Source organism: Panthera tigris, chromosome A2, assembly GCF_018350195.1.
Source record: "Panthera tigris isolate Pti1 chromosome A2, P.tigris_Pti1_mat1.1, whole genome shotgun sequence".
Classification (NCBI taxonomy): Eukaryota; Metazoa; Chordata; class Mammalia; order Carnivora; family Felidae; genus Panthera; species Panthera tigris.
In genome coordinates, this window is record NC_056661.1 from 19,551,994 (window position 1) to 20,665,710 (window position 1,113,717).

General features: G+C 42.4%; 21 protein-coding genes, 3 long non-coding RNA genes, 2 other non-coding genes and 4 pseudogenes across 72 annotated transcripts; 14 read left to right on the plus strand and 16 right to left on the minus strand.

The window, feature by feature from the left end:
* The first annotated feature begins 6,669 nt into the window (after positions 1-6,669).
* Positions 6,670-586,566, plus strand: DOCK3 (dedicator of cytokinesis 3). 5 transcript variants are annotated; one of them, XM_042979031.1, is made up of 54 exons: positions 6,670-6,733; positions 95,892-95,975; positions 140,979-141,019; positions 179,773-179,828; positions 221,227-221,323; positions 358,958-359,106; positions 369,647-369,731; positions 387,462-387,503; positions 388,152-388,306; positions 449,863-449,944; positions 454,915-454,975; positions 456,261-456,408; positions 459,819-459,923; positions 471,407-471,495; positions 476,857-476,982; positions 488,686-488,810; positions 490,309-490,471; positions 491,009-491,115; positions 491,681-491,852; positions 492,225-492,322; positions 495,108-495,191; positions 496,277-496,377; positions 498,703-498,784; positions 502,973-503,143; positions 507,469-507,661; positions 510,749-510,876; positions 513,509-513,613; positions 515,590-515,688; positions 526,039-526,133; positions 527,892-527,967; positions 528,493-528,593; positions 528,859-528,917; positions 531,364-531,512; positions 544,502-544,587; positions 547,341-547,436; positions 551,759-551,819; positions 552,326-552,419; positions 554,315-554,463; positions 560,306-560,392; positions 561,779-561,883; positions 565,748-565,889; positions 566,923-567,089; positions 567,233-567,319; positions 567,798-567,977; positions 568,612-568,695; positions 568,818-568,934; positions 570,882-571,003; positions 572,278-572,416; positions 572,939-573,086; positions 576,855-576,973; positions 578,136-578,223; positions 582,000-582,122; positions 582,650-582,732; positions 583,513-586,566. In XM_042979031.1, exons 1-54 carry the CDS (start codon positions 6,697-6,699, stop codon positions 584,020-584,022), a joined length of 6,252 nt encoding a protein of 2,083 aa, XP_042834965.1. In that variant the 5' UTR covers positions 6,670-6,696; the 3' UTR covers positions 584,023-586,566. The 5 variants fall into 5 exon arrangements, with proteins under 5 accessions (XP_042834965.1, XP_042834968.1, XP_042834967.1 ...); XM_042979034.1 differs by lacking the exons at positions 6,670-6,733; positions 95,892-95,975; positions 140,979-141,019 and adding exons at positions 144,792-144,879; positions 144,967-145,045; XM_042979032.1 differs by lacking the exons at positions 6,670-6,733; positions 95,892-95,975; positions 140,979-141,019 and adding exons at positions 144,840-144,879; positions 178,186-178,227.
* LOC102960743 lies at positions 52,920-55,070 on the minus strand (annotated as a pseudogene).
* On the minus strand, positions 233,578-233,662 carry TRNAR-UCG. The gene has a single exon. It is a non-coding gene; the product is annotated as a tRNA-Arg (tRNA).
* MANF (mesencephalic astrocyte derived neurotrophic factor) lies at positions 584,974-591,394 on the plus strand. The gene is made up of 6 exons (XM_042977067.1): positions 584,974-585,070; positions 587,070-587,464; positions 587,545-587,779; positions 588,522-588,649; positions 589,639-589,780; positions 590,968-591,394. Exons 1-6 carry the CDS (start codon positions 584,974-584,976, stop codon positions 591,150-591,152), a joined length of 1,182 nt encoding a protein of 393 aa, XP_042833001.1. The 3' UTR covers positions 591,153-591,394.
* A 2,247-nt stretch (positions 591,395-593,641) lies between these two features.
* RBM15B (RNA binding motif protein 15B) lies at positions 593,642-596,753 on the plus strand. Its single transcript, XM_007081996.2, has one exon. It carries the CDS (start codon positions 593,736-593,738, stop codon positions 596,433-596,435), a length of 2,700 nt encoding a protein of 899 aa, XP_007082058.2. The 5' UTR covers positions 593,642-593,735; the 3' UTR covers positions 596,436-596,753.
* A 1,490-nt stretch (positions 596,754-598,243) lies between these two features.
* DCAF1 (DDB1 and CUL4 associated factor 1) lies at positions 598,244-687,785 on the minus strand. Of its 14 annotated transcripts, none has more exons than XR_006214804.1 (27): positions 687,593-687,766; positions 670,392-670,509; positions 665,429-665,505; positions 663,250-663,323; positions 660,487-660,600; positions 650,421-650,558; positions 648,355-648,867; positions 647,935-648,036; positions 644,342-644,500; positions 642,398-642,577; positions 641,573-641,782; positions 640,728-640,897; positions 636,786-636,910; positions 634,371-635,634; positions 633,301-633,499; positions 631,798-631,880; positions 631,146-631,230; positions 627,952-628,185; positions 626,974-627,067; positions 626,344-626,448; positions 626,062-626,135; positions 625,427-625,528; positions 611,042-611,050; positions 605,487-605,739; positions 601,145-601,237; positions 600,159-600,235; positions 598,245-598,907 (listed from the first exon to the last, which is right to left on the minus strand). XR_006214804.1 is itself a non-coding variant. In XM_042979036.1 (25 exons), exons 2-25 carry the CDS (start codon positions 670,499-670,501, stop codon positions 601,179-601,181), a joined length of 4,530 nt encoding a protein of 1,509 aa, XP_042834970.1. In that variant the 5' UTR covers positions 670,502-670,509; positions 687,593-687,766; the 3' UTR covers positions 600,276-601,178. The 14 variants fall into 14 exon arrangements, 9 of the variants coding, with proteins under 9 accessions (XP_042834970.1, XP_007082044.1, XP_007082043.1 ...); XR_006214803.1 differs by having other exon boundaries at positions 598,247-598,626; positions 600,159-600,212; XR_006214802.1 differs by having other exon boundaries at positions 598,247-598,626.
* Positions 686,875-694,121, plus strand: LOC122236659. Its single transcript, XR_006214808.1, has 3 exons — positions 686,875-687,052; positions 693,634-693,783; positions 693,974-694,121. It is a non-coding gene; the product is annotated as an uncharacterized LOC122236659 (long non-coding RNA).
* Positions 694,122-707,662: 13,541 nt separating this feature from the next.
* Positions 707,663-825,525, plus strand: RAD54L2 (RAD54 like 2). Of its 8 annotated transcripts, XM_042979046.1 has the most exons (24): positions 709,414-709,601; positions 711,860-712,004; positions 751,442-751,516; positions 756,156-756,348; positions 791,915-792,116; positions 793,101-793,240; positions 794,030-794,146; positions 794,468-794,694; positions 796,959-797,141; positions 797,267-797,400; positions 798,841-799,037; positions 800,415-800,757; positions 801,444-801,621; positions 802,870-803,121; positions 803,349-803,467; positions 804,801-804,919; positions 807,793-807,892; positions 808,645-808,850; positions 809,256-809,428; positions 810,169-810,365; positions 813,390-813,589; positions 814,665-814,754; positions 822,031-822,123; positions 824,019-825,525. In XM_042979046.1, exons 4-24 carry the CDS (start codon positions 756,210-756,212, stop codon positions 825,011-825,013), a joined length of 4,404 nt encoding a protein of 1,467 aa, XP_042834980.1. In that variant the 5' UTR covers positions 709,414-709,601; positions 711,860-712,004; positions 751,442-751,516; positions 756,156-756,209; the 3' UTR covers positions 825,014-825,525. The 8 variants fall into 8 exon arrangements, with proteins under 8 accessions (XP_042834983.1, XP_042834980.1, XP_042834976.1 ...); XM_042979042.1 differs by lacking the exon at positions 751,442-751,516; XM_042979045.1 differs by lacking the exon at positions 751,442-751,516 and having other exon boundaries at positions 711,943-712,004.
* On the minus strand, positions 779,377-779,897 carry LOC102954454 (annotated as a pseudogene).
* LOC102954735 lies at positions 785,761-786,050 on the minus strand (annotated as a pseudogene).
* LOC102957210 lies at positions 795,855-796,793 on the minus strand (annotated as a pseudogene).
* Positions 825,526-829,810: 4,285 nt separating the features above from the next.
* Positions 829,811-832,319, minus strand: LOC122236660. Its single transcript, XR_006214809.1, has 3 exons — positions 832,229-832,319; positions 831,947-832,067; positions 829,811-830,974 (listed from the first exon to the last, which is right to left on the minus strand). It is a non-coding gene; the product is annotated as an uncharacterized LOC122236660 (long non-coding RNA).
* On the plus strand, positions 832,057-862,898 carry TEX264 (testis expressed 264, ER-phagy receptor). Of its 2 annotated transcripts, XM_007081973.3 has the most exons (6): positions 832,057-832,246; positions 833,433-833,508; positions 836,014-836,306; positions 845,328-845,549; positions 858,698-858,866; positions 862,304-862,898. In XM_007081973.3, the coding sequence occupies exons 3-6, from the start codon at positions 836,049-836,051 to the stop codon at positions 862,594-862,596; spliced, it is 942 nt and encodes a 313-aa protein (XP_007082035.1). In that variant the 5' UTR covers positions 832,057-832,246; positions 833,433-833,508; positions 836,014-836,048; the 3' UTR covers positions 862,597-862,898. The 2 variants fall into 2 exon arrangements, with proteins under 2 accessions (XP_007082035.1, XP_007082037.1); XM_007081975.3 differs by lacking the exons at positions 832,057-832,246; positions 836,014-836,306 and adding an exon at positions 832,810-832,942.
* Positions 862,899-865,698: 2,800 nt separating this feature from the next.
* Positions 865,699-876,792, plus strand: GRM2 (glutamate metabotropic receptor 2). 3 transcript variants are annotated; one of them, XM_042979050.1, is made up of 6 exons: positions 865,699-868,077; positions 869,631-869,738; positions 870,452-871,289; positions 872,809-873,884; positions 875,770-875,950; positions 876,180-876,792. In XM_042979050.1, the coding sequence occupies exons 1-6, from the start codon at positions 867,628-867,630 to the stop codon at positions 876,251-876,253; spliced, it is 2,727 nt and encodes a 908-aa protein (XP_042834984.1). In that variant the 5' UTR covers positions 865,699-867,627; the 3' UTR covers positions 876,254-876,792. The 3 variants fall into 3 exon arrangements, with proteins under 3 accessions (XP_042834984.1, XP_007082033.1, XP_042834985.1); XM_042979051.1 differs by lacking the exon at positions 865,699-868,077 and adding an exon at positions 868,116-869,268; XM_007081971.3 differs by lacking the exon at positions 869,631-869,738.
* Positions 876,793-901,297: 24,505 nt separating this feature from the next.
* LOC102952243 (IQ domain-containing protein F5-like) lies at positions 901,298-932,856 on the plus strand. The gene is made up of 5 exons (XM_042979052.1): positions 901,298-901,361; positions 902,260-902,333; positions 905,226-905,309; positions 931,212-931,334; positions 932,407-932,856. Exons 1-5 carry the CDS (start codon positions 901,313-901,315, stop codon positions 932,839-932,841), a joined length of 765 nt encoding a protein of 254 aa, XP_042834986.1. The 5' UTR covers positions 901,298-901,312; the 3' UTR covers positions 932,842-932,856.
* IQCF6 (IQ motif containing F6) lies at positions 903,900-904,638 on the minus strand. The gene is made up of 2 exons (XM_007081966.2): positions 904,537-904,638; positions 903,900-904,325 (listed from the first exon to the last, which is right to left on the minus strand). The coding sequence occupies exons 1-2, from the start codon at positions 904,549-904,551 to the stop codon at positions 903,957-903,959; spliced, it is 384 nt and encodes a 127-aa protein (XP_007082028.1). The 5' UTR covers positions 904,552-904,638; the 3' UTR covers positions 903,900-903,956.
* On the minus strand, positions 909,494-925,969 carry LOC122236661. The gene is made up of 3 exons (XR_006214814.1): positions 925,538-925,969; positions 919,455-919,531; positions 909,494-909,664 (listed from the first exon to the last, which is right to left on the minus strand). It is a non-coding gene; the product is annotated as an uncharacterized LOC122236661 (long non-coding RNA).
* A 9,935-nt stretch (positions 932,857-942,791) lies between the features above and the next one.
* LOC102951373 (IQ domain-containing protein F3) lies at positions 942,792-960,634 on the plus strand. 6 transcript variants are annotated; one of them, XR_006214812.1, is made up of 6 exons: positions 942,792-942,927; positions 943,301-943,345; positions 948,177-948,284; positions 956,568-956,789; positions 957,162-957,245; positions 959,585-960,634. XR_006214812.1 is itself a non-coding variant. In XM_007081964.2 (3 exons), exons 1-3 carry the CDS (start codon positions 942,880-942,882, stop codon positions 944,484-944,486), a joined length of 459 nt encoding a protein of 152 aa, XP_007082026.1. In that variant the 5' UTR covers positions 942,793-942,879; the 3' UTR covers positions 944,487-944,541. The 6 variants fall into 6 exon arrangements, 2 of the variants coding, with proteins under 2 accessions (XP_007082026.1, XP_042834987.1); XR_006214810.1 differs by lacking the exons at positions 942,792-942,927; positions 943,301-943,345 and adding an exon at positions 958,006-958,447; XR_006214813.1 differs by lacking the exons at positions 948,177-948,284; positions 956,568-956,789; positions 957,162-957,245; positions 959,585-960,634 and adding exons at positions 943,810-943,928; positions 944,091-944,182.
* Positions 960,635-970,560: 9,926 nt separating this feature from the next.
* On the minus strand, positions 970,561-972,508 carry LOC102950577 (IQ domain-containing protein F5). The gene is made up of 2 exons (XM_007081961.2): positions 972,410-972,508; positions 970,561-971,012 (listed from the first exon to the last, which is right to left on the minus strand). The coding sequence occupies exons 1-2, from the start codon at positions 972,411-972,413 to the stop codon at positions 970,573-970,575; spliced, it is 444 nt and encodes a 147-aa protein (XP_007082023.1). The 5' UTR covers positions 972,414-972,508; the 3' UTR covers positions 970,561-970,572.
* Positions 972,509-982,856: 10,348 nt separating this feature from the next.
* Positions 982,857-984,662, minus strand: LOC102950888 (IQ domain-containing protein F1). 2 transcript variants are annotated; one of them, XM_007081962.3, is made up of 4 exons: positions 984,564-984,662; positions 984,275-984,385; positions 984,078-984,140; positions 982,857-983,313 (listed from the first exon to the last, which is right to left on the minus strand). In XM_007081962.3, the coding sequence occupies exons 1-4, from the start codon at positions 984,564-984,566 to the stop codon at positions 982,867-982,869; spliced, it is 624 nt and encodes a 207-aa protein (XP_007082024.1). In that variant the 5' UTR covers positions 984,567-984,662; the 3' UTR covers positions 982,857-982,866. The 2 variants fall into 2 exon arrangements, with proteins under 2 accessions (XP_007082024.1, XP_007082025.1); XM_007081963.3 differs by lacking the exon at positions 984,275-984,385 and having other exon boundaries at positions 984,564-984,642.
* Positions 984,663-987,910: 3,248 nt separating this feature from the next.
* LOC122236772 lies at positions 987,911-988,019 on the plus strand. The gene has a single exon (XR_006215024.1). It is a non-coding gene; the product is annotated as a U6 spliceosomal RNA (small nuclear RNA).
* A 7,347-nt stretch (positions 988,020-995,366) lies between these two features.
* Positions 995,367-1,012,826, minus strand: RRP9 (ribosomal RNA processing 9, U3 small nucleolar RNA binding protein). Of its 5 annotated transcripts, none has more exons than XM_042979060.1 (16): positions 1,012,444-1,012,826; positions 1,002,449-1,002,531; positions 1,002,182-1,002,248; positions 999,752-999,861; positions 999,319-999,386; positions 999,196-999,237; positions 998,831-998,957; positions 997,874-997,998; positions 997,699-997,791; positions 997,269-997,369; positions 997,055-997,189; positions 996,916-996,978; positions 996,620-996,765; positions 996,458-996,537; positions 995,647-995,720; positions 995,367-995,533 (listed from the first exon to the last, which is right to left on the minus strand). In XM_042979060.1, the coding sequence occupies exons 2-16, from the start codon at positions 1,002,480-1,002,482 to the stop codon at positions 995,440-995,442; spliced, it is 1,359 nt and encodes a 452-aa protein (XP_042834994.1). In that variant the 5' UTR covers positions 1,002,483-1,002,531; positions 1,012,444-1,012,826; the 3' UTR covers positions 995,367-995,439. The 5 variants fall into 5 exon arrangements, with proteins under 5 accessions (XP_042834994.1, XP_042834996.1, XP_042834993.1 ...); XM_042979062.1 differs by lacking the exon at positions 1,012,444-1,012,826 and adding an exon at positions 1,002,920-1,002,936; XM_042979059.1 differs by lacking the exon at positions 1,012,444-1,012,826 and adding an exon at positions 1,002,818-1,002,908.
* On the plus strand, positions 1,003,235-1,010,025 carry PARP3 (poly(ADP-ribose) polymerase family member 3). 4 transcript variants are annotated; one of them, XM_042979054.1, is made up of 11 exons: positions 1,003,235-1,003,401; positions 1,004,498-1,004,687; positions 1,005,335-1,005,460; positions 1,005,677-1,005,865; positions 1,006,077-1,006,209; positions 1,006,299-1,006,525; positions 1,006,773-1,006,919; positions 1,007,127-1,007,213; positions 1,007,470-1,007,647; positions 1,008,852-1,009,007; positions 1,009,463-1,010,025. In XM_042979054.1, exons 1-11 carry the CDS (start codon positions 1,003,292-1,003,294, stop codon positions 1,009,630-1,009,632), a joined length of 1,713 nt encoding a protein of 570 aa, XP_042834988.1. In that variant the 5' UTR covers positions 1,003,235-1,003,291; the 3' UTR covers positions 1,009,633-1,010,025. The 4 variants fall into 4 exon arrangements, with proteins under 4 accessions (XP_042834988.1, XP_042834991.1, XP_042834989.1 ...); XM_042979055.1 differs by having other exon boundaries at positions 1,003,366-1,003,401; positions 1,004,446-1,004,687; XM_042979056.1 differs by lacking the exon at positions 1,003,235-1,003,401 and adding an exon at positions 1,003,427-1,003,811.
* A 2,249-nt stretch (positions 1,012,827-1,015,075) lies between the features above and the next one.
* On the plus strand, positions 1,015,076-1,016,167 carry GPR62 (G protein-coupled receptor 62). Its single transcript, XM_042977348.1, has one exon. The coding sequence runs from the start codon at positions 1,015,076-1,015,078 to the stop codon at positions 1,016,165-1,016,167; it is 1,092 nt and encodes a 363-aa protein (XP_042833282.1).
* A 731-nt stretch (positions 1,016,168-1,016,898) lies between these two features.
* PCBP4 (poly(rC) binding protein 4) lies at positions 1,016,899-1,026,979 on the minus strand. 5 transcript variants are annotated; one of them, XM_042979067.1, is made up of 15 exons: positions 1,026,806-1,026,979; positions 1,023,197-1,023,285; positions 1,020,600-1,020,741; positions 1,020,432-1,020,455; positions 1,020,290-1,020,322; positions 1,019,948-1,020,064; positions 1,019,595-1,019,726; positions 1,019,306-1,019,434; positions 1,018,985-1,019,059; positions 1,018,776-1,018,820; positions 1,018,636-1,018,699; positions 1,018,460-1,018,512; positions 1,018,201-1,018,370; positions 1,017,452-1,017,781; positions 1,016,899-1,017,086 (listed from the first exon to the last, which is right to left on the minus strand). In XM_042979067.1, exons 3-14 carry the CDS (start codon positions 1,020,678-1,020,680, stop codon positions 1,017,493-1,017,495), a joined length of 1,212 nt encoding a protein of 403 aa, XP_042835001.1. In that variant the 5' UTR covers positions 1,020,681-1,020,741; positions 1,023,197-1,023,285; positions 1,026,806-1,026,979; the 3' UTR covers positions 1,016,899-1,017,086; positions 1,017,452-1,017,492. The 5 variants fall into 5 exon arrangements, with proteins under 5 accessions (XP_042835001.1, XP_042835002.1, XP_042834999.1 ...); XM_042979068.1 differs by having other exon boundaries at positions 1,016,899-1,017,584; XM_042979065.1 differs by having other exon boundaries at positions 1,016,899-1,017,781.
* Positions 1,026,980-1,028,018: 1,039 nt separating this feature from the next.
* ABHD14B (abhydrolase domain containing 14B) lies at positions 1,028,019-1,032,804 on the minus strand. 2 transcript variants are annotated; one of them, XM_042979071.1, is made up of 4 exons: positions 1,032,539-1,032,804; positions 1,030,932-1,031,167; positions 1,029,492-1,029,733; positions 1,028,019-1,029,107 (listed from the first exon to the last, which is right to left on the minus strand). In XM_042979071.1, exons 2-4 carry the CDS (start codon positions 1,031,140-1,031,142, stop codon positions 1,028,928-1,028,930), a joined length of 633 nt encoding a protein of 210 aa, XP_042835005.1. In that variant the 5' UTR covers positions 1,031,143-1,031,167; positions 1,032,539-1,032,804; the 3' UTR covers positions 1,028,019-1,028,927. The 2 variants fall into 2 exon arrangements, with proteins under 2 accessions (XP_042835005.1, XP_042835004.1); XM_042979070.1 differs by lacking the exon at positions 1,032,539-1,032,804 and adding an exon at positions 1,032,080-1,032,293.
* Positions 1,032,805-1,033,200: 396 nt separating this feature from the next.
* Positions 1,033,201-1,038,079, plus strand: ABHD14A (abhydrolase domain containing 14A). Its single transcript, XM_007081950.3, has 5 exons — positions 1,033,201-1,033,331; positions 1,035,658-1,035,869; positions 1,036,046-1,036,161; positions 1,037,285-1,037,520; positions 1,037,727-1,038,079. The coding sequence occupies exons 1-5, from the start codon at positions 1,033,248-1,033,250 to the stop codon at positions 1,037,907-1,037,909; spliced, it is 831 nt and encodes a 276-aa protein (XP_007082012.2). The 5' UTR covers positions 1,033,201-1,033,247; the 3' UTR covers positions 1,037,910-1,038,079.
* A 1,453-nt stretch (positions 1,038,080-1,039,532) lies between these two features.
* ACY1 (aminoacylase 1) lies at positions 1,039,533-1,046,380 on the plus strand. 2 transcript variants are annotated; one of them, XM_007081955.2, is made up of 15 exons: positions 1,039,533-1,039,719; positions 1,040,228-1,040,339; positions 1,041,037-1,041,101; positions 1,041,173-1,041,277; positions 1,041,624-1,041,718; positions 1,042,007-1,042,083; positions 1,042,175-1,042,264; positions 1,042,364-1,042,420; positions 1,042,760-1,042,833; positions 1,042,919-1,042,968; positions 1,043,064-1,043,208; positions 1,043,310-1,043,378; positions 1,044,009-1,044,088; positions 1,044,222-1,044,282; positions 1,044,364-1,046,380. In XM_007081955.2, the coding sequence occupies exons 2-15, from the start codon at positions 1,040,246-1,040,248 to the stop codon at positions 1,044,526-1,044,528; spliced, it is 1,227 nt and encodes a 408-aa protein (XP_007082017.1). In that variant the 5' UTR covers positions 1,039,533-1,039,719; positions 1,040,228-1,040,245; the 3' UTR covers positions 1,044,529-1,046,380. The 2 variants fall into 2 exon arrangements, with proteins under 2 accessions (XP_007082017.1, XP_007082016.1); XM_007081954.3 differs by having other exon boundaries at positions 1,039,641-1,039,833.
* A 408-nt stretch (positions 1,046,381-1,046,788) lies between these two features.
* RPL29 (ribosomal protein L29) lies at positions 1,046,789-1,049,259 on the minus strand. The gene is made up of 4 exons (XM_007081944.3): positions 1,049,197-1,049,259; positions 1,048,731-1,048,775; positions 1,048,340-1,048,404; positions 1,046,789-1,047,291 (listed from the first exon to the last, which is right to left on the minus strand). Exons 2-4 carry the CDS (start codon positions 1,048,765-1,048,767, stop codon positions 1,046,908-1,046,910), a joined length of 486 nt encoding a protein of 161 aa, XP_007082006.2. The 5' UTR covers positions 1,048,768-1,048,775; positions 1,049,197-1,049,259; the 3' UTR covers positions 1,046,789-1,046,907.
* Positions 1,049,260-1,094,043: 44,784 nt separating this feature from the next.
* Positions 1,094,044-1,101,373, minus strand: DUSP7 (dual specificity phosphatase 7). Its single transcript, XM_042979072.1, has 3 exons — positions 1,100,804-1,101,373; positions 1,098,886-1,099,320; positions 1,094,044-1,096,146 (listed from the first exon to the last, which is right to left on the minus strand). The coding sequence occupies exons 1-3, from the start codon at positions 1,101,318-1,101,320 to the stop codon at positions 1,095,839-1,095,841; spliced, it is 1,260 nt and encodes a 419-aa protein (XP_042835006.1). The 5' UTR covers positions 1,101,321-1,101,373; the 3' UTR covers positions 1,094,044-1,095,838.
* Between the last annotated feature and the right edge of the window lie 12,344 nt (positions 1,101,374-1,113,717).

Consider the following 1,113,717-nt stretch of genomic DNA (forward strand, 5'->3'; position numbering starts at 1 on the left):
GGAAGGATTGGCTTGACCAGGAGAGAAGGAAGCCCAGCGTGGTCCTGGGTGAAGAGTAGTTCTCCATAGCCTCTGTTGGGTGATCCAAGAGTTGGGGAGTGTGCCTTTGAGCCCAGCACTTAAGGGGATGGGCCTTTGCCTTGGTTGTTCTCCCAATAAGACCAGGATCTCCTTGAGGAGCCTGATCTTAGGGCTTGGTCTTACTCATGTCTCTCATCTCTGCTTCTGATCCAAGGCCTGGTAATTGTTGGTACTCCCAATATCATGGGACCCAGCAAGGCCCCAGAATCTGGCCTGCTTCCCACACCAGCCACATCTCTCCCCATTCTCCTCTTGCTTGCACTTATCACATCCTGGTCACATTTGCCTTTCCATTCCTCAGATAAATCAAGCTCCTTCTTCACCAGACCTCCCTCCCTAAATGCTGCTCTCTCTGCCTAGAACACTTGCCTTCTTTACTTGGCTGATTTGTCTGCATTGTCAGTTTCCAGTTTAAACACCACTTCCTCCAGGAAGTCTTCCCTGATTTACCAAACTAGGTTAGGCCCCTTGGCAGATGCTCCCTTTGTACACTGTACTCTTCTGTCCTAGTACTTATGTCTCTAATTAGAGATTCACTTGTGTGAATAATTGATTCACTTCTTCTACTCCCCAACAAGATGGCAAACTCTGTAATGGAAAAACTATCAACAACTTCTGTTCTGGACCTGGTCCATAACAGGTATTCAATAAATATTTGGTGAGTGATTAAGATTTTCCACACCTCAAGGTGAAAAGTATAAGGAACTGGTGGGAATGAAGGTTCCCTTTCTAGCTCTGGCCACATAGCAATTCAGAGATAAAGTAGGTGGTGCTACACCAAACAAACAGGCTTTGTTTTGCACTTAACTCAAGTGAATTAATGAAGACATTGCAATTGGTTGCTTTTTATGTGTAGAGAAATTACCTCTGTCCTGATTTGCAATATCTATGCTATTTTGGGCTGTTTTTCTCTTTTGGGCCTATTTATATTGGAGCAATAATTTCACCATTTGGCTACGCAGAGGCCCAATTAATATTACAAATATGGTCCCATAAAATTCACTTCTTGACATTAGAACGTTTTGTTGCTAATTACTCTCCAAGGTTTTTAATTTCAATTCCTCCTTGGTGACTGAGTGTAGAAATTCAAGGGCACAGTTATTTCCCCCGAAGGGAAAGGAGAACTAAGTAATGCCAAGTTTCTATCTACTTGCCCTTCCTTCCTGTGGGGTATTTGTTTTTCATGCCTTCTCCTCCCCTTTTCCTGGCCAGAAACAAACAACAAACAAACAAAACCCATTTTGGAACAATGATATACATTTCTGGGAAAATAAAAACACTCATTTGCTAATGTATTCATTCAAGCAATATTTACTGAGCACCTACTGTGTGTCAAATCCTGTGTGCTAGGCATTAAGAACACCAAAAATAATATAGCATGGCACTGTCTTGGGGTAGCTCGAAGTCTTGAGTGGGCAGGGAGTCCTGAAGAGCCTGTGACATATCTGGGGGTACTTCTCACGGTAGAGCTTGATAGACACAGCCCATCCACGAGCACCACATCAGTCCCAGTGGTTGAAATCAGGGAGGTTTTGGGCATTTTTCATTTGAAAATCTTGGTTAATCACAGGGAATCTGCATTTTAATAATATTTTGAATGGGTTGATAAAATAGGAACAGATGGTTAAAGTTTGTCATTTTAGGGAAAATAATGAAATATTGCACTGCTTAATCTGTCTTTTTCACACTCTTCCCTATCCCTTCCCCACCGCGAACATATTCAGATGTAGAAAAATTTAAAGCAAAATACTAATAATATCGTCTTAGTCACTTAGGTCTCTTTCCTGAAAGGACCCCAACTTTGTCAGCCAGTTCTGTGTTAACCTACTCTGTTAGCCCTTTACTCCAATGTTGCCTCCTGAGAGGAGAGTTCCAAAATGGTGTTGCGTTGGGGTGTTGCTTTTGGGGATGCTTGTGCATCTCTCTGCCATGAAGAAAACTAGCTTTGTAGATGCTCTATTAACCAGAGTAGACTCACTCCTAGAGGATCCCAGTGGGGCAGAGATGAGTTGGGAAACAAATGTTTCTGAGCCTCCTATCCACCTGCCCCTGGGCTGTTTATGTGCATAAGTCCTAGTTGCAAGCACTGCCTGATCAAGAGAGGGCAGAGCTAAGTCTACCATCACCTGTACTTTGCTTAGATTTGCCACCATCATCTGTACTCTGCTTAAATTTGCCTCTATTACCACTGCATTTCTCTGAAAATTTCCCACCATTCTGCTTGGACAGAGTATCCGATGAGATCAAACATGAGAGAAGGAAGCGAATGCTGCTCTTGCACCATGGCCAGAAACTCTTGGGAGACTGAGCATCGTGTACCACTTGCCTACTGCTCACCGACTTCAGTAGCAAGAGCCTGCAGGATGCTCCTGGATAAACATCATCTTTGTGGCCACACATTGTTTTATGAGCTGAGTCATCAGACTGGCTGGCTCCTTAAATACTGCTATCTGATTCTCCAGGCAACAGAAAAAAAAGGGGAGAAGATGTGAAGTGTAGCTCATTGAGCTTTGTAGAAGAGTGCCAGTCTCGTTGTCCGAAAGTGATGGGGGGATTTATCATTATGATGTTTGCTTGTGTTAAAAAATTGATTAACTTAAGTTCTATTTAAGTGAAAAAGATGATGCTGTCTGCATTTCTTGTATGTTATATACACAATGTTTGGTTATGGGCTATTTTTAATAGCCACCAATCTTGAACAACTTCCTGTTGAAGACTTGATTCCTTCTTTAGTCAGCAAGTTGCAATTTATCATCTGAGGTAATGAGTTCAATCCAAAAGTAATAGTGACATGTTAAGTCAAACTGTTTGCACACTTGTTTCTTAAATAGCAAACCATGTTTATATTTTACATAGCTACTCAATAAGATGTCTCAATGAATTTTTTAAATTTAATTTTCTTAAATGTTTATTTATTATCGAGAGACAGAGAGACAGAGCATGAGCATGAGCATGGGAGGGGCAGAGAGAAGGGGAGACACAGAATCTGAAGCAGGCTCTAGGCTCTGAGCTGTCAGAACAGCCTGACACGGGGCTCGAATGCACAAATCGCGAGATCATGACCTAAGCCGAAGTCGACGCTCAACTGACCATCCAGGCGCCCTGATTTTGTTTTTAATTTTAGAGATAGCGACAGAGAGAGAGAGAGAGAGAGAGAGAGAGAGAGAGCGCAAGGGAGAGGGACAGAGAGAGAGAGAGAGAGAGAGAGAGGGAGAGAGAATCTTAAGCAGTCTCCATGTTCAGCCTAGAGCCCAACACAGGGCTCGATCCCATGACCCTGGAATCACGACCTAGGCCGAAATTAAGAGTCAGATGCTCAACCAGCTGAGCCACCCAGGTGTCCCATCAATGAATTTTTAATTAAAGCCTATATCAAGGAAATTTACTCTTTTTAACTCAAGTTTCTCAATTGGGAGATTTGTGACTTGCTGAAATAAATTTCTCAGTTTTCTTTTCCAACCTACTGCATTATGATCTCAGGTAACATACAGGTAGACCATTCACCCAAGAGTATATGTTGAATTCCTGTTTGATGGTAGGCATTATGATAGTCTCTGTGTGGGGTAAAAATAAACAGAGCAATCTTTGCCACTTAAAAAGGAAACAGATGTTTGTCAATGTGCAAGGCAGACCCATCTGATCTCTTGGAGGAAAGTGGGGTGAGTAGGTGCTACAGGAAAGGCCCTCGTGGGAGAGCAAAATCTCCTTTTGCCAAGGGCTGTTGGGAAGTTTAAGGGAAGAACAGCCCTTGGAGGGTGAGGAGGATCCATGAGTTTCAAGAGAGGAGAATACATGGGTTGAGTGATACTGTATGCAAAGGCCCAGCCAGAGCCAGGGAAGAGTAGCTGCTTGTATCTAGAGTTGGGACACCCCTGGGGACTTCTGGGAGAGCAGTTTCTGGAGGTGACAGGGTCAGAAAACAGATCATCTGAGAGTCAAATGAATTGCATTAAAATAAAGGGATTTGGAGTGGTTGATTATTCTTCACAGTCATCTAGAGGAGGAAGAAAGAAGGAATGGAAGCTGAGGGTACCAACAGGGCAGATGTTGTTGGTACCACAGAAGGAGCCTATGGAACAGAACTGGATGAAAATGGAGGGCAGAGAGCAACAATGGGGCGGGGATCCTAAGAAGGAGCAGGCAGTGAAGCTGGGTGGTGGTGAAAACATAAAGAAGTGGATGGAGAAGAGGGGAAGGCAGGGTGCCAAGGGTCCTGATTTTCAGAGGCAAGTTGAAGGTTGGCTCACATGTTGGGAGGGGTGTGTGTGTGTGGGGGGGGGGTGCAGTGAGAGTGGACTGACAGTATGAAGAAGGGCTCAGAACAGATGCTGTGGGTATATGAGAGCAGGCGTATATCTCTGCTGAAGCCTGATTCTCCATGATGTGCTCTTTTGCTTCAAGAAAACAATCTAAATTTAGTACAAAGAGCAAGACTGTAGGAGTCTGAGATTTATCAGATGCCCCCTTCTCACCTTGGCCCGTTTTCTTTTCCCTTTACCAGTTGGGATTAATGCATTCCCATCCCTGAGCTGAGGTGTGCAGTTGTTGATTGGGAGTATCTTTGTCTGGGGAAGCTGTCATCTAAGATGAATCCAGACTGGGAACAAGAGAGTAAACTTTGGGAAAACCAGTCATTGGGCTCTGAGACTGTGATCATGTACATCAGCCAATGGAGTGGAACTAGGAGATGAAATAAGAGCTTTAAGTTTGTTCGTTCAGAAGGTCTGTATAACTTGGCCCACTTGCTAGATAGCTCCCTTTTTGGGAATGTGGGCTTCATTACACGGTGACATTCCAGGGTGGTCATTGGGCAGGGGTCTTCTGGGAACAGTTAGCTACATAAATAAAGATAACTCCTTTATTATGTTCTTGGACTCCCCCAGCCCCTCAGTGTATGTAGCTCTTGAGAAACTCAATCATTTACAGAATATTTTCCTAGTACAGGAGTGTGCAGCCTTCATTGGTGGGAGGAGTGAGTCTATAGGTCAGGATTTGGGGATCTGTGGCAATAATCCAGGTGAGTTTAGTCAGGCCTGGAATGAGTAATCATAAAGGGCATTATGAAGAAAGAACCAATAAGATCTGTTGATTACCAAGATATTGTACTAGTCTTGCTTCCTACTCAACAGGTGCGCATCAGGTGTTAGGTAGGTGCTGAGAGTGACTTTAGCCTGGAGCTTGCCTTTTGGGAGCAGTCTTAATGGGAAAAATAAGGCACAAATGCACACAGCTGGAATCCTAGGCAAAAGAAGGGGAGGATCCAGTCTACTAGCTGCAGGATCTGGGAAGCTTTCCTGGAAGTGATGCACTGATCTGGGCTTGGAAGAGTGTTCAAGGATGTTCAGTCAAGTGAGGAGTGACACCAGGGTTTTGTCTGGTGACAGATGCTGGTGACAGAGATGGATAAATATGCTGGGATTAGGGCTGGGACCACAATGTGATCCAGGTGCAGGTTAAAGAAGTCCTGCAGTTGCCAGGATTATCCTGATCTTTGGAGAATGGTTGACCTAGGGTCACAAGGTGATATTTGCAGAAGTAAGAGGGAACAGATTTTGGGGGGAGGAAACAAAGGAGGAAAGTTTTGGGACTGAGCCAAAAGTCCGAATAGCCTATAAGGCAGAGACCTAGGAGGAGCAGAGGCGGTGCCCAGCGCAGGATCCCAGATCCTAACAAGGAAGGGTTTCCTTACTAAGAAGGCTACTCTGATTGTTCACACTCCAAGAATTTACCGCATAGGACAACTCAGCGAAACAAGAACCAAGGAGGCGGTAGGGCTTCGGCCTAGAAGGCATCCCAGAGACGAAGAGCGAGGGGCAACAGTGCCCCACCTTGTTCTCCCGCGGCGACCCCACCTTTCGGGTCCGGCGATACGCAGGGTGGCTCCCAGGACCTTTCCGGGATGGGCAGTGTCCACACTGTGGGCGACACTGGGATGGGTCTGAAAACGGTATCCTTCCCTCCTCCCTTCTCGATCCTCCCTCTCGGACAGAGTCCCGCGGCAATCTCGCTGTGCCAGGCAGGAAGCACCGGACGCGCAAGCCTCTAGCGGCCTAGGGCCTCCCACCTGTCCAGCCCGCCTCTACCATCACTTGCTACCGCCGAGGGCGGGGGTCCACGGAGGAGCTAGGTCTGACCCCCGCGGGGCCGTCCAATCGCCTCTCGCGGATTTCCCTCCGCTGGCGCGCGACGGCGGCGCGTGAGCTCGCGCGCGGGCTCGGGGGGCGCGAGCCCGGGCAGCGCGAGCCCCCGCGCGCCGGGAGTGGCGCATGCGCGGCCGTCCTGCGAGCCCGCTGAGGCGAGCCGAACCGCGGCGGCGCCGGGAGCAGAACAGCGGAGCTGTGAGGGACCGAGCGGCGGCGCGGGAGCAGCGGCGACGGACAGGTGGAGAGACCTCGCCCGCGCCTCCCGGGACTGCTGGGCCGCTCGCGGGAGCCTCGCGGTTCGGACGTGGCGGCAGCGGCATCCCGGACGGCCTGTGAGGGATGCGCCGCCCACTACCCCGCGCCGCCTGACCGCCCCCGCTTCGGCTTGCGGTGCGCCACAGCCGGGCCCGCGGCCGTCCCCGCCGCGCTGTCGCCCGGCCGCCGCGCCCGCGGGGCCGCGCCCGGCCTGGCCATGTGGACCCCCACGGAGGAGGAGAAATACGGCGTAGGTAGGTGAGGCTCCGGCCTGGCCACAGCAGGGGTCCCAGGGACGCGCCCTTGCTCTGGGCCCCGTAGCGGCCCCGCCTCGATTCGCGCCCGCGCGCTCCCGCCCCTGCCCGCAGGCTGCGCGGCCTCGGCGCGGGGCGGGCGCGGCGGGGGCGGCGGGGGCGGCGGGGCGTGTGGCGCTGGGGTGGGAGCGGGCCTCCGGCAGTGGGGAGGGCGGCAGGGGGCGCTGGCGGTGCGGCCTCGGCAGGTGCGGCGGGCCGGAGGGGCGGGCACGGTGGGCTGGGCCCCTGTGGCAGTGTGAGGTTTCTGGTGTGGGGTACAGGGCAGTTTTACCCAAGAAGCCAAATCCTGAGAGTCTTGTTTTCTCCGCACCCAATCTCAGTTTTAGCGAGTTTCCGCACCTGAGTTGCTGAGCCCGATGACTGTTTATTTTTTGGACTGGAACCTTTCAAATGGATAAAAAACGTTGACATCATTTTTCCAGCTCAAAATTTTGTAGACATTTGACTGCAAGTGTTTGGTCTGTTTTAATTTGTTCTGCATTCAGTATTAGAAATAATTACTTCACACTGGGAAGTGTTTTTGGACATGTCTCAATGTTACGTTTAGTGTGTGTATATAGTACGGTGTCGTTAAAAACAAAAACACCCAACAAACCTGCTTTCAGGTGAGACTGTTATTCATCTTAGAATCCTCTTTTTATCTTACAAGTGTTAAACTCCAGAAGCTAAATGATTCTTGTAACATTAAACTTCTTTAAAAAGAATGAATATTCAGTAATACAAAGGGTTGAATGTTAGTTTTCCTTTTAATAATGCTAGTGTTTTGTGGCAATAACATGATAGAGCTCAGCCACAATGCATTATTGTAAGTCCTGTGCCATCTTATTGGGTTAAAAACAGATTTAAAAGGTTGAGTGTACAGGTTCCCCTACCTCCCAACTTGTAATGGAAAACTATGGATGGGGAAATCTCTCTAAACATAGATTTTTATTTCTCATGTTTTTTTTCACCTCAGCTCAATCAAGATTTAACTCACAGTTCACTACGAAATAACTTAAAAAAATTTTAATAAGAAATTTATTGTCAAATTGGTTTCCATACAACACCCAGTGCTCATCCCAACAGGTGCCCTCCTCAAATGCCTATCACCCACCCTCCCCTCCTTCCCACCCCCCATCAACTCTCAGTTTATTCTCAGTTTTTAAGAGTCTCTTATGGGAGCGAAATAACTTTTTAAACTGGCAGTAGTAACAAACATTTAGGAATACAATCAGGCAAGTTATGTGAAAATTGAATTTATTGAAATTTAAGGACCTGCAGAGAGATCTTCTATGTTGGTATAAAATCCTGTTTTGAAAGGTAACTTTCCAAAGTTTTTAATTAGCTGTGCTACAATGGCATGATAGTATGCTAGCATGGAAGCGATAAAAGAAGCCCTATTGCTTGAGTCTCTGTTGAGAAGGAATTGGGAAATGATGCAAAGAGCCAGGATTTGCCTCTGGGGACATTTTACCTTTTCTCTTAGTTCTCTAAATACTATATATATATATATATATATATATATATATATGTATGTATTTTCCATGAAATGAAGAGTTGATGGTTTATCTTCTCCATAACTTGCTTTCAGAACTGCTGAACTAGGATAACAAATAATTGATGTGAAAGTGGCACCTAAGTGATAATTCCTTCTGGGAAAGAATCCTTGAGTAGGAGAGTTAGCAGATTTCTGAGTCCTGGCTTCTCTTTACTGGTGTGGTGGGCAAGTTAATATCATTTTCTTAATGTGTAAATTGGGGATAATATTTACCTACAGGGTTGTGAAAATCAAATGAAAGCATACCAGATGCTTAATAAATGTTAATTTCTTCTTTTCCCTGTAGTACTCAGAGTAATAATAATACCAGGTATTTCCTCTGATGTGTTAGTTCTTAGAAGGACACAGTGCAGGGTAATCAAGATAGGCATATGTGAATCTCCAGGCACTAGGATTTGGTGTGTGATTTAATCAGGAAGATGGAATGAAATTCTTGCATTCTTAGGACTGTGGGTTTATCTTTAGAAAAATGGTTATTTCCCGTGGAGAGGACACAGCATTGGGCACAGGGAAGGACCTAAATGCTTTGTAAATGAGAGATGTTGTTATTCTGAAGATATTAGCAGTTGTGATTTAGCGTACTTTAGATGCTTTTCCTGCCAAACAAGGCATCTCTTTTCCTACTTTCTCTCACAGCTTTGTTCTACTGTCCCTTCCTCAGTTATGGTCTGAAAGTTCTTGTAGAAATTGTTCAAAACTCAGGGTACATCTCTTTCCGTAAGCACGTTAGGACTCTTAGGCTTTTTATTTAGTAAAATCCGGTTCAGCCTATAAAGTAGCTTAAATGTTATACTTACAATAAGAAAAATAGTCAATCAAAAATAGTGTGTTAGCTGCATTATTTAATTGCTAGTTTGAAAATCTATTATCATTATTCCTAGGAGGTAGTATTTTGAGTGTCAGCTTTGATTTTTATGACCAACTTGGAGCATAGGTTTCTATCTCTGCTTGCTTTGCCAATCCATAATCCTTACAGCAAGGAGGGAAAACTTGTACCTACTCCCTACCAATTTGGAGAAACTGCTTGGATGTTAGTGAGGGAAAAAGTCCCCTGTTGCAGCATTGCAAAGGATTTTTTTTCCATTGCAGCTATTCATCTGTATTTGACATTGGTAAGGTGTTTGAGATTCTGTAGAAACATTTTACTTTAGCTTTTTTTTTTTTTTTTTAATACAGGAATTCTATACAGGTTACAACATTTTCAAATTATTTGATTTATTCACCTAGAACTAGGTGATAAATGAGCTTCTATTCATTGTAATATTCTGTGGTTGACTTTAGAGGAAGGGGAGAAAACTGTTCTTTTTTGAGGTTTAGTCTTGGGTCAGTCACCATGTTGCTGGGGATTCTTACTTAATGTTATACCATATAGAGTCCCAGAGCAGTTCTAATGTTATCTTCATCATACAGATGAAGAAACTGGATCTCAGAGGTGGTTAGTCCTTTTTTGTCCTTCAACAATTGAATATTCTCTTTATTTTTCTTCTTGGCAATGGGCAATATTTTGTGATACGTTTGGCTTTTTTGCTATCCTTCTTTAGTATTAAAGTGGCTGTTTTTTACTGAACCCGTTAGCCATGTTTTGACTCTTTATGTCTCTTTCCCTCTGAGATTCTGTTTTCCTTTCTGTTGCCATGAATGCTTAGAAAGCCCTGTATCTTTCCATTCTTTACTTTACATTTCCAAGAAGCTTCCTCTTCTAAAATGCATTAGGTGAGAACAGTCCACCTATTTTTGTGAAATAGTTGTCTTTTCCCATATTGATGGCACCCAAACTACCCAATATAGAAACCAAAGATCAAGAAAATACTTTTCTCATCCTCTGACAGCAGCAGCAGCAAACACTGATAACAAAACAAGAATGTTTATAATTAACTTCTAAAATAGAATAGCAGCAAAAGTTTGAATACATATGTACTAGTTTGTCATCTTAGGGCTGGAAGCTTGCCTCAGGTCATTATCTTGTTTATTCTGCTGTCATAAGGTAATTTTTTTTTAATAACTCAGGGCATTTGTTGTTTATTTCCTAATCCACACTTAGTAAATAAACCATGACAGTTTTTCCTCATCACCAACCAGAATACCTGATATTTTAGTTTTGTAATGTTATATTTATTTTTATCTTGTATAAAAAGTAATTCATATTTTCTGCCTTACTTTTACCAGATTTCCTTTTGCTTGATTTTTCCCAGATAGAACAAAAAAACACTTTTAAAAAAAAGCCCTGGGTCCTTAAAAGAAATTTACCTTGTAAAGATCCTGTGGTGCAGAGGCATCTGAAGGCGGAGAAGGAATAGGTTGATGAAACCAGATTGGAAAGAACCAGTGATCACAAAATTTCACTAAATCTGTTGGTAAATAGGCTAAAATAGGCTACAGTTCAGTGAAATAGTGCAAAGGCAGTGGGCTTTTTAGTTACTTGTTCCATGAGGGAATCCCAGTGTTTGAAACCTCTGTAAGGGCTCCATACCTCTCAGAGGTAAAGGCATCTACTAGGGATAGAGAATATATCATATACCCAGGACTTTATTTTGTTTTAAAAAATGAGGATGTGCTTGATGTTTTATGATTGGGGTTTAGTGTTTACAGGGAGCTTCCACATTATGATTCTACTTGAGCCTTACACCATAATATGTCCTCTTCCCTCTTTTTGAAACAGGTGGGAAAGAAACTTTAGCTGAGAGGAGTTAGGGACTGATCTAGGGAATTTAAGTCAGTTAGTGCTGAGTTGAGATTTGAACGTAGAACTTTGGGAGTCTAAGCCACAGCTTCTTTTATTACATCATGTTGCTTCTGAAAGGACTTTGTCAGTAGCGTATATCTGTGGCTCAAAAGATAAGGCATTCTTGTGGTGCCTGAGTGGCTCAGTCAGTTAAGTGTCTGACTTTGGCTCAGGTCATGATCTCACAGTTTGTGGGTTGGAGCCCATGTCGGGCTCTGTGCTGACAGCTCAGAGCCTGGAGCCTGCTTCAGATTCTGTGTCTCCCTCTCTCTGCCCCTCCCCTGCTTGCGCGCGCGCTCTCTCTCTCTCTCAAAAATAAATAAACATTAAAAAAAAAGACTACATAGTATTTATTGTTCTGCTTCTAATTGTAAAGATTTGCATTGGTAATGAATACACATTTAGGACATGACAAGTCAGAAGCACGTTTTTAAAGAGCTCTGAAGGATATGTTCGCTTTTTTAAAGACACTATTAGCTGAGAGGAAAGAAGTTGAGTTTGGCAAATATTTATTGAGTGCCTTTTCAAACCAAGAGGTCTTTTTTTTTTTTTTAATTTTTTTAACGTTTATTTAAAAAACTTTTTTTTAATGTTTATTTATTTTTGAGACAGAGAGAGACACAGCATGAGCAGGGAAGGGGCAGAGAGAGAGGGAGACACGGAATGTGATGCAGGCTCCAGGCTCTGAACTGTCAGCACAGAGCCCGACGCGGGGCTCAAACTCACGAACTGTGAGATTGTGACCTGAGCCGAAGTTGGACGCTTAACCGACTGAGCCACCCAGGTGCCCCTAACGTTTATTTATTTTTTAGAGAAAGACAGAGTATGAATAGGGGAGGGTCAGAAAGAGAGGGAGACACAGAATCTGAAACAGGCTCCAGGCTCTGAGCTGTCAGCACAGAGCCCGATGTGGGCCTCGAACTCACAGACCGCGAGATCATGACCTGAGCTGAAGTCGGACACTTAACCGACTGAGCCACGCAGCTGCCCCAACATTTAAAAAATACATTTTTTTAAATGTTTTATTTATTTTTGAGAGAGACAGAGTGCAAGCAGGGGAGGGGCAGAGAGAGAGGGAGACACAGAATTGGAAGTAGGCTCCAGGCTCCGAGCTGTCAGCATAGAGCCTGATGTGGGGCTTGAACTCACAGACCATGAGATCATGACGTGAGCTGAAGTTGGATGCTTAACCGACTGAGCCACCCAGGTGCCCTACCACTTAATAGAAAAGTCACTATGCAACAATATTCTGTAGTCTATTCAAATATTACAGTTCATTTTATCATGCAGTGTTAAGGGGCGCCTGTGTGGCTCAGTCGGTTGAGTGTCGGACTTCGGCTCAGGTCATGATCTTGCGGTTGATGAGTTCGAGCCCTGCCTCGGGCTCTGTGCTGACAGCTCAGAGCATGGAGCCTGCTTCAGATTCTGTGTCTCCTCTTTCTCAGCTGCTCCCCTGCTCATGCTCTGTCTCTCTCTGTCGCAAAAATAAGTAAACATTAAACAAAAATTATCATGCAGTGTTAAAAGAGAATGTGCTTTAGAAACATTAAACTAAATTGTAAACATGACACCTTTTTCTGTTTAGCAATTTTAGACATATTTGGAAACGTAACAGTCTCAAGATAATGGTCATTGAAGTTAGAGGTTGAAAGTACTTTATATATATTCATATCATATTTTTACATTGGTGCTAATTTTTATTTTTAATAGTTTGTATTTTGAATCTTTCTTTTGAAATCTGTGTCTTTATTCTTGATGATAAGAATGATCTGAAATTATTCCCAGTGTGTAAGCATTATTGGATATGCTATATTAGGGTTTTAATTCTAACATTATGCTTTTACTCTAATGAACAAACCTGTTTATGATTTTGCTCTCGACTCTTGCATAACCCCTTTTGACACATTTTGTATGGAAAAGCAAGATTTTTTTTTCACATAAAGCCTCAAGGAACTTAAAAAAGTCTTCAAAAATACATTGCCATATTATTTTAGCTGTGGTCCAGGTACTTGCAGTTGATTTGCTATATCACACAGTAGGATACTCTAGTAGAAATAATTACTATGTTGGGAAATGTCATTCAGAAGCTTCCTGTTTTCCTACTTTTCTGCAGTGGAATAAAATCTCAGCCTCCTGCTTCCATCTGTTTCTCCTTCTCTCTTCGAAACTCATTCATGAGCTCTTACTCACTGGTGAGTGAGAACCAAAACTGATGGAAGAATTAGTGTATGATGAATGCAGAACTTTGTATTATAGACTTAGTAACATACCTCAGATAGATGTGCATTTGGCCTTTATTCAGATTCATCTAGTGAAAAGCCCTAACCACTTTTCGGGACAGCCCTATTTTATTGTTTCGAGAGCTGTAATTCGAACATTCTTCCTTACTGAATAGACTCCCTATAATTTCTTAGAAGTCTGTGTTCTGTGCCTATATTTAAATAACTTGCCTCATAGCCCTTCAGTAGTTTATAACATTTTAGAATTGTAAGGCATTTTAGAGATACGTGGGTTTCAGGCTCTAGAACTAAGTAAGTCTAGTTGGAATAGCTGACATTCATTAAGTGTTTACCACATGCCTAGCACTTTCATGTTATGGCTCAAATTTGCTTTTCAGCCTCATCTGCTGACCTACTGGTACTTTATAATTTAGTGGAACTGAACTTTCACCAAGTCTTTCAATCTCGACTTAATTACACTAGTGCTGTCATGTGCCGGGACTATTTGTCACCCATTAAGTACTTGTTATTTACTGCATCATGTCTCATTCATATTATTCCTTTTATGTGGGGTCTTTTACCTCCTCCATCTCTCAGAGTTTTTCCTGCCTAGCTAGGCTCCTTTCATATATTGTTATCTTTGTAAATCTTTTTAGACCCTTGACCCTCTCTTTCTCCAATTAGATAGATTTTGTTCTTTTAAGTTCATAAAACTTTGTACTTTATAGTGGTATATTTATTTTGTCCTCTTCCACTAGACTAATGTGTTTCCAATTTTTTACTATGCCCTACAATAAGAAGTACATTTAAAGTTGCTATCTCTGGGGTGCCTGGGTGGCTGTAGGTTTGGCTAAGTATTTCAGTTCAGGTAATGATCTCGCTGCTCGTGGGTTTGAGCCCCACATCGGGCTCTGTGCTGACAGCTTTGAGTCTGGAGCCTGCTTTGGATTCTGTCTCCCTCTCTGTCCCCGCACTTATGCTCTCTCTCTCTCAAAAATAAATAAACATTAAAAACAAAATTGCTATCTCTTGTGTGTGTATCTACACATACATAGACTTGTATACACATATATGAAAAAGTTAAAAGTTTTATGATATAGTACTGTGTACTTTGTACAGTGTACTCTGATATTTTCTGTTAAGTGAGAAGTATTGGTGGCAGCTCACTCAATGGATCTTGTGACCCATGGTTAAAAAAAAACACTGCTTTAGGCTATAAACTCTTAAAAGTAGGGATTGTGCCAAATTTATCTTTGTATTCTTGGCAGATATAACTCAGTGCCAGGCATGTAGAAGGTTTTAAAGCTTGATTTTTGGACTTTTGAGCTACCATCTCACACTAATTACTCATACTGAAGTTATAGCAATTAAAACCTAGATTTTATTTTACATGAACTGAAGTCAAGTCTCTTCCATCCTGAACTTGTACAATTGGTAATAAATATAAATGTAAAATTATTAGTTTTATTTAAAAAAGATTTTATATTTATTTCCATTACATTTCATCAAAGGGGAGCATATTTGATTTACCCCTATTGGTCCTAAGTTGGTAGGGGGCTAAACGTATTTGGCTCAGCAGTACAGCCTGTCAGGTCTTTTTGAAGTTTGAATTTTCAATGTCACATATTATTTTTTCTTTGAACCTTTATCTACCCAATTGACAAATTTGTTTTCTTTTTCCAAGTGGTTGGTAAAAGGGTTGAACAGAATCAGAAAAAAATGTTATCTAGTGGGAAATGTCTAGTTTATAGACAAATATATTTTGCTATTTTGAACACAAATAATCTGAATGACTTATTGACATTTTATGAAATTGCCAGCTGTGCCACTTTTGTGAACCTATTCGTGTTTGGGATTAGGGTGGGCTCATAGCCAGATTGTGGTTCATAACCAAGGGGGAAAGATGTTGCTAAAGAGGTCTGTGTGGCCTTATATTTAAGTGTGGAGAACAAAGAAATTATAGCACTAGAAAGATGTTAAGTCCATTTTCATCTTCTGTATGAAATTTCATGTACATTTCATGTACAGGAGGAAGGGTGGCCCCAAACTTTTCTTGAGTTTTGTTTTTGATATTCTCTTCACATTCGCTATACTCTAGATATGCTGGACAACTCATCCTTTTTCCAGACAGGTTTATAACTGTCCTACCTTTGTCACTTTGCTTAGATTCTTATACTATGACAGGAATGCAATGATTACCTTTCTCTGCCTGGGAAATGGCAACTTAAAAAGCTCAAATGTCATCCCTTTGATGCCTTCCCAGCTCTGCCGGATATAAATAAGCACTGTTGCTTGCTCCTACAGCAGTTGGTACCAACCTTTGGTATGGCACTTATCCCTTTAGATGCTTAATTACATCTCTTTACCTTGGGGAATTAAGCTTCTCTAGGACAAGGGACTTTATCTTCATGTTTGTAACCCCAGGACCTAGCAAATAGTGAGTGATCAATAAATGCTTAATTAGGATTCCAATCTAGTGAAGAATTTTATTTTGCTTTGTTAATCCTTATAGTATTTTATTTTTTTCCCAGTAAAAACTTTTAGTTTTATTAAATAATAGTTAAGAAAATCTATGCCAAATGGAGCTATGTTTTAAGTAGTGCTATGTTTTAAGTCAAATGCTATGAATCATTACCTTTCACTGATCAAGTGACCTTCAAGGTGTTTTACCTCTACAGAACCCTTCTCCTTAGTTCTATAAACTCACAGTATGTCCAGGATTGTTTATATAAAACTAAACCTTAATGAAAAATAGTTTCTTTCCTCTCTTAATATTCTTTTTTAAAAAATAATTTACATCCAAATTAGTTAGCGTATAGTGCAACAATGATTTCAGGAGTAGATTCCTTAGTGCCCCTTACCTATTTAGCCCATCCCCCTTCCCACAACCCCTCCAGTAACCCTCAGTTTGTTCTCCATATTTATGAGTCTCTTATGTTTTGTCCCCCTCCCTGTTTTTATATTATTTTTGTTTCCCTTCCCTTATGTTCATCTGTTTTGTCTCTTGAAGACCTCATATGAGTGAAATCATATGATATTTGTCTTTCTCTGACTGACTAATTTCACTTAGCATAATACCCTCCAATTCCATCCACATAGTTGAAAATGGCAAGATTTCATTCTTTTTGATTGCCGAGTAATACTCCATTGTATGTATGTATGTATGTGTATGTATGTGTATATATATATATATGTATGTATATATGTATATATATGTATATATGTATATACACACACACACACACACACACACACACACCACATCTTCTTTATCCATTCATCCGTCGATGGACATTGGGCTCTTTCCATACTTTGGCTGTTGTTGATAGTGCTGCTATAAACATTGGGGTGCATGTGTCCTTTCAAAACAGCACACCTGTATCCCTTGGGTAAACACCTGGTAGTGCAATTGCTGGGTCATAGGGTAGTTCTATTTTTAGTTTTTTGAGGAACCTCCATACTGTTTTCCAGAGTGTCTGCACCAGCTTGCATTCCCAATCCTGATAGTACTTTTTTTTATTTTTTTATTTTTATTTTTTAATTTTTTTCAATATATGAAATTTATTGTCAAATTGGTTTCCGTACAACACCCAGTGCTCATCCCAAAAGGTGCCCTCCTCAATACCCATCACCCACCCTCCCCTCCCTCCCACCCCCTATCAACCCTCAGTTTGTTCTCAGTTTTTAAGAGTCTCTTATGCTTTGGCTCTCTCTCCCACTCTAACCTCTTTTTTTTCTTTTTTTTTTTTTCCTTCCCCTCCCCCATAGGTTTCTGTTAAGTTTCTCAGGATCCACATAAGAGTGAAACCATATGGTATCTGTCTTTCTCTGTATGGCTTAATTCACTTAGCATCACACTCTCCAGTTCCATCCACGTTGCTACAAAGGGCCATATTTCATTCTTTCTCACTGCCATGTAGCACTCCATTGTGTATATAAACCACAATTTCTTTATCCATTCATCAGTTGATGGACATTTAGGCTCTTTCCATAATTTGGCTATTGTTGAGAGTGCTGCTATAAACATTGGGGTACAAGTGCCCCTATGCATCCTGATAGTATTTTAATTTTTTTTTTTAACGTTTATTTATTTTTGAGACAGAGAGAGACAGAGCATGAACGGGGGAGGGGCAGAGAGAGAGGGAGACACAGAATTGGAAGCAGGCTCCAGGCTCTGAGCCATCAGCCCAGAGCCTGATGCGGGGCTAGAACTCACGGACCGCGAGATCGTGACCTGAGCCGAAGTCGGACACCTAACCGACCGAGCCACCCAGGCGCCCCGTCCTGATAGTATTTTAAAAGTCAAGCTCTAAATCTGATAATATTTAGTTGTTAGAATTTTGTGCCATCATGAATACACTTTTTTCCCCTCTTATCCTTTCTATTTCTTGACCCTTTAGGAAGGTTTACTGCTGAGTTCAAATGACTGACTTTGGGTGGCAGCCTTAGAATTCCAGTATGAATCCATTTCACCTAGAATTTCACAGTTATCACAACAATGATTCAGAAGTCTTGTAGCAGGTAATTGGGTGTACTTTGAAATTACCCCAACAATTCTTCTTTCATTTGACACCTTTGGGGAAGCTGTGTTTTGGATGAGTGACTTTTCTAGAGAACTCAAGGTTAAACCTTTAAAAGCACCAAGAAAAGATTTTGTCTTTTTGTTGTTGTTGTTGTTGGAATTTTTTTCTGAAATGTAATGTATTCTTCCCTGTATTGTGAATTCAGTATGTGGAATACATTTAAGCTTTCTCTTTTTCTGTGTAATAATTTTCCTTTTGAGTACATTATATATGTATGTTCATTAGAGAAATGTCAGTAAATATAGAAAAATACACACAAAAAGAAAATAAGGATGATATCTTACTTTTGGTACCCACACATAATCCCTCTCAACATATTAGTGTATCTTTCTAGTCTTTTTCTATAAACACATTTAAGTAGACATTTTTAAATAAATTTAAGGCCATACTGTATATATTGTCCTATAATCTTTTATTTTAAATGTATTATACTATGAACCTTTTCTTATGTCTGGCATGTTCATTGTTTTAATGACTGCTGTTCCATAATATGGATATACTATAATTTACCTAGCCTCCTACTTCTAAACAGTTGGTTGCTTGAAACTAACTATTGCCAGGACAGTGAGGGTTCTTATTTCTCTGTACCCTTGTCACCTTAGGACATTATTTCCTCCACAGATTTGCGTTTTTCAAAAATTCAAAATTGATACATGCTTGAAAGGAATAAATCTTTAAGCATTGCAAAAATAAAGTGTTCCCTATTGCCAGTTCAACTTCTTGGGCATCAGTTATTTAACTGAACTTTCTGACTATTTGATATTATTAATAGAAACAAATGATTATGATGCTAATGCAGTGATACTTGTTTACTTCCTCACTGAAATCCCTAATTCTACTTAGTGATTCTCTTGTTTGCTCCTTTTCTCATCTGATTGTGATGCTCTTAGGGAATTTGGGGTGATATGTGGGACTCTGACTCACTATCAATGACTTGAAATATGTATTTAATTTTTTTTGTATCTCTGTACATTCCTTTTCTTGGTAGATACTTTGAGTATTATCCTTTTCTTTTTCTTACTGGTTAGCCACTCATTGCTGTTCTGTTTCTGTCCCCAGCTATACACTTGCAAGCTAGAACTGAATTGAACTTGTTCAAGGGAAATTGGGTAATCAACTGTGTGAAGAACTAAAGTGGCTTCTCTCTTTTTTGGAGTGAGAGTCAGTGCCTTTATGATAGATTCAGTCCTGCTGAAAGAACTTTCTGACTCATGGTCAAGATGGGGCTCTATAGGAAGGCTCATCTTTGGAACAGAGGCAGTGCTGTGAGAGTGACAGACCTGATGCATATTTGGTCTGTGCAGAGGGCACTTTCCCTGTGAATGGCTGTTATAGACATGACATGACCTGGTAGTGCTGCAACCATTTTGTTGTCATGAGGAGAGCCAGGAAGGAGGGGTTTTGTTTTACTTTTAGGTCTGGGAAAGGGATTAAAAAGCATTATGGTTTGAGGGAAAGAACCTTTGGAAAATAAAATCTTTTGATACATTTAAACATTGAAATATTAAACAATTTTTAAATGTTTATTTTTATTATTTTTTAATATGAAATTTATTGTCAAATTGGTTTCCATACAACACCCAGTGCTCATCCCAACAGGTGTCCTCCTCAATGCCCATCACCCATCCCCCCCCTCCCTCCCACCCCCTATCAACCCTCAGTTTATTCTTAGTTTTTAAGAGTCTCTTATGGTTTATTTATTTTTGAGAGAGAGAGAGAGAAAGACAGCATGAGCAGGGGAGGGCGGAGAGGGAGGAAGACAAAGAATCCAGAACAGGCTCCAGGCTCTGAGCTGTTTGCACAGAGCCTGATGTGGGGCTCTGTACCATGAGATCATAACCTGAGTCGAAGTTGGATGCTCAATGGACTGAGCCACCCAGGCGCATATTGAACATATTGAAATATTTAAGCTCTAATGAGACAGTGGTATATGACTATAAGTAATGATACTGTGTTTGTCCCACAGAGCACTCATTGTTTTTATTGATTTGCTTTCTCAGATGCTGTAGCAGGTTTCTGTGTTAGTAATGATCTATTTTTTTTTATTTTTATTTTTTAAATTTTTTTAAACTTTTATTTATTTTTGAGACAGAGAGAGACAGAGCATGAATGGGGGAGGGGCAGAGAGAGAGGGAAACACAGAATCGGAAGCAGGCTCCGGGCTCTGAGCCATCAGCCCAGAGCCCGACGCGGGGCTCGAACTCATGGACCGCGAGATCGTGACCTGAGCTGAAGTCGGCTGCTTAACCGACTGAGCCACCCAGGCGCCCCAGTAATGATCTATTTTAATTGGTCAATTCTTCACCTCAATATTTAAAAATTATTTTTATTATGGTAAAATACATTTTACTCATTTTAAGTGTACAATTCAGTGTCATTAAATACATATAAGTTGTTGTATAATCATCACTATTCTTTATTTCCAGAACTTTTTGATCATCTCAAACAGAAAGTCTATACCTCTTCCTACATCTCTTGGAAAACTTTATTTTACTTTGTGTCTCCATGAATTGGACTATTCCAGAAACTTTATATAAATAGAATCATACAGTATTTGTCCTTTTGTTCCTGGCTTATGTTACTTATAGCATAAGGTTTTCAAGGTTCATTTGTGTTGTAGCATATTTCAGAATTTCATTTCTTTTTATGACTGAATAATATTCCATTTTATGTGTATATATGACTTTTTTTATCCATTCATCTGTTGATGTACAATTGGGTTGTTTCCATCTTTTGGCTCTTGTGAATAAAGCTGCTGTATGAACACTGGTGTGTAAGAACACTTAGTGTGCAGGAAGAGTCCTTTTCTTTTTTTTAATATTTGTTTTTGATAGCGAGAGAGAGAGTGCACACATGCATCTGCACAAATTGGGGAGGGGCAGGGAGAGAGGGAGGGAGACAGAGGATCTGAAGCAGGCTCTGCGCTGACAGCAGAGAGCCAGATGTGGGACTCAAACTCATGAACTGCTAGATCATGACTTGAGCTGAAGTTGGATGCTTAACCCAGGTGCCCCTTGAATCCTTATTTTCAATTCCCTTGGGTATGTACCTAGGCTTGGAATTGCTGGATCAAATAGTAATTCCATGTTTAACTTTTTGAGAAATTGCCAAACTGTTTTCCACACCAGCTATGCCATTTTACATTACTAGCAGCAGTGTGTGAGGGTTCCACATCTCTACCAACATTTCTTTTTTAAAAAAAATTTATTTATTTAAATTCAAGTCTGTTAACATACAGTGTAGTATTGGTTTCAAGAGTAGAACCCAGTGATTCATCACTTACATATAATACCCAGTGCTCATCTCAACAAGTGTCCTCCCTAATGTCCATCACCCACCTAGCCCATCCCCCCATCCAGCTCCCTTCCAGCAACCCTCAGTTTGTTCTCTGTGGTTAAGAGTCTCTTACGGTTTGCTTCCCTCTCTCTTTTTCTTTTTTATCTTTTTTTTTCCTTCCCTTCCCCTATGTTCATCTGTTCTGTTTCTTAAATTCCACATATGAGTGAAATTATAATTTGTCTTTCTCTGACTTATTTTGCTTAGCATACTACACTCTGGTTCCATCAACATTGTTTCAAATGGCAGGGTTTCATTCTTTTTGATTGCTGAATAGTATCCCATTGTATATATATATACCACGTCTTCCTTTTTTTTAAATTTTATTTTTAATTAAAAATTTTTAAATATTTTTATTTATTTTTGAGAGAGAGACAGAATGCAAGTAGGTTAGGGGCAGAGAGAGAGGGAGACACAGAATCTGAAGCAGGTTCCAGGCTCTGAGCTGTCAGCACAGAGCCTGATGCGGGGCTTGAACCCACGAACCGTGAGATCATGACCTGAGCTGAAAAGTCAGGCGCTCAACCGACTGAGCCACCCAGGCGCCCCTATTTTTTAAAATTTACATCCAAATTAGTTAGCATATAATGCGACAATGATTTCAGGAGTAGATTCCTTAGTGCCCCTTACCCATTTAGCCCATCCCCCTTCCACAACCCCTCCAGCAACCCTCAGTGTTCTCCATATTTATGAGTCTCTTCTGTTTTGTCCTCCTCCCTATTTTTATATTATTTTTGTTTCCCTTTCCTTATGTTCATCTGTTTTGTCTCTTAAAGTTCTCATATGAGTGAAGTCATATGATTTTTGTCTTTCTCTGACTAATTTCACTTAGCATAATACCCTCCAATTCCATCGATGTAGTTGCAAATGGCAAGATTTCATTCTTTTTGATTGCCGAGTAATACTCCATTGTGTGTGTGTGTGTGTGTGTGTGTGTGTGTGTGTGTGTGTGTGTGTATACACACACAACACATTTTCTTTATCCATTCATCCATCAATGGACATTTGGGCTCTTTCCATACTTTGGCTATTGTTGATAGTGCCGCTATAAACATGGGGGTGTGTGTGTCCCTTCGAAACAGCACACCTGTCTCCTGTACCACGTCTTCTGTATCCATTCATCAGTCAATGGACATCTGAATTCTTTCCATAATTGGGCTATTGTTGATAGTGCTGCTGTAAACATTGGGGTGCCTGTGTCCCTTCGAGTCAGCATTTTTGTATACTTTAGATAAATCTATTTTTTATTTTTTGAGGAACCTCCATACTGTTTTCTAGAGCAGCTACACCAGTTTGCATTCCCACCAACAGTGCAAAAGTGTTCCTTTTTCTCTGCATCCTTGCCAATATCTGTTGTTTCCTGAGTTGTTAATTTTAGCCATTCTGACAGGTGTGAGGTGGTATCTCATTGTGGTTTTGATGTGTATTTCCCTGACGATGAGTGATGTTGAGAATCTTTTAATGTGTCTGTTAGCCATCTGGATGTCTTCTTTGGAAAAGTATTCATGTCTTCTGCCATTTCTTGACTACATTATTTGTTTTCTTGGGTGTTGAGTTTGATAATTTCTTTATAGATTTTGGATACTAACCCATTATCTGATATCTAATTTGTAAGTATCTTCTCCCATTCTGTAAGCTGCCTTTGAGTTTTGTGGATTGTTCCTTTGTTGTGCAGAAGTTTTATCTTGATGAGGTCCCAGTAGTTCATTTTTGCTTTTATTTCCCTTGCCTCCAGAGACACGTTTAGTAAGAAGTTGCTGTGGCCAAGGTCAAAGAGGTTGTTGCCTGTTTTCTCCTCTAGGATTTTGATGGTGTCCTGTCTCACATTTAGGTCTTTCATCCATTTTGAGTTTATTTTTGTGAATGGTGTAAGAAAGTGGTCTAGTTTCATTTTTCTGCATGTTGCTGTCCAGTTTTCCCAGCATCATTTGCTGAAAAGACTGTCTTTTTTTCCATTGGATACTCTTTTTCTGCTTTGTTGAAGATTAGTTGGCCATACAATTGTGGGTCTATTTCTCTATTCTGTTCTGTTGACCTGTGTGTCTGTTTTTGTGCCAGTACTATACTGTCTTGATGATTACAGCTTTGTAATACAGCTTGAAGTCCAGAGTTGTGATGCCTCTAGCTTTGCTTTTCTTTTTCAGCATTGTGTTGGCTTTTTGGGGTCTTTTCTGGTTCCTACAAATTTTAGGATTGTTTGTTCTAGCTCTGTGAAGAATGCTGGTGTTATTTTGATAGGAATTGCATTGAATTCATAGATTACTTTGTGTGGTATAGATATTTTATTTTTTTTAATTAAAAAAATTTTTTTAACGTTTATTTATTTTTGAGACAGAGAGAGACAGAGCATGAACGGGGGAGGGTCAGAGAGAGGGAGACACAGAATCTGAAACAGGTTCCAGGCTCTGAGCTGTCAGCACAGAGCCCGACGCGGGGCTCGAACTCACGGACCGCAAGATCATGACCTGAGCCGAAGTTGGACGCTCAACCGACTGAGCCACCCAGGCACCCCAGTATAGATATTTTAACAATATTCTTCCAATCCATGAGCATGGAATGTTTTTCCATTTCTTTGTGTCTTCTTCAGTTTCTTTTATAAGCTTTCTGTAGTTTTCAGCATGCAGATCTTTAACCTCTTTTCACCAACATTTCTTACTTTTTTCATTTTTTGATAATAGCCATCTTAATGACTATGAAGTGGTATCTCATGGTGGTTTTGATTTGCATTTCCCTAATGATTAGTGATGTCGAGCATCTTTTCATGTGCTTATTGGCCATCTGTAGATGTTCTTTGGAGAAATATTCCACTGTATATATATGTCACATTTTGCTTATTCATTCTTTGTGTTTGGACATTTGGGTTGTTCATACCTTTTGGCTATTGCAAATAATGCTGTGGTGAACATTTGGCATATGAGTATCTGACTCCCTATTTCCAAATCTTTAGGGTATATACCTAGAAGTAGAATTCTTTATCATATGGTAATTCTGTGTTTAGTTTTTTGAGGAACCACTATACTGTTTTTCATATCGCCTGCACAATTTTACATTCCCACCACCCATGTTACATTCCCACCATCCATGTGCAAGGATTCCCAATTTCTCTACGCCCTTTGCCAGTACATGTTACTTTCTGTTCTTAAAAAACATATTTTTATTACAGCTATCCAGATGGGTGTGGAATGGGATCTCATTGTGGTTTTGATTTGCATTTCCCTAATAATAATGATGTTGAACTTCTTTTTATGTGATTATTGGCCATTTATAGGTTTTCTTTGGAGAAATGTCTATTCAAGTACCTAGCCCATTTTTTTTCTTTTCCAAATTTTTATTTAAATACAGCTAGGTAACATACAATGTAATATTAGTTTCAGGTGTAGAATTTAGTAACTTATCACTTACATACAACACCCAGCGCTCATCACAAGTGCCCTCCTTAATGCCCATCATCTATTTAACCTATCCCTCCTCTTCCCACCTCTCCTCCAGTAACCCTCAGTTTGTTCTGTATAGTTAAGAGTTCTGTTTCCTGGTTTGCCTCTCTTTTTTTCCCTCTATGTTCATGTGTTTTGTTTCTTAAATTCCACATATGAGTGAAATTGTATGGTATTTCTCTGACTTATTTTGCTTAGCATAGTACTCTATAGCTCCATCCATGTCATTGCAAATGACAAATTTCATTCTTTTTTTTATTTCTTTGCCTGTTTTTAAATAGATCTTTTGTTGTTGTTGTGCTTCTTTTTATATTCTGGATATTAACCCTTTATCAGATACATGGTTTGCAAATTTTTTTCTGATTTCATGGTTTGCCTTTTCACTCTTTTATACTGTCCTTTGATAGTATAAGTCCTTTGATACACATAAGTTTTTGTTTTTGTTTTTTTTTTTAAATTTTTTAATGTTTATTTTTGACAGAGGGAGAGGGAGAGAGAGACAGAGCATGAGCAGGGGAGGGGCAGAGAAAGAGGGAGACACAGCATCTGAAGCAGGCTCCAGGCTCCGACCTGTCAGCACAGAGCCCAACGACGCTCGAACTCACAGACTGTGAGATCATGACTTGAGCTGAAGTCGGACGCCCAATGAACTGAGCCACCCAGGTGCCCCGATACACATAAGCTTTTAATTTTGACAAAGTCTAATTTATCTGTTTTCTTTTGCTGCCTGTACTTTTGGTGTCATAGCCAAAAAAAAAAAAAAAAAAAAATCATGACCAAATTCATCATGAAGCTTTTCTTCTGAGAGTTTTATAGTTTTAGCGTTTACATGTAGATCTTTGATCCATTTTGAGTTAATTTTTGTATATGGTGTAATGTAGGGTTCCAGCTTCATATTTTGGCATGTGGATATCCAGTATCCCAGCACCACTTGTTGAAGAGTCCTTCCCCATTGAATGGACTTTTAGCATCTTTGTTTGAAAATCACTTGACTGTATATGTGAATCTCTGCTTCTTTTTTTTTTTTTAATTTTTTTATACATTTATTCATTTTTGAGAGACAGAGACAGACAGAGCACAAGTGGGGGAGGGGCAGAGAGAGAGGGAGACACAGAATCTGAAGCAGGCTCCAGGCTCCGAGCTGTCAGCACAGAGCCTGACAGAGGACTCGACTCACAGACTGTGAGATCATGACCCGAGCTGAAGTGGGACGCCCAACTGGACTGAGCCACCCAGGCCCCCATGTGAGTGTTTACTTCTGAGCTCTGTTCAAGTATTTATCTGTCTTTATGCTCGTACCACATTGTTTGGATTACTGTAGTTGTGCAGTAGGTTTTGAAATCAGGAATTGAGTTCTCCAACTTTGTTTTTTCTCAAGATTGTTTTGGTTATTTGGGGTCCCTCAAGATTCTGTGTGAACTTTAGGATGAAATTTTCTGATTTTGCAGAAAATGTCATTGGAATTTTGATAGAGATTGCATTGAATCTGTAGATTGCTTTGAGTAGTGTCATCTTAACAATATTCTTCCAATGAATGACCATCGATGTCTTCACATTTATTTTGGTTGTTTTTGTTTTCATATTGTTCATTGTTAGTACATGGAAATACAACTGATTTTTGCATGTCAGTTTTATATCCTGCAATTTCTGATGAACTTCTGAGTTTATCTATTAACTCTGATTTTTTTGGGGAGAGGTATAGATTCTATAAGGTTTTCTACACATAAGACCATATCATCTGCAAAGAGAGATAATTTTAGTTTTTCTTTTCTAATTTGGATGCCTTTTGTTTCTTTTTCTTGCCTAATTGTTGTTGTTGGGACTTCTAGCATTATGTGGAATAAGTGAAAGCAGGCATCTTTGTCTTGTTCCTGATCTTAGGGGCAAGAAAAGCTTTCAGTATTCATCTTTGAGTATGATGCTAGTTGTGGATTTTTCTTATTGGTTATTTTTTCTTTAGCTTTATATTAATTTTCCATTTCACTTAGTCCAAACTATTACTTGTTAGTGGCCTTGCTTTGCATGTTTGTATCTATAAAAGTATGTATCATGTGAATCTGGGCATTTAATCTCTTCCTTCTTCTCAGAATTCATGTTTCATTTTGCTGGTAGTTCTGTGTCCTTCCTCAGTCCCGATTCATTCTTTCTTACCATATTAGTTAATATTTAAGGTGAATATACTAAGAACATTTATATAATTTTAAAGAATAATTTATTTTTTAAATTTTTATTTATTTTTTAAAGAATAATTTAAATCTACACAAGTTAACATGTGGTTATTGTTGGAAAACTAGATGGTAGAGATGAATAAAACACAATTTATTTGGCCCTAATCTTACTACTCAGAGATATTTATATTATGGTTCCCCCTAGATTCCTCTAATCACATGAAAATAATTTGACAGTTGAATTTGAAGATAAGCTATTTAAATCTTCTTGAGTCAGCACATAAGAGTAGTTCTCACATGTACTTTCACTTAGGGATATTCTAGCTAATTCTTCACTCCATAGAGACTATGTAGTTTAAATCCCAGTGTTGAGAGAAAGGAACTCATGCAATTGTAATGGTTGGAGATTGGTGGAAGCATTTGAAACAGATTTAATATGAAGATATAAGTGGATAGAAATTGTTGAAGAATAATTCATCCCCAAAATGTAGAATTTGAAATGATTTTAGTTATGATTTGGGGGTGGAAGATAAAGATGGTACTGAGATTAACATGATACAAAGATTGGCAAGATAGTATCAGCTTTAGTTGTTATATTGAGCCTTTGGTATTAAGAGGGAAAGTTTCTTGGCAAGAGTAGAAGAGGAAGAAGTTTTTTTTTTTTTTTTTGAGGTAATGAAAAACATAGGTAGTAACATGAAATTAAAAGTATAAGTCTAACTGGCAAGTCAAGATACCTCATTGAATTTTTTTTTTAATTGATTCAGTATACATTTGTAGAAGATTTGGTACCTAGGCTCTGTGGAACAATGAAGGAAGAAGGCACAGGTCTATCTAAAAACCTTTAATCTGGAGGATTGTGAAAATTAGATTTGGGAAGTTATATTTTATGAAGGTAATAGTTGAAACAATGCCAGTAGACAGGAGTTTTTAGCTAAGAATTATATATTCATGGAATTTTGGGTCTGGAAGAGACCACAATGATGTAGCTCAGTCTTTATGTTTTTGTGATGGAATCAGCAAAGTCAGAGATGTATAGTGACTTGCTCGTGGTCACCCACTTTGGCTGGCTATTTAGGTCTTGAATTCAGATCCTGATTCCCTTTACAGGGTTTTTCTCCTGTATCACTCAATCTTGGGAAAAACAAAAAAAACCCACATGAGAAGATAGGAATCAGCCTAGAAATATTTATCAGATGCCTGCAATGTGGCATCAAATATTCCTGCTCTTGAGGAATTTATTCAAAGGATTCTTTTAATTATAGTAGAAGTCCATCTCAAATTGAAGCAGAAGGGAGAATGTATTGGTTTATGGAACCAAAAAAGACATGAATGAATCTGGCCTCAGGATAGACTGGGATCAGGGCCTCAAGACATCAGAACCTCTCTGTCTCCCTCTTATATTTAGCATATGTCTATGTGTTAGATTCTTTTTTTGAGGTTATTAACTTTAAATTTACTCCTTTAATTATTGAGAAACATAGCTCCTGGAAGCTCTGGGGTTACATCTTTACAGTGCATGATGGAATAAGAAAGAGTTATTTCCTGTTGGAAAGACTTCAGGGAATGAATGTTATGGCCCAGTCTACTTCACATGCCAACCTTTGGTTGAAGGGGGTCTGACTGACAGTCCCAGTGAATGACATAGAGTGGGGAAACTTTTGTAAAGGGTGAGGATTAGGAATGCTGGGCACACAGAACAGGAAGAAGACTACCGGACACACATACACATCATGCACACACAAAACCATAGTAAATGTCAAATGTAGAAGTAGAATGTGCCACAGGAGTTCAGAGTCTGGGGACACCAGGAAATATTCCCAAGGGTGAAATAACTGAGTCTTGATGAGTGAATAGGATTTTTGTAAGCGAAGAGGAAGCATGAAGGGAGATTCAGCCAGTAGGAAACAGTGAGATAGGACCTAGAGACTTGTGCAGGGTGTTTTTGGAGAACTATGAATAGACCCAACTCCTGTGACATTGGAGAAGATTGGGAAGATGCGTTTGGTTGATAGTGTGAAGGGCCTTGAATGCCAAGTTAAGGAGTTTGACCCTTATTCTGTGGCAGTGGGGAGCCATTGAAACATTTTGATCAAGGGAAAAGATATTTTGGGAAGGTAATCGGAGGAGCAGAAGAGTGATTTTAGATCAGAAAAACTAGATAAAAGAATAATGGAATTTATTTCCAGAGGAACTAAGCAATACTGTTCCTAACATAGAAAACCTATAATAATTGTGAACAAATCACTTAACTACTTCCTGTTTGCCTCGTCAGTAAAATAAATATATTCATCTTTCCTTACTTGAGATCAGAGTTTATATATAATTTTAGTAAGAAAATATTGTGTGGTAGTAGGCATTATTGCTTTATAAATGACTTTATTAACTTTGATACGTATGAGAGAGTGTTCTTCTCTATGGTATTTGGAGATTGTAAGTTGGAAATAGATTATTTGTTGAGGAAATGACAGTTATGTTTTATTAGTTCATAAAGTAAATGGAATTAATACCTTGGGCTTGATTTTCTTCTAGAATATTTCAATTCGTTAAATGACAGAAACAAGTCCTGAAATTAAACTTTAGTGTGATGTGTTAATATTCTTTTTTCATTTTAGTCTTACAATTTTTTTATTACTGAGAATTCTCAAAACTGCCTTTGTAACTGGGATTTTTGACACCTGTACCCTTTAAAACAGTACTAGAACTGCTGTGTACACTGTTTGTGCTCTGGGGGTCTCGAATTCTTGGAGACAATGCTCTTTCAAATCTTCTGTCTGCATCTCTCACTAGTAATTCATGGTCTCTGTGGCCAGGATGGGAGACAGACCCACTTGCTGTCCTTTTTTGTCTATCCTCCATGCCTCTACCCTTAGCTTCCCCCTTTCCCACTCTGAAGGCGTTTCTTTGAAATCTTTGTACTTCTCCTGACTCACCAGGCATTACATGCTCACCTTCCCACCTCATAATTGAAACTCATTTGGGACTCTGAATAGCTAGTTTATCTCTTACATTAAGGCATTTTCACCCCCTTTAAAATTTCTCTTTGCCCAAAGTGTGTTTGAAAAACATTTTAAAAAGGTAGCCTCTAACTTAAAGTGCTTTATCTAGAAGTGGAAAAAGATTATCCAGTATCTCTAATTTATAAGCAGCTGGTTTTTAAAGTTGAGGCTCAGAATTTTGTTCTGAGGACTAGTGTTTGTATTAAAAGGTTTGGCAATGATGTTTTTTTTTAAATTTCACATAGAGGAAAGTAAGATTTACTATTCTGTGATATTTTTGTATTACTAGAATTATACTGAAAAGAGTACAACTTTAGAGACACTACGGAATGCTTATGTAGGTTCAGTATGCTTATACGTGGCATAAGCAAATACAATGTACTTAATTCAGAAGAATACTTATGGATTTAAAAAAGTTATGGAAGTAATGCTTGTGAGAGCCTCCTTTTAACTCATACCCCTACACCTTCCTCCCAGATGTATCCCTGTTTCCCCCCTCAGGTAACTACTGTTGGTGTTTCAGACTCTTTCTATGTGTAGATAAAAATGTACAGATGTACATATTTTTTCACAGTAAGCACTGGAATAATAATTTTAAACACATAGCATTTAGTTTGTACTAGGCACTATTGTTAAGTACTTTACATTTATTAACTCTTTTTTTATGTTTATTTATTTCTGAGACAGAGAGAGACAGAGCATGAACAGGGGAGGGTCAGAGAGAGGGAGACACAGAATCTGAAGCAGTCTCCAGGCTCCGAGCTGTCGGCACAGAGCCTGACGCGGGGCTCGAACTCACAGACTGGGAAATCATGACCTGAGCCGGCATCGGGTGCTTAACCGACTGAGCCACCCAGGCGCCCCAACATTTATTAACTCTTTAAATCCTCACTGTAATTCCATGAAGTATATATTATTATTAGCCCTGTTTTTAAAGATGAGGAAACTGAGACACAGGAAGGCTAAGCACCTTGCTCAAGGTTATACAACTGGTAAGTGGTAGAGCTAAGAGTCAAACCCAGGCATTCTGGTTTTGGAGTCTGCTTCTTAGTAGGAACATGCCTATGTCTCTGTGGCCACTAAGTCAGAACAAACCTACTTTTGTCCCAGATCATTGACTTAAGGAAACAAATCTTGGTTTTGTTTTTAAAACCTTTTAGGTAAAAGTTTATTATGTATCATTTGTGTTTTATAGCTGTCATCTTTCCTCTATTCTCATGGTGCTTTTTTGAGGGGGAAAAGGGGTAAATGTCAAATTCCATTTTGAGAATCTGTTTAATGTTATGGACCATCTCTCTTCAGGAACATCCACATATGCAAAAATAAAGGTTTACTAGACATATCGGAGTATTTATGGACTTTAAGCTCATCTTTGGGCTAAGCTGAAGAACCTCTACTTTAAACATTTCATTTGTCTTTTCTCTCCATTGTATATACATTGCTTTTAGCCTGCCCTTTATGTTACTAATTTACTTCTTTATAGGGTTGTTTCTAATTCTTTTTGTTTCTTTCTACTTACTTTTTTGCTATTTTTCTTCTTATTTTAGTATCATTATGTACTCATGGATTTTTATTTATTCCATATGATATAATTAGTAATTTTGACTGTAATTCTCAAATTGTTTTAATGATTTTTTAAATGTTTGTTTATTTTTGAGAGAGTGCAAGTGGGGAAGGGGGAGAGAAGGGGGATAGAGGATCCAAAAGCAGGTTTAGCCCTGGTAGCAGTGAGCCCAGTGTGGGGAGTTGAACTCACAAACTGCGAGATCATGGCCTGAGCCGAAGTTGGGCACTCAACTGACTGAACCACCCAGGTGCCCCAAATTGTTCTAGTGCTTTTATTTTTTTTAATTTTATTTTTTATTTTTTCTTATTTATTTATTTATTTATAATATGAAATTTATTGTCAAATTGGTTTCCATACAACACCTAGTGCTCATCCCAACAGGTGCCCTCCTCAGAACTCCTCACCCACCCTCCCCTCCCTCCCACCCCCATCAACCCTCAGTTTGTTCTCAGTTTTTAAGAGTCTCTTATGTTTTGGTTCCCTCCCTCTCTAACCTTTTTTTTTTTCCTTCCCCTCTCCCATGGTCTTCAGTTAAGTTTCTCAGGATCCACATAAGAGTGAAAACATATGGTATCTGTCTTTCTCTGTATGGCTTATTTCACTTAGCATAACAATCTCCAGTTCCATCCACATTGCTACAAAAGGCCATATTTCATTCTTTCTCATTGCCAAGTAGTATTCCATTGTATATATAAACCACAACTTCTTTATAGAAAGGGATTATTTTAAAAAACAATCTGTGACTATAACTTTTGGTAGGACTTCATCTGCCTCTAGAAGTGTATGTATCTGAGGTTGAGGATTTTGAGGTGAAGAGTTAAGATTTATGATTTACTTTTGTATTCTTTGGGAAACTTCTGAAATTTTAGAGAATAAATGTGTTGTTTTAGTGAAATTAAATTATAATATGGGTAACGGAAATAAGAAATGAGTTATAGAGCTTATTTTGCGTTTATACAGAAATTCACTTTCAGTTCATGAAAAACTTGTTGAGGGGCACCTGGGTGATTCATTTAGTTGGGTGTCCAACTTTGGCTCAGGTCATGATCTTGTGGTTCGTGAATTTAAGCCCCATATCGAGCTCGCTGCTGTCAGCTCAGAGCTCGCTTCAGACCCTCTGTTCCCCTCTCTCTGCCCCTCCCCTGCCTGCTGCACTCTCTCAAAAATAAATAAAACATTTAACAAAATTAAAAAAAAACTTGTTGAGAACTTATTTTGTGTTAGGATGAGTTCCTCTTCTTCAAGAATTCATGGTCACATTTAGCATGTTAAGTACAGTAATTCTGGTATGTCTTATATATTGTGGGTGATACAAGAAAAGTGTTACTATCTTTACTCTGATAAATAATATTCTTTTAATTTTTTAATTATTTTTTTACTTTTAGAGAAAGAAAGTGTGCATGCATGTGAGGGCAGAGGGGCAGAGGAAGAGGAGAGAGAGAATCTTAAGCAGGCTCCATGCCCAGGACAGGGCCCAATATTGGGCATGATCTCATGACTCTGAGATCATGACCTGAGCCGAAATCAAGAGTTGGACATTTAACTGACTGAGCCATCCAGGTACCCTGATAAATAATATTCTTTATTTCAATATGTATTTTGAGCTCCAGATACAGAAATTCCAGTATTTATTAGGTATCTACATTTGGGTATCTCACCAGCACATCAGCTACTTGTCTAGATGACTTATGATCCTCCACAGTCTCTTTCAGCCTGTTCTTGTTTTAGTACTTTTTTGCCTCAATAAATGATACCATTCATATGAAGCTAGAATTTTGCCAGTCCATATTCAGTTAGTCACCAAGTATTAAGGATTCTAAACATCTCTGGGGGTAAGGGTAGCAGGCCACCATTATCTTTTTGGATTGCTGGATCAGTGTTTTTGATTGGCCTACCTGCACTCAATTTTGGTATTCTTCTCTACTCCCTTCTCTACACTGTAGCTGCCTGAGTGATTTCACTAAAAACAAATCAGATCTTTTACTCATTTGCTTAAACCCTTTTTGTTGCTTCTCTTAGAGTAACATCCGGATTACTCAAAATGATTTAACAGCCCCTTGGACTTTTGGCTCCTGCTTACCTCTCTAGCTTCATTCTTTGTCACCAAGTCATTAATCTGCTATATCAAACTTTTAAGTTGCTTAAAATGTTGCGTGTTCTTTCTAGACTCTGGATCTTGGAGATTTGACCCTGGTTTATTTCTCTTAACTAGATAACTGCAAGTCTCACTCTCTCCAACTGTATTCAACCAATCTAACATTTGTTAGTTCTTTTTTTTTTTTTTTTTTTTTTTTTTTTGATTTTATAGAATTTAGATTTATTTTTTTTTTTAATTTTTTTTTTTAATATATGAAATTTACTGTCAAATTGGTTTCCATACAACACCCAGTGCTCATCCCAAAAGGTGCCCTCCTCAATACCCATCACCCACCCTGCCCTCCCTCCCACCCTGCCCTCCCTCCCACCCCCCATCAACCCTCAGTTTGTTCTCAGTTTTTAACAGTCTCTAATGCTTTGGCTCTCTCCCACTCTAACCTCTTTTTTTTTTTTTTTTTTCCTTCCCCTCCCCCATGGGTTTCTGTTATGTTTCTCAGGATCCACATAAGAATGAAACCATATGGTATCTGTCTTTCTCTGTATGGCTTATTTCACTTAGCATCACACTCTCCAGTTCCATCCATGTTGCTACAAAAGGCCATATTTCATTTTTTCTCATTGCCACGTAGTATTCCATTGTGTATATAAACCACAATTTCTTTATCCATTCATCAGTTGATGGACATTTAGGCTCTTTCCATAATTTGGCTATTGTTGAGAGTGCCGCTATAAACATTGGGGTACAGGTGCCCCTATGCATCAGTACTCCTGTATCCCTTGGATAAATTCCTAGCAGTGCTATTGCTGGGTCATAGGGTAGGTCTATTTTTAATTTTCTGAGGAACCTCCATACTGTTTTCCAGAGCGGCTGCACCAATTTGCATTCCCACCAACAGTGCAAGAGGGTTCCTGTTTCTCCACATTTGTTAGTTCTTAAGAAAGTTATGCTTTCTCCTGCTTCTTTGCTCTTTGTGCATGCTGTTCTAACACTTATTTTTTTTCCACCCATTTTTGTCTTATATTCATCCTTCAGTTTTCAGCTTAAGTTTCAAGGAGGCCTTCCTTGTCCCTAGACCAGGTTCAGTTCCTCTGCTCAATGCACACATTGTACTTTTTATGTACTTTAACATAGCTCTCAATACATTGTATAGGGATTGCTTGTTTTTTCTTCTCCACTAAAGTGTGAGCTCTGAAAGGGTGGCAGTGAGGTATTTATTTTTTTACTACTGTATCCTCTGCACCTGGCATCTTGCCAGACATATGGAAAATGCTTAGTGTATGTATTGAATGTTGACCAGTGAGTGACATAATTAACTTTGCTTGGGTAGGTTAGGGAATATTTCAAAGAGAAGGAAACGCATGGGTTGAGGCTGAAAAATGAATAGAACTTTTCAGGAGGTTGGAGAGAGAGTGATGAGAGAAAGGGCATTTTGGAGAACATCATTTACAAAGGAGTAAAGGTATAAAAAAGCATGAAGCATAAGGGACCTGATTGCTCATAGTTCCAACCAGGTCAGGTACAAATTTGAGGAATTGTTGAAAGATGAAGAGATCAAGTCATAGAAGGCCTGATACGCCATATTCATCTGTTGGTATTGGGAATCATTCATGTTAAGGAGGGAATTTTATCATCTGCTAAACTCTTACTGTGTCATGGGATTTTTCTTAAAATATATTATCTCATTTAATGCTTACAACAATCTTCTTTCTGACAACTGAATTTCATCTGGGCTGACTGAAGGCTGCTATCTTATATATCCTGATATATTTGGTGTTTATAATTCTATCCTAAGCAGAATCATATTCTTGGAAGTCAGGTTTTATGTATTATGCTTCTCTGTATCCCACAGAAAATTTAGGTCAGTGTTGTTATAGTTTTATCTCTTCCTCCAGTTTTGGTATAGTCTTATCAGTGCTTCTTTTAAAATGCCTCTCAGTTGAGCACAGCATACCAGATGTAATGTGATCATTTATTTCACAGTAGACTAGAGCTTTTATTGTCCGTGTTCCGTGCCCTGAGAGCTTTGTTGATGAAATTGACAACGACATTGACATTTTTTCTGGGGTAGCCATTTTGTATTGTTTGTTTGTGTTAAGTCACCAAATCTAACCAAGCTTTTCACATGAAGTACTTTTTTTTTTTTTTTTTTTTTTTAACGTAAGCTCTACATCCAACATGGTGCTTGAATTCCAGACCCCGAGATCAAGAGTTTCATGCTGTATCGACTGAGCCAGCCAGGCATCCTGAAGTACTTTTAAGAACTTTTGTATTTGTTTAAGTGATGTTTTGGAGCATACTTAGGGATTTCCATCTTTCTTCCTTTTAGGGATTTCCATCTTTATTCCTATTAAACTTCATTCTGTTGGTTTTAGCCTTGAATTCTGACTTATTTATCTATTTGGATATCTATCTATCTATATCTACACACACACATGTTTATGTATTTATTTTGAGAGAGAGAGAAAAAGAGCAAGAGCAAGCAAGCATGCTCATGTCCACTAGCAGGGGGAGGGGCAGAGAGAGAGGGTAGAGAGAATCCCAAGCAGTCTCCCCTGTCAGCACAGAGCTGGATGTGGGGCTCGAACCCATGAACTGTGAGATCATGACCTGAGCCAAAATCAAGAGTCAGATGCTCAACTGACTGAGCCACCTAAGCACCCCAGATATTTTTTAACTCATATATTTAAATAGCTAATAGATGGCTTAAAAATCTCAATATATAAAGGGCTATACAATATTGTGGTTTCCCACCCAGTCCTTCACTCTTTCCACAGTTGTTCTTTATGTATTCTCTCAGAGTTTCTATATGCATATACAGTATAACCAAATATTAATGTGTATTCTTATTTTGAAATATTTTTGTGCACATAAAATGCATGTTATACTTACTATACTTTGTGTTTAGCACTCTTCCCTCCTATCCCAACTTAGTGTTTCTTGGAGATATTTCCAAATAGTCCATAGAGAGCTTTCTTATTTTTAAAAATGTTTATTTATTTTGAAAGAGAGTGGGCAGGCAGCATCGAGAGAGAAGAAGAGAGAGAGTCCCAAGCAGGCTCTGCGTTGTCAGTGTGAAGCCTGCCACAGAACTTGATCTCAGGACTGTGAGATCATGACCTGAGCCAAGATCAAGAGTCAGATGCTTAACCCACTGATCCACCCAGGTACCCTGAGAGCGAGCTTGCTTGCTTCCTTGCTTCCTTGCTTCCTTGCTTCCTTGCTTCCTTGCTTCCTTGCTTCCTTGCTTCCTTGCTTCCTTGCTTCCTTCCTTCCTTGCTTCCTTCCTTCCTTCCCTCCTTCCTTTCCTTTCCCTTCCTTCCTTCCTTCCTTCCTTCCTTCCTTCCTTCCTTCCTTCTCTTTTAACTTTTTTTAATGTTTATTTAAGAAAAAATTTTTTAATGTTTATTTTTGAGAGAGAGAGAACGAGCACGTGCGCACGCACACATGAGTGGGGGAGGGGCAGAGAGGGAGGGAGACCCAGAATTCGAAGCAGGCTCCAGGCTCTAAGCTGTCAGCATAGAGCCCCACGTGGGGCCCGAACTCACGGACTGTGAGATCATGACCTGAGCCAAAGTCGGATGCTCAACCGACTGAGCCACCCAGGCGCCCCTAATGTTTATTTTTGAGAGAGAGAGAGAGAGAGAGAGAGAACGAGTGAGCACAGGTGAAGGGCAGAGAGAAAGAGGAAGATACAGAATCTGAAGCAGGCTTCAGGCTCTAAGCTGTCAGCAGCACAGAGCCTGACACAGGGCTCGAACCCATGAACCATGAGTTCATGACCTGAGCCAAAGTCAGACGTTTAACCAGCCAAGCCACCCAGGTGTCCCTCTTTTTTTTTTTTTTTTTTTTTAATGTATGGCATCTTTTTCTTTCTTTTTTTTTTTTTTTAAGTTTATTTTTGAGAGAGAGAGAGAGAGTGCATGAATGTGCAAGTTGGGGAGGGGTAGAGAGAGAGGGAGAGAGAGAGGATCCCAAGCAGGTTCTGCACTATCTATGCAGAGCCTGATGTGGGGCTCAAACTCATGAAGTGTGAGATCATGACCTGAACAGAAATCAAGAGTCAACTGAGCTACTAGGGTGCCCCAAAGCTTTTGTATTTTTAAAATGTGCAGGGTATTCTAGTTTATGGATGTGCCATAATCCATTAATCAGTCCTTTATTAACGGATATTTGAACTATTTACATTTTTCACTAATCTGTGTTATAGGGATTGACCTTGAATGTACTTGTCAACCTTCATTTACACTTGTGCAAGTGTATCTGTAGGATAAGATCATAAATGTTAGAGATGTTAAGTCTGTGGGTAAATGCATTTGCCTTTCAGTGGTGGTTAACATTTTTTTCTATATAGATCTTGCATTATTTTCTAAGTTTGTTCCTATTTATCCTTTTGTTTGCTGTTGTAAATGAGATCTTTTCTATTGTATTTCTATTGAGTGTATGTGTTTATTTATATTTGTGTATGTATACACATATGGACACAATGTTACTCTTATTTTCATTTTATTGTTTTAGTTTATTTTGTTGGTTTTCTGAGTATGTAAAATCACTTACAGAATAGATTTTCTTGTTTTCCCACACCAAATTTTATTTTATTTTTTATTTATTTTTTTAAATTTGGGGGAGAGAGAGAGAGAGAGAGAGAGAGAGAGGGAGGGAGGGAGGAAGGAACAGAGAGAGAGGGAGAGAAAGAATCCCAGGCAGGCTCCACGCTTTTCACGCAGAGTGCAACGTATTTTATCCATATTTCTGCTTTATTAAATTTATTTAATGTTTATTGTCAGTTCTTTTTGTGAAGTTTTCTCAGAATTTCATCCTCTGATACTTTCCTCAGCAAAGAATCATGGACAAGAATTTTTGGTTGTTTAGAACACATTTGTAACTTTTATACTTTAACTTTGTACTTTAAGGACACCTTGGTGGCATAAAACATACTTTGCCTACACTTTATTTCCTTTAGTTTCTTTCTTTCTTTCTTTCTTTCTTTCTTTCTTTCTTTCTTTCTTTCTTTTTCTTTCTTTCTTTCTTTCTCTCTCTCTCTCTGTCTCATTTTCTTTCTCTCTTTCTCTTTTTCTTTCTTTTCTTTCTTTCTTTCTTTCTTTCTTTCTTTCTTTCTTTCTTTCTTTCTTTCTTTCTTTCTTTCTTCTGTGTAGTGGTGATTTTATTGGTATAGAATACATTTCCAAGGATGGAATGTCAGGTTCAAAGACTCTATGTATTTTTAATTTAATAGATGTTGTTACATGACTCTTCAAAAAGGCCATAACAATTTACATTTCTAGCACAATGTATAGAAGTGCTCATTTCTTGCATCCCAGCCAGCAATAAATATTATCTGTCCTTTGAATTTTTTTTTCTTGTTTAAAAACTGGGAAGTGATTTCTCACTGCTATTTCAATTTGCATTTTCCTAATTAATTTGCATTTGGATTTGATCTTGTTTTTGTTGGATACTTGCATTTGTATTCTATGTGCATGCATGTATTGATGCTTTTTCTCCCACTTTTTCTTTTGGGCCTTTTGTTCCACTCTTGCCAATATTTAAGAGCTCTAGATACATTAGAATATTATTTCTTTGTCTTTCATTAGCATTACAATTGTTTTTTAAACTGTCATTTCTCTATTAACTTTGTTTATGCCATTTGTTACAGCTATTCATATATAGTCAATACGATTTCTCACTGTCTCCAGAATATATGTGTAACCGCCTAAATTTATTTTTTTCCACACTTTTATTATTTATTTATTTTTAAATTTACATCCAAGTTAGCATATAGTGCAACAATGATTTCAGGAGTAGATTCCTTAATTTCCCTTACCCACTTAGCCCATCTCCCTTCCCACAACCCCTCCAGTAACCCTCTGTTTGTTCTCCATATTTAAAAGTCTCTTATGTTTTGTCCCCCTCCCTGTTTTTATATTATTTTTGCTTGCCTTCCCTTATGTTCATCTGTTTTGTATCTTAAAGTCCTCATATGAGTGAAGTCATATGATATTTGTTTTTCTCTGACTGACTAATTTTGCTTAGCATAATAGCCTCTAGTTCCATCCATGTAGGTGCAAATGGCAAGATTTCATTCTTTTTGATTGCTGAGTAGTACTTTTGCTATTGTTGATAGTGCTGCTATAAACATTGGGGTGCATGTGCCCCTTCGAAACAGCATACCTATATCTCTTAGATAAATACCTAGTAGTGCAATTGCTGGGTTGTAGGGTAGTTCTATTTTTAATATTTTGAGGAACCTCCATACTGTATTCCAGAGTGGCTGCATCAGTTTGCATTCTCACCAGCAGTGCCAAAGAGATCCTCTTTCTCCACATCCTCGCCAACATCTATTGTTGCCTGAGTTGTTAATGTTAGCCATTCTGACAGGTGTGAGGTGGTATCTTATTGTTGTTTTTTTTAATATGAAGTTTATTGTCAAATTGGTTTCTATACAACACCCAGTGCTCATCCCAACAGGTGCCCTCCTCAGTACCCATCACTCACCCCCCCCTTCCTCCCACCCTCCATCAACCCTCAGTTTGTTCTCAGTTTTTAAGAGTCTCTTATGGTTTGGCTCCCTCCCTCTTTAACTTTTTTTTTCCTTCCCCTCCCCCATGGTCTTCTGTTAAGTTTCTCAGGATCCACATAAGATGTTTATAGCAGCACTTTGAACAATAGCCAAATTATGGAAAGAGCCTAAATGTCCATCAACTGATGAATGGATAAAGAAATTGTGGCTTATATACACAATGGAATACTGTGTGGCAATGAGAAAGAATGAAATCTGGCCATTTGTAGCAACGTGGATGGAACTGGAGAGTGTTATGCTAAGTGAAATAAGTCATACAGAGAAAGACAGATACCATATGTTTTCATTGTGGTTTTGATTTGTATTTCCCTGATGATGAGTGATGTTGAGCATTTTTTCATGTGTTGATTAGCCATCTGGATGTCTTCTTTGGAGAAATGTCTATTCATGTCTTCTGCCGGTTTCTTCACTGGATTATTTTGTTTTTCGGGTGTGGAGTTTGGTGAGTCCTTTATAGATTTTGGATACTAGCCCTTTGTCCGATATGTCATTTGCAAATATCTTTTCCCATTTTGTCGGTTGCCTTTTCATTTTGTTGATTGTTTCCTTTGAAGTGCAGCAGCTTTTTATCTTGATGAGGTCCCAATAGTTCATTTTTGCTTTTAATTCCCTTGCCTTTGGAGATGTGTCAAGTAAGAAATTGCTGTGGCTGAGGTCAGAGAGGTTTTTTCTTGCTTTCTCCTCTAGTGTTTTAATGGTTTCCTGTCTCACAGTCAGGTTCTTTATCCATTTTGAGTTTATTTTTGTGAATGGTGTAAGAAAGTGGTCTAGTTTCATTCTTCTGAATGTTGTTTTCCAGTTCTCCCAGCATCATTTGTTAAAGAGACTGTTTTTTTCTTTTTAAAGTTTTTGAAGTCCAGTAAAATTTCTAAGCTACATCTTACTCTGAGCATTCTGTAGTACTGTTTCTTGGCACAAAGTGTGTGTTTCAATATTTATCTTAAAAATCTTTATTGGGGCACCTGGGTGGCTCAGTCGGTTAAGCATCTGACTCTTGATTTTGGCTCAGGTCATGATCTCACAGTTCGTGCGTTCTAGCCCCACTGTCTGTGCTGACAGTGCAGAGCCTGCCCTGAGATTCTCTCCCTCTTTCCCTCTCTGCCCCTCCTCTGCTCTCTCTCTCTCCAATCAATCTTTTTCACACACCCCCCCCCCCACAGGAAAACTTTCCCAAATTATACCTTTATAATTATATTCCTAAATTACATCTTTGTTTTGTGTTTGTTTAGTTATTTCAGTTAGGCATATATTGGATTCCTTTTGCTGTTTCTCTAGCTGTACTTTTCCCTTTAATTCTATTTCATATTTGTGGGTTGATGTTTTTAATCAGTTTTAGAAAGATGTCAAGCGTTACCTTTTGAATATTATTTACTATTTTTCCCTCTCTTTTAATGGATACTAGTTGTCAGTTTCTTAGGCCTTTTGAATAAGTTCCACATGTCTATTATATACTTCTTGTTTCTTCCCCATTCTTTTCCTCTCTGTTTCAGTTTAGGTATTTTCTGTTGATCTCTCTTCAGTTTAATTCTGTGTTCCGGTGTGTTCAATCTTTTTTGTTGTTAAGGTTTAATTTTATTTTTGAGAGAGAGAGAAAGAGAGAGCATGAGCAAGCTAGCTGGGGAGGGGCAGAGAGAGAGGGAGACACAGAATCTGAATCAGGCTCCAGGCTCTGAGCTGTCAGCACAGAGCCCAGTGTGGGGCTTGAACTCACAAACCATGAGACCATGACCTGAGCCGAAGTCAGATGCTTAAGTGGCTGAGCCACCCAGGCACCCCCTGTGTTCAATCTTCTTATAAACTCCTGTTGAGTGATTTATTTCAGTTATAGAATTTTTCATTGTTAAGAAATCATATTTGATTAGTTTTTATAGATTCTAGTCCTCGTTGAATATCTGAAACATTATTTATTTTATATATTTTTTTCTGAATTTTATTTTTATTTAAAAAATTTTTAATGTTTATTTTTGATAGACACAGAGCACGAATGGGGGAGGGGCAGAGAGGGGGAGACACAGAATCATAAGCAGGCTCTAGGCTCTGAGCTGTCAGGCCATGAGATCATGGCCTGAGCAGAAGTCAGTCGCTTAACTGACTGAGCCACCCAGGCACCCCTGAATTTTCTTTAAAAAAAAAAGTTTATTTTTGAGAAAGTACGAGAATGCACAAGCAGGAGAGGGGCAGTGAAAGAGGGGGACAGAAGATCTGAAGCGAGTTCTGTGCTGACAGCAGAGAGCCTGATGTGGCGCTTGAACTCACGAACCATGAGATCGTGACCTGAGCCAAAGTCAGATACTTACCCCACTGAGCCACCCAGGGGCCCCTCTTAATTTTCTTTAACCTACTAATCATAGTTTTAAAAAAAATCCTATTTGGTTAGTCCAATATTTGGATCATCTGTGAATCTTCTATTATCTAGTTTTTCCTCTTGATTATTGGTTATATTTTTTGTCCCACTGCATGTCTAGTAAGTTTTTATTGTATGATGGACATTGCATATAAAAGAATAGTACAGACTCCAGATATAATCTTCTACTGGAGAGTGTTTCTGTCAGTCCAGTCAGGGATTTCAGTAGTTAGATCTGTGTTGCAGTTCTAGTAAGAGTTGGGTCTAGCTCCCTCTTATTATGGTAAAACCTTCCTGAGCTTTTTTATTTGAGAGACTGGTAGATCATGGTCTTTGTGAGTCCTAAAATGCTGTAGAAGTTTAATTTATGTCATTGAGAGGTTTTTGTCTTAGCACACCACTAAATTTGGCAAATTCCTTTGGGTAAGACTGGTTTTCTGTTTGAAGCCTGTCCTTTCCTTTGGCAAGTGTTTATTTCTAAAACACTGTGAAACTTCAGGAAATTTCATTCTCCCATAAAGACATTTCAGCACTTCTTTGTAATTCTCTATATATCTCCAGAATTTAGCAGATCCTGTGGGGTCATGTGTTTGAGCCCTATCAAATTTCCAATTTATTACACCAGTCCCTTGTAACTACTAAATGCTTTGCTGGTTTCTTTTTGTTTTGTTTCAATAGCAACTCTTTGTCTGGAACAAACCCAAACTTCAACCTATATACATAATTGGCACATGCTCTGAGGGAAGAAAAACAGCTGGCATTTGTCCTCTTACCTTGGACTGTTTCTCTCTTCTTTGGAATTTTAGGTCATCTGGTGTTTGTTGTTTCCACAGTTTTCTAATGCCTTTGGAAATATGGTATTTGTGATTTATTTAGCTTTTTCTAATTGTTATCATGGGAATGTTAGCCTGCTGTTACTACACATTAACTGTATTGCAATTGACATTTTGTGTTCACTTTTTAATTTCTATCCTCTACCTTTTACTATGCATTCTGTAATTCTGTGGTGCTTATTTTTTCTTGTGCCTCTTCTAATTTTGTCTTCATTTCTGTTACTTTTTTTTCTTTTCTCTTTTCTTGAGCTGTGTAAATTTTTGTCTCATTTTTTTCTGTTGTCCTAACATCTCTTTCTTGAGTTCTTGTACTTATGCTTTGTGGTCCTTTTTCCTAGAGGCTTTATTATGTTTTTTAATGGTGAAATGCTTGATCACAACTTTTATCTTCTCCAGTGTAAAGTGATGGATATTCCTTGTCTGTTGATAAATTTTGCTGCTCTTGTCCACTATTTTTCATTTCGTATTTTAATGGCAATGCTATTCTGGTTGTTTTTTAAACACACCTTTATTGAGGTATAATTCACACACAATAAATTGTATATGTTTAGAGTGTGCCATGTGATACATTTTGATATATGTATGTATAATATTTAACTGTTAATATATATGTATTATGTTTCTAATTATAATATATATTTATAATTATGTTTCTAATTGTGATATTATATTTATAATTATAAACTCATCACCACAGTCATGCTAATGAACATATCAGTTACTCTCAAAAGTTAGCTAGTTCCTTTTGTAATCCCTCTCTCTTGTCTTTCTCTCACCCATTCTTAGGCAACCCTGCTCTACTCTGTGTCATTATAGATTAATTTGCATTTCTAGAATTGTATATAAATGGAATCAAAAGCATGCATTTAACTTTTGGTATGACTTTTTTTGGTAAGTTTATTTATTTATTTTGAGAGAGAGAGAGAGAGAGAGTGTGTGTGTGCAGGAGGGGGAGAGAGAGAGAGGGAGAGAATCCCAAGCACCCTCTTCACTGTCAGCATAGAGCCTGATCAATGGCTTGAACTCATGAAATGGGAGATCATGACGTGAGCCAAAATCAAGAGCCATACACGTAACTGACCGAGCCACCCAGGTGCCCTGGTCTGACTTTTTTTACTCAGAATAATTATTTTGGGATTCATTCATGTTGCATATCTCAATAGTTTTTTTCCTTTTTATAACTGAGTAGTACTGTTAAACATTAAATTACAGAGAGACACAAATATTTTCTAAGACCAAATAGACCCATAACTGGCTGCTTTTATCCCAGGGGAATGGTGGGAGGAGGTGAGAAACTGTCGCATATAGGATAGAAGTCAACTGAACTTTCAGAGAACTTTTGAGGATCAGAATCTTGAAGACCTCCAGTCACAGAGCAAGTTTGCACTCACCTGCTAGTCATTTTCCACTGTGTCTTCACTTAGTTTGGGGTGGGAGTGTGCCAGAGGCTGAGAAAAGGGCAGGGGGACTGTGAGGAAACCCCCAAGATTCATGGAGTCTTTACCAAGTGAATGGAAGTGATGTGCCAGTGGTTGGGAATAGGGCATGAAAGGTGAGAGAGATCTCCCTGAGATAAATGAGCACTTCATCGGGAGCATAGCATCAGCTGCTGAAAACTGGGAGAAGGCAGGTGGGCACAAAGTGATTTCCCAAGATATAAAAACCAAGGTGCCTAAGAGGCTGGTAGCTTGGCTGTAAATCAGAGAGAGAGAGGCTGAATGAGATCGAGATCTTCTGTGGCATATGAAGCAGAGACATTTCTTGTGGTTCAGCTGGGCTGGAAAGTCATAGACCTTAAAAATCTTGCTGGTGCTCAAATCTCTAATCTTGCCGAAGAAAAAGTTATGATTCTCTATCCAAACATTTGTGAAACAGTGGTGAGCTAAATTAAAATAGTTGAAATAAATCAAAGGTGAAATAAAGCCAGACCCAGCTTAAGTACCCAGATTGACTCAGTCTCCTAGCCTAGTGGCTCCTATTGTTGTCTGGCATACAATAAAAAATTGTGAGACATGCAATGAAAGAAGATAAAAATGACTCATAATCAAAAGACAAAATAGTCAATAGAAGCAGCCTCATAGATGACCTAGATGTTGGCATTAACAGAGAGGGACTTTAAAGTAACTGTGATAAGTATGCTTTTCATACGTGTATGAAGAGGTGAAGAATTTCAGCAGGGAAGTGGAAACTGTAAAAGAATGAGCCACACAGGAATTTTAGAACCAAAAAGTTCAGGATCAGAAATGAAGAATTCATTTGATGGGCTTAGCTGCAGGACAGGACATAGCAATAGAAAGAATAAGGCAACTGATGGTGCCTTAGAAGTTATCCATGCTAAACTAAAGAAAAAGATGGATGATAATAAAACTGAACAAGTTTTGAGATCTGTAGGATACAGTCAAATTAACATACGGGTGCTTGGAATCCCAAAAGGAGACTAGACAGAAAATGGAATACAAAATAATTGAGAAAATAATGGCTGAGAATTTTCTAGTATTAATGAAAGATACCAGTGCACAGATCCAAAAAGTTCACAGAAACCCAAATAAGATTACCTAGGTAAATTACATTCAAAGAAAATCTTAAGAGATAAAAGGCACCTTAGTGGAGAAACAACAGGAATAAGTAATAATGTCTCAGAGTTTATAGCATGTGTAGAGGCAAAATATGACAATAGGAACACAAATGATAGGAAAATAGAGATACTGAAATCAGTTTTTACATTGTTTCTGAGGTATTAAAATATTAGGGAAAGACTATAGTAAATTAAGGATGCATATCATAGTCTCTAAAGTACCAAAAATACCAAATAGTGTACCTAAAACAGTAGAAGAAACAAGTGAAATTGTAAAATATGTTCAACTAACCAGAAACAAGGGACATGAAGTCACCAGTAATAACAGAGTAGGGAGGTTTAAAGATTCACCCGTCTACTGAAGCAACAATTAAGCTGGTAAAAACTGTTATTATGAACTTGTTTTGAGCTCTGGAATCTAACAAAAACTATAAAACCAGGTGAATGCTTAATGAAGAAAGAGGCTTATAATTTTTGGTAAAAGGGTATTGTGGTCCTTTTACTTACCCACCTGCTATCCCCTACATTACCCAGCTGGTAACAGCTGTGGGAGCAACAGCCCATGTACCTGGTATGGGTTTCTAGTGCCAGAGTGGGGCAATATGGATTTTATTCTGAAAGAATTGGGGTTGTGTACTTTGACCTGTCTAGTAGTGCCATGAGTGATTAGCTCAAGGTCTTACATTTGTTTTGACCCCTTCAGAACTCTCTCAGGCTGGAGTAGCCTTCTTGGACATTGTTCATTTAAATCACTTAAAGGCATATGCTACCTGCAGCCACCTGGGGCAAAGGACAACAGATGGGACAAGCAGCAGAGACACTGAAAAGCCTAGGAAGGGATAGGGGGTGAAGGAGATAACATGGGGAACTATTAGGCTTTACACAGTGTTTGCCAGGGAATCAAAAGTCTATGTGTATGCCAAGGGCTAGCCACATGCTCAAAAAGACCTGAACTTGCACTTCTGGCTTATTTTTAGGCTCTATGTATGCAGAAATGAAGGTTAGGGCAGAATTGTAAATGGCCTGGCTAAGCATTGAAGGAGTGCCCTAATTCAGGCCAGTCTGCATAGACCAGGAGAGTACTTTTCCTCACCTCCTCATTTTGGCTCCAGGTCTTTAAGAAAATCTCTGTCAGATCTCAGGCTGAGCACTAAGCCAGTGAACAGAGACTTCAGTGGTCACATACCACAAAAAATACACTTTTACAAAGCTAGTTTAGGAAAGTCACTAAACAAACAATTATAACCCACAACAAGCAGAAACAACAAACTCTGGGGAGTGAGAAGAATCAAAATTGTCAGTTAGTCTAGTTTCCAAGAAAAAAAGATTATGAGACATGCAAAGAAACAAAATCTGTAGCCCATTTATAGAAAAAAAGAACAGAAACTGTGCCTGAGGATGCCTGGACACTGAACTTACTACACACGACTTTTTATCAGCTGCCTTAAATATACTCACAGAGCTAAAGGAAATCATGGGCATAGAACTAAGAAGTCCAGGAGAATGATTACCGACAGAAAACGAAGAACAGAGGAACAAAGAACAAATGGGACCAAAAAAGCCAAGATTATAGACTTAAACCATATAAATAATTATGTTAATTTTTAAATAGACTAAATTATCCATTTAAAAGACCAACATTATCAGACTGGATAAAAAAAGCAGTACATAACAATACACTGTTAACAGGAAATATACTTTAAAGATGAAGATATAGATAATAACTAAAATAGGTTAGAAAAAGATGCTGTACAAACATGCATAAGAAAGCTGGTTTTGCTGTATTACTATGAGACAGAGTAGACTTCAGGGAATACTACCAGAGACAAAGAACAGTTAATAATGATAAAAGTTTCAATTTACTGAAGATTTAAAAATCTTAAATGTGTATATACCAATTAATAGAGGTTTAGCACACGTGAAACAACAGTTGACAGAACTAAAGGGAGAAATAGATGTATCTATAATAATTGGAGATTTATCTTTTAGTAAATGATAGATGAAGCAGACAAAATGTCAGTTAGATTTTGGAAGAGTTAAACTACACTACCAACCAAAACTTGACACAATTGAAATTTTAGATGACTGTACCCAACAGAGGACACAATTTTTTTTTAAATGAAGGTATGTGTGTATGTATGTATGTATGTATGTATTTATTTTTAAAGTAAATAAACAGGACACAATTTTTTTAAATGAAGGTATTTATTTTGTTTTGAAGTTTATTTATTTACTTCATTTTATTTTTTAAATATAATTTATTGTCAAGTTAGCTAACATACAGTGTATATACAGTGTGCTCTTGGCTTTGGGAGTAGATTCCCATGATTCGTTACTTACATACAGCACCCAGTGCTCATCCCAACAAGTGCCCTCTTTAAATTGCATATGTTATCACCAAGATAGACCATATGCTAACCCAAAAAACGTATCTTAAAAAAATTTCTTTTTTATTTTAGAAAGCGAGTGTGAACAGGGGATAGGGGGAGAGTGAATCTTAAGCAGGCTGCACGCTGAGTGTGGATCCCAGTGTGAGGCTTGAACCCATGACCCTGGGACCATGATCTAAGCTGAAATCAAGATCAGTTGCTCAACTGACTGAGCCACCCAGGTGCCACCAAAAAACATATCTTAATAAATTTTCGAGGATTGAAATAATAGAGTGTGTTCTCCCAACTAGAATAAAATTAACTTAGAGATCAATGATAAGATAATCAGGAAACCCTCACATATTTGGAAATATTTCTAAATAACTCATCAGTCAATTATAAAAAAAAACCACAAAGGAAATTAGAAAATGTTTTGAATTGAATAATGAAAACATACTATCAAAATTTGTGGATGCAATAAATATTGCAATGCTAGAGGAAATTTTATAGTTTAATTTTTTTATTTACTGAAAAAAATTTTTTAATGAGCTTGTTACTTTGGAGTGATTTTGGGTTTACAGAGAAGTTGCAGAGGTGGTGCAGAGGGATCCTGTACCCCTCATGCAGTTTCTCCTGATGCCAGCCTCTAAGGTTTCCATGTTGCTTTTGTCCAAACCATGAAAACAGTATTGGTCCATTGATGGAAGGCTCTTTCCCCTGGGCATTACTCTCAGGCCTATTCTACCCAGGCCGTACCTCACACATAGCAATTCTGAGCCTGCTCTAGGCTGTGAGAGTGTCTCTGTGAGACTCATTCAAGGTCTATCTGACATAAGGTGAGGTTCTGGACTTTCAGGGGGAATTGCGCAGGGGTGACTGCTCTTCTTGTCACATCATGGGAAGTTTTATTTTTTTTATTTTTTATTTTTTTTAATATGAAATTTATTGTCAAATTGGTTTCCATACAATACCCAGTGCTCATCCCAACAGGTGCCCTCTTCAGTGTCCATCATCCACTTTCATAGTGGGGAAGTTTTAAATGCTTATATTGGAAAGAAAGAAAGATTTTTTCTTTACAAGTTTTTATTTAAATTCTAATTAGGTAAAATACAGTGTAGTATTAGTTTTAGGTGTCGAATTCAGTGATTCATCACCTACATACAGCACCCAGTGCTCATCACAACAAGTGCCCTCCTTAATAGCCATCACCTATTTAACACATTCCCACTCACCTCCCCTCTAGCAAGTATCAGTTCTCTATAGTTAAAAGTCTGTGGGTGCCTGGGTGTCTCAGTTGGTTAAGTGTCTGACTCTTGATTTTGGCTCAGGGAATGATCTCATGATTCATGGGATTGAGCCCCATGTTGGGCTCTACACTGACAGGGAGGAGCCTGCTTGGGATTCTCTCTCTCTCTCCTCCTCTCTCTGCCCCTCCCCTGCTCATGTTCACTTTCTCTCTCTCTCTCTCTCTCTCTCTCTCTCAAAATAAATAAACTTAAGATAGTCTGTTTCTTGATTTGCCTCTTCTCCCCCCCATGTTCATTTGTTTTGTTTCTTAAATTCCACATGAGTAAAATCATATGGTAATTGTCTTTCTGTGACTTATTTCACTTAGCATAATACTCTCTAGCTCCATCCACATTGTTGAAAATGGCAATATTTAATTTTTTTAAGTTTATTTATTTGTTTTGAGAGAGAGAGAGAGAGGGTGTGTGAATTTTGCAAGTGGGGAGTGGCAGATGGTGAGGGAGAGAGAGAATCCCAAGCAGGCTCTGCACTGTCAGCATGGAACCTGATGGGCTCAAATCCATGAACTGCAAGCTCATGACCTGAGCTGAAATCAAGAGTTGGATGCTTAACTGACCGAGCCACCCAAGCACTCCAAGATTTAATTCTTTTTTATGGCTGAGTAATATTCCATTGTATAGATATACCACATTTTCTTTATTCATTTATCAGTCGATGGAGATTTAGGCACTTTCCATAATTTGGATGTTGCTGCTGTAAACATTGGAGTGCACATATCCCTTTGAATGAGTATTTTTGTATCCTTTGGGTAAATAGTAGTGTAATTGCTGGATCGTAGGATAGTTCTATTTTTAACTTTTTGAGGACCCTCCATACTGTTTTCCAGAGTGGTTGGAAGGCAAGAAAGATTTAAAGTGAATAATCCAAGGTACCTACTGGAGAAAATAGAAAAACAATAGCAAATTAAAATAGAATGAAATAAAAAAATCAGAGCAGAAATCAATTAAGTAGAAAATGGATGGAGACTAGAGAAAACTAGTAAAACTAAAAGTGATTTTTTAAAAGGATTAATAAAAATGATAAGTTCTTAGTAAGACTAAATTAAATAAAACATTCATAATGAGAGAACATTAGAGAATATTATGAATCATTTTACTTAAATTCTTGAGAGGCACATTTGAACAAAATTGACACAGGAAGAAATAGAGTGATACTAAATTAAATAAATTCAGTTTCTAATAAAATAATTTTCTCACAAAGAAGACTCAAGTCCCAAATGGTTTCATGTGTGAATTCTGTGAAACATGCTTTTCAAAAGCAAAAGAGGGTGAAACATTTCCTAACTCATTATGAAGCCAGTGTAACTTTTATCTAAAACCCTAATAAGATTAAAAGAAAATTATAGACCAATATCCTTTATGATTATAGATGTAAAAACTCTTGATATAAGCAAATAATTTATATAGATTTATACAATGTATATATTTTATATAATGCTGGATTTACCAATCTAATAAAAGGCACATATGAAGAACCCACATCTAACATTATGCTTAATAATGAAACATAGAATGTTTCCCTTCAAACTTCAGGAACAAAATAAGAACATCTGCCTTTATAAGTTTTTTTTAAATTTTTTAATGTTTATTTATTTTTGAGAGAGAGAGAGAGAGAGACAGAGCGTGAGTAGGGGAGGAGCAGAGCAAGAGGGAGACACAGAATCCAACAGGCTCTGAGCTGTCAGCACAGAGCCCAATGTGGGGCGCGAACCCACGAACTGTGAGATCATGACCTGAGCCAAGTTGGATGCTCAACCAACTGAGCCACCCAGGCGCCCCTGTAAGTTTTATTTGACATTGCTTTGGGAGCTTTGTTCCATAAATCAAGAAAAGAAGTACAAGCATACCTTGGAGATACTGCCGGTTTGGTTTCCAGACCACTGCAATAAACTGAATATCACAATAAAGTGAGTCAAATGAATTGTTTGGTTTCCTAGTGCATATAGAAGTTATGTTTGCACTATAGTGTATTAAGTGTGTAGTAAAATTATGTGTATTAAACAGTGGACATCCCTTAAGTCAGAGAAAGACAAATACTGTATGATTTTACTTGTATGTGGAATTTAAGAAACAAACGAGCAAAGGAAAAAAAGAGAGAGGCAAAGCAAGAAACAGATTCTTAACTAGAGAGGACAAACTACCAGAGGGGAGGTAGTTGGGGGGATGGGTTAAATAGGTGATGGGGATTATGGAGTGCACTTGTGTGATGACCACTGGGTGTCATATGGAGGTATTGAACCACTATATTGTACACCTGAAACTACTATTACACTATATGTTAACTGGAATTGTAGTAAAAACTTAAAAAAATAAAAAGCATTTAGAGTCTCCCTCCAAAAATTAAAAGATACTGTATTGCTAAAAAAATGCTAACTATCATCTGAGCTTTCAGCAAATTATAATATTTTTGCTGGTGGAGGGTCTTGATGTTGACAGCTGCTGACTGATTAGAGTGGTGGCTGCTGAAGGTTGGGTGTCTGTGGCAATTTCTTTAAATAAGATAACAGTGAAGTTTGCTGCATTGACTCTTCTTTTTACAAATGAATTTTCTCTGTAGTATGGGATGCCGTTTGATAGCATTTTACCCACAGTAGAACTTCTTCCAGAATTGTAGTCAGTGTCTTAAATCCTGCTGCTTCTTTATCAATGAAGTTGATGTAATATTCTAAATCCTTTGTTGTCATTTCACCAGTCTTCACAGCATTGTCACTAGGAGAGGATTCCACCTCAAGAAACCAATTTGTTTATCCATAAGAAGCAATTCCAGTGTTAAAGTTTTATCATGAGGGGTGCCTAGGTGGCTCAGTCGGTTGAGTATCAAACTTTGGCTCAGGTCATGATTTCATGGTTCGTGGGTTCGAGCCCTGCGTTGGGCTCTGTGCTGACAGCTCGGAGCCTAAAACCTGCTTTGGATTTTGTGTCTCCCTCTCTCTCTCTACCCCTCCCCCACTCATGCTCTCTCTCTCAAAAATAAATAAACATTAAAAAAAAAGTTTTATCATGAAATTGCAGCAATTCGATCACAGGTTCAGACTCTACTACTAATTTTGGCTCTCTTGCTATTTCCATCACATCTGTGGTTACTTTGTCCACAGAAGTCTTGAATCCTTCGAGGTCATCAATGATGGTTAGAATCAGCTGCTTTCAAACTCCTGTTCATATGGATATTTTGACCTCTTCCTGTGAATCACGAAAGTTCTTAATGACATCTAGAATTATGAATTCTTTCCAGAACTTTTTCAATTTACTTTGTCCAGATAAAGGAACCACTATCTATGGAAGCTGTAACCTTACAAAATTCTTTTTTTTTTTTTTTGCCTCAAAAAGTGACGCTTATTCAAATAAAAAAAGAAAAAAATGGCAAGATGTCCATCCCTTGGTTCCCTTCCCTCCCCTCTCCTGCTCCTCTTAAGCCCCCCATGGACTGAACCCTCAGTAGGGCTAGGTAGCAGGACAGTTCCTTAGATGAGTTCAGGAACATTGAGGGGCATCTCCTCAATGGAGGTGTTGTGGAGGGTTTCCCTATATTGAAGAATCCTCTTGTCTTTTTCTGTCACTATGTCAATAGCCACACCATTATGGCCAAATTGTCCACCAGGACTGATTCTGTCAATATAATTTTCCCTGTTGGTGGGAAGGTCATACTTGATGACTAAAGAAACCTGTGGCACATCAATGCCTCTGGCCAGCAAATCAGTAGTAATCAATACTCTGCTAAGAGCCAGAGTGAACTCCTTCATGATAACATCTCATTTAACATCGCATTCCATATCTCTGTGCATAGCAGACATGGTGGGGTCTTTGGTGTACATCTTTTCAATGAGTCAATAAACCTTTCTTAGGGTGTTGATGAGTATGACTGCCTGCATGATGGTCAGGGTTTCATACAAGTTACACAATGTGTCCAGCTTCCACTCCTCTCCTTCCACATTGAAGTAGAACCAGTGGATACCCTTCAGGGTCAACTCCTCCTTTTTGAACAGAATCTGATTGGGGTCCCTCATGAACTTCTTGGTCACCTCAAGCATGTTGGAAGGCATTGTAGCTGACAGCAAAACCACCAGGGTGTTGCTGTTGAGCTTTTGGAATATGTCATAGATCTGGTCCTTGAATCCGCGGCTTAACATTTCATCAGCTGGATGGAACTAGAGGGTATTATACTAAGGAAGTTAGTCAAAGACAAATACCACATGACTTCACTCATATGAGGACTTAGACACAGAACAGATGAACATAAGGGAAGAGAAACAAAAATAATATAAAAACAGGGAGGGGGACAAGACATAAGAGACTCTTCAATATGGAGAACAAACAGAGGGTTACTAGAGGAGTTGTGGGAGGGGGGATGGGCTAAATGGGTAAGGGGTATTAAGGAATCTACTCCTGAAATCATTGTTGCACTATATGCTAACTAACTTGGATGTAAATTAAAAAAATAAAAAAAAACATTTCATCAACTTGTCCAGTACAAACTACTTGATGTATTTGGGAGACAGGTGTTTCTGGTTAAGCATATCAAACACATGACCTGGGGTACCCATGATGTTATGGGGATCTTCCATCTGCAGCTTCTGCACTTCAGAATGTACATTGGTCCCCCCCAATGCAGGCATGGCAGGGGGCACCCATGTAATATCCTAATACAATGACTACCTTCTGTATCTGCTGAGCTAACTCTCTAGTCGGTGCCAGGACCGAAGCCTGTGTAGTCTTTAGATTCAATTCCATCTAGTTGCAGAATCAATGTGGCAAAAGTGGCTGTTTTCCTAGTCCCAGATTGGGCTTGAGCAATCATATCATAACCCTGATACAAGGAAGAATGCCTTGTTGCTGGATGAAAGAAGGCTTCTCAAAAACATAGGCATAGATGCCAGAGAAGGGACTCACAGAGGTTCATGTCATTACAGCTGTCAACTTATTTCAGTTACTCTTGATGATACCTTCAGGTGCTACCCATCAGGCCATTGTCTCTGGATCAGGAATCCTGACCTCAGAGACATGATCCTTAGAAACTAGACAAAATATATTTCTTAAATAAAAATACTGACAGTTGAAATTATTCCATGAACCATGGGATAAAATGGATGGTTAGCAGGCATGAAAGCAATATTAATCTTGCAGGATATCTCCATCAGAGGTTTTGGGTGATCAGCTGCATTGTCAATGAGAATAATATTTTGAAAGGAGACTCTTTTTCCTGAGTGGTAGGTATTAACAGTGGCCCTCAAATATTAGTAAACCATGTTGTAAACAGATGTGCTGTCTTTTAGGCTTTACAATTCCACTTATAGAGCACAGGAAGAGTAGATTTAGCATAATTCTTAAGGGCCCTAGAATTTTCAGAATGGTAGGTGAGCATTGGCTTTCACCTTAAAGTCATCAGCTGCATTAGCCCCTAACAGGAGAGTAGCCTATCCTTTGAAACTTTTAAGCCAGGCATTGACTTCTCTCTAGCTTTCTAATGAAAGTCCTAGATAGCATCTTCTTCCAATATAAGGCTGTTTTGTCTACATAGAAAATCTGTTGTTTAGTGTAGCCACCTTCATTAATTATCTTAGCTAGATCTTCTGGATAACTTCCTGCAGCTTCTATGTCAGTACTTGCTGCTTCATCTTGTACTTATTAGGGAGATGGATGTCTTCTTTCCTTAAACCTCATAAACCAATGTCTGCTAGCTTCAAACTTTTCTTCTTCAGTGCCCTCATCCCTCCCAGTCCTTTGTAGAATTGGATTAATTTGGGGGCTTAAAGGAATGTTGTGGCTGGTTTGATCTTTTATCCAGCATATGTCATCCATATCAGCAATAAGACTGTTTTGCTTTCTCATAATTTGTGGGTTCACTGAAGTAGCACTTTCAATTTCCTTCCAAAACATTTCCTTTGCATTCACAACTTGGCTAAGTGTTTGGTGCCAGAGGCCTAGCTTTTGGCCTATTGGCTTTCGACATGCCTTCTTCACTAAGCTTAATTATTTATAGCTTTTGATTTAAAGTGAGAGACTTGACTTTTCCTTTCAGTTGAATACTTAGGGGCCATTGGAGGGCTATTAATTGGCCTAATTTCAATATTTTTGTGTTTTGGAATAGGGAGGTCTGAGGAGAGGGAGAGAGACAGGGGAATGGCTGGTTGGTAGAGCAGTCAGAACACACACAATATTTACTGGAGGAGTTAAGATGGCAGAGGATAGGGAGACCCTGAGCTTGCCTTGTCCCTTGAACACAACTAGATAAATGTCAAATTACTTTTTTAAATGTTTATTTATTTTTGAGAGAGAGAGAGAGGGAGTGTGAGTGGGAGAGGGGCAGAGAGAGAGAGGGAGACACAGAATCTGAAGCAGGCTCCAGGCTCTGAGCTGTCAGCACAGAGCCTGACACGGGACTTGAACCCATGAACTGTGAGATCATGACCTGAGCTGAAGTCAGATGCTTAACTGACAGAGCCACCCAGGTGCCCCAATATCAAATTATTCTGAACACCCAAGAAATCGATCTGAGGACTGAGAGAACAAAACTGCACATCTGCAAGTAGGAAAACAACCCCCTTGTGGAGGTAGGAGCTTTGGAGAGTTGATTTGGTGGGCACTGTGGAGGCGAGGGAGCCCTGATCACGGGAAGAGGAGTGAGTGAGTGAGAGACGAAGAATGAAAACAGAGTGACATCATGTGCAGGGGATTTCACAAGAAAACTCTTCCCCCAAACCATTGACTGGGAAAAGAAGAGGAGCTAAGCACTGTAAGCTTTTATAAGTGGCAGAGCACAAAGTGTGAAGTTGGAGGTCTGTGCCATTGCCAGGGTCTCTCCTGGCAGACTTGGTGGTGCTCCAGTGGAGAAGGAGGGCAGAAACCAAGGAGTAGGTAGCATGGTCTGAGGATCCCCTGGGTTGCATGGGGAGAAACAATTCCCCTTCTTGGTGTAGATTTGGGAGAGGTGGCATGACTTCTCTGCGTACAAAAGACCCTGCAGATGCCATTGAGCTGCCCCATTCACCAGCAGAGAAACAGGGCCTCCAGCTGAGGGCAGCAAGCCTTGGTGCTGGCTTTCTGTTGCACTTTACCATAAACTCTAAGCTGCTATGCACTTGTGTGATCATTTTCTGGGACAAACCAGCAATTGGCTACAATGCAATAAGACTCTCCCTTAGAAGATCAGCGCAGGTCTGTGTCATCGGGTCTCTGAAATTTGGAGTTTTGAAACCCAGCTACACCTGAGCTAAAACATGGGATGCTGTGCCACCTGGCAGACAGACAACTTGGACACACACCAGGTGAAGGCAGGGATCTGACAGAAGCTGGGGACACAGGAGGGTTGATTGTTTTGCTCTTCTGTGAGGGCTTCCTGCGTAGTGGCAGGCAGGAGCTCCTGTCTTAAGATGAGAGAGCGGGGAAACTCCCATTTTCTCTCCCATTCATGAGCCCTGACCCATGTCAATGAGTAAAACAGTGCCAGCAAGTAGAGGCTGGAGCCACTTACATCAAGTCCCGCCCCCCTGCATCCTGCAGGTGCATCTCCACTAGGACAAGACCTCCTGAGAATCAGTGCAGCAGGCCCCATTCCCAGAAGACCAGCACAAACCCCTGGCTTGTACCAAGTCTACTGATCATTGAGTGCTGCAAAGGTTTGGCTGTAGGGGAAACAGGATCTAGTGTCCCTTGGGTTTTTTTTTAATGTTTATTCTTAAGAGAGACAGAGCATGAGTGGGGGAGGGTCAGAGAGAGAGACACACACACACACACAGAATCTGAAGCAGGATCTAGGCTCCAAGTTGTCAGCACAGAGCCCCACGGGGGCTTGAACTCACGGACTGCAAGATCATGACCTGAGCTGAAGTCAGATGCTCAACCAGCTGAGCTGCCCAGGCGCTCCTGGGTTTTTTTCTTTTTAATGGGATACAGGAAAAGCATTTTTTATTTTTAATGTATTTATTATTATTTTATTTATTTGATCTAGCTTCTTTTCATAAGCAGACCCAAATACACCTACGATCTAATTTTGCTTTTAACAAGCAGACCAAAACACACAAAAGAACTAGCTTCCCTTTTCATTTCATTTGTTTGGTAGTTTTTGGTTCTCTTCTTAATATAGCCATTACTCTCAGGAGCAGGAATAAAACAGGCTTTACTAACAAAAAAACAGTGACCTTGATAATTTGACAAGATGGAAGAATTCACCTCAAAAGAAGGAATGGGAAGAAGTAACGGCTAGGGATTTAGTCAATGCAGAGGTAAGTAAGATGCTTGAACTAGAATTTAAAACAGTTAAAAGGATACTAAGTGGACTTGAGGAAAGCATAGAAGACACTAGAGAATCCCTTACTGCAGAGATAAAAGAAATAAAAACTGGTCAGGCTGAAATTAAAAATGCTATAACCAAAATGCAAACTAGAATGGATGCCATGACAATGAGGATGAATGAAGCAGAGAATGAGTCAGTGATATAGAAGATAGAATTATAGAAAATAATGAAGCTGAAAAGAAGAGGGAAGCAAAGGTATTGGGTCATGAATGTAGACTTAGGGAACTCAGCGACTCCTTAAAGTGTAGTAACATTCATATCATAGGAGTCCCAGAAGATGAAGAGACAGAAAAAGGGACAGAAGGTTTATATGAGCAAATTATAGCTGAAAACTTCCCCAGTCTGGAAAGGACACAGACATCAAATTCCAAGAAGCACAGAGAGCTCCCATTAAATATAATAAAAGCCAGCCATTACCAAGACATATCATAGTCAAATACACAAAATACATAGACAAGGAAGGAATTCTGAAAGTAGCAAGGGAAAGGAAAGCCCTTCACCTGTAAGGGAAAACAGATAAGGTTCTCAGTATATCTGTTCCAGAAATTTGGCAGGCCAGAAGGGAGTGGCAGGATATATTCAACATGCTGAATGGGAAACATATGTATCCAAGACTACTTTATCTAGCAAGACTGTCATTCAGAATAGAAGGAGAGATAAAGAGTTTACCAAACAAAAACTAAAAGAGTTCATCATGACCACTAAACCAGCATTGTAAGAAATATATATATATTAAAAAATTTTTTTTAATGTTTATTTTTGACAGAGAGGCAGAGCATGAGTGGGGGAGGGGCAGAGAGAGAGCGAGACACAGAATCCAAAGCAGGCTCCAGGCTCTGAGCTGTCAGCACAGAGCCTGATGCAGGGCTTGAACTCACAGACTGCAAGATCATGACCTGAGCCGAAGTCGGATGCTCAACTGACTGAGCCACCGAGGCGCCCCAGAAATATATATATATTTTAAATGTTTATTTATTTCCTTTGAGAGAGGGGCAGGGCAGAGAGAGAGGGGGTGACAGAGAATCCCAAGCAGCCTCTGTGCTGCCAGAACAGAGCCTGATGGGCCCAAACCCCCAAACTGTGAGATCATGACCTGAGCTGAAACCAAAAGTCAGACACTTAACTGACTGAGCCACCCAGATACCCCTATTAAAGGGACTCTTTGGGGGGGAAAAAGACCAAAAGCAACAAAGACTAAAAAGGAACAGAACATCACCAGAAATACCAACTTTACAGGTAATACAATGGCACTAAATTCATATCTGTGAATAATTACTCTGAATGTATATGGACTAAATGGCTCCAATCAAAAGACGTAAGATCTCAGAGTGGATGGAAGAGAAAAGCCACAAGATACATGTATATGCTGCCTACAAGAGACTAATTTTGGATCTAAGTCACCTGCAGATTGAAAGTGAGAGGGTGGATGGGGCACCTGCTCAGTCGGTTGAGTGTCCGATTTTGGCTCAGGTCATGATCTCACAGTTTGTGGGTTCAAGCCCCACGACGGGCTCTGTGCTGATAGCTCAGAGCCTGGAGCCTGCTTCGGATTCTGTGTCTCCTTCTCTGTCTGCCCCCCCACTTGTGCTTTATCTCACTCTCAAAAAAACTGTAATAATAAAAAAAATTAAAAAAATTAAAAAAGTAAGGTTATGGAGAACCATCTATCATGCTAATGGACATCAGAAGAAAGTCAGAGTAGCCATACTTAGACAAACTAGATTTTAAACCTAAGGTTGTAACAAGAGATTAAGAGGGCATTGTATCATAATTAAGGAGTTTCTCTATCAAGAAGATCTAACAGTTGTAAATATATGCCCCCCAACTTGAAGATATATAAATCAGTTAATCACAAATGTAAAGAAACTTATTGATAATAATACCATAATAGTAGGGGACTTTAACACCCCACTTAGAGCAATGGACAGATCATCTAAGCAGAAAATCAACAAGAAAACAATGGCTTTGAATGACACACTGGACTGAATGGACTTAACAGATATATTCAGAACATTTCATCCTAAAGCAGCCAAATACACATTCTTTTCGAGTGTACACAGAACATTCTCTAGAATATATCATATACTGGGTCACAGATCAGCCCTCAACAGGAACAAAAAGATGGAGATTATACCATGTATATTTTCAGACCATGACGGTATGAAACTTGAAGTCAACCACAAGAAAAAATTTGGAAAGACCACAAATAACATGGAGGTTAAAGAACATCCTACTAAAGAATGAATGAGTTAACAAGGAAATTAAAGAAAATATAAAAAGTACATGGAAGCAAATGAAAATGAAAACATGGCAGTCCGAAACCTTTGGGATGCAGCAAAGGCAGTCCTAAGAGGGAAGTATATTGCAATACAGGCCTACCTCAAGAAGCAATAAAAGTCTCAAATACATAAAATAACCTTATACCTAAAGGAGCTAGAAAAGGAATGGTGGCGAATAAGGCCTTAAGCCAGCAGAGGAAGGGAAATAATAAAGATTAGAGCAGAAATAATGTAGAAACAAAAAAAATCAGTAGAACAGATAAATGAAACTAAGAGCTGGTTCTTCAAAAGAATTAATACAATTGATAAACCCCTAGCTGGACTTATCAAAAAGAGAAAGGACCCAAATAAGTAAAATTATGAATGAAAGAGGAGAGATCACAACCAGCACCACAGAAATACAAACAATTATAAGAGAATATTATGAAAGATTATATGTGAACAAACTGGCTGATCTGGAAGAAGTGGACAAATTCCTAGAAATCTACAAACTAACAAAACTGAAACAGGAAGAAATAGAATATTTGAGCAGACCCATAATTAGCAAAGAAATTGAATCAGTAATCAAAAATCTCTTGACAGGGGCACCTGGGTGTCTGATTCAGCTAAGTATCTGCTTCTTGACTTCAGCTCTGGTCAATATCTTAGGGTTCATAAGATCAAGCCCTGCATTGAGTTCCATGTTGACAGCACAGAGCCTGCTTCAGATTCCCTCTCTCCCTCTCTGTCTCTGACCCTTCCCCTGCTCGCTCTCTCCATCTCTCTCTTAAATAAACATTAAAAAAAAAATCTAAGAAACAAATGTCAAGGGCCAGATCGCTTCCCAGGGGAATTCTACCCGACATTTAAATAAGAGGGGCGCCTGGGTGGCTCAGTCGGTTAAGCATCCGACTTCGGCTCAGGTCATGATCTTGTGGTCCGTGAGTTGGAGCCCCGCGTCGGGCTCTGGGCTGATGGCTCAGAGCCTGGAGCCTGCTTCCGATTCTGTGTCTCCCTCTCTCTCTGCCCCTCCCCCGTTCATGCTCTGTCTCTCTCTGTCCCAAAAATAAATAAACGTTAAATAAGAGTTAATACCTATTCTTCTCAAGTTGTCCTAAAAAATAGAAATGGAAGGAAAACTTCCAAACTCATTCTACAAGGTCATCATTACCTTGGTTCCAAAACCAGACATACCTCACTAAAAAGGAGAATTACAGGCCAGTATGCCTGATGAACACGGATGTAAAAATTCTCAACAAGATACCAGCAAATTGAATCCAACAGTACATTGGAAGAGTTATTCACCACGATTAAGTAGGATTTATTCCTAGGCTGCAGGGGTGGTTCATTATCTGCGTATCCGTCAATGTGATATACACATTAATAAAAGAAAGGATAACCATATGATTTTGTCATTAGATGCAGAAAAGACATTTGACAAAACACATCATCTATTCTTGCTAAAAACCTCACATACCTCAACATCATGAAGGCCATATATGAAAAACCCACAGCTAATACCATCCTCAGTGGGGAAAATCTGAGAGCTTTTCCTCTGCAGTTAGGAACAAGACAGGGATGTCCATTTTTGCCATTACTATTTAACATAGTACTAGAAGTCTTAGCCTCAGCAATCAGACAACAAAAAGAAATAAAATGCATCCAAATAAGCAAAGACAAACTTTCACTATTTGCAGATGACATGTATGTAGAAAACCTGAAAGACTCTACCAAAAAATTGCTAGAATAGATGAATTCAGCAAAGTCACAGAATATAAAGTCAATGTACAGAAATCGATTGCATTCCTATACACCAATAATGAAGCCGCAGAAAAAGGAATCAAGGAATTGGTCCCATTGCAATTGTACCAAAAACAATTAGATACCTAGGAATAAACCTAACGAAAGAGGTAAAAGGTCTGTATTCTGAAAACTATAGAACACTTATGAAAGAAATTGAAGAGGGCACAAAGAAATGCATTCCATGCTTATAGATTGGAAGAACAAACATTGTTAAAATGTCTTTCTACCCAAAACAGTCTACACATTTAATGCAACCCCCATCAACATACCAACAGCATATTTCACAGAGCAAGAACAAACAATCTAAAATGTGTATTAAACCACAAAAGACCCTGAATAGCCAAAGCAATCCTGAAAAAGAAAAACAAAACTGGAGGCATCATGATTCCAGATTTCAAGCTATACTTTATAGCTGTAATCATCAAGACAGTATGGTACTGGCACCAAAACAGACACATAGGATTAATGTAACAGAATAGAATACCCAGAAATGGACCCACAACCATATGGTCAACTAATCTTTGACAAAGCAGGAAAGAATATCCAATGGAAAAAAGACTTTTCAACAAATGGTGCTGGGAACATTGGACAGCCACATGGCAGAAGAATGAAACTGGACCACTTTCTTACAGCATACACAAAAATAAATTCAAAATGGATGAAAGACTTAAATGTGATACAGGAAGCCATCAAAATCCTAGAGGAGAACAGAGTCAGCAACCTCTTTGACCTGGCTGGAGCAACTTCTTACTAGACACATTGCCAGAGGCAAGGGAAACAAAAGCAAACGTGAACTGTTGGGACTTAATCAGGAAAAAATTTTGGGGTGCCTGGGTGGCTCAGTTAGTTGAGCCTCTGACTTCAGTTCAGGTCATGATATCACAGTTTGTGAGTTCAAGCCCTTCATCAGGCTCACTGCTGTCAGCACAGAGCCAATTCAGATCCTCTGCCCCGCCCCATTCCTCCTCCACTTGTGCTCTCTTTCTCAAAAATAAATAAAAAAAGATAAAAAGCTTCTGCCCAGTGAAAGAAACAATCAGCAAAACTAAAGGGCAGCCTAGAGAATGGGAGAAGATATTTGCAAATGATATATCTGATAAAGGATTAGTATCCAAAATTTATAAAGAACTTATTAAACTCAACACCTAAAAAACAAATAGTTCTGTTAAGAAATGGGCAGGAGGCATGAACAGACACTTTTCCAAAGAAGACATCCAAATGGCTAACAGACACATGAAAAGATGGTCAACATCACTCATCATTAGGGAAATACAAATGCAAACCATGATGAGATACCACCTCACACCTGTCAAAATGGCTAAAATGACCAACACAAGAAACAACAGGTGTTGGTGAGGATGTGTAGAAAGAGGAACACTCTTGCATTGTTGGTGGGAATGTAACCTGGTACAGCCACTCTGGAGAACAGTATGGAGCTTCCTCAGAAAGTTAAAAATAGGACTGTCCTATGCCCTAGTAATTGCATTACTAGGTATTTACCCAAAGGGTTAAAAAATACAGATTCATAGGGGTACATGGACCGTAATGTTTATAGGAGCATTATCAACAAAAGCCAAACTGTGGAAAGAGCCCAAGTGTCTATTGACTGATGAATGGATGAAGATGTGGTGTATCAATACAATGGAATATTACTCAGCCATCAGAAAGAATGAAATCTTTTCCATGTCACCACTTGTGACAACATGGATGCAGCTGGAGTGTATTATGCTAATCAAAATAAGTCAGACAAATACCGTATGATTTCAGTCATATGTGGAATTTAAGAAACAAAACAAATGAACACATGGGAGGGGGCAAAAAGAGGGAGCAAACTATAAGAGACTCTTAACAATAGAGAACAAACTAAGGGTTGATGTGGGAGATGGGTGTGAGGTAGGCTAGATGGGTGATGGGTATTAAGGAGCACTTGTTATGATACTCACTGGGTGTTGTATGTAAGTAATGAATCTCTGAATTCTCCTCCTGAAACTCATATTTCACTGTATGTTAACTAAGTAGAACTTAAATAAAAATTAAAGAAAAAGAATACGTACATTTATTGATGAAGTTTACCTGTCTTATATGGTCACGGTTCATTGCACCCAATATAGTTACAATAGTAATATTAAAGATCACTGGCCACAGATCAACATAACAAATAAAATAATGATGAAAAAGTTTAAAATATTGCAAGAATTACCAAGATGTGACAAAGAGACATGAACTGAGCTAATACTGTTGGCAAAATGACAGTAATAGACTTTGCTCAAGGCAGGGTTGTAACAGACTTTCAGTTTGTAAAAAATGCAAAATCTGTGACGCACAATAAAGCAAAAGTGCAATAAAATGAGGTATGCCTGTAGCAAACTTGAATATTGGAATTAAAGAAAGAAAACCCTTAAACTTGTAGCTGACCATGATTATGTACACTGTAAAGAATCTAAAAAGAAATTACTGGAATTAATTATGTAGTTGGCAAGGTCTCAGAACAAAGCCAATGTATGTAAAATCAGTTGCTTATTTTTGTTTTTCTAATGAGCAATTTGTGCAATGAAAGAACATGCTTTACAATAACATCAGAAACATTGAATACCTAGGGATAAATACAACGAAATTTGTAGGATATGTAGGAGCTCTAATTTGAAAATAACAAAACATTGTTGAGAAATTAAAGATGTAGATAAGTTGAGAGATAACATGTTCATTGGTTGGAGGACTTATTATTATTATCCCAGTCAATATCCTACCAGACTTTATTCTGCAGAATTTGAGAAGCTAAAATTTATATAGCCACAACAGTTTTTAAAAAGAGTAGTGTTGGAGAGTGTATGCAGTCTGATTTCCATACTACTTTTGAAGGTACAGTGAGCAAGGTAGTATGGTTATTGGTGCAAAGATAGACATTTAGATTAGTGGAACAGAACAGAGTCCATATATACATAACTGACTATGTACATATTGATTTATTTATGTGTTACATGGACTCCTGGATGTGGGGATTTTTGACAAAGAGACTATGTAATTGAGTGAATAATGAATGAACAATCTTTTAATCAAATGGTGCTAGAAGACCTTGATACTCATACGGAAAAATGAATCTTTTTTTTTTTTTTTTTTTTTTTTTTGAGAAAAGCCAAAGCTATTTATTGTGAGCTTGCTATAGTAAGGGAGACAGCCACCGTCCCTTGTGTTTTGGTGGGGACTCAAAGGCAGGCAGAGGAGTGGGAAAGCTTTATAAAATGCACAAAGTGGGGGCTTCAGGAGTGCTTGATTGGAAGTTGTCGGCATGGGGAAGCTGTAGATGGTCTAACTAGAAACAGGACATCCTAGGTGATTGGTCAGGGTGCATATGTGGCTTTCTCTGGTTGGTCCTACGTTGGAAGCAGGGACAAAAATTAGGGAAGCTGTCAGTTATTAATCAAGTCCTGGCCATTTTAGGCTGATTGTTACAGTAGTTATTGTTTAGCTTCCTGCAGTGTCACTGGAGATTGCCATCTTGTTCCCCTTAAGTCTGATTTATAGCAGGCTGGCTTCCTGGGTTGTTTGTTGTAGATAAGAGGTTGGTTTCCTGGACAGGTTGCTGCAGGTTGCAGGTCAAAGTTTTATTTTCATACAATGGTCTGGCCATTGACCATTTGTATATTCAGTCTGTCATATCCCATTCCATAATCTGGGTGACTCCATCAGTTAAGCATCTGACTCCTGATATCAGCTCAGGTCTTGATCTCATGGTTGTGAGTTCAAGCCCCACATTGGGCTTCACACCTAGCACGAACCCCAACCTGATGTTCAGTTGCTCTGTATCTAGCACCTTGGGGATTCCATTCCATGTATATTCCCAGCTCCTGCAGGAATATATTAGTTGGATTCTGCGTCTCCTTTGGTGTGTAGTCCCTCTCTTCCATTGGTAGGCTCAGGACATCCTCAGATGGGCTATGCTGGGGCTTGACCCCTGTGATGGTCTGGCTTCAAGTACTAGGGAGAGGTCTTATCTACAGTGGAGGTCACTCTCGTCCCAGCGTTAGGCCCGAGGGAGGTGGAGGACGCGGAGACCGGGAGGGTAAGGACACCGAGGCGCTAAGCTTCCAACGGCGTGGACTGCGGCTCCTCACGCCTGCCTCGGAAAAATGAATCTTGATCTCTGCTCCACAGCATATACAAAAACTAATTTGAAATGGTTCATAGACTGAAAAATCCTCTTTTTTTTTGCATTTATGAATCTATTTTAGAAGTCTTTTCTTTTGATATAAAGCATGTAGTTGGGTCTTGCTATGCATGTCAAACTGAAAATGTCTTTTAATGGATGAATAAAGCCCATTGACATTTATAAATATGACTTAATTTTGGTGTTGACCCTGCCACATTTTAAAAAATAATTGATATATGAATTATACTTGTTATATTTTTTATAGTGTGATGTTCTCTACATGTTTCTGTGCCTTTGTTTTAATCTTTTAGGTATTTAGCAACACTTCTGTTTTTATCCAAGTAATACTTTTTTTCAAATGCCCTTAATGTCCTGTTTTAGGGTTTTTTTTTTCTTTTTTTACTATTTTTGCTGTTTAGTTTGCCACTTTCCTGTGTTATCCTTTGACTCTTACCTTTATACAATAAACAGTAAGCTAATTTCACTTTTCTTCTTCCTTCTCTTCCTTCCTTTAATATTTAGTTGCATTGTTTGTATGTTGTCAAAACATACAAAATTTATATATTATTTTAATCCTCACTTCTGCCTCTTTTATTAGATCTATAATTAAATATATCAAATTCACAGTAATTTCCCTTGTAGTTCTTTCTCCAGTCATCTCTTGTTTGGATGAGTCTCATTCTTCAGTAGTTTGTTCAAGAAAGGGAAATGGGTGTAGAATTTCTGGATTATTTAATGCCCAACACCTAAAAAAATGTCTTGGTACTTGAAGGACAGCTTGGTTTGATAGACAATTCTTTTTAAAAAAAATGTTTTTAAACATTTATTTACTATTGAGAGACAGAGTATGAGCATGGGAGAGGTAGAGAGATGGGGAGACACAGAATACGAATCAGGCTCCAGGCTCCAAGCCGTCAGCGCAGAGCCAGACACAGGGCTCGAACTCACAAACTGCGAGATCATGACCTGAGCCAAAGTTGGACGCTTAACCGACTGAGCCACCCAGGCGCCCCAGTTTGATAGACAGTTCTTGATTCATACATTACTTCCTATGGTTTCTTGAAAATGCTGCTTTATTGTTACCTTGTTTTTGAGATTTCTGATATCAGTGTAGTTTTCTTGTTTTCCTGATTTTTTGATGCCTTCAGGGATTTTTTTTTTCTTTAAAGTTTATTAGCTTTTCTAGGGCATGTCTCAAAGTTTTTCATTATGGGTCAATTTCCCAAGTGCCTAATGGATGATTTCAATATGTAGGTTCAGGTTTTCTTTTGTTTTAAGAAACCTTTTTCAAATTACAGTTTTAATTATTAGGCACATTCCAGTGTTTTGCTTTTAGCTTTTAGGAATTCCATTTAAACTTTAAGTTTAAAATACTCACTTGTCTTCCATTTCAACTACTTTCACTTTCACTCCTTTATCTCATTCATATTCTCATTTCCTTTTTTTTCTTCAATACACAGTATGAAGTTTTCATTCAAATCTGATCTTCATTTCTGATATGATTTTGACTTTCTCTTCTATTTTCACTGGATTTTTTTTTTTTTAAATCAACTTGTTTCTTTCCTTATTGTTTTCTGGTCCATTTTTAAAGAACGTTTTGTTTTATTTATTTCTGACAGAGAGATGGGGGGAGCAGAGAGAGGGAGAGAGGATCCCAAGCAGGCTCTGCTGTCAGAGTGAAGCCTGATGTGGGGCTCAAACTCACAAACCATGAGATCATGACCTGAGCTGAAACCAAGAGTTGGATGCTTAACTGACTGAGCCACCCAGGCACCTCCATTTCTGGTCTATTTTTGTTTTTATTTTTCAAACTTATAACTCAAGGTTTTTTTTTAATCCTCATATACTTAGATGCTACAAGTGTGTAGTTGGGAGTCACAGTTTTCTTCTACTCCATAGTTAATTTTTTGGTGGGTTGGTGAGGGGGGAACTTAGGACTTTTATTAGTTGAAGTGTTTTCAGCTTTACTTTTCTTTTTCCTCATAGTAATTTCATATAGATGAAGAATGTTTCTTCATCATTTCATGAGCACAGCTGGTTTTTGGCATGGTTTATAAGATTCCTGGTTCAGAAGTGATGTTTTCTGTTGTAGCAAAGTATAATCTCTTTACTGGTTCTCTTTTGAATGAGTGTTGGTGGTGAAGGTTATGTGTCTTTTGACTTTACTTTCTTTGTTTTTTTTTTTTTTTTTAATTTCTTTTTTCAGGATCCTAAATTTCCCTCTTTTTTGTCCCTTCATTTTACCATTTAAGAAGATTGCCTTTCCCGGCACCTGGGTGGCTTAGTTAGGCGTCTGACTTTTGCTCAAGTCATGATCTTATGGGTTTCTGGGTTCGAGGGCTCTGAGCAGACAGCTCAGAGCCTTGAACCTGCTTTGGATTCTGTGTCTCCTTCTCTCTCTGCTCCTCCTCTGCTCCTGCTCTGTCTCTCTCTCTCTCAAAAATAAATAAGATATTAAAAAAAAAGATTGCCTCTCCATTATCCCCTGAATAAATCCCTTCCTAAGACAGTTTTTTTTAAGTTCCATAGCCACTTTTAAGCACTTTCTCTAAGTTTACACTGATCTACTAGAGTTCTTTTTTCAGTAGTTTTCCCCTTGGAATGGATTTTCTCTTTTTGGGGCTAATTTTTGTTCAGTCTTATTTCATCCATTTTCCTCTCTTTTTTTTCATTGCGGTACACCCCAACCACCCATTTGATCTCTACAAAGGGTTGGAGTGAGAATTCTGAAAACATTTCTGCTGGAAATTGGTATTTATTCTACTTATAGGTAATTTGAAGTTTTTAGTATTTTGTATTTTTTAGTTGTGTTGACAATGTGGAATTTTTGTGATTTTACTTCTTTTTCTTTGTGGTCTGTAGAGTTGAGGAGGATTTGTTGTGATTAGGATTTATGTAACTGCCATTACCCCAGTAGTCAAAGATGGAAGCTAATGACAGTCTTGAAGGTTTTATAAATCTCAAAATTGTGTAAGCAGCAGTAATTATTAGGTAGTTGCTAGTGTTATGTAGCAAATTTTTAATAATTATTAAAGCATCCAGGTTGCAGTGGTATTCAGTTGGTTATCCTTCTGCATTGTTTTCATTTGAAGACTTACTGCCCTGACTACATGCTGTTCATTTCACAGTATGCCTTATAACTCTCCTTTGTAATGGGATCCTATTCTTGTCTTTCCCAAATGATATCATAAAGTATTTTCAAATCATATATCTAATAAGAGGGTAATATCTAAAATACGTAGAGCACTCATACAGGTCAATAAAAAAAATCTGATTTAAAAATGGGCAGAGGAACTGAATGGACATTTTCCAAAGAAGATCTACAAATGACCAAGAGGTACATGAAAAGATACTCAAAATCACTAATTATCAGAGAAATGAAAATCAAAACTACAGTGAAATATCACCTCATATCTGTTAGAATGGTCATCCTCAGGGGCCCTTGGCTGGTACAGTCAGTAGAGAGTGTGACTCTTGATCTTGTGGTTGTGAGTTCAGGCCCCATGTTGGGTAGAGACTACTTAAAAATAAAATCCTTAAAAAATAATAAAATCTTAAGCAGAAGGAATGGTTATCATCAAAAAGGCAAGAGATGTGTTGATGAGGATGTGGGGAAAAGGGAACTCTGGTGCACTGTTAGTGGGAGTGTAAATTGGTGCATTTACTATGGATAATAGTATGGAGGTTCTTCCAAAAATTGAAAATAGAACTACCATGTGATCCAGCAATTCCACTTATAGGTATATACATAAAGGAAAGGAAGAGATAACTTCATCTCCAAGTTCATTACAGCATTATTTACAATAGCCAAGAAATGGATACATCCTAAGGGTCCATTGACAAATGAATGGATAAAAAAAGTGGTGTACCTTGGAATATTATTCAGCCGTAAAAAGAAGGAAATCTTGCCATTTGTAACACAGGTGGACCTTGAGAGCATTATGCTAAGTGAAATAAATCAGGCAGATAAAGAAAAATACTTTATGATATCTAAAACCTCAAATTCATAGGAATAGAACACATTGGAGGTTGCTAGAGACAGGGGATGGAGAATGGGGAAAATGGGTGAAGATGGTGAAAAGGTACAAACTTCTTTTTATAAGAAAAATAAGTTCTGGGGATGTAATGGACCATATGGTGACTATAGTTAACAATACTGTGTTTTACATTTGAAAGTTGCTAAGAGTAAGTCTTAAAAGTTGTCACCATGAGAAAAAAACTTTGTAACTGTGTGAGGTGATGAATATTAATTGAACTTATTGTGGTAATCATTTTGAAATATATATATATATGTATTTTTTTCAATATATGAAATTTATTGTCAAATTGGTTTCCATACAACACCCACTGCTCATCCCAAAAGGTGCCCTCCTCAATACCCATCACCCACCCTCCCTTCCCTCCCACCCCCCATCAACCCTCAGTTTGTTCTCAGTTTTTAAGAGTCTCTTATGCTTTGGCTCTCTCCCACTCTAACCTCTTTTTTTTTTTTTTCCTTCCCCTCCCCCATGGGTTTCTGTTAAGTATCTCAGGATCCACATAAGAGTGAAAACATATGGTATCTGTCTTTCTCTGTATGGCTTAATTCACTTAGCATCACACTCTCCAGTTCCATCCACGTTGCTACAAAGGGCCATATTTCGTTCTTTCTCATTGCCATGTAGTACTCCATTGTGTTTGAAATATATATTAAATCATTAAGTTGTACACCTTAAATTAGTACAGTTATAGTTGTATCTCAGTAAAACTAGAAAAAAAGAGATTAGAAAAGCTAAAATGCAGTTCTGTGAAATATTGACATAAGCAAGGCAGAAAAGGAGAAACAGAAGAACAAAAACCAGGGGCGATAAATAGAAAAATAACTAAATAACAATCACAAACCCAGTTATATAAAATATCATGTTAAATGTTAGTGCACTAAATATTTCAGTTAAAAGGAGGGCTTAATTTAAAAAAAAAAACAAGACCCAACTATATATATGAAACTACCTATAAATGAAATTCATTTTATTTATTTATTTATTTATTTATTTATTTATTTATTTAAAATATATATTTATTTATTTTGAGAGAGAGTGTGCACACATGAGGGAGGGGCAGAGAGAAAAGGAGAAAGAGAATCTCAAACAGGTTCCACACTGTCAGCACAGAGCCCAACATGGGGCTTAACCTCATGAACTGTGAGATTGTGACCTGATCCAAAATCAAGAGTGGGATGCTTACTGACTGAACCACCCAGGCACCCCAAAACTCACTTTAAGTATAAATATATAAGTGGTCTGAAAGCAAATGAATGGCAAAAGATACATCATGATAGCAGGAGGTATAAGGAGATGGAGTGGGTATATTAATACCATAGAAATGATTTAAGGTTAACAGAAATAATGAGGAACATTTCATAATAATTAAGAGTCAATCCATCAGTTTCTCCTTTCAGTTACAGTTGACATAAAACTAAAAATCAGTAAATCAGTAAAAGCAAAGATCTGAACATTACCAACTTACCTTGACATTGATATATATAGGATACTACACTCAACAACACAAATGCAGATTCAAATGCACAGATTCAAATTATGTTTACTAGGATATATCCTATTTTGGGTTTTAAAACAATATGTAATAAATTCAGAAAGATTGAAATCACAGAGTATGTTCTCTGAAAACAGAATTAAGTTAGACATCAGTAACAGCTGTGAAAATCTCAAAAATTTGGAAATTAAAACATTTCTCAATAATACTGTGATCCAGGATAAAATCATGGGGTGCCTGGGTTGCTTAGTTGGCTAAAGGTCCGACTCTTGATTTTGGCTTAGGTCATGATATCACAGTTTGTGGGATTGAGCCCCTCATTGGGCTCTGTGCTGGCAGCACGGAGCCTGCTTGGGATTCTCTCTCTGCCCGTCCCCACACTCCCCTCCCACCCCCCCCCCCCCCCGTCAGACTGTCTCTCTCTCTTTCTCAAAAATAAATATACATTAAAAAGGATGAAATACCAAGTGAAATATGGGAATATTTGGAACTGAATAATGATTAATACAACATATCAAAATTTGTGGGTTGCAGCCAAAGCCATACTTAGTGGGTAACATGTAGCTTTAAATGCTTGTATCAGCAAACGAGAGATCTAAAATCAATGATGTACAAAATAAAAATCAGTGATCTGAGTTCCCATCTTAGGTAATTAGAAAAAGGAAAAGCATATTAAGTCCAATTTAAGTAAAAGTAAAGAAGAAGGATAGCATAAATCAGTAAAATGAAAATAGAAAAACAATACAAGAAATCAATGGAAATGAAAGCTTGTCTATTGAAAAGAGAAAGTCACTAAGCTTACAGACTGATAGAAAAAAGAGTGGAGACGCCAATTACCAATATGAAGAAGAAAAGAGTGTACCACTACAGATCCTACAGATATTAAAAGGATAATAAGGGAATATTACACATTTTATGCTTATGAATTTTGCACCTAAGGTGAAGTGGAAGATTCTTTGAAATATACAAATAACAAAAGTTATTCAAAGAGTAATAGGAAACTATAATAGCCATATATCCACTAAAGAAATAGAATTTGTAATTAAAAACTGTTCCACAAAAAAACTCCAGGCCCAGATGGCTTTACTGACAAATTATATAAAACATTTTAGGTAGAAATGATACTAATCCTAAACAAATTGTTTCAGAAAAGAGAGGAGACAACAGTTCCCAATTTATTATTATTGGAACTGATATTAACTAATACCAAAATCAGACAAACATATTACAAGACAACTGCAGACCAAAATTCATCATAAACATTGGCACACAAATCTTTTTTTAAAATATTTATTTATTTATTTACATCCAAGTTAATTAGCATGTAGTGCAACAATGATTTCAGGAGTAGATTCCAGTGATTCATCCCCTATGTATAACACCCAGTGCTCATCCCAACAAGTGTCTTCCTTAATGTCCCTTAACCCATTTAGCCCATCTCTCCTCCCACGGGATATCCCCTCCAGGGACCCTCTGTTTGTTCTCCTTATTTAAGAGTCTCTTATGTTTTGTCTCCCTGTTTTTATGGCACAAAAATCTTTAATACAGTTTTAGTAAATTAAGTACAAAGGTATATAAAAATGATAATACATCATGAACAATTAGGGTTTATCAAGAGAATGTGAAGGTTGGTTTAATATTAGAAAATCATTCAGTTTAATTTGCTGTCTTAATAGGATAAATAAGAAAAATCATATAATTTTCATAAATGCAAAAAAGTATTTGACAAAATTAAACATTCATGACAAGAACTCTCAGTAAACTGAGAATAAAAATGGCTTTGCAGCCTCATTAAGGGGCATTTACAAAAATTCTATAGCTAACGTAACTCTGTTGTGACTAGTTCAGTGCTTTTCACTAAGATCATGATGTGTAAAAGTCTAAAGCTGACGTCATAAATAATGATGAAACGATACATTTTTTTCCTCTTAAGATTAGAAACAAGGCAAGGCTGTCCATTCTCGCTTTTTCTATTCAGTATTGTATGGTGGTACTAGTTATTGCAATACAACAGTAAAACACACACATACACACACACACATTGTAAAGATTGGAAAGGAAAAGCTAAAACTCTTTTACTTTTTACTTTTTATTATTTTTTTAAAAAGTATTTATTTTGAGAGAGAGAGAGAGAGAGACCTGCGAGTGTGAGATGGGGGAGGGGCAGAGAGAGAGGAGAGAGAATCCCATGCAGGCTCTGTGCTGTGAGTGTGGGAGCCCGATATGTGGCTTGATCTCACAAACCCTGAAATCATGACCTGAGCTGAAATCAAGAGTTGGACACTTAACCAACTGAGCCACCCAAGCACTCCTAAAACTCTTTTGTTCATTTTTTATTTTTATTTTTCTAAAATTCTTTTAAATGCACACATGATTATGTATGTAGAATTCCCTAAGGAATCTAGGGAAAAAAGCTGTTAGAACTAATAATTGAATTTAGTAAGGTCACAGGCTGTAAAGTCAGTATACAAAGCCAATAATATTTTTATGTTAGCAGTGGGCAATTATAAATGGAATTATAAAACAGCTTCTTTTGCTAAAGAGACTGTCTTTTTTCCATTGTATACTTTTTCCTGCTTTGTCAAAGATTAGTTGGCCATACATTTGTGGGTCCAATTCTGGGTTCTCTATTCTATTCCATTAGTCTGTCTGTTTTTGTGCCAATACCATACTGTCTTGACATATTGGATAAAGGGCTAGTATACAAAACCTATAAAGAACTCACCAAACTCCACACCTGAAAAACAAATAATCCAGTGAAGAAATGGGCAGAAGACATGAATAGACACTTTTCCAAAGAAGACATCCAGATGGCCAACAGACACATGAAATGAGGCTCAATGTCACTCATCATCAGGGAAATACAAATCAAAGCCACAGAGAGATACCACCTTACACCGGTCAGAGTGGCTAAAGTGAACAAACAGATCAGGAAACTATAGATACTGGAGAGGATGTGGAGAAATGGGAACCTTCTTGCACTGCTGGTGGGAATGCAAACTGGTGCAGCCGCTCTGGAAAACAGTGTCGAGGTTCCTCAAAAAGTTAAAAATAGAACTACCCCATGACCCAGCAATAGCACTGCTAGGAATTTACCCAAGAGATACAGGAGTGCTGATGCATAGGGGCACTTGGACCCCAATGTTTATAGCAGCACTTTCAACAATAGCCAAATTATGGAAAGAGCCTAAATGTACATCAACTGACGAATGGATAAAGAAGATATGGTTTATATATATAATGGAATACTACTTGGCAATGAGAAAGAATGAAATCCTGCCATTTGCAGCAACGTGGATGGAACTGGAAGGTATTATGCTTAGTGAAATAAGTCATACAGAGAAAGACAGATACCATATGTTTTCACTCACATGTGAATCTTGAGAAATGTAACACAAGACTGTGGGGGAGGGGAAGGGGAAAAAAAGTTACAGAGAGGGAGGGAGGCAAACCATAAGAGACTCTTAAGGACTAAGAACAAACTGAGGGTAGATGAGGAGTGGGGGAGGGGAAAGTGTGTGATGGGCAGGAAGGAGGGCACCTGTTGGGATGAGCACTGGGTGTTGTATGGAAACCAATTTGACAATAAATTATATTTTAAAAAAACACTTCTTTTATGATAGCATTAAAAAATACTTAGGAAAAACAGGGTGCCTGGGTGGCTCAGTCAGTTAAGCGTCCCGACTTCGGCTCAGGTCATGATCTCATAGCTCATGAGTGCAAACCCCGTGTCAGGCTCTGTGATGATGGCTCGGAGCCTGGAGCCTGCTTCAGATTCTGTGTCTCCCTCTCTCTCTCTTCCCCTCCCCCACTCACACTCTATCTCCCTCTCTCTCTCAAAAATAATTAAACATTAAAAAAAATAAAAATAATACTTAGGAACAAAATAGGGAATGATTTGCAAGACCTGCAAAGTGAAAACTACAAAATATTGCAAAGTGATATTAAAGGAAACTTTAATATATGCAGAGACAAATTATGTTTATTGGAAGTTTCAGTGTTGTTAAGATGGCAGTTCTTTTCAAACTGACGTATGGATTCATTACGAAGTCAAAGCTTAGGAGACTTTTTCTTGAATAAGTTGAGAAGCTGATTTTAAAATTTATATGGAAAGACACCATACAATAATAAAAACAATCTTGAAAAGGAAGAATAATACTATATGATACACAATATCTGATTTTTTTCCTTTTTCTTTTTTTCTTTATTTTTTTTTAAAGTAGTCTCCACGCTGACCATGGAGTCCATCACGGGGCTCAAACTCACAACTCTCAGATCAAGACCCAAGCTGAAATTGAGTTGTACACTCAACCAACTGAACCAACCAGGCACCCCTTACAATACCTGATTTTAAGACGGGGTGATGGGCATTGAGGAGGGCACTTGTTGGGAGGAGCACTGGGTGTTGTATGTAAGTGATGAATCATGGGAAGCTACCCCCAAATCCAAGAGCACACTGTATACACCGTGTTAGCTAACTTGACAATAAGTTATATATTTATATACTTACATCAGGCTACTGTAATTAAGACAATGTAGTATTGTAGAACTATTGACATAGAGATCAATGAAATTAGATAGAATCCAGAAGTAGACCCATACTTATATGTTCAACTGATTTTGACAAATGAGCTAAGTCAATTCAGTGGGGGAATGGATGGTCTTTTCAAGAAAGGGTATAGGGGGGCGCCTGGGTGGCTCAGTCGGTTGAGCGTCCGACTTCAGCTCAGGTCACGATCTCGCGGTCCGTGAGTTTGAGCCCCGCGTCAGGCTCTGGGCTGATGGCTCAGAGCCTGGAGCCTGCTTCTGATTCTGTGTCTCCCTCTCTCTCTGCCCCTCCCCCGTTCATGCTCTGTCTCTCTCTGTCTCAAAAATAAATAAATGTTAAAAAAAAATTAAAAAAAAAAAAGGGTATAGGAACAGTCGGATTTCTGTATGAAAAGTAACCTCAACCTTTTTCTTAAGGCAAAATAACTTGAGATGTGTCACAAACTTAAGAGTCAAAACTATTAAATTTCTGGAGGAAAATGAAGAAGAATATCTTTGTGACTTTACGTTAGAGATTTCCTAAATAGGACGCAAAAGGCATAAAGTATGAAAGGAAAAATTTTGATGACTTGCACTGAATCAAAATTAAAAATTTTCCTTTGCAAAGGACACAGTGAAGAAAGCAAAAAGGCATCTGCAGTCCTGGAGAAATTATTTGCAGAACATTTGTATGGCAGATGATTTGTAATCTCAAAACCCAGTAATAACAAGAAAAGAATGGGCAAAAGGTTTGAACAGTCTTTACAAAAGAAAACATAACCAATGGTCAATGAACTGAGCCATTGGTTCAGATGTGTCCACATCTGCATCACCCAGTGGTCATTTTGGCATTGGGTGAATAGACAAAGTGTGGTGTGTCTATAGAATAAAGTACTACTTAACAATTAAAAGGAATGAACTGTTGATACATGCAACAATTTGAGTGAGTTTCAGGGGGGTTATGCTGAATGAAATAAGTCCATCAAAATGGTTACATAGTGTAAGACTTTATTTTTATGGCATTCTCCAAAAGACAAAACTATAATGATAGAAGACAGATCAGCAGTTGCCCTGAGTAGAGATGAGGGAAGGTGTGACTTGAAAGAGATAGTATAAGGGAGTTTCTTTTGGGGTAAATGGAACTGTTCTGAATATGGTTTGTGGTTATAGTAGCACAAATCTATGGATGTGCTGATTCCTAGAACTATATACCAAAAGAAAAAGTTTCACCTTATAATTTTAAAAATAAAAAGTTAAGTCTAAGATTCATCAGTATTTTGTGTAGCTCTAGTATATTGTACTTCATTAATCCATTCTTCTGTCAGTTCATATTTTTTTTTCCTTCTCTTTTGTTACTAGGGGCAGTGCTGCTATGAACCTTCTTGTGTTGCCTCCTGGCATACATGTATTTTTCTTTAGGGTATGTGATTAGGAAAGGAATTGCTGAATTGTGGCATGTGCAAGTTCCAATCTGAGAAGATAATGCCAAATTGTTTTCCAAAGTGCTCTCAGTTTACATTTTTTTCCTACAGCCTATAAACTTTTTGCATGTCTGAGAATATCTTTGTTTTTAAAAATTTTTTTTCTTAAAAACTGAGAATAAACTGAGGGTTGATGGGGAATGGGAGGGAAGGGAGGGTAGGTGATGGGCATTGAGGAGGGCACCTGTTGGGAGGAGCACTGGGTGTTGTATGGAAACCAATTTGACAATAAATTTCATATTAAAAATTTTTTAAAAAATATTTATATTTCAGAAGAGAGAGAGAGGGGGGCAGTACGCAAGTGGGGGAGGGGCAGAGAGAGACAGAGACAGAACTGGAAGCAGGCTCCAGGCTCTGAGCTGTCAGTACAGAGCCTGACACGGGGCTTGAACCCATGAGCCATGAAATTATGACCTGAGCCAAAGTCAGACACTCAACCACATGGGCCCTCCCAGGTGCCCATGAAGATGTCTTCATTTTATCCTAACTCTTACCAATAGTGTAGATATAGAATGCTAAGTTAGAAATTATTTTCCTTCACCATATTTAAGGCAAGTGTCTATTGTTTTCTGGCTTGCAGTGTTAGAAGTCTGTGACTCCTGATCTTTTAGGTACAATCTGTTTTTCCTATTTGGAAGCTTATTAATAGAATCATAATTCTCCCAGAGTTCTGGGATTTCACAATACGTTCACACATTTCACAGTTATGTTCTTTGGGTTGGGTTTATTTTTGTCCAATATATTGGGTCCTTGGGGCCCCTTTTTATTAACTCTAAATAGATAGCATGATGCATGAAATAAGTCAGAGAAAGGTAAATACCAGATGATTTCTTCACTCATATGGAATTTAAGAAACAAAACAGATGAACAGAGGGGAATGGGGGAAAAAAAAGAGGGAGGCAAATCACAAGAGACTCCTAACTGTAGAGAACAAAATGAAGGTTGCTTGAGGGAGGTCGGCCAGGGATGGGCTAAATGAGTGATGGGGATTAAGGAGGTCATTTGTGATGAGAACACTGAGTGTTATACATAAGTGATAAATCATTAAATTCTGCTCCTGAAACCAATATTGCAATATATGTTAACTAGAATTTAAATACAAATTTGAAACATAAATGGATAGCATGAGAATGCCTGAAGGGTAAAAAGTGTTGGATACTAGAATTTGGAGAGCACAGTGTTAGAAAGGGGCTGGAGTTTTTTCTGTGTATGTTCACATAATTGTATTTTTTGTACTCATTGCTACTCCTAAGATGTGCCTGGTGTCGCCCAATCTAGAATAAAAATGCATTTACTTTTATGGAAAATAAACTTCCAGCCATTTTCCTGAGTGGAGGAAAGGGGATACACTGAGATAATGGATTGGAGGAGGTAAATCTAATGTTCTAAATGCTGCCTAGAAATTTTATATCAATCTTTTCTTATTTTAGCATCTCCCTTGAACTCCTTCCTCCCTACCTCCTTCCCGCCACTTCCAGAGTTACCCGTTACTGCCAGTTCTTGAGCTTAAGAATTTTGAGGTGTAAATTGGGTTGGTTCTTTTTACTATTGGTACGGGTTTGGTTTTCTCAGACTGGTCCATCTGTTTTTCAGCTTTTAAAATTACTTAAGTTTTGTTTCCTTTCCCATTTCTTCATCGTATGGGTTACAGGATTAAAAATAAATTTTTTTCTTAACTGTGGTTTTAGTTAGATTTTAGGAGGGAGTGAAATTAGATGTATTTGGCTAGCTTCCTTTACACTTTAAATTTAAAAATTTTATGGTTTCAGTGTTTGGTGGAGCAGGGAAAATGATGATTTTTAAACTTTTACATCCTAACACACCTGGTAAATCATCAAGAAATTACTTCTCATGTATTAGGATACTTGGAGTATAGGGTCTGAAGAAGTTTTTCCTACAAAGAACCAGAAGTTCTGTTTTCTTGAATGCTTGGCCCAGGAACTTAAGATTGAGTGCTGTATGCTTGCAAGGTTTTTAGAAATCTGTGGCTATTTTTCCATGGATGTCAGTAAACTTAGGTGCATGTTTCTCAGAGTGGCCACAGCTTTCATCAATTCTCAGGCAGGTTTCATCAATTCTCAGGCAAGTTAGGTTTTAAAGTGAAGTGATATACAGGTTTTATCCTATTTTCTATCCTAGGTAAAGTTTGGATCCACCCTTTGAATCCCAGCATTTTGTCAGTGTTGGCCTTTTATTCAGGCAGTTATAACGACGGACTGTTTCCAAATCACAATAGAAAATTTTAGGGTGTTTTTTCTACCTTGAATAAAATATCACTTTCTTTTTATTACCTGTTTTCAGTTTATCTGCTGTGTCTAATGAGCCTGGTTTGTATTTCTAGGTTTATGATTTTGCATCAGTAGTCTTAAAACGTTGATATTTCAGGTCTCAGTGTATGGTTGCTAGTAGGATTTTTTTAAATCAGTTTTTGAAAATCATCTTTTTGTATTTCTAGGCAGAAACAATTCCCTATAATTATGCTACTGCATAATGACAATTTTCCAGCTAAATAAACAGCATGTTGAGATTGTGTGCTATGGTTATTGTACTAACTTTTGGAGTCATGTTCTTCAACTTGAGTTTTTTAGAGTTTTATTTAGATTTAGGTGTACTTTAAAATATCTCTAGTCCAGTACTTTTCATCTCTTGTAGTTTTTTGTATTATCTTGCTGTCTTGTTTTCTCATTGACCTATAGTGGGGAATGGTTTAATTGTCCTTCAGGCAGGACAGGTATATACCAGTGTATTGCACTAAATTATGTTTTTGTTAGGTGAAGTCAGTCTACCAACGTGTCTTTCCCTTCTTAATTGTTTTTATTTTATTTTTAGACTAGCTGTCATTTTGTGACTATATATTTTGCATTGTCCTGCAGTATCTTCCTTCAAACATTTCTACTTAAAAAAAATTGAACTACCCATTCTTTAGCACTTCATTTTATTTTTCACTTTAGCATGCACTTGACCATCTGACATACCATATATTTTTGATTTTTTTTTTACAACCTGTTTATTTCCAGAATGTTTAAGCTTCACAGGCACAAGGGTTTTTATATCTTTTGTTGACTGCTGTGTCTTCAGAGCCTATAATAGTGCCTGACATATGATAAATACTTGTTGAATGGACTTCTACCCATTCATATGCTTCTCTTTTTCAAAAGAAGTATAAAGAGACAGGTTTTGATTAGGACACAGTCCTAGATTTGAATCCTAATTTGACTTCTTACTAGTTTTGTGACCCTGTTCACTAATTGAACAATTTGTTACCTTTTTCCTTCTCTATGAGACTTGGCAACTAAATTTGGATTTAAAGTGAGCCATCCCAGTTCACCTTGACTGCTTTTAAAAAAAAAAAACATTACTGGGGCGCCTGGGTGGCTCAGTCGGTTAAGCGGCCGACTTCGGCTCAGGTCATGATCTCGCGGTCCGTGAGTTTGAGCCCCGCGTCGGGCTCTGTGCTGACCGCTCAGAGCCTGGAGCCTGTTTCCAATTCTATGTCTCCCTCTCTCTCTGCCCCTCCCCTGTTCATGCCCTGTCTCTCTCTGTCTCAAAAATAAATAAACGTTAAAAAAAATTAAAAAAAAAATTACCGAATTATAATTGAGATACAATAAGTTGCACCTACGTAAAGTGTCCAATTTGGGGGACACCTGGATGGCTCAGTAGGTTGTGTCTGACTTCAGCTCAAGTCATGATCTAATGGTTCATGAGTTTGAGCCCTGCATTGGGCTCTGTGCTGACAGCTCAGAGCCTGGAGCCTGCTTTAGATTCTGTGTCTCCCTCCTTTCTCTTTGCCCCTCCCCTGCTCATGCCTGGAGCCTACTTTGGATTCTGTGTTTCTTTCTCTCTCTGCCCTCCCCCACTGTACTCTGTTTCTGTCTCTTTCTCTCAAAAAGAAATAAACATTAAAAAAGTAAACTGTACAATTTGGTAAATTTTGACATATGTATTCACCCTTGAATCCATCACTATAATCACTCCCAAAAGTTTCCTTAATCCCACCCTTTTATCCTTTATCCTTTCTTTCCCTTCTTGTCCCTTTCCTTATCTTCAAACAACTCCTGATGTGCTTTTTGTCACTGTACATTAGTTTGCATTTTCTAAAATTTTATATAAATTAGTCATACTGCATGTACTCTTCTTTTGCCTGGTTCTTTTCCTTTAGCCTAATTATTTTGAGATTTATCTATGCTTTGTTTATCTATTGCATGTATCAATATTTCATTCCTTGCTGAATAGTATTCTCTTGTATAGACATGCCACAGTTGTTTATTCATTTGTTGATGGGTATGTGGGTTGTTTCCATTTTTTTGCTAATTACACATAAAGCTTCAATGAGCACCCATGTATATAGGTCTTGGAATGGTTGTCTTTTTCTTTTCCTCTTGGGGAAATAAATACCTGGGAGAGGAATGGCTGGATTATGTGGTATGTGGTTTAACTTCTTTTAGAAACTGCCACACTTTTTCCCAAAATGATAGTGCTGTTTTATAATCCCAGTATATGAGAATTCCAATTTTTTCACATCCTTGCCAACATTTGGTATGGTCAGTCTTTTTAATTAAAGCTAACGATCTGTAGGTATGTAACAATATCTCATTGTGGCTTTAAGTTTGCATTTACCTAGTGACTAATGATGTTGAGCATCCTTTTATGTGCCATCTGTTTACTTTCTTTGGAGTGAATGTACAAATCTTTTTGCCCGTTTAAAAATTAGGCTTTTTTCATATCGTTGGGGTTTTTTAGTTCTCGTTGTTTTTGAAATTTTGGAATCATTTATTTCAGTCATGCTTTCCATGATCTTAAAATTTCATGCCCCATATCTCAGTTTTTCTTTTTATCATAATAGCTTTTAAAAATTGTGATCAACTATACATAACATAAAATTTACCATTTTAACCATTTTTGAGTGCATTCACAATGTTGTGTAACCATTACCATTATCTATTTCCAGATCTTTTCATTATCCCAAACAAAAACCTCTAAACTTAGGCCTCCTGGGTGTCTCAGTCGGTTAAGCATTGAACTCTTGTGCTCAGCTGAGGTCTGGATCTCAGGTTGATGAATTCAAGCCCTGCATTGGGCTTCATGAACATGTGAGCCTACTTAAACAAACAAACAAACAAACAAATCACACACACAAAAACACCCTTCTAAACTCGCTAAACAGTAACTCCTCATTCTGTCCTCCCCCTGGTCTAGATATTTTATATAACTGGAATCATGTAACCCTTGTCCTTTGTGTTTGGCTTATATCACTTAGCATAATGTTTTCAAGGCTCATCCACTTGTATCATGCATTAGAACTTAATTACTTTTTATTGTTGACAGTATTTTTTTTTTTTTTTGGCTGACAGTATTTCTGTGTGTGTGTGTGTGTGTGTGTGTGTGTGTGTGTGTGTGTGTGTGTGATGTCTATGTGACATTTACTAATTTGTTGAAGGACACTTAGATTGTTTCCATTTTTTGGCTATTGTGATTAATGCTGCTGTGAAAATTGATGCATATGACTGAGTCCCTGTTTTTAGTTCTTTTTGGTATACACGTAGGAGTGGAATTCTTGGATCATATGGTTGTTCTATGTTTAACTTTTTGAGGAACCACCAAACTGTTTTTCATAGCACCTGCACCATTTTACATTTTCACCAGCAATGTACAAGTGTTCCAATTTCTCCACATCCTTGCCAACACTATTTTCTGTTTTTAAAGAGAAAACAGTAGCCATCCTAGTGGGTGTAAAGTAGGTTTCATTTGCATTTTTCTAATGACTAGTGAAATTGGACACCTTTTCATGTGCTTATTACAGCTATTTGTGAAATGTCTATTAAATCCTTTGCCTGTTTTTGAGTTGGATATATTATTTATTTTTATTTCTGTTAAGTTGTAGGACTTTTTATATATTCTGTACATTAAAGACATGGTTGTCTTTACATGTTTAGAGATATTTTCTCCCATTCTGTGGACTGTCTTTTCACTCTGTTAATAGTGTACCTTGATGGACAAAAGCTTTTAATTTTGATGAAGTCCAATTTATTTTCTTTTGTTGTGCTTTTGGTGTCCTATCTGAGAAACCATTGTCAAATCTAATGTCATGAATTTGCCCATTTTCTTCTGTGAATTTGATAGCTTTAACTCTTATATTTCAGTCTTTGATCCATTTTGAGTTAATTTTTGTATGTGTGTAAGGTTAAGATCTAACTTCATTTTTTTGCATGTGGATATTCAGTTTTCCCGGCACCCATTTCCCAAAGTCTTTTTTCCCCCATTTGATGGTCTTGGCACTCTTGTTAAAATCTGTTGACTATATGTGTCAGGATTCATTTCTGGCTTTTAATTATATTCCAGTGAATCTATGTGGCTGTCTTTATGCCAGTACCATATTGGCTGTTTTCTTTTTTTTTTTTTTTTTTATGTTTTTTTATTTTTAAGAAATCTCTACACCCAACGTGGGGCTTGCACTCACCACCCCGAGATTAAGAGTCATATGCTCTTCTGACTGAGCCAGCCAGGTACCTCCCATATTGTTTTGATCAGTGTAGTAGTAAGTTTTGAAACTAGAATGTGTGAGTCATACAACTTTGTTCTTTTTTTTTGTTTTTTATTAGAGAGAGAGCATGCACGGGAGCAGGGAAGGGGGCAGAGAGAGAAAGAATCCTAAGCAGACTCAGTGCTCAGCATGGATCCCAATGAGGGACTTGATACCATGATCCTGGGATCACAACCTAAACTGAAATCAAGAGTTGGAACTCAACCAACTGAGCCACCCAGGCGCCCCAAACTTTGTTCTTTTTTTTTTTTAAATTTTTTAATGTTTATCTTTGAGAGAGAGACAGAGCGTGAGCAGGGGAGGGGCAGAGAGAGACGGAGACACAGAATTCTAAGGAAGCTCCAGGCTCCGAGCTGTCAGCACACAGCCTGATGCGGGGCTCGAACTCACACATCATGAGATCATGACCTGAGCCAAAGTTGGACGCCCAACCTATTGCTTCACTCAGGCGCCCCACTTTGTTCTTTTTTAAGATTATTTTGGCTACGTGGAGTTTCTTGAGATTTCCTATGAATTTTAGGGTGGGTTTTTCTATTTCTGCAAAAAATACTCTTGGGATTTTGATAGGAATTGCATTGGATCTGTAGATAGCTTTGGGTGGTATTGTCATCTTAACAGTATTAATTCTGTCAATCATGAACATGGGATATGTTTCCACTTATGTAGATTTTTAATTTCTTTCAGCATTGCTTTGTAGTTTTCACCATACCAAGTCCCATGCGTCTTTGGTTAAATTTATTTCTAAGTGTTTTATTCTTTTTTGATGCTATTGTAAATGGAATTGGGTTACAACCAAGGCAAGTATCTGCACTGGTACGTCAGGGATATATCCAAAGTGTGTAACACTGAATTTTTGGTGGACAAGACTCACACTGCCTGCTCTGGCACCAGGCAGTTACTCCAGGAAAGCCGGTTGCTATTCCCATTGCTGGTAGGGGCTGACGAATGGATTGGGATAGCTGATTTGCATATTGTTCTGCCCAGGATCATCAACATCTCCCTTCATCCCTTCATAGTGAGCACTCCTCTATAAGTGTCCAGTTAGGTTCCAGCATTCCAAGATAGTTGATTCTTGTCATTTTTTCCAGTTCACAGGTTCTTTCAGTGGAGGGACCAACTTGTAGAGCTCTCACTCTGCTGTTGTGTGTGACATCACTCTTATTTTTGGATTTTAAGAGTTTTTAAAAATGTATTTAGGACACAAGTCCTTCATCAGATATATGATTTGTAAAGGTTTTCTTCTAGTCTGAGTCTTGTCTTTTCATTCTCTGAACAGTGTCTTTCAAGGAGCAAAAGTTTTAAATTTTGGTGATATGCAGTTTATCAATTTGTCCTTTTATGGATTATGCTTGTCAAAGAAATGTTTGCCTAGCCTGAGGTCACAATGATTTTCTCTGACATTGTCTTCTGGAAGTTTTATAGTTTTAGGTTTATATTTGGGTCTATTATCCATTTCATCCACTTCAAGTTGTTGTTGTTGTTGTTGTTTTAATATGGTACAAGGTATGGACATAAGCTCTTTTTTTTTTTTTTTTTTTTTTTGTATAGATATCCAGTTGTTCTGGCACCATTTGTTGAACAGGCTATCCTTTTGACACTTCAGTTTCTTTGTGTCTTTTAAAAAAATTAGCTGTCTGTATATGTGTGGGTTTATTTCTGGAATCTTTATTTTGTTCCACTGATCTGTTAGTCTGTCTTTACATTAATACCATGATGTTTTGATTTTTGTAGCTTTATAATAATTATTGAAATCAGGTAGTCTTATTTTTTGAGAGACAGTGCACATGCACGTGTCCATGCATGAGCAGGGGAAGGGCCGAGAGAGAGGTAGAGGGAGAATCCCAAGCAGGCTCCATGCTGCTTTCAGCACAGAGCCCACCCTGGGGCTTGATCTCATGAACCACGAGACCATGACCTGAGCCAGCATCAAGAGTCAGATGCTTAACCGATGGAGTCACTCAGGTACTGATGAAATCAGGTGGTCTTAATCTTCTATTTTCTTTTTTAAAGTGTTTTGGCTGTTCTGTCTTTCATTTCTATATAATTTAAAAAATCAGTTTGTCAGTTTCTACAGAAAACTGGGATTTTGATTGAGATTGCACTGAATCTGTAGGTCAACTTGGAGAATATTGCCATTTTAACTGTATGAAGTCTTTCAACTAATAAACAGGGCATATCTATCCATTTATTTGGGTCTTCTATAATTTGTCTCAGGAATATTTTTCTGTGTACAGATTTTTTCCACTTATTTTTGCCCTGTTTACACCTATGTATTGCATATTTTGATGTTATTTTAAATGATAATATTTTTCAAAATCTCCTTTTATGTTTTCTGCTATTATACAGAAATGTGATTGATTTTTGTGTAGTGATCTTGTAATAAGTAAGTGTACTAAACTCACTTACTAGTTCTAGTTACTTATTTGGTAAATTCCATTTGATTTTCTGTCATCTGGATAATAGATAATAGATAATCCTGTCATCTACAAATAGAGTTTTACTTCCTTCTGTTCTAATTTTGATGATGCTTTTTATTTCTTTTTATTTCCTGACTGGGTAGGGTCTTCAATACAATCTTAAAGGTGGTGAGAGTGGGCATATTTTCTTTTTTCTGATCTTAGAGAGAAAGGATTCAGTCTTATAAAGTTGACTTCTGAAAATTAAACTAGTGGATGTCAGTAACCACTGTGGGGGAAAACCAAGAGGTTATGTAGGTTGCCAAAGAGTGTGAAATGTTCTCTGTAGAGAGCAAAGACTGCAGTGTGGTCATAACTGGGGAAGGAATGAATAAAGGGCATGGACAGTCAAGAGAGTGGAAAAGAGAGTTCCAGAGAGCCAGATGTTGGTAGTATTTGTGTGCTCTTCAGAGAAGAGAGACATGAGTTTTTTTTTTGTTTGTTTGTTTGTTTGTTTTTTTTTTTAACAAAGTACAGTTTCTGGAGGATAGTGCTTTACGGTGGGATAAGGTTGGTACTTTTAGGCTTTGTATGACTTGTATGAAATATCTCCTTTAAACTCTTCACCCCCTTTTACAATGGTTTTTTGCTTACCAAACTGCCTTCTAATACACTTGTGTATTCTCCTACCAGTAGTATTGCCTTGAAAAAGGGACATCAGTGTCTTGGATGATGGGAAAGAAAGTTCTACATTAAAAAAGTTAATTATTTAGTAGATTAATTATTTGGGGAGATTAATTATGAGGTGACTACTGTCAGTCAGATGAACTCTCTTGGAATGCCTTCTCATTTGTTGTAAGAAGTAATGCTGTCTTTTAGTTCACTTAGAAGACTGTCATTTTGATTCCTCTTGCTGATAACTAACTTCCCTCTCCTCTTCCTCCCTCTTTTCCCCTCCCCTTCCTCCCCTCCTTTCACCTCCCTTCCCCTCCCCTCCCCTTCCTTCTTAAGATTAAATGTGTTAATATGTGTGATATGCCTAGGAAAGTTCTGGAAATGGGAGTAGGCCTTCATCAGTTTAGTCTGTTTCTGTCAACATTCATCTCTTTCCTATAGCCTTTATAGGTATAGCTTTAAATAGCCTTCCTTTACTCCAAATATTTAATTAACATCTTATTCTGTTTCCACAGCCTAGCACAATTTAACATTTAATGTTTGCATAGCTGTAGATGATATTCTTTTTGTCACTTATGTTGGAAGTACATTTCTAGTATGGTATGGCACAAGGGAGTGGGAATAGGGAAGGAAAGATTATATTTAGGGCAAAGGGAAGTTGAAAGAAAAGTAAAAGCTATGGTTTTCTTCTCTACCTGGCCTTTTAAATAGTTTCAGGCAGTTTTCTTATTAGTACCTGTGTTTATCTGGTTTAAAGGCCTAGTGGCTTATTGAGGATAGATATTTTCATGAATCAATTTACAGTCAGTATCTCTTTCCAAACTTATTTTTATACCTATTTTTCTCAGTCCTGTTAGTGCACATCATGTTTGACTACCTCTATGGATTAAGCATGGCTCATAGAAAAATTCCATTGTAGGTGCTCCTTATCACTCAGTAACTATTCTAAAAAGGAAGGAAGGGAAGTATCTCTAGAAGCAAATTACAGTTACATTGTTATATTTACTTTCTAGTGAGACATTAAATAAAAACTTGGGCCCTTTCTGTAAATTTAATCATTACAGATGCACTGAGGTGGCATTTAAATATATATATATATATATATATATATATATATATTTTTTTTTTTTTTTTTTTTTTTTTTTTTTTTTTTTTAGAGACTAGCTCCATAGTTAATACTCTTCTTTCCATCTCTGTTTTCAATTTATTATACACACTAGATTTTTTCCAGTGTCCTACTAGCCCTTAAGGAATATATAGTCTACTTTTTCTTTTGTATTGCAATGTTTCACTTGCTTTGCATGAGGTAGTGCTAAAGTAATGGCTAATTACCAGTTGTGAAAGAGGTGTGGGTTACTTTGGCATTATTCATGGCCAATTTTTGTGTGCCTTAAGTCAGATTTTCTTTGCTATCCGTGTTCTCCCAGGGTGTGCTGCTCTCTCAATCCAGCTCAAGGAACGCAAATTAACTTCATTATGGGCCCAAACAAAACTTAGTTAAGAGGACAAATCTGTTCTAAGAAATCATGTATTACCAAGCCAAACAAATTATTTTTGTTTGAAGCACATATTTTTCTTTTTATTTTCATTGGTATGGATAATACAGAAATGACTATTGTTGGGATTGTTTCTCATTTAATCTAATAATTATCCTGGCGTTAACAAATAGCAATGCAATAATGCTTCAAATGCAAACTATTTTGTATTTTTTTGACCTAGAAATAAGAAAAATAATCATAAAATATGTAAGAGACTGAAAATATTTTTGTGGGTTTCTTAAGCAGTACTAAGGTGATAATGTGGTACACAGTCTGTATTAAAACTATTAAAAATTTTTTAATTGTTTATTTATTTTTGAGTCAGACATTTAACCAAATGAGCCACCCGAGTACCCCTTAAATTGTCTCTTAACATTAATGTTCCCTATGATTAGAATCAGTCGCAAATCTTCATCTGTCAATGCTGATCTGTAATGAGATTTTATGTTTTTCATCTTTAAAAAAATTTTATTTTGAGAGAGAGAGCACGAGTGGGGATGGGCAGAGAAGAGGGAGAGAGAGAATCTCAAGGGGCTCAATGCTGTCAGCACAGATCCCAAAGCACGGCTTGAACTCACAGTGAGATCATGACCTGAGCTGAAATCGAGTGTTGGATGTTTAATGACTGAGCCACCCAGACGCCCCTCTGTTTTTCATCTTTATAAATACTTTTTAAGACAGATAGATATTACTAAATACTGATGTCAGCCTGTAGGCACATATTTAATTTGAGAATATTCATTATTTGGAAGGCATTTATGGAATTTATTAGCATCTTCTCTTGTTATCTGCCTTTTAGCCTGTCATTACATTTGAGATTAAAGTATTTCCAACCAATAGTTAGGTGGAAGTTCCTCAGTTGCACCATTATATGGGTTTTGAAATACGAAAATTTCCTTTGCAGTTGCATTGAAGTTTAAAAAAAAAACTGCAGGAACTGTATTTTGAGCACAAAAATGTGTACGATCCAAATTTGGGTTAGAATGGAGATACTGTTCCTTTTTTTTAACTTTTGAAAGGATGAGGAGTTTATAAAGCAGCTTAACATTAGTTGTGATTCACATTGGCATCAAAATATCTTTAATGTAGTTATGTTTCACAAATAAGTGTGATTTTAATTGGATTCACTAATAAACATTATCAAGACTGGAAGCAAAAATTAATTTCCAAAGCCATTTATTATTTGATAATAGTGGATGAAGGAAGTTCTCATTCAGAAAAATTGCAGTCACAGCTTGAAATACAATAAAACTGCAATAAAACCTGACCACTACTAAGCCATCTTGCTGCTGGATACTTTAGCAAGTCAGTATACTTCCCTTATGTTTCTTATAAAAATTCACAGAGGTGAAGATGATCAAGTCCATGTGAGCAAATGAAGTTCATTGTTGGCTAATGGCAGACTAACACATGAGAGTCATATAATTTCTGTAGAGTACTTGCTGATGATCATACAATGAATAACCACAGGTTTTAAACATCTTACATTTTTATAAGCTTTGGAAATTGGTCTAATTAAGTTATTTTCAGCTCATGTATATATTTACTACCATTAATTATAACACATCTTAGTAGCTTCCACTTCAGATGGTACCGAGTTAATGTCTCAACTTGTTCAGTCACTTCAGACTTGGAATTGACTTCTTGAATATAACCGAGCAGTATCAGTAATACATGTTGACTTATTAAGAGTCAAGGAAAGCCACTTGCATTTCTTTGCCTTTTAAAAAAAGTATATCATTCGGTGGTTTTAATGTATTTAAAAAGTTGTGTAATCATCATCACTGTCTGATTCCAGAAAATTTTCATCTCCATAAAGAATCCCTGTATCCAATGACAGTCACTCCACATTCCTCTCTCCCCTCCAAGGATATGGAATTTACTAATCTGCTCTCTGTATCCATGGATATGCCTATTCTGGACATTTCATTTGAATGGAATCCTACAATATGTAGCCTTTTGTGTCTGGCTTCTTTAATTTAGCATAAGTTTTCAAAGCTCATCATGATAGTAGCATGTATCAGTACTTCGTTCTTTTTATGGATGATACTATTCCATTGAATGGATATACTGCATTTTGTTTATACCTTTATCCATTTGATGGATATATGGATTGTTTCTACTTTTTGACTATTACAATTGTGTTGTAAACCTTTGTGTCTAACTTTTTGTGTGAGCATATGTTTTCAAGTTTTCTTGGGGTGTATATGTAGGAGTGGAAATACTGGATCATATAATAATTACACATTTAACTTTTTGAGGAAGTGCCAAACTGTTTTCTACACCAGCTGTACCATTTTATATTCCTACCAGCAATACATCCCTACATTTTTTAAATGTTTATTTATTTGAGAGAGAGAGGGAGAGAGAAAGAAGAGAAGAGAAGAGAGAGAGGAGGAGGGGCCGAGAGAGAAGGAGACCCAGAATCTGAAGCACAGAGCTGTCAGCACAGAGCCTGATGGGGGGCTTGAACTCATGAATGTAGAGATCATGACTTGAACTGAAGTCAGACACTTAACTGACTGAGTCACCCAGGATCCCCAGCATCCCTACATTTTTATTGTCAAACTTTTTTTTTAATTTGCTTTTTTAAAAAAAATTATTTTTAAAATTTATATCCAAGTTAGTTAGCATGTAGTGCAACAGTGATTTCAGGAATAGATTCTTTAATGCCCATTACCCATTTAGCCTATCCCCCTCTCCCACATCCCCACCAGCAACTCTCTGTTCTCCATATTTAAGAGTCTCTTAAGGACTGAGAACAAACCAAGGGTAGATGGGGGTGGGGGAGAGGGGAAAGTGGGTGATGGGCAGGGAGAAGGGCACTTGTTGGGATGAGCACTGGGTGTTGTATGGAAACCAATTTGACAATAAGTTATATTAAAAAAAAAAGAGTCTCTTATGTTTTTGTCCCCCTCCCTATTTTTATATTATTTTTGCTTCCCTTCCTTTATGTTCATCTGTTTTGTGTCTTAAAGTCCTCATATGAGTGAAGTCATATGATATTTGTCTTTCTCTGACTAATTTCGCTTAGCATAATACCCTCTAGTTCCATCCATGTAGCTGCAGATGGCAGGATTTCATCCTTTTTGATTGCTGAGTAATACTCCATTGTGTGTGTGTGTGTGTGTGTGTGTATGTATATGTATATGTATATGTATATGTATATGTATATGTATACATACACACACACACACACACACACACACACACACCCCGTATCTTCTTTACCCATTTACCTATCCATGGGTATTTGGGCTCTTTCCATACTTTGGCTATTGTTGATAATGCTGCTATAAACATCGGGGTGCATATGCCCCTTCGAAACAGCATACCCATATCCCTTGGATAAATACCTAGTAGTGTAATTGCTGGGTCGTAGCGTAGTTCTATTTTTAATTTTTTGAGGAACCTCCATACTGTTTTCCAGAGTGGCTGCACCAGTTTGCATTCCCACCAGCAGTGCCAAAGAGATCCTCTTTCTCCACATCCACACCAACACCTGTTGTTGCCTAAGTTGTTAATGTTAACCATTGTGACAGGTGTGAGGTGGTATCTCATTGCGGTTTTGACGATGAGTGATGTTGACAATTTTTTCATGTGTCGGTTGGCCATCTGGAGGTCTTCTTTGGAGAAGTGTCTATTTATGTCTTTTGCCCATTTCTTCACTGGATTATTTGTTTTTTGGGTGTTGAGTCTGATGAGTTCTTTATAGATTTTGGATACTAACCCTTTATCTGATATGTCGTTTGCAAATATCTTCTCCCATTCTGTTGGTTGCCCTTTAGTTTTGCTGATTGTTTCCTTCACTGTGTAGAAGCTTTTTATTTTGATGAGATCCCAAAAGTTCATTTTTGCTTTTGTTTTCCCTTGCCTCCGGAGATGTGTTGAGTAAGAAGTTGCTGTGGCCAAGCTCAAAGAGGTTTTTGCCTGCTTTCTCCTCAGGGATTTTGATGGTTTCCTGTCTTACATTTAGGTTTTTCATCCGTTTTGAGCTTATTTTTGTGTATGATGTAAGAAAGTGGTCCAGGTTCATTTTCCTGCATGTCGCTGTCCAGTTTTCTCAGCACCACTTCCTGAAGAGACTGTCTTTATTCCATTGGATATTTTTCCCTGCTTTGTCAAAGAGTAGTTGGCCGTATGTTTGTGGGTCCATTTCTGTTTTTTTTTATTCTATTCAATTGATATGAGTGTCTGTTTCTTTGCTAGTACCATACTGTCTTGATGATTACAGCTTTGTAATACAGCTTGAAGTCTGGGATTGTGATGCCTCCAGCTTCGGTTTTCTTTTCAAGATTGCTTTCGTTATTCAGGATATTTTCTGGTTCCATACAAATTTTAGGATTGTTTGTTCTAGCTCTGTGAAGAATGCTGGTGTTATTTTGATAGGGATTGCATTGAGTATATGTAGATTGCTTTGGGTAGTAGCGACACTTTAACAATGTTTGTTCTTCTAATCCATGAGCATGGAATATTTTTCCATTTGCTTTGTGTCTTCTTCAGTTTCTTTCATATGCTTTTTATAGTTTTCAGTGTATATTTTATCTATTCTTATCTTGATGAATAGTTGGGTTGTTTCCAGTTTTGGGCTATTGTGAATAAAGTTGCTGTGAACATTCTTGTGGAAGTTATTTGTTTTGAGTCACTCTGGTGAGGGGTTTATCAATTTTTCTGCATCTTCTTTTTTTTTTTTTTTACTGAAGTATAGTTGATGCACATTGTTACATTAATTTTAGGTGAACAACATAGTGATTCAACAACTCTATAGGTTATGCTATTCTCATCACAAGTATAGTTACCATCTGTCACCATATAACATTATTATAGTAGCATTGATTAACATTCCCTATACGGTACCTTTCATCCCTGTGACGTTCATTCCATAAGTGAAACCTGTACCTTCCACTCTCCACCCATTTGCCCATTTCTTCAAATGCTGCCCCTCTGGCAACTACAAGTTAGTTCTGTGTATTAATGGGTCTTTTTCTGTGTTTTTTTGGTCTGTTTTGTTTTTAGATTCCACACATAAGTGAAATAATATGGTATTTTTCTTTTTCTTTCTAACTTACCTCACTTAGCATAATACCCTCTATGTCCATCCATATTGCTGTGAATGGCAAGGTTTCTTTCTTTTTTGTGAGTAATATTCCACTGTGTATATACACACATATATATATGTATACCACATCTTCTTTATTCATCTACTTATAGACACTTAGGTTGCTTCCATATCTTGACTATTGTAAATAATGCTACAATAAACATAGGGCTGTTTATATCTTTTTGAATTCGTGTTCTCATTTTCTTTGGGTAAATACTTAATAGTGGAATTACCAGGTCATATGGCATTTCTGTTTTTAATTTTTTGAGGAGCCTCCATACTGTTTTCTGCAGTGTTTGTACCAATTTACATTCCCATCATGAGTGTTCCCTTTTCTCCACATTCTCACCAACACTTACTACTTTTTGTCTTTTTGATACTAGCGATTCAAAGAACTTACTTTATTTTTATTTTTTGTGAGCAAAATGTAGCTCTTTTTTGAATTCAGGAATAGAATTTAATGATTCATCACTTACATATAATACCCAGTGTTCACCATAACAAGTGCCCTCCTTAATAGCCATCACCCATTTAGCCCATCTCCCTCTGTCAACCCTTAGTTTTCTATCATGAAGAGTCTTTTGTAGTTTCATTCCCTCCCTCTCTTTTTTCCTCCTTCCCATATCTTCATCGGTTTTGTTTCCTAAATTCCCACATATGATTGAAATCGTATGGTTTTTGTTTTTCTCTGACTTGTTTCGCTAGACATAATACACTTTAGCTCCATCCACATCATTGCAAATGGCAAGATTTCATTCTTTTTGATGGCCGGGTAATATTTCCCACATCTTCTCTATCCATGTCGTTGCAAATAGCAAGATTTCATTTTTTATGGTTGAGTAATATTCCTGTTTGTGTGTGTGTGTGTGTGTGTGTGTGTGTGTGTGTGTGTGTGTGTATGTATTACATCTTCTTTATTCATCTGTGGATGGACAGTTGGGTTGCTTCCATATCTTGGCTATTGTAAATTATGATGCAATAAATATGGGATTCTGATTGGTATGACATATTTTTTCTGTTGTACATTTGCTTTTTATTTCATTAATTTCTGTTTATATTTTTATTATGAGTACTTTGTTTCTCAAAGTATATTCATATTTATTTGGTGATTCTGTTTTTCTCAATGTTTATTTTTGAGAGAGAGAGACAGAGCGCAAGTGGGGCAGGGGTAGAGAGAGAGGGAGACACAGAATCCGAAGCAGGCTTCAGGCTCTGAACTATCAGCACAGAGCAGGGCTTGAACTCATGAACTGTGAGATCATGACTTGAGCCAAAGTCAGATACTTAACTGACTGAGCCACCCAGGTGTCCCTATTTAGTTATTCTCTGTAAAACTATCTGTTTTGGGGTGTCTGGGTGACTCAGTTAAGCATCTGACTCTTGATTTCATTCAGCTCAGGTTATGACCTCACAGTTGTGGGATCGAACCCCGTGTTGTGGTCGTGGGATCCACACCCAGTGTGGAGCCTGCTTGAGATTCTCTCTCTCCCTCTCCTCCTACTCCTCCCCTGTGCATACATGTGCTCTCTCTTTCTCAAAAAAAAAAAAGCCTGTTATATTCGATCAGAAGCCTCCAGTGTTTATTTCTTCTTAAGTAATTGAAGTATATTTGCCCCAGAAGGACAGGTGAATGTAAGTCATGCTGATGGAGAGAGACACTCTGATTACAGAAGCATTTTCACACACATACACACACCACTGAGGAACAGTAATTTTGCTAAAATATATTTTGGTATTCTGAGCTACTTAATATTACTGCTCAAAATACAGATTAAGTTGAAAGGGGCTTAGAAATTTGAAAGATGAATTAGTGAAGAAGGGAGAGTATATATTTAAGAAAAGTTAGGGCTTAATTTCAGTGACATTGACCTTGTCTCAGTATTTAAAAATGCTAACAGATGGGGTACCTGGGTGACTCAGACTTTAGCTCAGGTCATGATCTTGCAGTTCGTGAGTTTGAGCCCTACATCGAGTCCCATATTGGGCTCTCTGCTGTCAGTGTGGAGCCTGCTTCAGATCTTTTGTCTCCCTCTCTCTGCCCCTCCCCTGCTCACGTGCATTCTCTCTGGTTCTCTCAAAAATAAATAAACATTAAAAAATCTTTAAAATGCTAATTGATGTATTTGCCTTTGTTTTTCTAGTGATATGCAGCTTTCGAGGATCTGTCCCTCAAGGGTTGGTCTTAGAAATAGGAGAAACGGTCCAGATTTTTGAAAAATGTGAAGGTAAGTATGGATGTATACAGCACACAAATAGTGATACTTTTGGGTAGCATGATATATATTTATTTTGTGGTAATAGATTATCAGCAATCGTTTTGAAACCATAACCAACCACATTATGGTACATTGGGTAGCGTTAGATATATTTATTTTGTGGTAATAGATTATCAGCAATCGTTTTGAAACCATAACCAACCACATTATGGTACATTGTTATAAAATCCTTCCTGATCTATTTTTATCATAAAGGTATGAGCTATTTTGGCTCTAATAGCAACAATTAAATAACTAATTGTTAGCTCTCAGAATGTAATTTTTACATATTATGTCAAATGATTAATTTTGATTTTACAATCAAATAGATAATTTTCTACCCATACTTAGCTGCATTTGAATAGAATTGAATTGTAATTAGTTCATTTGTGTGTTTCTGTTTGATTGGCTGGACGTGATGATCAGTTATAATTAAAACAAGGCAGTAAATATGTGCTCAAATGAAGTTTGGCTTGACTATTAGCCTCTTCTGTGACATATGTGAGTATTTCTGCTGTAACATTTATGTATTATTGAAAATGTGACATTTTTCAAAATCATGTACTCCTATCAACAAGATATATGGTAAAAATAAAGTTAGGGAGAAATCACACAAAATCAGAGTATTGACAGAAACAAAATCGTTACCATGGATAAGGATCTGGGCAGCCTATGCTGGCAGTTCAGCAGGACTAGAAGCCATCTCAAATTATATAACAGAATGGAAATGTTCCTATGTGGGCATGGAGACGATGCACATGAAAATGGAGTTCTGATTCAGTTGCCTGCTGTTAAGATGGATATGGAAGTAAGTGTAACTCAGGAATCATGTAAATTTGAGAGTGCACTTTTCTGGAAAGGGAGCTCTAGTGCAGCACTCATTTAAAATTTTCTTAAAACAGAAATATAAATTAGTACCCCTCACGATAAAAACTCTTAGCAAAATAATAGAAGAAAATTTTCTTAAAAATTTTTTTTTTAATGTTTATTATTTTTGAGAGAGAGAGAGCGAGAGAGTGAGTGAGCAGGTGTGGGGCAGAGAGACACAGGGACAGAATCTAAAGCAGGCTCCAGGCTCTGAGCTGTTAGCATAGAGCTTGACGTGGGGCTCGAACCCACGAACCGTGAGATCATAATCTGAGCCAAAGTCAAGATACTTAACTGACTGAGCTACCCAGGCCCCCCTAGAAGGGAATTTTCTTAATCTGGTAAAAGATACCTACTAAAAAGCCATAGCAAATATCATTCGGTTGTAAAGTATTGAAAGATTTCCCACTGAGATCTAAAAATAAGATAAGGAGACTTGCTATCATCATGTCATTTGAACATTGTATTGGCAGTACTAGCTAGTGTGGTAATAAGTACTAACTAGTGTGGTAATAAGAAAAATAAAATACATAAAGAATGGAAAGGTAAAATTGAAACTATCATTTGTATATGATATAATTGTGTATCCAGTAGATTCTATAAAAAAACTATAGGAATAAATAAGGGAACTTAAAAATATTATGGCTACAGTATCAATATTTTAAATATATATTATTTTCTATGTATTTGCAATTAGAAACTAGAAGATGAATTAAAGAAACAATACTATTTATATAGTATCACAAACAGTAAATGCCTAAAAGTAAATCTAATAAAAAATGATGAGCACTGGGTGTTGTATGGAAACCAATTTGACAATAAATTATATTTAATATAAAAAATAAAAAAATGAAGGATCTACATTAAAGACTATAAAATATTATTGATAAAAATTATTTTTATTTTTATTTTTATTTTTATTTTTTTTATTTATTTATTTTTTAATATATGAAATTTACTGTCAAATTGGTTTCCATACAACACCCAGTGCTCATCCCAAAAGGTGCCCTCCTCAATACCCATCACCCACTCTCCCCTCCCTCCCACCCCCCATCAACCCTCAGTTTGTTCTCAGTTTTTCAGAGTCTCTTATGCTTTGGCTCTCTCCTACTCTAACCTCTTTTTTTTAAAATTTTTTTCCTTCCCCTCCCCCATGGGTTTCTGTTAAGTTTCTCAGGATCCACATAAGAGTGAAACCATATGGTATCTGTCTTTCTCTGTATGGCTTATTTCACTTAGCATCACACTCTCCAGTGCCATCCACGTTGCTACAAAGGGCCATATTTCATTCTTTCTCATGGCCACATAGTACTCCATTGTGTATATAAACCACAATTTCTTTATCCATTCATCAGTTGATGGACATTTAGGCTCTTTCCATAATTTGGCTATTGTTGAGAGTGTTGCTATAAACATTGGGGTACAAGTGCCCCTATGCATCAGTACTCCTGTATCCCTTGGTTAAATTCCTAACAGTGCTATTGCTGGGTCATAGGGTAGGTCTATTTTTAATTTTTTGAGGAACCTCCACGCTGTTTTCCAGAGTGGCTGCACCAATTTGCATTCCCACCAACAGTGCAAGAGGGTTCCCATTTCTCCACATCCTCTCCAGCATCTATAGTCTCCTGATTTGTTCATTTTGGCCACTCTGACTGGCGTGAGGTGATACCTGAGTGTGGTTTTGATTTGTATTTCCATGATGAAGAGCAACGTTGAGCATCTTTTCATGTGCCTGTTGGCCATCCGGATGTCTTCTTTAGAGAAGTGTCTATTCATGTTTTCTGCCCATTTCTTCACTGGGTTGTTTTTCGGGTGTGGAGTTTGGTGAGCTCTTTATAGATTTTGTATACTAGTCCTTTGTCTGATATGTCATTTGCAGATACCTTTTCCCATTCCATTGGTTGCCTTTTAGTTTTGTTGGTTGTTTCCTTTGCTGTGCAGAAGACTTTTATCTTCATAAGGTCCCAGTAGTTCATTTTTGCTTTTAATTCCCTTACCTTTGAAGCTGATTCTAACATTTATATGAAAATGCAGAAGGTTACAAATAGCCAAGATAATCATGAAGAAGGCAATAAACTGGAAATTTTATACTACCGGATATCAAGTTTTATTATAAATGAAGACATTGTGGTTTTGGGGTAAAGACAGAATAATGAAACAGAATAGGGAGTCCAGAGACAGACTATCATGTATATTGTCCAGTGATATATGAAAAAGGTGATAATTGCAGCACATTGGGGGAAATGATGTCCTTTACTAGAGGTGATACTGGGCCACCTGGAATAAAAAAATGATAGCCTATTCAATAAATGGTATCGTGTCAATATTGAAAGCAATGAATCTTGATCTCTACCTCATACCATTTGCGCTATATACAATTCCAGATGGAAGGTAGACCTAAATATGAAATGCAAAACCATAATGTACTTTGAAGAAAGTAGAGGCAAATATTCTTCTTGGCCTTTGGGTAGACAGACAATGATTTTTGATAAGGATCGAAAAGCACTAAGCATAAAGGAAAAGATTGGTAAGTTGTACTTTATTCAAATGAAGATCTGTTGTTCAGAAGACATCATTAAGGAGAGAAAAAAGGCAGGTTAGAGAGTGAGAGAGATGTTTGACAAGACTTGTATTTGAGTATATAAGGAACTACTACAAATCAAAATTAAGACATTCCAATAGAAAAATGAGCAGAAGGCTTGACTAGGCTTGGCTCTTCACAAAAGATACTCCAGTTCATAAACATATGGAAAGGTGTTTAATTTAAGTCAGCAGGTAAATACAAATTAAAACCACAGTGAGATACAACAGTACAGCCACTGGAATGACTAAAATCTAAAACACTGGCAATACCAAGTGCTGGTAAGGGTATAAAACAACTGTTAACTTTCATACACTGCTGGTGGGAGAGGAAAAGGGATAACCAGTTTGGAAAAGTATTTGGCACTATTTACTAAAGTTGAATCAACACATACTGATGATGTAGCAAATCTCTTTGTAGGTGTATATCCAAGAGCAAAATACATGTATAAGATGTTAGTAATTGCTTTATTCATAATTGCTGCAAAGTAGGAAAAAACCATATGTTCATCAACAGTAGAATGAGTAAATAAATTGTGGTATATTGCTTCCAATGAATGTGATACGGAACGGAAAATGATATATTGTTACTACATAGAACAATACGGATGAATATCACAGATACATTCTTGACAGAAGTCAGATGTAAAAGTTTATGTTATGGTTCTGTGCTCATAAAGTACAGAACCAGGTAAAACCAATAGCTGGTGATATTTGTCAGAATAGTGGTTAGAAAACCACTCCTATCTCGCTTCTTTTTCTGAGAGTATATCTATGATATTGTTGTGTGTAGTAACAATCCATTTTCCTTTCTGTATCACATTCAACTTAAGGGTGTGTGTATGTGTCAAATGACTGGAAGAGACAGGAGTGACATTTGGGATGCTGATAACATTTTACTTATCTGAGTGGTGGACATACAGTTGTATATTCTTTGAAAGTTTACTTAGTTGTAGACTAATGATTTGTACACTTATGAATGTTACATATCAATAAAAAATTTACTTTAAAAAATAAAAGGACTTGGAAAAAATTTTTATAAAAGTTAAAAAATGTAACAACATGGAGGCATCTAAAAAAATGTGCTGAACGAAAGAGCCAGATATGAAAGTTCACATTCTATATGATTCCACTTATATGAACCTCAAGAACAAGGAACACTACAAATCTGTGGTGATAGAAGACAGAATAGTGATTTCCTGGGAGAGTATTGACTGGAAAGAGGCATGAAGGAACTTTCAGGGTGATTGAAAATTTCTGTCTTGATGAAATATGGGTTACATGGGTGTTACATTTGCCAAAGCTTATAGAATGGTACATTCACAATGTGCATTTCACTGTGTGTAAATTATGCATCAATGAAATGGATTTTTGCAAAAAAGGACAAAAGTCAAATTACAGACTGGAAAAACTTTTTTGGTGATGTAACTGGCAAAGATAAATAGAATATAAAAGAACTCATAAACCAGTGAAAACAAATAACAGATGAGTAGAAAAATGAAGAAAAATATGACCAGGGATTTCACAGCAGTCTTGTCAGCAGTCAAGGAATAGCAAGTTACAATCAGGATGATGAACAATTCCATACTCATTAGAAGACTAAAATGTCTCATATATTGAGTTGTTGGCACAGTTGTTTCAGTGGGCATGCTTATACACTGGGGATATCTTGTGATGGTATATGTGCATATCCTGTGATTTAGCAGTTTAACTTCTAAGTTTATACCTCAAAGAAGTGTTTTTAAGGTAGCCTAATAAAATCATAAGTGGGTTACAAATTCTATTTAGTGCTCACTATCAGCATTAATAAAAAGTAGATTAAAGTGTCGAGTATATTGCTGTATCAGTTATTATCCAATTACAGTAATAATTTGAATAGGGAATATTTAATATAAATGTTAACTAGTAAAAAGTGGCTATTTACTGAAAGGGGTAAAAAACATTCAAAGGGATATAGAAATAACAAAAGCAGGAGTCAGCAACTACCTCAGCAACTGAGGTAGAACCAGTAAGCAAGAAACTAAGAATTTAAAAGAATACTCCCTTGCCTCAAGGCAAAGATTCAGATCCTTTTGGAAAGGTCATGGCTGTCATAGGAACAAGTAGCCTGTCAATGGGGAAGAAACTTTCCAGAGGGCATGGATTGGAACTCATCTATAGGAATAATCTGCTGGGTAGCAGAAAAACTTACGGAATGACATGAGTGAGCCAGAGCTGTCCATAGGTGTAGCTCCTCAGACTTGCCAGAGCCTAAGAGCCATAGCTTGTCTGTGGAGGTGACTGAGGTAAGCACCACTGGGCCTCCAACATGCCAGTTACCTGGCTAGGCTGCTTACAATAAAACAACAGTGCACCAGAACCAGGAAGGGAAGCTCTCCTTTCTGCTCTGGCCTTGCATTGTCCCATTAGTACCCTCTATTGACAAAGCCTAATGCTGGACGTTTTGACAAAGAAGAAATGGTGATATGTCTATATTAGTCTGGGTTTTCCAGAGAAACAGAACCAGTGGGAGATATGTGTATATTATATTATACACACATACATATGTGTGTATATATATATGTGTGTGTTGTATATATATGTATACATATACATATATATATACATATACATGTATGTACATATATACATATACACATATACATACATATACACATATATACATATACCCATGTACATATATATGTATATATATTACAAGGAATTGGTTTGCATGGTAATGGAGGTTAACAAGTCTCAGCATCTTTAATTGGCAAGCTAGAGAACCAAGAGAACCAATGTTCTAGTCATAGTCAGAAGGCCTGAGAACCAGGAGAACTGATGGTGTTAAGTTCCAGTCTGATTCCAAGCCTGAATGCAGAAGACCAGAGTCCTAGCTTGAAAACAGGCAGAGAAAGTGAAATCTCTCTTACTCCATCTATTTTTTTGTATTCAGGCCTTCAGTAAATTGGATGAGGCCTGCCCACATTGGGGAAGACAATATGCTTTACTCAGTTTGCTAATAAAAAATGTCACAGTATGATCCAGAAATGCTCTTACAGACACACCCAGAATAATATTTAACCAAGTATCTGGGCACTCGGGTGGCCCAGATAGTTGATACATAGGATTAAACATCATAGGGTTCACTTCCAGGATTAAAAAGCAGGTTAGAGAAAGGTAGATTTGGTGCAGGGGTAGTCAGTTGGTATCTGGCTCAATTGCATGTAACATCATTAAATTTTTTTTCCTTGAGATTTGCTTCAATTTTATGTGTATGGGATTGTGGTATAAAATATATTTCTAAATCTGGGCCATGGTAAAAAATATTTGAATGTATTGATCTGGAGAAACTTCTATATATGTTCACATAAAGACACCTACAGCATTGTGTGTAGTAGTAAAAAATAGATAACATCCTAAATGTCTACCAACAAGAGAAGGTTAGAGAAATAAATTACGGGATATAACATACCTTTTGGGATGAGCACTGGGTGTTGTATGGAAACCAATTTGACAGTAAATTTCATATATTAAAAAAAAAAAACATACATCATGGTGATTATAGTTAATAATACTGTATTATATACTTGAAAGTTGCTAAGAGTAGATCTCAAATGTCACCATAAAAAAGAAATGGTAATTATGTGACTTGATGGAAGTGTCAGCTTGCTTTTATAGTTGTAATAATTTTGCAGTATGTAAGTGTATCAAATCAACATGTTGTATACCTTAAATTTACACAATGCTGTATGTCAATTATAGCTCAATAAAGCTGGAAAAATTTTAAAAATAAAAGCAATAAAATAAATTAATAAAACAACATGAAAAATAACACACTTATATTTCTTTTTCTTATTTTTTTCTATTTTATTCTTATGTATTCACTCTGTAGTGGAACATAAGACTTTAGTTCAGTTATTCTTTCCTATCCCAAAGATATATAAACATGCTTCTTACATTCTTCCAATATACTTATCATCCTTGTTAAATTAGTATTTTTTTATTACTGTAATTAATTCATGGCTGATCTATATAGCATATTGTCATTATATCTTGTATTACCGTTTCGTTCATCTAGAATTAATATTTGACATATATATTTAAAAATATATATTTATATATTTTATATATACATGTATCACCTTTGCTTTACCCATTCATCTACTGATGGACACTTACGTTGTTTCTGTGTTTTGACTATTGTGAATAATTCTGCAGTGAACTTGGGAATACAGGTATCTAGTTTTAAGTTTTTCAGCAACTTCCATACTGTTTTCCTTAGTGGCTGTACCAATTTACATTCCCATCAACAGTGCACAAGGGTTCCTTTTTCTCTACACCCTTGTGAGCATTTGTTATCTCTTGTCTTTTTGATGGTACCCATCCTAAGAGGTGTGAGGTGATATCTCTTTGTGGTTTTGATTTGGAATTTTGATTTAGAAATTGTTTTGTGATAGCAGTCAGGGGACCTCAGACTATTACTTGATTTTGGTTGTTAGTTAATGTTATTTTCCCTGTCATAAATAATATCAGAATCTAATTGTTTGAAGAGCCAATTCAGGTGGGTACTCTGTCTTCATCACATCCCCTCTAAGCAAGAATTACATTTAAATTCACTTGCTGGGCTCATGCTTGTAAATGAAAGTACGTAAAAAAAAAATCTCTAGTTTCATTATCGAGACAGTGTTTGTTGCTTATAACATATGCTTTATGCTTGAAGATTCATGCCAATTATCCAGATTGTGTCTGTTTCCTGATTTGTTGTCTGTATAGCTCTCTGAAGACATCTTATTCATGCCCTGTTTTATTATCTAGATTCACGATCCATAGCCTGATTTGACTTTGAGTCTCCTGCTGTAGATTTCTCACTCAGTTCCAGTTTCCAGTTTACCTTGAACATTTCTATCCCCTTCCTCATTATCTTAGTCTGATTTGCCTTAGGTGCCTATTCCTGTGCTGTCCTTAGCCCTAAAATTGATGCTTGCTTTTCTTTTCCCTTTTTTAAAAAGTTTATTTATTTATTTTGAGAGAGAAAAAGAGAGTGTAATTGGGGAGGGTAGAGAGAGAAGGAGACAGAGAGAATCCCAAGCAGGCTCTGCATTGTCAGTGCAGAGTGCAATGTGGGGCTAGAACTACTGAACCAAAACAAACTGTGACCTGAGTTGAAATCAAGAGTTGGTTAGGTTTATTCGTAGGAATTTTATGGTTCTTGGTACAGTTGTGAATGGGATAAATTTCTTTATTTCTCTTTCTGTTGCTTCATTATTAGTGTATAAAAATGCAACCTATTTCTGTATATTAATTTTGTACCCTGCAACTTTGGTGAATTCACGTATCAGTTCTAGCAGACTTTTGGTGGAATATGTCGGGTTTTCCATGTAAAGTATCATGTTGTCTGTGAAAAGTGAAAGTTTGACTTCATCTTTGACAGTTTTGATGCCTTTTGTTATATTTTGTTGTCTGATTGCTGATGCTAGGACTTACAATACTATGTTAAATAACAGTGGTGAGAGTGGACATCCCTGTCGTGTTCCTGATCTCAGGGGGAAAGCTGTCAGTTATTCCCCATTGAGGATATTAGCTGTGGGCCTTTCATAAATGGCCTCTATGATGTTTAAGTATGTTCCTTCTATCCTGACTTCCTTGAGGGTTTTCATCAAGACAGGATGCTGTATTTTGTCAAATGCTTTCTCTGCATGTATTGACAGGACCATATGGTTCTTATCTTTTATTTAAAAGATCTGTATGCTGAAAACTGTAGAAAGCTTATGAAGGAAATTGAAGAAGATACAAAGAAATGGAAAAACATTCCATGCTCATGGATTGGAAGAATAAATATTGTTAAAATGTCAATACTACCCAAAGCAATTTACACACTCAATGTAATACCAAGCAAAATTGCACCAGCATTCTTCTCAAAGCTAGACCAAACAATCCTAAAATTCGTATGGAACCACAAAAGACCCCGAATAGCCAAAGTAATACTGAAGAAGAAAACCAAAATGGGAGTGATCACAATTCCATACTTTAGCCTCTACTACAAAGCTGTAATCATCAAGACAGTATGGTATGGGCACTAAAACAGACACATAGACCAATGAAATAGAATAGAGATCCCAGAATTGGACCCACAAATGTATGGCCAACTAAACTTTGACAAAACAGGAAAGAGTATCCAGTGGAAAAAAGACAGTCTCTTTTTTTCATTTATTATTTATTATTTATTTATTTTTAATATGAAATTTATTGTCCAGTTGGTTTCCATACAACACCCAGTCCTCATCCCAAAAGGTGCCCTCCTCAATACCCATCACCCACCTCTCCTCCCTCCCACCCCCCATCAACCCTCAGTTCTCAGTTTTTAAGGGTCTCTTATGCTTTGGCTCTCTCCCTCTCTAACCTCTTTTTTTTTTTTCTTCCCCTCCCCCATGGTCTTCTGTTAAGTTTCTCAGGATCCACATAAGAGTGAAAACGTATGGTATCTGAAAAGACAGTCTCTTTAACAAATGGTGCTGGGAGAGCTGGACAGCAACATGCAGAAGAATGAAACTAGACCACTTTCTTACACCATACACAAAAATAAACTCAAAATAGATGAAGGACCTGAATGTGAGACAAGAAACCATCAAAACCCTAGAGGAGAAAGCAGGAAAAAACCTCTTTGACTTCAGTGCAGCAATTTCTTACTCAACACATCTCCAAAGGGAAGGGAATTAAAAGCAAAAATGAACTATTGGGACCTCATGAAGATAAAACGCTTCTGCACTGCAAAGGAAACAATCAACAAAACGGAAAGGCAACCGATGGAATGGGAAAAGATATTTGCAAATGACATACCGAACAAAGGGCTAGTATCTAAAATCTATAAAGAACTCACCAAACTTCACACCCGAAAAACAAATAATCCAGTGAAGAAACGAGCAGAAGACATGAATAGACACTTTTCCAGAGAAGACATCCAGATGGCCAACAGGCATGAAAAGATGCTTAACATCACTCATTATCAGGGAAATACAAATCAAAACTACAATGAGATGTCACCTCACGCCAGTCAGAGCGGCTAAAATGAACAAATTAGGAAACTATAAATGCTGGCGAGGATGTGGAGAAATGGGAGCCTTCTTACATTGTTGCTGGGAATGCAAATTGATGCAGCCTCTCTGGAAAACAGTGTAGAGGTTCCTCAAAAAATTAAAAATAGAACTACCCCATGACCCAGCAATAACACTGCTAGGAATTTATCCAAAAGATACAGGAGTGTTGATGTACCCCAATGTTTATAGCAGCACTTTCAACAATAGCCAAAATATGGAAAGAGCCTAAATGTCCATCAACTGACGAATGGATAAAGAAGATGTGGTTTATATATACAATGGAATACTACTTGGCAATGAGAAAGAATGAAATCCTGCCATTTGCAGCAACATGGATGGAACTGGAGGGTATTATGCTAAGTGAAATAAGTCAGGCAGAGAAAGGCAGATACCATATGTTTTCATTTATATGTGGATCTTGAGAAACTTAAGACCATGGGTGAGGGGAAGGGGGAAAAAAAGTTACAGAGAGGGAGGGAGGCAAACCATAAGAGACTCTTAAGGACTGAGAATAAACTGAGTGTTGATGGGGGTAGGGGAGAGGGAAAGTGGGTGATGGGCAGGAAAGAGGGCAGCTGTTGGGATGAGCACTGGGTGTTGTATGGAAACCAATTTGACAATAAATTATATTAAAAAAAAAAGAGTTGGACACTTAACTGAGCCACCAGGTGCCTCAATGCAGGCTTTTCTGTAAGAACATTTCCACTCTCAAGCTGAATAGTGTAAATCTGATATTTTCTTGAATTATATTATAGGTATAATATAGGTATATATTATGTTATATTACATTATATTAATTCATATGTATATAATTATATATTATAAGTATATAATATATAAGTATAATACATTGTATTATATACTTGAAAGTTGATATACTTACATACTGAAAAATTATAACAACCATAACAGCAAGCTGACACTTCCATCAAGTCACATAATTATAATTTCTTTTTTACCATGGCATTTGAGATATACTCTTAGCAACTTTTAAGTTATATATAATATAATACAGGTATATAATATATATAGATATAATATATATATAACCTAGCTTCAGCAATCAGACAATACAAAGAAATAAAAGTCATCCAAATCAGCAAGAAGGAAGTCAAACTTTGACTCTTCTCAGATGACATGATACTTTATATGGAAAATCCAAAAGATTCCACCAAAAAACTGCTAGAACTGATCCATGAATTCATCAAAATTGCAGGATATAAAATCAGTGCATAGAAATCGGTTGCATTTCTATACACCATTAATGAAACAAAGAAAGAGAAATCAAGGAATCAATCCCATTTACGGTTGCACCAAAAACCATAAAATACCTAGGAATAAACCTAACCAAAGAGGTGAAAAATCTGTACAGTGAAAACCATAGAAAGCTTATAAAAGAAATTGAAGAAGACACATAAAAGTGGAAAAATATTCCATGCTCATGGATTGGAAGAACAAACACTGTTAAAATGTCAATATTACCCAAAGCAATCTACATATTCAATGCAATCTCTGTCAAAATAATACCTGCATTTTTCACAGAGCTAGAACAAACAATCCTAAAATTTGTATGGAACCAGGAAAGACCCCGAATAGCCAAAGCAATCTTGAAAAAGAAAACTGAATGGCACAAAAACAGGCACTCAGATCAATGGAACAGAATAGAAAGCCCAGAAATGGGCCCACAAACATACGGCCAACTACTCTTTGACAAAGCAGGGAAAAATATCCAATGGAATAAAGACAGTCTCTTCAGGAAGTGGTGCTGAGAAAACTGGACAGCGACATGCAGGAAAATGAACCTGGACCACTTTCTTACATCATACACAAAAATAAGCTCAAAACGGATGAAAAACCTAAATGTAAGACAGGAAACCATCAAAATCCCTGAGGAGAAAGCAGGCAAAAACCTCTTTGAGCTTGGCCACAGCAACTTCTTACTCAACACATCTCCGGAGGCAAGGGAAAACAAAAGCAAAAATGAACTTTTGGGATCTCATCAAAATAAAAAGCTTCTACACAGTGAAGGAAACAATCAGCAAAACTAAAGGGCAACCAACAGAATGGGAGAAGATATTTGCAAACGACATATCAGATAAAGGGTTAGTATCCAAAATCTATAAAGAACTCATCAGACTCAACACCCAAAAAACAAATAATCCAGTGAAGAAATGGGCAAAAGACATAAATAGACACTTCTCCAAAGAAGACCTCCAGATGGCCAACCGACACATGAAAAAATTGTCAACATCACTCATCGTCAAAACCGCAATGAGATACCACCTCACACCTGTCACAATGGTTAACATTAACAACTTAGGCAACAACAGGTGTTGGTGTGGATGTGGAGAAAGAGGATCTCTTTGGCACTGCTGGTGGGAATGCAAACTGGTGCAGCCACTCTGGAAAACAGTATGGAGGTTCCTCAAAAAATTAAAAATAGAACTACCCTACGACCCAGCAATTACACTACTAGGTATTTATCCAAGGGATACGGGTATGCTGTTTCGAAGGGGCATATGCACCCCGATGTTTATAGCAGCATTATCAACAATAGCCAAAGTATGGAAAGAGCCCAAATGTCCATCGATGGATGAATGGATAAAGAAGATGTGGTGTATATATACAATGGAATATTACTCGGCAATCAAAAAGAATGAAATCTTGCCATTTGTAGCTGCATGGATGGAACTAGCGGGTATTATGCTAACTGAAATTAGAGAAAGACAAATATCATATGACTTCACTCCTATGAGGACTTTAAGATACAAAACAGAACGTAAGAGAAGGGAAGCAAAAATAATATAAAAATAGGGAGGGGGACAAAACATAGGAGACTCTTAAATACAGAGAACAGAGGGTTACTGGAGGGGTTGTGGGAGGGGAGATGGGCTAAATGGGTAAGGGGCACCAAGGAATCTACTCCTGAAATCATTATTGCACTATATGATAACTAACTTGAATGTAAAAAAAATAATAATAAATTAAAAAAATATGTGCATTTCCAAAAAGAAAGTCTTATGGGTGAGAGACTTATACAAAGAAAGCGACAATCATTCAGGGCTTATCAAAAAGAGTTTATGATGAGCAAATGTTTGGGAAATCAATAAAACAACATCTTAGTGTGTATCTTCCTGTAAGTGAAGGTGCTTTAAATTAAGTGTTATTAAATAATGTGTATATATAAGAAATGATAGTGAATATTGATGATTGATACATTAAAATTAGAATGACTATTAAGAGTTTATTTCTGAATTTTATCATTTGTTTAATTTGAAATAGCATTATAAAAAGGACTGCAAGAAAAAATATTCAACAAGATTTAAATAACTACTTTTAGTAACTATTTGAGATCATTGATTTTTATGGAACACAGAAAACAGTAAGATAGGAAAGAGAAAAATGTCATCCAAAATTTTGAAACTAAAAGTGTACAAAAGAAAAAAAAGTCCTCAGTCTACGAAAACAAGAACTACAAACAAATCTTGATCTCTTCATACTGGGTTTGTTTTTCATAGTGAAATGTGTACATCAGTCCTGAAACTATTTTGGGTGTGTGTCATCTGATTGAATAACTGAGAAGGGAGCTGCAGACAAGGGAGATCATTGTAGGCTTAGAACCAAATTGGAGGTATCAGTATAAACTCATCATTTCTAATATAAATATAGTAGTTTGTCTCCAAATCTGGCTACTATCAACTTCTTCTCTCCCTGTACATGCACACCAGTCTGCCTAAAAGAGGTGGTATCATTGTCTCCACCTGTTTGAATCCGAGCTTGTCTGTGTCTACTTTTACCAGTAGAATATTCAGGAAAGGACATTGGGCAACTTTGAGAACTCTGCCTGCAAGAGCAAAGGCAGTTCTGCTTTCCCTCTCATACTCGTGGGATACCTCCTCTCAGAATCTACCCATCATGCCGTGTAAGCCTAACCTACATGGAGAAGACACCTGGAAGTGCTCCAGTTGAAAGTCTTGGCTGAGCTTTCAACTGATGGCCAGCAGCAACTGCCATGTCTTGGATGTCAATTCCAGTCAAACCTCTAGACAACTCCATCCATGGCCACCATTTAACTACAACTGCTTAAAAGCCGCAGGTGAGAACTGCCTCGCTGAGCCCAGTCATAAATGCGAGAGACGTTAATAAGCTGTTGTTTCAAGTCATTATGGCTTGGGGTGCTTTGTTATGCAGCAACAGACAGACAAAAACTACTGAAAGACCTTGAGGGGGGAAAAAAACCACTCCCGAAGCAATGATCTTAATGCCCAGATCAGAGTTCAAATTTTTCTAAATACCATTCCTCATTAAGAGGAACCAATTTTTTGTTTGCTTTAGAAATGGATGATTCTGGGGGCACCTGGATGGCTCAGTCCATTAGGCGTCTGATTCTTAATCTTGGCTCAGGTCACAATCTCATGGTTCATGAGACCGAGCCCTGAGTTGAACTCTGCACTGACAGCACAGAGCCTGCTTGGGATTCTGTCTCTGCCCCTCTTCTGCTTGTGTTCACAGGCTCTCTGTCTCCCTCTCTCTCTAAAATAAAAAAATAAATAAAACATTCAAAAAAACCCCACAAAAACTGAAGCTGGAGGCATCACAGTCCCAGACTTTAAGATGTATTACAAAGTTGTAATCATTAAGACAATATGGTACTGGCACAAAACAGACACTCAGGTCAATGGAACAGAATAGAGAACCCAGAAATGGACCCACAAACGTATGGCCAGCTAATCTTTGAAAAAGCAGAAAGATATACCAGTGGAAAAAAAAGACAAAGTATGGTGTTGGGAAAACTGGACAGTGACATGCAGAAGAATGAACTTGGCCCACTTTCTTACACCATACACAAAAATACTCTCAAAATGGATGAAAGATTAAACATAAGACAGGAAGCCATCAAAATCCTCGAGGAGAAGCAGGCAAAACATCTTTGACCTTGGCTGCAGCAACTTCTTACTCAACATGTGTCTGGAGGCAAGGGAAAGGGAAGCCAAAATGAACTGCTGGCACCTCATCAAGATAAAAACCTTCTGCATGGTGAAGGAAACAATCAACAAAAGTAAAAGGCAACTGATGGAATGGGAGAAGATATTTGCAAATGACATATCAGATAAAGGGTTAGTATCCTAAATCTATAAGGAACTTACCAAAGTCAACACCCAAGAAACAAATAATACAGTGAAGAAATGGGCAGAAGACATGGATAGACACTTTTCCAAAGAAGACATCCAGATGACTAACAAACACATGAAAAGATGCTCAACGTTACTCATCATCAGGGAAATACAAGTCAAAACCATAATGAGATAGTACTTCACACCTATCAGAATGGCTAAAATGAGCATATCAGGAGACTATAGATGTTGGCAAGGATGTGGAGAAACGGAAACCCTTTTGCACTGCTGGTGGGAATGCAAACTGGTGTGGCTACTCTGGAGAACAGATGGAAGTTCCTCAGAAAATAAAAAGCAAAACTACCCTATGACCTGCAGCTGTACTGCTAGGGTATTTATCCAAAGGATACAAAAATGTGGATTTGAAGGGACACATGCACCCCAATGTTTATAGCAGCACTATCAACAATAGCCAAATTATGGAAAGAGCCCAATGTCTACAGACTGTGAATGGATAAAGAAGATGTGGTGTACACACAATGGAATACTACTTGGCATTCAAAAAGAATAAAACCTTGCCATTTGCAACACCATAGGTAGAACTGGAATGTATTATGCTAAGTGAAATAAATGAGTCAGATAAAGACAAATACATGATTTCACTCATATGTGGAATTTGAGAAACACAACAGATGAACATAGGGGAAGGGAAGGAAAAATAAGATAAAAACAGAAAGGGAGGCAAACCATAAGAGACTCTTAACTACAAAGAATAAACTGAGGGTTGTTGGAGGGGAGGCAGGTGGGGGGATGGGCTAAATGGATAATGGGTACTAAGGAGGGCGCTTGTTGGGATGAGCATGGGGTGTTAATTGTAAGTGGTGAATCACTAAATTCTACTCCTGAAACCATTATTATACTATATGTTAACTAACTTGGTTTTAAGTAAAACTTAAAAAAGTATATATTTAATAACAAGTTTCTCTTTTAAAGTAGTGTGAAAAATACAAACTAGTTGAAAAATTAGTTTAAAAAATAATATTTTATCCTAAGGGATCTAAGTAATATAAAAACTTCTTAATTATGTTAGTTTTTCTGTGATTAGGATACATCCAAATATATATATTAAAATTTTTTTTTTAAATCTTTAGTTTTTAGAGAGAGAGAGCATGAGCTGGGGAGGGGCAGAGAGAGAGAGGGAGACATAATCTGAAGCAAGCTCTAGGCTCTGAGCTGACAGCACAGAGCCCAACATGGGGCTCGAACTCACGAACAGTGAGATCATGACCTGAGCCAAAGTTAGAGGCTTAACTGACTGAGCCACCCAGGTGCCCCAGAATGAATCTAAATATTGCCATAATTATTTTGTTTACAGAGGGAGGAAAGGAATTCAGTTCTCATGTTGCTCAAGGTGAATCTGTCAGTGAGTGAGTCGGCAAGGTCAGCCAGGTGAAGTCATCTAGAAATCTCCTGATATCTTTTCTAATTTTTGATTTATGCATATTCCAACCAATACGACTATTTTGTGCCAGCTTTCAATTTGTTTAAATTTGGTTTTCCTTTTCTTATCTTGTCTCTCTATAATATTCAGACTAAGAATCAATATCCGTATCAGTGCACTAGTTTTAACTTTCTGATACAGCTGTAGAAAGAAGATATTTCATTATAACTTACATTGTTGAAAAGTTATATAATACCTTCCAAGGTTGGGTACCTGCCTTATTAGTGTAGTTAGTGTACTACTGTACTTTGTTGGATAAACATTCCTGCCAATTTTTAGTGGCATTTTATTTAATTTTTTATTTTTTAAAAAAATGTTAATGCTTATTTTTGACACACACACGCACGCGCACACACACACACACACACACAGACACAGAGTCGCAAGCACACTCCAAGCTCTGAGCTGTCAGCACAGAACCCATCGTGGGGCTTGAACTCGTGGACTGAGAAATCATGACCTGAGTTGAAGTTGGACACTTAACCGACTGACCCAACCAGATGCCTGTTTAATGGCATTTTAAAGACTTAAATTTTAATGAGATTTTATGGATAGGAAAAATGTACATCTTTCTGATAAGAAAAAAAAATTTCCCTTTTAATGATAGTGATTTTATTTTTGTTCATTTTAGGAAATGATTTATGAATGAAAATTGTTACAGATATTCAGATGACTTAGTGTACATTAAGATAGTTCTGAACACATAACCATGTTTTAAATGCCTTTGGCAGATTTTTCATTATGTTTGCAACTTAAGTTAATGTTTAAAATTGATAAGAAGGGAGCCTGGGTGACTCAGTCAGTTGAGTGTTCAACTTCAGCTCAGGTCTTGATCTCATGGTTTGTGAGTTCAAGCCCCACATCAGGCTCTCTGCTGTCAGCACGGAGCCTGCTTTGAATCCTCTGTCCCCTTCACTCTCTGCCCCTCCCCTGTTCATGGGCGCGCTCTCTCAAAAATAAATAAACCTTAAAAAAATAAAAGTAAGAGTTTCATAATAATCATTTGCTCTCTACCTACCATATTTTGGCAATAGGTAGATATTATACATTCATTTTTTTTCAGTTAATGCTCAAAATGACCTTTGAAACATTACTACTTCCATGTTTAGATGATGAAACTTAAGCTTAAGGTGAAGGGAACATAGGTGGTATGTGGCAGACAAGAGGATTCTGCTTGTCTGCTCTGAGTAAGCTATTTGGAATTCATTGAGACTCTAGTTTTGGAAAAACTATTTCTTGAGATCCATTTAAAGTTTTTTTATTGTTTATTTTTGAGAGAGAGAGAGAGAGCGAGCGCGCGTGTGAGCATGAGCGGGGGAAGGGCAGAGAAAGACAGGGACAGAGGATCTAAAGCGGGCTCTGTGCTGACAGCAACAAGCTTGTTATGGGGCTCGAACTCAGGAGCTGTGAGAACATGACCTGAGCTGAAGTTAGATGCTCAACTGACTGAGTCACCCAGGTGCCCCTGGAGGTCCATTTCTAAAGTTTATTGGGTTTTGTGGAGCTTGGTGTTTCTCCAAATAGGTTACTTAAAAAGTGAACAAATGAACACTTAACAGATGTATTTATGAGATTTTCTATTTTTGGACATTTGAGCAATAGGGTTTTAAATTAATGGTTTTCTGGTCACTGGGAAGGTTTTCATTCATGGAGTATTTTATGAGAGTTTGTTAAGTTAATAATATACTTTGGACTATAGAAAGAAGACTCAAAGTTTGAAGTTTAAAGTCTTTAAAGATTTTTTTTTTGAATGTCTAGTTTTGAGAGAGAGAGAGAGAGAGAGAGAGACAGACAGAGTGCAAGCAGGGGAGGGGCAGAGAGAGAGGGAGACACAGAACATGAAGCAGATTCCAGACTCTAAGCTGTCAGCACAGAGCCCGATGTGGGGCTCAAACTCATGACCATGAGATCATGACCTGAGCCAAAGTTGGACGTTTAACTGACTGAGCCACCCAGGTGCCCTGAAGTTTAAATAGATATGTGTTTGTCTCCCTTGGATCTGTGGTGGGCAGAGGAGGATTGTAAATTTTTTTGTAATTTTATGTATATACTTGAAATCAAATTTGTCAGAGTTTCAGAGTGATGCTGATAATCTAAGTCTCATGTGATCTTTGACAAGTGAATGGCCCAGGCATTTCAAACTTTTGTTTCTCTTCTCTTTGTATTCTCATTTCCTACATATTCACTGCTATTTCCTAGTGTGCCTTCATCAGGATACACCATTGGTTTTGTGGAGAGGATACATGAAACAGATCTTGGGAGATCAGAGTTCTGTTTCTAGTTCTGTTGTGGATGATTTATGACAGCATGACCTTGTGGTGCCTCAGGTTCCCCTCTATAATATATGCAAGATAGCTATTTTTTTAATGGAAATTTTAGCTACATAGGTGAAGTTTGAGCTTTTGGAGGAAAATTACAGTTTATTTTAAGAAATTGCTCACAATTTTTTCTATCACAGTTTGGGTGCTACTACTAGGACTGAAAAAGATTATGCATCTTTGTATCAGATCTTTATTCTTTTTTGTGTCAGGTCTTTATTCTTTTTAATTGTATTTTTATTACTAAATACGACCATGAATTTACAAACACTTTAGTAACAATTTATTATGGCATATATATCTGGATGAATCTTATGCTTAGAGAAGGCACGTTGGTAGATTATATAAGGATTCTAGTAATATTGAGCTTTTTTCAAAAAATATTTGGAATGCCCCTCAAAGTAACCTTACAAACTCTAAAATGTTGAAAATTTGCTACTGTGTTGAAAATAATGGAACTTTTAAGTTACAATGGAGTATTGAATATTTGTACTTGATTTTGCTTCTTTCTGAAACACTACAGAATGAAAGTATAGGGATTTAAAAAATGCAGTACACCCACTAGGACAAGCAAAGTTGGCAAGGCATTGGAAGAGTGGAAACTATGACTTAACACACCCGAGATAGCTGAATCCCAAGCATGTAGTAGGAATAGCTGGGAACCAACCTTATTTACACTGCAGATCCTTAAAAGGCATAGGAATTAGAGCAGCAGGTCCTTTTAGAAATGGGGATGAAATCATACAGGTCTTCTCCCTTATTTCATCTCCTTTGGTGACAGCTCTCCCTCATACTGATAAAAATTTTGAGGTTTTTTTTGATAGAGGATAGAGCATCTGTGGATTGGGAGACTTCCTGCACAGTTCCAAAGGAAATAGGCTTTGTATTTAAAATGGGATTAAGTGACAGCATTCATGCTGAATATTGAATATAGAAACTTCTAGCCTTCATTTCCCACTTGGCTCTCAAAATCCTGGAAGCCAGACCTTTACCTTCCAAAACAGGAGATTAGAAGACTCTTTTGGGACAGTCTAAATAGGGCAAGATGAGGGACTTAAAGATGTTGATTGTGCCAGTTATTGACTTACTGTCTGAGTTCTGAACCTGCCCTTCTTAACCCTTTTTTATGATACTAGAGCTGGAGACTCAGCAAACCACATTTCTTCTCTGCCAGCTGAATCTTTATTAGGTTCTGCCAATAAGAAGGCACTGTAGGGAGACTACTAGGCTGGAGGATGAAGGGCTTGGTTCTTCCTGTTTTTATTTTATCCCTGTAGCAAACTGCTCTGCAGGCAGTTGGTCCCTATAGTATTCTCTATGGCAAGCAGTGGTCTTGGTTCTGATGAGTGGCCTCCAGCAATTCTCACTGTAGCAGTTTCTGCAGTAGCCTACCATTTCATCAGAGATCAGTATCTTAGCTTTTTGGGACCCCTTCTGTAAGTTACTAAGCTTTTTTTCTTGTTTACTTTTAACTTAGCCTTAAAGGTGGCAATATCTTTTCATAGTTGCTACCTTGGTTATATCTTAGAGTTCATTTTTACATTTTAATCATTCACTATCTTTTACCTATTTAATGATTTAAAAATTTTTTTAATGTTTGTTTATGTTTTGAGAGAGAGAGAGAGAGAGAGAGTGAGTAGGGGAGGAGCAGAAAGAGAGGGAGACACAGAATTGGAAGCAGGCTCCAAGCTCTGAGCTGTCAGCACAGAGCCTGATGTGGGGCTTGAACCCACGGACCTCAAGATCATGACCTGAGCCAAAGTCGGACACTTAACTGAGCCATCCAGTGCCCCAATGATTTTTTTAATATTAAATCTTCCTGTTTGAAAGATTGGTTTTTGTGTTCTGACTAGACCCCAGTTGATACCCTGATGTCAGGGTTTTCACAACAAATGGTAGTCCCATCTCCATATAGTGAATCATAAGGTCAGCAAGATTCACCCATGCATTTAGAGTTTCCAGTTAGCTTTTTATTTCCTTTCTTTTGAATATGAACAGGCAATTAATGCTACAAGATATTTGAGGATGCCTCTAATATGAAAGATGGCTCTCTTCCTGTCCCCCCCCCCCAAAAAAAAGAAAAAGAAAAAGAAACTCCTGGGAAAGAGTCTACATAGGGTGAAGAAAACTTAAAAAAAACACAAATAAAACTTCCGAATAATGTCCTCAGAGATAAAGGAAGATATTGCATCCATGAAACTAGAATAGTATACTATTAAAAAGGCAAATTAGACAACAGCAAAGAGCTCTTGGAAATTAAAAACATAACAAGAATGAAAAACCTCAGTAGAAGGATTTGAAGATAAAGTTGAGGAAATTCCCCAGAAAGTAGAGCAAAAATACAAGTCATAGAAGGTTAGAAAATATAAGACAATTCAAGGTCAGCTTCAAGAGGTACATCATTTGTGGAGATTCAGTAACTTAGAGGAAAGAAACTGAAGGATAGAAATAAGCTATGAAATAATTCAGGAAAAATTTCCAGAATGTAAGGACATGGGTTTCCATACTAAAAGGATGCAGCAAGTACCTAACACAAATGAATGAAAATAGACCCATCTCATTGTGAAATTTTAGAATATTGGGACTAAGAAGATTCAGCCAGCATTCAAAGATAGAAATGTACGTACCATACAAAAGATTGGACTTTAACTATGGAAGACAGTGGAGTGGTGTCTTCAAAACATTGACGGAAAATGATTTATAACCAAGAATTTTATAACCCGACCAAACTATGAATTGAATATGAGAATTTTACTAAATATATTTTCTGACATGTGAAGTTTCAGTTGTCCTCCCATATAACTTTACTCAAAAAGCTATGAAGGGATGTGTTTCTGTAGAACAAAGCAATAAGTTAAGGAATAGAAAGATGTGGGATTCAAGAATCAGGAGAACCCAGCACAGGAGAGAATCTTGAACACCAGTTCTCATCATAACAAGTGCCCTCCTTAATAACCATCACCCATCCAGCCCTTCCCCTACTCACCTCCCTTTGTCAACCCTCAGTTTGTTCTCTGTTGTTAAGAGTCTATTGTAGTTTGTTTCCCTCTCTTCTCTTCCCCCCATCCCATATGTTCATCTGTTTTGTTTCTTAAATTCCACATGAGTGAAATCATGTGGTATTTGTCTTTCTCTGATTGACTTATTCCACTTAGCATAATACTCTCTGACTCCATCCACATCATTGCACATGACAAAATTTCATTCCTTTTGATGGCTAATACTCCATTGTAGAGATTTATCGCATATATCTTCTTTATCCATTCATCAGTTGATGGACATTTGGGCTCTTTCCATAGTTTGGCTATTGTTGATAATGCTGCCAAAAACATCAGGGTGCATGGACTCCTTTGAGTCTATATTTTTGTATCCTTTGGATAAATATCTAATACTGCAATTGCTGGATCATAGGGTAGTTCTGTTTCCTTCCTTCCTTCCTTCCTTCCTTCCTTCCTTCCTTCCTTCCTTCCTTCCTTCCTTCCTTCTTTCCTTCCTTCCTTCCTTCCATACTTATTTATTTTTGAGAGAGAGGGAGAGTGTGAGTGGGGGAGGGGCAGAGAGAGAAGGAGACAGAGGATCCAAAGAGGGCTCTGTGCTGAAAGCAGAGAGCCTGATGTGGGGTCCCAAACTCTGAGATCGTGATCTGAGCTGAAGTTGGACACTTAACTGACTGAGCCACCCAGGTGCCCTTATATATTATATCTGAAGACAGAATGACCAGTTCAGTTTGCCCTAGAATTTTATGTGTACTTGACTTATATAGACAAATTCCTACTCTACTCCATACTCTGCTGCCTGTATAGCTGAGAATATTCATTCTGCCACTGTAAGTCTGTGGATAGAGGGCAAGGAATAGTCTGAAGAGTTTTTGTGAAGAAAAGGGGCATCTAGAGGGGAAATAGATGGGTAGAAGGGAGGCAACTTTTGGAGATGTGGCAGTGAAGAGCTGTCTAGTAGTGCAGAAGCTTTAGAATTAGCTCTGTTGTAACTTAGAGTTTTTCTCTGCAAAAATGTAATTTGAAGTCCATAGTATCCTCCTACACTTAGTAATGCTGAAGGCATAAATTTTATGTGGCTTTATTAGCCGTTTTTTTTTAAATATATCTTTTTGGAGGTCGTGTGGAGAGATTTGATGCCTGCTGTTATTCTGGTGCCAAGTAGAAATCACCTATTCCTTTAACTTTTATGTGTTTTTTTTTGTTTTTTTGTTTTTTTGTTTTTTTTTGAGAGAGAGGGCACCAGTGAGTGAGGGGCAGAGAGAGAATCCCAACAGGGATGGGGGAGGGGGCAGAGAGAGAGAAATAGCATATAATGGGGCTTTATTTTTATTTATTCTGACAATCTGGATTATTTAGTCTATATGCAGGTGATTTAATTATTTTTTTAATTAGGTTTAAGGCTGTCACCTTGGTCTTTGTGCCTTATTTTATTACTTGATTTATCATTTTTTGCATGCCTTAAATTAACTTAGCATTTTTATTGTTCTATTATTTTTCTCTATTAACTTGTTGGTTTTGAAATATTTTATTTGTAGGTGGTTATCCTAGAGTTTAAAACATGCATTATTGATTTATTAGAGTCTACCTTCAATGTGTACTTTTACTACTTCCAGCAACACATGAACTTTGCAGTGATTTCATTGCATTTACCCTCTCTTGCCTTTTGTTACCACTGTTGTCATATATGTTGCTTCTATCCATATTCATTTGTTTGTTCACATTTTTAGCCTTTCTAGTGCTTTTCCTTTCTCATTTTTCATGGTTCTACCTAGGATCATTTTCTTTTTACCACAAGTACTCCTTTTAGTAGTATTTCTTTTAGTTCAGGTTTGCTGCACATTCATTCAGCTTCTGTTTATGTGAATCTGCTTTTAATTTGTCGTCATTTTTGAAAGATGTTTCCCCTGGGTATAGAATTCAAGGTTCATGAAGATGTTCTTATAACATTTTAAAGATTTTACTATCAATTTTTGATTTCCATAGTTTCTGTTGAAAAGTTACTGTGTGTGTTTTATTGTTCCCTTAAAGGTAATGTGGTTCTTATCAGCTCTTTAGCTTCCTGGCTGCTGTTTTCTGCTGGGCTTCTTGGAGCCTTTCCCTGCATCCCAGTTAAGGAATTGGGCAATCCCAAGAGTGGAAATTTTATTGGTAGCTCTCAATGTTAACCTTTTCCTCTTTATATCAGTGGAATGGTCATTTTTGCTGGCATGCTTTTATGGAAAAAGTCAGGTGAATGAAGATCTCACTTTAATGTTCTCTTTTCTAAAGGATTATAGTACCTCAAGTCTTATCTGTGATAGTTGCTATCTCTTGCTTTTCACAGTTGTTTCATGTATTCATTCAGGCTTATATTTGTCCAATATAAATGGTTTGTCAGGGCTAAAACCAAAATTTTGTAAATGTATTTTATATATTTTTGAATTCTACAAGAGTTTTAAAAACATCTTAATCAATGGCAGTATTATTGAAATTTATGGCTCTCCAGAGTGACTAATAAAGGGAAGAAAAACTCATTTGAAAGTAAAGGATGTCAGTTTTTTAAAAAAAGTTTATCTATTTCGAGAGACAGTGAGAGGGAGAGAGAGAACCCCAAGCAAGCTCTGCCCTGTCAGCGCAGAGCCTGATGTGGGGCTCGAACTCAAGAACCATGAGATCATGACGTGAACTGAGACAGAGTCAGACGCTTAACCAACCGAGCCACCCAGGTGCACCAAAAGATCTTAGTTTTATTTTTATTTATTTACTTATTTTTTTCAGTATAGAATTTTTTTTTTCATTATATGAAGTTTATTGTCAAATTGGTTTCCATACAACACCCAGTGCTCATCCCAAAAGGTGCCCTCCTCAATACCCATCACCCACCCTCCCCTCCCTCCCACTCCCCATCAACCCTCAGTTTGTTCTCAGTTTTTCAGAGTCTCTTATGCTTTGGCTCTCTTCCACTCTAACCTCTTTTTTTTTTTCCTTCCCCTCCCCCATGGGCTTCTGTTAAGTTTCTCAGGATCCACATAAGAGTGAAACCATATGGTATCTGTCTTTCTCAGTATGGCTTATTTCACTTAGCATCACACTCTACAGTTCCATCCATGTTGCTACAAAGGGCCATATTTCATTCTTTCTCATTGCCATGTAGTACTCCATTGTGTATATAAACCACAATTTCTTTATCCATTCATCAGTTGATGGACATTTAGGCTCTTTCCATAATTTGGCTATTGTTGAGAGTGCTGCTATAAACATTGGGGTACAAGTGCCCCTATGCATCAGTACTCCTGTGTCCCTTGGGTAAATTCCTAGCAGTGCTATTGCTGGGTCATAGGGTAGGTCTATTTTTATTTTTTTGAGGAACCTCCACACTGTTTTCCAGAGTGGCTGCACCAATTTGCATTCCCACCGACAGTGCAAGAGGGTTCCCGTTTCTCCACATCCTCTCCAGCATCTATAGTCTCCTGATTTGTTCATTTTGGCCACTCTGACTGGCGTGAGGTGATATCTGAGTGTGGTTTTGATTTGTATTTCCCTGATGAGGAGCGACATTGAGCAAAAAGATCTTAGTTTTAAATGTGCCACTGATTTGTCACCCATTGTTATCTTTTATACTTAGTGCTGATAAATGAAGATTTAAAATAGCATGAAGTTAGTGCAAATAAGTACACTAGATCATTTGTTGACAGTTTTCAGTGAAAATAATGGAAAGATCATTTTTTATTATGAATATAATTTATTGTCAAATTGGCTTACATACAACACTCTGCTCATCCCAACAAGTGCCCTCCTCAATGCCCATCACCCATTTTCCCTCTCCCCCACCCCCTTGTCCACCCTCAGTTTGTTCTCTGTATTTAATAGTCTCTTGTGATTTGCCTCCCTCCTTCTCTGTTTGTGCCTCTTTTTTCCCCCTTCCCTTCCCCCATGGTCTTCTGTTAAGTTTCTCAAGATCCACATATGAGTGAAAACATAAGATATCTTTCCTTCTCTGACTGACTTATTTCACTTAGCATAATACCCTCCAGTTCCATCCATGTTGCTGCAAATGGCATGACTTCATTCTTTCTCATTGCCAAGTAGTATTCCATTGTATATATAAACCACATTTTCCTTATCCATTCGTCAGTTGATGGACATTTAGGCTCTTTCCATAATTTGGCTATTGTTGAAACCACTGCTGTAAACATTGGGGTACATGTGCCCCTTTTCATCAGCACTCCTGTATCCTTTGGGTAAATTCCTAGTAGTGCTATTGCTGGGTCATGGGGTAGTTCTATTTTTAATTTTTTGAGGAACCTCCACACTGTTTTCCAGAGTGGGTGCAGCAGTTTGCATTCCCACCAGCAGTGCCAAAGATATCCTCTTTCTCACATCCTTGCCAGCATTTGTAGTTTCCTGATTTGCTCATTTTAGCGACTCTGGCCAGTGTGAGGTGGTATCTCAGTGTAGCTTTGATTTGTATTTTCCTGATGATGAGTATCGTTGAGCATCTTCTCATGTGTCTGTTGGCCATCTGGATATCTTCTTTGGAAAAGCATCTATTCATGTCTTCTGCCCATTTCTTTACTGGATTATTTGTTTTTTGGGTGTTGACTTTGGTAAGTTCTTTATAGACTTTGGATACTGGCCCTTTATCCAATATGTCATTTGCAAATATCTTTTCCCATTCCGTTGGTTGCCTTTTAGTTTTGTTGATTGTTTCCCTAGCAGTGCAGAAGCTTTTTATCTTGATGAGGTCCCAGTAGTTCAATTTTGCTTTTAATTCCCTTGCCTTTGGAGATGTGTTGAATAAGAAATTGTTGCAGCTGAGGTCAAAGAAGTTTTTGCCTGCTTTCTCCTCTAGGATTTTGATGGTTTCCTGTCTCACATTTGTGTCTGGAAAGATTATTTTGAATGTAGACCTTTTGAATAAATTTCCACATTTTGAGGTTGAATTCTCTGTATAAATTTATGCAAGTGGTTGGCACTTTGTTTCTTGCCTGTTAGTTATATAATTGGAAAAAGAATATAGAATTGTGTGAGCTGTGCATATTTTTTTTGATGTACCAAAGGAAAAAATCAGTATTTTTAGATAATTATAGATTTTGGTTTTGGTCCTTGATTTTATAGTTGGTCATTTAAATTATTTCTAAAGTAGATCTACATGGAAGTCTGCCTTTCAAAATGAACCATGATTTTTTATTAAACTATTTTTAATCATGACATGGAGTAGAAGAGAAGTTTTGGCTTGTCTCTACTTCTGTGCCACTACTATCCCAGGATGGCGGGTGGGGATAAATAAATTTCCATTTATTTCCTTTTGTCGATGAAGACTATATTACACCTTTGAAATAAAAAGTTTGAAACTTCTTGTTGAAGGGTACTTTTTGCTGAACTGCATTTGGTGCTTTTGATCTGACTTGCTTGTTTTGTACCCAGAATCTTTGTAAAGAACTGCTGTTTGTTGACCATCACATGGCCTGATCTATACAGAGGCTTCATTCTTTTGGGTTAACATTGTTGACACTGTTCTGCAGCCTCTCTGTCAGTAGCCATTGTAGTGGTACTGTTGGCTCTTTTTGATATTATAACCTCACTTACATTGGGTGACTGGGAAGGACAATTCACAGCCTAAATAATAATGCATATTTAGCAAAGCAGTAAAGTCAACAGTGTTTGAGATTATAAATGTGAAAACACCTAGCACAGAGCATAGCATAGGGACAGGTGACCACTATATTTTTTTTAAAGGGAAAGTTTTCCCTGTCATTTTATTTATTTATTTATTTATCTAAAAAGTAAACTCTACCCCCAATGTGGGGCTTGCACTCACAACCCTGAGATCAAGAGTTGGAAAAAATATATATATAAAAGGGAATGAAAAAAAAAAGTTGGATGCTTTAAGGACTGAGCCAACCTGTGCTCTGACTACTACTTTTTGTCTATATGTTTAAGTAATTGTAGCTTTCAGATGAATATATAGAGATATATATTTATATATATATATAAAATAATATATATGTTAAATAAATAATTAAATATATATTTATATATATTCACACACAAGACTCAGAATATTTTTCTTTTTTAAAAATGTTTATTTGGGGCGCCTGGGTGGCTCAGTTGGTTAAGCATCCGACTCCAGCTCAGGTCATTATCTCGCAGTTCGTGAGTTCGAGCCCCATGTCGGGCTCTGGTGCTGACAGCTCAGAGCCTGGAGCCTGCTTCAGATTCTGTGTCCCCCTTTCTCTCTGCCCCACCCCTGCTTGTGCTCTGTCTCTCTGTGTCTTTCAAAAATGAATAAACGTAAAAAAAATTAAAAAAAAAATAAAAATGTTTATTTATTTCTGAGAGAGAGAGAGCACGTGAGCACATGTGCAGGGAGGAGCAGAGAGAGGGGGAAACAGAGAATACCAAGCAGGCTCTGTGCTGTCAGCACAGAGCCCAATGCAGGGATTGAACTCATGAACCATGAGATCATGACCTGAGCTGAAATCAAGAGTTGGACACTTAACCAACTGAGCCATGCAGGCACCCCCAGAATATTTTTCTAAATAGACTTTTCTATTAATTAATTGGTATTTCCCTTTTTACTTATTGCTTTTCTAACCTGATGGGATTAAATTTTTAAAAAGTTTCTTTTAAAAAAATCGGAGTTTAAGTGACTTTTTTTTTTAATATACACAAAGGGTGTTTAACATGACTAATCATGGAAGATGTAATCCAAAGTTGACAAATGTTAATTTTTGCACCTATCTCATTTCCTTTTTTTTTTATGTTTATTTTTGAGAGAAGAGAGAGAGAGAGAGACAGACAGACAGAGTGTGAGTGGGGGCTCGAACGCACAAACCACAAGACCTGAGCTGAAGTCGGACGCTTAACTGACTGAGCCACCTAGGCACCCTTCTCATTTCCTTTTTTTTTTTTTTTTAATGTTTATTTATTTCTGAGACAGAGACAGAGCATGAGTGGGGTAGGGGCAGAGAGAGAGGGAGACACAGAATCAGAAGCAGGCTCCAGGCTCTGAGCTGTCAGCACAGAGCTCGATGCGGGGCTCGAACTCACAAACCGTGAGATCATGATCTGAGCTGAAGTCGGTTGCTCAACCGACTGAGCTACCCAGGCACCCCTCTCGTTTCCTTTTTTAAAAATTATTTAAATTTCTTTATTTAAATTAAAGTTAGTTAACATACAGTATAGTATTGGTTTCAGGAGTAGAACCCGTCACTTAAACACCCAGTGCTCATTCCAACCAGTGCCCCCCTTAATGCCCATCACCCATTTAGCCCTTCCCTCCATCCACCTCCCCTCCAACAACCCTCAGTTTCTCTTCTGTATTTAAGAGTTTCTTATGGTTTGCCTCCCTCTCTGTTTTTATCTTATTTTTCCTTCCCTTCCCTTATGTTTATCTGTTGTGTTTCTTAAATTCCACATATGAGTGAAATCACATGATATTTGTTTTAACTCACTTATTTCTCTTAGCATAATACACTGTAGTTCTATCCGTATTGTTGCAAATGGCAAGATTTCATTTTTTGATTGCCGAGTAGTATTCCATTATATGTATATACCACATCTTCTTTATCCACTCATCAGTCAATGGACATCTGGGCTCTTTTTATAATTTGGCTATTGTTGATAGTGCTGCTAAAAACAACAGGGTGCATATGCATTTTTTGTAACCTTTGGATAAATAGTAGTGCAACTGATGGATGTTAGGTTAGTTCTATTTTTAATTTTTTTGAGGAGCCTCCATACTGTTCTCCATAGTGGCTATACCAGTTAGCATTCCCACCAACAGTGCAAAAGAGTTCCCCTTTCTCTACATCCTCACCTACTTATATCTGTTGTTTCCTGAATTGTTAATTTTAGCCATTCTGACACACCTATCTCATTTCATTCACATAGTAAGTACTTAGCACTTATTAGCAATAAGGACTCATACACAGTACTGTGCTTCTTCTCTACTTCTGTGACAATTATCTAGTATTCTCAGTTTCTTCTCTTTGTACAGTAATTACCTTTAAACAGTATAATGCTTTCCTGAGTTCTGTTGTCTTTGAATGTATAGTGAATCCTTAGCTGTCTTTCTAAAATTTATAATTTGCTTCTTGCTCTTCAGTCTAATGTGGTTATATTTAAAAAAAAAATCAATTTTCTATATTTTTTTTCATCTCCTTTGTGGACCAATTGCTTAAGTAGACTACACTTTGAATACCTTTTAAATTCTAAAATCCCTAGTGATTTCAGTATGAAATAGGATGTAGCACTACATTTCTGCTAGAAATTTAGTTTCATTTGTTACCTTAATTTTTAATCACATTTTACAAAATGATATTGACATGACATTGGTATCATGGTATGGTATTTTTAATGTAAAAGTTTAGGTATACATTATTAAATTTTCTAATTTCACTAGTATATAATTTTATAATTTATTTTACATGATTTTCCATTTTTAGTAAATATAGTGATGTTTAAGTTGATGAAATGTACATATGTCACTTTTTCAGTGATCTATACTAGGATTATGATATCTGGGTGAAAGAAGTTTACAGGTTGGGACTGTTTCTATATCAAATGAGGCCAAGTTTGGAGGAATGTGAACTCCATAAGCAAATAATTTTTTTAGATATTTGTGCCACAGTGTCACTACAAGCTTTCATCAGGTTACTAAAATCAAATCTGATTTTTCAGTGTCCGCTTAATATCCTAGAGTCTTTCGTTTTAGTGTTATTTTTCCACTTTACTTTTCTATTGTTTGTCATTTTCCATCTTGTGGACCTTTATAAGTAAGTTTTTTTTTTTAAATATGAGATTATGATTTGCATTGATTTTTTTAAGTGGGATTATAGCCTGCATTTTATTTTGTTTACTTGTTGTTAGTTCTTTTCCTGTCTCTTTCCAGCAGAGAACTTTTCTCAGTAGTGACTCTTATTTCTTGTGTTGATGAGGTTGATATAAAGACTTTTTAAAATATAATTTATTGTCAGATTGGCTTACATACAACACCCAGTGCTCATCCCAACAAGTGCCGTGCCTCACCCCCCTGTCCATCCTCAGTTTGTTCTCTGTATTAAGAGTCTCTTGTGATTTATCTCTCTCCCTCTCTGTTTGTAACTATTTTTTTCCCCTTCCCTTCCCCCATGGTCTTCTGTTAAGTTTCTCAAGATCCACATATGAGTGAAAGCATATGATATCTGTCTTTCTCTGACTGACTTATTTCACTTAGCATAATACCCTCCAGTTCCATCCATGTTGCTGCAAATGGCATGATTTCATTCTTTCTCATTGCCAAGTAGTATTTCATTGAATATATAAACCACATCTTCTTTATCCATTCATCAGTTGATGGACATTTAGGCTCTTTCCATAATTTGGCTATTGTGATATAAAGACTTTTTGTAAATCTAGCTTAAGGAAACCTAGTTTGGCTTTTCATGGAAAACTACACATACACCTAGTAATAAATTATATATTAAAACTATGTAATAAACTATATAGACAAAGAAAATAAGCCTTTTCTCTTAGGCCAGTCTATGTTTTAGGATATTAAATCAAAAGAGACGTTTTGGTTTATTTTAGCTCTCATATTCCTAAAGTACTATCTTCATCTGGTGGGTTTGGGTAGAAGTCTTAGTTTAAGTCACAAACAGGACGGCCATTAGATGGAAAGCTCTAGATAGTACTTTGTATGAATGTGAATTATGAGTGAAAGTTGAAACAGAGTTATAAGCATGAGAGATTCACTGGTGGCTTTAAAAAAAAAGTTTATTTGGGGGGGAGGGGCAAAGAGAGACAGGGGGAGACAGAGAATCCTAGGCAGACTCCACACTGGCAGTGCAGAGCCCGATTCAGGGCTCAAACTCATGAACCCTGAGATCAGGACCTGAGCCGAAGTTGGATGCTTAAACAACTGAGCCACAAACGCGCCCCTCGCTGGTGGCTTTTTAACAATAAATAAATTGTGATTAAAGTCATATTTGTTAGGCAAGTAGTTTAGATTCTATCAGTGATCACTAATTACGGACAGATTATATGGTAAAAAAAAAATTCTTATTTTGCTGGAAGAGTTATTCACTTTCCATGGGTGTGGAGGCTCTTTATACTCGTTTACTCTGATTTTGTGTTCAGTGATTGTACTTTCTGTTGCAAGTAGTAAATCTTCTCTGTAAGAGTGTATCAACCTTTGCTGGTAAGAAGGGAAGATACAGATGTTAGCTCGTGCGCTAATTTGACCTTTGTTAATTGGGTAAGAGTATTTTTTCTTTTAATTTACATCCCAACTTTTCCAAAAATGATTTACGAGAGCTGTTTAGGAGTTCGTAGTTTTGGTCCCCTAATGTTTCTTAGAATGAGTAGCATTAAGAAACTTCAGGCTGCAGTTATTTTATTTCAGAAGCCTAGTCTCCCCCATAAAGTCTCCACTTGATAGTACTTAGCAAACAGAGTTTTTTAGTGTATGTTATTTCTCTGTCACACCCTGCCCCCACCCCACAACTGAATTACTACAGTGTGTCAGCCATTGTGCAAGGCACTTTACATGTATCAGTGCTAATTTTATCAACAAACTTGCCAGGTAGGTATTATCACCCCTTATATTACAGATTCACTCTTTCTTGTATTTCCCAAATATTTGAGTACCTAATGGAGGTGTGAAGCACACACTTCTATCTCTTGGAGCTCAGCTGTAAAAGAATGAAATGAAGTCCCTGTTCTCATTGAGAAGAATAAAGAAGGATAAAATAGGAAGAAGGAAATAGACTATGTGCATTGGGGTGGGGTGGGAGGCTTCTGCTATGTATTTATATAGGATAATCATAGAAGGTCTTTCTGAGAAGATAACATTTGGAAGGGGGAATATGTGGAAGTGAGGAAGCAATCCTATGGTTTTCTTTTCTTTTTTTTTAATTTTTTTAAACGTTTTATTTATTTTTGAGACAGAGACACAGCATGAATGGGGGAGGGGCAGAGAGAGAGGGAGACACAGAATCGGAAGCAGGCTCCAGGCTCTGAGCCATCAGCCCAGAGCCCGACGCGGGGCTCGAACTCGCGGACCGCGAGATCGTGACCTGAGCTGAAGTCGGACGCTTAACCGACTGAGCCACCCAGGCGCCCCAATCCTATGGTTTTCTGAGAGAAGAGCAGTCTAGGCATACATGCAAAAAGTATAAAGGACTGAAGTGTGAGAGCTTGCTTAGTGAGTTGAAGGAATTGCAGGGAGACTGGTGTGACTGTAGTAGAGAGGTTGGTTGGGAAGGAGCAGAGAGAGTAGTGGGAAATGAGGTCAGCAGAGGCTGTAGTAAGGACTTTGGATTTTACTTTGAGATGGGATGACATTAGACAGTTTGACAGAGGAATAACATGCTCAAGGAGTTGTACTTTACTTTTGGAATTTGAAGACAGTACTCAAACTTTTCCTAGTAGTTCTTGCATTGTAAAGTTTCATCACCAGACATTTGGGTAAAGTGAAGAATTCTGTGTTTTTCACAACAGTCCTGTGAATAACATGTCCCTACCTTAGAAGTTAGAGAGTTGCAACCAGTTACTGAGGAAAGGAAGATCTGGGGTTTCTGAAGGCAATACTTGTTTAGCATTTCTTTAAATTCAATCATGATATTATGACTTAAGTCAAAGATATACATGATAATTGATTCTCTGAAAGCAGCAGTCTTTGTAGTAAATTATAATATTGAATGTTGTAATAATGCCTTCCTTTCTTCATTCAATATTCCATAAAAACTTAAACCTGAAAGTGTTAGAGTGTAAAAATATGTCTGAATCTTAAGTTCCTAATAGTGATCAAGCCATCAGACATTGACTTAAGATGGGAAAGACTCTGATATACTCTTCACTTAAATACATATGATGACAGTGAGATTGATGAGGAGTCAGGCAATATGACCAAGGGGGTTTTACTTTGTGTCTCAGCATTGTGAAATCTTGGTAGTCAAAGATAAATGAGGAAAATGAAAGGAAGGATTATAGCTAGATTGTCCAGGGTTCTTGTAGTAGAAAAACAGACATTTAAAATATGCTTTATTGTGTTAGCTAATTAAAAACATCTCTTTCCTGTTGATTCTTAATGGTTTTAGAAATATTTGAGTTGTTTTCTTTTTGATTCTTTATCTGAGAAGTTATGAACTTTTTTGTTCTATATGTAAAAGACAAAACGATTGAGTTCTCTTTCTTCTCTCTTTTCTTTCTTCTTATGCTTTCTTCACTCTCTTCAGTTCTAAATCTTGTATAGAATGGGCACATTTACCAAAATTTGTAGCAGTGTTTTGGTTTTAAGAAAAGGTGATGCCTGAAATTCATTGAGCACAGTTCTCATGACCCTCACAATGGTAGCATCCCATGGAGGTGATAATGTATTTTTGAAGTTGCTTAGTATTCAGCAAAACTGGTCTAAGTCTTACTCTCTTCTTTCCTTGCCACCTCCCAATGAGAAGCAAGAGTTTGTATTGCAGTATAATATATATATATATTTAATTAATAAGGAAACCACTTTTGATAAGCAATATTTTGAGGATTTACTGGATGAGAAATCATTGACCTTTGTAAACATGTTACCTGATCAAGTGTTTACTTGAAGTCTTGAGGTGGTGCTTTATCCTAATTATTCTCTCATTGTCATTTTATAAAAACCTTAAAAAAGTGACATATAGTCATGTGCACCAAAACATCTGTGTAATTATATTGAAGCATTTGGATTCTGTAACTCCTTAATAGTTTTTCTTTGAGTCGTACAAGGGAGATGTTAACATGAATGGCATTGCAGTCAGATAAAAAATGACCTGTCATAAGATTTAACAAGGTAGCCTCAAGAATTTGTGAAATATGAGGAAGTATGGAAGGATGACCAGTACTTTGATACTGTGTGTAATATATTAAAGGCAACAGAGCATTCCTGTAAAAGTCTCCTAGTGCATATGTATAGAAAATTCTCTAAGGATATAATTCTCAACCTTTTCAGACCTAGTACTAGCCTGCCTTTTTATCCCTTTATAATAGGTTTATTGAGATAGAATTCACATACCATAAAATTCACGCTTTAAAAATGTACAGTTCACAGGGCACCTGGTGGCCTAGTTGGTTGAGCATCTGACTGTGGATTTTGGCTCAGGCCATGAGCCAGGGTTGTGGGATTGAGCCCTGAGTTGGGCTCCATGCTGGGCATGGAGCCTGCTTAAGATTCATTCTCTCTCTCTCTCTCTCTCTCTCTCTCGCTCTCGCTCTCGCTCTCGCTCTCGCTCTCTCTCTCCCCCTCCAGCTCTCTCCCCGACTTGTGATCTCTTTGCGTCTAAAATAAAATTTAAAAAAATGTACGGTTCACTGTTTTCATGGTACAGAATTGTGCAGCTATCACCACTGACTAATTTTAGAATAGTTTTATCACTTGAGAAAGAAACCCCATTTCCATTAGCAGATACTCCCCCACCCCTTGGCAACCACTAATCTACTTTGTGGATTAGCCTATTCTGGACATTTCATATAAATGTAATTATTCAATTTGTGTGTTCATGGTTCATCTATGTTGAAGCATGTGTCAGAACTTGATTGCTTTTTATGGTTAAGTAGTAATGCGTTGTATGCGTATGCCATATTTTATTTATCCATTCATCAGTTGACAGACATTTGGGTTATTTTTACCTTTTGTCTGTTGTGAATACTGCTGCTGTGAACACTTGTGTGCAGATAGTTGTTTGAATACCCATTTAAAATTTATTTGAGTATATACTTAAGAGTGGAATTGTCAGGTCATATGGTAGTTCTGTCTTAAACATTGTGAGGAACTAACAAACTGTTTTATTTCTTTCTTTATTATTTTTTTAACCAATAATAATATTCCTATTTATTTATCTACCAAAGGAATTGCTACATTGTATGGTAGTTCTTATTTTGATTTTTTTTAAATATGAAATTTATTGTCAAATTGGTTTCCATACAACACCCAGTGCTCATCCCCAAACTGTTTTCTTTAAAAAACTTTTTTTTTAACATTTATTTTTAAGAGACAGAGCATGAGCAGGGGAGGGGCAGAGAGAGAAAGAGACACAGAATCTGAAGCAGGCTCCAGGCTCTGAGCTGTCAGCACAGAACCCAACATGGGGCTTGAACCCATGAACTGTGAGATCATGACCTGAGCTAAAGTCAGACACTTAACTGACTGAGCCACCCGATGCCCCTGGCAAACTGTTTTCTAAAGTGTCTGCACCATTTTATAACCTATCAGTAATGTTTGAATGTTCCAATATCTCCATATCTTTGTCAATACTTGTTATTGTCTGTGTTTGTTATTGTAGCCAGTTTATTGGGAGAGAAATGGTATCTCACTATGGTTTTGATTTGTATTTCTTTAATAACTAATGATGTTGAACTTCTTTTGATTTTTTTATTAGTCATTTGTGTGTCTTCTTTGGAGAAATGTTTATTTAAATCCTTTTGCCTGTTGCAAAAAATGATTTATCTTTTCATTTTTAAAAAAGTGTTTATCTTGAGAGAGAAATAGAGAGTGAGCAGGGAGGGGCAGAGAGAGAGAGAGGGAGAGAGAATCCGAAGGAGGCTCCAGGTGACAGTGTAGAGCCTGATGTGGGATCCGAATTCATGAACTGTGAGATCATGGCCTAAGCCGAAATCAAGAGTCGGACACTTAACCAACTGAGCCATGCAGGCGCCCCTATCTTTTTATTTAGTTGCAAGAGTTCTTTGTATATTCTGGATACTGGTCTTTTATTAGGTATATGATATACAAATATTTTTGCCCATTCTGTGGATTGTATTTTTTTAATGTCCTTTGGGGAATAAAACTTTTAATTTTGATGTAGCTGAATTCATTTATTTTTTTTTTCTGTTGCTTGTGCATTAAACCAGTGTTTAACACAAGGTCATGAAGATTTTCATCTGTATTTTCTTCTAAGAATCTTTGAATTTGGAAAGCATAAATATTTTTAATGTCTTCTCTGGCAACTCAGACCCCCCTTGCCAATTTCTAGAAATTTCTCTAAAATGCAGTAATATCCCCATTTCAGTGGTAGTGTTTAAGGGATAATATACAGAAGTAGAATTTCAGTGTCATACAGTATGCATATAACAAATACTACATTGTTTTTGAAAGCGAGGACCATTTATTATCACCCTCGCTAGCAGGATCTGATTTCTCTACATGCTCTTGCCAATATCTGCTTTTGTTAGAATTTAAAATAAAGTGTTAACCAATGTGGTAGATGTGAAATGTTATCCTGGTGTATGTGAGTGTGTGTGTGTGTGTGTGTATGTATATGTATTTATTTTAGTCAGGTTATTGTGGTATAACTTATGTGCAACAAATGTCACCCTTTTGGAGTACTTGTCTATGAATTTTGATAAATGTATAACCCTATAACCATCACCACAGTTAAGATACAGAATATTTTTGTCACCCCCATATGTAATATCAGGCTCCCTGTAGGCAACCTCCCTTCCAATGCCCTTCCCCCCAGCCCTGGCAGCCCTGATGTATTTTCTGGTCCTCTAGTTTTGTGTTTTCTAGAATGTTATATAACTGGAATCATATATTACATAGCCTGTTGTGCCTGGCTTTTTTTTCACTTAGCATAATGCATTCAAAATTCATTCATGTTGATCTGTGGCTTGCTTTTTCTGAGTAGTATTTCATTGTATAGATTCAAGCCACATTTTATTTATCCATATAGCAGTTGATAGATATTTGAATTGCTTTATTTTTGAAGATTATGAATAAAGTTGTTTTAAACATTGTATATATATTTTAGTATGGACTTTTTTTTTCATATTGGTGGGATTGGTGGGTCATATAGTAAGTGCATTAAAAAATAGACTTTATTTTTTAGTGTAGTTTTAGGCTACCAACAAAACTGAGAAGAAAGTACTGAGAATTCCCATATACCCTCTGCTCTTACACATGCACAGCCTCTCACACTATCAACATCCACACCAGAGTGGTGTACATTTGTTACAATCAATGAGCCTACATCAACACATTATTATCACCCCAAATACATAGTTTACATCAGGGTTCACTCTTAGTCTTCATTCTGTTGGTTTGGATAAATGTATAAAATGACATGTACCCACCCTTATAGTATCACACAGAATAGTTTCACTGGCCTAAAAATTCTCTCCACCTATTTATCTATCCCTCCTTCCCTCCAACCCTTGACAACCACTGATCTTTTTACTGTTTCCATGGTTTTGCTTTTTACAGGATGTCATGTAGTTGGACTCATATAGTATGTGAATTTTTCAGATTTCCTTTTCTCATTTAGTAGTATGCATTTAAAGTTCTTCCATTTCTTTTTGTGGTTTGATAGCCCATTTCTTTTTATTGCTGAATAATATACCAGTGTCTGGATGTACCACAGTTTATTTATCCATTCACTTACTGAATGATAACTTGGTTGCTTCCAGCTGTTATAAACATTTGGTGCAGGTTTTTTTTGTGGACATAAATGTTCAACTCATTTGAGTAAATACCTTGGAGTCAGACTGATGAATCATATGGTAAGAGTGTATTTAGTTTTGCTAAGAAACTGCCACACTGCCTTACAAAATGGCTTTACCATTTTGGATTCCTACTGGCAATGAATGAGAGTTCCTATTGCTCCACATCCTTATCAGCATGTGGTGGTGTCAGTGATTTGGATTTTGGCCATTAATAATATGTATGTGTAGTATCTCATTTTAATTTATAATTCTCAAATCACATATAATGTTGAACATCTTTTCATATGCTTTTTTGATACCTGTAGATCTTCTTTGGGGAGGTGTCTGTTCAGGTCTTTTGAACATTTTTTTTTAATATGAAATTTTTTGGCAAATTGGTTTCCATACAATACCCAGTGCTCATACCAACAGGTGCCCTCCTCAGTTCCCATCACCCACTTTCCCCTCCTTCCCACCCCTTATCAACCCTCAGTTTATTCTCAGTTTTTAAGAGTCTCTTATGGTTTGGCTCCTTCCCTCTCTGTAACTTTCTTTCCCCCTCCCCTCCCCCCTGGTCTTCTGTTAAGTTTCTCAGGATCCACATAAGAGTGAAAACATATGGTATCTGTCTTTTTCTGTATGACTTATTTCACTTAGCATAACACTCTCCAGTTCCATCCACGTTGCTACAAAAGGCCATATTTCATTCTTTCTCATTGCTACATAGTACTCCATTGTATATATAAACCACAGCTTCTTTATCCATTCATCAGTTGATGGGCATTTAGGCTCTTTCCATAATTTGGCTGTTGTTGAAAGTGCTACTATAAACATTGGGGTCCAAGTGCCCCTATGCATCAGCACTCCTGTATCCCTTGGGTAAATTCCTAGCAGTGCTATTGCTGGGTCATAGGGTAGGTCTATTTTTAATTTTTTGAGGAACCTCCATGCTGTTTTCCAGAGCAGCTGCCCCAGTTTGCATTCCCACCAGCAGTGCAAGAGGGTTCCTGTTTCTCCACATCCTCACCAGCATCTATAGTCTCCTGATTTGCTCATTTTAGCCACTCTGACTGGCGTGAAGTGATATCTGAGTGTGGTTTTGATTTGTATTTCCCTGATGAGGAGTGACATTGAGCATCTTTTCCTGTGCCTGTTGGCCATCTGGATGTCTTCTTTGGAAAAATGTCTATTCATGTCTTCTGCCCATTTCTTCATCCATTTTGAGTTTATTTTTGTTAATGGTGTAAGAAAGTGGTCTAGTTTCATTCTTCTGCATGTTGCTGTCCAGTTCTCCCTGCACCATCTTTTGAACATTTAAAAACAAATTATTTATTAATTTTGAGGGGGGGGGGAGAGAGAGAGAGAGAGAGAGAAAGAGAGAGAGAGAGAGAGAGAGAGAGAGAGAGAGAGAGAGAGAGAGAATCCCAAGCAGGCTCCACGCTGTCAGCACAGAGCCTGACGTGGGACTCGATCTCACAAACCATGAGATCATGACCTGAGCCAAAATCAAGAGCCAGAGGCTTAACTGACTGAGCTACCCAGGCACTTCTGCCCATTTTGTAATTGAGTGTTTTTTGTTAAGTTTTAAGAATTTTTTGAATATTTTAGTAACAGATTTATATCTGATATGTCTTTTATAAATATTTTCTCCTGGCCTGTGGCTTGTCTTCAAATTTCCTTGAGAGTGTTTTTGTAGAGCAATAGTTTCATTTTAATGAAGTCTAGCTTGATTCTTTCTTTCATGGATCATGCATTGGGTGTAGAATCCAAAAGGTCGTTGGCATACACAGGTAATTTAGATTTTCTCTTATGTTATCCAGAAAACTCTAGAGTTTTTAAATTTTATTTTGAGAGAGAGAGAGAGGGAGCACGCGTGAGAATCTCAAGCAGGCTCCACATTCAGCACAGAGCCTGACATGGGACTCTGGGACTCCATTCCACAACCATGAGATCATGACCTGAGCCAAAATCAAAAGTTGGACACTCAAATACTGAGCCCCCTAGGGTGCCCCTCTGGAGTTTTAAAGATTGTACTTTACATTTAGATCTTTGATCCGTTTTGATTTAATTTTTGCGAAGGGTGTAAGGTCTGTGTCTAAATTCATTTTTTTATGATGATGTCCAGTTGTCCCAGCACTCTTTGTTGAAAAGACTACCTTTTCTCCATTGTATCACCTTTGTTCCTTTGTCAAAGATCAGTTGATTATATTTATGTGGGTGTACTTTTGTGCTCTCTGTTCTGTTGATCTGTTTGTTCTTTCTCTAATACTGAACTGTCTTGATTACTGTAGCTTTATAATAGTTTTGAAGTCAGGTAGTGTCGGCTTCCATCTTTTTAACTCTCCTTACGTTAGATTATGTTACATGTTACCTATTCCAAGTATGTTACCTTTTCATATAAACTTTGGAATCAGTTTGTCAATATCCAAAAACAATTTGCTGAGATGTTTACTGGCAGTAGGTTGTCTTATCATGCACAGAAGTTTTAAGTTTTGATGTAGTCCGGTTTATCTATTTTTACTTTGTTGCTTGTGCTTTTGGTGTAATATCCAAGAAATAATTTTCAAGTTTATATCATGAAGATTTTAACTGTTTTTTAAGAGTCTTTTTAACTCTTAGAAGAGCAAAAGCTTAAAACTTTTATGAGGATTACATTATTAATTCTTTTATAGAGTATGCTTAAGAAATCTTTGTCTAACCCAAGGTCACAAAAATGTTCTCCTGTTGTACCAGTTTTACACTTTTACATCTAACTATATGATACATTTTGAGGTAATTTTGTTTATAGTACAAGGTATGGGTAGCAGATTTTTTTTGTTTTATTTTTTTTTTCCTTTGGTATACTTATGTCCAATTATTTCACCACCATTTGTTTAAAAAAAACTTATTTCTCCATTGAAGTACTTTTGCACCTTTGTTGGAAATCAATTGTTCATTTATGTGTGCACTTACTTCTGGGTTTTCCAGTGTATTTCATTGATCTGTGTATCTGTTCTTTAGCCAGTACCATACTATATTTATTAAGGTAGGTTTATCTTAAGTCTTGAAATTAGGCAGCATGAGTCATTCACATTTTTTATACCTTTTCAAAATTATTTTGGCTATGCTAGTGGTCAGTTGCCTAAATTTTAGAAATAATAGCTGTAAAAATTTTTGCTGGGATTTTGATTGGCATTGCATTGAATCTACAGACCAATTTAGGGTTAATTGGCACCTTAACAAAACTGAGTTTTACAATTCATAAACATGGTAAACCTCTTAATTTATTTTGGTCTTCTTGATTTCCCGTTTTGTCCTTTTCAGGGCTGTTAGTTTTCTGATTTCCATCACTAATATAGGGTTTTGGTTTTCTTTTTTTTTTTTTTTTTCAGTATATGAAATTTATTGTCAAATTGGTTTCCATACAACACCCAGTGCTCATCCAAAAAGGTGCCCTCTTCAATACCCATCACCCACCCTCCCCACCCTCCCACCCCCCATCAACCCTCAGTAGGGGTTTTGGTTTTCAAGCCTAACACAAGGCTGCAGGGAGGATATGGGATAGGGGAATTTTAAAAAGTCTTTGTTCTTACCAAGATTCAAGTTTCTTGAATAAATACTGTTTGGATTATTTCAAGTAAACTGTTAGATATGCGAATTCAACAAAGTCACAGGATATAAAATCAGTGTACAGAAATCAGTTGCAATTCTATACACTAATAATGAAGCAGCAGAAAGAGAAATCAAGGAATTGATCCCATTTACATTTGCACTAAAAACTGTGAGATACCTAGGAATAAACCTAACCAAAGAGGTAAAAGATCTGTATGCTGAAAACTGTAGAAAGCCTATGAAAGAAATTGAAGATGACACAAAGAAATGGAATAACATTCCATGCTCATGGTTTGGAAGAACAAATATTTTTAAAATGTCTGTACTACCCAAAGCAATCTATACATTTAATGCAGTCCCTATCCAGGATAACACCAGCATTCTTCATAGAGCTAGAACAAACAATCCTAAAGTTTGTATGGAACCAGAAAAGACCCTGGATAGCCAATGTAACGTTGAAAAAGAAAACCAAAGCTGGAGGTATCACAATTCTGGACTTTAAACTGTATTTCAAAGCTGTAGTCATCAAGACAGTATGGTATTGGTACAAACACATACATATAAATCAATGGAATAGAATAGAGAACCCAGAAATGGACATACAAACAAATGGCCAACTAATCTTTGACAAAGCAGGAAAGAGTATCCAATGGCGGGGGATGAAGACAGTCTCTTCAGCAAATGGTGTTGGAAAAACTGAAAAGTGACATGCAGAAGAATGAAACTGGACCCCTTTCTTACACCATACACAAAAATAAATTCAAAATGGATGAAAGACCTAAATGTGAGATGGGAAACCATCAAAATCCTAGAGGAGAAAACAGGCAGCAACCTCTTTGACCTCAGCTGCAGCAACTTCTTACTAGATATTTCTCCAGCGGCAAGGGAAATAAAAGCAAAAATGAACTATTGGGACCTCATCAATATAAACCTTCTGAACAGCGAAGGTAACAGTCAACAAAACTAAATGTTTACTTCCAGAGTTCTATACAATTTGAATTTGAAAGTTTTTGCCAGGATTCTAACTGCTTTTATTGAGGAGAGGCTTTTTGGAGATCCTTACTCTGCCATTCTTGCTGATACCATTCTCTGTTCTGTTTCTTAAGATATTATAACAAGTATTAATAAATGAAGATATTGAAACTCTCAAGGTATAAATTGAGTTTCCCGAATTTATTATCTCAGCTAAACTAAACATAAACAAGGATATTTCTTCTTTTATTGTTTGTCAAGATTTCAGGAAAGTTGATTACTTTCCTCATAGCTTTGTTGTGAGATTTAAAGGTTAATACATGGAACAATCTCTCAATTACAGTACATGGAATTAAGAACAATAAACTCTCACTTATTATTAGCTATTATCAATAATTTCTTTTCCTTCATCTTCCTCCTTTAGATACCACTCATTGGAGATCCCCCCCACCTTTTTTTTTGATGCAAAGCTGAGTTTTACTATTGCTTTTCAAGTCATTGGTTTTATACAGTACAAGAGAGAATTCATCACCTCTTGTCCAGTTCAAAAGGGCAATGGCATTGGTATATACAAGAAGAAAAGACTTGAACATTTTCTGCAATGATAGCTCAAAGCCTATGGAGAAATCATTCTCAAAAAGTTTTATTTGTATGTGAGATTTATCAATATGCTTAGTTCTCTAAAAAAAGTTTTCATAAGTGCTTTTGATGTCTTTCAATTGTTATTTTTAAAGGACATAAAATTATATGATCTGCTTTTTCCTCTGTCCCTGTATAATCATTCAGTTTCCATTTACTAGAAAATATTTTATAAGAGTACAATATTTGGGATAGCAAAGAGGGAAGGACGTTGATTTTTTGAGATTATAGATATCAAATACTGTTATTCTGAAGGCAAAGATAACTAATAAATATGAGTAGGAAATGAATATATATTACTAAAAAGAGACTGTTTATTAGGATCTAAATTGAAAGGATATTTCCCCAAGGAAATCAAAGAAACTCTATGCAGGCTTAGAAGCAAAAATCTTCAGAAAACATCTGCTTTTAAATAATGGAGATTTTCCTTTTTAAACCCAAGAAGAAAAACTATAACAAAACTCTAAAATAATAGATTAGAATTGAGAAAATTTGGTAATATTTCCTTTCTCTGAAAATTGTTTTTACTGTGTAATGGAAACTTTCATTATTATTGCTGTGTATTGCTGTGTATGAATGCTGAGAGGGAATAAATGAAGCACAGACGTCAACATCAGCATCTAGAAAACCAAGAAATGTTCATAGAGTTGAAGTACAGGTCCTTTGAGGTCTTTTAAAATTTTTTGTGTTTTATTCAGTTGAAAGTTTTGCCTTTTGAAGAAAATTGGAAATGTGTTTATTGTAAGACTGTTCCTTTTAGAGTAAACTACTCCTAATAAATCCACCATACTTGTACCTATCTTGGCAAGTTTTGCGTTAATTTTTTCCCTAAAAATTCTCATATGGTGTGTCTTATAGGAAATGACAACAATATGATGTTAATTTCCTTTGTATGCTTTGTTTTAGGTTGGTACAGAGGAGTTTCAACAAAGAAGCCAAATGTAAAGGTATGATAAGTTCATTGTTACTTTTTCTAATATGGGAACCTAACTAGTATGTTTGTTGGATATAAAAACAATTCTTACCTGCGCATCTTTTAATCTTTTACAGTAGGCGCACTCATCCTTTCCTTTATAGAACTATATCAGACGCTGCTGTGTGTCAGCAGTATTAAAATGTTTCTTTCTTTTTTAATGTTTATTTATTTATTTATGAGAGAGTGAGAGAGTGCGCATGCAAGCTGGGGAGGGACAGAGAGAGGGAGACAGAGAATCCCAAGCAGGCTCTGCACTGTCAGCACAGAGCCTGATGTGGGGCTCGAACCCACAAACCATGAGATCATGACCTGAGCTGAAATCGAGAGTCGGATGTTTAACCGACTGAGCCACTCAGGTGCCTTAAAATGTTTTATTATTTTTTTAAAAATTTTTTTAAACATTTTATTTATTTTTGAGACAGAGAAAGACAGAGCATGAACAGGGGAGGGTCAGCGAGAGGGAGACACAGAATCTGAAACAGGCTCCAGGCTCTGAGCTGTCAGCACAGAGCCCGACGCGGGGCTCAAACTCACGGACAGCGAGATCATGACCTGAGCCGAAGTCAGCCACTTAACCAACTGAGCCACCCAGGCGCCCCTTATTTTTTTTTAAAGGACAGAAAATGCATGTATGATCATAGCTGCAAAGTTTATTTTGAAAAAGCCCATTAGGACACGTAATATTTTTTTCCTTCAAAAAGTAGAGACTTTTTGTAGAGATTTGACAAAAAGTAAAGACTTATTCATAGTCCTAGTCCTGTGGATCCATGGGATTTAGATAAGTTTATTTCTAAAATACAAAATAGAAAAAACTTTCAAATAATGTTCAATTAGATGTCTTTGTTGATGATGATATTCTTGTTAAAATATAAATTTAAACAAGACTTCTTATGAATAGATTTTATGTATTTATTCTGTTTCCAGTTAATATTAATTTGATCAAACAAAATATATTTTAGTTGGCAGTTATAATACATTTAGGAACATTGTTCTTCAGGAATGCATTTGCAAAAACTGCTTTCTCCTCACTCTTTCATATCATTAATATTAGAAGCTTTTATATATTTCTGTAGCTTAATGTTTAACGTATTTTGCTATTTTTTTGTACAGATAAATAATCAAAATGATCATATACTATTTTTATTAAGAAGGAAAATTGTTCAGAGTTCTAATCATCAACTTCTCCAGTAAGATCATTCATTTTATTAGTTTTTATTAGTTTTTAATGATTATAAGAAGACAGTATCTTCAAATTTTAATTCCTTGCAGCCAGGGCATCTTACCCTTGGCACTGTTCACATTTTGGGCCAGATAATTCTTCATTGTGGGGGGCGGTCTTGTGCATTATAATATACTTGGCAGCATATATGACTCCTACTCACTAAATGTCAGCAACATTTCCCCCCTTGAAGTTGTGGCAGTGAAAAATGTAGACATTGCCAAAGTCCCTTCTCTACCACTACTCATCAGTAATGCTTTTGTGAAAATAATTTCTGTATTTTATGTATTTGTCTTGATTTAAAATTACCAAAAATTTAGAATTTGACTAGATGAGAAATATCATAAATTATTGGAAAGTTGTAATTTGTGGTATTATATACTTTTTATTTATTATAGGTAATATTTGTGACCTTGGCCACCCCATCACCTTGTTTCCAATACTAGTGTTTGAGGATCATTGTGGAGATGATAGTCATTCAAATTATAGTATGTTTGTAATTAAAACAACAATTGATGAACAGTGTATGGCTTTGAAACCTTGTTGAGTGAGACATGAACTATGACACCCTTAAAATATCTACTACTGTATAACAAAGTGTATCAAAATTTAGTGGATTAATTTAATCACCATTTTAACTCTCATTATTTTGTACCTTGACTGGGGCCACCTGGACACTTAGTTATATGGCTATAATCATCTGGAGGATCAGCTGGCTGTGGTGTCCAAGAGGGTCTATTCACATGTCTGGCATCCTGACAAGGATGGCTGGAAGGCTCTCCTCAGCCAGATCACTGATGTAGCTAGACTTTCCATATAGTCTCAAGGCTTCTCCATATGACTTCTCTAGCAGATAATCAGAATTCTGTTTTAGAGTTAAGGAAAGGTGCTCAGAATCTCATACCTATTTTCTAAATTTCCTGCAACAAAGGTGTTTAGAGACTGTAGGAGAGACTACCTTGTGATTAATCTTAGGAATGATTTCATAAGCCAATCAAAATGAAGAAACCAAATTAAACTAATCTTAAGCATTAGAGCTCATTTTTTGTCTGATCAGACTCTCTTAATGTCTTTATTTTTGACTAATGACTTCTGAAATTGTGTGTTTTGGTAATACCAACTTCATTCTAGCGTCTTAGATTATTGTAGCATTTATTAATAAAATAACTGTATGCCTTTGAGTAGCGTGTGTTTGTATTCTTAAACTTTAAAAATTTAACAACTGGAAATAAAGATAGAGAAAACCATTTCATGGGGCAATGATATTTTGTGGAACCATGGTGAAAATTCTTTATTATTTGTAAAATATAATCATTTAATGATTCTACACACTTAAAGTGATAAAAATGCATTTCTATATATCTTTTATATATATAATTCTGTTTAATTATATATATAATTTTATTTTATATTAATTATATATATATAATTAATATAATCACAATAAGTAAAAATTTCAGTAGGTTTTTTATAGCTGTTCGTGTTTAAAGAAAATTAAAAGGTGACTTATTAATATGTCTTGAGTTGCGTTTGACTTATAATAAAACTCATAATAGCCTGAATAAAATAATATCTGAACTAGATAGCAAATATAGCATTCAGAAGTATTAATAAGTGGTAAAACATTTCTTTCTATAAAACAGTTTATAAAACTCTCAAAGCTTAATTGTTTTGTTCTTCATGAATACTTTGTAGTAAGATACTACATTCTTAAAGAAAAACTGGGATGAGGAGCACCTGTGTGGCTCAGTGGATTAGGCGTCTGACTCTTGATTTCAGCCAGGTCATGATCTCATGGTTCATGAGATCGAGCCCTGTGTCGGACACTGTGCTGACAGTGCAGAGCCTCCTTGGGATTCTCTCTTTCTTTCTCTCTGCCCCTCCCCTGCTTGTGCATGCTTGCATGTTGTGCGTGTGTATACTCTCTCTCAAAAATAAATAAACATTAAAAAAAGGAAAATAAAAACTGGGATGATTATAAAATATGCTTTAAGTTACATATTTTTGTGACTATATATTGAAGTTTTACATTTTAAGAGGATACTATGTAGGAAAAATAAACTACTAAATTTTATGCCCAGTGATCTTAAGAATGATAGGTTTTGTCTTTTGCATTTTTTGAAGGCTTTATTTTTGCATCATACACTCCAGGGTAAAACTTATTTAGGCTTTATAATTTTAGAAATCAAAAGTTTTTGAGACATAATATCTTTTGGTGAAATGTCATGTTACATAATTGTTAGGCTTGCCAAAATATTAGCTTTCTTAAGAGCATACATAAAGAATTAAAAAATAAGAGAGTTAGATAAAATTAAGAAAAGGACAACAGATATTTGATAATTTTGTGTTTTTAAATAAAATATATGCTCATGAGGAAAAGAATGAAATTCTAGAAAGTTTATATTTCCCATTTTGTAATTAGCTTTTATGTAATAACTGTCAACTAGATACATAGAATTCTGCCAGATAGCCACAAGGCCTTATAGAATGTTTTACATCATAAAAGCAGAGGTATAGAGGCATGAAATTGCAAGGCATGTTCAAGGAATGTTAGATACTCCAAACTGGCAAGGGCATAGTACAGAAAAATGATGGATGCCAAAGCAGGAAAGGTAGGTTGGATCTATATTTGAAGACTCTTATATGCCAGAGAATATAAGGAATGCTAAAGAATTTGGATTTTGTCTCTCTGGCAACAGGGAATCTGCCATTTAACAGAGGAGTGTATCTACCATTGCTACACAGCATAATTATAAAATGGAGTTTATTGGAGAAACAGTAAGCACCTGTTAAAGATACATATTGAAGTATTTATGCATGAATTCTAAAATTCTCTCTAACGTACTGCATTAGGTAAAAATGTGTATGTGGGGATTAATGAATCAAGATTGACAAAATGTTGGTATTTATCAAAGCTGAGTGATGTGTTCATGTAGGTTCATTATGTTATTCTGTCTAATTTTGTGTGTATTTGACATAGGGATACCATTATTACTTCATAGAATTGTTATGAGGAATCAGTGAACTTATGTGAAGCTCCTAACAAAGTGCTTATTAGCACATGATAACAGTGCAATAAATGTTTGCTTCTGTTGCTATAACAACTACTGCTATGGTAGTATAGGGCTGCAAATGAGACTTTAGAGACTTGAGATCACCTTAGAGGACAAAAAAGAGGAACTAGCACAGAGAGACTGAGAAATGGAGGTTATAATTGGCTAAGGAGAAGGAAGTGTGTTTTTTGTTTTTTAGAACATGGTGATTAATGATTTCAAGTACTGTGGAGTAGTGTAGTAGAATGTACTGAGTAGGGGGTATTGTGTTTTGCAATTAGAAGGCCATTGGCGATTTTTAAGAGACTCCCTTTATGTGGATCCTGAGAAACTTAACAGAAGACCATGGGGGAGGGGAAGAGAAAAAAAAATAGAGGTTAGAGAGAGAGGGAGCCAAAACATAAGAGACTCTTAAAAACTGAGAACAAACTGAGGGTTGATGGGGGGTGGGAGATGGGTACTGAGGAGGGCACCTGTTGGGATGAGCACTGGGTGTTGTATGGAAACCAATTTGACAATAAATTTCATATTAAAAATAAAAAGAGAATCCCATTTAATAGGATTGATAGTAGCAGAGAGCCAGTGTCTAGTGAGTAGGTAATGGGTGAAAGGAAGGAAGTAGATGTAGATTCTAGGGAGTATAAGGTTGTTGGTTTGGGGAGTGGATAAGTCTGATGAACATTTTGCATTTGATTTATGTAAAATTCTGGAAAATGCTGATAATTTATAATGCCTTAAACCAGTTTAGTGGCTGCCTACTAATAATGTTGAAAAGAGGAATGGATTACAGAAAAGATAAGAGAAAACTTTTGGGGATGATGCAAATTTCTTTATTTTAATTGTGTCCATGGTTTCACTGTATATGTACTATATGCCCAAAGCATCAAATTCTACACATGTGTGCAGTTTATGGTATATCAGCAGTGTGTCATATATCAGCTATACCTCAATAAAGTTGTTTAAAAAAACCATTAAATGGTTTTTTACATCAAACCCTGAAGATGTGATTTCACATTCACTCTGAGAGTTATCATTTCAGTTTCTCAATTTACTTCTACCTGTGGTGGTTAATTTTGATACAGACTTGGTCAAATATGAAGTAATCCTGAGAACTTATCTGATGTTATTTTTAAATGAAGGGAAACTGTAGTTGTCATCAGTAAGAGTTCTAACTGAAAACCTTTTTAAAATGACTTTTATTGTTGTTACTCAGCATTGGAATTTTGTGTATGTGATCTGGAATTTATCTAACAGCCGCATGTTAAGTATACTCCATCAATGGGCCTTAATTATTAGTGTGTTTGTATTGTTGTAGGTGGGGAGAAAGTGGTAGAAGTTGAAAAGAATGAAGGCTAGGTGGTATTTTGTGCAAGGCTTACTTGTGTTTGGAAGTCCTCAAGACCACCCTTAAGTTTGAAGATTTGCTATGAAGACCCACCGGATTCATTATATAGTTGCTCTCAAAAGCTATGAATTACTTTTTGTATTCTATGAGGAATCTGCAAAGGGAAAAAGATGCATGCAGTAAAGTCTGGAGAAATCAGCTACAGGGTTCCAAGAGTCCTTTCCCAGTGGAGTCACACAGGACAAACCTAATTCCCCCAACAACACTGTAACAACACATGTGAAATGCTGCCAACCAGAGAAGCTTGTTTGAGACCTGGTGCCCAGAGTTTTTATTGTCACTGGTGATATAGGCACCTTCTACTTAGTACATAACAAAATTCCGCACTCCCAGAAGGAAAGCACGTATTTAGCGTAAACCATATTGTTTGTGCCAAATAGTTTAGGCACAGTGAGCAATTCTTACCAGTTAATGGTGAGAACTCGCCACAAATTTAAGTTTAAATATGAGAGTTTCAGTTGGTCCATGTTTCAGCAACAGTTTTCATTTTTAGTCTTTTAAATTTTAGCCATTCTAATGAATGGGCCAGCAGTATCTTGTTCTGATTTTAATTTTTATTTATCTGATGACTCAAGAGGTTAAAAATTTTTTCAAATGTTTATTGACCTGTTGCCTCATTTTTCTGTGTAGTATCTGTTTATGTCTTTCACTTACATTTTACTGGGTCTTTTTTTTTAATAGAGTTATATGAATTCTTTATTCTGAATACAAGTCCTTGTAAATATTTCTTCTAGTTTGTGGCTTGCCTTTTTTTTTTTTAAGCTTATTTATTTTGAGAGAGAGAGAGAGCACGCGAGCACACAGGGGTGGGGTAGAGAGAGAGAGAGAGAGAAAGAGAGCTGGAACTCTGGAACCATGAGATCATGACCTGAGCTGAAATACTTAACTGTCTGAGCCACCCAGGTGCACCTGGCCTTTTTATTTTCTTACTGTTGTGTTCTGAAGAGTAGATTTTAATTTTGAGGAAGCTAATTTGTCATTTAAGTTTATTTTTGTTTTGGTAGAGCTAATGTTCTGTCTTTAGTATCTTTGTCAAATTCATTTTCTGTCAGTTGGGTTAGTTGTATTTTGTAGGAAATTTGTCAAAAATACTTTTGATTTTTTTGTTATAGTTATTCAAGCTATTTATTGTTTTTTTCATTTTTTTAAATGTTTTTGTTTATTTTTGAGACAGAGAGAGACAGAGCATGAGCAGGGGAGGGGCAGAGAGAGAGGGAGGCACAGAATCTAAAGCAGGCTCCAGGCTCTGAGCTGTTAGCACAGAGCCTGACGCGCGGGGCTCGAACTCACAGAGTGTGAGATCATGACCTGAGCTGAAGTCAGATGCTCAACCGACTGAGCCACCCAGGTGCCCCAGTTATTTTTTAATGTCTGTAAGATATTCAGTGGTAATCCCTCCTTCATTCCAGATTTTAGAAATTTGTGCCCTCTCTTTTTCTTGATCAAATCTACATAGATTTTTGTTGTTTTGTTGATCTTTTGAAAAAAATTAACAACTTTTGACTTCAAACATTTTTTGGTCGATTATTTCAAAGATCTCTGCTTTCTATTATCCTAGTCATTTTATTTACTTTCGGAGTACTCACTTTTATTTTTAAAAGGTGTTTTTGGAAGTGCCTGGGTGGCTCAGTTGGTTGAGCATGCAACTTCAACTCAGGTCATGATCTTAGGGTTCATTAGTTTGAGCCCTATGTTGGGCTCTGTGCTGACAGCTCAGAGCCTGGAGCCTCTTCAGATTCTGTGTCTCCCTCTCTTTCTGCCCCTCTCCTGCTTGCACACACATACACAAACACACACACACACACACACACACACACACACACACACACACACTCTGTCTGTCTCTCTCTCAAAAATAAATAAAAATAAATTAAAAACATTAAAAAAATAAAATAATAAAATTTTGCCCTTTCCAATGATGTGGATAGAGCAATTATGCTAAGCAAAAATAAGTCAGTCAGAGAAAGACAAATACCATATGATTTCACTCACATGTGGAATTTAAGAAACAAAACAGATGGACACAGATGGGGAAAAACAGTAAGAGAGGCAAACCAGAAAACAGACTCAACTATAGAGAACAAACTGAAGGTTGCTGGAGGGGAGAGGGGCAAGGGGATTGGTTAAGTAGGTGATGGGTATTAAGGAGGGCACTTGTGATGAGTACTGGGTGTTGTATGTAAGTGATGAATCACTAAATTCTACATCTGAAACTTATATTACACTGTATGTTAGCTAACTGGAATTTAAATTGAAAAAAAATTTTAAATGTTTTATTTATTTATTAAAAAAAAATTTTTTTTTCAACGTTTTTTATTTATTTTTGGGACAGAGAGAGACAGAGCATGAACGGGGGAGGGGCAGAGAGAGAGGGAGACACAGAATCGGAAACAGGCTCCAGGCTCCGGGCCATCAGCCCAGAGCCTGACGCGGGGCTCGAACTCACGGACCGCGAGATTGTGACCTGGCTGAAGTCGGACGCTTAACCGACGGCGCCACCCAGGCGCCCCTGTTTTATTTATTTTTGAGAGTGAGAGTGCAAGCAGGGAGGGACAGAGAGACAGGGGAGCAGAAGATCAGAAGTGGGCTCTGCGCTGACAACAGCAACCTGATGTGGGGCTCGAACTCACGAACTGTGAGATCATGATCTGAGCCTACATCAGATGTTCAACCAATTGAGCCACTCAGGCACCCCAATTAACTGGAATTTAAATAAAAACTTACACTGTTATATATTATCTCACAGTTTTTTGTTTTTTGTTTTTTTTAACTGCTGTTTAATTTTTTAGGCTTTCCCTCAACTATGTTCCTTTATTTGCGTGGTTTTAATACTAGGTCTTCAAGTGTGCTGCTCTTTCTTCCACAGTATTTAATCTTCCATTAAATACCTTGAATGAAGTTTTCACTTAGATGTGTTTTTCAGCTCTATTATTTCCATTTTGTTCCATTTTGTATATTTATTCCACTTTCATTATGTTCATGGTTTCTTTTAAATTCTTGAGGAAACTTTAATAGTTATTTTTAACTTCCTTTCTGCTAGTTACCATTGTATATCATTTTTGGTTTATTTTTATTGATTACTTTTTCTTCTGATTATGGTTTATATTTTCTCATACCTAGTAATTTTTTGTGTTTTCTTTTCTAGAATTTTGAAGTTGTGTTATTGAATTTATTGATCTGAATTTTGTCATCTTCTTTTAAAGAAAGTTTAATTCTTTTCTTTTTTTAAGTAGGCTCCATGTCCATGTGGGGCTTGAACTCATGGACCCTGAGACCAAGAGTTGCATGTTCTACCAACTGAACCAGCTAGGCATCCCAGAAGTTTAATTCATTTTTGCAGGCAATTAATTCACTTGTAATTCAGCTTGATCCTTAAGGTTTGTTACAGTATGTCTACAGTAGCCTTTACTCTAAGATTGTTTGACCTTGCTCTTAACATGCAGTCTTACTGGGTCCTTATTGCAAGACCATGTGTTCACGGAGTTCTTTCATTCTGGTGGGTTAGCATTTGAATGTGTACCAATCTTATGTTTTTTCCAGGAATTGTTTAGTTTACAGATGTCCATTAATTGCTCTTTTCCTACACTTGTATAGTCTCACTCTGTACGATTGCAGCTTAGTTTTCAGGCAAAGACTCAAGGAAATCTCTATGGGGAATCCTGTAATTCTTAGTCTTCATGATTCCCTTCTGTTCTGTCACACAGAATCCAGCTCTTCCACTCTTCTTTACTGATGTGTACAGTGTTTACTAATGTTTACAAATGTTTACAGTGCTTTGCTCTGTGCTGTTCTGTTTTGATCTATAAAGGCCTCTAGACAAAAAGTGTTAGGAAATTGTATGACTCACTTCCTTTGTTTCCCTTCTCCTAGTGATCACACATTACTGTGCTACTGGTTGTCTAGTTTCTGAAAACAGTTGTTTCACATATTTGGTTCAGTTTTCTAGTTGTTTTTGACAGAAGACAGGTCCTGGTTTTCTTTGTTATATGTTATATTTTTGAGATAATTAAGGATTCATATGCAGTTATAATAAATATAAGGAGATCCAAGTCTTCCATTGATAACATCTTATAAAACTGTAGTACAATATCAAAACCAGGACAGTGACATTAATATAATCAAGAGGCAAAACATTTCCATCAGCACAAGGATCTCTCATTTTGCCTTTTTGTAGCAATACCCACTTCCCCTCCACGTCTACTGCCTTGTGTTTTCTGGCAACCAGTAATCTGTTTTCTGTTTTTTAGAATTTCATTATTTAAAAATGTATGTAAGTGGAGCCATACAGTATGGCAACATTTTGGAATTGGGAATTCTCACTCAGCATAACTGTCTGGAAATTTGTCCATATTGTTGCATGTATCATTCCTTGGGGCACCTGGGTGGCTCTGTCAGTTTAGCATCTGAATTTGGCTCAGGTCATGATCTCATGGTTTGTGAGTTCAAGCCCTGCATTGAGCTCTGTACTGACGGTGTGGAGCCTGCCTGGGATTCTCTCTCTTGCTCGCTCTCTCTGTCCCCCTCCTTGTGCTCTCTCTCTTTCAGAATTAACAAATACACTTAAAAAATAGTGCATTCCTTTTTATTTTTGAGTTATATGTTATGGCATGGATATACCATTTGTTTAACCATTCATATTTTGAAGGTTATCCAAGTGTCCAGTTTTTTGCTATTAAAAGAGAACTGTTATAAACATTTATGTACAGGTTTTGTGCTTTCATGAATGAAAGTTTATATTTCCCTGGAGTAAATGCCCAGGCATGCACTTGTTGGTTTATATGGTAGTTGCAGATGTAGTTTTTAAAGAAACGGTCAAACCAATTTCTAGAGAGGTGGTACCATTATACATTTCCACCTGCAGTGTAGGAGAGATCTAGTTTCTTGGCATTCTTACCAACATTTGATTTTGTCACTGTTTTCTATTTAGTCATTCTGATAGGTGTAGTAGTATCTCATTGTAATTTTAATTTGTATTTCCGTAATGGTTACTGATGTTGAACACATGTTTATTTGCCATCTGTATATGATCTTCACACCTTTTACCCATTTTCTAATTGGACTTTCTGTTTTTAACTATTATGTTTTGGAGTTCTCTATATATTCTAGATACTAGTTTTATATCAGATGTGTGGTTAGAAAAATTTTCTCTCCATCTATATGCTCTTGAACAGAGTCTTTCACAGAGGAAGTTTTAAATTTTGGTGGAGTGTGACCTTGAGAGTGTTTCCTCTCATGGATTGTGCATTTGGTGTAAAATCTAAGAGTTCTTTGCCTTCCCTTAGATTTCCTGTGTAGAAGATTTTCTCTTATGTTTTTTCTAAAAGTTACATAGTTTTATCTTTTAAGTCTTTGATCTATTTGAAGTTAATTTTTAGAGCAGGTTTGATAGTGAGGTTGACTTATTCCATCTATACCTGATTTGTTGACACTATCAGGGATATTGTTTTGTGTATGCATGTCCGGTTGCTCCAGCTTCATTTGTTGAAAAGGTTATTTTTCCCCTATTAAATTGCTGTTGTAAAAACAGCAACAGTATATTTGTGTGGGTCTGTTTCTGGTTTCTCCGTTCTATTCCATTGATCTATTTGCCTCTCTGCCAATACTGCAAGTCTTGATTTTTGTAGCTGTCTTGAAATCTGATAGACTGATTTTATTCTCACACTTTATTCTGTTTAAAAATTCTTTTATGTATTATAGTTTCTCTATTTTTCATATAAACTTTAGAAGAATCTTGAGAATATGTAAAAAATCTTGCTAGGATTTTCTAGGGATCATATTAAACATGTGTACTGGTTTGGGGAGAAATGATAGGTTGAGTCTTCAAGTCCGTGCACATAGTCTATCTCTTTGGTTATTCAGTGTTTTTGACATTTTCATATACAAGTTATGTATCTGCTTTGTTAGATTACACCTGAGTATATCCTATTTTTGAGTGATTATAAATGGTATTGTATTTTAAATTTCAGTGTGCTCAGGTTCATTGCTAGTATCTAGAAATACATTTGATTTGTGTATGTTTATTTGTGTCCTGTAACCTTTGTTTAACTCTCTTATCAGTTATAGGACTTTTTTTTTTTTTAACTTCCTTGGGATTTTCTATATAGATAATCATGTCATTTGTAAGCAGAGTCATTTTTATCTCTTCATTTCTGAACTGGATGCCTTTTATTTCCTTTTTAAAATTAGTGCTTTATTGGGGCACCTGGATGGCTCAGTCGGTTAAGCATCCGACTTCGGCTCAGGTCATGATCTCATGGTTTGTGAGTTTGAGCCCCAGGTCAGTCTCTGTGCTGACAGCTCAGAGCCTGGAGCCTGCTTTGGATTCTGTGTCTCCCTCTCTTTGCCCCTCCCCTGCTTGTGCTCTGTCTCTCTGTCTCTCAAAAATAAATAAACATTAAAAAAATTTAAAATTAGTGCCTTATTTCACTGGCTAGAATTTCCAACACTATGGTGAATATGAATGGTGTCCTTATCTTAGGGGGAAAATATTCATTCTTTCACCATTAAGTATAATGCTTCTTTGTAAGTGCTTTTCATCAAATTAGGAAGTTCTCCTCTATTCCTAGTATTAATTTTACTTAATATTTTTTCAGCTTTATTGAGATATAATTGATAAATAAAGTTGTATATGTCTAATGTGTACAACATGATGACTTGATATATGTATACTTTGTGAAATGATTTACACAGTTAATTGATTAACACATCTGTCACTTCACATAATAATTTTTTTTTGCTGGTAGAAATGCATAAGATCTATTCTTATAGCAAATTTCTAGTACACAACCCACTTTTATTAGTCATAGTCAATATGTAATACATTAGATCCTCAGAGCTTTTCATCAGCTTATATAAGTTTATTATTCAGCTTATAGCAGAAAGGTTGTACCCTTTGACCAGCATGTTCACAATTTCCCCACTTCCTAGCCCCTGGTAGCAACCATTCTACTCTCTGTATGAGTTCAATATTTACTTATTTATTTGTAAAACATATACTATTTGTCTTTCTATGTCTGGCTATTTTCATTTAACATAATGTTGCAAATGGCAGAATTTCCTTCTTTCCTTTGGCGGAATAATATTCCATTGTGTGTATGTGTGTGTGTATCCCATCATCTATCTGCTTATCCATTGGTAGACACTTAGGTTGTTTCCATATCTCGGCTATTGTGAATAATGCTATAATGAATATGGGAGTGCAGCTGTCTCTTTGAGACATGATTTATAGTTAAGGTTATATCTTGCCATAGCCAGAGGTGGAATTCCTTGATCATATGTTGGTTCTATATTTAATTTTTTGAGGAACCTAAATAGTGTTTTACATAATGGCCAGAGCAGTTTACATACCACCAACAGTGTATGGGATTTCCTTTTTCCACACTCTCACTGAGACTTGTTATTTTTTTTTTTTTTTTTTTTTGATAATAGCCATTCTAACAAATGTTAGGTGATATCTCATTTTGGTTTTGGTTTGTATTTCCTTGCTGATTAGTGATGTTGAACACTTTTTCTTATACCTTTTGGCTGTTTGTATGTCTTTGGAGAAATGTGTATTCAATTCCTTTGTCCATTTTTAAGTCAGTCAGATTACTTGTATTCTGCTTCTGAGTTGTAGGAGTTATAGGAGTTATCAGATTTATGGTTTGCAGATATTTTTGTTTCAGTATGTTTGTTGCCTTTTCATTTTGTTGAGTTTTCCTTTATTGTGCAGAGGCTTTTTGGTTTGATGTAATCCTAATTGTCTGTTTTAGGCTTTTTGTTGCCTGTGCTTTTGGTGTCATATCCAAAAAAGTCATTGTGAAGACCAATGTCAGGGAGCATTTTCCTTGTATTTTCTTCTAGGATTTTTATGGTTTTGGGTCTTATATTTAAATCTTTAATCTGTTCTCAGTTGATTTTTGAGTATGATGTGTAAGGGTGTATTTTTATTCTTTTGCATGTTTATATCCAGTTTTCCTATACAATTAATTGAAGGGAACTATCATTTCCTCATTGTGTATGCTCAGCACCTTAGTCATAAATTAATTGGTTGTATATGTATGGATTTATTTTTGAGCTCTCTATTCTGTTCCTTAGATTTATGTGTCTGTTTTTATGCTAGTGCCTTACTCTTTTGATTACCATAGCTTTTTAATATAGTTTGAAGTCAGGAAGTGTGATGCCTCCAGCTTTGCTCTTCTTGCTCAGGATTGCTTTAGCTCATTGGGGTCTACTGTGGTTCCAGATTGGTTTTAGTATGGTTTCTTCTGTTTTTGTGAAAAGTGCCGTGGGAATTTTGGAAGAAATTGCATTGAATCTGTAGATGGTTTTGTGTAGTGTGGCCATTTTAACAGTAGTAATTCTTCTAATCCATGAACATGGGATATTTTTTAATTTTTTGTGTCTTCTTCATTTTCTTTCATCTATGTCTTAACAGTTTTCAGTGTACAGATCTTTCACCTGCTTGGTTATATTTAACCCTAAATATTTTATTCTTTTCGATGCTATCGTAAGAGGATTTTCTTAATTTTTCTGTCTGATAGCTCATTTTGGTTTAGGAAATGCAGCTTATTTTTTGTATGTTAATTTTTTATCTTGAAACTTTAACAGCTTTATCAGTTCTGAAAGTTTTTTGGTGGAGGCTTTATGGTTTTCTATATATAAGATCATGTCATAGGCAAAACAGAGACAATTTTAACTTCTTCCTTTCCAATATGGTTGTCTTCATTTATTCTCTTGCCTAGTTGCTCTGGCTAGGACTTCTGTGTTGAACAGAAGTGGTGAAAGTAGGCATCCTTGCCTTCTAACTGATTGTAGAGGTAAAGCTTTCATCAAATATGTTTTCTGTGAGCTTGTCATATGTGGCCTTTATTATGGCAAAGTATATTCTATCTATACCTCTCCATCTATACCTGAGAGTTTTTATCATAATAGGCTATTGAATTTTGTCAAATTCTTTTTCTGCATTTATTGAGATCATATTTTTATCCTTCATTCTGTTAATGTGTGTATCACTTATTGATTTTCGTATGTTGAACTATCCTTGCATTTGATGGATAAGTCCCACTTAATAACAGTATATGATTCTTTTAATGCGCTATTTTTAAATAAAATTTTAATGTCTATTTATTTTTGAGACAGAGACAGTGCACGCAGGGCAGGGGCAGAGAGAGGGGGAGAGAGGATCCAAAGCAGGCTCTGAGCTGACAGCTGTGAGCCCAGTGTGGGGCTTGAACCTATGAACTGCAAGATCATGACTTGAGCCAAAGTTGGATGCTCAACCGACTGAGCCATCCAGGTGCCCCTTTAATGTGCTGTTGAATTTGGCTTGCTAGTATTTTGTTGAGAATATTTTTGTGTCTGCATTCATCAGGATATTGGCCTTTAATTTTCTTGTTTTGTTAAGTCAGCATTACCTTGATACATGACAAAGATGTCTGGCTTTGGTATCAACATAATGCAGACTTTGTAAAATGAGCTTTGAGGTGTTACTTCCTCTTCAGTTTTTTGGAAGACCCTGAGAAAGATTTGTATTGATTTTTCTTTAAATCTTTGGTAGAATTCATCAGTTAAACCATCTGTTACTGGACTTGTCTTTGTTCAGAGGTTTGAAACACCTGATTTAATCTTCTTAGTCATAATTGGTTTGTTCAGATTTTCTTTTTTTTAATGTTTATCTTATTTTTGAGAGAGAAAGAGAGCATGAGCAGAGGAGGGGCAGAGAGGAGGGACACAGAGGATCCGAAGCAGGCTCTGCTCTTACAGCAGAGAGCCTGATCTGGTGCTTGAACTCACAGACCGTGAGATCATGACGTGAGCCAAAATCAAGAGTTGGACCCTTAACCAACTGAGCCACCCAGGTGCCCCTGTTCAGATTTTCTATTTATGATTCAATCTTGTCAGGGTATATGTTTCTAGCAATCTGTCCATTTCTTTTAGGTTAACCAGTTTGTTGGTGTATAATGGTTCATAGTAATCTCTTATAATCCTTGTATTTTTATGGTATCAGTTGTAGTGTCTCCTCTTTCATTTAAAAAAAAAACAACTATTTTTTTCCAGAATGGCTGCACCAGTTTGCATTCCCACCAATAGTGCAAGAAGGTTCCCATTTCTTCACATCCTCTCCAGCATCTGTAGTCTCCTGATTTGTTCATTTTAGCCACTCTGACTGGCATGAGGTGGTATCTCACTGTGGTTTTGATTGGTATTTCCCTGATGAAGAGTGATGTTGAGCATCTTTTCATATGCCTGTTGGCCATCTGGATGTCTTCTTTAGAGAAGTATCTATTCATGTTTTTTGCCCATTTCTTCACTGGATTATTTGTTTTTCGGGTGTGGGGTTTGGTAAGTTCTTTATAGATGTTGGATACTAGCCCTTTGTCTGATATGTCATTTGCAAATATAACATTGTGGAGGTTCCTCAAAAAATTAAAAACAGATCTACCCTATGACCCAGCAATAGCACTGCTAGGAATTTACCCAAGGGATACAGGAATGCTGATGCATAGGGGCACTTGTACCCCAATGTTTATAGCAGCACTCTCAACAATAGCCAAATTATGGAAAGAGCCTAAATGTCCATCAACTGATGAATGGGTAAAGAAATTGTGGTTTATATATATAATGGAATACTACTTGGCAATGAGACAGAATGAAATATGGCCTTTTGTAGCAACATGGATGGAACTGGAGAGTGTTATGCTAAGTGAAAGAGAAAGACAGATACCATATCTTTTCACTCTTATGTGGATCCTGAGAAACTTACCAGAAGACCATGGGGCAGGGGAAGGAAAAAAAAGGTTAGAGAGGGTGGGAGCCAACCCATAAGAGACTCTTAAAAACTGAGAATAAACTGAGGGTTGATGGGGGGTGGGAGGGAGACAAGGGTGGGTGATGGGCATTGAGGAGAGCACCTGTTGGGATGAGCACTGGGTGTTGTATGGAAACCAATTTGACAATAAATTTCATATTAAAAAAATAAAAAATAAAAAAAACCAAAAAATAAAAACTATTTAACTTCAAGTTAGGTAATACACAGTGTTGTATTGGTTTCAGGAGTAGAACCCACTGACTCATCACTTAACGTATAACACCCAGTGCTCATCCCAACAAGTGCCCTCCTTAATGCCTATCACCCATTTAACCCAAGCTCCCTGCCCACCTCCCCTCCAGTAACCCTCAGTTTGTTGTGTATATTTAGGAGTCTCTTATGGTTTGCCTCCCTCTCTGTTTTTATCTTATTTTTCTTTCCCTTCTCCTATGTTCATCTGTTTTTGTTTCTTATACTCCACACATGAAGTGAAATTAATATTACGTTTGTCTTTCTCTGACTTATTTCGCTTAGCATAATACACTCTAGTTCCATCCATGTTGTCGCAAATGGCAAGATTTCATTCTTTTTGATTGCCAAGTAGTATTCCATTGTGTATATATATATTGTGTATGTGTATATATATATATATATATGTATATGTATATATGTGTGTGTATATATATATATATGCCACATACATACCATATCTTCTTAATCCATTCATCATTCAGTGGACATTTGGGCTCTTTTTATAACTTGGCTATTGTTGATAGTGCTGCTGTTAACATTGGGAGGCATGTTCCCTTTTAAATCAGCATTTTTGTATCCTTTGGATAAATACCTAGTAGTGCAATTGCTGGGTTGTAGGATAGCTCTATTTTTTATTTTTTGAGGAATTTCCATACTGTATTCCAAAGTGGCATCCTTGCCAACATCTGTTGTTTCCTGAGTTGTTAATTTTAGCTATTCTGATAGATGTGAGGTGGTATCTCATTGTGGTTTTGATTTGTATTTCCCTGATGATGAGTGATATTGAGCATCTTTTCATGTGTCTGTTAGCCAACTGGATGTCTTCTTTGGAAAAGTGTCTATTCATGTCTTCTGCCCATTTCTTCACTGGATTATTTGTTTATTCTCTTTCATTTTTGATTTTATATATTTGATTCTTTCTCTTATTTTCTATGTTAGTCTGGCTAAAGGTTTTTCAATTTTTTTTTTATCTTTTCAAACAACTAGATCTTAATTTCACTGATGTTTACTAGGCTCTATTTTATTAATTTTGTCTCTAATTATTATATAAACTTCCTTTTCCTAATTTTGGGCTTACTTCATTATTTTTAAAAAATATTTGTTTATTTATGTTGAGAGAGAGAGTGCACATGCATGTGCAAGCTGAGAGAGAGGCAGGGAGAGAGGGAGAGAAGAATCTCAAGCAGGCTCCATGCTGTCAGCTCAGAGCCCGGGCAGGGCTAGATCTCACTAACCATGAGATCAGGACCTGAGCCAAAATCAAGAGTTGGATAGTTAATGACCCAGTCACCCAGGTGCCCCCTAAGTCATTATTTTTATAGTTCCTTGAGGTATAAAGTTAGGTTGCTCTTTGACTTTATTTCCTTATTTTAGGCATTTATCACTATAAACCTTCATCTTAGAGCTGCTTTTTCTGTATCCTATGAGTTTTGGTATGTTGTGCTTCCATTTCTATTTGTTTCAGTTATTTTTTGACTTCTCTTTTGATTTCTTCTTTGGCCAATTTGCTGTTCAGGAGTGTGTTGTTTAATTTCCACATATTTGTGAATTCTTGCTATCAATTTCTAGTTTCATACCATTGTGGTTAGAAAAGATAATTGGTATGCTTTTAGTCTTCTTGAGTTGAAGACTTCTTTAAAAAAATTTTTTTTTAACATTTATTTATTCTTGAGAGACAGAGTGCAAGCGGGGGAGGGGCAGAGAGAGGGGGAGACACAGAATCTGAAACAGGCTCCAGGCTCTGAGTTGTTAGCACAGAGCCTGACATGGGGCCCGAGCCCACGAACTGTGAGATCATGGCCTGAGCTGAAGTCAGACGCTTAACCGACTGAGCCATCCAGGCACCCTGAGTTAAAGACTTATTTTGTGGCCTAGCGTGTTCTCTACCCTGAGACTAGTCTGTGTGTGTTTGAGAAGAGTGCGTATTATGCTGCTGTTAAATTGAATATTCTTTATATGTCTGTTAGTTCCATTTGTTTAAAGTGTAATTTAAGTCTAATAATTTCTTACTAATACTCTGGATCTATCCTTTGTTGAAAGAGGGTATTGATATTCCTTACTTTTTTTGGTAGTGTTGTCTGCTCTCCCTTCAGATCTGTTAGTATTTAATATATTTAGGTGTTCTGTTTTTTTGGGGTGTATACATATTTGCAATTGTTTTATCCTCAGGATGAATTAACCCCGTTGTCATTATATAATCAACTTCTTTGACTCTTGTTTGTGACTTGAAATCTAATTTGTCTGACATAAGTAGAGCTAACTCTGCTTTCTTTTGGTTTACATCTGCATGGACTATATTTTTTTAATTTCCTTTGAGCCTTTGTTTATCCTTAAAGTGAGTTTCTTATAGGCAACATGTGATTGGGTTATATTTTTAGTCCATTCAGCAACTATATGCCTTTTAATTGGAGAACTTAACCTATTTAAATTTAATTATTAGTAGGTTAAGGACTTAATAATGTTATCTTGTTAATTGTTTTCTGGCTCTTTTAGTTCGCTTGTCTTTCCTTTTTCTCTTCATTTGCGAATTGGTGATTTTTCATCATGGTATGGTTTGATTACCTTTTCTTTACCTTTTGAATATCTGTTGTAGGGTTTTTTTCAGCAGTTTATTTTATTTATTTTATTTTTTATTTTAAAAAATTTTTTAACGTTTATTTATTTTTGAGACAGAGAGAGACAGAGCATGAACTGGGTAGGGGCAGAGAGAGAGGGAAACACAGAATCGGAAGCAGGCTCCAGGCTCTGAGCCATCAGCCCAGAGCCTGACGCGGGGCTCGAACTCACGGACCGCGAGATCGTGACCTGAGTCGAAGTCGGACGCTTAACCGACTGAGCCACCCAGGCGCCCCAGTTTCTTTTATTTTTTAAAAACAAAACAATTTCCAATTGTTCATGGCTAGTATATAGAAATACAGTTTATTTTAGCATATGGATCTTATATCTTGCAACCTTGCTAAACACATTTAGTTCTATTATTTTGGGGCAGGAAGATTCTGTTGGGTTTTTCCCACAGATATTATGTCATTATGACTAATGAAAATTTTACTTCTTCCTTTCCAATCTGGATGCCTTTAATTACTTTTCTTACCTTTTTGTACTAGCTAGAATGTTGTAGGTTTTTCTTTGTGGTTGCAATGGGGCTTATATGAAACACCTTTCAACAGTCTGTTTTATGCTGATATTTTGGACTTCAATCTTATATACAAATTGTACCCTTTCACTCCTACCCACATTTTATATTTTTCATGTTGCAGTTTACATTTTCATATATTATGTATTCTTTAACAAATTACTGTAGCTGTAGTTATTTTTAATACTTTTATTTTTTACTCCGTACTAGAGTTAATTGATTAATATGCCACTATATAACAGTTCTAGAGAATTCTGAATTTATAAACTTACCTTTACCAGTGTGTTTTATATTTTTATGTGTTTTATGTTACTGATTTGTTAGTGTCCTTTCATTTTTGCGTGAAGAACTTCTTTCAACATTTCTTATAAGGCAGATTTAGTTGTGATGAGCCCTCTCAGTTTTTGTTTGTCTTGGGAAATCTTTCTCTGTCCTTTATTTTTGAAGGACATCTTTGCCAGGTAAAGTATTCTTAGCTGGCAATTTTTTTCTTTCAGTACTTTGAATGTATCATCCTACTCTCTTCTGGCCTGCAAGGTTTCTGCTGAATTCTGCTGATAGCCTTATGAGGGTTACCTTGTAAGTTACAAACTTTTTTTTTCCTCTTGCTGCTTTTGAAATTCTCTTTGTCTTTGATTTTAGTCAGTTTTATTACAATGTGTCTTTGAATTGATCTTTTTGGGTTGGATATTTTTGGGAGACTTAGCTTCATGAACTTGGATATTCAGATCTTTCCCAGATTTGGGGACTTCTCAGCCATTATTTCTTTGAATCAGATTTCTGTTCCTTTTTTCCCCTTTCTCCTTCTGGAACTGAAATAATGCATGGATTGTTTCCCTTGATGGCATCCTATAATTCACATAGACTTTCTTTACTCTTTTTCATTCTTTTTTCTTTGTTCTCTTCTGGCTAGATAATTTCAGACTTCCTATCTTTAATCTCGCTCATTCTTTCTTCTGCTGATGTAGTCTGCTTTTGGCACTTTCTTTTACATTTTTCATTTAATTTATTGTAATCTTCTGCTCCAAAATTGTTTTCTTTTTGTGATTTCTGTGTATCTGTTGAACTTCTCATTTTGTTTGTGTATTGTTTTCCTGATTTTGTTTAATGGTCTTTCTGAAGTGTTTTCTTGTAAGTCCCTGAGCTTTTTATTTTATTTTATTAAAAAAATTCTTTTTTAACATTTATTTAATTTTGAGAGACAGAGAGAGGCAGAATATGAGCAGGGGAGGGGCAGAGAGAGAGGGAGACACAGAATTGGAAGCAGGCTGCAGGCTCTGAGCTGTCAGCACAGAGCCCGACGCGGGGCCCGAATTCACAAATCGTGAGATCCTGACCTGAGCTGAAGTCGGACGCTCAACCGACTGAGCCACCCAGGCGCCCCAGTCTCTGAGCTTTTTAAAAACAACTACTTTGAATTATTTGTTGGGCAAATTGCATATCTGCTTTTTTGGGCTTGGTTACTAGAAAAAATGTGTTCCTTTGGTGTATCATGGTTCTTTTATTTTTCATGTTCCTTGAAGTCTTGCATTTCTTTTTTTTGCGTTTGAAGAAGCAGTCACTTCCTCCATTTTTACTCACTGTCTTTGGTAGAGAAATACCTTTTGTCATCCTGGATGGGTATTCTGAAGCTATCTTAGACCTTTCCTTTGAAGGTACCTGCTCCACACTGCATACTCCTTTTTGGAATGGATTTCTCAAGATTGTGTGCATTCTCTCAATCCTGTAAAATCAGGCCAGTTGCTAACAGTCTCTTGTTTGCTTTACCTAAGGTGGTGCTGAATGTTCAAGTTTCTGTGCTTTTTCCAAGTCCTAAGGAGTTGGGTGACTTTCTGCATGTGTTCAGAAACCATCTACAAAGGGTTACATTTGTTGTTGCCCTTGGTGGTACACACAAGGAGCTGGCCATGGAGTTGGGGAGTTGGGAGGTACACAGCATGTTGAAGGTGCCATTGCACCAGTTGGGAAGGTTTACAGGTGAGGTGTCCCCATTGGCTCATGGATAGACTTCCTGATGGAGCCTGTAAAGTGATTAGTAGGATCCTTTTATGTCTTTTGGGAGTCCTGACTGCTCTCCTAGCCCCTCCTTGTCCTACAGTTGTGTAGTACACCTCAGTATTCTGGATAGGGTGAGAAAAAAATGAGCCTCTTCAGCAGCATCCCACAAAGTTGAGGAAGCCAGGTGCTCACTCAGATGCTCTCATATTCCCCCATGGGAGAAATCACAGATCTAGAAGTTCTGTCTTGGCAGTGATCTGGGCTGCCTCGTGAGGGATGATGCAGGTAAAGTGAAATTGTTCTTCTTACCCTCTTCAGTGCATCTAGTCTCAGATTTGCTTTTTTTCTCCAACAGTGTGCTAGAACTTCTGAACTTCCACAAGGTCATTCTTGTCTGTGGTTGATTATTAAAAGTAGTTTATTGGTGGGAAAATGATAGAGAACTCCTTCTCCATTTTGCTTATGGTACTTCTCTGATGTTTTTTGCTTTTTTTCCTGAGAGTTTTCTTTTTGTCATGAATTGGTGTTGAAGTTTGTCATATGTTTTTTATGCATTAATATTATTATGTGGTTTTTTTTATTAGATTTAATTTGGTAGATTACATTGATTGGTTTTTGAATATTGAAAATAACTTGCATCTCTAAAATAAACCTCATGGTGCATAACTCTTCTTATATATTGGATGTTCTATTTGATAACATTTTGTTAAGAATTTTTATATCTATATTCATGAGGGATATGAGGCTATAGTTTTCTTATAGTATCTTTGATTTTGGTATCAGAGTAATACTGGTTTCATAAAATGAATTGCAAAATGTTTTTATTTTTCTCTTTTGTGATTGTGTAGAAGTAGTGTTTGCTCTTCAATCATTTAATAGAATGAAGCAGTGAAGCCATCTAGGTCTGAAGATTTTTTTCTTAGGAGTTTTAAAATATGAATTCAGTTTCCTTAATAGTTATAGGTCTAGTCAAGCTAGTCAAATTATGTTAACCCTTGAATAACATGGGTTTGAACTGCCTGGGTCCACTTCTATGTGAATTTTTGAAAAATACAATACAGTACTGTAAATTTGTTTCCTCTTCCTTCTGATTTCCTTAATAATATTTTTCTCTAGCTTACTTTATTGTAAGAATACAGTCTATAATATAACATACAATATATGTGTTAATTGACTGTTCATATTGTCAGTAAGGCTTCTGATCAACAGTAGGCTAATAATAGTTTTTGAGAGGTCATCGTTATATACTGGGTTTTGACTGTGTGGGGGATTGGTGCTCCAACCCTGTGTTATTCAATGACTAACTGTATATATATATATTTTATATTGATTGAGTTATGGTAGTTTGTATTTTAAAAGGAATTGATCCATTTCATGTATGTCATCTATTTATGTATGTAGAGTTTTTGAAGTATTCCTCTATTATCCTTTTAATGTATGTGTAATATCCCATTTCATTCCTGATATTGATAACTTGTGTCTTATATGTTTTTTTCTTTGTTAGTCTTGGTAGAAATTAATTATGGGGCGCCTGGGTGGCTCAGTTGGTTAAGCATCCAACTTCAGCTCGGGTCATGATCTCACAGTTTGTGGGTTCGAGCCAGCTGTTCTGACAGCTCAGAGCCTGGAGCTTGCTTCGGATTCTGTGTCTGCCTCTCTCTGTCCCTCCCCTGCTCGCACTCTGTCTTTCTCTCAAAAATAAATGCTAAAAAATAAATAAATTAGTTCTGTTGATCTTTCCAAAGACCAGCTTTATATCTCCTCGATTTTTCTATTGTTTTTCTGTTTAAATTTTGTTGATTTTTACTCTCTTGTTCTTTTTGCTCACTTTCGTTTTATTTTGCTCTTTTCCTTCTAATTTCTTTTTTTTTTTCATTTTTATTTATTTTAGGGAGAGAGCGTGAATGGGGGAGAGGGGCAGAAAAAGAGAGAGAGAATCCTAGGCAGGCTCAGTGCTCAGTATGGAGCCCAACGTGGGGCTCGATCCCACAATTCTGAGATCATGACTTGAGCCAATCAGGAGTAGGATGCTCAATCTCCTAAGCCACTGAGGTACCTGTCCTTCTAATTTCTTGAGGAGAGAGCTTAGATTATTGATTTGCAATTTTCCTTTTTATTTTAATTTTTGAAAAAATTTTTAAAAATTTTATTTACTTATTTTTTTTAAGTAGGCTCTGTGGTTAACATGGGGCTTGAACTCAAGCCTGAGATCAAGGGTCTCATGCTCTACTGACTGAGCTGGCCAGGCACCCCATGCATTTTCCTTTTTTTTTTTTAATGTTTATTTTGCACAAGAGAGGAAGTGTATGCATGCATGCATGGGGGAGGGACAGAGAAAGAGGGGGAGAGAGAATCTGACAGCACAGAGCCCAAAGTGGGGTCCAATCCCACGAACGAGCTGAAATCAAGAGTTGGATGTGTAAATGACTGAGCCACCCAGGAGCCCCTCCTTTTTTAAAAAAAATTTAATGTTTTATTTAGTTTTGAGAGAGACAGAGAGACAAAATATGAGTGGGAGGAGGGGCAGAGAGAGAGGAGACACAGAATCCGCAGCTAATGACACAGAATTGAAAGTCATGAACCACGAGATCATGCCCTGAGCCAATATATACATTTGTATTTCTCTAACTTATTTCACTTAGCATAATGCACTCTAGCTCCATCCATGTCATTGCAAATGGCAATATTTCAGTTTTTTATGACTAATATTCTATTACACACACACACACACACACAAGCACACACACACATACCACAGCTTTATTCATTCATCAGTTGATAGACTTTTGGGCTCTTTACATAATTTGGCTATTTTTGGTAATGTTGCTGTCAATACTGGGGTGCACGTGACACTTTGAATCAGTAGTTTTGTATCCTTTGGGTAAATCCCTAGTAGTGCAATTGCTGGGTCATAGAGTAGTTCTATTTTTAACTTTTTGAGGAACCTCCATACTGTTTTCCAGAGTGGCAGCACCAGTTTGCATTCCCACCAACAGTGTAAGAGGGTTCACCTTTCTCCACATCCTCACTGACATTTGTTGTTTCCTGAGTTGTTAATTTTAGTCATTCTGACTCCTGTGGAATTTAGTAAACAGATGAACATGGGGAAGGGGAAAAAAAGAGAGGGAGGCAAACCATGAGAGACTCTTAACTATAGAGACCAAACTGAGGGTTGTTGGAGGGGAGGTGGGCAAGGAATGGGCTAAATGGGTGATGGGTTTTAAGGAGGACACTTATGATGAGCCTGAAGTTTCTCCTGAAACCAGTATTACATTACATGTTAACTAATTAAGATGTAAATAAAAAGTTGAAACAAACAACAAAATAATAATATATGCATTTAATGCCAATAAATTTCCTTTCAGCATTTCTCTACCTGTGTCCCAAAAGTTTGATATATTATATTGTCATTTTAATTCAGTTCAGTGTAATTTTTATTTGCTCTGAAAAGTTCTCTTTGATGTGTATGGACTATTTAAATGTTTATTTATTTTGAGAGAGAGAGAAAGGGGTAGAGAGAGAGAATCCCAAGCACACTCTGCACTCTCAGCACAGAGCCCAACTCAGGGCTTTATCTCATGAACTGTGAGATCATTACCAGAGCCAAAATCAAGAATCAGATGCTCAATGAACTGAGCCACCCACGTGCCCCTGATGCATGGATTATTTAGAAAAATTTTTTTTATATCTAAGCATTTGAAGATTTTTTTGTTATTCTTCTGTTATTTATTTCCAGTTTGATTTTATTGTGGTTGAAGGAAACATTCTGTGTATGATTTTGATTGTTTTAAATTTGTGACATTTGTGTTTTTGCCCATCATATATCTTAGTATGAGTCATATGTGCACTTGAAAAGAATGTGTATCTGCTTTTGTTGAGTGGATTATTCTGTGAATGCCACTAGATCCTATTGGTCAGTGGTAGTGTTGAGTTCTTTATCATTGCTCTTTTTCTGTTTAGTTCTGTAGGTCTCTGACTATAATTGTAGAGTTGTCTATTTTTATTTCTGTCAGTTTTGCTTCACACATTGTGTAGCTCTGTTATTTAGTGCATATACATTTATGATTGCTGTGTTTTCTTGGTAATTGACTTTGTATCATTATATAATGTTCCATTTTTGTGTCAGAAGAAAGAAAATTATTCTGGCATCTACTTTAATATTAATTATTGCTTTTTTTCATTAACTTTTGCATGTTTTTTTCATGCTTATATTTCTAATTTGCCTAGGATGTTGTATTTATAGTTACATTTGTAGTTAGTTTTTTGTAAACAACATATTATTAGGTCATGTTTTATAATTTCTCTGGCTGTGTGTCTTTTAACTAATTTATTGAGATTATCTACATTTAATGCCATTATTGATTTGTTATTAAGTCTTCCATTTTATTTTTTGATTAAAAAAATTTTTTTTAATGTTTATATATTTTTGAGAGAGAGGCAGAGTGTGAGGAGGGGAGGGCAGAGAGAGAGAAGGAGACACAGAACTCAAAGCAGGCTCCAGGCTCTGTGCTGTCAGCACAGAGCCTAACACGGGGCTCAAACTCATGAACTGTGAGATCATAACCTGAGCTGAAGTTGGACACTTAACTAACTGAGCCATCCAGGGGCCCCTTTATTTTTTTTATTTCTATTTTTCTTTTCTCTGCTTTCTTTTTCCTCCTCCTTGTGGGTTACTTGAACATTAAAATTTTTTAAAATGTTTTTATTTATTTTTGAGAGAGACAGAGAGAATGGGGGGTGGGGAGGACAGAGAGAGAGGGAGACAGAGAATCTGAAGCAGCTTCAGGCTCTGAGCTGTCTGCACAAAGCCTGATGCAGATTGAACCCATGAACCATGAGATCATGACCTGAGCCGAAGCCAAATGATTAACCGACTGAGCCACCCTGGCACCCCAGAGCATTTTTTGAGAATTCCATTTTAATGTATCTGTAGTGTTTTTGAGTATATGTCTTTGTAGATCTTTTTAGTGGTTATTCCTAGGTATTATATTGTAAATGAGGAACTCATTACAGTGTATTGGAATTGCCATTTTTCTGGTTGTGTGAATTGTAGAAAACTTGTCTCTCTTTATATTTGTTTACTTTTCTCTTTACAAGTGTGCCAAATATTTTTTCTCCTACATGAACCACAACAGATACTGTTATAATTTTTAATTTTTCAAACCATCATACATAATCTTAAAAATTCAAGAGGATGAAAGTCAATCATATTTCCACACGTTTTTGTTTACCTTCTTTTTTCTTTCTCCCTGATGTTTCAAGATTATTTTGTTTTACCATTTTTCTTATGTTTAGAGAACTTTCTTTTCTTTTAGGATAGATCTGCTGGTAACAAATTCTTTTAGTTTTCTTTCATCTGAAAATCTCCTGACTTCTCTTTCATTCCCAAAGAATATTTCCAGGGGGTATAGGATTCTAAGTTAACAGTTATTTTTTTTTTAATTTATAACATTTATTTATTATTGAGAGACAGAGAGAGACAGAGCATGAACATGGGAGGGGCAGAGAGAGGAGGAGACACACAATCCAAAGCAGGCTCCAGGCTCTGAGCTGTTAGCGCAGAGCCTGACTCAGGACTTGAACTCACAAACCGCTAGATCATGACCTGACCTGAAGTTGGACACCCAACCGACTGAGCCACCCAGCCACCCCAATAGTTATTTTCTTTCAGCAGTGAGAACTTTTTGCCACTTCCTTGTGTTCCTTATGTTTTATTAATAAAAATTTAAAAATATTTGGTATTATAAAATTTAAAATTTTAGTTATATTATAAAATTTAAAAAATAGTGGTAAGATTCACATTAGACAGTATCTTCCGTGTTGACATTTAGTACATTCATAGTGTTTTACAGCCATTACCACTATCTAATTCCAAAATCTTCTTGTCACCCCAAATATGAACCCTTATACCAATTCCCCTTTCCCCCCAGCCCTTGACAACTACTCTCTTTGTGGGTTTGCCTATTCTGGATACTTTCGTGGCCTTTTGTGTGTGACTTCTGTTACTCAGTATAATGTTTTCAAGATTATTTGTTGATGTGACATATATTTGTACTTAATTGCTTTTATGTCCGAGTAACATTCCATTTTATGACTATACCACAGTATGTTTGTCTGCTTATCAGTTGATGGAGATTTGAATTGTTTCCATGTTTGGCTACTGTGAGTAGTGATGCTCATCCTCTCTCATTTTAGTGAAAAATTCACTGTCATTTGAATTTTTTTTCCACTTGAGGTTAGGTATTGTTTCTCTCTTGCTACTTTTTTTTCTTCTTTTCTTTTCTTTTCTTTTGCCAATAGTATTCAGAAATGTAACTATGTTATGTCTTGGTATGTGTTTCTTTTGGTTTATTCTGTTTGGGGTTTGGTCAGCTTCTTCAATATGGAGGTTTTGTCTTTTGCTAAATTTGGGAAGTTTTCTGTCATTTTAAAAAATTTTAAGTTTTATTAGACTTTATATTTTAGAACAGTTTTAGGTTTACAGAAAAATTGTACAGAAAGTACATGGAGCCCTCCTTCCTCTTTCAGCTTCTCCTCTTATTCACATTCTGCATTAGTGTGGTACATTTATTACATTTAATGAACCAGTATTTATACACTCCTAATATTATTTATAGTTTACATCAAGGTTCACTCTTTGTGTTTTATGGTTTTGACAAATGCATAATGTCATGTATCTATCATTACAGTCTCATAAGAATAGTTTCATTGCCCTAAAAATACCCATCTATTCATCCCTTTTCTTATCCTCCAGGACTTTTGGCAACCACTGATCTTTTTACTGCCTCTATAATTTGCCTCTTAAAGAATGTTACTTAGTCAGGATCATATAGACTGTAGACTTTTCAGATTGACTTCTTTCGCTGTGCAATATGCAGTTAAGATTCCTCCATGTCTTTTGATGGCTTGATAGGTCATTTATTTTTTATTTTTTTAAAGGTGTTATTTTTTTTAAGTGGTCTCCACACCCACATGGAGCTTGAACCCACAGCCCTGAGATCAAGAGTTACACACTTCACTGACTGAGCCAGCCAAGCACCCCAGTAGCTCATTTCTTTGTATTGCTGAATAATATTCTATTGTCTGGATAGAGTATAGGTTGTTTCTTCATTCACCTATTGAAGGATACCTTGATTGCTTCCAAGTTTGGGCATTTACAAATTAAGCAGCCATAAACATTTGTGTACAGGTTTTTGTGTGGACATAAGTTTTCAACTCACTGGGTAATTACCAATGCATGCAGTTGTTAGATTGTATGGTAAGAGTATATTAATTTTATAAGAAACTTCCAGACTGTCTTCCAACGTGGCTGTACCATTTTGCATTCTCACCAGCAATGGGTGAGAGTTCTTATTGCTTCATATTGTCACTAGGATTTGTTCTGTTCGTGTACATTCTAAGACTTGCCTTTTTTCTTTCTTCTCTCCTCCTAGGACCTGATAATAAGAATGTTAGATTCTGTTTTGTTTTTGCCATAGTCATACAGGTCCCTGAGTCTCTTTTTTTTTTTTTTTTGTTTTTTGTTTTTAAGTCTGTTTTCTCTTTATTGTTTAGTGTCCAAACACTCTATAATAAAAAGTTGCGGGGTTTTCCACACCAACAACCAATTCTACAGATGTCTGGATACCCGCTGGGTGTCCAAAATTCAGTCCATTTCTGACACTAACTCTGGGTCAGATCCCACATGTTAAGTGCTCAGTCCCACAAGACCATCTTCACTTCAGATGCCAATCTCAAGTCCTAGACTTCTCTACTTCTGATCAACTAGTATAAATTGAGGGTTCCTATGATCCCCTTCTCATGTTTGATTATTTGCTAGAACAGCTCACAGAACTCAGGAAGACAACTTAATTACTATTATCAGTTTATTATAAAGGATCCAACTTAGGAACAGCCAAATAGAAAAGATGCTTACGGCAAGGTTTGTAGACTGGGACATGGAGCTTCTATGTCCTTCTTGACATGCCAACCTCATAGTAACTTGATGTGTTCATTAGCCTGGAAGCTCTCCAAACCCTATTGTTTGTTTTTATCAGAATTCCATTATGAAGGCATGATGTATGTCATCACTGGCCCTTGGTGATTAACTCAGTCTCCAGCTCCTCTTCCCTCCCTGTGGGTTGGAGAGTGGAGTTGAAAGTACCGATCCTCTAATTGCATGATTCCTCTGGCATCTCCCATTCTGAAGCTATCTGGGGGCCCACCAAGGGTCACCTCATTAGTATAATCCCCAATAGGGTTGAAAGGGACTCATCATGAATAACAAAAGATGCTTCTATCCTTCAAAGAGTTTTAGAAACTTTTGTGTTAGGGACTGGAGATGAAGAAATATATATTTCTTATTACATCATAATATCACATTCCAACTGTTACTTCAAATTTTTCTGACTATGGCTCACTGCTTCTTTCCCATGCCTCCTCCATTCTACTGTTTAGACCATTCAACATTTTTTCTTTGTTGAGATGTTTTTGTTTCTTTGCTGAGACTCTTTGGTTTTTTTCTTCCCATTGGTTTCATGCATATTTGTAATTGCTCACTGAAACATTTTTATGATGGCTCCTTTAAAATATTTTCAGATAGTTCTAATATCTTTGTTTTCTTTGTGTTGGCATGTATTGCTTTTTTTTTCCCATTCAATTTCAGATCTTCCTGGTTCTTGGTATGGACCTGGAACTTTGGACATTATGTTATGAGATATTGCTTCTTATTTAAGCCTTTTGTTTTATTTGGCTTTCCTTGACAATGCTGCTGTAGGAGAAGGAGAGGGTTTGCCTCATTATTGCCAAGTGGGGGCTGAGGGCCATGTTACCCACTCAGCCTCCATTGACACTGAAGGGTGCACACTCCTGTTATTGTTGATTAGGTGTAGGAATTGTACCTTCCTAGTAGTCTTCCACTGATTATTTAGTGGCTGGAAAGCATTGGTAGTGCCTTCTGTTCCCCATGTGGTCTCTGATGACACCAGGAGGAGGGTGGTAGTCTTGTTACTGCTTAGCAGTGGTGAAAGCCCCCACTCTGTCTTAGGCCTCTTTGGACACCACAGTGGAATGATGGAGGAGTCTCATTAATGCTGATTAGGGGCAGAAGTTCAGGTGGGCTCCACTGCCACTGAGTGGTGGGGGCTTGTTATTGCCCACTTGGGTAGAAAGTCTTGACTCCTAACTTGGCCTTCTCAGACACTATTCCATTGCAAGGTCCAGATGTGTTATTACAGCCCAATAAAGGTAGAAGTCCATTCTTTCCAGTTGACCTTCCTTGTGTGGGTGGGAGTTGGGCCACAGCTTTTTTGGGGGAGAGGGTTGATGTTTGGAAGCAATGTAGTAGTTATTATTGAAAAGTTTTCTTTGTTGACATGCTGACTCTTTCCTGGTTCTTAAGGCTAGAGAGAACATTCTTTTTTTTGTCTGTGCCTATTGGTGTTTCTAGGTTTCTAGCTTTATCAGATTCAAATAGCAGATGTATAAGGTAAAAGAAAATCTAGGGAATTCACCACTGTATTCTTTCTTGCATCCCAAGGTCCCTAGTTGGTCCACCTTTCCCCTCTACTTTTCAGACTCTTCTTATTTTTACAAGATGTATTTATGTCTAGAGTTTTTTATATATGATATATATCATATGCTTTGTATATGTTATACATGTTGTATGTGTGAAATATCTATATACTTACATATATATTACATATATGTCTCTGTTATATTTATAATGCCCAGAGTTTTTCATTGTACTTAGGAGGAATGGTGAAAACTATGTCTTATTCATCTTCCTGGAAGCACATGCTAATCCTGTATCTTTTTAACTTTTTACTATTCTTCCTTTATAGATAATGGGCTGTCATCATTTAGTTTTGGTTACATGAAGTTACGTGTTTTATCCGTTTTAAGTCCATATTTTCCTGTATTAGGATTTCCTTTTGGTATAGGTTATCTTTTATTACGGGCTGAAATATAAAATGCATTACTGGTAGACTTGATGTCAGCATCATGGTGCTATAAGATGTCCCTAGTTTTTGTCCTCACCCTCAACAACAAATATTCTGTACCCATCCCCTGTCATATATGACAGGGGACCCAGAGAAGTCTCACCCAACTGTGCATTGAGTAATATACAGACCTCAGTCAGCTGTGTACCGTGAGGTGACTGTGTTGTCATCTGGGAGCTTCTGAAGGCCCTTGGGTTCTTCAGACGCTTGGTTACCCTTGGGTAACCATTGGATGAGGAAACCTTTGTCGATGTATAGGTTTCTATAGGTGAAGACCCAGCACTCTTTTGGAGCAGAAAATAAGAGTTTGACATTGGAGTGGGTAATAGGAATAATTTCACTTTACCTGCGTCAACTTTACCAAAAGGTAGCAATAGATAAAGACCAAAGGAGATCTTTTTAGACCCATGATTTCTCCCTGAGGGCAAGAGAGAGCATGAAAGTGAGCATCCAGCTTTTCCAGCTTTGTAGATGCTGCCAGAGAGGCTCATTTCTGTCTTGCCATATTCAGAGTCCTAAATTGGGAGTTCCATGATTGAGAGGTGGAAAGAGTTTGGGAAAGTGGCACATAGAATTTTTGGGTGGCATTAAATAGACGCAGAGCCTACTGTGCAGCAGACTCTATCAAGAAGCCCACCCATTAACTGCTGGGAAAGCCCCCCACTGCCAGATTCCTCATAGGCCCATAGACATCCTCAGTGCTTTGTGTGCCTCACCTACACACACACCCCCACACTGTAGCTGGCTTACTGTGCATACTCTTTAAGGTGGTGGCAAGAGCCAGCTTTGGAAGACTGCTCATGAGTATATACAGAAAGCACACAGAATCTGTAGTCCAGAGACCACAAACTTGAGCTTTAGTGCCACTCTTGGGAAAACATGAGAGAGACTGTCAGCACTCAACCTGGTGCATTATAGGATCAATAAAGGCATACGTGCTGAAGAATTCTGTCACAAAAGTGAGCAAGAAGCTTGGAGCAGGTTCGTGGAAGGTCTGAGAATTTTGCAGAATCTCTAGGAGGGACAGTGGAAGGTATTTCTACCCTGATGGGAATTAGTAAAGACTGGAGGGGGTGACTGCTACTTCAAATGTGAACACCATAACACAAAACTCCCAAGAAACATGAAAAACCAAGGAAATAAACACCACGAAAGGATCATAAAAAATTTTCCGGTAACTGAATCCAAAGACATGGAGATGTACAATTTTTCTGATAAAGAATTCAAAAAGCTGTATTAAGGAAATTTGATGAGCTAAAGAAAACCCAGAGAGACAATTCATTGAAATCAGGAAAACAGTACATTAACAAAATGAAAAATTTATCAAAGAATTAGAAATAATGAAAAAGAACCAAACAGAAATTCTGGGGTTGAAGTATTCAATGAATGAAATGGTAAAAAAATGCAGTAGAGCACATCAACAGCAGGCTTGGTGAAGCAGAAGAAAAAAATAAGTGAAATTAAAGATAGGAACTTTAAAATTATCCAGTCAGAGAAGAAGTGACTAGAAAAGAAGAAAAAAAAATGAGGAAGAGTGAAGAAAGCCTTTATGATCATTGACAGCTATCAGTAGGACCAATTTGTGAATCATTGAAGTTCTAAAAGGAGAAGAAGAAGAAGAGAGCAGAAAGCATATTAATGGCTGAGAACTTCCCAAATCTAGGGAGAAATTTGGACATCCAAGTTCATGAAGTTAATAGGCCACCAGATAAACTGAACGTGAAGAAATCCCCTCTAAGAGACATTATAATAAAACTGTCAAAGTTACAGACAAGGAGAGATCTTAAAAGCAGCAAGAGAAACAAAGTTTGTAACTTACAAAGTACTCCCACCCCTGATTAGGCTGTCAGTGGATTTCTCAGCAGAAATATTACAGGCCAAATGTCCATCAACTGATGAATAGATAAAGAAATTGTGGTTTATATACACAATGGAATACTACGTGGCAATGAGAAAAAATGAGATATGGCCTTTTGTAGCAACGTGGATGGAACTGGAGAGTGTGATGCTAAGTGAAATAAGCCATACAGAGAAAGACAGATACCATATGGTTTCACTCTTATGTGGATCCTGAGAAATTTAACAGAAACCCATGGGGGAGGGGAAGGAAAAAAAAAAAAAAGAAGTTAGAGTGGGAGAGAGCCAAAGCATAAGAGACTGTTAAAAACTGAGAACAAACTGAGGGTTGATGGGGGGTGGGAGGGAGGGGAGGGTGGGTGATGGGTATTGAGGAGGGCACCTTTTGGGATGAGCACTGGGTGTTGTATGGAAACCAATTTGACAATAAATTTCATATATTAATAAAAAAAATAAAATAAAAAAAAGAAAGAAATATTACAGGCCAGAAGAGAGAGAGATAATTATTCCAAGTGGTGAAAGAAAAAAGAACCGCACCAACCAAGAATACTTTACCTAGCAGAGCTGTCCTTCAGAAATTAAGGAGAGATATAAACTTCCCAGCTAAACAAAAGCTGAGGGAATTTATCATCACTAGACCTGCCTTACAAGCAATGCTGAAAGGAGTTCTTCAAGCTGAAATGAAAGGACCCTAATTAGTAACATGAAAAAATGAAAATATAAAACTCTGGTAAAGGTAAGTATATACTCAAATTCAAAATACTCTAATACTATAATATGGTGATATATTAGCTCTAGTGTTAAAAGATGAGAGTGTTTAAAAAACTATAGCTATAATAATTCAAAGTATAGGTAAATTGTGACATCGAAAACAGTAAAAGCAGGGGAGAGTAAAAGAGTAGAGTTTTTGTATATGATCAAAATTAAGTTGTTACTGGCTTAAAATAGACTGTTACAAGTTGTGTTACATAAATACCATGATAACCACAAAGCAAAAACCTATAGTAGAATCACAGAAGATACAGGTATGGGAATCAAAGCATACCACCATGGAAAATCATCAGTTCATAAAGGAAGGCAGCCAAGAGATGAAAAAAGGAACAAGGCAGCTGTAGAACAACTGGAAACAACAAGATGGTAATTCTTTACCTATCAAAAATTACTCAAAATGTGAATGAATTGAATTCCCTAATCAACAGGCCTGAAGTAGCTAGAATGATTAAAAGACAAGGCCCCATTAATTACATACCACCTTTAAGAGACTTACTTCACCTTTAGGGACATACATAAGTTGAAAGTAAAGGGATAGGAAATGATACTTTGTGCAAGTGGAAACCAGAAGAGAGCATAGGTAGTTATACATACTCCAGGTAAAATAGACTTTAAGATAAAAATTGTTGACTAGAGACCAAGAAGGTCATTGTATAATGATAAAGGAATCAGCTCATCAGGAAGATTATAGCAATCATATCTATAGGTGCATCAAAACTAATATATTAGTATGTAATAAATATATTAAACAGATACAGATTTGAAGGGAAAATTAGATGATAATACAATAGTAAAAGGACACTTCATTATTTCTGTTTCAGCAATAGATTATCCAGACGAAATCAACAAGGAAACACTTGACTTGAACTGAACTTTAGACCAAATGTATCTCACAGACATAGATACAACACTTCATCCACCAGCATCAGGATATACATTCTTCTCAATTGAAGATGGAACATTCTTCAGAGTAGATCATATGATAGGCCACATAACAAGACTTAGCAAATTTCAGAAGATTGAAATTATACTATGTATCTTTTCAGACCACAATGGTATAAAAGTAGAAATCAATAATGGGAAGAAAACTGGAAAATTCACAAATATGTGCAAATTAAACAATACAGTTCTGAACAAGCAGTGGGTCAGAAAATCAAAAAGGAAATTAAAAAATATCTTGTAACAAATGAAAATGGAAATAGCATACCAAAGCCTATGGCTTGCTCCAGTGTTAAGAGACAATTTTATAATAATCAATGCCTTACAATAAGAAAAAAGAAAATGTCAAATAACCCAACTTTACACCTCAGTGAACTAGAAAAAGAACCAACTATGCTCAAATTCAGCAGATGGAAGGAAATAAAGATCAGAGTGGGAAAAGTGAAATAGAGACCAGAAAACTATAAAAGGATTAACAGGGGCGCCTGTGTGGCTCAGTCGGTTGGGCGTCTCACTTTGGCTCAGGTCATGATCTCGCAGTCTGTGAGTTCGAGCCCCACATCGGGCTCTGGGCTGATGGCTCAGAGCCTGGAGCCTGCTTCGGATTCTGTGTCTCCCTCTCTCTCTGCCACTCCCCTGCTCACACTCTGTCTCTGTCTCTCTCAAAAATAAATAAATACTAAAAAAAAAAAGGATTAACAAAACTGAGAGCTGTCTTTTTTTTTTTTTTTAAAGATAAACAAAATTGACAAACGCTTAGATTAAAGGGAAAAAAAGGAAAGACTCAAAATGAGACATAAAATAGGAAGCATTAAAAATGATACCACAGAAGGGTGGCTTAGTTGGTTAAACATCCGACTCTTGAATTTTGGTTCAGGTCATGATTGCATGTTCCTGAAATAGAGACCCACGTGGGGCTCTGCACTGGGTGTGGAGCCTGCCTAACATTTTCTCTTGGGGTGCCTGGGTGGCTTAGTTGGTTGAGTGTCTGACTTTGGCTCAGGTCATGATCTTGCAGTTCGTGGTTTGAGCTTCGATTCAGGCTTTGTACTGACAGCTCCAAGCCTGGAGCCGGCTTTGGATTCTGTGTCTCCCTCTCAGCCTCTCCCCTGCTCACACTCTCACCTCTTTCTCTCTCTGTCTCAAAAATAAAACATTAAAAAAAAATTCTCTCTCCCTTGGGGCACTTGGGTGGCTCAGTCATTTGGGCCACTTCGGCTCAGGTCATGATCTTGCAGGTTCATTAGTTCGAGTCCTGCATTAGGCTTGCTACTGTTGGCCTGTCAGCGCAGAAGCTGCTTTAGATCCTCTCTCTGCCCCTCCCCCGCTTGTGCGCTCCCCCAAATAAATAAATATTTTAAAAACCTTAAAGATTCTCTCTCCCCCTCTACCCCTCTGCCCTCCCTTGCTTGCCCTCTCTCTCTCACCAAAAAAAACAAACAAACAAACAAACAAAAAAAACCCCACAGAAATACAAGGGATTATAAGAGAATGCCATGAACAATTATTTGCCAACAAATTGGATAATATAGAGGAAATGGATGAATTCCTAGAAACATGTAACCTACTAAGGATAAATCAGGAAAAAATAAAAAAAAATATTAATGATCCAGTAATGAGTAAGGAGATTGCATCAGCAATCAAATTCTTCCAACAAAGAAAGTTCAGGACCTGATGACTTTATTGGTGAATTCTACCAAACTTTAAAAAATTAATACCATTTCTTCTCTAACTCTTCCAGAAAATTGAAGAGGAGGAAACACTTCCAGGCTCAGTTCATGAGGCCAGTAATACCCTTATACCCAAGCCAGATAAGAATGCTAAATGAAAGAAAACCAAAGACAGTATCCCTGATGAATACAGATGCAAAAATTCTCAAAAAATTTTAACAATCCAAATTTAATAGTACATTTAAAGGTTTATATGCCACGATAAAATGGGATTTATCCAAGGAATGAAAGGATGGTTCAACATTATCAAACTAATTAATGTGATACACCTCATTGATAGAATGAAAGATAAAAATCATGTAATCATTTCAGTAGGTGCAGAAAAACCATTTTGACAAAATACAAAATCCTTTCATGAATAGAATTCTCAGAAAAGGGGGTTTAGAAGGAACATATCTCAACATAAAAAAGGCCGTCATATGACAAACCCACAGCTAATGTCATACTCAGTGGTAAACGGGTTTGAAATGAAAGTTTTTCCTCTAAGATGAGAAACAAGACAAGAATCCTCATTTTCACCACTCCTGTTCAACATAGTACTGGAAGTCCTAGCCAGAACAGTCAGGTGAGAAAAGGAAACAGAAGGCATCTAAATCAGAAAGGAAGAAGTAAAATTGTATTTGTTTGCAAATGATTTGATATATGTAGAAAATCCTAAAGACTCCACCAAAAACCTGTTGAAACTAATCAGCAAATTCAGTAAAATTGCAGGATATAAAATTAACACACAGAATTTAGTTGTGTTTCTTACTCTCTAACAATGAAATATTTGAAAAAGAAATACAGCCAACAGTGCTATTCAAAATAGGATTGAAAACAAGCAGATGGTTAGGAATAAATTTAACCAAGGAGGTGAAATATCTGTATACTGAAAACTATAAAATGAATTACTGTAGTCTAGTTGCTGATGGCCTTGTGTGGTATAGATTTATTTTTGGTAGTGATGTGGGCCAAAGAGTATATATAAAAGAATTGAGACCATTTGTGTTGTATTTGAAGGGTTTCATACATCAGGGAAAAATAACGAAACACTGATTGCAAAACTTAATTTTTTTTAAAACAATACATCTTTTTGTACCTTAGGAATTGAAATCAAATGATGGCAAATATCAAAATGGAAACTATTTAGAAAGAGTAAAAAGAAATATTTATGGAAACTTCCAAATTGGTTCATTCTGGTGAATATAAATGTTTGTCAGAGTCTGAGAATTGTTTCTCTAGCTCAGAGCTGGGTAATGTATAAGTTGTTGGTTAGGGGATAGTTTTGTAGATACATGCCAAGCTTTGTATATAAGTCTATATCCTGAGAGTGATTAGGTGGAATATTTCCAATCTGTAACTTAAAATAATCTTTTTGGTTGTTGCTTAAGATCACAGTTTTCACCTGAAGATAGACTCTGAGTGCAAATGACAATGAAATTCCTATCTAATGTGTATAGTTTGTGCAATTTTGCATTCTTAATATGCAAAGTGGTTGCTATGTTAAGAGCTCTACTGTATTGTTGATTTCCATGCTGAAATCTGGCTGCTATTTTAGTATATATGTGATGTTAATCAGAAATTGCTTTTTCTAATGGGAAATCTTTTCTCTTTTACAGGGTATCTTTCCTGTAAATTATATTCACTTGAAAAAGGCAATTGTCAGTAATAGGGGGTGAGTAGTTGGCCTTACTAAATTTATTCATAATTTTTATAGATTGTGGAGGAAGGCTTTTTTTCATTTTGGTTTGTAGTATAAAATATGCTATTAACATGTTTTCCTGCCAAAAATAAGTTTGCTTTATCATATATAATGTAATATGTAATTCTGAGAATATAATTATTTCTTAAAATACTGACAACTTTAATATCTTTTCTTCTGTACCTGAAAGGTAACCTGGGTTGTGAATTTTCTAAAAACATAATGCATGCAGTATGTTTTTAATAATTTATTTATTACTTTGAGAATAGGTTCTGATAGGATAACAAGTACAATCTCTGAATAGAAGAGAGCAAGATGTAAATACATCAAAGTGTTAACATTTGTTGTTTTTGCACATTCACATTGTGAGTGACTTAGAAATTCTTTACTGTCGTGCTCTAATTTTAAAAATAATAAATATGTGTTATTATAAAATTGTGATTTTATTTTCCAGAATTTATCATTCTAAAATATAAAATTTAAGGTACTATATAAGTGTGATAGCTTTTGGTACTAGAAATAATGCTTTTGAACAGAGGTTGAGTAAGCATCAGAGTTTAGTGAGGGCTTAATCAGGAAACAAGAACTTATGAGTCGCTTTACAAGGTAGAATTTAATATGGGTTATTGTTTACATACATGTTTGAAAATGAAAAAAAAGAGGAAATACTGATGTAACCAAAAATAATAACTTCAGAAAGAAGTCTATACTCTGTAGGCTGGGGATACAAAAGATAATGGGCTGGGGATACTAGAACTCAGGATCTGGGAAGATGGGTCTTGAGATACCGGAGCTCAAACATCTGAGGAGTAAGAACATCACATGGCTGTTGCTGGTATATATGAAGAAGGGCAGTGAGGCTGTTTCTGGGAATGCCAATAACAACTGGAGGCTGGGACCTATTTTCTCTGGTTGGGAACTGTGTATAGGAACAGCAAGAAACACTTCTTCTTGTCTCCTTTTCCCCAGTATCTTTCAGGTGCCCCCAGTAGACAGAGGAGCTTGTGAGGCAAAGTTGGCAAATCCCAGCCTCAGAGTCAGTGCCTAGAAGGGTGGATTTAGAGATGAGAGGTATTATTAGGTGACTGGTATGCATTCTAAGATAAAATTTGTTATTGAGGAATAGTAAGCCTGTAAGAAGATTCTGATATGAATGCATGATCAGCATACCTTTTTTTTCTTCTTCTTCTTCTTTTATAAAATATCAAAGACAAACAGATATAGAGAAAGGAAACTTGAAAATCCTCTTTTAGTGAAAGTTTGCAACAAATAGTCTATCTCAAATTTATAGGAAAGACTGCCAAAAGCATCAAGACTGTATAGAAGTTGTGTGGAAAAAGGAAGAGAGAGTGTCTAGACCTGGACCAGGAAGGCATATATTTCTGAAAGTACTAATAATGTGAATAATAATTTCCGAATGTGAATAGCTCACCTCAAAATGCAAAATATAATGCAAAAATACAAAATTCAAAAATAATGCCCCTGATTTATAACACTTAGTTCGGTAATAAGACTGATAAGAGCTGAAATTGGCAGAAACTGCATGGAAGTGAGATGAGACAAGGAGATAGAATGTTTAGGGATCTAGAAATAGAGTACCTCAGAAAATGCTAGCAAAATAATACACTTCCTGATTGATAACCAGGGACTCATCTTAAATCCAAGAGCAATGTTCCCTGTTTATAATAGTTGTAAAGGAAATTGAGGACCACTTTGTTAGCAGAAAAATCTCTACCTCGATTCAGTTTGTTTCTGGAAGGCAAAGGAGATATGGCTTAAAGAATTATACAGAGCAGCCATATTTGGTTTTTGTTTTTTTTTTTAATGTGTAAGAGAATTGGTTTGATTTCTTTTTTTTTAAATTTTTTTATTATGAAATTTATTGTCAAATTGTTTTCCATACAACACCCAGTGCTCATCCCAACAGGTGCCCTCAATACCCATCACCCATCCACCCCTTCCTCCCACCCCCCGTAAACCCTCAGTTTGTTCTCAGTTTTTAGGAGTCAGAGCAGCCATATTTGTTGGAAGCACACTTTCTCTAAGGAAGCAGGGAAATCGGTTTTTTGATGTAAATTTTAGAAAGCTACGTAGAATCAATTCAGTAGGCAAACCTCCCACAGTTTGGTGGTCCTAAATAATATTTCTGAAATCTGAAGAAAGTATTAAAAAAATTGTCTTTAGGTGCTGAAGAGCAATCAATGTAGGGAGGATCTTTTTTCCCCCAAGTTTTTATTTAAATTCCAGTTAGTTAACATATAGTGTAATATTAGTTGCAGGTGTAGAATGTAGTGATTCATCACAAGTGCCCTCCTTAATCCCCGTCACCTATTTGACCCCTCCCCGCATCCACCTCCCCTCAGGTAACCATCAGTTAATTCTCTATAGTTAAGTATCTGTTTCTTGGTCTCTTTCTGTCAGTCTCTCTCTTTCTCTCTTTATAATGTATGGAGGATCTTGGGGAATTTTGATCCTTGAAGGAAGGGATTCATAAAGGAAGAGTTCATGTTTATTTTGGCTTTTTTTCCACAGAGAATTTTTCAGTTTGCTGTTAACTGGTGGAGCAGATTCCAAACAGAAAGTGGTAGTCTTTCAGGGATGAGGAAACAGGCTGGCGTTTGGAACTCTCAGGGAGATTGGAAAGTAAGAGGTTAAAACCTGGAGAGAAGAGAACCTCAGAGAATTAGGGTCTTAATCTGTTTGCAAATTCCCCTTAAGTAATTGAGTTAGTTCTAGCTTCTTTTGAGCTATGTAAGAGTTGAGGAATCTTAGAGAGTACAGCTAGCAAACTGAATAGACTTCACCAGCCACTTAATATTGGTGAAAAAAATATTAGAGTTCAAGGACTGGCAAGTTATAGGGGCCTTGGTAAAGTATTTTGGACTTTCTGTTGAGATTGCTAAAGGAACATACCCTGTAAATAAGGGCTATGCCCTTGGATAAAGGACCAAACTAAAGATATATAGGGCAAAAGTGAAATAGTCTAGCCATAACAAAGCGTAAACATCTGAAAACAAGGGATGTTAGAAGAATACTGTCATTCAGAAATAGCCAGTATAATATGTTAATGTGATTTCCCATTTTTTTTATACGTGGTATTTTTACTCTGTTCCCTGTTATGAGTTAATTCTCCTTTATCATTTTTTCTCCCCCACTCTTATAAATATTACATTGATGATATATCTCTTTTTGGTATCCTTTTTCTTCCTTAATTTCTATGGCTATTCTTGTTCCATTCTTCCTCTTGGGCCTCCCTTCATCATTCTTCTCTGACTCCTATTCCAAGCCCTTAATCCATGAGCTTTATCTCTACTCTAATCATTTATGTGCAAAATGTGCCTTTTTTGTTCAGGTAGAGTAAGGTAGACAGTTTGACTACAGTGTGTGAAGGTGATGTCAGTAAAAGGAGATGAGTCCAGAGTGGCAGCAAAGGAATAAATATTGTAGGGCCTTGTAGGCTATGTCAGGGATGTTATCTTTTATTGAATGATCCTGGAAGTCACTAAAAACTTTCAGAAAGAGAAGGGACATATTTTTATTTAATTTTAAAAGTGTTATTCTGGGCTGCTTTGTTGAAACTAGAACTATAGTGGGAAAAGGTCAGAAGCAAGGAGACTTGGTAGAATACTATAGAGGTCCATGGAAGACAGAATGATAGCTTGGATTCACATGTTCCCTGGTGTGATGAGAAGTGGTAAGGTGCCATATATTTTGAAGTTAGAGCTGACAGTATTTGTTGAGCATGTAGAGTAGACAAAAAAGGAATTGAAGATAACTTCAGGGTTTTTTGTCTTAATAACCCTGGAGATGTGGTTGCCATTCACAGAAATGTGGAAGCTTGGGAAGGGATATATTTTGGGGAGGAAATCAAAGGATTCAATTTTGGACATGTTAAGTTTAAAATGACTCTTAGACTCAAGTGGAGATATTAGGTAAGCAGTTGACTATGAATGTGGAGTTCTGAGGAGAGTTTGGCACTTCAAACATAGATTTGGAAGTCATCAGCATTCAAATGGTATTTAAAACTACGGGCTGGATGAGAACAGTAAAGGAATTTCTGTAGATGGAGAAGTGAGGTGAAGACAGAATACTGGGGAACTGTAATGTTTAAAGATAAAGTGAAGAAGAGAATCAGAAGAATCTAAAAAGTTGTGCCCAGTGAGGTACGTAGAGAAATGAAACAGTAGTGTCTTGGAGACCAAGCAAAGAAAGTATTTAGAGGATGGACTAATCAAATATGTCTGGTGTTGTTGAGTAAGATTGAAGATCTAGTTAGGAGTGGTTGGGGTAGACTAGTAAGAATGAAAACCCAATAAGAAGAAATTTGAGAGAGAATGAAAGAAGAGGAGGTAGAATACAGGAAAGACTCATGGGCCAAAGACTTAAGACTCTTATAACCATAACTGAAGGGCAGATGGCAACATAATTTGGTTTTGGGATAATTCTTCTATGTAATCCTTTTTAAAAAATCACCAGACTCTTCTTACCTAATTTTTTATTTTGAAAAATTTCAAATCTATACACAGATTACAAGAATAATATAAATAACACCTATATCCTTTCCCCTGAATTTAGTAGTTACGAGCATTTTGCCATATTAAGCTCACGTTCTCTCCCCAGCCTTGCTTTTAACATGAGAGTAAGTTTTAGACATTCTAATACTTTACTGTTAAATATTTGAGTATATGTCTTCTAAGAAAAAGGACATTCTTTAACATGATCACAATATAATTATTATACTCAAGAAATTTACCATTGATACTAGTACTATAATATATCTAGTTCATATTCAAATATCCCTAATTTTCCCAAGAATGTCCTTTATAGCTGTTTTTGTTTGATTGCTTTTTTTGGTGGGGGTATGGTCTAGGAGTCAAAAAATTAAGTACTGTCAGGCTTTCAGTTATGAGATGAATAAGTCATGGGGGAAAAAGGTACAGCATAAAGAATATAGTCAATGCTTTTGTAATAGTGTTGTTTGGTGACAGATGATAGCTACACTTGTGGTGAGCATAGTGTAATACATAGAGAAATTGAATCACTATGTAGTTCACCTGAAACTAATGTAACATTCTGTGTCAACTATACTGAAATGAAAAAAAAAATTAAATCTTCATAACTGGTGTATAGAAATGAGACAGATTTTTGTATATTCATTTTGTATCCTGAGATTTTACTGAATTTGTGTATCAGTTCCAGCAGTTTTTTGGTGGTGTCTTTTGAGTTTTCTTTTTTTTTTTTATTTTTTTTTATTTTTTAATATATGAAATTTACTGTCAAATTGGTTTCCATACAACACCCAGTGCTCATCCCAAAAGGTGCCCTCCTCAATACCCATCACCCACCCTGCCCTCCCTCCCACCCCCCATCAACCCTCAGTTTGTTCTCAGTTTTTAACAGTCTCTTATGCTTTGGCTCTCTCCCACTCTAACCTCTTTTTTTTTTTTTTTTCTTTTCTTTCCTTCCCCTCCCCCATGGGTTTCTGTTATGTTTCTCAGGATCCACATAAGAGTGAAACCATATGGTATCTGTCTTTCTCTGTATGGCTTATTTCACTTAGCATCACACTCTCCAGTTCCATCCATGTTGCTACAAAAGGCCATATTTCATTTTTTCTCATTGCCACGTAGTATTCCATTGTGTATATAAACCACAATTTCTTTATCCATTCATCAGTTGATGGACATTTAGGCTCTTTCCATAATTTGGCTATTGTTGAGAGTGCTGCTATAAACATTGGGGTACAGGTGCCCCTATGCATCAGTACTCCTGTATCCCTTGGATAAATTCCTAGCAGTGCTATTGCTGGGTCATAGGGTAGGTCTATTTTTAATTTTCTGAGGAACCTCCACACTGCTTTCCAGAGCGGCTGCACCAATTTGCATTCCCACCAACAGTGCAAGAGGGTTCCTGTTTCTCCACATCCTCTCCAGCATCTATAGTCTCCTGATTTCTTCATTTTGGCCACTCTGACTGGCGTGAGGTGGTATCTGAGTGTGGTTTTGATTTGTATTTCCCTGATAAGGAGCGACGTTGAGCATCTTTTCATGTGCCTGTTGGCCATCCGGATGTCTTCTTTAGAGAAGTGTCTATTCATGTTTTCTGCCCATTTCTTCACTGGGTTATTTGTTTTTCGGGTGTGGAGTTTGATGAGCTCTTTATAGATTTTGGATACTAGCCCTTTGTCCGATGTGTCATTTGCAAATATCTTTTCCCATTCCGTTGGTTGCCTTTTAGTTTTGTTGGTTGTTTCCTTTGCTGTGCAGAAGCTTTTTATCTTCATAAGGTCCCAGTAATTCACTTTTGCTTTTAATTCCCTTGCCTTTGGGGATGTGCCGAGTAAGAGATTGCTACGGCTGAGGTCAGAGAGGTCTTTTCCTGCTTTCTCCTCTAAGGTTTTGATGGTTTCCTGTCTCACATTCAGGTCCTTTATCCATTTTGAGTTTATTTTTGTGAATGGTGTGAGAAAGTGGTCTAGTTTCAACCTTCTGCATGTTGCTGTCCAATTCTCCCAGCACCAGTTGTTAAAGAGACTGTCTTTTTTCCATTGGATGTTCTTTCCTGCTTTGTCAAAGATGAGTTGGCCATACGTTTGTGGGTCTAGTTCTGGGGTTTCTATTCTATTCCATTGGTCTATGTGTCTGTTTTTGTGCCAATACCATGCTGTCTTGATGATGACAGCTTTGTAGTAGAGGCTAAAGTCTGGGATTGTGATGCCTCCTGCTTTGGTCTTCTTCTTCAAAATTACTTTGGCTATTCGGGGCCTTTTGTGGTTCCATATGAATTTTAGGATTGCTTGTTCTAGTTTCGAGAAGAATGCTGGTGCAATTTTGATTGGGATTGCATTGAATGTGTAGATAGCTTTGGGTAGTATTGACATTTTGACAATATTTATTCTTCCAATCCATGAGCATGGAATGTCTTTCCATTTCTTTATATCTTCTTCAATTACCTGCATAAGCTTTCTATAGTTTTCAGCATACAGATCTTTTACATCTTTGGTTAGATTTATTCCTAGGTATTTTATGCTTCTTGGTGCAATTGTGAATGGGATCAGTTTCTTCATTTGTCTTTCTGTTGCTTCATTGTTAGTGTATAAGAATGCAACTGATTTCTGCACATTGATTTTGTATCCTGCAACTTTGCTGAATTCATGTATCAGTTCTAGCAGACTTTTGGTGGAGTCTATCGGATTTTCCATGTATAATATCATGTCATCTGCAAAAAGCGAAAGCTTGACTTCATCTTTGCCAATTTTGATGCCTTTGATTTCCTTTTGTTGTCTGATTGCTGATGCTAGAACTTCCAGCACTATATTGAACAACAGCGGTGACAGTGGGCATCCCTGTCGTGTTCCTGATCTCAGGGAAAAAGCTCTCAGTTTTTCCCCCGTTGAGGATGATGTTAGCTGTGGGCTTTTCATAAATGGCCTTTATGATCTTTAAGTATGTTCCTTCTATCCCGACTTTCTCAAGGGTTTTTATTAAGAAAGGGTGCTGAATTTTGTCAAAGGCCTTTTCTGCATCGATTGACAGGATCATATGGTTCTTCTCTTTTTTTTTGTTAATGTGATGTATCACGTTGATCGATTTGCGAATGTTGAACCAGCCCTGCATCCCAGGAATGAATCCCACTTGATCATGGTGAATAATTCTTTTTATATGCTGTTGAATTCGATTTGCTAGTATCTTATTGAGAATTTTTGCATCCATATTCATCAGGGATATTGGCCTGTAGTTCTTTTTTTTTACTGGGTCTCTGTCTGGTTTAGGGATCAAAGTAATACTGGCTTCATAGAATGGGTCTGGAAGTTTTCCTTCCCTTTCTATTTCTTGGAAAAGCTTGAGAAGGATAGGTATTATCTCTGCTTCAAGTAAACTATTTTTCAAGTAAACTAAAGTTTGGTTAGTAATCAGTAAAACCGACAACTCCTAAAACTACAGAAGTTGGCTATTCCTAATTTAAATCATGCCACTAACTTCCCACAACTTAAAATAAAAAATATTTACAAGTGTTTCATAATGTAATGGTGTTATATGAATGTGCCAAAGTGTCTCTTGTATACTGGACCCTGTATTATTTACCTCTTCACAGCAAGAGAGCACCATTAGCTCACAGCCCACCAGTGCCAAAATTTTACATCCAACTGCTTCTAATATAACCCAAATAAGCATATTTTTAGCCATTTAGAGCCTGTCATTTTACATTAATAAAGCTGCACTCAATAACTGCTAGCCACAGTTTAGACCCACCCTGGGCTATAAAAGATCATAAGCCGCTGCTATTCTATGGTGATCTTTGACTCAGAGATTTCCCATCATGCAGCTAAGTAACATAATCTAGATACACAAGTCCCTTCTCTCCCAGGGGTTCCTGTGCCCTCTTCCTGTTATAGGTATGGCCCTGCGCTGCCAGGAGGTCTCCAGCTGTTAGGGACTTACCTTTACAACCTGTCAAAGTTCTGCCTAAATAAAGCTCATAGTATGTTCCTTCCATCTTGTAGCCATATCTTTTTTCTTATCAGCCCTAAAATCTTCAAATTTACTACAAATTTACTATCTTCAAATATACAAATGTATATTTTTTTTCAGTGAAACTTTACAAAAACTGGTGGATCATTTTAAGAATGAGAAAACCCAGATGTGAAGAAAAACTTTAAAAGCTAACTGAAAACTATGTAAATTTTAAAAGTCCCCACAAGAAAATTTCCATAGCCTATTCAAGTAATTTCATTCCCTGTCAACCAAATAAAAAACAAAAACAAAAGCACTTCAGCAAAAATTGTACAAGTTTTCCAAGAAGCAGATGATATATCCTAAGAAGCATTGAGAGCACAGGGTCATCTTTTCCACAGGTATGGCAGGATACAATGAAGAAGGCACATGATAGAAACACAATGCACGTTCACTGATTGAGGCCTTTGTTCTCAGCTACTATTTACTAAGGTAGAGCCCCAAGCCCTGGTCTTGCTAATCATATCATGAGCTGGGAGGACCTGCAGGAGAAATATGATTGTTTTAATCCACAACACCACCTACGTAGTATTGCAATCTAAAATGCTTACACTGAGTCTAACCAGGAAAAAAACATTTATTTATTTGTTTGTTTATTTATTTATTTAATATGAAATTTATTGTCAAATTGGTTTCTATACAACAACCAGTGCTCATCCCAACACGTGCCCTCCTCAATGCCCATCACCCACTTAGGAAAAAACATTTAGGCAAATACAAACTGAGGGACATTTTGCAAAACAACTGACCTGGGCATTTCTATGGTGCTCTTTGACCCAGAGATTTTATGTAAACATCATAAAAGGAAAAAAGAACACACTTATCAAAAATAGAAAGGACCCAAATAAATAAATCACATGTGAGAGAGGAGAAATCACAACCAACACCAGAGAAATACAAACAATTATGAGAATATTATGAAAAATTATATGTCAACAAACCAGAAAATCTGGAAGAAATGGATATAAAATCCTAGAAACGTATAAACTACCAAAACTGAAACAAGAAGAAATAGAAAACTTGAACAGATTGATATCTAGAAAAAAAAACTGAATCAGTAATCAAACATCTCCAAACAAACAAAAGTCCAGGGCCAGATGACTTCACAGAGGGATTCTACCAAACATTTAAAGACGAGTTAATACCTATTCCTCTCAAACTGTTCCAAAAAATACAAATGGAAGGAAAACTCCCAAACTCATTCCATGAGGCCAGCATTACCAATTCCAAACCAGATAAAGGCAACACTGAAAAAGAGACTTTTTGCAACAAAATATTAGCAAACTGAATCCAACAGTACATTAAAAGAACCATTCACCATGATCAAGTGGGATTTACTCCTGGTTTGCCAGGGTGGTTCAATATTCGCAAATCAAGCAACTTGATACAAATTGAGCATGATACACTGAGCATGGAGTCTGAAGATTCTCTCCATCTCTATCTCCCTCCTTCCCCCCCCCTCTCCCTCCCTCTTTCTCTCTCCCTCTGTCCCTCTCCCCTGCTAATGTTCTCTAACATAACATAACATAACATAACATAACATAACATAACATAACATGAAATAAAACAGATAAGAACCATATGATCCTCTCGAGATGCAGAAAAAGCACTTGACAAAGTACAACATCCATTCATGATAAAGACCCTCAACAAAGTAGGTTTAGCGGGAACATATCTCAACATAATAAAGGCCATATATGAAAAACCCACAGCTAATATCATGTTCAATGGGGAAAAACTGAAAGCTTTTCCTCTAGGGTCAGGAACAAGACAGGGATGTCCATTCTCACCACTGTTATTTAACACAGTACTGGAAGTCCTAGCCTCAGAAATCAGACAACAAAAAGAAATAATAGGCATCCAAATTGGCAAAGAAGTCAAACTTTCACTATGTATAGATGACATGATACTCTATATAGAAAACTCAAGAGCAGAAGGGAGTCTCCGGAGTCAAGTGCAGACGAGAGGCCCACGGAAGAGGGTAGGAAGGGCGGCGAGGCGGTGCGCGCTCCACGGACTGGCGGGAGGGAGCCGGGGCGGAGGGGCGGCTCGCCGGCCAAGCGGAGCCCCCGAGTCTGGCTGGCAAAAGTGGAGGGGCCGGACAGACTGTGTTCCGACAGCAAGCGCGACTTAGCGTCTGGGAGGTCATAAGTTAACAGCTCTGCGCGGAAAGCGGGAAGGCTGGAGGACAAAGGGAGGGAGAGCTGCTGAGCCCCCGGACGGCAGAGCTCAGCTTGGCGGGGAACAAAGGCGCCAGCGCCATCTCCCCCGCCCATCCCCCAGCCAAAATCCCAAAGGGAACCAGTTCCTGCCAGGGAACTTGCTCGCTCCGCGCAAACACCCAACTCTGTGCTTCTGCGGAGCCAAACCTCCGGCAGCGGATCTGACTCCCTCCCGCTGCCACAGGGCTCCTCCTGAAGTGGATCACCTAAGGAGAAGCGAGCTAAGCCTGCCCCTCCAGCCCCCGTGCACCTTGCCTACCCACCCCAGCTAATACGCCAGATCCCCAGCAACACAAGCCTGGCAGTGTGCAAGTAGCCCAGACGGGACACGCCACCCCACAGTGAATCCCGCCCCTAGGAGAGGGGAAGAGAAGGCACACACCAGTTTGACTGTGGCCCCAGCAGTGGGCTGGGGGCAGACATCGGGTTGGACTGCGGCCCCGCCCACTAACTCCAGTTATACACCACAGCACAGGGGAAGTGCACTGCAGGTCCCCACCACGCCAGGGACTCTCCAAAATGACCAAACGGAAGAATTCCCCTCAGAAGAATCTCCAGGAAATAACAACAGCTAATGAACTGATCAAAAAGGATTTAAATAATATAACAGAAAGTGAATTTAGAATAATAGTCATAAAATTAATCGCTGGGCTTGAAAACAGTATACAGGACAGCAGAGAATCTCTTGCCATAAAGATCGAGGGACTAAGGAACAGTCACGAGGAGTTGAAAAACGCTTTAAACGAAATGCAAAACAAAATGGAAACCACAATGGCTCAGCTTGAAGAGGCAGAGGAGAGAATAGGTGAACTAGAAGATAAAGTTATGGAGAAAGAGGAAGCTGAAAGAAAGAGAGATAAAAAAAATCCAGGAGTATGAGGGGAAAATTAGAGAACTAAGTGATACACTAAAAAAAAATAATATACGCATAATTGGTATCCCAGAGGAGGAAGAGAGAGGGAAAGGTGCTGAAGGGGTACTTGAACAAATTATAGCTGAGAACTTCCCTGAACTGGGGAAGGAAAAAGGCATTGAAATCCAAGAGGCACAGAGAACTCCCTTCAGACGTAACTTGAATCAATCTTCTGCACGACATATCATAGTGAAACTGGCAAAATACAAGGATAAAGAGAAAATTCTGAAAGCAGCAAGGGATAAACGTGCCCTCACATATAAAGGGAGACCTATAAGACTCGTGACTGATCTCTCTTTTGAAACTTGGCAGGCCAGAAAGGCATGGCACGATATCTGCAGTGTGCTAAACAGAAAAAATATGCAGCCGAGAATCCTTTATCCAGCAAGTCTGTCATTTAGAATAGAAGGAGAGATAAAGGTCTTCCCAAACAAACAAAAACTGAAGGAATTTGTCACCACGAAACCAGCCCTACAAGAGATCCTAAGGGGGATCCTGTGAGACAAAGTACCAGAGACATCACTACAAACATAAAACATACAGACATCACAATGACTCTAAACCCATATCTTTCTATAATAACACTGAATGTAAATGGATTAAATGCACCAACTAAAAGACATAGGGTATCAGAATGGATAAAAAAACAAGACCCATCTATTTGCTGTCTACAAGAGACTCATTTTAGATCTGAGGACACCTTTAGATTGAGAGTGAGGGGATGGAGAACTATTTATCATGCTCCTGGAAGCCAAAAGAAAGCTGGAGTAGCCATACTTATATCAGACAAACTAGACTTTAAATTAAAGGCTGTAACAAGAGATGAAGAAGGGCATTATATAATAATCACAGGGTCTATCCACCAGGAAGAGCTAACTATTATAAATGTCTATGCGCCAAATACCCGAGCCCCCAGATATATAAAACAATTACTCATAAACATAAGCAACCTTATTGATAAGAATGTGGTCATTGCAGGGGACTTTAACACCCCACTTACAGAAATGGATAGATCATCTAGACACACAGTCAATAAAGAAACAAGGGCCCTGAATGATACATTGGATCAGATGAACTTGACAGATATATTTAGAACTCTGCATCCCAAAGCAACAGAATATACTTTCTTCTCGAGTGCACATGGAACATTCTCCAAGATAGATCATATACTGGGTCACAAAACAGCCCTTCATAAGTTTACAAGAATTGAAATTATACCATGCATACTTTCAGACCACAATGCTATGAAGCTTGAAATCAACCACAGGAAAAAGTCTGGAAAACCTCCAAAAGCATGGAGGTTAAAGAACACCCTACTAACGAATGAGTGGGTCAACCAGGCAATTAGAGAAGAAATTAAAATATATATGGAAACAAACAAAAATGAAAATACAACAATCCAAACGCTTTGGGATGCAGCGAAGGCAGTCCTGAGAGGAAAATACATTGCAATCCAGGCCTATCTCAAGAAACAAGAAAAATCCCAAATACAAAACCTAACAGCACACCTAAAGGAAATAGAAGCAGAACAGCAAAGGCAGCCTAAACCCAGCAGAAGAAGAGAAATAATAAAGATCAGAGCAGAAATAAACAATATAGAATCTAAAAAAACTGTAGAGCAGATCAACGAAACCAAGAGTTGGTTTTTTGAAAAAATAAACAAAATTGACAAACCTCTAGCCAGGCTTCTCAAAAAGAAAAGGGAGATGACCCAAATAGATAAAATCATGAATGAAAATGGAATGATTACAACCAATCCCTCAGAGATACAAACAATTATCAGGGAATACTATGAAAAATTATATGCCAGCAAATTGGACAACCTGGAAGAAATGGACAAATTTCTAAACACCCACACTCTTCCAAAACTCAATCAGGAGGAAATAGAAAGCTTGAACACACCCATAACCAGCGAAGAAATTGAATCGGTTATCAAAAATCTCCCAACAAATAAGAGTCCAGGACCAGATGGCTTCCCAGGGGAGTTCTACCAGACATTTAAAGCAGAGATAAAACCTATCCTTCTCAAGCTATTCCAAGAAATAGAAAGGGAAGGAAAACTTCCAGACTCATTCTATGAAGCCAGTATTACTTTGATTCCTAAACCAGACAGAGACCCAGTAAAAAAAGAGAACTACAGGCCAATATCCCTGATGAATATGGATGCAAAAAATTCTTAATAAGATACTAGCAAATCGAATTCAACAGCATATAAAAAGAATTATTCACCATGATCAAGTGGGATTCATTCCTGGGATGCAGGGCTGGTTCAACATTCGCAAATCGATCAACGTGATACATCACATTAACAAAAAAAAAGAGAAGAACCATATGATCCTGTCAATCGATGCAGAAAAGGCCTTTGACAAAATCCAGCACCCTTTCTTAATAAAAACCCTTGAGAAAGTCGGGATAGAAGGAACATACTTAAAGATCATAAAGGCCATTTATGAAAAGCCCACAGCTAACATCATCCTCAACGGGGAAAAACTGAGAGCTTTTTCCCTGAGATCAGGAACACGACAGGGATGCCCACTGTCACCGCTGTTGTTCAATATAGTGCTGGAAGTTCTAGCATCAGCAATCAGACAACAAAAGGAAATCAAAGGCATCAAAATTGGCAAAGATGAAGTCAAGCTTTCGCTTTTTGCAGATGACATGATATTATACATGGAAAATCCGATAGACTCCACCAAAAGTCTGCTAGAACTGATACATGAATTCAGCAAAGTTGCAGGATACAAAATCAATGTGCAGAAATCAGTTGCATTCTTATACACTAACAATGAAGCAACAGAAAGACAAATGAAGAAACTGATCCCATTCACAATTGCACCAAGAAGCATAAAATACCTAGGAATAAATCTAACCAAAGATGTAAAAGATCTGTATGCTGAAAACTATAGAAAGCTTATGCAGGTAATTGAAGAAGATATAAAGAAATGGAAAGACATTCCATGCTCATGGATTGGAAGAATAAATATTGTCAAAATGTCAATACTACCCAAAGCTATCTACACATTCAATGCAATCCCAATCAAAATTGCACCAGCATTCTTCTCGAAACTAGAACAAGCAATCCTAAAATTCATATGGAACCACAAAAGGCCCCGAATAGCCAAAGTAATTTTGAAGAAGAAGACCAAAGCAGGAGGCATCAAAATCCCAGACTTTAGCCTCTACTACAAAGCTGTCATCATCAAGACAGCATGGTATTGGCACAAAAACAGACACATAGACCAATGGAATAGAATAGAAACCCCAGAACTAGACCCACAAACGTATGGCCAACTCATCTTTGACAAAGCAGGAAAGAACATCCAATGGAAAAAAGACAGTCTCTTTAACAACTGGTGCTGGGAGAATTGGACAGCAACATGCAGAAGGTTGAAACTAGACCACTTTCTCACACCATTCACAAAAATAAACTCAAAATGGATAAAGGACCTGAATGTGAGACAGGAAACCATCAAAACCTTAGAGGAGAAAGCAGGAAAAGACCTCTCTGACCTCAGCCGTAGCAATCTCTTACTCGGCACATCCCCAAAGGCAAGGGAATTAAAAGCAAAAGTGAATTACTGGGACCTTATGAAGATAAAAAGCTTCTGCACAGCAAAGGAAACAACCGACAAAACTAAAAGGCAACCAACGGAATGGGAAAAGATATTTGCAAATGACACATCGGACAAAGGGCTAGTATCCAAAATCTATAAAGAGCTCATCAAACTCCACACCCGAAAAACAAATAACCCAGTGAAGAAATGGGCAGAAAACATGAATAGACACTTCTCTAAAGAAGACATCCGGATGGCCAACAGGCACATGAAAAGATGCTCAACGTCGCTCCTTATCAGGGAAATACAAATCAAAACCACACTCAGATATCACCTCACGCCAGTCAGAGTGGCCAAAATGAAGAAATCAGGAGACTATAGATGCTGGAGAGGATGTGGAGAAACGGGAACCCTCTTGCACTGTTGGTGGGAATGCAAATTGGTGCAGTCGCTCTGGAAAGCAGTGTGGAGGTTCCTCAGAAAATTAAAAATAGACCTACCCTATGACCCAGCAATAGCACTGCTAGGAATTTACCCAAGGGATACAGGAGTGCTGATGCATAGGGGCACTTGTACCCCAATGTTTATAGCAGCACTCTCAACAATAGCCAAATTATGGAAAGAGCCTACATGTCCATCAACTGATGAATGGATAAAGAAATTGTGGTTTATATACACAATGGAATACTACGTGGCAATGAGAAAAAATGAAATATGGCCTTTTGTAGCAACGTGGATGGAACTGGAGAGTGTGATGCTAAGTGAAATAAGCCATACAGAGAAAGACAGATACCATATGGTTTCACTCTTATGTGGATCCTGAGAAACTTAACAGAAACCCATGGGCGAGGGGAAGGAAAAAAAAAAAAAAAAGGTTAGAGTGGGAGAGAGCCAAAGCATAAGAGACTGTTAAAAACTGAGAAGAAACTGAGGGTTGTTGGGGGTTGGGAGGGAGGGCAGGGTGGGTGATGGGTATTGAGGAGGGCACCTTTTGGGATGAGCACTGGGTGTTGTATGGAAACCAATTTGACAGTAAATTTCATATATTAAAAAAAAATAAAAAAAATAAAAAAATAAAATGTTCTCAAAAAAAAAAAAAAAAAGAAAAATAGTTTACTTGAAAAGAAGGTTATAAATTTGACCCTAGATTCCTAAATTTATTTTAGGAGGGATGCACAAGGTATTACAGGTAGGCGAATGACATACTCCTCTTATGTTCTGTTTAAGGGATTATTCATGTTCATATTATTTTTTGGATTTGCCTCTTTACTCTGGTTTAATGAGTGTGGTTTCAAAGTGGGTTGAGTGTGTGTGGGAGATTGCACATAGGAAAATACATGTGTGCTGTAAGGAACACATGAGAACAGCATCAATTTAAGTACTAATGTATAACATTTCTTTTCTCTGGAACTTTTATTTTTGTTTGTATAGTTACTGAAATAACTTCTGTCTTCATTAGAGATGAACATCAGAACTGATTTTTAAAGAAATTCCTTTTTGCAGTATTTTTTCTAAATGTTCCATTTTCCCTCTTTACTAGATAATTTTCATCAGCTTACAACTTCTTGAACTCATTACTTTGTTTTCTCACAGCAAAATTTCTCAAGAGTTGGCTATGCAACAGTGCTTATTGAATATGAATAAGTAGTCTTTTGGTATATTATGTTCATTATTACTTCTTTATATTTTTGATTTTTAAAAACACATATAATTCTGTAACAAAACTTATTTATACTACTAGAGAAAACAGGCAAAGCCTAGTAACTTGCTGATGGGAAAACTGCAACTTCTATGTGAATGTTTCCTAAATACTTAAGGTAGAGAGAAATGTATGTGTATACACACACTCTAAGGCTGTATTAAATTCTGAGTTGAAATTCATACTCTCTTTGCTCAGAATAAGATAATTAAGTCCCTATTTAAGTATTTGTTTTGTTAGTAACATTTTACCTTAAAAATATTCAGGAGTATGTAAGTTAGTTTAATGTTTGAGACATGCTTCAGTTTGAACAGATGGTTTTTCACCATTTAAGAAAGAATGTGGTTGAACAAGAGGGTATTATTCTAAGCGAAATTAGTCAGTCTGAGGAAGACAAATATATGAGTTCACTCATATGAGGACTTTAAGAGACAAAATATGAACATAAGAGAAGGAAAGCAAAAATAATTTAAAAACAGGGAGGAGGACAAAACCTAAGAGACTGTTAAATATGGAGAACAAACAGAGGGTTACTGGAGGGGTTGTGGGAGGGGGATGGGCTAAATGGGTAAGAGGCATTAAGGAATCTAGTCCTGAAATCATTGTTGTACTATGTGATAACTAGCTTGAATGTAAATTAAAAAAATAAACTAAAAAAAAAAAAAAAAAAGAAAGAATGTGGTTGATAAGAGTCACACATTCACCATGACTAAGCCATGCCAGTGCATTGGATATAATGTGTTTTGGTTTCTGCAAAGCATATGACAACCTCATTTAATATCCCTATGGATATATAGGCAAGATGCTAACAAAGTTAATTTATAGATTGTTGGACATCTGTCAAAGAATGTTTATCACTTCTTTCTTTGTGCCAGTGTTCTATTGTACTTAGATTATTCTTACCTGTGTGTCTTCATCTTTAGCTCAGTGCCTGACGTGTAGCAGACACTTAGTAAACATGATGGGTAAATGAGTAAGTTAGAGACTTTAACAATTTGATAACTAATATAGTAGTTTTCTGATGGCAAGCCATAGGACATACCTCTTATCCATAGTCATACTTAAAAAAGACTAGATAACCTAGAAATACAAATTAAAACAATTTTCCTTACGTTATTGGAAGGATCTAAGGTAGCTCACAGAAGGAAAGGAAAAGCTAGTGTCCCAGTTTTCAGAAAGGAGAGAAGCTAGAATGGTTCACTAAATCTGGAATGTAGAACTTACTTAATGTACAGTCTCTTCTGGGTGCCACTCTTGCAGTTTTATACTGTTTTCCATCCATCTGTTACTCTTTCTGAGACTCACATTAACAAGAGAGTGGCACTTATACACTAATAATGAAGCAACAGAAAGACAAAGAAACTGATCCCATTCACAATTGCACCAAGAAGCATAAAATACCTAGGAATAAATCTAACCAAAGATGTAAAAGATCTATATGTTGAAAACTATGGAAAGCTTATGAAGGAATTTGAAAAGCATATAAAGAAATGGAAAAACATTCCGTGCTCATGGGTTGGAAGAATAAATATTTTCAAAATGTCATTACTACCCAGGCTATCTACACACAATGAAATCCCAATCAAAATTGCACCAGCATTCTTCTTGAAGCTAGAACAAGCAAACCTAAAATTCATATGGAGCCACAAAAGGCCCCGAATAGCCAAAGTAATTTTGAAGAAGAAGACCAAAGCAGGAGGCATCATAATCCCAGACTTTAGCCTCTACTACAAAGCTGTCATCATCAAGACAGCATGGTATTGGCACAAAAACAGACACATAGACCAATGGAATAGAATAGAAACCCCAGAACTAGACCCACAAACGTATGGCCAACTCATCTTTGACAAAGCAAGAAAGAATATCCAATGGAAAAAAGACAGTCTCTTTAACAAATGGTGCTGGGAGAACTGGACAGCAACATGCAGAAGGTTGAAACTAGACCACTTTCTCACACCATTCACAAAAATAAACTCAAAATGGATAAAGGACCTGAATGTGAGACAGGGAACCATCAAAACCCTAGAGGAGAAAACAGGAAAAGACCTCTCTGACCTCAGCCACAGCAATTTCTTACTTGACACATCCCCAAAGGCAAGGGAATTAAAAGCAAAAATGAACTACTGGGAACTCATGAAGATAAAAAGCTTCTGCAGAGCAAAGGAAACAATCAACAAAACTAAAAGGCAATGAACGGTATGGGAAAAGATATTTGCAAATGACATATCGGACAAAGGGCTAGTATCCAAAATCTATAAAGAGCTCACCAAACTCCACACCCAAAACACAAATAACCCAGTGAAGAAATGGGCAGAAAACATGAATAGACACTTCTCTAAAGAAGACATCCAGATGGCCAAGAGGCACATGAAAAGATGCTCAACGTCGCTCCTTATCAGGGAAATACAAATCAAAACCACACTCAGATATCACCTCACGCCAGTCAGAGTGGCCAAAATGAAGAAATCAGGAGACTATAGATGCTGGAGAGGATGTGGAGAAACGGGAACCCTCTTGCACTGTTGGTGGGAATGCAAATTGGTGCAGCCACTCTGGAAAACAGTGTGGAGGGTTCCTCAGAAAATTAAAAATAGACCTACCCTATGACCCAGCAATAGCACTGCTAGGAATTTACCCAAGGGATACAGGAGTACTGATGCCTAGGGGCACTTGCCCAATGTATGTAGCAGCACTCTCAACAATAGCCAAATTACGGAAAGAGCCTAAATGCCCATCAACTGATGAATGGATAAAGAAACTGTGGTTTATATACACAATGGAGTACAACGTGGCAATGAGAAAGAATGAAATATGGCCCTTTGTAGCAACGTGGATGGAACTGGAGAGTGTGATGCTAAGTGAAATAAGCCATACAGAGAAAGACAGATGCCATGTGTTTTCACTCTTATGTGGATCCTGAGAAACTTAACAGGAACCCATTGCGGAGGGGAAGGAAAAAAAAGAGGTTAGAGTGGGACAGAAGCAAAGCATAAGAGACTCTTAAAAACTGAGAACAGAGACCGGCAGAAGATGGCGGAGTAGGAGGTCCCTGGGCTCACTGCGCGTCCTGCTGATCACTTAGATTCCACTTACAACTGCCTAAATAACCCAGGAAACCAGCAGAAGACTAGCAGAATGGAGTCTCCGGAGCCAAGCTCAGACAGAGAGGCCCACAAGAGGGTAGGAAGGGCGGAGAGGCGGTGCGTGCTGCACAGACTGGCGGGAGGGAGCCGGGCGGAGGGGCAGCCTGCCGGCCAAGCAGAGCCCCGAGTCTGACTTGCAAAAGTGGAGGGGCTGATGGAGTGTGTTCCGAAAGCAAGAGGGACTTAGCATCTGGGAGGTCATAAGTTAACAGCTCTGCTTGGAAAGCGGGAAGGCTGGAGGACAAAGGGAGGGAGAGTTGCTGAGCCCCGGGATGACAGAGTTCAGTTTGGAGGGGAACAAAGGTGCTAGCTAGCGCCATCTCCCTCGCCCATCCCCCAGCCAAAATCCCAAAGGGAACTTGCTTGCTCCACGCAAACACCCAATGCTGTGCTTCTGCGGAGCCATCCCTCCGGCAGCGGGTCTGACTCCCTCCCGCTGCCACAGGGCCCCTCCTGAAGTGGATCACCTAAGGAGAAGCGAGCTAAGCCTGCCCCTCCTGCCCTTGTGTACCTTGCCTACCCACCCCAGCTAATACACCAGATCTCCAGCACCACAAGCCTGGCAGTGTGCAAGTAGCCCAGAAGGGCCACGCCACCCCACAGTGAATCCCGCCCCTAGCAGAGGGGAAGAGAAGGCACACACCAGTCTGACTGTGGCCCCAGTGGTGGGCTGGGGACAGACATCCGGTCTGACCACGGCCCCGCCCACCAACTCCTGTTATACACCACAGCACAGGGGTGTGCCCTGCAGGTCCGCACCACTCCAGGACTATCCAGAATGACCAAACGGAAGAATTCCCCTCAGAAGAATCTCCAGGAAATAACAACAGCTAATGAACTGATCAAATAGGATTTAAATAATATAACAGAAAGTGAATTTAGAATAATAGTCATAAAATTAATCGCTGGGCTTGAAAACAGTATAGAGGACAGCAGAGAATCTCTCGCTACAGAGATCAAGGGACTAAGGAACAGTCAGGAGGAGATGAAAAACGCTTTAAACGACATGCAAAATAAAATGGAAACGACCACGGCTCGGCTTGAAGAGGCAGAGGAGAGAATAGGTGAACTAGAAGATAAAATTATGGAAAAAGAGGAAGCTGAGAAAAAGAGAGATAAAAGAGTCCAGGAGTATGAGGGGAAAATTAGAGAACTAAGTGATACACTAAAAAGAAATAATATACACATAATTGGTATCCCAGAGGAGGAAGAGAGAGGGAAAGGTGCTGAAGGTGTACTTGAAGAAATAATAGCTGAGAACTTCCCTGAACTGGGGAAGGAAAAAGGCACTGAAGTCCAAGAGGCACAGAGAACTCCCTTCAGACGTAACTTGAATCGATCTTCTGCATGACATATCATAGTGAAACTGGCAAAATACAAGGATAAAGAGAAAATTCTGAAAGCAGCAAGGGATAAACGTGCCCTCACATATAAAGGGAGACCTATAAGACTCGTGACTGATCTCTCTTTTGAAACTTGGCAGGCCAGAAAGGATTGGCACGAGATCTTCAATGTGTTGAACAGAAAAAATATGCAGCCGAGAATCCTTTATCCAGCAAGTCTGTCATTTAGAATAGAAGGACAGATAAAGGTCTTCCCAAACAAACAAAAACTGAAGGAATTTGTCACCACTAAACCAGCCCTACAAGAGATCCTAAGGGGGATCCTGTGAGACAAAGTACCAGAGACATCGCTACAAGCATAAAACATACAGACATCACAATGACTCTAAACCCGTACCTTTTTATAATAACACTGAATGTAAATGGAATAAATGCACCAACCAAAAGACATAGGGTATCAGAATGGATAAAAAAACAAGACCCATCTATTTGCTGTCTACAAGAGACTCATTTTAGACCTGAGGACACCTTTAGATTGAGAGTGAGGGGATGGAGAACTATTTATCATGCTACTGGAAGCCAAAAGAAAGCTGGACTAGCCATACTTATATCACACAAACTAGACTTTAAAGGCTGTAACAAGAGATGAAGAAGGGCATTATAATAATTATTACAGGGTCTATCCATCAGGAAGAGCTAACAGTTATAAATGTCTATGCACCGAATACGGGAGCCACCAAATATATAAAACAATTACTCATAAACATAAGCAACCTTATTGATAAGAATGTGGTAATTGCAGGGGACTTTAACACCCCACTTACAGAAATGGATAGATCATCTAGACACACGGTCAATAAAGAAACAAGGGCCCTGAATGATACATTGGATCAGATGGACTTGACAGATATGTTTAGAACTCTGCATCCCAGAGTAACAGAATATACTTTCTTCTCAAATGCACATGGAACATTCTCCAAGATAGATCATATAGTGGGTCACAAAACAGCCCTTCATAAGTATACAAGAATTGAAATTATACCATGCATACTTTCAGACCACAATGCTATGAAGCTTGAAATCAACCACAGAAAAAGTCTGGAAAACCTCCAAAAGCGTGGAGGTTAAAGAACACCCTACCTTGAGGGGAAGGAAAAAAAAAAAAAAAAGAGAGGGTAGAGTGGGAGAGAGCCAAAGCATAAGAGACTGTTAAGAACTGAGAACAAACTGAGGGTTGATGGGTGGTGGGAGGGAGGGGAGGGTGGGTGATGGGTATTGAGGAGGGCACCTTTTGGGATGAGCACTGGGTGTTGTACGGAAACCAATTTGACAATAAATTTTATATATTAAAAAAAAAAAAAAAGAACACCCTACCTAAGAATGAGTGGGTCAACCAGGCAATTAGAGAAGAAATCAAAAAATATATGGAAACAAACGAAAATGAAAATACAACAATCCAAACGCTTTGGGATGCAGCGAAGGCAGTCCTGAGAGGAAAATACATTGCAATCCAGGCCTATCTCAAGAAACAAGAAAAATCCCAAATACAAAATCTAACAGCACACCTAAAGGAAATAGAAGCAGAACAGCAAAGGCAGCCTAAACCCAGCAGAAGAAGAGAAATAATAAAGATCAGAGCAGAAATAAACGATATAGAATCTAAAAAAACTGTAGAGCAGATCAACGAAACCAAGAGTTGGTTTTTTGAAAAAAATAAACAAAATTGACAAATCTCTAGCCAGGCTTCTCAAAAAGAAAAGGGAGATGACCCAAATAGATAAAATCATGAATGAAAATGGAATTATTACAACCAATCCCTCAGAGATACAAACAATTATCAGGGAATACTATGAAAAATTATATGCCAACAAACTGGACAACCTGGAAGAAATGGACAAATTCCTAAACACCCACACTCTTCCAAAACTCAATCAGGAGGAAATAGAAAGCTTGAACAGACCCATAACCAGCGAAGAAATTGAATCGGTTATCAAAAATCTCCCAACAAATAAGAGTCCAGGACCAGATGGCTTCCCAGGGGAGTTCTACCAGATGTTTAAAGCAGAGATAATACCTATCCTTCTCAAGCTTTTCCAAGAAATAGAAAAGGAAGGAAAACTTTCAGACTCATTCTATGAAGCCAGTATTACTTTCATTCCTAAACCAGACAGAGACCCAGTAAAAAAAGAGAACTACAGGCCAATATCCCTGATGAATATGGATGCAAAAATTCTCAATAAGATACTAGCAAATCGAATTCAACAGCATATAAAAAGAATTATTCACCATGATCAAGTGGGATTCATTCCTGGGATGCAGGGCTGGTTCAACATTCTCAAATCAATCAACGGGATACATCACATTAATAAAAGAAAAGATAAGAACCATATGATCCTGTCAATCAATGCAGAAAAGGCCTTTGACAAAATTCAGCACCCTTTCTTAATAAAAACCCTCGAGAAAGTCGGGATAGAAGGAACATACTTAAAGATCATAAAAGCCATTTATGAAAAGCCCACAGCTAACATCATCCTCAACGGGGAAAAACTGAGAGCCTTTTCCCTGAGATCAGGAACACGACAGGGATGCCCACTCTCAACGCTGTTGTTTAACATAGTGTTGGAAGTTCTAGCATCAGCAATCAGACAACAAAAGGAAATCAAAGGCATCAAAATTGGCAAAGATGAAGTCAAGCTTTCACTTTTTGCAGATGACATGATACTATACATGGAAAATCCGACAGACTCCACCAAAAGTCTGCTAGAACTGATACATGAATTCCGCAAAGTTGCAGGATACAAAATCAATGTACAGAAATCAGTTGCATTCTTATACACTAACAATGAAGCAACAGAAAGACAAATAAAGAAACTGATCCCATTCACAATTGCACCAAGAAGCATAAAATACCTAGGAATAAATCTAACCAAAGATGTAACAGATCTGTATGCTGAAAACTATAGAAAGCTTATGCAGGTAATTGAAGAAGATATAAAGAAATGGAAAGACATTCCGTGCTCATGGATTGGAAGAATAAATATTGTCAAAATGTCAATACTACCCAAAGCTATCTACACATTCAATGCAATCCCAATCAAAATTGCACCAGCATTCTTCTCGAAACTAGAACAAGCAATCCTAAAATTCATATGGAACCACAAAAGGCCCCGAATAGCCAAAGTAATTTTGAAGAAGAAGACCAAAGCAGGAGGCATCACAATCCCAGACTTTAGCCTCTACTACAAAGCTGTAATCATCAAGACAGCATGGTATTGGCACAAAAACAGACACATAGACCAGTGGAATAGAATAGAAACCCCAGAACTAGACCCACAAACGTATGGCCAACTCATCTTTGACAAAGCAAGAAAGAATATCCAATGGAAAAAAGACAGTCTCTTTAACAACTGGTGCTAGGAGAATTGGACAGCAACATGCAGAAGGTTGAAACTAGACCACTTTCTCACACCATTCACAAAAATAAACTCAAAATGGATAAAGGACCTGAATGTGAGACAGGAAACCATCAAAACCCTAGAGGAGAAAGCAGGAAAAGACCTCTCTGACCTCAGCCACAGCAATTTCTTACTTGACACATCCCCAAAGGCAAGGGAACTAAAAGCAAAAATGAATTACTGGGACTTTATGAAGATAAAAAGCTTCTGCAGAGCAAAGGAAACAACCAACAAAATTAAAAGGCAATGAATGGAATGGGAAAAGATATTTGCAAATGACATATCGGACAAAGGAGTAGTATCCAAAATCTATAAAGAGCTCACCAAACTCCACACCCGAAAAACAAATAACCCAGTGAAGAAATGGGCAGAAAACATGAATAGACACTTCTCTAAAGAAGACATTCGGATGGCCAACAGGCACATGAAAAGGTGCTCAACATCACTCCTCATCAGGGAAATACAAATCAAAACCACACTCAGATATCACCTCACGCCAGTCAGAGTGGCCAAAATGAACAAATCAGGAGACTATTTGTGCCCATGGATGGTGTGTTTGCAAGCCTTTACATATGGCTCACAATTCTGCGGAAGTACAGATAATCTCTGTAGGATCAGGAGAAGACAAACAACTTGAGCATTTCAGGGTTTTTCCCAGGGATCACCTGGCCTGGCTTTGTGAGATCAAGAGAAGGCATCTTTAGGAATTCTCACTAAATCAGGAGTAAGAGATGTGGAGCAGGAGCATGCATAGAAAAGGTCTGAGAGAGCTTCATAATTTATTCTTGCACTGACTAGTAAAGGCATTTGTCTCCTGAAGTCCTTCAGCAAAGACTAGAGAAGATAAGTTCTTTGAATAAAAGACAGAAATGCAAAACTTCAAGGAATAAGAAAAATTAAGGAAATATTACACCACCAAAGAAACACATTAGTTTTCAATTTACTATCCTGAAAGAAATGGAGATCTATAAATTGCTTGAAAGGGAATTTAACATAATTATTTTCTTTTTTTTCCTAAAAGAAAAAGAAAAAAAGAACATAATTATGTTAAAGGAAGCTCAGCAGCTACTATAGAGCATAGATGGATAATGAAATTAGGAAAAGAACAGATGAACAAAAAAGGAAGTTCTACAAAGAGATAGAACTGAAAAAATAAAAGAACCAAATTCTGGAGCTGAAGAATACAGTAAACAAAATGAAAACTGTAATTGATAGTGTTAATAACAGACTTGGTCAAACAGAAGAAAAAATCTGTGAACCCAACAATAAGTCACTTGAAAATATCTAGCCAGAAGAGAGAAAAAAAAAAAAAAAGAAAAAGAAGGAATGAAAAGGAATGAACACAGTCTACAGGGTTTATGGAATCATCCTCTTGAACTAGTAAATGCCTTGTGGTAGTCCCAGAAGGAGAGGAGAGAGAGTTAGGGTAGAAAACTAATTTAGAGTAATGGCTAAAAACTTCCCAAACCTGGGGAGAGATATGGACATCCAGGTTCATGAAGCTCAAAGCTCTCTAAACAGTTCAACCTAAAGAAGACTTCTTCAAGATGTGTTATATCAAACTGTTAAAAGTTAAAAACAAAGAGAAAAATTTGAAAGTAGCAACATAAAGAGAGTAGTTGCATAGAAGGGAAACTCCATAAAGCTATCAGCAGTTTCACAGCAGAAGCCTAACAAGCCAGGAGAAAATGAGATGATGTATTTATAGTGCTGAAAGAAAAAAAAAAAACCTGCCAACCAAGAATACTTTATCTGTCGAAGTTATCTTTCATATATGAAGGAGAAATAAAGACTTTTCCCAGAAAGATAAAACCTGAGGGAGTTAATCTGCACTAGATACATTTTATAAGCAATGCTGCAGGGTGTTTTTGGAGCTGAAAAGGGTATTAGTTAATGTGAAAACATATGAAGGTGTAAAACACATTGGTAAAGTATATAGTCAATACTGTAATGGTGTGTAAACTACCTTTAACTCTAGTATAAAGGTGAAAAGACAAAGTATTACAAATAATGATAGCCAAAACACCAACATTATTTTTCATAGAACTAGAACAAATAATACGGAAATTTTTATGGAACCCTGAATAGGCCAAAGCAGTCTTAAGAAAGAAGAACAAAGCTGAAGGTATCATAATTCCAGACTTCAAGATATATACTACAAAGCTGTAGAAATCAAAGCAATATGGTACCAGCACAAAAATAGATATAAATGATCAATGGAACAGAAGAGTCCAGAAATAAACTTATGCTTATATTGTCAGTTAATCTATGCCAAAGAGGCAAGAATATACAATGGGGGAAAAGACAATCTCTTCAATAAGTGATGCTGGGAAAACTGGACAGCTACATGCAGAAGAATGAAACTAGACCACTTTGTTACCCCATATACAAAAATAAAATAAAAATGGATTGAAGACCTAAATATAAGACCTGAAACCATGAAACTCCTAGAAGAGAAAATAGGCAGTAATTTCTCTGACATCAGCTGTAGCAACATTTTTCTAGCTATGTCTCCTAAGGCGAAGGAAAGAAAAGCAAACATAAATTATTGGGACTACATCAATATAAAAAGATTTTGCACAGCAAAGGAAACCATCAACAAAAACAAAAAGGTAACCTACTGAATGGGAGAAGATATTTGCAAATTATCTAATAAGGGGTTATTCAAAATGTATAAAGAATTGATACAACTCAACACCAAAAAACTAAATAATCTCATTAAAAATTGGTAGAAGATTAATTGACCATATAGTTTGAGTTTTCTATTCTGTTCTATTGATCTGTGTGTCTGTTTTTGTGCTAATAGCAAAGTATTTTGATCACTACAGCTTTGTAATATAACTGGAAGTCTGGAATTGTGCTGCCTCTAGCTTTGCTTTGCTTTTTAAAAGTTGCTTTGGCTATTCAGGGTCTTTTGTGGTTCCATACAAATTTTATAATTGTTTGTTCTAGCTCTGTGAAAAATGCTGTTGGTATTTTGATATGGATTACATTAAAAGTGTAGATAGCTTTGGGCAGTGTAGACATTTTAACAATATTTGTTCTTTCAGTCCATGAGCATGGAGTGTCTTTCCATTTCTTTGTGCCCTCTTCAGTTTCTTTCAATAATGTTTTATAGTTTTTAGAGTACAGGCATTTCACTTCTTTGGTTAGGTTTATTGCTAGCTATCTTATGGTTTTTGGTGCAATTGTAAATGGGATCAATTCCTTAATTTCTCTTTCTGCTGTTTCATTATTTGTGTATAGAAATGCAATAAATTTCTGTACGTTGATTTTGTATCCTACAACTTTACTGAACTTGTGTATCAGTTCTAGCAGTGTTTCGTTAGAATCTTTCAGGTTTTCTATATATAGTATGATGTCATCTGCAAATAGTGAAAATTTTACTTCTTCCTTATTGATTTCATTCCCATTATTTCTTTTGGTTGTTTGACTGCTGTGGCTATGGCTTTTTAGTACTATGTTGAATAAAAGTGGTGAGAGTGGACATCTTTGTCTCTTATTCCTGACCTTAGGAGAAAAGCTTTCCATTTTTCCCTGTTGAGGATGATGTTAGCTGTGGTTTTTCATATAAGGCTTTTATTATGTTGAGGTATGTTCCCTCTAAATCTGCTTTGTTGAGGGTTTTTATTATGAATGGATGTTGTTCTTTCTTAAATGCTTTTCTGCATCTATTGAAAGGATCATACAGTTTTTATCCTTTTCTTCGGATATTTTAAAACCTTGGCTACAATTTATGATTATATCCCTCCTTTTACACTATTATTGTTTTGGTCTTTTTTTTTAAATTTATTTTCACATGATTAGACCCTTCTTAAGTGTGTTTTGATTTAGCAAAGAATTTACATCGCCAGTCCTCCCTATTAGCTCTTGTTGTTTTCTATTTCATGAATATGTTTAAAATTTTTATAAGTAATATTTTCTAATTTCTAATTTTTTGGACCTCTGGTTTTTAAAAAACTTAAACAGGGGCACCTCTGTGGCTCAGTTGGCTGTGTCCAACTTTGGATCAGGTTGTGATCTCACAGTTCATGAGTTCGAGGCCTGCGTTCAGCTCTGGTTACAGCTTGGAGCCTGGAGCCTGTTTTGAATTCTGTGTCTCCCTTTCTCTCTGCCCCTTCCCTGCTCGCTCTCTCTCTCTCTCTCTCTCTCTCTCTCAAAAATAAATAAACATTTAAAAAAGTAAAAATAAAATTATACAATTTTTAAAACTTTGTCAGTCTGGACACTCTGTGAATTATATTTAGTCTTTTCTAATTCTAGAATTGAAGAGTATGGAATTCCCTCTTTGTCATACTTCAGCTATATTATACAAGGTATTATAGTTAGTATGTGTTTCCAAATTGATAATCTCTAGAATATTCTCCTTTAGCTTCATAAAGTTTATATTTTGCTCTTCTGTAATTTGTGGACTGTAGTATAAGTTAAATCTCATCACCACACCCTTTAAAAATGGTCAGAAAGGAACAAGGAAGATAAGAATGAAGTAAAAATTTATAAATATATATGATAGAGGAAGGAACAATACGTAGTAGATGATATAGACATGTTTCTCTACCTAGTTGCAGGTATTAATTTTCATTAACGAACTCCTTTTTTTACTACCCATTTTATGATGTTTTTTCTTTAGCACCTCAGCTATGGTATTTGAGCCTTTGGTGATTCAGTATGATAAGGGATGATATAGTTTTTTCGTTAACATTTACCACAGAGTATGACAATATTAGGATGTTCCTTGTGGATCCCTTTGGTTCCATCTGTGTGTCTCCCCACTTCTGTTATATAGCAGTAAACCTGTTTCTTCTTGAGGACTGGCAAAAATTAAACACAACAGCCAATACCAAAACCGCCTCTTTTTTCCCACTTGTGTGCCCAGTGGCAGGAAGTATTTAAAACTGAAACAGCCTCATGGTAATCTCACATTCGGTGTAATTGAATCATGTTCTCATCTGGTATATTCATATTTCACTTGGATTCTATATCAGTGGAGTAAAAAATCCTCAAGAGATTGGAACCTAAAATTTTGCAAGTGAGTCATTATGTTTGAGAGTGAGAAGTGTCCCTTCCATTACTACTTCTTTCTTGACCCATGTTCTGTCTTTGGGAAAAACATAGCTATATTGGTTCCTGGTTCAGAGCATTTATCACATCATGTGGATAGTGCCCCAGTCTTTAAAAAGATAGCATGGTGAATTATTTTAGAGTCCTCTCTGTTGTTCTGTACAGTCCAGTGTTCTGGGTGATGAAGTAATTAGTAATGTCAGTTAATCCTGTGGGCACCAGTCTATTATTCTACTTCTTTTGGTTTCATGTGGGGTCCTTGCACATATTTCAGTTTTACCCACATTAACATGATGGCAAATAAAATATTGAGTAGTCTACTGAAGGTCATGTTTCCAGAGTTAAAGGAGGCAGAGGAAGTAAGTCCAAATCCCATCCCTTTTATGGTGAATGGAGTCCAGTGTAGTACACTTGCCAAATTGTGTTGGCTAATCCACTTGGAGGATGATACTATATCAGAGTCTCAGCGTTACCCACTGCTACTAGCCAGTTCTCATTCAACACTTGTACCAGATCAGCCTTGATGAGGGAAAGCCCATGGAGTTAAGCTTATTAATAGCTGTAATGCCTTTTACCACATTCATTGTGGGATATCTGGGGAAGGAAACAGACTGAATTAATGGGACACTTGGAGGAGTGTTGGAACATTGGCTTCCTTTGCAAGATAACTCTTTAAGTCTTAAGGAAGTCTTTAAGGAAGGCAAGGACACCCTCATGAGTAGAGAAGGAGGGCCTTTTTCTACTGCAAAGTGAAGTATATTAAGGGTGGAACTTGGGCTCTTTTAAGTTGTCCCATGTCATACTTTTATTTCTACCATGCTTTCTAATCAGTAGCCTGCCTTTTATCTTCGTATTTATGGGAAGACATAAATTCAACTGACCTTGTAATTCAGCAAACATCAGGATCAAAACTAGAGTTTGGTTTTTGGTTTTGAGCCCTGAAAGTGAAAGAGAAGATTAATCTAAGTGAACTCTTACACAGAACATCAATAAAGTGAGCATTCAGCTTTTTGTAGCCCTGGTTTTCTGACCACAGATGATCCTTCCAATTAGATATTACAGAGTATATTAAATTGTCTCATCTATCCATTCTACATTTGCTAGATTTATTGAACTCTTAGTTTATTTAAAAACATTTTTAATAATTTTATTCAATTATTTTTATTTTTTATATTTTAGTTAATATAGAGTGCAGTATTGGTTTCAGAAGTAGAATTCAGTGATTTATCACTTACATACAACACCCAGTGCTCATTACAAGTGCCTTAATACCCATCACCCATTTAGCCCATCTCCCATCCACCTCCCTCCATTAGCCCTCAGTTTGTTCTCTATTAAGAGTCTCTTGTGGTTTGTTTCCCTTTCTTCTCCCTCCCCCTTCCCATGTTCATCTGTTTTGTTTCTCAACATTCCACATATGAATGAAATCATACTATATTTGTCTTTCTCTGACTTATTTTGCTTAGTCTAATAATTCTAGCTCCATCCATATTGTTGCAAATGGCCAGCTTTCATTTTTTTGATGGATGAGTAATATTCCATAATACACACACACACACACACACACACACACACACACACCCCACATCTTCTTTATCCATTCATCAGTTGATGGACATTTGCACTCTCTCCATAGTTTGACTATTGTTAGTACTGCTATAAACATTGGGATGCACGTACCCCTTAGAATCTGTATTCTTTTTTAAAAATATTTTTAATGTTTATTTTTGAGAGACAGAGAGCGAGCAGGGGAGAGGCAGAGAGAGACACACACACAGACTCTGAAGCAGGCTCCAGGCTTTGAGCTTGTCAGCACAGAGCCTGACATGGGGCTCATGAATCATGGCCTCATGAATCATGAGATCATGACCTGAGCCGAAGTTGGATGCTTAACCAACTGAGCCACTCAGGCACCCCATCAAATCTGTATTCTTTTACCATTTGGGTAAATTCCTAATAGTGCAATTGCTGGATTATAGAGAGTTCTATTTTTAGTTTTTTGAGGAACCTCCATACTGTTTCCAGAGTGGCTGTACCAGTTTGCATTCCTACCAACAGTGCAAGAGAGTTTCCCTTTCTCCACATCCTTGCCAACACCTGTCTCCTGTGTTGTTAATTTTAGCCATTCTGACAGGTGTGAGGTATCTCATTGTGGTTTTGATTTGTATTTCCCTGATGATGAGTGATGTTGAGCATCTTTTTATGTGCCTGTTAGGCATCTGGATGTCTTCTTTGGAAAAATGTCTATTCATGTCTTCTGCCCATTTCTTAATGGGATTGTTTGTTTTCTGGGTGTTGAGCTTCGTAAATTCTTTATAGATTTTGGATAGAGTTAAAGGGAGAATCAGTAGGTCAGCAGTACCCAGAAAGTTTCTTCCTTTTGATTATGTAGTCCAAATTACCCTTTTATACTTGTCTTTTTTTTTTTGTCTTTGACCTCATTGTTGGTCTATTTAACAAACTGCTTTCTTGTTTTTTTTTTTTAAGTTTTAATTATTTATTTATTTATTTATAGAGGGCACAGTGAGGGAGGGGCAGAGAGAGAGAGAGAGAGAGAGAGAGAGAGAGAGAAAGAGAGAGAGAAGAGAGAGAGGGAATCCCAGGAGGGGCAGAGAGAGAGAGAGAAGTGAGGCTTACCTGAATTGGGCTCATGTTTACCTGAAATGGGACTCAAGCTCACCTGATGTGGGGATCGAGCTCATCTGATGTGGGTCTTGAATTCATGAACCATGAGATCATGACCTGAGCCGAAGTCAGATGCTTAACAACTGAGCCACCCAGGCACCCTTAACAAACTGTTTTGAAACTCAACCTCAGACTTACTGTGCTTGTAGCTGTATGGATTTCTATTGCATGTGTTCTAGGAACCTTGGCATTACCATCACCACAGCTGATTGGGGATTTGGGGGCTTGAAATGGATAGATGAGAGAGGCGATAGGAAGGGAATCAATAATGGTGCGCATGTAAGAAATACTGGAAGAATTATTGACAGCTGCCAAAGAACAATAATTTGAGCATCTCAAGGGCTCTGGGGTAGACTTCTGCATTGTGCAGTATTAGACAACTTAGAGAAGAACACGCTTATGTCCTAACTTATCACAGCATGACATGAAATGAAAAGTATAGACTTTCTCTGATTATGCTTTCTTGCTCATCTTACTTCATTGCCTTCTAACTGCTCTCCCCCCTTCTATCCATGGTCTCCTACAGTTTATTCTCAACATAGCTGCCAGAGTTATGTGAAAAAAATCATTTTATACTTGTGTTTAAAATCTTCCAATGGCAGGGTGCCTGGGTGGCTCATGAACATCCAACTCTTGATTTCAGCTCAGGTCATGATCTCATGGTTCATGGGATCGAGACCCGTGTCAGGCTTCACGCTGACAGCATGTGGCTTGCTTGGGATTCTTTCTCCTTCTCTCTGTGCCCTCCCTACCTCCCACCCCCCACTACTTGTTCACCCCTGCTCACTCACTCGCTCTCTCTCTCTCTCAAAATAAACTTAAAAAGAAATAAAATCTTCCAATGACTTTTATTTCATTCAGAGTAAAAACCAAGTTCTTATAAAGGCTTACAAAGTTATATGACCTGGCTTTGCTCCTTCTACTCTCCCTATTTCTGAGTCTACTTCAGGTACAGTGACTTCCTTACTTTTATTCGAACATATCAGGGATGCTCCTGCCTTAAGGTTTTTGTTCATGCTGTTTCCTATGCTTGGAGTACTGTCCCTGGCTAAAACTCTGTTACTTCCTTCAGGCCTTTTCTCAAATCTCAGTGAGACACATCCTCACTACCATATTTAATTCTGCCTCCTCATTCCCCTCACCAACTTAAAACTGAATGCTCCCACAGGACTGCTGCCTCTTTAAACTGTCACTGGGGGGTGCCTGGGTGGCTCAGTTGGTTGAGCGTCCGACTTTGGCTCAGGTCATGATCTCACAGTTCATGGGTTTGAGCTCCACATCAGGCTGTGAGCTGACCTCTTGCTCAGAGCCTGGATCCTGCTTCAGATTCTGCGTCTCCTTCTCTCTCTGCCCCTCCCCTGCTCACGCTTTGTCTCACTCTGTTTCTCAAAAATAAATAAATGTAAACTGACTGTTGCTGCCACCAAATTGATTTCTTTCTATTCTCTTCTTCTTTGGGTAATTGGTTTTCGTTTCTAAGTCTGTGGTAGGTTGAGTTCAGGTTATGAGCCTGTACTATAATAATAGAAAGGCTGAGAAATCAAGTGTCTATTATCTTCTGGTTGTATAGTGGAAGGCAACTCTGTCTCTACATTTGGGGTTTAATCACAGTTTTTCTGCAACACTGCTGTTCTTTTCTGCTGGGAATCCTGTTATGAGTAGGTTGGAATTCTTTCACTTATCTCTCATGTCTCTTGAGTACTCGTTCATACCTTGGGTTACTTTTTTGCTTTGACCTACATTCTAGAGTGATTTCTTCACTACTCCCTTGCTACTAATTTTCTTTTGAATTCTGTCCAGCATGTATCCTTTCTGTTGAGATTTTCCCCCCCTACTGCTAATGTTTTTTGACATTTAAAAAATTGTGATAAAATATTCATAACATACAATTTAGCATTTTAACTATGTTTAAGAGTGCAATCCAGTGGCATTAAGCATATTCACAATGTTGTGCAACCTTCTTGAGTATTCAACTCTAGAATTTTTCATCATCCCAAACAGAGACTCTTTATTTCTTAAACAGGTAACTCCCATTCCCACTTCCTCCAGCCCCTGGGAACCTCTCTTCTTTCTATCTCTATGAATTCTCCTGTTCTAGGTTCCTCATATAAATAGAATCACACAATATTTGTCCTTTTGTGCCTGGCTTATTTTACTTAGCATAGTGTTTTTGAAGCTCATGCATGTTGTAGCATGTATCAAAATTTCATTTATTTTAAATGTTGAATAATATTCCCTTATATATACGTATTGCATTTTATTATTCTATTCAACCATCACTGGACATTTTCTTCATATACTTTTCATTTGTAAAATTCCGAGTTGGTTCTTTTGCACATTCATTAGCTCTTGTTTTATTTGTTTTTGCTTGTGTTGCTTCTTTTTCTTTTTTAAATGGAAGTTAACTAATTTCTGTAAACATTATAAAAATTTTTTTATTACATTTATTTATTTTTGAGAGAGTGAGACAGAGCGCAGGTGGGGGATGGGCAGAGAGAGGAGACACAGAATCCAAAGAAGTCTCCAGGCTCTGAGCTGCCATCACAGAACCTGACACAGGGCTCGAATCCATGAACCATGAGATCATGACTTGAGCCGAAGTCAGACACTCAGCCGACTGAGTCACCCAGGCATCCCTCTCTAAACATTATAAACATATAAAAATGTTTATCAGACTTTTATAAAAATCTGAGGAGATTTTGAATATTATTTTTAAACCTTGACCATTATATTTTTCATGTTTTAGAATTTTGGTTTTTAGAAGTGAGAGATTTTGTTTTTCCCCTCCTTCTCTCCCTCTGAGCACATCTGTATAGTGCTTATGCAGTTACCTCTACTTGCTCCCAAGGCCCAATGTAGACCCAAGTTATACAATAACATTTTAAATCTCTTTCCCCATAGTTATATTTGGGCTATGGCAGATCATGACCCTAGGCTGAGGGGAGGAGGGAACTGCTTTAGGCCCAATCTATTTAGTTCTAGAACCTTTAAAAGCCATAGTTCCAAGTGAGGTTCAGTAGCAGTTTTTTCTGCTTGGCCTGTGCAATAGTATGTTTGTAATAATACTCTATCTGAATTTTAGGAATTTTTAGGATATTGATTTTGTGTTTATAATCTAAGAAAAATGAATCTGTTTTAGTTTAAAAGGCGAAAGATTTATACGATTTGAAGAGAAATCAGAGTATGAATCTGTTTTAGTTTAAACTTGATTAGTATAAATTGAAGTGAGTCCAAAGCCTTAGAAATTTCAAATAGGAATGTAAATTTCCCATAGATGTTCCTGGTTAAAATAGCTGAGGATGTAATATATGAAACTTTCCATTTTATTCCATACATTATTTCTGTATTAATCTTATTAAAACACAGCACTCTTTTTTTTTAATTTTTTAATGTTTATTTATTTTTGACACAGAGAGAGACAGAGCATGAGCAGGGGAGGGGCAGAGAGAGAGGGAGACACAGAATCCGAAGCAGGCTCCAGGCTCTGAGCTGTCAGCACAGAGCCTGATGCAGGGCTCGAACTTACAGAGTGACAGATCATGACCTGAGCCGAAGTCAGACGCTCAACTAACTGAGCCACCCAGGCACCCCAAACACTCTTTTTAAAACATTTTTTAATTTAAATTCTAGTTAATTAACATACAGTACAATATTGGTTTCAGGAGTAGAATTCAGTGATTCATCAATTACATATAACACCCAGTGCTCATCATAACAAGTATCCTCCTTAATACCTATCACCCATTTAGCCCATCCCCCACCTCCCTCCCTCTATCAACCCTCAGTTGGTTGTCTGTCTTTAAGAGTCTCTTATGGTTTATTTCCCTCCCCCTTTTTTAGAAAATATATTTTCTATTTTTTAGAGAGAGAGTGCAAGTGGGGGAGGAGGGGGGAGAGAGAGAGAGAGAGAGAAGAGAGGAGAATCTCAAGCAGGTTCCATGCTCATTGTGGAGCTCTATGTGGGGCTCGAGCCCACACCCTGGGATCATGGCCTGAGATGAAATCAAGAGTCAGATGCTCTGGATAAAGGGCTAGTATAAAATCTATAAAGAACTCACCAAACTCCACACCCGAAAAACAAATAATCCGGTGAAGAAATGCGCAGAAGACATGAGTAGACACTTTTCCAAAGACATTCAGATGGCCAACAGACACATGAAAAGATGCTCAATGTCACTCCTCATCAGGGAAATACAAATCAAAACCCACTGAGATACCACTTCATGCCAGTTAGAGATGCTAAAATGAACAAATCCGGAGACTATAGATGCTGGCGAGGATGTGGAGAAACGGGAACCCTCTTGCACTGCTGGTGGGAATAAAAACTGGTACAGCCACTCTGGAAAACAGTGTGGAGGTTCCTCAAAAAATTAAAAATAGATCTACCCTATGACCCAGCAATAGCGCTACTAGGAATTTACCCAAGGGATACAGGAGTGCTGATGCATAGGGGCACTTGGACCCCAATGTTTATAGCAGCACTTTCAACAATAGCCAAATTATGGAAAGAGCCTAAATGTCCATCAACTGACGAATGGATAAAGAAGATGTGGTTTATATATACAATGGAATACTACTTGGCATGAGAAAGAATGAAATCCTTCCATTTGCAGCAACGTGGATGGAACTGGAGGGTATTATGCTAAGTGAAATAAGTCAGGCAGAGAAAGATAGATACCATATGTTTTCACTCATATGTGGATCTTGAGGAACTTAATAGAAGACCATGGGGGAGGGGAAGGAGAAAAAAAGTTACAGAGAGGGAAGGAGGCAAACCATAAGAGACTCTTAAGGACTGAGAACAAACTGAGGTTGATGGGGGAGGGGAGAGGGGAAAGTGAGTGATGGGCAGGAAGGAGGGCAGCTGTTGGGATGAGCACTGGGTATTGTATGGAAACCAATTTGACAATAAATTATATTTAGAAAAAAAAGAAAACAAAAAAAATAATAAAATTCTTTACTTGCCAAAAAAAAAAAAAAAAAGTCAGATGCTCAACCAACTGACCCACCCAGGCGCCTCTGTTTCCCTCTCTCTTTTAAAACACAACACTCTTATAACATCCCCTGTGTCTGTTTTCATAGGGTCAGGTTTAAATCTCTTAGCCTTGCCCTGATAATACCTTCTGTCTTTTCAGTTACCTGTGTGTCCCCAGCATGAATCCTCTTTAATATGTTTTGCTCATTATTTTCTCTGTACCTTTTTTATAGCTTATTACAGCCTACAGGGTCCTCTCTCTGCCTCCTTGCTTTTCAAACCTAACCTTCCTTTGGGAACCTCACTTCCTTCATGTAGCTTTATCGTCAGTTTACAGTGAACATTTTCCTTCAGAACTGCACAAAAACTTAAAGTTGATGTCACACAGCATCTATTTGTGCTTTATATTTAAATTTTGTTATTAAGATTGTGATCTCCCTGATTGTTTCTATAAATCTCCTGATTATCTCTGTAGCACTCTTAAAAACATGGAATATAAAAATAATTTCAGAAATTAATGTTTATATGCAGTTATCCAGTAGTTTGAAGAAATAAAGGATGTCTTCTCTTTGAATTCAGTTTTTTGTAGTAAGTCATTAAGACTTCTTTTTCAGATCTGTCATTTGTCACTGGCTTACTCTCCTTCATCTGAGAAGTTCAGTATGACTTATTTTTAAAAGTTAAACTAAATTAAACCATTTATTTAAACTGTTGTAGTAGTACCTGAAATAATTGGTAAAGTTGAGTTTTGGAGTCACTACCTTGGATGCTAGTGACACAAGGAAAAAAAATATATCCCATTTTACTCTTAAGCCTTTGATGAAAGTTTTTATCTATCTATCTATCTATCTATCTATCTATCTATCTATCCATATCTAAATTCTAGTTAGTTAACATACTGTTTAGTATTGGTTTCAGGAGTAGAACCCAGTGATTCATCAGTTACCTAGAACACCCAGTGCTCATCCCAACAAGTGCCCTTCTTCATGCTCTTTATCCATTTAGCCCATCCCCAACCCATGCCCCCTCTAGCAACCCTCCAGTTTGCTTTCTGTATTTAAGAGTCTGTATGGTTTGCCTCTCTCTCTGTTTTTATCTTATTTTTCCTTCCCTTCCCCTGTGTTCTTTTGTTTCTTAAATTCCATATATGAGTGAAATCGTATGATATTTGTCTTTGTCTGACTTACTTCACTTAGCATAGCACACTCTAGTTCCATCTGTGTTGTTGCAAATGGCAAGATTTCATTCTTTTTGATTGCCGAGTAGTATTCTATTGTACATATATACCACATCTTCTTTATCCATTCATCAGTCGACATTTGGCCTCTTTCCATCATTTGGCTATTGTTGGTAGTACTGCTATAAACATTGGGGTGCATGGGCCCCTTTGAATTAGCATTTTCATATCATGTGGATAAATACCTGGTAGTGCAATTGCTGGATCATAGGGTAGCTTTATTTTTAATTTTTTTGTTTTTAATTTTTATTGTTATTTTAATTGTTATTTTATATTGTTTTTAATTAAATAAATATTTAATTAAATATTTAATTAAAATTGTTATTTTAATTGTTTTATTTTTAATTTTGTTTGTTTTGAGAGAGAGAGCGAGCAAGCGCCTGTGTGTGCACGTGCACACTGGAGAGCGGGGGAGGGGCAGAGAGAGAGAGAATCAGAGGATCCAAAGTGGACTCAGTGCCGACAGCAAAGAGCCTGATGTGGGGCTTGAGCTCACAAACCATGAGATCATGACCTGAGCTGATGTCGGACACTTAACTGACTGAGCCACCCAGGTGTCCCACTATTTTTAATTTTTTGAGGAACCTCCATACTGTTTTCCAGAGTGGCTGCACCAGTTTGCAACCTCACCAATAGTGCAAAAGTGTTCCCCTTTCTCCGCTTCCTTGCCAAGATCTGTTGTTTCCTGAGTTGTTAATTTTTGGAAGTTTTTATTTTAATCAGCTTATAAATTTGATGAATGTGGATAGTTCTCTGGCATCATTCCAAGAAGATTCTTTTTATCTGTTGGACTGAAGCACACAAAATAAAACAATAAAGCCATAAAACACCATCAAGTAACATATATTCATTGATACTCAATATTAATGTACTGAGTTATCTTTGAACACCGTGGTGGTTTGTCAACCTATCATACTGTATAAAGACATAATACATAATGATAATAGTTTGTATAATATTTTGCTATTTCCAGGTGGTTGAATAGATTAATAAATCAGAATTATAGATTCTAATCACCTCAGCATATCAGTATATAAAATTTTTATACCAGAAAATATTTCATTATCCCTCACAATTGGCATAGACATTATAAAAATATTACCAAGTTATGCCCCTACTTTGAACAACCTTTCAGTAACTTTTCAGTCGTTTTACTTGAGTTAAGATCTGGAACATTTAGTATCATTTGAAAAGGCCCTGTCAGAGCTGGCTTCAGCATTACTGGCTTTTTTAAAGTTCTTGTTTATGTGAAATTCTTTCTAATTTTGGTGGCTTCTTGTATACTGTTTCCTCTGCAAGTGACACCATACCTGGTTTTCTCCCTCTCCACACACTTTTCCTGTCATGGCCTTTTTGCATCTTTTGGGCCATTCTACTTCTTCAGAGAAGATTTCACTGATCCTTTCTTTTTAAATCATGTCTCCCAGCTAAAATCTCTGATTGTACACTTTAATTTCCTTCTTAGATTCATCACTGTTCATTTATGTATGTTGTGATTATTTGTCTGTTAATTCCCTATCCAGAACAAGAGCTCTCTGAAGATAGGAACCCTGTCCACTTTTGTTCACTGATAAATCCTTGGCAGTTAGCACAGGGAATGGCACCACAGTTGATGCTGCTTACGAGGTAGGCTGAGGGAAACCCAGTACCTTTCTGACCCTTACCAGGATCAGAATTCCTCTACCAGACCCAGAATTCCTCTACTGACACAGTTTTCTAAGAAAATAGAATACCAGTATAATGAAGGGTTTATAAAATGTTTTAGAAATCAGTGTGTGGGTCCCCTTCCCCTCATTTCCATCAGATCTTTGCATTACTGTTAAGTGTTAAAGGGCACAAATAACTTAAAAAATTAATTTAAGCAAAACTTGGGCAGTATATGGTCTTTCTTTAAAGAAAAAGGCTTAAAAACGGTCTTTAAAAAAATTCTGTTTTAGGGGCTCCTGAGTGGTTCAGTCGGTTAAGTGTCTGACTTCGACTCAGGTCATGATCTCGTGGTTCATGGGTTCCAGCCCTGCTTTGGGCTCTGTGCTGACAGTTCGGAGCCTGGAGTCATCTTTGGATTCTGTGTCTCCCTCTGTCTCTGCCCCTCCCTCCTCGCCCTATGTCTCTCTGAAAAATAAACATTTAAAAATTATTTTAAAAATATTTTATTTTGTATTTATTTTTTTTCTTTTTTGTGTATTTTTATTGAAATTCTAGTTAACATACAGTATAATACTAGCTTCAGGTGTACAGTATAGTGGCTCAACACTTCAGTACAACACCCTGTACTCATCACAAGTGCCCTCTTTATTTCTTTTTTCTTAAAAAAGTCTGTTTTAAAGGCAGTATTTCTAAAAGTAAAATTGAGGACTTATATAGCAAAACCCAGGTATTTTTACATTAATTCAGTCCATTTACATTGTTGCATCATATTACTGCAAAAGAGTCTTTAATCAGTTGGATGTACCTCTCCTTTATATTTGCATGAATTTAAAATTTGAATTACACACATTAAAAATGTCAATAGATAGCATTCTGGTATTTTATCAAAGATAATGTGGCTGTTTGTTGTGGCTCTGGTTGTAGGCAGTATGAAACTGTGGTTCCACTTGAAGATTCTATTGTGACTGAGGTTACAGCAACTCTACAAGAATGGGCCAGTCTGTGGAAACAACTCTATGTGGTAAGTAGTTGATAACTAGCTTACTAGATCATTAAAATTCCATTATACCAAGTGAAAACATTTATCTTACCTATGCCAATTATAAATTTTTAGATTTCTGAATATTTGCAACTTTTCAATGTATGTTCCTAATATTAACTGAGACATAGTACACTGAATGTTGTTCAGTCTGAGGAGAATACATTATTTGTATGCCTGCAGTCCCTCCACCCTATCCCAGTCAATGGAATTTAAGTTCCTTAACACCAGAGATTTTAACTGTCTTACTCACTGCTGTAGCTCCAGAAGCTTTCATAAAATAGGTATTTACTGAATGAATGAGCAAACTTAAGAGTTGCACTGTGAGCCTAATGGTGGGTAAAGGCCAAGAAGTTGTATCCACAGTTTCTTATAGCTAGTAAGCTGATAGGATATGTCATATATGACATGCTTTGCTAAGCCCGTAATTAATAGAAAGATTAGTAAAAACCCAGCCCATATCCTCTGTAAACAGAAGTAGAGAGTGATAGGACACACAAAATCAAGGCTAAACATGAGTGACAAGGTTTGGGTTCAAACAAGATGGAATAAACACATTCTGTATATTCTTCTTAGTAATTGCAACAAAAATCCTGGACAAAACCCATAAATCACCTGCCAGAAAACTCTGAAAGTAAAGGAAGAGAAGGTGGAGTGATTAGGGACCTTTGGACTCAAGGATTGAGTGAGTTCCCTGATTGTTGTTTTTTCTTGCCTCCCATATACTTTGGCCTGGGATCTAGAGAAGCCCACAACGTGGATATACTGTTGGGTGCACACAAAAAGCATCAAAGAAAGCCTTTTTTTTTAAGCCAAAGGATGGCACAGCAAGACAGAAACCTTTTAATCTATCCTTTCTATTCTCCAGACAAACATTGCAATAAAAGCTGCACCCTCATACCCACCCAAATAGGCATTGCAGTAGTGGAACTACTCCATGTCATACACACACTCTTACCCCCATGTGCAGTAACACATGTTTCTCTCCAGTGGAGCCTTAGGTCAAACACTGACTTCTACCCCTCCCCACTATAGTAATGAGGCAGTGCCTCTTTTCATTGGAGTCTGTGGGAAGATTCTGACTTTCACTTCACCACCATTTGCAAGGTGGCACCTTTCTACAGCAGAGCCTGTGGGTGGGACTCTGGATTTCACAACTACCCAGTGTTAACATAGTGATGCCCTTATTTTGCAGAGTTCTGTGGGCAAAACTATGACTTCCTTCTATGCTCTAAAGTAAGGAAGCAGCCTCCATCCACAGAGGAGCCTGTGGTTGGAACTCTTGATTTCCATTTCCCTTATAAGAATAAGTGGGTCCCTTCCCAGCTGAGCCTATAGGCAAGACTGACTTTAACCTCCCCATTATGAGATAGTGCCGCACTCTAGTACACTGTGTAAACAGTCCTCTATTTTTCATCCTTGTCCTGCTGAAATGAGGCAGTGCTTCTCACCACCCAAATCCATGCAGAGTGTAAGTGAAGTAGAGTTCTGCTATCTAGGTAACACACAAATGGGGAAAACCAGAAGAGCACTGGAAAGACTTCATGTGCGAAATTGACATATGAATCACAGACCACAAAAGTGAGCCTAGAATTGCATTCTGAATCTAAGCAGATTGACCACCTACTAAAATAGAAGTTTTAAACAGGAATCTGAATGTCATAGTACAATACTTAAAATGTCCAGTGTACAGACTAAATTTATTTGTCATGTAAAATATCAGGAAAACTTTAAGAAGAAAAGATAACAGATGCCAACTTTGAAATTACAAAGACATTGGAATCATCAACAAGGGTTTTAAAACTGCTTTTGTAAAATTGCTCCAGCAAGCAATTAGAGACACTCTTGTTTTTTTTTTTTTTTAATTTGCATCTTTATTTACTTACATTATTTTATTTATTATATAATTTATTGTCAAGTTAGCTAACATACAGTGTATACAATGTGCTCATGGCTTTGGGAGTAGATTCCCATGATTCACCACTTACATACAACATCCAGTGCTCATCCCAGCAAGTGCCCTCCTCAATGCCCATCACCTGTTTTACCCGCCTTCCCACCCCCTTCCACCCTCAGTTTGTTCTCTGTATTTAAAAGTCTGGGTGGCCCAGTTGGTTAAGTGTCTGACTTCGGCTCAGGTCATGATCTTGTGGTACATGAATTTGAGCCCCATTTGGGCTCTGTGCTGACAGCTCAGAGCCTGGAGCCTGCTTCAGATTCTGTGTCTTTCTCTCTCTCTGCCCCTCCCCTGCTCATGCTTTGTTTCTCTCCCTCTCTCATAAATAAAAACATACACGAAAATTTTAAAAAATAAAAATAAAGGTCTCTTATAGTTTGCCTCCCTCTCTGTTTGTAACTTTTTTTTTTCTTTCCCTTACCCCATGGTCTTCTATTAAATTTCTCAAATTCCACATATGAGTGAAAACATGATATCTTTCTCTGACTGACTTATTTCACTTAGCATAATACCCTCCAGTTCTGTCCACGTTGTTGCAAATGGCAAGATTTCATTCTTTTTCATTGCCGAATAGTATTCCATTGTGTGTGTGTGTGTGTGTGTGTGTGTGTGTGTGTGTGTATACACATATACTGTATACACTATATATATATATATATATATATATATATATATATACACACACACATGCACACATGTATATGCACACACAGTATATATAGACACACTATATATATACACATACTGTATATACACACTACACACACACACACACACACACACACATCTTTTTTTTTTTTTTTTTTTTTTTTTACACCACTTCTTCTTTATCCATTCATCATTTGATGGGCAGTGGGCATTTGGGCTCTTTCCATAATTTGGCTATTGTTGATAATGCTGCTATTAACATTAGGGTACATGTACCCCTATGAATCATCACTCCTGTATCCTTTGGATAAATTCCTAATAGTGCTATTGCTGGGTCGTAGGGTAATTGTATCTTTAATTTTTTGAGGAACCTCCACACTGTTTTCGAGTTGCTGCACCAGTTTGCATTCCCACCAGCAGTGCAAAGGGGTTCCCCTTTTTCCACACCCTCGCCAACACCTGTTATTTCCTGAGTTGCTAATTTTAGCCACTCTGACTGGTGTGAGGTGGTATCTCAATGTAGTTTTGATTTGTATTTCCCTGATGATGAGCGATGTTGAGCATCTTTTCATGTGTCTGTTAGCCATTGGGATGAAGAGACACTCTTGAAACAAATGAAAACACTCTTGAAACTGCAGCAAGGAAATAGAAAACTTAAAGAATCAAATGAAAATTTTAGAACTAAAAAATAGACTAATAAAAATTTAAAAATTACTAGGTAAATTCAATAGCAGAATGGAAAGAACAGAGGAAGGAATTAGTGAGCTTAATGATGGATCAAAAGAAATTATCCAATCTGAATAATGGAGAGAAACTAAATGGAAAAGTAAACTTAGCTTCAGAGACCTGTGGGACAATAACAAAAGATATAACATTTAAGTCATCAGAGGACTAGACAGAAAGGACAGAATGTGGAGTTAAAAAAAAATTGAAGAAATAATGGCTTAAGTCTTCCCAAATTTGGCAAAAGATGTAAGCCAAGAAGCCAAGTAAACTCTAAACAGGATAAACCTAAAGAAATCCATGCACAATCACATTGTAGTTGAATTTCTGAAAATTAAGGCAGAAGAAGCAAATCTTTGTATATATGTATATGTATATTTTAAAAAATTTTTTATGTATTTTAAAATTCCAATATAATTAATATACAGTGTTAGATTAGTTTCAGGTGTGCAATTTTGTAATTCAACAATTCTGTACATTACTCAGTACTCATCATGATAAGTGTACTCTTAATCCCTCCCCTTCACCTATTTGACCCATCCCCCCACCCGCCAAAGAAAAAGTTTTAAAAGGAAAACAACACATTACCATTAGGGAAATGACAATTTGAATGACAGCAAATTTGTCATCAGAAACTATGGAAGACACAAGGGAGTGGCCCAACATTTTTCAAGTGCTGAAAGAAAAAAAACCTGATGTTACCCCAGATTTGTGTATCCAGGAAAAATATATTTCAGGAATAAAGGAGAAATAAACACATTTTTAGATGAAGGAACCCTAAGAAAATTTGTTGCCGTTGGGTTGGTTCTAAAATAGTAGCTATAATGGATGTTTATCAGATACAAAGTAAGAGATAATGTAAGGACACTTGGAATGTAGGAATGAAGAAATCAATAGAAGGGGTAAATTCTGTTAGGTTTTTAAAGTAGTCTTTGAGGAGACGAAGCAGAAATTATAACACTGATATGGATTTCAGTGTATGTAGAGGTTTATATTTAAGAAAGTTGTATCTAAAATGGTGATGGAAAGGGACATAAACTGTGGTATCTGCATTCTATTTCAAGTAGTAAGATGTTGATACTGGTAGATTATAATACATTATGCATATATGTTATAATCTCTAGAGGAATCATTAAAACTGTTACACAAAGCAATATAATAAAAATGCTATCAATAAACCAAAATGGAATACTAAAATGTTCAAATAACCTATAAGAAATTAAGAAAGGGAAAACAGAGGAAGGTGAAACAGAGGGAACAAAAAAATAAATACTAAAATGGTGGATTTAAATCCTAATATATGAATAATAAAAAGATGAACATTGGCAGAGTTGATAAAAAAGACTTGACTGTGTGCTGTAAGAAACTCCATATATAATGACATAGGAGGTGAAAAGTTAGAAAAATACATACCATTCAAACATTAATAAAAAAAAGCTTGAATGGCTATAGTAAGAAAGTATTATATTAATTATGAATTATTTCTTCCTTAAATATAAATAAAAATAAATAAAATGAATTATATTACTATTAATTAAAGTTGATATCAGAATAAAGAAAAGGGATATTACAGAGTGGTAAAAAGATCAATTTACCAAGAAGATGTAACAATCTTAAATATGCATGCACCAAAAAACAGCTGCAAAATAAATGAAATAAAACCTGAAAGGACTGAATAGAGAAAATGGAGAAATCATTTATTATATTTGGAGATTTATGACCCTTTCCCCTAGTAATCGATATAACCGCTTGACAAAAGTCCCGAAGGATAGTGAAGAACTGAACAATGCCATCAACCATTGGGACCTAATTGAAAGTTTTAGACTGTTCCATCCGATAAAATTGGAATACAGATTGTTTTCAAGCATATGTGGAACATTCACCAAGATTGACAATATCTTGGGTCATAGAACAACTCAACAAATGTTCAGTAATTCATGTCATACAAAGGATAATCTGACATTAATGGAAGCAAAATAGAAATCAGGACCAGACAACAGGAAAATATTGAAGCACTTAGAAATTAACACACTGTTAAATAATCCATGGATCAAAGAGGAAGTCTCAAGAAATAAAAAATATGTTTAAATGAATATAAATGAAAATATAATGTATTATCTGGAAAACAGTGTGGAGGTTCCTCAAAAAATTAGAAATAGAACTACCCTATGACCCAGCAATAGCACTAATAGGAGTTTACCCAAGAGATACAGGAGTGCTGATGCATAGGGTCACGTTACCCCAGTGTTTATAGCAGCGCTTTCAACAATAGCCAAATAATGGAAAGAGCCTAAATGTCCACCAACTGATGAATGGATAAAGAAGATGTGGTGTATATATACAATGGAATACTACTTGGCAATGAGAAAGAATGAACTCCTACCATTTGCAGCAACGTGGATGGAACTGGAAGGTATTATGCTGAGTGAAATAAGTCAGTCAGAGAAGGACAGATACCATATGTTTTCACTCATATGTGGATCTTGAGAAACTTAACAGAAGACCATGGGGGAAGGTAAGGGGAAAAAAATAGATACAAACAGAGAGGGAGGGAGGCGAACCACAAGAAAGTCTTAAATACAGAGAACAAACTGAGGGTGGATGAGGGGTGGAGGAGAGGGAAAATGGGTGATGGGCATTGAGGAGGGCACTTGGGATGAGCACTAGGTATTGTATGTAAACCAATTTGACAATAAATTATATTCATAAAAAATATAATGTATTAAAATGTGTGGAATGCAGTTGAAGCAGTGCTGAGAGGGACATTTATAGCATTAAGTGCATATAATTAAAAAAAACATGGTATCAAATCAATAACTACTTCAAGAATCTAATAAAAGAAGATAAACCCAAGCAAGCAGAATGAAAGAAAAAATAAAGAGCAGGGATCAATGAAATTAAAAATAGAAAAACAAGAGAAAAATCAATCAAACCAAAAGCCAGTTTTTAAAATATCAATAAAATTAATAGACATCTACCAAGACTTACAAAGAAAACAACTGAAATAATAATTACCAATATATTTGGACTAAAGAAAGAGATATCACTGTAGATTCCATAGACATTAAATTGACAATAAGAAAATGTTATAAACAACTTCATAACATGTAAGTGAGAATCTAGATGAATCAAACAAATCCTTGAAAATCACAAGTTGCCAAAATTCACCCAAGGTAAAATAGGTAATCTGATTATGCTACAGGTATTAAAGTAATTGAATTTATGAAAATCCTTCCCAAAAAGAAATGTCTAGGCACAGATAGTTCCACTGGTGAATTCTACCAACAGTCTAAAGAAGAAAAGACAGCAAAATGATTCAGAAAAAGCATTTGAGGAAATCCAACACTCTTATGATAAAAATGCTCAGCAAACTCTGAATAAAGGGAACTTTTTCACCCTGAGAAAGGGCATTCATAAAAACCTACAGCAAATATCATACTTAATTGTGAAAGTCTGCTTTTGGGAACAAGGTGAGGAAGTCTGCTTTTAACAGTTTTATTCCACATAGTACTAGAAGACTAGAAGATTTAACCAGTGCAGTAAGGCAAGAGCATCCTATTCAAGGCCCAGATCTACCCCCACTACCACCCAAATACAAGATATGCTAAGAAACTGAAGCATGTTTGGTTAGCATTAGATCAGTTTAATAAAGTATGTGCAACACTTGTCTACTAAAAACTATATAAAACATTACTGAAAGAAATTAAAGAAGACCTAAATAAATGGAGCAAGAAGTCATGCTTGTGGGGTGGAAAACTAAATTTTGTTAAGATATCCATTAATTTCAAAATGAATTTTTGCATCAACACAGTAACAAACAAAATTTCAGTGGGCACTTTTGTATAGAAATTGATTACGTTGATTCTGCAATATATAAGGAAATATAAATACCTGGGATGTCCAAAGCAAACTTGAGGAAGAACTAAGTTGGAGCATGTGATTTTTTTTTGTGTATGTGATTTCAAGACTTACTATGAAGTACAGTAATCAAGACAAAAGGTATTGACAAAAGGATAGGCATATACATCGATGGAATAGATAGAGATAATAATTGACCACACAAATATGGTCAATTAACTTTTTCACTTATATATTTTAAATAAAGATTGTATATAATTTAAGGTGTACAACATGATGATTCAATATATATGTAATTGGTGAAATGAGTGCTAGAGGCAACCTAATAAGCATGTCACCTTTTCCTCACATAGTTACCATTCCTTGTGTGTGATGAGTGCCCTTGAAATGTACTCTCTTAGCATATTTTTAGTAATCAATACAGTATTATAGAGTATAGCCCTCATGCCTGTATATTAGGTCTGTGGCTTATTCATCCTCTGTAATTGGAACTTTGTACTCTTTGACCAACATCTCTGTTCTCTGCTTCTGTAATTTATACTTTTTTAGATTCTGTATATGTTATTTAAAATATATATATATGCGTGTGTGTGTGTGTGTGTGTGTAGTATAATATGTATGTAATCCTAAATGGTATACATTTGTTTCAGTGTTTATATGGTTAGAATTACTCTGTACATATTTTTCTACAACTTCCTTTTATCCCTCAGTAGTATGTTCTCACATTTATTCATGTTGTATTAGTAGTTGTTCATTTCATGGTTATATAGTATTCCATGTGCTTATGCCCTATTTATCCATTCCACTCTTGGTTGACATTAAGGTTAATTCCTTTTTTTTTTTTTTTTTTTTTTGCCCATGTTCAAGAGTGAGACTGGTCTATAATTTTCCTTTCTCCAGTGTCCTTGGTCTGGTTTAGGTATCAAGGTTATACTAACCTCATAAAATGAATTGGAGAGTTTTCTCTTTTTTAATTTTCCTATAAAAACTTATATAAGATTGTGATTACCTGTTCCTTTATTTTTTTTAATGTTTATTTTTGAGAGAGAGTGAGCACAAGTGGGGGAGGGGCAGAGAAAGAGGGAGACACAGAAACTGAAGCAGCCTCCAGGCTCTGAGCTGTCAGCACAGAGCCCAACGTGGGTCTCACACTTACGGGCTGTGAGAACATAACCTGGGCCTAAGTTGGACGCTCAACTGACTAAGCCACCCAGGAGCCCCTGTGATTACCTGTTCCTTGAATAGCTGATAGAACTAACCTTTAAACTAGGATAGTATTTTCTTCATTAAATGATACTTTAAATTACGGATTCTATTTCTTTATTGCTTTTGGAATCATTCATGATTTGTTTGTTTTTTTTAAGAGAGAGAGGGGATGGGGAAGGGCAGAGGCATAAAAAGAATCCCAAGCAGACTCTTTGCCTAGAGCAGAACCCCAGATGGGGCTTAATCTCACAACCCTGAGATCATGACCTCAGCAGAAACCAGAAGTCGGATGCTTAACTGACTGAGCTACCCAGGTGCCCCCATTCAGGATTTTTCTTGTCAATTTTGAGAATTTCTTTGTTTTAGGAATTTTTCTATTTCATGTTTTTAATGGTAAAGACATAAATTGCCTTCTGCAATAGTTAATTCCTGTTTTCACTCCTAATATTCTTTATTTGTGCCACCTTATTCATCTCACTTTGACTTGCCAGAGATTTGTCTATTTTAGTAACCTTTTCAGGTAATATCTTTCGGCTTTGCTAACCGTAAGTTATGGTCTCATTTTCTATTTATTTAATTTGTGTTCTTGTTTTTATTTCCTTCTACATTTTTTGTGGGCTTACCCAGTTTTTCTTTTTCCAACTTATATATAGTTGGAAACCTAGCTCATATGTTTTTTTATTTTTATTTTTTTTTATTTTAGAAAGAGAGAAAGCACGAGCGGGGGAGAGGGACAGAGGAAGAGAGAATCTTAAGCTGGCTCCACGCTTGGCAAAACCTGACATGGGACTCAGTCTCATGATTATGAGATCATGACCTGAGCTGAACTCAGGGGTCAGATGCTTAACCAACTGAGGCACCCAGGCGCCCCAGCTCATTTGTTTTTAATTCTTTCTTTAGGTATGTCTAGTGTGCTATGTAACGAGCCATGAGTTCATTGATTACATTTGTTCCAGAAACTCTTTGGTTATTTTTTTTAGTATTTATTTTAATTCCAGTTAGCATACAGTGTTATATTAGTTTCAGGTGAATTACTATAATATAGTAATTCAACATGTCTATAAAACCCTGCGCACATCATGACAAGTGCACTCCTTAATCTCTGTCATCTGTTTCACCCATCCCCCTCACTGCCTCCCCTCTGGTAACCATCAGTTAGTTCTCTATAATTAAGAGTCTGATGGCTAAAATCAGCAACACAGGAACAACAGGTGTTGGTGATGACGTGGAGAAAACGGAATACTTGTGCACTGTTGGTGAGAATGCAAACTGGTGTAGCCACTCTGGAAAGCAGTATGGACATTCCTCAAAAAGTTAAAAATAGAATTACATATGATCCAGCAATTGCAGTACTGGGTATTTACCCAAAGAATACAAAAACACTAATCAAAAGGGATACATGGCACCCCGATGTTTATAGCAACATTATTTACAGTAGCCAAGATATGGAATCAGCCCAAATGTCTACTGATTGAATGGATAAAGAAGATGTGGTTAGATATAGGACAGAATTACTCAGCCATAAAAATAATGAAATCTTGCTGTTTGCAATGACATGGATGGAGCTAAAGAGAATAGTGCTAAGCAGAATAAATCAGAGAAAGACAAATACAATATGATTTTCCTCATGTGGAATTTAAGAAACAAAAACAAACCAGCAAAGGAAAAAAATAAGAGACAAAGAATTCTTTAGGTATTTTTTTTAAGTCTGCCTGGTTAGTTTTTACAGCCTTTTCTTCCTGTTATGTACTGTACTCATTTATTTCTTTAAACATAGATATCCATAATATTTTGTATATGATCATTTCAGTGTTCAATTTTTGTACTGATTCAGTTGTCTTTTTTAAATTAAATTTATTTTATTTCATTTTTAAATGTTTATTTTTGAGAGAGAGAACGAACTAATGGGACAGGAGCAGAGAGCGAGAGGGAGACAGAAGATCTGAGGTGGGCTCTGCATTGACAGCAGAGAGTCTGATGTGGGGCTGGAACTCAGGAACAGTGAGACCATGACTTGAGCCAAAGTTGGTCACTTACCTGACTGAGCCACCCAGGCCCCCCTGATTCAGTTGTCTTTTTGTTTGCTGACTCTTGTGTATATTTCCTTGTTTTAATCCTGTTTTTGGTGGTTTTGTTTTTGTTTTGCAGCTGATGTTCTTTGGAACTATAACTCTAGGAATTCTTTAAAGCTAGGGTAAAAGCATTTCTCAGAGAAAATTTACATTTGTTTTTGCCAGGTTCTTGGGGTATTGCCTGTCTTAGAAACATGTTGAAGTTTATATTGAGGTATTTGATAGGAATTGCATTAAATGGGTAGATTGCTTTGGGTAATATAGACATTTTAACAATATTTCTTCTTCTAATACATGAGCATGGAATGCTTTCCATTTTTTGGTGTCATTTTCAGTTTCTTTCATTAGTGTTTTATAGTTTTCAGTGTTCAGATCTTTTACCTCTTTGGTTAGGTTTATTCCTAGGTATTTATGGTTTTTGGTTTGCTGTAGTGATCGAGATAGTATGACACTGGAACAAAAACAGATACATAGATCAGTGGAACAGAGTAGAAAACCTAGAAGGAACCCACAACTATACAGTCAGTTAATCTTTGACAAAGCAGGAAAAAATATACAGTAAAATAAAGTCTCTTCAACAAATGGTGTTGGGAGAACTGGACAGCAACATGCAAAAGAGTTAATCTGGACCACTTTCTTACACCATACACAAAAATAAATTCAAAATGGATGAAAGAACTAAATGTGAGACGGGAAACTATCAAAATCCTAGAGGAGAACACAGGCAGTAACTTCTTTGACATTGACCATAACAACTTCTTTCTAGATATGTTTCCTGAGGCAATAGGAACAAAAGCAAAAATAAACTTGGGACTTTATCAAAATAAAAAGCTTCTGCATAGCAAGGGAAATATGCAACAAAACTAAAAGGCAACCTACAGAATGGGAGAAGATACTTGCAAATGACATATCTGATGAAGGGTTAGTATCCAAAATGCATAATGAATTTATAAAAGTGAAGACCCAGAAAACAAATAATCCAGTTAAAAAATGGACAGCAGACATGAGTAGGCATTTTTCCAGTCAAGACACACAGATGGTCAACAGACACATGAAAAGATGCTCAGTACCACTGGTCATCAGGGAAATGCAAATCAAAACTACAGTGAGATATCACCTCACACCAGTCAGAATGGCTAATATTAAGAACATAAGAGACAACAGGTGTTGGTGAGGACGCAGAGAAAGGGGAACCCTCATGCACTGTTGGTGGGAATGCACACTGGTATAGTCAATCTGGAAAAAAGTATAGAGGTTTCTCAGAAAGTTAAAAATAGAACTACCCTATGATCCACCAATAGCAGTACAAAGTATTTACCAAAGGAATACAAAAATACAGTTTCAGAGGGGTACATGCATCCTGATGTTTGTAGCATCTTTATCAACAATAGCCAAGATATGGAAGCAGCCCAAGTATCCATTAATTGATGAATGGATAAAGAAGATGTGTATATATACAATGGAAAATTACACAGCCATCAAAAAGAATGAAATCTTGCCATTTGCAAGGATACGGATGGAGTAGAGAGTATAATGCTAAGCAAAATAAGTTAGAGAAAAACAAATATGGTATGATTTCACTCATGTGGAATTTAAGAAACAAATTATCATAGGGGAAAAATGAGAGAGGCAAATCAAGAAACAGACTTTTTTTTTTAACGTTTTTATTTATTTTTGAGACAGAGAGAGACACAGCATGAATGGGGGAGGGGCAGAGAGAGAGGGAGACACAGAATCGGAAGCAGGCTCCAGGCTCTGAGCCATCAGCCCAGAGCCCGACGCGGGGCTCGAACCCGCGGACCGCGAGATCGTGACCTGAGCCGAAGTCAGACGCTTAACCGACTGAGCCACCCAGGCGCCCCAAGAAACAGACTCTTAACTATAGAGAACAAACTGATGGTTACCAGAGGGCTGGTGGATAGGAGGATGGGTGAAATAGGTGATGGGGATTAAAGAGTGCACTTGTTGTGATGAGCGTCAGGTGTTGTATAGAAGTGTTGAATCACTATATTGTACACCAGAATCTAATATTACACTGTACATTAAATAACTGGAATTTAAACAAAAACTTAAATTTAGATTGAGGTTTCTTAGGCTGCAACAGTAGAATGAATTCTCTCCTCAGACCCATGGGAGTGCTCATTTGCAGTTATTGTTCCTTTTTGTGACTCATTTCCATCCACAGTCAAGGCTGAGATGGATATGTAGTCCTGTTTCTCTCTGTGATAGGTGGGATTTATTACCTCTGAGTTCATCTCACTGAGGGCATCTGCCTTCTAGAATCCTAGCCTTCTGAGATTTGATTCCACCTCCTGCCTAGCTCTGGCCTAAGATATTTAACTAAAACCCATGGATTAGTGGGTATCCCCAGGGTAAGTGCAGGTGTGATGACAAATTCTCCTTATTTTGATGTAATAGTAGTTTCTGGCTTTACTTTCTTATGCACCCAGCCATATATTAGATATTTTGCTTTCATTTTGCTGTTATCTATTATTTACAGATTTTATGTTATATGAAGGGGTTATCTCTATCTGATTTGTGATAGTTCTACATTTTAAAGTAAGTGTTCTATGCTCCTGAAACCTTCTGTTTCTTTTTTAAAACAGCTTTCTCTAAGAGTCCCTTTCTCTTAAAAACTGACCATTATTTATTGATGGTCTGTATGGACTCAACACTGTTTATACATTTATAACCATTTTCTACTCATAGCAGCATTGTGAGATAGCATTAACATTCTCACTTTTTACTCTGTTAAGTCGCACAGATAGGAAGTTACTTAAGGTGACTTGGTAACACGCTACCTCCCTCTTTCTTCCCCTCAGATTTTATTGGACAGGAGTTTATGGGTAAACAAATTTGAGTTATCCTTTTTGCCTCAACCTTGTCTCTAGCCAAGTCCCAGAAAGATTCACCAAATGTTTACATTGTAAAAGTAATCCTCATTACTTCTCCATATTTGACTTCATGCGAGTTCACAAATAAAAAACCAGTATCTTCTTCCAATATGGATTCTTTATGGACTGCATAATGGCTTTTTATTTAAACTCATTTCTGGCCAGTATTCAGAGTAAAAGTAATGCTGAAATATTGATCCACTGGTGAGCATTTGGTCCTGATCTATGTCGGTAGAACAATGGATGTAAAAAAAGCTTATTTTTAAAAAATGTATATTTATTTATTTTGAGAGAGAGAGTGCCCATAAACAAGGGAGGGGCAGAGAGAGAGGGAGAGAAAGAATCCTAAGCAGGCTGTGCGCTGTCAGCTCAGAGCCCAACTTGGGGCATGAATTCACCAACTGTGAGATCATGACCTGGGCCAAGATCAAGAGTTGGACCCTTAATTGACTGAGTTACTCAGGTGTCCCCCCCCCCCACGTTTTTTAAAAGTTTATTTATTTTGAGAGAGAGAGAGCAAGTGGGGTAGGGACAGAGAGAGAGAGAGAGAGAGAGAGAGAGAGAGAGAATCCTGAACAGGCTCTGTGCTGCCAGCACAGAGCCTGACCCTGGGCTTAATCTCACAAACCGTGAGATCATGACCCCAGCTAAAATCAAGAGTTGGATGCTTAACCAACAGAGCCACCCAAGCAGACCCTAAAAGATTATTTAAAGATGTACTATTTTGTTTAATCTGCCGTGAGAGTTTTCCTTCATTCATATTAGTATCACTAAAGCTGTTTTGGATTGTCAGATAATTCTCTAATAGTAGTAAGCCATAATTTTAATAAGAATGTTTTAAGCTGTTGTCATGTGTAAAACAAGCTTGAGAAAGAACACTGTTTATGAAAACTATGAAGAGTTATACAGTTCTAACATAAGACTGAAAACTGAAACCTAGGATCTCACTACTGCTTTGATGCTGTAACACTTGATTCCATCATGCTTACTCTAGGATGCCATTATGAACTGTGGCAGTTATATTACAGCGTTCATTTCTAACATTCTGTAAAAATGAAGTTTCTGTGAGAAGGGGCATCCTCCTGTTTAAAGGTAGTTTGGGCTGAGTTATGAGGCTTCTTTAAAGCACACTTTCAATAGAAATACACTTAATGTTTCAGGCAAACAATGACAGATTGGCTGGGAAGCTTGAGTTCTCTCAGAGGCAACCCAGAGGGGTTGCATGTCCTCTTCTGTGCAGAGCAATTGGGTGAGCAAATTATACCCAAGGACATACATTCAATGAGATATAACCATCTCTGAGGCTTACTTTGTAAATTTGAGTTATGACAGCAGCATATTTAAAGAGCTTAAAATATTATAACACTTTCCTAATTCCTGGGAGCTCCTGTTTTTATCTAACAGGAGCTGAAAGTGATTATTTCAGGTATGAGATGTTCTAAAGCTGTGGATCAAAAACATGCAGGAACACAGCATTTTTAGAGCTGGCTCAAAGAGTATAAATCTTTGTTTCTTCCCCAAAAGACTAAATTGGGGGCTAAGAAAGTCTGTTATTATTGTTCATAGAAAAGAGTATTTCCAAGAAAGCAGATGTCTGCCTTTCTCAAAATTCTCTCCTAGAGAAGGACCCTTTTTTTTTTTTTTTTAGAAACCTGCTTTAGAAGCTGCATATATTTTCATGCTGTTATCCTTACTACCAGCTCTAAATGATGAGTCTGATGTATGTGTGCTATTAGCTTCTCTGTGCCCTCTGAGGATGATGACACTTGTGCTGCAAATTATCATTTCAAATCAGTGTTTACTCATTCGTGGGACTTCACCCACAGCTGAGCCTGCCTTGACTGTGATTCTGAGTTTTTAGTAAGGACAGCTGCTTATTTCCTATGCACTACTTTTTTTTAAGCTCATCAGTTCATCAGCCACTGTTGTATTTTGTTCAGAACTTTTTATTTTTTTAAAGCAGAACATGATCATATTTCAATACACAACTTCTGTACAACCAAAAAGTAAGACATCACCGTAAAATGTTGGTAAGAAAATAGGGTATTTCATTTGCAGTGTATGGCAAATGGTTAACATCCTTAGACATAAATCTCCTAGAAACCAGTTACAAAGACACTAATATTTAAAAACAACAAGTTGCCTTTTATGGAAGATGTTTTAGGTAAATATATGAGAATAGGAAAAAATCCGTGATTGGAGAGCAACTCCAATTTAAAAATAAGAAATTTTAGTACCTGCACACTAACTTTTTGAAGATTGTATTGGTGTGTACAGATATTTTAAGAATCACACATTGTCAAAGGAAGATTCCCTGATTCTTCAGTATAACCTCTTGTATAATTAGATTCTTTATCTTTACCTTGTGAGTCACAGAGTTAGGCTTAATTCATTTTGGCTATATTTATGATATGAAATTGAATAAAAACAAGTAGCCTAGTATTAATTTTGTGAAATACAGGTTGAATTTTGTTATGAGTTATACTGGCATATATTTGGTTGGTATGTTGCAGCTTCAGTGCTTGGCATCCATTTTTCCAGTTTATCTTTACTACATTCAAGAAGTTAGGCTGGGAAGATTGCTTTTGTTTTATAGATAAGGCAACTGAGAATTAGAGAATTAAGAGCATCACAACCAAGCTGAAGGAGATAGATTTTGCCTAGATGAGTAGGCAAAATGGAACTAGAATCTAGGTCTCCTTGACTTCAAGTTTTCCATGGTAAGAGATTTAGACTCAGTTAAACTGAATAAATTCACAGTACTTGTTAACCATGAATTGTAAAGATTTTAAAATGAAAAAGTTGGTATTTTGTATTAGTCAAATTTTTATTGTAATATCTGAGTAATGCTAATAAGTGGACAAATTATAATATTGTACTAGGCCTTTTCATTAATATTTGTATATTTGTTTCAAATGTTTAAAATTTTAGGAAAATTTTGATCCATAATACTGCAAATAAATAGCTATTGTTTAAATATGGAAAGAGAACCTTTCTGCCAACAGAAAAGAAAGTATTTTTAGCTAGGTATTGACACTGAAATTAAATTGGCTTCAAATTTAAACTTAATATAAAATAACTTTCTTTTAAAAACTGACATTTAATGAGCATTAGGTTTCATTTCTTATTACTCCTTTAGCCTTTGTAATCTAAATTACCTAGATGGCATTTCAAATCTTGGATGGTTTTAGGACTGCCTTTCTCTGAGAATAACACTGTTAATCTGTCAGAACCAAATGCTGGAATACTTTTCCATTCGGTGTTACTAAAAATAGAGCACCAATTTTTTTCTGTTTTTTGTTTTTGTTTTTGTTTTTGTTTTTGTTTTTGTTTTGGTCTCCTCATTCTGAGAACTTCCATAGCAACACATTGTTAAAGTAGAACAGTGTATTTCAGGGAGGAATTTTTTTTTTTAAAGACAAATAGCACTTCTGTTTACTAAATCTGTGGTACTCAGGGTAAATATTTTAAGGAATGCTTACATTATTGAACACATGACAGAATTTCAGATTACACCAGATGGATACTTTCAAGTTTTCATCCAGAAACCTTCTGATAACATGACAGATTGTTTGTATTATTCCCTAAGTATCTTTATTAAATTTTAAATATTTGTATTAAAACATGCAACTGAGAAATATGTGAGAATAATTCTAGTTCTCTTCATTTGTTTTTTGACTTCACTAGGTAAATTTAGAAGAAAGGATTTCTAAATGACTTATTACCTAAAGCCAAAATTTTCACTCCATAATTTCCTCACTTTATTCTCCTTTTATCTCTTTGAAAGCTTATTTGCAACTTAATTTTTTTTTGTTTTTGTTTTTATTTTATGGCCTCTCAGTTGTGGTTGGTTTTTTGTTTGTTTGTTTTGTTTTGTTTTTGTTTGTTTGTTTTTCCTGGAGATTTCTCTTCTGCTTCTCCTACCTTGCAGGCATCACATTTTCTCACCTGTAGCAATTCTTCCTTTGATACAACTTTCAGCTTCTCCTCTTTCTGTCTAGTCCCACTGCTGTCATTTGAAAACTCATCCTCTCTGGTAAGATTTAGTTTGTTTCCTCCTCTAAACTATTCATATCACTTTTATGTTATTCCTCTGCTTATAAGGTCTCGACTTAGGTTGTCTTCTGTGGGAAGAATAGCAACACATTCATTCTCCTATATACACTGCCTCTGCTCACTCAGGCTTGTGGTTTCACGAGAATGATGATTCTCAAGGTGTGATGAGCCAGATCACTTCACTAAACAGCGTCTCTTTATTTCCAACTGCCTATTGGCTTATTAGTCATATCTACCCAGATGTGTACTACACGTGGCTCAAGCCCAGCATGTCCATTCTAGGCTCTTTGCTCTCTCATCTTTTTTGTGTCCTCAGGCTCTTGTGAGGATCAGCTATGATAATACTTATGTAAATGTAAATTTTGGATAATCATTATTCAGGATACACTTGTGGAAGGGTATGTGATTAATGGTGGGCAGTGCTGAGCATCACACAAGTTTTACATATTCTTAATCAGAGGAAAACAATAATGCATTTATTCAGTTGTCCATTCAACAAATATTGAATATTCAATAGTTTTCAATGTATTGTTCAATGTTCAATACATTACAGTGTGCCCCACCTTGCTGCTGGGATTTAGCAGTTAATAGAAAAGATAATGTCCCTGCCCTTTCAGAACTCACTTTCTAGAGTGGGAAACAGATAATGAACAAACAAGAAATGTATTTAATATATTCTGAGATTCAGGGTGTTTTATATTTTTGATTTATATCAGAAATTTGGAAGCATCTTTTAAAATACATTTTTGTAATTTACATATTTTAAAGGTCATCCATTTTATGTGTATAGTTAGGTGATTTTTAGTAAATTTACAGAGTAGTGCAAACATCACCACATCCACCTTTAAAATATTTCCATTACTCCAAAACGGTCCCTCATGTTCATTTGCAATCAATTCACACTCCCACAAAGGCCCAAGTGACCATTTATCTGCCTTCATTCTCTGTAGATTTGCCTTTTCTGGGCATTTCATTTAAATGGAATCACGTGATATGTGGTCTTTTTATATCTGGCTTCTTTTACTTAGTATAATGTTTTTGAGATTTATCCATGTTGTAGCATGCATCAGTAGTTCATTCCTTTTTATCCTGAATTGTATCCCATTCTATGCATATGCATTTTGTTTATTCATAGTTGGTGAACATTTGGATTGTTTGTGTTTTTTGGTTACTATGAATAATCCTGCTATGACCATTTGTGTACAAATCTTTGTGTGGACGTGGACATGTTTTCATTTGGGGTGGGGGTAGATACAGAAGAGTAGAATTTCTGGGTCACAGGGTAAATTTATGTTTAACTTTTTAAGAAACTGCCAACTTTCCCACAGTATCCGTACCATTTTCCATTATTACCAGCAGTCTGTGATGGTTTCATTTTCTCTATATTTCTAGCAACACTTGTTATCATCTGCCTTTTTTATCGTAGCTATTTTGGTGGGTGAGAAATGGTATCTTAGTTTAGGAATTTTTTACTGTTTTAAAAATTTGAATATAGTTGACACAATATTACATTAGTTTCAGGTGCACAACATAGTGATTCTGCTTCTCAATATATTATGCTATGCTCACCACAAGTGTAGCTACCATCTGTTAACATACAATGCTATTACACTACCATTGACTATATTCCCTATGCTGTACCTTTTATTTCTGTGAGTTATTTATTTCATAAGTGGAAATCTATAGCTCCTACTCCCCCTACCCCATTTTGCCCATCCTCTCACTGCCCCTCCCCTCTAACAACATCAGTTTGTTCTCTGTATTTATAGATTGGTTCTGCTCTTTATTATTTTGGTTTTTTAGATTCTACATATAAGTGGAATTATTTTGTATTTGTATTTCTCTAATTTCACATAATACCCTCTAGATCCATCTGAGTTTTTGCAAGTCGCATATCTTACAGTTTTGATTTATATTTCGTTAGTGGCTGATGTTTGACATCTTTTCATATGCTTATCCATTCATGTATCTTCTTTGGTAAAATGGTCATTCACATCTTTAGCTTAGTTTTTTTTAATGTTTATTTTTTTTAAAATATAATTTATCATCAAATTGGCTAACATACAGTGTGTAAAGTGTACTCTTGGCTTTTGGGGTAGATTCCTGTGGTTCATTGCTTACATACAACACCCAGTATTCATCCCAACAAGTGCCCTCCTCAATGCCCATCACCCATTTTTCCCTCCCCCCACCCCCATCCTCCCTCAGTTTTTATTGGGTTTGCCATCTTATTGATTTGAAAAAGTTCTTTGTAAGGCATTCAGATTGGTAAGGAAGAAGTAAAACTGTCACCATTTGTAGGTAGTCTGATACTAACCATAGAAGTTATTATTAGAAGTAATACTATTATTAGAAGTAATACTATTAACTATTATTAGACGTAATACATGAATTCAGAAAAGTTGCAGGATGCAAGATTAACATACAGAAATCTGTTGCAATTCTATATACAAATAACAAAGTAGCAGAAAGAAAAATTAAGAAAACAATTTCATTTACAGTTGCACTAAAAAGAGTAAAATACCTAGATATTAACTTAAGGAAATGAAAGACTGGTACTCTAAAAACTATAAAACACTGATGAAAAGAATTGAAAACAACACAAACAAATGGAAAGATATTCCATGCTCATGGATTGGGATATTTAATATTGTTCAAATGTCTGTGCCACCCAAAACCATCTACAGATTTTCTTTCTTTCTTTCTTTCTTTCTTTCTTTCTTTCTTTCTTTCTTTCTTTCTTTTCTTTTCTTTTCTTTTCTTTCTTTCTTTCTTTCTTTCTTTCTTTCTTTCTTTCTTTCTTATTATTTTTTAATATATAATTTATTGTCAAATTGGTTTCCATACAACACCCAGTGCTCATCCCAACAGGTGCCCTCCTCTTCAGTGCCCATCACCCACTTTCCCCTCCCCCACCCCCCATCAACCCTGTTTGTTCTCAGTATTTAAGAGTCTCTTATGGTTTGCCTCCTTCCCTCTCTGTAACTTTTTTCCCCCTTCCCCTCCCCCATGGTCTTCTGTTAAGTTTCTCAGGATTCACATAAGAGTGAAAACATATGGTATCTTTCTCTGTATGATTTATTTCACTTAGCATAACACTCTCCAGTTCTATCCACATTGCTACAAAAGGCCATATTTCATTCTTTCTCATTGCCAAGTAGTATTCCATTGTATATATAAACCACATCTTTATCCATGCGTAAGTTGATGGACATTTAGGCTCTTTACATAATTTGGCTAAACAATCTACAGATTCAGTGCAGTTCCTATCAAAATACCAATAGGATTTTTCACAGAACTAGAACAAATAATTGTGAAATTTGTATGGAACCACAAAAGACCCCAGAATAGCAAAAGCAATCTTTAGAAAGAGGAACAAAGTTGGACATAGGAAAATTTCAGATTTTAAGATGTACTACAAAGCTATAGTAATCAGAACAGTATCATACTGGCACAAAATAGATCAATGGAACAGAATAGAGAGTCCAGAAATAAACTTATGCTTATATGGACAATTACTCTATGACAAAGGAAGTAAGAATATACAATGGAGGGGCACCTGGGTGGCTCAGTTGGTTAAGCACCTGACTCTTGGTTTTGGCTCAGGTCATGATCTCATGGTTTGTGAGTTCAAACCCCACATTGGGCTCTGCTCTGACAGCATGGAGCCTGCCTAGGATTCTCTCTCTCTCTCCCTCTCTCTCTCTGCCCCTCCTCTGCTTTCTCTGTCTCTCAAAATAAATAAACTTTAAAAAAAATTTAAAAAAAAGAATATACAATGGAGAAGACAGCCCTTCAATTAATGATGTGGGGAAAACGAGGCAGCTACATGCAAAAAAATGAAACTGGACTACTTTTTTTACACCATACACAAAAAATAAAATAAGAATGGATCAAAGACCTAATGTGAAACCTGAAGCCATAAAGCTTGTAGAGTAAAACATAGACAGTAATTTCTTTGGCATTGGCCTCAGCAACATTTTTCTAGATGTCTCATGAGGCAAGGGAAACAAAAGCAAAAGTAAACTGTCAGGATTATATCAAAATAAAAAGCATATGCACAGCAAAGGAAACAATCAGCAAAATAAAAAGGCAACCTTCTGAATAAGAGAAGATATCTGCAAATGTTATATTCAATAAGGGGTTAATATCCAAAATATATAGAGAACTTAAACAACTCAATATCAAAAAAACAATGTAATCAAAACGAACAAAGGACTTGAATAGACATTTTTCTTTTTTTTTTTTTATTTTTTATTTATTTATTTTTTATTTTTTAATATATGAAATTTACTGTCAAATTGGTTTCCATACAACACCCAGTGCTCATCCCAAAAGGTGCCCTCCTCAATACCCATCACCCACCCTGCCCTCCCTCCCACCCCCCATCAACCCTCAGTTTGTTCTCAGTCTTTAACAGTCTCTTATGCTTTGGCTCTCTCCCACTCTAACCTCTTTTTTTTTTTTTTTCCTTCCCCTCCCCCATGGATTTCTGTTACGTTTCTCAGGATCCACATAAGAGTGAAACCATATGGTATCTGTCTTTCTCTGTATGGCTTATTTCACTTAGCATAACACTCTCCAGTTCCATCCATGTTGCTACAAAAGGCCATATTTCATTTTTTCTCATTGCCATGTAGTATTCCATTGTGTATATAAACCACAATTTCTTTATCCATTCATCAGTTGATGGACATTTAGGCTCTTTCCATAATTTGGCTATTGTTGAGAGTGTTGCTATAAACATTGGGGTCCAAGTGCCCCTATGCATCAGTACTCCTGTATCCCTTGGATAAATTCCTAGCAGTGCTATTGCTGGGTCATAGGGTAGGTCTATTTTTAATTTTCTGAGGAACCTCCACACTGCTTTCCAGAGCGGCTGCACCAATTTGCATTCCCACCAACAGTGCAAGAGGGTTCCTGTTTCTCCACATCCTCTCCAGCATCTATAGTCTCCTGATTTCTTCATTTTGGCCACTCTGACTGGCGTGAGGTGGTATCTGAGTGTGGTTTTGATTTGTATTTCCCTGATAAGGAGCGACGTTGAACATCTTTTCATGTGCCTGTTGGCCATCCGGATGTCTTCTTTAGAGAAGTGTCTATTCATGTTTTCTGCCCATTTCTTCACTGGGTTATTTGTTTTTCGGGTGTGGAGTTTGATGAGCTCTTTATAGATTTTGGATACTAGCCCTTTGTCCGATGTGTCATTTGCAAATATCTTTTCCCATTCCGTTGGTTGCCTTTTAGTTTTGTTGGTTGTTTCCTTTGCTGTGCAGAAGCCTTTTATCTTCATAAGGTCCCAGTAATTCACTTTTGCTTTTAATTCCCTTGCCTTTGGGGATGTGCCGAGTAAGAGATTGCTACGGCTGAGGTCAGAGAGGTCTTTTCCTGCTTTCTCCTCTAAGGTTTTGATGGTTTCCTGTCTCACATTCAGGTCCTTTATCCATTTTGAGTTTATTTTTGTGAATGGTGTGAGAAAGTGGTCTAGTTTCAACCTTTTGCATGTTGCTGTCCAGTTCTCCCAGCACCATTTGTTAAAGAGACTGTCTTTTTTCCATTGGATGTTCTTTCCTGCTTTGTCAAAGATGAGTTGGCCATACGTTTGTGGGTCTAGTTCTGGGGTTTCTATTCTATTCCATGGTCTATGTGTCTGTTTTTGTGCCAATACCATGCTGTCTTGATGATGACAGCTTTGTAGTAGAGGCTAAAGTCTGGGATTTTGATGCCTCCTGCTTTGGTCTTCTTCTTCAAAATTACTTTGGCTATTCGGGGCCTTTTGTGGTTCCATATGAATTTTAGGATTGCTTGTTCTAGTTTCGAGAAGAATGCTGGTGCAATTTTGATTGGGATTGCATTGAATGTGTAGATAGCTTTGGGTAGTATTGACATTTTGACAATATTTATTCTTCCAATCCATGAGCACGGAATGTCTTTCCATTTCTTTATATCTTCTTCAATTACCTGCATAAGCTTTCTATAGTTTTCAGCATACAGATCTTTTACATCTTTGGTTAGATTTATTCCTAGGTATTTTATGCTTCTTGGTGCAATTGTGAATGGGATCAGTTTCTTCATTTGTCTTTCTGTTGCTTCATTGTTAGTGTATAAGAATGCAACTGATTTCTGCACATTGATTTTGTATCCTGCAACTTTGCTGAATTCATGTATCAGTTCTAGCAGACTTTTGGTGGAGTCTATTGGATTTTCCATGTATAATATCATGTCATCTGCAAAAAGCGAAAGCTTGACTTCATCTTTGCCAATTTTGATGCCTTTGATTTCCTTTTGTTGTCTGATTGCTGATGCTAGAACTTCCAACACTATGTTAAACAACAGCGGTGAGAGTGGGCATCCCTGTCGTGTTCCTGATCTCAGGGAAAAAGCTCTCAGTTTTTCCCCGTTGAGGATGATGTTAGGTGTGGGCTTTTCATAAATGGCTTTTATGATGTTTAAGTATGTTCCTTCTATCCCGACTTTCTCAAGGGTTTTTATTAAGAAAGGGTGCTGGATTTTGTCAAAGGCCTTTTCTGCATCGATTGACAGGATCATATGGTTCTTCTCTTTTTTTTTGTTAATGTGATGTATCACGTTGATTGATTTGCGAATGTTGAACCAGCCCTGCATCCCAGGAATGAATCCCACTTGATCATGGTGAATAATTCTTTTTATATGCTGTTGAATTCGATTTGCTAGTATCTTATTGAGAATTTTTGCATCCATATTCATCAGGGATATTGGCCTGTAGTTCTCTTTTTTTACTGGGTCTCTGTCTGGTTTAGGAATCAGAGTAATACTGGCTTCATAGAATGAGTCTGGACGTTTTCCTTCCCTTTATATTTCTTGGAATAGCTTGAGAAGGATAGGTATTATCTCTGCTTTAAACATCTGGTAGAACTCCCCTGGGAAGCTATCTGGTCCTGGACTCTTATTTGTTGGGAGATTTTTGATAACCGATTCAATTTCTTCACTGGTTATGGGTCTGTTCAAGCTTTCTATTTCCTCCTGATTGAGTTTTGGAAGAGTGTGGGTGTTTAGGAATTTGTCCATTTCTTCCAGGTTGTCCAATTTGTTGGCATATAATTTTTCATAGTATTCCCTGATAATTGTTTGTATCTCTGAGGGATTGGTTGTAATAATTCCATTTTCATTCATGATTTTATCTATTTGGGTCCTCTCCCTTTTCTTTTTGAGAAGCCTGGCTAGAAGTTTCTCAATTTTGTTTATTTTTTCAAAAAACCAACTCTTGGTTTCGTTGATCTGCTCTACAGTTTTTTTAGATTCTATATTGTTTATTTCTGCTCTGATCTTTATTATTTCTCTTCTTCTGCTGGGTTTAGGCTGCCTTTGCTGTTCTGCTTCTTTTTCCTTTAGGTGTGCTGTTAGATTTTGTATTTGGGATTTTTCTTGTTTCTTGAGATAGGCCTGGATTGCAATGTATTTTCCTCTCAGGACTGCCTTCGCTGCGTCCCAAAGCGTTTGGATTGTTGTATTTTCATTTTCATTTGTTTCCATATATTTTTTGATTTCTTCTCTAATTGCCTGGTTGACCCACTCATTCGTTAGTAGGGTGTTCTTTAACCTCCCTGCTTTTGGAGGTTTTCCAGACTTTTTCCTGTGGTTGATTTCAAGCTTCATAGCATTGTGGTCTGAAAGTATGCATGGTATAATTTCAATTCTTGTAAACTTATGAAGGGCTGTTTTGTGACCCAGTATATGATCTATCTTGGAGAATGTTCCATGTGCACTCGAGAAGAAAGTATATTCTGTTTCTTTGGGATGCAGAGTTCTAAATATATCTGTCAAGTCCATCTGATCCAATGTATCATTCAGGGCCCTTGTTTCTTTATTGACCGTGTGTCTAGATGATCTATCCATTTCTGTAAGTGGGGTGTTAAAGTCCCCTGCAATTACCACATTCTTATCAATGAGGTTGCTTATGTTTATGAGTAATTGTTTTATATATCTGGGGGCTCGGGTATTTGGCGCATAGACATTTATAATTGTTAGCTCTTCCTGATGGATAGACCCTGTAATTATTATATAATGCCCTTCTTCATCTCTTGTTACAGCCTTTAATTTAAAGTCTAGTTTGTGTGATATAAGTATGGCTAGTCCAGCTTTCTTTTGGCTTCCAGTAGCATGATAAATAGTTCTCCATCCCCTCACTCTCAATCTAAAGGTGTCCTCAGGTCTAAAATGAGTCTCTTGTAGACAGCAAATAGATGGGTCTTGTTTTTTATCCATTCTGATACCCTATGTCTTTTGGTTGGCGCATTTAATCCATTTACATTCAGTGTTATTATAGAAAGATACGGGTTTAGAGTCATTGTGATGTCTGTATGTTTTATGCTTGTAGTGATGTCTCTGGTACTTTGTCTCACAGGATCCCCCTTAGGATCTCTTGTAGGGCTGGTTTCGTGGTGACAAATTCCTTCAGTTTTTGTTTGTTTGGGAAGACCTTTATCTCTCCTTCTATTCTAAATGACAGACTTGCTGGAATAAAGGATTCTCGGCTGCATATTTTTTCTGTTTAGCACACTGAAGATATCGTGCCAATCCTTTCTGGCCTGCCAAGTTTCAAAAGAGAGATCAGTCACGAGTCTTATAGGTCTCCCTTTATATGTGAGGGCATGTTTATCCCTTGCTGCTTTCAGAATTTTCTCTTTATCCTTGTATTTTGCCAGTTTCACTATGATATGTTGTGCAGAAGATTGATTCAAGTTACGTCTGAAGGGAATTCTCTGTGCGTCTTGGATTTCAGTGCCTTTTTCCTTCCCCAGTTCAGGGAAGTTCTCAGCTATAATTTCTTCAAGTACCCCTTCAGCACCTTTCCCTCTCTCTTCCTCCTCTGGGATACCAATTATGCGTATATTATTTCTTTTTAGTGTATCACTTAGTTCTCTAATTTTCCCCTCATACTCCTGGATTTTTTTTATCTCTCTTTCTCTCAGCTTCCTCTTTTTCCATAACTTTATCTTCTAGTTCACCTATTCTCTCCTCTGCCTCTTCAATGCGAGCTGTCGTCGTTTCCATTTTGTTTTGCATTTCGTTTAAAGCGCTTTTCAGCTCCTTGTGACTGTTCCTTAGTCCCTTGATCTCTGTAGCAAGAGATTCTCTGCTGTCCTCTATACTGTTTTCAAGCCCAGCGATTAATTTTATGACTATTATTCTAAATTCACTTTCTGTTATATTATTTAAATCCTTTTTGTTCAGTTCATTAGCTGTTGTTATTTCCTGGAGATTCTTCTGAGGGGAATTCTTCCGTTTGGTCATTTTGGGTGGTCCCTGGAGTGGTGAGGACCTGCAGGGCACTTCCCCTGTGCTGTGGTGTGTAACTCGAGTTGGTGGGCGGGGCCACAGTCTGATCTGATGTCTGCTCCCAGCCCACCGCTGGGGCCACAGTCAGACTGGTGTGTGCCTTCTCTTCCCCTCTCCTAGGGGCGGGATTCACTTTGGGTTGGCGTGGCCCGTCTGGGCTACTTGCACACTGCCAGGCTTGTGGTGCTGGGGATCTGGCATATTAGCTGGGGTGGGTAGGCAAGGTGCACGGGGGCAGGAGGGGCAGGCTTAGCTCGCTTCTCCTTAGGTGATCCACTTCAGGAGGGGCCCTGTGGCAGCGGGAGGGAGTCAGATCCGCTGCCGGAGGTTTGGCTCCGCAGAAGCACAGAGTTGGGTGTTTGCGCGGAGCGAGCAAGTTCCCCGCAGGAACTGGTTCCTTTTGGGATTTTGCCTGGGGGATGGGCGGGGGAGATGGCGCTGGCGAGCGCCTTTGTTCCCCACCAAACTGAGCTCTGTTGTCAGGGGGCTCAGCAGCTCTCCCTCCCTTTGTCCTCCAGCCTTCCCGCTTTCTGAGCAGAGCTGTTAACTTATGACCTCCCAGACACTAAGTCGCGCTTGCTGTCGGAACACAGTCCGTCACGCCCCTCTGCTTTTGCCAGCCAGACTCGGGGACTCTGCTTGGCCTGCGAGCCGCCCCTCTGCCCCGGCTCCCTCCCGCCAGTCCGTGGAGCGCACACCGCCTTGCCACCCTTCCTACCCTCTTCCGTGGGCCTCTGGTCTGCGCTTGGCTCCGGAGACTCCGTTCTGCTAATCCTCTGGCGGTTTTCTGGATTATTTAGGCAGGTGTAGGTGGAATCTAAGTGATCAGCAGGACGCGCGGTGAGCCCAGCGTCCTCCTACACCGCCATCTTCCCTTCTCTCCCTAAATAAACTTTAAAAAAGAATATGCAGTCAACAAAATCTGGATCGTGGGAAACTGTAAATAAGATGAATAAGGTCCTTAGATAGATTTTAAGGAAATGAAGGGACTGTGATGGAGTAAGAATCTATAGGTTAGGAGAGACTTAAAAGACATCAAAGTTTTTTAGATGGGCAAGATTAAACTATAATGTCTATGAATATACACATGGGTGTTAAAACTAGAAAAAAACATGGGGCGCCTCGGTGGCTTAGTCGGTTGAGCGTCCGACTTCGGCTCAGGTCACGATCTCGCGGTCCGTGTGTTCAAGCCCCGCGTCCAGCTCTGTGCTGACAGCTCAGAGCCTGCAGCCTGTTTCAGATTCTGTGTCTCCCTCTCTCTCTGCCCCTCCCCTGTTCATGCTCTGTCTCTCTCTGTCTCAAAAATAAATAAATGTTAAAAAAATTTTTTTTTTTAAAAACTAGAAAAAAACATAAAGGAACTGATTACTATAAATGTTAGAATAACAAATAGTTTTGGTGGGAGAAATAAAGGCTGTGGTTGGGTGAATGTCGGGGTGGTAGCATAGTTCTGCTTCTTGACCTGGGAGGTGTTCACCTTATAATAATTCATTAAGTCATACATTTGATTTGTGTGGTTTTCTGTATTTGTGTTTTAGTTTAGAATAAAAATGTTTTTTAAAAACTTATAAGAACAGCTGAAAACAGAGTGGATATAGCCAAAGAATAAATTAGAAATCTGCAAATTAATATCAAGGAAAATCACTTGCAACATCCAACAAAAATACATAAAAAATTATGAGAGAATTATTTGAAAATACAGAGGACATTCAGGGGATCCAATATCTGCTTAGTATGAAATAAAATTGAAAATAGCTAGAAATAATAGAAAAGCTAATTCCTGTGCTGTATACTATAGACTAAAAGGCCCCCCCTGAATGTCAAAGTAACTATATCTGTCCATCCATTCATCCATCCACATCCATCTGTAAACATAAATGTAGACACACATATCTACATATACATATAAGTGTACAGGTCTTAAATATACATATAGATAATATCACATTGTGTGTGTGTATATATACGTATATATGTATATATATGTGTGTATATACCTATATACACTTATATATGCATGTATATACGTGTATATATATGTGTGTGTATATATATATATATATATACATGTATTTATGCGTATATACGTATAGTTTTGTTTTTAAGTTTATTTCTAAATGTTTATTTTAGGAGAGAGAGTGTGCATGCGTGTGGGGGAGGGGCAGAGAGAGGGAGAGAGAGAATCTCAAGCAGGCTCTATGCTGTCAGCACAGCACAGAGCCTGTTGTGGAGCTCAACCTCATGAACTGTGAGATCATAACCTGAGTTGAAATCAAGAATCAGACACTTAACCAACTGAACCAGCTAGGTGCCACAGTTTATTTATTTATTATGAGGGAGGGAGGGAGGGAGAGAGAGAGAGAGAGAAAGAGAGAATATCACAAGCAAGTTGTGCCCTGTCAGTGTAGAGCCTGACACTGGGCTTGATCCTATGAACTACAAGATCATGACCTCAGGTGAATCGAGAGTTGGACACTTAACTGACTGAGCCATCAGGTACCCACATTATATAGATTTTTATGACACTTACTTTTTTTCACTTTTGTACTCCTAAATTGTCATAATATTTACTTACCTGGTTATTTTAAAAATCTTAAGTATAAACTTGTGTTTTCTCAATCACTAAAATTTCAAACTGAATGTATAAGTTCTGTGTCATCATATGGAACATGTTAATATATTGGACATATGCTCTTAACTTTTAATTACTATTAATAGCCCTTAGTGAACATTTTGTATACTAATTTTTAAAAAAATTTTTGATGTTTATTTTTGAGAGAGAGACAGAGTACAAGCAGGGGAAGGGCAGAGAGAACAGGAGACACAGAATCTGAAGCAGGCTCCAGGCTCTGAGCTGTCAGCACAGAGCCTGATGAGGGGATCAAACCCACAGACCGCAAGATCATGACCTGAGCCAAAGTTGGACGCTCAACTGCTGAGCCATCCAGGTGCCCCTTGTATACTAATTTTTAGCTATATCTTCAGTTGTCCTTTTAAGTAGATTTGTTGAAGAGGAATTTTTGCTTTTCAACAAAAATTTTTTCATTTATACTCTTACCAGTATATTAGATGATCTGGTTATCATCCCACATCCCCACTGATATTAAATATTAATATTTTTTGTTTTCCATTTAATAGATGAAAAGGTCTCTGATGATTTTAACAGGGGCATCATTGAATTACTTTTACTTGGTTCTAATTGTATAGCTTATCACATTCATAGACTTTTGAGAGGATGTATTTATTTGTTGCATACATTGTATTTATTACCCATTTAAAATGACAACTCTGCTTATAGTCAGTTTAACAAATATATATTAAATACCTACTGTGATTTGCCAGGCATTGTACTTGGCACCAGAACATATAAAAATGATTAAGACAGGTTACTGAACCCAGAAACCTCTATAATACTTAAGGTAAGCCTTTTCCCACTATGAATGTATTTTCAGAGGCTTTGAAAAACAGAATATTTTAAATTTATTTAGTAAACCAGGAATGTATTGTTTCCATAACATACCCATCTGTTCCTCTTCTAATGTTTTTTGTTAATCTTTTTTTAATAACATTTTTTATACTATGCCAGTGTGGCATGTTTTAATCCTCTTTGCAGTCTATCTTATGCTTACCTTTACTAAATATCTACATATATTTGTTTTTACTCCTCACTTTCCAAATATTTGGACTCTGAACCTTGAGCATACTTACTTGAATAGCATTAGTCTGAATCAGTCTGTCATATTCAACCAATATTCACTGAGACCCTACCATATGTGCAGACCTTCCCTATATTAGGACCTGGGAATAAAAAGATAAATGGCCTATGATCTTTACCCTAAAGAGTGGTGAAAGAAATAGATGAATAAATTGATTAAAAAAAAACTATGCAAGTTGAAAACTATGTCCACACAGAAACCTGTACATGGGTGTTTATAGAAACTTGGAAGCAACGAATGTGTCCTTCAATAGCTGAATAGGTTAATGAACTGTGGTACAGCTTGTGGTAAGCATAACATAATGTATGGACTTGTCAAATCACTTTATTGTACACCTGAAATTAACATTGTATTGTCAACTATACTCAAAAAAATTTTAATGAAAATAATATGTATTAATACTGAAAAATCTTCAGTAGGCCAAAATAAAAATGTAGAATCCTAAACAAACAAACTGTGGTACAGACAATGGAATATTACTCAGTACTAATAAGAAATTGACTATCAAGCCATGAAAAGACCAGGAAGAGCTGTAAGTGCATATTACTAAAGTAGTGAGAAAAGCTAATATGAAAACACTATATACTGAGTGATTCCAACTATATGACATTATACAAAAGGGCAATGTATGGAGACAGTAAAAAGATCAACAGTTGTTAGTGGTTTGGGGAGAGGGAGAGATGAATAGGCAGAGCACAGAGGATTTTAGGACAGTGAAACTATGATACTATCATGATGGATACATGTCGCTATACATTTATCCAAATCCCTAAAACATAAAAAACCAAGAATGAACCCTTATTTAAACTATGGCTTTGAATGATAATGATGTGTAAATGTAGGACCATCAGTTGTAACAAATGTATCACTCTGGTGGGGGCTTTGATAATGGGGGAGGCTATGCATGTGTGGAGGAAGGAAATATATGGGAAATCTCTGCACTTTCTTCTTAATTTTGCTGTGAAGCTAAAACTGTTATTAAAAAGTCTTTGTTTAAAAAACTATGTAAGTACAGACTTAACAATCTAGTGTAAAACCCAAATATTATGTCCTTTAATTCCTTCTTATCATAAACCCCTTTAATCCTCATGTTTGATTTAGTCTGTGATATGTATCTCAAGAATGATTACGTATTCAACTGTGAAGATGAGTGTGGCTACTGTAGATGCCACGCTCAGTATGCAAATGTGGGGTGCCTGGGTAGCTAGCTCAGTCAGTTAAGCGTCTGACTTTGGCTCAAGTCATGATCTCACAGTTCATTAGTTTGAGCCCTTCGTCCAGCTCTCTGTTGTCAGCACAAAGCTTGTTTCAGATCCTCTGTCTCCCTCTCTCTCTTTCCCTCCTCCTACTGTGTGTGTGCTCTTTCACAAAAATAAACATTAAAAAATATATATGCAAATATGACTAATTCACACACACACACACACACACACACACACACACACACACACACACACACCCTACTCTGTCCTCACCCAGTTGCACAATGACATGATCATAGTACAGTCTTTCTTAGGCTGGTTCTCATTGTTACTAGAAAATCTTTTGGGATTTCAAAATGAACCTATTAACAGTTTGCATTGCTTTCCCAAATGTTTTGAATATCATATTCTTTTGGGTTTTCTCTCTTGAGATTATGCTAGATCTGTTTTTTCTGCCTTACATCTGGCATGTTTTATATTTTAAAAGACTAGCATTAAAAATATTTATGAGAAGCATATTAAATTACATAGCATAAAAACAGTATACATTTACGTTGAACTCTGTATGTCATCAATCTAAGCTCAGGCTTATATCTTTACAAGAAAGGGTCTGATGGAAGGATCCTAAAGTTGTTCAAGCATGGTTCTTTGCTTTGTGGGAAAAAGTATCATTTATAGGAATAACACACTGTGGGATCCTAAAGTGCTGGAGCCTGGAAACTCATTGCTTAGCAACCACATACTAACTCTGTCTATTCTTCAGGCAACATTCTCTAATTTTCAATCTATTCTTTTTCTTTTATTTTCTTTTTTGAGTATAGTTGACACACAATGTTATATTAGTTTAAGGTGTACAACATAGTGATTGAACAACTCTACCTATACCTTATGCTGTGCTCACCCCAAGTGTAGCTACCATCTGTCACCATATAAGGCTTTTACAGTACCATATATTCCATATGCAGTGCCATTTATTTCCATGACTTATTCATTCTATAACTGGAGGCGTGTTGTATCTCCCATTCCCCATCACCTATTTTGCCTCTCCCCCCCAGCCTGCTTCCCTCTGGCAACCATCAGTTTGTTTTCTGTATTTATAGGTCTGATTCTGCTTTTTGTTTATTCTCCAGTCCACTTCGAATGGTGTTTGGTGTTTCATCTTTTTCAGCTATAGACATTTTAATGTTTTAGCAAAGACTGCTTCTTTTCTTTGTGATTACTTCCCATAAGGACCATATGTCAGGGATGTATGCATTCTTAATTGCTTTTGTTTCCTTACAGTCTCTTTATCACAATGCTGATTTTCTGCTATTGAACACACATTGGTGGGATTGATATATTCATAAGAAGTGTTTTCTCTTTACATTGATTAATATTCAGAAATTGTATTTATAAAAATACATAAATTTATTATCTTGATCTTTTAAAATTTAGTTTAATGTATTAATAAAGGTAAATAGTTATCTTTTTAAATTACCATGTATTAATTATTTGCCTAATTTAATTTAATCATTACAACCATTGGTGAGGAGATATAATTATTATTCCATTTTATATAGGAGGTTACTGAGGCATAAATGTTAGATAACCTGTTAAAGGTCACCTTTGATCACTAACACTTTAGTGGCTTATGACAGGTACTTAAAATTTTTTTTTTGTTACTGAAATATGGTTGACGTACAATGCTACATTAGTTTCAGGTCTACCACATGGTGACTTGATAGTTCTATACATTACATAGTGCTCACCACAGTAAGTGTAGTTACCATCTGTCACCATGCAACATTTTTACATTATTAATTATTTTCCCTCTGCTATACTTTTCATCCCTTATTTATTTTATAACTGGAAGTTTGTACGTCTTGATCCTCTTCACCTTTTTTACTCATCCCCTCTCCCACTTCTTCCCCTCTGGCAACTACTAGTTTGTTCTCTGTATGACTTTGTTTCTGTTTTTTGTTTGATTGTTTTGTTTTTCAGATTTCATATATAAGTGAAATCAGATGGTATTTTTCTTTTACTCACTTCACTTAGTGTAATATACTCTAGTTGTATCTGTATTGTCACACATGGCAAGATCTCATTGTTTCTTATGGCTAAGTAATAATACACTTTGTGTATGTGTGTGTGTGTGTATGTATGTATGCATGTGTGTATATATACACATATGTATATATACACCACATATTCTTTATCTATCGATGGACACTAGCATTCATTCCATAACTTGGCTATTTGTGAATAATGCTGCAATAAATGTAGGGTGTGTATATCTTTTAGATGAAGTATTTACATTTCCTTTGGGTAAATATCTCGTAGTGGAATTATTAGGTCATGTGGTATTTCTACTTTTAATTTTTTGAGGAACCTCCATACTATTTTCTATAGTGACTATACCAGTTTACATTTCCACCATTATTACATGAGGGTTCCCTTTTCTCCACATCCTTGCCAATGCTTATTATTCCTTTTGTCTTTCTGATACTAGCCATTCTGACAGGTATACATTGTGGGTTTTTTATTGTAGTTTCAAGTTTTTATTTAAATTCTAGTTAGTTAACATACATTGTAATATTAGTTTCAGGTTTACAATTCAGTGATTCATCACCTATATACAATATCCAGTGCTCATCACAGCATGTGTCCTCCTTAACATTCATCACCCATTTAACCCATTACCCTGCCCACCTCCCCTCCAGCAATCCTCAGTTTTGTTCTCTATACTTCAGAGTCTGTTTTATGGTTTGCCTCTCTCTTTTCTTCCCCCCTGTGTTCATCTGTTTTGTTTCTTAAATTTCACCTGTGTGAAGTCATATGGTATTTGTCTTGCTCTGACTTATTTTACTTAGTGTAATACTCTCTAGCTCCATCTACATCATTGCAAATGGCAAGGTTTTATTCTTTTTGATGGCTGAGTAATATTCCATTGTATCTATCTATCTATCTATAGTTATATATATATATGTGTATATATATATACTGTATCTTTATCAATTCATCAATATGTGAACATTTGGGTTCTTTGCATAATTTGGATATTGTTGATAATGGTTCTATAAACATCAAGGTGCATGTGCCCCTTCAAATCCATATTTTTGTATCCTCTGGGTAAACGCCTAGTAGTACAATTGCTGGATCATAGAGTAGATATATATATATATATATATATATATATATATATATATATATATATATTTTAACTTTTTGAAGAATTTCCATACTGTTTTCCAGAGTGGCCACTCCAGTTTGTATTCCCACCAGCAGTGTAAGAGCATTCCCCTTTCTCCACATCCTCGCTAACATCTGTTGTTTCTTGTGTTGTTAATTTTGGCTGTTAACCAGTCATTCTGACAGGTGTGAGGTGGTATTTCATTGTGGTTTTGATTTGTATTTCCCTGATGATGAGTGATGCTGAGCATCTTTTCATGTGTCTGTTAACCATCTGGATGTCTTTAGAAAAATGTCTATTCATTTCTTCTGCCCATTTTTAAACTGGATTATTTGGTTTTTTGGGTGTTGGGTTTGCTAAGTTTTTTTTATAGATTTTGAATACTAACCTTTTATCACATATATCATTTGCAGACATCTTCTCCCATTCTGTAGGTTGCCTTTTAGTTTTGTTGATTGTTTCCTTTGCTGTGCAGAAGCTTTTTATTTTGATGAGGTCCTAATAGTTCATTTTTGCTTTTGTTTCCTTTGCCTCAGGAGATGTATCTAGAAAGAAGTTGCTACAGCCAATGTCAAATAGGTTACTGCCTGTGTTCTCCTGTAGGATTTGGATGGTTTCCTGTCTGACATTTAGGTTTTTCATTCATTTTTAATTTTTTTATGTGTGTATGGTGTGAGAAAGTGGTCCAATTTCATTGTGGTTTTGATTGGCATTTCCCTGATGTTTAGTGATGTTGAAGAACAGCTTTTCATGTGTTCTTTGGCTATCTGTATGTCCATTTAGGTCCTCTGCCCCTTTTAATCAGATTATTTGTTTTTATGGTGTTGAGTGAGTTTGAAATTTTTGCATACAACCCACAGTTAGAAGTACATTTTATATTGCAACCCAATACACACATATAAATAAATGTATGTGTGTGTCTACCAAAATGTATGCAGACACAGCCAAAGATACACTGAAACAAGTAAGTATAAAGTAATAAATCAAATATAAAGTAATGAAACAATACTTATTCTATAGAGTGTACTCTATTATGTCCTTATTTCTGGTTTAATTAATTTTTATTATTTATTTATTTATTTATTTATTTATTTATTTATTTATTTATTTTTCTGTTTTATTCTAAAGCAGTTCCTGATCCCAACCCTCTAGATTTTTATGACTTATTAATAGGATGCAATCCACAGTGTAAAGGGTACTGGTTTAGAAAGTACTATTAATTATATTATTTAATTTCAGTAAAAACCTTTGACAGGTAAAAAGAAACATGGCTTTGGAGGAAAAATATTTCCTTAAGGCCACATAGCAAATACATTATGAATCCAACATTTATAACTTTGCCTAAGTCCCACCCATGTTCTTATTTTTCTTCCTTTCTACCCACTATCTCCAGCTGAAGGAGAAATCATTTTAAGGGAAAATAACAAGCTATTGTATTGTGGCTTATTTGTGCAAGAATACACCAGGAAAATACTTAGTCTTACATTTAAAATTAATTTTCATGGGGAGCTTGGGTGGCTCAGTCAGTTGAGCATCTGACTCTTGATTTTGGCTCAGGTCATGGCCTCACAGTCATGGGATTGAGCCCCATGTTGGGCTCTATACTGAGAGTGGAGCCTGCTTGGGATTCTCTCTCTCCCTCTCTCTCAAAAGAAATAAACATTACAAAAATTAATTTTCATGATGTTTAAGGTTAAATAGAAGAAATACATTAATTTAAAGCTTGCCGTCCAATTTGCTTTTCTAAGTAAGTGAACTGAAGTCTTAATGTTTCAAAAGTGAGTTTTACAAAGTGATTTTTATTATCTTGCTGCTATAGGAGTAACCTCATTCATTTAATAGACTTAACTCGCATAGTCAGAAACTAAAAAAGAATAATTTTTATAGGCTTATTATGTTAACTAGAATTTTGTGTTTAGGTGAGATATACTATTGTTATTCATACTCATGACCCTCAAAGTAATGACATTTATTGACAGTTTACCCATAGATTCTTTTTCATGGACATTTTATAAATTGAAGTTTTCATTGTGTCTCTGTGTAACCATCTAATACTGGAAATCAGATATTTAGAATATAAACAATAAAATCATACACATCACTGATAAGAATATATAATTTACTCTGGATGTTTATGTGACCATATTTTATTCAATGAGAAAGAAAAATGACAATTTAAAGAAAAGTGGGAATGAAGATTAAAAGCAACTTTTATAAATGGGATTAATTTTAGTGTCATCTGAAAGTTTTCTGTTGTATTTCTATTTGTAACTAATAAGCACACTATAAGTCTTATCCAATACCTGAGCACCTACTCTGCAGATAATTTACATTCAGTCCCTGCCTTCAGGAAGCCCACATTCTTACTAGAGAGATCAGTACACAGATAATAGTGTTGTGTGATAAAAGCTGTGAAAGAGGTCTGAGGTAAGGACTCTGGGAAATACAGGTGGGGGGAATTTTATTGTGTCTTGAGTTGATAAAAAAGGATACCCAAAGAAGTTTTCTAGATAGTTTTATCTATGAACTATCTCATAGATAATTAGAATTCTGACTAGTAGAGAAAACAGGAAATTTTCCAAGCAGAAGGAACATGAGGATGCGAAAGTACATGGATATTCAGAAGATTATAGATGGTTTTATGTAGCATAATTTTTGATATATGAAAGGAAAACAAAGTTTATCATACTATTTAGGTTTTCTATTTGTCTGGAATAGACTTTTTCAGTTACTATTGTAAGTAGTGTTCGTTTATTTTTTTTCTTTTTAAATGTGTATTTAAATTGTAGTTAACGTACAGTGCAGTATTGGTTTCAGGAATAGAATTCAGTGATTAATCATTTACAACACCCTGTGCTCATCATAGCTAGTGCCCTCCTTAATACCCATCGCCCATCTATCCCGTCCCCTACCTCCCTCCCTCCATCAACCCTCAGTTCTCTATCATTAAGAGTCTCTAACGGTTTGTTTCCCTCTCTTTTTTCCCCCTCCCATATGTTCATCTGTTTTGTTTCTTAAACTCCATATATGAGTGAAATCATATAGTATTTGTCTTTCTCTGACTGACTTATTTCACTTAGCATTATACTCTCTAGCTCCATCCACATTGTTGCAAATGACAAGATTTCATTCTTTTTGATGGCTGAGTAATATTCCACTGAACAAGAACCCAGGAAAATCTAAAGTGGTCAGGCTGCAAAAAGATTGGGCCTTTGGTTTTGGTTTGGACCTAAAATGGTTCTGGGAACTCCATTGGCTTAAAATTTTTTTTAATGCTTTTTTTTTTTTTTTTTTTTTGAGACAGAGAAACAGAGCATGAGCAGGGGAGGGGCAGAGAGAGGGAGGCACAGAATCCAAAGCAGGCTCCAGGCTCTGAGCTGTCAGCACAGTGCCTGACATGGGGCTCGAACTCACGGATTGCAAGATCATGACCTGAGCTGAAGTCGGACGCTTAACCGACTGAGCCACCCAGGCGCCCCTGGGAACTGCATTGGCTTTGAATGTTGGAGTTCCTCAAGACTCAGTCCTATGCCCCCTTTTCTTCTCCTCACTACTTTCTTCCTAGGTCATACCCACAGCTTCAGTATCTATCTACCAGTGTCTACCAGAAATTTATCTCTGGCCTTGACTTCTCTTCTGACATTTAGACCCATATATCCAACTGCCTTCTTGCCACCGCTAAATTTAATAACCATGGCTGTTTTACAGTCTGTCTGATAATTCTAGTAACTCAAGTCTGTTTCTGATGTTTGGTGTTCTACTACTGATTTTACCCTGGTACCCTATGTTTGGATATCTGGCTATGTTGCTCATTTTTTTGAAATTGAATTTTTAGAGGTACTTTGAAGGGTAAGGTAGAAGAGCCTTCCTCTGCAGAGAATTTGCGTTTACTTCTGCTAGATCTAGGAATACTAGTCTGGAACCACTTTTAACAGAAATAAAATTGAGATGTTTTTGGACTACACCAGGATGCACATTGAATATAAAATTCACAGAAAGGCACTGCAGTAGTGATTATAATCTTTAGGGAAAGGTTCCCTACTCCATCTTCTTTAGCAGTAGACCATCTCCTTAGTCCTGTGGAATGATATGGCTTCTTCTAATTTCTTTATATCCAGAGTGTAGCCTTTTGAGGTTTTAGTTTAATGTGGGAGTACCTCCCATTAGGTTCTTCACTTGGGTGAGTTCTCACATGTGTCTTCCTAGCCTGAATAGACTGTCAAAGCTGTGGTTTTGCCTAGATTAACAATTGTCCTTCAGGGAGACACAGTTTCTTAGCTTCTTTCTTTGAGTTTTTACTTTCTTTCAAAATTAGGCTTAATAATTCTTTATCATAATATTGGCTCTTTGATGCTTTTAAGAAACGGGATTTCTGAAGTATTTTATGTAGTAATTTTAGATATTTTTAGAAAGAAGATTTAAATAACCCAGCCTAGAATAACTGGAATTGGAAACCTTCCTACTTATCATCTCTCTGAGATTGTCTCAAGGCACCTCAAACCTGGCACTTCCAAAATAACACTCCCAGCCTCCTCTGTTCTTCTACGTTGGTCTTTCTCCATTGTTTATCAGCCTATCTGTGCATATGAAAAATCCATATGAACTCATCATCTAGTTTTCCATTTTCTTGCTACTAAATATCTTTTTAATCTTTCCACCTCCATCGGTTGCATTCTGATCCATCATTTCTCACCAGTTAAACTGTAGTAGAATGTACACCTCCGTTTTTAGGGTCTTGTATTTTGGTTTTCATAGTATAGCCAAAATTACCCTTTAAAAATTCATGTAAATAAAACAAAACAAAACTTCTAATACATGAAAAAGATTGGTAGTTACTAGAGGGGGGAGGGACATTGGGAGAGGGTGAAATGGGTGAAGGTGGTCCAGAGGTACAAACTTCCAGTTATAACATAAGTAAACTATGGGGATGTACAGCATGGTGACTATAGTCAATAATACTGTATTGCACACTTGAAAGTTGCTAACAGGGTAAATCTTAAAAGTTCTCATCACAAGAAAAAAATTTTTGTAACTTTGTGTGGTGACAGATGGTAACTAGACTTACTGTGGTGATCATTTTACAATGTATACAAATACTGAATCATTGTGTTGTATACCTGAAACTAACATAATGTTATATATCAGTTATACTTCAGTTAAAAAATTGATTTGATCATGAAATTGCCCTGCTTAAAATCCTTTATTAGTTTACCATAATTTTCAGAACAGACACCCAAATCTTTATTGTTGTTGATCAGGCCTTATAGGGTCTGATCTGTGCTGCCCCTAGCCACAAGGTCTTGATGGAAGGTCTGTGTAATATATGACTAGAAGAAGCTATCAGTCCCAGGTTATGAAGTTGCTTTTTATTTTTTAAGGCTGTGGAAGCCACCAAAGTTTTTTTAAGCAATGGAAGGGTATAATAATATCTGCTTTTACAGCACTGATGATGGAGTGGAGTGGCAAGGCTGAGGAATCTGTGAAGGTTAGAAATACTATAAGCCTGGGCCAGAAGAATGGCAGAGGTTGCATACAAGAAAAACTTTAAAGTGGAATTAGTGAGATCCAGCAACTTGCTGTGTGTGGTTGATAAGTCAAAGAAAATTATAGGAAGATATTTCACATGTAAATTTATCAAACAGTCACTATATATTGGACACTGTTATAAACACTTTAGTATATTCTCTTTTATTCCTCACAGTCACCCTGTGACATAGGTATTATTAATATCTTCAGCTTTTCAGTAAATTCTGACATGGAGAGATTAACTACTTTTCCCATTTGGCACAGCTGTTGAGCAATTGAGATGTTTCAAACCAGGCAGTGTGATTTCAAACCTGTGCTATTTCTCACCTGAGAAATACAGTGGACACCTGAGAAATACAGTTGTGTTGGCTAAAACACAAAACATAAGAAGGGGAGCAGACTTTGAGGAACTGGTGTATATATGTCTGAAAATGAGGAAGAAAGGAAAAATAGATTAGTTTGTTTCTGGACATTGAGGAGAAGATCTCTGTAAACATTTGAAAATGTGGGAGTGGATTTTCAGAGGGAGAGTGGAATTGGAGAATGAGGTTGTACAGTCATTAGTGATGTTTAGAGCCACAGAGGGTCCCAAAATTATCTAAGGAAAAAGTGTGATCTCATAGAGATACTGTAGCTTTTAATACCTTCTTCACTTCACATACTCATAACACCTTTGAAGAGCACTTAGCACAGTACTTGAAGCATTCTGAGAGATTAATAAATGTTACCTGTTATTAGTGTGTAGCATATAAAAGTATGGGAAGCAACAAAAACTTTGACATTTGTGTAATTTACTTAAATTGATTTATGATGGTATCTTAGGCATGTTGTGAAAGATCAGGCTTTCCATAGAATATAAATGCCTCTGTATTCCTGAAACAGCAAAAAGGGTTTGGACTGTTATCTTTAGGATTATTTTTTATATAGCATTCTGTATTGATGTACACAACTGTTTCTGTCACTTGTTAACATTCTCAGTAGAACGACTATGCTCCCTCAGGGATTAAATTAGTCAGTTGATTTAAATGGCCTCTGACATCTGTGATAAAGAACCTAAGTTATAACTTTTTGACAGGGGAATGACTGATGTTATTTTTTGTTTTAAACAGATTCAGGTATGGAATTTTTTTTGACAGTTTAATGAGCACCACCTATAAAGTTTATTTAATATTTAATGAAGAGGCACAGTTCTTAGCATTTATGCTCTGAAATGTTACTTGTGTTCTGAATTCCTGCTCATCGTTCACATGGCTTTGTTCAGTTTAACATGTGCTGAAAAGGTGGAGATCAGGTTACTTAAGAAACTACCAAAGAACCTAAAGTATGGAGTCTGTGATTAGGGGATGTGGAAGGCGTATTTTTAAGGACTTGGTGAAGCAAATAGGATTGCTGAACCATCTATGACTGAAGCAACATCAGGAAACTATTAGGTCTACAGCAAAAAATAATTTGTGATCGGCCATTATTTCTTGAGCTCCTCCTCTTCTGTAGTCTGTGTTTTGCAGTTGGTGAAAAGGGACAGGGTAGAGTATAGAGAATGCACTTAAGTATAAAATATGGCCCTAGACTTCCAGATACTTACAGGCCTTGGGAGAAATAAAGGTTCACACAGGAGAGGTGATAAAGGGCAATTAAAAAAAAATTCTACCTACTCCCTAATGCAGTGAGTACTAGGTCTTGAAAGTTGGAGGTAAATGAGGACAGTTCAGGAAGGATGGTCAAGAAAAGAAAGTAAATTTAAAAGATAGGATCACTGCAGGGTAGGAACATAATAGGAGGAAGTGTTCCAACCTAGATAAATTGGGCAGAATCTCAGAATGTCAGGCATTGGTCTTAGGAATAAGACCAATATGGTGCATCAGTTTAATTAGTCATTGTTCTCTCACTAATTCTCTCATTGTTCTCTCCTGTTTGCATGAATATATGCAGGATGTTGAGACCACACCTAATATCCATTAACAACAATAGTTAGTTTTAGATATCAGTGCCAGTGTAGGTATCTTTGTAAGGAATTTATTTTAATAACATTGCTAAAGTTACCAGAAATGTATTAAGAAACCAAAATTTCTTATAACTCAATGAAGGCAGTTTTGTAGAAGTCAGGTTTGAGAAGTGGGCATATAAAAATATCAGCCTGAAACTTAGTTTAAACATTGTTGACTACACATATATGTAGCCATCCTGATTCTAAACAGTTAAAAAGTGGGGGAGATACTATAGCTTTTAATACCACCTTCACTTGGAGGTACAATTTCTTCTTTACATTCTCAAGAGAGCTCTGTGTTTTCTGGCCTTTGACAATTGTATCATTATGCCTTTTCTTCTTTGAGAACAAGTAGGCTCTAATAGACACAAGGCTGGTTACCTAGTTGACCAGGAGCTGCACCTAAGACTTTCAGACAACTAACAGGCAAACATATCCTGAAGGAGGTGCACTCTGGCTGGCATCTGTGTAACCCCCAGGGACCTTCAGCTGATTTTTGTCACGCTCATATTTGTATACACAGACTCAACAAACAAACATTAATGCCCACAAATGTTAGTTTGCTTCACTTTTCCACTTTTTGCCATTGTCTTAGTCTATAAATGAAAGAGTTATTTGCCTATTTTTTCTGCATCACAGTGGTTACCTTTTCTGAAACAAACAAACACAGCTCCATGTCTTAAGTATTGTATAGCAGAATGATTTTAAAGTTCCTGGACGAATTTTGGCCAGAACCAAAAGAAGTACTAAATAACAGCTATTTATGGTATTTTTCTGAATGCCAGTAGCAAGATTTTTATATGGGTATTTCATTTAAAAAACAAGTACAACTACCAGTAAATATATGAAAACATGCCCAAACATACTTACAAGTAAATACAAACTAAGAAGAGATACAAACTTTCACTTATCAGACTGCCAAAACTAAAAAGATTGACAATACCCAGTGTTTGATATTGATGTAGATATAGCCATTTTGGAGTAAAATTTGACAATATCTATCAATCTGTTAAATGTTAAATGTGCACACCATTCTACAAAGTGGGTCCACTTCTAAGATTATGGCACAGATATGCCTTCCCTGGATCACTAAGACACAAGAAAGTCTGTGGTACCATCATTGCTAACTGTAGAAGATAGGAACAACCAAAAAGTCTTCAGCATGGACTCATTAAAAGAATTGTGTTGTATTCATTCATTTGATAAAGTTAAAAAAAAAAAACCTCATATGCCCTCTCAGGAAGTTTTCCTCCTAGTCTTTTTTTTTTTTTTTTAATCTGTAATTCCGTTTTCCTCCTCATTCTCTAAGGCATAGATAATTTTTCAGTAAGCCCCATTATTTCTATCTTTATATCTTGAGTTTCTCAATTTCTCTCCATCTCTACTTTTTTTTCTCACTGATTTGATTCTTTGTTTTTAATGTTTCAAGTTTTTACTTAAATTCTAGTTAACATATAGTGTAATATTAGTTTCAAGAGTAGAATTTAGTGATTCATCACTAACATATAGCACTCAGTTTCATCACAATAAGTGCCCTCTTTTTTAAATTAGTTAACTTAAATTCAAGGTAGTTATAGTATTGTATAGAATTGGTTTCCAGGGTAGAACTCAGTGATTCATTGCTTAAGTAAAACACCCAAGCGCTCATCCCAAGTGCCCTCCTTAATGCCCATCGCCCATTTAGCTCAGCCCCCCTACCCAACCTCCTCTCCAGTAACCCTCAGTTTGTTCTCTGTATTTGAGAGTCTCTTATGGTTTGCCTCCCTCATGTTTTTATCTTATTTTTCCTTCCCTTCCCATATGTTCTTCTGTTGTGTTTCTTAAAATCCACATATGAGTGAAATCATATGATATTTGTCTCTGACTGACTTATCTCACTTAGCATAACACACTCTAGTTGCATCCATGTTGTAGCAAATTTTTGATAGCCAAGTGGCCTTCCATTGTATATATATACCACATCTTTATCCATTCATCAGTTGATGGACATTTGGGCTCTTTCCATAATTTGGCTATTGTTGGTAGTACTACTATGAACGTTGGGGTGTATGTGCCCTCTTTAAATCAGCATTTTTGTATCCTTTGGATAAATACCTAGTAGTGCAATGGCTATATCATAGGGTAGTTCTATTTTTAATTTTTTAAGGAACCTCCATACTGTTTTCCACAGTGGCTGCACCAGTTTGCATTCCCACAGACAGCGCAAAAGGGTTCTCTTTCCACATCCTTGCCAACACCTGTTGTTCCTGAGTTGTTTATTTTAGCCATTCTGACAGTGTGAAGTGGTATCTCATTGTGGTTTTGATTTATATTTCCCTGATAACGAGTGATGTTGAGCATCATTTCATACGTCTGTTTGCTATCTGGGTGTCTTCTTTGGAAAAGTGTCTGTTCATGTCTTCTGCCCATTTCTTCACTGGATTATTTGTTTTTTTGGGTATTGAGTTTGCTAAGTTCTTTATAGATTTTGGATACTAATCCTTTATCCAATATGTCATTTGCAAACATCTTCTCCAATTCTGTAGGCTGTCTTTTAGTTTTGTTGATTGTTTCCTTTGCTGTGCACAAGCTTTTTATCTTGATGAGGTCCCAATAGTTCATTTTTGCTTCTCTTTCTCTTGTCTCCAGAGACATGTTTAGTAAGAAGTTGCTGTGGCTGAGGTCAAAGAGGTTGTTGCATATTTTATCCTCTAGTATTCAGATGGTTTTCTGTCTCACATTTAGGTCTTTAATCCATTTTGGATTTATTTTTGTGTATGGTGTAAGAAAGGGGGCTTATATCATTCTGTATGTTTCTGTCCAGTTTTCCCAGCATGATTTGCTGAAGAGACTGTCTTTTCCCCATTCAATACTCTTTCCTGCTTTGTCAAAGGTTGGTTGGCCATTCATTTGTGGGTTCTCTATTATATTTCATTGATTTACGTGTCTGTGTTTGTGCCAGTATCATACTATCTTGATGATTATAGCTTTGTTAATATAGCTTGAAGTCCAGAATTGTGATGCCTCCAGCTTGGGTTTTCTTGTTCAACATTACTTTGGCTATTCAGGATTTTCTCTGGTTCCATACAAATTTTACGATTGTTTGTTCTAGCTCTGTGAAGAGTGCTGGTGTTTTTTAAAATTTTATTTATTTATTTTAACAGAGAGAGAAAAAGAGAGAGAGAGAGGGAGGGAGGAGGGGCAGAGAGAGGGTAGAGAGAGAATCCCAAGCAGGCTCTTTACTGCCAGTGAACTCACAAACTGTGAGATCATGTCCTGAACTGAGATCAAGAGTTGGACACTTAAGCAACCAACTGAGCCACCCAGGTGCCTCAGATGCTGTGTTATTTTGATAGAGATTGCATTGAATGTGTAAATTGCTTTGGGTAGTAAAGACATTTTAGCAATATGTGTTCTTCTAATCCATGGCCATGGAATGTTTTTTCATTTCTTTATGTCCTCTTCAATTTCTTTCATAAGTTTTCTAGCTTTCAGTGTATAGATCTTTTACTTCTTTGGTTAGGTTTATTCCTAAGTATATTATGGTTTTTGGTGCAATTGTAAATGGGGATTGATTCCTTGATTTCTCTTTCTGCTGCTTCCCTTTTAGTATATAGAAATGCAACCAATTTCTGTATATTGACTTTATATCCTGCACCTTTGCTGAATGCACCTATCAGTTCTAGAAATTTTGTTGGTTTTGTTTTGTTTTTTAAACTCAGGGAACTAATCATCATGCTTTACTTAGATCTTGAGGCCCCTGGTCTACCTTTAAAATTTTTTTAAATTTAATTTTGATTTTTTTAATGTTTGTTTATTTTTGAGAGAGAGTGCATGATCAGAGGAGGGGCAGAGAGAGAGGGGACAGAGGATCTGAAGTGGGCTCTGTACTGACAGCAATGATCCCAATGCGGGACTTGAACTCACAAACCATGAGATCATGACCTGAGCCAAAGTTGGGTGCTCAACAGACTGAGCCACCCAGGTGCCCCAGTTCTAGCAGTTTTTGGTGGAATCTTTCAGCTTTTCTATGTAGAGTATCATGTCATCTGCAAAGAGGGAAAGTTTGACTTCTTTGCCAGTTTGAATGCCTTTTCTTTCTTTTTGTTGTCTGATTGCTGAGGCTAGGACTTCAAGTACTATGTTGAACAGCAGTGGTGAGAGTGGACATCCCTATCATGTTCCTGATCTGAGGGAGAAAGCTTTTAGTTTTTCCCCACTGAGGATGATGTTAGCTGTGGGTCTTTCATAATGGCCTTTTTGATGTTGAGATATGTTCATCTATTCCTACTTTCTTGAGGGTTTTTATCAAGAAAGGATGCTGTATTTTTTCCACGCTTTTTTTGTATCTATTGAGAGGATCATACAATTCTTATCTTTTCCTTTATTAATGTGATGTATCATGTTGATTGATTGCAAATATTGAACCAGCCCTGCAGCCCAGGAATAAATCCCACCTTATCATGGTGAATAATTTTTTTAAAATATTTTTTAAATGTTTATTTATTTTTGAGAGACAGAACGTGAGTGGGGGAGGAGCAGAGAGAGAGAGGGAGACACAGAATCCAAAGCAGGCTCCATCCAGGCTCTGAGCTGTCAGCATAGAGCCCGATGCGGGGCCCGAACTCATGAACCGTGAGATCATGACCTGAGCCAGGTCAGATGCTTAACCAGCTGAGGCACCCAGGCATCCCAGTAATTCTTCTAATATACTGTTGGATTTGATTTGCTAGGATCTTGTTGAGAATTTTTGCATCCAGGTTCATCAGGGATATTGGCATGTAATTCTCCTTTTTAGTGGGATCTTTATCTGGTTTTGGAATCAAGGTAATGCTGGCTTCATAGGATGAGTTTGGAAGCTTTAATTCCATTTCTATTTTTTGGAAAAGTTTGAGATGAATGGTTATTAATTCTTTAAATGTCTGATAGAATTACCCAAGGAAGTCATTGGCCCAACACTCTTGATTATTGGGAGATTTTGATAAATGATTCAATTTCTTTGCTAGTTATTGGCCTGTCCAAATTTTCTGTTTCTTCCTGTTTCAGTTTTGGTAGTGTGTGAGTTTCTAGGTATTTGTCCATGTCTTTCATATTGCCCAGTTCGTTGGCGTATAATTTTCATAGTATTCTCCTATAATTGTTTGTATTTTTGTGGTGTTGGTTGTGATCTCTCCCATTTGTGATTTTATCTATTTTGGTCCTCTCTCTTCTTTTTGATGAGTCTGGCTAGGGGGCTATCAATTTTGTTTATTCTTTCAAAAAAACCAGCACTTAGTTTCATTGATCTGTTCTACTGGTTTTTTGTTTGTTTGTTTCTGTATCATTTATTTCTGCCCTAATCTTTATTATTTTCCTTATTCTGCTGGCTTTAGGCTTTATTTGTTGCTCCTTTTCTAGCTCCTTGAGGTGTAAGGTTTAGTTGTGTACTTGGGACCCTTCTTACTTTTTGAAGTAAGGACTTTTTGAGCTTAGGACTGACTTTGCTGCATCCCAAAGGGTTTGTACTGTCATGTTTTCATTTTCATTTGCTTCCATGTATTTTTTTCCTAATTTCCTAGCTAACCCATTCATTCTTCACTAGGATGGTCTTTAACCTCCATATATTTGAGGGCTTTCCAAATTTTTTTCTTGGGGTTTATTTCAAGTTTCATAGCATTGTGATCTGAAAATATGCCTGGTATGATCTTGATCTTTTTGCACCTTTAGGATTGGTCGATTTGTGACCCAGTGTGTGATCTATTCTAGAGAATGTTCCATGTGATGTGCACTCGAGAAGAATGTGTATTCTGCTACTTCAGGATGAAATGTTCTGAATATATCTGTTAAGTCCATCTGATCCAGTGTGTCATTTAAAGCTATTGTTTCCATGTTGATTTTCTGCTTAGATGATCTGCTCATTGCAGTCAGTTGGGTATTAAAGTCTCCTATTATTATGGTACTATTATCAGTGAGTTTCTTTATATTTGTGATTGATTTATATATCTGGCTTCTTTCAAGTTGGGGGCATAAATGCTTACAGTTGTTAGATCTTATTGGTGGATAGACCCCTTAATTATGATAGGATGCTCTTCATCATCTCTTGTTACAGGCTTTGTTTTATTTTTTTATTTTTGTCTTTAAATTTAATTTAATTTTTTTAAATTTACATCCAAATTAGTTAGCATATATGATTTCATAGTGCATCAGTGATTTCAGGAGTAGATTCCTTAGTGCCCCTTACCCATTTAGCCCATCCCCCCTCCCACAACCACTCCAGTAACCCTGTTTGTTCTCCGTATTTAAGAGTCTCTTAGGTTTTGTCCCTCTGCCTGTTTTTATATTATTTTTGTTTCCCTTCCCTTATGTTCATCTGTTTTGTCTCTTAAAGTCCTCATATGAGTGAAGTCATATGATATTTGTCTTTCTCTGACTGATTTCGCTTAGCATAATACCCTCTAGTTCCATCCACATAGTTGCAAATGGCAAGATTTCTTTCTTTTTGATTGCCGAGTAATATTCCATTGTATATATATACCACATCTTCTTTATCCATTCATCCACCGATGGATATTTGGGCTCTTTCCATACTTTGGCTATTGTTGACAGTGCTGATATATACATTGGGGTGCCTATGTCCCTTCGAAACAGCACACCTGTATCCCTTGGATAAATGCCTGGTAGTGCAATTGCTGGGTCGTAGGGTAGTTCTATTTTTAATTTTTTGAGGAACCTCCATACTGTTTTCCAGAGTGGCTGCACCAGTTTACATTCCCACAAGTAATGCCAAAGAGATGCTCTTTCTCCATATCCACACCAACGTCTGTTGTCTGAGTTGTTAATGTTAGCCATTCTGAGAGGTGTGAAGTGGTATCTCATTGCGTTTTTGATTTGTATTTCCCTGATGATGAGGGATGTTGAGCATTTTTTCATGTGTCGGTTGGCCATCTAGATGTCTTCTTTGAAGAAGTGTCTATTCATGTCTTTTGCACATTTCTTCACTGGATTATTTGTTTTTGGGTGTTGAGTTTAATAAGTTCTTTATAGATTTTGGATACTAACCCTTTATCTGATATGTCATCTGCAAATATCTTCTCACATTCTGTCGGTTGCCTTTTAGTTTTGATGATGGTTTCCTTTGCTGTGCAGAAGCTTTTTCTTTTGATGAGGTCCCAATAGTTCATTTTTGCTTTTGTTTCCCTTGCCTCCGGAGATGTGTTGAGTAAGAAGTTGCTGTGGCCAAGATCAAAGAGGTTTTTGCCTGATTTCTCCTTGAGGATTTTGGTGGCTTCCTGTCTTACATTGAGGTCTTTAATCCATTTTGAGTTTATTTTTGTGTATGGTGTATGAAAGTGGTCCAGTTCATTCTTCTACATGTCACTGTCCAGTTTTCCCAGCAGCACTTGCTGAAGAGACTGTCTTTATTCCATTGGATAGTCTTTCCTGCTTTGTCAGAGATGAGTTGGCCATATGTTTGTGGGTCCATTTCTGGGTTCTCTATTCTGTTCCATTGATCTGAGTGTCTGTTCTTGTACCAGTACCATACTGTCTTGATGATTAGAGCTTTGTAGTATAGCTTGAAGTCCAGGTTGTGATGCCTCCTGCTTTGGTTTTCTTTTTCAAGATTGCTTTGGCTATTTGGGGTCTTTTCTGGTTCCATACAAATTTTAGGATTGTTTGTTCTAGCTCTGTGAAGAATGCTGGTGTTATTTTGATAGGAATTGCACTGAATATGTAGATTGCTTTGGGTAGTATCGACATTTTAACAATATTTGTTCTTCCTATCCAGGAGCATGGAATCTTTTTCCATTTTTTTATGTCGTCTTCAATTTCTTTCATAAGCTTTCTATAGTTTTCAGTGTATAGACTTTTCTCCTCTTTGGTTAGATTTATTCCTAGGTATTTTATGGTTTTTTGTGCAACTATAAATGGGATCGATTCCTTGATTTCTCTTTATGTTGCTTCATTGTTGGTGTATAGGAATGCAACCGATTTCTGTGCATTGATTTTATATCCTGCAACTTTGCTGAATTCATGAATCAGTTCTAGCAGTTTTTTGGTGGAATCATTTGGGTTTCCTATATAGAGTGTCATGTCATCTGTGAAGAGTGAAAGTTTGACCTCCTCCTGGCTGATTTGGATGCCTTTTATTTCTTTTTGTTGTCTGATTACAGAGGCTAAGACTTTCAATACTATGTTGAATAACAGTGGTGAGAGTGGACATCTCTGTCTCGTTCCCGACCTTAGGGGGAAAGCTCTCAGTTTTTCCCCATTGAGGATGATATTAGTGTTGGGTCACTCATATATGGCTTTTATGATCTTGAGGTACGATTCTTCTATCCCTACTTTCTTGAGGGTTTTTTGTCAAGAAAGGATGCTGTATTTTGTCAAATTCTTTCTCTGCATCTATTGAGAGGATCTTATGGTTCTTGTCCTTTCTTTTATTGATGTGATGAATCATGTTAATTGTTTTGCAAATATGGAACCATCCCTGCATCCCAGGTATAAATCCCACTTGGTCGTGGTGAATAACTTTTTTAATGTATTGTTGGATCCGGTTGGCTCATACTTTGTTGAGGATTTTTGCATCCATGTTCATCAGGGAAATTGGTCTATAGTTCTCCTTTTTAGTGGGGTCTCTGTTTTGGAACCAAGGTAATGGTGGCCTCATAGAAAGAATTTGGAAGTTTTCCTTCCATTTCTATGTTTTGGAACAGCTTCAAGAGAATAGGTGTTAACTCTTCCTTAAATGTTTGGTACAGTTCCCCTGGAAAGCCATCTAGCCCTGGACTCTTGTTTCTTGGGAGATTTTTGATTACTAATTTGATTTTTTTACTGGCTATGGGTCTTTTCAAATTTTCTATTTCTTCCTGTTTCAGTTTTGGTAGTGCATATGTTTCTAGGAATTTGTCCATTTCTTCTATATTGCCCATTTTATTGGCGTATAATTTCTCATAATATTCTCTTATTACTGTTTTTATTTCTGCTGTGTTGGTTGTGTTCTCTCCTCTTTCATTCTTGATTTTATTTATTTGGGTCCTTTCCTTTTTCTTTTTTATCAAGCTGGCTAGTGGTTTATCAATTTTGTTAATTCTTTCAAAGAACCAGCTTCTGGTTTCATTGATCTGTTCTACTCTTTTTTTGGTTTCGATAGCATTAATTTCTGTTCCAATCTTTATTATTTCCTGTCTTCTACTGGTTTGTAGTTATATTTTGTTCTTTTTCCAGCTCTTTAAGGTATAAGGTTATGTTGTGTATCTGAGATCTTTCTTCCTTCTTTAGGAAGGCCTGGATTGCTATATACTTCGGTTTTATGAACACCTTTGCTGCATCCCAGGGGTTTTGGGTTGTGGTGTTTTCATTTTCATTGGCTTCCATACACTTTTTAATTTCCTCTTTAACTTCTTGGTTGACCTATTCATTCTTTAGTAGGATGTACTTTAGTCTCCAAGTATTTGTTACCTTTCCAAATTTTTTCTTGTGGTTGATTTCGAGTTTCATAGCGTTGCGATCTGAAAATACGTGTGGTATGATCTTGATCTTTTTGTACTTACTGAGGGCTGATTTGTGTCCAAGTATGTGGTCTGTTCTGGAGAACGTTCCATGTGCACTGGAGAAGAATGTATATTCCTCTGCTTTAGGTTGAAATATTCTGGATATATCTGTTAAGTCCATCTGGTCCAATGTGTCATTCAAAGCCATTGTTTCCATGTTGATTTTTGATTAGATGATCTGTCCATTGCTGTGAGTGGGAGGTTGAAGTCTCCTACTATTATGGTATTACTATCAATGAGTTTCTTTATGTTTGTGATTAATTGATTTATATATTTGGGTTTTCACACATTTGGTGCATAAATATTTACAGATTTTAGGTCTTCTTGGTGGATAATCCCCTTAATTATGATATAATGCCCTTCTTCATCTCTTGACACAGTCTTTATTTTAAAGTCTAGATTGTCTGATACAAGTATGGCTACTCCGGCTTTCTTTTGTTGACCATTAGCATGATGGTTCTCCATCCCCTTACTTTAATCTGAAGGTGTCTTTAGGTCTAAAGTGGGTCTCTTGTAAACAGCATATAGATGGATCTGTTTTTCTTATCCATTCTGTTACCCTATGTCTTTTGATTGGAGCATTTAATCTATTGACATTTAGAGTGAGTACTGAAAGATACAAATTTATTGCCACTATATTGTTTGTAGAGTTGGAGTTTCTGGTGGTATTCTCTGGTCCTTTCTAATCTTTGTTGCTTTTGGTATGTATGTATGTATGTATGTATGTATGTATGTATGTATCTATTTATGTATTTATATTTTCATCTTTTCTCCCCTCAGAGAGTGCCCCTCAAAATTTCTTGCAGGGCTGGTTTAGTGGTCACAAACTCCTTTAATTTTTGTTTGTCTGGGAAACTTTTAATCTCTTCTTCTATTTTGGATGACAGCCTTGCTGGATAAAGAATTCTTGGCTGCATATTTTTCTGATTCAGCACATTGAATATATCCTGCCACTCCTTTCTGGCCTGCCAAGTTTCTGTGGATAGGTCTGCTGCAAACCTGATCTGTCTTCCCTTGTAGGTTAAGGACTTTTTTTTTCACTTGCTGCTTTAATGATTCTTTCTTTGCCTGAGTATTTTGTGAATTTGACTATGATATGCCTTGTTGATGGTCGGTTTTTGTTGAATCTAATGGGAGTCCTCTGTGCTTCCTGGATTTTGATGTCTGTGTCTTTCCCCAGGTTAGGAAAGTTTCTGTTATGATTTGCTCACATAACCCTTCTACCCCTTTTTCTCTCTGTTCCTCTTCTGGGACCCCTATGATTCTGATGTTGTTCCTTTTTAATGAGTCACTGATTTTTTCTAATTCTTAAATCGTGCTCTTTTGCCTTAGTCTCCCTCTTTTTTTCTGCTTCATTATTCTCCATAAGTTTGTCCCCTATATCGCTGATTCTCTGCTGTGCCTCATCCATCCTTGCCACCACGGCATCCATTAGAGATTGCAGCTCAGTTATAGCATTTTTTACTTCATCCTGACTAGCTTTTACTTCTTTTATCTCTGCAGAAAGGGATTCTAATCTATTTTCGACCCCAGCTAGTGTTCTTATTATCGTGATTCTAAATTCTGGTTCAGACATCTTGCTTGTATCTGTGTTGGTTAAGTCCCTGGCTGTTATTTCTTCCTGCTCTTTCTTTTGGGGTGAATTCCTTCGTTTCATCATTTTGAAGGGAGAAAAGGAATTAACAAGGTAGAAAAAAAGATTAAAAAAACTAAAATTAAAAAATATTAAAATTAAAAAATTAAAAACAAACACACACACACACACACAAAATTGAATAAATGATGCTAGATCCTAGGTATGTTTTGGTCTGGGTGTTGAAAATGGCTTGATAGATTAGAGGAAAAGGGGGGGGTGGAAAGAAAATTGTTTGAAAATTTGAAAAAATGAATACACTGAAGTAGACTAAAATGAAATGATGGAAGTAAAATAGAATTTGAAAAAAATTACAGAAAAGTAAAAAATATATAGAAAAATTAAAGAAAAATATTTTTAATAAAAATTGAAAATAAAAATGAATTTTTTCTTTTTTTATTCAAGAAAAAGAAAAATGAAAAAGAAAGAAAATTGAATAGTTGGACTGGCTAACAGACTGAAATACAACTGAAATTACTTCGTTTTTCCCTAGAAGTCAAACTATGAAGCACTCTATAGTCCATAAATTAAGTAGGCAGTGAGACTTGTGGTTTTGAAGAGCGATGTTGGCCCAGTTGGGCAGGGCTTAGTGTAACGGCTCCATTCTCCACTAGATGGCGCTGCTAGCCTACTGGGGTGGATTGTTGTGGCACTTGTAGGTGCATATGCGTGGGCGCAGTGAAAACGGCATCACCCAGTTACCCAGTCTCTAGGATCGGAACTCTGTTCTCCCTGATCAGCAGTTGGCTCACCCATCCTTTGTCTTTGACTTCTGTCCACTCCCCACTTCCACACTGTCTGTAACCAAGCCCCAGGCAGCACCTCCCTCCCGAGTTTTGTCTCAGATGCAGCTTCCTTACCCAGCCCCCTACTTCTGAGGGACTGTGGCTTTGACCCCCTCCGCCTCTCTGCGGAGGGTCTCACCAAGCAATGACTGGGTGCCGGCCACACTAAGGAATGCTTGTGGGACCATGCTGCTTCTGCTGCCTAGAGACTGTGGCCAGGTGCCAGCCCTGCCCCAGAAAAAGTTCACGAAATGGTAGCAGCAGCGCTTCAGGGATTATGGAAAATCACAGCACACATCTGGTACCGGGCTTCACCCCCAATGACCTTGGTCCAACACCAGCTAATGTGGCTGTTCTCTGGGGTCTGCTGGACCTAGGTGGCCTCACAGCCTCTACCAAATGTCCTTCCTGAAGTAGAACCACTTCTCCCCATGTGGCCTGAGAACCTCCTGGACCCCACTCTGCTCCTAGGAATTCGCCCTTCCCACCAGAGCACCAGCAGGTATTGAGCTGTTCATTTTCAGACTGTGCCCCCCCCTGTTTACAGTCTTAATGGAATTTAAACCCTCTCCTTTCTCCTTTCTCCCTTTTTCGTTCAATCCCTGTGGGCTGTTCCAATTTTCCACTTTCTCTCCAGCTGCTTTTGGGGAGGGGTGCTTTTCCCATATTCTCCCCTTCCCCCGACTCCGTCCTCTCTCTGCATGCAAAAGCTGCTCCCTGCCGTCCACAGCTTCTCTCTCCCCAAGTTCACCTCTCCACGCTGCGTGCCTGCTGAATTCTGTGGTTCAGGTTGTACAGATTGTTGTGTTAATCTTCAGATCAGTTTTCTAGGTGTGCAGGATGGTTTAATGTTGGTCTGGCTACATTTCATGGACGCGAGACACACAAAAAACTTCCATGCTGTTCCGCCATCTTGGCTTCTCCCAGTCTTTGTTTTAAAATGTAGTTTGTCTGGTCCAACTTTCTTTTGACATCCATTAGCATGATAGATGGTTCTCCATACCCTCACTTTCTTTTTTTTTTTAATGTTTTTATTTATTTTTGAGAGACAGAGCATGAGCTGGGGAGGGGCAGAAAGAGAGGAAGACACAGAATTCGAAGCAGGCTCCAGGCTCAGAGCTGTCTGCACAGAGCCCGACAGGGGGCTCAAACTCATGAGCTACGAGATCATGACCTGGGCTGAAGTTGGACGCTCAACTGACTAAGCTCCATCCATCTCCTCACTTTCAATCTTCAGGTATCCTTGGGTCTAAAATGAGTCTCTTATAGGCAGCATATAGATGGATCTTGTTTTTTTTAAATCCATTCTGACACCGTGTCTTTTGATTGGGACATTTAGTCCATTTACATTCAGAGTGATTATTGAAAGATATGGATTTAACGCCATTGTGTTATCTATACATTTCTTGTTTGTGGTGATGTTTTGGTCCTTTGTAGTCTTTTCTGCCTTTCATCACAGAGTCCTCCTTAGGATCTCATGCAGGGCTGGTTTACTGGTCTTGGCCCTGTAAATAATCAGTTGCTAGGCACAGAGGGGCAGGGTTTGGTGTAAGTGGGTCCTGCCTCTACTGGGGCTGCTGTGTTGCTCTCTGAAGTTCCACTGTGTTGGTGTTGGGTGGGGGGGAATGGCACCACCCCAATCTCTCATCCCTAGACAGAGGATCTCAACCCCTCAATCCCTTTGTTGAGGCAGCCCTCACAGAACAGCGAGGGCAGTCAGCTTGCCTGTACCACAACTCTCCTGTGTTTTTTCTTTGGCATGCAGCTGAGATTCAAAACCCAAAGTCTTAAAGGACCTGGTACCACATGGATCTGCTTTTCTCCTCTGGAGTAGAGCCTCTCCACCCTGCTGATAGAAGGCCTTTGGCTGGCACCTGCAAGATCTTTTGTTCTTGGGGAGGCAATAAACCATCTTCCAAAAGTAGTCCAGGAAGACTGTTCTCTCCCAGTGCATCCTGGAGATCTCTTTACCACTCTATGCATTCCAAGGCCAGCTCCCTCCTCCCCCAGGAGCACACACCACACCTCCACTCCAGAGGAAGTTGGGCACTTCCAAAACCTCAAGAGTTTGAGCTCCAAAACCTGTTTTCAAAAAAGAACTGGGACATTCAATACTTCTTTTTCCCCAGTCCATGGTCCAGAGAGGTTTTCCTCTTGTGCTAACTCGATGCCACTCTTTCTCAACCCCTCTTTTTTTCCTCTCCATTTTGTCTCTCTTTGGAAAGGGTTCCCCCTCTGTGGCACCAGCAGTTTTCTCTCCTTCAGTTCACTTTCACACACGTCACACCTGCCAAGCAGTCTCCCTCCAACTGTGGAGATCCTTCTGCCACTTTGCAGATTGATTTTCTTGTTATTCCAAGTAACCTGACCTCAATACAGCTGTGTTTGAGGGGCAAGGAAAGCCTAGGGTCCCCTACTTCTCCACCATCTTAAATCTTCCCTCAACCAAGTGCCCTCCTTAATCCCATCAACCATGTAACCTATGCCCCTGCTCACCTCCCCTCCAGGAACCCTCAGTTTGTTTTCTGTAGTTAAGAGTCTCTCTTATGGTTTACTTCTCTCTTTCTCTTTTTTTCCCTATATTCATCTGTTTTGTTTCTTAAATTCTACATATGAGTGAAATCATATAGTATTGGTCTTTCTGTGATATGGGTGGAGCTGGAATGTATTATGCTTGCTGATTTGATTTGGGGCGGGGGGAGAAACTGTGTAACACTGGCCTAAATTTTAAAAGAGGAGAAAGGAGGAAGTGGGATGCATGTGGCATTTTATTTTATTTTCCTTTTGTTCATCTCTCCATACAACAAGAACCATATCTCTTTAAAATGCATTGTGTCTCTTCACTGATCAGCTTTTCAGTGCTTCCCATTTCATTTAGGATAAATATCAACCCCTGGCCATGATCCCTGCCTGTAATCTCTATTTCCCTGTCCCATTTGCCAAAGCACCAAACTGTTTCCCGCCTGGGATCTTTGTTCTTGCTTGTTCTTCTGCTTGCAGTGTTCATCCCCTGACTCTTCACTTTATGATTCTTCCTTATTCTTTGGTATCTGCTTAAATGGTGCTTCCTCTGAGAGGCTTTCCCTAGTGGTTTGAAGAACTATTTGTTATTTGTTATCATTCTACTATGTGGATTACTTTCAATGACATTTTCTGTTTATAATTAAGCTTTCATTGTTTCCTCCACTAATCTATAAATTTTTTGAAGATGAGCACTTCTTTTATCTTTGTATATTGCCTGACAGTGCACCTATATATACACGTTTGTTCACTTTCCTAATAAAGATTCATTAGGCCTAACCTAAAAATATAGAGTATCTATTAAATAAATGAAAGAATGTATATCTGTTGAAGTTAAAATCAGCATATGCTAAATAAAAATAAACAAGTTGTAGGGCAGTGTATATAAGGAAATATGTTAGTTCTATTTTAGTATAATGTTAGGAAAAAAGATACTCATATGGTGATGTACATATATAGACAAAAGTCTGAATATATATTTTTATACACACACACACACACACACACACACACACATCGAACCATTAGCGTGGTTACTGTGGAAGTAGGACAGGGAGTGGGGTTGGGAGAGGTACACACAGAAAGTAGAGAACTTTGAATTTAATTTTACATTGTGTTTTAATAAGAATGTATTGTTTTTATAACTAAAAAAGGTAGTAAATAGGAGTGCCTGGATGGCTCAGTCAGTCAAGCGTCCAACTCTTCATTTTGGCACATGGATTGTGAGTTCGTGCCCCACATTGGGCTCGGTGCTGACAGTGTGGAGCCTGCTTGGGATTCCCTCTCCCTCTCTCTCTCCCCTTGCTCCACTTGTTCTTGCTCTCTCAAAATAAATACACTTTTAAAAAGTAGTAAACAAATGAGAGACTAGAAAGAAACAAACTAAAATGGTAACAGTGAACTCCCTCATCTTAGAAATGGGGCCCAAGAAGGACCAAATTCCTCCTGATTTCCCAGCCCTTGCGTTGGTAGATGCTTCGGTGCTACACTGGTTGCATTGAATGCACTGCCCCAACTCACTCCTTTTGAAGATTGAAAAGTAACTAGCTGAGTATAAGGCTGGGTTAGAGTTGTTTTGTAGTTATTTACTGAATAAAATTAGAATTCCTGTTAGTGGCCAATGCCAACAGGAAAAAAATCATTTGATAAAAACAATTTGCTCAAAGTAAAACAAACTGGAGATACATTTTTTTATTTTTCTGTTGAACATATTGCTGCTTTCTTCATTGTAATTGGAGGGATCTAATTTTATGAAGTTGAGATCCTATGTTAAAAACTTTTTGAAATGAATGATAATGTTAACACTTTTTGAATGCTTGCTGTATTAAAGACATTGTTATCAAGTTTTCATAGCCGCATTGAAGAAAATGGTATTATCTACATTTTATAGATGAGGAAACTGAGATTTAAGGAGGGAACAAAAATTGTCCCATATCACAAAGCTAATAAGTGGAAGAGATAGGTTTAACTGTGGTTTTTTTTAGTCCTCATCCCTCGGGCATATATCTGATGTACCCCAGACGTTTGGCTCCTAATTATACTTCTCTTAAAATCATTGGAGAGCTTTAAAAAAGACTTACACCCAGGCTCCACACCAAGCATTTGAATCAAAATCTCTGGAGATGGCATCCAGAAATTTTTAAAGAAAAAAACAATAACAAACCCTGAGGTGATTCTGATGTAGTGAGGGCTATCCCAGATCATTGGAGCTGACATTGGTAGTTTGCATGTGAGGGGGCACCATTCATTTAGCTGGAGGTGGGGAGACAACAAAGGGAAAATAAATCTCTCATACCTAAGCATAGGCACCTGATATTCCAAAGGCCATGCTCTAAATACTTTTTTCCTGGAATCTTCTTACATATAATGGTTAAAGTATACAGTATCATTAGCATATCAATGTCTTTTAACTTCTTCAAGATCTGAAAGTTTAGTTCCTCTAGGTCTAATTATTTCTGTGGGAAAATGTCCAGAGTCTAATAAACAGTGTAAAGATTAACAAACATTATGACTTATTTATTTATTTATTTATTTATTTATTTATTTATTTATTCCCTCCAGGTTTTTATTTAAATTCCATCTAGTTAATGTATGGAGTAATATTAGTTTCATATCAGATTTAGTGATTCATCACTTACAAACAGAATAGAAAACCTAGAAATGAACCCACAATTATATGGACAATTCATTTATGACAAAGCAGGAAAGAACATCCAGTGGAAAAGATAGTCTTTTCAACAAATGGTGTTGGAAAAGCTGGACCACTTTCTTGTCCCATACACAAAAATAAACCCTAAGTGGATGAAAGACCTAAATGGGAGATAGGAGACCTTTAAAATCCTGGAGGGGAACACAGGCAGAAACCTCTTCAACATGGTCCATAGCAAATTTTTATTAGATCTGTCTCCTGAAGCAAGGGAAACAAAAACAAATAAACTATTGGGAGTTCATCAAAATAAAAAGCTTCTGCACAGCGAAGGAAACAAAACTAAAAGGCATCCTGTGGAATGGGAGAAGATATTTGCAAATGACATATCTGACAACTGGTTAATATCCAAAGTATATAAAGAATTTATAAAACTAAACATCACGACTTCTTTGGTAAGGGATTACTAAAATTTAATACACAAAACAATAAATTAGAAGTTAGTTTAAAAATATTTATTTTAGGGACACCTGGGTGGCTTAGTCAGTTAAGTGTCTTAAGTCTTGATTTCAGCTCACATATGATCTCATGGTTCCTGGGATTGAGCCCCACGTCAGGCTCTGTGCTGACAGTGTGGAGTCTGTTTAGGATTGTCTCTCTTACTCTGTTTCTCTCTGGCCCTACCCCACTCACACTCTCTCATTTTCTGAAAATAAACGTTTAAAAAATATTTATTTTATAAACAAAAAACTATCATTCAGATACAAAGTAGATTTAAATGCTACTCCTGGAGTTTGATTAAATAGACTATAGAATTTTTTTTCTTTTTGAACATTCTTTTGGTTAATTTCAGACCTTAAAACAGTCATCCCCAAATATTGGCTTGAAATGTTATCATTAATCTGTACTTTAAATAGTGTTCATCTAATTTTTATTGAATTTTAAGTTCATACAACCAACACTAAGGTCTCTTTAAGAATTAAAAAATACAAGTTAAAATTGCAGCTTATTGTGGTATAGCATTTATTGCTACCAATTAATCAAAATTACTGAAGAATTTTTATGTTGAAAACACCACAGAACAATATTCCCTAATTCATGTTTAGCAGAAAATGACAACTTACATTGAAAATCTGTGTTCAATTTCAGTTAAATGTAAGTATAGGTAACAGTTGTTGGTTAACTTGTCATTTTTTCAATTCAGTATGAAATTTCAAGAGAGTTGTCAAAGGCCTGTATTATTTTTAAAAATTATTTTGTAAATTGGGATAGAATTCATATATTACCAAGTCACCCTTTTATTTATTGTATTTATTTTATTTTTTAATTTTTAAGTTCTTATTATTTTTTTAAATTGTTCTATTAGTTTCAGGTGTACAGTATAGTGATTCAGCTACACATTACTCAGTGTCCATCACAATAGGTATACTCTTAATCCCCTTTTCCTATTTCACTTATTCCCCTTCCCTATCTCTCCTCTGATAACCATCAATCAGTCTGTTATCTATATTTGAATCTGTATTTTGGTTTCTCTCTCTTTTTTTTGTTGTTTATTGGTTTTGCTTCTTAAATTCCATATATGTGTGAAATCATATGGTATTTGTCTTTCTCTGATTGGCTTATTTCACTTAGTATTATACCCTCTAGATCCATCCATGTCATTGCAAATGGCAAGATCTCATTGTTTTTTATGGATAAGTAATATTCCATTGTGTGTGTGTGTGTGTGTGTGTGTGTGTGTGTGTGTGTGTACAGTGTGTGTGTATCCCATATCTCTGTTATCCAATTATCTGTCATTGGACATGGGTTGCTTCCATAATTTGGCTTTAATTTTAAATAATGCTGCAATAAACATAGAGGTGCATATGTCTTTTTGTGTTTTTTTCTTTACAATTACTTTTTTTCTTTTTTAGAGAGCGAGAGAGAGAGAGAGAGAGAGCAGGGGAAGGGCAGAAGGAGAAGGAGAGAGAGAATCTTAAGAAGGTTCCATGCCCAGCATAGAGCCCACCACAGGGCTCAATCTCACAACTGTGAGATCATGACCTTAGCTGAAATCAAGAGTCAGATGCTTAACTGACTAAGCCACTCAGGCACCCCATCATTTTAAATTAGTGTTTTCATATTTGGGGGGTAAATACCCAGTAGTGTAATTACTGGATCGTGTGGTAATTCTATTTTTAGCTTTTTGAGGAACCTCCATACTGTTGTTCACAATGGCTGCACCACTTTGCATTCCTATCCCTAGTGCACTAGGGTTCATTTTTCTCCACATCCTCAAAAATACTTGTTGTTATAGTAGTTTCAGGTGTACAGTATAGTAATTCAGCAGTTCCATTACATCAGTCACCCTGTGCCCATTATGACAAGTGCACTCCTTAATCTCCATAACCTATTTTATCCATCTCCCACTGGTAACCATCCACTTCCCTCCCCTCTGGTAACCATCAGTATGTTCTCTATAATTAAGAGTCTTTTTAAAAAAAAATTTTTAATGTTTATTTATTTTTGAGAGAGAGAGAGAGAGAGAGAGAGGCAGAGAGAGAGGGAGATACAGAATCAGAAGCAGGCTCCAGGCTCTGAGCTGTCAGCATGGAGCCCGACGTGTGGCTCGAGCTCACGGACTGTGAGATCATGACCTGAGCTGAAGTCAGGTGCTCAATTGATTGAGCCACCCAGGCTCCCCTAAGAGTCTTTTTTTTTTTTTTTTTTTTTTTAAGGAGAGATAGAGAGTGCAGGAGGGGCAGAGAGAGAGGGAGAGATAGAGAATTCCAAGCAGATTCCACATTGTCAGTGCAGAGCCCAGTGTGGGGCTTGAACTAATGAACTGTGAGATCATGACCTGAGCTGAAACCAAGAGTGGACGGACACTTAACTGACTGAGCCACCCAGGTGCCCCAAGAGTCTGTTTCTTGATTTGTGTGTCTCTTAGTTTTTCCTTTTCCTTGTTTGTTTTGTTTCTTAAATTCTGCGTAAGTGAAATAATAATCGTATTTGTCTTTCTCTGACTTATTTCACTTAGCAGTATACTCTCTAGCTCCATCCATATCATTGCAAATAGCAAGATTTCATTCTTTTTTATGAATGAATAATATTCCATTGTATATCTATGCCACATATTCTTTACCCATTCATCAATCAGTGGATACTTGGGCTACTTCCAAATCTTGGCTATTGTAAATAATGCTGTTATAAACACTAGGGTGCATGTATCCCTTTGAATTAGTGTTTTTGTATTCTTTGGTTAAGTACCCAGTAGTGCAATTTCTGGATCATAAGGTAATTCTATTTTTAACTTTTTGAGGATCCTCTATACTGTCTTCCACAGTGACCGCACCAGTTTGCATTCAGTGCAAGAGGGTTCCCCTTTCTTCACATCCTCACCAACATGTTATTGTGTTGTTGATTTTAGCCATTCTGACAGGTGTGAGGTGATTGTCATTTTGATTTGCATTTTCCTGATGGGAAGTGATGTTGAGCATCTTTTCATGCGTCTGTTAGCCATCTGTATGTCTTTTTGGAGAAATGTCTGTTTATGTCTTCTGCCCATTTTTAATTGGATTATTTGAGGGTTTTTTTGGTGTTGAGTTGTGTAAGTTATTTATGTATTTTGATCACTAACCTTTTATTGAAGTTGTCATTTGCAAATATCTTCTCCCATTCAGTAGGTTGTATTTTAGTTTTGTTGATTGTTTCATTTGCTATGCAGAAGCTTTTTATTTTGATATAGTCCCACTGATTTATTTTTGCTTATCTCCCTTGCCTCAGGAGACATCTTTAAAAATGTTGTTATGGCTGAGGTCATAGAAATTACTTCTTGTGTTCTCTTCTCAGATTTTATGGGTCTCACATTTAGGACTTTAAATTTATTTCGAGTTTATTTTTGTGTATGGTGTGAGAAAGTGGTCCCGTTTCATTCTTTTGCATGTTGACCAGTTTTCCCAACACCATTTGTTGAAGAGACTGTCTTTTTCTCATGGCGTATTCTTGCCTCCTTTGTGATATTGACCATATAAGCATAAATTTATTTCTGGCCTATGTGTTCTGTTCCATTGATCCATGTGTCTGTTTTTATATGAGTACCATACTGTTTTGATTACTACAGCTTTCTCGTATATCTTGAAATCTGGGATTGTGATACGTCCAGTTTGTTCTTCTTTTTCAAGATTGCTTTGGATATTCGATGTCTTTTGGACCTACATACATTTTAGGATTATTTATTCTAGTTCTGTGAAAAATGCTGTTGGAATTTTGATAGGGATTGCATTAAATCTGTAGATTGCTTTGGGATTGCTTATGGACATTCCAACAATATTTACTCTTCTAATCCATGAACACGGAATATCTTTCCTTTTTTGTGTGTCATCTTCAGTTTCTTTCATCAGTGTTTTATAGTTTTCATAGTACAGGTTTTCACCTCCTTGGTTAAGTTTATTCTTAGGTATTTTGTTATTTTTGGTGTAATTAAAATTGGAATTGTTTTCTTAATTTCTCTTTTTGCTACTCCATTATTAGTGTATAGAAATGCAATGGATTTCTATACATTGATTTTGTGTTCTGTGACCTTACTGAATTCATTTATCAGTTTTAGGTTTTTTTGGTGGAATCTTTAGAAGTTTCCATTTATAGTATCGTGTTATCTATAAATAGTGAAGGTTTTACTTCTTCCTTACCAACTTGGATGCCTTTTATTTCTTTTTGTTTATTTCTTGATTGCTGTGGCTAGGATTTCCAGTACAATGTTGAATAAAAGTAGTGAGAGTGGACATTTTCATTTTGTGCCTGATCTTAGGGGAAAAGCTCTCAGTTTTTCCCCATTGAATGTGAGGTTAACTGTGGGGTTTTCATATAAGGTCTTAATTATGTTGAGGTGTGTTCTCTCTAAACCTACTTTGTTGAGGCTTTAATAATGAATTGTTGCACTTTGTGAAATGCGTTTTTGCATCTGTTGAAATGATCATAGGGTTTTTATCCTTAAACTCTGGTGTCTGACATTGATTGAGTTGTGAATATTGAACCACCCTTGCATCCCGGGAATATATCCCATTTGATCACGGTGAATGATTTCTTTTTTTTTTTTTCAATATATGAAATTTATTGTCAAATTGGTTTCCATACAACACGCAGTGCTCATCCCAAAAGGTGCCCTCCTCAATACCCATCACCCACCCTCCCCTCCCTCCCACCCCTCATCAACCCTCTGTTTGTTCTCAGTTTTTAAGAGTCTCTTATGCTTTGGCTCTCTCCCACTCTAACCTCTTTTTTTTTTAATTTTTTTTCCTTCCCCTCCCCCATGGGTTTCTGTTAAGTTTCTCAGGATCCACATAAGAGTGAAACCATATGGTATCTGTCTTTCTCTGTATGGCTTATTTCACTTAGCATCACACTCTCCAGTGCCATCCACGTTGCTACAAAGGGCCATATTTCATTCTTTCTCATTGCCCTGTAGTACTCCATTGTGTATATAAACCACAATTTCTTTGTCCATTCATCAGTTGATGGACATTTAGGCTCTTTCCATAATTTGACTATTGTTGAGAGTGCTGCTATAAACATTGGGGTACAAGTGCCTCTATGTATCAGTACTCCTGTATCCTTTGGGTAAATTCCTAGCAGTGCTATCGCTGGGTCATAGGGTAGGTCTATTTTTAATTTTTGAAGGAACCTCCACACTGTTTTCCAGAGTGGCTGCACCAATTTGCATTCCCACCAACAGTGCAAGAGGGTTCCCGTTTCTCCACATCCTCTCCAGGATCTATAGTCTCCTGATTTCTTCATTTTGGCCACTCTGACTGGCGTGAGGTGATATCTGAGTGTGGTTTTGATTTGTATTTCCCTGATAAGGAGCGACGTTGAGCATCTTTTCATGTGCCTGTTGGCCATCCGGATGTCTTCTCTAGAGAAGTGTCTATGTTTTCTGCCCATTTCTTCACTGGGTTATTTGTTTTTCGGGTGTGGAGTTTGGTGAGCTCTTTACAGATTTTGGATACTACTCCTTTGTCCGATATGTCATTTGCAAATATCTTTTCCCATTCCGTTGGTTGCCTTTTAGTTTTGTTGGTTCTTTCCTTTGCTGTGCAGAAGCTTTTCATCTTCATAAGGTCCCATAATTCATTTTTGCTTTTAGTTCCCTTGCCTTTGAGGATGTGTTGAGTAAGAGATTACTATGGCTGAGGTCAGAGAGGTCTTTTCCTGCTTTCTCCTCTAGGGTTTTGATGGTTTCCTGTCTCACATTCAGGTCCTTTATCCATTTTGAGTTTATTTTTGTGAATGGTGTGAGAAAGTGGTCTAGTTTCAACCTTCTGCATGTTGCTGTCCAGTTCTCCCAGCACCAGTTGTTAAAGAGACTGTCTTTTTTCCATTGGATGTTCTTTCCTGCTTTGTCAAAGATGAGTTGGCCATACGTTAGTGGGTCTAGTTCTGGGGTTTCTATTCTATTCCATTGGTCTGTGTGTCTGTTTTTGTGCCAATACCATGCTGTCTTGATGATTACAGCTTTGTAGTAGAGGCTAAAGTCTGGGATTGTGATGCCTCCTGCTTTGGTCTTCTTGTTCAAAATTACTTTGGCTATTCGGGGCCTTTTGTGGTTCCATATGAATTTTAGGATTGCTTGTTCTAATTTCGAGAAGAATGCTGGTACAATTTTGATTGGGATTGCATTGAATGTGTAGATAGCTTTGGGTAGTATTGACATTTTGACAATATTTATTCTTCTAATCCATGAGCAGTGAATGTCTTTCCATTTCTTTATATCTTCTTCAGTTACCTTCATAAGCTTTCTATAGTTTTCAGCATACAGATCTGTTACATCTTTGGTTAGGTTTATTCCTGGGTATTTTATGCTTCTTGGTGCAATTGTGAATGGGATCAGTTTCTTAATTTGTCTTTCTGTTGCTTCATTATTAGTGTATAAGAATGCAACTGACTTCTGTACATTGATTTTGTATCCTGCAACTTTGCTGAATTCATGTATCAGTTCTAGCAGACTTTTGGTGGAGTCTGTCGGATTTTCCATGTATAGTATCATGTCATCTGCAAAAAGTGAAAGCTTGACTTCATCTTTGCCAATTTTGATGCCTTTGATTTCCTTTTGTTGTCTGATTGCTGATGCTAGAACTTCCAACACTATGTTAAACAACAGCGGTGAGAGTGGGCATCCCTGTCATGTTCCTGATCTCAGGGAAAAAGCTCTCAGTTTTTCCCCATTGAGGATGATGTTAGCTGTGGGCTTTTCATAAATGGTTTTTATGGTGTTTAAGTATGTTCCTTCTATCCCGACTTTCTCAAGGGTTTTTATTAAGAAAGGGTGCTGGATTTTGTCAAAGGCCTTTTCTGCATCGATTGACAGGATCATATGGTTCTTCTCTTTTCTTTTATTAATGTGATGTATCCCGTTGATTGATTTGCGAATGTTGAACCAGCCCTGCATCCCAGGAATGAATCCCACTTGATCATGATGAATAATTCTTTTTATAAGCTGTTGAATTCGATTTGCTAGTATCTTATTGAGAATTTTTGCATCCATATTCATCAGGGATATTGGCCTGTAGTTCTCTTTTTTTACTGGGTCTCTGTCTGGTTTAGGAATCAAAGTAATGCTGGCTTCATAGAATGAGTCTGGAAGTTTTCCTTCCCTTTCTATTTCTTGGAATAGCTTGAGAAAGATAGGTATTATCTCTGCTTTAAACGTCTGGTAGAACTGCCCTGGGAAGCCATCTGGTCCTGGACTCTTATTTGTTGGGAGATTTTTGATAACTGATTCAATTTCTTCGCTGGTTATGGGTGTGTTCAAGCTTTCTATTTCCTCCTGATTGAGTTTTGGAAGAGTGTGGGTGTTTAGGAATTTGTCCATTTCTTCCAGGTTGTCCAGTTTGTTGGCATATAATTTTTCATAGTATTCCCTGATAATTGTTTGTATCTCTGAGGGATTGGTTGTAATAATTCCATTTTCATTCATGATTTTATCTATTTGGGTCATCTCCCTTTTCTTTTTGAGAAGCCTGGCTAGAGGTTTGTCAATTTTGTTTATTTTTTTTCAAAAAACCAACTCTTGGTTTCGTTGATCTGCTCTACAGTTTTTTTAGATTCTATATTGTTTATTTCTGCTCTGATCTTTATTATTTCTCTTCTTCTGCTGGGTTTAGGCTGCCTTTGCTGTTCTGCTTCTATTTCCTTTAGGTGTGCTGTTAGATTTTGTATTTGGGATTTTTCTTGTTTCTTGAGATAGGCCTGGATTGCAATGTATTTTCCTCTCAGGACTGCCTTCGCTGCATCCCAAAGCATTTGGATTATTGTATTTTCATTTTTGTTTGTTTCCATATATTTTTTGATTTCTTCTCTAATTGCCTGGTTGACCCACTCATTCTTTAGTAGGGTGTTCTTTAACCTCCATGCTTTTGGAGGTTTTCCAGACTTTTTCTGTGGTTGATTTCAAGCTTCATTGCATTGTGGTCTGAAAGTATGCATGGTATAATTTCAATTCTTGTATACTTATGAAGGGCTGTTTTGTGACCCAGTATATGATCTATCTTGGAGAATGTTCCATGCGCACTCTAGAAGAAAGTATATTCTGTTGCTCTGGGATGCAGAGTTCTAAATATATCTGTCAAGTCCATCTGATCCAATGTATCATTCAGGGCCCTTGTTTCTTTATTGACCATGTGTCTAGATGATCTATCCATTTCTGTAAGTGGAGTGTTAAAGTCCCCTGCAATTACCACATTCTTATCAATAAGGTTGCTTATGTTTATGAGTAATTGTTTTATATATTTGGGGGCTCCCGTATTCGTCGCATAGACATTTATAACTGTTAGCTCTTCCTGATGGATAGACCCTGTAATTATTATATAATGCCCTTCTTCATCTCTTGTTACAGCCTTTAATTTAAAGTCTAGTTTGTCTGATATAAGTATGGCTAGTCCAGCTTTCTTTTGGCTTCCAGTAGCATGATAAATAGTTCTCCATCCCCTCACTCTCAATCTAAAGGTGTCCTCAGGTCTAAAATGAGTCTCTTGTAGACAGCAAATAGATGGGTCTTGTTTTTTTATCCATTCTGATACCCTGTGTCTTTTGGTTGACGCATTTAATCCATTTACATCCAGTGTTATTATAGAAAGATACGGGTTTAGAGTCATTGTGATGTCTGTATGTTTTATGCTTGTAGTGATGTCTCTGGTACTTTGTCTCACAGGATCCCCCTTAGGATCTCTTGTAGGGCTGGTTTCGTGGTGACAAATTCCTTCAGTTTTTGTTTGTTTGGGAAGACCTTTATCTCTCCTTCTATTCTAAATGACAGACTTGCTGGAATAAAGGATTCTCGGCTGCATATTTTTTCTGTTTAGCACACTGAAGATATCGTGCCAATCCTTTCTGGCCTGCCAAGTTTCAAAAGAGAGATCAGTCACGAGTCTTATAGGTCTCCCTTTATATGTGAGGTCACGTTTATCCCTTGCTGCTTTCAGAATTTTCTCTTTATCCTTGTATTTTGCCAGTTTCACTATGATATGTCATGCAGAAGATCGATTCAAGTTACATCTGAAGGGAGTTCTCTGTGCCTGTTGGATTTCAATGCCTTTTTCCTTCCCCAGTTCAGGGAAGTTCTCAGCTATTATTTCTTCAAGTACTCCTTCAGCACCTTTCCCTCTCTCTTCCTCCTCTGGGATACCAATTATGCGTATATTATTTCTTTTTAGTGTATCACTTAGTTCTCTAATTTTCCCCTCATACTCCTGGATTCTTTTATCTCTCTTTTTCTCAGCTTCCTCTTTTTCCATAACTTTATCTTCTAGTTCACCTATTCTCTCCTCTGCCTCTTCAATCCAAGCCGTGGTCGTTTCCATTTTATTTTGCATGTCGTTTAAAGCGTTTTTCAGCTCCTGCTGACTCTTCCTTAGTCCCTTGATCTCTGTGGCAAGAGATTCTCTGCTGTCCTGTATACTGTTTTCAAGCCCAGCGATTAATTTTATGACTATTATTCTAAATTCACTTTCTGTTATATTATTTAAATCCTTTTTGATCAGTTCATTAGCTGTTTTTATTTCCTGGAGATTCTTTTGAGGGGAATTCTTCCGTTTGGTCATTTTGGATAGTCCTGGAGTGGTGCGGACCTGCAGGGCACTTCCCCTGTGCTGTGGTGTATAACAGGAGTTGGTGGGCGGGGCCGCAGTCAGACCTGATGTCTGCCCCCAGCCCACCGCTGGGGCCACAGTCAGACTGGTGTGTGCCTTCTCTTCCCCTCTGCTAGGGGCGGGATTCACTGTGGGGTGGCGTGGCCCGTCGGAGCTACTTGCACACTGCCAGGCTTGTGGTGCTGGGGATCTGGCGTATCAGCTGGGGTGGGTAGGCAAGGTGCACAGGGGCAGGAGGGGCAGGCTTAGCTCGCTTCTCCTTAGGGGATCCACTTCAGGAGGGGCCCTGTGGCAGCGGGAGGGAGTTAGACCCGGTGCAGAGGGATGGCTCCGCAGAAGCACAGCGTTGGGTGTTTGCGTGGAGCAAGCAAGTTCCCTGGCAGGTACCGGTTCCCTTTGGGATTTTGGCTGGGGGATGGGCGAGGGAGATGGCGCTGGCTAGCGCCTTTGTTCCCCACCAAACTGAGCTCTGTCATTCCGGGGCTCAGCAACTCTCCCTCCCTTTGTCCTCCAGCCTTCCCGCTTTCCAAGCAGAGCTGTTAACTTATGACCTCCCAGATACTAAGTCCCTCTTGCTTTTGGAACACACTCCATCTGGCCCCTCTGCTTTTGCAAGCCAGACTCGGGGGCTCTGCTTGGCCGGCAGGCTGCCCCTCCGCCCTGGCTCCCTCCCGCCAGTCCGTGCAGCGCGCACCGCCTCTCCGCCCTTCCTACCCTCTTCCGTGGGCCTCTCGTCTGAGCTTGGCTCTGGAGACTCTGTTCTGCTAGTCTTCTGGCGGTTTTCTGGGCTATTTAGGCAGGTGTAGGTGGAATCTAAGTGATCAGCAGGACGCGCGGTGAGCCCAGCGTCCTCCTATGCCGCCATCTTCTGACAATCTCTGAATGATTTCTTTTAAGTTCATTTATTTCTTTAACTAAACTCTACACCCAACATGGGACTTCAGCTCATGACCCTGAGATCAAGAGTTGCATGTTCCTTTGACTGAACTAGCCAGGCACCCCGGTATATGATTTTTTTAATGTATTGTTGGATTCAGTTTGGTAAATCTTTATGAAAGATTTTTCCATCTGTGTTCATCAGAGATATCATCCTGTACTTTTTTTTTTTTTTTTTTTTTTTTTTTTTTGTAGCGTCTTTATCTGGTTGTGGTGTCAGGCTAATGCTGGCCTCACAGAATGAATCTGGAAGCTTGCCTACCTCTTTTTTTTGCGGGGGGGGGGGGGAAGTAGTTTAAGAGTAAGCATTAACTCTTCTTTAAATGTTTGGCACAATCACCTATGAAGCTATGTGGTCCTGGACTTTTGTTTGTTGGACATGTTTTGATTACTGATTCAATTTCATTGCTGGTAAGTGGTCTTTTCAAATTTTCTATTTCTTCTTGATTCAGTTTGGGAGGTTATATGTTTGTAGGAATTTATCCCTTTCTTCTAGATTGTTCAATTTGTTTACATGTAATTTTTGTAATATTGTCTTATAATCCTTTGTATTTCTCTGGTGTTGATTCTTATTTCTCGAACTCTTTTATTTCTGATTTTGAGTTCTCTCTCTCTTTCTCTCTCTCTCTCTCTCTCTCTCTTTCTCTTTGATGAGTCTAGCTAAAGGTTTATAAATTTTGTTGATATTTTAAAAGAACCAGCTCCTGAGTTCATTGATCTGTTTTCTTTTTTTTTTTAAGTTTATTTCATTTATTTCTGCTCTCATCTTTAGTATTTCCTTCCTTCTACTGGTTTTGGGTTTTATTTGTTTTTCTTTTTCTAGCTCCTTTAGGTATAAGATTAGATTGTTTACTTGAGATTTTTCTTCTTGAGGTAAGCCTGTATTGCTATAAATTTCCCTATTAGAACAGATTTTGCTGCATCCTAAAGATTTTGAACTGTAGTGTTTTCATTTTCATTTGTTATCTTGTATTTTTTATTTCCTATTTTATTTCTTGGTTAACCTATTATTTAGTAGCATGTTATTTAACCTCCATGTATTTGTAGTTTTTCCAGATTTTTTCTTGTGGTTGATTTCTAGTTTTATAGCATTGGAAAGAATGCATGGTATGATGTCAGTCTTTTTTAATTTGTTTAGACTTATTTTGTGGCCGAATATGTGATCTTTACTGGAGAATATGCCATGTGTAGTTGAAAGACTGTGTATTCCACTGTTTTAGGATGGAATGTTTTGAATGTATCTGCTGGTCCAACGTGTCATTCAAGCTAACTGTTCCTTGTTGATTTCTGTTTCAGTAATCCATTCGTATAAGTGGGGTGCTAAAGTCCCCTCCTATTATTGTATTAGTATCAATTATTTCCTTTATGTTTGTTATTAGCTGTTTTATTACTTGAGGGCTCCCATGCTGTGTGCATAAATATCTACAATTGTTGTATCTTCTTGTGGATTATTCCCTGTGTGATTATTTAGTGTCCTTCTTTGTTTCTTCTTACAATATTTGCTTTAAAGTCTGTTTTGTCTGATATGAGTATTGCTACCTTAGCTTTCTTTTTACTTCATTTGCTTGATAAATGTTTTTCCATCCTTTCATTTTCAGTCTGCATGTGTCTTTAGGTCTAAAATGAATCTCTTGTAGGCAGCATATAGATAGGTCTTGCTTTTTTATCCATTCCATCACACTATATTTTTTTGAGTGTTTAGATCATTTACATTCAAAGTAATTATTGATAGGTATATATTTATTACCATTTTATTACTTATTTTATGCTTGTTTTTGTAATTTTTCTCTGTTCCTTTCTTCTCTTGCTTTCTTTTCATGTTTTGTTGGCTTTCTTTAGTGATATACTTGGATTCTTTTTTCTTATATCTATTACCAGTTATTGATTTTTGGTTACCATTAGGCTTATATATGACATCTTATGCATATAGTAGTCTATATTATGTTGATAATTGCTTAAATTTGAACCCATTCTAAAAGCACTAAAATTTTACTCCTCTCCCTCCCATGTTTTAGGTGTATGGTGGCATACTTTACATCCTGGTATTTTGTGAATCCCTTGACTGATTTTTATAGGTACACTTAATTTTATTGGTTTTATTTATTTATTTTTTTTATGAATGTATATATTTTTTAATTTTAATTCCAGTTGGTTAACAGAGAATTATATTAGTTCCAGACGTACAATATAGTGATTCAACAATTCCACATATCACCCTGTCCTAACTATGAGAAGTACATTCCTTAATATCCATCATCTATTTTACACATTCCACAACCCACCCCCCCTCTGGTAACGATCAGTTTGTTCTCTATAGTTAAGAGTCTGTTTCTTGATTTGTCTCTCTCTCTCTTTTATTCCCTTTGCTCATTTGTTTTGTTTCTTAAATTCCACATGTGAGTGAAATCATATGGTATTTGTCTTTCTCTGACTGCCTTATTTCACTTAGCATTGTTCTAACTCCATCCATGTTGTTGCAAATGGCAAGATTTCATTTTTTCTTTTGTGGCTGAATAATAATCCATTATGTATATATATCACATCTTCTTTATCCATTTATCTATAGATGGACACTTGGGCTGCTTTTTTGTCTTAGCTATTGTAGATAATGTTGTTATAAACATCAGAGTGCATGAAATAGTGATTTTGTATTCCTTGGGTAAATACCCATTAGTTAAATTGCTGGATCATTGGGTAGTTCTGTTTTTAACTTTTTAAGGAATCTCTATACTATTGTCCACATTAGCTGCACCAGTTTGTTTTCCCGCCAACAGTGCATGAGGGTTTCTTTTTCTCCACATCCTCACCAACACCTGTTATTTCTTTTTTTTTAATTTTTTTTTAATTTTTTTATTTTTTAATATATGAAATTTACTGTCAAATTGGTTTCCATACAACACCCAGTGCTCATCCCAAAAGGTGCCCTCCTCAATACCCATCACCCACCCTGCCCTCCCTCCCACCCCCCATCAACCCTCAGTTTGTTCTCAGTTTTTAACAGTCTCTTATGCTTTGGCTCTCTCCCACTCTAACCTCTTTTTTTTTTTTTTTTTCCTTCCCCTCCCCCATGGGTTTCTGTTATGTTTCTCAGGATCCACATAAGAGTGAAACCATATGGTATCTGTCTTTCTCTGTATGGCTTATTTCACTTAGCATCACACTCTCCAGTTCCATCCATGTTGCTACAAAAGGCCATATTTCATTCTTTCTCATTGCCACGTAGTATTCCATTGTGTATATAAACCACAATTTCTTTATCCATTCATCAGTTGATGGACATTTAGGCTCTTTCCATAATTTGGCTATTGTTGAGAGTGCCGCTATAAACATTGGGGTACAGGTGCCCCTATGCATCAATACTCCTGTATCCCTTGGATAAATTCCTAGCAGTGCTATTGCTGGGTCATAGGGTAGGTCTATTTTTAATTTTCTGAGGAACCTCCACACTGTTTTCCAGAGCGGCTGCACCAATTTGCATTCCCACCAACAGTGCAAGAGGGTTCCTGTTTCTCCACATCCTCTCCAGCATCTATAGTCTCCTGATTTCTTCATTTTGGCCACTCTGACTGGCGTGAGGTGGTATCTGAGTGTGGTTTTGATTTGTATTTCCCTGATAAGGAGCGACGTTGAACATCTTTTCATGTGCCTGTTGGCCATCCGGATGTCTTCTTTAGAGAAGTGTCTATTCATGTTTTCTGCCCATTTCTTCACTGGGTTATTTGTTTTTCGGGTGTGGAGTTTGATGAGCTCTTTATAGATTTTGGATACTAGCCCTTTGTCCGATGTGTCATTTGCAAATATCTTTTCCCATTCCGTTGGTTGCCTTTTAGTTTTGTTGGTTGTTTCCTTTGCTGTGCAGAAGCTTTTTATCTTCATAAGGTCCCAGTAATTCACTTTTCTTTTAATTCCCTTGCCTTTGGGGATGTGCCGAGTAAGAGATTGCTACGGCTGAGGTCAGAGAGGTCTTTTCCTGCTTTCTCCTCTAAGGTTTTGATGGTTTCCTGTCTCACATTCAGGTCCTTTATCCATTTTGAGTTTATTTTTGTGAATGGTGTGAGAAAGTGGTCTAGTTTCAGCCTTCTGCATGTTGCTGTCCAGTTCTCCCAGCACCATTTGTTAAAGAGACTGTCTTTTTTCCATTGGATGTTCTTTCCTGCTTTGTCAAAGATGAGTTGGCCATACGTTTGTGGGTCTAGTTCTGGGGTTTCTATTCTATTCCATTGGTCTATGTGTCTGTTTTTATGCCAATACCATGCTGTCTTGATGATGACAGCTTTGTAGTAGAGGCTAAAGTCTGGGATTGTGATGCCTCCTGCTTTGGTCTTCTTCTTCAAAATTACTTTGGCTATTCGGGGCCTTTTGTGGTTCCATATGAATTTTAGGATTGCTTGTTCTAGTTTCGAGAAGAATGCTGGTGCAATTTTGATTGGGATTGCATTGAATGTGTAGATAGCTTTGGGTAGTATTGACATTTTGACAATATTTATTCTTCCAATCCATGAGCAGGGAATGTCTTTCCATTTCTTTATATCTTCTTCAATTACCTGCATAAGCTTTCTATAGTTTTCAGCATACAGATCTTTTACATCTTTGGTTAGATTTATTCCTAGATATTTTATGCTTCTTGGTGCAATTGTGAATGGGATCAGTTTCTTCATTTGTCTTTCTGTTGCTTCATTGTTAGTGTATAAGAATGCAACTGATTTCTGCACATTGATTTTGTATCCTGCAACTTTGCTGAATTCATGTATCAGTTCTAGCAGACTTTTGGTGGAGTCTATCGGATTTTCCATGTATAATATCATGTCATCTGCAAAAAGCGAAAGCTTGACTTCATCTTTGCCAATTTTGATGCCTTTGATTTCCTTTTGTTGTCTGATTGTTGATGCTAGAACTTCCAGCACTATATTAAACAACAGCGGTGACAGTGGGCATCCCTGTCGTGTTCCTGATCTCAGGGAAAAAGCTCTCAGTTTTTCCCCGTTGAGGATGATGTTAGCTGTGGGCTTTTCATAAATGGCCTTTATGATCTTTAAGTATGTTCCTTCTATCCCGACTTTCTCAAGGGTTTTTATTAAGAAAGGGTGCTGGATTTTGTCAAAGGCCTTTTCTGCATCGATTGACAGGATCATATGGTTCTTCTCTTTTTTTTTTTGTTAATGTGATGTATCACGTTGATCGATTTGCGAATGTTGAACCAGCCCTGCATCCCAGGAATGAATCCCACTTGATCATGGTGAATAATTCTTTTTATATGCTGTTGAATTCGATTTGCTAGTATCTTATTAAGAATTTTTGCATCCATATTCATCAGGGATATTGGCCTGTAGTTCTCTTTTTTTACTGGGTCTCTGTCTGGTTTAGGAATCAAAGTAATACTGGCTTCATAGAATGAGTCTGGAAGTTTTCCTTCCCTTTCTATTTCTTGGAATAGCTTGAGAAGGATAGGTATTATCTCTGCTTTAAATGTCTGGTAGAACTCCCCTGGGAAGCCATCTGGTCCTGGACTCTTATTTGTTGGGAGATTTTTGATAACCGATTCAATTTCTTCGCTGGTTATGGGTGTGTTCAAGCTTTCTATTTCCTCCTGATTGAGTTTTGGAAGAGTGTGGGTGTTTAGAAATTTGTCCATTTCTTCCAGGTTGTCCAATTTGCTGGCATATAATTTTTCATAGTATTCCCTGATAATTGTTTGTATCTCTGAGGGATTGGTTGTAATAATTCCATTTTCATTCATGATTTTATCTATTTGGGTCATCTCCCTTTTCTTTTTGAGAAGCCTGGCTAGAGGTTTGTCAATTTTGTTTATTTTTTTTCAAAAAACCAACTCTTGGTTTCGTTGATCTGCTCTACAGTTTTTTTAGATTCTATATTGTTTATTTCTGCTCTGATCTTTATTATTTCTCTTCTTCTGCTGGGTTTAGGCTGCCTTTGCTGTTCTGCTTCTATTTCCTTTAGGTGTGCTGTTAGATTTTGTATTTGGGATTTTTCTTGTTTCTTGAGATAGGCCTGGATTGCAATGTATTTTCCTCTCAGGACTGCCTTCGCTGCATCCCAAAGCGTTTGGATTGTTGTATTTTCATTTTCGTTTGTTTCCATATATATTTTAATTTCTTCTCTAATTGCCTGGTTGACCCACTCATTCGTTAGTAGGGTGTTCTTTAACCTCCATGCTTTTGGAGGTTTTCCAGACTTTTTCCTGTGGTTGATTTCAAGCTTCATAGCATTGTGGTCTGAAAGTATGCATGGTATAATTTCAATTCTTGTAAACTTATGAAGGGCTGTTTTGTGACCCAGTATATGATCTATCTTGGAGAATGTTCCATGTGCACTCGAGAAGAAAGTATATTCTGTTGCTTTGGGATGCAGAGTTCTAAATATATCTGTCAAGTCCATCTGATCCAATGTATCATTCAGGGCCCTTGTTACTTTATTTACCGTGTGTCTAGATGATCTATCCATTGTTGTAAGTGGGGTGTTAAAGTCCCCTGCAATGACCACATTCTTATCAATAAGGTTGCTTATGTTTATGAGTAATTGTTTTATATATCTGGGGGCTCGGGTATTTGGCGCATAGACATTTATAATAGTTAGCTCTTCCTGGTGGATAGACCCTGTGATTATTATATAATGCCCTTCTTCATCTCTTGTTACAGCTTTTAATTTAAAGTCTAGTTTGTCTGATATAAGTATGGCTACTCCAGCTTTCTTTTGGCTTCCAGTAGCATGATAAATAGTTCTCCATCCCCTCACTCTCAATCTAAAGGTGTCCTCAGATCTAAGATGAGTCTCTTGTAGACAGCAAATAGATGGGTCTTGTTTTTTTATCCATTCTGATACCCTATGTCTTTTAGTTGGCGCATTTAATCCATTTACATTCAGTGTTATTATAGAAAGATATGGGTTTAGAGTCATTGTGATGTCTGTATGTTTTATGCTTGTAGCGATGTCTCTGGTACTTTGTCTCACAGGATCCCCCTTAGGATCTCTTGTAGGGCTGGTTTCGTGGTGACAAATTCCTTCAGTTTTTGTTTGTTTGGGAAGACCTTTATCTCTCCTTCTATTCTAAATGACAGACTTGCTGGATAAAGGATTCTCGGCCGCATATTTTTTCTGTTCAACACATTGTAGATCTCCTGCCAATCCTTTCTGGCCTGCCAAGTTTCAAAGGAGAGATCAGTCACGAGTCTTATAGGTCTCCCTTTATATGTGAGGGCACGTTTATCCCTTGCTGCTTTCAGAATTTTTTCTTTATCCTTGTATTTTGCCAGTTTCACTATGATATGTCGTGCAGAAGATCGATTCAAGTTACGTCTGAAGGGAGTTCTCTGTGCCTCTTGGATTTCAGTGCCTTTTTCCTTCCCCAGTTCAGGGAAGTTCTCAGCTATAATTTGTTCAAGTACCCCTTCAGCACCTTTCCCTCTCTCTTCCTCCTCTGGGATACCAATTATGCGTATATTATTTCTTTTTAGTGTATCACTTAGTTCTCTAATTTTCCCCTCATACTCCTGGATTTTTTTATCTCTCTTTCTTTCAGCTTCCTCTTTCTCCATAACTTTATCTTCTAGTTCACCTATTCTCTCCTCTGCCTCTTCAAGCCGAGCTATCGTGGTTTCCATTTTGTTTTGCATTTCGTTTAAAGCGTTTTTCAACTCCCTGTGACTGTTCCTTAGTCCCTCGATCTTTGTGGCAAGAGATTCTCTGCTGTCCTGTATACTGTTTTCAAGCCCAGCGATTAATTTTATGACTATTATTCTAAATTCACTTTCTGTTATATTATTTAAATCCTTTTTGTTCAGTTCATTAGCTGTTGTTATTTCCTGGAGATTCTTCTGAGGGGAATTCTTCCGTTTGGTCATTTTGGAGAGTCCCTTGCATGGTGAGGACCTGCAGTGCACTTCCCCTGTGCTGTGGTGTATAACTGGAGTTAGTGGGCGGGGCCGCAGTCCGACCCGATGTCTGCCCCCAGCCCACTGCTGGGGCCACAGTCAAACTGGTGTGTGCCTTCTCTTCCCCTCTCCTAGGGGCGGGATTCACTGTGGGGTGGCGTGTCCCGTCTGGGCTACTTGCACACTGCCAGGCTTGTGTTGCTGGGGATCTGGCGTATTAGCTGGGGTGGGTAGGCAAGGTGCACGGGGGCTGGAGGGGCAGGCTTAGCTCGCTTCTCCTTAGGTGATCCACTTCAGGAGGAGCCCTGTGGCAGCGGGAGGGAGTCAGATCCGCTGCCGGAGGTTTGGCTCCGCAGAAGCACAGAGTTGGGTGTTTGCGCGGAGCGAGCAAGTTCCCTGGCAGGAACTGGTTCCCTTTGGGATTTTGGCTGGGGGATGGGCGGGGGAGATGGCGCTGGTGCCTTTGTTCCCCGCCAAGCTGAGCTCTGCCGTCCGGGGGCTCAGCAGCTCTCCCTCCCTTTGTCCTCCAGCCTTCCCGCTTTCCGAGCAGAGCTGTTAACTTATGACCTCCCAGACGCTAAGTCGCGCTTGCTGTCGGAACACAGTCTGTCCGGCCCCTCCGCTTTTGCCAGCCAGACTCAGGGGCTCTGCTTGGCCGGCGAGCCGCCCCTCCGCCCCGGCTCCCTCCCGCCAGTCCGTGGAGCGCGCACCGCCTCGCCGCCCTTCCTACCCTCTTCCGTGGGCCTCTAGTCTGCGCTTGACTCCGGAGACTCCCTTCTGCTAATCCTCTGGCGGTTTTCTGGGTTCTTTAGGCAGGTGTAGGTGGAATCTAAGTGATCGGCAGGACGCGCTGTGAGCCCCGCGTCCTCCTACGCCGCCATCTTCCGGAACTCCTCCTTATTGGTTTTAAAGTCACTCTTTTGATGTATACAATACAGTGGCTTTTAGTGTATTCACAAAGTTACACAGCTATCATCACTAATACCAGACTATTTCATTACCCCCAAAAGAAATCTGGAACCGTATAATATTTGACTTTTTGTGTCTGGCTTCTTCTGCTTTGCATGTTTTTAAAGTTCATTCATACTCTGGCATGTATCAGTACTTAATTCCTTTTTATGGCCAAATAATATTCCATTGTATGGATATACCACATTTGGTTTATCTATTTAACTGTTGATATTCTTTGGATTATTTCCACTTTTTGACTAATATGAATAATGCTATCAACTTTCATGTACAAGATTTTTCATGGACATATATATTCCTTTCTTTTGGTTATATACCTAGGAATGGAACTTCTGGGTCATATGGCAACTCTGTGTTCAACATTTTGAGGAATTACAAAACTGTTTTCCAAAGTAGCTACACCATTTTACATTCCCACCAGCAGAATATGAGATTCTGATTTCTCCACATATTCTTTTCAGTTTGTGGCATAGCCATTGCAGTAGAACTCTGCACTGCAGAGTTCCCCCTTTAGGGTGAGGCACTGGGCTGGCTCTATATGGTGGGGACTCATATGGTAGACTCTCAAGGGCTGGAGGTAGTACGTAGCCCTTGCTTTTACTCATGTATTTATATTTATATCAAGGATTTCTCCAAATAGAAACCTATTTAAGTACTGTGCAGTAGACCTCTGACCTCTAAACTTGAAGCACCACAGGGTCATTCCTCCAGCTTCTCCTTATAGTCTAGGTTATATGCAGCTTTGTGGCTTTAAAGACTGACAAGGCACCTGGGTGGCTTAGTTGGTTAGGCGTCAGCTCAGGTCATGATCTCACGGTTTGTGAGTTTGAGCCCCATGTCAGGCTCTGTGCTGACAGCTCAGAGCCTGGAGCCTCCTTCAGAATCTGTGTCTCCCTCTCTCTGCCCCTCCCCTGCTCATGCTCTCTTTTTCTCTCTCAAAGAATAAATAAACACTAAAAAAAATTTTTTAAGACTGATCTTCATACTGATGACTTACAAATTTGTATCTCTAGCCAGACATTTTCCCAGTACTCCAGATCCAGATATCCACTGTCTTTCTTTCTTTTTTTTAAAATATAATTTATTGTCAAATTGGTGTCCATACAACACCCAGTGCTCATCCCAACAAGTGCCTTCCTCCCTGCCCATCACCCACTTTTCCCTCTCCCTCACCCCCCATTTACCCTTAGTTTGTTCTCAGTCCTTAAGAGTCTCTTATGGTTTGCCTCCCTCACTCTCTGTAACCTTTCCTCCCCCCTTTCCCTCCCCCATGGCCTTCTGTTAAGTTTCTCAAGATCCACATGAGTGAAAACATGTGGTATCTGTCTTTCTCTGCCTTTCTAACATCTTTACTTGGATATCTAATAAAAATCTCAAACTCAACATGTTCAAAACAAACCCTTTACACCCTGTCCCCCCACCTTGATCTTCCACATCTTATTAAATGGCAATTTTGTTCTGCTAGTAGCTCAGGTCAAAGCATTAAAGTCCCTTGATTTTTCCAAACTTAAAAAAAATGTATTCTTTGTCATGTGTATTCACTGAAGTTGCTGTTCCTTTAATATGGTTCAACTACAATTTTCAGAGAGATTTCTTTGAATGCTAGTTGCTGAAAAGACCATAAAATAACATGCAAGAAAACCAAAAACCTCTCCTTGTCTTTGCATTTTGGCTCTGTGCTGGGTATTTCTTCAAAATAGTAGCTAGGTTTGCACTGAGCCTAGGAATCAGCCCAAGGTGAAAGGTGAGAGTCTTCTTTGGTCTTGTCTTAGCATGAGTACTTTTGAATGTCATAATTTCAAAAATAATCCTCTGCCAGATTTTTTTTTCAGACCTTAAGTTGTCTATTATATGTCTTGAACCATAATCTTTGGTTCCAGGTGTCTGTAGTGTGTTAGTTCACCTTATACCATTTTCTGACAAAGCCTGGATTTTCAATCTGTATCCATACTAGGCTAAAGAGAGATAAGTGCCTTCCACCAGTCCTTCAAGTATCCATCAGACAAGTTAGAACAGACACACACAATTATTTCTGAGTAAAGTCTGCTCTGCTCCCTTTAGAACCATGGACCAGCATCCCTTACTTGGTACACAGCCTGCTGCTACTTTGATTGCCACTGCTTTAGAATTGTGCCATACTAGAGTCTTGGGCAAGGACAAATAAAAATACTACAAAACTTTCCTGCCATTTTTAAGCTGTGTTTTTCTTGGTTCAACATTCACTTAGTTTCTGTAATCCTTTGACCATTTTCCAGAGTTCTGACAGTATTGGTTCTGACAGGTTTTGCTTGTTTTTCAGTATTTCTATGAAGAAACAAGTGCTTGGAGCTCCCTACTGTGCCATTTTCTAGTGTCACATAATTCATTTCTTTTTATCCTGAGCAGTATTACACTGGATGGATATACCACAAGTTTTCTTCCTATTTGTAAATATTTGGGTTGTTCCCAGCTTTGGTCTCTTCTGAATAAAGCAGTTGTAATGGTTAATTTTATGTGTCAACTTGATTGGGCCATAGGATGCCCAGATATTTCGTCAAACATTCTGTGTGTGTCTGTGAGGATGTTTTGAATGAGGTTAACACTTGATTTTGTAGACTGTGTAAAGCAGATTGCTTTCCCTAATGGGGATGGCCCTCATCTAATCAGTTGAAGGCTTGAGTAGAACAAAAGGCTGATCCTCCCATGAGGGGGAACTCCTCCCACCTGACTGGGACCTTGGTCTTTTCCTGCCTTTCCTGTACCATCAGCTCTCCTAAATCCCAGCTTGCTGACTGTAGATCTTGAGACTTCCTAGACTCCATAATTGTGTGAGCCAATTCTTTATAATAAGTCTCTCTGCATATGTATACACATCCTGTTAGTTCTGTTTCTCTGGAGAACCCTTACTAGTATAGTCATGAACATCATGTACACATATATATGTCTTTTTATTTCTCTTGGGTATATATCTAGGAGTAGAATAACTAGATCATATAGCATAGGGTCTAGAAACATAAAGAGTCGAACTTGTGAGTGTTTGTTTCCAATATAAAATGTTTCAGACATCCAAATTTTCTCCATAGCTGTCCTCAGTGCTTTGAATTTTTCTGTTAACTCGTTTTAAAAAATAGTAACAAAAGAGAAAATGAGAAGAAAATTTCAAATAGATCTTAGTGGCTTTTTACATTGCTTAAAGAGTCACTTATCTGCTTTAGCAGAAAATGATGTATTCAACCTGAGTAATATATTATTATACTTTGTAGTCTGTAGGTTAGTTGGGAATGGGAGCAGGGGCCATGCAGCAAAACATAGAAGACAGGGTCTATTTACAAGTGAAAGTCTAGAATCACTATCTTCCATATTTCCATGTATACTTTTTATTGGTAAAATCTTAAAACATAGACAAATTTATAAGTACAGTTTAATAGAATGATTCACATTTAATAGTTTAATAGAATTAAACACATATTTAATAGAATTAAACACATATTAATAGTTTAATAGAATGATTCACAAGGCTGCAAATGAAAGGCATACATTTACTCTAAGGATTTATGTGTAGTAGGTCTTAATGAACTTTTAAAGTCTTGACTCTACTAGCTGCTAGGGTATTACTAAAAATTAACATGTTTCATGTAAAATTAGGTAATTTACCTAATTAGGTAAAATTACCTTCTAAAAGATCAAGAAAATTTAAATATGTAAATACCTGGTAAAGGTGATTGTGGTAGGTAGCCTCTAAAATGTACTCCCATGATCCTTGCCCTGTCTTTCGGGATTTCTATACTTTTGAAATCTCCACTTGAGTTTGGGCTGGACTTAAATGACTTGCTTCCAATGAATTGAATACAAACAGAAATGATATAAGATATCACTTCTGAGATTAAATTTTAAAAAGACTAAAATGTATATCTTGACTTCTCTCTGACTCTTTTCCTGTCTATCTATCTGTCTCTTTAATCATTTGGGGGATAGCCAGCTGCCATATTTCTTTCTTTCTTTCCTTTTTTTAAAGTTTTTATTTTAATTCCAGTTAGTTAACTGGAATTAACTATAGTTAACATACAGTGTTGTATTAGTTTCAGGTATACAATATAGTAATTCAGCACTTCCATAAATCACCCTGTACTCATCACAAGTGTACTCCTTAATCCCTATAACCTATTGAATCCATCCTCTAACTCCCCCTCACCTCTTGTAACCATCAGATTGTTCTCTATAGTTAAGAGTCTGTTTCTTGCTTTTGTACTTTGCTCTCTCATTTTTTCCCTTTCCTTGTTTGTTTTGCTTTATTTCAAGGCAGACTATGGAGAGGCCCAAGTTAGTAAGTTTGGAAGCAGATTTTACTTCAGCCAGGTCTTGAGATGAGTGAAGCCCAGGTCAATATATTGCTTGTTAACCCTCATGAGAGATGCTGAGCCTGAATCACTCAACTAATCCATTCCCAGATTCCTATTCCATAAAAAGTGAGGTCATGTTTTAAATTTGTAACCAAGTTGTATGGTATTTTGTTAATGCAGCAATAGATAGGTAACTAAAACATCTAACAGATAAAAAAACACTTAAGCCTTCTCTTGCAATGAGTATACTAGAAATTGTGGTTACACTCATGCTTAGTAAAGCAGAATTTTGGAACCAGTAAGAGCCTGAGACATGATTAATCATCTCCAAGATACTATATATTCTTCTTAGTTTATTTTCTTTCTCCTTTCTACAATAATGTAAGCTTCTTGACACAGGAGAATTTTAAAAGTTGTTTTGTGCATTGCTATAACCCCAGTCTGTAAAATAGGTTAAGTATATGCTTCCCCTACCATCCTTCATTAGATGGTCAAAATTTCCATATTCTATGGAAATGTAGAATAGTGATGATCACAGTGACTTGCTTTAAAGATATAGCCTACCTTACGATATCAACAGAGAAAGATGGCAGCGTAGGAGGACGCTGGGCTCACCGCGTCCTGTGGATCACTTAGATTCCACCCACACCTGCCTAAATAACCCAGAAAACCACCAGAAGACTAGCAGAATGGATTCTCTGGAGCCAAGCGTAGACAAGAGGCCCACGGAAGAGGGTAGGAAGGGAGGAGAGGCGATGCGCACTACACGGACTGGCGGGAGGGAGCCAGGGTGGAGGGGCAGCCCGCCGGCAAAGCAGAGCCCCCGAGTCTGGCTTGCAAAAGCGGAGAGGCCAGAAGGAGTGTGCTTGTTCAGACAGCAAGCGGGACTTAACATCTGGAAGGTTATAAGTTAACAGCTCTGCTCGGAGAGCGGGAGGGCTGGAGGAGAATGGGAGGGAGAGTTGTTGAGCCCCGGATGACAGAGCTCAGCCTGGCGGGGAACAAAGGCGCTCGACAGCGCCATCTCCCTCGCCCAGCCCCCAGCCAAAATCCCAAAGGGAACCAGTTCCCATCATGGAACTTGCTTGCACTGTGCAAACACCCAACGCTGTGCTTCTGCGGATCCATCCCTCCGGTGGGTCTGACTCACTCCTGGTGCCGCAGGGCCCTTCCTGAAGCAGATCTCCGAAGGAAAAGCGAGCTGAGCCTGCCCCTCCCAACCCTGTGCACCTTGCTGATCCACCCCAGCTAATACGCCAGATCCCCAGCACCACAAGCCTGGCAGTGTGCAAGTAGCCCAGATGGGGCATGCCACCCCACAGTGAATCCCGCCCCTAGGAGAGGGGAAGAGAAGGTGCACACCCGTCTGACTGTAGACCCAGGGTGGGCTGGGGGCAGACATCAGGTCTGACTGTGGCCCCGCCCACCAATGCAAGTTATTCAAGACAGCACAGGGGAAGTGCCCTGCAGTTCCCCACCACTCCAGGGACTATCCAAAATGACGAAACAGAAGAATTCCCCTCAAAAAACCCTCCAGGAAATAATGACAGCTAACGAACTGATCAAAAACTATTTAAACAATATAACAGAAAGTGAATTTAGAATAATAGTCATAAAATTAATCACTGGGCTTGAAAACACTTATAAAGGAGAGCAGAGAATCTATTGCTACAGAGATCAAAGGATTAAGGAACAGCCAGGAGGAGCTAAAAAATGCTATTAATGAGCTGCAAAATAAAATGTGAGACGACCACAGCTCGGATTGAAGAGGCAGAGGAGAGAATAGGTGAACTAGAAGATAAAATTATGGAAAAAGAAGAAGCTGAGAAAAAGATAAAAAAAATCCAGGAGTATGAGGGGAAAATTAGAGAACTAAGTGATGCACTAAAGAGAAATAATCTACGCATAATTGGTATTCCAGAGGAGGAAGAGAGAGGGAAAGGTGCTGAAGGTGTACTTGAAGAAATAATAGCTGAGAACGTCCCTGATCTGGGGAAGGAAAAAGGCACTGAAATCCAAGAGGCGCAGAGAACTCCCTTCAGACGTAACTTGAATCGATCTTCTGCACGACATATCATAGTGAAACTGGCAAAATACGAGGATAAAGAGAAAATTCTGAAAGCAGCTAGGGATAAACGTGCTCTAACATACAAAGGGAGACCGATAACTCGTGACGGATCTCTCTACTGAAACTTAGCAGGCCAGAAAGGGATGGCAGGAAATCTTCAATGTGATGAACAGAAAAAATATGCAGCCGAGAATCCTCTATCCAGCAAATCTGTCATTTAGAATAGAAGGAGAGACAAAGGTCTTCCCAAACAAACAAAACTGAAGGAATTCATCACCACTAACCAGCCCTACAAGAGATCCTAAGGGGGATCCTGTGAGACAAAGTACCAGAGACATCACTACAAGCATGAAACCTACAGACATCACAATGACTCTAAACCCATATTTTTCTATAATAACACTGAATGGAAATGGACTAAATGCGCCAACCAAAAGACATAGGGTATCAGAATGGATAAAAAAACAAGACCCATCTAATGTTGTCTCATTTTAGAGACTCATTTTAGACCTGAAGACACTTTCAGATTGAAAGTGAGGGGATGGAGAACTATTTATCATGCTATTGGAAGTCAAAAGAAAGCTGGGGTAGCCATACTTATATCAGACAAACTAGACGTTAAATTAAAGGTTGTAACAAGAGATGAAGAAGGGCATTATATAATAATTACAGGGTCTATTCATCAAGAAGAACTAACAATTATAAATGTCTATGTGCCGAATACGGGAGCCCCCAAATATATAAAACAATTACTCACAAACATAAGCAACCTTATTGATAAGAATGTGGTAATTGCAGGGGACTTTAATACCCCACTTACAACAATGGATAGATCATCTAGACACATGGTCAATAAAGAAACAAATAAAGAAACAATGATACATTGGATCATATGGACTTGACAGATATATTTAAAACTCTGCATCCCAAAGCAACAGAATATACTTTCTTCTCAAGTGCACATGCAGCATTCTCCAAGATAGATCACATACTGGGTCGCAAAACAGCCCTTCATAAGTATAAAAGAATTGAGATCATACCATGCATACTTTTGGACCACAATGTGATGAAGCTTGAAATCAACCACAGGAAAAAGTCTGGAAAACCTCCAAAAGCATGGAGGTTAAAGAACACCCTACTAAAGAATGAATGGGTCAACCAGGCAATTAGAGAAGAAATTTAAAAATATATGGAAAGACACGAAAATGAAAATACAACAATCCAAATGCTTTGGGATGCAGCGAAGGCAGTCCTGAAAGGAAAATACATTGCAGTCCAGGCCTATCTCAAGAAACAAGAAAAATCCCAAATACAAAATCTAACAGCACACCTAAAGGAAATAGAAGCAGAACAGCAAAGACACCCCAAACCCAGCAGAAGAAGAGAAATAATAAAGGTCAGAGCAGAAATAAACAATATAGAATCTAAAAAAACTGTAGAGCAGATCAATGAAATCAAGAGTTGGTTTTTTGAAAAAATAAAAAAAACTGATAAACCTCTAGCCAGGCTTCTCAAAAAGAAAAGGGAGATGACCCAAATAGATAAAATCAGGAATGAAAATGGAATTATTACAAACAATCCCTCAGAAATACAAGCAATTATCAGGGAACACTATGAAAAAATATATGCCAACAACTGGACAATCTGTAAGAAATGGACAAATTCCTAAACACCCACACACTTCCAAAACTCAATCAGGAGGAAATAGAAAGCTTGAACAGACCCATAACCAGCGAAGAAATTGAATCAGTTATCAAAAATCTCCCCAAAAATAAGAGTCCAGGACCAGATGGCTTCCCTGGGGAATTCTACCAGACATTTAAAGCAGAGATAATACCTATCCTTCTCAAGCTATTCCAAGAAAAAGAAAGGGAAGGAAAACTTCAGACTCATTCTATGAAGCCAGTATTACTTTGATTCCTAAACCAGACAGAGACCCAGTAAAAAAAGGGAACTGCAGGCCAGTATCCCTGATGAATATGGATGAAAAAACTCTCAATAAGATACTAGCAAATCGAATTCAACAGCTTATAAAAAGAATTATTCACCATGATCAACTGGGATTCATTCCTGGGATGCAGGGCTGGTTCAACATTCGCAAATCAATCAACGTGATACATCACATTAATAAAAGATAAGAACCGTATGATCCTGGCAATCGATGCAGAAAAAGCATTTGACAAAATTCAGCATCCTTTTTTAATAAAAACCCTCTAGAAAGTCGGGATAGAAACATCATAAAAGCCATTTATGAAAAGCCCGCAGCTAATATCATCCTTAATGGGGAAAAACTGAGAGCTTTCCCCCTGAGATCAGGAACATGGCAGGGATGTCCACTCTCACCGCTGTTGTTTAACATAGTGTTGGAAGTGCTAGCATCAGCAATCAGACAACAAAAGGAAATCAAAGGCATCAAAATTGGCAAAGATGAAGTCAATCTTTCTTTCACTTTTTGCAGATGACATGATAATATCCCGATAGACTCCACCAAAAGTCTGCTAGAACTGATACATGAATTCAGCAAAGTTGCAGGATACAAAATCATTGTACAGAAATCAGTTTCATTCTTATACACTAATAATGAAGCAACAGAAAGACAAATAAAGAAACTGATCCCATTCACAACTGCACCAAGAAGCATAAAATACCTAGGAATAAATCTAACCAAAGATGTACAAGATCTGTATGCTGAAAACTATAGAAAGCTTATGAAGGAAATGGAAGAAGATATAAAGCAATGGAAAAACATTCCATGCTCAGAGGTTGGAAGAATAAATATTGTCAAAATGTCAATACTACCCAAAGCTATCTACACATTCAATGCATTCCCAATCAAAATTGCACCAGCATTCTTCTCAAAGCTAGAACAAGCAATCCTAAAATTCATATGGAACCACAAAAGGCCCCGAATAGCCAAAGTAATTTTGAAGAAGAAGACCAAAGCAGGAGGCATCACAATCCCAGACTTTAGCCTCTACTACAAAGCTATAATCCTCAAGACAGCATGGTATTGTCACAAAAACAGACACATAGACCAATGGAATAGCATAGAAACCCCAGAACTAGACCCACAAATGTATGGCCAACTCATCTTTGACAAAGCAGGAAAGAACATCCAATGGAAAAAAGACAGTCTCTTTAACAACTGGTGCTGGGAGAACTGGACAGCAACATACAGAAGAATGAAACTAGACCACTTTCTTACACCATTCACAAAAATAAACTCAAAATGGATAAAGGACCTGAATGTGAGACAGGAAACCATCAAAACCCTAGAGGAGAAAACAGGAAAAGACCTCTCTGATCTCAAAGGCAAGGAAATTAAAAGTGAAAATGAACTATTGGGACCTTATGAAGATAAAAAGCTTCTGCACAGCAAAGAAACAATCAACAAAACTAAAAGGCAACCAACGGAATGGGAAAAGATATTTGCAAGTGACATATCGGACAAAGGGCTAGTATCCACAATCTATAAAGAGCTCACCAAACTCCACACCGGAAAAACAAATAATCCAGTGAAGAAATGGGCACAAAACATGAATAGACACTTCTGTAAAGAAGACATCCAGATGGTCAACAGGCTCATGAAAAGATGCTCAACGTCGCTCCTCATCAGGGAAATACAAATCAAAACCACACTCAGGTATCACCTCACGTCAGTCAGAGTGGCCAAAATGAAGAAATCAGGAGACTATAGATGCTGGAGAGGATGTGGAGAAACGAGAACCCTCTTGCACTGTTGGTGGGAATGCAAACTGGTGCAGCCGCTCTGGAAAACAGTGTGGAGGTTCCTCAGAAAATTAAAAATAGACCTACCCTATTACCCAGCAGTAGCACTGCTAGGAATTTACCCAAGGGATACAGGAGTACTGTTGAATAGGGGCACTTGTACCCCAATGTTTATAGCAGCACTCTCAACAATAGCCAAATTGTGGAAACAGCCTAAATGCCCATCAACTGATGAATGGGTAAAGAAATTGTGGTTTTTATACACAATGGAGTACTACATGGCAATGAGAAAGAAGGAAATATGGCCTTTTGTAGCAACGTGGATGGCACTGGAGAGTGTGATGCTAAGTGAAATAATTCATACAGAGAAAGACAAATACCATATGTTTTCACTCTTATGTGGATCCTGAGAAACTTAACAGAAACCCATGGGGGAGGGGAAGGAAAAAAAAAAAGAGGTTAGAGTGGGAGAGAGCCAAAGCATAAGAGACTCTGAAAAACTGAGAACAAACTGAGGGTTGATTGGGGGTGGGAGGGATGGAGGGGAAGGTGGGTGATGGGTATTGAGGAGGGCACCTTTTGGGATGAGCACTGGGTGTTGTATGGAAGCCAATTTGACAATAAATTTCATATATTGAAAAAAATATATATAGTTTATTGTCAAATTGGCTTCCATACAACACCCAGTGCTCATCCCACAGGTGCCCTCCTCAATAACCATCATCCACTTTCCCCTCCCTCCCACCCCCCATCAACCCTCAATTTGTTCTCGGTATTTAAGAGTCTCTTAATGGTTTGCCTCCTTCCCTCTCTGTAACTTTTTTTTTCCCCCTTGCTCTCCCCCTGGTCTTCTGTCAAGTTTCTCAAGATCCACATATGAGTGAAAGCATATGGTATCTGTCTTTCTCTGCCTGACTTATTTCACTTAGCATAACAGTCTCCAGTTCCATCCATGTTGCTATAAATGGTCAGATTTCATTCTTTCTCATTGCCAAGTAGTATTCCATGTGTATATAAACCACATCTTCTTTATCCATTCGTCAGTTGATGGACATTTTGGCTGTTGCCATAACTTGGTTATTGCTGATAGTACTGCCATAAACATTGGGGTGCATTTGCCCTTCAGATCAACATTTTTTTCTATCCTTTGGATGAATACCTAGTAGTGCAATTGCTGGATTGTAGGGTAGTTCTATTTTTAATTTTTTGAGGAACCTCCATACTGTTTTCCAGAGTGGCTGTACCAATTTGCATTCCCACCAACAATGCAAAAGAGTTCCTTTTTCTCCACATCCTTGCCAATATCTGTTTTTTTCTGAGTAGTTAATTTTAGCCATTCTGACAGGTGTGACATGGTATCATTGTGGTTTTGATTTGTATTTCCATCATTATGAGTGATATTGAGCATCTTTTCATGTGTCTGTTAGCATGTGGATGTCTTCTTTGGAAAAGTGTCTATTCATGTCTTCTGCCCATTTCTTCACTGGATTATTTGTTTTTTGGGTGTTGAGTTTGCTAAGTTCTTTATAGATTTTGAACACTAACCCTTATCTGATATATGTGATTTGCAAATATCTTCTCCCATTCCATCAGTTGCCTTTTATTTTGTTGATTGTTTCTTTGCAATGCAGAAGCTTTTTATCTTGATGAGGTCCCAGTAATTCATTTTTGCTTCTCTTTCCCTTGCCTCTGGAAACATGTCAAGTAAGACGTTGCTGCGGCCGAGGTTAAAGAAGTTGCTACCTATGTTATCTTGTAGGAGTCACATGGTTTCCTGTCTCATGTTTAGGTTTTTCATCCATTTTGAATTTACTTTGTGTATGGTGTAAGACAGTGGTCCAGTTTCATTCTTCTGCATGTCAATGTCCAGTTTTCCCAACACCACTTGCTGAAGAGACTTTCTTACATTGGATGTTCTTTCCTGCTTTGTCAAAGATTAGCTGGCCATACATTTGTGGGTCCACTTCTGGGTTCTCTATTCTAGTACATTGATCTATGTGTCTGTGTTTATGCCACTACCATACTGTCTTGATGACTACAGTTTTGTAATATAGCTTAACGTCCAGAATTATGATGCCTCCAGCTTTCCTTTTCTTTTTCAACATTCCTTTGGCTATTTGGGGTCTTTTGTGGTTCCATACAAATTTTCTGATTGTTTGTTCTATCTCTGTGAAGAATTCTGGTGTTATTTTGATAGGGATTGCATTGAATGTTTAGATTGCTTTGGGTAGTATAGACATTTTAACAATATTTGTTTTTTCCTCCATGAGCATAGAAGCTTTTCCATTTCTTTGAGTCTTCTTCTGTTTCTTTCATAAGCTTTCTAAAGTTTTCAGCATATAGATCTTTTACCTCTTTGGTTAGGTTTATTCCTGGTTATCTTGCGGGTTTTGTTGCAATTGTGAAACCATAAGAGAGCCTTAAATACAGAGAATAAACTGAGGGTTTCTGGGGGGTGGCATGGAGGGATAGGTTAAATGGGTGATGGGCATTAAGGAGGGAATTTTGGGGGGAAGAACACTGTGTTTCATGTCATATGTAAGAGATGAATCACTGGGTTCTACTGAAGCCTAGACTACACTGTATGTTAACTAACTTGAATTTAAATAAGAAAATAAAAATAAAGATACTGCTTACTTAAGTGGAATATATTTTCTACAGTCTGTTTTGAAGCTATATATATTATTCATACACACACACACATTACACTTACAAATGTTTTATTTATTTATTTATTTATTTATTTATTTATTTATCTCAATGTAGATAACATACAGTGTAGTCTTGGCTTCAGGAGTAGAATCTAGTGATTCATCACTTAAATATAACACCCAGTGTTCATCCCAACAAGTGCCCTCCTTAATGCCCATCACCCATTTTCCCTACTCCCAATAACCCTTAGTTTGTTCTCTGTATTTCACAGTCCATTATGTATTTTTAATGTTCCATATTTTATTTGATAATAGTACCTTATTGAGATGGACTTAATCTTATTTTAAAAGTCCTTCATTATTTCATTTAAGAGTGATGAGCTTCTTTTTAGGTCACTGTGTTTCATCTTTCATGTTTCTGCTGAGGTTACAGTCTCAGCCACAGTGTCCTGGTCACCATATTTAAAATTGTAAATGTTTATCTCACACTCCTTCTTTCTTTCTTTCTTTTAATACAAAATTTATTGTCAAATTGGTTTCCATACAACACCCAGTGCTCATCCCAACAGGTGCCTTCCTCAGTACCCCTCACCCACCCTCCCCTTCCTCCCACCCCCCATCAACCCTCAGTTTGTTCTCAGTTTTTAAGAGTCTCTTATGTTTTGGCTCCCTCCCTCTCTAACCTTTTTTTCCTTCCCCTCCCTCATGGTCTTCAGTTAAGTTTCTCAGGATCCACATAAGAGTGAAAACATACGGTGTCTGTCTTTCTCTGTATGACTTATTTCCCTTAGCATCACACTCTCCAGTGCCATCCACGTTGCTACAAAAGGCCATATTTAATTCTTTCTCACTGCCATGTAGTATTCCATTGTATATATAAACCACAATTTCTTTATCCATTTATCAGTTGATGGACATTTAGGCTCTTTCCATAATTTGGCTATTGTTATAAGTGCTGCTATAAACATTGGGGTCCAAGTGCCCCAATGCGTCAGCACTCCTGTATCCCTTGGGTAAATTCCTAGCAGTGCTATTGCTGGGTCATAGGGTAGATGTATTTTTAATTTTTTGAGAAACCTCCACACTGTTTTCCAGAGCAACTGCACCAGTTTGCATTCCCACCAACAGTGCAAGAGGGTTCCTGTTTCTCCACATCCTCGCCAGCATCTATAGTCTCCTGATTTGTTCATTTTGGCCACTCTGACTGGTGTGAGGTGGTATCTGTCACACTCCTTATTTCTTAATCATTCTTTTTCTCTGTAGCATTTATCACCTCTAAGATAATATATATTCTACTTATGTAATATTTTTTCTTCTCTTTCTACTCTAATGGAAGCTTCGTGAGAGGAATTTTTTAAAAAAATTATGTTTTGTGCATTGCTATAACCCCAGTATCTAAAACATGGCACATTGCGAGTCCTCAGTAAATATTTTATGAGTTAATGAATGCCTTTGTTGTCAGAATTTCTTTTTTTATATATAACTTTTTTAATGTTTATTATTTTTGAGAGAGAGAGAGAGAGAGAGAGTGAGCGAGCATGAGTGGAGGAGGGGCAGAGAAAGAGGAAGACATAGAATCTGATGCAGGCTCCAGACTCTGAGCTGTCAACACAAAGCCTGATGTGAGGCTCAAACCCACAGATCTGGAGATCATGACCTGAGCTGAAGTCAGATCCTTAACCAACTGAGCCACCCAGGTGTCTCTATTGTCAGAATTTCTGAGAGAAGCATCTATTTTGAATATGTTAAGTAAATCATATAAAATTGCTGGTATTTGATCAATTTGGATATAATAAAATGGCACTTTCATATTCAGCCTAATAAAAGAGCCGATATTTTGGCTATCCACTTGAAATATCACTAAGAATTTTTTGTAAGCTATTTATGTAGTTTATTTATTGTCAGTAACAGAATTACATGATGATACTGTGTAGAGGCACTCTTGATATGAATATGATTTTGAGATTTTAGGATCTCTATTAATAGAATTCTTCATTATTTATGCCTTTTTTTGTTACTTAAAATTTTTTTTCTCATCTCTTCCACCAGTAACATAAGGAATATATTGAAATTGTAGTAGGTGCATTCTACCTTTTCAACTGCCATTGCTTAGAGACACTGTTGCTAACTGAATCTCAGAGGTATTTCTGACTGATAAATAGTAGACTGGGTCATAATTGCCTTGTCAATACTTGCTGAAGAATGGACATCCAGGAAGTACACTTGACCCTTGAGCAATGTAGGGGCTGGGGGTGTTGACCCCTTGCACAGTGGAAAATCCGTGTATATGAACTTTTGACTCTCTAAAAACTTTACTACTAATAAAGTAGTATTCCTTTATTATTGTTGTTGACTGGAAGCCTTACCAGTAACATAAACAGTTGATTAACTCATATTTTGTATGTTATATGTATTATGTACTGTTTTCTGACAATAAAGTAAACCAGAGAAAAGAAAGAATTACTAAGAATATTATAAGAGAAAATACATTTACTGTACTGTATTTATTGGGGGGAAAATCTGTGTATAAATGGACCCATGCAGTTCAAGTCCATGTTGTTGTCCAAGGGTCAGCTACAGTTGTAGAGTACACTGAGTCTAACAGAAGGCAAAGCTGTCCTCTCCGGTCAGTATTGAGGAAGGGGGCCTGCAGGGTGCTCTTTTTGAGAGGCTTCTGTGATGACAGGCCCAGAGCACTCAAAAAGATGGCTCCTTGCACTTCCGCTGCCATCATCAAAAAGACAAACCAGCTGTCTCTGTGGAACCCAGTCCAGGACCTGCAGTCTTGCTCTACATTTCAGTTTCTTACTTTCAGTATTTTCAAAAGGAAAAAAAAGAAGCCCATGTTCTGACGGGACTTTTACACTGTCTTTAGAGGACAATCTAGGAGAAGAAATATTGGAATTGTAAGAGCATTTTGTTGCAAAAATAGTTCTGATTGGGGATCCTGCAGAAAGTCTAGCTGATTTGATAGCCTTATCTACGTCTCACATTCTTCAGTATGTCATCTACTCATTGTATATGCATTTTGCTGACTGAAGTGTAAAAATATGAAGAATTAAGAGTACTGAATATTCTGTATCTGGATATGTAAAACATAATCATGTGAAAGTCTTACTTCATGGATTAACTCTTTTTCTGCCTTCCTCCCTTAAATGTCTTTAGCCATGTTTTCTTGTCCATCTGTATAATCCCTTTGGGTGTTCTCATACATACCCATTGCATCCACAAACTGTAAATCTCTTTAGCTCCATCCTAGACTTCTGCCATGAATTTGACTCCTATAACCAACTATTCACTGAACTTCTCTACTAAATCCCATAGATATTTCAACTCAACATATTTAAAAATGCTCCTCCAGTACTTCCCAGTACAGTCCCCTTAAACAACTCATGAAGAAACCTGGGAGTCATCATAGGCTCCTCCTTTTTCTTCACCCCTTTGAATGATCCAAGTTTTATCAATTCTTTTTCCTAAATCTATCACCTCACCAGCTATACCTCCACAGACCTTCATCACTTCTTACCTGGACTTCCTACGTGGTTTTACTGTTCAGACTCATTCTCTCTTGCATTCTGCACTTTCATCAACAGTGTATCCAATATTATTCACACTACTTCCAGAATCACTTCCTAAATTGTAAGTATGAGCATATTCTCCCTCCCTTTCTCCCTTCCTCCCTTTCTTTCCTTCTTTCTTTATTTCTTTCCATCCATCCATCCATCCATCCATCATATTATTTCTGATTAAATGCCTCCATTGACTTACTGTCATGTACAGTAATACATGATACAGAATGCAACCAGAATACAACCCAGGCTCTTTAACACGGTATACAAAGCTTTTTGTGATTTAGCTCTCCTTCCCTCTCTAGCTTAATCTCTTCCTATTTTCCCTGCTAATGTTCCTAGAAGGTTCTAGTTCTTCCACACCTCTAGTATCTTCTTCATTCAGTTAATCCCTGCTCCAGCATACCCACTTTTGAGAAGCTTTCCCAGGGTTCAGTGCCCAGCTCCTAAGGCTGCCTCTCTGTAGTATCAGTTAATTTGAGTATATCCTAACTTCTTGTTCATTTGTCTGACCTTTTCACCAACCCTTCTGGACTTTGAGCTTCTTAAAGTCATGGACTGTTTTGTTTTGTTTTGTTTTGTTTTGTTTTGTTTTTCATCTCTATCTACAGTGTTTACCATGGGGTTTGGCACATTGTAGGGGCTTGGTAAATGTTTGACTTAATGGATGGGCATAATGATATCATGAAAGAGTAATTGATAAAGTCACATGAGCTGTCTGCTGAACAGTTTCCTTACCACTACTTGAAGATGATAGTATTGCCTCACAGTGCTGCTGTAATAATTCTGTGCACTAGGGAACTCACTTGAGCTCTGGGTCTTCCCCCTGCTGCATCTAAGCAGTGACCTTGGGTGAGTCATTTAACCTTTCCAGACTTCGAATTCTTCATCTGTCAAGTGGAGGAGAGTACAATATCTGCCTTCCAGGTTTGTGGTGAAGATTACAAGACATGTGTTTTGCAAGAACTTAGCAATGTCTGAAATGTAATAGGAATATATATGTTTTCCTTTTTTCCTTACTTCATGTTCCCTATTATTTAATTGCTAATTTCTTTCTGTATTTCAGCATTTGTTCTTGGGAATGCCAAAATCTTTGTGTCATTTTCAGTCCATGCAAGTACTTAAACTATAGATTCTTTTTAGGAAAGGCATCTCTCCTTTATCTCCAGCTTTTATAGTCCCTCTTGAAATCTTTTTTTCTGCAAGGAAATATTTTACTTTCTCCCCATAAAGCTCATGATTCTTATATACCACTTTGTACCATAGTTATTTCTCTGGGCTTACAGTGTTTGTGTGCTTTTAAAGGCTGGGCCCATTTCCAGACTTACATTCTCCAAATTTAAAAATTTGCATTTATTCTTTTCAGTCATACATTACTTTCATCTAAGCCGTATACGGATAAATTCTAGGATTAGACACACAGTAGAGAGAATTGTTAGTTTTTTTAAAAACATTATTTATTTAAATTCATCTTAGTTAGCATACACTCTAGGATTGGTTTCAGGAGTAGAACCCAATGATTCATCACTTACATATAACACCCAATGCTCTTCCCAACAAGTGCCCTCCTTAGTGCCCATCACCCATTTAGCCCATCTCCCTACTTACCTCCCTTCCAGCAACCCTCAGTTTGTTTTCTGTCTTTAAGAGTCTCTTGTGGTTTGCCTTCCTCTCTGTTTTTATATTATTTTTCCTTCTTTTTACCTGTGTTCACCTGTTGTGTTTCCCAAATTCCACATATGAGTGGAATCGTATGATATTTATCTTTCTGTGCCTTATTTTGCTTAGCATAATATACTCTAGTTACATTCACATTGTTGCAAGACTTCATTCTTCCTGATTGCCAAGTAGTATTCCGTTGTATATATATACCACATCTTCTTTATCTATTCATCAGTTGATGGACATTTGGGCTTTTTCCATAATTTGGCTATTGTTGATAGCACTGCTATAAACATTGGGGTGCATATGCCCCTTCAAATCATCATTTTTGTATCCTTTGGACAAATACCTAGTAGTGCAATTGTTGGATTGTAGGGTAGTTCTATTTTTAATTTTTTGAGGAACCTCCATACTGTTTTCCAGAGTGGCTGTACCAATTTGCATTCCCACCAACAGTGCAAAAGGGTTCTCCGCTTTCCACATCCTCACCAACACCTGTTGTTTCCTGAATTGTTATTTGTAGCCATTCTGACAGGTGTGAGGTGGTATCTCATTGTGGTTTTGACTTGTATTTCCCTGTTGATGAGTGATGTTGAGCATCTTTTCATGTGTCTGTTAGCCATCTGGATGTCTTCTTTGGAAAAGTGTCTATTCGTGTCTTCTGCCCATTTCTTCACTGGATTATTTGGTTTTGGGTATTGAGTTTGCTAAGTTCTTTATAGGTTTTGGATACTAACCCTTTATCCTATATGTCATTTGCAAATACCTTCTCCCATTCCATCAGTTGCCTTTTAGTTTTGTTGATTGTTTCCTTTGCTGTGCAGAACCTCTTTATTTTGATGAGGTCCCAGTAATTCATTTTTGCTTCTTTTTCCCTTGTCTCTGAAAACATGTTAAGTAAGAAGTTGCTGTGGCCGAGGTTAAAGAAGTTGCTACCTATGTTATCTTGTAGGAGTCACATGGTTTCCTGTCTCATGTTTAGGTTTTTCATCCATTTTGAATTTACTTTGTGTATGGTGTAAGACAGTGGTCCAGTTTCATTCTTCTGCATGTCAATGTCCAGTTTTCCCAACACCACTTGCTGAAGAGCCTTTCTTACATTGGATGTTCATTCCTGCTTTGTCAAAGATTAGTTGGCCATATATTTGTTCATCCATTTCTGGGTTCTCTGTCCTGTTCCATTTTTCTGTGTGTCTCTTTTTGTGTCACTACCATACTGCCTTGATGATTACAGGCCAATATCCCTGATGAACCTGGATGCAAAAATTCTCAACAAGATCCTAGCAAATCAAATCCAACAGTACATTAAAAGAACTATTCACCATGATCAGGTGAGATTTATTCCTGGGCACAGGGCTAATTCAATATTCACAAATCAATTAATGTGATATATCACATTAAAAGGAAAGGAAAAGAGGGGCACGTGGGTGGCTCAGTCAGTTAAGTGTCTGATCTCGGCTCAGGTCATGATCTCATGGTTTGTGAGTTTAAGCCCCGCATCGGGCTCTGTGCTGACAGCTCAGAACCTGGAGCCTGCTTCAGATTCTGTGTCTCCCTCTCTCTCTTCTCTGCCCCTACCTTACTCGCTCTCTGTCTTTGTCTCTCTCTCTCTCTCTCTCTTCTCTCTCTTTCTCTCTCTCAAAAATGAATAAACATTAAAAAGAAATTTTAAAGGGGGTGCCTCGGTGGCTCAGTCGGTTGGTTGTCCTACTTCATCTCAGGTCATGATCTCACAGTTTGTGGGTTCAAGCCCTGTGTCAGGCTCTGTGCTGACAGCTCAGAGCTTGGAGCCTGTTTCGGATTCCGTGTCCCCTGTCTCTCTGCCCCTCCCCTGCTTACACTCTGTCTCTGTCTCAAAAATAAACATCAAAAAAATTAAAGAAAAGAAATTTTAAAGGCAAGTATAAGAACCACATGATCCTCTCGATGCAGAAAAAGCATTTGACAAAATACAGCATCCTTTCTTGATAAAAACTCTAAGAAAACAGGGATAGAAGGAACATATCTCAACATCATAAAGGCCATGTATGAAAGACCCACAGCTAATATCATCCTCAGTAGGGAAAAACTGAGAGCTTTCCCTCTAAGGTCGGAAACACGACAGGGATGTCCATTCTCACCACTGTTGTTCAACATGGTACTAGAAGTCCTTGCCTCAGCAATCAGACGACACAAAGAAAGAAAAGACATGCAAACTGGCAAAGAAGTCAAACTTTCACTCTTTGCCGATGACATGATACTCTACCTGGAAAGTCTGAAGGACTCCACCAGAAAAAACTGCTAGAACTGATACGTGAATTCAGCAAAGTTGCAGGGTATAAAATCAACATACAGAAATTGGTTGCATTTCTGTATACAAATAATGAAGCAGCAGAAAGTGAAGTCAAGGAATCTATCCCATTTACAATGGCACCAAAGCCCATAAGATATCTAGGAATAAACTAACCAAAGAGATAAAAGATCTGTATGCTGAAAACTATTGAAAAGCTTATGAAAGAAATTGAAGAAGACTCAAAGAAATGGGAAAAATTTCATGCTCATGGATTGGAAGAATAAATATTGTTAAAATATTGATACTACCCAAAACAATCTACACATTCAATGCAATCCCTACCAAAATAACACCAGCATTCTTCACAGAACTAGAACAAACAATTTTAAAATTTGTTTGAAACCACAAAAGACCCCGAATAGCCAAAGGAATGTTGAAAAAGAAAACCAAAGCTGGAAGCATCAAAATTCCAGACTTTAAGCTGTGTTACAAAGGAAATTGTTAGTTTTTCCAACCTGGTCTTCTGCACTGTGTTCTCTGTCACCTGACACTGTCCTCTTACTGAGCAGAGGACATGCAACATACGTAATTCAGCAATCGATTGACTCTTTTAGGGCATTTGTTTCCTTAACAGTCACACCAACCACTTTCTGACTTTTCCACCAAACTGCTGCTGCTCAGAAGTGAACTTCAAGTTGTCTCCTTGGGAAGAGTGATAAGAGACTCTAACCTGCATCATGTATTTATCAGTCGTGTCATCTAAAAAGAAATTATTTTGTAACTTTATTCCTTTGAGAGATTTGATGATCTATGAATTCAGAAAAATTTTGAAGATGGGGCTATAAATAGGAGAGACAGTAGTCCCTTCTCATGAATATCTTAAATAATCCCAAGAAATGACAGTACTTTAATCTCCCAGTTACCTCTGTTATCCAAGAGTGTCAAAGAAATATAAATAGAATAGAGCCTATAAGAAAGCCTGGATAATGATGATTTGGAATTAAGTTGGGTGGACTGTGAGTTCACAGGTCAATTAACACCTGTTTTTCAGAATTATATAGTACATTTCCATGAAAGTATTAAAGGCTTTTGCAAAATATACATACATTGCAATGTAATTATTGCTAGGTGGAATGGAATTGCTGGCTTATTACCTATTACCTAATTAGACAAATGCCCAACTTTAATAGATACTTCCAAACAGCTTTCTAAATAATTATAGCAATTTACTTTCCTAGCAACAATTTATGACCATTCTGTATCCTTTTTTTCCCATCAGAATTCTTAGCTTTGTCAGTCTCTTTAATTTTAGCAATTCTGTTGAGCATGTATCGGTATTTCATTTGATTTTAATTTGTTTTTTTCCTACTGAAGCTCAACATCTCTTCATAAGATAACTAACTTGACCATTTGGGTATCAGCTTTGTAAAGTTACTGGTTTGTTTTGTTTTGTTTTTTAATTATTTTTTTTCCTGGGACCTGGGTGGCTCAGCCTATTAAGCATCCAACTCTTAATCTCAGCTCAGGTCTTTTAAAATTATTATTATTTGAGAGAGAACGAGTGCAAGAGTGCGGTGAGAGGGTCCGGGGGGGGGGGGGCGGAGAGAGAGAGAGGGAGAGGGAAAGTGAGTGAATCTTAAGCAGGCTCCACACACAATGCGGAACTTGACGTGGGACTCATGACCTGAGCCAAAATCAAGAGTCAGATGCTCAACTGACTGAGCCACCCAGGCTTCCCTCAGCTTAGTCTTGATATCAGAGTCATGAGTTCAAGTCCCCTGTTCCCATACTAGACATGAAGCCTACTTAAAAAAATTTCAGCTAAATTAAAAATGTTTTTATTGGTTTGTAGACATTTTTTTTTATCCTGCATAGGAATCCTTTGTCATACACATTGTTAGAAATATTTTACTCTACTACACTGCCACCTGTATGTTTAATCTCTCAGTGGTATCTTTTAGTGAACTGAAATTCTTCACTTCAGCATAGTCTTATTTATCAGTTTTTTCCTTTATACTTAGCACTTTTTGTGTCCTGTTTAAGAAATTGTTGTCTAACAGAAATTTATGTCTATGTTATAATCTAGAAGCTTTATTGTTTACTTCTCACATTTAAATGTAAGATACATCTGCAGTTGAATTTTGGTCATGGACATATGGGGTCAGTTGGCCAGTTAACCTAGCACTGCATATCAAAAAGAAAGTATTTTTTTTCTCACTATACTGCAGCGTTACCTTTGTCCCAAGTCTAATGAGCATATATGTTTGAGTCTGTTTACAGATTCTATTTTATCCTATTGGTTTATTTTTTTATTCTTGTACCAATACAACATGTCATAATTAATGTGGACTTACAAGTCTCAATATCTGCTAGTATAAATTCTCCAGAGTCTTTAAGATATAAGGAAAATTTTAAAGATTTTCTTGGCTATTGGTGGCCCTTGTATTTGTACCTAAATTTTAAAATGTGCATTTCTTGGGGCACCTGGGTGGCTCAGTCAGTTGAGTGTCCAGCCCTTGATTTCAGTTCAGGTCATGATCTCACAGTTCGTGGGATTGAGCCCTGTGTCAGGCTCTGTGCTGACAACATTGAGCCTGCTTGAGGTTTTCTCTCTCTCCCTCTTGCTGCCCTCCCCCCGCCTCAAAATAAATAAACATTTTAAAAAATAATAAAATGAACATTTCTTAAATTGAAAAAATTGAAGTTTACTCTTTTCCCCCTCATTAAATCCTTTCTGGAATTTTGATTGGGATTGTATTTGAACCTATAGATCATTTCTGGAAGAATTGACATTTTAACAATATTAGGTTTTCCAATCAGTGAACATGGTCTGTACCTCCTTCATTTATATAAATCTTTAATTTTTCTCAGCAGTGTTTTGTACTTTTCACTTTAGTGGTCTTGCTTGTATTTCATTAGCTTTATTCTTAGAAATATGTGTTTATTGTTGCTATTATAAGTTGAAAAAATTTAGCTATTTATTTTCCAGTTGTTTGTTAAACTCCCTGTGTTTATGGTAGATTCACTTTGTATTTAGTGACCTCATTCAAGTTATTACTTGTAATCATTTACTTATAGATTCTTCTGGAAGTTCTGTGCATATATAATAAATCATGTTATTCATGGAAGGTAACAATACGAAACATTTTCTCTTCATGTTAATTTTAGTAATGTACTTAAGTAATGTATTTATACAGATTGGAGTTCTTAGCACCTAGTTGAATCTATGGCTTGATGTTTTTCACTGGCTTTGAAAAACTCTAAGTTCAAATATTGCCTCTGTTCCATACTTGTTCTTGCCCTCTTGGACTCCAGTAACATGTGCTTTAGATATATGCACCATCTAGTTATGTGTGTGCTACTAAAATACATGGTAGCAATATGTATTTTATGTGTATGAAAGACACACTGCATCTGTATTGTGTCTCTTACGTTTATTTTTCATTCTCTCCATGCTAAGCTCAGATATTTTCTACTGATATATCTTCTAAACTTACTAATGATTTCTTTTGCTTTACCTTTTGAGTTCTTAAGAACTTCACCTATGACAGTTTTCAGTTTTAGAATTTTATACTTGATTTTTACGGATTCCAGTTGTGTGGTGAAATTCTGTATCTTCTCACCTGTTTAACTGAATATATCAATTATAGTTAGCATAAGGCTATGTCTCATAATTCTAATATCAGGCATGGATCTCTTTCTTTTGATTGTGTTTCCTTTGGTCATGTTTCTTAGTAAGTCTGATAACTTTTTATTGAATGCTAGATACTGTATATAAAAAACTATAGAGGCTTTCTCCTCTTCTCCAAGAGAAGATTTACCTTATCCCTACCAGGAAGTTCCAGTAGGGTCAGATTATCTGATGAGGCTGTATTATATATAGTCTTGGTAAGGTGTGGTCTACCTCTGATTCACATGCATTTTTTAGGATATTTCCTCTAGTGGTTCCAGTTGAGAGACTAGATTGCTTGGTATGTTCTCTCCTTCTTGTCAAGTCCTCAATCCAGTTTTTGTCTATAAAACTGCTAAACTTGTACTTTTAGCTTGCTTTCTGTTAGTCTTTTTTTTAAGTTTATTTATTTATTTTGAACTCAGGAACCACAAGATCATGACCCAAGCTGAAATCAAGAGCTAGATGCTTAACTGACTGAGCCACCCAGGTGCCCTGTTAGTCTTTTTAACACTGAGGAATAAGCATTTTAAGAATAAGCAAATTGACTGGCTCAGTTGGTCAAGTATCAGATTTCAGCTCAAGCCATGATCTTGTGGTTTATGAGTATAGGCCCGTATCAGGCTCACTGCTATCAGCACAGAGTCTGCTTCAGATCCTCTGTCTCCCTCTCTCTGCCCCTACCCTGCTAGTGCTCTCTCAAAAAAAATTTTTTAAACGAAATAAATAAAAATACATTTAAAAGAACAAAGCCAGAGGTATCATGCTTTTAGACTTAAAACTACACTACAAAGCCATAGTAACAAAAATAGTATGATCCTGGAACAAAAATAGTTAATGGAACAGAATAGAGAGCCCAGAATTAAGTCTTGGCATATACAGTTAATAATACTTAACAACAGAGCCAAGAACACTCAATGGGGAAGGATATTCTTTTCAACAAATGGTACTGAAAACTAGAAACAAACGTAAAAAAATAATGAAATTGGACCCCTGTATTGCACTACTTACAAAAATTAACTTGAAATGAATCAAATATTTAACCATAAAACCTGACACCATTAAACTTCTGGAAGAAATTTTAGGGATGAAGTTCATTGATTTTGGTCTTGGCAGTAATTTTTTGGGCATGACCCCAAAAGCACAAACCATAAATCAACAAAACCAATAAACAAATAAATCAACAAAACCAATCAAATCAACAAATGGGACTACATCAAACTCAAAAGCTTCTTTGCAGTGGAAGAAACAATTGATAAAATGAAAAGACAACCAGTAGAATGGGAGAAAATATTTACAAACCATGTATCAGTTAAGAGTTACTATCCAATATATATGAAGAACTCAATGAACTCAATAACAATAAAACAAACAATCTATTTTAAAAATGGGCAGAAGAACTAAATAGACATTTCTCCAAAGAGGATATCAAAATGACCAATGGATACATGAAAAGATGCTCAACGTCACTGATCATCAGGGAAATGCAAATCAAAACCACAAAGAGCTATTACCTCATAACTGTTAAAATGTTATCAAGAAAACAAAAGACAACAGGTGCTAGTGAAGATGTGGTGAAAAGGGAACTCTTACTCCTTGTTGGTGGGAATATAAATTGGTCCAACCACTATGAAAAACAATACGAAGCTTTTTCAAAAGATTAAACATAGATCTGTCATACTGCCCAGCAGTTGCACTTCTAGGGTATATACCCAAAGAAAATAAAAACAGGATTTCAGTGACATCTGTGAACTCCCATGTTTATTGCAGCATTATTCACAAGTAGCCAAGATATAGCCCCAAAGTCCATCAACAGATAAATAGATAAAAAAATATGTGGGGCATACACACAATGGAATATTATTCAGTCACAAGAAAGGAAGGTTTCCTCTTACTTGTGACATCATGGATGCACTTTGAGCACAATATGCTAAGCAGGGTAAGTCAGACAGAAATATAAATACCATACTATATCATTTATATGTGGAATATAAGAGTTAAACCTGTAAAAAAAAAAAAAAAAAAAGTAAAATGGTGGTTACCAGGGGATGAAGGGCAGGGGTCAGATGAGATCTTGCCATTTGCAATAATATGAATAGACCTAGAGAGTATTATGCTACGTGAAATAAGTCAAACTGAAAAAGACAAATACCACACGATTTAACTCTTATGTGGAATCTAGAAAGCAAAACAAGTGAATAAACAAACAAAAAGCTGAATCAGACCTGTTAATACAGAGAACAAACTGATGGCTACCAGAAGAAAGACGGTTAGGGGGATGGGCAAAATGAGTAAAGAGAGTGGGAGATAGAGGCTTCCAGTCATAGAATGATTAAGTCACAGGAATAACAGACACAGCATAAGAAATACAGGCAGTGATATTGCAATAGCATTGTATGGTGACAGATGGTAGCTACACTTATGGTGAGCCTAACATAACATATAGAGAAGTTGAATCACTATGTTGTACGCCTGAAACTAGTGTAACGTTGTGTGTCAACTATACTCAAATAAAAAATTTTTTCAAGTAAAAAATTTTAAATATATTAGGCAGCCTGTGTATTAGTCTTTTCATGGAATAAATGTTGTATGAGAAAATTTAAAAACATCCCTAGAATGCTAGCTTGTAAAAGATTTACAGAGTAGCATCATACATATAGACCATTAATAAAGTTTTGTTTTTTCTTTTTGTTTCAATCCCTTAATCATTTACCAAAAGAACTGTTTTATACCTTACAAAGTAGTGGTAAGCAAAAAGTGGCAAAAGTACCAGCTCTTAGAAACATCTTGGTAAAGAAATCTGGTTTTCTTTCTTGAAGACAACTTACAGAAAAGGAATGATTCCCCAAGTTGTTGCAACTTATTTTAGCAGCATCAGATGAATCTGTCATACAGGGGTTAAGTTAAATCATTGTCTGCTATGGTCTGAATGTTTATATCCTCCCCAAATTCTTATGTTGAAAACCTAGTGCTTGATGTGATGGTATTAGAAAGTGGGGCCTGTGGGGGATGCTTAGGTAATGAGAGTGGAGCCCTATGAATGGAATTAGTGCTTCTGTAAAAGAGACCCCAGTGAGCTCTCTAGACCCTTCTACCATGTGAAGACACAGTGAGAAGTCCACAGTCAGCAATTCAGAAGAGGGCCTTCACCAGAACCTAACCAAGCTGGCACCCTGACCTTGAATTTCTAGCAGTAAGCAATAGATTTCTATTGTATATAAGCCAGCCAGTCTATCGTGTTTTGTTATAGCAGCCCAAAAGAACTAAGACATTATCTCATCATATAAAAGAACACTGCGTTTTTATTAGTCTTCCTTCTCTTTAACCATTGATGATCTTGTTAAAAGCAATAGTATTGTACCAACTATATTAAGTCAGTCATTTCTAAGACTGAATATACAGAAAGGGAATTGGTCTAGGTAAGTGAGAAGTTAACCATAAGAATGGTAAAAAGAAGTGGGTGTTCTTTTTAACATGGGAAAGAAGAGTAGCTTAGCATAGATCTCTTGAACTTTCATTTCTCTTAACAAATATCGGAGGGGAGCTAAGAAGAGCGTATGTTGATTCGTTGTTATTTATAGAGTATGGTGATAACACGTTTGCGTATTAGTCATGTTCTCCTAGTGTTTGACAATAGCTCTTAATGCAGGAAGAAAAGGATTTTTAAAGAGAATTAAGAGCATTTCCAGTACTGTTTCTTTGCATATGCCATTTCCTTGGATTTGAGCCTTGAAATAGCTTTACCCGGGTGTAATTCCAAAATAGGCTTTTGTTTATTCTCCTTTGAATTTGAGTGTGATACTGCTGATGAATTAAACTTACTTTTTATAGATGATAATAATAATAATATGACATGATTTCTTTTTTCTAAGATGCAAATAGATTGGTTCTGTCCTTAAAACAAGGATCAATACTGACAATAATTAAAAGCTTATTATTATCTTATATTGTTTTTACCTACTAGCATTGTTGTTTAGATGACAGCTTCATGACACTTAATATCATTTCATCTTGCTGAATTCTTGGTCCCAAGGTATTTTAAACTTTCAGCTAAAGGGGAACTCTAAATTTTTACTCATGATCCTTGAACTATGACATAAATCTTCCATAAACTTAATAAATGCTGATCAGAGTCAAAGGTCCCATAAAAAATGTCCCGTAAGGATTAAGAGAAAAGGCTTGAACTGGGGAGGAATTCATTGCATCAGGCAAGTTGGTGACTCTAGGGAATGTCAGTAAAAGGCAATTTAGAGGCTTCAATGCTGAATCTGTCCTGAAAGGCAGTAAAAGAAGGTAAAAATGAGGTTATCATTTCAAAGAACCTTTGAAATAAGAAAACAAGTTTTCCCTCTGAGAGTTAATGACAAAAGCAGTATATGATTGTTCATAGCGTAGTTGCAGTTACCTTACAAAAAGAATACAACCTGCTACACTTTTTAGGAACTAATACTAATTTTATCTAAAGAAAAATTGTCAGCCAGAAGAGTGATTTTTAAATGATAGAAACACAGGGGAAAAAGAAGTATCACAGAGTCAAATGTTAGTACTACCCATCCAGATACTTTTTAGGGAAAAGGGAGTTCTGTTAGGCTGGCCCTACCTCTTCCATTCTGGGGGCATATTTTGTCTGGTAACCTAGGGTGTATATGCAGTGGGTTGGCAAGGTTCTAGGATCCAGGCAGGAGAAAACTGATTTTTTCAGAAGTCAGCTATAAAATGAAGAGGAATTCAAGATTTGAGCCAGAGAAAGGTAAAAGCCAGGCACTGCAGTAGAACTTAACTGTTCAGAATAATCAGAACCACTGGAAATTTCATGAGGCTCAGTCTACAGAAGCACAGAGGCATTTATACAGCAGAGAAAGATCTGGTTTCATTACATTGTGGAGATGCATGCATTAGACCATGAGACTATCCTTTGAATATCCAAATAACACACCCATTTCCAATTGTTAGAGTCCATTTCAGGTATGCAATTATCTGATGTTTTGACTGTTTATGTATGTGTTACTAAGGCCAGTGCCAACATCAGTCTCTCTTACTGTTCCTCATTGTAGAGCAATAACTTAACATATCGTTTTATTATATTTTCTTTTGAACCTCAAGTGAGGGTTGAGATATTCACACTTGCTGGTTTATGGCACACTACTGTCATTAGTCCACTTAGAGCTCTCCCTTGTTTATTTATTTTTGTTTTTCCATTATTCTCTATCTCTACTCCTATTCTCCCACCACCACTACTGTGGGCAATTATCCTAATATATTTAACATATGTTCTTAAATATGTTATTATTCTCCAAAGAGTTTTTATATGTGTGTTTTTAATTTTGCATAAGTTATTAAAATTTGTATTTCCCCAAATAATACAATGTTGCTATGTGTACATCTAAGTTATTATTTCTTGCTGTTGCTCCTAGTTTGCCTCCCAACTTATGATGCTACAGATAGTTCTGTGATAAGCATCCCATAAAAGTTTCCTCAAGAACCTGTTTGAGACTTTCTCTGGGATGTCACTGGGAGTAAGATTGCTGCATTATAAAATATATGCCTATTTTTCCAAATTTATTGAGGTATAATTGGCAAATAAAATTATGTATATTTCAAGCGTATAACACTATGGTTTGATATAGGTATACGTTGGGAAATATTTTACCACAATCAAGTTAATTAACACATCCTTTCCATCACATAGTTACTTTTTTTCCAGTGTGTGTGATAAGAAGGCTTAATATCTACTCTCAGCAAATTTCAAGTATATAATACACAGTACTACCAGCTATAGTCATCATGCTGTACATTAGATCACTATGTATTCATCTTAGTCATCTTATAAGTGAAAGTTTGGACCCTTTGGCCAACATCTCCCAATATCTCCCACCCATCTCACCCCCAGCCACTAGCAACAATTATTCTACATTTTGTTTCTGAGATTGACTTTCTACAATATAATATAGGGGTGCCTGGGTGGCTCAATCAGTTAAGCATCTGACTTCCACTCAGGTCATGATCTCACAGCTCAAGTGCTCTGTGCTGACAGCTTGAGCTGGGAACCTGCTTCAGATTCTGTGTTTTCCTCTCTTTCTGCCCCTCCCCTGCTCACACTCTGTCTCTTTCTTTAAAAAATAAAATAAACATTAAAAACTTAAAAAAATAAATAAAATATAAATAATATAAAATATACTAAGAATTTTATATAAGAACCTTACACTAGAATGTACTACATACAATGATATACAAATTAATGCACACTATGTAAGAACCCTAGCTAAGACCCTTACACCAGAATACATTTAGTTTTCCCCTTCTAATTTTTCTATTATCATTGTACATTTTACTTCTACATATGTTTTTGTTCTGTTTTGTTTTACAGCTTTATTGAGGTATCATTGACAAAATCCTAAGATTTTCAAAGTGTACGAAGTGATCATTGATAATTTTTTAAAAATTAGTATAATTGATAACACAGTGTTACATTAGTTTCAGGTGTAGTTTCATAGTGATTCAACTTCTCTATACATTATGCTGTGCTCATCACAGGTGTAGCTACCATCTGTCACCATACATGCTATTACAATATCATTGACTTTATGCCTTATGCTCTGCTTTTTATTCCCGTGACTTATTTATTCCATAACTAAAAGCCTGTATCTGTCACTCCTTTCACCCATTTTCCACATACCTCCAGCAGCCATTAGTTATCTGTATTTTCAGGTCTGAGTCTGCTTTTTGTTTGATTGTTTATTCATTTGTTTTGCTTTTTGGATTCTACATAGAGTGAAATCATATGGTATTTGTCTTTTTCAGGTTGACTTATTTCACTTAGCATAATACTTTCTGGGTCTGTTCATGTTATTGCAAATGGCAAGATCTCATCTTTTTTATGGCCGCATAATATTCCAGCATGTCTATATGTGTGTGTGTGTGTGTGTGTGTGTGTGTGTGTACACACTACATGTATCTTTTTTATCCATTCATCAGTCAGTGAGCATTGGGGTTGCTTCTATAATTTGGCTATTGTAAATAATGCTACAATAAACACAGGCATGCCTATATCTCTTTGAATTAGTGCTTTCATATTCAGCAATCAACAGAACAAAAAGACAAACAACTGAGCTAAAGAAGATATTTGCAAATTATATCTCTGTGATAAGGGGTTAGTATGCAAAATATATAAAGAACTTACACAACTCAACACCCCAAAACCAAATAATCCAGTTTAAAAATGGACAGCAGACATGAACAGACATTTTTCCAAAGAAGACATACACAGATGGCCAATAGACACATGAAAAGATGATCAATATCACTAATCAGGGAATTGCAAATCAAAATCACAATGATGTATCCCTCACACCTGTCGTAGTGGCTAAAATGAAATAGGCAAGAAACAACAAATGTTGGCAAGGATATAGAGAAAGAGGAAACCTCCTGCATTGTTGGTGAGAATGTAAATTGGTGCAGCCACTGTGGAAAACAGTATGGAGGTTCCTCAAAAAAACTAAAAATAGAAATGCCGTATGATCCAGTAATTTCCTAGCGGGTATTTACTCAAAGAATATGAAAACACTATTTCAAGAAGATAGATAGACCCCTATGTTTATTGCAGCATTATTTACAATAGCCAAATTATAGAAGCAACCCAAGTACTCATTGACTGATGAATGGATAAAGAAGATACAATGGAATATTACTCAGCCATCAAATGAAATCTTGCCATTTGCGACAGCATGGATAAATCTAGAGAGTAGTATTGTAAGTGAAATAACTAATAACTCAGAAAAAGACAAGTACCATATGATTTCACTTATATGTGGAATTTAAGAAACAAATGAACAAAGAAAAAAAGAGACAAACAGACTCTTAAATATAGAGAACAAACTGGTGGTTACCAGATAGGAGGTAGGTGAGGAGATGGTTGAAATACATGAAGGGAATTAAAGGTACACTTATCATGATGAGCACTGAGTAATATAGAGAATCATTGAATCACCATATTGTACACCTGAAACTAATATAACACTTAACTTTAATTATACTAGAAATTAAAAATAAAAAATAAAAGATTTATCAGCAAAGTTTTTATAGTATATTGGTTTTAGTAGTTTACTTTGAGTTCCACATTTATAAGTAAATGCCTAAAGAAATTTTATTAGGGTTGGTCATTATTCTGAAGTCCATTCAACTCTGGGACATGGTCAAAATCATATTAGTGCTAAGAGCCAGACCATGGATAGTTGTAAGTTTACCATATAATTATCCTCTTGTAGGGATCTTTCTAGTGAACTGGATAACCTTGCCCAAGTAGCACATCTTTGCATTACTTATGTGAGTCTTAGTCTGTTGATCCTCATTAAAGAGATGGAGCTGTGCTGATGAAAGGAAATGGAGTTACCTCTTCTGTTCTCTCTACCAGTCTGGAAATTACAAAAAATTGGGAGGCGTTCAGGGTGGCTACATTGAGCAGTGTATGGGGCTAGATATACCTCTTTGTGTGATCTAGAGTAGTGGTTTCCAAACATTTTTATTGTGTATCATAACCATGAAAAGTTTTTCTTTCAACATGCATGTGCGCACACACCCACATATACACTTACCTATAAATCATATACATGTACATGTATGTTTATGTTATTTAAAACATACTATAAAATATATACAACTAAATTTTAAACATCCGAAAGATTAATAATATTAATTTTATGTATTTTAAAACCAATATTCTGTTCAGTAAATATCCTCAATAGTATCATCATTGATATATGAGAATTAGGGAATTATGGTATTAGAAGGTTGTATATAACCATATACACGAAAAAAAATTTTTTTGAGAGACAGAAAGAGACAGAGCATAAGTGGGGGAGGGGCAGAGAGAGAGACACACACAGAATCTGAAGCAGACTCTATGCTCTGAGCTGTCAACACAGAGCCCCATGCAGGGCTCAAACTCACGAACCATGAGATCATGACCTGAGCTAGAGTCAGATGTTTAACCGACTAAGCCACCCAGGTGCCCCTAACCACATACATTTTTAATGAGAATAACTTGATTGGAAATGTTTTATTTTTTTATTAAATTTTTGGTTTTATACTTTGTGAGGCAGCAGTCTGATGGTGGTCCAATGGAGTCAAACCTAGTAGAATTTCATATTAGTAATGTTTAATTGTTTCTCATATTTTTCAAAAAAAATATTATGAATCGCTTCTGTCTACTTTATTCAGTGTAGCACATTCTTCAAAAGTAAAGGTTTATGTCATCAAAGATATAAAACTTCTTCATATAAAAAGTTGTAAGGCAAGCAAAACTAAACAGTACTTTTTGAAGGACACGTACATAGGTAACTAAAATATGAAGGAACAAAAGGATACAAAACAGACTGTGATTACCTGTAGGAGGTTGAAAAAGATTATTATTAGGGATGTGCACATGGTAAGATTCCAGGGCAAAGGCCAGATGTAGTGCCAGGGGTGCCATGGTCATAGTTTGGAAGCACATCTATAAGCCTTGTTGATGTTTGGGAGCCAGACCAGAGCAGAGTGTCTGTTGGAGGGCACAGTTAACACCTGTAATAAGCCCAGAGAGATGTTCTCTTTTTGTTGTTTTTGTTAAAAGGATGAAGCAATCAAAGTCACAGAGTTTAGTAAATTTGCCTAAGGCACCACAGATGGCAAGGTTGAAGTAGAAGACCATGCATTCTTACTCCAGAGCTAGTACTCTTACCCGCTATGGTATATTGTCTGTCTATATATTTTTTTAATGTTTATTTGTTCTTGAGAGAGAGGGAGACAGAGCATGAGCAGGGGAGGGTCAGAGACAGGGAACCACAGAATCCGAAGCAGGCTCCAGGCTCTGAGCTGTCAGCACAGAGCCGGACGCGGAGCTTGAACTCACAAACTGTGAGATCATGACCTGAGCTGAAGTGGTACGCTTAACCAACTGAGCCACCCAGGTGCCCCATATGTCTCTATATTACAGAATCATGAAACTCAAGAGCCAGGGGTCAGTAGTAGGAAGACAGGAGATTGGATAAATTTCACAGATTGTTTTTAATGGTGATAAACTTGAGGGGTAAATGGTAAAAGGTGGGATGGGGGGTTGAAGTAAGTTTGTGTTTTTGTTTAAAGTTTCCAGCTGGTTTGTTTGTTTGTTTGTTTGTTTGTTTCAGTAGGTAAGACAAAGTCATTTAAAAGGACTAGAGCAGACAGGAGTAGGATTTAACACAACACAGTCCCTTTATGCCCTTGGGATTAGGGCCTGGTGTGAAAATACTGTTCGAGATGCATCTCTAGATAACTTGAATGCAAATGTGCACTTTCTGCCATTTCCCTTTCTTTGCTGCAGCAGGGTGACTCATATCCTGAAGGGGCTTGGATGGCAGGGTAGCTGCTATCATTCTTGCACTGTATATACATACTGTCACTGGAGCGTGAAAGCTGTGAATGAACAGATACAATTCTCTACAGCATTCTTCTGCTATGGGATGTGTTTCCTTTCTCATCCACTCTGGGAATGAGATGTATATATTTTTTTTCAATATATGAAATTTATTGTCAAATTGGTTTCCATACAACACCCAGTGCTCATCCCAAAAGGTGCCCTCCTCAATACCCATCACCCACCCCCCCGTCCCTCCCACCCCCCATCAACCCTCAGTTTGTTCTCAGTTTTTCAGAGTCTCTTATGCTTTGGCTCTCTCCCACTCTAACCTCTTTTTTTTTTTCCTTCCCCTCCCCCATGGGTTTCTGTTAAGTTTCTCAGGATCCACATAAGAGTGAAACCATATGGTATCTGTCTTTCTCTGTATGGCTTATTTCACTTAGCATCACACTCTCCAGTGCCATCCACGTTGCTACAAAGGGCCATATTTCGTTCTTTCTCATTGCCATGTAGTACTCCATTGTGTATATAAACCACAATTTCTTTATCCATTCATCAGTTGGTGGACATTTAGGCTCTTTCCATAATTTGGCTATTGTTGAGAGTGCTGCTATAAACATTGGGGTACAAGTGCCCCTATGCATCAGTACTCCTGTATCCCTTGGGTAAATTCCTAGCAGTGCTATTGCTGGGTCATAGGGTAGGTCTATTTTTAATTTTCTGAGGAACCTCCACACTGTTTTCCAGAGCGGCTGCACCAATTTGCATTCCCACCAACAGTGCAAGAGGGTTCCCGTTTCTCCACATCCTCTCCAGCATCTATAGTCTCCTGATTTGTTCATTTTGGCCACTCTGGCGTGAGGTGATATCTGAGTGTGGTTTTGATTTGTATTTCCCTGATATGGGAATGAGATATATAAAAGGTCTAGCTTTTCTGTTGAATCTGACAGGATAATTGCAGGTTTGGCTGGTTTCATTTGTTAATATTTAAAGTAATAAACATCAGTGAAGGCTGGATTGAGACTCAGTTTAACTTTGTGACCCATAGTAATCTGCCTGAGGTAGAGGATGGAGGAGGGCCTTTTATGGTAGGGGTTATTTAATTTCATCTTTAAAAAAATCAGATATATGTATATATGGGTTTTTAAATCATATATTAAAGGCAACTAGGCCTTAAATGAAAAACAATAGTTTTAGGTCCTGTTTCTCCTCATTCTTGAATCCCACTATACACACATTTTACTCAGCACTTTTAGTTATTTCTTCTGATATTTCATATATCTAAAGAATATTCTTTTAATGTATATCTTGATTTTTTTCTATTTTAGGTATAATTTCATGATCTTCTGGTATAGAAAATGAGAATTAAGCTCTGAATGTTCTTCTACATACTTATATACTCTTCCCTCCTCCAGTACTTCCATAATAGTTACATCACCATTTTGTTGTTGTTGAATCAATATGCAGTTGTTACTATGCCCATATAACTATTTTCACATCTATTTTCACACTATTTCACATCTTAATAGTGAATTAAGTTTACATTTCCTTTCTTGTGTAACTTTGTTTTTTTGTGGTTAATACTTGTTTCTCTTTTCATTTGTTTTGTTTCCTCTGTTTTCTGAGTCTTAACCTTCTAGCAGAATTGAAAATCTCCTTTGAATATGCTTAAACACTTTAGATATTTTACCAGTTTTTTTTTCTCAGTGATATTTTGTATGGAACCCTCCAACCTCCTATGTTAATCTGCCCTTAGAATTTTCTTTGCCCCTCTCCTAGGTCCCTCTGTCTTCTGGATTAAATCAGTGTCACCTTAATTATTGGTTTACTTTCTAATTTGATGAATCACTGTCTCCATAGCTTCCTGAGAAAAGTGTGTGGGAGAATTTTTTTTTTTTTTTGAGATTTTACATATTTTAAGTGCCTTTTACCTTAGCTTGATTCATAGTTTGGCTTGGAATAAAATTCTTGGTTACAAATAAACTACAGAAGTTTTAAAGCATTCCTTCATTATTTTCTAGTTTCCAGTGTTGTTGACAAATCTAGTGTCATTCTATTTCCTGACTCTTTGGTTGACAAGTTTTCTTTCTTTCTTTCTTTTTTTTTTCCTTTGACAAGTTGTTTTCCATGAAAGATTTTAGGATCATCTCTTTGTTCCCAGTGCTTTGCAATTTTACAATAGTATGTCTTAACTGGATCTTTTTTCCTTGATTATGATCACTATTCCTGAGTTCTATCATCACAGAAACTCATTTCCTTCAGTCCTGGGGCATTTATTGTATTAGTTTCTTGTTTTAGTTTCTTCCTGTCTGTTTCCATATTTCTCTTTTCCTATAATTCTTTTATTGGAATTGGACATCCCAAAATGATTTGTTAATTTTCTTATGTTTTCCCCCCATTTATTCATTGTATTACTTTTTTTGTTCTATTTTACAACAGAATTCTTCAACTTTCTATTCTATCACTTTTACTGAATTTTGCTTTAAATTACACTGATCTTATTTTTAACTTCCAAAAGTTATTTTGGGCTCTGGATCTTTTTCTCCTTTTCTGTTTTATCCTCTTCTTATTTCATGGGTGTACTATAATCTCTGTGTTCTCTGAAAATACTGATGATTAGTTTTTTGAAATTTTCTTTTACTCCTGGCATTGTTTCTGTTTCTTCTAGTTTCCATTTTTCTGATTGTTTGGTCTCTTTCCTTCATGTTGGGAGCTTTCTTCATTATATGGTGTTCTTTCCTATTGATATTTAAGAATGAGGCATTAAAAGGGTGCCTGGGTGGCTCAGTTGGTTAAGTATATGACTTTGGCTCAGGTCATGATCTCACGGTTCGTGGGTTCAAGCCCCACGTCAGGGTCTGTGCTGACAGCTCGGAGCCTGGAGCCTGCTTTGGATTCTGTGTCTCCCTCTTTCTCTGCCCCTCCCCTACTCATGCTCTGTCTCTCTTTCTCTCTCTCAAAAATAAATAAACACTAAAAAAAAGGATGAGGCATTAAAATGTTGCCAGAACACTCTGTGAATGGAAGTAGTATTTACTAACCAATGGACGTTCTGTAGAGTGATCAGAGAAGGGATGGAGTTTCATGGGAGAAGGGGAGCAACTGTCAGTATTTCTGGGTCTTTTCCCCTGGGCCTAATTTTCCCAGTAAGGAACCTTGCATTTCTTTCCTAGGATGATGTAGTAAACCTGGCTGTCAGCATTTTGGGAGCTCAGTGTGGGAAGGGCACCAGGGATCCCATCATTTACTACCTAATCTTTGACTTAATTTCCCAGTTTTTAATATCATTTGCTCTTTTTGGTGTCTCCATGGTATAGACCTTGTTTTAACCTCTGCAGAGAGTAAACTATCACGTAGAAAAAGGTATCCAGTGGGGAAAGCCTGGATAATGATCTGAAGGTCTTACAGACTTTTTTTTTTTTTTTAGTAGAAAAAAGATAGACTTTGTTTTTTTACTTTGGAAAACTTTTGTTTGTTTTTTAAGTTTTTATTGAAATTCTAGTTAGTTGACATACAGTGTAATATTAGTTTCAAGTGTACAATTTAGTGATTTGACACTTCTAAACAACACTCAGTGCTCAACACACAGCCAACTGCACACCTTAATCCCCATCACCTATTTCACCCATCCCCCCTTTCTCCTCCCCTCTCATAACCATCCGTTTGTTCTCTATAGTTAAGAGTCTTATAGACATTTTTTAATGTTTATTTATTTTTGAGAGAGAGAGAGACACACACACAGAGTGTGAGTCGGGGAGGGGCAGAGAGAGAGGGAGACACAGAATCTCAAGCAGACTCCAGGCTCTGAGCTGTCATCACAGAGCCCAGCACAGGGCTGGAACTCACAAACCACAAGATCATGACCTGAGCTGAAGTCGGATGCATAACTGACTGAGCCACCCAGGCGCCCCAAGTCTTAACAGACTTTTAAAAGACTTTTAACCAATCCTGTTTCCATTCCCTAGGCATGCACTTCAGATCCACCATACACATACGCTTTCAGGGGTTCCTGGTATCTCCAATCCCTGAGTCTTTCTTCACAGACAATAGACTTGATTCTTACTGATTTCCTTCCAACCCTCCCATCCTCCCCACGTGTATTCCCCTCCTTGTCCCCAGGGCTCAGTTTTCAGTCTTTTATTTTCTGCAAGTTAACCTACTTTCCACCTTTTATCTGTAGAATTTGGAGGAAGGGGGAATTGTGCATTGGGAGGATTGGGACTGGTTTCCTATTCATTTCCATATCTGAGAAGAGGTACCTCCAGGAAAGGATTAAATGTTGTCTTTAAGTAGAGGTTTGTTCTATCTTGTGTAGAAGGGCTACCTGTGAGCCTGATAATGCTTTAGCTGTCCACAGCTCCCTGTCAGGTAAGTTCACTCTGTTCAGAATTGTGAATGGGTGCCCTTGATATCAGCAACTGCAGCCTCCATTTTTTTGTATCACTAACATTTTCCTTATCTTTCAGTTGACTTTGCTCCCTTCTTATCAAGATTCTTCTCTGCTCTAGTGAAAGAATATGATCAGCTTATTTAAACTAAAATAGAAAGAATTTTTAAAGTCTTAGCTCTCCTGGAAATACTTGTGTTATAAAATAAGATTGACACTATGAAGGTCCTATTTTGGTTATTATTAAGTCTGTTTGGGTTGGGAGTGGAATGAAGAAGATATCATGGCCCTTCAGAAATGGAGGAATAAATATGTATGCCAGGCAAATAGATTGTATCAGGCGCACCCCCATATTCGTGAATGGTTTAAAAAGAATTTTCACATTGCTGCTTTGCATTTTTATTTCTTGCAAACATGTGCTTGAAAATCACTGTGAAATAGCTTGGATTTAGGTACTGTTTTGTTTCACAGAAATTTCTCTTTTGACCTTAGTTTTGAGCCTTGGCCAACTGTGTCATGGAACAACCTTAAAATACAGTGTAAATTCCTGGGTTTAACAATATTTTTGGCAGAAAAGTCATTAGAATGGCAAGTACTGCAGTTTAGATATTTTTATATTATACTGGGATTAGTTGGGGTGCCAGAGTGGCTCAGTCAGTTAAGCATCCAACTTTGAATCAGGTCATGATCTTGCAGTCTGTGAGTTCGAGCCCTATGTCAGGCTCTGTGCTGACAGTTCAGAGCCTGGAGCCTGCTTCGGATTCTGTGTCTCCCTCCCTCTGACTCTCCCCTGCTCATGCTTGCTCTCTCTCTCTCTCTCTGTCTCTCTCAAAAATGAATAAACATTGAAAAAAAAAGAAAGAAAGTGAAAGAATAAGACACCTACCTATATATAAATAAAAGAATGTTCAAAAAGTAAGAAGTAATGGGACGCCTGGGTGGCTCAGTTGGTGAAGCGTCTGACTCTTGATTTCGCCTTGGGTTAGGATCTCATGGTTTGTGAGATAGAGCCTGCATCCGGCTCCATTCTGACAGCTTGGAGTTGGCTTGGGATACTCTCTATCCATCTTTCTCTGCTCCTCACCCACTCATTCACCATTCACTCTCTGTCTGTCTGTCTCTCTCTCAAAAAATAAAAATAAAAGTAACAAGTCATAGGATAGTTCTGTTTTTTTATTTTATTTTTTATTTTTTATAATTTACATCCAGATTAATTAGCATATAGTGAAATAATGATTTCAGGAGTAGATTCCTTAATAATATAAAAACAGGGAGGGGGACAAAACAGAAGAGACTCATAAATATGGAGAACAAACTGAGGGTAGCTGGAGGGGTTGTGGGAGGGGGATGGGCTAAATGGGTAAGGGGCATTAAGGATAGTTCTATTTTTAATTTTTTGAGGAACCTCCATACTGTTTTCCAGAGTGGCTGTACCAGTTTGCATTCCCACCAGCAGTGCAAGAGGGTTCCCCTCTCTCCACATCCTTTCCAACATCTGTTGTTTCCTGACTTGTTAATTTTAGCCACTCTGATAGGTGTGAGGTGGTACCTCATTGTGGTTGTGATATGTATTTCCCTGATGATGAGTGATGTTGAACATCATTTCATGTGTCTGTCAGCCATCTGCATGTCTTCTTTGGAAAAGTGTCTATTCATGTCTTCTGCCCATTTCTTCACTGGATTGTTTGGTTTTTGGGTGTTGAGTTTGCTAAGTTCTGTATAGATTTTGGATTCTAACCCTTTATCTGGCATGTCATTTGCAAATGTCTTCTCCCATTCTGTAGACTTTTAGTTTTGTGGATTGTTTCCTTTGCTGTGCAGAAGCTTTTTATCTTCATGAGGTCCCAATAGTTCATTTTTGCTTTTATTTCCCTTGATTCTGGAGACATGTGTATTAGGAAGTTGCTGCAGCCAAGGTCAAAGAGGTTGTTTGTTGCCTATTTTCTCCTCTAGGATTTTGACGGTTTCCTGTCTTACATTTACGTCTTTCATCTATTTTGAATTTATTTTTGTGTAAGGTGTAAGAAAGTGGTCCAGTTTCATTCTTCATGTCACTGTGCGGTTTTCCCAACACCATTTGCTGAAGAGACTTTTTTTTTTTCAATTTGATGTTCATTCCTGCTTTGTCGGAGATTAGTTGACCATACATTTGTGGGTACGTTTCTGGGTTCTCTGTTTTGTTCCATTGATTTATGTGTTTATGTTTTTGTTCCATTGATTTATGAATTTATGTTTCTGTGCCAGTATCATACTGTCTTGATGATTACAGCTTTGTAATACAGCTTGAAGTCGGGAATTGTGATGCCTCCAGCTTTCCTTTTCTTTTTCAACATTCCTTTGGCTATTCAGGGTCTTTTGTGGCTCCAAACAAATTTTAGGATTGTTTTTTCTAGCTCTGTGAAGAATGCTGATGTTATTTTGATGGGGATTACATTGAATGTGTACATCGCTTTGGGTAGTATCAACATTTTAACAATATTTATTCTTCCAATCCATGAGCATGGAATTTTTTCCATTTCTTTGAGTCTTCTTCAGTCTCTTTCATAAGCTTTCTGTAGTTTTCAGTATAGATCTTTTACCTCTTTGGTTAGGTTTATTCCTAGGTATCTTATGGTTTTTGGTGCAATTGCAAATGGGATCGATTCCTTGATTTCTCTTTCTGCTACATCATTATTGGTGTATAGAAGTGCAACCAATTTCTGTACATTGATTTTATATGCTGTGACTTTGCTGAATTCATACATGAGTTCTAGCAGTTTTTTGGTGGATTCTTTCAGATTTTCCATGTAGAGCATCATGTCATCTGCAAAGAGTGAAAGTTTGACTTCTTCTTTGCCAATTGCATGCCTTTTCTTTCTTTTTGTTGTCTGATTGCTGAGGCTATGACTTCCAGTACTATGTTGAAGAATAGTGGTGAGAGTAGACATCCATGTTACGTTCCTGACCTTAGGAGGAAAGCTCCGTTTTTCCCCATTGAGGATGATATTAGTTGTAGGCTTTTTATATATGGCCTTTATAAAGTTGAGAAATATTCCTTCTACCCCTATTTTCTTGAGGGTTTTTAATCAAGAAGTGATGCTGTATATTGTCACATGTTTTTTATGCATCTATTGAGAAGATCATGCAGTTATTAATCCTTTCTTTTGTTAATGTGATGTATCATGTTGATTGATTTGCAGATACTGAGCCAGCTCTGCAGCCCAGGAGGAAATCGACTTGAATGTGGTGAATGATTCTTTTATAGTATTGTTGGATTTGATATGGCAGTATCTTGTTGGGAATTTTGGCATCCATGTTGTTCAGGGAAATTGGTCTGTAATTCTCCTTTTTAGTGGGGTCTTTGTCTGATTTTGGAATTAAGGTAATAGTGGCCCCATAGAATGAGTTTGGAAGTTTTCCTTCCATTTCTATTCTTTGGAATAGCTTCAAAAGAGTAGGTATTAACTCCCCATTAAGTGTTTAGTAGAATTCCCCTGGAAAGCCATCCAGCTCTGGACTCTTGTTTCTTTGGGAGATTTTTGATTACTGATTCATTATCTTTACTGGTTGACCCATAACCAGTAAGTAAATTGAATTAGTAATCAAAAATCTGCCAAAAAACAAAAGTCCAGGGCCAGATGGCTTTCCAGGTAAATTGTACCAAACATTTAAGGAAGAGTTAACACCTATTCTCTTGAAGCTGTTCCAAAAAATAGAAATGGAAGGAAAACTTCCAAACTCATTCTATGAAGCCAGCATTACCTTGATTCCAAACCAGACAGAGACCCCACTAAAAAGGAGAACTGTAGACCAATTTCCCTGATGAACATGGATGCAAAAATCCTCAACAAGATATTAGCCAACTGAATCCAACAATACATTAAAAAAATTATTTACCACGACCACATGGGATTTATACCTGGGATGCAGGGCTGGTTCAATATCCACAAAACAATCAATGTGATTCATCACATCAGTAAAAGAAACGACAAGAACCACATGATCCTTTCAGTAGATACAGAGAAAGCATTTGACAAAACACATTATCCTTTCTTGATAAAAGCCATCAAGAAAGTAGGGACAGAAGGAGCATACCTCAAGATCATAGAAGCCATATATGAAAGACCCAACGCTAATATCATCCTCAGTGGGGAAAAACTGAGAGCTTTCCCCCTAAGGTCAGGACTGAGACAGGGATGTCCACTCTCGTCACTGTTATTCAACTAAGTATTGGAAGTCTTAGCCTCTGTAATAAGACAACACAAAGAAATAAAAGGCATCCAGATTGGCCAGGAGCAGGTCAAACTTTCACTTTTCGCAGATGACATGATATTCTATATGGAAAACCCAAAAGATTCCACCAAAAACTGCTAGAATTGATTCATCAATTCAGCAAAGTTGCAGGATATAAAATCAATGCACAGAAATCGGTTGCATTCCTATTCACCAACAATGAAGCGACAGAAAGAGAAATCAAGGAATCGATCCCATTTACAGTTGCACAAAAAAACCCATAAAATGCCCATGAATAAATCTAACCAAAGAGGAGAAAAATCTATACACTGAAAACTATAGAAAGCTTTTTATTTTTTTTTTTTTTTTTTTTTTTTTTTTTTTTTTTTTTTTTTTTTTAACGTTTATTTATTTTTGAGACAGAGAGAGACACAGCATGAACGGGGGAGGGGCAGAGAGAGAGAGGGAGACACAGAATCGGAAGCAAGCTCCAGGCTCTGAGCCATCAGCCCAGAGCCCGACGCGGGGCTCGAACTCGCGGACCGTGAGATCGTGACCTGAGCTGAAGTCGGACGCTTAACCGACTGAGCCACTCAGGCGCCCCAATAGAAAGCTTTTTAAAGAAATTGAAGACGACACAAAGAAATGGAAAAAGATTCCATGCTCCTGGATAGGAAAAACAAATATTGTTAAAATGTCCATACTATCCAAAGCAATCTACATGTTCAATGCAATCCCTATCAAAATAAAACCAGCGTTCTTCACAGAGCTAGAACAAATATTCCTAAAATTTGTACGGAACCAGAAAAGACCCCAAATAGCCAAAGCAATCTTGAAAAAGAAAACCAAAGCAGGAGGCATCACAATCCCAGACTTCAGGCTATACCACAAAGGTGTAAACATCAAGACAGTATGGTGTTGGCACAAGAACAGACACTCAGATCAATGGAACAGAATAGAGAACCCAGAAATGGACCCACACACATATGGCCAACTCATGTCTGACAAAGCAGGAAAGTGGAATAAAGACAGTCTCTTCAGCAGGTGGTGCTGGGAACACTGGACAGCGACATGCAGAAGAATGAACCTGGCCCACTTTCTTACGCCATACACAAAAATAAACTCAAAATGGATGAAAGACCTCAATGTAAGACAGGAAGCCGTCAAAATCCTTGAGGAGAAAGCAGGCAAAAACCTCTTTGACCTTGGCCATAGCAACTTCTTATTCAACATGTCTCTGGAGGCAAGGGAAACAAAAGCAAAAATGAAGTACTGGGACCTCATCAAAATAAAAAGCTTCTGCACAGTGAAGGAAACAATCAGCAAAACTAAAAGGCAACTGACAGAATGGGAGAAGATATTTGCAGATGACATTTCAGATAAAGGGTTAGTATCCAAAATCTCCAAAGAACTTATCAAACTCAACACCCAAAAATAAATAATCCAGTGGAGAAATGGACACAAGACATGAGTAGACCCTTCTTCAGAGAAGACATCCAGATGGCCAACCGACACACGAAAAAAATGCTCAACATCACTCATCATCAGGGAAATACAAACGAAAACCACAATGAGATACCACCTTACACCTGTCAGAATGGCTAACATTAACAACTCAGGCAACAATAGATGTTGGCAAGGATGAGGAGAGAGAGGATCCCTTTTGCACTGCTGCTGGGAATGCAAGCTGGTGCAGTCACTCTGGAAAACAGTATGGAGGTTCCTCAAAAAATTAAAAATAGAACTACCCTATGACCCAGCAATTGCACTACTAGGCATTTATCCAAGGGATACAGGTGTACTGTTTTTTTTTTTTAAGAAAAAAATTTTTAAATTTATTTTTATTATTATTATTTTTAATATGAAATTTACTGTCAAATTGGTTTCCATACAATACCCAGTGCTCATCCCCAATAGGTGCCCTCCTCAATACCCATCACCCACCCTCCCCTCCCTCCCACCCCCCATCAACCTTCAGTTTGTTCTCAGTTTTTAAGAGTCTCTTATGTTTTGGCTCCCTCCCTCTCTAACCTTTTTTTTTTTCCTTCCCCTCCCCCATGGTCTTCTGTTAAGTTTCTCAGGATCCACATAAAAGTGAAAACATATAGTATCTGTCTTTCTCTGTATGACTTATTTCACTTAGCATAACACTCTCCAGTTCCATCCACGTTGCTGCAAAAGGCCGTATTTCATTCTTTCTCACTGCCACATAGTATTCCATTGTGTATATAAACCGCAATTTCTTTACCCATTCATCAGTTGATGGACATTTAGGCTCAGGTGTACTGTTTTGAAGGGACACATGTACCACCATGTTTATAGCAGCGCTATCAATAGCCAAGGTATGGAAAGAGCCCAAATGTCCATCGGTGGATGAATGGATAAAGAAGATGTGGTAATATATACAATGGAGTATTACTCGGTAATCAAAAAGAAATAAATTTTGCCATTTGCAACTATGTGGATGGAACTAGAGGGTATTATCCTAAATGAAATTAGTCAGTCAGTGAAAGACAAATATCATTATGACTTCACTCATATGAGTGCTAAGACACAGAACAGATGAACACAAGGAAAGGGAAGCAAAAATCATATAAAAACAGGGAGGGGGACAAAACCTAAGAGACTCTTAAATATGGAGAACAAACAGGGTTACTGTATGGGTTGTGGGCGGGGGGGGGATGGGCTAAATGGGTAAGGGGCATTAAGGAATCTACTCCTGAAATCATTGTTGCACTATATGCTAACTAACTTGGATGTAAATTAAAAAAAAAAAGAATATTCAATAAAAGTAAAATAAAAATAAAAAGAACATCACCAGAAACATCAACTCTACAGGCAACACAATGGCACTCAGTTCATATCTTTCAATAATCATTCTAAATGTAACTGGACTAAATTCTCCAATCACCTATCCTCTCCCCTCCTTGAAAAGAAAGCTATTTTCTTTTCAGAAAACTTAGTCCTCCCCATTATCCAAGTTTCAGAGCTCGTCCCTTGACACTTCTACTTTTCTTTTTTTTTTTATTTTTAATTTTTTAATATATGAAATTTACTGTCAAATTGGTTTCCATACAACACCCAGTGCTCATCCTAACAGGTGCCATCCTCAATGCCCATCACTGACTTTCCCCTCTCTCCCACCCCCCATCAACCCTCAGTTTGTTCTCAGTTTTTAAGAGTGTCTTATGGTTTGCTTCATTCCCTCTGTGTAACTTTTTATTTTCCCCTTCCCCTTCCCTCTAGTCTTCTGTTAAGTTTCTCGGGACCTACATAAGAGTGAAAAAATAAGGTATCTGTCTTTCTCTGCATGACTTATTTCACTTAGCATAACACTCTCCAGTTCCATCCGTGTTGCAACAAAATTTTTGCAATATTACATTCTTTCTCACTGCCACATAGTATTCCATTGTGTACATAAACCACAATTTCTTTACCCATTCATCAGTTGATGGACATTTAGGCTCTTTCCATAATTTGGCTATTGTTGAAAGTACTGCTATAAACATTGGGGTACAAGTGCCCCTATGCATCAGTACTCCTGTATCCCTTGGGTAAATTCCTAGCAGTGCTACTGCTGGGTCATAGGGTAGGTCTATTTTTAATTTTTTGAGGAACCTCCACACTGTTTTCCAGAGTGGCTGCACCAGTTTGCATTCTCACCAACAGTGCAAGAGAGTTTCTGTTTCTCCACATCCTCTCCAGCATCTATAGTCTCCTGATTTGTTCATTTTGGCCACTCTGACTGGCATGAGGTGATATCTGAGTGTGGTTTTGATTTGTATTTCCCTGATGAGGAGCAATGTTGAGCATCTTTTCATGTGCCTGTTGGCCATCTGGATGTCGTCTTTAGAGAAGTGTCTATTCATGTTTTCTGCCCATTTCTTCACTAGATTATTTGTTTTTTGGGTGTGGAGTTTGGTGAGCTCTTTATAGATTTTGGATACTAGCCCTTTGTCTGATATGTCATTTGCAAATACCTTTTCCCATTGTGTTAGTTACCTTTTAGTTTTGTTGATTATTTCCTTTGCTGTGCAGAAGCTTTTATCTCCGTGAGGTCCCAATAGTTCATTTTTCCTTTTAATTCCCGTGCCTTTGGGGATGTGGCAGGTAAGAAATTGCTGTGGCTGAGGTCAGAGTGGTCTTTTCCTGTTTTCTCGTCTAGAGTTTTGATGGTTTCCTGTCTCACATTCAGGTCCTTCATCCATTTTGAGTTTATTTTTGTGAATGGTGTAAGAAAGTGGTCTAGTTTCATTCTTCTGTATGTTGCTGTCCAGCTCTCCCAGCACCCTTTGTTAAAGAGACTGTCTTTTTTCCATTGGATATTCTTTCCTGCTTTGTCAAAGATTAGTTGGCCATACGTTTGTGGGTCTAGTTCTGGGGTTTCTATTCTATTCCATGGTCTATGTGTCTGTTTTTGTGCCAATACCATGCTGTCTTGATGATTACAGCTTTGTAGTAGAAGCTAAAGTCTGGGATTGTGATGCCTCCTGCTTTGGTCTTCTTCTTCAAAATTACTTTGGCTATTCGGGGCCTTTTGTGGTTCCATATGAATTTTAGGATTGCTTGTTTTAGCTTTGAGAAGAATGCTGGTGCAATTTTGATTGGGATTGCATTGAATGTGTAGATAGCTTTGGGTAGTATTGACATTTTGACAATATTTATTCTTCCAACCCCTGAGCATGGAATGTTTTTCCATTTCTTTATATCTTCTTCCATTTCCTTCATAAGCTTTCTATAGTTTTCAGCATACAGATCTTGTACATCTTTGGTTAGATTTATTCCTAGGTATTTTATGCTTCTTGGTGCAATTGTGAATGGGATCAGTGTCTTTATTTGTCTTTCTGTTGCTTCATTATTAGTGTATAAGAATGCAACTGATTTCTGTACATTGATTTTGTATCCTGCAACTTTGCTGAATTCATGTATCAGTTCTAGCAGACTTTTGGTGGAGTCTATCAGGATATTATCATGTCATCTGCAAAAAGTGAAAGAAAGATTGACTTCATCTTTGCCAATTTTGATGCCTTTGATTTCCTTTTGTTGTCTGATTGCTGATGCTAGCACTTCCAACACTATGTTAAACAACAGTGGTGAGAGTGGGCATCCCTGTCGTGTTCCTGATCTCAGGCGGAAAGCTCTCAGTTTTTCCCCATTAAGGATGATATTAGCTGTGGGCTTTTCATAAATGGCTTTTATGATGTTTAAGTATGTTCCTTCTATCCCGACTTTCTCGAGGGTTTTTATTAAGAAAGGATGCTGAATTTTGTCAAATGCTTTTTCTGCATCGATTGCCAGGATCATACGGTTCTTATCTTTTATTAATGTGATGTATCACGTTGATTGATTTGCGAATGTTGAACCAACCCTGCATCCCAGGAATGAATCCCACTTGATCATGGTGAATAATTCTTTTTATAAGCTGTTGAATTCGATTTGCTAGTATCTTATTGAGAGTTTTTGCATCCATTTTCATCAGGGATATTGGCCTGCAGTTCTCTTTTTTTACTGGGTCTCTGTCTGGTTTAGGAATCAAAGTAATACTGGCTTCTTAGAATCAGTCTGGAAGTTGTCCTTCCCTTTATATTTTTTGGAATAGCTTGAGAAGGATAGGTATTATCTCTGCTTTAAATGTCTGGTAGAATTCCCCAGGGAAGCCATCTGGTCCTGGACTCTTATTTTTGGGGAGATTTTTGATAACTGATTCAATTTCTTCGCTGGTTATGGTTCTGTTCAAGCTTTCTATTTCCTCCTGTTTGAGTTTTGGAAGAGTGTGGGTGTTTAGGAATTTATCCATTTCTTCCAGATTGTCCAGTTGTTGGCATATATTTTTTCATAGTATTCCCTGATAATTGCTTGTATTTCTGAGGGATTGTTTGTAATAATTCCATTTTCATTCCTGATTTTATCTATATGGGTCGTCTCCCTTTTCTTTTTGAGAAGCCTGGCTAGAGGTTTATCAGGTTTTTTTTTTATTTTTTCAAAAAACCAACTCTTGATTTCATTGATCTGCTCTACAGTTTTTTTAGATTCTATATTGTTTATTTCTGCTCTGACCTTTATTATTTCTCTTCTTCTGCTGGGTTTGGGGTGTCTTTGCTGTTCTGCTTCTATTTTCTTTAGGTGTGCTGTTAGATTTTGTATTTGGGATTTTTCTTGTTTCTTGAGATAGGCCTGGATTGCAATGTATTTTCCTTTCAGGACTGCCTTCGCTGCATCCCAAAGCATTTGGATTGTTGTATTTTCATTTTCGTGTCTTTCCATATATTTTTAAATTTCTTCTCTAATTGCCTGGTTGACCCATTCATTCTTTAGTAGGGTGTTCTTTAACCTCCATGCTTTTGGAGGTTTTCCAGACTTTTTCTGTGGTTGATTTCAAGCTTCATCGCATTGTGGTCTGAAAGTATGCATGGTATGATCTCAATTCTTGTATACTTATGAAGGGCTGTTTTATGATGCAGTATGTGATCTATCTTGGAGAATGTTGCATGTGCACTTGAGAAGAAAGTATTTTCTGTTGCTTTGGGATGCAGAGTTTTAAATATATCTGTCAAGTCCATATGATCCAATGTATCATTGTTTCTTTATTTGTTTCTTTATTGACCATGTGTCTAGATGATCTATCCATTGTTGTAAGTGGGGTATTAAAGTCCCCTGCAATTACCACATTCTTATCAATAAGGTTGCTTATGTTTGTGAGTAATTGTTTTATATATTTGGGGGCTCCCGTATTCGGCGCATAGACATTTATAATTGTTAGTTCTTCTTGATGGATAGACCCTGTAATTATTATATAATGCCCTTCTTCATCTCGTGTTACAACCTTTAATTTAAAGTCTAGTTTGTCTGATATAAGTATGGCTACTCCAGCTTTCTTTTGGCTTCCAGTAGCATGATAAATAGTTCTCCATCCCCTCACTTTCAATCTGAAAGTGTCTTCAGGTCTAAAATGAGTCTCTTGTAGACAACATTAGATGGGTCTTGTTTTTTATCCATTATGATACTCTATGTCTTTTGGTTGGCACATTTAGTCCATTTACATTCAGTGTTATTATAGAAAAATATGGGTTTAGAGTCATTGTGATGTCTGTAGGTTTCATGCTTGTAGCGATGTCTCTGGTACTTTGTCTCACAGGATCTCCCTTAGGATTTCTTGTAGGGCTGGTTTAGTGGTGATGAATTCCTTCAGTTTTTGTTTGTTTGGGAAGACCTTTGTCTCTCCTTCTATTCTAAATGACAGATTTGCTGGATAGAGGATTCTCGGCTGCATATTTTTTCTGTTCATCACATTGAAGATTTCCTGCCATCCCTTTCTGGCCTGCCAAGTTTCAGTAGAGAGATCCGTCACGAGTCTTATCAGTCTCCCTTTATATGTTAGAGCACGTTTATCCCTAGCTGCTTTCAGAATTTTCTCTTTATCCTCGTATTTTGCCAGTTTCTCTATGATATGTCGTGCAGAAGATTGATTCAAGTTACGTCTGAAGGGAGTTCTCTGTGCCTCTTGGATTTCAGTGCCTTTTTCCTTCCCTAGATCAGGGAGGTCCTCAGCTATTATTTCTTCAAGTACACCTTCAGCACGTTTCCCTCTCTCTCCCTCCTCTGGAATACCAATTATGCGTAGATTATTTCTCTTTAGTGTATCACTTAGTTCTCTAATTTTCCCCTCATACTCCTGGATTTTTTTATCTCTCTTTTTCTCAGCTTCTTCTTTTTCCATAATTTTATCTTCTAGTTCACCTATTCTCTCCTCTGCCTCTTCAATCCGAACTGTGGTCGTCTCCATTTTATTTTGTAGCTCATTAATAGCATTTTTTAGCTCCTCCTGGCTGTTCCTTAGTCCCTTGATCTCTGTAGCAATAGATTCTCTGCTGTCCTTTTTACTGTTTTCAAGCCCAGCGATTAATTTTATGACTATTATTCTAAATTCACTTTCTGTTATATTGTTTAAATCGTTTTTGATCAATTCGTTAGCTGTCATTATTGCCTGGAGGGTTTTTTGAGGGGAATTCTTCTGTTTCGTCATTTTGGATAGTCCCTGGAGTGGTGCAGATCTGCAGGGCACTTCCTCTGTGCTGTCTTGAATAACTTGCATTGGTGGGCGGGGCCGCAGTCAGACCTGATGTCTGCCCCCAGCCCACCCTGGGTCTACAGTCAGACTGGTGTGCACCTTCTCTTCCCCTCTCCTAGGGGCGGGATTCACTGTGGGGTGGCATGCCCCATCTGGGCTACTTGCACACTGCCTGGCTTGTGGTGCTGGGGATCTGGCGTATTAGCTGGGGTGGATCGGCAAGGTGCACAGGGTTGGGAGGGGCAGGCTCAGCTCGCTTTTCCTTCGGAGATCTGCTTCAGGAGGGGCCCTGTGGCACTGGGATTGAGTCAGACCCGCCGGAGGGGTGGCTCCACAGAAGCACAGCGTTGGGTGTTTGCACGGTGCAAACAAGTTCTGTGATGGGAACTGGTTCCCTTTGGGATTTTGGCTGGGGGATGGGCGAGGGAGATGGCGTTGGCAAGCGCCTTTGTTCCCCGCCATGCTGAGCTCTGTCGTCCGGGGCTCAACAACTCTCCCTCCCGTTCTCCTCCAGCCCTCCCGCTCTCCGAGCAGAGCTGTTAACTTATAACCTTCCAGATGTTAAGTCCCGCTTGCTGTCCGAACACACTCCTTCTGGCCCCTCCGCTTTTGCAAGCCAGACTCTGGGGCTCTGCTTTGCCAGGGGCTTCCCCTCTGCCCTGGCTCCCTCCCGCCAGTCTGTGTAGTGTGCATCGCCTCTCTGCCCTTCCTACCCTCTTCCATGGGCCTCTTGTCTACGCTTGGCTCCAGAAAATCCGTTCTGCTCGTCTTCTGGTGGTTTTCTGGGTTATTTAGGCAGGTGTGGGTGGAATCTAAGTGATCCACAGGACGCGGTGAGCCCAGTGTCCTCCTACGCCGCCGTCTTCCCAACAAAAATTTTAAGAAATTAAAAAAAAATTTTGTTGTTTCTGTGTCCAAGAAAGGGAGAAGAAAGAAAAAACAATGTAAGTATAAACAGAAGCAAAGAAAATGAACAGGCAAACAGGATGAAATCCAAATGAAGCTGCATCCTGTTCCCTTAGAACTTATACTTTGGAGCACACTTTAGTCCGTAGACTAAGCAGGTGGAAGGGATTTGTGCTGGTCTTCTGGGGGATGTGTCTGGAGGGCACAGGAGCATGGAGCTTGGTGTAGTGGCTCTGTTTGCCACTTGGTGGTGCTTCTAGCTCACTGTGGTCTATCCATGAGGTAAAAGTGGCTTCACCCAGCTCTCTAGTCTCTGGCTTGGAAATTTTGTGCCCTCACAGACACACTATCAAGCACCCCTCCTTTATCTCAGGCTTCTGTCTGCTCCCCACCTTTACCCTGTATCCAAGCTGTCTGCCTGCCAGGTGTTACTTCGCTCTAGAGTTTTATCTGAGATGGGGCTGTGTTTCAAAACACAGCACTTCAGAGACCCCTGTGGCTTTGGACCCGTTCTGATTCTCTGGAGGAGGGTTTTGCCAAGCAATGGCAAGTCCTGGCTTGTCCCTGAAAATGTTGTGCAGCAGCAGAGGCTTAGAGTTTATGGTAAATCAGAACACACAACTGGCACCAAGTTTTGCTGTACTCTGGGGTCTTTGTTCCAATATCGGTAAATGTGGCAGCTCTCCATGGTCTGCCAGGACTTTTGCCTGTGGAGAAACCATATGGCCTCTACCAAATGCACTCCAAGCTGGGGAACTGCTTCTCCCTGTGTGGTACACAGACCCCTCAGACCACACTGCCTAATCATGGGAGTTTCCTCTACTTCCTCACCAGAATACCACCAGGCACTGAACTCTGGACCTTTAGATTCTTTGCTCCACTGTTTATAGAATCCTGGTGATGTTAAAACCCTCTCCTTTCTCTTTCTCAATGGTTTTGGGGAACAGATTTCTTGTCTAGTCCCCTGTGTTTTCACTCTTTCTCTCCAGCTTCTTTTGGGGGTAGTGCTTTTCTTGTGTGTTCCAACATGCTGCACTCTCTCCCTTTCTCTTTGTCCTCTCCACAAAAAAGGTTCCCTACCCTCCATGGCTCCGTGGCTTTTCTCTCCTTCAGTTTACCTCTCTGCACTATGTATCTGCCAAGTTCTCTGGCTCAAATTATGCAGATTGTTGCGTTAATCCTCAGATCGATTTCCTAGGTGTTCAAAATGGTTTTATGCTAATATAGCTGCATTTCAGGGGCAAGACAAGCTCAGGGTCTCCATACTACTCTGCCATCTTAACTCGCCCCGCCCTTTAAAAAAATTCTCCTGCATTTATTTTAGCCTTGACAGGAACTAGGGATGATTATGCAGGAAAGCTAAAACTTACCACCAACCTAATTGTACTGTTATTTTAATCTACTGAAGAGCAGGAGTCTCAGTAGAAAAGCATCGTTCAGCCAAAGTGAGACATTCAACTGTCCTGTGGTGTCAAGTGTTCCTAGGTAAATTTTGTACTCTGTGGCCAGTCACTCAAGATTGCTCACTTTGAATGGTGTGTGTTTACTGCCAGCAAACCCAAGAGTGCAGTGTGGTGTCAGAGCAGTGCTAGTGGAGCAGCCTCTAGTGCTAGGAGCTCTGGTCACAGAGCTCATTGGGTTGGCCTGGAGAAAGAAATTAGCATCACATTGATTGTAATCATAGTTCTGCTTTCTGATGATGTGACCCGTTTCATTCTTAGTGCAGAGTTAGCATTCCTGGCTTCATATAATTAGAAACAACTGATTTTGTAGTGGGAGAAAATACTGTACAGTTTTTCCAATTATCTGCATAACAAACGACTCCAAGTCTTAGTGGCTTAAAACAACTGTTTATTATATTTCATTCTTCTCTGGATAGAGTGAGCTCAGTTGGGTGGTTTTCACAGAGGGTTTCTCATGTTGCAGTCAGATTTTGGTAGGGGCTGTAATCTCCTGAAAGTTCTCCTGGGCTAGGGATAGCAACTAAGTTGGCTCACTCACACAGTGGGACTGCTTAATGGAGTGTCTCCTTGTGGCCGTTCCATGCAGCTTGGGCTTTTAACAGCATGACAGCTGGATTCTAAGAGGGAACCTTCCAGAAGGAGCATATATTCCAAGAGACAGGAAGCTGAAGCTGCTGGACAAGTTAAGGACAGCTTCTAGAACTAGCTTTAGCTTCCTGCTGTTGTGTTCAGTTGATCAGAGCAGTCTCAGGGCCTTCCTAGATTCAAAGGTGTGAAGAAACAGACTCTATCTCATACTGGACGCGTGTGAAGGTCACATTTTTGCAGAATAGTATTTGGGATGGGAGTATTGTAGTCATCTTTGGACAGTACGGTCTGTTAGAAACTCTTAATAAATGACTGTTTAATGCCTTAAAGGAGTATATTAGTATATTTTTGCATTGATACTGTATGTGTATGTGTGCATGTATGTGTTGCATAAACACTGTGTGTATGTGTGTATATGTGTGTGCGTAAATATACATGCATACACATACATATATGTGATACATACATACTTACATACATGGTATTTCAGCATCAATATACATTATTACCCTTGGCTTAAAAAACACACACAACCACACTTTTAATTAGTGTTCACAAAACTCAAAATCATCTGACAGTTGAACTCTCTACCTCTTGTCGAGGTTGTGTTACCACTCTCTATGGAACTTTTACAACTTCTTCCCTATTCTGAAATCTCTAACACTCCCTCCCACTCTAGTCACTCTCGGCTGATGACCTTGCTTCTTTTTTTCCTTGAGAATAAAGCACCTGGAGGAAAAATTTCGTTTTCCTGTCACCAAATCTCCCAAATGCCTTTGTCATTATCCGTATTCTATGCTTTTCCTCTGTGACAATATATGGAATATCTAGCCTAAGCAGAGCTTCCCTTCTTGGGGACCCATCTCTTCTTGGCTACTCAAAGACTTAATATCTGCATCATCAAATTTTTTTCTTTTTACTATATCATTCCCTTCAGCATACGAGTATCCTGAAATTTTGTTTCATTGAAAAAAAACCCCTCCCCTGATTGCACAGCATTATTCTACTATCTTATTTCTCTGCTTCCAATTACTGAAAATTCTACAAGAGTTGTCTGTGTTCTGTTCCCATTTTTCTTCTCTCCCATTATTCTTGAATTCACTCCAACAATTTCATCAAAATTGCCCTTATAGGTATCAGTGATGGCCACCACAAACCCAAATGCAGTGCTTAACTCTCAGTCTGTATTTTATTTAACTTCTCAGTCAGTGCATTTGACAAAGTCCTCATTAAAACCCTGTATTCAGTACACTCCTGCTTTTCCTCTCATCTCACTCCTTTCTCCTTCTTTGTTTCCTGTGCTAGATACTCCTCTAGATGACCTCTAAATACTGGAATTCAATGTCAAACCTAGCATGTTAAAATTGAACATTGTTTCCCTCCTCCAGTCATGCTTCCCAGGCCAAGAAAAAGAGAAATCCTTGACTCCACTCATATCCCACATCTGATATATCCACAGATCCTGACAGCTTTAACCTACAAAACATGTCAAAACCCCAGGCCCTAAAAGTTTTACATTATGCTTCTTACCTTTGTCTAGTCAACTGTAATCCTGTGGATTGTTGTAATAAATAGCCTGCTGACTGGAACCCCTGCCTTCCTTTTTGCCTTTTCGTGGTTTATTCTCAGCAGCACTCAGAGTGATGCTTTCAAGCCTTAATCCTATCACATCATTCTCCCTATCTTCAGTGGCATTCCATCTTGCTTGGAATAAAAGCCAAACCCTTTACCAAAGCCCTGCCTGATCTGGTCTCTGGTACTTCTCTGACTGCATCATCACCACTCTCCCCCTTGTTCACTTTGCTGAAGGTACACTGACCTCTCTGTTCTCTCTGAACATGCCAAGTCCACTTCCACATCAAGGCATTTGTTCTTGCTGTTTTTTATGCCTCTAAAACTTCCCCAGTTTTGTTTTCAATTTGTTTTAAATTTGAACTTCCTCAGTTTTCCCAAATGCTGTCACCTTGTTTCATTCAGGTTTCTAGTTAAAGTTCAGCTCCCAAAGAAGCCCACCCTACCTGAAGTATTACCTTCCCCCACTCCCCAGCCAGCCCACCCTTTGCCACCCACTATTTCTATTCTGCTATAATTTTATTTTTAGAACTTATCACTACCATTATTTATTTGTCTGCAGCCTGTCTCTGCTCTCTAGAATGAAGCCACGAGAGTAGGGACTTTTTTTTTATATGAAATTTATTGTCGGGGCGCCTGGGTGGCGCAGTCGGTTAAGCGTCCGACTTCAGCCAGGTCACGATCTCGCGGTCCGTGAGTTCGAGCCCCGCGTCAGGCTCTGGGCTGATGGCTCGGAGCCTGGAGCCTGTTTCCGACTCTGTGTCTCCCTCTCTCTCTGCCCCTCCCCCGTTCATGCTCTGTCTCTCTCTGTCCCAAAAATAAATAAAAAACGTTGGAAAAAAAAAATTAAAAAAAAAAAAAAAAGAAATTTATTGTCAAATTGGTTACCATACAATACCCAGTGCTCATCACAACAGGTGCCCTCCTCAGTGCCCATCACCCACTTTCCCCTCCCTCCCACCCCCCATCAACCCTCAGTTTATTCTCAGTTTTTAAGAGTAGGGTGGGGACTTTTGATCACAACATAGTGATAGCATTCATCAGGTGCTTCATAAGCGTTTGTAATCAAGTGATTGAATAAATGCTTGTGTGTATGTATGCAGTGGATTATTGGGTATGGTTTGATGGGAAAATAATCTAATTTTCTATTTTAAACTTTGGTGGCCCTATTTTATCAAAAATAAATGAATATGCTGGAAGGAGACACCACATTGCCTTTGTTGCTTACCTTAAGATCTCAATATTCTAAATGATATAATTTTCTTAGGCCTTTTTATATGAACTGACAAGAATTTTTAAGTTCATTCTGCCAGCATTGTGTACCATCAAGGTACTTAACTTTTCTTTGTATAAACATTGAGTGAAAAAGGATCTCATGCTATTAGCAATGATGTAGTTAGAGTGCATGATTCCTGAGGTCTTCTATTTAAAAATACTTTGCCTGTGAGGGGCGCCTGAGTGGCTCAGTCAGTTAAGCGTCTGACTTCAGCTCAGGTCATGATCTCATGGTTCATGAGTTAAACCCCCACATTGAGCTCTGTGCTGACAGCTCAGAGCCTGGAGCCTGCTTCAGATTCTGTGTCTCCCTCTCTCACTGCCCCTCCCCTGCTTGCACTCAGTCCCTCTCTCAAAAATAAATAAACATAAAAAAAAATAGTTTCTCTGTGAGATGGATTTTAAAAGTCTAATGCTCCATTAGATGAATTCTAAGTAGCATGAGGTCTTGAACATTTTAATCATAAGATCATTGCCATGAATATTAGCTGATTCTGCTGGTTTGTCATTTACTTTATTATTAATTTTATTTATAGTTAACTTTAATCAAGCTTATTTTGGCAAGTGTCTTTTTAGAGGAAATTCTAGATAGAGGCTTTACTAACCCTATGGTACAGGTTGATCTGACTTTAAAAAGCATTCTTTATAGAAAAGTTACATTCCAAGAGTTTTAATTATCATATAGAATCATGCTTCTCTATAACCGAAAGAGAAACCTAAAAATTTCCAAACCAGGATTGCACTTGTGAGCAAATAAGACTTTAGTTTTTAAATCTATGTTCTTAAGTAAATCTTTTTCATCAAGTATCTACTGTCATGGCATTTACACTTTTTATCTGTTAAAAGCCCTATCATGTCCATAATTAAATTCATTAAGGTGTTTCCATTTAACTCTTACAAAGGTGACATTTTTTATTAAACTGAAAAGAGTTCATATCTTTGACACTAGGGATGCATATTGTTTACAAAAGCTAATTAAAACTAGATGAGGCCTGGAAACCTGGAGTGAATATTACTCCAGAGATTGTGGCTTTTTATTGGAACCTTAGTTCCTTCAAAGTAGGGCAAGTGATTCTCTCTTCCCTTCCCCAACTTGAGTATCCCTCGTAGAGAAACCAGAGATGTTACATACATAGTAACTTCTGACAGGGAAATCAGCTGTAGACTCCTATGAGTCTAACTTTGTGTTCTGATTAAGTTTAGTAACTCTGATTTACTGGAAAATGAATTGTCCAAAATGGAGTAGAGATAAATGGTATTTTGCATGCTCCAGAGGAATTGTATTACTTGTTAGATGTTATCTATATAGAGATGTTTAGACAGTAGGAACTAAGTACTTTGTTTTAAGATTCTTAAATATGCTCCTCTTTACATTGCCTTTTTTAGAGATTCAGAGAAATGAACACTTCATAGTTTAACTATTTCTCTTTCTTTTTCATTCTTTTTCCCTATCCCTTTTTCATGTCACCCAAAACCAAAAATGCCCTTTCAGAAACACAAAGTAGATCTTTTCTACAAGCTACGCCATGTGATGAACGAACTTATTGACCTTCGAAGGCAGCTACTGTCTGGTCACCTCACTCAGGATCAGGTGCGGGAGGTTAAGCGGCATATCACCGTGCGCCTGGACTGGGGTAATGAGTAAGTATGAATATCATTTGGGCATTTCAGTTACTTTATGTTAACTCAGTTCTTAAAGAGTTTGAACCTGATCAAAACTCTCTTTAGTGATTAAAAGACATTATTATATTCCGCACTAAGCTTTGATCATTTTTAAGATGAGTAGTTGTTTCTTTTGGTTTAGCAAAGGGCACTTACTGGCTCTACACACTGAAACTCACACAGTTTTTTATTTTATTTTATTTTTTATTTTTTTAAATTTACATCCAAATTAGTTAGCATATAGTGCAACAATGATTTCAAGAGTAGATTCCTTAGTGCCCCTTACCCATTTAGCCCATCCCCCCTCCCACAACCCCTTCAGTAACCCTCAGTTTGTTCTCCATATATCTCAATTTTTATTTTCACTTCTGGAATATTAAATAATTGGACTGCATTATCCTGTGAGGTCTCTTCCAGCTCAAATTCTTTGATTCTAGATCTCAGTAATCAGAGTACATACACTTCTGTTTCATCTTTTAGTATCTTTATTTTTTCATGTGATTTCTGTCTTTTACATTTTATAGCCATGCAATTTATCTGAGTATGCATATACTCCAAATGGGAACTGTCTACATCTCTACTTCAGAATATTCTTAACTAATTTGTCATTCAAAAATAGTCCTGCATTTATGCAGGAGGTATGGTTATTTGTCATATATAGCATTCTAAGACTTTGGCTTGGGAAGCTAGAGTAGATAGTATTCAAATTTTATTTCTTCCTAGATATAATAATTGATACAATTCTCAAGTGATTTTGTCTCATTATCTTAAAATCAAGTCCATTGAACTTTAAAGTGTCCAGGTTGTTTCCTGGTCATACATATACTTTATGTATGTTTTAGTACAAGTCTTTAGCTCCTCACCCTCTCAAGATGTCATTGAAATGAAAAATAAAAAGAATGGGAGGGGGCCTAGTAATAAATGGAATATATGAACTCATTTCTAGAAGCTTGAATGTAGATAGAGTATTAATGATGAAGGAAGCCCAGTATATGTGGAAGAAACTTTAGCTAATGAAAGAGATGTTCTGTCCAGCAGTTTGCAGAATCATGGAGGAGCATACCTTGGTGCTTAAAAAGGCAGGGGGATTGCTTAAAAGTATATAAAAGGAATAACCCACTGCCATGAGTAGAAAGACTGGCAGCCAGTCGTTTCAGATAAACAAATACAAAGACAGACTTCCTGGGGGAACTGGGCAACAAGAGTGTACTCTGGGACCTTTATTACAAAGCCCTCCATATTGTGTTATGTAAGGGTTTCAAATTGTAATGACCAGATCCCTTCCACTTACCAGAAAGAAACTTTGCTAGTCACCCACCATGTGCAAAAACTCCCCACACTTCTAGTGCTTTTTAAATTGGGATGGACAGGGGCGCCTTGAGGTGGCTTGGTCGGTTAAGCATCCGACTTCGGCTCAGGTCATAATCTCACAGTCCGTGGGTTCGAGCCCCGTGTCAGGCTGTGCTGACAGCTTGGAGCCTGGAGCCTGCTTCAGATTCTGTGTCTCTTTCTCTCTCTGCCCCTCCCCCACTCATGCTCTGTCTTTGTCTCTCAAAAAAATGAATAAACGTTAAAAAAATTTTTTTAATTAAAAAAATAAATATATTGAGATGGACAGTTGAGTATCACCAGGTATTAAAAAAAAAAAGTTAGGGAGGGAGCCAAACCATAAGAGACTCTTAAAAACTGAGAATAAACTGAGGGTTGATGGGGGTGGGAGGGAGGGGAAAGTGCGTGGTGGGCATTGAGGAGGGCACCTGTTGGGATGAGCACTGGGTGTTGTATGGAAGCCAATTTGACAATAAATTTCATATTAAAAAAAAGAAAGAAAAGATTAGATTCATAGTGATATGGTTAAAATAAAAAATAAAAGAAACCAAAAAAAATCCTTCCATAGAGAAGAGAGAAAGACCAGGATAAACAAAATACTTTGCACCATTGGAAGGAAATAACCCGGCCCTCAAGACAACTAGACATTAGTAAAGAACTTAAAAAAAAAATCTCTCAGCACCCTCAGAGAGAGTCAAAATCCATTATGTAAAATAAAGTACTCTGAAAAAGAAATAGAGAATGTGATTTCCCAAATAAAACATTCAAAAAGAGAACAGTAAGATAATTTTATGTTATTTCTGGGAAAATAAAACAAAAAGATGGGAAATGTTTGAAGAAAGAAGAGCAATACAAAGGTTCGGTCCAGGGGGCCTAATATCAGATGCTATAATTTCCAGAAAAAGAACACAGGCAATAAAGAGGAGATCCTAAAGAAATTATAGAAGAGAATTTCCCAGAGCCAAAGAGCCAGGAGTCTTGGATTGGAAGATCCCACCAAATACCTAACATAATGAATGGGGGAAAAGCCCAAAATCCACAGCAAGGCATTGTAAGATATTTCAGTATTCCAGGGATGAAGAGAAGATCCTAAAAGGTTTTCAGGCAGGAAAACAAGTCTTCTTACAAAATAATAAGAATCACACCAACCTCAAAAGTTTTATCAGTAATACCAGATTCTGGGATATAATGAAGTAGTATCTTCACAATTCTGTAGGAAATGGTTTGCCAGCCGGAATTGTATTAACAGCAAAACTATCTAAGTGTAAGGGCCAGCTAAAACCTTTTTAAAGTATTCATGGAAGTGGAAGTTGCCTTTCATGGCTCCTTTCTTAAGAAGGGACTTGACAAGTGAATGTGTTCTTACAAAAGTGGAACAGCACATTAGGAAGGAGGAAACACAAAATCTAATAAAGTCGATCCAACTCAGAGTGGTGCTGTTCTTCCTTAGAAAAGAAAACAAAAAGTACAACCCTAAATTGGCTATTTGTGAACTTTTGAAGTGACAGAGTTCTGTCCTTGTTTGTTTCATTAAATTAAACCCTCTCTTGACTGTCAGTAGGGTTACCTGGCACACACCACAGACTCCTTGTATGATATAATATGGATTCAGGTGTACCATAGATCAGACAGTATTCTCTAAATCTAACTTCAGCAATAAAAATCTTAGCAAAATACTGTATGTTACATATGGCATAGCTACTGATCCTACTTCCTCAGCCACAAACAGTACTGTTATAAAATGGTATTATATTTATTTAATAAATCAAAGGCAGTAATAATTTCAAAAATAATATTACTATGTGCCAAGCAAATTGTAAACTTGAACCAATGACACCAAGTTGTATATAAATCATTATGTTGCAGTTTAGCTGTAATTATACATACCAGTAAATAAAGAAGAGAAATATTCAAGAAGAGAAAGAGAGAAAGACCAGTGAAGGAAACAATCAGCAAAACTAAAAGGCAACTGACAGAATGGGGGAAGATATTTATAAATGACATATCAGATAAAGGGTTAGTATCTAAAATCTATAAAGAACTTATCAAACTCAACACCCAAAAAACAAATAATCCATTGAAGAAATGGGCAAAAGACACTAACTGACACTTCTCCAAAGAACACATCCAGATGGCCAACCGACACATGAAAAAATGCTCAATATCACTCATTGTGGAAATACAAATCAAAACCACAATGAGATACCACATTACACCTGTCAGAAAGGTGAACATTAACAACTCAGGCAACAACAGATGTTGGAGAGGATGTGGAGAAAGAGGATCTCTTTTGCAATGTTGGTGGGAATGCAAGCTGGTGCAGCCACTCTGGAAAGCAGCTACTCTGGAAAACACTCTCAAAAAACTAAAAATAGAACTACCCTATGACCCAGCAATTGCACTATTAAGCATTTATCCATGGGATACAGGTGTGCTGTTTCGAAGGGACACATGCACCCCCATGTTTATAGTAGCACTATCAACAATAGCCAAAGTATGGAAAGAGCCTAAATGTCCATCGATGGATGAATGGATAAAGAAGATGTGGTATATATATACAATGAAGTATTACTCGGCAATCAAAAAGAATGAAATCTTGCCATTTGCAACTACATGGATGGAACTGGAGGGTATTATGCTAAGTGAAGTTAGTCAGAGAAAGACAAAAATCATGACTTCACTATATGAGGACTTTAGGAGACAAAACAAATGAACATAAGGGAAGGGAAACAAAAATAATATAAAAACAGGGAAGGGGACAAAACAGAAGAGACTCATAAATATGGAGAACAAACTGAGGGTTGCTAGAGGGGGTGTGGGAGGGGGGGTTGGCTAAATGGGTAAGGGGCACTAAGGAATCTACTCCTGAAATCATTGTTGTACTATATGCTAACTAATTTAGATGTAAATTTTAAAAAATAAAAAATTAAATTAAAAAAAAAGTTATGTTCTTATATTTTTAGAAACTGAAATATGAAGGGCATAAAACAAAAGTTGTGCTCAAATGAGCTGGCCATTATGTCTGCATAAGTCTGTTCAAAGAGTAAGTCAGTTAATTATATCCTCTCCAAAGGAATTTTAAAATTATTTCTAGTAATGTAATTTTAATGTGTTAATATTTTCAGCACCTTCCATAAAGATGTTACTAGAAGTTTCTTCTCTTTTTTTTTTTTTTTTAAATTTTTTTTTTCAACATTTTTTATTTATTTTTGGGACAGAGAGAGACAGAGCATGAACGGGGGAGGGGCAGAGAGAGAGGGAGACACAGAATCGGAAACAGGCTCCAGGCTCCGAGCCGTCAGCCCAGAGCCTGACGCGGGGCTGGAACTCACGGACCGCGAGATCGTGACCTGGCTGAAGTCGGACGCTTAACCGACTGCGCCACCCAGGCGCCCCAGAAGTTTCTTCTCTTTAATCTCACATTATATAGCATAGCTAAATTAAATTTGTGTTAATCCAGGATTGACACATCTTAACTGATCTTTACCTTAGAAAAACACCTAAGGAATGCTTTATTCATAGAATAATTTATGAGATTTTTGTATTTCTTCTTCAGGTAGAAAGTACAGATTTGAATATAGTCTAAACACTTTATAAGCTGTTGAATTAGGATAATGTTTCTATTGATCATAAATGTCAAATGAAACAATCGGTATCTTTTTATTCCAAAGTCTCAACATTAAGACAAATCACCAATAAATACATAATTTCCAGTTCTTCTCTTGTCTTTATCTTCTTCTGTCATATTCTCTCTACCCCCCCCCTTTTTGTACCTTCTCTCTCAGATTTTTCATGCATCTTAACCCACCCATATCCCATTCTTCCCGCTTAGTTTTTCCCCTCACCAAGGAAATTCCTTTTAGAGGAAGCAGCACAAGCAGAAGCTTGGGTTGTAGTATGCAGAAAATCCTGCCACCCCATCCCTCACCCCAACAAGTTTCCTCTAAGTAGATTTTAGCTAGGACTCGGAAGGTCTTATGACTCAGTACTTTTCCTTTAAGGACATGGTGATATTTTCCAGCTTTAGGACATCTGAAATTAGCAGAAGTTTCCAGTGACTTCTTAGAGTTACTCTGATACAGGGTGTTGTGCCTGTCAATTAGTAACTTGCCATATCCAAGAAATCTGAGATAACAATGTTTAAAGTATTCATGTGTCAAAATCCTTTGAAGTTATGTTCAAATGGCTAAATTTCTCTCTCCCTTCCTCTCTCACTCTCCCTCTCTCTCCCTCTCTCCCTCCCTCTCTCCCCTCAGTCCTCTCTGTGTCTGTCTCTCTGCATCTGTTTTGCTCATCATCATCCCCTGAACTTAGCACAATACCTGCCCTTGGCAGGCACCATGTGAATGTATCTAATACAACAGGTTTGTTTTTATGCCTGGTGACCACTCATTCACCAATCTGTATTTGTTTCCTCTGGATTGATACACTGACACAAAAATCATCCCTCAAACTATTGTGACTAAATTGATTACAGTCACTTATTAGTACTTAACCGTCATGGTTATTAGTAGAAAATAGCAGGTAGAAGTGGGAATACCATAGGCTCAGAGTAAGACAGACATAGTTTGAGACAAGCCCAACTCTGCTGCCTTAATAGTCCACCTAGTTAACCTCTCTGTACTTTAGTTTTCTCAATTTTAAAATGGATCTAATACTGTCTACTTCCCATAGTGCTTAAAGATGATATATATAAAATGCCTATCCCAAGTAAATGTTCAGTAAAGGGTAGCTGTTATTAGTTATGTCATATTATGTTATTGTATAAATATAAATATACTAGGCTTTCATTAGTGTAGTTATTAGCCATATGATCTCTTTACAATAAGTGTTAGAAAAAGCCAGTACATACAGGAAATCCTAGTATCGCTAGTCTTTCTCAACCAATTTTGGGAGAGAACTAAGTTCTGGCGCCTTAACACATCCATTGTATATGATTAATTAACTTCAAATTATTTTCTATGTTCTGTGGTTTAGATGAGGAACCCCAGAAGAAAAAGATACAATAGAAAATAGAATATAAAACATTCTTACACATATATATATATATATATGTATGTATTACATATATATATGTAATATATATACATATATATTAGAATGCACATATATGTGTGTGTGTGTATATATATATATACATATATATATATGTATATATATATATATGTATATATATATATATATATATGATTCAAATAATTTGATACAGAGTTTCAGGGCCTTTAAAGAGCTGCACCTGAAAGAATGTAGGACTAGGAATATCTCTTATTCACTCCTGTGTCCATAAGTTCAGCATGAGGCTAGCACAGAGTAGGTGGTAATAAAGTATTGAACTATTGGAATGAATGAGTGATCAGTGCCAGGTGGCAAGACAAGACTAAATGTTTTTGTGAAGAATGTGCACCTATAGGATTAGACTATTTTTGAAAACTCAGCTCTATACTACATCTGTATATAGATATACATAGATGTATTAATTCTCCTGCTTGTGTCCCTCTGTTCAAGAGTCTCTTTTTCAGATATTGTATCTCTTTGATCACCATCCTTGTAATTTAAGCCATATTTTTGTTAATGATGTCACACGTAATTATGATAATTATAACAGCAGTAATAGTTTGCAGTGCCAGACAGTGTGCTAAATGCTTCCATGGATTGATCTTTACAACAGCCTGTGATAGTAGATAAGATAGTGTGGCCTGGTGGAAGAGCCAAAATGCAAACCAGGCAATCTGACACCAGAGCCCATGCTCCTCAGTATTCTGTTGCACTGCCTCCCCATACTGCAAAGACAGGGAAGAGACTAAATTGACCACTCCCTGCACTTACTGTTCACTATTCTTAGGGTAAACCACTGAGAGAAATAGAAACCTCTTTTCCAGAATAAAATTTGTAGTGAACGAGTGTGGCTTCTCACCATGCAGCATCTCTGCCTTTTTTTCAGTGAGGCCAGTCCTCTGATTTAGCTTTGGAAAACTACTCTTCCTCCTTTGAAGACTATCTCAGTAGAAGGAACTCAGTCTTTGGTTTTTATAAGATCACCCATTAATAATTTTTCTATTGCCTATGATAATGAAATCAAGAAACTAAAAGGAACTGTGCTCTAGTGACAGGGGAGAATCAGTGTGATGAATATGAACATTTGCTTGACTCACAACTGCTGTATTCTCCATACCCAGCACCATTGGTGGGAAATGGTAGGTCCTCAGAGAGTACCTATGGGGTGAGTGGATGGGTGTCTGCATGGATAGTTGAATGGACAAGCAAGCTAAGTGTATCAGAGTGCTAAGACAGAGTGTACATAAATGCCAGTCTCCAGGCATGCCCATTGCTCTGTGTGGTACACAACCACAGAGCACATACACTCAATCCTAGTCCTATTGACTTAGGTCCATTGGAATTTTTTTCTTATGCTGTTGTTTTGAAAACATCTGTTTTGAGTGGAATATGTGCACAGTCTTTTTGTTATTTAATTGTAATATTTAGACTATCATATATTTTGTGAGCACTAATGGTTAAAGAATATGTATAGAATTTTGATTCATTTTTGTATTTAAAATGTTTCAAAAGAAGGACTATAGAAATTTGGGAAATGTTTTTAATGATGAGTTGGATGATTCCACTTCCCTAATGCAAATACTAATGCCATTTAAAAATCTTTCCTCTGTTTTTCTAAATGTATATAAAAGTATTTTAAATACTTTGAGATCATATCTGCAAAATTATCTTTATGGTGTAAATTGCTTTTTATGATAAGAAAGGTAGAAAGGATGTGCTTCAGGTTTCTCTTGCTTTCCATGACACTGCTGCTTTTACATCCCTTAAGTGTTAGAAGCCAGAGACCTGAAATATCAGAGAAATTAAAAATAGCTAATATGAGGTGACTGAATGGAATATTTCCTTGATGTAAGAACACAGGATCCCAGTGGTAGAAAAATTAAATCTCTTATCAACTTAAGTATATTCTATAATCAGATTCAATGGCATGGCTTTACCATTAAACTGTAAGCTATCATAGTTAAAGCCAACAGTGTATTACTACTGATCTCAACATGCAAAACTGAGGATTTTGTTTTTTGCACTTAGTACCAAAAATTATTTCTTCTTTAAAAATTCATGTTTTTCTATTAAGGATAATGTAAGTTATAATATATATAATAGAAAAACTTGAGTTTTTATCTTTTAGTAGAAAAATAGATTTCTTCTTTATTCTTGCGTGCTGAAAAGTACCAATCTAAATTTTGATTCTTAATCATGGTAATCGCTTTAGCCTATACAATTAGTATATTTGCTCCCACCTTTTTCATATAGGTTCTTATTTTTATTTTAGCAATCTTACTGCAACTTCTTTAACCTCTTCATATCTTTTCCTATGAATAGGTTATAAATTATAAAGAAAACAAATCTGCATTTTGGATGTACACATAGTTTTATCTTAGATGAGTGGTGCTTTTATGCACAGAAAGAGTCTACGGAATTAGTTTTTCTAGCATCTTCCTTTAAAAAAATTTTTTTTGATGTTTATTTATTTTTGATGACAGAGCATGAGAAATAGAGGGGCAAAAAGAGAAGGAGACACAGAATCCGAAGCAGGCTCCAGGCTCTGAGCTGTCAGCACAGAGCCCAATGCAGGGTTTGAACACAGGAACTGTGAGACCATGACCTGAGCCACAGTTGGTTGCTTAACCGACTGAGCCACCTAAGTGCCCCTGTTTTGCTAGCATTTTCTAAAAGCAGTTCATCATCCAGTTGAAGAGAAAAAAAATATACTCCTTTCATTGTCTATAGAATACTTTTGCGAGATGCAGTGATTCATAACCCTTGTGCTGTAGTATAGGGTGGTCACAGAGCAGCTCTGAAACCCTAAGAATTATTGACTATCTCCTCAGAAAAAATTCATACATGAATACACACATACTGTTGTAAGCAGTTTTGGGGGCCACAATTCCCTAACTCCATTTGACTCCAGGTTTAGAAAGTAAGAAAGGAGCTAACATTTACTGAATATAAATTATGTTTCATATTTGAACCCAAGATTTCTGGTTCACTGGAGTTATTTTCACTGTTTCATACTAACTGCCAATCAATTGCCAATCACTATCTTTTATTCTTTCCTCCCCAAGTTATACCAGATCTTCTGAATATGGGGATATTTTTTAGGAGTAATACTCCTTGGTTAAGCTTTCATCTAAAGTTTCTTAAGATATTGACTAATGTGTGGTAAAGTCTTTACTATAACCAATGTCATATTAATTAAATTGGAAATGAGATAAAAACTCAACTAGGGGCGCCCAGGTGGCTCAGTCAGTTAAGTGTCGACTTCGGCTCAGGTCATGATCGCATGGTTCATGGGTTCAAGCCCCACATCAGGCTCTGTGCCGACAGCCTATTTCGGATTCTGTGTCTCCCTCTCTCTCTGCCCCTCCCTGCTCATGCTCTATCCCTGTCTGTCTCTCAAAAATGAATAAACATTAAAAAAAATTTTTTTTAACTCTTATTCATTTTTGAGAGACAGAGACAGCTTATGAGCGGATGAGGGGCAGAAAGAGAGGGAAACACAAAATCTGAAGCAGGCTCCAGGCTCCAAGCTGTCAGCACAGAGCCTGACGTGGGGCTCAAACTCACAAACTGTGAGATCATGACCTGAGCAAAGTCGGATGCTTAACCAACTGAGCCACCAAGGCGACCCCCCAAAATTTTTTTAACTCAACTAAAACATACATTCTTTGAGTTTGATATCTTTCAGAGGTGATTTTTATGTGTTTGAATTACAAATCTACTTAGATCCTGAATGATTTTTTCATGCTAATGAAAGTAATGCATGACTAAGCCTTGAGCATACTTGTAGGATTGGTAGGATGAGAAAAATGAACATGACTTATCAATGATCTATAGAAAATACATTCTTAATTCAAACAATCTGTTAGAGACATGGTATTGAATAAATTCATTTTTCCATCAGAAGGGGGAACTACTTGGGGATTAAAACTATCACGGTCTTAAAATCCCCAGCCTCATTTATTTACCTAATGGTGAGCACAGTTAGCTGTTACTGTATAAAGGCATGTCCCTGCTGGGGTAATGTCTCAACCTCTGTACACAAGGTTATGGCAGATAAGAACTTCTGGGCACATAAAAGGAGATGAGTAATTGAAGGACATGGCATGCTGAGTGTGTTCTTTCTCTTTACTAGGCATTTGGGCCTGGACTTGGTGCCTCGAAAGGACTTTGAAGTAGTGGATTCAGACCAGATTAGTGTCTCAGATCTCTATAAAATGGTAAGAAATCTAACACAGGGTAAGCTTGTTCCTACACACTTCATTATTTCTTCTTTGTTTGTTATTCCTAATTACACTATGAAACAGTATTGCTAAAATTGTTCCTTTGTCTTTGTCCCAGTGTATGTAAGGGATCTTCCTTATTCTGACACTACATATCACCATTGCTTTCTAAATGGAAATACTGTGCAAGGCTGTATTGTAATATCCAGGGATCATTTATCTGTTGGTTTTGCTAGTGAATGGAGCTCCTTCAGCCTGCATCCAAAATTTTGTCCCTCACCACCTCTTAAGAAGGGAAGGTAGTTGAAGCTGTAAAGATCCAGTTTATTGGTTAATGTAGTGATTGAACCTGGAAATAATTTAAAGTATAGTAAGAGATAGACGTGATACATCTTTAGCTGTATATTGGCTGTTACTAAAATGTATTGAGTTAATTGATGATGAAGATTACATTTTACAGACTGAATGAGAAGTAACTAGAGGTAAAAAATTTTAAGGTAAAACAAATAAAGATCAGAAGCCTCAGGTGACTATTAAGCTTAAACTAAGGGACTGGGTAAAATATTGCTTTGTGGAGTTATGTATTTGAGTGTTTATTGAAAGAATTACAAGTTTCTATTTAAGGAAAATGTAATTTTTTAGGTAACTTTGAGGGTACAAAGTATGTTGCCTGGTCAAGGACCTTTGGAAATTTTCCTAAGTAATACACAAGTAACATATCAATTGCTAATGTATATTTGCTAGTGTAGGAAAGCATTTGTGTATAGTTGCCCTAACTATGCTCTGTTCAGTATGATGCTGTAAAGCATGAGATTTAGAGATTAAAGATGAACAAGACTTATCCCATCCCTCGAGAATATCACCATCTGGAGTATCGATGTTCTTTACCCTTTCTGGGTCATGGAGATCGGAGAGAATTTCTTCCCAGGACAATGCAAGTATGGTTTTGCATACAAAGTTTTACCCTCAGTTTTAAGTAATTGACAGTTACTTCTGATGTTTTCCCATGAAGTCCATACATGGCCCCCAGGTTGAGAAACTAGTCTAGTGGGATCAAATAGACCACAAACAAACAATTGCCGTATATGTGCTGTATGCCATAAATTTATTAAGATGTTGCTAGAGGGAGTGACTGATTATCTGGGGCTGGGAAAAATCAGTGAAAACTTCCAGTAACTTTGGTAACTTTGGCATGTAAGTATGTGTTAATAATTGGGAGGTAAGTCACAGAAGGAGGCAAGGGTCAGATCATGAAGAGTTTTATAAGCCCCATGTTACACTTTGTCCAGTAGTCTGGTATAGCTATGGGAGTAACGTGATTGGATATGGGTTTCAAATGCTGACTCTGTCTTTAGAGAATGTAAAATGCAGAAGACTGGAATCAGGAAGGAAAGAGACCACAGAAGTGATTCAGGCAATAAATAATGACTAGACAGCAATAAGAATGAAGAAGAAATGCAGTAGAGAATGTAGATGTTAGTAAATAAAAATGATGAATTTTGATCAATTAGATGTGGAAAGTGAAGGGTGATTGAGAGTTTGAGGCTAAGACCTCTCCTTAGAATGGTGGCTTAGAGGATGCTATTTTTGATGAGGATTTTGCATTTTATTCTAAGTGTGACAGAAAGCCTATGAAGGTGTTTGAGCAGAGGAATCACATAATCTGGCTTACATTTTAAAAGGATCCCTCCAGCTGATGTGTGCAGAAGGATCAGAGTGGGGCAAGAATGGAATTAGGGAGCAGTCATTCAAGCAAAATATTTTAATTTTTGGTATTTGGGCCAGAGTTGGAGCAATGAAAGTAGTAAGAAATTGTTGGATTCTGAATGTGTGTTGGAGACAAACCCATTCAGAGTTGGTGATAGATTGATTTGGTATATGTGTGTACAAAAAAGAGGAAGGTCAGAGAAGAATGACTCCTATGTTTTGATCTTCCCAACTTTGACCTTGTAAAAGTGGAATAGGAAATACTGTGGGAGAAGCATGTTTTGGAGTATTGCAGTGGGAATCAATACATTGGTCTGGTTTTTCTTTTCAAGTTTGAGATGACTTTTAGACTGCCAAACTGAGATGCTGAAAGTCTGGTGTTCAGAAGTGAAGCTCAGATATAACAACTTCAGAGTCATCAGAATATTATGTGGTATTACCATTTAAAGATGTTGGATGTGATTACCATTACCTTCCACAAACCTTCATACAGTGAAACCCAGTATTCAGCAGATCCTACACAGCACTTCTGGACAGCCAGACATCAATAAACATTGGAGGAAACCTCGCACATAAAAGTCAGAGACAGAACAAATACATGTGAAAGGAAATTGGAAGAAACAGACAAGTCAATAGAAGAAAATGGTGGTTGCTGTCTGCAAAGAGAAATCCAGAGACAGCCAAGAAACAGAGTGGAACAATCTAAGAAGCAATTGAAGGAGTTCTAGAAAATTACAAATGAGTTAACTGGGATAAACTTGATAAAAATATTAGAAAACAGGATGACACCAATAAAAAATTAGCAATAGGAGAGAAATGTTAGGAAAGTTAGAGGTTTGATCCAAGAGGTCCAATATCCAGATAATGGAGTTAAAGAAGAAAGAACAGAGATAAATAAAATTACTGAAGAAATCATATTAAAAACTTTTCCAGGGTAGTGATATCACCAAGATGGTGGAGTAGAAGATTCCATCCCCTGTCCTCCCATGAAGATCAACATTTAGACAGGCACAAATGAAAGATAGCTCTGGGAGAGCTCAGAAGAAAACCATCACTTAAGAAGCTTCAGCCACACAGTGGAGAAAAAAAACCTCAGAATAACCAGACAAAAAGCATAGGAAGAACACTTTCACTTTGCTACATCATTCCATGCCCCAGGCTGGCACTACTTAGCAACAAGAAGGAACTCCCTAGCCTAAAAGGATTCCCCTCTCCAGGAAAAGGAGAAGAAGATAGGTGACCAGCTTTCCCAGCCCTTCAGGCACTGTATAAAGGATCCTCTTCAATTTTACCCCATCAAGAGACTGGCAAAGCTGAGACATCTAGAGATAGGTAGGAACAAGGAAAAGGACAGGGGCTACCCATATCTGCCATGCGGCAAGAGTGACCATGGTTCCCACTAGCCTGCTGGGTATAGGATCCCAGCAGCCTTCACTTCTGAGGACTTGAACAACCCTTATAGATGCTGCAAACCCCCTCAGCTTTCATCACTGAGGTCCTCATCATGGACCCTAGGAGACTGCTGCACAGAGAACCTCAGCATCTTTCACCTTTGAAGAAACCAGTGGCCAGCAAAGCTGCTACAGAACCCCTGCAAATTTTCTCACCCAAGTTTTTCACCCTGCAGGTATTTGCATTCACAGATGCCAGCCCCCTAAGCACCTCCTGCTCCCTCCCCACCCCTCTCTGGGGCATTAAATATGCAGCAGCTAGCCTAGCCTCTGTGGCTGTGCACATGTAACATGCCAGCCTAGATTCCCATGGCTGAGTTCTGTGGTTGTGCATATGTTCATATGTAGCCCCTGCTGCTGCGTACCTGCTGGCCTGACTTCTGTCATTGACCTTCATTGCCGTGCATGCTCCCATGGTGAACTCCTGTATACACAGGAGTGTATGCCAATAACCAAGGCCCCCACAGCTGCTTATGGGCCCAGATCTGCCCTTGACAGTTGTCCGTGGCCTTCATTGCTGGACACGCCTAAAGCTAACCCCTGAAGCTATGCACCTGCATACTGCCAGGCCAGTCTCTGTCCCAGTCTCCAATGCCTCCTACAGCTATGCGAATCCATGCCAGTAACCAGAGCCCCTGCAGTTGCTAGTGCATGTGCAGTTGGCATCTGCCTCTTGTGCTGGTCCCATTAACTGTGTGTCTTGCAGCTTTCCCCTGACACTTTGCAGGTACCTTGAAGCTGAAGGTATACATACTACTAGCTCTGACCACCACTGCTGCCTGCCCAGGTTCCTAGACACTGGACTTAGAAGAGCCACTGAGGACCCCACCAACCATTGCAGACACTGTAGACCCTCTGCACCTCTCTACGAAATCCCATGGTTGTCGCTATTGTTGACCCATGTGGCCTAAGCCAGTGAGACACACACTCCTGGCCCCAGAATTGCCATATGCCCTACACTTGGCATCCTGCACCACTAGACCCAGAGTCATAGCATTCTCTAGCATGCCTCTACCTATCAGTGAAGATCTTTCCTCACTGAACTCATTCAGTATAGTCTTGAAATGGTGACTGCTCTTCACATACATAGATAACTATTCAAGAGTACAGGAATCACAAAGAATCAGGGAAATGTGACATGAGCAAAGGAACACAGTAAACTTTCAGTGACCCCAAAGAAATGGAGATATACAAATTGCTGACAGATAATTCAAAATAATTGTTCTAAGATGCTCAGAGGGCTTGTAGCTCTCACAAAAAAAAAAAAAATTCAACAAAACTGGGTAAATAATACAAGAACAAAATGAAAAGTTCAACAAAAAGAAAATATAAAAAACAATGAAATAAATTTTGGAGCTGAAGGATACAAAGACTGAAGAATCAATAGAAAGCTTCAATATCAAAATGGACTCCTACAACTATATGGTCAATGAATCTTCAACAAAGCAGGAAAGACTATTCAATGGAAAAAAAACAAGACAGTCTTTTCAACAAATAGTGTTGGGAAAACTGGACAGAAACATGCAGAAGAATGAAACTGGAACACTTTCTTACAACAGACACAAAAATAAATTCAAAATGAAGGACCTAAACAGGAGACAGGAAACCATCAAAATGCTAGATAACACAGGCAGCAACCTCTTCAACCTTGGCCGGAGTAACTTCTTACTAAGAGTAACATCTCATGAAAGGCCAGGGAAACAAAAGCAAACATGACCTATTGGGTCTTTTCTTAAAATGTATTACTTTAAAATTTTGTTATATAATTTTATTTTTTTAAATTTACATCCAAATTAGTTAGCACATAGTGCAACAATGATTTCAGGAGTAGATTTCTTAGTGCCCCTTACCCATTTAGCCCATCCCCTCTCCCACACCCCCTCCAGTAACCCTCAGTTTGTTCTCCATATTCATGAGTCTCTTCTGTTTTGTCCCCCTCCTTGTTTTTATATTATTTTTGTTTCCCTTCCCTTACATTAATCTGTTTTGCCTCTTAAGGTCCTCATATAAGTGAAGTCATATATTTGTCTTTCTCTGACTAATTTCATTATTTTTTAATTTTTTTAACGTTTATTAATTTTTGAGAGAGAGAGACAGAGCATGAGCAGGGAAGGGGCAGAGAGAGGGAGACATAGAATCCGAAGCAGGCTCCGGGCTCTGAGCTGTCAGTATAGAGCCTGACACAGAGCTCTAACTCATGAACTGTGATATCATTACCTGAGCTGAAGTTGGATGCTTAATCGACTGAGCCACCCAGGCACCCCAAACTATTAATCAAGATAAAAAGCTTCTGCACAGTGAAGGAGACAGTCAACAAAACTAAAAGGCAGCCTGCAGAATGGGAGAAGATATTTGCAAACAACATATGTGATAAAAGGTTAGTATCCAAAGTCTGTAAAGAACTTATCCAACTCAACATCCAAAAAAATAATAATAATCCAGTGAAGAAACGGCAGAAGACATGCATAGATACTTTCCAAAGAAGACATCAGATGGCTAACAGACACATGAAAAGATACTTAACATCACATCATCAGGGAAATACAAATCAAAAGCATGATGAGATACCAGCTCACACCTGTCAAAATGGCTAAAATTAACAACACAAGAAACAAAAGGTGTTGGTGAGGATGCAGAGAAAGGGGAACCCTCTTGCACTTGTGGTGGGAATGCAAACTTGTGCAGGCACTCTGGAAAACAATATGGAAGTTCCTCAAGAAACTAAAAATAGAACTACCCTATAATCCAGCAATTACAGTATTAGGAATTTACCCAAAGAATACAAAAATACAGATTCAAAGGGGTACATGCACTCCAGTGTTTATAGCAGTGCTGTCAACAATAGCCAAATTATGGAAAGAGCTCAAATATCCATCGACTGATGAATGGATAAAAAGATGTGGTACATATATACAAGGGAATACTGCTTGGTGATGAAGAAGAATGAAACCTCTCCATTTGCAACAACATGGATGGAACTAGAATGTATTATGCTAAGCAAAACAAGCCAGTCAGAGAAAGACAGATACCGTGACTTCACTCGTGGTATTTAAGAAACAAGATAGATGAACATAGGAGAAAGGAAAGAAAAATGAGATAAAAACAGGGAGGCAAACCATAAAAGACTCTTAACTACAGAGAACAAACAGGGTTGCTGGAGGGGAAGTGGGTAGGGGTTGGGCTAAATGGGCATTAAGGGCACTTGTTGGGAAAGCACCGGGTATTCTATGTAAGTGATGAATCACTGGGTTCTACTCCTGAAACCAGTACTACACTGTATGGTAACTAACTTGAATTTAAATAAATAAATGTAAATATTTTTTAAATGCCAATGGGATTTTTTAGAAATGAAATTCTAAATTTCATATGGAACCACAATAGACCCTGGAGGCATCACACTTCCTGATTTCTTTTTTTTTTAATTTTTTAATGTTTATTCATTTTTGAAAGACAGAGAGACAGAGCACAAGCAAGGGTGGGGCAGAGAGAGAGGGGGGCACAGAATCTGAAGCAGGTTCCAGGCTCTGAGCTGTCAGCAGAGCCCAACGCAGGGCTCAAACTCACGAACCGCGAGATCATGACCTGAGCCAAAGTTGGATGCTCACCCAACTGAGCCACCCAGGCTCTCCTCTGATTTCAAACTACATTATAAATTTATAGTAATCAAAACAGTATGGTACTGGCTTGATGAACAGACCAATGGAGCAGAATTGAGACCCCAGAAATAAACCCACACATATATGGTCAACTAATGTTTGCAAGGGAGCCAATAATATTCAATGAGGGAAGGATAGTCTCTTCAGTAAATGTTGGGGAAACTGGATATTCAAATGCAGAAGAATGAAAATTGTACTTCTATCTTACACTGCTCACAAAAATTAACTCTAAGGACTTAAATGTTAGACCTGAAACTGTAATCTCCTAGAAGAAAACATAAAGCAAAGCTGCTTGACATTGCTGTTGCCAGTGGTTTTTGAATATGACACCAAAAGCACAATAGCAAAAGCAAAAATTAACAAGTGGGACAACATTAAAATAAAAGTTTCTGTGCAGCAAAAGAAACAATTAACAAAATGAAAAGTCAGCCTACAGAAGAGGAGAAAATATTCACAAACCATAAAGGGTTAATATCCAAACTATGTAAGGAACTCCTAAAGCTCAAGAGAAAAAAAACAGTCTGATTTTTTAAATGGGCACAGGATCTGACTTTTTACCAAAGAAGACACAAAAATACATGAAAAGGTGTTCAGTATCATTAACTGTTAGGGAAGCGCAAATCAAAACCACAATGAAATATTACCTCACATCTGTTAGAATGCCTGTCATCAAAAAGACAGGAGGTACTAACTTCCAGTTATAAAATAAATAATTCACCGAGTTGAAAGTAAAGCCTAGGGAATATAGTCAGTAATAACATAATGACATTGAATGGTGACAGATGGTGACTACACTTAACTGTAGTGAGCATTGAGTAATGTATCATATTGTTGAATCAATGTTGTACACCTGAAACTAATATAACACTGTATGTTGATTATATTTTAATAATAAAAAATAAAAGAGAAAAAGAATTTTTTAAAAGATGAGATAAATAGTGGCAAGGATATGTAGCAAAGAGAACTCTCGTGCACCATTGTTGGAAATATAAATTTGTATAGTCACTGTGAAAAGCAGAATGGAGATTCCTCAAAAAATAGAAAATAGAACTGTATGATCCAGCAATTCCACTTTTGGGTATATATCCAAAGAAATTGGAATTCAGATCTCAGAGGATAGCTGTACTTCCTTGTTCATTGAAGCACTATTCACAGTAGCCAAGACATAGAAACACTTAAGTGTCCATTGATGGATGAATGGAGAAATAAAATACAGTATATATACAATAAAATATTAATCACCCATAATAAAGAAGGAAATCCTACCATTTATAGCAAAATTGATGAACCCTGAGAGCATTATACTAAGTGAAATAAATCAGAGAATGACAAATAATACTTTATGATCTCATTTATGTGTGGAATTTTAAAAAGCTGAAATAATAGAAACAAAGAGTAGATTGTTGGTTGCCAGGAGTGGGGAGTAGGGGAAATGAGATATTAGTCAAAGGGTACAAACTTTCAGTTATAAGAGGATTAAATTCTGGGTATCTAATGTAACACATGGTGACAGTCGTTCACTATAGTGTATTGTGTACTTGAAGGTTGTTAAAAGAGTAGATCTTAAATGTTCTCACCATACCAACAACCAAAAAAAGGTAATTATTTTAGGTGAAAGACGTGTTAACTAACCTTATTGTGGTACTTATTTTGCAATATTGTATGTGTATCAAATCATCATGTTGTGCACCTTAGACTTATATAATATGTTAATCATATCTCAGTAAAGCTGGCAAAAAAAAAAAAAAAAAAAAAAAAAACCTTTTCCAGAGCATAGATATGAGTCTCCAGATTGAAAAGTCCTAATAAGTATTTAGCACTTAATTGTGAAATTTCAGCTCACTAAAGTTGAAACCTTCCAGTGAGAAAAATAGGTCACCTACTAAGGATTTGTCCTAAGAATAGCATTTGTCTTCCTAATAGCAACGCTGAAAACTAGAAAATAACGAAACACTGCCTTTAAAATTCTGAGGGAAAATAAAATTTGTCTTAGAATTCTGCATTTACTCTGCTATATTATCAATCAAATGGGAAAGTTGCCCGAAGAAAATTTTGGTCACTCAAAGTATAAAAACAAATGAATAAAAAGTCTCTCTTTTTTAGGAAACTACTAAACAATAAATTATTTCTTTAAAATAAGGGAGTAAACAAAAAGATGCTGTTAGCTTTTATGTGCCATACAGGAAAGGGAATGAAAGGAGAAGTGCAGAGAATTCTCAGGTTACCATCAGAGGAACATTCCAGGATGACAGTTGTGCAATAGGCCTAGACAGTAACTGGTCTAGATGAAAGCAGAGGGGCAGTCAGGAGGAAATGTCTCTAGGAGAAAAATGACTTCATAGAGTATTTGGTAGTTTTATCCATAGCAGTCTACATATTTAATGCAATCCCTATCAAAATACCATCAGCACTTTTCAGAGAGCTAGAGAAAACAATCCTAAGATCTGTATGGAACCACAAAAGACCCCGAATAGTCAAAGCAATCCTGAAAAAGAAAAACAAAGCTGGAGATACCATGATTCTGGATTTGAAACTATATTATAAAGCTGTAGTCATCAAGATAGTATGGGACTGGCACAAACACAGTCAATGGAACAGAATAGAATACCCAAAAATGGACCCACAACTATATAGTCAACTAATCTTCAACAAAACATGAAAGAATATCCAATGGAAGAAAGACAGTCTCTTCAACAGTTGGGAAAACTGGACAGCAACATTCAGAAGAATGATGCTAGACCACTAGCTTAGACCATACACAAAAATAAGTTCAAAATAGATGAAAGACCTAAATGTGAGATAGGAAACCATCAAAACCCTAGAGGAGAAAAAAGTCAGCAACCTGTTTGACCTCAGCCAGAGCAACTTCTTACTAGACACTTTGCCAAAGGCCAGGGAAACAAAAGCAAACATAAACAATTGAGACTTATGATAAAAAGCTTCTGCCAGTAAAGGAAACAATAAACAAAACTAAAATGCAGCCTACATAATGGTAGAAGGTATTTGCAAATGACATATCTGGTAGAGGGTTAGAATCCAAAATCTATAAAGAACTTAGCAAACTCAACTCCCAAAATACAAATAATCCAGTGAAGAAATGGACAGAAGACATGAATAGACACTTTTCCAAAGAAGATATCCATATGGCTAACAGACACATGAAAAGATGCTCAACATCACTCATCAACAGGGAAATACAAGTCAAAACCACAATGAAATACCACCTCACACCTGTAAAAACAGCTAAAATAAGCAGCACAGGAAACAACAGGTGTTGGTGATGTTGTAGAGAGAGGGGAACCCTTTTGCACTGTTGGTGGGAATGCAAACTGGTGCGGCCACTCTGGAAAACAGTATGGAGGTCTCTCAAAAAATTAAAAATAGAACTATCCTGTGATCCAGCATTTGCACTGCTGGGTATTTATCCAAAGGATATAGGTGTACTGTTTTGAAGGGGCACATGCACCCCAATCTTTATGGCAGTGCTATCAACAATAGCCAAGTTATGGAAAGAGCCCATATGGAGTGTCCATTGACTGATGAATGGATGAAAAGATGTGGCATATATTGAATACTACTTGTGATGAAAAATAATGAAATCTTGTCATTTGCAACAACTAGAGGGTATTCGGTTAAGCGAAATAAGTCAGAGAAAGTTATTAAATGGTTTCATTCATATGTGGAATTTGAGAAACACAACAGAACACAGGGGAAGGGAAGGAAAAATAAGATAAAAACAGAAGGAGGTAAACTATAAGAGACTCTTAAAGACAGAGAACAAACTGAGGGTTGCTAGAGGGGAGGTGGGTGGGGGATGGGTTAAATGGGTGATGGGCCTTAAGGAGGGCATTTTTTGGGACAAACGTTGGGTGTCATATATAAGAGATGAATCACTGGGTTCTACTCTTGAAGCTGAGACTATACTGTATATTAACTAACTTGAATTTAAATTTAAAAAAACACACAATGAGATACCACCAAACTCTCTCACTATCGAGAGAGCCCAAATATCCATCAACTGATGAATGATAAAGAAGATGTGGTATAATAATGAAGAAACAGGAAGAGAAATAAAGAAACTGAGCCCATTCACAATTGCACCAAGAACCATAAAATACCTAGGAATAAACCTAACCAAAGATGTAAAAGATCTGTATGCTGAAAACTACAGAAAGCTCATGAAAGAATGGAAGATGATACAAAGAAATGAAAAAACATTCCCTGCTTATGGATTGGAAGAATAAATATTGTTAAAATATCAATACTACCCAAAGCTATCTACACATTCAATGCAATCCCAATCAAAATTATACCAGCATTCTTCTCAAAGCTAGAACAAGCAATCCTAAAATTTGTATGGAACCACAAAAGACCCCTAATAGCCAAAGTAATATTGAAGAAGAAAACCAAAGCGGAAGGCATCAAAATCCCAGACTTTAGCCTCAACTACAAAGCTGTAATCATCAGGACAGTATGATATTGGCACAAAAACAGACACACAGACCAATGGAATAGAATAGAGACCCCAGAATTAAACCCACAAATGTATGGCCAACTAATCTTTGACAAAGCAGGAAAGAATATCCAATGGAAAAAAAGACAGTCTCTTTAACAAATGGTGCTGGGAAAGCTGGACAGCAACATGCAGAAGAATGAAACTAGACCACTTTCTTAAACCATACACAAAAATAAACTCAAAATGGATGAAGGACCTGAATTTGAGACAGGAGACCATCAAAACCCTAGAGGAGAAAGCAGGAAAAAACTTTTCTGACCTCAGCCGCAGCAATTTCTTACTCGGCATATCTCCAAAGGCAAGGGAATTAAAAGCAAAAATGAACTTTTGGGACCTCATGGAAATAAACAGCTTCTGCACTGCAAAGGAAACAATCAACAAAACTAAAAGGCAACCGACGGAATGGGAAAAGATATTTGCAAATGACATATCAGACAAAGGGCTGTATCCAAAATCTATAAAGAACTCACCAAACTCCACACCCGAAAAACAAATAATCCAGTGAAGAAATGGGCAGAAGACATGAATAGACATGGCCAACAGTCACATGAAAAGATGCTCAACGTCGCTCCTCCTCAGGGAAATACAAATCAAAACCACACTCAGATACCACCTCATGCCGGTCAGAGTAGCTAAAATGAACAAATCAGCAAACTATAAATGCTGGCGAGGATGTGGAGAAACAGGAACCCTCTTGCACTGTTGGTGAGAATGCAAACTGGTGCAGTTGCTCTGGAAAACAGTGTGAAGGTTCCTCAAAAAATTAAAAATAGAACTACCCTATGACCTAGCAATAGCACTGCTAGGAATTTACCCAAGGGATACAGGAGTGCTGATGTATAGGGGCACATCTACCCCCATGTTTATAGCACCACTTTCAACAATAGCCAAATTATGGAAAGAGCCTAAATGTCCATCAACTGATGAATGGATAAATATGTGGTTTATATATACAATGGAATACTGCTTGACAATGAGAAAGAATGAAATCTGGCCATTTGCAGCAATGTGGATAGAACTGGAGGGTATTATGCTAAGTGAAATAAGTCATACAGAGAAAGACAGATACCATATGTTTTCACTCGTATGCGGATCCTGAGAAACTTAAAAGAAGACCATGGGGGAGGGGAAGGGGAAAATAAAAAGTTACAGAGAAGAGGGAGACAAACCATAAGAGACTCTTAAAAACTGAGAACAAACTGAGGGTTGATGGGAGGTGGGGGAGAAGGGAAAGTGGGTGATGGGCATTGAGGAAGGTACCTGTTGAGATGAGCGCTGGGTGTTGTATGGAAACCAATTTGACAATAAATTATATTTAGTTTTAAAATAATAAAAAAGAAGATGTGTGTGTATATATATACACACATGCATTCACACACATATGCATACAATGGAATATTACTCAACTTCAAAAAATGACATTTTGCCATTTGCAGTGACATGGATGGAGCTAGAATGTATCATGCTCTAACACAGTAAGTCAGAGAAAAACAAATACCATATGATTTCACGCATGTGGAGTTTAAGAAACAAAACAGATGAACATGGGAAATTGGGGGAGGGAAGAGAGGGAAACAAACTACAAGAGACTCTTAACAATAGAGAACAAACTATGGGTTGATGGAGGGAGGTGGATGGGAGATGAGCTAGATGAGTGATGGGTATTAAGGAGGACACTTGTTGTGATGATCACTCAGTGTTGTATGTAAGTGACGAATCACTGAATTCTGCTCCTGAAACCAATACTGCACTATATTTTAACTAACTAGAATTTAAATATAAACTTGAAAGACAAAGAATATTGTACCATATGGAGGATGTTTTTGAAAGGTATTTTATAAAGCTGTAGAAGAACATAGGAAAAGGCCCTGTAACTTAAATAAAACTAAGATTGCCTTTTTAAGAATTTTTTATTATTTTCAATGTTATTTATTTTTGAGAGAGAGAGCATGAGCAGGGGAGGGGCAGAGAGCAAGGGAGACACAGAATCTGAAGCAGGCTCCAGGCTCTAAGCTGTCAGCACAAAGCCCGACTTGGGGTTCGAACCCACAGACCATGAGATCATAACCTGAGCTTAAGTCAGATGCTCACTGACTGAGCCACCCAGGCGCCCCAAAAACTAAGACTTCTAAAACAAAAGCAACATGTAGAAGAAAGGAAATGTAATTGAAATACACTGTTTGGCTCACCAGTGAACAATATTTAAAAGTTACAGTCACTAACAAGTTTTAACCAAAAATTGGGAGATATTAGGAAGATAGATGAAGGGAAGTGAATATAAACAAATGTGAAAATCCTCACTACCATTATAAGAAGCTAATAAATAAATCTAAAACTTCACAAAAAGAGAGCTTTATAAATGTGACATTTAGAAATACTTGATAAATTTTAGAAAAAAACATAATAAAGAGTTAAAAGTACTTAGGAAATAGTACAGGATGAACAGAGGACTGATAATTTTATTGCAAGACTTTTTTTTTATGTTTGCCAACTTAATAGGCATGATTGTTTCTTATTGTTTTAATTTTCATTTGATTAATAGGGAGGTTGAACATAGTGTTACAAGTCTACTGATTGAATTGCATTTTTTTTTCTGAATTATCAGTGTGTCTCTGGCCCATCCCCCCCCCAACTGGTAGTCTTTCAGCAGTTTATTTTTTTAATATGAAATTTATTGTCAAATTGGTTTCCATACAGCACCCAGTGCTCATCCCAACAGGTGCCCTCCTCAATAACCGTCACCCACCCTCCCCTCCCTCCCACCCCCCATCAACCCTCAGTTTACTCTATTGCAAGACTTTTAAGGCTATTTAACTTTTAAAACTATGTGCTTATATTACTTTTAATACATTTAAATGTTAATTTTAAAATGTTGACTTCTCAAAAAGACCAAAGATTCAAGTCTCTTTTTTTCATTTTATGCTGTCTTTTATCCCATGTATTTGCCTTTAGATAAAAGAACTAGATATTCAGAAGAAAAAAACGATTTTGAAAGTCCATAAATTTATTGAAAACAACTTATTTTTATGTTAAATTGCATATAGTAAATGCACAGCAAGTGTTTTGATTAAATGTTAAATTTATCAAGAAGTTTCAAAGGAATAACCTTTTAAAACCTTTTTCTATTAACATTTAAATCTATTACTGGAAATTACAAAGGCTCCATGTGAAACTTTCTGAATATAATATTCTTTGTCACTCATTTTACAAGAAAACCTTTATGAATAGGATTATACCTTAAGTTTACATTTAGAAATTTTGTTTTTCATTAAAAAGATCAATCCCCTGTGCAAGTGTTTAGTGGTAGTAATTGGTAAAAATCTCTTTATATGCACAGATTTTCTATTCTATATGACAAGAACCAGAAGAATCCCCTAATTCTCCTCAGTTCTTGCTTCTGCATAATAACAAGTCCAAATGCACTTTCAACGACAGAGAACTGGTGCCGCCCAAACTAAAAAGCATTTCAAAGGGCAACAACAAAGTATTTGTGTTAATTTTAATTAGCTATGCCTCTTTGGGGAATGGACACTTGAAGATTATATAAGAGCTTCTAAATTGTGGGGAGATCTAACAAAATACTTACATTATAACCTCCTGTTATGTTGTTATCTTTCCACATTAGCATGTGTTGGGAACTGTATTAGTCTGTTATCTTCTAGTGCTAATTAATGTTTTTATTAGATCAATGTTTGTACTTTCATTTCTGGACTTAAATCAATTGATTAAATTTGCTAGCAATGAAGCATCGTTTTATTAGTGATCTGACTAGATTGGTCTTGTATTTCCTTGTAAGACCCACAATACTTAACACAGTTCCAAATATATATAGCAGGCAATTAATTGTGTTATTCAATTGAATAGAATGTCTGAAGTTGCAGGGTTTTTTCCCCTATTGGTAGACTTTTGTAGACTAAATGAACCAGAGACTTCAAAGGGCTGAAAACGCCTTCTGTATGGGGGAAATTTGCCAGAACAGTAATGTAGTGCATACATTTTTTTAATGAGAAAGGAAAATTTATTCCAAACACAAAGGACACAAAAGCAATTGTAAGAGAATATTTTCTTGAATTATCTGGTAATAAATGAGAAAACTTGGATGAAATAAAAAAGTTTTCCTAGGAAAAGGTAGATTACCAGTATTAACAGAAATACAGATTTAAAAGAAAGAAGTATTAGTATTTGGCTCACCAGATAGACATCTGGCCACCCAAATATTTTTATATATACTCACAGAGGTCTTTGAATATTTTATGTTATTAATTATAAAATATGATGGTAACATTAACAGCAAGCAATTCTATGAGGTTTATAACCAGGAAACAAATTGCTGAATGGTTAGGTAATAACATTTTCAGCGCTAATACGTTAGGTCATATTTTTTTCCAAAATGACTATATATACCCCCACTAGCAATGTCCATACAATTCTTAATTAATTTATATTTTTGATGTACATTTCCCTATGTACTTCAAATATAAAATGATTAAGATAGGGTTTTTTTGCTCTCTGGGAGGGCAAAGTCTAGAGTTAGGTAGCAAACACACAGAAATAATACATTATGGCCCTAATACAGGTGGTGATGGTTCTGAAGAGGGATATTATCAGCTGGCCAGCTGAATGCCACCTAAAGGGGAAGTGGTTTTTCCCTACGGTGCCATGAAAGAGGTTCCAGAATGTCAGTTTTGATGCCTTACCCACGCAACATTTGTTAGACTGGTTTGAAAATTCTCTTCAAATTTGGTGCTTCTAAAATCTAGAATGACATTTGTTATTGTCAAAAGGGAGTTCACCGAAATTAGCTATAAACTCCTGTATATAGTTATAATTGAATATTTGTGTTGAGGATTGGTAGTCATTTTTAGGATTTAATCAGTAACTCCACTTGAGAAGAATCACTTAGTGTAGTCCCTGAATGTAAAATAGAACAATGGAAAGCATTTTAGGCCAATAACCTTCCCAGTGGGATATGGGTCATTAAACCATAGAAAACTTTTTTTTGAAAGCCTGAGTTTTAAAAATGTTTTATTTATTTTGGGAGAGAGAGAACACAAAATGTATGCACATGTGAGTCAGGTGAAGGGCAGAGAGAGGAAGAGAGAGAATCCCAAGCAGGCTCTGCACTGTCAGTGCAGAGCCCAATGCAGGGCTCAGTCTCACTAAGCATGAGATCATGACCTGAGCTGAAATCAAGAGTTGGTTGCTTAATGGACTGAGCCACTCAGGCATCCGGAAAGCCTAATTTTTTAGAAACCTTTTTGTATACATTTTCTTTTATACATATACATTCTATGTGATGATTTCCCCAGCTGTTGGAGGCCTATTTTATTATATTTAATATGCATCATGGGAACATATAGTCCCATCAATGAACATTAATAATCAATAATAAGTTACTAATATAGCTAATAATACACATGAATATTTAATAATTAGCAAATATGGCTAGTAAGATACATTTAAATTAACATTTAATTGTATTCAGTTTTCCAGATGGACACATTTAACCCTAAATTAAAAAAATGAAATCAGTCTACTCAGCAACCATCCTTCCTACCCACGTGGTGTAGAATAGTTCACCAAATGAGTGTTGTCTCCCACTTCTAGGTCCCAAAGAGAGCAAATAGAAACTCTCATTGTTGCGTTTAACAAGACCAGGGACTGAACATACCAGGTTACCATACCAGGTTAATCTGCACAAAACCCTGTGAGGTTGAGTTCAGCACAAAATGTTATCCTCACTTTTATATGAACAAAGACAAATGTGAGTCAAGATTTAAAACCAGGTGGTCTCACTTCTGCACTTAGGTCCCTAACTACTGTTCCATGCAGCTTCCTGTTAGGTAATTTGAGCCTCACAGTAACTGAGAGAAAGACAATAAAAGCTTTTATCTCAGTTTTACAGGTGAGGAAAATGTCTCTTGGAGAGAGTAAGCAATTTATCTGATTTCACAACCCTTTTACATTTAGCTGGGATTGGAATCTGCTTCTTCTAACATCAGCCAGCAGCAAAGGAACAGCATGTTGGGGGTGAGGGGTGCTTCAGGTTAAAGACTACACATCCTCCAGAGTAGAAAGCCTGAATAAGCTGGATCTTGCAGCTCAGGAGGTGGTAGAGGGTGTGGGGCAAACAGCACCAAAGCAAAAATCTACTAGCAAGAGCCCATCACTTGGGTGGTTGGTACTCTGAGCTGGAGAGTCTTGGGTTTGAATCCAGACTTTGCCACCTTCTTGCTGTATGATCTTCAACACATCACTTTCTTACACCAAGCTTTTTATCAGAATTAAATGAGAACATATAAGTAAAAGACTACAGAATGCCTAACATATAGAGGCTGCTGAATAACAGTTACTTTCTTTCCCAGTTGAGTGAATTTTTCTTTTTTTCTTTCCATAGCACTTATCTAGCCGGCAGAGCGTACAGCAAAGCACATCCCAGGTAAGCAGTCTAACTAGGCCTCCCAGTATTTCCCTCAGCTCTTTCTTTTAAGAGATCACAGCATGGGGATGCACCAGCCAGTGATAGCCACCCCTGATGTCTTGATTGTGTGGTGCCTTCAATCTAAATGGCCCTGGTCTCTAAGCAGATTTGCCTGGTCTCCAGGCACTGCCACCAGCAAAGGAACAAATTTACTTAAGCACAATTAAAATAAAGTAGACGGGAGACTAAAATGAATCCATCTGGGAGAAAATAGAAGTGTCATTTAGTATGGTAGCTATTACCATCTAACAATGTAAATCAAGTGCATCAGGGTGACAGTGTCTCCAAAAAATAACTTTGAATTTAGAAGTTTGTGGAGAATTTATAAATTTGTGATCTTGTGGAGACTTTAAGTTCACTCATAAGTTGGAATTACTGTTCCTATATCTCCTCCACTCAGTTTACTTCTCCCAGCTGCATATTTGCCCACTTCAAACCAAGTATATTGACACAGTACTCCCTTACTAGCAGAGAAAACACCTTTTCTCTGTCTTAAATGATCCCCTTTGGTAGTATGAGGAAAGCCAGTCATTAGTTTTCATTTTATTTATGACCAATGCATGAATAACTAAAATTGGAATCACTGTTTTTTGCCTTCCTCATTAGGTAGATACGATGCGCCCACGTCATGGAGAAACCTGTCGGATGCCAGTGCCACATCACTTCTTCCTCAGTCTGAAGAGTTTCACCTACAATACCATTGGAGAAGATACTGATGTCTTCTTTTCCTTATATGATATGAGAGAAGGCAAGCAGATCAGGTAAAAGTTACTAGAGGTTGTGGTGAGGTTGAGATTGTATAAGGATGGTATTGCTTGGGTCATAAGCATCTCTGGCCTTCAGAGAAGATAGATGACAGAGAAAGAAAAACAAGATTAGGTGACCTCTTCTTACTTAGCAGGGAGTTTTGCCTCAAATCCCAGTTTACCTTGAAGTCACGTGTGGCCTCTTTTTTATCCTGTGCCTATTTCCACATGGAAGTTCAACCCCAGTCTTGGCTGTTACCACCTCAGAAAGAGAAGAGGATGCAACTCTTCAGTGCCAGAGAAAACGCATAAGAGAAACATAGAACAAAGCAAGTTCAGCAGAGAGGTCCAGCTCCAGAATACAGTACCCTGGGCCCTGCCTTGCTGCACGTGGGAGAGAGGGTTCACAGTGTAGTAGGCTAATGGTGTCCTGTCTAAGAGCAGCCAAGCCCTCAATGTCATTCCAGCCCTGCAAAGGGGAGAGAGCATCTTCCGGACTGAAGGGAAGGTTGGTCTGACTCCATTGTTCCTCTTTTCCTTGGATTGGAAGAGAGGCCACAGAACAGGTCTGATATGCAGCAGACCATGTATTTGGGGAGAGCAGTGAAGCCTTTAAGCCTGAGCAAGTGCAGCAGTGCTTTCATCATGAAAGGTGGGGAGGAGTCAAGGAGACATTCCAGGCTTCTGTTTCTCTACAGGCCAGCACAGCTCTGATGGGTGAGATGATCTTTATAGCCAACTTAGACTTTTAGGGCATACAGACATTTCTCTGTGGTCATCTTCTAGGTGGGGTGGGGAGAAAGTAAATTTGGGGGTGCTTTTATATTGCTTGGAAACTTCCTGTATTCAAAGTGCTTTAAGGGTTTTTTATTTTTTTTATTTTTTACTTAAAAACTGAAATCATGGTTTCATTTTTCCAATTGCATGTTATATACAAGAAAATTAAAAATGGAAGTTATAACAGTACAAAAGGAAAGCAGTTAGTTTGCATGCTTCCCAGTACCTCTGTTCTTGACAGGCCTTGCCCCGCAAATTAAAACACCTTGCTTCACTTTGGCATAGGGATAAAATGATACATTTACTGATGGGGGCATGTGGAATTTCCTTGTCACCAGTAGCTCCCAGCATGTGTGTCTAGGAAAGCTGTGGCTAAAGGCAGTTGTGGCAGGGATGACAGCTACAGCTGCTGTGCACAGGTAAGACTGTAGGCCAGGGCTATGGAGATGCAGATTCTGGCTGCTCCTGTTTTCCTCCTAGGTCAGAGATTTGTAAACTTATTACTTATTTTTGTATATGGAAGAATCCTTTCTTTCTTTTTTTTAAACGTTTTATTTATTTTTGAGACAGAGAGAGACAGAGCATGAACAGGGGAGGGTCAGAGAGAGGGAGACACAGAATCCGAAACAGGCTCCAGGCTCTGAGCTATCAGCACAGAGCCCAACGCGGGGCTCGAACTCATGGACCACGAGATCATGACCTGAGCCGAAGTCGGCCGCTCAACTGACTGAGCCATCCAGGCGCCCCAAGAATCCTTTCTTTAAGCTAAATTTTATGAGAAAGTTCAATAAATAAAACAGGTAAAATAGAACTACTTCACTGTTGAAGGGAAAGGGGAAATAATAGGAATCTCACTATGCCCCTTACCCCACCCAGTATTCTGTGTGACCACTGAAAGTCCATGAGCTGCAGTTTAAAAACCAGAGCACCCTACTTAATCATCCTTGAGTGCCAGGGATTGTGTCTTCTCTTTCCTTGATGACAGCACCACACACAGTGTCTGTGCTCAGTACATGCTTTCTCGGGCTTACTGCACAGAGAAGATCTAAGCCCAGCAGAGACACCCCAGCTCTGGTCCACGTGAGGTTATTAATGCATCAGTTGTTTTTTCTTTGGGCTTATTATTTGTAATTGAGCCTCAAGAAACAATAAAATATTTTAAAAGAAGAAAAGTGAAAAAATGTTCTTTTTTGTAGAGCTGCTGGAAATGTTTTGGTCTTTTAAAAATCCCTAGACTGAATTAGAGAACTATACCACCTTCCCATTCACATAATAAAACTGTAAGGTCCTTAGTTGAAAATACTACTTCCTTTCTTTAGTTTTAAGAGTAAACTAGTAAGCAGAATTTAAATCTAGATTTAATTGTTAAACGTTCTTTCTTCTCTCCATTAGGATCTGTGTAGTTGTATAAGCCTTCAAAAATTTTAGTTCAGTCCCAACACAGTGTGGAAGTTCCTCAAAAAATTAAAAATAGAACTACCCTATGACCCAGCAATAGCACTGCTAGGAATTTACCCAAAGGATACAGGAGTGCTGATGCATAGGGGCACTTGGACCCCAATGTTTATAGCAGCACTTTGAACAATAGCCAAATTATGGAAAGAGCCTAAATGTCCATCAAATGATGAATGGATAAAAAAAAATGTGAATGGATAAAGAAATTGTGGTTTATATATACAATGGAATACTACTTGGCAATGAGAAAGAATAAAATCTGGCCTTTTGTCACAACGTGGATGGAACTGGAGAGTGTTATGCTAAGTGAAACAAGTCTTACAGAGAAAGACAGATACCATATGTTTTCACTCTTATGTGGATCCTGAGAAACTTAACAGAAGACCATGGGGGAGGGGAAGGGAAAAAAAAATTAGGGAGGGAGCCAAACCATAAAAGATTCTTAGAAACTGAGAATAAACTGAGGGTTAATGGGGGATGGGAGGGAAGGGGAAAGTGGGTGATGGGCATTGAGGAGGGCACCTGTTGGGATGAGCACTGTGTGTTGTATGGAAGTGTATGGAAACCAATTTGACAATAAATTTCATATTAAAAAAATTTTTTAGTTCACTGAGCTGATGATGCCAGCTATGTGTACTTTCATAATAATTAGGTATTAAACTGGTCATATATTACTTCCTTGAATTAGTTATCAGAGATCATGAAAAGTTAGGAATGTGTTAGATCAGGGGCACAGAGTGTTGATACAAAGCAGTCAGTCTGATCAATCAAACAGTGCTAGTCTAGTGTTCAGTATCGCCAGGACACTCTCACCTCTGTGCTGAGGACAGGTTTGAGCCGGGGGAACAGGCTCCAGAGAGGACCAGCTGTTCTTGCACTGTAAGTCTCATTGCCGATCTGACAGACATATCTCGGGAGGCTCCAGTGCATGGCAGACTGCAAACCCACATAGCATATCCTGATAGATGTTGGCTGATGAGTGTTAAACAGTGCAGGAAGGAAGAAGCAGCAGCTGGTAGGACATTAGCAGCTCTGACTGTTTTTGTGACATTTTATCATTCTGAATAAAATTGTAAATATTTAGCCTTGAAATCTAAATCTCTGATTAAGATCTCTCCCCTGAGCTTCAGAGCCTCATTTCCTTTTTCCTACCAGACATCTGCCCTTATATGTTCCTCAGACATTTCTACCTCAGCGTATCTAAACTGAATTCATTTTCTTTCCTCACACATACACTTCTTCCTGTGTTCCTTGAATCAAGTGAAAGGCATTATCATTTGCTCAGAGATCCATGTCAGAAACTTTGGGATCCTTTTAGGCTCCTCTCTCTATATCTGCTTCCTTTCTCATTTAACCACTATATCTTATCAACTTCTGTCTCCCAAATATCAGTGACATCACTCCCCCTATTCCATCCCCCCTGTCACCCCAGAACCTTCACATTTCTCCCCAAATACAATTCCCTGAATCTACTACCTTCCTACCCTGAGTTACTGTCCACAGCACCACCATACTTATTTGTTAATATATATATATATATTTTTTTTCAATATATGAAATTTATTGTCAAATTGGTTTCCATGAAACACCCAGTGATCATCCCAAAAGGTGCCCTCCTCAATACCCATCACCCACCCTCCCCTCCCTCCCACCCCCATCAACCCTCAGTTTGTTCTCAGTTTTTCAGAGTCTCTTATGCTTTGGCTCTCTCCCACTCTAACCTCTTTTTTTTTTTTTTTCCTTCCCCTCCCCCATGGGTTTCTGTTAAGTTTCTCAGGATCCACATAAGAGTGAAAACATATGGTATCTGTCTTTCTCTGTATGGCTTAATTCACTTAGCATCACACTCTCCAGTTCCATCCACGTTGCTACAAAGGACCATATTTCGTTCTTTCTCATTGCCATGTAGTACTCCATTGTGTATATAAACCACAGTTTCTTTATCCATTCATCAGTTGATGGGCATTTAGACTCTTTCCATAATTTGGCTATTGTTGAGAGTGCTGCTATAAACATTGGGGTACAAGTGCCCCTATGCATCAGTACTCCTGTATCCCTTGGGTAAATTCCTAGCAGTGCTACTGCTGGGTCATAGGGTAGGTCTATTTTTAATTTCCTGAGGAACCTCCACACTGTTTTCCAGAGCAGCTGCACCAATTTGCATTCCCACCAACAGTGCAAGAGGGTTCCCGTTTTTCCACATCCTCTCCAGCATCTATAGTCTCCTGATTTGTTCATTTTGGCCACTCTGACTGGCGTGAGGTGATACCTGAGTGTGGTTTTGATTTGTATTTCCCTGATAAGGAGCGACGTTGAGCATCTTTTCATGTGCCTGTTGGCCATCTGGATGTCTTCTTTAGAGAAGTGTCTATTCATGTTTTCTGCCCATTTCTTCACTGGGTTATTTGTTTTTCGGGTGTGGAGTTTGGTGAGCTCTTCACAGATTTTGGATACTAGCCCTTTGTCCAATATGTCATTTGCAAATATCTTTTCCCATTCCGTTGGTTGCCTTTTAGTTTTGTTGGTTGTTTCCTTTGCTGTGCAGATGCTTTTTATCTTCATAAGATCCCAGTAATTCATTTTTGCTTTTAATTCCCTTGCCTTTGGGGATGTGCCGAGTAAGAGATTGCTACGGCTGAGGTCAGAGAGGTCTTTTCCTGCTTTCTCCTCTAAGGTTTTGATGGTTTCCTGTCTCACATTCAGGTCCTTTATCCATTTTGAGTTTATTTTTGTGAATGGTGTGAGAAAGTGGTCTAGTTTCAACCTTCTGCATGTTGCTGTCCAGTTCTCCCAGCACCAGTTGTTAAAGAGACTGTCTTTTTTCCATTGGATGTTCTTTCCTGCTTTGTCAAAGATGAGTTGGCCATACGTTAGTGGGTCTAGTTCTGGGGTTTCTATTCTATTCCATTGGTCTGTGTGTCTGTTTTTGTGCCAATACCATGCTGTCTTGATGATTACAGCTTTGTAGTAGAGGCTAAAGTCTGGGATTGTGATGCCTCCTGCTTTGGTCTTCTTGTTCAAAATTACTTTAGCTATTCAGGGCCTTTTGTGGTTCCATATGAATTTTAGGATTGCTTGTTCTAGTTTCGAGAAGAATGCTGGTACAATTTTGATTGGGATTGCATTGAATGTGTAGATAGCTTTGGGTAGTATTGACATTTTGACAATATTTATTCTTCCAATCCATGATCAGGGAATGTCTTTCCATTTCTTTAAATCTTCTTCAATTACCTGCATAAGCTTTCTATAGTTTTCAGCATACAGATCTGTTACATCTTTGGTTAGGTTTATTCCTAGGTATTTTATGCTTCTTGGTGCAATTGTGAATGGGATCAGTTTCTTTATTTGTCTTTCTGTTGCTTCATTGTTAGTGTATAAGAATGCAACTGACTTCTGTACATTGATTTTGTATCCTGCAACTTTGCTGAATTCATGTATCAGTTCTAGCAGACTTTTGGTGGAGTCTATCGGATTTTCCATGTATAGTATCATGTCATCTGCAAAAAGTGAAAGCTTGACTTCATCTTTGCCAATTTTGATGCCTTTGATTTCCTTTTGTTGTCTGATTGCTGATGCTAGAGCTTCCAACACTATGTTAAACAACAGCGGTGAGAGTGGGCATCCCTGTCGTGTTCCTGATCTCAGGGAAAAAGCTCTCAGTTTTTCCCCATTGAGGATGATGTTAGCTGTGGGCTTTTCATAAATGGCTTTTATGATCTTTAAGTATGTTCCTTCTATCCCGACTTTCTCAAGGGTTTTTATTAAGAAAGGGTGCTGGATTTTGTCAAAGGCCTTTTCTGCATCGATTGACAGGATCATATGGTTCTTCTCTTTTCTTTTATTAATGTGATGTATCACATTGATTGATTTGCGAATGTTGAACCAGCCCTGCATCCCAGGAATGAATCCCACTTGATCATGGTGAATAATTCTTTTTATAAGCTGTTGAATTCGATTTGCTAGTATCTTATTGAGAATTTTTGCATCCATATTCATCAGGGATATTGGCTTGTAGTTCTCTTTTTTTACTGGGTCTCTGTCTGGTTTAGGAATCAAAGTAATACTGGCTTCATAGAATGAGTCTGAAGTTTTCCTTCCCTTTCTATTTTTGGAATAGCTTGAGAAGGGTAGGTATTATCTCTGCTTTAAACGTCTGGTAGAACTGCCCTGGGAAGCCATCTGGTCCTGGACTCTTATTTGTTGGGAGATTTTTGATAACCGATTCAATTTCTTCACTGGTTATGGGTCTGTTCAAGCTTTCTATTTCCTCCTGATTGAGTTTTGGAAGAGTGTGGGTGTTTAGGAATTTGTCCATTTCTTCCAGGTTGTCCAGTTTGTTGGCATATAATTTTTCATAGTATTCCCTGATAATTGTTTGTATCTCTGAGGGATTGGTTGTAATAATTCCATTTTCATTCATGATTTTATCTATTTAGGTCATCTCCCTTTTCTTTTTGAGAAGCCTGGCTAGAGGTTTGTCAATTTTGTTTATTTTTTTTTAAAAACCAACTCTTGGTTTCGTTGATCTGCTCTACAGTTTTTTTAGATTCTATATTGTTTATTTCTGCTCTGATCTTTATTATTTCTCTTCTGCTGGGTTTAGGCTGCCTTTGCTGTTCTGCTTCTATTTCCTTTAGGTGTGCTGTTAGATTTTGTATTTGGGATTTTTCTTGTTTCTTGAGATAGGCCTGGATTGCAATGTATTTTCCTGTCAGGACTGCCTTCGCTGCATCCCAAAGCATTTGGATTGTTGTATTTTCATTTTCGTTTGTTTCCATATATTTTTTTATTTCTTCTATAATTGCCTGGTTGACCCACTCATTCTTTAGTAGGGTGTTCTTTAACCTCCATGCTTTTGGAGGTTTTCCAGACTTTTTCCTGTGGTTGATTTCAAGCTTCATAGCATTCTGGTCTGAAAGTATGCATGGTATAATTTCAATTCTTGTATACTTATGAAGGGCTGTTTTGTGACCCAGTATATGATCTATCTTGGAGAATGTTCCATGCGCACTCTAGAAGAAAGTATATTCTGTTGCTCTGGGATGCAGAGTTCTAAATATATCTGTCAAGTCCATCTGATCCAATGTATCATTCAGGGCCCTTGTTTCTTTATTGACCATGTGTCTAGATGATCTATCCATTTCTGTAAGTGGAGTGTTAAAGTCCCCTGCAATTACCACATTCTTATCAATAAGGTTGCTTATGTTTATGAGTAATTGTTTTATATATTTGGGGGCTCCCGTATTCGTCGCATAGACATTTATAACTGTTAGCTCTTCCTGATGGATAGACCCTGTAATTATTATATAATGCCCTTCTTCATCTCTTGTTACAGCCTTTAATTTAAAGTCTAGTTTGTGTGATATAAGTATGGCTAGTCCAGCTTTCTTTTGGCTTCCAGTAGCATGATAAATAGTTCTCCATCCCCTCACTCTCAATCTAAAGGTGTCCTCAGGTCTAAAATGAGTCTCTTGTAGACAGCAAATAGATGGGTCTTGTTTTTTTATCCATTCTGATACCCTATGTCTCTTGGTTGGCGCATTTAATCCATTTACATTCAGTGTTATTATAGAAAGATACGGGTTTGGAGTCATTGTGATGTCTGTATGTTTTATGCTTGTAGCGATGTCTCTGGTACTTTGTCTCACAGGATCCCCCTTAGGATCTCTTGTAGGGCTGGTTTAGTGGTGACAAATTCCTTCAGTTTTTGTTTGTTTGGGAAGACCTTTATCTCTCCTTCTATTCTAAATGACAGACTTGCTGGATAAAGGATTCTCGGCCGCATATTTTTTCTGTTCAACACATTGTAGATCTCCTGCCAATCCTTTCTGGCCTGCCAAGTTTCAAAAGAGAGATCAGTCACAAGTCTTATAGGTCTCCCTTTATATGTGAGGGCACATTTATCCCTTGCTGCTTTCAGAATTTTCTCTTTATCCTTGTATTTTGCCAGTTTCACTATGATATGTCATGCAGAAGATCGATTCAAGTTACGTCTGAAGGGAGTTCTCTGTGCCTCTTGGATTTCAGTGCCTTTTTCCTTCCCCAGTTCAGGGAAGTTCTCAGCTATAATTTCTTCAAGTACCCCTTCAGCACCTTTCCCTCTCTCTTCCTCCTCTGGGATACCAATTATGCGTATATTATTTCTTTTTAGTGTATCACTTAGTTCTCTAATTTTCCCCTCATACTCCTGGATTTTTTTATCTCTCTTTTTCTCAGCTTCCTCTTTTTCCATAATTTTATCTTCTAGTTCACCTATTCTCTCCTCTGCCTCTTCAATCCGAGCCGTGGTCGTTTCCATTTTATTTTGCATTTCGTTTAAAGCGTTTTTCAGCTCCTCCTGACTGTTCCTTAGTCCCTTGATCTCTGTAGCAAGAGATTCTCTGCTGTCCTCTATACTGTTTTCAAGCCCAGCGATTAATTTTATGACTATTATTCTAAATTCACTTTCTGTTATATTATTTAAATCCTTTTTGATCAGTTCATTAGCTGTTGTTATTTCCTGGAGATTCTTTTGAGGGGAATTCTTCCGTTTGGTCATTTTGGATAGTCCCTGGAGTGGTGCGGACCTGCAGGGCACTTCCCCTGTGCTGTGGTGTATAACTGGAGTAGTTGGGCGGGGCCGCAGTCAGACCTGATGTCTGTCCCCAGCCCACCTCTGGGGCCACAGTCAGACTGGTGTGTGCCTTCTCTTCCCCTCTCCTAGGGGCGGGATTCACTGTGGGGTGGCATGGCCCGTCTGAGCTACTTGCACACTGCCAGGCTTGTGGTGCTGGGGATCTGGCGTATTAGCTGGGGTGGGTAGGCAAGGTGCACAGGGGCAGGAGGGGCAGGCTTAGCTCTCTTCTCCTTAGGTGATCCACTTCAGGAGGGGCCCTGTGGCAGCGGGAGGGAGTCAGACCCGCTGCTGGAGGGGTGGCTCCGCAGAAGCACAGCGTTGGGTGTTTGCAGGGAGCAAGCAAGTTCCCTGGCAGGTACTGGTTCCCTTTGGGATTTTGGCTGGGGGGTGGGCAAGGGAGATGGCGCTGGCTAGCGCCTTTGTTCCCCGCCAAACTGAGCTCTGTCGTCCCGGGGCTCAGCAACTCTCCCTCCCTTTGTCCTCCAGCCTTCCTGCTTTCTGAGCAGAGCTGTTAACTTATGACCTCCCAGATGCTAAGTCCCTCTTGCTTTTGGAACACACTCCATCCGGCCCCTCCGCTTTTGCAAGCCAGACTCGGGGGCTCTGCTTGGCCGGCAGGCTGCCCCTCCGCCCTGGCTCCCTCCCGCCAGTCCGTGCAGCGCGCACCACCTCTCCGCCCTTCCTACCCTCTTCCGTGGGCCTTTCGTCTGTGCTTGGCTCCGGAGACTCCATTCTCCTAGTCTTCTGGTGGTTTTCTGGGTTATTTAGGCAGGTGTAGGTGGAATCTAAGTGATCAGCAGGACGTGGGGTGAGCCCAGCATCCTCCTACACCGCCATCTTCTCCGTGAGCTTAATATATATTTTTAATATTTATTTTTTGAGGGAGAGAGACAGAGCATGAGCATGAGCATGAGCGGCAGAAGGGCAGAGAGAGAGGAAAACACAGAATCAAAAGCAGGCTCCAGGCTCTGAGGTGTCAGCACAAAGCCTGACGTGGGGCTCAAACTCACGGACCAAGAGACCATGACCTGAGCCAAAGTCCGATGCTTATCCAACTGAGCCACCCAGGCACCCCCATATTTATCTTTTAAAAAATGCAAACTGTTCACCTTAGCTCCCACTTAACCTAAAGCTCTTGTTATTTAGTGTGGCATAAAAGGCCCAGCATGATATAATTCTATTTCTTTAGTTTTATTTCCCGCATCCTGATGACTTCAATGTCTTTCCCTAAACATGCCTTGCTCTTTCATGCCTCCCTACCCTTGTTGGCTTGTTAAACTCCTATCTTTTAAAACTCAACTATGTGAAACTCTCCTCAGTATTTATGGGTAGAATAAGGCCCTGGGACTTCATTGTGCCCATGATGACACCCTGTACCTAGCTTTATCCCATTACTAGATATTACATTGTAATTGTACACATGCATGTAGATTTTCCACATTGGAATGGGAGCTTTCTTATGTGTCTTTGTACCATTTCTCCCCAGTGAGTGCTAAGCACAGAATTTTGGATATTGGATCATTAGATAACTATTTATTGAGTGAATGAATGGATAAGTGCATCGTCAAATAAGTACCAATCTGCTGTGAATCAAGAAATTTTTATTTAATTGAACAGTTTATCAAGAATTTACTAAGAATTTCTTTTTTGGGGCCCCTGTAATGACTTCTTGTGATTTATGGGTTAAAAAGGAATGTCATTGACCCTGAAGAGGTCTGTACAGGACATTATAGGATTTCTAAAAAGTGGGAAACATGTTTTCCTGATTTTAAGTCCCAAAGCTGAGTGGTAAAATAGGATTAAAGCATATGTCTTACATGCAGCAAGACTTTTAAGCACACTAAGCAGTCAGGAAAAAACAAACAAAAAATAACCTTTCAGATAGAAGGTTTTACAGAGTCTTTTAAGTTAAAAAAATGGAAGTCCTAAATCATTCGTTGTTTTACGTATTTTTCTAATCAGTCACATTTCAGACCTTGCTTTGTATTTAGGATTAAACTGTATAGTTTGGGAAAGAAATACAATCAGCTTTACAATGTAATACACTGAGAGAAATGGCTTTTCCTGTCACGGTGACCACATCAGCTGTCACCAAGGTTTTGAACTCTATTCAAAGAACTATTTTTAAAGAGATAAAAGAGGGGGCGCCTGGGTGACTCAGTCAGCTAAGTATCCTAGCTCTTGATTTCAGCTCAGGTCATGATCTCACAGTTTGTGGGATCGAGCCCCACATCAGAGGCCACACTGACAGCATGGAGCCTGCTTAAGATTCTCTTCTCTCCTTCTCTCTCTCTCCCCCGAACCGCACTCATGCGCGCTCTCTCTCTCTCTCTCTCTCTCTCAAAATAAATAAATTAACATAAAATAAAACAAAGGGATGCCTGGGTGGCTCAGTCCGTTGAGCATCAGACTTTGGCTCAGGTCATGATGTCACCGTGCATGAGTTTGGGCTTCCTGTGGGGCTTGCTCCTGTCAGTGCAGAGCCTGCTTTGGATCCTCTGTCCACCTCTCTCGGTCCCTTCCCTGCTTGTGCTCTCCCTCTCTCTGAAAAATATATTGACATTTAAAATAAGAAGAAGAAAAAGGAAAAAGAAGTCAGAGAAGAGGAGGATCATTGAAAGACTAAGAAGCCAAAAAGGGCTCTTGGAGAAAATGAAAGTAGTTGAATTAAAGATTAGCCAGAATCTGGATAGGGTACTAATTCATTGTTCAACAGGTATTTATTTAACATCTATTATCCTTTGGGATAGATGAGCAAGAGATAAGCAAGAGAAATATCTGCTTGTCTTTCTGGAGCTTATGCTGTAGTAGAGAGACTAGCTGTCTCTACTAGAGAGATCACCGAACACATGATTAAATGAATAAGTATGTAGTTTGAAAAGTGCAATAGGTGCTATGAAGGAAAGTCATGCAGAATGCTCCGAAACCTCATGTAGACTGGAGTGAGGGGAGGCTCTTATGGCATCCATGCTGAGACTTAAAGTGATGTAAGTCATGTAAATCCTTATGTTTACTCATGTAAACATAAAGAGTGGATAATGTGATCTAGGCAGAAGAAGGCATAGATGCAAGGAAAAAACTTGGTATATACAGAGAATTGAATGGTGGTTGGTATTCCTGGAATGTTTCGAGTAAGAGAAGGAAAGGATATCACAAGAGGGTTGAAGAGATAGTGAGGTACCAGATTATGCAGGGCCTTATAGCCACAAAAGAATTTTGAATTTTATTGTAAGTTTAGGAGAGAAGATATTCAAGCACAGAAAGTACCAAAGGCAAAAGCATGAGTCAGACACCGTAAAGATATCAATGTATGTATGTAGGAAATTAAAAGAGGTTATTAGAGCTAGGAAAAGGTTTGTATTGACAGTAAACTCCAGGTCTTGAACCTGTTTCTTACCCATCTTTGCTCATAGCCCCTTTAACAATGAAAGAATTCAGTAAATGTCTGATCAAAAGATGTGTTAGAGACAAGATTAAATACATCTAGGATAGCCCTGAAAACCCAACACACTAATTTAGATTTGATGGATTAGATAACCCTTATGAATCCTTGAACAGGGGAATAACATGAATGACATGTTGAAGGTGGTGTTTTGAGATTATCACAGTGGTAATATATAGGTTAAACTAGAAAAATAGATAAGTTAGAAGCTGTTGCATACATGAAACGGTAAAGCCCCAGGATAAGGAGGCTAGTAGTAAGATTAAAGAAGATAAAGCATCATGCCCTGTAAGGTGTGGACCCAGCTGATCACCTCTATACCCTGATTTCCTATCATTCCCCACTTGATCACTCTACAATGGCCTCCTGAAAATATAACACATTTCTACTTTAGGCACTTTCTTTACATCTGTTTCCTGGATGTCTTCATGGTGCTTGCATCCTCCCCTTCTTCAGGTTTTGTTTTTTGGGTTTGTTTTTGGTTTTTTTGCAGTCACAAAAATTTTTTTCATTTTATTTTAATATACTTTATTGTCAAATTGGCTTCCATACAACGAATGATACCTTCTTCAGGTTTTTACTCAAGTATCACCCTTTCAGGCTTTTCCTGGCCACATAATCAAATTGAAACCATCATTGCCACCATCTCCCACATATACATGCACATTCTCAGTGTCTCTTCCTTCTTTTGTATTTGTCCCTAGCACTTAACACCCTCTAGCATACTAAATAGTTTATATATTTACCTTTTTTATTGTCTGTGTTCCATCACTGGACTATAAGCACTATGAGAACAGAGATTTTTTTTTAATTCTCTGAACCTATCTGAGAGAGTTTTGGCACATGGTAGGTACTCAGTAATTACTTATTGAATGGATGAATAGTCTACTAATTATAACAATAAACTTAGTTACTCCTTTTATCTCTTTTTCTCTCTATTTATAAAACCTATAACTCAATGATGTGGGTTTTTTTTTTACCTTGGAGACAAGAGTGATGCTATAATTACTGAAGCCAGCTGAGTGAAAGAAGTGATGAGTTCAATTTTGGCTATGTTGAGTTTGAAGTGATAGCTAAACAACCCAGGCCATGTGGTGAGGGCATCTGGGATGCAGGTGAGATGTCACAGATGAAGATGAGAATTTTCATGGGAATAGTTTCTGCATGCAGAAACAAGGCTATCTGAAAATGTAAGAACATATGTAAAGAGCAAAGGACAAAACACAGGGAATATTTCAGTCATTAAGAAAACATTTTATATATACCTAACACACACAATGTACTACTGTCAAGTAATTTAGGAATTCATTTAAGATTGGGGAATAAGTGCCAATAAAAGAGAAGAAACAGTTGAACACAGCTGGAAGCATTATACTACTTGATTTCAAAATATATTACAAAGCTACAGTAATCAAGACAGTATGATCCTGGCATAAAAACAGACATAATGACCAATGGAATAGCCAGAAATAAACTTACACATATATTATCAACTGATCTTTGTAAGGGTACCAAGAATACACAACTGGGAAAAGGATAGTCTCTTCAATAAATGGTGTTAAGAAAAATGTATATTCACATGTGAAAGAATGAAATTTTTCATACCATTCACAAAAATTAACTCAAAATGGATTAAAGACTTAATACATAAGACATTAAATCTTAAAACTTATATAAGAAGAAGTTCTATAAGACAACAGAGAAACAGCTTATTGACATTAGCTATGGCAGTGATATTTTGGATATGGCACCAAAAACATAAGCTTTGTTGCAAAAATAGACAAGTGGGATTTTATCAGACTAAAAAATTTCATTCTGCACAGCAGAGGAAACAGACAACAAAATGGCAAAGCAACCTATGATATTGGAGAAAATATTTGCAAACCATATATATGATAAAGTGTTAATAATCAAAATATATAAGGAATTCCTACAACTCAGGAGTGAAAAAAACCCAGGTAACCCATTTAAAAAATAGGCAAAGGAACTGAATAGACATTTCTCCAAAGGAGACAAATACATAGATAACAGATGTATGAAAAGATGTTCAACATGACTAATCAGCAGGGAAATGTGAATCAAAATCACAATGAAATATCACCTCACACCTATTAGAATACCTGTCATCAAAAAACAAAAGACAAAAGTGTTGGGAAGGATGTGGAGAAAAGGGAACACTTGTACACACATTAGTGACATAAATTGGTACAGCCAGTATGGAAAACAGTATGGAGGTTCCTCAAAAAATAGAAATTAGAGAAAGATAAATATATGATTTCACTCATATGTGGAATTTAAGAAACACAACAGATGAACATAGGGGAAGGGAAGGAAAAATAAGACAAAATCAGAGAGGGAGGCCGACCATAAGAGACTCTTAATTACAGAGAACAGAGGGGAGGTGGGCGGGGGGGATGGGCACTAAGGAGGGCAGTTGTTGGGATGAGCACTGGGTGTTCTATGTAAGTGATAAATCACTGGGTTCTACTCCTGAAACTAATACTACATTGTATGTTAACTAACTTGAATTTAAATAAATAAATTTAAAATAAAAATAAATAAAAATTTAAAAATAGAAAATAGAACTACTCTATGATCCATCAATCCCACCTTTAGGTGTACAACCAAAGGAATTTAAATTAGGATCTCAAAGAGATAGCTACACTCCCATGTTCATTGCAACATTATTTACTCTAGCAAAGACATTGAAATAACCTAAATGCTCATCAGTGGATGAATGGGTAAAGAAAATGTGGCATATACATGCAGTGTAATATTGTTCAACCTTAACAAAAGAGAGACACCCTCCCATTTGCAACAACATAGATAAACTTGGAAGACATTATATTTTGAAATAAGCCAGACATAGAAGGACAAATATTACATGATACCACTCACATGAGGAATCTAAAATAGTCAAATTCACAGGATCGGGGAGTAAAATGGTGGTTGTCAGAGCCTGGGGGGGAGAGGAAAATGGGGAGGTATTAGAGACAAAGTTCCAGTTACACAAGATAAGTAAGTCCTAGAGCTCTACTGCACAGCATAGTACTTATGCTTAACAATACTGTGTTGTATACTTCAAAAATTTGCTCAAAGGGCAGAATGTTGTGTTCTTATCTCACACTATAAATAAATATTAATAATTAATAGAGTGGGAAGAAACTTCTGGAGGTGATGGATATGTTTATAGCATAGATTGTGATGATAGTTTCACAGGTATATACTTAACTACAAACTCATTCAGTTGTATACATTAAATATACACAGATTGTCATATGCCAATCATACCTCAATAAAGTGATTAAAGAAAAAAGAAATGTGGGGAGATGTGAATTTTCCTAGCAAGTGTTGCACCTAATAAGAATTTAAGACTTCCTAAAGTGTATATATAATACATAACTGGCATGACAGACATTATGCAGCTTTGTTTCACTTATGCTCTGAAACAGAAGTTTCTGACATAACCAATGATCTCATTACAGGAAAATAAAATTTTCTTCTGAAGGAAAAAAAAACAGAAGGAATTACCTTACTCCCTTCTTTTTAAGATGGCATTTTCACTTCCTACATTCTGCATAGTTTAGCCATTTATTATGTTCATCACTTACTGTCTGTTTCCTTATTTTGTCTTTTTAAATAAAAGCTCCTTCTGGGCAGGGATGTATTTATTTTGTTTACTGAGTTACCCAAGTGCCTGAAACAGTGCTTGCCACCTAATAAGTGTTCGGTAAATATTTGTGAATAAATGATTGTTAACTATCCAGAATGTAGCAAAGAGATATAAGGTGATTAAAAATATGAAAGAAGTATGGGACATGGAGAACAGAATGAGAAAGAATAATAAACACCTAACTAGAATCACAGGAAAACAGAAAAGAGCAAAAGTTTTCATCATTGATGAAAACACAAAAGATTGCTTATTTGCTTTGCTCTCACAAGATTCTTCCTTGGGAGCAGGATACTCTGACAGTTGTCAGAGGGTGGAGAATCCAAGATTGTTAAAAAGAATTTGTCCTCTTCTACACCACCTCACTCTATAGTAAATGGTGAATAATAGAACATCCAAGTTGGTGAACAGATGAACATAAGGGAAGAGAAACAAAAATAATATAAAAACAGGGAGGGAGACAAAACATAAGAGACTCATAAATATGGAGAACAAACAGAGGGTTACTGTAGGGGGTGTGGGAGGGGGGATGGTCTAAATGGGTAAGGGGCACTAAGGAATCTACTCCTGAAACCATTGTTGCACTATATGCTAACTAATTTGGTTGTAAATTAAAAAATAATAAAATTAAATTAAAAAAAATAAAAGAACATCCAAGTTGGGCCAAAGTGGTTTGCTTTTAACAGATAAGTATAAATTGGGAAAAGACATGAAGCTCACTGATGATTTATAGTGTCTTGATTGAAGGTTTCACCACCAAAGACTTTGGACTATTTGACTTTTAAAGCACTGTTGCAGGACACCTGGTTGGCTCAGTCAATTAAGTGTCCGACTCCTGATCTTGGCTCAGGTCATGATCTCACAGTTTGTGGGATTGAGACTCCCTCCATCGGGCTCTGTGCTGACACCACTGAGCCTGCTTGGGATTCTCTCTCTCTGTCCCTCCCACCCCTTCTCAAAACAAATAACTTAAAAAAAAACACTGTTGCACAGATAACAATTAAAATTTAAGAAAGTTGTTCACAAAGAAACCCTTAGATTCCCTAATCCAATATAGATTCAGATGTGACTTTGTTTTGGAATATAGTTTATTCTCAAGTTAGCTAACATACAGTATATACCGTATGCTCTTGGCTTCTGGAATAGATTCCCATGATTCACTTACATACAATACCCAGTGGTCATCCCAACAAGTGGCCTCCTCAATGCCCATCACCCATTTTCCCCTCCCTCTCCAACCCCCATCAGCCCTCAGTTTGTTCTCTGTATTTAAGAGTCTCTTATGGATTGCCTCCCTCTGTTTATAACTGTTTTTCCCCTTCCCTTCCCCCATGGTCTTCTGTTAAGTTACTCAAATATCACATATGAGTGGAAACATATTATATCTGTCTTTCTCTGACTGACTTATTTCACTTAGCATAATACCTCTAGTTCTATCCACATTGTTGCAAATGGCAAGATTTCATCTTTTTCATTGGCAAGTAGTGTTCCATCGTATATATAAACCACATCTTCATTATCCATTCATCAGTTCATGAACAGTTGGGCTCTTTCCATAATTTGGCTATTGTTGATAGCACTGCTATAAACATTGGGGTACATGTGCCCCTATGAATCAGCACTCCTGTATCCTTTGGATAAATTTCTATTAGTGCTATTGCTGGGTCATAGGGTAATTCTATTTTTAATTTTTTGAGGAACCTCCACACTTTTTTCCAGAGTGGCTGGACCAGTTTGCATTCCTACCAACAGTGCAAGTGTTCCTCACCAACATCTGTTGTTTCCTGAGTTGTTAACTGCTTTAAATGAGGTCAAAGACTGCCATTTACAGAGCACATCAAATTACTCTTATGGAAGAGCCATGGTGCAGCTGTTCCTTTGTCTGCTTCCACATGCTGGCCTTTGTGAATAGCTGCCCACAGACTGTAAGAGTGTTTGTCAGCAGGTGGATGCTTTCCTGTGCCCCTCAATTTTGCTGAGTACCTCCTCCGTGTTTACACACCAACTATTAACAAACCAGGTCATTAGAAAGTCCCCCTCACCTCCAAAAAAGAAAAACAAATGAATTACATTTTAAGTTTAGGATGCTAGAATAAGAAACACAAAGTAAACTTAAAACATACAGAAGAAAATAACAGAACCTAAAGAAAGGGTCAATAAAATAAAAACTGATTATCTGAAAAAAGAAACAAAAAATAGACATACCTGCTTTGGAAAAATGCCTGTTCAGGTCCTCTGCCCATTTTTAGATTGGATTACATTTTCTGGTGTTGATTTCTATTCTTTATATATTTTGGATACCAACCCCTTATCAGATATATCATTTGCAAATATCTTCTCCCATTCTGTAGGTTATCTTTTTGTTTTGTTGATGGTTTCCTTTGCTGTTCAAGAGCTTTTTATTTTGGTGTAGCCCCAGTAGTTTAGTTTGGTTTGGTTTCTCTTGCCTGAGGAGACGGATCTAGAGAAAAATGTTTCTGTGGCTGATGTGAAAGAAAGTAATGCCTATGTTTTCTTCTAAGAATTTTGTGGTTTGTTGATATGGAACTCTTGGTGGAAATGCAAATTGATGCAGCCACTGTGGAAAACAGTATGGAAGTTCCTCAAAAAATTAAAAATACAATTATCAGGTAATTCTACTCCTGGATATTTACCCAAAGTAAATGAAAACACTAATTTGAAAAGATATATGCATCCCTATGTTTATTGCAGCATTTGCAATAGCCAAGATAGGGAAATAGCCCAAGTGTTCATCAGTAGATGAATGGATAAAGAAGATGTGCTATCAATGGAATATTACTCAGACATTAAAAAGAATTAAATCTTGCCATTTGCAATCACATGGGTGGACCTAGAGGGTATAATGCTAAGTGAAAAAAGTCAGAGAAAGACAAATATCACATAATTTCACTCATATGTGGAATTTAAGGAATAAAACAAATAAAAAAAGTTAAAAAACCAGACTCTTTTTTTCCTTTCTCTTTATTTATTTTTTTTTAATTTACATCCAAGTTAGTATATAGTGCAACAATGATTTCAGGAGTAGATTCCTTAATTCCCTTTACCCATTTAGCCCACCGCCTCTCCCACACACCCCCCAGTAACCCTCTGTTCTCCATATTTATGAGTCTCTTAGGTTTTGTCCCCCTCCCTGTTTTTATATTATTTTTGCTTCCCTTCCCTTATGTTCATCTGTTTTGTATCTTAAGGTCCTCATCTGAGTGAAGTCATATGATATTTGTCTTTCTCTTACTAATTTCGCTTGGCATAATACCCTCTAGTTCCATCCACATAGTTGCAAATGGCAAGATTTCATTCTTTCTGACTGCCGAGTAATACTCCATTGTATATACATACCACATCTTCTTTATCCATTCATCCATTGATGGACATTTGGGCTCTTTCCATACTTTGGATATTGTTGATAGTGCTGCTGTAAACATGGGGGAGCATGTGCCCCTTTGAAACAGCATACCTGTATCCCTTGGGTAAATGCATAGTAGTGCAATTGCTGGGTCGTAAGGTAGTTCTATTTTTAATTGTTTGAGGAACCTCCATACTCTTTTCCAGAGTGGCTGCACCAGTTTGCATTCCCACCAGCAGTGCCAAAGAGATCCTCTTTCTTCACATCCTCACCAACATCTGTTGTTGCCTGAGTTGTTAATGTTAGCCATTCTGACAGGTGTGAGGTTGTATCTCATTGTGGTTTTGATTTGTATTTCCCTGATGATGAGTGATGTTGAGCATTTTTTCATGTGTCAGTTGGCCATCTGGATGTCTTCTTTGGAGAAGTGTCTATTCATGTCTTTTGCCCATTTTTTCACTGGATTATTTGTTTTTAGGTGTTGAGTTTGATAAGTTCTTTATAGATTTTGGATCCTAACCTTTTATCTGATATTTCATTTGCAAATATCTTCTCCCATTCTGTCAGTGGCCTTTTAGTTTTGTTGATTGTTTCTTTTGCTGTGCAGAAGCTTTGTCTTTTGTTGAGGTCCCAGTAGTTCATTTTTGCCTTTGTTTCCCTTGCCTCCGGAGACGTGTTGAGTAAGAAATAGCTGCAGGCAAGATCAAAGAGGTTTTTGCCTGCTTTCTCCTCAAGGATTTTGATGGCTTCCTGTCTCACATTGAGGTCTTTCATCCATTTTGAGTTTATTTTTGTGTACGGTGTAAGAAAGTGGGCCAGGTTCATTTTTCTGCATGTCACTGTCCAGATTTCCCAGCACTGCTTACTGAAGAGTCTGTCTTTATTCCATTGGATATTTTTTCCTGCTTTGTCTAAGATTAGTTGGCCATACGTTTGTGGGTCCATTTCTGGGTTCTCTGTTCTGTTCCATTAATCTGGGTGTCTGTTCTTGTGCCAGTACCATACTGTCTTGATGATTACAGCTTTGTAATACAGTTTGATGTCTGGGATTGTGATGCCTCCAGCTTTGGAAAAAAACAGACTCTTAAATACAGAACAGACTGGTAGTTGCCAGAATGGAGGTGGGTGGAGGGATGGATGAAAGAGATAAAGGGTATTAAGAGTACCATTATCTTAATGAGTACTGAGAAATGTATAGAATTGTCGAATCATCATATTATATACCTGAAACTAGTATAACACTGTATGTTAATTATCTTCAAGTAAAAAAATTTAAATAGATGCAAAAGGTCAGTAGCAAGAATAATCAAGAAAAAAGACACAGATAAACCACACATATTAGAAAGTTATATAGAACATATTTTTAAATTAATAACATAAAATTAACTTAAAAACATTTTTTAATGTTTATTTATTTTTGAGAGAGAGAATACAAGCAGGGGAAGGGCAAAGAGAGAGGAAGACACAGATTCCAAAGCATGCTCCAGGCTCTGAGCTGTCAGCACAGAGCCCCAACACGGGGCTCAAACCCACGAACCATGAGATCATGACCTGAGCTGAAGTCAGATGCTTAACTAACTGAGCCCAGGCACCCCAAAATTAACTGTTTTAAAGTGAACAGTTGAGTGGCATTTACTGCATTTGCAGTGTTGTGCAAACCATCACTTCTGTCTAGTTCCAAAACAGTTTCATACCCCAAAAGGAAGCCCTGAATCTAATAAACAGTTGTTCTTTATTTCCCTCCTCAGCCCACTCCTGCTTACAGCCTCTAGTCTGCATTCCATCTTTGTAGATTTATGTATTCTAAATATTTCATGTAAATGGAATTGTATGTGACCTTTTGCATCTGATTTATTTTAGTTATAATGTATTTAAGGTTCATTCATGTTGTAGCACACATCAGTACTTCATTTCTTTAAATGTCTCATTAATATTCCATTGTATGGACTATGCCACAAATTGTTTATGTGTTCATTTGTTGTTGGGTAGTTGCAGTGTTTCTACCTTTTGGCTGTAGTGAATAGTACTGCTGAGAACACATATGCATATGTATTTGTTTGATTGCCTGCCTTCTATTCTTTTAGGTATTTATCTAGAAGTAGAACTGCTGGGTCTTCTGGGTCATATAGTAATTCTGTGTTTTACATTTGAGGAACTGCCAAATTGTTTTTCACAGAAACCTAACCATTTTACATTCCCACCAGCAATGTGTGAGGGTTCCAATTTCAGCACATCCATGTCAACACTTGTAATTTTCTTTTTTTCTTCTAGCTATCCTACAGGGTGTGAATGTGAATTAGCACCTCATTTTGGTTTGATTTGCATTTTAGTGGTGACTAATGATGTGAGCATTTTTCATGTGTTTGTTCACCATTTGTATATCTTGGAGAAATATGTATTCAAGTCCTTTGCCTATTTTTAATTGGATTATGTGTCCTTTTTTGGAAATTTAAAATATATATATTTTAACTGAATATTTTGTTTTGTTCCAGATTTTTATTTAAATTCCATTTAGTGGGGTACCTGGGTGGTTCAGTCAGTTGAGCGTCCAACTCTTGATTTTGGCTCAGGTCATCATCTCACGGTTGTGAGATCAAGCCCCATGTCAGGCTCCATGCTGAGTGTGGGGCCTGCTTGGGATTCCCTCTCTCCCTCTCTCTCTCTGTCCCTCCCCTACTCATGCTCTTGCTCTCTCTAAAAATAAATAAACATTTAAAAAATTAAATAAAGTTAAGTTAGTTAACATATAGTATAATATTAGTTTCAGGAGTGAGTAGAATTTCATGGTTCATCACTTACATATAACACCCATTGCTCATCCCAACAAGTGCCCTCCTTAATGCCCATCACCCATTTAGCTCATTCCCTACCTACTTCCCCTTCAGCAACCGTCAGTTTGTTCTCTTTGGTTAAGAGTCTTTTATGGTTTGCTTCTCTCTTTTTCCCCCTATGTTCATCTGTTTTGTTTCTTAACTTCCACATGTGAATGAAATCGTATAGTATTTATCTTTCTCTGACTGACTTATTTTACTTAGCATAATACACTCTGGCTCCATCCATATTGTTGCAAATGGCAATATTTCATTCTTTATTATGGCTAATATTCCACTGTGTGTGTGTATACACATATATATACACATACACACACACACACACACACACACACACACACACACCACATCTTCTTTACCCACTCATCAGCCAATGGACATTTGGGCTCTTCCTGTAATTTGGGTTTTGTTAATACTGCTATAAACAATGGAATATTTTAAAAAAAATTTCATTCCAGTGTAGTTAATATACAGTGTTATATTAGTTTCATGTGTACAATATAGTGATTCAACAATTCCATATATCACCTGGTGCTCATTATGACAAGTATATTCCTTAATCCCCATCACCTGTTTCACCCATACCCCCACCCACCTCCCCTCTGGTAACCATCAGTTTGTTCTCTATAGTTAAGAGTCTGTCTCTTGGTTTGTCTGTCTGTCTGTCTGTCTCTCTCTCTCTCTCTCTCTCTCCCTTTGCTCATTGGTTTTGTTTCTTAAATATGGGTGAAATCATATGGTATTTGTCTTTCCTTGACCGACTGACTTCACTTAGCATTATACTGTCTAGTTCCATCCATATTATTGCAAATGGCAAGATTTCATTCTTTTTTATGACTAAATAATATTCCTCTGTGTGTGTGTGTGTGTGTGTGTGTGTGTGTGTGTGTGTGTGTGTTATAGATATCTCACATCTTCTTTATTCATTCATCCATTGATGGACACTTGGGCTGCTTCCATAAATTACTATTATAAATAATGCTGCAATAAGCATAGGGGTGCATGTATCTCTTCAAATTATTGGTTTCTCATTCTCAGGGTAAATACTCAGCAATGAAATTACTGGATTATGGAGTAGTTCTATTTTTAATTTTTTTGAGGAACCTCCATACTGTCTTCCACAGTGGCTATACCAGTTTGTATTCCCACCAACAGTACATGAGGGTTCCTTTTTTTCCACATCCTTACCAACACTTGTCATTTCTTGAGTTTTTATTTTGGCCATTCTGACAGGTTTGAGGTGATATCTCATTGTATGTTTGATTTGCATTTCCTTGATGATAAGTGATGTTGAGCATCTTTTCATGTGTCTGTTAGTCAGCTCTGTGTCTTCTTCAGAGAGGTGTCTGTTCATGTTTTCTGCCCATTTTTTAATTGGATTCTTTGTTCTTTGGGTGTTGGACTGTATAAGTTCTTTATATATTTTGAATACTAACCCTTTGTCAGATATGTAATTTGCAAATATCTTCTCCCATTCAATACATTGCCTTTTAGTTTTGTTGGTCATTTCCTTTGCTTTGTAGAAGCTTTTTATTTTGATGAAATCCCAATAGTTTATTTTTGCTTTTGTTTTCCTTGACTTAAGAGACATATCTAGAAAGATGTTGTTATGGCTAATGTCAGAGAAATCACTGGCTGGGCTCTTTTGTGAGATTTTTATGGTTTCAGGTATCACATTTAGGTCCTTAATCAATTTAGGGTTTATTTTTGTGTATGGTGTAAGAAAGTGCTCCAATTTCATTCTTTTGCATGTGTCCAGCTTTCCTCACACCTTTAGTTGAAGAAACTGTCTTTTTCCCACTGCACATTCTTGCCTTCTTTGTCATAGATTAATTGACCATATAAGTGTAAATTTATTTCTGGTCTCTGTATTCTAGTCCATTGATCCATGTGTCTGTTTATGTACCAATACCATACTGTTGTGGTTACTACAGCTTTGTAATATAACTTGAAGTCTAGAATTGTGATACCTCCAATTCTGTTTTTCTTTTTCAAGATTGCTGTTTGTCTTTTTGTTAAGTTATGAGTTCTTTATAAATTTCCTGGATATTAGACCTTCATCAGATATATGATTTGCAAATTTTTTCTCCCATTCTGTAGGTTGTCTTTTCACTTCCTTGATAATGTCCTTTGATGCACAGCAGTTTTTGGTTTGATGAGGTCCACTTCATCAATTTTTTTCTTTTGTTGCTTGTGCTTTTGGAGTCATAGAACACATTTTTAAAATTACATAGATATACTGTGAACAACTTGATACCAATAAACTTGTGTTCATATGTGTAAGAATGTTATCTTTATAGTAGCAAATATCTTAAAGCAGTCTAAATGTCCATAAGTCAAAAGATAACTAAGTATATAATAGTATAACCTTTGAAAAGACAGCAGTGAAAAGAAGTGAGAGGGGAACTGAATTAGGTTTCAATTGTTGCATGACAAATTTCAACAAATTATAAATTCAAAAAGACCCATTTTTTAGTTCACAATGATGTAGGTTAGAAGTCTGCCATAACATGGCTGGGTTCTCTGCTCAGGGTATCACAAAGCTGAAGTCAAAGTGTCAACTGGGCTATGATCTAGTCTGAAATCTCTAGGGGAAATATGCTTCCAAGGTCATTGGTTGTTGGCAGGATTCACTTCCTTAGAGTTGTAGGATTGAGGTTCCCATTTCCTTGCTGGCTTTCATCAGGGAGCTGCTCTTAGCAGCAAAAGATCACCTGCTTTCCTTGCTATGTAGCCTCCTTCATCTTTAGGTTAGCAGCAGTGCAGTGAATCCTTCCCATGCTTTGAACCTCCGACTTCCTTTTCTGCAACTAGTTGGAGAATTCTGTACTTTTAAAAGATTAATGGTCAGAGAAATGGGAACCCTCTTGCACTGTTGGCGGGAATGCAAACTGGTGCAGCTACTCTGGAAAACAGTGTGGAGGTTCCTCAAAAAATTAAAAATAGAACTACTCTATAACCCAGCAATAGCACTGCTAGGAATTTACCCAAAGGATACAGGAGTGCTGATGCATAGGGGCACTTGGACCCCAATGTTTATAGCAGCACTTTCAACAATAGCCAAATTATGGAAAGAGCCTAAATGTCCATCAACTGACGAATGGATAAAGAAGATATATATACAATGGAATACTATTTGGCAATGAGAAAGAATGAAATCTGGCCATTTGTAGCAATGTGGATGGAACTGGAGAGTATTATGCTAAGTGAAATAAGTCAGGCAGAGAAAGACAGGTACCATATGTTTTCACTCATATGTGGATCCTGAGAAACTCAACAGAAGACCAGGGGGGGAGGGGAAGAGGGGAAAAGAAAGTTACAGAGAGGGAAGGAGGCAAACCATAAGAGACTCTTAAATACTGAGAACAAACTGAGGGTTGATGGGGGATGGGAGGGAGGGGAAAAGTGGGTGATGGGCACTAAGGAGGGCACCTGTTGGGATGAGCACTGGGTGTTGTATGGAAACCAATTTGACAATAAATTTTGTATATATATAAATATGTATACATACGTGTATATATATGTGTGTGTACATATATATACATGTGTGTATACATACACATACATATATGTATGTATATATATATACATATATATACAAAACAATTATTTTTATAGAAGACACACACAAAAAAATAAATAAATAAAAGATTCATGGTACTGGGTCATACCCAGATAATCTCCCTATCTTACGTTCAATTGTATCATATAATATAACCTAATCATGGGAGTAAAAGCCACTATATTTACAGTCACAGGGATTTGCAACCCCAGGATTGAGGGAGAAATTTGGAGGACCATCTTAGAATCAATCTACCTACAGCAGGGATTGCTTCTACATAAACGCATTCTATATATTAAAAAAAACACACACAAATATTGTCCAGTGAAAACAGCAAGTTTACAATCGTAGGTATAGTATGACCTGTATTTGTGGGGAAAACCTATATATGCTATATGCATATAATGCATAATACAATCTTCAGTAATTTTTTAAAAGACTAAAATTTCTAAGAATTCTTGAACTGACTGATATTTAAAGTTTTGGTAGTGATACTTTCTTAAAGTAGCTGGCAATAGTCTTATAACAAACTATAACAAATATTGGCTTTTCTGGGTGAGTAGATAAATAGACCAGAATGTTTCATTTATACTTCTCCCCTTCAAGTAGCCAGCTTCTGATGTCAGTGTGTAACAAACATCTACTTTGCTTTGGAGTGATAATGAGGTAATAGAAGAACAAAGCCTATAAACAGCCAGAATTTAAAATGTCCTTTGTATTTTTTCCTTAATATCATAGATTCCCCTTCTATAGCGAATGCATTACCTTTGTTAAAAAATTATTTTTTCTGTATACACATCTACTAAGATTGTTAACCATTGGGGTGCCTAGGTGGCTCAGTCGGTTAAACATCTGACTCTTGATTTCGGCTCAGGTCATGATCTTAAGGTTTGTGAGATTGAGCCCTGCATCAGACTCTTGAGATAGTGAGGAGTGTGCTTGGGATTCTCACTCTCTCCCTCTGCCTCCTCCCTGCGCATGCATGCTTTCTCTCTCTCTCTCTTAAAATAAGTAAATAAACTTAAAGAAGATTGTTAACCATTATATTAATCTATTTAATAATTACCACATAATTACTTCCTCAAAATAGTACAAATAATTTTCTTTTAGAATAGAATTTGTGTTATAATTTGTATTTGTTCTGTGTGGATTCACTTGTTCTTTCTATTATGTGAATTTTCGTATTCATACAAAAAGTATTATTGTGTAACCAACTTATTTTCTGTGTACCTCTGGTGTGTCTGTTAATATGCCTAGTTCTCTTGCTGACTCTTTACCAATTTAGCCAAGTGCTTTAAAGTATCAGGGTACAAATGATTGATTTCATCACTCAACTGGCTTTCTCCGAGGAGCCTTCTCTTTGCCAGGTTTTTCTGCGAGGCCTTGAGAACACAAAGTTGCCCTCAAAAACTTTATCTTTCTTGATTATCACATGAAAACACTTATGTTAGCTATCTTTTCATGGCTGCTGTGCAGAGTAAGCTAAAATACTTCATTTCTTATTCTTCTGGAGTTTATTGAGCATTCAAAATACCCTTGCGTAGAATTAACTTTTTCTTGAAAATCAGCTGTTTCTGTAGTTGAAGTACAGAACTCTCCTTGAGAGTCCAGCATTCTACCCAAATGAGATAATTTGCCTCTGTGAAAATCTCAGGTGTCCTTGAAAGGAATTTTCCTTTAAAATGATATGTGAGAATTTTGTTTATTAAATCAAACAGTTTTGCTTCCCCCTGCCAAAAAGTTCATGTCTTACAATGCAACTGGAGCATATTGGCAGGAGCTTAGGCAGCCGATGAGGGGCCTGCAGTTCAGTCTTGATCCTTCCACTCAGGGCCCCATGGTATGGTCTAGCCTGCCTTAACTTGCTCTGGAATATAGCCTCCAGCTCACTACCCAACACTGCCCCCAAGGATTTCCTGTGAGTCCCCATAGGAATAAAAGGAACTACCACCCTGGCTCAAGTGACTGTCAGCATCGCCTTCCTTTTCTACTCTGCTCTCTAGTCTGTCATTGTCAATATGCATATCTTCCTTGGAAATTACAGAGGTCTAGAGAAATTAAAAATTAGCTCAGTCTCTGTCTGTGATCATCCATGGGTCTGTGATCTATGGATGGAGAAACCAACACACAGATACTTAAGTGAAACTTCTTATAATCCTATTGTCTTATAAGCTTTTTCATTAATATATTCTTATATAATGCAAAACTGAAAATATAGAATGAATGCAAATATAGTTTAAACCTAAATATATTTCATTCCAGTGGCCAAGCCAATCCAACATACTTTCATATAATGCTTTTCATATATATGCCCAAGGCACAGGTCTTGTTCACAAACATTAGAGTAAAAATCTGCTAAGAGGTAGTCAAAGTGAAACTTTCACTTTAGGTATATACCATTATCTATGATTTAACCTGTGTCTCTTTTCATCTGAGAATAAGATCAGAAGTTGGTCTCTTGTGTATGCCAATAGTTATTATGCTCTGACTCTTGATGTTAGACTAGAGAAAACTTTTTTTTTAATTTTTTTAAAGTTTACTTATTTTTGAGAGAGAGAAAGAGCGAGCACACATGCATGCACAAGCTGGGGAGGGGCAGAGAGAGAGAGGGTGACACAGAATCCAAAGCAGGCTCCAGGCTCTGAGCTGTCAGCACAGAGCCCAATGTGGGGCTCAAACACACAAGCTGTGAGATCATGACCTGAACCGAAGTTGGATGCTTAACTGACTGAGCCACCCAGGCGCCCCTTGAGAAAACTTTTTTAATGTTTATTTATTTTTGAGAGAGAGAAAGTAGAGAGGGGAGGGACAAAGAGAGTGGGAGAGAACCCCAAGTAGGTTCCATGCTGTCGGCACAGAACCTGATGTGGGGTTCAGATCCCACAAACCATGAAATCATAACCTGAGCTGAAATCAAGAGCCAGATGCTCACCTGACTGATACAGTGTCCTATAGAGTTTAGATTAAAACATTAAAAGAAATGGTCAGGTTCCTGAAGAAGATTTTTGTTTACAAGGAATTTGCCTTTTGTCTAGACCATAATGCACAGTACATAGTAGAATAGAATGACTAATGCTTCTGACATAAGTTCAAAAAAAACTTTGGCTGGAGTGGCATCTGGAGAATTAAGGGGTGTAAAAATAGAAATTATAGTAGATTGGTATAGTAATTTATTTATGAATCGGGTGTTTATGTTGCACTTAACTATGTGCCTCCACTGTTACAGGCTCTAGAGATGGCTGTAAATAGAACACACAAAAATTGCTACTCTCCTGAAGCTCACATTCTGGTAGTGAGAATCAGTCCATAAATACAACAAATAAGTAAAGTGTATAGTATATTTGGAGAGAGAAGTCTTATTGAATAGAAAAACTAAACTATAAGGGGGATTTTGCTATCTTGAATAAAGTCAGGATAAGCCATTCCAGAGAAGGTGAATATACTATGGGGCCATCTTCCAGAGAAAAGATCTCTTGTCTACCGTCCTCTCATCATTGGATCTCAAAATGACTCCAAACTAATAAGGTGGAGCCAAGGGATGGAATTATAATCAGCCTTCTCACCCTTGGTCATTTAAGGATAAGTAAACTAGATGGGAGGCCTTTGCCATAATCCAGATGAGAAACAAGGGTGGCTTGGATTTGGGCTGTCTTTTAAAGGTACAGATGTGCTGGTTTCATTTCTGGCATGGTAGAGTGTGCCCCTATCAGGCTGGCTCCTATCAGGCTAACCCCTGTTAACACTGGCTGAAAAACAAAAAACAATCACCTTAAGGTTCTGCGAAATGAACAGAAGCAGGCAGATACTGGAGGGGAGTAAAAACTTGAAGGAAGGGACCAACACAGGGTGAATTTCCTTTTTTGTGGTCTGGTCTGAGTTGTAGTCTCAGAACATTGTAGGGTAGCTAAAACCCCAGTAGAAAGCCTCCACATTTTTAGCCTGAGGAACTAACACATGGAGCCTGGGGCAAGCATGACCAGTGCAGGGAGTCTTGGGGAGGAGAGGGGAGGAGATGGAGAATCCCAAATTCTATATATGGACACTGCCCGTGTCAGCGGGTGATCCTGAAACACAAATAGGCAAGGCAAACTCAAAGAAGCTAGCAACTAAGGCTAAAAGAAAATTGAGATTTGACCTGCCATCAGTCACAGGAGAAACATTAAAGACTAAGCCTAAACAAGTTAATTCCTATTAAAACAAAAATACTAACTAAACCTCTTAAGAAGACTATAAAAGAATCCAGTGTCGTGTTGTATGGAAACCAATTTGACAGTAAATTTCATATATTAAAAAATAAATAAATAAATAAATAAATAAACAAACAAACGAACATTTAAAAAAAAGACAAAAAAAAAAAAAAAGAATCCAGTGTCACAGCATAACAATTATAATGTCCAAAATACAGCCCAAAATTATGTTACATCCAAAGAACCACAAAAATGTAACCTATTCTCAGACAAAAAGGCAACCAACAGAAGCCAATCATGAGAGAACTAAGGTGTTGGGATTGTCAGACAAGGCTTTTAAAGCAGCTCTTATAACATGTTCAATGAGTGAATAAATAGTAAAACTCTCAACAGAAGAATACAAAATACTTCTTTAAATAACCAAATGGAAACGGACCCACAAATGTATGGCCAACTAATCTTCGACAAAGCAGGAAAGAACAGCCAATGGAAAAAGTCTCTTCAACAAATGGTGCTGCAAAAACTGGACAGTGACATGCAGAAGAATGAAACTGGATCATTTTGCTGCACCATGCACAAAAAAAAAAATTCAAAATGGATGAAAGACTTAAATGTAAGACAGGAAACCATCAAATCCTAGAGGAGAAAATAAGCAGCAACCTCTTTGACCTTAGCCAGAGCAACTTCTTACTAGACATATCTCCAGAGGCAAGGGAAGCAAAGACGAAATGAACTATTGGGACCTCATCAAGATAAAAAAGCTTCTGCACAGTGAAGGAAGCAATCAACAAAACTAAAAGGCAACCTACACAATGGTAGAAGATATTTGCAAATGACATATTGGATAAAGGGTTAGTATCCAAAATCTATAAAGAACTTAGCAAATTCAACACCCAGAAACCAAATAATCCAGTGAAGAAATGGACAGAAGACATGAGTAGACACTTTTCCAAAGAAGACATCCAGATGACTAACATACACATGAAAAGTTGCTTGACATCACTCATCATCAGGGAAATACAAATCAAAACCACACTGAGATACCACCTTACACCTGTCAAAATGGCTAAAATAAGCAACTCAGGAAACAACAGATGCTGGCGAGGATGCAGAGAAAGGGGAACCCTTTTGCACTGTTGGTGGGAATGCAAACAGGTGCAGCCACTCTGGAAAACAGTATAGAGGTGCCTCAAAAAATTAAAAATAGAACTATCCTATGGCCCAGAAATTGCACAACTAGAGACTTATCCAAAGGATACAATACTGAGTCGAAGGTACACGTGCACCCCAATGTTTATAGCAGCCAAATTGTGGAAAGAACCCAAATGTCTACCAACTGATGAATGGATAAAGAAGATGTGGTGTGTGTGTAAACACACATACATGCATATATACATACGTAATGGAATATTACTCCACAATCAAGAAGAATGAAATCTTGCATTTGCGACAACGTGGATGGGATGGAACTAGAGTGTATTATGCTAAGCGAAACAAGTCAGAGAAAGATAAATACCCTAAGATTTCACTCATATGTGGAATTTAAGAAACACAACAGATGAACATAGCGGAAGGGAAGGAAAAACAAGATAAAAACAGAGAGGGAGGCAAACCATAAGACTCTTAGAGAACAAACTGAGGGTTTCTGGAGGGAGTTGGGTGGGGGAGAGGGCTAAATGGTTGATGTGCATTTAGGAGGGCACTTGTCGGGATGAGCACTGGGTGTTACATGTAAGTAAATTCTCCTGAAACCAATACTACACTGTATGTTAACTAACTTGAATTCAAATTTTAAAAAAATAACCAAATGGAGATTTTAGAACTGAAAAATATATCTATATTAAGAATATCTGATAAAAAAATACATCTGGATGAGGTTAATTGAACCATGAGATGAGATGAAAATATCTCTGGATGAGGTTAATTGAACCATGAGATGAGAATCAGTGAATATAAAGACCAATATGAATTATCCAGTCTAAAGAGAAAAAAATATTGAAAAAAAAGCAAAATAAACAACAAAACCTTATGGTGACAATTTCAAAAAAGACTCATACTGGAATTTCATAAGGAGACAGGAAGAAGAATGGGTCCAAAAAACATTTGAAGAAATAAAGCAAATAACTTCAACAAATTTTGCGAAAGACATAAATTTACAGATTCAAGAAACCCATCAAACACAAAACAGGATAAATATGACACATCATTGTCTAACTACTTAAAACCAATACAAAGGAAGATCTTAAAAGCAGCTGGTAAAAATGACACATTGCATACAGGGTAACAACAATTCAAGTGATCATGGGCTTTTTATCAGAAACTATAGCGACCAGAAGACAGTAGAAAACATCTTTACAGTGTTGAAGGAAAGAACTTGGAAGTGATGAGAGAAGATGGCAGCATAGGAGGACACTGGGCTTACCGCATCCTACTGATCACTTAGATTCCACCCACATCTGCCTAAATAACCCAGAAAACCACCAGAAGACTAGCAGAACGGACTCTCCTGAGCCAAGCATAGACAAGAGGCCCACGGAAGAGGGTAGGAAGGGCGGAGAGGTGGTGCGTGCTATAGGGACTGGCAGGAGGGAGCTGGGGCAGTGGAGAGGCAGCCCGCCCGGCAAGGCAGAGCCCCAGAGTCTGGTTTGCAAAAGCAGAGGGGTCGGACTGCGTGAGTTCTGACAGCCAGCAGGACTTAACATCTGGAATGTTATAAGTCAACAGCTCTGCTCAGAGAGCGGGAGGGCAAGAGGACACCAGGAGGGAGAGTTGTTGAGTCCCAGAAGACAGAGCTCAGCTCAGCAGGGAACAAAGGCACTGGTCAGCGCCATCTCCCTCACCCATCCCCCAGCCAAAATCCCAAAGGGAACCAGTTTCTGTCACCGAACTTGCTTGCACCGTGAAAACACCCAACGCTGTACTTCTTTGGATCCATCCCTCCAACAGGTCTGCCTGCCTCCCTCCCGGTGCTACAGGGCCCCTCCTGCAGGGGACCGCCAACAACCAAGTGAGCTAAGCCTGCCCCTCCCGCCCCTGTGGACCTTGCAGATCCACCTCGGCTAATACACCAATCCCATAGAAGCACTACCACAAGCCTGGAAGTGTGCAAGTAGCCCAAATGGGCCACACCACTCCACAGTAAGTCCTGCCCCTGGGAGAGGGGAAGATAAGGTACACACCAGTCTGACTGTGGCCCCAGCGGTGGGCTTGGGGCAGACCTCCGGTCTGACTGTGGCCCCGCCCATCAACACAAGTTACTCCAGACAGCACAAGGGAAGTGCCCTGCAGTTCCACACCGCTCCAGGGACTATCCAAAATGATGAAATGGAAGAATTCTCCTCCAAAGAAACTCTAGGAAGTACCAACAGCTAACGAATTGATCAAAAACGATTTAAGCAATATAACGGAACATGAATTTAAAATAATAATCATAAAATTCATCACTGGGCTTGAAAAAGGTATAGAGGACAGCAGAGAATCTATTGCTACAGAGATCAAGGGACTAAGAAACGGTCATGAGGAGCTAAAAAATGCTATAAATGAGTTGCAAAATAAAATGGAGGTGACCACAGCTCGGATTGAGGAGGCAGAGGAGAGAATAGGTGAATTGGAAGATAAAATTATGCAAAAAGAGGAAGCTGAGAAAAAGATTAAAAAAATCCAGGAGTATGTGGGGAGAATTAGAGAACTAAGTGATGCAATGAAACACAACAATATCCGTATAATAGGGATTCCAGAGGAGGAAGAGAGAGAGCAAGGCGCTGAAGGTGTACTTGAACAAATCATACCTGAGAACTTCCCTGATCTGGGGAAGGAAAAAGGCATTGAAATCCAAGAGGCACAGAGAACTCCCTTCAGACATAACTTGAATTGATCTTCTGCACAACATATCAGTGTGAAACTGGCAAAATACAAGGATAAAGAGAAAAATCTGAAAGCAGCTAGGGATAAACACGCTCTAACATATAAAGGGAGACCAATAAGACTAGTGACAGATCTATCTACTGAAACTTGGCAGGCCAGAAAGGAATGGCAGGAAATCTTCATTGTGATGAACATAAAAAATATGCAGCTGAGAATCCTTTATCCAGCAAGTCTGTCGTTTAGAATAGAAGGAGAGATAAAGGTCTTCCCAAACAAACAAACAAACAAACACTGAAGGATTTCATCACCACTAAACCAGCCTTATGAGAGATCCTAAGGGGGATTCTGTGAGTGAAATGTTGCAAGGACCACAAAGTACCAGAGACATCACTACAAGCATGAAACCTATAGACATCACAATGACTCTAAACCCAATCTTTCTATAATAACACTGAATGTAAATGGACTAAATGCTCCAACCAAAAGACATAGGGTATCAGAATGGATAGAAAAACAAGACCCATCTATTTGCTGTCTACAAGAGACTCATTTTAGACCTGAGGACACCTTCAGATTGAAAGTGAGGGGATGGAGAACTATCTATCATGCTACTGGAAGTCAAAAGAAAGCTGAAGTAGCCATACTTATATCAGACAAACTAGACTTTAAATTAAAGGCTGTAACAAGAGATGAAGAAGGGCATTATATAATAATTACAGGGTCTATCCATCAGGAAGAGTTAACAATTATAAATGTCTATATGCCAAATATGGGAGCCCCCAAATATATAAAACAATCACAAATATAACCAATATTATTGATAAGAATGTGGTAATTGCAAGGGAATTTAACACTCCACTTACAGAAATGGATAGATCATCTAGACACAGGATCAATAAAGAAACAAATAAAGAAACAATGATACATTGGATCAGATGGACTTGACAGATATATCTAGAACGCTGCATCCCAAAGCAACAGAATATACTTTCTTCTCCAGTGCACATGCAACATTCTCCAAGATAGATCAGATACTGGGTCACAAATCAGCCCTTCATAAGTATACAAGAATTGAGATCATACCATGCATACTTTCAGACCACAATGCTATGAAACTTGAAATCAGCCACAGGAAAAAGTCTGGAAAACCTCCAAAAGCATGGAGGCTAAAGAACACCGTACTAAAGAATGAATAGGTCAACCAGGCAGTTAGAGAAGAAATATAAAAATATATGGAAACAAACGAAAATGAAAATACAACAATCCAAATGCTTTGGGATGCAGCGAAGGCAGTCCTGAGAGGAAAATACATTGCAATCCAGGCCTATCTCAAGAAACAAGAAAAATCCCAAATACAAAATCTAACAGCACACCTAAAGAAAATAGAAGCAGAACAGCAAAGACACCCCAAACCCAGCAGAAGAAGAGAAATAATAAAGGTCAGAGTAGAAATAAACAATATAGAATCTAAAAAAAACTGTAGAGCAGATCAATGAAACCAAGAGTTGTTTTTTTTGAAAAAATAAACAAAATTGATAAACCTCTAGCCAGGCTTCTTAAAAAGAAGAGGGAGAGGACCCAAAAGGATAAAATCATGAATGAAATGGAATTATTACAACCAATCCTCAGAGATACAAGCAATTATCAGGGAATACTATGAAAAATTATATGCCAACAAACTGGACAACCTGGAAGAAATGGATAAATTCCTAAACACCCACACTCTTCCAAAACTCAAACAGGAAGAAATAGAAAACTTGAACATACCCATAACCAGTGAAGAAATTGAATCAGTTATCAAAAATCTCCCCAAAAATAAGAGTCCAGGACCAGATGGCTTCCCTGGGGAATTCTACCAGACATTTAAAGCAGAGATAATACCTATCCTTTTCAAGCTATTCCAAAAAATAGAAAGGGAAGGAAAACTTCCAGATTCATTCTAAGAAGCCAGCATTACTTTGATTCCTAAACCAGAGATCCAGCAAAAAAAGAGAACTGCAGGCCAATATCCCTGATGCATATGGATGCAAAAACTCTCAATAAGATACTAGCAAGTCGAATTCAACAGCATATAAAAAGAATTATACACCATGATCAAGTGGGATTCATTCCTGGGCTGCAGGGCTGGTTCAACATTCACAAATCAATCAATGTGATACATCACATTAATAAAAGAAAAGGTAAGAACCGTATGATCCTGGCAATCGATGCAGAAAAAGCATTTGACAAAGTTCAGCATCGTTTCTTAATAAAAACCCTAGAGAAAGTCGGGATAGAAGGAACATACTTAAACATCATAAAAGCCATTTATGAAAAGCCCACAGCTAATATCATCCTCAATGGGGAAAAACTGAGAGCTTTCTCCCTGAGATCAGGAACATGACAGGGATGTCCACTCTCACCGCTGTTGTTTAACATAGTGTTGGAAGTGCTAGCATCAGCAATTAGACAACAAAAGGAAATTAAAGGCATCAAAAATGGCAAAGATGAAGTCAAGCTTTCACTTTTGCAGATGAAATGATATTATACATGGAAAACCTGATAGACTCTACCAGAAGTCTGCTAGAACTGATACATGAATTCAGCAAAGTCGCAGGATACAAAATCAATGTACAGAAATCAGTTGCATTCTTATACACTAACAATGAAGCAACAGACAAATAAAGACACTGATCCCATTCACAATTGCACCAAGAAGCATAAAATACCTAGGAATAAACCTAACCAAAGATGTAAAAGATCTGTCTGCTGGAAACTATAGAAAGCTTATGAAGGAAATGGAAGAAGATATAAAGAAATGGAAAAACATTCCATGCTCATGGATTGGAAGAATAAATATTGTTAAAATGTCAATACTACCCAAAGCTATCTATAAATTCAATGCAATCCCAATCAAAATTGCACCAGCATTCTTCTCGAAGCTAGAACAAGCAATCCTAAAATTTGTTTGGAACCACAAAAGACCCTGAATAGCCAAAGTAATTTTGAAGAAGACCAAAGCAGTAGGCATCAAAATCCCAGACTTCAACCTCTACTACAAAGCTGTAATCATCAAGACAGCATGGTATTGACACAAAAACAGACGCGTAGACCAATGGAATAGAATAGAAACCCCAGAATTAGACCCACCAAAGTATGGCCAACTAATCTTTGACAAAGCAGGAAAGAATATCCAATGGAAAAAAGTCTCTTTAACAAATGGTGCTGGGAGAGCTGGACAGCAACATGCAGAAGAATGAAACTAGACCACTTTCTTACACCATTCACAAAAATAAACTCAAAATGGATGAAGGCCCTGAATGTGAGACAGGAAACCACCAAAACCCTAGAGGAAAAAGCAGGAAAAAACTTCTCTGACCTCAGCCGCAGCAATTTCTTACTTGACACATCTCGAAAGGCAAGGGAATTAAAAGCAAAAATGAATGATTGGGACCTCATGAAGATAAAAAGCTTCAGCACTGCAAAGGAAACAGTCAACAAAACTAAAAGGCAACCAACGAAATGGGAAAAGATATTTGCAAATGACATATCAGACAAAGGGCTATTATCTAAATTCTATAAGGAACTCACCAAACTCCACACCCGAAAAGCAAATAATCCAATGAATAAATGGGCAGAAAACATGAATAGACACTTCTCTAAAGAAGACATCCGGATGACCAACAGGCACATGAAAGATGCTCAACGTCACTCCTCCTCAGGGAAATAGAAATCAAAACCACACTCAGATATCACCTCACGCCAGTCAGAGTGGCTAAAATGAACAAATCAGGAGACTATAGATGCTGGCAAGGATGTGGAGAAACGGGAACCCTCTTGCACTAGTGGTGGGAATGCAAACTGGTGCATCCGCTCTGGAAAACAGCATGGAGGTTCCTCAAAAAATTAAAAATAGACCTACCCTATGACTCAGCAATAGCACTGCTAGGAATTTACCCAAGGGATACAGGAGTGCTGATGCATAGGGGCACTTGGACCCCAGTGTTTATAGCAACACTTTCAACAATAGCCAAATTATGGAAAGAGCCTAAATGTCCATCAACTGATGAATGGATAAAGAAATTGTGGTTTATATATACAATGGAATATTACTTGGCAATGAGAAAGAATGAAATATGGCCTTTTGTCACAACATGGATGGAACTGGAGGGTGTTATGCTAAGTGAAATAAGTCATACAGAGAAAGACAGATACCATATGTTTTCACTCCTATGTGGATCCTGAGAAACTTAACAGAAGACCATGGGGGAGGGAAGAAAAAAAAAGAGATTAGAGAGGGAGGGAGGCAAAACATAAGAGACTCTTAAAAACTGAGAACAAACTGAGGGTTGATGGGGGATGGAGGGAGGGGAGGGTGGGTGATGGGTATTGACGAGGGCACCTGCTGGGATGAACACTGAGTGTTGTATGGAAACCAATTTGACAATTTTATTAAAAAATACAATAATAAAAATAAATTAAAAAATAAAAAAGTGTTGAAGGCCACACACAGAATTATATATCTGGTGAAAAAAATCTTTCAAGAATAAAGATGAAATGAAGATATTTTCAAATAAAAGAAAAGTAAGAGAATATGTCACCAGTAGAATTGTATATCAAAATATGCTAACTGCAGCTAACTGGTTCTCCAGGCTCAAAGAAAGAATTAGAGGGAAACCCAGATTTTCAGGAATGATTGAAGAGCACTGGAAATGGTAAATATATGGGTAAATATAAAAGTCGATATACAGATGCTAATTCCTCCCTCACTTCTTTTTTAGAGGATTATATGTGCAAACAAAAATGTTACAGAGCCTGCAGTGAACTGGTAACATTTATTAAATGAACTAATGACTTGTTTTAAACTCTGAAGATGGACTTCCAGCATCAAGTCTACAGTTGCAAAAATGACTTTGTGTAGAATCTAGATTAATTCAAATAAAGGCATTCTCTCCTTTGCCCCATTTCTACTCCTGCCTCAAGGCCAAAGCTACAGGTAGAGTGATTCAGGCAGGTTAGCCACTCCCACTCCTATCCCAGCATGTACTTGGCTGCACACCTTGGACTGCTCATTCCCACCAGTTGCTAGTCAATGGAAGACGGTTCTCACAGGATCCACTGTTCCATCCTGGTCCAGCAGATCATTTAAATAGCTGCTGTAGTCTTCTCAAATACAGCTACTGCAGATCACAATCTTTAGAGCCAGTAGAAAGCCAGTAGAAAGTGCCAGAGATTTCAGGGCCCAGGTTGGGATATCCATTGATCACCACTAAGGTCTTTGTTAAAGGGAAAAAAAAAATGACTGACACATTCGTTAAAGACAGTAGGGCAGACTTTCTTCAGGATATTGTGATGGGTTTAAGGATCACCGCAATAGGATTTTGTTGTAGAGGAGAGAGATTGGCTCAACTACGATTACATCAAGGAAAAGTGGGAATTTATGACCAAAGAGCAGGGTTGGGAGTCAGTGGATAGAAAAATCACATTGGGACACAATGACAACCACTGAATTTGAAGATCATCTAGGGAGGTTTTAAATGATGTGGGGTTTTTTTTTTTTTTTAACTTTATTTTTTATTTTTTAAAATTTACATCCAAATTGGTTAGTATATAGTGAAGCAATGATTTCAGTAGATTCCTTAATGCCCCTTACCCATTTAGCCCATCTGCCCTCCCATAATCCCTCCAGCAACCCTCAGTTTGTTCTCCATATTTATGAGTCTCTTTTGTTTTGTCCCCCTCCCTGTTTTCATATTATTTCTGTTTCCCTTCCCTTATGTTCATCTGTTTTGTCTCTTAAAGTCCTCATATGAGTGAAGTCATATGATTTTTGTCTTTCTCTGACTAATTTCACTTAGCATAATACCCTCCAGTTCCATCCACGTAGTTGCAAATGGCAAGATTTCATTCTTTTTGATTGCTGAGTAATACCCCGTTGTATATATATACCACATCTTCTTTATCCATTCATCCATTGATGGACATTTGGGCTCTTTCCCTACTTTGGCTATTGTTGATAGTGCTGCTATAAACATGGGGATGCATGTGTCCCTTCGAAACAGCACTCATGTATCCCATGGATAAATGCCTAGTAGTGCAATTGCTGGGTCGTCGGGTAGTTCTATTTTTAGTTTTTTGAGGAACCTCCATACTGTTTTCCAGAGTGGCTGCACCAGCTTGCATTCCCACCAACATTGCAAAAGAGATCCTCTTTCTCCACATCCTCGCCAACATCTGTTGTTGCCTGAGTTGTTAATGTTAGCCATTCTGACAGGTGTCAGGTAGTATCTCATTGTGGTTTTGATTTGTATTTCCCTGATGATGAGTGATGTTGAGCATTTTTTCATGTGTCGGTTGGCCATCTGGATGTCTTCTCTGAAGAAGTGTTTATCCATGTCTTGTGCACATTTCTTCACTGGATTATGTGTTTTTTGGGTGTTGAGTTTGATAAGTTCTTTGTAGATTTTGGATACTAACCCTTTATCTGATATGTCCTTTGCAAATGTCTTTTCCCATTCTGTCGGTTGCCTTTTAGTTTTGCTGATTGTTTCCTTTGCTGTGCAGAAGCTTTTTGTTTTGATGAGGTCCCAGTACTTCATTTTTGCTTTTGTTTCCCTTGCCTCCGGAGACGTGTTGAGTAAGAAATTGCTGCAGGCAAGATCAAAGAGGTTTTTGCCTGCTTTCTCCTCGAGGATTTTGACGGCTTCCTGTCTTACATTGAGGTCTTTCATCCATTTTGAGTTTATTTTTGTGTATGGTGTAAGAAAGTGGGCCAGGTTCATTCTTCTGCATGTCGCTGTCCAGTGTTCCCAGCACCACCTGCTGAAGAGACTGTCTTTATTCCATTGGATAGTCTTTCCTGCTTTGTCAAAGATGAGTTGGCCATACATTTGTGGGTCCATTTCTGGGTTCTCTATTCTGTTCCATTGATCTGAGTGTCTGTTCTTGTGCCAGTTCCATACTGTCTTGATGATTACAGCTTTGTAGTATAGCTTGAAGTCTGGGATTGTGATGCCTCCTGCTTTGGTTTTCTTTTTCAAGATTGCTTTGGCTATTTGGGGTCTTTTCTGGTTCCATACAAATTTTAGGATTGTTTGTTCTAGCTCTGTGAAGAATGCTGGTGTTATTTTGTTAGGGATCGTGTTGAATATGTAGATTGCTTTGGGTAGTATCGACATTTTAACAATATTTGTTCTTCCTATCCAGGAGCATGGAATCTTTTTCCATTTCTTTGTGTCGTCTTCAATTTCTTTCATCAGCTTTCTAAAGTTTTCAGTGTATAGATTTTTCACCTCTTTGGTTAGATTTATTCCTAGGTATTTTATGGTTTTTTGTGCAACTGTAAATGGGATCGATTCCTTGATTTCTCTTTCTGTCGCTTCATTGTTGGTGTATAGGAATGCAACCGATTTCTGTGCATTAATTTTATATCCTGCAACTTTGCTGAATTCATGAATCAGTTCTAGCAGGTTTTTTTTGGTGGAATCTTTTGGGTTTTCCATATAGAGTATCATGTCATCTGAGAAGAGTGAAAGTTTAACCTGCTCCTGGCCTATTTAGATGCCTTTTATTTCTTTGTGTTGTCTGATTGCAGAGGCTAAGGCTTCCAATACTTAGTTGAATAACAGTGGTGAGAGTGGACATCCCTGTCTCAGTCCTGACCTTAGGGGGAAAGCTCTCAGTTTTTCCCCATTGAGGATGATATTAGCATTGGGTTGCACATATATGGCTTTTATGATCTCGAGGTATGATCTTTCTATCCCTACTTTCTTGAGGGTTTTTATCAAGAAAGGATGCTGTATTTTGTCAGATGCTTTCTCTGCATCTATTGAGATCATATGGTTCTTGTCCTTTCTTTTATTGATGTGATGAATCACGTTAATTGTTTTGCAGATATTGAACCAGCCTGAATCCCAGATATAAATCCCACTTGGTCGTGGTGAATAATTTTGTTAATGTACTGTTGGATCCAGTTGGGTAATATCTTGTTGAGGATTTTTGCATCCATGTTCATCAGGGAAATTGGTCTATAGGTCTTCTTTTTAGTGGGGTCTCTGTCTGGTTTTGGAATCAGGGTAATGCTGGCTTCATAGAAAGAGTTTGGAAGTTTTCCTTCCATTTCTATTTTTTGGAAGAGCTTCAAGAGAATAGGTGTTAACTCTTCCTTAAATGTTTGGTAGAATTCCCCTGGACACCCATCTCACCCTGGACTCTTGTTTTTTGGCAGATTTTTTATTACTAATTCTATTTCCTTACTGGTTATGGGTCTGTTCAAATTTTCTATTTCTTCCTGTTTCAGTTTTGGTAGTGTATATGTTTCTACAAATTTGTCCATTTCTTCCAGATTGCCCATTTTGTTGGCATATAATTGCTCATAATATTCTCTTATTATTGTTTTAATTTCTGTTGTGTTGGTTGTGATTTCTCCTCTTTCATTCTTGATTTTACTGATTTGGGACCTTTCCTTTTTCTTCTTGATCAGACTGGCTAGTGGTTTATCAATTTTGTTAATTCTTTCAAAGAACCATCTTCTGGTTTCATTGATCTGTTTTACTGTTTTTTTGGTTTCAATAGCATTAATTTCTGCTCTAATCTTTATTATTTCCTGTCTTCTGCTGGTTTTCGGTTTTATTTGCTGTTCTTTTTCCAGCTCCTTAAGGTGTAAGGTTAGGTTGTGTATCTGAGATCTTTCTTCCTTCTTTAGGAAGGCCTGGATTGCCAAATACTTTCCTCTTATGACCGCCTTTGCTGCGTCCCAGAGGTTTTGGGTTGTGGTGCTATCATTAAATGATGTGTTTTAACTATTGGATAAGAAGAAACTAACTCACAATTGAGGAGTGAATGGTCAGTGCAGAAACGTAGAGGCAGGGATGAGGAAGACGTTTGATAGAAAAGAGTAGCAGAGCTGAGGGGACTTTTAGAAGGGAACATGAAGATAGAAGAGATAGTGTGATGGGGCATGGTCCCACAGGGACTGGGGAGAAGGGATGGAAATGCCTGGAATCACAAATAAGTTGGATTAGGCTCTGATAAATTTTGAAGACAACCATATCCAGTGATTTTTATTTTCTAATGAGGCTTAGGGAGAAATATTAATGTTTGGATCAGTCTCTGTGGGAAAGGAGGGATAGAAAGGGACAGGAGTGAACACTCCTTGAGTGCATGTGATGTGTCAAGCCCTATGCCAGGAGCTTTATAGTGTCACCTAATTCAGTCCCTACATCCACTCTAAATGTGAACACTTTGCTAGTATCCAGTCCAGGATTCAAGTCCTGGTCTGCCCCCTACTTTATTTCCATTACACCATACTGCCACAGGGATTCATAAGAGAATAGCCAAGCAGATTTCAGGATAACCATAAGATAGAAATAAGAAACTTTTAAGGAGACCTAATGGTCATCGTCATGGATTCCAGCAGCCAAGGGGTCTGTACTTGGTGACTACTCACTGTACCTTCTAAAAACAATAGACAGATTTCTCTATCAGCAATCCCCTGAGGTACAGATTCTTGATGCCAGAATGTCATATCACCGGAAGCACATCAGGAGCCGTTTAAGAGAAAAGCTGAGGAAAAAAACTTACTGAGATCAAAATAAAACATTTATCTGCTTCAGAAACCCTGAAATGTAAGTTGTTTTACTTCTTGGTTTGCCTTGAATTTTTGCACTGAAACATCTTTTTACTTCCATTAAGAAATTTGTGGGTTATATATTTAGGCTTAAACTGATAAGGCTGAGTACCCTATGGATAGCTTCAGAATAACAGTTAGCTTAGTTTATCCTAATTAGTTAAAGGCATTTGTGTAGGCTAAAAGCAAAAGAAGTGTGGCTATGGAGGAAATGGAGGAATCATCTTGCAGGCAGCGTCCCACTGCCCAGAAGAGCATCCTGGCATCTAACCTGGGCTTACAAGATGTATGGATGAATGAAGACGCAGAAGTAAGCCAGGGAGAAGGAGTACAGAACCCTTTGGTACTCTATTCTCAGAAGATCGCATGTGCACACAGACAATATGCATATCCCCTTTACATCCTGCTTCTGAAGGTACACGGAGCTTGTGAAAGCTGTCTGATCCCAAGTTCTGAAGACTCCCCTTTAAGGCCTAAACAGCCCACTCTGGGAATGGTCCCTGTGCTATCTTAGTACCCATGCTTTGGCATCCACCTCATTCCACCTGTCTGCTCTGGCTGCACACTCTATTTCTGACCAGGGTGTGGTCAGCCATGACCAGTCTGTGGCTTTATCCTACTTCCCCTGAGGATAATTCAACCTACCCATGGTTCATTCCTAATCCCAGTTCTGCCTGAGATGCTCCAGCCTCATCCCTATAAGTCAGGACTCATCAGGATTCCCGAGCTTAACCTCTAAGGTTTGTCCTTGCCCTTGTCTTAAACTCTCTGAACTCACACTCCTGACAGTAGACCCTACCTACTTTATCATGGTTATTGCTGCCAAATAAGCTAAGACTACTTAACTCCTCTGTGCTTTCATTTCCTCAACTATAAAATAGTAGTGTCTTGCCTTTTCTGCACCATCATAGTATGTGTGGTTGACTGTTCCTTGCTGTATCTTCTCACAAGAATTTCAGGATCAAGAGATTCCTGGCCAAGAAACCAAAGCAGAATCATCACATTCCCCAGTGGATATGGATGAAAACTGGTAATAAAATCAGGTACAACTCCAAGAGGAGACATTGCAGAACCACCAAGCTGGGTCTATAAGGAATCACATATGAGGTGGTACACATATTTATGCTGCATGAAGTCCACTTGCTCATATCATATACTATGTAAACATCACCACTACTTGAACAATGGACATGTTTTATTAGAAGATGATTTTTCTCTGTTACTATGCTTCTGCACCAGTAGTTTGGTTCAGTAATAAATATGGGAGACCTTTTGTTTGAAAAAAATAGTAGTGTCTCCCTAATTACAGTGCCTAGAACAAGGCCCTGGAAGATAGTAAATCTCAGTAAATATTCACAATTACCATCTTTATTGTACATGTTTAAGTTTTGCTCTTGAGTCCAAACATCTGTGTTCTTTATATGCTTTAGTTGGGCTTGTGAAAGATGGTAAGGGCAAATAAAGGTCAGTTCCCCTGCAAAGATTCTTCCCACTACAGAGGCTCTGCTTTTGCTAGGCTACCAGGCAGCCTTCCCTGGGACCTCAAGTTAGCAAGATTCTCTATCAGCTTTGCCTGGGTGACAGGACAGCAGAGAGATTCCATGGAGCTAAGATGTCATCAGAGCCCTGTGGTGGCAGCAGCACACTTATAATATTCATTTATTGCTATGAAGCTCTTGAGAGCCTTTAAAGCAGGAAAAAGCTATGTATGTACAGATTGGAGCCTTCTGGGGGGGAACTACCCCTTTATTTCCCATTTTGCTCACAGCTACCTTGGTATTTTAATTGTGCTGTCCTTATAAGCACAAAGTCACTAGAATTCAAGAAGATTTTAAGTGGTAAAGTTTATTTTTATTTAGTAAGTCTCTATGAACTGTAAGCCTCTATGCTTGATTCTTTGAGGGTTGCAGAGATGTAGGCAATTACTGTCCCTGCTACTTTATAGACAAGAACACTGGACTTAAAAGATGTGTTAGAGATCCCTAGGATAATCCCTAGTGGTCACTCATTAGGAGGACTTTTGGGATTCAGCATACAGCTGTATTCATAGCTGAGATTTATTACAGTGACATACTAAGAATACACTGCTGGATCATAAGGGAGAAGTACACAGGCAGAGCCTGGAGGAATCCATGTGCAGGCCTGTTTATGCTTTCTCCCTCACATGGAGTGATCACACAGAGCACACTCTTCCAGCAGTGAAGATGTAGTAATATCTGAGTGTTTTGGCCCCAGGAAGCCCATTAGAGACCCAGCACCCAATGTTTATAGGTGGCTGTCATATAGGCACCCTCTCCTTACCATGTATAAAATTCCCAGAACGGAAGCAGAAGTTCAGCATAAACTGTATTGCTCACGAAAACAGTCTAGGCTAGTGAGCCACCCTTAACTGTTAGGAACTCTTCAAGAACCAAAGGCCAGCCTTGCGAGCATACCTTTCTAAGGATAGCAGTTTCAGCCTTGCTATGTTAACTCTTCTGCACTGAGAAGGTGTCACATATGTACACACCAGATCTAATGCTAGCCTGTCAGAATTGCTGCCCTAAATAGGGGAGAAACAGGTCCCTTCTGACTAATAGGGCCATAGAAGGCTTCATGCCACCGCATGTTTGAGCTGGGCCTCAAAAGATAGGTAGGAATTGAGCAGCAGAGAGAAATGGTGAGATAAGTTGCAGTGAGCAAAGAATACTTTTAGGGAAAGGCAAGCAGGCCCATCTGACATGAATCAAGGTATGTTGAGACTTAGAGACATAGCTATTTTCAAATTGGTTTATTTCTTTTTCTTTTTTTTCAAATTTATTATTTTGAGAGGAAGAGAGAACACACAGGTGCGCACAGGGAAGGGACAGAGAGAGAGGGAGAGAGAAGAGAATACCAAGCAGGCTCCACACTATCAGTGCAGAGCTGGATGTGGGGCTCGATCTCACAAACCTTGAGATCATGACCTGGGCCAAGATCAAGAGTCAGACACTTGGGGCGCCTAGGTGGCTCAGTCGGTTAAGCGTCCAACTTCAGCTCAAGTCATAGTCTCACAGTTCGTGGGTTCAAGACCCGTGTCAGGCTATGTGCTGACAGCTCAGATCCTGCAGCCTGCTTCAGATTCTGTGTCTCCCTCTCTCTCTCTGCCTTTCACCCACTCACACTCTGTCTCTCTCGTTCAAAAATAAGTAAACATTAAAAATAAAAAAGAGTCGGACACTTAACCAGCTAAGCCACCTGGGCACCCTGGTTTGTTTATTTTTGCTCCATATTTTGCTCAATATTATCAAGAAAGACAATCGGAATGAGTACAGGCTTTGGAGAATCCAGACTTAAGTTGAAATTTTGTCTCTATACCTTGTTAGCAATGTTACTATAATGTTTTTAAAATAATATCACTAATTTTCCCACATTAAGGGAGAATAAAAAAAGAATTTGACATAGTTACAGTGAAAATTGTTCCTATATTTTAAACTTCTTTTTGAGGAACTTCCATGCTGTTTTCCAGAGCGGCTGCACCAGTTTGCATTCCCACCAACAGTGCAAGAGGGTTTCTGTTTCTCCACATCCTTGCCAGCATCTATAGTCTCCTGATTTGTTCATTTTAGCCACTCTGACTGGCGTGAGGTGATATCTGAGTGTGGTTTTGATTTCTACTTCCCTGAGGAGTGACGTTGAGCATCTTTTCATGTGCCTGTTGGCCATCTGGATGTCTTCTTTAGAGAAGTGTCTATTCATGTTTTCTGCCCATTTCTTCACTGGATTATTTGCTTTTCAGGTGTGGAGTTTGGTGAGTTCTTTATAGATTTTGGATACTAGCCCTTTGTCTGATATGTCATTTGCAAATATCTTTTCCCATTCCGTAAGTTGCCTTTTAGTTTTGTTGGTTGTTTCCTTTGCTGTGCAGAAGCTTTTTATCTTCATAAGGTCCCAGTAATTCACTTTTGCTTTTAATTCCCTTGCCTTTGGGGATGTGCCGAGTAAGAGATTGCTACGGCTGAGGTCAGAGAGGTCTTTTCCTGCTTTCTCCTCTAAGGTTTTGATGGTTTCCTCTCTCACATTCAGGTCCTTTATCCATTTTGAGTTTATTTTTGTGAATGGTGTGAGAAAGTGGTCTAGTTTCAACCTTCTGCATGTTGCTGTCCAGTTCTCCCAGCACCAGTTGTTAAAGAGACTGTCTTTTTTCCACTGGATGTTCTTTCCTGCTTTGTCAAAGATGAGTTGGCCATACGTTTGTGGGTCTAGTTCTGGGGTTTCTATTCTATTCCATTGGTCTATGTGTCTGTTTTTATGCCAATACCATGCTGTCTTGATGATGACAGCTTTGTAGTAGAGGCTAAAGTCTGGGATTGTGATGCCTCCTGCTTTGGTCTTCTTCTTCAAAATTAGTTTGGCTATTCGGGGCCTTTGTGGTTCCATATGAATTTTAGGATTGCTTGTTCTAGTTTCGAGAAGAACGCTGGTGCAATTTTGATTGGGATTGCATTGAATGTGTAGATAGCTTTGGGTAGTATTGACATTTTGACAATATTTATTCTTCCAATCCATGATCAGGGAATGTCTTTCCATTTCTTTAAATCTTCTTCAATTACCTGCATAAGCTTTCTATAGTTTTCAACATACAGATCTTTTACATCTTTGGTTAGATTTATTCCTAGGTATTTTATGCTTCTTGGTGCAATTGTGAATGGGATCAGTTTCTTCATTTGTCTTTCTGTTGCTTCATTGTTAGTGTATAAGAATGCAACTGACTTCTGTACATTGATTTTGTATCCTGCAACTTTGCTGAATTCATGTATCAGTTCTAGCAGACTTTTGGTGGAGTCTATCGGATTTTCCATGTATAATATCATGTCATCTGCAAAAAGCGAAAGCTTGACTTCATCTTTGCCAATTTTGATGCCTTTGATTTCCTTTTGTTGTCTGATTGCTGATGCTAGAACTTCCAGCACTATGTTAAACAACAGCGGTGAGAGTGGGCATCCCTGTCGTGTTCCTGATCTTAGGGAAAAGGCTCTCAGTTTTTCCCCGTTGAGGATGATGTTAGCTGTGGGCTTTTCATAAATGGCTTTTATGATCTTTAAGTATGTTCCTTCTATCCTGACTTTCTCAAGGGTTTTTATTAAGAAAGGGTACTGGATTTTGTCAAAGGCCTTTTCTGCATCGATTGACAGGATCATATGGTTCTTCTCTTTTCTTTTTTTTTTTTTTTTTTTAATGTGATGTATCACATTGATTGATTTGCGAATGTTGAACCAGCCCTGCATCCCAGGAATGAATCCCACTTGATCATGGTGAATAATTCTTTTTATAAGCTGTTGATTTCGATTTGCTAGTATCTTATTGAGAATTTTTGCATCCATATTCATCAGGGATATTGGCCTGTAGTTCTTTTTTTTTTACTGGGTCTCTGTCTGGTTTAGGAATCAAAGTAATACTGAATTCATAGAATGAGTCTGGAAGTTTTCCTTCCCTTTCTATTTCTTGGAATAGCTTGAGAAGGATAGGTATTATCTCTGCTTTAAACGTCTGGTAGAACTCCCCTGGGAAGCCATCTGGTCCTGGACTCTTATTTGTTGGGAGATTTTTGATAACCGATTCAATTTCTTCGCTGGTTATGGGTCTGTTCAAGCTTTCTATTTCCTCCTGATTGAGTTTTGGAAGAGTGTGGGTGTTTAGGAATTTATCCATTTCTTCCAGGTTGTCCAGTTTGTTGGCATATAATTTTTCATAGTATTTCCTGATAATTGTTTGTATCTCTGAGGGATTGGTTGTAATAATTCCATTTTCATTCATGATTTTATCTATTTGGGCCATCTCCCTTTTCTTTTTGAGAAGCCTGGCTAGAGGTTTGTCAATTTTGTTTATTTTTTCAAAAAACCAACTCTTGGTTTCGTTGATCTGCTCTACAGTTTTTTTAGATTCTATATTGTTTATTTCTGCTCTGATCTTTATTATTTCTCTTCTTCTGCTGGGTTTAGGCTGCCTTTGCTGTTCTGCTTCTATTTCCTTTAGGTGTGCTGTTAGATTTTGTATTTGGGATTTTTCTTGTTTCTTGAGATAGGCCTGGATTGCAATGTATTTTCCTCTCAGGACTGCCTTCGCTGCATCCCAAAGCGTTTGTATTGTTGTATTTTCATTTTCGTTTGTTTCCATATATTTTTTAATTTCTTCTCTAATTGCCTGGTTGACCCACTCACTCGTTAGTGGTGTTCTTTAACCTCCATGCTTTTGGAGGTTTTCCAGACGTTTTCCTGTGGTTGATTTCAAGCTCCATAGCATTGTGGTCTGAAAGTATGCATGGTATAATTTCAATTCTTGTATACTTATGAAGGGCTGTTTTGTGACCCAGTATCTGATCTATCTTGGAGAATGTTCCATGTGCACTCGAGAAGAAAGTATATTCTGTTGCTTTGGGATGCAGAGTTCTAAATATATCTGTCAAGTCCATCTGATCCAATGTATCATTCAGGGCCCTTGTTTCTTTATTGACCGTGTGTCTAGATGATCTATCCATTTCTGTAAGTGGGGTGTTAAAGTCCCCTGCAATTACCACATTCTTATCAATAAGGTTGCTTATGTTTATGAGTAATTGTTTTATATATTTGGGGGCTCCCGTATTCGTCGCATAGACATTTATAACTGTTAGCTCTTCCTGATGGATAGACCCTGTAATTATTATATAATGCCCTTCTTCATCTCTTGTTACAGCCTTTAATTTAAAGTCTAGTTTGTGTGATATAAGTATGGCTAGTCCAGCTTTCTTTTGGCTTCCAGTAGCATGATAAATAGTTCTCCATCCCCTCACTCTTAATCTAAAGGTGTCCTCAGGTCTAAAATGAGTCTCTTGTAGACAGCAAATAGATGGGTCTTGTTTTTTTATCCATTCTGATACCCTGTGTCTTTTGGTTGGCGCATTTAATCCATTTACATTCAGTGTTATTATAGAAAGATACGGGTTTGGAGTCATTGTGATGTCTGTATGTTTTATGCTTGTAGCGATGTCTCTGGTACTTTGTCTCACAGGATCCCTCTTAGGATCTCTTGTAGGGCTGGTTTAGTGGTGACAAATTCCTTCAGTTTTTGTTTGCTTGGGAAGACCTTTATCTCTCCTTCTATTCTAAATGACAGACTTGCTGGATAAAGGATTCTCGGCTGCATATTTTTTCTGTTTAGCACACTGAAGATATCGTGCCAATCCTTTCTGGCCTGCTAAGTTTCAAAAGAGAGATCAGTCACGAGTCTTATAGGTCTCCCTTTATATGTGAGGGCACGTTTATCCCTTGCTGCTTTCAGAATTTTCTCTTTATCCTTGTATTTTGCCAGTTTCACTATGATATGTCATGCAGAAGATCGATTCAAGTTACGTCTGAAGGGAGTTCTCTGTGCCTCTTGGATTTCAGTGCCTTTTTCCTTCCCCAGTTCAGGGAAGTTCTCAGCTATAATTTCTTCAAGTACCCCTTCAGCACCTTTCCCTCTCTCTTCCTCCTCTGGGATACCAATTATGCGTATATTATTTCTTTTTAGTGTATCACTTAGTTCTCTAATTTTCCCCTCATACTCCTGGATTTTTTTATCTCTCTTTTTCTCAGCTTCCTCTTTTTCCATAACTTTATCTTCTAGTTCACCTATTCTCTCCTCTGCCTCTTCAATCCGAGCCGTGGTCGTTTCCATTTTGTTTTGCATTTCGTTTAAAGCGCTTTTCAGCTCCTCCTGACTGTTCCTTAGTCCCTTGATCTCTGTGGCAAGAGATTCTCTGCTGTCCTCTATACTGTTTTCAAGCCCAGCGATTAATTTTATGACTATTATTCTAAATTCACTTTCTGTTATATTATTTAAATCCTTTTTGATCAGTTCATTAGCTGTTGTTATTTCCTGGAGATTCTTTTGAGGGGAATTCTTCCGTTTGGTCATTTTGGATAGTTCCTGGAGTGGTGAGTACCTGCAGGGCACTTCCCTTGTGCTGTGGTGTATAACTGGAGTTGGTGGGCGGGGCCACAGTCCGACCTGATGTCTGCCCCCAGCCCACCTCTGGGGCCATAGTCAGACTGGTGTGTGCCTTCTCTTCCCCTCTGCTAGGGGCGGGATTCACTGTGGGGTGGCGTGGCCCGTCTGGGCTACTTGCACACTGCCAGGCTTGTGGTGCTGGGGATCTGGCGTATTAGCTGGGGTGGGTAGGCAAGGTGCACGGGGGCAGGAGGGGCAGGCTTAGCTCGCTTCTCCTTAGGTGATCCACTTCAGGAGGGGCCCTGTGGCAGCGGGAGGGAGTCAGATCTGCTGCCAGAGGTTTGGCTCCGCGGAAGCACAGAGTTGGGTGTTTGCGCAGAGCGAGCAAGTTACCTGGCAGGAACTGGTTCTCTTTGGGATTTTGGCTGGGGGATGGGCGGGGGAGATGGCGCTGGCGAGCGCCTTTGGAGCTCTGCCGTCAGGGGGCTCAGCAGCTCTCCCCCCCTTTGTCCTTCAGCCTTCCCGCTCTGAGCAGAGCTGTTAACTTATGACCTCCCAGACGCTAAGTCGCGCTTGCTGTCAGAACACAGTCCGTTAGGCCCCTCCGCTTTTGCCTGCCAGACTCGGGGGCTCTGCTTGGCCGGCAAGCCGCCCCTCTGCCCCGGCTCCCTCCTACCAGTCCCTGGAGCGCGCACCGCCTCACCGCCCTTCCTACCCTCTCCCGTGTGCCTCTGGTCTGCGCTTGGCTCTGGAGACTCCATTCTGCTAATCCTCTGGCGGTTTTCTGGGTTATTTAGGCAGGTGTAGGTGGAATCTAAGTGATCAGCAGGACGCCCGGTGAGCCCAGTGTCCTCCTACGCCGCCATCTTCCCTCCGACCTCTAGAATTTTTAAATACTTTAAAATTTTTAGTACTTAGGAAATCTTTATTGGCTCTTGTTTCTTGAGATTATTCCTGGGCTTTCTCAGTCTTATTCTTTAAAAGCTTAGAAAATGTCGAGTAAAATATCTGACAGATTTAAGTATTCATTTGACTTTCAAGTTGACTCAGTCTTCTAGCTTCCACTCAAAAAACAATCAGGATTCTCCTGTGTGTATTTATTTTGGTTCCTATAAGCTCTGCTCTTCCCATCAGGATTCCCTCTTGACATATAATATGTTAAACAGAAAAACTTTACCTCATTGAAACACAGAAATAGCAGCAGAAATAGTGACACAAACAAGTTAATAAGTATAAATAATGTATATTCTGGTATCCATAGAGGACTCATGTCGTTACAATAGGCCAAATCTGTAAGAGTGTGTGTGTGTGTGTGTGTGTGTGTGTGTGTGTTGTATAGCAGACCATGAAAAAACATGGGCAAATGGTATTTTTCTTACATCTGTGAATATATATTCTTCCTACTCTATATCATGCCAAACAGAGAAAAACATGTGCAGTGAGTAAAGGAATGAAACTTAAAAGGACATAAATGTTCACATTCTGAACAAAGAACTGGAAAGCACAGAACAAAAGATTATCAATGTAAATGAGGGTAACGAGGGAGGAGGGGAACAAGATCAGAAAGATAACTCTTTCCATTGAAAATTTGGAGTACTCCTGCCAGGTTCCCGTTCATCGCATGAAGCAATGTATGAGAAGATGCTGATTAACTCTAAAGTGTAGTATACATGTTGATAATTGCTCTCATCCTGTTCAAAACCTTGGTGTGTGTTTGTTTCATTTCCATTTTGCTGTGTAGAAATTCCAAAACGTAACTGTGAGGACTGGAAAGCCTTATGCACTGAATTCCTGGAGAGAGGGATGTTTGTTCAAAGTTTGTTTTGCTTGCCATCAGATCCTACTAGTGAAAGAGTGAATTTTTGAGGCTATCCTTTTCTAGTTAGTAGAATATGCATTAAGAAATCATGATTAGATTATGTTGAGTATGATCTTTCATAAAAGACAGTCATTTTTCTATATTCCTGCCAAGACAGTGTTTTTACATGAAGCCTTAGAGAGCAAGCACACCTGAGCATTTAAGTCTTTCCCGTTTGCATAGTAAATAAATTGGAAAACATTATAATAAATAAATAAGAAAACATTAGGTCATGTTATCAGTGATTTGCTCTTAAATGCTTTATTTTTCTATGGTAATGCTTGACCACATATTTAAGTACAGTAAGATAAATTACAAGGTAGCATTTTTTCTATATACTTGAGGAAAGAGTTCTTAGCCAAACTGTTTTTTTTTTTTTTTTTCAGCTCTCACTCATTTACTAGTTTCTTTCAGAACTACTAGGTCTGGGTTACTCTTGGGAAGTTACAAAGGACCTATCTATGAAGGGTGCATTTGTCTATACCAGACAAAAGAACTGTTCCTGAACTCAGAGAAGCAGCCACTGCTCTAACATTGCTTATTTGGCATCAAGGGCTAGCATGATTACTTTTCTCTGACACTCCAGACTGCTTGACCTTCAGCTGAGAAATATAAAAGTGTGGCACTTCTTTAGGCCCCATAGATTAGCAAAACACATAAGAGTCAGAGTCGGTCTTCTTGCCTCCCAACTTCCCCACACGTATGTACACCTTTCTTCGGAGTATTATGACTTGAATGTTGGAGACGGCAAAGATGAACTGATTTAGCATTGTGCTGTCCTGTCAGCGGGGCCTCACCCTCACTGCACCCCCATTTATTCATCTACGTGCTCTTTATTGTTAGCATTGAGAGCCCGATCCTGGCATGCGAGCATAAATCATTAGAGTGAAAACAACTGTAGCTTCCCACATAACTGATCCTTAAGTTACCATTTAGTTCCAATTTCACGAGAAGTATGTTATTTCTAAAGACCCTTTAGGGGCTGCACAATTAGAAAAATGCTATTATAAATGGTCAAGAATATGTGATAACACGTTTACTCATGTGTCTCTTTTGCTTTTAGAGAAAATGAAAAGAATCTGTTTCCTGGGATTGTTTGTCATTTAAGTCTCTACTTGTTCCAAATCAGGCAAACCATGGTTCCCATCACCTCTCAGTCTCCTGGATGTGAATGCCATAAACTTCAAATAGACTAGGTGTCACCAGCAGAGCTGGAATGAGAGTTTGGCATAAATTTTCTAATCAAAAGGGTCAGGTGCCCCATGTGGGTAATAGGGATTATGGGGCTAGCTGGATTTTCTTCATGTAGCACCTCTGGGAGCCTAATCAAACAGATGCAGATTAGAATTGCAACTTGACCATTCTCTCTCTACTTTCTGATCTCAAGCTAGGAATTTTATCCCTCTGACTGTTTCTTCAGAGATGAAATACCAATTATGAGGATTAAACACAAGAAAAAAGACAAGAAAAGAAACACTTTAAACAATGTCTGGTATATAAAAGATGCTCATTAGCTGCCGTTGCTGCTGCGACAGCAAGTGATAAGGACCTGGGGCTGCATCTTCCACCCATCTCTTTTCCCTGAACTTTAGACTTGGGCTTTTTATCGGCCTGTTTTTGGTTCATCTACATATCCCACAGAGACTTCAAATTCAGCGTACACATCTGAACTTTATATCTTCCCTGGTTGACTACCAGATGCAATCAACTGCTACATGTGGTCAGCTTATATCTCACATCCATTCTCTGTCTTCTGTTCCCAAAAAGCATCATAGCTTGATGGGGCTGCTCCAATTATCCTGCGAGTATTTTCTATATTACCAACTTGCCTTCAACACTGTGGCCCTAGTGATCATTCTAAAGATTTAAGAGATCAACATTATTTCTCATAGTTGAACTTTCCTGTCCTCTATAAGGCCCATAATGAGGTTTTCCAAACTTGGTAATCCTAACAACTGAGACTTTAAAAAAAAAATACAAATTCTTGGATTCTCTCCAGAAGTCCTCTTTGAGTCCTTTCCTCTGGAGATTCTGATCCAGAAGACCTGGGATGGAGTCCAGGAATCTTCATTTTAATAAACTGCCAGTTATTCCTGATGATAGCCAAGTTTGGAGAACCCCCACATGTAAGTCCACACTGTGGATTTGTCCACTGTGTTACATAGCACTTTGATCACTCCCCACCTTTCCAGTGCCCTCCTAATTCATGCTTGGAGCCTTCCCACCATCAAGTTGCCTCAGACCTCTGAGAGTCTGCGTTTGAAGCACTCTCCTGAAATCTCCTTCTCTTCATCTCTAACTACCCCTTACCAAAGCTGAAAGCCTGGCAATATTGCAAGAATCCTTTACGGTATCTCCTTTGGGCAGCCTACCCTAATCCCAGTAGAACTTGTCAGCAGTCCCTGTCTGAGTAACTATAGCATTTTCACATTGTGTTGTAATTTTGGCTTTATGTGGATCTCCGAGTAGACTCAAAGCCTTGAGGATAGGGAAGGACCATTTCATTTCTCTATTCCCAGTATCCAACTCAGTTTCTGAAATATCCTAGAGGTTTATGAATGCTTGTTGAAAGAATGAAAAGGAGAGAAGAAGGCTGGAAAGAATCCTTGAGTTGTACTAGTAATTATAAAATATTCTTTGGAGCCCTGAAGTATCTCAGGGACAAGTAGTGATTGGTTAGCAAAGAGGCCTAAGTAGGGAGGACTCCTCCCTCTGTTCCGCTTCCCCCCACCTCTGATTCAACCAAAGTAGTTCTCTTTATAAATCTTTCGTATATTGAACAGTGTAAGGTTTCATTGTAAAGAGAAAAGCTGATGCTAAAATATTTGAAAACCACAGTAGTGATTTGCCGCTGTGAAACCACTTTATACGCATTTCTGTTGTTGTGCTTCAGAATGCAGTGGGGAAACTTGAAGAACTTGAGAAATGAGCCAAGTGACCTAAATTGGAAAATGAATCTATGAGGAAATACTAGAGGTTTTTTAATCTGTTGGAATGTACTGTGTAGTACCACCTTGGGGCTACTTGTCCATTTTTAAGCACCTGGGAGGTTATCATGAGAAAGATGCTAAGTATTTGCCATCCATCTCCACAGAGGACCAAATGGGAAACATGAAGATTAGTTGAAAGAGTTGAGAGAATTCCTCTGAATTTATTTGAGGAGCATGCTTATATTTCCAAAACAGAGTCTTCAGGAAACACTCTCCCTAAATATCAGAGACCGTTTCTGCTTCAGCATAGACTGGTACATCATTGGCAGTCACCGAACATTTGCTTTGAGGGATGCATAAATTACCACCCATAGAGATGTGTATGCATGTGTGAATTAGAATTTTCATAAAATCAAGTGATGTTAAAATTAAGACACTAGTAGACTTGTCACAGATTCAAATTATGGAATTCATTTGTAGCAACTTGCTCAATAATGTGAAGTTATGAAATTAATGTAACTTCATATACTATTCATGCATAGCTCATCATAAAGACAACTAAATGCAGAGAAGCTCTCTTATAATGTTGCTTATTAAACAGTAAGAATTTAACACCATCTCTTTTTTTCTTTTGAAAGAATTGGAGTTTTCTCACCCATATTTAAGGGAAAAACTGATATTTTGCTCTCTTATAGAAGATGTTTGTAAAACCTCAAGAATAAATTTTACTCTTTTGGCCACAGTTCCTTTCATACCTTTGGGAAATCTGTAGCTCCGGTTGGCAAATAGATTTGATCAGCATTTATCAAACTTTGTACAGATTCCCTTGCCTTACACAAAAGCAGCTTGTGGGGTCAAATGTCACCTGTCCCACTTGGTATTTAAAACATACAACATTTTAAGCCTCTGAGAAGTCCTAGAGGATAGAAACCTGTTTAACTGTATTTAATTCAGAATTTCCCACTTTTTTGACCACTTCAGGAAACATTGGACAGATATTTGCCTTCAGATACTTTGAATGTTAATAGAAAGCATCATTTGGAAATCTTGCCATTCACAACTACGTGGATGGAACTAGAGGGTATTAGGCTAAGTGAAATTAGTCAGAGAAAGACAAATATCATATGACTTCACTCATTTGAGGACTTAAAGATACAAAGCAGATGAACATAAGGGAAGGGAAGCAAAAATATAAAAACAGGGAGGGGACAAAGACAGAAGAGACTCTTAAATATGGAGAACAAACAGAGGGTTACTGGAGGGGTTGTTGGGGGAGGGGTTGGGGGGCTAAATGGGTAAGGGGCATTAAGGAATCTACTCCTGAAATCATTGTTGCACTGTATGCTAACTAACTTTGATGTAAATTTAAAAAGTAAATTAAATAAAAAATTTTTAAAAAAGAAAGCATCATTTGTTTATCATACCCGAGAAGCTAGCAAAACGGGAAACAATTAGATGTATTCCCAAAGCTCCATGAAATGAAAAAAACAGTTCTTTTTTTCACAAATTGTGAAGAAGGCTAGGTGAAACCAGAAGCATGAAGGGCTCTAGGAAATTTGAAGGTCATGTGGGCACTATAAGAACTCGGGCCTCCTCTCACTGTTGAGGAGAAAGATAAGTTCTTGGATTCTGATAGGACCAGCAACCCTGCCACTCAGGAATTTGTTTTATATACCCTTTTATCTTTGGACCAGAGCTTGATGTAGCCTCTCCAAACGACACACCTCTCTGTGGGTATCTAGCAGCTCCAAACAGCAACCTCCCTGATAGACGTCTGCCCTTGAGAGATTCACAGAGATTGGTAGTGTGAGAGTATAGCCGTTGCAGGTGTTCCTTCAAAGATGCAGAAGTGATGATACGTTCTCTTGAAAAGACATAAACTTCCTAAAAATACATTTATACTCCTGTATCAAGTTAAGAGCTAACTGGGTGGTTGTTAAATGCATTATACACATGTTAGGATAGATCAACTACAATAACAGGAAAATGTTACTTTGATGTGCTTGTTTCCCGTTTCTCTGATAAGCTTCAACTTTCCATTACTAAAACTACAAACTTATTTGTATCTACACCTATTGTTTCCTCCTGCATTCTTTCCTTGATTCTCTCAGTTCTTCTAGGACGTGGGAACCTTTTTTTCCTTTGCCAATTATTTTCTGTCTTTCCTCTGTCTTCAGTATCTCATCTTCTTCTAACATTGTCCTAATATAAGTTATCTTGGGTGCCTGGGTGGCTCAGTCAGTTAAACATCTGACTTTAGCTCAGGTCATGATCTCACAGCTCATGAGTTTGAGCCCTGTGTCGGGCTCTGTGCTAACAGCTCAGTACCTGGAGCCTGCTTCGGATTTTGTGTCTCCCTCTCTCTCTCTACCCCTCCCCTGCTTGTGCTCTGACTCCCTCTCCTTCAAAATAAATAAACATTAAAAAACAATTTAAAAAAAAGAAGTAAGTGTCCTTTGGTGCATCCCATCTTTTTTTGAAGTCAGGTTGTTGAACTGTAATTTGCATGTAGTAAAATTCACTCTTTTTAATACATCCTTTGGTGAGTTTTGACAAATTTATAGCTGTGAGACCACCACCATATTCAAGAAGTAGAACCTTTCATCACCCCAGAAATTTCCCTCATGCACCTTTGCAGTCAATCCCTGCCCTCCTTCCTCAACCCTGGCAACTCCTGATCTGGTTTCCATCCTTACAGTTTTGCCTATTCTAGATTATAAGTGAAGGTATACAGTATATGGTCTTTTGTGATTGATTGGCTTCTTTCACTTAGCATACATTTTTGAGATTCATCCATATTATTATATATCTCAGTAGTTCTTATTGCGAAGTAATATATATTTTTATTAATATAAAATTATATATTTTATTAATAAATAAAAATATTTATATATTTTATATAATATAATATATATAATCCACCATTGTGTGGATATTCCATTATATGGATTGTCCAATCATTTCCTTTTGGACATTTGGGTTCTTTACAGTTTCTATTAGGAATAAAGCTGCTACAAATATTCACTTTTGGTCTTTGTGTGGACATAAGTTTTCATTTCTGCTGAGTAAATACCTAAAAGTAGAATTGTTGGGTATGTAATATGTTTAACTTTATAAGAAACTCTCAGACTATTTTCTAAAGTGGCTGTACCAGTTTGTATTTCCCTCAACAGTTTATGAGAGGTCTAGTTGCTCTACATTCTCACCAGTCCTTGGTATATCTAATCTTTAGTTTTAGCCATTCTAATAGGTGTATAGTGGTACCTCACTGTGCTTTTAATGTTCATTTCTATAATGATTAATGTTTTCTTAAGCTTATTTGCTATCCCTGTATGTTCTTTGGTGAAGATCTGTTCAGATATTTTGTTCATTTTTAAATTGAGTTATTACTTATAAAGAACTCTCAGAACTCAATTAGTGTGTTCTCCATACAGTCCTTTCTTAGATGAGTGTTTGTAAATATTTTCTCTCAGTCTATAGCTTGTCTTTTCACTTTCTTAAGAGTGTCTTTCTAAGAGAAGATGGTTTTAATTTTGATAAAGTACAGTTTATCATTTTGTTGTGATTCATGATATTTTCTTAATAATCTGAGATCACAAATATTTTTCTTTAATGCTAAATATAGAAATAATAAATGTGAGTAAAATATAAAAATGTACTTGTCTTCATTTTTGTCCTGTGTTTTCTTCTTACAGTTTTATAGTTTTAGCTCCTATATTTAGGTCTATGATCCATTCAAGTTAATTGCCTTGTAGGCAAGGATCACGGTTTAGTTTTTTTCATATGGATTGTTAAGCACGATTTGTTGAAATTACTATGCTCCTTTGCTGAATTTTGGTGCCTTTATTGATAATTGTGTGTGTGTGTGTGTGTGTGTGTGTGTGTGTACACATGTTAATAAAGACCTCCCTCAACCCAACATGCCCATTCAGCTATAAATTCATCACTTCCACCTTTTCATAGTTTTTCACTGAAGAGTAGTCTAGACTCACTGTTTCTGCCTTCTCACTTCTTACTTCTCACACTGGGCTCTTTCTCTACCATTCCACTAAAACAGTTATTGCAAGAATCACACTAGTCTCTTTTCTGAACTATCAGGGACACTCTTGTGCTTCTCTCATTTGATTCTCAGTGGCCTTTGACCTCAATGATCCCTCCCTCCTCTTTTGGACATTTTCTTCCCTTGACTGACATAACATCCCACCATCCTCCTTATTTTTGTTGTTTTTCTGTTTGTCCCCATGTGTCTACTTTGCTAGCTGTATTTCTCTTGCCTGCTTCCTAAATATCAATGTCCCTCAGGATTCCAACCAAAGCCGTTTTTTTTTTTTTTCTTCTCCTTCTGTGTACATCTTCTCCTTATTCCCATCCAATCCCCTGGCTGAAAAAAAATCTCAAGTTTACATCTGGCCCAAATAATTTCTCAGCTTCATTTCTGCATATTTAATTGTCTACCAGGACCACAAGCTCTATGAAAAAAAGTACCTTGTATGCATCTTGTTCCCATTTGTATTCCCATGTTTAGCACACAGAATTTAACAACTTTGTTGACTAAATGAACAGATGAATACATGAACAAAGTAAGCAACCTATGAAGTTGATATTAATTCTAGTACAATATTTTAATATTTACCTTTTTACTGATACCACATGTATGTAGTGAGTACATGACTGTGGGCACAGGAGAAATAAATTACTTTTAGAATCACATACTTAGTCTTTGCCATGGCTCAGTTTTCCTGTTGCAGTTGGTGGGGAGCCTTGGGATGAAGAGGTGGGAAACTGAGCCTGGGCAGGAGCAGGCTACAGTGAGAGAGTGAAGAGACACCTCTCCAGATGTCACAAACACTCTGTCTCAGGTTTTTTAATCCAGTAATTTCCTTCAGGAATTAAGGAATAACTGTGTTGTTTGGGGAATAAAATATTTTAATGACCCCATTAAATTCTGATGGTAACTTTAGTTATAATACATTATTTCTCTTTGACTTTTTGCCCAAATTTTTGTTAAGTCCCTATAACATTTTTTTTAGTACTAAAATTATTCTTAAGAGTTTTATAGGAAGACGTAAACTGGGTAACGTAGGTTCTTTTGGCTCTAGTATGATGAACATTTTTATGATCCATGGTTCAATCAGAGAATGTGTGTGTTTGTTATGGGCTTAGCATTATGACTGGAGCTTTGGGTGTATTTGGAAAAAAATACTAGATACTATCTTCATTTTGCCCCTCAGGGAGCACACACCTTTAGGGAGAGAAGAGCCACAACCAGCAAATAAACAACAGCTGTTAGGTAGTTTATAGTGTCCAGTGCATGCTGCTTGGCAAGAAGAATAGTGTCCTGCCATTAGACATGTACTTTTGGCCTTGCCTGTCACTATGAGCTGTTCTGAAAGTGTTTAGGGTTTCTCTATAAATGCCCTTTTTATTTGTTTTGGAGCATGTGGTCCCTTACATTTCTCTGTCTCTCTCTCCTACATTTCAGTGAGCGGTTTCTGGTGAGACTGAACAAGAATGGTGGGCCAAGGAACCCAGAGAAGATAGAACGAATGTGTGCCCTTTTTACAGTATGTGCAAATTCTCTTTCCCTTCACTGCTGTTGACTCTAGCCAGGGGCCTCCTGTGTGGATATTGTCACCCTGGAAACAAGCATTTATTCTTCTCCACACACTGGGGAGAATAGGACTTGATTTATGTTTCTATCAGGTTTTAATGAAAAATATTTAAAGAAAACTGAAATCAGCCACAATTTTTAATTGAACTTTTTGTTAAAGAAATATAATCAAATACATTTTACTAGTGTAGATTCTATAAGCTATTTAATAGAATAGACAAAACCTTAGAGAAGTCTTTCTTACTTTTATTATTTAAGGCCACTGGGAATTTCTCTGATGTAGAAGTATAGTTTCTCTAAAGGCATCCACCAGATTTATAGCTTTGCAGTTTTTTAGTGAGTGCAGAGTGCATAGAAAGAGAGACAAACTAAGTAGTTCATCTCTCTCACATACCAAATGGAGGGTCTTTTCCTGCTATTATCTATACTTTCATTTTTTCCAAATAACCATGCTGTCATTGATGGTCTCTAAGACCATAGGCATCAGCTCAGAGAAGTCTTATTAATCTGCTTATGGAAAGTGCTCAGTCTCACAATACCACATTGCCTTATGAATTCTTCAGGTTGATTCCGATATACTAAATATTTTTTATTTAGTTAAAAAACTAAGTGTTCAGCTTTGTTTATTTCAGTTAATTTATTTGCTAAAGGAAAAAACAAGACTATGTTACAATTTTAAACCAGTTTTGACTCTCACGGATTCTTTAATCTGCTTCAGTGATACTGAGATACATTAAGACCCATTAATGAAAGGAGGTGTGATAGTCTCACAGTGCCATTGCCCTTATGTATGGTGCATGGTTGATAGGTGACAGTCAGGTAGCTCAGAGCTTACATTGTGCCTCTTAGACACAAGTGGGACTTATCTAAGGATCCGATATGTGACTTTCTCTGAAAGATAAAATTGGATTTGTTTACCTGGCTTTTTTGTTCATTTACCACAACTTTATCTTTCAAAATCTCAATGTTACTGCAGAATCAGAAGCCACTTTCATGGGGATAGCTTCTAGTGAAAATGCTCCAGATATACAGAAAGATTTATAAGACTAGTAAAGATAAAGTGATTTTTTTAATCCATCTTTGAATCTCCTAAACCTTAGGAGATAATACGGGAAGAAAGAGCAGATAAAGCAGACCTATGAAGGCAGTTAAGGGAGGTGCAGTGGTTTAGTCTGGGAAAATAAACACTGTTTCTTCAGTAGGAAAGAACAAGGGAAAAAGTACAAGTTGTAGTTCATTGGATTTAGGTTAGAATATTGGGGGAGAGCTTCTGAAGTGAGAGTGTCTAAACACTGAGATGATCCTCTGGGGCCATTTTTCCGAAACAGTTAGTAAGAAATGAGACACACATCTGTCTAGAATGCCTCCGTGACTATAGGAGGTCTTTCTGGATCCTGGCTCTCTGATATTATTTGGTTAAAGCAGCAAAAGAAATAATTGATTCCTTGTTCTTTGGCATCAGAGCTTTGTGCATGTGCTATCCTTGAATATCATGAGTGCAGTCCTTGTCTCTTGAAAAATGAACTTAATTATGATGATGTTTCAATGTAATTACAGTAAATCAAAAATTTCATTTCGCAGCATTTTAATTATCTATATTGGCCCAGAGGCCTAAGCTGTACTCTGACTTTATAAATCAAAGATGCACATAACATTCATGATGTGCTCTTATTCTGCCACAATGGGAAGACACAAGGCTGCTAAAAATACCACTCCTATACTTCCCTTTGCACTATAGCCCTGGATTTTTTTAAGATCCCAAGAAGTGATTTGAGAAATTTTTACAAAGCACATGAAATTTTTGAACAAGATCATCTTAGCCAGAATTTTCATGTTTAACTTTAAGTTATATGAAGTAATAATTTTGGTGGAACCTATTTTCTCACTTAAGACTTGAGTTCCTCCAGTGGGCTAAAGGAATTTTAAAGATTGGCATATGTGCTACAAAGTTTGAGAGTAAATGCACAAAAATGCAGCCAAAGCTGTGGTCGATGCCAGCCTGTTAGCTTACCTCAACATCAAGAAGAGAGAACCATACAAACTGCAGTTTTGCAGGATTACATAAGCAGACTTCAGAGCCACATTACAGACCAGCACATTACTCATGGTTCAACCCTGTTCTCTGTAAAACCTGTGTTTTTTTTCTGACCTTGTTAGATTTCAGAGCTTCCTGTCCGGGAAGAATTTTATCAAGAAGGAGGTGTTTCATATTTATGTGAATGTCTAATACTGTGAGGATTTTGCTAACTTTCATGATAAACAGTGGCTATGAGTGTATGAGTGTGTGAGAACATGTCTGTGAATTTACTCATTATTCAATACCCAGTGATTCACACAAAGTGCCTGGCAAATACTAGGGCCTCCATAATGATTTGTTACATAAGTAAATGAATATGTTTATTTTTTATTATATTTGAGGGACCAACTCAGAAAATGAACTTGTGCTGTTTTCCCTGCTTTCATTGGCATTAGATTTTCTACATTTATTTATGCTCTTCTGCTTCTTCTGTAGCATAAGTATGAATACACTGGCTTTGTTTTATATTTGTAAATCCCATTATCTCTACAGAAAAAGGGCAGTTCAGGCACAGGAAAGTGAGTTGACTTTTCCATGTTTCAAATGGAACATCATTAACTGAGTCTAAGATGCTGAACCCCGAGTAGGATTGGAGTGTATATGCTCCAATGAGTAAATCTAAATTCTTATTCTGCTCACCAGATGAATGGTGGGAATCTCTCCTCCCATCTTGGTTTTACAGGACTTGTAAGTATTTTAACCTGGATAGTCATACTTGGTACTTAGTCTTAATGACTGTATGTTTACTAACTCTGTGTTAACTGTGTTTAACCATACACTTATGTTTAATGTGATAGCTTTCACATTGAAATTTGACATTGAAATTATGTGGGACTGACAATAATTTTACTTAAAATGTTTTTTTTTACTGAATATTACCATTACGTACTTATTCACTTCAAATAAATACCACACAGAGTTCTGGGAACCATGTACAACATGGTCAGAAAGGGCCCCTACTTGGAACTACTTGGACAATACCATAAACTGTATTTAAGTTTTCTTTCTTCCACATACTAAGAGCCAATAGAGAGGTCCTGTGCTCATGTGTACAGCTGATCTGATTATTGTTTGATCATCTTTGGTAACTGGCTTGAATTCTGAGATGTAGGGATTAGTAATTAAACTGGTTATTTGATAGTTTGGATTAACACAGTCCAAGCTATGTAGAAGGAACCATTTCATTTTGAAATGTGTCAAACATTTCTATATCTTTCAGTAAATAGATATATTTCAGTCCCCCCAAAAAAACACATATAAGTGGTAATCTGTTTTTTAATTTTTATTTGTTATTTAGTAGCCATTTTTAATGTGTCAAAATACAGTGATATTTTGAGGATGTCGTTTTAAATTACATTTCTAAATTAAAGAAATTGGTGAAATGGAACCTGAACCATACTTTTTCAATATCAAAAGACATCTTTCATGTAAAAATATTTCTTAGTGTTTCCAGAGATACCAACTCATGTTAAATTATTTTGTAATCTGTTTCATTACAAGCACGTTTCATTATTCCATCAAGAATTTGGTGAAACATCATAACCATCTAGAATCTAAAACTTTCAATTTCACCCTTGCACATTACTTTTTAATGTCTCCTTTCCTTTGGTATGTTTTGGCCCACTCCATAGGGTAGAGCTGGGACTGCGGGGAGGCAAGCAAAGCCCAGGACCCTGAGAGTGAGACCTCCTTATTAAACTTTGCACCTTAGATGCCTTGCTTGCCTCACCCTGGTCCTAACCCTGCAACAAGGTATAAAAATAAAGCAAACATGGAGACTCTGGATCTCAAAGCTCATTCGAAATTATAACTGTCACTTGATTGTCCCTTTCCTGGATTTACTAAAAAGAGAAAAGCAAAGGTGACCAATCAGAAGATGAAAGATAGGAAGGAAAGGAAACGAAGGGACCTTTTCTTTAGAAGCAAAAGGGAAATCTTGGAAACCTGTCCCATTAAGGACAGAGGTTATTCCATCAATCATTATGAATTCACAACAGTATTTCAGAGTGAGCAGTGGTTGTTGACCTGGAGAAAAGTCTGAAACAGAGTATATATTAAAGAGTGTGTTATTACTTTAAGTACAATTGAAGTATAAATACATAATCATGATTTTTATAATAAAAATAATGATAATTTTTATTTCAAAATGTGTTCTTAGCATAAATAACTTAATGTATAAAATCATTTTCATAACTCTAATTTTATAAGTTCCTGACTGGATCAGATTTGTTTACTTATAGGAAGCCCTTAGAATTTTCCAGATAAGATTATTTTCAGCATTATACTTCAGTATGGATGATGCATATCTGAAGTTAGAAATGGACATCCAATTATTGAGGTTTCATTAAGGCTAAATTAGTCTCTTCGCAAGGGAACATATCTACTGTATAATAATCATTGTGGACAACAGAACAAACATAAAATTAGTAAAGAATAAACTTAGAATTTTAGTCATTAATAAGCTGATTGGTGTTTTCCCATTTTTTTCCTGCATTGAACGCTCCTTTTGTTATAAAATATTTTCATGTGATATTAGAATAAACATGGATAAGGCAATATCAAGATGATTTATAATGTGAAAACTCTTGTAGATATTTGTTGGGTGTTCTCAATAAAAGCTGGAAAAATATTATCAATAAGATAAACTCCCAGAGGCATATAAGATATTCAAACTTTCACTGCAGGAATCTTATAAACACTAAACCTCTATGTGCTTTAGTCCCTCTCCCCATCTATAACATTTGCTAAAAGCAACAAAGGCAAATGATTATGAGGTTCAAAATGAATTTTTATTATTTTCTGTGTATTTATTGCCTTAATTTACTTGTTTTCTTTTCTTTCCTTAGGATCTGAGCAGCAAAGATATGAAGAGAGATTTATATATAGTTGCGCATGTGATACGAATAGGTACTGTCGACCTTATCCGTTCACATGACTAAGACCAGTCCACCTTGGGATAAGTATCTACTATGTTTGAGCTCTATCATCTCCCTAGCTCTTACCTACAATGTCAGGTCTCACGATGAGCATCTAGCTTGTATTGGAACTCTACCTTAGGCTCAGCTGCTCTGGTAGCTATGAATTTGACATAAATGAAAGTATTTTTTCACTTAAAATCTTCTGCTCCCTACTTGGTTTTGGACCCAAGCTCTTTATTTCAAGGGGTCTGATTTTTCATATTCTTTCTATCACAATGCCCTGCCTTTGTACCAGCTTTCCATTTCAGAGATCTTATAGCGAGTTGCAGGCTTGCCAACTTAACTGGTGGTGAATGGCCTTTGTTGGATTTTGTATCCAAAAGTATGTATCTGTGCTATTTTACAGTAAATTACTGTCCTTGCTGCAGTAGATGTATAGTATATCACTTTTACCACACCCAAGATGAAAACAGTGATTTTTGCTACTGTTCCATGGTTGATTTGCTCAGCTTTATTTCAGGCGTATGACATAATTTGGAGGGTATGACTAACCAAGTCTTCCTTGATTGGTTTGGGTTCTGGCATATCTTGTACATTTTTGTCAAAGAATATTTTTTAATCCTTTGCCAACAAAACACCTATTTTGCTATACTTTTGGGTTCTGTTTTGCTGTACTTCATAAGCATTTGCTGAGGTTCCAGTTTGATTTTTGCAAGTCCTCTTGCCACTATAGGCACAGCCTTGGTAGGCAGGAGACGCAAGCTCCTATTCACTTTCTGAGACTACTTTGGCTCCAGCCGTGGTTCAGGAGCAGCTGGAAGAATAACATGTGGTTGTTTGGTTGGAAGAATAACACATTGTTACTATCTTTGCATACATAGTTTTTACCTGGCAGCTAAAACATTAAACTTTGTATCCTTAATATGCCTAAGAAGTTTAAGTCTGTTAACACACTGGTTTTTCTAAGAAATTTGTAAAACCACTGTTTCATTCTAATATTATTAATAAATGGACGGTTGGTATTAAGGTAGATAATAAGTATGATCAATTGAATGTGGTGCAAGGGAAGAGCCCTGGCCAAAGGCCTGTTTGGCATTCCTCCACATACAGATTCTGCATCCTCCGATGGCTCCCTTCAATCCTAAATTAGTCTTCCAATTTAGCGTATCTCTAAGCTAGCACCTATATTTCTGGCATCCTTGGATGACAATCAGGTGATACTGGAAAGGAGCATGGAGTTCTCAGTGTGACTGGTGTTTCCTGCTGTGCTCCAGGCCGGATGCTCCTGAATGACTCAAAGAAAGGCCCTGCTCACCTGCACTACCGGCGACCATATGGCTGTGCAGTCCTAAGCATCCTGGATGTTCTACAGTCGCTCACAGAATTAAAGGAAGAAAAGGACTTTGTTCTTAAGGTTTACACGTAAGTAATAGACATCAAAAATATTAATGATTTGCAACATAAGGCATCCCTTGAGAGCAGCAGCGTTCAAGCTTTGTGGGACACAAAACCACCAGAGTATGTAGGATAGGGAGTTTTTTGAAAATACAGAGATTTTGATCTAAGGTTTGGGGTGGGGCTCAGGAAGCTATATTCTTAGTAAGTTTCCCATGTGATCCTAAAGCAGCTAAATTTGGAAAATTCTATCCTAAGCTAGAAGTCTGGCAGTATAATCTTCTAAACTGCCTCTTCTATTTAGGATTAACCAACATTATTACATATTTATAGAAAAGCTAATAATGCAATTTCTTATGTGTTTTGGATGTAAGAGTCATCTTTGTCTAATACTTGCCCCCTAGCTATTGTAACTGAGGTAGGTACCAATGCAGATTGCTTCAAAGAATGATCACGAGTCAAATTGCCTGTCTTTAAATAAGAAAAACAAGTTTTTCTGAGGAGCTGTGGCTTCACTCTTCACATCTGGGACCACAGATCCATAAGTCACACCCAGTTAGCCCTGGCATTATTTTTAGTGTTCAACAGCCAATGAATCTGCCTTATAGAAGCAGTGCATCCTCCTCCTGATTCTTGTTAAGCAATAGAAAAAAACAAATGAAGAAAAGAAACACGGAATTGAGGCATATCATCAGTCTTTTCAGGTAGAGACTTAGGAATGAATAGTAGTGCTGAAAACATGATCAGTGGAGAGTTTAGTGAGTTTTCAAAGCAAGTGTATTTCTAACTATGAGAATTAAAAAAAAAACAAAACAATTATCTGTGCTCTATGGTTTTAACCCAATACTGTTTTCCCAAATAAAATCTAATACTATCAATCACCATGTTAATATATCTTCACCATAATATTGTATGGATATTTTTCTGTATTATCTGTTATGATTCAGGCATAAAATGAACTTACTTCACAATTACACTTAATTTGGGCCTTTATAAAATCAACCACACTTTTACTGATTTTAAAATAAAAGTACAGACCCCCTTATTACATATTTTGCCATAAGTACTATTCTGTTCAGAGTTCTGTACTTTATGGGATGAGGATCTTCCTTTGGAATAGTAACCTAAAAAGGAAATTTTGGTGGGTTTTCTCTTCCTTTCATGCATCAGTCACAGACTTGCTCCATATACCAAGTCTCTTCATCGATAGCTGGTGGGAACTGCTTCTTGAAACACCTTCCTCCCTTTGAAAAGGACTAAACAGGAATCCAAAATCATCATCATTATCTTTTACTCCACTCTATCCTCCCCAAGGGCAAGGAGTTTATAGATAGCACTCCTGAATTGCATCTCTTTGCATGTATCAGCTGTTCCTTGCTTCAGTGCGAATTCTCATTGTGGATAGGGGCTTGCACAGCATCTCTCTTGAAATCACGCTGTCAGGCTTAATTGGCCTAATTGCTTCTAAAACAACAGAAGATGGTTACCAAAAAAGTTTTTTGAAGGATAATAGAGTCAAAATGTAGGATAATTTTTCCATTTGAAAATATTAAGACTGTCAGACAGACTTCCCAAATGCATGTTTGTGAAATTGATTTTGTGCACAGTATGGAATTCCTCTAGGATTAGTGCTTTAAATCCACATCAACACAGTGAATCCAGCTCTCAGAAGAAGCAATGTTTTCCAATGAGTTTCATGAGACAGCTCTGTTAAATTAAATTGGAAACTTTAAGGGCTTACTAATTGCTATTGATAGTGTTTTAGCCTTTGTTAGGAAAGGATTTTGCAAGGATTAAAAAAAACCTTGCATAATTTTAATCAATGAATTGGCAAAGTATCTCATTAGTTGTTGACATTCTCATCATTTCTTTCATTATTCAGAGTCAGCCTCAACCAGCGAAGATTGAAGCTCCCATATGTTTCTTGCTATCACCATTGTTCTGGCTTTATAGATGTTGTTTAATGTCATGTGTGTGTGGTAAAGGCCTCACATCCTTTTAAGAAAATCTCAACAAGAAGACAAGACGTGAAAACCAGGTTGCTTCCTAGTGTGCCAGAAGCCTTAAAAGTCACAAATGAATAACAACTATATGCAGTTCAGTCTGATATAGATGTCATATGTTTCCTCTTGGCCAGAGGGACTGGGGTCACAGGCAGGCACAGGGCATGTTGAACCTGGAGCCTAGGACACAAAAGGAGAAGAGTGCTAATAAGCTAAAGCCAACACTGGGGTGAAGTCAGGGTGCCGTAAATGATGCATGTGACCAAATACATGATGCTTCTGAATGTGCAGTGACCAATTCAAATTCACAATGAGACAGTTTAAATAAACATGTTTAGGTCAACCTTAATGAAATAAAAAAAACAACTAGAATATTAAATCTATTATGTTATATTTTAAATGATATTTTATATTAAATGTGTAGTACCCATTACATAATCACGTTATATAAAATTGAGAAGTATTGCTTTTTCCCCACTCTCACGTGGTATAAGAAAATTTTATTCAAATTCTTCATATGCAACCATGCCATCAGGTTTTTATCAACATTAGAGCCACTTTCTATGTCATTTGACATGGTTTTCCAAGGCACATTCTTTCACTTCAATCAGGTTGGTTTTGATTTATCACTCTTTGAATCCTTGATGATGCTTTCACCAAAAGTTCATCTTGAGACTCAATTACATTTTTGCTGAACACTTGGACACTTTATGTTTCTGTGTCTTCATTTGTCCTGTAGGCCCTTGTATGTGACCTTAATGATACTGCTATTTACTATGCTGCTTTTAAGGTGAGTTCTACAATAACGTCCAGGTCTTCAATTTGGAAGTCATACCCAAGAATTATTACTAAATCTGTGTAATTTTGCTATTTAAAAAAAATGTTTTAACCGATTGTGTCAGATAAGCTTTATGAGCATCTAAAACTTGCATTGATTGAGATAATTTCAAGCTAATGTCACTTACCCTAAACAGTGCTCTGACATTTGAAATAAAGGGATTCAGAGAATGCCCCATAACATGAAAGGATTTGTGAGGATGGAAATGTGAGGTGGCAACCTTTTCTCTTTTGTGATGACTGGAAGGGACCCTCTCCTTGTATTTGAGATAGACACAGACATTTCCTCTGAACACTGCCTTTGGTGTCTTTGTTTCATAGCCACCTTATCCACGTAACTGCCTCAAGTTAAGAGTACTTGTTTAGGAGCCATTCTTAAATAGACACCCATTTGTAGATGGGTAAAGGGCCATTGGGCCATCCTTATTTTGGTACAGGCCAAAAAAAAAAAATCGCAAGTCTTTATGTATAACAACATTAAATGAAAATACTGCTTCTCACTTGCAAGTCACTTAAAGCAGTAGCTCATATTTCTCCCTCTCCTAACTCAGTTCTTCCCAATTTTCTGTGAATCATCTCCTTCCCAATTTTCCACAGATCATCATCTACCCAGGACTGTTACCTGCTGTGTCTGTTGTCAGTGTATGAGCATCTATACCAAATGTCTGCTCAGGCCATACAAAGAAGACCTAAATCCAGAAGGTCTGTGCCTATGGAACTGCTCTGTTTTGACTTGCAGTGCCTACTATCTCTAGCCTCAGAGTCCAGTGGATTTGTTTGTGTGTTAGTGCTGCTGCAAAACAGAACTCATTAAATATAAGTGAGAGTAAAGAAAGTCAGCTCAGGATTACTCACTCCTGTTCATGTAGAGGTGAGAAAGCTCATGACTCTAACATATACCTAAGTGTTGGCGCATTGAGGTCCCAAGTATTTTCTGCCACAGGCTTGAAAAACACACATGCATTCTCCCTTCCTTTTCTGTTCTCCAGCGAGTGTGACATTGAAAGAATGATGGCTTTAAGAGTAGACCAACAGAGAACTTCCTTCATATAACAACTTTGGTAGCTGATTTAAAAGTAGCCAGATGGGGGCGCATAGGTGATTCAGTCAGTTGAGCATCTGACTTCAGCTCAGATCATGATCTCACGGGTTCATGAGTTTGAGCCCCGAATTGGGCTCTGTGCTGACAGCTCAAAGCCTGGAGCCTGCTTCAGATTCTGTGTCTCCCTCTGCCTCTGCCCCTTCCCTGCTCATGCTCTGTCTCTCTGTCTCTCATAAATAAATAAATATTTTAAAAAATAAAATAAAATAATAAAAGTAGCTAGTGGTATGTATGATCCCATCTTGATTTTTTTTAAGATAATACTTTCATCTATTAGAAGGTTGGATAGAAGAGAGGATTGGTAGATAGAAGCTGTTAGATATACAGAAATCATCCTAATTCCCTGAACTTCAGTTTCCTCATCTACAAAATTGAAAAAAAAAAAAAAAGAATAAGGTAATATAAGAGACAAAAAAATCCATATGAACTAGTGAATCAAACAGGAAAAACTAGTATATAAATGAGAGGGAATAAGGTATAACCAAGAAATGGGCATGCAGCCTGTCATCTAAAAAGGAGTTTCCTTGGGGCGCCTGGGAGGCTCAGTTGGTTAAACTGCCGACTCCGGCTCAGGTCATGATCTCGCTGTCCGTGAGTTCTAGCCCCGCGTCGGGCTCTGTGCTGACAGCTCAGAGCCTGGAGCCTGTTTCAGATTCTGTGTCTCCCTCTCTCTGACCCTCCCCCGTTCATGCTCTGTCTCTCTCTGTCTCAAAAATAAATAAATGTTAAAAAAAAAAAAATTTTAATAAGTAAATAAAAAGGAGTTTCTTTTATTATTTTTGCTAATGACTCTTGGTTATTGGCAAGTTCCACTTTTACATCTAAACTATAAATCCTATATAATTCCATGCATGATATCTTCATTACTCTATGGAGTCACATAAAATTCAACCTATTTTCAGTAGAAATGCCAGCATACATTTGCTTCATGCTCTGTACTCTTTCAGAGCCCTTCTAGATAATATAATCACACTGAAACTTCATACCAACCCTGTGCACTGAGTGGGGCTTCACTATCTTACAGAGGAAGAGATGGTCAACACCACAGTTGAGTAAGTGACTCAGCGAATTAATGGCATTTCTTCAAAAACAAGAAATGGTAGTGATCATATTTTTTAAATAATTTTTTTAATGTTTATTTATGAGACAGAGCATGAGCAGGGGAGCGACAGAGAGAGGGAGACACAGAATCCGAAGCAGGCTCCAGGCTTTGAGCTGTCAGCACAGAGCCTGATGTGGGAGTTGAACTCATGAACCGTGAGATCATGACCTGAGCCAAAGTTGGATACTTAATCAACTGAGCCACCCAGGCATCCCTGAAGTGATTATATTTTGATTTAAAAATTAATCTTTCATTTAACATATAATAATTCAAAAAACAACAATAACAAAAAATTCTAGGCATAGAAGGCATATCATAAGCTTTACTTGACATGTTATTTTTTTATTTTTTAAAATTTACATCCAAATTAGTTAGCATATAGTGAAACAATGATTTCAGGAGTAGATTCCTTAATACCCCTTACCCATTTAGCCCATCCCCCCTGCCAAAACCCCTCCAGTAACCCTCAGTTTGTTCTCATATTTATGAGTCTCTTTTGTTTTGTCCCCCTCCCTGTTTTCATATTATTTTTGTTTCCCTTCTCTTATGTTCATCTGTTTTGTCTCTTAAAGTCCTCATATGAGTGAAGTCATATGATTTTTGTCTCTCTCTGACTAATTTCACTTAGCATAATACCCTCCAGTTCCATCCACGTAGTTGCAAATGGCAAGATTTCATTCTTTTTGATTGCTGAGTAATACCCCATTGTATATATATACCACATCTTCTTTATTCATTCATCCATTGATGGACATTTGGGCTCTTTCCATACCTTGGCTATTGTTGATAGTGCTGCTATAAAGATGGGGGTGCATGTGTCCCTTCGAAACAGCACTCATGTATCCCATGGATAAATGCCTAGTAGTGCAATTGCTGGGTCGTCGAGTAGTTCTATTTTTAGTTTTTTGAGGAACCTCCATACTGTTTTCCAGAGTGGCTGCACCAGCTTGCATTCCCACCAACATTGCAAAAGAGATCCTCTTTCTCCACATCCTCGCCAACATCTGTTGTTGCCTGAGTTGTTAATTTTAGCCATTCTGAAGGTGTCAGGTAGTATCTCATTGTGGTTTTGATTTGTATTTCCCTGATGATGAGTGATGTTGAGCATTTTTTCATGTGTCGGTTGGCCATCTGGATGTCTTCTCTGAAGAAGTGTTTATTCATGTCTTGTGCACATTTCTTCACTGGATTATGTGTTTTTTGGGTGTTGAGTTTGATAAGTTCTTTGTAGATTTTGGATACTAACCCTTTATCTGATATGTCCTTTGCAAATGTCTTTTCCCATTCTGTCGGTTGCCTTTTAGTTTTGCTGATTGTTTCCTTTGCTGTGCAGAAGCTTTTTATTTTGATGAGGTCCCAGTACTTCATTTTTGCTTGTTTGTTTCCCTTGCCTCTGGAGACGTGTTGAGTAAGAAATTGCTGCAGGCAAGATCAAAGAGGTTTTTGCCTGCTTTCTCCTCGGGGATTTTGACGGCTTCCTGTCTTACATTGAGGTCTTTCATCCATTTTGAGTTTATTTTTGTGTATGGTGTAAGAAAGTGGGCCAGGTTCATTCTTCTGCATGTCGCTGTCCAGTGTTCCCAGCACCACCTGCTGAAGAGACTGTCTTTATTCCATTGGATAGTCTTTCCTGCTTTGTCAAAGATGAGTTGGCCATACATTTGTGGGTCCATTTCTGGGTTCTCTATTCTGTTCCATTGATCTGAGTGTCTGTTCTTGTGCCAGTTCCATACTGTCTTGATGATTACAGCTTTGTAGTATAGCTTGAAGTCTGGGATTGTGATGCCTCCTGCTTTGGTTTTCTTTTTCAAGATTGCTTTGGCTATTTGGGGTCTTTTCTGGTTCCATACAAATTTTAGGATTGTTTGTTCTAGCTCTGTGAAGAATGCTGGTGTTATTTTGTTAGGGATCGTGTTGAATATGTAGATTGCTTTGGGTAGTATCGACATTTTAACAATATTTGTTCTTCCTATCCAGGAGCATGGAATCTTTTTCCATTTCTTTGTGTCGTCTTCAATTTCTTTCATCAGCTTTCTAAAGTTTTCAGTGTATAGATTTTTCACCTCTTTGGTTAGATTTATTCCTAGGTATTTTATGGTTTTTTGTGCAACTGTAAATGGGATCGATTCCTTGATTTCTCTTTCTGTCGCTTCATTGTTGGTGTATAGGAATGCAACCGATTTCTGTGCATTGATTTTATATCCTGCAACTTTGCTGAATTCATGAATCAGTTCTAGCAGTTTTTTGGTGGAATCTTTTGGGTTTTCCATATAGAGTATCATGTCAACTGCGAAGAGTGAAAGTTTAACCTGCTCATGGCCAATTTGGATGCCTTTTATTTCTTTGTGTTGTCTTATTATAGAGGCTAAGACTTCCAATACTATGTTGAATAACAGTGGTGAGAGTGGACATCTCTGTCTTGTTCCTGACCTTAGGGGGAAAGCTCTCAGTTTTTCCCCATTGAGGATGATATTAGAGTTGGGTTGTTCATATATGGCTTTTATGATCTCGAGGTATGATCCTTCTACCCCTACTTTCTTTAGGGTTTTTATCAAGAAAGGATGCTGTATTTTACTTGACATGTTATTTTTAAGTGTCAATTCTTTATGGCCAATATGTAGTTTTTATTGCTGTGGCTTGGGTTATCATATTTCTTATTAACTAGTAATAATAAAGGCACAAATTAGGTTAAAAACTGCATTAATATTTGTGTGAAAATTTGAACATGTCTAACCAGAAGTAAACCTAATAGAAATAAATGCAAAATATATCATCCATCACAAAGATACATGTAAAAACATAGATCATACAGTACAAAAACTGCTATAAAAGAGCATTTAAAAAATCAGAAAGCCTAGAGGAAAGGACAGAAGTCCCATTCATATCAATTATAATAATAAAAATAATTGAGCTGAAAGAAAATCCTATTAGGTAAAAATTTCCAAAGTAAAGTTAAAAACACAGAATCCATATATATGATATTCATGAGATTCACAAAAAAGAGACACAAGAAGTGTAAAAATAAAGCATCTAAGTATAAGAAATACAAACAAATGTCACAATATTGATGATAAATTGTAAGGTGAAAGGTATGAAATGGGTGTGCTATGTCAGGAGTGTCAGGATTGGTAGAAAAAGAACATACACACACACACTATAAAAGTAAATTCAGTTTCATATTTCATCCTCCAAGAATACATGATCTCACTGGAAACAAAGTGGTCTCTCAGGGCAGTCACAGACACAGCACGTGACAGCACCACTTACTCTCTCAGCCCCAGAATCCTCAGCAGAACCAGCCCCAGATTACATGGTCTCTGCAAAGTAGAAGGTTACTACTCTGCTAGTCATTAGATTCAGGGTTCATAGTCCCATTCTGGAGAAATTTGCCCAACAGTCTATATATCTCAGTTTAAAGGAAGTTGACCAAATTCGGCCTTCTTAACTGGTGGAGAAAGGAGAGCCAGCACCCAGGTGTCCTTACCAACATCTCCACCCCCAGTTTGCCAGAATTCCAGAAAGCCCTTTTCTCCCTCCACAGGAATAGAGATTTACTTATACTGATATGTGTTGGAATTTATAGTGAAGATCTAATTGTTGTGACCTTAATGCATATAATAAATATTGACTCAAAATTATTATAGTCAGTTTATTACAAATACAAAGAGAAGATAAAAGTACAATAAAAGCAAGAGAATTTAATATGCATCTTGACATACAGGAAGACAAAAATAAATAAGGATGGAAATAAATATTTAAATCAGGTAAATAAATCTGACTTAGAGAATCTGAATAAGATTGATGTGACAGAAAATAATAGTCAGCATCTTTGAACACTCATCATGGGCCATTGTTACTCCTCTTTTATAGATAAGAAAACAGGGCATAGAGCCATGAGGCAAGTGCTTGAGCAGCCTGGTAAGAGACCATGCTCTTAACCTCTTACTCTCCTACTTCCAGATAAGGTGAGCATAATTTGTCATCTAAATCAGGACATTCTGATAATCAAAAGGAGTGCTGTTGATGCCAGTACAGCAGGTGTAAATGGAGTATCCCAGCTCATCAAGCCATATGGTCCTCCCAGCTCTAAACAAATCTTTTATCCAACGAACAGAATACATCTTTTCCAGTGCCTGTGGAACATTTACAAAAATTATTCATAGAAAAAATTTCCATAAATTCAATAAGGCACAAGCCACACTCTCTGATCACAGTGCAATTAGCATATAATGCATCATATTAGTTATCCAAAAGGGAAAAGCCATATAATCACCCTGATAATCAAAAAAGATATTTGATGAAGGTCAATCTTCATTCCCAATTATTTAATAATTTCAGCTTATTAAAGTCAGAATAAAATGTTGTTTGTTGCAGTTTGAGGAAGTTAGTGGATATCAGTAATTTGGTTCTGAGAGCAAAATGTTAAGCAGCTATAAATAGAAATGGATATATGATGTAGAATAGAATCAAAATTTATAGTGTGTATATGTACATCTCTATCTGTGTGTATGTAAATAGTATAAATAAACATGTCACTTTTATTAGCAAGAAAACTTAAATTTGAGATCATAGTTTATTTAGATCTATGAGCCACACGGACTTTTATATTTGTTTCCCATGGCTACTATAACAGATTACCGCAAGGGTGGTGATGTATAACATAGAAATTTATTCTCACAATCTGGAGGCCACAAATCTGAAATCAAGATGCCAGCAGGACCACACTCCTTCTGGAGGCTCTAGGGGAAAATCTGTTCTTTGCATCTTCTGGGGGCTGTCAGCCTGCCTTGTCTTAGGGCTTCATCACTCTAATTCTGCTTCTGTGATCACATTGCCTCCTCCTCTTCTGTCTGTAATTTCTTCTCATCTCTTAAATCTTCCCCTGCCTTTCTCTAAGGACATTTGTCATTGAGGTTGGACTCACCCAGATCATCCAGGATTATCTACTGATCTCAAGAACCTTAATTTAATTACATCTGCGAAGACCCTTTTTCCAAATAAGGTAACATTCACAGGTCCCAGGGATTAGGATATGGATATACTTTTTAGGTGCCACCATTCAACCCACTACAACTTGTGATTAATGTGAACCCTGAATTAGAAAGACTATTAGAGTCATCATCAATTTGGAGCCTCTGTGGAGGCACAGAGGGATTGTGTGTTTTCTGCAAACAGGTTGGTCCCAAAGGAGGGGAGAGGCAGAACTGAGATGTTCATGCCCAGGTCCTTCTCCTAAAAGCACTGGCCAAAGAAGTCACTCCTTCTCCCAGGAAAGTGACTACAAGGGGCCAAAAAGTGTTACTCGTGGAAGAAGCCCTTCTATCACCTGGAAAGAGAAGTTAAATTAAGTATTCCTATTACAGAGAGAGAGTGTGTGTGTGTGTGCACGCATGCTAATTGTCTTTTTTTTTAAGTCTGTGTTAAAATAAACATACATAAGTTGTAAAATAAGAAATAGTTTAAATTTCTCATAAATAAAAATGTAATTTCTCATGGCCTATGAGTGCACATCCAGAATATATCAAATTGGTTTATTTGTATCAGCTTGGTCTTGGAGATTCTGTTCAATTGGGCCATTTTTATAGAAATATGTGCTGTTTTTCTTCGTTCTTCTGGATACTTCTCTTTTTTTGCACTATAAGTAAGGACTACATAAAACAGTGGTCAGCATTAGTAGTGTTCTTAAATCTGTAGGTTGTTGCCTCTTTTCCAGCTTTTTAGGACTTTCAACCAAATAAAGGCCAAAATAAAGCAGGTCACACCCAATGGGAGAGAATTTTAATATGGAGTAGTTGCACTAAATTAAGTTTTAAACCATAGGCAAGACTAAATAGTTGTAGTAGAGACAAAATGGGAATGCTGACTGACATCAGGGACACAAGTACCCTGAAGCCTGGTATAGGAGTAAGGCTTTCAGGGTTACAGTACTCTGTAGCCTCTTTTTCTCTACACCAGCTTTGGGGACCAGGCAGACCTATGTTTAGACTCCAGCTCATTTCACTCTTCTCAGTAAAATGAACATGGTAATACCAATCTTATAGGATTATGAGAATTAAGTGAAATAAAATATGGGAATATACTCTAACCACTACTTCCCTATAGTAGGCACCCTTCTAAAAATGCAAACTTAAAGGTCTTACAAATAGCCCTTTAAAATTTCTTAAACATTTTTTTGTGTTGCCCCCCTTGGGGAAAGATGAGAAGAAAGTTGGGTGAATAGCCATCATAAACACGGAAATGTAGAAGTTAAAGAGGTGGTGGGAATGCAAGCTGGTGCAGACACTCTGGAAAACGGTATGGAGGTTCCTCAAAAAACTAAAAATAGAACTACCCTATGACCCAGCAATTGCACTACTAGGCATTTATCCACGGGATACAGGTGTGCTGTTTTGAAGGGATACATGCACCCCCATGTTTATAGCAGCACTATCAACAATAGCCAAAGTATGGAAAGAGCCCAAATGTCCATAGATGGATGAATGGATAAAGAAGATGTGGTATATACATACAATGGAGTATTACTCGCCAATCAAAAAGAATGAAATCTTGCCATTTGCAACTACATGGATGGAACTGGAGGGTATTATGCTAAGTGAAATTAGTCAGTCAGAGAAAGACAAAAATCATATGACTTCACTCATATGAGGACTTTAAGAGACAAAACAGATGAACATAAGGGAAGGGAAACAAAAATAATATAAAAACAGGGAGGGGGACAAAACAGAAGAGACTCTCAAATATGGAGAACAAACTGAGGGTTACTGAAGGAGTTGTGGGAGGGCTACAATGGGCTCCCCATTGTAGAGGGATGGGCTAAATCGGTAAGGGGCACTAAGGAATCTACTCCTGAAATCATTGTTGCACTATATGCTAACTAATTTGGATGTTAACTTTAAAAAATAAAAAAAAAAAACAAGTTAAGGAGGTGGTAGGGAAGAGGCAAATGCTACTGTGTGCTCTGGTGCATGAGTGAATGAGAAGAGTATTCTGAACTCTGTTGAACAGAGCCTGCACACCTGCTCCGGTAATTCTGGTGCTCTGGATACTTGGGAATCGCATGTAGAAAACCAAAAACCTCTCGCCTCTCTGTCCTATCCCTTGAGTAAAATCCCTGGACATGTAGTAGTTGAAGTACTATGCTGGTTATCTCCTCTGTGAGGAGAGCAGACTGCTACAGAGGCATTACAGACCTCTTTTCAATCATAATCCCTCATGTGTCTCATAATTGAGGACAAACTACCAACATCAATAATCATGCTCTAAATATTAATTTGATTGGGTATAACATGATGCTTCTATAATCACAACTCATTTGATTACTTAATAAATGTTTATATTTATAATTTTTCCTTACAAAATACCCTAGTGATTGGCTAAAATATGCTGATGACACCACATCCACTTAGTTTTAGATGATTTAAGTAACCCCTTGGCATTTAGGAAAGGGAGACATTTGAAAGATCAGTTAGGAGGTGATTACACTGGTCCAGAAGAGAGATGATAATGGTTAAACCAAGACCATGAAGAGGAGAGATCAATAAGGTAATACACATTGTCAATGTGAAAGTGGTTGACAAAGCAGTATCTCCACTGTACTGCCAAAAACCATTAATATTTTATTGGAGAAATGCTGAAGTTACACCATCTATCAGAGGGAGGGAGTTAATTTTCAAGACTCTTCTTTTGCAGTGAGAGGGGGAGTATGTTATTTATGACAAACTGTAGTCAGATTTCTGTTAAAGAAAGTAACTACTGATCTTGTAAACCTAGAAAGTGACAAAAAAAAGCTGACAGCAAGACAAGTCTTTGAATCCTCACCAGCTGGGCACTCTGATGTACTGACTGGTTGGAAGAGATGAGACAGTGAGCATGTCAGACAGGAAGGGCTGGATGTACTGCTGCCAGCACCTCTCACTTTTGATTTCCAACCGAGTTGCTAAATCACAAGTGCTCATCTTAAAGAACGGTCTCCCTCTTCCTTTGTTTGGAAGGAATTCTGTAAGTAGAAAATTACCCTCACAGCTCTGGACTCTGAGAACCTCATCTCTGATAATTCTTTGCAACATCTCTGAGTAACTGAGGCTTATTTATGCTGACTCAGGAGTCCAAAGAGTAATAAAATTAAACTAATGACTAATTTTCTTTATCTCTGCATGACTTCTATACAAACCCTTTTACTTAGTTGTGTTTCACGTTGCGTGTACTTCACGCTCCTGGACTTTTTCTGTTGTTAAGTCTTTACACTATTTTTTTGTTCCTTACTCTTTGATATCTTTTTTATTATTTGAGTGTAGCTGACACACAACATTACATTAATTTCAGGTGTACAGCATAATTATTCATTTTCTCTATACATTATGCTATGCTCACCACAAAACAAAAACAAAAACAGAAATACCATACCAAATCCAACAATTACACTACTATTTACCCAAAGAAAACAAAAGCACTAATTCAAAAAGATATATGCACCCCTGTGTTTATTGCAGTATTATTTACAATAGCCAAAATGTGGAAGCAACCCAGGTGTGTCCATCAATAGATGAATAAATAAGATATGGTACACACACACACACACACACAAATGGAATATTGTGCAGCTTAAAAAAAAAAAAAGATGAGATCTTGCCATTTGTGACAACATGGATGGACCTAGAGGGCATTGTGTTAGGTAAAATAAGTCAGACTGAAAGTCAAATACCATATGATTTCACATGCTAAAACTCTCACTGGGGTTTCCTATTTAAGTGGCCATGCTGGACTGCACACTTCTGAGTAAGCATGGAAAAATCCTGTAAGTTTTCCTTTGTGCATGGGTCTTACATTTTGGAAGGTCATACCTTCCTATGTAACAGGGAAAGGGGATGCCAAGGCTATAGAGACTCCTGTTGTCACATGGAATTTTCAAGAGATGACCATAATCTCACTTCAGTTGTTTCATTGAGGTGTCTGCATTAGGATGAGGAATCCCTGGTGTCTGTCTGTAAACTACACCAAGTACTTGTGTGGTTGTAGCTGTTTTGGAATTGCCCTTTAGAGAAATTAACAGAGGTGCAGTGTTGTTCCTCTATTCTCTCTTTTGTCCCAATCTTGAAACCCCTAGGAAAGGACTTTATATGTTTAGACGTTTCAACATTTTCTGCTAAGCCTTCCTTCCTCTTGATTATAGAGGATTTCACAGTGGACCAAACTCACTATTCTCCTAAACTTTTCTTCCTCTCTTGGCCTGGCTGAAACAGCAACAAGCAAATATCCACACTGCTCTGAGCTTAATAGGATTTTCCTCTGGAGCCAGTATAAAGACTACTGAATGATGATACAAAGTCAGCGCAAGGCATGGCAGTGGTAATTGTCTAGAGGAACTGTTATTTCCCCTCTCAGGAACTTGCCTCTGGAACCTACTGTGTGTGTGTGTGTGTGTGTGTGTGTGTGTGTGTGTGTGTGTGTGTGTCTGTGTGTGTGGTGTGTAAGAGACTAGAAGAGAAAACTTAGGGGCACCTGGGTTGCACAGTCAGTTAAGCGTCCGACTTCAGCTCAGGTCGTGATCTCACGGTTCGTGCATTCAAGCCCTGCGTCAGGCTCTGTGCTAACAGCTCAGAGCCTGGAGCCTGCTTCAGATCCTCTGTATCCTTCTCTCTCTTCCATCTCCCACTCATTCATATTCATTCTCTCTCTTTCTCTCTCTCTCTCTCTCTCTCTCTCAAAAAAAAAAAAGAGAAAAGCTTGTGATGTAGAAGATTGCTACTTTAGAGAATAGGATATTTTGCCAATTAAAAATATTTGTTGACATTCATTTTAGAGTTTCCACCCTTTACCCAAGTGTGAATCTTCCATGAGCCTTAACAGAAAACATGCCTTGTCTAATTTAGTAAAACAGGAAAGTGAATTTGAAGTTTGCCTTCAAAGTTGGTGTTTCAGTTGGAACATCAGACCAGATGTTTAAAAGCCTTGAGAGCCATAACACCTGTCCTTCTGTTGCAGGTGCAACAACGAGAGTGAGTGGTCCCAGATCCACGAAAATATCATCCGCAAGTCCAGCGCCAAGTATTCTGCTCCCAGTGCCAGCCATGGTAACATAGTTCTCTGGCTAGAAAACTTTGTGTTGCATTTACTGTTCCTGATCATACAGACCTATAGATCATACATTGAATTTGTGTGGATCAGCCGCCATATGTAAAGTTCAATTCCCCACAGACATTTATTCTCCTGCCCAGTCATTTTCTACTATTTCTTTTTGTGGTAATTTGAGACCTTCCCTAATTACTTTCAACCAAAATACATTTTCTGTTCTTTCTATAATGGATTCCATGTGCTTTGATAGGTAACTTAAGTTCTAATTTAAATCAAAAGCAAACAAAAAGGTTTCAGAGTTTGTGACATTGTGAAGTCTGTGTTTTCCTGAATAAAGAATACACACCCCAGCCAAAAATAAAAGACAAATATTAATAATCACTTTTTCTATTCCTGTTCAGTGTTAGCATCACAAAGAAAGTCTGACACTAATGAGAATCAGTGTTTGGTCTGCCAATATCATTCAGGAACTGAAATAGACAATCTTTATTTCACAGCAGCTTTTATCTCCGTTCAATTTCTTTTCCTTTCCCCTCCTTTTCTTTTAAAACTGTTTAATTTCTGTCTAAATCTTGGTGCAATTCCACACATTAGAAAGATTGTGTTTTCTAAATTGAACATTAATTGCTTGATTAAATTAGAAGCACTATTTAAAAGCCTCTGAGCTTTTATATACCCTTGAAGATAGCTATCAAGTTTACATAGAACCATGCTTATTCCGACAGTTTTACCTATCAGTTATTTCATAATATCTTTTACATAACCTTATTTGTTTTTTAACTTTCATAGCCTCATTATAAATACAAGTGGGCCTTACATGACATTCTAAAGCCACTGCGAAGCATGGAAGTTTCCAAAGTTGTTAAGAAGGACTTAATTTTTTTCTTTATCAGGATCAGCACATATTCAACTAGGATGGCCCTCAGAACAACTCCACACCAGAGGCTGCAAAGTTTGAGACCCTCAGATGGGAGAATTTGATTTCTCTAAAACTCTGTAGCACAGGGAGCCTCAGGGTCTCTCTCACAATTTTTAAGTGACTGGTTTTTTTCTATGTATGTGCCTGGATGCCAGGGAACTCCAAGCAGTGCTTGAAAGGGAAGGGAGTCCATATTTCTCACCTAAAACTAGGCTAAAGCAGGAGGCAAATAAAATCTTGCTTTTAAAATATAAAAAAGTTACTGGTTCAGTGGCTGGGTGGCTCAGTAGGTTGAATGTCCTACTCTTGATTTCAGCTCAGGTCATGATCCCAGGGTCATGGGATCGTGCCCCACATCAGGCTCTGCTTAGCATGGAGCCAGCTTAAAATTCTCTCTCCCTCTGCCCCTCTTCCCTGCTCACAGTTTTTAATTATAAAAGAAAAAAAAAGTTACTGGTAATTTGGAAAACTCCCATTCATGTCCATGTTTGTGTTGTACTTCGCTTTATTTACTGTACTTGATTTGTAAACAGTTACCTTTGGATACAAGTTCTTGAGACATGATATGATTAAAACATGAGAACATTTTGGGGAACCTGGGTGGCTCAGTCAGTTAAGTGTCTGACTTAGGCTCAGGTCATGATCCCCCAGTTCATGGGTTCAAGCCCTGCATTGGGTTCTCTGCTGACAGCTCAGAGCCTGGAGCCTACTTCAGATCTGTGTGCCTCTCTCTCTGCCCCTCCCCACTTCTCTCTCTCTCTCTCTCTCTCTCTCTCAAATAAACATTAAAAACTTTTTTTAAAAAAAACATGGAGAACATTTTAGAAGAAAGATGGTAGTAATAATACACTTTTTAAAACAGCTGAAAGAGGGGTGCCTGGGTGGCTCAGTCGGTTAAGCGGCTGACTTCAGCTCAGGTCATGATCTCGCGGTCCCTGAGTTCGAGCCCCGCGTCGGGCTCTGTGCTGACAGCTCAGAGCCTGGAGCCTGTTTCAGATTCTGTGTCTCCCTCTCTCTGACCCTCCCCCGTTCATGCTCTGTCTCTCTCTGTCTCAAAAATAAATAAACGTTAAAAAATTTTTTTTAAAAAATAAATAAAAATTAAAAAAAAAACAGCTGAAAGAGTAGTTTCCCCCATTACCTCACCAGATTAAGATGCTGAATTGTGTCTCATTCCCTAGAGTGAGCAGGGATGGTGCCATCTTCAGTGTCTGTGGTTTTTGTCTGGAACTCACAAACACTGGCCATTCAAACAGTGTTAGAAAGGCACCCCAGACTTCAGATAGCCTTAGTTAGGGTGTCCCAGTTAGAGGTCTCCATGTACTTGTGGAAAATCCAGGAGGAGAAATAGGCTGCTTCTCTTTGAAGTGTGTGTCTGATGGCTTCTAGGCAAGGCTTGACTTGGAAGCTGTTGAGATCTTGGAAATTACCTGTTTCAACTCCTTCATTAAATAAATGAGGAAACTGAAGCTCAATGAAGTGACTTCATGGCTAAAGCAGGGAGCCCTGGTTTCCGTACTCCAGGCCACTGGCTTTCCACTCTGTTGCCAAGCTTCTCAGCCTGGGTTTTCTACTACAGGATTGTAGGGTCTTCATGTCAAAAAATTTCATAGACTACTCAAGGAATAGTTCAGGTCTTTATTAGCCTCCTTAATTAAAGACATGTCATTATAAAAAATTAACTTTGCTATAAACTGTCACCCATCTTTGTTAAACATTGTGGACAGTTAATTGCCTTGGCAGTTCTGTTTCAGAACTCAGTAGTGCTCTCCCTTCGAGTTAAATCATACAAAATTCAGAAGGAATTACTATGTTAGTTTTAGGTGCTGAGACTAAAACTATCATTCATCACTAACTCCCTTAGATTGGCCTCTTAGATATGTAGCCACAGAACTAACTTTTAGTAATTCCAGTAGCATGAAGATCATTAAAAACAAGTGAAAACAAAACAGTTGAGAAATTAATTTTCTATGTATTTTTTAACGACTTATACAGCTTTCTTTATGTTTCTTGGGCTGGGATTAATTTACATTACTAATCCTCACTCATCTCTTCACAGAGATGGGGGTTGAGAGGGACAAGGGCCAGGTTGCTGACCTTCCAGTATTCCACACAAATGTGGGATATTTTTATGGGACAGTCTTAATCTGAGATGAAATTTAGTAAGAAAACAGTTTTCTTGTGTCAGAGATCATTTTAACAGAGAAATTGTAATAGAATTAGTTACTTTCAAGTTCGTTGGCTTGAGAGCCAGGTGATTGGTAGGTAGATGAGCAAGTGTTGCTAAAGGACTGGTTGCATATTGGGTAGGCGAGTGGGTCACTTTTCTGAGTTATTTACAGAGGCTCTTTTGTCCTGAGGACCATGCTTAGCATTATTTGGCATGTGCCTCAATCACTCAGGGCTTCAGAACCAGGAAGAGGACTCACATATTCCAGGATCCCAATTTCTACAAAAGCAGATGAAGTTTTATAGCCTCCATTGGTGACTTCTTTCATCCTTCATGTGCCTTTTCATGTGTTCTCTTGCATAAACTGAAGCCCTTTTCCTCTTGCTTGTCACACTTCAGAGCAGCTATTCAGAATTCCTTTTGGATAGCTCAAAAGCTAGATGTACCTCTCCCAGTGTCTTCAGTCTGCATCCTCACAAGTTGCACTTTGCATCTCTAGGCCAATTTGGTTGCTCAGAAAATGAGATAAAAGGTAGGAAAGGTAGTCAGTGGGCACTTGAATGAATAATCCTTGCCAGTGCCAAATGAGAAGGATGAACCCATTGATTTTCTTTTCCTTTGCCCTCTATCATCTCAGATTCTGGGAATTGTCTGATCCTTAGCTATCTGCTCCAGTTTAGGCTGTCTCCTAGGATGGTGGACCCCTGTTCGCCCAGAGGATAATATCTGATAGCCATGTAAAGATACCACAGATAAATGTGCTGGGGCTGTGGGGGAGGGGTTGTGAGTACCTCACAAGCTTCTCTCTTCTGAAGAGTTTATTGTGATCTGGATTCTGACCTCCAACCTGTCAGGCTCATAAGTTATTTGTAGTTGAGTCCACCAAGTAATTAGGCTATAAAAAAAATAGGGTGTTCCAAACCTAAACACTAACCAGACTAACAACTGGAACACCATATATCTGCTTTCCAGAGCACTGTGATCTCATTGTTAATGATACCTGGGACATCATATGTGCAATCTCAGGGTTCTTGGGGTACATGAATTTGGCCAAAGCAATAAGATCATCTTGAGGTTCTTTCTGAGTTGCAGTGGAACCCTGATGACCCCCCAGCCCAGCTATGAGAGTACATGTTCCTTGTTACTAGGATACTTTGATCTGACAGATAGAGTGCCTGTGACTGTTCTGTGTGACATCTCTCTTTCTCCACTTCTCCATTCCCTCTCTCCTCTCCATTTCCAAACCACTCTTATCCTACAACTCTTGTCACTGTCTCCATTCTAGCCACTACTTTTCTGGTTATCCTAACTATCATAATTCCCAGGTTTTTAGATTGATGAGTTTGCTCCCTGCTGACACATAGATCAGCATCTTCATCATCCTATTAGCAGCTAATCTCATTCACAGAGTCTCAGAATCACTTCCTAACTCTATCTGGGCTTGACCTCCCAGCCTTCTAGCCAGTGGCTACAGTAGTAACCCTCGGGGGCAGGGGAGAGGATGGTTTCCAGGAGATTCTTTGTGCAAAACTCCTAGGGTACATACAAGTAATGAAGTGGAAGCCAGCTCACCTGGGGACACATTACAGGTTCTCCCATGTTCTGAACAAAGCTTTTGGGATCATCTGGAAGATCTGAAGCTTATAGTCTGAAGCAAAGCTCAGTTAGCCCCACAAAACATCCCTTCTTTTCCTTGAAGTGCAGTGGTTCCCTGAAGGGAACGTGATGTCTGCTCTGCTGCTGTCTTTACAAGCCGTTGCAAGGTTGAACCAGCAAGTTGCTTCCCACATTTTAACATACTCCTAGCATAAAACAGCACCTCTTAGCTCATTCATTTTCAGCTGGGGGAACATCCTGGCACAGGGTCTTCTTTGTTTCTAGTCTGCCATTGTTTCTGTAGATTTTTCTGGGTTCCTAAATGTATGGTTTATGTAGTTCAACCCTCCCATTCAGTGAGTGTTTGCTAGGGTCCAGACAGGCCCTGGGCTAGATGCTGAGGAACAGAGAAAAAGGCAACTCAGTCTCCCAGACCTCGGTCTGTATATAATAAACTAGTTCTCTGGGTTGTTGAGGTTATCTTTTCTTAAATAGCTTTCTAGAATGTTTCTTCAGAATAGTATATACTTTCTACATCAAAATTTTTCTCAAGAAAAATGCTAAACTTTGCATATTTTCCTCCTGAAAAAAAATGTGACTCTTTATGTCATTTCTAGTACTACAAAACAGGGTGGAAATGTGGTTCTGAGTAAGAAAATGCTTATGTTTTTGCAGGTCTTATCATCTCTCTGCAGCTTCTCCGTGGAGATATGGAACAGATTAGGAGGGAAAACCCCATGATATTTAATAGGGGATTGGCAATTACAAGAAAATTGGGATTTCCTGATGTCATCATGCCAGGTAGGCTGCACTTCTTGGGACTGGGTTGGGAGAAGGGTTAGAAGGATGGAGTCCAGTGCTTCTCTCATCAGCAGATGGTAAACTGTGCTGTGGAGGAGCCATGCAGCCATTAAAAGCCTCTGTATCCCAAGCCAGGTTGCTGACTACAATCTGGAGTCAGTGGCTCCTTGTTGACATTTTTTCCAGAAGCCTCCACATCATATTCACCAACGTGACATCTGCAACATGACAACCCAGAAGATGGGCTTTGTTGTCTCCTATAGAGACTGGGTGGTAGGAACTGACATGGAACTCTTCTTAGGGGGATGCCTTTTACTTTTTTCTCTTCCATTACATTTCCTAGAAAATTGGCTCACAAGAACTTCCTCTTTAAGGGGAAAAATATACCAAAATATGTGCCTGTAGTATTGATGAATCCAATTCATGTAGGAAAACCAGATGTATTTTAATGTATCAGAAAACAAATGGGGCAAATGGTGTAAGTTAGGCACTAGGAATAGTACTACCTAGACAGTTTCTCAGGAATTGGCTCACTGTTCCCATCTAATGCCCAATGGAGAGCTAGTGCAGAAGGTGGAAATGCATCAACCCTCACGTGTGGTTCTAGCAGTTCAATCCCAGGTTCACATTTCCTAGTCAGGCAGATACAGGCAAAGCATCCAAAGTGGATCAAAACAGGCCATCAGAGCCACAAGGGCCTTAGGGTGTGAGGGAAGGACGGGAGTGACTCATATAGAGGGCAGGTGGTCTGATAAGCAGAGAAGATGTGAACAAAGACAGGGGAATCTGAACAGGCAAATAGCTGGTTTTCTGAATGGATTACAGGAGTAATGGACCTACCCTTTCCATTGAGTTTTAATGATCTGGTAAAAGCTTATTTGCTTCTGTTTGAAAGAGCCAGGGCAGGCCAGACTGAACTGATTGTCACCACTCTAAATATCACCTATTTGGACTTCTTCATGGTGTTCTAAATCCGCTTGTTGGAAATATTTGTCAACACAAACCCAAAGCAGAGTATGGTCTGAGCACAGAGAAGGCCCATGTGATAGATTCCAGCTGCCTTACAACTTCCCACACTATGCCTGGACTTGTTTTCTGTTATCTGCTTCCCCCACTCGTAGACACTGTGAATGCAGAACAAGCTGCTGTGAACAGCCCTCATCTCCTGCTCTGCACACAGAAGGATCTGTGTGGGATCCTAGGCCACTCGATCAATTCCATGTTTATCTTTAAATGCTTGGGAGACTTCATGCTTATGAAGGGCCCACATCTGACTGTTGGAGAACGATGTCCTTCACAGTGTCCTGACACCATTCCACAGCCCTGGTTATCAGGACAAGAAGAGCCCAGGCATAGTCCTGGGTTCTTGACAAAATGTCATAGAAGAAAGAATAAATGGTTACCAAAATTGATCTGGTGATTTTTTTTAAGTTAGATATCCAGGCTCATGAAGTGGAGTCATATATTCTAAGAGATATATTTAAAGTCCTTCCTTTCTTTTAAGAACTTAAGATTTGTACATTTGGACATTTCCTTCCTCTTAGCCTTCACAGTCAGAGAATTAAAACCAAGTGAAGTGAACAGAGACTAAAAAGAAACAAAATTTAGTGAAAAAATTCTTAAGCAAAGTTTGATTTTAAGAATTAGGTTGTCCAACCCTCATCTATGGAAAGAAATCTTTTTGTAGAGCACCCTGCATCTCTTTGCATCATCAACACACAGGTTTGTAAAGGACCTGGGTATGCTAGACATGTCTTGGGAAATCAGCTGCATCAGGCATTGGTGAAGGAAGCTGAGGTTAAGGGAGTTTTCCCTCCCCTAGGCAGCTAAGGGACCATCATAGGATTTGTCTCCACAGGGCTCAGACACTGGGCCATCCTGGGAGGTCCAGGCCAGGCTGCTTCCTGGGTTGTCTGCCTTTGAGCACTAAGTGCCAAAACTGAAAGTAAGGATTGGTTCACAGGCAGGAAGCAGTCCTTTGTGCATAATCTGGCTCCCTCTCTACCCTTCTTCCCCGTGAGGAAAGATTTTTTTTTGCAGATGGGCACTCCCAGGGTTGTGAGCTAACAACTGACTGACAGACCTCTTAATGCACTCCACGATCTCATCAGAGTGGATTTGCCATTCTCAGGCCTGGTGACAGCACTGGCCTGCAGGTTCTGCTGGAGCAACAGTAAAAGTGGTATAGGAATGTTTTACATGCAGTTGCCCTATCTTGGGAAACCATGTAGCCAGAACTCCCTTGGCTTCCTGGCCACCTGTCCACCTGCAGCTGATCCATCTGTCACCTGTAGGAGTGTTGTACCTGGGCTGCAGCAGTCCCTCCATCCTTACAGTGCTGGTGTGACCAAGTTACAAGAAGTTGCAACTTCTTGGCACATGGACATATATATGAGAAATGAACAAGGCAATGAATTATGTAACTGTGAGCATTCTAACACTTAAGTCTGAGAGATTGGAGTAAATGGAAAAATTATAATTACTCATAAACTATGATTCTTATTTTAAAACAGCATTTGATAGAAATTGCCAGGCACTCATTTGGAGAGGTCTTTTTTGTCAGGATGACCCAGATAGGGCTCAAAGCATATTGACAGAGCTTAGAGCTCTGAGTTACAGAGTTCAACCAGGCTCTAGCCACACCAGTATCCAACATACAATTTTGAAAAAGGTCCCTCTGATGATCTCCCATTGCTTTCCAACGGTGTGTACATACACATCACGTGACTACTGTGAACAGGAGATGTGCTACTCTGTGCCACAGCTGAAGTCCTGACTATACAGCTATCCAGCTCTGCTCATGACCCGTGGTAGCGAGCTAGAGGCAAGAGTGCTATTGCTGGTGGTCCCAGAAAAGACACACTCCAACCAAGGAGTTGACATTCTAGACTATAGAAGAACAAATAGATATGGAAATTTAAGCCTAATTTTGAAACTAAGCATTCACAGCCTTTACTGGTTGGTCACCATATTCCTGAGGGCACGTCCTCCTTCTGTCCAAACTCCTTTAGTTCAGTTCAAAAGCTAATAACTTCTTTCCTAGGTTTTTTTTTTTTTTTTCAAGATGAGCAGGAAAGACCAGAGTAGGACAGGTGTTCCAGGTGAACAAGTTAGAGTTAACGTTGTTCCAGTGAAGTAACCAAAATAAAACTTTAAAGAGAACTGCTGGCCAAAAGACTATAAACTGAAAGGAACGATTTAAAATTTTTTGCTCAAGAAGAGGCTGTGCCCTCCTGCAGACCATCCCCAAGCTAGAAGAGCTGGGCCACCACCTCCTAAATCCCTCTGGAGTGCTTAGCTTTCCTGGAAAGCCTATTCCCTGGAGTCAGTAGTACAGAGTTCTGTCACATGGCTCTGTGGGAATTACATTTTAACTTGTTTTCTAAGTCTTGAATTTTTTTAATTTTATTTTTTATTTTTTAAAATTTACATCCAAATTAGTTAGCATATAGTGCAACAATGATTTCAGGAGTAGATTCCTTAGTGCCCCTTACCCACTTAGCCCATCCGCCCTCCCACAACCCCTCCAGTAACCCTCAGTTTGTTCTCCATATTTATGAGTCTCTTCTGTTTTGTCCCCCTCCCTGTTTGTATATTTGTTTCCCTTCGCTTATGTTCATCTGTTTTGTCTCTTAAAGTCCTCATATGAGTGAAGTCATATGATTTTTGTCTTTCTCTGACTAATTTCACTTAGCATAATACCCTCCAGTTCCATTCACATAGTTGCAAATGGCAAGATTTCATTCTTTTTGATTGCCGAGTAATACTCCATTGTATACATATACCACTAGCCAGTTTGATCAAAAAGAAAAAGGACCCAAATAAATAAGAATGAAAGAAGAGAGATCACAACCAACACAGCAGAAATAAAAACAATAAGAGAATATTATGAGCAATTATATGCCAATAAAATGGGCAATAGGGAAGAAATGGACAAATTCCTAGAAACAAATACACTACCAAAACTGAAACAGGAAGAAATAGAAAATTTGAACAGACCCATAACTAGTAAGAAAATCAAATTAATAATCAAAAATGTCCCAAAAAACAAGAGTCCAGATCCAGATGGCTTTCCAGGGGAATTCTACCAAACATTTAAGGAAGAGTTAACACCTATTCTCTTGAAGCTCTTCCAAAAAATAGAAATGGAAGGAAAACTTCCAAACTCTTTCTATGAAGCCAGCATTACCCTGATTCCAAAACCAGACAGAGACCCCACTAAAAAGGAGAACTATAGACCAATTTCCCTGATGAACATGGATGCAAAAATCCTCAACAAGATATTAGCCAACCAGATACAACAATACACTAAAAAAATTATTCACCACGACCAAGTGGGATTTATACCTGGGATGCAGGGCTGTTTCAATATCCACAAAACAATTAACGTGATCCATCACATCAATAAAAGAAAGGACAAGAACCATATGATCCTCTCAATAGATGCAGAGTTTTTTAAGTGGTCTTCTTTCTTGGTAGAAGAAACCTGCTTTTGAGTTAGTGTGCTCTGGCTCAGGGCCAGGTTTTTCCCAAATCAGTGGTTCTCCAGTGTTAGTATGTATCCGAGTCACCTGCAGGGCTTGCAGACACAGAATGTTGGGCCCACCCCCCATGAGTTTCTAATGCAGTAGGATTGGCGTGGGACCCAACAATTTACATTCCTTATAAGCTCTGAGACGATGGTAATATTGCTTGGTTGGGACCCCTTTTGAGAACCATGTCCTAGAGAGGACTCTGCCTTAGGGAGGCTTTGTCCCTCCCTAAGTCAGACCTGGCACAAGTACTGCTCTCTGGGTTTGCTCTGAACTTGCCCATTAGAAGGCAACTCTGCAGGCATGGCATCCTTCTAGGGGACCCTCTGATTCTTGCCCTTGTGCTCAGAAATACACTCTGTCCTTTGCTTTGACTCTTGATAAAAAGTGCATACTTCATCACCGACCTGCAAGTGATGTTTTTTTTTTTCTCTTTTCCTGTTTGTCTTAATTGTTCTTGTCTCTCTCTGTGCTGTCCCCTCATTGTCGCCCCTTTCTTTCTGGTGCAGAGATGAAGATAGTTGGGTGTAAGTTCCTGCTTTTGTGTGTCCTGTCTGCTTTTGCCTGCTTTGTTTCCATCTTCATTTGTTTCATGGAATGTTGGAATACTGGGGTGGGGTATCATGTACATTATTAATCCTTCATCAGCCTCACCCTTTGGGGTAACTGACAAAAAAAGAAGATACTAGCCCAATCTAGAAGACTGTGTATTACTTTAGGTGTTCATTAAGATCTGAAGTAACTAAGAACATAGTGGAATGTTTAGAAAACGTTAAGAAGCCCTAGGTGTATAGCTATGGGGAAAGTTTGTATGAGACACATCAGCTACTTCCATTGAAAGGAAAATGAGTAGTGCTTATCCCGGGCTATACAGAATCAGAAAGGTAGAAAGCTTCTCTTTTCAGCTCTGTTGGACACATCTCACACAAAAGACAAAGGCATGACTTTTGAAAGAAAGCTCTCCTCAGGAAGAGTGATGAAAGTATTTACCACAAGTAGTAGTGGTCAGTCTGACTGTCAAATGAGGCTTTGGCAATATCTAAGGGATGATTTAGGAATGATCACATCTGGTCTGACAACAGGTTGGAAGATCACTACATCCTTGACCCAAGAAAGGAATAACCATATATAAATGATGTCAGACCATGCCCATTCTTGTCTTCCTGTTAGAGCAGGGAACATCACTGACCTTGTAACAGTTGAAACCAGTAGAAGTGTGACACTGAAGACGTGGTTTGAAAATAAAATACTCATGAGTATATTTCTCTTACCCCAGTTCCTTTCCCCAGCAGCAGCTGTTGTTAACCATTTTCTTCTTAATTTTTTTTTAACATTTATTTATTTTTGAGACAGAGAGAGACAGAGCATGAACGGGGGAGGGTCAGAGAGAGGGAGACACAGAATTTGAAATAGGCTCCAGGCTCTGAGCTGTCAGCACAGAGCCTGACGTGGGGCTCGAACTCACGGACCGTGAGATCATGACCTGAGCTGAAGTCGGCCGCTTAACCGACTGAGCCACCCAGGCGCCCCAACCATTTTCTTCTGTAAACATCCAGAGATAGGCTATGCACAAACCATATTTCATTTTTGTTTTTTTCTTTTTGTGCAAATGGTAGAACACTATGCCCATTGTCCTGAGCTAAGAATTATTGGAATTTATTCCGTGTGAAGCATGTGGGACCACCTCTATTTTCTCATTGTTTTTAATGGGTGCATATGGTTCTACTTTCTGGGTGAATGACAATTTGTATAGCCCTTTATTGTGTGTATTTAGATTATTTCCAGTCTTGTGTTACTACAGTGATTCAAAATAAATATCCTTGTATTTAAAAAAAGAAAGAAGGTAAAGAACCTGTCTTTTCTAGATACTCTGAGAATTCCCATAAGAGTCTTTTTTGGCAGGGGGAGAGGTCTCTTCTTTAAAATAATGGGTACCTGGGTGGCTCAGTCGGTTGGGCAACAGACTTCCGCTCAGGTCATGATCTCCCAGTTCATGAGTCGAGCCCCACATTGGGCTCTGTACTGACAGCTCAGAGCCTGGAGCCTGCTTCGGATTCTGTATCTCCCTCTCTCTGCCCCTCCCTGACTCATGCGCTCTCTCTCTCTCTCTCTCTCTCTCTCTGTCTCTCTCTGTCTCTCAGAAATAAATATTAAAAAAAAAAAATAAGGGACACCTGGGTGGCTCAGTTGGGCGTCCGACTTCGGCTAGGGTCATGATCTCACAGTTTGTGGGTTTGAGCCCCACATCAGGCTCTGTGCTGACAGCTTGGAGCCTGGAGCCTGCTTGGGATTCTGTGTCTCCCTCTCCCTCTGCCCCTCCCCCACTCATGCTCTGTCTCTGTCTCTGTCAAAATCATCATAAACAAACATTTAAAAAATAAAATAAGAACTACAACACATTGCAACATTGGTCATATGCCTGAAATTGTCTAAGTTGAATGGTTGTTAATGTCTCCATATCCCCATGATGCTGTCGGAGGACTTCACTCCTATTCTGCCAAAAGATAAAATTGGTGCCATCCTGAGCAGGCTGCTATGTCTGCTGAGAGAGAGGTTAGTTCTAGTTTCACATGATCTTAAGGGAAAGAAAGCACTCTCCCTCCTAATCCTATCTAGAAGTAGACAAGGTGTAAGTAAATAATAGTGTTAAATACTAGTATCCTTGAACCCAAATCTTCCTATATGTGGTATGACTCATTTATACAGAAGGAACATGAATGTAATAAAGAGTCTAAACAAGACTGAGTGCCCAAATCTGTATTGGCTGTCCTGGATTATTTCTCTTGGGATGGAATTCTACATAGGCTAGAGCCATGTGGACCCAAAATTCCTGGTAAGGCTGGAGTAATCTGGCAGGAGATTCTCTTGCTAACAGATGCTCTGGTGCCCAAGCCAGACCTCAGAGGTTCTGAAACCTCTCCAAAGACTGCTGTCAGAAGAGATGTGCAAACACATTGTGAGCTCTGTTTCTCCAGTGTCATACCAGGGTGCAGGTCTTCAGAGGATCACACCTGGCCACTGAGGTGTGCAATTCTCTGTGACTGCTGGATGCAGCTTTGTCACAGTGTTCTCGGCCCCCTAAGATTTCTGGTAGCTGAAGAACACTGTTTCCTTCTAAGACCTCCCACTCCATAAAGACCCCAGAATATTTCAGGCCAATCCCTGACATAAGAAGGTGGCTTCAGGTTCATTACCCTGCTCCTTCCCAGCAGCTGCTTATTTATACTCACAAGAATCTGGATTTTTGATGTGTATTTGCAGTGTAGTAAAGCTGTTCTTGACACATAAACACCCAAGCCAGGTATCAGGAAACTATAGTCCCTGGGCCAAATCCAGCCAGAGGCCTATTTTTGTACCACCTGCCAGCTGAGAGTGTTTTTTCACATTTTAAAAGGGTTGTGAAAGCAAAGAACATGTAACAGAGACCTATGTGACCCAAAAAGCTTAAAATATTTACTATCTGGCTTCTTACAGAAAAAGTTGGCCAACCTCTACCTACTCTTAAGTCCCTAGTTCTCTGGCAAGCAGCTATACCAACAGCTGGCTACTCTCTGAGACTGTGAAAAGAACAAAGTTTATTCCGTGGCCCTCCTATAAGAACAATCTCATGCATTCATCTTTCCATTCAAGAAACTCTGTTGCATGTCAGCTGAGCACTAAACAGAGATAAAAAGGCATTGCTGATGCTTTTAGATGCTCTGCCAACCTTAGGAAGCAGAGCACACCTAACAAAGGGAGGCAGAGTTGCCCTCAATAATACCTACTCCCACATCCCGCAGAAAAACCTCCCACTTCCATACCCCTCTCAGCATTCCTCTGTTCTGCTTAAGGGCTGCCTAGTCCCTAACACCCAGAAAAATTTCAGCAGCAGCTTCCCAGCAAACCCCCATGGTCTGGTTCCCTGGCATTAAACCCTGAAGAACATCAGAATTGCCTTGTGATTTTTGGTTTTGTTTAATGTATGTACACAAGCCTCACCCAATACCAACTGGAATCTCAAGAGGTAGACGCTAGAAATGTTTTAATAAGTTTCCTAGGTGATTAGAATACAGCCACCCACCCAGTGTTCTGTAAACTAACCTCACAAACTACTGCTCAGGCCTTCTCTTTCCCATCCTCGTTGTAATGTGCCTGTCCTCATCCCTCTCCTGGTAATATTTCCTTGCAATTGGCGCTAAAGTTTATAGGAGCCTCCTGGAGACAGTGCCTTAACCCAAACACATGATTCCACTGTAGGCTTTGTGAACATGTAACATGTAATAAGGACAGCTGAAGAGCAGGGAATCTCAGGAGCTATCTGTCAGGCAGGCCTGGGTCGTTAGATCCCAGGAGCCTTTCACATTGGCTGCTTCTTAGGTTTTCTCCTAGTTCCAGGAGAATTAGTGGAGAGCTCTATTTAAATGATCCCCAGAGAGCTTTTGACAAGAAGGCCCCAGCAACATTAACTATCACAGTTCTAGAAATTGAGGCCATAAGTTGCAAAACTGCAACCCATAAAGCGGCCTAATACCTATTCTGCTGAGAATAGTCCTGGTGTAGGCAAGTCTGTTCTCCAAATAAAGAGCAGCAAAAGATCTGATGAAATCAAGCTGCTTCAGTCTGTAACTCAGAGGGTATGTTTACTTGTATTGATAAATTGTCTCAGCAAGATATCACTAAAGGCATTCTATTTAAATAGGAAGTTTTAAAAGAATGAAAGCTGTAGGAATATCTAGCTCAGCCCTTCCATTTGAAATTAGCATGTTGATTTAAAATGCTCCAGAGGAGCTGCCCCAGAAACCATGGGCTCACTCTATATAATCAACACAGACCAAATTCGGTCATTATCAATCTCCAAGATAATACCCACTTTTGTATGAGTATTCTGTATCATATATTGATAGGAAAAGCTCACATGTTTCATTTGAAGGACACATTTATTTATGGTTAACTGTTGTGGAGAGCCACAGAAATTGAAAATGTTTGTACATGCTAGAATATTATTGCTGGTAGCCGGTATCTGCTTTTACAAGTCATGTGGATTACCTTGAGAATAACTTCTAGAGAGTGCTGGTTTAAACCAGAGTAATAGTTAAACAAAGTACCTATTCTGTAGATTAGACGTTAAAATTCTCTAGACTATTCACTTTCTGCCAAATCAGTGTAGAAATTTAATAATTACTTAAATTCCATAGAAGAGCTAATGTGTAAGTAAAAGACTTTTATCAAAAGAAGGCTCTAAGATGTCTGTTTCAATTGTTAAAAATTCAAGGTGTAACCAACTGTGATTTGTCCCATTATAATACCAATTACCTATAGTAAAGGTCCCATTTAATTTTGAATTTTACTTTTAGGAATGATTTTATTCAGCTTCTGCCCTTACAATAGCAAAATGATGGATTTGACTTTCCCTGCCGCTTTCCTTTCCTACCTTACCTGCACACCTGAGTGCTATTTTAATGATATGCTTGAAGGGCCCAAGCAGAGATGTCCAAAGGAGGCAGATTAAAGTCCAGACTCCTGAGAATTCAAAGTAGAGGCTTTTCTCAGCGAGGAGGGAAGTCCATGTGAACTGCAAGAATAGACATCCTCTAGGCTGTCCTGCCTATCCAGCAGTTAGTTGCATTTGTATGTGATTTTCAGAACATAATTTCCTTTCCCTTCATGGTAGCCTCGGGGCTGTTGGGGAACAAGATGTTTTTCACGCATTAGAGAAAGTTCCCTGGGCTGTCAGAGAATAATTAATTGCTTCTCGTTGGCTGTTCTTCCTCACTTAATGCTGAAGTATTTTGAGAACTTCATTATGCAACTAAATAACCATGGCTGCACTTCTGGTATAGTAAGACCACCTGAATAATAGGTCTGGTCATGAAGACCTCCACAGCTCAAGGTATATGCCAGTTCTAGTCTATCATGTTTCATGCATAGGAGATACTAAGACACTTGCATAATCAGAAAGGTAGTCTGTGCAGAAAATGAGCCATCATCATGTATCTGACCAAACCAGAAAGCTTACTTGCTAACCAAAAACAATATCTGTTTATTTCATTGTGATTCCAAGTAATGAATCTTTTCAGATTTTTCAGTTTTGCTAAGAACTGAGGTAGAAAGAATGTTTTGAATTGGCTTACTTTGCAAGTTAATCTTTCCATCACCTCTCAGTTGAGTTCTTCAGGCTGTTAGCACATCTTCACTTTGACCTTACATGTTTTCCTATACCATTTTTTTCCCTTTGAAGATTTTTTTTCCCAGGACTTTACATTGTTGTTGTTGTGGTTGTCATCGTGGTTGTTGTTTTGAAAGTCAAAATACCTTCTTTAGAATGTATGAATAAAATTGGTCATGTTACAAACTTAGAAGCTTAGAGCAGCCCAAATGAGCTCTTCTTACACATGAATAGACAATCCCCTTCCCCTAAAAAAAGGCAGATGTGGTCATTTCTTAGGTCATTTCGGCTTGCAGTTTGGGCTTCACCTGCCCAAGTCTCGAGCAACAGATATTGGCAAAGTGGGCAGAAGTCAGAGAGAAGCAAAGAGCATAACAGATTGTTACCCCAGTGCTTTAGCACCTGTGCTTCTGGAAAGTCATCTGCTCCCAGAGCACTTGCAACACAAAGAAGAAAAAAAATGACAGTCCAGTGACCTGGGTCTGGCATTCCAGCAAGGGATGGGATTTGGAGCTAAGCCTCCAGAAGGAAAAAGTAGTGTATCCTCTAGTCAGACTCAGAAGGGTTGCAAGTTGAAAAAGAAAACCTGTAAAGGAAAAAGGAAACCACTTTTTTTTTTTTTGGAGTGATTAGTAGTTAAGTAGTAGACATAATACAATAAATGTTATTCCTGTTGATTCTAAAAATCTTCCCCCTTTGGAAGGTTTAGATTTCAGCTATTCTCCTGGAAGATAGAGAGACTGAGTAGTCACCTGTAATACAAGAGAAGATTCTCTGCCTCAGCTTTTCCCACCCTGGACAAGCTGTGGTGAACACCTTTAGAAATTAGACTTAGAGAGCACCTGACTAACCAACAGAGTGCTGCCGCACTGATATCAGTAGAATGTCCACCGTTATTAACCAAGCTTGCAATGCTCTGAGCACCCACCTCAACACTGGAGGATCCAAATGCTAGCCTGGTCCTCCGTACAAACGGGGCAGTGTGGCTCCTATGGTCTTGAAGACATGACATTTCTCTCCCCATAGGTGATATCCGCAATGACCTGTACCTAACCTTGGAGAAGGGGGATTTCGAGAGAGGGGGAAAGAGTGTACAAAAGAATATTGAAGTGACCATGTATGTGCTTTACGCAGATGGAGAAATACTGAAGGTAAGACTTGCCAGTCAGTTGGGAAAGGAGGCTAATCCTGTAATAATTTTAATGAGTCTATGGACTTTATTCAGAGACCCATTCATCAAGCAGACTGCACTCACATCACCACATATGCATTCTTCTCTGCCTTTTCTTCAAGGAAACCCTGCAGTATGCTTTGATAATGACTTCCAGTGTCACACAGCCTTTTTAGAAATTCTTCCCAGTCTGACCTCAATCCTTCCTGCTCCAATTTAGACCTATTCCCTCTAGTTGTGTCCTACATGTTACTTTTTCTGCCATTCTGTCTAGCATCAAGCTACCTACTTTTGGCAACTGTTATTAGGTCCCACTCTTTTTGTTCCTTAAGCTAATGAAAGCTAAAAAAAAGTTTCTCTTTGGTCAAGAGTAGGACTTAGGCACTCACTTGCTGGTACCAAGTTATGTGACAAGGAACAGCAGACTCAGGCTGTAAAAGATTATTTCCAGCCAATGCCAGTACAAGGATGCAAGTGTATCTTCTGTCACTCTTCATTCAAAGTGAAGACCTGGAGTGCTGTTTTTCCATTGTCAGTGTGTCAGATTTCCCTCAGTCATGTCATGGTGAAGTCCCTGGCAAGTAACAAGGCATCATTTGCACAGCACTTGACAGAAGGCAAATCACTCTTTTATAGACCTCGCTCCTATATGTTGACAATAGCCTTGTGAGGTAGGCAGAGCAGGAGTGGTCATCCACATTTTACAGAAGTAAATAGGTAAAATTAGTCAAAAATAAATGGAGGATATTGTTTAATTGGTGGTAGAAGCACTGATTTTTGTTTCATTTTTAAAAGCCCATCTCGAAGACTAAGGCGTGTCCATTGTTGGCATGGATAATGCCAAGGTCAGCAGAGCTGTCAGCTGCTCAGACCACCCTTGTGCAGATAGGGAGCTGCTCCTGATTGTATTGCCTGCAACTTCCTGTCTTCCAGGAAGATGGGACTACATCTTCATGGCAATATCTGAAAACAGGAGGTCAAATTAAATCTGGTCTGCCTTGTCTATATCCAAAAACAGTCAGCCAAGGGCAACCTAAAATGCCAGTGCAACATTGGGGTAAGGAAGATTAGAAAACAAGCTCTCTCCACTTTATAAATTAATTCATTTTCTGATCAGGTAAAGTGCCATATACAGTTGACTTCTCCTGTGGAGTTCATTGTTTCCTTTCTTAATGAGGATGAAGAACCTATCTTAGTGGTTCACATACACTGTTCAGCTGCCCTCCAGTTTATTGAGCAGCGTGTGTGGTTACTTTTGCCCCACGGAAAAGAAGGAGCATTGTTGACTGCTGATTCCTTATGCCATCTACACAGTTGTTTCCAAAAGTATTGAGTTTAAGTCAAATGAATTTTCTCATCTTGTAGATTTGGCCTGGTGGGAAAATAAGACTTGCGCAAAGGAGAAAGTGTACTAGTGACAGAGAAATCCAGGGGCTTCCTCCAGCAAGATCACACTTTATTTTGCTTCTCTCTTCCAGGATTGTATAAGCTTGGGTTCAGGAGAGCCAAACAGGAGTTCCTACCACTCCTTTGTCCTCTACCACAGTAATAGTCCTCGCTGGGGAGAAATTATCAAATTGCCCATCCCCATTGACCGCTTCCGGGGCTCCCACCTGCGCTTCGAGTTCAGACATTGTTCCAGTGAGTGAGACTTCTCTCCACATTCCTTGGAAGATATGAATGTTCTATTGTCTCAGAGTTCTTTCCTCAGAAAGAGAATTAAGAGGGTTCTTATTGTTGGGGCAATAAAATGAGTTCTGAATAAATGGGTACTCAGAGATGGGGTGTCAACAGAGGCTGTTCTGTGTACAGTGACTCAAAACCAAAAAAGGTCTGGTACTCATCCTTCTTTGTGTCTGGTCCAGACACTGGATAATTACCAGTGTTATCCTCCTTTGGATGTCTCCTGTGTACATATTAAACTGTTCCTTAAAGAGCCTCTGATTTATCAAGACTAGCAATCTAGTTTCTATTTGGGTCTAGATAGCCTGTGTACCTTGGGATGTAAGTGGAAATTCAGTCTAATACATTTCTCATCATTCCTGCAGTCAGGTATGTACCTAATTAATGAAAGTAAGGGACAAAGAAGTAGAGAATGTAGGTGATAAGCACAAGGGGAATTTCTGTTAAAACGCAAAGTGAAGGGCAAAAACAACTAACACTTAGCTCTGGTTGCAGCAAAGGACAAAGGGGAAAAGAAACTCTTTGGCTTTGCATTCTCACCCCTGATGCGGGATGATGGCACCACTCTCTCAGATGACATCCATGAGCTCTATGTGTACAAGGTATGGAGCCTGTCTGTCTCTCACCTCAACCTTCACACTCCTGAAGCCACTCTCACACATGGTTCTGAGTTAGGTGGCTTTCAGTGGGCAGGCCAAAGGATCCAGGGTAGTGCGCTGGTGGATGACAGCAGGACAGCTGTGGGCAGGCTTTTGTCATGTAACTACAGTGACCTTCCTCCCACAAGTAATGCCAGCAGGCCCTTTGTCCCTCACCTCCCACTCCACAAGTAATGGAAGTCTATTACCAACTCCTCTGTGCCATTAGCTAGTACATTCAGAGACCTGCCATTTGAGATTATGGTTTTGTCAGCTATCACAGCATGGCTGCCACCCAAAGTTGCCTGCACAGCAGATGGAGGCCACCTGCCCCACCATGTTCTCTCTAAAAGGCATGTGAGCCATATGGGGAGTTTCTGAACAGAAAGCACTCTTCTAAGAGGACCTGAGGCCCAAGATCTAGCCTCAGGAAGATGAGAGCAAACATCAACATCGAAAAATCTGTGACCTGAGTTTTCTACATGTCATGGTTCAGGAAACATTCTGTGTTCTCTACTTTTGCCTGCAGTGCGATGAGAATAGCACATTTAACAACCATGCTCTGTACCTGGGCTTGCCCTGCTGCAAAGAGGACTACAATGGCTGCCCTAACATCCCCTCCAGCCTCATCTTCCAGCGCAGCACCAAAGAGTCTTTCTTCATTTCCACACAGCTCTCCTCCACCAAACTCACCCAGAATGGTAGGTGGTGGTACCTGCAGGGTGCTGCGCTCCCTGTCCTCAGTGACTGGTTCCATGTTGCTGATACATGCTAAGGGAAACAGAAGTCAATTGCTTTTTCATGCTACAGTGAGGGCATTCTTTTCATCTGAAGTCGAAGGAACCACTTGGTAATAGCAACCTGTAAGATTTCCCATGGTTTTATTAGCTCCAGAATGCACCTCCAGATTTCACAGATGTGTCTTTGGCCTTGATGTCACCACTAAAGAGTCTGTTGCAATGTTGGCAGCTACTTCTCTTCCCCCAGATTCCACCTGTCCTTGGCAGGGAAAGTCTGGGCTTTGCTTGTCCTTGGCATAGCCAGTGTTCACTACTTTTGGGCTTGCTTTGTAGTGGACCTCCTTGCTCTGCTGAAATGGAAGGCTTTTCCAGACCGGATCATGGACATACTAGGGCGGCTGCGGCATGTCAGTGGAGAAGAAATTGTTAAGGTATGCCTTCCTATAATTCATAGATGCTACCTAAGTAAGAATCTGGGCAGAAGGTCTTACTTCACCTTGATTTCTACCAGTATACCTCTAAGACCATTTCTCAAAATATAATTAGTGAGTAGGACTAGAGTTATTTTTCTTTTTATTTTTTTTCAGTTAGCTTCTTTTTTAAAAGTAAGTATGACATCAGGTTTATTACCTTTTAGAAACTAAGTTATAAACCCTATTTTCTGGCTTTTTTTTCTTCCTAGAAAGTAAAATGATAATTAGAAACATACCCAGTGCTTTGTGCTGCCTCCTCTTCCTTCCTTAGGTCTCTTTTTCATTTTCCTTATCTGTAACCCTTTTACCACGAACCTGGCCTGAAGTCTTTCTGGCCGTACTCACTTGATTATCTAGAAGAACTCTAAATACTCTCCATTAACTTGTAGCTGCTGCTTTTGCCCAGTCTCTCACTTACAGTCCATACCAGAGACCTTTTCCTACTCCCTGCCTCAACTGCTTTCTCTAGATACCTTTGTGACTTTTCCCATCTATGGCCCCGTCAGGCTGACAGCAATACTACAAGTCCCCTGTTGTCTTCTGTAAGGCTTCTCTGCATTGCACAGAGTGTTTGCCCACCTGGCACCTCCTGATGGTGAAAGTGCTGCAGGTGGATTCTGCACAATGGACTGAAGTCTGCTGAGGAAAGTGGAGGTGCTTTTGATGATGAGCAAGAGCAGTGGAATGTAGAATAGACACTAAGTGTCAAGAAGACAACTTGTCATCAGTGAGCATTGCTCTGTCATTATAATTATCAAATCAATTAGCACAGATACCCTATCTGTACTTTAATTTTATAGCTCCATTGACTCAGTAACACACAACATGCTGTCTCCAAATGAGAAACAATTTTAAAGTTTGTATACATCTGTATATTTTTATGAAGTTTTGTCTGAATTTTGTTTAAATCAATTAGAGTATCATAAATTTTAAAAAGAACTCTTAACCAGGCTAATACTAGTTTTTGAAACTTAAGATCAGTTTATTCTCAGGGCATATTTTTCTTCTAAATATATCCAATATTGCACTGTATATTAACTAAAATATAAAAATAAACATATTTAAAATATCAATTAGCAGACAAGGTATTAAGAGAAGTGTATGATTTTTTTTGAGAGAGAGCAAGTGAGCATGAGTGGGAGTGGGGGTAGGGGCAAGGGAAGAGAAAGAATCTTAAGCAGGCTCCACGCCCAGCATGGAGCGCAACACAGGGCTCAATCTCATGACCCTGAGATCAGCACTTAAGTAGAATAAAGAGTAAGACACTTAACCTAGTGAGCCACCCAGGCACCCCAAAGTCTGATCTTTTTGAGGCTGAGTAGTGTTGTATTTCCAGTAAGAGACTATCTTATCAGCATATCTGCTTTTAGCATCAATAATTGATCTCAAACTACCAGAAGAGAGTGTGAAAAGAATGTGCCAGCATTTTTAAATATTATTTTTTACTTTTTATTAGACTATTTCAAATATACACAAAAGTAAAATGGTATAAAGAACCCTACATGTATCTATCACCTAGCACCAGCAGTCATCACCCTATGGCCGATCCTGCCCATCAACGCTGCCATCCAAACCTTCCACCTTAGACTTGTTTTAAAGTAAGTTGTAACTTGGCAGTGAGAAAGAATGAAATCATGCCATTTGCAGCAATATGTGAATAAAACTGGAAGGTATTACGCTGAGTGGAATAAGTCAGTCAGAAAAGGACAGATATCATATGTTTTCACTTATATGTGGATCTTGAGAAACTTAACAGAAGACCATGGGGGAAGGGAAGGAGAGAAAAATAGTTACAAACAGAGAGGGAGGGAGGCAAGCCACAAGAGTCTCTTAAATACAGAGAACAAACTGAGGGTGGATGGGGGGGAGGGGAGAGAGGAATATGGGTGATGGGCATTGAGGAGGGCACCTGTTGGGATGAGCACTGGGTGTTGTATGTAAGTGATGAACCATGGGAATCTACCCCAAAAACCAAGAGCACACTTTACACACTGTATGTTAGCCAATTTGACAATAAATTATATTAAATTTAATAATAAAGAATAAACAAATAAGATAAAATAAACATTGTATCATTCAATTGCCTTTTGACCAACAGAATGTTAGACTTTATTTTGGAAGAAGACTGTCAGTATCCTTGAGTATTATTCTCTCCCTTGGATTTTGTATCTTAGAAAGAAAAAGGCATATGTTAAAAACAAAAAACAAAAACAAAATGGTACTTCTTTTACCCTCATTGACAGACCTCAGCAACAGCTTTCTCCCTTCTCCCAGAATACTGATTTCTAGACCAAAACATGGTTTCTATAGTTAAGACCTAGCCTGCCACACCCTCATTCAAATGTCCTTTAAAGAGTTAGGCCACAATAAAGAGTGAGGGGCTACTAAACTCTTTAGGGTCCCAGGAGAGTGAACTCTTTTTCTCAAAATGAATTTGGCATCAGAATCACTTAGATTGACTTTATTTCGAAATTACAATTCTACATGGATGTCCTGTTTTTTTAAGTGACCGTTCTTTCCATAGAAATTTTGCACTTACCCAAGAGGAAGAGCCTCTCCAAGTATCTCTCAGGGCCCTTAGCTAGGTGGAGGTGGGATCCTAGATTAGTTTAGTTTAAGTGGTGATTTGAGATCTTAGGAGATCTTTGAGTTTGTTTATTGGGAGATGAGTTCATTGGTGTATGGAAGTTTGACCATGTGTTCAAGGTCCTAAGATCTGAGCCGTCTGGTTTTTATGTTGCAGTTTCTGCAGGACATCTTAGATACACTCTTTGTGATTTTGGATGATAATACAGAGAAATATGGCCTGTTGGTGTTTCAGTCTTTGGTAAGTCTCACCCCTCCCGACTTTTCATTTTTATTTATTATTTCTGTCATATGTTTTTAAAAACACAAGGGAGGCAGTTTATTAGAGTGAGTCAGTATAACATCTATGCAGATGTTTCCAATAGAAAAGTGGCTGAGGAGTGTCACCCAAGGAAGACCAACCAACCTACTGACCGGGCAGATCCCTACAGCATCAAATTTGAAGAATTCAGCATGGCCAGGTCTGGGCCTCAGTAGTTTTGATACCTCAGTCTCATCACTGTTGCAGAGTTGCCTAGCCCCTGAAATAGAGACCTACACCAATAAAAGGCTTGGAGACTGGTATAGGAAACCAGATGACCTGTTTTTTCACCTACAAAAATAGGGTATAATGGCCAGGAAGAGAAGAGTCTCATCTGTGATGGTCTGAGCATCACACTCTCTCCCTTTGGGCAGTTGTTTGGGAACCCAAGTCTCTGTAGGTTGCTTAGTGAGAATGGACAGTGATTTGAATGTTCAGTGCATTTTGCTTAATATATCCTGTCCTATAGGAGTGCTGTATATTCAAGAACCATATACTGTAAGTCTACCTGATAGATGAGGAGCAGAAGCGAGAGTTAAAATGGCACTTGCGTAGATTGCCCCTCTGGCTTTTCTTCCTTGCTTTCCTGGCCAGCCAGCCCCATTTCGGAAGGGCACAGCCAGCCTTTCATAGGTTGATCTGGCTCAGAGGACAATCTTTTTTTTTTGTCTCTTTTCCAAATTTTTTGAGACACCTTAGAATTTATGCCACCTTACACAGGTATCGCTTTGCCTTTTCCTAGTCTGTATTGTGTCATCCAGCATTATTATGAAGAGAGAGGCTCAGAGTAACACTAGCACAAACGGATGAGTCCCAAGTCCAGACTGGGTGGCCGGGGGCTGTGGGAATAGAGCAGACAAGACAGAAATACAGGCACAGAATAGAAATCTTACATTCTCTGCCCATGGAAAACACTAGAGAAAATACTGACGGTTTGTCATTTCTTGAAGAAGCAAGAGTTCTGTTTCCTGCTGGGGATAAGTCCAGGGTCTCCAGTGAACTGTAGTACCCTACATCTCCTTCAGGTATTCATCATCAACTTGCTCAGAGACATCAAGTATTTCCACTTCCGGCCTGTAATGGACACATACATCCAGAAGCACTTTGCTGGAGCCCTGGCGTACAAGTAAGTTCCATTTAGCATCATCATTAGGATTTGTGTTTGAATAGAAGGACAGGCTTAAAAAAAGTTCCATGACAACCACCATTCATTCAGCTGACATTTTTTTAACTTCATTTTTTTCTAATTCTGATAAAATACACATAATGTAAAATAATACCATTTAACTAAAAAAAAATTTTTAATGTTTATTTATTTTTGAGAGACATAGAGAGACAGATTGGGAGTGAAGGAGGGGCAGAGAGAAAGGAGACACAGAATCAGAAGCAGGCTCCAGGCTTTGAGCTGTCAACACAGCCTGATGCAGGGCTCAAACCCATGGACCCTGCACAAGATCATCACCAAAGCCGAAGTCAGACAATTAACCAACTGAGCCACCCGGCGCGCCCCCCCCCCCCATTTTAACTATTTTTAAGTGTACAGCTCAGTGGCATTAAGTATGTCCACATTGTTGTACAACCATCACCACCATCTATCTCAAGAACTATTTTCATCTTGCAAAACTGAAATTCTGTACCCCTTAAATAATAACTCCCCATCACCTCCACCGTCCCTTAGCAACCTCCATTGTTATACTTTCTCTTTTAATTTGCTTATTCTAGGAACTTCATGTAAATTGAGTCATACAATATTTATCTTTTTGTGTCTGGTTTATTTCACTTACCATGTCTTCAAGTTCCATCTATGTTGTAACATATGTCAAAATTGCCTTCCTTTTAAAGGCTGAATAATGTTACATTGTATGTATGTACCACATTATGTTTATCCACTCATCCATCAATGAATACTTGGGTTGGTCTCACTTTTTAGTTATTGTGAATAATGCTGCTATGAACATGGGTATACAAATATCTCTTTGAGACTTTGATTTCATTTCTCTTGGGTATATACCCAGAAGTGGGATTGACCACTATACTGTTTTCCACAGCAGTGGCTGCAGCATTTTACATTCCTGCCAGCAGTGTTCAAGGGTTCCAATTTCTCCACATCCTCAAGCAAAGACTTTTTATTTTTTGTTGTGTTTGGAGAGGGATTTTTTTTTTAGAGTCATCATGCTAACTGGTGTGAAGTGGTATCTCATTGTGGTTTCGATTTGCATTTTCCTAATGATTAATGATGCAGAGCATCTCTTCATGTATTTATTGACCATTTGTATATCTTCGTTGGAGAAAAATTTATTCAAGTCCTTTGCCCATTTTTAAAAAATGTTTGTTTGTTTATTTATTTATTTACTTATTTATTTATTTTGAGGGGGATGCACAGAAAGGGAGGGAAAGAGAGAGAATCCAAGCAGGCTCCACGCCCAGGGCAGAGCCCAATGCAGGGCTCAATCTCATGACTGCAAGATCATGACCTAAACCAATTTGAAGAGTCAGAAACTCAACCAACTGAGCCACCCAGGCACCCCTCCTTTGCCCATTTTTTAATCAGGTTGTTTGGTTTTTTAAGTGTTGTTTTTCCAGTTCTATGTTGAGTGGAAGTAGAAAAAGAAGGCATCCTTATTCCTGATCTTAGAGGAACAACTTTCTTTCACTGTTGAGTAGGATATTGGTTGTGGTCTTTCAGCTGACATTTTAAACCATAGTTTACTACACAATTGTCATTCTTTTCCTTCCAAGAACTGGCGGCAAAGCTACTAAAAGTAAGTCTTGCTTTTTCATTGAGAAACATGAGTAGCTAAAAATGGCACCAACAAATAAATGTCAAAGAAATAAAAAACTATTGATAAAAGATATAATATAAATAGTTAACATGGAAAACAGAAATTATCTAAAACCATTAAGGCAATTTAAAATTGCCTCATTTTCTTCTATAGAATTAGCACAATTTTTGAAAATATATATAAAACCAACGGGTGACGAGGCTGTGGAGTCACTGGAACTCTGACACTTTGATATCACTCTGTAGAGCGGGCACTTGCTGTAGAGCGAGCAAGGAGAGGCACATAGGACCGTATACCTTTATCCAGAATCTGCTACTTACTAGTTATTGTTGTATGTTCTGGAGATATAGAAATTTTAGACAAAACAAAATTACAGGTGAAGTCTAGGACTCTGGGAAAACTTTCTTATCAAAGAAAAAATGTGTGTCAGGGAAAGAGAGGAAGAATGATTATAATTGCTAATTAAAATGTGGCAACTCTACAGACAAGGCATGTTGTATGGTCTCAGATGATCTGAAGATTTCACATTTGTAACGGACCCATCACTCAATTCTGCCTCATAAGCAGTATGTTTATTTTTCCTGTGTGGCAAATTCAGGGCTGCAAAAATTTCAAGCTGCATTGCTTTTGAGTTAAAGTGGGGTTTCTGGAACTGTTCTCTTTCCCAGGGAGCTCATTCGCTGTTTGAAGTGGTACATGGACTGCTCAGCAGAACTGATTCGACAGGACCACATTCAGGAAGCCATGAGGGTAATGTACTGAGCTCACTGTACATAAAGGGCCCACCCCTGCTGTTGTTTGTCAGTAATTTCAATGGTTTAGTGTGCAGAACAAGTGTTGACATCCCAGTACACTGGCCTGCTTTCAGGAATGCCTTGGACCACATAATTCCCCATTGTCCACCTTAATTTTGCCCCAGAAGACCTTTATTCCTAACAGTGTTATCTTAAAGCAGGAAGGAGGGATGATGTACATGCAACTCCTGGCCATCCTTCCTGACTGGTTTTGCCAGCAGCATCCATCTCTGCTTCCACTGGCCAAAGCATCATATCTCCTTCTAAACCAATGTTGGTGGCAACATTAATTAGACTTAAGATCTTCCAACTTTTCCTGTCTTCAGTGGTTACTAAACATTGTTTTTTAGAACTGTTTTAAGTAAAAAGAGCTGATTGGATGCACTGTATATGGATACATTAAGAAGATAATCTTAAAACCTTGACCTTTGGAAGAAACCGGAGTCCCCCATGGCAGCACTCCTGCATGGACAGGTTCCGAGATAAGGCAGCCTTTTGCATTTCTGGGCAGCTCCAGTTTTCAGGGGACCATCGTCATTGTGAGTTAACTTCACTTTCTGATAACTTCTTTTCATGGTACTTCTACTGTGGAGACCCACTGAGAGAATGTTGATTTCTCTTTTGCTCAACAGTTCTCAAGATAGCTTTTTAAAGAAAGTTGCCATATCCCTTGGGAACTCACAGCAAGTTCATGCTTTCTCCCTTTCTGCCCCGACATTTTCTTGTTCTTGAGTTATTTTTTTTTTAGTTGCTTTTTAACCACGTCTTTCCCACCCTTTCCAGTTAGTAATAAAAGAAGAGTGGCAACAAAGTAGTTCTGCTTTTTCTCTGTCCTCTTTTAATTTCACATCATTTGCTCTGAGTACCATTGGGCCTGTGATTTTGTTATTCTTGTCCACATGCTAACAGGTGAGACAGGTGCTTCCCTAAACATTACCGGACTGAAGAAGCAAAATAAAATCATAGGTCTGTGTTTCCCCTGCCTCTTCTCCATATGTTCTGTAAAAATCTAAGGCCATAAGTATTATTTCTGTCCTTCTTCATATAATACATGTCTACAAAGCAGTCAGCATCTGTTGTGGATGCCAAGATGCAAAGAAGAATAAGACAGACCTCTTCCTTGCCTTGAAGAACACATCCCCATTGAAGCATGCTCAAACACAGGTGTAGAGCAGAGTTCTGAGTGTGATGTGGGGACAGAGCCTGCATTCTGTTCTTCTTTAAACCCAGTACCTGGCAGCTGCCTCAGACAATATTTGAGGGGATAAAAGTTGAGTGAAATGCAAAAGATTCTATGGGAGTCCCTAAATTAATTGCTCAGGATACTGAGAAAGCATCACAGAAGTTGTTTTCTCCTAACAATCAGTCATTCAGTCATTCCGTCAAGTCAGTGTCACTTGATACCTGCCATGTGTCAGACACCGTAGTAGACGCTGGAGATTCAGCAGGGGCCCAAGCAAAAAAGGCTGTGCTTTCATAGCACTTCCATCCAAGTGGAGGAAAGACAGACAATAAATATACAAATTAAGTGGGGAAAAAAACGTGATAAGTAAGAACTATGAAGGAAATTTACTTCAGATCAAAATTTTAGGGAAAGTTTGTCTGAGGGGGTGACCTCTGGGCTGAAATCGATGTGAAGAGCTGGGGGATGAGCATTCCAGACCGGAAACAGCATGTTTAAAAGCCTGGGTGGGAAACAACTTGAGTTTTCAAGCAACCGAAAAGTAGCTGATGTGACCAAAGCAGGGAATCAATTTCAAACATTAAATTGGATGTGTGAAGTGATAGAAAGGAAGAAGTGCTGGTTCCAAAGAATCTGGCTAGATCAGCTGAGTTGATATCAGGGTTACTTAGGGAGATGCAGAATTCTGGGAGAAGATCAGGTTTGGGTGGAAAGAAAGAAGATATCCATTTGGGGGAGCACTTTTCTGAGGTACTTTCATACTTATTCTTACCACTGCAAACCTGTTTGAATGGCCTCTCATACTAATGCATCCAGTACTAAGGTTTTATCAGGTCATTTCCCCTTCTTCTTCAAGTTTTAGTTGACAAGTCCTCCTGACCAAACCAGTAAATCTCTAATCAGTCCTGTTTTCATCCTTCACAGGATGCGTATGGTCCTGGTCTAGCACCTCTCAGTCTGGTATGATAAAATGTGGGCCAGGAAACCTCTTCTTACTCTTGATTCAATACATCCTGCCACTCATTCGCATCTCTTCCTTTCACTTTCAAAGTCGTGGCCTTTCTAAGAAAGTTTGACCACTAAGGAATATGAAAATAAAGAGTCTTTTGTTTTCTTACTTGGTTATTTTGTTTGTCCCTTGTGAATGACCTGTAGGAGGTATCTTTGACAGGTTTGAGTTTGGTATTTGGCAAGATATTCTAAAAAGACAGCACACTTTTCGCTGGTGAGCTATCTCAGGTCCCCCAGGGAACCATGAAGAGAAAAGAGCAGGCACAATGGATCTTCTTGGTGCTTGAAAGGTTGTAATAACTTTTAGGATCTCTTTTTCTTTCAGGCTTATTAACTTAAGTAGAAATGCAAAGAGTGGCTGCTTCACCCACCATTAAGTGTTTCATTGTCTCCATGAAGTGTTGGGAGCACCCTTGAACTGTGAACAAACTCCATAGGCTCCACCACTCACCTCCTTCCTCACTGGCCCACCCTCTTCTCTTTCCCCAGTTGCATTAGTCAGAGGCAACCGGCCATCACCTGGTCCTTCCCACGCTGGTACTGACCATAAAAATCAAGAGGAGCGGGCAAGGGAAGTCAGGTGGTGATGGATGACTGGAAGGGACTTATTTTTTATCCCTCATGCAGGTTTTCGCAGGGCCATCTTGGACGTTGTTTTATATTTTAAAATTTAATGAAGATACTAAGCTCTCAGGCCCAGGAAATGCAAGCAATTTTTCTGTCTGGTTCTGCCCTTCACTATGAAACTAGTGGATGTTTCAAGCCATTCAATACACTTCTTGTGTTAGCTGTTTCAAACTGGAAAAAGAAAACAGGTCATGAGGTACACATTTTCCCTTTTAAAATTAGAGTATGTAGCACACATCTCCCTGGTTCTTTTCAGACCAGGCATTAAAAGTCTGGAATGGAGGCTGTAGCATTTATGCTGCTGAGGCCATACACTTTAATTTTTTCTAATGCAATCTTCTGGTACAAGGCTTGGAAGACATATTTTTCTAACCTAGCCATTCTACAATGCCTACTGAATTCTATATGGGCTGCAAAACAAAACAAAATGAGGTTTTGTTTTACCAAACCTTTTGATAGATACATAGGTCATGAAAGGTAGCTTGAGAATTGTTTTCTATTTTATATTTCAAGTAACTGAGCTCCATTTGTTTCATCCTTGGATAAGTTTCTCTCCCAATGTCTCTGCCTTCCCAGTGTCTGGGAAATCTGTGGCATTTCTTTGATTAGAAAGCATAGTCTTAGATCTTCAATCTGTTCTCTTAAAAGATAATTACTGTGCTCATAAGCATGGGCCAAGCTGTAAGGACTCCTCAGAATTAGATACTGCTCCCAAAATAAGTTATGGGAGCTTCATCTTCTGCATTGTTCAAAAATTGTCTGTGGGAAGGTGTCTGGGTTTGGAAGAGGATAGAGAGTGGGTGTGTCAGGTCCACCTGGGGCTGTGCAACCTGGGGCAAGTTTTCTCCAGACTTAATGTCCAGTGAGAAGGCTGGCACCATGTCAGACCCCAGCTATATCTCAAAGGTGCAGAAGGCTCCTTAAGGACTTTTCCTTCTTGGAATAAATTTAAGAGAGGTTACATCATTGCTTTTGAAGCCTCTTATTTCCAGACCTGAAAAAAATACAAAGAAACTTCATTTTCTTTGGATCCTATATGGTCTTGAATTCAGCTGTTGTGGTTCCTCAGTCTGTGGTTCCTCAATTCCAGAACCACAAAAACAGTTGTAAATTAATTTGATGATTCCTCAGTAAGAAGACAGCTGCTGCTCAGTGACCAGTTGGACTTTGGAGATAAAATTAAAAAAAAAAAAAGTGCTTGTCTCCACAGTTGAAATTGTTCATCATCTGATTTTGGTATAGAATTTGCTGTTACTTTACCCTTTATTCCCTGCTGTGTTAGCTCTTGGACATCTTTAACACCTCTCCATCCCTTTTACTTAGGCCTTGGAGTACCTTTTCAAGTTCATCGTGCAGTCCAGGATCCTGTACTCCCGAGCCACCTGTGGGATGGAAGAGGAGCAATTCCGGTCCAGCATCCAAGAACTTTTCCAGTCCATCCGGTTTGTGCTCAGTCTGGACAGCAGAAACTCAGAAACACTCCTTTTCACTCAGGTCTGTAAGCTGCAGGGAAATTTTGCTGCTGGATCCTTGTCTGTCTTAATGGCTGGTTTCTTTGTCCTCTGGCTTCTAGAGTTGAAGAAGCCCTGCCAGGCTCCTATGTGTTGGGTAAAGGGTGACTTGAAGGAAATACCTAATAGAACAAAATGCTATTTTTACTTCAAAGTCAGCTATGTCCCAGCTACCAAATATAAGATAGCCCAGTGGCTTTAGGGTGGGGAAGAAGCACAACTTTATTCTCAGAAGGCTCTTTAATTTTTTTTTTTTAATTTTTTTAACTTTGAGAGAGAGCAAGCACAACCAGGGGAGGAGCATGGAGGAGAGACAGAATCCCAAGCAGGCTCCATGCTACCAGCACACAGCCCGATGTGGGCCTCCAGCTCAGAACATTGAGATCATGACCTGAGCTGAGATCAAGAGTCAGACGCTCAACCAGCTGAGCTACCCAGGCACCCCTCAGAAGCCCTCTTTAAACCAAATATATTTAGTTACATACTTTTTGTCATTTATGAACATCTTATTTAAAGGGGATATTTATAACATAATGGAGAATTTTATTTCCTAGTCACTGTTAATTTTTTTTTAACTTTTTAAATAAACTTTAGTACTTATCCGTTCCAGAAGTTAAGAGTGAAATAGGCAGAAATAACTAGAAAACTTTGCTTAAGAATTAAGATTAGGGGCACTTGGGTGGCTCAGTCAGTGAAGCGTCCGACTTCGGTTCAGGTCATGATCTCACAGACTGTGGGTTGGAGCCCCACATCGGGCTCTGCACTGACAGCTCAGAACCTGGAGCCTGTTTTGGATTCTGTGTCTCCCTCTCTCTCTCTGCCCCTCCCCTGCTCACACTCTGTCTTTCTCTCTCTCTCAAAAATAAACTTTAAATTTTTTTTAAAGAATTAAGATAAAATTCTATTAGAAATATCAGTGTGGGAAGGAAATTTGCTTCCTTATATTAGAAATGCCCAGTTAGCACTGTTGGTGGGAATGCAAATTGGTGCAGCCGCTCTGGAAAGCAGTGTGGAGGTTCCTCAGAAAATTAAAAATAGACCTACCCTATGACCCAGCAATAGCACTGCTAGGAATTTATCCAAGGGATACAGGAGTACTGATGCATAGGGGCACTTGTACCCCAATGTTTATAGCGGCACTCTCAACAATAGCCAAATTATGGAAAGAGCCTAAATGTCCATCAACTGATGAATGGATAAAGAAATTGTGGTTTATATACACAATGGAATACTATGTGGCAATGAGAAAGAATGAAATATGGCCTTTTGTAGCAACGTGGATGGAACTGGAGAGTGTGATGCTAAGTGAAATAAGCCATACAGAGAAAGACAGATACCATATGGTTTCACTCTTATGTGGATCCTGAGAAACGTAACAGAAACCCATGGGGGAGGGGAAGGAAAAAAAAAAAAAAGAGGTTAGAGTGGGAGAGAGCCAAAGCATAAGAGACTGTTAAAAACTGAGAACAAACTGAGGGTTGATGGGGGGTGGGAGGGAGGGGAGGGTGGGTGATGGGTATTGAGGAGGGCACCTTTTGGGATGAGCATTGGGTGTTGTATGGAAACCAGTTTGACAGTAAATTTCATATATTAAAAGTAAATAAATAAATAAATAGATAGATAAATAAATAAATAAAAAGAAATGCCCAGTTAGTTAATCTGTTACCTTTTCCAAGTAGCTTCATCCTAGAAAGGATCCAAGATAGTGTTTATTACCCCAGTCACAAGGGGGTTATTTTCTTATACAAATAAATTCAGAATTTTATCTAATAGATTCCATTTCTTTGATTTTTTTGAAGCCAATTATTATTCAAAACCTATCAGCAAAGATCAGACAGCCTCTCTCACATCCATTCATTCAGCTGCTGCCAGGACTGTCATGAGTGCAAATATATGTTTAAATATCTCCTTTAAGATTAGAGTAGTCTGGGGGGGGCGCCTGGGTGGCTCAGTTGGTTAAGCATCCAACTCTTGATTTTGGCTCAGGTCATGATCCTACAGTTCATGAGATCGAGTCCTGAGTTGGGCTCTGTGCTGACAGTGCAGAGCCTGCTTGGGATTCTCTTTCTCCCTCTCTCGACCTCTCCCCTGCTCTCACACTGTCTCTCTCTGGTTCATTCTCTGTCTCTCTCTTTCTCTCTCTCTCTCGAAATAAATGAACATTTAAAAAAAAGATTAGAATAGTCTGCTTTTTTGTTTTCCACTTGACCCTATGTTGCCCCAATGCCAATTGCCTTTAAGCCCCTTGGACCAGAGAACAGGTGAGCAACTGTGAATGAAACTCTTTAAGTGAGGATTCTTCAAGGTCTCCAGGTGCCTCTGTAAGAAAGGCTCATTTGATGGTCTCTCCCCCAGAGTACTCCAAGCAACTCCTCTTCCTCCTTGTGTCTCTCCTCTAGCTCATTGGTTCCTGCCAACAAGGGCCCAGGACACCTACTCTTCCTTTCAGCATACAGAGATATGGGGAGCTCAGAGGTAGCTAGCAGAGCAGGGCAGATATGCTTTCTGAGAACTTGGCAATGCCTTGTACTGCATGGCATACTCCTATCTCATCAGGATAGTTCAGATTTAGTCTCAGCTTAGACCCATGTCAGGATCAGACCTGCTTCTTTGGTGCCAGGCTCATGTTTCATAAGTTTCAGAATTCTCAGCAAGTCTGTGGTTCAGTCAGATTATGTCTTTGCTTCTGACCACTAGGAGATGTTAGGGTGCAAGGATCCTTCTGTTCTGGTGCATAAGTATGGGAAAGCTCACCATTTAAGAGAGCATTTACTATTTGCCTTTGATTATTAAGGACCTGCTTTTCCCCCTTTGTCTTTTGTATCTAACTGCTTATGACAGCATGTTTTTGTGCTTGTTCTAATCATTGCAAAAAAATCTCTGATATCCCAGGAAGTTTTAATCTATAGATAGAATTCATGTAAGTTCTATTCTTGGGCCTGGCCTGAGCAGAATTCATGTAAGTTCAATTCTTGGGCCTGGCCTTAGCATAGACTGTAGAATGACAGACATGTTTCCCCATGGCATATATTTTTACTCACTCTAGGCCTGCTTGATAAAGCAGTCAAGGAAAACAGCCTCCCATTCACTACCTGCCACGCAGAAAAAGTACACTCTCATCTTCTCATCTCAAAGTGACATTTCATTACCCTTTGTGAATTCTAGGTTAATAATGTAAGAGTATTGAGAAGTGGAAAAGCTTTCTTCATGTTGCTTCCATGTAGACAAGAGAGAATGCGGACCAGTATTTATTGAAAGCCAATGATGTGCCAAGCACTCTAACTGGAAACTAACTTAATGCATCTAATTTTTTTCATGCCAATACCAGGAGATAAGTGATATTATCATCTTTATTTTATAGATAAGAAAACTGATATTAGGCAAATAACTCACCCAAGGTGATGCGACAGATAAGTAGTAAAGTTGAGATTTGAACTCATGTCTGTCTAATTCCAAAAGCCATTCTCTTTCTCCTATACTACTCTGCCTGTAAAAGGCTCTTGAACTATTATCAGGTATTCATAAAGAGTCTACCTCATGGGTCTACCACAGCCAAGATCCATGAAGAGAAGTCTCCGAACACACAGACTCCTGCCCATGCCCAAGGCCATCTAGGTTGCTGAACTCTATGCCAACATAATCATCAGTTGTCAAGAATTCATAGCTGACTAAATCCATACAGTCTCCATCCTTTTGGATTTACACTTGAGACTGCCAAGCATCACAGATGAAGGGCATCATTTATAAAGTCTTCAGATTTCATGGTTTCAGATAAATGTGTCCATCCTGGGGGAAATGGTCCAGCTCACAGAGCTGGATTGCTGGCTACAGGGCTGTGAACGGAGTTCAGCTCATGCTGCTTGGTGGTGCCCAGCTCTCTCTGCTATAGTTTCTTTGAGAGGTTCCTGGCTTGAATTTGAGACCAAAATTAGAAAGTCAAGTGTTTGATCATAGAGACAGACAAAAAATTTAAATCCATTTTGTAAACAAAATAGCTATGGCTGTTAAACCGTATTGAGCTGATTTCTTTTTATATTCCCTTCTCTTGCCAGCGAATATGCTGGCAAGTTATGAAAGTTTCAAGTGGCCTGGGCCCCAGCAAATTTTGTTTTGGTTTCCTTTGTACTCTTCCCTGTTTTATGCCCCAAGGGTGCTGTAGGGATGTGTGGAGTCAAAGGCCAGGGAGGAGCTCATGTGAGACAGGGGTGCTACAATGCCATTTCAACCTCTTGTATTATTATTGTCTGAGCATGTGAGAAAGACAGACAACGAACTCTGTGCTAACTGCAGCTTCACTTGCTTCTGCAGGCTGCACTCCTCAATTCCTTCCCAACCATCTTTGATGAGCTGCTGCAAATGTTCACCGTGCAGGAGGTGGCAGAGTTTGTAAGAGGGACTCTGGGGAGCATGCCCAGCACTGTGCACATTGGGCAGTCAATGGATGTGGTGAAGCTGCAGTCCATCGCCAGGACCGTGGATAGCCGCCTGTTTTCTTTCTCAGGTAAATCAAGTTGGGATGAGAATCAGACTCACCTTTCCTCCTTTCCAGGGTGTTGTCAAGTGGTAATCAAAGGATCAGTTTTATCAACCATCATGCAAGAAGCCTGTGGCCCTAAAAATTCAGAGTTTTGGGTAAACTCCATTAGATACTACAGCCAAGATCTAGGCCTACTGTCTCACTCATGATTTATCCCTAGGGACCCACACCCTGGGGCATGCCCATGAGGTGGCTTGTGGAGCAACTTCTAGGCCTACAGGCCTAGCCAGCTTCCCCCACACCCAGCAAGATGGAAAGGAGGGGGAACAAGAGAGAAGGGGATCCCAATGGGGATAAGGATAAGTCAAGGAAATAAGAGAGATCTTGAAAGGGGGCCCTGAGGACCGACTGTGTTTTCTTTGTTCCTTATCTCACCAGTCACATAGATTCCCTTCCTGTCTTTGAAAGACAGAGAGATGGACAGTGAGCCTTCCATACTCCCCAAGAGGTCAAGACAGACTAACAAATGATCAACAGCCCAGATTGCCTTTCAGAAAGAACCTGCACATTCACACCTGAAACCACATTCAAGAGATCATCCTGGCAGTGGTACCAAATATTCAGTGGCCAAATGTTATGATCAATATGAAACTGATCCTTTAAATGGAATGTTACAATCAGAATAAATTTCTAGGGCACAGGAATAAATCTGAAATTCGAGAAAAACAATTATTATTAGAATTTTTATAACTATAATTTTTGGTAATAAAAATTTTTAAGTTGGACTTTTAAAGTATATGAACAGTAATTTCTCAACCAAGTGCTACACATAATTGCAATACTAAATAAATGTTCCCTTTAACTTAACTCTGCCAGTGTAAGGTATTATTCATGGCAAAGCTGCCACCAGGAGTTTCATCTTTTCTCTACCAGTAGCTATTTATGGTAAACACTTCTCTCTTCCTCAGTTCCTAGATTAAAGATTTTATCACTAGTTTGGACACATTAGCACTGAGGCCACTGCACACATTCAAGCTTTGTGCACTGCTTAAAGATGCTTTCTGAATATGTGGGAAGGGGGACATCAGACTGCCCTCACTGACATCCTTTATTTCTAATATTATCGCATGCACTTGCTGCTTCCCATAATCACTTAAGAAAAATTGTTCTTTGGGCAGCCTTGGTGGCTCCGTCAGCTGAGCGTCCAACTTCGGTTCAGGTCATGATCTCACACAGCTCATGAGTTCGAGCCCCATGTCGGGCTCTGTGCTGACAGCTCAGAGTCTGGAGCCTGCTTCAGATTCTGTGTCTCCCTCTCTCTCTCTGCCCCTCACCCACTCGTGCCATGTCACTGTCTCTCAAAAACAAATAAACATTAAAAAAATTTTTTAAAAGAAAGAAAAATTGTTCTTAAACTTTATGTGGCAGTGACACATGTAGTTGGATTTTGAGATGACAAGCCACCCCCAAATTCCTATTTGCATCTCACTTTCACAGAATGCTTCAGTTGCAACATGTTCCTTGAAGCAGCACCTTAAGGTGGTGTCTCTTAAGCAACACTTATATTCTCAGAGCACATCAGTTTGGTCTTTTCAGCTGGTTCCAGTAATAAACTATTTTCTCAGCAGATAGTTATTGGTTGATATAAATCCTGCTATGTTCGTATAATTTTGGACTGCAAAATGTATTATGAACTTCTCTTTTGTCTACACATCCTTTTAAACATAGAATAGCTATCATTCCATTTTATATTCTAACTATTTGACAAGACAACCCCCAAATCTCTTGTATGTCATGTAGTTTGTCTTTGGCTAAAAAACAGATTTTCTTTCTGAATTTTATCTGAAACATGTAACTGTGGTCAAATGTGAACAATAAATCCAAAATGCCCTGGTGTGTTTGTATTACTGACAATCTGACTAAATCCTGCCGGCCAGGTATGAAGGTACCTGTAGAATCACACAGTCACTGACCACATAGGAATGCAGAGCATCACAAACATGTTCACACTTGTATTTCACTTTGTCTTCTCACCACACCTGTGAAGTAAATCCAATTAGCACCTCATTGTACACATAGGAAAAATCAAGCCCATTGGAGGAATCAACCTGCCTAAGGTCTTAGGATGAATTAATAAAAGATCTTGAACTAGGATTCAGCCTTCCTGACAGGGTTCTTTTTTTTTTAAGTTTATTTATTTATTTTGAGAGAGAAAGAGAGTGTGTGAGTATGTGTGTGTGCGTGTGTACATGCACACACTAGTTGGGGAGGGGCAGAGAGAGAGGGAGAGAGAGAATCCCAAGTGGGCTCCTGGCTGTCAGCATAGAGCCTGATATTGGGCTTGATCTCTTGAACTGTGAGATCATGACCTGAGCCGAAACCAAGGGCCAGACACTTAACCAACTGAGCCACCCAGATGCCCCTGTCAGGGTCCTAAATATAGTTGTCTCCTGATAGTGTTGTTCAGTTAACAGGGAGGGGAAAACTTAGGATTGGCAGTAAGGGTTAGCTAATTATCAAAGGCTTATGAGAAGACAAAATCCTGCTACTATTCCATTCATTGCTGTGGGCATGCCAAGCTTGTCCACTAAGCCTAAGGGGAAAAGGAGGTAGGCCTAATGGCTGCCACAAAGTAAATGCTCATGGGGGGAAGGGGGGAGTGCCAGGCCAACTAGTCAGAGCATCATAAAGAGTGACCATTTATAATGCATAGCAGGTCTGCAGGTTCAATCAGTGTAGTTCATAGAACTAGGTATGTCAATTGAATGGAATTTTCAGTGTAAGCTATGCTTTTAATTTGGGATCTAGTCGTTAAAGAGATTTCATTTGGGAGCAATTTCCTAACATTCATCCTGCACAAAATACCATAGATACTGAGGCTTGAAATGAGAAAGAAGGAAAGAGAAATGGAAGGATAATGCTGTGGGATGTTTTATAATGTCCAGGAGGTGGGCTTTTTGGCCCTCATAAGGGAAGGGAGTGGCCTCCATCTTGGCACTGGTTTCAACCCCATTTGCTTTGAGACCAGTTAAGTCTCGCAGTGTCACTGGCTCCCAGAAGTAGCTAGTTCTTCTCTAAAGGGCTTCTTCACCTTTGTGTTTTCTCTCTCAGAATCCCGCCGCATCCTGCTTCCTGTGGTTCTCCATCACATTCACCTTCACCTGAGGCAGCAGAAGGAGCTGCTGATCTGCTCAGGGATTCTTGGCAGCATCTTCTCCATCGTCAAGACCAGCTCTCTGGTAGCGGCCCCGTGCCCACTCCATCTCCCCTCAGCTCTGCCCCAGTCTTGTATTACTTTAACCAGAGGCAGACCAACAAAGATCACTTTGTACACTTCTCAGTCAGAGAAGCTTTCATCAGTGGCAGGAAGGTGCTCAAGTGAGCAGAGGCCTGTGTATGCTGAGCAGGCTTCTCAACACAACACAGTTTTGCTATTTGAAAAAGTTGCATTTCTGAAATGTAGTTCTCTTTAACACCAGAAAGCCGAATCCTGTGCCATGTTCTGTTATTATCAAAAGGTATTAATCCTATGTTCCTGAGAGTGTTCTGAGGATACTAAGGCACAAGCACAGGGAGGCAAGCCCAGGCTGAGAGGCAGCTTGCTCATTCAGACTTTTCTGTCAGCTTCCTGGCAGCTTGATTCCACCCATATGACATTCCATACCATGCCAGATGAGGTCAGGACATAGGAGAGATAATTGTTGCCCACAAGAGTTCTGAGCCTCATGGGATGATAGAGTTGGACTTTAAAGATGAGGTTTCAACTGGTACTGCTTTTGCCTATTTTCTTTCCTCTTTACTTTTTCTTTTAAAAAGAGGTCTATGGTGGGAGGGGAAGGAAGGAAGGAAAGACATGTATCAGGCATGAATAAAGGTAGGAATTTATTTTAATGATATTTATTTTATGTATTTATGGTAATAGGAAAAATGGTTATTTCTTAGAGAAAATTTGTAAACTATAGGAAAGTATAAAGAAAGAAATTAAGAACAAGAATGAGTTTTTTATTACAACATCTTAAGAGGAGATGAGGTTTCTGGAGAATAAAATTACAACTGCATTTAAAATGAAGGCCAGTATTCTAGATGAGTCTTTTTTTTTTTTTGTCAGTTATATCCATATCCAAAATCTTGTCCCATTTTGTGTCTGTCTTTTCATTTTTGCTGCTATTTCTTTTGATAAACAGAATAATTAATTCTAATGCAACAGAATGTATGTCCTTTCATTTATGGTTACTGCTTTCTGTGTATTTTCCTAGAATAAAGTTACATAGATACTCCTCTATAAAAAATAAATAAAATAAAATGAAGGCCAGTAGACAGGTGATAAGAGTGCAAGGTTAGGCTATCCATGTGGAACAGGAGAGGTCCTGAAAAAAAAAGAGTGTGGTTGGTTTGAGTGAGATACAGGGCCTCAATAGGGTGCTTTGGTGTCCAGACTTAAAGTACCATCTGGTGACAGGGCCCTGCTTGGCAGAGTGCCTATGGTGCTTGTAGTGGCCCTATTGTTTGCTCTTGGCTCCAGGCAAGGCTTGGCAGCTCTCCTTCCCACCAGGCCTCAGAGAGGCAACACCAAGCACATAAGGTCTATTAGCAGCCCAAGGCCAGACTTGAGGAAGTGGGAGACTTATTGCTAAATAAAGGAGAGAAACTGAAGGGAAGGATAAAGGGAAGGAAAGGGATGGAGGAGGAATGGAAACAGGTAAAAACCTGAAAGAGATGGTCTGGTTGTATCTGTGGTACTAGAGTCAGGTGCAATTAGTTGCTTACAACTAGTCAGAGAGACATCACAGGTGAGAGTGTTAGCGATCAGTATAGCAGATGATAAAAATGACTTTAGCACCAAGAGTTGCTCCAATTCTTCATGTGGAATGGGTCACAGTATAATTATATTAAATGAATGGATTGGGGTGGAATTTAAGCTCCATGAGCATAAAGATACTATCTTCCTTGTTCACCTTTGTATACTCAGGTTCACAAAAAGTGAGTGGCACATGGTGACTGCTTAATGAATAATGGGTTGGTGGATGGATGGACAGATAGACATTTGTACCAGTAATAATAAAAAGAGGCTGGAGAAGGGGCAGTGAGAATCTCTGTGAGATAAATAAAATTAGGCTACAAGATTTGAGATTCAACATGAGAGGTCTATAGAAGGACAGCACAGACACTTCCTAAATTCAGAGTGTGGTGGCTGAGAAGCAGCCCTTAGTGGGGTCCTGCCATTGTTTTTGTGAGGCTGCCTGAGAAAGACACACTGAGACCAGAGTCCTTCAGGTGGAACAGGAAACATGAGCAAGAATGCTGAGAAGCTCAAAAGAGAGATGTAGACATATCTGAGCGACAGTGGGGCCAGCAAAGCTTGAGATTGCCTAAGGAGAAAGCCCTGAGAAGAAAACATTCCTTTTAAAGACTGAAATACTTTTATGTGCATTCAGGTGTGTGTTAGCAGTTCTGAAGGTGCCACCACCACACCTTGTGGCATGAATACCATTTTCTCAAAGTGTTAGCAGTGTTGTGCTTTCTCCAGACTCTTCTAGGGAAATCAAGGTAAACAGGTACTTCAGGACCTTTGCTTCTGCCTTGTATACTGAAATTAAGGTATCTACCTGAGGTTCAGAACTGTGGGTGTCAAGTGGTGCTGGGTTAGGCGAAGACCTGGCTACCATACCAGGGCAACAGAGACAGGTTTGCCTCACCTTTTCTCAGAGCTGTTGTCCCAGGTCCTTGACATCTCATGCTAGTGAAGCCAAAAGCTCAGTGTTGAGAGTCCAATCAGAAGACCACTCCTGATGCCACACACTTTGTAAGTGCTGCCAGCTGCACGTCAGCCAGGTTGGTGCTAACGGTGTGCTCTCTCACTGCTCGCTCCAGGAGGCAGATGTCATGGAGGAGGTAGAAATGATGGTGGAGAGCCTCCTGGACGTGCTCTTGCAGACTCTGCTCACCATCATGAGCAAATCGCACGCTCAGGAGGCGGTAAGAGGGCAGCGGTGCCCGCAGTGCACAGCCGAGATCACTGTTAGTAACTAACATTCAGGTTTTCTTGCCTTCTTTTCTAACCTGGGGCTCCTCCACACCAACCCCACCTCCCCATAGCACCACCTTCATCTCCACCTCCCTGCATGGTTGTCAGCATGCTGCCTTCTTCCTTTCTCGCATCTGGCTCCTGTCTCCACTCTGAAGGCTCTATGTTTGTAGTCCCAGAAGTCTACTCTAGGGCACATGTGGGGAATGCTCCCTGTCTCGCTTTCCTGCACACTGTCTCTGTTGGCCTTTGCCTTTGTGCCAACTCATTTCCTGTTCTGTAGAGTGGAGCAGAGATGCAGTAAGAGATTGAAGGGGGAAAATGGAGTATTCCTTCTAGTAGCAGGCTCTCCTAAATGATGTGCACAACAGAATAATTTTCTTAGAATTTGGTTGTATCTACAAACTACTATTTTTGTACACAACATTTGTATCTAAATGTCTAGCATCAGGAAAAAATGTGATGAGTTAGAATTGCACTGGCATTACTGGACAATTAGAAGAGAAACAGCCTGGGGAAACGTCTCAGGAGGGACAGAGAGACAGCCCCCACTCCTCCACCCAGAGTGGACTTCTTACCCCTGATGGCAGAACACAATAAACAGGTTGCACGGACTCTTCCGTTTGGCAGGTGAGAGACTGCAGTGGTTTCCTTGAAGCAAATTCTCTGTGGGAGCTAGCCAAACCCCAGTGCGCTAGGGAGGGAAAGGGGGACAGAGAGCAGGCATGTGTTCTGAAGCACTGGGCTTAGAAAGAATGTCCCCTTTGGATCTCCTGTTGAGAGCACTCTCACTATAGGTAAAAAATATGTACCCTGGTGTGTCCTGGTAACCCATCCTTCTGACCAACAACTACACAATGCTTGCTATAGGCCTACCCCTGCTTTATGCACTTTACAAATATTAGCTCAGTTAGCAACACTAAATTACATAGTTTTAATGAAGATGATAATAACTGCATAATTTACTGAGCACTTCCTTTACATACTGGACTTTTTCACTGAAAAGTTTTATGTGCATTCATTCCTCCAATCCTCCTACTAAATCTAGGAATTATAGATTATGCCCATTATTATGCCCATGCTCAGATAAAACTGAGGTTCATATACATGTATATGTTCTACACATATACATTTGTAGAATAATTTCATGTGTCTAGAAATGATTTGAGAGCCAAAAATATTGTTGTCAAATTTCCATGAGTTTAAAAATATTTGGTCAGCTTCCCTATGCCAAAAATTGCCCTAAGATGGTAAAATTCTTGGAGTCCTTAAAACAAGGTCTTCTTCCATGTTATCCAAGTTGCAACTTGAAGGAATCTTAAAGGCTCATTTTTGTATCCATAAATTTTTACTTATCTTAAAGCCCATAATTCACCTTCTCATAAAGGTCAGTTTTGACTCTACTTTCCAGAAAGTTATGTCGAACTACTTTGTTCCATCTTCCTGCTCCAGTAACCACATGTAAGCTCTATGAGGTCCCCAGAAGAATTTTGAAGAAGGGCCATCCCATCTTGGAGCAATATGGGAAGAGCCCACATTCTGCCCAGAGAAGGCCAAGCACCCTGTTCTGAGTAATCCCTTTCAACTTCAGTACAATGGCCTGGAAATATATAGTGACAAAGGATTGTGTAGCCAAAAATTTCCTAGGAAAAAAACCGAGACTTTCTGTCTCACTTTGCAATATTTCTTTGTTATAGGTTAAGGTTTTACCATTAGTCCCATGCTACAGAAGTCTTATTAAAACTCCCAAGCCCTTCAGAAAACTTAGCAGAAAGGAAAACTCATTTTCAGGGCCAGAGTTCTCACCTTCCCTTTCATGATCATTGGGGCCATCTCAGACCCTTCCTTCTCTCCTTGCCCTCTGTGGATTGGGGAAACACAGCTCTTGTGATTAGTTGCACCAAGTGTTTTCTCGGTTGGTCCCCAGGGTGAGTATGTGTCCTGCCTTCTCTCGCTGCTCCGCCAGATGTGTGACACCCATTACCAGCACCTCCTGGACAACTTCCAGAGCAAAGATGAACTCAAGGTAGGCAGCAAACCTACCTCAGAACTGACTTTTCACCCAGGAAAGGAAACATGCAGCTAAGACTGACCAGGGGCTTTCTCCTGCCAGGGGAGCAAGTACAAGTGACCAGCTCTGCCTAGGGTGAAGGGTTCACCAGCCCCACTTTACAGCTGTGAGTGTACGGCTTCCCAAAGCTGAAAGCCAGCAGTGTTCTTACACACCCAGACCTCAGTAACACTGGCAAGTTTTCACTAATAGCAGCCCTGTGACCATGTCCCTATATGAGAGACTGCTCTAGGCCATCGTAGCTGTCAGCAAACCAGAATTCTTCCCTTTCTTATGAACTCAGCACTCATCTTATATTTTGCCCCTGCAAATCAGACTCCACTGTTTAATAACTATATGATAATTAATAATAATAATAATAATAATAATAATGGCAACTTTTCATTAAAATGTATTTCTGGAAGTGACCTGTAGAGAGCAAAAGTGAGCACTGCCCATTGGCTACAGACTCCAGATCTAGAGCACCAGGGCAGATAGGGCAGAGAAATGGGCCATGATCCAGACAAGGGAGCATTCCCAAGCTTCCAGTGGTATCACTGCTGACAAACTACTGGGGCTATGTCTTTGCCTTAGAATGTGCTACTTACTAAGTTCATCCCTTGACGAGCAAACTATTGCAAATTTTAGTTGTATGCTCTGCCTCCATTCAGAACCACAGCATTTGCATTTCATAATAATGCATTATATTGTTTTTCATTTGCATGACCTTTATTAATCATATTGTATCAGTTAATAAGTATTAGACGTCACTTGCTAGTATTTGATCTTGCCTGCCTTTCCACAGACATGGATCTCTGCAGATTGTTATCATTAACTCATTGCCATAAGGTCAGCCTATCTTCTTGGAGGGATGAACTTTGACAGCCTTGAAGTGAGCCAAAAGTTAGCCAGAGCCCAAAGCTCACATCCAAGTCAAGCAGTGCTTGAGCTGGGGTGTGGAGCCTGAAAATCCAGTGTTGGCTGTTCTAGAGCATTTTCATCACATGTGTTATACTAACTGATTTGCATCCAAAAGCTCAGGCTAGCATCATTCTCTTACTTTTTAATTAAATGTTTATTTTTATAACAATATATATACATAAATTTTTTATTTTTAAATTTGTTATTCATTTATTGAAAGCCTGCTGTGTGCAAGCACTATACCCAGAACTTTGTGGGTTTTTAAATTTTTAATTATACAGGGTCTTAAAAGTCAAAACATATTACAAAGCTTATAACATAAAATGGTCGTTCCCTGCCTCAACCTGACCCCATGTCCAATTGCCCCAAAAGCAGCCACTTTGAACTCTTTTGCTGTTCTTCAAGTTTCTACTGCCATTTAAAATTTTAACTGTCAAAAAAAATGATAAATAAAATTTTAACTGTCAGTTATTATCTATTTTCTTCTTCCCATGAAAGATGAGGGTGATTCTTCTGTATCATTCCTCCTCCCCCCCCCACACACATACACATCTTTCCTCTCTTTCTTCCAATATAGGTGGTTACTTTATTCCAATATAGTTTGCATACACTCTTGTTTAAATTGGTAATCAACTCTTCTTTATTACAGCTAGGTAAATACTGTGGTGACCCAACTACTATGCTACTACACTTCCTTTCTTGTAAAACTTTGTTTTTTTCTGGAATTAATTGCTCCTTTTGTTATTTTCATGTTTCTTATTTCCTTTTGGTTTTTAAATCTGGCTAGGCTTTCCTACTACCTCTCTGTAATAAATCTCTCCTTCCAGCATTCCTCAAGGTCAAATCTGTTGGATACTGTCAGGTCACTTTTTTTTTTTCCTGGAAACTTGCCCTGTTTTTATTTGTTTCAGGAAACAAAGTTAGAGACAAAAGTTAGAGACTTTCCTCCTATATGTACAGACTTTTGGATGTCAGTCCTGGGTCTGAAAGTGAAGTGCTCTGGTGCTACTTAGAAGCTGTGTATGTGTGCAAGGCTTGTCTCCAGCAGGCTTCCCTGTAGCTGACTAAAGAGGGTCTGGTCATTTGGTCAGAGCATCCTCTAATTCCTATAGCTACTGGTGTGTTCTCTTGGACTTGTGTATTTCCTGAGAGAGGAATCATTTACCCTTCCTAGGGATGGAGTAGCCTGCCAATATTTTGGGAACCAAATAACACAAAGGGTATGGGGACCTTCCAGTGTAGCAGGTAAACTTTGTATCAGTGCCTATTTTCATTTTGGCATGTCCACCCTCATATGTTGCTGTATCCTTGAGAACAGATCTCAGTAATCAGCTACTCCAGAGAGCAGCCCACAGTCTTCTGACAGGATGGGGAAAGCCTGGTCACCCAGGGACGTGAGATGGCAGAAGCAATCTTAGGGAGACTGTCAATCAATCTTCCTGGTTTTAGCCCTCATATCCCAGTCCCACAGAGGTACCTGGCGATGCCTACAGTTTCTGAGATCCTTGCTTCCTGTTGCTATCACTTCCAAAGGCTCTTGGCTGTCATCTTTCTCAAGTATATTAAGTCAGTCACCATGAAAGCTTTCAAAATTTGTTCACCTCTTCTGATTACTGTGTTCTTATTTCCTGTTTCCTTTGTCTCTGTGGACATACGTATTTCTTAACTATCATTTTAGAGGATTTGAGCTGAAACAGAGATGAGGGAACATATGCAGTCCACCACACCAAATATAGAGTTCTGTACATATGTTCTTTTTTTCATGACAGCATTATTGAGATATAATTTGCATACCATAAAATTTACACTTTTAAACTATACAGTTAAGTGTCCCTGATTATATCCCTCTTAAAAGACATCACAAATTAACAAGATCAAGCTAATAATTTATAACTTTGCACAAAGAAAAGCCCAAGACCAGATGGCTTAATTGGTACATTCTACCAAATTTTTAAGGAAGAATTAATACCAATCCTTCACAAGCTCTTACAAGAAATAGAAGAGGAGGGAACCCAACTCATTTTATGAGGTCAGTATTACCCTACATGGAAACCAAAAACAGACATCACAAGAAAAGAAAACTATAGACCAATATCCCTTATAAATATAAATGCAAAACCTTTAGCAGCATACTAGCAAACAGAATCCAGGAACATATTAAAAGAGGCATACACCATGATCAAGTGGGATTGAACACAGAAATGCAAGGTTGGCTTAATATATGCTAATCAATCAATGTAATACACCATTAAATAGAATAAAGGACCAAAAGAGGATCATCATAATGGGTGTTAAAAAAACACATTTTTTAAAAAAATCCACCAGCCTTTCATGATATAATCATTCAACAAACTAGAAATAGAAGGGAATTTCTTCAGACTGATGAAGGACATCTATGAAAAATCCACAGCTAACATCAGACTTAATAAGAAAAGATTGAATGCTTTCCTCTTAAGGTCAGGAACAAGAGAAAGACATCTGCTCTAACCTCTTATATTCATTATATTGGAGGATCTAACTGGAGCATTTAGGCACAAAAAAGAAATAAAAGTCACCCAGGTGGGAAAGGAAGAAGTAAAACTATGTCCTCAAATGACATGATTTTGTTTACAGAAAATCCTAAGACATCCAAAAAATACTATCAGAAGTAATAAGTTCAGCAAAGGTGCAGGATACACAATTAATATACAAAAATCAATGGTATTTCTTAGCACTAGCAATGAACAATTCAAAAATAAAATTAAGAGACCAGTTCCATTTATAATAGTATAAAAACAAATAAAATAATTAGGAAAATTGATTTTAAAAGACATAAATGAAAAGACACCCCATGTTCATAGATTGGAACACTTAATACTGTTAAGACAGTACTTCACAAAGTGATATACAGGTTTTAATATAAGACCTCTCCAAGTTCGAGCTGCCATTTTGCAGAGGTTGACAGTCTGATCTATAATTCATAGTGGAATGAAAGGGACTCAGAATAGCCAAATGGTCTTGAAAAAGAAAACAAAATTGAAGGATTCATACTTCCCAGTTTCAAAACTTACAAAAAAATAACAGTAATCAGAATTGGTACTAGCATAAAGATAGACATAAAGATCAATGGAATTGGATTGAGAGTCTAACTAAACCTTTGTATTTAGTCATTTGACTTTCAATAATATTGCCAAGATAATTCAAAGAGTAAAGCAGTCATTTCAGCAAATGGTGCTGGGACAATTTGATATCTCTGTGCCAAAAAAAAAAAAAAAACAGTTGTACCTCTACCTCATATCATATTTTAAAAATCAACAGGAAAGGGATCATAGACCTAAATGTAAGAGCTAAACTATAAACTTCTTAGAAGGAAACATAGGAGTGTATCTTTGTGTCCTTCAGTTTAGCAGTGATTTCTTAGTTATGACACCAAAAGCAAGCAACAAAAGAAAAAACAGATGTAGACTTCATCAAAATTAAAAACTTATGTATTTCAAAGTATGCCAACAAGAAAGTGAAACAACCCACAGAATGGAAGAAAATATTGACAAATCATATCTACTAAAGGACTTGCATGTAAAATATATAGAGAACTCTTACAATTCAAGAATAAAAAGGCAACTTGATTTCAAAATGGGCAAAGTATTTGAATAGACATTTCCTCAAAGAAGATACAGATGGCCAACAGGCATATGAAAAGATGCTCAGCGTCACTCCTCATCAGGGAAATACAAATCAAAACCACACTCAGATACCACCTCACTCCAGGCAGAGTGGCCAAAATGAACAAATCAGGAGACTCTAGATGCTGACAAGGATGTGGAGAAACGGGAACCCTCTTGCACTGTTAGTGGGAATGCAAACTGATGCAGCCACTCTGGAAAACAGCGTGGAGTTTCCTCAAAAAATTAAAAATAGAACTACCCTATGACCCAGCAATAGCACTGGTAGGAATTTACCCAAGGGATACAGGAGTGCTGATGCATAGGGGCACTTGGACCCCAATGTTTATAGCAGCACTTTCAACAATAGCCAAATTATGGAAAGAGCCTAAATGTCCATCAACTGATGAATGGATAAAGAAATTGTGGTTTATATACACAATGGAGTACTACGTGGCAATGAGAAAGAATGAAATATGGCCTTTTGTACCAACGTGGATGGAACTGGAGAGTGTTATGCTAAGTGAAATAAGCCATACAGAGGAAGACAGATACCATATGTTTTCACTCTTATGTGGATCCTGAGACTTAACAGAAGACCATGGGGGAGGGGAAGGGGGAAAAAAAGGTTAGAGAAGGAGGGAGCCAAACCATAAGAGACTCTTAAAAACTGAGAATAAACTGAGGGTTGATGGGGGGTGGGAGGGAGAGGACGGTGGGTGATGGGCATTGAGGAGGGCACCTTTTGGGATGAGCACTGGATGTTGTATGGAAACCAATTTGACAATAAATTTCATATTTAAAAAAAAGATACATAAATTGCCAATACACACATGAAAAGATGTTTAACATCATTCATTAGTCATTAGGGAAATGCGAGTCAAAACCACAGTAAGACACCACTTCACATTGAGAGTGGATATAATCAAAAAGACAAATATTAATTCTAGTTTAAATATTTGGTGGAATTCACCAGTGAAGCCATCTGGTCATGCACTTTTCTTAGTGTGAATCTTTTAAATTATTAATTTCATCTCTTCATTTATGATAGGTCTATTCAGATTTTGTTTCATTTTAAATGAATTCTGGTTTTTTGTATCTTTCTAAGAATTTTTCCATTTCATTGAGGTTATATAATTTGTTGGTGTACATTTATTTATGGTAGTACCTTATAATCCTTTTTAGTTCTGTGTCATTGGTAATGGTGTCCCTTCTTTCATTCCTAATTTTAGTAATAGTGTCTTCTTTCTCTCTTTTTTTTCCCTCTTTTTTCTTGGGTTTGTCAATTTTGTTGATCTTTTCAAAGAATCAACTTTCGGTTTCATTTTTTGCTCTGTTCTGTTCTGTTTCACTTATTATTCCCTTCTACTTGCTTTATGTTTAGTTTGCTCTTCTTTCTCTAGTTCCTTAAGGTGTAAGGTGGGTTTTGATTTGAGATCTTAACTCTTTTTATTTTATTTTATTTTATTATTTATTTTTGAGAGGGAAAGAGAGGGAGAGAATGAGCATGAGTGGGGGAGGGGCAGAGAGAGAGGGGGACAGAGGATCTGAAGCAGGCTCTGTGCTGACAGCAGCCAGCCATTGTGGGGCTCAGACTCACAAACTGTGAGATCATGACCTGAGCCAAAGTCAGCTACTCAACCAACTAAGCCACCCAGGCACTCCAAGACCTTATCTCTTTTTAATGTAGGCACTATAGCTATAAGTCATAGCTTCATCCCATAAATTTTGATTTGATGTTTTCATTTTTATTCATCTCAAAGTATTCCTAGTTTCACTTGTGCTTTCTTGTTTAACCCATTGGTTATTTGGGAGTTTATTGTTTAATTCACATATATTTTTTAATTTATTTATTTTGAGAGAGAGAGCAAACACTGAAGCAGGGTGAGGGGCAGAGAGAGAACCCCAAGTAGACTCCACAGTCAGCTCAGAGCCCAGTGTGGGGTTTGAACTCACCAACCCATGAGATTATGACCTGAGTGGAAATCAAGAGATGGATGCTTAACCAACTGAGCCACCCATGCACCCCCTAATACACATGTGTTTTACTTTCCCAAATTTCCTTCTACTATAGATTTCTAACTCCCTTCCATAGTGGTTGAAGAACATGCTTTATATGATTTCATTTCTCTTAAATATATTGAGGCTTTTTTTATGGACTGACATACATTCTGTCCTAGAGAAGAGAATGCATATATCCTTCTATGTGTATCCTGCTATTGTGGGATGGAGTGTCTATGTTATATGTCTATTAGGTCTAATTAGTCTATAGTATTGTTCAAGATTTCTTTTTCCTTGCTGATACTCTATTTAGTTGTGCTATACATTATTGAAAGTGGTATATTGAAGCCTCCAACTACCATTGTTGAATTGTCTATTTTTCCTTTTAATTCTGTCAGATTTTGCTTCATGTGTTCTGGGGTTCTGTTTTAAATGCATATATGTTAATAATTAAGTCTTTAAAACATATTGGCTCTTTAGTTATTATAAAATGGTGGGTTTTTCTGGTCTCTAATGACAGTTTTTGTTAAAGTCTATATTGTTTAATATCAATATAGCCATACCAGCTCTCTTGTGGGTACCATTTTCATTGAGTATATTTCCTATCCTTTTACTGTCAATATATTTATGTCTTTGAATCTAAAGTATGTATCTTGTAGACCACATATAATTGGATAATGTTTATTTGTTATCCATCTTTCCATCTCTGCCTTTTGATTAGAATGTTTCATTCATTTATATTTACTGTAATTACCAATAAGTTAGGATGTACATCTGCCATTTTGCTGTTTGTTTCATATCTGTCTTATATCTTCTTTGTCCCTCTTTTCCTCCATTTATCCCTTGTTTTATGTTAAATAAATATTTTTAGTGTGCCATTTTAATTCCTTCATTGTTTCTTTTAGTATATTTTTAAAGTTATTTTCTTAGTGATTGCCCTGGGAATTACAATTAACATCTTAAAACTATCTACCAATTTCATTTTATAGTATACAAAACCTTGCTCCAATAAAACTCCAGTTCTTTCCCCTTTTTGTGCTGTTACTGTCATATAAATTACATATTTATATATTATAATCTCATCAACATAGTTTTATAAATATTGCTTTATGCAGTTGCCTTGTAAATCAAAAAGGAAAAGAGTAAATGAATTTACATATATACTATCTTCTATATTTATCTATATAGTCACCTTTCCTAGTGCTTTATATTTCTTTATATCAATTAAGTTACTTTTATTTAAGTCTGAGAGACTCCCATTAGTATTTCTTATAGGGCAGGTCTACTAATAAATTCTCACAGTTTTGGGGTTTTTTTTTTTTTACTCTTAAGAATTTTTTTTTTACATTACATTTTTCTTTACATTAAGAATGTCTTAATTTTGTCTTCATTTTTGAATGATAGTCTCGCTAGATTCAGGACTCTTTGTTCATGTTATTTCAGTACTTTGAATATGTCATTCTAATACCTTCTGGCCTCCATCATATCTGCTGGTAAGTTACCTATTATTGAAAATCATTTGCACATGATAAATTATTTTTCTCTTGTCGCTTTCAAGATTCTCTCTTTGTTTTTGGCATTTGGCAGTTTCACTATGATATGTCTGTATATAGATTTCTTTGATCTTATCCTATCTGGAGTTCATTGAGCTGTTTGGATGTGTAATTGGAGTTTTTTCATCAAATTTGGGTTAACCAATATTCCTTCAGAAAGTTCTTCAACATCTCCTCCTCTTTTTCTCTCCTCTTTTTCTGATTCTCCTATTATTTGTATGTTTTTACAATTGGTGGTGTCCCACAGGTCTCATGCTATGTTTGTTTCTCTCCATATTTTTCTTTCTGTTCCTCTGAACAATCTCAGTTGACCTATCTTTTAAATTTGCTGATTCTTTCTTCTGTCAGTTCAAATCTGCTGTTGAGCTTCTCTAGCAAAATTTACATTTTAGGTATGGTACTATTAAACTCTAAAATTTCTACTTAATGCTTTTTAAATAATTTATATCTATTTTATTGATATTCTCTATTTGGTGAGATAATGTCCTTGTACTTTCCTTTAATTCTTTGGCATGGTTTCCTTTAGTTCTTTGAGGGTATTTATAACAGCTGATTTAAAGTCTTTTCTTAGTAAGTTCAGTATTTGAGCTACCTCAGGTAAAGTTTCTCTTGACTTCTTTTTCCTGTGTATGGGTCATACTTTCATGTTTAATTTCACATCTTATAATTTTTTTGTTGAAAACTGGAAAATGTAAATAATGTGGCAACTCTGGAAATCAGATCTCACCCCACCCACCCCACATCCCAGGATTAGTTGTTGTTGCTTTTTTTTGTTTTGTTGTTGTTATTGATATTTGTTTACTTGCTTGTTTAGTGACTTTCCTGGACTAATTCTTTAATGTCTGTATTCTTTGTTGTGTGAAGCCACTGAGGTCTTCATTCAGTTAGCTTAATGGTCGGCTAACACCTAGACAGAGATTTCCTTAAATGCCTTAAGCCAATAAGTCTTTGATACTTTGCTAAGTGTCTGTATGCATGTATTGGGGCTCACCTTCAGTGCTCCAGCAGTTTACATTATTGCCTTAGCCTTCACTTCCTACTTCTCATAGAGCCACAAAGTCAGTCAGGGTGAGAGATTAGGTTTCTTCGGTCTTTCCTTGGAATATGTACAGCCCTAACATGTGTGTGGACTTCCAGATTCCCAGGTATATGTCAGAGATTTTCAAAGTCCCTATACACACACACACACACACACACACACATACACACACACATATATATATATATATATATATATATATATATATATATATATGTATGTATATATGTATATATCTCATTCCCCAGATTTTCTTTTAACTCTTCTGGCAATTTTCTTACGTGTTCTGATATGGCCTCTTCATGCAGCTGGGATGTTAAATCCTTATGGCTGATTTTTTTCCCCAATAAATGCTCCCAAGTAAAAGGCTCTTCTCACTGAGTAAGCTCTGAACCAGATCTAACAAGCTCTCTGAATGGGAATTTCCTAGGTTGCTGCCAGACAGAAAAGTTAACAATTTTCTGAGGATGGCACTTTTGAGGGAGCTCCAAAACCATTTTGTCCCTTCTAGTGAATGCTAAGCTGCTGGTTTTCACTATTACTGTGGTTCTGCAGTTGCTTGTTTTCAAGGATACCATGGAGGTAGGAAGAAGAAGGGGATGGGAATAGGGCAAATTAAAATGCAATGAAGTCCACTGTTCTACTAAGATTCAACCCATTTTTCTTGAATAGCACTCTTTGGATTGTTGTAAGTCCTTGCTTAACCTGTCTTTGCCAGTATTCTCATTGCTTTCATATAGGAGCACATTTTTGGAGGTCTTCATTCTGCCATTCCTAAAGTGCTTCTCCTGTCAATGTGTTCTTAACATCCACGAAAGCAGATTCTTAGCATGAAGTGCCCAAGGGCCAGGACCCAAAGAATGAGACCCACAGACCCAGTTGGATACCGGTTCTGATGGGCTGTAATTTTCCCTATGCTTTGGGATTTAGGTACTAGGCTCAGTGGGTACAGAGCTGCATCTGTTCTACCCAGTTTGGGTCTTCTCCCATCTGGCCTACATCTGACTCTCATGCAGTCCTCTAAAAGAGAAGTAACTCACAAAGGGAATCGGAATCTGACCCACTGATTCCACCCATTCTTATGGTCTAGAGGTCAGGAAAGCCCTGTTGAGGAAATGCATGCTGTAGTAGTAGTGGTGGTATCTCACATCAGATTTTCCTCCTGGATCAGGAATTCCTGCTGAAGATTTTCTGTGTGTTCCGGAACCTGATGAAGATGAGTGTCTTCCCTCGGGACTGGATGGTGATGAGACTTCTCACAAGCAAGTGAGTGTGGAAGCACCAGCATCAACAGAGCTATTCTCAGACTAAGGAGAGAGAGTGTGTGTGAGAGGCAGAGAGAAAGCAAGACAGAGATGATTGCCAAGGCCTTGGGGACAGAGAGAATAGGGTAAATGTGAAAAATGTTTGGAGGCACAATCAGCAGGACTTGACTGTTTACCATAAATTCAAGAAGAAAGCATTGAAGATAGTTCAAAATGGAGTCTTAAGTGCCTGGCAGATGATGCCATGGTTCATATAGAAAAGGAATACAAAGGATGTGAAATAATAATACCCAGAGAAGGTTCCTCCTTGAGGAAGACCTGTTTCATGGACCACTGGCCTTTGTTGCTCTCTAGTTGCAAGCAGTATCCCAAGCCCTCCTCTTCATTTGATTTGTGTTGTCTGCCAGATATTGCTTGCCTCCCACAGCTAATGCTCATTACCCAACCAAGACCTGGCTGTAAGGCTTTGACCACTTCTGAGTCCAGCCACAGAATTCACCCTTAGACTGCCCCCAGTCGCCTGTTCCATTCATATTTCTAGCCTGTACTTCTAATTGGCAAACCAGGAGAGTGATGCAGGTGGTAAGGTGCTAACTCATCTGGTTTCCCTCCACTCAGGAGAAAGCCACTTGGTTTCCACTTTCTAGCCTCCGCCTTCTCCCACTGATTCGCTTTTTATGTTGGCAATACATGTAACATAGTGGCATTATTTATGTTAGATATTCACAAGGTATCAGTACGGTCTTTCCACTTTGTATCTTTTATGGAGCACTTTTTTTCTTTTTTCAAAATTGCAAACATTTTATAGAGAACAGAAAAATGGTTATAAACAAAGTTGCACATGTATTTCCTCAAATCATGGATTTTCCATTTGACTGTCTTTTGTTTCTTTCTCTTAGCTCTACTCAGAGCACTTCATGGTCCTCCTCAGCCCATCCTACAGGAACAACCTCTTCTTTTAAGGCTTTTACCTTTCAAATTTGTTACTTCCTGTGCTGGTGGACTGGTCTCTCTAATGCACTTTTTTTTTTGCCTTGCCTCTCTTCTGCACCAAAGCCAGGATAGTCAGTGTTAGACATACGTTCTTTTGCCTGGCACCTAAGGCCCTCTGTAATCAAACCCTTACCTGCCTGTCTCACTTCATTTCCTCTCTGCTTTAACCTGTGCCCTTGACTCTGGCAAGCCAGGCTCCCATTGCTCCTTGTATTTGCCCAGGCTAAAATTGAGAGTGATATTCTAGACCAAAGGCTGAAAACAAATGACTTATAGATAAAAATAATAGTATATGATAAGAGTATATGATAAAAGGGATTTAATCATTATAAATGCTTATTATCAAGTAAAATAAAATTATTCTCTAAGTTCTCTGGTAGTCATTATATACATTCATTACCCAAAAGTCCTCAAAATACTAGAATCACTCTTTGAACTAGAAGAAATCTTAAAGAACCAACTAACTTCCCCCACCCCTGTTATAGGGAGGGACCCTTGGGCTCAGGCAGAAGTTGTACCAAGGTCAGGTAATGGCAGAGTCAGGCCTAGAACCCACTGATGTTCTATGCTGTCCTGCCAACTATGGAGCATTTCTCCCAGACCAGTTTTCTGTGAGGTTTCTGCCATCTATCCATTTCCCTCATAGTTACATCTTAGATGAGAGCAAGTTGTACTCAAGATATTTACTCATAGGTCATAGATGCTAAGTTGACAGATGCCATTGTTAGTCTTTTAACTCTGCCAATGCCTTGTTCCCTTACTACAGTATTATAGTCACTACTGTCCAGTACCTGTCTTCTGCACTGCACAAGAATTTTACAGAGACAGACTTCGACTTTAAGGTAGGAGCTCCTGAGATCCATTGCTATATTTGTAATAACACTAGAAAGCCAAAAAACAAGCTCGCTGTTTTTGTTCCTGTTTTTGTTTTACTTAAAATTAACAACCATTTTATTTTACTCACAATTTTTCAGGTCAGGAATTTGAAATGGACTTAGCTAGGTGTCAGATGTGTGGCTGGGAGCTGGGGCAGGCTCACTGGGCTTTTGCTTTATTAATATGCTCATAGTATTGACCCACTTCCAAGTTTGATAATGACTAGGATATGACCCAAGAGTCTCCCTTTTGGAGGTACCGGGAACCAGACATCCAGGAGTAGGCTTTCTAGGCCAGAAACAACACTGTTGGTTTTAAGAGGAGTCAAGAAAGAAAAAAAAAAGTTGTTTGCAAAGACATTTATAAAGGAAAAAAACCAAAATCTTAAAATTGTAAAATGAATTCTGTGCTACATCCATATATTTAGAATCTCTCCTTGCAAGGTTAAGGACTTGGGCTGTCACAAGTTTTCTCTTTCTCTGTCTCTCTAGGTGTGGAATTCTTATTTTAGCCTGGCAGTTCTGTTCATAAATCAGCCAAGCCTTCAGCTAGAAATCATCACTTCAGCCAAGAGGAAGAAGATTATAGATAAGTAAGACATATGTTTCTTATTCACCTCCCTACCACACATCCAGATAGGGTTATGTTTCCATGAGCGGTTCCTCAGAAGTCCACAAGATTCTCACTGGGTAGCTTTCCAAAGAGCCAAATGTGAGAGAGTTCAGTTGACAGCCAAATGACGTAGTGCTGGGGGAAGCATTAGAGACAGTGCTGAAGTGCTAGCCTTATTGGGTTTATAGCCCCACCTTCCTGAACTTTCTCCCACTGAAAGCTGGATCCTGTGTTATTATTTCCAGGTATGGGGACATGCGTGTGATGATGGCTTATGAACTGTTCAGCATGTGGCAGAATTTGGGTAGGTCTTTTCTTCCTATTTTTCCCTTCCACATATTGCATAGCCAAATAAAAAGTGATAAGACTAGTAACTTCCCCCAGGTTTTATGGATGTTAATTCAGACCAAAGTGACCTTTACATATCTTTAACGTAACACCTCAGGTGGAAGTTGCCACACATGTACACGGAGCCTTTTTGAGGGAGAGTTAGGCTGAGAAGCAAGACCCCAGTAACACACATGCACGTTCCCTTTTTTGAGAAATAAAGTCCAAAGGAGAAGAGTATGAAGGCTCTAGGAGTTTTTTCCAGCTTAAGAACTGATGCCAGTAAGATCTTCTGTACTCTTCATGTCCCAGTCCAAAAGTGGCAGACTCAGAAACATAGATCTTTTTTTTAATTAAGTTTTTAATTTTAATCCCAATATAGTTAACATACAGTGTTATATTAGTTACAGGTGTACAATATAGTGATTCAGCATTTCTGTACATTACTCAGTGTTCATCATGGTAAGTGCACAGAAGCATAGATCTTGGAAATACTCAGCACATGAGCGAGGGCAGCTATTCATTTCCATAAATATTGAAACATCTTTTGGGTCTCTGGTATTCAGGCCATGCAGATCAGGTTTCTGCCACCAGTTGCACGAAGATTGCATGCAAGAAGGGAATTGCAGCCCCTAGGTGAGATTGATTTTAGCTCCCTTTCCTTCAGCAGCTTCTCTAATACCCAGTGCTTTGGATCTGAAATTGTCAGATTGTTTGGTGGAATCCTTGTATTGCCCTGGTGACTAGGAGAGCCATCCTTTGGTATTATAGGCTTCTGAGTGGCCTCTCAGGATACTAGAGAAGCTGTTACCCTGAAAAGCCATTACCCTTCCTAGCTCTTACTGTTTTCAAATGAGTTCATGCCTCTGAAGCCTTAGGAATGGTAGTCGTAAAATCTCCCAGTCCTCCATTAACCATCTCAGTCACTAACCCTGAAGCAGCAAACAAGGTGGGAGGCATTCCTGCCAGTGAAGATTAGGGCTTCCTTCTGTGAGTGGGGATACATTTCACCAAGCAGGCTTTCCAATTCAGTACTCTTACACCCTGCATCCAGCATAGTCTGGGTATAGATCTTAACCCTGAAGTTGACTCTGAAATTCCCAGGAACACAAGGTACTAATAAACTGTACCAAATACCAAGATTGGAATATGTAGAATCAGCCTCAGGGCTAATATTGGCCCCTTAGATAGGCTTTCACAATAGAAGAAACCAAAAAAGATGCCAAATTTGCCTGGTAAAGCTATTCCTGCCTCTATCTTGTGTGTGTGTGTGTGTGTGTGTGTGTGTGTGTGTGTGTGTGTGTGTTTGCGTGTAAATGGCATTTTCTGGTCCTCAAGAATGGATTTTACTTGGCTATAGCAATCATTACACTGGTCCACAGTTTGTCTCCTTTATAGACTCTGAAGGACTGAAAGTAAAGCTCTGTAAAATGGTTCACTCTGTTCCACCACTGCAAGAAAGAGAAAAGTTCTGTCCCACAGTCCTCAGGACTGGCCCTGGCTTCTGAGAACATGCCCCAGATTGCAGGCCAGTCAAGGAAGCCTGCATCACCCACTTCCCATGGAAAGAATGTTGGGGGATGAGCTGGTCTAGTCTGTGTAGATGCAGTGCTACCATCAGAGTGCAATGTGAAGACAAGGGACAGACATGGGGAGGAGCACAGACAGAGTCCCTGAGCCATTCTGTCCAAGTAGGGCTGCGCAGGAGGCTCCTGCTAACTCAGGAGGAAACCTTTTGGGCAGACATGAGCACAGACTTTGAAGAGGCCCATGAACTTCAGGCCTCTGGTGGCTGGACCAGGGACTATGAAAATCTCATCACTTATTTATTTTTATTTTTTATATTAAATATAATTTATTGTAAAGTTGGTTTCAATGCAACACTCAGTGCTCATCCCAACACGTGCCCTCCTCAATGCCTATCACCCACTTTCCCCTCTCCCCCACCCCCATCAACCCTCAGTTTGTTCTCAGTATTTAAGAAACTCTTAAATGCCTTTGGGCTAGAGGTAGAGACCCCAGGGATAGTGCATTGTGTTTAAGCAGAAATGGATAAATATTCCTTGCTAAATAAATGCTGAACAATATGAAACTGTCATAGGTTACTCAGAAATCCTATTCTGTCTAAAGTAGTGAACTCTGTTCCTTGACCTTGGAATGATTTTCGGTTAGTTTCCCCATAAATTCTTTGGAAAGGCAATTTATGCCTGTTGAACATTTGTTTTAGCTGGGATGGGCCAGTTTTATCTATGAATTCTAAAAAGCCAAGGAAAAGAGTATCTCAGAGAGCCATAGGGGAGAGCTTGCTTTCCTCTCAATGTTTCCAGGGCAGATGAAAGTATCTGCTATGGCCACACTTGGGAAGCTTCTATAGAAGGAGCAAAGAAAGCATAAACTAATATGTATTGGGTTTTGTTGTTCAGGTGAACATAAGATCCACTTTATTCCGGGAATGATTGGTCCTTTTCTGGGTGTGACACTGGTCCCACAGCCAGAAGTACGGAACATCATGATTCCCATCTTTCATGACATGATGGACTGGGAGCAGAGGAAAAATGGCAACTTTAAACAGGTAAGATGACAACTTCTCTCCTCTGAATGGACCCCTTCTGCCCAGGCAGGTTATCCAGATGGCCAGACTATGTTTCTAGTGGGAATGGCTACAGCCCATCTTGGCTTGCCCATCTTGAATCCTGTTCAAGGGTTTTCCCTTAATTGCTGACCAGAATTGATTTGTGGATTCTCTTCATGAAGCTAGAGGTCAGAAAAGAATAATAGGAAAGGAATGAACATGATATAAAGAAATTTTCTGTTCAAGGAGAGAGTGACTGAGACTGTGATCAAGTTTCATTCAGGAGAGGCCCTGGGAGCATAGTACCCTTCCTCTCTGGTGCATGGTCCAGGCATTTCTAGGGCTAGAGCCAAGATCATATGACGTCTCATGGCTCATGGTAGCCCAGAATTTCATAGACTCCTGCACAGAGGGGTGGGTCCAGAAGGTATAAGCCCTTAGCTTCTGACTAAGTCACTTCAGACTGTTCCTCTATGCATATCTTCTGCCACCTCTAAGGCAGAGGAGATGGCCCCTGCCTTTTTATGTGTAGCTCCAAGGAATAGGGCTAGGACCAATAGTGGTCAGTGGTAGGGAAGCTGATTTTAGCTAATAAAAGAAGTAACTTGCTAGCAACAGGAACTGTCCAGTGTAAGCTAGCCTGCTTTGGGAGATGGGGAGTTCTTTGCTGGTGATTCTCAAGCAGAAGCTCCCAGGAGACCTCTAGAAGAAATTTATGTATTGGATTGGAGACTGTACCAGTTTCCCAGTAAGCTCCCTCCTAACCCCGTGACTCTGAGATAACCAGTGGTCTTGTAGTGAGTAGTTGTAACAGTGAGGAACAGACCAGACAGACAATAATTTTTAAATTCTTACTTGTTTATTTGTTTGTTTTTAAGTTTACAAAGAGCAGAATTCATTCTTTGTGATTTAAAGTTCTGTAAATTTTGATAAACACATAGTCATGTAACCACCACCACAATCAAGATTTTTGAAATTCCTAAGAATTCCATCATGCTACCATTTTGTAGTCAAACCTTCCCCCTACCTTTAACCTATGACAGTCTGTTCTCCATCACTGTAGATGTGACTTTTCCCGAATGTCATTTGAATGAAATAATGTAGAATGTAGCCTTTTGAGTCTGACTTCTTTCACTCAGCATAATGCCATCCAGAGGTTCATCCATGTTGTTGCACTTACCAATTTTTCTGTTGCTGAGTGGTATTCCATTGCAGTTATTCACTATTTCAAAGACATTTGCACTATTTCCACTTTTTGTTGGTTATGAATAAAGCTATTAAAAATATTTCTTTACAGGTTTTTGTATGAATATAAACTTTCATTTTTCTTAGGTAAATTTCTAGGAATAGGATTGTTGGCTATTGTAAATGTATGTTTAACTTTATAAGATGCTATCAAATTTTATTCCCAAATGGCTATGCCATTTTTTCTTTTTTTTTAATATAATTTATTGTCAAATTGGCTTACATACAACACCCAGTGCTCATCCCAACAGGTGCCCTCCTTCCTGCCCATCACCCACTTTCCCCTCCTCCACTCCCCATCTACCCTCGGTTTGTTCTCAGTCCTTAAGAGCCTCTTATGGTTTGCCTCCCTCCCTCTCTGTAACTTTTTTTTCCCCTTCCCTTCGCCCATGGTCTTCTGTTAAGTTTCTCAAGATCCACATATGAGTGAATACATATATCTGTCTTTCTCTGATGGACTTATTTCACTTAGCATAATACCTTCCAGTTCCATCCACATTGCTGCAAATTTGAAATCCCAGCAGCATTGTATGAGAGTTTTAGTCCATATGCTCATCAGAATTTGATATCATCTCTTTGTGTGTGTTTTTTAGCCATTCTAATAGATACATAGTTGTATATCTTGGTGGTTTTAATTTCCATTTCTTTAATGATTAATGATGTTGAGCATCTTTTAATGTGTTTCTGTCTTTATATCTTCTTTGGTGAAATGGTTATTCAAAACTTGTATTCATTTTAATTGGGTTATTTGTTTTCCTATTGTTGAGTTTGAGGGTTCTTTATGTATTCTAGATGTAAGTCTTTTGTTGAATATATGATTTACAAATATTTCCTCCCAGTCTTTAGCTTGGCTTCCCACTTACAATAGTGTCTTTCACAGAATGAAAATTTTTAATTCTTATGCAATCCATTTTATCAATGGTTTTCTTCTATAGATCATGCTTTTGAGATCATATCTGAGAAATCTTTGCCCAGGACCATGAAATTTTTTCTCCTGTGTTTCTTCTAGAGGTTTTATAATTTTATATTTAGATCTATTACCTATTTTGAGGTAGGCTTTGTGTAAGATGTGAAGTATGGGTCAAGACTTTTTTTTTCCTTTTCACACATGGAGGTCCAACACCTTTGTTAAGAGAAAAACTATTCTTTGTCAAAAATCAGTTCACTGTATGTGTACAGTTCTCTCCACATGTACATAGTATACAGTTCTCCAGTCTTTCCATTGATCTATGTCTTACCTTTCACCATTCCCACACAGTCTTGATTATGGTAGCTTCATAGTCTTAAAATCAAGCGGTGTGAATTCTCCAAATTTTTTTTTTTCAGTATTGTCTTACCTATTCCAGTTCCTTTTCTTTTAAGTCTCAGAATTAGCATGTCAATATCTGCAGAAATTACTGCTGAGATTTTGGTTGAGATTGCATTATAATCTGTAGATCAAATTGGAAAGAATTGATATCTTAGTAATACTTAATCATACTTCTAGTCCATTAAGGCAATATATCTTTCCATTTTTTAGGTATTCTTTTATTTTTTCATTAATGTTTTATAGTTTCAGCATACAGATTTGTACATGTTGTTAGATTTATATGTTAAGTATTTCCTGGTTTTTGGTGCTATTATAAATTATTCTGATTTTTAAATTTTACTTTCCAGTTGTTTGTTGCTAGTACATAGAAATACAGTTGTTTTGTATATTAATATTATATCCTGCACCCTTGCTAAACTTACTTATTAGCTGTAGAAGGTTTTGGAGATTCCTTGGGATTTTCTATTTAGTTAATCCTATCACTTTCATTTTTTTATGAAATTTCTTGTCAAATTGGTTTCCATACAATACCCAGTGCTCTAATCCTATCACTTTCAAACAGAGACAGTTTTATTTCTTCCTTTCTAATCTGTATGCCCCTTATTTTTTTTTTCTACTTCATTGCACTGGCTAGGACCTCTGGTCTGGTGTTAAATAAGAGTGATGAGAGTGGACATCCTTGCTTTGCTCTTAATCTTCAGGGGAAGTATTTGGTGTTTCACAATTAAGTATGATGCTAGCTAGTTGTAGGTTTTTTATAAATGTTCTTTATCATGGGTAAATAGTATTTAACATAAGAATCCATTTTTGGAGTGTGCAACTCTAATGCCTTCATTTCTTCAGAAAATAATAACTTCAAACAGAAAAGAACTTAATTTTCTTTTTTTTCACAACCTTCTAAATTATGCAAAATGTACAACTGCCTGATGAGAGAACCTAGTTATGGAGAAGCAGATGACATTGCAGAACTGCACCATGGGTCACTGAGTTTGTTAAAAGAGGGTCTAGGCTGTATTCCACCATTACGACTAGTGAATAAAGAAGGATAACTTTGTGGAAGACTAAGTTGGAACTCATTTCTCACACTTTAAGACTCAGCTGTTAAGTTGTGTTCTTTCCCTCATTAAGGCTATCGTGGGGTTCCTGGACAGCTCAGTCAGTTAAGTATCTGACTCTTGATTTCAGCTCAGGTGATGATCTCACAGTGGTCTACTCTTTTCATCCCCACATTTCCATTTCCCACCCTCCTATCCATCCAGTCTAATATGTATTGTATACCCACTTCTGTTGAAGTTGCTCTGTGCAAGAACACCCATAACCTTTGGGGCACCTGGGTGGCTTGGTCAGTTAAGTGTTCCATTCTTGATTTTGGCTCAGGTCATTATTTCACAGTTCGTGAATTCGAGCCCCATGTCGGACTCTGCACTGACAGTGTGGAGCCTGCTTGGGATTTTCTCTCTCTCCCTCTCTCTCTTCCCCTCCCCTGCTCTCTCTCACTCTCAAAGTAAGTAAATAAACATTTTTTTAAATGTTAAGAAAAAAATACCACCCATAACCAAATTACCAAAATTTTTGTCTTGATTACAGTTGTGCTATCCACAGCTTTGGCTCTGTTAACTACTCCCCTACTTCTTCCCACCTACTAAAAATATTTCTTCTAATTATAAAAACAATAGGTATTTAATGTAGAAAAATTAAAATTCAGATAAGCTATAATGAAAAAATTTAATCCATAATCCTACTATTTTAGTAACTTGTGGGGGAGACAGGGTATGTCTTTTTAGACTGTTTTTTCCCCGTACGTAGAGGTTTTTAAGTTAAAAAATTGAATCATTGTGTATATTGGGGTTCAGGGGCCATTGTGTGTATTGACTTTTAATCTCCCCTTTTTAGTAACATGTTTTCATCACCATCTCTTCATGTCAGTTCATGATCCTCTGTCCTGCACTCAGTTTAGAGGCTACACAGTAGTCCATTGCATGGCCTACCCCACAATGTATTTAGTCAGCTCCTAGTTTTAGAAACATAAGTTCATTCCAAATTGTTGTTGTTAATATTGCAAAACACATATCCATTCCTAATTATTCTCTGAGATAAACTTCTCAATTGTAATTCCAGGGTCAAAGAGGCTTCCTTAATTAGGTTCTTTTTTTTTTAATATGAAATTTATTGTCAAATTGGTTTCCATACAATACCCAGTGCTTATCCCAACAGGTGCCCTCCTCAGCACCCCTCACCCACCCTCCCCTCCCTTCCACCCCCCCATCAGCCCTCAGTTTCTTGTTTTTACCAGTCTCTTATGTTTTGGCTCCCTCCCCCTCTAACCTTTTTTTTATCTTTTTCCTTCCCATCCCCCATGGTCTTCTGTTAAGTTTCTCAGGATCCACATAGGAGTGAAAACATATGGTGTCTGTCTTTCTCTGTATGACTTATTTCACTTAGCATAACACTCTCCAGTTCCATCCACATTGCTACAAAAGGCCATATTTCATTCTTTCTCATTGCCACGTAGTACTCCATTGTGTATGTAAACCACAATTTCTTTATCCATTCATCAGTTGATGGACATTTAGGCTCTTTCCATAATTTGGCTATTGTTGAAAGTGCTGCTATAAACATTGGGGTCCAAGTGCCCCTATGCATCAGCACTCCTGTATCCCTTGGGTAAATTCCTACCAGTGCTATTGCTGGGTCATAGGGTAGTTCTATTTTTAATTTCTTGAGGAACCTCCATGCTGTTTTCCAGAGCGGCTGCACCAATTTGCATTCCCACCAACAGTGCAAGCGGGTTCCCGTTTCTCCACATCCTTGCCAGCATCTATAGTCTCCTGATTTGTTCATTTTAGCCACTCTGACAGGCGTGAGGTGGTATCTGAGTGTAGTTTTGATCTGTATTTCCCTGAGGAGGAGTGACATTGAGCATCTTTTCATGTGCCTGTTGGCCATCCGGATGTCTTCTTTAGAGAAGTGTCTATTCATGTTTTCTGCCCATTTCTTCACTGGGTTATTTGTTTTTCGGGTGTGGAGTTTAGTGAGCTCTTTATAGATTTTAGATACTAGCCCTTTGTCCGATATGTCATTTGCAAATATCTTTTCCCATTCCGTTGGTTGCCTTTTAGTTTTGTCGGTTGTTTCCTTTGCTGTGCAGAAGCTTTTCATCTTTATAAGGTCCTAGTAGTTCATTTTTGCTTTTAATTCCCTTGCTTTTGGGGATGTGTCAAGTAAGAAATTGCTATGGCTGAGGTCAGAGAGGTCTTTTCCTGCTTTCTCCTCTAGGGTTTTGATGGTTTCCTCTCTCACATTCAGGTCCTTTATCCATTTTGAGTTTATTTTTGTTAATGGTGTAAGAAAGTGGTCTAGTTTCAATCTTCTGCATGTTGCTGTCCAGTTCTCCCAGCACCATTTGTTAAAGAGACTGTCTTTTTTCCATTGGATGTTCTTTCCTGCTTTGTCAAAGATTAGTTGGCCATACGTTTGTGGGTCTACTTCTGGGGTTTCTATTCTATTCCATTGGTCTATGTGTCTGTTTTTGTGTCAATACCATGTTGTCTTGATGATTACAGCTTTGTCGTAGAGGCTAAAGTCTGGGATTTTGATGCCTCCTGCTTTGGTCTTCTTCTTCAAAATTACTTTGGCTATTCAGGGCCTTTTGTGGTTCCATATGAATTTTAGGATTGCTTGTTCTAGTTTCGAGAAGAATGCTGGTGCAATTTTGATTGGGATTGCATTGAATGTGTAGATAGCTTTGGGTAGTATTGACATTTTGACAATATTTATTCTTCCAATCCATGAGCAAGGAATGTTTTTCCATTTCTTTATATCTTCTTCCATTTCCTTCATAAGCTTTCTGTAGTTTCCAGCAGACAGATCTTTTACATCTTTGCTTAGGTTTATTCCTAGGTATTTTATGCTTCTTGGTGCAATTGTGAATGGGATAAGTTTCTTTATTTGTCTTTCTGTTGCTTCATTGTTAGTGTATAAGAATGCAACTGATTTCTGTACATTGATTTTGTATCCTGCGACTTTGCTGAACTCATGTATCAGTTCTAGCAGACTTCTGGTGGAGTCTATCAGGTTTTCCATGTATAATATCATGTCATTTGCAAAAAGTGAAAGCTTGACTTCATCTTTGCCATTTTTGATGCCTTTGATTTCCTTTTGTTGTCTAATTGCTGATGCTAGCACTTCCAACACTATATTAAACAACAGCGGTGAGAGTGGACATCCCTGTCGTGTTCCTGATCTCAGGGAGAAAGCTCTCAGTTTTTCCCCATTGAGGATGATATTAGCTGTGGGCTTTTCATAAATGGCTTTTATGATGTTTAAGTATGTTCCTTCTATCCCGACTTTCTCGAGGGTTTTTATTAAGAAACGATGCTGAACTTTGTCAAATGCTTTTTCTGCATTGATTGCCAGGATCATACGGTTCTTACCTTTTCTTTTATTAATGTGATGTATCACATTGATTGATTTGCGAATGTTGAACCAGCCCTGCAGCCCAGGAATGAATCCCACTTGATCATGGTGTATAATTCTTTTTATATGCTGTTGAATTTGACTTGCTAGTATCTTATCGAGAGTTTTTGCATCCATATTCATCAGGGATATTGGCCTGCAGTTCTCTTTTTTTGCTGGGTCTCTGGTTTAGGAATCAAAGTAATGCTGGCTTCATAGAATGAGTCTGGAAGTTGTCCTTCCCTTTCTATTTTTTGGAATAGCTTGAAAAGGATAGGTATTATCTCTGCTTTAAATGTCTGGTAGAAAGAATGAAATATGGCCCTTTGTAGCAACATGGATGGAACTGGAGAGTGTTATGCTAAGTGAAATGAGCCATATAGACAAAGACAGATACCATATGGTTTCACTCTTATGTGGATCCTGAGAAACTTAACAGAAACCCATGGGGGAGGGGAAGGAAAAAAAAAAAGAGGTTAGAGTGGAAGAGAGCCAAAGCATAAGGGACTCTAAAACTCTGAGAACAAACTGAGGGTTGACGAGGGGTGGGAGGGAGGGGAGGGTGGGTGATGGGTATTGAGGAGGGCACCTTTTGGGATGAGCACTGGGTGTTGTATGGAAACCAATTTGACAATAAATTTCATATATTGAAAAAAATTTTTTAAATAAAAATCAATAAATAAATAAATGTCTGGTAGAATTCCCCAGGGAAGCCATCTGGTCCTGGACTCTTATTTGTTGGGAGATTTTTGATAACTGATTCAATTTCTTCACTGGATATGGATCTGTTCAAGTTTTCTATTTCTTACTGTTTGAGTTTTGGAAGAGTGTGGGTGCTTAGGAATTTGTCCATTTCTTCCAGGTTGTCCAGTTTGTTGGCATATAATTTTTCATAGTATTCCCTGGTAATTGCTTGTATCTCTGAGGGATTGGTTGTAATAATTCCATTTTCATTCATGATTTTATCCTTTTGGGTTCTCTCCCTTTTCTTTTTGAGAAGCCTGGCTAGAGGTTTATCAATTTTGTTTATTTTTTCAAGAAAACCAACTCTTGGTTTCATTGATCTGCTCTACAGTGTTTTTTAGATTCTATATTGTTTATTTCTGCTCTGACCTTTATTATTTCTCTTCTTCTGCTGGGTTTGGGGTGTCTTCTTCTGCTGGGTTTGTGCTGTTCTGCTTCTGTATCCTTTAGGTGTGCTGTTAGATTTTGTATTTGGGATTTTTCTTGGTTCTTGAGATAGGCCTGGATTGCAATGTATTTTCCTCTCAGGACTACCTTTGCTGCATCCCAAAGCATTTGGATTGTTGTATTTTCATTTTCATTTGTTTCCATATATTGTTAAATTTCTTCTCTAATTGCCTGGTTGACCCCTTCATTCTTTAGTAGGGTCTTCTTTAACCTCCATGCTTTTGGAGGTTTTCCAGACTTTTTCCTGTGGTTGATTTCAAGCTTCATAGCATTGTGGTCTGAAAGTATGCATGGTATGATCTCAATTCTTGTATATTTATGAAGGGCTGATTTGTGACCCAGTATGTGATCTATCTTGGAGAATGTTGCACGTGCACTGGAGAAGAAAGTATATTCTGTTGCTTTGGGATGCAGAGTTCTAAATATATCTGTCAAGTCCATCTGATCCAGTGTATCATTGTTTCTTTATTTGTTTCTTTATTGATCCTGTGTCTAGATGATCTATCCATTGTTGTAGGTGGAGTATTAAAGTCCCCTGCAGTTACCAGATTCTTATCAATAAGGTTGCTTATGTTTGTGATTGTTTTATATATTTGGGGGCTCCCATATTCGGCACATAGACATTTATAATTGTTAGCTCTTCCTGATGGATAGACCCTGTAATTATTATATAATGCCCTTCTTCATCTCTTGTTACAGCCTTTAATTTAAAGTCTAGTTTGTCTGATATAAGTATGGCTACTTCAGCTTTCTTTTGACTTCCAGTAGCATGATAGATAGTTCTCCATCCCCTCACTTTCAATCTGAAGGTGTCCTCAGGTCTAAAATGAGTCTCTTGTAGACAGCAAATAGATGGGTCTTGTTTTTCTATCCATTCTGATACCCTATGTCTTTTGGTTGGAGCATTTAGTCCATTTACATTCAGTGTTATTATGGAAAGATATGGGTTTGGAGTCATTGTGATGTCTGTAGGTTTCATGCTTGTGGTGATGTCTCTGGTACTTTGTGGTCCTTGCAACATTTCACTCACAGAATCCCCCTTAGGATCTCTCATAGGGCTGGTTTAGTGGTGATGAAATCCTTCAGTGTTTGTTTGTTTGGGAAGACCTTTATCTCTCCTTGTATTCTAAATGACAGACTTGCTGGATAAAGGATTCTCAGCCACATATTTTTTTCTGTTCATCACATTGAAGATTTCCTGCCATTCCTTTCTGGCCTGCCAAGTTTCAGTAGATAGGTCTGTGACTAGTCTTATAGGTCTCCCTTTATAAGTTAGAGCTTAATTACGTTCTTACAACCCCACTTCTCACAACTCTGCTGTTCTTTGACGTCTCAGACTGCAGGCTACCCTTTCTGTGTGCCCCACACCAAGCACTGACCATGCTGGCCTGTGTTAGCTGTTGTCCCTGCCTCCTCTACCAGATGATGAGCTAGGTATTGGACACCATGGCTGTTTCTTGTGCATTTTTCCTTAGAACCCAACGTAGTCCCTGAGACATGTTAGATTCATGGAGATGAAAATCAAAGTTAACATTTATTGAGCACTTCTAAGAGCTAGAGCACAGGGACACCAAAGAAGACTGTTAACCACCATTACTGCTTCACAAACAAGGAAATATAAGCTTAGAGAAGTAAATATCTTGCCCTGAAGTAGGCAGCTGGTTGTCACAGGACAAATATTTGTTGAATGTATAATAAGATGTCACTTGTCACTTCAGGAATATTGATTCCATAGAATAAAAGTAATTCTGAAAACCCAAAATTGTCAATATTACCAACTATGACATGATATATATATTTTTTAAATATTTATTTTTGAGAGAGAGAGAAACAGTGTGAGTGGGGAAGGGGCAGAGAGAGAGAGACACACAGAATCTAAAGCAGGCTCCAGGCTCCGAGCTGTCAGCTCAGAGCCCGACATAGGGCTCAAACCTAGGAACCTTGAGATCATGACCTGAGCCAAAGTCGGACACTTAACTTCCTGAGCCACCCAGGTACCCCATGACACGATACATTTGAAGAACTTAGCATTTTATTTGACTTAAAGACATTGGTTTTGCATACATTGATCTGCAGCATTACTTGTTTTGGATTTCTCAGTTTCTCCTAATAACTTCTCCCTTTATCAGCACTATAGAGGGTGATGAATCAATATCCCCATATCCTCCCATCACCAACTCCTCTGCCTAATACAGAAGTTCTAACACTTGAATAGGCATCACAACTGGGAGGGCTTATTGAAACAGATTGCTTCTCCTTTTCCCAAGTTTATGATCCACTGGGAGCCTGAGAATCTTCATTTCTAATGATATCTAATGACTGATACTGCTAGCCCAGGGGCCCATTTTGAGAATTCAAGGGAACTACTGCACCCATGTTTACACAGTCATACCCCCTGCTGCTCCAGGTCCCTTTCCCCTATTTGCCGTGTCCTGGAAAACACAATCTACCTATACCTGCATGTTTGAAGAGAGATCCCTTGTTATAAACAGACCCTTCTTCCCCTGGGAGGCTTGTGGGCCACTGATTGACCCAGTAAGAAGAGACAAGATTTGAACTGAGAATGAGATCCCTTGGCCTCTGGTCCTGGCTCTATCTGACTTTACATGACCCCAGGCAAGTCCCTGCTGAAGTCTCTTCTCCACACAGAGAAAGACATGGCATCAATCCCTAAGGACCCCTGGTCTCAGATTTTCTTTCTCTGAAATGCATATTCAAGCAGCTGACTCATCAGGCCATACATGAATGTACAACAGTTTCTGCGGAGCAGACCACTGTAAACAGAGCCACATTTATTCATCCATTCTCATTTCCTGCTGAAGGGGTTCAGAAACCATAATTGCCTACAATGAATTTTCTAATTCAATTATTTTTTTATAACTTCATTGCTTTGGGACTCTTTGGCCCTATGTGAAGTGAGAAAATGCTTCTGTTATAGCTCATTATTAAAAGCAGCCATGCCTCTTTGTTTATATGAAGTATTTATATAAATAATACCAAAATACCACATTTATTTTTTTAATATGATTTATTGTCAAACTAGCTAACATACAGTATATACAGTGTTCTCTTGGATTCGGGAGTAGATTTCCATGATTCATCACTTACATACAACACCCAGTGCTCATCCCAAGTGCCCTCCTCAATGCCCATCACTCATTTCCCCTACCCCCATCAACCCCTCAGTTTGTTCTCTGTATTTAAGAGTCTCTTATGGTTTGCCTCCCTCCCTCTCTGTTTGTAACTATTTTTTTTCCTTCCCTTCCTCCATGGCCTTCAGTTAAGTTTCTCAAATTCCACATATGATCTGTCTTTGTCTGACTGAGTTTCTCTTATTTCACTTAGCATACTACCCTCCAGTTCCATCCTCGTTGCAAATGGCAAGATTTCATTCTTTTTCATCACTTAGTAGTATTCCATTGTATATATAAACCACATTTTCTTTATCCATTCATCACTTGATGGACATTTGGACTCGTTCCATAATTTGGCTATTGTTGATAGCACTGCTATGAATATTAGGGTGCATGTACCCCTATGAATCAGCACGCTGTTTCCTTTGGATAAATTCCCAGTAGTGTTCTTGCTGGGTCCTAGTGTAATTCTGTTTTCAATTTTTTGAGGAGCCTCCACACTGTTTTCCAGAGTGGCTGCACCAGTTTGCATTCCCACCAACAGTGCAAGAGAGTTACCCTTTTTCCACATCCTCATCAACATCTGTTGTTTCCTGAGTTGTTAATTTTAGCCACTCTTGAGTGGTGTGAGGTGCCACAATACTACATGAAAAATTTTTAATTTTTTCTTTAATGTTTATTACTTTTGAGAGAGAGAGAGAGACAGTGGGAGCAGAGTAGGGACAGAGAGAAGGAGACACAGAATCCAAAGCAGGCTCCAGGCTCTGAGCTGTCAGCAGAGCCTGATGCAGGGCTCAAACTCACGAGCAGTGGGATCATGACCTGAGCCGACGTCAGACACTCAACCAACTGAGCCACCCAGGCGCTCCCAGTACCACATTTTAAAGGCTAATGAGGGGTTTAAAAGACTTTTATCTCACATCACTTATGACTAATTTCTCACCTCAGAGTAAATCCAGTGAGGCTTGTTGGAAGTGCCTGAGCACTGCTGAACACCTTGCAGATCAGTTGGGTAGGAAAAAGTACAGTATTGCTCCTCACGGTTTAAGAATTCAGTAACAAATGCAGGTGCCCCAGTGATGAGGCAGTGGCGAGGCAGCAGCCCCAAGGGCTCTAGGTCCTATGGGGACAAACAGTGGAGCTTTTTATCCTGAAGTAGAATCTCTGAAGGATACACTCATACCTTGCTCAACTCAGAATCATGTCAGTCATTCGAGTAAGGGCTAGCCCTGCTGCAAGCTTCCTTTGTGACTGGCTAACTAGAGGGTAAAGTTCTAACCAAATGTATTTTACTCACACAATTTCTTTTGAGTGTACATTTTTTTAAGAAAGAGAAACACTTGACAAAGACCTCTTTTGTATCCAAAATACTTTTCTTTCCATGGAATCCTTGCCTTTTGACCCTAGACTGGGAAAAGAGTATCTGAGGTGTGTAAGTTCCAACTTTAAACCACTGGAGTGGGGAGCCTTCCTAATCAAGGGGGCAGAGTGGTTTCTTGGTGCTGTAGATGAGGTCCTGCCTTCCCTCGGATTTATTTGGTACAAGGATAAAATCAGGAAGCAGTTCCCAGCCATTCTCACCTGTGGTAGGAGCTAGATTTCCCAATCTTCCTCTGAGGTCAGCTTGGGTTCATGAAGTCTCTGCTTCCCTCTAGGTGGAGGCTGAGCTGATTGACAAGCTGGACAGCATGGTGTCAGAAGGGAAAGGCGACGAGAGTTACAGAGAGCTCTTCGGCCTGCTGTAAGCTGCTTTAGCCCCAAGCACCCCACACTGGGGGAGGGGGTGAAATGGGCTGATGAGGGGTAGGGGTGCAACCCATGCTGGCTGGGCTTCAGAGGGTGAGTATCAGGAGTGACCTAGATTGTTCCTAGTCAATAGGACGGTGGCATTATGGCAGCAAGCTCTCAGGGATTGCCATAGTTGACTAAAGAGGTAGAGACAGGCGGTAACTCTGAGCTCTTAGATTTGCTGATAGGAAAAGGGTCTTTATATGTCTTCATAGCATGCACTGTATCCAGTTGGGCACACAGCCCATGGGGACTCTCTGAGGGCTCAGTGCTGGCATTTCTGAGAGGTAAAAAGTTAAATCCTTGCTTCATAAGATGGTACAATCAACTTGAAAAAACACTACCATGGATCTTGTGACTTTAAAAGTTGTGCCCACTCTCCAGGACAGTTTCCCTGTTTGTGAAACAGGGTGTTTGTACTGAGTGATGTCAGGGATTTTCCCAGGTCTACATTCATAGCTCCTGTCTTTTTTTTTTTAACATTTATTTATTTTTGAGACACAGAGAGACAGAGCATGAACAGGGGAGGGTCAGAAAGAGGGAGACACAGAATCTGAAACAGGCTCCAGGCTCTGAGCTGTCAGCACAGAGCCCGATGCGGGGCTCAAACTCACGGACCGCAAGATCAACCTGAGCCAAAGTCGGACGCTTAACCGACTGAGCCACCCAGGCGCCCCTCATAGCTCCTGTCTTGAAATGTTGGAGGCCAAGAGTCTTTGCCACAGGGCTAAGTCCAAAGGAGGGACTCAGGAGAGCCATGATTCTCCCAGATAGATAGTGATGCTGGACATTTTATCTTCCAAAAAAACAAAATCTTTAGACTTTTATAGCTCTAGAGTCCCCTCCCATCTCACTCATTATTTCCAGCTTTAATATTTTCTTTGTTTTCATGCCATTTTGAAGACAAGCCTATAACATATTTTTCCAATAATAATACTGTACATTTGCTTAGAACTTTACAGTGTACAAATGTGTTGACGTTTCTTACTTAATCCTCACAACACACCTGTGAAGTGAGCAGGGCAGAAATTATCTTCATGACTAAAGGTGGTGAAACTGAGATGAGGAAAGTGTTAGCATGCCCTCAGTTGAATGACCTGTGAAAAGCCAATCTGGGGGGAGGACTCAGATCTTCCAATTTCAAGAAGGGGGAATCTTTCTACTATATCCTACCCACTTTGTTCCTTAATGAGTCACACAAAATGTGAATTTATGAAATTTAAGTAAGTATAATTTGTGTAAATGAATCTAGTATTTTTCTTTTAGCTAAAGATGTTTCTAACTGTGGAAATAATGCAGAGAAATCTCTTCCTAAGTCACTAACAGATGATTTTACTGCAAAGGAAAAAGCACACAAATAACTTGCACTTACTAATTACCTGACCAAATAGTGTTTCATAAACTCTTCTAAATCATGTTTGAGGACTGAAAACTTCCGAGAACCATAAAGCAGCATTTCCCAATTTGTGTTTTGGGGAAGTTGCTGGGGGAAAAAAGTAAGTGGTCAGTTCAGAAAAGATTCAATTAAACAAAATTGAGCAGACCTCTATTACAGGACTTAGCAAAGCCTTTAATAGGCAGAAAGATGTGAAATTATCTCTGACAGGAGTGTGTAGTGACCAGCATTTCCCAGGCTTGTTTGCTCGCAGAACACCTTTCTTGGTCCTCCAGGACAGCAGAGCTCTGGAGAATAGTTTGGGAAATACTGACACAGTGGCTTCATCCACACAGCTCAGAGGCCAGAGCAATGGTGTGCCTTCTCTCTCTAGTAATACAGGTCACATGGGAAACCCTCACTTTCCCAGAAGCCTCAGTTCAGGCCATATACTCTGTGTGGGGAAGACTGTCGCCGTCATGGCAGCATTAACAGCAGCCAGGTTGTGAGTGGGAGTACCCAGTGCTGGGCTTTTAGCTGGGCCTGCCACTCCAGGTGACTTTCATGACTTTTAGGGAGTGAGGGACAGTGTAGAAAGGAATCAGGAATGAGACCTGGACCTGGGCTCATCACTAGAGCAAACAGAAATTCTAGGTCATCATCCTCTAGGAGAGGTCTGTGGGAAGGCAGAGAAGCCAGAGGCTACCCTGAGGTGCCAGGAGCATGGGCTGGCAAATGAGAAAAGGACCTGGGCATTTAGCTCTTGGCTCTGGCAATTTTCACTTGGAAACATCCCCTGACAGTGGAGATGACCAGGTATAACTCCTAGTTTCACTCACTGCCCTTCATACTGGGCCCTCAAGACTAGTCGGAACCTTTTCCTTGGTTTACATGAAAAGTTGAGTTTGTATGTTTGCTGAGGATGCCTCTGAGTGGTGATGGAGGTAGTTGGCCAACTGCAAAGCCAGATCCATCCTCAGTGGGCTCTTATTCATCTGCTGTTTTAGAACAAACCTCACAGCATACACCTAAAGGGCTGGGGCTTTAAAACCCCTTCCTCAGTTCATTGGCATCCTTAGGAACTTATACAGGAAAATGGAAAATATGCTCATCTGTTCCTGCCAGTTCAGTAATCACCTTGTCTTTGCTTTCTGCTGCATGGAGTAGAACCCAGCTGTTTGGGCCCTACCCCAGGTAAGACTGTAGTGTGGTAAGTCTTCTGTCTCCAGATCCATCACAGGCTCCATGGGCTCTGGGACCTCACTTTTGTGCCCAAGGAAGGCTCATAAATTGTATACTGTGTTTGTTTCCCTCCACCCTCCCACTAATAGCCTACTGGAGAAGGTTGAACAGGAAACATGGCGTGAAACCGGCATTTCCTTTGTGACCTCAGTCACCCGCCTCATGGAACGCCTTCTCGACTACAGGTATCTTCTCCGGCACCTACCTATCTGACCTTTTGTCTGATCAGGATACTTGCCTCAGCAAGGACATCCTCTGACCTTAAAATTGAAACCATGTGGCCTTCGGGGGGAGGACTCTTCTGGTTTGGGTGCCATCATCAGTCATTGGGAATCTAGTGATGGCCAAAGAGAGGGAAAGAGTCCTCTCCCAGGGGTAGGCCAGGGCTTCCTAGGATCCCCCCTGATATGTGAGCACATATATCCAGGAGGCATCCCAGGGACACGCAGGTTTCCATCCAGAAAGGTCACAGCTCAGAGCAATGCAGCAAACAACTGTAGGTCCTTTGTGCTGTGTTCCTGAGAGCCATATGACAGATGGGCGGGGAAATATCACCCGGTACAGAAGTGTGACACAGCAGGACTTCCAGTTGGTTTTTCCAGGCACTGGGGATCCTACTTTTCCATGCCTCCATTCTTTGCCTAAATTGTTTTTTTCTGTCCCTTGGTCCTGACCGTGAACAGATTAGAGGAAGCAGCCTGTGAGCTCAGAGATCTTTATGCTATGTTTAGTTTGAGAGTTCATATAAAATTAGTTTTTTCATGAAATCTTGCTTTCTGTCATATCACAGCTTTTGAATTACTCCAGATGGGGCAATGAAGCCACCATTGCAGGCTTCATTATTCTCTTAGCGGAGTTCATGTGGTGGCTAAGGGTACCTTTTAGGAGCCTAGAGGGAGGTGATAGGGAATGAGGAATGACAGAGGAAATCCATCCCCAAGCAATAGTTGTCTTCTCTGTGCTACAAGACATGTAAACGCCAAAGGAGAGCACTTCCAACCCATGCATCAGGAAATGAGGGGGTTTAGGCCACCTCCAGTTGCTGCTGAATAGAAGGTACTCCTATGGCAAGACTTCTGCTTTGCAGAAGACTCAGGTGTCCAGTGTACTATCTGGACATGGAAATGGAATTCCTGAGAAATGGGTTCCCATGTTAGGCATCCCCTCTTCCTGTAGCACAGTTGTGCTTGTGCAAGTTTCAGCCCATTTTTCCTGGGCCTTAAAAGTTGACAAGTGGCCTTTTGGGGATGCCTTTTAGAATAGTGGACTCCTTTGTTCATGCCATATCCCCAGCCTTTTCTGTACCTGCTATCAGACAGGGAAGGGATGCACAAAACTCTATACCTCCCCCACCCTAAAACATTTACTAAAGGTTAAGCTCTATTCACTGTGGCCTACCAGAAAGAGCCTAAATTAATTTCTTAGCCTAGTTCTAGCTGCCTGTTTGATTTTTGTATCTACCTTGTACAAACAACTCAAACTCGTGGCCAAACCCAATTTCATTCTCTTCCATTTCTTGTCTCAATAATGGGTTCATTAATAAACAAAGTTCATGCTCTTTCACATGGCAGCAAAGCCCCTTCATAAACTGGCCTTTGCCTACTCCTCCAGCCCTGTTGCTTGACAGTCCCAGCACCCATGTGCACATGCTAACCTCCTAGTGTTGCTCCCTGTTAACACAAAAGGAAATACCACAATGTTTATCATGGCTCTTATCTGTTAAAAATACACTATGTGCTTTGTGCTTGACAAGCATTATCTCTAATCCCATAAGGAGCTGTGAAGGGTTATCCCTGTTTTTATCAGTGAAGAAACACCAGTGATAGGAAATGCCATTGCTGGGATTTGAACCCACATCTGACTCAAGAGCCATGCCCTATTCTTTCATCCGTGTTGTCTCCACTCACATCCCTTCTCTTCAGGCTTCTCTACATGCTATGTCCTCCCAAGAGTGGCCTTCCTACCAAGCCCCATCAAGGAAGTTTTGCCAGATAAAAGCTTACCTGGATCTCTGTATACACTTCTTTCAAAGCATCAGTCACCTTGCATGATAATCATTTGTCACCTTTCTGACTCATTCAATTGAAGAGAGAAGCCTCTTGAGGGCAGGGACCTTGTCCTTATCTTCCTGGTCCCAAGTGTACAGTATATATTGACCAATTGGAAGACCGTGCAGGAACCAAAGTAGTCTCTTTTACCCCAGTGCAATTTAGTGCAATAAGAACCTACTAAGAAAATAGTTGACAGATACATATACATTGATTAGGCAAATAATTAATAGGTTATACTCCAGAATGATCTGAACCTAGAGTGTGAGACTCTGTTTTAGACTAGCATGAACCTTAAGTACTCAGAGGAGTACCTCTTCAACTTTTGTGTGAATGATACTCTGTGTCAGATATAAGATGCTCACTGGTGGCAACTGTATTTCTCAGGTTAGGAAGCAGAGCCCCGTGGGGTAGGGGGAGTGGTTCTTAGTGCCCTGGAACATACAGGGACAGGGCTAGGGTTGCCAAGCCCTTGGGACTTTAAGTGTAACCTCCACCTGGAAAAGGAACTGGAGGTTATGGAGCCTTCCTTTCTCAGGCCTCTCCAGTTGCACTAAGGGCTGCCTGGGCCCTGGTCTAGGTCACCACAAGCCCAGTGCTCACAACCGGTTGCTTCAGAAGCCTCTTTAGGAGGGTCTTCCCTGTTCGTCCTCCAGAGAAAGAACAGGGGAGAGCAATGGCTACACCCAAGTCAGAGGCTTTAAAAGGTGTCCTCTATGTTGAGTAGCCACACATAAGTGATGCACAGCCACACAGAAGAGAAGAGGCAGCTGTTAGCAGTGCATGGGAGAGGTGGTCATAGAGCACAAAGGTGTAGGGAATGCCCCTGCCATCACAGGGTTGAGGACAATACTTTCCTGTTTAATTGACTTGGCAATGAAGTTCTAGTTATAGCCAAACAGAAGGTAATGCCTGGTAAGTGTTTCAGATGCTTTCTAGAAAAAACAAAACAAACAAAAACAAAAAAAAACATTAAATGCCAAAGTAGCTAGTTGAGACCTCACTACTCTCTATCCGCCAACTTATTGGAGAGACAGATGCTTCCTGCCACTTTCTATGTTGCTTGTAACTAACTAGTTGGCCATCTGGTCCACCTCTTAAAAAGTCACAGCACTTTCCTGTCCCTACTAGCACTAAAAGGTTCTGCAGTAGCCTGTTAAGGACCCCCATGTCTGACTACAGAGGAACCAAATGCCATATGGCAGTTAGGGAACCAAAAAAGGAGGACGACCTTGGTTTCAAATCCCACAGAGCTGCCACTTCTGATAGTAGCCCTCCATAGAAGGGAGGACACTTGGCTTTGCAGAATATCATGAGAGTTGTGTGGATTTTTCAGTATTCCTTTCTTTCAAAGAAGTTATCCCTTTGTGAGCTGGATTGCAGCTGGGAAGGCGGGAATAACTAACTTTGTCACATTATCACCCAGAGGTTCAGTGACTTGGACTAAGGCTCCTGACTCCCAACTGTGATGTTTCTCACTGGGCCCCATGCCTGTTAGTAGAGCAAAGTCAAGATACTCTCTCCACCTGATCTTAGTGGTCCATAAACCCACTTATGCTGCCTTTCCCTAACACACAGCTACACAAGGAACTGTATCTATATGCCAGGGCACTGTAGAGTGCCATAGAAGGAGACACAGCAAACAGATGGAACTCTGGCTGGCTGTGTGTAGAGGAGGCTTCTGGCGAGATTCACCATTCTGGTTCTCCTTCTCCTTTGTCTCCTTGTGCCAAGCCTCTGCTACTTCCAGAGGAGCTTGGTTTTGACCAGTCCTCCTCTCTCCCTAGGGAAGGATCCATTCTCAGTGTTCCTGTTGTTCTGTGTCTCATAGACCAGCCTTGACCCCTCTTACACCCAACCCTGCTCTGATCAGCATGAATGTAACTCAGCCCTGGGTGAAGCTACCCCTAAATCAGAAAGAAACTTTAAACCTGCTGCTTCTACTTAGTACACAGGAAGGAAACCATAGGGAGAAAAGCCAGTAAGATGGTTAACATGGTGGCCATGCCACGGTTGCTGTAACCACAGGGTCTTGAAGCTAGGTCTCTGGAGTGGAGCATATTGGCTTCTGTTGAACGCTGACCTACAAAATGAAACTTTCCCTGTAAGAAAAGCTCTGTGCCTCTCCTTCTGGGGACTTGAGGATTTGACGTTTATCTTTACTGATACACTCTTCTGTGCTGAGGATATTGGTACTACCCTAATGTACCATCTGGGCTCTACAGTCTGCCACCAGAATGAGAGGTTCAGTTGAACAGAGATCTCTGAACCCTAGGAGTGGGTCCAAACCTCAGAGGGAGCTCACTGTATAGCCCCCACCTGTGGAAGCATTTTCTGTTGGAGAGCATCTTAATTTAGGGTTTAGTTATACTAATGCCTCTGTGACACTGCAGTTCTATGCATTGTTCCAGAGCCACCACTTCATGCCATGGGACATTCATCTGTGCTTTCCTTTCCAGGGACTGCATGAAAGGAGAGGAAACAGAGAATAAGAAGATTGGCTGCACTGTTAACCTGATGGTGAGAAGACATGGGCCCCTCCTCCTATCTGCCCAGCGGAATAGCTTCTGGCCTGCACTGTGACAGGCTTGGCCATTCTACTGTGGCTGCAAGCCTAAGGACTTGAGTCAGGATATCAGCTCTGTCCCTAATATCTCAGAGACCTGCACCTCACCAGTCACATTTTCACTTGAGAAAGGAATGTTCTCCTTGGACAGAACTCTACCCTTGGCCTCTTAACAAGGTCCAGTCAACCCTGAAATACCCTAATTCCCAGTCTGCCTTGGCACTCCTCCTCTTTCTCAATATTTGGACTCCCGCAGATCTGCCATTCGTTCCACCATACCTGGGGAGCAGTTGTGCCTTCTGGCTGATCCTTTCTATTGCTGGTGCTGTCTGTGCCCATGGCCTGCCCTCCTCCTGTCCAGTACACCCAGGGCTTTGGCCAGCTGCCTGGAGCTCAGGTATGGCCTCCACAGGTGGAAACCTCTCTCATCTTTATGCGTATTTCCTTTTCTCTCTCACAGAACTTTTACAAATCTGAGATAAACAAAGAAGAGATGTATATCCGCTATATCCATAAGCTTTGTGACATGCATTTGCAGGCTGAAAACTACACAGGTGAGTAGAAGGGGGACCCAACCATGTCTCCCTGTGAGGACAGACTGGACAGGTGTGCACAGCTAGCAGAGAAAGGCTCTGAGCTGGTGCCTGACAGATCTTAGCGGAGTGTTGGGGCTTATGTTGCCCCCTCACTTCATTCTTTCCCTCAAATCCTTTGTCACATATGGCAGAAAGAAAGCAGGCATAAATTCCACTTGTGCCTTCATGCCATGTCCTCTGCTGTCTGAGGCTGTTCTGCTCTCTCCTTGCCTCCTGTCCATCCCCTCTGAGGCCTCAAGGGTAACCTCCAAATTCTCATGCACTAGGTTCAGAGCATCCTGAGCTCACTGTCCCTCTCTAAGAGCAGAGCCTTCTTGACCTTGAAAACCTTCACAGCCAGAGCTACATGAGGCCATAACACTGAAATATCTGCCTAACTTCTGAACTTGCTAGCAGAACTGCTTTGCAGTCTAGGCTCTTCCCCGCAAAATGCACAGCAGCCCCACTTTGATTTTCCAATAGAAAGTATTGAGAGTGTTCATCTGGCTTTCTGACGGACCATATAGGGCCCCTTTCTACAATTTATTACTAAGGCCCTTTCTAATAGAACAAATTTAAAAGCATTTCAGCCTGCCTGTCACACTGTTTACTGAGTACCACTCAGTCAGGAGGGTATGTGCATGCATGTATCTCCTGACTGATCACCTGGTGCCATAGCTTCCCCAAAATAGCCACCTTCTTCACTGTGGTGGCCAGCCACTACATCCTAGCTCTTGAGCCATAGGACTTGAATTTGTGTGACAAACCATGAAATTCAAGCTATTCTTATCCACAAACATTACTAGAATTAGATGGGTTTGTAGAAACACAGAACCCTCCTTCCTTATTTCTAGATGTAAGGGATTGTTTGGCATAGATTCCACCTTTTCTGACCACATAAGTTAACAAGAATTAAATCTGAAATGACTAGATTGAATCTGCCATTCTCTCCATCTACTTCCACCCATGATTGCAGCAAGCCTCTGAGAAGACAATAGACTTTGATAAATTCCATATAATATAGAGGCATTTACTAAATTCCTAGAGGTCTGGGCCATGACTGAGAGGTGGGGTCAGGGATTTGGACAGAAAGAGAGGGTGCTAAGCCTTGTCTCTGGCGGCCTCAGGAATAACATCTGAAAAGGATATGATCAGAAAAGAAAAAAATTTCACCTGGTTTCCTAAATTCCAAAGGGAGCCCTTGAGTGCCTCAGGAGCTTGTTCCCCAGAAATAAAAGACTTCCCATCTGGATCCAGTAAGGAAGCATGTGCATCCCTGGGCAGGAAGGTCCAGTGACCAGAGCACAGGCAGAGAGGCAAGGATAAGGATGAGGAAGAGCCTGGGGAGTGGCTGCAGGCAGGTGTGTTTGGCTAAAACTAGAAGTGGGTCACGGAATAGTTAGAAATGAGATTCTTCACAGTTATTGGTAGCGGACTTGAGTAGGGCCTTGAAGGCCAGACAAAAGCTAGAGCTAATTACCTTACCACTGTTCTGAGTGGTTGGAAAGGAAGCTGTAATACATTGACTAAAAAGGAACCCAAGAATTGTCTCTGACATGTCTGTGTCTCCCAAAGCAAGGTAACTTGTGCACAAATTCTCAGGTAGCTCGGTCATACTTCATCTGGAGCCCAGTATCGATAATTAGGCTATGAGAGGAAGTTGTCTACCAGGATCTTTGACTCCTTAATGCTATGGGCAAAGGTTATTGGCTGGCTGGGCAGCCCCTCTATGTAACCTTTGGTATCCAGTTTCCCTGACCTGGGCTGCACATGCCCTATCCTAGCAGAGTGCTTGGGCTAGTCCCCTGGCACCAGACTCCCCCTGGACCCCTGAGGAGAAGTCCCTGGATCTCCATATTGCCTGTTCCCCACAGAGGCCGCATTCACTCTGCTCCTCTACTGTGAGCTGCTGCAGTGGGAAGAACGGCCACTTCGGGAATTCCTCCACTACCCATCCCAGACAGAGTGGCAGCGGAAAGAGGGACTGTGCCGCAAGATCATCCACTACTTCAACAAAGGCAAGGTAGGTGTCATTAGGCAAGCTGTTCAGCTCTTTGGGTTCTACAATAATGCATGCCATCTAGGCATGCTGCAGAGGGTGGTGTGGGGGCGATAAGTGGGTGGATGTCCACGTATGTGCATCAGCTTTGGAGGCAGCATGATTTTCTCTGGGGAAAAAAATATGTAACAGTTTAATTCTGTGGTTTGGAAACCAATTCCAGATTGAGGGTATGAGACAGCCCCACAGAGCACCCTTGCACGTCTATAAATGCTGATGTTCCTATAGCAGGGGCTTCTGCCCCTCCCCTTACATTTATTAGATTACATAGAGAATTAATGTTGATTTTCTAATCTGCCATAGAACATATGAGCTATAAAAACGAACGGATTTTAACCTTAGTCAAAGGAGGCCTGTCCTGCCTCTTACTAGTACATGTATTTATCTTGGATTTCCCTTCATCACAGCACAGACTAGACTTCTATCATCGGGATTCTTCCCCATCAGGCTTGAATCTGTAGGATTGGCAGGCAGTGTCAGCATTGGTTTAGGCCTCCTTGGTGCTTCCCAGCCATCCTGCTTCTATCTATCTCTCAGCAGGCTCCTTATGGGGCTTTCTGACCACCTACAGTTGGTTGTGGCCCATACACTGAAAAGGCTGGGGTTGTGTGACTTGTTGATGCTGTTTGCTCATTATTCAGCTTTGATCATTGCTTTAAAAACCTGAATTTGGGGTGCCTGGGTGGCTCAGTTGGTTAAGCATCTGACTTCGGTTCAGGTCATGATCTCACAGTTCATGGGTTCATGTCCCACATCAGGCTCTGTACTGACAGCTAGGAGCCTGGAGCCTGGTTTAGATTCTGTGTCTCCCTCTCTCTCTGCCCTTCCCCTGCTCGCACTCTGTCTCTCTCTGTCTCTCAAAAATGAATAAACGTTAAACAATTTTTTTAAAGGCTGAATTTAAGGAGCGCCTGGGTGGTTCAGTTGGTTAAGTGTCCAACTTCAGCTTAGGTCATGATCTCACAGTTCGTGAGTTCAAGCCCCACGTTGGGCTCTGTGCTGACAGCTCAGAGCCTGGAGCTTGCTTCAGATTCTGTGTCTCCCTCTCTCTCTCTGCCCCTTCCCCTCTCATGCTCTGTGTCTCTCTCTCTCCTTCTCATAAATAAACATTTAAAAAATTATTTTATTTTATTTTATTTTACTTTTTAATTTTATTTTTTATTTTTTAAAATTTACATCCAAATTAGTTATCATATAGCGAAACAATGATTTCAGGAATAGATTCCTTAATACCCCTTACCCATTTAGGAAATTGGGTTTTTTTAATGTATTTATTCATCATAAAAAAGAAAGATTTAAACATTAATGGCTTTTGCTCATAAATCAGAAAACATTCATCAGTTTTATATAACATAGGAAACATCTTTGTCAAAAGCATTCACCCATGCAGGAACCTTTCCAGAATCTCAGGAGCTCTTGTGTAACCTAGCCTGGAAAGGGAGCCCATGCTCAGCATTCGGGCAGCCACGTATGACTGATCCATAGTGCCAGCCCAAAGCCTCCTCTTGTTGCTGGTCCAGGGCTGGACTTAAAGCCCCACACCACTATACTTTCAAGGCTGCCTTTCTGGCACCCAGCCCACCTGGAACTGTCATCTACCCACATCCCCAGCAAGCCCTGCCAGCTCAGGAGTGGAATGATCATGGTGTGAGTGTGCATAAGTGCTTTTAGTGTATTAGTTCTCTTTGCTTTCCATGGGCACAGAGTACACAGTGGAGAGTTGTCTTGTTCTGACAGAGCCTACCAGTGGGACATGGGAGCATTAATCGTTCCCCTCTTCACTAAACACTACAGTAGTGTTTAGAAAAGCAGGTTTAAAGCTTAGTATGGATGAAAGAATGAAATGCAAAACCTGCTTGAGTATCATAGATGAACAGATTTGGGGGAAGGACTGGAAGGCTCCGTAGGCCACCTTCTTGAGGATTTCGCACTCATTCTAGTAACCTTGTTTTTTCTGTGAATTTCTGGAGGAGCAAGTTCTGTGCTGAGTGCAGAGCCCTTTCATAAGCTCATCCTCAAAGAGATATTTATCACATTCTTGAGTTAATATAGAGGGTCCAACTTCTGTGTTTCTGTGCCTCAGTACCCCCGTAGAACCAGTGGATAGGGCTAACCAGCTCTTTAAAGCATTCAAGTTATTATTATTATTATCATTATTACTATTACTATTGGCTCCAGAAAAGCAAAATCAGGCTGCTGCAGAAAAAGTGTTCCTGTAGGGTTCTTGGTGTCCAGAGAAAAGCTGCCTTGACAGCAGGAGGAGGGCAAAAAAGAAGACTCTAGGGATGGGCAGGTAAAGGGGTTATAGCCCTCAGCATTCCCAGCACACCCTGCCTCACAAGCCAGGCCCTCTACTTTTCTTCCACACTCTCCCAGCCTCTCTGTTATATGCTTTATACAGATAACCTGACTTCCTTTGGTCCTGTGTTTATTTCCTGAGCACCCAGAAGGACTGAGTCAGAAGTTCAACTCATGGCCATACTCTAACCCTGGGCCATTCTCTTCAGTGATGAGAGCCTGGAGCCTGCCCCAAGCTGGACTGAGTTCCAGTCCACAGAGGGTCAGCACTCCCAGGCCAGACAAGGAGAAAGGAAAGAAGTAAAGTTGAAAAGAAGGAAGGAGAGGCTCAAAAATGAGAGTTGGTCCTCCATCGCAGGGCAGAGGGAGCAGACAGGAAGGAAAGCTAGCAGAGGGCTCTGACACCTGCTTATCTGGCATACAGACCATTAAGACTAGAGCAGCCTTCTCTGTGGGGCTGGGCTTGGGCTCTCCTGACTGAGAGTTGCTATTGCCCACACTCCTCTGAAGAAATGATGAATCCGTTGCTTCTAATATGTTGTGTGTAAACAGAAGTACAGGGGCGCCTGGGTGGCTCAGTCGGTTAAGCGTCCGACTTCGGCTCAGGTCATGATCTTGTGGTCCGTGAGTTCAAGCCCCGCGTCGGGTTCTGTGCTGACTGCTCAGAGCCTGGAGCCTGTTTCAGATTCTGTGTCTCCCTCTCTCTGACCCTCCCCCGTTCATGCTCTCTCTCTGTCTCAAAAAATAAATAAACATTAAAAAAAAAATTAAAAAAAAAAAAAAAGAAGTACAAAGACCACCAGTCTGAGTCCTGGGCCTTTGCCTTCCTTTTCACTTTGATTAGAATGAGCCCTAAGTGAGTGTAGCTTTTGGGTCATCCCTGTCAAAGGGGCCACAAGGATGTGTAAAAGCACCCATCTTGCCAGAGCTGGTAGAAATAATTGGATTTCAGACATTGGTAAGAAGTTTTGGAGTTGGATTTGCCTCCTGCCAGAAGGCACGAAACCAAGAGAAAAAATTTAACCAGGGATGCACTGTACCAGCAACACATTCCTCACCTGTGATCAGAGGCAGCTCTCAAAGCCCCCAGACCCACCAGAGTTCCAGCACAATCCCTTAAGGCTGACAGAATGTCTTAAAACTCTTGGTCCTGGCTCACTCTAAAGATAATTGAGGGTGGGTGGGAGGAGGGCTTGGAGCAGGAGGGCAAATTACACAAATCAGGCAGAGATGCCAGCAAGGCAGATGAACATTAATCCCGGTAGGGAAGAAGACCTGCTTTACTGGGAGCTACAGGCTGCTAACTGGCTGAGTGCCATTAGCCCTACGTGGGGCCCTTATCACCTAAATGAGCAGTTCCCCATGGGGCGCTCTTGGCAAGCTGGCCACAGGTCTGTGCACAGCTCAGCTGCTTAGCCGGCCCCCATGGAGCTGCCTGCCAGGCAGACCCTATTGAGGATCCTTGGCTAAAACCTGCCCAAGTAGCACTTGGAGCCGGAAAGGGAGCTGACATGTGCCCCTCAAAAGGGGTATAATATGGGGGTATAAAATGTTTCCTAGCTCACTGGGGCAGAGGCATTGTATTGGCTCAGGGAGCCAGGGTCTATTTAAAAATTCCCTTTGGTTTGTTTCAATATTTTTAATTGGCCCTGTGGTTTCAATCCATATGACATTAATTCTTTCAAAGGATAGAAATAATCTGCTCTTTTTGAGAAACACAGTCCCAGATGACATAGCGTTGTCCTTCTCCTTGATGCTATTTCAAATAGTATTTTTTAAAAATATAGTTCTTACTATTAAAACATTCATGTTGAAATATGACTAGGTGAAATTATACGATGTCTGAGATTTGCTTCAAAAACTCTGGGGGGCAGTAAGTGGTTGGGGTATGAATGATACAAGACTGGCAATGAGTTGCCAATGACAACTAGTCATTGTTGAGGCTGGGTGATGAGTACCTAGGGGTTCATTCGTCTCTTTTTCTATATGCTTAAAATGTCCTATAATAAAAATTTTTTAATTAGCATTCAGAAGTTGGCAAGAAGAGCCTGGCTGAAATATCAAGTAAACCAGTGATTCCCAGTCTAACAAAAGAAAGCACTATATAAAAAGCAGGGGAAATGGGCAGTACTAGCCCTTAGTGAAGACCCCTTAAGCCCTCCACAGGCACCTGTTATATGGGCCTGTAACTGTAACAGGGGCCACACCACAGAGACAGCCTGGGACCTCACTAGGCAAGGATCATCTGAAACCTTCTTTGAGATTTGAATATTTCTATAAAGGAAGTTGTCAGGCCTACTACTAAGTCCTTAGGTAACCACTTTCTGCTTGGTTTTTTTAATTGTTTCTGAGCTTCAGTGATCTTAATTCAAAACTCATTGTTTCTGGAGTTCCTGTGTGGCACAGTCGGTTAAGCATCTGACTTTGGCTCAGATCATGATTTCATGGTTTGTGGGTTCGGGTCCCACATCGGGCTCTGTGCAGACAGCTCAGAGCCTAGAGCCTGCTTCAGATTCTGTGTCTCCCTTTCTGTCCCTCCCTCACTCACACTCTGTCTCTCTCTTTCCCAATAATAAATAAACATTTAAGAAAAAATTTAAGTCATTGTTTCTGCCCAGGTGTCCATTGACAGATGAATGGATAAAGAAGAGGTGGTATATATATATACAATGGAATATTAGCCATAAAAAAGTGAAATCTTGCCATTTGCGACAACACAGAGTTAGAGAGTATTATGCTAAGCAAAATAAGTCAGAGAAAGACAAATATCATATGATCTCACTCATACGTGGAATTTAAAAAACAAAACAAACAGGCAAAGGGAAAAAGAGAGACAAACCAAGAAACAAACTCTTAACTATAGAGAACAAACGGATGGTACCAGAGGGGAGGTGGGTGGGGAGATGGGTGAAATAGGTGATGGGGATTAAGGAGTGCACTTGCTGTGATGAGCACTGGGTGTTATATGGAAGCATGGAATCACTATATTGTACACCAGAATCTAATATTACATTGTATGTTAACTAACTGGAATTTAAATAAAAGCAAAAGTCATTGCTTCCTTCATTAACTTACTAAATAAATCTTTATTATCTGCTCATGCCTGGCACTGGTCTAGGCTCTGAGGGTAAAGTAAATAAACAGGGTTCCTGCCCTCATGTAGTTTATCATCTATTGAGATTAATATAACAAAAAAGTAAATACCTTTAAAGATAACTTGGGAGTACTGAAACAGACAATGGCTGGGGAAGTTCCTGTCCTTGATGAGGTGGTCAGGAAATGGCCTTTTGGAGATAGAGACATTTGAGGAGAAACCTAAAAGCGACAACCTTGAGCTAGAAAGCCAGAGCACTGTGTGTTGTGCTCCACAGACTCATCTTGAGCAGATGTTCTTTGTGACAGATGAGTTGCAGGGGGCCTTTGGTTGTGCCCTCTAATGTATTTGATGAGTCTAGGCCATTCTGAGGATGTCTGAGGTGCTGAAGCCTTGTTCCTATTTCCAACACAGAGCTGGGAGTTTGGAATCCCACTGTGCAGGGAGCTGGCATGTCAATACGAGAGCCTCTACGATTATCAGAGCCTCAGCTGGATTCGGGTGAGCTTTGTCTCTTCCCCCAACCCAACCCTGACTGGAGGTACTAGCATTGTCCTGGCGTCCGTTTCTGAGTGAGCATTCACTGCAGGTCTAGCCCTTGCTTTAGTGCTGTGGATGTACAGGAGAAGCAGAGGCCAAGGTTCCTACCCTTGAGATATTTGCAGTCTGACTGGGGAACTAAAACACACACCTGACAAATGATTATATGATCCAGACCCCAAGGGCCACTGGTGCTGGGGGAAGGGAGAAGCAGCATATGCAGGATAAGAAGGGGGAGTTCACGGAAGAGATAGCAGCTCACCTTCACAAAGAAGCTTCACCTAAAATGATTTTGCTCAGGGATGTTTCATATGAAAACTTTATAAGATCTTTCCCTGCTTTGGCTTGTGGTCACTTTCAAACACCTTGTTCTTATTCCCTTCTTTGATGCAAAATATTCAAAAATTAAGTGAAATGTCCCATGGACTTTGAAGGTCTCCACCAGATTTTCCTGGCTGCTGGTGCTGGATTCTGAGCCATAACAGCTACAAACTTCAATAGCAAAGAGAAGCCAGCAGTGTCAGCTTACCCTCCTCCTGCACCCTCTGCAGCATGGCCAGCTGTGCCACGTTCCCTGATCCAAATGGATATTTGGATCTTTGTAATAGATGTAGTTCTCTAGAAGTAGCTTCTTGACTGGTCTTTGGAGGCCACTGCTCCTCAGCAAGCTGGCTTGATTTAGTGTGTTACAACTATCTTCCCAGTCAAAATTCAGTGAGTTTTTCTGAATGTGAAGCCAGGTCAGCCAATACTAAGAAACTTACTGATGTTGGTAATGCCAGAAATCATAGATATTGGTTCAACTTTCAAAGTTTAAAATCTCCTAAATTGGAACCAGTACCAGTGTTGCTGGCAACTGAGACTTTTTCACTGTGATTATTAGCATCTTTAGTCCGATGATAGATGAGCAAGAGCAGTGCAGTTAGACTGATGGAAAATGGTGCTGAGAATAGCTGTTTGCCACCAATTAACTAACATGAGCTAGAAGTCATTTGGTGTAATGAGTATCAGTCAAAACCAGAAATCCCTGGGCAAAAAAAAATTCATATTAAACCTGTGCCCCCTGAAAGTTCAGGAAGCCTGGATCTGTATCAGGTTGGGCCCACCCACTGGGTAGGACATTATGAGCACTGGGCTGCTGTCCCCACCCTACCATCAGAGGATGATGGAAGAGGAGGGTTTCCTCTTCCATTATGAGGCAACCTGGGGAGATGCTGACCATGGCTAGGGGCTCACTTCTCACACAGTCTTTCCAAAAGACAGTGTCTACTTGGACCTGGGAGAACTTGCTTTGGACACCAGTAGCAGTCAGGCCAACCTAAAGGCAGCTGCCTTTCTTGTTCACAGAAAATGGAGGCCAGCTACTATGACAACATCATGGAGCAGCAACGCCTGGAGCCTGAGTTCTTTCGAGTTGGCTTCTATGGCAGGAAGTTTCCTTTCTTCCTTCGGGTGAGTCCATTCAGGTAGTCACAAGAACTTATATTTTACACAGTAATTCATTTATAACCTGTTTTTTATCTTTTCCCCTGTTCTACTGAATACTACTTTTTGAAGGACTAACTAGTCAACAAAAAGCTTTTGGTTTTACTTGATTGGACTGGCTCCCAACTTTAGATTTTGTTTTACTCTGCTGTACTATTTTGTAGCTACCTAGAATATACAAGGGTGACTTTCTTACCAAATCAACCAAATTCCTGCAGGAAATGACCAGGGTCTGAGAATGTCCCATAGGTATGTCTAGAAGCCTTCCAATTTATAGTTCCAATGCCTGTAATTCTCCATTGTGACTATTTTTAGCCAAATAGGACACCAGTACAACCCTGACCTAAACAGGATGCTGGCCTGTTGGGTTTTGTCATTTAAGATGGTGGCTCTACACCAGGCTGCACTGTATGCTCTGTGGCCAGGATCGAGAACCTGTTGATTTCAGAGAAGCTTGTGAGCTGTCAAATGGGATCTGGCTATGGAAAGCCTTTTATTGGCAGCCAGTTTTCTATCCCCAGATGGTGAAAGCCATTTCTCCCACCTGGAAGGCTGAGGTGGGATACCAACAGAGAAGGAATGACTGACTATAGACATACTGACACCAGCTGAACAGTTGTGATTCTCTTCTTTATTCCACATAAGCCAGAGGCTCCAGGAAATGTCAGTCTGGGCTTGTAGGCTACAGCCGGTAGGGATTCATCATTCTCAGGAGACCTAAAAGAAGCTGTGCTGATGAAGGGGCCTTGGGCTGCAGTTGGGACCTAACACTAGCTCTGACTGTCCCCAGTCCCAATATCTTACTAATGTTCCATTTTTACAAGTCTCAACCAGCAGCTGGGAAAGTTCATAGAATCCCTTTGATATGTTTGGGATCCTGTCTTATTGGAAAAATTCCTTTCGTCAGTGAGCAATGATGAGCTTGGTATCACATCACAGGTCAGTTGGGCTTAGTGGCTCCTTTAAAAAAAAAAAAAAGCCAGGGGCGCCTGGGTGGCTTGGTTGGTTAAGCGTCCGACTTTGGCTCAGGTCATGATCTCACCATCCGTGAGTTCAAGCCCCGCGTTGGGCTCTGTGCTGACCGCTCAGAGCCTGCAGCCTGTTTCAGATTCTGTGTCTCCCTCTCTCTCTGCCCCTCCCCCGTTCATGCTCTGTCTCTCTCTGTCTCAAAAATAAATAAACGTTAAAAAAATTTTAAAAAAAAGAAAAAAAGAAAAAAGCCAGTCTGCTAGCAAGAGTCCAGGCTAACCACATTTTAGGTGGTAAGGCAGGTCAACTTTCACATTTCCTAGGCAGTAATCATTCTAGGTGAAAAAGAAAATTGACTTCTGCAGGAACTAGTAACACTGACAGGGCTAGCAAGTACACTGCGCCTAATTGTGACCCGCAGGAAGGCTCCAATTCCAGTCCACAGGAATGTTTCTAGCAGCAGAATGTGAATGAGGAGAGGGTCTCCTCAGGAGGACCAGACTTGACTTGTTCACTCTCTAGGGACCATCCACTTCAGGCATCTCAGAAGTGGCATATTTGCTGCCCCCACCAGCAGAGATTATACAAAAGCAATGGAAGTAGAGGTCAGCAGAAGAGAAAGAAGGAATTACACAAGAATAAGAAACCAAAAGCATCTCTATAAAGTCCTTAGACAAACTAATGATTCTGGCCTTGTAACTTCTTTCTCATTTTGTCTTTGCAAAGTATGCTTTATTATTATTTTATTCTCCTTGTTCAGTCCCACAATTTGTATATCATAAACCAGATTGTACTCTAAAACATCATTATTTTGGATACTACAAAATCAGGCCCTTGGTATCCTCATTTCTTTCCCCTTCAAACAGGAGTTCTCCATCGTGGTTTGCCCTGGCTTCCACCACTCATGCTTATGTCACAGGGTATATCAGTGTCTCAGGGTACTCAGAGCTTTCTGACAAGTAAGACCTGGCATAGAACCTGCATCTGAGCCATCCAAATAATGCTTGCAGGTGACAGTCTGAATGTTCAAATGTGGTTTCAGCAGTGCCAGTAAGGGAGGAAGAATAACAATCGGTGGTAGGAAATGTCACCCATCAGTCCATCTCTGTCTCCACACAAGGGGCATTCCCTAGGAGCTGTGTTTCCTGCATGCAGATCTGCCTGGCCTAGCCACATGCTGCCTTCCCTTCCCTCCACTGCTCAGTTCATCTCTGGCAAATGTAGTAAGTCCCAGTAGAGGTAGCTGTTTGCCTGGTAAATGGCAAGGACAAAGTACAAAGCAGCAGCAGCCAGATCTGTCTCATGTGAGGATGCTGGGTATCCTCAACTTGAAACTGACAACCAGCATCAAGGTCAACGCTATGTGCCTTCCTCCTGCTGGGCCTTCCCCAGAAGGCTAGGCTACTCCCTCACCTTCCTTGAACACATAGGCCATCTATTACTTTAGCTCTGTCAGCTTGGTTTCCCTGGACCATCTGCCTCTCTTGCTTTGCAAATGTGATTATCTACTAATCTGCACAGGGACAGGAAAACATCCAGCCTTCCCTTCTTGGGGGAATTTCTGTTTCTCTTTATTTGACCCAGGAACAGATACTGGTGAGGGTTGTACATTTCTGAGTTGATATGAAAAGACCAATTCTTTACAATTATCTTCTTTGTCAGTTCTGCTTATCAAGCAATGGACTTAGAAATGTCTCTTGTCCTTTAACTATTGGTCTGTTCACTGGAGAGGCCAGCCTGCTCCTCCTGACCGTGACTTCCCTTCTGGTATTGTTTTTCCATTCTGATTCATCCAGACATGTAGCCCAGCCTTAGCTGAGTTCTTCTATAGTAAGAGGAGAGGTGAAAAGGGGGCAGAAATTCTGTTCCAAAAGGTGTGAAGTCCTCCAGGACCTGGCCTATAATCATCCCTGTACCAGTAACCATATGGCTGGCCCTGTGGAACTTCTCTCTTTTCCTCTGAAGACATGCCAGGAGGGGCTGCCAGTGCCTGATGCAACTTTGTCAAAGAGGATCTAGTGAGGTAGTTGGGCAGGCAGACATATATCACCAGAGGGCTGGAGAAGTGTTCCATTCACTCATGACCAGCTGTGAGGGAGGCATACCAGGGTTGAGGGGGCCCTGTTATTACTGCAGCCCACTAGAAGAAAAACTGAGACCTAACCCAAACCAAATATGGTATTAACAGGGTTTAAGAAATGTGTAGTTAGGATGATGTCTATTTGTTCTGCTGACATAATTGCAAAGGAATTTACTGCCCATATAGTAAATAATTACTGAATACCTACTGGACACTGAATAATGTTTGGACTGTTTGTTCCCACTAACCAAAGTGGCCCTTCAAAAGCATGCACTTGGTCACCCCCCTGTTAAGATTTATGTGGTGGCACCCCTGGAGATCATTCCTTGCAGGCATCTTCCTCACCCTCCCACCTCTCCACACACAACCTTTTCCTGTACAGGCTGTTGCTGCCCTGGTTGTCACTGTGCCCACATAGAGTACCCTTCCCCACTCCTCCCTCAGAGCTGCCCAGGTGGGCCTTTTAGGACTCTTCTCAGGCATGGCCTTTTCTAAAATCCCACCCTTCACCTCTCAACCCTTCCTGGGTAAGGCGCCCTCCCTCCTTTGCTTCCTGCAACTTGTACCCTGCCTCCCAGCTGCCACATCACAGTGCAAGTCTCCCTTTTTCTGTCCCTCTCCCTTCTGGATCATCATTTCCCTTTGGGCAGAGTCTGAGTGCTATGCCCCATGCCTGTCACAGGGGCTCCTAGGACATGCTTGTGACACAAGTAGCTATTGACACCCATGTGGAGGTGGGGGCTGTGGGCAAGGCATAGAGCATGCTCTCTTGTTTGTGGCAGAACAAAGAATACGTGTGCCGGGGCCATGACTACGAGAGGCTGGAGGCCTTCCAGCAGAGGATGCTCAGCGAGTTCCCACAGGCGGTCGCCATGCAGCACCCCAACCACCCCGACGATGCCATCCTGCAGTGTGATGCCCAGTGTATCTTTCTATGCTTGGCGGGAGAAGGCGGGCTGGGGTCCTGGGAGGTGAGGCCCACCCAGTCAGCTGCCCCTATGCTATGTTGTTGGTCTTACAGGCTAAGTTACCCATAAGTCCTGAACAGAATATGTCCTCATCACTGAACCCACACTTAGCAGGACCCTCATGCAGCCTCGTACAGAAGAAGCATGGCATGCCCTTAGCTGTGGGTGCCTGAAGCAGGGCTTCTGCGGGACCTTCATCCCTCAGGCTGGGCTGCTACCATCACCTAAGTCCCTACCTGGCCCTGTGAAGGACCTGCCTAGGCATCCAGAAGCAGGCACTGTACAGGGTAATTGGGGATCCCACCAGAACTCTTGCCACAGGGATAACTACCATTTCTATCCCCTGCTCCACTCCTGTGTGCATCTGTTATTATCCCTAGTCTTTGTCAGGAGGACTGAGGTACAGCCCTGGGAGTGGGTGTGGAGGGTACGGGGAAGGAGATGGAGAGTGCCTGTGTTTTTAGTGGTACTTGGAAGTGTGGATACAAATACTGGCCTCCCCCTCATCCCCCTCACACAGCTTCCTTGGAGACCTCATGAGAGTCACCACTGTATAAGCTTGTTCCAGGGAGGGAGAACAGGTGGACTCCCATGTTATCTCTCTACAAAGACCCCAAATAGTATTCTTATTAAAAGATTGTTCTGCAGTAAATACAGTTTACCTACATTGGGCAGGCTTAGGCCTTTGCAACTTTCTTGCTCCTGTGGTGTGGCCACCTGCATTCTTCTGACCCCTTTCCCTTCTTTCTTGGCTGTTGACATCTCACCTTGGCTGAGTGCTCAGAAGGCTCAATGCTAGAGCGGGAAGAGGGTGCAGATAGGGAAATCTGATCTAACTGTGCCTGAGTCTGTGCAAGGGTCCTGCTCCTTGCTGCTGCCAGGAGGGAACAGGGGCTATGGGGCTCTTTTCTCCTTTGGGTGATGACAGGGGTCAGTATTCAGATCCATCCCTCGGGCAAGTCTGGGTTTCCCCTTCACTTCCTGCCCAGACTTGCAGATCTATGCGGTGACACCCATTCCAGATTATGTGGACGTCCTGCAAATGGATAGAGTCCCAGATCGCGTCAAGAGCTTCTACCGTGTCAACAATGTGAGGAAGTTCCGGTACGACAGGCCTTTTCACAAAGGCCCCAAGGACAAGGAGAATGAATTCAAGGTGAACAACAGTGGGAAAGTAGGGGCAGTGGGGCCAGGGGCAAGCCCCACTTTCTCAGGATCTTGTCCCTGTCTCATCCCTCAAGCAGGCAGGTGTGGAAGAAATTGCTTAATGGCCTGTCCCTGTCTGTGCCATCCTTACAGAGCCTGTGGATCGAGCGTACCACACTGACCCTCACCCACAGCTTGCCTGGCATCTCTCGGTGGTTCGAAGTGGAGAGGAGGGAACTGGTGAGACACGTTTTGGATGGGGCTGATCTTCACAGCTGCTCCCTCAGCCCTGGCTCTGGGGACCTTTCTCTAAGGACCAAAGACAGAAAGAGAGCTTCGGCCACCTGCCTGGCCTGGACTGCCACAGGCCAGTCCTGTGTCAGAAGCTTTGTACATCTTCTCCCTTTTAATCCTGACAACACCAGGGGAGCAGATATTTTTAATCTCCCAATTTACAAATGTGGAAACTATTCTCTGAGGTTCAGGAAGTCAGAGCTCTCTGACTTCAAAACTGATGTTCTTCACTCTTTACTATACTTCTAAGTGCCAAAAAATCAGAAGAGAACATTTGAAAGGGGTCAGGGAGTCTTAAGTCCACAGGAACAAGGGTGAGAATCAGCATCACTGGCCTTAGATCCCTGTTCTCAGGATCATTATGAAGAAGGGGTTGTCATCATGTCTGGGACAACATTGTGTGCCCTGTGCCCTGTGCCCTCAGGTGGAGGTGAGCCCTCTGGAGAATGCCATCCAAGTGGTTGAGAACAAGAACCAGGAACTACGGGCCCTGATTAGCCAGTATCAACACAGACAGGCACACGGCAACATCAATCTGCTCAGCATGTGCCTGAATGGCGTCATCGATGCCGCTGTCAATGGAGGTGTCGCAAGATACCAAGAGGTGAGCTGGGCCCTGGACCAAACCCACAACAGGCAGCCTTGCTGAGAAGGTGGTTCTCAGGCTCCTCTCCTTGAGGCCCCAGCCTTCTAGGGCAGCCTTCCCAGCTAGCCCTCCCCTAGCTGTGCCTCAGCCGACTGGAGGATGGTCCCGGGCATGAGGCTCACTACCACTCCTCATTTCTGTGGCATGGCTCTCCTATGGGACCGTCTCTTCTTTTTTATTCTCTGAACTCTGACAGATGAGTAATCCATCTGATTAGGGAAGGATGTTAAATGGCCTCCAAGAGGAGCCCTGGAGCCCAGCCCTTCACAAGAAGCAAGTTGTGGGTGGCTAAGAGACTGAGCCCTACACCCTGGCCACCAGCCCTACCTGCCCTACCCAGACCATCAAAGCTCTGTGAGGGACTGGGACCAGTACCCAGGCTTAGATTATTTTACCACCTTCAGTCCTTCTTAGATGCAAAAAAGCACACCTCCGATTGCAGGAGGTCCAAGCAGGCCAGGCTGGAGATGGTGTGTGTACCTGTGAGGAGTCGGGACCTTCCTTTCAAATGGTACCTTAGACTTACACTTCCTGGGTCCCCTCTAAGGGGTAGTCCTGGGAAGTCTTCCTGATTGAGCCTTTCCTTTCTCAGGCCTTCTTTGACAAAGATTATATTGCCAAGCACCCAGGAGATGCAGAGAAGATCACCCAGCTCAAGGAGCTCATGCAGGAGCAGGTATGTCTTACAGGGCTTAGAGGCCAGTGGCCACGAGGGAAAAGCTATGCACCACAGGATGGCTGCAGTTGTCAAGGTCCACTCCCTGACTTGCAGAGTGGCCTTATCTGTCACCCTAATAGGTCCATGTCCTTGGAGTTGGGCTCGCAGTTCATGAGAAGTTTGTGCACCCAGAGATGCGCCCTCTGCATAAGAAGCTAATTGATCAGTTCCAGATGATGCGGGCCAGCCTCTACCATGTAAGCTGATCCCTGTCATGTCCCTGCTGCCATAGAACCAGATGCCATTCCCTGCAGACTGTGCAACAAGCCAAAGGAAAGGGTGGGGGGAATGTGAAGGAAAAGCTGTCCCCACCACAGAGGGGCAAGAGGCAGAGGTGAGTGTTCTATCCAGGGGAAGGATGCCCAGGATCCCCTCACTCACTCCCATCCCTGAGGAGGAGTCAGATTCAAGGGCAAAGAATGTTTTTCAAGGTACTGTGCTGGTGAAGAGAGGTTTTCACATGAGGAAGAAAAGAGCTAAATTATGTGATCCACATGTAGATATCTCTTTGGAGATATTTTTCATCCCAAGAACCTACAGAGGTAAGACATAGCTTGAGCCAGCCCTCTCTCCCCTTCTCCCTCTTTCCCCTCTTTCCCTTGCCATCTTCAAGCCCTCTTGCTCCAGAAGTTCTCCCGACTCTGACCTGGCTCTTGGGCTTCAACAGCAGGGTTGGCCCAAAGACGGATTCACACAAGCAAAAGCAGAGCCTGTATTCCAGGACTAGTTTCCCCTCAGCAGTCTCGCAGGGAATGCTGCCTGGCAGAGAACAGGGCCCAGGTGGTCTTGAAACCCCTGTTTATGTGCCCTCACCCCATTTTCAACAATAAAGCTGACTCCAGGTGTTTCAAGAGAAACCTATCTGCTAAATAGTCTGGCTGCCAGATCTCAAGAGGTGTGAACCTTATTATCTGCGACAAGGAAAATAGAGCTGTTTGGTGTTAGGCAAGGCCATCTCGGACAAGAGGCTCCTCTTCAGGGATGATCACTGGCCCTAGAGAGGCTGGACCACTCAGACTTAGTGGCCTAACCTGTTGGGGTTGACTTGCCTTGTTCTTGATGTTGGTGGCCCCCAGTGCATGTCTCAACCATTCCTGCCCAGTTGTAGATAGCATGGACTCCAAAAAGAGAAAAAGAATCTTCTCTGTAGTTTGAGAAGTGGGCACATTTTTCAGAGGAAAGCCTATAGGGCCTGAAATTTCTCCTTTCTGTAATGATTTTCCCATGGTATTTCAGGGTGAAACATGCAGAGAAAGTGAAAGTCTTTTGTGTTTCTACCTTAAAATTAAAATATCCATTTAGTGAAGAACTTGGGTAGTGTCACTAAATCTAATGGGTATTCTATTACCGCTCATTCTTGGTTAGTCTCTGCTATGTGCGAACTTCCTCATCACCACAAGTGACCCAAGCAGGCTAGAGCCTGACCACTAGAACAGGAGGTGTACTCTGCCATGCAAGGCTGTTGGGTCACTTTAGCAAAGATCACAAAATACTCACCCGCATACATCAAGGTCTCCAGGACACACGTGGAGGTGTCCTCTCCAGTTTACCCTTCTTTTTCATTTCATCGTGTTTTGGGAGAAGGGCATGGAAAACCTGCTGCTTCTTTAGGCCAAGCTCAGAAATATCCCCAGTAGGACTTAGGGCCCACATCAGGATTCTACATCGTTTGTCCCCATAAACTGTGTCACAGGCAACTTAACCCAGGACACTGAGAGTTGGGCCATTTAGCAGTCCAGTAAACCCAACCCCAGTCCTTACGTAAACTGACTGACAGCTGTTAATCAACTCCTCGTCTCCTGCTTCTCAGCTCTTAGTCCACTTATTCTATACCAAGAATGCCTCTTAACACACTCCTGTGAACTCAGAGCAACTTCAGCCTATTCCAGATGTGTTCTCTTAGTAGGATCAACCCAAGGCCTCTCAGCCTCTGGTCTAGACTCCAGTGCAGTTAGGAGAGTGTTTTAGTCATGAAGGGGCCATTGCCTAAAAGAAGTCAGCAATTCAGTTCTGCCAAAAGTATCTGATTTTTTTTCTTTTTACATTCTTCTTTTACATTTTTACCACTAGCCAGCCCTTCCCTCTCACCCCTTAATTACTTATTCATTGTTTACTCTGATGAAGGGACATTCATTTCTCAACAGGAGTTTCCAGGTTTGGACAAGCTAAGTCCTGCATGTTCAGGCACCAGCACCCCACGGGGAAATGTCCTAGCATCCCATAGTCCCATGAGCCCTGAGAGCATCAAGATGACCCACCGGCACAGGTACGGCCTTAGAGCTGGGGAGGGTCCCCTCCATGGAGGTAAGTCTGGATGTCAAAGGTCAGAGCAAGAAAGCTTGAAATAGTAGGTGTGTGTATTCACTCACATACCCTCTGACCCATGCACACATCAAACACACAGCTCCTGCCATAGGACCCATGGTCACATCCAGTCATCCTGGGAGAGAGAGAAGTGTACATGGTACTGTGAGAACATAGAGGAGGGGGCATTTGGGGTAGGTCTTGAAGGGTAAGTAGAAGTTTGTGAGGCAGAAATGGGATGGGGTTAGGAGGGTGATAGAACAAGATCCAGACAAAGAGACTAACGTATGCAGGCATCTCAAGATGTGAACAAGCCAGCCTGGTCAGCCCTACCAGCAGAGTCTTGTGGCTGGAGTGCAGGATTCCAGGGCATGGAAGGGGGCCAGTTCCAGCTCTAAATGGGCCATGTTCATTCAGGCCTTTGGACTTGATCCCAAGGGGAATGAGGATCACCAGTCAGTTTAAGGGAGAGAACGACATGGTGATGTGGAAGCACATCAAGGTGTCCCTACTCTGAACTCAGGAGTCCTGGTCTGTCTGGGCTCAACTGAAGATACTCCAAGCCTCCAGGGCAGGAAGGCCAGATCAGAGGAGGAGCCAGGGAGAGGAGCCCCTTACTTGGGTTTGTTTTCCAATGTAAGTAGTAAGTCAGCACAGAGTGGGCCTCTATAAATAAGAAGGAATGAATGAAAAGGACTGCCTACTATTGATAGAGGAGGGTATTTTGATGAGCCTGTAACCACAGATGTGGAAGGAAGTCAACAGATGGTTCCTAGCCAGCTATTTTGACAGCTTCCTCATACCAGGAAGATACCCCTGGCCTAGGAGCCTAGGAGCAAATCCCAGCAGGGGGTGGCTACTGGCCCAGAGTAACATCGCATAGGAAGGGGACCTGGAATCCTTGACCTGATTGAGCATATCACTTTCATCCCTCCTAACTGAAAAACTACTTATATAATCAGATGGAGTGGCCATAAACCATTTAACTCCAAATAGAGACTTTGCCGGCCTACTATTGGCCCTGCCAGAACAGGGGCCCCTGAGCAGCAGGCAGGGATTCAGGACTGCCCCAGGCCTCAAATGGGTATAAGCATTAACTCTGAAACCCTCTAAACTAGTGTCATCTGAGGCTAGGGGTGACTGTTTCACACACACCCTTACACTGTCCCCCTACCACCTAGCAAGGTTTCTCAGCTCCCCGCCTGACTCCTCCCTATCTCCCACTCTTGTTCGCAGCCCCATGAACTTGATGGGCACAGGTCGCCATTCGTCATCCTCTCTCTCCTCACATGCATCTAGCGAAGCAGGAAACGTGGTGGTTCTGGGTGACAGCTCCATGGGCGAGGCTCCCGAGGATCTATACCACCATATGCAGGTACCAGAGCTGTCCAAGGAGTGTGGGCCAGAGCACCGTACCTGGAGGACTCGCCTCTCTGCTGGCTTATTTGGTCTGAGGGCTCATACCCCTGCCTAGTTCTCTAGTTTCTGAAATCAGAATACCCAGAGCCAGTAAAACTGCCTTCCCTCCGCTCCATCCCATGTCAATAAAGTTCCCAGGCATCATTTTCCAAGAAGGAAGTCTAGCTTCAGTCATGATTGCTCTTAGAGATCCCATGGGAAAGGTCCTCTGCCAAATTGCCTTCCTTCCTGGCATTTCTGATGGCTAAGTCCTGCATCCTATATGGGCACCATCATTAGAATCGACCCAACAGCCCTGCTCCATGGGTGGTGAGGGTAACCTATAGTGCCAGCCACCATCCTGGCCCCCATCAGGACCCAGGGTACCTCATCAGACACTGGGTCTGGGCACCTCATGGCATGAAGAAGCCAACTCTGGGCCAGTCCTACAATCCTGGCCATTCAGACCTCTATCCTGCTGATTTTTCTCCCTTTGCAGCTCGCGTATCCCAACCCCAGGTACCAGGGCTCAATCACCAACGTCTCTGTTCTGTCCTCGTCCCAGGCAAGCCCTTCTTCCTCCAGCCTGAGTTCCACTCACTCAGCACCATCCCAGATGATTACCTCTGCCCCTTCCAGTGCCCGAGGTAAGGAGGGCAGGGCGCTGCTTGCAGAAGGGAGGAGAGGGCCTCATGAGCCCCACTTGTCCTCCTCTCATCTGTGGCTCTGTCTTTGAAAGCGGCCCTGTGACTTAGAGAATGTTCCCCTTTTAGCACTAAGGACTCAAGGGTTCCCAGCTCAGCAGTCTGTCTGGCTTCAGACCCTGCCCTGAGTAGCGGTTATAGCTATGCTACCACCGAGGTGGCTGGCTGTCGCATCTCCACCTCAGTAAGAGGACATGTGGCCCAGGAGAAAGCTCAGTTCTTTTCCATTGAAACATTTGCAAGAATAAAAATCAAAGTTAAGGCAACAATGAGTCTTATCTTGAGGAACTGAGCATGAATGCACAGTATGAAAATTAAATTTGAAGGCTAAACTTAACCCTGGAAAATATTATTCTAAAAAAGAACAGCAACCAAAAAGACCTTGTCAGCTAAGAAAGGCGTAATCAGGAGAGATGGCTCTGTGAAAAGCTATTTACTTTGCCAGTTATTGCCTGATTTCGTATTCATTGGCTCAATATTGTTTTCTGAGCCAGCATCTTTTTCACAATCTGATCCTAGTTCTCAGTGAAATTTGATTCTCTGCCCTTTTAGACAGAAGCATTTGCAGTGGAATGGAAATCAGCTATACTGACTAGGATCTAGTGCTTCTCAGGGTGGCTGTGCAGGATGGCAACAGAAAGGAGTGGTCTGAGCTCACCAGGCGGTCACTGGCTATTGCTTCCAGGCTTGCAGTCTCTCATGAGCTTGCAGTCAGATGTCACCTGAGGCTGGAATCATCTAAAGGTTCAGCTAGGCTGCATATCCAAGATGGCAGCTGGAAGCTCAGCTGGGGCTGTCCACCAGAGTCACTTTGGAGGGTCTTTACTTGTACCTCGGGCTTCTCACAGCATGCAGCTGATTTTTCTCAGAACAGGCATTCTAAGGTACCCAGGCAGAGTTGCAAGGCTTCTTATTACCCAACCTTGGAAACCCATAATGGTCCTTTTGCCACATTCTGTCAACTAGTCAAGTCACTAAGGCCAACCTAGAGACCAAGGTGGGGAATGAGACTGCACCTCATCATGTGAAGAGTGGCATGTGTGTTTTTGAAGGGAAGGCATTGGTGGTTTCCATCTCTGGAGACAAGCTATCACAGGGGCCAAACTCCAGGATAGCATATAGAGAAAGGCTGACAGAAGCCCCTTCCCTTTCTGGAGTAGACATTAAGTACAAAAGTAAACATTCCCAAAGCTGGGAATGGTGATGAGTGCAGAGGCAACTAAGAAGGAGCAGGAATTCATTTCTAGGTTACACCATCCATGCAATCCATGTGCAGGCCTATCTGGAGAAAACTGTAGGCCAGTATGTAGCATACCAGAAGTAGGCCCTGTGAGAGAAGATGGAGAGAGATCTGGAATCACAGAAGAAGACTGCTTTTTCAGATAGATGTGGTAGATGAAGTAGGAGATGCACTGGGGGCATGGAGGGAAGGGAGAAGTCTGCTCTTTTTTCTGGTTGTTACGGGTAAAGGGAAGGCTTTTATGGAGAAGGTGTTCTGGAGAGTCCTTTGCATTGGAGTCCCCTCCCCCACACCCAAGAGTGGTCATGACACCAGTGGCCTACCTCACCAAGCCCATTGACACTCTCTGCTGTGGTCCCTGTTGAAATCTTCCAGAAGGCCTGCAAGGCACAGTCTAAACTCCTGTAAGTAGGCAGCTCCCCCTAATGGTCAAAAGACTGAGTGGAGCTAGGAAACCTGGAGATTCTGATTGATCCTCCTTGAATACCTCATGCTGGGACATAGCCTCCCTTGGGTTTACCAGACTACAACTCAAGCAGTTCAAAAGTCCTGTGACACCAAAGTCCTTGTGGTATATAAATGTTTTAATGAAAAGTAACCATCATTCTCTGCTACCATGGGATTGGCTGCCCAGGGCTGAGGGCAGTGAGAAAAGTGAGGTGGCAGAATTGGAAAACTTGGCAGTAGCACAAAGCACCTCTCTGTTATAGCACAAGAGGGGCCTCCATCACATGGATTCAAATCCTCAGCACAGCATCTGGGGCCTGCAGGCTACTGTCCCTCCATCCTAGCACCCCTGACATGTGTCAGCACATGGAGTATGCAGATGTGGGGTTGGCCTGGTGGGCCAGGCTGTGAGTTCTGTGAGATCAGGGACCACGGCCAGCCTGAGTCAGGCAGTGTGCCATGTTCCAACCACATGCCTGGTGTGGAATGGGTGTTAGGTTGGAGTTTGATGTAACTGGATTGGTGTAAAGGTGCATGTCTCTTTCTGTGCACACTAAGTAAAAGGGTCCTGTCCAGAGCTGTGGCTGGCAGGGCTCAGGGAGCATTCAGTTTCTTGCTGGGAAGGCACTATAGAAATCATTGCAATTAGGAACTCTTTTCCATTTTTCTCTAAACAGCCATTACTGATTTTTATTATACTGACCTCTTCAAGGTATTTAAGGCTCATCTTCTTGGTCTAAAATGAGTACAAGAGGAATGTCGCAGCTTCCTGGGGAAGCTGACTGCAGAGACCTATTTTAGTTGTGCTCTGACAGTGCTTTCATGGCATAGTCAAAGGAAGGCCCCAGGGACCCTGGGTTTCAAGAACACAGAGCCTCCAGAGCTGCAGGTTCACTTCTCAGATGGAGCCCTTGGACTCTCTAGCTTCACTAAGAGCACGCCACAGAGGGGTTTCAACCACTTGAGCCAGCCAGAGGCTGCCCATGGGCTAGTTTCTCATGGACATGCTGGTGTCTGGCACGAGTGGTACACGTCTGGAGGGCCTTCCAAATGATCCATTCCCAAAGAAAGTCAGAAAGCTGTTCTCTCTATTTCTGTGGAAGGTACCCTCAAGGACCATAGGCTGACAGGTTCCTGAAGACCTATAGCTGTGGCCTGCATTGATGGGGACTGGACCACCACATCTGCTGAGGTCTGGCCTCTGTAACAGCCCCTCAGGCCAGAGGATATCACCACAGAAGCCTCACAAAAGAAGAGCAGGAACCAAGTCAACTCAAGAGCCTGGCTTAAAGCCCCACAACTCCCAGACTAGCTCCCATATGACCCCCAAGTTCACTGAAGGGCAAGTCTCAGAGAGAGAAACTCTGGAGAGCCACCTGTATGTAGGGCCCTGGGCCCCCAGCCAGCCTGGCTCTGGAGCTATGGTAGGACAGCAAGGAAAGCAGAGGCCAGGCTCTGGAGGCCTCGAATATGGGAAGGAGAAGCCTTTGGGCAAAGGTGGTAGGGGGTCAGCTGAGAACAGGGCCAGTTGGTATCTGGAGACGGTAAGTGTGGGGAGACACAATGCGTCAAGTAAGAACCATGCCACTATGTTATCTCAGTGTCTCTGTCTCTGTGTGATGGCTCCATTGCAAGCTGGCCTGTGCCCATGGCTGGGCCCCCTGAAAGATCCCAGCATCCAGGTCACCCCATATCCCAAGAGCGCTGGGTGCAGGGGGCCCTTTGGGGCCCAGCTCCTGTCCTCGGTTCTCATGATCTGCCTCTAAGCATCGTGAGGGGGCTCTATCAGTGGGCCTGCATTGCCCCAGTCTGCAGTATGCCCACCTCAGCTGGGACGTCAGGTGTGGCCCCACCACCATCTCACCAGCAGGCTCTGCTTCATTCCTCCTGTGCTTGCTGAGCTCATCCTCACCCCAGCTGCAAGGGGACACCTACCCTGGTTCCCTGGCCCCAAGGATGCTTGCCCGCTGGGCCTTCCATCTGTGGCTTGTCATCTGTGCGTGATTGTTCTCACTTGGTTACAGGCTCTCCCTCTCTGCCAGATAAGTACCGCCACGCCCGGGAAATGATGTTGCTGCTGCCCACACACCGGGACCGCCCAAGCAGTGCCATGTATCCAGCAGCCATCCTGGAGAACGGACAGGTAGTGGACCCAGACTACTGACTGCCCTCTGCTGCAAGTATGGCGGCCTGGGCTGCCCTCATTGCATCTGCTAGGCTTTCTATATTGCCCTGTGTGCCTCCTTCATTCTGCCATAAGACCCTCAGAAGGCTGCTGGGTGCCCACTCTGGACAGGACTGCAGTGGCTCTGAGGATCAGCAATCCAGATGGAGTGGACCTGTAGGAAGAATGCTGGCGGGTTAGAGCCACAATTGCTTGTGTGGCTGTCCTTCTTGCCAACCCATTGCTTGTACAGCTTCCTGGACTCCTTATCCATAAACAGTCTAGCAGAGGAACCTCATTCTTTCTTATCCTGAGAAGGCAGTGGTGGACATGGGTCTGGAGGATGGTCTTCCTCCCTGTGTGTGTGAAGGGCATCCTCACTGAGACAGACTCTGCCTCTTTCATCCATCCATCTATCTGAAGCCCCTCATTGCCTCTTGAGGCTACTCTCTCCACCATTTGCACAGCTCTCTGGATGTCCTACCTGGGGGCCTTGAACAAAGAGCTGTGGGGATTAACTACTTCCTCTGCCCAATCTGCCTGCCCTTCTATCAGAGTCCATGAAAATCACCTCCAAGCAACTGTTACCTAGTCCCAGAGTGCAAGGTGTTTCTCAGCTGTACTTCCTTGTGCCTGGTCAGCCCTGCCAGGTAGAGGGAGCAGGCCTGCTTGGCAGCTGCCCATCAGAACAGTGAGTCCTGTCCGTGACTTTCTAGGCTTGAGTGCTGCCCTTTGCCTTATCCACATTGCTAACTTGGGCCTGTGCAAGGATCTCCAGGAGGCCAAGCCTGCCAGTGCTGAGGGGTAGAGGGGTGCCTCAGTCCTTTCTGCCAATGGGTCTCCCTGTCAGGACAGAGGGATACAGTTAGATACCCTCAGGTGCCTATGTCCTTTTTCTTGGCCATGTACAAGACAGCTTGGAGCCCAGCCAGGCATTGTAGGGAGGTGCCTCCAATGTTGACATGGCAGCACTCAGAGCCAGATAGCGAGGGACAGTCTTCCTATGGCTGAGCATGATCGGTACCACTGCTTTGATTTCCCTGTCTTCTCTTAATATGATCTGGCTCCTGGGCCCATAGCTCTGCCTCCTGAGGTGTAACTGGTTGTTTTCACCATCTTTGATATTTTTCTCCCCCCTCAGCTGCCAAATTTCCAGCGGGCCCTGTTCCAGCAAGTGGTCGGATCCTGCAAACCCTGCAGTGATCCCAATCTGTCTGTGGCTGAAAAAGGTATTGTTCCCCTTTCCAGGTGGCCTTCCCCCATGTCTGTCCCCATCCTGAGTGTCTGACTCTTGTCCCTGAGCACCAACTGGCCAAGGCTGTGCCACACTCCAACACCCAGGCCTGTCTGTGTGTCCAGAGTCCTGACCAACTCCTGTGCTCACTGTTTAACCCATGTCCGGTTTGATGCTAAGTTTGGATCCTGTTAGTTTATGTATCTCTCTCCCAAGGGCCCACCTTCAGAGAGGCCCCAGCTGCTACCTGCCCTGAGCCCACGTTTATGGAAACTCAGGCTGCTGTGTTCAGACTGTTGGGCTTCTCCCAACCAGCTCCAGTATTCAGCAGGCCCGATGGCCCCTTTGGTCACTCTCAACTTGGGCCCTCAGGGACCTTTCCTTATTGCTCAGAATAGGCCTGTGGCTGAGCAAGCTCCTAGAAGAATGGGAAGGACAGACCATGGCAAAGTGAATTTCCCAGAGACAATCCTCTCCAAGGAAGCCCTAGGTACTCTGAGTTGAGTCCTCCTGCAGCCACTCTGGCCAGCAAGTGGCCAGCTGCTGTGAGTCTATCTTATTAGCAGGGATTACAAGCCCATCAACTTGGGCATGAACCCGGGCAGTCCTTAGAACAGGGGATGTTTGGATAGTGGAGTTTTACCCTGTGTCCCGCTGCAGCAAGCTGATGGAAGAACCAGACTTGGACCCTACATGACCCTGGCCCAAAGCCTCACACATGGAGATCTGACTTAATTTTAACACAAAGCAATACCTATATGAGGATTATGCTAGAGCACCTGCCACCCAGAACCTGGCCCCATATCAGCCCCTCTCCCTGTAGTTTCCCCTCCCTCTCCTTCATCTGGTGGAGCTTAGGGCAAATTCAGTCCCCAGGAATACAAGTTGCTGTCCCATCAGAACCTGTACCTCCAAAGCTGTCACCATGTTGTCATTGCACCTCCTCACCAAGTGCTGTCTACTGTCCCCACTGTCATTGTTCCTCCCTTGCTCACCACAGAGGACATGCCTCTGTGTCTTCTTTAAGGAGACCAGACACTGGGTCCACAACCTCAGTGGCTGGTAGGCATAGGTACCAGGTGCTCAACCACAAAGGATATGGAGATTCCCGCCGAAGATGACTTCCTAGCCTCAAGCCTGCACATCCCAAAAACATGCGGCTTACCTGGACCTTGCACCTATTCCCACAAAATAGAGTGCCATTTTGGCCTCAGGGGCCAAAATCCACAGTATCTTTTCTTCTGAGATGTGGGACCATCTGAAAACTAGCCAAGAGCACAGAAGAGCTCAGAGCTCAAGTGGGTGCTGGTGGCCAGACCAGGACCCTATGCCAACCGGACAAAGAAGAACACCAGGCCTCAGACCAGGCTGCAGCAAGAAGCTGGACATGCCCATCCCCAAGTGTGGGAAGGAAAGAGGCTGAGGCCACAGCAAGCATGTCCATGCCACAGTGCCAGTGTTTTGTGGGCAGCAAATAAGACATTTGCCTAGTGGGAACACACAGGCCAGAGTAGTGGCTCCCTAAGTCTCTTCCTGGATCCTCCATGGCAGAAGCTATACATACTTATCACCATTCTCTTGTCATCAGGATCCTGATTCCCACAAGGACTCTGCTTCTCACTTGTCATCTCTCTTTGCCAGGCAGTGACTCTCAGGCCAGTGCTGGACCTCCGTTCACAGAGACAGAGCAAGAAATGGCCAGGCCACAGTAGGGATTGCCCCCTTCTGCCAGGATAAGTCGCTCCATCTTAGACTTTCCACTAGCCCCAGTGCATTTGTGTCACATGGCAGAGGTCCATGGGCCTCATTGCTCACCAACATCAGTCTATAGGGTGAACTAGATGGTTCTGGATCACTGGAGTGGCTCAGGCAGGCACCCTTTGAAAAGCCCTGCAGCCTGCCAGCTTTTTTGCCCCATAGCCTCGCTGCCCACAAGTTCCTGTGGGTTCTTGTGGGTGAACATCTGTGGCCCTGCAGTGAGAGCTTGGGCTGTCAGGACCCCTTTGGGGAAGCTGCCCAGACCCACCTCCAAGCTTCTTAATTCCTGAAATTCGGGGGCTTTTTTTGTTTTTTTTAGAACTTTTCTCTTTGGAGAGAGCAAGTTTCAGTGATGAGGACCCAGAAGCTCATGCCCCATCTTGAGGAGAGTCTGTGTGAGAATGGGCCTATCTTGTTCTTCAGTTGCCTCAGGCTCTCCAAGGAGGCCTTCTGGTGGAATCCACCTGGTGCTCATCACATTCAGAATTCTTTCCTCCCTTTAGGCAACAGCTGAGTGCCTGCCCACCCAATCACTGCCATGCCCTCCCACCAGCCACCTGCCATCAGCTATCCCATGAGACTGAGCAGTCCTTAGAACTGAGGCTGTTCAGGTAGTAGAGTTCTACCTTGTGTTCTACTGCAAGCCCTCGAGTTCCTCACTAATGGGAAGGAAGGAGAAGGGCATAACTATCTTATCCCTGGACCACATGGGCCCAGCCTCTCCTGGCCACATCCTCCTTGAAGGCTGGACCCCAGCTCCTTCCTTTCCAGAACCTCTCTATTCCTTTAGGCGCTAGCATTTCCCGCTCGGTACCTGGCGCTGGAAGAGCACAAACCCCAGCCTCTTCGGGCACACTTGAGTTATAACTGCCTCAGAACAAAGCTGGGGGCTAGGTCTCTGAATTATGAGCTGCTTCCCTGCTGCTGATAGCCCAAAAGGGAGATTATGTTTGCCTAGCTCCATTAGAGAAAAGACACATTTCTTGTCAGTTGTATTTGGTCTCCAGGAGGAGTTGGCCAACAGTATTTATATGTCCCCTGCTGTTCCTGCAGAGTGGCACCCTCTAGCCCAAGATCCAGCCATTCTTCCTTTCCTCTCCTCTCCTGCAAAGTTGCTCACCTCAGCTGTGGCTGGGGGAGGGGTGTGAACGGACCAGTATTCTGGCACTGGCCTCCTTCCTTGGCATAGATGGACACTCTGTTTCCCTTTGTCCAAGGCCCGCTCTACCCTGCATCCATGGCATGTGGATGCCAGGAACTGGGCCTCTCTGCAAGCCTAAAAGCACCCTCATTCCCACAGCCCTCCCTTTTCTTGGGAAGCCACGGGTGGAACCAGACCTGAGCCACAACTCTTGGGCTGTATACTCTTCCCTTCAGCAGGCACACCAGTCCTTGCCTGAAAACCCTTTGTGCATCCCAAATCCAGTCAGTAGGCAGAGAAGCAGTGGGGTGGGAACAGCTTGTATGTTACCAGAGGCCTTTTGGGGGGCAACTCCTGCCCACACCCTGGCTGTGCACTAGCTCTAGGATGGGGCAGTCTGTGCCTCTCGCCCCCTGTGCTCCCTGCTTTTCCTGTTAGGCCAGGGCAGTTGGAGAGCCCTGACTTGGCTCTGGTGAGGAGCTCTGTGGCCTGCATTCTGTCTGCATTCTGTCCCATCAGCCCGTTCCACTCTGCTCTGCTCACTTCTGTTCTCTGTCCTCTTCTGACAAATCCCGGAGGCTGCAGATGTTCACTCCTTGCTGCACTGTCTCTCAGCTTGCCTCACCCTGAGTACTCTTCAGACGTCAGTCCACTCTGCTGCTATCCTCTTAAGCAGCTTCTGTCCCTGGTCACTCTCCCCCATGGGCCACAGTGTCTCACGTGGCCAGTGTTTTTGGGGGGCTGGCATGCCACTCACACATGTGCTGGCTACACAGTGCACACCTGGAGAAGCCATAGGCTGTAAGATGGGCTTCTCCCTGAGGATGGCTCAGAAGTAACCTCCCTTCATGCCATCTGTTTCCACCCTTCAGCAGTGCCAGCAGCCCCCAGCAGCTGGAGCCTGGATAGCGGAGCCCGAGAGGCCCAGCCCTTCCTGTCTGCCCACATGGGGCGCAGCCTGGCCCCCCCAGTGCCTCCCCGAAGCCTGCTGCATGGTAAGAAGACCTCCAGCGGGTCCCCCAGATAGCCCCTGGTTTCAGACTCAACTCAGAGGCGAGGGTAGCAGCCCTCGAGACTAAGAAGATGGGCCATTCTCTGGGCTGACTCAGCCAAGGAAGAAATATCCCCACCACAGGAAGAAGCCTGCTGGGCTTTGGGGTCGTGAGGTTTCCAAGTACAGCAGGTGAGCTCAGGAAGGCCTTCCCAACCAGGGGGGCTGAAGACAATGGAACAGACTGTGCTGGCCGGCTCCTCACCAGCCTGTCGGAGAGCTACAACTGCCTGTGGCCCACCGTTCCATGGGCTTGGCCGTACTTGACCTTCTTGACCTTCTGTGTGGCACAGGTGCCTTTTACTCCAGCAGCCTGTTTTGGAGAACTTCAGTGAAAAGAGAGGTTTTTCTGTGACCTTCAATGCTGAGGGGTGCCCAGGAGACTCTTCCCACAGCTGCGCAGTTGGAAGATGTGCCAGCACACAGCCCAAGAAAGCCCCAGCTAAGGCTCTTGTTCTATTCCCTTTGCAGGTCATTACTCCCTACACTTTGACGCCTTCCACCACCCCCTGGGTGACACCCCCCCGGCCCTGCCTGCCCGGACTCTGCGCAAGGTAATGTATTGAAGCAACAGCCCCACAAGAGTGTGAAAGGAATCTTCTTGTCTGCTCTGGAATCTCCTGGGTCTACGAAAAGAACCACAGCCCTTCCGTGCTCCTCTGTCCCAGAGCAACCAGCCTGGCAGAAGCTGGGGGTGGCCAGAGCCACACTTGTGATGCAGATGACCCATGTGTCCTGCAATCAATGCGATGGGGACAGGGAGGTCAGAGGGTCCTGGGGACAGCAACACATGAGTACCCTGAATGCGCCGGCAAGGGGCAGTGAGGGGCTTGGGGACTCCCTGCTGACACCACTAGGTATCAATGCACTATAGTTCAAGAAGTGAAAAGACATTTCCATGGTAGATCAGAGAGCATTTTACACTAGAGGCCAGTCAAAAGCAAGAAACAGGAGACAGCAAAGCCTTATGAAAACTCAATTTTTCTGCATGTTGGAAAAGACAGTCTCTGTCACAGATTTTAGCAACAGAATGCATTCATCTGGCCTATGTCCCCTGGGGTTCTTCCTGCTCTCTGCACTGGCCTGCCCACCCAGCCCTTCTGTCAGCACCCCAGAGCCACACGGGATATAAATGCCTAGCAGCCAGGCCAGGGCCATTTTTGTCCACAGAAATGTAGCTGATTCTGGGGTTCCACTGGCTTGCTTGGGGGGCAGCTGCTGAAGAAACAAATGTGTATCCAATATGTGCGGGTACTTGGTCCTCTCTTCACCTAGTGGGCCAGCCCACCTGTCTGGAGAAAGGGATTCTAATATGCCCACCCTTTCCTTTGCAGTCTCCTCTCCACCCTATCCCAGCCTCCCCCACAAGCCCCCAGTCAGGTCTGGACGGCAGCAACTCTACACTGTCTGGCAGTGCCAGCAGCGGCGTGTCCTCCCTGAGCGAGAGTAACTTTGGGCACTCCTCAGAGGTCCCACCTCGAACTGACACCATGGACTCCATGCCAAGCCAGGCCTGGAATGCAGATGAAGATCTTGAGCCACCCTACCTCCCTGTCCACTACAGCCTCTCCGAGTCCGCCGTTCTGGACTCCATCAAGGCCCAGCCATGCCGAAGCCACTCAGCACCGGGGTGTGTCATCCCTCAGGACCCCATGGACCCACCTGCGCTGCCACCCAAGCCCTACCACACCCGCCTGCCGGCCCTGGAGCACGATGAAGGCGTGCTGCTACGCGAAGATGCTGACAGGCCTCGGGGCCTGCACCGCAAGGCCTCACTGCCCCCAGGGAGCGCCAAGGAAGAGCAGGCCCGCATGGCCTGGGAACACGGCCGAGGGGAACAGTGAGGGGCAAGGAGGCGGCTGGGACGCCGCCCTCTGTGAGCAGCTTGCCCATCCACTCCAGGTCTGAAAAGCAAGTCCCCTCACCAGGGAGCCAGAGAGGCCTGGCACTCAGGAGAGAACCACCCCGAGTCTACGTTCTACTGCCGTGAACTTGTGTGTTGCCATGTACAGAGGCCGCAGCAGCATGAAGGGTTGTGGCTTCTCTTTTTATTTCATTTTCTACGTTTCCATTCTATGGGTTTTCCTTTCTTTCCTTTGTGCAGTAGATGCTTTCTTCCTCCTGCAGTTCCAGACCACGTGGAGCTATATGGAGATATTGCACAGAGAGAATTGCTTTGCAGCTTTGCAGGGCCCAGGGGTAGGAGCTCCAGGCCCTCCCTCCAGGGCAGAGATGCACAGAAGAATGGAAATTGCACTAGGGACTTCTTCTGTTGCTGTGTGGACAGAAGAACTCATGGTTGTATTCAGGGATCGCAAGGACCACGTGGACTACATGTCACAGGTGGACAAGGGAGCTACAAGCCGTTTTGCACAAATGCCTACCCACCTGCCCACTCTTCCATCCAGGAGTGCGAGACTGAGGGGCTGCTTGAGCCAACCTGCCAGCTCAGGCATGTGACCTGGCCTAACTGCATGCCCAGGGCACACTGCCAAGCTTCCATGGGCCAGCCCTGTCTCTCACTCTACCTTGGATTTTTCCATCGCTTTTATTTGACCATTTGCTCCCTTACATTCTCCATACACCTCATGCCCTGCAGGAGCCCCCTTGATGAATGGATCTGCAAAGGTTATCTCCCACCCTCTGCCCCCGGCGCTTGTGTGGGGGTGTGGAGCCAGAGGCCCTAGCCACCTTCTTCCCCATGGCCCAGGAGGCCAAGTGTTGAGAGACAAGCTGGTATAGAGCGAGGCTGGGGTGTGGCAGGGGCCAGAAATCCTCTTTCAGAAGTGGCCAGAATGCCTGTCATCCAGTTCCTGAATCAGGGATTTTCAGCACTACCTCTGAGCAGTGGGGCTGGCTGCCCAGCCAGGCTTCCAGCCCTGAGGACTCGTGGTAAGGTTCAGCAAGCTTCTAGGTAAAGAGGGTGGGAGGAAGCCCCTCCTTTGGAAGCAGAGAGCCACACAGGTTGAATTATCCTCTCTCAAGTGGCCAAGTGTAGCTCACCGCCCCCCCCCTCCAAGCCCACGGGGACCACCACTCAGGGTTCAGGGTGGGCAGGAGGGCAGTTTCTCCAGCCTTCCCAATCTTTTGGGCAGAGCGCAATGGTATCTTTATAGGAAACTTTTTCAGGTCAGGGCACGGATTTTTCTCTTGGTTTATTATTGGGGGGGGGGGGATAAGGTGGGGTGGTAATAGTATTTTACCAGGGTGCTTCTAAGTTACTTAAAAAAAAGTCTACAAAAATTTTTTTTTTCATTTGCATAAGTTCACAACTTTGATGGTCACAAGGCTGCCTTCTCCTTATTGAGCAGATGTGTTCTCCCCTAGTTCCTCTTCTGGCCAGGCCCTGGGCCCTAGACCTCCATCCTTTCCCCCACAGCCCACCTTTCCAAACAGACAAGGCCAGCCAAGGTGTTCTTTTCTTGTAAACAAATGCCAGCTTATCGAACAGGAAATGCCAGCAAGTAACCAATTGGGTAGATGAAGGGCCACATTACCTTCAGGGCATCTGGGGGTGTCTCTCACCAGGGGTCATTTCTGATAATTATAAGGATAGCTCTAGGTAGAGTGGGTGAGTCATGGCAACCCTGACCTCAGAGGGCAGGCGTAGAGTATGTGGTGTTCACAAGTGTTAGAGAGTGGGGGGCTAGCTCTGGATTTGAATTTTAGGTAGAAGGGCATCTTTAGATTTTAGGGCACTTCTGAACCTCAATCCCTGGACAAGGCAGTCATCACATAAGAACATCGACCTTCTCCACCTTGTAGCACAGGAGGGTAGGGAGGGCAGTGTGGGTTGTGGGTTCGTTTGGCCTTGCTTTTTTATGTAAGGTAAGCTAGGTTTGTCTTCCCTTTCCATTTTCCCTAACTGGATGAAAGGACATAATCCAAATCCTTTTTGTTGGAGAACGGCCAGTCTGAGGGGAAGTGGGAGGCCAGAAATGAGAATCCTCTGAAAAGATTGTGAAATACTGATTTTCATTCTTTCAAGCTTATTTGTAAATACCTATTTGAATGCTGTGTATTTGTACAGGAATTTGAGCAAAAAATGTATAGAGTGTGATGTCCAATTGGTATTCAGCCCTATAAATGTGTTTTTAACCTCTGGCATTCTGTGCTTATTTAAAATAAGAAAACTTCTAACCTTTTTTTTTTGTGTGTGTATTTATGTTTAAAAAAGTGGTTTAAAAATTATCTTATACCTGTACCAGAAAGCAAAGTTAAGAGGAAAAACAATTTGTACTAGTGTCCCAAAAAGTATTTTACTGTATATATTGTGGTAGCATGTTCTAAATCCAACAAGTAATGTGAATTTTAGATGTAAATATCTGCCACTTGATTCTCCCCCTTTCCCCACTCCTTTGACTGCTGTGATGTGAATTAAAGATGAATACCTGATACTGACCCACTGAATTCACTGAATGGGAGCAGCCCAAGTGCCCCTCTCCATCCCTTGTCGCTGGGCTCCAAGCCCTTTAGCCCCATAGAAACCTCTCTGCACGGAGCACGGAGCCAGCCTTTTCCACGCCCTGCCTTCAGACAGACAGCCAAGCCCTGCACTTGGAAGGGAGGGCAGCCAAACAGGAAACCCCCTCGAGTGCTCGTCGGCTGACTCGCGGGCCCCCACCCAGGAGGCGCCCCCGGCAGCCAGGGATCCTGAGGCTCGGTGGGAAAACCGGAGGCGGCGGGCCAGTCCTTTAGCTCCCCGCTGAGGCGGGCCGGCTCGGATCTTACAGCCACAGCACCTAAGGAGGCCAGGCGCTCCCCGAGGCCTAGGACGGCCGCTCGGAGAGGGCCCTTCCAATGAGAAATCCTCCAGCCCAGCTTCTGTCCACCCCGGCCGGCGTCCAGTTAGCTCCTACAAGACGGGTTCCGGCCTGATGCGGACATTCAGACCGGGTCGGCAGGCCTCGCGGGCGCAAGAGCTTCCGCAGACGTTCCCGAAGCCTGGATCCTCCGCCCACGGTATCGTTTGAAAAAAAGAAAAGAACCTCCCGAAACCTGGCCTGCAGCGGTCAGCTCTCCCTGCCTGCCCTTGGGGCCCCGGGGCGGGGAGGGATTTTTCGGGAAGACGTGGGTCCCAGAGCAGGGACTACTCGGGACAAGTCAGGCGCAAAGCTGAAGCCGAACCCCACACCAGTCCTCTGCGCCAGTCCGCGGCGCCCCGCCTCTGTCACAGCTGCTGCCCCTACTCAAGATGGCGGCCCGGATCCCTTCCGCCGCCTTCGCAGCCGCTTCCTGCCGGCCGCCCTGGTTCAATCAGCGGCCGACAACTGTCTAGGGCCAAGGGCGGGCGAAGCTACCAGCCAATAAGAAAGGGCAGCGTGGAGCCGCCCGTCTGGGCTCCCGGGCGCGTGGACCAATGAGAGCGCGGCGTGTGGGAGGGCGCGGGGTCCGCCCGCCAATGGGGAACTACGGCGCGCGGCCGGGACCCGGAGGCAGCTCCTCACGGCGGGCGCGGTTCAGTCCGGCAGCGGCGGCGGCGGCGGCGGTGGCGGCGGCGGTGGAGGAGGAGGAGGATGTGGGCCACGCAGGGGCTGGCGGTGGCGCTGGCTCTGAGCGTGTTGCCGGGCGGCCGGGCTCTGCGGCCAGGCGACTGCGAAGGTGCGGCGGGGCCGGGGTCCGCTCACCGAGGCCGGCCTGGCGGCGGCTCTGAACCCACCCAGACCACCGAACGGCCGAGAGGCCGGGGCTGGAACGGGCGGGGGCGGCGGCCGTCCCAGCGGGGTCCGCCCGAAGAGGGGCGGACGCCGGCCTAGAAAACAGTTCCTGAGCCTAGGAAACTGGTCCAACAAGAAAAAGTTGGAACTAGATCGTGCAGAAAACTTGGCTTGAAATTGAGATAACGCCGGAGTTTCTTTCCTTTCCCATCACGGGGCAGAGGCTCTCCCTGGCCCAGGTCGGGAGTCCCCAGGGCCGGCCATGGGCACCATTCTGGGGCCGGTGGGCCTGCGAAGCCGCACCTCGGGTTCGATGTTGTATTTGGAAATGAGAAGCGTTTGGATTGTTTTTGTCTTCGCCCTCCGGTTTGGCCTCTTCTGAGGTCACAGTGAGTCCATCCCAAGGACACGTGTTCAATCTCGGCTTAAACTTTATGGAAGGAGCAGGGAGGAGCCATGTGTGGGTCACTGGGTGATGCTCGTTCCCCATGTGCCCTAGGTGTACCAAGGGACCCCAGCAACCCGGAGGTGGGTTCTGCCCGCCCGTGGGCACCTGAGAAAACCCGGTGATGGAAAAACTCATCTCTCACCTTGTCTGCTATTTAAATTGATGACGGAGTTCCCTCCTGGTGGATTGGGGTGCACCTTGGTGATTGCTGAGCATCTCCCTTCCCTCTCTTTTCCAGTCTGTATCTCTTATCTGGGAAGATTTTATCAGGACCTCAAAGATCGAGATGTCACATTCTCACCATCCTCTGTTGAAAAAGAGCTTATAAAATTCTGCCGGGAAGCAAGAGGCAAAGAGAATCGGTTGGTGAGTAGCTGGTTACCCTCCTTGGCTGGCCCTGCCCACTTGCCTGTTCAGGAGGTTAACTGTTCTGTTAGTATGCTAGTGTGGGACTCCAGTCTCCAGTGTTTTCATGAATTCTGCAGTTGTGAGGTTTCGTTACCCTGTTAGTATTGAATGAGCATGTACTGGGTGCTGGGCACTGGGAGTATCAGTGGGGAGAAATGACAGGCAAACAAATGACAGCAGTGGGATGAGTGTCCAGCAGAAAATAGACCACGGTGCTCTGGCAGAGAGGGTAGATGCTGATTTAGGCAAAATAGTCAAGAATCTCTCTGAGGAAGAGTTGTCATTGCAAGGCAGGAGGGAAGAGCATCCCAGGAAGAGAGAACAACCATGTGAGTGTTCAGAGGCCACGTGCGAGGACACAAGATAACAAAGTGGGCACAGGGTATGCCAGAGCTGAATTGGGACAAGAGCCCTAATGAAATGATTTTTGTAGCTTTAATTTCCCTGGCAATCACTGGTTTGTCTTTTTTTATTTTTATTTATTTATTTCTTAATTTTTTAAATGTTTTTATTTATTTTTGAAGGAGAGAGAGAGAGAGCATGAGCGGGGGAGGAGCAGAGAGGGAGACACAGAATTGGAAGCAGGCCCCAGGCTCTAAGCTGTCAGCACAGAGCCAGATGCGCGGCTCGAACTCACGAACTGTGAGATCTTGACCTGAGCCGAAGTCAGACGCTTAACCGACTGAGCCACCCAGGCGCCCCTGTGTGTCTTTTTTTTTAAAGGTCTGAATCCTGGCGACTCTTAAACTTATGTGGAGGTTGTCAGCTCTGGGACTGAGCATGTACTAAGAGCCCAGGGTTTACGCTGACTGAATCTGACCGCTGGTACAGAGAGGGCGTGGGGAAAGGGGGTCCTGGCAAAGAGATGTTTTGAGATATCAGTGTTTTGTGGAGGAGAAGGCTTTCAAGGGAAACCTCCTGAAGGTCACTGTCCTTTCTTGCTGCAGTGCTACTACATTGGGGCCACAGATGACGCTGCCACTAAGATCATCAACGAGGTGTCGAAGCCCCTGGCCCACCACATCCCTGTGGAGAAGGTCTGTGAGAAGCTCAAAAAGAAGGACAGCCAAATCTGTGAGCTAAAGTATGGTGAGTGTGGCTAAACCTTATTTAACAAACACGGACCCTCTGAGCTCAGGCATTAGGAGTCGACTTTGTAGCTGGGAGAGGCAGGTGAGAAACGAGAGCCTCGTGAGCTTTATAGCCAGGTAGACTGTGCTAAGTGAGGGGCAGGGTGGATCTGGCCTCATGGGTGGAGGTCTGAATAGGCCTCACTGAGGAGGTGACGTTCAACATACTTTGGAGGCAGGCGGTAGATTAGCCAAGGGGAACAGCTAAGGGAAGAACATTCCAGGCTGAGCAAACAGGCAGTGCAGAGGCAGCCAGAGGCATGGCCGGTAGACAGGGCACAGAGGGCCTTGCAGGTTGGTGAAGATTTGGCTTCAGATCTTTAATCTGAGTCAAGTTGGGAACATGGGATTTTGAGCAGAGAAGGGATGTGGCCTGACCTGTCCTGGCCATAAGCTCTGAAGGCCCAGCAATCTTCCTCATTTTGAAGAGAAATGCTGTGTGTGGACAGGCAGGCCAGGAGTTCCAGCTGCTGCAGCATCTCTCTTGCCGACAGTACTGGTGGGGAAAAGCAGGCCTCAGAAACAGGACCAGGAATAGTTGTCCTCGTCTGTAAAGTTTAAGCAGCACCAGCATGTTTTACTGTGACTTGAGTGTCCAAGGGCCTGTGTTTGTCCACTTGTGTCAAGGATGCCCAGTCTCCTGACTGTGACCTGACAGGCTGTTGGCTCAAGGTCTCTCTGTGGTCACAAGTGGTTGTGGAGAGAGTAAGCTCTTGACCAGGGCCTGTGTTGGGAAATTGGAGCTAGGGGGTCTCTCTGCTCTGTCACCGTGGAGCTGTCATTCTACAGTGACTTGACCTCTACTGTGACTATTTTTCAAGGCACTTGGAGTGGGAACCACATTTCTCCTTTAAGGTTCCTCCTGTAAGAACCATGTAGCCCCCATCCCTGTCCTTGGCAATACTGCATGTCTGGGTGGATGCTGCCAGCATGAGACCAGCCTTCCGGTGAAAGGGCCCAGGCCAGTTCCCCCAGTTCAGGGCATTGGGCACAGACACACACCTGCAGGTGTCTGGAAACGTCTGTCCCCCTCTGACCAGTAGGAGTGCTTGTTTTAACGGATGGGAGGCTGTGCTGGGGTGACCCATGCCAGGACTATGAGGGTCCTTGGCCACTCCCACGAGCTCTCCCTACTCTCTCCTCCAGACAAGCAGATTGACCTGAGCACAGTGGACCTGAAGAAGCTCCGGGTTAAAGAACTCAAGAAGATCCTGGACGACTGGGGGGAGACGTGCAAAGGCTGTGCAGAGAAGTCTGACTACATCCGGAAGATTAATGAACTGATGCCTAAATATGCCCCCAAGGCAGCCGGTTCACGGACTGATTTGTAGTCTGCCCGCCCCCGCTGCACCTGTGGGGAAAGCATTCCACTTGCGTCTTCCCTGCAGCCTTTTTGTAATTTATTTTTTAGGCAGGCTCCTGACAATGTCAGGTGTGAAGCCTGGAGCTCTCCTGCCGATGCTGGCTCTACAGCGCCCCCTGGGGGGTTCACTTTGTTCTGTTGCTGGTTTACTCTAGGACTTCAAAGTGTGTTTGGGAATTTTTTATTAAAGGAAGAACATTTCTAGCTGTCCCTGGAGAATTAAAGTGAATCTGAAATAGGATTTCAGCCCTAACGAAGATCCCAGCAGTTTATGCTTTCCAGTTCACAAGAGTTGTCTGCTATTTTCACATCTGCCCCTTGGCCGCCAGTGCCGGAGATGCCAGGCAGGACACGGGCTGAGGCATGGGGGCTCGTGCAGGACTGGAGGCGAGCCCGGGAGAAGACTGGGTCCCATGCCTCACCCCGAGGTGACTTGGAGTGGAAGTCCCACCTGGGGAGCTGGAGGCCGAACAGCCTCTTGGCAGGGCACAGGGGGTTGAATCTGGTGTGCAAGGGAGGGGCTTATATCAGGGCTGGGTCCGAGCAGGACTGAGGGTATGTTTAGTATGGTTTTCTGGAATGATGACTTCAGTAGCTGCCTGTGTTCAGTACCATCACATTTCTAAAGATGCTCTTGGCCTGGCTTCCTCCACCAAGCACCATCCAGATCTGGCCATCTACTTGGTCATCTGAGTTTGTGGTGTAGGGTCAGTCCCAAGCCTCTGATGCCTAATTGGGGTTTTGTGAGATATGCAGAGGTCAGTTTATACAAAGAGTCAGTGAGAGCTTGCCTTTTGCCTTTGTTTACCCAAGATAAGTCTAAAATAGTTGAGGTCTTGTCCCCAAAGTGTCTCCAGAGTCTGTTTTTTTTAGTTACTTCTGGGGTTGGCTCTTGGGGAACCCAGTTGTCAGCGTAAGCTGTGGCTTGGTGGACACCCCTTTGCTTCTTGGGCCTGCAGAGACCACCTGAAGGGAAAGACCAGTAGTGCTTTTCCAAGAAAGACTTCAGTCTTCCTTTTTTGCAGTTTATAAATTATACAGTTGCTAAATTCAGTTTGCCTACACAGGCCTTGTCACAGCCTGCTGTGGCATCCACTAGTGCAGTGGCCCCACATTTTGCACATCTACAACACCACGTCTAAGAGGAAAGCAAGGTTGAGCCACTTCTCAGGCCAAGACTTCCTTGTTTTGGAGAATGAGCTGTTAGGATCTGACAAGCACAGTGTCCTGATCCCCTTACAGGCACTGAGAAAATCCACAGCTAAAGGCAGAAGCCTTAGGAGATGGATGGCCATGGCCTACAGGCCACACTGAACACAAGAACAGGGAAAACAACAACCTCTCCCACTGTAGGGCTGACCCCCGAGGTTATCTATGAAAGGGTTAACTCGTCCCTTCTGGAAGTGTAGGTCAGTTCTGGCAATGTTACAGGTGTTTTCGTTTAAGCTTTCCCCCTTGCACCTGCCTCAGCTGTTCCAGGAGTGGTTTATTTATGGTTGTGGGAGGAGGAGGAACTGGTAGGCTTTAACCCACCCCACAGTTGCCTTGCTGAAGTTGGGTCAGGTTCTGCAATGCTTCCAACAGCTCTCGGGGGAATGGAGCCATCCTGAGGGAGCTTGGGCGCCTGGGCAGAATTCATTCCACCCACCCCACTGGCCCCACATCTCGCCTGGAGGTGAACAGAAGGGCACTGGTCAGCCAGAGGTAAGCGTGGCAAGCTGTGGTAACTACTGGATTTGGCTTTGTCTTCACCCATGGCTCCGTGGCCCTGTCCTTACAGCCCACTGTCTGCTCAGGTGGCTGCAGCAGAGGGCGGGCCCAGTGGCGCCAAGGAGCCTATTCCCACTTGGTAAACGGCAGGTTTGCTGGCTCGCCTGCCAGGTCTGGCCTTGTGCATTCAGAGCCCATGGCCTCGCGGCCTTTACGGCGATCACTGCATAGGATACCAGAACGCTAAGGATGCCTGTTCTGTGGGCGGTGGGTCCTGGACGGGGCCTATGGAGGTTCTCGGGCCTGTCCATTCCGGACCCTAATCGGGAGACGGCCGTGGTGGGGATTAGGGGGAGGCCACGTAAAGAGCCACTGGGTTAAGACCCGGGAGCCCGGCGCCCACAGACGCTGCCACTCCTACTCCACGCGTCGTGGGACGCCCAGGGCCCGCAGCCCACGGGCGTCAGAGTCAGTGCAAGCCAGCCTGGCTCTCAGGAGGGCCATGATTTCCGCGTAGCCCAGAGCCTTGGCCGCGGGGTGGCGTCAGAGCTCACTTTCAGGCCCACCCGGGGTCATGTGGCATGGAGAGGCGCCGTCCGATGACGTATGCCGGCGCAGCTCTCGCCCCACCCGCCGCCGGGTCACGTGACAGTCCGGCGCAGCCTGATAACGCGACGCCCGGCCCCTGGGCGCTGCTCCCGCCCCGCCCCGCTGCCACCGCCGCGCTGAGTCCTTTTGTCCAAGATGGCGGCGCCGGGGGCGCTGCCTCCTCGGCCGCCGCCGCCGCCGCCGCCTCTGTGAGGGGCCTGTGGGCCGCCCGCCCGCCCGCTGCGCCGGCGCCATGAAGAGGCAGAGCGAGCGAGACTCGAGCCCAAGCGGGCGCGGCTCGTCATCGTCGGCCAAGCGGCCGCGGGAGCGCGAACGGGAGGCGGAGGCGGGCGGGCGGCGGGCAGCGCACAAGGCCTCGGGCGGCGCCAAGCATCCCGTTCCAACGCGGGCCCGCGACAAACCCCGCGGTAGCGGGGGCGGCGGGGGTGGGCATCGCGACGGCCGCGGCGCCGGGGACGCGAATCACCGTGCGAGCAGCGGCCGCTCCTCGGGCTCGGGCGCCGGCGGCGGGGGACGCGGCGGCAAGGCCTCCGGGGACCCAGGCGCTTCAGGTGCTTCGCCCCGCGCGTCTCCGCTGCCGCCGCCTCCGCCACCGCCCGGGACCGAGCCCGCGGGTCCCGGCTCGTCGGCGGCCGCACCTGAGTACAAGACGCTGCTCATCAGCAGCCTGAGCCCTGCGCTGCCCGCCGAGCACCTCGAGGACCGGCTCTTCCATCAGTTCAAGCGCTTCGGTGAGATCAGCCTGCGCCTGTCGCACACGCCAGAGCTGGGCCGCGTGGCCTACGTGAACTTCCGGCACCCGCAGGACGCACGCGAGGCCCGCCAGCACGCCCTGGCCCGCCAGCTGCTGCTCTACGACCGGCCGCTCAAGGTGGAGCCCGTGTACCTGCGCGGCGGCGGCGGCGGTGGCGGCGGCAGTGGTGGCGGCGGTGGGAGCAGCCGGCGAAGCAGCAGCAGCAGCGCTGCCGCCTCCACGCCGCCCCCAGGTCCCCCCGCCCCCGCGGACCCGCTAGGCTACCTGCCACTGCACAGTGGCTACCAATATAAGCAGCGCTCGCTGTCCCCCGTAGCTGCCCCGCCGCTGCGGGAGCCCCGTGCTCGCCACGCCGCCGCAGCCTTTGCCCTGGATGCTGCCGCCGCTGCCGCAGTGGGACTATCCCGGGAGCGGGCCCTGGACTACTACGGGCTTTACGACGATCGCGGGCGTCCCTACGGCTACCCGGCCGTGTGCGAGGAGGACCTGATGCCTGAGGACGACCAGCGCGCCACGCGCAACCTCTTCATTGGGAACCTGGACCACAGCGTGTCTGAGGTGGAGTTGCGGCGGGCCTTCGAGAAGTACGGCATCATCGAGGAGGTGGTCATCAAGAGACCTGCCCGTGGCCAGGGCGGTGCGTATGCCTTCCTCAAGTTCCAGAACCTAGACATGGCCCACAGGGCTAAGGTGGCCATGTCAGGCCGGGTGATTGGCCGCAACCCCATTAAGATAGGCTATGGCAAGGCCAACCCCACCACTCGCCTCTGGGTGGGTGGCCTGGGACCTAACACCTCACTGGCTGCTCTGGCCCGGGAGTTTGATCGCTTTGGGAGCATTCGAACCATTGATCACGTCAAGGGAGATAGCTTTGCTTACATCCAGTATGAGAGCTTGGATGCAGCCCAGGCTGCCTGTGCAAAAATGAGGGGCTTTCCCTTGGGTGGTCCAGACCGAAGGCTGCGTGTGGATTTTGCCAAAGCAGAGGAGACTCGATATCCCCAGCAGTACCAGCCCTCACCCCTCCCCGTGCATTATGAGCTGCTGCCAGATGGATATACCCGGCACCGAAACCTGGATGCTGACCTGCGGGTGCGGGATAGGACCCCCCCACACCTCCTGTACTCAGACCGAGACCGGACCTTTTTGGAAGGGGACTGGACCAGCCCTAGTAAAAGCTCTGACCGGCGAAACAGCTTGGAGGGCTACAGCCGCTCGGTGCGCAGCCGGAGTGGGGAACGCTGGGGAGATGGGGACCGGGGCCTGCCCAAGCCCTGGGAGGAGAGGCGGAAGCGGAGGAGCCTTTCCAGTGACCGCGGGAGGACAACCCACTCCCCTTACGAGGAACGGAGCAGGACCAAGGGTGGTGGGCAGCAGGTGGACCGGGGCTCTGATCGCACTCCTGAGCGCAGCCGTAAGGAGAACCACGCCAGTGATGGGACCAAGGAGTCAAGCAGCAATTCTCTCAGCAACAGCAGACATGGGGCTGAGGAGAGGAGTCACCACCACCACCATGAGGCTCCAGACTCTTCCCACGGGAAGAAGACACGAGAGAGCGAGCGCAATCATCGGACCTCTGAGGCTGAGCCCAAGCCTCTGGAAGAGCCAAAACACGAGACCAAAAAGCTCAAGAATCTTTCTGAGTATGCCCAGACACTGCAGCTGGGTTGGAATGGGCTCCTAGTGTTGAAAAACAGTTGCTTCCCGACATCTATGCACATCCTAGAGGGGGACCAAGGGGTTATCACCGGCCTCCTCAAAGATCACACTTCTGGGAGCAAGCTGACCCAGTTGAAGATCGCCCAGCGCCTGCGACTGGACCAGCCCAAGCTCGATGAGGTCACACGGCGCATCAAGCAGGGGAGCCCCAATGGCTATGCAGTGCTTCTAGCCACCCAGGCAACCCCCAGCGGGCCTGGCACTGAGGGGATGCCCACGGTGGAGCCAGGCCTACAGAGGCGGCTTCTCAGGAACCTGGTCTCCTACTTGAAACAGAAGCAGGCCGCGGGGGTGATCAGCCTGCCGGTGGGTGGTTCCAAGGGCAGAGACAGCACGGGCATGCTCTATGCCTTCCCGCCCTGTGACTTTTCACAGCAGTACCTCCAGTCAGCACTGAGGACATTGGGCAAGCTAGAAGAAGAACACATGGTGATAGTTATAGTAAGAGACACTGCCTAGCCCAGACCTGTTTCCAGCTCCGCATTTGTGTCACAAAAGCAGTCATTTTAAAATCTGATTCCCCACCTCCTACTCCCTTGGTTTGAATTCTCTGCTGGGTTATTTTGGTTCATTTGGTGGGGGAACAGAGTCCTGACCCCTACCAACACTAAGTTCTTAGATTTTTGAGGGTTTTTTTACAGCGATGAGCAAAGGGACTCCTGTCACATTGATTTCTAGTGTACAAGATACTGTCTGCTGTGTTCTGTATTTTTTTATTTTTTGACTAACTGTATGGAAAGTTGTCAGTAAAGCCTTTGTCAGAGGATGGATTTTTAATCCTGTTCAGAGTCTTGGTTTAATCAAGTTTTTCCCCACTGCACACAAATGCGCCATCTTTGCGGCACTGGTGTAGCTCAGAGTTCTGATGGATTGTCCGCTCTCAGTCCCTCAGCTCTTTGGGCTGAGTCAGGACTGTGTTCACGTTTTTAACCTTGCCTGAGAGCAGGTGGGCTTCAATTTGCCTCTGGACCCTACCTTGCCTGCCTGAGCAAAGTCCATGCAAAGGGAAGGGGTGAGCCTAAGGTCTATAACCAGCAGCTGTGGTAGTTTTGGAGTTTTTGTTCTCTTGCCCTAAACGTGCGTGTTCATCCACTTGAGGTGTAGCTGTTGGACAAGGTGCCCGATCTTGAGGTCTTTTTGCGAGCCGGTAGTCTAGCAGTTGTGTGGTCTTGTAGTCATGGGGAAGAACAGTGTAATATTGGTGCCAAGGGGCCTCATTCTCACATATCCACGCAGGCTCCCCCTCTTGTTCAGCCTCGCAGCCTTAATGTGGCAGCCCAGGAATGCTCAGTTGGAGACCGAGCTGCCTCAAACTCCCAGGGACACTAGAGGCCAAATGTCGGAATGGAGGGTGAGAGGAAGCTTCTCTGGGCTAATTCTTGAACTTGACCCAATGTTTGTGAATTTTGGTTCTTCCTTTGGTTATTCGTGGCTGATGTGTCAAAGGAACAGGCCTCTGCCCAGTAACTAGAGCTTTTGTGAGGAACACTGAATCCCCAGACCGAAGAATTTTTGCAGTGCTGCAAGGGAACGTGATGGGTTAGGAAGATGCTCTTAACTGGCTTACCTGTTTCTCAGGTGCAAGGTAAGAGAGAGTGCCTCAGCCTCTTGCCCTGCTGCTGAGGTGGAACCACTGGAAGAAAGGTGCTTCTGTGGGGAATGCGGTCACAGGTACCAAGCTTTGGCTTGTTGGCTTGAATGGCTTTGACTAGCACTGCCCAAGCTAGGGGGCAATGTGGAGGCATCCTTGAGCTGGGAGGGACTCTTTAAAGAATTACTAATGCTGTCATCCCTGGTCTCTAGTGAGGTCATAGGGCAAATGAAGCCAGCACCATTGGAGACCAGGGAGGGAAACCAGTCATACAGCAGTTGTCACCATGTCCCAAAAGGCCCATTGTCAGAGCTGAGGGACAGCAGAAGCCCCAGTAAGAGAAATGAACCCCCCAAAGGCCAGGAACTCTAAGTTCTGTGGGCCATGCCACTCTCCTGGCCTGGCCCATTACCCCAGCTGGGGCAAGGCAACACAGGTGACAGCCGGATGTTTTGAGAGAGTTGTGAAGTGGAGGCTGAGGCTCAGTGTATCCTGCATGGAGAATACATGCTTGTCCACAAGGACAATGAAGGAGGTGGCTTTTAGGGACCTTGGAGATTTAAAATGAACAGGATAAGGTGCCTGGGCAAGTACTGCTCACTGGGCTAAAGCTGGTACTCATGAGAGAACAAGCATGTTCACAACAGAAAACCTTAACAAAGGAGGTGTTAAATGTGTTTATTTGTCTGTACTTGAGCTGTGGTAACACCTGCAGGGTGTCTAAGCAAGTCTATGGGGGGGGGGGGGGGCAGCTGACCACAGCTCCACCATCCTGGGGTAGCTCATAGTGCCAGGAGTGGCCCTTATCTTGTTCAGAGCAAGCGAGGTAGGGGTGACCTGAAGGCACATCACAGGGCTTCCTGCAGATCTTTGAGAAATGCCTGGGTCACACACAGGCCAGAGGTGCCTTGCCCCTTAAGTCCCAAACTTCTTTGGGCTGATCCTTCATAGAGTGGGTGCTCAGAACCCAGAATACTACACCTCCTAGCATTCCCAGATGGAAACCTGGAGAAGACACTTCAACGCTTGACTTGTCCGCTCTTCAGGGATAGGTGTTCTCTGTTCCCAAAAGGAAATACAGAGTTTTAGTAAAGAGCCACGCCTACTGTGTGACCTTCCTCCTCCTCTTCCTTGGACCCTCTTCTCAACCACTTCCTTCCTTTGGCTCTTAAGACACAGCAGGTTCTGTGAACTTCTCTCAGAAAGGCCTTGGCCAGCACTAGTAAGGGTAAGTCAGGTGGCCAAGGCACTGGTTGATTTCAGACTGCCCCAGAGAGAACAATTTAACTGCAGGCATCAAGCACCTCCACCTGGGGGTTCGGGTCCTCTCTGAGGGGTTGCTTTAAAAAAAAAAAAAAAAAAAAAAAACCTGAGGCAAAAAAAAAAAAAAATGTGAAAAGAAGTTTGCCTCCTCATTGGTTTGCTAGTATCGTACAGATTTCTTCCTAAGTGACTCCAATCTTAAGCCCTGGTATAGTAAGAAACAGGGCTGATGTCTCAAGCCTCTCAGGGCGCTTCCCTAAAGGCACGTTGTCAAGTCAACCAGAACTTTGCTTTCCTGCTAGAGGTCCTCATCTCCACCCCAGAGACCCGTAGGCACTCCCAAGAGCTGCTGGCAGAGTTTAGGGACACAGCCAGTGGCTCAGCTGAGTTCCTGACTAGAATATAGCGCTTTTACTACTGGCCTTTTAACCTGCTTTCTTCTGCATCCAGCACCAGCAATCAAGGCTACACCATGGGTCAGGTGTTAGCAACCCATTAAAGCTGAGGCCTCAGCTCTCTAAAGGACCAAGAGCTAGCTACCTGTCTGACACAGGCCCGCGTGTGTGTGTGTGTGTGTGTGTGTGTGTGTGTGACAAATTGTATGGTATTCCAAAGCCCGACAGGGCTCTGCCAGCCCCTGGTGAGTTTTAGCCATGTTGTCTTGCTTCACAACCAAATTTGTCCCCTCTTCTCTTGGCAAAGGGAGAAAAAAGTCTCTAGCCATGTGATACCTACATAATAGAAACCAAGAAGCTATTACTTGAGCGAACTCAAAGGAAGAGACAGGTCTGTTTACTGGGAAGGAAAGCAGGGTGAGGTGGGATCAGTGAAAAGGTCAGAGCATGTGGCACTTCCCTGGCAGTAGCGCAGTTTTAACCAACCGCAGGCTGATTTTGGAGGCCCGAGACTGCATCTGCAAACCCAGGCTGCCCAAGCCCCCGCTGCCCCCAAACCACCAAAAGTGAACAACTCCGGTCTGCTATCACTGTCCCTTGAGGAAACTGGTGACAGTCACCCACCCGACTATAGAGGTGGCCAAAACGTTTTCACTCCTTAGCTTTGCCAGCATGTTTCTCCAAAACTCCCCAGGACCCCTAACTTGCCAGTTCCACCAAACATGTACTGCAGAGCTGCCTTCTTGAGTCAGTCTGGGACAGAGAGATGTGCCCACGGTGGACAATGCCCAAGCCTCTCCTCCACCCCACGTGGTTGGTTCTCGGGCACAGACCGTTACTCCCTCTGGAGCACGGCTGCAGACCAGGTTTAGACACTGTGACTAAGCTACTTTTCTCCCCAGAGTGCTTTATTTGGGCAGAATGTGTTCTCACCGCCATCCTGGACTGCCTCTCCCAGAAGGCGTCTTCTCTACTGGCTGGCTAGAGCTGCAGGGAAAGGGACCATCACACTTTGGTAAAGAGAACAGGGAAAGGCCATGAACAAACAAAGACAGACTTGTAGTTTATTTTGTATTTTTTTTTAAATAAATACACTTTACATTAAAGAAAAAAGGCCTTTGATTTGTAATTTCCACATTGGGGAGAAAGGGAAGAAAAAAATTTTTGAAAAACAATCACAAAGAAAAATAGAGGGAGTGAACTTATATCCTAAGTTCCCTCAACTCCACAAAACCAATATCCACAACGACCTTGCTGCCCCCAAACCATGAAGGTGGGTGAACCTGGGAATTTACTCAGCAAACAAGCAGTGCCTTCCTCCCCACCTCGGGCACGAAGGAAAGCAAATTAACCTGACAGCATATGAGGCAACAAAACAGGTTAAAAAATCATATATTATATTTATAATAAAATACTCTTAATCCTTATCAATTTAAGAAACCACGATTTTCCTTTTCATTTAAATACGTATGTAAAAATGCCTCTGTATTGTTCTTTAGACATCATTTTCTTCCATAGAAAATGAAGTGCAGGGACAAGAGACCTGGTGGATATAAGTTCATACCCTCAGTTATAAATGCCTGTTTTTTTTTTCTTTTTAAGTTTTATAAAAAACTATTTCTTGTTCTTTAAGTAAAGAACGTTATACAAAGAAAATATATTGTGAAATAACCCCAGAGACATGTTTTTTCCCCCCCCTTGAGGAAAGAGCTGTCCATCCTAGGAGAAGGGGGGAAGCAGAATAGGGCCTAAACCCTGTTGTCTTTTTGTGGTTGTTATTGTTTTAGAAGGACCCTCAGATTCCAGTGAGGCTCTCTAAGCCATATTCCTCTGAATGCAGGGCATGCAGTTCCTTAAAAGACAGCCCTGGGAGATGGGGAAGGGAAGGTGTTCTGAATTCATCTGACTCAGTTTCTCGCCTGTCAAGAATGTCTTCCATATGATGATGGTCCCTCATTCATTCAGAGATAAGATGATGTCATCTTCCAAATCAGAGTTGTCAGAGCTGTCCGCTGAAAGGGAAGACGACAGAGAGACTAGGTTATGCACTAGGCTTACAGGAAGCTTTTAGGAAGGAAACACCTACATACACACATTTATGCTTGAGCAGAGTTAACTGCCAGTTTCCAGAAAGAAGAAAACACAACAATTAACTACTTGGAGCTGGCTCTGGAGAATATACTTGTTGGCAACAGTGGCCACCCTGGGGCCTTTTACTCTCGTGCCCTTCAAAGGGCCTGGATGCAATGCTCTCTGCTTTCCAGAGGTGCTTCCTGCTGGGGGGGGGGGGGGAGGGGTTGGCTAAAGGAACAAGGCAAGCCCTGAAGCTTCTGCATAGCTGCAAAGGGGCAGGGCTGAGGGAGTAATGACTGAGCCCTTTGGCCTCGTGTCCTTCAGGGATGGGTGCACAGGCCTGCCTGATCCCCCTAGGACCACTAAAAAGGGAGGCCAAGCCCAAGCAAGAGTGAGATTTCTCTTAAACTCTCAACAACTCTCTTATCAAAGACCTCATAAAGGTAGAGACTGTCAACCTAGGATTCATTCCTCTGTAAGTTCTGAATATAATCAGCAGGGAACAAGCTCCCAGAAAGGTACAGGCCGGCATGCAGCAACACCAGAGGAGGAGTACCTAGAAACTCTAGGTTGGAGACCAGCAGGGAGTAGCTATGACACCGTGGAATGTGGCACCATGTCTCTGGCACAGGAGGAGCACTCCGCTTGACCATCGGCCTTCTCAGGCAGTGAATAGACCACATTAACACCTCTGGAAGGATCCACTGAGGAATGAAACTAGGCAAAAGAACCTTCAAAATGAGGTAGATACACCATTGGCTGATCAAGATCGGAGGGAAACATAGTACCTAGGCTCCTAAGGACTCTAGTACTTGCTGAAGGAAGGTGAGGGAAAAGTCTTGGTGCCCCCTTTGATTACAGTTCAGGAAGCCATGAAACCTTTTTAACAAGGTCTCCAAGGAAGTAGACAGATTGTGAGCGGGAGCCTTGCAAATGCCCACAGGCTGTGGGGTTCCCACATAGAGAGGGACACCAATGGTTCCAAAAAATTCCCCATCAGCCTTTCCCAGATACCTGAGAACTCTCAGGAAAGCTGAGGCAAGAACAATGCATGTTCCCAAACCTTCCTTCATTCACTACAATCTCCTTTACGAAGAAAACTGAAGTGGATAAAGTGAAACCAGCAAACAGACGGCTGTGATACAAGAAAGCCCTGAATGTAAACGAGAGGTAACTGGAAAAGTCAGTGCTTCTGGGCCTACAAGGGCACAAGCACGACCCAACTACTGGTGAGGAGCAGGGATGTCAGGGCAGGAAGATCAGAGAACTAACATCTGAGCTGAACCAAACGGCCTTGTCAGCTTCCCTGCTGCAAGAACTCCAGGAGGAAGCGCCAACAGAAAAAGGTAGGGCCTGCTCTCCACAGCCAAGCACAGCACCGTGTCCCAGCCGTGGCAGACCTCCAGGGAGTCCCCTAGTGCTCCTGTGATGTATGATCCAACAATGCCAGACCGCCTGCCTGACACCTGACCGTCAGCTGTGCAGCTGCTAAGAGCTTAACAACTGTGCCTCACATCTAAGGAGTAAAAATGCAGCTGCACAAGGACTGAGACACAATCTTTAAGCAAATCAGGCACAGGGTCTGAGAGAAGCTTCAGGGCCTGGGCGCAGACTCCATTCTTGGTGGTCAGGTGACAGGACATCTTTCTCTAGCTTCCTTAGCCTCTTCTCACCCTCAACTGTTGAAGAGCCCCAACCCCAGACTCTGGTCAGGACCTCTCCTTCTAAAACGCCCTCTGAGGCAAAGGCAGTCTAGATGTAAAAAATCAGTCCCTGCAGTGTTTAACCTGCTGCCTCTACAACACACAAGCTTTTGGGGAAAGCAGAACTGACTGCAACAGAGAAACACACAAGACTTCAGCGTCAAGGTGTTTTCTCTTCCTAAGGCTGGGGCTCTGCATGTGAAACTGATCACTGGCTCTCTATAGGACCTGGGCCTAGCAAAGTTATGGGGTGGCACAGGGCTGCGGTTTTCAATAGTCTCAATGACTTTCATCACATCCTAAAAGGGCTACTACATGAGCTCAGAACGGTTAAGAGCTAATCTGAGTAGTGTGACACAAAATATCAGCATACCAAGGGTACAGAGAATGCTCCCTCTGCTCTGCTGTAAACTCCGGGAAGGGGCCGGGGGTAGGGGGTTGTTCTCTACAAAACAGACAGCAATGCAGTACATGCTATATCCATGCTGCCTCCATATCACCACTTCAGCTCTGGAGCCCAAGCTGAAATGTCCTCAAGTTGTCAACTATTACAGCATATTCACATCATAAATATTCCCACCAAAATAAAGTAATATTCTCATTGCTAGAAGAATTAAGGTTCTCCAGATTACCTCTTGGGCCTGAAGGAATTTCCTAAAGAGTTAATAAAGGAGGCAGTAATTTTACAGGCCAAAAACAAATTTAGTGGCTTTATATTCAAGAATAAAAAAATGAGTGACCATCTCATGTCAGGAGCACCGCTGCCAGCTGCACTCCTGGCCTGTTACTTGTAATTGAAGGAAACACAACTTGTAGCCCATGTGGCACTATTCACAGATGACAAAAAGTTCACTAAAAATTGTCCTTTTACTCCCATCAATACTGTCATGTGTCCATGACCCTTAGTCCCTCTTACCTGGCTCTCTGACCATGGCTAGGGACAAGGCAAGTCCTCCTCCACTGAATCACCTCAACCTCCAATATAGAAAAATGGAAGCTGGTAAAGAGCAGACGAGCAGATAGAGAAGGCATTCCCTCCCAACCCCCACAGAGCCTCCTCAAAATACAACTTCAGCAAGAGGATTTCTGTAACAAAGTCTCCCCTAAGCCAACTGCCTTCCATCTTGAAGGCTAGAAGCACATGTAAGATTTATCCCAAAGAAATTGGATTTGGGTCACTGTGGAATAGAATCTTTTATACATATGTTTAAATATATACCACAACCACCCTCTGCTTACACACACACACGTTCCTCCTACCACCAAACACCAATGATTATAAAAACCAAGCAACTACTATGAAGACGCTTGGCATAAGTTGGGCCTAGGCCAGCACACAGTATTTCCTGTAAATGAATTTCATGTAAATGTTCTGCATCTGTGCTGTTCGAAATGGTAACCACATGTGGCTGCCAAGTACTTCAATTGTGGACATGAATGAGGAAATGAATTTTTAATTTAATTAAAATTTTAATGGCTGCATTTGGTTAGTAGCCACCATATTAGGCATAATACCTGCCATAGTTGTGAGAATGCTGGCCAGGTTAGCTACATGAATATGGCTGGGTATCAGAGAGACTGCTCCCCAGTCAGCCAGGGTAGCACAAGGAAGAACCAGGACCACAGCAAGTACGTCACTGTCAACAGGCAGCCAGATATGTCCTCTTGAAATGGGTAGAGTATAATTGCAGAGCCAGCAAACTCTTAGAACTAACAGCTGGTTTATTTGGGATTCATTAGCATAGTCAGGGGTCAACTTCAGAAACTTGTCCTAAAGAGAAATTAGTAGGAAAATTAGAGGTTGTTCTTGATAACTTTGAGCCGGGGGCAGAGCAGGGGATGAGTGGGCAAAATAGAAGCCAAAAAGAAACATTTGTTGCCTAGCCTCTAAGAAGGCTTAGGCAAAAGCACAGGAAAAGATTCCAACACAAGAGAGCTTTTACTTCTTAACTTTAAAAAGAAGGAGGCACAGCACCCCCATAAGCAGCTGCTGACTCCGGCTCTGCCCCTCAGGAAGAACTACATTCTAAGGCTAATCCTCTAAAGCAGAAATCGACAGACTATGTGGCCCACCGGCCAAACCAAGCCCACCATGCATGTTTGTAAATAAACTTTTACTTCTGAATCAGAGCCACAATCATTAAATTATGTCTTGTGTCTGGCTGCTTTTACACTACAACAGCAGAGCTGAAGAGCTGCAAGAGACACCATATGGCCCACAAAGCATAAAATATTTAACTGTCCAGCCTTTAAGAAAAAGTTTGCCAACCTCTGTTTTACAGATGAGATAACAGCCTTTTAGTTACACAGCCTGGTGAAAGCAGAGGATTGGAGATGCGAAATCGCTTTTCCTCAAGGTGCCAGAGTGGTGAATCTATAGTTATGGGGCACAGAATCCTGGTGTGGCTTGCTGGCTGGGAGGGCGCAGGGAAGGGACCTCTCCCTGGGTACCAAGATTCAGCTTCAGGGTCAGCCCTACACTTACTGTCCCCCAGGATCAGTTCCACTTCCTCGTCCGCATCAGAGTCCTCGTCCTCCCCATCCTCTCCCTCCTCTAGAAGGTTCGCTAGCTCCTCGTCAGAGGGAGAAAAGTCATTGTCCCCATCCTCCCCTGCGTTCTCGTTGTTGTCATCCTCCTCCAACTCCGCCTCCAGCAACTGGTCAGTGTCAAGCTCATCTAGATCATCAGTGTCGTCATCATCTTCATCGTCATCTTCTTCCTCCTGTTCTTCCTCTTCCTGGTAAGAGAGCATGAGGTCCATTAAGAAAACACAGAGGCCTAAGCGCATGTGGGCCACATGGGGAATCTTTCCCTCCTTCTCAAAGGACAGGGGAGGAAACTGTCAGGAGAGAGAGTGGTAATCTAGGTAATCTAATGAAGACTGAGACAGGCCAGACATGTTCCCCAAGATTCTCAAAGCACCTCTCAGATAAGGATTACTGGTCACTCCACAAAGGCATTACTAGTCACACAGCCCTTACCCAAGAAAGCACACAACTCACCTCACAGAGGTCTTTGCCAGCAGCATTCTAGGTTCCTAAATAACTAATAACAAAACCCAGGAGGCACTTCTCTCTCTCTTGCGTCAACCAAACCAAGTAAAATCAGTTGGGGCACTGGAACAAAAGCTTCTACTAGAATCTAAAAAGCAATGCTTTAACAAGACAGAGAAAGAACACAGCTGCTGAGTCAGCTCCTAAGCCCTTCAAGTTCTTGCCCTTGCTCTTATAACCAAAGATGTGATCATCTAATTGTCCAACAAAACTGACTTTTACAATACAGAACAGATACCCACATTTTCGGTTATAAGCCACACACACAAAAATACACAAAAAGTATGTTAGAGAAACCATCCTTCCTTCCACATTCTTAAGAGAGCTTTCCAAGGCAGGAAAACTACCAGAAAACTAACAAAATACTTGGTTCTGGGTACCCTGAGCTTTGTAAAGGATACATTCTGGCATCTGCCAGAGTTCAACTTTGCACTAGAATTCAAATTGTGTCCTCTCCTGCTTGAAAGGAAACCAAGACACCTCTGCTTTGATAAGGATGACAGGTGTTCCCAAGTAAATGTAACCAACATTCACTTATCCTTCTGCTCAAACACCAACTGTCAACCTTGCCAGTAGCAAAGCGCTTCTTCTAATTCCTGCAATAAAATATAAAATTCACTTAATACATTGCCCTAATGAAAGCCAAGAAAGAACAAGCCCAACATGCACAGAAAAAAATATGTAGAACACATTTTTAAAAGTGCTGCTACATGGCAATCACTTAAAAACCAAAAATTCTGTGCTCATTTGGCCACTAGAGTTCATCAACTATAATGTAAATTAGGCTCACTCACATTCAGCAGAGTAGCCCTGCTTTACGGACTTTTGATAATTTTGGAACCATCCTTTAGAGACATTTTGACATACTGTTTGACCCAGTGACTTGGACTTTTCAACAATTTCTGGCAGCTATATGGGAAAAACTAATCCCTTTAAATACCCAGTAATCCTAAGGCCTGTACAAACGTGTATATGGTCTAGACCAGAGTTTGTATGCAATTGTGTGTGAAAGCACACGACAGCCTGATAACAGTGTTCCCACAGCCTTGGCCACGTATCACCTCCACAAGGATGGCTAAGTAAGCATTCATCCACTGAAAAAATGCTGAGAGTACTTGGAGGCAGTAATGACAAACTGGGACACAGACAAGCTCCTCAGCCCCTACAAACACATGAGCTCATACAAATACTGGGAGAAGGCAGAAGGCTCAAAATTCAGGGAAATAATCCAAAGTGCTTACCAAATTACAACTCTTGCCTCTTTTTTCCAGGCATATTTTCATGGCCTTGACCAAAATTAGTTTAATCCATTAATAAAGTACCACAGTTAAAAACAAGTACATTAAAGAAGAGAATATCCAAAGCCCTGTGTTTCTTAAGCCTCTGTGGGACAATATATAAAATTTAAGACGGCATAATTTTTTATTTTTGATTCTAAAATTAATAGTTACTGATATGCATGTTCGGCATTATTTAAAGACTATGGGACAAGGGGCGCCTGGGTGGCTCAGTCAGTTAAGCGGCCGACTTCGGCTCAGGTCATGATCTTGCGGTCCATGAGTTCGAGCCCCGCGTCGGGCTCTGTGCTGACAGCTCGGAGCCTGGAGCCTGTTTCAGATTCTGTGTCTCCCTCTCTCTGACCCTCCCCCGTTCATGCTCTCTCTCTGTCTCAAAAATAAATAAATGTTGAAAAAAAAAAATTAAAAAAAAAAAAAATAAAGACTATGGGACAGGCAAAAATGCCCAGGCTTTGGGATCAAACACGCCTGGGTTAGAATCCTGACTTTGCCAATTACATGTTATGTAAACCTAGGCAATTTACATAAATGTTCAATGTCCCATAACTTTTAAAGGTCTACTGTTGAGTGGTTATGTAAAAGGTCACACTGTTCAAACAGGTATCTGTTAGCCAGCAAATTTCAGAAGGCCATTCTCTTTCATTTCTAAAGACATCAAAGCCTAGCTGATCCAAGAGAACTGCGAAAAACCTCCTAAATCAAAAGCAATCCTAGAAAATAACTCACTCAGAGTGTGAGCTCTGAACCATATATAACATTCCAAATTCCTCCAAAAGACTAAAAATCCAACCCTTATTTAATCTTGAAGTAGAAGAAATAGTTTATATATATTCACCCCAGAAGGCCATGAGGTCTTATAGGAGGACCATGAAAGGGCAAGGAGTAGGAAGGGGAGCTGTATCTGCATCTCAAGTAAAACCCATCACTTCATCATTTATACTCTATGATTAATGACCAACGCCGGTTTAATATATGTTGTTACACATGGATATAGCCATAAACTCACTTTCTAAATTTTAAATCTGAAACCCGAATCATGAAACAGCAGCTCACAAGATCTGTCCAAAATACTGTAGAATCTAATTCTGTGGCTGAACTCAATAGAAAGTCCAGGAAATAATTTTAGGAATATTCTCTGCTGGTTTTAAGTACCTGGTTGGTAACATAAGCCCCTCTCCTTCAGTGGAAGCCAGCCTTCCACTCATGCTCCACACAGCGGTCCTCTCTGGATCTCGTTACCACAGTCACTCACTTCCCACCCCACACACCTAAACTTCCCTCACACTTCTCTCACTGGCTTCTCACCTTCTCTGAAGAGGGTAAGCTTGCACAAACCGAACTACTTCTCAATCCACATAGGCTCCACATTACTTCCACCTAAACCCTATTCTAGGTCTCTGGACCCACTGCCACCTGCTCAATCATTAGTCGACTGATACAATACCTGACTTTGGGATGATTTACTCTGCTTCACAGAGCTGTTGCTAGGATTTAAGGGGGAGAAAAACATGTCTGCATGTACGCATAATAATCTCTTTGGAAAGTGCCTGGCATATATGAAGTGTTCAACAATAGTTTGTTTTTCCTATTATAAGGACGGAAACCTATTTCCTATTACAAGAAAAAGGAAGGCCTGAATGGTCAATGGTGGGGCTTCTCTATAGTGACTGACACTAATCCTGGCCTCTGCACTGGGTTCATCTGTACCAGGTCTCTTGCAGATTTCCTAGGCACACAGGTTCCTACAACTTTTATTTCTGTCTTTATATTTCCTAATTCCTAAATCTTGAACTCTCAGACAGCTCTACCCATTCGTACCACAGAAGTTTAAAATCTCTTAATTCTAAAACTGAATTCAAAGCATCTCTAAACCTAGTACCTTTTCCATACTTCTCCCAGTTAGCAGGTGAAAAATCTCATACATCTTTCACTTCTCCCACTCCTATGGCTTCACATCCAGTTAACTATAGTGTTTCCCACAAATCTCAGGTCCCCAGGACTCCCTCCTACCCACTCTCCTTACACTCACCAACCACATTCTCCCTCCTGCTGCCCATCTCTGGTCTCTCCAGCTCTCTATGGTTATCCCATCCCAGATCCAAAACCCCAGGAGCTCCATAAACACGTCCATGTTCCAGAATTACAACAGAAGCACTATTTACTGAACATTTTTCTAATGCCAACTTCTGTGAATCTCAATTTCTTATTAAAGAGGTGATTTAATTTAATTTAGTCAGTGACTCCTATTCAGATAATGATTCTCAGAATCACCTGGGAAAAAGTTTTCCAAAATACATATTCCAGGCTGACAGAACTAACCTTTATGAATAAAGCTCACACAAGTGGATTTTGGAAAGGTTCCCCAGGAATTGTGAAGTGCACCCCCAATGAAGCACTGCACAAGATGTCCTCTAAAACACCTTCTAGTTCTAAAGTTCTACTTTTTTGTAATAATATACCCTATCCACAGACTCCTAATGACAGAATCAAAAAAGTGATTCCAGGTATTCCAATGACCTTCTCTGCTACATCCAACTGTCTTATACTCTAGGACTTAATGTGATTTTTTAAATTAGTGCAGCATTTGTGTCTAGACCATTCAAAATTCTTCTTGAATACATGTCTCTTTTTCAAGAGAAATAGCTTTTACCAACCTCTTAGAAAACCAAACCTCTGGTCATACTTTAAGAATAGTTCATCTTGGGGCACCAGGGTGGCTCAATTGGTTAAGCGTCCAACTTCAGCTCAGGTCATGATCTCATGGTCCGTCAGTTGTAGCCTCGCATTGGGCTCTGTGCTCACAGCTCAGAGCCTGGAGTCTGCTTCAGATTCTGTGGCTCCCACTCTCTCTGCCCCTCCCCCACTCATGCTCTGTCTCTCTCACTCTCAAAAATGAGTAAATGTTAAAAAAAAAAATTTTTTAATATTAATAATAAGAATAGTTAATCTAGGGGCGCCTCGGCTCAGTCGGTTAAACATCCAACTCTTGGCTTCGGCTCAGGTCATGATCTCAATGATTCATGAGTTCAAGCCCCACATCGGGCTCTGTGCTAACAGTGTAGAGCCTGTTTGTGATTCTCTCTCATCTTTCTCTCTGCCCCTACCTCACCCACATTCTCTCTCTCATAAATAAATAAACTGAAAAAAAAATAATAATTAAAAAAAATAAAAACAGTTCACCTAAAAACTAGGATAGTTTGGGGTACCTGGGTGGCTCAGTTAGTTAAAGGCCTGATTCTTGATTTCAGCTCAGGTCATGATCTCACACTTCGTGAGTTTGAGCCCCATCAGGCTCTTCACTGACAGCGTGTAATCTGCTTGGGATTCTGTTTCTCTCTCAGTCCCTCCTCTGCTCACTCTCTTAAACATTTAAAAATCAAATACATACATACATAACCAGGATAGCTTTATAAAATGTAATTAAAACCTAAGCCTACTCTGTTGACATTCTAATGTGTCATATTTTTATAAAAGTTAAGCTCCTGCTCCTCCTTTGGACACTTGTTCCTAGTGTTAACAATCATTAAAATAAAAGGTTTATTTCAGAGTCATAAATACTTGTGTTTTTCTCTCCTCATGAGCAGAATCTAATTCATGTACATTTTAAAAATTTAGGGGGAGAGAAAAAGGCCTTTCAGGAATCACTGACCAGGCTTATTGCAGGTGTGTAATCAGTAAAGACTCTTACCATCTGCTTCTAGGCAGTGCAGAACACACAGGAAGCACAGCACACAGTGTGTCCCAGATTCCAAAATAGAGTGGAGAAAAGAGAGCATTATTCCTTTTTAATTTAAGGTTAACTATAATTAGTTGAAATGTATTGCCTTTTCAAATTCTAGGGACAATTATCAATTAACTAATCTTTGGTTTTATAAGTATCCTAAAAGCCAACATCAAAGTTGACTGAATTGTTTTTTTTTAAAAATGACACAGACACCAAAATTCCAATGGATAATATGAGCTTTCACAAATGACTGACTTGTCTGTGCTTTCATCTAATGCCTGAAGGCTAGAGGACTAGCAACCTTAGGAACCAAATATTATGGATGTCAAACACATCATATATGTTTTCATTCAACAATATATTGATTCCATTCATCTCTTCTTGTTAATCTCCAAACTTATTTAAACATAAGGGTAAAAGACAACCATTTTTATGGTATGTAAACTATATCTCAATAAAGCTTTTTAAATAAATAACTATTTAAACAGGTACTTTATGCTGGACCATTTTATCAGGTGGCAGCTGACCATTCATACCTCTGATTTTATTTTGCTAAAATGAAAAGGCAAATTCAAAGATGTCAGTCACAGGTGCCAGCATCCCTGAGCCATATAAGTCAGACCTGGGAAATCTGAGAAGACCTAAGAGCAAATATCTAGACTAGGACAAACTTTGAATGGCAAATGACTTGTAAGAAAATTAATTCTCTAGTTTTAAAATTAGGTGAAGTACACAAAGGAAAAATAGTTAAAAATAAAATCAAGCTGACAGAGGAAAGACAGAAATCTGATGGCTGGTAAATACAGTAAAAACACTACTGCAAGATTCCAGGAGGACATGTGAATCAACAGAATTCAGGTTACAAGGGGAACTGCTTGAAGAGATATGGTCTATCCCACTAAAACATCTCTAAATAAAAACCAAAATGCCAATGACTTAAGAATAAAACCAGTTCTCTAATAAGGTCCTTTAAATATGAAATGCACCAGACAATCCTTAAGGACAGTGGTGTCAATATGTAATGAAACAAGCCTTGAAATACAGAAGAAATGCTAACTCACCTACATTGCCTGCAGACACCTAGTCTCCTCCCAGCTAAAGGCTTTTAGGTTTTTCCACAGACTGGGCCTTAGGGCCACTCGTTAGGACCCCCTTGAGTCTGCCCCTCTCAACCTTGGTTTTCCATGACAAGAAAGCCTCTATTTGATCCTTCCTGCATCTGAGTATCAGAAGTCCTAACAACTACCCTACCTACCCCTTTTCTAATCTCTTTTTCCCTTAACCTCTCAAAAGGAAAGTTAAATAGAAGCACAGGAAAAAAATCAGTAAGTCCTTTCTCTTAAGTTGTTCACAGCTAGCCATGAAAAATTCCCCTCTTATCACTTCGTGTCTGGAGAGCAATGAGGCCAACAGAGGGAACAGCAACTCTCCAGACCCAAAGATGTCTAGGGCAATGCTAGCTTCTCTTTTCTTGACCTTCTCCTTCAAAGATAATGGGTGCCACATGGACTGGACACAGGTGACAGTCACCAAGTAAGATTATTATTGCCACTCCCTCATAAACTGCAAGGATGTGGGAGGGTAGAAATAATGGTGTTGATAAGTAACTTCAAATAAGCCCAGTTTTTGGTTTAGGTTTACAGGACAACATGTAACATCCGAAAAGCTTGAGATACAACTGATATCTGGTAGTGATAAGATGGTCTGCAGCCACCTTTACCACTGTAATGTACTGACAAATAGCTCAAAAACATCATCTTCTTTATCTATTCAAGGATAAAGTACATCTTGTTTCATGACAGGTAAAGTGGAAAAGAGTATGATGCATTAAGGGAGTGGGATGTCTAAGGTAACAACAGGCCATGAGAATAAAAGAACAGACTCTATGAAGAAACCAACCTAAGGCTCACCAACAATGAAGCAACAGAAAGAAATCAAGGAATCGATCCCATTTACAACTGCACCAAAAACCATAAAATACCTAGGAATAAATCTAACCAAAGAGGAGAAAAGTCTATACACTGAAAACTATAGAAAGCTTATGAAAGAAATTGAAGAAGACACAAAAAAATGGAAAAAGATTCCATGCTCCTGGATAGGAAAAACAAATATTGTTAAAGTGTCAATATTACCCAAAGCAATCTACATATTCAATGCAATCCCTATCAAAATAACACCAGCATTCTTCACAGAGCTAGAACAATCCTAAAATTTGTATGGAACCAGAAAAGACCCCAAATAGCCAAAGCAATCTTGAAAAAGAAAACCAAAGCAGGAGGCATCACAATCCCGGACTTCAAGCCATACTACAAAGCTCTAATCATCAAGACAATATGGTACTGGTACAAGAACAGACACTCAGATCAGTGGAACAGAATAGAGAACCCAGAAATGGACCCACAAACATACAGCCAACTAATCTTTGACAGAGCAGGAAAGAATATCCAGTGGAATAAAGACAGTCTCTTCAGCAAGTGGTGTTGGGAAAACTGGACAGCGACATGCAGAAGAATGAACCTTGACCACTTTCTTACACCATACACAAAAATAAACTCAAAACAGATGAAAGACCTAAATGTAAGACAGGAAACCATCAAAATTCTCGAGGAGAAAGCGGGCAAAAACCTCTTTGATCTTGCCTGCAGCAACTTCTTACTCAAGACGTCTCCGGAGGCAAGGGAAACAAAAGCGTAAATGAACTACTGGGACCTCATCAAAATAAAAAGCTTCTGCACAACGAAGGAAACAATCAGCAAAACTAAAAAGCAACCGACAGAATGGGAGAAGATATTTGCAAAGGACAGATCAGATAAAGGGTTAGTAACCAAAATCTATAAAGGACTTATCAAACTAAACACCCAAATAACAAATAATCCAGTGAAGAAATGGGCACAAGACATGAATAGACACTTCTCCAAAGAAGACATCCAGGTGGCCGACTGACACATGAAAAAATGTTCAACATCACTCATCATCAGGGAAATACAAATCAAAACCACAATGAGATACTACCTGATACCTGTCAGAATGGCTAACATTAGCAACTCAGGCAACAGATGTTGGCGAGGATGCAGAGAAAGAGGATCTCTTTTGCATTGTTGGTGGGAATGCAAGCTGGTGCAGCCACTCTGGAAAACAGTATGGAGGTTCCTCAAAAAATTAAAAATAGAACTACCCTATGACCCAGCAATTGCACTACTAGATATTTATCCAAGGGATACAGGTGTGCTGTTTCGAAGGGACACATACATCCCAATGTTCAGAGCAGCATGATCAACAATAGCCAAAGTATGGAAAGAGCCCACATGTCCATCAATGGATGAATGGATAAAAAAGATGTTGTGTGTGTGTGTGTGTGTGTGTGTGTGTGTGTGAGTGTACACACACACACACACACACACTCACACAATGGAGTATTACTCGGCAATCAAAAAGAATGAAATCTTGCCATTTGCAACTATGTGGATGGAACTGGAGGGTATTATGGTAAGCGAAATTAGTCAGCAAAAGACAAGTATATGACTTCACTCATATGAGCACTTTAAGAGACAAAACAGATGAACATAAGGGAAGGGAAACCAAAATAATATAAAAACAGGAAGGGGGACAAAACATAAAAGACTCTTAAATATGGAGAACAAACAGGGGATTACTGGAAGGGTTGTGGGAGGGGGATGGGCTAAATGGGTAAGGGGCATTAAGGAATCTACTCCTGAAATCATTGTTGCACTATATACTAACTAATTTGGATGTAAATTTAAAAAAATAAAATTTTTAAAAAAAGAAAGAAAGAAACCAACCTAAGGCAACCATGTAACATTTGGAGGCTCTAACACCACTTAGAAAACATGAAGGCCATGTCACAAATAAATCAAAGTTCTGAAGTATCCTTCTGAAGACCTCTCCCTTTTACCCATATCTCAGAACTCACGTGAGCTTTAAACACTGCAGGCTCCTCTTACCCATGACCAAGGAAATCACTGAGGACCCTCCAAGCCATGCAGCTGGAAAGCATTAACGGAAATCTCCTTCCCCACTAGGGATCCCTAGCTGCATTGGTTTCAACTCCAGAAGAGTTGAAGTGGTTTCAACTCCAGAGCCTAACGATCCGTTTTAATAAATATGGCATTCAAAAAACTATGGTACTGCTTCTGGTTTCCAGTGTGGCATATAAGAAGCTTAAAGTCACCAATCCTAACACGTAAAAAGCTTGATAAACTGAAAAATCAACAACTCCTCTTAAATTCGACAGAGGTGGGGTCAGAGAGGCACCACTGTCCCCAGAATTGGAGACACCAACAAGAAAATACAGAGAATAGAACTTGTCAGAGCATAAACCCAAAAGGATAAACCTTCACAGGAACCAATGCCAAGGCAGGGAAACCTGAACTGTAACTGACAAATTGCTAGACACAATTCTAAGGATAAATGTGAGAGATAAAAACTCCAGGGGGACGGAGTCATCAGGGCCCCCACACTTTTGTGAGTTTCACCTCCCAGAGGTTGACCAGGTTCTCACTGTGAATATCAGAGAAAAATCCCCTTGGGCCTCCCACAGGAGGTGGAGGGGGACCATTTTGAAATACATCAGAGCATTCTCTTCTTCTTAACAAGACCTCCCCTCAGGAGAAACTATTTAACCAAAGCCTAACCTGCTGGGACATTATCAGAGCCTAACTGACCTGGGGGAAGGGAAATATCCAACTTCAGCCACTCTAGCCCTCTGATCCCTCCCAAAGGGGATAGAAAAGACTGAGAAATGTGTGAAGTTCACAGTACACAAGTATAGATTCACTGAAACACTGAGACCTACTTATAGAACTGTAAAACACTTCAGGGAGCCTGGGTGGCTCAGTCGGTTGAGCATCCGACTTCAGCTCAGGTCATGATCTCACGGCTTGTGGGTTCGAGCCCCACGTCGGGCTCTGTGCTGGCAGCTCAGGGCCTGGAGTCTGCTTCCGATTCTGTGTCTCCCTCTCTCTCTGCCCCTCCCCCACTTATGCTGTGTCTCTGTCTCTCAAAAATAAATAAATGTAAAAAAAAAAAAAAAAAAAAAAAACTGTAAAACACTTCCCTGGCCCCACACCTTGCTACCACATTACCAAAGACCAATTTACAGCAGTTCTTTTTACCCAGCACATGATATCCAGGTATCAAGAAAAAAATTATAAGACATACTAAAAAGGAAAAAAAACACAGTTTGAAGAGACAGAACAAGCATCAGAACCAAACTTAGATATGGCAGGGGTTGTAAGAATAAGAATATAAAACAACCATGATTAAGATGCTAAGGGGGCTCTCTAATGGATAAACTGGACAGCATGCAAGAACAGATAGACAATGGGAGCAGGGCAGGGAAATTCAAAGAAAGAACCAAAAAGAAATGCTATCAATCAGAGACACTGTGGTAGCAATGAAGAATGGCTTTGATGGGCTTTATTAGTAGACTACACAGCTAAGTAAAAAATCTCTGAGCTTGAGGATATCTCAATAGATACCACCAAAACAGAAAAGCAGAGGAACAAAGACTGAAAAACACAGAACAAAATATCCAAGAACTGAGGGATGAGTACAAAAGGAATAACATACACAATGGGAATTCTAGAAGGAAAAGAAAAAAAGGAACAAAAGAAATATTTGAAGCAATGATGACTGAAAATTTTGCCAAAATTAATGTCAGACACCACACCACAGATCCAGGAAGCTCTAAGAAAACTGAGCAAGATAAATGCCCCCAAAAAACCTATACCTAGGCACATCATTTTCAAATTACAGAAAAACAAAGATTAAAAAAAAAAAAAATCCTTAAAGAAGCCAAAGGGGAAAAAACATCTTACCTGTAGAGGAAAACAGATAAAAATTGTATCTCACATCTCCTCAGAAATCATACAAGCAAGAGAGAGGGAAGTGAAATACTTAAAATGCTGAGAGACAAAAACCACTAACCTAGAATTCCATAGCCCTGTCCTGTGAAAGTATCCTTCAAAAGTGGAGAAATAAAGACTTATTCAGACAAAACAATACAAAACCTGAGGGAATTTGTTGCCAGTAGACCTGTCTAGCAAGAAATGTTAAATTCTTCAGAGAGAAGGATAATCATCAAGGTCAGAAACTCCAATCTATATAAAGGAAGAAAAGCACAGGAGAAGGAACAAATGAAGGTAGACTAAACATTTTATTTCTCTTATTCTTTTTTTTTTTTAATGTTTATTTATTTTTGAGAGAGAGACAGAGACAGAGACAGAGCACAAGCGGGAGAGGGGCAGAGAGTGAGGGAGACACAGAAGACAAAGCAGGCTCCAGGCCCTGAGCTGTCAGCACAGAGCCCAATGCAGGGCTCAAAGCCATGAACAATGAGATCATGACCTGAGCCAAAGTCAGATGCTCAACCGACTGAGCCACCCAGGTGTCCCTTATTTTCTCATTCTTAATTGATCTTTGTTCAAAATAATAGTTTGTCCAAACAACACCAATAACTTGTGTGATTATGTATTATTATGTATATATGTACATATGCTTATATATAAATGAAGGACAGCAATAAGATATGAGAAATACATGGGAACTAGGATTATTCTACCATAAGGTGCTTGTACTACCTGTAAAGAGAGAGAGTATCATTTGAAAGTGGACTTGGATTACTTGTAAATGTATATATTGCAACCTCTAGGGCAACTACTAAAAAAAGTAAAATTAAATAAATAAATATAACTAATAGGCTAACAAAGGAGTGGAATCCTAGAAAAATGCTCCATTAAAACCACAAAAAGCAGAAAAAGAGTAGCAGACAGAAACAGGAAGAAAAAAACAAGGGCAACACATAGAAATCAGCAAGAAATACAGTAGATACAAAGCCAACTATATCAATAATCACTTAGAATCTCATTCCAAATGCATCAATTAAAAGACATTATTGATGTGGACCAAGAAACAAAACCCAGCTACATATTGTCCCCTAGAAACCCACTTTAAATATAAAGACACATATAGATTAAAAATAAATGGTGGGAAAAAGATATACCATGCTAACATGAATTTAAAAAAACTAGGGTAACTGTATTACTTTTAGACAAAGCACACTTCAGACCAAGGAAAGTTATTAGTGATAAAGAAAGGCATTATGTGATGATAAAGGGGTCAATTCTCCAAGAAAACATAATAATCCTTAATACATGTGTGCCTAACAGAACATCAAAATACACGAGGCAAAACTGACAGAACTGCAAGGAGAAAATAATGAATCTACTTATTGTAATGGAGACTTCAATACCCCTTTATCAGAAATGGAAAAATACATCAGGCAGAAAACCAGTAAGGACACAGTTGAAGTGATCAATACCATCAATAAACTGAGTATAATGGACATCTACAGACTACTTTGTCCAACAACTGAATACACATTCTTAAGCTCACATGAAACATTCACCAAGATAGATGACATTCTGGGCCATAAAGCACACCTTAACAAATTTAAAATAGAAATCATAATAATGTTTGCTCTCAGACCACAATGGCATTAAACTAAAAATCAATAACAGAAATATAGCTAGAAAACCCCAAAATACTTAGAGATTAATTTTTTTTTAATGTTTATTTACTTTTGAGAGAGAGAGAGAGAGAGAGAGCATGAGCAGGGTAGGGACAGAAAGAGAGGGAGACAGAATCCAAAGCAGTCTCCAGACTCTGAGCTGTCAGCACAAAGCCTGACGCAAGGCTCAAACCCATGGACCGTGAGATCATGACCTGAGCCAAAGTCCGATGCTTAACTGACTGAGCACCCAGGTGCCCCAAAACATTGGAGATTAAACAACACACTTCTAAATAGCAAGATTCAAAGAAGAAATCTCAGAAAATACTTTGAACTAAATGAAAATGAAAACTCACATAAAATTTTGTGGGGTACAGTGAAAGCAGTGCATAGAGGGAAATTTAGAGCACTGAATGCAAATTATTAAAAAGGCAGACCTAAAATCAATCAGCTAAGTTTCCACCTTAGGAAACTAGAAATAGAAGAGCAAATCAAGAAACTCTTGGGTGGCTTAGTTGGTTGGGTGTCTGGCTCTTGACTGCAGCTCAGGTCATGATGTCACAGTTCATGAGATCGAGCCCCCATGTAGGGGTCTGCACTGACAGCAGAGCCTGCTTGGGATTCTCTCTCCCCCTCTCTCTGCCTCTCCCCTGCTCACACACTCTCTCTCTCGCAAAATAAATATATAAACTTAAAAAAAAAAAAAAAGAGCAAATCAAATCCAAAGTAAGCAGAAGAAAAGTAGGAATAGAAATTAAAGTAGAAATCAATGAAATTGGAAACAGGAAATTAATAGAGAAAATCAATGCAATCAAAATCTTGCTCTTTAAAAAGATATAATAGGGGTGTCCTCAGTTGGTTAAGCGTCCAACTCTTTATTTCTGCTCTGGCCATGATCTCATGGTTCATGAGATAGAGTCCCATAACAAGATCCAAGCTGACACCGCGGAGACTGCTTGAGGTTCTCTCTCCCTCTCTCTCTGCCCATCCCCTGCTCATACTCACTTTCTCCCTCAAGAAATAAAATAAAAAGATTGATAATTGATAAGTCTCTAGCAGGCTAAGAAAAAAAGAGGGCACAAATTACTAATATCAGAAATGAAAGAGGAGACATCATTACAGATCCCATGGACATTTAAAGGATAAATTCTATAAACAGGACACCTGGCTGGCTCAGTTGGAGAAGCATGTGACTTCTGATCTCAGGGTCATAAGTTTGAGCCCCACATTAGGTATAAAGATTACTAAAATAGGGGCGCCTGGGTGGCGCAGTCGGTTAAGCGTCCGACTTCAGCCAGGTCACGATCTCGCGGTCCGTGAGTTCGAGCCCCGCGTCAGGCTCTGGGCTGATGGCTCGGAGCCTGGAGCCTGTTTCCGATTCTGTGTCTCCCTCTCTCTCTGCCCCTCCCCCGTTCATGCTCTGTCTCTCTCTGTCCCAAAAATAAATAAAAAACGTTGAAAAAAATAAATAAATAAAAAAAAAAAAAGATTACTAAAATAAATAAGTATTTTAAAAATTCTATGAACAACTCTATGCCCACAAATTTGATAACCTAGATGAAATAGACCAATTCCTTGAAAGACAACACCATTTGCCAAAATGCACACAAGAACGTGACAATCTCAATAGGCCTTTAGCTATTAAAGAGACTGATTCAATAATTAATAACCTTCCAAAACAGAAAGCACCAGGCCCACATGGGTTTGCTGCTGACTTCTACTAAACATAAAAAATTACATCAATTTTTTTAATATCTCTTCTAGAAGACAGAAGCAGATAAAATTCTTCCTGACTCATTATATGAAGCCAGCATTACACTAACAGCAACACCAAGGACATTACAGTAGTCCCCCTTATCCAACAGGGATGGGTTCTAAGACCACTCCCCCCAACCCACAGTGGATGCCTGAAACTGAGGATAGCACCAAACCCTGTATTTTTTCCTATACATGTACGCCTATGATAAAATTTAATTTATTAGGCACAGTAAGAGATTAACAATAACTTTTGTGAATATGGTCTTTCTCAAAATCTTATTGTACTGTACTCACCCTTCTTGTGGTGATATGAGATGATAAAAAGCCTATGTAATAAGATGAAGTGAGGTGAATGACATAGGCACTGTGATGTAGGCTACTACTGACCTTCTGACCATACATCAGAAAGAAGACCATCTGGGGGCACCTGGGTGGCTCAGTCGGTTAAGCGTCCGAGTTCGGCTCAGGTCATGATCTCTCGGTTTGTGGGTTCAAGCACCATTTTGGGTTCTGTGCTAACAGTTCAGAGCCTGGAGCCTGCTTCAGATCCTGCATCTTCCTCTCTCTCTCTCTCTGCCCCTCCCCCACTCACACTCTGTCACTCTCTCTCAAAAATAAACATTAAAAAAAAATTTTTTTGGGGGGGTGCCTGGGTGGCTCCGTCGGTTGGGCGTCCGACTTCAGCTCAGGTCACAATCTCACAGCTCGTGAGTTCGAGCCCCGCATCGGGCTCTGCGCTGACAGCTCAGAGCCTGGAGCCTGCTTCGGATTCTGTGTCTCTGTCTCTCTCTCTCCCCTCCCCTCCTCTGCTCATGCTCTGCCTCTCTCTGTCTCAAAAATGAATAAACATTAAAAAAATAATTAAAAAAAAATTTTTTTTAATTTTTTTTAATTAAAAAAAAATGGGGTGCCTGTGTGGCTCAGTCGGTTGAGCGTACAACTTTGGCTCAGGTCATGATCTCACAGCTTGTGGGTTGGAGCCCCACTGTGCTGACAGCTCAGAGCCTGGAGCCTGCTTCAGATTCTGCGTCTCCCTCTCTCTGCCTTTTCCCACTTGTGCTGTCTCTCTCTAAAATAAACAAACATTAAAAAAATTTTAAATATGGGGCGCCTGGGTGGCTCAGTCAGTTGAGCGTCTGACTTCGGCTCAGGTCATGATCTCACAGCTTGTGAGTTCAAGCCCCGCGTTGGGCTCTGTGCTGACAGCTCGGAGCCTAAAGCCTGCTTTGGAGTCTGTGTCTCCCTCTCTCTCTGCCCCTAACCCACTTGCATTCTGTCTCTGTCTCTCTCAAAAATAAATAAACATTAAAATAAATGTTAATGGGGTGCCTGGGTGGCTCAGTCGGTTAAGCGTCCGACTTCGACTCAGGTCCCAATCTCGCGGTCCGTGAGTTCGAGCCCCGCGTTGGGCTCTGGGCTGATGGCTGGGAGCCTGGAGCCTGCTTCCGATTCTGTGTCTCCCTCTCTCTCTGCCCCTCCCCCGTTCATGCTCTGTCTCTCTCTGTCTCAAAAATAAATAAACGTTAAAAAAAAATTAAAAATAATAATAATAAATGTTAATATAATTAATAAATAAATAAATAAGGACCATCTGTTTCCAGACTGGAGTTGACTTCAGGTATCTGAAACCACGGAAAGTGAAACCACGGAAAGCAAAAGTACAGAGGGGGGGAAGGGGTACTACTGCACAAGAAATTAAAACTACAGTCCAACATGTCTCATGACCACAGACATAAAAATCCTCAACACAATATTAGCAAATCATATCAGACACTATATACAAAGAATTATAAAAGCACAACCAAATAGGACGTACTACAGCTATGCAAGGCTGGTTCACATTTTAAAATCTAATTAATGTAATTCACTACTTCAATAGGCTAAAGAAATAAGATTTTATCAACAGATTCAGAAAAAGACTAACAAAACCCAACACCCGTAACTAAAAACTCTTGAGTAAGATGGGAACGGAGGGTAACTTCTTCAACTAGATAAAGAACATCTATAAAAAAAAAAAACACAGCTTGGCGCCTGGGTGGCACTGTCAGTTAAGCGTCCAACTCTTGATCTCGGATCAGGTCATGATCTCATAGTTCATGAGTTTGAGCCACACGTCAGCCTCTGTGCTGATGGCACGGAGCCTGCTGGGGGCTCTGTCTCTCCCTCTTTCTCTGCCCCTCCCCGCCTGTGCTTGCTCTCTCTCAAAATAAATAAATAAACTTTAAAAAAATCAAAAAAACAAACAGCTAACACCATACTTTATGATGAAAAATTCAAAACTTTCCTGCTAAGATCAGGATCAAGATCACTGATTTTCAAAATCATACTAAAAGTCCTACTTATAAGACAACAGGAAATAAAAGGGTACATTTTACAGAAATAAAACTTTGTTTGCAGATAATATGATTGTCTTTGCAGAAAATCCCAAAGAAATGACAATTAAAACTGGATTAAACAATTATAGCAGGGTTGCAGGATACAAGGTTAATTCAGTCTTTCCTATATAACAGTTTTCCTGTACACCAGCAATGAACAAATGGAAACTAAAATTAAAAACACAATATCACTTATATTAGCCCCACCTCTCAAAATGAAATACTTAGGTAATCCATCAGGTATTAGGTAAACCTAACAAAATATGTACAATATCTGTATGAGGAAAACTACGTAACTCTGACGAAAGAAATCAAAGAATTAAATAAATGAAGACAGTCCATGTTCATGGATAGGAAGACGCAATACTGTCAAGATGTCAGATCTTCCTAACCTGATTTATACATATAAACTCAATGCACTCCCTTCAAAATCTCAGCAAGTTATGTTGTAGATACCAACAAATGGATTCAAAAGTTTATACAGAGAAGCAAACAATCCAGAATAGTCAACACAATATTGAAGGTGAACAGAGTTGGAGGACTGGCACAACACAACTTCAAAACTTACTATAAAGTAACAGTAATCAAGACAGTATAGTATTGGACAAAAAATACAAACAAATAGATCAGTGGAACACAGTAGAGAGCCCAGAAATAGATCCACATAAAGAAAGTCAACTGATCTTGGACAAAGGAGCACAGGCAATACAACGGGTATTTAAACTGGGCGTCTAGAAGCAAAAAAATTCATCTAAACACAGGTCTTACACTCTTTACAAAAATTAACTCAAAAAGAATCACAGACCCAAATGTGAAATGCACAACTACCTATAAAACTCCTAGAAAATAACAGGAGAAAATCTACATGACCTTGAATTTAAAGATAACTTTTTAGATGCAACCTCAAAGTCACAATTCACAAAAGAAATAATTGATAAGGTGGACTTATATTAACACAAAAACTTCTGCTCTGTGACAGTGTCAAGAGAATGAGACAACAAGCTATAAACTAAGAGGAAATATTTGCAAATGACCTATCAGATAAAGGACTATTAGCCAAACCATTAAAAAAAAAACTCTTACAACTCAATAAAAACACAAGAAACCCAATTTAAAAATAGGCCAATGACTCTGACACCTCACCAAAGAAGATCTACAAATGGCAAATATGGAAATGATGCTTCACATCATAACTCATCAGGAAAATGCAAATTAAAATAACAATGAGAAAGCCTTCCACTTAGAATCTCCCTGAGGTGTGCCTGGGTGGCTCAGTAAGTTAAGCATCCAACTCTTGATTTCGGGTCAGGTCATGACCTGCCAGCTCATAGGATTGGATGGAGCCCTGGGTCATCAGGCTCTGTGCTGACAGTGTGGATCCTGCTTGGGATTCTCTCTCCCTCTCTCTCTGCCCCACCCCCGCTCGTACTTACTCGTTCTCAAAATAAGTAAATAAAGATTAAAAAAGGAAAAAGAAGGAACTCCCTAAAGTGGGGAAGGGGCCCAAAACAGACTGTGGAGAAAGTCTCCTTCCTTTTGGTCTGGTACCAGGCATCAGTAAGGGTGTCAGGAGGTTCAGTTAAATAATTTTCAGAAAACATTTGTAGCAGGCTCATAAAACTTCAAGATCTTGATTCCTTTCTACTCAAAAAAATCAAACCACATATTTTGATTGTGTGTAGAGGTTGTTCAACTAAAGGAACATCTACTAATTTTTTAATTAATTAAATAGTGATATATACTACTACATACCTATTAAAATGGCCAAAATCTGAAATACTGACAACACCAAATGCTGGTGAGGATGTGGAGCAATAAGAATTCTCATTTGCTGATGATGAAAATGCAAAATGGTATAGCTCCTTTGCTAGAGGGTTTGTCAGTTTCTGATGAAATTAAACATACTCTTCCCATACAATCTACCAACTGAACTCCTTAGTGTTTACCCAAATACAAAAGCCTGCACATTGATGTTTATAGGAGCTTTATGAATAGAGAATGTAGTGTGAGCCCACTTGACAGGAAAGATCTGCTAGAAGTCAGAAGTTTAAGAAACTCTTCACAACTGATACAGACACACCACATAGGCAAACACCCAGCATAATATGACCGTAACTTAAAATCCCCTATGAAAAAAAGCAAACTAAGATTCTGTGAGACATACTACCTACCCACATTTTATAAATGCTTAATTTCTAAAAGCATCAAAATCTTCTCTCTACTTATAAGCTCCAATCCATTACTGTGAAAAAAGACTATGCTATAAAACTGAGAAAATGCAAACCACAACTTTATAAAGCTTAAGCCATTTCTGTGACCCATCTCAGCAGATTGATTTTTCTGTTTTGTATTGACATTGGGAATATGGGGGCTGCTCATCCTAAAGCCACACAAGGCACTACTCCTGAAAGTGAGTTCAAAGAAATCTCTAAAACAGTATCAGAGATTGCTAACATCCAAATTAATCTATAAACGGAACTCACAGAACTGTCAGGAACTGGGGTTAAAGTTTTATAATAACAAAAATCTACTTTCTTCAAAGTTTTAGTTAGTGATTTTAGTGACAACAGGCCTGCAGAATATGCCAACAGGTAACAAAAGCTGATATTAAAAAAATCCTTACAGCAAAAACCAGAAGACCATAACCTCTATAAAGTACAGCAACAAGAAATCTCAAAGACCACTGACCTGGTCCTCCTCTTCATCCTCATCCTCTGCCAAACGTTGCCTGCCCACTTCATATAGCCTGCATACTGTGTCCATGTTCAGAGCATCCATGCTGCCTTGGTTCTGAAAATAAAACACCCAATCCACGAAGAGCAGTTAGTTTTCAGAAGGCTCACATCTACATCTCAGTTATAACTGGCACCCATGCACCTTGACCCTGTAACTATCAAAGTTTCTGATACCCAAAATTCTTGAACTAACTCTGAAAATGTTATACCCAGGCCACAGAAAGGGAAAGAAAACAGGATAAGAAGGCTTTGGCAGGGCAAGGAATATTAAGCAAAAGAGAGACCACCATCCTCAGAATGAACCTGTCTTGCTCTGTCAAGAGATCCAGACTCCTCTCAGAAAGGGATCACAGTGACTCCAAGATATTAGACGATGGGACTGTCCATGATGTTTTATACTGGAATTTTCTTATTATTTCTCTTACAATGTAGATCTCTCCATCAAGCAAGTAGGTTATCAATAATCTACCTTTGGAAATGCATCAACTTTAGAACACATCTTAGATCAGACAAAATGCCTGTAGTATAACTTGAAAATGATCCTAAAGATCAAAACAAAACAGCAGGGTTTCTGCTAGCTCCCTTTACCTCAATGACAGCAAGATAGCAGTCTTTGGTGTCTGTACACAGGTCAAAGATGTTCCGTTTCACATCAATGGTTGCTGGAAAACAAAATGTGTCAAGACTCAGGATTGGACTATTGCTCTGACCTTAAAACCAGCTTTTCCTCTAAAGGAATTTCAAGGTGATTGCTCCTAAATAGTTCCATAACCTCTTGGCTTTTCAATGAAGAATTACAGAAAAGGATGATCTTAAATATGGAAAACCAAAACATGACAAAACGAACAATGTCTGCCCCTTCAAGCTTACCTATAGGTTTGTAGTCAGTTGCATTAAATGTTCGGAAGGATGATCCAAAAGGGCTTTTCATCCTCTCTTCCATTAAGTCATCCTCATCATCTGCCTGCAACATAGCTAATTGGGAGGAAGGGGGAAAGGGGGCCAAGGAGCAAAATACTTTTAGAAATCAGAAACATCCCCTATTCACAAGTGCAGAAAATATTAACGGACAATCAAGACTTCAGTGAGTTTCTTTGTAGTAAATTCATTCTATCTAATTAGTCCCTTTCAACGTATCCTACTAGCATACCCCCGAACAGTATCCTCAACCTTTCATCTAGCTCCCAACAAGTGTTATAACTAAAGGCCAGCAACATCATAAAAGCACAAATGCAACAAGTTCATAAGGATACAGATGGGAAATTAATGCATGAAATTTCTTTCTGTACAAGATGTACTTGTTATCTTCACCCTAAATCAACACTATTTTCATCAATAAACTTTGTCACCATTTGTGCTATCATTTTATCTTTTAGGTTACAACCCTCAAATGCTTTCCAATTCATATTTGAGAGATATTTCCAAACCAAAAGTATCAAATTAATGAGAGGGGAGAGAAGGGAGAAAAAGAATAATGTAGAGAAGTAAAAAGTTTATTACCTCCATACATCACTGTCCCCGTGTGGTTGAACACAACACGACACTGATCCAGAGCAGGAACTGTGTGTAAAAGATGGAAAGTGCGAAGATCCCACTGGGAGGGAAGGGGTCAAGGAAAACTATTTTATACAAAATTTCTTATGTAAACTCATAGGAGAAATTCCAAAATCTCTTTTTTCCTCTCCTGTTGAGATATGAATGCTTTAAAGGGAATGCTTTAAAGGTAATGCTTTAAAGGTAAAGTAAAGAGGAACCTAGGAGGCTCAGTTGGTTAAGCATCCAACTTCAGCTCAGGTCACGATCTTGCAGTTCATGAGTTCGAGCCCTGCATCAGGTTCTGTGCTGACAACTCAGGGCATGGAGCCTGCCTCAGATTCTGGGTCTCCCTCTCCTCTGCCCCTCCCCTACTCACGCTCTGTCTCTCACTCTCAAAAAAAAAAAAAAAAAAAAAAAAAAAAAAAAAAAAATATATATATATATATATATATATATAAACATGAAAAAATTTAAAAAGTAAATAAATAAATAAAGGTAAAGTAAAAATGCTTTCAAAGTAAACAAAAGCATATAGAATGCTTATTATCAAGTAACACCCTTGAAAATCTCCTATGGTATCCTCATATACATGAAAACTACACGAGCTCCCTTCATCTCAACAGCATCAATTCACTTTACACTTGTGACTTCTGCAGTGCAAAAGTAAAATCCTTCTGAAGATATAAAAGTCAACTTAATATGTGGAGAAGTACAAGGTAAGAATCTGGTGGTCACTCTTCTCAATACAAAAAAAAAACATGCTAATGAAAGTTCACTGGTAATTACCAACCATTGGAGATTAACTAACACTTCAAATCAAAAGAGAGGCACCAAATTATTACCTGTGTGGATACTTTAACAGGGTGTGGGTGGAAAGATAAATTATTTCTGCGTCACAAACTAGATAACAAATGGAAAATAAGACATGGGTGTAAAGGATACAATCTCAGTATTAATGATGACCTCCAGCCCATTTGGATGGAAAACGCCACTGATGTTCATGTTGAACTTGTCAAACTTGTGGATGGCTTGTGCAGAGCGGACATCCCAGAGGACGCCATCATTTAAGACAAGATCATCTGTAGGATTAAAGGTGGCACAGTTCCTCTTGTAGTTGTTGGCAAGATCTGGGTTAAACAGAGTCAACAGCTTGTTGCCAGTCTGAATATCATAAATCTTTAGAGAAGAAGGGGTGGGAAGAGAAAAATCAGACCAATCCATCCACTAACAATTCGAAGAGAAGCTGTGTAAAATATCTCTCCATGCTTTCCAAATCCCAACAAAATCACAAAAGCCCTAATACTGTAGAATACCTGGAAAGTACGAAGAGTACACCCATCCAAGCAATGTTTAAGTGCTTTGGTTCCCATTCAAGGTTTGAAAAGTCTCTTTCCCACAAGAAAATGAAAAGAGAGATGGCAATAAGGATAAGAAAACCCTCTTCTACCCCTCCCTTTCAAGAAACAGAAAATGTTTCTACAATAGAAACTGAGAAATTAAATTCATATGGATGGACCAACGATTAACCATAGAATACTATTAAAGAGGGACTTTTTGAAGAAAGGCATCAATGACATACCCCTTTCTCCTTAAAAATCTCCCAATACACATATTTTAGCCCTACAATAGTAAAAGTTCCAAATGTACAATGTGCAACCCATACAAAGACCAGATCTTTCCCATCACCTTACAGACATGCTGTAGTATTTCCAATCTTTAAAAAAAAAAAAAAAAAAAAAAGAATCCTCCTTTAATATAGGAACAATAAGGAGACACAAGAAAACAATCAAATCAAGATCATGAGACAAGACAACTAGCCTGGTCTCTTCAAAAGTCAATGTCATGAAAACTGGAGAAATGGTTCTTGGCTTTAAAACATTAGTAAGACATAACAACCAATGCAATATGTGAATCTTGGCTGGATCCTGGTTCAAAAAACAAAAAGCATTTGAAACCAAACACATCAGGAACAACAGGGAAAACTGAGTATGGAATGGATATTAGATGACACTTGGGAATTACTATAGATTTTCTTATATTTGATAAGAGTATAATTATGTAGTAAAATGTCCTTATTGCTAGAATATGCATGCTGTAAGACTTAGAAATAAAATGTGTTTGCAACTTACTTTCAAATGATTCAGAAATACATACATATTAACACAGGAAGAACATATGGTGAAATATTAAACTGATGAATCCAGGTAATAGATGTACTATTCTTTCAATTTCTCTACATATTTTAACATTTTCAAATGTAAAGTTTGAGAAACCCTCCCTTCACAACCCCATATTCCCACCATTACCCTCAAGCTACTACACCCCACTTTTCTGTTTTTTCTGCAAAAAACACTTCAGAAAACTTGTCTCTACTCAGTGTCTCCACTTCCCTGTTCTCTCATGAGAACAGATTTTCACCCCAGTGCACAGAACTAGCTCCTGACGAGGTTAACAAGAAGATCCATATTGTTAAATCAAAGGTAATTCTCAATTCTCATCTTATGAACTCATTAACAGTTTCTGACCAGTTGATCAATTCTTCCTTGAAAGGATCTTCCCCCTTGCCTTCTGGGGCACATCTTTTTCCTGAGGTCTCCTGCTGCCCATTCTTTTTGGTCTCCTTCTCAAGTCCCTCCTCACATGGCAAATTCGAAATATTGGCATATGCCAGGACTCTGTCCCCTCAGTTCTCTTCTCTAGCCTCCTTAACGATTTCATCTAGTCTCATGGCTCTATCAACCCGTGAATAACTCCTATATTTATATCCCCTATCCCAGACCTCTCTTCTGAACTCCCATTTTGTATATTCAACTACCCATTCCCTACCTGAATGTCTAATAACAAACTTCCTGTGTCCAAAAACCCAGAGCCCGGCTGTATCACTTCTCATCACCTGTACCATGCCCTCCTGGGCCCAGCCCCACTACAGTCCTCACATGTGAGCTGGCTTGACACACTCCTAACTGGAAAGCCTGCTCTTGCTTGTCTCACAGAAACCAGACTCACACTTTAGGAACTTTACATCCCATCATGTGTCTTCTGCTCAGCCTCCAGTGCCTGCATCTCACTCAGAGAAGCCAAAGGTCCTAACAACACCCTATATATAAGATGCTACTATGATATGTGTCACCCATTCCCCCACAACACTGAGCTGAGCTCTTACCCCTCTTCCTTCTTCCACCTCCAAAGGGCTTTTCCCTCAGTCTTAAAACACTTTTCCCCCCAGATATCTGCATGACACTTCCTTCAAAACATTCCTGGGGTGCTGGGTGGCTCAGTCAGTTAAGCATCCAACTTTGGCTCAGGTCATGATCTCACAGTACGTGAGTTTGAGCCCTGCACTGGGCTCTCTCCTGTCAGCACGGAGCCCAGTTCAGATCTTCTGTCCCCTCTCTTTTGCCCTCCCCTGCTTGTGCATGTGTACTCTCAAAAATTAAAAAAAAAGGTGGGGGGTGCGCCTGGGTGGCTCAGTCGGTTGAGCCTCCAACTTCGGCTCAGGTCATGATCTCACAGTTTGTGAGTTCAAGCCCCACGTCGGGCTCTGTGCTGACAGCTCAGAGTCTTGAGCCTGCTTCGGATTCTGTGTCTCCCTCTCTCTGTCCCTTCCCACTCATGCTCTGTCTCTGTCTCCCAAAGATGAATAAATGTTAAAAAAAAAATTTTTTTTTAATAAAAATAAAAAATTTAAAAATTTAAAAAAAAATACTCCTTAAACATCACCCTATCAGTGATACTGACCATCCTAGATAAAAGAGAAGTCCCTCACAGCACCATCAAGCATTTCCTTTTACCCTGCTTTCTTTTCCTTGGCAGCACTTATGACATACCATATATTTGCTTCTCTATTTGTCTCCCCAGTGAGGCTTCATAAAAGCAGGGACTTATATTTCATCTAAAACTTAGTAAGTATTTGAAAATAACTGCTGTGCTAATCATACCTTTCTTAAGTTGTCGGATTAGTTCATGTTTGGTCCCACATGGCTTATAACTACTTTACTACACTTCTAGATTTTATCTGGAAAGAATATCACTAAGTAATTTCTTGCTGCCCTTAGGACTGCCCTTCAGTCCAGAAGTTTTCATTACAAACAAATGGGCATAATCAGTTTGAAAGCAGTGGATTCTTAAGTACTTACGTGGGCAATGTCTCCTTTTGTACCTATGACTCGATCCTGAGAGTGCTTACTGAACTCAACATAGTGATCTTCTGTGAAGGAATGCCTACAAACAACAAAAGTACTTCAGTGATACACCTTCAGGAAACAGTCACTGAGCCGACTGAAAATAAACATGATTCTCAGCCTCCTGCCTGACTATACTCATCTGAGGATTCTCAGCAACCAAAGAGGAAAAACTGTATACTTAAGGTTTAAAAAAAAAAATCCCTCCATCAGTTTAACCAAGCAGATCCAAAAGAATTAATTAATTAGCAGGAATTACTTTGTTAAAAAATAAATGGATAACAAGCCACACGTCTTTGAAACATACCCCAGCAAAGAGTACAACTATCATATGTGAACATGAGAAATTACACAGATGTGCCATTTTGGATTAGTGAAGGGTCAGCTGTGTGATGGGACTGGTAAGAATACTTGGTAAGAATATCTCAGAATTAAGGATAAAACCTTATTAAACATGAGCAACAGACAAGGAAGAGAGAAGTTAGCAATAACTCACAGCATTCGTCTTTTCCCAAAAGGCTTCAAGTTGAAGAATCGGATGAAGGGAAATATAAATTAGGTAAATTGTAGAACAGAAAGAGTTGGGTTATAAAAAATACATACATACTTCATATCAAATACTGATTTCATTCCCCAAAGTGCAGACAGAGGCTGGCTCCAAGTAGCAGATGTCAGCAGCAAGGACCCATCCTAAAAGAAGAAGGAGGCCCAAGGCGGGTAGTCACATGTTTATATAAATGCTGTCTGCCTATAGCATTTTAACATACAAGCTCAAAAATTATTATTGTATTATATAGAAAATAGAAAAACTACGAAGAACCAAGAAGTGTTCGAAACTGCTGGGATTTAAGTATGTGCACATGCAATGTCCTAAAAAAAATACCTAAATTTAAGAAAAGACTAACTCCTCCTGAGCTAGTAACAAAAAATACAATAGTTCCAAGGGTAGGGGAAGAAAAAAACTTGGAAAGATGTCAAAGATGGTTCCACCTTTCTTAACATTTGGCCATATATCTCAGTCTCCCTCACCTGAAATATCAGTCAAGTGAAAACATGTCTTAGACTTTCTTAGCTAACAACTCTTAGGATTTTTTCAAAAAGAAAGCCCATAGGGGCGCCTGGGTGGCGCAGTCGGTTAAGCGTCCGACTTCAGCCAGGTCACGATCTCGCGGTCCCTGAGTTCGAGCCCCGCGTCAGGCTCTGGGCGGATGGCTCGGAGCCTGGAGCCTGTTTCTGATTCTGTGTCTCCCTCTCTCTCTGCCCCTCCCCCGTTCATGCTCTGTCTCTCTCTGTCCCAAAAATAAATAAAAAACGTTGGAAAAAAAAAATTAAAAAAAAAAAAAAAAGAAAGCCCATTAAGGGGCCCCTGGGTGGCTCAGTCGGTTAAGCTTCCGACTTCGGCTCAGGTCATGACTTCGCAGTTCGTGGGTTCAAGCCCCTGGAGCCTGCTTTGGATTCTATGTCTCCCTCTCTCTCTCTCTGCCCCTCCCCGGCTCACACTCTGTGTGTGTGTCTCTCTCTCTCAAAATAAATAAACATTAAAAAAAATTTTTTTTTAAATACTTTAAAAAAAAAAGAAAGCCCAATAAAGGCTGAGTCTCCTTTACTCTATCAGGAAAACTATCCTTGTCATCTTAACAGTCCTAACTTTTAGAAATAAAGGTGTCAATTCCATCCACAGAATACTAATAAACCATGACCCACTAGAACCATATAATGCTTTTTTCCTAAAAACTCACAGTACTTTGAGATTTCTGACACAAAAAGAAAACTTCTGTGATCATAGTTTCCATCTGAGGCAAATTAAAAAAGAAAGGTTCACACATACATACACATACACATACGACTCTTAGAAGAAGGTTGGCAAACTTTTTTTTACTTAAAGAGCCAAAGAGTAAACACATTAGGCTTTGTAAGCCATATGGTCTGTGTCACAACTACTCAACTCTGCCATTGTAGCACAGAAGCAGCCACAGACCACACATAAACAGATAGGCATGGCTATGTTCCAATAAAAGTTTATGTACAAATTAACAGCCAGCCCACAAGCCCACAGTTACCAACTCATCGAAGAAGAATGAATGAGAACCACCTAGGAAGGGACTCTTACCCTGGAAGGTTCAAGATGTGTGATAGCCGAATTGTGACAGTTATAGCTGGCTTCCTCTTGTCCACTAAACACATTATAGAGCTTCAACTGCCCAGTGCAGGTGCCAAGCATCAGGAACCGCTCCCGTGCTGAGAATGCACAGCAAGTGAAACCACTCTCATCCTCATTGGCTTCCCTGAACACTGAAATAGGACGGAACCTAAGCAAAAAAAAAAAAAAAAAAAAAAAAAAAAAATCAGAGACAACGCACAAGGACTCCAAAAAAAGAAAACTTTGCTAAAAGGATGAAAGAAAAATTAAAAAAAAAAAAGAGCATTTATGTTTCAAATGGGTTCTCCCAAAATATCATAGTGACCTTCAGTGCTTCCTTTTCATTTTAAGTGAGAGAAAAGGACCTCCACTTCCAAGTTTTAACAATAACAAAAGTCCTCATATTTGAAACTTGTGATCCCCTCATCTTTATGTGAGATTTGTAAAGAATCAGAACAGGAAACAAGTGGACCAGCACAAAAACAAGTTTGGGAGTCTAGTTAGGAACAGGATGTTGCATGAGTTCTAGAAAACACACTAGTTGTAACAAGAACACAGAGTATCCTTATCCTAATAATATCCTAACAATAACAATCACATAAGGAACCCCTGGTTGACAAAGGGGGTACAGTCACATTACTCATGTATTTACACAAAGTGACAATCACTGGTATTTCAGACCAACAAATAGTCCAGCTTTCTGGAATCATCACACTTTGATTTAAATAGAAGAATCATGGGGCGCCTGGGTGGCTTGGTCGGTTAAGCGTCCGACTTCGGCTCAGGTCATGATCTCACGGTCCGTGGGTTCGAGCCCCGCGTCAGGCTCTGTGCTGACCACTCAGAGCCTGGAGCCTGTTTCAGATTCTGTGTCTCCCTCTCTCTGTGACCCTCCCCCGTTCAGGCTCTGTCTCTCTCTGTCTCAAAAATAAATAAACGTTAAAAAAAATTTTTTTTTAAATAAATAAATAGATAGATAGATAGATAGATAGATAGAAGAATCATTCCAATTCCCAGGTAGTGAGGTGGCCTCTCCTTACCTGCTAAAGATAAGGTGCCTATCAAAGCATCCGCCATCCACCCCTCCATACTTTGGAAATGATGCCCTGCGGTTTAGCCTTGAGGTAAAGTTTATTGGCGCTTGCCGCCTCTGTTTTGGCTCAGGACACTGATGAGGAGTAAAGAGGGAAAAAGGTGGGCAGGTGGCAACTGGGTTCTTGCAGCGAGCATGCTGCTCTCTAAGATATTCTGTGATGATACTGTCCAGCGTAGGTGGGGAAGGAAGATGTCTGTCCAACTGCTTTTTTATGGCTGGGCTTTGGCTATAGGCGCCATGGTCCGACTTCTGCCGCAACACTCTGATTTTCCTGCCATTGCAGGGTGATGGCCTCTCTCTGATAAAACTGATCCTACCAATCAAGGGGGAATTGCCTGCGTAAGATGGGCCAGGCAAGGCTAGTGAACCTTGCGGGGGCCGTGGCTGAGGATGGGCAGTGGGGGCAGGAGGGGCAGTGGCACCCACAGAAGCATGGCTGCCCAGTCGAGTTGCAATGCCGTTGGCGATGCGAGGTGTTCGGGGAAGAGAGACAGGAGAAGCAGCAGCAGTGACTGGGGTGAAGGCAGAAGAATGAGAAGCGGCAGTCATGGGCAAGTCAGCCTCTTTCGTCAGCACGGTTGCTGTCTCCCCAAGCCCTTTAGAAATGAGATGGTTACGTATCAACAGAAGCAGCTCTTTCTCAGGGAAGGAAATCCTTGACTGGGCAACAACATCTGCTTTTTGCAGTCGTGCCAGAGACACATCAGTGCCAATGAGAAGAGGCTTTCCTGACACTCGTTCAATGAGCTCAGCGGCATACTTGCAGAACTTGACATGATCACTGCGCTTGTCCTGCAGCACAGGCTCCTTCATCAACTGCTGGATCTGGCAGCTGCTGAAAAGGGGCAGTTTGCTGATGATCTGCCGGACAGTGCTACTGCGAGAAAGGCCCACTAGGGCCTTGCAGGCCAGAGCCCTTATCTGGTCTGCATCAGTGATGGGCATCTTGATGGATAATAAGGACAGGAGCACCTTGATGCCATTGTTGGACTGAACCACATTCCACATCTTGGCCAGGGTGTGCTCGCTACTTTTTGGAGTCTGAGGCAGCTTTCTCCGAGGAGTTCCAGAGATAAACTTGCCAATACTGGAAATTCGGTTATCCGGGCCACAAACACAATTGATGATAATCTGAAGTGCTGACTTCTGAATTTCAGCATCATGGATAAAGAACTCACCCTCAGCCACTCCCAAAATAATGCTGATACCTATTGGGGAGAAATACAAAACATTTTATATTGTTCTTCAAAAAACTAACAGCCAAATTCAATGATTGTTCCAGAGTCAAAATTTAGACTTCGATTCATTTTGTTCCACCTGAAACTACTGTACCATTTTATTAAAGGACAAGGAACTTTTTGAATAAAATACAATCAGTTCTACTACAATATAGCTTCATGATACAATACTTCATATGCAGTTGTTAAACAGGGGAATGAGGTCGGTATTATGTGGAAGTTACCAGGGTCATGTGCAATTTTTCCTGGGTTAAGGGGAGCAAAAATAGCAGGAATAAATTAAAACCTTTAGCAGGAAGGAGAAAAACCCTCAGCCTGGCTGCCACAATGGCATCAGGAACCCTTTCTGCTATATATGAATAAAGTTAAAAACAAGTGGCTGCACCTCAGGCTTTCTCCCCAAAGTGGTACACCCCAAGACCCACAGCCAGTCATACCACTTCCCATGCTCACTTTAGCAGGAGCCCTTACCTGACCCGTTCTTAATACGATACATTTTCCTTTTGTTATTATGTATGATAGCTTCTATCCATTCTGAGCTGCTTGCCAATTACGGAGTTAGGGCTCAGATTACAAAGTTGCTTTAAGTTTTCTACTGTCTGCCCTAACCCATTTTTCCCATAAACTTTATTTTTGGCATAAGACTCTGCAGAGTACAGGTTTTCAAGAATGAACCTGTACCATCATAGCACATGTATCACTTAGAAAACCTGAGTTCACCAACACAACTGATTCCTTTATATAGGGGCAACTGGGTGGTTCAGTCAGTTAAGATTCCGACTCGGCTCAGGTCATGATCTCGCAGTTCATGAATTCGAGCCCCGCGTTGGGCTCTGTGCTGACAGCTCAGAGCCTGGAGCCTGCTTCAGATTGTGTGTCTCCTCTCTCTGTCCCACTCCCACTCGTGCAGTGTGCATGTGTCTCTCTCTCAAAAATAAACAAACATTAAAAATAATAATAAAAACAAATAAAAGTGTATAGCACAACTTAGATGGGACAAGGCATTCTCCACTACTACCTTCTGTTCTAATATTGCAACTCAGGTACACAACTACGGCCAGAATTGCAAAAGAAAACAAATCCAGACCAAGCAATCACAAAAATGGAAAGGTACAACCTACCTACAGTGGAGACGGTGGAGCCAGCCTCATCTAGCACATCCACTGATTCTGCCAACTGCAGCTGGATTTTTGGCACAACAGTGAGAATAGCCAGAACATCCAAAGCAAAGCGCACAGTATCATTCCTGGACAGGAAAAACAATTAGTTAAACGGAAACTAGGAGACAGTCAAAACAAAAAAGTTAAACTGAGATACAGAATAGATCAGAACTACTACCTATGTGGCTCTGTCCCTAGCCAAGACATGAAGAGAGCATTTGTAAGTCACCATGACATTACTTTCAAAACAGTGGGGATGGAATTTTCCCCACTGCTAAAATTAAAAACAAAGGATAATCCCTAATGCTGATAAGGATGTATAAGGACAAATGCTCTCAAACTTTTGGTGGGAGTACAAATAGGGCCCTCATTTTGAAAAACAATCTAGAAATAGGAAACCAGATTCTAAAAATGTGCCTAAGCTTTAGCCCAGGAATTTCACCTGGAAGAATTTGTCCTAAGGAAATAATCAGAAATACAAACAAGGGGCGCCTGGGTGGCTCAGTTGGTTGAGCGACCGACTTCGGCTCAGGTCATGATCTCACGGTTCGTGAGTTCGAGCCCTGCGTTGGGCTCTGTGCTGGCAGCTCGGAGCCTGGAGCCTGCTTCGGATTCTGTGTCTCCCTCTCTCTCTGCCCCTCCCCCACTCATGCTCTGTCTCTCTCTGTCTCAGAAATAAACATTAAAATTAAAAAAAAAAAATACAAACAAGCATTTATGTGTTAAGATGTCCATTATCACATCGTTTAAAGTAACAAAAGAATTAGAAAACCTACACAGATAGTAAGAACACATGTGTGTTAAGTTATAGTACACTCATCTGATGAACTATTCTGCAGCTACGGACAGCCCTTCTCAAAGAATTCTAAAGAACAAAGGGAGAGGCTCAAAATACAACATTAATAAAATAGAAAACATAAGATATAAAATTGTAAGTCTGACCATACCAAGTATTGATAAAAAGGCAGAGAAATGAGAATCCCCATATCCTGCTGTTGAGATGAAAATGGTAAAGCAACATCCAATAAAGATGAAATGCAGGCACCCTACAATCCAGCTATATACATCATATCCCCAAAGAGACCCCAAAAGGAGGTATGTGGTATCATTCATTTGATAGCAAAAAAGGAAGTAACAAACACTAAATGTCCATCAATAGGGTAATAAACTAATACAGAAACACGTGAATTCAAATAAATATCAACATATATACATCTCAAAAACACAAGGTTGAAAAAAGCAAGTTGCAAAAGATGCATACAGGATAACATATAATTTAAAAACATACAAAGGAGTATTCTATTATTGCTTATACACACACATGTGTGTGGTATAAAAATATAAATGGAGAGATATACTCCAAATTCAGAAGATTGGTCACTGTGGAGAGGCAGAAAAAGGAATTGAGAAAGAAGCAAATAATGCCACCACATGCCAACACTGCATATTGGGTTGTTATATTAGTCTCTGTACATTTTGTATATTGAATTATTTCATAAAAAGATGAATTTGGTTAAATTCTATGATCTCAATTAGGTATATTTACACACATTATGGAAAAAAGACTAGAGAAATTAACAGTAGCTGAAAATCATTTCCTTCTCTAAGGTTCTGTATATTCTAAACAGAAACAAGTATTTGATTTTTAGAAACAAACTTTTAAAGGACACATTCCCAATATATTTATATTCTCTTAGTAATCAAATATGAATTTGCCACTCAAAAAATGTATTTATAACATTCCTGGTTATCTTCTGAGCTTTCATCATCTTTTCAACAAAGTTCAAGTGAATATAATAATCTACTTTAATACTCTAAAACAGTGGTTCTCAGGGCACCTGCATGGCTTGTTCAGTTAAGGGTCCGACTCTTGATACTGGCTCAGATCATGATCTCACAGTCATGAGATCAAGCCCCACGTTGGGCTCACCACAGAGTGTGGAGCCTGCTTGGGATTCTCTCTCTCTGCCCCTTCCCACTCACACTCTCTTTCTCAAAATAAATATTTAAAACTTAAATAAGTAAATAAAAGTAAAACACAGTTCTCCAAGTGTGGTTAGGGGAACCCAGTGATCTCTGAGACCCTTTCAGAAAGTCCCCTGATATAAAAACTATTTTCAGGGGCACCTGGGTAGCTCAGTTGGTTAAGCATCCTGGTTTCGGCTCAGGTCATGATCTTGAGGTTCATGGGTTCGAGCCCCATATTGGGCACTACACTGACCATGTGAAGCCTGTGTGGGATCCTCCCTCCCTCTGCCCTCCCTGGCGCACGTGCATGCTTTCTTTTTCTCTCTCTCATAAAATAACCTAAAAAAAATTTTTTTAATTATTTTCATAATAATACCAGGATGTTAGTTTCCTTTCTCACTTTCATTCACAAGTGGCTACTAGAGCTTTCTGAGGCTATGTCATGTGTGATGTCACAAAAGAGTGAATACAGAAGCAGATTATGAGATATTAGGCAGACATTTAAAAACCTTGCTGAAATCATCTGGTTTTATTCTGGAAACTTTTCATAAAAAATGCTAACGTGTAATGGGGTTAAGATTATTTTTAAGTAAATTCATAAGTATTTTTACATTTACTCAGTTTTACTTTCTAATTGTTAAATATCAACAGATTTAACACAAAAACAAAAGCTCTTTGGGGTTCTCAATTTTTAATACAATAAAAGGGTCCTGAGACCAAAAAGTTTTAAAATGGCTGCTCCAAAAGTTATCTCCCTAGATTTACTATCCTGGCATTTCACAAACAAGCCATATGCACCCTAAATAAGGCAGTCTTGTCTTTATGACAATGAATGGATAGGGAAAGAAGGTAAAGAATCACTCTTCATAAACTTTGTTACTGTCTTCTCTTCAGATTCTACCTTTTCCAAAATATAACTTTCTCTGATATCACGCTCAAGTAGAACCCACCCAAACTCCTGATTCTATCAGCTGTCCTTTTCTGAGCCTCATCCTGCTGTGCCCTGACTGCTTTTAACTGAATTGTGAAAATCATAAAAGCAAAAAATACAGTTTTCTGTGAAAGAAGATTATGTGTGGCTGTCAGCCAGTAGAGAGATGTTTAAAGTCTAAGTACCAAAAAAAAATACTGAACTGCAGTCTCAAGACAGGACTTCAAACCCACCTCTGCAGCTGTGTAAATTACATAACTTCTGTAAGAGCACAGACCTTGATCCCCATCTTTTGTGCAGTATTCATAATCATCAGAACCATATATATAAACAAAAATTCTGTAAATTAAAAATATTATCTTCCGGGGGCGCCTGGGTGGCTCAGTCAGGTTAAGTGTCCGACTCGGCTCAGGTCATGAGCGCATGGGTTCTAGCCCCTTATCGGGCTCTGTGATGACAGCTCAGAGCCTGAAGCCTGCTTTGGATTCTGTGTCTTCCTCTCTCCCTGCCCCTCCTCTGCTCATGCTCTGTCTCTCTCTCTCTCAAAAATAAAGATTTTTAAAAATTAAGAAAAAATAGATTATCTTCGTAGGGGCACCTGGATGGCTCAGTCAAGCGTCTGACTTCGCCTCAGGTCATGATCTCATGATTTGTGGGTTCGAGCCCCACATCAGGCTCTCTGCTGTCATCACAGAGCCTGCTTTGGATCCTCTCTCTCTCTCCACCACTCCCCCACTAGTGCATGCGCACATGCACACGCACTCTCTCAAAATTAAACATTTAAATTATATATATATGTGTATGTGTGTATATATATACATACGTATATATGTATATACATATGTATATATATATTATCCTCTTTAATCTACTTTCTCAGATTCACACTCAAAATTTCAATTCAGTTCAACAAATGTTTGCTAAGCATACACTATATACAAACCAATATCACCTTAACCAAAAGGCAGAATCTAACTTCATTTAAAACCTCTCTCTAATCCCACCTTGCATAATAGGTCTTCCAATTGCAGGCAATAGAAATAAGCTGCAACAAGAGTTGAACACAAGAAAGTTTGAGGAAGACTTCAGCTGGTTCCCAATATAGCTGCGCTGGACCATACTCTATCAAAAACTCCATCATTTCCACAATCTGTTCATGAGTATATGAACACGCCTATAAGGAGAGATGCATATTATTAAAGAACTCTATTACCTGCTTGCTACCTTCCTCATCACAGCTCAATAGTCAACAAGTTTTGATAAACCTAAGTAATAATAGCTTTCAAATTTCACAATTGAGTCAATAGCCCACATGTGAAATAATGAATATGTTTAATCTTTTACTTATAATTAGACTCATAATACATTTTGCCCAAAAAAGGTAACAAAATGTTCACAACTTGTTGGTACATATATTTCACAACTTGGAAAAGAAGTACCACATAAAATAACTGGTTTCTTTTCAATTTGTGATTTTTTAAAACACATCTTTATTCCAAAACACATCAAGAAAGTTAAAAAATGATACAGAAGTGGAGTAACAGACGTGCCCTTTCAGAAAAAAAATTCCACACAGAAGGAGGCAGTATATCTAGTACTTTTCATAGAAGAAAGCCCTTTTATACACACTTCAGTTCATCTTTTAGTTTTAATATCCCAGAGAAGTAGCAACTTACAACTAGGAGCAAAACAAGTCCCTGATACATCCATGTTCAAGTATTCTGCCCCTACACAAGGCAAGTATAATCCAACAATGTACATACTGCATAAACTCCATTGATCTCAATGAGTGTTAGGCCCAACAATGTTATAAGAGTTAACTTTTCCTTTTATGGCAAGGTCCTCTCACCTTGTATGGGGGTTGAGGATGGACAAGAATGCCACCCTCAGTCCTCTGAAGTGACTGTTTTACTTGTTCCAATTTAATGGCCAGGTGAGCCTCAAAGTACTTGCGCAAGGCCATGCAGGTATGTTTCCCAGTTTGGCGGCTAGCAAATATTTCATCATCACTCAGAAGTGCACCCTGATCTTCCAAATTTAGAATCTCCAAAGTACTGATCTATTAGGAAAGAGACAAAAAGATGGGGAAAAAGGGAAGGAAGGAAAAAACAGAAAGAAAAAAGTAAAAGGAGGAAAAGGATTACAGTAAACTTTTATGCTCAACAAGACTAACAAACATCGAAGCATATTTGTCTATAAAAGATGTTAAGAGTTGCCATATATAAGCAAAACATTAAACAGTTACTGAAAAATTACATAGCTTGTAATCATGTTGAAAGACATTCAGGCACAAAACCACTGCTTTAAGAAAGATCAAGATTATGAACACAATTCCCCCTATGAGATTAGTATATTCAAGGCAAGTCTACAATGGCAGAGTCCTCTAACCGCTTAAGAGAAGTAAAAGACTTCATTCACAAAAAATGATAGCAAAATTCTTCTAGTCAAAAGCTGTTTCTTGGGGAGCCTGGCTGGCTCACTTGGTGGAGCAAGTGATTCTTGATCTCAGGGTTGTCAGTTCGAATCCCACATTAGATGCTGAGATTACTTAAAAATGAAATGTTAAAAAAAAAAAAAAAAAAAAAAAAAGGTTCCTCTCTTCTACACTACTGAAAGGCAGCCAAGACAAGCAAGACCCCTATTCCTCACAAAAAGAAGCCACTGAGAACCTCACCAAATTCACCAGACGACGAAGACCATCATAGCGGTCAAAGAGCTCCAACACAGCCCGGAAGGAGAAGCAAATTGAGAAAAACATGGTAGCATGGCAGCATCCTGAGGCATGAGAACATTCCATTAACCACAGAGTATAGTTCACCACATCAGACAGAACATTGTGGGGATGCATACAAACCTGCAAAAAATAAAACAGTTTTTAAAAATTTCAGGCAAAAGAACCTTCAAAAAGGGATGAAAAATTCACCACTGTAGCTAGCTATCTGTGCAGAATACAATGATCATCACTAATGCAGTCATTCTGAGTTTAAAACTTAAGTTACAAATGAAATTCTGTAACAATCTATTCCAAACTGAAGACCCTAAATTTAGATACTTAAATTTGAGCTATTTACTGAATGCCAAATTTTGCAAATATTTACATCCTCTAACGCTCACAGTGCTCAGTTCCATAGGGTATCAGTTCCCACTTAGAAGGTAAGAGGGTGTCTGAATGGCTCAGTTGGTTAAGCATCCAACTCTTTTTTCTTTGTTTTAGAGAGAGAAAGAGAGAGAGAGAGCAAGCTCAATCAGGGGAGGGACAGAAAGAAAATCCCAAGCAGGCTCTGCACTGCCAGCATGGAGCCCAATGTGGGGCTCAAACCCACGAACGATGAGATCATGACCTGAGCTGAAATCAAGAGTCAGACACTTAACCAACTGAGCCACACAAGTGCCCCATAAGCATCCAATTCTTGATTTTAGCTCAGGTCATGATCTCACAGTAGTGAGACTGAGCCCAGAGATGGCTCTGTGCTGGATGTGGAGCCTGCCTAAGATTTTGTCTCTCTCTGCCCCTCCCCAGCTCGCATGTTCTGTCTCACTCTCAAAAAATAAAATAAAATAAAAAAGATGAGAAAGAAGCTCAAAGAGATAAGAGACTATCCATGGGTGATAAAAGTGACTTGAACCTTCTGATACTAAAGTCTACAAGTTTGTTATCCACTCACTGATTCGTTTCACATACATTTCGATGTCTCCTATGGATCAAAACGTCTCCTATGGATCAATGAATTCTAAAGTATTCCCCAGGTTTACTTTTTTATCTTAGCCATAATTAATTTTGTATACACACCTACAGATTAAGTTACTATTCTCAAAAGAATACATATCTTTGCATAATGTTGATCACAAAAGGGAAAAAAATTAAAACTAAAACATTATTAACAAATATGCAAAGATGAATCAAGACATAGCCCAAGAAGAATTTACCAACTTCACTCTACCAGAAGAGCCAAAACACACAGAACATTAGAAAAAATATTCCAGGCATGGAAATGATAAGAGCTTCCCTAGGTGTGTCTAGGGACCCACTACTTTTCAAATGTAACTCATTCAAAAATAAAAAATAAAAATAAATTAAAAATAAAAAAAAAAAAATGTAACTCATTCACATTTTTTTTTTTTAAATCACTAAATAAACAAGTCTTAACTGGAAAAACAGAAGAACCAGATGGGGAAACTCTGGAGCCCTGAGAACAACGGGAATTATTTTATCTCCACCACACATTATTTGTTAACACATACAAAGCATCATCTGTTTTTATAATAGATTAACTCTAAAACCCAAAATATAACTCCATTAACGACATCTGACAAGAGCCCAAGAACTAATACTAATTCAACAGAAATGGCAAAAACTAAATAAAGCCCCTAGACCTCAATCTACCTTGCTTTTTTTTTTAATTCAAATAGGAGAAAAAACAATCTTTTGTAAACAATTTTACATTTTTAGAATGCTTTGTGAAAGCCATATATTCATCATGTTCTCTAATTCTTTCATTAAAATTATTTTCATTAAAATTTCATTAAAAAACTCCCAACTACTCATTTTTTTCTGTGAAGGTGCTAACAAGTCTCCTCACCAAATCCCATTCCCAAACTCTAAATGGACTGGACTTACTCTTTCCATGGCATCCTGGTTGTAGGACAGGTAATACAAGCACATGGATACACCAGTTGCAGCCATAGAAGGACGAGGAATTTCCAGTAATTTCTGTACTCCACCATGCGCAACAAACTCTGTGGCAAACTTGTTATGGAGCAGGAGAGATGCAAGGTGCTAAACAAAGAGGACACATGTTACTGTGCAAGGATCTAGAATAATCACAAAATCTTTTCACAAAACATTAAATCAAGCTGCTAAATAAAAGGAATCCTCTGAAGTAGACAACCACTCCCTCACAACAGAAATAAAACCAGTACTGCTTAAAGGGAAATAAAAAAACAGAGAAAACCCTCTATGGTATGTGAATTATATCTCAATAAAGCTGGGGGGGGGGGGGGGACCTATTAAGATTTCCTAACATCCCCTTCTAACACCAAAGGTTTTCATAAAGGTGAAAAACAAGAAATGAAAAATACTGCCATAAACAATGACATAGTCCCACAACCATTTTATTATTACATAGCTTCCCTAAAGGATTTTTCTTAACCTTCCCATTTTAATCCTTTAAATATAATCAGCCCTATGTTCTAGTTTTGGCTCAGTCACAGACTTATCATCTAATAAAATACCAAACTCTGTCTTCTTTTTTTTTTTAATTTTTTTTTTAATGTTATTATTTATTTTTGAAGGAGAGAGACAGAGCATGAGCGGGGGAGGAACAGAGAGAGAGGGAGACACAGAACCCAAAGCAGGCTCCAGGCTCTAAGCTGTCAGCACAGAGCCCAATGCGGGGCTCGAACTCACAACCGTGAGATCATGACCTGAGCTGAAGTCAGACGCTTAACTGACTGAGCCACCCAGACACCCCAAAATTTTGTATTCTTTTATACTGAACCTCATTATATATAACTCCAAATAACCATCTTCAACAAATTACCAAACTAGCAAATGTTTGGAACTTATCAGAATGCACTTTAAACAGATCTTTAAAAGCATGTGATCTTTCAAGTTTTGTTAACTTCCTGTTCAGTTCCCACTAGTCTCTCTGGGTAGACCTGGTCTTCTGGGCAATTTTAAAGGCAGGAAGTACAATGCAAGCAGCAGGCTACTTCATGACCTTCAACCCAAGCTAATGTGGACAGGGCCTCGGAAGAACTAGAGCTCCCCCTCGTGTTTCTCGTGCCAAGGTGTCTTCCAGATGGTGAAGCAGGCACAAAGTAGAGACAAAACAGACTGGAAAGTATGTAACTGGATACAAATCTTGCCAGGGTTAATGGCAAAAACAACAGGTATGTACCTTCTTCAGAAGTTCTCTCAACACCCAGATTCAGACTAATCCTCATATGTAATTCAAATCTCTTACCTCTTTACTCTTTTTGTCTGTTATCCAAGTCTGTCCTCCAAGTAGCTAAACCACATATGGTTCCCTGCCAACCCTTAGAAGATGGCATGTAGTTTTTCTCACGTCCCTACCATAAAGTGGCAGTTCCACTGCCAGGATAGGTAGAAGAGAAAAGAGAGTAATAAGCAGGTTCAACCTTACCAATACAAAGCCTATAACCTAGATCACTTTGCTCATGTAAGCAAAGATTCTACTTTCTCTCTTTATATTGTATCTCCGTATAAGGTCTGGTTCTTCAAATGACTACATTTTAACCCATTTTTATTTTAACTTCAACACCTATCCCCCTCTCCTATACAACTGAACCTTCCTTTTGAACAAAGGAGTACATATCTTTCTACATTATTTCCCTGTAAGAAAGATCTCTTGCCAACTTTTCCCTGTTCACCCTTATTTCATTTTCTTTAATCCCCTATGACTCTGTATGGAAACAGCTGAATAACAATATCCATTATAATTCCTCATACATAACCTATGGAAATAGCAACTGCCCAAATCCCCTCTTCCACTATCTCCTGGTTCAGGACAGGATGCTGCATCTGAAAGCAAGACCTTTGGACTAGAGAGAACTCTGACCTCTAGCTGCATTCCACTGTTGAAAGTATAATGAATTTACACACACACACACACACACACACACACACACACTACATCCACACACAGGGATATGTTATACAGGGTATGTCTGACCTCCTCCAAGTTTAAAATTTCTGGCATCTGAAAGGCAACTTTCCTCACCTCCATTTCATTTCAATATACTCTGGAACTCTGCTGTCCAATGCAGTAATCATTGGCCACACGAGACTAAGATAAAAAATTCAATGCCTCAGTGACACTAGCTACATTTTAAGTGCTCATACAGCTAGTAGCCACTGTATTGAAAAGCAGAGACATAGAAAATTTCCACCATTACTAAAACTTTTTTTTAATTTTTTTCATGTTTATTTTTGAGACACACACACACACACACACACACAGAGTATGAGTGGGGGAGGGGCAAAGAGCGAGGGTGACACAGAATCTGAAGCAGGCTCCTGGCTCTGAGCTGTCAGCACAGAACCTGACACGGGGCTCGAACTCACAAGCTGTGAGATCAAGACCTGAGCTGAAGTCGGATGCTTAACCGACTGAGCCTCCCAGGCGCCCCTCTACCATTACTGAAACTTCTATTAGATAGCATAGCTCTAGAATATCAAAAATAAAGTTGTTTCTTTCTTTCTTTTTTTTTCCCTTAAAGTTGTAACTTTAAAGAGCCAGAAAGAGCATCACTTCTTTTTTCAGAGGTCTTTTCTGGAAACATTTCTCAGGAAGAAGACAATACTCCTTCCTTTGTGCCCCATACTTTTTCCACAACATCTATAATATCTAAAAGAAATCATAGGCTTACATGACTGTCTTAAGCAAACTATAAAGATTTGATTTACCTAAAAGTGTAAACATCACAGAAAGGTACTCTGTTCATTAGTTACCTGTTGAGTAGAATTATATGATAGCCACAATGTTATTCATTCAATTTATCTCTCTCCATTCAGATTACTTGAATAAGTATGAATTTCGTGGGCTAGCTAACCTGCCCTCCCCTATTTAGTGCCTCTGCAACTCAGGAAGTCACTTACCTCTACTGAATTTAGGTCTGCCTCTACTTCTTTACTCATTTTCCAATTCACATTTTGTTTACTCTAGATAAGCTAACATCATACGCTATGTAAATGATGAAGAATTCAGAAAAAGTAATGTTGCCTGACAAAGAATATTTAAAAAGTAGGATATAAGGTACTATACACATAGTTTTCCACTCCTATGCAGCAAAAATAACTGAGGCCATCCCCAGATCTAGATCCACTCTCTACCATTCAACCCTGTAGGACAGACTCCTGAATTTCCGTGAAACCACTTGGTAAGTAAGCCTCATCTCTTCTACCGAAATAAGAAATTTTCAATTGTTACTATTTTGACACATCTGGCAATGAAAATGCCCTGAGCAATAAAACTCAGAGATGCTATACACCAAAACACATGGGTACATCCATGTCAATACAACATTCAGTACCTAACATTTTCAAGAATTTTACCCCAAGTGGGGCACCTGGCTGACCCAATCAGTGGAGTGCACGACTCCTGACCTCAAGGTTGTGACTTTGAACGCCATGTGAGGTGTACAGATTACTTAAAAAAAAAAAAAAAAATCTTAAAAAAATTTTTTTACCTTGAGCGCCTCAAATGTAAGCAGGACATCATTAGTCTGTTTCAGGTCAATATAGAACATCATTAATTCCCGTGATCCAAGTTGCATGAATATGGGAAGTAACTGAAATGAAAACAAAAATAAATCTTAACACTGGGTTTATTTTCACATATTTCCTGTTCCATTATGAAGACAAAAGATTTTAAAAAAATGAGGTACCCCCCCCCACTCCCTTATAAACATACAAACCCACTTTTATCAAATAGACCTACATCTGAAGTGACCTAAGACTTTACCAGTGGCATAAGACTTCACCAGTTTGAGGCAAAGACTTTTCTGTATTAGAGTAAAAACACCTCAGAGTATAAAATGCTACCTAAAATATCTCAGAAATAAGCACTAGTCCCAAAGTGTGAACAGCATTCTTCCCAATAAGCTTACCTCCTGATATTCTCCTAGGGGGGTCAAATACTGGAGAATGAGTCGCTGCTCAATAGCAGGAGTCATAGGATAAAGAGTATAATTGGTGCCAATCACCCAAGGGGACATTTCTGACCAGCTGCTATTAGATAGCTCAACAAACATACGATCTGGATCAGATGCTGAGAAACCCAACTTCTGCTTGGCTTTCCTAAAACTCTCTCTGTCACCCTGTTTTGCTGACTTGTTTTTCCTCAATCCTCCCTCGTCAGGTTTGGCTGCTGAGTTCACTCTACTACTGGTCTTGTGGCCTGAATCAAGATGAAAGGAAATCTCCATGTCCCCAGAGGCTTCCTCTTGTTCACCATCCACTACATCTACAGCCATGTCGCCATAGTCCATATCCACAGCTTCTTCATCCAGAGGCAAAAGGGGTTCAGAGGAGAGCTTTCGCGGGCTGGGACGCTTGTTTTCCTGCCGCAAAGCCACTTCCTGAAGTTGTAGCTCCCTCAGTCTTCGAAGTACTATTGCCACCTATCAACAGATATTGGAATAAAAGGCCTTATTTCTTCTGCATCTTAATTTAAATGAGTCTTAATAAATAATTCTTATTTCCATTTAAGGAGAAGTAGACCCTCATGCAATTATTTCAGTATCTGGAAATGGCAAAGATTTGATAAATACTTTGACCTAATTCCTACAGCTTAATGAAATAAACTCTCATTCCTCATAAAATTTCCCAGAGAACCCAAACCACATTTGCACATCAGACATCATTCATAGCTGATCTATCTGGATCAAGCTGGGCTGGACCATCACACCTGAAGAGGCAGACACTAGACATATTCATGATTTAAAAAAAATGTCCAGGGGCGCCTGGGTGGCTCAGTCGGTTGAGCGACTGACTTCGGCTCAGGTCATGATCTCACGGTTTGTGAGTTCAAGCCCTACGTCGGGCTCTGTGCTGAGAGCTCAGAGCCTGGAGCCTGCTTGGGATTCTGTGTCTCCCTCTCTCTGTCCCTCCCCCACTCATGCTCCCTCTCTGTCTCAGAAATAAACATTAAAAAAAAAAAGTCTGAAAACATGAAGGCTTCTCAAACTTATATCTGTTGTAAATGCATTGTTAGATATTGCCATCTACATAATTATACAATCTATTTTTCAAGTTCACTACTTTTTCACGTTTTAAGTACTTATTTTATTTTTTATTTATTTTTGAGAGAGAAAGACAGGGTGCAAGCAGGGGAGGGGCAGACAGAGCGGGAGACACAGAATCTGAAGCAGGCTCCAGGCTCTGAGCTGTTAGCACAGAGCCTGATGTGGGGCTCTAACCCATGGAACATGAGATCAGGACCTGAGCCAAAGTCAGACACTCAACCAAAGGCACCCCTTAAGTACTTATTTTTTGAGCCAACACTAAAATATAGCATTATGCTTAGTTTAAAAAAAAAAAAAAAGAAAGAAATTATGCCTGCAATTTACTTCAAACTACATAAAAAAAAAAGGATGGTGGATGAAATAAAAGAAAAGGTGGATGGATGGATGGGTATGCACGGGTATAGTAAAATGTTCACAAACAATTTAAGTGGTATGTACACAGCTGTTCTCTGTAAAATTCTATTTTGCTGTATGTTTGAAAATTTTCATAATCCAAATGTTGGGATATGATCCTTGATAAGATGAAAAATGGCTATTTTCAAGTTAAAAAAAGTAAAATCAAAACTATTATGAAAAGTAATTTTGAGGGGTGCCTGGGTGGCTCAGTCAGTTAAGCGTCCAACTCTTGATCTTGGCTCAGGTCATGATCTCACAGTCTGTGAGATCAAGCCCCGCATCGGGCTCTGCACAGACAGCATAGAGCCCGCATGGGATTCTCTCTCTCCCTCTCTGCCCCTCCCCAGCTCGCTCTTTCTCTCAGAATACACAGACTTTAAAAAAAAAAAAGTTATCTTGAAATGTCAAAATTATAGCTATATTCCAGTACCATATAATGAATAAGATCTACCTTTTCGAGTTCAGGTAGTAAGGAAAGAACTTGTGAATACTCTCCCACCTTATACAAAAAGTAATTCTAACATAGTCCTTACCAGCTGTGAATTCTCATCTCTATAGTTGGCAGCAATGTCTTGATTCTCCATAGCACCTCCTAACAGTCCAGTAGAATACGTCCTCAATGGCTGATCAGCCTCTCGGGCCCATTTGAAAAGATTCTCAACAATTCCCTCCTATAGTAAAGGAAATTAAATAGTACAATTCAGCAAAGACCATTTTCATAATTAAAGACATAAGCAAAGATTTTAGTCTTATGAAAGAATCTCTTAATAAGATATTTCAATGCTGCTCATAAATTTAAAAATGCAAGTAAAGTGTCTAAGTGGATTAAAGTATCTGTACATCTGTGAAATAGATTCCTATCTAGCCACTGAAATTCAAGCTAAAGATCAATAATCACATAACAGTCTTACCTTAGATGTTTGAGACCCAAAATATTCTATGACCAAGTGGGAAGCACTAAAACTTCTATATTCTTTGAAGTTCACAATGCACAATTAACATTACTAATGAGAAGTCATCCATCAAAGTACTTAACACCACATATCCCAAACTCATTTTTCATTAGTTTTTTTTATGAAATAGTACACATAAACATGCATACTCCAGGGGCAACTGAGTGGCTCAGTCAGTTAAGCACCTGACTTCAGCTCAGGTCATGATCTCATGGTTTGTGGATTTGAGTCCCGCATCGGGCTCTGTGCTGATAGCTCAGAGCCTGGAGCCTGCTTTGGATTCTGTGTCTCCCTCTCTCTCTGCTCCTTCTTGCCACGCTCTCTCTCTCTCTCTCTCAAAAATAAATTAAACGTTAAAAACAATTTTTTAATTAAAAAAACATGTATAGTCCAATCAAAGAAAATGAAAATCACCCACGATCTACTTGAGATCTTCCATGTGTTCTTCCTTATACCACCTGTGTCCTCTCTTCCCAAAAGGTACCCATGTTACTAAATTTTAACAATTTTCTCATTAAACTTGTTAAAGTTATATGCTTTGAACTATATAAACCACATGATACTGCATTTTCCTGCAAGTTATTATTCACCATTATGTTCTTTACATTCACCTATATTACTACATGTAATTGTCACAAATAGCATTCAACATAAGACAGACTTTAGACACAATTACTTATTAACTTCTATCAACCTTACGTGATTAGGTAAGTATTTACTGAAAAGGAAACTGAGTCACAATAAGGTTAAGTAACGTAAGTGAAAGAGCTGGGGTCTGATCCCAGGCAGTTGACCTCCAGATGTTCTTCACCTCCGTATTTTGCCGCTATTTTGTTGGCTTAAAAACCACAACTCTGTGAGTCTGAGCCCCACAAGAGGGCTCTGTGCTGACAGCTCAGAGTCTGGAGCCTGCTTCAGATTCTGTGTCTCCCTCTCTCTCTGCCCCTCCCCTACTCGTGCTCTCACTCTCAAAAATAAACATAAAAAAAAAATCTTTAAATAAAAAACTAAAAAAAAAAAACCAGAAAAAAAACAACTATTTTTGTGCAAGCCTATCCATAGCTATCCACAGAGCAGACATCTAGGATCAGAACTACTAAATCAGGGGGCACCTGGGTGGCTGAGTCAGTTAAGCATCTGACTCCAGCTCAGGTCATGATCTCACAGTTCATGAGTTCGAACACCAAGTGCTAACAGCACAGAACCTGCAGCCTGCTTCAGATTCTATGTCTCCCTCTCTCTCTGCCCCTCCCCTGCTTGCACTGTCTGTCTCTCTCTCTCTCTCTCTCTCTCTCTCTCTCTCAAAAGTAAATAAACATTTAAAAAAAAATAAACTACTAAACAGGGGCGCCTAAGTGGCTCAGTTGGTTAAGTGTCCAACTTTGGCTCAGGTCATGATCTCACAGTCTGTGAGTTCGAGCCCCGCATCAAGCTATCTACTGTCAGCACAGAGGCAGTTTCGAATCCTCTATCCTCCTCTATCTCTGCCCCTCCCTCACATGCGCACACTCTCTCTTTCTCAAAAATAATTAAAAAAAAAAAAAAAAAAAAACTGCATCATGGATGTAGGATATGTGCATGCTCAACTTTACCAGAGAATGCCAGGCTATTTTCCAAAGTGACTGCAACAATTCACATTTCCACCAACAGTGAATACTTTTTTTCTACATCTCTGTCAACACTTGACCACAGTCATACTTTTCACCTTCTGTAGTCTGGTGGGTATAAAAACAGCACTGCATATAATTTGAATTCATCATTATTAATGAGGTTCAGCATTTTTTCATTCCTGTTGACCATTTAGGCTTCCATTTCTGTGAAATACACAGCTTTTACAAGTGTTTTATGATAAACACAAGCTCATAATTTTTATGTAATCATACTTAACAGTATTTTCTTTTAAATTTTGTGCATTTTGTATCTTAAATTCTTCCCTAAGGTCATGGAGTCATTATCCCATATATTTCTAAACATTTTAACCTCTTTTCAAAAAATTAACACTCTGAAAAACACATGCTGAGAAATTTTGTTTTAAAATATTGACATGAGGGGTTCCTGGGTGACTCAATCAGTTGAGCTTCAACTTCGGCTGAGGTCATGATCCCACAGCTGGTGAGTTCAAGACCCGTGTCCAGCTCTGTGCTGACAGCTCAGAACCTGGAGACTGCTTCAGATTCTGTGTCTCCCTCTCTCTCTCTGCCCCTCCCCTGTTCATTCTCTCTCTCTCTCAAAAAAAAAAAATTAATGAAAACATTAAAAAATTTTTTCAAAAAAATATATTGACATGAGAAGTGCCTAGGTGGCTCAGTCGGTTAAGTGTCTGACTCTTTGTTTCAGCTCAGATCATGGTATCACGGTTCTATCTTCAGCTGTGTCTAAACTTCACTCTAATTCATCTACTATATTTTTAAATTCAATAACTGTAAACTTTATACACACTAGCTCTCTGTTTCCTTTCCCAAATGGCCATTTTTCTCCCATGGTCTTGGACTTTTGTTAAGAATTTAGATTCTTTTTTTTTTTTTTTTTTTTTTTTACATATCCAATAATTTTGAACCTTTTAAACCATTCTTAAGTGTACAATTCAGAGTGATTAAGTACATTTACAATGTTGCATAACCATCACCACTGTTTTTCCAAAACTTATTATCCCAAACAGAAATTCTGTACCCCCACTTTCAATAATAGATAGAACAACCAAACAGAAGATCAGTAAGGAAACATAAGAGTTGAACACTATAAACCAATTACACCTAACAGACACACAGAGAATACTCCACCCAACAAGACCAGAATATACATTCTTCTTAAGTACACATGGATCATTTTCCAGGATAGACCATGTTAAACAACAACAGGGTTAATAAATTAAGAAGAATAAACTCTTACAAAGAATTTTTTCCAATCACATTGAAATTAAATAAGAAATCAACAACCTAAGGAAAACTGGACAATTCATATGTGGAAATTAATACACTTTTAAATAACCCAGGGGTCAAAGAAGTCACAGGGAAATTAGAAATACCTTGAGATGAATGCATACCAAAATTTGTGGGAGGTGTCACAAGCATTGCTAAGAGGGAAATTCATGGCTGCAAACATACATACAATTAAAAAAAAGATGGATCTCAAATCCCTAATAACCTAACTGTACACTTTAAGGAACTAGAAAAAGAGCAAACAAAACCCAAAGGTAATAGAAGCAAATAATAAAGATTAGAGTGAAGATAAGTAAAACAGCAAATAGAAAAATACAGAAAATGAAACCAAAAGTTGTTTCTTTGAAAAGATCCAACAATATTGACAAATCTTGAACAAGACCCAAAGAAATTTTAAAAATAAAAATAAAAAAGACTCACATTACTCTCAAAACTGAAAGAGAGGAATGCCTGGGTGGCTCAGTCAGTTAGGCATCCAACTCTTAAGTTTCAGCTCAGGTCATGATCTCAAGGTTCAGGAGTTCAAGCCCCACATCAGGCTCTGTGCTGACAGTGTAGAGCCTGCTTGGGATTCTCTCTCTCCCTCTCTCTCTGCTCCTCCCACTCTCTTTCTCTCTCCTCCTCAAAATAAACAAACTTAAAAAACAAATAAAATTTAAAAATACAAACAAAAGTTTGTACCAATCTTACTACCAATCTTGCAGAAATAAAAAAAAACATATAAAACACTATAAACAATTATATACCAACAAAATGAATAACTTAGGTAAGATGACAAAATGGACAAATTCCTAGATACACAATCTACCAAAACTGATTCATAAAGACAAACTGATTAAGACCTAAGTAGTAAGGAGACTGAATCAGTCATCAAAAATCTCCCAAAATAGAAAAACTCAGGACCAGATGAATTCATTGGTGAATTGTACACTAAACATTTAAAGAATACCAATCTTTCTCAAACTCTTCCAAAAAATAAGGGAACACTTCAAACTCATTCCATTAGGCCAGCGTTATCCTGATGCCAAAGAGACTCTAAGAAAACTATAGAACAATATCCCTTATGAATACTGATACAAAAAAACCTCAATAAAATACCACAGCAGCACAGTAAAAGGATTATACACCATGATCAATGAATGGATTTATCCAGGAATGCAAGCATAGTTCAACATACAAAAACCAATCTAGTACACCAAACTACACACAATAAAATGAGTGTGAAATTACTGTGAATTAATGGAAAACCATCTGACCATCTCAATTGATACAAAAAGAATCTGCCAAAAATCAACACACTTTCATTAAAATACTTAATAAATTAGGAACAGAAGGAAACCTCCTTAATATCATAAAAGCCAGTTATGGAAAATCCACCCACACTCAACATTATACTCAACAATCAAAAAGACTAACAGACTTTCTCCCTAACATCAAGAACAAGACAGAGGCGCCTGAGTGGCTCAGCTGATTAAGCATCTGACTTTGACTGAGGTCCATGGGTGTCCAGCTCTGTGCTGACAGCTCAGAGCCTGGAGCCTGCTTCAGATTCTGTCTCCCTCTCTCTCTGCCCTTCCCCTGCTCATGAGCGCACACATGCTCTCTCTCAAAAATAAGCACTAAAAACAATTTTAGGAAAAAAAGAACAAGACAAAGATGTCTGCTTTCACTACTTCTATTCAACACAGTAAGTTCTAGCCAGAACTGGACAAGAAAAAGAAATTAAAGGCATTTATGTTGGAAAAGAAGAAATAAAATTATCTCTATTCACAGATGACATGATATTTTATGTAGAAAACTTCTAAGATTCCACATACAATGTTAGAATAAATGAATTCAACAAAGTTACAGCATACAAAATCAGTTACATTTCTCTTTTTTTTTTAATGTTTACTTTTGAGAGAGCATGAGCAGGGAAGGGGCAGAGAGAGAGGGAGACATAGGATCCAAAGCAGGCTCCAGGCTCTGAGCTGTCAGCACAAAGTCCAACATGGGGCTCGAATACACAAGCCGTGAGATCCCTGAGCCAAAGTCGGACACTCAACTAAATGAGCCACCCAGGTGCCCCATCGGTTGCATTTCTATACACTAGTAATGAAAAATCCAAAAAGAAAACACATCCAGTCATTTAAAAGGGACTTCCTAATATCTTTCAGATATCTGTTCTATTTGATTCTTCTCTTTATTTTTATTGTTAATTCCTAATCCTGAAAAATTATTTCCTGGTGTATTTTGTAATGTTTTTGTGAACTCACTTCACCTGGAAATTGCTGTTCTCTGAAATCCATTATAGCCTGGATTATGAGAGCTTTCCCCAAGAGTAATTTTACATTTGCTTTTGTCAGACACTCAAGGAATATGGTTAGTTCAGGACAATTATTTTGTTGTTAATTTCTTGACTTTGGGGTTCCTATTCATATGGCAGAAATTTCAAACATACACCAAAATAAAGGTTGTGCCCAGAGTGTCTCAGAGATTTATCCTCCCCTACCCCACACACTCACCCCCTGCCATCAGAGTGGAGTCACAGACTGAGAAACCAGTCACCTTCCATGGCAGTAGGCAGATACTTCTCTTTTGCACTGTTTCATTGAAGGTCCTTTGGGAGTACTGGTTTTACACAGGGGTCGAGGTCCCAGTTCCAACTGTTCAGCCAAGGTTTTATCTCCTGTCCTCAACTACCACTTTGTTTTTACAGTTACCTCTGGCACCTAGGGATTTCTCTAAGAGTTTATTGCAATTTACCTGGAATCTGTATGTGCATGCAATAGGAAAGTTTCCAAGTTATCCTGGATAGATCTGGGTCTCCTCCCTTCTTTCTTAAAACCATTTTTTTTCCCTCTCAGCTTCTGAAAGGTCATATATTCATGGTTTTCTTCCTACCTCACAGGATGCTGTGAGGACTAATACATGATGCAAAACAAATGCTTAGCACAGGGCTAGCACTTTATAAATGGTAGCCATCTACCTATTAAATGATCTCATGGACACTTTTTTCATAAAGCACCTATTAACATTTTAGAGGAATCTTAATGTTCCAGAATATAAAATCTGAGAAACACTCACTTACAGATTATACTTTCTGAGACCTCAGTCTCTCTGATTTTATCCCTCCCACCTCCAATAATTTAAGGACAACCTCAAAGAGAAAAACATCAAAACAATACTTAAAAAATAAGTCCCTAGAGGCACCTGGGTGGCTCAGTCCATTAATCATCCAACTTCAGCTCAGGTCATGATCTGGTGGTCCATGGGTTCAAGCCCTGCATCAGGCTCTGTGCTAACAGCTCAGAGCCTGAAGCCTGCTTCGGATTCTGTGTCTCCCCCTCTCTCTCTGCCCCTCCCCTGCTTGCGTTGTCTCTCTCTCAAAAATAAACATTAAAAAAAATTTTTTAATAAAAATTTAAAAACTTTTTTAAAAAAGTCCCTAAAAGTCCTGACCTGACTTAACACTGACAAACTTAACCATAGGAAAAACCTAGTACAGGAACACCTTGGTAGCTCAGTGGGTTGAACATTCAACTCTTGATTTTGGCTCAGGTCATGATCCCAGTATCACGGTATCAGGCCCCACATTGGGCTCCACACTGAGCATGGAGCCTGTTTAAGATTCTCTTTCCCTCTCCCTCTGTCTCTCCCCTGCCTGCATGTGTACATGACCTCACATGCGCTCTCTCTTAAAAGAAAAGAAAAACCAGGGCGCCTGGGTGGGTGGCTCAGTCGGTTGAGCATCCAACTTCGGCTCAGGTCATGATCTTCCGTTTCATGAGTTCGAGTCCCACATCGGGCTCTGTGCTGACAGCTCAAAGCCTGGAGCCTGCTTTGGATTCTGTGTCTCCCCCTCTCTCTGCCCCTCCCCTGTGCTTGTGCTGTCTCTCAAAAAAATGAATAAATGTTAAAAAAAAAAAAAAGAAAGAAAAACCTATTACATAAATAATATTAAAGTGCTCAGTTCTGTAACACGCTTAATATAATGAAGAAAACTACAGTCAAATAATTGTAAATAAAATGTAAAGCTATTTCACTATCTCTGAAAGTACAAATAAGCAACTTTTTTAAAAAAATAGTGGCTAAAATAGAATCAATTTAGTGAAATATCAGAATGTATCACACAAAGAGTAAACAATGTTCAAAAAACTTTTTTCATATACTTACTGTATGTACTGGGTTGCAATGTAAAAACATGTTACTACAGTTCACAAAGTTTAAGAAATACTGCTGTAAAGCAGAGTCTGAACCAGAGCTTTGTAAAACACCAGTAGCCCATCTTTCCAAAAATAATGATCTCTAACTCATTAATTTACAAGTTATAATTGTATTTTAAAGTAAAATATTGGTTCACACCAAAAAATTTGCATAGGATACTTCTGAAGGATAAAGATCATCATGTAATCCAACATTAAGGCCTCACAATCTCAAAGAAGTTTGTAATCTGTGCTCTAGGACACTGGATTCAAGGCTAGGTTATTTCCTATCTAACATGTGATTTTGCTTTAATAATTCACTTCTCTCACCAGAAATGAGTTATTATGAAACAAATTTTATTACTCAAAAAAATCCCTCAGTGTTTCTGACATCCAAAGGGTATTTACTTCATTCTAAATATACAATGATGCAACTATAAAGAACCAGAGATGACTTTCCTACAATGACAACCAGGACACTTTTACAAAGCACAGTAAAATCATCTATGGTCTTCTACAAATCTTGCATATACAAATACACTGCTATAAATGCTTCATTTGTCATCTTGGTTTTCAAAAGAATGCATATTAAGGGGCAGCTGGATGGCTCAGCTGGTTAAGTGCCCAACTCTTGCTTTCAGCTCAGGTCAATCTCATGGTTTGTGGGATCGAGCTCGAGCCCCACCCCCACCCCCACTCAGGCTCCGTGCTTACAGCTCGGAGACTGCTTGGGATTCTCTCTCTCCCTCTTCCTCTCTGCCCCTCCCCTGGTCACACACATGTTCTCTCTCTCAAAATAAATAAACATTTAATAAAAAATGCATATTAAAATATTTCTGAGAAGTATATAGATGTTTTTGGTCTCCCACAATCATAACTAATTGGAGATTTTTAAAACTTGTCTGTATACAATGTGCAAATCACAACATTAATTACAATGCTATTCTCTAAGATACCTTATGTGATACAATTGCGTAACAATTTCCTTAAAAGTTAAATGATGGGGAACTTGAGTGGCTCAGTCAGTTAAGTGTCCAACTCTTGATCTGCCTCAGGTCATGATCTCACCATTTGTGAATTCAAGCCCCATGTCAGAGTTGTCAGCACAGAGCCTACTTGGGATTCTCTCTCCCTCTCTCTGCCCCTCCCCGCTTGCACACACACTCTCTCAAAAAAAGAAAAATAAACTTTTAAAGAAGTTAAATGAAAATCTATTTCCAGATCTTTCATTTGGTTTCTACATTTAACTACACTAAGACCTCCAGATTGTTTCAGAACATTAAATTTTAATATCTTTGAGAAAAAGAAAATTATGTGACATACCCAATTCACACTGCAAATTCTTAATGCTGAGAACAAAATATCTGTATTACTTCTAAAAACAGAGCAACAAATTTTTGACATTTGAAGTATACACACACACTCACTATCACAGTCACTATCAAATTACCATTTTCTGGTCTTCATAGTACTTATCCTTATTTGAAATTATCAGTTTATTTGTATGTGCCCTCCCAAATACATTATGTGAAATCTTCCATCTTGCTGACAAAAGTATTATCAACACCCACCATAAGACACAGCACAAAACAGATCTTCAAATATTAACAAAATATTAAATACTACCCCAAAAAAATTAAAAATAATAAATACCACAAGAATAGAATGGGTTTCCTCAAAGTAGAAAAGTCCTTCCTCACTAAGGAAGACAACTCATGAAGAATAAGAGTTTGGATAATATCATAAATCCGTTCTAAAACCATACAATCTTAACCAGGGCGCCTAGATGGCTCAGTCAGTTAAGCATCTGGCTTCGGCTCAGGTCATGATGTCACGGTTCATGGGTTCGAGCCACACGTCAGGCTCTGCTGACAGCTCAGTCTGGAGACTGTTACAGATTCTGTGTCTCCCTTTCCCTCTGCCCCTCCCGGACTTGTGTTCTATCTCTCTCAAAATAAACATTAAAAAAAAAATTTGGGGGGCGCCTGGGTGGCTCAGTCGGTTAAGCGTCCGACTTCGGCTCAGGTCACGATCTCACAGTCCGTGAGTTCGAGCCCCGCGTCGGGCTCTGTGCTGACAGCTCAGAGCCTAGAGCCTGCTTCAGATTCTGTGTCTCCCTCTCTCTCTGACTCTCCCCCATTCATGCTCTGTCTCTCTCTGTCTCAAAAATAAATAAACATACAATTTTAATAATTGTATATTATTATATACAATTTGTATATTGTATACAATATACAAATAATATACAATTGTATATTATTATATACAATATAATAATTGTATATTATTAAATAATAATTTAATAAACATACAATTAACATACAATCTTAAGACTTAAGATATACTATAGCACCTAAGCAGTAAGTACTCATGAAAACAATTACTCTTATATTTTTATTGATTTCTTATATTTCTATAACATATTATTGTCATAAAAATGTGTAACAATTATCTTAACAAAGACAAATCAAACAGATCAACATTCAATTTAAAAATAAAATGACTTTTCTTCTTAGTAAGTACCTTTTCTTGAAAGACAACAGCAGTTTCCAGCCCTGGCATGATGTCCAATAGAAGTCTGCAAGCTGCAGTGTTCAAAGGGGGCTCTCGGCTTGTCATCACATATGCATTCACCAGCTGTAAAAAAACAGAGGAATACTTTTCATCTGAAATTCAACCCAGGCAAATTAATGAAGTCTAATAAACTCAATACATTCCCATCACTTCCCTAAGAGGTATTTAAGAAGATTATACCTAACAATTACTAATTAAACCCTTAATTATTATAACCCACTGAGCCATGATGGGATCATATATTTCTTCTGCAGCTTTAATGTCAAATCCTCCCAAAAGAACAAATCAGCAACCACAGAAATTAAAGCTCAAAGAATATCAAGAAGGGGGGCCTGGGTGGCTCAGTCAGTCAGTTAAGCATCTGACTCCTGATTTCAAATCAGGTCATGATCTCATGGTCCTGAGATGGAGGCAATGTCAGGCTCCAAGCTGGGTATGGAGCCTGCTTAAGATTCTCCCTCTCTCCCTCACCCTCTGCCACTCCCCCACTTGGGCACATGCGCTCTCTCTCAAAAAAGAGTATCCAGAAGAAATCACTCCCTATTCTTTTTTTAACCCCTATTCTTACATACACTTTTTCAGAAGGATAAAGCAGGGCAAGACAACCAACCCCCTCCAGATTCTTGACAATAGTTAATGAAAAACTTGAATTTTGTACTTCTACTATAAATACATTTAATATTATATACAAATTATAAACATATATAAATGCGTTAATAAAACTTCCTTCTAGGGGCGCCTGGGTGGCTCAGTCGGTTGAGCGTCCGACTTCAGCTCAGGTCACGATCTCGCGGTCCGCGAGTTCGAGCCCCGCGTCGGGCTCTGGGCTGATGGCTCAGAGCCTGGAGCTTGCTTCCGATTCTGTGTCTCCCTCTCTCTCTGCCCCTCCCCCGTTCATGCTGTGTCTCTCTCTGTCTCAAAAATAAATAAACGTTAAAAAAAAAAATTAAAAAAAAAACTTCCTTCTAGTACTCAAATATTATTGAATTTCTACTACTAAGTGGCACTGTATTCCGTGCTGGGTATACAACAGTGAATAAGATGCAGTCCCACCATCAAAGGGTTCATAATCCAACAGAAGTGACAGTTGGAAAAACAAATATCATGAGTATACGATGCTACAGAAGTCTGTAGGAGGTCACACAACCCCTGCAGAGGAATCAGAGAAAGGCTTAGAGGGGGAGGGATTTCAAGCTAGAATGTAAAGGACAAGTAGGAGTAGCTAAGGAAGAGTGGGGAGGAGAGGCGAGACAAAGGGCAAGAATTTAAAATTAAAAAGAACAAAAGCCAGAAAGATTGGGTTTATAAACCGAGGAATTTAAAATTCATCTTGAGGCCAATGGGAAACCACTAATAGATTACAAGCAAGAGGATGCCATGATCACTTTTTGCATTTTAGAAAAATTTCTGGGCTATAAAGTGAAGAATAGGTTGGAAGAGAACAAGACAAGATGAGAAATCAATTAAGAGGTTATTAGGATCACCAAGAGAGAGATGGTAGTGGCTAAACTAAGGTCTGGCAACAAGGACATAAAGAAATGGAGGGATTTATGAAGTTAAATGAAAAGGAATGATAAGACCTGTAAGTTTAACTGAATAAGGAACTTGGAAAAATAAAGTTGTCTAGCTGGCTAGACAAGGACATCATTACTGAGCTAGAGAACAAGAGAAACAGACTATACAGCAGCACACAATTAGACAGGTGGAATTCAAGGTGCCTGTGGGGAATATCCAAGTGGGGATATCTAGAGGACAGCTCAACATTTCCAGAGAAGCAGAGAAGAGACACTGGTGATCAAGAAATAAATTGGAGTTAATACAATACAGAAAATAATAGTTAATACAGTACAGATAATAATAATAGTACTTACTGAGCCCTCATGTACCAAGTTCTGTGCTAAGCACTTTTTTTTTTTTTTTTTTTTTAGCATATGTGCTGCCGAAGCGAGCACGGCACTTTTCATGACTCATTTCATTCAAAGGTTACAAAAATATTTTAAAGGGAAGATCATCCCTATTTTATAGATTAGGAAAATAAAGCTTGGAGAAAATGAAGTTTGGAGAGGCTTAAGTTGCCTCAAGATCAAACTGTCAGTGAACAGTGAAGTTCCATTTAAACCCAAAACATGGACCCCAAAGCCCATGCTCTCAAGGATCATGCAATTCGGCCTCCAAAAACAAACCTAACAGCTACAACTTACCGAATAATTACTATCTCAGGCCCTGTGAATGCTATATATATTCCCCCCACCTCATTTATTTCTCAACAGCCCTGAGTTAGAGAAGGTACTTTTGTCTCCCTCCACATGCCCAATGCACACACCACAGTGTCAGTGCAGAATCATGCCTCATACATACATCACTCTAAGTTTTCTATTCAGAAATTCAAGAAAACGTCTATATTCCCAAACTCAAAATCATCTTGCCCTAGGATGAGTACAGATGCCTTGGGAGTCCTTGCCATATTCAAACAATGAAAATACACACCAAAGAGAAAACACCTTGGCCATGACCAGGACTTTGGTAAGAAAGAAATCCATGACGACTCTTAGCTTGTTGAACCAATACCAAACAAACAAACAAACAAACAAAATCTACCCACACTATTCCCAACTTTGTCAAGACCTCAAGAGAAAACAAACTATTTACAAACAATAAAGGTATAGCATCCACTGATGATAATCTCTGGAGAAAAGTAAGAAGCAAACCTACTGCATTCATGAAATCATCATTCTTGAAGAGTATTCTCAGCAAGTGGCCCAGCATACACTCTGGATCAGCTCGACCTACCAAAAGAAGAGGGGAGGAACAAACAAAGGAATGAGTAAGTCATCCCAGTCAAGCAACTCAGACCTCTGGAAAGGCACCTGGGTTATTACAAGTACCATTAAAATGCCAGCAAAAATAAACAGAAAGAAAAACTTTTTTGATGAATCAGATTTCATAAGAAACATTCTCTAAAATTAAAAGTGACAATATAAAAACTTGAGACACTGCTCTCTAACTTTCCCATCTCCCAGCACATTGCCTACACAGCCATGCCAAACTAAATAAATGTGCAGTAGACCCAGACCAGCATTACTAAGAGTACACAAGGTCTAAAAAAGAATCATAAAGGAGCCTAAGAGAAAGAAAACCCCTGATTTCCCAGCCAGATTTAGGTAGGAAGCACTTCTTTTGATGGGTGGCCTGGAGGAGGTAAGACTCCAAATCTAATCTCTTTTTCAACTATATACCAAGAGTAGCAGAAATGCATCCTCAAACCTGTAATGATATTCCAGGTTGTAGGGGCAGGCACAGGAAGGGAATCCCACTAAGTAATACCAACTCTAAAGATATGATAAGTTTGGCCATCTTAACTTCTCAGCTCCTGGGGAAAGAAAGGCCAGGAACCTAGAATCTACTCAATACAGGTAAAAGAAGTAATGATTGGTAGAATTATTGGTTTTTAAAACAGATACCATCTATTTTAATTTTCCTTTAAGATCATTAGAGTGGCAAATTTAGTCAAACTCAAAATACAATTTAGGATAAAGAGAAGATGTGAGCCACTGCTATGAAGTTTCTACCAAGCTATAATCAGTATTCCAAGGTAAACCACAAAAAGAAAAGTTACAGAATGGTATCATAAAAACTAGATGAAGACCTCAGATTACCTTTCTCTCTTAATAAATGACAAAACTGGCATCCTCATTTTTATTAATAGAAATTATACCTAATAACATAAGAGATGGGGGGAAAAAAACTGTCTTTAAAATTTTCTCCTGAAAAGCGTATCAATCATCATTCTGTCTCTCCCTTCTTCATACCATTTCATCCTTTCCAAGGTCACTAAGCATGATCATCTCTCTTTTAATTCTTTTCATAACCCCATAAGTTAACTTAGTTTCTTCTCTCACATTCACATTTATACTTATGCTCTGATTGCCTCACTGAAGATAAGAGTTAAATAGGTGAATAGTTCTCCAAAGTCACAAGTGAGGATGTCTAGGACAAGAGCAACAGGTAACATCACATAAATAACTAGACACTCAATTTGAAATGCCTAGCTTACTTATATTTGAGAACAAAAGTCTAGGAAATAGAAATAAACCCTGTACCATTCAGGTATATATACAATGTTCTTATTTTTATAAGTCCCACTCATTCTCATCTCTCTCCGCACATACAGTATCTCTTTTTTCCACAAAGGACTGCTTCTCACTTCACACAGAGAAAGTTTGATTTAAGCTTTCCCACTGGTACTCTTAGAGAAGACATAAAATGGCAAAGTCTCAAGTCTCATATAGTTCTGTATCATACCAAATTCTATGCCAAAGCAGACTGGATTGTCATGGTTCTAATTAGCCCAAAATAAAACCAAATTAACATGAAATGGCATACTTCAGCTGCTGAGATACTAAAGCAGACATCAATATTTATTATTCAAGGTTCCAAGTATCCGTTTCATAACTAAAAGGAAGGCACTGAATGTATTCAACTACATTTCCTCAGAGTAAAAGGGTAATTATCCCTTTTATTTCTTCAAAGAATCCAAGTTCATAACTGTTTCAAACTTGTTTGAAAAATTAAAGCACAGAGAATAATCTCTTCTGTGTTAAAAGTCAGAAAGGGAGAACATTTTCCTCTTTTTAAGTAATCCTATCAATGGAGTCAATAAGGTACACCTACATAATTTAGCTCCTTAGTTATCCTCTATTTGATATGTAAATATTACAAAAATTTCAATTTTTCTAGAAATTTATTTTTCCTTACTACCTCACCTTGAACAATATTTTAACAATTAGATGCTCTTAAAACTTAGCATGAAAGATGCTATTTCAATTTTCCTATTAAGCTATCTTCTTTTGTAAGAAAATTAGAACCAGGCTTAAGAGAACACAGGTCTCACCAGGATGTCGGTCATCAAATGGGTCTGGATCCCCCTTACGATATTCTTCAGTTTCTTTTTCAATCAATTCAGACATCCTAGCACAAAGGGAAGACAGGGTCAACTCTAGACAAGCATACAAAAAAAAAAAATGTACTACCACCTACTATAGTCAATTCAACAAAGTGTAAAATAAAAGTAAAAAGTGAGAAAAAAGATATTTTCCTAATGAACACAGAGATCTAAATAAAACAATGTCCACTCCCAAACTCATTCTTCTCTCCACTTTCCTGTCTCAAAAAATTGGACTACCATCCCCTCAAGGAGCCAAAAACCTAGGAGTCATCGTTAAAACCTTCCCTTTCTCCTCACTCCCACAACAATTCTTTTTGGCACTACCTACACAGGTATCTCCTGACTTCATTTTTTTTTTTTAAGTTTTGTTTATTTTGAGACAGAAAGAACGCAAGCAGGGGAGGGGCAGAGAGAATCCCAAGTAAGTTCCGCGCTGTCAGCATGGAGCCTGACACAGCTCAAACTCAAGAACCATGAGATCATGACCTGAGCCAAAATCAAGAGTCAGGCACTTAACCAACTGAGCCACCCAGCGACCCTCAATCATTTCTTTAAATCTTGACCATTCCTATCCCTGCCCAGAACACCATCATCAAATGCCTGAACCACCTGCGACAGCCTTTTCTCCAAACTTCTTGCTTCAATGTTTGACAATTCATTCTCCAACTTCCAGCAACTTACCACAATAACTTCAATTAAATCCAAGTATGACCATGGCTTATACTAACCCAGCCTCTGTTGGCATCTCTGACTTCTACTCTCCATTCCAGTTTAATAAGCTTCAGTCACATGGTCTTCTCTGCTCTTCAGAGAGTTCACAATTGTTTCAGGGCCCTAAGTGCTGTTACTTCAGCTTGTGACATTTTCCCCCCACCCCCACTCCTAAGCTCCCACCCATATCCCAAGCAATCACTCATCTGCTTTCTATCATCACAGATTAGTTTTGCCTGTACTAGAATTTAATATAAATGGAATTGTTTACACTATTTTTATGACTGGCTTCTTTAGCTCAGCATATTTTGCGTGATCCACGTTATTTGTTACATGTATCATTAGTCTTTTTTTATTCATGCCTTCTTTTTGAAATAAGAAAAATCACATTTTGAATACTCTAAGACTGATATTTTAACCTATTATAATGACAATCAAATACAAGGTTTTCACACTCTCCAGTATCTGTCATGCTCTGTCCTAACTCAAACTCTCCTATATGCTTTATGTCTACAAAACCATACTTCCTAGTCTTAAAAGTTAAGCAACCTGCAAAAACTCTTGCCCATTCTGGTATATTTTTCCCCAGTAAGTCTCGAAAGTATTTCTACTTTTTCTACCCTTCCCTTTAAACTCTGAGAATTATCTTTGCCACAAAGGGCTGTGACATAAAATGTTTAGAATTACATACCGTAAGATCTACTAGTATCTTCAGTTGAAACTAAGCAATACAGCACAGAAATTAAAAACATGGATTCTGGAGCCAGATGGTTAAGGTTCAAATCATACCTTTTCCACTGTGTGTGACTTTGATCAAGTTATTTAACCTTTCTGTGCCTCATCCGTAAGATGAGGGGAATAGTCCGTACCTTAGAGAGCTTCCTTGAGGTTTAAGGTAATATATGTACTCTGCTTTGAACAAAACCTTACACGTGAGAGCTAGTTAAGTGTGGTTACAATGAAAACTAAGAATCGAAAAAAAAACAAACAGAAAAACAATTTAAGGTAGATTTGACTGGGATGGGGCAGGAAGGAGTCTTATGGAGGTAGTACTCAAATTCTTTAATGTGATATAGATGATAGTTTTGCAAGTAAAGAATCCATCAAGCAGAGTACTGTACAGTACATGTCTCAATGATATGAAAAAACAAACCGTAGAACTTGGGTAACGCTCACATAGCTTGGCCCAATTCCAGTCTCTTTTCACAGAATCAAGTCAAAGATTTGACTATAATAAATAAAAAAACATAAATAGTAAATAAAAAGTCTAAGATAAAAAAACATATTTTTCTTAGGAAAATTGCCAGAAAAGTAGTGAAAGTTGTGGCAAATAAAAGAAGAGGCAAGCCTGAAATTCATTTGCTGTTCATGGAATATACCAAAACACCCAAAACATGCAGTCAGTTGAGGTGGGGGTAAAGAAGAGACCACAGACATGTGAAAGAACTTCAGGAAATATCCAGTGAACTACCACACCCACAATTTGGATGACGGGAATTGCCCATTTCAAAAATACTGGACTTTTAACACATCCTACTAGCTCTTAAACCTGTCTAACGTTGAATATCCTTAAAGATCTTGCTCCATGTAACTTTATTTTCCACTCCTACCTTATATTCGCCCTTCACTATGATAGAGGGCCCTTTCCTCACTGCCACAAAAACATGCCCCACACCTTTTGGGATGAGCACTGGGTGTTGTATGGAAACCAATTTGACAATAAACTTCATATATTGGAAAAATAAATAAATAAATAAATAAATAAAAATTTAAAAAGAAAATGCCCCAGTTCCTTCTCCCCTCGATGCTTTTTCTAGTCACATTTTTCACTTTTCCTAGAAAACCTTCTTTCTCTGCTTCTCATCAAGCTATATCCATCATCTTTCAATTCCCTATTCCAAAAAACCTTTACCACAGGAATTAGGAGTTAAAACCCAAAATTCTAAGCTTAGGTCTCCACTGTCTGGCTGTCTTTTGCAAGCAGCTCCAAGGAAGGGTGCCATTTAACAATGCAGCTCTAAGTGATACTTTTAGTGACAAATGAGGAAACTGAGGTTCAGGGAAGTGTCTGATAGTTGCAACACACAAAAGGTCCTCAAATATTTGCTGAGTGAATAAAAGAAACTGACTCATTAACATTCTTTCCATACTCATAACCATTGCAATATTAAGGAACCATACTGCCCAATTTAACACTTCATTAGATATTAATTTGTACTACTACTCATTGTTTTGTATCTGCTAGTTGCCCCCCAGATGGTGATCTCCTTGAAGACAGAGCCCCTCTAGGCTTTGCACTACTGAATATCACAGCACAGTGACTACGTAGAGGGTCAAATATGATCATGAATGTGAAATATTCTTCAAAATAAAACATTGAGTATCTTTAGTATATGTACTCAATAAATACTTTTTCCAATTAGGTGAAACTACCACTAACATTATTATCCCTATTTATGACTCTCTTCTTTTAGTTACAGCAATAGTTCATATTTTAACTGCACAATACTTAGACTCTTTAATTCACTGTGGCTGCATTTCAAGTATCTTGTGATGAGTAGTTCTTAATCTCCAATGTCTCTACAAATTAAAATCCACTTTCCACCAGTCAGCAATAATCCTGTTCCTAAAAAAAAAATAAACTGCACTTTTCACATGTTCCCCATGTATCAACAGCAACAAAGCATTTATCCCTATTTAAACTTTCAAAAGACCATAGTTCTCTTTATTCCTATAGAATACATCATTGCATAAACAAAAGGCTTTTTTCTCTGCTGTATCAAAGATTAGATGTTAAAGATCCCCATGTTCCAGTGACCTCCTCTTTAGAAAAACCATGGGCATCCCTCTCCAGCCTGTATTTTTCATTCTCCTGTTTAATACAATCATTTAGTAAAATTATGTCCCACATAGTTACTATGTACCAGGCATGCAAATGTCATTGTCCAAGAAGACACCAATAAAAAAGGTGTAGTACCTGTCTTTAAAAAAATTACAATTTAGTAAAGTGACACATGAAAAAAAAAAAAAAAAGAATTATAGTACAATGTGATTAGAGTTAAAATGAGGGGAATTATACCACATTTTATATGTGTGTGTATATGTGCATATACATGCATACATATATATGAATGACAGAAGTATTAAAAAAGAAAAAAAGGAGTGCCCAAACTTACCTGGGAATGTCAAAGTCAGAGAAGGTTTTACAGACATGATTCTCAAAACTGATTTTTTGCCAGGCAGACAGACATACCAAAGAAAGGCATTTCAGGCTAAAGGAACACAGACATTAGAAAATACCATACTATTCCTTACTGAAAGAGACTAATACTATGAGGCAGAAAAGGGAAGCGGGGGCCAAATCATAAATGGCTTCCTAGACTACTCTACAAAGTTTATATTTTATTCTGTAGGAAAAATGGAGTCAGAGAAGAATTACAATCAAAGACATAAAAATCAGATTTGTGTTTAGAAAGAGGACTCTTTCAGCCAATAGAAGGATGTATTGGAGGAGGGTAAACTGGATATGGAGAGAAAATTCACACTGCCTAAGAGGCCAATCAAGACATGATCAGTATCTAATGAACAAAGTGGTAAGGGGGAATAGGGAAGAAGAAGAAAAAGCAGAAATCCTGCTTGGGGGCTAAACTGTACTAGAGAGGAATACACTGGGGAGATGGTTTTCAGGTTTTTAGTTTGAAACTATGTACAGCAAGCAGGTAGTACAAAAGCACAAACTGTGAAAGAAGGCGGAGGCAGGATGAATATGATAAGCTCTATTGTAGACATGGTATGTTTCAGGTGTCTGCAAATAGCCAGGTAAAGATGGGTACACCAAGCAGCTGAGAAAAGGGTCTGAAATTTTTAAAAAGAGGAGTCTGAAGCAGAAATAGAGATTTTAAACTGAACCTAGGAATAATGTTTTAAATCATGGACAGGAACAAAACTAGGTAGAATATTCAGGGTGAAGAGAAAAGAGAACCACTAACAAAACCCTAGGATTGAAACACAGACAAGACAAGAACCTAAGAAAGAGAATAAGAACTAACAGCCTCAAAGGAAAAGTAAGAAATGTAAGAGCTTCAAGAAGTAGTGAGACAAAGATGGATTTAGAATTCACATTCAAGATAAAAATGTTCGCCTACTCTCCAATTTTTCCTTTTTAAATGAATTTTTAAAAATATGTAATTGTTTATACCTGGTAAGGATAGGTACCATGTCCTGCCCACTGCCATGTTCCTTTTCCCACTGCTCCAGCAGGGTAGTGAGCTCAGCTTTGGAGTCCACATGCACCGCTACTGTAGTCATGGCTTGGCCTAAGGAATCAAAAATATAAGTAAATAACACATGAACACAGGCAAATAAACTGGACATACTTCCTACAGTGATAAAGGGGGAGAAAAGGGATGAGCGAGCAACAAAAACTTAACTCTGAGACCCCCCCCCTCAGATAATTTCATTTGTGGTACAGTGGGAAACCCAGCACTGGGAGCCGGAATACTCTTCAAGTCCTTTCACCCCCTCCCAACCTCGGTTTGCTTAACTGTCAAATGACACAAACTGGATGAAAACTGTGATTCTTACCTTTCTAGGATCAGGAACCCCTTTTGAGAATCAGACAAAAAGCTGGGATCCCTTTCTCTCCTCAAAAATGCATACGTCTACATACCACACATACAAAAATCCCTTGACTTAGATCTCTGAGGACCAAAATTCTGAAGCTACATATTTTGAGAGAACGAGAGAGAGAGCACGTGTGCACAAGCAGAGGAGGGTCACACACACACACACACACACACACACACACACACACACACACACAGAGAGAGAGAGAGACAGAGACAGAGAGAGAGAGAGAATATCCCAAGCAAACTCCATACTATCAGCACAGACTCCAATGCAGGGCTCAATCTCGTGAACCATGAGATCATGACCTGAGCTGAAATCAAGAGTCAGACACTTAACCGACTAAGCCACCCACCCAGGGTCCCTGAAGCTTTTTTTTTTTTTTTTTAATAGAAAATGTAGCAAAAACCACTCCCCAAAATATTTTGCTCTCGTAAATCTTTGGGGGAAAGTTCTATGAAAGATAAATAATATATTCCTGTCAATTCTTAACAAAAGGCCAAGAACTAAAGTGGATCATTACCAACATGAAAGTTGAGGAGCATTATAAACCCATTTATCCTTCAGGCTTCCTAACCTCTCTCACAGCTGATTTCCTAGGAAGAGCATGAGAGGATGGAAAGAAGGAGAGAAGTTGCTAGGTTGAGTGGTCAGTCCACGGATACAGAGGGACAGGGAGCTGAGACAAGCTTTGAAGGAGATGCCATGAGACATCCACATGAGGAAGAGAAGTTTATTTATAAGGGGCTCCAAAAGGGATAAATAAGACTCAAATGTTTAGATGGCTTACAGACCAACTTCTTTGCCAAAGTAGTCTTAAGATCAAAATGTCAGACTTTCCCTGCAAAATTTGTTTTCACAGAAATAGCAACCACTCCATAAAAACACTTTAACACTAGAAAGGGATTACTATCTGATCTAGAATTATTAACTCTTCTAAAGATATCTACCATAAGACCAAAGGAAATACATGTGAAAAATACCACCAACTGTCTAGAATGTAAATATTTGTGGAGCACCTGGCTTGCTCAGTCAGAGGAGCATGCACATCTTGATTTCAGGGTCATGAGTTCAAGCCCCACGTTGGGTGCAGAGATTACTTAAATAAATTAAAAAAAAAAAAAAAACTTTAAAAAATAAAATAAAGTGTAAATATTCGTGTTTTAATAAAGTAGAGGCACTTCTAACAGTACACTGTGATTCATGTCACCAAAGGAGACTATTTCCAAATAAAAATTTTTTAAAGTCTTCTTTTCTGCAGAGAAGAATCCACATTTTTATTGTTTTAACTTTTTTATTTTTTCTTGAGAGAGAGCATGAACGGATGAGGGGCAGAGGAAGGGAGAGAGAGAATCCCAAGCAGGCTCCAGGCTGTGAGCACAGAGCCCAAAACGAGACTTGATCTCACAAACCACAAGATCATGACCTGAGTTCAAGTCAGCTTAACTGCCTGAGCCACCCAGGAACCCCCAAGAATCCACATTTTTAGCCTCTCTAGCCAGAGTCACAAAAAAGGAAATACTGCAGGTGTGACTAATACAGACCTCTGATTTTAACTTGAGAAAACCCAGGTTGTATTTTTCAGTCACCATGGACTATGCATTTTTTAAAATAACTGTATTTGGAATGATTTTAGATTCATAAAAAAATTGCAAATGTAGTAGAGAGAATTCAAATATACCCCTCATCCAGTTCAGTTTCCCCTAATGCACCATATTAGTTTATAGCAGCACAATATCAAAATTAAGAAACCCAACATTGAGGGGCATGTGAGTGGTTCAACTGGTTAAGCATCAGAGACTCTCAGTTCTATGCATTGGCATATATGTCTATCTTAATGCCAGCAGCACAGTGTTTTAATCACTGTAGCTTTGTAGTAAGTTTTGAAATAAGTGTGAGGGGCACCTGGGTGGTTCCGCTGGTTGAGCATCTGACTCTTGATTTCAGCTCAGGTCATGATCCCAGGTTGTGGTATCGAGCCCCACTTTGGGCTCCACACTAAGCATGGCGACTGCTTAAGATTCTCTCTCTTCCTCTCCCTGGTTCGCGTTGGAAGGAAGGAAGGAAGGAAGGAAGGAAGGAAGGAAGGAAGGAAGGAAGGAAGGAGAAGAAAGAAAGAAAGAAAGAAAGAAAGAAAGAAAGAAAGAAAGAAAGAAAGAAAAGAGAAAGAAAGACCCAACACTGATACTTTATCATTAAATAAACTCAACTTAATTCAGATTTCACCAGGTTTTCCATCCATGTCCTTTTTCTGTTCCAAGATCTCATCCAGGATACCATGTAGCACTTAGTTGTCATGTCTCCCTAGTGTACTCTGGTCTACAAGAGTTTTTGAGTTGTTTCTTGTTTTTTCAGGACCTTCACAATCTTGAGGAATACTAGCACTAGGAGTTGGGGGGGGGGCACAATAATTTAAGCCAATTTTTTTAGACAGTAAAATTTTATGATGAAGATCTAGAAACCGGGCAAAGCAGTAACAGCAAAATTAATCTCTTAAGACACATCCCAAAAGTGTTAAAAAAAAAAAAAGATGGCTTTCCTGGTGAACTCTAATAAACACTTAAAGAAAATTAACATCAATCCTCAAATCCTTTCACAACATAGAAGAGAAAGGACACTTGCTAATCTATTCCATGAAGCCAGCATTACCCTTATGCCGAAACCATATAAAGCCATCACAAGAAAACTACAAATATCTTTCATCAATACAGATGCAAAAACCCTCAACAAAATACTAGCAAGCTGAACACAGCAACATGTTAACAGAATTACAGATCATGACCATGTGGGATTTATCCTAGGAATGCAAAAGTGGTTCAACATACAAAAATCAATGTAATATATTAATAGGATGAAAAAAAAGAACGCATGCTCATCTCATTAACAGAGAAAAAAAAATCTGATAAAATCCATTACCCTTTTGTGAAAAAAGAAAAAGTAAACAAACTCAAACTGGGAACAGAAAAGAACTTCCTCAACATGGTAAAGGGTATTTAAAAAACCCACAGAAGGGCACCTGGGTGGCTCAGTCAGTTAAGCATTCGACTCTTGATTTCAGCTCAGGTCATGATCTCATGGTTCGTGAGTTTGAACTCCATGTCTGGCTCTGCGTGGACAGGGATTCTTGAGATTCTCACTGTCTCTCCCTCTCTTTCTCTGCCCCTCCCCCACTCACACTCTCCCTCAAAATAAATAAACTTAAAAAAAAAAAAACCCCACAGGTAACATTACACTCAATGGTGAGAATGAAAGCTTTCTCCCTAAAAATCACAAAAAAAAGACAAGGATGCCTGCTTTCACACTTATATTAAACACTGTACTGTAGTTCTAGCCAGAGCAATTAAATAAGAAAAAGAAAGAAAAAGCATCCAAGTTGGAAAAGAAGTAAAACTATCCTTACTCACAGGTAACATAATCTATATATAGAAAATCCTAGAGAATTCACAAAAAAAACGCTAATTAACAAATTTTTAGGAACGTTACAGAGTACAAGATCAACACAAAGAATCAGTTGTACTGCTACATGCCAGCAACAAACAATCCAAATATGAAATTTAGAAAATAATTTTGGGGCACCTAGGTTGACTCAGCTGAGCATCTGACACTTCATTTCAGTCATTTCAGTCAGGTCATGATCCCAGAGTCGTGGAACAGAGCCAAATTCCCTCTTGGGGCACCTGGGTGGCTCAGTCAGTTAAGCATCTGATTTCAGCTCAGGTCATGATATTGTGACTCATGAGTTAGAGCCCTACATCGGGCTCTCTGCTGTTAGCATGGAGCCCGCTTTGGGATCCTCTGTCCCACTCTCTCTGCCCTCCCCCACTTGCTTTCTTTCTCTCAAAAATGAATAAACATTTTTTAAGTTTCATTTATAATAGCACCAAAAATAACAAAATATTAAGGAATAAGTTTAACTCCAAAAAGCACAAGATTTATACACTGAAAACTACAACATATTGCTGGAATAAATTAGAGAAGACTTGGGGGCGCCTGGGTGGCGCAGTCGGTTGAGCGTCCGACTTCAGCCAGGTCACGATCTCGCGGTCCGTGAGTTCGAGCCCCGTGTCAGGCTCTGGGCTGATGGCTCGGAGCCTGGAGCCTGTTTCCGATTCTGTGTCTCCCTCTCTCTCTGCCCCTCCCCCGTTCATGCTCTGTCTCTCTCTGTCCCAAAAATAAATAAAAAACGTTGAAAAAAAAAAAATTAGAGAAGACTTAAATACATGAAAAGACACCTTATGTTCACGTTATTAGAAGATTTAATACTGTTAAGAAAGCAATACTCTCCGAAATGGTCAATAGTCAGTGCAATCTGTATCAAAATCTTAATGACATTTTTTTGCAAAAATGGAAACACTGATAACTAAAACTATCTTTAAAAGAACAAAATTGGAGGATTCACACTTCAGATTTCATTTACTTATTTTAATCTGAGAGAGAGAGAGAGAGAGAGAGAGAGAGAGAGAGAGAGAATCCTAAGCAGGCTCCATGCTCAGCACAGAGCCCAATGAAGGGCTCGATCCCACAACCCTGGGATCATGACCTGAGCCGAAATCAAGAATCAGATGCTGAACCAACTGAGCCACCCAGACACCTCCCACACTTATTTCAAAACTTACTACAAAGCTACAGTGATCAAAATAGTGTGGTACTGGCATTAAGATAGACATATACACCAATGCAACAGAACCAAGAGTCCAGAAATAAAAATTCACATTTATAATCAACTAATTTTCAACAAGTATGCCACACCATTCAATAGGGAAAGAATTTATTGAAAGACCAATAGACCATTATTAGAAAGACTAATGCTGCTGAAACAACTGGATATCCACATACAAAAGAATGAGGCTGAGGCCTTGACTCATACCACATACAATAATTAACTCAAAATGGATCAAAGACCTAAATGTGGAAACTTACACTATAAAACTCTTAGAGGTACACATAAGGGTAAATCTTCATGGCCCTGAAATTGGCAAAGGATTTTTATTTATGACAGCAAAAGCATAAGCAACAAAAGAACAAACACATAAACTGGACTTCAATGTTTAAAACTTTTGTGCATCAAGTGACATTACCAAGAAAATGAAAAGACAATCCATGAAATGGGAGAAAATATTTGCAAATCATATCTGATAAGGATCTAGTATCCAAGATATATAAAGAACAATTCAACAACAACAAAAAAACCTGACTTAAAAAAGGGCAGAGAACCTGAATGGGCACTTCTCCAAAAGATGCTCTATATCATAAGATGATCTATATTCATCAAAGAAATGAATATCAAAACCACAATAAGATACCACTTACATCAACTAAAATGACTAGAATCAAAAAATCAGAAAAGAATGATCATAAGGGTGCCTGGTGGTTCAGTGAGATAAATGTCCAACTCTTGATTTCGACTCAGGTCATTATTCTCCCAGTTCACGGGATCGAGCCCCGCATTAGGCTCTGTGCTGTCAGGCTGTGTGCTGTCAGCTGCTTGAGATTCTCTCTCTCTACCCCTCCCGCTCACACACAGATGCTCTCTATCAAAATAAACATTAAAAAGAAGAAGAAAATAATGATCATTGGCATGGATGTGGAGAAAATGGAAAGCACACTGTTGGTGGTAACATAAAATGGCATAACAACTATGGAAAACAATTTGGTGCCTCCTCAAAAACTTTTTAAAAAGTTAAACATAGAATTACCATATGACCCAGCAATTCCACACTAAGGTATATGCACAAAAGAACTGAAAAAGATACTCAAAGAAGTATTTGTACACAAATGTTCAAAGTTAGCATATTCACAATAGCCAAAAGGTGGAAACAATAGCCAAAAGATGTTTATCGAAAAATGAGTGGATAAACACAATGTGGTTACATTTATACAATGCAATATTACTCAGCCACAGAAAGAAATGAAGTACTGATATATGTTAGAGCTGTGAAAGAAAACTGAAAATATTCAGGGCACCTGAGCGGCTCAGTGGGTTAAGCATCCAACTCTTGATTTCAGTTCAGGTTATGATCTCACAGTTCATGTGATCAAGCCCTGCATCAGGCTCCATGCTGATGGTGTGGAGCCTGTTTGGGATTTGGGGATTTCTGGCTCTCTCTCTCCATCCTCCTTCCAAATAAATAAGTAAAACTTTAAAAAAAAAATTGAAAATACACTAAGTGAAAGAAGCCAGACACAAAGGGTTATATATTTTATGATTCTATTTACACAAAACATCCAGAATAGGTAAATTTATCAGAAACTTGCCTACTGGTTGCCAGGGGCTTGGGATTGGGGGAACATATGGAGTACTGTCTAAAGGAAATGGGGTGATGAAAACATCTTGAAACTAAAAGACATTGTAATGGTTGCACAACATTGTTAGTCTACTAAATACCACTGAATTGAACGCTATAAAATGGTCAGTGGTCAATTTATGGTATGTGAATTTGACCACAAGTTTTTTTAAGTGGGAAAAAAAATCAGGAGGGAATGCCTCTTGGATAACTTAAGAGATCAACATAGAACATATAAAGGCAAAGTTTAAGGAAAATATTATATTTAATAAAGGTTAACTCAAGGGGCACCTGGGTGGCTCAGTCCTTAAGCCTCTGGCTTCGGCTCAGGTCATGATCTTGTGGTTCAAGAGTTCGAGCCCCACATCAGGCTGTCTACTCTCAACACAGAACCCCGCTTCAGATCCTCTGTCTCCCTCCCTCTCTGCCCTTCCCTGCCTCACACTCAATCTCCTCTCTTAAAAATAAACAAACATTTAAAAAAAAATAAAACTAATGGGGTGCCTGGGTGGCTCAGTCAGTTGGGGGTCCGACTTCAGCTCCGGTCATGATCTCACAGCTCGTGAGTTCGAGCCCCACATCAGGCACTGTGCTGACAGCTCGGAGCCTGGAGCCTGCTTAGGATTCTGTGTCTCCTTTCTACCCTTCCCCCACTCACACTCTGTCGCTTCTTCAAAAATAAATATTTAAAAATTTTTTAAAAAATAAAAAGTTTAAGAAGAAAAAGGTAAAATCAAGGGCACTGAAATACTAAAATTTTAGAGTTCAATTTAGAAACACATATATTCTTTTGGCATCATTTTCAAAACTTCCATTTAATTATGTTTATGAATAACTATAATTTGGGGAATAACTTTCACTTGCCCAGGCAAAACTTAAACTTGTAATTGACTAAATTAATATTGGGGTGCCTAGGTGGCTCAGTTGATTGTGTGCTCAACTTTGGCTCAAGCCATGATCTCACAGTTGGGTGAGTTCGAGCCCCGCATAGGGCTCTGCGCTGACAGCCTGAGATCTACTTTGGATTCCGTGTCTCCCTATCTCTGCCCTTCCCCCGCCTCTCAAAAATAAATAAGCATTAAAAATAATTTTTTAAAAATATCAATGATAATTTACTTTATTATCAATGAAAGACCATTAACATAAAATGTTAAAGGTGCAGTCATCTTGTTATGCACATGACAGTGAAGGTACATTACTCAATTCACCACGTTTTAAAGTGAGCTCTTTAAGTGGTACACAGAATTTATGGCCTATCCAATAGTGACACAATAGTTACCAATTACTGAATATTAATATGGGACATTTGGCTAATTTCTAATGTTATTCTGAATTTTCACAACAACCCTACCCTTTTTTTTTTTTACAGATAATAAAAGGGGCTCAGAGAAGTCCCAACGACCAATCAATTGGTACTTTGGTAGAAAAGGATTTCAAGCATTCATATGCCAACTCTGCAAATATACCCATGAGATCCTGGGTCAAATTATTTAACTTCTCCAAATCTCAATTTCCTTATCTGTGAAGTGGAAGTGGTTGTTCTGAAGGCTAAATGGTAATACTGTCCATGCAATGAAATAAAGGCCCACAAAAAATATGCGGAATGTCCTAAACCTAAAGGTTGCCTGCTAAAGTATTTAGAGATGATGTGTCTGCAACTAACTTCCAAATGGTTCCACAAAATAAGAAATATACACCACACCTATAGAGAAAATATAACAAGATATTAACAATCATTGAATCGGAATGGATAAACAATCGTTTAAAATTTTCCATAAAAGTTGAAAAAAGGGGCGCCTGGGTGGCTCAGTCGGTTGAGCGTCCGACTTCGGCTCAGGTCATGATCTTACAGCTCGTGAGTTCGAGCCCCGCGTCAGGCTCTGTGCTGGCAGCTCAGAGCCTGGAGCCTGCTTCTGCTTCTGTGTCTCCCTCTCTCTCTGCCCCTAACCCACTCGCATTCTGTCTCTGTCTCTCTCAAAAATGAATAAACATTAAAAAAAAATTTTTTTTAAGTTGAAAAAAATAAGAAGCATTTCCTTTACTAATTTGAACCAACTCTTAAATATGTGTCAAATGAGAAAAGCAAAGTGTGTGTGTGTGTACACATTCACGTACACGCACCTTACCCTGGAATAAAAGATCTCTGGAAAAACACACAAGCACCAGATAATATCTACTACTTTTGTGAAGGTAACAAATTTTCTGAGATAATGAAAGGAAAAACATTTTTCAGTATAGGTTGTTAACCTAGCTCTACCATTTTTCCACTATTTTGTAACCTTTTGTAATTTCTTAAATCATAAAATCTGTCCTCCCCAAATACACAATACTTAATGGCCTACCTGGCAGAAACTATACCAAAGCCTAAAATAAAGTCCATGTTAAGGACAGATCTTGTAAGGCTAAAATCGTGGAACAAATGTCTCAAAGCATTCTTAGTTTTTAAATAAAGTTTGAAGATTCAAGTAAAATTTACCCAATAATAAGGATGACAAGATCACATATAACAATTTTCTATTCGGCGTCCATAACAATGACAAAATAAGGAAATTGATAATAAACTCAACTTCATTCACTCCAAACTATCTTGTGGTTCATTCTATCAGTTTCTTCCTCTACTAAATTTAACTGTACAACAGAACACTGCACTCAGCAACTACTCAAGGGATTTTGAGGATAAAATTACGCCCTTTATATTCCCCAATTTCTGTATTATCTCAACATCCAAAAATGTATCACCAAATAGATAATACTGCTACGTACAAAAATCTTGACAGCATCAAGAAAAAAAAATACGAAATCAATTCCTAAAGAGTCTTAATATACAAGCTTATATAAACCTTAAAGGTAAAGTTCAGTACACTGGAAAACGAAAATTACAGGACATTGCCAATGAACTCCTCGCTCTGTACATTAACAAAGCGTTTAGAACAGGAAGATGATGCTAATAATTAAACGTGTATACTAATTAAAAGGCTTTGCTGAAAAGACTGAGTAAAGAAAAACTAAGGCCAATGTGACATGGACAAAGACGATTCATTTGGGACTCAAAAAGAACCATTACCCACACTCCAAAATTATTCTTCAAATTCGAAACCCAAGAGCTAGCACTACAGTAAGAGGAAGTGAGACGGAAACCGTCTAGGAAGAGAAGAGTTGAGCAAATGCCTGTCACCCTAGTTGAAAACGACCATAACCCCCGGAAATACGCTCCCGGGAAGCTCGGCAAGCACTCCGAGGTTTGGTTCCCTGCAGTAGGACCCACACGCCTCTCCCTCCATCCCTCCCCTCCACCATAGGGGTGGGAGGAGTGCTCGGAAAGCTCCGCCCCCCTCGCCCGGTCAGAGAGCCGGGCGGGTGAAAAGGGAGGTGGCACGAGGCCGAGGGAGGGGAGAGCCCGCCCAGGTGACTGGAGCTGGAGGCGGAGACACAGCCAGGGAAGGGGGCCGCCGTACGGCAAGGAAGATGGAGCCCCCCAGCCCGTACGGAACGGAAAATGGGAAGACTAGGACGAAAAAGGTTAACGAGGGGAAGGGGAGGCACCCCTCCTCCAGGCAGGGGCAAGCACACCCCCGCCCCCCACTCCGGGCGGAAGAGTTACTCTCGGGAAGCTTCTTTTGCGGACTGAGACAAGAACGTGGAGGCCCCGCCCCCGAGCCAAGAATCTGAAGAAGGAAAAGTCCTGTCAGGCCCCAGACCCAGCCTCCCCGGCGGCCCGGCCCGCCCCCTCCTCGCCGGCGGCCCAGGCAGGTGCCGCCCCTCCCCCAGCCCGGCGCCCACTCTCCCTCCCGTCTTGACCACGCGCCCTGTCTCCTCTCGGCCCTCCCAGAGATCCGTCTCCCTTCTTCCCCCACTCACCTTCCCGGGCGGCTCCGCCGCTCCCCCCTGACCCCGCCAGCGGCCACAGTTCACACACACCGCCTCAGGTCCCGCACTCACTCTCCCTCACTCACACACAGCGCGACCACAGCTCCAGAGCGGCCCACATATTATGCGTCACTCGCGCGCTACGTGCCGCGCGCGCGCGCGTCCCGACTTGGCGCGAGGCTCGCTGGAAGGGGGCGGGAGGAAAACGCCAGCGCGAGGGAAGAAAAATCGAAGAGCCCGGGGCCGCCTGGGAAATGAAGTTCCTCTTCTAGGGGCGTAGCCCATCAGTCTTGATTGGCGCTTGAGTACTTACTCCCGGAGCATTGACTTCTGGGATTTATAGTTTTCCCGCCTGGATGCGAACTGCTGTGTACTCATTGGCTGCTTCGGAAGGCGGAAGCGCATAGTGAGGCACCAGAGCCACACAAGCTAGCGTAGGCTACGACCAATTGACACCTTCTCAGTAACCTTATTCTGCCCTGTATGACTGGAGTGAGCTGCTGTTTTATTCTCTCATTTGCCTTTTATACCTAGAGTATACCATTATCTAGGAAAATATTTGCTACAAGCTTATCAGAAAGCACAGCATTCATGAAACAGAAGACACTGGTTTTGTCTTCCTTTCTATTCAAGACTTAACCTGTGGGATCAGTATTTATCCTAGGTGTCATATGAGGCAGAGAAAAGGAAAAAATTAAAAGGCCATAGATTAAGGCAGGGTCATCTAATTTAATTCCTTTATTTTGCAGCTGGGAAAAGTAAGGCCCAGAGAGAGTGAAATGACTTACCTAGCATCTCACACCCAATTAGCAATGGAACCAGAACGATTCTTGCCTCTGACTCAGGTATCCCTTTTTAGGGACATGAAAAAAATATATGTGATTCCACAGCTGAGCAAAATCTCTCCCTGATAAGATCCTACCCAGCTTTTCTCTCTCCAGGAGAACTGAACAAGTTTTTATGCATTTCTAGGGAGTCCTCACAGCCAACACTTTCACAGGGGGATCAGGAACCCAGCAAACCTGCCTGCTGCTATACTCAGGTTCCACAACTAGTAAGAAGCTGGCCAGAGCCTGGATGCTGGATCTCTTGATTCCATTCCCCTTTTTCCAGAAAAGAGACCTCCCTCCTCATTTAACTATGTAACTTGGAGCAGCTGTTCAGACACAAAATTCTAGACTGTGGGGTGGCAGCGCCAGACTTGTCACCTCTCTGCAACCCTTTTACCCGCAATGATGGCACAGCTCACTTCTTTGTGCTTTTGGAACTTTGCCTATGTTAGTAATGGCCACTACCATTTCCTTTGATTTTACAGCAGGCTCAGTTCTGAGCCAAGTGTTTAACCCACACTTTTTCCTTTAACCTTCACTACTACCCCACAGGGTAGATACAGTTAGCCACCTATACAGATGAGAAATCTGAGCCCAGAGAAGTGGCCCAAGGAACGGGGATCAGGTTTGTGGGTCCAGAGGCTGCACTCACAGCTTTCCTATACCTATCCTCCAGCACTCCTTGAGCTGACTTTCTTACTGTGCCTCCCTGAGCCACAAAACCAAAATACATGAAGTTAGCGCATTTAAGCCTTAGATACCCTCCCTCTGTCCATGGTCTAGGTAACACAGCTGTGATTTCCCCACTGGCTGGGAACCTGAAAGAGCCCTTGTGGGAACCCACGGTCCCACTCACCTGCTCCTGGTGCAGCCTCAGTCTGCCACCAGATGGCACTGCTCCCCTTCAGAAACTCAGAATGGGGCTTTGGGTCAATGATGGGATTGAAGAGCATCACAGAGGGACTTTGGAAAAGCCAGGACCTGGCACAAAAACAGACACATAAACCAATGGAATAGAATAGAGACTCCAGAATTGGACCCACAAAAGTATGGCCAACTAATCTTTGACAAAGCAGGAAAGAATATCCAATGGAAAAAAGACAGTCTCTTTAACAAATGGTGCTGGGAGAACTGGGCAGCAACATGCAGAAGAATGAAACAAGACCATTTTCTTACACCATTCACAAAAATAAACTCAAAATGGATAAAGGGCCTAAATGTGAGACAGGAAACCACCAAAACCCTAAAGGAGAAAGCAGGAAAAAACCTCTCTGACCTCAGCCACAGCAATTTCTTACTCGACACATCTCCAAAGGCAAGGGAATTAACAGCAAAAATGAAATACTGGGACCTCATGAAATAAAAAGCTTCTGCACAGCAAAGGAAACAATCAGAAAAACTAAAAGGCAACCAATGGAATTGGAAAAGATATTTGCAAGTGACATATTGGACAAAGGGCTAGTATCCAAAATCTATAAAGAACTCACCAAACTCCACACCGAAAAACAAATAAGCAATGGGCAGAGAACATGAATAGACACTTCTCTAAAGAAGACATCCAGATGGCCAACAGGCACGTGAGAAGATGCTCAACGTCACTCCTCATCAGGAAAATAAATACAAGTCAAAACCACACTCAGATACCACCTCACGCCAGTGAGAGTAGCTAAAATGAACAAATCAGGAGACTATAGATGCTGGTGAGGATGTGGAGAAACGGGAACCCTCTTGCACTGCTGGTGGGAATGCAAACTGGTGCAGCTGCTCTGGAAAACAGCATGGAGTTTCCTCAAAAAATTAAAAATAGAACTACCCTATGACCCAGCAATAGCACTGCTAGGAATTTACCCAAGGGATACAGGAGTGCTGATGCATAGGGGCACTTGTACCCCAATGTTTATAGCAGCGCTTTCAACAATAGCCAAATTATGGAAAGAGCCTAAATGTCCATCAACTGATGAATGGATAAAGAAATTGTGGTTTATATACACAATGGAGTACTACTTGGCAATGAGAAAGAATGAAATATGGCCTTTTGTACCAACGTGGATGGAACTGGAGAGTGTTATGCTAAGTGAAATAAGTCATACAGAGAAAGACAGATACCATATGTTTTCACTCCTATGTGGATCCTGAGAAACTTACCAGAAGACCATGGGGGAGGGGGAGGGAAAAAAAGTTAGAGAGGGAGAGAGCCAAACCATAAGAGGCTCTTAAAAACTGAGAATAAACTGAGGGTCGATGGGGGGTGGGAGGGAGGGGGGGTAGGTGATGGGCATTGAGGAGGGCACCTGTTGGGATGAGCACTGGGTGTTGTATGAAACCAATTTGACAATAAAGTTCATCTTAAAAAATTTTTGTAATTAAAAATAGGAAAAGCCAGGACCCAGGAGGCTGGAGAAGCAGAGCAGGAGCTATACATGGCCTGTAGAGTGGTCCTCTCTAGAACCTTTGCTCCACAATGCCTGCAGCCTCCCTACCCCTGCCAACACACAGCCACACAATTGATGGCACTCCCAGACTGCCACTCTGGGAAGGGGAGGAGACGGCACCCTTGTTTTCCAGGCTGCAGATGCATTCCAAGCATATTCACTGATACATTTCACAGCACAGGAACGTGTGCCAGATACACAAGCATGCACACCTATGCATTGGCACCAGGCCTCACAGACAACATTTTGACATCTAAGCACATACAAGCATAAATCCACAGATAGTCCAGGCCCACACACCTGGTTTGGTTCGGCACATTGTCTGTGAATCACTGGAAAGAGATTCCTTGGCCTCTTTGGAAGAACATCTCTGGACTGTCCTCCCCTGCTCTGCCTGTGCTGAAACCCTCCCTATGGTGTGCCTCAGAAACAGCAGGCACCATCCAAAAGTCATGCTTACAGGGCTGCCTGGTGACATATAAAGGGCAAGAGCAGCCCATCCCTGGCCCCAACACCAAGAGCTACAGAGTTGGGTATGTTCTACCTGCCCTTACCCCTAAGCATGCCCGTGTACTGGAGTAGGAAAATCAATAGCACCAAGGCTTCTGGGCCTCAGGATGTTCCACCCCTCTCTGCCACCCCTTCTTTCCAGTCACCTACTTCCAGGCTCACTAGATCCGGGTGTTCTCACCAGCGCATTCCCACACTGGTGCCCACAGTTCCTGGGCCTCCTCCTACAACTCCTTGGGACCAGAAGATCAGGCCAGCTATCCCACATCAACCCCCGCTCCACTGTTGGCTGAACAAGACTGCTTCCGCAAGTGTCCAAGTGTCACAGCAGCCACCATGGAGTAGCTTAGGGCTGTGAGGCTCTGAGGGCCCCAGTGTGGACAAAGAGGGAATTCCAGTCATTCATTTGGTGCCCTCCTCCTGCCTGGGAACCTTGGCAGCCCCCTAGAAAAATAGAACACTTACCACCATTGCCCATGAGGTGTGCAAAAAACCACTCCTATATGACAGCATCCACATCCACCACTCTTGTTTTGCAGAGGGAAAAAATGAGACTCCACAAAGTTTGAACCCCACCTTGTCCAGTGGCCACAGTAGCTGTGGTCTCCAGAAGTCAGTCTCTGCCTCCTATTCCCACAGGTTCAACTTCATAGAGGGGCCTGAGGCTCAAGTAGGAAATGAAGCAGACCACCCCCCCAACCCCCCCCCCCCCAGCTCCCACCTACCAGGGTCTCAACAAGACTGAAGAGCCTCCGGAAGAGCCCCATGCAATCTTTAGGACATACTTGTATTTTTTTATATATTTTTCATCTGAAATTAAAAGTGAACTGGTCATCCTGGGGCACCTGGGTGGCTCAGTGGGTACGGCATCTGACTCTTGATTTTGGCTTATGTCATGATCTCACGGTTCACGGGACTGAGCCCCGTGTCAGGCTCTGCACTGACAGTGTGCAGCCTGCTTGGGATTTTCTCTCTCCCTCTCTCTCTGCCTCTCTCACAAGCATTCTCTTACTCTCTTATCAAAATAAATAAATAAACATTTTTAAAAAGTGAACTGGTCATCTTATATTTTATCTGGCAACACCACCTCAGAACCACTGCTCAGCCCTGGACCCCAAGGACTCCCTGCATGTGGTCCCCAGAGCCTCTCTTAAATCATCTGCAAAATAGTTAGAAGCAAATAAGAACAGCTGTCTCCCAAAGGGTTTCATTAGACAAGCAAAGCAGTCAAGGCTCCTTTAGCCACAAGCTGATGATGTGAGTGCTATTAGGCTCAAATTCTTCCCATCTACCCTTCTCTCTTTAACCCCATTGGTTGTGGTCAAGAATAAGAAAATAGTTTTTCCTCTTTACTGGGAAGAGTTTGCAGATGGAGATGGGTCAGCAGTGGAGTCCAGCCTGGGAAGAAAATAGACCTGCATCCTAATACTGGTGCTCCCATTTACCAGCTGTGGAACCTTGGCCTAATCACTCCGCCTCCCGAGCTTCAGTTTCTTTTGCTGGAAAGTAGAAATAACATCTTCTTTCTAGCATTGAGGATTAAATGTGATAATGCATGTAAAATACTCGGCTTGAGGCCTACCACACAGTAAGTGTTAGAGAAGTGATGACTATTCCTATTTTGATTATTCTTGGTCTAATGCTGTCCCTGTTTAAGTTCTTCAGCTGGTTTCTCTTTGCTCCCAGGACTAGCTGCTGGCAGAGCTCAGGTTTTCCTCATTTAAATGAGAAATGAGCTCCTAACCAGAAAAAAATCCTAGGGAATATTTTCAAAAGTGCTGGGAAGTAGCAAAGGAACCACCCTGGGGGGGATCACCTGTCCACCTCTCTGTCCCACCCCAGAACTGAAAATTGCACGGGTCAGAGGGTGGTTTAAGAAGATCTGTTCCTAGGCCTCCAGATGCTTTAAGAGCTTTAAGAGCTACCACTGATCAAAGGTGAAAGTAGTCAAGGCCAAGGAGCCCCTTAGATGTAAAGCCAGACATGTCACCTTCCCAAACCAGCCTATCCACCCTGCCTCCCTGCTGGGAGGCCTGTATCTAGAATCCTTGCCCAGAGCACACTTGCTTCTTTCTCTGGGCCCTCTAGCAGGATGGTGATGTCACAAAGTAGAGGGCAGAGGGGGTGGCCATAGATATACCCTGGACTACCCTCACAGTGAACCTGCCCATCACAAACAAGGGCTGCAGCATGAAGGGGGCCAACCTCTGCCTTCCAGGTACCTGCACTACCTATCAGATGACAGCCTGGCTGCCAGTTAGCATCCCTGCTGACTCCTGTGGCCTGCCCTTTCCAGAGACTATGCTCCAGGTAAGAGGGTGAGGAACAGGTGCAAGGAAGGTAAAGAGAAAGCACCCCCAGCCTCTTTTGCCTCACGTTCCTGGAATCATAAGTTCTTCCAGGAGGAACAACAGTGGAGTCAGAATTGGAGAGAAAAGACCTTGGATTTTTGACAATACCTGTTTGTGGCCATGAAACCTTTCTATGGAATTCAGGGATCTCAGTCCTGACCTATTTGAAGGTACTCTGGAGACCACAGGGGCAGACCCTGATGAAGACTCAGGTCACATAAAACATCTATCAGTCTTTTTACTTTGAAAAGCCTAGAGAAGATTAGCTTTGTGTAACGGAAGGAGGCTCATCTGACTTCCCATTCAGAGGCCAGAGACCCACCGTCACCACCACCACTTGAAGTATCCACCACCTCCTGCCCCTCCCTAAACCTTGCTGCAATGGGCCTGGACCTCTGAGACATATTGCCAGGGTAGCCAGGAATATCCAGTTAGGTCTGGGAGTTGAAGTCATTAAGGAAAGGTGTTTCTAAGTGTAGAAGATGTCCTGGGCTCTTACCATGAGGCAGTTCCTCTTCATTCCCTCAGAGGTGGGGGTGTCTCTCCATGAAAAGTCACACGGTGTTTCTGGGGGGAGCCCCTCTGTCTAGTTCCTGCTTCATCTGGTCCAAACTTGTCACAAGATGGCCTTTTGTGAAGTCACAAAGCTGGCTGCCTCCCCACAGGACCAGGGACCAGGACAACCAGGGATTAGTGGGAATTACTTGGGGCTATGGAGGGCTTCAGAAGTGGCCTTTGGACTCTGAGGGAGGTGGGGGGTCTGGAGGGGCTCAGGTTGTAAAGCATGAGGGGGTCAGTCGGAGACCTGGGGATGAGAACAGTTTCTCAAATCTTGGTCATTGCAGGGAGGTAAGAACAGCAGGCGCCTGGGTCTGTGGTCTGTGGTCTTTGGCCATCATCCTGTCCCTTGAGACCCAGAGGAAGAGGGTGAATAGAGGGCCCCACCCCAATTGAATACATATAAAAGTTCTGATCACTGATGTTCTGGATGTTCCATGGCAAAGAGAGGTTAAGACCTCTGAGCTGAGGATTCAGTCTTCCCCTCAGTGCAATCCATCGATGGTCATTCACTTGTGGTTGAATTTTCCACCTGTTTCCTGGGCAAGCGCATGCTCTCACATTCTTCTGCATTGATAAGCAGCCCCGTTGGCCTTGGGATACCCTCACCCGTTGGACTGCTCAGAGGAAGAAAAAGGTTGGGAGAATAAATGGGAATACCCAGAGCCCACTCTCTCCAGGGTATAGAAATTTCTACCACCAGAGAAGCTAACCCATAAAAGAAAACAGGAGGGAGAAGAAAGTTTCACTACATATAGTATACAAAGTCAACCACTGCTGTGGAAGGTCACAGTTTGTAGGGGGAGGGGGGGGCGAGATTCAGGAGAGCCACTTGATTGAAGTCTTGTTTAAAAAATTTGTTTTAGGGGCACCTGGGTGGCTCAGTCGGTTAAGTGGCCGGCTTCGGCTCAGGTCATGATCTCGCGGTCCGTGAGTTCGAGCCCCGCGTCGGGCTCTGTGCTGATGGCTCTGTGCTGATGGCTCTGTGCTGATGGCTCGGAGCCTGGAGCCTGGAGCCTGGAGCCTGCTTCTGTTTCTGTGTCTCCCTCTCGATGCCCCTCCCCCATTCACGCTCTGTCTCTCTCTGCCTTTCAAAAATGAATAAATGTTAAAAAAAAATTAAAAAAAAAAAGAAAAAAAATTTGTTTTAGTATTTATTTTTAAGAGAGAAAAAGAGACAGAGCACTAGTGGGGGAGAGGCAGAGAGGGAGACACAGACTCTAGGCTCTGAGCTGTTAGCACAGAGCCTGATGCAGGGTTCAAACCCATGAACCTTGAGATCATGACCTGAGTCGAAGTCAGACACTTAACTGACTGAGCCACCCAGGCACCCCTGAAGCCTTGTTTAAAAAAAATCAATAGGGGTGCCTGGGTGGCTCAGTCAGTTGAGCCTCCAACTTCAGGTCAGGTCATGATCTCACAGCCTGTGAGTTCAAGTGCTGTGTTGGACTCTGTGCTGACAGCTCGGAGCCTGGAGCCTGCTTCAGATTCTGTCTCTCTTTCTCTCTCTCTCTCTCTCTCTCTCTGCCCCTTCCCCACTCACTTTCTGTCTCTCTCTCTCAAAATAAATTTTTTTAATCAATAAAAAATATTTTCTGTGAAGCTAAGGATTCCTGAGTTTCAGCTCTATGCCTCACCTTGTATCCTGTGTCACTTGGGCTGAGGAGGATGCAGCACATGATGGAGATGACATGTCCTGCTCTCAAGGGCCCACAGTCTAGGAGCTGAGTGACTGTGCCCAGCTGCCTTCCTTTTTTTTTTAATTTTTTAAAATGTTTTATTTATTTTTGAGAGACAGAGAGAGACAGCATGAGTGGGAGAAGGCAGAGAAAGAGAGGGAGACCCAGAATATGAAGGCTCCAGGCTCTGAGCTGTCAGCACAGAGTCCGACATGGGGCTCGAACTCACGAGAGCCGTGAGATCATGACCTAAGCCGAAGTCGGAGGCTCAACCCACTGAGCCACCCAGGTGACCCCCCCCCCCCAAGTTGCCTTCCTTAAAGAGAAAGCTATGGCCCAGGAAGTGGTGGGGCAGCCTGGAATCCCTAGGGCCCTACCTCCCAGGTCAGGTCCCTACATTTACCTGAAGGTAAGAACAGACTAGAATCACGAGGGCTTTTGACATTAGAGCCAAGGCAGCTTCACACTGTCTCTCGGGGGCTGAAGTTCTGGGTCTTGGGGTCATTCATTCTGTTAAGAGTGGCCCTCCCCCATGTGGCTCCTCTCTTGGCCATTTTTGTTGCAGCATTGAAGCCATACTTCCACAGAGGGTCTTCTACTGTATACTCTATGGAGCCTGCGAGTGTGCTGTGGGGACAGGCCTGGTCTAAGGGGTAAAAGACTAGAGGGCGACCCTGGGCAAGTTTCCCCATCAGAAGTTTACTAGAGCTACGGTTTTTAAATTTTGTTAGTATTATTTTAGTGTAGAATCCTTTTTTTTTTTTTCCCAGTGAAATCTTGTACATCTGTTCATTAAGTAGAAAAAAGAAGCCATGTTGGGAGTTGGAGGACACCGTGTGGCAGAGTTCCTACCAATTCTGAGGAACTCCTTAGGATTCTAAGGAACTCAGTTTGAAAACCATCTGTCATGTGGCTTCCAGACCCATCTTGGCTTAGCCTGCCATAAATCTGTGACTTCAAAGCCCAGGCTTTAAAAAGAAAGAGAGCAGGCTAAGGAATACCACATTTAGTGGCCACCTCAGAGTCCTGTCCTGAGTAACTTCCCCCACTATCACTTCCAGTTCCTGGTCCTGGCTCGGCTTAATTACAACCGCCAGTACATCTCCAACCCACCTCTCACCTAGCCCTCTACTCCTAACTTTGATTCTCTTTTATGGGTTCTGAAATCAGCATCCAGGGCTCTGTGGCCCAAAGCCCACATAGGTGTCCTAAGTCAGGAGCACATCAGGCACCTTTCTGAACCTGAGTTCAGTAGGCAGGAGACAGGAGATTCTCATTCTCTGGGTAGCATTCAGATTTGCCTCTCTTCTGAGATTCTTGTAGCCTCCAGAATTGTCCTTGTCCTTTTTTAAAGTTTTTTTCGGAGTTTTTGTGTGGGTTTTTGTTTTTTTTTGAGAGAGAGTACACACGTGCATGTGAGTGGGGGAGAGGCAGAGAGGGAGAGGAGGAAAGAGACACTCAAGCAGGCTCCACACTCAGCACAGAGCCCAAAAAAGGGGCTCTATCTCACAACCCTGAGGCCATGAGTTGAGCCAAAATCAAGAGTCAGACACTCAACCGACTGAGCCACCCAGGCGCCCCTCTCCTTGTCCTTTTTTGAATGCAGGACATACTAATTTCATGGGGCTGCAAGCCTTACCTAGGAGCCAGAAAATACTCAGGGCAGCCTGGGTGGAGAGCAAACCCTGCCCTCCCCCATTTCTTTTCCTCAAAGATGCAGAGCAGAGAGCAAGGTGGGCTTCCCACCCCCAAACCTGTTAGGACTGGATTCCAGGGGCTTTAGTTTCAAAGAATCCATAAAAAGCATCATGGCCTTGGCTACTCTGAGGAGGACCAGAAATTCAAGAGGGCAGAGTAATGGTGCTGTGGACCTTGTTACAGAGAAAGGTAGTTACATTGTAGCAGAAAACAAAGGCTACTGCTTTTTCTCTGCCCTGATGGCTAGGGAGGCAGGGCAAAGACAGCAGACATTCCCTAGGGCCAGGCATGGTGAAGCAAAAACAAGGCTCTTCAGTAAGCTGAGAGGCTAGTACAAGGTTCTCCGCCCTAGCTGCACATTTGAATCACCTGTGGAGTTTTGATGATCTCCCAGTGCCAGGAGCCTGTTCCAGATCAATTAAATCAGTATCTCTACAGATGGGTCACAGACACTATTGTTTCCCAAAGCTCCACAGGTGATTCATTCACAGCCAAAGCCAAGAATACTGGTCTGGGGTGAGAAGCTGGCATCAAACAGAATGTGGATGTGATGCTCTTCACCCTGAGGTGGGCCTGGAGACTTGAAATCCTGGGGGCCTAGTGAGCTGGGCCCTGCTGCTACTGGAAGCCATGGGATCCTCTGTTACTCTCCTACCTACATACCCACTCACCTGCCACACACACACACACACACACACACACACACACACACACACCAGAGCACCTATTCCAGTGAAAGTGGGACAGAAGGCTCAGTGATCCAGCCCCAGGGAAGGAGAGCATGCGCCCTGATTTAGAATCCTGACCCTGCTCCTCTTTAGCTATGTGGCCTGACAACACTTCTGGGTCTCAATTTCTCATCCATAAAATGGGGCAATAATGCTTACTTTGAAGGTGGTTACAAGGAAGTACCCAGCTCACAGGAAGAGCACTAGAGATGGGCCGCTAAGCAATAGGAGCCCAGACTCCCTCTGTCAGCTGAGACATGGCCATAGGGATCAGCTGTCCAACTCTCTGGTTTTTCACATGAAGATCTCAAAGTCCAGAGGGGAGAAGTTTTCCCAGGATACACAGCCAGCCAGAACCCAATCTCCCTCTGCCCCAGGAGCTTCACATCATGGCAGCCTTCCTGTGTTGGGCTTTAGCTCTCCTCATCCAGCAAAAGTCCAAAAATGATCTCTAGGGCTTCTAAAGAAGTAAGCAGGGATTTTATAATAACCTTTAGAATGTCTTATTGGAGATTCTTGGCTGACCTTGGGGTAGAGGGTATCCAATCTGGCCATTTGGCCCCAATGGGCTATTTGTCTCCACTCCCTTCTGATAGTCCTTATCCTAAAAAGAAGGTTCATCACCTCAGTGCTAAGGGTGAACCCCCCCCCCCCGCCGGCCTCCCGAGGCTGAGGACTACAGAACAAGGATCCACTCTGCCCCTGAGGCCTGGGCCTTGGGTTAGAAAGAGTGGGCAGGGCAGATTGCTTTTCCATATAAGCTCTTTTTGTACTTTAGCTTCGAAGCCACTGAACATGTACTGCTTTGGTAAAAATAAATCGTATTGAAAAGTAAAACTATACATGTCACCATACATTTGTCCAAATCCATAGAATATACAAACACCAAGAGTGCTAATAAACTACAGACTCTGGGAGATGGTGATGAGTCAGTGTAGGTTCACTGATTGTGACAAATGTACCACTCTGGTGGAGAATGTTGGTAATTGAGGAGGCTGGGGTGAGGGAGGAGGCGGGTGTGGGGGGGAAGTGTGGGGGCTGTGTACTTTCTGCTCAATTTTGTTGTGAATCTAAAACTTCTCTAAAAATGTTAAGTAGAGGGGCACCTGGGTGGTTCAGTCGGTTGAGTGTCTGACTTTGGCTCAGGTCATGATCTCGCAGTTCATGGGTTCGAGCTCCACATAGGGCTCTGTGCTGACAGCTCAGAGCCTGGAGCCTGCTTCGGATTCTGTGTCTCCCTCTCTTTCTGCCCCTCTCCTGCTTGCATTCTGTCTCTCTCTCAAAAATAAACATTAAAAAATTGTTTTAATAGAAATAAAAATAGTAAGTAGATAGAAGTAAAACTGATATATACAGAGAATAATAGTACCCTTCCCATGGTGTCTGCAAGGATTATATGAGCTAATGAACATTAAGGACTTAGCCTGACCCAGGTAATTGCTCAGTATGAGTTGGCTTTTGTGTTTTATTCTAAAGCCATCTCTGTCCCGTGGTTTCCTCTCAGCTGCCACTCATGAGAGGGAGATGGTGGGAACAGATCTTTCCCACCCTTTATCTCAGGATGCTGAGGCACCAGAGGCTTTGTCACTAGCTCAGTCACATGGTTTAACTGGTGATGCTACAGCCAGGCCTCTGGTGAAAGTTACTGATCTTTGTGCAGCTAGAGTTCTGCACTAAGTCCAGGCAGACACAGAGCATCTTCTTTGAGCAAGGTCCCATGCTCAGACCCTCAAAGTGTTCTTTCAACAGTCCTACAAGGTAGGCATCATTGCTCCATTTTAACAGATGAGTAAGCTGTGGCTCAGAGAAATTAACTAACTTGTCCAAGCCTGCTCGGCTATAAGGGCAAAGTCCAGAACTCCTGCTTTCTCCATCAGGAAAGGAGGCACAGGAGGTGAGCATTCGGCCAGTACCCTAGCTTGACCTACGGTACTTATCCCCTCCTCCAGCAGCCTTTCGAAGATGCCACCTTGGAGGACAACATCTTCTTCCCAGAAGGACTTGAGCAGCCCAGTGGCATCCCCCAGGTCTGTTGGGATACCTGCTCTGGGGAAGGATGAGGAAGCATCCCAACCCCTCTCTTTTGGAGTCTGGAGTTGGAGATGCTGGAGTATAGAGGGCCTGATTCCCCATCCTCCCTCTCCCAGCCTACCTAGCTGCCTTTTTAGGCAGCTCATTCTTCCCTGTGTTAACTTTCTTGCCTACTTCCTTCTTCAGGTGAAAGGGAAATGATGAAGATGAGTTATCCTGGAGGCCCAAACCTTCAATGTGGTAGCTGGGCATAATCTGGGAAGGCTTCCTGCAAGTGGTAAGGGTCAGGGCCAGACTGTAAAAAGTGGAAATAAATAGATGGAGAGAACCATGGGAAGAACCCAAACTGTGATTTCCCTCTCCTTCTTAGAACTGTAGGTGCATCACTTCCTAATAGACACTCATTTGCTGATTCTTTCATTCATTGATGGAGTACCATGTGCTGGGTAGGAAACAGGGTTCTACCTCATGTCCACAGGCTCTTCAGGTTGATAGCCACACAAACAGCCATACAATGTGACAGTGGCTGTAATGAACATGTTCTGGGACCCCACAGGCTGCTAAAGCGCATCAGAGCATTCAAGAGAGTTGACATGTGGCTCCTTAAGGACCAGCTCTGTGTTTCCTAAACCCCAGATATACTTACATAGGAAACAAATGGTTTTTATAAAAACAAAAAGTTCACTTTGCTCTCACACAATGTTCAGTGTTCCATTGTGTTTGTAACCCCACATCCAACTATGGAAAAGTTTCTCTGGATCCCAGTAGTTCTTAACTCTTTTTTTTTTTTCTGTTTTTTTTTTTCTTTTATTGTGATAAAATACATATACATATAAAAGTTTACCCTTTTAACCTTTTTAAGTGTACAGTTCAGTGGCACTAAATATATTCATAATGTACAACCATGACCACCATCCATCATCTTCATTGTAGCTCTTTTATTTTTTAAAATTGAAACTCTCTACCCATTAATATTAACTCCCCATTCTCTGTTCCCCCCAGTCCCTGGCAACTACCATTCTACTTTCTGTTCTGTGAATTTGACTGCTTTAGATACCTCAGGTAAGTGGAATCTTACAGAGGCGCCTGAGTGGCTCACTCGGTTAAGCTTCCAACTTTGGCTCAGGTCATGGTCTCGGGGTCTGTGAGTTCCAGCCCCACATTGGACTCTGTGCTGACAGCTCAGAGCCTGGAGCCTGCTTTGGATTCTGTGTCTCCCTCTCTCACTGTCTCTCATGCTCTGTCTCTCTTACTCTCAAAAATAAATAAACATTAAAATTTTTTTTAAAAAGTGGAATCTTACAGTATCTGTCTTTCAAATGACTGACCTCAAGATTCCTCCATGTTGTAGCATGCAACAGGATTTCCTTCCTTTTAGAGGCTAAATAATATTCCACGGTATGTATATATCACCTTTTGTTCGTGCATTTATGCATCAATGGACACGGGTTCCTTCCACATTTTAGCTATTGTGAATAATGCTGCTATGAAACATGGATGTATAAATATCTCTTTGAGATGCTGTTTTCAGTTCTTCGGGGTACATACTCAGAAGTGGAATTGCTACATTATATGGTAAATCTAGTTTTAATTTTTTGTAGAGCCACTGTACTGTTTCCACAGTTGCTGTGTCATTTTACATTCTCACAAACAATGCAGAAAAGTTCCAATTTCTCCACTTCCTCACCAACACTTGTTCTTTCTGTTTATTTTTTTTTTTAAGTTTATTTATTTTTGAGGGGGCCTGGCAGACAGAGAGCGTGAGACACAGAATCCGAAGCAGGCTCCAGGCTCTGAGCTGTCAGCACAGAGCTCGATAAGGGGCTCAAACTCATGAACTGTGAGATCATGACCTGAGCCGAAGTCGGACACTTAACCAACTGAGTCACCCAGGCACCGCTATTTCTGTTTATTTCATTGCTAATGTATAGAAATGAAACTTATTTTGTGTGTTGACTTGTTTCCTGCTACTTTGCTGAATTCGTTTATTAGTTCTAGCAGTTTTTTTGTTTGTTTGTTTGTTTGGAATCTTTAGGGTTTCCTACATATGAGATCCTATTATCTTCAAACAGGGATTATTTTACTTCTTCCTTTCCAACTTAGATGCCTTTAATTTCTTTTTCTGGACTAATTTCTCTGGTTAAAATTCCAGTACTGTATTGAATAGAAGTGGCAAAAGCAGGCATCCATCGTTACCTTGTTCCTGATGTTGGAGGAAGAGCTTTCAGATTTTCACCATTGTGATTTGGGCTTGTTTTTTGCTGTGGGTTTTTTTATATATGACTCCTATCATATTGAAGTAGTTTCCTTCTGTTACTCGTTCTTTTAGTGATTTTATCATGAAAAGGTGTTGAATTTTGTCAAATGTTTTTTCTCTATCAATTGAGATTATGTGCTTCCTCCTCCTTCATTTTGTTAGTAATACCCTGATTGATTTTAGTATGATGAACTATTCTTGCATTCCAGGAATAGATCACAATTGGTTGTGGTGTATATTCCTTTTAGTATGCTGCTGAATTTGGTTTGCTAATATTCTATTAAGTATTTTTTCATCAATGTTCATAAGGTATAATTATATGTAGTTTTCTTGTAGTGTCTTTTATCCGACTTTGATATTGGCAATGTTGGCCTTGTAGGATAAGTTAGCAAGTGTTCTTTCCTCTTCATTTATTTGGAAGTTTGAGAAGGATTGGTATTAGTTCTTCTTTAAATATTGCATAGAGTGGCACCTGGGTGACTCAGTTGGCTAAATTGTCTGGCTTCGGACCAGTTCATGATCTCACAGTTTGTGAATTTGAACCCTGCATCAGGCTCTCTGCTGTCAGCACAGAGCCCACTTTGGATCTTCCCTCCCCCTCTCTTTCTGCCCCTCCCCCCACCTCTCAAAGATAAATAAACTTTTTTTTTTTTTTAATGTTGGGTAGAATTCACCAATGAAGCTATTAGGTTCAGGGTTTTATTTGTTGGGAGACTTTAGATTACTGATTCAATCTCCTTACTAGTTGTAGGTCTACTCAAAATTTCTATTTCTTCATGATTTAATCTTGGTGGGTTTTGTGTTTCAAGAAATTTGTCCACTTCATCCAGCTTACTATGTTCATAATAATCTCTTACAATCTTTTTTATTCTGTAGGATCATTAGTAATGTTCCCACTTCCATTTTTTTTATTTTAGCAATTTGAATTAGATTTAGTAATCTCTTTTATTCTTGGTCAGTCTAACTAAAGTTTTGTCAACTTTATTGATCTTTTGTTTTTAAGTTTATTTGTTTATTTTTGACAGAGAGAGAGAGAGAGAGAGAGAGCAAGTGGAGAGGGGCAGAGAGAGAGGGAAAGAGAGATAGTCCCAAGCAGGGTCCACATTGTCAGTGCAGAGCCTGATGCAGGGCTCGAACCCATGAACTGTGAAATCATGACCTGAGCCAAAGTCAGGCACTTAACCAACTGAGCCACCCAGGTGCCCCTATTGATCTTTTCAAAGAACCAACTTCTGGTTTCATGAATTTTCTTTATTCTCAATTTCATTTAACTTATAGGTCTTTACCTTGCTACAAATCCTCTCCCCAGAAAACTACCCATACATCTCAAAGTCTACATACATATTGAGGGGTCTTCACTGATCCTTAAAACCGAGGGATCTCCACTGACAGATTAAACTGGGTAGAGAGCAGGACAAGGAAAAAGGAATGGAGCTGACACTCATGACTTATCAGGTGCTATTTCAATGAGAGCCTCTTAAACTTTATTGTGGTAGTTTGGGTTGGGTCCTTAGCATCTGTCTTTCTAACAAGCTATCAAGTGAGGCCAGGGCTATTGCTTCTGGTCCCTGCTTTACACAATGAGGCTCTAAGCAACCCTACCCTCTCTAGCGCTGCTTCTCTGCCTTTCAGGTAAGCTCCCCTCTCCACAAAAGTCATCCCCAGGTAGGCAGGTGTCACACTGACTCCTCCCTTCCCTTATCCCCACTTGTAGTTATGAAGACCAAACCATGCCATTTCCTAAACAGTGCTGACCCCATTTGTCCATTTGTGCTCTCCCACACCCTCATTTTAGGCCAGCAACATCTGCTGGGATCATCACAGAGTTCTCACTACCCATGGTATGATCCCCTAACCTTCACTGTTAGTGCAATTTTTTTTTAGTTTATTTGTTTATTTTGAAAGAGAGAGAGTGTACAAGTGGAGAAGAGGCAGAAAGAGAGAGGGAGAGAGAGAATCCCAAGCATGCTCCACGCTGACCGTGCAGAACCGGATGCAGGGATCAAACTTACAGGCGGTAAGAATATGACCTGAGCCGAAAAGAAGAGTCAGATGCTTAATCAACTGAGACACCCATGTGCCCCATATTTTTTTCCAGTTTATTTATTTATTTTTGAGACAGGTGGAGGGGCACAGAGGGAGGGGGACAGAGGATCTGAAGTTGGCTCTGTGCTGACAGCCCTGATGCAGGGCTCAAACTCACAAACTGCGAAATCATGACCTAATTCGAAGCTTAACCAACTGAGCCACCCAGATGCCCCTCTTAGTGCAATTTAAATTGCAAGTCGTTTTAGACTTCAATGTGCCTTACAAGGGCATGTGTGACCCTAGTCCTGGTCACAACTCTAGTCTTGTTTCTTTCCATCTTACTCGCACGGTTCCTACCTCTTGGCTTTTGCCTATTCTGTTCCCCCCTACTCAGAATCCTCTTCCCTGCCTTTTATCCAACTCTCACTCCTTCTCCTGACCTGGTCTGCCTGTCCCCCCACCCCTTCCTTTTAGCTCAGCCAGGTTGGGAGCCTACCTGACCACTCCTGCCTCAGTTGGGGTCATTTTGATGATGCCTAAAACCCCTGAAACTCCCTTAAGTAAAACAAGGTGCTGAAGAGAAGGGGGTACTTTCTGGACTTCTCCAGCAGGAGCCCTCACCTTTCCTTCCCTCCCTCTTCTGAGACTCCCAGCCCAATGCCCTCTGACTGGTTGTGTCATAGCTCTCTGTACCTTCGAAACTTGAAATTCTTGGGATATAGAATCCAATTGGCCCATCTGTAATTAGGTATTCTCCCTGGGCCAATCAGCTACTGCTGGATAACTGAGACATATAGCATAAACATAGCCTCCAGGCCCCATTCCTGAGTGGGTGGGAAGTTTTGGAAAGGGGAGCGTGAGCTAAGTAGTCTCCAAGATGTCTCCTGCAATTCTTAAGGTATTTAACCTGTGCTTCCGTCTCATAGTGGTATAACTGCTTGCTCCTGGTCTGCCTTTCCCAGTGGACATAAGCTCTAAGGACAGAGGCCAAGCTGTATAACTGTCTTCAGGGCTGAAACAGAATGTGCCCAATAAATATTTGTGGAATGAAATGCCAAGAAAGCCCAGAGAAAGGACTGACCTTTATGTTCATGGAGACAACCCGGAAGAGATGACATTTGGGCCAGGAATTAAAGGAGAGTGAGTTTATGGGGCACCTGTGTGGCATAGTCTGTTCAGCGTTGACTCTTGATGTTGGCTCAGGTCATGATCTCATGGTTCGTGAGTTTGAGCCCTGCATCAAGCTCTGCACTGATGGTGTGGAGACTGCTTGGGATTCTGTCTCTCCTTATCTCTGCCCCTCCCCTGCTTGTGCTGGCGCTCTCTCTCTCTCTCTCTCTCTCAAAATAAAGAAATAAACTTAAAATTTTTAATTAAAAAAAAAAAGCAGAGTGAGTTTACTAACCAGGAGTAGAGGTTTAGGTTTAGCAAGAGGGAATGGTGGTCCTATGGTCTGAGTTGGTCCAACCACACATTACTGAGCACCCAACAATTAACAACACATTGGGTGATTGCTGTGGGGCCAAGGTAAGGCCTGGAAAGGGGTGAGAAGTAACCAAAGGGGAGATTAGATTCCTAGAGTATCTAAACCAAATATTCCTTCCCCTGCACCCCCACTGGTACTTTGTTCTCACGAGGATTAAGGCTGTAAAATAATTATGTTTGTGTGCCTGTATCCCCCAGGAGTCTCAGGGGCTGTGGTTTTTAACCTTTATAAAACAAATCCCCAGGGTTTTTTGATGAACCTGAATCCCCTGATGGCAACATGAGGACTGTGGACACCCCTAATATTCTGTTCAATACATGTTAATGGAACCCAATTTTGTAGTAGACTTGGGGCTACTGAGACGGACCAACCTGGTCCCATCTGGAGGAGTCAAATATAATTTACAATAAGAATGAAATAGGTGCCCAAGATAATTACAGCAGTACAGCTGAGTCTTGGGAATCCCAGCCAATCTCTTGTAGAGGTGAGTGTGAGCTTGTGATCATCTCTAGAAGATAGTGGGAGTGACTTAACAGTGAAAATGTTAGCCTAATTTTTTCTGAACTAAATAAACGTGCACATACATTTAACACTTCCAAAGAAAGTTTATAGCCATTTTCTCATTTCTTTTTCACCATTGCAAGCATATTATTTGCATTTTACAGATGAAGAACTCATCTCAGGGAGGTTAAGTGATTTGCCCAAGGTCATACAACATGTGGGAGGAGATGGTTCCTCCCCAATCTCCATTCTTGAGGAAGAACCCTTCACTGCTTGGAGAGAGTTATAACTCCTTCCAGATACTCTCAAATTCTCTCCAGACCATGGAGCCTGTAAATGATGACCGTTTCAGAAAAAGAGCTATTGAACACCTACTGTGTGGAAAGCATCATTTCTTCTCCCTTATAAATAATAAGCATGCTCTCAGAAAAAAACCAGTATAAGTCATTTACCCTTGAAGTAAATAAATTCTCCCACTTTCCCTAAACATCTTAAAAATATGTATGTATGTATTTAATTTGAATTCTCAGATCTGAGTTCAAATTCTGGTTCCACTAGTTAGTGGCTGTGAGATCTCATGCAACTCAACCTCTCTAAGCTTGTTTTTTGATTTTTTAAAATTGAGGTAAAATTGGGGCACCTGGGTAGCTCAGTTGGTTGAGCATCCAGCTTCACCTCAGGACATAATCTTGCGGTTTATGAGTTCAAGCCCTGCATCTGGCTCTCTGGTGTCAGCATGGAGCCCACTGTGGATCCTCTGTCCCCCTCTCTTTCTACCCCTCCCCTGCTCACACTCTCTGCAAAATAAATAAAATGTTAAAATTGAGGTAAAATTCACATAAGTTAACCACTTTAAATGAACAATTCACAATATTATACAATCACCACTTCTATCTGCTTTTAAAATATTTTCATCACCGCAAAATAAAACCCCATATCTTTTTATTTTTATTTTTATTAATTTATTTTTTCAGTATATGAAGTTTACTGTCAAATTGAAAACCCCATATCCATTAAGCAATTACTTTCCATTCCATTGCCGGCTCCCCCACCCCCAGCCTTGCTTTCTGTCCTATGGATTTACCTATTCTGTATATTTCATATAAATGAAATCATACAACATGTGAGTTCTTGTGTTTAGTTCATTTACTTAGTGTATTTTCAATATGGTACTACATGTCATAGCATGTAGCAGGACGTCTTCATTCCTTTTTGTGGCTAAATTACATTCAATTGTATGTATATACTACTTTCGTTTATCCATTCATCTGCTGATAAACACTGGGGTGTTTCCACCTTTTGGATACTGTGAATATTGTTGCAATGGACTTTGGCATACAAGTATCTGATTGTGAGTCCCCATTCTCAATTCTTCGGGGGTACATCCCCAGGGATGAAATTCCTGTGTCACAATAATTCTATGTTTAGCTTTTTGAGGAACTGCCAAACAGTTTTCCACAGTGATTATACATTTTACATTCCTATCATCAAGACACAAGTATTCTAGTGTCCATATCCTCTCTAACACTTATTATTTTCTAGGGGTTTTTTGTTTTTTGTTTTTGTTTTTGTTTTGCATTATTTTGTAATAGTCATCCTGATGGGTATGAAGTAGTATCTCATTGTGGTTTTTATTTGCATTTCCCTAATAATTAGTGATTTTAAGTATATTTTCACATCCTTACTAGCTATTTGTATATCTTTTATAGAAAAATGTCTATTCAAGTCATTTGCTCATTTTCAGTCTGGTTACTTGTATTCTGTTGAATTCTAGGAGTTCTTTACATATTCTGGATATCAATCCCTTATCAGATACATGATTTGAAATATTTCTTTCATTCCATGGCTTATCTTTTTCACTCTTTGTTGGTGTACTTTGATGTACACCAGTGTTTCATTTTCATAAAGCTGAATTTATATATTTTTCTTTTTTTTTTTAATTTTTAAATGTTTTTATTTTGAGAGGGAGAGAGCATCAGTGGAGGAGGGGCAGAGAGAGAGGGGAAGACACAGAATCTGAAGCAGGCTCCAGGCTCTGAGCTGTCAGCACAGAGCCTGACAGGGTGTGGTGGTGGGGCTCCAACTCACAGACTGTGAGATCATGACCTGAGCTGAAGTTGGATGCTTAACTGACTGAGCCACCCAGGTGCCTCTATATATTTCTTTTGTTGCCTGTGCTTTTGTTGTCTTATCCAAGAAATCATTGCCAAATTCAATGTCATAAAGCTATTGCCCTATGGTTTTTTTTCTTTTAAAAAATATTTTTATTTATTTTTGAGAGAAACAGCACTAGAGGGGGCAGAACAGAGAGAGGGGGATAGAGTATTTGAAGTGGACTCTGCGCTGACAGCAGCAAGCTCAATGTGGGGCTCAAACTCATGAACCATGAGATCATGAGCTGAGTGGAAGTTGGATGCTCAATCAACTGAGCTGCCCAGGTGCTCCTGTTTTGTTTTGTTTTTTGTTTTAAATTGTTATTTATTTTTGAGAGAGAAAAAAAGCAAGGGAGGGACATAAAGAGAGGGAGACAGAGAATCCGGAGCAGGCTCCAAGCTGTCAGCACAGAGCCTGATGTGGGGCTCGAACTCACTAACTGTGAGATCATGACCCCAGCTGAAGCTGGATGCTCAACCAACTGAGCCACCCAGGCACCCCTGTTTTTTTTTTTTTTTTAAAGAGAGAACACAAGTGGAGGAAAGGGAGAGAGAGAGAGAGAGAGAGAGAGAGAGAGAGAGAGAGAGAGAGAGAATATTAAGCAGACTCCCTGCTCAGCACTGAGCCTGATGGGGGCTTGATCCCACAGCCCTGGGATTATAACCTGAGCCAATATCAAGAGTTGGACATTCAACTAACTGAGCCACCCAGGAGGACTTGCCCTATGTTTTCTTTTAAGAGTTTTATAGCGATAGGTTTTACATTTAGGTATTTGATCCATTTTGAGTTAATTTTTGTATATGGTGTAAGGTAAGGGTCCAATTTCCTTCTTTTGCATGTAGATATCCAGTTTTCCCAGCACCATTTATTGAAAATACCATCCTTTCTCCCACTTAATAGTCTTGGCATCCTTATAGAAAATCATGTGACCATATACACGAGGCTTTATTTCTGGGTTTTATGCTATTCCATTTGGTCTATATGCCTGTCTATGCCAGTACCACACTGTTTTGATTACTGTAGCTTTATAGTAAGTTTTCAAATCAGGATCATTTCCAGCTTTGTTCTTCTTTTTCAAGATTATTTTTGGCCATTTGGAGTCCCTTGCAACTCCATATGATTTAGGATGGATTGTTCCATTTCTGCAAAAGACAGAAACAAAAACACGTTGCAATTTGATGGGGACTGCATCAAATGTGTAGATTGTTTAGGGTAGCATTGAATCCAACAATATTAAGTCTTCCAGTCCATAAAAACAGAATGTCTCTCCATTTCTTTGTATTTAATTTCTTTTACCAATGTTTTATGGTTTTCAGAGTACAAGTCTTTTGTCTCTGGTTAAGTTTACTCCTAAGTATTTTATTCTTTTTGATGCTAATGTAAATAGGATGGTTTTCTTAATTTCCTTTTCAGATTGTTCAGTGTTTATGTATAGAAATGCAACTGATTTTTGTATATTGGTTTTGTGTCCTGTACCTTTGCTGAATGTTTATTAGTCCTTTTTTGGGTGGTGTGGAATGTTTAGAGTTTTCTACATATAAGAGCATGTCATCTGTGAACAGACAATTTTACTTCCTCTTTTCCAATTTGGATGCCTTTTATTTCCTTTTCTTGCCTAATTGCTCCTGTTAGGACCACCAGTACTATCTTGGATAGAAATGATGAGAGTGGGCATGCTTGTCTTATTCCTGATCTTAGAAGAGAAAGTTTCAGTTTTTCACCATTGACTATGATGTTAGCTATGGGCTTTTCAATAAGACCTTTATTATGTTGAGGTGAGTTTCTTCTATTCCTAGTTTGTTGAGGTGTTTTTTTTTTAATCACAAAAGGGCCAATTTGGATGCTTTTCATTTTTTTCTTGCCTAATTGCTCTGACTAGAACTTCCAGTACAATATTAAATGGCAGTGGTAAAAATAGACATCCTGGTCTTGTTCCTGGCCTGGAGGAGAAAGCTTTCAAAGCTTTCAGTACTTCACCATCAAGTACAATATTAGCTGTGGATTTTTTATAAGTGCCCTTTATCATATTAAGGAAATTCCCTTCCTTCCTAGTTTTCTGAGTGTTTTTATCATGAAAGCAAGCCCTACCTCTGAGAGCATCCATGTGTAGTAAGGGCAGGTAAATCTTCATGGCTCTGGAGCCCAGGGCCCCTCACATTACCCACCCAACCTTAACAGAGGGTGGGTTAAATAGAACCTCAGCCACTAAATCTAGAATAGAAATCTAGAATCCCAATTCATCAAGCCAAACCCTGAAGTCCAGCTAGGATGACTTCTTTTTTTTTTAAGTTTTTTTTTTTTTAATGTTTATTTATTTATTTTGAAAGAGAAGGGAGCATGACTGGGAGAGGGGCAGTGAGAGAGGAAGCAAGAGAATCCCAAGCAGGCTCTGCACTGCCAGTGCACAACCTAACATGGGGCTCGATCCCATGAAAGAATGCCTAGAAACAACATGAAAACATATGAAAGTATAAAACTCATTGATAAAGTTAAATATACAGTCAAATTCAGGGCACTCTAATATTGTAATGGTGGTGCATAAATCGCTTTTTTAATTTATTTTTTAAACTTACATCCAAGTTAGGGTTTTTTTTTTTTTTTTAAGAGAGAGCGCATGAGCAGGAGAGAGAGAACCTTAAGCAAGCTCCACACTCAGCATGGAGCCTGGTGCCGGGCTCAATCTCACAATCATGACCTGATTGGAAATCAAGAGTGGGATGCCCAACCTGCTGAGCCACACAGGTGCCCTTAAGTTTCTTTATTTTATTTATTTAAAAATTTGTTAATATTTATTTATTTTTGAGAGAGACAGAGTGTGAGCTGGGGAGGAGCAGAGAGAGAGGGAGAATCTGAAGCAGGCTCCAGGCTCTGGGCTATCAGCACAGAGCCTGATGTAGGGCTGGAACCCATGAACCATGAGATCATGACCTGAGCTGAAGTCCAACACTTAACTGACTGAGCCACCCAGGTTCCTTTAAGTTTTTATTTTAATCACCTGGTCCTCATCACAAGTACACTCCTTAATTCACATCACTTATTTCACCCATTCCCCCCATCCTCTGGTACCCATCAGTTTGTTCTCTAGAATTAAGAGGTAGGATGACTTAGTGCACCTGGGTGGCTCATTTAGCTAGGCATCCAACTTCGGCTCAGGTCATGATCTCACGGTTTGTGAGTTTGAGCCCCACATTAGGCTCCACATTGACAGTGCAGAGCCTGTTTGGGAGTGTCTCTCTCTCTCTCTCTCTCTCTCTCTCTCTCTCTCTCTCTGCCCCTCCCCCACCCATGCTTTCTCTCACTATCAAAATAAATAAGCAAACTTAAAAAAAAAAGTAGGATAACTTATTTCTTGTCCTTTTAGATCCCTGATTTTCCCCATGCTGTTCTGCTATCCAACACATTATCCTTAAAGGCCCTTCTTCTTTCAGCTGAAGCTGAAAGCTATTGAGCTTTTCTGTACCTCTTTTAGGGCTTGGGGATCTTGGTAAGATTGACAAGGTTCCTTGTTCCATGGACCTCACAATCTAATTAGGGGAGAGAGATGATAAACCCATGAAGAAAAATGTCAGGTAATATTAAATTTTCTGCAGATAGAGAAAATAGGGTGGTTTAATGGTCACTAGGCAGTTACTTAGATTGAGTAGGTAGTCATGGAGGGCTTCTCTGAGTAAGCTGATGAATTTGATGGAACTGAATGGAATTATTCTCTGTAGGACTTTTTAAAAAGCAACTGTTTCCATGACAACTATCTATGGACTTAACAAATGTGCATGGTCATTTATAAGTATAGTAATGTGTGCTACTTTCCTAGGACAGTTGATCAACAGCATCTTTCACACCATTTCCAGCCAGTGCCAGCCCTAAAAAGCGATCCCTCAATACCACGCAATTTGGGAGCAAGCTACAAGCCACTTCTCTACTCTCTAGGACAGTCATCTGAGGTTCTCACCACACCCCATGCTGCCCCTGAGCTTTGGCCCTTCTGCCTAGAATTCTCCTTTCCTGAGCCTTTACATGCTTCTCTGTAGCATTCTTGGCGTGCTTACCTCATCAGGGTCTTATTAAATGCCTCCCCGCTCCTGATGGCCTCTCCCATAGTCTCTGTTTTATGTTCTTTTCAGCACTCATTAGAATTTGAAATTATTTTGTACTATTTGTCTCTCCTGTTTAGAAGGTAAGATGCTTCAGGGCAAAGATGTGTTTTCTTTTGCTCAGCACTGTGTTCCCTGGGGGCCTATGTGAGCACCTGAAATACAGTTTGGGGACAATAAATGTTTGCTGAATGAACATCCACATGGAACAGGATTGTATTAGCTAACACTCTACAGATGAGAATCTTCCAAGCTCAACTGTAAGCATAGTTCTTCATTCACTTCAGTGCGTGGTTATGAGAGTGGGCTCTGGATCTAGATGTCCTGTACTCAAACCCCTACCCTCTTCTTACTTGTCAAGTAAGATCCCCAAGCACTTTTTCCAACTTTGAAGGGATGCTAATTGTATATACCTCAATGTCAATGTAAAGATTAAATGAGTTAATACCTATAAAATGTTTATAGTTATGCTTGGCATGTCTTGTTACTATTCCCTAGTATCCAGTGCAGTGCCTGGTACCCAGTAAGTAATTGCCAAACATAAATGAAATTTTATGGTACAGCAATTATTCCAGGCTTTCATTAGACATTGTGGTGGATTTCTTTAAAAAGCTTCCCAGAGGGGCACCTGGCTGGCTCAGTTGATAGAACATGCGACTCTTGATATCGGGGTCTTGAGTTCACACTCCACATTAGGCGTGGAGCCTACTTTAAAAAAATTGTAAAAAGCCTCCTAGAGATTATAATCTAGTATGAGGGAAGTGGTGTGTAAACAAAAAGTTTAAAAAATATCCCAAGAATAGGATGGCTATTGAAGAGACAAAATTATCTGCCACTTTGGAACCTGGTTCATAGTGATGATGGCATCTAGGATCTTTGGCATCCAGAAGTGGGGATGGGCTCAAGTTTGGCTGATGGAGGAAGCATTGAGCTGGCTTCTATGGAATGAGGAGGTGGTAAAACAGGGTAAAGGTAGAGGGTGTTTTTTCCAGGTGTGAGTTCATAGTGATGGAGAAGGCCTAGTTCTAGTTTCTGATTGACTAGCAAGTTGCTGATGTGTTTTGTCTCAGGAAGATCTCAGATTTTTAAACCTCGTTTGAAGGTAGGGCCATCAATAGGTAGGTATACATGTAACTCACTCTAGAAATTCCCCCCCAATAGAACCCATTTTCCTACAGGTGGATTGGGGATAACATGATCTCCAAAGGTAGTTGTGAGAGCATAACATCATCCAAGTAGTCAGGGAAGCTTTGGAAGTCAAGGAAACCATGATATCACAGAAGGGCAATAGCATCTTGGGAGGAGGGAATGGAAGGGGCTTCTATTACCAGGGGAGCCAGCCCTGGCCCTTGTTGCTCCAACCTCAGTGACAAAGGAGGAACGTAAGTGTGGGTATCTTTGATGGTTGTGTATTTAGTCTTTTAGGGGGGAGATAAACAATAAGATTCTTTTTTCAAGCCTCTGCCCAGCCTCACTGGTCTCTTTCTTCTCCCTTTGGTCATCTTTAAGATTCTTGTCTAAATTTGCTTCAGCCCTTGAGACCAAATCCGTTTATGTGCCACATACCAAGAGTCCAAGCTAAGAGACCAACTGGGGAAAATGCAAAGCATGGAGCAGAAAGGCATCAGAATGCTAATCTGACCTCAAGATGCTGAGAGAAGTGAACCAGCTTTTGAGGGATCCTTTGTCCTTTAAGAGCCTAGGATGAATTCCTCCTACTTGAGGGAACGCAGAGCCTTCAAAGGTTTTGAGTGTGCTTTCTAACCCAGGAGACTGATGTTTCCAAATGGCTATCACAATGCCTTTAGACAGGCAGAGCCCTTTCCTTACTCCCAGGAGATAATCTAGAAGGAAATATATGTGTGTATATGTGTGACACAGTGACAAAATTTCATTCAGGTACAAGTGACTGATATCAGAGGCCTTTGGAAAGTCTCTTCAGACAAGGGAGAAGGGTATCAGGGTAAACTTTCCTGAGTGTCAGTAGCCACAGGACTGAGAATGGGAAATTTGAGAACGTGTGAAAGCTGTAATACTTTTTGGAGCACCTCTGAAGATATAAATTCCCACCCATAGTTTGGAACACACACTTGTATTTTTATAACCTAATTTGTTCCAAAAATAACTATGTCTGATATCCAGAAGTGTGAAGGCTCAGAAGAAAAGGGAAGTGGGGAAGAGAAAGGATTTTTTATCCTCTTGATTTTGTGAGGAAAACAAAACAAGTCTTCCAAAAAAAAAAAAGATCTGCTTTTATAATTTTCTCAGCATCTTGCCAGTGTTCACTTACTGGGAGGAAGAGGAGGAGGAGGAGGAGGAGGATAAGACCTGGGGCTGTAGTGGAGAGAGCTGACAAAATACACTCTTCTCATTAACTGGCGCCCACAGGGCAGCAATTCCCAATTTAAGGAAGGAGAATCTGCATCCTTACCCTTCCAATCGCTCCATACCCACCAGCCCTCCGCCCCCCCCTTCCCCGTGTCAGTGATTTAAAAAGCCCTTTCTTGTCCCTGCTGCTCTTTTCAGGAAATTCTGAAGATAGCCTCAGACAACAGGAAACGGGACAGGAGGTGGGGGTGGAGGGGGGGAAAACCGACAGTTACATGGTACACATCAATTTCATGGGTCCTTGAGGGCTGTGCACAACCTCTGTAATGAGACGGTAGTAATAGCAGCGATCATCATTGGCAGCATTGCCAATGACCGTGCCTCAATGTTGAACCCCTATCTCCGTGCCAACCACTTGCATCATCGCATTCAATCCTCACAAGCCTCCCCCAAGCGAGGAACGAGGAGGAACCGAGGCTCAATTGAAGCACTGGTGGCTGGTGGGGTGCAAACCCATTCTGTCCCACCCACCCCGGAACCGTTCCCAGGTGGATTCAGGCCTGGGATTTTCGTGCCACATTCACTCCTGAAACGGTCATCTGTAGCACAGATGGTTCTATCTAGGGACGAATTACGGTCCACCCGGCACTGGGAAAGAACGGCCTCCGGGCAGCTCTCAGCGGAACTTTCCTGTCGGCGGCGCGTGTTCCCGTCCGGGCGGCCGGGCGCGCGGTCCAGGAGGGGGACACTTTCTGGCGCGGACCGCGAGAGGAGTCTGCGAGCGCCGCCGCCGGAGAAGACCGACTCTCGGCCCGAGCCAGCCCGCGGCGCCCGGGCCTGGCCGGCCGCTTCCCGCCTCAGCCGCCACCTCCGCCCCCGCCGCCGCAGACGCAGCCGAGCAGGAGAAGCGGGAAGCGCAGCCAGTTGGCCCTGCCCGGCCCGGCGCGGCCCGGAGCCGCGGCGCAGGAGGTGAGTGCCGGTGCTGGCCCCCGGCTCCGGGCTTGGGCCGCCGGGACGGCAACAATGGGGGCCGAGTGGGGACGCGGCCCGGGCCCGTGGCGCTCAGCGGCCTGGGGCAGCAAGCCCGTCCCAGCGGCCCGGGCCTTGGGGCGCTGGATCCCCACTGGGGAACTCCAGTGGCCGGAGCCTTGGCTGGGGTTTTGGCCTCGACCCGGGGCCTCTGTGGCTTGGTATTTAGTATCTTGGTAGCCAGGAAAGGGAGTCACAGGGGCTCGGAGACTTAACTCCAGTGGTGTGCGCTCTTGACGCTTAATGCGGACACCCTGGAAGCTAACCATAGTGGGGTGGATGTGGGGGGGGGGCTTGCGTTTGGAATTCTAGGGCCCTCCGTGTGCCTGGTCCCTAAGGCACATCGGGATGTGTCTCCCCCCGCGCCCCCTCTGTCCCACGTCTGTGAGCTTGGCCGACTGGGGTCTGGCTGGGGAGTAGAGGCACTGGGAGTTTAGCTTCTCTGGGGTAACCCGTGATTGGTTCCTGGAACGACTGGAAGCTCAGCTGGGCACAGAGGAGTTGAGCAAAGAGCTGGATTCTCTGGCCCAGATGTATCCTGGCGTTGAAGGGTTCTCAGGCAGGGAACTGAATGTCACCAGAGTGTCACGGTGAGTAGCGTTGCCTCCCTTGGTGTTAGGGTGAGCTGGAGTTGTGATTTGGAGAGTGTAGAGAAGTGTTGGTAGGCTGCCGAGTTTGGTAGGTTGCTTTATGTGGGCCACGGTGATGGCAGCCTGGGAGATGAACAGGAGAACTTTGCAGAGTGGGCTTTCTGATAGAGAATGACCTCTTACTGCGGGGGAGTGGGTGACTCAGATCTGTGAGAATTCCTGTGCTTGCTAGTGGATGTGGCTGACTATGTTAGTGACTGGACACCAAGGTGGATGGGGCTGGAAAGGGCTTTTGGGGGCTGAAAGAGTTTGTTCCAGAGTAGAAGACACTGTGGAATCATTCCTTTTCACTCCAAGTCAGAATGGTAGCTGTCCTTGACAGTATTTTAAGTAAAGAATTTCTTTGTGGTATTTGGATCCAAAGCTTTCTTCTGTACTTTTCTTTTTTTTTTTTTCCTCCTGTTTTTGAATTGTGACTCATACTTTCATTTCAGCACTGTGGCTATTGTTTGTAATGCTAGACAAACTTAGACACCATAATATATGTAAATTCTAGGGGTTTTCAGTCCAATTCTTAGAAATCTAAATTAATTTCAGAGCCTGTTTTCACTAATTTGTGTGTCATTGTTTAATGTGTGCAACTCTACAGAGGGATGTGAAAACCCTAACAGTTTATGTTGTTAAATGTTCTTTGTATCCCTAATCCATGAAACTTCATTTTCTCCTGCTGCCATGAAGTCATTATGTTGAATCTGTTAAAGCTTAGTGATTGCCATTTGAGCTTTTACAGAACATTATCTTCTTCACTAGAAGTGTTGTCCGTCTTCAGTGAATTTGGTCTGCACACTGTGTCTCATCTGTATTATTGAAGGCAGTGTGCAAACTCCAGCTCTGAGGCCTGCAGCTGTGCACCAGAGCTCTGTGTGTAGCATTCAGGCAAAGTTGGTGTGTTGTCTGTAGATGAGGTATGAAACTCTGTACAACAAATGGCAGTATCAGACCATTGCACCTTCTGAGTTTATTTAGAGTGTTAAGAGGTACTGCCCAGTTGGAGTCTATAAATTTTCAGTGAAATGTGAGGTAATTCTGACTATCTGTAGGTTGTACTAATAGTTCTGGTTTCCCCCCCTTAATCTTTAAAAAATCCTGTATGTCCCTTGATTTCTGTCTCTCTTAAATTTTTATATTTTAAATAGTTAACTCTTTCATAAACCAGTGTCTGTTGAATTATGACAGGTACTGTGTTGGGCATCTTTACAATGGTAATATTTTTGGCATTTTAATAGTAGTTTTTAGTTCAGAAGTGGCTATAGGTCTGTGAGAGAAGAAGTGGTTCAGGTATATTATGCTTTTAATTGGTAAAGCTGCTGAATGAAGTTTTTTATACAGTATTAATTTTGACTAGTGTAAATTGATTGTCTTCATATATTTTCATGAAAAAGGTGAGCTATAATGTGTTCACATTAGTATGGGATTGTTTTTGCATTAATTTAAATACACCTGTTAACTTTAAGTATTTCTGTAGACAAACCACAGGTAACATTTTGTTTCTGTGTGTGTTTGTGAATAGTGATTTATAAATACTGTATATGTGCTTGGGTTCCCCAGGAAGCCGTCACACTTTCCTTTCCACTGTGGTTTGGGAGCATGAAGGCGTTGCTTACCCCCTTTGTCTGGTTCACTGTATGTAGGCTGGGAGTGTCTGCTGATCACTTGGAGTGCTGTCCCCTAGAACAGGAGGAATAAGATTGAGGTAAGGCTCAGTCTATTTGAAATTGCTTGCCTCTTGGTTTTCACTGCATACAATATAATGTAAATTATATTTGAAAAAAAATTTTTGCCTTAATCGTTAATCTCCATTCTGATCTAGTAGAATGAAATTCTGTCCTTTGCTCTCTTCTCTCTCTGTGTTTATATTTTGGCCAAAAATCCAAGGCACTCACATGATAAATTCTTTAAAATATCTTTCATTTTCTGTCTAGAATGTTCACTTGATCAAAGAAAAGAAAAAATGGTTTACATATGTTGTTTTGAAAAAAAAAATTTTATTATTACATTTTATTTATTTTTGATAGAGCACAAGTGGGGGAGGGGCAGAGAGAGACGGAGACACAGAATCCAAAGCAGGCTCCAGGCTCTGAGCTGTCAGCACAGAGCCCAATGCGGGGCTTGAACCCACAAACCGCGAGATCATGACCTGAGCGGAAGTCAGAAGCTTAACCGACTGAGCCACCCAGGTGCCCCAACATATGTTGTTTTAAAAGCAAAGTGATTGCTGAAAGAAGTGTTTTTGAATACCTCTTAGTCAAATGGATTGACTTCAGAAACTCTTGGAAAGAAGCCTTAGAGTTTTTGCTTTTTTTTTTTTTATTTTTTTAACGTTTATTTATTTTTTGAGAGACAGAACTTGAGCAGGGAAGGGGCAGAGAGAGAGAGGGAGTTACAGAATCCAAAGCAGGCTCCAGGCTCTGAGCTGTCAGTACAGAGCCCAATGCGGGGCTCAAACCGACAAACTGTGAGATCATGACCTGAGCCGAAGTCGGACACTTAACTGACTGAGCCACACAGGCGCCCTGTGATTTTGCTTTATGTAGGAAAATTCTGAGGTGTCTAGTACAATAGGAAGGGCATGGTCTTTGGAGTCATCCCACCTCTACTTCTTTCTTGCTTTTTGACCTGGGTAAGCTGTTAACCTTTCTGAGCCTTGTTTTATTTATTTATTTTTTTCCTTCTGTAAAATGAGGATAGTATAACCTTCTCTGCAGATTGTATTGGGGACTGAAGATGAAGGCCTAGTACTTTGTAGGTAGTCAGTGCTTGCTGTTAGTAGTAGTGTCTTGCTCTTAGTAGCTGTTGGTGTAGTTAGAAGTAGTAATGGGGGCACTATTTTCAGTAGTATTAGTAGTAGGAGCATAGCCAGGTGCTGTGCATGGATGAGGGGCTCAGTTTCTTTGTCTGGTGAGGAAGGCAGCCTGCTGTCTGCACCTGTTTGTACTCTGGACAGGTGAGAGAATTGCCGAGGTAGTCTTTATCTAGTACTGGTGGGCAGGAGTCCACACTATAAAGTCCAAGGTCATTCCTGGCACTGGTAGGTTTTTTTCCTGGCAGTTTCTATGGAGAAGCCAGGAGGTAACTGTTCGGCATGTCCTTGTTTTGAGAACTGTAAGCATTCCCATTTACACTGCTAGAGTATGACAGGCAGCATCATGTTCTGTGTATCCCATGGTCAGGATGTTTCTCTAGCTTTCGTCTTATCAGAGACCTGGCTTTGGTCTTTTTGCTAGGAAGGCTCCAGATGCTAGAGAGATTTGTCATCTTTCTCTAATTTGGGGTATTTTGATAGAATATAGCACTCTGTTCAGAAAGTTTTTGATGAACAGAAGGTTGACAGCCTTTGTTACAGAATTGTTCAGTTTTATTTTTTCCCTATGGGAGGAAAAAAAGAAGTCAAGAGAAAAGTAAGAATAAGTATAAGCCAGATAGAAGTAATTAGAAATAACCGGCCATACAACTCTTCCAGTTTTCCTTAGTCAAATCCCTCCTCCATTGTGGCTGGTCTTTAACTTCTGTTAAAAGTAAATAATATTCCTTTAGCCTTAAAATACTGTGAACATCTAGATCCTAGTATGTCTCTATTTCAACATCTCACCTTTAGACTCAGCCACTCCTGTGTCTTCTTTCTAGTCCCTCTTCTGCCACAATTTCTCTGGCACTTGATGCTGTTGTTACAGTGAACTTGAACATCCCAGCATGCTGAAGCTATTCCTCTCCTAACTTTCTTCCCCATTCTAGTGATTTTCTGACTCTTAGTCTTGCATTTACCAGGAATTAAGGCACCACCATCTCTTAAAAGATTCTTTGATTCTTTCTGGATTAAGCTGAATGCCTCTCCTTTATCTGGCCATTGCAGTTCTGTCCAAGCTTCTTTCATAATTACTCTGTACACTGTACTCTTAACTTTTGGTATATTTGTATGTTTTACAGGCTAGGTTGTAATCTGCTTGAGAGCAGGACCTTGTCTTATTTATCCTTATATCCTAATACCTAACCATCTCTGGCACTGAGTAGCTACTCAGTAAATCTTTGTGGAATGAACAAATGAATGACCTCTGCATATGAAGTGACAGGAAATCATTCCTTGTGGAGCTGGTGGTGTGATGAGTGTTCTGATTTTAAGGCTGTGTCTGATCCTGGCTGAAACAGTGCTTCTGCCTTTGTACTTACAGGTTGTTAAAAGCAATACTTTATTTTGATTGAAAATGTGTTGCTTATTCCATATGTTCATAGTTTTCAGGCTGGGGGGGCTATTACTTGCTTTCTGTGGGTCTGGCAAAAGTTTCATTTGGAAAAAATGGAAGTTTTTCGTTGGTATTATCTAGATTTTCCTTTGGCCATTTACTGCTCTGAGCACTTTGTCCTCATGCACGAAGAAGAGTGACTAGTCAGTTTGGGTCACAAGGTCTCCAGACAGCTAGTGGCCAGCCTGGGAGTGTGTAACGAATTTAACACCAGGATGTTGTGACTTTTACCGGCTGATGGACCTTTTGGAATTGAGCTCAATGTCACCATTTTCAGGATACAAGATTAGTTGCTCAAACTTTATTCAGGAATTTGAACTCAGTGACTATGAAATTATCTGTACTAGTTCTTTGCTTAGCCTAATACTGTACTAAAACTGGAACTGATGAATTAATTCTTTGTTAGGAGGCTATGTGTTCTGAGTTACTAACCTAGAAATTATGGAATTGTGCCAATTTCATAAGTCACCCTCTTGGTTCTTCTTTGTGGTAAGATAACTTGAGGGTGTACTATCTAAATTGATTTACATTTTCATGGTTGATCAGATCACATAAGAATCCCACTGAAGGCCAAGTGTGAGGAACCTTATTAAAGCCTATATAATGTAGTCTTCTTTCATGCAGTTGACAAATATAACATACTGCAGAAAAGGAAAGCATGAGAAGTAGTTAAAGGTAAAAATTGATATGAGATAAGGAAAACTGAAACAAAGTATAAGGCACATTAAATGTGGCAAGCAAGTGTTGAAGATATTCTGTGAGCAGTGTTGAGATTTTGAGAAGGAAATTGTTGTAATGTAGGTTAGAAGCAATAAAAACAAAAATCATTTCAGCCAGCATAGGCACATTGGCTTTACTAGCGCCCACTTATGGTCTTAAAACATCATCAGTGAAAGTTATACATAGGCAGAAATGAAAATGTTTGCTTTATAAGTATACCTTGCACATGTATGGTATTACAGCTCATAACTTTCATATACATTTCCTTTACTTTACCCTCCCAACAACCCTGTGAAGCAGGTAGCCCCATTTTACAGTTGACGAAACAAACACAAAAGTGAAGTAGCTTGCTTTCAAGTGCACAAAGCCATTAAGAAGAAAAGCTTCTAGGTTTTCTGATACTAAGTTTTAGGACCCCTTTTATGTCCTTATAGGATATTGTTAGGGCTTCAGTTTGGGGGGACAGTTACCCCTTATTCCAGGCTTCTGGCCAGGAAAGGAAACCCACAAAGAATATAGTGCCACGCAGGGAGTAGAGCATCTGCTCTGTTAACAGTTGCCTGGAAACTCTGGAAGAGGCTGAATGGGGGAGGAACCTAGAGGGAGAGGAGCCCCACTGTCCTCACACATCACTTATTGGTCAAGAGAAAAAACCCAGAATCAGGTGGAAATGTTTTTTTGCAATATTTGACACTAGTAGTGGTCTTCCTCCTAACATAATGATGTATAGAAATTGGACCCCAAAAAATGTGGGAAAGAATTCTTTAGGTGTGATTCTGACTTGAGCTCAGGCTCTCTGCCCTCATTGTGCCTTCCAGTTCCACTGTGTTCCCCACACTGTTTCTCCACCTTTCTCTTCCCTACTGTTTCACCCACCTCAGCTTGGATGCTGGTTTGCCATGGCCCACAGTTTCAGTGCTGCCTTCCCTGGGTCTGAGAACCCTTTGCCTGCCTGACTTTGTATACCGTCTGTTCTGCCAGTTGCCATCCCTAAACTTTCACCTCTGGCTTCTTTTGTTAACCCTAGGTTGCTTAGTGTTTCTAGGGAATCAGGAAAATAGGATGTGTTGACTGACCACAGTTCCCACTGCTTCAGTTGAGTTGAGCTCTGACCCTCATGGTGCTCCTGTGCTGCCTTCTTAGGGTCCCATTCCCATAGCAACTGCTTGCATGTTTCCCAAAGCTCATTTTTTCTTTTTTTTTCTTTTTAAAATTTTTGTTTGTTTTGTTTTTTATTTTTAATATTTATTATTTTTGAGAGAAAGAGAGGGAGCTTGCACATAAGTGGGCGAAGGGCAGAGAGAGAGGGAGACAGAGGATCCGAAGTGGGCTCTGTGCTGACAGCAGAGAGCCTGATATGGGACTTTAACTCATGAACACAGACCATGACCTGAGCTGAAGTCAGAGGCTCAACTGACTGAGACACCCAGGTGCCTCTCTCTCTCTTTTTTTTTTTTTAATTTTAAATTTTTAATTTTTTATATTTTTAAAGTAATCTTTACCCAGTGTGGGGCTTGCACCCACAACCTGAAGATCAAGAGTTGTAGCTCCACTGACTGAGCCAGCCAGGCACTGCCCCAAGGCTCATTTTTCCCTTAGGCCCTAGACCTGCCCTCCATCTCCCTCATTCATTTTTTTTTTTTTTTTAAGTTTCTTTATTTATTTTGAGAGAGAGAAAGAGAGAGAGAGAACATGGTGTTGGGGACAGAGAGTGAGGGATAGGGAGAATTCCAAACAGGCTCTGGGGAGGGCTTAATCCCAGGCACCGTGAGATCATGAGCTGAGCTGAAACCAAGAGTTGGATGCTTAACCAACTGAGCCCCGGGCTCCCCTCTCCCTCATTCTTGACCGTGACCTCACTTTAAGGCTTGTGCTCCCTATTTTTCCCCCTTGTCTTTGTATCATGACACTTTCATTGCTCAGAGTCTCTTGCTTTGGAAAGTCCTTAACTTTTTAACCCCACCCCCACCCCGCTGATTATACCAGTAATATATGAGCACGGTAAAATTCAGGCATTTTTTAAGTAAGGAAAGGAAACCAGAATCCCATGTCTCAGTGTTAATCACCATTAAGAATTCAGTCTATATTTATTCACATTTTTTTCTACTATGTATGCTAATGTGAATGTATGTGAAAGAGAGAGGTAAGTAATTCCTTTTTACAGAAATGGGATCACAATATAGCTACTCCTCTACAAATATTTTTCAATATGTGTGTAACTAATATATAATATATAACTATATTTCCTTACCACCTGTTTTATCTAGGTCTCTTAATGCTTTGTGGTTTGGCTTAATGGTTTTATCTTGAACATTTTCTCCTGTTTAGTACATGTATCTATCATATATTTTAATAGTTACATGGTATTATATTGTATTGTATCAACTTTTCTAGTCCCCTGGTGACAGACATTTGTTTCTGTCTTTGTAGCAACAAGCATCCTTGTGTGTATATATATATATATGTATATGTGTATATATATACATATATATATATATGTATATATATACAAGATGCACCTCTTTGTATACATTATATACATCTTTATATACATTGTATACTTCCTAGGCAATCTCCTACAAATAGAATTTCTTTGTCAAAGGATACACATGTTGGGGTGCCTGGTTGGCTGAGTCAGCTAAGCATGGTACTTCAGCTCAGGTCATAATCTCATGGTTTGTGAGTTCGAGCCCCGCATTAGGTGCTGTGCTGATAGCTCAGAGCCTGGAACCTGCTTTAGATTCTGTCTCCCTCTCTGTCTGCCCCTCCCCTGCTTGCACTCTCTCTCTCTCTCTCAACAATAAACAAACATTAAAAAATTAAAAAACAAAAGATATGCATGTTTAAAATTTTTCTAGCAATAGGGGCACCTAGGTGGCTCGTCAGTTAAGCATCTGACTTTGCCTCAGGTCATGATCTTATGGGTTGTGAGTTCGAGCCCCCACATCAAACTCTGTGCTGATAGCTCAGAGCCTAGAGCCTGCTTCGGATTCTATGACTCCCTGTCTCTCTGCACCCCCTCCCCACCCTCTGCCAACTCACGCTCTGTTTCTCTCTCTCTCAGAAATAAATAAATAAAATTTTTCTAGACGTTACCAAATAACTTTAAAAAGATTGTATTTTTTCTTCTTTAGCACTGAACATTATCAATATATTTAATCTTTGCCAATTTGAAGCCTATGTAACTAATTTGTTTGAAGCCTAGATAACATTTTCTTGTTGAGGAGAATGAGCATCTTTTCATGTATTTATTTCATATATTATCGATCAATTAATTAGTTAGTTGATTAACCGGTGTCTCCTTTCTAGCATATTCCTGTTCTCTCCCCTTTTAGTTTTTACCTTACATGCAAGGTAGAACCATAATAACTTTACTTAGTTCTGGGCCTCTCATGCTACCCCAGCCTTCTCCTTCCTATCCTTGTTTCTTATCTAAAATGGAGTTTTACTGCCATTTCCGTACCACCTGTTTTATCTATGTGTCTTAATGTTTTGTGTTCTGGCTTCTGGTCTTATGTGTCTCCTGAACACTATTTCTGAGGTGAAATCCATGTTGTTGGGACAACATTTTTTCTTCTGGGTGTTTGTTCTCCCTTGTTTTGACCAACTTCTCACTCCCCACCGTCTTTGCAGGGAGGGAAGTCACGCATGAATGAACTTTTTACTATGGAAAATTTCAAACATATACAGCAACAGGGAGTATAGTGTATTAACCCCATGTACCTATCACCCAGTTTCAACAATTATCAGCATTTCCCCAATTTTTTCTTTCAATTGTCCTCCTCACTTTTTTGTTGTTGTTGGTATGTTAAATTTTTTTTAATGTTTATTTATTCATTTTATTTAAAAAAAAAATTTTTTTAACATTTATTTATTTTTGAGACAGAGAGAGACAGAGCATGAACGGGGGAGGGTCAGAGAGAGAGGGAGACACAGAATCTGAAACAGGCTCTAGGCTCTGAGCCATCAGCACAGAGCCCGACGCGGGGCTGGAACTCACGGACCGTGAGATCATGACCTGAGCCGAAGTCGGACGCTCAGCCGACTGAGCCACCCAGGCGCCCCTCATTTTATTTTTTAATGTTTATTTTTGAGAGAGAGACACAGAGTGCGAGCAGGGGAGGGGCAGAGAGAGAAGGAAACACAGAATCTGAAGCAGGCTCCAGGCTCTGAGCTGTCAGCACAGAGCCTGATGTGGGGCTCGAACTCATGAACTGCAAGGTCATGACCTGAGCTGAACCGACTTGGCCACCCACGTGTCCCTGTTGTGGGTATGTTTTAAAGCTAAATCTCAGACATTGTCATTGAGTGTATATGTCTTACTAATAAGAACATTCTGTTTTTTTTTAAACATCATTACCTTGCCATTTTCTACCCTACTAAAAATTAACACTATTTCCCAGATAGTGAGGACTTGATTTTTAATCCTGACTCTGATACCTGCTGTTTAACTTGGGCAATTTATAAGTTTGTTTTCTCCTCTTGAATGGTAGTGAGGATAATCATGATAATTCTGTCTCATCAGATTGTTGTGAGATTATCTCATATACTCCCACATAAAGTGCTTAGTACAGTGCTTTACCTACGTGGGGTGCAAACATATTTTGTCTCACTCTGTCTTTATTCATCCATTCATTCATTCAGCAGATATTTTTTGAACATGTGTGTTTTAGCTGAAGAGGAGACATTGACCTTGGCTTCTAGGATTCTGCACTGTCTTAATTCTCTGCCTTCCTCTCAGATGTGCCTTTGTAAAAGTCCTTCCTTTTGTCCCGTGGATATGGATGTAAGCCAGGTTTGTTGTTTTCCTTCTATTCCCTCTGTATCCTGGCCCTCAGAGACCTAGCTCTTCCACTCCCACCACCTCAGGCTCTCTAAGTGACTCAATTCTATAACCCTTGTTTCTTTATCAAGCAGTAAACCCACATTTCTTCCTGGCTTTTGGACATTTTTGTCTGACCAGGGGAATTACTGTAAAGTGCACTGAATTGAGTCTGCAGACCAGGACTGCAGCTACATCTTGGCCACTAACTTCATGGCTTGGGCAATTCAGTCACCTCTCTTGGTCTTGGTATTCTCGGTCAGAAGGACAGAAGGGCTGAGTTAGAGTCTGAAGTCCTATCCAGCTTTAAAAGCCTATCAGCTGTGAGGAGGTGGTTTTAGAAGTGTCCTACTCAACATATATGGAACCATAGCCACCATTCTGCTCCCCAAACAAGTTTCTGGCTTCCCCACCTGGCCCGTCCCAGGAAATCCAGGCTTTACCCTGTGGCTCTTCCCTCTCATTTGTCCTCAGCATAAGACTGGTTACCTCATGGCTAGATCTTCAGTTAGTCTTGATTCCTGGCTCTTCCTGGAACATACCTTTGCATCTATATTCACATTGTTTCCTTTGGTTATGTTCATGTTGTTTCCCCTGAGTTCTGGCCATTGAAATTATGACCATCTTGGTAGGCTTAGTTCAGGTGACAGCTTTATCCATATTGGAAGTGAGTCTTCCCTCCTCTGACTCTCATGACTAGCAGTATATCAGTGACATTTTACAATATGCCTGGTACTTCAGATATTTGCATAAGTTTTTCTTTTTTCTTTTTTTACCTTCTGGTTTGTAATCTCCTTTAGTACAGTTACCACATTTACATTGTGTATTATTTTTCATCATACAGTATTTAGCATAATTCATTGTGCTAATAGTTTTGCAATAAATGCTTGTTGAATAAGTGACTGAACTAAAGTGGACTTTGCTTCAAGGTAAGAACATTTATAGAATTTTTTAAATTTTTTAATGTTTATTAATTTTTTGAGAAAGAGAGAGTGAGTAGGAGAGGGACAGAGAGAGAGAGAGAGAGAGAGAGAATCTAAAACAGGCTCCTGGCTCTGAGCTGTTAGCATAGAGCCTGATGTGGAGCTTGAACTCACGAACTGTGAGATCATTATTGAGCCAAAGTCAGATGCTTAACTGGCTGAGCCACCCAGGCGCCCCTACAGAAATGTTTTTAAACCCCAGAGTTCAAAGGATGTGATAATTAAATAGTCAAGAATGAAGAAGGCCTAGCTTGTGAAATGGTACTAATGGTACTAATTTAGACACTAATTCCTTGATTTCAAAATTCAAAGAATCCTCTCGTTTCCTGTCTTGTCTCAGAGTTGGGAACATTTTTGACTTTTGGATAATATGACTTAGTTTCTCCAAAGCATTGCTGTTAACACTGTTGTCATCATGGAGTAGCTAAAGATAATCAACATTTATTGGAAGCTAACTTACCATATGCTAGGCAATGTGCTATTTTTTCACTTAATTTAAAAAATAATCTTATATGAGATATACACTATTACTGTTCTCATTTTATAAATGAAGAAACCTATGTTTAGAGAAATTAGGTAACTTCTTATTTATTTATTAACATTTTTAAATGTTTATTTTTTTTGAGAGAGGGAGTTTGTGTGTGAAAGTGCTTGCAGGGGAGGAGCAGAGAGAGAGGGAGAGAGAATCCCAAGTAGGCTCCATGCTCTTAGCACAAAGCCTGAGGTGGGGCTCGATCCCAGGAACTGTGAGATCATGACCTGAGCCTAAATCAAGAGTCAGAAGCTCAACCCACGGAGCCATCCAGGTTCCCCTTTTAATGTCCTTTAGATAGAAAATGGCAATGCTGGGACTCTGACTCAGGCCATATCATCTTAGAGACCATATTCTTTTTTTTTTTTTTTTTTTAAGCTTATTTATTTTTGAGACAGAGAGTGTGTGCACACGCATGTGGGAGAGGCAGAGAAAGAGGGGAGAGAGAGAACCCTAAGTAGGCTTTGCACTGTCAGCAAGGAGCCCGATATGAGGCTTGAACTCACGAACTGTGAGATCATGACCTGAACTGAAACAAAGAGTCATTAATTTTTTTTTTAAATTTTTTCTTGAATGTTTATTTATATTTTAGAGAGAGAGAGACAGAGAGTGTGTGTGAGTGGCAGAGTGGCAGAGAGAGAGGGAGACACAGAATCTGAAACAGGCTCAGCCGAGCTGTCAGCACAGAGCCCGATGCCGGGCTCGAACCCACAAACTGAGATCATGACCTGAGCCGAAGTTGGACACTTAACCGACTGAGCCACCCAGGCACCCCTGCCCATGTTCTTTTTTATTTTTTATTTGTGTGTTTTTTTTTTTTTTTTCAGAGCCCATATTCTCCTCCTCCTCCTTTTTTTTTTTTTTTTTTTTTTTTTTTTTTAAAGTAGGCTGCACACCCAGCATGGAGCCCAATGTGAGGCTTGAACTCAACGACCCTGAGATCAATACCTGAGCTGAGATCAATCAAGAGTTGGACCCTTAACTGAGCCAACCATGCCCCCTAGAGACCATATTCTTAATTGGTTTTACTGCTTTCCTGTCCAAAACACATTTACTGCCAGTTGGCTCTTTTGGCATTTATTTTCACTCATCTCTTATCCAATAACTTGCATGAGTGTCTTCATTTTTCCCTTCCCAATACCAGCTATGCTTCTGTTGTTCTTCCTGATTTGGGTGAAGGTATGCCTTTGTTCTTTGGAGTCATCCAGACTTCAAGCCTCAAAGTCCTATTTAATTCCTCCCTTTCCTTCCCATGCAGCAATTGTTTGAGTTTTCCTTGGTAGTGCCTTACCCTTGCTCCATTCTTTCTGGTTTCTTTTGCCTTCCTCTTAACCTAAGCCCTCCAGGTCTAGTCCTGGATTGTGACAGCTGATCTTTTTCCCTCCATTCTTTCACCTTTGCAGTTCTGAAAGGATTGCCTTTCACCCTTCTCTCTCCAGTTAAAAATCCTTGTGTGGTTCCTGTATCTGAGGTTTCTAAAAGCCAGTTTTCAAATAGTGTCGTAATCATGTGTAGGACTTCTTTAAAGCATGTTAAGTCTTCAGAATAAAACTATGAGGCTGATGCTATTATTTACAGTTTAGAGATGGGAAAATGGAGGCTTAATGAGACTGAGTCACTTACACAAGATCACTATTGGTGGGAACTGGGGAACTATGTATTTTTAATAAGCTCTTCAGATTCTGATGCCCTGAAAACACCAGGTTTAGGAAACACCAGGCAGCCTTTAACTCCTTTTAGAATCCCTTCCCTAAATATCTTTGTGGTTCCAGTGACCCCACCATATCTGAAATTTTTGTAGCATTTGACTCTTGATTGTGCCCATCTTGCTGATGTATTTCCTGATAGTGTACTTCCCTGGCTGGTTCTTTCTCTGCCTCTCTGACTTTCTGTGCAGGCTGCTATTCTCTACTCCCTCATGGTTTGGCCCATGCTTGGCTACCCTTTCCCTTCTACACATACTCCCTGAGTCTCTTCCATATTGGTGCTTCAGCTACCTGAATATGGTAGGAACACCCAAATCTGTTTTTCTGACCCCAGTTCACTTTCCAGCTATTTCTGGGATTTTACCATTAACGACACTTTATATAGAGAGAGTAGGGAAGGGGCAGAGAGAGAGAGAGAGAGAGAGAGAGAGAGAATCCCAAGCAGGCTCCATGCTGTCAGCGTGGAGCCTGACGTGGGTCTCTATCCTAGGAACTGTGAGATCATGACCTGAGCCAAAGAAATCAAGAGTCAGATCCTTAACCGACTGGGCCACCCAGGTGTCCCTATTAACAACACTATTATCTGCACCATTGTTTGAGCTGGAAACCTGGGCCATGGATAAAAGCTTGGAGTCTGGAGTTGTAAGTCTCAGTTGAAATTGAATTCTACTACTCTCTAGCTGGGTAAAATTGGGACAGGCCACTTAACCTCTCTAAACCTTAGATTTCTTCTTTGTGGAATGGGGATAACCTTACTTTCCTCATGGTATTGTAGTGAAGATACTATGAGAGAATGTTGATGAAACGTTTGTAACGATTTGGTTGATATTTATGGTGCCCTTCCTGTGTACCAAGGACTGTGTTGGGTGCTGGGGAGATAGTGGTGAGTAAGGCTGCCCTCATGGGGCTCCAGTTGACTACTGAACCCTTACTGTTTTTTTCTTCTTAGTCTCTAAATATTTCCTCTTTTCTCCTTTCTCATTGCCACTACTGTGGTTCAGGGTGTCCCCACCTTTTGCCAAGTGTTATAGCAGCTTCCTGCCTAATTTCCTTGCCTTCACACAGCCACCAGTGTTCCTTTTAAATTGGGAATTCAGATGATGCCACTTATCTTTCAGTGGCTCTCATTAGGGGCATATAGACTATGGGGAGCATTGCATAGAGATTGATATCAAGTCCATTTCTGAGCACAGCAGAGAAGGACTCATGGTATACTAGTTATATCTGCCAGAGACATAGAAAGGAAAGTGTTACCAAGTGCCACATGTTTGCCAATCCTTGTATAGGACAAAGTTCAGGCTTCTTAGTAAGGTCTTCACGATACTGCTAGATCAGGATCTGGCCTGTCTGCTTCTCATCTCTTGCAATTTCCCCATTTATTCCCCCAACCGATATTCCCATGGAACTGGACTTCAGCATATGTCATTCTCTCTGAATGACTTCATCCTTCTCTTCTTAAAGCTCTAATATTCAGATCCATTGCCTGCTCTGGAAAGCCTTCACCAGCTTTTCAAGGCAAAATTATCTCCTCCATCTTGTAGAACCTTATTTGCTCCTTCCTTCCCTTCCTTCCTTCTTCTGAAATATAATTCACATATCATGAATTTCACCATTTTTAATTGTTCAGTTGAGTGGCTTTTAGTACATTCACAAGGTTATACAACCATTACCACTGTCTAATTCCAGAGCATCTCATTACTACAAAAAGAAACCCACGTTTATTAAGCCATCACTCCCTATTCTCCCTTTCCCCCCATCGCGTGGTAACCACCACTAATCCACTTTCTGTTTCTATGGATTTGCCTGTTCTGGGCATTTCAAGTAAATGGAATCAGACAGTATGTGGCCTTCTGTGACTGGCTTGTCTCACGTAGCATGATGTTTTCAAGGTTCATCCATGTTGTAGCATGTGTCAGTACTTCATTCCCTTTTTAGTTTATTTTGAGAGAGAGTGAGCTGGGGAGGGGCAGAGAGAAAGGGAGAGAGAGAATCCCAAGGAGGCTCCATGCTATCACTGTGGAGCCCAATATGGGGCTTGAACCCATGAACCATGAGATCATGACCTGAGCCAAAATCAAGAGTTGGATGCTTAACCAACTGAGCCAGCCAGGTGGCCCTGTATGTACTACATTTTGTTAATCCATTTATCAGTTGAACCTTAGTCACGTGTTGTATTTGCCAGATTGCGCACAGTGTGTGCTTACATATCTGTGTCAGTTGATGGGATGATCCCTGAAGGGTTCTAGTCATCACTCTATGTCCAGGATTCTCTCTGTGTATCTTCAGTGTCTACGAGTGCTGGTCAAAGGAGATGTTTAATAAGTATGTAGTGATGAATCATTTTATCTCCCTTTCCAGAAAACCTGATACTTTCTGCCTTTTCAGTACTCCTCAGATCCAAGCCATGATTCCTATGTGGAATGTCCTCTCCTTCCCTCTTCACTTGTCCAGTTCTGTTGTTGTTTTTTTTTTTTTTTAAGATTTTATTTTTAAGTAATCTCTATACCCAACATGGGGCTCGAACCTGTGACCCCAAGATCAAGAGTTGGCATGCTCCACTGACTGAGCCAGCTAGTTAAGACAAACTTAACACCCTTGTTTGTCTAATTCTGCTTTGCTTCAGGGTTGTTTCAAGATCTGCCTCTTCCAGAACCCCTTCCAGCAGCATTTAAACCTCAGATGCTATTGCTTTCTTCTCTGAACTCTGGTGCATTTGGGGTCTCTATCATTCATTAGACACTTAATAAATATAATCTTAACTCTGTCCTTAACTAGATTGACAGTAGGCCCACCAACACTGATTCCTTTTTTGCATTCCCAATAAAAAGGTACTATAATTATGTAATGGAATTACATCTAACATTTTACCTTACTCAAATTGAACTATTGTTTGCAAAAGGAGAAAAAAGAGAAAGAAATAATGACTTAAATAGTGAGGTAATTTCTACTCAGTGAGTAAGTACCCGCAGGCAGTGTATGCAGGCAATGTTGTTAATATGGTTGACAAAAATCTATAAATTTAAAGAATTCTTGATCATTTGCAGAAGAGAAGTTGTTAAAGTGGTATGCTGATGAGTTGGTAAGTATTGTACCAAAAAAAAAAAAAAAGAATTGGGGGCCTTAGAGAATTGTTGACTTAAAAAGATTTGGAAATGATAAGGAAGAGGACGAATAAGGAAAGCTTGCAAGCTGGAATCTTCATACAATTGCTTGACTGGTCCAAGCAGCAAAACACATGAGGGTTTAACTTCTGAACATTGTAACCCTTTGGAATTATTTTCAGTGTATATATCTATATGAGTACATACATGAAACTATTTATACTGTATTTATGTGGGCAATTGAATAGGTTTTTCAAGGGTGACTATTGATGGTCTTTTTTCAGATGCTGCTTTAGGCCTTCATGTGAGCCCTAGCTAAGATGGGGCCCCTGTAGTAGGTACCCAGTTAATTATTGTTGGCAGTTTGAGCACATGGTTCCTGGATGTGGATATGAATAGGGGCATTCACAGCCTGGAAAATATGATGCTACTAAGGATGGGGATAAGGCCAAGGAGGATTTGTTCGCTGACAGTTTGACTTTAATGAAAATACATGTATAAAGGCAAAATGCTGATTTTACAATTATAAACTAAAACAAAAGAAATAAAAATAACATTTTTTAAAAGTTTATTTCTTCATTTTGAGAGAGTGCACACGAGCATGTGCACACATGAGCAGGGGAGGGGCAGAGAACGAGAGAGAGCAGAGCCCCACTCTGAGCTTGATCCCATGAACCTCAAGATCACCACTGGAGCTGAAATTAAGAGTCAGCTGCTTAACCAACTGAGCCACCCAAGTGCCCCTAACTTTTTGGTAAAACTACCACCCAGAGATAAAAACAGTTAACCTTTTGGTGCATTTCCTTTTTTTTTTAATGGTTATTTTTGAGAGAGAGAGAGAGAGAGAGAGAGAGAGAGAGAGAGAGAGTGCATGCGAGCAAGGGAGGAGCAGAGAGGGGGTACAGAGGATCTGAAGTGGGCTCTGTGCTGAGAGCAGAGAGACCAATGCAGGGCTCGAATTCATGAACCACGAGATCATGACCTGAGCTGAAGTCAGATGCTTAACCGACTGAGCCACCCAGTTGTCCCAGTGCATTTCCTTTATTTCCTTCTTGTCTTTTTTTTTTCCTGTGCATGTATAAATACTTGGAAGAATGTCATTTTATTTTGTAAAGTGGGATTTAAGTATTAATAAGCTTTTTGTGTGCTTTTTATTATAACATTATATTGTAAAAATTGTCTTGAAACTCTTCCCCTGAAATTTGCTCTACTGTGTATGTTCTCAGAGAGACCCTTCCTCTAACAGGTTAGAAGTCTTTTTGGCAGAGCCATCTGTTTCATATATTCGTAGATTTATTTGTTCAGAACCTCACCAGGCCTGTTTTGCAAGCTCTGGTTAGGGCAAATTGGAATTCACCAATGCTCACTGAACCAGTGCTCTCAGCCCAAATTCTCAATCAGAGAGGCCTGTGGCACGGTCACATCTGTCAGATGGCCCCTGCTAGACTTGCTTTTCATCTATTGACTCTATAGTGGATATTTCAGGTTAAATGTTTTTAAAAACATTTTAGATCGTTAGAGGAAGGCTTGATTTTTTTCCTTTGTTGTTGGTTTTTTTTTTTAATTAAAATTAAAACCATGTGCTATGGCAGCATCTTAAAGAACAATTCCATGTCAAGGGCATTTTGGCCAGTTTTTCTCTCTTAAAGATTCACTTCTCATACTATTATTCCATGAGTAAAAGTAGCAAAGAATGATGTGTTGTGGAGTATAAAATCCGTGTATTATGAGAAATCAAATCTATGAAGTAGTAACAGCATCAATAAAATAGCCTATTGAAGTAGAAACTGTTAGCCTTTCATATTTAATGTGTTTAAGTTTTGTTTCCTCCGATATTCTTCCTTCCTCGGGTTATGTCTCTCAATCTATCTAGCCTGCCATAGGACTCTTGAATCTGTTTTTAAAAATTTTTTTATGTTTACTTATTTTGAGAGCAAGACAGACAGAATGTGAGCAGGGGAGGGGCAGAGAGGAGACACAGAATCTGAAGCAGGCTCCAGGCTTTGAGCTGTCAGCACAGAGCCCGACATGGGGCTTGAACCCATGAACCGTGAGATCATGACCTGAGCCAAAGTTGGATGTCTAACCAACTGAGCCACCCAGGCATCCCAGGAGTCTTGAATCTTAACGTGGGTAGAACATTTGGTTCTTACTGCTTATATAAATTTCATTTCTGGCTTAAAGGGAGACTATCTGTGTCCTGGATATTTTTCTTTTAGTAACTGTGGTGTCTTATGCTTGGTAACTTTTTGCCCCACCTGTCTGCTGGAGATCTGAACTGATATATTCCAGAGCCCTATTTGTTTCTTCTGGGAGTGGGCCTTTTGGTGTGTGTTATTCTCACCGTCTGTGCGTTCTCTCTCCTACTGTTTTATTCACTCGTTTGTAGATTTGGTTTATCCAGTTTTGTCTGGTTGGAATGCCTATTTTCTGGGCTTGGGGCCAATTTTTTACTTAACTTTTGGGTAAAACCGTACAGTATCCTAGCTGCTGTCTGCAGAGATGAGCTCTCCAAAAGCAGTTTTATTTGTTTAGAAACCAGATAGCACATATTATGGTGGAAGATGTTATACACATGCTGGAAAGAAAAACAGGCTCTCCCTAAGTGGAACATTGATTGTCTATATGAGAACCAGCGTACTGCTGTGTACTGGGATGTCTCACATACTAGTGTTTTCAAATGGGCTCGAGCTGCGATAAGACTGTAGTGTTTTCATGAGAAACGTTGTAAAATAAGTTACACATCTGTGTAGGATTTGTGGTGTGCTAGGTTGTTAAGGGTTTATTGTGTTGCTGGGTCATATGCTTTGTGAACCCTTACTGCACCTGAAGTGTAGGTGTCATTACCCAGATGGGGAGAAGGTAAGTAATTTGTCCCAGTTAAGTAACGCCATTAACCTGGGTCTCTCTGACATCAAAGAGCTTCCACTCTGTGATATACCTACTGTCTCTTCAGCATTGCTGATAGTAAAAGCTGGGATATGCATGACATCTGGTCTCCAGCCTGGGCTGATGTCTGAGGAAGAGGTGACAGTGCCACCCTAGCCACTGGTTAGGGAAACCTGGAAGAGAAGCCTCTTGTGTCTTTTACTCTTGTTGAGGCTTGAAGAACAGCACTCCTTTAGCTCTTTATTTTACCTCCTAAATAGTTCTCAAGTCTCGCCTTTCCTCTGGCTTTTTAACTGGCTCTATTTCCTGTTTTTTATTCCATCTTCACATTTCTTCCAGCAAATTTTTCTCCCAGACCATGCTTTGAACTTACCACATGCTAAATACTGAGCTGTGTTATCTTCATAATACAGTTTACACTTATATTAATTCCCCACTTGAGCCTCTTAATAATCCTTGAAGGTAGGGGGTACCTCCATTTTACAGGTGAAGAAACCATGGCCCAGAGAGGTTAAGTGACTTGCCCAAGGTCACAGTAAAAAATGAGCTGGGATTTGTTTTTGGTTTGAAACTGCATATACCTATTCTTTTATCCAACATTCTGTGGTGCAGAGTGATCTTTATAAAAGACAGATCTGATCATGTCATTCTGACCTTCTTGTAGGCTAAGATCCAATCTCCTTAGCATGTATTCAGGGTGCTCCATGACCTTTGCTCTCTTACTTCTCCAGGCTCATTTTCTACTCTTTCCTCATACTTCCCACTTTATGCTCCAATAGTACAAATGTCTTGGATTCCCTTTAGCATATTCTGCTCTTCCTTGTCTTTGAATTATTGCTTATAGAGTTCCCTGTCTTTGAACTCTTCCCTCCTCTTCCCTGGTCATCTCCGATCCCCATCTCTAGTCTTCCCCACCCCACCCCCATACCTAACTCTGCCCAACTTTTCCTTCAAAACTCACTTTGGGCCTCACTAACACTTGATCTGACCTGTGTTTGTGCTTTACCTTTGTGTCCCCACTAGATAGTAGTTAATAAGTTTTTGTTGAGCTGAACAGAATTTTTAGACATGTGACTATCTAAAAAGACATTCCAGAGACCATCAGGCTTCCACAATGATGAGTTGTTTTGTCAGTTTTAATAACTGGGAGTAGATAAAGGTCAATTTTGGACAGGAGGGATGTAACGTGTTACTAAAAACAGAGCTTGGGGTTTTCTGATTTTGGCACTTGGATGTGTTAGAACTGTTTTTTGTAAAATCATCTTTTTCTTCCTTTTAAAAATTGGACCTCTACTGCTACACAGGATTCTTTTCACTAGTACCCTTGGAGGTTTTAATCCTTAAGTTATAGCTTTGGTTTCATGTGGTGATTGAGCTTTCCAAGTACTGGTTCTCAGTCATCACTTCTTTCTCTGAAGCTTCACAGAACAGCCCGATCCAAGATCTCAGAGCCTCTTTATGTCAGTGTACAGAGAATGTGTGTTTTAGTAAAAGAACCTCTTGGTTTGTAAAGTCATGGGCTCTACGCCTTCCTCTCCCCACCCAGCCCCAGTGTGTTTATCACAAATCACAAGGGTCAGCAGTTAGAATGTAGTAATACCATAGCATTTGCCTTATCATTTTGTTGAGAGGGTTTATTTCTTTTTAACTGTTTTCTGTGTGTAAGCATTTGGTAGTACATTTAGTGAATTTTAACTGATTGTTAAGTCTGCAGATAATGAAAGTATTGACTTTCCCTGATACTGGAAAAGGCCCAGGTGTGGGAGGATTAGTTACTAGGTGGTAGAGTATCAGCTCGTCCTCCACAGATCATAATCCCTTTCCTTTCACTAATGTTCCTCAATTCCCTAAATAATCTGTGGCTATTTTCAAATCTTCCTTAAAAATCGATTACAGTAGTCCCCCTTTACCAGTGGGGGATATGTTCCAAGGGCCCCAGTGGATGACTGAAGCCACACATAGTACCAAACTCTATATATGCTGTGTTTTTTTCTTATACATACATACATACATACCTATGATAAAGTTTAATTTTATAAATTAGGCACAGTAAGAGGTTAGCAGTAAAAAATGATAAAATAGAACAATTATAATAATATACTAAATAAAATTATGTGAATGTGGTCTTTTTCTCTCAAAATATCTTACTGTATTGCACTCACCCTTCTTGTGATGATGAGAGATGATAAAATGTCTATTTGATGAGATGAGGTGAGGTGAATGCTGTAGGCATTGTAACATAGTATTAGGCTACCACTGACCAGAAGGAAGACCTTCTGATAAGTAGATTACTGTACTTCCTGTCAAGTTTGGAGGCAGCCTAGATGGAGACACCTTTTGGAAAACACAATTAAATAATTGAGCTAGTGATGTGTTTTTCAGGATTTTGAGTCAGCTGGCTATAGCATCTTTCTCCTGGTGTTAATGTGTTGTGTAGACAAGCCTTCCGAAGTATTTGAAGCTGCTGCCAGGTCCTAGTAAGGACTCAGGAAATCTCTAGGCCAGGAATATCTTTTCCAGAGCAATGAAGGAATTTGTCTGTGCCTTACACAGGAAATCAAATGCCTACCGTGGGCCACAATTAGAATACAGTAGACTTGGCGTCCCCCATTACATGTAACTGAAGATGTGAGATTTGTCATCCAGGATGCCTAACCAAATGTAAACAGAGCAAGAAATTAAAAATGGACTAGGTAAGAAGTATAAGAGGTGCTCTTGGAGTCTTCCTTCCCTTTAACCCTCTAAAGAAGAGGCTAATTAATATTCTTGGTGTTCAGTAAGCATGGATATTGGATTCTTATCTAAACCAGAGATAGGCTATTGAAGAAACTAGCCCAGATGTGATATTATAATAGGGGAAAAAGAGTTAAAGAGAGGCAGTTAGAGCTGTGCAGGAGCATGGAGTGCATGTTATGTATATGTTTATAATAGGATGCTGTTAAGAAACCACTTTTCATTTGAGGATCATGTTTGATTCCTTTCTACAAATCCAAATGGGAGAAACTTTATTTCTTCTCATTTTGTTGATGACAGTGGAGGGTATGGGACTCCTGAAGGCAGTGTCTAGAGGTGAGGACAGAGAGGCCTTTTCACTCCTGTACACTACTGAGTTTAATTGCCAGTCTCAGGTGCTCTGGGAAGCCAACATAAATTGCATGGATTGAGCTTCAAGAACATGTATAAATATTAAACCATCTTAGTCTTTCAGATTCTTTTCTGTATTTTATTTTATTTTTTTAAATTTACATCCAAATTAGTTAGCATATAGTGCAACAATGGTTTCAGGAGTAGATTCCTTAATGCCCCTTACCCATTTAGCCCATCCCCCCTCCCACAACCCCTCCAGTAACCCTCTGTTTGTTCTCCATATTTAAGAGTCTCTTACGTTTTGTCCCCCTCCCTGTTTTATATTATTTTTACTTCCCTTCCCTTGTGTTCATCTGTTCTGTGTCTTAAAGACCTCATATGAGTGACGTAATATGATATTTGTCTTCCTCTGACTAATTTTGCTTAGCATAATACCCTCTGGTTCCATCCACATTGTTGCAAATGGCAAGATTTCATTCTTTTTGATTGTCGAGTAATACTCCATTGTGTATATATACCACGTCTTCTTTATCCATTCATCCATCAATGGACATTTGGGCTCTTTCCATACTTCGGCTGTTGTTGATAGTGCTGCTGTAAACATTAGGGTGCATGTGTCCCTTCGAAACAGCATACTTGTATCCCTTGGATAAATGCCTAGTAGTGAATTGCTGGGTCGTAGGGTAGTTCTATTTTTAATTTTTTGAGGAATCTCCATACGTTTTCCAGAGTGGCTGCACCAGTTTGCATTCCCACCAGCAGTGCAAAAGAGATCCTCTTTCTCCACATCCTCGCCAACATCTGTTGTTGCCCGAGTTGTTAATGTTAGCCATTCTGACAGGTGTGAGGTGGTATCTCATTGTGGCTTTGATTTGTATTTTCCTGAAGATGGGTGATGTTGAGCATTTTTTCATGTGTCAGTCGGCCATCTGGATGTCTTTGGAGAAGTGTCTATTCATGTCTTTTGCCCATTTATTCACCGGATTATTTGTTATTTGGGTGTTGAGTTTGATAAGTTCTTTATAGATTTTGGATACTGACCCTTTATCTGATATGTCCTTTGCAAATATCTTTTCCCATTCCGTCGGGTGCCTTTTAGTTTTGCTGATTGTTTCCTTCACTGTGCAGAAGCTTTTTCTTTTGATGAGGTCCCAATAGTTCATTTTTGCTTTTGTTTCCCTTGCCTCCGGAGACGTGTTGAGTAAGGAGTTGCTGCAGCCGAGATCAAAGAGGTTTTTGCCTGCTTTCTCCTTGAGGATTTTGATGGCTTCCTGTCTTACTTTTAGGTCTTTCATCCATTTTGAGTTTATTTTTGTGTATGGTGTAAGAAAGTGGTCGAGGTTCATTCTTCTGCATGTCGCTGTCCAGTTTTCCCAGCACCACTTGCTGAAGAGACTGTCTTTATCCCACTGGATATTCTTTCCTGCTTTGTCAAAGATTAGTTGGCTATATGTTTGTGGGTCCATTTCTGGGTTCTCTATTCTATCCATTGATCTGAGTGTCTGTTTTTGTGCCAGTACCATACTGTCTTGATGATTAGGGCTTTGTAGTATAGCTTGAAGTCCAGGATTGTGATGCCTCCTGCTTTGGTTTTCTTTTTCAAGATTGCTTTGGCTATTTGGCGTCTTTTCTGGCTCCATACAAATTTTAGGATTGTTCTAGCTCTGTGAAGAATGCTGGTGTTATTTTGATAGGAATTGCATTGAATATGTAGATTACTTTGGGTAGTATCGAGATTTTAACAATATTTGTTTTTCCTATCCAGGAGCATGGAATCTTTTTCCATTTTTTTATGTCGTCTTCAATTTCTTTCATAAGCTTTCTATAGTTTTCAGTGTATAGACTTTTCTCCTCTTTGGTTAGTTTTATTCCTAGGTATTTTATGGTTTTTGGTGCAATTGTAAATGGGATTGATTTCTTGATTTCTCTTTCTGTTGCTTCAGTGTTGGTGTATAGGAATGCAACTGATTTCTGTGCATTGATTTTATATCCTGTGACTTTGCTGAATTCATGGATCAGTTCTAGCAGTTTTTTGGTGGAATCTTTTGGGTTTTCCACATAGAATATCATATCATCTGCAAAGTGTGAAAGTTTGACCTCCTCCTGGCTGATTTGGATGCCTTTTATTTCGTTGTGTTGTCTAATTGCAGAGGCTAAGACTTACAATACTATGTTGAATAACAGTGGTGAGAGTGGACATCCCTGTCTTGTCCCTGACCTTAGGGGGGAAGCTGTCAGTTTTTCTCCATTGAGGATGATATTAGCATTGGGTCTTTCATATATGGCTTTTATGATCTCGAGGTATGATCCTTCTATCCCTACTTTCTTGAGGGTTTTTATCAAGAAAGGATACTGTGTTTTGTCAAATGCTTTCTCTGCATCTATTGAGAGGATCATGTGGTTCTTGTGCTTTCTTGTATTGATGTGATGAATCACATTGATTGTTTTGTGGATATTGAACCAGCCCTGCATCCCAGGTATGAATCCCACTTGGTCATGGTGAATATATTTTTTAATGTATTATTGGATCTGGTTGGCCAATATCTTGTTGAGGATTTTTGCATCCATGTTCATCAGGGAAATTGGTCTATAGTTCTCCTTTTTAGTGGGGCCTTTGGTCTGGTTTTGGAATCAAGGCAATGCTGGCTTCATAGAAAGAGTTTGCAAGTTTTCCTTCCACTTCTATTTTTTGGAACAGCTTCAAGAGAATAGGTGTTAACTCTTCCTTAAATGTTTGGTAGAATTCCCCTGAAATGCCATCTGGCCCTGGACTCTTGTTTTTTGGGAGAGTTTTGATTACTAATTTGATTTCTTTACTGGTTATGGGTCTGTTCAAATTTTCTTTTTTTTAATTTTTTTTTTTAACATTTATTTATTTTTGAGAGACAGAGAGCGACAGAGCATGAGCAGGGGAGGGGCAAAGAGAGAGGGAGACACAGAATCCAAAGCAGGCTCCAGGCTCCAAGCTATCAGCACAGAGCCTGATGTGGGGCTCGAACTCACAAACCACAAGGTCATGACCTGAGCCAAAGTCGGATGCTTAACCGGCTGAGCCACCCAGGTGCCCCTGTTCAAATTTTCTGTTTCTTCCTGTTTCAGTTTTGGTAGTTTATGTTTCTAGGAATTTGTCCATTTCTTCCAGATTGCTCATTTTATTGGTGTATAATTGCTCATAATATTCTCTTACTATTGTTTTTATTTCTGCTGTGTTGGTTGTTGATCTCTTCATTCTTGGTTTTATTTATTTTGGTCCTTTCCTTTTTCTTTTTGATCCAACTGGCTAGTGGTTTATCAATTTTATTAATTCTTTCAAAGAACCAGCTTCTGGTTTCATTTTCAAAATCTTTTCTAATTGAAATTAGGACCTTTTGTCTGCAGAGTTGCTTAACACTGGTGTTACTGGACCCCACTTGTCTTGTTTTTAAGGAAAGGAGGCTTTGGGGAGTAGGAGTGTAGTTTCCTTGGGAAGTGGCTGTCTTTCCCCAAGAGTAGCCCCCCCCCCCCCCCCCCCCCCCCCCCGCAACCTTACGCTGTCTAGCATAGGTAGAACAGAGCCTGCTGTCCTGGTGTATCAGCAAGTATGTTCTTCCTTCACAGTGTGTTTATCTCTGCCAAATGTTGATTCTTATTACTTTATTTTTATTGTATTTTAAAAGTTTATGTAAGTAATCTCTACACCCAACGTGGGGCTTGAACTCACAACCCCCAGATCAAGGGTGGCACACTGTTCTAACTGAGCCAGCCAGGCACCACGAATCTTATTACTTAAAAAAAAAAATCCTTGTATGTTAATCCAGTTAGAACTAACGTGAGAATTTTAAGTGATACAATTTGAAACATAGCTCAGTAGCTGTGGAAGATCAGATCAGAATGCCACAAGCGTTGTGTCCTGAGTCCTTGACAGAGGTGACTTAGGGTTGGGTCACCAGCTGGGATGATGTGATGAACCTCCACTTATCCCAGTTTCCATCATAAGAGCTGGAACTGATTTTTTTAACTATTTTTTTTTTTAATGTTTATTTATTTTTGAGAGAGAGAGTCAGCACAAGCAGGGCAGGGGCAGAGAGAGAGGGAGACACAGAATCTGAAGCAGGCTTCAGGCTCTGAGCTTTCAGCACAGAGTCCAACACGGGGCTTGAACCCATGAACCATGAGATCATGACCTGAGCCTAAGTTGGGCGCTTAACCTACTGAACCACCCAGATGCCCCTTAAACTAATTAAAAAAAAATTTTTTTAACGTTTGTTTTTGAGACTGAGGGAGACAGAGCATGAATGGGGGAGGGTCAGAGAGAGAGGGAGACACAGAATCTGAAACAGGCTCCAGGCCCTGAGCTGTCAGCACAGAGCCTGACGCGGGGCTTGAACTCATGGACCGCGAGATCATGACCTGAGCCGAAGTTGGATGCTTAACCGACTGAGCCACCCAGGTGCCCCTCCCTTGAACTAATTTTTAGTGCCAAAAAATGACTTTTAGGGGTGGCTACCTGTCAGAGCTTTTATTTACTATTTTGGATGGTGGTTGGTTATTGTTTATTTTGTTTATCTCAAACATAGAAGAATATTCAGAATAATAAAACAAAAAAATGTTTGTGGCCCTCCAGCTTTGTCATATCTCAATATTATACCATAATCCTGCTTCAGATATTTGTACTTAAAAAAACAAACCAGAGTGAAGATATTTCACTTCTCAGTGCTGTTTACTTCCTTACCCCAGCGGTAACACTATTCTGAATTATATATTCTCATGCATGTTTTCCTTTTTTTATTGCATGTGTGTTTCTTTACAACATTGAGTGTTGTTTTGTATATTTTAAATGCTTTTTTTAAATGTTTATTTATTTTTGAGAGAGAGATACAGAGCGCGAGTGGGGAAGGGGCAGAGAGAGAGGGAGACAACAGAACTGGAAGCAGGCTCCAGGTTCTGAGCTGTCATTACAGAGCCTGACGTGGGGCTTGAACTCATGAACTGTGAGATATGACCTGAGCCAAAGTTGGACGCTCAACCAACTTGAGCCTCCCAGGTGCCCCAGTTGTTTTGTTTATTTTTTAAACTTTATATAAATGGTTATTATCTTGTATTTATTTTTCTGCAGCTTTCTTTTTCACTTAATGTCATTGAAGTTTATCCATATTGATTTATGTTATATTCTAGTTCATTTATTTCAAGTTGTATAATATTCCATTAGATGAGAGGGCTATAATATGTTTATGCATGTTCCTATTAATGAATGTTTAGATTGCTTTTTATTTGTCACTGATCCTAACTGTGTTACAATGAAGATTCAAAATTTCCTTGTATACCTGTCTAGAATTTCTCTAGGAGCAAAATTTATAATTCATAGGGCTGAGCATGTTTAACCCTGGTAGATATTTCCAATTATTCAAAGTGTCAGTTTGCACTCCCACCAGTTGTGTGTAGGAATCCTTGCTTAGCAGCCTCTCTAGCATTTTGTATTGTCAGACTGTGGCAAAAACTTTATCGGATGTGTATAAAATGTTTCTTGGTCGTTTGAGTTTTCTCTTCTAAGAGTTACCCAGTCGTATCCTTTATCTTCTTACTGTTTTTTTTAATTTAATTTATTTTTTAATTTACATCCAAATTAGTATATAGTGCAACAATGATTTCAGGAGTAGATTCCTTAATGCCCCTTACCCATTTAGCCCATCCCCCCTCCCACAACCCCTCCAGTAACCCTGTTTGTTCTCCGTATTTAAGTCTCTTATGTTTTGCCCCCTCCCTGTTTTTATATAATTTTTGTTTCCTTTCCCTTACGTTCATCTGTTTTATCTCTTAAAGTCCTCATATGAGTGAAGTCATGTGATATTTGTCTTTCTCTGACTAATTTCGCTTATCATAATACCCTCCAGTTCCATCCACGTAGTTGCAAATGGCAAGATTTCTTTCTTTTTGATTGCCGAGTAATACTCCATTGTATATATATACCACATCTTCTTTATCCATTCATCCATCGATGGACATTTGGGCTCTTTCCATACTTTGGCTATTGTTGATAGTGCTACTATAAACATTGAGGTGCATGTGTCCCTTTGAAATAGCACACGTGTATCCCTTGGATAAATACCTAGTAGTGCAATTGCTGGGTCGTAGGGTAGTTCTATTTTTAATTTTTTGAGGCAACTCCATACGTTTTCCAGAGTGGCTGCACCAGTTTGCATTCCCACCAGCATGCAAAAGAGATCCTCTTTCTCCATATCCTCGCCAACATCTGTTGTTGCCTGAGTTGTTAATGTTAGTCATTCTAACAAGTGTAAGGTGGTATCTCATTGTGACTTCTTACTGGTTTTTAAAGAGGTGCTCATATATTGTGGATACTAATCCTTTTACTGGCTCTATATCCACAGGTATCTCCCAGACTTTGGCTTATCTTTGCTTTGTTTGTATTTTCTTGTGCATTTTCGTTTTTGATGTAGTGGAATTTATTGATCTTTTCCTTTACAGTTTACACATTTTGTGCCTGGGGATTTTGATTAGAAGTGCATTTGATTAGGGGCGCCTGGGTGGCTCAGTCGGTTAAGCGGCCGACTTCAGCTCAGGTCACGATCTCACGGTCCATGAGTTCGAGCCCTGCATCGGGCTCTGGGCTGATGGCTCAGAGCCTGGAGCCTGCTTCCGATTCTGTCTCCCTCTCTCTCTGCCCCTCCCCCGTTCATGCTCTGTCTCTGTCTCAAAAATAAATAAAACATTAAAAAAAAAATTTTAGAAGTGCATTTGATTAGATGTTCATTTGATTAGAAGTTTATAGGGAGGGGTACCTGGGTAGCTCAGTTGGTTAAGCCTCCAACTTGACCTCAGGTCATGATCTCACGGTTTGTGGGCTCAAGCCCCTCGTTGGGTTCTGTGCTGATAGCTCAGAGCCTGGAGCCTGCTTTGGATTCTGTCTCCTTCTCTCTCTGTCCCTCCCCTACTTGCACTCTCTTTCAAAAACAAAATATTAAAAAAAAATTAAAAATCAAAAAGCTTATAGGGAGAATTGACATTTTGTAATAGTCTCCATCTTGGAACATGTCAATCTTTCTGATTATTTAGGTCTTTTTTAATGTGTTTATTTCTTTTTAGTTTTTATTTTTTAAAGTTTATTTATTTTGAGAGAGAGAGAGAATGGGAAGGGCAGGGAGAGGGAGAGAGAGAGAGACTCCCAAGCAGGCTCTGCACTGTCAGCGCAGAGTCCCATGTGGGGCTCAAACTCATGAACCATGAGCTCATGACCTGAGTGGAAACCAAGAGGTGGACGCTTAACCAACTCAGCCACCCAGGTGCCCCTCTTTTAATGTCTTTAAATGAAGTGTTATGCTTTTTGTCACAAAAATCCTAACATACCTTTCCCTAGATTTATTGTCAGGTAACATATGGATATTGTTGCTATTGTAAATAATATTTTTAAAATTATACTTTCTAAATGGGTGTTAACTGCATATAGAAATAATAAGATAGGTTTTTCTATATTAATCTTTCACATAACTGCCTTACTGTGCTCTCCTGTATTTTTTTTTAGCTCCTGTATTTCTAATAGTAGTTTACCTGTACATTTTCTATGTTGAAATAATAGGATCCTCAATCGTTGACAGTTTTCTTTCTTTGTTCCAATTTTTATGGTTTCTATGTGTGTCTTATTTATTGGTTAGAATCTCTAACAACTTGATGTTGATAGAAATTTTGATAGCATGCAACCACGTCTTGTTCCTGAATTTACAGTGTATGTTCCCATATGTTCTCATACTAAATGTGGTGTGGTGGCTTTTGGTGGACTCCTTTTATCCAGTGAAAGAAGTTTTCACCTAGTTTGCTAAGAGTTTGTTTGCTTTTGTAATCATAAATTAGTTCTAAATTTTATGAAAGTTTTTTCTGCATCTTTTGAGATAGCATGTAGCTTATTATCTCCTTCAATCTGGTAGTTGTATTATCAGAAATTTTGGGGAAACTAGGGTTGCCTGAGTGGCTCGGTTGAACGTCCAACTTTAGCTCAGGTCATGATCTCACAGTTTGTGAGTTCAAGCCCCGTGTCAGGCTCTGTGCTGACAGCTCGAAGCCTGGAGCCTGCTTCGGATTCTGTCTCCTTCTCTCTCTGCCTCTCCCCACTTGTGCTCTGTCTCTCTGTCTCTCAAAATAAATAAATGTAAACAAAAAAATTTTTTAAAGAAATTTTTAGGAAACTAGTTTTAGTCTTCCCTGTTGGCTCTTGCTTTTGTTTGATTAGTTGTTGATGTGTTTGTACTTTTGGATTGTGAGTGCATCTTCAATAAGGCTTTATCTATGGGACTCTTATGTGGCCCAGATTGGGGTGTGTCCCAGAGATGTTTTGCATTTACTTCTAGCTGACTAGTGTGTATCACTTGCCTGGGACCACTTTAGTTTTGATTAATTTCTTGGACTATGTAGATTAGATACTTTTTTCCCCTCCTCCAAACTAGGTTGACACAGCTTTTATGTTGTCTTCTATGTTGCTGGTTATTTTCTGTATCATTCTTTCCTGGGAGTATAGCTCTTCATGTTCTGTCTTTATGTAGAGGTTGCAGTCTTTCCTTTTTAGCTTCTTTGAACCCCAAGGCATTGTTTCTTATCTTACTTCCACCCATCCCCAAGACTGGCACCCTCCTCTTCTCCTTGGACTGCCATTGTGTTAGCTCTCAAGAGTATTTGTGTTTTCAGTTTGCTTTTCATTCTTGGTCCTTGGTCCATTCTGTTACTTTTTTTGGTGAAAACTGTTATGCATTTAAAATGGATGCATATTGGGGTGCCTGGGTGGCTCAGTTGGTTTAGCATCCGACTTCAGCTCAGGTCATGATCTTGCAGTCCGTGGATTCGAGCTCTGTGTCAGGCTCTGTGCTGGCAGCTCAGAGCCTGGACCCTGCTTCGGATTCTATGTCTCTCTCTCTCTCTCTCTGCCCGTCCCTTGCTCGTGCGTGCTTTCTCTCTCTCTCTCTCTCTCTCTCTCTCTCTCAAAAATAAACATTAAAAAAATTAAAAATTAAAATGGATACATTTACATAGAATTTTACCCATGTGTTTAGATGTTTTGCATTGGGAAAATTTGCAAGATCTCCTGACTGCCAAGGTGCCAAGCAGGAAGCTCTTGTCCAAATTATTAGATGGACCTTGTTACTGTGGTGCTATCTTGTTGGTTTCTACTAGATAGCTTCTAGAGCTGTTAACCTGGCATCTTCTGGTGCTGTCCTACCTTCATGACTCTCGTATACCCAGTATTCAAGTACTCACTATCAGTAATTTCTTTTACGGATAGTAATTTTAGAGACTTTGGGGAGAAAAAGTATAATCCATAGAGAAGCTATAAAATAGCACACTTAATCTTGGGTTTTACTAATTCTGAAATTTGAAATGGAATGTATTTCATAGTTCTTGATCAAGGTAACAGCAACACTAAAGCAGCATTTGTAAAATGGCACAAGTTCTTTCCATACTTTTATGTTAGTGGCATTTTTTAGAAGCCTGTCCAAGCTCAAAATATGTAATTATTCTTATAACTTCAATATTTTATTTATTATAGAGAGTTTATAAATAACTACAGTTTGTATAGTACTAATATCAAGTCAAAAATATACATAGAAGCCTGCCTCGTATGTCATATCCAAACTAGTGTAAAAATAATGTTATGAACTTCATTAAGAGCAGGCACGTTTGGAATGTGAAGAGGCTCACTTGTCAGAATTGTTTGTTGTGGAAGCTATTGTTTTTTGTTTGTTTTTTGTTTTTATCTTTAGTTAACGGGAGAGATGATTAGGAGATTCCGGAACTCCTTGTGATGTGGAGGGTTCAGTAGTTTCTTGATTAGCTTGGCTGAGTGGCAGCTCTAGCCCTGCATTTGTAACTAGGCCAGTGCCACCATTGACTTAGCTGGGCCTTTCATTCAGCTCCCTGTGATGTGACAGTGAGTTGCACTCCTTCTTGCATGCTGTGGTGAGCAGGAGGGAAGCTTAGCTCCTCATCCTGTCCTTTTTCTATCACTTACTACCTTTCTGTTTTTCATGCATTTGTATTTTGCCCATGGTGCTGGGGCAATGTCCACTTGAGAACAAGCCACAAGAATGAGTAATAACTACTTGTTAAGTAAAAGACCAGAAGATTGGAACTTCCTTAACTTTGCCCAAACCCAGCCCTGGAGTGTGTCCTTGAGATTTGGCAGTTGTCTCTAGGTGTTCCACTTTTATTCTTCACTCTCAATCAACTAGATTATTCTTGGATGGTGGATGCCAACTTTTGTAGGTTGGCATAGTGAGTGCTGATGCGACAGAGGCTTGGTTTAATTCCAGGGCAGCCTCGCCCTGGTTAGAGAGCAACCGTGCAGGCCTAGACTGTACCCTTAACTGCACTAGGGTTCATGAGTATCTTGGGCACCAGGGATCAAGTATGTTTAGTGTGATTAGGGAAGAAAATACATTGTAAATTTCCTAGTGGGACAGAAACATCATTTTTTTTTTTTTTGTATTAAGGGTATCATTTTAAATTATGATTAGATTTGATTTGGTATTTTTATTTACTCAAATGCTACAGACTTCTTTGGTGTCCCCAAATGACACTGTTACTGATTCTTTCTGTTTTGGAGTCAGATAGTCTTATGGCTTCTTGCTCTGCATCATTCTTTGAGGCATGTATATTGTATCACTTCCACAATGCCTGGCAGAATGTCTTTATTATGTCATACATAGGCTTTGGACCGAATTAATTGCTAGCCTTTCTGCCTTTTCTTTTGACCATTATTTCTACAAAATACCTATCAGCTACTTTTTTCTTTGAAGTATTTCCTCAAGCTTTTTGTTCATCTCAGTCCGTGACCTTTATCCCCTCTATCATTATAGTATCTCATGGCCATAAGATTACTATGTGGATTATTTTGATCTCTTGTACCTCCCATATGGTGTAATGAAGTTGTGGCCTTGCCTCCATGGAATAAGCATCTTTTTCTGAAGAGTGATGAGTACATGGTTTGGTGTATGTACCCACACAAGCCATGTTGCAGTCTTTGAGAGATGGCCTTTCTTCCCAAGGGTTAATGTCCATTTTTACATCATTTCTGTTTACAGAGATGAGGTTTCCCTGCAGGTCCCCTTCTTACTTGCAAAATCTGTAGCCTGAGTTTTGTCCAGATTCCATATGCTTTTCCTCAAAGAATTATAGGAGTATTAGTTTGAAAGAAGAAGCTTTTTTTCTACTTCACTATATTGGCTTTAGGTCAAGTACACACTCTTTTTCCTCCACCTGTTTTTGCTAATGTTCAGATGTCACTGTTTTTGTCAATATTCATGTCCAGTGTTAGACCAGAGAGAGACTTATAGGGCACGTTTACTTAAGTAACTGGTTCAGTGGTATGAATCTTAAGCTACTTATTTCTTTAATGCTGAAGTGTGTGAAGTGTGTGTGTGTGTGTGTGTGTGTGTGTGTGTGTGTGTGTGTGTGTAAGAGCCTAAGAAACTGGGCACAGGTTGAATAACCTTGGCCATAAAGTAACAGTGAAACATGTAATCTAGATAGATTACATAAGTCTCCTTAGAAGATTGTTCAGAATTGGGCCACATCTACACAAAGAAGGAGGACAAGCTGGTGAGTCCAATTTCTACCTGCTGGTGGGGTGCTATTTGTTTATGACATTGACCAGACCTAGAGCCTTCCAGAGGGAACCCAGGTGAGACTTGCCTCAGAGATGATTCCAGTTCCTGCTGGGCTCCCGAGGAAGAGGGAGAGAGGCCTACCCCCTACCAAGAGGACATCCTGTCTGTGCATGAGGATGCTGGGAGGCTTAATTTAATTAGCCTTTTTAACCCTATGTTTTTTGTGTCTTAACGGAAAGGAAGTTTCATACTAATTTGTTACTAATTAACTATAGAGAATAGTCAGCTAGGTAATCCTTCAAATCTGTACTTTGAAAGAAGGTATTTTTATACTTGGTAAGTGTTTAAATCTTTGGAAAACTAGGAATAGATAATTTTATTCTCTTTTTCACTGTCTTTTAGAAGGTTGTTTATTTATTTTTGCCACTAAAGACTTCATTGGTGTATTTCCTAAAGACGTTTTCTTATATAATCACAAAATAATTCTCAAGATCAGGAAATACAATATTGATATAATACTATTGTCTAAACCATAGTCCATATTCCATTGCTTCAACTATTCTCAGTTCTGGCTTTTATAGCTATTTTCTTCCCCGGATCCAGGATCTCATCCAGGATCCCATGTTGCATTTAGTCTCCTCTAATCTGAAATTATTCTTCAAGAATTATTTTATGTATATGGTGGGGTATACACGGTTAGCCCCTGGATTCTTGTCTTCTAGTTCATATTCTGATCCTTACTTCCTCATGGCATTCTGGAGAAAGGTGCTGCCACCTTGAGAAAAAAGGGATTGTATTTGAATGGAACTCATTTTGATTCTTCTACATTTTGGTAGCTACTAATAGATTTGGCAGTCTAAGAGGGTGTGTTGGCCAAGGGAGGTATCTAATAACAGGTGATGGTTAGACTCTATATGTAATTTGAACTGCTTGCGTTACTAATGATCCTCATTGGTTCTGCTAGTTTTTCATTACTCTCATAATCAGTTTTTATTATCCATTGGAAATACAGAAAATAATGCATATTTTATCAGTGGTTCTTTTCCTTTTTTGTGATTTGAGAGGTAAATGCAGTATGGATTCCCATTTACAAATCCCTGTGCCATTTAATAATTTAAGTCCACTGGAAATGTGACATTTAGTAGTTTAAAGGTGCAGGCTACCTCTTGCATTGAAGTAAATACCACAGTTTATTTTTGCACATGTGAAGTCAAGAAATAATAGATCTTCAGACTTTTTGTTGCACTTTTTACTATGGTTTGTCACTTAAATCTTTATGGCACCGGGATATTTCCCAGTACCAATAACCAATTCTCTGATTCTCCAGATACCAAATGGGTGTCCAACAATTCATTTCTGACACTATTCCAAGTTAGCAGAGACCTAAGGCTAAGGACTCAGTCCCATAAGACTTTCCCCTACTTCAGATGCCAGTTGTAAGTCCTTGGCTATCCATACTTCTGACTGACCATAAATCAGGGCTCCCATGACCCCCCTCCTTAGGCTCAATAATTTGCAAGAATGACTCACAGAACTCAGGAATATACTTATGTTTACTGGTTTATTTGAAAGGACACAGCTCAGAACAGCTAAGCGGAAGAGATGCATAGGGCAAAATATGGGGGAGGAGTGGCATGGAGTTCAATGCCTTTTCCAGTTGTGCCATTCTCCCAGCGTCTCAGTGTATTCACTGACCCAGAAGCTCTCTGAATCTCAGAGTTCAAGAGTTTTTATAGAACTTACTCTCCAGCTCCCCATCTCCCATCTTGGGAGGTTGGTGGGCAGGGCTGAAAGTGCTAGTCTTTTAGTCACTGGGTCTTTTTGGTGACCAGTGCCATCATGAGGCTGTCTAGGGGCTCTACCCTAAGTTACTTTGTTGGCACGGATTCAGCTGTGATCAAAAGAGGGCTCAGGGTAAACAGCAGAAGACACTCCTGTCACTCAGAAAATTCTAAGGGTTTGGGAGCTCTGCCAGGAACCAGGGAAAAGGACCAAATATATTTTTGTTTTGTACCAAAGGCACCATAGGAGTATGCACCTGACTAGTCTTACCATTCACTTTAGAACTGTGAAGAGTGGAGCCAGATGAGTTTACTTATATTGGTGTGCCTGGCTGGCTGGCTGGCTCAGCTGTAGAGCATATGACTCTATTTTTTTTTTTTTAATGTTTATTCATTTTTGAGAGATGGAGAGAGACAGTGTGAGTAGGGGAGGGTCAGAGAGAGAGGGAGACAAAGAATCTGAAGCACACTCCAAGCTCTTAGCTGTCAGCACAGAGCCTGACACGGGGCTCGAACCCATGGACTGTGAGATCATGACCTGAGCTGAAGTCGGATGTTTAACTGACTGAGCCACCCAGGCGCCTGGAGTATGTGACTCTTGATCTCAGGATCGTGAGTTCAAGCCCCACGGTGGGTGGGGAGCCTACTTAAAAAAAAAAAAAAAAGCATAGAAACGTTTATGTCTTTAAGGAGCTTAGCTTAGTACACAGAGTGCCCAAGTTACTGGCAAAGCTAACAAAAACTTGAGTAAGCATGTAAATACAGTGATATTAGTATATCATATTTTTTCCTATAGAATATTTTGAAAATATGCATGTATATCAAAAAATAGTAGTTATCCATTAAAATTTTAGTTAATTGGTAGTAGATACCAATTTAGGAAAAACATAGTATGCAACCTGTATACCCTGTAGTTATAACTATTTAAAAATGAATGACAACTGAAAATCTAAAGCAATCAACATCAACTCAGCAAATTAGTGGCTATTTGCATTATAGAAGGATTCATGTAGAGTTCCTGTTATAGTTTTATTTTTAAAAGTTTTGATTTATTGAAATGCTATTAGCACAGAGCTTTTCAGGACTGTATCTGGTACATAAGTTGACTAGATATGGAGAGATCATCCCCAAAGTTGGTGCTGAATGTTTGCAGGACTATGAAGGGCAAACCATCCCCTCTGTGCTCAGCTTGTGTTTGTCTGAGTTTGAAGACAACCAGCCTTGAGCTCCATGGCTCTGTGATAGTTAGAAACTCCTAAGAGAAAGGAAGAGCCTCAGAGGGCTGGGACTTTGGGAACAGACTGGTCAGGGACAGTGGAGGTGGTTGTAGATAGAGGGAGTTGGAGAGATGAGATACTGGCCATGATTTGGCTTCTCTCCAAGCCACTTCAGTCTTACCATCTAGTAGATAAACCCGACCTGCTTTTAGGCTGGTCTGCACTCAGGGCTGGTTTGGGCCTCAGCAAGCCTAGGGAAAGTAGGCCAAACATGCCCCCACCATGTAGATCCTCATCTCTGTCATCCTCACTTTAAGAATTGAGAGCTGTGTGGAAAGAGATACAGGGGTCACAAGTTGAATGGTAACATATTTAGCCAGAATTGCTTTTACTCTGTATTCAGAGATCCAGGGACCTTACTTTTACTTTTACTTTTACTTTTAATTTTAATTTTTTATTTTCATTTTTATTATTTTTATTTTTTACTGCCCTTAGATTATAATGTACATGTGGCATGTGTGTGTGTGTGTGTGTGTGTGAGAGAGAGAGAGAGAGAGAGAGAGAGAGAAGAGAGAGAAGAGAGAGAGAGAATTTTTCAGAGCCCAGATTCCTCTGGGGAGCATTGGCTATGTCACATAACCTTCTCACAGCCAAAGCTGTCACCGCTGCTTTAGTTCATATCTTACCAACTCAATTGTTTGTTGCCCTCCCTCCCCCCTTTTTTTCCATCTGACTCCATGGAGAATTAAATGAGCCTTTAATTTGCTCCTCTCAGCAGTGGCCTTCTAGAGTTTTACTCCGACTTATTCAAAATACCTGGGACTGACCCTGCAGGGATGCGCTGCTCAGTGACCTCTTGGATGAAGAACCTAAGTCAGGGAGCAAACACAAGAAACCTCAGCCCTTGGCCATTTTAAAGAGGTTGTGGATTATAGTAAAAGTAAAAGTTTGACTTTTCAAATGTAGTATTAACTTTAGTCACTGAGAAAGTTTGCCCTTGATGCTGAATTACATCTATAAAATAACCTGTATACCATTAATATATCAGATTAATCTTGTACTTTTTTATCTGAATACAGTATGGAACTGTCCAGATATTTTTTGTTGTTCATGTAATGTGATTCTGTTTGTTACATTTTTTTAAATGCTAATTTTTCTTTATGATACCTGAAAATATGGACTCTAAGACTATAGATTTCAAACTATTTGGTCTCAGGATCCTTTTATACTCTTAAAAATTATTGAAGATCCCAAAAAGCTTTTGTTTATACGGGTTATAATGGTTAATCTTCACTGTATTAGAAATTAAAACAAATTAAAAATATCAATTTCTTTAAAAAGTAATAAACTTGGAGCACCTGGGTAGCTCAGTCAGTTAAATGTCCAGCTCTTTTTAAATTCTTTAATTTATTTAATTTTATTTATTTTTTATTTTTTAAAATTTACATCCAAGTTAGTTAGCATATAGTGCAACAATGATTTCAGGAGTAGATTCCTTAATGCCCCTTACCCATTTAGCCCATCCCCCCTCCCACAACCCCTCCAGTAACCCTCTGTTTGTTCTCCATATTTAAGAGTCTCTTACGTTTTGTCCCCCTCCCTGTTTTATATTATTTTTACTTCCCTTCCCTTGTGTTCATCTGTTCTGTGTCTTAAAGACCTCATATGAGTGACGTCATATGATATTTGTCTTCCTCTGACTAATTTTGCTTAGCATAATACCCTCTGGTTCCATCCACGTTGTTGCAAATGGCAAGATTTCATTCTTTTTGACTGCTGAGTAATACTCCATTGTGTATATATACCACATCTTCTTTATCCATTCATCCATCAATGGACATTTGGGCTCTTTCCATACTTCGGCTGTTTTTTTTTTTTGTTTTGTTTTGTTTTTTTTTTTTAATTTTTTTTTAGCGTTTATTTATTTTTGAGACAGGGAGAGACAGAGCATGAATGGGGGAGGGTCAGTGAGAGAGGGAGACACAGAATCTGAAACAGGCTCCAGGCTCTGAGCTGTCAGCACAGAGCCCGATGCGGGGCTTGAACTCACGGACCGCGAGATCATGACCTGAGCCGAAGCCGGATGCCTAACCGACTGAGCCACCCAGGCGCCCCACTTCAGCTGTTGTTGATAGTGCTGCTGTAAACATTAGGGTGCATGTGTCCCTTCGAAACAGCATACTTGTATCCCTTGGATAAATGCCTAGTAGTGCAATTGCTGGGTCGTAGGGTAGTTCTATCTTTAATTTTTTGAGGAATCTCCATACGTTTTCCAGAGTGGCTGCACCAGTTTGCATTCCCACCAGCAGTGCAAAAGAGATCCTCTTTCTCCACATCCTCGCCAACATCTGTTGTTGCCCGAGTTGTTAATGTTAGCCATTCTGACAGGTGTGAGGTGGTATCTCATTGTGGCTTTGATTTGTATTTTCCTGAAGATGAGTGATGTTGAGCATTTTTTCATGTGTCAGTCGGCCATCTGGATGTCTTCTTTGGAGAAGTGTCTATTCATGTCTTTTGCCCATTTCTTCACCGGATTATTTGTTATTTGGGTGTTGAGTTTGATAAGTTCTTTATAGATTTTGGATACTGACCCTTTATCTGATATGTCCTTTGCAAATATCTTTTCCCATTCCGTCGGGTGCCTTTTAGTTTTGCTGATTGTTTCCTTCACTGTGCAGAAGCTTTTTCTTTTGATGAGGTCCCAGTAGTTCATTTTTGCTTTTGTTTCCCTTGCCTCCGGAGACGTGTTGAGTAAGAAGTTGCTGCAGCCGAGATCAAAGAGGTTTTGCCTGCTTTCTCCTTGAGGATTTTGATGGCTTCCTGTCTTACTTTTAGGTCTTTCATCCATTTTGAGTTTATTTTTGTGTATGGTGTAAGAAAGTGGTCGAGGTTCATTCTTCTGCATGTCGCTGTCCAGTTTTCCCAGCACCACTTGCTGAAGAGACTGTCTTTATTCCACCGGATATTCTTTCCTGCTTTGTCAAAGATTAGTTGGCTATACGTTTGTGGGTCCATTTCTGGGTTCTCTGTTCTGTGCTGTTGATCTGAGTGTCTGTTTTTGTGCCAGTACCATACTGTCTTGATGATAACAGCTTTGTAGTACAGCTTGAAGTCCACCAACTCTTGATTTTAGCTCAGGTCATGTTCTCATGGTTCGTGAGACTGAGCTCTGTGCTGACAGGAGCATTCTTGGGATTCTCTCTCCCTCCCTCTCTGCCCCTTCCTCTCACTCTCTCTCAAAATAAATAAATAAACATTAAAAACAATTAAAATAATAAACTCAATATGTATTAAATAATTTTTAATGAAAAATAATTGTTTTCCAAAAGAAAAAAATTAGAAGAGTTGAATTGTTTGACACATTTTAAAATTTGAAAATGTCTGATTGAATAGAGATAGCTAGATCCTCAGATCTGCTTCTACATATAATTTGTTGTCACTTATTGTTTTGTTAATTTACTGTATTGTAGAAGTAGATGAAGAAGGCAGGTGGAAAATGGATGAGTGTTTTAATAGCCTTTTCAGGTAATTGTGGGTATTCTTTAATACTGTATCTAAACTCTGACAAGTGGTAGTTTCTTCAAGGTTAATTGTAATATGGAATTCGAAACCACATCCAGGAACTTCTTGTATTCTATTACATTAAAATCCATTGGTCTGTCTTGCACTTCGGATGGTTCTTTAACCCATGTATGATTTTGACTTTGTGGCTCCCTTGAAAGTGTCTTCAGGACCCCAGGGGTCCCTGGACCATCCTTTGAGAACTGCTGTCATAGAATCTGGAAGGGATCTTGAAGATGAACTAGAGTCCATCTCTCTCCTGGCTAGAACAAGAGGGGTAATGGAAGCTGAGGGAGAACTGATTTGACCAAGGTCATGCAGCTAGTTTCCCATAGAGCTATGGCTAGAATTTAGGGTTTTGTTTTGTTTTGTTTTCTCTTTTAAGAGAGACAGAGACAGCATGAGAGGGGGAGGGGCAGAAAGAGAGGGAGAGAGAGAATCCCAAGCAGGCTTTGCACTGTCAGCACAGAACCTGATATGGGGCTCAAACCCACAAACCATGAGATCATGACCTGAGCCGAAACCAAGAATCAGACGCTTAACCACTGAGCCACCTAGGCATCCCTGGAATTAAGATTTCTTGACTGATTCTGTAAACATGGCTCCAGTGCCTCTGTTGTGCTTTGTGCTGAGTCCCTGGGCCTGTCCCCACTGCATTGCCTTTTGGGGAGAGTTGTCTCCTGTGGCTTTCCTCCTTAGAGCCCTGAATGTTTTGTTCACCTTCTTTTCCTTATTTTGTCTTAATTAAGCTCCACATTGCCAAAAGTCTCATTAATAAAATATTTCAAGCTGTGTCACTTTCTAGCTCTGTACCTGCTTTGTGTGTATTAAATGTGTTCTTAAGTGACTGAAAGGTTATTAAAAGGCATTTGGACTACATGTATGCATTGGGCTTTTGTCTTGCCCAGGAAAGGTGTTTTGAAATAACTTCAGAGATCCACAGTTGATCTCTCAGCAGACTGGAAGAATCTTATTGATACCCTGTGAGTACTGGAAATGGACTGAACTCTTTTTTTAAAAAGTCTTTGAATTATATAAATTGCTTGACTAATGTGTTTCTTTGAAGTGTTGCCTAAAGTTTTAGACTGAATGTTTTCATGCTTTTAAGACTTCATACCCCTTGCAAATTAGCATAAATGCATGGTTTTGTTTATACTCTTAATGGAAAAAGAAGTGTGCATGGCACTCACTGTGGAATTGCTTTGAGATAATTTGAGGAAATTTAATATAACTCAAGGTTACCAAAATTAATGAGGACATGGCAGTTTGGAATGGTTTCTTTTATATCAAACATAGCATCAGGATGCTGCTGAGGACCTCTGAAATTGCATGGGCTGCCCTACAGTGGTGAGGCAGTATGTGCCCACAGTTCTATGATTTTAGTGTGCACTCTCCAAGCATGGTCTGCTTTGTGAACAAAGGCTTTGCTAGCATGTGTGTATGTCTTTGTGTTTTTCTCTCCTGTGTATTTTCCTCCCCAGGGGTGTGTCTTAGGGCTGTGCCTGCATGATTAATTTCACTGATTCTTAGCCAGGCACCACTCTATAGACAGGTGACATTGTTTTTGAACTTAGCAGGGCAGAGGAACAAAATTTTCCTTTACTCTCAAGGCTGTAAGGGGCTGGCCTGGGATTGGCTGTGGGTTTCTTCATAACTATATATAGCCTCTTTTAGCAAACACAATATATTAAACTGTAGACCTTAACATATTACTTAGGGATTGGATATTTACTTTTCAGAGTGATTCTTTTTAGAGTTTCTTTAAATAGCTAGTTCTCTAGTTTCATTAAGATAGAATTTGATTCCCAGAATTTGCTTTGTAGGAATACAGGTCCTCATTAAGGTGTAGCACACCCATAATCACTCTCCTAGCGCTCCTCTTCCCTGGAGGTTGAGGCAGTGTTTCACATGGGCTGAGGAGCAAATGAGGGAGATACATTTTTTCCTTATCACCTTTTTCCTCACCTCTAACAGTTCTACTGAGAGCTAATTTCTTGAATCAGGCTGTCTGTGTTTGAAAGGCTGTGCCACATGGAAGTGTTTGTATGTGTGGATACCCTTATAGACAGAATGTAATTGACTGTGCTGCTGCCCTCCCAAGGTTAACTATTCCTCTGACATTTTCCCTTTGTTGCTTTTTTTTGTTTTTGGTTTTTGATGTTTATTTATTTTGAGGGAGCGCGCATGCATGTGCATAAGCAGGGGAGGGGCAGAGAGAAAGGGAGAGAGAGAGTCCTAAGCAGGCTCCATGCTGTAAGCCCAGAGGCTGAACCGTGAGATCATGACCTGAGCTGAGATCAGGGGTCAGACACTTAACCAACTGAGCCACCTGGGCATCCCTGTTGCTTTTTTGAAGGAGATCAGTAACAGCAAAACCTGCCCTTTGAGTCGTTGGTATGATTTTGAAGAGTGGAGAAAATTCATTTGTGTCATCTCTGTAAAGAAGTTTTAGTGGCTCTTGCAAGGTAGGGAAAGAGAATAACCAAATTTGGTGGGATTTAAGAAATCTATCACTCTCCACTTTATTCTGTTATGGGCATCTGATGGCCTGGGTACTATTTTATTTTTAAATAATTTTATTTTTTTATTTTAACATTTATTTATTTTTGAGAGACAGAGACCAAGCACGAGCAGGGGAGGGGCAGAGAGAGAGAGGGAGACACAGAATCTGAAGTAGGCTCCATGCTCTGAGCTATCAGCACAGAGCCTAATGTGGGGCTTGAACCCACAAACCGCAAGATCATGACCTGAGCTGAGGTCAGACACTTAACTGACTGAGCCACCCAGGTACCCCTGGCCTGGGTACTATTTTAAAATGTCCTGTACTTAAAATGTTTTGAGTAGGGGCCTGGACCAATGTCTCAAATTCTAGTAGTATGTGTGGTTGTTGATTTTTTTTTTTTAAGTGTTTTTTTATTTTTAAGAGAGAGAGAGAGAGACAGAGCTTCAGTGGGGTAGGGACAGAGAGAGAGGGAGGGAGATACAGAATCTGAAGGCTTTGAGGTGTCAGCACAGAGCCCGATGCAGGGTTCGAACTCACAAACTGTGAGATCATGACCTGAGCTGAAGTCATATGCTTGACTGACTGAGCCACCAGGCGCCCCTGGTTGTTGATGTTTAATTGATATTTGCTTCTATCTATTAGGAGCTTGGGACTGAGGTTATTTTGAAGATGTTTGTTAACTAGGTTTACAGGAGGCTTCTCATTATTATTGTTTACCTCTAAGTGATTGTCATTCTTCCACAACCACACAATTTCTTCTCTGAAATGACAGACATTCAGATTACATTAAGGTACTTGCTAATTAAAAATTGTCTTCTAAAAGCCACTCCATAATCAACCAAACACACTGTAAGCAAAACACTTATCTCAAGCAGTCTAGGATGAACCAGAGGGGTTATGCTGATTATAAACATTGACTTCCACATACAGAGTAGCTGCTGTTGAGTTATCATCATTACTCATCTTCAGAATAATTTTCATTTCCAAAGCTGCTGACATCTAATTGATTTACTACTTCCTTTCAAAACCTAATGAACTTAAAGATATAGGATAGTTATTCCCTGAGAAATTTGGAATTTGTCACTCAGTGAATGGTGACTCAGCATTAGTTATATTAATTTGTATTTGTGGAACACCTTTTTTCCCTGTGCCTTAATACACTTTGTACGTGTTTTGGAAGTGCGTTATTAATGCAAAAATTTTAATTTTATTACTAAATCATTTCACAGATTTTTTTTTTTGGTTTCATTGTCTTGAGAGGCTGAGTGCATGACCCACCAGGACACATACACACTCATAATTCCTGTGGCTTTTAACTAAACAGTCTTGAACTTAAATTCTAGCTTTCTAGAACTCTAAAGGATCCAGTTTACTTCATTTTGTTTCAGGAGGACATAAAAATTCTGTTTCAAATTGTGTCTGGACCTTAATAAGAGATTTCAGTTCTGGAATAGTTTTTGTGTTGAATAATTAGAGACTTGTATTTTAGTTTTTATTTTGGGAGATGGGAGGAATTTTAGGATAACCTGATTGTGGATGTGGTTGTCTGTAGCAGTTTGTCGTATAAAAGATTATTTATTTTGTGTTCTTCCTCCACATTTTATTATGAAAAATTTGAAATATACAGAAAAATGGAAAGAATTGGTCAGTGAGTCTTTATGTTAACATTTTACTATATTTGCTTTATCTCAGAGCAGTCTTTACCTTGTTTTTGTCCCCCTCAAGAAGAAATGACTTTTTTTATTTTTTTAAACGTTTATTTATTTTTGAGACAGAGAGAGACAGAGCATGAACAGGGGAGGGGCAGAGAGAAAGGGAGTCACAGAATCTGAAACAGGCTCCAGGCTCTGAGCTGTCAGCACAGAGCCTGACGCGGGGCTCGAACTCACGGACCGTGAGATCATGACCTGAGCCGAAGTCGGAGGCTTAACCGACCAAGCCACCCAGGCGCCCCAAGAAGAAATGACTTTTATAGCTGATAGTAAAGTAGACCAAGTGAGAGCGAAAGAGTGAGACAGACAGACATGCACAGTGCCTGGCACATAGAAGGGTTAATAGAGCAAGTTGGCAAATGAGGGAGTGAACGTGAATGAACGAATTGATCTAAATAGGACGTGCTTCCAGCTCCAGGCCACAAAGAAACAATTCTCAGCTAAATACCTGCCCTTAGGGATTTACTGTTTGGTCTGAAGGTGAGAAACCGCAGAAGGCAAACCACTTTGCCAGGTAACCCCTGTGAAGGCTTCAGTGAAGGTCAGCATAGTCAAGCATGGCTATTGGAGTTCAGAAGCAGGAATATGATCCCAGAAGACTGGGGCAGTTGACCAAGACTTCTTGGAAGAAGTGGAGCTGGAATTGGGCTAAGAGGTAGGACAGAACCTGAGAGCAGAGATGGGCACAGGGGCATTCTGGCCCATGGGGAGCCTGAGGTTCCCCACATACTTGGGAGGAGTGGGAGTGTGCTAAATAGCCAGCTGCCTGCTGGAAGCCTTCTATTCAGGTGGTTAGAGAGTGGGACTGTCTTCTGGGTAGTGCTCCAAGGCAGGACCTGGCCCTGCTCTAGGCAGGACCCACTCACTCCCTGTTCCTTGAGTACTCCCAGTTACTCTCACTCCTGGGCTCTGCCCTTGCTGCTCACTCTCCATAGAACACACTCTCCCCAGATGTCTGTGTGTCTCCCTCTTCTTCTGGCCTCTTTTCAATGAGAACTTCTCCCTGATCTCTTTCTGGCATGCAGCAGCCTCTTAGCACTCCCCAACATGCTTCCTACTGTGTCCCCAAAGCCTAGTATAGTGCCTGTGATTATATATCTATAATGTGTATTTGTATATGTATGGATAAACAGAAATATAGAGAGTTGATGCTCAGGAAGTTGAAGGAATGAACAAATGGTAATTCTGAGGCATAGAGTGTGTTTGGTCACTTTAAGATATTTTCATGTCCAAGCAGCTAAGAGAAACTTGAGCTTCTCAGGGTTAGTGCACTTGTGAGGAAGGTGGAGATTCAGGTATGGTTAGCTTGCCCTTCTAAGGCATTCATCCTTGGCATTTTCTCTTTGAAAGAATCCTGTTCCTAAGTGAAGCCCTTGGTGATTCTGATGCCTCTTTTCTTTCTTTCAGGACCCCTGCAGTGTACCATGAGTCGGTAATGCCCACTGAGGACCTCTGGGAGCCATGTCAGACGAATCCGCCTCAGGGAGCGATCCAGACCTGGACCCGGACGTGGAGCTGGAGGATGCGGAAGAGGAGGAGGAGGAGGAGGAAGTGGCAGTGGAGGAGCACGGCAGGGATGACGCGGAAGACCTACTGGATGGTGAGTGGCTCTACTGAGTGACATGGGTTGTCTTTTCTTTTCTTTTCTTCTAGTGGATTTTTTGCTGGAAAAGCATGGTATTTCCAGTTGGATTTCTTAGATCATCTATTGTGAGAAGGCAGACACTGGTTGCATAGCAACAATTAACTCATATGCTCTTTCTCAGGAAGTGAATTGTTGTTCCTCTATCTAGGCCTCACTTTAGTGCTGGAAGAACCTTTAGCATTTAACTCGTCTTTGACAGACATGTGGATTCAGATTCAAAGATTTGAGAGTAGAGCATCTTGCCTGAGTCATGGAGAAATCAGTAGCAGAGTCCTTGTGGCAAGACTTTGTGGTCTGGGGGTCATGGATTCATCAGATGGCTACAGGCAGGTGTGGGAGTAACCGTGAGTTTCCTGAAATTATATGCACAATTCTGCTTGTATGGACATGAGGGGATTACCTAGGGAGACATTCTCAGATGAAAGGTACACAACTCCGGAAAGCTTACTGCATCTCCTGTGGTGCTGCTCTGCCTCCCAGCCATTTCTAGTGACTATAGATTGCTTCTGATGGGAGAGAACTGCACCTTCATAGCTGGTAGACCCCCTCTGGACTCCTATTTGGCTCAACCCTTCCTTTGCCCCCAACTTGTTGAAGTGGCATTGACTTTTTCTTCTCTAGTCCAGTGTGAGGTCATCTGGCCAGCCATAGAGCTTCTCAGTTCATTCCAGCCTTGCATAGCATAGGATGGAGTTGTTTGCAAGCTTCCTGTTAACTGAGGAATAAAGTTTTTGTCTGTTGTTTATAACAGACCACACTAGTAGAACTAGGAAAATGTGCTACTATTCTTCTCCAGATTCTAGGAGAATGAACATCAATTCTGTTTCTTTGCTGCTGGTACTGTCTTCAGTTCTCATTCATCCTGACAGTTGTCACGTTGTTCAGGGATCAGTTTTTCCTCATTTATACTGTTTAGGAGTCTCTGCCCTATTTCCACTTCACCTCTGGCAGGGAAATTACCATTTCTGATATCATTTGCTGTCCACTGTAATTCAGTTGGAGTCTCCCAAGATGGTACTGTAGTTCCTTTCTATATAAAGTAGAATAAGTAGAAATAATGGAAGATAGTGTGTGCTGGAACGGTATACCATCATACTGTCTTGATGTGCTCGCTTCGGCAGCACATATACATCATACTGTCTTGCCTTGGTCTCATGGTTCTTAAGATGGCATTAGAGTGCCCCTGGTATCTGCATCACTTTTTGCTTTTTATCATTTGGGTTCTCAGAATTATATTTCAGCTACCCCCTAGATTCATGTCAGGTTTAGATTGGATTTTAGATGTTGCTGGTGGGTATAATGGATATATACACACAGTTTTCCCTCGTGGCTTCTCGGAATTCTGTTTTCCTTGTTCGGTTCTTAATTATTAAGACAAAACAAAACATATCCTTCTGTGCACTTTATTATTTATGTTAGAAGCGGCAAGATTTTTTAAAATTACTTTTTAATGTTTATTAAAAAAATTGTTTTTAATGTTTATTTTTGAGAGAGAGAGAGACAGACAGACAGACAGACAGTGGGAGCAAAGTAGGGGCAGAGAGAGGGAGACACAGAATCCAAAGCACGCTCCAGGCTCTGAGCTGACAGTACAGAGCCTGATGCAGGGCTCAAACTCAGAAACCGCAAGATCATGACCCGAGCTGAAGTCGGGTGCTTAGCCAACTGAACCACCCAGGTGCCCCTAGAAGTGGTGAGAATTTAATTGTGATTTGTCACAGCTGTGTAACTGGAGGTTTTTTGTTTGTTTTTACTATTTATACAACTTTCAGATGAAACGATTTTTTAAAAATTTGAAATGACTTATTTTTATTGCTTTTAAAGTTCCGAGTGTTAAAGTGTTTGGTAGGTACTTTTTCTCTTGCCTTGCTAGGGTTATCTAACTTCTTGGAATTTGATTAAGTATCCTTTTGATGTTTCACTGTAGTGTTAGAGCTGTGCTCACCCAGGCACTCCCAAATGGAAGTGATACTTGTGTTACTTGTGGCAATTCTGCCCCTGTTTTAGAGCTCACAGTTTTCCTGGTTCTCTCATTTTGAACACTATGAAATTTTGCTGAAACATCTGAGACCTGCCTGTTTGTTCAGTCTTGCCTTTCCTGCCTTGGCTTGCTGGTCATCTCACAACCTTAATGGGTAGAGCGGCCCGCTATTCTAAAATTAGGAATAGCTATGAATAGTCTTAGCTGGTATAGTGTGATGTGGCCTTTTGTTGTCTTGGAGCAGTCTTTCTCAACCTGGGATGATTTTACCTCCCAGGGGACAATTTACAACGTCTGAAAACAGTTTTGATTGTCACGACTTCTGGGAGGTGGGGGAGGAATGCTACTGGCATCTTGTGGGCAGAGACCAGGGATGCTGCTAAACATCCTACATTGCACAGGACAGCTCCGTCCTACACACAGTTATTGTGGCCAAATATCAATAGTGCTGAGATTGAGAAACACTTTCAAAAAAGAAATTATTACTTCAGCTTTTTTTATTTGAAGTTTCATTTCTATTGGATATCAATAACTCACTTTTATAGTGCTTCTTCATGGTTTGCACAAACATCTGAACAATCGTACTAACCTTTTCAAAGAACCGTCTTTTGGCTTTGTTGATTTTCTTGATTTGTGTTTACTTTCTTTGTAATTTCTACTTATAATGATCTTCCTTCTACTTCTAGCAGTACTTTCAAACTTCTTAAGAATGTGCTTACCTTTTTTTCCTAATAAAAACAATCAAAATTATAAATTTCCCTCTAAGTACTGCTTTAGTCCATCCCCTCACAAACATTTTGACATACTTTATCCTACTTTATCTTGATAATCCTATCTGTTAGGCAGAGCAGATACATTTTAGGGATGAGGAAACTGAGGCTCAGAAAGGCAAATGGCTTACTCAGTATAACTTTACAAGAAAGTGGCGGAGCTGGGCCTTTGGTTTCCAAAGTGGTACTCCTTTTTCAAATCCATGTTGCTTCTGAGACTATAGATTCATATCATTCCCTACCTGTAATGGGTTGCTTTCTCTCTTAGTTTGTGCTTTAAGGAAAGAAGTTGATTGGTAATACTGTTGACTAGAGATGAGAGAACAATTAGAATAGCATGAGTAATGGCAAAGTAGAAGGGCAAGTATGGCATATGCTAGAGAATGGTGAGCTATCTTGTTTGATGTAGAATTGGACACATTAGGGGGATGACCAGAGTGAGACTGGAGTGGTGGCCTGGAATCAGGTTAGGAAGGAGTTTAGAATTTGTTTTATAGGCAGCATGGAATTGACGGAAGTTTTTACTGGGGAGCATTCATTAAACCTTTGATTTTTAGGAATGTTGTTTTAGCAGCATGAAGAAGAGATGGCCTATTAGATGGTGAAGACCAACTAGGTCTGTGTTAGAACTTTACAGAAAGGATTAATGAGGATTTGAACTGTTTGGATCAGTTGACCTACACAGGAGTAGTAAATGGTCAGATTTGTAACAGTGGAATTTATAGGACTTCGTGACTTACTTGATGTGTGAGGCAGGTTGAAGATGGAATAGGTAAAGCCTGGGAAGATAATGAAATCTTTACAAAGGTGGGAAGAATGGTATAGGGAGTGGGGGAATTAGAGATGTAGCTTTGCTACATTAAATTGGGGCATTATCTCCTCCTTGATACTGACCTTTGAACGTTGACTTGTGGGGTAGTATGAGAATAAGGAGACTTTGGCTCTTGGGGAGTAGCACCATGATTTTGTCTTTAAAAAGGTAGAGAGAAAACAGTGCTTTCCATTTCTAACACATTAGGGGCTCTTGGCATGTTGTGAAACATTTTTGAGTGGTTTTTGTTTCCCCTGTTTGTTTTTTCTTTTTCTTTTAGAGAGAAAGAGCAAGAGAGCAAGAGAGCATGTGCATGAATGGGGAAGAAGGGCAGAGAGAGGGAGAATCTCAAGCAGGCTCCATGCTCAGCATGGAACCTGACATGGGGCTCAATTCCCTGACCCTGGGATCATGACCTGAACTGAAATCAAGAGCATACCCTCAACTGACTGAGCCAACCCAGGTGTCCCTCATTCCCCTGTTTTTCTTTTCTCCAGATGTCTGTGTTGAGTTTTCTCTATTCTCTTGGAATGGTGGGAGAAGTTGGATGTCAGCACCTTATGGGGTCTCTGATTATCAAAGGTAGAGGTTCAAAACCTGGTGCCTCTGGGAATTGGCTTTCCTCATGCAAAATGTTTTTCTGGTTCAGTATTTTCTTCTAGCTCAGCTTCAGGTCCAATGTCTTGCCCCAGATAAAGTACTTAGAAATATTTAGATGAAGGGAACTCCTAGAATAATCTAGCCTTTACAAAAAAAGTTCATTTTCAGTTGCTGCTTAATGTGTATTCCAGTGGATGTATAAGTGTCGCACAGCTGGTATCTGTCACAGAGTCCTATGTTTACATGGCTTTGTAAAAAGATCTTTCTTTGCCTTGGTGGTTCATTAGCACATTTGTTTTCCTCAGCATCACTCCACTGTAAGCCTTCAGTGCAACTGTAAGTGATGGAGTTTAGACCAAGAGATATTTTCAAGGGTTTTCCTGTCTATACAAATGGCAAAGATCTTAACATCTGTTTCCCCAAGGTAGCTTCTTGTCCTCTTGCAGCAGGGAGACAGGGAGAAAAATAGCAAGAAACCTGGTCCTGAATATGCACTAGTGGTTGGGTGGGTGGAGGGGATGCTTAAAATTTAAACTATTAATTAACAAGGACTTCATGTGTTTCTTATTAACATTCATCTGGATTAATGGATCCAATTCCTGATTTCACTTGTTCTCCAAGTGAATAATGAATCTTTGTTTAAAAAAAAATTTTTTTTTAAGTTTATTTATTTTGAGAGAGACGGAGACAGCATGAGTGGTGGAAGGGCACCTAGAGAGGGAGAGAGAGAATCCCAAGTGGGCTCCACGCTGCCAGTACAGAGCCCAATGTGGGGCTTGAACCCACAAAGCAGTGAGATCATGACCTGAGCCAAAACCAAGAGTCAGACGCTTAACCAACTGAGTCACCCAGGCACCCCTGAATCTTAGTTAATAATATGATTCCCCTTTCCATTACCACTTGCACTTCTTTTAGGCTACCTTTATTCTTGTGAAATATTTGCAAGGAAAAGCCAGATGTCCCATTTCTTTCCTACAGTATTTTTACTCTATTACCTGTGCCAGTTTCTCTGGTCTTTGCTTGGTTCTCCAGGAGGATTCTGGGGCCACCACCCTCTTTTCTTCTGAGAGCATTCCACTCATCCAAGCTGTTTGGCCCATGTTGTGAACAGCCTCATTAGCCTAACACAAGAGTAGGGTTTTTCTAATGGAATATTACTAGAAAACAAACCAAAGCCCCAGCCAGAAACTGCAGACTTAAAAAACTTATTTGTTACTCTAAGAATGATTGCTTGCCAAAAGGTTTCATTTCCAAACTCATTTCCTCAGGCCGTGGTAGGCATACTGGGAGTTTATGAAGCTTCAGGATGAACATGACAAACCTTGTTGGAGTGCCAGTTTTATCAGGAGATAGGTGGAGTGGTGTTGGGGGTTGGGGGTTAGTACTTTGGTAAGGAATTTTAAAAAATTGTAAAAGGGGCGCCTGGGTGGCGCAGTCGGTTAAGCGTCCGACTTCAGCCAGGTCATGATCTCGCGGTCCGTGAGTTCGAGCCCCGCGTCAGGCTCTGGGCTGATGGCTCGGAGCCTGGAGCCTGTTTCCGATTCTGTGTCTCCCTCTCTCTCTGCCCCTCCCCTGTTCATGCTCTGTCTCTCTCTGTCCCAAAAATAAATTAAAAAAAAAAAAAACGTTGAAAAAAAAATTAAAAAAAATTGTAATAAAAATTAGGCATAGAAAATAATTCATATGCATTTTTAAGGTAAAATAAGATTTTTTTTTTTTTCAAATAAATTTCAGAGTTTAGAATTTTGGATCGTGCCATGAGAGCCCCCCAAGGGATAAGAACGTTTTCTGCAGACATTCAGGACTCGTCAGTGGAAAAGTTTGAGAGGCCCTGGCTTAAGTTAATCAAGATCTGGGCACAGACTGCCTTGATGGGCACATCTTTTTAGAACATGAAGGCCTTCTTTTTTTGTTGTTTTATTCTTGTCTGTTTTACATGGCATATCAGGATACTGAGATCCTGGAACTGGAGCTAGATATGTTCCTTCTGGAACCTGCTTCATAGCCATCTTATTGACAGAAAGCTAACCTCCTGAATATCAACTTTGGCCTCAGGCTGACCTCCTTCACCTTAGACCACTGAGTAGGGAAAGCTGATCTTCTCAACCTCTGGATCTCTGCCTTCCCTGCAGAGAGTTTGCTTTGTGCTTTTTCACTGACCCCTTTCTATTTGTCCTCTTTGCTTACAATGTAAAGAATTAGGGGTAAAGTGTTCTAGGCAGAGGGCCAGGGCAAAGGCCCTGGTGTGGGAACGAATTTGCTGTTTAAGAATCGGGAACATAGAGGCCATGGTGGCTGAAGCGTAGAGAATAGAGGCCAGAGTGGTCTGGGATGAGATAGGGAGGGCCTGAGTATGTAGGGCCAGCGGTAGCAGTTTGAGATATACCCAAACCCTGGTTTTATTCGTTTGGGTTCCAACATGCTTTTTCAGATTCTCACCGCGAGTTCTGGACATATCATTAAACAGTAGCAGTCTGCAGGAAAAGTCATGCTCTCTGAGCAGCTGGAAGTGGAAGAGGTGTAGGGGAGCTTCCAGAAATTTGAACTAAGATCAGAGTGGGTGGGGTGATTTCAGCAATCTAATGGGAACTCTAACCAATGTTTTCTCCCTCCAATGGAAGCCCCCAGGGCCCTTCAGAAGGCAGCATAGTCTATGGAGTTGTAGTTTTCACCCTTTTTTATGACCTTTCTGTTACATTAGACATTCTTAGTTTAAGCCTAAATTTCTTCCTTTTCTAAGAATAGTTTTTAAAGGAAATATTTATTTATTTTGAGAGACGGAGCGTGCACATGTGCACTCCCGTGTGAACCAGGGAGGGGCAGAGACAGAGGGAGAGAGAATCCTAAGAAGGCTTGGCGCTCTTGGTGCAGAGCCCAACACAGGGCTCAATCGCATGAACCGTGAGACCATGACCTGAGCCGAAATCAAGAGACGATGCTTAACTGACTGAGCCACCCAGACATTCCTAGATCCATTTTTAAAAATTTAGTGTGATAGAATCCATTCCTGTTGTTCATTTTAATACTCAAATTGTCCTGGGTTTGGCTAGTGGGAGCCCATTTCAGCTGACTTCAGTATTCCTTTGACATGCTCCCTACAATTTGTGAGCACTTCCTTTTCTTTCTGGTACAATGGTGTTCCAAGCCTAGCTTGTATCTTCTCTGTTCTGACCTGGGAATTGGCCTTTTCTCCAAACTCCTGGTTTCTTTTAGAGGGAAATGGTACTTAGAAACCAAGATCTGGGCTATACATATGCTCAATACTACTAGGATATCATTGATTGTTGGCTCTTTTGGTCTCTAGAGCTAGGAAATACATTTATTTAAAAAATTGTGTTCAGGGACGTCTGGGTGGCAGTTAAGCGTCTGACTTCAGCTCAGGTCATAATCTTGTGGCTCGTGGGTTCGAGCCCTGCATTGGGCTCTGTGCTGACACGGTGAAGCCTGCTTCAGATCCTCTGTCTCCCTCTCTCTGTGCCCCTCCTCATTCATTCATTCTCTCTCTCTCTCTCTCTCTCTCTCTCAAAAATAAAAAAATAAAACTTAAAAAAATAAATTAAAAATTGTGTTCATAACAGTGCTCTTAATTTTACTCCTTCTCCCATTCCTTATCTGTATCTCCCTTTTTACCCGGTGAGAACCTGGTTCCCAGTAGCATCACGGTATTTATTCATTTGTTCAATTGTACAGTACACTCAAAATAGTTTCAGATATCTACTACAAACAATAAGTCTAAAGTTCAAGATTATTTTTGCAATTTTTTTCCTTTTAATATATCTCACTTAAACTGCATAGACAGAGTACTATATTGTCAAAAAGTTTACTTGGATTTTTGTTTGTTTTTCCAGCTTATCAAGGTTTAATTGTATACTGTGTATATACCCTTAAAGCTATCATCAAGTTAGTGAGCATATTTGTCACCCCTGAAAGTTTCCTTACCCCTTTTGAAGTCCTTCCCTCCCCTCCCTGCCTTCCAACCCTGTCTCTAGTGAACCATTGATCTGCTTTCTGCCCTTACTGATTAGTTTCTATTTTATAGAATTTTGGTATAAATGAAACCACATAGTAGTTTTGTTAACGAAGTGGATATGGATTGTGTGAAAGAAAGAAGGTAAGGATCAATCCCAAAGTTTTTGGATTGAACAGCTTGAAGATGCCATTTTCTGAGCTTGGAAAGATTGGGGGAGAGGCACAGAATGGGGACAGACAAAAGTGCAGTTTTAGAGACATGTTAAGTTTGACATGTCTTATGGCTCCAAGCTAAGATGTTGAGAAGGCAGTTAGTTAGATTACTGAGTTGAAGTTCAGAAGAGAAGTCTACATTGAAGATAAAAACATGGGCTATATCTGTATATAAATGGTACTTATGACATGGGACAGGATGAGATCATCCCAGGAATAAGAGAAGTAATCTGAGTGACTAAGCACTGGACACTCAGCAGTGGGGAGGGTGATAAAGAGGGTCTAGGAAAGAAGACTGAGAAGAAATGGCCACTGACGTAGTAGGAAACCCAAGAGAAAAGCGCTGTGGTGGCTTAAAAAAAAAACAATTTCAAGGAGGAAGTGATCAACTGTGTTAGTTAAAGGCTAGCAATAACCAGGGTAGTATCAGGAGTAAGAATTGACTGCTGGATATTTGTAGTATTTGCAAATCAATCAACATAATACATCACATTAATAAGAGAAAGGATAAAAACCTTATCATCATTTCAATAGATGCAGAAAACGCATTTGACAAAGTAGAATATTCATTCATGATAGAAACCCTCAAGAAAGTAGGTTTAGAGGGAACATACCTCAACATAATAAAGGCCTTATATGTAAAACTCACAGTTAACATCATCAGTGGGGAAAAACAGAGCTTTTTCCCTAAGGTCAGGAACAAGACAAAGATGTCTACTCTCACCACTTTTGTTCAACATAGTACCGGAAGTCCTAGCCATAGCAGTCAGACAACAAAAAGAAATAAAAGGAATCTACATCAGTAAGGAAGAAGTAAAACTTACATTATTTGCAGATGACATAATACTATATATAGAAAACCCTAAATACTCCACCAAAAAACTACTAGAACTATAAATGAAATCAGTAAGGTCATAGGATACAAAATCAATATACAGAAATCTGTTGCATTTCTATACACTAATAATGAAGCAGCAGAAAGAGGAATTAAGAAAACAATCCCATTTACAATTGTACAGAAAAAAAAAAAAAAAGTAGCCTAGGAATAAACTTAACCAAAGAGGTGAAAGACCTATACTCTGAAAACTATAAAATATTGATGAAAGAATTGAAGACGACAAAAAGAAATGGAAAGGCATTCTGTGCTCATGGATCAGAAGAACAAATATTATTAAAATGTCTATACTACCCCAAACAATCCACAGGTTTCATGCAATCCCTCTGAAAACACCAACAGCATTTTTCACAGGACTAGAACAAATAATCCTAAAATTTGTATGGAACCAAGAAAGACCTCAAACAACCAAAGCAGGCTTGAAAAAGAAAATAATTTGAGGTATCACAATTTCAGACCTCAAGTTATATTACAAAGCTATAGTAATCAAAACAGTATGGTAATGGAACAAAAAATAGACACACATATCAATGGAAAGAATAGAAAGCCCAGAAATAAATGCACAATTGTATGGTCAATTAATCTTTGACAAAGGAGGAAAGAATATACAATGGGAAAAAGACAGTCTTTTCAACAAATGGTGTTGGGAAAATTGGACAGCTACATGCAAAAGAATGAAACTGGACCACTTTCTTATACCATACACAAAAACAAATTTTAAATGGATTAAAGACCTAAATGTGAAACCCGAAACCATAAAAATCCCAGAAGAGAACACAGGCAGTAATTTCTCTGACATTGGTTGTAGCAACATCTTTCTAGATGTGTCTACTGAGGCAAGGGAAACAAAAGCTAAAATAAATTATTGGGACTACATCAAAATAAAAATCGTCTGCACAACAGGGGTGCCTGGGTGGCTCAGTCAGTTAAGTGTCTGATTCGGTTTTGGCTCAGGTCATGATCTCTCACGAGTTCAAGCCCTGCATCAGGCTCTGTGCTGATGGCATGGAGCCTGCTTGGTATTCTCTCTCCCTCTCTCTCTGCCCCTCCCCTGCTCTCTCTCTCTCTCTCTCTCAAAATAGATAAATAAACTTACAAAAAAATTTTTTTAAAAAAGATCTTTTGTACAACAAAGGAACCAACCAACAAAACTGAAAGACAATCTACTGACTGGGAGAAGAAATTTGTAAATGATATATCTGATAAAGTGTTAGTACCCAAAGTATATAAAGAACTTATACAACTCAACATAATAATAATAATAATAATAATAATAGTAATAAAAAAATGGGTAGAAGAGATGAATAGACATTTCTTCAAAGAAGACATCCAGATGGCCAAGATGCTTAACATCACTCATCATCGGGGAAATGCAAATCAAAACCACAATGAGATATCACCCCACACCTGTCAGAATGGCTAAAATGAAAAACACAAGAAACAAGTGTCAACAAGGATGTGTAGAAAAAGGAACCCTCGTGCACTGTTGCTGGAAATGCAAACTGGTATAGTCACTGTGGAAGACAGTATGGCGGTTCCTCAAAAAATTAGAGAACTACCCTATGATCCAAGAATTGAACTACTGGGTATTTACCCAAAAAATAGAAAAGCACTGGCTCAAAAAGATACATGGATCCTTTGTTTATTGCAGCATCACTTACAATGGCAGCAGCCCAAGTGTTCATCAGTAGATGAATGAATAAAGAGGATGTAATGTGTATACACACACATAAATACAATGGAATATTATTCAGCCACAAAAAGAACAGAATCTTGCCATTTGTAATAACATGGATGGATCTAGAAATATAATACTAAGCAAAATAAGCCAGTCAGAGAAGGACAAATATTATATTATTTCATTCATGTGGAATTTAAGAAACAAGACAAAAGAAAAAGACACAAACAAAAAAACAGACTCTTAACTATAGAGAACAAACTGATGGTTGCCAGAGGGGACGTGGGTGGGGGCATGGGTGAAATAGGTGAAGGGGACTAATAATACACTTATCTTGATGAGCACTGAATAATATATGGAATTGTTGAATTACTGTAATGTACACCTAAAACTGATATAACACTGTTAATTACACTGGAATTAAAATTAAAAGAGAATTGGCTGTCAGATTTAGCAGTGTGGGCGTCCTTGGTGACCTTGATGAGCATTTCAGTGCCATGATAGGGGCTAACATAAGAACAGGTGGAGGGGCGCCTGGGTGGCTCATTTGGATAAGTGGCCGACTTTGGCTCAGGTCACGATCTCGCGGTCTGTGAGTTCGAGCCCCGCGTCGGGCTCTGTGCTGACAGCTCAGAGCCTGGAGCCTGTTTCAGATTCTGTGTCTCCCTCTCTCTCTGACCCTCCCCTGTTCATGCTCTGTCTCCCTCTGTCTCAAAAATAAATAAACGTTAAAAAAAAAAATTAAAAAAATAAAAAAAACAGGTGGAGAGGAATTGGAGACCCTAAGAATAGACAAGTTTTTTGAGGGGTTTTGCTATAAAAGGAAACAAAAAGAAGAAGCAATAAATGAGGGGGTATTTGAGGTCAAGGAAAGGCTTTTTTAGGGGTGCCTGAGTGGTTCAGTTGGTTGAGTGTCTTACTCCTGATTTTGGCTCAGGTCATGATCTCGCGGTTCATGGGATCCAGCCCCATGTTAGGCTCTGTGCTGACACTGTGGAGCCTGCTTGGGATTCTCTATCTCTCCCTCTCTCTCTCTCTCTCAAATAAATCTAAAAAACATTAAAAATAAAAAGAAAGGCTTTTTTAAAAGTTAAAAAGTTTCATCCTTCTAACTTTTTGCCAGTGGGGCTTATCAGGTAGGGAGGGAGAAATGGATGACACAGTATAGTTGGGGGCAGTCCCTACTGGCTCAAGCCAAGACCTGGGAAAAATCCTTTACCTCAGCATGTTAGTGTGTAATAGAAAGGAACACCCCTCAGGGCAAGGTAATCATCTTCCTCTAAATTTTTGTATCTTGGGCAAGACCTTGCTGAGCCTTCAGGTTCACTTCTGCAAGATGAAATTCTGCAACCTGAACTCTAGATCTGTTGTTTTCTGATTCTGGATGAAGATGTGGAAGTATGGGCATGTTTTTAGGAACAAAGAGGAATCACCAAAGTGGAGAAAAGGGCTGTGAATCTGCATGGAAGGCCAGTTTAGCCATGTATTAGCTCTCTATTGCATTTTAGCATTTTTTTCTCAACTTAGATGACCAGCACCAGTCCTTAAATTACAGATTCATGACAGATCTTTTTATTCTGTATTTGTTTTATCCTCTTCCCTTCCCCAGAAAGTTGTATCACCTCTTCCTGAGACAAGTTGGATATCTGTTGTTGGACTGATTTTTTAGAGTAGCCTAAATCAAGAATTTAGGGTGACTTCTTACTAGAAATGAAGTAGTGCCAATTTTGCAACCATTTCCTGTCCTTTTCTGTGTGCCAGACTTAAAGACACAAAGGTGCAGAGTTCAGGTGTGCTGGGGGCAGAAGATTGTTTGTAAATCTGCAGCAGGAAAGCGTGTCAGATGTTGACCCAGTTGTTCAGAGTGACTTTGTAGGACCTTCAACCCTCTTTCCCAATAATCCAGGGGGTGGGAACTTCTGACTGTGAGTTTAATTTGCATTTCCCTGATTATTTAAGATGTTAGGCTTTTTCCATATGCTTATGACCATTTTCAGTCTTGTAAAGTGTCTGAACACATTTTTTGGAACATTTTTCTTTCCTTTCATCTATTTCTTATTGATTGGAATTCTTCATATCTGGTTATGAGTCTTATTGGGTACACACACACACACACACACACACACACACACACATATCTTTTCCTTCTATATTGCTTGATTTTTCACTTTTAATTGTGTTTTGTGGGGCTTATTTTGCAGTTTTATGCTCCTTTTTATATTGTATTTTTGATGAATAGATGTTTTAATTATAATGAAATCAAATTTATTTTTACCCTTTATGTTTAGTGCTTTAGTGCTTCCCCATGGTCATGAAGATATTGTTATTTTTTAGAAGCTTTAAATGTTTTACCTTCACATTTAGGTCAGTGATCCATCGTGAATTGATTTTTGTATGGTGTGAGGTAGGGGTCAAGGTTCATCCTTCTCATTTCCAAATATGATTATCTAATTGATTCAGCATTCTGCATTGCATTTTCCTGTACCTTTTGTTATAAACCGAGGCACAGTACATACATAGCTGTCTCTGAACTCTATTTTTTTTCCACATAACTTTCAGGGAAATGGGAATAGAGGGGAAATTATGCAGTGTGGTGGCTAAGAGCATGAACTCTGGAGACAGATCAGTCACCTGGGTTTAGATCCTATCTTTACTACTTAATGGCTTTCGAGCAAGTTTCCTTATCTGTAAAATGGGAATAATGGTAGCACTATCTACTTAATAGGGCTGTTTTGAGGACTGAATGAGTTAATGTTTATAGTATTTGTAATGGCCTTGGACATGCAGTGCATGGGATCCAAATCTAGTAGGGCTCACTGCAGACCTGGTGCTGGGCCTGTAGCTATTCACCAGCTACTTTGTCTGCCCTGACTTCACAGTTCCCAGCAATCCTCCTGAAGGAGTGTCTTTAAGTGTTTTGTAAATTGTATCCTGAAGTCTTATAGTAGTCTTTGGTCCAATTTAGAGTACAGAAGCAGGATGTGCCAGGTTTGAATAAAATTCCCCAAACAGCATACCAAGAGAGAAAGCATCAGTTACTAACCTTGTCTCCCCAGATATATTGACAGGCACTGCAGCCTAACAATGTTGAGCACATGCTGAAATAAAAATAAAAAGGAAGAAACCTAGAGATGGTCTTCTTATAGGCTTTTAGGCAGAGACCTGAAAGAGAATATGGGTTACAATTAAATTAGAATCTAACACATCCCTGTTAGATAAGGAAATGAGAAAAGAGGGACACAGCATCTGCAAGGGCCCAGAGCCTCTGAGAGCACCATGCTTTTGAGGCTAGAGAACATGGAACTGAGAGTGTGTGGGTGGAGGGAGGTTTTTGGTAGTCAGGTTGTGAGCTAGCAATCAGGAAAGGCATGAAGGATTTCAGATTTTATCCTAAGAGCAGAAGGGATAGTTTTAAAGTGTTTTAAAAGATCCTGGGTGGGTGGAGACTGTGACTAGAGCGGATTCACAAAGCTCACTCTTTCTGCAGTGTGGATTGCAGGGAGGCAGGGAGACTCTGGAGGCCAGAGCAAGAATCCAGACCAGGTAGTACAGTGGTGTGGAGAGAAGAAGAGAGGGATATTTAGGTAACTTCTTAGAGCACAGAATTCATGACTGAATATGAGGAAATGAGAGAAAGCAAGAATGAATGAGGCTTTTTTCCCTTGATGGTCACTGAGTGTGGTGGAGGTCTAAAGAGTTGCTACTCTGTGGGGTGTGGGATGCTGGGAGAGCTACTGCTCTTCCACTATAGAGACTTTGTGCTTATGTTCTTAGCCACTCTTCTTTTAATTGTCCCCTTCACCCATTAGGAAGCAAGGCTGTTGTGTAATGTGCTCCTGGATAAGTACATATTTTCTTTGCATTTTCTACAGCCCCAAGGAAAAGGTTTGTTATTTTATTTTTATTTCTTAAATTAAATTTAATTAATTAATTAAGTAATTAATTTTTACGTAATCTCTGCACCCAACATGGGGCTCAGACTCATGATCCCAAGATCAACAGTCTCATGCTCTACTGACTGAACCAGCCAGGCATCCTTGTTGTTTTATTTTTAATATGATCAGCCAGAAAGGGCCTTACCAGTCTTTCTTTGATCAGAGCAACTCTCTAGCCTTTTGCATTCATGGAGTTAACATTTAAGGTTCCAGCCAATGAGACTATTCCGAGAGTCTGTAATCTGCACTAGTTTATTATTTTGCCAAGGCATGACTTTTTTTTTTTTTAATTTTTTTTTTCAACGTTTTTTATTTATTTTTGGGACAGAGAGAGACAGAGCATGAACGGGGGAGGGGCAGAGAGAGAGGGAGACACAGAATCAGAAACAGGCTCCAGGCTCCGAGCCATCAGCCCAGAGCCCGACGCGGGGCTCGAACTCACGGACCGCGAGATCGTGACCTGGCTGAAGTCGGACGCTTAACCGACTGCGCCACCCAGGCGCCCCACCAAGGCATGACTTTTAATGATGCTCTCTTCAGGTTGGGGTTTGGAGAGTGAGTCCTGTCCTGTCCTCCAGAGCATCTGCTCCTCAACCTACCCTGTTCTCTGCTCTCAGCTCAGAAATTCTGACGGGATTGTTTAAATGTTTCAGTTGTACATGAATGCATTTTGTGGAAGAAATTATGTGCTGTAGCAGTATTCTCTAATTTGGGCATTTTGCAAAGGTATCTTCTCTCTTGCCTCCTGTGCTTTCCCTTCATGATGTCTGTTGTGAAGTCTGATTTGATGCTTTGCTTGTGAAACCCTACTCTTTGTTCACAGCCTTTTCTCACCTAATGAATCCTTTTGGGAATTTGAGGTTTTATTTTTTGTGGTTGGTAGCCTCAATACATTAAAATGTTCATGAGTAGAATGAAAAAGTAAAAGTTCTGTTGATTGACCTTCCCCACCTCCTCCCTGCAATACAGATTCCTAGCATGCTTTTGTTTGTCCATTGGACCAGCTTTACTGTCTTCTAGGTTAACAGACACAAGTAACACATTTTGAAGGATTATCACCTTAGTGTGTGTACCCAAGTCCTCTCTCAAAAGACACAGAATGAGCTTTTGCTATTTCTCTTTGCTCATTCCCTCTTAAAAGAGGCAGCACTTAATGCCATCCTAGTTTCCTCTTGCGTGTTGTGGACACCCTTACATGGGAGTCCTAGTGGAGTTTGCATGTTATGGAAAGATTTGTATGTTATTCTGTGCTTCTGCCACCATTTAAAGTGGGTTTGCAGGCAGGAGAATGGGTGTGGGGTTTTGCCAGCCTGAGCTCCAGAGGGAGGGGCAACAGTTTCCCAAGGCCATAAACAGGCTTATTCTCTTCATTCTTCTTTTAAAATCCCCACTTTGATGATGCTGAGATCCTGTTTTCCCCTCTTACACTCAGCTATCAGGCTCAGTGGGGATGCCTGGAGATTGCTTTCTAGCCTCCTTGAGAGAGGCTGCCAATTGGAGTCCTCACAGAAGAGCAGGAAGCCCAGCATGGACTGACATGTCCCTTGAACCAGCTCCAGTCTTGACACTTCTCTCTGGTTATATAACATCAAGCAGCTGCAGCTTCCAGAACCACTTTATTCCTTATAGTGCTGAATGGCAGGTGGAGGAAGCACTGACCCTTTAGTGATCCTGAAGTTTCCAGGAATAATTTGCTTGAGTATTTAATTCTATTTTTATTTCTCCCATGTTTGCATCACTCATACTTTGGGAAATAAGCAAGGCAATAGTCCATTGCTTCAGTCTTCCCACTAAGGTCCTTAGCCTAGTCCCTATTTATTGATTGATTTATTTTTTTAGGGTGATGTATTTTAAATTTTTTATTATTTTTAAAAGTATTTATTTAATTTTTTATTTTAACGTTTATTTATTTATTTTGTGAGAGAGAGAGCACAAGCGGGGAAGGGACAGAGAGAAGGAGAAAGAGAATCCCAAGCAGGCTCTGTGCTGTCAGTGCAGAGCCCCACACGGAGCTGGTTCTCACAAACCGTGAGATCATGACCTGAGCCAAAATTAAGATTTGGTCGCTCAACCAACTAGGCCACTCAGGCACCCCGAAGTTTTTTTTTTTTTTTTAGTGTTTTATTTGTTTTTGAGAGAGATAGTGCAAGCTGGGAAGGGGCAGAGAAACAGGGGACAGAGGATCTGAAGCTCAACTGACTGAGCCACCCAGGCACCCCTCACATAATCCTTTTTAAAAATCTTTATTAGACAGTTAAGAGACCTTTGGAAGTAAAATTACAAGGGAAAATTTTGAGGAAAGAGTGGCCAGTCTATTATCACTCGAGACCTTTAGCAGATCTGGAAGGAAGAGCTCTCCCCACCCCAGGCAGCTGACTGAAGATCGCTAGGTGCCATGGTCACCAGGTGCCTTGGGTCATATGTTGCTCTTGGATGGGCTGCAGCTGTTTCCAGATAGGATTCAGCTCTTCAACTTTGCATGCTGGGTAGTGGGGTTTCCCTCCCTTAATGTGTTACAATGGCTAGATGTTGTGTTGCTTCTGGAATTCTGGGGGATGGAAGGATGGGGTAAATCAGGCTGAGTATATATGATCAGCATTAATGTTTAGCATGGAGACTTCAGGGAAGGAGGGGAAAAAATTAGTGTGAGTGTTCTCATGGCTGATGGAATAATAAAGTTGAGTGATTGGAGTGAGTGTGGGAATACTTCAAGAACCAGCCTACATTTCTTCAGTTTTGACTACTGTAGGCGATGAAGTTTTTCAGATTTGTAAGTATTCTGTATTACACTTACAACTCCTTTGCTATTTGTTTTAACATTGTTGATAGTGTTCTTTGTTGTAAAAAAAAAGAATCTGTAATTTTATTGTAGTCACTTTAAATAAGCTTTTCCATTGTTCAGTGGTCATTTATTTCATGGGTGGAAAAGAGGCATATTTTAAAGATTGGAATGTGGTTTTCATCAACATCTTTGTTCTTAAGTGTTTATTTTGAGAGGGGGGTGTGGAGAAAGCATGAGCAGGGGAAAGCATGAGCAGGGGAGGGGCAGAGAGAGAGGGAGAGAGAAAATCCCAAGCAGGCTCCTTGCCATCAGCACAGAGCCCAATGCGCGGCTCAGACCCACAAATTGTGAAATCATGACCTAGGCGGAAATCAAGAGTCAGACGCCCAGGGGCGCCTGGGTGGCGCAGTCGGTTAAGCGTCCGACTTCAGCCAGGTCACGATCTCGCGGTCCGTGAGTTCGAGCCCCGCGTCAGGCTCTGGGCTGATGGCTCGGAGCCTGGAGCCTGTTTCCGATTCTGTGTCTCCCTCTCTCTCTGCCCCTCCCCCGTTCCTGCTCTGTCTCTCTCTGTCCCAAAAATAAATAAAAAACGTTGAAAAAAAATTTTTTTTTTAAAAAAAAAGAGTCAGACGCCCAACCGAGCCACCCAGGCACCCCTCATTTTTTTTTTAAGGATGCCTTGTGAAGAGCAGAAGTTTTTAATTTTGATGAAGCACATTTATCATTTTTTTCGCTTGTGGTTCAAGCTTTTTGTATCCTGCTTAAGAAATCTTTACTTACCCTAGGGGTGCCTGGGTGGCTCAGTTGGTCGAGTGTCTGACTTCACCTCAGGTCATGATCTCACAGTTCATGGTTTCGAGCCCTGCATGAAGCTCTGTGCTGACAGCCTGGAGCCTGCTTCGGATTCTGTGTCTCCCTCTCTCTCTGTCCCTCCCCTACTCTCTTTCTTTCTTTCAAAAATAAACATTAAAAAAAAAAAAAATCTTTACTAACCCTAAAGTTGCGAATATTTTCTACTACATTTTCTGCTAGAAGTTTTATAGTTTAAGCTTTTATATTTAGGCCTTGATCCATTTTGAATTATTGTTTATGTATAATATGTAATGAGGTGAGAATTGTATCTGTTGCAAATGGTGTGTTGGAAAGATTATCTTTCTCCATTGAATTACTTTTAATTACCTTTACAAAGAATCAATTGACTATAAATGTGTGGTCTAATTCTGGACTGTATTATATTAATTACTATGTTTATCCCTAGGCAAAATCATAATTACTGTAGTTTCAATCAGATAGTACAATAATTCCAACTTCATTGTTGTCTTAAAAAATTGTTTTGATTACTGTAGGACTTTTGCATTTTCATAAGAATTTTAGACTTCTGTCAATTTCAGTTGCAGATAGTGGCCACAGTTAAAATAGCAAAGTGGAAGCTACATTGCCTTTTATGCTAGCCTTGGAAGTTATAGTGTCACTTCTGTCTTATTCTTTTGGTTATAAGCAAGTCATAAGCCCACCCAGATTCAAGAGAAAAAGATTAGAATTTATTTCTCAATAGGAGGAGGATCAGCGTCAAACTGTAGGAAAGCATTGGGATGAAAGATATTGTTACATTCATCTTTGGAAAAAAGACTGCCACATTCCAGCCTCTGGCCACAGTAATTCACATCATCCCACAAGCAAAATACACTGCCCCCTTTCCTCAAGACCCTCAAAGTTTCATTCCATTTCAGCATCAGTTTATAGTCCAAGATCTTGTCATCTAACTCAGATCCATGTGTGAATGTGGCTTTTAGTTGTAGTTTCTTGAATTCACTCCCTAAGTACAGTTTCTCTTATCTGAAGACTTTTTTCTAAGTCTTTTGTTTAACAGAGATCTTCTAGGCATGCCTGCAAAATCTTTAGGAGGCTTTTAGTCTGTTTGAAAAGGTCTATGAGGCACTACTTTAAATATTTCTGAAATCATAACAAAGGATCTTACAGGTCTACCCTGGATTTGATATCAATTTTCCATGCTACTACTGGTGATAGAGTTGCTAAACTGTCTGAAACAGTGTTTCTTTTCCTTTAGCTTTCTGTAACATTTTCCTTTAAGCCTTCATCAGTAATCTCCTTGAGACCCTTTGGGCTTTTATGACCAGTTTCCTTATGACCCTTCCAGCTTCTTCTCACCACTTAACACCAAACGCAAAACCATACTCTAATTTTTTATTGATTTGTTTATTCTTATTTACCCCAAGTACCAAGTTTCTGTTTCAGTTACTGTGTCATAAATTTCCCCAACACTTAAATGATTTAAAACAATAACATTTATTATTTCTTTTGGTTGCTGCTTGGCTGACAGTCTAACATCTAGGCCATCTAGATTTCCCTCCTTCCCTCCCTTCCTCTCTGCCTTCCTTCCTTTCTTTTTCAATTTTTTTAAAGTAAGCCCTACCCCCAGTGTGGGGCTGAAACTCACCACTCCAAGATCAAGAGTTGCAAGCTCTACTGACTGAGCCAGACAGGTGCCCCCAGATTTCTCCTGATTGAATTTTTCTTGACTATGGATACTTTCCTGTTTCTTTGCATATCTGGTGATTTTTGAGTAAATAAAATGGTCTTTGTGCATAATATATTGTAGAGGCTCTGCATTCTTGTTCATTCTGATTTTCACAGGCAGTTCAGTTACTGATTGATCCATCACCTTGAACTTATGAAGCCTTGGTTTTATGCCATTTTAGTACCAATCTGTGAAAAGCCCAAGATGTTTTCCAATCTAATTTGGTAGGACTCAATCTCTAAATTCTCTCTTCTTGCAGACCTTGTCAGGGCTTGGTTTTAGGCTTTGTTAGGGAGGATCCAGTATATAGGTCTTACTTTAGAATGTGGTTCATACTCTTAGGGACAGCCTTTCTTTTGTCTCAGCAAGATGGCAGGGGTGTTATATAAAATGTTAATGACATCTTTAAACTCTGGCAAGTCTACAACTCCCCAATTCCCCTGGCATTGCTCTTCCCCTAGCACTGCTAGGCTTCTAGTATCTCTATGCTGCTCTCACTGTGGTCAGATACATACTCTGAATGATTTCACTTGTTTGAAATGTGTTGAGGTTTGCTTTATGGTGCAGTATATGGACAATTTTGATAAATGATGCATGAGCTGTTGAAAACAATGTGTGTTTTGTCATTGTTGAGTGAAGTGTTCTAAATATGTTTGTTAATTCAGGTTTGTTGTTTCATTCAGTTCTTGTATAGCCTTACTGGTGTTTTTGTCTGTTGGCTCATATTCTTGAAAGAGACTTGTTAGTCTCTCATTATGATTATAGATTTCTGTATTTCTTCTTTCAGTTTTGTCAGTTTTAATGTATTTTGACACTAAGGTGTTGTGTGTATACAGAATTGATATTGTTATATTTTCTTTGTACAATGACCCTTTGTCATTATGAAACATCCCTTTTTATTTCTAGTAATGCTTCTTACCCTAATGTCTCTTTCACCTGATTTAGTATAGATAGATATGTCAGCTTTTGATTAGTGTTTATTAGTGTTTATTCTTTTACTTTTTTTTTTTTTTTTGGTCTATTCTTTTACTTTCAACTTTTTCTCTGTTCTTATTTGTTTTTCATGCTTGCACCAGTTAGTTGGGTTTTGTTTTTTTGATTCAGTCTGACAGTTTTAGTCTTTTAATTGAAATATTTAGTCAATTTATAGTTTATGTAATTATTGATAGAGTTGTGTTAAAATGTATCATCTTGCTGTTTATTTTCTATATCATCTTCTATTTTGTTCTTTTTCCTTTGGATTAATCAAGTTGTTGGCATTTTTTTTGTTTTTGTTTTTGTATGATTCAGTTTTCTTCCTATTGGCTTGTTAGTTATACAATCTTTTACTATGCTTTTAGTGGTTATTTAGGTTATGGTATGCATCCTTGTCTAATATAAATCATTGCTTTTATTACTTCCCCAACTGTATTAGAACCTTAGAACATTTTATTTTATTTTATTTTATTTTATTTTATTTTATTTTATCTTATCTTATCTTATCTTATCTTATTATTTATTTTTAACCTTACAGCATTTTAAATCTGTTTACTTCTTTCTTGCCTTTTAGGTTATATATCCTTATTTTAACTCTACACATTTTACTTAAAAAATTTTTTTAATGTTTACTTTTGAGAGAGAGAGAGAGAGAGAGAGAGAGTGAGCCAGTGAGTGAGCATGAGTGGGGGAGGGGCAGGGGGGGTGGGGACACAGAATCTGAAACAGGCTTCAGGCTCTGAGCTGTCAGTGCAGAGCCTGACATGGGGCTTGAACCTATGAACTGGGAGATCATGACCTGAGCTGAAGTCAGATGTTTAACTGACTGAGTCACCCAGGCACCCCTTAATTCTACACATTTTAAATGCTATAAAATGTTATTGTTTTTCTATAGTCAGTATTCATTATATTTGCCACATCTATACCCTTTTTGTTTGTTTGTTTGTTTGTTTATTTATTTTTAGGAGTTTATTTGAGCAAACATCAAATAGGGTGGTACCAACTAGAAGAGGTTAGGAGCCTTTCCTTTTATGGTGTTTTTCATTCCTTCATTTCTTTCTTTCTTTCTTTCTTTTTTTTTTTTTTTTTTTTTTTTTTTTGTCTGAGATCATTTTTTTTTCTGTCTCAAGGACTCCCTTTGGTATTTAGGTTTGAAAATGTTTTTTGGCAACAAATTTAATCTGTGTTTCTGTTTGTCTGAAAATTGCTTTATTTTGCCCTCATTTTTGAATGATGTATTAGCAGGTACAAAATTCTAGGTTGCCAGTTACTTTCTTTCAACACTTAGAAGATTTTCCACTGTCTTCTAGCATCTTTCATGTCTGAAAAATGCATTGCCATTCCTATTGTTGCTCCTTTGAAGGTAATGTGTTCTCCCCCACTTATGACTACTTGTACAGCTTTTTACTTGGTATTAGTTTTCAAAAGTTTTGCAATAAGCTCCCTAGGAATGATTTTTTGTTGTGTTTTGTTTTTTTCTATTTATCCTACCTGTCATCCATAGAGCTTCTTGATTCCAGTTATTATATATGTTATTTCTAGAATTTCCCTTTGATTGTCTTTTTTTATTGAGTCTGATTATTTGGTGACATTATCCCTGTTTTCATTTTCCCCATTTCTTTGTTGTCTTGCACATTTTATCAGTTATTTATTTTTTTTTTTTAAGTGTCTAGACCACCAGTGATTCTGGTTCTGTTGTCTGTTTATCACCTCTTAGTTTTTGTTTTTTTTTTTTGATACATTATCTTATTTTATTCAAATACCAGTCTGATCACACATGGTCCAAAAACACTCAAATAACAAACCAAGTATAGACAGATGTTAAAGATTGGTCTTCAAATATCATAGCCAATGATCATAGCCACGCTTTCCTATGATCTCGCTGACATAAAATCACATCCACACCTCAGTAGCCACCAAACCATTCAGCAGAGCTTCCTTAACTGTGAGCTCTTTGAAGCTACCAGTTTGAGCACTCTTGACTATTTTTTTCAAGCTCTGAATAGCTGTAGGGATCTCAGCAGGGGTTGGAGGAACCAACTCAACCTTGGCATAGTGTCAAAATGTGGCCAATTGAGTCTTCGAGCAAGTCACAGCAGCCTTCACCAGCTCTGGGGCCTTCTCCGTGAGGTTACAGACAAACTGGGCCATGATTCCACGATTTTCCCTCTCAGTTTTTGACCATTTGGTCTTGTCTCCTGGCATAGCTGGTAATTTTTCATTGAATGCTGGGCAGTGTACATAAAAAGTTATAGAGACTATGGATAATATCTTTAGAGAAGTTTTCCTTTTCTTCTTCTAGGCACATACAGTGGGGCTGATCACCTTAATCCAGCAGGACAAAGTTGAATAAATGTCAGATCATAGTTTATAAGCCTTTGTTTACTCCTGGCACACCCCTGTTTCTAGAGTAAGGCCATCCCATAGATTCCACTTGAGAACGAAGGTGTTCCCTGGAACCATCTGCTCTGGTGGTTCCTAAATTTCTAATCCTTCTCTGCACCTTGAGATTGCAGAAACATATTCTCTGCTTTTCAGTGGCTTTTAGCTTAGCTTTTTAGTCTCCCATCTCACCTTTAGAGCAAAGCAAATGACCTGATGAAAATGAACTGAGTTTTTGGCTCAGTTTTGCTTTTCCCATTTCATTAGGATCATGGTCCCTCATGTCTTCAATTTTTGTCTTTTTAGCCTCATGAAATTGTCAAAAGTTCTGGTTTCTTTGCTTTTTATTAACAGCCCTCAGTTTGGATGACTCTCCGTTTGCCCCAACACTCAGACTTGGCAAAAGAGGGGAATAAATGGCAGGAGAATGCTAGCTCACCTCTTCTTAATTTCCCTTTCTCTGTAATCTTGTCCCTTCTACTTCTGGTTCTCTCAGCATCTCTTCAATGCCTTCAAAAAGGTTTTGTTGTTTTTAAATTCAATAACATGTTTCTAGCTATTCTTAGTGCAGGCAGTGGTTTGCCTCAAGCTATTCCATCTTAGCTGGAAGCAGAAGCACCAAGCCAACATTTAAAAATATGTATATATTCTTATTGAGGTACATTTTAAAGTTATAATTCAATGATTTTTAGTATATTCACAAGGTTTTTAACTATCACTACTGTCTAATTTCAGAACATTTTCATTACTCCAAGAAACAACCCTGTTATCCATAGGCAGGCACTCCCATTACCCTCTCTCTCAGCCCCTTGCAACCACTATCCTGCTTGCTATCTATATAGACTTACTTGTTCTGGGCATTTCTATAAGTGTAATTGTACAATATGAGGCCTTTTGTGTCAGACTTCTTTAACTTAGTGCAATGACTAAGCCAACTGTGTGTATGTGTGTGTTAAAATATATGTAACATGAAATTTACCATTTTGGCCATTTTAAAGTGTAGAATTCTGTGGCATTAAGTACATTTATACTGTTTTGTAACCTTCACCACTATCCATTACCAAAACTTTTTAATCATTCCATATTGAAACTCTGTACCCTTTAAATCATCACTCTCCATCACTTTCTGTCTTTATTTTAACTATGCTAAATACTTCATATAAATAGAATCATGCAGTATTTGTCCTTTTGTGACTGAATTATTTAATTTAACATAATGTCCTCAAGAATCACGTTGTAACCCAGCAATTGCACTACTAGGTATTTATCCAAGGGATACAGGTGTGCTGTTTCAAAGGGGCACATGCACCCCAATGTTTATAGCAGTGCTATTGGCATTAGCCAAAATATGGAAACAGCCCAATTGTCCATCGATGGGTAAATGGATAAAGAAGATGTGGTGTATATATATACAATGCAGTATTACTCGACAATCAAAAAAAAAAAAAATGAGATCTTGCCATTTGCAACTATGTGGATGGAACTGGAGGGTATTATGCCAAGCAAAATAAGTCAGAGAAAGACAAGTATCCTATGACTTCACTCATATGTGGAATTTAAGATACAAAAAAGATGAACATAAGGGAAGGGAAGCAAAAATAATATAAAAACAGGGAAGGGGACAAAACATAAGAGACCCTTAAATACAGAGAACGAACAGGGTTGCTGGAGGGGTTGTGGGTGGGGGGATGGGCTAAATGGGTAAGGGGCATTAAGAAAGACACTTGTTTTTCTTAATGAAGCACTGGGTGTTATACATAGGGGATGAATCACTAGAATCTACTTCTGAAATCATTATTGCACTAGATGCTAACTAACTTGGATGTAAATTTAAAAATAAATAATAAAAGAAACAAAAAGAATCATGTTGTGGCATGTGTCAGAATTTCTTTCTAAGGCTGAATAATATTCTATTGTATGTATATATCACATTTTACTTACCCTTTTATCCATCAGTGGATACCTAGGTTGTTTCCTTGTTTTAGCTATTATGAATAATGATCCTGTGAGCAAGACTGTATGTCAAGACTCTGCTTTCAGTTCTTTTGAGTATATGTCCAGAAGTGGAATGGCTGGATCACATGGCACTCCAGTGTTCTAACTTATTGAGGGATTGCCCTACTGTTTTCCATAGCAGCTGTGTCATTGTGCATTCTTTTTTTGGGAGGGGGGGAATAATGATGAATTCAATTTTATTTATTCTTTTTTTAATTTTATTTTTTAAATTTATATCCAAATTAGCATATAGTGCAACAATAATTTCAGGAGTAGATTCCCTAATGCCCCCTACCCATTTAGCCCATCCCCCATCCCACAACCCCTCCAGTAACCCTCTGTTAGTTCTCCATGTTTAAGAGTCTCTTACGTTTTGTCCGCCTCCCTGTTTTATATTATTTTTGTTTCCCTTCCCTTATGTTCATCTGTTCTGTGTCTTAAAGTCCTCACATGAGTGAAGTCATAGGATACTTGTCTTTCTCTGACTAATTTCACTTAGCATAGTACCCTCCAGTTCCATCCACATTGTTGCAAATGGCAAGATTTCATTCTTTTTAATTGCCAAGTAATACTCCATTGTGTGTGTGTGTGTGTATACACACACCACATCTTCTTTATCCATTCATCCATCAATGGACATTTGGGCTCTTTCCATACTTTGGCTATTGTTGATAATGCTGCTGTAAACATTGAGGAGCATGTGCCCCTTTGAAACAGCATACTTGTATCCCTTGGATAAATACCTAGTAGTGCAATTGCTGGGTCGTAAGGTAGTTCTATTTTTAATTTTTTGAGGAATCTCCATACTGTTTTCCAGAGTGGCTGCACCAACTTGCATTCCTACCAGCAATGCAAAAGAGATCCTCTTTCTCCACATCCTCACCAACAGCTGTCATTGCCTGAGTTGTTAATGTTAGCCATTCTGACAGGGGTAAGGTGGTATCTCATTGTGGTTTTGATTTGTATTTTCCTGAAGATGAGTGATGTTGAGCATTTTTTCATGTGTCAGTCGGCCATCTGGGTGTCTTCTTTGGAGAAGTGTCTATTCATGTCTTTTGCCCATTTCTTCACTGGATTATTTGTTATTTGGGTGTTGAGTTTGATAAGTTCTTTATAGATTTTGGATACTGACCCTTTATCTGATATGTCCTTTGCAAATATCTTTTCCCATTCCGTCGGGTGCCTTTTAGTTTTGCTGATTGTTTCCTTCACTGTGCAGAAGATTTTTCTTTTGATGAGGTCCCAATAGTTCATTTTTGCTTTTGTTTCCCTTGCCTCCAGAGATGTGTTGAGTGAGAAGTTGCTGCGGCCAAGATCAAAGAGGTTTTTGCCTGCTTTTTCCTGGATCATCATGGATTTTGATGGCTTCCTGTCTTACTTTTAGGTCTTTCATCCATTTTGAGTTTATTTTTGTGTATGGTGTAAGAAAGTTGTCCAGGTTCATTTTTCTGCATGTCACTGTCCAGTTTTCCCAGCACCACTTGCTGAAGAGACTGTCTTTATTCCACTGGATATTCTTTCCTGCTTTGTCAAAGATTAGTTGGCCATACATTTGTGGGTCCATTTCTGGGTTCTCTATTCTGTTCCGTTGATCTGAGTGTCTTTTTTTGTGCCATCATTGTGCATTCTTGCCAATAGTGCACAAGGTTCTCCACATCCTTGCTAATACTTTTATTTATTTTGTTTTGATAGTAGCCACCCTAAATGGGTGTACAGTGATAAGTTATGGTAGTGTCGATTTATATTTCCCTAATGATTAGTGATTTTAAGCATCTTTTATTAATTGGCCACTTGTGTGTCTTCTTTGGAGAAATATCTATCTTTTGCCATTTTTGTATCAGTTTTTTGTTGTTACGTTTTAGGAGTTCTCTATATATTCTGGATATTAATCCCAGATCAGATACATGGTTTGCAAATATTTACTCTCATTCCAAGGGTTGTCTTTTCATTCTGTTGATAGTGTCTTTTCATGCACAAAAGTTTTTAAGTTTTCATGAAGTCCAGTTTGTATTTTTTTTTCTTTTATTGCCTGTGCTTTTGGTTTCATATCCAAGAAATCATTGCCAAACCCAGTGTCATGAAGTTTTTTCCCTATGTTTCCTTCTAAGTTTTATAGTTTAAGGTTTTACATTTAGGTCTTTGATCTATTTTGAGTTAATTTTTGTATATGGTATAAGTTAAGGATCTAGTTTCATTCTTTAGCATGTGGATATTTGGTTTTCCCAACACCACTCGCTGAAGACTGTCCTTTTCCTATGAATGGTATTGGCACTCTTGTTGTAAATGCTTTGATCATGTACGTGAGGGCTTATTTCTGGGCTGTTCATCTTATTTCATTGGTTTCTATATCTGTCTTTATGCCAGTTCCACACTGTTTTGATTACTGTAGCTTTATATTAAGTTTTGAAATCAGGAAGTGTGTATTCTCCTTTGTTCTTTTTCAAAATTTTTTGCCTATTTTTGTAAGCAAAATTTTACTGGAACATAGCTACACTTGTTCACTTCTATGTTTATGTATGGCTGCTTTTGAGCTACTCTGGTAATGCTGGCTCATTACAACAGAGACTGTATGACCCACACAACCTAAAGTATATACTATCAAGACTTTTTATAGGCAATGTTTGCCAATATCTAAATATTTAAAGTCTTTGCCACTACAAATGCAAATAAAAACTAAGAAACAGCCTGAATGAAAAACCTTCTGTGATATACTGATAGCCTACCATTAAAATGACAAGCATGTGGAGTGTGTCAAAGAAATATTTATATGTATACAACAAGTGACCAAAGGAGAACATAAAATGATGTGTATTCATTGGTTATCAGTATGGAATATGCAAATGTATATTAACAAACATGGAAAAATTGAGATCTAAATAGTTTAGAGATTAGTGCTTGTTACATTTTATCTTCCATTAAGACTTCTAAAACAGTTGTGAAGTTTTTATTTGGGAAAATCTCAAACGAAATAAAAAAAGACAATAGTAAAATGAACCCTGTATTCCCAGTATTCTCTGCCATAGTTGTGAATACAAGGTTAGTCTTGTTTCATCTGTTCCCCCCAACCTTGGATTACTTCCAAGTAGATCTTTTTTTTTTTTTTTAAGACCTTACCAGCAACTTTTTTTTTTTAATGTTTTTATTTTATTATTTTTGAGAGGGAGAGAGACAGAGTGGGTGAGGGACAGAGAGAGAGGGAGATACAGAATCTGAAGCAGGCTCCAAGCTCTGAGCTGTCAGCACAGAGCCTGATGCAGGGCTCAAACCCATGAACTGTGACTTGAGCTGAAGTTGGAAGCTTAACTGACTGAGCCTCCCAGCTGCCCCTGGAAGTAGATCCTTAATGTTGTGACATTTTATCTGTAAACTTCAAACTATATTTACTTTGTCTTCTAACATATAAAGTCCTAGAAACAGAAACACAATACCATTATCAAACCTAAATATTTTAAATAAACAATTCCTTGTATCATAAAATATCCAGATAATCTCTGATTATCTTTTAAAAATTATTTTTACTGTTAATTCCACATTTCTACATTTAGTTCATTTGTCTTAAATTTCTTTAATCTGAGCTTTCCCTACTTCTTTTTCATTTTCTTTTTTTCCTTGCAGCTTATTTTCAGAAGAAAAGGATTCACTTGTCACTGTAGTTTTACGCATTTCTAGATTTTGCTGATTGCATCCTTGTGGTCTTGCTTAACAAATTTAATATAGTTCTTTTGTTTTTTAAAAATCATGGATGTTATCCTTATTACATTGTCAGCTGATTCAAATACATCAATACATTGTCAGCTGGTTTTTTGCTTGGAAATCAGCTACCTGGATGTTGTAATACTGCTTTAACCACCTCTTGGTGTCTCAGCTAAGAATGCCTCAGTTCGCCTGGAAATCCACCACAGGTACTGGCTGCTGCTGAAATCACTTCGGGTACAGATGACAATCTTGGTTGCTCAGTGAGGCTGTCCTTCTGCATTTGACTTGGACTTCCACTCTGGTACGTGCTGTCCTATAATCTTTCTCAGGTGTTAGCGGTCCCTGGCCCGCTCCATCACACCGCTGGTTCTCCTCAGGACAGTGTCAGGCCTCTCCAGTGGCCACTCCACTCTGCCAACATAGTTCTTTTTCCCTGTGGTTTTGCAAACTGGGAGTGAGATCTCAAGGTGTGTTGAGATTCAAGTAATGTTTTGACACATATATGTAACAGTTGCAGTGTATACATCCTATCGCATTACATCAAGAGGAATATGGTAAGGCTTAGAATTCACTGATCTTTGTTTATACAGATGGGATTGAGAAGAAGAGATGGAACATCTGGCGAAAGGGCCCTGGAAGTGTTTGTACCTTATACCCCCAATGAGTGAAAAAGAGATTTTTCTTTCAAAGCTCCTCATTTGCCTAGTCATATTTGTCATGGTGGCGTTCATAACTCATTCCTGAGAAGCTTATGTAACTGTTCATTGGTGTTTATATAACTCTGGTGATTGCTGCTCACAGCTGGCTCACGTGAAGGAGAAAGTTCAGGGGTATTTGTGACCAGAACTGATTCTGTGATTCTGAATTTGGGTTGTAATAGTCAATGACTTTTAAACCACATGTCTCTTTACCTCCTTGTTGAACCATTTCTCTTTTTCCTCAATGACTTTTGGTGGAGTATATTCCAGAATTTTAGGGAGGGCTATTTTTTGAAAGTTAATTATTTTGATTAGGTTGTAAATTTACAAGGTCCAATATTCAGAAGATACAAAAGAGCATGCAGTGAAAAGTTACATTCTAACTTAGAGGAAAATTAATTATAGAAATTTTGAAATAATAGTTTATTATTAAGAACAGTTTAAGATGTGGTATATATTGTGATACTACATAAAAACCAGAAACTTCATAATAAGCATCATGAAGCAGCAGTGAAGCACTTATAAAACATTGACTTACATGACAGCAGACTTTTTAAGTATCAATACATCTGTAAATTAAAGCTCTTTAACAAACAAACAGTAGTTGTTGAACCCAGAAGCTGAAGATTACTGATAAGGAGCTGGTTTAGACCTGTATCCTCTAAGAATACAGGGGAAACCTGTGTCTGAATTAAGTGTGCATGAGAATTGTATATACTATAATCATTTTATTTTTATATTTTTTAAACGCTTATTTATTTTGAGAAAGAGAGAGAGTGTGAGCAGGGGAGGGGCCGAGAGAGGGAGAGACTGAATCCCAAGCAGACTGCGCTGTCTGTGCACAGCCCGATGCAGGACTTGATCTCACGAACTGTGAGATTATGACCCGAGCCGAAATCAAGAGTCGAATGCTTAACTGACTGAGCCACCCAGGAACACCTACTGTGATCATTTTAAAATTGCTGCTGTACTTAGCCACGTTCGATCCTGGGTCAGATAGGAATTCATAGCTAGGCCTCACAAGTTGGAATGTTTGATTGTGAATTTGTCTGTGATACTGAAAGGTTATCAGATTCTGTTCTTCCTCCTTCCAGAAACAGCCCACTCTGCAAGGCAGAAACCAGAAGAAAGAAATATAACAGTTGGCAACAAATTCCCGCTCCTGGATAGATCAAGTTCAGACCCTTTGGCTTGACATTCAAGGCCTGCCCTGTATACTTTGACTCTGTCCTGTCTGCCTACTCTCTAACCTTGCTTCAAATGTTCCTCCAAGTGGTTACTCAATAAATTTGCTTGTGAAATAGAAACTAAAGGGCTTAAAGCCAGAGAACATCAAATTTCATTATCAGAACCAGGTCAGAGAACCAAAGCACTAAGTTGAAGTGTACCAACCCAGCCTCAAGTGTAACTATGTAGGGCAAGCTGCAGTGTTGGTGGAAGTAGCTATTTAGCAGTAGTTATCCCCTCTTAGGGACTCTGCTGTCCAGCCATCTGTTCCTTTGGGAGGAGGAATATTATGGCTTCCCTTTTAGTAGAGAAGAATTCAGGGCTGTGAGTTAGGAAGAAGGTGACAGTAATGTTATGTGACAATACCAAGGGAGCATTAGCTCTTTGGGGTGGGGGGCAGCCTGAAGGAATGATAGTTCTTAAAGAAAACAGAATTGCTGAGCTTTCCTCTTGTAGTGCTTCAGGTGGAAATAGGAGAGGACTGTTTGAGGGGAGGGCAGTGGATTTGGGAGGGCAGCCAGTCGGACTTGCATCTCCTTCAGAGCTTCTCTTTTAGTTCTCATGTCTGGGTGGAGACAAAGCAGTAGCACCTTACTTTCTCAGTAGGTGGAAGATGTCCATAAGCCAGGGCTCATGTTGCATTCCCAATGCTTCTTGCCACCCTGGACTCTGTCTTTGGGAGACCTTTTGTAAAAGGCCTGCTGTGGATCCTGTGGTAACAGAGAACTGTGATGTTTTAACCTCTTGCTCATGTTAATGGTATTGCAGTGCCCCATCATGAACATTCCTTGTCTGGTGCCTCCCTTGGCCATTTCTCCTTGGTCTTCAAAAAGCAAAGGTTATCTGCTTTAAACCCTCATGGTCTCTCAGTGTGAGGGCCAAAAAAGATGCTTCCACTACTGCTGCAGGGGAGTGAATCACTCTGGGTATTCACATGGGACTGTGTGTGCATGTGTGCACACATGTCCACATCCACTACCCATTTCTATCCCCAACTTTTACAGTGGCCACATCAACTTCCCCTCCTCAGCCAAACAACTGGCGGGAGAATGTAGAATGCTAGGAAGACAAGGCCTTGGAGGTAGTCCTCCCTGGGACAGGGACTGACTTCTGTGCCAGCATCCAGGAAGGATCTGGGTCTACATCTTAGTCTGCCTTGGGCAAAGAGCTCCTGGGGAGAGACAGGGAAATGGTTATTGGGTTGGAAGGCCCCTCCTGCTGCTGTTTTGCTTAATTCATTTTAGCCAGTATTGAACTACATGTATTTTTCCAACTATTCCACCTTATTTTAAGTCTCTATTCCTGGGGCTCCTGGGTGGCTCAGTCAGTTGAGTATAAGTTCAGGTCATGATCTCACAGTGTGTGAGTTTGAGCCCCACATTGGCTCTGCACTGACAGTGTGGAGCCTGCTTGGGATTCTCTCTCTCCTACTCTATGCCCCTTCCCCACTTGTTCTCTCTCTCTCTGAAAATAAAAATAAATAAACTTAAAAAAGGATAATTTTAAAGTCTCTTCCTTTTGCTTATGCTCCTATATCTGCCTAGAGTGTTCTTTCTTTTCTTTTACTGTCTGTTACCTACTTATTGTATTAGGTTAAACCCAGGTTTCACCTTTCCTAAGGAAGTACTCCACCCTCCATGACTGGATTGGGTGTCTTTTCCCAAAGTGTTGTTGCTATTAGGCACTCACCACATGTGTTTCCCCATGTGGACCATTCCACTGTGCCTGGGCACAGGGCCTGGTACTCAAATGTTCATATGTGTGTTAGGCTAAACTAAAAGAGGGTGCAGGAGAAGCAACAGTGCCTAGTTTGTGGCAGTCTCATGTGGAGAGATTTGGAATGAAGATGTGTACAGTTTCATGCGGCAGGTGTGTGTGTGTGTGCATGTGTATTTGTAAGAAACACTCATTTTGTGAGAAAAAAATGCAGTTTGTATCATTTCTGCTTCTCCTTTTGCTTTCTTATTTTTGATTTTTGATTAGGATATATAAAGTTTGAGTTTTCCAAACAAATAAACACTGCTACCCAGAATGGCTGAATAAGCCCCCCATAGCTTTGTTTGCTGCTAGACTGTTCAATGTGATTGGGAGTATGGAGTTCCATGGAGTTTGGCAGACCTGGGTTTAAAGAAGAGTATTTTCCCTGAGAGAGCTGGTGACATCCCCATTTTATAAATGTGGGAACCATGGCTCAGAGAAGTTGAACCCATGAACATAGAACTACCAAGTGGCAGAGCCCGGATTCAACTAGTACCACCTAGGGAGTAGCCCAGAGAGAAAGAGAAAACCACCATTAGAACATCATAATAATAATTACTCCAGGTAAGATCCACTGATGAATATTAAAATTAGTGGGTAAATTTTAAGAAACAGAATATTTGCATCCTCAAGGCCTCAGAGTCCCCTACCACTCTAAATATTTATTTGCATATAGTTTTAACATATGTCCAGAAATTCTTTGATGCCCCTCTTTCCAGGAGATTGAGCTTAATTCATTTCCCATTGAATGTGAGCTGGGCTTAGTGATTTGCTTCTTTTATTATTTTTCGTTTTTTTCATGTTTGTTTATTTTTGAGAGAGAAAAGGTGCAAGTAGGGGGAGGGGACAGAGAGAGAGGGAGACACAGAATTCAAAGCAGGCTCCAGGCTCTGAGCTGTTAACACAGAGCCCAACACAGGGCTCAAACTCACAAACCATGAGATCATGACCTAAGCCAAAATCGGATGCTTAACCAACTGAGCCACCCAGGTGCCCTATGATTTGCTTCTAATGAATAAAATATAGAAAGGTAAAAATAGTAATTTTACAGTGGAGAAATCTGGCAGATACCACTTTAAACAAGTGATCAAGGTTAATGTCACCAGTAATAAGTCATGTTGATATCATGTACCCTGATAAGATGTGATGAGAAGGGCACTTTATCTCTATGGTATTCTCCCCTCCCCCCACCCCAACCATAACTTCAGTCTAATCATGAAAATACATCAGATGCTCAGATTAGGGGACAGTCCGCAAAACACCTGGCCAGTACTTTTTAAAAAATTGTTGAGGTCATGAAAGACAAGAATACACTGAGAAACTGCCACAGTTGAGAGAGACTGAGACATGACAGCTAATGCAATATGATATTCTGGATGGGATCCTATAATAGAAAAAGGACATTAGTGAACAACTGGTGAAATCCAAATAAAATTTAAAGTTCGGTTAAAAGCAAACAAAAATCATCCCACCAAACCCCCAAACTTCCTGAGTCCTTCCTGCCTGAAAGCCAAGTGGCATTGACTAGTGCACCTCAGTTACAGCATTTATGTTCTAGTTTTAAATTGCTCTTACCTTTGGGAAAGACCTTTTGGTTGTGTAGTGCTTGTATTTGGGAGGCTCTGGTGGATTTGGGGACAAGCTTATGGTTTGTATGACTGTCAAAGCCTGCCCATCCAGTAATCAGAATGCTGCTCAGCAGATTGAGGAAGAGGGTTGTACATACGGACCCTCCTACCCCACCTCAGTCCTTGCGGGTGTTTGATGCCACAAATGACATTCCCTCTGCCAGGAATTTCGTCCCCTTTCTGCCTCCTCAGGGCAATACCTTTAGATATTCTGCTCACCTTTCAAGGCTTCACTCACATTTTACCTTCCATATTTCTTGTGCGATAATACCACAAAGTAGTGTCTTTCATATTCCTGTGACCCTAAGGCAGTTATTCTTGGTTTAGCTAATTACCTCTGGTTAGAAAAATGACGTCTTAAAATTTTAAGTTCTCTAGGTCAGTTAGCCTGTCCTTCCTGTGGTATTTAGCATACCTTGCCTTATTATGTCTAGAAAACAAACTCCTTGAAAGGAAGGAGTCTTATAAATATCCCTTGAAGCATCTTGGACAGTGTTTTCCATGTTGTAGGTCCTCATTGAATGGTCAATGAATTAAATGAGTGAACACTTTAAGACAGTGAAAGGAGGAATATTCCTCTTGTTGGCAGATGAGACTTGCTTAGTGTCACACAGGTGAGTGTGAGCTGTTTTCGGAACCTACTGTCACTTTCAGAGCATTCTGTGGCCATGAAACTTTCTTACTCTGATCATAGTGGTAAATTATAGCAAGTGTGAGGGCTATCATTTGTTGTGAGCCTACTCTAGAGCAGGCTTGGTTCTAGACACACACACTGTTTAGTCCTCACAACAGCTCTGAAATGTAGGCATCACTATTCCCATCTTATAGATAAATCCATTGAGATTCAGAGAGATGTAAGTCACTTGCCTTAGATCACCAACTAATAAGATGCTGAGTTGAGGTTTGAACCTAGGTGTGCCTGGCATCAAAACCTGTTTTTCTCCCAGTAAACGTCAGTCCCTGACACCTCTCTCCCTTTGTCTTTTCAGACCCATCCCTGGAAGACATGTGTGGCACTGAGTGTGCCCAACTGGAGGAAGATGGGCAGCGGCCACCGCGGTGCACTTCAACTACCTCATCTCAGTCTGAGCCTTCAGAGCAGCTTAGGCGCCACCAAGGCAAGAGCCTCGCCTCCGAGGACCCCAAAAAGAAGAGAGCTCAGAAGCCCTCCCACATGAGGAGAAACATACGGTGAGCTGTGCTCAGGGTAAGAGGAGAAGGGAAGGAATAGAGAGAGATATTGCCTTCATTTGAAGGCTGTCAGTAGCAGGACTGGTTTGAGCAGGAGCGTCCCCTTTCCAAAAAAGAAAAGTATAAGCTGTGTGCCCCAATTAATAGTGGAGATGCAGCTCAGGACCACCCCCAGGCTGTCTGAGGTTGTGGGGCAGACACGGATGATGCTCAAGCTGTGCTGGGGAGTATTCCACTCTCTGGAGGCCCTGGGAGACAGCCCAGGGATGATAGGGTGCTCTGGTTAGACAGTTTTTTTCCTTTATTTTTCCCTTACGTTTCAAAACAGGGGAAGATAAAGGAAAAGAAGTTGGGTTCTCATTTTCTTAGCGCTCAACTTCAATTGACAAGGGCCTGTCTGGCCCAAAGAAGGCTTCTTCCTTGAGCTAAGAGAATGGCAGATGTGAACTTCCTTCACTGTCTAAATCCCCTACAGTCCTTCCATCACATAACCATTTTGCTATCGAAAGGAGATAAATGATATCCTATTCTCCTACTCTCATTTTTTTAACATAATGATAGCTTGAAAGTATTATTCAAAGTTTACGAAATGAGGATTTGGGATAAATAAGGATCTATAATTCTACCCTCCTATATAACAACTCTATATTTTAATACTGCTTTTCAACTTCATGAATCATGTATTACTCTTTTACTCGATCTGTTATGTGCAAAGATGAGTTTTCAGGAGCATCTCTCAGGAAGTTAAATAATATGGAAAAATGTTAGCCCACAGTCACCTGAACCTTGAAGTTCACCCCCCGCCCCACTCCATTTTTTTTTTTTTTTTGGCCTCTCCTGTTGCATGGGTGTGTGGGACTGACATGGCTTCTCCTCCTCTTGCCTCAGCTCTCTGGGCTCAGCAATGAGCTCTTTAGCTTGTCATTACATTGTCCAAATTTCCAGTGAACCAACCCAAGTGCTCACTCTTATTGTAATGTTTAGAAAGCTGCTCCGGGAGGATCAGTTGGAGCCCGTTACCAAAGCAGCACAACAGGAAGAGTTGGAAAGAAGGAAACGCCTGGAGCAGCAGAGGAAGGATTACGCAGCCCCCATTCCTACTGTTCCCCTGGAGTTCCTTCCTGGTAAGCAGCAGAGTTGGTGGGAAAGGCCCTGCCTGAAGTATAAGGAGATGAGGTCTTTGGCACACACAATGGTTAAGGGCGGATCTGAAATAAGATCGTGGCCTCTCAGGAATCATTTTGAGTCATTCGGTTTCTTAGGAGCAGATGATCAGAAATATCTTACTGAAAAAGTTAAGATGGGGAGACCTGGGTGGCTCAGTCAGTTAAGTGTCTGACTCTTGATTTAGCTCAGGTCATGATATCATAGTTTGTCGGTTCAAGCCCCATCGTCTCCCACTCTCTCTGCCCCTCCCCTGCTCACGATCTCTCTCTCTCTCTCTCTCTCTCTCTCTCTCTCTCTGAAAAATAAACATTAAAAAATTTTTTTAAATAAGATGAAAAGTTAAGATGGTTAAACGTGTACCCCTCACGGGGACTCGGCTAGCTCAGTGGCTAGAGCATGCGACTCTTGGTAGCAGGGTCATGAGTTCGAGCCCCACATTGGACCTCGTTAAAAAATAATTATTATTATATTTTTATTTATATATATTACATATCTTATGTATTATATTTATATTTTATACATAATTTATATATTTTAGTAATATATACTTAATAACCAGGAGATAAGAACCAGTAAAGACAAGGGAAGTTAGAAAGGGAACTGAGGTGTTTGAGATACCCTCAACTTCTCTCCTCAGGGGATAGTCCCCTTGAGAGTGACAAAGGTAAAGGGCTGATGAATCATTTGGGGAAATAAGTTTACACTAAAGGTGGTTTTGGCATTCCCTTCCATCTTTTTTTCCCTAGAGGAAATTGTCTTAAGAGCAAGCGATGGTCCCCAACTGCCTCCTCGGGTCCTGTCCCAGGAAGTCATTTGTTTGGACAGCAGCAGTGGCAGTGAGGATGAAAAAAGCAGTCGAGATGGTAAGGTCGAGCCAGAGGTGTCTCTGCTTCCTTCTGACTCAGTGTTCACCCTGATTGATTGGCTGTACATCTGAATAGAAATCAGTCCTTCCCCATTTGTTTTGAGGTCTGACTGTGACAAATATCCCTGGGTCTCCTTGTAAATGTAAGGTTTTCCCTTATCTTAACTTGAAGCCATAAGAGAGAAATAGTAAAACTCAAAATTTTATAAGTGATGACAAGTTCTAACTTTGTTCCCATGCTGTAAGCTTTGATAATGGGCAGTAAATTATCTCTGCTCCCTGGGTTTTGGTTTTTGTTTTGTTTTGTTGGCTATCTCAGAAGTGATTGAACTGAGCTCTGGAGAGGAAGATACCCTGCATATTGTGGACAGCAGCGAATCTGTCAGTGAGGAAGATGAGGAAGAGGAGAAGGGTGGTACCCACGTGAATGATGTCTTAAACCAGCGAGATGCTCTGGGGCGGGTCCTTGTCAATCTGAACCACCCTCCGGAGGAGGAGAATGTCTTCCTGGCCCCACAGTTGGCACGGGCAGTGAAACCTCATCAGGTACAGCAAATCTTGATTCTTTTCTTTGTTTCCTTTCAGCTTCTTTGCTGAGGACATTACCTGCTGGTGGTTGTCAGCATCAGAGCCTGTGAAGTACTTGTTTGGTACCACGAGCAGTTATTAGAAAGCCCTGATCCTTCCTCCTGGCACTTGATGCTTCAGGATTTTTTTTTTAATTGGAATATGAATGTATTTTTTTATTAGGATGCTCACAAGAATGGCACACTAGTACTGTCTTTCTGATGTGATGAAGAATACATACATCTGACCCACACTGTGGCAGGGGTAAGGGCTCTCAGAGCTGGTACCAAGTATCCACTGAAGACATCTCCATTCACCAGAGAGGATGTTTCTTTGACTCCAACATCTTTACTGTAGCTTCTAGTCAGGTCTCCATGCCTTGGGCCCAGACTTCTTCATTCCAGCACAAGTTGACCCTCTTTTTTCTTGCCACTGTGAACTCCTTCAAGACCTAGGTCAACTGCCCCATGTCTAACTTGCCCAGACAGGCTCCGGAATTCTGCAACACATCTTTGGTATGCTGCTGCCCTGCCACCCTCAGGGGCATGGTTAGGAGTTGGGGAGAGGGGGAATAGCATCACATTACCAAAGCAAACGGCAGGGGCATATTAGCACATGACACTTGGACATACACCTAACAACCTCATAGGATACATGCTTTTCCCCAAGTGCTACATAATCCCCATAGAGAGCAAACACTTATGGAATGATTTTTTATGCCAGGCACAAGGGACACAAAGTGAATGGTGTTTACATACATCATGTCCTACACACAATGGGAAATTAGCACCTGAAAGCTAGAACCAGATCTCTATCCTGGCTCTTCCCTGCCTTTGAATGGTGTCACTGCTCTGTTTCTGCCTGTTCTCAGCATTTAGTTCATTTTTCAAAAGGGAGGATAAGATGGCAGAGAGAGTAAAATGGGAGATTGGACTGGGGTGGGTGATTAATATATGGGTAACAACCTGTAAAACAAAAATAATACAAAAAATGTAAAATCCAGATTTAGTAGTATAATATAGGAAGAGAAGGTAGCTGGAAGTACTACATGCTAACCTAGACAATATGATACACAACCCCGCAGGGGGACGACTCAGTGAGGAGTGGGGCAGAGGCTGCCTCTTTAGACTAAGAGCCTTTCAGTTGGACTGCTGAATGGACTAGATGTGCTGCTTCATCTGTAAGCTTTCTTTGATGATGATAAAACAGGTGAAGACAGGCCTGGACACCCCACAGGCCCACCCCATGGCCTGCTTGGAGCCCACAAATACATAAGGCACATTCTTATCCTCACATAGCAGCAGAATGTGCAGGATGATCTCCAGGGCCTCAGCATCTGCAGCCATCATGATGAACTGAGAGATGGCTCTGTTGAGGATTTTGGTGGCTTCATTAGCTCCTGAAGCTGCTTGTAGTTACATGGATGCTGAACAAGGTCCAGTAGTTTCTTGGTGAGGTGGGTGTCTGCAAGGTGATAGGCCTTTGGATTTACATCAGCCTCAGTCATTTCTGTGATTCCATGGTCTTGCCACCCCTCTGGGAGTGCAGCCAATGTCAGAGCAGGAGCACACACTTCAGCCAGAAAGGAGGAGTAGATGCTTCAGGATTTCTGATGAATGGGAAGGGCAAGTCTCAGGTTTGCCATATCATGTAGAGGTATCAGATCTCTTGGCTTAATACTCTTGAGCTTTCTTCTGTGAGATCTGCAAGACTGATTGAGATGCTGTCTGGAGGACAGTGCCTTGGTTAGGAAATTGATTTGACTCTGGAAGTGGTTCCAGAAGAGATGTAAGAGTCAGAAGTCTGAGGAACTTTCTGATAGGAGGGAGCAGAGTAGATTTTGTTGACCCAGAGCTGTGAACCAAAACCAGTGAGTGGAGGTTCCATGAAGGCAGAGGTTGACTCAATGTAAGAACTCTTCACAATAAGAACTCCTTATGGAATGGGCTATCTTGAGGTGAGCGGCTAAGGGCTGAGTGAGAGACCCTGTCAAGAATTTGGTACTGCAGATTTTTGCCTCAGATAGGCCATTGTACCAGGTGAATGATTTTCTGTGTTTTCTCTAAGAAGACTGTCATCAGCCAATAGACCATTCAGGGTACAGGGAGACTTCTGTAACCATCCACACCAACTGTCTGGTATAGTGTCTGCTCCTTTACTTAATTCTTATTCCAAGATGAATAAAACCGAATCTTGGTCTTTGCCAGCTCCTTTAACTATTGCCTCTGTTTGCCCTTTATCAGATTGGTGGGATCCGGTTCCTGTATGATAATCTGGTTGAATCCCTGGAGAGGTTTAAGACCAGTAGTGGCTTTGGCTGTATCCTGGCCCATAGCATGGGTCTGGGGAAAACTTTGCAAGTGATCTCCTTCATCGACGTCCTCTTCCGCCACACGCCAGCCAAAACTGTCCTTGCCATTGTGCCGGTAAGAGTTCAGTCACCCCTCTGAGGAGCTCTGGGTTAATGCCTTTCTGGGTACTAAACAGCTTGATGAGCTCAGCTTTGAGCTTGTTTCTTAAAATCCTTTTTCTGGACTTGGCTTTCTGACAGGTTAATACTCTTCAGAATTGGTTGGCAGAGTTCAACATGTGGCTTCCAGCACCTGAAGCCCTTCCAGCTGACAACAAGCCTGAAGAAGTCCAGCCTCGGTTCTTTAAAGTTCACATCTTGAATGATGAGCACAAGTAAGTGGCCTACTCTCTCCTCTTCTCCCTTTCCTTTTAGACTTCTTTCCAGGATCTGGATATCAGGGCACTAACCCAGATTCCTTTTGGTTTCTTGATGTGGTCATCCCCCCTGCCCCCGACTGCCCATTCCTTGATACTCATTTTTTCTCTACCTAGCTTTTCAATAAAGTCAGAGTTAGGTAGCTTGGGAAATGTCTTATGTTCTGCTTGAAGGTGCTTTTATATCCTGAAAAATACGCATACATCATCCTATTTGCCCATGTGAATGGTAATAAAATTCAACATGGTGAAATGAAACTATCCATCTTCTAACTTTTCACCTTTTACATTTCTTTCTTAGAAGCCTAATCAAAGTCTCTTTTAAGCCCCTGTTTACAGTTGACCTTTACTGGTACAACTTCCAAGTTTTGAAAAGGGTAAACTTTTGTTTTAGATTTGAATAAAATTTGGGGCGCCTGGGTGGCGCAGTCGGTTAAGCGTCCGACTTCAGCCAGGTCACGATCTCGCGGTCCGTGAGTTCGAGCCCCGCGTCAGGCTCTGGGCTGATGGCTCGGAGCCTGGAGCCTGTTTCCGATTCTGTGTCTCCCTCTCTCTCTGCCCTTCCCCCGTTCATGCTCTGTCTCTCTCTGTCCCAAAAATAAATAAAAAACGTTGAAAAAAAAAAATTAAAAAAAAAAAAAATTATATTTCCATTCTATACATTCAATTTGATTTCCCAAATTCTAAAGCTATTTCTTGGTCCAAGCTAGCCATCCATGCTACCCTTTCCCCTTGTTGGCATGGATAATTGAGAAGATAGACTTTCTCTTCTTCAGAGGCTGCCTTTTGTGATGTTTGGTCACATACATCAAAATGAGGAGACTGTGGGCGGCCCCCTAGGTGATTGATCACCTGCTCTTCTTTCTTGGGTTTCAGGACTGTTAGTCCACATGCAGTTAATGAATTAGAATCAGGACTCAGTTGTTTAGGAGTGGAGAGACTGTGCTCTTAGTGTCATCTGGGCTCTGCTGCCCTTTCTCCTTTACTGCTTGTCCTTAGCTCTTTGCTCATCGGGGCCTGGGAAGGTAAAATGCAGAATATTGCCCTTGCTTTTACTATCTTGTGTTTATTGTGGGAATAATTTGAAATTCTCCCTCAAATGTAGAATTGTAGTCATGCATGTACATCCAAGGGAGTCCTTACTTTTGCTTGCCTTGTGCCATTGCATTTCCGTTTTTCTGATGTTTAACTGTCATTGGTGACCTCCCCATCCATCCTCAGTGCGGTTAGCATCTTTGGGATACTGGGAAGGGGGGCAGCCAGCAAGCCCTATGGTGCTGCCACTGAAGTCCTTGGCAATAAGGACTTCTGAATGTACATCAACGCAGCTCTAATTGTGAGCAATTCTTTCTGGGGAGCAGTGGAAGCAATAATTTTTTTCTCTGTTCACTCTTGCAGGACAATGGCAGCTCGTGCTAAAGTGATGGCTGATTGGGTATCAGAGGGTGGGGTGCTACTGATGGGGTACGAAATGTACAGACTCCTCACCCTGAAGAAATCCTTTGCCACAGGTAGATCGAAGAAAACCAAGAAACGCTCTCACCCGGTCATCATTGATCTGGATGAGGAAGATCGACAGCAGGAGTTTCGGAGAGGTGGGTAGCCTATCCTGGGGATACTCTTAGGGGTAGTGTTTCAGGAAGAAATAGTGTCTGTGGTAGCACCAAGTCAGATGTGAAGATTATTGATGTGAGTTGTATTGTCATGAACCAGAAATCCAGGTCCCTAAGATAGGTGGGATGACCTCCACTGGCTCTCAGAAGATATTGCTTTCCTTGCCTGTCGTGGAATTCTGGGTGGGCCACTCATAGACTGGCTTAGGGAGACTCCCCTGCCCATCTGACCCTGTTTCTCTCACAGAGCAGTTGGGAAAGTGACTTTTCCTCTCACCACATCCTAGAGGTGTTCTGGGGTAGCATTAAGAAAATATTTACAAAGTATTTAAATCACTGATATGCAGAGTAATAATCATATTGTGACTTTATAAAAGGAGAATTTATCCCAGGTTTGTTTTTTGTTTTGTTTTGTTTTGTTTTAGTGAAAGTCATTCCTCTCGTAGTGATAGTTCTGCTCCATCTTCTAAGGGCTTTGCCTGTTTGGGGAAGAAAGTTTTTTTTAGGTTCAGAGGCTGTTTCATTTTATAGGTCTCTCCATCTATAGATTATGTTTGTGCTAGGTTTGCTTCTGTGGTAGAGCTGGGATGAACTTGCCATTTAGCAATGACTGGCAGGTAACTCCAGAAAGATTTTATCCTTTAGCTAGCTCCCCACCAGCCAGCCTGCAGATGGCGCAGAGACACTGGCAATGGTGAAAGTCGACTGAAGTATCTGGATGATTCCAGTCAGTCTCACTTAGACCCATTAAAAAAAAAAAAAAAAAAAAAAAGGTTTTTTTTTTATAAAAATGTTTATTTTTGAGAGAGACAGACAGAAGGCGAGCAGGGGAGGGGCAGAGAGAGAAGGTGAGACACAGAATCTGAAGCAGGCTCTGGACTCTGAGCTGTCAGCACAGAGCCTGATGGAGGGCTCAAACTCACAAACGGTGAGATCATGACCTGAGCCAGAGTTGGATGCTTAACCGACTGAGCCATCTGAGTGCCTCTCACTCAGACCCATTTTTAATCCTAGGCTGGTAGTCTGTAAAGTCACACTCTCTGCCACCCAGTTGATATAAGCCCTAGGTAGGAATGCGAGGTATTTTACTTTGAGCGTAAAGGAGAAAAAGAAAAAAGATAAGGAAAGGAAAGAGGGAAAAGAGATATTTACTGCAAGAGTCAATAGTCCAGGTTAACGTGTCACACCAAATGCACAGGAGCCTGGATGGTTGGCTCCCTTTCACTAATGGGGGCTGACTCTTGCTTTCCTGCTTCCTTCATTTCTTCTGTCTCCTCCAGGGTGCACCCCTACTTCTCATATTGTTGACTAAGAGCAGGCCCTCTCACCCTCTGACTCCGGATCCTCTTCCCTCCCTAGAGTTTGAGAAGGCCTTATGCCGCCCTGGCCCTGATGTGGTGATTTGTGACGAGGGACACCGCATCAAAAACTGCCAGGCCAGCACCTCACAGGCCCTGAAGAACATTCGCTCTCGCCGCCGAGTGGTGCTGACCGGGTATCCCCTGCAGAACAACCTCATTGAGTACTGGTGCATGGTGGACTTTGTGCGCCCAGACTTCCTCGGCACCCGGCAGGAGTTCAGCAACATGTTTGAACGCCCCATCCTGAATGGGCAGTGTATTGACAGCACGCCTCAGGATGTCCGCCTCATGCGGTACCGGAGCCACGTCTTGCATAGCCTCCTGGAAGGCTTTGTGCAGAGGTGAGCCATCCTCAGGGCCCTGTGTTTTGAACCATCAGAGACCCATTGGTGTAACAGGCATGCAAAGCTGTCCCAAAGGGGGACTGTTACAGCAGGTGGGTCCCTCCCTAGTGGGTGATAGTAAAACTTTCCTTTTACTGAGTAGCTTTTCCTGAATAGCACACAAATGATGGATAGCCACTGTTTCAGTCCTCTGAAAGTTTGGCCTAGGAGTACTTCTCTCAGAAGTTAATCTTTGAAGTTTCTAGGGATACCTACCTTACTTGCTGAGAAGCAAAAGAGAGCTAGCCTTCTGCTGACTCTGAAAGCATAGAAATGCTGGTTCCCGGGGGCATGGCCTCACCAGTGTCAGCATCTCGGTAGATGTAGTTAGGCCGGTCTAAAACAATTTCCTTGTTTTTCCTTGTGAAGATGGAATATGTGCAGAAAGCTTAGAGAAACAGCCCTAGATCTGGGTATGAACCTGGAGCTCCCGGTCTCTGCCACCCAATCCTCTTTGCTTTAGTTCTTATCCTTAAAATGAGTTTCTTCTGATGATCGCTAAACCAATCCTTATTGTTGTAAGTCTGTTGTGAATGTTGAGATCCTCAAAAGGAGGTGTGGCAGAAATGCAGGATTCTTTTGTTATCCTGCACTGACCCCTCCTGGCCACACTGGCTTGATGATTCTGATCTCTGCCTTTGTAGGAGAGGCCACACTGTGCTGAAGATTCATCTACCTGCCAAGGAAGAAAATGTGATCCTGGTGCGGCTCTCAAAGATCCAGCGAGATTTGTACACACAGTTCATGGACCGTTTCCGAGACTGTGGTAGCAGTGGCTGGCTGGGGCTGAACCCCCTCAAGGCTTTCTGTGTGTGCTGCAAGGTGTGTTGAGGCCTCAGGGAATACTGAGATATGAATGAAGGTTGCACATGGTCCCAAGGAAGTTATTCCTGCTAGGAGTCCTTGATAAGGGAAGAATAAAGTGACAGGGTCCCCCTCGGTTTGCTGCATTGAAGAACTGGGGGCCCCAAGGAGAAATATGCTGGTTGTGTGCTGCACAGTTCCTGGGGGTGCCACTCAGCCTGTGATATAAATGGTGCTCCTTGCAGTTGGGCAGTTCATCTGGTCAACTTGTGGTACCAAACTTGAGAAATCACTTCCTTTCTCACTGATTTTTTTTCACTTGGGAGAAAGGGGTAGTGGAAAAACATTGTGGGGCAGTTTTTGACTGTTAGCATAATCAAGATTCAAGAAATATATAGCTTAGACAAGTTATTGGGGTACCTTGTGTTTGATTCTGCGTTTAATCAGATTGAGACCTCTTTCATCCTGATAATGTTTGAGATGGTTTGGGGATAGCAAGGCCCAGGTATCTAGCACTAAGCTTCATGAATAGGTTGATGAACCCTGACTTATCTTTAGTATGTGCTTCTTGTTGACTAATGAAGGACCTGCTTCTTTGACAGCTGTCAGCCAGCCTGTTGGGTATTATTCCCAACTGACCACTGCTTTAATGAGTCAACTGAAGGGGTATGTCAGGGGACAGATGGGATTTCAAAATGTTTCTTTTGTAACCACAGTCCTAGACCAGGGCCAGGAAGCTACAGCAGATATGGTCTGTGAGGATGCTACAGTGCCAACACACCCTTCCTATCCCCCCACCTCTGCCCCCACCCCAGGAATTCTCAACTCCTGCTGGGAACAGTCCCTGAAATGACTTCTGGTTGGTCATCTGTAAGTTAGATACATTTGTCCATAGGAAGAGATTGGTCTTGTTTCGTAGTTTCAGACAGTAGTTGGCTATAGCCACACAGTGAAACAGCGGCATTCTTACCCTTATTTAAATAAGAATGCAAGGCTTGTGACACAGCCTTTTTGATTATGCCTATGGGCATATGGGCATGCCTGCTGGTATGAACTCTTCCCCTTGTGTTATGGTGATCACAGTTAGTTAAAATGAATGCATAGGCTCTTTGGCTATGAGGGAGTTGGAGATACTTTAATTTTTAGCGTGACAGTGTATGCTGTAGGACCAGTGTGTGTTTCAGCAAGTACATGTTTCCTGACTCTCTGGGACACCCTTAGCTTGTTCTCTGCCCTGTGTCATTTCCCCTTTAACTTGAACTCCAGATCTGGAATCACCCGGATGTGCTGTATGAAGCCCTTCAGAAGGAGAGTCTGGCCAATGAGCAGGACCTAGATGTGGAAGAACTTGGCTCAGCTGGGACTAGTGCTCGCTGCCCATCACAGGGAACAAAAGGCAAGGGGGAGGACAGCACCTTGGCTTCCTCAATGGGAGAAGCAACCAATAGCAAATTCCTACAAGGGGTTGGCTTCAACCCTTTCCAGGAGCGAGGCAACAACATTGTCACATATGAATGGGTGAGTCAAGCAGAAACTTCTATGCCCATAAACCACTGCTGAGAAGGGATGGTACAAAGCAAAGCCTATGTGGGAAGAGGGTGGGGGTTGTACAATGCATTGTGCTGCCAAGTATCTGCAGGGAACTATAAAGGTTGCCCATGAGTTTCTGCCTTGGAAGGAGTGAATTTTATTTCTAGTGATCTGGCCACGGACCTTCTCTAAGCTGCCTCATTTCTCTATTGCAGGCCAAGGACCTTTTGACTAATTACCAGACTGGGGTCTTAGAGAACTCTCCCAAAATGGTATTGCTTTTCCACCTGATTGAGGAAAGTGTGAAGCTTGGGGACAAGATTCTTGTGTTCAGGTAGGAAGAGAAATTCCCCAATATTACTGTGTATCTATAGTAGAGTGACATAGCCCCTACAGAGTAAGACTGTCTGGGGTAACCCCAGCTCCTTTTTGTTTTGTTTTGTTTTGTTTTGTTTTGTTTTGTTTTGTTTTCATGCCTCTGCAAACCAGTGCTTCTTGTGAGGACCTTCTTGCATTTCATCTCATTCTTGGAGTTTCTTATTTTGCCCAATGTGATTTCTCTGCAGAGAACTGTTTAAAACCCTAGGCTGACATTGGAGTCATAGTCTAACCCTTCATATTGTGGCCCACATCAGATCTGGCCTGTGGCTTGCCTGAAAGCTAGTTTTTACATTTTTAAACGTTTTAAAAGAAGAAGAAGAAGAATATTCAACAGACTGAATGTGGTCTGCAAAGCCTAAAAATATTTAGTATCTGGCCTTTTCCAGAAAACATTTGCTGACCTCTGATCTAATCTGCTTCGGTCCCTCCCCAGCCTTTTTTTTTTTAATTAAAAACAATTAAGGAGGAGGGCACCTGGCTGGCTCAGTCAGTAGAGCATGGTGACTCTTGCTCTCAGAGTTGTGAGTTCAAACCCCACGCTGGGTGTGGAGTCTACTTAAAAAAAAAAAAAATTTTTTTTTTTTTTTTTTTTTGTTGCTTTGTATGTAAGGTCAAATAAGTAATATGATTTGTTCCAGAGTTACATTCTATGGCCAGAGTTTTGAGTTCCATCAAGGCTTGACTCTTCAGGGAAACAGACATATTTTCTTTCAAACAGACATGCTTTCTTTTTGCTCTGGCTAGATTATGCCCCCATTAGAGCTAAGGGGTATCTTGGGAGCCTCAGAGTAAAGGTTTCCATGTGTGGCACACGTTGAGAGGAGAGCGGTAATTCTAACTGGGGGAGAGTTTAGTGTACCGCTGGTTTTATATATCACTTCTGAGGAGACTGCTTCTCTTTATAACTTGAAAGCCCTAGTAAGACCCATAATTTTGATTGTGGCCTGTAGTTAGATCTAATGTATGTAACGTTGGTTTTTAATGCTGATCCTATTTGTTACTATGTACTGAGCTAAACCCCAGAATTTAGGGGAAGTAATTGAGGAAGAATTGAGGAAGTAATAGGGTAGCAAATTTAGTGGGGGTGGTGATAAGTGTATGGACGACTCTGCTCCCATTATGAGCTAGGGAGAATACCCCTAGTGGTTCTTTGTGGGGTTACCTCTTATGGGGAGCAGGTTCTGGGAGCTCCCACTGTCAGAAGGCTATATATGATTGTGAGTCCACTGGGGAACAAGATTCCCTTGGGTCTGGGAGCCTTCTGAACCAAATGTTGTCCCTTCCAGCCAGAGCCTTTCCACTTTGGCTCTCATCGAGGAATTCCTAGGGAAACGAGAAGTGCCCTGTCTACCTGGTGCTGATGGGCAAGGAGTACAGAAGTGGGTTCGAAACGTCAGCTACTTCCGTGAGTTCACTGCTGCTTTGTTTCTGGAGCCTTGGCAGGGTCTGCTTAAGGCTTTCCTTTCCTTCTCTGCATTTTTGTCTTCTACTCCATTCTCCACCAAATGTGTAGGAGTATCCGGAGTAACCAAAAGCAGGGAGGTATTGAGAGCAAGCTGCTATGTGTGAGGCACTGTACTAGGGGCTGGGGAGCTTGGGCAAGATACGGGGAGAGCAGAGAAGTAGAAGACATAAACCTTGTCTTCATCTGAGATACAGCAACTCCAAGACAAATACAAAGCAGCACTGATCGAGTGCCCTTATAGGTTCTAAGGAGAATAGAATTGTTGTGGGAAGGATGATTGGAGAAGGATTCCTGGAGGAGGCAGAACTTGCAGTAGACTGGTAAAGATGGGGAGAATTTGAATATACAGAGTTAGTGTGGCCCAAAGATCATTCTAGGAAGAAGCAACAGAGTGAATATAGGCCATGATCATGCATTCTGTACAGGGGAGATAGTATCCCTAAGAGGGTGAAAATTGGTTCTTGAGGGGACAAAAAAAAAAAAAGCTTAACTTTTCAAAAATATAAAGCTCAAATAGGCATCCAGTAAATAAACATATACAGTATATCTGTGGCATTTAAATTTTCATGAGGGACGTGTCAATTGGGGAGAAAAATGTATAAAAAGGCTTCTTAAAGGGGGTGGTCATGAAAAACAAAAGTTGAGAAATATTAACCTCATGTACTTACTGTCCAGATATTGACATTTGGGCCAGATAATTCTTTTTGTAGGTTGGGCAGGGAGGGGGGGTGCGGCAAGGGGGTGCTGTCCTGTGCATTGTAGGACTTTTAGTAGCGTCCCTGGTCGCTATTCGTTAGATGACAGTAGCATCCACCCAGTTATAACATCCAAAAATGTCTCCAGACGCTGCCAACTGTCCCCTGTAGGGTGGGAGGGCAAGGAAATAACCCTTGTTGAGAAACACTGGCCTAAAGGAAGTATTTAGAGAATAGAGGTTCATGGGTGGTAGGAAGACCCAATGCCGAGCTGTGCTTGGGAACTGTGGGAACTCAGGTTGGAAAGGTAGGTCGGGGTGCCAGTTGAAAGAGCCTCTAATACCAATTAAACTGATACTTCCTATAACAGTCATCATCCAGTCCTCCATGTGGTATTTCATCTCCTTAGCTTTGTCCTTTTCTCTCTTTTCCCTAGGGTGACAAATGTAGCCCCTCCTCTCTTATTCATGCTGCTGCTTCTTTTTTTTTTTTTTTTTTTTTTTCCTTCCAAGATTTTATATAAATTCAAGTTAGTTAAGGGTAGTATTAGTTTCAGGAGTGACTTAGTGATTCATCACTTATATACAACACCCAGTGCTCATCACAAGTGCCCTCCTTAATACTCATCATGCATTTAGCCCATTCCCCACCCACCTCCCTGCCAGCAACCCTCAGTTTGTTCTCTATAGTTAAGAGTTTCTTAGGTTTGCCTCCTTCTCTGTTTTTATCTTATTTTATTTTTCCTTCCCTATGTTCATCTGTTTTATGTCTTAAATTACACATATAAATGAAATCATAGGGTATTTGTCTTTCTCTGACTTATTTCACTTAGCATAATATCATCCAGCTCCATCCATGTTGCAAATGGCAAGATTTCATTCTTTTTCATTGCTGAGTAGTATTCCATTGTATGTTACATACATACAAACCACATCTTCTTTATCCATTCATCAGTCAGTGGACATTTGGGCTTTTTCCATAATTTGGCTGTTGTTGATAATGCTGCTATAAACATTGGGGTGCATGTCCCCCCCCCCTTTTTTTTTGCTTGTGCCCCTTTGAATCAATATTTTTGTATCCTTTGGATACATACCGAGTAGTGCAGTTGCTAGGTTGTAGGGTAGTTCTATCTTTAACTTTCTGAGGAACCTCCACACTCTTTTCCAGAGTGGCTGCTCCAATTTGCATTACCACCAACAGTGTAAGAGTGTTCCCCTTTCTCTGCATCCATGCCAACATCTGTTGTTTCCTGAGTTATTAATTTTAGCCATTCTGACAGGTATGAGGTGGTATCTCATTGTGGTTTTAATCATCCCTGATGATGAGTGATGTTGAGCATTTTTTCATGTGTCTGTTAAGCCATTTGTATGTCTGCTTTCAAGAAATGTCTGTTCATGTCTTCTGCCCATTTCTTAACTGATTTTTTTTGGTGTTTTTGGGTATTGAGTTTGATAAGTTCTTTATAGATTTTGGATACTAGCCCTTTCTCCGATATGTCATTTGCAAGTATCTTCTCCCATTCTGTAGATTGCCTTTTAGTTTTGTTGATTGTTTTCTTTGCTGTTATTCATGCTTCTTAATTGAAGGTTACTTTTTCCCCTTCCTTTGAACTTCCTTCTTTTCATCCATATGCCCCATCCCACTGCCCCAGATCTATTCTTTTTAATGTCTCCTTATAGTAAGCTCTTAATCATAGGAGTTTGTTAACAATGCAAATTCCTGGTGGAGGGACAACATCCATATCACAACACAGAACTCTTAGTCCTTGTGCACTCACCAGGATTTACAGGACTGAGGTAGAGAGGTCACCCTGAGCCAGCTTTTACCAAGCTTCTGTATTTAGAGTGGTTCTTATGCAATCTAAAGTCTAGGAACCTTGACCTTAGAATTAGTTTGTCTATTAAAGGGAGAAACATAGTTTGTAATCCTTGTTGCACATGGCGATATTTGAAAATTATAGGTGCCTGCGACTCACTGTATACCCATGGAATGTCCATGGGGGTGGAATCAGAATACTGTAGTGTATTTGTTTTGTTTTAAAAACACATTTGCCCAGTGATTTTGCTGTGTACTCGTGCCCTTATATGTCCATTTCTTGTGGTTTTCCTTCTGTCCTAGGGCTAGATGGTAGCACCCCTGCCTTTGAGAGGGAGCGGCTCATTAATCAGTTCAATGATCCCAGCAACCTCACCACCTGGCTATTCCTTCTGTCCACAAGGTGAGTGGATCCTGAGAGCGGAGGTCAGAGGGCTGTATTCAGGGCAGCTAGCCACGTGGGCAGGTACCCAAAGGCTCATCCGAGTTTCATCAGGAGAGATCTGCTCGGGTTTGTGACTTGTTTTTGAAGTCAGAGAGGGGACCCCAAAAGGAAGTTGTGTTAGAACGGTAGTCATCATGATAGTGTCACGAAGTTCTTTGAGCCCTTCATTAATAATAGTCATACTTAGCTTTTCTCTCAGGAGTATTCTGAGTCTTAGATGATGGGATTAATGTGAAAGTGCTTTAAAAAGTAGAAAGTGTAATGTAACTGTAAAAGGCGATGGCATTATTTGTCTTATGCCAAGCAGCTTGAAGGCTGTGCTGTGTTCTGCCATCAGAATGCCTTTGATGGGTGTGAACTAGTCATTTTCCTAAGCTGTTAGACTAAACACACCAGAAACATCTGTATGCAGAGGTTTCCCTTCACCAAGTGACCTCACTCTGGGGCCAGGATGCAGGGGCCTTACTAATTACAGAGGAGCAGAGAGTGGGTTTTCTTTCAAAACTGGTCAACACTTCTGTTTTGGATTTTCAGGGCATACTTTTCAGTGCTTGAGCAATGTACTGTTCATCAGCAGGGGAGTACAATCCTCCAGTATGTCATGCTTAGGACAAAGGAGGTGATATGGGGCTATCAGTCACAGTCAAATTTCAGTTTGAAAACGGTCTTTAAAACGAAAGGTTCTGTGATTGTTGGCTTGTGTTTTACAGGGCTGGATGCTTGGGTGTGAATCTGATCGGTGCCAACCGAGTGGTGGTGTTTGATGCTTCTTGGAACCCTTGCCATGATGCCCAGGCAGTGTGTCGGGTATACCGTTATGGCCAGAAAAAGCCCTGTCATATCTATCGCCTTGTGGCTGATTTCACCCTTGAAAAGAAGATCTATGACCGACAGATTTCCAAGCAGGGCATGTCAGGTAGGGTATCTTTCAGGCACAATATTATCCTTATTGTATCAGTGGTGGGAGGAGAGGGGCAGGTTGTAGGAACACAGGTAAGCTTTGAATCACAGAAAGTCAGCAGTTCCTCCCATCTCATTCTGATTCAAATAATTGCTTAAGAGGTGATTGACCTCAACTTGTCCTGGGCAGGTTTAATGATAAGAACTGAGTGTAGGTATACAGGTTTCTCTTATGATATTTCCATTTCACCAGGGCCTCAGACCTGGTCTTTGACTTTCAAATATGGGATGGACTGAGGTAGTTTAGATATTAGTGACAGTTATACCAACCACAACCTCTCTTGTCTGCCAACCTTTGTAGCTGTGCTTTTGCAGTCTTCTCTGCCACATACTGACTTTCTCCATGTCTTCTCGCTTCTAGATCGGGTGGTGGATGATCTCAATCCAATGCTGAACTTTACCCGGAAGGAGGTGGAGAACCTACTGCACTTTGTTGAGAAGGAGCCAGCTCCCCAAGCATCCTTGAACATAAAGGGGATCAAGGAGCCAGTACTCCAACTTGCCTGTCTGAAGTACCCTCACCTCATCACCAAGGTGAGAGCCTGGGATGCATGCAGTTCCTAGTACAGCAGTCTCCACTCAGGGAAGCTTGTCTAGCAAACTACTTTCCTTCATCTGAAGCTTTGTTTCATACAGAAGACTTGAACTTATCTGGTTCTCTCCTTACCCTGTGAAGTTTCCCACCCCAGTCTTATTCTAGCAGTGCTCAGCTCAGCCATGTGGAATAATTTGTCCAGTGTGAGTTTTTCCTAGCAGAAAGAAGGGGTAAAGTTCTAGAAATGTAGTCTAGTAATTCTCTGAACTCTCCCATCCTTTTATTTTTTAAGTGTTTATTTATTTTGGAAGAGAGAGAGAGTGAGCATATGTGCCGTACCCGTGTGAGCCAAGGAGAGAGAGGGAGATAGAGAAAATCCCAAGCAGGCTCCACACAGTCAGTGTGGAGCCCAACACGGGGCTCCATCTCACAAACCATGAGATCATGACTTGAGCCGAGATTAAGAGTTGGATGCTTAATGGACTGAGCTACCCAGGCGCCCCTCTCCCATCCTTTTGATATAGAAGGCACATTTGGGCTGTCTAAAGGTGGGGCTGGGTTAAAGTTGTGAGTTATACTCTTGACAAAAAGACAGTAAACCTGCTTATGTGTCTGTGAGCAGGCTCTTTGCGAGTGCTGGAGATAGCCAGCCCTTTCTCAGTTTCAGAGTAAGCCTCATTGTATATCAGTTGTGTTGGCACAGACTGATAATTAAATCAATGTCCTCCTGTGTCCCCAGGAGCCTTTTGAGCATGAGTCACTGCTCCTTAACCGAAAGGATCACAAGCTGACCAAGGCTGAGAAAAAAGCAGCAAAGAAAAGCTATGAGGAAGACAAGCGCACATCCGTCCCCTATACCCGCCCGTCGTATGCGCAGTATTACCCTGCAAGCGACCAGAACCTGACCAGCATCCCTGCTTTCAGTCAGAGAAACTGGTGAGTCACTGAAAGGGGAGGAAGGCCTGCTGCTGGGCCAGGCCCAAACCTTTTGACTGATTCTGTTTTTAAAAAATTTTTTAAAAAATTTTTTTTATGTTTGTTTATTTCTGAGACAGAGAGAGACCAAGCATGAGTGGGGGAGGGGCAGAGAGAGAGGGAGACACAGAATCAGAAGCAGGCTCGAGGATCTGAGCTGTCAGAACAGAGCCCGACATGGGGCTCGAACTCACAAACTGTGAGATCATGACCTGAACCGAAGTTGGTCGCTCAACCAATTGAGCCACCCAGGTTGAGCCCTGACTGGTTCTGTTTTAACAAAGGGAGAGCCTATAACTTGCTTGCTGGCTGTTGTGAACCGACAGGTTCTGCTCTTGGATGAGGTTCCAAAGCAGTTCAGCAGCCCTGGTGTTTTAAGTGGCTCTGGCTGAAAGAGTGACCTACTGGCTTTGTGACTCAGAAGAGTCCTTCTAGACTCCTGGAGAGGTGCAGCTTCCCAAGACACAGAGGCCCACCCCTCCCACACAGCTGCCTTCATATCTGTAGCGCCTTGGTCCTAGATCTTGCTTAAGCAGTGAAGTTCAAGGGTGAAGGCCAGGTCTTTTGCGGGTCTTGGATTGCAGTCAAGGAATTCTGCTGCTCTTAATGGGATTTTCATTGTGTGGCTGTGCCACAATTCTGAGAAAAAAATCTTTTTCTTGAGAACAGCTTCCAAAGTATGAACATGATAGAAGCCAGTTGCTAAGCAAAGAGCTTCTTTGTAAGAAATTACAAAACATTATCTACGTTTAATTTTTTTCATTTTAAGGCAAAGTACTTCATAGGCCTTACCAGATTGACTGCCTGATTGAGTGGTTTGCATTAAAAAAAATTTTTGTTTTATTATCCTTTTTTTAAAAGTTTTTTTACCTTTATTTATTTTTGAGAGACAGAGCACAAGTGGGGAAGGGCAGAGAGAGAGAGAGGGAGACACAGAATACGAAGCAGGCTCCAGGCTCTGAGCTGTCAGCACAGAGCCCAATGCGGGGCTTGAACTCATGAACGTTGAGATTATGACCTGAGGTGATGTCGGACGCTTAACTGACTGAGCCACCCAGGTGCCCCTAAAACTTTTTTCCTATGAAGATTACGTGTTAAAAAAAAACTTGACAAATGAGGTTCTAAGGGAAATGAAACCATGTAAATTTTACTTAAGACTAATTTTTGGTGAGTAAATTTGCTACTCTTTTTTTTTTTTTTTAATGTTTATTTTTGAGAGAGAGACAGAGCATGAGCAGGGGAGGGGCAGGGAGAGGAAGACACAGAATCCAAAGCAGCTCTAGGTTCTGAGCTGTCAGCACAGAGCCTGAGGCGGGGCTTGAACTCATGAACTGTGAGATCGTGACCTGAGCCAAAGTCAGAAGCCTAACTGAGTGAGCCACCCAGGTGCTCCAAATTTGCTACTTTTTATGTACAAGATGCTTTCAAGAAAAATGTTATTCTCTTTCAAAGCCTTCAGACTTTATTTCTGTGTCATTTTCCAAGATACTATTGTCTGGGAATGTTCTCCTTTCTTGTCCTCCACCTGTTTTTTCTCTTTTCTGGGCTTCCCCATGAAGCAACAGGAATGGAGTAAGCCTGAACCCAGTGAGAAAAAAGCCATGTTGGGGGAAGATGTGACAAATGGGATGGGCTGTGGGCTTTTGTGGCCCATCTCTGGTTCTGTGGGAGGCACTAGCCTCTCACAGCACTTGATGAGCCGTACCATGATCCTGTTGATTCTTCCTCCTGTCTGGGTATATGTGAGGAGGGCTTTCTGCCCAATTTCCTTGCTTCAACCCCTGCAGAGTAGGGAGCTTAGGCTAGGTTCCTGTTACCCTGACTTTTACCCTGATCTGACTTTGAATTCTGGGAAGACTCCCACTGGCATCTGACCAGGGCTGCTAGCCCTGCTAGCTCCTGCAAAGCCACCCTGGGCAGACTGAGGAAATGGGACTCAGAGCATAAGAAATGAGACATAGAGCTTACTGTGCTCAATGGCCTGTCTAGGAATACAGGAGTCCACAGGGCCCAGAGGGCTACCCAAAATTGCCTGTAGCAACCTCAGAGCAATGTTCTTCGGTCAGGTCAGAAAGAATATACCAGTCCAAGGAGGTCTCCCCGCCAAGACTGAAGACCAAAGGCACAAATTTCAGAAAGCTTAGAGACAGGATCTTAATTTCAAAAATCTTAAATCAGGAGTAGTTTTCTCAAGGTACCAACATTCACTTGAAAGGAAAGTGAAGAATGAGGAGTGCATCATTGACCATTGGGTAACATTTGGCATGCTGGCATAAGATGCACAGCGGTGCTCAGGCTGGCCATGGCTGTGTGCCATTCAGAGACCCAGGTTCTGTGAACAGCGTTTTGGCTGCCGCTGCTTTTGTAGTGGTCATGACTAGAGGAGTACTTTGGACATTGGCCCCAGGAGGAGCCCAGTGAAGTGTAATGTGGAGGAGAGAGGTGTCTGCATTACTTATTGAAACTAGAGGTTCCAGATAATAAAGATGGTTGATGTTGAACATGTGCTCTCTCAAGATCACCTGAACATGTGGCATTACATGGCCTTTTCCTGGGTGAGTGGGGAAAATTACACCCCTTTGCCTTCAACTTGGCATGCACTGTGTTCTGAAGAATTTCTTCTCCCTTACTGCATCTTTACCTTTTCCTACCTTCCCTCCAAGGACTAATCCCTAATGTATGTAGATAGTCCAAATTCTAGAGGAGCAAATGTCACCTCAGATCTCCAAAAAGATATTATTCTGCTGACATCTGATTCTTCTTTGACTCTGAGAGGCTGTATGTCTTAGTGCCACTCTGTCTCAGTCCTGCTTCTAGTCTCCTTTTGAATTGGCCATACTCTGCAGGTTTTTCTGGTTCTTCTCAATAGCAGCTGAGAATGGGGGCACTGTAGAATGGGGGAATCTGGAGAAACTCTGCAGCCTTTGCAGAAAGGTAAGGGCTGTTCTGCTAAAGTCTCTTAGTGTGTTTGTCTTTCTCTCACAGGCAGCCAACACTGAAGAGTGATGAGAAGCCTGTGGCCAGTGTTCGTCCTGTGCAGTCCACCCCCATCCCCATGATGCCCCGGCATGTCCCACTGGGAGGCAGTGTAAGCTCTGCCTCCAGCACAAATCCAGCCATGAACTTCCCGATCAACTACCTACAGCGAGCGGGGGTCCTTGTGCAGAAGGTGGTCACCACAACAGGTTGGGAACTCCTAGGTCCTCTTCCAGGGCTGCCTATCCCTTTTAAACTTACTTTGTTCATTCAGGAAGTATTTATTAAACACCTTTTATATTCTAGGCCTTACTACACTGGCACTGTGGGTAAAAATAGAGAAGATAGTCCCTGATCTTGAGGAATTTGCATTCTAATGGAATATCTTAAGAATTCTAACATGGAACTGGGTTTTTTTAAATGTGATATGTAGGATAGACACTGTAGAGATTGTGGAAATTTCACGGGAACACAGAGTTGGTCTGAGAGGTGTGAATGTGTTGAGTCCTGCCTGACTGTAGGGTCAGCTGGGTATAAACTGTCAACTTCCCTAATTAATTAGAATACCTGAATGTCACTTGCTTCTTTCTTTGTGAGTTTGATGTGAATTGAGCATGGTGGGCCAGTGGTAGGAGGCTGGCAGCCCGTCTCTCTCTGCAGTTGGTTCTTTGGGAAGGAAAGCATTTCATGGAGCTGTTTTTCATCTTATTACCTAGAAATATTCATGGTACATAAATTTGAATAAAAATACCTTAGATTTTTGAGTATGAAAATAATATGTGTCCATTATAAAAAATTGTGAAATGACTAAAGACAAAAAGCGAGCCCCTTATAATCCTACTTCTGCTGATTCTCAAACATACGTTTTATTCTTTAGTTAGGTGTGGAGTAATGCCAGCAAGGAAGAGGATGAGGCCACTTTTGGAGCCTAAAGTGATGTGGAGCAGATGGATTCAGATGGCTTAGAGAGGAGGACAACAAACAAATACAGAAATAATCATTTGACCTAGAACTTTTTCCAAACTAAAACTATGAATTTTTAATTAAATCAAGGGAAATTGATCAGAAAGATGATCAGATTTTTTAAAAGGTTCTCATTCTCACAGTATTCTTTGCTAGGCAACTGTGAGAGGAGGCCCTGCTTGCTTCTCCTCCCTTGGTTCAGACCTCTGCTCCACTGAGAGGCTTTAGGGAAGCCATTGAGGAACAGGGGTAGACACGGACTTTGCATCTTCTTCCCTTCTCAGTCAGGTAATCTAAATCTGAGGTCTGTATCTTCACTAGATATTGTTATTCCTGGACTCAACAGCTCCACAGATGTACAGGCGAGAATTAATGCTGGTGAGAGCATTCACATCATCCGTGGGACGAAAGGTAAGAGCCCGACTACAGGGCCCATCCTCTACTTTTGGATCAGAGTGTGGGACTGGGAAGCAGAATAAATATATATGGCCTGAGCTAGAGGGAGGATAGGAATCGTCCTATGTAAGAATGTCACATGTGGAGGAAGCATGAGAAGAAGCATTTCTAGGAGCTTAGCAGAGTTGGGGTGGGCCCAAAAGAGATCTGTCTGTGGCTTAAAAGAAGAGCGTTAGGGTCTCTCCATTCCTGTATTTTTGTCCTTGTTTTTATGGAGAATCTTGAGTTGAGTTTGAATAGACACCATGTTTTGTATCAGTCACAGTGTGTTGATAGTGATGCTATCAGCTAGAAGTGCCTGGGTACGACCTGGTGGTGTACTAATCATGGCAAGCCCCCACAGACATTTCCCAGAGCCAGTGTGGTGACTGGACTGGCCCTGTGGTTCTTACTGTGATTGCATGATGCACCTCAGCAGCAACCATCAGTGGACTTTGAAAAAACAAAGTTTATGACTCACAGGTCCTGGTAGGTGCACAGCACCCCAGGGCCACACAATGAGTTTATGGGTAGAGAAACGGGGAGAGAAGGCCTGGGTTTCTATTAGGATCCAGGAGTTGGGGTGGTTAGAGTTTTGTGGGTTACTCTTTATTGGTAAATTTAAAACGTAAGAGCAGGAATTAGGGAATGGGAAAGGAAAAGCAGGGTCACTCAGGGTTCAATTTTCTGAGTTACTCTGGGCTTTCTAAAAGGGGAACTTCATGGGTAGGCACAGTCTGGTTCCTTATCTACTTGTTTAGTTAGTAGCTGTCATACAGGTGCAATTGGCTTATTTGAGATAGATGCGTTTGAAGTGGATGCCTTGTTAAACAACAGCTTAATGCCTGGCACTTACACTGCACACAGGGAGACCAAAAGTGGAGGGAAAGAGCTGTGGAATGGGTTATTAGCCAACATGTATGTTGCTGTGTTGTCTTACCCACTTGCCCAGAGTGGGGTGGAGGTCTCAATTAGGAAATGTATTGGGTAGATAAATTAGTATCTGTGGGTTGCATGACAGACATTTTGAGTGTGGTAATTTAAAAAGTCCACTGCCACTATCCAAAATGACCAAACGGAAGAATTCCCCTCAGAAGAATCTCCAGGAAATAACAACAGCGAATGAACTGATCAAAAAGGATTTAAATAATATAACAGAAAGTGAATTTAGAATAATAGTCATAAAATTAATCGCTGGGCTTGAAAACAGTATACAGGACAGCAGAGAATCTCTTGCTACAGAGATCAAGGGACTAAGGACCAGTCACGAGGAGCTGAAAAACGCTTTAAACGAAATGCAAAACAAAATGGAAACCACGACAGCTCGGCTTGAAGAGGCAGAGGAGAGAATAGGCGAACTAGAAGATAAAGTTATGGAGAAAGAGGAAGCTGAAAGAAAGAGAGATAAAAAAATCCAGGAGTATGAGGGGAAAATTAGAGAACTAAGTGATACACTAAAAAGAAATAATATACGCATAATTGGTATCCCAGAGGAGGAAGAGAGAGGGAAAGGTGCTGAAGGGGTACTTGAAGAAATTATAGCTGAGAACTTCCCTGAACTGGGGAAGGAAAAAGGCATTGAAATCCAAGAGGCACAGAGAACTCCCTTCAGACGTAACTTGAATCGATCTTCTGCACGACATATCATAGTGAAACTGACAAATTACAAGGATAAAGAGAAAATTCTGAAAGCAGCAAGGGATAAACGTGCCCTCACATATAAAGGGAGACCTATAAGACTCGTGACTGATCTCTCCTTTGAAACTTGGCAGGCCAGAAAGGCTTGGCACGATATCTACAGTGTGCTAAACAGAAAAAATATGCAGCCGAGAATCCTTTATCCAGCAAGTCTGTCATTTAGAATAGAAGGAGAGATAAAGGTCTTCCCAAACAAACAAAAACTGAAGGAATTTGTCACCACGAAACCAGCCCTACAAGAGATCCTAAGGGGGATCCTGTGAGACAAAGTACCGGAGACATCACTACAAGCATAAAACATACAGACATCACAATGACTCTAAACCCGTATCTTTCTATAATAACACTGAATGTAAATGGATTAAATGCACCAACTAAAAGACATAGGGTATCAGAATGGATACAAAAACAAGACCCATCTATTTGCTGTCTACAAGAGACTCATTTTAGATCTGAGGACACCTTTAGATTGAGAGTGAGGGGATGGAGAACTATGTATCATGCTACTGGAAGCCAAAAGAAAGCTGGAGTAGCCATACTTATATCAGACAAACTAGACTTTAAATTAAAGGCTGTAACAAGAGATGAAGAAGGGCATTATATAATAATCACAGGGTCTATCCATCAGGAAGAGCTAACTATTATAAATGTCTATGCGCCGAATACCGGAGCCCCCAGATATATAAAACAATTACTCATAAACATAAGCAACCTTATTGATAAGAATGTGGTCATTGCAGGGGACTTTAACACCCCACTTACAGAAATGGATAGATCATATAGACACACAGTCAATAAAGAAACAAGGGCCCTGAATGATACATTGGATCAGATGGACTTGACAGATATATTTAGAACTCTGCATCCCAAAGCAACAGAATATACTTTCTTCTCGAGTGCACATGGAACATTCTCCAAGATAGATCATATACTGGGTCACAAAACAGCCCTTCATAAGTTTACAAGAATTGAAATTATACCATGCATACTTTCAGACCACAATGCTATGAAGCTTGAAATCAACCACAGGAAAAAGTCTGGAAAACCTCCAAAAGCATGGAGGTTAAAGAACACCCTACTAACGAATGAGTGGGTCAACCAGACAATTAGAGAAGAAATTAAAAAATATATGGAAACAAACGAAAATGAAAATACAACAATCCAAACGCTTTGGGACGCAGCGAAGGCAGTCCTGAGAGGAAAATACATTGCAATCCAGGCCTATCTCAAGAAACAAGAAAAATCCCAAATACAAAATCTAACAGCACACCTAAAGGAAATAGAAGCAGAACAGCAAAGGCAGCCTAAACCCAGCAGAAGAAGAGAAATAATAAAGATCAGAGCAGAAATAAACAATATAGAATCTAAAAAAACGGTAGAGCAGATCAACGAAACCAAGAGTTGGTTTTTTGAAAAAATAAACAAAATTGACAAACCTCTAGCCAGGCTTCTCAAAAAGAAAAGGGAGATGACCCAAATAGATAAAATCATGAATGAAAATGGAATTATTACAACCAATCCCTCAGAGATACAAACAATTATCAGGGAATACTATGAAAAATTATATGCCAACAAATTGGACAACCTGGAAGAAATGGACAAATTCCTAAACACCCACACTCTTCCAAAACTCAATCAGGAGGAAATAGAAAGCTTGAACAGACCCATAACCAGCGAAGAAATTGAATCGGTTATCAAAAATCTCCCAACAAATAAGAGTCCAGGACCAGATGGCTTCCCAGGGGAGTTCTACCAGACGTTTAAAGCAGAGATAATACCTATCCTTCTCAAACTATTCCAAGAAATAGAAAGGGAAGGAAAACTTCCAGACTCATTCTATGAAGCCAGTATTACTTTGATTCCTAAACCAGACAGAGACCCAGTAAAAAAAGAGAACTACAGGCCAATATCCCTGATGAATATGGATGCAAAAATTCTCAATAAGATACTAGCAAATCGAATTCAACAGCATATAAAAAGAATTATTCACCATGATCAAGTGGGATTCATTCCTGGGATGCAGGGCTGGTTCAACATTCGCAAATCGATCAACGTGATACATCACATTAACAAAAAAAAAGAGAAGAACCATATGATCCTGTCAATCGATGCAGAAAAGGCCTTTGACAAAATCCAGCACCCTTTCTTAATAAAAACCCTGGAGAAAGTCGGGATAGAAGGAACATACTTAAAGATCATAAAGGCCATTTATGAAAAGCCCACAGCTAACATCATCCTCAACGGGGAAAAACTGAGAGCTTTTTCCCTGAGATCAGGAACACGACAGGGATGCCCACTGTCACCGCTGTTGTTTAATATAGTGCTGGAAGTTCTAGCATCAACAATCAGACAACAAAAGGAAATCAAAGGCATCAAAATTGGCAAAGATGAAGTCAAGCTTTCGCTTTTTGCAGATGACATGATATTATACATGGAAAATCCGATAGACTCCACCAAAAGTCTGCTAGAACTGATACATGAATTCAGCAAAGTTGCAGGATACAAAATCAATGTGCAGAAATCAGTTGCATTCTTATACACTAACAATGAAGCAACAGAAAGACAAATGAAGAAACTGATCCCATTCACAATTGCACCAAGAAGCATAAAATACCTAGGAATAAATCTAACCAAAGATGTAAAAGATCTGTATGCTGAAAACTATAGAAAGCTTATGCAGGTAATTGAAGAAGATATAAAGAAATGGAAAGACATTCCCTGCTCATGGATTGGAAGAATAAATATTGTCAAAATGTCAATACTACCCAAAGCTATCTACACATTCAATGCAATCCCAATCAAAATTGCACCAGCATTCTTCTCGAAACTAGAACAAGCAATCCTAAAATTCATATGGAACCACAAAAGGCCCCGAATAGCCAAAGTAATTTTGAAGAAGAAGACCAAAGCAGGAGGCATCACAATCCCAGACTTTAGCCTCTACTACAAAGCTGTCATCATCAAGACAGCATGGTATTGGCATAAAAACAGACACATAGACCAATGGAATAGAATAGAAACCCCAGAACTAGACCCACAAACGTATGGCCAACTCATCTTTGACAAAGCAGGAAAGAACATCCAATGGAAAAAAGACAGTCTCTTTAACAAATGGTGCTGGGAGAATTGGACAGCAACATGCAGAAGGTTGAAACTAGACCACTTTCTCACACCATTCACAAAAATAAACTCAAAATGGATAAAGGACCTGAATGTGAGACAGGAAACTATCAAAACCTTAGAGGAGAAAGCAGGAAAAGACCTCTCTGACCTCAGCCGTAGCAATCTCTTACTCGGCACATCCCCAAAGGCAAGGGAATTAAAAGCAAAAGTGAATTACTGGGACCTTATGAAGATAAAAAGCTTCTGCACAGCAAAGGAAACAACCAACAAAACTAAAAGGCAACCAGCGGAATGGGAAAAGATATTTGCAAATGACACATCGGACAAAGGGCTAGTATCCAAAATCTATAAAGAGCTCATCAAACTCCACACCCGAAAAACAAATAACCCAGTGAAGAAATGGGCAGAAAACATGAATAGACACTTCTCTAGAGAAGACATCCGGATGGCCAACAGGCACATGAAAAGATGTTCAACGTCGCTCCTTATCAGGGAAATACAAATCAAAACCACACTCAGATACCACCTCACGCCAGTCAGAGTGGCCAAAATGAAGAAATCAGGGGACTATAGATGCTGGAGAGGATGTGGAGAAACAGGAACCCTCTTGCACTGTTGGTGGGAATGCAAATTGGTGCAGCCGCTCTGGAAAGTGGTGTGGAGGTTCCTCAGAAAATTAAAAATAGACCTACCCTATGACCCAGCAATAGCACTGCTAGGAATTTATCCAAGGGATACAGGAGTACTGATGCATAGGGGCACTTGTACCCCAATGTTTATAGCAGCACTCTCAACAATAGCCAAATTATGGAAAGAGCCTAAATGTCCATCAACTGATGAATGGATAAAGAAATTGTGGTTTATATACACAATGGAATACTACGTGGCAATGAGAAAGAATGAAATATGGCCTTTTGTAGCAACATGGATGAAACTGGAGAGTGTTATGCTAAGTGAAATAAGTCATACAGAGAAAGACAGATACCATATGGTTTCACTCTTATGTGGATCCTGAGAAACGTAACAGAAACCCATGGGGGAGGGGAAGGGAAAAAAAAAAAAAAAAAGAGGTTAGAGTGGGAGAGAGCCAAAGCATAAGAGACTGTTAAAAACTGAGAACAAACTGAGGGTTGATGGGGGGTGGGAGGGAGGGCAGGGTGGGTGATGGGTATTGAGGAGGGCACCTTTTGGGATGAGCACTGGGTGTTGTATGGAAACCAATTTGACAGTAAATTTCATATATTAAAAAATAAATAAATAAATAAAATAAAAAAAAATTAAAAAAAATAAAAAGTCCACTGCCTCTGTCCTGCTTATAGACTGTAGACGGAGATGAGATTACTGGAATGAGAAGTCTGGACTGGACATTGTCAGAATGCATTCTGAACCTATCATTCATATCAACCTTTACTACGAGGCTCCCTGAGGCTATTTAGCAAGGAGATTTTGCCGTAGCTTCTGTTGGGTCAAAGTACCTTTTAGGCTCAGGGAAAAGATGCCATGAAGTACATGACCCACAGAGAAGATTATACCCAGCCTCCTTACCAGACTCTTCCTAGCCTAAAGCATGGGTCAGCAAACTATGGCCCATGGGCCAAATCCAACCTGCTTGGATTCTGTAACTGTGAGCTAAGCATGGGTTTTACATTTTTAATTGGCTAAAAAAAAAATCAAAAGAATACTGTTTTGTGACACCTAAAAATTATATGAAATTCACATTTCAGTGTCCCTAAATAAAGATGTTTGGAGCACAGCCATGCCCAGCTGTTTTCAATCTATAGTAGCAGAGTTGCGTGGTTGTAACAGAGACCTTTTGGCCCACAAAGGCAAAAATATTTACCAGCTGGCCCTTTAAGAAAAAGTTTGCTGACCTTTAGCCCAGAGGCAGCCCTGACCTTCCAGGAGATTGATATCAAAAAACAGAGAAGGTAGGGTTGTGCCCTATGGGAACAGAATGCTGGTCTTAAATTATTCCTATCAAGGTAGAAGAAGGTGTTGAGGCAACGAGGCTCCTTCTTCCCAGATTAAGAGGACTCCTGCCAGAGTACTTCATCCAGAACCAAGGCAGCCAGCTTACTCTCTTTCACAGCATCCTGTTTATTTTCTCCATTGCATTTCATCTTTCCTGATATTTTCTGGTATCATTGTCTCTTTCTCTAGAGGTTGAGCCCTGTGAGACAGGTCCCTTTTCTGTCTTAACGTTCTTCAGTGTCTACAACAATGCCTCATAGTCACACAGTCTTATGGAGTAAATGAATAATACTGGGTCCACAGTTCAATCGGTCCACTTGTCATTTCAGGGGATCTCAAGAAAGGGCATAAGACCTAATTTTATAGCTGGTTTCCCAGCCCATGATGCCTAGGCCTGGGGTTCCCAGGGTTGGCTGATTGTGTATCTGCTTCTAGCAGCCTTCCTCCTGTTTTTTGTTAGGGACATACATTCGCACCAGTGATGGGCGGATCTTTGCTGTCCGAGCAACTGGCAAACCGAAGGTCCCAGAAGATGGTCGGATGGCTGCCTCAGGTATAGGGCTTCTACTTTCTATTGACCTGCATGGCATTTGTTTGTTTGTTTGTTTTGGTTTGTAATTAATTAATTTTTTGAATAACGTGTATATAGTTCACAATTCAAAAGGTTTAAGAGGGGTAAAGTGAAAAGTAAGTTTTGCTCCCCCCACACTCCCAGCCATCTATTGCTCCTTTCTGAAGGTGCTACTCTCATTTGCTTTCTTCAGAGATACATTATACATATACTTGGTACAGGAATGTGTGTGTGTGTGTGTGTGTGTGTGTGTGTGTGTGTGTGTGTTAAGTATACATATGTAACTTTTCTCTGTATTTAAAAAAAATTTTTTTTTGATATTTATTTTTGAGAGAGAGAGAGAGAGACAGAGCGTGAGTGGGAGAGGAGCAAAGACAGAGAGAGGGAGACACAGAATCTAAAGCAGGCTCCAGGCTCTGAGTTGTCAGCACAGAGCCCAACACAGGGCTCGAACCCACAAACCGTGAGATCATGACCTAAGCTAAAGTTGGACACTTAACCAACTGAGCCACCCAGGCATCCCATCTCTGTATTTTTATTTTTTATTTATTATTTTAAACTTTATTTATTTATTTTGAAAGAGAGGGAGAGCTCGAGCTCAAGCAGGGGAGGAGCAGAGAGAGAAATCCCAAGCAGGCTCCACACTGTCAGCGCAGAGCCTGACAAACCCACAAACCGTGAGATCATGACCTAAGCTGACATCAAGAGTCAGACGCCTAACTGGCTGAGCCACCCAGGCTCCCCCTCTATATTTTTAAAACAGATGCTAACTTACTATACTATACTGTTTATTTTTTCACTCACTAGTGTATCTCAGTACTTGTTCCTTACCATTTCTTTAGATGTGCCTTATTGAAGGTGTACACAGGATGCTGTTAGATGGGTATAACACAGCGCATTACCGAGATCCCTGTCCTTGGACATTTACATTGTTTCACTCCCCTCTTAACAGTACTGGTTCATAGTCATGTGGGTATGTCTATAGGATGAATTCCTAGAAGTGGGATTGCCAAGTCAAAGAGTGTGTATGTGGCACATTAACAGTGTTAGGAACTCTGTCCAAGTTCCCCTCTACAGGAGTGCCTCTCATCTATCCTTCCTCTGTGGAGTATGAGCACTAGACTGCTCTTGCTTCCAGCTTTTATTATGGAAATTTCCATACCTCCAGACAAGTTGAAAGAACAGCACGGTGAGCACCCATGTACCCTGCATCTAGATCCAATGACTGTTACTGTTCTCATAAACTTTCTTCTCTCTCTCCCTTCCTATTATTGGAACTATTTGCAAATAGAGCTGAAGATGTCGTGTCATTTTACCTTTTAAGTACTTCAGCACACATCTCTTAAGAGTAAGGACATTCTCCTCCTAGCCACAACACCATTATCACATTAAAAAGCTTAAAACTCCATAATAGTACCTGCTATCTAGACTATATCCCCACTTGTCCCCGTTGTCTTTCATGGCCATGGATTGGGTTTTGTTTTTAAACCAGGATGGACCTTTTTTTAAACTTCATTTTCCTTTTCCCCTCCCATCTTGGTCACTGGCTGTCTCTGCCCCCAGGAAGAGTCCAACTTGTTGCAGAAATGATCTCTTAGCTTTTCATATTCATTATCTCCTAGAATTCACTTTGGTCGAGTTTCACAGATTGGGTACCTGGGGTGTAGAGAAGTTATATGTCTTATCATAGACTCGTTTCCTAGATCAAAGGATTTCTTTCTTTGTGACTGGGAAAAGTTGACTGGGTGATGTTTGGATATCAAACTCTTTGAATTTGGGGGACCACAGGACAAGGGTTTTTTTTAATGGAATTTTTCCTATACTCTCCTTCTCTCCCTGGCCATTTTGGTTCTCAGTTACCTACATTTTATCCCCAGGTTCCCAGGGGCCTTCTCTCGAATCCACAAGCAACGGCAGACACAGTGCCTCATCACCCAAAGCCCCCGACCCCGAGGGGCTGGCCAGACCCGTCTCTCCAGACAGCCCGGAGATCATCAGTGAGCTCCAGCAGTATGCAGATGTGGCTGCCGCCAGGGAATCCCAACAGAGCTCCCCAAACTCCAATGCCGCCCTGCCTGGCCCCCCGGCTCAACTCGTGGACAGCAGTGCTGTTCCTGGGACAGCTCTCGGGACTGAGCCTCGACATGGGGGTCATTGCCTCAATAGTTCCCTCTTGGTGACCGGCCAGCCCTGTGGTGACAGGAACCCAGTGTTGGACTTACGGGGCCATAAGCGAAAGATGGCCACGCCACCTGCTGCCCAAGAGTCAGCCCGCCGGCGGTCCAGGAAAGGCCACCTGCCAGCCCCCGTGCAGCCGTACGAACACGGGTATCCAGTTTCTGGCGGGTTTGCCATGCCACCCGTCTCCTTAAACCATAACCTCGCCGCTCCCTTCACCTCCCAGGCTGGGGAGAACTCCTTGTTTATGGGCAGTACCCCCTCCTACTACCAGCTGTCCAATTTGCTGGCAGATGCCCGCCTGGTGTTTCCAGTGACTACTGACCCTCTGGTGCCAGCAGGCCCCGTCAGTTCCTCCTCCACGGCTACCTCAGTCACTGCCAGCAACCCCACCTTCATGCTCAACCCGTCTGTTCCAGGGATACTACCCAGCTATTCACTCCCATTCTCACAGCCACTCCTGTCCGAGCCGAGGATGTTTGCGCCTTTTCCTTCCCCTGTCTTACCCAGCAACCTTTCACGGGGCATGTCTGTCTACCCAGGCTACATGTCCCCACATGCAGGCTACCCTGCTGGCGGCCTCCTCCGGTCCCAGGTGCCTCCATTTGACTCTCATGAGGTTGCTGAGGTGGGCTTCAGCTCCAATGATGATGAGGATAAGGACGATGATGTGATAGAGGTCACTGGGAAATAGCTGGGGAGCCCCTCTCCACCTCACTCGGGGCCCCCCAGCAGGTTGCCCACCAAGCTGAAAGGCAGCAATCTGGGCTTTCTGAGAATAGGGCACTTGGCAGGAGGGGAAAGGAAGAGGGCAAAGAAAGGTGGTTGACTGTAGTGGCAGGGCTCTGTTGCTGTGTAACAAAAGAGGCAAAATAATCCAACAGAGCAGCAATAGCGGGAAATCAGGGACCCAAAACAGGAATGAAGGGGCAGGGCAGCCTGCCTCTCTTCCTGCCTGCCTTGCTTATGCTGTGTGCTTGCTTGCTTGCCATCTGAGTGTAGAAGCTCACATCCCATTTCTGTCTTTGGGAACATTCTCTCCCAAGAGAGCTGCCTTACTGGGTGACTTAGCTTGGCCTGGAGAGGGGAGGGGAGGGAAGGAGGGTAAGTGAAGGAGGGTGGGCAGGGAGAACAGAATGAGATTTCATATGAAGTGGAGTCTTTCTGGGGGTGGGGGGGAAGAAGCAGACCAGGTGTGTGTGTGTGTGTGTGTGTGTGTGTGTGTGTGTGTGTGTGTGTGTGTGTGTGTACGTACGTACTTGTATGTAACAGAGCAGGGGTGGAGGTGGGAGGGGAGGGTGGGAGGCACTAAGCGGGAAACTAAAAAATGAATTTATCTTTTTTAAAATGGAAATCAGAGTGTGTTGGTTCATGGCAACTATTAGTATCGGGATGAGCCCAGGAAAAGAGCCATGGAACCCACAAGTTTCCTTCTGGTTGGGTGAAGAGAAGGCCCAGCTAATCCAAGTCCCTGGTTTTCAGAGCCACATTTATTTTAGAATTTGGGGGAAGTTATGAGAGAAAATGGGCATTACCAATCTCTGTCTCTTTCCCCAGTGGCTGTCTCTGAGCAGATTTCCCTTCACAGGGTGTGAGATTGTATGCAGAGGCTGGGAGCGGGGGGGAACACTGTGTTGTGTGAGCAAGAGGTCATGCAGTTGTGGCCAGAAAAGACCTTCTTCACAAGGATGGACCTGAGCCCCCAACCTGCCTATCCTTGTGGCCTTTCCTTTCCTTCCCCGCTAGAAAGCTCCATGTTAATTTATTTCTTATGGGCAATTATTTATTATTTGGACTTTCCATGTGTCTTGTTTTTCTTGGGGGGGGTGGGGGCGGTTAGATTTTAGGAGGGTAGGAGATAGGAAGGGAAATGTTAATATCTCCCAGATCCCATAGCTGCTGGTAAACAAGTCCCAGGTAGATGGTGAATTGACCAAGGAAAGAGAGTTAGGCTTGACCGAGGTTTACACTAAACAGCTGTTTTCGGGAAATGGCCTCTCAGGAAGACCAGTGAGTCTTGTGACTGGATAGTTAGTGCAGGTGAGACTCATTCCACAGAGATTGAAACTTGGGATCATGGAGTTTGCCATTGGGAAGTCGGTGACCCCAAATTTGGAGCTGTGTCCTCCTGGGATGACTTTAAGGTAGGCTCTCTATGCTGAATAGTGAAGCTCTGCATAGGTGACTGCTGGGTTGAGAGAATAGACTGCTGATTTCCTATTAGGAAATGTCTTGGCCTCCCCAGCCTAACAGATGATCATTGTGGCCTAGTGTCTGTTATCTCCATCCTCTTTGAAGGAACACAGAGCAGCCCTTCCTCTGTAGGAGCCTTAAGTCTGGCTTTTGTCTTAAAAGAATACATCAGTCATTCTGGGTCTCCTCTTTCTTGTTGCCAGTGGCAGAGGAGGGGGTATCTAGTCTTTAAGCATAAACACTGGCTGTCTTCCTATTGGCTCTTTTCCCCCCTGCTACTGAGACTTTGCTAGGCAGTTCTTTATAAAGAACAAACCTGTCTGGCTTTAGAGTTTTGCCACCTATTCATGGGTCCCCACTGGGCAGCTGCTGCACCTGCCTCTTTCCAGCCTTGGAGGCAGCTTAGCCAAGTCTCCCCTAGTAGTAGTTGCTTCTGCAACTCTTCTGACAAGTTTGTTTCCATTGTTAGAGGGCTTTAGCACATTCTGGGGTATTGTCCCCAGAGAAGAGACAAGGAGATGGCTAATGGGGGTGCATGCATGCATGTGTGTGTGTTTGTGTGCTGTCCAGTTGCACCAAAAGTGGAACTTAAAGAGCTTTCTCTCTCTGTTTTCATAGGTACCCTATCAGACACTTAGCTCTCCTACTCATAGAAGCCTTAGATCTACAATTTAGCTATGCAAATTATTTTAATAATTTTAAAATAGCAGTTCCAACCAGTGCTTTCTCTTTCAGAGGTATCCCAAGAATGATGGTGAAGGGACTCAGTTGGAGTGGGCTCTCAGATTTGAGGCTGGTGCAGTAGGAGCGAGCTAGCCTGGATCTCTGATTTGCAGAGCACACTCACAATCTGGGCTACAACTGATGCCTCTAAGGCCCCCAGAGCACTGGGATGCCAGAGGTGTGTGTGTGTGTGTGTGTGTGTGTGTGTGTGTGTGTGTGTGTGTGGTGTTAGGGAAGGAGGAATATGTCTGTGTTTACCTCTAGGAAATCACAGCAGCAGGCTCTGAGAATCTGGAAATTATCAGCAAAGAATTGAAACCAGTCACTGGAAGGATGGGCCTTTGAAGGTACCAGGAAGTGAATGGGTATTCTAAGAGGCAATACATACCTGCTCTCTACCCACTGATTCCAGGGGCTGGGTCTTACTTCAGGTCAGAAGAGGCAATAGTTTGGGGAAGCTGACCTGGCTAGAGAAGCCTTTTTTTGATATGTGCAGCTTATATTGTATAAAGGCTATGGGGTGGGATCATGGGAAATTAGAATGCTACCAGTTTCATGTTTGGGGTTTTTTTGTTTTTTAATCTGAAAAAACACTTTTCTGCTATCTCTTTATGTGTGCTGGTAGGCAAGTGTGCATGCACATCAAACATGAGCATGTGTGTGAGGGAAACAGGAAATGTCTCAGAGCCTAAGAACCATGTTTTATAGCCTCTTTGATCAGAAACACTTGGTGGTGGCTTTCAACCACCATCTAGGCCTGAGTGACGGGAGGATGGTGATAATGGGTGGCGGGGGGGTGGGTGGTGGGGAGGGATGTGCAGTGGATCAGGCATCTCAGCATTTTCCCCTCACCATTGTCTTCCAAAGGATGTTTTCAAGGACCTCTCAAGCTTGATCCATCTGGCTTAGTCTGAATCCTCAGCCTAGGGAATATAGTACTACTTAATGATTCAGGATTACCATTTGTAATGATGTTCAATTTTCTTTTCTTAATATCTTTGTGGATGAAAATGGAACCAGAGACAAAGTAGCCATTTCAGTAAGAAAGTAAATGAACCATGTTGGATCAGATCATTGGATATCTGCCAAGTTCACACCCCTCGAGTTGTGCTTTTTGAGCATCTATCTCTTCACCTCCTGACTTAAGGAGAACTCTTTCTGGTCCTTGGAACTCTCTTCTCTAGGAATTAGTATGTGGTATCTCTGTATATACTTGTGATTCACAACTAAATATGAAATTGCCCTCTCTAGGGCGTGAAGCAGTTAACTGGGGTAAAGTTTTGCTGATAGGTTGAAACAACCAAACTTTAGTGGTCTGGGTGGGATGGTCACTCCCAAAGCTGTCAGCAGAGCAAGGCTGTCTGTCTCAGTCCGTTTGAGCCTGGCATTGCTGTGGCATTGCTCTGGAACCGAGTCCTCATCCCATGGGGAAGGTCTGGGGGTTATACATTCCTTATTCCTAGTGTTCCTGGCCATGACCCCCTTCCTCCTGCTTCCCAGTTCCCTGTGAGTCCTCAGAAGACCAGTCTCCCTTCTGAGTCATGGCCTCCTGTGCACCCAGATAAATCATTCTTTCCCCAGCAAAACTCTGAGATAAGAGCTCTTTCCCCCAACAGACCCCCAGGAGACTTTCTGGCCCTCCTCTGACTTGTTCCCAGGAGATCTGCACCTCAAGGCCTGAGAATGCTGCGCTTTCCATCAGCCACCGTCAGACTCTGTCCCCTCCTACTGACTCTTCTGCCCTATGTGTTCTGATGTGACCCCTTCATGTCTCTTCTGTGCCACTAGCTTTGCCCTAGGCCTTTTATGAATACCAAGTCTTAACGATGAACTTCCCGAGCAGGCAGTGGCCAACTTACTTCTTCATTCTTCAGGGACCTGAGTCTGCCCCTTTCCTCTCTCACAGGTTGGTTGGATATAGTAATCCAGTGCATTGGGAAGAGGTAGCCAGGCAGGCTGTGGAGTCTGTAGTGCAGAGGGCTTGGGGAGATTTGGGTACTCTGTTACCACTACTGGGATGATACTCAGAAGAGGGGACCTCATACTGTGACCTGACCCAGGACCCTTCTCTGGAAGAGAGCTCAGCCCAGGGGTGTGTGTGTGTGTGTGTGTGTGTGTGTGTGTGTGTGAAAGTGCGTGTGTGTGCGCACGCACGTGTGCATGCGTGTGCGCGAGAGAGAGTGTGCATTCGTGCATATGGGTGTAAACTGTTATCTGGTTGTGTTACTCAGGGTGGGCTGGGGACTCACGGGAAAATTCCCCCTCAGCCTGCCCAAGACTGGTTTTATCCTGTACCCTCTCCAGAAGGGTCAGGGGAAGGGGGTCCAGGTGGGTTGAGGGGGTCGCAATGGATAACCACTAAGGCCACACTGCTGCCGGGAGGAGTTGCGGGGGGGGGGGGGGAGATATGAAGTGGCCCCAGGGACCTGGCACCTGGCTTTGGTTTTCCATCTTCTTTCCTCAGGACGCCCCCTGAGGCCTGGGACCTGCTGCGCCTGGCTTTGAGGAGCATCTGTGTCTGGGTGCTCCAGCTGCTGGTGTGATCATGGGCTTCCCTCCTCTCTCAGCAGGGCAGGTGCTCCTGCCCCAGAGACTGGGCAACTGGCTGTTTCTATGACGTATTTATTTTTACTTGTGTTTCATGTCACTTTTTTAAAAAAGCAAACAGAACAATTGTAAGTCAGTATAACTGCCTATCAGTTTTCTTTATTTCTCTTTTTGTAAAATAAAATTTAAACTCCAGAAGGCAGTGTTGTTTGATCAAGAAATTGTCTGAACAGCTGGCTGGCTGACTGGGTGGTGAAAGGGATATAAACTTAGAGTATAGTGGGCACTGGGATGGTACTTGGTGTGAGTGGGGTGGGGGAGAGAGGTGGGAATAGAGGGCAGACTGCTGGTAGGCTCTTTGTTGCAATGGGGTTCACTAGGCTTTTTCTGCCTTTGCTCACCTGAAGAGGACCGCATTTCCAGGCTCTAGATGAAACATCGAAACTGACTCAGAGTGGCTTAAAGCTAGATGATCCTCAATCATGGCAAGTCCTGCTGGGGCAGCCCTAACCAGACTGTGGGGGATTGGGGATTGGGTGCAGCATCAGTGCCTTCAGAGAATGGGAGATGACTGGTGGCAGGGTATGCAGACTGTCTTACACTGCATATGCCTTCTCCATTTGTTATCTGGGTTAGTGGATCTAACCATTGCCTCACAGAGAACTGTCCAGGGCTTTGGAATATGAGACGTAAGGGAAGGTGAGGGCAGTCCACTCTTTGTCTCCACGTTTGGTCCCTGTAAGGGGAGAAGCCCTATGGAAAGAGTCTCTGGAAGTTTGCAGAGGGAGAATTAAAGTGGCTCTGTGGGGGTTTCTTGGACAGAGAAAGGCAGGAGGAGACAAAGGCCAAGTCTGGGTTCATGAGAGGATTCATACTATTGGGGGAGAGGACTGGGAGTGGAGTGTGGGTGGGGCAGATGGCTAAGGTGGAACAGGTCTGCTTACACTTCTTTCTAGAGGGAAGAGGACTGCGTCTTAGCTGCCTTAGCTGGTGGCCAGCAGAGGTCTTGCAAAAAATCCCTACCAAAGGTTGGGCTTGCTCTGTTGGGAGCAGCCTGAGATGAAAGGGAGGAGTGGGGACTTGTGGCCAGCAGCTTCTATCACAGGTAGACTCTCCATTGACAACAGAGATGGTGAAGCTCCTAAGGCACACCCTGAACTCTGACGTGGGCATCTGGAATTCCCCAGCCAGCCTGAAGGAAGTGAGCAGAGAGGACAAGATGAGGAAAGAGCAGCTCCAGACAACGGTTTCTTGGGAGAATCTCATCAGATTCTGAGAAACAGGAAAAATGACCAGGTGAACATTGTGTTCAGAAGCTGTCTTGTCTCTGAACCATGAATTGGCCCTTATCTCACAGGAAATGCTTCCAAGTGTATAGCCCACTTGCCTGGAGCACCTAAAGGGTTTGATCATGTGTTTGATGTTCATAAGCAAAATTGAACTGCCATGACTCTGCCAGCCCAGCCCTGAGTGCCTGTGAGGGGCCAGCTGCTCTTCCTACCAGTGTTTGCCCAGAGTGCTGGGGATAGGCTTGGCCCTGTGGATGAGGGTCATTCTTTCCTGCCTGGGGTTGGAACAGTGTGAAGTAGTGGGAAAGAAAGCCAGGATTATGAGTGTCTCCGTGTGTTCAGTCTGCCCTTTGCTAGTGCAGTAGTGGAATCCAGAATAAGATGATTCCCCTCCGAAATATCAATCCTCTGTGTCAGAGGCACCAAGGTAGCTCTTGGCTCAGCCCGTCATGTAGCCAAGCTTAGGAGCATAGTTGTTCCCTCTCCTACCCCTTCCACTGCAAGACTGGGCCTCTCAGGAGGGCAGAGTTTTATCTTTAGGGCTCTAGAAGAGTGCTTTGTATAGTTTGTAGGTCCTCAGAAATATGAGCTGAGGATTCAGCCTATGTTCAAGGAGTTTACACTAGAATACCTTAAGCTAGAAGGTCAGCCCAACCTCCCCCAGGCACTTCCAGGGCTCTGGGAGGAGACTGCAAGGGGGCGGTTCCTGCTTAGCTCCAAGAGGGTAAGGCCTTAGTTCCGTTTCTTCAGTATCCCCAGCCCCTTGAACTGTCCTGGCAAGGAGTGTTACTCAGTAAATGTTGGGTGGATGAATGACCACTCCTGTGGTTGGGGGTGGGGTGGGGTGGAGTGTTGGAGGCATGACTGATATTTACGCTATTCCAGAGGTTGGATCCACTAGCTTCTTCCCTGAGTCCAAACTGGGCGTCAGTTTCCTCAGTTGTAAAACGGGGGCAGGTAGCCTTGACTTGCTGGGTTCCCAGGTCCATCGGGAAGCTACAATGAGAGGAAGTGGCAGGACGAAGGGTACTACAAATAAATGCCATAGGCTGATACTGCTGTGCTGAACTTCCCAAGCCTCTTCAAACCCTTCACTCTGGTGCGGGCTTCCTTGGACCCAGTCTGGCTCTCTACTGTGGGCCACCAGGCTGACTTACCCCAACACCTGGGGCCGGGTAAGTTTGTGGGAGGCAGGAAAGTGCTCAGTGGGCTCCGCCCCTGACAGCTCCGGGGGCTGGGCGCCGCTCGATGCTAAGACCGGGCGGGGCAGGCCTCCGCCCTCCGGTACCGCGCGCACGCGCCCACGGCCACGGCCACGTCCCGCCGCGAGAGGGGGCGGAGCGAGCGTGCGCGGCGGGCGCGCGCAGGCTCCGCGACCTAGCCTGGAGCCGCCTGCGCGGATCGGCGTCCGCGGCGGGCGGCCGCTGAGGTGAGGGCTGGGCCGGAGGAGAGGCGTCCCCGCCAGGGCGGCCTCACGCGCGCTGAGGGCCTGGAGCCTCCGTCTGTCCGGGCGCGACCTCAGGGGTCCCCGCGTCCCCTTCGTGACCCCCGCAGCCCAGGGCGCTCTTTGCATCTCGTCTCGCCCACAGCTGGGTCCAAGGGCCCGGCTAGGTCCAAGGGCCCGAACGCGCCCTTGGACCAGCCTACCACCCCGCGTTGCCCCGGCTTCGGCCACGGGGCACGCCCCGAGCCAGAGGAGCCGGAGCCAGGGGTGGAGGGTGGGGGTTGGGGAACTGAGGCAAAAACCGCACTTTAGCTCCGCCCCTATCCCTGGAGGCCGCGCCTCAGCCGTGGCTGCAAACTTTAGATTCTCTTAAGTTACGGAGGTGTGTGAGGCCCCGTGAGGTCATGGCTGAAAAGAAAGGAGCTGGGTAAATAAGCGAGGCGCGAGTGAGCAGGGCTGGAAGCGCAGAGTGGGAGTCGGCGCACCTCAGTCCCGCGCAGGCCTGGGTCTTTCCGCCGCTCACTGGCACCGAAGTTTAAGGGCCCGGCCCACTGCCGCGGCGCAAGTGAGCAGTCTCAGGAAGCCTCGCTGGCTAGGGTCAGAGACGACCACCCCCGGTCTCTGACCCGAGGAAAAACCGATGTCAGCCACAGGGGCTGTTTCAAAGCTAGTTACAGAGGCTGGAACCCTCCAGGAAGAGTACTGTCCAAGAACAGGGGCATAAGCACAGCCCCAGTGAAGAGTTGACATTATGAGGCCGAGTTTGGCTTCTGATTTCCGTAAGCGGTAGGACGAGGTAGAGGTGCAGCCTTGTGGTGAGGAGGGAGTTCCTGTAGAGGCCCTAGTGGGCTTTCCCCGAAAAGGGAACAGTCAGGGCACGGTGCCCAGCTCAGTGGTGATTTTCTCTCTGCCCCCAGCACTGGAGTACTTGGAGCATTTGGTCCCTGCGGCGCTGGATGCCATGAGTTGCTAAAAGTGAGCCTGGCTTTTCAGGTGAGCTTCCTCGGCCCTTCTCCTGCCCTTTCTCTTGAGTATGGGGAAATACACTTTGCCCTGCCTCCCTCCTGTGCTGACCTAAGCTCTGGGGTGCATTTTCCCTCTCTTCTGAGTACTTTAGGAGGTGAGAGGAAGAGGGAGGTGGGAACTAAGTTCCTTTGAGGTAGACGGGGAATGTGCAGCCGAGAGGGTAGGTCAAAGTGAAGGATGGTCACTCTCAAGGCAACTGAGACCTAGCTGCTGAGTAAGAGCTTCCAGCTGAGAGCCTTGGGCTCAGAGATGTCCCAACATGGATTAAATGCTTGAGCCTTTCTGGAAATCCTGTCACTTGAGAGAAGAAAGTGAAAATGGCAGCCTGGAGTCAGACTGCCTGAGTTCCTAGTGCCTGCATTTTGGTCCAAGTCTTTCTATTTAGTACCTGTGTGACCTTGGGGGAAGTCTCTTAACTTCCTGATCCTTACCTACCTTGTTTTGAGGATTAATAAAGTAGCTGTGTTTCAACATTTGGATAGTGCCTGGCATATAGTAAGTACCGTAGATTAGTACACTATAGTAAGTGAAAGATTTATCGTCATCATCATCATCATCACCAAGGAAAATAGGAATGAAACTAACTGGAGGCAAGATGAGTAGGATGGCCAATGCATCCAAAAAAAGCACAACTGTGGCGCAGGAACAAGGATGGCTAAGACCAGTGTGATGCACCTCCATGCTATGACATCAAAGGTTTAGGAGTTTAGTTTGCCTCTTTGTTAAGGCAAACACTATGTGTATGTTGACTCCAAAGACCATTTTTCAGCAAAAAATTTTGACACCCAGAACCCACAGGGAACAAATTATTCCATAGAGCTAAATTTCCCATAGGGCTGAAGCATTGATTTCCACCTCCCAAATCTTTTAAATTTTTGTTTATTTATATTTTAGAGCAAGAGTGCACGAATGGGGCAGAGGGACAGAGGGAGTGAGAGAGAAAGAGAGAGAATCTCAAGCAGCCTCTACACTCAGTGGAGCCTGATGGGTTCGATCCCAAGACCCCGGGATCATGACTCAAGCCAAAATCAAGAGTTAGACACTCAACCTACTTAGCCATCCTGGTGCCCCAAATCTTTTAAATTTTAAATACTTGGAGTGAGAATATTCCTCCAGTGGGTCACATGTTTCCCTTCCTCTTTAAACTGCTGTGATTTTCCACCCCCCCTGGGGGACTCAAATCAAGCCCTTTGTATAAGAGGGTTGGGCTTCTGGCCCCAAGCTTCATAGAGGGCTGGACATAGAGGGCTGGACAGTCTGCCTTGAATGGCTCACACACCAACTTCTATGTTGTGTTCCTGGCCCTGCTTTTGGATAGCTTCTCTGTTTCTTTGTTGTTGTTGTTTTCCTTGAAATGAGTGTCTTTATTGCTTGTAGCATACAAAAAGGAGGAATGAGGAAAGGCCAATGGGGAGGAGGGACAATTGTCAGATAAACGACATAAACACAAAAAGGAAAAAAAGACACCCTCACCTCACCCCAGGATGCCTTTCCACAAACTACCTAGTAGAGAAGGTGGGGTGGCAAGATCAAAACTACAAAAACTAATTCTAAACACCTGGAGATGCTGATGGGGAGAGGGACAGGGCAGCAAGTGGACCCAGCTGTGGCTCCCTCTAGGTTGGCACCCCTTCCCCATGGGATGAACTGCTTGGGCCAGGGATAAGCAGTTGTTCTCCCTGGTGTGTTTCCATTTCTAACAAACTTGTCTTCCTCCTCTTTGTTTCTAACCTGTGGGCTGGAAAAGTGGGATGAAGCTTGTTAGTACCATTGGCTCAAGTCTGGGAAGCACAGTGCTGGACTTTGTTCTGGCTGCTTTGGCTGATTTGATCCGATCTTTCCTTGGTTCTGGATGGGTGAGCTTGCTGGATAGCAAGATTCTGAGGGCCCGATGTGCTTCACAAAGGAGAGTTTCCTATGAAAGTCTCTTCCTGTGGTACATTTTCCCCGTGGGGTTTTGTTCCTTATGGTTTCCCTATTTGTTAATAAATGATTGGACCCTGGCGCTTGCCCATCCTCCCTCTGATAGTGGTCCATGAGGCTTGGGGAAGCTGGGCAGGCAGTGTGGCTCTGCTATGGGAAGGAAGAAGTAAGGTAGGGAAAAGGCAAGCTGGCTTTCTTGCCCATCTTGAGGGAGGCTGGTCAGGGCTGGGAGTATGTCCATAGCTGACTCACTCCTGTTCACCTCTATGACTCAGTTTCCTCAGGTGTGACCAAGGCTGCCAGCTGACAGGCAGAGCTGTTCTGAGAGCCTCAACAATTGTGATTAAGAAATAAAGAGGCTTGCGGCTTCAGTCATCCTTTGTAGCTCTCTTCTAGGTCACTTCTGTGCGTAAACACCCTGGTCCCTCCTCCTCCTGGGTCAGAGCACCCAAGGCAGGGCTGAGGTTGGGCCATAAGTGGCTGGCGGGCAGGTGGGCACATTGGTCAGAGCAGGCTACCAGCCTCCTCTCCCTCCTGTCTCTTTTGCAGCTGTCTTGGGGGCACAGTGTCGGGGGCACAGAGCCATGTCTGACCTGCTTCTCCTAGGCCTGATTGTGGGCCTGACTCTGCTGCTGCTGCTGACACTGCTGGCCTTTGCTGGGTACTCAGGGCTGCTGTCTGGGGTGGTGGTGAGTGCCGGCTCACCCCCCATCCGCAATGTCACTGTGGCCTACAAGTTCCACGTGGGGCCCTACAGCGAGACTGGGAGGCTTTTCACCGAGAGCTGCAGTGTCTCCCCCAAGCTCCGCTCCATCGCCGTCTACTACGACAACCCCCACATGGTAAGGAACCTCCTGTTCCCTGGCTGCGGTTCTGCCCCATGGATGGACATGGGGCCGGGGGGTTGTAGTTTCTGAGGAAGGGGTGGGAAAATCTGTGATCTGGTCCTGCAGACAACCTCTTCTCTGAGCTTGAAGCTCCTTCCAGATTTAGCTTGGACTCCTGTGCCAGGCATCCATATGCTCCTTTCTATTTGCCCAGGTCTGGTTCTTGGCTCATAGCTACCCATAGCTACCCATGGACTTCTGACTGCAGGGGGCCACAGCATTGTGTGTCTCTAGTTTCTGCCAAGGCTTTCGTCCCCTGCCTCCTCTTGCTGTCCCTCCCTCTTCCATCCCCATTTGAGGCCAGTACTCTAAGGCCAGGCTGTTCAGATTCTGCCTCTCTTTGGGGTCATACCTTGTTTTTTCTGTGCCTTCCCTCTTTTAGCTTTCCTGCTGTGGCTGCAGCTCCTGTGGGCTTGAGAGGGCAGGCCCTGGGCATGGGGCTTAGAATCCTACCTCTTCAGCCATTTTGGTGACTCCTGCCTTAGTCATATGGCATCTCTTTGGATGTCAAGCTGCCTGGTTGCAGGAGGGCCTGGTGGAGAGGAGGGGGCAAGTGGAAACAGGTGAGCTCCCCAGAATGTCTAGGATGCTGGGCTCACAGACGAGCCCAGCATCACTGGCACCCTGTGGGTGTCTGGCTGTACTTACAGCCTGTGGTGAGTCAGGGCTCACCAATGTGGCCTCCTGCCATGCCATGGGATGGTACTGCCCACAGCTGCATGGGCTGGCAGCTCTGCCAAGAGTTCTTCAGCCTTCAGCTTGGAGCCTTGGCAAACAGGCTATTGGGAATCCCCAGCTCTGGTTTCCTTGTCTGAAGAGCTCAAGTAGGCAAGGCCTATAGCCTACCCACTGTCTGCTGACCAAGCCTCACTGGAGTACTTAGTCGAAACAAGGGTGTACTGACTGTCTGTGCCAGGTTCTGCATGACGTCTGCACTCCGGAGATGAACAGACCTGGCCCTTCCCTCAAAAACTTTCATGTGTTTGGCAAGTCAGCCCCATGCAAATGAATTTCTAATAGCCGCTATACTCGATGCCCACAGAGCTTTGAGCTGTGCATTTGGGGAGGGTACTCAAGTCTGCCCAAGAGGCTTAGAGAGGAGGTGGACTTTAGCTGGGACGTCTCCCATGAGTAGAACTTTGCTCTGCCACGAAGGGCCTCCTGACTGAGGGAAGTACAGCAGTAAAGGCTTACAGACATGGGATGACAGGGGAAGTGTGGCCAGTGGACATGTGTGGGTGAAGAAAGTGGTAGAAAGGTTCACTGGGCCAGGCAGTGGGAAGAAGAGCAGGTTGGGAGGCAAGGCACAGCACAGTTTGCCCCCTGTGACTTAGGAAGCTAACTGGATGGCAGGTGGAGGAGAGGAGGAGATGAGACAGGGAGGCCATTGAGGAGATTGGGCTGGGCCTAGGTGAGAGGTGACATGGCCTGGTTGAGGGATGAATAGATAATGAGGATTTGAGGTCACATGGTTGGGAGATGGCACTAAGTGGGAGTCTAGAGCACTGGAACCTTAAGTGGCACGGGGCAGGTGCTAGGCTTCGGGAAGCTCCTGGACCAGATGCCCGACCCCGACCCTTGCAGGGCTCCGTTATGTAGGTCCCTGCCCCTCTTATATGCCCTCCCCTGGTCTCTGCCCCTCTTTCCTCGCCTGATCTAGTTAGAGACTCTGCAGGCCTCAGTGGTGGGAAGGAGGAGAGTCCTTGCAGTTGCCTGTTTCCTCATCAGCATGTCCTGTTCCTAAAGAAGCATGTTGCTACTTGGGTTGGAAATGCTAATTCCAGGATGGGAAAGAGCCAAAGCAGCAGTATACCTTGAGGTCAGTGCTGGAGGCTGGTCCAGGGAAGAGTGAGGTAGAAAAACCCTGGCATGTAGTGCTCTTCCCATGGCCTTCTAGCCCAGTCCTCCATACAATTGTCCTTGAGGTCAGGTGGCCTTGGGTGTCCAGGGTTGGCTGGGTGCAGCCTGACTTGGGTGCCAGTCTTGGGGGACCACAGCCTGAGAGTATAGCCTCAAGGCTGGCAGCCCTGGGTTCTGATTCTGTCTCATCACTGTCATGCTTTGGATCTTGATCGTGTCACATAATCTCTCTGGGCCTCTGTTTCTTCGTCTATAGAGCTGTGTTAAGATATCTGCTTCATAGGTTGTCTGGCAAGAATTAAATTAAGTGACACAGGTGAGGCATTCATCCTACAACCTGGCCCTCAGTAGCTGTTTAACAACAACAAAAAGGGTGGACAAAACATTCATATTAATTAGGTACACTGAGACATTAGGCTGAGCTCTCATGACCTAGGCCTAGACCTTGGCCTGGCTATGGACATCTGGCTGGCTCAGAGGACAAACGTATAGGTCAAAGTGGCCCCTCTGATCCTGTTCCTCTCAGTCCTGGGTCACTCTAGAAGATACTGTGTCCACATTCAGAGCTGGGTTATACCCTGACACCTGGGATGGCTCAGGGATGCTTAGTCTCCACCTACTCTTAGAGTTGGGCAGTATATTTCTGCCTAGAAGAGATTCTCACAAAAGCTTCAGGGAACCATGGACCCTCAGACTTCAGGTGCTCATGACTATCACAGACTATCTGGTCTCTAAGGACCTAAGGCCACAGGTTCCACAGTGCTTATGTTATAGAGGAAGAGACTGAGGATCATATAGCAAGAGTTGTATTGATCTCACACAGTTCACGCATGCTTTTTTTTTAAGCGGTATTTGAACACTTGATCTATGCCATGCTGCTGGGCACTGGGGCACCTCGGGGACCAAAGGGCCTAGCCCTCAGGACCTCTCAGTGTGGGTATATCAGGGGACCCTGGGGGAGAAACCCCATCCAGTCCTGGGGAAGACTAAGAATCCAAGCCTTCTCCCTCGGCTGCCTCCCTAAGCAGTGTCCAGCATGGGGCCCTGTGTATTTGTGGTTCACAGAAGGAAGGGACAGGATCTAGGTTGCACTGTTGTGTGGCCCATCCCCACACCCTCTCCCTCTCCCAGCTGAGCACAATGGGGGCCAGAACCTACTTCTGTGTGAATGTAGGGAGGAATGAGGCTATTTCAGGCTCTGTGAGTGGGACAGGGAGTGACCAGGTGAGAGGTGGCCACCTGCTGTCATTGCTGCCCTCCCCCATAATGTGTGGACTGACAGCTCTCTAGCCACTCCCTTTCTAGGCCTCAGCTCCCGGCCTCAGCTGGGCAGGAGGACGCTGGTTTCTGAGAAAGGCCTGGTGGGGCCTCACTTGGCTATGGGCCCAGGAGTGACACCGGAAAGGGCACCACTGAGGCGGGGTCATGGCAATTGCTGTGGACTCTTTTGTGTCAAATGCTGTTTGAGCATATATATCTCATCAGCTTTGTGTCCTGGATTTGTCAGCATATATATGTCAGTCAACTCCAGATCCTGGAGTTCTGTATGGGAGGAAGTTGCAGGGTCTGGGGAAGTGTTGGGCAAGATAAAGGATTCCATTCTCTATCCCTGAGGGCCTTTGGAGAGGTAGGATGAGGAATGAGGGAGCATGTGACAGGAAGTGGACAGACCCTGGCAGTGACTCATAGGTGTTCCTTCCCTCTCCAGGGCCCAACATTCTTGGAGTGCAGCCATTTCTTCTTCTAAGGACCAAGGGAGGGAGTGCGTTCCAGAGTCAGTCACTGATCTGTGCCTGCTCCCTTCCCTCAGTGCACAAGCATGTGAACACACACATACACACACACACAGATCCAATTCTGCCCTTGTAAAGCTGGAGAAGGGTCAGAACTGCTCTGCTCTCAGCCCTGCTTCTGAGGTGCAGTGTGGGGGTCTGGACAATGACTTTAGCCTCCCCTCCTTGGCCTGGTCCCTCTGGGAGCCTTGGGTGTTGGTGGGAGGGAAGGAGCTGGGAAGAAGACCCCTGGTGGCTCACTTGATCCTGGCCAGCTCTGGCCTGTGGATAGGCTGTACTGGCTCAGCTGCTCTCACCATGCCCATGGATCTGTCCTGTGTGCCAGCCTGGCCCTCCACCTGTTGCCCCACCCTCTGCTGCTACCGCCTCCACTGCTGTTTGGGCCTTAAGCAACCTGTCTGCCTGCCCTTGTGGGGAGCCTGACTGAGGCAAATGGGGCGTGGTAGCCAGTTCAGTTTACCTGGCTGAGGCCTAGGAGAGGGTGCTTGCCCTAGGCATGGGGCAGATATGGGAACTGGTGGTGCTTGGGTTCTGCCTTTAGTAAACTAGACTGTATTGAAGCTCCTTTTTTCTCTTGAGTCCACTGAAAGCCAGCTTGGGACCACCACGTCTGCAGGGGCTAAGGCTGGTAAGAGTATGGATTTAGGCCTGTGCTGCACTTCCCCTTCCCCTTTAGTGTGTTTGGGGATGGGGCGTCCTGCACTCCCAGGAGACATTGAGACCACATGGACCCTGGGAAGGAATGAGGGAGTGGGATTTCCCAGGGTTGACCCTTGACAAAGGGCAGTGGGAATGTGGGCTAGCTGGTGTTTCCCAAAGCCCAGACCATTCCCTACCTCAGTTACCTGCGATGATTTTCTACTAGATGGAGTCCAGGCTTTTGCTCTATAAGCAGTTTAACTGTGTGGGGCAGCCCTGGAAAGGCACACCCCCTCTTCTCAGCAGAGCTGTCTTTGGTAGGGAGGAGGACTGAGGTGTGGTATAGGAAGAGAGGGCTTTGGACTCTTTCTGAGTTTGAATCAAGGCCCCACTGCTTCCTGGAGTGTGATTCTGAGTGAGTCACTTGGCCTTTCCAAGAATCTCTACCTCAGGGGTTTTATTTCTCTAAGGACTAAGTAATAAGGGTAAGGCCCAATACCTGGCCCCCAGTAGATGCTTAGCACTCTTGCCTACCCCCACCCCCATGCCTCATGTCACTAGAACTTTGTACTTTTGGGAACCCTGCTTGCCTGCCTCTGGCCTAGCCTCCTGCAGGTAGCCTAGGCCATGTGAGGAGGTACAGCATAGAGAGAGTCCATTGTGCAGGCCATTCCTAGCCAAGCTAGGCCCTCAGGGATAGAGAATGGAATCCTTTATCTTGCCCAACACTTCCCCAGGGCTGTGGCTGCTCTGTTCCCCTTGGGGGGGGGGGGTACCAGTGCAAGTGAAGGGCATTGTTGCTGTTTCTCCCCTTACTATGGGCAGCTCTGGGCTGGATATGCTGACCAGGGAGGAGTCAAGGCAGCCCTCCAGGCCTGAGATTGGCAAGCATTGCACCTCTCCTTGTCAGATGTTGCAGGTTATGGACCTGGGGCTGGCCATTTCTACTGACCAGCCATTGACCCCAAAATGGGCCAGCTGACACCATTTTCCTTTCCTGGATCCTGGAAGATAATCAGTCTTGTCCTATTTCCAGTGAAGTCTTGGCCAGACAGGAACCTTCTTTTCTTCTTCTTTTTTTAAATGTTTATTTATTTGTTTTGAGAGAGAGTGGTCATGTGTGTGGGAGGGAGGGGCAGAAAGAGAGAGAGGGAGAGAGAGAATCCCAAGCAGGCTGTGTACTATCAGTGCAGAGCCCAACATGGGTCTCAGTCTCACACACTTTGCGATCATGACCTGAGCCAAAATCAAGAGTCAGATGCTTAACTGACTGAGCCATCCAGGCACCCTGGGACCCTCTTTTCACTATGGCTTCACCAATAGGGTCAACCTGTTACTGCAAGACCTCTCTGGAAAGGGTAGTGGGGCCAATTTGTGCCCAGAAGCTTTAGATTCCAAGCAGACCACCCTCTTCTCCCATGCCAGAACTCAAGAGGCCTCATAGCTCTTGTTCTAGGCCTAAGTACCCTGAGAAATGACTGCTACAGGGAGGAAAGGGAGCAAGCAGATGGAACTAAGAGGCCCAGGCTGACCTCCTAGGGCCGGGCCCAAATAGAGACATTGTATTGAACCAAGGTGGGTGGAGTTTCTAGCTATCAGGACATTCCTTTATCTTCTAGGCTCCTGACAACCTCAGTGGGCCATTCTCTTGGAGGTGGGCATGGGCTCTCCAGGGAGCCCAGGGAAGCCTTCCCCTGCTCCTAAGCCAGCTTTGCCATTCCCCAGCTAGCCTTAGGGCCTGTTCCCTCTTCTTGCTGGTGCCTAGTTCAGCTGCCTCCCGGCTCCAGCTTGGTACAGAGCTGCTTAGTAGTTGGTGGACTTGCTGAGTAACCACTTAGTTTGCCCCTTAGCCACTGGCCAGGGTAGAACAGGGTAGAGGTGGTGGGTGGGGGAACAGGAAATGTCCTCACTTGTGGAAATGAGGGGTTGCTCAGACAGAAAGGAAGAACCTGTGGCTAACACACCTTCAAGATCTCAGAAGTCGTGCCTCCTTATTAGCTGCTTCCCTTTCCTTTGATGAGCATTCCTCTTTTCAAGTTGGAGGAAGAAAAGTTTTGCTCATGTGCAGGGCCCCTGTGTGTACATGTGTGTGCATGCGTGTGCTGTTGCTGAGCACAGCCCAAGAACTTAATGTGTGGACAGGATCCTGGGCCATTTTGTCTAGAAGCCTAGAGTGGTGGGGAGAGATGGAGAGGCTGTCAGTTACCATGCAGCACAAGGCCTGCTCCTTTGGGTGAATGTTTGGGATCATAGAGGAAGAGCTGCTCGGCAGAGAGCATCAGAAGGCTTTGAGTAGGAGGGTTGAGCTGAGTCTTGAAGAATGGGCAGGAGTTGCCCAGGCAGAAGGAACTCTGGAGTAGGGTGAAGAAGGACACTCTAGGCAGAGGAAGTAGCTTATGCAAAGGCAGGAAGCATGGGAGGACGTGGCATGTCTGGGAAGCTGCAAATAGTTCTGTGTGGGTGTGTGCGGGGTTGTGGTGGGAGAGGAGGTTGGCAAGGTGGGCTGGGCCAGAACCTAGATTTGTCCCTCCCTCTGCCACTCAGATGCTCATGGGCACCTGCCCACCTGGGTTCTGGCCCCTGCTGGGGCCTTGGGGATGCAAAAAAGGAGTGTTAGGTGAATGTGTGGACAAATCTAGGCAGTATTGTGTGGACGACGTAAGGCAATGTTGCATGCTGGGCTCGGGAATTTCATCCTAGAGCTGAATTGGGAGCCATTGAAAAGTTCTAAGCAGGGTGGTCATGGGTGTTGTGGTGCTTTTTTGGGGATTGAGGAGGATGTTGAGCTGGGAGCTCCATGAGGGCTGCTGAAGTGATCCCAGAAAAGATCCTGGGACCCAGTCCCAGGTGGGCCAGAGGTGATCAGGTGACCTTCCATCCATTTCTCCATCTAACCTATATTGAATATTTCTTTTGTGTATCCTAAGTTGCTGGGGTCTGGATCATGGTGATTGGTATTACAGCAGGCACTGTCCCTTGGTCTGTCAGCAGGAGGCCTTGCTGGTATGTCCAGGCTCAACCCTTTGGTGTGAATGGAGCAGTTGCACCATCTGTAGACAAAAGGTGGTACTGCACTTGCCTGGGTTGGGTGGGAGGAGTGGCCAGCTGGCTAAGTGACTGCTTCCAGGTAGAGTTGATGGAGGCAAGAGTTTACAGCAAAATGTTGGGGGGGGGGGTGCCACGGAGCTACCCTGAAAGACTCCCCAGGAGGGTGCTTGAACCTGAAGATGGGCAAGGAGGAGCTACATGTTAAGAAGTTTGGTGAATGGGCATTCTCCAGGCCAAGGGTCACTTGTTTTTCCTGTGTCATAGCTATTAATATAACCAACAACATTTACAGAGCACTTGTTAAGTTCTGTACCAGGATGAGCCCTCATATAAAGCATCTCATTTAATATGTCAATTCTGAAAGGAACTGGCACTCAAGAAACCAAGGGACTTATCCAGAGTCACACAAGTCAAGATTCACACCCAGTCCTGCCTCCCTCTAGAAGTTGTGGTCCTGACCGCTGGACCATATTGCCTGCCAGTAAAGCCCTGAGCTAGGCTTGATGACGTAGCATTCAAGGGTGCAGCATGGGTGCCCTAGCTGCAGAGAGCTGTGAGACTGCATAGAAATGAGAGTCTGGAGTTTGTGCATGAGTCCCAGGCAAAGTGAGACTATAAGGACAGAGCTAGGTTGATCAAAGAGAGGCAGAGCAGGGCTGAGAAAACCCTAGGACATTGTTGACAGGGCTTGGAAAGGGAGGGCAGAGGCAAGAACAGGTCAAAATGACTTCATGGTGCTGGGAAGGTAGGCTGGGAAGAGGAGCACCTGAGGTAGAGGGAGTTTGAATTTATGGGTCATTCACTGGGCCCCAGGTAGTGGGAGAAAGGGACCCTCGGGTCAAGGGAAATCTAGGATTGACAGCACAAGGTCTGTAATGAGTGTCTTAGATTCCAGATCAGATACCCCTGGGGGCATCAGGGTCTGGTATAGACTCAGGTGGCAGGAAATGAGACAAATTGGGACCCCTTGATACCAGAAGGAAAGGTGAGTGCTGGGCCTTACAGGCCTGGGATCAGGCCTAGGAAGTGTGTAGACTCACATGGAGCCCCACCTGCCTTGGGTTTATGTGAGCCAGGAGAGGGAGGGCAGCTAGGGAGGGGAGCAGAGTACAGCGATGTGCAGGTACTGGGGGCCCAGGGAGATTTGGAGGGGAAGGAGCATTCTCCAGCTGAGCCAGGAAAGGACTTGGCAAGTGTGGTCTGGGATGGGGGCATGGGTTGGAAAGGAGGTCCGGAGGCTCTGGTGATGGTGGCTGGCCCTGCCTGAGGAACCCGGGAAGAGAATCTCACAGTTTCATCAGCAACCCAGAGTCCAGTGTGGTCCTGCTTCCTGATCAGTGCTTCCTGCAGCCTCTCCACAGCCAGCACAGGGTCTGGCATGCTTGTTGGAAGCATAAATGAAGGGATGGATGAGTCCTGCAGCAAGATGCTATAGGCTGGGGCCACGGATAGGTTCTAGCAGGAAAATACTTCTCTCCGTCCTGGTATCTGGGGCTGTGGCCTATTGGAACTGGTGGTTCTGCCAGGCCTGAGCTGTCACAGAACCCAAGTGGCAAGAGTTCCAAGAGCCTCCTTCCTTCGCCCAACACTAACACCCCTGCTCTCAACACTAACACTTCCTGCTCTTCCTCCCCAGGTACCCCCTGAGAAGTGCCGCTGTGCAGTAGGCAGCATTCTGAGTGAAGGTGAGGAGTCACCCTCCTCTGAGCTCATCCAGCTCTACCAGAAATTTGGCTTCAAGGTGTTCTCCTTCCCGGCACCCAGCCATGTGGTGACGGCCACCTTCCCCTATACCTCCACCCTGTCCATCTGGCTGGCTACCCGCCGTGTCCATCCTGCCCTGGATGCCTACATCAAGGTGAGAGACAGGCCTGGGGTATGCGTGTGCTGGGGGACAGCCAGTCCTTTGGGTGAAAGCCAGGGAGGACTGCCCAGGCTGGGAGGAAAAGCTGGTTTGGGGAGGGCAGCACCATGGGACCCCCATGGAGCAGGTGCCTGTGGAGCTAGGAATTTGGACAGAGGCTACTGGCATCTGTCCCAAATGCCCAAGACCTTGTGGGTGCCAGAGCATCTACTGGGAGCACAGGGAGCTTGTTCAGAAACTTAGCCTGGTCAGTTTGGCTCTGGCTTGGACCAGAGACATTTTTAGTTCTCAGGCCCCACTCCAGGCTCAGATGGATGGCCAGGTCTACCCTGACCCTTTCCTGATAGAGGCCCACAGAACAAGAGCCCTGAGGCTTCGGTGGCTGGCAGGCCCCAGATGTTACTGTGTTGCCCTTGGCCCGGCCCACGCATGGGCTTATGTACCTGCTGCCTGAGCGCAGGGCTGGGGCAGTGGTGAACCCTGTCTCCTTCAGTTCCTGACCTAGTCTTTAGGAACGCTGGCAGGCTGGCCTACCTGAAGAAAGGAAGAGAGCCAGATACTAGGAGAATCTGATGAGGGGTCTCTGTGTCCACAGAGATTTTTTGAAACTTTCACTGTTGCACATCCCTCCTCCTCTGAAACATTTTGTAAACTTGGGTATTAGGGAAATGGCCCAGTTGGGCTTGAAAGCAATTGCTTATTCATCCATTCAGCTTGAATTTACTGAATGTCTATGTGCCACGTACTGTGCTAGACACAATGTGAGATGCTGGACACAGTGGTAGATAGGTATTGACAGCAAGTGGTAGAGACAGGTAATAAATATCAGACAAGGGGTGTCCAGCTGGCTCAGTTGGTGGAACATGCGACTCTTGATCTCAGTTTGAGATGTCAGTTTGAGCCCCATGATGGGTGTAGAGATTACATAAAAATAAAATATTTTTTAAAAAGATAAATGTCAAACAAAAATGGGATATGTGCTAGAAAAGAATGGTGAGAAAAATCAGGGGTCCAGCTTGGATAGAGTGGTTAGGGACAGCCTCTTGGAGGAGGTTACTTCCCGGGTAGAATCCTGAAAGAGCCCTTGGAGAAGGGGTTAAGAAGATTCCAGGCAGAGCAGAGTGGGAGCATGGGTTTGATCTAAAGGTGGTGAGAAATCACTGCAGTGTTGCATCCAGGAAAATAATACATCATCTCTAACCACGTGTATACAGAATAAGCTCTCTCATCCTGGGCAGTGGGTACTGGGTCCCAGATCATATTGGTCAGTGGAGGTACTTAAGAAGCTGTCAGGATTTCTAGTGTGAATGGTGGTGGCTTGGACTTGGGCAGTGGCTGTAGAGATACAGAAAAGGTGGAGATTTACAGTCTATTTTGGAGGTAGAACTGATGGACTTGTGCATGGATTGGATGTCGTGAAGAGGCTGGAGAAGGAGGAGTCACAGCAGGCTCCAGTCCCCTTCAGCCTGGGCAGGTGGACAGGTGTGTAGTGGTGCTTTTAACTGAGATGTGGAGAGCTGAGGGAGGACATGGTTTGGGGGGTGGGGGTGCAACCAGCTCTGTGGGCTGTATAGTGGGGGAGCTGCCTGGGAGACATCTTGGTAGAGGCGTGGAATCCCCAGTGCCATGTGCAGTTTGGACTTCAGAGAGGATTGGGGTGGTAGACATGTTTAGGGACCTGAGCCAGTGGATAGTATACACCCTGGGGACAGTTCCTGGCAGCAAGGGCTGTGCACGGAGCACAGCCAATGTGGCTAGGGTCAAGGAACAGGAGAAGAAAGTCAGCAGGAATTTGAATTTGGTGGATTTGAAGGAATTCGATGGCTTTGTTCTCTAGAGCAGCCTGGAGGAAGGGACAAAGCCTTGGTGATGGATAATGGGAGCTCAAACAGTCTTGGTTAGGGAGGTGTAGAGTCTGGTGTCAGGGCTGGGGAATGAATGAATGAATGGGTCACCAGCTGTGGCCTTGGTGGTCAGGACAGGAAGAGAAGAAACAGGAGGGCTGTTGCTGTGGCAGGGCAGGAGCGTGAGGAGGACAGAGGTGGATTTCCCTTGTGAGCTGGCAGTGGCAGCTGGTAGGGTGCTGGAGGGGTTGTGCTTGCCTGGTGGTAAGTTGGACTAGAGGCTGAGGGGCAAGGTGAGGCAAGAGGTGGGGTCGCTGGCTGGTGGTAAGGGCAGGAGGGCAGACATTGGTCCACTCAGCATGCTTCCTGAAGAAAGGCTGCTGTGTGGTGTCTCCATTCCTGTCAGTGCCATCCTCAACCTCAGGATTGGCAGAGCACCCCCGGGAAGAGACTTTGTGGGTTCCAGACCTCAGAACAGGACGTGTGGCATGTGGTGTGGTGGCGAGCAGCTCAGCCACCAAAGCCTTTTCCTGGCTTCAGGGGTTTATTTTTAGACACTTTTGTCCAAATTTCCCGGCCCCTGACAGCTTCACAAGTTGCCTGGTTTTGACGTCACCTCTTTGATGAAAGCCCTTCCTCCTCCTTCCTCCCGTGGGAGCCTGTTAGTTGTGCTCTGGGCTTCATTCTCATGGGGTGGGGGCTGGAGCAGGGGGCTACCATTCTCTTTCTTGCCTTGGATGAAGAAGCCAGGAGTATAGGAGAGAGCAAGGGGCTTCTCCAGGGATGTCTGTGAGGCACAGTGCTATGGGAGAAGAGAGATGCCAGGCTGCCCCCAGTGGAGGCATGGCCCAAGGTGCTCTGATGGTTTCTGGAGGCAGGGGTCACCTCTGCCCCTGTGTTTAGCCTGATCTTGTGTCTCGGGGAGCACATCACATGAAATGAGGAAGGGGCTCAGCCTGTAGTGGACAGGGGGGGTGGCCATGTGCCTCTCAGCCTAGGAAACAGAAGATAATTATAAAGCTCCCTCCCACACCTGCCCTCTTCCCCCACTGCCCTGGGACCAGAGAAAGAAGGCTGCTAATGAGACTATGGGCTCTTCTGACTGTCCCAGCTCTGACAGATAGCTGCCTTTGTGTGTATGTGTGTGTACGTGTATGTGTGCCCTTCTTTTTCTCCGCCTCTCTGGCTTTCAAGATCTGAGGCTGGGTTTGCTGTGAAGGTGTTTCAAATGGAATGACAGCAGCCATCGGCTTTCTGTTTCAGGAGAGGTGAGGGAGGCCAGTAGTTGTGCTGCCAGAAGGATGGAAGGAAGGGCTTGGCAGGCTGGAGCAGGGGGCAGGGTGAATGGTCTCAGGGTTTTGGGTGAGGGAGGTGGAGAGCAGGTGCTGTCCTGGCAGTTGCAGATGTGCCTGAGGCTGGGGCAGGATTCACCTTATGGGACAGAAAGGCCCTGGGGGTCACTGTAAGGAACCCAAAGATGAAGCATTTGTCAGGTTTCTGTGAGGATTCTGGGAGGATGGATAGATCCCCAGCTTTGTGGTCTGTGTAGCAGCCCCTGGCTCTCCGGCCAGCCCTCCCCACCTTGGCAGCCTGGCAAGCTGAGCTGTAAGGGCTAGAACTCTGCCTTTTTTCACATAAACCACCGGGGGGCCCTAGGCAGAGCAATCTGGGACAGCATTTGTGCGAGGGATGCCTGGGTACCACGTGACTATTATTTTATGTGGAAGATGCCCCAGCTTTGTCAGGCTGCTCCACCAGAGTCCAAGGAGGTGGCCTCAGGACAGGAGGAGACCTGTCCCAGGAAGTGGGGTCTTTTGGCAGCTGCAGGAGGAAACTGAACTTCCCTGAAATTTCAGGGCCACTGAAGAGTTGGGGCCCAAGTGTCAGCCCAGAGCAATAGGCAAAGGCTCCCAGGTTCACCACAGGGTAGAACCAGTCTTAATGAGTGTTCAGGGAACACTTGGGGCACATGGAGCAGACCAGGACCGAGTGAGAGGCCTGGGGATCCCATGTGTGAGACTGTGTGTGAGAGGCCCCTGAGCTCAGTACATGGCTCACAGCTATCTGAAGCAGTTGTTGGGGAGGTCACTGAGAGTGTGAGACTGCCCAACCCAGTCCCCCTGTGCCTGACTACCTCTCAACAGCATCCCTGATCTTCATAATCCCCCTTCCCCAAGGTTTCTGCTTTCTAGGAGTTTTCAGGGGAGGGTCCTTGTGATGTTTGGACATCTCCTGAGTTTAGGGAGACAAAGGGCATTGTCCATGTGGGAGCTGGTTGGCTGGGTAATACAGGTAGGCCTTGGAGGTCAGGTATTGGCTGTTTCTCCATAGAATTGTGGGCAAGCTGGGGCAGATGGGGGCGGGGTGGATATAGTGAGCTGGTTGTTTGGGGCAGTCTTGGTGGTAAAGTTTTGGGACAGCTGGGTTGATGGGATTGTCTTACTAGGGGTTTAAAGTAGCAGGAACCCCAGACCATAGCTCTCAGACCTCTTTGGGACAGGAGTTTAGGGCTATGCTTAGGTGCCCCTGTGTCTTGGCAGCCAGGGGTAGGGGACTACACTTGGTCCCTTACTTGCTTCAACTGGAGTGGCTCTTCCTCTGGGTTTTAATGAACCAGATGATCTTGTGAGCTTTTGTTTGGAGAAGGACATCTAAGGCTTAAGTGGTTTGAAAACCTCTGTCCTTAGAGAGGGACATAGCTGGGCAGATGCCCCCTCTACCCCTGGCCAACTGCATGTCTGTTGCAGATCCCGAGGACACTGTGGCAGCTGCAGTGTGAGTGGAGCTGGGAGGCGCCCGGGCTCATCCCAAGTGCAAGCCAAGGGCAGTGCCCCCAGAAGAAGCAGTTGTTTCTGGGGAGCATGACTGACTGGGAGTTGGAGCTAAGGGGAGTCCTGCAGTTCTCCCTGGGGTGGTGGTGACTGAACTCTTGAGTGGTAGATGATCAGATGGTGTCACAGAGCAGCCAGCTGGGGACTAAGGAACAGGGGCCTCAGCAAGGTGCCTGCAAGAGTGAGTTGGTCTGTTGAGCTGTGGGAGTCTGTTGCTTCTTCCTAGTAGCATGGTTAGCCTGGGGTCCTCTCCAGTGGCTCAGAATCTTCTGTATGTGTTTCCACTTATCCTACCTGGGTAAATTTGAGGGAGTCAGTGCTGGGGGCGGGCAGGATTTGAGTCCACTCTGGGGCTAGAACACTAGTGGGGAGTAACATGGCCCAGGCAGTGGGAATCTAGGTGAGGACACCCCAGTGGGATGTGAAATTTAGGGTGATCGCTCTCTGTGCCCATCACCTTTGCTGAGCAAATGTGGGAGGGTTCCTAGCTTTATCTTTTTTTTCAGAATTTATTTACTTTGAAAGAGAGAGAGCTGGGGAGGGGCAGAGAGAGGGAGAGAGAGAGAAAATCCCAAGCAGGCTCCACACTGCCAGTGTGGAGCCCGATATGGGGCTCAAACCCACAAACTGTGAGATCACGACCTGAGCCAAAATTGAGAATCAGACACTTAACCAACTGAGCCACCCAGGTGGCCCTGAACTTTATTTTTAATAAGGGAGGCCCTCTTGGCACCTCAGCTCAGTTGCTTACCTCAGCAGTTATTTACTGAGCCCTCTTTTATGCTGCATTGTTCAGGGGATGGGGGAACCAGCTAGGAGGCAATCGTAGGGTCACAATCAAAGCCGACATTCCCTGGAAAAGGGAGGTTACCCAAGGTTAGTGGCTAAGTCCAGACTGGATGCCCTGGGCCGAGTATCATTTTGATGGTTATGTGCCTTTTGCCACTTTGCCTCATCCATGAATGGGGCTGGGCCCAAGAGGTTCAGGACTTGTCATGAACTTGGGATACATTTGGGATGGTCCCCAGAGTGAGCATGGGTTGGCAGCAGTGTGAGCCAACATCTAATTGACCCTCTTTCTGTAGTAGGTGGGCAGTCAGAGCTGAAGCTACTGGTCTGGAAGTCAGCTTGGGGAGCCAGGAGCAAAGGCAGGAAGAGCCTGGCTGCCCATTTGCCCAGCAGGTTCCCATTAAGGAAGACCTTCGCAGTTGCTCTGGGCACAGGAAGCAGCTGCTGCAGGTGCCTTATTGGGCCTCATATCCTCACCCCCAGTGAGGTGGAGACAGCTCCATTCCCAGGCTTCCCTTACTGAGGCTCACTTGCCGGTGCTGCCACCTGCACTGTCAGCAGTGCCAGGACCTGGGGCTGAGTGACAGGCCCCAAGAATTCTTTCCTTGCCCATTTCCCTCAGTCACAGGGTTTAGGCATGCCCAGGGAGAGTGGGGTGGGAAGGGGAGGGATGGATTCACCAGGAAAGACAAAGCAACCTTTGGAAGGTGGTGGCATTTAGGCTTAGCTTTGAAAGAAAGGTAGCATTTCCCGAGGTGAAAAAGGAGGTCAGGCAGAGTCACTGATTTGGGCATGGCTTATAAGTACATTGTGGCTAGAGTGCAGGGGAGGAGCAAAAGTTCGGGCCCAAGAGATGAAGCTGGGTCCTAAATGCTCCAGGCAGCCACTGATAGTGTCTGAGCAGATGAGTGACAGCATCCAAGCTGGGCTTTGTAACAGGATTTCAGCACAGAGATGGGGAGGGAGAGCTGGAGGCCACATAGCTGAGCTCTGAATGACACTCTACTCCCAGATGCCCTCAAACCAAGAGAAGCCTCCTACCTTATCAGGGCATGGCTTCCCTGACTCCCTTAGTGAACTCCCCCTGGAGGCTGGTACCCACAGGAGGCCAGGTCTCTCCCCTCTGCTGGCCTAGGTCCTAGAACCTGTTCCTCAGTCTCTCTGGCTTCACCTCTTTCCCCTCCCCTACCCCAGGGCTGAAAGCACAAAGCCAGCCTTTGCTGGGGCGGGCGTGGGAGCCACTACTCTCGAAATACCAGCTCAGATGTGGTAGCTTGGCAGTCCTCAGGACCCTGGGGGCTGAGGCTTGTCTGGATGGTGCTGTGGGGTTGGGCTGTCACCAATCCAGAGGGAGTCTTCTTCCCTAGGCAGGTGGGATTTACCAAGGAAGAATTCTGTTGCTCTTCTCCACAAAGCTTGGGATTCCAGGAATGAGGGAAAGGGGAGAGATTTTGAGGAGGGGGCTTGTCATCCAGAGCAGAAAAACTCTGCCCTTTAGCAGAGCCCTCAGATAAGGAAGTTTAGCTGTCTGATTATACAGATAGGAAAACCTAAGTCTCCAGAGAAAGGGCTTTCCTAGGGGGTGGGTGGAGGGCAGAAGTCAGAGGTACCAGTTAGAGATGAGAAATTCAGGACCGCCTCCTCACCTACCTCCCCTCCTTCCCCCTCTCCTCTTCATCCTTACTTGCCCACTTGTCCTTCCCCTCTGGCACTTCCTGATGTCTCTGGCTCCCAGGTGCTTGGCTTCATGGTTCCATCTGCACCGAGCAGCCTTCCTGCTGCTGGATAATCAATCAGTAACATATTTGTCAGCTTGTGAACCTTACAGGGCTCAAGGTCCTTGACTGCACAGATGCTTCAGAGAATGGCTGGGTCTTGGAGAGGGGTGGGATGTGGAGCCTGCCATGGTAACAGCAGCGTCTGGGAGGCCATGTCTCCCCTCCCATATTTGGAAGGGAGAGTGGGGGGGATCCCAGGGCTGAGCTTCCAAGTCTCCCATAGGGTCCTCACCCTCAGGCTCCCTGCCCCCTGGTCCTACTCCACAAGGGCCTAAGAAGGCCAGATTGGGACTGAGCTGGGGTTGGAAATTGGCTTTCTGGGCCCTGGGAAAGGGAAAGGCTGGGCTTGGCTGCAGGGTCAGAGGCTTCCTGGTTCAGATGGGAACTAGGGTGCTTAAGGGCCTGGGTCTCCTGTGCCTACTTAGAGGGAATCACCCTCCCCTGCTCCTTAGTGCCCCAGTCTGCCCTGGTCTGATGGCTGCCGAGGCCCCCTCTTGAGCTGCCCAGGAAGCCTGAGTATGCAGGAATATGAGCAGAGGTGTAAATTGCATGGCAAGCTGTTGGCTCTGAGGTGAAAATGAAAAGTCTTGAGGCAGTGGCGCCAGCAGGCACAGCAGGCTGGGGTGCCAGGCACAGCGCCCTCCTTCCCCACCCTACTCTCCCTCACACCATCCCCTTTTTGCAGTCTTTCCCAGCTTCCTGCCCAAGCCTGGCTCCTCTGCCAGCCCCTCCCTTGCCATCTGGGGGGCTTTCAGGTAGACATGACCCCACAAAGCCTTCATTTGTTGCTTCCATTATGTTTTCTAAGTAGCTGACTGGTGCACAGAAAACTGGGCTTGGCTGTTTTGTTAATTTTGTGATCTTAACATTTGTGGTAATTTCTCCAGTCGACTCCTTTTGAGTTTTTCAAGTATATAATTGTCCTATCTTTCAGTGATGGTGTTTTTATTCACCTTTTCCAGTTTCTCACTTCTTTTAGGATCATCTGTTCCAGTCTCTTTATTTTACAGTTGGGAATATTGAGACCCATAGAGAAGCCATCTATTCATCAATAGCTAGGCTCTGGGTTCTTGCCTGGAGCTCTCTCTGCCACTTCTGCCCCTTCGCTCCCCTCCCTGGCAGCTCCATCTCACTCTTTGTCTCCTTTGCCCATCATTTTCATAGCTTCGAGCCCTCCTGCTACAAGTGGCGGGGGGAGGTTCTCACCCACCCTTCTGCAGGCTCTCCCTGGTGGCACTGCAGGGACCCCAGAGCTATCTCGTGCTATCCCCTCCCACTCCACAGACAGGTTTAAGTTCTGGGCCAGAGGCTGTTGGGAGGCCCAGTGGGGATGAGAGACAGCCAGGGAGAGGGAAGTTGATGGAAGTTCCTGGGCAGAATAATAACAATGTGCCACATTCTAGCTGTAGCAGCGCCTGCTGTGCCTCCCCCATCACTTTGCACGTGTGATGCAGACCAGTTGCCTAAGGGGCCTCCAGGGTCTGAGCCCCCATTTGTAGGGAGTGCTGTGTGCAGGCGGGTGCACATTGGTGCCTGTGTAATTAAAAATGAGCATGCCTCACTTCACCCAGTGAGGAGATGCCACCACCTCGGGTGGGATGCAACAGCTGTTTGCTGGCATTGTAGCTGCCCAGCTGTCCAGCCTGGAATGGAGGGATGGGTAGGACTGGGCAGCTCAGGGTGAACAGGGAGGCTCAGAGCCCCTCACCCCAGTGAGGCAAAGGGCTGTGATTGGGTAGAGACAACAGAGCAGAACTCATCTTTTTCTGGGTCTCAAATGCAGGTGGGAGATGTGTGACCCAATCCTTGGCCTGTACCCTTTGCCTCATCCTTTTGGGGATTTGAGTCCACCCAGCTCTGAGCAGACCCAGCATCCAGGCAGGTTGGGAGTATGATCCAACCTCAGTCTCCACCTGGACCTGACCTTTTCTGCCCCACATCCCCTTCCCACATCTAGCCAAAGCCAAGGGCATGGGTTGGTTGGTGCCCAAATGAGAGTAGTTCAGGTCTTCTCTCTTACTCTCATCCTCCCCTCTCCTGATGCAGTATGAACTACCAAGGGAAGCACTGCGGGTGGCATGGGGAAACCTTGGCCCACCATGACCATCTAAGCCTCTGTAGGAGCCCTAAGCTGCATGGGCCAAAATCCTTGCCTTCCACCCACCCAGTAATGAGCTCAGCCTGAGGTGAGAAGGGAATATATGGTGTGTTACCAAGGTAGCTGAGGCAGTGGCACCCTGGCAGCCTGTGTACACCGTTTCTTCCCTTGTCTATCAGCACCCCTAGGGGGATGAGCCCATGTCAGTGCAGCAGTGGTATTGGAGGAAGTGCCGTTGACAGGTCTCCTGGAAATCCCTGCATTATGGGTGGTGTTCCAAGTCCCCCTCTTGTTTCTTCTGTGAAAAGCCCAGGTGGGAGGTAAGCCTTGGAGATGTGTCTGAGGAACTAGAACTCCTGAATCCAGTTTCTAGCAGTTCCTGGTGGCCCCTTGGCATAGTGACTTTTTTCCTATTAGGTGGGAAGGATTGTGGATGACTGCATCTCTCCCTCCAAGGAGAGAGACCTTGTGGTCTCCTTGATTCTGTGTGGGAGTGAGTTGCTTTGGGTTGTGGCTTCATCAAATAGCCGGTGGCTTCAGTGGCCAGAGTAGATTCCCCTGTCCTGCTAATGCTTCCTGGAGCCTCTGGCTATCTGGGCTGTGGGAGGGGGTGTGCCCAGGGCTGGAAGGACACCAGGCCCATCCAGGCCCCTTTGCCCAGCAGTACCAGTCAGTGTGGCATTGACTTGGTGTCCTTGTCCCTTGGCAGTCTGTTCTCCAAGGGCTCCCTGGGGCTAGCTGAGGGACAGGCAGCTGGTCTTGCCTTTCTCCAATGATTTTCCAATATTTATCAGCTCATTGACATGCATCCCAGGTCACAGCTCCTTCTGTGTAGCAAGGACCTGAGAGCTGGCCCATGGTTTACCCTCTCTTCCCTCAGAGGCTCTACCTGGCTGCAGGGGGCGGGGGGGCAGGGCAAGGCTTGTCCTCTGCCTAATCCGTTAGGGACAGGGCTTATGGCTAGTCCTGTCCCTCATCCCCCAGCCCCGGTTGGGCTCATTATTGCTCTGGGGGCAGAACATGGAGGGGGGCTTGAGGAGAGGCTACAGGGACAACTATAAACCCCTCCCTTGCCTATGGGCCTGCGTTGGAAGTTTGCACCTTTGCTTTCCTCCTGCTTCTCTCCTTTGCCCCGAGTCTGAATTTTGACAGGACCTGGCATGTGTTAAAATGATTTGAGGCTGAGCCGTCAGTGAGATTTTTAATTAGCTCCCTGTCTCCTTCCACCAGGGAGGGCCAGGGGCCCCCAGGTGGTGGGGGGAGGGCCAGGCTGGGCTTGGGTGGGAGGCTGCCCCTCCAGGGGCCTGGGGGCAGGCATGGGCAGCTGGCACTCCTTGTGTGGGATGCTATAAGGAGGAAGAGCTGGACAGGGAAGGAAGGGCTGTGTAGCCAGGCCAGTTCTCTCTCTCTCTCCTCTGTCTCCCCTGTTCCTCTGTTCTCCCCAATGGCTTTGAGATGAAGGCGATGGCAAGGATGGAGGATGCAGTTTCCATGGCAACGAGGCTGTCCACAGCCAGGCAACTTCAGAGCCGGGCTCTCCGGAGGAGGCAGATGCGCAGAGCAGCCACAGAGCTGCCTCTCGCCTGCCAATGAGGGGGCTGGCAAAGCAGGTGGTAAGGGTGGCTGCCTGGTACTGCCCACCCTGATGCCCAGCCTAGAGGGGAGACTGAAAAAAGGACTACTCTCTCTTATCATCCCTGTTACTTCCAGAAGGGAAGCCAGGCAGGTGGTTTGAGTGTTGACAAGAGTTGGCGTAGGGTTCCATTGTCCCTGGAATTTCTTGGTGGGCACAGACTCTTGTTCCTGGGAGCATCTCCCAAAGCTAAAATTGTACATCCCTTGAGATATGGACTACCAGGTGGCTGATGACCACTCAGCAGATTTCCTCTGCACCTTTTGAATACCCAGAGCATGGGCATGTTGGTGAAAGCTATGCCCTGACTGGTTTCGGGGACCTTTTTCTTCCCTCTAGCTGCCAAGGAAGGACTTGGACTTTCTTCAGGGAGACCCCCCGACCCTGGGCTTGTGACATGGCATAGTTCACTGAGGGGGGCTCAGGTTTGGCAGATGCTCCCAGTGCTGGCATTAGAGTAACCCCCAGAGCCTGGTAGCTCCTACTTCCTGATGTCGTGTTCTTGTTCATCCTCCTGAGGACCAGGGCTGAGTGAGTGTGTGGGTAGCTGGAAAAGCAGAGGCAGCCATCGGTGTATGTGGAGATGGGAGGAGCTGGGCATGTGGACTCATGAGGTAGCATGAAGAGCACCCCAGATTGGCAAAAAATACTGGACTCAAACTATTGAAAATAATGACTTTCCTTCACTGACCCTGCAGTGTTTGAGCGCATGGAGACTTAGGGTGCAGGGCCTTGCCCGCATTACCCATGGAGTCAGGTGAGGTGAGCTGCAGGTGGACCTTGGCCAGGCCATCTACTTACCCTGCGGGGTCCCAGACATACCCTGTCCCTTCTGGCTGCTGGACTCCCTGGCTGATAAACCTTCCAGGCTCACGTTTCCTCTTCTCTTTCCCTGGGGGGTTCATTTTTACCCTTCTTCACTGCTTTAATTGGAAGGGGTTCCTCAACCCTAATGTTGCCCAGGGAGGTGGACAAGTAGAGTCCTAGAGTGGCTTCTCCCTACCAGGCAATAAGTCTTTCATTACTGCTAAGTGGAAGGCTCATTTCAGAGCTCATGATGAGAGCCGGGCATGTGCTATAAATAGTCGTGTTGTGAAGGCTGGCGGGTGAGCAGTGATAGGGCAGGGGCCTCACAGTCATCTTAGTGGGTAATTGCACTCCATGGCAGGAAAGGGGGGCAGGCTGGGGAGCAAAATGGGCTTGACCCCTGTTGTGAGTATTTCTGACTGCCTCAGTACAACTCTGGCATGTGTCTTTGCCCCCTTCCACACACACTGGGGGTGGGGAGATCTTTGGGTTTTGTGTCCAGGCAGAGGGGAGTAGAGTGCCTGTCTCAGAACTTGGGGCCCTATAAACTGGTACTTCGGCTCCCTGGGGAATTGGGGTGATGTTCAGTGCTAGTTCTACTTGTCCTGCCTGCCCCTCCAGCTTAGGGTCTGCCTCTTTCCCCTTGGCTGAAACTCTGGGAAGGTGCTAGAAGGGGTGGGAACCAACCATATCTGGTAGCCTTGAAGGTTGGCATAGACCTGACCTGGTAGGGGAATGGGAGTGCAAGAGGGGTTTAGTTGGCCGGGAGCCCCTGTCCAGGGTTTGTCAGTAACATGTCTGCAAGGGCAGGAGCTGGAAGCCTAAAGGTCAGGGGCAGTGACCTTTCCTTTCTGATATCTCTGGGTCAGTCAACATTGTCCAGGGTGGAGGGGACGTCAGGGCCTGAGGATCCTGGGATGGGAAACCTAGCAGGTCACAACTTGGCTTGGCTTGGGTGGCTGGGGCCATAGTTCATGGTGTCCCTGTCCCTGGGGTAGTCTGGGGCACTAAGCTTCATGGCTCCTTGAGACCATTGCTTTCTGGAACAGTCTTTTGGTTTCAGGCATACAGATAGGACCAGTGGTTCCAGGCCCCTGGATTCTTTTAGCACCCGCCCCAGGGTGTTGTCCAAAGGACTCCTGTTTGTTAGACCACTGCCTCCTGGAGTATGGGGCCCTGCTCTTAGGGTGCTCTGTGTGTGCCTCCCTCAGCAGAGGTTTGGCACTTGGGGGAGATTGAGTTAGGAGACAGAGCCAGCCCCCTGGGAGGGAATGCACAATCGACAGTTCCTAGGGCCTCTCAGGAACAAGTGGGTCAGAAGCCCCATAGGTCTCATTCCACCTTTTGCCACTTTCCAACAAGGGGCGGAAGCTGTGTGCCCACCCTCGGCTAGAGATCTACCAGCAAGACCAGATCTATTTCATGTGCCCGCTGGCACGGCAGGGAGACTTCTACGTGCCTGAGGTGAAGGAGACAGAGCGGAAAAGCCGAGGGCCCACAGAGGCCACTGACGCCCAGATGGATGGCACAGGTATGGATGGTGGGGCCCTCTGTGGAGCCTCTCCCTGGACATGTGGGGCATGGTTTAGGAGACTCCTCCATGGCTGGGTTGGCACTGTGGGTGTCCAGGCTAAGCTTGACAGAGGTGGAGGAAGGAGACGTGCCTACCCCGGACCCACATGCAGAATTGCCTGTTTCCAGATACATGGATCCATGTAGATGTGGATTTACACATGTTACCCCTGGCAACATAGATACAAAGACCCTGCCTGGATTCCCTTCAGATGCAACAGGGAGTACTCTTGGAAACTGAGCTCACAGACAGCTGGATGCTCATGGGAGGTGGATGCAGCTGTTTGGGAAAAGCATCACTTGGGTGGGGCTCATCAGGGAGTAAGCCTGGCACTGGATCTGGAAGGTACAGAGGGGAACAGGTTGTTCTCCTGTCCCCCGGTATGGAACCCAGCCAGAAGAAGGATGCTTTCTCCCTTCTGAAGAGCAGCCAGAGAGCATGCAGAGGGCAGCCAGAAGATCAGTGCCTGCCCCTTCCACCAGAGCCAGCCTTCATATCCCAAGTCCAGGCCAGCTGGTGGTTTGCCTGCTCTCAGCCCCCCTCCCTTCCATCACCTCTCCGACCCTGGGCTGTTCCCAGGAGCAAGGGGGCCTGCTGGTAATATCCTAAGGAATCCAGCCCTTGTCCATGCTCGTGGAGCCTTGTGTAATCGATTCTGGAGGCCCAAGACCTGTGGGAGTGGTACAGGGCTGGAGAAGAGCAGCTGTCCCTCTCTCTTTAGATTTCGTCTGCCCAGCCAGTCTTCCATAGCCAAGGTCACCCTAGAGTGGTGTACGTTGTAGCAGGGGGTGGGGGTACTGAGAGTCAGTCTCCACTCCCTAGAGGCCGTGTCCAACACAGTTAACTTCATCTGCCACTTAATTATCTCCATGGGGCACTGCTCCACCCGCCTGGTGGAGCCCAGCAGACATTCTTCAGTGCCCCTACTGTGGGCACAAGACATGGCACAAGGTCACCAGGCCCAGGCAGTCCCCAGGAAAGGAAGGGGGAGTGCCTTGACCTTCCTTCAACCTCCCTGTGCTGCTTACACCCCACCCCGGCCCCCGTCCTTGGCCCACCCACCCAGCTTCTCTCCCAAACACTGCCTGCCAGGGGTGTTGAAGGACTGCTTGGCACCTGCTGCAGCTGGCTGCAGCCGTGGCTCCCACGCCCCCAGAGCCTTGGCCTGTCCTCCCCACTAGCCTGCCGGCCCACTCCCTGGTGGGGGCACCAAGGGGTCTGCCCACCTCTGACAGAGTCTGCCCTGACACCCAGGGCGGACTCTGAGCATGTGTCTGCCAGGTGCATGTCATTTGCATGGCAGTGTGTGCTGGGTACTTGGCTGCCCAGGGCTTGGCCTGCCCCTGCCTGCCTCCCTACTGGGGCCTCCACTTGGGCTAGGAGGTGAAAGGGGATGATTAGCTGCCTTATGCCTGTTATTACATTGATGTATTATTTAGCTCCAGAGAAGCAATGAATATTTGATCTCCCTGCACTGGCTGTGGGCATTGGAGGAAGGAGGGACTGGGGTGAAGGTGGTAGCTTCATTCCCTGCCCCAGCAGCCCTAGAGACTTAGGTGCTATTCTTCCTTGCCAGGCCTCCTGTGCCCTGGGACACAGGCCCAAGACTCTGGAACTTCCTCTGGTGCAGACCTTGGTAGGCTTAGAGGGATGCCACTTCCCTGCCTTGGACTCATTTGCCAGAAATGTCCCCAGGGGCTGTCCTTATCCCAGCATACTGGGCCCCAGCCTGAAGGGGCCTCCCTGGGCTCCTTCCTCTGATCACCCCTAGCCTAGGAGCTGGGAGAGGGAGGAGAAGGCAGCTGGCAGCTAAGCAGGCAGGTTCCCATATCCAGATCCCAAGAGAGCCATTGGGTAAGTGGGCTGGTGGAACATGACAGTTTAATGGGGCCTGGGGGCCCCATTTCATTTGCTCTTTTCAGGCCTACAGCCCCTGGTGCACTGATTATCATTTAAGGAGTGACTAAGAGGCTGGAGTCCTGCCCCAGAGTCAGAAGGAACCACCCATAACTCAGGATGTAACCCAAGGTCACTCATGGATGCCTCTATTCTGGGCGTCATGATTGGGGCCCAGCCAGAAGAGGGCCCTGGACCAGAAGCCTGGCACTTCCAGGGTCCACTTCACCTCTGCCAGTTGGCCCAAAGGACATCTTCTCAGGGCCAAGGGGACTGGAGAGCGGACTCCAAGTCTCCCCATCCTTACGCTAGTCCCCATCTGAGGCACAGTGTAAGTTCCAGGCCAAGTCCAAATGCCAAGCATTCCCCAGCTGCTCCTGGCTCGGGGCTGCATCACCATGGAGACAGGATCTGGGGAAGTTGGCCCACCCTTCACCTCTGTGATGTTTGACAGCTGCCCCTCTCCCTCTCACATAGGAAGGGAGACATATCAGCCTTCTCTCAATCTGGATTCTTACACAGCAGGCCTGAGCTCTTTGTCCCTCCTTGCCCCCTGCCAACTGTTGTCAGTTTCTCTGATCTGGGGAGATGAATTGAAGGGTTGCTCCTGAAGAGGGCAGATGAAGTGTCTGCTTGCCTGGAGGATGTGTTAGGGGTGGGAGGAACAGACTGGGAGGGACCTGGACCATCACCCCTGTCTCAGGGCTCTCCAGCTGCCCTCAGAGTACTCTCTTGGTCCCCTTCTGCTGCCTTGCGGCTCAGGAATCACCAGTCGTTGGAGATATTTAAGGGCTCCTCTGGGATGACCCATGCATATGGGAAGAAAGCCTTTAAAATGCTTTATCCCAGTACCCTCCTTCCTTGCAGCTGGTTTCCTAGGACTTCTCCATCCCACTCCTGCCCTAGCTGCCTCCTCAAATCAGGGCTCTGTGGGCCAGAGGCTGAGGCCAGCTGCCTTCCTGGATACGGCTGCTCCTTGGGGAGCCCTGCATGGGGGAGGGGACAAGAGAGTAGGCCTCCTGGTCCATTCTCCTGTCCTCATGCCTTGTAGGCACTGTCTGTAGCTGGCCTTGAACAAACCTTTCTCTAAGCCTGAAATGGGGGGTGGAGGAGGGGACAGTACTTGAGTCTTTTTGTTCTACCCTTAGCTCCTCACCTCAGGGCTGAGTGGTCCTTAATGGACTGTTGGGGGGTGGGGGTGGGGCAGCAGGCTTTGTGGGCGAGCAGGGAGCTGTGAGGCTATTTCAGGGGAGGGAGAGGAGTGCACAGCTGACTGCCCTCCCTCACCCTCTCTTCCTTTGCCCTGTCAGTGCAGCCCTGCTCAGGGCAGAGGCCAGAGGCCAGCTGCAAGAGTCTCCTGAGCCAGGGCCCGCTTTATTATTCATGAGCACACTATGTATGCTGGATTGCTGAACAAGTGATAAGGCCTCTGTCCTCTCCCTGGAGGAGGGGAGGGCATGGGGGTCCTAGCTAATGTGTACTCCCTCTTCCTGGTCCAGGAGCTGATACGATGAGTGACACGAGTTCTGTAAGCCTGGAGGTTGGTCCTGGCAGCCGGGAGACTTCAGCTGCCACACTGTCCCCTGGGGTGAACAGCCGTGGCTGGGACGATGGTGACACCCGCAGTGAGCACAGCTATAGCGAGTCGGGCGCCAGTGGCTCATCTTTTGAGGAGCTGGACCTGGAAGGCGAGGGACCCCTGGGAGAGCCAAGGCTGAGCCCTGAGGCTGAACTCCTAGGGGCTGCCAAGTGGCCCCGGGAACCTAGTACCCCCGAGAAGGGTGAGGAGTAACCCTAGGCTCATACCCTCCTGGGGTGCAATCGCTAAGGAACTGAGCAGACTCTCCAGCCCTCTTCCTCCTTCACCTCTCAGGCCCAGGGTGGGGCCTGGGGCCTCAGGGGGACCTGATTTCCACTGCCCTGGGCTCTAGCTAAGCCTTCTTACCACACTTTTGGCTCCCAGGGCCAAAGGAGCCAGGGACTGTAATCTGCACCCAGACCCTGGGGCTACTGCCCCTCTGACATCTTTTTTCAGATTCACATTGGAGCTTCCAGAACCAGAATAAAGCGTATAATTTTCTTGTTTCACCTGGATTTGGGCTGTGCATTTGTGTATTTGTTTCACCCTGAGGAGCCCTGTGCAGATAGGTTGGGGGTGGGCAGAAGTACCCCTAGCCTGGGGAGAGGAGGGAATATGTCAAGGTACCCTGGGGTGAGAGGAGGAAGCGGGGTATTGAAGGCCCTCCACTCCCTGCTCTTTGGCTCCAGTTGACAGCTGCTTCTCCGTTGCAGCAGCCCCAAAGGCTCCCCAGGCTGCTGGGAAACAGGCAGAGCAAGTCAAGGGGAGTAAGGGCCAAGCATGGGGTGCCCTTTGGGGCCCAGGAGTGGGGAGCTCACAGCCTGCCTTTGCTTCCAAGGGATGCCTTTGTATCTGTAGCTCAAGTGTGCCCATGCTCATGCTGGTATCTAGTTAGCAGGTGAAGACATCCCTGCTGTGCCTGCCAGTGTCTGTGTACCTTTGTGTGTAACTGCACACACATGCACACATGCCTTTGGCTCTGTGTGTGTAACTAAGGTGGGTCTGTTCATGGTGGTCTCAGGTGAAGCTGTGCCCAAGTAGGCATTAGGAAGTGATTGTGGCTGGGTGTGGCTGTATTTGTGTGGATGGCTATGTGGTTATGTGCACGTGGTACTGTGCTTTATGTGTCTTAACTATATGTGATGGTACTGACAGAGGTGTGAGACTGGCTGTCTAGGAGCATCACTGTGGGGGCTTTGTCCATATACATCTATCTGTGTGTAGCTGTGTGTCTGTATACAGCTGTATTGTGTGTTCACATGTAAAGCTATGTGCTTTTCTGTGTGTCACATGTAAAGCTATAGGTCAGTGCATCTGTGTCTGTGAGTTTAGTTATATATGTGTAGATATGTCCATGTGTATGGTTATATGTATATGATGGGGTGTCTATATATACAGCTGTTTGTCTGCATGTAAAGTTATGTATTATGGCTGTGTGTACATCTGTGCGTATAGTTGCATGTACTTCTCTGTGTGTGGCCATGTCCATATATACAACTCTGTAAGGCTAGGTGTCTTTGTGTGCACGGCTGGGAGTGGTGGCTGCATAGCTGGGTACATACATGTGAACATACATGCATGTCCATGTGCTGCAGTGGGACTGTGTAGGCCACTTCTGTGGGCCGCATAATGGGCCTCTGGGACTGGTGCTGTGTTTAAAGCCCTGTGTCTTTTGTGAGGCTGTCTTAGTGAGGGGGGCAGGGATTGCTGTGTGGTCCTCTTACCTCAGCACCCTGCTGCTATCAACCCCTCTGGTCCAAGGGCCAGCTCATCACTCACTTACCCCAGGCAGCAGTTGCTCTGAACCAGCCAGAGAGGATGAGAGCAGCCAGGGCTGGAAGACAACATATCTGTCTCCCCAGCCTTGTCTGACAGCTCTGAACCCTCATTCTGCTGTCACCTCACCTACCTCCCATTAGCAATGGAGTTTGTGTTTGATGTGTGTGTTTCACAGCCGTGCTCTTTCCAACCCAGTGGGGGTACTGGGTTTCTGCATCCTGGGATAAAGTCTATCCTTTCTTGGTGACACCCCTCCCCCCTAACTGCCAAACACACATGTAGGTGCATGTGCCAGAGGGACCTGGGCTTGGCATGGGCTCATTAGCATGTGTCTGAGCTAGCTTTGCCTCTGCTGACACCTGTGGAAGAAAGGGCAGTGCCAGGGGAGCAGATATAGGGATGCTGTGTGCCTTAGTACCTAGTGTGTGCATGCTTCATGCAGGCTCCAGGGCTAAACCTGGGTGTGGGCCCCCTCCCCCGAACCCTTCAGCACAATCAGGGGCTGCAGTTTATCCACCACCTTCTACCCATGGGGGCGTCCTTCTCCATTCTGCTGCAGGAGAGAAGAAGAGTCAAGAGCATCTTCTCAGAGCTGTCCTCCCTCTGCTCGGGCTCCAGCTCCTGTTCCCTCCTACGCAGCAGCCAGTTTCAGGAGCCTCCTCTCCACCCCTCCTCCCCTCCCAGATCCCCTGCCAGCCCCAGCATGTCCCTTAGAGTTGACCCTAGTCATTGGCTCTGTAGCACCCCCCACACACCCCAGGTTGATGTATCTTTGCCATAAATATTTGTATATGAGGGTGGGGATTAGTGGAGGTTGGTGGGGGAGGAGGTCAGGGCGGGGTGTGTATAGGGGGCGGATAGCAGCTTTAAAGGTCATCTGCAGGAAGAGGAGGCCCCATTCTCCTCTGACCGCCCCCCCATCTCTTCTTCTAGTGACTCAGGCCCCAGCTCTCACGTGGGGCCAAAGACATATGCCCCTACCCCAGGCCTGGCATGTGGACTGAACTGCAGTCTGTGGATGGAGAGAATGGATGTGAGGACAGGGAAAGACTCGTCGCAGCAGGCTAAGCTCTCTACCTATCTCCCACATGCCCCCTTACCTATCTCCCAATGGCACCTTTGGACCCTACGGCTAGCCCCTCCGCTCTCAAAGATGGAACGCCATAACATTGTGCGCACCTCCTGGGGCTCAGTGACCTTACCAGCCCCGTGTCCCTTGTCCCGTGCCCGCTGCTCTGTGGGATGCAGTCTGACCGCGGGGTAGAGGGGGCAGATAGGCAGGCACCTGCTCCTGCGCATAGCAGGAGCGCCCGAGGATTCAGCACCACGCGGTGGACAGCTCCGGGACGAAAGCCCCGCGAAGAACAGAAGCCGGAGGCGCAGGGCAAGGAGCGGTGCAGGAGTCTGGAGGGAGGCGGAGGCCGGGTTGGGAGCCGGAGATCCGGAGTGGGGAGGAACGGAGGAGGGGCTGGGGGCGGGCCGGGGCCAGGGGCGGGGCGGGCCGCGATTGAAAGCGGCCGGGCGAGCGAGCGGACGGAGAGCGCAGAGCTGCCGAGAGAGCGAGCTAGTGAGCGAGAGCTGGAACCCTGCGCCCCCGGCTCCTCTCCGTTTCTCTCCGCGCCGGAGTCGGGCGCGCCAGGTAGGGTAAGCCCGTGGTGCCGCGGCCGCCGCCGACCTTATAGAGCCTGACCCCATGTCCCAGCGTCCCGCGGGCCCTCGAGTTCTGGGGCGCTCGGGCCGGGGCGTCCAGCCAGAGCTCGCCAGGAGCTCTGGGAAGCGGGAAGACAACCCCAGGCGTCCCGCCTTTCTTCCCCAGAGAACGCACGCCCTGCATCACGCTCCTTCGTTCCTCCTCTCCTTACATCCTTTGGTCTGTATTTCTGTCTGTGCCTCTATCTTTGTGTCAGCCTGCGGGTCTCAATCACTCCTTGCCCAGGCCCCCCGGCTGCCCGCCTCTGGGATTCTATCTCCCTTCAGGGTATTGTCCCTGTCTGAATTTGGGTCCTGGCCGCCCCTGTGGGAGGCTTGTGGTTTTGACCCGTTTGGACCTCAGCCCCCATCTGGGTCCTTTCCTCATCTGTGTTGGTCTTCATGCTTGCCTCTCTCTCCTGGTTGCCTGGTTGAACTGCTGCTTTCCCGGTACCCACAGGATCCCAGTCTCCTTGCCCTGGCACCAGTGGGAGGTTAACCCTGGGGAGCTGAGGGGCAAAGTGAAGAACCCCAGTCTCTGTGCCAGGACATGGGGTCCTTGAACTAGTGGCTAACCTTATTCAGCCTCAGTTTCCTTCTCCTAGCCTTCCCAAGCCTGCGTGATTGTGAGAGCCTGTGTGGGGTGGGCATCTGGGAGGGTAGCTGGGGCACAAATGATGAAGTGCAGAGTGGAAGAGGGAAGGAGGGGTCCCTGAGGGCCAGGGCCAGGGTGGACAGGATAGGGAAAGGATGAGGATAAGGAGATTAGAGATGGTTCTGAGATGGTTCTGATGCTTGGTTCTGAGCTGAAGAAAACACAGGGGCATAAAGTCTCAAACGGCATTCTATGCAGAGCTGAGGTGCCCAAAAGTCTCACCTTGAGCAATTTTGAGATTTTGACTAGATGAACTGACCCTGTCCCTGGACACACACATATGCTCACATTGACTTTTCCTGTTGACTTAAGACCTGTGGCCACTTCAGTTTCCCTCCCTGGGGCCAACCTCTCCACCTTGCTGTCAAACTTCCAGGGTCTAGAGTCTCTATTACATCCTCAGTCAGGGGCTCTGGGGATGGCTTTTTAAGAACTAGAGGCTAGGACCCTTGGGTGCTCACCCTGGGTTCCAGGCTCTCTAGGAGTTGGAGACTACCCTTCGGAGATTTTTCCTTCCCTCTTCTGTGGTGGTTTCTCAGGCACAATGGCTCATTTCTGGGAATGCAAGATTCAAGATAGAGATTGGACCCCTAAGTTTATACTCTAACCTGGCTCCTGCTGCAAAGGTGTTGACTCTGGGGTCCTGGGAGATTTGTGCAAGGTCTTGGACACTCTTTGATTCACAGCAGGATTGGTGTTAGCTGAGTTCTCCTAACTTATGTCTGGGCCTCTACTCTCTGCCTCCCTCCCTCTCTGCTGAGTATGGAATGGGCACAGAGGCCATCTAAAGACCCAGATGAGGGCAAGGCTGAGAAACAGGTCAATGGGTGTCTCAGGAGCTTCTCAGCTTAGTCAGTGATACCACCTCTCCCTGGCTCCCTAGGAAAGTCCCTAGGTGAGGGAATTGGGGACGGCAGAGTCAGAAGGGGTAGCCACTCTCGGGTTCCACCTCTCCCTGTTTGTCTGTCTGTCTCTTTCTCTGCAGGAGCTGGGCCCCTTCTTATCTCTCTTCCTGCCTGTCCTTTCCTGGTCCCTGTTTTCTCCTTTCTTTGCCTTTGCTGCTTCTACCCTCATCCTCTGGAGGCCCAGGTCTGCTGGACCCATCCATCCCCTTTGGGACAATGGGATCACTGCTTGGGCTCCTGGCACTGCTTCTGCTATGGGGCACTGTGGCTGAGGGCCCCACCAAGAAGGTGCTGACCCTGGAGGGGGACCTGGTCCTGGGTGGGCTGTTCCCGGTACACCAGAAGGGCGGCCCGGCAGAGGAGTGTGGGCCTGTCAATGAGCATCGTGGCATCCAGCGCCTGGAGGCCATGCTTTTTGCACTGGACCGCATCAACCGTGACCCACGCCTGCTGCCGGGTGTGCGCCTGGGCGCGCACATACTCGACAGCTGCTCCAAGGACACACATGCCCTGGAGCAGGCACTCGACTTCGTGCGTGCCTCACTTAGCCGTGGTGCCGATGGCTCACGCCACATCTGCCCCGACGGCTCTTATGCCACCCACGGTGATGCTCCCACTGCCATCACTGGTGTCATTGGCGGCTCCTACAGCGACGTCTCCATTCAGGTATGTGGGGCTGCCCAAATGGGGACTGGGGAGGGAGGCCAGAGGCAGGGGACCAGAATTCCCTTTGAGCAGGGGCTCTAGGCTGCCATGTATTAGAAGGGGGGCGAGGAGCTTCCTTTAAGTAGCTTTTTACAGAATACCAAGAAAGTGCCCCTGTCACATGATGCAGGCTGACTTTTAGAAATTGTATAAGGAAAACATCCCACTTGCATCACATACACACACACAGCTGATGTTAAAGAGTCCTAAGAAGCTTAATAGCCAGGCCTCTTGGATCAGAACCCCAGGTGTGAATCCTGGCTCCCAGACATACTATGTGACACTGGGTGCTATTTCTCTCTTCTGTGCCTCAGTTTCCTCCTTACAGAACAGGACTCATAACACTTGCCACTCTTAAGGTTGCGGTGGAAATTTAATGAGGTAATACATGCAAAGCTTGTGTCAGAGGCATAATCAATATTAACTGCTATTGTTATTAACCCATTTTACAGATGAGGAAACTGAGGCTTGAAGAGTGGCAGGCACTGGCAAAGTGGAGACATTCACCTAGAGCTCACAGCCAAGGGCCTCCAGCTCTGTCAGATCACCTCTCCATGGACTAGAAAGGGGTGAAAGATAGAAGCCAGGAGCATCCCAGAGAAGAGAAACAGGGATGGGGCCCCCGGAGGAAGAGAAGCAGAATGGGTGAAGTGGGGGGAGGGTCCCTTAGGGTCTTTGGGGGGACAGGATTTGCAGGGGTGGGAAGGTAAGGGAATGAGACCCTCCCTCCTGCTTTCTCACAGACTGGCCCAGCTGATATCCGTGGGCATGCGTGGCTGCTTTAGCCCATGTGGGACCCTCCCCCTCCCTGACTGGGTCCCACCTCTTGCCTGGACACTTACCTGCCTGGTGCCCAGAATAGGTTGCCAGAAGATGAGGCCAGAACTGGGATCAGGATTAGGATTTGCACAGAGGGCCTTGGCTGGGGCTTCAGCTTCCTTTACAAGGCCAGCTAAGGGCACTGCAGTCAGAGGCAGGGCCAGGACCCCTGACCTGGCACACTTAATCAGGAGAAATGAAGCAGGAGTCTGAACTGTGGAGGCAGCTTCTGACCTGGGATGGGGGAGGCCTCCTCATCCTCTTACTGCAGGAAGTGAGTTACCTGTTCTGCTAGTCCCAGCTGCTGGAGGTGGCCAGTAGCAACTTGGACAGGTATGGCTGTGCTGGCACCCACATCTGCCACATCCCACCTGCTGATGCTTTCAGGGGCCTCCAGGGTGCTTTCCCAGCATCCACCCTCTCCACAGTTCTTAGGGCTCCATGCATTCATCTCTAGTCCAGTTACTTTCCTCCCACCCCAAGCTGCCTGCCTCCTGTACCAGGGCCCACACTTCAACATTGGTCTGCTTTTTCCTTGTCTGAGTCAAAACAAGGCCCAGCCCTTCATCTTAGGCTGAACCTGCCTGTTAATAATTCCTCCTCATTTCAGCCCCATCTCTCCTGCCCAAACCCCTATCGTCTTCCTTTTGCCCGGCACTGTGACCTCACATGCATTTTCATTTTTCCCTCCTCAGCAGCCTCATCAGGCAGGAATGAGAAACCGAGGCTCAGGGAGGTTTGCTAACTTGCCCAGGGACACAGAGGCAGAAAGTACGAGAGGAGAAGGCATTGAGACTGTCAGAGTAAGAGCCTGTGTCCCAGGTGCAAAGGCAGGACCTACCTCCCACGTGTGGAACCTGGGCCTTGTCCTGCTCTCACCTACCCATCCCACCATGTCCTTGTCTGTCTCCCACTCTAGCGGGCAGGTCCTAGGGACCCAAGGGTAGGAGATGGCCTGCCAGGTGGTCAGCGGTAAGCAGGAAGCCTTGTTTATTTCAAGTTCAGCCATCCGATGGCAGCCAAGATCTGGGTCTCCTTTCCTGAGGAAGCCTTTTCCTTCTTTCTCCATCATTCCATCAGGATGGACTCTGGGGAAAGGTTACCTGCCCCAAATAGGTAGAGAGCCCAAGAGCCCTGAGCATCCCAGCTAGTGCCCTGCCCCCTGCCCTGTGCAGCCAAGTACCAACCTCTCCCAGCCCAAGCTTTGGGCCCTCCCTTCCCTACTTTTGCTACTGCTCTGCATCTGAAGGGGGACAGTAGAGGGGTCCTGGTGTGGCTCCGGAGCCAGGCGCCTCAGCCCTAGGTCTTCTCTCTCCCAGCCCTTGGGAAGGAGTGGAACACTCCCTACCCCCAGAGGGAAGACACATCAAGACAGGGTATGGGTCTTTGGGGAGAAGCAGACCTCAGGGCTGACTACACAGACACTTGATCCCAAGGTCGAGTAGCTGTGAGGAACACATTTGTCTTTCGAGTTTGACCTGATCTCTGATCTTGGCCCTCTCTACTGGTCCCCCAGGTGGCCAACCTCCTGCGGCTATTTCAGATTCCACAGATCAGCTATGCCTCCACCAGTGCCAAGCTGAGCGACAAGTCCCGCTATGACTACTTTGCCCGCACTGTGCCCCCCGACTTCTTCCAAGCCAAGGCCATGGCCGAGATTCTCCGCTTCTTCAACTGGACATATGTGTCCACTGTGGCATCCGAGGGTGACTATGGTGAGACAGGCATCGAAGCCTTTGAGCTGGAGGCCCGTGCCCGCAACATCTGTGTGGCCACCTCGGAGAAGGTGGGCCGTGCCATGAGCCGCGCAGCTTTCGAAGGCGTGGTGCGAGCCCTACTGCAGAAGCCCAGTGCCCGTGTGGCTGTCCTGTTCACCCGCTCCGAGGACGCACGCGAGCTCCTCGCGGCCACCCGGCGTCTCAACGCCAGCTTCACCTGGGTGGCCAGTGATGGCTGGGGTGCCCTGGAGAGCGTGGTGGCCGGCAGCGAGGGGGCCGCTGAGGGCGCCATCACTATCGAGCTGGCCTCCTATCCCATCAGCGACTTTGCCTCCTACTTCCAGAGCCTGGACCCTTGGAACAACAGCCGGAACCCCTGGTTCCGTGAGTTTTGGGAGCAGAGGTTTAGCTGTAGCTTCCGGCGGCGAGATTGTGCAGCCCACTCGCTGCGCTCCGTGCCCTTTGAGCAAGAGTCCAAGATCATGTTTGTGGTCAACGCAGTGTATGCCATGGCCCATGCACTGCACAACATGCACCGAGCCCTCTGCCCCAACACCACACACCTCTGCGATGCAATGCGGCCTGTCAACGGGCGCCGCCTCTACAAGGACTTCGTGCTCAATGTCAAGTTTGATGGTAATGGGGCTGGCTAGTGTCCAGCAGTTTTCTGGCCTTCAGCAGGCAAGAGGGATCGGGTCTTCAGGTTCCATTACCTGACTAAGAAAACGTAGCCTACAGCAAGTGAGGGAGTCACCCCGGGGTGGGGGAGGGCTGGGATGTGATCCAGGACAAGGATGGCTAGACAGAGGGGACTCCAACTGGAGCCAGGGCTGAGGTTTCACTTTCTGGCCTCGTCCTGCACTGAGGGTCTCTAGTTCCTATTTGAACCTTGCTCTCTCTCTCCCTCCTGCCTCTTTATCATGCGGAGAGTAGGGACTGGGGGCCCTCGAGCCCATTCTCAGGCAGCAAAACATCAGTGGGAGTCAGAATAAGGGTGGGTTGAGAGTGAGCATCAGGTGGCACTCTATTTTCTGGGAAAATTCTATTCCTCATCTTGATTTTTCTATTCAAGGTGGCCACAGTCTCTTCATACCAAAATTTATTTTAATAAACATTCCAGCTTTACAAAAAATGAATGCCTCAGAATCATCACTGTGCTTCAGGAAGCATCACTGTAGGAGCAGTGGGAGGGAGGGAGTGGGGAGCAGTGCCAGGGCCCCCAAAGCCTACTGGCCCAGGGTTAAGATGAATAATAATTCCAATGAGATTTATATTCAGAGTTGTGGGAGAATCAGGGGAGGGGTTAGGATTGGACTCGGGTGCATGAGGTTGCCATCAGAGCAAGGCTCAATTCAGCCCACTGAGCTAGGTAGGATTTATTGGAGGGCTCGAGTTGGATTCTGAGGACTTTGAGGCTGGCTTGAAGGAGCAGGGGTTGCATGGAACCTGCAAGGGACTCCAGGCTGCATCATTCACCATATGGAGCCTTATGCACATCATCTGCTAGTATGAACCCCAACTTCTCACTGGGACCTGGGATGACAGGGGTCCTGCTTCCTCTTGAGCCTGGCTGGGAGATGTGAGGTTCCCCGGGTGAGGGGAGATGGGGAAGAGAAGTGCCTTGTGAGCTGCGTGATGAGCGCATCTAAAGTTGGGGTTCAGCTAGCACTGATGTGAGTATTAGGACTAGAGGGGAGAGAGCTGACTTGTCATCAAGAGAATTAAGTGGGACCAGGACTGGACCTGAGGCTGAATTTAGGTGTGAGGGTGTCCGTGTTAAGTCTGGGGGGAGGGCTGCAGTGTGTGTTGTGATAAGGTTGGGGTCTAGGGTCTGGGGTCTGGGTTGGAAGTTACTGGAGACTAGGCATAAAGCTAGGTTTTGGGGAGTCATGGTTGGGCGTTGGTGTGGACATTAGGTCTGTGGAGATGCCTGGGCTTTGAGGTTGAGGTTTTATTTGGAGTTTAGAGTTGAGATTTGTTGTAGCCTCTCATTTAGAACAATGGCTGGGGTTAAGTCCAGCTTTAGTGTTGGGATGGGGCTCAGAAGGACAAGGAGTGGCCTCAGGTCGGGGTCTGGGTTCCATGTTAGGGTGAGGGTGGAGGTCACATCAAGACTACCCACCAATCCAACCTTCTCTTCCCTCCCCAATTCCAGCCCCCTTCCGCCCAGCTGACACACACAATGAAGTCCGCTTCGACCGCTTTGGTGATGGTATTGGTCGCTACAACATCTTCACCTACCTGCGGGCAGGCAGTGGGCGCTATCGCTACCAGAAGGTGGGCTACTGGGCCGAAGGCCTGACCCTGGACACCAGCCTCATCCCATGGGCCTCGCCCTTGGCCGGCCCCCTGCCCACGTCTCGCTGCAGTGAGCCCTGTCTCCAGAATGAGGTGAAGAGTGTGCAGCCAGGGGAGGTCTGCTGCTGGCTCTGCATCCCCTGCCAGCCTTACGAGTACCGGCTGGACGAGTTCACTTGTGCTGACTGTGGCCTGGGCTACTGGCCCAACGCCAGCCTGACTGGCTGCTTTGAGCTGCCCCAAGAGTACATCCGCTGGGGTGATGCTTGGGCCGTGGGACCAGTCACCATCGCCTGCCTAGGCGCCCTGGCCACCCTCTTCGTGCTGGGTGTCTTTGTGCGGCACAATGCCACCCCAGTGGTTAAGGCCTCAGGCCGAGAGCTCTGCTACATCCTGCTGGGCGGTGTCTTCCTCTGCTACTGCATGACCTTCATCTTCATTGCCAAGCCATCCACGGTTGTGTGCACCCTACGGCGCCTTGGTTTGGGCACCGCCTTCTCTGTCTGCTACTCAGCTCTGCTCACCAAGACCAACCGCATCGCGCGCATCTTCGGTGGGGCCCGGGAGGGAGCCCAGCGGCCACGCTTCATCAGTCCTGCCTCACAGGTGGCCATCTGCCTGGCGCTTATCTCGGGCCAGCTGCTCATTGTGGCTGCCTGGCTGGTGGTGGAGGCACCGGGCACTGGCAAGGAGACAGCCCCGGAGCGGCGGGAGGTGGTGACATTGCGCTGCAACCATCGAGATGCAAGCATGCTGGGCTCACTGGCCTACAACGTGCTCCTCATCGCGCTCTGCACGCTCTATGCCTTCAAAACCCGCAAGTGCCCCGAGAACTTCAATGAGGCCAAATTCATAGGCTTTACCATGTACACCACCTGCATCATCTGGCTGGCCTTCCTGCCCATCTTCTATGTCACCTCCAGTGACTACCGGGTGAGCCACCTGCCACAGAGTGGCAGCGGGGTTGGGGGTGGGTCCTGGACCTCTTGTTTCCTGGTGCCTCATTTACTCTTCTGATAACTCTGAGGCTCCAATAGGCTGAAAGCTCACCCAGCTTGCAGTGGCCCAGTTGGGACTGGATCCCAGGGGAAGGTGGGAAGGTTGAGTGGGGACTAAGACAATGGACAAGGAGGTGGAGGAGTTAGAGCTGAGATTTCAGGACTCAGATGTCACCCCCTAAGCTCGAGGAGAGGCATGGACTGAAATATGTCCAGATGGGCAGATGCTCTGCCCTGCTCCATGGAGGGGTTGGCTGCAGAAGGGGACACTTGGTTTCTGCTCTTGGGTAGCTCCTGGGCTAGTGGGTGGGTGACCAGGGGATCAACTAAAGAACTAAGTCAGGAAATGTTGTTGACTTGTTTAGGTCCTAGTGAGAGCACAGAAGAGGGAGGTGTGTGTGTGGTGTGTATGTGGTGTGTGTGTGTGTGTGTGTGTGTGTGTGTGTGTGTGTGTGGAGAGAGAGAGAGAGAGAGAGAGAGAGAGAGAGAGAGAGAGAATCATGGAGGGCTTCTTGGAAGAGGAGTCCTTGAACTGGGCTCTGCAAGACAGGCAGGTTTCAATAGGTTGGATGGAGAAGGTAGGGAAGGGCAGTCAATACAGAGGCCGATTGGAGCAGAGGGCGTGCATTGACCTCCCTTGTTGAGGAGGGGAGGCACAAATGGTGCAAGATAGGCAGAGGTGAGGGTGGAGAGTGGGAATGGGAATGGTGGGCTATCAGGCCACATGGCCTCAGAGGGTACCATGCTCTGATGCCTCTTGGAGCCTTGCAGTGTAGCACAGTGCCCCTGGAGTTGTGCAGCTCTGGGGTTGAGAGATGAAAGCAGGAAAGGCAGAGAAGCTGAAGCACAGAGCAGTAGGAGATCTAGGGGATAGGGTTGAGGGAGTTTTAAGCAGGTGGAAACTGTACCCCAGTTGGTGGCTTCCAAGCAAAGTTCCAACTGGCACTGAGTGTCTCATAGGTCTCCTCACCTTCTAGGGGGCCATGGCTGCTTTAAATGGGGGTGGTCAGGGAATGCCTCTCTGCAGAGGTGACAGATGAGCTGTCCTCTAGACAGTAAGAGGATCATCTTGTTGAATCCTCACGACTCTGGAGTAAACTCCGTGGCTCTCCCCATTTTACAGACGAAGAAACGGAGACTCAGGGAGGTTCAATCCCTTGCCTAAGGTCACTCAGCTTGGGAGTGTAGAGCAGGGTCTGAACTGACAATCTTAACAATTAAAGGAGCAGGAAAATCGAGACAAGAGCCCCTGCAAAGGCCCTTTCCCCCAGGACAGAGGTATGGTGGGCAGTGCTGGGGGCCAGGGCGGCTGGGTTTGGCTGTTGTTGCACCTGCTGGGCCACCTGCCTGGTTGGTGGAGGCCAGGGCTGGGGAGGGAATCTGCTCTGACTCAGCCTGCATTTGCATATGATTTGCATTTGCATGCCAATCATAGTTGGCTAAGGACTAACCTGGACACACACACACGTGCAGTATCCACACATGCACACATGCACACACACACACTCATGCACACACACATACCTGCACGCATATGCATGCAGATACACACTTATACACACACTGGCAGACACACTCCGATGCACACATACATTCCTGCAACCCTGCATGTTCACCCCCCTCAGCTGGAACTTTGATCTCCCTGGGAAGGTGGTTCACGGGCTGACACTGGGACTGTGCCCACCTTCCTAGAAATCCTTTGGGGCTTGGCAAATGGACCAAGACCCAGTGTTGGATGCTTACCATCTCCCCTACTCCCTACCCCTGCAGCCTGACAGGGGTCATGGGGCCAGACTCATCCTTGACTTCACCCATCCCAGGTGCAGACCACCACCATGTGCGTGTCGGTCAGCCTCAGCGGCTCTGTGGTGCTCGGCTGTCTCTTTGCGCCCAAGCTGCACATCATCCTTTTCCAGCCACAGAAGAACGTGGTTAGCCATCGTGCACCCACCAGTCGCTTCAGCAGCGCCGCCACCAGGGCCAGCTCCAGCCTCGGCCAAGGTCAGCATTCACCCTAAGCAGCCCGCTCTCTGCCTCAGCTCCTCAACATGGGGACCACTCCTTGGGTTGCTGGGATTCCTTGGCTGGAGGTGGAGAGATCCTTAGATGAGGCTGGATAGGAGAGGGAGGGGTGAAGGCGGGAAACTTCCCTCCACACTCCTGCTTGCCCTGCTGCCTGCCTCTGTGAAGGACCTGAGGGTTGGCCCCAATCTCTGACTTCCTTTCCTAGGGTCTGGCTCCCAGTTTGTCCCCACCGTTTGCAACGGCCGTGAGGTGGTAGATTCAACAACATCGTCGCTTTGAAGACCCCACATTCCTGCCCCCACACAGCTGCTCCCTGGAATCCGGTGCACCCCCACATCCAGGGCCAGGAGGAAGTCAGCTAGAGCATTGCAATAACCCCAACCCCATGCCCGCCCCCGCAGCCACTTACCTACCTACTTATTCCAACCCTTCAGAGTCAGAAGTCAGGGTCCTTCGCCCGGGAGCCTCTGCAGCAGCCACCAACTGTCCTCGCAGTGTGTCCCCTCCTTGCTAGGCCCAGGCAGGACTCAGAAGGGAGCAAGCCAGGGTCTACTCTGCCCTGGAACAGGATGGCCGAGGACCACCGGCCCCAATCCCCAATCAGCAAAGGTGCTTCCAGCCCCACCCTTCCCTCCTTCTAGGGCCTTTTTAATTTTTTACATAAGTTATTCTGGGATGGGGAGGGGGGTTATTGTGGGGGCCATCCCTCCCCGTGCATAGTAGTTTGTCCTGTGGTTTATTTTGTATTACCTGTAAATAAAGTGTCTTTATTTAAAAAAAAAATCACTCGTTGCCTTTGACCCAGGGAGATCCCTCATGCCCTCCACAGCTGCCCAACCTTCCTTTCCATAGTATTTGTTGACTCTGATCTGTGCCTGCTCTGTGCCGGATGCTAGGATCTGGCAGCCAGCAAGACAGACCCAGTCCTGCTTGGTTGGGGAGACAGAAGATGAAAAAGCCATCCTCTCTGAAAAGGATCCCCCGCAGAGCAGGGGGGATCTACTGGGACGAGAGCAGGGGGCTTCAAGGGACTCAGGCTCCTCTGACAGCGCAAGGGAGGACCCGGATGGTGTGGGCGGTAGGGCAGGAGGGGCGGCCGACTGTGACCCGTAACTGTGGGCTTTTCCACAGCTGGCCTGCCTGGCGCTCGGAAGAGCTACTGGTTAGCACAAAGCCAGGCTGAGCCTTGGTATGGAGGGAACCAAGAGGAGACACAGCTGAACATTGCCTGTTCAGGTACCGTGTACAGAGCCAGAAAGAGCTGGTGTGGAGGGAGGAGATGAAGCAGGAAGGACAGAGCCTGGGCAGTTAGAGAGGTCATCTGCTGTCAGACTGTGAGAGGTGGAAGAAGGGGCCTCCTCCAGTCTCGGAGGAGCTCTCCCCCAACTGCCTGGGTCGTGGGGCCCGGGGCCTTAGGGCATCCTCCCACCCCCGCACTTGCCATCTGGGGCTCACCAGCAGAGGGCGCAGAGGCAGGGTTTCAGGCACAGCGCTCAGCCAGGCAACCGCTGCCCTCCTGTGGCGTAGGGGGGCAGTGGGCACAGAACTCAAACAGGAGCAGAACCTGGCACCTTCTGGGGTGCCCCAGCACTGCGGAGTCTCAGAGGGACAAGGTCTTGTGTTGGGAGATGGGCAGGCCAGGGACATTGGTTGTTTTTAAGTTAATTCATTTGCAGTTACAGGCTAGCAAGGCTGTGGAAATTTGTGTTAACAATTTTAAAAATATAAACAGAAAACAAAACAAAACAACAATTGCAGGAGTGGCTCTTCCTCTCCAGCCAATATCTGAAGTGTAGGAGTGCCACATAACATACAAATGCCTAGTTACATTTGAACGGCATATAAACAATGAATAAATTTTTAGTATAAGTATGTCCCATGCTATATTTGAGACATAATTATACTAAACATTCTGTTGTTTATCTGACATTCAAATTTAACTGGGCATCCTGTATTTTCATTTGCTAATTTTGGCAAGACTACTGGGGTGTCTCTTTTCAGGATCCCTGGTCTTGAATGACCCAGGCCTGGGTGCAGCCCCCAGTGGCTGAGCACCGGGGCACTGTATCCCATGGGACCTGTGGTGCTGATCTGTGCTTCCAGTGTGGCCTTTTCTGGATCTTCCTGCAAAACTGGACCCAGGAAGCATTTGCCCACCTTCCCAGCTTCTGGACAGGCCAAGATGTGCTCTGATGTTTTGCACCGGGGGGAGCAACCCTCCTTTCCATGGCTTCAGCTATTTACTTTAAAATGTAATAATAGGGGTGCCTGGGTGGCTCAGTCGGTTAAGCGTCCAACTTCGGCTCAGGTCATGATCTTGCGGTTCGTGAGTTCAAGCCCCGCGTTGGGCTCTGTGCTGACAGCTCAGAGCCTGAAGCCTGCTTCAGATTCTGTGTCTCCCTCTCTCTCTCTGACCCTCCCCCGTTCATGCCCTGTCTCTTTCTGTCTCAAAAATAAATAAACATAAAAAAAATTTTAATATAATAATAATAGTTTGTTAAAAGTAGTTATTAAAATGGCTCATAACTAAGGAGGTACAAGGAATATTCAGTGAAGAATCACCTTCTGTCCCTGTCACCCATCACCTGGGGGCAGAAGGTGGATGAAGAGTTCCTGAGGGCCAGTCCTCACATCTGCCCACACAGATCCTTCCACCACCACCTCTGCCTTGCCTTCTCCACGCCCACACTGTTGTGGGCAGAGAATCTGCTGGATTTTACTCCTCAACTCTCACATGTTGCTCGGACCAGGCCCTTCCAGCTGCCCCTGCCCCCACCCTCCCCCTGGTCCTGACCGTCCTAGGCTTATGTCCCTGCTGTCCCTGCTCAGTACCACATCCATGTCCCACAAAGCCCTGGTGCCGGAACCAGGTGGGGGCCCAGGGGTCCCTGCTGGGCTGGCCCTGCTTATGTGAGACTTGGAGTCCTCCAAGGAGAGCCCTGCCCTTTCTGGGGCCTGACAGCTGAGATGCCAAACATTTGGGGTTCTCTCCAGCCATAGGGAATTGACTGTCCTTCAGTGTAACCAGCAGTCTGCTTTGCTTGGGCAGCTGTCCTGTGGCTTTGCCCACAGCTCCACCCTGCCCTTCTGCCACCCTTTCACCTGTCCCTTGCACTGGTCCTGGGCAAGCTACAGCAGCCTCTCTGGGTGGGCCTGACTCTCTCTCTCTCTCTCAAGCAGGAGTCCCTGTGGCATGGTCAAGGCCACTCTTTTCACGGCTCCCCCAGTCCTGTCATGGGATCAGGGAGAGTGAGCCCTTTCCAGAGGAGGCCCTTGAGATAGAAAGAATATTGAAATCCAAGAAGCTGGTGATGTATTGAGCAAAGGTGTTGGGGACAAAAAAAAAAAAAAAAAAAAAAATAGAGCTGAGGGGAGGACACAGAGCTGGGGAAATGATTCAAGCTGTTCCACATCCCCTGGGTCCTGTGGGGAGACTTGCCCCATGGCTACATTCATACAGAGTTCTTTCTCCATTATCCCCACCCCACCCTGGCTGCTCTTGCCTCCTCCCTTGGGTTCCGGGGTCAGGAGAGGTAGAGGGGAAAGGAGGGGTCACTGAGGATCTCAAAACCCTCTGAAAATGTCCCCACCCCAACTTCCTGCAGGAAAGGAAAGGAGCCTGGCCTCCCCACCCATGGGCCAACAGGCCATTGAGCACTAAAGATGGGGTGTCCTCAGTCAGGGGGGGAGGGGCTAGATCTGGGAAAAACAGGGGAAGGAGGTGGGGGGCTAAAGGGAAGTGAAAAGCTGGAGGGTGCAAAGGGAGGGAGGAGAGAAATGGAGGAAACTGGGAGGAAGACAGTGGAGGGGGGAAGGGGGGTGGCGGGCAGCCAGAGGAGGGAGAAAGTAAAACATGGAAGCTTTAAACCCCAAGGGCTCTCATCAAGAAGGCAGGTTTGTTTATTTGTTTGTTTGTTTGTTTTTTAAAGAAAAATCACTTATTCTTTCTGTGGAAACAATATACGCTCCCTATAAACAGTTTAAGCATTGTGGAAAAATTAAAAAAAAAAAAAGTATTAGTTCCAGTTGCATGATTCAAATATAACCATCATTAACATTTCTGGTGCAGCATCCTAGACATATTTCCATGCATTTTTTACAGATAGAAGGAGGGATAGAAATACTTTCATAAAAATGGGATCATGCCATATGTCTATTTTCTTAGTGAGGATTTAATTTTACTTGATTCTAATTGAAGAAAATGAATCTGAAAGTAAAACTGAAGAAATTCTTGAACTTCACAGACATTTCTTCACCACACAAGATATGTTCCCCCTGAAAAATCACAGTAGGTTGAAGAAAAGAGAGAGTGACCTTTAGAGGTATACATTTGGCTAGTCTCAGGGAATCTGAGGTGAGTCTGACCTGTGGCCAACGTCACCCCATGAAGGAAAGGACAGTGGGCCCTCCACCACGTACACTGCACCTGTCCCAGGAATTGTTGTCTAAGTTGTCACTGTGCACTGTCGCACTGAGGCAGACGCCCACAGGTTCCAGGTGGCTCACATGGTGTTTGTATTTCAGCCATGCCACACCTGGCCCTCCCATCTCTGCATTCACGTTGGTTCTCATCCCTCAGGTATGGCGGCATGGAAGCCCTGGGATGCTGAGCTCCCTGTAATGAGTCCTTTCTCTGGGCAAAATAAACTGGGTGCTGGGACAGCCTCTTGGTCACAACATCTGAAACTCACTCTGGCGGTCTTTCAGCATCATTATGTTTTTATTAACCACATTTTCCTTATAGGCCATATTGACTGATCCCTTGTTGAGAAATTGAGAACATTAGCATTAGCTAGTAGTTTTACACTGTCCAGTTTTATCTCGTCTAAATTGTTTGGTAACAGTAATTTACTTAGTTATTTCATATTCATTGTTTATCCAAGGCATCCACAGGTTGCTGCCTTCCTCTTCCGCTTCCTCATTCCTGAGTTCAAACTTTTTTTTTTTAAGTTTATTTATTTATTTTGAGAGAGAGAGAGAGAGAGAGAGCACAAGCAGGGGAGGGACAGAGAAAGAGAGGGTGAGAGGGAGAGAGAGAGGATCCCAAGTGGGCTCTGAGCTGCCATTAAGGAGCCCCACACAGGGCTCTGTCTCACAACTGTGAGACCATGACCTGAGCAGAAATCAAGAGTCAGATGCTTAACCAACTGGGCCACCCAGGTGCCCCCTTGAGTTCCAACTTTTGATGTCACTTTTTTTTTTAAATTTTTTAAAAATGTTTATTTTTGAGGGAGAGACAGAGTACAAGAGGGGGAGGGGCAGAGAGAGAGGGAGACACAGAATCTGAAGCAGGCCCCAGGCTCAGCACAGAGCCTGACTGGGGCTCAAACCCACCCACCACAAGATCAGGACCTGAGCCAAAGTCGGACACCCAACCGACTGAGCCACCCAGGTGCCCCTTGATGTCACTTTTAATTGTTGGAATTTTATTAAGTAGTTTTTCTTTTTCATGGAAGGCTTGTGGTCCCCATATTCTGACTTCTTTTATATTTGACAATGTCCTTTCCCCCCCATTTTCCATGAATGTTATTACGAAGATTTTGTCTTATTAGCTTATTTTACCAAATTTTAATGTAACTCATATATATTTTTTTAATGTTTTATTTATTTTTGAGAGAGGGAGAGAGCACGAGCAGAGGAGGGACAGAGAGAGAGGGGGAAGGACAGAGGATCCAAAGCAGGCTCTGTGCTGACAGCAGAGAGCCTGACTTGGGGCTCAAACCCACAAACTGTGAGATCATGACCTGAGCCGAAGTCAGACACTTAACCAACTGAGCTATCCAGGCACCCCTTTAATGTAACTCATCTTAATTAAAACATCCCTTTGTCTCTAATGATTACTTCCCCTTTTTGCTATGACAATTTTTTTATCCTTTTAATTAAAATAATATACATTTATTGAGCATTTACTGTGCTCTGGACTGTGTGTGTATAGAAGTGTATAAGAGTACATATTGTACTTAGCTTGTTTCATTTAATCCAGTAGTCATGTTAGGTGCATTTTATTAATATACCCATTATACAGACATGAAATAAAAGTTTTATTGAAAAATGTATACAATTCATAGAGGTAGATCTCAATGCATTTTTTTCACAAAGTGAACACACCTTTAAACTATCACCCAGATTAGTGATGGAGATATTTTCCTCTTGACTGTACTTGAATAAAAATGAACTGGTTTTAGTATTTGGGGGGCCCGTGCTCTTTTTTTAAAAAGTTACAACTTCATATTATCTCATTTTTATATAGTTTAAATTTTAAAAGTGTTTGCTTTATAAGAAAATCGTGAGAGACAATACAGAGAGTTCCCACAGGCCCCACACCCAGATTCCTCTATTATTAGTTTACATTAGTAAATTAGTAACAAATAGTACATGTTACAATTAATGGGGAAACAGTGGTACCTTCTTATTAACTAAAAATTCATAGCTGATTCAGATTTCCTAGTTTCCCCCTAACACCCTTTTTCTGTTCCAGGATCCCACCCAGGATACCGCTTACGCGCTGTTGGAGGAAGCGGCCTGGGGCACGTGGCCGCTGGCTGCTGAGCCACAAGCTGGATCCGGGCCTCAGGGGCTCCTCGCCCCTCCCCTGTCTATGGAATGCGCGCAGCCGCCATCCGACTGCGGGAGCCATTTTCAAGCGGGAGGCCTGGAGAGAGCAACGTGGCGCTGAGAACTTCTGAACGGGGCTAAGGCCTCAGATCCTGCAGGGTCAAAGACAAGCCTGGACCAGCCTGTAAGTCGGCTTGCTTCTTAAACCCGCCACCTACCAGTCTGGAGCGCCCTGGCCCTTCCTTCCGTCTCTCCTTGCCCTCCGTGTCCTCGGCCACCAGTTTTCCACCCAACAGGCTCCTCTTTTTTTAATTAAAACACACACACACACACACACACACACACACACACACACACACACACACACACAAAACTTTTTAGCGGCGTCTGGGTGGCTCAGTCCGTTGAGAGTCCGACTTCGGCTCAGGTCATGATTCCGCGATTGGTGAGTTTGAGCCCGTGTAGGGCTCTGTACTGACAGCTGGGAGACTGGAGCCTTCTTGGATTCTGTGTCTCCCCCTCTCTCTGCCCCTCCCCGCTCATACTCTGTCCCTCTCTCAAAAAATAAAAGTAAACATAAAAAAAAAAAACTTTAAAAAATATCTCTTTTTTCCCCAGTTTTATTGATACAGTCGACCCATATCTCTGTGTATCTCAGGTGTACAGCAGAGTGGTCTGACTTACACATATTGTGCAATGATCACCACAAAAAATTTAGCATCTGTTATCTCTTGGAGATAAAATGAAAAGAAAAAGCAAAACAAGGAAAAAACCTTTTTTCCTTGTGACAAGAACTCTTGGGATCCACTCTGTTGACTTCCCTGTATAAGCTTGCAGCAGCATAGCTTCAGTCACTACGCGGTAGGGGACATCCCTAGCACTCACTTGTTTTGTCCCTGGAGGCCTGTACCTTCGACCACCTTCCTCACGGTCCACACTCTTCCCCTCAAAACTTGGTGGGCATTTCTCTGTTGTCTTCTAGCCTTGAGTGGTTGCTGTAGGGAGATTTGAGGCTTGTCTGATTTTAAAACAAATATTGAGCAGTATTCTGCATACTATAAGATGCACAGATTTTAGGGGTACAATTCTGTGAATTTTGACAAACGTGTACCCTGATGTAAACATCACCCAAATCTAGATATATAACTTTCTCTTTCCTCCTCAAAGATCCCCCTTGCCCCTTTTCCAGTAACTACCACGTCCTCCCAGAGATGACCACTGTTTGATTCTGATCACCATTAACTAGCTTTGCCTAGAACTTTATATAAATAGAGTCATACCATATGTACCCTTTTGTGTCTGACTTTTTTCTCTAAATCTGTTTATGTGATTCATCCATGTTGCTGTGAGAATCGAATCTTTGTTTCTTTTTTATTGCCGAGTAATATTCCGTTGTACAAATACACTGGAATTCCGCTCTCCATTCTCCTGTAGATGTATATTGGATTGTTTCCAATTTTTAAAGCTATTATAAATACATCTACTATGAACACTTTTGAGCAAGGCTTTTTGTAGACATAGGTTTTCAACTTTCTCTAGTAAATGCCTAAGAGTAGAATGGCTGAGTCATAGAGTCAGGGATTTTTAATCTTTATTAGAAATTTCCAAATGGTTTTCTCAAGTGATTATGCCATTAAAAACTGTTTTTTCAACATTTATTCATTTTTGAGAGACAGAGAGAGACAGAGTGTGAGTAGGGTCGGGTCAGAGAGAGAGGGAGACACAGAATCTGAAGTAGGCTCCAGGCTCTGAGCTGTCAGCACAGAGCCTGACGCGGATCTCTAACTCATGGACCACGAGATCATGACCTGAGCTGAGGTCAGACACTTAACCAAATGAGCCACCCAGGCACCCCTTGATTGTGCCATTTTACACCAATATATCCCAGATACTCTTTGCCACTTGCCAGTCCTTTTAACTGTAGTGGGTGTCTAGTGGCATCTTACTGTGTGTGTGTGTGTGTGTGTGTGTGTGTGTGTGTGTGTGTGTGTTTAATGTTCATTTTTAAGAGAGAGCGCGCATGTGTGTGTGCCTTTGAGCTGGGGAAGGGCAGAGAGGGGAACGGAGGATCGGAAGCGGGCTCGGAAGCGGGCTCTGGGATGACAGCAGCAAGCCCAATATGGGGCTGGAACTCACCAACCACAAGATCATGACCTTAGCAGAAGTCAGATACTCAACTGAGCCACCCAGACGCCCCCTTATTATGGTTTTAATTTGTGTTTCTCTGGTGGTAAATTATACTGAGCAGTTTCTCTCCTTCTTTTCAGCTATTCTGTATCTTCTTTTTTGAAGTACTTCAAATCTTTTGCCCATTTTTATTGGACTATTTATTTTTTTAATACTGTTTTGTAGGAATTCTTTATATGTGCAGGATGAGTTTATTGGATAAATGTATTGTGAACCTTTTCCCTATTCTGTAGCTTTGCTTTTACTTATCTTACTCAGTTAATGAGCAAAGACTTTAATTTTGTTTTTTTATGGTTAATGCCTTACATTTTTTTTTTAGTATAGTTGACACACAGTGTGACATTAATTTCAGGTGTACAGCATAGTGACTCAACTTCTCTATATGTTCTGCTGTGCTCACCACAGGTGTAGCTGCCATCTGTCACCAGACATGCTATTACAGTACCATTGCCTGTACTCCCTATGCTGTGCCTTTTATCCTCGTGACTTATTCATTCCATGACTGGAAGCCTGTATCACGCACTCTTCTTCACCCATTTTGCCCATTCCCCTGCCCCCCTTCCCTCTGGTATATGGTTAGTACCTTTATGATCTGTCCAAGAAATCTTTGCCTGCCCCAAGTTTGTGAACATTTTCTCCTGTTTTTTTGGTCTATACTTTTTTTTAAGAGGCAAAACTAATATAACATAAAACTAACCATTTTAAAATTGGCAATTCAGTGGCATTTAATAAATTCACACTGTTACACAATCAACACCTCTCTATAGTTCTGAAACATTTTCATCATCTCAAATAAAACCCTGGACCCATTAAGCAGTTACTCCCCATTCTTCCTTCCTTCAGCCTGTGGCAAATCACCAATCAATCTACTTTCTATCTCTATTGATTTTCCTATTCTGGATATTGGTATAAACGGAATCATGCAGTATGTGATCCTGTGTGTCTGGCTTCTTTCACTTAGCTGATGGTTGGATACCAGACCGTTATCAGATGTATGATTTGTAAATATTCTTTTGCTTTCTTGATAATGTCCTTTGATGCACTCACGTTTTTTATTTCGGTGAAATAATTTATCTATATTCCCTTTTGTTGCTTATGCTTTTGGTGTAACCTAAAAATTCATTGCCAAATCCAAGGTCATGAAGATTTTTACCCCTTGCCTTCTTCTAAGAGTTTTATGGTATTAGCTCTTATATTTAGGTCCTTGATCCATTGTGAGTTAATTTTTATGTACAGTGGGAGGAGTCCAACTTCATTTTTTGCATATGAGTAGTCGTCTCAGCACTACATCTATCTGTATGCCTGTACCACACTGATTTGATTACTATAATTTCATAGTAAGTTTTGAAATTGTGAAATGTGAGTACTCTAATTTTGTCCTTTTTTTTTTCAAAATTGTTTTGACTATTCAATTCCATATGAATTTGAAGATTTGCTTTTTTATTTCTGTAGATAAGACCATTGGAGTTTTGATAGGAATTGTACTGGATTTGTAGCCCACTTTGGGGATTATTGCCATCTTAACAAAATTATTAAGTCTTCCAACCCATGAACACAGGATGTTTTTCTATTTACTTAGATCTTCTATAATTTCTTTCAGCAATATTTTATCGTTTCCATATGTGAGTCTTTCACTTCCCTGAGTAGATTTGTTCCTAGATACGCTATTCTTTGTGATACTATTGTAAATTATGGAATTGTTTTCTTAATTTCATTTTCAGATTGTTCATTACTGGTGTATAGTAGCACAACTGATTTTTGTGTGTTGGTATTGTATCTGCCACTTTGCTGAATTCCTTTCTTACTTCTAGTAGTTTTTAAAAAAAAATTCTTTGGGATGTATTATTTGTGCAATTATGTCACCTGTGAACAGAGATAGCTTTATTCTTTATTTTCCAGTTTGGATGCTTTATTTCCCTTGCCTAATTTCTCTGGTTAGAACTTCCAGTACAGTGTTGAAGAACATTGGTGAAAGTGGGCATCCTTGTCTTTATTTCTAATCTTAGGGAGAAAGCTGTGTCTTTTTACCATTGAGTATGATGTTAGCAGGGGCGTTTTCCTAATTGCCCTTTATCATGTTCAGGATCTTCCATTCCTTGTTCTCTGAATGTTTTCATCATGAAAGGATGTTGGATTTTGCCAAAAGCTTTCACTGCATCAATGGAGATGTTCGTAAGATTTTTTCCCCTTTGTTCTATTACATTGAATGGTTTTTGTATGTTGAACCGCCTTAAATCCCAGGGATAAATCTCACTTGGTCATTGTGTACAGTCTTTTTAATATGCTTTTGGATCTGCTTTAGTCGTATATTGTTGAGGATTTTCGCATCTAGATTCATAAGGGATATCGATCTGCAGTTTTCTTTCCTTGTGGCATCCATGCCTGGTTTTGGCATGAGGGTAATATTGGCCTCATAGAATGAGTTAGGAAGTATTCTCTCTTCTGTGTTCTGGAAGAGTTTGGAAAAGGTTGGTGTTAATTTTTTAAATGTCTAGTATAATTCACCAGTAAAGCCACCTGATCCTGACCTTTTCATATTGGGAGGTTTTTGATTAGTGATTCAATCTCTGATAGGTCTATTTCAGATTTTTCTTTGGGGCAGTTTTGATAATTTGTGTGTTTCTATGAATGGGTCCAATTCATCTATATTATCCGATTTGTTGGAGTATAATTGTTCATAGTATACTTAGAATTCTTTTTATTAAAAACAATTTTTTAAGTTTACTTATTTATTTTGAGAGAAGGAGAGAGAATGAGTGAGTATGAGTGGGAGAAGGGCAGAGAGAGAGAGGGGGAGAGAGAATCCCAAACAGGCTCTGTGCTGACAGCGGGGCTCGAACTCCCAAACAGAGAGATCATGACCTGAACCAAAACCAAGAGTCTGACACTTAACTAACTGAGCCACCCAGGAGCCCCTCTTATAATTCTTTTTAAAGCCACTCTTTCAAGGCATGATTGACATACAGAAAGCTGTACATATTTAATGTATACAATACCATTAGTTTGGAGATAAGTCTACACCCATGAGACCATCACTGAAATCAAGGCCATCCAAAAGATTCCTTCCTTTCTCTTTATTTACTAAATTAAAATTTTTTTCTTTTTTGCTAAGAGCCCTTGGCAAAAAAAAAAAAAAATCTACCTTCTTAGCTAATATTTAAGTATACAATACAGTATTGTTCATTATGGGCTCTATGTTGTGTGGCAGATCTCCAGAATTTACTCATCTTACATAACTGAAACTTTGTACGCTTTGGCCGCCACTTCTCCCAAGCATTATGGTAATGATTATTCTACTCTCTTTGAATTTGACTATTTTAGATTTCTCATAAAAGTGGGATCATGCAGTATTTGTCCTTCTGTATCTGGCTTATTTCACTTAGCATAATGTCCTCCAGGTTTATTCGTGTTGCAAATGACAGCATTTCCTTCCTTTTTATGGCCACTAATATCCCACTGTGAGTGTGTGATAGGATATATGTCACGTTTTCTTTCTTTTTTTTTTTCAACTGAAGTATAATTAGCATATAGTGTTATATTACTTTGCACAACATAATGATTCAACAATTCTGTTTTTTCTCACCCCCCACGATGATTCAGCAACTGTATACATTACTCAGTGCTCATCATGATAAGTGTACTCTTAATCCTCTTTATCTATTTCACCCACCACCACCACCACCCCCCATTTCCCCTCTGGCAACCATCAGTTTGTTCTCTGTATTTAAAAGTCTGGTTTCGGGGGAGCACCTGGGTGGCTCAGTCAGTTAAGCGTCCAACACTTGATTTCAGCTCAGGCCATGATCTCACGGTTTGTGGGATCAAGTCCCACGATAGACTTTGCACTGATGGCGTGGCGTGTGCTTGGGATTCTCCCTCTCTTCTCTCTTCCCTTCCCCTGCTCACTCGCTCTCTTTCTCTCAAAATAAATAAATAAACATTAAAAAGAGTCTGGTTTTTTGTTTGTCTCTTTTCTCTGTTTTTTATTTGTTCTGTTTATTAAATTCCACATGTGGGTAAAATCATATGGTATTTGTCTTTCTCTTTTTTACTTATTTCACTTAGCATTATGTACTCTAAGTCCAATCATGTTGTTGCAAATGACAAGATCTCATTCTTTTTTATGGCTGAGTAATATTCTATTGTGCATATAGACCACATCTTCTTTGTCCATTCATCTATTGATAGGCAACTTGGTTGCTTCCATATCTTTGCTATTGTAAATAATGCTGCAATAAACATACAAGTGCATATATCTTTTAGAATTAGTGTTTTCATATTCTTTGGATAAATATCTAGTAGTGGAATTAATCATATCGTAATTCTATTTTAAAATTTTTTAAGGAAACTCTATTGTTTTCCACAGTGGCTGCACCAATTTACATTCCCATCACAAGTGTATGGGACTTCCTTTTTCTCCACATCCTCACCAACACTTGTTTCTTGTCTTTTTTTTTTTTTTTTTTTTTTTGAGAGATAAAGAGAGAGAGAGATGGAGAGAGAGATGGACAGAGAGGGAGAGAGAGAATCCTAGACAGGCTCCACACTGTCAGCTCAGAGCCCTACAGGGTCCAGTCCAACAAACCATGGGATCATGACCTGAGCCAAAACTGAGAGATGCTTAACTGACTGAGCCACCAGGTGCTCCTTGTTTCTTGTCTTTTTGATTCTAGCCATTCTGAAAGGTGTAAGGAGATATCTTACTGCGGTTTTGATTTGCATTTCCCTGATGATGAGTGATGTTGAGCACATTTTCATTTACCTATTGGCCATTTGTATGTCGTCTTTGGTGAAATGTGTGTTCAAGTCCTTTACCTATTTGGTTTTTTTGTTTGTTTGTTCGTTTGTTGTTACTGAGTTGTAGGAGTTCCTTATATTTTTTGGATATTGACCCCTTACCAGATAGATGGTTTGCAAATATTTTCTCCTGTTCCATAAGTTGCTTTTTCATTTTGTTGATTGTTTCCTTTGTTGTGAAGAAGCTTTTTAATTTGGTGGAGTCCCACTTATGTATTTTTTTAAATGCCTGTGCTTTTGTTCATATCCAAGAAATCATACCAAGTCCAATGTCTAGAAGGTTTTCCCTATGTTTTCTTCTAAACGTTTTATTGTTTTAGCTTTTACATTTGAGTCTTTAATCCATTTTGAGTTGACTTTTATATGTGGTGTGAAATAAAAGTACAATATCTTTCTTTTGCATGTGGAAGTCTAATTTTCCCATTACCACCTGTTGAAGAGACTGTTTTTTTCCCTGTTGTGCATTCTTGGCACCCTTGTCGAAGACCAATTGATCATATATGCATGGGTTTATTTCTGGGCTCCCTATTTCAGTTCCACTGACCTATATGTCTATTATTATGTCAGTACCATACTGTTTGATTACTGGAGCTTTATAATATAGTCTGTAATCAAGGAATAGGATACCTCCAGCATTATCCTTCTTGCTCAAAATTGCTTTGGTTATTTGGGGTCTTCTTTGGTTCCAAATGAATTTTGTTATTTCTGTAAAAAAAAAAATGCCATTGGAATTTTGATAGAGATTAAATTGAATCTGTAGATTATTTTGGATCATATGGACATTTTGATGGCATTAATTTTTCTAATCCATAAACATGGGGTATTCTTCCATTAATTTATGTCTCTAATTTCTCTCATCAGTGTTTTATAGTTTAAAGTGTACAAGTCTTTCACCTCCTTGGTTAAGTTTATTCCCAGGTATTTTATTCTTTTTGATGTTATTGTAAATGGTACTGTCTTCCTAATTTCCTTTTCAGATAGGTCATTGTTAGTGTATAGAAATGCAACTGATTGGGGCGTCTGGGTGGCTCAGTTGGTTAAGTGTCCGACTTCGGCTCAGGTCATGGTCTCACAGTTCGTGGGTTCCAGCTCCGTGTCAGGCTTTATGATGACAGCTCAGACACTGGCGCCTGCTCTTGATTCGGTGTCTCCCTCTCTTCCCCCTCACCCCCCCCCCTTACACTCTGTCTCTCTCTCAAAAGTAAACATTAAAAAAATTTAAAAAAACAAAGAAATACACCTGAGTTTTGTTTGTTTGTTGATTTTGCATCCTGAAACTTTACTGAAAGTGTTTAGGTCTAACAGGTTTTGTGTGTGTGTGTGTGTGTGTGTGTGTGTGTGTGTGTGTGTGTAATCTTTAGGGTTTTTAACATATGAGATCATGACATCTGCAAACAGATCATTTTACTTTTTTCTTTTGGATTTAGAGTTTTTAAAATTTTTCTTGCTTAATTGCTCTGAGTAAGACTTCTGGTACTATGTTGAATAGAAGAGATAAGAGTGGACACCCATTCCTTGCTCCAAATCTTAGAGAAAAAACTTTCACCTTTTCACCACTGAGTATGATTTCACCACTGAGTATGCTATTAACTTTGGGCTTTTCGTAAATGTCCTTTATTATGTTCCTTCTAAATAAGCGTCTTTTTTTTTTTTAATGTTTATTTATGTTTGAGAAAGAATGGAGGAGGGACAGAGAGAGAGAGAGATAGAGAAGCCCATGCAGGGCTTGAACTCATGAACCTGAGCGTAGGTTGCTTAACTGACTGAGCCGTCTGCGTACCCCTGACGTAAGTTCCTTCGATACCTAATTTGTTGAGAGTTGTGGTTTTGTTTCAGTCACAAAAGGGTGTTGAGTTTTGTCAAATGTTCTTCTGCATCTTGAGATGATCATGTGATTTTTATCCTTCGTTCTGTTAATGTGGTATCTCACACTGATTCATTTGCGTTTGTTGGGATCTTTTTGTTTGTTTTGTTTTTTTATTTGAGAGAGAGAGAGAATGGGAGTGGAGGAGAGGGGCAGCAGAAAGAGAGAGTGTATCTTAAATAGGCTTCACAGCGGGGGGGCCTGACATGGGGCTCGATCCCATGACCCTGGGATCATGACTTGAGCCAAAATCAAGTCACATGCTTAACCGATTGAGCCCCCAGATCTCTGGGATCTTTGTATTCTAGGGATAAATCCTACTTGGTCACTTTGTATGATCCTTTTAATGAGCTAATAAATTTGGTTTGCTAGTATTTTCTTGAGGGATTTTGCATCTATATTCATCAAGAATATTGGCCTGAAGTTTTCTTGTGGTGTTTTTGACTTTTGTATCAGGGTAGTATTGGCCTCATAAAATGAATTTGAAGTGTTCTCTCTTCTTCTAATTTGTAAGAGTTTGGGGACTGTTTTTAATTTTTCTTTAAATGTTTGGTAGAATTCACCCATGAAGCTATCTGGTCCTAGACTTTTATTTGTTGAGAGTGGGTGTTTTTTTTTTCAAAATTTTATTTAAATTCTAGTTAGTTAACATACAGTGCAGTATTAGTTTTAAGAGTAGAATTCAGTGGTTCATCACTTACATACAACACCCGGGCTCATCAGAACAGGTGCCGTCCTTAATACCCATCACCCATGTATCCCATACCCCACCCATCTCTCTCCATCAGCCCTTAGTTTGTTCTCCATCCATAAGAGTCTCTTACAGTTTGTTTCCCTCTTTTTTGTCCCCCATTCTGTATGTTCATCTGTTTTGTTTCTTAAATTGCACATATGAGTGAAATCATATGGTATTGTTTTTCTCTGACTGACTTATTTCACTTAGCATAATACATTCTAGCTCCACCCACATCATCGCAAATGGCAAGATTTCATTCATTTTGATGGCTAATATTCGATTGCATATATGCCACTTATTCTTTATCCATTTATTAGTCAGTGGACATTTGGGCTCTTTCCATAGATCAGCTATTTTTGATAATGCTGCTACAAACATCAGGATCCATGTACACCTTTGAATCTGTATTTTTGTGTCCTTTGGGTAAATACCTAGTAGTGTAATTGCTAGATCTAAGATAGTTATATTTTTAACTTTTTGAGGAACCTCCATATTGTTTTCCAGAGTGGCTGCACCAGTTTGCATTCCTACCAACAGTGCAAGAGGGTTTCCCTTTCTCCACATCCTTGCCAACACTTGTTTCCTGTGTTGTTAATTTTAGCCATTCTGACAGGTGTGAGGTGGTATCTCATTGTGGTTTTTATTTGTATTTCCCTGATGATGAGTGATGTTGAGCATCTTTTCATGTGTCTGTTAGCCATCTGGATGTCTTCTTTGGAAAAATGTGTATTCATGTCTTCTGTTGTTGGGAGTGTTTTGATTGCAGCTTTAGCCTTCCTTTTTGTTATTGGTCTGTCCAGGCTTTCTGTTTGTTGATTCAGTCTTGATAGATGATGTGTTTCTAGGAATTTTTTGACTTCTGCTGCATTGCCCAGTTTGTTGGCATATAGTTTTTCATAATAGTCCCTTATGATTCTTTTTATTTCTGTAGCATCAATTGTAAAGTTTCCTTTTTTACTCACAATTTTATTTATTTGAATCTTCTCTCTTTTTCTTAGTCCATCAACCCTTAATTTTATCAATGTTTAAATTGTTTTTGTATTCTCTGTTTCATTTATTTCTGCTTTATTTTTTTCTTTCTACCGATTTGGGGTTTAGTTTGTTCTTTTTCTAGTTCTTTGCGGTATAAAGTTAGGTTGTTTGAAATCTCCTATTTTTATTTACTTATTTATTTTTATTTTTTAAGTAGGCTCCGTGCCCAGTGTGGGGCTTGAACTCACAACTGTGAGATCAAAAGTCAGATACTGTACCCACTGAGCCAGGCAGGGGCCCCTGAAATCTTCTATTTTAGATAGACATTTGTTGCTATAAATTTCCTTTGTACAACTGCTTTTGCTACATCTTACAAGTTTTGGTATAAGGTATTTTCACTTTTGTTTGTTTATGAATATATTTTCTAATTTCCTTTTCTATTTCTTCTTTGGCTCAACGGCTAAGAGTTTGTTGTTTAATTTCTATGTATTAGTGAATTTCCCCCTTTTCTTTCTGTTATTGATTTCTATTTTCATTGCATTGTGATTAGAAAAGATACTTGGAATGACTTCACTCTTCTTAAGTTTATTAAGATTTGTTTTGTGACCTAGCATATGATCTATCCTGGAGAAAAAAATGTGCCCTTGAGAAAAATGAATATGCTGCTGCTGTTGGGGGGAATGTTTTACATAGGCCTGTTAGAGCCATTTGATCTATAGTGTTGTTCAATTCTGTTTCCTTATTGATTTTCTGTCTGGATGATTTATCCATTACTGAGAGTGGGGTATTAAAATCTCCTACTATTTTATTGTATTGGTGTGTATTTCTCCATTTATATCTGCCAGCATTGGCTGTGTATACTTAGGTGCTTTGATGTTGAGTGTACGCATATTTCAAGCTGTTATATATTCTTGTTGCATTGACCCTTTAATCATTATACAATAACCTTCTTTGCTACTCTCTTGGTTCCCATTTGCATGTAATATCTTCCTCTATCCCTTCATGTGTAGCCTATGTGTGTCCTTAAATCTAAGGTGACTTGTAGACAGCGTGTTGTTTGTTGTTTGTTTTTTTTTTTTTCTTATTTTTTTAAAGGATTTCCTTTTTTTTTTAAATTAATTTGTTTATTTTGAGGGGGTTAGGGGCAGAGAGAGAGGGAGAGAGAGAATCCCAAGCAGGCTCTGCTCTGTCAGTGTGGAACCTGACACAAGGCTCAAACTCACTAACTGAACCTTAAGATAATGACCTGAGCCAAAATCAAGAGTTGGATGCTCAGCAATTAACCCACCCAGGTGCCCCAGCTTTGTTTTTAAATCCATTCACCCATGCTTCTTGGCCTTTTGGCTAAGATCAAGTGTAAATCCATTCATCCACGATATGTCTTTTGATTGGATTGTTTAGTCTATTTATATTTGAAGTAATTATTGATAGGTAAGGACTTACTCTTGCCATTTTGTTAATTGTTTTATGTCTTTTGGGTAGCTCTCTTATTCCTATCTTACTCTCTTGTCTTTATTGTGATTTGAAGGGATTTTTTTGTCGTGATATGCTTTGATTCTTTTCTCTTTATCTTTTGTGTACCTACTTTGGGTTATTTCCTTTGTGCTTACTGTGAGGTTTACATCAAACAATTTATAGGTATGTCAGTCTATTTTAAGCTGTAACAACTTAACTTTAATCATATATAAAAACTCTACATGTTATCCCCCCCACACACATGTTTTGTTATTGATGTCAGATTTTACCTTAAAAAAAAATTTTTTTTAATGTTTATTTTTGAGAGAGAGAGTGCGCATGCGCATGTGAGCAGGGAAGGGGCAGAGAGAGAGGGAGACACAGAATCTGAAGCAGGTTCCAGGCTCTGAGCTGTCAGCACAGAGCCCAACGCAGGGCTCAAACCCACAAACTGTGAGATCATGACCTGAGCCCAAGTCTGCCGCTTAACCGACTGAGCCACCCAGGTGCCCTAGATTTTACTTTTTTAAAAATTTGTGCTTTCATTAACAACTTTGTTTATAGTTATTCTTTAAAAAAATTTTTTTAAAAATTTGTCCTTGAGAGAGAGACAGAGTGTGAGTGGGGGAGGTGCAGAGAGAGAGGGAGACACAGAATCTGAAGTAGGCTCCAGGCTCTGAGCTGCCAGCACAGAGCCTGATTCAGGGCTCGAACCCACGAACTGTGAGATCATGCCTTGAGCTGAAGTCAGACACCTAACTGACTGAGTCATCCAGGCGCCCGTTTATAGTTATTCTTAATACTTCTGTACTTTACTTTTTACACCAGTGTTAAAAGTGATTTACATTACCATTACATTACCATTACAGTATGACAGTATTCTGTATTTGTCTTTATACTTACCTTTACTAGTAAGATTTATACTTTCATATGCTTTCATGTTCCTGTTTAATGTCTTTTCATTTCAACTTAAAGAACTCTTGTTGGTACTTCTCATAAGGCATGTCTAATGGTGAAAAGCTCCCTCAGATTTTGTTGGTCTGGGACAGTCTTTATTTTTACCTCATTCTTGAAGGACAGTTTTGCTGAATATAGTATTGCTGGTTGACATTTTTGTCCCCTTTCTGTTTGAGATCTTTCTCTTTTTTTTTTTTCATTTTTTAAATTGTTTTTATTTATTTTTGAGAGAGAGAGAGGACAAGTGGGGAAGGGCCATAGAGAAAAAGAGACACAGAATTTGAAGCAGGCCCCAGGCTCTGAGCTGTTAGCACAGAGTCCAATGCAACAGCCTGAGCCGAAATTGGACGCTTAACTGACTGAGTTACCCAGGCACCCCAAGATCTCTCTTTTTAAAATAGTAATAGTACAGCCATTACAGCTCTTTTGTTTACTGTTTGCATGGAATCTGTCTTTCCATCCTTTTACTTTCTTTTTTTTTTTTTAATGCTTGTTTATTTTTGAGAGAGACAGAGACACAGTGTGAGCGGGGGAGGGGCAGAGAGAAAGGGAGACAGAATCCAGAGCAGCCTTCAGGCTCTGAGTAAGCTGTCAGCACAGAGCCTGACGTAGGGCTTGAATTCACAAACTGTGAGATCATGACTTGAGCCGAAGTCAGACGCTTAACCAACTGAGCCACCCAAGCACCCCTCATCCTTTTACTTTCAACCTTTCTGTCTTTGAATCTAAAGTCTCTTAGGGGCTCTTTAAAAATATCCCACTCCCTTCTCATCTCCCTGATTTCTAATGAGAAATCCATTAATTTTACTAAGTCTCTTATGCATGATGAATTTTTCTTTGGCTAATGTTAAGATTCTCTTTTTGTCATTGGCCTTAGACAATTTAATTATAAAGTGCCTCAGTGTGGGTTTCTTTATGTTTATCCTTCTTGGAGTTCATTGAACTTTTAGGATATTTAGATTATTGTATTTTATTAAATGTGAGACGTTTTCAGGCACTGTGTCTTCACATATTCTGTCTGCCCCTTACTCTCTGTCCTCTTAATCTGGGATTCCCATTATGCATATTTTAGTACTTTTGATGGTGTCTCACTCTCCTAAGCTCTGTTCCCCTTTCTTCATTCTTCTTTTATTTATTCTCCTCAGACTGGATTGTCCTATCTTCACGTTCACTGATTCTTTCTTCTGCCTGCTGAAATCTGCTGAAAACTACCTTTTAGTAGTTTTCATTTTGGTTACTGTACATTTCAACTCTAGATTTTCTATTTGGTTCCTTTTTATAATTTATTTTTCTTTATCAATATTCTCTATTTGTTCATACATTGTTGTCCCAGTTTCCTTTAACTCTTTGTCCCTGATATCCTGTAGCTTTTTGAGAATATGTAGGACTGTTGATTTAGATTATTTTTCTGGTAGGCTCAATGTCTGTGCTTCCTCAGGGACAATTTCTGGTCATTTCTCCTGTGAATGTGTCATACTTTCCTGTTTCTTCACATGTTTTGTAACTTTTTGTTGAAAACTGGACATTTTGATTATAATGTGGCAACTCTGGAAGTCAGAATCTTCTCTCTTCCCAAGTTGTGTTTTTGTGGCTTGTTGTGGGCTATGGTTGTTTGGTTAGTGACTTTTCTAAATTATTAAGTCTGTGTTCTTTTTTAAATGTTTATGTATTTTTGGGAGAGAGAGTGTGTGTGTGTGCATGCATGTGTATGGAGTAGGGGCAAAGAGAGAAGAGGACAGAGGATCCAAAGTGGGCTCCATGCTGATAGCAGTGAACCCAACATGGGGCTTGAACCCATGAACCATATGATCATGACCTGAGCCAAAGTTGGATGCTCAACCGACTTAGCCACCCAAGCTCCCCAAGTCTATGTTCTTTTTAATGTGTGGTCTCTGAAGTCTGTCTTCCTTTACCTGTGTTCAGCTAGTGATTTATTGGAAAATTTCTTGAATTCCAAGAGAGAGAAGAAAAAAGAACTCTTCTACTTTTTGCAAGTTGATTCTGCACTGGGACACTCCCTCAACACTTAGCCAGGCCATTTAGCCTGGCCATCTGCCTTAGTCTTTGCTTCCAAACAGCTTAGGGATGAGACAGGGATGAAAGATTTAGGTCTTTGCAGGTGTCTTCTGAGCATAAGTCTTGCCCTGGTCATGAACATGGCTTTTTTAATTTCCCAGTACACATAGGCACTTTGAATGCCTTAATTTCTGAAGGAAACTACACCCAGATTTTCCCATGAGGCTTTTAGTACTCTGTTGCGTGCCTAATATATAATCTTTTCCCCCAAACAGCTGAGGTTGTTCATTTGCCTTACATTGTTCCAGGAACGCTTACTGCTTTTCCACCCCAAATGAGCTCTGAGATTGGCAAACCGAAGGCAGGTGCCTTGCATTAGTCCTTCAGGTAACACCCAGACAGATTAGACCAGCAAACATGATTCTATGGTCTGCTCTGCTCTGGAATCAGTAACCAGGTCCCACACTGGGGATATGGGCTGCCATCTGCAAGACAGCCCTCATTCTGAAGAGGAGGGATGGGACAATGGCAAGTAAAAATTCCACAAAGTCTTCCTACTGTTTTTAAATTGCCTTTTTCTTTAATCAGCATTCATTTGGTTGCTGTAAACTTTTGACTGTTTTGTAGAGTTCTGACAAAGTTGGTTTTGATAGTTTTTGTTTGACTTTTTGATGTTTCTATGGAGGAATGGGCCTAGGAGCCATCCACTGTGTCATTTTCATGGATATCACTACATTCCTTTTTTTTTGTTTCCTAGAAACTTTATTTTTAGCTTTTACATTTAGGACTTAGATCATACTAGTTGACCACAAATGGGTGAGACTCTTTCCAGATTCTATTTTGTTTCATTGATCTATTTATCTTAATAAACACCACATTGTCTTAATTACTGTAGCTTTCTAGTAAAGCTTGAGGTCAGGTGAGGTAAGCTCTTCAATTTTATTTGATTTTTTTCAAGACTGTCTTGGCTGTTCTAGGTCCTTTGCTTTTCAACATAGGTTTTAGAATCAGCCTTTTAAGTTGCACAAAAACAATCTTCTGGAATTTTGTTTGGGATTGTATTGAATATATAGATCAATTTGTGGGAAACTGTAATCTTAGCAATATTGTCACTCAATTCATGAATATGGCATATTTTTTCATTTATTTCAGTCTTCTTTAATTTCTCTCAGCAATGTTGTGTAGTTTTCAGCATGGAAATCTTCTATTTATGTTTCTTAGGCATTTGATTTTTTTTTTGATGCTATTGGAAATGCTTATTTAAGTTTAATTTCATTTTCCAGTTTTTTGTTAGTTATAATTTACTTTTTTACTGTGGTAAAATATACATGACATAAAATTTGCCCTTTTAACTATTTTTAAGAGAATGTTTCTATGGAATTAAATACATTCATGCTGTTATGTAACCATCACCACCATCCATCTTTTTCATCTTCTCCACATGACTCTGTATCCATTAAACATTAATTTCCCATTCCCTCCTCCCCCTCCCCCTGGCAAACACCATTCTACTTTCTGTCTCTATGAATTTGGCTACTCTTGAAGTTTCATATAAGAGGAATCATAATAGTATTTGTTTTTTGTGACTGGCTTATTTCATTTAGCATTATGTCCTCAGGATTCATTCATATTATAAATATGTTGATGTTTCCTTCTTTTTGAGGGCAGAATAACATTCCATATGTGCTAATTTTGTTTATGCATTCATCTATCAATGGACACTTGGGTTGCTTCCACCTTTTGGTTATTGTGAATATGTTGCTATAACCATGGGCCATACTATCTGTTGAATTTCTCCTTTCACTTCTTTTGGGTGTATACCCAGAACTGGACTTGCTGGGTCATATGGTAATTCCATTTTTAATATTTTGAGAATTGCCATACAATTTTCTACAATAGCTGTACCGTTTTGCATTCCTACCAGCAGTGCACAAACTTTTCAATTTCTCCACATCCTTGCCAACACTTGCTATTTTGGGTTTTTTTGTTTGTTGTTTTTTTTTCAGAAAAGCCTTCATATCCTAATGGATACAAAGTGATATCTTATCATGGTTTTGATTTGCATTTCCCTAATGATTAGTGATGCTGCACATCTTTTCATGTGCTTGTTGGCCATTTATATATCTTCTTTGGACAATTGATTTTTGTATATTGACATTATATCCCATGACTGTACTAAACTCACATATTCAAGTAGGTGTTCAAGTAGATACTTAATGACTTTCTATGTACACAATCAAGCTGTTTACAAATGCAGACAGCTTTAGTACTTTTGTTCTAGTCATTATGCCTTTTATTTTTTATATTAACAGCCTTTCATTTTAAAGCAGTTTTAGGTTTATGGAAAAATTGAGCAGAAAATAGAAGTCCCATGGGCTCCCTGCTCCTCATCCTGCTGCACACAGTTTAGCTTATTATTAACATCTTGTATTAGCGTGGTACATTTATTACAATTGACAAACCAGTATTGCTGCATTATTATTAACTAAAGCCCATGGTTTACATCAGAGCTCACTTTGTGTTTTGTAGTTCTCTGGTTTTTGACAAATACATAATTTCATGTATCTGCATTTATAGTATACAGAATAAAATGCTCCTATGGTTTCACCTGTTCATCCCTCATTCCCTCCACCAGACACCTGCCAACCATTTACTGTCTCCATAGTTTGCCTTTTCCAGGATGTCATATAGTTGGAATCATGCAATATGTTACCTTTTCAGATTTAAGTTCAAAATTCCTCCATGTCTTTCTGTGGCTTGACAGCTTGTTTCTTTTTATCACTAAATATTCCATTGTGGTATGGATGTACCGCAGTAAGTTTATCAGTTACCCATTGGAAAGTCTTCTTGGTTGCCTTCAACTTTTGACAATTGTGAATACAACTGCTGTAAACATTCATATGCAGATTTTTGTGTAGACATAAGTGTTCAACTCACTTGAGTAAATACAAAGAAGCTGAATTGCTGGATCATATAGGGAGCCTATGTTTGGTTCTGTATTAAACCATCAAACTGTCCTCCAGAGTGGCTGTGCCATTTAGCATTCCCACCAGCATTGAATAAGCATTCCTGTTGCTCCACATCTTAGCCAGCATTTGGTGTTGTCAGTGTTTTGGATTTTTGACTTCCTAATAGATGTGTAGGGTTATTTCATTATTGTTTTAATTTTCAATTCTTTAATAATGTATGTCGAATATCTTTTCATATGCTAGTTTGCCATCCGTACCTCTTTTCTGGTGAAGTGCCTGCTTGGTCTTTTCTTCATTTTTAATGAGTTGTTCATTTTCTTATTATTAAGTTTTCAGGGTTATTTGTACATTTTAGATAACAAATCTATATCAACTGTCTTTTGCAAACATTTTCTTCCAGTTTGTGGTTTCTTTTCTCATAACCACTGTCTTTTGCAGAACAGAAGCTTTTATTTTAATGAGGTCCAGCTTATCAATTCTTTCACGGCTCTCGGAGTATTATACTTCTGTGATCCATTTTGAGTTAATTTTGTAAAAAGTGTAAGGTCTGTGTCTAGCTTCACCTTTTTTGCATGTGGATGTTGTTTTTTAACATCATTCATTGAAAAAAACCTTTCCATTGGATTGTCTTTGCTCCATTTTCAAAGTTCAGTTGACTATATTTGTGTGAGTCTATTTCTGGGCTCTCTCTTCTGTTCCATTGATCTATTCTTTCAACAATACTGCACTATCTTAATTACTGTATCTGTACTGCAAATCTTGTAATTGCACAGCGCCATCTCATTTTGGGTTTGCCATGTGGGACAGAGAGAAGCAGAAGACAAGGCAGGATGGAGGCCCTGAATGGTGGAATCAGAACTGAAATTGGAGATGTATCAGGTGAGGGGCTTGAGAGCATGGGGTGAGCATCCTGGGAGCAAGAATGAAATGCCACCTGGGAATCCTTTTTCAGAGCTGCAAGGGACCAGTAGGAGATGGGCCCTTACTTGCTGAACTATCTTCTTAGGGGCCTAGTATGCTGGGCCAGTCTGAAGGTCAGTATATTTCTTTGTTGATCAGGCCTAGGGCAATATCTCTTGGGGACACAATGTCACTTGGGGAAAGAGCAAGAATGGAGATACAAAGTCCCCCAGAGTGTGCTCAGGACCACTCCTGCCCCAAGGCTACAAGCGTCTCCCCCTCCCCCACCCATCCCTACTTCTAGTGTTTCGGTGTATTCTCAGGGAGAGTTCCTTCTCCAGCTCAATTCTCGATGATGGGGAAGAGAAGGGAAGTTCTGTGATGTTCTGTGAGGGTTTGAGAGGTCTGACTCGGAAAGCCCCACCTACAGCCTCACCTCTGCTGAGGAGCTCTGGGTGTCTCCACCAATCCAGGCCGACTCTAGCCACAGACCTGGCTGCTAAAGGAGATCCTCTCTGTGGAATCCCATCCTATGTCTCATTGATTTCTTCTGCCTCAGGCTGTCTGTTGCCCAACACCCACAGGTCCAGACACCTCCGGTTCTCAAGACCCCCGGCCATTAGAGGGACACCCAAGGTGGTAGTTTAGACCTTGGATGAAGCTTGGCCTTCTTGGGCTGGTCCCTGAGTCTCCATTGCTCACACAGGAATGGTGCCATATTCCTGGGGTCCTGTCTCTGGGGATAAGAGGCCCCACATATTTTCCCCCCAACAGCCTCTCCCCATCCCAGCCCCAGCTACCTGTGTTTTCTTGCTTCCAAGAATTTTCCACCAAAGGAGCTCTCCCTCTGAATCCCTGTTTTACTTTGCATTCTTAGCTCATCGCAGAGTGGAAAGCCTTAATTACCTTGAGCCTGGCGAGCAGTTTGGACTTCTGCATCACCATCCCCAGGTAGGACCACATGGGCCTAGTGGGCTATATTACCTGAGCTGGGAAGGGCTTAACTCAGCGGTTTTCAAATCATGGTTGCACATTGAATTCCAATGTCCAGGCCTCTCCACGGACCAGTAAAAGTAGGATCTCTGGATATGCCCAGGCATTGGTATGTTTTGTGTCCTAGGGGATTCCAATGAAACATAGGTTGAGAATCAGAGATGTAAAGCCTTGCCAGCCTGGGTTTTAACCATCTCTCGCTGCAGGGGTGGTGCCTACAGGGAAAGTCATGCAGAATTCTGCCATATTCAGCATGCAGACCTAGCGAGTCTCCTGCCTCTCACGCCAGCGAGGCGGGCAGATGAGAGCTGTGTCCAGAGCTCCTGGAGGGGTTCCTTTGGAAGAGCAAGCTATGGCTGCATCACTGCCATCTGCAGCTACTGGAGGCAATGAGTGTCAGACTGATCCCTGAATCCCCGTCTCTGCCATAGCTGTTCTGGAAACACCCTCCTGTGAGCCCCACACGCACGCACGCACACCCCTGAGGAGAGGGGAAGCCTTACCCAGATGCAAGGCCCCTGAGGACCTCTGATTTCTGTACACTTCCTCCCACCCCTCAGGCAAGGCCACCCATTGCAGACACCTGGGGAGGGTCATGAGCCTCAGGCTTCTGGGAGGCAGGTTCAGAGACAAATATCTGAGGGACCTTGAGCATCCAGGCAGAGGCTGTGAGAGACAGAGACAGAGGGCTGAGCCTGGGTGCTGAGAGTTAGCAAGAAATTCAGCCAGCACAGGCCATCAGCTCCTGAGACAGGCCCTGCAGGGGGCGTGACCGTCTGTGGGAGGGTTGGGGCAAATACAGTGGATCTTGGGGGGAGGCCAGAAGAGCTGCTTCTGAAGATGTGGTAAGATTTAGAGGTCATATCCCTAAACCAATGACTTCCAGTGGCATAGGGACAGTCCTTGCCTACCCTTGGACTCCCTATGCTTGTTTCCTCAGCCCTACCTCCCTGGGCTCTCTCTCCCTTCCCCCACAGTGCCTGGTTTTCCCAGGAAGTGGCCAGCAGAGGGGAGGGAAACCTTGTCTCTCAACCCCTGGTGGTGGAAGCGGCAGGCACAGCTGCTGCTCCTGGGCTCCTGTCCTGGTCTTCCCCAGAGACTAGCTCTGGCTGACTGTCCCCCAGTGAGGCACATCTCCTGTCCTGCTGTTGCTCAGCTGGGTGCCCTGTCTTCCTGGCTCCCTGTCAAACACTGCACTGGCCCTGAGGACCCTGCCTAGCATAGGCCTGTGGAATCCTGGTCTTCCCAGCTGGCTCTGGCTGCAGCCTGACTCTCTGGTGTCCTATCTTGAATGGAGATGCCTGGGGAGGGGCTGCAGAAAAATAAAGCCCAATGCCTAACCCTGCTTGTGGAGAGAGCTGGGGTCAGGCTGGCTGAGGTGTCAGAGCCTGTCCTGGGTCCTGGGGTCTCTTCTGGGTACAGGATGGGTCAGATTTGCATTAAGAGTAAGGGCCTAGAGTGGGGTACCCTGGGATGGGCTGATCCCTCTTTTATGGCTTCTAATTTCCAAAGAGCAAGAGTATGCTCAGTTAAGTGTCTTTATTGGAAGAGAGATCCAGTCTCCTTGGCTCTACTAGTGCCCTAGGTCAAGAGAATTTCGATGTCAAGTTCCAGCCGGCTGGCTTTGACCTCATAGCGGCCCCGGATCAGACCCCGGGTTTGACTGGTATGCCAGCGCCAGTGAGACTGGATGATGCAGGCCGCTTGGCGTGCCTGAAGAAATCGTCTGCGAGCCTGCCACATCCGAACCTGTGCCTGCACTTTCACCACTGCCCACTCCTGGCAGGTGTAGAGTCTTAGTGCCAGGCGCCGTCTCTGCTCCAGCATCTTGGCCTGCATCGACCTCCACCAGCACTGGATGACCCAGGCCCTGAGTGCTGTGTGTAGTAACGTCCGGCGCACCATGTTGCCACGCCACCATGACTGAATCTTTACAGCTGCGTTCTCTAACTGATCAGGGGAGGGAAGAACACGGAGATGCTCATTGGGGTACCCTCCCATTTCTGTCCCCATCTGTGGTGCTGGGTAGAAAGGGGGCCTGGCACAGTTGGCCCTGCCCTCCCATTTCCAGGCCCATTCATCTTATTTCCAGTTCCCCACTCATCAGTAGTCACTGCTTATTATCTGTCAGGCAGACCCTTTCCGTGTGGGTGTTACTCACATTTTGTGTGTCCATGGCCCTGGTCTTCAGAGTCCACTCATTTATCAGGCCACCCTAGTCTTTAGCCCCGCCCTCAACTGTTAGTCACCCCCCCCCTCCCGTTAGACTCCGCCCACCTGCACACAGGTCTCCTCCCTCATCAGGTCCTGTCCATCCACATTTTTGCCACATCTCTCTCCTCTCTCCTCTTGTTCGTGCCTCCTTCCGGATTGACCAGTCCCCTCATTTGTTAATTCCCATCATTTTGGAGGTCGGCCGTTATCTCTTGCTTGCAGTATATTTCGCAGACCCAACTAGCCTCTTAAGTCTTGCTCTTTTTACACTTTCCAGTCACTTATTTCTGTTCCTGTTGGCGGCAGCAATAAGAGACTCATGCAGCTTTCCTTCAAGTAAGGGGTTTTACTTAGGAATACTCCTAGCCAGTTTGGATTTCCAGAAGCTTAAGTGTCAGAGCCCGTGGGAGGGCCTCCAAACAGTGCATTCACAGGCTAGTATGCTTTCATGTAAAATTTGTGAAAGCAAGACAGTTGAAGAGGGCCTCTGTCTCCCCCTGTCTGACCACCTCTGTCACTCTTCTACTGGGTGGTGTTGGAATGGCTGCAGCCCTTTTTGGGACATGACTAAGGAGAAACAGCTGGGATATGCGTACTTAGTATGGGTTAAATGAGACAGATTTATGTCGTTCACAGTCACCGTGGGGAATAGATACATCCTTGCCAACCATTCCACTAGAAATGGCTTCCAGGAAGGCTCTCACCAGTTACTGTGTCATGGTAAGAAGATGCAGCGACACATGCTGCTACGGTGATATGAACATGCCCTACAGCACCAGGCACCAGAAGTAGGTGGGCGGGGGAGGAGAACGGAGGTTTGAAAAGTATGGAGATAAAAGCTGCTCTGTAGAAAGTTCTTCCTCTTATTAGACATGTAAAACCGTAACTGGAAGATTCTGTTCTCACTGATGCCCGCTTAAAACTGAGGTTCTGTCTTGTTGGGAATATACCTGCTAATGCAATGAGACCATTATAAACATGCCATACTTTTCTCTTATTTTGGTGTGAATTTTGTGAAAGGGAATTGATCAGAATTCCTGTGATTTCAGTGCAGCAACTAGCAGAGCTACTCAGAACAAACAGTGTGTAAGTCAGCATGAGAAATCATACTTTACTTCATGGCATCCTGAGTATCTATAATAAATAAGTTTCTATCAAAAATGATATTACAAAATCATCATATTCAGAAGTAATCAAAGGTTATGCTGCAAAAAGATGTAGGAAAAGCATGATAGAGGTGGGAAGGTGAGCTAATATATACATGATGCTATGCTTTGGTATTTGCCAACTTTTGAGAATTTACAATTTGTTGTCATTTCTTTATTTGTCCTTCATTATTCACTTGCCAATTTCAAGCCTGTAATTTTGTATTCTTTTTCTTAAAGTAGGCCTTCCAAATTATATAAGCCTCAGGCCCCACAAAACCTGGATCTGCCCTGCCGTGTGTAAGAATGCAATTGTGCAGCCAGGTCTCCTGGGAGCTCACAGAAAGCTGCGATTCCAGGATTCAGGGTTGGGACTGGAAGTGCGGACGCAGGTGATGCAGAGATGCCGGGCGTCCTTTGGGATCTGGAAGGCCATTGTGGCTCTGGCTTTAGCATGCGTGTTAGCATTCATTTTTCTGCATGAGGGTTTGCTAGGCATCCGCTGCCTGTTGGGCTATGCACTGTCTGTGGCTCCTGTTTATGTGTATTTGAGACCTTGTGTGAACGCTCATTCTCATGGCCATGGCATTGGCCGTTGGGGTGTCTCAGAGGTTCTGTCCCTCTTGTCAGCCACACAAGCTCTTTGCATCATGTGAAAAGTCCTCTGGAGCAGACTCTGTTGCTTCCTTTAATAACTGTCAATCTGGGTGAGCAGAGAGCTGATATCAGTGTCTTAAAGGCCTCCATCCCTGCACTCAGCTGTTGGTCCTGGCATCAGGCATCTATCCACTCCCAGTCCAGTCCACCAGATTTTGCAGAAGGGATCCACAGGCTGTGGGCATGGCCAGTGTTCGGAGGCTCAGTCCATCTGGGCCAGGTTGCCATGATCAGGGTATCAGATCCCACTATTCCTTGTGAGTCTCTCCCCTACCCCACTCTGTCCTAGGTGTGTTGTTGCCAGAATACCTTGGCTTTGTCTCCTTCTTAGAAGTCTCTGGGAGAACCTGCTGGCCCCTTTTATGTTCATGCTTTTATAGGTATTCACAAAGTGGCAGCAGATGGGGCCGAGAGGTAAGATTACAGACCTCGAGCCTTGGTCTCTATTTCATCAGTCCCCTCCGCTCCCCAGCTTCCGGCTCTCTTCTCTTCCTTGCTTGATTTCTTGATCTGATTATAAAATGGTACATATGTTGCTAACATTTCAACTAATGCAGAAACATGTAAGGTGGAAAGTGGATTTCCCATGAAATTTGCCTTCAAAGCTCTTCCTCCAGAATTTATACCATGCACAGACTAGTTTACATTTTCTATTAAAAATAGTTTCTTTTTAATTCATATATTTCAAACTAAAATATCCCTTAGCAATCCTTCTTGGCATTAGTACTAATTCCAGCTTGGAGAGTATCCTGGACAATTAGTTATGCCTTTATAGACACGGTACATCCATGTACCTAAGGAAATATAAAACTGTTTTGTGTGTTTTATGTATTTTTTTAAGTTAATTGAGGTAAAAATTACATAACATAAAATTGACCATTTTAACCATTTTATTATTTTGTTTATTTAGAGAGACAGCACAAGCGTTAGAGGGAGAGAAAGAATCTTAAGCAGGCTCCACACCCAACACGGAGCCCAACACGGGGCTTGATCTCAAACCCTGAGATCATGACTTGAGCCAAAACGAAGAGTTGGTTGCTGGGGGCGCCAGGGTGGCTCAGTTGGTTGAGTGTCCGACTTCAGCTCGAGTCATGATCTCATGGTTCGTGAGTTTGAGCCCCGCATTGGGCTCTGTGCTAACAGCTCAGAGCCTGGAGCCTGCTTTGGATTCTGTGTCTCTCTCTTTCTCTGCCCCTCCCCTGCTCTCTCTCTCTCTCTCTCTCTCTCTCTCTCTCTCTCTCTCTGGCTCTCTCTCTCTCAAATAAATTAAAAAAACATTTAAAAAATTAAAAAAAAAAAAAAAGAGTTTGTTGCTTAACTGACTGAGCCACCCAGGCACCCCTTAACCATTTTAAAGTGTATAATTGAGTGGCTTTTAGTACATGTGCCATGTTATACAACCATCACTGCTATCACTGCTATCTACTTAACCAACTGAGCCACCCAGGTGCCCCTCGGCTTGTTTTAATTCTAATTTTGCCCCCTCCCCCCCCAATAAACCGTGTATCCATTACACAGTCATTTCCCACTACCCTTCTGTCACCCCAGACCCTGGCAGCTACTAATCTGCTTTTAGTCTATATGGAGTTGCCTGTTCCAGATGTTTCTTATAAATGGAATGAGAGAATAAATGGCCTTTTATGACTGGCTTCTTTTACTTTGCATGTTTTCAAGGTTCATCCGTGTTCTAATATGTATCAGTACTTCATTCCTTTCTATGGCTAACTACTATTTTCTTGCATGGATATACCACATTTTGTGTATCCACTCATAAATTGGCAGATATGTTAATGTTTTTCGCTCTTTGGTGATTGTCAGTAGTACTGCTCTGAGCATTTGTGTACAAGTATTGGTTTGAACACCTGTTTTTAGTTCTTTTAGCTATATACCTAGGAGTGGAATTGCTGGGTCATGTGGGAATTCTGTGTTTAACTTTCTGAGGAACTGCCAATCTGTTTTCCACAGCATCCAGGCCATTTTACATTCCCACCAGTCTCCATATCCTTGCCAACACTTGTTATTTCCCACTTTTTAAAATTATAGCATTTAATTGGGGTTATGATTTGCATTTGCCAGATGATGTTGAACATGTGCTTTGGGGGCATTTGCGTATTTTTCTTTGGAGAAATGTCTATTCATGTCCACTGACCACTTTTAAATTGGCTTCTTTGTCTTTTCATTGTTGAGTTGTAAGACGTCTTTATATATTCTGGACTCTAGGTCCTTATCAGATATTTGATTTGAAAATATTTTCTTGGGGCACCTGGGTGGCTCAGTTGGTTGAGCGTCTGATTTCGGCTCAGGTCATGATCTCACAGCTCGTGAGTTCAAGCCCTGCATCGGGCTCTGTGTGACAGCTCAGAGCCTGGAGCCTGCTTCTGCTTCTGTGTCTCTCTCTCTTTCTGGCCCTAACCCACTCGCATTCTGTCTGTTTCTCTCAAAAATAAATAAACATTAAAAAAAATTAAAAAAAATATTTTCTTCCATTTTGTAGGTTGTTTTTTCCTTTTTTATATAATGACCTTTGGTGCACAAAAGTTCTTAATTCTGTTGACATCCAATTTATCTATTTTTCTTCCATTGCTTATACTTCGGTGCTAGAGCTAAGAATCCATCCACGGCCAAATCCAAGCTCATAAAGTGTTACTCCTGTGTTTTCTTCTCAGAGTTTTATAGTTTTATCTCTTACCTTTGGGACTTCAATCGATTATGAGTTAATATTTGTATATGCTGTGAGACAAGAATGCAACTCCATGCTTTTGCAGAGGGTTACCCAGTTGTCCAGGCAGCATTTGCTGAAGAGAATATCCTTTCCCCTGAGTCTTGGTGTCCTTGTTGAAAAATCAGTTGAACACAGGGGCTCTTGGGTGGCTCAGTTGGTTAAGCCTCTGACTTTGGCTCAGGTCATGCATGATCTCATGGTTCTTGAGTTCAGGCCCCACACTGGGCTTTCTGCTGAATCTGCTTCAGATCCTCTGTCCCCTTCTCTCTCTGCCCTTCCCCTGCTCTTGCTCTCTCTTTCTCAAAAAATAAATAAACTTAGAAAATTAAAAAATAAAAGAAAAATCAATTGAACATAGATCTATAGGTTTATTTCTGGTCTTTCAATTCTAATCCATTGATCTACATATCTAGATAGTACCATACTATCTTGATCACTGTAGCTTTGTAGTAAGCTTTGAAATTGAGAAGTTTGAGTCCTCCAACTTTATCTTTTTCAAGATCATTTTGGCTATTCTGACATCTTGGTAATTCCATCTGAGCTTTCCATTTCTGTAAAAAAAAAAAAAGGGCAGTGAGAATGAAAGGTATTGCATTGAATCTGTAAATCAATTTGGAGAATATTAAGTCTTCTGACCCATGAACACAGAATATCTTTCCATATACTTAGGTCTCCTTTAATTTCTTTCAGTGTTTTATAGTTTTAAGTCTACAAGTCCTACACCTGCTTGGTTAAATTTATTCCTAAGTATTTTTATTCTTTTTAGACAATTGCTTAGGTTTATTTACTTTGAGAGAGAGAGTGTGTGTGAATGGGGCAGGTGCAGAGAGAAAGGGTGGGGGACAGGATTTGAAGCAGGCTCTGTGCTGACAGCGGAGAGCCCGATGCAGGGCCCAAACCCATGGTTCATCTAACTTGGATGCATTTTAGTTCTCTTTCTTGTTTAATTGCCTTGGTTAAAACTTCCAGTATGATGTTGAATAACAGTGATGAAAGCAGATTATCTTGGTCTTATTCCTCATCTTAGAGAAAAAAATTTCAGTCTTTCACCATTGAGAACAATGTCAGTTGTGGGTTTTCCATAGCTGCCCTTTATCAAGTTGAGAAATTTCCTTCTACTCCTAGGTTATTGAATGCTTTTATCATGAAAAGATACTAGATTTTGTCAATTCTTTTTCTGTATCAATTGAGATGATCATGTGATTTTCCCCTTTATTAACATTGATTTTCATATGTTGCACTTGCCTTGCTCCCATTCCTGGGATAAATCCTATTAGGTCCCATTGTATAATCCTTTTAATACGTTTTTGGATTTGATTCCCTGATTTTTTTTTTTTTTGAAGTTTTTGCATCTGTACTCATAATTGGTATTGGTCTTTAGAGTTTTTTTCTTATGGTATCTTTGTCAGGAGTTGGCATCATGGAAGTGCTGCCCTCAAGGAATGAGTTAGGAAGCATTCTCTTCTGTTTTGGGGAACAATGTTAGAAGGAATGGTATCAGTTCTTCTTTAATGTTTTATAAAATTCACCAATAAAGTCGGCTGGCCCTGGGCTTTTCTTTGTTAGAAGTTTTTAAACTGTTGACTCAATCTTTTTCCTTGTTACAGGCCCATTCAGATTTTCTATTTCTTCTTCAGTCAGTTTTGGTTGTTTGTGTGTGGCTGGGAATTTGCCCATTTCCCCTTGGTTATCTAATTTGCTGGTATAGCAAATTGTCTGTAAGATTCTCATGATCTTTTTATTCTATAAGGTCCCCACTTTCATTCCTGATTTTACTAATTTGAGTTTTCAGTCTAGCTAAAGGCTTGTCAATTCTGTTGGTCTTTTTAGAGAATCAACTTGGTTTTATTGATCTATTGTTTATCTTATTTTCTATTCTGTTCATCTTAGCTCTAATCTTTATTATTTCTGCCCTATTTGCATTTAGTTTGCTCTTCTTTTTCTAGTTTTTTGAGGTGGAAGGTTATTAATTTGAGATATTCTTTTTTTTAAGTCTATTTATTTAAGTAAAGTATGCCCAATGTGGGGCTCAAACTTATGACCCTGAGATCAAGAGTGACTCTCTATTCTGACTGAGCCAGCCAGGTGCCCTGAGATATTTCTTCTTTTTTTTAATGGAGGCATTCACAGCTATAAATTTCCTTCTGAGCACTGCTTTTGCTATATCCCATCCATTTTGGGATGTTGTGTTTTTGTTTTTAGTCATATAAAAGTATTTTCTAATTTTCCTTGGGATTTCTTTTTGACCCACTAGTTATTTAAAAGTATGTGTTTTGGGGCATGCACCTGTGTGGCTCAGTCCGTTAAGCATCCAACTTCAGCTTAGATCATGATCTCCTGGTTTGTGAGTTTGAGCCCTGCGTCGCGCTCTGTGCTGGCAACTCAGAGCCCGGATCCTGCTTCGGATTCTGTGTCTCCATCTCTCTCTGCCCCTCACTCACTCATGCTCTTTCTCTCTCAAAAATAAATAAACATTAAAAAAAATTTTTTTAAGTGTGTTTTTAGTAGGGGTTGTCTGAGTGGCTCAGTCATTTGAATGTCTGACTCTTGATTTCGGCTCAGGTCATGATCTCATGGTTTGTAAGATCGAGCTCCACATCAGCCTCGGGCTTCAGGCTCTGGACTAACAACGTGGAGCCTGCCTGGGATTCTCTTTCTCTCCCTCTCTCTCTCCCCCTCCTCCACTCTTGAACATGCATACACACTCTCTCTCAAAATAAATAAATATTCTTTTTGTAAAGTGTGTTTTTGGAGCCCCTGGGTGGCTCAGTCGGTTAAGTGTCCAACTTCGGCCCAGGTCATGATCTCACAGTTCATGGATTCAAGCCCCGCGTGAGGCTCTTTTGCTGACAGCTTAGAGCCTGGAGCCTTTTTCAGATTCTGTGTCTCCCTCTCTCTCTGCACCTCCCCAGCTCATGCTTGCACTCTCTCTCTGTCAAAAATAAATAAACTTAAAAAAAATTTTTTTTAAATAAAGTGCGGTTTTGATTTTCACAGAGTGGTGAATTTTCCAGATTTCCTTCTATTATTTTTATTAACATTCTACTATATATATACATATACATATATATATACATATGTATATGTATATATATGCTATATATGTATATATATGTATATATATTTCTATTTTCCTTCCATGTGGTCAGAGAAGATACTCTGTATGATTTCAACCTTTTTCAATTCATTGAGATTTGTTTTGTGGCCTAATATATGTTCTGTCCTGAAGAATGTTTTACATGCCTTCGAGGAGAATGGTGTTCTGCTGTTGTTGGGAGGGGTGTTCTCTAGATGTCTGTCAGGTCTGGTTGCTATATAGTGATGTCTAAATCTTCTCTTTCCCTAGTATCTTTTGTCTAATTGATCAAATGATTAGTCTCCAGCTATTATTTTTGAACTTTCTATTTCTCCACTGATTTCTGTCAGGTTTTGCTTCCTATATTTTGAGACTTTTGTTACTTTCATATATGTTTATAATTATTAAATTTTTTTTTCTTTTTTTTTGAGAGAGAGCTTGTGCAAGTGGGGGAGAGGAGCAGAGGGAGGGAGAGAGAATCTTAAGGAGGCTTCACACCCAGCGCAGGGCCCAATGCGGGACTTGAACTCACTGGCCTGAGATTAAGACCTGAGCTGAGGGGCGCCTGGGTGGCTCAGTCGGTTAAGCGTCCGACTTCAGCTCAGGTCACAATCTCGCGGTCCATGGGTTTGCGCCCCGCGTCGGGCTCTGGGCTGATGGCTCGGAGCCTGGAACCTGCTTCCGATTCTGTGTCTCCCTCTCTCTCTGCCCCTCCCCCATTCATGCTCTGTCTCTCTCTGTCTCAAAAATAAATAAAGGCTAAAAAAAAATTAAAAAAAAAAAAAAAAAAGACCTGAGCTGAAATCAAGAGTCAAATGCCTAACCGACTGAGCCACCCAGGCGCCCCTATAATTATAACATATTCTTGATAGATTGACTCTCTTATTACTAGATAACATCTTTGTTTTTTATACGATTTTTGTCTTAAACTCTACTGTATCTGATATTAGTATATCTACCCAGCTCTCTTTTGGTACGGTTTTCCTGGAGTATCTTTTTCCATCCTTCCTCTTTCAACCTGTTTGTGTTCTTGGATACAAAGAGAGTGTTTTGTAGACAATATAGTTGGATCATGTTTCTTTGTTATAATCTATTCTGTCATTCTCTGCTTTTGATTGGAGAGTTTAAGCTGTTTAATGTAATCATGGATAAGAAAGAACTGACATTTTGCTGTTTTCTATATGTGATATCCGTGTTGTTTTCTTTCTTTTATTTAAAAAAAATTTTTTTAATGTTTATTTTTGAGAGAGAGAGAGACAGAGTACAAGCAGGGGAGAGGCAGAGAGAGAGGGAGACACAGAATCGGAAGCAGGCTCCAGGCTCTGAGCTGTCAGCAAAGAGCCTGATGCAGGGCTCAAACTCATGAACAATGAGATCATGACCTGAGCCAAAGTCAGACGCTTAACCGACTGAACCACCCAGGCACCCCTCTTGTTGTTTTTCAGTTCCTCCTTTACTGCCTTCTTTTGTGTTAGGTTTTCTAGTTTACCATTTTGATTCCTTTTTTGTTTCCTTTACTATATATTTTTAAATTTTTTGTTAGTGTCACTCCAAAGATCACAATTAGCACCTTAAATTACGACAGCCCACTCAAATTAATACAATTTAGTTTCAACTGTATATAAAAATTTTGACCCTGTATTGCTCCCCCCTCTCTTATGCTGTTATTGTCCTTACAGATTAATTTATTATTAAGTATTTAATAGTTTGTTGTTGTTGTGGACGGAATGTTTTATCCAACTGAATTTCCATTTGGTTACTATTAATACAGAGAAACACCGCTGATTTTTATATATTTATTTTATGAGGCCACATGCCAAATTTTCTACTATTTCTCATAGACTGTTTTTTCTCATTAGATTCTCTTAGAGTTTCAAAGTATACAATCACATCAGCAACAGAAGGAAATAGTTTTTATTTCCTTTTCAAAACTTATACTAATTTTCCCATCCTGTTGCATTTGCGGGACCCAAAGCACTGTGCATAATAGGAGTGATAGAAGGCATCCCTGTCAGGTTCCTGATTTTATTGGAAATTGTTTTCTTTCCCCTTACCATTTAGAATGCTGTTTGCCTGAAACAAAATAAGTCTTCATCAATTTTAAGTAGTTTCTTCCTATTGCAGAGTGTTACTAAGATCTGCTGAACTTTATAAGCATCCTTATAGGCATATATTGACTTGGCCAAGTGGCTGTTCATTTTTACTTTGAATTGTTCACTAAGGACATATGCTAATTCTTCCTGATACTGAGCCATTCCTGGAATAAACTTGATTTAATCCCACTGTACGATTCTTTTGACATTGCTGGATTCTATTTGGTAATGTTTATTTCACATTTTTACATTTATATGGATTAGTGAAATTGGGCTATTACCTTGGTCAGCAAACCACTGTACCTGCCCAAGCAAATCTGGCCAATTTTGGTACAATCCATGACCTAAGAATGGTTTTTACATGTTTAAATGGTTGGAAAAAAAATCAAAATAATAATAATATTTTGCAACACTTGAAATTATATCAGAGTCAAATTTCAGTGTCCATAATAAAGATTTATTGGAACACTACCACACTCATCTATTTCCATAATGTCTCTGGCTGCCTTTGTGTTCCAACACAGAGTTAAGTACTTGCAACAGACACCGTATGGCCTGCAAACCTTAAATATAGACTCTTTGGCTCTTTACAGGAAAAGTTTGCCAACCCCTGGTCTGTCTAGCTTTCTTTTTGGCGCCTATCTTTATCAGGTTTGGTGTGAATGTTAAGTTGGCTTCCTGAAAGGAATTGGAGAGTTTTCCCTCTTTTTTCCTATTATGTGGTATCATTTAAATAGATTTGGAATTATCTCCTCTGTAAATGTTAAATGAAACTCAGCCATAAAACCATCTGGTTCCCAGGCAATATTTAATACATAATAAATATAATCTTCTGTGGTAATTGATCTATTCAAGTTTTCAACTTTTCTTGGGTTGATTTTAATAATTTATATTTTGCTAGGAAATCATCCATTTCCTCAATATTTTCAAATTTGGTTAGCCATAAAATTGAACAGAATACTCTCTCCAAATAATTATAAATTTACTGTAGTCCTCAGCTCTCATTTCCTATTTTGTATATTTTTACCCCCTCTCTTTTTTTTAAATCTGGTTCATAGAAGTTTATATATTTTATTAGTCTTTTTCAAATAACCAGTCTTTTTTTTTTTAATGTTTATTTACTTTTGAGAGAGAGAGAGAGAGAAAGAGAGAGAGAGAGAGTGCAAGCTGGGGAGGGGCAGAGAGAGAGGAAGATACAGAATCTGAAGCAGGCTCCAGACTCTGAGCTGTCAGCACAGAGCCTGACACGAGGCTTAAAATCACAAACTGCGACATCATGACGTGAGCTGCAATCAGATGCTTAACGGACTGAGCCACCCAGGCACCCCTCAAATAAGGGGGTCTTAAGCTTATTTATCTTTCCTGTAATTTTTTGGGGGGGGGCAAGGGGGAGTGTCTGTTTCAGTAATTTGAAATTTTATTTCTTTGTATTATCTCCCTTGTCCTCATTTGTTTTGGATCTTCTATCATTTTTGTTCTTGTTTTTATCTTCATTCAAAGGATGAGTACTGGGTTTCCACATTTTTGGTCTTTCTTCCTTAATAACGAAGGCTTTGTGGCTGTGAGAGTCTGTCCATGTCCAGGCTTCATTAGGAAATAGTCTCTTTTCAGAAAAAAATAACAAGTAGTCTTCTTTTTCTTTTTGCTCTTTCGGTAGTTTGTGGTTTTATTTTGGTTTCGCCTTCCGTCAAAGGTTTTCCTTAATTTCCAATGAGGTAACACTTTAAACATGTCTAACGTATTTGTTTCTGATATAATTAGACATACTGATTATAATTGTAAATTGAGGGGTGCCTGGGTGGCTCAGTTGGTTAAGCGTCCAACTTCAGCTCAGGTCATGATCTCGCGGTTCGTGAGTTCGAGCCCCACATTGGGCTCTGCACTGACAGCTCAGAGCCTGGAGCCTACTTTGGATTCTATCTCCCTCTCTCTCTGCCCCTCCCCTGCTCACACTCTGTCTCTCTCTGTCTCAAAAATAAATTAACATTACAAAAATTTTTTTTAATTGTAAATTAAGCTCTTTTTGCCGGCCAAGTGCATGCCAGCCCTTTGTAAATATTCTTGGATGTATGAAATAAGTGATTGCTTTCCGTTTTGAAAGATGTGAAGTTCTGCATGTGTTGATGAATTTTGTTTGTTATCATTTCTTAGTTCCCCTGTGCCCTTAGTTTTGGCTACAGATGTTGAAATTTCTTATAATAATGATCACATTCTCCCTGCATTTTATACTTCTGGCAGTTTGTTAATTAATTCTTTTGTCCAGAACACTGACAACTAATAAAATTTAAGGGGGGGTGAAGGTGGGAGATAAGTGATAAGTATATAAGGAAATTATATTTTCAAAACTTTAAGTCTTTAGCTGTAAGAATTTTTATAAGTGAACTTTTTGGCAGCAAAGTCACGTAGGGAGGGAAATGTTTCAAAACATTTGTTTTTCTAAAAGCATTTTCCAAGGCATCTTATTTTGGCTGATTAGGAGCTCCCTCTAGAGGCTAGAAAAATTGCAGCACCAGGGTTTCTTTCTGTGACTTGTGAGTTCAGTAACATTTCTGTTTAGGGTTTTTTGCAGGAATCTTTCTAACACACTAGTCATTGTTGGTGAGGGTTAGCATTGTCAAAACTAGACAGTGGGATCCATAAACCCCTTCGTCAGTGCACAGCAATCACAAATGACCATCTGTCCCAATGCATGGAAAGCTCATTTATTTGTTGGTTTGTTTTCCTCACTGGAATGTGACCTCCATGCAGGTAGGGACTTTCCCTGTCTCACTCTTTGCTTTAACAAATGCCTGTAATAGTACCTGGCACATAGTAGGGATTCAGTAGTTGTTGAATGGATGAGTGAATTTTTGAGCAGAAATTCTTTGCTTAGTGTTGCTTGGAATCCATGACTAGGCCTGGGGCCAAGGGAAGGCACTTGTCCATGAACTAGGGCTGAGTGGCCTGTGCTCAGTGGGATTTATTTCACTGGATTAGACCAAATTAATTTACTCAACACTTATTTATTGAGCATCCACTCTGCCACAAAGTGTTGTAGAGGCTGGGGATCCAACAGTGAAAAAAATCAGGCAAGATTCCTGTATTTATGGAACAGTTATATAGAGAATGTTTGGATAGTAATGTTTGTTATAAAGAAAAGTTGGATGGGGGTGCAGAGCATGCTGGATGGAAAGGAGGTACCGCTTTTATAGGGGTGGTCAGATTGTGAGTCACTTCATGATGAAGGAGGCAGGGAGGAAGCTATACAGGTATCTGGGGGATGGGAGGTGTCAAGGAGCTGAAGCAAGAATGTCCCTGGCATGTTCGAGTGACACTAGGGAGGCTGGTATGGCAGAAGCAGAGTAAGAGAGGAGGAAAGGAAGATGAAGTCAGAAAGATAAATTTAGGAGATACACCGTAGAGATGTGAAATACTAGAGAGGATGTTTGGGATCTTTCCAGCAAGGGGAAGAACCTTGTAAGTCAAGGGCAAGAGTGAGGCTGGGCTTTCCCACAGACATCTGTACTTCCAAAAGTGGCTTCCAGGTTGCCTAATCAGAGATCATTTGCTTGCAAAGAGTCTGATCATGACCATGGTTGACAGATCCTAAGGTGGTGATGATGTGGCCGACACGTCAGGAGATGGGAGGTGTGCTAGGATGGCACAGGGTATATAAGGAAGACCACAGAACCAGATTCTTGCTGAACTAAGCTAAATTAAGAAGAGAACGCCCTTAGACCCCAAGGGTGAGGGGTGCAGGGACCATTACTCTCTCTCAGCTCTTGTCCTCAGGGCGTCTGGTCAGTGTTACCCAAACTGCCGCCACCACCCTCCACTGACCAATGAAAACCTTGAAAATGAAAATTCTTGGGGTGCCTGGGTGGCTCAGTCAGTTAAGCACCTGACTTCAGCTCAGGTCATGATCTCACAGTTTGTGAGTTCAAGCCCCATGTCAGGCTCTTTGCTGACAGCTCGGAGCCTAGAGCCTGCTTCAGATTCTGTGTCTGCCTCTCCTCTCTGCCCCTCCCCCACTTGCTCTCTCTCTCTCTCTCTCTCTCAAAAATAAACAAACATTAAAAATAAAAGAAAATGAAAACTCTTGAAACCTGCCAACATCTGCTGATTCCAGAAAGGAGCAGTCTCCATTTGAGATAACAGAACAAGATTGACTTTCTGGACACTGAAAAGATTCTCTGCAGCTTCATCCTGTTTTTTTGGACCCTTTAATACCGTTTCACAGACTGCTAATCATGCTGAGCTTTCTAGTGTGAGTGGGGGTGACAAGGGCACCACCCTGGACTCTACTGCCTGGGCGGGGTGGAGCATGCCCTGTTGCCAGCACTTCTGCTGCATCTGGATGAATGTCGTACTCTGCAGGCTCAGCTCCAGATGCAGAGCCTGGCTGCAGTGAGTACTGTCAGTGGGCCTGACCACCTGACTGGGAGTTGTCACGTTATGGTCACTCATCCAGTGCTGCCTTAAGATGAGGCTCAGGCCCCATATGCACAACTAATGATGGTATCTGATGGAGTGGCCTGAGCCCCTGAGAAATCTTAGTGGATACATGAAAGGGGATGGAGCTGTAGAAGAATGACCTTGTCGTGGCAGACTTGCACATATGCATATAGGTTACAAACGGCAAAAGCTTGAACCACAGTGAATCTAAGTCTTTGACCGGACACCTTGGGATCCTCCTGGAACGGAGGAAGATGAGGGAGCAGAGGGCATGTCAGGAGCTGCTGTCTTCCCTGGGAAGCTGTTACGAGACCGTTGCCATCTCCCCCTGGGTTCTGAAGAAGAGCAGGGCTCTTTGCCCTGCCCCCCCCCCCAAAGAACTGCAGAATATAAAGCCACCCAGCAGTAGCTTAGATTGGGCCCCTCAGCAATGACTTGAACTGCAGTCATCTGGCCCTTTTATTTCATATCTTTCCTGTTGTTGCATGGGGACAAGAACCACAGGGACATGGCGCTTTGAATAATTTTGCTTTCACTGTCTACCAGAGTGATAAACTGTCTGAATCAAAAGTGGCCCACTGCATCCTTACCAGCAAGCCCAGTCAGGCGTTGGCCTTGGTTTTCCTTTGTCATGTGTCTTGAGGGTGTTTGATAGAAAGCCATGCACCAGGTGCAGTTTATCTGTCTTGGTTACTATGAAGCGTCTGGGCTGGGAGAGCTGCAAGTTAAAATGCTCACCTTGTGCCTGAGTAACTGGAACGATAGAAAAGACCAGTAGGAAACGAAGACACCGGTTCTCCGTGCCAGGGTGCTCCCTGTGGGTGGAAGGTGGGGAGGAATGCATGCATGGGTAGCTGTTGGGCTCCTGAGGAGACCGACATTGCCATGCATGTGGATTTCCTGACCTGCGCTTTCTACAGAGCTAAGGAAACCTAGTGCTAGATGAAAGTCCACCGTGTCTTGAGTTTGATGGCTAACCTACCCTGCTGGTGGTGCAACAGATCTGAACTTTGAGACCGAGAACAGAAAGAAATCCAAATGTGTCAGCAGTCACCATAAGTGTAATGCATTAACTCAGCAATTAAAAATCAGGTTCATAGATGGAATTAAATACATTAAATGCATCTACCAAATGTTTATAATAGGGACAGCTAAAGCAAAGTAACACAAATTCGAAAACAAAAAGGTGAAGATATATCAGGCAAACTCTCAACAAAAGAAAGCTATTGCAACATAGAATAGAATAAATAGGACATAAAATGGAATTTAAACACTGGAAGGACTAAAAGTGTTTTATACTAGGGGTCAGCAAACTGTGGCCCACTGGCCAATCTAACCAACTGCCTGTTTTTATAAAAAATGTTTTTTTAGGACACAGCCACTCTTGTCTGTTTACATATTGTGTATGGCTGCTGTGGAGCTACAATGGCAGGGTTGAGCAGTTGCTACAAAGACTAGATGGCTGGCAGAGCCCAAAATATTTACTATCTGGCTCTTGGCAGCTCCTGTTTTTGTTTTTGTTAAGTTTATTTATTTTGAGAGAGAGAGTGCACGCATGTAGTGGGGTGGGGGGAGAGAGAGGGAGAGAGAATCCCAAGCAGGCCCCATTGCTCAGCACAGAGCTGGAAGGGGCTCGATCTCATGAATTGTGAGATCATGACCTGAGCCAAAAACCAAGAGTTAGTCATTTAACCATTTGAACCACCCAGGCGCTCCACAGGTCCTTTTTTAAACCAATGAAAGGAACATTATTCCAAGAAGCCATAATAACTGGGAATGTGTATGTATTCAACAACATAACTTCAAAACGTGTAAATAGGAGCACCTGGGTGGTTTAGTCAGTTAAGCATCCAGCTTCGGCTCAGGTCATGATCTCGAAGTTCATGGGTTGGAGCCCTGCATCAGGCTCTGTGCTGACAGCTTGGAGCCTGGAGCCTGCTTCGGATTCTGTGTCTCCTTCTCTCTCTGCCCGTCCCCCACTTGCACTCTGTCTCTCTCTCTCTCTCTCTCTCTCTCAAAAATAAACAAACATTTAACTTGTAGAAAAAAACCAAAAAGCTGATAGAGTTACAGAGACAAGTAGAAAATTCTACACATATACTTGTCCTGGACATTCACAGGATAAAGTGGACCAAAAAAAGATAATATTTGAAATAGCTATTGGATATATGTGGAACCTTGTTTTTAAGCACACAACACTATCAGCAAACATTCTTGGGGCACCTGGCTGGCTCAGTCGGTGGAGTATATGACCCTTGATCTTGGGGTTGTAAGTTTGAGCCCCACATTGGGTGTAGAGATTGAAATTTTTTTAATCTTAAAAAAGAAAAAAATTCTCGTGCCCTGAAATTCGAATTGTAAAAAGTAGAGACAGTTGAAAAGGGAGTAGCAGAGCTGAGGCTCATGCCTAGACATGTGAGGGTTATGAGCGGTGGTGGCCAAGCCCCAGTTCCTCAGTAATCAATGTTACAAGGCAGGGAAAAGAAAAAGAATAAAGATCATAAAGAAATGGTGGTAGCAAGAAAAGTTAGGACATAAAAATTAACCGAACTGGAGAAAGTGGCCCAGAGTGAGTTCTGCAAAAGCCCTGCAGAGCCCAAAGCTGCCTTGAATTCCATCCGCATCTTCAAGATGCTCCATTTTATGACCATTTCTTTACATGCATCTCCAGAACATCCTCTTCCTTATATTTGCTTCCATCACATGAGCTAGCCCAAGGGAATCCATGAAGGGAAACAAAGTAAAATCTCCTCCTGACCATGTCACCACAGCCATGACCCAGTGCCATGGCAGACATATACATAGATGGTTGGGGAAAAGCCCAGGAAGGAAGTCCTGGTGGACCTTGTCCTTCCAGTTGGCATTGGCTGCCACAGAAAATCTTGAGGTGGCTGGCTTGCTATGGAAGAAAATTAAGGCACCAGCCCTGAGGTATTAAACCTTTGGATACCTGGGTTTCCTGTACCATCTCATGTAGTAAGGAGCAAGAATTTTATATACTGGGCTGCAGTGCTCAAATTTTGTTCTTCACGTACAATATCTAAAAAATAAAAAGGACCAACAGTGTGTCTGTGAAGCACGGAGGAGAGCTGGAGAGATACGTGCTGAGTGGCATCTAGATTTAGCTGGGAAGGACATCTTCAAGTACCCACAGAAGAAGAGGAAAGAAAGCTGACCCGAAGACAAGGGATCAGGCCATGAAAAACATGTGCAGGGCTGGCTAAAAAGAAAAGAAAACTTTGGACCAGTATCCCTTATGAACTCTGATGCAAAAATCCTTTTTGAAAATACTAGCAAACTGAATTCAGTAGCATATTAAAAGCTTTATACACATGACCAAGTGGGAAGTGGGATTCATTCCTGAAATGCAAGAATGGTTCAACATACAGAACCCATCAATGTAGTACACCACATTAACAGAATGAAGGGGAAAAAACCACACGATCATTTCAATTAATGCAGAAAAAGCATTTGACAAAATTCAGTACCTTTTCATGATAAAAACACTAGGCAAACTAGGAATAGAATGAAACTAAGTCAACATAATAAAAGCTATATATGAACATCACAGTGAACATGGTACTCAATGGTGAAAGACTAAAAGCTTCTCTAAGGTCAGGAACAAGATAAAGATGTCTGTTTTCACCACTTCTGTTCAACATAGTGTTAGCCAGAGCAGTTAGGCAAGAAATTTAAATAAAAGGCATCCAAATGGTAAAGGGAAACATAAAATTATCTCTGTTCACATATGATAAGATATTATATGTAGAAAACGTTAAAGATTCTACTAACTGTGATAACTAATAAATTAATTAAGCAAAGTAGCAAGATGCCAAGTCAATGATAGAAAGCAGTTGTTCCCGGTAAACTAAAAATGAGCAGTCTGAAAAGGAAATTACAAAATTCATTTGCAATAGCATAAAAAAAATAAAACAGGAACAAACATAACCAAGAAAAAGACAAGTGTTCAATGAAAACTACAAAACATAGCTGAAAATAATTAAAGAAGACAAAAATAGATGGAAACACACCCCATATGCATGGATTGGAAGACTTAAGGTAATCTATAGATTCAACACCATCTCTATCAAAGTTCAAAAGACAATTTTTTGGCAGAAATAGAAAAAGTCCATTCTAAAATTCATATGGACTCTCAAAGAACTCTGAATAGCCAAAACAGCCTTGAAAAGGAAGAACAAAACTGAAGGACTCACACATTCTTGATTCCTGATTTCAAAAGTTACTACCAAAAAAACAAACAAACAAACAAAAAACATTAAAAAAAGTTACTACAGTGTTACAATAATCAAAGCACTGTGGTACCAGCATAAAGACAGACCAATGGAATAGAACAGAGAGCCCAGAAATAAACCCTCACTTATGTAGTCAAGTAATTTTTGACAAGGATGCCAAGACCCCTCAAAAGAGAAAGGAAACTTTTTAAAAAATGGTGCTGGGAAAACTGTATCTTCACATGCAAAAGAAGGAAATTGGACCCTTATCTAACACTATATTAAAAAATTAATTCAAAGTGGATCAAACACCTGAATGTAAGACCTAAAACTCTCAGAAGAAGGCACGGGGCAAAAGCTGCACAACATTCGACTTGGCAGTGATTTCTTGGATGTGGCACCAAAGATACAGGAAACCAAAAAATAGACAAATTGAGCTATAATTTTGTGTATCAAAAGACGCTATTGTCAGAGTAAAATGGCAGCCCACAGAATGGGGAAAAATACTTGAAATCATATATTTGATTAGGAGATTAATATCTAGAGTATATAGAGAACTAAAATTCCGTAAGAAACAGCCCAATTTGAATAAGGACTTGAATAAGTGTTTCTCCAAAGAAGACATACAAATGGTCAATAAATACACGTAAAAATGCTCAACATCACTGATCATTAGGGAAATGCAAATCAAAACTACAGTGAGACACACCTTACATTCATAAGGATGGATACTATTAAAAAAAAAAAAAAAAAAAACCCCAGCAGAGGCACCTGGGTGGCTCACTCGGTTGAGCATCCGACTTGGGCTCACGTCATGACCTTGCAGTTAGTGAGTTGGAGCCCCACCTCAGGCTCGCTGCTGTCAGCCAGTCAGCACAGAGCCTGCTTCAGATCCTCTGTCCCCTCTTTCTGCCCCTCCCTCACTTGCACTCTCTCTCTCAAAAAAAAAAAAAACCCACAAAAACCCCACAAATAACAACTGTTGGGGAGGATGTAGAGAAATTGGAACCCTCGTGCACTGTTGGTGGGGATGTAAAATGGTGCAGCCACCATAGAAACAGCTCAGTGAACACTCAGAAAATTAAAAATAGAATTTACCATGTGATCTAGCAATCCCACTTCTGGGTATATGCCCAAAAGAATTGAAAATGAGTCTCAAAAAGATATTTGTACACCCATGTTTATGTCAGCAATTTTCACAACAGTTAAAATGTGAAAGCCACCCAAAAATGTGAAAGCCACCCAAATGGCCATTGGTAGATGTATGAATAAACAGAATGTGGTATATACACACAATGGAACATTATTCAGCCTTTAATGGGAAAGAAATTCTGACACATTCTACAGCATGGATGAGCCTTGACAACATTATGTTAAGTGAAGTAAGTCATTCACAGAAAGAAATGATTCCATGTATATGAGGCACCTCAAGCAGTCAAATTCATAGGACAGAAATTTTAACATGAAAATGAGTAAACTACTGATAACCACAATATAGGTGAATCTCTTAAGCACTTAAGAGAATCTATTAAGAATAGAATCTATTAAGCACTTAATAAAACCACAAAGAATGAGGTTGTTCTCTGTGGACTGACATGGAAGGTGTTAGTAAAACAAATTGAATTGCACAATATGGTCTCTGTCTAGATACATATTCTATGTATGTGTTATAAAGGCGTTATTTTTTCTTAATTTTTTTTCATTAAAAATTTTTTTTTAATGTTTATTTTTGAGAGAGAGAGCGAGCATGTGCGAGGTGGGGGAGGGTCACAGAGAAAGGGAGATGGAGGATCCGAAGGTTTGTTTGGAGGATCACAAACCCAAGAGTCATGACCTGAGCTGCAGTCAGACACTTAACTGACTGAGCCACCAAGGTGCCCCTATTTTATTTTATTTTTTTATTTTTATTTTTTTTAATCTTTATTTATTTTTGAGAGAGACAGAGCATGAGCGGGGAAGGAACAGAGAGAGAGGGAGACAGAATCTGAAGCAGGCTCCAGGCTTCCAGCTGTCAGCACAGAGCCCGACACGGGGCTTGAACCCACGAACCGTGACATCATAACCTGAGCCGAAGTCGGACGCTTAACCGACCAGGCCACCCAAGTCCCTCAAGGTGCCCTTATTTAAAAGAAAAAATGTTTATTTATTTATTTTTGAGAGACACAGAGAGAGAACAGGGGAGGAACAGAGAAAGAGAGAGGAGAGAGAGAATCCCAAGCAGGCTCCACACTGTCTGTGTAGACCCCAACGTGGGACTCAAACCCATGAACCATGAGATCATGACCTGAGCTGAAATCAAGAGTCGACGCTCAACCTACTGTGCCACCCAGGTGCCCCTAAAGACCTTATTTTTAAAGGGGGGAGGGTTAGGGAAATAAACACTATAAAAATTTAACAATCATCTTTGATGAGGATAGTGGTGGCTGGGCATCCCCCATGGCTGGGTCTGCCCTTGTATGTACCAATAAAGGGTGTCTACACATTTGGCAGTTTCGTGGATTTGAGAAGGGACCACTTCCTTTCCTTTTTCCTTCTCCTTCCTCAGGCAAGTTCTGCTTTTTCTAGCCCCTGACCCTAACTTTGTATTACCTTGACTCCTTTTAGTATGGGGCCAGGTTTTTTATGTCTTTGCATACAACAAACAGGTCCCAGTTTTGTTCTGTTAGGTACTGGAATTTGGCTTATCACTATTTGACTTCTTTTCTCTCACAAAGCTGGTGCTCCATCATTTGGGCTTTCAGGCAGACTTAGGTTGGCAGTTCTTGGGTTGTGTCTCAGATCAGCTTCATCCCTCAGATCATCCATCCTCTCTGAATGTCTCTGTCTGTCTGTCTCTGCCTCTCTCACACGCACGCATGCACACACAGTTGTAGATATGGCATGGATGTTCCTATGTCATAATTGATAATCATAATGGTCCTATGGGTTCCCATTGCTGCGCTGACTCCACCTGTTTTTTCCTCCCCGCAACAGTGTCCACATCGCCACATTAGCAGGGCTCATCATCCCCTTTTCTCTACCCTTCCCTTTCCCCTCTTCTCTCCTCCATTATGCTCAGATAACATTCCCCATGCTTTTTGCCTCTCTGTTCTCTCAAACTCCTGTCTGAATTAGGACTCCTTCAGTTGCAAATGACAGAAAACTGACTTGGCTTAAGCAAAAGAGACTTTACCGCTTCACTTAAAACTTATGGGGTGTATTAGTTTATGTGGCTGCTGCAACAAATTACCACAAACATGGGAGCTTAAAACAACAGAAATTTGTTCTCTCGCAGTTCTGTAGGCTGGAGTCTGAAATCAAGGTAATCAGGAGAGCCATACTCCCCCAACAAGCTCTAGAGAATTCCTTCCTTGCCTCCTCCAGCTTCTGCTGTGACCTCTGCTGTGACCTCTGCCTGCATCCTGACATTGCCTTCCCTTTTGTGTCTCTCTCAAAACTCCCTCGGCACCTCTCTGATAAAGCGTGCGTGTGATCGCATTATCCCATATAATCCAGGATAAGCCCCTCCTCACTAGACCCTTCACTTAATCCCATCTTTTATGGTAGGAGGTCACTTTCCCAAGTTCCAGAGATTTGATGTGGTTATCTTTTGGAGGCCCATTTTTCAAGGGGCAGATGTGGCTCAAGCTGCAGCGAGATTCAGGACCCCAGACAGTATTACCAGGTCCCTCCTTGATTCCTGTTTTATCTGTCTGGTCTGCAAAGCTAGGTGGAGCTTAAAATAGAGAATGCTATGACATAGGAAACCCTAGCCTACCTCATGCTCAGTCAACCTGATGGCCACTTATGGAAATCTATCACATAGAAGAGGGCCTGGGTCGAGGCCACCCTAAGCCTCTGCTCCTGATGACAGATCTGGCAAATCTCCTCTCCGAAATAGACCCTAGGGTTCAGGCTCACTGGGATGGGAATAGAGACAGGGAACACGTTCTAACACGTGTCCCCAGGGAGTATAGAATTGGGCTTTATTTTTCTGCATCTCTTGCCCAGGCATCTCCACTCAGGGTAGGACAACAGAGTCTGGCTGTAGCCAGAGCCAGCAGGGAAGGTCAGAGCAAGAGCTGAGAAGCAGCATCTGAGCCGAGAAGCAGCATCTGTGCGTGCAGCCTCCCTCCCCAGGGGCTGAGTGACAAAGCATTCCTCCCTTCTGCTGGCCACTTCCTGGGAAAACCAGGCATGGAAGCCATAAAACAGTATCGCGATAAGTCCAGGCATATTAGAAATTATGACAAATGTAATCTGCAGTATTCATCTATTAAAAATACAGAGTTTATTGCTGGATCAAAAGACACCTGTATTTTGTTGCCCAATCTGCGCCTGAGCTGTTGCTAGCCGCGCGTACTCCCCACTGCTCTCCCATGGGCCAGCAGGCAGTGGGGGGGTAAGGTGAGCCCACCGCTCACCTTACATGGGCAGGTGCTGCAGAGGGAGGGCCAGATCCGGGCTGAGCGAGGCCTTGCACTTGACAAGTGAGCGCCGAGGTTGAGAAAATGGATTCAAGTGAACCGGAGACCTGGACAGTGGAAACGAAGGGAGACCAAAGGAGTGTTTGAAAATCTTCTTCCAGACAAGCTTGTGTTGCTTCTGGAGTATCCCTTGGAGCAGAAGACTCTGAACCCCGAACTCTGCAAAGCCTGGAGAAGACATACCACCTCCCCCAGCAGGACACAGAGGTTCACCAGGAGTGGTGTGAACTCATTGTTAGGCACAAATATACAAAAGCTTACCAAGATGTGGAGAGATTCTTCCATGAGATTCAGGCCATGGGCATATACATGTACCGGGGAGCTGATGGTGAGTGAGGATGCCAGACAGTCGCAGGTCGCCCACAGGTGCTTTGAGCTGACCAAGGAGCAGGTGGACAGATCCTCAGCCAAGGTGGTGGCTGAGATGTTGTTCTGAAGAGGAAAGATCACAGTTCATGCATCTACTCCTATGTCTGGTGGGAGCAGGATGGCAATGACCCTGGACATCAAAGAAAGGGTCATGGTGCTGCTATAGCCAGCAACTAGTAGCAGCATCCAGTTCTTGGTGCTTCTCCTTCCAGAGGCTTCTCTCCCTAGAGCTCAGCTACTGCGTGGTGCCTTTGTCCCCTGCCCCGAACTTGCCACCTCAAGATACTGAATCTGAACTGGATCTCTTCTGTTAAGGCAATTCTTTCACACAGATGATGAAAGCTGTCAGAGATACATCAGAAAACCTGCTGAACATTTTGCATGGATCCCCTCAGCATATGGCTGCACTAGATATTTCTAGAATTCCAGGAAGTTACAGAGATTCTGTATACTGGGACTAGTGAACACCATTTGATATTCTTCTCTGGGTCATTTCAGAAAGATTCTGCAGAATTATTTTGATTGATAGGTCTGTTGTTTAGATTTTTCCAAAACTTTTAAACCCTTGCTAAAAGGGCAGGGTAAGATCCAAGATGTATTGATAATGAAACATAGTGGATTACTATTTTTATATTCCTGTGTGCTTCTGAATTTAATACTGTTTTAAAAAAGAGAAGAATGATGTTACCCAAGAGGTATCCTCTGCAAGTTGGTTCTGTCCCTCTCCCGCCCACCAGTCTCCTTGTCACTTTTCTGGATGGTTCCAGGAGCATGAAGGGTGTGCTCCTGCCCTGATGAGCCACAGCGGGAGCCTGTGGGGCTGTCACCCTTTCCCCGAGCGCACATACAAGGAAACCAAGCTTCCCAGAATGTCCGGAAGGAGGACGGTGTGAAACCATGAGAGAGAGGCCGTAGTGGTCTGTGCAGTCCTGAGATTGTGCCATGGGCTGCAATGAATGAGAACGGTTTGGAGCCTGGTTCCAGGCTGTGTTCACCTGGCTCTGCATCTGGCCTGTGGGGGTAAGTGTGGCTTTAACACATTCCATCATTAGAAGCTCTTGGTCAGAATTCTCTACTGGTGACTGTTATTCTAGAAGGTTTACTGGGGGGAGAGGTGCTGCTCTTCACTGTTACATGTGCTCTACGTATGACTGTATGTGCTTTGTTTACAAATCCTTTGGTTCAAGAATCAAATTTTGATTTTTGAATTTTAATAAATGCAAGAATGCTGAAAAAAAGACACCTGTATTTTGTTAACAAAACGTGATGGAAGTTGAAAATAAGGCAGTGGATAAAAATATAGCATAGCAGGGGTTCAACTTGTCAAAATCACTGTGTTGTACACCTGAAACTAATTTAACCTTGTGTATCAATGTACTTCGATTTAAAAACACACAAATGATCCAGGAGAGACTTCCACTTCTGATAATGCTGTGATAAGTAATTAGGATTAATCCATTTCCTGAGAATAACTGGAAGAACTGGTCAAAATATATTTTTTTAAATTTCTGCTTGAATGGATTGAAAAGTAACAATATAGGAGCTCCTGGGTGGCTCTGTCCTTTAAGCATCCGACTTCGGCTCAGGTCATGATCTCATGGTTCGTGGGTTTGAGCCCCATGTCAGGTTCTGCGCTGACAGCTCAGAGCCTGGAGCGTGCTTTGGATTCTGTGTCTGCCTCTCTCTCTCTGCCCCTCCCTCGCTTATGCTCTCTCTCTCTCAAAAATAAATAGACTTTTAAAAAAAGGAAAAAAATTAACAATATAGTAAAAAATTTCTGGGCCGTGATCTAAACTAAGAAAGAAATTAAAAGATGCAAGCCTGGCATTTGGGGGTTGTCCAACACCTATATCTCCAAGCAGATGCTTCCCGTGCCTTCCATGTGTCCCTCCCACCTCTGCCTGTATCTTTCAGCCTACACCTGTCTTCCCCAACCCCCTCATCCTGTTAACTTCACACTAACACCTTCCAACCTTAGATGGCCTCCTCTCTACATACACCCTTTTTGTGGCTTTATTAAGTGCTTCTTAATAGAGTTTGATGAGTTTTCATAATTCTGTATTCCCTGATAACCACCATCCAAAATAAGATAAACAAATTTCTCTTTCTTTGTGCTGTTTGCAGGCAACACTTCTTACATTTTACCCCCAGATGTCAACTCCATTCTGAATTATCTTACCTATGGTTTAGTTTTGCCTGTTTTCTAACTTTATATAAATGGAATCATCCTGTGAATGCTCTTTGATGTCTTTCATTTAGCATAATGTTTTTTGAGATTCATCTGTTATCGTGTGTATCAGTAGTTCACGTTTATTACCGTCTATTATTTCATTAAATGAATATACCACAATTTCTTTGTCTAGTCACCTGTTGGTAAACACTAGGGTTGTTTCCAACGTTGACCTCTTTGAATAAAGTTGCTATGAACAGGCATGCACAGCTCTTTTGCAGACATGTGTTTTCATTTCTCTTGTATAAATACCTATGAGTAGAACTGCAGAGTTATAGGATGGATATATGGTTAACTTCATTAGAAACTGCCAAACCCCTTTCCAAAGTGCTATTTCTTACCTTCCCACCAGCAGTGTTATTAAAGATTCAACTGCTGTATGTCTTTGCCAATATTTGGTGTTGTCAGTATTTTTTATTTTCGCCATTCTCTAAGGTATCTTATTGTGGTGCGAATTTTCCTTTCCCTCATGACTAATGATGTTGGGTATCTTTTCATGTGCTTCCCAGCCATTCATAAACCTTTTGTGAAGCATTTAAGATTTTGCTCCAAACTCCTTGTTTCTAATGCTTATTTGGTTCCATTATTTGTTTGAACTGAAATGCGTGTAATTGAATTCTCTATTAATAAATGTTTAAATTGTCTCAACTTTATGCTTTTACCAACCAGCCAGAAATGACTGTCTCTATATACACTTTGGTGCCAGTGGGCCAGTATTTTCAGTGTCCTGCCTTTTTAGCCGAATTTTGGGCATTTAGCATAGGAAAGAGTGGGAGGATTTCCACATTTTCACCAAAACAAACTCTACTGTCTGGAACCATCCTGGTGCCTGAGTCATAGGTGCACTTATGACATCATAACCCTGTCTCCTTCTTCCCTCTTCCTGCCAGGCTGTGGCTGGGAGAGCACAGACCTGGGGGCAGTGAAAACATTGAGCTCCTAATCATGGGGAATTTAGGGGATTGCAGACCGGAGGGGATTTGAACCATTTATGTCCCAAGTCATGGGCATTTGGTTTTGTGTAAGAGAGAGCCACCCAAAGTTGCAGTCAGGGGAAGGTGGATTTGCACAGTTAACTCAGGGTGCCAGTCCTACATCTAGGGTCTCTGGGCAAGGCAGGAGGTTGAGTGGTGGATTTGGCACAAAGTTGTACAAAGGGCACCTACCGATACCTTTCCCCTCTAAACTCTGATTACAGAAGGATGGCCAGTTTTGTGAAATCACAATAGAAGAAGACATTGATGAAACCAGATCGATGAAGAAGAAAGAGAAAAAGAAAAAAACACAGCCTTCACCCACACCGCCACCCCCTCCACCAAAGGTGAGTGAGAGGTCCTCAAAGTTGAAGGTTAACTCCTAGTTGCAGCATCTCTGACCTGAGTCACTCAACAGTGATGGGTTGTCCTCTCTGTGCCCCATAGCATGGCATGATCCTGGAATTTGTCATCTGAACTAGGATCCACAGGTGAAAGATAGTGCTATCAATTATTCCTCAGGAACAATAAGCATAACCCCAGAATGTCCCTGGGCAACCAGGATGAATGGTTGGCCTATCCCAAGCTGGAGTGAGTAGGGATAGACTCATCCTTGATTATCTTGCCCTCTTAGTTCCTTCTCGGTCAGAGAAAGGTGGGTGACTGAGGCACGGAGACTTGGTTGTAGGGAGGGGAACAAGTGGGGATCAGACCATGTCAAGCTGGGGAGTGGAATGGTGAGCCAGTGTAGGGAAGGCATTGCCACGAACAGAGAGAGCGGAGTGTAGAACTGTGTGGGAGCACGTGTGTGTGTGTGTATGTGCACACTTGTGTGCATGTATGCATGCTAACTAAAGTTAAGGGTGTGAGAACCAAAAAGAGTGAAAGTGAGAAATGAGTAAGACTCATTCTCACTCAGTAAGGACTCCAGACCATGTGGAGCAGGGAAACTTCTATACTGTGACTTCCCAGAGGGACACAGCAGGTTGTGGGTTGAGCTGGAGTCAGGCATGAAAGGTGAGCAAAGGATGCCACTTCTCCAGCCTCCAAGTGGGATGTAAGGGAAGGGATATTGCACCCCAGGTAGGTGGCCAGGCCCATGTGCAACACGATACATGATGTACTGGTTCCAGGCTGGCCAACCAGGTCCATGTCACCACGTGGTAGCTAGGACGTATAAGGACCCTGAGATGCAGGGGACAGACAGTGTGATGTGTCCAGGTCCATTAATCAGAGAGGGGCAGAGACAGGACATCTATCTGGTCTACTGGCTCCCTGCCTAGTCCTCCTGAAATCCTGAGGAAGGGGACGTTGTTGACAAAGGATCAGGAGCCATTCCTGGCACAGCCTGGAGCTGAGTTGGGTGGGGAATGTCCCCTGAGAGTCCCTTCTTTGTCTTTGCAACCTCTTCCCCCAAAGAAAAAGAAGCTCCCTGACCAAGAACAGAAAGCCATAAAGATCCAGGCCTGGTGGCGGGGCACCCTGGTGCGCAGGACATTGCTGCATGCGACACTCAGAGCATGGATCATTCAGCAGTGGTGGAAGATGACAGTGGCAAAGCTGCTGGAAAAGAGGAAACGAGCAGCCCTAGAGTCCTATGCGCAGCAAGAATGGGCAGTGGTCAAGCTACAGTCCTTGGTCCGCATGTGGCACATACGCCAGCGATACTGCCGTTTGCTCCACGCTGCCCGCATCATTCAGCTGTATTGGCGCTGGCATAATTGCCATAGCCGTGGCTTTTTCCAGGGCAGCTATGACCTCACAGCATCCCATCTGGGACTAGAACTTGAGATTTTTCTGGGGTCACAGATTTGTCGGATTACAGACTGCATCCCCTTCCCAATAAAGAGCTAATCAGGTCTGCTCCAACTCTGTGTCATCAGATCTCTGTCACAAGCTCCAGGAGGTCCTGTGTCAGCAAAGGGTCAGGGAAAATGATGGCAGATACCAGGCATGTCACGGTCAGCTCTGAGGAAGTGGCAGAGGTCATCTGGGGTCCCTTGTGGAAAAGGATTCTAACTACCAGGTTCTGGGTGAGGGGGATCTGTAATTGATTAGCAATGTCTGCCATGGGTAGGAGAGTTGGGGATGCAGGGCCACCAACTCCACCAACTCCAGGGAGACTCCTTCACACTGTGGTCCATATAAATGGCACCTCCTGTAGTTATGCCACATGGAGGTTGTGTCCCCTGATGCCCTTAATTCTTCCATGTCTTCCCATTAAATGTAGAACAATTCAAAAAGCCTCCCATGGTCTAGATAAGCCTGCAGGGTCTGGCCCTGACCACATCGCCCTCTCCATGTCCTCCTTGGCCCACCCTGCTATTCAGACCTCCCCCGCACATTCCCATCTCAGCAGTTTGCATCTGCAGCCTCCTCTCCTTGGATGCTCTTACCAGGTGGAGCTCCCCCTCCGTTCAGGTGTGTCTCTGCTCCACTCTCTCTCCTCAAGGAGACCTTCTTTGACCACCTTATTGAAATGCCTTCCCCACCTTACTGTACGCTCTAGCTCCTGACTCTGCTTTCCTCTTCTCAAAGTTCCCATCACTACCCAAGGTTATCTTGCCTCATTTTCTATTTTCTGTTGCCCCCACTAGAGGATGAGCTTCAGGAGAATAAGGACTCTGGGTTCAAATCTGTGTTCCCAGAACCTAGGTCAGTAGGTTCTGTTTCTTCATCTCTCTCCCTTTCCAATATGTTATTGTATGTACATTTGAGGTTTTGAATATCATGTCATTTTGTCATCTTAAAAAAAAAAAAAAGTCCCTTTCTGGGTTGGGAGACACTGCCCCGCCCAGGTCTAGCCAGTTAGTTCTTAGAGATAGCTAAGGACTCATCCCAGAGCACGCCTTTCATCTGCAAGCTAACCTATTCAGGGAGGTACCTCCTTTCTCTCTGTCCTCTACACCCCAGAGGGCTGTATTTCTCTGCCTTAATTATCCCAAACCAGGTACTAGGCACCTGCCCACCCCCAACAGCTTAGGGGCCACAGAAAACATTCAAACCAGTCCATTCTAAACTGTTACCCTTTCCTGCCTTGCCTTTCCCACTCCAACATAGGCCATGGGAAAAGTTTTTCCCTCATCCTTGTCTTCTGCCACCTGACAAAAACCTGATGACCCTGTGTGACATGCGATGACCTCCTCTTTGAGACATTGGAGTATAATAAACTTTATTTTGTGCTTCTATTTTCTTGCAGCTGCACCTGACTGATCATCACATGAAAGAACACAAAACATGAATATAATTTAAGTAAAATTTACTTAACCATTTTTAGATTAGCCATATAATATTAACAATTAATAGAAGACTAAAAATTCAGTGGCCTTTAGTACCTTCGCCATGTTAAGCAACCACTGTCTTCTGTATCAAGTTCTAAAACATTTTCATGGTCCTAAAAGAAAATCCTGTACCCATTAAGGGGCACCTGGGTGGCTCAGTCAGCTAAGCATCTGACTCTTTATTTTGACTCAGGTCACAATCTCATGGTTGTGAAATCGAGCCCCACATCGGGCTCTGTGCCTAGCATGAAGACTGCTTGGGATTCTCTCTCCCTCTCCCTGCCTCTCTGCCCCCTCCCACTCACACACACTCTCTCTCTCAAAATAAATACATAAACATTAAAAAAAAGAAAGAAAGAAAACCAAAGAAAGGGTTCCTGGGTGGCTCAGTCATGATCTCGCAGTTCATGGATTTGAGTCCTGCTTCGGGCTCTGTGCTGACAGCTCAGAACCTGGAGCCTGCCCCTCCCATGCTCATGCTCTGTCTCTCTCTCTCTCTCAAAAATAAATAAACATTAAATTTTTTTTAAATAAATAAACATTGAAAATAATTTTTAAAAAAGAAAAGAAAACCTTATACTCATTAAGCGTTAATTCCCTGGTAGCCCGTCCTCCTGCCAGTGGCAACTGCCAATCTGCATTCTGTCTCCATAAGTTTACCTACTCTGGACTTTTCATATAAATGGAATAATAAAATATTTTGTCTGGTTTCTTACACTTCCTATGGTTTTGAGGCTCATCCACACCGTAGTATGCATCAGTACTTCATGACTTTTTATAGCTGATTAACATTGTGTGTCTATACCAGCTTTTGTTTATCCACTCATTTTTTTTAACTTTTTAAAAAATCTATTTATTTTGAGGCAGAGGGTAGGAAGGGGCAGAGAGACAGGAAGAGAGAGAATTCCGAGCAAGCTCCGCACTGTCAGCACTGAGCCCCGTGTGGGGCTCGAACTCACGAACCTCAAGACCATGACCTAAGCCGAAACCAAGAGCTGGACGCCCAACTGATGGAGCCACCCAGGAACCCCATTCCACTCATCTTTTGATAGATATTTGGATTGTGTGCACCTTTTGGCTACGTGAATAATGTCACTACAAATATTTAGCCACTACACGACATTACATTCCCACCAATGGGGTACAGGGTTCTAATTTTTCTACATCTTTTCTGACACTTTTTTTTCATTTTTGCAAATTCTAGCCAACCCAGTGAGTGGGAAGTGGTATCTCATTGCAGTCTGATTTACATTTCCCTCATGATGAATGATGTTGGGCATCTTTTGTGCCTTTTGGTCATTTGTCCTCCTCTGGAGAAAAGTCTGTTCAAGCTTTGAGAAACTTTTCATTAGGTTGTGGCTGTCTTTTTGCAGTTTCAATGAACATTTATGTAATGAATGAATACACAATCCTACCAGGACTTGAATTTGTGGCTTCACGATGGTTCACAGCCTATTTTCTGGAAACAGCTGCCCCACCATCCCTGAATGAATCTCTCAGACAACCATCCTAGGTCCTTCACACCCCAGTTGACATGTTATTCTAGGATTTTTGGAATTCTTATGTCTCTCTGGCAATGCTTCCATGTGTGTATGTGTGTGTGTATATATGGGCAATGGAAGGAGGATCTATTGGTCTCGCCATTTCGTCTACAGATACTGCTCTCTCTGTTGGTTTTCATCTCTCTATGTGTCTCGGTCTATCCCTCATAATTCTGTCTCTCATTATATCTATAATCTGTTCCTCAGTATCTTTCTCCCCCAGTCTGGGCCTCCCTCTGTCCTACACATTTCATGATGTCATGTCTCCTTGTCTCTGTTTTTCAGTTCACTGGATTTTCTGAATCTGTACCTTTCTGGTAGAGATCATTAATAGCTAACCTTCCTTAGATGTATTTCTTCTCTTCTAGGTCTTGCTTGCCCCTTATCCCTAAGAGCCCCTCAAAGATGGAGAAGTGTCATGGAGGGTACCTATATGGTTGCTCCTGGATGATGGAGGCATGCACCTAACCTAAACTCAGCCTAGGACGTGCAAGTACTTAGAAATGTCAGAATATTTTATGCATGTGGCCACAGCGATTGGTTCAGGAATGAGTGCATGACATAAGTCAGGCCATTGAGTCTCTGTTGTGGTGCTGTATTGAAACTCCTAGGATTACCAACTATAAGGATTACGAAACCGGAGCTGCTAGGGGCGCCACATGGAAATAGCTGAGAATGGAACTGACACAGAGTAAAGTGGATCCATCAGCTGCCAAGAGAAAGACTAAGCCGTGAGGATTCCTTTGGGCCTCTGGAGCCAGCCATGCCTGAAGCTACAACTACCTATACTATGGGAATTCATTTTGTGAGCCAATAAACCTTCATTTTCACTTATGTCAGTTTGTTAAAACAGCAAAAAAAAAAAAAAAATCTCACTAGATTGATAAACATTTAAATATTACTCAGGGATCAAAAAGAATGAAATCTTGCCATTTGCAACAATGTGGATAGAGCTAGAGTGTAGTATGCTAAGCGAAATAAGTCAGAGAAAGACAAATATCATATGATTTCACTCATATGTGGAACTTAGGAAACAAAAGGAAGTGCCTGGGTGGCTCAGTTGGTTAAGTGTCCAACTTCAGCTCGGGTTATGATCTCACGGCTGGTGGGTTTGAACCGCACGTTGGGCTCTGTGCTGACAGCTCAGAGGTTGGAGCCTGCTTCAGATTCTTTGTCTCCCTCTCTCTTTGCCTCTCCTCTGCTCGTGCTCTGTCTCTCTCAAAAATAAATAAACATTAAAAAATTTTTAAATAAAAAAAGAAAACAGGTGACTATAGGGGAAGAGAAGGAAAAATAAAATAAGATAAAAACAGAGAAGGAGGCAGACCATAAGAGACTCTTAAATACAGAGAACAAACTGAGGGCAGCTGGAGGGGAGGTGCCTGGGGAGATAGGCTAAATGGGTGATGGGCATTAAGGAAGATATTTGTTGGGATGAACACTGGGTGTTACATGTAAGTGATGAATCACTAAATTCTACTCCTGAAACCACTGCTACACTATATATTAACTAACTTGAATTTAAATTTTTAAAAAAGACTTAAATAAAATGTAAGGACAAAAAAAATTAAAAGAGATTGAATTTGATGTGAACTGCTTCTCAGAAAGTGGTTTTCAAAAATTAGTTTTTGAGTTAGAAACCTGTCAGAAGGTGTGCCTAAGGAATTCTCAAGTAAGTGTGGGGTTCTCTCTCATTTAATGAACCCAGTTCTTCTAATGCTGTGTAGTGTGGTGAAAAGGGAAAGTGCTATAGATTGATGGGTAAATCAGCTAATTATCTAGAATCAGAATGAATGAATGTGAATCTAATCATGGATTGGTCACCTATGAGCCAAATGTGGAGTCTTTAGCCTAGTTCAACAAGTCAGCAGGCAGGAGTCATGGGCAACCATCAGCCGTTCATGAAACAACTGTGTTAGGAATGAATAGAATTGTCAGGTCCTTCTCTTGCCTCACTCGACTTACACAAAGCACATGTGTGCAGTCTTCACTTCTAGGATAACCTCTGAGCTGTGTCTCTTAAAGTGGACATCCTATTATATGTGTTGGATCGAAATAGAGCAATGCTTTTCAAACTGTAGCATACATCACAATCATGTGAGGGGGCTCATCAAAGCAGATTGCTGGCCCCACCCAACATATCTGATTTAGTTTACAGGGTCCCAAGAATGAGTATTTCTAGTATGTTTTCTAGGTAATGCTGTGGCTACTGTTCTAGGGAACCCCACTTTGAGAACCACTGGGGTAGATCTTAACTATGTGGTCACTGTGAAGGACAGCATGACCAAAATAGCAGAGCCGCACATAAATTGGAGGTTTATTTCTCTTTTCCAAAGAAGTTGAGAAATAGGTGTCCAAACCCCGGGATGGCACTTCACAGGGTGAAGAATCCTAGCCCCTTCTACCTTGTTACTCTGCTGTATATGGTCTGTGAGCCCAAGATCACCTCATGATCCCAAATGGCTGTTTCAACTTCAACAATCCCCTCCACAATCTAGCCAGCGAGGAGGAAGGAGAAGGAGAAAGGCATGTTCCTTCTCTTTTAGGGCATATCCTTGAAGTTACATATGCCACTCTTGTCCATAGCTCAAAGGAGGTAACAGAAGACCGAATAAAAGGGGAGATATACCATATAGTTATTGATAGAATGACTCAACATTGTAAAATTGCAAATTATCTCCAAGTTGATCTCCAGGTGAAACTCAATTCCTATAAGAATCTGATCAGGAGTTTTTGGGAACTTGACAAGCTGATAAAAAATCATATTAGGTAAGTGTCCACAATCAGTTAAGACAGTTTTGACAAAAAGACTAGAGCTAGGAGTATGGTAAAGCACATGAAAATACATCAAAAACTGTAATAATAACAGTGTGTAGTTGAGACACTAAGAATCTAAGGTGAGGAGTAAACTAAATAAGGATTTGTTGGATTTCCCTCATCCCATTCTCTTCCTTCATGTGTACAGCTGGCAATAGCCCCTCCTCCACCCTGGCTGAAGAGAGTTTTCTTTTCTGCATAAGTTGAACCAGAGAGGATCTAGACTCCACTATTTCAGTCATGGCGGAAGGCAGAGGTGAAGGCAGAGGTGGCGGAAGGCATACTAAAATGGAGCGATCAATTGAAAGTGTGTAGGCTAGACAGTGAGGCCTCCAACCCTTGGTGCCAACTCAGCTCCCTGAAGGCTTGCAGTCAGTCAGGTTTCATTCCACTCTGACTTGAGGTTCTGGGATTCCTTTCTGGGACATCAGTCAATTATTGCTACGCAAATGCTGCATGGCAGACTGCCACAAGCCTCAGTGGCAGGCAGCAGTAAGCATGCTGACCTAGGCTGTGTTTAGCTGGGGTAGCTTGGCTAGAGAAACTCTGCCCCACGTTTCTCATCCTCTTCCTCATACCCCGGGCACTTCCTTGTTGGCAATGGCAGAAGTCCAAGAGGGTAAACATAAATTGGCAAAGACTTTCAAAGCCAAGGCCAAACTTGCATGTCATCATTCCACCTTATTCTGTTGGCCAAAGCGCATCACATTGCCAATCTAAGGCACAGGAAGATAGATTCTGTCCCCTTACGGGAAGAAACTACAAAGTCCCATAGGAAAAAGTATGAATGTAAGACCACTAAAGCAATCTACCACAAGCTCCAAAGAATAAAACAAATGAATGCTAATTTGGGGGGTCCCCCACTGAAACAAAACCCAACTCTGCCTTATTAACCTACTCTGAGTGGTACCAGTTAAGAAACCGCACCCATGCACCCTGAGCTTCCCTTTGGCATTTTAGTGCCACGCTCACACACATGAATAAACAACCAAGGATCATTAACATGAGAGACTGAAATAAAAAGAAAAAAGGGGACTTAAAAGAAAAGAGATCGTACTGGGAACAGAAGAAAAAGGTTTAAAAAAACAACAATTACAACTACTATTCTCTCTTTTTTTTTAATGTTTATTTATTTTTGAGAGAGAGAGACAGAGCACGAGCCGGGGAGGGGCAGAGAAAGAGGGAGACACAGAATCCGAAGCAGGCTCCAGGCTCTGAGCTGTTGGCACAGAGCTGGTGGGGCTGGAACCCATGAACCATGAGATCATGACCTGAGCCAAAGTAAGATGCTTAATGGACTGAGCCGCTCAGGTGCCCCTATTACTACTATTCCTAATAAAAGATAACAAATCAATGAAATAAGAATACTTGCTATAAAAGAATAATCCAAGGACAAGAAAGAGCTCTTGAAAGTTAAGACTTTAAAAATGGAGAATACCTTCTAAAAAAGTAGAATAAAAAGACAAAGAAAATAGTGTAGAAAATATTGGAAAATTAGAGGATCAATCTATGATCTAATAGGTTTTCTCTAAGTATTAAAATGGAGAAAATTAAAAGGTAGAAATGATTTTTTAAAAACTAATACAATAAAGTTTCCAATAGTTGAATAGTACAAATTTTATAAACTAATGTGCCCCATACAGTGAGTGAGGCAGGGAGTGGGGGAACATCTCAGAGAGGCTGAGAACAACATGTCTAGTGGGTGTGAGGGATCTGGGATGGTTGGCTCAGAAATATTGGGACAGTTGTTTCTAGGGAGTAGGATTTGAACCCTGATGAAGACATAAATCTAAGACCTAGATGGAATCATGTATTCCTTCACTATGCAATCACTTATTGAAACAACAGTAATTTCAGAACATCCTAAAAACTAAAGATAAGGGATAAGGAGAAAACCCTAAAAGCTTCCAGAGAGGAAAAAATAAGTCCCATCATATGGAGAAAGGAATCAGAGTAACATTAGACCTCTAGGAAAACAGTTAAAGCAATTCCTCAAAATTCTGAGGGAAAACTATTTTCAGTCTAGAATTCCATACTCAGCAACACTATCAATCAGATTTGAAGGTGTAAAAAAAAGTCATTTTCAGACATGCAAATCTCTACATATTGATATCTATATACTTTTTCTTAGGAAACTATCATAACATGTGCTCTATCCAAAATAGGGACTAAATCCAAGAAAGAGGGAGACCCAATGTGCAGGATCATGTTCTGTCACTTGGTGAAGACCTCAGTGTAAGATGTAAACCAGAATTTAACAGGAAAATATGTGACCCTGGATGAGAAAGCACGAATTTAAAAAATTTCAAAAGCACAATTACAAAGGGAAAATGATATCTGTGGATGGAATGATATCTGTGCAATGAATAACACCATGAAGAAAGTCAGCTGGCCGATGATTGTTGGGGAGAGAATATTTGTAACATATCTATCCACAAAAGGTTGTCCAAGGAAGTCATCCAAGAGGATGATGGGAATCCAACAGAAAAAAATAGACCAAGGACTCTATCAGGCAATTACACAGAGATGCTAGAAGGTCAAGATGAAATAATCATAAGAGCTGAAAGACACAGAGCAGTACTAGGACCAGGTGCCATTCCAAGGACTTCACCTTCATGAATCTCCACAAGAGCTCCTTAGAGGAGGAACCATGTTTCTATCTTCACTTTGCCCAGGAGGAAACAGACACTACTGGAAGACTTGCTCAAGTGCACACAGCTAGAAAGGGTCTGTGTCAAGGTTGGATCCCTGTTATTCACCCTGAAGAATCCTGCTCTGCTCAAGTCCCTAGTGAGAGAAATGGAAATTAAAAGAGCAAGGTGACACCACTTCACATCTTTCAGTTCGGCGAAAATTACGAGGTGATTGACAGAGGTTGCACTGGTGGTGCCACTGTGGAAAACAATCTGTCAGCATTTAGTAGCATGGAGGAACCACCTGTCCCATGACACAGCAAGCCACCCCCGTTTGCATTCCCTGGAGAATGCCTCCCATGGAGGCACAGACACATTCAGGAAGATGTTCCTCATGGCACTCTCTGCCATGGCTTAACTCATCCATGGGGCAGAGAGCAGGGAAACAGGTTATCCTGGGTCATGAGCACATAGGGAGTCCTTATCTGTTGTCAAACTGTGTATATATTTAAACATTTTCATGATAAAAAGCTTTTATGAAGTTGTGCAAGAAAGGATAGGGAACCAGAATGTGCTCCATGGCACAGTGGTCAGTGGCACTCACAGAGTCATGATAATATAAACACTAAATTGCGATTGGGGACCTAAATGGCAGCAAGTGACCTAGTTGGGAAGATGGAGGGAGAAAAAGTGAGGTTTTGGGGATGGGGCAGAAAGCCAAGTCCTCATCTTTTTTGGTGGAGAGTTAAGGTCTTGAAATGAAGAGACCATGTCAGCATGTCACTGAGGTCTGGAGGGGGCTATCCAGAGTCGGTTAAGAGATGAAAGTGAGCGTGCCTGTGAGATGGCAGTGGGGACAGCCAGAGGCAGCTGGTCTTGGAGGCAAGCCTGAATAACTAAGTGACTCTTTCAAATATGACCATTGCTACCACTAGAGGAATCTACACTGGGGAACACTGTCTCTTACATAATGACTCATGTTTGGAAAATTCCTCCAGCCCAGTAAATTTCAGACACTGAGCGGAAGGGCTTATTTTGTTTTAAGGAACATATATTGGCTTGTTAGGCACCAAACAACTGTAGAAATACAGGGGTTCAGCAGCTGGAGGGGAATAGAAATAGGCTGAGGTACCTCCATCCTGACCCTTCCTTGGCCCCTTCTGCTCACCCTCCATACTCACAGTCTCACATACTCACATACTCACTAATTAAAAGAAGGATTTTCCCACATACTGAGGAAGGGCATGGAGGCAGAGAAGGCAAGACACAGGAAGCACCCTGAGCCCAGGAACCTTCCTCTGCACTGTGTAAGCAGCTCTCCTTAGTGATGATGACAGGAAAGTCTTGTGGGTGGGCCAGACTAGAGGTCATCCTTTGGACAGGACAGATTCACGGGGGCTATGGTTTCCCCAAGGACAATCCCTGGTCAATCCCTGGCAGGAGGGAAATGGGTACATGTTTCCTCTTTACCCAACAAATTTGAGGCAACCTGGTCCCTGGGTCATAGTTGCCCTTGTGACATCATGGCTATCTCCTCCTCTCCCACCCTTCTTGCTTCTGCCAGGACCAATGGAGCAGCAACCAGAGGGGGTGTGAACACCTGAACTACTGCCCCAAACCATGGGCGGTAAATGCTGTGTAAGACAGCCAAACACCCCCTCCCTGGAGGTAGGGAGTTAGCCCATGGCAGAGGGAAGCACCAGATGACTTCAGAAGGACTCAGGAGGGGCACCTGGGTGGCTCAGTCAGTTAAGCGTCCCACCCTTGATTTGGGCTCAGGTCATAATCTCACAGTTGTGAGATTGAGCCCTGTGTTGGGCTTCATGCCATGGAGCCTGCTTGGGATTCTCTCTCTCCCGCTCTCTGCCCCTCCCCCACTCATGCTCCCTCTCTCCCTCTCTCACATTAAATAAATAAACTTTTTTAAAAAATCTTAAAAAAAAAAAAAAAAAGACTCAGAAAGAATGGGGAAGTAGGCCTGTGAGGACTTTGCACAGAGACTGGTCCTCACTCATGCTTTCTCTCTATATTCTGATTGCAGAAGTCTGGTCCAAATAAGGATGCACTAGAGACTGAGAAGCTGAAGGTAGGTGGAGCCTAGGAGCATGAGAGAACCACAGTTCATTGACCATCTGAGCACAGAGTTCTTGAAAGTGAAGGATCCATCTCTGGTCCCACAGCTGAGAAGTCAGTTCAGTGTTGCTCTCCTGTCCCCATAAATTCCCTCCCTATTCTGAGTGAGCTATGTTAAGTATGAAGAGACAGCAGAGAGGTGAGGAATCAGGATGCGGACAGGCCACTGGAAGGTGGGGCACAGTAGTGGGAACTGGAAATCCAGAGAAAGTAAAGCCTGGGTTTAGAAGGATATAGGGGTGACTGAAAGGTAGTGGAAATCAAAAGAAGTGAGGTAAAGGAAAGCCCTCAAGGGGCTATGGGTTGGCATGAGGCATCAGGAGGCAGCATCATAGGCTGGAATTTGGGTTGAGATGTAGGCCATAAATGCAGAGGTTCATCCTCAGAGGACCTTTTGGTTCCTCATATTCATGGCAGGTCTTCTGGATCAGAAATTGTTTCCACAGAACCTGTGAAGATCACAGGGCAAGCATATCCCCATTTTGTAGATGAGGACACTATGACTCAGAAGATGACCAATACGTCTATGGCCACAGGTAAGGTAGAAGTAGAGACAAAACCCCACCCAGGACTCCTGGGTCCTCAGAACCACCAGGGGAAAGGCTAGTTACGAAAGAAGATCAGAGCTCCTTCGTGGCAGACACCAGACTTGTTGTTCATAACAAATTCATGTGGAGTCCTCTGCTTTGCTTGGTTAGAGGCTTTGTCAAAAACGCCACAGAGCAAGAATCAAGGCAGCTGAGAAGATCCAGGCCTGGTGGCGTGGCACCCTGGTACGTCGCACCCTGCTGGTGGCAGCCCTCAGGGCCTGGATGATTCAGCTCTGGTGGAGAACACTTTTGTGGAGGCGGGTTCTTAAGCAGCGGCGGGACCTGTTGAAGATCTATGTAATCCAGGAGGAGGCGGCAGTCAAGCTCCAGTCCTGGGTTCGCATGTGGCAGTGCCATCGACGTTACTGCCGAATATGCAATGCTGTCTGCATCCTTCAGGCCCCAAAGAGCTATTTTGCCTTCCAGACCAGTGATATTCTACAGGCACAATATGAAGTCACTCCCAACCAGCCGGAGTTCCATATTGAAATCCTATCAGTCTAAAAGTACCAGAGGGTGGAGAACTACTCCACTGCCCCCCAATAAATGTCTGACCAGGTTTTGTGTGTCTCAGTGACTCCTACACCATGAAGACCCCAAGGCCTCCACCTTCTGGCTCTATCCAAATCAGAAACTGCTACCTGAGGCTGTTCTCACACATCAAGAGCCAAGTGTACCATTCCATAGCCCTGGCACCATTATCTCCTGATCTTGCAATTGGGAGCAGTTAGGCTTTATATTCCCAAAGACTCCAGGCACCTCTTCTTAATGAGAGTTGCCTTTGAATCCATGCTCTGTTAGCCTGCCATCATGAGCCAGCTGGGGCTTGCACCCATTGGCTATCTATTTGGCAAACCCCTAGACAGAAGTCAAACACTTTGCTGGCTCTTGAGAGCAGTACAGCCCATAGGATGCACAGGAGGCTGACCTTAGTGGTGACTAGGCACAAGGTTTTTCAAGTTTTGTGCTAATTTGGATGCTGTTTTCTTTGGGAAATAGCAGGTATCATGATCTTAAGGAACCTCAGCTCTGCTTCCATCCTCAGGACCAGCTTCTCCAGGGTGCTGAAACACAAATAGGGCTCCCACTGGTATCACTGCCACCCTATGTGTGACACCATTCTTAGTAACTTCAGTATTAACTTAGATGATGCTCCAAGCCCCTTGCCTCTTACCTCCAGTGATTTTGACTTCCATTTTACCTGAATCACCCACTCGTATAATTGCACCAGAGATTGTTGCTTTTCAAGCTGCCTTTAAGGAATGGCCTTTAAAAAAAAAAAAAAGTGTCCAATCCATCATATACTAATTCTTTTGTAAAACAATAAAAATGAATTATGGGAAAAAACAAGTAGAAAAGGTATACAGAATATAAGGCTTACTTTTGTTAGGCTGGACACACATAAAATTTCTGTTTCAATTTGCTATACAAATTTCTAAGTGCTTAATCTCAATCTTTGTACTTAATCTCAGTGGTAGCAAATGCTCACCATAGTTTGGGTGGCATTGTCCTGGTCCTTGTCATAACTGACCACAGCAACACAAATACTGATTTTAATAATCTTGGTCTCTAACTTTTGCTTTCTATGCTTTAGGGCAGAAGTCAGAAAACTATGGCTTGCAGTTGAGTGGTTGTGATTGTGACATCAATCCTAAAATACTATCTGGTCCTTTACAGAAAAAGTTTGTCAACCTCTGTGTTAGAGTCGCTGCTTCTTATGCATTGATCCAAATGTTTCTTCAGTCCTAATAAGGACTTCCCAAAGATTGACCTTACCAGTATTGTACTACCCTTTTCCCCAGCTCAGATTCCATTCTCTGTCGAGGATTCTCTTACAATTTTACCACTGTTGGCCCTCTCTCTCCACCTTTGTGTGAACCCAACCCTTCACCTACTTCATCCACAAGAAAAGCTGAATTTCCGTGAAGAAAAACAAATCACCATATTGCGTGGTTTGGGTTTATCTTCAAGACCACAGATGGACAGACTTGCTTCTCAAGACACTTCTCTGTAAATTTGTTTTTTGACCTGAAGATTTCACATCACTTCCTTTTTCCTCAAATGCGCTATTCTTCCTCTTTTCCTTTTGACCTCAAATGGTGATATCACTACACCCTTAACTGAGAAAATGGTAGCAGACTGGACTTCCGTCTCCCTACCGACTCATCCTCCATCTCAGCTGGCCTTTTTTTACCACACTCATTGCCTTCCTTGAGTTGAAGTGAATTATCTTTGCCCCATCCAATGCCACCCCTTCCACTTTGCTCTTCTGGTGCTCTTCGTTTCCTTTTGCCCACTGTCACCTCTTGCCTTTGCAATGATGTTGTTCTGTAATTTCATTTGTTTCTCTGAACTGGTTTCTTCCTTTTCACCAAATCATTTACATCAGCATAAGTATCCTCCACCATTAAAAAGTCCATTCTTGACTACCTCCTATCCAGTTCTCTGCATCTTCTTAGAGCAAAACGTGTTGTCACTGTTTCCTCTCTCGCTTTTCCCATTCTCTCATAAATTCACTCCAATTGGTCTTTCCTTCCCCCCAACTCCACGGAAGCTACACTGGTCAAGGGTATTGATTGAGAGAGATTGTTTACAAAAATGACAAAAATTACTGTCCTCCTTGTATCCATGCACCTTTGCAACGTGACTTTGTAGCTCGATCAATAACAGACAGAGGCTACTTAACCTCCTCTTGTATCTAGGCCTCCCTGTGACTTTCTTTGGCCAATAGTATGCAGTAAAAGTGATATTGTGCTGGTTGCAAGCCTAGACTTTAAGAGGTCTTAAACAACCATCTCCCATGCGAACAAGGAGATTACCACTGTTGCATGAGACAACATATGGGACAGAGATGAGCTGTCTCTGATGAGGCCATCTTACATCACCAGCCCCCATCACACCTACCAACAGACCACATATTTTTAGCGAACCCAGTTGAGAACAGAAAAATCACCCAGATGATCCTAGCTCAAATTGTCACTCCACAGACCCGTGAGTTCTATAAATGGTTATTGTTTTGAGTCTCTATGTTTTGGTGGTTGGTTGAACAACAAAAACTAACACCATCTAAAATCACCAACTAACTTGCTTACATGAAAATGGTGAATCCTCTGTTCTCTGCCTTCTCTCTGCATCAGACTACAAGTTGACCACTCTCTCTTACTTGAAACACTCTGTTTGGCTTCAGGAACATCACACTCTCCTGCTTTTTCTTCACTGGCTGCTTTTTCTTAATCTTATCAATGGCTTCTTCATTGATGAGCCTCTAACCTATGAGGGGCTCAATCCTAAAAGTTCTTTTAGTCCCTCTTAATGTGTACTCCCAGATAATATCATCGACATGGTCTTAGCTATCTGCTATATTCTGATGCCATTCAAATCTACATCACCATCCCTGATAGCTCCTCTGAATTCCATACCCAACGTATGACTTCCCACTTAATGTCTTGCTTTGATGTCTAATAGGTTTTTTCAAACATAATGTGGCAGACAGGACCCCCACACTTCATGATTTTATCCAAAATTGCTTCTCCTTGTGCCTTGACCATTCACCACATCTGTTTGATTCAAATTCTCTTCTGAACCCTCCCTTTTACTTATCTCTATCCATCCCCATTCACATCAGTCCATCAGCAAATGCAGTCAGCTGCAGCTCTGCAATATAGTAATATCTACAATACAGTAGATAGTAGGATTGGAGAAACTGGATCTTATGTAGATTGCTCTTGGGAATGTAAAATGGGGTAGCTGATGTGAAAATAGTTTGATGATCTCTCAAAAGTTAGGTGTAGAGTTACCATAAGACCCAGCAATTCCACTCTTAGGTATATATCCAAGAAAATTGAAAACACAAAAGCTTCCACAAAAATTTCATAGTAGAATAATAGCCAGAAAAGTGGATGCAACCCAAATGACTATTCAAACTGTGGTACATCCATACAATGCACCACTGCTCAGCAGTAAAAAGGAACAAACTATGGATACATGGAACAATTTATATGGGTCTCAAACTAACCAATTCAGGGTAAACCCCCTCTGTCTTTGTCCTCTACATCCAGAAAGCCATAATCCTCTGCCTTAATCATTCGAAGCCAGGCATTAGACATCTATATAGCTTAGAAACCACAGAAATGACTCAAACCAGACAATCTTAACCTGTTTACCCTATCCTTCTTGCCTTTCCCACTCTGACAGAGGCCATGGGAGAAGCTCTTTTCTTACTCCTGCTTTCTGCCACCTGACTAAAACCTGATGCTTCCCTGTGATCCTGTGTGACATGCAGTAACCTCTGCTTTGGGACCTGTGAGTATAAGTTTGGGGAGCTAATAAGTAACAAAAATACAAAGGAAAGAATAAATCTCACTGGAAGATAAATATATAGTAAAGTTAGTGGATTAATTGCTTACAAAGTTTGTATGTCAAAACTACAATTTGAGATCACCTGTCAGAATGGCTAGAATCTAAAAATGAGAAATAACAAGTGTTAGCAAGGATACAGAGGAAAAGGTTGTGGGAATGTAAATTGGTACAGACATTTTGGGAAAGCAATATGGAGGTTACTCAAAAAACTAAAAATAGGGGGTACCTTGGTGACTCAGTCGGTTAAGCATCCAACTTCAGCTCAGGTCGTGATCTCACATGGGTTCAAGCCCTGCGTCGGGCTATGTTCTGACAGCTCAGAGCCTGGAGCCTACTTCAGATTCTGTGACTCCCTCTCTCTCTCTGTGCCCCTCCCCAACTTTCCCTCTGTTTCTCTCTCTCAAAATAAATAAACATTAAAAAATTAAAAATAGAAATACCATATGATCTAGTAATTCCACTACTGGGCATTTACCCAAAGAAAAGAAAAAACTAATTCAAAAAGACATCTGCACTTGTATGTTTATTGTAGCATTATTTACAATAACCAAGATCTGGGGGCACCTGGGTGGCTCAGTCAGTTAAGCATCCAACTCTTGATTTCAGCTCAGGTCATTATCTCACGGTTCATGAGATTGAGCCCTGCATCAGGCTCCATCCTGAGAGCACAGAGCCTGCTTGGGATTCTCCTTCTCCCTGCTCATGTGTGTGCATGCTCTCTCAAAATAAATAAACTTAAAAAAAATAACCAAGATCTGGTAACAATTCAAGTGTCTATTGATAGACAAATGGATAAAGAATATGTGACTTTATATGTATATAATTGAATACTACTCAGGCATAAAAATAAATGATATCTTGCCATTTGCAATAACATGGATAAACCTAGAGAGTGTTATACTAAGTTAAATAAGTCAGAGAAAGACAAACTCCATATGGTTTTATTTATATGTGGAATCTAAGAAACAAAATAAATGAATAAACAAATGAACCAAACAAAAAATCAGGCCTATAAATGTAAAGAGTAAACTGATGTTGCCAGAGGGGAGAGGGTGGAGGATGGGCAAGATCAATGAAGGGGAGTGGGAGATACAGGCTTCCAGTTATAGAATGAATAAGTCATGGGAGTAAAAGGTACAGAATAGGGAATATAGTCAATGGTATTGTGATAGCATTGCATGGTGTTAGATGGTAGCTACACTTGTGGTGAGCATAGCATAATGTATAGAGTTGTTGAATAACTATGTTGTATACCTGGAACTAATGCAACATTGTGTGTCAACTACACTTAAATATAAAATAATAAAATAAAGCTAGTATGAAGGTTAAAAGACAAAAATAATAAAAATAACTATGATTACAATAATTAGTTAGGGGATACACAAACAAAAAGATGTAAAATATGAGATAAAAAGGTGTAAAATGTGACATTGAAAACATAAAACATATTGGGAAGAGTAATGTTGAGCTTTAGAATGGGCTCAAACTTAAGTTGTTATCAGCTTAAAAATAGATCGTTATAGGTATAAATTGTTATATGTATGCCTCATGGTAACCACAAAGCAAAAAGCTATAATAAATACCCATAAAATAAAGAGTAATAAGCATACCACTAAAGAAAGTCATCAAACCACCAAGGAAGAGAGCAAGAAAAGAAGAAAAGAACAGAGAGGAACTACAAAAACAACCAAAAAACAACAGAATAGTAATGAGCACATATGTTTCAATAATTACTTTAAATGTGAATGGAATAAATTCTTCAATTAAAGGACATAGAGCGGCTGAATGGATTTTAAAAAGACCCATCTATATGCTGCTTGTGAGAGATACACTTCAGATATAAAGACACACACAGACTGAAAGTGAAGGGATAGAAAAAGATACTCCATGCAAATGGAAACCAAAAGAAAGCTGGAGTAGCAATACTTATATCAGACAAAATAGACTTTAAGATAAACATCGTAGTAAGAAACAGAGAAGGGTGTTACATAATGATAAAAAGTCAATCTAACAAGAGGATATAACATTTGTAAATATTTATGCACCCAACATAAGAGTATCAAAATATATAAAGCAAATATTAACAGACCTAAAGGAAAAATTGACAGTGTTACAATGCTAGTAGGGAACTTTAATACCCTCACATCAATGGATAGATAATTCAGCCAGAAAATCAGTAAGAAAACAATCATCTTAAATGACATGTTAGACCAGATGGAATTAACAAATGCACAGAACATTCCATCTAAAAGAAAAAGAATACATGTTCGAAATTAGCCAGTCAGAGGAAGACAAATATCATACGACTTCACTCATATGAGGACTTTAAGACACAAACAGATGAACACAAGGGAAGGGAAACAAAAATAATATAAAAAGGAGGGGGACAAAACATAAGAGACTCTTAAATATGGAGAACAGAGGTTTACTAGAGGAGTTGTGGGAGGGGGGATGGGTTAAATGGGTAAGGGGCATTAAGGAATCTACTCTTGAAATCATTGTTGCACTATATGCTAACTAACTTGGATTTAAAATTAAAAAATTAAATTTAAAAAAAAGAATACATGTTTTCAAGTGCACATGGAACATTTTCCAAGATAGATCATATGTTATGTTACAGAACAGAATGTAAGAGGATTGAAATAATATCAAGCATCTTTTCTGACTACAATAGAAATGTAATTCTTCATTACATGAAGAAAACTGGAAAATTCACAAATATGTGGATATTAAACCACATGCTACTATAAAACCAGTGGGCCAAAGAAGAGATCAAAAGGAGAAATAAATACCTTGAGACAAACAGAAATGGAAATATAACATACCAAAATATATGGGATGCAGCAAAAGTAATTCCAAGAAGGAAGTTCATAGTGATAAATGCCTACCTCAAGAAACAAGAAAAGTATGAAATAAAGAGCCTACAGCTCAAGGAAGTAGAAAAAGAAGAGCAAAAGAAGCCCAAAGTTAATAGAAGGAAGGAAATAACAGATCAGAACAGAAATAATGAAATAGAGACTAAAAAGACAATAGAAAGTATCAGTGAAACCAAATGCTGGTTCTTTGAAAAGATAAACAAAATTGATAAGCTTTACCTAGACTCACCAAGGAAAAAAGCAAAGAGTCAAATAAAATCAGGAATGAAAGAGATGTTACAACTGATGCCACAGAAATACAAAGGATCATAAGAAACCACTTTGAACAATTAAACACCAACAAATTGGACTACCTAGAAGAAATGGATAAATTCCTGGAAACATATAACCTACCAAGACTGAACTCTGATGAAATAGAAAATCTGTACAGACTGATTATTAGCAGAGATTTAATTCATAATCAAAAACCTTTGATTTTTGGTTTCACCAAAATTCAGTGAATTTCACTGGTGAATTCTACCGAACATTCAAAAAAGGATTAATGTCAATCCTTCTTGGGGCACCTGGGTGGCTCGGTCGGTTAAGTGTCTGACTCTTGGTTTCAGCTCAGGTCATGAGCTCATGGTTTATGGATTTGAGCCCTGCATTGGGCTCTGCACTGACAGCACAAAGCCTGTTTAGGATTTCTCTCTCACTCTCTTTCTGCCCCTCCCTGGCTAGCTCTCTCTCTCAAAAAATAAATAAACATTTAAAAACGTTTTTAAAAATACCAATTCTTCTCAAATTATTCCAAAAAATAAAAGAGGAAGGAACTCTTCCAAACTCATTTTACAAAGCCAGGATTACCCTGATACCAAAGCCAGACAAGGATGCCATAAGAAAAGAAAATTACAGGCCAGGATCCCTGATAAACGCAAATGCAAAACTCCTCAGCAAAATATTAGCAAACTGAATTCAATAATACATTGAAAGTATCATACACCATGATCAAGTGGTATTTATTCCAGGGATACAAGAATGGTTCAAAATCCACAAATCAACCAATGTGATACACCACATTAACAAAAAGAAAAGTAAAAATCATGATCATCTCAGCCGACGTTGAAAAAAATGTGACAAAACTCAACATTCATTTATGTTAAAAACTCTCAACAGAGAAGGGTATAGAGGAAATGTACCTCAACATAATAAAGGCCATATATGCCAAGCACACAGCTAACATCATACTTAGTAGTAAAAAGCTAAAAGCTTTTCCTCTAAGATCAGGAACAAGAGAATGATGACCAATCTTGCCACTTTTATTCTACATAGTATTGGAAGTCCTAGCTAGAGCAATTAGGCAAGAAAAAGAAATAAAAGGCATCCAAATTGGAAATGAAGAAGTAAAACTACCACTATTTGAAGATAGCATGATACCATATTAGAAAACCCTAAAGACTCCATCAAAACACTGTTAGAACTAATAAATATAGTAAAGTTGCAGAATACAAAATCAATACACAAAAAGCTGTCACTTTTCTTTACACTTATAATGAACTGTCAGAGAAATTAAGAAAACAATTCCATTTATAATTGCATCAAAAAGAATAAAATACCTAGGAATACATTTAAACAAGGAGGCGAAAGACCTGTAAATTGAAAGCCACACAACATTAATGGAAGAAACTGAAGAAGACACAAATAAATGGAAATATATTTTATGCTCATGGATTGGAAGAATTAACATTGTTAAAATAGCCATACTACCCAAATCCATATACAAATTTCAATGCAATCCCTATCAAAAGTCCAGTGGTTTTTTTTTTCCACAGAAATAGAAAACAACTACCATAAAATGTGAATAGAACCTGTACAAAAGACCCTGACAAGCCAAAGCAGCCATGAGAAAGAAGAACAAAGCTGGAGGCATCACACTCCCTGATTTCAAACTATATTACAAATCTATAGTAATTAAAACAGTATGGTATGGACATTAAAAAAAGACACAAAGGTCAATGTACCATAATAGAGGTCTCAGAAATAAACTCATATAGTAATGGTCAATTAATTTACAACAAAGGAGTCAAGCATAAACAATGTGGAAAGGACAGTCTCTTCAATAAATAATGTTGGGAAAATTAGACAACCACATGCAAAAGAATGAAACTGGCCTATTATCTACATATTATGCACAAAAATTAACTCAAAGTGTATTAAAGACTTGAATGTAAAACCTGAAACTATAAAACTCCTAGAAGAAAACATTGGTGGTAATCTCCTTGACATTGGTCTTAGTGATGATTTTTTAAAATCTGACACCAAAAGCAAAAGCAACACAAGCAAAAATGAATAAGTGAGATTACATAAAACTAAAAGGCTTCTGCACAGCAAAGGAAAGCATCAACAAAATGAAAAGGCAACCTACTGAATAGAAGAAAATAGTTGCAAGTCATATATCTGATAAGGGGATAATATCCAAAATATACAAAGAACACATATAACTCAATAGCAAAACAATCCAATTTAAAAATGGGCCAGTCTGGGTGCATGGATGACTCAGTCATTAAGCATCTAACTTTGGCTCAGGTCATGATCTCATGGTTCATGAGTTCGAATCCCACATCAGGTGAGCTTGTGCTCCACTTCAGATGAGCACAAGCCCTGCTTTGGGTGAGCTCAAACCTCAGTGGGTAAACACAAGCCCCACTTCGGGTGAGCCTGCTTCTCTTTCTCTCTCTCTCCCTGTCTCTCTTTGTCCCTTCTGGGATTCTCTCTCTCTCTCTCTCTCATTCTCTCTCTCTCCCCCTTGCTCACTTGCGCCCTCTCTCTCAAAAAAATAATAATCAATTAATTAATTAAAATAAAAATGGGTAGATCTAAGACATTTTTTCAAAGAAAACACACAGCCAACAGGTACGTGAAAATATGTTCAACATCACTAGTCATCAGGGAAATGCAAATCAAAACCACAATGAGATATAACCTCACACCTGTTAGAATGGCTATGATTTTTTTTAAAAAGATAAGAAATAACAAGTTGATGACAGCACACCTGAGTGACTCAGTCGTTTAAGTGTCCAACTTCTGCTCAGGTCCATGATCTTGCAGTTCGTCAGTTCCAACCCCACGTTAAGCTCTGTGCTGACAGCTCAAAGCCTGGAGCCTGCTTCAGATTCTGTGTCTTCCTCTCACTCTCTGACCCTCCCCCGCTCATGCTCTGTCTCTCTCTCTCTCAAAAAAATGAATAAACATTAAAAAATTAAAAAAAAAAAAACAAGTTGATCAGGATGTGGAGAAAAGGGAACGCTCGTGCACTGTTGTGACAGGTAAATTGGTGCTGAAACTATGGAAAACAGTAAAAATAGAACTACCATACGATCTAGCAATTCCACTTCTGGGTATTTATGTGAACAAAACAAAAAAACTAATTTGAAAAGATAACCTGCACCCCCATGTTCATTGCAGCAATAGCCAAGATATGGAAACAACCTAAGTGTCCATCGATGGATGAATGGATAAAGAAATTGTGGTTTGTACATACAATGGAATGTTAACCATTTTATGGAATACCCATAAAAAATAATGAAATTTTGCTATTTATGATACCATGGATGAAACTCAAGGGCATTTTACTAAGTGAAATAAGCCAGACAGAGAAAGACAAATACCATATGATTTCTCTTATATGAAATCTAAAAAAAACCAAAAACTGGAAACAACAAAACAAACTCATAGATACAGAGAACAGATTGGTGGTTGTAAAAGGCAGTTTTGTTTTTGTTTTGTTTTTTTTAAGTTTCTTTGTTTTGAGAGAGAGAATGGGAGAGAGGCAGAGAAAGAAGGAAAGAGAGAATCCCAAGCAGGCTCCACACTGTCAGAGCAGAGCCTGATGTGGGGCTTGATCCCATGAACCAAGAGAACCTGAGCCAAAGTCAAGAGCCTAATGCTCAACTGACTAAGCTACCCAGGTGCATCTGTTTTGTTTTCAGGAAAAAAACAAAAAAACAAAAACCTTACCATATGACCTAGCAATTCCACTTCTAGGTATATATCCAAGAGAATTGAAAATGTATGAGCATTGTATATGCTCATACAAAAACTTGCACTTCAATATTTATAGGTATATTATTCATAATACTAAAAAAGTAGAAACAACTCAAGTGCTAATTAACTGATGAGTGGATTAAAAATGTAGTATATACATGCAATGGAATATTATTTAGCCATAGAAAATAAGGACATACTGACATGCTACAAACATGAATGGACCCTGAAAACATTGTACTAAGCAAAAGAAGCCAGACACAAAAAGCCATTTATTGTGTGATTCAAACCGTATGAAATATCCAGAATAGGCAAATCTATAAAGACATAAAGAAGTTCAGTGGTTACCAGAGGTTGGGGTAGGGAAGAATGGAGATTAACTGCTAATGGGTATGGGGCTTATTTGGGGGTTATGAAAATGTTCTAGAATCAGATAGTGGTGATAGTTGCACAACTTTGTGAATATGCTTAAAAACTACTGGGTTGTACAGTTTTAAATAGTGAACTTTGTAGAATGTAAATTATATCAAAAGAGAGAGAGAGAGACCTTTACAGGGGCTCCTGGCTGGCTCAATTGGTGGAGCATGAGATTCTTGATCTCAGGGTTGTGAGTTCTCAAGTCCCACATTGAGTATAGACATCACTTAAAATCTTAAAAAGACCTTTACAGAAAAATTTTTAAAAACTTTACAGAAATATATAGAAGAATTATTTTTTGAAAGACGTAAAAGGATTCTTGTCAAAGGAAGGGATAGTCCATCGTCTTAGAAGGAGTATCAGAAGATAGCTTTTCTTCCCCCTAAAAAAAAAATCCTAGCAGGATTTTTTTAGGGGATTGACACTATGAAATGCTTGATGGAAACTTCTGTCTTCTGTCTTCTGCCTTGAATAGTTTGTCACATTGGAAATATCTGAATTTGTAAGTTTTGTTTAAAGTTTGTGTATGAATCTACCTGGTCTTGATGCCTTATTTATGGTGGATCTTCAGTAACCTTCTGAATTTATCAAGTTTTACATATTTTCTCCAATTAATTTTCGTAATTTACATTTTGTTAGGAAAGCATTTCCTCTTAGTTTTCAAATTTGTTACGATGACATTCTCTTACATTTATTTAATTCTCTTTGTGATTATTTTGCCTTTCTCATTCCATTTTTGTTCTCTTTCTCCCTCACTCAGGTTCATGGAGTATTTATCTTTAATATTGGTCCTTTCAAAAATACCACATTTTCAGTTTACTTTCCACCACCTATTTTTGTTTTCTATTTAATTTAAATTTTTACCCTTATTTTACTGCTTTTTAGATTCATCTGTTCTTTCTCTTTCTAGTTTCCTATGGTGTATTGAGGTACCGAAACCTGAGTCAAGGGGAGACAGGAAATGCTAAGTCTCAGAAGACAGTAGAGAGCTCCACAGAGATACACTGCCATGGTCCTTCCTGCTCCCCTGTGTGACTGAAAATGAGGAAGGATGTGGGCGGGCCTCACTGGAGGACCCCTGGTATCAAATGGCCCTCACGCACCCTATCTTTCCACTCTGAGCTCTAGACAGGTAAGGTAGTACAAGTTCCCATGGAGCTTGTTTCTGAGGAAGACTCAACTCTGTGGCAGATATCTTAATCCTGATGTCATAATGCAGTTGGGAACTCATAACTGTCCCCCTCATTTTATTCATGCCAGACTTTGGGAAGTAGAGAAATCAAGGCTAATGAACCATCTAGAGATAAGCCATGGGGCTCAGATTTTGTGTAAGAGACATGGCCAGATTTACTAGGCAAACTAGGAGTGGGTGGGAATCACCTAGGACTTCACAGGTCTTGGGAAAAGAAGGGATGCTGAAGCAGGGGGTATCTTTGTACAGAGCCATAGAGAGAAACAGCAGTCTTAACTCATCCATTCATTTCCGATTCAATTCTGATGACAGACTCACGGCAATTTAATTGTACTTGTAATTGAAGATGTTGAAAAAAGAACCGAATGGAAGAAGACGGAGAAGCAGAAACTCAAGGTGAGTAAAATTTCCATGTAGTTAAGAGATATCCAGAACATTTATATTTATGTCATAAGCGTGTGGAATTGTGCTCCTTATGGATCCTGAGTCTAAAATAATCAAGAGTCAGCTCAATATTGGCCCATTTTTCCTCCACTCCCTTCTCAGCATGGGCTCTCTGGGTATCAGTCTGACTGTGACATGAAGAGTGAATGGGGAGAATGAAAGCCATCAAGAAATGAATGGGGCTGGGAGGTGATAATGTGAGGACTCTGAATTAGAGAGTACAATGTTCAAAATATGGGAAGGCTGGAGTAGAAAGTGGGTTGAGGGTGCTGAAAACCGATCAGAGTACTGAAATACATTGTGGCAGAGGGAAATCAGCCAATGATGGTTTGGGACTAGAATTAGCAGAGAATACCAGACAAAGGCATTATGAGGCCAAACCTCCAAAACCCAATAACCATTGAGGATGTGGACCATGACTAACAAAGTCCCTCACATCCCTAATGCACCCTTCTAGCTGCTAATGGTTTTCCCCTTGATCTATACACCTGTGAGATAGTAGGGTGCTGTGACTCTGAGGGCAGAGTGATGTGCCCACAGTGGCAAAGAAGGGCTCACTATCCAGGTCTTCTGGCTCTTAGGCAGTGTCCTGCCAACTCCCCTTAACTCTCCAAAAAATGGTAACTGTTAAGAGAATCCAGGCCCCTTCCAGGAAGATCTTGGAAGTTGATGGCAGGAAGTTCCCTGAGTGGTCTCTCTTATCTCCACTTAGAAAACTTTTAAAAAACAAACAAAAGCAGCTACAGAGATCCAGGCCTGGTGGCGTGGCACCCTGGTACGCCGGACATTGCTGCACGCAGCCCTCAGGGCCTGTATCATTCAGCGCTGGTGGAGGCTGACCTTGGATAGCCTGCTGCAGAAGAAGCGAAGGCAAGCCCTGGTCACCTATGCAAATACAGTGAGGGCCGTGGTCAAGATCCAGTCCTTGGTCCGTATGTGGCGTATCCACTGGCGATACCGTCAGGTGCTCAATGCCATCTATGTCATTCAGTGCCACTGGCAATGCCACAACTGCCATACCTGTGCTCTCCTCCGGGGCCACTGTGTAGTCACAGCCACTCACCTACAGTTCCACATTGAGATCATCAACCCCTAAAGGTTGGCAAGAAGGGGCACTGTGTCTCCTGTCCCCAGTAAAAGTTTAACCTGGTCTGGTATGTCTCATGTTCTCCTCCAGCTAATGGAAATGTTGGGTCTTAGGCCATGCTGCCTCCTTTTCTTCCTGGGAAAGAACTTCAGTAAGGTTTTCCCCTTGTGCCCATGGACCCTATTTTGGACTGACAATGACCATATGCTGTTTACTCAGTTGTTGAAACAGAAACTGAGGTCCTTGTCCATCCTGATATATGACAGAGCCAGAAGTCTCAGTTCCCATTCCCAGTACCCTTCCTTTCTTCCCCCGTGGGGATCTGAAAGATAGGTGGGCTGCATCTCACTGAAGACCCTGAGTACCTCTGCACATGAGAAGAGACTCTGAGACTCTTCTCTGTCAGCCTGGGATCAGGGGTTAACTGGGGTCTGGGTTACCTCAGACAAGGTATCTTTGACAAGCACCTAGAGAAAATGCCAACATTTGTCTGACTACTGGAAGCAGTGCAACGCAGCCTCAGGTGAAGACAGGAGGCTGGCCTTAGTGATAGGTGCAGCTAGGCATGTTGATGAGCAGCTGAGGGGGACTAACAGAGAATATGAGTTCATGGTACTCCAACTCTGTCTCCACAGCATCCTTACCCAAACTCCTCTCCTTAAGTGCTGTAGCAAACAGGGCTCTCTCTGATATTATCCCATCCCTACTCTTATCTCCACTCTCAGTGATTTTATCATTGGTCAGATTGTCCTATCAATCTCCTTGCTCTAATAAACCATTTTTGCTCCCCTCCTCAGCCACTCACTCCCATAGTCATACTAAAGCAGTGTAATTCAATGGAACTTTCTGTGATGATAGAAATGAACTGGATCTGTGCTATCCAACGTAGTAGCCACAAGCTACGTATGGTTGCAAAGTACTTGAAATGTGCCTGATGCAGCTAAAGAATTGAATCTTTGATTTTATTTTATTTAAATTAATTTAGGTTTAAATGGGCACATGTGGATAGTGGCTATTCTATTGGATGGTGTGACTGTAGACCTCACCAGTACAAATAATTGTTCTATTACCCAAATGGCTTTTTCTAGTGTTGCATTTTCTGATTATTCTTTCTTTCCAGTTCATCTTTCAAATACCCCCAATAGACTCTTCAGATATGATAAAGTCTTACAATCTATTGACCCTACCTTTTTATTTTTTACAGCCATCACCCCTGACATGTCCTTGCATCTTTCTTTACCCAGTTCAGATTCTGTGGTTATTATTGTAATCTCTGCTCTGCACAACTTGTCTTCTCTTAGCCCTCTCTCTGCAAGCATGTGTGGGGTGAACTCAACCATCTACCTGCTCTGTGCCTGCAGAACAGCGAGCATGGCTGGAACAAAACAAACAACCCTGAGGCATGATCTATCTCAGTTAATATTCATGACTGCAGATGTCTACTGGACAAATTGCCCAAAAAATTTCTCTGCTATGCTTGCATTTCCATTTTCTGAGTTGAAAATCCATATCACCTCCTCTCCAAATGTCCAGTTCTACATCTTCTCCCCTTGAACTGGATGATGGTATATGTCACCACACACTCAACTGAAGAAATGGGAGCAGACTGGACCCCCATCTTCCTACCACCACATTCTCCCTTTTCCTTCCCTCTAAATACAAACTAAATACTGTGAAAATAATTCAGTAGACAATCCTAAAAGAACTCTGAAATGTGGAAAGAAGGTGGATCGGCTAGGAACCTCAAGATTTAAAAATGTACACCATGATGAATTCTCTTGGTTTTCTTTTTATCTATCATATGTCTCAGACTGGACACCAGAAATGTCTGCAATCCAGAACCACTAAGGGGTATAGAGGAAATAAAACAAAAACAAGAACAGCCTGCTCTCTATAGCCAAAGGAAGGGTAGCCTCACAGAAACTGTGCAGGGAGACCCATACCTCGTGGCAATGACAGGCTAAACTGCCTGCAGTAGTGACACTAGTACCCAGATGGATCAATCCGTCTCATGCTCCAAATCCACTGGTAGCAGCAGGCATGATCTGCCCACAGCAGCAGCAATAATGGAACCCAGGTTTATCTACCCTCTCCATACCCCACATCAGCCAGCAGCAGTGGCCCAAGCTATCCTCCGAAGCAGTAGCAGCAGAACCCACCACATTTCTTACCTGCTGATGGAAGCAGGCCTGATCTACCTTCCTGATGAAAGAGACTGAAGAAGATACAAATAAATGGAAACATTTTCCATGTTCATGGTTAAGAGGAGTTAATATTGTTAAGATGTCCATACTACCCAAAGTGATCTATGGATTCAGTTCAATCCCTATCATAATTCCTATGGCATTTTTCACAGAAATAGAAAAAAGAACCCAAAAATTTGTATCGAGCCACAAATGATCCTGAATAGTCAATGTAATCTTTAGAAAAAAAAAGAACAAAACTGAGAGGCATCACACTTCCTGGTTTCAACTAATGTTACAAAGCTATAGCAATAAGAACAATATGGTACTGCCATAAAAACAGACACACAGACCAATGAGACAGAATAGAGCACCCAGTAATAAACCCACACGTGTATGTCAATATTTGACAAGGGAGCCAGGAATACACAATGGGTAAAGACTAGTCTCTTCAATAAATGATGGGAAAACTGGATGTCCACATGCAAAAGAATGAAATTGAACCTTTAGTCTTGCACCATGTACAAAATAAACTGAAAATGGATTAAAGACCTAAACATAGACCTGAAACTGTAAACTTCTAGGAGGAAACATAGGAGAAAAACTGCTTGGCATTTTCTTGGCAGTGATTGGAAACATTTGAGAAGAATTGGCTTTAAATGGTTGGTAGAATTCACCCATCAAGTATGTGAACTTGACTTTACTGGGAGATTTTTTTTTTTATTGCTGCTTGAATCCACTTGCTATTGATCTGTTCACATTTTCTACTTCATCATGATTCAGTCTTGGTAGGTTGTATATTTCTAGGAACTTATCCATGTCTTCTAGGTTATTCAATTAGTTTGTGTATAGCTGTTCATAATAATATGATCCTCTGTATTTCTGTGGTATCAGGTGTAATACATACTCTTTCAATTATAATTTTATTTATTTGAATCCTCTCTCTTTTTTTTTCTTGGTTAGTCTAGCTAAAGGTGTGTCAAAATTGTTTATCTTTTTAAAAAACAGCCCTTAGGTTAATTGAATTTTTCTATTTTACTATTTCTGCTCTAATGTTTATTATTTTTACTCACTTTGGGCTTAGTTTGTTCTTCTTTTTCTAGTTCCTTAAGATATAAAGTTGGGTTGGTTATTTGAAATCTTTTTTTTTAATGTAGGCATTCTCATTTTACACCTCCCTCTTAGAACAGCTTTTGCTGTATCCCATAAATTTTGGTATGTTGTTATTTTCATCTTTATTTGTCTCAAGGTACTTTCACTTCCATTTTTATTTCTTTTTTGACTCATTGATTGTTCAGAAGTGTATTGTTTAATTTCCAATTCCAAATTGTGCATTTTTCAATTTCCTCTTATTATTGATTTCTAATTTCATACCGTTGTGGTCAGAGGAGATACTTGGTACCATGTCAATCTTCTGAAATTTTCCAAGACTTTTTTTGAGACCCAATATATGATCTCTCCTGAGGAATGTCCCATGTGTGCTTGAGAAGAATGGTATTCTGGTGTCATTGGGTGGAATGCTGTGGATATGTCTGTTTAGTCCATTTAGTCTATAGTGTTATTCAATCCTATTATTTCCTCATTGTTTTTCTGTCTAGATAATCTATCCATTGTTGAAAGTGAGGTTTGAAGTCCACTACTATCATTGTATTGCTGTCTGTTTTTCCCCTCACTTCTGTTAAGATTTGCTCTAGGGGCACCTGGGTAGCTCAGTTGGTTAAGCGTCTGACTTTGGTTCAGGTCATGATCTTGTGGTTCGTGGGTTTGAATCCCTCGTTGGGCTCTGTGCTGACAGCTCAGGCTGGAACCTGCTTCAGATTCTGTGTTTCCCTCTCTCTGCTCCTCCCCAACTCACACTCTGCCTTTCTTTCTCAAAAATAAACAAACATTAAAGAATTGTGTAAAAAAATTTTGCTCTAAATATTTAGGTGCTCTGGTACATATCTATTTATAATTGCTATATCCTCTTGATGAATTGACTTCTTTATCACTATATAGTGACCTTTTTAATCTTGTGATTGATTTTGAATAAAAGTCTATTTCCTCTGGGGCACCTGGGTGGCTCAGTCGGTTAAGCGGCTGACTTCGGCTCAGGTCATGATCTCGTGGTCCATGAGTTCGAGCCCCCGCGTCGGGCTCTGTGCTGACAGCTCAGAGCCTGGATCCTGTTTCGGATTCTGTGTCTCCCTCTCTCTGACCCTCCCCCATTCATGCTCTGTCTCTCTCTGTCTCAAAAATAAATAAACGTTAAAAAAAAATTTTTTTTAAGTCTATTTCCTCTGATAAAAGGATAGCCAGCCCTGCTCGCTTTCTTTGGGTTATGATTTGCATGGAATATGTTTTTACATCTCTTCACTTTCAGCCTATGTGTGTTCTTAAAGCTTAAGTGAGTCTCCTGTAGGCAGCATGTTGTTTATCTTGCTTTTTAAAAATCTTTTCTATGTGCTTTTGAATGGAGAATTGAATTCATTTATGTATTTTAAATTTTTTAAATGTTTATCTTTGAGAGAGAGACAGAATGTGAGTGGGGGAGGGCAGAGGGAGAGGGAGACACAGAATCCGAAGTAGGCTCCAGGCTCTGAGCTGTCAGCACAGAGCCCAAAGCTGGACTTGAACCCACGAACCTTGAGATCATGACTTGAGCCGAAATTAAAAGTGGGTGGCTCAGTTGGTTAGCGTCTGAATCTTGATTTCGGCTCAGGTCATGATTTCACAGTTTTGTGAGTTCAAGCCCATGTCAGGCTCTGCACTGACCCTTCAGAGCCTTCTTGGGATTCTCTCTCTCTCTCTCTCTCTCTCTCTCTCTCTCTCTCTCTCTCTCTCTCTCCCTCCCTTTCCCCTGATCCCACTCTGTCTCTCTCAAAATAAAGAAACTTTTAAAAAGTAATTTAAAAAAAAGAGTTGGACATTTAACTGACCTGAGCCAAAATCAAGAGTAGAACATTTAACCAACTGAGCCACCCAGATGCCCCTCTACTAGAAGATTTGTGTGTGTGTGTGTGCGGTTACCATGAGGCTTACATAAAACATCTTACAGTTATAGCAATCTATCTTAAGATATTGACAACTTACCTTCAATTGCATACAAAAACTCTATACTTTAACTTTTCTTTCCATACTTTATATCACACTTTATATCTTTTTATATTGTGCATCTATTAACAAATTATTGTACCTATATTTTTATTACTATTGTCTTTTTTCACAGTTCCTTGTTTTTTTTAAAAAAAAATGAATGTAGTTGACCCACAATGTTACATTATTTTCAGGTGTACAGCATAGTGATTCAACAACACTTACATTATTCTGTTCTCACAACAAATGTAGCTACCATCTGTCACCATACAACACTATTACAGCACCACTGACTATAGTCCATGTTTTGTACCTTTTGTTCCCACGATTTAATGATTCCATAACTGGAAGCCCATACCTCCCACTCCCCTCTATCCATTTTGCCCATTCCTCTACCCTCACCCCCTTCTGGCAACCATCTTTTAACTTTTACACTAGACTTAAAAGTGATTTATGCACCAGGGCGCTTGGGTGGCTCAGTCAGTTGAGTGTCCAACTCTTGATTTCATCTCAGGTCATGATCCCAAGGTTGTGGGATTGAACTCCATATTAGGCTCCACACTGAGAGTGGAGCTTGCTTAAGGTTCTCTCTCTCTCTCCCCTGCTCACACTCTCTCTCTTAAAAAAAAAAGTTATTTGTGCACCACAATTACAGTATTAGAGTGCTCTGAATTTGACTGTATATTTTAACTTTACCAACAGGTTTTATACTTTCATATGTTTTCATTGTATTTCTTAGCATTCTTTCGTTTCAACTTGAAGACTCCCTTTAGCATTTCTTGTAAGGTAGGTCTAGTGATGATGAAGTCCTTCTGCTTTTCTTTGTCTGGTCTTTATCCCTCCTTCAATCTGAAGGACAACAATGCTGGGTGTAGTATTCTTGGTTGGAAGTTTTTTCTTTCAGCACTACAGCTATATCATCCTACTTCTTCCTGACCTTCAAGGTTTCTGCTGAGATTTCCACTGATAGCCTTTGTGTGTGTGTATGGTTTTTTTGGGGGGGAGGGTTCCCCTTCTATGTGACAAGTTGCTTTTATTTTGCTGTTTTTAAATTTTTCTATTTGTCTTTGACTTTAACAATTTGATTATAATGTATCTCAGAGTAGTCTTCTTTGGGTTGATCTTGCTTGGGGTCCCTTGAGCTTCAGGTACCTGGATGTCCATATCTCTCCCAAAATATAGGAAGTTTTCAGCTATTATTTCCTTAAATACCTTCCTGCCCTTTCCCCTCTCTTCTTCTTCTGGGACTTCTATAATGTGTATATTTGTTCAGTTAGTGGAATTCCATTATTCATGTAGGCATTCTTCATTCTTTTTCATTCCTTTTTTCTTTTTGTTCCTCTAACTGGCTAACATCAGATGACCTGTATTTGAGTTCCTTGATTCTTTCTTCTGAGTGATCAAGTCTTACTTAAGTTTTCTATAAGTTTTCAGTCTTTCATTGTATTTTATAGCTGTAGAATTTGTTTCTTTTTTATGTTTTCTATTTTTTATATTTCTTATTTTCTTCATTTTTTTTCTTCTTTTTGCTTAATTATTTGTGTTCTCTTGCATTTCATTCAGTTTCTTTAAGGTGATTACTTTGAATTGTCGGGCAATTCACAGATCTCCATTTCTTTGGACTCACTTACTGGAACATTATTAGTTTTCCTTTGTTGGTGTCATGTTTGCCTGATTCTTCATGGTCTCTATTACTAGGTATATGGATGAATGTGGCTCCCACCAGGTCCCTAAGAAAGATCCTGCCAGGACACTGGGTAGGCCCTAGGAAGGCATAACTGGGCCCAGATCATGGCTTAGAGGGGCTAGAACTGAGTCCCAAGGCTACTTCAGTGTTCATAGCCAGGACTGAGGTCTGCAGGCCTGGCTCTGGAGGCACAGGTGGATGTGTTTTTCTAGTTGGTCACTAAGTGGGCAGGGCTGCTTATGGATTGTGACTGGGATGGGCTAGAGCCAAGTCACAGAGCTGTTTCATGAATCTGCTGTCATACCAAAGTTGGCTGTCCTGCTTCCAGAGACACTGATGGGCATTTCTCCCAGTGGATCCCCAGGCTTCTGGGACTTTGTGGACTGAAGCTGGGAATAACTGGAGCCAAATTACAGTGCAATTTCAGGATGTCCAGGAGTGCAGAGGAGCATGTTTTCCCCTGGACCCCTGGGCTGTCAGGATTGCTTTAGACTGCAGTTGGGAGGACCTTGAGGTGAGTCACAGGGCCATTTCAGGATCTGCATCAGACCAAGTTTGACAGGCTTGCCTCCAGGGGCTCCCAGGATGAGGTTGAGAGGGGCTAGAACTGGTTTACAAGCCATTTCATGGTCCAAAGCTGGGACCAAGGTCTGTGACAATTGCCTGAGACATAGACACACATGACTCCTCCCAAGTTCCTTGATATATGGTGTTGGTTGTAAGCTCAAGGCCAAACAGGGGACATAGAGTTATTTCCATGTTTGTAGACAAGACCATGGGTAGTGAGTCAGCCACCTGGGCATTAGCCTACATTGTCAAAATGGCCTTCTTAGGTCTTGACTCCCCTGGGGTTTCACAATCTCTTACCTGGATCCAAGATCTCTCACAGAGTACTTTTGTCCATGGGTGGCTGCCAAATTATTGCTGCTGAGGGGGAATATGAGCAGGGAGCCTCCTTTTTCATCATCTTGCTGATATTCTCTGCTAAAATATATATCTTTTATATTCCCAAAGAGGGGCACCTGGGTGGTTCAGTCAGTTAAGTGTCAAACTGTTGATCTCAGCTCAGATCTTGATCTCAGGATCATGAGTTCAAGTCCCGCATTGGGCTCTATGTTGGGCTCTGTGCTGGGCATGAAACTTACTTAAAAAACAAAAACAAAAACAAACTCCCAAAACAAAACAGTAAAAAAGAAACAATCCAGATGGAAAATAAGCAAAAGACATTAACAAACATTTCACTGGAGAGTACATAGATGGCAAATAAACACTTGAAAGTATTAATTAAGCATTCAACTTAATTAACCATTTGGTAAATGGAAATTAAAGCCACAGTGAAGGGGAGCCTGGCTCAGTCAGTGGAGTATGCAACTCTTAATCTTGGGGTTATGAGTTCAAGCCCCACTTTGGGTGTAGAGATTACTTAAATAAATAAAACTTTAAAAAAAAACAGTGGAATGTCACTATCTATCAGAATGGCTAAAACAAAAAATACTGACAAAACCAAATGCTGGTGAAAATATGGAGAAACTGCATCTCTCAAAAATTGTTGGTAGGAATGTTAAATGGCACAGCAACTCTGGAAAACAATTTTGAATTTTCCTAAATAACTAAATATGCAATTCTCATACAATTCTGAAATTGTACTCTCGGGTATTATTCCCGGGGAATGGGGGGGACGGAAATTTATGTTTACATGAAAGCCTTTATATGAAGTCAAAGCTAGAGAAAACATGGCAGAAAGGATGGACAACGAATCCATCTCCCTCATCTAGACAACAACTGCACTGGAAGACTGTCTGATGTAGCTGTTTTGGAGCTCTGGACTCTATTTGAAGGCTTATAACTTCCAGAAACCTAGATGGTAAACTGTCATTAATTTTGGTCAATCTCAGCCCTTTGTACAGTACTGGCTACCCATCCCTGACCCTATCCCTAATCCCCAGCACTGTGGTGGGCAACCATGTATGAGTTCCATAAAAATTTTTATTCTGTTTCCAAAAACCAAGGTGAGTAATAAAGATTCTGTCCTCTAAATATCAAGGATCTGTGCTCTGATTGCTTATTGCTGCTTGTGATCACAGAGGTACAGAGGCAGGCAGCCATTGTTGCAATTCCCAATCCCCACCAATTGTTTCAATACCCTTTTCTTCCAGCTAAAACAATTTCCAGAGGATTTAAAGATATGGAACCTTTTTTTTAAATTTTTACTCTTCACTTTTCTCTTTTTCCCTTATTGAGTACCGGACATTTAAGGACTAGAACACATATACAGGGTAATATAAAAAGTCATTATGTTTGCCCAGGAAAAGTTGTGGGCTCAAAATTTAAGAGAAGGTCTTAAATTTACACCTTAGATTAACTCCAAACACAGAGACACCTTACAACAAACCAACAACAACAACGACAACAAAACTAGCAAAATGAGGGAAAGTGTGAAAATCTGACCTGTAGAATCACCACATTATAAGATTCAAATTTCCAGTTTTCAACAACAAAAAATTCCAAGGTATACTAAGAAATGAGAAACTATGTCCTATTCAAAGGAAAAACATTAAATCAACAGAAACTCCCTGAGATAAACAAGATGGCAGACTTACTAGAAATGGACTTTAAAACTGCTGTCTAAAAGGTGCTCAGAGAGCTAAAAGAAGACATGGACAAAGTCAAGATGATGTAAGAACAAAATGGAAATATTAAGAGATAAAAAACATTTTTTAAGTAGGCTCCATGAAGCCCAATGTAGGGCTTGAACTCATGACCCTGAGATCAAGAACTGAGCTGAGATCAAGAGTCAGATGCTTAACCAGCTGAGCCACCCAGGTGCCCCAAGAGATAGAAAATCCTTTTAAAAAGTAATTCTTGGATTGAAAATTACAAGAACTGAAATGAAAATTCATTAGAGGGATTCAAAAGCATATCTGAGCAGTCAAAAGAATCTGCAAACTTGAAGATAGAACAATTGAAATTATTGAGTCTGAGGAACAGAAAGAAAGATTGAATAAAAGCTAATATAGCTTAAAGACCTGTGGAAGACCACCAACCTCTCCAGCATATGCATTGTGGAAGTCCTAGAAGGAAGAGAAAAAAAAAGTGCAGAGAGATTATTGAAGAATGGCTTAAAACTTGGCAAATTTGATGAAATACATGAATATAAACACCTTAAAAGCTCAGTGAACTCAAGGCAGGATAAATTCAAAGAGATCTATGCAAAGGAACACTATAGTCAAACTTCCAAAAGACAAAGACAAAGAGAGAATCTTGAAAGCATCAATGGAGAAGCAACCCATTATATATAAGTGATTGCCTATAACGTCATCAGTAGATCTCACTGGAAACATTGAGGCAGAAGGAAAAAACTGTCAAAAAAGAACCCCTACTGGGTTCTCAGCCACCTGGATGAGTCAGTTAAGCCTCTGACTTCAGCTCAAGTCAGGTCATGATCTCTCCGTTCGCGAGTTCGAGCCCCGGTTCAGGCTCTGTGCTGAGCCTGGAGCCTGCTTCAGGTTTTGTGTCTCTCTCCCTCCACCCCTCCCCTGCTTGCTGCTAGCTTTAGCTGCACTGAAAGGGGAGGGGCGGAAAGAAAGGGAGACAGAATCTGAAGCAGGCTCCAGTCTCTGAGCTATCAATACAGCTAGTTTTTTAAAAAATAGGATCAAATCTTTGAAAATTATATATCTGATCAGGTATTAATATCCAGAATATAGAAAGAACACCTACAACTCAACAACAACAAAAAACCTGATTCAAAAATGGACAAAGGATTTAATAAATATTTCTTCAAAGAAGATATACAAATGACTAGTAAGCATATGAAAAGATACTGAACATCACTAATCGTTAGGGAAATGAAAATAAAAACTACAATGAGATACCACTTCACCTCCAGAAGATAGCTACTATCAAAAAGAGAGAGAGAGAAAGAGAGTCAGATTAGCAAGCATTGGCAAGGATGTGGAGAAATTGGAACCCTTGTGCACTGTTGATGGGAATGTAAAATGGTACAGATGCTACCGAAAACAGCACAGCAGTTCCTCAAAATTAAAAATAGAATTACTATTTTTATAATGAATTTTATAATAGAATTACTATTTAATAATGATCCAGCCATCCCACTTTTGAGTATATACACAAAAGAATCAAAAGCAGAATCTCAAAGAGATCTTTGTACACCCATGTTCACAGCAGTATTATTCACAATAATCAAAAGGTGGAAGCAACCAAAGTATCCATTCATGGATGAATAGATAGACAAAATGTGCTGTATACATACAATAAATATTATTCATCCTTAGAAAAGAAGGAAATTCTGACACATGGTACAACATGGATGAACCTTGAAGACATGCTAAATGAAAAAGTCAGTCACTTCTACTACTACTGCTACCACTAATGTCTGATTCCATTCAAATGAGATTTTTACAGTGACCAAATTGATTAAGACAGAATAGAATGGTGGTTGCCTGGGGCTGAGGGCAAGGGAGAATGGAGAATAATTGTTTAATAGTACAGAGTTTTAATTTTGCAAGATGAATAAAGTTCTGGACATGGCTGCTGGTGATAATTGCACAACAATGTGAAATACTTAATGCCATTGAGCTGTTTATTTAAACATTATTAAAATGGTCAATTCTATGTTATGTATATTTTACCACAGTTTTTTACTTTTTTTATTTTTTTTTTAAATATTTTTATTTATTTTTGAGACAGAGCATGAGCAGGGGAGGGGCAGAGAGAGAGGGAGACACAGAATCTGAGGCAGACTCCAGGCTCCAAGCTGTCAGCACAGAGCCCAATGCGGGGCCTGAACTCACAGACCGTGAGATCATGACCTGAGCTGAAGTCGGACACTCAAGCGACTGAGCCACCCAGGCGCCCCAACCACAGTTTTTTAAATAACATTTTTTAAACATTTGGATGGGGGGAAGCAAAAGATGGCACAGTCCTCCATGTTACACAACTACAGAGGGTGCCACTGTGAAAGAGTCTTTCACACTGTGAAAGAGTCTCTCCTGTGTTGGCCACCTTGGAGGCCCTAAAGCCCCCAAATCTCCTACCCATGGCAGACATTGCTAATCAATCTGTTCATAGGTCCTGTTCATCCAGCATTGGGCTCTCAGAATCTTTCTCCATGCTAGGAGAACTGGCACTTCCTCGGGACTGATTTATGAGATGCTATCTAATGACCTCAATGACCTCTTTGAAATCTGGCAAAAAGAGCAGAGGACACAGATATAGCAGACCTGATCATTCATTTACTGGAAGGGGTATGCACTGTTGCACTTTACAAGCCTGTAAGCCTAAAGAGATTTCAAGTTGAAGATTTAGTTGGCTTTCTTTGAGGTTGTAACGGCCCTGAATAAAGCCACGTGTTTGATAAATATGCCAGCGCCAATAGATCTGGATGATGCGGACAGCGTGGAGCAAACGGCAGTAACAAAGGCGTAAGCGCCACATGCGGACCCAGGACTGCAGCTTGACCACTGCCCATTCTTGCTGAGCATAGGACTGTAGGGATAATCGCTTCTTCTTCTCCATCAGCTTCACCAGCATCTGCTTCCACCAGCGCTGAATTATCCACGCTCTGAGGGATGCGTGCAACAGTGTCCGGCGTACCAGGGTGCCCCGCCACCAGGCCTGGATGAACATGGCCGCTTCCTGTTTTGTGGTGGTCTTTATTCCAGGGCCTTGCAAAAGAAAATGGGACACTTAGGAAACTCATACATTTCAACTCCCAGGTGTGCCAGGAAGGAGCCCTGATCCTCTATCAACAATTGCCCCTTTCTCTGACATTCAAAAGAGCTTTTGTGGGCAATGGATGGACTCAGGAGATTAAGCAGGTGTCCTGCCTCTGCCACTCTCTGATTACTGGACATGGACACATCATCTTGCCCTCTTGAGTCTCATGGCCTCCTCCTGAACTTGCAGTGTCACCCAGTTTTGCATGGACCTGGTTGGCCAGTTTAAAGCAAGAGCACCATAATCAGAAGTGAAAGAGATGTAAGTTTCACCTGGACCCAACCACCTATGTACGGTTCATGTCTCTTTCCTCAGACCCCTCCCGTTTGCTGGAGAAGTGGCATCTTTGTACCCCCTGCCCTCTCACCTCTGACTTCAGGTTACATCCACAACGTGCTGTCTCCCTTCTGCCTCACCAAAGTATTAAAAGATTCTTCCACCGTCTATACTTGAGCTTAAGCATCAGTTAACACATACATTAGTATAAAGATACACGTGCACACACACTTCTAGACCCAATCTTCCTGTACCTCTACGCCAAACACAGTCCCCACCTTGTAGCTCCCAACCATGCATGGTCTAAGTTCATACTCTTTGCCCACCTCCTTGGCACAATCTATACACCTTGGCCAGACCCACATCTCAGCCTAAGGAGAAAATGGGGGAAAAGGATAGCCAAGGAGGAGTCAATCTGTATTCATTCCAGCTCTGTGTATGAGGACCATTCCTCTGTTTGCCTAGCACACCCTGGGTTTATGCCTATTGTCCTGGAGCCGCATTAATAAGTGTCCCTTCACTCACTGAAGCATCTCTCTTTGGATAACAAAGTTCATGGTCACAGAGTTTTGGAATACTCCACTGAACCCCAAGGGTCAGAGATGTCACAAGTCAAGACTTTCCCCAACATAGTAAAGCCTATAACCATCTACACATGGAGGAGTGGAGTGGGTGATGGCAGTGATGTGGGTGGGAGTTTGGGGGACAGCCGCTTCCTCTTCTCCCCTTTGCTCCTTCAACCTCTGTTCTATCAATATGACTTCATCATCTTTGACTATAACTTGGAAATTTTGCTGTCCTGTAATCAGAGACTACCGAGAAAAACATTGGAGAAAGTAAGGGTGATCTTCCCATCACTAGGTGACAAGTCAACCACACAGATTCCTGGCCTTTCCTGGGACCTCAGACATGGAAGGATTGGGGTTGGGGGGGGGTGGGGAGTCTCATCCTGAGAACTTTACTGTCCTCCCAGAAAGCTCAGGTGGATCTCTTTCTTACAAAACATTAAATGCCCATGACTTGAGGTGGATAGTCAAATCCCCCTCAGATCTGCACTTTACTAAATTACCCATGGTTAGGGGCAAGGTGGTCCCACCACTCTCAGGTCCATACTCCTCCAGCCACACACTGGCAGGAAAAGTGGAGGAGGGGTGAGAGATATGATGTCATAAAGGCACCTATGACTCAGGCACCAGGATGGCTTCCAGCAATTAAGCCCCTTTCTAAGAAAAACCTAGAAGAACTGTCCTTTCTTTCCTACCAGAGTGGCCAGAGTTCTAGCTACAAAGAAGGACACCCCAAATACTGACCCACTGACACAAAAGTGTATAATGATACTCATTAAAGCCTGGATAGTATTTATTATATGGATTTCAGTTTATCTCAACAACGACACCCCAGATAACAATTAGAATGAGTGTTCTATGTACTGATACAGAACAGTGTTCAAGATTTAGCAAGATCAACAATCATCAAATCAAGATGAACTCAATATAAGTATATATTTATACACATGTTGTCACAAAAGCATTATTTTTAAAGGAGTGGGGATTAAGAAGGTAGATAAAAATTAGCAGTGATCATCTCTGAAGAAGATAGCAGAATTAGTGGAACAGAATAAACTCCCTCGTTGCTAAACCTCCTATGTCTGGCCTAACTGTAGGTCGTCTAGTTATCAGGCCTCTGGGAGAGCATTCATGAAGCCCCCAGGACTAGCCATGGCCTTCATCTCAGGCTCAAGTGGGCTCAAACACTCTCCTGTCTTCCTTTTCCCCTGAGAGCCTCAAAGTCACAGCCAGAAGATGGGTGAGGGGCAACCACTACACAAGAAGTGCCCCACTTTTGCCTGTTCCTTGCCTCTGAAGACCCACATGGTCATTGTGAAGACCTGGTCCCCTCTCAGGGTCACAGCCCCAGGGGTCATTGAGGAGTGCATTTGCAATATGTAGAGTGGGCATGGGGTGGGGGCAGTGTGGGGGCTATGCAGGGGGGTGGCATGTAGAGAAGACTCACACTCCTTACCCCCTTCTCCCTTCCCCCTTCCACCCTTTGACTAGCACTTCTGCTGGTCTAGGCAATTTCAGGGGGAGCAGTTATCCAGACCTTTATCCGTGAGTCTAGACCTTCATCTGTGAGGTATCTGATTCTCTAGTTACCATACTTCTCTGGTCATAATTGTATTCATCTACCATTACACTGGGCAGCAAAGCACCAACAGATCTGCCAGTGAATCACCCAAGCAGCATTCATAGTCTTACCTGCCCCCATAGTGTGGCAGCAGCCCCCTCACCTTCTGATGACCAGGGTTAATTATCCCTGCCAGTACGGTGACTCCTTTCAATACCTGCTTGCCTCTTGGCAAAGGAGTCCAAAGTGACCAGGTCCCAGCCATAGCTTTAAGTTTAGTGGGACCCTTATTGTGACCCTTGATGACTACCCTCCTCCCTAGAAACTAGAATCCCCAGTCGTATGGAGCCTGCAGGGACACAAAGCCCAAATTCCCACATGTATAACTGGAAGGGTGCTCATGGATGCACCACCACTGCCACACATTGATTCTGGGACACATACATTCTACCTATTAGGAACCAAGCACCATGTAATGGGCCTTGATTTAGGGCTTGGGTTAGCAACTACAGCACATAGGTTAAATCCACCCCACTGCCTGTTTTTGTACATCCTGCAAAGAATGGTTTTTATATTTTTCAGTGGTTGAAAAAACTAAAAAAAAAAAAAAAAAACAAAAACAAAAAAAACACACACACACAAAAAAACCTCGTGACACATGAGAATTGCATGAAATTCAAATGTAAGCATCCATAAATAAAATTGTATTGGAACACAGCCAGGTTTATTTGTTTATAGGCTGTCTATTGCCACATTTGCACCGCAATGACAGATTTGAGTATTTGTGACAGGGACAGTATATGACCCTCCCATCACCTCCCACTGCTGCTCAACACACAACAAATGGCAGTGGTGCAGTTATAACTGAATAGTATTTCGAGTGCCACATATACTGCTTGCTGTGATTTATATTTTATCACCAATACATAATGTATTATGTCAAACAAGAACAGAGGAGAAAAGTAGACTTTAAATGTCACATTATTTGGCAATAGCAAAGCATTGTGTTCATTATGCAACATTGTATCTGTGCTAAAGGGATACAGCATTATATACCTACATTACCAGACTAAGCAGTCCGTATTATTCCTAACTCACAAGAAAGCAAAGATCTTAAAATTTAGCAATTTTAAATGGGATATCTCTCCACAGCAGAACTTCTTTACAAAAATAAAAAATGAAAATGAGGCACAAAGTAAGTTTGCAGACTGCGCATTTGTTAGCCAAGCAAGAAAACGTGTTTATTACTGGTGAGCTAATTAAATTATGTTTAATTGCAGCAGCTGGAAAAAAAAATGTGATGACAGAAAATAAACTTAACACTATTAGCCTTTCATGGGAATAGTTGCTCTGAGAGTTGAAGACACTGGGGACAAAACCAACAGTCAAATTAAAACAAGGAAAATGATTTCAAGTGGTTTTTCCTTAGCTGTTGAGGAGTTAGCAGATGTTACCATACAGCTCAGCTGTTGTTCATGGAAGGGGTGAATGCCAACTTTAAGAGGCCTAAAGAATTCAGCTTTATGAATAGTCTGCATGAAAACAACTACAGTTGAGAATACTGGTTGAAGAAGCTGAGAAGAGACAAATTCAATGCCACCTGAAGTGGAATCTGCTAGGATGTGATAAAACTGATACAGTGAAAATACGTGTGGAAAAAAGCAGAAAACTTAGGCTTAGTTGGACAAATTTACAAAGTTTATGAAAATGTAAAGTGCTTACAGCCTATGGTTACTCACTATATTATTCATCAATAGGTATTTTGGGGAAAACATTTTAATCTACTGTGTTACTAAAGCAGGAACATCAATGATAAGCTTTCCTGCCATTGTTGACTTAACTATTATTAGTTCTGTGAGTTTTTCTCAGAAACAGAAGGTGAATGTTCTGATTTACCAAACACACCACAACTCCATGACTTGAACATAGCAGTATCAATAGCTACATAAGCCTTGCTAACTTGGAGCCTATGCTGTTGGGTCCCTATATTGCCTCTATCTTTGCCTCCATGACCATCCAGGACCCATTGTTCCAGCAATAGAACGAGTGACAGAAGTTGGCTGACATCAACCAGTCCAGTGTTTTTGTCTACTTCACTGTTTAGTGCCTATTCCGTGGTAGATGTACCCTGGTGGCAGGTGTTAACATACAATACAAAGATTTTTTACTCTGTGTATACTCCCGTATGTCCATCTATCTGCCTCTAGACCAGACTTCCTTGTCCCCATTGTTCAAGTCTTTGTGTTGCCAGGAAACTGACCAATAAGCCATTCACCACTGCTGAAAAGCCCATATATATTCTATCTCAGACCACTTCTCTTTCTGCATAAAGTAGGTGTTCAGCCTGAAACTCTGACAACTGAGAGGACTTTCCCCTCACCACTCACTGTCTTTCAAGGCTACCTTTGAATGAGGCTGTGGCTCACCTGCTCTTTGGGGATGGCATACACATACTAAGCTTAACAATCTGCAAGTCAGGCATTTTCCTCTTATGTCAGCTGGTCCCAAGGGGTTCCCTATAAGCCCACATGAGTATGAGCTAAGAGGGCTGATGGCACAACAGTGGTGGGTACTCAAGAGTCTAAGCTACCTGCCCATGTAGTTTGCATCTTCAGTTTCCCATTGTCTGTCACCATTACTATCAGTGAAGTTAAGGTGGAGTATCACATTTCTTCATATTCAAAGGGTTCAGGGGAACTTGGGAATTAAGGATTTGGGGGCCATCAACCCAAATTATCCTACCCCATGTGTCAGAGTTCCATCTTTTTCCTGCCCTGATTTTGGCAGAACATCCTACCTTGATGGAGAATTTAACCTTCTTAGGATGTTGGCCACTTTGATGATTAAGCCCTGGGCCTGGCCCTCAACTTTTTAAGCCCTACCATTGTAGACAAGAGTTTCTTCATATGCCATCAAGAAGGCACTCTGGCTTTTACACTTACTTCTTAATTACCTGTTACTTGTTCTCAGCCATCTGTTATCTTTTTCTAGAGCTTCATAGAGCCTAAAATAGCCATCCAGTTCTTTATAGTTTAATTCCCCCCTTCTTTCCAAATGCTTGCTATGTCAGTCACACCAGCTAGTGGATATATATATGATCCCATTCACGCTTGAGAAGGTTACCATTTTTTTTTTTAATTTTTTTAATTTTTTTTTATTTTTTAATATATGAAATTTACTGTCAAATTGGTTTCCATACAACACCCAGTGCTCATCCCAAAAGGTGCCCTCCTCAATACCCATCACCCACCCTGCCCTCCCTCCCACCCTGCCCTCCCTCCCACCCCCCATCAACCCTCAGTTTGTTCTCAGTTTTTAACAGTCTCTAATGCTTTGGCTCTCTCCCACTCTAACGAGAAGGTTACCATTTAAACCACCACCCTGTGTCAGGGGCTATCTGTGCTGCACATACCACTAGTATTTGGGGTCCTCGTTGCCAACCAGGCACTGATGAAGTCAGTGATCCCACTTCAAAACCCCATCTTATTATCTTCTTTCTCAGGCAACCTCTGGCATCAACTGTTGTACTTTGGGTTCTCCAGGAAAGGAGATGGAATTTAGCATTCAGGCTATGTATTAGGGAGTACCCTTGGGATCGACACCTATGGGAAGAAAGGGAAGGAAACAGGACTGGGTAGAGGGAGAAGATGCAGCAATTCAGCTGGCAGCCTTAGCAAGCACCACAGGAAGTTCTGTTGCTGAAATGGCCTAGCAAGATTGACCCACATTAAGTCCAAATGGCCAGGTCTTTACACATTCACTTAGATCAGTCATTGAGGGTGGTATCTGAAGGGCTTGACTTTGGGCGAGGCAGGCTCTTTGCAGCTGAAGCAGTCCCTGAAGGAGCTGACAGTTGCTATCAGCACTCCCAGGAGCCAAGGCAGCAGGTTCTTCCTTGAAGGGGAGTCTGTATAATTCATCTCCATGTCTACCAAAAGCAAGGTCTGTTTAACTCAGAAGGAGAACATTTTTTTAATAGATGGATATTACTAATTCACATTTATTGATTCCTAATATATATGGACTTACTACCATCTTATTTTGTGCTTTAAATCTATCATTTTTTCTTATGATCTGTTTTTCTTTCCCTGTTTTTTGTCAGATTGCGTTGTCAGTGAGTTTGGAGGTTGGTGAGTTTCTTCCCTTCTACTATGTTAGCAATTGTGACAGAGATTGTGAGTTGCTTACCCATATCCACACCCTTCTTTCTTACCAAAAGAACTGAATTCATTGGAGTTGGCAACATGCTCATTTAAGTAAAATGACGTTTCTCAGGATCTCCTTCGACTGGAGTGGCCATGTGATACTCACTGGCCAATGAGATGTTGCTGGGTAAGTGTTTTGGGAAAACTCCTTAAGAATGCAAATGAATCCTTTTTGTCATTCTGCCTGAACCCTCTTCTTCCCTAAAAAGTAGGCTTGATAGCCAGCACTCTGGTAATCACTTTGAGGACATGAGAATAAGGCTAACATCTCTAAGATAATGAGGAGGAGCAGATGAGAAACTAGTAGCTTAGTTACATGAACTGCTACACCAGGCTTGGATTGTCCATGCTCAGATTTATGTAATGTAAAAACAAACCCCTAGTTTGTTTATCTCCTCATATTTTAGATTTGTTTTCTCTGAACATAATTTCCAATTTCTATAAAAGTTATACAATTTATTCCTTTTCTTCTAGTACTTATTTATACTTAGGTTCATTTTAACACTTACACTTTAAATTTTATGTCATGGAAAATTTTGACCCAATCAGTATCTGTCACTTCTACCCCAAATCTGTCAAGGACTTCTGCCCAATTTTCTTTACTTCATTCACTGCCTCCAGCATCCTCTCATGTTAGTATCATCTGAGATAGTACACATATTTTTAATAGAAAAATCTTTCTTGTAACAACAAATTTTAATGGCATCTGTACTCATTACTGCTTCTTATGTCATTCTCCTGGATTCATTTTCCTTTATTGTGGAATTCACTTCCCAGAAATACTTTGAGAGACTTTCAATGTAAACTTTGAATTAATAAAAATGTCTTTCATTTTTTGCCCTTAGACTTGAATGATGTTGTAGGTGGTATATCATTCAATGCTTACATTTCTTTTCTTTTAGAACATTAAAGGTGTCACTCCACTTAATCTCCTCACACCCAGTGTTGCTGCTGAGAAGGCTGAGGTCAGTCTGAAACTTATTCCTGAGTGGGTAGTTTCTGGATTTTTTTTTCCTCTTCAAATGTTTATGTATTTTATCTTCATCAGCTATGAGACTATGCTGCAACCTGTTTGGAAAACAGATGGATGCCACCTTTTTTAGGGCAATTGAATCTCCTTGATGAGTTCTGAGAAACTCGTTAATGCCTTGAAGGTTCCTGCTCTTCATCTCTGTGCTTCCTTTCTCAAGAACACTAATTCAACCATGAGTAGAACTTCTGGATCGGTGCTCCATTTTTAAATTTGCTTTTCTTTAACCTTTTCATTTCTCTGAATCTTTCCCTTTTCTGCTGTATTTCAAGAGTTCTCTTGTCAAACTTTCTACTCATTAACTTTGGTGATGTCCATTCTGCTATTCATCCCATCTATCAAGTTTGAATTTTAACACTGTTCCTTTCTAAGATCCATAGATAGCTCTTTTAAATAATGGTTTGTTCTTTTATGGCTAAAATGTCTCCTCCCATCCACTGAGAATATTAATTCCACCTCTTTAAGTTGCCTTCTTAGTCTTTCCCTTGGCCATTGTGTTTCTCATTATTGAGTCTAGGGATGCTTTTTTTCTGCGGTTGGTTTCCTCCAAAGCTTGGTGATTCTTGTTTGGGTACTCATCTTTGTCTTGTGATTTCCTCTTTGCCTCTTGATGATTGCTATGTCCATGGGTTGCAAGGGAAGCATGGGGTGGGATCTCATGGTGGGTGGTCTCCTGGGCAGGAGTCTTGCTGTGCAAGGGAGTCACATGGTATCGGGCCCTACCAATCATAGCTCCTCCCTGGAGATAGTCCTTCTCTTGCCAACCACATGGCTCAGCTAGAGCTGGCTGCCCCTTCTATGGTTATATCCCAGCTAGTCCCCACAGTAGCCACCAGCCCCTGCTGCCTCCTGAATCAGCTGCTTCCAAGCTTGGAGGGACTGCATGGCCATTCTCTTCCTTGATAGGAGACCTTTTTTTAGAGCTTTGATATATGTTCTTTCAGTGTTTTCACATCTGCCTTCTGTCCTTTAAGGAGGCCACATAATTTCTGTCCATTTTAGTTCCCTTCCTAAATGTTTAGGTACTATTAGAGATTTTTAATTTTTTAATTTTAATTTTTTAAATGGTTATTTTATTTTTGAAAGAGAGAGAACAAATGGGGGAGAGGCAGAGACAGAGGGGGACAGAGGATCTGAAGTGGGCTCTGCGCTGACAGCAGCAAGCCCAATGCAGGGCTTGAACCCACAAACCATGAGATCATGACCCGAGCTGAAGTTGGATGCTCAACCTACTGAGCCACCCAGGCGCCTCTATTAGAGATTTTTAAAATAAATATATTCTTTTTCTATTATTCCTATGAATTTACACCAAGAGAAGAAGACCTGAACCTGTGTTCAAACATGTTGAGCCATTTTCTCATGGACATTTTTCTGGTTTTCTTTATGGTCATGTTTCATTGAGGTTTGAGATAAAAATGTTGAAGCAGATTTTAATGACTGGGAACTTTTTTCTGCAGATGGTTTTTCTCTGTTTTTAAATGGAAATTTTAGTTTCCTCTCATCCTTTCCCTCATTTTATTCCCTTCCCTTCCTGAACAATTTAGTCTGAAAGCCATTAGGCTGGGCAATGCAACATAGGTATACAAGGGCAAGAGAAACTGTGACACAGAACAGGGCGTGTATCCCAAGAGGGTGAGGAAGGTGTTGGCATAAGAGAGTTGCCAGTTTGGAACCCAGGCAGAGTAAAGGGGGGGTCTGGACATGGGAGTTCAAGGCCATGGCAGTAGTAGGTATCATAGCATGGACAAGATGAAGAGGGCATCCTTAATGGTATAGGAAATCAGAACTTGAGTACAGCAAGGAGGGTATCTGTGCAGAGGGCATCCTGAAATTTCATGTCAGCCCCAAGTTAGGTGAGAGGGGCATTCACAGAGGACAGCAACCAATGCGGGAAACTGGAGCCTGAGATACATGAAGTGGGTAATGGCCCAGCAGGGTGTCAGAGCTCAAGCAGGTTGAGGACAATGTCTGCATAGCCAGCAGCAGCCATGGAAGATTAATTACATACAGAGGAGACCAGATAAGAAAATGTATTAAGTATAATGGGGACCAGGTGTCTTAATCTTGGAAACAGGAGGTTGAAATATAGAAAATAGAAAATTAGAATGAACTCTGATTTTAGATTATAATTGGAGATACCAGTGTGAACTCATACATTTCAATATAGATAGATGATAGATGATATAGATGATAGATAGATAGATAATGTGTGCTTGTGTGTATGCACAAACATATATTCCCTATCTCTGTGCACTGAGAGGACCTGGGACCATTGCATCCCAATGATAATGAGAACACCTTGCTGTGCTCTCTGGGGTACTCTACTGCATCCCCAAATTTGCAGTTTTTCCCTGGCTGCCAGTTTTTAAGGTGGGTGTGACCCCTTTCCTTGTTTTGTTGCTGATGCTAAATTTTTTTGTCACTTGACCTTTGTGCTGAAAGATGAGAATCAGCTCAGGAAATGAGCTCAGAGAGGTAAAATGTGTCCACAGCCACACAGCAGTGAGTGGTGGAGTAAGGGATCTGACCTAGGGTTTGACTCCAAAATCCTTGCTCTTTACTCTGAGACACTGAACACAAGAGGGAAATGTAGTCAAGGAAAAATACAGAAGTCCTTCAGAGTGAGAGACCAGAACCTGTGTGAGACACAGGGGTGGGACACAGAGGCACAGAGCTGGACATACAGAGCTCATGCCCCAATGCAATACAGAGAGCTGGAACCTGAGGCCTCCAGGCAGTATCTCAGAACCCTGTGAGCTGAAGGACTAGTTTGTCAGGGCAGAGTAGATGGAGCAGGACCAGATATAGGGCTTTTGAACTTGCAGTATTGATGGAGAATAACCCAAGACCCTAGGACCCTGTGTCTATAGGAAACCATGGGATAGCAGTGCCCAGATGGGCAAAGGGACAGCTTAACCTTGGCCTCTTAATGGCCCCTTTATCACGACCTAGGCCCCAATCCCACCCCAGGGGGGCAGATTTTCATAGGAAGTGACTGTCAGAGGCCCCAGCTCCAGCTGGACCAGCCTCTGCTAAGACTGAGCCTGGGGATAGGGTGAGGGAGACATGGCTGATCCTTCTTAACTCTTTATCTGTGAGATGCTATGACCTGACACTCACTAGAGGGTTAGGCTAGCAGTGGAGTGCGTTCTTTCCCATCTCCACTCTGGTGGAACCTCCCACAGGTCTGAAGGGGAATGAATCCTAGCCTCCATTTGGGACTGGAGGATGAGTTTGAAGTAGGAATGCAGACTGGGGCTATGCACTCTTAACAATTTACAGTTTGACTCATTCTGACTTGGAGGCTGGTTATGAGGATACAGCCCCCAGTTGGGCAGGGAGTTTTGAAGAAGGTCATTGAGAGGATATGATTGCACATTGACTTGCAAGCTGGACCCAGGCAACTGAAGGCCCCTCATCCCCTCCCTTATCCTTGGAATGTGCATGCCACCCACCATGCCACAGTGGGAGCCTTTTTCAAGGACATAGCCTTGAGAGAGCAATGTGGCATTGAGAACATCTGGACAGTATATATGTCTGAACCCTGTTAAGGCTTATATATAAACTTTTAAGATTCTGGCAGGCAGGTGAGATCTACTCACCTTGCAGCCACACAAGACAAGCCTCATACATAAGTTCATTTACTTATTAAACCTGCCACCTACCAATCTGAAATAGCCTGCCTCCTCCTTTCCATCTCTCCTTGCCCTTTGTAATGGGGGCCAGTTTATGAGCCAATGGGAACCATGATCACAGAGCTTGGGGTGGGTGGGCTCCTCTCATTCATGCAGGTGAGAGAACAAGCCCTAAGCAATTAGACCTAAGTGGGTGAATTCCCGACAAATGTGTTGCCATTGCCATCACTAACCCCCGCCCCCACCAGGCCTCCATTATATGCAACCTTGGGGAGGGGCACCATTTACATGAAGGATGCTCCCAGAGTTGGCCAACATGACAGATAGGTTTCACCAACTTTTCTACTTATGGCAGACCTTGCTAATCAGTCTCTCCTCAGTCTGGACAAAGGCTCAGGATCCTTCCCCTTAACACACTCAGGCCTTTGGACAACCCGGCCCATTCCTCAGTGCCAGATGTGAAGTATCTGCTATCATGTGCCCTGACCTCCTGGAACCTGTCAAAGAAAGAGCCTGGAGGAAGACCACTTCACTGTTTTATTGGGAGGGGAATACACTCTGTCACAATGCAAGGCCCTGAGCCCAGCAAGATCTCTAGCTCCAGATGCAGCTGGTTGGCAGTGACTCTGTACTGGCCCTTGATGAAACCCTGGGAAGCACAGGAGTGGCACCTCCAGTAGGCCTGGATAATGCGGACAGCATTGAGCAAACGGCAATAGCGCCTCCGGATGCGCCACATGCGGACCCAGGACTGCAGCTTGACTGCCGCCCACTCCTTCCGTGTAAAGGTCTCCAGTGCTGTCCGCCGCCTCCTCTCCATTAGCTTTGTCAGGATGTGCTTCCACCAGCGCTGGATGATCAGCGCTCTGATTACCGCGTGCAGTAGTGTCCGGCGCACCAGGGTGCCTCGCCACCAGGCCTGGATCTTTATGACTTCTTGATTACTGGTAGAGGGCTTATTTTGATTTCTTGGGATCTTGCAAGAAAAAAAAAAGGAGGGGGCGTTTTGAGAATGTTCCCTACCCATTTGAGTTTGGGGGCATGCCAGAAAGGGGCCCAGATTCCCTATCTACAATCAGCCCTTCTTCTGAAGCTCAGGAGCACTGGACAAGGCACTGGCTGGAACAAGAAGACCAGGTAGGTGTCCTGTCTCTGCCACTCTCTGGTTAATGGACATGGACACAACATGTTGACCTCTGAATCTCAAAGTCCCCATCTGTAAAATGCGAGTACGTCTGCCCTGTCTATTTTATATGGATTAAGTTGGCCAGCCTAGGGCAAGAACACATGACCTATGGGTCAAAAAGTTACATGTTCCACCTGATCAAGACCTATGATCCTTCCCTTCAGACTCCACTCACCTGCTAGAGAAGTGGCATCCTTTGCTAATCCTGTCCTTTCATCCTTGACTCCAGCTCCAAACCACAACCTGCTCTCTTCCTCTGTCATGTTATGGTATTAAGTATCCCCCACCCCATAAAGTTTATTTCTTATCTTTTCCCCATCCTTACTCTTCTTGACTTTCACATTTTAACTCTTAATTAACAAGCAAACATATATGCACATGCTCGCTCTCTCTCTCTCTCTCTCTCTCTCTTTCTCTCTCTCTCACACACACACACACACAGACAAATATTGCTTAAGCTCAGCTTTCCATATGTTGGCTATTCCATTCCACAAACACAGCCCCTATATTCCCAGCCCCAGCCCTGTGTGGTCTTGGGGGATAGGGGCTCATACTTGTCTAGCTTTCTTATCAGCACCATCCACTATCTGTGTCTCAACTGTATTTACATCTTCAGCCTGAAAAAGAAATGGGGAAAGAGGACAAACAAGAATGAGTTTATTCCTTTCTTAGTTCTAGACCATGCAAAAAACACTAGCTATAGGCACTAGGACACAAGGACCAGAGACATCCAAGTCAAGTCTCCTCCCACCTCTACATTATTCTCTGAGGTCAGTGGTACTGAGGATAAACTGGTCGGTTCCTCTTTCTGCTGAAACTCATCTTCAGTGGGTTCATTAATATTTTGAGGCTGGTCCTTCTCCTGCAATCAGCAGTTAGGGAAAAGTCAAGAGTGAAGCTGTGTTCCCTCCCTCTGCATTCAGTATCTCTAGCTTCCAGGGCTTCCCAGAGTATTCATATGCCAGGGGGATCCCCTTATCCTAAGAGATTTATGGAGACATCCCTAAAAAGCCTGGTTTGTCTGTCTCTCACTTACTCACCATTGGATTGGGTGTAGATGGTTCAAATCCCCTCAGGTCTGTCTTCCTCTAGCCATGGATGGGTAGATTGAGTGGAGGGGGAGACCTATGATGTCATAAGGGCAGCTGTGACTCAGGCACAAGGATGCTCCCAATAGTTGAGCTGCATCCAAGGAAAAGACAAAAGTGCTGTCCATTCTTTTCTGCTGGAAATGGCCAAAGCCCTGAATACAAAAGTAAGACACTAGAATATTGGCCCACTGATGTACAGGTGTACAAAAATAACCAGTCATTGATCATATCCCTAATTGGTAAAAGTGAGGATTGATTTAATTGTTAACAGTCCATTTATACTCAGAGAATACTAATAAATTATAACTGTAAAAAAATGAATTTAGGGGTGCCTGACTGGTTCAGTCAGTAGAGCATGTGACTCTTGATCTCAGGGTCATGAGTTCAAGCCCTATGTTGGATGTAGAGCTTATTTAAAGGAAGGAAGGAAGGAAGGAAGGAAGGAAGGAAGGAAGGAAGGAAGGAAAGAGAGAGAGAGAGAAAAAGAATTTTTTTAATAATGAATTTGATTTATATGTACTGATGAGAAAGTGTATCTAAGATATATTTGTAAGTGAAAAAGTTGGAGATCATTATGATCCCATTCATGTAAGTAAAGTCATCAAGATACATAATTATACATATATAGTAAATGCATATAAAGGGGGAGAAAGGTATATGTACCAAATTGCTACCAATGATTACCTTGGAAGAGTTGAATTGTTGAACCATCCATTCAAGGCCCAGGAAACTCCATGAAGCTTCCAGGACCACCTGGGGCCCCCATTGCAGACTGCAATGAGCTCAGGTGCCCTCCTGTCTTCTTCCCTGAGGGACTCAAGGCTACATTTTATGGTGAGGAGTGGCCACTATAGAAGTTCTTAGCTGTGTTCTTAGCTCTGAACCATACAAAAGGCACTTGCCACAAGACCTCCCCACCTTTGCCTGTTCTTGTCCTGTGAAAACCCACCTGGTTAATGTGAGTCCCTGGTAGCCCCTCAGAGTCACAGCCCCAGGTGTCACTGAAAGTGCATTTCTCATATCTTCCAGAACACTGAGGTAAGCCACATGACTGAGCAGTGGGGAGGAACTGAGAGAATATCAGGTAGGGCTCAAAATGTATCAAAGGGATGTGGGTCCTTCTAACCAGACTCCTTCAGGAAGCCTGCCCACAAGCCACTGAGGATGCCTCACCTGCAGATTCCCCAGCTGGCATATGGACATCTCTAGCACTCTGTGCCACTCACCCCATACTCCCTTACCCATGGCTGGCTCCCTGTGTAGGCCTCTGAGGATGATGAGTAGAAGCCTTTGCAGATGGCCAGTGAGCATGCATACAAAGCCAGTTGACTCTGTGGGACTGAGAAAGAACACAATTTGAACATTCAGCACTGCTCCAGGGAAAGCAAACAGGAGGCTATCAGAATTCAGCCTGGCTTTACAGGATTGAGAGAAGACATACAATCTTAAGAATCCTCTCGAGAAGGAATAAGAAGTATGGAGCAGGTATATTTGTTTTTGAAGGAGAGAGAGATAGAGCATGAGCAGGGGAGGACTAGAGAGAGAGGGAGACACAGAATCCAAAGCAGGCTGCAGGCTCCAAGCTGTCAGCACAGAGCCCGACACGGGGCTTGAACCCACAAGCCATGAGATCATTACCTGAGCTGAAGTCAGATGCTTAACCAACTGAGCCACCCAGGTGCCCCACCCCCACAAAATTTAAAAGCAACAAGAGCAAAATTTTCTCACATATAAGGGAAACTCCTTAAAGGTATCAGTGGATTTCTCAGCAGAACAGGCCATGAGAAAGTGATATATTCAAAGATATGATATATTTAAAGTGCTAAAAGAAAAAAAAAAAACCCTGCTAATCAGGAATAAAGCTGTCCTTTAGAAATGAAGACAAGATAAATACTTTCCCACACAAAAGCTGACAGTTCATCTCTCTCACCACAAGACCTGCTTTACAAGCAATGCTGCAAGGAGTTCTTCAAGCTGATATGAAAGGATGCTAATTAATAACAAAAACATATGAAAATATAAAGCACACTGGTAAAGGTAAGTAAACAGTCAGATTTAGAATACTGTAATATTGTAATCTGGTGGTGTGCTAATCACTTAACTTTAGTACAAAGGTTAAAGGGCAAAAGTATTAAAAATAACTATAGCTACAACAATTTGTCAATATATACACAATATAAAAAGATGTAAATTATGACATCAAAAACAGAGTTGGGGAAGGAGTAAAAGGGTAGGTTGTATATACAATTGAAGTTGTTATCAACTTAGACTATAAGATGTTTTATGTCAGACTCATGGTAGCCACAAGGTACAAACATACAGTAGATACACAAAAGAAAAAAAAGGAAATCAAAGCATACCACTATAGGGGCACCTGGCTGACTCAGTCAGTAGAACATGTGACTCTTGATCTTGGGGCTGTAAGTTCGAGCCCCATGTTGGGTGTAGAGATTGCCTAACAAAAAATAAAATCTTAAAAAAAAAATTTTTAAGCATACCACTATGGAAAAACATCAAAGAAAGACAGCAAGAGAAGAAAGGAATAAAAGAACTACAAAAGAGCCAGAAAACAATAAGATGGCATTAGTAAATCTTTACCTATCAGTAAGTACTTTAAATGTAAATGGATTAAATTCTCCAATCAAAAAGACACAGAGTGGCTAAATGGACAAAACAAACAGAAAAGACCCAGGTAATGCTAGTTAACAAAGACTCACTTAAGTTTCAAGGACACACATGAGCCTAAAAGTGAAGGGATAGAAAAAGATATTCCATGCAAAAGGAACCAAGAGAGAACAGGGGTACCCACTTAGACAAAATAGACTTACATTATCTGATTTCAAGACTTACTGTCTTGGAAGACTATAAAGTTACAGTAATCAAGACAATGTGGTTTTAGTGTAAGAAGAGACAAACAGATCAATGAAACAGAATGAAGAAGCCAGAAATAGACTCACATTTACACAGTGTATTGATTTTCTTTAATGTATCAAGATAATTCAGTACAGAAAGGAAATGCATTTTCAATGAGGAAAAAAGAAAAAATCTTGACCCCTATCTAATATCATAGACAAAACACACCCACACATGATGTGTCATAGATCTAAACAAAAATTAAAGCTAAAACTATAAAGCTTCTAGAAGAAAAACCATGAGAATTATTTTGTGACCTTGGAGTTGACAAAGATTTCTTAGACAAGACAGAGAAAACACTAAGTACAAAATATTGATAGAATGGACTTCATCCAAATTAAAACCATTTGTTTATCAAAAGACAGCATTTTTAAAGGTCAGCTGGGTGCTCACTTGGGCAACCCATACACTAAAATTGGAACTATGCAAAGAAGATTATCATGGCTCCTGTGCAAGGGTAACATACAAATACATGACATGTACCATATTTTTCAGTATGGAGACCACAGTCAACACACTGTATGGCATATTTGAGAGGTGCCAAGAGAGTAAATCTCTTTGTTTTATTATTATTTATTTTATTTTATTTATTTGATGGGGGAGGGACAGAGAGAGGGTGAGAGAGAATCCCAAGCAGGCTTCACACTGCCAATGTGGAGCCTGATGTGGGGCTCGAACTCACAAACTGTGAGAACATAACCTGAGCCAAAATCAAGAGTCGGATGCTTACCGACTGAGACACCCAGGTGGCCCTCTTTTTTGTTTTTGTTTTTAGATGTTATTTATTTGTTTTGAGAGAAAGAGAAAGAGTGCATGAGTGCAAGTGAGGGAGGGGCAGAGATAGAGGGAGGGAGAGAATCCCAAGCAGGCTCCATGCTGTCAGCGTGGAGCCTGAAGGGGGTGGGGGGGGGGTTGATCTCATGACTGTGAGAGCATGACCTAAGCCAAAATCAAGAGTCAGACACTTAACTGACTGAGCCACCCAGGTGCCCCTGAGAGTAAATCTTAAAAATTCTCTTAACAAGTTAAAAAACTTCTGTAACTGTGTGGTGACAGATGTTAACTAGATTTACTGTGGTAAGCATTTTACAATATATACAAATATCAGATCATTATGCTGTACACCTAAAACTAATATAATGTTGTATGTCAATTATACCTCAACTTTTTTTAGTCACAGGCTAAAGAAAAGAATATTCACTGTATATATTATATATACATAGAGACAGAAGGAGAATGTGACAAAGGTCTTTAGTCCAGGATAGAAAAACTTCTGCAACTTAATAATAAAGATAAGCAACCCAGTAAAAATGGGCAAAAGACTTAATACTCCATAAAAGAAGATATACAAACAACCACCAAACACATGAAAAGTTTCTCAACATCGTTGCTTATTAGGGAAAGTCCAAACTTACGCTACAATGAGATACCACTACTTATCCATTATAATGGCTCAAATGAAAGAATTTTTAAAAACTGAGACCAAATGTTGGCAGAATGGAATGACCAGTTTGGAAATTAGTTTGGCTGTCCCTGATAAAATTAAGCATACACGTACACCTGTTCTGTGACTCAGCAATTCCACTCCTTCATATTTACTTGAGGGAAATGAAAATGTATGTTCACAAAAAGACTTGTACAGGAATGCTTGTAGCATTACATTCATAAGAGCCAAATACTGGAGACAAGTCAAATGTCTATAAATAGGAGAATGGATAAATATTTTTTATGAGTATACTCATAAAATACTATTAAATCATAAAAAGTAAAGAACTAACAATACATGTAATAACATCGATAAATCTCCAGACATTATGTTGAGGGGAAAAAAAGACAAACACAAAACAGAACATTTGTATAATTCCATATACGAAGTTTGATAACAGGCAAAACTAATACATAGGGATAGAAATCAGAACCAGGGTTGCCTTTGGGAATTAGGGCAGATTAGAAAGAGACATGAAGGAATTCTCTGGAGTGATAGAAATGCCCTATATCTTGATAAGGTACAGATTTATGGGATGTATGCATTTGGCAAGACTCATTTAGCTGCACATTTAAAATTTCTTCATTTCACTATACATAAATTATAACCTTGATTTTTTTAAGATAAAGTTGAAATAAAGCCATTTTCAAAAAAAAATAAGAATTCAGAAAACAAAATTGCTAACAGATTCACACTAAAAGAAATGTTGAAGGAAGATCCTATATGGAAGCCCACATCAGCAGGTAGAATTGAAGGCCCCAGAAATAGTGAACGTTGGGTAAATAGAAAAGACCATCTTTTTTTTTTTCTTTAAGCTTTTTATTTTAATTCCAGTATAGTTAACATACAGTGTTGTATTAGTTTCAGGTGTACAATATAATGATTCAACAATTCCGTACATTGCTCAGTGCTCATCACGATAAGTGTACTCTTTAATCCCTATCACCTATTTCATCCATTCCCCCACCCACTCCCCCTCTGGTAACCATTAGTTTGTTCTCTATAGTTAAGAGTCTGTTTCTTGATTTGTCTCTCTCTCTTTTTTCCCCCTTTGTTTGTTTCTTAAAAATTTTTTTTAATGTTCTATTCATTTTTGAGACAGAGACAGAGGGTGAGCAGGGGAGGGACAGAGAGAGAACGACACACAGAATCCAAAGCAGGTTCCAAACTCTGAGCTGTCAGCACAGAGCCCGATGCGGGGCTCGAACTCACAAACTGCAAGATCATGACCTGAGCCAAAGTCGGACGCTTAGCTGACTGAGCTGCCCAGGTGCCCCTGTTTGTTTCTTAAATTCCACATATGAATGAAATCATATGGTATTTGTCTTCCTCTGGCATTTCACTTGGCATTATACTCTCTAGATCCATCCATGTTGTTGCAAATGGTAAGATTTCATGTTTTTTATGGCTGAATAATATTCCTGTGTGTGTGTGTGTGTGTGTGTGTGTGTGTGTGTGTATCTTTGTCCATTCATCTGTCCATGGATACTTGGGTTGCTTCCATAATTTGGCTATTGTAAATAATGCTTCAATAAACATAGGGGTGCATATATCCTTTAGAATTAGTGTTTTTGTATCCTTTGGGTAAATACCCAGTAGTGTGATTGCTGGATCATAAGGTATTCTATTTTTAAATTTTCTTGTAATTTTTTTAATGTTTATTTATGAGAGAGAGATAGTGCAAGAACAGGGGAGGGGCAGAGAGAGAGAGAGAGAGAGATAGAATCCGAAGCAGTCTCCAGGCTCTGAGCTGTCAGCAGAGCCTGATGCGGAGCTAGAACCCACAAACTGTCAGATCATGACCTACACCCAGGTCAGACGCTTAAACGACTGAGCCACCCAGGTGCCCCTATTTTAAAATTTTTGAGGAACCTCCATACTGTTTTCTACAGTGGCTGCATCAGTTTGCATTCCCACCAACAGTGCACGAAGGTTCTTTTTCTCCACCTTCTTGTCAACACTTTTTTTTTTTTAATCCATTCTGACAGGTGTGAGGTGATATCTCATTTATTTGCATTTCCCTGATGAGGGATGTTGAGCATCTTTTCATGTGTCTTGGCTATCTGGACGTCTAGAAAAGACCATCTTTTTTTTTTTTTAACTTTATTTATTTTGAGAGAGGAGAGAAAGAGAGTGTGAATGGGGGAGGGGCAGAGAGAGAGGGAGAGAGAGAATCCCAAGCAGTCTCTGTGCTGTCAATGAAATGAGAGATTATGACCTGAGCTAAAATCAAGAGTCAGTGGGAGCACCTGGGTGGCTCAGTGGGTTAAGTGTCCAACTCTTGATTTCGGCTCAAGTCATGATCTCATAGTATGTGAGTTCGAGTCCCACATGGGGCTCTGCACTGACAACACAGAGCCTGCTTGAGATTCTCTCTCTCTCCCTCTCTGCCCCTCCCTGTCTCGTGCTCTCTCTCTCTCAAAATAAATAAATAAACATTAAAAAAAAAAAAAAGATTCGGTGGCTTAACTGACTGAGCTACCCAGGTGCCCCATAGAAAAGACCATCTTTTAAAATTTCTTTAAAATACCATGGAGTCTGGTGCTGGCAAGATGGAATAAGGGCATTACAGCTAATCTTTCCCAATGATGACAACTAAAAACTATGGCTAGAATACCAAAAGCAACTGGAGGGGCACCGGGATGGCTTAGTTGGTTGAGCACCCAACTCTTGATTTCATCCCAGGGTCATGAGATTGAGCCCTGCTTAAGATATTCTCTCTCTCCCTCTCCCTGTGCCCCACTCACATGCCCTCTCTCTAAAATGAACATTTTTAAAAAGTTGGGGAGATGGGGCACCTGGGTGGCTCAATTGGTTAAGCGTCCGGCTTCAGCTCAGGTCACGGTCTCACAGTCCGTGAGTCTGAGCCCCGCGTCGGGCTCTGGGCTGATGGCTCAGAGCCTGGAGCCTGCTTCCAATTCTGTGTCTCCCTCTCTCTCTGCCCCTCCCCCATTCATGCTCTGTCTCTCTCTGTCTCAAAAATAAAAACGTTAAAAAAATAAAAATAAAAATAAAAGTTGGGGAGAAAGCAACTGGACTCTGAAAAGTGGACGATAGCAGGTAGATTGGGGAAGAAAGACAAAATTTGAACTGTCAATTTGTTTCCACATCAGAGCTGAAGGTGTCTCAAAACACAGAATTGCACTAGTGTGGGTGGCAAATGATCCAAGAGAAAGCCCCTCTTTTTTACCAGAGGGTCAAAAAAAGGCACTCCTCAAGCCAAAGATTATGGACAGCATCCCTTCCCCCACCCCACCCCCCATTTTCCTGTTTTTGTTTTCTCCCACAGCTCTGCCCCATGGCAAAGTCATAGAGCTGTCACAGTGGTAGCACCATGAGCTTCTGAAAAATCATCTCCTTGGCTAGAGGAAACATCCAGGATACAATCCAGAATTACTCAATTTACAAAGATCTAGGAAAATCTGATTAATTCTTAAGGAAAAAGACATTTAATGTTACAAGTATCAGACAACAACGTTTTAAACAGTTGTAACTATCTTCCATGATGGTAAAGGTGAACCCTTTCTAAATGAACAAAAACATAGTTCTCAGAAGAGACATAAAAACTAAAATAAAACAAAAGAGGGATGCCTGGCTGGGTCAATCGGTAGAGCATGCAACTCTTGATCTCAGGATCATGAGTTTGAGCCCACCATTAGGTGCAGAGATTACTAGAAAACAAACAAACAAGGGTCGCCTGGGTGGTTCAGTTGGTTAAGTGTCCCAACTCTTGATTTCATTTCAGGTCATGATCTCATGGTTCTTGAGTTCGAGCCCCACATCAGGATCTGTGCTGACTGTGCGGAGCCAGCTTGGGATTCTCTCTCCCCTGTCTCTGCTCCTCCCCAACTCGTGCTTTCTCTCTCTCAAAATAAATAAACTTAAAAAAATTAAAACAAAAAACTTAAAGAGGAACCAAGTGGAAATTTTATAACTGTAAAATACAATATCTGAAATAACTCACTGGCAGGCTCATTAGCAGAATGCAGACGACAGAGGAATCAGTGAGCTTGAATATAGAGCAACAGGAATGAAATAATCCAGAGAGAAATAATATTGTGAAAACAATTAAAAGAGCCTCAGCAATCTGTGGGACAATATTAAAAGATCTAACACTTATGTTATTAGAGTCCCAGAAGTAAAGAAGTTGATGTAGAAAAAACTTCTGAAACAAGGCTAAGAACTGCCCAAATTTGTGAAAGGCATAAATTTACAAATTCAAGAATCTCAGCAAATACCAAAGGGGATATACTCGATCAACAACAAAAAAGCAAACAACCTAATTAAAAAATGGGCGAAGGACTTGGATAAGCATTTATCCAAAGAAAATATCTGAGTGGCCAAGAAGTGCATGAAAAGATCCTCAACATGATGAATCATTAGGGAAATGCAAGTCAAAAGTGAAAGGTGATACCACCTCACACTCATTAGGATGGCTCTATCAAAAAACAAAAACAAAACAAAACAAAAAAACCCAAGTGTTGGCAAGGAGGGGGAGAAATTGGAACCTTTGTGCACTGTTGGTGGGAATGTAAAATGGTAGTCATTGTAGAGAACTGTATGGAGGCTTCTCAAGAAATTAACCATAAAATTCCCATATGTCGCAGCAATTCCACTTCTAGGCATACACCCCCCCAAAAAAACCAAAAGCAGAGTCTTGGAGAAATATTTGTACAATTGTGTTCAGAGCATCATCATTCACGATAGCTAAAACATGGAAGAAATCCTTTTGTGGATGAATGGATAAACAAAATGTGGCATATACGTACAATGGAATATTATTCAGTCTTTAAGAGAAAGGAAATTCTGACACCTGCTACAGCATGAATGAACCTTGAGGACATTATCTGAAGTGAAATACATCAGAAATGCATCAGTCACAAAAAGACTAATAGCGTATAATTCCACTTATAGGAGCTAGTTGTAGTCAAAATCGTAAGTAAAATGGTGGTTGCTAGGGGCTCGTGAGAAGGTGGCCTGTGTGTGTGTTGGGGGGGGGGGGGGTATTATTTAATAGGTATAGAGTTTCAGATTTGTAAGCTTTTGGCAGGTGGACAGTGGCAGCAGCTGCACAATGTGTAGGTACCTAATACCACTGAATTGTATGCTTAAAAATGGTAAATTAAAAATTAAAAGTAAAGGTAAATTAAAAAGTAAAGGTAAATTAAAAGTGGTAAATTTTGTTGTGTATTTTAACACAATAAAAAAGAAAAAGATGTATTCAAGAAAACCATGCCTTGGGGCGCCTGGGTAGCTCAGTCGGTTGAGCGTCCGACTTCGGCTCAGGTCATGATCTCGCAGTTTGTGGGTTCGAGCCCCACATTGGGCTCTGCTGACAGCTCAGAGCCTGGAACCTGTTTCGGATTCTGTGTCTCCCTCTCTCTCTGCCCCTCCCCCACTCGCACTCTGTCTCCGTCTCAAAAATAAACATTTAAAAAAAAAAGAAAGAAAACCATACCCACACATGTAATTAAACTGCTGAATATCAAATCTCAAGAAAAATCATAAAAGCGGTCAGAAGAAAAATGATGCATTACTTAGTGGGGAGCAAGGATTCAAGGGCTGTGGATTTCCCCTAGTAGGAGCACGCCCATAGGAAAGGGGTTAGTATATTAAGGGATACTTCAGTGTTGCTTTGCAGTGTCTTTCAGGAGGTATGTTTATGCCATCATTGAGCTGAATTGGAGGAGAGACACATGAAATGAATTCTATCGACGTCTTCTGACCTCGAACAGGATTTTTGGGGGTTTGATTTGAACCTGACCCCGCTGGCCTCAGAAGAATGAGGGCAGGCAGGAGCAGATCTGAGGGTGAGGCCTCAAGAGCATGGGAGCAGGAGAGAAGCCTGTGGCTTCCGGAGGGGACCACACTATTCCTAAGTCTGACACTTGTCCCCAGGCAATAAGCAGTGTAGCGTGTCACTCCCACCCCAGGGGCAGTCTGTCCCCTCCAGGTTCTTGACCTGGCCCTGGCAGGAATGGCGGGGGTGGGGGGCAGGTCACCTTGACACCCTGACTTGTAGGCCTAGTGGTCTTGTCAGTTCTCAGACTCCACAGCCAGCCCCAACACATAATTGGACAGCCATGGCTTCCTGGCTGAGAGGTCAGCTTCTGACACCTACCAGCCCAGAGCAGTGGGTAGAGACCTGGCCTAATAAGGTCACAGAGGATACTTAGGGACCAGGGGCTTTCTGAGGTCTCCATCCCCAAGTTCCATGGAAAAGGATAAAAAGCTCTCTGCCATCAGAGGGGCAGAATGGAGACTGTGGGAGCCCTGTCCCTCCCTGGCCTTTTCCAAGCCACAGTCCCACCATCACCCGCTGTCCCCGCCCAAGAAGCTGCAAGAGACAAGGCCCAAAAGAGGAGGCTTTTAATACAAAGAGGGCAGGGCCTGGCCTGGGAAGGACTTAAATAAAGTGGAGAGGAGTCAGGAGCCGGCAGTGGGGGGCCGGGGGGCCCTGCGGAGGGGGATGATGCAGACGGAGTTCCGAGCCTCTTTGATGCGCCACCAGCGGCCAAGCCTGCAGAGGACAAAACGAAAGGAGCAGCTGAGGCCAGGCCCAGCCCCCACCACCCCCAGTCCCACCAGGTAGCCCAGCCTCACCACCCTCACCCCTCCAAGGATGCCTCATACCTGTGCTCCTGCCCCACCCCAGCCACCAGGAAATCCCCAGAGGTGGAGAACTTGAGGCTATTGATGAAGCCCACCTGAGAAGAGGGAGAGACATGGGAAGATGTGAGAACAGATTCCCCCAACACCACAGCCCCAGCCTCACAGCCAAGGGCTTGGCGTCAGCAGGCCAGGTTAAATCCCTGCTCTGCCTCCTGCACCCAGACCAGCCCTTGACCTGTCAGGGCCTCAGCCTCCATACCTGTGAGGTGGATGATAACAGAGCAGCAGCTGCACAGTGAAATTTGTGAGGATTTAAGGAGACAGTGTATGCCAAGTACGTCGGGTGTCAGGGGTAGCCCAGGGCTTAGCTCCTGGCTGTGGGATCCTAGAGACCCCATGACCATCACCAAGCCCTTCACTGTCACCAGATGTCGCTGACCATCCTGCCACTGTCCCTTAGGGTGCAACACGTTCACAAGCCCTAGCCTGGTGTCAATCTGGCACCAGCCTCACAGAACCCATCACAGCACCAGGACCTCCATGGCTCTGCACACAATGTTCCCTGCCTTGTTCCCCTGCACCCAGGACAAGGTAGGGAGTAGAAAAGGGGAAAGGGGAGGAAGGGAAGAAGGAAGAGGAAAAAGGAGGGAGGGTTCCTGTCAGGTCCTATGCTAGGAGCTGGGACTATAAAAAAGAGAAGTCATAGCTGGCCCTGACCTGAGGAGCCTCCATTCTGGTAGGAAAATACAGTAAGGGTCTAATTCCAGGGGCCACGAGCTCCTGGGCCTCGGGACTGTTGTAAAGACAGGCTGGGCACTAGAGCCCCACTCACCAAGGGAATGTCACAGAGAGGGTCAAGCCGTCGGAAGCCCTCCCCACACTGCCAGAGCCGCACGCAAGAGCTGTGGGAGCCTGTGGGAGACGGGGAGACAGTGAGCACCCCCACGCCAGCCCACCCTGCAACCCCCTCCTCCCTGCCTCAAAGAGCACCCACCTGTAGCCACAAGGTCCGTGTTGAGAAGGGCTGCCACCGATGACACCCAGAAGGGCTGCTCCAGGCCTGGCTCCCCCCGCAGCCCATGGGCCTCACGCTGCAGGGCAAGTGGCCGCTTCTTAGAGAGGCCCCACAAGGCCACAGAGCTGCGAACGGAGAATATGATCATGAGGGGCTTGGGTAGGGCAGAAAGGCCACTCAGCGGAAAGGAATCACACCAGCCGCACAGGGGGATTCCAGGAGGCAAGTCCAAGAGCAGTGGCAGTGGCACGAGACATCCAAAGGGCAGTTCTTACCCATCATCTGCACCCGACACCATGTGCTCCTCATTGATGAGCTGGATGCTGTCGATGGAGCCCCTGGCAAAAGGAGCAGTAAGGGGCATGGCCCCTCTCCCCAACACCCTTCCCAACCCGGCCCAGCGGATCGCCTTACTGGTGGCCATAGAAGACAAGCTGGGACTCCTCCGGGATCTTCCACACGCGCACCGTCCCGTCTCGGCCCCCGGCCGTCACGCAGCACTCCCTGCTCAGGGCATCCAGCGCGGCCACGGAGTCCTGGTGCCCAAAGCTGGAGGGGGGCAGAGGCAGGATGGGTCACACATGAACAAGCACACACATCCGCACACCCTCTCCCCGCACACACTCACAGTGTCTCCACATAGGAGTTCTCCGCCACATTCCACACCTTCACAGAGCGGTCGTGGGACGTGCTGTAGAGCTGGTGGGTGCCTCTGCGGAAGGCCAGCCCCTAAGGGTACACAGAGAGCAGGTGAAAGGGGACCTGGACTACGGCAGGCGAGACAGGTCAGGCCCAGGGAGGACTTCCCAAAAAGCAGGTCACAAGGCACAGGAGTCAGGGCACACTCCCTAGCCATCAAGCAGCTGCAGACTTCTCAGAGGGCTCCCTGCTTCTTAGGCAAGCCCACTCAGCCTCTCCCAGCTCTTCCCTCTCCCTTCACCCCTTTATGTCCTTTACAGTGCCACCGACTGCACAGAAGTACAGGTTCTCTGACCTCAAGGACCCCCTGCCTCATTCACCCCATCACCCAAGCACCGCCAAACATCCATAGTTCCTACCGACACAGCGTCCCGGTGTCCCGTGAAAGTGTACAGGTGCCGGCAGCTCTGGGCCTCCCAAACGAAAATGAGCTTGCTACGGTCACCCGAGGCCTGTGGAGATGATGACAATGGCCCCAGGCACCCGATGTGTGCCCGGGCCTCTCACCCACTCCCAGGGCCAACCCTGCCTTACAAGGTACTTGCCGTCAGAGGAGATGGCCATGCAGAGGATGTGGCTGCCGTGGCCAGGGGGCTGCCCATCCACACCCTTCTTGGCTCGTGGGATCACATGAAGCTTCCGTCTGCTCTCAACACTCCCTAACACCAGGAAAGACAGAGGCTACTGTGACGGAGGAGAGGACTGGCTGGCAACCCCCTCAAGGGCAGTATGGGGCTGTGGAAAAGGTCGTGGCCTCAGGGCCAAAGATCTGGCTCAGCCACTGTGAGACCCTGCACAAGTCCCCTCAATTTCCTCATCTGTTAAATGGTGACAATAATGCCAAAAAGCAGCCACAAAGCCCCAAAGAAAAGGACAGGATGGAGCTTTGGGACCAAGGGTGCGCGTTCTTCTGGTTTCTCCTGAGGAAAGTACTCCGCTGTCAAAGGGGAGACCCAGGAGGACCAGGAATGCAATCCCAAGACTGCACAGGGCCTCAGGTACCCTCCAGCTACCCACCTGCAGCATCACTCCTCATTCAATCATTATCCTGCCTCATCATCCCCAGTGACAGCAACACAGAGTCACTAGCGCCACTCCTGGGCAGAAGCTTCCATTGTCATCCAGAAAACACTTCGTTTTTTTTTTTTTAATGTTTATTCATTTTTGGGAGACCGAGAGACAGACTGGGGGAGGGGCAGAGAAAGAGGGAAACACAGAATCTGAAGTAGGCTCCAGGCTCCAAGCTGTCAGCACAGAGCCCGACGTAGTTCTTGAACCCAGGAAGCACGGGATCACGACCTGGGCTGAAGTTGGATGCTCTACCGACTGAGCCACCCAGGCGCCCACAGAAAACACTTCTTCAGGAGCGAACTTACCTCCAGAAGCTTTCCCCATCAGGCCTCGGTCTGCCCTGATTACTCCCTCCTCCGCAGACCAGCCCTCCCCAAAGACCCCTGGTGAGGCTGCACCCCCACCCAGCTGCTCACTCACACTTGATAATGGTGCAGTCTTTGGCAGCAGAGAAGATGGCTGAATCGTCAGGGGTGATGACCACGCATGTGATGGAGAGCTGGTGCCCCCGCAAGACTTGGATGTCAGCCGGGGCTGGGGCCTGAATCTGGTGGGCAGGGCTGGGTCACTGCGACAGGGGGCAGGAAGGCCCCAACACACACACACACACGCCATCCTTTCCCACCACCCTGACCAGAAGGCAAAGTGGACACAGAACTGCAAGGATCAGACCCTTATCTGGTCCGTCCTGTCTGCCTTAGTGCTCACCATGTTCCAGAGCAAAGAAAGACCCCCACGGCCTGAGTCCCCAGGCTTACTTACACCAAAGTGCCCTGCCCACTCACCTCCTTTGCCACCGACTTCTGCAGCCTGCCTCTCTGCTCGAGCTGCACAGAGAGGAAAGGGTGAGCTCCCAGGAGCAGGGCCAGCCCCACCCTTTTCTCCTACCACCTTCCCTCTACACTCACCACGTCCTCCTTCAGGCGCCCTGCCACCTGGTCCTCCTCAAATGCCTGGGCCTCAGCCTTCTCCTCCTCTGTGCAAGGACAGACCAGACCAAGTAAACCGAGGCCGAGACTCCACTTCTCCCTTCCCATCCCCACCACCACCACCTCCATCCTGGGCCCCAAACACTCAAGCTGTGTCCCATGGAAAGTTTAGGATGCCTTGGGCAAAGGAGGGGTCTCCTCTTGCCTACCCCCTGCCTTTACTTAGAAATAAAGTAAGCTGAAGGTCTGGCCCAGCCCAGGAGGCCCATTACTCTCCTAGCCATTCTCCCCCAGGGCCACTGGCACCAGGAGCTCTGACAGCCCACCAGGTACCTGCATCAGTCACCCATCAGGTACAGCAGGCAGCCTTAAGCACAGACCCTGAACTCACAGGCCCAGTGCATGGGCTCACCTTGTTGCCTGAGCTGCTCCAAGTAGAGTTTGGCCAAGCGCAGCTTCTTTTCCTGGGCTGTCTCCTCCAGCTCCTCCTCCTCTTCCTCCTCAGTCCTCCTGGGAGCTAGGCTGGGGGTGGGGAGGGGCTGGCTCTGAGGGAGCTCACCCCGCTCCTCTAGCCTCTAGGACCATGCCTCGTCGCTGCTTCCCGACACTCAACCGCCCCCATCCCTGCCAGCCCTCATGGCCAACGATTACACATGTAGAAAACCAAGAGGTGACTTACCAAATTGAAAGGACCTACCCAGTGCCCGACATAAGGGTGAAAAGAAACCCCAAACCCAAGAAGATCACTGTGAAGTTTCTCAATTCTAGAGGGAAAGAGAAGGTTCTACAGGCTGCTGACAAAAGGTTACATACAAAGGGTCAGGAATCAAAAGGCTTCAGAAGTCTCAACAGCAACACTGAAAGCAGGCAGGCAAAGGAGCCTCACACACAAAATTCTGAAGGAAAATGTGAACTCCTGGAAGGCCATGCCAGTTACTATCAGATATACAAGGTGCCACAAGATTGGTCTTTTCTACACTTCATTTAAGGATGGGGATGTGCTCCCCAAACAAGAGGATAAACTAAGAATGAGAAAGGCATGGAAGACAGGGAATAGGAGATCCAACATGAAAAGCAGAAAAGGTAAATCCCAGAACCACCCCCAGACAGGGGAGCAGCCAGCCCAGGTCTGAAAAAAGGACCCAAGAGGCAGACACGCTGGGATGTCATTGCCTCATCCTCACCTTGGATGCCACCTCACTATGGATGCCATAGCACCATCCTCTACCTTGAGGACAGGATTCCAGGTAAAGCTTAACTGGTCTTGGCTTGACCTTGTGCTGAAGTTTCTGCTTTCCCTTCTACGCCCCACTCCCTACCCCAGCTGAGGGCACTCTCTTTACTCAAGATAAGTCCTACTTTGACTTGCTCCTGGGAGCTAGAGGTAGGTCACATGAACCGTCCCTTCTGATCACATGCCTAAAGATACCTAGTCCCTGTCAAATGCCCCAGTTGTTCCCCAGGACTCATTCATGACCCTGCCCACAACTTGCCCAGAAAGGACCTTGGAAACTCTCAAGGAAGCCGAAGCTAAATCAGGTCACAGAGACCATTTAGTACTCAGTGCTCAGCAAGCCTTCAGCCAACAGGGTTGGTGGCTGCCCTGCTAACCAGCCAAGGTTAGAACTTGCACTCCGTTTACCCAAACTAATCGGTCTATTGTTTAGGGGTTCACACATAGGAGACAGAACTCTAAAGGAAAGCAAAGGAAATATACATTGTATTGTATAATTCCACTCATTTGATGTTCTGGAAAAAGCAAAATCCAGGGACAGTAGTTAGCAGGGACTGGAGGCAGGGCAGTAACTGACCACAAAGGAGTGGGGGGGAGTTCTGGAGTGTGATGAAACCCTTCTATACCTTCCCAGTGGTGGTCGTTATACAACTACATGTGTTTAACTCACAAACTGTACGCTAAAAAAGGTGAATATTACTATATGTAAATTGTATCTGAATGAAAAAAATGAAGAGAAGGAGAAGGAGGGGAGGGAGGAAGAAGGGGAGACCAAAGAAATGATTAACTCAAGTCAGGAATGCAGTTGGGGCTTCCAAGTTTCCGCAAATGGTCTAGTTCCTAACCTAAGGGGTGGGCGCACAGAGGTTCATCATTTCACCACTGCTCCCTATAGTACAAACGCGTTTCATGAACTCTTCTGTATCTCATACATTCACAACACATTCTTTAAACGTTAAAAGTATTTGGCACAGGGCCAGACACACACCTGCCCAGGGTAACCTTGAGAGAAAATATATATCTCTGTGAGCAGGTTAAGGCCAACATGTACTCAGTTTTTTAGAAGCTGAATTTCTAAGGCCAACTCTAGGATCCATCCCCTGATATGACAGACTCCATTCCACAGGCTCAGGACTTGACACTTTGCTGGCGTCCTCTGAAACCCTGCATCATGCCCCACCCCTGTCACCTGCAGAATGAGGGAGGTATTAAAAGCCCTCCACAATCTGGATGCAGCCAACACCTACCTTTCCATCCTCTCCATCTCCCAGTCTGGCAGTTTTACATACAAATTTGACAATTTACATACAAAAAGCTGAAGACTCTTCTCTGATCCCTGAGTGTCCTCCCTACCTCTACATGAGGGACTCCTCTTCATCTCTCCAGGCCCTATTTAAATGTTCCCTCACCTGTCTCCAGAACACAGAGCTGTAGAATACACATCCTATTACAACACGTTTTGTCTTCACCTGCCTGTTGATCTCTATTCTCAACAGTAAAGCCAGTACCTGGCGTATGTTGAGAGTCAGCGGGGAGAGCAGCAATTGTGAAATTGTGGGAAAGCAGATGAAGAACTAGCAAGCATTTCTTGCATTCCACTTCCCTTACCAGCCAGTCCAGCCTGTGCTCAGGTCCCTGCCAATGAGGGAGCTCTCACTGGTCTCGCATTGGGACCCTGCAGGGAAGGAGATGAGACTTCTCAATCTCCTCAAGATGAGACCTACTCATCCGGGTTAGAACTGGAGGAAAGAGCCAAGATCTAAGAGCCAAAAAGGCGGGAAACCTGGGTTCTAGGCCCAGCTCTGCCCACACTCACTGAGTCTTCCATACACCATGGGCCTCAGTGTCCCCTCCCCCCAGTGGAAGAGAGCTCACCTCTCACTCTCGGAGTCGCTGGAGATCTCCTCATTCATCTTGCCGCCTCCCTTGGACTTGCCCTTCTCCCCGGCAGAATCCGCCTGAGAATTAAATAATCCTTTCGTTGGTCAAGGGTCCCAACCACCCCGGCACTGTGCAAGAGCCCTTTCCGATCCCTCGAGAGCCGCGGGACTAGGAAAGGCGGTGGCCCCCCGGCTCAAGTGCAAGGCCTTCCAGGATTTGGCCCGCGGAGAGAGGGACGAAGCTGACTCCAGCTGGAATCCCGAAAAAAGGGCCACGGAGGGGCCGGGGGCCTGGGTGTCCGTAGGAGATGACGGTGGTCCCAGTAACGGGACTGACTCTGGCCTGCAGAAGAGCCAGACTCACCTTCCGCCGCCGCTTGCCGGCCCCTGCACCGGCCCCGGCCCCGGCCCCCGAGGCCGACCTTCCGCGTTTTCGAGCCGCCGCTGCCGCCGACATGCTGCCCACCTTGCGTGTAAGGAGAACTCCGTAGCAGCCACGGAGAACTCACGTGGCTGCTAAACCCAGGCGGTCTGGCAAGACTCCGGGCCCGGATAGGCTCCCAATGTCCGGTGGGCCCCGCCTCCCACAGCTCCATTGGGTCCTTCTGTAAACTCTGTCACGCCCCCCAAGCACCCATAGGGTAAACGCTTGTGGCCACGCCTCCAACAGTTCCTACAGGCTCCCGCGCCAGTCTCCAGTAGGTAGCAAGCCTCTCCGGGCGCTTCCGGCCCAAGGCAGTGGCGCGTGCGCCCTGCTTCAGGCTGACGTCCAAGGGCGGGTCGGAAGAGACGGGCTTTCTCTGTGTTTGCGGCCCTTGAACGCTGGGAGGTGTCAGAGATGCAGGGTTTCACGTCTCGGAACGTGACTCCTCCCCGTCGGGGGCGGGGGCAAGAACGAACCAGCCTGGCACTAGATAACCCGGGGAATCTAGGCAGCCTCGAGAAGAGGTAGGCAGTGCCTGCACCAGGGTCCAAGGTCATTGGCAACCGGCGGACTTGTACTGCGCACTTCAGGCCAGACATGCGGCGCTCAGGATGCGTCAGTCCCTTAGGCCTTGGCTGTATCCCTATCAAGTGTCCATGGGTCCGTGGGACAGGCTGCCGGCCTCCTCCTGCCCAGCCTCTGACTCACTTGACTGGTGGCCAGATAGCTAGAAAACCACACCCCCCACTCCTGTGTTGCCCCTGCCCCCACCTCTGGCGATTGTAGGGAAATCACTCTCCAAGTCACACCTGAGGTTACAGAGGGTTGCTAGACAAGGCCCTAGAACTGGAACTGCTGTGGGGGTCCTGATAGTAGACCTAGTGGCCGCCACTAGGCCGCCACTAGCCGCCAGGTCACGGCTTCTTTCTCCTAGGTGAGTGCCCTATGGTCCAGCCCACAGCCCTCCGCAGGGCAGGGCAGGGATGGGTGGGACTGGCCCTTGCCCTCTGGCAGTTCAAGGCCACTGATCTCACACCCTGACTGGCACCCCAGAACTTTTGAACCCCTTGGGAATGAATGGTTTCTGGGCCCCTGGGTCGCACGTTCTGGAGGGACACATCTGGCCCCAGGAGTGTGGCCCCGGGGAGCTACTACTGCCCACTGTCCTCTATAGTTGGGTGACTCAGCCTAGCAACCATGTCAGGCCCATCTGAGTCAGCTGAGACAGGGGAGGAGGAAGCAGTACCCAGGGAGTGCTCTGGATGGAGGAGGAGCCCAGAAGCAAGAGGAAGGAGATTCTCCTTTCACTTTCCCTCCCTCATCAGGACTTACTGGATTGCTAGAGGATAGGGAACCACTCTTCCTTAACCCCGGGCAGACTGTACAGGGTCCTGGCCTGGCCCCTCTGAATGGGAAAAGGGAAAGGTGACTGGTACAGACAGCTGGTTTTGGTCTGAGTCTGGGAATGGGGAAATGGAAGCAGGGGGAGACAGTGGCTTGAGGGTGGGGGGTTGGGGGCAGAACACCAAAGGGCAAACCCAAAGTGGGGCAAGCTGGTGCTGTGCCAGCCAGGTGGAATGCAGAGTCCATGAAGGCCTGAGGGACCCCTCTGTGCCCCAGAAGAGCCATGGCTCCAAAGCGCAAGCCCCCGGTGCAACATGCGGGTCCTGAAAACAAGAAGGGGCGTCAGGGGGCAGAGGAGGAGGACAGTTTCCGCTCCACTGCCAAGGCTCTCAGAGCTGCACCCACGGAGAAGCACATAGTCCGAGTGGATCCAGCATGCCCACTCAGCCACAGTCCCAGGACTCAGGTAAGCTGTAGGACCCATCCAGTCTTGGAGCCTACTCCTTCCTAGGTATAAATACACTCAGACCTACTCTGCTTCCCACTGGGGCTTGGTTCTGGCCTGATAGGTCAAGGTCCCAAGTAAGCTATGTTCCCCCAAGACCCCAAAGGTCATGTAGGGTTATACACCATCAGATCCAGGCAGGTCATGTCTGTTCTTCAGACCCCAGAGCAGGCCCCTGAGCTTCTTAGGCCTCCCCCTGCCACACTTAAGGCAGGGCTGTGACCCCTCAGTCTTCCCAGGACTCACTATGTCCCCTAAAGCAGCCCCACAGAGCCATGTCCCCTGAGATCCCTTGCATGGCAGGGTCATGTCCCTGTCAACCCCCCAGGGCAGAACCAATGTCTCTCTCTGATTCCCTGACACAGGGCACAGCCATGTCCTCCCAGAACTCCCCCCAACTGCCTGGGTTGAGTCATGTCCCCTCAGTCTGTGTCCCCCAGGGCAGAACCGTGACCTCCTCAAGCCTTCCCTGACAGGGCCTCCTCCGATGCCCCAGTGCAGCATGACTCCTTCCCCATCAGACCCCTGTCATTGTGCAGCTGGGTACCCTGTCTCATTCAAGGGCAGCCCAAGCCAGCCTGCCTTCCCTATGCCCCCTCTGGCCCCAGGTGCATGAAGACTACGCCTGCACCCTGAACCAGACCAACATCGGGAGCAACAACAACAAATTCTACATCATCCAGCTGCTGGAAGAGGGTGACCGCTTCGCCTGCTGGAACCGCTGGGGTCGTGTGGTGAGTGCCACCTTCCCACCCTGTGCCCACCTCCTCCCCACCTCTCCCTTTACAATACATACCCCCTACTCCCCCAGGGTCCCCACAACTTACTCAGCTGCTGACCACACCCCCTCCCCACTTCTGACTACCCAGGGGCTCTTGGCACAGCAGAGGGCAACTAATGTCCACAGTGGGTACTGTCACAGGCACACCCCTGAAGGTTGTTGGTTGCAGGGAGAAGTGGGCCAGTCAAAGCTCAGCTATTTCATGTTACTGGAGGATGCAAAAAAGGACTTTGAGAAGAAGTTTCGGGACAAGACCAAGAACAGCTGGGTGGATCGGGATCATTTTGTGGCCCACCCGGGCAAGTACATGCTTATTGAAGTACGGGGAGAGGACGAGGCCCAGGAAGCCATGGTAAAGGTGAAGTGGCCAGGGAGGGTGGTGGGCCTTGCGTTGAGGGAGGGGACTAGATGGAGAGACCCAGCCAGTTGTGTTCTGCCACTGTCCAGCTTTGTGGCCTCAGGCACAGACCTCTCTTCTCTGGCCTCAACCTGGCCAGTCTCTGTTTAATGCCAGGTTCTTCTCTGGCTGTGCCCAGCTACTCCTGCTCATTTGTGCCCTCTATCTCTAGATGGTTGGAGGCCCAGTAAGGACCATGGTTCAGCAGGTGCGGCCCTGCTCCCTGGACGCAGCTACACAGAAGCTCATCACCAACATCTTCAGCAAAGACATGTTCAAGAATGCCATGACCCTCATGAACCTGGGTAAGGAGAGAGGGGCCGGACAGGGTTGCAGGGGCCTGGGGGCTGCAAGGCCATGGGACTGAGTCTCCCTGACTTTCCCCACCTCCTAGATGTGAAGAAGATGCCCCTAGGGAAGTTGAGCAAGCAGCAGATTGCACGGGGCTTCGAGGCTCTGGAGGCACTGGAGGCGGCCCTCAAAGACCCTACGGATGGTGGCCTCAGCCTGGAGAAGCTATCCTCCCACTTCTACACTGTCATTCCCCACAACTTTGGCCGCAATCGGCCCCCATCTATCAACTCCCCTGAGCTTCTGCAGGCCAAAAAGGACATGCTGCTGGTGAGGGTTGGCAAGTGGGTGGGCAGTGGGGCAGACAGACAGACTGGGCAAGGGAGATGGAGGACAGATGTCCAAGAAGGCCCAGATAGGTGGACTGAATGGGTAGGTTGAAGGACAGGGGAGGGGAAGGCCGGGCAGATAGATGGTATGGGGGTGCACAGGTGGGGTGACCATGGTCCCAGTCGTGTGGGAGGGAGGAGGCTGGGAGTCCAGTGGACAGACAAGCTGCCAGTGCCCATCACTTTAGGTGCTGGCAGACATCGAGCTGGCTCAGACCCTGCAGGCAGCCCCTGAGGAGGAGAAGGTGAAGGAGGTGCCACACCCACTGGACCGAGACTACCAGCTCCTTAAGTGCCAGCTCCAGCTGCTGGACTCCGAGGCACCCGAGTACAAGGTGGGCCAGGTCCCACAGAGGAGCCTGGCTAATAGCAGGCACTGTCCCTCTACCCATCTGCCCTCCTGGTGTGCAGAGGAATCCCTTGGCCTTGGCCTTCTCTCCCTGTGTCTGAAGGGCCCAAGGAGAGCTCTGGGACTGGGGCACCAGTGGGGGTTTGTCCACACATCTGTCAGCCTCGGCATCCAGCATTTGCTTTCCTTGCAGGTAATATATACCTACTTAGAACAGACTGGCAACACCTACAGATGCCCTGTTCTTCAACATGTTTGGAAAGTAAACCGAGAAGGGGAGGTAAGAGAGATTCCTCCCAACCCACTCCCCTATCACTATCTGACTCTGAAGGAGATGACCTTAGTTTATGTGCCCATTAGTGAGTCAGCTTAACAATTGGTCAGTTTCCCTCAGACCCAGGTCTTGTGCACGTGTGCATGAGTGGATGTGATTGGCCAGAGGGGCCTTTGGCCTTGGTGGTGCTCTCTGAGCATCAGGGAGAAGCACCTGAGCTTGGATAGCATGACCTTTCCTGTTCCCACCTCCTTCCCCCCAGGGAGATAGGTTCCAGGCCCACGCCAAGCTGGGTAATCGGAGGCTGCTGTGGCATGGCACCAATGTGGCCGTGGTGGCCGCCATCCTCACCAGTGGGCTTCGCATCATGCCACATTCTGGTGGCCGCGTTGGCAAGGGCATCTACTTCGCCTCAGAGAATAGCAAGTCAGCGGGCTATGGTGAGATACCCCCGGGGGCCACCTGGGCAGGTGCAGGACACCAGGGAGGACCAAGCCCAGTGCTCACCCAAAAGAGTGAACCTTGAATAGCTACTGACGAGAGTGCTCAGCGGGGCATCCTGAGTCCTGTGGGGACTCTGTGGAGGGGCCAGTGGTCAGAGACAGGTCAGACAGCCCCAGGCAGCATCTCTTCCTGGAGCAGGTGATGCAGATAGGATGAGCGTGCCAGCCAGATGTGGAGGGGAGTGCAGTGAAAGAGGAGGTTTGGAGGTAAAGAAACTAGGAAGTGGCACACAGGCTGGGAGGCTACGCACACCATGTCAGGACCTCCAAGCACAGCCTGATGATAAGGCTCCAAGCAAATGCCTTGTGTGGGCAGGAGGGCTGGGGCCTGGAAGATCAAGGGAGCTTTATCGAGATAGTGATGGGACCCTCACCAGACTTGGTATAGCAGCAGCATCTCAGTGGCTACAGCCTCAGGGAGAGTGACTGAGGCCAGAGGCATAGGGAGGCCATGTTCTTACCCAGGCCAGATGTGATGGGCACACAACCCAGGCAGTGGAGGTGGGGGAAGAAAGAATCTGTGAGAGGGATGTGCGGGAGGTGGGATGGGCAGCATGTGTGACGGGGTTGAAGTATCTCTGATGACCCCCAAGTTTCTGTCCAGAGGTGTCCTCACTGAGGAGACCTCCCCAGACTGGCTCCCCGGCCAGCCCATCGTTGGAGACCACCACCACCCACTGAGCCAAGAGAGCAAGGTTGGCTGGGGCTGATGTTCTCGGATGTCTGAGGTTGCTCAAGGCCAAGGGGACCACCAGGAGGGCAGAGGAGCCTATGAAGGAGTAGAGGGTAGCTTCAGCAGAAACAGTGCAAGGGGGTCCTGGGCTAAGGGGTGGAGGATGCCAGTGGCAAAATCAACAGAACAGGCCAGAGAGAAAAGGCCTCCACCCTGGATTTGGTCACTGGGAGCCCCTTGCTGATGTTGGTGTCGGGTAGAAGGGGCTGCATATACCTGCTCTCAGGGATCAGAAGAGTGGGGTAAGGGGTAGGGGGGAACACAGCCAGGACAAGCGGTGTTTTTAAGGATGCAGGAAGAGTGGGCACTTTCCTGGGCTCGGTCAACAAAGCCAGAGGAGATAAGATGCAGCAGAAGGGGACCAGGGAGTCAGGTAGGAGGGCCAAGCTTCTTCCCTGTGTCCCCCAGTTACTGGCATGTCCTGCGGAGCCCACCAAATTGGCTACATGTTCCTGGGTGAGGTGGCACTGGGCAGAGAGTACCACATCACCATCGACGAGCCCAGCTTGAAGCAGCCACCCCCTGGCTTCGACAGTGTCATTGCCCGAGGCCACACAGAGCCTGGTGAGTCCTGAAAAGCTAGACAGGCCTGAGGATAGAGACCTGGGGCTGAGCTAGGGGACCAGGATGCTTTCAGGGCATGGTGGGCCCAGGAGGTGGGCAGAGAAGGAGCTGAGGAGAGAGACAAAAAGCAGTAGGCTTCCTCACTATGGTCATTCACTATGTCATTCGACAAACATTTGCTGATTGAACATATTCCTGGGCATCCAGGAGGGCTTCAAAGAAAAGGTGTCATTGACTGAGCATTGAAAGATATAAGTAGGCATTTCCCAGGCAGAGAAATGGGGAGGATACTCCAGGCAGAAGGCCTGGCCTGTGCAGTGGCTTGGAGATTGCAAGGGGGGGAATGAGCAGGTGTTCCCTGTGGCAGAAGTGGAGAGCATAGGAGGCAGAACTTACTGGTAAAGCCAAGGACCAGTGACCCTTGAGTCACCCATGGCCCTTGCTGTGCCCTGCAGATCCAGCCAAGGACACCGAGCTGGAGCTGGATGGACAGCGAGTGGCGGTGCCCCAGGGCCAGCCCGTGCCCTGCGCAGAGTTCAGCAGCTCCACCTTCTCCCAGAGTGAATATCTCATCTACCAAGAGAGCCAGTGTCGCCTGCGCTACCTGCTAGAGGTTCATCTCTGAGCTGTCCCCCTACCCTTGCCCCGGGGCCTGCTGGCCGCTAGACCATCATCTCAACCTTCCTGCCCATCCCCCATATCACCCCTTCTTGCCCCCAGATCTCCCTCTTGTGTCCCAGACAGTGATCCCCACCCCCAATCCTTGCTAGCCCTGGCATGGCCGTGGCCCCAGAGTCTCACCTCCTAAGGTGATGGGCATGATGGGCTGCCATTATTACTGGGGCACAGATACAGCAGCCCATTCAAGTTAGAGGAGCACAGACTGAGAGTGGGCAGAATCCCAGATCCACCTGGGCTGTCCACCCTGGCCCAGCTTGTCTGTCCGAGAGGTGTGAGCACCAGGGTAGGCTAAACTTCAAGCATGCACAGCAAGCTTATTAAATATTGTATCTGCTCACTCCCTGGCCTCTGCTTGTCTGTGCCGCAGCTGCACCAGGCCCAGGCCTCCTTTTCTCTTGTTGGGGACCCACTACACCGCACAGCTGCACCAGCCCACTCCAGGGAGCAAGCACTCACAAGGTTGATGTGGGATGCACATGCATGCGCACACACACACGCACGCACGCACAGGTCGATCTACATCCAAGTCTGCAACAACTAGCCTCCTGATCATTGAGCCTTCAAAGGGGGATTCAAAGCTGTTGGGCATCTGGAGACTCACCTGGGCATCTGGGGACTCATTTGGCCCAGACACAGCCAGGCAAATCAAGCATTCCTGTCTCGGGGCCAGGCATCCATATGTATCTTACATCTGAATATTATTAACAAGTTCAGCACATATCCATGGAATACTGCTGTACAATCATGAAAGGAATGACAGCCACCCCCAGGTAACCCTGTCCACAAATGGGGTGCAGGTACTAGAGAGCAATCAGGATCCAGTCCGGGGTCTCACACTGCATTTAGTTGTTGTGTCTCATCCGTCTCTTTCAGTCTGAAGCCATTCCTCAGCCCTTCTTGTCCCTTCATGACTTTGACATTCTTGACACTCGTGAAGGGGATGGGCCAGTTGTTTTACAGACTAACTCAAAATTTGGGTTTGTCTGATGTTTTGTCATGATCAGATTCGGGTAGTGCAGTTTGAGCAGGGACGTGACCTATGTGATGTGTCTTCGGTGCATTATATCCAGAGGGACATGTCCCATTCTAGGTGATGTTAATTTTGATCTCTTAAGGTGGTGACCACCAGGTTCCTCCACTGGAAAATTACTATTTCTCCTATTTGTAATTAATCAGTAATCTGTGGGAAGATATTTTGAGGTGTAAGTGTCCCATTTTTCCTGGACTTTCACCCACTAGCTTTAACATCCACTGGTGACTTTTACCTGGAGTCAATGACTTAAATCAATTTTTGCTAAGATGGTTGCAAATGACAGTTATCTAATCCCACCATTTCTTTTATATTTATTGATACTAGTCCTTTTTCTTTCTTTATTATCCATATGGACTTGTGGATTCTTATCTTATGCATTAGGTTATAATCCATTACTATAATTATCCTGATCTTCAAAATGCCCCAGATTTTGCCAGCAGAAGGCCTTTCAAACTGATTCCTGGATCTATGTCATTTTCTGAGCACTTCCTTACTTTCTGGCATCACAAGATGTTCCAGGCTCATCTCACACAAACCCAAATCAGCCATTTCTCCAAGGAGCCCTGGTTCCCTAGAGCAGGAAATGGTATTTAGCATCCCAGATTTGGGCAGTAGGTATGCTCCTTAGTTCTGGGGTGTCATTGCTTGTAAGTTCTTGTAGTAAAGAGAGCCAGGAAATACGTATATGTAAATAAATTAACACATCTGTCTGTCTATATTTCTTCAATTCTAATCCAACACCACAGGGCTCTTCCATTCTTCCTCAAATACATATTTAAAATATCTCTTTTCTCTAACAGTCAGAATCTTGGTTTCCATCAACCTTAATATATTTACTTATCACTAAATCCCATGTAAAAAGGGGCTTCAGAATTGCTACACCTGTACCATTATGAAAAACAAACCTAAGTCAAGCTCCAGATGTATTGAATCTTATTCATGACCACCCTCTAGACTGAGGGTCAATGGTCAAAGCAGCAGTTTGAGCACAGGTTTAAATGTTATTTGGATGAGCTATTTATTTCTCTTCAGTGTGGCTGTTATGCATTTGAAATACAGGGAGGTTCATTTGTTCCTGTTTATAGTTCACTTTCAGGGAGTTTCCCTCATCTTCATTGATTTGTTTTTTTCAATCCATAGAACATTAACAGAGTCCCCAAAAGTCCAATCTTTTGGACATAAGCATGCACTCCGGAAAGTGTCCTTCTCCAGCCTTTCACTCCATTCCCACCAACCTGCTGCCGTTTCTGATTTATCCTTCCTTCATTTCTTTGTGCAAATTAAACCAAAAAAAACCCCACATAAACTATGAAGTGTTCCGTTTTCCCCCCATTTTTAATTGAGTAGGACTGTTTTGGTGGGAGGGGGCACTCTCCAACCCACCATCATCTCTGTCCCTCCCCTAGCACCTTTCCCAGCCCACGTTTCTCATTTGCTATTCCCACTTGGCCCTTCTGAACCCTCCCCAGGCCCTGGTGGCTCAGGCACTGCCCCAGCCCTGCAGGCCCAGCTGGGCAGGGAGAAGACGAAGGAGAACGTGTTGGACTTCCCCTTACTCTCAACCAAGACCTCAAAAATCCAGCTTCACCTCCTAGAGGCAAATACCTATGTTTAAATTGTGGCCAAGCTCAGGAAGTGGTGCCTGTGTGGACAGAGCCCAGAAAGCAGGTGACCTGGGTTCCAGGTACAACTTAGCTGTGTGATTTGGGACACATTCCTTACCTGAGTGCCAGTTTTCTCATTTGAATAATGGAGAATTGGATCAGGCCCTTCAAATTCCAGCAGGAAATGAGTCAAATCTGGAGGTTCATGCCCTGGTGGCTACCATCTAGCTCTATACAACGCTGATCATGTGCCTGGGGTGGGTTCTAGGGGCACAGGCACGAGCAAGACACAGCCAAAGCCCCTGCTCTCATGGACCTTACAGGCTAGTACAACAGGCTGTAAACAAGCACATGCATAGATATGAAATTTATCAAGTAGGGAAAGTGCCAGGAAGAAAAATAAGGGTAAAAGAATTAGTGATGGGAAGGTGGGGGGATGTTAGAAAAGATGGTCACTGAAGGCCTCTCTCAAGCAGAGCTCTGAACAGGTGAAGGACTAACTCCTGGACAGATCTGAGGGAAGCATATTCTGATGGAGGAAATAGCACATGTGAAGATCCTGAGGTGGAAACCAGTTTGACATGTTGGAGGATCAGCAAGATGGTTGCTATGGCTGGAAGTGTGGTCATCAAGAAAGAGTGTGAGGTCAGAAAGGTGGGGAGAAGGCCAACTGGGCACAGAGGAGCTGAGAGTCTATTCTGATGATGGGAAGCTCTGAAAGGGATAACAGCAGGATCGTGACATGATCTGATTTGTTTTTAGAGGGATCCACTTCAGCAGCTGTGTAGAGATGGACTGGAGGGTGTGTTAATCAAGATCCATCAGCAAAGCTGAAATCACCCTGGGGATTCCAGACAAGGGGAATTTGATACAGGAAAGAAACTGAACTACCAGAGGGGATGGTGAGGCAATCCAAAGATTAGCAACAGCAGGAAGTTGCTACCACCCTTAGGCTGGAGGGATAATGGAAGGAAATGATATTCCACCATGGGAGGCCAGGGTCTCCCTTCAGGTGTGGAACGACAGAGGGGGCTGCGTGAAGGAGAGAGAGGCTGTCCTCCACAAAGGACAGTAGATTCAGAGCCCCAGGCTGAGAGCATGAGAGGGAAAATACCTTGGCTTCTTCCCTCCCTCCACCCTCCAGTCTTCTGCTGCTAACTTCCATTAGCTGAATACACCCAAAAACCAGCTATAAAGAACCCTGAGAAGTACAGTTCCCTGGAAGGCGGAGCACTGGGGAAGACTGGGGAATGGATCTGAGGACAAATGACTGCATGAGGTGCAGAGGCAGAGGCCAGGAGATCAGTTGAGAGGATGCTGAAGTGGTTCGGGTGAGGGGTGGTGGTGGGAGAAATGGCTGGATTCACACATATTAATGGATTGGACATGGGGCCTGGGGGAAGGGAGGCATTAGTAAAACCTTCTGAGATGGGGAAGACTCTGAGAGGAGCACATTGAGGAGAGAGGTCAAGAGTCATGGTTCTGTTTTGGACATAGGACGTTTAAGGCACCCAGTAGTCAAAGTACTGGGGGAGATGTTGGAGAGGGAGGGGAGAGAAAGGAGCTTCGGATATTAGTCAAACCACCAGGGCATAGAAGGGGGTTGGACAGGGGACTAGGTGACTTCACCTGGGGGCATATGCCCCATTAGAGTCACATGGCTTTCCCAGAGCCAACCACCTCCGGTGTGGGGGGATGCCATACACTGGCTGGGACTGGGTTTTGCTCCTTAGGAAAACAGAGGGTGGGGATCTTGCTCTCCCAACCCCTAACCCTGAGAATTGGGGAGGGGTGGTTTCCTAAAGGAAACTCAGGGTGCTCTTAGCAGAAGGGACTTGTTTGCTAACAGCAAAAACAAAACCAAAGAAAAAAACAGCAGTCGAAATGGTAACTACACTTAGCGTGGTTTTGTAATGTATAGAATTGTCGAATGTACACCTGAATTAATGTCAACTGTACTTCAATTAAAACAACAAAAAACCCCAAGAGTTTCCCCCAAAGCCTCCTCTTATTAATTCCACACACTATCATGAAGCACCTAGTCTGTGCCAAGTTAATCCTTGTGGAGAGCCTACTATGCGCCACATCCTATGATGTTTTTCCCTCACTTTTCCTAGCCTCCTCTCTGAGAGAACTAGCCCTCCTGTAGCCCTCCCCGCTGCAGCCCTTGTCTTACTGGTACCTCAGCTTCCCCTCAGGACAAAGGCTGAATAATCTGATTACCCCCACTGGTGGAGATGAGAAGGGAGAGCATGTGGAGGACCACTTCCTGCCCCGGGAAAGGCAGAGCAGGGTCCCACAGACTCTGAAGCCCCCACTCTGATGTCTCAGTCTAGACTTCAGCCTGTGCCTGGTCTGGGCCCCCCTCCAGAGGCACCCCCAGCTCTTCCACAGCACAGTCTCCAGCCAGCAGCTGGCAGCTGCTAGGACCCAGGGGGCTGGTGCCAGGCCCTGCTCCTCCCTTGCCAGCTCTGTCTCTAAAGGGCAACATCAGAGTGTCAGCCAGTACCATCTCCAGCAGAGGCTGAGTTGCGGCGGTAAGGGGAGAGAGCAGAAGTCCCAGCCTTGCATCCCTCCATGGGGCCGCCCAAGCCCCTGAGAGGATGGCAGCCTGGGCGATGGAGCCAGCACCGGGGCATCCTGTGAGGTGAGGGGCCAGAGGAGCAAGGGACAGGTGATGGGAAGGGGGGAGGGAAGACGCTCCATTTCGCTCTCTGCAGCCCAGCACAGGGTGAAGCCTGAGCGCTCGAATGGCCAACACCACAGTGCTGAACACCTCAGAAGTCGCCGTCTCGGCAGGGTTGATCCTGGCGGCTGTCGTGGAGGCAGCAGCACTGCTGGGCAACGGCGCGCTGCTGGTCGTGGTGCTGCGCACCCCAGGACTGCGTGACACGCTCTACCTGGTGCACCTGTGCGTCGTGGACCTGCTGGCGGCCGCCTCCATCATGCCGCTGGGCCTGCTGGCCGCGCCACCGCCCGGGCTGGGCCGCGTGCGCCTGGGCCCCGCGCCATGCCGCGCCGCGCGCTTCCTCTCGGCGGCGCTGCTCCCCGCCTGCACGCTTGGGGTGGCCGCGCTCGGTCTGGCGCGCTACCGCCTCATAGTGCACCCGCTGCGGCCGGGCGCGCGGCCTCCGCCGGGCCTGGTGCTCACGGCCGTGTGGGCCGCCGCGGGGCTGCTGGGCGCGCTCTCCCTGCTCGGGCCGCCTCCCGCACCACCCCCGGCTCCACCGCGCTGCTCCGTCCTGGCCGGTGGCCTCGGGCCCTTCCGGCCGCTCTGGGCGCTGCTGGCCTTCGCGCTACCGGCCCTCCTGCTGCTCGGCGCCTACGGTGGCATCTTCCTCGTGGCCCGCCGTGCGGCCCTGCGGCCCCCGCGGCCCGCGCGCGGCTCCCGGCCGCGCTCCGACTCTCTGGATAGCCGCCTCTCCATCTTGCCACCCCTCCGGCCTCGCCTGCCTGGGGGCAAAGCAGCCCTGGCCCCAGCCCTGGCCGTGGGCCAGTTCGCAGCCTGCTGGCTGCCCTATGGCTGTGCGTGCCTGGCGCCCGCTGAGCAAGCCGCAGTGGCTGAGGCGCCCGTCACCTGGGTGGCCTACTCGGCCTTCGCGGTTCACCCCTTCCTGTATGGCCTGCTACAGCGCCCCGTACGCCGGGCACTGGGCCGCCTTGCCCGCCGGGCTCTGCCCCAACCCCCGCGGGCCTGTACTCTCCGGGCCTGGCACCTGCCGACATTTCTGCAGCACCTCCAGGGACCTTCATTGGGCCCTGCCCTAGGCCCTCCTGGGGCACCAGAACAAGCCCCAGATTTGCCAGAAGGGGAGAACCTGAGCATGACAGGGGCCACCTGAGAGGAGATCTGTCTCCCATACTGAGCTGGCACTGGAGAAAGATGGTGGTGTCAGAAGGAGGCCCATCCAAACTCCTGCACAGTTCCAGGCAGGTCCCCTGCCTGGATTTCTGGCTCTGGAACAGGAGAAAGAGGGCCTGCAGCCTGGTGAGGCCAAGAGGCTTCTGGGAGCTAGGAATCCTGGGTTCTGAGCCTGACTCTGCATAGCTTTGTATACAGACCTACCCTTTCCTAGGCCTGTTTTCCCATTTGTATCCTGGACCATCTCTAAGAGCTCCTCCAGCTTAGGTGGTTTGGACACTTACGGATAGTCCCCAGGCCAAAGAAGGAGAGGAAGTGGGCAGGATCACAGAGAAGTGGGCTCTAAGGGTTTACAGCCAAAGGGATGGACGAAGCAGGGCAAGGTCTAGGTAACAGCCACAGCAGGAGGAACCAGTGGAGAGATACTCAGAAGGACTTCCCTGACATCTACACCAAGGAGAGGCTGGACCAAGCTACTGGAACTCCTCTACCAGCTTCTAAAGTGCCCAGAAAACAACTGGATCAGTGTGGTGCCAGAGGCAGGAGGCTGAACAACATGACCCCAAAGGGCCCGAAGCCCCAAAGCTGGCATGTGGAAGGAGCCAAAGCCCAATGGGGACCGGTGGATTCACAGATGGGGTCCTCCGGGACCTTGTCAACACCCATTTTCTGGAGGTTTTGCCAACACCCACAATGTTTCACAGCTTCCTGGTCTCTGAGAATATTTATTCAAAAACAGGGATTGAAAAAACTGTACAGAGTGTCTGCTGCTGAGAACTCGGCCCCTGCCTCCACACCACTCCCCCAGCTGCCCAGCAGGGTCCCCTCTTTGGGTTGCCCTCTGCCAAGCCCAGCCAGTCCATTCCAGTCAAAAGGGTATCAGTGGAAGCAGCAGGAATCTGCAGGGAGGTGGGGAGAGAAGCATGGCCCCCAGCCACCCCCCAGCCCTCCTCCCTGATCCCCACAGAGGAGCAGGAGACTGGGAAGCCCTAAGGGATGGGGAGTGCATGAGTGACCCTTTGAAGTGAGGGCACTAAGGATGCTCCCTGCATCCAAGCATAGAGCTAGAGGGGGTGGAGCCCCGTACCCTGGAGCTGCTGCAGTTCCCCAGACCCTGGGCCAGAAACTGCTCCCGCTCTAAGAGGAGTTACTCCCACAAACCGGGGCCGGGTGGGGGGTGCATCCATGCGTCTGGGCATTAGTGGTGTTTGGGACCCCAGGGTGGAGTCTCCTTGGGCAGATAGGGTGCAGAGGCAGCCCCTACCGGTGGTCCTGCCTGCCCCTGCGCCTGTGCCTCAGCCGGCCTCAGTAGGGGGAGAATTTCTGCCGCTCAGCTTTCTTGCTCCCATTGGCTGCTGCCATCTTGGCAGTGTAGGCCGCCAAGCCCGGCGGCGGCCCTGGGGAGGCAGGTGGTAGAGCCAAGAAGGGCACAGGCTTGAGGCCGATGAAGTTGGAGAGGGAGATGGCATAGGGTGTACCCAGCAGGCCTGGGGGAGCTGTGGGCAGGGCCGTCAGGGGCGGCGAGAAGGGGGCAGGCAGGTCTGTGGGGGCCGAGCCGGGCGTCCCCCCAGAGGTAGACTTGGCCGTTTCTAGACTGGAGAGAGGGATATGGAGGGAGATGCAGGGGAAGGTGGGGGTGAGAGAGGGGCAATGAGGGCAAATATAGGGGAGATTAGATGAAAGATGGAGAGGAATCGAGAACAATGACATAGAAGAGAACAGGAATGGCAGGAGAGTGGAAAACGGGAAGAAAGAATAAGCAGGTAAGGTATGGGGTGAGAGGAGACGCAGGGAGGGCAAAACCCAGTGGAAAAAGACAGGGATGGGAAAAGAAGACACAAGAAATAGACGTGGAGGGGAGATGGGGCAACATGGAGTGGGAAAGGCAGGGTTGGGGAGGCAGAGGACACACCCAGACAGAGACAGAGAAGGGAGATCAGCTTTCCCGCCCCAAGTGTCCTTTTCACAGGCACATAAGCCCCGTGACCTGGGACACCCCCTCCCCACACTCACCAGGCAGTGATGAGGTACTGGGCCAGGGCGATGGAGACAGGGGAACCAGTGATGGTCACGTGCCTCTCGCCAGCACCCTCTGCTTGGTTCCCGATCTTGATATGTGCCCCTGACATCTGCCGGATCTCACTGATCTTGCTGCCCTGGCGCCCGATCACGCAGCCAATCAGCTGGGGGGACAACAGAATTCAACCCGAGGCCAGGCCCAGACTCCTGGGCCCCTGCTGCCCACCCTCAAACTACCCGATGCCCTGCTCACATCGTTGGGAACCAAGAACTCCTGTGAGCTGGTCTGTGTGCCAGGATCCAGTCCTGGGAGGGAGGAGAAGAGGGATCAGATGTGATTCTGGGCCTTTCCTGCCTCCCCATGTACATCCCAAGGGGGCTGTCTGCCCCTTGGAGTGTGCCCTTGCCTCCTTCTGCAGGGCTGCTCACCTGGCACCATGCTGGGTGAGGCAAAGGGGACTGCATGGCCCGAGAGCTGCTGGAGCTTGGTGACCTGTGCCAAAGAAGAAGGGTCAGAAGTCAGAGGAGGCCTGGTTTGGGAAGGACTCCCTTGGGCTACGGTTACTCACCTCAGCTGGGGTCACAGCCCCATACTGACCCTGGACAGAAAAGCCCTGTGGGAGACAAAGTGGGTGAAAGGGGGTTACTGTGACAAGTCAGACCAATTTGGCCAGTCACTCCTCCTCCCACCCAACCTCCAAGTCCTTCTTCCATCCCTCCCCCATCTCAAGCCCCTTCTCCAGTAATGCTTCTCACCCCTCTTACTGTTCCACCTCACCTGGTTGGCAGAGAGAAGGACGGTACCTAAGGAGAGGCTTGGATGATATGGGATAGTAGCTCCTTTGGGTGGGGACTAGAAGGCACAAATGGGGGAGGCTCTGTCAGGACCCTCCAGGCCCCCCTGTATCCCCCAAGGGCCTATGTTTTCAAGGCCCTTCCCATGACCCCCAGGGTAAATGCATCCCGACACCCTGGAGCTCCCAGTCCATCCCTGCAGCCCTGCCCTGCCTCCACCCAGTGCCATATGCATAGGACTTGGTGGCCTGACAAGACAGACCAGGGCCCATCCCTGTCCTCTCTCCCTGCACCAGGGCAGCACCTCCAGGATAACAGCACAGATCTGGCGCACACACAGGATGATGGCATCAGGTACCCCGGACACAGTGACAGCACGCTCTGTAGAGTTGGGGAGCAGGTCTCCCGCCACCTGCACCTGGGCACCCGTGGTCTGCAAGCAGAGAACAGGGGCCACTTCTGGCTGCCCTCGTAATCCAGGCTAGGGCTGCCCAGGCTTAGAGCTCCCCAGGGGACAGGAAGCCATAAGCCCAGGTCCACTCTCTGAAGTGGAGGGTAGGACTCCCCAAGGGTGGTATCCCCCTTTTCCTCACCTCTCGAATCTCCTTGATCTTGGTGCCAGCCTTCCCAATCAGTGAGCCACACTGGCTTGCAGGGATGACAAGGCGCAGGGTCACCGGAGGCCTGGAGACATTTCCACCATTTGCAGGAGCAGCACAAAGGTCCTGGGTAGGAAGACTGTGGTTTGGCTGTGCTTGCCCCACCCCCGGAGCACCTTCCTGCTGGGGTTTGAAGGAGGGAAGCCCTCCCCAAATCCCACCCTAATGAAAGAACCCTGCCCCGGGCTTGGCCTTTCTTGCCACCTACAGCCACTGCATGGAGTCGGAGCCCTGTTCCCCTGCCCCAGGGAACCACCTCTGGCCTCCCACCCCAGCCACCCACGGACCTCATCCAGCTTGAAGGCGATCATGGAGACTGCATGGAAGACGGCTGCTGTGGACCCAGTGATGGTGGTGATGCGCTCGGGGCAGGAACCCTCAGAGATGGTGATCCGGGCACTGCTCTGCGGGTACAGAAAGGCCGGGCAGCAGGTCTCCTTCTCCACTTCCTTGCCAGGAACCTGTCTGCCTGCCCACTCACCAGGCCCTGGCCAAGGCTGGAAACAGCTACCTTCCAAGGGCACTCACTGGTCATCCCAAATAGTGGGGTTCAGGGAAAATGCAGCTAGGGATCTCCCCTCCCCTCCAAACCAGGTGCCCTGGGCAACTCTCCCAAACTCCATCCTCACCTGCTCCCGGATTCGCTTTACAGTCTCTCCTTTCTGTAGGAGACAAAATACAGAATGGCTCTTAGCCTGACTGGTCACTGCCCCCACACCTGGCCTAAGGCCTCAGACTGAAGTCTACACAGAACAGAACTGGGGCACCTACCTTCCCAATTATGCTGCCAACCTCCTGCAAATGAGACAAGAGTAAAGTCAGGGAGCACCAATGCCCCAGGCCCTGCCCCTCCGCCGGGACAGGAGCTCTAGCAGAGACAGAACGCAGGAGATCAAACTGCTGGCTGGCCATGCCTCACCTTGCCCCCTACCCACTCACCTTCCCATGCATTAGCATCCGAAGTGTGAGGGTGATGCTGAGCTCTGGCTCCTCCTCCAGCCCCGCATCTGAACCGCTCATCCTGTCAGGCGGGGCTGGGGCCACAGCGGCCTGGGGGTGCGTCCACGGTGCCCAGCCGGCTCTGGTGGGTGCAGCAGAAGCGGGGTTAGAGAGGAGCCCAGGTCTCTTTTGGGTTCCCTGCCCTTACATGAAGATCTCAGAGCCAAACTAACTAAATTCCTACAGAAGAGAGACAGTTTTGAATGTCACACTGACCGGTGTCCTTGTATACAACTACTTGCTAGGTAACCCTGGACAGTTCATTTAACCCATCTGAGCCTCCGCTTCCTCATCTGTAAAAGGAGACTACCAAGTCTTACCATCAAAGAGTTATGAGAATTAAAATGAGCTAAGTACATATGCGGTAGGCAGCCAGTCTCCATGGGTATCCTTCCCTTTCCCACATATATTAGAAAAATTAACCAGGAGGCCTATGGGAGTCCAGAGAGGGAGAGTCTCCTCTCTGACCTTTTGGAAAAGGGGATCCCTGTGGATTGGGCCTTGAAAGTTTGGTTAAGGTTGAAGTTATTTCAAATGAGAAGCACTTGCATCCAGGAGCCAGAGCTCCCCACCCCCCGCCCCTGCCCCAGGACTATAACATGGAGTTGCTGCTGGAGCTGAGGCTGGAGAGCCCATCGGGAGCCACAGGAAGGCCTTGAAAGGAGGGTGGAAGTAAAGATAGCAAGGTTCTAGGAGGGTCCATTTGCCCCAGCCTTCCCACTGCCCGGCAGAGGCTTGTGGGGATTGGGGCACAAGGGCTAGGAATACCACCCCCACTGGTCACTAAAGCAGAGCCTCCCTGCAGACAGCAGGGTTCATTCAGCACATGGGGCAAGGGGGGTGGTGTCAGGAGACCAGCAGTCTGCATAATGGTTTTCCAAGCCATCTCCTGTGTGCTGCAGAGGTAAGAAGTGGCCACATTCCCAGCCGGGAATACTTTCTACTGTACCAGAAACAAGTCACTGGGCTCCCAGTCTCAATTTCCTCACCTATAAAATGGAGAGAATGCTTTCCCCCTGGGACTGGGTGATGGGTAAGAAAGGGATTTGGGGGCTGGGAAATGTCAAGGCCGTTAACTGTTAACTGACAGAGGAAGGAGGAGCCAGAGATTAGCTTCTGGGATTAGCCCAGCCGCCAGCCCTCCCAGCCCTCCCTACCCGACCCCTTTTCATGCCCCGACTTAATCCTGAACCTTAATCCTGCTTGGAAATCCCTCTCCTCCAGCCGGCTGTCTCCTACCAAGGCTCAGCCTTGATGGGGAGCTAACTGGGGGACCAGAACCCAAGGCAGAAAATGGAGTGGGACCAATTGGTGCCAAAGCTGAGCCAAGACCAAGCCCTAACTCTGCAAATTCCTTCTGCCCAGGAGGGTGTGGGAGCCAAGGATGAGTGTGCCTGCCTAGAGCACTCTAGAGACCTCTGGGCACCTTCTTCCTCAGCCCCCTGCCCTATTCTGACATGAGGGTCAAGGGCGTGGAGCATTGTCCAATCCCCTCGTTGGAACCCCCGTGCTAGCCAGAGCTTGGGCGTGGAGTAGGAAAGGGGTGCCCCCAGCCTGGCTTTCTCAGGAAGCCCAAGCAAGCCACTCCATGGCATGAGGCCTGTTCCTTCCCTGTACCATTGGGTGACAATGCTGTCCCCCCAAGCAGTCAGTAACTTGTCTCCCCAGCACAGGCTCCTCCCTCCCCTTGAGTTCTGTCCATAGGCTCTCCAGAGGTCAGAAGTCAACAGTGGATACAGGGACTCTGTTCTGTGAGCATCCTGGCCAGCCTCATGCTGGCTGCCCTTGCTAATGTTCCCCCAGCTGCATGCACTTCCTCCAGCAAAGCACTTGTAATGACGTGCTTAGTTCGTGCCTCCCTGGACAGCCAAGCTTGGGAGCCCCTTAGAGCAGGGGCCAAGGCTGCCACCTTCTCCTTGTGTCCCCAGAGCTCAGACCAGAGCCAAGCTGGAGAAGGTGTTCAGAACATAATTGTGAGCTGAACAGATGAATTCACCAGACAGAAGGCAACGTGATGCCAACAGAGGGTCTATAACATGCCCAAGGTCACAGAGAGGTGGGGGAAAGCACAGTCCTGCCTGCTAGTGTGGGGCTCTGTCACAGGCCCCGTCCGCCTCTCCTTTCTGGCTGTCCTGTCTGGATTTGTCAGTCCTCTTCCTGGAGCAGGGCTCTTGAAAGGTGAGGAGCAGACTTAGTAGTCTGTGAGACCCCTGCCTGGCTAGTACATGTGGGTCATGTCTGGAAAGGACTGACAACTTGTCCAAAGCTACGGTCTTAGCCTCCAGAATTTTCAGACACTCAGGGACTCCTTTGGAGTGGCAATCAGTGGGAGACTTCACACTGTCCCCATACCATTGCCACATTACCTCTTGGGGTCATAAGGCTTGAGGAAAAAAGGGCAAAGGGCCTAGAATGTGGCCAGAACTAGAGTTCCTGCCCTGCAAACGGTACCTGGGTCTGTAGTAGAGCCCACTGCCTCAAGTTCCATGGGTGACCTTGGCCAGGCCTTCACCTGACATGGACCTCAGTTTACCCACCTGTGCTATGTGTGTATGTACGGGGCTGGGGGTTGCTGGTGCTGGTATCTCTGTGTCCTTCCTGTTCTGAGGGACCCTCAAGATCTTTCCTGTTTTTAGGAGAGAACAAGAGTTCCTGACACAGGTTTCCCAAATTAGTCTCCTAGGGGCCCTAAGAGCAAACAGTCCTATTAGGCATGCTGGCTCCCCTTCTGCCCTCACCAGGGTTCTAGGGAGTTATTTGCTGGTGGGCCCTGGGTCCCTGCTGGGCCACCCACATGGCAGCCACACGTCATGCCATACTGACCTCCAGCTCACCTCTGGGGGTGCCCAGCCCCCTCTGGTCAGCAGGGCTCCTTGGCAGAACATACCAAGCTCAGACCAGGCCTCTGACCTCGGGTGTTCCCTTCTGCTCCCCAGGCCCCCTCCCCAGATCGAGTGCCCACTCCTTCTGTCCCTGGCTTCCTGCCACCCAGGCTGGAGGGGGCGGGGGGGGGGGGTGACAGCTGTGTAAGCGATGGCGGCTGCCCCTTCCTGCCCCTCCCCCCCAGCTGTCTCTCTCTCATGACAGCTGCCCAATCAAAGGGCCGGGGGCTTAGCCAGCTCCCCCCCACATGCAGGGATCAAGTGTCCACCCTGGCTTTGTTCTGGAGCAAGAACAATCCGGGGGAGGGGAGGGCTCCTGGGGCCAGGCAACTCAAGTGGACAGGACCGCCCCTTGGGGGATTCCCTTGGCTCTGCTAGCCAGTGTCTGGACCAACCAACCAGGGCCTACAGACCCACCTGAGCTAGAGAGAAAGTGGGGGGGGGGGGGGCAGTCTCCAAGTTCATCCCCCACCTCACATCCCCTGACATCCCCCTCAGCACCACCAGGCTCCAACCTAGCAGCCTCCTACTCCTAATCCAAAAGCAGCCATGCTGGCCACACCCAGTGATGCTGGGGAATGGCTCGGGACATCAGGCGAAGCAGGGCGTGGCGGGAGGTGGACACTAGGCTTGGGGAGATCAGCACTGAGGGAGGGATCCTAACTCCCTTGCCTATCCCCTTCACTGGGTATGCTCCCCCTTCTTGATTACCCAGGCCTCCACAAGAAATGTTCCAGTATCCTCCGACCCATGTGCCCAGCCTCTCAGCCTTACAGCTTCCCAGGATGACCATTCATAGCACTTCTTGGGAGAGTCAGGGGAGGAGAGGCCTGCAGGGGAGCAGCCTGGGGGGTCCATGAGCTCCACCCTCTGGTTTCCTGACCCAAAGCTATCCTGTAGAATCTGTGCTAGGCAGTGAAGGGAAGCTCTGACAAGTTGTCTGGTGTCAGAAATGCTATAGCCTCCTTAGGGCATCATTAGGCAACTCCTCAAGAGTCCTCACAGCCGAGGGAAACTGAGGCAGGCCCAGACTGGGCTCCAGGAGGAAGGATACAGCTTCATGGTACAGCCCCACCCCCTGATACCCTTTGCCTCACCCAAATTGAGAAAGGTCTCTAGCTTTTATTTTCCATGCTGGAGACTCGGTCATTCTGCTGCTCAACAGCCATCGATGGCTCCCCAGTGCCCAAGGAATAAAGCCTGATCACCATAGACAAGCACTCAAGGCCCTTTGTGATCTGGTCCCTGCCAGCTTCTCTTCTCTCATCTCTACCCCTTCTCCCCTACACACCAGGCTGCAAAACACGCCTAGCACCTCCAGGCCTCTGGGCCTTTGCCCAGGCTGAACCCAGCTTGAAATGCCCATCCTCCTCACTCTCTGTCAAAATCCTTCTCAAATGCCACCTCCTCTGTGAAGCCTTCCCCAACCTTCCAAGTCAGATATAATCACTCAGGCCTCTGTGCCTCCTAAAGATATGCCTCAACTCAAAGGAGCCCCAACTGGGCATTTTCAAGCCTATCTTTCTACTACCCAGGAAAGTAAGAGTTCCTCCAGGAGATCAGGAGCCAGGACGTGTGCAGGGAGAAGGGCCTGGCGGCATTAGGGACCAGAGATGGGGCTGAGGGTCCCAGAGAAGCAGTAAGGATGGGGTGAGAAGATCAGGGCATGGGGGGACCAGCCACATAGGAGGCCCAGGATCTGGCTGGACAGAATCCTCTCTCCATTCCTCAGCAGAGCCCCTGCTCCTGCTGTTTCTTTGGATCTAGGTGTTTCCAGGGCATGTCACCGGGGTGGGGGATTTGCACTGTGCTTTGAGACTTCCAGGGGCCCAGAATGGGTTCCCCATGTGGAAGGGAGGCTGGAAGAAGAGCTGGGGAGTGGCACAGGTTTCACAAAATCAGAACCTGAGGCCCAAAGAGGAATGCATTTGTTTACAAGGCTACATGAAAGGCAACTGGCAGAGCTGGGAGAACCAGGGGTCCACCTGTGCAGCTCAGAGCTCTTTCCTCAAGAGGTCAATGCCACTGGGCGATGGTGATGGAGGCTAGAGGGGGGGTAGGTGGCAGGGATGGGAGTAGGGAGGGTGGACAGAGCCTGTCTGGGGACACAGGGCGGGGCAAAGCCAGCCTCCCTGTGGCCTGGGCCTGCCAGGGTGTGTGGGCCGCCTGCTCCCAGCCCCCCACCCTGAGCATGCAGGAAGAACAATCCCCTTGTGTTTGGGCAGTCTGAGCCTGCATGCTGATGAAGGCTGGGGGGTGGGGGCTGGGATGGGGGTGCTTTGGAGATTGAGGGGGTTCCAGGGCCCAGAGCGACTAGGGGACCTTCAGATGGGAAAAGGATAGGATCCCAGGTGCTGGCCCTGAAGCAGTGAGGGTAACCTCAGGAAAGAGTGAAGACTGGAGCTAAGGTTTAAGCTCCTGGAGAGTCTCTGGGGTCTAAGAGCTCTTTGTAGGAGAAGGAGGGCCCCTAGGGATACATGCCCTGTTGGTCCAGCATAAAGGTAAACATTGTGGGCTTGGTGGGGACCAAGAGCCCACATTCTGGAAGGAGGGCATGCAACTGGCTGTGGGTGCATCCCCTTGAAGACCACTCCCCATGGTGCTGGAGCCGGGCGGAGCACTGGGTGCCACAGGTCTCAAGATGGCGGGCCTGGGACAGGGGAGTGAGGAGGTGGGCACCTCCCTCTCCTGGCCAGGCAGGCATGAGAGCCAGGCTGAAGTGATTAGCCAGAGACACCCCCTGTCCTCCAGGACTCCAGCCAAAAGCTAGGTCAGAGCTGAGGGGCTGAAGAGCCACAGGGCATGAAGGACCACTCTGAGCCCCCAACTGTCATCTCCACACACCCCTGGATGGAGATCTGTCTGCTCCCCCCCCCAATCAAGGACTGCGGAGAATGGGAAGGGGTGTGTGTCCAGCCAGGAACTGCAGGGGAATGGCAGATGGGGATAGAGATGGAGCAGAACCAGAACCCAAGGCAGGAGATCGAGAGAAGAGCAGGTCCAAAGAACAGAAACAGCAGGTGGGATGTGGGCCTTGAATCTGGGGTCTCAGGTCCAGGAAGGCCCTCCCTTGGTGCTGGGGGCTCCTCTGGCAGAGCAGCGCCCCCCACCTGTGCAGGCCTGGGCCCGAGTGGGACAGGGAAGCATGTCTCCCAGTCTCCCAAATCTGGACCCCGGCCTGTAGACTCCAGCGCGGGCTCCCCACCCCCCGGCCGAACCCCCAAACTTCGCGGCCCGCGGTGCCCCGCCCGGCCCGCGCCCTACCTCGCTGGGGCTGTCCTGCGGCGGCGGCGGCGGCGGCGGCGGCGGCGCGGCGGCTGGGCCGCTCAGTCCCACATTGTCCCCGGGAGAGGCGGCCGCTCACAACTGCGAGTGACATCAGCTGCGAACAATGAGGGGTTTGACAGGCGCGGAGCCCGGCCGGCCCGGAGCCCGGCTCCGCGCCCCCCCCCCCCACCCCCCGGCCCGCCCGGCCCGGCCCCTCCCCGCCCCCTCCCCGGATCCGATTACAGCGCGGCGGGCCCGCCCCAGCCGCCCCAGTGCCGCAGCCGCCCGCCCCGCCCCGCGCGCCGCGGTGCGCCCCGAGCGGTGGCCGCTTCCGGGAGGGCTGGTGCGACCCTCCCCCGGGAGGTCGTCCGTGCGCCGAGAGCGGGGGACCTGGCTGGGTAGGGGTGGAGGGGGTGCCCGGCCGCGAGCGACCGCCCAGTGGTCCCGCGGTGCCTGGCCCCGAGCCCCTGCGCTCTCTGCCCGCCAGGGCCGCCCGCCCGGCGCCTGCGCCGAGCCCACCGCTCCCAAATCTCGGCCTCGGGCCGGCCGCCAGGCCCCACGCTGCCTCGCTCTGGCTCGGATCCCTCGGAGCCCGGATTTCGACCCTCCGCCCGACCCGGTTCCCAGCTCTGCTCGCTTCTGCGCCTTCCATCCCCGCAACCCCGCGCGGGGCTCTCGCCCACCAAGACCCGCGCCTTCAACCACCCACAGCTTCCGCGAGGCCCGGCCCTTGTCCACCCGGGACAAGTTACCGGGCCAGCTGGAGGAGGGGCCTGAGAGCGGTGTGATCCCGTACAGCCCGCCCCGCCATTCTCCCAAAGCTACCCCCAGAATTCCTTCTGGGGACTAGGGTCGCAAGGGCCGCGACGCAGTAGAGTACTCTGCTAGGGAATGGGAGGAGTTGGACGGTCCCCCAAGCCCTCTCCTTCCCCCACCGCACCCCCTGGGGAGCAGATCTACCTCCCCCTCTCCTTCGTAATCGGCTCAGCCTGGTCCCACTGACCTCCACCTCCCCCCACAGCTGAGTCTCTTGGCACCTGGGTGTGTGTGGGTGGGGAGGGGAATCCAATCTCCCTTCCCCTCCATCTGGCCGGGTGGACAAAGGGCAGGGGGACCATCTGGTCCCGCCAGGGTGGGGGAGGGGCCCACAGTGGCTGTCCCCAGGGACGGGGGAGGGGCGGCGCTCTGGAGACAGCGAAAGCCTGCGGGGTCTAATTGCATCACTTTATTTCACCGACCTCCACTCTCCACTCTCCGTCTCCCCAACCCCCAAACCTCAGAGCAGGAAACAAGCTTGGCTGAGCAGATGCAGGCCTAATAACCTGGGGAGGTGTGGAGCACCCAGAAAGAGAGGAGGGGAGGGCAGGGAGATCTGAGGGTCGAAAAGATGTCACCTTTTGGGGGGCAGTTCTGGTCGGGGGCCTGCTGCAACCTGTGGGTGAATGAAGTTCAGGGCTGGCTACCCCTAAGCTTGGCAGAGGGCCTCCTGCTAGGGCTGGCCTATTGGGTCCCCACCTTCCTGGACAGTGGGTGCTGCATGGTTGGGAGGGGGCATGTGTGGAGGCACAAGAATGCATGTGTGTGAGTGCATGCAGGGCAAAGCTGCAGGTGACAATGTGCATGTCAGCCCAGAGTTGCCTGTACCTATGCAGTTGCTCCCAGGTGAAGGGTCATATCTGGGAATATAGATGGCTCTAAATGTGTAAGCATGCATGTGGTCATGGATGTATCTGGATGTATGTGTGGTCTAAGAGGCAGGGGTAGGGGATGTGAGTGCCCCACAGGACAGCCAAAGAGAGAAGCTGGAGGCAGGATGGGGAGGCTGAACAGGGCAGAAAAAGGGGTGCAAGCAAACAGGAAAGCCTATAGGAGAAGCCCATCTAATGGATTACCCTCCACCAGATTATGTCTCTTGATTCCTGGGGCTTTCCTTCTTGATTTCACCTCCAAAGTCTGTCACTGCAAGAGAAAGAGGAAGAGGAAAAGATAGACCCCAAAGACAAGAAACCAGATAGAGACACACCTGTTGCATGTACATGATGCGCAGGGACCCATGGCAGGAGGAAGGAGACAGAGCCCAAGGCAGACCAGCAGCCACCCCCATCAGCAGGGCTGGGTTTCATGCTAGCCCCTGCAGGAAATCCAGCAGCCCTGTGTGCCACTCCCCAGGTTTGTCAAGGTAACAGGGGTGCCCTGCCCCCTCCATGACCAACACACGGTGGTTGGGCAGATGCTTCAGGTGCTCAAAGCTGGTCAGACCCATGGGGTCCTGGTCTCCATATACAATAAGTGTTGAGGTCTAGAGAAAGGAAAGGGAGACAGAGTAAACAGGGACCTGACACACCGGCCCCAGCCTCCTAGAAGTCAGCTCTAGCCCCACAATCACTTCAGTCTCTCCCTGGGGTCACCCCAAATAAGGGGGAGAGACAAGCTGGCCCAGTGGGTGGTAGAAGAAGCCCCAGCTCCAGGCGGATAGAGGCATGGATGTTGTCTGCCCCAGCATACAGATTAACACAGGCCAAGGCACGGTAATCTGCTAAGTAAACCAAAAGGGTGGAGTTTGGTCATGTAGCTCCTCCCAGAAGACACCCCTTGGTTACCCTGCCCCCAGGTAAGGAAAGGCCCCAGGATGGACCCTTCCTTGCTCGTGGCAGGGGCATCTCAGCCTCCCACACAGGGGTACCTTCACACTGGCATAGTCGGCAGCATTGATTTTGTCAGTGCAGATAGGGGCCACTGGCACGTAGCCCCGGAGCTGGGAGCCAGGGGCCGTCAGGAAGGGCAGGGAGTACATGCCACTCAACGACGGGCTGATCACAACTGGGGGACCCAGGTCCAAGGCATCTACCACAGCTGCCAGGAAGCTGCTGGGGACCAGCTCTCCAATAGGGGCAGGGGCTGCTGCTTCCTTGGAGCGCCCCAGACCTGCAGGGATTCAGGTGTGAGAAAGACAAAGGCATGAATCGGGAAGTGGAAGAGACAGTCCCTTCCTCCAGGAAGTCCTCCTAGGTGGATCTTTCTGAGCCAGGTTCCTGCAGCACACAGCGTACCCAAGCTTATTCCTACAGCAGCCTAGATCTACCATTATCTGTGGCAAGCATGAGGCATTTCCCTCGATATCTGTGCCCATCTCTCCCAGCAGTAGAGTGGTCCTGGAAAGGATCAGGCTCTGAAGTCCAACCCAGCTGGGTCCAAGTCTCAGTCTTCCACTTACTATCTATGTGACCTTGGGAAAGCCTCCTCAACCCTCTCTCGGCTGCTCAGTTTCCCCGTGTGTTAAAGGAGAGAACAAAAGTATCTGTCGTTTCAGATTGTTGTGAAAATTAAGTGAGTTAACTGGTTAAGAGACACCCATCCCAGGGCTGGCAGAACGGACAGTGACTGAGGAGCTGGCTCTGCACATGGACCTCCCCTGCAATTAGTCGTACCTTTCCCACAAAGATTAGCTCAAGACCTTCACCTGGAAGATCAGCCCAACCCACTGTCTGAACCAATTCCATCTGGGCCTAGAGGCCCACACCTGGGCACTGAAAACATGGCAGCCATGCCTGTGAGGGGAACAGGTCAGCTATGCTGCCCCTTCACATGGCACCATGTCTAGGTTATGACTGCCAGTCTGGGGCTGTCCCTGCCTACTCCAGAACTCAGTTTAGGGCTTTGTACATGGCTTAGCCACCCTCCAGGGTCTGCCCCACCCCCAAATGTGTCAGAAGATTCAGTCTTACTAGGCAGGGCTTCCAACAGACCCTATGGTTATCGCTCCACCAAAAGATTTTACTTCCAATTGGCTGAGCACCGATTACTGGGTGTCAGGTACTGGCCACTATTCACATAACCTCAGTCCATTCTCACTAGAGCCAACCCTCAAAATGAATATATCTCCCGTTATACATGAGGAAACAGAGGCTCAGAGATACTGAGACACTGCCCCAGGACAACACAGTTAGAAGGATCTGGACAGTGTCTAGACCACATCCGGATGGAGACTAGAGACAGTGGAAGGCCCCACAGTGTACATCGTGCCCTGTGGAGCTTGGGGCCCAGCCTGGCCAGGTCCTCCCAAGTCCCCCAGCCCCCAGTGAGGCCCCCACAACCCCTGTCCAGGAGCCCGCCCCAGAAATACCTGGCAGGTCGATGGCCACAGCCCGGTAGCCAGCCTGAGCCAGACTGTGCAGTGTGCCCAGGTTCTGCCAGGTCTCAGAGGAGAAGCGGATACCATGCAACAGCAGAACTGAGAAGCAGGCAGCCTGTCCACCGCCTGGCCGAGCTTCTCGGAAGAAGAGGCTCTGGCCCTGCACCTGGATGGTGCCCTCGTGCTGCTCCACACCCGCCATACTGGCTGCTGCACTGGTGAAGCACCTGTGGTTCAAGGCCAGACTGATGAGCCACAAAACACCCTGCCCAGGCTACCACAGAGAGAGAAGGGGTCCCTCAAGAAGCAGCAAGAAGGCCTCCAGGAAGCTACCAGAACTCTAGGAACATGCTTTGGGGGGGAGGAAGACATAGTGTTTTTATGCCTCTCCCACTCAATTGTGTGGCCCTGGGCCTCAATTTCCTCTTCTGAAATAAGGAACAATAAAGCCTACCTCAAGAATTAATGAGTTAAGAAAAGAAAAAAGAATTGACAGATGAGGGTGCCTGCCCTTAGAACGCAATACATGGGGCTCCCATTACAATTATTGTCCTCACTGTTATTATACTTTTCTACAAATAGGGATAATACAATAGTGTTCAGCTCATAGGTAGGTGATGAGATTAAATGAGCTCAGGCATGTAAAACGCTGGACATCGTTCCTAACACATAGGGAGCATAGTAAGTGCTCAATCAACAGTAAGGTGCTGTTTTGCTTATCGACCTCTTCCTCTTCAAGGCACTGTTACAGGCTGTAGGTTGGCACCACAGGCCAGAGGGGGTCCGGGATGGAGTTAAAAACCCATTTTCCGGAGGCGGAAGCTGGAGCAGAGCCGGGAAAGGCATTGGAGTTCCGGCCTGCAAGGGACGAGGAGTGCCCAGCGCGCTTCCCGCTGGGGGCCAACGCTCTGACGCCGTGGTCAGGGGGCACGGTCAACGGCGCTGCAGCGGCTCTCTCTGTCCCCTCCGCGGACCTCGGTTCTGGCTCGCAGGGCCCGGTAAGGCGCACGCGGAAGGGTGGGGGCAGACCCGAGGAGGGAACCTGGGGAGCCGAGAAGGGGAAGGGGAAGAACTTGGGGTAGTAGGGGTGGGCCCTCACTGGATAGCGGAAGAGAGGGTCGGGGGTGCAGGGCCGGTACCTGAGGAGCTGCGTAGGCTCGCGCAGACAAGAAGCAGGCGAGTGCTGGCTGCGACTGAGGCCCGGGGCAGGGAAACCGGGAATTGGCCTGGCCGAGGGCGGGGACCAGGCCGTGCTACGGGGCGCCCTCTTGTGGCCACAAGACGTCGCAGGCCTGTCGGTGCCGTTAGACCTATCTTTCTTGTCGCAGCGGCCTCAGTTTCCCAGAGCCCCTCGGCCCCATGTGTTCCAAGTACCCGGCTAGGTGCGGCTCCCAGCAACCTGCCCCAGATGCACATGGTGCGGCTTGAGGTTCATGGAGTCTCATCCCTGCTGCTCCTCCCCGCCTTGTCCCCAACCCACTCATCCCTGGGGCCTTGACTGCCCAGGCCCAGAGTTGTGCGCCTGACATGCAGTGAAACCCGACAGCTTTGAGTGAGAGGTACTGACAAAGTCCAGCCAGGTGGCGTTGGTCATTTACCTATCGTCGCTGAGCCTCCTGGCCTGTAGAGTGGGTGTGATGTTGCCTTTTTAGCAGGGTGTCGATAACAGAGTGAGTCCTGCATGCTCAGCGCCGCTTCCCTGTGCCAGGCCTGGCCGCCAAGCCTGGGACCTGTCCTGAGCCCGGGGCAGACCACACGTTGGTCACACATTGCCCACCAGGATGGGTGCTATAAAGAGCCGTGAAGGAGCGAGAGGCTGCCCTGGGCTGTGACCAAGCGCGTGCGCATGTGTATCCGTAGGGGTTGGGGAAGCAGTTGGGCTGAGACCTGGAGCTACCAAGTAACAATAATATCTGACATTTACAAGGCAAGGGACTCCTCGCCAGACACTGAGCTAAGGCCTGACCGGTCCTTTGTGGTCCTTAAGACAACCCTTATCCTTAACCCCGTTGTGCAGACCAGGAACTGACCCACGATAGAGATGGTCTGGTGGAAGAAGCTGGTGGCTCTCCCCTGGCCCTCGGGATGGAAGCAATCCGGAAAATCTGGACGGGACGGGGACGAGGCCTGTGTGCTTTCAGGCGCCGCCTGGACTCCCCCTCCATCTGGGTTGGGAGGCGGGGGTGGGGCAGGAGGCAGGGGTAGGGGGGAGGTGCTGCGACTGCGGACTGCGCAAGCGCGCCTCCTTGGCCACGCTTTCCGCCAACTAGTGCCCGCAGCAGCCTGCGGAGCCGCCGAGGCAGCGCAATGGTTGCGGCGCTGTTTGGCTGCTGGTTCCGCGTGGGCGGGGCCCGCTCTGGGGTGTCCGGCCCGGTCATCCCGGTCGGTCGGGTGAGTGTCCCCGGGGAGTGAAGCCAGCAGGGTGCCCGGGACGGGCCATCCTGGCTCCGCCCCTTGCCCCCAGAGTCCTCGGGCAGAGTCCTGCGGGAGTGGCAGGAGCTGGGGCAGTGAGTGTGTGTGTTGGTGTGTTGTGTGTGCACGCACGCGCTTGTGTGCGTGTGTTCTTAGGGGTCTGAATGTACGTGTGTGTCGATGTGTGTGTCTGTTTCTACATGCATACATAGCGGAGGGTTGGGGATCAGTCTGTCCACTTGTGTTTGTGTATGTCAACTGTGTGCATTTCTGCGTACATGTGATTTTGAGTGTGTGTATCTCCCTGTGAGTGTATTTCTGAGGGTATGTCTGTCATATGCATGTGTGTTTCTTGTATGCATGTGTAGTTTTAGGATTGTGTGAATGAGTTTTAGGATTGTGTGAATGACTGTGTGCTGGAAATGTGAGGGTCTGCATGGTTTTGAAAGCGTGTGTCTGTATGTCCACCTGCCTTCCTGATGGCTGACTGTATGCCTGATTTTGAGGGTATGTATTTCAAGGGATCAATTGTTCACAGGCCAGGCATGTCTGCCTGTACGTGCGGGGAATAGCTTGTGCAAAAGAAAAGCATGTGGGAGCAGGACTCAATGTTTGTGCGCACATGTGTACACCTGTGTGTCATTGTTGACACGTATGTCAAGGACCTAACTTGAGTAAAGCTTCCCCGTCCCCACACACCGTATCTGTAGTTGCCTGCAGCCAGTTGCTTGCTAGCTGTCCACTATCATGGTCTAGTGCACTAGCTGCCTGGGTTGCCAAGGCAACGGCCAAAGTCCTGACTCTCCCTACCCCCAAAGGGTAAGGTGCTGGGCGCCTGCAGGGAAAGGTACAGCACAGATTCTCCCACTGGTGGGAACATAGGCTAATGCCAAGTGGGAGGTTGCTCTTCGTGGTCAGAAGGAAGAGAGGAGCGCCCTCTTCCTCTCCTCAGCTCCTGGCTCTCCGTCAGCACCAGAGGGGCTGCCACTGCCCACCCACCACGGGACTGGGAGCCTGGAGGTGGGGGCTTGGGAAATATCCCCAAAGCTCCCAGGAGAGGAGGGTGGGGCTCAAGATGGGTTTCCAGCTCCTAGCGAGGGCCAGCACCCAGTTGGCACTCAATAAAGATGTGTTCGCTGCAATCGGAATAAGGCAGGTATACTCATCCTAGGCCCAAGAAATGGTGACAGAACATCCCTGGATCAGGTCCACTGTCTTATTGAAATATCACAGGAAATTTGAAAGGGCTGATGCAAGGTTATCCTTTCCCCCCATTTTACTGACAGACTGAAGACACACAGCCAGGAAGTGGCAAACAGAGTCTTGAAGCCAGGGCTAACTGTTCTGTCTGGGTCCTGGGTCCTGGAGTCTGTGCTCTGGATAGTCAGAGGACTCAGACTGAGGTCCTGAAGCTGGGGTTGGGGAAGCATTCATCTCTCCAACCTCCATGCCGCCTTTTCCATTTCTAGGTGTACCATGCTCCTCCCTTGCCCCATACCCCTCATGCCTCAGCACTTCCCCCATCCCAGATATTCTCCAGGAGCCCTCCTCCCACTTAATATCAGCTGAGGTAGAGTGTTAAATATTCCCATCAACTGCAAAAAAAACACATTCTGATTTAAGCACTATTCTATGCAATGTGATTAAAAAGGAAAAAAAAGGACCATTTCAAACATGCTGTCAGTGGGATGTAGCTTTACACATAGTCCTTCACTTTTGATGACTCTCACTACTCTGTCCACCAGCAAGGCTCCAGTTCATCCCTCACCTCTCAGCCCCATGGTTTCTTCCTTGGCAAACGGAGTGTGGCTTGGTGGTTAGCAGCCCAGCCCCGGATTCAAATCCCAGCTCCCCTACTTGCTACTCTGCATTTTGGGCAAGAGAATTTACCTCTCTGGGCCTGTTTCCTCATCTGCAAGAGAACCATAATCATATCTGCTCCCCAGTGTTCGTTCTTGTGTGGATTCATGAGCCCTTGCATGTGAAGGGCCAAACACAGGATCTGGTTGTCATCAGCACCCGATGAATGGAAGTGGTTTCAGCTGGCACAGTGGTGATGGTCACTGAGCATGCTGTGTATCGGGAGACATCTCAGATGCCCCTTCTCACACTGCAGGGTATCTGAGCCCTTGCGCCAGCATGTGGAGGAGTTGAGTATGATTGTCAGATCCCTGCCCAGAGCAGGAGAAAGGGCAAGGGCTGAGCTCTTCCTCTGCTGGGGGCTTCTGGGTGGGGTTTGGGGATGGGGTCCCGGGGGCCTGGTGGAGGCGCAGCGTCAGCCTCTTCTTCCTCTCCTCTCCTCCAGACTGTGGTACAGACCTCCATGAGCCGGTCCCAGGTAGCCCTGCTGGGCCTGGGCCTGCTGCTCATGCTGCTACTGTACGTGGGGCTGCCAGGCCCCCCTGAGCAGACCTCCTGGCTCTGGGGAGGCCCCAATGTCACAATCCTGGCTGGTCTCACCCCTGGCAACTCCCCCATCTTTTACCGCGAGGTGCTCCCACTCCACCGGGCACGCAGGTGGGTGCTGACCCCAGGGTACAGTGGAAGGACTAGGTCCAAGGGGAGTCCCTGTGTGGGACGCCAGCTCAACTCAGGGTGCTCAGGGCCTGGGAGGGCAGTGGGAGAAGCCTAAAAGAAAGAATGGCGGGCCACTCTCAGACCCCTAGGACACACACTCCCCTGTGTGCCCACAGGGTGGAGGTGGTGCTGCTCCATGGAAAGGCCTTTAACTCCCACACGTGGGAGCAGCTGGGCACACTGCAGCTGCTGGCGCAGAGGGGCTACCGGGCCGTGGCCCTTGACCTCCCAGGTGAGAGCCACCACTCCGGGGTCTAGGGAAGCGACAACATCCAGCAGGTACAAGGGGGCAGTTTCCCAGAGTGGGGAGTCGGGGGGGTAGAAAAGCCTTACGGTATGGCTTGGGGGGGGTTGGCATTTGGATCCCAGTGTCTGGACAAACGGTGGCAGGTCGCAAGACAAGATGGCCATACTAAAGGGCCTGTGTTTTTATTCTCTACCTTGAAAACTAGAATGTGGATTGTTGCATGTCACAGAGCAAATAGAAACATGACTCACTTTACAAGCCATTGCATGGAGAGACCTCACTGTACTTTTATGACAAACTAGGTAGCTTTTTGGTTTTTTTAGTTATGCAAATGGTTTATGCTATTATTCTTGTCTTTAAAAAATCCAACAAGAGTAATGCCCTCAGAGACCCATGCCACATTTCTCTCCCAGCAGTTTGGGGGTGCCTGACTCCCTTTGGGCGTTTCCATATATAGAAAAATGTGGTGCTGCAGGATTGTGTGGTGAGGTTAGGACCGTGACTGGTGTCCTGTCTGCTTAGCAAATCTATCCACAGTTTGGTTTTCTCCTCCGGTACCATGTCTCATAGGGCATGCCAGTCATCTGTATGTGTACTATGTGCCATTGGAGGCATGGACACATTTTATCTGCCCATTCCTCTACTGGTGGATATGTAGGTTGATTTAGAGTTTTCAGTGTAAATTGAAATGCTTGAGAAATGAAGCTGAAGCAACTTTGGACATGTCTCTGAGCACAGAGGCAATAATTTCTGTAGGGTAGCTACCAAGGACATTGATGGGTCAAAAGATACGCATTTAAAAAAATTTTGACAAATACTACCTTACCTTCCAAAAATGCTATATGGATTTATCCTCCCATCCGTCATTTATGAATGTGCCCATTTCTCCTCATCTTTCCCAACACTGCGTATTATCAATCTTCTTGGTTTTGCCAATGTAATGAATTAAAAATGCTTTTCTAGCAGACCTATCACATTATAAAAAGTAGCTTCTGGGAAGTTTGGGCTAGCATTGCCACGCACCACTGCTCTTTCCCCCACTGTGGTGGGCAGGAAGTCCTGAGTTCCTTTCCAGCCTCCCTCAGCTGGTGCCTCCTGCTGTTCCCAGGTTTTGGGAACTCAGCACCTTCCAAGGAGGCAAGCACAGAGGCAGGGCGGGCAGAGCTGCTGGAGCGAGTGCTTCGAGACCTGGAGGTGCGGAATGCCGTGTTGGTGAGCCCCTCTCTGAGTGGCCGTTATGCCCTGCCCTTTTTGATCCAAGGCCACCACCAGCTGCGTGGATTCGTGCCCATCGCACCCGCCTCCACCCAGAATTACACCCAGGAACAATTCTGGGCCGTGAAGGTACTAGGAGGAGGGTTTCCAAAGGTCCTGGCTTGCTATCCCTGGCTTGAGTCATGGCAGGAAAGGACTCAGGTCTCACTTGGAGGACACACGGCCTCATCTGGATAGAAAGAGATGGGGTGTTTGGGAAAGATTTCCTAAGGAGGTGGCTAGAGGGTCAGTTCCCATCAGGCTCCAGGATCACAAGCCCTTGCCTTGCCCTGCAGACCCCGACTCTCATCCTGTATGGGGAGCTGGACCGCATCCTGGCTCAGGAGTCACTGCGGCAGCTCCGTCACCTGCCCAACCACTCCGTGGTGAAGCTGCGTGATGCAGGCCACGCCTGCTACCTCCACAAGCCTCAAGACTTCCACCTTGTCCTCCTTGCCTTCCTTGACCACCTGCCTTGAGGTCACCCACTGGCCAGGCCCGAGGCCTGGCCTGAGCTTGGAGAGCCTGGACCAGCACCTCACCAGGGAGGCAGCCCCTGGGATTGGAGGGTGGAGGTCAGAGGGCCAGACCCAGTCAGGACCTCTCATTTCATCTCACAGGCACAATAAAAAAGAGCATTTTTGTCATGCCTGGGGAGTGACAGGTCCTGTTTCCTGGTATTACAGCAGGTGGGGTGGGAGTGGGAGGCAAGTCTGGAACTGCTTTGGGGCTGGGAGCTGGAGGGAGGTTTCAGCAGCCTGGGAAGACTAAGAACATGGGCTACTTCCTAGCTGGCTGCCCTTACCACTCTGTGACTCAATTTCCTCATCTGTAAAATGGGCATGATGTTAATACCTAACTCAAAATTTGTTTTTAGGATTGAATCAGTCTGGGTAAGTGAGGTACTTGGCCACACAGAGCTGGAGGGGGTCAGGGCGAGGGGGTATTACTGCTGCGTGCCCACTGGGATTGGTGGGAAATCCAGGATCTGGCAGTTGAACTGAGTGAGTCAGGAATGCAGGACCTATGGCCTAAGGGAGCAGGATGTGTAGGGCTGGAGGTGGGGAATGTGGTTTAACAATTAACATAGCATTGGTGGTGAACTACCAAGACTGCTTGCTCCTGGGTATGTAAGCAGACCAGACTGAAACCCTGGGAGCGTTGGGATGGACCCCTACCCTACCCTCCTGGCCTGCCTCCTCTGAGCCAGGAGGCTGAAGTCTTCAACCCTGCCCCTCCCCAAGCTGACTTCAGAACTGCCTAAGGGTACAAAGGCCAACTGGGGGCACAAGTGGGCAGCTACAACTGTGTGCAGTCTGGGGGTGGCCAGTACGACACCTGTGCCTCTTTATCCTCCCTCTCCGGTGGCTGCAGAAGAGCCAGGAAGCCTGGCACAGGGTCAGCCAACAGTATGTCACATGTATGCTTTTGTGCAGTTTCCCCACCTCTCCCGCTGTCACGCAGCCTCAGTTTCATCCTCCCACCATGACATTCTCTGTCACACAGATGCTACCACACCCAACCACCACCTCACACTCGTATTGTCACACACACGGTCACACACACTGATGCACACTGTTAGATTTGCCCACACAGCTGCACATTCGCACGATCTCACAGGCAGTCACATATGTGCCCCTCTGTCCGTTTATCCTTTCCTGACACTTTGTCCAGGCATAGGCTCAGTGCCCTACCAGGTACACGGATCTGCGGGTACACGGACCGGCCTCCTGGAGCTTATACAGTATGAAAAAACAGATATTGACCAATAACCTCTCCACATAGGGGGCTGAGGCAGTCAGGGAAGCCCTCCCTGAGGAGCTGAGACACGGAATGGGGGAGAAGTCGGAGACGCACGGGAGGGGGTCGGGGAGCAGGCAGGAGCCAGCTCTGGCAGGACTTTGCAGCTCTGTACCCCAAGAGTAAGGGGCGCCGGAGGGGCAGACACTTCGTGTGTCAGTGTCTACCCACCTCGCTTCTGTCCCCATGTGGAAGTTGTGGGAGATAGAGCCCTCTGGAGGCGGGACCATCCGGAGCTCGCTTCTAGGCCCGGGGGCGGGGCCTGGCGGGGTGGGGCCTGTGGGCGGGGGCGGGGCCAGCGGGGGCCAGCAGTCAGCCGCGGGGCGTAGCAGGTGGCGGCGGAGGCTGCCCCCGAGAGGAATCCGGTAATCGGAGCGGAGGCTGGAACCAGGGGCGGGCGGAGACTCCCGCGCCGACGCGGCCCTAGAGACTGGGACGGCCCTTACTCGCAGTCTTCGGCCCCGCCCCGCGACCCGGTCCGGGCACGTGGTAGGCAGACCCGGGCGGTTCTGAGCCCGCGACCTTGCAGGACCCTGAGCCCTGGGCACAGTCCGGAGCGGGCGCTGAGAGGCAACCGCGGGCCCAAGACCGGCAGACAGCGAGGTGGGGGGCCCCGGAGAGGAGTAGAGCGATCTGGGGTTCCATGGGATAAAATCCGGGCAATTGGGAGAATGATTTGGGAAGGGCTGGGGGAGTCAATGCCTGGGATCAAACCTGGCTCAGCTATTCTCTAGCTGTCCCCGAACCTCTCAGCCTCAGCTTTCTCCTCTGTAAAGTGGGCATTCAGAGGCACAACTTCATGGGGCTTTTTGGCGGATTCAAATGGGCATGTGTCGAAAGCGGCCAGCACGGCTCCTGAAACAGAATGGGGGCTCCAAAACGGGGTGTGTTCTCCCTGTGGGACGTTGGAGGAACCGCCCTGGGGAGGGCCTGTGTGCAGATGGAGTCCACTGGGCCCCAGACGGGAGGGGTAGGTAGCCACTCGCTTTGCCCCCAGCTCACCCCGCGCAGCGCCATGGCCAGCGAGGGTCTCGAGGGCGAGCACCCGTCCGTGACACTCTTCCGTCAGTACCTGCGCATCCGCACCGTCCAGCCGGAACCCGACTACGGTGAGAACGCGGTGGTTCCAGGGCCTGCGGTGGGGCCCCGGGGCGGGGACTGTGCTCTATACCAGACTCCAACCCCTGTCACCCAGCTGAGCCCCACTCTGCTGCCCCAAATGGCGCCTCAATGCCTCTAGCCATTCCCCAGACCAACAGACTGCTCAGCCGCCCCCTTCAGACTGTGCTGCACCAGAAGTTACTCCTGGTGGCTAGTTAAGGAACAACTTCACCTCACTGCCCAGTGTTTGAGGTCGGGGAGGGGAGACCAGACAGCCACAAAGAAAGACGCTCCAGAAGCCTACTGGGGCAGGACAAAGGCCACAGCCCTTAGGGAATCAAGCTTGGTGGCTGGAAATTGTGGACATGGGTCCAAACCCCTGCCCTGTATTTACCAGCTGGGAGACATTAGGTGAATCTCATGTCTCTGTACCACAGTTTTCCTATTTCTAAGGAAGATAGCAATCACTCCTGTTTCTAACTGTGGACTTCCCACTTGACCTTCCACAAAGGGTCCCTGACTGGCCAAAAATATCTTCTTCGTTGGAGACAGAAATGCAGGTGTCCCTGAGGGATGTGGAATTGCACTGAGGAGGCAGCAGCCCATTTCGAATGGGCTCCCCTCTCTGAATGCACCCCAGCTTTGCCTGGATCGGTGGGAAGTGTAGGTAGGCAGAAGCAACCCCAAGACTCTCTGTGTCCCCAGGGGCTGCCGTGGCCTTCCTTGAGAAGAGAGCCCACCAGCTGGGCCTGAGCTGTCAGAAAGTAGAGGTGAGCTTGGGGCCCTGCATGGGGAGGGGATCTGGCCCTGGGGCATCTCCTTACCTCCTGGTCCTCTCCAGGTGGCACCAGGCCGTGTGGTGACCGTGCTGACGTGGCCAGGCACCAACCCCAGACTCTCCTCCCTTTTACTCAACTCCCACACGGATGTGGTGCCTGTCTTCAAGGTGTGTGTGGGGACGGGGGGAGTGGTGTAGGCTTTGAGGCACGCGAAGATGATGTAGACCTTCTCTTGGACCCCAGGGATCCTACTGGGCTGGTCCTAAAACTGACTCCTGATCTCATAGGGCGTTACTCTGTTCAAGCAGCTTTTGTCCAGTGGTCCATTCTGTGCCCACAGTGGGGGGGTGATGGTGGGAACAGAGTTGAGGGATGGCAATCAGCTGCCCTCTTCTATCCCCTTCACCACCCCACTTGACACCCCAACTCTACTATGGGCTTCCAGGACAAGGCCACAGTTGAGAGAATAGATTAAATTTGGGGCTTGGGTCCTTCTTCTCATCTCCACCCCAGGAACACTGGAGTCATGACCCCTTTGAGGCCTTCAAGGATGCCGAGGGCTACATCTATGCCAGGGGCACGCAGGACATGAAGTGTGTCAGCATCCAGTGAGTGTCCTCCATTCCCTGTCCCCTCCAATGTCACTGGCCCATTGAATTGACACAGGACCTGGGGTGTGATTGGAGAAACTCAAGGCCAAGGAACATCTTGACCTCTTACCTTGGACAGGAATTACCACCATTACATGGATAGGGAGACTGAGGGACAGGGATTTCCCAGAGTCCCCCTACCAGATTGCAGCAGAGTAGGGCCCAGGGCCCAGGGCTCCAGCCTGCCCACCCAAGCATCTGGTGGCTCCCTCAACACCTGGCTTACCTCCTGTCATTGCCCCTCAGGTACCTGGAGGCTGTGAGGAGGCTGAAGGCTGAGGGCCACCATTTCCCCAGAACCATCCACATGACCTTTGTGCCAGGTAGGAGTGGCTCGGGGAGGGACACTTTCAAGGGAGGAGGATATGTTGGTGAGGGCGGCTCCCTCATCTCATGTCCTTGTTGCTTTTGCAGATGAGGAGGTTGGGGGTCACCAAGGCATGGAGCTGTTTGTGCAGCGGCCCGAGTTCCAGGCTCTTAGGGCTGGCTTTGCCCTCGATGAGGGTGAGCGGGTGGCAGGCCCCTGAGTGGCCAGTAGGGGATAGGGAATCTGCTAGTGGGGGCTGGGCCACTCCACCCTCTGAATCCCCTTTTCCTCCCCAGGCTTGGCCAACCCCGCCGATGCCTTCACTGTCTTTTATAGTGAGCGGAGCCCCTGGTGTGAGTATGGGTTCAGCAGGAGGATGTCACTGTGCAGATGGGGTGCTGGGCCAGAGGGGCAGGGGCCTGCCCAGGGTCATGCAGCAGGTTTGGACCTGAGTAGGCCTTGAACCCAGAGCCTCTGCCTCCCAGACCCTTCCTACCTGGGCTTCTCCTTCCTGAGCTTCTTAGGGTAAACCCCTGCCATGGGCAGAAGCCAGCTCTACACTGTGCATTCTGTGGGGGACAGCCCTGCCAGAGGAGCTTGGAATGAGGGGAAGACCTGGGTCCACCCCAGGGCTGATACTTTTTCAGCCCTACCCATGCTTAAGACACCCACTTCTCACTCATTTTTCCCAGGGGTGCGGGTCACGAGCATCGGGAAGCCGGGTCACGGTTCACGCTTCATTGAGGACACAGCAGCAGAGAAGCTGGTGCGTGGCACACAGGGAGGGAGTTTGGGAATTCCCAAGGCTCTATCCCAGGGCCACTCTCACATCCGATCTCACACTCTCCTAGCACAAGGTCGTGAGCTCAATCCTGGCTTTCCGGGAGAAGGAGAGGCAGAGGTAAGGCAGCCTGGGAAAGAGGGTGGGGGTCTGAGCATCTGTGCAGGAGAGAAAGGAGGTTCCCCCTGCTGCCCCTGCCCTGTCTCCCACCACAGGCTGCAGTCAAACCCGCACCTGAAGGAGGGGGCTGTGACTTCTGTGAACCTGACTAAGCTAGAGGGGGGCGTGGCCTGCAATGTGGTACCTGCTACTATGAGCGCCAGTTTTGACTTCCGTGTGGCACCGGATGTAGACCTGAAGGTGCCACCTCTACCTGGGTTTGGAGGAGGGAGCCGGGTCCTCAAACCTATCTTGGAGGCTCAGGGAGAGCCCGAGAGGTCAGCTCATCTCCCTTCTCATAGGCTTTCGAGGAGCAGCTGCAGGGCTGGTGCCAGGCAGCCGGCGAAGGAGTCACCTTCGAGTTTATTCAGGTATCGGCTGGGGACCCATGGTCGGGGAGCCGTGGGCACAGGGGAGACTGGGCTGGCTGAGTGTGGGTCACAGTGGGAGTGTGCGCTTGGTGTGCCTGCATATATCTAGACATTGCCTTAGCTATGAGAGACACGTTTTATTCACCAACAAGCATTAGTCATGGAGGCCACTGTTGGGTGCTGAGCATAGCATAGGAGTAAAATTAGGCACAGTTCATGGCCTTCTAGTCCTTACAGCACGAAAAAAGGAATAGACCTGAATTAGACATTTGTATAATATTACTTTTACATAAGTATGAACACATGTGGTTCAGGAAAGGGTGGGACCCCACACTCTGAGAACCCACAACGAGTATTCGGCCAGTCTGAGAGGTCTGGGAGAGCCATCCTGAGGAAGGGCCACTTGGCCTAGGATATGAAGGATGGACAGGAAGTAAGAAGATGGAGAGCAGGGCAAGGTCCCAGACCTGTGGCTGGACTGGCCAGCTGGGCATCTGAATAGGTGGATTGAGGCCAGGGTGGGGAGTGGGGGTTGGATGTGTGCCTGTGGCAGGCACAGCCCACCCTATGAAGAATAGGGCAAGATGTCCGGGCCCTGTCCTGATCTTGCCTTCCTTCCCCTCCCCCCAGAAGTGGACAGAGTCCCGAGTGACATCTACTAATGACTCAGATCCCTGGTGGGCAGCATTCAGTGGGGTCTTCAAGGACATGTGAGCGTACTGGCTAGCCTTTCCCTTTCCTCTGTCCTTCCCCTACCTCCCTTCCACCTTCCTTGTCCCTTCAATCCTTCCCTTGCCCTCTCCCCTCACTGCCTCCCCATTCACCAGGCTCTTACCTCGGCAGGAACCTCACTCTGGAGCCGGAGATCTTCCCAGCTGCCACCGATAGCCGTTATCTCCGTGCGGTGAGCCTCATGCAATGAATGAGCAGTGGGTGGGCCTGGATCCTGGCCTTCCTCCTAACAGCTTCTCCTTGCCCCCTGCAGGTGGGGGTCCCAGCTCTGGGCTTCTCACCCATGAACTACACACCCGTGCTGCTGCATGACCACGATGAGCGTCTGCATGAGGCTGTGTTCCTCCGTGGGGTTGACATATACACACGGTTGCTGCCTGCTCTGGCCAGCGTGCCTGCCCTGCCCAGTGAGAGCTGAGTCCCAGGCTCCCCAACCTCTACCCCGGAGTGTCCATCCTGACCAGTGTTAAGTGGTCTACCCCTCTGCCCCCCTGCCCCACAATAAAGTCTGTGTGCGGACAGGGGCCAGTTCTGAAGTACTAAGAGCAAGGATGTTCATGAAGCAGTGATTCTGTCATTTTATTTGTGGACATGCTGTTATCACCCCCAGTTCACAGATGAGGAAACTGAGCCTGGCTCTGGATATGTCTCTAGCACCCTATGCTGCTCTTGTGCCCCTCGACACGGCATGCTCATTCAGTACCACCCAGCCCTGTCTGGCATCAAAGGACCATAATTCTTGTTCTCAATGGTCACTATACCTATATCTGACTTTTAAGGTCGGGGATACCATCCTCGTTGAGAGGGAAACTAAGACAAAGATCTCAGGGAAACATTCCTGGCTTTCTGGAAACACACTTGGGATCCTGAGATAGAACTAGAACTGGAGGCCAGGTGGGCCCTGCCAGATGTCGGGGCAGGCAGATAACGAGCAAGTCAAGACTGCTCGCATTTGCCAGACCCTAGGGATGACAGGTGTGGCGCCTGCTCTGGTGTTGGGAGCTTGAGTCACAGAGGGGTAGGAGCCTTGGTAGACCTGATTAGTTGACTTTAGGGTCCCCAGCACCCTGTGTAGGGAAGGATCAGTGTGTGCAGAGCGGCCCACGAATGGGGACTTCAGTCTGTCAGCACTGCTAGGGCTCTAGGCAGTACCAAGAAGTCACTGTGGCCCCGAGAGTTGAGCCTGTTCCTCTAGCTTATCCGATCTAGTCCTGTTCTGGCCTCCACAGGAACTGGGTGGGACAGGTATGGCTGGGCTTTTAAGTGCTGACAGTGGCCAGAGGGAAGTCCACAGCCTGGTTCTGTGGCCTGCAGGCTTAGTCCCCATGGTAGTAATCCCTGCACCTGGAGTTCTGACAAGGAGCCAGGACTTTGTTATCTTTGAACCCTCACAGCAGCCCCTGGATGCAGGTTTCACTGGAACCCCTTTAGAAGCTCTGCTAGAATACCTTGTCCAGGACTGCATAGCTTGCAGGTAATGGGAGTCCACAAAGAATTGAGACTCAAGAACTGGGGACCTGTGCTTCTACACAAGGGAGGCTCCATGCAAAAGCTGAGTGCAGCAAGCTGGTTGTGATGTTCAGTAAGCCTAGTTGAAGCCCCTGACCTGGGGTCTGGCCTCCCCCTTCAGACTGTAGCAGGATGACTGGGCAAAGGAGTCTTTATGCCCCCTCTCTTGGGGATTAGAGCACAGGCCTTAGTGGAAGCCACATGACCTGGTAACCTCAGGCTGGGCCAAGCTACCTTCAGGACATAAAACCTGCTTTTGGTCCCTTTCAAGACCCCACCTATCTGACACCCCCTGGTAATGGGGCAGTTGGCCATCCAGAGCATGCCAGGATGACAGTCGTGAGCTAGCAGCCCAGCCTTGGCTGGCCAAGCAAACTTTCTGGGGTCCAGCATGGGCTGCCTGGGTCCCAATGCCACTTCCATCCCAGCCTAGCTCCATCATCTCGGAACAAATTTCCTTCCCTGTAAAACAAAAAGAATAGTAATACCTACCTCAGAAGGGAGACCATTTATCATGGGTTGTACCTAGTACCCCAGAGTAAGGAAGTGAAATCCTTGAGACAAGTGCCCAAGGCTGGTTCACAAATTACATGATCACCATACTGAAAAGTGAGTTTTGAGGACTGGGTGACCAGGAACAGTGATATGCTTGGCACCTTCTATAGGAAGCCCCCAAATACCAATGACCACTATACCACTTGCTTCATTGACTCCCCTAAGGACGAAGACTTTGCAAATAAAGCAGCTGATCCAGGGTGCACAGCAGGGTCTGGCGCAGTTGCACTAGGAAGACAGTGCCACCACTGCCCTGGCTTGGGGGGACCAGAACAACCCGGAATAGTGGATGCTGGCCATGTACACTAGGAACAGCTTAAGTGTGGAATGGCTCAGGCCAGAGTGCAGAATTCAGCAGGGTCCTTTATCTCCTGGGTAAATTCAAAGATCAGGATATTTGTGATTACTTTCCTCACCAGCCTACCCAGTCCAGCAGGCTATGTGCTCCAGCCTCCCTAAGGCCCACCACCATTTCTTTTACCAGGTCCCCTTCCTACACTCCAGAACCCCATTTCCCCTGACTCCCACCCATACCCTACCACCGAGAGAAAGCAAAAAATGGAGGTACCAACCCCACTCCAACCCTAGTTCCTGGATCACAGACACAGGCCAACTGACAGATCCTGCCGCAGGTTTATTTGTACAAATAGCACAGGAGGACACCAGCCCCATGCAGATAGAAGCCCAGGGGTCACACCAGTCCTTCTACCCTCACACTGGCAGATGGAAGGCTCTACACTGGTGCCTTTGTGGGGGCCTGGGCACCTTTGGGAGCCTGAGCCTGAGCCGCAGCAGGAGCTGGAGCAGGAGTTGCAGCTGCAGCCTGGGCCTTGGATTGAGCCTTGGCCTTGGCCTTTGGCCGGCAGAGCCTGAGACCCTTGGCAATGCGGGCACGAGCACGTTTCCCGAGCTTGGGGTGAGCGATGTAGGCAAGTCGATTGAGCTTGCGGCTGCCACCCTTTGGGATCTTGGGCTTGACCTCCTTGGGCTTGACAAGGGCCTTGATAGCCTCGGCACGTGCACTCATGGCCTTGGCGTTGTTGGCCTGCATCTTCTTCAGGCCCTTCTTGTTGTGCTTCTTGGCAAAGCGCATGTTCCTCAGGAACTTGGGGTCTACCTGGAAGGCAAAAAAAAAGCAGACACTGTAAGTGCAGCACGTGGGCCCCAAGTCACCTGTTGTGGCCCTCTCCACAGATGTATCGAGATTGCTGGGCTCCAGCCAAGGCCTACTGGGGAGGTAGACAGTCAAACTTAAATGCCGAACTTAAGTCAAACTTAAATGCTGAAATATACACCCCTCACAAATCACCTGAAGAGAAACGCGTACTACAACCCCAAAAGCCAACACTCCACCCTAATGCTCCACACACACCACATTTTCCGGGCTACATGCCCAGAGCCCAATAGAGCTCAAATCAAGTGCAGAAGGAAAGAACAAATGAAGGCTGCCCCTTCTGCCAGGGTTGCAGGGCGTCAGCTCAGTTTTCCTGAAACCCCTCAGGGCCATCCCCACCTCTTTTAAGGAAAGTGTCAGTTAAACACCACACCTGGTACAACAGATTCATGGCAAAGAAGGCTGAAAAAGAAATCAAGATGGGGAAACTGAAGCTGTGAAATTCAAAGATTCATTCCACAGATCAGAGATCAAGGGCACAGGGTAGAGACAGGACCCTGTTCTCTTGCTTAGACCCTGTAGCCTCAGCCTTCTCAGCCAATTCTTGGAACTCCTTGGCACAGGAAGGAAAGCTGACCCCCAAGCTCAGCACCGGGTCAGATCAAGGTCATGTGACTGGAAGAATGGAAGATTTTCACAAAGTGCGCAGTACACAAAGATAAAGCCATTCCCTCCCTTCAAGTGCTCTGGATAAGCAATGGGGATGGTCAAACTACCCTCAGGAGGCAGGTTACAGTTGACCAGGGAGTTACGACCTGGGCTGGGAAAAGCCAAGTAAAGGTTTCTTATGGGTTTGGCAGAACTTCAAGTCCAAGCAAAAGGTGGCTGGATAGAGAAACCGTGGACTTTGGTAGTCCAGGTAAGACAAGAGACAGTTCATAACGGTGCTCAGGCAGATGCTGAAGTCAGAAAAAGATACATGAAAGGCTCTCTGATGGTGCAACTGGGGCCAAACAGACACACTTGTATGTGATGCGGCACACACACTCACCCCCTTAAGAGATTCGTATCTTTGTGACCGGGGCTTCTTGATGCCATTTCTGTGCCATTTCCGTGCTGGGAGGAAGCAAAGGAATTAGACCAAATGAGATTTGCTCTAGTAAGACCACCCAACATCACAGCTGGCCAGCCTGGGAAAAACCATTACTTCCCAGAGTAGGCCTTCTTGAGATCTGGAATAACCCTTATCAGTGAATGCAAAGCACTGTGGGTATCTCAAGCGGATGCCTGGCTTCTACAACTATAACCCAAAGGTAACAGTGACTGAAAACAAAATCAGCCCCAGGCCCACAGTAGAAATGTGCCCCCTTGCCCTGCCCCTCATCCCTAGTTCTTGTCAGGGTCTGAAGTGTGAGATAAGAGGTTGGGCCAGGGGAACTTACACTGGTTGTGCGTGGTGTGGTTCTTGGACTTGGCCATACCTGCACCTGGAAGAGGAGAGTGGAGGTCAGGCCCGGGGGCTCACAGGGCTGGGCCTACTATCACTGCCGCCTTGATGTGGAAGGACGTGGGCCAGAAGCCGGAATGAAACTGCACACAGATGCCTGCCTTGCATCTGCGGCCTCCACCGGCCTCAACTTACTCAGCACGACCCGACGCCGGTCCCCGCCTCCCGAACTCGGGTAACAGTGCCCTGAAACCAACCCTCCCTCCCAAGGCTGCGCTCTACCCCAAATCCGAGTCCTCCCCCTCCCATCCACTCCTTGAGAACCCGCAAGCACCACGCGCGCCCCGCGCCCTCCGCTCCCCACAGCCACGCAGCCGGTCTCCCTGTCCTTCGCGGGGTTAGCGCCCGGCAGCTGGCTGGGAGCCGCGGATGGCTCCGGATACCGCGCGGCCAAAACTCACCAAAGCCCGCGGCTCCCGAAGCGCCTTGGACCGGAAGAGAAAGAGGAAGGCCGCTGTGCAGCACGGGAAATAGGATCGTCCAGGCCGGAAGGTTCTTCCGGAAAAGCTTCCCCCAGCGCCGGGAAGAAAGGTTCCGAAGCCTGGGAGGGTACAAGCCAGATGGGAAGGCGGCGCTACGAGCCTCGCGCAGCTTCCTGCAGGTTTTACCCACGTTTATTCTAACTGGACTAGGCTCTTGGGGCCCAGTTCTCATTAAAGGTCCCGAAGACGAAGGGAGACCCTGAGGAATACATGCTAGGAAAGGAGTGACAGACTTGTGTTCTTTAAAAGTACCTTGGATGGGGCGCCTGGGTGGCGCAGTCGGTTAAGCGTCCGACTTCAGCCAGGTCACGATCTCGCGGTCCGTGAGTTCGAGCCCCGCGTCAGGCTCTGGGCTGATGGCTCGGAGCCTGGAGCCTGTTTCCGATTCTGTGTCTCCTCTCTCTCTGACCCTCCCCCGTTCATGCTCTGTCTCTCTCTCTCTGTCCCAAAAATAAATAAAAAACGTTGAAAAAAAAATAAATAAAAGTACCTTGGCTGCTGTGCGGAGAATGGACTGTAGGGGGCAGAAGTGAAGCGGGGTAGGTGTGGGGCGGCTGGTGCCGTCTTCTCCGTGGTGCCACTGGAGAGTGGGGGAACCTGGAACCCAGCCAGGGCGGCCGGTATGAGGAAGAGTGGATCAGTAGACTGGACTTGGGATGCAGAAGATGAGGGAGGAGAGGGAGGCCAGGTGGTCCCTAAATTTTTGGCTTGAACGTCTGGATGAATGCTGGTACTGTTCACAGAAGTGGGGAAGGTTGGGAGGGACAGGGCTTTTATTGCTTTGCTTTGAGGAGGCCAGTGATCCAGATGTTTCTGTTTGGATACATTAAATGTGATACGCCTGTGGGACATCGAAAATGAGTCGGGCGTTTCCTCCTGACAACTTTTCCCTCTTCTCCTCTCCCCCTCCACAGTTCATCTCCACGCAGCAGTGGGACCGGAGGGCACGGTTAAAGACACAAATCAGACCTTGTCATTGAAAGTCTTCAAAGGCCTCCTCTTGCATTTGGAAAGAAACTCTTTACTTCCCCTAATCCTGGCAGTCTTCTCCATATCATTCACTTCTCTCCAAACCCATGGGCTTTTTTCCTTTCCTGCCAAGTACAAATGCTTGTTCTGACTTCAAGGCCTTTGCACTTATTATCCTCTCTGACTGGACTACCTTCTCCCTGGACTATGCTCTTTGGATGGTGTGCTTTATTGGAGAGGTCTCCCAAAGACTGCCCACCCTATCTAAAATAGATACACTCTACTCCATCTCCTCAGTTATTCTGTGTCCTCTCATTCTCTTTGCTTCCTTCATAGAACTTTCCAGACTCTAATTATGTTCTATATTTACTTGTGTACGTGTCCACTGGCACAGGTGCCATGAGTTCAGGACTGGTTTGGTCACTTTTACTTCCCCATTGCTTGACATAGGACTTGATGTAGAACAGGAACTTAATAAACACCTGCTGAATGGACGTTCTTTGGCAAGGTGGTTTCACGGAGTGACAGGAGCATATTGCAGAGAGTTGGGGGGTGAAGGGGGAAAGGAAGATGTGGACATCTGCTCGGGACTTAGTTTTGCCAGGTTGTTATAACAGTGGCAGAGCAAGCAGTGAGCAGAGAGCCATAGTCTGACAGGGGAGGCAGATTCAAAGACAGGTGATGATGGCCATGCATTAACATTGGAGCTGCTATAGGGATTGGCCCAGGGTGAAATCCCAGCTGCCTGTCAAAGGGGGAGCAGTGACAAGAGTGGGGAGCTTTGATTGATCTGGGACTTGTTCAGGAGCCAAAAGGGAACATGACCTAGAGCCACTTGCCTGCCATGCCTTTCAATAGGTACGATGGTAGGGCCAGCCTTATGTATAGGGATAGTTCCCTCCTTCTTCCTTCCTCCCTCCCCCCCTCCCCTCTCCTTCCCTCCCTTTATCCTTCCCTCCCTTCTTCCCTTCCTCCCCTCCCCTCTTCACCCCTCCCTCACCTCCGTCTCTCTTTCTCCCTCTCCCTCTCCCTCCCTCCCTCCTTCCTCCCTCCCTCCCTTCCTTTCTTTCTCTCATTCTTTTTCCGTGAAAGCTCTTTTGTAACAATTGTATTCATTCAGTCATAATTCATGGACATCCTTCCCTGTTCATGAAAATCCTTTGTGGTCCTATTTTATTTTGCTCATTTGAAAACATTATTGGTGTGTGTGTGTTGGGGGGCGGGGCACCTGGGTGGCTCAGTTGGTTAAGTATCGGACTTTGGCTTAGGTCATGACCTTGTAGTTTGTGGGTTTGAGTTCCGCATCAGGCTCTGCATTGACATTGAGGAGCCTACTTGGGATTCTTTCTCTCCCCCTCTCTCTGCTCCTGTCCTGCTTGTTCTCTCTCTCTCTCTCTCTCTTTCAAAATAAATAAATAAACTAAAAAAAAAAAAAAGGAATATGGGACTCCTGGGTGGCTCAGTTGGTTGAGCGTCTGACTTTGGTTCAGGTCATGATCTTATGGTTCACATGAGTTCAAGCCTCATGTTGGTCTCACTACTGTCAGCACAGAGCCTGCTTTGGATCCTCTGTCCCCCTCTCTCTGCCCCTCCCCTGCTCACACTCTCTCAAAAATAAGCATTTTTTTAATTAAAAAAAAAAACCTTTAAAAACATTATTCTGGGGCTGGCTCAGTTAGAAGAGTGTATGACGCTTGATATAGGGCTTGTGAGTTCAAGCCCCATGTTGGGCATAGAGGGTACTTAAAATAAATAAGTAAATAAGCAACAACAAAAAAACCCCCACCACAACCATACATTATTCTGAAAGAGGTCAGTAAACATCACCAGATGCCAAAGGAGTCTCTGACACAAAAAAGGTGAAAAATGTAACCTTTTCTCCAAGGTTGACACACTTCCACCCTCTATGAATGAGCAGCTCTTGCCCCATTTCAGGTCCATGTGGAGGCCTGGGTCCACCTTCCACCCTCAGTGGCCTAGCCTAGGGCAGAGCCACTAGCTAGACTCAGCGGAGTGTCTATCAACCAGGCCCCTTGCCGATGCCTTGGGCACAAGCTGGAGAGGTGAGGCCTAGATAAACCTTGCACTGGGCGAGACTGGATGTGACCCACCTGAACCACGTGGCCTCCAGTGGCATTGTCTTGCCCAGGCCTTGTCCAGAGCCACAGTCCAAGTAGGATCCAGTAGGGCCCATTCACCAAAGTAACAGGATTGGAGATTATTTTTGCTGGGATTATTTTTGCTGTGCCTGGCACAGGTCCAGGTGCATGTGGGGCCTGATAAGTATTTGAGGAATTAAATGTACACACTTCACAAACCCAGGCAGATGGCAGAATCAAGAGGCAAGAAGCCAATCAGCCTGAAGGGATTTCACAGGGATAAGAGTCAGCTCTTTGACCAGGTCAGATCTCTGCTCTCTAAGCTTCATTCTGAGTGTAACCTGGGGACAAACACAGTAATTGCTCCACAGGGTGACACTGGATAATTTGAGTAAAGCACTGAACACTGTGCTGAGTACACATTAGGTGCTCAATCACTGTCAGTCTCATTTATGCTTTTTTCCCCACAAGGCCTCTGGAGAGGGGGAGAAGGCTCAGGGAAAGAATGTCAGAGGCAAGTGAATGCTAAAAATGAGGACAGGATCCAAGGGAGAGTCAGGCTGGAGGGAAGGGACAGTCCTCAGGGGTCCAGATTCCCCTCAGGCTAGAGTCCCCTCAGTTCCAGAGGGACAGGGACCCCCAGTGTACCAGATAAGAGGGACTGTGGGTGGGTTATCAGAAACCAGGATGTTCTCTCTGTAGAAGACTGGGGGGGGGGCGCACAGAAGAGGAGCCCCCCTGAGCAGTGGCTTTGGATCTGCTTAGAAATTCCCAAGTGAGAGGCCACCTAGCTCTATGTGGCCACAGAAGGCAAAGCTGTGACTGAGGAAGGCCAATACCAGCTGCATGGATGAGGATTATTTCAGATCAATCAGAATTTCCTCCGAACTATGGAGCAGTGAGTTCCCAGAAGCAGTGAGCTCTCTTGTACAAGAGGTATGCAAGCAGTGATTTAATTACTGAAGATGGAGGATGAAGTATGGGATAGAGGGTTGGAGAATATAACCTTTAAGTTCACTTATCTCTGGGAGTCTGGGATTCAAAGTTCCTGGAGAAGGAAAGGTGGTGGGCAGCGTGTGACGCCAGCGTGGGGCTCGGGGCCTGGCAGGGAAAGAGAGGACAGATCAAGCGGAGGCTTGGAGGTGCAGCCCATCCCTCAGGTCACTGGGTATGTCTTCAACAGCCCCAGGCCACCGATTTTCCCTCTGGGGGGGCCTCTGGCCCCGGAGTGCTGCAGTGTCCCCAACCAGGAATGTGAGCCTGCTATCCGCATGAGGGCAGCACGGGCCCACGAATGGAATGGTGCTGCAGCTGGTAGGCTGGGGCTCCCTCTCATGGGAACCCTTTGAGCCTCCAGTCCCTCTGTCCCTCTCTCTGTCCCTCTCTCTCTTTCTCTCTTTCACACGCCCACCCCCCCCCCCCACACACACTACTTTTCCACCCACCTCCACCTGTGGATCAAGCCTCTATCTGCCATTCTTAGCAGGTGCTCTGGGGTAGGTTGGGTCCCCCTGGCCCCATCAAGAGCCTGGTGGTGATGGGGGGTGGGTGGGTGTCTTCCCCAAAGAGAGTTCAGGGTAGAGAAAACGAAGCCTGTGGAGACCACCCCTGTTGGTCTACCTGAGAGTTATAGGAAGCCACAGTTTGGGCATCAGGTGGGCTTGGGTTCAAATCAGACTGCCACTCACCAGCAGAGTGACTTCACATTTCTGAGCCTCAGTTTCCTCATCTGTAACAGTGGGGGAGAGCATCACCCAGTGCTGAGCAGGAGGAAAGCCTCCCAGGGCCTGGATGTGCATTCATGAGACCGCCTGGCAGCCTTGGGGGGTGATGGGGCTTTCGTTACCATATTTCACAGATGGAGAGAGGGGAGTCTTTGGGCATGACTTGTTAGAGGTCCCACAGCCAAATGGAGGGCTGCCATAGTCCAGACACCCAGCGGGACCCGGAAGAGCATGGGATGGTGTATGCCTGGTGAGGCCATAGAGGGAGCCCTGTGATGCTGACTCCCACCCCTCAGGTGATCTGGGAGAAGCCCTTGGCCTCTAAGGTCAACAGATGCTCTAAGTGGGAGCATCCTCAGTGCTAGCCCCTGCCTCTGCTCAGACTCACTCACCCAGAACAGGCCTAGAAAGGAGGGCGTGTTGGTGATGGTGGCAGTGACCCTGGGAGGAGGCAGGGGTCAGCCAGCCTCAGGCAGGCAGAGGCAGGCAGGATGTGAATGGAGGAGAAGCTCGGTGCCTCAAAGAACTGACTTGCTGGGCATGGAGGGGGAGTAGGTGTGTGTGGGGGGGTTGGACAGGGCAAGACTGCACCCCAGAGTGGCTCCCCCCACTCCCGCCCCGCCTCTGAGGTGGAAAACACAAAACAGCCAAGGGGACTCCTTTTTAACAAAGAGGGTCTGAAAAGGAAGAATGAAGCAGAGGGCTGGGAGGGACCCTTTCCTTTCCCTCCCCAGCAGCTTCCAGGGAGTCAGCAATGTCATTGCTATGGCAACCGCAGCCCCTCCAGCTCCCCTTTCTCCTTTACCACGTCCTGACTGGATGCCCACTGTCCCAGCCCAGGCTAAAGAGAGGCCTGGGGTGGGGGGAGCATCTTACTGTCAGGCTGAAGGACAGATAGGCCATGAGGGCCACAGGAGGGTTGTAAGCCAGGGGTGGGGTGGGGAGGTCTAGGGGAGGCTCTTGACTTGCCCTTGTCTGCTTCCCATTTAGTCCTTTAGTAAACCCCCCTCCAAGGGCCCAGTGCATCATGGACGAAATAAGGGAGAAGGAAGCCCACCCCTGTTTAGGGAGGCACAAGGGGACACCAGAAAAGGAGCTGGGGATCTGAGGAACAGCACAGCCAGGAGGGCTGAGGTCCCATCAAATGCCCCCTTATCAAGAAGGGCTTGTGGACATAGACACTGCCCTTTCTAAGCTATGTCCCTGGGTAAATCACCCAACTTCCTAGGGGCTACCCCTTACTCCCCTTCTGCCCCCATTCCATGTAAAATGGGGTCAGCCATGCAGGCTGGGGGAGATTCTAGTGATGCAGCAAAGAGAAAGGATGACCTCTCCAGGAGATCTGTGGGTGGACCCTGGGAGGCCCTGAGCTTAAAACCGTTTATGTCTGCTGGGCTGTAGCTGTGGCCACGATCACCAGGAGCATCTACTGTGCACAGAGCCTGGAGGGCTGGGTGGAGAGGAAGATGTAGGCACAGAACATCAGAATGCAGAACAGAGAGGGCCCATCCAGGCCAGGAGCCTCTAGGGGTTGGAGGAAGGACCTGGAAGTCTTCCTGGGAGAGGAGGCATGCTGTTGGCTGGAAGGTAGGCCGTGAAAGATCAGGCAGGAGTGGGGAGGGGACGGGAAGGGGGCAGGGAGCTCTCTGGCAGGAGACCCCAGCTGATCCGGGCCTCCCTGAGCTGTACCCTCAAAGTCCAAGGGCCTGGCCCACAGTGGGCATCCTTGCCTTCCCGGCACACAGCCCTAAGTCCAGGCCTCAGCAGAGAGAGGGGTGCCCTGCTGAGGTCTGGAGCCAGGAGCTTTTCACTGCTCATCACCGGTCCTCACCATACCCTCAGAGCGGCTTCCCTCATTGCTCCCATGTTGCAGATAGGGAAACTGAGGCTGAGAAAGGTGAAGTGACTTGCCCAGGGTCACCAACTTCTTCTCCTCTGTCAAAGCCACTCTTGGAAGGTCTTCTGGGCTTGGACCCTGCCTGAGACTCTCACACTGGTGACAGTTTGGGAAAAGGAGAGCGATGCCTCACCTGAGGAGTGAGTCAGTGATAGAGCGTGCTCTGGCATCCACAGCAAGTAGCAGAGAGTGGAGGGCCTATCTCATCCCCCCAGAATAACATTGGTGCGTCCTTCCTTTCTGTGTCTATCGCACACTTGTTCATCAGCTGGCCGTCACATTCTCAGGCACCCCCAGCCCATCCACTGGTGAAAGTTCAAGAGTATGATCCAGATCTTGCCTGACACATAGCAGCTAGGTGAGCTTGAGCAAATACTGAACCCCCTGTGGCTCAGTGACCCCTCCTGTAAGATGAGGATGAGGACACTACCTACTTGGCAGGTTGTGGTGAGGCTTCAGGGACCCATTCCTACCACGCACTTACCGGGGTCTGGCCGCGATCTCTATCCTGCTGAGACCAGGCTTGAGGCAGCCAGAGGCCAGGCAGGTACTATGGGGGTCCTTCCCTACCCCCCAGATCTTTTCTGGAAATAGGGAAGCTGCCCACCCCCAGGGTGCCCTGTCCAGAGGGAGATGGGAGAGCAGGGATGCCCTGGGATGCCCCCTCCTCACCTTGGGCCGGATGGTGGGGGCGGGGCCAGGAGAGGGCGGGCTGAGGAGCTGCTGCGGAGTGGGGGTGGCTATGAGGGGCATGTGAGATGAGATCCCCACCACTCCTGGCAACCAGGCCCCAGCTCTGGGAACCGGTGGCGGGTGAGAGCTCAGTGGTCCTCACTGGGCCTGTCTCTGCACGGCTGCCCATCTGGCACGGGCCTGGCCGCACTGGTTTTAATCGTTTTCCACAAGCAGCTCCTGGAGGTGCGGGGGCGGCTTCCCCTTGACTTGCCTCTCCTGGAGGATGAGGCTTGGCTAAAAATAACTTGAATTGCTGTGCTCCCACCCTGGCGGGAGGAGGGGCCTGGGGGCTGCGGGGGTGGGAATGTGGCAGCAGCCTGGAGAGGGGGTTCCCTGAGAGAAGACGGAGCAAAGTAGTGCCGGTAGGTGGGAAGGGGTGCAGGACGGTGTAGGGTGCAGGGAATGTGGCCCTTTCTCACCCACTTCCCCGGGGGCCTGTTCCTGGAGCACAGTATTTATGGAGCAGAGCTGGGGACCAAGGCTGGCCTGACCCCTGGACTTGCATCATGGAGGGAGACCAACCTGGCCGATATGGTGGCAGCGGGCTCCTTCCAGCACCAGAGTCTCTTTGGAGGAGACCCCCCACATACTGTCAGGGCAGGAGCCCCCTCCACTCGCTCCTGCCCAGACAGGGGCTTGGATCTGGGCTCCAGTTCCCTATTTCTCCCTTCCCTGCCTTGTGACACTGAGCCTCATTTGAAAACTGGGGGAAATGCAAAATTAAGCACTTGACTCCTGGGCCTGCTGAGGCCTCTCCTAATCCCACCTCCTCCATCAGGCTGGAGAGCTGGGCTCTCCATCACCCCCTTGGTGCAGGGCTGAGAAAGACCATCCTCAGAGCAGGTGGGGGCTGTGTCAGAATCCAGGAGGAGAGATTCTTAATACCCTGGGGTAGGCAGGAGTCGGGTAGGCGTGGCGCATACAAGAAAATTCCACCAGTGAACATCTCTCAAGAGTCCACAGGATACCAAGTACTATTGATACTGGAGGGGATGCAGGCCTGAGCAAGACAAACAGGAACCCCAGGCCTCATGGAGCTTACAGTCTTACAAGGCAAATTTCATTCTCCTTCTCGTATTGTGTGGTAGGTCACCAGTGTCCATTATATCATTATGCATTGCCATTTCCAGATATTCCTTTACATTAAACAGATATTATGTTTAAACAGATAAATAAGGAATAAACACAAATTTAATTTCTCTCTCCCTCAAAAAAAAAAAAAAAATCCCAAAGTGGGTGAGCTCCAGAGGCTGACCTACTCTCTTTGCCTCCTCTCACTGATATTCCATCACATTCATCTAAAAGGAATCCCCTTCTGCACCCCTATCCCCCCTCCGATTTCCGATCCCAGTTGAAAGTCCCACAAGGTCACTGTCTCACTCATTGGAAGGCAAGGGTCAGATTTGGTTTGGAGTGCCAGATTGGTATGTGGGGTAGGATACCTGACCTTTGGGAGAGCCAGAGCCAGTTGGGAAGATAAAATGCAATGGAGAGAAGTACAAAACCTGGGAAAAATCTCTCCCTTGGCCAGGGCTTTTGCACTATATTAATAGAAGCAGAAAATGCAGAAGCGGGGGAGGTTAACATGTACGCTCTGTCTCAAGCTCTTGATCTCTACCTGGGGAGCTCAGTTTGCCATCCATCCATCCATCCATCCATCCACTCATCGATCCACCTATTCGTACATCTATACATCATCCAACCAACCATCTATGGTAGACAGAATAATGACCCTCAAAAATGCCTACATTCTAATCTCCAGACTCTGTGAATATGTTACTTAACACGGCAAAAGGGAATTAAGATTATGGATGGAATTAAGGTGGTTAATCAGCTGACCTTAAAATAGGGAGATTATCCTGGATTATCTGAGTGGACCCAATGAAATCACAAGGTTCCTTAAGGGTGGAAGAGGGAATCAGAAGACAGAACATGATGGCAGCATTGCTGGCTCTAAAGATAAAGGAATGGAACCCCAACACAAGGAGAATGAACAGCCTCTAGAAGCCAGAAAAGTGAGAAAGTGGAATGTCCCCTGGAACCTTCAGAAGGAACACAGCTCTGTCAACACGTTGATTTCAGCCTAATGAGATCCAGTTCAGATATCTAACCTCTAGAACTATAAGATAATAGATTTGTGTTGATTTATGCCTTTAAGCTTGTGGTAATTTGTTAGAACAGAGATAGGAAACTAATACATCATCTAATGATCCAATCCATCAGGCAACCAAATATCCACCCATTTATCTATCTGTCCCTCCAACCAACCATCCATCCATTTATTTAACAAATATTCACGTTAAAGGAGTGTCTCCAACTGTGAAGGAAAACAGTTGCCACCTTCCAGGAGCTCCCCATCCCCTGAGAGAGACGGACATAGGGTTTCCATCCAGGACCCTCAGTGCTACCGTGGTGGAACACAAAGGCATTTGGGAAGGATCATGGGAGGACTCATGGCTTGATGGCTGGCAGTAGCAGGAACAGGAGAGGAAGCCCTACAAGAGTCTGTAGGGTTGGGTGACTATTTGTGTGCCTGAGTGTGTGTGTGTCATGGCACTCTGACTCTCAGGGAGCAGTTGGCAGGAGCCTGGCGCCCCACGTCCCTACAGCGGTTGCCACCCAGAAAATTAATGTGTTTACCAGGAAAGGCCTGGGTAGCCATGGCAATTAGCATTGTGGAGCACAGGGCAGTCACACTAGTGACTGTCAGCAAGCCCAGACCAGCGGAAAGGGATGGAGAGGAAGGGGCTTCAGCTGCTTTGCCCCCCAGGCTCTGCTGCAGCTTTTGACCTCCAGCCACACCGAGTCTCATGCTACAAGAAGCTCACAAAGCCTCCTGGCCACTTTTTCATGGCTCCCATTTCAGCCTCATGGGAAAGATGGCGAAACTGAGGCTCAGGGGAGGGCAGTCAAGGGCACATGCCTGGAAGGGGCACCGCTGGGCCCCAACCCTTGTTTGGCTCCAGATATTCTCTGCAGAGTGAGTGCATCCCCATTTCCCCGGCTTGGAAAGGTGGTTTCCCACAAGACTCAGAATGGGACCGGTGAAGGAGCACGGCTCCAGGGAGTCAGGACACCTGGCTTCAAAGCTAAGGCGAAGGTGGCAAGTCCAGGTTAAGCCCACACTTGGGAGTCCCCAGGCCAGGGCTTCACCTATGACCAGACCTATGACCTGTGGGCTCCCTGAGGTCCATCTTGATGCTTCTGTCTCCTGGGCCCTGGCACACAATACAGTACCTGCTGGAGAAATACATTGTTCCTTGAATGCCCAGCTCTGCTTGTTTCTGTGTGTGCGGCCTCAGGGAGGCGACTGGTTGGCCGAACCTCAGTTACTGCATCTATAAAGTGGGATGATCATATCAGTTCCTGGGAGGACTCAGCATGTGTGTAAAATACCCAGCACATACCACACCATCCTTGCTGCAGTACTGATTATATGAAATATTCTGCTCCCGGGTGCCTGGCTGGCCCAGTCAGTAGAGCATGTGACTCTTGATCTCATGTTGTAAGTTTGAGCCCCACGTTGGGTGTAGAGGTTACATAAAAATAAAATCTTTAAAAAAAAAAAAAAAGAAAGAAAAATTCTACTCTTCTATCCTGACACCTGTCCATTCTCCTCTCCGCGAATCTCCAAGCCACCTTTTCCACCACAGTCAGCTTTGTTCCTGCCTTCATGACTGCCCACAAAGCTTCCTTCCAGGAATGTCCTTCCTCTGTCCCTCTGCTGGTCCAAGGCCTGTTTTGCCTTCTTCAAGGGCTTCCTCCCTGCCTCCTCTTCTTCTGGCTGTCCCTGACCTCCCACCACCGCCCCCTCCCCCACAAGCCCACCCCCCACCCCTGCCCCCTGCTGCATTCCTGGATGTGAAGCTGCCTGAGAGGTGCCATTCAGAAGCCCAGAATCTGGAACTTCTGGCACATTTCAGTGATGCCCAAGGACAGAAAGACAGAACTTGGAAATCAGGATTGCCTCTGACTTTCTGGGCTGTGGGGCCCATTTCACAGATGGGGAGACAGAAGGACTTGAGAGCAGGTGCACACAGCCTACCTCCAATGACTGACACTTTGTCTCATTTTACTCCCACAGCAACTTACAAGGGAGGCTCTCTTCACATCCCCATTTCATAGAGAGGAAACTGAAGGTCTGAGAAGTGAAGCTCACATGGCTATTAAGTGAAGAAGTCACTTAAAAACATCCACTGACCCTGTACTTTACAAAAGTAGCAACAGCAGGAACTTCTGGATGATTTCTGCCTACAAGGAATGCTTGGATGTTCTGAACATCTCAGACTGTCTGCCTTGAGGCCTTTCTGAGGGTGTCCGTATGGATCTCCTTCCCATCTCATAACTGCCACAGGAGGCAGCAATCCTCCCCTCCATGACTTTGTCCTCCCCTCCCGACTTTGTCCTATTTCCTGGAAACATTCAGGGTCAGAATCCCTCTAGGGTTCTGGTCTCACTACCCCCTCACCCCCCCCCCACCCCACCCCCGCCATTTCGTCACAGGGACGGTTTGGGGAAAGAGAAGACTGGAGGTGGAACAAGGTTGGGAGATGAGTTTGGCATATGTTTTGGCAGCCAGGGAAATTCTCTCCCAAATGCAGGGTCCAGCCTCCCCATGTGGTCCTGTCTCCCTCCCGCCTCTCTCCTATCTTGCTGCCACGGCTCTAGCCTTGTCTGGGCCAAGATCTCTACCGGAAGACCAGAGTGGATGCCTCTGAGGCCCACTCCAGCCAGCTGGCTGGGTGACCTCAGCTTAGACTCTTGACCTCTCTGGACTGAAACTGTTTCTCTGTGCAGCGGGCAATTTTGGGTCTACAAGTCCCCCAGGGAAACAAGGGAGGAGACTTTCAATCCTAGCACAGAAACCAGGAAAGGCAACAAGTCAGGGAGGTAGCCCCCTTGCGTCCTACAAGCTGCTTTAGGGCTAGGAAGGAATGCTAACCAGCGCTAAGAGAAGAGGCCCCGCACTCCCAGATCAGATTCTCTCCTTCAAGCCCTGTCTGCAAAGGTGGCAGCTCCCAGCACTCTCTCAGGTGGAGGGACAGGGCATCTGCTTCACCCCTCCTTGCTAAGCAGTCTGTCTGGCTCCCCTGTTGAGCACCCCCCTCCGGGGGCAGGGCTAGTCTCACAGTCTCCACCAGACTGCCTGGTGCCTGCAGGGGCTTTCAGCAGGGGAAGATTCACTCCAGACCCTCACACTCACTGTTCCCTCTGCCTGGAACAGTGTGCTCCTCACCTGGCTCAGCCTAAAAGATCATTGCCTCTGGGAGGCCTTCCAGGACTACCCCAGCCAAACCAGGCCCCTTTCTCCATACCTCCCCCGACACCACAGGCTTTATTCTGGTTGTGCTTTGTCCAGGCCCATCTCCCCTTCTGAGTGGGGGGACTCCCCAAGGGCAGTTTCAGGCTCCCAGCGTTTCCTGGGCTGGGCCGGGACCCCCAAGGAGAGCTCCCTGCTTCGTCTTCTTGGCCATTCCTATTCCTGAACACAGTCCAGTATATTTCCCCTGGAGGGGCCAGGCAGAAGGGGGAGGTCAGTCACTTTGTCATTCCCCACACCTCTTGGACCCCTCTTTCTGAGTCTTTGCCCCTGCCCCAGCAACCCACTCATCTTCCCTGCAGGCCTCCAGGACTGCACAGGCATCTGTCTCTTTTCTTCCGAGACTGCCCTTGTCGGGAGAGACTGTGGGTGGAAAGGGTCCGGGGCTGAGGAAGGGGACCACAGGAGGATCCTGTGGACAGACAACTCCTCTGCCTCCCCAATCCTTCTGTGTCCATGGCCTGTGATGGATGCAGGGTGAGGGGGGTGGGGGTGGGGGAGATGGCAATGGCTGGTCCTTGGTCCAAATCCAGGTCACTCCCGGCCTGCTCAGCAGCCGTCGGTAATTAGGGGCCAGCAGGACGTGGGCAGGCGGGTGGCAGGAGGCCTAATTGTCTGATTTTTCAGGTAATTAACGGGAGGCTGTCTGGCCTGTCCCCACGGGGCCCAGCATCCGCCACCCCATCCCCCGGGCAGCCCCAGCCGCCTAATGAGGCCAATTACTGAGTGATGCCTGGGCCCTCATTAGCCACCTGGAAAGGTCATGTGGAATTGGCACTGAGGGCGGGGCTCAGCCGGTCGTGGTGGAGGCTGGGCCACCCCTAGAGATCAGGGTGAGGACCCGAAGGCCATGGGCCGGTAGATCTCTGCTGCTGCTTACAGGTAGCCCACCCCACACCTGGGAGCTCACTTCTTGCCTCTTCTCTCAGGACAGCAGCCTTAGGTGAAATCCTCCCACACCACTTCCCAGCAATGTGGCCTCGGGCCTGTCACCCCTGTCTGACTCTGTTTCCTAAATCAGAGATGAGGGACCTAAAACACCTGGTGCACTGTGGGTGCCCAGCGCATGGGCGCCCACCTTCCTCCATGCTGCCAACTCCCTTATGTCACTCTTGAGGAGAGGAAACCCAAAGACAGTTGGGCCTGAGGTCACCGATGTGTCCTCAGCCCACTCTGCAGGGTTCCTGGAGGCGGCAGGGATGGCCCCCTGGGATTCACCCCAAGGGACTCAGCAGCCAGGCAGGCAGTCCTGGGAGGGGTCAGTAGAGGCAGCTGGGTAGAGGAAGGAGGCCTAGGAGGGGCTGGACCTTCCAGGCACCTGAGCCGAGTAGAGGTGGGGAAGTGGGAAATCCCCCAACTCCCCAGGAAATGGGGGACTTGGAAGCTCCTGGTGGAGCTGAAGGGCCCTCCTAGTCCCTGATGTGGCAGGGCCCCCCAGGGAGAAGCTGACGGCCACCCAAGGCAGGAAGCCACCCTTTCAGGGTTAGTGCGCTCCATTCTTAAACTGGGAGAGCACTGCGCCTTCAGATGTTGAGTTTTTTTGGCTTCTGTGGCTCCTCTGTTTTAAGAATTCGGTGACCTAATTCCATGCTGACAAATTCCATGCTGTTCGGGCCCCTGTAATCATCAGCTAATGCTACTTTTGGTCCTACTGCCAGCCTAGAATCTAGGTCAAGGGTTTCCAAACTGTGTCCCCCCCCTCCCCCTCCGAGGAGCCCTTAGGTGGGAAAAGAAGGGAGATGCTACCGACCCTCCAACTGGAGCAGCTGGACTTTGATCTCTGATGAAATACTAGTAGCTGTTGCTCTGTGAACTCTTGCCACGTGCCAGGCACACATAGGGGCTCTGCCTCCACAGTGGAATTTGGCTTCACAAATGCCTGTGAAGAAGGTAGCAACACATTCCCATTTTACAGATGAGGATGCTGAGACTGTAGGAGGCTGAGCAGCCTGCCCTAGGTCTCACAGCTTGTGGGAAGGCGAGCCAGGACTTGGACCCAGTTTCTACTCTGAGCCACCAGGGCATATGGGTCCCTTGGCTGGAAAGAAAACTAGGTGTAGGAGTCAGAGGGGATGTCACATTTATCATCATTTGTTTCCTCAGGGTCAGTGCGTGCAGGCACACCTGCCTCTCTGCCCCAGGGGAGCGTGGTCCCAGCGCCAGGTTACCAGGGCCCCTGTACCCCACCACGTGGTGTCCGTATGCATGAGGGTCTGTCTGCCTGAATGTTTCCCTCCCCTCTGCTGTGGGCTCCGCTTCCCCTGCAGTCCAAACCGATAGGATCCAGCCCTGAAATAGCATATGTTTCCAGCCTCTGCTCATCCAAGTCATAAATCGCCTGGTGTGATGTGCTCCTTGCTTCAAAACCCAGGGTGGGGGTGGCTGAGTGAGTGTAAGGAGCTTGCAGGGCCTCCTCCACGCTGAGACACGAAGCTGGAAGCCGGGGTGAGCCCAGGACGGAGGCCCAGGACAGGAAGTGAGGGCCAGTCCTCAATAGACCTGGGGGCTGGCCTGGGGTTCAGCCTGGGATGGGAGTCAGGGCTTGGTGGCCCAGATTCAACCTGGGCCTAAGGGTTCAGACAAATTGGAGCTGAGGTCGGAGATCAGAGGGTTGGGCTTCAGTCTTGTCCAGCAGTCAAAGGCCCAGACTTAGCTTGGAGTAGGGGGTCAGAGGGCAGGAGCCATTGCTCAGAACTTGATGAGGATGGAGAGCCAAGCTCAGTCTGAGGTCAGGGTCAGGACTCTCAGGCTGATGTAAATTCAGAGGTCAGAGTCATGATCAACCTGGTGCTGAGGGCCACTGCTGACTGAGGAGGAGGTCTCCAAAGACCCAGAAGCCTTCCTCTTTCCTGGAAATGAGCCAGACAGGACTGGTGACAGGGGGATGCCTATGATAAGCAAGATGGAGGCTTCCAGGGATTGAACAAGACTAGGAAAAGGACTGGAGGCAGGTCCACTAGAGCAAAGCCACTAGAGCAAAGCCGTCCCTGCTCCTGGAACAGTAGCCTCAGCTGTTCATCTCCGACATATCATGGTCATGGCACCCACCTCCATATTGATCATGCCCCATCGGTATTGCCTATTTCTGCCCCTGCCACTGTGGCTCCGGCATGGCCGAGGTGAGCTGACAGGATGCACAGTCGAGGCAGCCACATGACACGCCCAGTGTGGATTTATGTCCCTTCCGTGCCTCCATGGCACAGGGGGCCCTCACGGGCAGAACCACATCAAGGTTCTCAATCCCCAGTTACTGCCCAGGAGAGCCCCGTTGCTTCCCAAGCTGCCCCTGAGAGGTGGCCCTGCAGCCTGTCCAGGCCTCAGCCACCCCAGCCGAGTGGTACGCATGCCACAGCCCTGTCTAGGCACAGGTTTTCCAGTCCTCCGTTCTGCCCCCTGGGCTTTCCCGCCTCTTCCCTGTTCTGGGCCCAGCATGGACAGATATGTGGGGACAAGTCCACACAGCAGCCAGTGGGGAATGTGGGGGTGGAGCAGGCAAGCAGGAATGAGAGGCCAGCAGGCAGAGGAGAAGGGTGCCAAGAGGGAAGCCTTATCACAGGCCTCTCTGTTCTCATCTCCCACAGGGCCTGGGCATAGACCAGTCTCAGGCCATTCACTCGGCACTGGGGCCCTGACCCCAGAGGTCCCCCCTCCCTAGGGCACCACGGGAGATTCAACCAAGGGGGGAACCAGCATGTGTGAGGGGGTGGGCGGTTTGGAGGCAGGTGAGAGAAACCCTAGGAGACAGGAGTTGTGGAGAGCCCACAGAGGATGTGTGGACGACTAGAGGGCTGCCCTGCCCACCCAGGATTCGAGGCCTCCAGGGTTTGGCTGTGAAAGTCCCGGTCACCTCCTCCAGCTGAGCTATTAATACCCAACTACGACCCACGCACCCTTGTTGGGAGGACGCCGAGTTCCTCGGGGGCTAAAAAAGGTCTGAGATGGGGGTGAGCCAGGCCTTCTTCTCTTCTTGTTGGAGGAGATGGGGCCAAAGGCCAGGCTGGCCTGGAACAGGGGGTGGAGCTAGGGTGGGGGTGCAGAGGGTAACAGAGCCCTGGGGGTAGCCTGAGGATCCCAGCTTGGAGCAGGAAGGTGCTTGGCCAGTCCAGTCTCCATTGCTCAGAGAGCCAGGGCAGGGACTTGTCCTCGGTCCCACCTGGGAGGGGACTACCACCGAGCTGGTTCCTTGCCCCCACCCAGGCCTTCTCCTTCCCCTCAGACCTCAGCTTGGTCTGCCCCAGGCTGCAGTGAGGCTGAGGGCTGCCTGTCTCCTCCTGCCAGAAGGGGCCTGGAGGAGAAAGGGAGCTCTAGGGGGAAGTTCAGAGCCTCTGGTGGGAGCTGAGCCCCCTAAAGCATAGCCATTCATGTTTCGCTTCATGAGTGAAGTCTCAATTATTCACAGCATTCTCTGAGGGGGGAATTACTGGTAGCCCAATTTTATAGATGAAGAAACTGAGGCTCAGTTATTTCCCTGGAGGCTGAGCTGCATAGACCTGGTTTGTCAGACTCCAAACCCCTACCCTGTGTTGCCTCCTGTTACATCATTATAAAAGGAGGTTTCTTGGTTTGTTTTGGGGATCCATGAAACAGCTGTTTCCATCAAAATGCCCCAGTTGCCACAGTGTGCCAGGCCTGTTGGGGTGGCTGGACCAAGCATGAGGAGCCCTCACAGGTGCCTTTCTCCTGCACTGGTGAAACCCCCCCCAGGGATCGACGGTCACTTCTTCCTCATTCCTGGGGCTCAAGGTCACATCCTGGGGCGGGGGGGGGGTCTGTGCTGGTTTTCTGGGCTCAAAGCCACCTGCTCCCTGCTGTGTCCCCCTCCTTTCCCAGGGCAGATGCTCCAGGATCCAGAGGCAGACCCCAGCAGGGTACAGACTTGGCTGGGAGAGTCCAGATGAGAAAGTGGCTGAGAGGTGTCAGCCCCAGAGGCCCCCTGCGCCGGAAATCCTGACAGCTGCCTGGCTCACAGGCCCTGGAAGCTGGGCCCTGACCCCAGGCTGGCTATGGTCGTGTCAGGTGTCCAGAGGAGTTGGGGGAGGAGATGGCTAGAGCCACGGGCAGTCTGCCTGTGGTTGTGGAGGCTGTCAACACCTCCTGGGCAGCCAAGGCAGAGAGGGGCCAGGGGCTGGCAGGGGGTGGGGGGGTCGTTCCTGCCCTGGCCTGGCCGGTTCACAGGGGAGAGATAGGGCCCTGTCCTGAGGGACTGAGGGGGAGTCAGGCAATGTCCTGAGGGTCTGGGAAAGGAAGCATGGCCACAAGGTCCTATCCTATGCTGAGAGAAACCTGGCCTTGCCTGAGAAATCTGAGAAGAGGGAGAGACCCCTAGTCTTGGGCGCTGGTACAGGGGATATATTTCCTAATGGCTGGTGGGGATTGGGGCGTGGGGGGCTGTCCCAGTCTCACAACAGGGAAGGCTAACTGACATGTGGAGGGGGAGGGACCTGGACCTGCCTCCCTGCCGTTCTCAGCTGGCAGGCAGGTGGCTCTGAATTTCCCCAGTGTTTCTTCTCCTCTGTCCTCCGGCTGACCACACAAACAGCCCCAGGGCTTCCCTTCACCACATCCAGGAAAGGAGCTGGACTAGCCCTGCCTGGATTTTTCCTATCCCTAAGGAAGGTCTCTGCCTCTGCACTGGATGGGAGGGTGGGTGTCAGGCCAGGCTTAGAATGGGCCCTGCAGCTTGCTCACCCCCATACACCCTCAGCTCTCCAACTGCCCATGTGCTCACTCCTCTGGAACGGCTCCCTCACCCCCAGGCAGTCTTCCTGGATTAATAGAGATGACCCCTACACCAGGCCTGGAGTGTCCCTGCCCTGCCTGCCTGTTTCCCTGGGGGCCCCGCCAGCAGAGCCCGACTTTATGATGGCTTGGGCTTCTACTTCTCCTCTCCCATTTTACTTTCAAAGCTCCCTCCCACCTGGCTGTCTCCTAGACTCCCCGGGCCTTGGTTCACTGACCAAACCCACCCCTCTGCCACACTAGCTTTGGGGGCTGCTCCCATCTCAGCTGTCCCTGCTGCTCGGCCTGGGCTCTGGCTGCCCCCTCTTTGCTCAGCTTCCTCCCCTGTGCCTCTGTCCCTTCTGTCTGCATTTCTCTTCGCCCTTTGCTGACTCAGATGTGGCTCCATCTCAGTGTCCATCTCTGGCCTTCTCTGTCTGGCTCCCTCTCATCCAGTTTCAGATAGCTCAGCCTTCCTGTCACTGTTGCTCTGGGACCCTCTCCTGCTAGTGTCTTCTCTCCCTACCTGGCCCGGATGGCTGCTGAGACATCTGCTCTGAGCTCTGACATCCACTTGCTGGGCCCCAGGAGGAGCTCAGACCACACTTGTGATCCCGGTTCTGGCCCAGGTAGTGGATGTGACTCCCAGAAGGCAGGAGGCAGAGAGTGGCCGGGGGACCGTGTGCTTGCCTATCCCTTGGGGGGGCCTCCCTCTGTTCAGGCCACTGGCCATGGTCTCTGCCTAGGCTTCCAACTTCCTTCACCACTTACGACTGAGTGACCCTGAGCGAGCTCTGAGCTTCAGTTTCCTCTTCTACAGTGCCAGCAGGGCCTGCTTCAGCAAGTGCCACACAACGAAATGTTAGCCTGGCAGGTACTTGGCACTGTACCCAGCACGTGGTAGTACTCGGTAGAGTCCCCATCATTGTCACCATGACCATAAATCCAGAGGTCCCCAGAGCCATGATGGGTGGAGTGGGGGATGGGCCAAACCTCTGCTGCTGGAAGTGTCCCCATATCAACCAGAGTCCTACGCCCATCCCTTCCTCTGGGGGACGGAAGACATCCCCACACACCTGGGACCTTCCTGTCCTCAGAGTCAGTCTGAATTGCATGCTGTGGTGCTCACCAAATTAATTACTGCTGGCTTGGGGATATACTTTTTTAAGAAGACATTTTCCAGGGGGAAAAACACGCAGGAGCTATAATTAGTTGGTAAGAGGAAAGAAGAACGGCGTGTGTGAATCACCAGCCCCGGTGACAGACTGTTAGAGCTGAGCAGAAGTTTTGGGCGAAGCCGCCGGGGTGTGGGTGAGCTGGGGACAGGGTGCAGGCAGGCTGGGGTCCTCAGGCACAAGGCGCATTCAGGGGCGGAGACCTTACCTGTCACCCTGAAGTCTTCCTGCTCTCTCCCCAGACTTGTCACCCATTGCCTTACGAAGATCCCAGCTCCTTGGCTCCCCTGCAGCTCCTGCCTGCCCATCCCCAGGGCTTCTGTCCCACTCAAGCCCAAGGCCACTGCCAGTGCTTGCTGACATGGACCTGGGCAGAGACCCTGCAGCTCCAGTGAGGAGGGAGACCCTGAAGAGGGTTTGAGCTGCCGGGGGGTTTGGAAACCACCCAGTCCAATTTCCCGTTCATTCATTCACTTGTTCCTCAAATCTTGAAATACTGCTTGTGCCCGGCCTACAGACAAGCAAACAGAGGCCCAAGGCCATACAGCTATGAGTGGAGAAGTCTCTCTGCCTGCCCTGTCACACCAACTATGCCAAGCCAGACCTCGGGCAGGGCCTTGGGCTACTGAGGTGACCGTGACCAGGCCTTCCTCTCACGGAGCCCATATCCCGATTTGGGGGGCAACCAAACATCTATAGAGCAGAATGCTCAGTGCCACAACGTGGGAAGCACAGGGCTGTGGGAGCCCAGAAGTGGCTCCTGATCCAGCCTGGTGGTCAGAGGGGTTCACAGAGGAAGAGGTAAAAGGGGTTCAAAGGGTGGAAACAGCACGATGGTCCATCATACCCAGAGGGACCTAAAGTGACTCTGTGGCTGGGCTCAGGAAACAGCAGGTAGGGAGGTGGGTGATGGGGAGGGCTGCTTCTGAGCCAGGTCATTACAGTGCCCTTTGCCCCCCCCCCCCCACCTCTGCCGTTTCTCCTGAGCAGCTGAAGGGGCATGACCTGCTGGGTGCCCCTAGGACACTGTTTGCCATGTGGCCTTGGTCCTTGCAGACCCTCTGCTAGCTCTTTTTGATATCTGGACCCACTGACCCCAGGTAAACCCTGTCTGAGCAGTCAGTGGCCAATGAGGCAGGACCCAGCTTTCTTCCTCCCTCCCTCTCCCCTGGCTGAGGACTGGCTACCCAATTCTCTAGGGGGTCTCAGCCCAAGCCTGGGGGCAGGTACACTAGAGCAGCATGGCCTGTGCCTGAGAGCGGAGGCCCCAGGTCTCCAGTGAGAGGACACTTCCTCCCTGGGAGAGTATGGCATCATCTAGCGCACAGAGCTCCCGCCTAACCCCAGACCAAATTAGCCTTCCAAATTACAGGCTGCGTATCCTCCAAATTGAGGATCGGGTGGGAGAACAGAGGCCCAGCTCTCCTTCCCACTTCCTGCTCACGGAGGACTCTCAGTTGGCCCATCCGCAAATAACAGACCGCGTTAGGAAACGATTCTGGGCACACACACTCTCCCACCCCAGGTTCTAGGCCCCAGACCAGCATCCAGGCTCAGGACAAGCTTGTGTTCTCCTAGAATTTGACAATGAGCTTGGAACCAGGGCATCTAGTCAAGGCCAGCTCAGAGTTCTGAGGGCATTTTGGGGGCTATTTATTCATTCAACAAACACTTTCTGGGCACATTTTCTGTGCCAGGCACTGTGCTGGGCCGTGAGACACTGAGATGACAGACATGTGACCAGGCAGGTATGGGACAGTGAGCAGGCTTGTGGCAAGGGGTAAGCAGTGGCTGTGGGAACCCCTGATGAGGTCAGGGAGAGCTTCCTAGAGGAAGGGGTATATAAGCTGAGTCCCAGAGGACGAGTGTGTCCTGAGCCAGAGGAAAAGAGGAGGAGACAGTTCCAGGAGGAAAGAACAACAAGAACAAAGGCGGGGAGTAGAGAGAGTGGGTGGGCATTAAGCAGTGGGTGGAGGCACGGGTTTGTTCAGACTCCAGGGCCTTGCCAGCCGTGTCAGGGGATTGGATTTCATCAGGAGTAGGAGGGGAGGAGGTCTGGGAGCAGGAGAGTGGAGGAGGATGGGTGTGTGCCTGCAGAAGCAGAGTCGACCCCCTAACTCCACCCCGAGGGCTCCCGGTAGGTAGAAAGGAGTGCGGGTGGGGTCCCTGGGACCTCCCACACTGGCCTCCCTCAGACCCCTTCCAGACGGCCTCAGGCCTTTGGAGAAATAATCCAGTTTGCTGCAAGGGAAACATGGGAGCATGATTGTATTTCTTTGTGTCCTGAAATTAAGGTGACTTTCTGTATTTTTGCTAATTGGTTTGGGATTTTTCGTGTTTTTGTTTTAGAAGAAAATTATATTGTAGACGCTGAGAATAAATGCAATTATTGTGTGGTGCCGAGTGCAGAGAGTGAAAGGACTACCTCCCTGAGCTCGCCCACTTTTGTGTCACAGAACAGGCGAGTGAGGTGGGGAGGGGGGGACGCAGCACCAGGCGGAATACCCGCCCCACATCATCTCTGGTCTCCGAGGAGCAGGAGGGTGTGGGGTAGTGTTGAGCAGAGGATGCCTGGTGGAAGTTCCTCCAGCTTCTGGTCTTGCTTGCACACCTCTTGGGACGGAGAGCTCACTGCTTCCCTCTGCCTGTGATCATTTTGCCCAGCTGCATCCGTTTGACGGTTCCTCCTGAGCCGCTTCCAGCACCCCCTCGAGGTTCCCTGCATCCTAACCTCTGCCTGGCCCTCCACCTCTTTTTTTTTTTTTTTTTTTTTTTTTTTTTTTAATGTTTACTTATTTTTGAGAGAGAGAGAGAGAGAATGAGTGGGGGAGGGGCAGAGAGCGAGAGGGGACAGAAGATCCAAAGCTGGCCCTGTGCTGACAGCAGAGAGCCCAACGTGGGGCTTGAATTCAACAAACCACGAGATCATGACCTGAGCCAAAGTGGGATGTTCAACCGATTGAGCCACTCAGGCACCCCCAGCCTTCCACCCCTTGTCTTCACCTCTGCCTGAGGCAAGGCTGAGGCCAGGGTGGACTCCATGGGCCCTAGACTTCTACAGGCCACATGGCGCTGGGTCTTGTCTGTCCTGAGTGGGTGGTACCTGCAATTCTGTGCCTGATGGCTGGGAGGGCTTCCGGCCCAGAGGCTCCCTTGCTGCCGGCCTGCGTGGGGACGTGAAGAGAGGCGCATGATCTGCTTCCTGGTGCCTGCTCTGGCATCCAGCACATCCTGCATGGCCCAGCCTGGCCTGGCTGAGGACACGGGCCGGTGGGTAGAGGAAGGCCCTGACAGATGGTTCCACGCCCATAGAGGAACAGACGGGCAGAGCACCGGATCAGCACACGCCCTCACGCGGCAGTCTTCTGTGCCCGGTCTTGCAATGGCTGCTGGGCCCTCCAAAATGAATTTGTCACAAACCTGACTCCTGACCTCGGGAGCCCATGGTCTGGACAGACATGGGGGAGACGGGTCACAATAAAAAGCCTGCATTGCCGGCCTTACCAGCAAAATCAGCTCCAGACTTTTTTGGGAGCATAAATCCTACATATTCTAGCTTCCACCCAGAAACTAAAGAGGGACCTCTAAGTCACCTCTGTTCTCCTGCTCCCGCCATGGTTCCCAGTGTGTGCTCCACATTCCCTCCACCCTCTAGCCTCTCCCAGAACTCAACTGGACTCAAAGCACTGAACACGCTCAGGTTTTAATGGTCTCCCTGGCCCTCTGGCCTTTGCCCAGGTTGTTCTGTCTGCCTGGAAAACGTCCTCTCCCTTTCACTTGCTAACTCCTACTCACAGTCAGCTTCCCAGTCCTCTCCCTGGGCAGCTTTCCCAGCTTCCAGACCATGCCGGCCCCCTGGTGCCTGTCCCCGCAGCCCCTATACTGCCCTTGGAGCACTCACGGAAACTGGAATTTTTTTTTTTAATGTTTATTTATTTTTGAGAGAGAGAGAGACGGAGTGTGAGCGGGAGAGGGTCAGAGACAAAGGGAGACACAGAATCTGAAGCAGGCTCCAGGCTCTGTGCTGACAAGCACAGAGCCCGACTCGGGGCTGAAACTCACGAACCGTGAGATCATGACCTGAGCTGAAGTCGGACACTCAACCGACTGAGCCACCCACGTGCCCCTGCGATTAGATCTTAATTGTGTGCTTATTCCATTGGCATCTGTGGCCACCATGGAGAGCAAGAGGGGCTGGTTTCTCTTGGTCACGGCTGAATCCCATTGCCTCAACCCCGGATGAGCCCGGACCACATGCCTAATCAATGTATGTTGAGTGATGAGTAAATGAGTATAAAAACCACAGTGTTCCTATTAATAGAAGCTTAAGTTCAGGCACATGGGGCTAGTAAGATTGAAAATGCATGTGCTGGCCGTGGCAAAGATGGTTACACTGGCTCCTAAAACGTAACCAACCCCTGGCCTGCCCCAGCCTCACTGGCAGTGGCTGGTTCCAGGCAGCCTTGATGTCAACAGCAACAGCAGTGACGCTGGCCATGTGTTGGAAGCTACCTCAGCACCAAATAAGTACAGAATGTTTTTTCAATGAAACATTATATTTGGATGCAAGAACCTAGGGTATCAAACATTCATGTGGAGCCAAGATTCATTCATCAGCAGACATTTCTTCAGCACCAACTACGTGCCAGGGTTTGGCTGAGCATTGAGGATTTGGCCGTGGACAGACAGACCTGCCTTTGCCTCAGCCTGAAGCCAGGAGAAAAAGCAGGATAATGGACCTCACTTTCGCCCCTCTGACCAAAGGGAAGGGAAGACATTTCCTCCCATGGGATGTGCCATCTCTGAGCATAGCTGCCGTCTGCAAAGAGGCACAGACTGACCCTGTCCTGTGGGGCCCTGAAAGACCCAGGCCAGCCTGGGAACCTGGAGACTGCAGTTCCTGCTGGGGGCCTGGGCCAGTTGCCCTCACTCTCTGGGGCCAGTGTTCAAGCAGCTGTTAGGGCTGGGATGGGCCAATGGACCCCACAGAAGCCAGCCCACCCTCTTCCCCTTCCACAGGATGCCACTCCACGGCCTGTACGCGGGATCTGGCCCCAAATCAGCTTCTGTCAAGGGTCACATAAGGGTCATGTACAGGTCACGGCTCAAAGCAGCCCCTTCTTGCTGCCAGATCATGGTTCAGTGAGTCCTGCTGTGTATGCATGTGTCTGGGTAGGGACACACAGAGGACAGAGGGGGCTCTGGAAGAACAAAGCTTTGCCTTCCCCTCAGACTCCTCAAGACAGGGCCTTATCTTCTGCTTCAGACTGGAGGCCCCAAGGGCCTAAACCAGGAAGATGGCTGAAAGTGAGGCCAGAGCCCCCATCCCTGCTTGGCCGGACTCTTGGGTCAGTGGCCTGGAATCTTCAGCCACTGTGCTGACGTGCGGAGGCTCCAGTCCTCACCCAGCTGTGCCCTGCCCAAGCAGGGAGGGCTCTGAAGGACACAGACAGCTCTTCCTCTGTCAGGACAGTGGGACCATTTATCAGGGAGATAAGCAGTAGCCAGAGGGCAGAGTTGGCGGAAGGAGCTGTCTGGAGCAGATAACCTGCGGTCACTCAGAGGGCACGGAAGGGCTCCTGTCCCCATCCTGAGGCCACCCAGGCCCCACCCCAGACCCTGCTTAGACACCTGCCCCTAAGTCTGCTGACCTCAGACATCTGCCTATCTTGGCCTCATGGAAAAATCTGCTGTCCTCCAGGAACAAGGAGCTCGTGCTTCAGTCAGGCATGGAGTACCTTTCCTCTTCATATTCTGTACCACAGCAGGGCCCCTATGATGCTGCCTTGCCTAATTTCCGGATGGGGAAACTGAGGCGCAGGGGGATGGTTTGGACTGCCCTTGTCCCAACACTGCCCTCAGCCCTCCTGCACAGGGTGGGAGGGGAAATCCACAAGGCACTGTGTTAGTGAGCATTTACTATGTCCCCGGTGACTTGGTGCATGGCCTCTGCCCTGTCCCCAATCCCCTGAGGGAAGAAAAGGCCTTGCCTTGTTTACCTTTCCCAGATGGAAGCAATGGCCAGAGAGTGAGGTCACCAGGCTAAGGCTGAACCACTGGGAGGTGGCTCAACTAAACTTTAAACTGGGGGCTTCAGAGTGGTATCCAGAGCCTCAGCTGGCCACTAAACAGTACTGTCTGCCAGAGGGGTCTTAGGTGCCTGGCAACGGCCAGAACAAACCCATTGAGCAGTCCTCGCTTCAGCAGCACATATGCAAACCCACTGGGCAGAGAACAGCTCTGGGATCCCACTGCCCGGCTAAAATCTGACACCCCCAAACTGTCAGAATTTTCCCAGGCTGCTCTGCTCACCCCAAGTCCCTAACCTGGCACTCAGGAGGGCTCAGTAAATTTTTCTGAAATTAATTAAGTCAAAAATGAGCGGCCACAGGAGCATAAATAATGACGTTGCCCCACGTGTGAGCTCTTAGGGTTGGTCAGGCCCATACCAGGGGCTGTACACACTCATCTTGATATCTCCTTGCCTGGGAAATGCCTGCCCATCACCTGCTGGACCAGAAAACATGGGGCCACCCTTGGGAGCTGAGAAGAGCCTAGACCTTGGATTGCAGGGATGGGGAGGGGGAGGAGGAAGAAGGAGAAGACTTTGCTCCTGGGCAGGGGGCTGGACTCCTCATGCCCCGTCGTGGAGACCTCTGCAGCCCTGCAGCCCTCACCAGTGGGAGCTCTATGGGCTGGTGTGTTCAGGGAGGAACTGGGGCTGGTCTGGGGATGATCCCTGGCTCTCGTCTCTCAGCCTCAGGGTCCAGGGCAGTGATTTGATCCCCTAACTGCAGAGACTTTTCTGGAAAGTATTCTACACGAAGGGCTGAGGGAGACACGCTAGGGAGCCTTGGAATTCATCTGGCAGGCATTGGAGGAGGGGGTGGCCTTTGAGAAGACTGGGGTCCTTCGGCCCATGACTACCTTTTAAGGTGGGAGGTCGGGGGAGGGCTCTGGGTAGCCTTTAGCCCAGGTCATGTTGGGCAGGGAGAGAGTCTGGACCATGCATGGTGCAGGGAAGGGTCCTCAGGTCTGGGGAGGTAGCCTGTGAACATGACAGTTGTGCATAGAGGAGGCCACAGGGGCTGTGTTGGGAAGGGGAGGATGACAAACAGGCACAGCAGTGCCAGCTTCATCACCCAGCCATGCAGGAGCCCCCACACCCAGAGGGGCCCTTCCTCGAGTCTGGCTGGGGGCATTGGAACTTCAGGTGTGGAAGGTTTTTTTTTTTACCTTCTGACACTGATTGGGTCACCTCATGTCAACCCAAGAGAAGATACAAGCCCCCAGTCCTTAAGAGAGAAGCACCAGAGTGCCCCCTGAACCAGCAGAGACTAGCCTTGGGAAGCCTTCTCCAGAAAAATTGCCATCTTTGGAAGAGCCCTGGTGGTTGTGTGTGGGGAGAGGGGCAGCAGTTGGCCAACCCCACACTGAGCTGGTGCAGCCCCTTGTGGGACAGTGCAGGCATATGACAAAAATATTGACAATAAAAAACCTGACCCAAAAACCCTGGAGAGTAGCCCTGCTGAGCTCTGGGTGTGCCCCAGACACGCCTAAACAAGGCTTCCCTGCCGCTCTCCCGTTTCATTTAAATCTCAAGACCCTCTGAGGTTTGCACAATTGCTCATCCCTGCTTCACAGACGAAGAGCCAAAACCTGGAGGGGTTGAAGGCCGGGCTCAGAGTTGCAGAACATCGATAATCCTAAAGGCTCATGTGCACACACTCAGAGGGGCCATGGCACTTTTCCAGGGCACGTCCCATGGCACACGAGCACACTCCGTGCAAGGGCATCCGTGATGGCAGAACCCTGAATGGGGTGGGGGTGGGTGGGTGGGTGAGAGGAATCACTGGGTAACCTGAAATGTCCGTCAGTCAGGTTCACGCACAGGACAGGACCTCAATGAGGTGGACGTGGAATCTGGTGCGGAAAGCAGTCCAAGCCCATAGCTGGTAGTGGCAGTCAGCACAGATGGAACCCATTTATGTGTGTATGTGTTATAGATACAACACCCAGGCTGCCACCGAGGGCTGCTGGGACACCTTCCTACACGTGTGCTGGAGGACACCCAGCCCAAGCCCAAGGGCATTACCTCCTGGCGCCTCAGCATGCCTGCCCACACAAGGACCACTCACAGGGGACGCGTCCGCTCGCTCTCTCTCTTTCTCTCTCTCTTTGGGCCCAGGTCCAGGGTGCCGAGTCCTGGCTGGGGCTGGAAGACTGGCTCAGACGGTGGGGGCTGTGGCTTTGCCCCTCTTCAGCAGCTCCCTGCCCCCTCTCTTCCTCTCCTTCTCTGCTTCTCTCTTGCTGGCTCCCACTGCCCTCTCATCCCTGAGAGGTTCTGAGCTCTCCTCAGTGGCAACTGCCACACAAGCGACACGTCATGCTGCCTCAGTCACACAAAGCCCTGCCTCCTGGGCCGGAGTCCCACACTGCCTCCAGGTGTCCGTCTCAGGTCAGGCTGGCCCGTGCTGGCTGTAGCCTCACTCACGCTGCACCTCCAGCCTGGCTGACCGTGATGTCCCCATCTACCTGTGGCAGCCCTGGGAGGCCCAGTGGAGTTAGTTGTCAGAGCATAGAGGCTTCCGGGGTGGTGGCAGTTCCCAGGGAGGGCATGGAGGATGGAGAGGGCGTGAAGGTGGAGGTGTGAAATGGAGGAGGCAGTGAAGCAGGGGCAGAGCTGTGCCCTTGCAGATGGGTCCTCCTGGAACAGGTCGTGGCCCCCTGTGCTTCTCCATCTCTGCCCCTAGCCCAATGCCTGCCTGGCTGTTCCCTGCGGCCCCAGAACACAGAGGTAGCTTTCTTAAGCTACACAGATTCTGGTGCAGACTTTCTGTGGTCTTGGGCCAGTGAGGGCACCACACCAGGCTCAGTTTCCCCATCTGTTAAATGGGGCAAGGTGATGATGGACTAAGAAGGCACAGACCCTGGAGATGCCCACCAGGACCCGGGGAGACAACTCCCAACAATCACAGGCTTATCCAGAGCCAGACGCTTCCCATCGCTGTCTCCACCTCCTTCATTTAAGTCCCATCGCTCCCCTCAGCTACACGCCCAAGGCCACCCAGCCACAGCATGCTGGTGCCAGGGTTTGAACCACTTACCTCTCTCAGGCCGCCCGTAGTGTGAGTGGAGCAAGAGGCTGCCAGACACTGGCCCAGGATTGGGGCTGTCTGAGCCCTGTGCTGGCCCTACTTCTACCTGCATGGCCGTCCACCCCATCCTGCTCAGAGCTATTCGTGCAGGTTATTTCTATTTCGACAAGGTGCTGGGAAATCATCAACCTCCCACGGAGCCTGCTGAGAACTGGCTACGAACCCAGCCACTCCCTGTCCGTCTTAGCAGCAGCCCCCGAGGCCTGAGGCCCAGTCCCCCAGGCGCATCCTCTCTGTGCCTTTCCCAGGTGTGTTGTCCTCCTGCTCCCTTCCTGTGACGGAAGCTTGTCACCTCCTTCCAAGCCCTCCTCCTAGAAGCTCTTCCGGAGAGCACCTTTCCCATGCCCAAAACTCCCCTACCAGGTGTACAGGGGCCTCTCCGGTGCCTGGTGCCAAGCCTGGTGGGGCTCCAGACTGTGACTGGCCAAGAGACCAGAGAGGATGCCCCGCCGGGAGAAGAACAGAGGGACAGAGGTAGGTGGCTGCTGTGCACCTTCCCTGAGCCTAACTCAGAACACTTACCCGGCAGGGCTTTGGGAAGAGAAGACGAGGTGGGCCCTTGGCTTGGGATCTCCAGCTCCAGCAGGTGGCCCAGGATGAGGTCCCTAGTGTTGGCTGTTTCTCCCTTTGCTGAGGGGCATGGCGGGTTGTCCCTTCCTGCTCCATGACCTCTCTGGGGGCATGGCCAGCTCCCATGTGCAGGCCAGAGAGTTGACTGTCCTCCTGGGCTGAATGTGGGGGTGAAGCAGGGACTGCAGTGGTGGCCCAGGGGCAGCCGGGGTCGGGACAAGGCCCCATCCCTGGCCTCCTGGGGTCTCCTTGCCTCCTCCTGAGCTGTGATCGTGCCTGTCTGTCCCTGGCCAGGCTGAGCTATGCTAATGAGCAATGAAGATGAGGGTCTTCTGACAGCAGGGACTGGGGGCTCAGGGGGATCGTCTGCTAAGACTAGACCCAGGACCTCAGCTCCCGCCCGCACTGCCTCCCTCCCTGGCAGTGTGAGAGGTCGCCTGGAACCAGCCCCACTCTGGACTCTCAACAAGCTAGTCCAGCACCGGCCCTTGCCTCCTCCCTGTTCCTGTAGACTGGACAGGCCCCATGCCCCTGCCCCCACCCTATTCCTGCCCTCAGCCTGTGGCTGCAACAGACTGCCCCCTCCAGCCCTCACTTCCTCACATCCCGACTCCCATCATTCTCTGAGAATAGGGTGTGTCTCAGCCTCATTGAGCCTCAGTTTCTTCATCTGTAAGATGAGGAGAATGATGCCCATCTCACGGGATTTTTGTGACGATGAAGTGAGATCAAGCGTACATCATGCGTGGTGCAGGGCCCGTGTGAGGCAAAGCCACACTCAATGGGAGTGTTCTTGTGATCACGCCAGGCCCTGTGCGGCCCGTGGAAAACTCAGAGGTATTGGTCTGACATTCCCCATTTTCCCAATGAGGAATCTGGGGCTTTGCCAGGTTAGCAACATGCCTGAGGTCACCCAGCTGCAGGTGGCAGAGCTGGGGCTCAAATCCAGGCTGTCCTGCACCTGCAGCCACAACTCCATTCCCATGACCTGCTCAGCCCACACACATGGAGTGCATCTGTGGTCCTCAGCAGAGGGCAGCCTAGTTTGCACAGGGTTTCCGGTGCCTCATCCCAAAGCATCTGAACCCACAGGACACGAAGCACATCGCATGGCTCTGTGCAGCCCTCCAGAGTGGGCTCTGAACCCAGCTGGGTATGCCGGGCTCTGCAGGAGCCCCCTTGGCCCCCAGCGCCCCTCTCCCAGGGGAGGCAGGGGTGGGAGGCTGCAGCTGTAAGCTCTCCCCTTCTCCCCACACGGGGATCCCTGAGGTCGGGGCGATGTTGCAGCAGCACGTGCCGTGCCAGGAAGCGCGCCAGACCTGGCCTGGAGCCGGGGAGGTGCCGGGCAAGTGGACGCTGCAGCTCCACTTTGGAATTCCAGGCACATCCGGAGGCCACAGCAGAGGCTGTGGGGTTGAAGCCAGGCTGCACGGCCGAAAGAGGCCAGAGCGGACACCCCCCCGGCACCTGCTGCGGCACCGGCAGTAGGGTGGGTGCTGTGGGTGCCCAAGGGACCCCCGCCTGGCCTTTACCCCTGTTCTCATGCCTCCCAGGGCTCCCTGCCCCCTGCCTGCAGGATCACAGCTCCACAGCTCAGTTCCGTGGCTCAGTGCCTCAGCCTTCAGGTAAGCCTCCCTTCGGTTGTCCAAAAGATGGGGAAGATAATCCCTCCCCATGACAGCGCAGTGGGGTGATAGGTGCCTGGAACAGAGCCTGGCACACAGGAAGGTGAATCCATTAGTTTCCTCTTCCCTGACTCGGTTGGCCTGTGAGGTCTGGGAGCGGGCTTGAACTATCTGGTGTAGCCCATGGTGCTGGTGGATCAATCACCTAATCACTGGGTTGTACTCCTCATCCAGCAGTTGGTATTTCTGTCTCGTGGACCCACACAGAGCACCCAGGCCAGAAGCTCCACTCCTCTTGTGGGGAAAACAGAGTTTGTAGGCAGCATGGCCTGGAGACAAGGGAGGGACCGATGACCTCCTGAGGGCCTGTCCTGCCCTAACCTTCTCAGGGCCTAGACAGGTAGGCCAAGCAGTGGGCTAATGCCATGTTGAGGGCGGGGAATGGCCCAAGAGGGGGAACATGAGGGCACATCCCTGTGACCATTAAATGGGTCCCTGTGGGATGTGCTGTCAAAGTGCCCACCAGCCCCTCCTAGAGAAGGCCATCAGTCTCGCACCTTCCCAGAAACTCTCATAATTAATCAGGGAGTAGCAAAACAGCTCTGTGGAGAGCAGAGTCCACTTCCACCACAGCCCTAATCAAGACCCGCAGGCAGGGTACAGTCCCCCAGTGACCTCCACAGGACAGAGGAGCAATAGGGTATAGGACTCGGGGTGAAGTCTGAACAGGCTCCCTAGAGGAGGGGAGCTCTGAAAGTCTCGTGACCGGGGAGAGAGAAGGCTTGAGTCCTAGAGAGAGAGAGGGAGGACAGAGAAGGGCTGTGGATGTGGGACACAGGTCCAAGCAGTGGTAGTATGTGGGCAGGACAAGAGCACCACTTCCTGTAGGAGGGAACAGTCCACTCGGGGGACTCTGGACACCAGCTTCTGGGACTGATGTGAGCCAATGGTGGGTGGCTTCAAGGGTCACAGACCCAGGTCCTGGTTCTAGACATGGTGCCCTGACACCCTCCACCATACCGGGGGCTGCTTCTGGAAGGACAGTTTTCTTCCCACAGCTTGCAGAACTGCCTTGTCTGGCCCACCTCTAGCCCCAGAGAGGGCCTGGTCTGCTGAGTCCCCCAAAGGCTTCTAGACCCACAGGGCCCCCAGCTGGAGGTCACTGGAAGGACAATCCTGGGAATAAAGGGGGGATCCTGCTTCACTGGTAGAGGGCATCTGGAGCCCATTAGAAGACACAGAAGTCGGGTCCCTGAAGGAGTCTGTGATCTATTAGCCATGTCCGCCAAAGGTGGACCATGGACCAGATGAGGTTTGATGGCTGTGTGTTTGCAGCCCTTCACATGCAGATGGAGAAACTGAGGTCCAAAGAGTAACTCTCCTAAGACCACAGAGCAAATTAGAAGCTAACTGCTTCTACTTTCCTTCAAGTGGTGATTTTCTTAGGGCAGATTCCCAGGAACAGAACTACTGGGTTAAAGGTAATGTGTATTTTTAGGCCTCTTAACTCAAGTTGCCAAGTGGCCTCCGAAAGTATCTCAGGTCCCATGCCTCTGGTGGGCTGTGAGGCAGTTACGAGGGGGAGAGACCACCTCATCCCCACACTGGAGGCTCATTTATACCTGTGGCCCGGGATAAAGCCCCTGGGCTCCCTGCCCTGGTGGCAGGACTCGCCTGCACGGACATCAAGGCCCATAGCCTCACCCAGCCCCTTCCTTCCGTGGGGTGTAGCAGTGTTCAAGCCAGCTGTGCCCTCCTGGAGTCTCACGGGGACCCTGCAGATAGATGAGCTTTCCCAGCACTGGTGGGCAGGGTGGTGGGCACAGTGAAGGCATTTAACTTGGTCAGGGGCCAGGGCAACTTCCTGAAAGAGGCCATGCCAGCTCAAGCAGGAGGCAGCTGGCTGGAGATAGAAGGGAGATTCATGGCAGCTAGGCCTTGGGTTTATTTTGTCCCTAAGCCTCTCTGGGGCTGGGCCTGACCCCAGGACGAAGGCCCCCCACCTGAGTTCCATCTCTCCTGCCCAGACAAGGGCTGGGGCTTGGGTGGCCCCTCCTCCATACCCCAGGGGACTGAACTTCCCTGGACCTCAGCTTCCACTCATATAGTAAAACGGGAACCTGGTGGAGGAGTTTGGAGAACTCATGTGAAGCCTCCAGCACTGCGCAAGAGTCTCTGCAGGCCCCAGACCCCCAGGGAGCAGAAGGCTCCTGGGAGCAGATGGCTGAGCCCACACACCACTGGCTGAGGCCCCAGGACGACCCCCAACCAGAGTTCAGACTCAGACCACAGCATGCAGAGTCCTGCTGTCAGACGAGAGATCTCTGAGACTACCTTCTCCGAGCGCTTCACCCCTGCCCCTGTCTCTGCCCTCTGAGGCCCCGGGCATAGGGTGGAGTGGCCCAGCACCCTGCCCGCCCACTCACCTGCAGGGTCACCACACTGTGTCCCCCACTTTCAAGGCAGCATTTCCATCCACCCCCCCCCCCACCCAGTCCTCCAGAGTGTGACTGCCTGGACAGCAACTGAAGGTGTGTCCGAGGGGAATGCACCCCGGCCCAGGGCCAGCGGGCACCGAAGGGTGTCCTGGAGCTCCTACAGCCCGCCCCCAGCAGCCACACCCAATGACAGTTGCACCTGTCCTCCCTGGACCTTGTGGCTCAGACAAGTTACTCCCACACCTGAGGAGCCCGGTATCTTTATTATCTCCATTTCAGTGAGGCTCGGAGACAGGAAGATTCACACAGCTGACCCCCTCTGAAGGCGGGACTACAAGCCCATCTGAATGCAAAGCCAGATGCAGCTGTGCCACGCGGCCCACCCCACTGGGACACGCAGGCCCTGTATGACACCTTCCTGGCTTGGCTGTTTCCAGAGCTTTTGTTGATCAGAGCCCTCTGATCCTGACCACAGCCCCTGAGAAGCAGGGGGAATCCCTCGGGACTGGCAGCTGAGGCCCAGAGAGGGCTGGGCTGGCCCTGGGTCACATAGCTTGGAGCCGCTCACTGAGCCCAGGGTGCAGTGGGCTGTACCCCTATGCAGAGAGAGGCTCCCACGAGTCCCGGGCTGAGGGAAGGTGCTGTCAGAGTATTGTGTGTCCTCCTCAGAGGAACATTTCATGAGAGAATGGAGGCTGAGGACAGAGTCGGGTTCTACCCTGGAATCCTTGAGGCAGATGGGGCAACCATCTGGGGTCCCATTGACTAAGAGATACTGGTGGGTTTGGCCTAGCAGGTGTTACATAAGAACTCAGAGGGTCTGAACTGGGAACAGATCCTTGATGAGTCCAGCCGGAGTTCAGTGGGCAGAATGAGGTCCAGAGAGGGCAGGGACATAGCTGCAGGCCCATGGACCTTCAGAGGCAGAGCTAGAGCCAGAATCCAGAGCCATAGCCTCCTGGCCCTGCTGAGGAAGAGCCAGGCCAACTGTCTCTCCCTCAGACCTCAGCAGCCCCCTCTGCTTAGTACAGGCCCAGCTCAGGCAGGTGCTGACCACTGTTGGGACCCAAGACTGGGGTAGAGGCTGGAGACTGGGGGCTGTGTCGGAACCGTGGTCCTGCCTGGATCTGAAAATTACCTGAAGCCCCATCCCCGTGACACCCACCTCACCCTGATGGCAGCTACAACAGATTGTTCTGGGATCCTACTGGGGACAGCCCTCAGCGTCAGAGGGCCAGGTCCCCACTTCTGTCCCCGAGTACCTCGAGGCAGCCTCAACCTCTCTGTTCCCTTAAGGTGAACAGTTCAGGGGCTCCCTTGGAATTGAAGGAGCCAGGCTGCGCTCAGAACCCAAGTTTTGGCCTTTTGCAGCTGGAGTTACAGCGGGGGTTCAGTTATCAACACCCTCCCAGGTCCCGGGCTTGAGTAGGTGGGGGGAGGCCTGAGGCACCAGGGATTCTGAGAAGGGTAGCTGCGACAGAAGGGGCCCTTGGCCAGGTTTGGGTGGGAGAGCACCCACCTCTACTCCCAGGCTGCCTGACGTGACCCAGGCTGAACCCAGCACCCTGTAACCAGGGCAGCAGCCCCACCCACACCACATGCTCCTGGGAGCCCAGAAGAAGGGGTGCCAGGGCAGGCAGGCTCCAGGGAGGGCCGGGCCGGGCATTTCCTGCCGACGGGTGCCAGGCTCCAGTCCCCTGAAGGGGTGATTCTTTAGCCTTAGTCAGAGGAAGTGAGGCAGGGCAAATGGGCAATGTGTGTGCAGTGCCGCGGGGCCTGGCAGGGCTGGGTTGGGAAGACGGCAGCTGTAGGAGCCAGGGAGTATCCCTGGCCCTGCATATCCCCTACAGCCATACACATCATGGTCTGCCCTCAACAGCCAGCCTACTGCCCAGCACCCAGGCAGGTTGCCCGAGACCAGGGCCAAGCCCCTGACTCCAGCTCCCTCTTACCCAGCTGCTGAGTCTCTGCTCTGTTGCTGTGTGGCTTAGACCGGTCACGCCCACCCTCTGAGCCTTGGCGTTCTCATCTGTGAAGTGGGAAAATTGTGGAACCCATATGCTCCTGGCTTTCCCCTGCCCCAACATCAGGGGCCCACCCTCCCAGTTTGGCCCACTCTCAGGATCCTGGGGAAAGAGGCCACCAGGGTAGTCTCTGCCCTCCTTGAGCAGAGGGGCAATCCAGGCTCAGAATGCAGGGCCCTCTCAAGAACTGCCCGCTTGAACAGCTTATGTGGTGCAGGGGTGCCCAGTGGTGATACCCCAGCTCTCAGTCTTGGCCAAGCTGTCTGCATCCCTACCACTGGCTGGGCCCAGACGACTGAGCCTCCTTGCCCTTCACAGGGTGGTGATTTACCAACACTATGGCTGCCTGCCGGCTTGGGCTGTGGGCACCTGCCACAGGGCTGCTCCCCAACCACAGCCCCTGCTTCTGAGTGTAACTTGGACCCCTGATGTCTGGATTTTCAGGATTTTTTCCATGACTCAGCTCTGACTACAGTGGGTAGGAGAGGCAGTTTCTATCTTGATCCCTGGTCTGGGACCTCTTCCCCAAAGTCCCACCCACCTCTCTCCCACTGGAGAAGCCCAGCAAACCCTGGCCAAATAGAGAAAAGAGGAAGCATGGGGGGCTCAGGGCTCCAACAAAGCCCCTAACAAAGAGAGACAGAGGGTGAGGTTGTGTGCCTTGGGAGAGAGCCCTAGTTCTCTTGGCCTCTGCACAGCCAGGTGCCCATGGGGGGCTGGGACTAGCCCAAGGACAAGCAAAGGTGGCCTTGAGCTAGCTCACACCATGGAAGGTCACTGGGAGCAGAGGCTAGGCAGAGGCCTGGTGAAGACTGAACTAGAGAGACCTTCTCTGCTCTTCCCACCACTTGGGCCAGGGGTGCCTCCATGCCTCTGCTCTCACTGGGGCCAGCACTGGCTGGGGCAGGAGCACAGGCGGGAAGTCTTACCCCTCAGGGTTGCAGACACCCAGCCGCCTGCTCACAGATAGGGCAACCAAGGCTATGAGGGAAAGAACCAGGGGCGCTACCTGGTGCCCTCAGAGTGGCTGGCTCTGCCCCAGCTCTGACTGAGCCGAAAGGGAAAGGTAAGGAAGGCAGGGAGGGTCTCTGGGACAGATGTGACTGGGCAAGATGGGGCGAGGGTGTCAGGCTCTGGCCAGGCAGGGTAGTCGGCCTCCCTGCCGGGGCCTAGGCTGGGTGGGGGCAGCAGGGCTCAGGCTGGCGGGCTGTTGATCCAGCCCAACAATGATGAAATGGCCCCTTTGTCCTGCGGCGCCAAAGTTGCTGTGACTGGAGGAGGCGTGACGTGAAAGGGTCATTGTTCCCACTTGGGCAGCCACTCAGGGAGCTGGAGGACCGACCAGGAGCAGGCTTCATGCCAAGGCTGCAGCCCTGCCTGCTGCCTGCGGCGGTCAGAGTATCCTGGGCTCTCAGACTCCTACCCATGGCCACCACCCTGCAGGGCCAGACTGAGCACAGGTGTCCACTGACCGTAGTGTCCTGTTCCCTCCCTCCACTGAGCTCTCCCAATGGAATGATATGGTAGATCATGAATGGGGTTTGCCCCCAGTCGGGGAGGTTCTCCTCTGCTCTTAACATACATGTGAACTGTGTGAGGCAGGATGCCTGGGAGCTTGAGGGGTAAAGAAGGTGCTTTGTCCTGCGGCAAGGAAACTTGCCAGTGACATTCACATGCTGGGGCTGTTGACCTCAGGGACCCTCCTCCAACCTTCCAGATGAAGGGAAAGAGGCGCAGAGAAGAGAATTGGGTGGCCCTAGGCGACACAGCACTAGCACACTAGCTGGTTGGCTGATACCACATAGCTGCCTCCCAAGTCCCCACACCTGATGGACCTCTGTTCCCTCTGGACTCTTGAAGCCCCCTCCTTGCTGGGACCTTTCTCCTGCCCCTCTAATCCATTCTCCCCTGAGATCTTTCTAAACCCAAAACTGATTAGGTCCCTCCTTGGCTTCCAACCTGTCATGGCCTCCCACAACCAGAGAAAGTTCAAACTCTGGTGCTGGCATTCAAGGCCCTCACTGTGCTGTAGCAGTCAGGGGTTAGAAGCCCTGTCTAGAGTCTGGAGTGTCCCTCAGCCCCTGTGCTGGAGTGTCCCTAAGCACTGACCACAGTAAAGCCTGTTTTATCTCCCCAGATACAGCCATCATTCCTTGTTCCCACAGGTCCTGCCCTCTGGAGGGATCCCTTCTTTTCCGTGCCACTCCTCCAGGTCCCCTTCTCCTCCAGATCCACCTGTCTACAGCCTCTGGGCTTCAGGTGAAGAGCCAGGAAGCTGGGCAGAGGTGGTCAGGAGGGGGTGGTCCAGGTCCAAATTGGAGCCCCTTCTCACCCCAGGTGGCCCAGCTGGCTCCGAGGTCTAGAACTATTCTCCTCTCTGACTCGCCACTGCCCCCAGCAGCTGGCATCAGGCTCAGCCTGACCCAGGCTAATTAAACCCTCCCCTAGCCCAGGCGAGGCTCTGGCTCCGGCTCTAGACTTTTTTCCCTGGAGGGATGGAGCTAATTAACCGAGAGGGTTTAATTAATCAATTAGCGTGGCCTCCAGACCCCTCCACTTAGCTGTGGCAGTAGCAGATATTTATAAACAGGAGCTGCCAGACCCTTCTCTGTCTGGCTGGAACCAAGGGGGAAAGCAGGCAGTCGCGGTGGGCATAGAGACAGTGAGAACAGGGGCTGCAGGGGCCGGAGACCCAGCCAGTGGTGCAGAGGTGCTCACTTCCACCTCCTGGGCACCACCAAAGGCCTGAGCAGGTGCAGGATCAGCAAAACCTGGACACGTGAGGCTACACAGTGAGGCGTGTACTCCAGGTACACCTCCATGGGCACAGGTCATGCAGGCCTGACATCCAGAGCTGGGCAGATTTCTAGAAGCACCCCAGACAATGGCCAGAAGGGCTGGTGATGTGCAGCTGGAGCCAGGACCCTGGCTAGCAAGGCCTCCGGGGGATGGGGCTGCATAGAAGGCCATGGGAGCTAAGGGGAGGCACCAGAACCCCAGCTAGGGGAAGAGGCTGGGAAGGCTTTCTGGAGGAGGAGGCATTTGAGCCAAGCTCAGGAAAAGAGTAGAGAGAGGTAGCTAATTGAAAGGCGGGGGTAGATGATGCAGAGTATTCCAGGGAAAAGGAAATAGCATATGCAAAGGCCCAGAGGCAGGAACAGCAGGAGGTTCTTCACCACAAGATATCCCCTTCTTTGGGAAGCCTCCCGGACAGCCTTACTGGTTAGAATTGGTGTCCCCGAGTCTCTGCCCCTCCAGCCCTCACACTCCAGGACAGCCCTGACTCAACACTCCTTCCCATGCCTCTTGAGCAGTCGCCAGCTCTCCTCCTCTGCCTTCCCTGCCTGGTCCTGAGGAGCCCACACGTGCACCCCACTCCCTTCGGAAAGGGAGCTATAGACTCCCTCCTCTGAGATGCTGCTTTCCTGGGGTTGGCACAGGCAGAGGGGGGGGGGATCAAAAGATCAAAGCTGTCCCTTACCTGGCAGGCCTGAGTTAGCTGAGAGGAGGGACTCCCGACCCCAGAGCAGCACCTTTCAGGCTTCGTTGCTCTGTCTTGGCTTCCTCCTCTGTTCATCAGGGATAATCCACCACCTCCCTCTGAGGGCTGCTGGGAGCATCAGTTGAGTTTATCATGAAGAGCTGGCAAGGCACCCTGGCCCAGAGCAAGGGCCACGTACATGTGTTGTTATTAATACTCTTCCTGCATTTAGAGCTGCCAGAGGACCAAATACTCAACAGAACTCCCAGACAGGGCAACCATGAGGGACGGCTGGAGCTGCTGAGCCAGGCGGAGGCTCCAGCTGAGGAAAGGCTCAGCCCCCGTGCTTTGCTGGGCCCCTGCTGGGTGCCTGGCACCATCGACACACGGCTTCTCCAAAGCAGCTACAATAATAGCCAAAACATAAAAGATAAATGATCCTGCTTTCCTTTTGGAAACCAATTGGAAAAATGGAGCACAGGTGTTTGCCCCGGAAATGCCACTTCTGGGCACGGGGCCCAGAGAAAGAACCTGAAATGCAGAAAACACTCCACTCAGAGTCCTGGGCCAGAGGTCCTGATGGGATAATGAAGAACAGAGACAACCTGAGTGCCCAGCGACCAGGGAGGGGCGGTGGTGTCCAGCCTCTCTCTTTCCCAGGGGCAGGGGAGAGGGCTGTAGGGGCCTGGCTCCGGGGACGTCAGGGACAGTGTGATCCAGGCCTTTGTTCCTGCCATGCCCCAACCTGGGCCACCGTCCCAAGCCCCCATGCTATGCTCTGTGGAGAGAAAAGAAGCGGCTCCAGCCAGCGAGGTCTCGAGCACGCGTGAATGGGGGACCAGAGGCAGGCTTACATAGGTGAGGTGCTGTGGATGGGCAGGACATGGGAATGCAGGGGGCTGGTGAGGAGGGTCTTTGGACAAGCAATGTAGGAAAACAAGCTGAACAAAGCAATAGACTGAGAGGGAGGGGACTGAGCTCAAGGACCTTTCTGAAAACCCCAGGAAGACACCTAGAACCCCTGAACAAACCACCCCCAGGCAGGGCTGGAGCAGGGAGGGGCAGTTCTGGAGCCCTCTTGCTTGGCAGAACTCTAAATTTCTCAGGTCCTCAGAGCCAGGGGACACTGTGGGGGAGTCCCCTGTGCAGGTAGATGGAAGGAGAAAGTGTTCTCAAGGGGCTGCAGCAAAAGAATTTCCTGGAGCAGAGAGGGGCCCAGCCTGACCCACCCCTCCCCAGGCAGGCACCCTGCCCAAGGCCCCCTAGCCCTGAACTCCAGCCTTCTTCTTTCAGGCTGTGTACCGGCTCCTAGGCTACTCTGGATGTCCAGGCCTTGGGACAGAAGAGAAGGTCTGAGCCATAATCCCTAAGTCACAAGTCCTAGGGCTGGGTCCCTCAGAGTCGTTATTCTCATTTCTCACCTGTACAAATAGGGAACCTGAAGACGGATGGGGAGGAGACCTTTCCAAGGTCACACAGCCATCAGCGATAGCTGGCCCTGGGAGGTGGCCCTCTGGGGGTGGTCACAGTCAAATTGGCATCATCATGACTCACATTCCCAAGGTCTCACTGGGAAGAAGACCCTACCTCCTGCTTTCTTCTCTTAGACCCACAATTCCTTTTTTTTTTTTTTAAGATTTTATTTTTAAGTAACCTCTATGCCCGACATGGGGCTTGAACCCCCAACCCAGAGATCAAAATTTGCATGCTCCACTGAGCCAGGCACCCTAAGACCCACACTTCTTATTTCCACTGTACAGAAGAGAAAACCAAGGCTCTGAGAGGGGCCACAAGGGCTGTGCTGTGCCGGGAAAGTCTTTAGTATGAGGGAGGACCTTCGTGAGCCCTGCCACTCTCTGGCTATTCAATGTGTGGGCACACATTGAAGGGGTGGAGCAGGTGAGTGGGAACACAGACTCCAGTGGCCAGGGTTCATCATGGACCCACGCATGTCCTGGCTAAGACCCATCCTTCTATGTGGTGTGGTGTCTGCCATTCAGGCCATGGATGTGGAGTCAGACAAGCTGGGATGCTCTGTCCACACCATGGGTCTTGCCTCCCATGAGGTCCAAACACTGCTAGTCCTGCACGTATATCATCCACAGTGGTCCAGTCCCCCGAACCACCCCCTCCCCCCCGCACCCTGAATGACCAGCTCAGCCTCCTCATTGTCCCCTCTCCAACATGCTTGCCCCTCAGGCTGTTCTCCACTTAGCAGTCAGGGGATCTTTCTAGGGACCACCAGACCCTGTGAGCACTAGACTTAAAGCTCTTTAGGGGCTCCCCTCTCCCCCAGACCACACCAGGTTCCTCCCTGGCCCATCCATCTCTGGAGAAGGGGCTGCAGCCTCTCCTTTGCCTGTAGCAGGGGTGGAAGGGCCCTGGGGCCTGAGGAGGTGTGGGTATGGAGGGGACAGATGGAGGTCCTACAGATGCACAGAAGCTACAGGATATATGATGACCCTGGAGGTGTGTGATGGAAGGGGGTTGGCTGCTTGAGCAAAGGATGTTCTGGCAGGCACTGAAGTCCCACGTCGCCTGTGGGCGTTAATCTGACCCAGCCAGAGACAATGGGGCTGAGGCCTCATTTTACCTCTGGAGGGTTGCTAATGATGGTCTTTAATGGCCATGCCTGGGAATGGATGACCTCACCCCTGCCGCTCCCTAATGAGAGGAGGCTAGAGTCAGAGGCAGGCGGCTCCTGCATCACTTGGGACCTGCTTGGGCTTGTCCTGTCTGAGAAATGAGGGGGCCGTGTGTGTGTGTGTGTGTGCGCATGTGCCCATGCATATGTGTTTGGTCCTTCACAGGGCCGGAGAGAGAAGGCTCCCAGCCTCACTGGGAAGGCAGGACCTGGAGGAAAAGACTCAGGACAGCAATGTGAGGAAGCCTGGCTTCTACCATGACTCACTCTATGACCCCATCTAAGCCTTGCTTTTCCTATCTGCATGGGGTTGGGGGCAGTGGGATGATTCTGAATCCTCCCAAGGGTCTCAGGTCTGCTGGGTATCAGGAGAGACTGATGGGACCAATCTGAGGAGATCTTTGGGAGGAAGTGAGAGGGCTGTGCTCAGGTGGGGTCCCAAATGAGCAGGGGAGATATGTCAGAGATCAGGACTCAGACATCCCACCCCTGCGACCCAGGTTCCTGGGGTGCTCAGAGTTCAGCATGCTAGTTAGCATGCTCCCTCCAGGGACACCTGGCTCCCACATCAGGCTTTCCGGCTTTGATTAAGGGTTTTGGTGTAGGTGCTGGTGTTCCCAGCCGCATCCAGACAGATGGACATGGAGCGCAGCCCCCATGCAGACTGGGCGTCAAGGGGCAGGCCTGAGTGTGCCAGGTGGCAGCGGCAGCAGGAGGGGAGGAGGCATGTTCCCGCATGGGTTCACTGCTTGCCTCCATACTGCCCTGTTCTTGAGGGGTGACTAGGTTTGTACCCTGGGGATAGGCCCTTTGTGGGCAGTCCTCCTCCTGAGGGCTGCCTGCCCCTCCCCCAGGCTCAGAGGAGGACCACCTCAGGGAAATGTTCATCTCTTGTCTGACGTCCTGCAGGGGAACTGCTTCATAGTGCCGCAAGTTCTTTCTCATGTCCGGCCTTAGTCACTCCTGCTGTTGCACCTGATTCATTTTTCAGAGGACAAACTGAGGGCCCCATTATCCTGCCACCCAGCCTGACATCACCAAACTTCCCTCGGGCATGTTCCCACTCCTGGGATAGCCCAGCCCGCACGGGAAATGGCTGCTGGATGAATGTGTCAGTGAGTGAGTGGCTCAGATCTTCCTCCCATGAGAAGGCTAGGAAGTGGCCAAGAAGTGGATGGGGGAGTTCCTGGGCCTGGGCTGAGATGGAGACAGAAACAGGAATCCAAAGGGAGGCAAAGAGGGGTCAGGAGGAGAGATGGGACTGAGGGCACAGAGACAAATGGCCTGGGACAGACAGGGCCCATGGGGGTATAGCACAGCAGAAATAGGGTAGAATAAGAGGAGCTCAGAGTGGACCATGAGATAGATCAGGGGACCATGAGGTGGGAACCTGGGAGCCCGGGTGGAGACAGCCGTCCAGAGTAAGCATGGTCTAGCCCGAAGTCACAGAGTGAGGACCCAGAGTCCCAGCCACCCGGTCATGACCTGGCCCTCTGTCCTCACCAGAGGGAAGCAGAAGGGAGCCACAGCCAGGCATGGTGCTGAGGTGTCAATTTCCTCAGCTGAGGACACGGAGGGTCAGAGAGGACACCTGGCCTGAGGTTGCACAGGACGGAAAGCCCCCTGGTCCTCCATTTGAGGAGCTGGCTCAGGAGGCAACGCTGCTCCCACCCCCCATCCTGTGCTTGGGCACACTGGCACTGCCAGGCACTTACTCGGCCTGTCGAGGGCCCAGCCCCCAGCCCGGCACCCGCGGGCTTCCCCAGCCCCAGCCAAGGGCAGCAAGAGGGAACAAAGGCCCAGTCTCTGCCTGCTCAGCCCCCACCCCCTTGCCTGCCCCTGGCACAGACGGACCAGGGCCCCGAGGGAGCCCAAGTGCAAAAGCAGCACCCACCCCTTTGCCAAGGCTGCGAGACTCCCCTTCCCCCCTCCACAGGCCTGCTGGCTGCACAAGTGTTCCCCCATTTGAAAGATGGGAAACCTGAGTGACACGGGTAAGGAGCTGGTAGCCATACATCTGGCACTAGAACCTAGGTCCTTTTGCTTGAAGAACCTACCTTCTACCGCTCATCATATGCCTGAAGGTGTGACTGCATTCTGGTTGAACCTAACTCATGGGCAGAGATGAAAAAAGCAGAGCCTCCTGGACAGCCCAACTGGGAGTCTTTAGAAAGAGTACCTGGGGCCAGCCCAGTGTTGGTCATAGTGGAAGTGATAAAGCCAGATGACAGGCAGAGATGAGGAAATGGAGTTAGCACCTAGTGCCCGACAGGGCTCACTCAATTCTGCCAGAGGCAAAGGAAACATAAAGGAGCCCCCCATTCCCCATCTGTAACATGGATCTATGTTGCCCACTGAGGGCTTCACACCCCCAGGCCACGGCCACCATCCTTCTCCAGGCCCCTTCCCTCTTTCTTGCTCTGTGCTCCCAACCAGGTCCTGGGTTTTGTTGTTTTGTTTTTCAGGTCCTGTTTTTGAGCCCCCAGTGGGGGGGGCCTACCTGGCGGGTGGATGCTCCCTTGAAGAATCCAGGCATGGCCGATTCCTCCCTGTAGGTCCAGGCCCAGACCAGGAAATGGAACATAACATGTTCATTGTGTCCCAAACACCAGAAAAGCACTGAGTATCTGAGTGTGATTGGCTTGATTTTTATAGATGGAAACTGAGGCTACCCAGCTCCTGAGGAGCGAAGCAGTGCTGACCCATCACCAGGCAGGTTTTACATCCCACTGGCTTCCCAGGGACTGTGGGGTGGGGGTCAGGAGGATGAGAAGGTAATACTAGCATAGCCTCCATTCCATGCACGAGAGCAGCAAGAGAAGGGTCAGGGACCTAGGGCCCAGTCAAATCTGAGTATCGCGAATCTGGGTGATGCCCGAGTGGACAGCCCTGAGCAATTCAGGGTGGGCAGAGGTTCAGCTGTGTGACCTTGGTCTACAAAACCTGTCCAAGCTTCCATCTTCTGTCAACCAATCAGCAAAATCCCAGAGAAAGCCCTGAGGTCCCTGCCTGCAGTGCCTGAAGGCTGGGCAAATGCCACACCTCCGCTCCTCCCCCAAGGCCTGGCCACTCCTCCCAGTGAGGGCCTTAGGGGACTTCACACAGAGCAGGTGCTGGGATGCAGATCACAGCCACTCTCCTTGCCACCCCCCAGCCTGGGCCCAGGCCCTTATTGGACAACACAACTTGTTTTAAAGAAAAAATAATATTTATTTGCAATATAAACAAAGTCCCGTTGCTGGTTCGGGATATATATATGTATGTGTGTGTGTATATATATGTAGGGTCACAAATTTTCCTTCATAAGATCATAAAGCAAAACTGGCCACCCTCTTGGCATACTCTCATTTACACAAATCTGATGCATCTTTCTGGGTTTTTCTTTTTAAAAGTAAAAAAGAGAAAGAACCATGTACAGCATGGAAGCTTTTTGTCAATTTCTCGACTGTGGCAAGATTTTAATCCGCTGCCTTAAAGAATCCCTGAAAACCGCCCCGTGAGGTAAGATGCAGTGGGGCAGAGTTTCCATGGCCTCACTCACATGCCAAGTGCTGGCTTGCTCAGGGACCCCAGCCTGACTACTCACCTCTCCCCGGGCCCCTGCAGTCCTGACACCTGGAGGGATTGAGGCTGGAGAAGGAACAAAACTGGAGAGGATAACGGAATCCGTGGCTTTGTTCTGTGGATCCTAGGAGGGGCGTGGACAGAGCCCCACACCCCGTTCACTTGTCCATCTCGCCCCTTCCGCCCCTGCCCTGGGATTGAAACGGGTGCGAGTTTCCTGGTAGTAGAAGGCATGGGCAAGATGAGTGCAGGGCAAGCTTCCACGGGACAAGGGGGCTGGGAGTAGAGCTGGACCAAAGCAACAGCCAGAGTGAGGGACAGAAACTAGGAGGTAGGGCTGGGCCTCCACCACCGAAGCTTCCCCCGCCAGCCACTGGGCCTCCACTCTCAGTCACAAACAAACAGGGAGAGAGAGACAGAAGTAGTGGGTACGTATAGGAAGGGCCCGGGGCCCAGACCCTCCTACGGGCTGAGCCCAGAGGGCTAATGCTACTGCTTGGCAGTCCCCCACGACCCCACCTCCAGCAGGGCAGCGGCAGGGCCTCCCATCTCCTGCCTCAGGGGGTCTGCAGGGGCTGCTGGAGGGCAGAGAATGCAGAGGCCACCCAGGGCAGCCCACCTATTACGCCTTGCAGAGGTCATCACGGGCAAGTGCAGTGCCAAGGGGGCTGGGCCGAGGGGTGTGCATGACTGGGGGTGGGGGGGGTCTGACACTAAGAGAGCAGCAAGCCACCCCTTCAAGAAGGACCTGCTGCAGAAACGGAGGCTTCACACATGTGCAAAACGCATTTGGTCAAGATCAACACGGGGTTTGTCTTTTCCATTAAAAACAAAAACAAAAACCAATAATTGCTTTTTGAAATAGGAAGAAAAACAAAACTGAGAACATTTCTCTCTCTCTCTCTCTCTCTCTCTCTCTCTCTCTCTCAGGATCAAGGAAGGGATGAAATACTGGTTTATACAATCCACTGTTGTATGTAGCCTGAAAATAACACTTTTCATTAAAAAAGAAAAATCAAGAAGAGCTTGAACACTCGCCGTGCTCCAGGGAGCTTGGATTTACCTGCCAAAAGTAAAAAGTAAACTCAGGTCCGTGGATGTGTCTTTAAAAAATAGCCAAACCGGCTGGGCCATTGGCTGATGGAGTGTCCTGGGACAAGGATGAGGCCCTGCTGGACTCCCAGGGCCATGTGTCTCAGAGCTCAGGGCCTCTCCACAAAGTCCTGCAGAGAGAGGCCTTGCTGTGGTTTCTGCCCTCCCCAGGGCAGCGAGGGAAGCTCAGCCACCCACCAGCCTGGGCCTCTGGGCACAGGCCATGTCCGATGATGTCTGGGTTCCGGCCGGACACAGCAGGAGTGGGCAGCTCACCTGGCCCAAGGGGGGTCGGGAGGGGCCGGCCCCACCCACCTGTGCCCCAGCCTCACGTGGACTCAAGGGTGTTGAGTGGGAACAGGTTGTGGTTGGTCGGCGTGGAGAAGTAGAGCTGCTCGCTGGGGGTGTGGTTGTCGCATGGGCTGCTTAGCCCCAGCGTCCGCTCGAAGTCCAGCAGCTGCCCCATAAAGTTGAAGTTGGGCGAGATGTTGGACTTTTTCCTCTTGACAAAGTCGTAGGCGTCATTGAGTGACAGGTTCATCTTCTGCATCAGGTAAGCCACGGTGACGGTCACCGAGCGGCTGATCCCTGCTAGGCAGTGCACCAGGACACCACACTTCTTGGAGCGGGCCTCGTCTGAAACACACAAGCATGGGTCAGGGAGGCTCCTCCTCCAGGGAGTCAGAGGTGGAGCAGAGGCACAGAGGGTGGCACGGCCACTAGCTGGTGCTGCCTGACTCTTGAGGGACCTGGTGAAGTCCCACATGAGCAGGACAGCAACTTGGCATGGAGGTCAAGAGCATGACTGACTATGGCGTTAGCTTTAAGTCACTGGACATCCCTGTGCCTCGGTTTCCTCACCTATAAAATGGGCCCCCTTGTTCTCAATGCTCTTGTAAGGACCTGAGCCAAGAGAGGGCTCCACAAACACCAGCACCAGTGACGGCTGTGGTCATGGCTAGTCCCGCTGCTGCTACAGCTGAGTGCGCAGACTGTGCTGAGGGTGTCACCCGTGTCCTCTCAGGCCATCTGCACCACGGTTAGCAAGTTCATTTTATAAAGGAGGACGCAGACACAAAGACAAAGTGACAAGCCCAAGGCCACACAGAGGCTCCTCCTAATGCACAGCACATGCCGTCAGCCCGTGACCTGGTGGTGGGGGCTGAGCTTGCTCTCCTGGTGCAGCTCCCATGGGTACCCCTTGAGAGTCTCCTGGGAAACAGGCCCGAAGGAAGCCCTCAAAAGGGAATCGGGGCCTGGCCCTACACTCAGCTCTGCCCCAGCCCCAGGGCCCGGGAGGAAGCTTAGCCTCCCAGGGCCCGGGAGGAAGGCTGCACTTGAGGCTTCACAAGTGAGGTTTGCTTAAGCGCAGCCCACCCACCTCACTTACTCGACTTCCCCCAGCAGGCCCATGCATCAGTAACATCTCCCACCACAGCCAGCCAGCTTCCGCCAATCCACCCAGCTTCCCCTGGTGCCGCTCTCAGACTCCTCCGCTTGACCTACAGTAGGAGCTCAATAAATATTGGTCAAGCCACTGAACAACTCAGTCCTGTCATCCCTCCACCCCTGGGCCTAGGGTAGCTGACTCTCTCTGTGCCAAGGATGTAGATTAACAAGAGGCAGCTCTCTGGGGCCCTCAAGGTCCCCACCTCTGATTCTGAGACCACTGGGAGCCAGGCACAAAGGTGGTGCTTAATCAGTGCACTCGCACAAGATGACACGCAGGTTCACAAGCTGTTCTGCTTCTGATGCTCACTCCCTCTGGCCTGGCAGAGCTTCCCCTCCTCACCCCATAAGGGTACCCAAGGCTAAGTATGCAATAGGTACATAATCCAGATTCAGGGACTGACTAGGGGCAAGACTAGCAGGGCAAGAGATAGATATTGTGGCTTTGTGCAGAGTCCTGTGGTCTGACCTTGAGACTTCAGGCTAAAGGGGTGGTGGAGATGAGCTTCCAGTGGTGACACACCAGGATATGGGGAACGCCTGGCCCCCAAACCCACTCCTGGGTGATCCAAAGTGAAACTGCTTCCGCTGGCTTTATTTTTAGCACTCTCAGGGTGTGGCTGAACAGTGTGGGGGCTGGGGCTTGATCCTGTCCCACTGAGTCCTAGGGGATGCTTGGGCCTCTATTCCTTCACTTGTGTCCCTCCACCCCTACACCCCCAGATGCAGAGGGGCCTTCAAGAAGGACAAAGACACCCATGACCCAGGCTCAGCCCCTGGAGTCTGTCCGGGGTCCCCTTTTCCCCTCCCCTTTCTCAGTGAGGGAGAGTGAATACTCAGGCAGCATACACACACCTCTCCTCCGCCGCCACCGGCAGCGTTCTCCTGGGCAGAACTGGGAAGCTCTCCCATCGCCAGGTCACAGCCCCTCCCCCAGGCCTCAGCTTCCTTCCTTCCTCCCAGCCAGGCACCTAGTTTTGGTTCCCAGTAAGCGGATGAGGCGGGGAAGCCTCCCACTTCCTGTTATTAAAGCTAGCCCAGCCCAGCTGACAGCAAAACGCCCTCCACTGGACAGGGCTGCCGGCAGGAGAGGACTGTCCAGGCCACCTCCCCTCTACCATTGGAGGCTGGGGAGAAACACGGGGTCACCAGGCTCAGAGAACCAAGGGTTTACGTACACCCTGATCTTATATCTCTTCCCCACACCCTGGGAAGAGCCAGGGCCGGGAAGATGGCCTGTAGTCTAACAGCCTCCAGCTGGCCATGGAGGAAGCAGGATGGGGAGGTCAAAGATAAGGCAACTTGTGGAGCTTGAGTCAGCTGGGGATGTAGGGGGCTGAGGGCTCTAAGCCAAACAGCAGAATTGCAGAATGCTCTAGGGGAGGGCCCCTACACTCCAAGCAAGCCCCATAGGTTGCCGGAAGCATCTGGTGCCCCACCAAGTCACTCTGGGTCACCAGATTCCAAAAGCTGCCTATTTGGGGTAGGCCTCTGGCTTCAGGGCCACCCTTCAGCCCCTCGGGTACAAAATAAAGCCCAAAGCCCAAAGAGGGACCGTGACAGCCCCCTCCTGGAGAGACATGTGTGCTGAGGCGTGATGCAGAGCAAGCAAGACTCGTGGGAGGTCTGAGAGCTGTGATGTTTCAGCTAGATGAGCCCCAAACAGCAGAACCAGAAAAACACAAGCTGGACAGTAAAGTCCATGGGGTGCCAACAGTTGCAGGGAGCCCAGGATTCAGGGGACTAAGGGCCTCGGTGACTCACAGCAGGCATGGGTTCAACCATGGGCATATGTTGGCACATGCAGGGCACACACAGGCCTCGACAGGCCCAGAGGTACCCAGTCAGGCGCGGGTGACACCCAAGTCCCGTACACACCTCGACGCACCTGCCCATCCACCCTGCCCAGAGCCCAGCGACACCTACCAATGAAGCTGATGGCCTCAGGGAAGAACTGGGAGAGGTTCTGGCTCCAGTGGTCAGAGATGGGGATCTGCTTGTAGGTGAACTCGCCACCGTGCTCAAAGGCATTGGGCAGGTTAGGCGTGACGTTGAGGATATACTTGATGCCGTACTTGCCGAGCACGTCCAGGTTAGTGGAGTCCTTGGCGCAGCCGAGGTAGAGGTAGGGCAGGATCTGGACGGGGAAGGCTGGTTGGCTGGATGGCACAGGGCTGCCGTCCGACTCAGTGGCACTGCTGGGCAACTCTCGGTCTGACTCTCCGTCTGAGCAGTCAGAGCTGATCCGCAGGCCCCCCAGGCCCAGCACTGAGGTGGGTGGTGAGCCACTTGGTGAGGACGAGCTGTCCACGTTGGTCTCACAATGCTCTGAATACTCTGTCTGGAACTTGTTGAAACCACCTGTGGCCAGGGTGAGAGGCCCTGGGTGAGAGACTGCCCATGCCACTAGACCAATGGGCTGCACAAGACCAACGATGGCCAGAGCTGCCCATGTCAAGCACCATAACCCAACAGCCAACGTGGGCCAGGCAAAGTTTGTTACACATGTACCTTCTCCTGTGTTCTCTAGATCTATCCTACGACCCACTGGACAGAATGGGAAACTGAGGCCCCAGGAGGTGAAGTAACATGCCAGAGCTCCATTCCCTTACCCATAAGGCTTCACAGCCCTGGCCATACCACCAGCTTTAGGGCACTTAAGGCCAGGCCCCAGCTCATTCATCTTCCACAGCTCCCATGCATACCTGGCACCCATGGGTGCTCAATAACTGCTAAGTGGTAAAGGAGAGCCAACAACCCAATCTCGGGCTAGCACCTGTGGGTTTGCAAGCCCTTCTTATAGATGAGACTGCAGGGGCTGGTGCTGTGTCTAGGTCAGTTAGAGGCACAGAGGGCCTGGGCCTCCGGACTGGGAGTCCAGTACCTGCTCCTCACCACAACAGTTAGGAAGGGCAATGTTAAAGTGTTGGTTGCCCCTTTCCCCCCACAGTGGCAAGTTCATAAAAAGGGTCCCAAACTCCCCCTCTCTCCCTTAAAACACAAGACCCCCAGCCTTGGAAACACAGAGGGAGAGAGCTGCTGGGGCTTTACAGAGAGAAGAAATGGGGAGCGTCTTGCAACTAGGCATGGGCCCTGCGCCCGAGGGTGCTGCAGGCCTCCCCTCCCCGCCTGCCCGCCTGCTGCCAGCAAGAGGCCATTTTGGAATGTTAATTGGAAACACCGGCTGCAGCCACTCGCCCCCCAGCTGCCTCCCCCTTCCACAAGCTCTAGGGCAGGAGGCTGGGGATTTAGGGGTCCTAGAAAGCCAGGGAAAGGGACACTGCTTATAGGCCTGCCCCAAGTGCCCCAAGAGGCTGTGTCTCCAAGTAGTGAGACCAATGCTGAGATGCCCAGGGTACCCCAACCCAAACGGTCCCTATACCTTGAGGGCATGCATAATGTTGCCAAAGACTCCCCTAGCCTGACCCAGGTCTTCCAGGGACACGCATTCTAGACTGGAGGAGGTGGATCTGGGTGCCCGGTCGCTTTTCGGGTCCCAGGAGGAGGCATCTCCCTCCTCTGAGGGGCTCATCTGGGCGCTGCCATGGCCCCAACGACAGGGGGAGAAAAAAAAAAAAAAAAAAAAAAAAAGGAAATCTCAGGCCAGGAAAAGTTTGTTCGGCCCACTCGAATCGTGCCGAGAAGGGGGCACAGAGGCGACCCCATGCTAGCCTAAACGCTCACTGCGGAGGCCGAGCTCCCGGTAGCGGCGGATGCGGGCCGGGGGCGACGTGGCGCCGGCCGGGCAGGCGGAGCGCAAGGAGAGAAAGTAGCCTCCGGCGGGGGCGTCAGGGAGCCGCGGGAGAGCCCCATTCCTGGACAGGGGTCTCAGTGCTGCCCTCACCTTGGAGGTAGTAGGCCTGGCAGCCGTCGTCGCGAAGCTTTTGCAGGAGCAGGCCAAGCACCGAGGCAGGAGCGCCGGGCTCTGGCTGCCACTCGGCCGTGGCCTCGTCGTAGAGCAGCACGGTGGCCGCCTTGCAGCGCGTGGCGAAGCGCTCCTTGTCGGCGTGGTTGGGGATGATGGAGCGGATGGGCAGGTTGCCCTTGCGCAGGCGGCGCAGCATGAGGCCCGGGATGGCCAGGTTGATGGCCGTCTCGATGTGCGACGACTCGAAGAGCTCATGCGGCCGGCAGTCGAGCAGCAGCAGGGACGCGCCGCCGCGCGCCTCCAGCTCCTCCTGCAGCCACTCGGCGCTCTTGCAGGGCATGGCTCCCGCACCCGTCGCAGCTCCCGCGCCGGTGCTAGCGCCGGACCCGGACCCCGCACCGGGATCCGACCCCGCCCCGGTGTCCCCAGCTGCCGACGCCCCCGAGGCCGACATGTGCGCCCGCGCTGGGGGGCCGCGGAGCTGGTTTTTCATGGGGAGCGCGGGCGGCCCGGGGCAGGGGCCGGGCAGCCCTGCCCTGGGACGGCGCCCCGGCCGCGCGGGCCCCAGCCGCGTCTCCGGGCGCCCGCCTCCCGCCGAGCTGCGCGCCCGCCGCCCCGGCCTCCCGGCCTCCGTCCCGCCCGGCCCTCCGCGCGCCCCGCGGCCTGACAGCCCCAATTAAACCGCGGCTCTGGCGGCCGCGCGCCGAGGCGTCCTCCGGGGGGCGGGGCTGCAGGGCCGGCGCCGGGGCTTAAAGGCGCAGCGCCTCCGCCGCCCCTCCTCACGGAGTACGGGGGCGCGCTGGCTGCCCCGTGAGTCCTGAGACCTGCGCCTGCCCGGGCCCTCTCCCTGCCTCAGCCCGGAACCGGCTGTGATTTGCCTGGACTGCCCGGCCAAGACCTTTCCCTCTAAGCCCGCGCACCCAGGTCTTCCGAGTCCTACCTTGAAGGGCTGCCCTAGGGTCTTCCTGCGCCTAGCATCCCCTCCCCCACTTTCACTGAAGCAGAGTCTCCCCAGAGATGGGGCGGGGGGTGGGGGCTGTCACGCTGAGCCAACCTCCCCTCCTTCTATCAACCCCATTCATTCATTTTCTCAGCGAGTTCATTCAACAACTGGAAATTGAACGCCTACTACGCGCCAGGCACTGTGCTTAGGAGGTCACCGTTTCAGGCAACTGCCTAGTCACTATGATGGCCACAGGCTCTGAGACCTGAAAGGCGGTCCCATCCCAGCAGGCCTGATGGGGAATCAGCAACTAGGGGACGGGTGGAGTAGGAGGACCCAGGGCCGTGCCACACTCCACGGGCAAGAGTGGTGAAATCCTGGAAAGGACCGGCCCTGGGAAGAAAGAGCGAGCCCTTTAAGAAAGCTTTACAAGCGGGGAGGTGACAGGCGCCGAGTGAAGCGCCACGTGACTTTTTCACAGGGGCGGGTGGGAGGGGGAGCTCTCCTTTATCATCAGGTCTCCCTCTCCAACCTCCTTCCCAATGTACCAATCAACTTTCGAGGTAGGCGGGAGTGCGTCGCGCAGATGGCCAATCGAGACCGAAGGAGGTGGTTGGGGAGTGAGGCGGAGGCTCGTCACCAGTTCCACCCAGTGCGGAGAAGTGGGCGGAGTCTCCGCGAGCGCCGTGTATCGGCTCGCAGGAGGGCGGGGCGGAGGAGGTGAATGGAGCCGCAGGTAGCGCTGGAACAAAGCGGCTCCACTCGAGCCGCGCGCGTGCGCAGGGACTGCCGCGCTTTTCCTACCGAGCCAGTGTCATCTGCCCGGGGAGGGAGTTATCGGCTAGGCCCTGCTGTCCGCCCGATCCGTTTTCTGCAGGCGGAGTGTCCTAACTTCCTTGCGGTTTAACCCTCCTACTCTGCCTGAGTCTGGTCGGCAAACAGCCACTAGCTTCTACCTACCCCTAGCTGGAGGGAGTCGGGGTCAGAGGCGGGGCCGGAGGTGCTTGAGATTTGCCGAAGGGAGGGCTTCTGGAACCCGGAGGATTTGAGCTTTCCTCTGACAGGAAGGCAAGAAGAGGGGCGGCGCTGGAGCAGTCCCCACTTCCCCCAGTCTTCCATGTGGAGGTTGAAGGGTTTCCAGAGCCACAGGGCTGTGTCTCAAAGGAGCAGGGGTCTCTCCCACAGTCACACTCAGAAACTCCAGAGCATTGCAGCCAGAGATGGTCTTACCACCCGGGATTCCATGACCAGAGAGGTGAAAGGAGAATCGTGTCTCTGGCTTCTGCCCAGGGTTGTCGGGGCGGGGGGAGGAGGTGGGTTGCAGGGAGAACCTACTTCCTTGGAGTCCTAGGACCTGTAGAAAAGCTTCCAGGGTCTGAGAAGCCCAGATCCAGACTCTGCCCTGTCACTTGATGATATGTTGTGACTGACGATAGTTCTCACCCCTGGGCCTCAGTTTTCCAGATTATGGGAGAGTGCTGGTTTGGCAAGAGCCCAGCAAGCCCATCACAGATCTGTCCAGCTGTGAGGGTACTTCTCTGCGGTAGGGCCCTTGGCTGGCTGTCCAGGTGTTGGTTGTCAGGGATGGAGGCAGCAAGTGAGAAAGAAGCTTGAGCAGACCCACACTGGAGGGGACCTGCTGGCTGGTGAATCATTCCTCAGCGGGCTTGTTGAGGGCTTACTGGAGCTTCAGGTACAGCAGTGCCCAAGGAGAAAATTGGTCACTGCTCTCACTAGTGGGGGCACAACTGAAATGGGGACCTCCAATGTGTCCCCACAGTCCCTGTCCCCCCCATGGAGGAGAAAGAACCTCCCTGGACAGAGGAAAGGAGGCCCTGCCACCCCTCCCATTAGCTTGTGATGGCTCCCTTGTCTCCCCCTCAGGACTCTTCCAGGAGGCATGCACACGCTAGAGGAGAGACCTGTGAGGATGTGTGGAAATGGAGAAACTCTCCAGGAGGTGGGGGCGTCCTCCAGCAGGGATGTAAGAAGAGGCAGCATTCAGATGACTACAGGATGAGGGGGGCACTGACAAGAGGGTGACATTAGAAGCAAAGGAGTGGAAGGGAATTAGTATGGCAGCATGAGCTGCCAGCAAGGTTGTGGGCTCCCATCACTCAGCTTGGAGGAGTAGCCCAAAGCCTTGGTTCCTGAGTGGAAGCCCTGCCTCCAGTCTTGAACAGCTAATAAAGTGGATCATAGCAGGGATGCCCTGGATGTATGTGTATATGTGTGCAGGCGTGTGCAAGGGGGAACACAGAACCCTCTGACTTACAGAGCATAGCAGGAACTTGCCCTTGTTCAGACAGCAAGAGACCAGAACCACCTCTGTCCAGGGCCTTGCCCTTTAACAGTGAGCCGCCCTCAAGAATTCTGGGAAAGGGTACCTGGAAGAGGGAGCCTGGTGCCCTGGGCAAGGTCTTGTGATCAAAGACATTCCTCCTCTTCAGGAATGTGGCCTTTCCTGCCCTTCAGGGTTCAGGCCCTCCCTGCAGCCCCCAGGAGAGGTGCCCCACCTCCCCTCTTCCCCCTCACCAGGGTCTCCCTGAGGGCCAGTGTGAGGGCCCTCAGAACAGGTCTGGGTCCCTGGAGGTGAGCTGGTCTCAGGAGAGGAACTGCAGGTAGGGTATGTTTGAGCTCTCTGAAGGCTGTCCCTTCTCCCACACACCTCCAGGCCTTTGCACACACTACTCCCTCGGCCTGGACATTTTTTGACCTCACCCTTTGCCTGCCTTCTAGAAGATCCCAGTTCAGGTGTCACCCTCAGAGAGGTCTCCTCTGATCCTCCAGGCTAGAATTACCCACCTTGCTCTGTGCCCCTGGGACCCCTGCCCCCATCTTTGCTCTGGAATCTATCACTGCCACTGTTCAACACCCCCCACCAGACTTTCTCCCTTTGGACACCCAATGGCATGTCTACCTCCCCTCAAGCCCGTTCTTCCTCCTGCCATCTGTTTCATCCCTGTTCCCCTCAGGTGCCAGGCCTGAGCCCATGAGGCGTGTTTGGAGCTACCTTCCCTGTCTGCACATAATCCATCCCCAGAAGCACAGTGAAGGGGCGTTCCCAGCAGGGCAAGTCTCGGCTATGACAGTGGGATGTTTGATGTGAATTGAGCAGATGTGAACTGATATGCCCCCCCTCCCCCACCACACACACATCTACATGGTTGGTAACCCAGGAACTATGTCACCAAGAATAATTTAAGCATCTTGGAAGCAAACTTTCCCTTTTCCACTGGTGCCCATGGATTTCTTAGATAGGTCAACATTTTTTTTTAAAGTTCATTTATTTATTTTGAGAGAGCATGAGAGAGAGAGAGAGAGTTGGGGGGGAATCTCAAGCAGACTCCACATTGTCAGCACAGAGCCCAATGTGGGGCTTGAACCCACGAACTGGGACATCATGGGCCAATATGGTTTTGAATAGCATATGCCAGAGTGAAAGGAACGCGGCGGGGGGGGGGGGGGTCAGTTCCTTGCCCTCCTAGCCTAAGAAGGCTAGTGCAAATTTAGGGTGAGCTCCTGCTTACTTCCAGGAGGGCAGTTGGCAATAAGGATGGATTTCACATCCCACCATGAGATCTGAGAAGGGGCTGGGGAGAGGGCCGGGTACTCCAGGCCAACTGTGCCTGAGACCCAGACTGAGGGTCACTCTGCTTGTCCCTGAACTTGGGACAGCTTCTTCTCCATCCCTTGGTGGGGTGCCTGTGTGAGTTGCAGTCAGAACGGGTAATGTCTAAGCTGGGCCAGAAGGGAATTGTGGAAGGCCCTGGCAACTCCCTTGCCCTGGACAGAACTCTTGCTGTGCAGTCCTGTGCTTGTACGTGTACATACACGCATGCAAGGACACACACTAAATGCTGTATCATATGCTCACAGGCATAGATATGTATGTGTGCAGAAATATACAATATACATGGACACACACAGACCCTGCACGTCTGGGCACTTGCCACTCTTGTTGGAGGTAGCCAGGAAGGGTTCTTACAGGCTGGGGGAATCCGCGTTCCCCTCCCCCAGACCTCCAGTCACCTGGACTCACCCTGTCCTGTTGGCTATTGCTAGGATCTCTTGTGGTGACAAGTTCTGAATCGAACCATGTTCTGCCGCTGCCTTCCTTCCAGTGGGGAACTGCCAGGCCTTGGGTGATGGCAGTGCAGCATGGGGAAGCTATGGCCCAGACAGGCGGCACTAGTGTTAGGGAGCCACGTGCCTGTTCATCCCCCACCCCCCCTGCCCTGCCCAGGTGTGTGGGCCAGAGGGGTGGGAGGACAGGGCCCTGGGGAGCAGGTGGGAGAGGGTTACACCCAGGATAAGCAGAGAACAAGACCCAGCAGGATGAAACTCCCCAAGGCTGCCTGGAGAAGGCAAAGGGGAAGAAGTAAGGAGAGCCAGCTCCCCACCATTCATGCTCAGACGTTTCGGGGCACCTGCTCTGGGCCAGGGAGTGTGCAGGGAAGGCAACTGGGACCTGAGAGGGGAGCTAGGCCAAAGTAATTCCTCCCTCTCCCAGCTCCCCACCCAGCAGTGGCAGAGCAGGCCCTCAGCCGACCTCCCTCCCCAAGTGGATCCCCGTGGCTTACTTGAGAGTGTGCTTCTCTCAGTTGCATACCCAGCCCACCGGGGTCAGCCTGAGGAGGGAGACTACAGGACACAAACACAGGGCTTTGCCATGCTTTGTCCCTGGCAGGCATTACTAGTCAATCACAGCACTTTCTCCTGCTGAGCCACTCTCTGGCCTCAAAACCCTTCCAAGCAGGCATGACCAGCTGACTGATTGTGGTAGGCAAGGGAGATAAAGCCTATTTGCTAAGGCTTCGATTCACAGCCAGACCAGCAATGGCCTCTCTGTCCCCAGCCCCAGCTCACTTCACCCTGACCTTCTCCTGCTCCCTACTCTGTGCCCAGACACAGCACCTCTGCTTCCACACACTTCCTCATTCCATACTCCCACCCTCTGAAATCATCTCCAGCTTCTGAGGGGCCTCAGCCTCAGGAAGACTGCCTTGCCTGATCTCAGCAGAGTCTGCTCCTTCTCCTGGTCCTTCCTGGGCAGTCCATACTTTCTGCCCTCTCCCCACTTAAGGGCAGTTCAGCTCATGGGGATCTGTGGTAGAGCAGGTCCAGTCATGGAGCCTCACCTGTGACTTCACCTATGTGAGCTCTCCTTTCATCACTGGAGTCCCACTGTGGTCACCCAGAGTCCTAGGGCCCAACCAGGCCTTCCTCATGGCCCGGCCCTCCCTCCATTCCAAGTTCTCCCCAGCATTAGGGCCCCCTTAAGGGAGATGGGGGTCTCCCGGGCTGCTCTCTGCTCAGGGCTGATTTGGGACTGATGTCAAGCAGGCCTGGTTTTTGTCCTAGCACAAAGGCCACACCCTGTGCTGCCCTCATCCTATGGCAGCTTTCACATCCTCAGCCCTGCATGCACCGAGATTCTCCAGTGAGGAGACCAGGGCTTGTCTGTTCCACAGGTGGGGATGCTGAGGCCTAGGAAGGGAAATGTCTTGCCCAAGGGCCTGGCTGCAGGCCCAGCCAGTTACTCACTTACCCATTGGGCCTGGGGTGAGTCATGGTGGCCCAGGTGATGGGAAGGAAACACATAAACACGGGCAAGTGGGAAGGGCAACCTTGGAGACGGGGGGGAGGGGGGTAGTGCCTGCCTGGGACTCCCAGCTATGAGCTCCCACACACAGGCCCCTGTGGGCTTACTGGGAAGGTGCACACCTGACGGTCTCACATCCTGTTCCCTTCTGGCTCTGTGTCCAGGCTTTGCATCACCTCTGGAAAGGCTGTCAATGCATTTGACAGATGGGGACACTGAGGCCCATGGTAACCAATCAAGCTGTGGCAGGGGGCTGGGCCCCAGACTAAACCCAGAGCTCCTTTCCCCCGGGTGAGGGGCTCCCTGCTGGCTCTTATTGCAGCTCCAGGACCCTGTAGGAGGAGACCCAAGCATAGTCCACAGGGAGGCTTTGCTCTACTTGCTCTTCCCCATTTCTGGGGTGGCAGGGGGCCAACACAGGCAGGGTGGGGGACAGACAGGAGGCATGTACAGCTATTCGCCCCATAACAAGAGGGGGCTATATCTTGCACGTAGCTTATGTGCTATCAAACGCTCTTTCTGCTTCCATGGCATACTTGGGTAATCCATCCCATGACCCAGTTTCAGAATCTGCCTTCCCAGGCTCTCCTACTTCTCCCTGGCCCATCTTCCCAGCCTCCTTCCCAGCCCCTGCTCCATTCCCTACACGGCAGCCAGAGGGATCTTTTGAGAATGTGAATCAGACTTGGCCTTTTCTGCTGTAAAGCTTCCCATTGTCCTGGCAGAGTCCCAGCTCCTCTCTGTGGCCAGTGTGGCCCTTGATGATGTGACTCTGCCCCTCTCTCCACCTCCCTGCCTCTTCTCAGGGCTCAAGGTTCTCTGACTGCCCCCACTCTCCCAGCCCAGCCCTGTCCCTATGTTGTCCTCCTGCTCTGTGTTTAGGGCCTTTGCACTCACTGGTCCCTATGCTGGAAACCTCTTCCCCCAGTTTTTGCCTTTAAATACCTTCTTATCCTTCTCCCCAAACCCACTTATCCTCCAGAGTCAGAGTGGACATCTAGGAAGTGGCTGAGCCAGCATTGGAACCCCCCTCTCCTTCTAGACTTTGTGTTGTCAGTCCCGAGCCGATGGTCCTATGATTTAAAATGCCTTTGGTTCTCCCCGCACACTGGTTGGTTCTGGAAGCCTCTCACTTCCATTTCCCACTTGCACCTCAGCCTGTCCTGCATGACTGCCCACAGTCACTCCATGAGATCACCTGGAGCCAGAAGAGGCTCTTTGCCATGAAGGGATGGATTCCTGCTCTCAACTTGCCTAGCAGGACCTCGTCCCCAACCTCAGGCTATAGGCCTCAATTTTGCTGTTTCAGAGAGGGCTCTCCTACCCTGCCATCCAGGTGCAGCTTACCCTTCCTCCAAAGACTGAGCCAAAACTTCTACCTCTTGGTGGACTCAGAGGTCCCAAGCCTGGGTTCCAATCCTGCATAGAGCTACCCTGGAGGAGGGGCTGGGCTGGGGGCTAGACTCAGCTGGGAGGCCCATCCACTGACACTGAGGTCATCCCTAGCGGGCCAGAAGCTGCTGGGCCTGCTTTCCTGAGTGCTCAGAAGAAGGCAGAGGAGAGAGAGAAAGAGTCCAGATAAGCCCAGGTGACCCAGTTCCCTGCCCCAAAGCCACAGTTCCCCCTCCCAGAGTCATTACTCTGAGCTGATTCCCCCTCCCTCTTGTGACATTTGGGGCTTATGGGCAGCACCTCATGATCCCACCTAGGCTCTGAGGGATGGAAGCCAGGGCTTTGGGAGTAGGAGTCCTTAACAACCTGCCCATCCGGTCACCATATTGCCCTTGACCTCTTGCTCCAGGCTTCTGATCCTTCCGAGGCCACCTCTGCCAGGAAGGGCCTGGAGTCCCAGGGCCTGAGCAGGGGTGGGAGGCCAGAGGGATCTTGGACAGAGGTTCCCAGTCAGAGCAAAATCAGGAAGCAGTGATGGAGTCAGGAGCGTGTGTGTGTGTGTGTGTGTGTGTGTGTGTCCAGGTCCTGTCTTTGCTGAACCGGCCTATGGTTTTTTGATTGGGAGAGCCAGCAGTGGCAGGCTCCTGACAGTAAAGCCAGTCCAACCTTTGAGGCTGGGAGGGTGGAGAGGCTGGGAATTCCCAGGGTATCTGAGCAGGGCGGAAGTGCCAGGGGCCTGGGCTGGGTCTGCTTCTTCGGGTGGGCCAAGGGGTGGAGACTGCTAGGTCTCTCTGTAACTGCCAGGCCTAATTGCCTCATTAGTATCTGCCTGCCGCCCGGGCCTGTCTGGTTCCCTCCCCAACGGCCCAAACAGCCCTGTTTTTCAGGAATCCCTCCTACAAGGCACTGGTGACAGTGACAGTGACCACATGATCATGACGAGGCTGGGGAAATGGCCCGGGAGCCAGCTGGCCTGGGCCAGGCATGAATTTGCTGTGTTGAGGCCTCAGCGTCCAGCCCCATCCCAGGTTTCATGCCCTGTGCTGTCCCACATGGGCTCAGCTGTCAAGCTGCCTGCCGGGAGCTGGATATGCTGTGTTCCCAGGCACACAGGGACCAGTAGCAGCACCAGAAAACAGTCTAGAGGACTCCCTTCCTGGTCTGTTCCTATCCACCCCTACTCCTGCCACAGGGGCATGTGCCCCAAGACCTGGGAGAATCCATCCCTGCAAAGACTAGGGTCTCCTGGGAGAGAGGAGTCTAAGGGACTCTGACTCTTAGGGCCCCGAGCAGGGGCCAAGATGAGTATACCATGTGTGTTGGGACAGGGAAGGAGTGAGAGGAGGGTGGTGGGTGGAGATTGGGGGACCCGACCAAGAGACCTGGTTCTAATCCTGATTCTACCACAGACCTCCCTTCTCTGGGCCTCAGTTTCCTCCTCTATAAACTGGGGGTGCAGTATGCCAGGCAAACTGCTCTGAGGCAGGAGGAAGCCCACCGTTGAAGGGCCCAGCCAAGGGCTGAGCACATGTCCCCTGAGTCAACCCTCTTGTGCCTGGACGGTCGGGACAGGGCCCTGGGGGCAGGTGATGACCCCCAAGGGAAGGCCTCCGGGAGCAGAGGGAAGGGAAGGGGGCTTGTAGCAGCTGTGCCAGGGAACGTGAGCAAGATGGGCTCTGAGCAGAGAGGCCGGCCCCGACAGGGAGGTTAAACAGAGACTGAGGAGACAGAGCATCTCTTCTGAACCTGGAGCTGTTGGCTGCCCTGTCCTGAGGCTGATGTCGTGGTGGGGGCGGTGGCATGGACGCTCCCAACACCTGGGGCCTGCCTGTGCAGGTCCCTTCCCGTAGGGCAAGGCCCTACCCGCCAGCCTTCTGCCTTTGACTCTGTGGCCACGCCTGCCCACCCACCTGGCTGCCCTCCCATAATGAAGGGTAGGGAGGGAATCAGAGTCATCAGGACCCCAACATGGCTCAAACATGGTCCTACCTCCAAGCCTTGGCCATGCCAGCCCCCTGGCTGCCTTCTGTTCACCCTTCCTTAGCTGTCACCCCCATTCAGTTCCCACCTTTTGCTCAGACCCAGTAGACAACAGCCCCTGCTCTGAACCCAGAGAGACTTTCCCATCATGGGGCTTCGACCTATACCTCCTGCCTCCTCAAGGGCTTTTCCTGTAGCACTGTCCAAAATGGGATCCATGGAATACTGGGCTGGCCCGGCACACTTCGATAAAAGAAGTTAAGTGGTCAAACGTCTGGAAAACACTATGAGCTCTGTGGCCCAAGCTGCATAGCATTGGAGTGTTAAATGCTCTGACAAGTCCTGCAAGGATTGAGCTGGATTTATTTTGTTCATCAAGCATTTCCCAAACTCTGGCAACCACAGCATGAGTTTCCTGCATAACCTCCACTATCAGCTCATGGGACTGTGCCCTCAGCATGTCCTTCGGGGGAGAAAGTGGCCTTATGTTGCCCAGTGGCTGTTCACACCACATTCTCTTCCCTGGACTGTGCTTCCTATCTTCAGGGTCATCAAGGTGATCACTCAGAACCCCATACCCTTCTTCTGGCCTGCTGTAGGGCCCTGCGGTCTGCTTTCTGACAGCAGGTCCAGCCACCCCTGTGGGATCAGAAGCTAGTCTGGTGGGAAGGTGAGGGTGATAAATGGATGCTGGGCAACAGGCTGGAGAGGAAGAAGATGAGCCAGACACTCAGCCATGTTTCTCCCAACCGGCAGCTGCCAGCTCTTGGCCCTGACTGGCTCCGGTGGCCTCTAGCTCGAGGCTGCACAGGGCTGGGTGGGGTGGATAGAGGGGCTGTGCTGTCTCAGCTTGGGAGCTGCGGACGGGCTCCCCTCCCCAAGCCCAGGCCAGAGTTGGGTTACGAGCCCTGAGGGTCTCCTAATGAGTTCCACATGCAAATGGATGCCTCGGAGAGGAAACGGGCAGGGGCTGGGGCAGGGGAGAGGGGCCTGAGGATTGGAAACATGTGTGGAGGAGGAGAAGGAGGATGGGGAGGATGACAGAGAGGTGGGGGAGAAGGAAGGGGAGCAGCAAGAGGAGGAGACTTTATTCTCAGAAGTCCTGGTGCCTACCTCTCACAAGGTTGACTGCCAGGCCCCCAAGTCCCTGTCGGAGGCCCCCAGGCCACCAGTCTGCTGGGAGAGTGGTCGGAGGGACCTCAGACGGCCTACTCCTCTTTACTTCAGGTGGAAAAAGCCCCAACCTCCTGGCCCTGCTTGGTGGGGGTTCTGAGCCATCAGGGGCAGGATAGAACCCGCTGGGTGGGAGGGGCCATGGGGGCATAAGGAAGCCCCTCCAGTGCCAGCCAGCCTGGCCAGCAGCAAAATACTCCTCCAGATCCAGCCCGGCTTCCCCTACTCCACTGGAGAGCCCTGGGTGCAGCAAGGCCACTGACTCGTCAACCCTGACTCCCACCTTTGCCCCTCTTGGCTAGCGGGTGGGCAGGGAGGCCTGGCATGTGGGTTGGCTGCCCTACCACCCCTCCCACTCATGTGGGCACCTGGACTGGCCTGGTAGCTGGAAACCTCATTAGGAAAAACAAAGGCTGTGCAGCAGCCATGTTGACATGTGGGGTGGGGGTGTCTGGTGAGAGAGACCCACAGTGGGTAAGGAGCAGAGTCTCAGGACCTTGTGGGGTACAACAGATCCCCCCCACCTCCCAGGAGTACCGGTTGAGCCCCAGGTTTCCAGCCAGCTGACCAAGGTGGAGCCTGGAGTGGGCCTTATAACCAGCTGGCCAGCCTGCAGGACTCCGATGCCAGGAGCCCAGCCCTTCAGCCCCCACCTCCAGCCCCCTCCCCAAGCCATGGACTGGAGCCCAGCAAGGACAAGGTCTGCTCTTAGAGCTTTGTGTGAATTGTCTCAGTGAGTCTTCCCAGCAGCCCTATGAGGTCACTCCTGCTCTTACCCTATGTCATGGAGGAAGAGGCTGAGGTACAGAGAGGTGCATACAGAGCATTCCTGGCATCAGAAATAGTGGGTGCAAAGGTCCTGCGGCTGGAATGTGCCTGGTGTGTCCAAGGAACAGCGAAGAGGCTGGTGTGGCTGGAGGGGCATGAGAGGAGGGTGGAGGGGGTGGCAAGAGATGGGGTAGGGGACAGGCAGGAATGAGTGGGGCCTTGTGGTCGTGGTGAGCACTGGGGCCTCTATTCACTGTCGGGGAGGCTGGGGAACCAACCACTGGAAGCAGTTGGGCAGGGATGGCATGAGCTATCTTACCAGCTCTCATTATTTATTGCTTTTTATTCTGACAGCTTAGTAGCCTCTGGCTGCTCTGCTGAGAAAAGATGGGGTGGGACAAGAGTGAAAGTGGGAGACCAGGGAGAAAAAGACCAGGCATCTCAGCAGGTTCTGGCTCCTTGCGGGTTTAGCTTTGGGATGGCATGAGTGGTAGGCAGGCCCAAACTTCTGGGGGAGGTTGACAGGACCCTCACCTGACCTGCACAAGCCTGAGGCTCCCATCTATAGGGGCCTATAGATCTGAGGCAACCCCAGGCCAGAGACCTTATCCCCCAACAGGAGACTTCAGGATACCTCTCAAAAGGCACGGGCATCCTTGTGGGGTTTCACAGATGTCTCTATCTCAACACACCCTAACTACCAGGGGAGCTAGACCCAACCCCAGGATCAGGGCAACCCCAAGAGCAAAGGTCAGCTTCCTGGTTCCGGCTAAGAAGTCCATGGAAGCAGCCCAGACAGGGGCTGGCCCAGCTCTCTGCCACAGAAAACACCTTCTGTTTCCAGTTAGCAGGCGCATGTTAGCTGCTGCCTGGAGGGTCTGGGAGGACTAACTACACCGCTTCCCTGGCTCCAGGTTTCAGAGGCTTCTGAGGAGCCAATCCAGGAGCAGTTGTCACGGGAGGAAGATTCTGGGGGTTGAGTTGGGAGTGGGGAGCAAAACCAGCATCTCCATTCCAACCTTGGGCAGG

Coding starts and splice junctions, on each gene's coding strand:
- DOCK3 (XM_042979031.1), top strand. CDS start 6,697: ATGTGGACCCCCACGGAGGAGGAGAAATACGGCGTAG. Junction 576,974..578,135: donor CCATCCTGGAGAACGGACAG/GTAGTGGACCCA, acceptor CTCCCCCCTCAG/CTGCCAAATTTCCAGCGGGC. Junction 582,733..583,512: donor CTGCCCGGACTCTGCGCAAG/GTAATGTATTGA, acceptor TTTCCTTTGCAG/TCTCCTCTCCACCCTATCCC.
- MANF (XM_042977067.1), top strand. CDS start 584,974: ATGCCTGTCATCCAGTTCCTGAATCAGGGATTTTCAGCACTACCTCTG. Junction 587,780..588,521: donor GCGGCCAGGCGACTGCGAAG/GTGCGGCGGGGC, acceptor TCTCTTTTCCAG/TCTGTATCTCTTATCTGGGA. Junction 588,650..589,638: donor GAGGCAAAGAGAATCGGTTG/GTGAGTAGCTGG, acceptor TTCTTGCTGCAG/TGCTACTACATTGGGGCCAC.
- RBM15B (XM_007081996.2), top strand. CDS start 593,736: ATGAAGAGGCAGAGCGAGCGAGACTCGAGCCCAAGCGGGCGCGGCTCG.
- DCAF1 (XM_007081982.3), bottom strand. CDS start 670,501: ATGACTACAGTAGCGGTGCATGTGGACTCCAAAGCTGAGCTCACTACC. Junction 640,898..641,572: donor ATCCTCAACCCCCATACAAG/GTGAGAGGACCT, acceptor CTCTCCTTATAG/GCGTGTTCATATACTCATGA. Junction 628,186..631,145: donor CAAAAGGAGACATTGCCCAC/GTAAGTACTTAA, acceptor TCTTCTCTAAAG/ATTTATGATATTCAGACTGG.
- RAD54L2 (XM_042979049.1), top strand. CDS start 756,210: ATGTCAGACGAATCCGCCTCAGGGAGCGATCCAGACCTGGACCCGGAC. Junction 799,038..800,414: donor ACAGCAGGAGTTTCGGAGAG/GTGGGTAGCCTA, acceptor TTCCCTCCCTAG/AGTTTGAGAAGGCCTTATGC. Junction 801,622..802,869: donor CTTTCTGTGTGTGCTGCAAG/GTGTGTTGAGGC, acceptor CTTGAACTCCAG/ATCTGGAATCACCCGGATGT.
- TEX264 (XM_007081973.3), top strand. CDS start 836,049: ATGTCTGACCTGCTTCTCCTAGGCCTGATTGTGGGCCTGACTCTGCTG. Junction 836,307..845,327: donor ACTACGACAACCCCCACATG/GTAAGGAACCTC, acceptor CTTCCTCCCCAG/GTACCCCCTGAGAAGTGCCG. Junction 858,867..862,303: donor CGCCCAGATGGATGGCACAG/GTATGGATGGTG, acceptor TTCCTGGTCCAG/GAGCTGATACGATGAGTGAC.
- GRM2 (XM_042979050.1), top strand. CDS start 867,628: ATGGGATCACTGCTTGGGCTCCTGGCACTGCTTCTGCTATGGGGCACT. Junction 873,885..875,769: donor TCACCTCCAGTGACTACCGG/GTGAGCCACCTG, acceptor CACCCATCCCAG/GTGCAGACCACCACCATGTG. Junction 875,951..876,179: donor CAGCTCCAGCCTCGGCCAAG/GTCAGCATTCAC, acceptor TTCCTTTCCTAG/GGTCTGGCTCCCAGTTTGTC.
- LOC102952243 (XM_042979052.1), top strand. CDS start 901,313: ATGGAGGCCCTGAATGGTGGAATCAGAACTGAAATTGGAGATGTATCA. Junction 905,310..931,211: donor TCACCAGTTACTGTGTCATG/GTAAGAAGATGC, acceptor CTCTGATTACAG/AAGGATGGCCAGTTTTGTGA. Junction 931,335..932,406: donor CGCCACCCCCTCCACCAAAG/GTGAGTGAGAGG, acceptor CTTCCCCCAAAG/AAAAAGAAGCTCCCTGACCA.
- LOC102951373 (XM_042979053.1), top strand. CDS start 942,880: ATGGGCGGTAAATGCTGTGTAAGACAGCCAAACACCCCCTCCCTGGAG. Junction 942,928..943,300: donor CAAACACCCCCTCCCTGGAG/GTAGGGAGTTAG, acceptor TTCTGATTGCAG/AAGTCTGGTCCAAATAAGGA. Junction 943,346..944,090: donor TAGAGACTGAGAAGCTGAAG/GTAGGTGGAGCC, acceptor TTGCTTGGTTAG/AGGCTTTGTCAAAAACGCCA.
- LOC102950888 (XM_007081962.3), bottom strand. Junction 984,141..984,274: donor CCTCAGAGAATAATGTAGAG/GTGGGAGGAGAC, acceptor TTTCTTTTTCAG/GCTGAAGATGTAAATACAGT. Junction 983,314..984,077: donor CTGATAAGAAAGCTAGACAA/GTATGAGCCCCT, acceptor TTTTCTTGCAAG/ATCCCAAGAAATCAAAATAA.
- RRP9 (XM_042979058.1), bottom strand. CDS start 1,002,910: ATGTCGGCGGCAGCGGCGGCTCGAAAACGCGGAAGGTCGGCCTCGGGG. Junction 1,002,532..1,002,817: donor CCGGCAAGCGGCGGCGGAAG/GTGAGTCTGGCT, acceptor TTTAATTCTCAG/GCGGATTCTGCCGGGGAGAA. Junction 997,190..997,268: donor AACTCCTATGTGGAGACACT/GTGAGTGTGTGC, acceptor GCCCCCCTCCAG/CTTTGGGCACCAGGACTCCG.
- PARP3 (XM_042979054.1), top strand. CDS start 1,003,292: ATGCAGGGTTTCACGTCTCGGAACGTGACTCCTCCCCGTCGGGGGCGG. Junction 1,003,402..1,004,497: donor CTAGGCAGCCTCGAGAAGAG/GTAGGCAGTGCC, acceptor TCTGTGCCCCAG/AAGAGCCATGGCTCCAAAGC. Junction 1,004,688..1,005,334: donor GCCACAGTCCCAGGACTCAG/GTAAGCTGTAGG, acceptor CTCTGGCCCCAG/GTGCATGAAGACTACGCCTG.
- GPR62 (XM_042977348.1), top strand. CDS start 1,015,076: ATGGCCAACACCACAGTGCTGAACACCTCAGAAGTCGCCGTCTCGGCA.
- PCBP4 (XM_042979066.1), bottom strand. CDS start 1,020,680: ATGAGCGGTTCAGATGCGGGGCTGGAGGAGGAGCCAGAGCTCAGCATC. Junction 1,020,065..1,020,289: donor TAAAGCGAATCCGGGAGCAG/GTGAGGATGGAG, acceptor CTGTACCCGCAG/AGCAGTGCCCGGATCACCAT. Junction 1,019,727..1,019,947: donor TCGCCTTCAAGCTGGATGAG/GTCCGTGGGTGG, acceptor CTTCCTACCCAG/GACCTTTGTGCTGCTCCTGC.
- ABHD14B (XM_042979071.1), bottom strand. CDS start 1,031,142: ATGGCGGGTGTGGAGCAGCACGAGGGCACCATCCAGGTGCAGGGCCAG. Junction 1,029,734..1,030,931: donor TGTGGCCATCGACCTGCCAG/GTATTTCTGGGG, acceptor GAATCCCTGCAG/GTCTGGGGCGCTCCAAGGAA. Junction 1,029,108..1,029,491: donor CCGACTATGCCAGTGTGAAG/GTACCCCTGTGT, acceptor TCCTTTCTCTAG/ACCTCAACACTTATTGTATA.
- ABHD14A (XM_007081950.3), top strand. CDS start 1,033,248: ATGGTTGCGGCGCTGTTTGGCTGCTGGTTCCGCGTGGGCGGGGCCCGC. Junction 1,035,870..1,036,045: donor CCACTCCACCGGGCACGCAG/GTGGGTGCTGAC, acceptor GTGTGCCCACAG/GGTGGAGGTGGTGCTGCTCC. Junction 1,036,162..1,037,284: donor CGTGGCCCTTGACCTCCCAG/GTGAGAGCCACC, acceptor TGCTGTTCCCAG/GTTTTGGGAACTCAGCACCT.
- ACY1 (XM_007081955.2), top strand. CDS start 1,040,246: ATGGCCAGCGAGGGTCTCGAGGGCGAGCACCCGTCCGTGACACTCTTC. Junction 1,041,719..1,042,006: donor ATGAAGTGTGTCAGCATCCA/GTGAGTGTCCTC, acceptor ATTGCCCCTCAG/GTACCTGGAGGCTGTGAGGA. Junction 1,042,265..1,042,363: donor TGGCTTTGCCCTCGATGAGG/GTGAGCGGGTGG, acceptor TTTCCTCCCCAG/GCTTGGCCAACCCCGCCGAT.
- RPL29 (XM_007081944.3), bottom strand. CDS start 1,048,767: ATGGCCAAGTCCAAGAACCACACCACGCACAACCAGT. Junction 1,048,405..1,048,730: donor CCACACCACGCACAACCAGT/GTAAGTTCCCCT, acceptor GCTTCCTCCCAG/CACGGAAATGGCACAGAAAT. Junction 1,047,292..1,048,339: donor GATACGAATCTCTTAAGGGG/GTGAGTGTGTGT, acceptor TTTGCCTTCCAG/GTAGACCCCAAGTTCCTGAG.
- DUSP7 (XM_042979072.1), bottom strand. CDS start 1,101,320: ATGAAAAACCAGCTCCGCGGCCCCCCAGCGCGGGCGCACATGTCGGCC. Junction 1,099,321..1,100,803: donor CCAGGCCTACTACCTCCAAG/GTGAGGGCAGCA, acceptor CCCTGGCCACAG/GTGGTTTCAACAAGTTCCAG. Junction 1,096,147..1,098,885: donor TGAGGCCATCAGCTTCATTG/GTAGGTGTCGCT, acceptor TGTGTGTTTCAG/ACGAGGCCCGCTCCAAGAAG.